At 41.6% G+C, this 1,153,433-nt stretch overlaps 5 protein-coding genes, 4 long non-coding RNA genes, 1 other non-coding gene and 1 pseudogene across 19 annotated transcripts; 5 read left to right on the forward strand and 6 right to left on the reverse strand.

Moving 5' to 3' along the window:
• The first annotated feature begins 2,676 nt into the window (after positions 1 to 2,676).
• GGH (gamma-glutamyl hydrolase) lies at positions 2,677 to 32,536 on the forward strand. 3 transcript variants are annotated; one of them, XM_027832917.3, is made up of 10 exons: positions 2,677 to 2,795; positions 7,906 to 8,975; positions 11,138 to 11,252; positions 14,940 to 14,990; positions 19,768 to 19,852; positions 25,144 to 25,282; positions 26,508 to 26,614; positions 26,696 to 26,786; positions 28,245 to 28,382; positions 29,711 to 32,536. In XM_027832917.3, the coding sequence occupies exons 2-10, from the start codon at positions 8,660 to 8,662 to the stop codon at positions 29,830 to 29,832; spliced, it is 1,164 nt and encodes a 387-aa protein (XP_027688718.2). In that variant the 5' UTR covers positions 2,677 to 2,795; positions 7,906 to 8,659; the 3' UTR covers positions 29,833 to 32,536. The 3 variants fall into 3 exon arrangements, with proteins under 3 accessions (XP_027688718.2, XP_043395512.1, XP_037748467.1); XM_037892539.2 differs by lacking the exons at positions 2,677 to 2,795; positions 14,940 to 14,990 and having other exon boundaries at positions 8,779 to 8,975; XM_043539577.1 differs by lacking the exons at positions 2,677 to 2,795; positions 14,940 to 14,990 and having other exon boundaries at positions 8,776 to 8,975; positions 26,508 to 26,786.
• Positions 32,537 to 49,610: 17,074 nt separating this feature from the next.
• NKAIN3 (sodium/potassium transporting ATPase interacting 3) lies at positions 49,611 to 563,624 on the reverse strand. 5 transcript variants are annotated; one of them, XM_043539579.1, is made up of 8 exons: positions 562,962 to 563,598; positions 329,310 to 329,447; positions 318,527 to 318,607; positions 195,711 to 195,908; positions 98,180 to 98,240; positions 69,463 to 69,537; positions 67,380 to 67,385; positions 49,611 to 58,435 (listed from the first exon to the last, which is right to left on the reverse strand). In XM_043539579.1, the coding sequence occupies exons 1-8, from the start codon at positions 563,013 to 563,015 to the stop codon at positions 58,422 to 58,424; spliced, it is 627 nt and encodes a 208-aa protein (XP_043395514.1). In that variant the 5' UTR covers positions 563,016 to 563,598; the 3' UTR covers positions 49,611 to 58,421. The 5 variants fall into 5 exon arrangements, with proteins under 5 accessions (XP_043395514.1, XP_037748469.1, XP_037748470.1 ...); XM_037892541.2 differs by lacking the exon at positions 67,380 to 67,385 and having other exon boundaries at positions 69,467 to 69,537; XM_037892542.2 differs by lacking the exons at positions 67,380 to 67,385; positions 69,463 to 69,537 and having other exon boundaries at positions 562,962 to 563,624.
• LOC122464461 lies at positions 70,293 to 74,099 on the forward strand. The gene is made up of 2 exons (XR_006288509.1): positions 70,293 to 70,436; positions 72,605 to 74,099. It is a non-coding gene; the product is annotated as an uncharacterized LOC122464461 (long non-coding RNA).
• Positions 204,209 to 204,291, reverse strand: TRNAS-AGA. The gene has a single exon. It is a non-coding gene; the product is annotated as a tRNA-Ser (tRNA).
• A 40,796-nt stretch (positions 563,625 to 604,420) lies between the features above and the next one.
• Positions 604,421 to 614,868, reverse strand: LOC122464462. Of its 2 annotated transcripts, none has more exons than XR_006288511.1 (3): positions 614,758 to 614,868; positions 608,410 to 609,985; positions 604,421 to 605,952 (listed from the first exon to the last, which is right to left on the reverse strand). It is a non-coding gene; the product is annotated as an uncharacterized LOC122464462 (long non-coding RNA). The 2 variants fall into 2 exon arrangements; XR_006288510.1 differs by having other exon boundaries at positions 608,410 to 609,982; positions 614,758 to 614,867.
• A 72,100-nt stretch (positions 614,869 to 686,968) lies between these two features.
• On the forward strand, positions 686,969 to 760,199 carry LOC122461315 (aspartyl/asparaginyl beta-hydroxylase-like). 3 transcript variants are annotated; one of them, XM_043539581.1, is made up of 6 exons: positions 686,969 to 687,095; positions 728,111 to 728,260; positions 730,356 to 730,424; positions 745,550 to 745,723; positions 755,705 to 755,749; positions 758,874 to 760,199. In XM_043539581.1, exons 1-6 carry the CDS (start codon positions 687,065 to 687,067, stop codon positions 759,248 to 759,250), a joined length of 846 nt encoding a protein of 281 aa, XP_043395516.1. In that variant the 5' UTR covers positions 686,969 to 687,064; the 3' UTR covers positions 759,251 to 760,199. The 3 variants fall into 3 exon arrangements, with proteins under 3 accessions (XP_043395516.1, XP_037748488.1, XP_043395517.1); XM_037892560.2 differs by lacking the exons at positions 686,969 to 687,095; positions 755,705 to 755,749; positions 758,874 to 760,199 and adding exons at positions 687,102 to 687,298; positions 728,777 to 728,821 and having other exon boundaries at positions 745,550 to 752,531; XM_043539582.1 differs by lacking the exons at positions 686,969 to 687,095; positions 755,705 to 755,749; positions 758,874 to 760,199 and adding an exon at positions 687,102 to 687,298 and having other exon boundaries at positions 745,550 to 752,531.
• On the reverse strand, positions 714,176 to 728,241 carry LOC122464463. The gene is made up of 3 exons (XR_006288512.1): positions 728,109 to 728,241; positions 715,339 to 715,343; positions 714,176 to 714,217 (listed from the first exon to the last, which is right to left on the reverse strand). It is a non-coding gene; the product is annotated as an uncharacterized LOC122464463 (long non-coding RNA).
• On the forward strand, positions 754,290 to 880,116 carry LOC102937266 (aspartyl/asparaginyl beta-hydroxylase). The gene is made up of 28 exons (XM_043539580.1): positions 754,290 to 754,316; positions 757,114 to 757,120; positions 764,568 to 764,657; positions 769,936 to 770,010; positions 770,500 to 770,736; positions 771,422 to 771,487; positions 772,981 to 773,037; positions 775,165 to 775,209; positions 777,613 to 777,651; positions 781,468 to 781,509; positions 782,101 to 782,145; positions 782,613 to 782,645; positions 784,233 to 784,277; positions 784,394 to 784,435; positions 785,393 to 785,443; positions 786,215 to 786,259; positions 803,117 to 803,155; positions 820,381 to 820,463; positions 826,112 to 826,198; positions 830,853 to 831,003; positions 838,659 to 838,795; positions 845,403 to 845,501; positions 847,197 to 847,286; positions 851,696 to 851,833; positions 867,049 to 867,184; positions 868,027 to 868,118; positions 871,643 to 871,776; positions 876,056 to 880,116. The coding sequence occupies exons 1-28, from the start codon at positions 754,305 to 754,307 to the stop codon at positions 876,204 to 876,206; spliced, it is 2,268 nt and encodes a 755-aa protein (XP_043395515.1). The 5' UTR covers positions 754,290 to 754,304; the 3' UTR covers positions 876,207 to 880,116.
• A 6-nt stretch (positions 880,117 to 880,122) lies between these two features.
• Positions 880,123 to 1,015,442, reverse strand: CLVS1 (clavesin 1). Its single transcript, XM_007059459.3, has 6 exons — positions 1,015,117 to 1,015,442; positions 1,001,270 to 1,001,894; positions 969,919 to 970,093; positions 908,630 to 908,740; positions 906,783 to 907,018; positions 880,123 to 881,434 (listed from the first exon to the last, which is right to left on the reverse strand). The coding sequence occupies exons 2-6, from the start codon at positions 1,001,656 to 1,001,658 to the stop codon at positions 881,347 to 881,349; spliced, it is 999 nt and encodes a 332-aa protein (XP_007059521.2). The 5' UTR covers positions 1,001,659 to 1,001,894; positions 1,015,117 to 1,015,442; the 3' UTR covers positions 880,123 to 881,346.
• Positions 1,015,443 to 1,060,460: 45,018 nt separating this feature from the next.
• On the forward strand, positions 1,060,461 to 1,067,347 carry LOC122464233. The gene is made up of 4 exons (XR_006288175.1): positions 1,060,461 to 1,060,531; positions 1,063,103 to 1,063,157; positions 1,064,300 to 1,064,359; positions 1,065,970 to 1,067,347. It is a non-coding gene; the product is annotated as an uncharacterized LOC122464233 (long non-coding RNA).
• A 23,932-nt stretch (positions 1,067,348 to 1,091,279) lies between these two features.
• Positions 1,091,280 to 1,091,901, reverse strand: LOC102939785 (annotated as a pseudogene).
• Between the last annotated feature and the right edge of the window lie 61,532 nt (positions 1,091,902 to 1,153,433).

Genomic DNA, 1,153,433 nt, shown 5'->3' on the forward strand with positions numbered 1-1,153,433 from the left:
AAAAAAAAAGTTTTCTCAGTTCGCCATTTTATTTTTCATTTAATACACTAAAAATATCCAACCAGTTTATAACCAAAAAATAGCTTCCAAGAAAGATGTAATAAATGACATCTGAGACTTGGAGAAAGTACATAGATAAAATGTCAAATAGATGAAATATTAGCATTAAAACTCTTTCAGACAACTGTTTGAAGTTTTGAATTTATTTTGAGTTTACAAAAAAAATATTAACTTTGGTTTTGTCAAATAAAATTATTGTAGGGGGGCTAGGTTATATACATGCATATATTAAGATATTCCTATCTTATACATGTATACATAAACATATTCAAAACTTTCAAGCCTTTTGTGGCTTATTTATAAGGATACAATTTAGTTACAGAGGTCACGGAAGTCACAGATTCCGTGACTTTACCCGAACTCTGTGACTTCAGCTTCAGCTGTCAGTGGCAGGGGCAGAGCTGGAGCTGTGCCCCCCCGGTCCATGGCTTCGGCCAGAGCCCGGGCTGTGCATCCCCCTCACAGCTGCAGCCGGAGCCGGGGCTGTGCACTGCCCCCATGGCTGCGGCTGGAGCTGCGGCTGTGCACCCCTGACCTGCTGCTTCAGCTGGGGCTGGAGCCTGGGAATCCCCCCCCAGCTTGCCTCCTTAACCCTCCCAACCCCCCGTCCCCTAACCCCCAGATTGCCCCCACCCAGCTCCCCTCCCATAATCCCCCAAACCTGCCGCCCAACTCCCCTCCTCAACCCCCCTTCCCTAATCTGCCTGCCATGCACAGAGAGACTCCCAACTTCCCCCACCCCCCAACTCACTGATCCTGGGTGCTTGCACCTTCTCTTTCCCATGTGGTTTATTCATCCCATCCCTGCACTTCTACCAGGGACACACTGCACGCCACAGTGGGGCTCAGCTGCTGGCCCCCTGCTGTGGGGGGGAGGGTTGGCCCTGCGCTGGGGACTGGGCATGGCTCCAGCCCCAGCTTGGCTTCAGCCCTTTTCACCTTTGCGTTGGAAAGTGTGGATATGGGGGTGCTAAGGTAAATTTTGGGGTGGATATAGCACCCATAAGCCCCTCAGCACCACCCTGCCACCTTGTTTCTCTAATATCTGGGACCAACACAGCTACAACAATACTGCATACAATATAGTTTTCTATGTCAAGTATGAAGGAATTATGATGATGCTTAAATAGGCAATGATATAATCGTCTCCTGTTTATTTAAATAGAAGCTGAAGTTTATACCTGTGTAGCAATAGGGGAGGGTATGTCAAGCTGTGGTTTTAATTTAAAATTACACTTTGCAGCCAAGAATAATGTATTATTCTCCCACTGCTTGAGGGTTTGTCAAGGTTTGAAACTTCAGCACTCCCCTCCTTCACAGATGTCAACCCCCATTTTCATTTCACTATCTTCAACCCCCACCAACCTGTAAAGAAGTCGAACTATCAGATTTCTGTAGCGTGACCTCTCAACTGTGTTTTTCTGTTTGGACGTTGCCACCACGGCTGTCCATAAAAGCATGGCAGGAGCAAGGACAAGTCTTTCATGCACTTCATTAGAACTGAATATTCAGCCGAGAGGCTTCTTTGTTGACAAGTCTGGAGCATACATTCTGAAGTCACAAATATCAGCCTACTTAGTCGTGCTGTGCCTGGCACTAGGCTGAGCCTTGCTGGGATTACTCATCATCAGGTTGAAGAGTGCCTGCTCAGTTCCTTCCGGCCTGGGGCTTACACTGAGAAATAGCTATTTGGGAGAAACTACTTTAAAATGGGAGTTGACGGCTTTGTTCAGCACAGAGGAACTCAGCAATATGGACAGGTGCCCAGTGGGCAGTAACTGAAGGGGTAATTCTGCATTTTTCAATTAAGCTTACATGGACTGCATTGCACACTTCAAATCACTAGCAAACATTACTAGCTACACCTTTACTGTTGTATGACAGCTTATACGCTTAGCTTGCCATGAATTCAAGGCATATTTTTTACGCATGGCTGTAATATAAGGTACATTGAGGATTATGATCCAGACAGATGGATGATTAATTATATGAAAAGAAATTAAAAATAAATACCATCTCATAGTTTAACTACCACCAGTGTTTTTGATAGTTTCTTCATTGTGTACTTATGGGTGAACTTTTTGATAAACTATCATCTAGATACAGAGGCTTCGAAAGTAGACAAGAAAAAAACAAAAGTGCTTCATTTAGGCAATTTTAAAATAAATGTAGGCAATTAAAATTTGGGATGTCTCTTCTGCCTGATTAACCACCCAACAAGATGTATGTGTGACACTCCTCTCCAACCTTCATTTATTTGTTTAATATTTAAAAACTCCTCAGATGTATATAAGCCATCTGCTGTTCTCACAGACTCACTGAGCCCTGCTGTATTATGTATGTGCGAAGCATTTTACTTGATGCTATCCAGAATGGAAATATGCTCATTAAAAATATTGGCAATAAAATCTGGGTCTGTTTTAGAAATTTCTGATTAAGGGACAAATCTTTTTATTTTTATTTTTAGCCAATGTCATTATAATGTCACCACTGTATCTAAGCCTTAGGCCATGATTCAGCTTTTGAGTCATAGACAGCATAGGCACAGTCACAATAACAGTCTCCAGGCCAGCTTCTCTCCAATTTGTCGTGCTTCTTTGCACTGAGCTTACTACTGCACTCGGGCAGTCCCTAGCTAATGATGGGGCCCTTGGTCAGCGGGCTGACTTCAGAGGAGCCTGGGAACTGAAGAAATGTGTGATGTCTGCAGCTGAGCTCACATTGCCAAGATCAAGGTGGGTATGGCAGGAGAGAGAATGTGCTGAATTTAACTGGGGAGGCAGCATCATTGATTGGACTTGGAGTCAGGAGACCCGAGGTTTATTTCTGGCTGTTCCACTGACCTGCTTCATGACTTTGGGCACCATTACTTCCCCTTTCTGTAGCTCCCTTGCTTCTCCCACCTTTTGTCTATCTTATCTATTTAGATGGTAAGCTCTGTTGTGTGTTTTGAATTTAATAACAATAACAACAATGCAAGATGTCAGATAATTGGCTCAACTGGAATTATTTAATCAGAGGTTATTAGTCAAAGATTAACACAGCACAGTACAGAAAGGAAATGTATACATACCAAACCAGTCTGGGGAGAGGTTTCACTGCACTGCACTGTTCTAACTAGCTCACAGAATTACATCTTACATACTGATGTAGGACATGGAAAATCCTTTAAAATCGTTCTCTCTCATGCTTTGATCTTATTTTGAAAAATCTAAATTTACCTAATCAAATAAGCCAATGACATCTGTAGCTATTTTATTACTACTGGGACCATCTGTAATCACAATAAACTCTTAATTCTTAGACATTAATCAATACATGATTTGCTGTTATATCGATTATAGACACATCTGCTATACCAAATGTTTCCTGTCCATTTTGTTAATTACTAATATTTTATCAGTTACAGTGAATTTATGACAGCAAGCATCTGTGACAGTCATTTCTGATAAACTAAAAGCATCTCTCGATAGATTATTATCTTATTAATCACAGAAAACACCTGCATTCATTAATTACAAACGGTTCCTTTCTGGCCACCTGGACACATTTTCCTAAGGGTTGAGAGTCAGAGTAGAAGAACACACAATCCATTATTTTATAACAACTAAGGTCCAGCTAAAATTCAGCTTATTGATAACTCACTAGGGTCAGCTAAAGTTCAGAGTAAAAACATCATTAATAATTGAGCACCAGCCTATTATGATTACAAACATTCATTAGTCCAAAAGAAAACACTCTTTAATATTGGGGTTTAACAATATTTTTGGCTAACACAAAAAAAGATTCTGGGATTTTTTTTGGCCAAGAAATCATGAGAGGTCAATATAGAAAAGAATCATAATGATTAATATTTACTAATAGCTCTCAGTATATTAGTACAGTAAGAAGTATGTTAGGTCAACTGCTGTAATACAAAGAGCATATAGTAATAACAAGAAATACATAACTGCCATAAGAGAAGCTAATACCTCTCGAGAGAATGCAAGTTTAAATGTGAGTGTCCAACCACAAAATGATTTCCCCCCCTTAGTTACTTAATGCAGTGAGTGACTTTAGGCATTTGGCTAATTTCCTGGCTCTTATTTTGGTTGATTTGACCAAACACACAGTAGTTTCAGTCATTTGACCATATACTACGTGCAATGTCTAAAAGGTAGAGAAAGAATGAATTTTAAGTCCCAATTACTGATTTCTTTAAACCTTTATGAATCAGGACATGAATAAAATTCCAATGTTAAATAGGAACATAGCATTTGTCAATGATAAAGTATTGGATGGAACCAAGAGGCCCTCATGTCCGGCAACCCACTTCCACCGGTGACCTATAAACGAAGCTGCTGAAAAAAGTAAAACACAAAACAAAATACACTTTACTGTAATGCTGCCCCATGGTAATCGTGCATTACCGACCCTGGGAAATTCGTTCTCATCGTCTGGGGAGATCAGCTGACACTCTGAAGCATGCGGCTTGGTTACCTCTGTTTTACTGTAGCAAATATTATAATTTCCTATTCATTTATTTATTTGGGGAAGATTGTGGCTCTCCATATGCACCTGAGTAAGGATGCATAAGACACAACTACATGCCTATGTAGGTTACTTGCATCATGAGCCACTGCTACTCCCCCTTCCATGCAGGTTGGGAGAAAGACTATACCTCGTCCCCAATCTCTCAGCCAGCGCTGCTGAGCTGGCATGAAGGGGGACATAATACATGTCAGGTAAAGTGCTTCCACAGATTACATCTCTCCCTGGAGCAAAGTGGGAATCAAGGATTGAATCATGACTCCCTGAGACTCAGTTCAGTCTCTGATTTGCTCCTGGGGCACCTTAGGTAAGTGCTGTTTTTTACTTAAAGCTTGGAGTGACTCCACAATCAATCCCTTACATTACAGTAGCACCCAAAATGTGCTGTACAGACACAGAGGGGAGGCAATCCCTGTCCCCAAAATCTTACAACCTAAAGAGATTTAAAATGACAGATGAAAGGTGGGGAAAGGAGATACAACATACTGAGCAGCTGGGGTGACGATGGCCATGCTTTTTTGGCTCCATAGGTACTTGAGTGTATTTATATTTATTTCTCTCTTCTCCCTTTTTCCATCTGTCTCTGGTACAACCCTTCCTTCTGCTTCTTCCTTCCATATCATGGACCTTGGGCTGGTGTAATAGCATTAACAAGCGACAAATGCTGTTATAAGGCACACAATTATCTACTCCCTTCGGAATTCCAGCTACAGTATTTGACTTTGTGAACTGATTACGTATGGCTGCAGGCCAAATCCTGATCCCATTAAAGTCAATGAGAATTGTGCCATAGGCTTCAATAGGATAAAGATTTGGACTAGTGTGAAGAATTATTTCATTTTATTTTAACTACTTGCCATTAGTGAACCCTTAATCTCCTAGCAGCAGAGTAAAACAGGAAAAAGACGAGTTTAATTCACGGTGGTCCTCTGGATATTATACGCAGGGGTACTGGAAAGTGACATATAGAATTTTTGGCTGAGATGTGGAGAGAGGAACATTTGAGAGTTTCATGAACTATGTTTCTGGTCTTGACACAGGCCCAATTCAGCAAAGCATTTTAACATATTCATAAGTCCCATTTAAAGTCAATAGGCGTAGACTGCTGAATAGAGGCCATTATACCTGTAGTAGGAAGAGGGCCTGAAACATAAGCCCATGTATCAGGGGCCTTGTATCAGGCCTGAGGCCTGGGCTGATATAAAGCAAAGTTATATAAAGCAAGAGGCAGGCTCTGCTCACAGAATCTGGCAAGAACAGGGCTAATACTGCAGAAACACACATTCCTAAGTACAGTAGCTCCTCACTTACCGTTGTAGTTATGTTCCTGAAAAATACAACTTCATGCGAAACGATGTTAATTTCAATGTTAATTAAACAAATTTCCCCATAAGAATTTATGTAAATAGGAGGAGTTAGGTGCCAGGGAAATTTTTTTTTCCAGATAAAAGTCATTATATACACATACAGTATAAGTTTTAAACAATTTTAAACAAACAGTTTAATATTGTAGACAGCAATGAATGATTGTGAATCTTGGTTGAGATGGTGGAGTAAAAGGGTGAAATATTTCCCAGGGAATGCCTTGCTGCTAAATGATGAACTAGCACTCGGCCGAGCCCTCAAGGATTAATACGCTGTTGTTAATGTAGCCTCATACTCTACAAGGCAGCATGGACTGAGGCAGGAGGGAGCAAACACAATAGATGCAGGGCAGTAGCTGCAAACACTTCCCTGCAAAAACTGAACATGATGATGAGCCCACCCTATCCAGCTGGCGCACACCACTCGCTCCTCCTGACAGCACATGCACGGCTGCACAGGGGCTGACTTTCCAAAGTGCTGGGGTGTGCGTGCATGAGTGAGAGACAGAGACGTGCATTGCCTATTCAAGTACATCACCCTTTTAAGCAGATCAACCAGTTCAGACAGGAAGCAACAGCTTCCAGCAAGCTCCTTCCTTTCTGTCCCTGAGCCCTGTCCCCCTCCTCCACTTTGTGGAGAGGGGATATGGAGTGGGAGGGAGCAGGAGCAGGGGGACATCCTGATATCAGCATCCCTCTCCCCCACAGCAAGCAGGAAACTCCTGGGGGCAGCTCCAAGGCAGAGGGCAGGGCAGAAGCAGCACAGCCGTAGGGGAAGGGCCACCTGAACTGCTGCTGGGCAGCTGCTGAGCCACATACCTTACAGGGAATTTGGGGAGCTGATGGGAGGGGGGGCTGCCAGCCCCCCTGGTTCTAATCACCCCAAAGAGGGGCTGCTCTTCCAGAGAATCCTGCAAGCAGCGGACAAAGCAGGCAGCTGACAAACGACGTTATAAGGGAGCATTGCACAACTTTAAACGAGCTTGTTCCCTAATAGATGAAACAAAGTTAACCAGGACAATGTTAAGTGAGGCATTACTGTGGTGCTAGGCATATGAATATATATGCAACCACATTACAGAAAGGTGGTACTAGAACACCTTGATACCAGCACTTTCCCCACAAATAACAGGAACATGCTGACCCACCCTAAAGATAAGATCAGGATGACAGCATGATGGATAGAGATGTTTTGATAGAACCAACATGTACAAGGTAATGGGTGGCACCCAAATACATCAGAGGGTGGCACCTAGATATGTCAGGAGTAATACGTAACTTCTTTGTACCTGTGCATAAAGAGGTATCTCAGAGGGAGTGTCTTTGGCCAGCCCAGGGGGAAATGGAAACTCCCGCCATTCACTGAGCTACTTCCATTGTCACAGGCACACATGTGCTAATGTAACTGTAGACATTGATCCGGGGAGCTAGGACTGTGCTTTGTTGACAATAAACTGGATCAAGCACCTTCGCACCTTAACAGATTTTGTGGTCATTGAGCAGTTTGCTTGAGGTCTGCCATGCCAGCTGTCTACTCAGAGCTGGGACAGCACACAGGGAAAACACACACACACTCAGCTGAACATCTCACAACAGTACCTATTGAATTCACATGGGCATTGCTGACTTTGCTGGGCATTGTATCAGCCCTTCAGTGTGGTTTCATTACTGATCCCTATTACCACAGGCGATTTTTGACATTTACTTCAAAGGGCACAGGATCAGTCCAATTGCCTTAGACTGTGCGTTTATTTATTTTTTCTCTTTCTCTGTGTGAGCGTGTTGTTTTAGATCTGTATTGGCAAAATCTTTTTTTAAAAACACAAAAGGAAGGGAAAAAAAAAAGTAAACAAATGTAGCCCAGAGCTTTACTGGAGGCACTGGCACTGCATGCAGCAGTAGCAGCTAGTATATTATGTATTATCACTCAGTGTGGTGCACTTTTAATCAGTTTTTCAGAGAGGACCTGGCAAGGTGAAAGTGGAGGCCAGCGAACATCATGTCAGCTTTCACAACTGTGTTCTTAGGCTGCATTCAGGGTCGGTTGACAACAAAGACAACAACCGCACGTTCAGCTACGACCGAAGAGCAATATGTTCGCGTTTGGGCCAGTTTTCAGCCACTTCATGGAGTTTATCTGAATGCACCCGCTTTGAGGGGAGGAAAGAGACACAGAGAAACCACAATCCTTTAAATAAGAGCCTGCTATTTTTAGTTCTTGAACTGGAGCTAAGTTTAAAGAGCTCACCAGTTGAGAAAGCACAGAGACGCCTGAGTGCTGTATTCCCGGACAGAATTCCTGATAGTGCAAACCACTTCCACACAGATCTACAACTCTACACGAAGAAAGGGGCCAGAGAAACAATACAGGACAAATGTGGTCCAAAGAGTTGTGTATGCAGAAAGTGAGGGAGCCTTTGACAAAATGAGTATTGCCCGCGTTTCCTCCCAGAGTAGCAGAGCGAGCCGGCGATGCCCCTGCGCCAGGACAGTCCGTCGGTCGCAGCACACCTGGGAGGAGCGAGCCAGCCAGCAGGAACGGGGGTGGGGTAGTTTAGGCATTGGTACAGCTCAGGCTCTCTGCTCTCGTGTTTACACCTGCTCCTCCCCTGCCTCCAGCTCATCCCACCATCCGCTGGGGCTGCGCCGCTTGCCCCGGGGCTCTGACTGCCTGGCCCCGTGATTTCGGGCACGTGGGGGAGGCCATGTGGCCCCTTCCCGCTGAGCCCCTTTCTCTGGCGGAGCCCCGCAGCGGAACTACGTTTCCCAGGGTGCAGCCCGCAGCCCGGGGAAGGCGGTGCCCGCCCCGCAGGAAGGGCGGCGCGCCCGGGGCACTGCTGCGCCGCAGAGCCAGTGCGGAGCCGGGCGGCGGCGCGGGAGCAATGCTGCGCTATCCCGGGCCACGCTGCCCGCCGGGCGCCCGTCTCCTCCTGCTGCTCCTTCTCCTCCTCTGCGCCAGTGCTCTGGCCTCCGTGGTGTCGGGGAGCCGCCGGGGGGGCAGCAACGAGAGACCCATCATTGGTAAGAAGCGCAGGGGCAGGGGGCCAGGGCGCGGCGGGCACCGTGACAGCCCCTGCGTGCGAGAGGTGTGCCCCGTGTTCGCAGGGGGGGAGAGCCCCACACCCCCTTGGAGAGAGGAGGGAGCAGAGGGTGGTTAGGGCAGATGTTAACACGAGAGGGTCAATTGGGGGAAAGCATTAAAATAAGGCAAAAATACCTTCTCCTTCCTCCAAAACTCCCCTCCTTCCCCCCCCCCCCCCAGGTCTGACACCTCTGGGGAGGGCGGTGTTGACATCCTGAGTACAAAGTTTCATTGTGTCAACAAGGAGCCATCTTCTCATTGCCTACCCGTCTCACCTGTTAGGATGGTGTCAGCCTCAGCAATAACAACGTAGCCTGCACTGACTCATCAGGCGAAAGACTATTTGACTGTATCTATCCAGTGCGCCCATATACTCCCACTGCGGTAGGATCTGAGCGCGTCCTAATCTTTTAGAGCAGTGTTTCTCAACCTTTTTGATACCAGGGCCTGGCTTGCTGCCTTCCTAAACTATCAGGGAGATCTCAGGGACCAGTGCCGGACCTGCCATTGAGAAACTGTTTTAGGGTAGGTCTGCACTATCGCTTAAGTCAGTATAACTTACGTCACTCAGGGATGTGACAAAGCCACGCCCCTGAGCGATGTAAGTTACAGCGACCTCAGCGCTGTCCACACAAGCGGTATGTCAGCAGGAGAGGCTCGCCTGACCACCTTCTGCCTCACATGGAGGTGGAGTAATTATGCTGAGGAGAGAGAGCTCTCCCGTCGGCACAGAGCATCTTCATCAGATGTGCAGCTGCACTGATGTAGCGCTTCTAGTGTAGACTAGCCCTGTTAGAGTATTCATCTTCAGAACACCTGAGAGCTAAGGAAGTACAGTTATCTCCATCTTACAGATGGGGGACCGAGGCACACAGACACTCAGGAGTCCCCTCCCCGCACGCACCCTCTCAACTTTTTCAGAAAAGCCCCTCTGCTCCCTTTTGAAGTCAGAACAAGTGTTGATTTTGTTAAAAAAAAAAAAAAAAAGTTTCCTTTTCCAGAGCTGGTTTGTTTGTTACCAGGTCTTTGCTTTCCATATGTAAAGTAAAAATAGTAAGCAATTAGTCAGCAAACTAGTTTTTTTTCATTTTCTCTGTTTCCAGAAGCTGTGATACAGTGAGTCATGTGGCACAGTTGCACAACAGTCTAGAAAACGTTCTAATGTAGTGTTCTGGTCTGGCTATGTGCTGCATAATGGACATTTAGAAAATGTCCAAGTATCTTTGTGTAAATCCTCATAAAAAGGTATTGTCTAAGGCCCCAATCCTGCAGACCTACACGTGCTTAACTTGAAGCACATACATTGTGATTTTAATGGGACTACTCACATGCTTAAAGTTAAGTGCAAGAGTAAGTGTTTGAAGGATTAGGGCCTAAAATGGTATTAGTTTTAGAATTACAAATGGACCTTATTGTAGGTTTTTGTATGGCTAATGTTTAAGATATGGTTTTTAGTATTTCCGATGTTTTTGAAAATATAAATCCATAAAAAGGTGAAAATGGAAAATTCTAAAACACTGCCTGCCACCACAAAAAAAGCCTGCAACATTAGACGTAAAGTAAATAATCTGTGTTGCCTGTCATCTCAACTCTGATACATATAACTATGGTCCCAATATTGCAGTCCAATCTGTGTTGATGAGACTGAACTCTTATGGAATCCTCTCGATTCACTGTGTGGGGCCAGTGGTCCAACTATAGAGATTAGGCTGCAGGGTCAGGGATTTGATTTTAAACTCTTTGGAGCTGGGACCTTGTCTTTAAAGTGCTTTGATAAATAAAGATATTTTAGTTATGCTCTAAACAAATTAAATATAGAAAATATGTTTATAAGAAGTTGTGGAACTAATCAAATAAGGCAGGGAATTTAAAGTCAAACTGTTAAAATGGTTTCATTTGATACCCCATTACTAAGCAAGCTTATTATTCCAATTTTCTCATACTTCATGGTAAATCATTAAGTATAATACTACTCAATGTAGTATATGAATCAAATCAGTTAGTGAAAGGAATGAGAGTTTTGATTTAATTTGCCTTCTTCTGGACTATAACTACTGTCATTTGTATAGCAGCAATCCTCTCTGTTTTCTGGACACTGTAGGGATATTGGCACAGGAGTGTGACTTTACAAGTTTCAGTAGATTTGGAAGTTCCTACATTGCTGCTTCATATGTGAAGTTCCTAGAATCTGCTGGTGCACGAGTTGTGCCAATAAGGTAGGCTCTCATATAGTTACAGGTGGTAATTCTGGGCCTTTTGTACTGCAGAAATGCCTAATCTTGAAAGGTGCTTAATGCGTAAGTGCTGACTCACTTTATAATTTTAATTCCTCACAGACTAAAGAAAGTGCACAGCACTTTGCAAGATCTCTAGGAATGGAGGCTAGACTCACGGCAAGCTGGTGCCTGCCAATGCAGTGTATTAAAAGTGTTTCTTCATCTTCAGACTTAATATATGTACCAGCTGCTAGCTGTGATCTGTGAAGTTTCCAAATACATGCTATTGCCTTCAGGGCCATACATTGCCACGTGTACGTAAATAAAGCTAGGACTCAGGGTATGGAGGGAGACTGCCACTAGTGCTTGAAGTGTTCAGATCTGATTCCTCTCATACTCTGGCTCACTAACTACTACCACAAAGAGCTCTATGTTTTGCAAATATTCCAGGTTCTGGATCAGAGTAACATTCTGGCTTATGCAGGCAATAGGCTGCCAGAAAGAGCACTTTGTGGCCAACAGTAAAATGTAAAACTATAACCGCAAATACGATATTAGTAGGAATTAAAGTAGTAGTTGGATACTGCTACAAAACAAGAACACAACCAAGTGTCAAAACTGCATGAAATCATTCTTCATAGCCAATGTTTTGATGATCCCATTGGTCTTCCCCAGCTTTCTGAATCTCCCCGGGACTTTGATCTGAGAACCTGTGGCAAAACACGCTCCTTGTTCACAGAGACTGGCTCTTAGCTAAAAAGGTGGATGGGGCAAATTGAGAAAGCTAGGACTGAGTGTGGCAGGTGATAGAGTGTGTGTTTAACAAGTGGGGCAATTCTGACCTTGCTGACACAGGTATAAATCAGGAGTAACTACTCTGAAGTCAGTGAACCATAAAATCAGTGTGAGAATGGAATAAGATCTCATGTTTATAAATCACTGTTAATCATATACTCACAATGCTGCCCTATACCTCTGCAGCAGCTCTGACACCATGCTCCAAAGGAGACACACCAGCAGGGGTTGTTCCCAAAGCCCCACAGATTGATGTGAGGGGCCATGCAGACTGTATTGTCTTTTCTAAATTCTTTGAGGCTGACAGGTGTGGAGATAGGATAAAGAAGTTGGTGGAGTCCCCACTTCTATGTGAAAGGGGTGAGATCTGCATGCAGTCTGTCACATCCATGCATGGCTCTAGGGCAGGGGTGGGGAACCTTTTTTCTATCAGGTTTCAGAGTAACAGCCGTGTTAGTCTGTATTCGTAAAAAGAAAAGGAGTACTTGTGGCACCTTAGAGACTAACCAGTTTATTTGAGCATGAGCTTTCGTGAGCTACAGCTCACTTCATCGGATGCATAGCATATCGTGGAAACTGCAGAAGACATTATATACACACAGAAACCATGAAACAAAACTTCCTCCCACCTCACTCCCCCGCTGGCAACAGCTTATCTAAAGTGATCCTCAAGTAGAGCCATTTCCAGCACAAATCCAGGTTTTCTCACCCTTCCCCCCCCCCCCCCCACACACATACAAATTCACTCTCCTGCTGGCAACAGCCCATCCCCCTTTCAAAGGGGTTTCAAAGGGGGATGGGCTGTTGCCAGCAGGAGAGTGAATTTGTATGTGTGTGGGGGGGGGGGGGGGGGAACGGGTGAGAAAACCTGGATTTGTGCTGGAAATGGCTCTACTTGAGGATCACTTTAGATAAGCTGTTGCCAGCGGGGGAGTGAGGTGGGAGGAAGTTTTGTTTCATGGTCTCTGTGTGTATATAATGTCTTCTGCAGTTTCCACGATATGCTATGCATCCGATGAAGTGAGCTGTAGCTCACGAAAGCTCATGCTCAAATAAACTGGTTAGTCTCTAAGGTGCCACAAGTACTCCTTTTCTTTTTTCTATCAGGGGCCACTGACCCACAGAAAAAAAACAGTCAGGGGCCATACAGCCTTGCGGGGGAGGGAGGGTGGAGGCTCCAGGGTGGGGCCAGAAATGAGGGCTTCAGAGTGTGGGAGCAGGCTCTGGGCTGGAGCAGGGGTGCAGGCTCTGGGGTGGGGCTGGGGATGAGGGGTTTGAGGTGCAGGAGAGGGCTCTGGGCCAGGGCCAAGGGGTTTGGAGTGTGGCAGTGGGCTCAGGGCTGGGGCAAGGGGTTGGGGTGGGAGGGAAAGCTCTGGGAGGGAGTTAGGGTGCAGGAGGGGGTTCCGACCTGGGGCAGAGGGTTTGGGTTGCGGACTCCGCTGGGCAGCGCTTACCTTAGGCGGCTCCTGGTTGGCCGTGCAGTGGGACTAAGGTAGGCTCCGTGCTGCTCTCAGAAGCAGCCACCATGTCCGGCCCCTAGGCGGAGGGGCCAGGGGGCTGTGCGCGCTGCCTGCGTCTGCAGGCCCCACCCTCATAGCTCCCATTAGCCTCGGTTCCCAGCCAATGGGACCTGCAGAACTGGTGCTGGGAGCAGGGGCAGCGCGCAAAGTTTCCCCAATCGCCCATGCTCCTAGGGGCCACAGGGACATGTCAGTTGCTTCTGGGAGCTGCACGGAGGCGACCAGACATTTAATGGTCTGTCAGCCCTCCCCCCGCAAGGGGGCAAGCTGGCACTTACGGCTCCAGCCCTGCGGGGGGCTGCCGAGGCTCAGGCTTCTGGCCCGTGGCATGGGGACTTGCTGTGGGCCAGATAAAGGCTGGACATTCCCCACCCCTGCTCTAGGAGGCCTGAGCTCACCCAGTCTGACTCCCTGAAGAGTAAGTTTCCATTTATGAAATTTAAGGCTGGAAGAGTCCTCAAGAGGTCATATAGTCCCCCCCCCAACCCCACGGAGGCACGACTAGGTAAACCTAGACCGTCCCTGACAGGTGTGTATTCAACCTGTTCTTAAAAACCTGCAATTATGGGGATTTCACAACCTCCGTTGGAAGCCTATTTCAGCACTTAACTATCCTTATAGTTAGAAAGTTTTCCCTAATATCTAACCTAAATCTTGCTTGCTGTAGATTAAGGCCAGTCCTTTCTTGTTCTACCTGCAGTGGCCATGGAGAACAATTGATCATCGTCCTCTATAACAGCCGTTAGCATATTTGAAAACTGTTATTAGGTCCCCACACTCAGTCTTCTTTTCTCAGTAGTAGACATACACAGTTTTTCTAACCTCATAGGTCAGGTTTTCTAAACCTTCTATCATTTTTGTTGCTCTCCTTTGGACTCTTACCAATTTGTTCATATGTCTCCTAAAGTGTGGCACACAGAACTGGACCCAGTACTCCAGCTGAGGTCTCACCAGCATTGAGTAGGCAGGACAATTACCTCCTGTGACTTACAGATGACACTCCTATTAATACACGTCAGAATATTAGTTTTTTGTAGCTGCATCACATTGTTGACTCATATTCAATTTCTGGTCCACTGTAACCCTCAGCTCCTTTTTACACTGCTGCCACCTAGCCAGTTATTCCACGTTTTGTAGTTGTACGCTCTTCATAGACTACTGGAAGAGTAAGGTACCATTTATAACAGTGGGGGGGGGGGCAGATTTTGGCCTTTAGTGACCTAGAATTACTCCCTTCCTTAGTTTTCATACATGTTTTTATAAACTTTCCATGCCCATTGCAGATGGCTTGTATTAAGTATCTCTGGTATTTTAATAGTAAAATGTGATAAAGTTTTAGACATACCTATAACTATCTTTGTTGGGATTTCAGACTAAATCGTTCAGAAGAAGAGTATGATAAGATTTTCCAGTCTATTAATGGGTAAGCTTTGAGCATCAGTTTCCTGTTGAAATGTCCATTAACACAAAGTCTCTCTAAAACAGATATTATCAAAGCCACTGTTGTTTTACTGTTAAGTGCTTGGTTTTGTCTTTAGTGATTCCAGACTCAGATGCATTCCCTACTTAGAAAAATGAAGTAAGTGTAATCTTCTTTCTTGCAGGTGTGTGCATTAATTGTGATCAAAAAAATTAATTGTGATTAATCACAGTTTTAATTGCACTGTTAAACAACAGAATACCAATTGAAATTTGTTATTTATTTTGGATGTTTTTCTCCATTTTCAGATATATTGATTTCAATGACAACACAGAATACAAAATGTACAGTGCTCACTTTATATTTTTATTACAAATATTTGCACTGTAAAAATGATAAAAGAAATAGTATTTTTCAGTTAATCTCGGACAAGTGCTGTAGTGCAATCTCTTTATCATGAGAGTGCCACTTACAAATGTAGATTTTCTTTGTTCCATAACTGCACTCAAAACAATGTAAAACTTTAGAGCCTACAAGTCCACTCAATCCTACTTCTTCTTCAGCCAATCGCTAAGAGAAACACGTTTGTTTACATTTACAGGAGATAATGCTGCCCACTTCTTAATTACAATGTCACCTGAAAGAACATGCATTCGCATGGCACTGTTGTAGGCGGTGTCGCAAGATGTTTATGTGCCAGATGCGCTAAAGATTCGTATGCCCCTTCATGCTTCGGCAACCAATCTAGAGGACATGCTTCCATGCTGATGACGCTTGTTAAAAAAATAAGGTGTTAATTAAATTTGTGACTGGACTCCTTGGGGGAGAATTGGATGTCTCCTGCTCTGTATTTTACTCACATTCTGCCATATATTTCATGTTATAGCAGCCTCGGATGAAGTTGTTTGTTTTAAGAACACTTTCGCTGCAAATTTGACAAAATGCAAAGAAGGTACCAATGTGAACTTTCTAAAGATAGCTACAGCACTCAACCCAAGGTTCAAGAATCTCAAGTGCCTTACAAAACCTGAGAGGGATGAGGTGTGGAGCATGCTTTCAGAAGTCTTAACAGAGTAACACTGATGAGGGAAGCTACAGAACCCAAACCACCAAAAAGGAAAATCAACCTTCTGCTGGTGGCATCTGACTGAAATGATGAAAATGAACATGCATTAGTCCGCATTGCTTTGGATCGTTATCAAGCAGAACCTGTCATCAGCATGGACATATGTCCTCTAGAATGGCGGTTAAAGATGAAGGGACATATTACTCCTGGGAAAACCTGCAGCACTGCGCATGCACAGAATTCATGTTCACCGCAGATTTCTTTGCTTCCCTATCAGAAAGTCATTTTTCTGGGGTAAGCAAAGGGAATCTGCAAGAGTAGTCACGTACCAGTCCCTAGCTGCGCAGGTTCATTGTTTCAGGCAGCCGTCAGAGAGGTAAATCACCGCAGGGCTGGGGACACCCAAGCCAGTGGCTCCTATCCTGAGCCAGAATCAGCTGTTAATCCTGGCTGGGCTGGAGGCAGGAGAGGACAGGACTTCCCTTTCCCCTGCAAGGAGTGGCTGGGGCTGTGTCCGACCCTCCCCCAGTTGCAGTATCCTCCCATGCTCATCATCCTCTTCTGTTTCCTGCCCCCATCACGCCACAGCTGCGAAGGGAGAGGTCACTGTATGGGAGCTGCTCCCCCATCCAACCAACCCCCGTGCATCTGGACCTCCCAAACCCAGACACCCACACTAAGCCTCACCCCATACACCCAGAAGCCCCTAGCACACCATACCTGAACCCCACCCCACTGAACCTCAGCCCCTGCATCTGGAGCCTCCCTGAACCCAGACCACGCCCCCACTGAGCTCCCTGCACTTAAACCCCCACCCTGATGAGCCCCACCCCCCTGCACTCCCTGGAGCCCCCACATCCAGATCCCCATGCCACTGACTCCCAACTAGCTGCACCCAGACCCCCACCTCACCAACCCTCACTTCCCCAGCACCCAGACAGCCCTGCTGAGACCCCCCACCGAGACGTCTCTGCTGAGCCCCAGCCACTGTCACTTTGAAGCTCCTGTAGGGTCCCATTGCCCACGCTCCTAGAATACCCACTGAGCTGCCTGCACCTAGATAGTCTCGCACAGAATCCTCTCACCCCACACCTGGGTCCCCCCACACTGAGCCCCTCCACAATTAGATCCTGCCTGGTTGAGCCTGCCTGCTCAAAATCTGGTGCAGGGCCCAAGAGTGTTTCTGGGGCAGGCCCAGGCCTTATGCTGTGTCAGGGTTGGATGCAGCCTCACCACTGAGTCCATGTCCCGAGGATGAGGGGTGAGGAAGCTGAAGGGTGGTCCCCACCTTCACACAGCCAGTAGTCTGTGCTCCCCACTGCCATGCTGGAGCCTCTGCATTTATTTATTGACAAATAAAACTTGAAGAATTTTAAATTTTTTGGCACAGAATGCCCACAGGAGTAACATATGAAGCTTTAAAAACAACAAGGAGTCTGGTGACACCTTAAAGACTAACAGATTTATTTGGGCATAAGCTTTCGGGGATAAAAACCACTTCTTCAGATGCAATTGAAGAAGTGGCTTTTTACCCACGAAAGCTTATGCCCAAATCTGTTAGTCTTTAAGGTGCCACCGGACTCCTTGTTGTTTTTGTGGATACAAAGTAACACTGCTACCCCCTGATATATGAAGCTTTAGCACATCTGGCATGTAAATATCTTGCAACGCTGGCTACAACAGTGCCATGCGATTGCCTGTTCACTCTTTCAGGTGACATTGTAAACAAGAAGCGGGCAGCATTATCATCTGCAAATTTAAACAAACTTGTTTGTCTGAGTGATTGGCTGAACAAGAAGTAGGACTGATTGGACTTGTAGGCTCTAAAGTTTTACATTGATTTATTTTTGAATGCAGTTTCTTTGTACATAATTTTACATTTGTAAGTTCAACTGTCATGATAAAGAGATTACACTACAGTACTTGTATGAGGTGAATTGAAAAATATATTTTTTTACAGTGCAAATATTTGTAATAAATATAAAGTGAGCACTGTACACTTTGTATTCTGTTATAATTGAAATCTATATATTTGAAAATATAGAAAACATCCAAAAATATTTAAATAAATGGTATTCTATTATTGTTTAGCAGTGTGAGCAATCACGTGATTGATCTGATTTTTTTAGTCGCTTGACAGCCCTACTTATTTTGGCACCCCTTTCTGCCTGTGAGCAGGCTGATAGGAGCAGCATTTGAATGGAAGCCAGCAGCCCACTTTCACTTTTCTCATGTTGTCTATATCTCCTTTCAGTGATGGCCTTCATTTTGCCAAAGCTATTTCACAGCCCTTGCTGCTTGCCTACTCGCTGTTTCCCTCCTTACTCCTTCTCTGTCTCCTCTTCCAATCCTCTCCATGGTTCCTCTACCCTTCTTCCTGTCTTCCCCTCTTTCTCCTGCACTTCCTCCTTGAAACTTTTTCTCCCAGGTTCCTTGCTCCACTCAACTCACCCCTTATGGTATTGTGTCAGCTGAGGGCCTGATTCTGCCACCCTTACTTAGGTTGAATGATATTTTACTCCATGAATAGTTTCCATGGGATTTCTTGTGGAGTAAGATGTGACTCAATGTGAGTAAAGGTGGCAGTGCTAGGTCCTTAGATTGCAGACTCTTTGTGACAAGGACAATGTCTTTATGTTCTGTAGAAGGCCAAACACACTTGCATTTTGGGCTAGATGGTGCAGTAGAACCTTAGAGTTACAATGCCTCGGATTGGAGATTGTTCGTGACTCTGAAATGTTAGTAACTCTGAACAAAATGCTATGGTTGTTCTTTCAAAAGTTTACAACTGAACATTGACTTAATACAGCTTTGAAGCTTCAATATGTAGAAGAAAAATGCTGCTTGTAACCATCTTAATTTAAATGAAACAAACACAAACAGTTTCTTTACGTTGTTAAACCTCTTTTTTAAACTTTCCCTTTATATTTTTAGTAGTTTACATTTAACACAGTACTGTACTTTATTTGCTTTTTTGTTGTTGTTGTTGTCTCTGCTGCTAACTGATTATGTACTTATGGTTCCAAATGAGGTGTGTGACTGACCGATCAGTTCGTAACTGGTGTTTGTAACTCTGAGGTTCTACTGTAACTTCATCTTCTGCCCTGAGCAAATGGGCATATCTGGCTGGCTATTGGAGAGGGCAGAGTCAAGTCTTTTCCCACTCTTTATCCTCTTGCCACCCAAATACTTGCAAACGGGAGTAGTGGTCAAGTAGCTGCTGTTTACCTTTCATCCCAACTCATCTGTGATCAGAGTCACAATCTGAGGAGGGCTGCACAAGTGAGTAAGGGTGGGCCATACCCTGTCTCGCTGATCTGTTCTGTAAAGTAAGGACTGTGAGAAGCTGACTTTATATAAATAATAAATAAAATCAGTAAAAGAAAATAACGGCATCCATTGAATTGTAATATGGAAGCTTTGGATCAGAATGCTAATTATGGCCTTTTATCTTGTAAGGCTTGTATGTTTTAGCTTCAGGTTCTTCTCACTCTGAAAATATTATCTTTAGTTATTCTCAGCAGCTAGCCCACCCCCTTTTTTTTTAAGTGTTGGAATTTACTGTAGCACATAGACATTGTGATCATATGGTTTGGTGTTTGCCTCCAGTGAGTTTAGGTCTCAGGGTTCTTATCAGCCCTGTCCATGTTTACATATTATATTATGCCTAGACCTATAGTTATTTAGATGTAATAATATTTTGTTGTTTTTCAGGGTGCTTTTCCCAGGAGGTGGTGTTGATCTTAAGACTTCAGAATATTCCAGGATTGCTAGGATATTTTACAACAAGGCACTAAAGGTAACTACTTAAAGGAAAAACTGTTCTGGTTATTGTCAGTGTTCAGGGACCAAAATCATGGGAGGCTTATATTTGGACATCTGCAACTGGAGTGCAGTATATTCCTGTTAATAAGCAACTGACTACTGGTATGTGTGTTTAACAAATCATCTAATAGCGTTAGATGCAGGTCTCAGATGAACACCTCCAGAAAATTAGAATCTGAACTTTAAGGTTTGAGGCCCATCGTTAAATAATTTAAGTGAAGTCAACCGTTAATTTCTTTATTTGTACAACATTACGTGTAAAATTTAGCTTAATCACCCTTATTGCCAACACTTACACTAGATGCTAAGAAAGATTGTGTATTTTTTATGAAGCAGAAGTGGTGCTCATATGTTGTGCTCAGTACTAACTGAGGCCAAGATTTTTAGGGGTTTGGGTGAGTGCTCAGCACTTTCTGAAAACCAGGCCCCTTTAAAGCGTTTCAACTTGAGCACCCATCTTTGTTCATGGGCATTGTCATCTGGGTATCATAGCCCCTGATATTGCAAAGACGTGCCTACCTTTATGCAGTATAAGTAGTCCCATTTATCTCAATGAAACTACGCACAATGCGTTAAGTTAAGCATGTAAGTAAGTGTGGAGGATTGGGGCCACAATGTCTGGTGGGGGCACCATTACAGTAAACAGTATGATGAAATTGCACGAACATTTCACAGCAACTCAGTAAATTGCTTGTCATCACTTCATATACAGAGCTTGAGGAAAAATCTTATTTGACTTGCTGTATGTAATCAAGATAATTGAAAATTTAGAAAGTAATTTCCAGTTCTTTATAGATGTCCTTTCCTGGCATGCTTTTCTCTGTTTTACTCCTGAAATTGTGTGCTCTGAACTGCATCCTTTGAGACTTAATTAGCACGATAAAATACTGATACATTTTATAAGTGCAATGTGAGTTATAGAAGTCAAGGTGATGTTTGCATGTATGAAGATGATTGGAATTTCTACTGTTCTTTTAAATTCACATCAGTGTCTCTTCCCACTTTCCCTCATCAAATTCAAAATAAAGAGGTTACTTGATGTGACTGTTTTTAAATTACATGTACACACAAGGGGTGAAATCCTAGACCCATTGAAGTCAATGGGAGTTTTGCCATTGACTTAAATGAGGCAAGGATTTCATCGAAGATTTTTTCCTCAGCTTATAAATTATAAATTACAGACTTTAATGCTGTTAAATAAGTGGTTAATCTCTAGGCTGCATTTTTAGGCACAGCAAAAGTAAGGGGAGTATATGTTAACGGCTTGATTATAATTTCACTTAAACTGATGTAACTCCTTTGACATTAGTTGCTCCTCATTTGCATCAGAGTAAGTGAGAGGAGTAGCAAGCCTAACATATCTAGCACTTACATGGCAAATAGCTAGAAAGATACTGTAATGCTTTTGGAGCTTCTTTGTAAAGATATTTTGTATATCAGTAGTTTACTATAGGAGTAAATATCTATGTGAGTTTTTACAGTCACAGTATCAGGGATATAGTAAAGGTGGAGATGGCACTTTCTTTCTAAGCCCCGAGTTTCAGTTGCTTAGATCTTTCCAGAAAAATAGCTTTTGAGTAATAGCTTCTCAAGTTGGGTCACAACTCAGAAATTTGTTTTAGAAAGAAATTAAGAAAATGCACTGAGCCATCACAAAAAAATAATGTTCTGGGGCAACAGAGCTTTTAAACCATGCGTATGGTGTAGAATTGCCACCTGCTTGCTGTCCGGATCTTCTCTCTTTAGAGCTTTATGTGCTTCTTTAAGTTGAAGGTTTCATTCTGCTTTTGCTTAGCTCTTCTTTCCTTCTCCTAGTTTTGCCCTTAGCTCAAGTTTCACATTGGTTTCACTGTTTTTAAGGTAACACTGACACTTTCTGTTTTATGTTGTTTAACATTAAAAAGGTTGCAGAGCAGTTTTTAAACTAAGAAATGGGGGAAAGCTGATTGCTGCAGAGGCGCACGTGGATCGGACAGAGACTTCTCTTAGAGGAGAATATATTGATAGAGATTCTCTAGGTTTTAGTCAGGAGGAGAGGATGGAAGAGGATAAAGTATGGGCTAGTTCAGATGAGAAGTATTCACATAAAGAATCTGACACATCAGAAAAGGGCAGACAAATAAACAGTGACAGGTTTTTAAAGTGCTTGTACACAGATGCTAGAAGTCTAAATAAGAAGATGGGTGAACTAGAGTGCCTCGTGTTAAAGGAGGATATTGATATAACAGGCATCACAGAAATCTGATGGAATGAGGACAATCAGTGGGACACAATCGTTCCAGGGTACAAAATATATCGGAAGGACAGAACAGGTCGTGCCGGGGAGGGGCGGGGGGCACTATATGTGAAAGAAAATGTAGAATCAAATGAAATAAAAATCCACATGTTCCATAGAATCTCTCTGGATAGTAATTCCGTGCTCTAATAAGCATAGAACAGTAGGGATCTATTATTGACCACCTGACCAGGACAGTGATAGTGACGATGAAATGCTAAGGGAGATGAGAGAGGCTATCAAAATAAAAAACTCAATAATAGTGGGGGATTTCAATATGTCACCTCAGGATGAAATGCAGAGACAAAATTTCTCGATACTTTAAATGGCTGCTTCTTGGAGCAGCTGGTATGGGAACCCACAAGGGGAGAGGCAACCCTCGATCTAGTCCTCAGTGGAGCGCAGGATCTGGTCCAAGAGGTAACTGTAACAGGACCACTTGGAAATAGTGACCATAATATAATAACATTTAACATTCCTGTGGTGGGAAGAACACCTCGACAGCCCAACACTCTGGCATTTGATTTCAGAAAGGGGAACTATGCAAAAATGAGGTTAGTTAAACAGAAATTAAAAGGTACAGTGACTGGAGTGAAATCCTTGCAAGCTGCATGGACTCTTTTCAAAGACACCATAATAGAAACTCAACTTAAATGTATACCCCAAATTAAAAAACACAGTAAAAGAACTAAAAAAGAGCCACCGTGGCTTAACAACCATGTAAAAGAAGCAGTGAGAGATAAAAAAGCATCTTTTAAAAAGTAGAAGTCAAATCCAAGTGAGGTAAATAGAAAGGAGCATAAGCACTGCCAAATTAAATGTAAAAATGTGATAAGAAAAGCCAAAAAGGAGTTTGAAGAACAGCTAGCCAAAAACTCAAAAGGTAATAACAAAATGTTTTTTAAGTACATCAGAAGCAGGAAGCCTGCTAAACAATCAGTGGGGCCCCTGGACGATCGAGATACAAAAGGAGCACTTAAAAACGATAGTCATCGTAGAGAAACTAAATGAATTCTTTGCTTCAGTCTTCACGGCTGAGGATGTGAGGGAGATTCCCAAACCTGAGCCATCTTTTGTAGGTGACAAATCTGAGGAATTGTCACAGATTGAAGTGCAACTAGAGGAGATTTTGGAATTAATTGAGAAACTTAACAGTAACAAGTCACCGGGACCAGATGGCATTCACCCAAGAGTTCTGAAAGAACTCAAATGTGAAATTGTGGAACTATTAACTATGATTTATAACCTGTCCTTTAAATCAGCTACTGTACCCAATGACTGGAAGATAGCTAATGTAACACCAATATTTAAGAAGGGCTCTAGAGGTGATCCTGGCAATTACAGACTGGTAAGTCTAACGTCAGTACTGGGCAAATTAGTTGAAACAATAGTACAGAATAAAATTGTCAGACGCATAGAAGAATATAAATTGTTGCTCAAAAGTCAACATGGTTTCTGTAAAGGGAAATCATGTCTTACTAATCTATTAGAGTTCTTTGAGGGGGTCAACAAACGTGGACATAGTGTACTTAGATTTCCACAAAGCCTTTGACAAGGTCCCTCACCAAAGGCTCTTAAGTAAATTAAGTTGTCATGGGATAAGAGGGAATATCCTTTCATGGATTGAGAACTGGTTAAAAGACAGGGAACAAAGGGTAGGAATAAATGGTAAATTTTGAGAATAGAGAGGGGTAACTAGTGGTGTTCCCCAGGGGTCAGTCCAAGGACCAATCCTATTCAACTTATTCATAAATGATCTAGAGAAAGGGATAAACAGTGAGGTGGCAAAGTTTGCAGATGATACTAAACTTCTCAAGATAGTCAAGACCAAAGCAGACTGTGAAGAACTTCAAAAAGATCTCACAAAACTAAGTGATTGGGCAACAAAATGGCAAATGAAATTTAAAGTGGATAAATGTAAAGTAATGCACATTGGAAAAAATAACCCCAACTATACATACAATATGATGGGGGCTAGTTTAGCTACAACTAATCAGGAGAAAGATCTTGGAGTCATTGTGGATAGTTCTCTGAAGAAGTCCACGCAGTGTGCAGCGGCAGTCAAAAAAAGCAAACGGGATGTTAGGAATGATTAAAAAAGGGATAGACAATAAGACGGAGAATATCTTATTGCCCTTATATAAATCCATGGTACACCTACATCTTGAATACTGCATATAGATGTGGTCTTCTCATCTCAAAAAAGATATACTGGCATTAAAAAGGTTCAGAAAAGGGCAACTAAAATGATTAGGGGTTTGGAATGGGTCCCGTATGAGGAGGTATTAAAGAGGCTAGGACTTTTCAGCTTGGAAAAGAGGAGACTAAGGGGGGGATATGGTAGAGGTATATAAAATCACGAGTGTTGTGGAGAAAGTGAATAAGGAGAAGTTATTTACTTGTTCCCATAATATAGGAACTAGGGGCCACCAAATGAAATTAATGGGCAGCAGGCTTAAAACAAATAAAAGGAAGTTCTTCACTCAGCGCACAGTCAACCTGTGGAACTCCTTGCCTGGGGAGGTTGTGAAGGCTAAGACTATAACAGGGTTTAAAAGAAAACTGGATAAATTCATGGAGGTTAAGTCCATTAATGGCTATTAGCCAGGATGCGTAAGGAATGGTGTCCCTAGCCTCTGTTTGTCAGAGGGTGGAGATGGATGACAGGAGAGAGATCACTAGATCATTACTTGTTAGGTTCACTCCCTCTGGGGCACCTGGCATTGGCCACTGTCGGTGGACAGGATACTGGGCTGGATGGACCTTGATCTGACCCAGTATGGCCTTTCTTATGTTCTTATGTCCAAATTTCTCCTCCAGGAACCCAGGGCATAAAATTGCTGGCTATGCAAACGTCAAGCACATAAAAGGGCTAGATGTTGCAGAAAAAGTCCTATAGAAGTAAAAGGGATTTACAGTTTGTTAACTTGTACGTAAATTACTGTATGTGTTGACCCATTTCTTCATTTTTTTTGTTTCTTATTTTAAAGGCTAATGATAAAGGAGACTATTTTCCTGTATGGGGAACATGTCTGGGATATGAAGAGCTTACATACCTCACCAGCGGGGAGATTTTACTGACTTGGACTAATACTGAGGATTTTGCTCTCCCACTGAACTTTACTACAGGTGAACAATCCTGTTACACTGCTAATGTCATTTGGATTCACAGGATTTTTTTTTCATGTAATAAACCAATATTTATGGTTGAAGGTTTGAAATAAGTGACTAATGTTTTTATAATATTAATATTGTTACTTCTGTAAGAAAGCCAATAAAATTCTGTGACTGAAAAATTAAAGGTTTGAGGGCAAACTGTTTGCAGCTCATGGGTAATTAGAGAAAGGCCTGACCAAAATTATGGATCTGAAAAGCTATGAACTTTGGGAAAGTTTGGTCCTAGATCCATAATTTTGATCCAGCCCCCTAACTCTGTAATGAGCTCTGGATCCTTATATACTATAATATATAGCAGGGATTGGCAACCTTTGGCCCGCGGCCCACCAGGGTAAGCCCGGTGGGCCAGGCTTGTTTGATTACTTGCCACGTCTGCAGGTTCAGCCATTCGCGGCTCTCACTGGCCACGGTTCGCCGCTCCAGGCCAGCGGGGGCTGCGGGAAGTGGTGCGGGCCAAGGGATGCGCTGGTCACCCTTCCTGCAGCCCCCATTGGCCTGGGATGGCAAACGGCAGCCAGTGGGAGCCGCGATCAGCTGAACCTGGAGACGTGGCAGGTAAACAAACCGGCCCGGCCTGCCAGGGGGCTTACCCTGGTGGGCCGCATGCCAAAGATTGCCGATCCCTGATATATAGTATTGAAACCAGTGGGACTACTTGCAAAATGAGATGCAACTCAGTATAAGAGTGGCAGAAGCTGGCTCTGAATGATGCTTTTTTGTTTTTTTTTTTCTCTCTAGGAGCAATGAGCAGGATTTCTTCCATTGATTGCAGTAATTAATCAATGGACTAAGTCCTGTTGCCTTGCCTTATTTTGAAAAATTCTGCCATTCCTAACTACACAGAGTAGTACCTCACCACACCATTGACATTAATGGTAGAACGTCGTTCTAATGAGTGGGAGCAAAGGAGGCAGAATGGGGCCCTTAGTGGGTCAGGGCTGCAGCATATGGCCTAGTGAGAATTGTTAGACTGCACTCTGCCATAGCTGTATTATAGATTTATTACTGGAGTATGTTTGTATTGTATTATTGATTAATAAAATTCAGTGAAAGAACAGAATCAAAAGAAATTAAAATGAATTCAGCCAGTACTTCATCACATTTATCTCCATCCTAATAATGGATGTTCCTATGGCTGCCTGGTAGTGAGAATATTCCTTTGTCTTTTTTGGACAAGCTGCACAAGACAGCAGGATGTTCAAGAATTTTCCAGACTTCTTGTTGAAAAAACTTGCCACTGAGTCTTTGACAGCACACTTTCATCACTGGAGCCTCTCCATGCAGGTATTTGATTTAGTGAACCAAAATGAGGTTACTCTGTTAAATCTAGAAATAAAACATTTTTTCTGTCACTTTTTAATGCAGAATTTCACACAGAATGAGAAGCTACGCAATTTCTATAAGGTTCTAACAACTAACACCCATGCAGATGTGGAGTTTATATCGACAATGGAAGGTAGTTATCAGTGTAACATGTAAACTGTGATAGGGTTTTGTGGGGCTGTTTTTGGGAGGGAGAGGGGGGAGGGTTTGTTTGTTTTTTGTGTGGAAGATCTCAGTGAGTGTGGCGGTGGTGTTACTAATTTTAATGTTAGGATAAGGAGTTAAGTGTCTGCACTGCCTGCCTTCTGGTTGATTAGAATATGTTTTGTCGAAGATAATTTATACCTCTGCACTTTACTTTAGATGTGCATGTTTCAGAGTATGATTGTTCTCTCTTTCACTCCTCTGCTCCACACCTAGATATGTTAGCACACTTTATCAAATGAAATATTTTCAGATCTATGGGACAAGACATGGAAACACCACTCCAGTTTCTGTAGCTTAAACTCCTCCTCAATGAAACATGTATAGCCTTCACTTCCACTGCTGGCTGTCTACAGATACTGCCTCTCCATGTTGCTCTCTTTATCCGTGCCTGTAGTACAGGGAGAGCCATTTATGTTAGTGACGTGCCAACAGTGTCCCCCATTCCTTTGACTACAGTTCTGGTAATTGCTGTCTTCCAAAAGACTCCTGCATAACCTGTGCCTTTACCTGGCATATTTAACTCCAGAAACATCGGTTTTGATTCATTAGAGCAGCAGTGGGCAACCTGCAGCCTGCGGGCTGCATGCGGCCCATCAGGGTAATCCCCTGGCGGGCCGTGAGACAGTTTGTTTACATTGACCGTCCGCAGACACGGCTGCCTGCAGCTCCCAGTGGCCACGGTTCACTGTTTCTGGCCAGTGGGAACCGCAGGAAGCGGCAGCCCAGGAATGGCGAACCATGGCCACTGGGGGCTGCGGCAGCCATGCCCACGGACGGTCAATGTAAAAAAACTGTCTCGTGGGCCGCCAGCAGGTTACCCTGACGGGCCGCCCGTGGGCCGCAGGTTGCCCACCACTGCAGTAGAGTATGCTATAGAGAGGATTTTGTCATTTTTCTGCTAGAAGCTATACAGTAAGTGTATGGTACTGAAGTTAGATCGTAACTGCAATTAATAACACTTTTAGTACTCTTATTTTTTATAATGAAACCATTTATTTTTCCCTTTTTTTTAAATATTGCAGCTAAAGCAATCAGATTACAATGGTGGAACAGCGACCTGCAGAAATTTGTTTGCATAGAATTAAGCCCTTTTTCATTTAGCATCTCACTATAACTTTTAATTTCTTATAATGTAAAATTGACCAAACTATTTTTTTAAACGTCACCATTATTGTTCTTGGGCTGAAATCTTGTATGTGAAGTTTAGGTGGGAATACATTTTACAAGCTGCTTAAGGCTTTTTGGTCCCATTATAGATGTTATAAATTATATGTGAGATATAGTGAGATCTCTAATAATGTGTTCATTGTAATAAAATTGTGCATGCCACAATTTAAGTGAAGACCTAAATGTTACATGCATTGATGAAAATTTGTTTACACAGCACATAAATACCCAATTTATGGTGTCCAATGGCATCCAGAGAAAAATCCTTTTGAATGGAAGAACTCATCAGGCATACCACATTCTGCATCAGCTATGAAAGTTGCATATTACGTAGCTGACTTCTTAGTGAATGAAGGTAAATAGTTCTTTTTTCATTTATATTCATAAAATTTAGTTTCAGAGAGATAAAACAGTAGAATATTCTTTGAGAGGGGAAAAAGGCCCCTTTCAAAGTGTCAAAATACTATACCTATGATCACATACTATGCAAGCTTTAAAGGCTTATTGAAAGGAGGGACATTGTAAATAGAATGGTTAAGCAAAAGTAACAAAAGCCAAGCATTCTGATGGAAGCATACAAACTCCTTTTAGCAGAGAGTAATTTGCCAGGAGGAGAGTGTCGATTTTTAATTTGATATAAACATTTGAGCAGACACCAAAAACTGATGAAACTTTAGAACTGTTAAGGCTGCACTCTAGGTGAACTCAAAGCTCTTATTCACATCCCAGTCTCACTCTGCCTTGGGCAAAGTAGGTAGAATGAGATAATGAATGGAAGATTTTATTTCCAGAAGCTTTCTGAGTTTTGTTTTAATTGGGGTAATTACAGTAGAGGGATTGACAAAAGTAAGTAGGAAACTGTCTCCAGGCTCAGACAAAGACCAATACACTTTCCTCTTGCAGTGTCTAGCTGTGTCACTCTGTCTCTTGTGCTATACCACAAACTCTTCTGTGTTAGTCCCTTAAGGTACAGTAGTTAATCCTCTCAGTATATCTCTACAGCCATTACTCCAGCTGGCTAAAAAAATTTCTGCAGCCCAGGAAGGGTCCTCAGACGAGATTGACAACAATGGTGTGTAGGCCAACACTGCCTCCTGAACATTTTTTACACATATCAGACTCCGTCGTGCCAATTTTCTCCTAACCATAAAAATAAAATGTGGGGAAAGAAATGCAAAATATTTGCTGACCAGTGGAGACTTATACTCAGCCTCTATGAGTATTTAACAACCAGTCCAGTCTGCTGAAACAGAATTTACTTTTCATCAATGATATTCCTTATTACTTCATGTTAATTTTAACGTATGCCTAGTTCCAGATGGAAAAAGCTGAATTAGTAGGATTTTTGTTTTCCTTGCAAATACAATTTTTCTCAACATTTTAATATCTAATAGTCTAGTATTGCAATGTATTAGTTCTGGTGTTGCATGGGTCTCCAGTGCTGCAAGAATCAAGTTTTCGGAAGCAGCGATTGCTCTTAAAAACTAACATATTCTTCCATGATAATATAGTATCCCTATTACCAGTATCTTTGGAAAAGCTAGCTCCATAATATTCCCCACAAATGTAAATTATTACAGTACTGCTTACTATAATCCTATATAGAATAAGTGATTTCACCAAGAAAGATACTATCATGCATGATGACAGTGAAGTAATCTGTTCTTTTAAAATGTTTTACAGCCCGGAAGAGCCTGCACCATTTTCCTAATAAGGCTGAAGAGACCAAAACATTGATTTACAATTATACCCCTGTTTTTACTGGTACATTTTCTTCATTTGAGCAAGTCTATTTTTTTGATTGAACATCTATCCCATGGTACAGGATAGCTATCTGTAAATAAAGTTATTTGTTGCAAGTTTCATAATTAAACTCATGTTGTGCATTGCAAGTGGCAGAAAGCCAAAATGCTTAGCTTACTTTACAGTGATTTATCCTATGTTACCTCTGTAGAATTGGCCCATTAATCTGACAGATTTCAATTCAATTACATTATAATGGTCCTGGATGTCATTTTAATACCTGCTACAGAGAAATACATTTTACTTCCAGAGACCACAACTTGATTGCACTTATAAATTTGAAACAAATCTGGTTTATTTAAAAAAACTGAGCAATACTTTTGGCCATATATTTGAAAGAAATGAGTTTACTTCTACAAAACGTTGTGGGCTCTGTGATAACAGCTGGGTAGATAAAAGATTTGATTTATCATAATTTTCTTCTCTTGGTCAGAGTACAATACAATTAAAAGATGAAATAATCTTTTGATCTTGAGCTTGACAGATGTGTGCTTGTGTAACCAAACTCTTGGCAGAGAAAATTGTTTGTCCTTTAGAAACACGACAAAATAACAGGGAAACATTATTGCAAACGGACATAAAGAAGTGTATGCAGTACCATCTGTACCTTGTGGGATTTACATAGTGAAGGTGCAGTATTATTTAGGCATTGCATCCGTTAAAGTAAGTCTGTTTGGAGGCCACAGTTAAAACATTGATTCACCTCCTGCTCCCTTGTTCAGTTTCACTTATTCCTTAAGAATCTGTTCCAAAGCACACTGAAGTCAGTGGAAAGATTTTGGATAGGCCCTGAATTAGTTTGCTTTTTGAAAGAATATGACTGCCTAGAGTTTTTAATGATACTATAATGTATAATTTGACTTTTGGTGAAATCTGTGAAATCCTGACCCTGTTGAAATTAAGGGGTGTTTTGTCATTGACTTTAGTTGGGACAGGATTTCATCCCTTTTTAAAAAACATTTTGATGTAATGCTAATGTGACTAACAGGGATACAGTCAGCGAAGACTTTTACTGCTGATACAATGTAATGATTGTAATTATTAGGCAGCTGCATTTACTGTGTTTTTTCCTTTTGCTTTGCCTTGCAACACATTTACTTGAAGTAGCTCTTCTCAGTTACTGGAAAGTTTGTTCAGTAATTTTGTGATGTCAAAATAGGACGAAGATGAGGCAATCAGTTTCATTTCCCTTTTCTTCCACAGGCCCAAACCTCCCACTGAAATCAGTGGGAATAGTGTTTTAACCTCAGGTCTCCAGAATTGAAAGTTAGTAACACACAGCAGTTCCAGCACTACATCTGCATTACAGGTGCAGAATTTATCAGGGCAATCGAGAGGGTGGAAGACTTCTTACTCGCTATTCATGACCAGATAAGGGCTAACCTGTAGCAGGCCTAACAGAAAGAACTGGAAATGCATTCATTAATGTTCTATAAAGCAAAAATTTTTATCTGTAACTACTGTCAAGAATCCAGCCCAGTGCACTCATAAGCATGGTGTATTTTGGTTATAAAATTCAGCATTTGTATTTCATTATTTCTAGGTACTATTACAGTCAAACTGTGCAAAGCTTAATTAGTCTAGGACATTTTAGATCACTTCTGTAAGTGCTTGACTACCCCAATTCAGCACAATACAATTTTGTGTTGTATTATGTATCTACTAGTAGCTGAAAGCTCATGCTGTCACACAGGTGTAATTTATAAAGACGTGGCTGAGAACTTAAAAATTGGATGGTAATGGAGTACTAATCCCAGTGATGATTCAACCTGTTGATATTCTAAACAAAAAGTGCTTTCAGCCCTGCTTGTAGCTGTTTCCATCACTTCACATTGACTCAGACATTCTAGGCTTCAGAGTGGCATACAGACTGTGTGACAATCCTGGACTCTTATATAGAATACTATGAGCCTGATTCTTCTCTTATCCCAGTTTTGCACTAGTATAGTCTTGATTTCAATAGCGTGTCTCCTGTGTCCTGGCTTACCAGTGTGAGAAATGACATTAGCATAGCTGTGTTTTTAACAAAGTTACTCCTGATTCTTGACTTACACCAGTCTGAGAAGACAGTCAGGCTCTGTATCTACATACAGGCATAGCTGCTAAACTGCTTACACACTAGTGACCAAATCCTGCAATTCTTACTTAAGCATCCCCAGGAGTTTTGCCGAGTAGGGCTTTTCTACACCTAAAACTTACATTGACATAGCTTCATTGCTCAAGGCTGTGAAAAATTTCATGTGCCATGTGATCTATTTAAGTTGACCTTACCCGCACTGTAGAATTCTTCCATGGACCTAGCTACCACCTCTTGAGGGGGTTGATTTACTACAGTGACAGAAAAGCCCCTTCTGTTGCTGTAGTAAGTGTCTAGCCTACAGCGCTGTCGCTGTGCCACTGTAGCGTTTGTAGTGTAGACATACCCTAAGAGTTTGTCTATGTAAGAAATGCATGATTTAGCCCTAATATAGTGGAGACCAATCCTGCAAGTGGAATTTCTGTTAACTTTACTGGTTGTGACCAGGGCCAAAGTGTGCAAATGCAAAGGGTAGGGGTGTGTGTAATCTGAGTGAGATCAGTGTATTTATTCATGAGTTTGGAAGTTTATTTCCTTGCTGTTTTGTTCTGCTTTATAAAGGAGCACTTTATTGAACTGATTGTATTAAATGATTTCTTTTAATACTTGAAATAAAGTTTACACAAGCAGTTTTGTATCTTCCTTGAGAGGTGTACACAGACTATTAAAAAAAATTATAAAAGAGTCTTGGCTGCTTCACTCCCTGCCCAATCTTGATGCAATCACTAAACAGAGCAGTCCAGAGGCCGGTCTAACCTGCACCAGTTGGCTGTGGTCTCCAGGGACCATCTGACAGCTGAGGATTGCCAGAATGCATCGCTTTCTAGCCACTCCCTTTTGCTTACCCATGACAGAGGCAAAAGAGGGTGGTACAGACTATTCTGGCTGCCCTTCTGATGGGGACTGTCCCACACCTGTGGTAATTCGAGTTATGGTCTTCCATCAGTTTCTGCTCTCTTTTCAGCTCTCTGGCAGAGCAGGGCAGAGAATTTGTTTCTAATAATTAATCACAGCGCTGAAAAATTAATACAGTTATGGTGGACTTTGTGTGGTTCCCAGAGAGTGTGTCTTTATGGGCAGTCACAAACCTCGTTGAAGCTGGTGAGCATGATAGCTGCCTGTCATTCAGGCTAAATGAAAGAGGAATTAAATGCCCCTTTGTTTAATGATAGTTGAAACAATAATGACTACCCAAATCACAGATCAGTATGGCAAGGATGGAGTAGGAGCTGATTCTTGAGGTCTGAGGGCTTTTGACTGGGGATTGCGGGCTTAGGGGCTGTGTATATTTTGGTGGAGCTGTGGGTGTCTGTGAGGCAGAATCAGCCAGAGGTAGCAGAAAACCAGGAGACAAGAAGAGAAGCATTGGTAAGAGAGCCCTGAGAGAAAGCCAAGAGAGTGCTAACTGGAAAGAGGCTAGAACTGTGAGTAAAGAAACTGTCTCCTGTTGTTTGATTCCTTGTGTTCACAGAAATAAGACTTTATGCACATTCTTTGTAAATAAACAGGATTTCATCTAAGAAATCCCAGATTCTATCATCAATTTCTCTTCCTAATGGAAACAATCTGCAAGACCTTGAAATGACTAACTGCTCAGGAAAAGAGGTAATTTTTTAAAATATAAATCTTCCAATCTATAGGGTTGCTTCTTAATTACTTAGTTAATGTATATAATAGCTGAGTTTTAAATACCTTATTATTTGCATTATTGAAGTACAGTTATAGTGTGTTTCAGAATTGATGCAGGGGCATGGGCAGATTGATACTGCTCTGGAGAGAACAAAAGAAGCACTGGTAATGTGGCTGAGAGAGAATGCCAGAGAGTGCTTTTTTGGACAGAGAGCTAGCTGGAAAGAGGCTAGGAACTGTTAGCAAAGAAATTGCCTCCTCATATTTGATGCCTATTGTTTTCAGGGAAAGACCACTTTGTGCACATTTGTAAATAAACAGGTTTCCATCAATTTCTCCTCCTAACGGAAACAACCCACAAGACTTCAAAAGTAGCTAGCACGCCTCCTCCCCACACACAAATATGTTTTTTAGTATAAAACTTCTAATCTGTAATGTAGGTTCTTAATTATTTAGTGCATGTTTTAATAGATCAATTTTAAAGACCTCACTATTTGCATTATTGAAATATAGTTAAAACATTTCAAAATATCTGTGGGGGGTGGAGAGAGGGCAGAGACATAGGGCCTGATACAGCTGTCTGGAGGAGATGACTAATGGAGAACAGAATCTGGCCCACTATTTTGAAAATTGATCTTACCATCATCACTGCAATTCTGTCTATTACACATTATATTTCAATGCCTTTGAAAGCAAGATTTTATAAATGGTTTTAACATGTGTAGTGTGTTTGTATTGGACCATTTTGAAATTTGAGAACTTTCTGGTTCACACCAAAGATTAGTGTTTGAATAGGATAGTTATAGTACTATGGTATGTTATTTAAATACAAGAGGGACTGAATAAGATTGTGGATTCAGTGTATATTAGGCATTTGGCATGTCCAGTTGAGAATTTAACACATTACTTAACATATAGGGTGACATGTTCCCATCTTCACACAGAGCAACAGGAAGGCGATTGGGAAGGAAAAGGGCACACAGATATATACCGGGAAGGAGCTGTGTTTCCAGCACATTCTCCCACCCTGGCCTCAGGGACTATAGCAGCTATACTGCGAGAGACCCACATGGTCACGACTGCATGGGACAGAAAGTAATAGGGCAGGTGGGTTGACTGTTCTCCATAGTGACATTTTCCCTCATGCAGGAATGCTGAGGCAGCAGGTTGCACAAAGCTGTTGTGCTTCCTCCTACGTGTGAGTGGAGGCCATTCCTGAGAGCTAGTAAGGTTCAGCATGACACATGTTCTTCTGCTCTGAGAGGATGTCTCCAATCCTATGTCTGTCTTCTCTCTCAAATGTGCAGAGGGGAAAAAAGAGGTGCAGCAAGGGTAGACAGTGGGGATGGCTCAGTAGCCGTAGTCTTAAATACAGTCCTCATCCTGCTTCTACAGGCTTCTATGTTTTTTGGTCTCAGATCTTAAGGATTGTTTGTTTTCTATTCCAGCAGTTGTTGGTTTGCTTGTTCAGTGGTGGATGGTAGCTTGCACAGGGGACCTTAATAGAGGGTGGATTTTGCTCTGGCTTTCCACCTTCCCTCACCCAATTCAGTTCTGTTCCACAACACAAAATACATTTCTGGAACCAGTTTTCCTTGTGTATCCTTATGCAGCTAAAACTGTAAAACCCTTTAATCCAAAAAGTTTCAAACTGCATGAAAATATCCATCAACATTTGAAAGTGGTGCATAAAGCAGGAGTTTGTGCCAAACTTAATTTTAAAAAGTCAATTTCCTTTTCCTTTGTAGTTGTTGGAAGAACAATAAAACCATTTTTTATTCACACCCAAAGCGTTCTCTATGTGAAAAAAGAAAGCAAATACAAAAGGATGTAACACAGTAATTTCTAAGCAAGAGTAATCATAGCATGAGATCATTAAATGCAATTGGATGAGTAAAATTAGCATGAGAATATGCACTTCTGGGGAACAATAGAAGCTTCCCATTTTTAAGGTTCTATGGAGTATATGACATTTCACTGTGTTTTATGTAGCAGAAACTGGATTTCATATATTATACAATTTTATACCATATTTGTAAAGCAAAAATAAATTGTAAAAAGTCTGTGTGTGAAGCAAAAAGTTAGAAAAAACACACAAATTGAGCTAGAAAGAGAAAGGACGGGGTTAGAGGTAAGGCACTGGTCTGGAACTCAGATCTCCTGAGTGTAACTCCCAGCTCTGCCACAAAATTCTTGTGTGCCCTAGGGAAAGTCACTTAATCTCTGTCTGTTTCTCAGCTGTATTAAGAAAGCGTTATCCCCATTCTCCCCCTCTGTCTCTCTTATGAGTTTAGACTGCAAGATATTTGGGATAGCAGCTTTCTCTTACTACAGGCTTGTCTCTACTACTGGGGTAAGTTGACCAAAGTTATGCTCCTGAATAACGTAGTTGGAGTTGACGTAGCTTAGGTTGACTTACTGCGGTGTCTTCATTGCACTGCGTCGACAGGAGACGCACTCCAGTCGACTTACCTTACTCTTCTCGGGGAGCTGGAGTGCCGGAGTTGACTGGAGAGTGCTCTGCCGTCGATTTAGTGGGTCTTCACTAGACCTGCTGAATCAATACACGCTGCATCAATTTTAGCAGCATCGATCTCCCTGGTAGTGAAGACAAGCTCTATGTGTAGGACATACTATAATACTCCTCCACCTCAGCTGGGATCTCTAAGTGCCATACCTTCCCTTCTGCATTCAGTGCCATGCCTCAGTTTCCCTTTTTCAGGGACCAACTCCATGAAGCTGAAAACACAATGCTGAATTTCTCAATGTTTCCTTTCCACTGTTATGGAACAAAAGTATACTCAACCCCTCATTCTTGTAACCAGTTTCCTCAAGTCCTTTTTAGCCTTGCTCCTGTTCACTAGCTTTTTCCAGTCCTTTCCCAGAGGTTCACAGTCATTCTTGCATCAGGCTTTCCACCGTCTCACTAGCCAGGTCGCTCACTAGTCTTACTCCTGCACTCTTGTCCCAGCCCATTAAGCTCAGCCCAGGCCCTTGGCCACGGCTCTATTCCGAGACAGCTGTCCTCCTGCCAGTCTCCATGGAAACCAAAATGCCAAGGTCTTTCTAGACCCTAATCTCTCTCAGGGTAGCCTAGAGCGTGGCTTTATACAGTCCTCACAGGCAGTCACATGTTCTGCAGTCACATGCTCCCTCCTGAGTGTCTGCACTGATTGCACCCATCTGTGGCCCTTCCTAGGCCAAAAGGATGAACTCTTTCTGCTAGCCTAGGGATGGGGTCTACCTCCCCATCACAGGGCCCCACTACAAATAATAGTTTAAAGGCAAACTCACAGGACTGAATATGGCCTAGTTTTCCATAAAAAGAGCTGCCTTACCAAAGGTTTAATCGTTTAAAATAGTCAAGCTAAGCAAAACATAATTTGGGACGGAGAATTATTTCTGTTGATTTGGGCCTATTTTTCACTTCTCCCAGTGGGAGAATATCGTATCAGCTCTCCTCATAAAACTATCCACATTACACTAGACCCCTTGGAGCAGCCTCTATGGATTTGGGCTCTGTGCATAGGGCTGAGGAGAGTCTTTGGGAATGGGGAGGGGCACTCATCAGATCCTAGCAAAAACTACACTGTAAAGGTGATACAGCCTAGACCAGGGGGTCTTAATCTTTTTTTTTCTGAGCACCCCCCTCCCACAACATGCTATAAACAGTCCATGGTCCACGTGTGCCACACCAGCTGTTTTTCTGCATATCCAGTAGATTAAAAGCCAGGACCGGCGTTAGAGGGTAGCCAGAAGGGCAATTGCCCAGGGCCCCACACCACAGGGGGCCCTGCGAAGCTAAGTTGCTTGGGGGCTTTCAGCTGTGGGCCCCAGTGAGTCTAGTCCTGCTCTCTGGTTTATTTTGGTAGATCCCCTGAAACTGGAATTGCGCTTTCCAGGATGCCCCAGACCTCTGGTTGAGAACTGCTGACTGAGACTGCATTACGTTTCTGCCAGCCCACTCTACACCCCCCAACCTCAGCACACTACGTGTCCTTTACAGAGGTCCACTAATCCAATAAATCTCAGCAACACAGCTGTAGTGGAGCCATGCTGTCCAGGAATCAGGTAGAGTAGCAAGGAAGCCATGAGCTGGCATGATGACCTGGCCATCAGTGAATCTCCACAGATCTACAGGGTTGAGATCTGGCTGCTGGTCTTCTCCCTGGGGGAGCAAATCCTGACTGTTGCTGGACTAATCTGGAGTCTGGACTGCTTGAGCCTTCAGAAAGGTGCTGTGTCAATTGCTCCTCCTTAAGTGCCTGCTGCCAACAGAAGTTTATGCACAGAGGAGCCATATCTCTAAACCACCAGATACCACATCCCCTGAGGTACCGAAGCACAAGTGGAGAACTAGCGAGCACTGGGTGCTCATTTTGGGCAGAGAACAGTGCGGGGCAGGAGAGGCTGCCTGTGTCCTCTTCATCTCCAGTGCACCTGCCTGAGGTAAGATTTTGCCCTGCACCTGGGGACAAAACTCTAGTATAAACTTGATTTAGTGCTCTTCTTTGTGTCTCATATTCTTTAACTATCAACAATTGTATCTTTTTGAGGGCCGGGGGGGGATCCCCTAAGGAATAAGTGAGAGGCTGAGATTTTTGAATAGGCCATCTCCCTCCTCTGCATGATCAGCTCAATTTGATTTTTACACCAAGAGAGCTGAGTCAAGTAAGCAGTGAAGCTGGACTCATTTTGAACAGTGGCTTGGTTGAAAGAGAAGTGAGATTGTTACACTACAGCTGTAGCATGAGAACTATTGTTTTTAAACCCACTTTAAGGGGAAAACATTCTAGTGTATTTGAAAAATATAGTATATTTTAATTGCAATTTCACTTAAAATGGATTAAATCTTATATAAATTCAGGTAACACCAGTCCAGACAATAACTACTCCTGACTGAGCCTCTAGCTTTACACAGTTCTCACTTGAACAGTTTGAGAAGGGGCTGGAGACCAGTTCATAGAATCATAGAATATCAGGGGTGGAAGGGACCTCAGGAGATCATCTAGTCCAACCCCCTGCTCAAAGCAGGACCAACCCCCAACTAAATTAATGTTAATGAGCCTTCATGGCTTTGGCCAGTCTAATCAGTCCCCTCCACCTTTCCATTCTTTCCTTCAGTGCTTTGTTGGTGTTTCTAAACCACCACAACCGTCTGCTCCCTTAACCTGCTCTGGTCACCAGGAACTGAAAGGAGACAATAACAACAATAAACAGAATTACACACATACAAAGTTTTATTGATTCTGCAAAACCAAGGACCTATGCTGTGCATTCTTGAGCACCATCTACTGGCAGCATATTTATCAACTATTTACATACGCAGGGCACTCTCATAACAATATAGACAAATGCTCTGTCTAGTTTTAAATTACTTGAGCAATGTGGCTTCCATCACGTCCTTCGTGAGACTGTTTCACAATTTATAATCCACACGCTTAGGAAATGTTGCCAGCTGTTCAGCCTTAATTATTCTTTACTTGACTTCCTCCTTTGTGGTTGAACAAACGGGCAGATGTAAGAGAAAAACCAAGTTCTCTCAGTTGGCCATTTCAGAATTGCTTGGATTTTACTGTCTGAAGTCTCTTCTCCCCTCTGTACACAGACAGAGCAGTGTGAAACTGACCAGAGTCTTGTCAGGAAAGGAAATCCTGGTGGAACAAGAAATCCTTTGCTTTTTTTTTCTTTTACAGGTGGTTTCCTTTTGAAATTGCTGAATTGAAGTGGAATGGCTCAGCTTTCAGGAGGAGGGAGAAGGGATGTTACAGCAGTGGGTTATACCAGTAACTAAATTATTTCTTCAAAGAATGGAAGAGAGCCCCAGAAAAGGCAAAATCATTGCAGTAAATAGGGCTTCTTTCACCTTTGATGTGGATGCTTAACTCTCACTAAGGCTAAAGAAGACATTGCACACATAGAGTGAAGAATAGCACTCATAATTATTTAAGAACTTCTTTCAGGTCCTCTGTGTGGACCTTTTCTACGTTTCATAGTTCTGTGTTTCATTAAAGTATTCATTGCCCATAGTACTACAAATGTTGGAATGGCACACATTCATGGGTTCTAGAATTCCACCACAGTTTATGAGAAACTCCTTTTGATACTGATGGCATTTACTTATATCCTGAGGCAGGAGAATGGCATCTCATTTCTCTCTCTGTTTATATTTTTCTTGTAACAGGATTTTTTTATTTAAATACTTAAACTGAGTGGCTGGTGACTTAATTAGTTAAAAGTGATCTCAGCAGAGGAGGAGGAAGAGTCTGCATGGATTCCAGTCAGAGATTTCTACAAGCAAATGGAGGGAAGATTTGTTGCAGTGCTTTTGACTCAGCAGACTATACAGATTTTAGTGATCAAAGACTGTAACTGAGACTCAGGTGAACTCATTTCTCATTTCTGCAGTGAACTGAGAAAATTTCTTCAATCAACCGAGAATTAATAATTACTGTTGCACCATAGTAGAGACACTTGAAGGGGTTTTTCCATCGAGGAAAGTAATACATCTTTCCAAGGAGCGGCAGCTAGGTCAATGGAAGAATCCTTCCCTCACCTACACCAGCCGTTTAGTTGACTTGCCTATGGTACTCAGGGTGCAAAATTTTTCACAGCCTTGAGCAACGTAGCTAGGTCTACCTAAGTGTTAGGTGCCAACCAGGCTTAAGCAACGTAACTAGCTCCCATAGCTCTGCAAACAATGGACCTGATTCCCATTTACAACAATAATAATAATTAATAACTTACTTTCTGCAGCATAATTTGGCTACTTTATAATCCACATTATCTTCAGTTGTACATAAATATAAACAAAGAAAACAAATTAAATCTAAACAGTTCAGTCCTCTCAGAAAAACACAGTGAGAAGTAACTCGGAGACCCCAAAAGCTTACACTAAGTGACTCATTCCCCATCATCACATTTAAATAAGAGAAAAGTTAGTGAATCATACTAGGTGAGACTCTTTAACTAAGACAGCTTGGCTGACATCAAACATGCAAAGTATGCAATTAAAATAAGCTAAATTAATTTTCCCTCCCAATTTCCCTTTTCTATAATTAACATGGCCGGGACTTCCCTGTTGAAGGGTTAACAATATCATTAATCTGCTGCAAAATGCTTCAGAGTTAAGGGAAAAACAGCCAGCTTTCTGCTCCGGGGGGCTCAACTTCTCCCAACCCACACAGTGCACGTGGCCTTTTGTAAAGCAACTGCCTGATTACCTGTCTTCATGAAGTCTGAGTCCAGCTACTGGGAACCTACTGAGCATACCCAAAACTACCATACCCAATTCCAGAAACTTCTGAACTGTATGCTAATTGTGCATCTGCCTAGCAACAATGAACCAAACATAGCTCATTCTTCCCCCTGCCCTCATTGCCAGAGTGAAGTGTACATCTGGCTGTGGTTTTAATTAGAAATTAGACTTTGCAGCCAAGAATAATATTGTTTTCTTCCTCTCCCACTACTAGATGTTTGTCAGCATTGCTGATCTTCAGCACCTCCCTCCTTCATAGCTTTTAACCCCCTTTTCGCTATCTTCAGTCTCAGCCAAACTGTAAAGAAGCTGAACTGTCAGGTTTCTATAATGTGACCCCTGAACTGTCCTTTTCTATTTGGACATCCAACCCAGTTATGGACTGCTTCTGTCCATAAAAGCATGGCAGTAAGTCTTCCATGCATTTCATTAGAATTGACTATTCACCCAAGAAGCTTCTTTGCTGACCAATCTGGAGTGTACATTCTGAAGTCACAAATATCAGCTTACTTAGTGCTGTTCATGGCACTAGGCTGAGCCTTGCTCGGATTAATCATCAGGCTGACGAATTAGAGAATGCCTGCTCAATGCCTTCAGGCTTGGGGTTTACACTGAGAAAAGCTATTTGGGGAAAAACTACCTTAAAAGTTGCAGTTGGTGGCTTTGTTCAGCACATAGGAACTGAAAGGGTGACCCTGCATTTTTCATGTACACTTATATTAGTTGTACTGTAATCTTCAGATTACTAGCAGACATCATTAGTTTCACCTTTATCACAGCTTATTCTCTGAATGAGCTTGCCATGTAGTCAAGGAATATTTTTTACTCATGGCTGTAATATAAGGCATATTGAAGAATATGACTCAGACAGATGGACGATTAATTATTTGAAAAGTAATTAAAAATAAACACCATCCCATAGCGTAACTGCTACCAGTGTTTTTGATAGTTGCCTCATTCTGTAGGCACTGTAGAATTTATTGCTAAATTATCATCTAGCTACTGAGGCTTCTAAAGTAGACAAGAAAAACTAAAGTGAATCATTTAGGCAATTTAAAATTAGATAGGAGTGCTAAAAAAACCTGAGGCAATTAAAATTTGGGATGGCTCTTCTGCCTGATTAACCATCTAACAAGATGCATGAGAGACACTCCTCTCCAATCTTCATTTATTTGTTTAATATTAAAAACCTCCTCAGATGTATACAAGCCATCTGCTGTTCTCACAGACTTACTGAGCCCCGCTGTATTATGCATCTGTAAAGCATTTTTACTTGATGCCATCAAATATGGAAATTTGCTCATGAAAATACCGGTAGGAAAATCTGGGTCCTTTCTAGAAATTTCTGATTAAGGACCAATATTCTTTTTTCTTTCAGTTTTAGCCAATGTCTTTATAGTGTCATCACTGGAGCTAAGGCTCAGTTTTTGAGTCATACACAGCATACTCCAGGCCTGCTTCTCTCCAGTTTGTTCTCACCTCCTTGCACTGAGCTTACTACTGCAGTTGGGCAGTCCCTAGCTAGTGATGTGGCCCCTGGTCAGCTGGCAGACTTTAGAGCAGCCTTGGGACTGAAGAAATGCCTGTGACAGCTATGACAGTCTGTAATATCCTGGTCAAACCGTATTGAATGAAGTTTATGTAATTTAGGCATTCAGTGTATTAAAAATGCAAATATTTATGTACTATTGAGGGATTGTATGTATTTCCATATGGGAGGGGAACCACAGCCCTCCAGGAACTAAGAACTAAGAACAGTGGCGGCTGGTTGGGTAAATTTACTCAGGCTGTAATACCTTCAGAGAGCTACCACCACCAGGAGAGAGGCTCACATATACTGGTTCAAACTGGATTCTCCAGGGACCAGCAGACAAAGTTAGATTTAAAACGTTCTTTCTGAGCCAACAAATGCACAGGACTTGTGGTCCAAGAGGGGGCTCAATAATTAGGGAAGGTCTTGAAGATGTTTGGCCCACTGAGGCCCCATAACATGGGGGGGCTTTTTTGAGCTGAAGCTGTGTTGAACTTTGCCTCATAGCCTTTAAGGTCAGAAGGAACCATCATGATCATCTAGTCTGACCTCCTGCACACTGCAGGCCACAGAACCTCACCCATCCACTCCCGTAGCAGGCGCATATCCTTTGGCTGAGTTACTGAAGTCCTCAAATCATACTTTAAAGATGTCAGGTTCCAGAGAATCCACCATTTACTTTGGTACAAACCAAAAGTGACCTGAGCCCCGTGCTTCAGAGGACGGTAAAAACTCCCTACAGTGTCTGCCAATCTGACCTGGGGAAAAATTCCTTCCTGACCCCAATATGGTGATCAAGTAGATCCTGAGAATGTGGGCCAGACCCACCATACAAACATCTGGGAAAGAATTCTCTGTAGCAACTCAGAGTCCTCCCCATCTGGTGTCCCATCTCTGGCTGTTGGAGATATTTACTAATAGCAGTCGTGGATGGGTCACATGCCATTATTTGCAATCTCATCATACCATTCCCTCCATAAACTTATCAGCCTGAGTCCTGGAACAAGTTACAATTTTTGCTCCCACTACTCCACTTGGAAGGCTGCTCCAGACCAGCACTCCTCTGATGGCTAGCAACTTTAATCTAATTGAACCCTAAACTTGTAGATGGCCAGTTTATATCCATTTATTTTTTTTTGCCAGCATTGGCCCTTAACAATTCTTCTTCCTACCTGGTGTTTAGCCTCTTATGTTTTTAAAGAGAGCAATCATATCCCCACCCCCTCCATCTTCATTTTGTTAGACTAAATCAGTCAAGCTCTTTAAGTTTCCTCGCATAAGGCAGGTTCTCCATTCCTCTGATCATCCTAGCAGCTCTTCACTTCACCATTTCCAGTTTGAATTCACCTTTTTTTCAACATGGGATTCAAGACTTGCACACAGTATTCCAAATTAGAACGCCCCAGTGCCTTGTATGATAGGGATAACAGTTCCCTAGCTCCACTGGAAATACCTCGCCTAATACTTTCTAGGATTACATTAGTCTTTTTCATGACCACGGCACATCTGTGGCTATTAGTCACCCTGTGATTGAACAATAGACTCAGGACTTTCTCCACCTCTGTCTCGTCCAGCTTATAAAGTGCCAGCTTCTAGCAAAAACTCTTAGGCCCTAAATGCATGACCTTGCACTTCGCACTATTAAATTTCATCCCATTTCTATTACTCTACTTCTCAAGGTCATCCAAATCTTTTTGTATGATATTGTAGTCCATCTCTGTATTGGCAATGCCTCCCAACTTTGTGGCATCTAAAAATTGTATTAGCCCACTCCCACTTTGTGTGCCACAAAATCTTGTGTGGGCTTTGAAGGACTGATCACCAACCAGAGCCCTGGCTGGCGTGAGGGGGTGCGTGTTCGTAAGCTTATTGACTAGTGTATAGGTTCTTTTATTGTTTTTCGCTGCAGTGCTTTAAAGTTAAGAATAAATGTGCTTGCTCAGAAAGAGCTGTGTGGTAACTTATTTGTGACAACGACATGGCGTACACTCTCAAAGGGGAGAAATGAAGCAGCCTTGCTTAGGCTGTCTGTTTTTTTTTTATATCAATAAAATATCACAATATCACAGGGTAGGCAGGAAGCTGTGCAGCCTGGCAATACCATGGTCAGGAGGGAGAGAGATGAGGGCACTCACTCTAGGCTGGACCATAGGTAGGAAACGGAGGTACAGATGTCCTTAACTGTGACAATGTCATCAGCTGAGCTCATATTGCCAAGATCAAGAGGGGTATGAGAGGAGACTGTGTGTATTGAATTTAACTGGGGAGGCAGCATCACTGACTGCACTGGGAGTCAGAAGACCTGGGGTTTATTTCTGGCTGCTTTAGTGACTCCCTTCATGATTTGGGGCAATTCCATGATTTTCGGTTTGTTTCCCCTCCTACCCTTTGTCTGTCTGATAGTAAGCTCTCAGTATGTTTATACAGTAAGTAGCAGGTTGGGTCGGGCTGGGTTAGCTGATGTAATACAAATAACATAGTAATAAGAAGAAATACGGAAATGCCATACAAGAAGTTAACATCTCTGTACAGAACACAAGTTTTAATGTGCACAGCCAACTACAAAACCATTTTTTCCTTTAGTTGCTTAATGCAGTGAGTGACTTTAGGCATGTGGCTAACTGGCTGGCTCTTATTTTTGTTCATTTGACCAAACCAATAGTGGTTTCAGTCATTTGACCCTACACTATGTGTGGTGCCTAAAAGGTAGAGAATGAATGAATGTTAAGACCTAATTACTGATTTCCTTTTAGCTTTATGAATGAGGACAGGAATTAAATTCCAATATTAAATAGGAACATAGCATTGGTCAACGATAAAGTATCAGATTGGACCAAGAGTCCCCCATCTCTGGTAAGCCGTCTCCTCCAGTGACCTATAGATGGCGCTTCAGAAGAAAGTAAAACACAAAGCAAAATACCCTTTATTGCAATGCTGCCCTATGACAATCATGCAATGCTGGTCCTGGCACATTCCTTGTCATCCTCTGCAGAGGTCAAATGACACTCTGAAGCATGGGGTTTGGTTAATTTTATATTACTGTTGCAAGTGTTATCATCATTTCTTATTTATTTATTTAGGGAAAGTTCATGGCTTTCCAGATACACCTGGGCAGGGGAGGGAGGGACATAAGATAAAGGGCTGACAGCTATTACATCTCTCCTTGGAGCAAAGTGAGAATCAGGGATGGAATCATTACTCTCTGAGACTCAGTTCAGTCTCTACTTTGCTCTTGGGGCACTTCAGGTATGTGCTACTTAGGTATTTTAGTTTACTTGTATTTATCTCGCTCTTCTCTCTTTCACCATCTGCCTTTGTTCCTCTTCCTATCATAGACCTTGGGCTGAGTGTAATAGCGTTAACAAGCGACAAATGCTGTTATAGGGCACACACTTATCAACGCCCTTCGGAATTCCAGCTACAGTATTTGACTTTGTGAACTGATGCAGACCAAATCCTGATCCCATTAAAGTCAATGAGAATTGTGCCATAGGCTTCAATAGGATAAAGATTTGGACCAGTGTGAAGAATTATTTCATTTTATTTTAAGTACTTGCCATTAGTGATCCCTTAATCTCCAAGCAGCAGAGTAAAACAGGAAAAAGACAAGTGTTTAATTCACTGTGGTCCTCTGAATATTACACCAAGGGGCACTGGAAAGCTACTAGAATTTTCGGCTGGCATGAAGAGAGAGGAACCGTTAAGCGTTCCATGAACTATATTTCTGGCCTTGACACAGGCCCAGTTCAGCAAAGCATTTAATGCATAAATCCCATTTAAAGCCAATAGGCATGGACTGCTGAACTGAGGCCACTGCACCCATTGAACTCACATGGGCATTGCTGACTTCACTGGGCATTGTATCAACCCTTCAGTGTGGTATTATTACTGATCCCTATTACCATGGGTGGTTTTGTCATTTACTTCAAAGGGCACAGGATCAGTCCAATTGCCTTAGTACTGTGTGTTTATTTATTGTTTCTCTTTCTCTGTGTGAGTGTGTTGTTTTAGATCTGTATCAGCAAAATCTTTAATCCCCTCCTGTTTTAATCACAAAAGGAAGGAAAGAAAATATAATAAACAAATGTAGCCCAGAGCTTTTGCTGGAGGCACTGGCAGTGCATGCAGCATTAGTGACTAGTATATCATCCATTGTTGCTCAGTGTGGTGCACTTTTAATCAGTTTTTCAGAGATGATTTGGCGAAGTGACAGTGGAGGCCAGAGAACATCATGTCAGATTTCATAGCTGTGTTCTTAGGCTGCATTCAGGGTTTGTTGACGACAAAGGCAACAACTGCACTTTCAACTACAAGTGAAGAGCAATATGTTGGCATCTGTGCCAGTTCCCAGCCACTTCATGGAGTTTATCTGAGTGCAGTCACTTTGAGGGGAGGAAAGAGACAGCGAAACCACAATCCTTTAAATAAGAGCCTGCTATTTTTAGTTCTTGAACTGAAGCTATGTATAAGTAGCTCATCCAGTTGAGAAAGCACAGAGAAGACCCCCAGCGACAGAATTCCTGGTAGTGCAAGTCCTTTATTTGTCTTTCAAGTAAACCCATCCAATACAGATCTAAACCAATACACTAAGAAAAAGAAAGCGAAACAATACAGTACAAATATAGTCCAAAGAGTTGTGTGTGAAGGAAGTGACAGAGTCTTTGAGAACACTGTGTTTAATAAATATTTTCTCCTTTGTGCTCTCAGAATAAAAGACAAATCAGAGCAAATGATATACCTTCCCCAGGACAGTCCCTCACAGCACACCTGGAAGGAGCAAGACAATAGGAAGGTGGGAGGTGATACAGTTTTTTGTACAGATCGAGCTTCCTGTTCTCATTTTTCAACCTGCCTGGCTCTTCCCCTGCCTTCAGCAGCTCATTTTATCATCTGGTGGTGCTCCCCAGCTTGCCCTGGTGCTCTTCCTGCTTTGCCCTATTCCTTGTCTTGTGCCTTTGCCCCATTGGTTGCAGTACATGGAAGGACATTCCCCTTCCTGTGTTCCACATGTCCTCACTTGCAGCCTTCAAATCTCTTTTCAAACCCCACTTCTTTCACCTTCTTTTCCACATCTGGTGGCTGGTTCCAGGCCATCTCCCCTCTTGCCCTATCTCAGTCTCTGCTTAAAAGAATCAGAACTTATATGACTCTCCTATTATATAACAATGTGAGTCATATTATCTCTCTCCCTTTCCTAAGAACGTAAGTGGCCCTACCTGGTTAGACCAATGGTTCATCTAGCTCAGTATCCTGTCTTCTGACAGTGGCTGGTGCCAGACACTTCAGAGGGAATGAACAGACCAGGACAATTATTGAGTGATCCATCCCATCATCCAGACCCAGGTTCTCATAGTTGGTGGTTTAGAGACACCCAAAGCATGGGGTTGCATTCCTGACTATTTTGACTAATAGCCATGGATAGACCTATCCTCCATCAACTTATCTAATTATTTTTGAACACAGTTGAATTTTTTGGCATTCACATCACCACCTGGTAATGAGTTCCACAGGTTGTCAGTGCATTGTGTGAAAAGGCACTTCCTTATGTGGGTTTTAAACTTACTCCCTATTAATTTCATTGGGTGACTACTGGTTCTTGTGTTATGTGAAGGGGTAAATAACACGTCCTTATTCATTTTCTCCATGCTGGCCATGATTTTATATACTTCTATCATATCCCATCTTAATAGTCTCTTTTCTAAGAAGAACAGTCCCATCTTTTTAATCTCTCCTCATGTGGAAACTGTTCCATACCCCTCATAATTTTTGTTGCCCTTCTCTGTACTTTTTCCAATTCTAATCTATATTTTTGAGGTGACCAGAACTGCACAAAGTATTCCAGGTGTGGGCATATCATGGATCTATATAGTGGCATTATGATATTTTCTGTCTTATTATCTGTCCCTTTCCTAATGGTTTCTAATGTTCTGTTAGCTTTTTTGACTGCCACTGCACATTGAGTAGATGTTTTCAGAAAACTATGCATGATGACTCTAAGATCTCTTTCTTGAATGGTAATAGCTACTTTAGACTCCCATAATTTTGCATGTTTAGCTGGGATTATGTTTTCTAATGTGCATTACTGTGCATTTATCAACACTGTATTTCATCTGCCATTTTGTTGCCCAGTCACCCTTTGTAACTCATCCTTGTCAACTTTGAATGTAACTATCTTAAGTAATTTTGTGTCATCTGCAAACTTTTCCACCTCACAGTTTACCCCCTTCTCCAGATCACTTATGAATATGTTAACAGCAAAGGTCCCAGTATAGCTGCTTAGGGGACCCTGCTATTTACCTCTCCCCATTGTGAAAACTGACCATGTATACCTGTCCTTTGTTTTCCTATCTTTTAACCAGTCACTGATCCATGAAAGGCCCTTCCTTCTTATCCCATGACTGCTTACTCTGCTTAGCAGCCTTTGGTGAGGGACCTTGTCAAAGCCTTTCTGAAAGTCTGAGTATACTATAGTCTGTATTTTCCATGAATGCATCCGATGAAGTGAGCTGTAGCTCACGAAAGCTTATGCTCAAATACATTTGTTAGTCTCTAAGGTGCCACAAGTCCTCCTTTTCTTTTTGTGAATACAGACAAACATGGCTGCTACTCTGAAATATAGTCACTAAGGCACCATTGTCCACATGCTTGTTGACCCCCTAAAATAATTCCGATAGATATTACTCCCTTTCATTGTAAATGTTCCTGTTCCCTGCAACATCCCAGGCAGCACAGCTGAGCTGGGCTGGCGTAGAGGGGGAAGTGAAGTACAGTAGTAGCACAGATTACCTCCGTCCTGGAGCAAGGGAGAGCAGGGACTGAATAGTAAGTCTCGGGGGCGCAATTTGGTCTGGCTTTTCCAATGGCAGTGCAGCTATATGCTGCTTCAGATCTCATGGAATTTCACAATCAGGTCTTTGGACTGTAAACTCTTTGGGCTACAGACCTGTCATAAATATAAAGGGAAGGGTAAACACCTTTAAAATCCCTCCTGGCCAGAGGAAAAACCCTTTCACCTGTAAAGGGTTAAGAAGCTAGGATAACCTCGCTGGCACTTGACCAAAATGACCAACGAGGAGACAAGATATTTTCAAAGCTGGAGGGGGGGAGAAACAAAAGCTCTCTGTGTCTGTGTGATGCTTTTGTCTGGGAACAGAAAAGGAATGGAGTCTTAGAACTTGGTAAGTAATCTAGCTAGATATGCGTTAGATTCTGTTTTGTTTAAATGGCTGATAAAATAGCTGTGCTGAATGGAATGTATATTTCTGTTTTGTGTCTTTTTGTAACTTAAGGTTTTGCCTAGAGGGATTCTCTATGTTTTGAATCTGATTACCCTGTAATGTATTTACCATCCTGATTTTACAGAGGTGATTCTTTTACTTTTTTTCTTCAATTAAAATTCTTCTTTTAAGAATCTGATTGCTTTTTCATTGTTCTTAAGATCCAAGGGTTTGGGTCTGTGTTCACCTATGCAAATTGGTAAGGATTTTTATCAAGCCTTCCCCAGGAGAGGAGGTGTAGGGTTTGGGGAGGATTTTGGGGGGAAAAATATTTCCAAGCGGGCTCTTTCCCTGTTATATATCTGTAGATGCTTGGTGGTGGCAGCAAAAAAGTCCAAGGGCAAAAGGTAAAATAGTTTGTACCTTGGGGAAGTTTTAACCTAAGCTGGTAAAAATAAGCTTAGGGGGTTTTCATGCAGGTCCCCACATCTGTACCCTAGAGTTCAGAGTGGGGAAGGAACCTTGACAAGACCATTTTAAAAAATCCTGGAAAGTAACATGCAAAATACGGTGCTATACAAATATATAATAGTAATGAATAGTCTACATTTAATAGGCTAATAAGTATGCTGCATTATATATGTAGAGTGTGGATAAGGTGCTTATTATGAGAACCCAGCTTTGCGAGGCAAGTGTTGTGTAGATTGTATTATCCTCATTTTCCAGGGGAGGAATGACGTACAGAAAGGTTAAACAACTTAAGATCATATAGTGAGTCAGTCTCAGAACCATGATTAGATTCTAGGTCCCTAGATTGTGCTCTAACCATTAGACAATGCTGCTGCTTCATAAATACAACACACTGTTTTTGTCCTTAATATTTCTGCAACTAATACAATGCCTAATACAACTAATACAACAAATACAGTACCGAATGCTATCTCTAAACCCAAGAAGGCTGAATTTTCTACTCTATTCCTAATGACACTTTGTAAAGTTAAGTAATTGCTCTATTTAAGTACTGTAAGAAGTCCCCATTCACCAAGTCCAGTCTCCTTTTATTTATTCATCTCCAGAATGACAAAGATAGATCTAGGCACCATTAACTGCTAATGTTTTGACTCACTCAGGTCTTCATCAGAGCCTTTTTAAACATCATTATAACTGACACAAGCTTCTTCAGAGAATAGAATTTGACAGCCCTATACCAGCTGACTCCAAGAAATCAGCTCCATTTAATTTGGAAGCAGAAATTGTATTTATTATGGAGACTCCATTTCCAATATCCTGAGTAATGTTATGCATAATTATGTGTCACACAGAGCAGAATGAGAGGCATATAATGGATCTGCTGTATGAATAGAATGAATCTCAAAAGGTATGAAAACTGGTCTTGCAGTACATTATTCAACGACATTTCTATCTCGGCAAATGTAATGTCTGCTCTGAAACTGGAAATGGGAAAAGAATACATGGGTATATCTTTTTGTCCCTCCTTCACCCCTTCTCCCCCCGAAGATTCTGACTCAAAAAGTTTTATTATCCTTGCTCCCCACATGAGCTGGTTATTAAACAAATCTAAAGAAGCAGCATTCGTAGTGATTGCACATTATATGTTTAAAAATGGCACATTTGCCTTCAGCCCAATGAATATATTGTGTTTCACTCAAATAAATAATCAATTCTTAACATGAAAGAAGAAGAAATTTCTGTCTCTCTTTGCACTTAATGTAGTTGGCTGGTAAATCATCCTTTGGGAATTTGATGTTTCTGACAACTCAGAGAAATGAGGAAGAGATGCCCCAAACACATCAATGGCTTTGTATTGCACATTACTACTCAGAGATAAAGGGGAAAGAGTTCTGATCTACTTTTGAAGTACTAAAACAAATAGATACAATAAGATTGTTTTAGAAAAATAACCCCAGCCCTCTCTAAAGGGACGGTATCAAATAATTTAAACCCCACATTTGACCTAATCTAAATTGGTGTAAACAAGTGGGGACTGTTTCTCATTTAAAAAATGTCACTAATGAGCCCCACACTAAAACACAAAATGAAAAAAACTCACACTAGCCACATAATGAGGATGGAACATAAAGGATCCTGCCCAGCTAGGAGGACCTTAAACCTTTGTGCTATAAGCAGCTTGAATCTGAACGTACATTACCGTAAGACAGTAAAGGAAAAACCACTGACTTTGAAGGTGTTTGTGAGTGCGTTTCTCACCTCCCAGGGTCAAAGCACTGTTCTTAACAAACATTTTTGCCACAGGGTTTTTCATTTAGCTCTGAGAAACTAAGTATTAGTAAACATACTGTACCACACACAGCTCATCAGTTCAGCTGGTAACCACTTTCTAGTTCAATGTACAATTTATTCATAATGGAAAAGAATAATCCAGCTACTGCTTGTGTACTGTGACCTGTACCTAGACTCAACGGTTACTTAGAGAAGTAAAAATATGTTCTAAGTATTTCTAGCCATAAAACTTTCAGGTCACATTAAAATGTGAGTATAACATATGTGTATATATTATATACATACATGGCTGGAATCTAGTCAAAGTTACCCCACTGTAAATCCAGAGTATTTCTCATTACTGAAATGGAAGAAGCAGTGCCAGGTAGTGCTTGGAATTAATAAGATTATATGCTTCCAATTAACGGAGACCTAGCAGCTCCGCATTTCCTATAAAGCAAGATAACACATAGTGAACGTACTCCACAGTGAATATTTTTATGGGACAGTATAAATTCTGACTGGAAGAAAACATCACATTGACAATATATTTACTATAAAACTCAACAAGTTCCATTGTCAAAATGAGCAATACACATTTTGTTGTATTTCTGCTTTAAGCAGGCAGTGCAAGAACAAAAGCTTTCACCATGTGTGGTGAGCTGACAGCACCCTGTCTGCATTATATCAGCAGGTGCCACTAGAAAGATGTGTTACTTTTATTTTCCCCACTTTCAGCAGAACACATACACAGTGCACTAGGTACTTCTGGCATTAGCCAGGAGATGGCACAGTTAGTACAATGTAACAGCAAGCAAACTGTCATTCTGTCGCTCATATACCTTTCCATATTATAATTTATAGTCATTACTTCGCCATTGAAATTCTTGGAACAAAGCCATGTTAAAAAACACACACACCATAACCAACAACAATTTTAAAGATTCAATTTTGTGTGTGTATTTCATTAACTGCAGCAAACAATCTTATGCAGCAGGCTCCTACCTGGTGAGATTAAAAATGGGATTGAAGTGGGGTTTAACCAGAACAGCGACAACTTTAGCTGGAACACCAAAGTTATATTTTACCATCATCAGTGTGTCAGAAACTCATTTCCTGAGAGCAGCTTATGCCTTTGGCTAGCTGGAATAAACAAGGCCAGGGTCTCAGAGACTCCAAACATAAAATTCAGCATTCAAGGACATCCTGTGAGTATAGGTTACTCACTGGTGATGGCACCTAGCTCTAGAAACTAGTGACTAGATTACACTAAGCCATGCATGTCATTTTTTTTTACTGGTGATCAGTAAAGGGCCTCATCCCTTTTTAAGTCCCCTTTGGACTGCTGGAGCATACCATACTAGAGTGGTGCAAGGGGAAATTAAAGCTCCCTCAAAGCATCAGCTGAAGATTCCCTGAGTGCAGAAGAATCCTGAACCAGCCCCACCTCCCCGCCCCCCAGCCCCACTGACATAGGGTCTAAATTCTTAGGGCAACTGAGTCTGCTCTGATTTATGCTGGGGGCTGTGGCAGACCTGAGGATCAGGGGAGTGTACAGATGGTAGAAAATCACCTCGGTTTTTAGTATGTTACTAATATCATAGTGTGGTTGCTTAAATGAGTTGTTGGCTGAATTTGCCACAGGACTGAATTCTTCACTGCCATGCATTGGTTTTGGCTACAGATACTGCAGCACGGGTGATTTCATGTAATCACTCTGTAGCGGTAAACAAAATATATCCTTTATTCTACTTAACACTATGAGCCAACATTTGCACTGATTTATACCCCATATGAACCGATTGGCTTACATATAACATGCCTTTTACTTCAAGCATGTCACATGCCAGGAAATGCTGTCACCCCTCCATCAACATGATACCACATGAATTGATCGGGTACACTATTTTCCTGTAACAACTGGGAATAGGTTAATGGTAGTGTCTTTGAGCCAAATTAATCTCAGGTGTAACTCTAACAACTTCAGTGGGTTTAGCCTGGGACACACGTGTCCAAAAGCATTTTGAAAACATGCCTTTGTACGATTGGAATTAAGTAACTAGGGAACTGTGGGAAAACAGCTCATGCATTGTGATGTCAGTTACACTGTTCAATAATTCTTTGTGGTGCTAGCAATAGAATGAGAACATCAGTGGCTTCTCAGCAGTGTTTGGGACATAGCTGTTATTTAGTGGTACTCGCTCCCAATTATGGTGCTAGTCTTGAATGGCAACAGACATGCAATGGCAATTATTCCCTGAAGACCTACAACAAGGAAGCACTTCGCATGCTCTCCTGTCATGCTAAGCGGAACTGATGAGCAGATGCAAGTGAAAGTTGGGGAGTAGGGATTAGATCCAGATGTTTCATTTGTTTAAAAATAAAGACCCCTGTAAACATAAACATTACACATAATGGACATGCAAGAAACAGAAATTACAGTGAAAAGTACAATCATTTGTAAACAGTCAGCCAAACAGTGAGGCAAAGAGCACACCTTAGAAAAGGCTGTCAAATAACAATCAATACAAATATCTATGCAGTTAGAAGGCAGACAAGATGCCCGTGGCCAAATTCATCCCTTTATAACCCTTGTGACTTCACTGGAGTTACACCTGAAATTTGATCATTTATTACTGTTTTTTCCAGCCCAGATCCTTTGCTTTATGTTACTCCTCTATCTGTCTCACTCTGAAATGTGGGAAGAAAACAGGAGGCAGGCTGTCCAGTTTGTCTGCTCTGTACACTGCCTTTGGTTTCATTGCAAATAGTCAGCCTTACTAATGAGCACTATGCAATGGAATCATTTTACATGGCTATATTTCTCAGCATCATAACAGTGTTATTGGCACCCTCGTCCAGATAAATGTCACAATACAGATATAGATTATATAGTAATTTAGATATATCAGAGAAGTACTGAGTATTGAAGGACGAAAGAACTGAAAAAGCAAATTGATGGAAATATATTTAAATGCTATTTCATCTGGATAGGTGTCTTTGTCACAGATAAATGCACTTGAAACATACCCTGAACTTTCCCATCTGTAAAATGAGGCTACTACTACGTACATACCTGTCTCACAAGGCTGTTGAGGAGACTAATTTGTTAAACAATTTGAACATGTGAAGCACTACAATGATTAATATACTATGGGGGGATACATCAGAAGATCAGAATTTTGGAAAAATAAAATTCTGATTTCGGGAGATATTTCTGAATTTTAGATATTTCAAAATGTTTAAGTTATTGATAATTGGAGTTTATCTGCAAATAAGTACTAATTATTATTATTAAGGTAGATAAAAAGGTTAGCCAACAGGTGGTAAATTATAGCAAAGACATGCACAAGGAAGACATGAATGGCTGACTGCCATTAACTTCCATTGACTTCAATGAGATTTGAGAGTGCTGAGAACTTCGCAGTGTTTAACCCCAAATACGTAAATGATGAATGAGGGTCTGGAGACAACGTGGGTGAGGTAGTATCTTCCACTGGACCAACTTCTGTTGGTGAAAGAGACAAGCTTTTGAGCTACACAGAGCTCTTCTTCACCAACAGAAGTTGGTCCAATAAAAGATATTACCTTGCCCTCCTTGCCTTTCTAATATTTTGGGACTATCACAATTATAACAACACTGTAAATGATCTGGAGTGAAGACTTTTAAACAAGCGGTTTCTGGCTGAAGATTTTATATGCTGGATAAGAGCTGAAGTGGTTTCTCACAGAAGGTATGTAGAAATGGGGTATGTAAATATTGAGTCTTTTGCTGTGTTGGAAGAAAACTTATTCACTGCAAAAAACAGCTCCCAGCTTGTAATTTATTATAATTAAACTAAATGAGACTAATTCTAGAAGGAGGCAAGCCAATTAGTTTGGGATGTCAATTTTGTTTGCCACTGTCAAACACTGTTATAGGACCTTGATAGATTGCTGGGTTGTTTTTTTTTAATCAGATAAACCTAAAGTGAAAGGAAATTAAACAGCCTGGCTCAGAGAGGCATACAGTGCTTGCCATTAAAAATTCAGAGTTTGTTACTGGTGGTATTTGAGATGACCAGCTTTCCCCTTCACTTAGGGTAGGAGATAAATATTGCGACTGGAGGGTATGTCTACACTGCAGTCAAAGGCGTGGCCTTGACTGCGCTGCTGGGGGCATGTAGGGTATGTGTAGCTAAACACCGCAGCAAAAGCAGCTCCCGCCGCTCCCTGGGATGGGCAAAGGCTCTGGCCGCAGGGAGGAACTGTAGGAATATATGCTGAACACCCCTGTGTGTGCAGAGCAGGGGAAAAGTGGAGTATTCAGGCACATAAACAAGTTTTAACAAAACTTTTTCAAAAAAATCCTCGACTCTGAAGTGCACTGACATAGGTAAGAGAAAGCTGTAGGCATCTGTTAGCTGTATCATATGCTTATAGGTTGTTATGTAAGGCTGTATGTGTAAGAAACTAAATCACGCGCACCGGTACACCACTCAAACAATAAACTCTACCGAGGGCCATTTTGTCAAATATAAGTGATTTACAAATATTAACTGTTCTGCAGTTTGGTCTTCTGAGGTCCAGCTGTGGTGTCTCAAAAATGACAGTGTTCTCATATTAGTTTTGTGAGAAACTACCCATTTTTGACATTCTCAGAAGACTAGGACTTCAAGACAGGGCAGACCAAATATCTGGCATCAGGGTGCAGCAGGGAACAACAGAGGAACACAGAGACTCAGAGAAATGTGGTATCTTTTGCACAAAGTATCCTCTTTTTTGGCACTATTTGACTTCTAGCGCTGCATACTGTCCTGTACTGCCTAGTCACAGAAAATACTGACACGTGATTTTATTGCATTGTCATTCTTGCTTGTTCTTGGCTTGGCAGTTGTTTCGTACATAGTTTCAGGAAAAAGTAGCCTACGTGAAATTACGGCAAGATCTATTTCTTCACAAAAGACAGTGTGATCTTTGGTTGAGCTGAATGTGAAAAAAGGGCAAGCACCACAAGACCTTCTGGGCTCAACAATCTAAAAATGATGGACAGCATTGTATTTGCTGACATTTTGATTAGGTTCTTGTTGGTAAATAGCACAAATATAGTTTCCAATGTAAAGAACCAAGGCAAGCTTTAGTCTAGTTGTAATCTGTCAATAACAGAAAATGCAAGTGAAGTAAGCTTCACATAAGACAATTAGTTGAGGGGCTGTATGCCTCAGCCCATTGATGATGGACAAGAAATCATTAGTATCTGAAGACTCTTTGTGGCTTATATGGAAGAACCTGGTGGCCTCGGTCCAGTTCCTAATGGACAGGTGCAGGTGTGCACATCACAAATACCATCCCTCCTGACAGTTTCATCAAAGAAGTAACAAACTGAGTAAGCACAAAGATGGAAGTGCTCTAACAGCCCTACAGGTTTTTCTTCCAAAACTTGAGGCTGATTGGCAGACCTTTCTGAGGAAGCTTGTGATGCTGCCTCCGAGGGAGTACTGGTTCCATGGAGAGGCAGAGGACTTCACTCTCTCAGGCTTGTATCATATGCAATATTCTAAATAGTAATTAATAAAAAAGAAATTATGAAAAAAGTCTTGCTAAAAAGACTGCCAACTCCCCACAGAAAATAGCTTTTGCGTATGACTTTTCTTTTTATACTGGTGGTGACTGAATATAAAACAAAATGCCGCACAGTTACATACATGTCCTTTTTCGATAAGTATTTACAGAAAATTTTACAAACTTTTATACACATTTTCATATCCAGATCTTCTTGTTTACTTTTAAATGAAGAACAAAATTCACCCCAGAGACTCTAAGGCTGTAGATGGTGCCTATATTGTACATTCATGCTTGGCTTCTTCCTGGGAAGAGGGGAAAAGAGTAAAAAAAATGTGCAAATTACAGACATCTAAAAGAGCCCTGCTTTTAAGGGTTCTTGGAGACTGACATCAATAGAGAACATCCATTTCACTTCTCTTCAACTCACAGACAACTACTGTTTGTGGGTGCAGGGGAGGAGACGAAAAGAGGGAGAAGAAACCATATATGAATTGGAATATTTAGACAAGCATATTGGTAATTAGGACATCTGGAAAAGAAGAATTATTTATCAGTTTCTACTACTTACAGTAGCTCAACCAACATTAGGTGCAGACTTTGTGAATGTCTGATACATTATTGAAGACAGTCCATATAGGTGTCTAACCCCTGACGTATTCTGGAGTCATATTATCATTTACCAACACTATCTTTGTCAGGCACAGTATGATTGTATCAGTCCAGAAATACTGAGTTTCTTGAGAAACACACATTCTTCTCTCAGAATTTTCACAGGTTGATTTGTTTTCATGCCTTAACACTAGGTATTGTAAAAAAACAAAATTAAAAAAAGAAAACAATTTACAATTTACAAGTGTCCATATAAGTAAATAATTTAAAAAATCCAAGATCATCTACAAGTATCCATCTAATGGCAATGCTGATAATGATACTGAAGCTGCGACTGAAGGATTCAGTCACACGTGGGAAGAGCAATCCACACACTCTGTGAGAAATATAGGACATGTCTCTTCTGTGACAACGGTTCACAAAGTTGGTCTTTTCTTCTGAAGTCTGTTTCTTCAGCAACAGCAGCAGTGCTGAGTCAATGTTCATTACTTAGTTCGACCTGTAAAGAGATATGAATTACTAATCTATCAACAAGATGATAACAGACCTCTGGGTGTTCATTTCCTATGTTGGTGGTGACCAAGTATAAGGTCACAATTGAATAGGCTCCTAGGAACAGAGAAAATACTGACTGCATGGCCGCACACCTAGGAAGCATTTGTGGCAGTTTTGAAGGAGACTTCCCCCCCCACCATTCTCTCCTTTGGTTAAAGGGTGTGTGTGTGTGCCATGATGGTGACAGAAGCTGGAGAAGGCACTGCACCTGGTAAGGTGTCAGAAGCTGTCAGAATGATGGATTTCCCTCGGCTTCATTATATTAAATGAATCATATTTTTGTATGCTGGCTCATGACACTCTCATCTGACCTGGTTATGGCAAATACATTTGAATTGGATCCACATACGACTTTGGTTCACAACCATATGTCAGCTGAGTTTGTGAATCCGCACATACCATCCCTCTGACCATGTTTTCAATCACTGTATTCTGGGACTATTCGTGTGGTTATTTTATATTGATCCACAGTGCCTGGAGGATGTGCACAGTGTAGTGTCAGAAGTGATAGTCCTGATGCACAGAGAGTTGTGAAGGAGGAAGGCCAGCTAACCTGGTTACATGAGCATAGTCAGGGGTCTTATCCACACAGCAAAATAGAGAGTTATGATTATGGCGGCAGGTAAAGCTTTGGTTTTTTTTATTTTAAATATACTACCTTCCCATGCCCCTTACCAAAACTTTCTGTCTCCTCACCCAACTAACTTAACCTAGAGCTTAATGCTGCCCTAGAACTGTGTGAAAATGTAATGTCCCTTCAGCCTGATGATCCCCTTTATAAGCTGTTTACTTTTGCTTCCAAAGAGAACACATTCATATTTTTCTCTCCCTCCTTTGTCCATTTTTTTCCTTATTTCATCTCTGTGTTGTCTCCTCCTTTACTTCTGCACATCTTCACCTAGACTGTAACTACCTCAGGGCAAAGAATGTGTCTGTACTGTAGAGTGCCAGGCAAACAAACAATAAACTGACAAGCTATGCTCATTTATTTGTGCACAAAGAAATGCTTCCTAGGAGAAGGCATTTAACTTTAGCATCTCTTCAGGGGTGAAAAGGACAACTATTCTTAGACTTGCTAATCATTAATAATTATGGTAGCCCTAGACAGATACTATAATATGGCCTATGCATATATAAGAAAATGAATTATCCACAGCTGACTAAAGATCTTTCTTTCACAGTTTTGATAAGGCCATAGAACTTTGCATGTTTGAAGTGCTATGCTTTGTTAATCTCTCAGAATCCATGGAAGTCTTATAATGGGACTCCCAGGTACTGAGCAGGACAATTCACAAATAGAGAAGAGGTTGTGATTTGCTGTTCAGTAGGAGTTGATCAAACTGATTCAAAAAAGTTTAGGAACCCACCTATTCCCTGGTATTTTACTACCCACCACAGAAGGAAGAGCGGGCAATTCTACAATACTTTCTTAACCAAATGCCTACAAAATAAACCCCACTGCTATGACAAGTGGGGAGAGAACTGAATGCCCAACCTGGCTATAATCTATAAAAAGAGTCAAATTTTTACTTTTCCTCAGGAGTAAAATGATGAAGACAGTAAAAGACACATAAATGGATTAAGAGCCTTAATAAAAGTTAACAAATATCTTTCTTGTTCATCTCCAACTTCCAAGTGAAAAGAAATGGAGTTTTTCACAGTTTGGATACTGAAAGGCCCATTCCTCAAGAGGACTGTGGTATTCCTGGACCATCTACAATTGATATAGATAGCAATTTACTAAAAGACAACAAGCAGGCAGGTTGATGCACTGCAGACAGATAAGCATTTGCAAACCAATGGATAGCACAGTTCAGTGACTATCCAAACTGTCTCCTGCAGCTTGGCTTTTAATTCAGATTTACTTTGATCATTGACAAGATCCTATTTGTACTTTGCCATTACTTAAAACCACAATATCACTGAGTACGTTTATTATTGTTTTATACTCCACAGCTGCAGGGCTGCTAGCCGTGATCTTGTTAGGTCTCACAAGTTAACCCAAGCAGGACCTAGAAAGAATGGGGGGTCTCCCATTTAGCAGATGCAATTTATGTCCACAAAATTTGCCTACCAACAAAATGAATTCTGAGTGCAAATCTTCATTCAAGTGTCTCTACCTGATCTGAGCTTGGAAACAGATAATTTGATCTGAACATTCTCAAATTTTTGCCCCTAATTCATGGAATCCTAGAATATCAGGGTTGGAAGGGACCTCAGGAGATCATCTAGGCCAACCCCCTGCTCAAAGCAGGACCAATCCCCAACTAAATCATCCCAGCCAGGGCTTTGTCAAGCTTGACCTTAAAAACCTCTAAGGAAGGAGATTCCACCACTTCCCTAGGTAACCCATTCCAGTGCTTCATAGAATCATAGAATATTAGAGTTGGAAGGGACCTCTGGAGGTCATCTAGTCCAACCCCCTGCCCAGAGCAGGACCAATCCCCAACTAAATCATCCCAGCCAGGGCTTTGTCAAGCCTGACCTTAAAAACTTCTAAGGAAGGGGATTCCACCACCTCCCTAGGTAACACATTCCAGTGTTTCACCACCCTCCTAGTGAAAAAGTTTTTCCTACTATCCAACCTAAACCTCCCCCACTGCTTTTCCTAATATCCCACCTAAACCATTACTCCTTGTTCTCTCATCTGGTACCACGGAGAACAGTCTAGATCCATCCTCTTTAGAACCCCCTTTCAGGTAGCTGAAAGCAGCTACCAAATTCCCCCTCATTCTTTTCTTCTGCAGACTAAACATCCCCAGTTCCCTCAGCCTCTCCTCATAAGTCATGTGTTCCAGTCCCCTAATCATTTGTGTTGTCCTCCGCTGGACTCTTTCCAATTCTTCCACATCCTTCTTGTAGTGAGGGGCCCAAAACTGGACACAGTACTCCAGATGGGGCCTCACCAATGCCAAATAGAGGGTAATGATTGCATCCCTCGATCTGCTGGCAATGCTCCTACTTATGCAGCCCAAAATGCTGTTAGCCTTCTTGGCAACAAGCGCACACTGTTGACTCATATCCAGCTTCTCATCCACTGTAGCCCCAAGGTCCTTTTCTGCAGAACTGCTGCCTAGCCACTCGGTCCCTAGTCTGTAGCACTGCATGAGATTCTTCTGTCCTAAGTGCAGGACTCTGCACTTGTCCTTGTTGAACCTCATCAGATTTCTTTCGGCCCAATCCTCTAATTTTTCTAGGTCCCTCTGTATCCTATCCCTACCCTCCAGTGTATCTACCTCTCCTCCCAGTTTAGTGTCATCTGCAAACTTGCTGAGGGTGCAATCCACGCCATCCTCCAGATTTTTAATGAAGATATTGAACAAAACCGGCCCCAGGACCAACCCTTGGGGCACTCCGCTTGATACCGGCTGCCAACTAGACATGGAGCCATTGATCACTACCCATTGAGCCCGATGATCTAGCCAGCTTTCTATCCACCTTATAGTCCATTCATCCAGCCCATACTTCGTTAACTTGCTGGCAAGAACACTGTGGGAGACCATATCAAAAGCTTTGCTAACGTCAAGGAATAACAACAATTCAATTGTAGATGCAAATTTTGCAGACAATCAAAAAGGAAACCTCCTTTTCTGAAAAATTTACCCCTTCATTTCCTCTTTTTTCAGTAATAGTGCACTGGTTAATAAAATATTGGACATCACAATTTTTCCTCTAACCTTTCAGGAAAATTAGTGGTGGTCTTTAAAATCAACATTGATGCAACTCCATAGACTAAAAAGGCAAAGAGCATTTAAAACAGAAATGTAAATATAGCAGCTATGACCTTCTTCCCACTGGATACCCAGGCTATGTTCTTGGTCTCTAATATCTCAATGAGGTATGTCTATACTATGGAGAATATACCAACAAAGCTATGTGCCAACATAACTGTAGTGCAGAGATAGCCTACAATGATGGAAGGGATTTTTTCATTGGTGTAGGAACCACTTCCGCGAATGACAGTAGCTACGTCAACAGAAGCCTTCTCTTGACATAACTGCATATACATTTGAGGTTAGGTCGTCATAGCTATGTTGGTCTTCACACCTCAGAGCTACCTAGGTCTGCTGACCTAACTTTTAAGTGCAAACCAAGCCTCAGGGCATGGCTACACTTGCGAGTTAGAGCGCATTAAAGCAGCCCCGTGCGCCCTAACTCACGACGCATCCACACTGGCAAGGCACGTAGAGTGCCCTGACTCCGCGGCTGGAGCACTCCTGGTAATCCACCTCCACAAGAGGCATAACACTTGATGTGCCCTGGCTCAAGCACCATGGCGCCAGTGTAGATGCCCTGGCTTGTTAATGCGCTCTGATCGGCCTCCAGAAGTGTCCCACAATGCCTGTTCTAGCCACTCTGGTCATCACTTTGAACTCTGCCGTGCCCTCAGGTGATCAACCATTAGACCCGCCTTTTAAATTCTCTGGGAATTTTGAAAATCCCCTTCCTGTTTGCTCAGCCAGGCATGGAGTTCTCTCAGCGAATCTTTCCAGGTGACCATGCCTCCATGCGCCAGGCAATCCCCAGTATGGAGCAATGACGAGGTGCTGGACCTCATCAGTGTTTGGGGGGAGGAAGCTGTCCAGTCCCAGCAGCGCTCCAGCCATAGGAATTATGATAGCTTCAGGCAGATATCAAGGGACATGATGGAAAGGGGCCATGACCGGGACGCACTGCAGTGCAGGGTTAAAGTGAAGGAGCTGTGGAATGCCTATCGCAAAGCCTGTGAGGCAAACCACCACTCCGGTGCTGCCCCCATGACCTGCTGTTTCTACAAAGAGCTGGACGCAATACTGGGGGGCGACCCCACCTTCACTCAGAGTACCACCATGGACACTTCAGAGCCGAGTTCATCAAGGCAGGAGGAGGAGGAGGAAAGCGGGAGCGAGGGTGCTGAGGTGGAGGAAGACACCCTGGCATCCCTAGATGCATGCAGCCAGGAGCTGTTCTCAAGCCGGAAAGGTAGCCAGTCGCAGCGGCTGGTGCTTGGGGAAGGACAAACACCAGAGGACATTCCCGGTAAGCGGCTTTTATTTTGGGAAGTAAGTTATTCGGTGTGGACTCTTGGGGCGAGGAGGGTTAGGGCTGCATGCATACCTAGATGCGGAATAGGGCGTTGATGTGTCTCTCACATCGCGGTAATCAGCCTCAGTAATCTCTTCAAAGGTCTCATTCAGAAGCTGTGCAATGCGCTTGCACAGGTTCCTTGGGAGCGCTACTGTACTCCTTGTCCCAGTCAGGCTAACACGTCTGCGCCACTGTGCCATGAGGGGCGGGGGGACCATTGCTGCACACATGCAAGCTGCATATGGGCCAGGGCAGAAGCCGCATTGTAGTAGAAGACCCTCCCTTGCTTCCCAGGTCACCCTTGGCAGTGAGACTTCTTTGAGGACGAACACCTATGGAAAATGTAGGGAGAGTGTTCAGTATAGGGGCCCCCTGCAGCTGTTGGCTCTCCCCAAGACACAGATCCCCAGAGGACAGTTCGGCCATGAAAAAATCAGTCCCCCTTGACCCTGTGCTTACTCATCATTTTGGGGCTCCTGTGGGTTATGTGCACTCGCTTTGGAATGGACAAATTCTGCTATCGTTAGACTGTGCTCGTCTTTAAGAAAGGGCGAATCATTGCTTTGTCTGGTGTGAACAATGCTGGTGTGAACAATCTGTTAAGTGTTGCATTTTGCCTTTACAGATGCAACCTTGAGATCTCAGTGTTAGAGAGCTTATTCCTTCACTCTCCCACTTCCCTGGTCCTTCTCGCATGAACAGAGAGCAACAATACCCGAAGTCCGAAGGTGCAAACAATTCAATGTTTATTGGGGTGAACTTCCAGCAAGCTTAAATACAAGTTCCTTTTTCCTTATTTTCGAATCCCAACTTACTTCCTGTTTGCCCCTAATTTATAAAGTAATATTCTTAGCTATACCTTAACCAATCATTCTACTGAAATTTAACTAACCAATCCTAACATATTGTAACATGATTAGCTAACCAATTATATCCCACCACAATAATTAGATTACACCCAGCAAAATTAATTATACAGCAGACAGAAGCAATCACAGAACCAGACAGAGATTATACAGACGAACAATAGCAAAGTGGGAACTATAATGACAAAACAATACAGAAGTGAGGATTTCACATCCCAGCTATTGATAAGTGAGTTCTTGCCAGACAGGATGCTATCAAACTAAGTTTCCTTTTACATTTTCTAGGCACTTCCCTTTCTCTGGAGGTGATAGGAATTATCAGGACAGGATTGTATTCAGGACAGGATTGTATTCCTAACAGCCCAATAGCACCTTCTTTCAATGTGACTAGTTTGGAATGTGAGGATGTGACTGTTCGCTTCCTGGCTTATGGCTGCCTCTGCTGCTTAGCCAAAGGCCTTAGCCTAAGCACAGGGCCTCAAACTGTCACAGTAAGAAAAGGCCCTTACACCAGCAGACAGTGATTTTGATTCTTTCTTTTATACCTCTAACTAGCCAAGTAATAAGAATACCCCTAAATTCTTAAAGTACAGGCCTTTACAGACAGGCCTGAATATCTATATCCTAACACTCAGCCGTCCGTGTTATCACCAGCCGAAAGACTCCGAAGAATTAGGAAGAGGCCACATAAAAGCAAAAAAGACATGCTGCATGAAGTCATGCAGCAGTCCCTTAACAAAAATCAAAAAGGGCAGGAGTGGTGGGAGAGTGAAAGGAGGATCCGACAGCAGAATGCGGAGTGCCGGCACCAAAGTGCAGAGTGCCGGCAACAAAACACAGAGACGCTGATAAGCATCATGGAACACCAAGCGGACTCGATCCAGGCGCTCATAGCCAGGCAGGCGGAGCACTATCGTGCCCGCCCCTCCCTGCAGCCCTTGTCCCAAAACTCTTTCCCTTGTGCCCCCATGTCACCTCCAACCCACTTTCCCCAACATCCAGGTTCTTATCACCACCAGCTGCCTCCAACACCTGTAGCTTCACCACCCAGCCCTGCAACCTATGACCCTTACCCACTGCACTCAACCCCATCACCATGCATTTTAGCCAGTCACTTATTGCACAGCACCCCAGATACGAAGGCTGAGTATGAGAACAGGACATATGCAAATCTGTGATTGAACCATTCCCCATCCCACCCCATTGCCCTTTCTGTTTCCCAAGCAGTTTTAAATAAATGGCTTTTTTGGCTTTGAAAACATTCTTTATTATTGCATTAAGTAAAAGATACGTTAGCCCAGGAAAGCATCAGGCACAGCAAGTCAGTGTAGCAAGCACAGATTCCTACTAACATTGGAACCACTGCACTTCACTCCCACTCAACATTACTGGTGGCTTTCAGCCTCAATTGGTCCCTCAAGGCATCCCCGATCCTTGAAGCCCCGCACTGGGCCCCTCTAATAGCCCTGCTCTCTGGCTGTTCAAATTCAGCCTCCAGGTGTTGAATCTTTGAGTTCCATTCCTGAGTGACTCTTTCATCCTTCTCTTCACAAATGTTATGGAGGGTACAGCACGCGGATATAATCGTGGGGATATTGTCATCGGCCAGGTCCAGCTTTCCATACAGAGAGCGCCAGTGACCCTTTAAACGGCCAAAAGCACACTCCGCAGTCATTCTGCACCGACTCAGCCTGTTGTTGAACCACTCCTTGCTGCTGTCAAGGCTCCCTGTGTAGGGTTTCATGAGCCATGGCATTAAAAGGTAAGTGGGGTCTCCAAGGATCACAATGGGCATTTTGACTACCCCTACGGTGATCTTCTGGTCTGGGAAAAAAGTCCCGGCTTGCAGCTTCCTGAACAGGCCAGTGCTCTGAAAGATCCGTGCGTCATATACCTTTCCGGGCCAGCCTGCGTTAATGTCAATGAAATGCCCATGGTGATCCACACACGCCTGGAGAACCATAGAGAAATACCCCTTCCAATTAACGTACTCGGAGGCTAAGTGGGCTGGTGCTAGAATTGGAATATGTGTCCCATCTATCGCCCCTTCGCAGTTAGGGAAACCCATTTGTGCAAAGGCAGGCACAATGTCATGCATGTTACTCAGAGCCTTCTGAGCAGGATGCGATTAATGGCCCTGCAAACTTGCATCAACACGATTCCAACGGTCGACTTTCCTACTCCAAACTGGTTAGCAACCGATCGGTAGCTGTCTGGTGTTGCCAGCTTCCAGACTGCAATAGCCACCCGCTTCTCCACCATCAGGGCAGCTCTCAGTCTCATGTCCTTGTGCCGCAGAATGGGGCGAGCTTCTCACACAGTCCCATGAAAGTGGCTTTTCTCATCCGAAAGTTCTGCAGCCACTTCTCATCATCCCAGACTTGCAGGACAATGTGATCCCACCACTCAGTGCTTGTTTCCCGAGCCCAAAAGCAGTGTTGCACGGTGGTGAGAATGTCCGTGAATGCCACAAGCAATCTTGTGTCATATGTGTTACTCGAGTCGATATCATCGTCGGACTCCTCACTGTCAGTTTGTAGCTTAAGAAGTAACTCGACTGCCAAACATGAAGTGCTGGTGAGACTCATCAGCATATTCCTCAGCACTTTGGGATCCATTCCCGCAGACCGAAAGGAAAGAGAGAGTGCGCAATACAAAAACGTTGAAAGATGGCGCCAAATGTGGATGGAAGCACAGGGATTGCTGGGATGAAAACCAATGCATCATGGGGCATTGGGACAGGACCCAGAATGCCCCACACCTCCCCGCCCCTTCCCACAAGCCACAGTGCCAGAATGGGAAGAGGTGCTCTGTGGGATAGCTGCCCATAATGCACTGCTCCCAATGCCACTGCAAGTACTGCAAATGTGGCCACGCCAGCACGATTGCAGCTATCAGTGTGGACACACTGCAGCACTTTCCATACTGCGCTCTCCGAGGGCTGGTTTAACTCACAGCGCTCTACATCTGCAAGTGTAGCCATGCCCGCAGAGTACTTAATAAACCCATGTCCCTGCCATTCCTCCCATGTCACAGTGCAACAAAAGCATCACTTTATGGCTTATCTGCACTTGAAAGTTATTTCAAGGTAGAGTGTGAATTGAAAGCACAAAAGCTATTCCTGACTAAATTCAAGCATGGACACTCTTATTCAGGAGTAAGAATACCTTGTTTGAGTTTAGATTAATCCAAAATGGATTAAGCTATACTGGAAAAAGGCACTCTTATACCAGAAAAGAGAGTCCACCCTTGGATTTTGTAAGGAATAGTTATTCCAGAGTAGCTAATCCTGAATAGTTATTCCAGAATGACTCCATGTGTAGACAACTTTTTGGTGGAATACTTTTGTAAATGCAGATCCTAGCAATATGATCATAAATGGATCGGTACTTTGCCTTATTAGTTGTCTTAATTTGATACTTCTTCCACTCCCACACTATTAAATTGCAATTGTTTCTTATTCTTTCAGGGCTTTCATAATTCCATACTATATAGTCTCTCTGTAATGGTAAAAAAGATTGAAACATTCTTCCTCATGTACATTTCTACAACCAAATGCTGGTGCACGTAAGTGAACATTTATATTTGACAACATTCTAAGAGTAATGAAAACTCAATTCAGATTTCAGGGAGCAAATGTCCAACCCAAACATTGTGTTAGTAACAGTTCTCTTTAAATTAACAGTCTCCCCCTAGATCTCTTTCCAATCCCCCAACACATACCCCAGGAAAACAAAAACAATCTGAAAAAGACAGAGGACAGAGAATGATATTTAGATATTTGGTTACCTTTTATTCAGTACTCAGACAAAGTACATTCACCTGCAGAAAAGACAGCACGCCTATCCATTTTTTTGAATATTAATATTTGATAGACATATCTGGTCTGTTAAATATGTGTATATAGTGATTTTACTCAATTTAATAAAATCACTAGAAATGACATAAGTGTTGTAATGATGCTCACCCTATAACATGGTGATACCCTGTTAACTAGAAAAGTCTGATAACTATCTACCTGTATAATGCATCTTTAAACAAAAACTAACAGTTATAATGATTGTTTTGTTTCAGTTATTTATATGGCAAGAATTTGTAAACCTGTGAAAACGTTCTAAATAAATAGTTTTTAAAATGTAACCTTTAATTCTCTTACCAGCTAGCTAAAACACAGTAAATTGTGTCACATTAAGTTCAGTTAGTCAGCTGCACTTTAGCTTCATCTTACTATGCATGAAAGATTCTGATGTGAATTTCATGACACACAGGATCAGGACAGCAATTTATAAACACCTGACAAGAATTTTCAAGTGATCTATTTTGCAAATGTACTTTGAAGTGTCCCTCATCTGAAGGTATCTGAGCTTCTGCCAAACTGATGCATTGCTAACATCTGCTAGTGAATAGATTTACCCCAAACACACACACACAAAAAAGGAACATTTTGGAAGTGTGTCTTTTATGTACTAGAGAATATTTTATTTGAATAAACTATGGAAACAATGGCATTTTAATTGTGGAAGCAAATCACTTGTGGTGAAAAGATAATTGAGTTTTAGCGATGCTCCATGGATTTATCTTGGTGAACTTGCATTGGCTCAGCAAGTCATTTTCTACAGATTAGTCTATGAAACACATTTGGTAGACAGCCAAATCTGGACAAAAATAAGAGTTTCTGCCTCTCCTTTAAGGTTCATTGCATTAAGGCCTAGCCACTGCGGCAAGTGCAGTAATATACTTACACTATTCCTGTTTCCCAGCTGGCAGAGAAGAATTTCTTCCCTTCAGTGTTTCTGAACCCACTGATGCCAACCCCAACACTACATAGTGTAAAAACAAATAAGTCATAATAAAATGAGAAATATCCACTCATCGCTGCTTTGGCGGATTTGAGCCGTAAAGCGTAGCGTGTTTTAGCATGTTTAGTGGTAAATTATAACGAAATCATTAGTAATCTCATGTCAAAACTATTTGAGCAGCAGAGTAGCTTTCAGTCCAGTTAGAAGGATTAATATTGTCCGTATGACTGAAACCTTACTTACAGGCTTTAACTCAACATGTTCCAGAGGGTGTTGCCGATAGCAGTATGTGTCAAGTCCGCCTATGAAATCAACTGAAAATACAACAGTTCCAGAAATGAATAAATGGAAACGAAAACACACAAACAGAATTAAAAATGGAAAAACGATCTGAATAATAAATAATAATAGTAATAAAGAGCATACACACAGAGAAAAAACATCCATGTAAATGAAAAATACTGTGAGACTCGTCTCCAGAGGGCCCTCAACCCAACCTCCTTATATGCCTGTTTAATTCTGTGCAGGGAGATATTAGTCTATCACTGACCCAAAGGCTGTGCACTCTAGTGTCTGCATGCTGCCAGAAGGGGATGGTAGTGTTTGCGGTGCGCATGTGGAAGCCACATTGTGGTAATGTGGCCTTTTATTGCCACGGGATCTGATCAAGCAGTTCTTGCTCAGATCAAAACCCTATGGAAGAGTGGGTGGGGGAGTGGGTGGGGGTGGGGAAAGAAGTGAAGGTTTTGGACCCTGTGAGCCAAATTCTGCTTGCAGTTAAACATATACAAATCAATGGAAGTTACATATGTGAGACAGGCAGCAGAGTTTGTCCCTTTATTTGCGGCACTAAAGCGATGAGTGAAGATCAAAAGGCGGCAGAGGCGTCTCTGAACAGCCCTCTTCGGGCAGGTGATCTTGTGAGAAAGCATCTCGCCTTTTCTGTCAAGATTTCTACATCAGAAATAATGGAAGAATATCTGCACTTGAGAGGCCACTAATTCCACTTCTTGTGGTCGTTTATAAATGAGTTCTCGTTCAAGTAATTATGTTTGTGTCTTCTAGCTCTTCGTTCTGGCCCCCGGTTTTTTGGTTCCAACACCCACACCAAGCCACATTTTTTCATATTTCTCATTGCTGAGCTCAGAGGGTGGAGATTCAGCTATATCAAGACCACATCTCGGCATCCAGTAGCAGGAAAACAGCAAGAAAGGTGCAGCTTAACTGCTTCAGGGAAAACATTTCTTTGCTCTGAATTTGTGTGTGATAGTAAGAGTGTGTTCTTGTCTGGAATTGCCTTTTCAGTCCCCAGTGCTGATGTGCTCAATTCACAGCACATGAGGATTCTTCAATCAATCACTAGCAAATACTATTATTTGTATTGCTGTAGCATCTATAGGTCCTAATAAAATCAGAATCCTGTCTGCTAAGCACTGTACAGACACAGAGTAAGGCAGGGCTCCAGCTGTCAGCCCCACATGGGACTGACAACCAACATGCAATGTGAGTAACACAGTGTTTACACAGACACTGTGAAACCATAACCACATCAATCTAAATGCTATGCCTGTCTGGAGATGGAGTTGTTAAGTCAATGTAGGGGTGAGTTACATCGATGGGAGCTACATTTTAGTGTAGACACTTACAGAGTTAGGTCCACGTAAGCTGCCTTGCGTTGACATAACTCTGTTGTGTACACCAGGGATAAGACAGACAGAGAAGGCACTGTTATCCCTGTTTTATAGATGAGGAACTGAGATTAAGGGCCTGATCTAAAGCCCACTGAAATCTATGGGAAGACTCCCTTTGCCTTCAGTGGGCTTTCCCACTGAATTTAGGAAGCTAGGCCCAGATTTTTAAAGGTATTTGGGCATTGAGGCACTCAGCATTGCAATGCCTAACTGATTTAGACACCTGCATCTCATTTTCAAAAGGGTTTTAGGCACTTAGAAGCCTAAATCCCACTGACAGTCAATGGGATTTAGACACCTAAGTTCCTACAGTCCTTTTTAAAATGAGATTTAGGGTTCTAAATCAGTGAGAAGTTTCAATGCTGAGTGCACTACACCTAAATACTTTAAAAATCTGAGCCTTATTAGCTTATCTGTAGAGCCCTACCAAATTCACAGTCATGAAAAATGTATCACGGATCGTGAAATCTGGTCTCCTCTGTGCAATCTGATCTTTTGTGTGCTTTTACCCTATATTATACGCATTTCACAGTGGAGACCAGCGTTTCTCAAATTGGGGATCCTGACCCAAAAGGGAGTTGCAGCGGGGGTCGCAAGGTTATTTTAGGGGGGGCATGGTATGGTATTGCCACCCTTATTTCTGTGCTGCCTTCAGAGCTGGGTGGCTGGAGAGCAGAGGCTTTTGGCTGGGTGCCCAGCTCTCAAGACAGTGCCCAGCCAGCAGCAGTTTTCAACCTTTATTCAGACTCTTATAACAAAATACAGTACAAACATCCACAGTGAAAGACAGCAGCAATGGGATGTATCTTTTAAAAGCCTTTTGTTTGTCGACATTTTCAGCTATTTCTTGTGTAGGAGTCAAACATAGTACACAACTATCAACTGACCTCTCAAGAAGAAATTATGTTCAAAGTAACAATCTCCTTGTGGTCTTCCAGCCTGGCCTTCTCAACCCCCTGAGAAGGATTATTACTCATTGAGGTCATGTGATGGGTGAGGTGCCATAGCTCTATAAGCATATCTTGCTAAACAAAATATTTTTCATATTCAAACACTACAGCTAAGAAGAAGGAAACTTGAACTTAGGAAATACATTTCTTTTGGATAATTCACCTCTTCAGAATCACACACAATTCCTCTCTCGCCAATCACAAACAATCTGCATCCGTAAGCAAAAGGAGAACGTAAACCAGCTAATCTTTCCCTAATATACTTTTGTGTAGAAAATGAGGCTAATGAATATTACTGATTGCCAACACTGATTACCAGTCTTTGCCTGACATATGAAATAATTTATCACATGTCATGCAAATTTGGAGATATCAGATATTAACTAGGAGTTGATATGAGATGAATATCTAGCTGAATGTTTCTCTTTGCTATTCATAGCCATACATACATGATCTTACAAAAGCCCTCTCCTATAAATATGAATGGACTTGACTTTGAATCATATTAAGATAGCTCTCAAAACAAGAAACAGGTCTATCACATGAGACAACAAAGGAAAATGTCATTTTTCCCTTATAAGCTGTGTTTTACATAGATCTGGCTGACAGTTTTTCAGATTAGAATTCCTCTTTATGTAGTTTCTCTATAAAAGATTCATTTTCAGTTATTTTAATTATAAATTATTTTTCAGATAATTTTTTAGAAATTTGATCTCATTTGACCTGCTTTTTTCACTTAGGTCTCAGCTCATTCCCAGGATGGAAACAGCAAAGAAAAGGTAGCCATTAACTATGAAGATATCTGAGCTTCTATTCTCAGCCTGAGAAAAGAAATATTTCTGTGTACCAGCCAGCTACAAGAGACAACTCAGGTTTGGCTATAGGAGTCAAATGTCTACCAAACAAAACTCTTTGCTTCTGCTTCAGTGAGCTTTTATGTAGAACCCCCCAAGAAAAACAAACAAACATACGGATGGCAATGAATAACTGATTTATTTATCTCTTGCCTGGTTAATGAATTATAGGCAATACCTGCTACTGAGCCATAAGACTATTATAATACGCTTTAATCCAGAGAGCTACTTACACCGTGAATATGGAAGTTCTATGGAAATCTCATTTGATTTTCTATGTAGTCATATACGATATGCATTAAAAAAACCCAACAGTTTAGCAGTAGTGATATTCAGTCATTAGAAAAGAACACTGCATGGAGTCCAGTCATTAACTACTTTCTTGCAGAGATACACTTAGAAAACTAGGGAGAGAATTTTCAACACCCTGCAGATAATTGCTGGTTATAGAGGAAACTAGTTATTTGATCTGCAGCTGGCTGCAAAACATGATCCATATTTCCAGGGAATTGCTCTCTCCTTGTGTTGCCTCAGTTTTGTGGTTGTGCCGGATGCTTAATGGCCAGTTTGAAACGTTCTTTAAGATTTCACTTCGTGCTGAGCTTGAAAGCTGCAAAACTGCTTTGACTGCTACTATGGGCAGTCTATTAAAATGATGTTCACTCGCTCGTGGGCTGTACTGGGGGGGAATGGCTGTCAATCTCCCTCAGTGAGAAGAGTGTAAAACACTGCGGGCCCAAGGAGGTGCTCCTGCTGTCATTAATAATGTTAGGATCTATTCTTTGCTGGATAGCAGACATCCATATATGTTTTATTGCTATTAATTCACTGCTTTCTCCCACGTGCTGAAACTAAAATTTCTTTTCAGGTTTGGGAGGAAATCATAGAAGGATAAGAAAAGGGGTCTGAAAAGATTATTATCCTACAAAACATAGTTTCTTTGGCCATAGCCCATAACAGTAACCTGCTGTTTTCAGGATCTCTGCAGGATGAGTGCAGGGGACTGTACTGAAAAATCTTTTGAGGTCCCTTCCAGTCCTACAACTCTATGATTCTATATAGCTGCCATAGCTTGTCAGGCCATTGTTATATTACCAATATTTCCTTTCAAAGTTACCAAGTTTTAGGTGTGGCTGAACATGGAGGTGTAAGGAGAACATCCATATGCAAAATACACACTGTGCTCTTGCAGGATCTTCACATTAACACCATGTTTAGTTCCGCCTGAAATGACTTTGGAGAAGGTAAGATCAAGAAGATCCTTTATACTTGTGTAAGCCCCACAGATCGATGGCTTAAAGTAATGTTACTCTCTGCTTGCCCCTTTAGAGAAGCTACTGGCAGGTGTCATTTACATAAAGTATAATTTTGCATATCCATAGTTCTGTGTAGTGTGTTGCATTGTTTGGAATTTGTTTGAATTATGATTTTATGAATGTGTGTGTTAATGCAACAGTGTTCATTCATGAAAGGGCATATGAATTGTGCAAGATATACTTAGTAGAAAGTTGGTCACCTTGAGTGGACAGGTAGTGGACTCTGGCTAGGAAAAGAACCCAAATTCAATAAGGGACCCCAAGAGGCTCTGTTAGGAAGAAGAAGCCAATACAGTTACATGAGCATAAAATTGGTGTGATAGATTCATATATAAGTGTCAAATTTACCTTCATCCTCAGGTATGAATTATTTGTAATTCAGACACCAACTAAGTATAAACCTCAACCTAAGCTTTCTTTGCAAGTAGGATTTCACTTGAGCAACTCCTCCCTCCCCCGCAGTTCCCTCTGCCCTCAAGAGACACTCCACTCTTCTATCCTGGGTTGAGCTAACCAGATCCACTTACCAGCATGGGCCAACAGTAATTATTTTGCATCTTTATACTTGGCTCTAGCACCTGAGTTGAGGGGGTTTCACAGAAAAACCCTGCACGTCTCTGAAGGAGCCTAGAAACTGCCTCCCTATCACAAGCGGAAACAGTTCAGTAGGGAGGTGTAAAGAAGGAAGACCAGAGGCAACATCAATAGGAATATATGATTGTTTCGCTGTCCCCAAAAAGTACCAGGTGAGACAAAAGGGGAAAGGAAAGAACAGGGGACAGAAAATTATTAGAAACAACTTTTTAAAATGGTTTTCATTACTTGGGACTGGAGGGAGAGATTTCAGGGTTTAAAGGGCTTTCCAGAGTCATATTCCTTGCTCTGATATTGGACTGCCTCTGTAGCCTTGGGCAGGACAGATAGAGCCCATATTTTAAACTTTGTTCCCTAATTTTGGGTGTTCATATTTTGACACTTGAATACTATTCAGATGGTGTTTCTTTGCATTACTACACTTAAGAAATGTTCTGTCTTGAGTACACTTGGAGGACACTAAGACTAGAGTCATTTTAACTATGACCTTCACTACTGAATGGCCTTTCCACTTCTTCAGTGTTTTGACAATCAAGACATTAACACATTAACATCAGATATTATGAGCTTCATATTCTCTGCCAGGGACAGGGTACAAGAATAAGATATAAGGAACATCAAAGAAATTACCACTTTAGTGAGGCTCAAACTTTCCTTTACTGGACCACTTTGGCCCTCCTTAATCTCATAAAAGTGTGCTTTGCAAAATGTTCTCTAGCCATATTTTAAAAAGGTACTTAACGCTTCACTCCATTATTGAAATTAAACCACATGCTGTGCAATTTCACAAAGTATTTTTAAAAGTCTTTTCTTAAATTAAGCTTTTATGTTGATTGCTTTCTAGTCTTTAAGGATCTCTCTTCAACTGAGATGACATATAAAAATCTCTTGAAAGAGTATTACTCTTTCTATATTATCTCTCTCTTGATGTGTCCATTATGTACAAAGTCTGTAACCAAAGCACCTGTAAATTTTAAGAGCCTCTTATATTTAATGAGAGTTCAGAAAGGTATGGTCTTTTGAGGGGGCTGTGTCTGTTGTCCTTCCTAGCCTCTAACTTGACATGCATGTGAAACTTTTTCTTTAGATTTAAGTAAATAGCTACATTTTATTATTTGTAATGATGAATACAAAGTAATTGTTTAATTACTTTTATTTACCAATCCTATCAGACTATACTCTGCCATCTATGAATTCCACTCTGAGATCTTGGGTTTACCAAGGTTATTCTGCCCTCTCTAGTTTCCATTTTCGTTTTCATTACTACAGTTCTCTCTCCCTATAATTAGAATTTTGATTCATACTCATTTTACCAGGGCAACTCAACACGGGCGTTGGAGTCAGATGCTTTTCTGCATATTTGACTATAACTTATGCCACATAGCAGCACTTCTTTGCACAAGTGCTTTCCGAACAAAATATTACAAGTTATATATTTTTCTTGATTATATTTGGAATTCCTTCTTTTTCTTTTTTTAAAGTTTATCATAAAAATCATTTTAAATAGGGCATGAGGCAGGCTAACTGTACAGTGGTGCCTGTGACTGAAGTGTGAGTTATATCTGCCAGCTATTTTAACTTCTACTCCCTAATTTTAACTGGTAAGATACTTGGAAAGAAGAATACTTGATGGAACTTGTTTTGGCTAACTACTGAATTTGTCTCTTTTGCTTCCTTCCAGATCTAACTGCTTTGCTTATAATGCTCTGGGATTTCTGCATTTCCTCGTAATGAGATTGCTGCAGTGCAAATGTGCATGTTAAATTGAGAAAAAAGTCCAGGCATGGATGTGGATACAAAAACATAGACCCTCACAGTCATCCACCAACCACATTCATATGGTACTGAGAACAGAAATGATGCCCTGCAGCTCTAACAATACAGGTGTTTCACTGGTCTGCTAAAAGGACAGCTCCACTAGTTCAAACAGTAAAGGAGACTGTTATATATAAAGGTTGTTGCATTACAGCTTCATTCACACCTCAGAACACAGGATCCTAATGATAAATTCCAGGCTGGCTTCAGGGGAGACAAAGCTAGGAGTCTGCATTTTGAAGATGTGCTTTGATCTTTTGTTGCAGGCTGATTCAGGGATATGTGTTCTCTATCAGTGCACCTTTATCTCTCCGCACAAAGCCTGGTGCCCTTTTAAAATGTTTAGTACAGATGGTAAGATTGACTGGAACAGATCTATCCCATTTATAGGTCAATGCCAATTTGTAAGTTAGGTATTTTGCTCCCCTACGCTTGTTTTTTATGCTGCGAGGGACCCAGAAGGCTGTTTCTCGCCTTTCATTTTAGTACTTGTATAATCTTCTTGCTTCAGTTATTTGTCAGTATGATCTGAATTTTCATCATTGTACTGACTATACTTCTCTACCTTCCTTGTTACTATATAGCCAAGATTGTCTCAAGTGCTATTGTTTTGTTTTACCACAGTCCGAATTGCTATGTCAGGTAATTTTCTCAAGTTAAATCTTCTCTTATGATCAAGTTCCAATACACATTAAGTGACAGTACAGCTGAATTTCCCAGAGCAATATATTTTCAACATTAAATACATGAATGATGAAGTAATGCTTTACCGAATATTTTGGATGTGTAGAATAGTGGACATAGCTCACCCCTTTAAGTTCAGCTGCAGAAGAAAACCCAGATCACAAATGGAAAAGTCATTCAGTGGAAGAAAGTTCTTTTACTAGAACCTTCTAACAGAAACCACTCATAAACAAGCATTTACTATAACAGGAATATCTTTCAGGGCAGGTTGTGTGTTAACTTGTATCTAAGAAATTTGCTCAAACCTCACTTATTTTAAATATATTGTATTTGTCTTCTCCTTTCTCTTGTCCTATCATTGTAGCCATCCTAAAAATACTTTGTGATGTCCCTGTTTTCTATAAATATTTCTTTTGTTTTCATTTGATTGTTTTAATTTAATATTAACTAAATGTTAATATTAGTATAAAAAACCTAGGTCTTCCTTTTCCAGAGCAACTTGCCAGTTTTCTCAGAGATATGTATTTGTTTCTTTTCTCATTTGTGGCATTTAGCATTGAGATTTTCAAAGCTGCCTATGAGATTCAGATATCCAAGTCCAGTTGAAGATTTTGCCAGTTTTGTCACCAGCACCCTTATTGCCCCACCAAAGAAACCAGCACCCTTATTGCCCCCCAGCACCTGACCCTGACTCACCTGATCTCCCTTCCCCTCAGTCCCTTGCTTAGTCCAATACACCATGCTACCTCTCATGCTGTTGAGCCACTGCTCCTTGGGACCAGTGGCCATACAAGCTGCTCTGCAGAGAAGTTGGCTGAGAGGCAGCTTGATATAGCTTGGTGCACTAGGACCTATAACTGATCTTGATCCCAAGTCTTTCCATGAAACTAGAGACTCATGGGTATGTTTTTTTCTGTACTCTTAAGCACAGTCCTGGGGGGCTGCAAAGGAATTGTGAATAATCTGTGATCTTTAGGAAAATTGAATGACTGTGCTCTCAGCCCAAGGACTTGTATGGATTGATTCACACTTTCAAAGTTATCTTAGTAAGGAAAAAGATGAGAAACTTCCTTTTTATTAAAACTAAGCTAGATTGTCCTCTACATTTCTTGGTCTCCTTAACAGGGCAGGGGGCCTACAGCTGCAGGCTCAGAATTCTAAATTGCTAATTCATGCATGAGTTTTTTAAATGAATCAAACATGCAGAGCTATTCATAAAAGGAAGCAATGGGAAAATTCATCTAAACTGAAGCCATTCAAATTACTGAATCCCAAGATCCTTTACCAGTATGTAATCGGGATAATTTAGGTGTAAGACCTGATTAATTGACTCTATAATCTATTCAGCTCTCCACAAGGCCTCACAACATGCAATTACCTTTCAATCCAGACCCACACATCAAATATTAAAAGCAGTACTGAAAGCTATTATTAAATTAGAGTTCTTAAGCCCGATGCCAGATAGCAAAAACTGTCACTTGTAGAACAGTAACACTGAAATAGATGTGATTTAAACCGAGAACTGGAAATTGGAAGAACCTGCCTTCATAAAAGGAAGAAAAATTATGATTTCAGGGAGACAGGATTTGCACTTATGGGTGGGATTCTGATAAGTTGCTGTACAAGTTCCACAAAGGAAAACAGACTCCAGGTAGCTGCCACTTAGAAGTGAAAAAAGTACAAAGATCAGGAGTGGATGAGGAAATACAGATTTAAAAAGAGATTCAACTTTAACGGAAAGGCAAGGGGAAGCTCAGGACATGAACAGGCACCACTTAGGCCCAGATGTGATGTCAAGTAAAAAGCTCAGGAGATGGAAGCTGGAGTAAGATTGATTTAACAATAGATACAATTTAAACAGAAAAGCTAAGGTGCTGGGAGCTGAGGTTTGGGATAACATCCATTTAAACATAGATTTAAACAGAAAGGCCAAGGACGTGGTAGGTGGAGACTAGAACAAGATCAATATTAAATTAGCTAAGTGGAAGCTGGAATCAAATCAGTATGTTAAGCTTGCTGAATAGAGTATTTGGGGATGGGGAAGGAATGCGTGGACATGGGAAACAAGGAGGCATATTTAATAAACTATACATGAACACTAACTATAGGTATTGTTTAACCTGAATAGGAATATTATGTATTATATTAGTGTCCCCCTGGACACTTAAAGGAAGGCACAATCCCCGGCCAAGGAAATTACATTCATATTTGAAGGGAAGGGGGATATATATATATATTGATCAATAGCAAAAACAATGAACAGGAATTAAATTTGCATAGTATGAGGAAGCAATTAACTGAAAGGACTCACATTTTTATTTTTATGTCAGTAAACTAATTTAATCCTAAGGGAAGTGTGTGCGTGGGCGTGGGAGTGTGTGTGTGTGTGTGTATTTTCAGCATCCGGAATGGTGACTAGAGGCTAGGGTCTGTATTTTTGTATCACTAGATATTCTGATGGTTGAAACTGTAATTCATTGTGACACTTAACTCTTAGAGGAGCAAGAAAACATTAAAAAATGCTAAATTCTGCATCACAACATATTTTGCTAACTGTCGTAATGTTTCACAAGAAAGAATGAGAATTACTCCGAATACAAAGGGTATCTCTGCAGAGGTAGCTTGCGTGATTGGCACCCACAACAGAACACCTAGGTTAGCCTAGCCTGGGTGTGAGCAGCCACAGCACAAAGCCCTACCCATATTAAATCTGTGTCCTCTCTGGTGTGTACTCACCCGTGTGTGTTGCTAGGGATTCTGGGAGCATGACTGATGATTCTTTGTGCTGCAGTAAGTTGAGCTGCTTTATGATTATTTCCCAGTGAATTGTGGGAGAGCATGTGTGTCCTTCTGGGCATGCAGGGGGAATTGTGGGAAGGCACTGGACAACTATAAGCACTCCAGTGATTCAGTGTGCTTCCTCACTGAGTGGGTGGGTTACTAGCCCTACTGAAAGTGGCACCTGAGCTCTAACCCATCCCACATCTGGGTCAACTAGCCTGGTTTAAAGAATCACTTTAAACCAATATGGATGGGAGGGGTCTTAGGGCCAACACCTTAGTAAAGGTCTGCCGTGAAGACATACATAAATAATTTACCACAAGCAAGAATGGTATTGGCAAAAATAAGCCAGGCTTTTGATTCCCAAGTCTTTTGATTCACTTTTTCCTGTAGCTTGTGCTCTCTTGATGAGCTTCTAGAACATGTGTGTTTGTGTATGGGTCTTTTAGATGTTGCCATTCTCCCTGTCATTGACCACAATTTACCTATGTACGCATAATGATCTGGAATGGGCTACCAACTTGTGTGCTTCTTCTAACTGAATGACTCCTTTTTGCCATGGAACACATCCCAGAGTCAAGGCTCCCCTCTGAAATATGGCACCGTGCTATATCCTATATCTGCACCCTGCACTGCTCCTTATTGTGCATGTGATTATTAAAGACACACTATAGCCTCATTGTAGCAGGCAATACCTTTCTAGCACCCCCTTGGAGAACGGGTGGGCACTGTTCCTGTTTTAGAGCCTGGAGCACAGCCCTCTAGATGTTCACAGTGTCTCCCCCTTGTGGGAAGAAGTTAAAGTAGTCCAAACAAAAACTCACTATGCTGCCACAGGCCACAAAAAGCAGAGTGCTAGGTCTTCAAGGAGCCAAGGAGAGGAAAAAAAGAGAAAAATGTCAGTCCATCTACTCTCTGAGAGGGCCAGGGAGACCTAGGTTTTCAAGCCATTTCCCTGGTCAGAAATCCTTGCTTCCAGGGACCAAGAAGCTCTGAGTTGCAGCTCTGCTCCTTCAGAGTGCTGCTGTGCATTGAGTAGAGATTCTCCATTCTAAGGACCTGCCCATCTTGAGGCTTGACAAGCCTCACAGCTGCTCTGATTCCGCACAGAGGAGCTCTTTAACTCCTTCCTGGCTGGGGTGAGGATCTTCCACACCACACTTTTATACAGGGATCACTTTTATAGCATGTCTGGGTACCATCTCCTCGTCACTCCTGGGACAGGACCCAACAATTGTTTAACAGTGCACAGCAATACTGCATGACAGTTTAGAACCGGAGATGAAGACTACTCTATTCAATCTGCCTGTTGACCTGCAGGGCAGAGGCTAAAATAGATTTCTTTTCTCAGTTTTTGACTTGTCATGATATTTTTGAAGGGGTGAGTCACAGTGCAGGTCCATTATTCTGAAGTAGAATAAGAGAGTCAAATACAGTCTCCATTGAAATCAATGCGAGTTTTACCATTGACTTCAGCAGGGCCAGGATTTCACCCACTTTTAGACAGCACTAAAAGCACTGTCTTTAGTGCTGATAGTATTAAACAGGTTTTTATTTTGTGTAGCTCCCATAGATTTTGCTACTGGATGCTGGGAATTTATCAATCCACGTGTTTCCACAACACCTACCAAACTGGATTCTGATGCTGGTTGAGACTACTGCATACTTCTTCAGTGTAAATAATAAAGTAACATGTAGGGATAATTTAAGGAGCAGAATGGCCCTTGCTGTGTTTGTCTTCATTATTTACTTCAGAATGCATTGTGTTAGCTTAGTCTAGGAGCAATTTTAGATTTCAAGTTAATCCTGTGATGCAAAAGCACCATGTACTAGGGTTTACTGATGCGCAGGAGGGCATCAAAGGAATCATAGAAGATTCATCCTTTGTATTAGCAAGATGGGGCTGGTAGAGGAGGGCAAAAGTGGCACAGGAAATATGTGGGGTATGAATCTAAACTATCAGCTTCCAGCTGAACACACAATGCCTCATCAGTGGTGCCAGGTTACTAGGAAAAATAATCTACCAGATCTATGGCTTGAAAACTAGCTCCAGAAAAGTTGTCATTGATTAGCTCCAGAAAAGTTGTCTCAAAAATTTTCACGTGGTGACCCATGGCTCAAAAGACAGTGTGTCTCATGGACACCTCTGCATTCATGATCTCATGTTTCATCTCCCCTGCCACTCACAATCATATAACATTTGCAACTACAGCAATGTCTTAAATAGAAAAGTGATATTACCAAAATATTCATATATTTTCAACTGTCTTTAATGTGATTTAATGCTTGGAAACAAGGGGGAGCAGCCAGCAGATTCTTCACAGAGCACCAGCAGATGGTCCGTGGGCCCCTGGAGCTCCTGAGACCACATTTGAGAACTGCCAGATTAGACACTTCATCTCCAGACAGACAATAACTGTAGAACCCATGGAGCAAAAAAAGCATTTCATTCATTGTCAGAGAAGTCCACCCACGCTTGGTCACAGCTCAAGGCACGCCTGGGGGACACACCGGGGCTGTGACTTCATCCTGCCTCCATTTTCAACAGCACATCATGCTCTTGGCTGACCCAATTGTTAATCTTTGGAGGTTTCTGGCGCAGACAGCTCAGAAAGATACAAGTATCCATATAAGTCTCCTAAAATACAGCTAGTCACTGCTGTCTTATAAAAACACTCCAAACCCAGGGGAATGCTTTAAATCGGGCAGCAACAAAGTTGTTTCAGTGCCAGCTAGTAAAGCCTATTATCATTCTATTGTGATGGTCAGTCAAGCATATTGAAGTACTAGCCATTAGCAACACATTGTGTTTCTCCTCATTGCCTGTCATTATAATACTAACAGCATCTCACAGATTCCTAATGATAGTTTAAGTTAGGAACTGCTGGCCACTGTTCTGAAAGTTTCAGAAGCCTCCTGCTTTCAATACGTTTAATTAGGATGTTTATTGTCTTGCGATACTTATGGTTCTTGTCATACATAATGCAGCTGAAAGGCAGTCAGCCATTTTCTTGGTCATCTCTGTACAGTGCCAATAAGGTAACTATTTTGATTTATGGTGAAAATCCTCTTCTAATAAAACATAAGTCTAGAGGACTGCATTTCAAAAGGATTCAACCATATGAAGTCTTCCAGTTGGTGTGATGATATAATAGCAGATTCCAAATAACTGCACAGTTCATGACAGATAGATTGGTGCAGGGTCCAGTGCTACTCAGATGTTTATTACAGTGAGAAAAGATGAAAAGTCAATGAGACGTGGATCCACCGTATGGTGCCAGTGGTGCTCGTGGCTTCAGGTTAAGTCAGGCATTAAGTATATATAGTGCCCATTTCATAGGGACATTGGAACCAACCATGGCGAGTTGCATCTTAAAAGAATTTGTCACCCATCTTCAGATGCTGGTAAGAACAGGTGTATGTGTGTGTGGGGGGACGGGGGCGTTCTAGAAAGTCAGAGATAACTTATGTTGTTGCAAGAGGTACCTGGTTATGTCATTGTGAGGTACAGCAAAGTGCATTGCTGGCATGTGGGTTCACGTTGGATGATGAAATCAAAATGGCACAGTACTGCTGAGGCAATGGGGATAAGGTCAAGCCAAGGTTGCAAAGGCTGGAGAGGCAAATATTGTGTAACTTTGTGGGCCGGACACTTCCAATATGGGACTCAAACATGTTGTTATGATTGGCAATGTTCTACTTAGTCCCAGGCAGGTCACCTGAATAGAGGACAAGATAATTTATCCAGTTCCCAACATCAGATCCACAATGTATCAGCTGATGTCCCGCTATTAGTGCATCCCTAAACACTGTGGTATAGTTAAACCGAGTCACACCATCATTGTATTTAAATGTGAAAGCCTTAATGAGTAGGCGCACAGAACATTTGTTGACTTGCAAACAGGACAGCTGAAGTATTCAAAGCAATATAGACACACTGGGGAAATGCTCTGCGGTGGGCGTTAGCGTACAATATCGGGGAACATCTGTGGATATGCATGATATCAACAGGCTTTGTAATTGTGCAAGGCATATTAATATTTCTGTAAATTGTTTTGATTTGGCAGGTTTGGATCTTGATTAAGCAATTGAGGAGAAGCAGAGATGTATATGAAATACAGGCCTGGATGAAGCCTGAGAAAGGATTCTATAGCTTCATAGTGGGGAGTGTTAGGAGTGAAAACATGCTCAGGCCTGATGGAGCCTGCTTAGGTTTACTTAGCATAAGTTGAATTGCACAGGTGTAAGAAATGGCCAAGTAATCAAGTTTGCAAGGCATGCTGAAGAGAAAAGTAACCACGCAACCAGAAAAGACTGATTTGAGCAAGAACAAAACCTGTACTGACAGAGGAGGCGAGTTAATAGGCAAATTAGAGGTTAATACATATGTATAAGGAAAGATAACAGAAAGTTATATACAGTGAGTATAACAAAGGATCGGGATCCCAAAGTGCTTTCCACTTGTAATTGATCACTACTTCTGGGTGATAAAGATTTGATTTGATAAAGATTGTCCTGTCAGCTGAGTGAATTTCTGTTCAACAATGCCCGCAGCCATAAATACGTTACACATGGTTCGCACTTTTGGCAGGGGTGCTCAATGCTCAGGCTGCTAGGAGCAGGACAAGGCCAGGCTGGACCCCTGGGATAGCCCTTGTGCAGGAGATGGCACCATGGCAGCAATAAGCAGAAGCAGCACTGGCCACCTCACTGCCCACTAAGGTTTGGACCCGTGGCACTCCATCAGGGTGGGGCCAAAATTGAGTGAGTGGCAGTGCAACCTGGTACATGCAAGTTGCAATGCCACTCAGGTTTGGCCCTGCAGCACCTCCTGAGCAGTGCTGTGACCCCTTGGCACAAGGGTGCAACCCTACTCACTAAATTTTGGTCTTGCCACCCAACCCTCGTCATGATGGAGAGGCTGTGGGGCCAAACCTGAGTGGGCAGTGGGGTGACCTATGCTGCTCCTCCTCTCCCCTGCCATAGGGCTGGCTCCTACACCAGGTCTCCATCCTGGGGACCTACCCAGCTTTGTCCCTCTTCCAGATGCACATGTCCCTTCTGCTCTGCTTGCAGGACTTGCTCAGCAACAGCCTCAAGACCTGGGAGCTGCAGTGTGTGCCCACATGGGGAAACCAACCAGGGGAAGGGTGGCAGGGAGCCCTGGGCGGGGTGGCGGCTGGACATGAGGGGGTTCAATTGTGTGTACCATGTGAAAAATTCAGGGGGTGGCCCCTGTACGACAGCACAATGTTAACAGAATTATGTCTACTGCTAAATGTTGCCAAGTCCTTGGGAATTCATTGCCACTCCTTTATTGCCTCCCACAAAAGAGAGTGGATTCATAGGGAGTTTATCACCCACTGTATAACTATGTAAATATTAAACAATGTCAGGAAATAAACCTCTTGCTTATTTGACTGTTCACAACAGATGTTCAATGGTGGGCATCAATGAAATGTTATATTTCATAGAGCACAATGTTATAGTTTTTTTAGTGTGGGTAATAATATATTATGTGTTAATTAATAGACTTGTCTAGCAATGCCACCTGGCTGTTTCTTTACTAGAGATTACAGTATAATGAAACGTTTTCATTAAAAAAGAGCCTCCTGGGAGAAAAAATAAGCAGATTCAGCTCTCAAAATATGTTAGCTCTGACAACAGCCTTGATATAGAGGGGACAGGCATAAAACATTGGACTACTCAGTTATTAACTTTGGTTTTGTGGTGTTGCTGTCTGGATAATGCCTTCACCTCTTGGACAATGGAAGCTTCCTGTAGTTCTGCTCAGACACAGGAGAGATTTCAACTTCCTTTGGTTAACCATCTGGGTCTCGGTGTTGCCTGTGTAACAAATGCTGAATCACAACTGATGGTTTTGTGGCAACTCGTTCCTCCTACTTCACATCCTTTTCCTGACTCATTTCGTTCACATGCAACTGAACTCCCACTGCCATCTCACGAGATGCACACACAGTTCAGAGCTACCCCTTTTAGACATATGCAGATGTTATATTTATAACCTAGCATTTAGTGGTAATAAAATGTTATCGGTTGTTCCACTAAGAAAGTCTACAAAATATTTATAAAGGTTAATCATGTTTTAAAAATAATTATTTTGCTTTGCCTCCAGACTCCACTTTTTAAAAAACGTTCAGTAACTCTGACAAGCTGGTAACAAGCTTCTCAGTCCATTTTTTAAGAGAAAATGATTTACAAACAGGATAGTGACAGGTTTTTATGATTACAGATTTCACATCTTTTAGTATCTCCAAAAGGCTCATGTAGATTGATAGATCTACAAAGGAAGAAATGAAAAAAATGAAAGGAAGAGATATAAATAGACTTTTTCATTAGGATGAATGATGGAAGGTATTAACCCCACTACAGCAAGATGCCTTTTACATGTCTTCCTTTTCATTCTCTTTGACCTGCAATCATCTTCCTTCTGTGTAAAAGTTAACTACAGTCTGAAACACAAGTAAGAAGAGCAATAGCTGGAAATAAATGTTTCCTCAAGCATTTATTACCCTTCAGAAAGTGTCCATCAGCTGAAGTGCTAGCCCCCAAATGCATTTAAGCAATGCTTAGCAACCAAGTAGGAATCAGTTATTAATGTTTAAGCCTGCCTGACAGGTTTCAGTCCAAGAACTAGGCTTAACTTTGTGCACAGAATAATTCTGAGAATATTTAATTAGGGAGAGTCTGTCTCAAATAGTTCAGGATTTATTTTCTGCCCAAATGCTGCAATATTGTACATTAACAAATGCTTCCAAAGAGAGGAGAGATGCTACACACATGTATTAAAATGTTTAAAATCACCTATTTCACTGCAATTTTTCCAACATTTATTCCATTCAATCTATATCAATATATTTATATTTTAATCAGAATGGTGTAAGGAACCATTAACAGAGTTTCTTAAAGACATTTTCTTTTATCATGCAACAGATTGAGATTGCAGGGACTCTTCTTCATCTTAAAGCCCATTCTTTTGGGGTAATTGGTCTATCCAAATCTTTTTCCCACCGTATCAAATATGGGCATTTCTTTGTTAGGAAAGTTGTCTGCTAAAGCTGATATAACTTAGTTATAGTTTGTTGTTGTTGTTGTTTGTTTCCTCATTGACCAGAAGCCATTGATTCTATAAAAGTTAGATTTCTGTATACAATACAAATTTTCTAGAAAGTTGAGAAACAAAATGCCTATCTTGTAGATACTGCTACCATGGGAGGGTGGGTTGGTTTTGATTTTTAAGTAAGTTAGAAAAACTTCTTTCGCAAAGAGCTGGCCAACCATATGTATTCCATGGCTCGCCCAATCTTTAAAACTCTCTCATTTGTGATTTGTGTGAAAATCTGGTTTATCTGAAATGGACGTAATTGGTGAAGGAAAAGAGATTCCTATCTCTAGTTCCATCCCAAACTGTGATGGGATATAAAAACCCCACACTGGAGAACAAGGGGCTAAGGGGTTAAGGAGCAGCTCTGGGCTCAGGCACCCCTGCCCTGCCACACCAGCAAAGCCGGCACAAGCTGGAGGCAGAGCTGCTCAGAGGGAGTTCTTTCTTGTTGCCTGAGACCTGACAACACAGACTTAACAAAGCCTGCAAAAGAGAGACTGGTGACTGTTTATGAAGGTCAGGAACTTTGTTTTTCATTCTTTAATTTACTCTATGGGGGAAAAGGGGACTTTAGGTAGGAAGAGATCCAGGGAGGCTGCTGCTTAGCATCCCAAGGTGCAAAACTTAGCTGCCCACTTTTGGGCTGTGGATTGGAGCCTAGTGCAGAGGATGGGCCCTTAGCTCCCCTTACAACTCCAAAAGACGGGACAACAATAGAAGCCATTCTTTTGGCAGGGAATCCAGCTGGGGAAGACCCTGAATGCTCAAGAGTCCAGACCGCAAGTCCCTGAACTAAGGAGAAAGCCCTGACACCTTTGCAGGCACTGAAAGACTTCCCTGGCATTGGACTTTCTTTGTGTACTGCAGAAGAGGTGGATAGGAATGTGTGACCTGGCTGGAGGGCTGAGTCACAAAAGAAGGGATAAAGAAAAGGAGTACTTGTGACACCTTAGAGACTAACAAATTTATTTGAGCATAAGCTTTCGTGAGCTACAGCTCACTTCATCGGATGCATTCAGTAGAAAATACAGTGGGGAGATTTATATACATAGAGAACATGAAACAATGGGTGTTACCATACACACTGTAATGAGAGTGATCACTTAAGGTGAGATATTAAGCAGGAGAGCGGGGGGCGAGGGGGGGGGAACCTTTTGTAGTGATAATCAAGATGGGCCATTTCCAGCAGTTGACAAGAATGTCTGAGGAACAGTGTGGGGTGGAATAAACATGGGGAAATAGTTTTACTTTGTGTAATGACCCATCCACTCCCAGTCTCTATTCAAGAAGGGATAGACTCACAAGACAGAACTGTAATGGAAAAGGGGGAATGCCAGGGAGGGAGACAACCTGCCACAGACCTGCCTGTCTACTAGGCAGCACTGGTGATGAGTGTTCCCTTTCACACAAACCCATAGAACAGCCTTTGCCAGAAGCTGTGTGTACACTTCTGGAGGGCATGATTCTTTATTAATCCATGGTAACCTAGCAATATTTACACTGGATCAGTTTTCTTATTCGACAAAGACCCAGTGTTTGGATAGATTAGAGCATGCCCAATTCGCTATTGCTCTGAGCTGGCTGGCTTGATACTATTGTATGATATTTGGAACAGCTAGGGTGGACTACACAAAGTAGCTGCACTTATCTTGGTCCTTTTTATGCCATATAAAATTTTAAAAATATTCTCCAGTCAGATGGGTCTTGTTAGCCAGGGCAGGCCATCCACCTAGGAGAAGGAACTCTGATCTCAAGAACGTCAGGCATGGCCAGCCAGCTTATAAATGTTGTGCCAATCACACATGCTCTATGGGGCTTCATCCTCAAGGAGTATATCATTACAGTGCTAGGGTACTCCTTAGAAGCAAAGTGCAACTGCTTCACCTGGTGTTTGTGGAAAGTGTACAAAGGTTAAAGAAATGAGTCCAAGAACTATGTCTGGCTTCCCTGAATGCAGGAACATGACTGGGAAATCAAGAGAAGTAGCTGAGCGACTGAATAGAAGGAGAGTGCACTTTGCCTGAATACAAGAGGCAAAGTGGAAAGGGTTGAGATCCATGAACATCAGGGAGGGTTAATAAGTCACCCAATGAAATGGCTGGAAAGAATTACTGAGAAAATACGCTGTGAGGAAATGGAGCAGCAAGTAAGTAACAACCAATCTGGGTTTATGCCAGGAAGGTCATCAGTGGATGCCGTGTTTGCAGCCTGAATGTTGCAGGAGAAGTATAGGGAGAAATGAAAGCAATTGTATGTAGTGTTTGTGGACCTAGAGCAGGCTTATGACAGAGTTCCTCGTGAATTGACATGGTGATGCCTGCAGTCACTCAGTTTGCCATAGACATATATTCAGATTATTGTGGATATGTATGAGAGTAACACAACAGTAGTGAGAAGCAGCTGTGGCTACAGTGAATCGTTCACTGTGATTGTACTCGTGCATCAAAAATCAGCCTTAAGCCCATTCCTATTTATGATTGTAAATGGACACCTTGCCACAGGGGATCAGGGGAGAGGCTCCATGCAGCATGCTTTTCGTTAATTACATTATGTTGTGCCATGATGATAAATACAACCTGGAAAGGAACTGTTATAGGGTGTCCATACTCCATGCTAGCTCAGCAACCTCATAGCAGCTGAGAGGATAAAGGGGCTGGCAAGCAGAAGGGCAGGGTGGCTACCAAAGGAGTGAGCAGGCTGGAAAAAGAAGCTCCTGCCAGCAAACTACTAAAGAGCTGCCCACAGAAAACAGCCCAGAAGGGGGTGAACTGATCCACAGGCTGGAGAGCCTGCAGAGATCCAGGGGAAGGTAGGAAGGATCTTAGATCACTTAAGAATCCTGCTTATCTATCTCGAGGGCCCTGAGATGGAACCCACTGGAGAGGGTGGGCCTTGTTTTCCCTCCTGATCTCCTGATGGACTTGGGAGTAAACAAAGCGTTTTCAGCCTCCTGGGCACTGGGAATAGACTGACTGCTCTGCTAGGCTATGTGAGTTCAGGGGCTACAGCATGGTTGGACAGAGGGGGTGCTGTTGTGCTGATGCACCACCTCAAAGGGACCTAGAATGATGGAGGGCTCCATTAGAAGAAAATAGTGGATGAATCAGTTGACAAAAGATGAAACACATGCTCTGCTTCATTGAGAGGGACAAGGAGAAGCTAGTAAAGCTAGATGAGATTGAGTTAAAGTCTGTGTAACAATTCAAATACTTCAGGTCAGAGTTGAGCCATGATAGGAATGTCGATGAGCATGTTAGGAGTCGTGAGAAGAACTCTTGATGCAAACAGAGGGAGTTGACGGAAATTCTCTGTGCTAAAAGAACATGCCAAGTAAACTACAGAACAAAGAGTATAAGACTATATGACAAGTTAGATGTCTTCAAATCACCACGGCCTGATGAAATGCATCCTAGAATACTCAAGGAGCTGACTGAGGGATATCTGAGCCATTAGCAATTATCTTTGAAAAGTCATGGAATTCGGGAGACATTCCAGAAGACTGGAAAAGGGCAAATATCGTGCCCATCTATAAAAAGGGAAATAAGGACAACCAGGGGAATTACAGACCAGTCAGTTTAACTTCTGTACCCGGAAAGATAATGAAGCAAATAAACAATCAATTTGAAAATACCTAGAAGATAATAAGGTGATAAATAACAGTCAGCATGGATTTGTCAAGGACAAATCATGTCAAACCAACCTGATAGCTTTCTTTGACAGGTTAACAGGCCTTTTGGATAGGGGTGAGTGGGGTGGGAAGCGGTAGATGCGGTATATCTTAACTTTAGTAAGGCTTTTGATACTGTCTTGCATGACCTTCTCATAAACAAACTAGGGAAATACAACTTAGATGGAGCAACCATAAGGTGGGTGCATAACTGGTTGGAAAATCGTTCCCAGAGAGTAGTTATCAGTGGTTCACAGTCATGCTGGAAGGGCATAATGAGTGGGGTCCTGCAGGGATCGGTTCTGTTCAATATCTTCATCAATGATTTAGATAATGGCATAGAGAGTACACTTATAAAGTTTGCGGATGATACCAAGCTGGGAAGGGTTGCAAGTGCTTTGGAGGATAGGATTAAAATTCAAAATGATCTGGACAAACTGGAGGAATGGTCTGAAGTAAATAGGATGAAATTCAATAAGGACAAATGCAAAGTACTCCATTTAGGAAGGAACAATCAGTTGCACACATACAAAATGGGAAATGACTGCCTAGGAAGGAGTACTGCGGAAAGAGATCTGGGGGTCATAGTGGATCACAAGCTAAATATGAGTCAACAGAGCAATGCTGTTGCAAAAAAAGCAAACATCATTCTGGGATGTATTAGCATGAGTGTTGTAAGCAAGACACAAGAAGTAATCCACGCTGGTTAGGCTTGGCTGGAGTATTGTGTCCAGTTCTGGGTGCCACATAGGGTGACCAGACAGCAAGAATGAAAAATTGGGACGGGGGGGGGGAGTAATAGGAGACTGTATAAGAAAAAGACCCAAAAATCGGGACTGTCCCTATAAAATCGGGACATCTGGTCATCCTAGTGCCACATTTCAGGAAAGATGTGGACAAATTGGAGACAATCCAGAGAAGAGCAACAAAAATGATTAAAGGTCTAGAAAACATGACTTATGAGGGAAGATTGAAAAAACGGGGTTTGTTTAGTCTGGAGAAGAGAAGACTGAGAGGGGACATGATAACAGTTTTCAAGTACATAAAAGGTTGTTACAAGGAGGAGGGAGAAAAATTGTTCTTCTTAACCTCTGAGGATACGACAAAAAGCAATGGGCTTAAATTACAGCAAGGGCGGTTTAGGTTGGACATTAGGAAAAACCTTCTAACTGTCAGAGTAGTTAAGCACTGGAATAAATTGCGCAGGGTGGTTGTGGAATCTCCATCATTGGGGATTTTTAAGAGCAGGTTGGGCAAGCACCTGTCAGGGATGGTCTAGATAATACTTAGTCCTGCCTTGAGTGCAGAGGACTGGACTAGATGACCTCTTGAGGTCCCCTCCAGTTCTATGATTCTATCATTCTATGATTAGACTAGCTATGATGTGTGGGTTGTAATGCTGGCCAATGAGGAAGAGAGAAGAACTACTTCATGCTGTCAAAATGAGAATGCTCAGGTGGATACTGGGCAAGATGAGAGCTGATAGGCTACATAATGAAATGGTGTGAGTCATGATACAGGTAGCTACCCATCATGGAAAAGCCCAGGGAATATTGACTGAAATGGCTGGGTCATGTAAAATGATATGTGGGGTAGAGAGTACAAGAGATACACATTATGAGACAAAGACCATGAGGAAGACCCCCAAAATGGTGGTTTGATACACTGAAGGAGAATATGAAGAAGGCTGGTATCAGCTTGGAAGATGCACTTGATAAGAACACTTGCAGATGAAGAACAAGTGCCATAGACTCCGAGTGACAGGATAAGGCAAAGGTGAAGAAGAAATTCTAAAATTCTCTATATTCCTGCTAGAGTTTAATCAGGAATGATTATGGGAAGATTTTGAAATTTGAAAGACATCTTTGGCAAAACAGTGACACTTCTTAAAGTAAAACTGTTTCCACAAACCAATGAGAGCTGCTGAAAGAAGACCTTATATTCTAAGTACCAATGAAGGCTCAGTCTCTGGGGCTACTTCTACAGAAAACAAATGCTGACAGGAAGTAAAGAGAGTATCAATGTCCTAAACAGTAGAACTACTAGTGATGGGGGAACTGATTCCACAAAAATAGGAACCAATCCAAACCTTTACTCTAAATTAAAAAGCCATAAAGCACATTTAATTCACTTTGTTTAAAATTCTTTTTCAGTTCAGAGTAGTAGCTTGGTTCCAGCCAAGAGCAAAAGCAATAAAGTGTCATGAAAAGGCTGTTGTGTCAAATTCAAGTCTATGATGCAACAGTGCCTGTTCTCCGAGATTTGTAGCTCAATTTTGCAGATCTGAATGATTTTTGAAAAAGTGTGGATATGTATCCAAATGTTGGGGAGCTTATCTCAACTGGACGTCAAGCTTTTTTGATATCCATCAGCAGTATTTAGCCTTCTGCTAAATTCTGAGATTTTTAAATACTAATAGAAAAATATCACCCTCATAATTGCAAGATCCTTGATTGTTTGAACTGAAAAATGATTTTTAAATCTTGTTTCTTGAGACTATCATCTTAAAAATATATTATAAAAAACAGTGGAAAAGACCTCATTCTCATCTACAACAGGACCGGCTCATCTTACCAATCATTTGAACGAGAAGCATTAAAATGCAAATTAATAAGTAAAAGTAAATGTTTTAATTTTGTTTCTGTTATTCTTAAATGTCTGAAAGACTTTTTTCACAGACTTGGCAAAAAAATAAAATAATAATCATAAATTCAGCCATACTGACCCATTGTCCAAACTTTTGAGTGACTAAAATATTTTGTCTATTGAATTCCCTTCTTAAGATGTATCTATCTTAGACTTACATATAGTGCCTCTCAGTGTTTGTTTGGTTTTTTTTGCTTTGTTTTTTGCTAGCATGTAATGCCATAACAAAGATCTTTGTAAGCATGAAAGTGCCTTAACCCCATTTCAAATAAATAGGACCAAATTCTTGGTGGGAATTTAGCCCTTAGTATTGAAAAGTACATCAGAGAAAGAAAACCTGTGATGCAGTTATGGTGACTGAGAAAATTTAGTAAAATTTTAGCCTATGTCCAAGAGAATTTGGAAAATGTATAACTGAACAAGTGAAAAGGCCAAAGCATACCAATCCCAATGAAAGATGGAGAGCTAAATTAAAATAAACTTTCACTGCATATGTAAAATTGCAATTTGCATCCAACAACAAAACATTGTTTGTCATTGGTATATAGTGGAGACAAGTAAAAACTGATTTCAGGTACGTGACCTCTCTAAAGTTCTAAAAAACATGCACAAGGCTATTCTGTATCACTTGCTGTATTTTGCCCCCTAATTAAATGTGTTAGGATCTGAGCCTGTGAAGTATTGAGTGGCCTCTATGATAGATACGGCAGTGTCTTGCCATATCCTTGGGAGACCATATTAAATTAAATATCTTTGGGGTCTATTACATTAAATGAATGGTTTACGTATCATTGTGGGCTGGGACTGTATGTAACCTCTTTTGGGTGTGTGGGTGTGGTGGTTGTGGTGAATATGACAGATGGGAGACCTGGGAGTTCAAAGGACTATACTGAAAATGTGCCAGACAAGACTAGAATTTTTGGGCATAGTAAGTGGTAAGAGGATTTCCTGAGGGATACCTAGGGAGAGGTTAATGCAAATTTCCTACCTCTGATTATGAAACAATCCAGCCTTTTGAACTTATACCCTGAGAAGAGGGTGATTGTCTACTGATTAACTGTTCCTGGAAACTGCTGATCAGAGGTCCAAGCTGTATAAAAAATGACTGAACTGCCCAACTTGTGTTCTGGTTCTGAATCTGAGACAGTTGTGAACCTATAGCCATGGGAAAAACCCAGTTGTGGGTTTTGAAGGACGGACACCTACCAGATCCTGAGGTTAGAGTTGGGGTGACCTCTGGTAAGATTTTTAGCACACATCAAGTTCTTTTAGTGTTTTGATGTTTTCTCTGGAATGCTTTCATCTTAAGAATAAATATCCTTGCTTAGAAAGAGCAGTGTGGTGACTTGCAATTATTGGCAACTACACTGTTCGTAGCCTTCAGAGAGAAAGCAAAGCACAGATGCTGGCCTTTTTAGGCAGTCTGGCTGGCTATCACAGTGTAGGCTGGGAACTGTGCAGCCTTAAAAAACCCTGGTTAGGAGGGAGAGAGAGATGTGGGTCTCCACCCAAGAGAGGTGATAGCTGGGAGCTGGAAACTTTTAAGCATGTGCCCTTGAGGGACCACAAAGAGGGAATACAGGCACAGTTACCCTGAAACTGACACACCCTCAATTCTCCATTATGTCAAAGGGAATTGATGTAACACACCATGGAATACTCAGCAGCTTGCAAGAGCAGCCCAGAGTTAAATCCTTATTTTGCTGATGTCAATGAGTTTTGTGAAGTAGGATCAAGGCTAATGCACTTGACTATAAACCTGTTGTCAGGTGCTGAATACAAATGGTATAGCATTTTTAGCAGGTGATTACGTTTTCCAATAGTATGTTCTATTTTCTGGTGAGAGAGAACTGTGTATTTCTTTATGTACATCACTAAAACATTTGTCTCATGAAGCACACTATTATTTAGGATTGAGCAACATTGAGAACAGAAAACGACTTACTTAAAAAGTAAAGAGCCAGTCTTCAAAGATGCAAATGTGTGAAGCATCTTAGTCATAAAACAGCTGATGGCACTTCCTTTCTAATCAGTGCATCCACTAGCCCTAATCATTTGATGTTTCTAGTCTATGAAATTTGTTGCTATGTTTCTGGTAATAAAATACCCAGATCTGAAAGTAATGTTCCAGGTGTAGTCCTACCAGAGCCATATATATAAGGACAATTATTATCTCCCCACTCCCCTCCCACAATGATCCATTAAGCAAGAACTCTGTTTATGCACCTCAAAACACAATGGCTTTTTTTCTGTCACACTGCACTGCACACTCATTACTAATTTGCTGGCCATTACTATCTCTTTCAGAATTACTGCTATCTAGGTTCTCCTTAACATTCAAAACATGTGTTTCAGGTTATTGACCCCAACTTTCATATTTCTAACTCACTATGTTAGTCTCTGTCCATATTTCTAATTTTTCTTGGGCCTCTCTGTATAATATCTGTCTCTCTGATATTTGCATCTCTTCCCAACTTAGCATTGCTATTCCCTCTCCGTTCCAGACCTAAAAGAAGATGTTAAGTAGACTTGGCCCTATACTCATGCATGTTGTACCCCACTAGAGAGTTCCCTTCAGTGAAATATAGTACTGTTTATACTATGTAATAACAATTAATTTATGGTCCTTCACACAGATTTCAAGCAAAATATGGCAGTTTCCATCAGTCAATTTGAATTACAATTTTCAATACGATTTTGTGAGACATTATCACATGCTTTCCTAAAATCCAAATTAATTTCATGTAGTTCTTTCAAGAAAGCAACCAAGTTTGTCAAGATTTAGTCTTTCTAACATGTTTGTTGCTTATTACTTACCCTCTAGCTGTCTAGTGATTTTTCTTTTGACATTTACTACATTATTTTCCTAAAGGGTGAAGTTAGACTACGTAAGTATTTGTGTATGAGAAAGTAAGTGCCGGGACCACTCTTCCTTCCTTTTTTTAAAGGCTGGTACCACGTTTGCTTTTATTCACTCTTCCAGTATCATTGTGGTTCTCTAGGGCTTTTAAAAATAATGAAGACAGTTATGTGGTGTACAGAAAGTTTGTTACCTAATTCCTATAATATCCTTAGAAATGCTGTGACTCAGAGACTCCTTGGCAAAGGGTCCCCTGTTCTTTGCAAACAGCTCTCACCTCAGACTTGAAAAACTCACTACACAAACATGTCTTACAGGATATTTACCCATAAAGAGCAACATGTAAGATAGCAACAGAAAGCTTGTAACTTGTCAAGACTCATAATGATTGTGAGATGTATGTTTGGGTAACATTTAAGGAATAATATATTTATATTGAAAGTATGCTTTATGGACTTGAAGTAGAAATTAGTCACCAGGCGGTAATGTGTTTTGATGATGACCCATCCAAGCAAGAGGAAGTTGTCACCTCTCCCTAGTCAGCTGGTGAGGTAAATGCAAGATTGTATTGTCCACCCTTGCCACATCCCAGAAAAGTGAATGCAAAACCATAAATCAATGACAGACAATTAAAGCCACTTAATGGTAAAAAGGAACTCTGGAACAAAGCAGGGATTCACCCTGCCTGCAACTAGAAACAAAAGACTGTTTTCAGTATAGAAGAGCGCTATGAAAGGCACTCTCAATCCATTCACTGAGGAAAACTCCCGGCAGAGGGGGGTGCTTTCATGAACGTTTGGATTATTTGGTTTGGTTTTTGAGAAACCAGACAACTGTGTCTTAGACTAAACATTGGGACAAAATCTACTATGTTAGATAAGAAAGGCAACTATTGATCATTATAAACCTAGGTTCACATTTTATATTTTATTTTGTATCATGTCCATTGTTTCCACCACTCTCTTGTTTCTAGTTAAATCTTTATTCTTTCTTAAATAAACCTATGTTTGCTTTATCCTAAGTGCTCACAAGTCCTGTGTGGTTTACAAGAGCGTTGGTTTAAGGGGAAACTGGGGTACCCTACACACCTTTGGGTGTAGAGGATCTGGAATTTCTGTGAGTATCCAGCATCAGGGGTTAAATATCACAGGGGAACAATTCAAAGGGACTCAGGGATTGGGGTGCACCGATTGTTAACCTGCAATGGAAGGGCTGGCATAAGCCCAGAGGAGAGTGCTTGAGTGGCTGAAATGCTGGTGGTGCTAGGGAGCTGACACCCAGCTTCCACTAGAGGCAGGGGGTAGGAAGCTGACTCACAGTCCTGGGAACTCTGAGAGCCACACACATCAGCTGGACTCACTGTTTTGTTCATATTCAGGTTTTTGAAGAGTTCCCTTACTGGCTTTTGATCAATACTTATTTTATAGGGTCTTCCTTCCTTCCTAACTTTGCAAACTACTTAGTTTTATTTTTCTCGTTAAAGGCAAACTTAAAATGTGAGAGCTGCATTTCAAGTGTCTAATGGGCTGTAACAGCACTCGGCGTGTGTCCACTGCAGTGTAGTGATAGCCGTATTGTACATTGCCAGTGTGACTTGTCGAGTAGCCTACCATTAACTTCACTGTTGTAACGGTGTGTACACCCAAGGTTAAATGTCTTCAGGACAAATTTTCAAAGGGGCCTCAATCAATTTACATACACCAAACCTTGGGTGTACACAGCCTTGCTCACATATTTTTGAGCAATATGGCTTTAATGTGGCTGTGGTAGTTCACAAAATCCATCTAAGAGGGTTTTGCACACAATAATTCTATCATCATGCGAGTGTTTGCAGAAACAAAATTGTCCACGTGCAAATGAAGGCTACATTTTGCAAATGTGGTTCTTTGTCTCTATAGTTGGCTATTGCAAGACTAAGTCTCACCCCAGACACTGTAGCTCCAGAGATGAGTAGATGTGTATCAGTACTTACAGCTGTCCTCTTCTTCCATGAAAACACTGATCACGTAACAGGCATACACAAAACCAATCAACTGCATAAAAATAAGAGGAAAATAATTTGTTAGTTAGAAAATGTGTTAAAAATACTCAGTAAATACAGCTGCCAAGATTGTATTTCAAAACGTTTTTCTTTCATTTTCTTAATTTAAAAGCAGATTTCAGCACATGGTCATACAAAGACACATTGTACATACCTTTGCTCATGCAGAGCCTTATTCTAACTTCATTTAACTAAAGCAACCCCACTGATTATCTATATGGTTGCACAAGTACCACTGATTGCAAGAATCTGAATAATTATTTTTAACTGGTAACTGCAAATTGAGGAGCGTTCTCTGTCTCTTTTGCACACATGATTCCATTCACATGAACACTAACTACCAAGGCAGACTGGAGTTGAAAGGGCCCTTGCCCATTTGATTCACATTTGAAAAGGACACTGTACTTACTGCATGTTAAGTAAATACATAATTAAGTAACTACAGCTTCAGTTAGTATTGCATAAAGTGTCCTATTGCATTTGTGAAACCACTTGACACAAATTTAACTAGGCATTTGAAAGTTTGCAATGCAATTTAATTGCAAAGGCCATATTACAATTCACCAACTTCAGGAAAGACTTTATCAGGGAGGCCTGTCAGTTAGACTCATTGTAAAATAAAAGAAATAGTCTCATTACCCAAAACGGCAAACCATAAATGTATTGCCAATATATTAATAGGGGCTCCCACAAAAGTATCACCCTCAGCCAGTGTTCCAGCGTGACTTGTGCTGTAGAGAGGAAGGATGAGGGACTAGGGCCTCTGGTCATTTGCTTCCCCATGTAGCCAAAATATTTTCTTATATTTATAATAAAGGAATGAGACAATTCCACTGCTCAAATATACCCATTAAACTGTACTGCCCTAGAAATCTATATTCTCTATTCTTGAGAAAATATGCTGAGTATATAGAAAACATAGCCAAGGTTCAACCTGTTTAATATGAAAGCCTTGTAGAAATGTTGGGGGTTACCCTCCTCTGGGATTTTTTTTTAAAGATACCTGCAATCTGGTCCATTTCTAACATAAAATTGCTCTTCACACACATTTATGAGGCCCAAGAATAAGCTGTTTCAAACAGAGATAATTTAACAGTATCCAGACAGGGGTAAGCTAAATTTGAGGCAAGAAATCATGCCACCCTGCCTTTTACTTTGGTTGTGCCAGCATCTTTACAAGCAATACCAAGGAGCCTGCTCAAAGACAAAGAGGACTAGAATTTCACTTTTGTTTACGACAGGTTTCAGAGTAGCAGCCCCTACTGTTCCTCGCATATTCTTGTCAACTGCTGGAAATGGCCTACCTTGATTATTACTACAAAAGGTTTTTTTCTCTCCTGCTGGTAATAGCTCACCTTAACTGATCACTGTGTGTATGATAACACCCACTGTTTCGTGTTCTCTGTGTGTATATATATATATATCTCTCTCTTCCTACTGTATTTTCCACTGCATGCATCTGATGAAGTGGGTTTTAGCCCATGAAAGCTTATGCACAAATACATTTGTTAGTCTCTAAGGTGCCACAAGTACTCCTGTACTTTTGTTTATGATTGTTCCCAGTCAAATGTGTTCTCTATAAACTATCATCTATATGTGGCACTTGAAGCTAAGTGATAGACATTGGGTGAGGAACTCCCCCTGCTTCTATAGAAGAGAGAACATCAGTCATTTCTACATCACCATCCTTCTCCTCCTTGAAGCCTCCAGAGGGCTCATGTAGGGGACTGGACTTTCGAGGTCCCTTCCAGTCCTATGATTCTATGATTGCAGGGCTCATGATACATAAGAGAGGCATGGGGTCTACTTTTATCTCTTCACCAACCCTGTAGGAAACTCCTTGAGCTGTTACTGAAGCCTGTTGTAAGCTTTCACGTGGGTCATTAAATCTGACCCTTAGCATTTCATTTATAGTATTAATACCGTAGGCACTACTTGTGGATGTTTTTTCATTAAAGCAATTTCAGTACAATCTTCAAACAATATTTAATCCAGCTTGTTTTTCTGTCATCATCTCTCATATCTAGCTCTCCAGTTGGCCCAATGGTAGAACACACATTGTACGCTACATGACTGGTAAAATCAGGGTAAGATATTTGTGACCTAATTTGCTATATTAATTTTTTTTGTGATATTAAGGATAGGTATTTATGCCTAAAATATGCTATTATCTATAGGAAAGCTCTCAGGTATGATGTTATGTTCAAGCGACAGTAAGCATGGCTGGTTCTCAATTATATAAGAGTTCATGATAGAAAACCATTACTGGCACTTTCAAACTGCCGTATAAAAGGGTACAGAGTGTATTATACTGACACCTGCTTAGCAAAAGCACCAATATAAGAAGTCAAGTTTTGTACACAGCCACAGCACTGCTAATAATCTGTCTCCTAAGTTTGCACCATGTAAAAGACACAGGCATGCCCTGAGGTTCTCTCTCCTCTCTCTATTCTCCCCCCCCCACCTCACACCCCTCCAAGAAAACATACAGTGATACACATTTTGAGCTCAGATCCAAACCTGGTAGTTGTCTTCAACTTCAGAAAACAGAGGGTCAATGCACAAAAGCATTAAGCACTTAGTGTACTAAGTCACTTTGCTGCCGTCATAGATGAGGGTCATCAAAGTTATGTATTTTGTGCTACTGGATAATTACTTTAGCCTTAAAAGCCTCCCCAAAACCCTTTATTTAATTGTTTGTTTGTTTTTTCCCCTTGCACACAGGGCAAGCAGTGTTCTATAGCAGTCTCAGAAAAACTTTAGATTGCCATAAGCACCTTAAGAGCAGTATATTGATGATATTGCTAGCCCTGCATGACTAGAAGTGGTCTCAGGGAAGTGCAGTCTGTCCTTGCAGCATACCCATTGGTTCCAAGATTTTCCACTCACCATGCCCACAATCACTGCTCCCACCACGCTCCCACTGCTCCTCCCATATTTCTTAAACTCCATATCAGACCATGTCTAAGTCAAACTCCACATCTCAAACACTGCATTCCAGTGAGTCAGTAATGAACCAAGGTTTCTGTATGGTGTGTAAGGGTACTGTACTGTTGGAGCGTCTAGCAATTTTGTTTTGTCTTTTATAATAAGTTATTCTACAAGAAGAAGAAACACCTACACATTTAAAGTTCTTCAGGAAATTAACTAGCAATGGGAATTCAGAAGGTGCAGATGATGATAATGGGTGTGGAAGGGCACTGTGCTTCTGGAGAGTACAGCTATTTTGTTTTGTTATCTATAAGTTATTATACAAAAAAAAAGAAACAACTACACATTTAAAAGTCTCAGAAAATTAACTAGAGATGATGAATTCAGAAGGTGCAGGTGATGATAATGGGTGTGCAGCGGAGCCCACACTACAATTTCCTCCATGTCTGGAAACCTCTGGTTGTGCTGTACAAATTTCAGCATATGGTGTGCTCATCAACTTCCCTTTGATTGTTGGCTATTCATTATTTGTATTGTGTGATGTGGTCACCTAAGTCATTTGGTTTTATTTCTGCACCCAAAAATTGTTTGAATAAGAGAATAATGACTAAAGGATGCCCAACAGCATGCATTTCCTGTACACACGTCCAGAGGAATGATCATTTGTGGGAAAAATTGTGAACCTTGTATGATTTGAAGACATTTACATAAATAAGCTGTGATGTCCAGTTGTCAAGAACAGTGAATAATATGACACTACAAATAACAGAGCATTTTTTTGTATTATACAATCAGTTCTAATTGTTAGGGGGCTTATTCCTTCTCCCACTTACTTCCCTGGTCCTTCTCGCATGAACAGAGAGCAACAATACCCAAAGTCCAAAGGTGCAAACAATTCGATGTTTATTGGGGTAAACTTCCAGCAAGCATGATTCCAGTTTCCTTCCTTAGTGTCCCCCTTCCCAGTTCTGACACCACAGAGCCTTGCCTGTGTCCCTGTTCCCATTCCCCCCCTTAGCAAAACATGATTCCAATTCCCCACCCCCATTCCCATTCCCCCCCACCCACACACTTCCTGATTGACTGCAGACTATATAGTAAAACTTGAGTTCTGCTTAGCTATACCTTAACCAATCATTTTACTGAAATTTAACTAACCAATCCTAACATATTGTAACATGATTAGTTAACCAGTTATATCCCACCACCCTAATTAGTTTACACTAAGCAAAATTAATTATACAGCAGACAGAAACAATCACAGAACCAGACAGAGACCATGCAAATAAACAATAGCAAAGTGGGAACTATAATGACAAAACAATACAGAAGTGAAGATTTCACAACTACATCTATAAAGACATAAGAGTTTCCCAGCTGTGTCTATTGATAAGTGAGTTCTTGCCAGACAGGATGCTATCAAACTAAGTTTCCTTTTACATCTTCTAGGCACTTCCCTTTCTCTGGAGGTGGTAGGCATTATCAGGACAGGATTGTATTCCTAACAGCCCAATAGCACCTTATTTCAATGTGACTAGTTTGGAATGTGAGGATGTGACTGGTCGCTTCCCAGCTTATGGCTGCCTCTGCTGCTTAGCCAGAGATCTTAGCCTAAGAACAGGGCCTCAGACTGTCACAGTAAGAGAAGGTCCTTACACTGGCATACAATTATTTTGATTCTTTCTTTTATACCTCTATAACTAGCCAAGTGATAAGAATACACCTAAATTCTTAGAGTATAGGCCTTTATAGACAGGCCTGAATATCTATATCCTAACACTAATGAAAACTCTTCTACTCGTTATCCATGCCACTGTCATCTGCTGATCGGAGTACTGCAGTGCTATGTATGTGCGGGTGAGCCTTGAAGACCACAGGCCCTGACTGACTAGTGTTCATTGGCAAAGTCAGAAGAACTGTCATTGGCTATAAGCATCAGAACAGTAACATCATGCCACTTGGAAATTTCAGTTGCTGCAGGAGGTCGTTTGTTACTTGCTTAGAAGAACTTCTCATAGGAAGCATGTTACTCTGCTGCCAATATTTTTCAGGTGCATTTCAGGGTATAGGCTTTGACCTAAACATTTTTGGGACCAAGTTATAAGAGAGAATAATATGTTATGTATCCACCCATTGTCATGAAATGATCCCTATCCTTCCAACAAACCTCTGAGATTCCACAAAGTTCTATCTTACACCTCTCCAATTCTTTGGTCACAATGGCAAGCTTCCCTTCATACATGCTCCTCATATTTTATGTTCCTACTCTGATGATTCATTTATGAAGGCTCAGGTCATTCTTGTTCTTGGTGCTATCATCAGGCACTATACTTCCCCCAGGAAAGACAGTGGGATTACATTTATTTTATCCAAGGAGACATCAGAATGTGTGTCTGGATATAATCCAATCAGTGACAGAATCATTAAAATTGGCCTTCGGGAGAAGCCAGTTGATATGTCAATCATACAGGTATATGCCCCTAAAACAGCAGTTTACAATGAAATGATTAATGACTTCTTTGAATGATTTGAAGAAACTCTCATTGAAACACCAAATAAAGATATCACCCTTGTAATTTGGGGATTTGAATGCAAAAGTTGGAGCTGCAAGCTCTCACAAAGAACTAATGGGAAATAATGGTCTGGGCTAACAAAATGCGAGAGGAAGGTGGTTAGTTGAATTCTTCTTCCATAATCACCAAGTCATTGTAGGTATAGGTCTTGCTGGGCATGAGTAAACTGAAGATAGCTTGATTTGAGTGCAAGGCTAAACTGTAAACCAGTTCATGACAGGCGGTGTGCTGCAGATGGCATTTTCAGGCTAGTTGAGGTAAGTGGGAATACCCTGAACTGTTAAGCTTGAAACATACATAAGGTGAGGACATAAGCGATTGATCCTTATATGTTCTGCAAAATGATTGGTTCTTACATAATCATCCAATGTTCAAACCAATAAGATTCAAGAAACATAGATGTTAGTAGCTAGGAAAAATGTATACAAATTGTGTAGTGTGCGATATGATTTGGAATGGTGGCATCACCCATACCAAAACCTTCTACATCTGGGCCTGGCCAGTGAGGGCATAGGCTGTTACATGCCTAATGTAATGCTGGCACTTAAAATGAAAAAGGTTGTAGAGCAGTTTTTAAACTAAGGGCTGGGGGAAAGCTGACAGTTGTGGAGGAGCACGTGGTTTGGACAGAGACATTTCTTAGGGGAGGATCTTTTAATGGAGATTCTCTATGCCCTAGTAAGGAGGAGAGGATGGAAGATGATAAAATATGGGTAGTATCTGATGAGAAACAGTCAATGAAAAAGAGTCCCATTCAATTACATCATGTAGTGGCAGACAGCTAAAAAGTGACAAGTTTTTAAAGTGCTTATATATAAATGCTAGAAGTCTAAATGATAAGGTGTGTGAACTAGAGTCCCCCGTATAAATTGAGGATATTGATATAATAGGCATCACAGAAACTTGGTGGAATGAGGATAATCAATGGAATACAGCAATACCAGGGTACAAAATATATCGGAGGGACAGAATAGGTCGTGCTGGTGGGGGAGTGGCTCTACATATGAAAGAAAATGTAGAATCAAATGAAGTAAAAATCTTAAATGAACTAAACTGTACCATACAATCTCTATGGATAGTAATTCCATGCTCTAATAATAAGAATATAGCAGGGGATATATTACCAACCACCTGACCAGGATGAAACGCTCAGAGAGATTAGAGAGGCTATTAAAATTAAAAAATCAATAATAATGGGGGATTTCAAATATCTCCATACTGACTGGGTACATGTCACCTTAGGACGGGATGGAGAGATAAAGTTTCTTGACACCTTAAATGACTGCTTCTTGGAGCAGCTAGTTCTGGAACACACAAGAGGAGAGGCAATTCTTGATTTAGTCCTCAGTGAAGCACAAGATCTGGTCCAAAGGTTGAATATAGCTGGACCGCTTGGTAATAGTGATCATAATACAATTAAGTTTAACATCGCTGTGGCAGGGAAAACACCACATCAGCCCCAAAATGTTGCATTTAATTTCAGAAAGGGGGACGACACAAAAATGAGGAAGTTAGTGAAACAGAAATTAAAAGGTACAGTGCCAAAAGTGAAATCCCTGCAAGCTGCATGGAAACTTTTTAAAGACACCATAATAGAGTCTCAACTTAAATGTATACCCTAAATTAAAAAACATAGTAAGAGAACCAAAAAAGTGCCACCGTGGCTAAACAACAACATAAAATAAGCAATGAGACACAAAAAGGCATCCTTTAAAAAGTGAAAGTTAAATCCTAGTGAGGAAAATAGAAAGGAGCATAAACTTCAGCAAATGAAGTATAAAAATATAATGCGGAAGGCCAAAAAAGAATTTGAAGAACAAGTAGCCAAAGACTCAAAAAGTACAAGCAACATTTTTTAAAAGTACATCAGAAGCAGGTAGCCTGTTAAACAACCAGTGGGGCCAATGGATGATTGAGATGCTAAAGGAGTACTCAAGCACGAGAGGGCCATTATGGAAAAATTAAATGAATTTTTTGCATCATTCCTCATTGCTGAGGATATGAGGGAGATTTCCAAACTTGAGCCATTCTTTTTAGGTGACAAATCTGAGGAACTGTCCCAGACTGAGGTGTCATTAGAGGAGGTTTTGGAACAAATTGATAAACTAAACAGTAATAAGTCACGAGGACCAGATGGTGTTCACCCAAGAGTTCTGAAGGAACTCAAATGTGAAATTTCAGAACTACTAACTGTGGTATTAACCTATCATTTAAATTAGCTTCTGTACCAAATGACTGCAGGACAGCTAATGTGATGCCAATTTTTAAAAAGGGCTCCAGAGGTGATCTCGACAATTACAGGCTGGTAAGAAACTATAGTAAAGAATAAAATTGTCAGACACATAGATGAACATAATTTGTTGGGGAAAAGCCAACATGTTTTTTGTAAAGGGAAATCATGCCGCACCAATCTACTAGAATTCTTCAAGGGGGTCTACAAACATGCAGACAAGGGGGATCCAATGGATATAGTGTAATTAGATTTTCAGAAAGCCTTTGACAAGATCCCTCACCAAAGGCTCTTAAGCGAAGTAAGCAGTCATGGGATAAGATGGAATGCCCTTTCATGGATTGGTAACTGGTCCAAAGACAGGAAACAAAGTGTAGGAATAAATGGTCAGTTTTCAAAATGGACAGAGGTAAATAGTGGTGTCCCCAAGGGTCTGTACTGGGCCCAGTCTTATTCAATATATTCATAAATGATCTGGAAAAAGGGGTAAAGAGTGAGGTGGCAAAATTTGCAAATGATACAGAACTACTCAAGATAGTTAAGTCCCAAGCAGACTGCGAAGAGCTACAAAAGGGTCTCTCAGAACGGAGTCACTGGCAACAAAATGGCAGATGAAATTCAGTGTTGATAAATGCAAAGTAATGCACACTGGAAAACATAATCCCCACTATACATATAAAATGATGGGGTCTAAATTAGCTGTTACCACTCAAGAAAGAGATCTTGGAGTCATTGTGGATAGTTCTCTGAAAACATCCACTCAGTGTGCAGTGGCAGTCAAAAAGGCCAACAGAATGTTGGGAATCATCAAGAAAGGAATAGATAATAAGACAGAAAATATCATATTGCCTCTATATAAATCCATGGTACGCCCACATCTTGAATACTGCATGCAGATGTGGCTGCCACATCTCAAAAAAGATATACTGGAATTGGAAAGGGTTCAGAAAAGGGCAACAAAAATGATTAGGGGTATGGAACAGCTGCCATATGAGGGGAGATTAATAAGACTGGGACTTTTTAGCTTGGAAAAGAGATGACTAAGGGTGGATATGACAGAGCTCTATAAAATCATGACTGGTGCTGGGAAAGTAAATAAGGAAGTGTTATTTACTCCTTCTCATAACACAGGAACTAGGGGTCACCAAATGAAATTAATAGGCAACAGGTTTAAAACAAACAAAAGGAAGTGTTTTTTCACAGAACACACAGTTAACCTGTGGAACTCCTTGCCAGAGGATATTGTGAAGGCCAAGACTATAAAAGGGTTCAAAAAAGAACCAGATAAATTCATGGAGGATAGGTCCATCAATGGCTATTAACCAGGATGGGCAGGGATAGTGTCCCTAGCCTCTCTTTGCCAGAAGGTGGGAATGGGCGACTGGAGATGGATCACTTGATGATTACCTGTTCATGCTGTTCATTCCCTCTGGGGCCCATTGCATTGGCCACTGTTGGAAGACAGGATACTGGGATAGATGGACCTTTGGTCTGACCCAGTATGGCCGTTCTTATGACTAGAGATTTTGGGTCTGGTCGTTTTGGCTACATTGGGTAATTTCAAGGTTGTTAGTTGTCTTGGTCAAAATAAAAAGAAAAGGAGTACTTGTGGCACCTTAGAGACTAACCAGTTTATTTGAGCATGAGCTTTCGTGAGCTACAGCTCACTTCATCGGATGCATAGCATATCGCTTCTGCAGTTTCCACGATATGCTATGCATCCGATGAAGTGAGCTGTAGCTCACGAAAGCTCATGCTCAAATAAACTGGTTAGTCTCTAAGGTGCCACAAGTACTCCTTTTCTTTTTACGAATACAGACTAACACGGCTGTTACTCTGAAAATTGGTCAAAATAGAAGCAACAGTTTAATTTTCCAGCTAAACTAGAGTAGACTTCGTAGCAAATTTTAGAGCCTTTGGTCTGACCCAGTATGGCCGTTTTTATGTTCTTAATAAAGTAATCTCACCGACATTTTGGAGTCAAACTGAATTTTTAGATCCCAGAGAACTGGATGAAATGTTCTCCAAGAACTGGATGAGGTATTCTGGATAAATCAAGTGGAAAAGGTCTTGGCGGGAATCCCAAGTCATTACAAACACCATCTTCACCCAACATCCTAGACATTTATAAATGTGGAGGTCACCTGACAATATGACAAAGAACCAAACTGACTATGTAATGCAATGCTAGAGATCAAGTTCCCAATGGTAAAGACTTTCCCGAGTGCAGACTCAGCTCAGCTGTAGGCCTAAAACATAAAACTAAAAATTAAGAATAAATGTGCTTATTTAGAAGGAGCTGTGTGGTAACTTATAACTGGGGGGGGGTGGGGGTGGGGGGCGGAACCACTGGTCATAGCCCTTGGAGAGGAAGCAAAGTGCAGACAGTGGCCTTTTTAGACCACCTGACTTCCTGAAGATATCACAGTGAAAGACAGTATAATTTTAAAATCCCCAGTCAGCAGGGAGAAATGAAGGTCTTCACTCGGGAGAGGGAACAGATGGGAGCCAGAAGCCTAAAGTATGTGCCCTTGGTTGACACAGAGGGGGAATACAGGTGTAGTTGCCCTGAACTGTGACAACCTATGTTTTTGTATAAATCTATGATCTAGCTTTTAAACCTCCCTCATCCTGATAGAAATCCCAATTTCATGTTATGTGTTGTTTAGGGACTACGTTTGAAATAACTTCTTCACAGTGCACTAAATGTCTGATTCTTTATCATGAGTGGGAGTAGGCAATCTCTTTATTTATATCTTACCAAAGTACGTCGTACAAGGATTCTTTGGGGGGACAGGGAAGATCTGGTGGCATACATCATAACCCCCTACCCTTTAATGAACATCTTCCTACTGATTTAATGAAAGAATGCACATTGTTTAAAAAGAAAGCCATATACAACTAAACAACTTCTTAACATTCTACTATAAGGTTCAGTTGGTCACCAGTGGACACTAAAGTTCAGTTGATAAATGATATGCCAGTAATTACAATCAGGTAACTGAAATTTACAGTATAATTAACAGGAAGTGATAAGGTGGAAACACACCATTATGCAGCCATGAGACCCAGATCCTTAAACAGTTTATACCAGACACAATCTGAATATTATTACAAATGAATTAATGAAAACATATCTTTTCTCTTTATTGATGGGCACACTAATAAAATATTTATTCCAACAAATTACTTTTGCTATCTTGATTAACCGAACTGCTGTTTAATTAATAATGTTATGGTCATGCAAGCCCATCTAGCTGTCATGTTAATCACTAATTTGCATTGGGCTGATTGGTTTGCACTACTTGGTTTCTCAATATCTTAACTGAAATAGTCCCTTTTGGCTATTTGCCTGGCACCAAATGATAGAGTGTTCCCTGATAACAAAAGAAAAGCCAGTGCAAATTACCTAAAGGATAATTATTCTTATGTTGAATTTCAATAAAGTTTTATGGTGATAGTTGAAGTAGTGAGATTGGAGGGGCCAAATTTTTAAAGGTATTTCTATCCGTGTTGCTGATGGCTCAGGATCAGACTTGTAGAGCCTAATTCATCATCCTATGTAGTTAATGCAATTCTTTCCATTGACACCAATGGGCACTGGACCAGGTCTTTAGACTTAACTCTCTGGAGCAGAACCATGTCTGTCTAAGTGTTTCAGTACCACCTAGCACAATAGGGCCATGATCTTGATTGGATTCTAAAGTAAGATAAATACTTATAGTTCTACAAAGTATTGTTGGTTTACAGCACACGCTTATATGAACAGTTAGTTCTAGGTCCTTTGTTAATCACTTAATCAAAATATTGCTTTGTTTCACACTGGCTAAAAATTGATGATTATTTTAAAAATTAAAACATTGGATTTTTTAATTTAAATTGGATTTTTAAAATTTAAATTAAATTATATATATTTTTCTTTTAAAAATCTATTTAAAATTTGACTGTCAGAATGTCAAATTTATGTTAAGGCCTGAACCTACTATAATCTATTACAATAATTTAAATTAAATAAAAAATAATAAAATTCAAGCAATACATGTTTACTGTCAAAGTTTTAATGAGAGTCAAACCACCGAACTGATGGAAGTCACTGTTTAAGTACCTGGAACCAGAGGCTGATAAAGTGCGATACCAGATTTTGCGAGCAGGCGGAGAGAGAATATTTTCTTCATTTCAATTTATTCAAGTAGTTCAGAGGTCAATGACTAGTTCATTCAAAGTTGAGAAACCAATTGGGATCTGAAAAAGCAGGAAAGCTTGTTTTCCTCTTTTAATCTATGAATAACAACTAGAAGTGAGGATGAGATCTACTGGTTCTAAAATCTTGAAGTATATGGTGGCCAGAAACAATCAGTTCAATTCAATCAATATAGATAATATTTCATTGGTTTAATAATCAGTTAGTTTTAAATGCAAAATAAGTTTTGATAAACATACCTTTTGTTTCTCATACACCCAGCACATTTAAGGTAGTTATATTTACCTAATACAAGCCATTTTAAATGCTGAGTTTATGTATTTTAATTGAATTCCAATTACCATTCAAATGCAACTTGACAACTCATGAGTAAAAAAATGAACCATCTACTAAATAAGAAATGCATCATTCATTTTCTAACATAATAAAAATGTAAAAATTAAGAATCTAAAAAATATATGTTACGCTATCTAATTGCTTAAATAAATATGTATAGATATACTATATCCTCCTGATTAGCCAAAAAAAGTACAATATTTAATGTAATGGCTATATTTAGTTGCAAATCAACATGTTTTAATGGCTGCCAACCAATGAGAACCAGCCTTTACTTAGGAAAATAACTAAAGTACAAATACAAAACAAAATTATAACTGATTGTCTAAATCCATGTTTCCTGCTTTCTGATTTAAATCTTGATTAATATGTCCACATCTCACCTTTATTGTGGAGGGGTTAGGGGGGGCAGGATTTGTCTGGCTGGCCAAATGAAAGAAACAGTGCTTTATTGCTGGGGGTGGGAAGAAGAGAAAAAAACTGCTGAAAAGGAGACAAGGGTCCAGCCTGGCAACACTGACTCATCCCCTGGGAACCAGTTGGGATGAAGGATTTAAAAGGGGACAGACCTGTCCGTGAAGCTCCCTTTTACATGGAGAGGCAGCAAAGCTAATTGTGGGTTCCTCCTTGTGGCGGATGTCCAGTGCAGGTACTCCATAGGGTAGTGACCAGAAAAATGGATTAGAAATGGATTTACAAAGGTATTCGTTAAAGGAATAGAATGGGGGTGGTGACTGGGAATTCCTATGATTGGTACAGCAGGGAGCCAGCCCCCCTTTCTTATAGCCTACCTTAACCCTCCCACGAGGGGGTGTGTGTGGATGGTAATGTCCCAGCAATGGATTGGCAGGGGGGACCTGGATGTAAAAAGATGGGGAGCTGGCGGAAGCCCCCGAGTTAATTATGGAATAAACATGGGGTTAGCTACACTGTACACTTTTATCTACCGGGTAGTCCCAGACATCTAATAATAAAGTTGAGGCATGATTAAATTCATATCAAATGACTCCTGTCTTTCTTTCAGTATAGCCGGACAACCAGTGATTTAAATCACTTCAATTTAAATCAATCCCAACTTGCTTTGTCACCAGCAATTTGGAAATTTCTAGTCCATACATGTAGCATGTGATTATTTATCTACATATTTTGCATACTGCAATTCCATTGGATCAAAGGAAATGTGTCACTATATACCGGATATTTAAGATAGCAGGTAAATTACTGGATTAATCTCAAGAATTAATATGTTTATCCCAGTTTAGCCACTACATGCAGGTTTCCAAAAATCTAATACCAAGTAACTGGGCTTAGCCAAATTTAATTAAGCCACCAGCAGAGTCATAATAATCGAGTCAGACTTTCAAGATCCCTCAAATAAGAACTGTATGAAAATGAAAGTGCCAAATTTGTGCTTTATTGTCTTTTGGGCAAACGTTTTTTGCACATTTCTCATAATCCCAGTTTTTAATCTCATTGGAGATGGGTTTTCTTTACTGCTCCGTATGAAATGAATGGACCTCAGTTGGCATCATCCATCTACCTCCTATGGTACCTCTGATCTTTTGGAGTGTGTACTTGGCAAACAGAATCTTCACTTACTGGGAGCTGTTTCTCTTTTTCCCTGTTTAATGCTAAACTCCATTCCCTACAATGATCTCTCTTCCCATATCTCAGTTCTACTGCCATGTCTGCTGATTGTGCTGCTCTCTATAATCTGTCCCGTTTTTCCTTCCAGGTGAATAAATATTCACTCTATCCTCTTAAACTTAAAGAGAGTTTTCTGGAGTTTACAGGGCAAGGTTCAGTCCTTTGGAGAATGGCTTGCTTCAGCTCTAAAAACCATTAGTCAAGAATCACCTGACTTGGATTGTCTGTCTGTATTTGATGAGTTTAATGAAGAAGCATAAGTCTTCCAAGGACACCAGCAGCCATTGTAGGCCCAGATTTGACCTTCATTACACTATTAAAAATAATCTAGTTATGTCTAATTATTCAAATTCAAACTCTGTTGCTCAGCAATAGTGTTGTGACACTGCACCCCATAAATTCTTCATAGTGATATTATTATGATGTGATTATGACATAGTTCTGATGCATTTTATGCAAGATAGATCATGTGAAATATTATTGAAAAGGTTATGATTTGCTGAATATGATTATCCTATTTATGTGCACATATCATTTTTGTATCTGAAGTTAGGAATACTGACAATGTATCTGTATTTCAAATGTGTTTACACCAGGGAATGCTGACCAGACAAGATGCTCTCAGACTAGGTAGTGGTTGGGGAAGGGCCATTAGAGAGAACAAGGGCCTTAGAAGAAGTTTATTTCCCACCCCGTGAGCCTTCCTGAGGACACTACAGACAGCCTCCAAGTTATGGCTGCTGTGACACCACAGGGACATGTGACCAGGTCACCTGGTGCTGGACTCTATCTTGGGATGTTAGTATTTTTCCACTGACTGGTGTGGAAACCAAGCTTTGAAACAAAGGGTTCCCGCCATGTGCAAAAGCTATAGAGGCAGGGGAGTGACTTCACTGACTCTCTCACACCCAAGGAGACTCCTGGAAACACCTGAGGAACAAAGACTGAATTGGGGGAAATGGTGGACCCAGGCTAAAGGAATTTTTAAATTGTAAATGGAACACCTGGGGATTCCAAGCTGTAAGCAAGTGCAGCCTGCTTATATCATCATTTAGGGTGAGAAATTGCTGTTCATATCCAATCTATGTAGTATATTAAGCTTAGATTGCATTTGTTTATTTGCTAGATAATCTACTTTGATCTGTTTGCTATCCCTTGTAATCACTTAAAATTTATCTTTTGTAGTTAATAAACTTGTTTTTGCATTATCTAAAACCCAGCATGTGGGACTCATAACTCGGAGCAGAAAGCTGTTGTATATTCCTCTCCATGTTGAGGGATGGGGAAAATTTCATGAACTTATGCTGTACAGTTTTTTGTGCAGTGGAAAATGGTATAATTTTGGGTTTATACTCCAGAGGGGGTGCGTGCCTTAGGAAATGGGAGGTGACCTAGCTGGAGCCTTCCCATGCAGTAGGTGGTCAGAGCGTCTGCATGTAACTGCAGCTGGGTGTGTCCTACCTGTATGTGTGCTGGTGAAAGTGCAGACTGGAGCCTGGAGAAAGCTTGTCAGCTTGTCACAAGAGTACAGTGTAAAAGGGAGCCCAGGCTGATGGGTCGGGGAGCTCAACAGTGCCCCAGTTCAAGGTGGCACCCCATCACATGTCTCCATTTTGGTATGATAATAAACATAACATGAAAGTATTCTTGCTAGTAAGTTAAAAAAGTATGGGCTGGAAGAATGGAGTATAAGGTGGACAGAAAGCTGGCTAGTGTGTCGGGCTCAATGGGTAGTGATCAATGGCTCCACGTCTAGTTGGCAGCCGGTATCAAGTGGAGTGCCCCAAGGGTCGGTCCTCGGGCCGGTTTTGTTCAATATCTTCATTAATGATCTGGAGGATGGTGTGGATTGCACCCTCAGCAAGTTTGCAGATGACACTAAACTGGGAGGAGAGGTAGACACGCTGGAGGGTAGAGATAGGATACAGAGGGCCCTAGACAAATTAGAGGATTGGGCCAAAAGGAATCTGATGAGGTTCAACAAGGACAAGTGCAGAGTCCTGCACTTAGGACGGAAGAATCCCATGCACCGCTACAGAATGGCTAGGCAGCAGTTCTGCAGAGAAGGACCTAGGGGTGACAGTGGACGAGAAGCTGGATATGAGTCAACAGTGTGACTTGTTGCCAAGAAGGCTAACAGCATTTTGGGGTGTATAAGTAGGGGCATTGCCAGCAGATCGAGGGACGTGATCGTTCCCCTCTATTCGACATTGGTGAGGCCTTATCTGGAGTACTGTGTCCAGTTTTGGGCCCCACACTACAAGAAGGATGTGGAAAAATTGGAAAGAGTCCAGAGGAGGGCAACAAAAATGATTAGGGGTCTGGAACACATGACTTATGAGGAGAGGCTGAGGGAACGGGGATTGTTTAGTCTGCGGAAGAGAAGAATGAGGGGGGATTTGATAGCTGCTTTCAACTACCTGAAAGGGGGTTCCAGAGAGGATGGATCTAGACTGTTCTCAGTGGTAGCAGATGACAGAACGAGGAGTAATGGTCTCAAGTTGCAGTGGGGGAGGTTTAGGTTGGATATTAGGAAAAACTTTTTCACTAGGAGGATGGTGAAACACTGGTGCGTTACCTAGGGAGGTGGTAGAATCTCCTTCCTTAGAAGTTTTTAAGGTCAGGCTTGACAAAGCCCTGGCTGGGATGATTTAGTTGGGGATTGGTCCTGCTTTGAGCAGGGGGTTGGACTAGATGACCTCCTGAGGTTCCTTCCAACCCTGATATTCTATGATTCTATGATCCTGCTTTTGTTTGTCATCATCACTTAACAGCAAAAAGCCAGAGTATAGTTTTAAACCACTGTGTGTGTGCTGTGCACACATGTAAGATGTGGGGAAGTAGCAAAGATGCAGGCTTAATTCCTTCAGAAGCATTGGATGGTATTCTCAGAGCAGTGGTGTCTGCTGTGCTTTTAACTAGGTGCAATGTGTGCTCTCTTCCCTGCTTCCTGGCAAGTGCAGAAGGCAGATGGAGCTATGGACCTAGTCTTGCTCCTCTGCTCCCCAATAGGTTTTCTAGGACCCCACTGGCATTAAACCAGTTCTTCTATGCTGCAAGCACAAGGACTGAGGCAGTGTCTGGCCCCTGGTTAAGTGTAAAAGTTTGGGGAATTTTGTTCATCTGTTCCCAAGGTTAGACACAACTTAGCTCAAAGTGAGCACACTTCTGTTTAAATCAGCCCTGATACAAATACACAGAATGGGACTTTCCTAGTCATGACTATTTATTATACCTATTACAGTAGTGCTTAGAGACCCCAGTCTGAAATAGAACCTCATTGTTCTGGGTACTGTACAAATCTACAATCTGTAAAAAAGCCTTGTTCCTAGGAGCTCACAATCTCAGGAAACAAAAGCAAGGGGGATAGATTTTTTAAGTTACACTTGTTTTTATATTTTGTGACAAACATTTTTTTTTTAACAAAAGGTGTCACAGCTTGATGGTCTCTCTGTACAGACAGCTTTCAAAATGGAAATAGTGAAGTGATAAACCTTGAAGAGAAACATATTGCAGTAAGCAGTCAAAACTGTATTATATTACATTAGTCTGGATTTTATCTTGATTAATATTGGCAGAAATAAGATATTTTCTGAATCTTTACTACCAGGATCCAACAAACTCTGCATAAAGAACAGAGAAATGGCCAGTTTTCATGTGTCATCCTTCCAATCAACTTATTTTACCATTCATGCTTTGTAATGAGCTCCAAGGAGAGCAGTAAAGCCTTTTTATTTATTTAAGATCTTGAAAATCCCCCTAAAATGCTCTGTGAAATAGATTTAGACTCATATGGACTCCAGACTCTGTGGATTTATGACAAGTGCTGTCACACTGTGTGCTGCTCTGCCTTTATTGACTTGAAAACCAAAGGTGAAATATTTTTTTTATTACCAAATGGATTTTTTTCCTATTAAAAGTATATGTAGACATGTAGAAGGAAGGGAATGTACTCAGGGGGTGTGTGTGTGTGTGTGAGTGAGAGAGAGAGAACATGAGTGCGCATGTGCACGTGTGTGTCCATTGATGAATCAGTTAAATACAAGGACAGATAGGACTGGGGACTAAACCATTGAGAGTGGCAGGGGTTATAATTTCACCTACTGCCAAATGGCCAGAACAGGTGACCAGGAAAGTTAACTGAAGAAAAGGGGCCAGGATTAAGCCACTCCAAAATTTTTATTAAAATCATTTTAAATAAAGAAGGAAAAAAGATTAATTCTCAAAGGCATGTGATTGTATGCTAGAACTGAGTGATGAAGTGCATCAAAAACACATTTACACAACATAACAGCAAACTTTATATTAAATCTAAAGAAATTTGGGGCTGGAGCCTTGATTTCATGCTACTATTACTCTATGACTATTGTTAATTATCCAATGAGAGATTCAAGATCTCTCAAAACTTGTAATTCATGACAATCTTGCCATAGTCATGATGAAATTTTGTGTATATTTAAAATATCTTGAGCTATGAATAGATGTATTTATGCCCTTAAAATTCATTTACATAGCACTGCTTATATGTATGGTACCATGCAGATTACTGGGCCTTACTCAGAAGCCCTTACAAGTCTAAAGGCATAAAAGAAAACAAACAGAACAAACACAGGACGGAAAACAGTGGCGTATGGAAATAGAATCTTGTGAATTATATCCCTAAAGAACATTACCCTGTCTAAATCTTTACTTCTGCTATTTCCTTTCTTACATGTACTGAATCTGACATGAGTTAAATTCAGGCTTTAGGGGCACTGTCTCCCTGTTTTAGTAGTGTGACCCAACCCCCCCCATCCCCAATCAGCTTGGTCTAGCTTTGCCATGTACAGTTGTGATAAAGAGCTCCCTGTAGACTACAATGAAGCTGTGTTCAGATGGGCTTTGCACAGGTCTAAGAAGTAGGGTGACAGGACATTAAGGTGGGTAGATGTTTTTATTTTTATATATAAATGGGGCGGTGGGGTAGTTTGAATGTCTGGCATCCTGTCAGCAAGTGGTTAATTCCACTTGCATATTCTCTCAGTAGTCCTGGGAGTTGAGGACTGCTTGCAGAAAATACTGTGCATATAAATTGCTGTGAATTTTTAAGTGCTGGTCCTGTGCATGTTGCTATTAACTCCCCTACTCCTTTTGTTTCCCCAGTAAACGAAGAATTGTATTGATGATCCAATTTCTCCACACCCAGATCATAACTATGGCCACCAGCACTTGAGCTAAGAATTTAATTTCTTTAACTGCATGAGCATATAACTGCCATCTGCGGTTGGTTTATTGCCCCAATTAACCAAATGGCCTTTTCCCCCATGGCAGCTGCTATTTCCTACTGGTGAAAAGGGCAGGATGCAGAAGTGGGGCTTGGGCGGATTAGATTTTTATTAGTAAATGTCAGTAAACGTCGATTTCACTGTGCACACACAAATTGATGAAAAAATATTTCCATCGATAATAACTGAAATTTGCAGATAGGCAAAGTAAGAAAAATGCTGCTTGAGAACTTAGTAGAGTTTGATTTGAGGACATTTACTTTGTATATTTTGACATGTGATGTTGACAATTTGTGTTTTAACAGTTATAAAGCTTTAATTTTTGAATCTCCACATCTCCTGTCATTAGATGTTTGCCCCATCATGTCCCTCAACAGTGAAAATTTAAATTGATAAACATTGAAAAAAAGTTTAAAACCAAACATATCAATAACATCTGTCAAAATTATATTTAAATTTTTTTGACATGCCTGTCTATGAGAATGCTGCCAAGATTTGTTGCAGCTTGGTTAGGATTGAGGATTCTCTCAAAGGAATAGCTGTGAGAAAGATTTGGTCTCTTGCTGAAGTATAATTATTACTTACTACTTATTTCTTCCTACTTTGCTATTCCACAGGGCTATTTTTTTAAAAAAAGAAAATCCTGCTTTTCCTTGGATAAGAGTCGGATAAGAGATTTTAAGGCCAGATGGGATCACTACATCCGCTAATCGGAACTCCTACATAACACAGGCCAGAGAACTTCATCCAGTTACTCCTGTATTGAGCTCATGATGCTGTAAAACTGGTCCCCACAAACCCAGCATCATATTGCAGACCCCACCTTGAGTAATTTTGATTATCATTCCTTTTTTGTTGGAAGTAACATATTCCACAGCTCACAGTGGAATTATCTAGAGCACTGCTATCTGATGATATGATACCAACAGTTTAACATGTAGATATTTATTCTGCAATATAAAAACTTCTCCATCCATGGTACATCAAAAAGGAATGAATGCTTTAATGGTATCATTTCTATTTATTTATGGAGATAGGCAGATATACTAAGTTGCATTTCTAAAGATTCACTTCAGTCAATAATAATTTCTTTTTACTGATACTTTTATCAAGCTTAATGCACCATGTAAACACTACCCAGCTAAACTTACTACATCTCTGTGAAGCAGCTACTAATACTCACTTTACAGAAAGGGAGTCTATTTTTACCTCTGCCATCAACTCATGCTGACTTAACTTCTACATACCTCAGTTTACCTGACTCCTAGTTCCCCTTCCTTAACCACTAGCCTATACCCCCTGATAGCACTTTTTAAATACATCAGCTATTAATAGCTGAGAGAGCTGTGATTCATCTGGGGAAACCCATGGCTGTGAGTTACCTTGTTACCACTTGCTTCTAGTGTAAGGGAGTCTTGCCTGTACTAGTTGAGAGTTAGCTCCCTAACACAACCTGTCTGTCAGCCACTCAAACACTCTCTTCTGGGCTAACTTGAAGGTTGACAACAGATTCACCCCATCCCCCGTATCCCTTCAGAGTTTCCCCCTGTGATATCCAGTCCCTGATCACTGGATAGACACAGAAATGCCAGATCCTCTATTCCAAAAGGTTTCAGAGTAACAGCCGTGTTAGTCTGTATTCGCAAAAAGAAAAGGAGGACTTGTGGCACCTTAGAGACTAACCAATTTATTTGAGCATAAGCTTTCGTGAGCTACAGCTCACTTCATCGGATGCATACTGTGGAAAGTGTAGAAGATCTTTTTATACACACAAAGCATGAAAAAATACCTCCCCCCACCCCACTCTCCTGCTGGTAATAGCTTATCTAAAGTGATCACTCTCCTTACAATGTGTATGATAATCAAGTTGGGCCATTTCCAGCACAAATTCAGGTTTTCTTCCCCCCCGCCCCCCCCACACAAACCCACTCTCCTGTTGGTAATAGCTTATCTAAAGTGATCACTCTCCTTACAATGTGTATGATAATCAAGTTGGGCCATTTCCAGGATAAATCCAGGGTTTAACAAGAACGTCTGGGGGGGGGGGTAGGAAAAAACAAGGGGAAATAGGTTACCTTGCATAATGACTTAGCCACTCCCAGTGTGGCTAAGTCATTATGCAAGGTAACCTATTTCCCCTTGTTTTTTCCTACCCCCCCCTCCTGAAAACCTGAATTTGTGCTGGAAATGGCCCAACTTGATTATCATACACATTGTAAGGAGAGTGATCACTTTAGATAAGCTATTACCAGCAGGAGAGTGGGGTGGGGGGAGGTATTTTTTCATGCTTTGTGTGTATAAAAAGATCTTCTACACTTTCCACAGTATGCATCCGATGAAGTGAGCTGTAGCTCACGAAAGCTTATGCTCAAATAAATTGGTTAGTCTCTAAGGTGCCACAAGCACTCCTTTTCTTATTCCAAAAGGAACAGTGTACCACAATTTACCAGTTTCACCTTTGACCACCGTTCCTCTATTATGCACAGCACTGAGTTCAATTATAAAATAAAAGGAAATTGAAGAAAGAATGGAGATTCAAATAAAAACAAGTGTGAGTGATGGGAACAAACTGTTACCTGGAAAACAACATCATAAAATGTATTCTAAAGCCTAAACATAACTAACAAGTTTATCCTCCTGTCTAAAGAAGTCTGTCTCACCCATAGTTCTCTCCAGCATTTTCATCCATGCCTGGTTGAGATCCCCTTTTCTGTGAAGCAAACTCACTGTCTTTTTACTTCCTAGGTGAAGGATGCCAGAGTGTCTCTTTGCACTCTTAAATATTCCAGAACAGCCCTTTGATGTTCACCTCAAGATAGGCTTCCCCTCTCCACTATTAACCTCTTCCTGTTAGTTTCTTTCTCAAGTTTCTGCCAGCTCTTTATTAGCATTTGACTTAAAATGCTAACAGACTCCTATTGTATGACACACAATACACAATGGTACCCCCGCACCCCACCCCAGCCCCACCTCGAGGAATTTGTCTCAAGACACACTACCTTTGAGTGTCTGTTTTTAACTACAAACCCAGAGAACATAATTTTTAGTATATATACACAACTCTTCACCTATTCTCCATACATATATCTTGCAATGGTTATGAGGACGAATGTGACACAGGCTTTCATTAGAGACCTTATGTGTCATTCTTTTGGTGAACCCAGAAGATCCCTGTACCTCTGTATGCCCGAGGGTCTTCTGCTAGTTGACATCTGGAGGTTCTTGGGTCACAAGAGTAGAGGGCAATTCTAGGTGATATTATTAGAAGCATGGCCTGAAAATTGTGGCAAGCAAATGCAAAGCTAACACTAAGTATGCTAACCTCAGAGTACTTCTCAGAGAAAAAAAGAAAAGAGAGTGCAAGGCAGCATATTAACTTATGTTGGAAAATGTTCTATGATCTAATGAACTATGAAGTAAGATTTATCTCTGCATTTACCCAGGCAGCTCTTATTAGCCCCCTAGTGAAACACTCAAATAGGATTTTCAGGAAATGTAGGCATAGAAATGTACTTCAAAAGGAAGTTCCGTTACCTGAAAGACATGCACCAGCTTAGTTCTAGTAGTAATTAAATCACACACAAAAATATGTTCCAATAATACTAAATAGCTGATTTAAGTTCACAAGAGTATAGAAATTCACGTATGGCAGCATGAGTGATCACAAATTGTTTGAAAACCTGCCACATTTACTCAACACTGAGAGGAAGCTTCAGTCTAACTCTAAGGTTCCTTGTTTTTGTGGGTCTTTAACAACTACACATTATTTTTAAAAGATTTGTGTAGTTCAATTTCCTATTTTTAATAATAATATTAAACCTCGACAACAAATAAAACTTGCAAATTATGGTTAAGACACACTCCTTTTGGGGACATGTTATGGTAATTTTAGCCAACTTTTTTTCACATGTGTACTTTCTTATAGGATCATAATATATGCTAAAAGGCTTTCCGTTACAAGAATGACACTCTTAACAATGACAACCCCTTCTACTACTAAACTCTTATTAACCCCCCCAAAAAACAGTAATAAAAAAAAAACAAACCAACCAAACAAAAAACAACAACCCAAAAACTCTACTCCAAGAGAATTTTGACCTCAGAGAGGGAGACGTGTCAGAGACTCTATGAAGTCCACTAGGAACTTTTCTATTGCTATTGATTTTATATGAAAGGTGCTCAGATATTACAGTGGTATGCTGCTATATTAAAACCTCAGATAGACAGAGAGAGGAAACTCTAGCTAGATTATTTCACCCCATCCCCAAACCTCCTTACACCTGTCAGAATATTAATCTGATAACCTGCTACAATTTATCGCATAAATATATACAATCATATATATTTATATAAATAAAAATAAATCTGGCATACTAAAAAATGAGGACTCAATCTTATCCTATGATAGAAACAAATATCATCACCCAAAATGTGGAGTTATTTGTATGTTTGATGGGTGGCTTGGCAGCCTCTGCGTGCAACTGTAACACCCTAAAATGTGTGCATAATAAAATATATCCTATATACGTATTGTATGTTAATTTTGAAAAGTTCTCATGTAATAGTTTGCATTATTATACATTTCTAATGTCCACTGTATTTTATCTCATGTTGGATAATATGGCATAATTCTTTTCAACATCCCTCACACAGCATTTGCCCACACAGACGGAAAAATATACGCGTGCTTTGTGAAGTGGCCTGACATGAGATGTGAAAAACAAGGCTTCTTTAAAAATAGCAATGTTATCTGTTTGCCCAGGTATTTCCCGTTAAACTGTGTGCTGAAAGGCTTTGTGTTTGATTCCCACTGGGAAGAAAAGCTATCGAGAGTTGCAATGAAGCAGTGCTTTCTGTCAAGCTGCACTGCCTAATGAGTTTCAGAGGCTGCCTCTAGGTCCTATGTAACTCAGCGTGATCTCTTACACCACTTTTCAACAGCAGAATTTATAGACTTACAGAACATCATTGCCTTATGGTAAGTTCATAGCAACTCACAAGTGGCTTCATGTCCAGTTTCCTTCTGACTGTCAGTAATGCCTCATACCTGGAGCTGGACCTCACTGTAGTGCACCCTTGGTTCCATAATTCCCATGAATTTACCTCACAGTCCAACCACAATGTTGAATCAGCCCTTTAAGGGAAGTAAGTATTGCAGAGAATCAAGAGAATCAATAGGGTCTTCTGCTATGTGCACACTTTCTGCTGCTCAGAAGTAGGGTTGGCAGATTGTTTTTTATAATTTCAATGGATAATATCGATGTTTTTTTTCAGCATTTGTTCTATTTAAATTTTCACAGTTGGGCAACATTATGGGTTTAAAGCATTTTTTCTATTTTCATCAATTTAAATTTTCTCAGTTGTGGGAAATGTAGGAGTGGATCAGACAAGGGAACGAGGGGTCAGAAAATAATTATTTAATGACCGTAGACACTGAGATTTAAAAAAGTAAAGCTGTATAGCCATTAAAACATGAATTGTGAACATTAGATGTCAAAACATACAAAGGAAATATCCTTAAATCAAACTCCAAGAAGTTCTCAAGCAGCATTTTCTTACTTTGGCTATCCATCAATTTTGATAATTATTGATGGAAATATTTTTGTTGGTTTGTGTGTGTATGGTTAAATCAACATTTACCATTAAAAATCTAATCCTTCCAAGCCTACTCATGAGTTATACAGTCACTCTCAACTCACGGAATGTAAAGGAACTCTCACTACCTGCATGTAGACGATTCCTTTTCTCTCTCTTTCCATATGCCTTATGATGTAAAAAAGTTAGGCTTCTGAAAAGAATAAGAAGAGGCTTCCTTTAATTGTGCGTTTTCTGGACTCCCTCTTCTTACTTTGGTCCATTTCACTACCTATTCAAAAGGGTAGACAGTCCAGAGGAATGAAAGCAAAATCCATTTCCCCCCAATTTCATTGTATCACAATGGCTCTCAGAAATACTTTCAAAGCCTATACACATGGTATTCAAGTCCCTATGAGTTTCCCACTGGAGTTCAAAGCAGAGTTGCCAGGGAAAGAGCCAGAGAGTACATATAATACATGATGCCCATTTGAGCATGAATGCTGCTTAAGGGCCATCTACACCCCTTAGAAACAGTGCTACTGTGCAGGTGGCAAACTAGTGGCATCGTGGCTTCTGACTGGTCAAAGGAGTACCAGGAAAAGTGCAAATGTACCAAGAACTGTGGGGTCAGACATGTTTCCATGTGAAGCCATATTATCAGGGCAATTCAGAGATGACATTCCTTGCTCAGTCCCTAAACCACACAAATTCCCCACTGTCCCTCAACAGAATGACCACTGTGTATGGTGAACCACTCTGAGCTTGCCTAGCAACTTTCCCCTTTCTTGCTAGTTTCTCTCCAGAAGATCAACAGCTCTATGTCTGCAGAATTAACACATGCCAATGTATTACTATTTTTAGGGGGTTTTTACAGTAGTAAGATAAAAGGCTTAGAGGGATAGAACTCTCTACTTCCCCCTATGGGAGAAAAAGGGAAAAACTAGCTCTAGGAGGCTTGATTTACATATTACAATATCTCTTCAGTGCAGTTCTGCCCAGTGTTTTATTTATCTCAGATTAAGCGACCAATGCAGCTTTTCTGAGTATGAGGCAGGGTCATCATGATTACTTTCAGCAAATCATAATCCAGGATTTCCTGATAACTGTCATTGTAATGAACTTCGGAATGCATTGATCATGTATTGAGCCTAATAGAATAAAATGTCAAATTCTTAATCTGAAAATCAGTCATTTTGAGATTTTCTTTTTAGCACCATGCACAATTTGTGTGCAGTGCACCTCCACTAGAGAAAATTTGAAAATACTTATGCCCCAGTGTTTAATTTTTCAAACTTACAGTATATTTATTCAGGGTGAGAAACACTCACATATCACAGCTGTTTCTAGATTATACATTACTTAATGAAATTCTAAAATAAGTGGACTATATTTCTTCCAGTTGGAGATATTTGTGGCTGACTATTTTTTACAGGTTGAAAATGGGACATTACAAACAGTATAAATAATCAGACATAATATTATAATATCCAACTCTTGTCTACCAATTTGTGGTTGGTTTTAAGGTAATAGGCCATCACCACTTTGAATACAAGAAGAATGCTATACAATTTTGGTATCTGGTTTGTGAAATATTTTATTTAATTCAAATCAATTTGAGATACTCAAACAAAATTTTACCAGTGGTCATATTTTTTTTTATGAGCCCTTAACAGTCTCAGCTACAACTTGGCATTTATTTTAAAGACAATAATCCCTTTATTGATCTACCTGGTTGCTTTAAAAACTTGCCATTTTCAGCTTTAATAAAGAGATAAATATTTGTGGTATTTCTTACACATAGGTAACAGCTGTATAAATATTGAAGACAGATGATCATCAATCTAAGACAACTGGCAAGTTTATAAGGGTGAGAACTGACCATGGAGGTTACTCAAGTTCAAGCAAAAATCCAATACAGAGTTTCTTATTAAAAGACAAGAAAGTATCCTCTTGGATTTCCTTAATATTTGCATAGTTTTACTTAAACATGAAATTCTGAGGAACTTTGAGCAATCTAAATTTGAAGGTGATCTACCGTGAAATTCTCAGGAACTGGAGGCAGAGTGTTTTCAATAGATGGTCCCAATTTATATGTAGTGCCTTACTGCAAGACATCAGAATGAGCCCAGGTTTCACTGTGCCCAGCCTCTAGGCTTCTCTAACTGACACTAGAACTGGGCTGGCTCAAGATCAGTGACCCAGAATTAGTTCCCTAGAGATCCCCTCTCTTCCCTGCATCAGTTGGAGCATGGATGCAGAGGATTATTGAAGCCAGTGTTTATTTATGCTACAGAACAAACTCTGACATTGTTTAAACCCCTTGCACCATTAGTATCCCTGTATCCTTTTTTATTTTTTTATTCTTTGTCACACCATGTGTCCATATTGGGCATCAGCAGGTTAATGGTCCATTGTAACATAAGAGTGGCGGAAAGTGAACCTCAAGACTTCACGGTATGTATTGTGTTAGGGAAAGTCAATACAAATTTTGATTTTTATTAATAAAGTTAATTGAGTGTTTGTGTCAGGTGCTCAGATGAGAAACCTGGAGACTGACATGCTTTATCTACCAAAGCATAGACCAAAGCTGTCTGAAGTTCCCCACAATGACCCACCAAAACCTCATCCCTAATCTGCAGGGACAACTCTAGGAGTTCATATTCATGTTCTTACGTTGGCCTTTCCATATTCATACTCATTCCTTGGCTTCTCCACTGAGAATGCCTAAAATTGTAGTGTATTTTGGATGTAGAGACAAGTCCATTAGAAAACCTAGTGTGACCACAATCACTTTTCATGTAAGCTGCTAATGGGAAATTCATCTATTCACATAGTAGTACAAACAATGTGTTCACATCATTCACATTAAGTGTAAATGAAAAATGCTCTTTCAGACTGTTGCCATCTAAACTAATTATAAAACATTTCCATCAAAAGAAATGTAAGTTGCTGTAAAATGATATAGATCTTAACAGAGCTTTTCAGATTCAATTACAACACGAAATGACTACTAATGTCAAAAGACTCGAGTTTGCTCATTACTATTTTAGAGCAGTGTGACAGATTATTTTGTATCTGTCAATAATAATTCATACTTCTTGTGGAGTCCCTGTTGTAAAAGGGAATTAAGAGAAATAAAACTATCTTCTTAACAGGTAAATAAGGTTGTTATGAAGGCAGATGGAGCTTAATTTTGTCTCAAGCCTCTAGCCAGGAGTGAGTGATATGCAAACCAGGATTCCATCACCTTGGTTCTTTAAGCTGCCTAAGGTGCAGGCAAGATCTAAGTGGTCTTTGAACTGTTAGATTTTGAGCATGGAAGTTGGGAAATCCTTCCAAAGCTAAATCGAGAGTAGCAGGAATATTAGGAGAAATAAATTACCAAAACCATGATGTGATGAATGTGGGAATTTTGGTAATAGCTTTATCATTCGTATGCACTCCTCAGTTATGAGGTGTTTGACTCACACAGTTGCCTGCGTGGAGACCAGAGTCGTTAATAAATTGATTAAAGTCTATACATGTGAATGGAGACAATAGACACCCCAAAGCCTGGGACATTCACACCTATGACCAGCAGGGAAGCAGAGAAAAGGCCTGGAGAACGAAGGGGAAAGGTGTCAAGTGGCCATGTTAAGAGCTGAGCTCACAGGGTACATGTACACTGAAATAAATGACAATCGTCACAACTGCAGGTCAGCTGACTTAGGCTCACAGGGCTTGGGCTGTGGGGCTGTAGATTTTCAGGATCAGGCTGGAGCCCAAGTTGTGGACCCAAGGTCCCAGAGCTAGGGCTCCAGCCTGAGCCCAAATGTCTAAATAGCAATTTTACAGCACCACAGCCCAAGCCCTGAGTCAGCGAACTCAGGCCAGCCACGGGGTCTGACCCTGGACTAAGACAAAGGCAAAAATGCCAAGATGTATTCTATTGCAGCATGGCTGAAGGGAGTCCTGGCATTGGCCAGTCTGAACTGTCTTAAACTTTGCTTCTCTATGCTAACTTAAGGACTTTCAGATGCTGTAGGCCAGGTGACTAATAAATTATTACCTTGTTTAGAAAAGGCTGCCTGGTGTTGCTGCAAATACTTGCTGAGAGTATTGTGACCTGTAGGGGTAGGAATAAAGCTCCCACAGGAGTCTGGCTTGGCTCAATTCACTGCAAGGAGCTGTGGAGAGAGACAGGGGTTGCTGGTGCCTAAAGGCCCAGTTTCAGAGTCATGGAAGCTGAGGGCCTGCCTCTGTAGACCTCTGTGGATCCTTGGGGTCCAGCCCACTACAGGGGTCACTCCCAGGTACTGGTTACAGGCTGGGGAATAGACCAGACCCTATGAATTCATGACACCCTTGTACAAATCAGAGCGCATTCCATTTCCCCCAGATCAAATATGATGTTGCTGAAATGCCAATGTAACCTTCAGCGTGAGATGGTAACCTCACCTTCAAGGTCTAAGAAATCACAAATCACAGCTGGACCAGGACTTGCAACTTGAAAGACAGGGCCACCACTAAGGTTGCCACGCATCTGGTTTTCACCCAGACAATCCAGGTTTCTGCATGTGTGCCTGGGTGCCATCTGAGAAGCCCCGATGTCCAGTTTTTTGATCTGTGGCAACCCTAAGCACAAGGAAGGAGGCAGCACAGCAGCAGCACCTGCCACCGCTGCCTCTGGGGCTAGGCTGCTCATGCGGCTCACAGCTGCCTGTGGCATGCAGGGACGGAGCCTTGAGAGAAGAGGTGTGGCAGGGCAGGGCTTCAAGAGAAGAGGTGTGGCCTCAAGGGAGGAGGTGGGGCAGAGGCAGAGTCCAGTTACCAGCCATTAAAAAAGTGGCAACCCTAGCCACCACTCATAGGGGGAGGGTCTCTAAGATGCCATGTGGCTTGACTGAGGATGGTTGTGTGAGTAGCTAACATGACTGAGAGAGGAGAAAGCTGCTTCTAGAAGCAAAGTATTTTTTTGTCATTGTAATTGAACCACAGTTGTACCTCATCTAGATTAATTTATCTGGGGTTCAATAATAGGTGCCAAGCATTCATTGTGTTTTAATTTTATATTCTCTATTTAATAAATCTTGCTTCTAAAGAGTCAGTTTGAATCATACACTGTTGTCTGGGGAATTTCACAGTGACTGTTGCAGAAAGAAAAAAATACCTTCAAAAGTGAAGGAAGAGTGTCAGGAACCTATCCCAAATTGGAAGCCTTATTCTAAAGGGCACGGATAATGTTCTCTCCCATAAGCTGTGTTGTTGTCAGGGTTGCGGTCAGATAGATGCACAAGAAACACCTAAGGATCATGGAAGAAAACTGAGTAGGAGGGAGTGAAGGTGATAAGATGATGTAATAAAAATCACCCACAGTCTATAGTGGATGGAACTCTAAAGCCTGGAAAAAAGACATTTTACTGCAAAGCGGGCAGGAGAAGCTCTTCCTATTCTGACACCATGCAGATGGTTGCTGTTGAAATGACAGGGATGAGGCAGAAATAGTGAATACCTGAAGTTTCACTACGCTGTGGAGACGGCGCAAGAATGGCTGCACGCACAGAGAGGTGTAACGAGTGAGAGAGGGATAATTTAGGCCTCCCATCCTATGAATCAGAGGAAGATAGCTGCACTTTACACTTGAAGACTGGAGATTTTGATAGGAGGTGTTAGGATATAGATATTCAGGCCTGTCTGCAAAGGCCTGTACTTTAAGAATTTAGGTGTATTCTTATCACTTGGCTAGTTAGAGGTATAAAAGAAAGAATCAAAATCACTGTCTGCCAGTGTCAGGTCCTTCTCTTACTGTGACAGTCTGAGGCCCTGTTCTTAGGCTAAGGCCTTTGGCTAAGCGACAGAGGCAGCCATAAGCTGGGAAGCGACTGGTCACATCCTCACATTCCAAAGTAGTCACATTGAAAGAAGGTGCTATTGGGCTGTTAGGAATACAATCCTGTCCTGATAGTGCCTATCACCTCCAGAGAAAGGGAAGTGCCTAGAAGATGTAAAAGGAAATTGAGGTTGATAGTTTTCTGTCTGGTAAGAACTCCCTTATCAATAAAAAGGAGTACTTGTGGCACCTTAGAGACTAACCAATTTATTTGAGCATAAGCTTTCGTGAGCTACAGCTCACTTCATCGGATCCACAGTATGCATCCGATGAAGTGAGCTGTAGCTCACGAAAGCTTATGCTCAAATAAATTGGTTAGTCTCTAAGGTGCCACAAGTACTCCTTTTCTTTTTGCAAATACAGACTAACACGGCTGTAACTCTGAAACCTGACACTTATCAATAGACTCAGCTGGGAAACTCTTATGTCTTTATAGATGTAGTTGTGAAATCCTCACTTCTGTATTGTTTTGTCATTATAGTTCCCACTTTGCTATTGTTTATTGGCATGGTCTCTGTCTGGTTCTGTGATTGTTTCTGTCTGCTGTATAATTAATTTTGCTGGGTGTAAACTAATTAAGGTGGTGGGATATAATTGGTTAGCTAATCATGTTACAATATGTTAGGATTGGTTAGTTAAATTTCAGTAGAATGATTGGTTAAGGTATGGCTAAGAATATTACTATATAAATTAGGGGCAAACAGGAAGTAAGTTGGGATTCGAAAATAAGGAAAAAGGAACTTGTATTTAAGCTTGCTGGAAGTTCACCCCAATAAACATCGAATTGTTTGCACCTTCGGACTTCGGGTATTGTTGCTTTCTGTTCATGCGAGAAGGACCAGGGAAGTGGGAGAGTGAAGGAATAAGCTCTCTAACAGGAGGCAGGATAGATGTCCTATTTTTTTTATGCCCCATTGCAGGGAGTGTGGGAAAGAGACAGAATGGCTCTCAAGGAAGTTTCTTCCTTGAAGCTGGCCTAGAAAGCTGTGGAATAAGACTCATTTTTAAATCTCTTATTTTAATTCTCTGACACATGCTTTATTTCTCAGTCACCCAGGAAGAGGGGAACATGAGGCAGAGCAGCTGGACCCAGCCTTTCAGCACAAGGAGGTATATAAGACCAAGGGAATCAGTAGTGCCTGACAAATTTGCACCTGACATAGCCTTTAAGCTATTTTGCTTCTTAGGAAGTAGAAATGTGTCATTCTCAATGCTGATTGGTTATGGGATAGTAGAAGAGGAGACACACAATAAGAAAGAGGCCAGTTTGAGACACAGAGAGAGGATCTTAGGACGGTGTTATTTTAATACCTTTAATTCAACCAAATCTTGACTCTGTGTCCTATACTGAAGTCATAAGCATTTCTGGCAGTGATTTTGTGAGATCTTGCAAGCTAAGGAGGCTTGGTCAGTACTTGGACAGGAGAAGCCCCAAGGAAACCCCTGGTGCAACAGGAAGTAGTGTTGATCATTTACAATACCTACTTAGTGACAAGCACCAAGAGTAAACCAATATCTTAGTATATTGGGAACACTGTGCTGTCTTTCAGAAGGAAGGTCCTGAACACTAAGGGTCGTTAAAGAGTAAAGGGTTGAAGCCCAGTTTCTTGACCTAATTCCAGCTGGTTACTTCAATCCTATCTGTGGTTTCAACAATTTTCAGTTGCAGAAAATCACATCCTGTACTAAACAGTTCTGTCCTCCATGCATGACAGGCTAATTACTACTGGTGGGTGGAATGGTCTCCATAATAGAAACTTATAGTTGTGAAGATGTAAAGCAGTTTGACATGTTTGGATGAAAAGCACTATATGAAAGTGGCTCATTGGTATAATAAAATAATTAGCAGCAAGATACAGAGTAGGAAATGTTTAATAGATTGAATAAAAAATGGCTACTGAAAGACACATCACATCCAAGATTGTTAAAATAGGTGAAGAGGGCACATTTGCAGAAAAATCCTCTACAATCTATTGTTGGTATTGTCACAGAAGATGCAGAAATTGTTGCCATCAAGAGCAATGGTGGCTGCCATTTCTTTTCTGCTGAACTCTGTTCACTTTGTTACACCCCCACTCTCTCTTTCTTTTGTCCATTTGTCACAGGCTGTCGTGTAGATTTTGAGCTCTCTGGGGCAGAGACTATCTACTTTGCTGTTTGTCTGGACAGTGCCCAGCACAATTAGACCTCTTGACTGGGGTTTCTAGGCACTACCATAATACAAATAATAAATAATAATATTGTCAACATGTAGTCTTTAAAAAGGTCCACACTGTGTAGGAAAGTGATTGGCTAGAGTTATCCAGAGAACAGAGAAAATACTTCTCACTGTAGTACAAGGCTTGCCTATGGAAGATAATTTGTTCAGAGGAAGGCTTCTTGTATATTAATAACAAGATTTTAGAAGGAAACAACTTACACACTGAATGAAGAAGAATATGTCATGAAAAGATGCTATTGATTGCTTCAGTATGTTTTCCTAAGCAGAAATATAAACAAATCCACTACCATGTACCCTCCATGTTTTCAAAATCAGTACCAAGAAGGCTCTAAGAGAATAAGACTTGCATGTAGAATGCGTTTTTGTCCAGATAAAGGGCTTTGTATTTAACAAAAATTAGTCTCTATGACTGTAGTCCAATTCCATTTGTTTAAGTAAAACAAACCCTTTCTGAAGTGACGGAGCAGTGAAGAGTAAAGGACTTCAGCAGACACTAAAGTCTTGGAGATTTTCCCTATGTAAACTTTGCTTCATTTTTTTTGTTTGTTTTATTTTTCTGCTACGTTAAAAAAGTTCTGACAATGAAGTTAATTTAATAGGCATAGTATTAAACTGTATGGCAAGGATTAGCAATTAGCATTATAATTAAGGAGAGAGCAGTGTGAGTACTTTATCATGCTTTTTAATTTGTATTATTTACTTATCAAGTGCAAGAAGACAGGGACTAGAGCTGAGGGGAAAGAACAAGGGGCCTTAATACTATAGTCGTTTTTTTAGTTTGGGCAAACAGAGGCTTGATCGAACTAGGAAAAGTCTTGATATATAGGGGTTATGTTTAATCACTGTTTGATTGCAGTTTAGCTAACTGGCTTAATGAAAGGTGTGAAGAGTGGCTGTATATGATCTAAACCAGTATTTAAACAGTAGGAACATAGCATAAGAGGCTACTTATGTCCTTTTTTATACCTTTCACAAATTAATTTATCCACTTAATCCTTTGCAGAAGGAGGCACTATTAGGAAAGTGTTTATCTGTGTTATGTGTAAATTACATATTTTCTGGATTTTACAATTATCTATATCCAGCTGTAGGATTGAGGAGACCCCACATGGTGATGGCTTAATAGAGCTTTTCTGTCTTTAGTTTCCATGACTCTGACATGTATTTAGAACAGAACTTTTCATTTCTTTGTTTTTAAAGAAGGGCTGTGCTAGGTCCAGTGAGTCAAGGACAGGAAAAGAATAGCCAACCCAGATATTAGGGTTTATAGATCGAAAGGAACTTGCCTTCCTATAGCTAGAGCTCAACAAAATTGAATCAAAAAATGCTTCCGGAAAGGAATTTCTCTAGAGAAAAACAAAAAGTGCTTCTTACAGCCAAGCAGACTCTAGCCTCTACCTGCCTATCTGTCTATCTGCCTGACAAACCTTGGGAGAGAGCTTCCTGAGATCACTTAGAGTCCTCTGGGATAGGGTAATTCATGCCATCTGAGCCCAGTCACATTTCCTTAATTTGTTGGCCTCCCTAGCAAAAGGAGGGCAGCAGTGGAAGCTGTTGTTGATCTGGGGTAGGATAAACCCTTCCTCTCCAATGTTTAGCAAGGAGTCTATGGACTATCTCCTGTGAACCAATAACTTGCCTGCACTTTTTTTGGATTTCAAAGAGGCAGAAGAGGCAGAAAAGTACAGGACATTATATTTGTAGCCAGACACACCCCCTTCCTCCCCATACCCCACAATTTGCTCTTTCAAGTGCAGTTTGCACACTTTTCCTGTTATGCTGTTACAAAGCCACAAACAGTGGAAGTCCCCAGTGATGTTAGATGCTTGCTTAAAGCTACATTGCTCTATATTACCAATTGTATTCATACTTATGAATATGCAATCAATTAATGTAAGGAATGAGTGAGAGAGTGTGAGTGACAGCCAATGGCAAAGTAAAGAAACAAATATCGCCTTTTATGCAACCATGGTATTATCGTGGAGAAGATATAAATCTTGAGATGGGTGGCCAGGACAGGTTACCAACAAGGAAATGTAACAGCACACTAAATTTGGGACCGGACCACAAGCAGTAGAGCCCTCCCGCAGATCCGAAGGGACTCCGGGGATTCTCGTGCCCCGTGTTCGATCTCTGGGCAGCTGTGGCCTGGACAGCCTCAGTCATCCAAACCAACATCCGCGCCTGCACCCTGGCAGCATGAATGAGTTGTGTGTGTGAGTATAACTGTGCTAATACAGGAAGCAATAAGGAAAGCAATAAATGAAGCCTCAGCGCTGTTCAGGTTCACCCTTTGTCTTTGGTTATTTTCTGGCTGGTTCCAGGAATGGGTAGCAATATTGTATGTACCTAAACAAGCTAAATAAATAAACAGTTAAAAGAAAACCACCACCTATTACATTGTGCAGCTGTTTAGGGAGAACTCATTTCTTCACTGAAAAAAGGCTGATTGTGAGACTGGTATTTTCAGGATCACAAACATGGCAGCATTCAAACATGGGTTTATTGAAATATTATTTTAATTCACTTCAAGATCAACTGATTCCAGATGGTTCATCTGGAATTCCCACAGCTAGGCTTGTCAGATACACTGAAAATCTAATTAGATGTTTCACACACTGATGGGCTTTGAATAAGTTGGATTCTCTGAAGAAAAAATTCCTAGGAATGATCATGAAGAGGATTGATATTTAGTCAGGGGTATATAGTACAAGTCATGGACAGGTCACGGGGACATGAATTTTTGTTTATTGCCTGTGATCTGTCCATATTTTACTAAAAATACTCATGATTAAATCTTAGCCTTAACAATGGGTAGAAAACAGTGGAGAACATATTAAAACAACATCATCGCATCAAACAACGGTGCATCCTTACTTAGGCACTGTGTTTGGTTTTGTCACCTCACTGAAAAAACATAGCTAAGAATACCAAGTTCCAGAGAATGGCAACAAAAAGTAGTTAGACATATGGTGAGACAGAAATTCATAATCAAACTATAGTGGACACTTTCTCATCTATTGTAATCCGCTTTTCTCTCTACACATTGTGTTTGTACCAAATCTTTCCCACTCCAATATCCTCATTACCGACATATTGTAATACTTTCCCATCCCATCCCTGGGCCCTGTGGAGACTACTAGACCTAGAATAGAAGGAAGGATGGTTGTTCTCCCTTGATAAATGCTCTCAAGGGAGGGATAATAACTACTTACTGAAAACTGGGCAATATTGCTAATTAATGCTGACATCCCCCTCATAAGGGGGATTATCAGTATTATCAGTATCCCCATTTTAGAGCTGGGGAAAAACTGAGACTAATGTGGTTTTTCCAGTGTCACACAGTAAATGAGCCTCTGACCAAGGATGAGAACCAAGGCCTCTTGGCTTCCAGGCTTACCTTGGCATTTCACTCAGCCTTTGTCTGTTTCAGTTTCATTATCCGTCCAAAGAGTCGAATGATACCAATAATAATACTTTGCTTAGTTCTTTGCTTTTACATAACATTGTCAACCGTAGATGTCAAAGTGCTCATCAACACTAAGCATGCATCTGTGGGCACATTTTACAGATGGTGCAACTGAGGCACAGAGAGATGTGTAGGTGAAAGGCCCAAGATCACACAGCAAATAGGTGTTAGATCAGTGGTTCTCAAATGTTTGTACTGGTGACTCCTTTCACATAGAAAGCCTCCTTATAAATTAAAAACACTTTTTATATATTTAACACCATTATAAATGCTGGAGGCAAAGTGGGGTTTGGGGTGAAGGCTGACAGCTCACAACCCCCCTGTCATAAATATAAAGGGAAGAGTAAACCCCTTTAAAATCCCTCCTGGCCAGAGGAAAAATCCTCTCACCTGTAAAGGGGTAAGAAGCTAAAGGTAACCTCGCTGGCACCTGACCAAAATGACCAATGAGGAGACAAGATACTTTCAAAAGCTGGGAGGAGGGAGAGAAACAAAGGGTCTGTGTCTGTTGGTATGCTGCTTTTGCCGGGGATAGAACAGGAATGGAGTCTTAGAACTTTTAGTAAGTAATCTAGCTAGGTATGCGTTAGATTATGATTTCTTTAAATGGCTGAGAAAAGAATTGTGCTGAATAGAATGACTATTTCTGTCTGTGTGTCTTTTTTGTAACTTAAGGTTTTGCCTAGAGGGATTCTCTATGTTTTGAATCTAATTACCCTGTAAGGTATCTACCATCCCTGATTTTACAGGGGTGATTCCTTTACTTCTATCTACTTCTATTTCTATTAAAAGTCTTCTTGTAAGAAAACTGAATGCTTTTTCATTGTTCTCAGATCCAAGGGTTTGGGTCTGTGGTCACCTATGCAAATTGGTGAGGATTTTTACCAAACCTTTCCCAGGAAGTGGGGTGCAAGGGTTGGGAGGATTTTGGGGGGAAAGACGTGTCCAAACTGTGTTTCCCAGTAAACCCAGTTAGAGTTTGGTGGTGGCAGTGGATATTCCAAGGACAAAGATAAAATTAATTTGTACCTTGGGGAAGTTTTAACCTAAGCTGGTAAAAGTAAGCTTAGGAGGTTTTCATGCAGGTCCCCACATCTGTACCCTAGAGTTCAGAGTGGGGGAGGAACCTTGACACCCCCATGTAAGAACCTTGTGACCCCTCGAGGGGTCTTGACCCCCAGTTTGAGAACCCCTGTGTTAGATCCAGAAGTTTAAGCCAGATCTTTCAGTTCAGAGGTCCAGGCCAACCCACTACAGTATCTCATATTGCTTCCTGGGCAAATCACTTAGGCCGAGATCCTCACGGTGCCTAACTTCCATTTAAATCAGTCCCATTACTTTCAGTGGGAAATAGGTGTCTACATATCTTTGAGGATCTGAACCTCAAACCCTGACCCTGCTATCACTGAGATCAATGAAAAAACTGTCACTGACCTTCAGTGTGCAGTATCAGACTTTTAACCCACCCATCTCTCCATTTTCTTAACTGTAAAATGGCCTGATACCAATATTTTGTACTTACGCAGACCTTTTCCATGTGCAGATCTCATTCTGATTTGGGGTTCATAGAATCATAGAATATCAGGGTTGGAAGGGACCCCAGAAGGTCATCTAGTCCAACCCCCTGCTCGAAGCAGGACCAATTCCCAGTTAAATCATCCCAGCCAGGGCTTTGTCAAGCCTGACCTTAAAAACCTCTAAGGAAGGAGATTCTACCACCTCCCTAGGTAACGCATTCCAGTGTTTCACCACCCTCTTAGTGAAAAAGTTTTTCCTAATATCCAATCTAAACCTCCCCCATTGCAACTTGAGACCATTACTCCTCGTTCTGTCATCTGCTACCATTGAGAACAGTCTAGAGCCATCCTCTTTGGAACCCCCTTTCAGGTAGTTGAAAGCAGCTATCAAATCCCCCCTCATTCTTCTCTTCTGCAGACTAAACAATCCCAGCTCCCTCAGCCTCTCCTCATAAGTCATGTGCTCTAGACCCCTAATCATTTTTGTTGCCCTTCGCTGGACTCTCTCCAATTTATCCACGTCCTTCTTGTAGTGTGGGGCCCAAAACTGGACACAGTACTCCAGATGAGGCCTCACCAGTGTCGAATAGAGGGGAACGATCACGTCCCTCGATCTGCTCGCTATGCCCCTACTTATACATCCCAAAATGCCATTGGCCTTCTTGGCAACAAGGGCACACTGCTGACTCATATCCAGCTTCTCGTCCACTGTCACCCCTAGGTCCTTTACAGCAGAACTGCTGCCTAGCCATTCGGTCCCTAGTCTGTAGCGGTGCATTGGATTCTTCCATCCTAAGTGCAGGACCCTGCACTTATCCTTATTGAACCTCATCAGATTTCTTTTGGCCCAATCCTCCAATTTGTCTAGGTCCTTCTGTATCCTATCCCTCCCCTCCAGCGTATCTACCACTCCTCCCAGTTTAGTATCATCCGCAAATTTGCTGAGAGTGCAATCCACACCATCCTCCAGATCATTTATGAAGATATTGAACAAAACCGGCCCCAGGACCGACCCCTGGGGCACTCCACTTGACACCGGCTGCCAACTAGACATGGAGCCATTGATCACTACCTGTTGAGCCCGACAATCTAGCCAGCTTTCTACCCACCTTATAGTTCATTCATCCAGCCCATACTTCCTTAACTTGCTGACAAGAATACTGTGGGAGACCGTGTCAAAAGCTTTGCTAAAGTCAAGAAACAATACATCCACTGCTTTCCCTTCATCCACAGAACCAGTAATCTCATCATAAAAGGCGATTAGATTAGTCAGGCATGACCTTCCCTTGGTGAATCCATGCTGACTGTTCCTGATCACTTTCCTCTCATGTAAGTGCTTCAGGATTGATTCTTTGAGGACCTGCTCCATGATTTTTCCAGGGACTGAGGTGAGGCTGACTGGCCTGTAGTTCCCAGGATCCTCCTCCTTTCCTTTTTTAAAGATTGGCACTACATTAGCCTTTTTCCAGTCATCCGGGACTTCCCCCGTTCGCCACGAGTTTTCAAAGATAATGGCCAAGGGCTCTGCAATCACAGCCGCCAATTCCTTCAGCACTCTCGGATGCAACTCGTCCGGCCCCATGGACTTGTGCACGTCCAGCTTTTCTAAATAGTCCCTAACCACCTCTATCTCCACAGAGGGCTGGCCATCTCTTCCCCATTTTGTGATGCCCAGCGCAGCAGTCTGGGAGCTGACCTTGTTAGTGAAAACAGAGGCAAAAAAAGCATTGAGTACATTAGCTTTTTCCACATCCTCTGTCACTAGGTTGCCTCCCTCATTCAGTAAGGGGCCCACACTTTCCTTGGCTTTCTTCTTGTTGCCAACATACCTGAAGAAACCCTTCTTGTTACTCTTGACATCTCTTGCTTGTTGTTGTTTTACACCCACTCGGCTTTCCCTTGCACAAGTGTATATGCCTACATAAGGTGCAAGGCAGAGGAGAATCAGACCCCAATTTTGATCTGAAGCAGTATTTCTGAGAGGCATTGTGTTTCAGTGAATTAGAAATGGGAGCAGATGCAAGGCCATTCCACTCTGTCTTCCTACTCCTGCCTTCTTCTTAGCCAAAGATCTCAGCAAAGGGAAATCCATGGGGTATGTGGTAGGAGCAGGGATGGTGCCATGGAGGGTAAGTGGAGTCAGGGTAAGGGGTGAGTTGCACAGAAGAGACCCTCCAAACCAGTAATACTGGCCACATGATCTGGCTAATTGTTTCTATGTCCCTACTAACAATACCACAAATGAAAGTAACACTATTGCCTCAAACTAACTGTTTTTCCTGCAGGTCTCCTCTGCATTACTGGTTGATTAATAACAAATTATCTCATTAGTACAGTTTGCATTTCCCATGGTCTATTTCTCCCAAAGGTAAAACTCATCCCATTAATTCAGACCAAAATGAAGGATCCCGTTTTGTGACAATTATTATCTCAATTAGTGACATCATTAACATGATGCAGCAAAAGTAACTACACTTTACTGCATTTTAACAGGTGGAAATATTAAATTCTTAATTAACTTTACTGGAGAGAAACTTATTAGAGTACATTTTAAAAGGTCAACCTAAAGGTTAAGAGAACAGCAGCACTATACTGTAATTACTTCAATGTCCAGGGAAGCCATTTTAAGTGTTAAAACCTTCTGTACGGAGCCAGGGTGGCTCCCCTCCGAACCAGAGGGTAAAGAGCCACCCTCTCAGCCTGAGTGGGCGGGGCCAGACCAAGCTTCCGCCAATCCCCGGAAGGGGAAGGGTGGGACAGGAAGTACAAAGGGCAGGGCCCTCTGCCCAGTGAAGAGAGCACCAGGGAGGGAGACAGACACAGGTTGCTCCCTTGTGATCCTGCTGCTGACCCAGGCGAAGCCCTGGACAAGGAGGAGCCTGACCGGGAGGAAGGCCTGTGGCAATCAGGACTGCCAGCCGCTGAATATCCAGAGGACCTGGAGGGGCCTGATGGCAGCCCGGGCCAGCGTGAGTCCGATACCGAGGGGGAGCGGGAGTGGCCCGCAGCGGAATACTCGGACGAGATGGAGGGACTGGAGCTGCCCGCAACGGAATACCCGGACGAGATGGAGGGACCGGAGCTGCCCGCAGCGGAATACCCGGACGAGATGGAGGGATCGGAGCTGCCCGCAACGGAAAAACCGGACGAGATGGAGGGACCGGAGCTGCCCGCAACGGAATACCTGGACGAGATGGAGGGACCGGAGCTGCCCGCAACGGAATACCCAGAGGAGATGGAGGGACCGGAGCGACCCGCCGGAGAGACCGGGTAGGAAGTAGCCCAGGGGCCGAACTGTACTGTGGGGTGGGTGTGTTTGGTCAGCGGGCGCAGACGGCTCCGCTGACCCAGCGGTGGGACTTTCGCCTCCCGCCACTGTCAGGGCCCTGGGCTGGAACGCAGTGGAGTTGGGTGGGCCTGCGTTCCCCTACCCTGGCCAACCTGCCGGAGGGGCGCGCTACTGACTCGTGCCGGCGCTGCCCTGCCGGAGGGGCGCGCTACTGACTCGTGCCGGCGCTGCCCTGCCGGAGGGGCGCGCTATTGACTCCGGCCAGCACACCTTCCACATTAATTGCCCAACGCCCGGAAGGTGTGGCTGAGGCCTGCCAGTGAGACCATAGCTCTTCATCACCCCTAGGGGCTCGGAAGATCGACCGAAACCTGTCACACCTTCTCTTAGGGTTTGGAAAGCAAAGAGCAAAAGCTCTGTTCACACAGTAACAATTTACTAATGAGTAAAAAAAGAAATTGATACTCCATTTGTAAACCTAATCTAAGATGAAGAGCTAAATTACTGCACGAAGGCCAGAGTATACAGACAGGTTGTTGATTGCCTCTGGCTATGTATCAATTCCTTATCCATATTTAACATATAATATCAAATTTTCACAGAAAGATACTCCTATCAAGACACTGCAGTGACTGATTCTCTATAAAATAGATCGGATGGTGTTTAGTTTTAAAAAGTTTACTTAAAATAGTAGCTTCAAGTCTTTGTTCCTGGCACAGTGGTACATTGTGCTTTTATGTGTCTTTATTTTATTCTCTAGGCAAAAAGGCACATTTCCAAACAGAAAACGTAATAAAAAAGATTTAAGGTTGAAAGTGTGTGTAACCCTTCTACCCGTCAGAGTTGGCAGCAACAAGGGCCGGGTTCAATATCTAGGGGATCCATTCCAATAACACAATGCAAACCGGCTCGAGCCCCCACCCAGTGACCTGGGACAAATATATACCACCACCGCTGGGCGCCTCCAAGAGGCAATACTTCCCCTCTCACAAGCACATAGTCTGAGTGTAGCAAAAAGCCTTTTAATAACAGAGAGAAACAATGTGACCTTATGTTGGGGAAACACCACCAACAGGATTCATAACACAACCCATGAGCAAAAAACCCACCCCAAGCAAATTGGGGCATGCCCTTTCCCTTTTGTTCTTGAGTCCAGCAACCCCAAATCACCAAGTCCCAAAAGTCCAATGACCCAAAAGTCTCTGTCCCTGGTCAGGGCAGCCCCAGAGTTCAAAAGTTTATCTACAGAGCTTTACCTCCCAACCTGGGTGGAGATGGGGGCGGAGGTAAGAGGCACCTTACATGATCTGAAGCTGACTGCCCCACAGCTCCATAGGCCTTTGCTCCGCTCCGCCAGCCGCCCCACAAACTGCTTCGCTCAGCTCCGCTCTGCGGCCCACACGCAGCTCCTGCCGTCCCACGAACTGCTCCGCATCCCACCAGTAGCTCCCGCCGTCCTATGAATTGCTCCACCAGCCTGTCCACAAGGCACTCCAGCCGTCCCGCAAACTGCTCCACAATATATCTTCAGGCTCCCCCACTACTCAGTGATTTCAGCTCTTAGTCAGTTCAGCTGTTTGGTGAATTCAGCTTGTAGTAGGGGAGCCTCAGTGCTGGTGCACTATTAGCCCAAAGTGAGCTCAGCAGCCTGTAACTAGACTTCTAATGAAATCAAAATTAGCTCTGATATTCCACAGTGGAGAGAGGAGGAAGTGCAATTAGCATGTAATGCCCTCACCAAGGGGCCCATGCCACCAAGTATTAATACTTGTCCCCAGCCTCTCTCAATTCACAGAGTTTTGGAACCCATGACCCTTGCCTAGCGAGTGCTACTTAGTTGATGGTGAGTCCCTCCATCATAACAAAAGGCCAAGTACAGTTCCAAGCACAGTTCCCATAATCAGGGTAATAACAATTTATTCTTCCTGCCCCAATAACAGAGACACTGGGGATCCCACAGCAGCCAAAGTGACCATTTGGGCAGCTATGGCCTCATTCTAGGCGGGGTGGGTGTGCCTATGCAAATGAGATCGGCCCCTGAAGTTCTTTTCCACAACTTGCCACACCTCACCACCAGATGTCAGGGTGGAGCTCATCCTGACACTGCTTACATCTGTTTCACTGGATCCCTGCTAACAGGTAAGAGCTCCCCCAAAATAACTGTATTTTCTTTCCAAAAATTCTAAACCTCTCGCAGTAGGTTTGCACCAGTGATTCAAAGGTGTGTGAGAGAGGAGAGTTAGATGCTTATCTATGAAATTAGGAACCTAACTTTAGGCATTCGTTATTGAAAATGAGGCTACATCTACATTTGAGCTGGAAGGTGTGATTCCCAGCTCACAAAGATGTATCCACACTAGCTCTGCTCAAGCTAGGGCACTAAAAAAAGCAGTATAGTTGGGATAGCACAGGCGGTGGCTCAGGCTAGCTGCCCATGTACACACGGCTGGATTTAGGGGCAGGCGACCACCTGGGGTGCCAGACTTGTGGGACGCCGGGCTCTGGGTGCTGTTTTTGTTGTTAACATCAAAAGGGAAAATAGAATGCTTGAAGTAAAATGTTTCAGCTGTACTAGATGTAGATTCATTTTTCACTAACCTTCTAGAATGTTCTGCACCTTTGTAGAATCTCATAAAACCTTCCAGATTTCAAAGAGCTAAATTTTCCTCGAATTTCCTAGAATGTTGTCAGTCATGCCTTCACAGGTATATAAGGGGTGGAGTGTCACCAGAGAGTCCGTGAGATATAAGAATGAAGTGAAATGAAGTGAGAGCCCAGCTGCGATATTGTGAACCTTGTTTTATTGTGTAATTGTGAAAGTGTACTTGTGTTTTAAGACTTGAAGAGTGTAAGTAGTGACTAATAAAGGACATATTTAATGAGACAACAAAGGTATCTATCTAATCCCTATCTACGCAGCAATATAAAAGAATTACTGTTACTTCTTTTGCCAGGATTAACACAAAATGTGGCTGAGCTTTGTGACTTTGTCCTCACACACAACCATTTCAGATTTGGGGACAACTTATACCTTCAAGTCAGCGGCACTGATATGGGTACCCACATGACCCCACAGTATGCCAACATTTTTATGGCTGACTTAGAACAACGCTTCCTCAGCTCTCATCCCCTAGCGCCCCTCCTCTACTTGCACTACCTTGATGGCATCTTCATCATATGGACCCATGGGAAGGAGGCCCTTGAAGAATTCCACCTGGATTTCAACAATTTCCACCCCACCATCAACCTCTGGACCAGTCTACACAAGAGATCCACTTCCTGGACACTACAGTGCAAATAGGTGATGGTCACATAAACACCGCCCTATACCAGAAACCTGACTGCTATACTTACCTACATGCCTCCAGCTTCCATCCAGGACACATAACATGATCCATTGTCTACAGCCAAGCCCTAAGATACAACCGAATTTGCTCCAATCCCTCAGACAGAGACAAACACCTACAAAATCTTTATCAAGCATTCTTAAAACTACAATACCCACCTGGGGAAGTGAGGAAACAGATTGACAGAGCTTGACAGGTACCCAGAAGTCACCTACTATAGGACATGCCCAACAAGGAAGATAACAGATCACCACTGGCCATCATGTACGGCCCCCAATGTATCCTGGAAAACAATCCCTCACTCTCACAGATCTTGGGAGGCAGGCCAGTCCTCGCTTACAGACAGCCCCACAACCTGCAGCAAATACTCACCAGCAACACCACACCACACCACAGAAACACTAACCCAGGAACCAATCCCTGTAACGAACCTCGTTGACTACTCTGACCCCATATCTACTCAAGCAACACCAGAGAACCCAAGCATATGAGCCACACCATCAGGGATTCATTTACCTGCACATCTACCAATGTGATATATGCCATCATGTGCCAGCAATGCCCCTCTGCCATATATTGGCCAAACTGGACAGTCTCTACGTAAAAGAATCAATGGACACAAATCAGACATCAGGAATGGTAACATACAAAAGCCAGTAGGAGAACACCTCAATCTCCTTGGACATTCTATAACAGATTTAAAAGTAGCCATACTTCAACAAAAAAACTTCAAAAACACAATTCAAAGAGAAACTGCAGAACTAAAATTCATTTGCAAATTTAACACCATTAATTTGGGCTTGAATAGGGACTGGAAGTGGCTAGTTCACTACAAAAGCAACTTTCCCTCTCTTGGTATTGATATCTCCTCATCAATTATTGGGAGTGGACTACATCCAGCCTGATTGAATTGGCCCTGTCAACACTGGTTCTCCACTTGTAAGGTAACTCCCTTCTCTTCATGTATAATAATGCCTGCATCTGTAATTTTCACTACATGCATCCGAAGAAGTGGGTTTTTTACCCATGAAAGCTTATGCCCAAATAAATCTGTTAGTCTTTAAGGTGCCACTGTACTCCTCATTGTTGTTGTGGATACAGACTAACATGGCTGCCCTCTGATATGAAATGGTTGATAACTTTCTAAGACTGTGGAACAGACTTTTGCTGTCCTTAACACTGTCTGTTTTCCCCTGTAGAAAATAAAAGATGCTCATGAAGAAGTCTTCAGGAGCTCAGTATAGGAAGCAAAAAGCTCAATTGCAATCTAGTTTGCAGCAAGGGGCAAATTTGGTGGGAAAATATCTGAAACAGAACAACATAGCCTGGGCTTTAGGCAGTAGTAATTGTCCCAGTGCTGAAGAAATTGAGGAGTGCAACGTAAATGATGGAAGCCCTATTACTAAGGAATTAGCAGATTTACCTAAAGATAAGGAATGGAAATGTGAGGAAAGTGATGGAGAATTGTCCAGTTTTCCTGGTGGCATAAAGGAGAGTGATGATAAAAAAGAATATAGTTCACACGAAAAGGAGAGTAATGACAAAGGAAAATCTGGTTTTCATGAAAAGGAGAGATACGATAAAGAGGAATCAGCCTTGCATGATGACAGAAACAACAGTGAGAAAAATTGCACACCACAAATTGATACCTCAGATCCTCCTTTATGGCCGGTGATCCTAAACTCTGCTGATATTCAGTGTACAATTTTGAACAGGCTTGGCAAAATCGAGGCTATGAAGTTTCCAGTAAATGAGCAGAAGTGACACTTTTTAAAGTCACACTATGAAAGAGTGCCTGAGCATGGTGAGAAACTGAACTGGCATTGGCTACTTTACTTGAAATCAACTGACAAAGTGTTCTGTAATTGTTGCAAAATATTTGAGAAGACTGACAAACCATTGCTTGCGCTTTCTGGGTACAATTAATGGCATAAGTTAGCTGATACGCTTAAGCAACATGAAAAATCACCTGGCCATTCAGCTAAAGCTGACTAAACACATAAATGCAGAAAACCAGTGCGTTATCAGTGTCGAAACCCAGCCCTTGAGGAACGTGCTCGAGTGTCTGATCTCAATTGCCCTCTTCCTTACAAAGAATAATTTGGCTTTCTGGGGGTCACCGGTTAAGTTATTCACTGAACATAATGGTAATTTCCTCGATTTCAGAGAGCTCCTTGGGAAATATGACAACATCATGTGTGAGCACCTACACTGAGTAGTTCGTAAAGAAGCTATGGACCATTACTCCAGCAAAACAATTCAAAATGAATTTATTGACCTTATGGCAAGGTAGGTGCTTGATAACATATTAATGAGACTTGGCAAAGTGAAGTACTATGCCGCAGTAATGGACTGCACTCCCGACATTAGTCACAGTGAAAAGATGTCATTTACAGTCAGATTTGTTGACAACGAGGATGGCTGTCTCCAAGTAAGGAACACTATCTGTTTCTGGTCTGTGGACAGCTCTCCTGGAAAAGGCCCAACAGAACTTTTTTATAAACGTTTTGAATGAGAATAAAATAAAGCTTCAGGACTGCCACGGCCACGCCTATGGCTACAGCTACAGCATGAACATGAAGGGAAGAAACAGTGGCATTCAGGCAAGGATCTTTGCGCTGAATACAAGAGCTTTCTTCATGCCTTGAGGCTGCCATTGCCTCAACCTAGTTGTGTCAGATGCGGCGTCATCTTTTTTTGATTCATCATCTCTCTTTGGAGTACTTCCAAGGATATACATCCTGTTTTCAACATCAACTGTCAGGGGGAAGATCCTCACGGACAATGTTACAAATCTGACCATGAAGCCGTTAAGTGACATTTGCTGGGAGAGCCGCTTTGACAGCATAAGGCCAGCGAGGTATCAAGTGACTGAAGTTTACGACGCCCTGATGGAATTGGTGCAGTATAGTAAAGCCAAGGTCAGAATCTGAAATGAGGCACAACACCTGGTAAACCAGATCACTGACTTCAAATTTCTGGTCTCAATTACAGTTTGGCAGGATATCCTGTTCCAAGTAAGCAAAGCATTAAAAACTCAGTCAATGGACATCGTGACTGCTACTACTTTGATGAGAAGTTGCCTTGATTTCATTGTGGCCTACAGAGACAATGGATTTGAAAATGCCATCACTGCTGCCAAAGAAATGGTGGAAAACTTATTCATCGAAAGAAGAGACAGTTTTGTTACGGGGGCAGAGATGACATGATGAGAAGCTTGGAACTAAAATTCAAGATGAAGTTGTTTTGCTCACTTGTTGACACTGCTTGAGTGTTCATCGAATAAAGGTTTGGAAAAATGAAGCACCACAAAAAGATCTGGCTTTTTTTGCATGATCTTTGTAAGCTGCCGGTGGACAAGAAAACACTTTCGAACAATTGTACGGATCTTCACTAGATGCTGAAAACATGGGGAATGTTCAGACATAAATGATAAAGACCTCTATGTTGAATTGGACAACCTCCATCATATTTTGCCACATGGGAAGCACTCTCCACTCCAACTTCTCCAATTCATTCATGATGCAGAGCTGAAGGACAGTTTTCCTAATGTGTGGACAGCTTTGTGTATTCTGCTCACACTCCCAGTCACAGTTGCAAGTGCTGAGCACAGCTTTTTGAAGTTCAGGCTCATTAAAACATATCTTTGATCGACAATGACCAATGAGACACTGACATCACTTGCTATTTTACCTCTTGAAAATGCCATTGGCCAGTCTTTGGATCTCTCTGATGCTGTGCTTCACTTTGCGAGGGCAAAGGTGAGAAAAGTGACCTTTTGAACTAAAGGACTTGGGTTAAAATTCTAAGGCTGTCACCTACTGTAACACTATTTAACACTGGTCCATCCAATGTTGGTGCACAGTTCAATTTCTTGATGTTAGTAAATTTCAGTTATTCTTAAAATTAAAAAAAGTTTCTATAAGCTTAGAGGAAATGAATTTTTTTATTTGCTTATATATGGCATGAATAAATACAGATTTACAGGTCCTAGTGGCATATTTATCGTCTTATAAAATAGGGATAAATAACACATGTCAATCGTGCATCAAAGTTGTGAAATGGGCTACAAATGCAATAAAAAATAAGGTATTCAAAAGTTTAACAAATGGGGAGGGCGCTGAAGATGCTCCTCACTGGGGCACCATTTGGTCTAGGGCTAGCCCTGTGTGTACATACCCAGTGTGTCCTGGCAGTTACAACGTACTCAAGTGGCTAGCCCAATCCGGCATCCCAGCTCCACTCCTGTTTATAGCGACCTAGATTGAGTAGAGTTAGCATGGGTACATTTATGTGTGCTGGGACTCACACATCCCAACTCATATGCAGACACAGCCTGAGAATCAAATCAGTCCCATTGAGGCAAATATAGAATTATGTTCTGAATATCCTGATATGGTCAAGGAGCCCCATAAAGCTATTTCAACAGAGTGCAGCATCAATTATATTTCAGATCTTCTATAACTTTTTCTGGTCACTATACAGTGCTCCCTCACCATGTCAATGAAAAGACTTTTAGTCAGTTGCTTATATGGATGGAAAGAGATTAGTTGACTGTGGGAATGATGAATAAAGAGCCCAGTGTTCTTAAGGCTTAGAGTTCTTCAAAAGCTAAAAATTAAGAGCTTCTAAATGGGGCTGAATCAAAATGCATTAAAATGTAAAATACCACCCTCACTTTAGGGTGACCGGATAGCAAGTGTGAAAAATCAGGATCCAAAAAATCATTGGAGATTTTTAAGAGCAGGTTAGACAAACACCTGTCAAGAATGCTCTAGATAATTAGTCCTGTCACGAGTGCAGGGGACCGGACGAGATGACCTCTCAAGGTCCCTTCCAGTTCTATGATTCTATGACATGTCGGGGATAGTGCAGGTGAAAAACGTAAGACACATATTTCCTTTTTGTTGTTGTTTTGTTTTATCATATCTCCAAATTGGTTTGGTCTAGAAATTCAGTTTTGTTATAGTGTTGATACGGACGAGAGTGGGTGCCTTTACCTAGTTTAGGAGTGAGAAAGGGATGAGTAAGGATTTATTTAGATATGTTAAGTGATTTCCATGTGCTTGATGTAATCTAAAGGCCCTTATGCACATAAACACTGCATGGTCCACTGTGGAGCTTTTATCTTCTGTATGGATCCAAAGCTTCATTTAAAAGTTCTCATGGCCGCTGTGAAGCTGGCCACAGTAAAAGTGGCAACCAAAGAACCACATGGGGAAGTGGGGAAGGAGCAGCTATACGGTATGGGGGTGACCTGTGGGAATGGGACAGAGAAACACATGGGAGACAGAGAAGACTAATTTGGGAGCTAGCAGAAACAGAAAATATTCTTTGTCTGTGATAACCATTGCAGATGGTGCAGGAAAGAAACGTTTAGAGCAGAGTCCTACTTATTATTATTATCTTTGTAAGTAAATGTATCTGCAGTTTTGGGTGTGCAGGCTGTTGTGACCTGTCATTTTCTTCACTTGCCATTGTTATCTAATCCAATCCTAGGTATTTCTAAGGTCTTAGCTGCTGGGTATCTTGGCATTTTTGTTTTTAAGTATTCTGGGGAAAGCGTTTTTATGTATAAGGTGAAATATATATAAGGTAAAATACTGCCCCGATCGAAGTCAGTGGGGAGTTTTGCCATTGACTTCAGTGGGGCCAGAATTTCATCTATAATCTTTATCTTGCCAGATACCTGCTCACTGCCTTGCTGACAATTTGCTCTTGGCCTGACCAACAATAATGTCTAAAAATAATTTTCCTGCTTTGTCAACTAACTTTCTCCATTTCCTTATTACTGTTCTATCTTTTACTGACAGAGAAAAACAGCTATTTAAGATTTTGGTTAGTTTGCTACTAATTTATGTTTGAGAGAAACAAAACCATTGACAGTATAATTTTTTTCCATGGGATCCAACCCTCAAATTAAAGGGAATTGAGGACCTGGCAAGATGAGACTCATAAACAATAAGGACCCAATTTCCCTCTCAATGATAATTTTAAACTGTGATTTACTTCAGCAGTGCAGGTTTAAGCTGTAGCAGAGCAGTCATTCTGGATTCCTCACTTTTATGCTCATTGTACATTTCCCTTTTTTATGACCCTATATTGCAGTTCTTGTAAAGGCAACATTTCCATTAAAGTCTAGGTTGTTTTGCCAAGTAAGGGCTGCAGACATGTCTTGTGTTTGTTTCTATTTTTTTGTCTTTTCCTGAACATATTTATACAATCATTTTCTATTCTCCTTTCTTCACATGTTCATTATTACTTTGCTTTGATGTTTTTTTGGCTTGGGGCCCAAAGAGAAGGAGGAGTATGTTTGGCTCCCAGTTACCATGGGATATAGAAACCTAGATAGATTTACTTCAATATCAGCATCTCACAGAAGAGACACAGAACTTCACAAGACTGACTTATGAAAAAGCCAACCATTTTACAAGACTAACTCTTTATCTTAACAGGATTTTCTTTATGCAATTATGATGTGTTAAGATCCCAAATTTTCTTCCACCTTCAGATTTTCCCCTTTTTTAATTACTATCTGATTCATGATTACATTATTCTGTGTTTCTTTGTCCATGGTTTGGAATAACCCTGAAAATACATGAAAATGCTTCCATAAGTGATACCTCCATGGACCTGATTGAAAGCTCACAGAATTCAATGGAAAGACTCTTACCTATTTCAGTGTCTTCAGGCACCATCTGCTCTCCATCTTTCTCAACTCACTAATTACGTGATCTATAACATAGTCACATCATCGTACCCACTATGATTGGATTTAGTGCAGTAGTTTTATGTTTGTTCTCCTTCTTTACTAACTCCAGCTGAGTACACATAGACTGAATAGTGCATCTCTGCAGGACACAGTATGGGATTATTATTTGGTTTTATCTGTAGGATAAAAATAGGTCAGGAATGTGTTTGGTATCACTAAAAAAATGCAATGGAACAGATGCTTAATTTTATCGTGGTTGTCTCCACTAACAGTCACATTTGTTCTTATTCAGATAAATTGTTTTTTCTTCCAATCAGTGTCCATGGTCAAATGGAACTGTGAAGTTAACATAATGAAGTAAATAAGGCATTATGAAAGGTGAAATTTGGTTGGTAAGAGCTTGGGTTTAGAATATAAGGACAACAAATGAAGCATTAAAATTGCCATATGGTGACTAACAGGCTCAATTTGTTTCACAAGTGCTGCCTTACACTAGATAAAAGAGCTTTTATGTCAGTTTCTTTATATCACATCTCTACAAACCATCCCACTCTACTCCTTTATAAGTTTACATTTTTTCACTTTCTTGTTAATACCAAATGTAAGAAAGCTCAAAATTGCCTAAAGTCTATACAAAGGGAGACTTGTTCTTCACAAGATCATAAACATATCAAAATAGTCCAAAAATAGCAGATGTGCCTAATACGCCTCAATCCAAATTAGACATGATCAAATATACAGTATATGTGGAAAAAGACTATCTAAAACTAGACAATGCAGTAAAAAAATATTTAGCATGATTGCACTAATGAGATAGACCAGATAGGAGAATAAGTGATTTGCATCTTCCATTTCTATGATTAAGATAATCCTTTTTGGTTTTAAAATGTTGATTTTTTTTTCATTTTTTGAAGAAACAAGGAATATCATGAGAAAATGAGAAAGAACATTAAATAATATTTGGTTACACAGAAAAAGAATTACATTGGAGTGCATAAGAGTACAATTGGGCTTGTTAATTGATCACAGCAAATGTTTCCGATGTAGATAATTTGGTTCCATAATTTTCATGTCTTTAAAAGTGTTAAAAAAAGATAGAGAACCTGATTCTGATCTTGCTCAAACCAGTGTAAATCTGGGACTGCTCCACTGAAGCCAATGGAATGACAATTAGTGTAAATAGTTGTGAGTTCAATATCAGACTCAGAATCTTACCTTCTGGTATGTGTTTTCTCTTCCAAGCTATAGCACTATAATGTGTTCTTTCAAGGCCAGAGACAGGGTATCTTGCCAGGGTTATGTAATGTATTTCCTGGCACATACACTAAAAGTACTCATATTAATTTAGAATGACATTTTAGAGTAGAGATTCGTTTACTATCTACTCCCAAAAGACCAAGTAAAGGATAATTGTTATATTTTTATTAACCATCCCACTTATAGAGTTAGTTACATGCCCTCTGAAAGCCAGCAAGCTGGGACAATTCCAAAAAATGTGGATAGTTGTATCTTTGGCAGCCTGACAACCTCAGCAAATACCATAAAAGCCATGTTTTACAGGCTTTCTACTTCATATTTACTTTTGTTTTCATGGTTTATTCCTTTAAAAACATGAATTTAGTGTTCAGGAAATATCCCCAATGGAGAAACCTGGAGAGAATGTTCTTTATGAACAAATATAGCATGGGCAGCGAGAATATTTACTTATGGCATGTGGACAAATAGTAAGTGGGTGCATAAGGATTCATAAACCTATGTATTTTTCATGAGAGATAGCCTGGACACTAGAATTTAATATGAAATGCAGGTGTTTGTAATGGGAAGGTTATATTTTCTCAAACACTGTTTCCTGGCAAAAGGAGGTAGTGATGGGGACTATATTTATCAAAACAAGAACAGAATAATATATCCTTTTTTCTAATTGCAACAAAGAAATGCCATTCCTAGTCATTAGAGAGACACGGTGGGTGAGGTAATATCTTTTATTGAACCAACTTCTGTTGGTGAGAGAGACAAGCTTTTGAGTTACACAGAGCTCTTCTTCCGCTCTAGGTAAGCTTGAAAGCTTGTCCCTCTCACCAACAGAAGTTGGTCCATAAAAGTTATTACCTCATCCACCTTGTCTTACGAATATCCTGGAAACGATATGGCTACAACAACAATCCCTAGTCATTAAAAGTTGAAGCACTCACTTATGCTTTTCCATATCTTCATATATGCTATTTAAAAATATCAAAATTCAGTAATTAGTATAAGAATTATTTGGTCTGAATATTATCAAATAAGACAGTCATTTCTATCTTATTATTTAAAAAATGAAAACTGTGCACAATACCTCTTGCTGATCCACTCCACACTGAATTAGTGTTTCTGAGTTACTTCTTGTTAGTAATTAAATTGTGACAACTTGTTTTGAGATGCAAATGTTAACAGGATTACAAGTGGTTTACTATTTATTGTCCTTGTTCTTTGGGATAATGTCCTAATGGGGCATACAGGAGCATCACATCAAGTAGAGTGGTCTCATATTAACTTTGCTACACATTGCTGAGTTATTATGAGTCATGATGACCTCAGCCTGTAATCTTCAGATGAAAATTGAAACCAATTGCTCTGTGACAGTCTCACACATATATAAACAATTGAGGCTACGGTGCTCTTACTCTTGGTCTACATTTAAAATGTAGGTCAACTTACCTACATTGCTCAGGGATATGAACAATTTCACACCCCGTGTGATGCAGTTAGGTCGACCCAACTCCCACAGTAAATGCAGCTTGGTTGATAAAAGGATTCTCACGTCCACCTAGCTTCTGCCTCTTGAGAGGATAGATTTACTTCAGAGACGGACAAACCCCTTCCATTACTGTAGTAAGTGTCTACACTACAGCAGCACAGCTGCAGTACCATAACTGTGCTGCTGTAGTGGCTATAGTGCACATTCACCCTTAACTAGGGGCCTGATGCAAAGCCCCGCTGAAATCAATGGGAGGCATAGCAACTTACTTTTAGTATAATACATACTGTAAACTGAAATCAAATTTTAATTTATAGCAACTGAGTATTGTCCAGCATTAAATTCAAACTCAAAATTCCATCTATATTCTTTTCCTTTTATCAAATGATTTATTGTGGAATTAATGTGCGATATGAAGGGAGGAATACTGAGCAGAAACAATTAATATCAGGCAGCAGTTTTTTTCTCTGCTGGCACTGTACATTATTATCCCTCACTCTCCCATTGTGCCACTGAATTCTTGTTTAAATGACTCCTGCCTTCTCATTCCTTCAACCTTGACTACTGAGCTATTTCTCACTGTCATAGTCCTTAGAGAGAAAAAGGATTTTCAGTATTCAAACGTCTGTTCCAGATTTGTTTTCTTTCAAATTTCTTCTATGAATGTACAACCTTTAGTACTGTGATATAGTTTGGAATAAATATTGTAATGATAGAGAACATTTACAGAACCACAGTTTGTAAGGATTTTTCTTTAGTCAGTTAGGTTGCCCGCCGAATCCATACCTTTTAAGTCTGTGGTTGTCTTTTTCTTTGCTCTTTGTCTTTTCTTTTGCTATAAGATATTTTACAATGATTGACCAGCATTAACGTTAAAAAACTAACCAACCAACCAACCTTCCCCCACCCCTAAAGCTTATTTTGAAAAGAAAATCAACTCTGCCTCTAATTCTGCAGGGGCAATTTTGTAAAATGCACTCTTGATAAACTACGGGCACAAAACTGCATTGACAGTAAGAGTCCATGTTTTCAAAATCATGTCAAAAATATATTTTTAATTGTAAGGGCCAGACTATGTACAGCAACTGTGTGAGTGTGCAGTAATGAAGGATAAGGAAGCAATTTAATAACATCTGATGGAAGCAACCAAATCGTCTCATTAGGCAAAAGTTTTGTTTATCTCCACATCCCCACTCCATATTTTTGATGTTTTAACTACTTTTGCACTTATTCCATATCTAACTCTGGAATCTCCACCTTATAGTTTATGGAGGAGTCTAACAATACAATTTTTATCAAGGACTTTCATAAAATCCTAATAACTTGTGTCACTGGATATGCATTGCCATTATCATTGAGTCTGGCTAAGTACAATATTCCCCTTAGAAATCTACATGGGCAATTTCCAGTGAAATTATTACAGCTCTACTTGTTCTGTAGTTTGCCATTCGGTATGCCTTTCAATAATCCCAGATAAATCTGTCATTATACCTGTAGTTAATGATAGATTTTCTATTTAATAGCCCAATGGAGAAATGTAAGCAGGTAATACAACTAAGACCCCAAGGCACTGCCAATCAATTTCAGGAACATCTGTTAAGTCAAATCTCTCTAGAAATATCAATTGGTTCAGACATCTAGCTACAGGCTGAAGCTTTGTGTTCATAAACAACATTTCGTTTCTAGACCTATGAGCACTTCACTTGTAACCAGGGGCCTGAACCTTCCAGACAATGAGACTACTAGGGTGAGGAACAATTATTCACATGAGTAAAGCTTTCTGGAGTTCTGTCCCCCTATACCTCCAAATCGATCTCACACCTTCTGTGTTCAGCTGGTCTTTTCAAGGGCACCACTAAGCATATTCAAAGAAAGCTTATGTGTACCAGTGCAGGTCCCCCAGCTACTGAGCTAGAGTATGCTTTTCACCATTTCTTTCTCTAATTTGTACCATGTATTATTTAACTCTATTAGGAGCTTTGTGATACAATTCTCCATGTTCTGGCTCATGCCTTTAACATCACCTATTCCCCACTTCTTTTTGAGATACTCTCTTGCCTTGCACGGCTCTCTCTTTTTCTGGTTTTTCACCTATCTCCTTGACCACTCCTTCAGTGTATTATCTTTGGTGAGTCTTTTATCTCCTCTTTCCTCCTCTCTGTGTTCCCAAGAGCCTGGGTTTTTTTCTCCCATATTTTTCCATTTCAGCACTCATACATGGGATCTTATTTGCTCCCATTGTCTCTCTTATCACCTCCATGCTGATGAGCTCCAAACATACCTCTCCACTTGTGATTTAATTCCAAGCTCACATCTCTTCCAGTATCTTCTCAGGAACATCCTGATGCTTTCTAAAGCTAAATATGGCAGAGACTTCCACATCTCTCCTTCTCAATCACTGATGATAATCCCCCTATCTTCTCTGTTACTTAGATTTGCAACAATGAGGTTATCTTTGACTATTCTCTCTCCTTTTCTCTTCCTTTCTAGGTTTTCAACAAATTGTGTAACTTCTCCCTCTATGACAGTTCGAAATTCCAGCCTTCCTCTCTGGCACTCCACTGCCAAAGGCTTGGATCATGTCATGGTTATCTCTTTTCTGTCTTACTGGACTATTCATTGCTCCTCTTCTTCAGCCTTCCTTCTTCCAGACTTTCTTACTCCTAAAACTTTGCCCACAGTTATTTGCATCTGCAAAAATGGAAACCAGTGCCTGAAAATCTGGACTATTATCTGTGCAAAGCACACTTAGAGAAAAGCTCAAATGAACAAGCTGTCACAGGGCTTGCATGAGAATGAAACAAGAGTATGGTCATTAAAAATGCATGTTAATTCATTACAAGCAAGGTTGCTTACAAGGAGCTAATACTTAATAAGCCTTATACTATTAGCCAGCATTTCTTTAGAAATCAAATATCAACCAAGTCTTGCTGCAATGGAAAAAAGAAGGTCCCTTGGCTATTTGTGGGGGGAAATGCCTTTCACTGTCAGAAAATTACACCTTTTATTCTCTTCTCTCCAGAGGGAACATACATCAGTGCCTCAATTAAACAAATGGAATGTGCCCTTCTTCTCTTTATTTCTTCTGTTGACAGTGTCCATGCAGATTTTATCATTGTAAGCAAGACTGTCATGTTATCATTATCTGGTTTAAGATTAATTGACCAAAGTTAAAAATGAAATTAAAATTCATTATTATTTGAACAGCATTTTTTAAGTGCCTGGAATATTTTCTTACAGTTCTTTCTAGATTGTATATTTTCTAAAATGAAACCTTCTATTCTAATCTTTCCTATCTGAGAACATGTATACTGTACACTATATAAAAATATGGATTTATTTACTCATTCATTCATTCACATTTAAAAATATCACTACAGGCACCCATCCAGCTCTCTGGGTGCTATCCCATAAATTAAAAATCATAGAATAAACAAAAGACTCTTCATAAATATATTCAGTTTGGCTCAAACCCTCCTGCACAGCTTTAGAGAAGGAGGAAAAAAGATGGTTTTTGGAAGGTGCTCAGAAGGTTAACTAATCTGGTGGGAAGTTATGACCTTATTGAAGTCAGTAAGAAAACTCCCATTGATTTCAATGGAACTGGAATTTCAACTTTGTTCTCTGCTGATCTGATTGCTAGGAGCAAGTTCCATAGCATAGGACCCCTCACAGAGAATACCCTGCCAGCAGACACCTCTAATTGAATTCAACAAGGTTGTTAACATTTTACCAGAGACTTGGGTTGGGCCAGTTTAAACAACTTTATTAATGATGTGGAAAAACAGATAAATGCAAAAACATATGTGGATCATGCTAAATTAGGGAGTGCTGTGAACAGAGGATTGATACCAGAACTAAGACAGTAGAAGGATGGATAGGAAATAGCAAAATGAGATTCAATTTGGAAAAATGTAGGCGAACAAGCTGGGGAATAATAATCCGAAATGTAGATAGTCTCATGGAAATATTTGGAAAGTAATAATGCTGGAAAGGACCTAGGGGAGATATTGGGTAGCAAATTAGATATGAAGTTGTACTGGAAACAAAAAAGCCAGTGTGATTTTGAGCTAAATATGCATAAGCAATATATCACAGAATAGAATGGTAGTTCCTTTCTACACAGAACTGATAAGCTCAGGCCTAGACTCTTGCATCTAAATTTCAGAAAGATCTCAGCAAACTGAAAGAAATGTTGAGAAAAGAAATAAATATCCCTATGGGATGAATGGGATTCACATACATGGGAAAATGAAAAATAAATAAATACATAGGCAAACATTTAAAAAATGGCAGCCTAAATTAGTGGCCTAATTTTCAAAAGTGCTGAGCACTTAACAACTCTCAATCGTGGCAATGGGAATTCCTGCTCAGGGCTTTTGAAAATCAGGCCCCTTATTTAGGAAGCCAAATATAAATTTAGGAGACTAACTAAGATATATTGGGCTTGGAAAGATTCAGAAAAGGGCAACAATAATGATTAAGGGTATGGAATGACTGCCATATGAGAAGAGATTAATAAGACTGGGACTTTTCAGCTTGGAAAAGAAACTACTAAGGGGGGATATGACAAAGGTCTATAAAATCATGACTGGTGTGGAGAAAGTAAATAAGGAAGTGTTATTTACTCCTTCTCATAACACTAAGAACTAGGAGTCACCAAATGAAATTAATAGGCAGCAGGCTTAAAACAAACAAAAGGAAGTATTTTTTTCACACAACGCACAGTCAACCTGTGGAACTCCTTCCCATAGGATGTTGTGAAGGCCAAGGCTATAACAGGATTCAAAAAAGAACCGGATAAATTCATGGAGGATAGGTCCATCAATGGCTATTAACCAGGATGGGCAGGGATGGTGTCTCTAGCCTCTGTTTGCCAGAAACTGGGAATGGGCAACAGGGGATGGATCACTTGATGATTACCTGTTCTGTTCATTCGCTCTGGGGCACGTAGCATTGGCCACTGTCGGAAAATGGGATATTGGGATAGATGGACCTTTGGTCTGACCCAGTATGGCTGTTCTTATGACTAGAGAGTTTGGGTCTGGGCGTTTTGGCTACAGTAAGGTAATTTCAAGGTTGTTAGTTATCTTGGTCAACCTAGAAGAAACAATTTAATTTTCCAGCTACACCAGAGTAGACTGTGTAGCAAATTTTAGAGCCTTACAAATTTAGCAATACCAGTAGTTGCTGATATAAGGCACAATTGATTTGAAGAGGGCAATAAAGCTTAAGTTGTTAATAGAGCTGGGTGACATTTTTCAAATGACATTTCTTTTGAGTGAAACGACCTTCTTTACATCAAACATTGTCATAAAAATTGTTTTCTACAAACTATGAAATGTATCAATTTTTAATCATTTATCATTTTTGCTTTTCAAAAAAGACATTTTCAAAAAATAATGTTTTATAAATATGAATTTAAAAATCCCACCCATGTGACTAAACTCACAAAACATCCATTTAAAGGTATATCTTATTTCAAAAGCAGAAAATGATAAAAATTGCCTTTAAAATGATTAAAAATTGCAAAAAATATCTTTCAAAAATTTTTTTTTTCATTTTGCAACCAACTCTCTCAATGCACAAGCTATGGGGTCATAATCAGACCAGTCAAAAGCAGTTAATTTACCCAGAAAGGTAAACCATCGTTTAATGTGTCAATAAAAGCAGACTATACTTTGTAGTAAAACGAATTAAAAAGTGATTACTCGCTGCTGTTGCAAAACACAGTTAGAGATGATTTTAGGAAGGTGATGGTCCCTCTCTCTAATACTTTATTACAGCCTTGCAATTGCTGGAAAATAATACATTTTATTTCCCATAAACACGTTCTGATTTGTGTTTGTAAAAGCTCATCCTTGTTTTCTGTTCCATTCAAAAGAAGCCAGTGCAGCAGACAGCAGGGAATAATGGAATAACAGTTTAGTTACTGAAAGCGTGCATATATTACTGGAAAATGCTTCCAGTGATTTGACAGAGGGTCAAACATTGGTCCCATTGAGGTCAATGTGAGTTTTGCCATTGACTTTAATGGGAGCAGAAGTTGGCTGGTGGTGCACATTCAGATTAAACATGGGACAAAAAATGACAGCAAGTGTTGTATAGTACAACCAGCAACTTTCCTGCAGGAGCCTGCTTCTCTAATGAACTTTTACTTTTGTGAAAATGAAACTCCAATGTAATGAATTCCTTCATATTTCAGCCTCATTTATTTATATTATTTTCCTCATTACTGATGATAAACACCAGCTTGCATGTTCCTATTATATTCACATGCAGACTATACAACCCTGATGTGTATTCTGACCATAATGAAACTAAAACGACACAGGTCATTTTAAAGCTGAGCAAGCATTTTAAAGCTAGATAATAAGGCACAGAATATACATATGTGAGATAAGAGCCTCTGCTATGCATGTGAACAGAGCTATAAGATTACAGTGCTATAATTAGGTTAGTTCAAACTGGGAACATTTCCCATTCTCTTTCCACTGTGAAGGTCTTCCTTGGATGCTAGTCCCCATGGATTCATTTGAGGAATATAGGTGTTCAATTAGACATTGTTTATGATGCCTATTAAATGGCACAAGTAGTCTACGCTTAAGCCTTCAAGGTATTCATTAGTACAGTGTTATAATGGTGAGTAAGCTTGATTGCCAAAGCAGAGCAGCTCTTCAGTGTTTTCTGAATGGAACTGATTTTAATTGCCTCGCACCTTGCTCATCGCCTGGTTGTAATCTCTTGTTACAGCAGATAGTATCAAAGGCTCAGATCCACGAAGGTACTTAGATGTTTAAAGGTGGTTAGGCACTTAGTGGGATTTTCAGAAGCATCTACCTGCCTAAAAGCCATTGAAAACAATGGGAATTAAATGCCTAGGTGCTTTGGAAAATCCTGCTTTGTGTCTAAATACCTTTTAAAAATCTAGGCCATTTATGCCTAACACCAAGATTTAGGTGCCTAAATCCTAGTTTTAGGCACCATGGTGATCCACAAAACTCCCACTCAACTGCCACCTATGTTACTGCCTTTGGGCATCTGTACTGCTGCTTCATTCTATGCATTTGGGAGCCTATTTCTTGCCTAAGACCCAGAGTGATCCACAAATTGGGAGAAGATAGGCGCTCCTCTACCTAGCTCATGTGCTGGAGCCTTAATCTGATAAGTATATTCAGAGGTCATCCAGATTTACACAAAATAGCAAGAAGGCACTCCCTTCTAAGCTTTAAACCAATGGTTAGATCACATACCTGGGACCACTGGTTCAAGTCCCCCCTCCACTCGATGAGAAGGGATTTGAACAGGGATCTGCCCTCTCTCAGTTGAGTCCCTTAAACCAATAGGCTATAGAGTCATTCTCACCCTTTTCCTAGCTCACTTAATACTGAATTGAAGTGGAACAACTTCAATAGGAGAGACTGAGGAAGATCCACCTCAGACTATTTGATAGTCATAAGAACAACCCTACTGGGTCAGACCAAAGGTCCATCTAGCCCAGTATCCTGTCTTCTGACAGTGGCCAATGCCAGGTGCCCCAGAGGGAATGAACAGAACAGGTAATCATCAACTGATCCATCCCCTGTCACCCACTCCTAGTTTCCAGGATTCTCCTTAGTCCAGTAATCAGAGCACTCATCTGAGATGTGGCAGAACCCTGTTCAAATCCAAAGTCTAGAGCTAAGATCAGCATAGAAGCAGCACTCCTGACTGACCAGTAATCCTTGTACATCTTCATACTATATTTAGGTTGGATAACAGAAATATTTATTATTATTATTTTTATTATTGTAGCACCTACAGCCCCACTCATGGATCAAGACCCCATTGCTGGTGCTGTACAAACACAGAACAAAAAAGACAGTCCCTGTTGGTTAGCCCAGGTTTAATTTCTTAACTTGCCATTAACTAGACAACATAGACAAGAAGTTGCTTTAGAGAGACAAGGTTGGTGAGGTAATATATTTTATTGGACCAACTTTTGCTGGTGAGAGAGACAAGCTTTTGAGCTTACACAGAGCTCTTCTTCAGGTCTTGGAAACTAACTCAGAATGTCATTGCTAAATACAACAGAAGTTGGTCCAATAAAAGATATTACCTCACCCACCTTGTCTCTCTATTATCCTGGCTACAACAACACAGCATACACAAAGTTGCTTTATCAGACTGCAAGCTTGTGAGAAGTCTTAATGTTCTGAACTGCTTTATTGGTACATGTTTCTTTTAAGCACTGATGTGCAAATGCAGAGGCGGATTACGAGTTTGTGGGGCCCTAGGCCAGAGCAAGTGGGGACCCCTCCCCACCCCTTCCACGGCTGTCCCTCTCTCCCCCCCCACCCAGCACTCCTGCTAGGGAGCTGGGTCAGAGCGGGGGCTTCCCCTGCCTGCCTGGTGCCTGCCAGGGAGTGGGATTGAGGTGCAGGGGCTTCTCCTGCCCTGCCCACCCAGCGCTCCTGCTGAGGAGTGCGGGAAGCCCCCATGCCCTGACCCAGCTCCCCAGCAGGAGCACTGGGCAGACGGAGTGGGTCAGGGCATGGTGACACCCATTTTTCCGGGGGGCCCCCAATTGGCTGGGGCCCCTGGGCAAGGACCCCATTGGCCCAGTGGCTAATCCACCACTGTGCAAATGGAACATCAGCCTTTCAAGTGATGTTCTGATAGATAGTATGTGAGGAACCCCATGAGATGCACTCATGTATTAGGTATGTTCATTGATCCAATGGTCATTTTTGTTCTTTTATTTTTCTCCCTATTTCTACCTAAATTAATTAATCGTAGAACAAGAGGAGAGACTGGTCTCTGGATTTTGGTAGGCGCTATATTGGTAAGGCGTAGCCTGACCTGTTCTCTGACAAACATAATCCAACATGTAATAGAATGAAATATCAGGAAATCATAGAAATCATTACCTACCAGTAGGATTAAAGGCTACTCAGTCTAGCCCATAGAACAAATTAGGGCAATAACTTTTTAATATCTTGCAAAAAGTAGAGAATCACCTTAAAGTGTGACTCTGGTCCAGACTGAGCACCCTTATGCGGTCAGATGTTTTGTTCATGTGTGTGTTCTTTCTGCATGCTCTACTGACTCTGGCCAGATAGCCCGTACAGCAGGCTCCAATCAAACTGCCCAATAAATCCACAGACTTGGTTCATAGTGAAGGCAGTTGGTCAGGTTTATTGTCAATGAAGCACAGTCCTAATGTCCTGGCTTAATGGTTACAGGTACACGAACACGTGTGCCCGTTGCAATGGACTAGTTCAGTTAATGGCAGGACTTTCCATTATCCCCTAGGCCAGCCAAAAACAATCCCTCTGAGGTACCTCTTTATACACAGATACAAACAAGTTACGTATTGCCCCTCTGACATATCCAGGTGCCACACTCTGATGTATTTGGGTGCCACCCATTACCTTGTACATGTTGGTTTGATCAAAACATCTCTATCCATCATGCTGCCATCCAGACCTTATCTTTTGGATGGGTCAGAGTGTTCCCTTTATCTTTGGGGAATGTGCTGGTATCAAGGTGTTCTAGTACCACCTATCTGGAATGTGTTTGCGTATATATTCTTATGTCTAGCACTACTTAGGAATGTGTGTTTCTGCAATATTAGCCCTGTTCTTGACAGATTCTGTGAGCAGGGCCTGCCTTTTGCTCACAACTTAACTTTGCTTTATATAGCAAGTTCTTACCACTACTTTAGTTTAGGCCTCAGGCCTCTAATACAAGGGCTTATGTTTCAGGCCCTCTTCCTACTACAGCTTACATTTAGCAACACCTTGGCTGTAGTGTAACTCCATTTATTTTAATGGGCTTAATGGTGGAGTAAGGTGCTATACTGTAAGAGTAAAGGTGACATAATCTGTCCCTCCATGAAATATTAGTGTTTTGCATTTTGAAGGTGGTGCCATGCAAACTGCAATCAGCATTCAATAGAAACTTTCCTGCTTCTACTAATAAACAAGACTTCAGGCTAGATTAGACTTTTAGTAAAATAAATGGTGCACAAATATTTACTAGAAATAAATAGTGTAATAAAGTGAGATGTCTGCTAATGGCTTTGCATTATTATTATTTGCATGGTTATCTCTTTAAGATGATCGGCTTCTTTTGCATACTTCATTAGCTGCAAAACAATTCTGCCACATGCAAATAGATAAAGTACATAAAAATGGCCTTTTCTAAGGGTATAGCCTTAAAATTAACCTCTTTGTGGCTGGTGTGGGTCCCTTTAACATAAATGACAAAACTAGAATTCTTGCTGGTACATCAAGTTTAAAAAATGCCTGCATATCATATTTATGTAAAGGTTCATTCACCACATTCTGAGATGCTAACAATTGTGAGGATAAGCCAGCTGTTATGGAGATACCCTACCACGTCATACCTATATAGATTTGCTCTGTAGTCCTTCACTAAAGACCTCCAAGACTGCTCCTTTGCCCACAGCCCTCAAGAAGGGTTGACCTTTCTTACTTGGATGAGAGAAATGAAAGCCATCATCTCCCATCATGCGTTTTCCTCCTCTTCTTTTGGCACCTCTCTATCCTCCAAGGGATTCTGCCTGAAAACATCTTGGGCCTGCACTAGCTCCATCTTTTCTCTCATAAGAAAAAACATTATTACTTGCATCATCAACAGATGAGCATTTCTCCTCAGATATACACACCTCATCTGCATCCTCCTGTGATTGGACAACAACAGTCTGTGACAAATTCTATACTCACAAGGGTCCCACAGTAGATTGACTGCTTTTCTCAGCCCGTGTAGAAGTGATGGATATTTCTGGATATTCTGCTTAATGTACATAAGGAAGGGACAGACCTATTGGAATGTTGCCCTGGCCCTAGGACAGAGCCCTCAAGTAGATTATTACATGGATTTGACCAAACTAGGATTGCACATGTATACTTCTACTCCAATTACTAATTTATTTGTAACAATGTCTGTGGTAAATGGTAATAGATTACTGTAAAATTAGAGAGCAGTAAAGTCAAAGCATGAACTTGCTACTGCTTAACAAACTGGGACAACGTGCTTAATACCAGCAAAGACCTGCAAAAAATTTATTGACGGAACCCAGGGCCAGAGCCCTGGCACAAAAATAATTAAACTAAATGAGATACAGAAATATTCCAGTAGTCTACTTTTTCTAGCAATGATGCCTCAGTCTGGCCTCAAGTGGCCTAGGAAGAGAAACCTTTAAATCTTCCTAAGTTTTCCCTACTCTAGGCAGCTGAACACTTCTTCACCCCATAAAAAACCTGCTCCCATTCTCTCCCTGAGAGAATCAATGGACCTACACTTTGATGACACCATCTCCTTCTTTAATGCAGTCACGCCCATGCAGTTAGGAAACAGAACCTAAAGCACGTAACTCAGGTGATCATCAAGTGAGGATCAAGTTGCTTGTAATTAATACACTCAGCAAACACAATTCACAAGCAATGAATAGACTAAAATGTGTTTGATTGAATAATTTTGAGTAACAAACAAATTTACAAAACTCACCATCTATTTTGAAACAAATCATGAAAAAATGAAGGAAGAAATTGATTAAATAGTTTGCTATGAACAGTTTGCCCAGCTCTAGATTCCACCCAGATTTACCATCTCAGGTCGGAGAATCAAAACTGTTAAAGACAGAAAAGATCCATAAGGTTTTCTTCTCTGTCCCACTGACATTATTGTATTGTTTCCTACAGTGAACTCTCAAGTGACTGGAGAATGAGCTATGATCTCAGAAAACCCACACACAGTTCCACACCCAGCTTCAGGGAGAACAGAACCATATGCTCAATAAGTTCTTAAGAGTATTGTTACCCTCTGTCCCCATGATGTACTTGCTAATAAGAGGCTGTGTGTGTGTGTGTGTGTGTGCGCATGCGTGTGTGCACGCGCACGCTAAAGTAACGGTCCCTTGGCACAGCGTTCTATACTTATACATTCAAAATCTGCATACTTAATTCGTTGAGTGCTGCTCAATCTAAAACTATTTTTATGAGGTACTAAAGAAGTTGCTTTTTACTGCCTGCTCAGATTGATGCCTTCTGTGAAGGCTTTTGCTCATTTAAACCTTTGCCCGGGAGCTGAAAAGTAGTACATGCCTAAATGCTGTTTTCAGCTGTGTGACAGGTGTGCAATGTTTTGTCTGCCTCGCCCCATGTATCTTCCAGTGGTTGTCTATAAGTCATATATTGCAGACAAGTCACAATTAACGTTGCAGTGAAGGGATATTTGTTGAGACTCTCAGAACGCCATTAGAAAATGACAATTTCATGCAAACGACATCTGGGTACAGTTATAGATCGTTTTGTATCCCAGCTGATTCAGTTTCTCCATGAAATTGGGGTTTCAAGAAGCTATTATACCATTACAGATTCATCTTAAAACAGCACTGAAAATTCTTTGAATGAGACTGAGGCAACCTTCTTGCACCTTCATGACAGTAGCCTCGGGTCAGACGAGCATACTGTATGTATGAGATGTCTCAGATCTCTTAAACAATCTACTTGGTCTCAGATGCATGTCCCTAGATAAAATCTGAATGCATATTTCTAGCAAGTTACATGCCACAAAGAAATATGAGAGAGAGTGTGTTTAGAATGGCAACCTGGCAGCACCTCACAGATTGTCTCATTAGAAGACCAATTTCCTGGTGCAAGTGCTAGACGAGCCAACTGGGGGGGAGCTTTTCTTGACCTGCTGCTCACAAACAGGGAAGAATTAGTGGGGGAAGCAAAAGTGGACGGGAATCTGGGAGGCAGTGACCATGAGTTGGTTGAGTTCAGGATCCTGACGCAGGGAAGAAAGGTAAGCAGCAGGATACGGACCCTGGACTTCAGGAAAGCAGACTTCGACTCCCTCAGGGAGCAGATGGGTAGGATCCCCTGGGGGACTAACATGAAGGGGAAAGGAGTCCAGGAGAGCTGGCTGTATTTGAAGGAATCCCTGTTGAGGTTACAGGGACAAACCATCCCGATGAGTCGAAAGAATAGTAAATATGGCAGGCGACCAGCTTGGCTTAACGGTGAAATCCTAGTGGATCTTAAACATAAAAAAGAAGCTTACAAGAAGTGGAAGGTTGGACATATGACCAGGGAAGAGTATAAAAATATTGCTCGGGCATGTAGGAATGAAATCAGAAGGGCCAAATCGCACCTGGAGCTGCAGCTAGCAAGAGATGTCAAGAGTAACAAGAAGGGTTTCTTCAGGTATGTTGGCAACAAGAAGAAAGCCAAGGAAAGTGTGGGCCCCTTACTGAATGAGGGAGGCAACCTAGTGACAGAGGATGTGGAAAAAGCTAATGTGCTCAATGCTTTTTTTGCCTCTGTCTTCACTAACAAGGACAGCTCCCAGACTGCTGCGCTGGGCATCGCAACATGGGGAGTAGATGGCCAGCCCTCTGTGGAGAAAGAGGTGGTTAGGGACTATTTAGAAAAGCTGGACGTGCACAAGTCCATGGGGCCGGACGAGTTGCATCCGAGAGTGCTAAAGGAATTGGCGAATGTGATTGCAGAGCCATTGGCCATTATCTTTGAAAACTCGTGGCGAACGGGGGAAGTCCCGGAAGACTGGAAAAAGGCTAATGTAGTGCCAATCTTTAAAAAAGGGAAGAAGGAGGATCCTGGGAACTACAGGCCAGTCAGCCTCACCTCAGTCCCCGGAAAAATCATGGAGCAGGTCTTCAAGGAATCAATCCTGAAGCACTTACACGAGAGAAAAGTGATCAGGAACAGTCAGCATGGATTCACCAAGGGTAGGTCATGCCTGACTAATCTAATCGCCTTCTATGATGAGATTACTGATTTTGTGGATGAAGGGAAAGCAGTGGATGTATTGTTTCTTGACTTTAGCAAAGCTTTTGATACGGTCTCCCACAGTATTCTTGTCAGCAAGTTAAAGAAGTATGGGCTGGATGAATGCACTATAAGGTGGGTAGAAAGTTGGCTAGATTGTCGGGCTCAACGGGTAGTGATCAATGGCTCCATGTCTAGCTGGCAGCCGGTGTCAAGTGGAGTGCCCCAGGGGTCGGTCCTGGGGCCGGTTTTGTTCAATATCTTCATAAATGATCTGGAGGATGGTGTGGATTGCATTCTCAGCAAATTTGCGGATGCTACTAAACTGGGAGGAGTGGTAGATACGCTGGAGGGCAGGGATAGGATACAGAGGGACCTAGACAAATTGGAGGATTGGGCCAAAAGAAACCTGATGAGGTTCAATAAGGATAAGTGCAGGGTCCTGCACTTAGGACGGAAGAACCCAATGCACAGCTACAGGCTAGGGACCGAATGGCTAGGCAGCAGTTCTGCGGAAAAGGACCTAGGGGTTACAGTGGACGAGAAGCTGGATATGAGTCAGCAGTGTGCCCTTGTTGCCAAGAAGGCCAATGGCATTTTGGGATGTATAAGTAGGGGCATAGCGAGCAGATCGAGGGACGTGATCGTTCCCCTCTATTCGACATTGGTGAGGCCTCATCTGGAGTACTGTGTCCAGTTTTGGGCCCCACACTACAAGAAGGACGTGGATAAATTGGAGAGAGTCCAGCGAAGGGCAACAAAAATGATTAGGGGACTGGAACACATGACTTATGAGGAGAGGCTGAGGGAACTGGGATTGTTTAGTCTGCAGAAGAGAAGAATGAGGGGGGATTTGACAGCTGCTTTCAACAACCTGAGAGGTGGTTCCAGAGAGGATGGTTCTAGACTATTCTCAGTGGTAGAAGAGGACAGGACAAGGAGTAGTGGTCTCAAGTTGCAGTGGGGGAGGTTTAGGTTGGATATTAGGAAAAACTTTTTCACTAGGAGGGTGGTGAAACACTGGAATGCGTTACCTAGGGAGGTGGTGGAATCTCCTTCCTTGGAAGTTTTTAAGGTCAGGCTTGACAAAGCCCTGGCTGGGATGATTTGATTGGGGATTGGTCCTGCTTTGAGCAGGGGGTTGGACTAGATGACCTCCTGAGGTCCCTTCCATCCCTGATATTCTATGATTCTATGATTCTATGATACTGCAATGCAGAACGCTCTACTTTCTGGCCGGGAAAGTCTTTACCTGTTTTCAGATTGTTGTGTTCTATTTGATAAGCCCTGAGAATGTGCTCAGCCCTGCACAGAACACAAATACAAAACCAGTCATTGCTCTAAGAGGTGTAAACCAAGGGCCTGATGCTGTGACATGCTGAGGACCACCAGTACCTCTCAGAATCAGGCCTTCAGACACAGCGGAGCTATTGAACATAGAAAAAATAGGAAAGGAAAAAAAGAACAATCAAGACAGAAGTGAAATTCAAGTCGCCTCTGTAGCACACATCAACCCAGTAGCAGCTAACTAGAAGCTAACTAGAAGCTTTTCACCCTTTCTTCCCCAAAAAGGAGACAAAAAATTTGTTTGAATGTGGATGGATGTGAAAGGCCCCACTGCCAACTACAGTCTACACAAACCCATAGAATAATTAAGTTAAGAGAAGACCGGTCTCTGGTAGTTGGTGCTTAAGTAGCAATACTCTTTCACTTGTGTTAAAACACACTGGGAATTGTAGATCGGGGTAGGCAACCTATGGCACGCATGCCAAAGGCGGCACGCGAGCTGATTTTCAGTGGCACTCACACTGCCCGGATCCTGGCCACCGGTCCAGGGGGCTCCACTGCTGGCCTGGGATACCAGCTGCTGGCCCCCTGACAGCTGGGGTTCCGTCCACCGGCCCCGCTCAGGCCACTGCTGGCCTGGGGTCCTGGCTGCCGGCCAGGGCTCTGCAACCACCCCCAGCTGTGGCCCACTGGCCCCAGCCTGGGGCAGTGAGGGGTGCAGACAGAGATAAGAAGGGGCACAGTTCAGTACCCCCACCTTAAAAATTGTTCCAGCACCACTGTACTGGGATATTTTTAAGTCCTGATTTGCTGCTTACATCACTATCACACCACGTGAAACAGCGCACTGCGTTTGACGCTCCGATTAGAATGTACGTGCAAGAACTGGAATCAGAATTTTCTGACAGATTTCAAGATTTCCAGCGATTTGGCCCAATGCTTTCTTTTCTAATTAAACCTGAAAAGTTCAATGAAAGAGATTTGGATTTGTCTGTATTTAAGTGGATGGGTGTTGAAAATTTTGAAATGCAGCTCATTCAGTTAAAAAGCTCAGAATTGTGGGCATCAGAATTTGGAGATCTGCAGAGTGCACTTGAAGTTACCGAGTGAGATCATGGGACCTCTAGTCTGACCTGCTGGATGTCCCTGCCAGTGAAATGTAATTGTTTGAAGAAAATTGCCTTTGCAGTGCTTTCAGCATTTGCATCCACATACCTGTGTGAACAGGTATTTTCACACATGAAATCTGTCCTCTCTCCCTCTCAGAGCTGGTTAACAACTGATCACTCAGAAGCCTGTGTGCAGCTTAAAGTATCCAAATATGTGCCAGACAATGGAAAACTCAGCAAGGAAAAGCAAAGGCAAGGATCACACTAAACTGATAAGATCAGCATTTTAATTTAATTTTAAATGAAGCTTCTTAAATATTTTAAAAACCTTATTTACTTTACATACAACAATGGTTTAGTTATATATTATAGACTTATAGAAAGAGACCTTCTAAAAACATTAAAATGTATTACTGGCATGTGAAACCTTAAATTAGAGTGAATAAATGAAGACTCGGCACACCACTTCTGAAAGACTCGGCACACACCCTGTTCTAGATATTATGTAACCCAGAAATCTCAGGCTTCATTAGACATGTATAGTACTGTAGGTACTGATACTGCGAAGGTGTGTAGTAGTGACTGTTATAGCTGAAGAGAGAGGTGCACTGGAAATGAAACTTCAGCAAGCAGTCCCTCCAAACTTGCTTGTCGCAGCTTCTGTATTTACTGCTGTCTGTGTCAGGCTTAGATTAGTCCAAGATTTTCAAAAGAAGAGTGCCTATAGTTAAAGAGCAGGATTTTCAAAAATACCTAAGTAACTTATGAGCACAAATCCTGCTGAAAATCAATGGAAATTGGGTGGCTAGCTCCTTTGGGCCACTTTGAAAATCCCGGCCACTGAGATTTGTGTCGCAAAGTCACTTGGATGCTTTTGAAAATTCCACCCAAGGTTCCTGTGTGCACATCCAGGGACCTTGATAAGGGAGCTGATTTTTAGAAGTGTGGAGAACCCAACACCTCCCACAGATAGTGATGGAAGTCACTGAGTGCTTGGAATTTTTTAAACTAGAGTATCACATGCTTTGTTGCAACTGTAGGCTGAGTTCATTGCACACACTATTCCTCCATTCTCCTGCACAAGCTCCCATACCCCTCTATTTCAGGAACTCTCTGTAACCCCCAGCTCCTTCCCTCATGCCAGGGTCTCTGAGAGACCCTTACTCCACACTTGTCAGGGTCTCTGTGTGCCCCTATTCCCCTCTTCCTCCATACAAGGGTCCTGCATTGTTCCCCCATGCTAGAGGCCGTGTGTCCCACATCCCCCTGCATACCAGCGACTCTGTATATCCCCCGTTCTCCCCTCTGCCACGTACCAGGAGCTGTGTGCACCCCGTTCACCCGTTCCTTCATGCTAGGGGTTCTGTGTAGCCCCATTCCCCACACCATTTGTATTTCTCTTCTTTCTGTCTGGGAGATAAATCTTTCCGGGTGTCATCATTTTAAACTCTACAGGGAAGATGGGCAGAGATGAGAAGTGGGTGTTATGGTGGAAGATGTTAATCGTTACCATCAACAGCTTCTCTCATCTATGGACAGCTACAGAACTACAAACAGAAAAGCTGTGGAGTTGAGTGCAAGGCCCCTAAGCTCAGCCAACTAGCAAGCCACTTATTTAGATGCCTGAATATCAATTTAGGAGCCTAACTCCTGACACCCACTTTTGAAATTCTTAGCCTTAAAACACAGAGCCAGCCAGAAACATGGCGTGCCCAGAGGGATACTGTTAATAAATTCTGCTTGCTGTAGTTGGAGCAGGGGGGCTGTTCAGAGCTGCTGTGCGTTTGCTCTACATGCACATGGCAAGCTGCCGCTGACTGGTGGTATGGGTGGCGGTAAAACACACCTGGAACCCGTCACATAATAAGGTGAGACCTTGAGAACAGCAGAATGTTACCCAAAGGACTGAGGCCCCCAGGGTTCCTTTTTCAAAATACTTCTTTGACATCTACATGACTTTCACTTTTCAGACATTTCACTGATGGTTGAATCATTTCAATACATGTATAATGGCAGCTGAGTCAGCCCCTACTGGTTAGGGGAGATGTATGAGGTGATGGCTTTTGTCCTTCTCTTTCGTCCTGTGACAAGCACAGCCCAACTCAACCCCGTAATTAGGCCTATGATCTATACAGTGTATTGTTGCCCCTTTGCAGAACAGTAGCAAATTTCAGGGCTTTGCTGGACAGAGTCCTGTTTGGAGCAGAATCAGGGATTTTCATAGTGTAATTTGGTTATTTACAGAATGCACACAATTCCTCTTTCCCTGAAAAAAGCTGGTAACAGACGGCACACAAAAACTCATTTGCAGAAACCTCATTTAAGGCAATGATGCCTTGTCCCCAGACACAGATGTCTTTGAGCCTCTGTCTCTCTCCTGAGTCTCACACAAGTCCTGCTGCTTAAGAAATGGTCTCTTTTCCTCCCTCAGTACACATACCTTTTACCTGGGAAACCGTTAGTGCAAGGCTGCTCCCCAAGACTGCATGGACTGGTGGACTTGGGCATCAACCCTCCTTTTTGTGCAGCTGTTCTTATACACAAACCCTTATGTGGAAACCATTATCATAAAGGAGCCTTACAGGGAAGCCATAACAATATGCATTTTCCTTTTGAGCGTAAATCTTGATAAGTCAGACACAAGGACAACTGGCCTTAGCATGGATTTTCACAGACAACCTAGAAGAGCTTGTTTTTAAGAGCTGAAATCCCTGGCAAAGAGCTTGCTTCAGTTCTAAGCAACCACAATGTGTCTGAATGAATTTAATATGGTAAAGTTTGTCAGCATTTAAAAACTTATGTTCGTTATATAAATTGTTCCTGCACCTAGCGGCAGGAAGAGGCATTTTTATATACAATGAAAGAAAGAAATAGATCAGAATATTATCTGTTTAGCAGCTTTGGTGTAGATGATAATTATATACATTAATTCATCCCCAAGACTAAATCAAAAGAGCGGTAAGGTTGTGAAGTCAAGCACTCAGAAGTTAGGAAATGCCAGAATGAAGGTTGCCTGTGCAACTTTAATTTGGCCCCCTTGTGCATATGCATTATGATAGTCTTTAATTACATGATGACATACAAATTTTTTTCCCCCACTGGCCTCCTGTCTCATTCAGGGTTTTATTCCATGCTCTGTAGGGATATAATGGTTATAAATGTTCTAGAAGTTACAAACATTTCTGCTCCTGGCAGAAGGTCTCCCCATCCCCTTCTGTTCCCATCCATAGCTCCTGACTCTGACCCTGTCCCTCCCCTCTGCTGCTATCTCCGCCACTTCTTGCCCATACTACCCACTGCTCCTCTCTGTCATACTTCCACACCCTACCTCCTGTCCAGTCCCCTCTCCTCAGCTCCTATTCTTCTCCCATCCCTGGTTCTTGCCCTTCTGCACCTCTTCCCACCTCCTGTCTCCATCCACCGCCCTAGCCTCCCAAGATGCTATTCTCCCTCTCCTGAGTGCCTACCCCTTTCTCCCCTGCATCTCTATCCCATCCCCACACATTCTTTATTCCTAGTCAAGCTGTTTATTCCTTTCCCTCCAAGATTCCTGGTCACCATTAGGTGAGCACTGAAACTGTAGAAGAGAGAGCCAAGAGGAGTGGAGAGGAGCAATTGTAGGGAAAGTTCTCCTCAGTCCCCGCAGCTCTGGGGGAAACAGTCAATCTGTATGTGGGCATGGTGCATGCACAGTCTGGTCACACAAGGGAACTGTGAGAGGATAACACATGCTGAGTGTAGACAGAATCTAAGAGAAGTTAGCTGCCAAACACTAACAAGTCTCTAGTGGATAGGTGCAAACGTGGATTTTTTTTTCTGGAGGCTTATAACATGCCAGATTTAGGCAGATTTTCACAGGGATGGCAGAAGGCACATCCTTGACACTACAGCAATGCCCTTGACAAATTTCAAGCCCTCGATCCAAAGCATGAAGGTGCTAGAACTTCTCAATAATATGAATGTAAGATTTTTTTTTAACAGGGGCAAAACAATATATTTTCCCTAACTCCATTATTGGAAACGTCTGAACCAGTTAAACTGAAATTCCCCAGCCCCCAAAAAAATTCAGCTTGAGGCAGACATCAAGCATGGAAAATTTCAGACAGTTTAAATTTGGCAAAGTCATAAGCAACTAAAAACAGGGTCTTATAATGGGAAGTGTCAGGCAACCTGAACAACTACCTGTGCTGCCTACAATACTGCAAAATGAAAAGGAGCTCACAGTCTAAGAGTCCTATCCTACCAAATGCTGGATATCTCCTGGGATGCTGAGTGCCCTCAGCTGCTGAAATCAGTTGGAGTTGAGAGTAAGTAGCCTCCCACTCCCATGAAGGGGCTCAGTATCTCACAGTATTGGGTCCTAGATTAAACAGGTAACTTGATAGCTAAAGAGAGCTCTGGTTTGTGGGGGCCAGAGGGAAGGATATGAAAGGGGAGAATAGACAACAGTAAGCCATGTGAAGGGAGTACAGCTTTTGGAAGATAGCTGTTTTACAAAAAAAGCAGAATGCTATTTTTTCATTCATTTCATGTCTGCTCTTATAGTATGATGAATCAGAGCAGCGGCAGATTGGGTGAGAATGGGAATTAGTGGTGAAAGGTTAGCCAAGCGATGCCAGTAAGATAAACATTAAACATATATAGTGTTTAGATTTATGTCTGAATTAGGTCATGGGGCAGAGGTGTTACTAATTAGGTTACTACAGAATTTAACACTCACTCATTAGGTGGCAGCAGCATCCTTAAAGCCACTGTTCTTGTACAAGTCACTCTGATGATCTCTTATGTAATTCTTTGGTCCGTTTGGGTTCTTCAGCTCCTTTCTCTTCCACCGGTGATTGCTGTGCATTCTGAGCCATTCACTTAAAATCTATTAATCTGTGAATTCCAAATCATCCTGCCACAGGTCAAAGTGCAGAGCAGCTTGTTTTATATCTCAACCTTCCCCAGACATATGCCGCCAATAGCTGCTTTGGGAATTAGGTGATCACAGGTTGGTTTCTCATGAATTGGCCTAAAGAAAATTGTCTATAACAAACTGTCTAGAGAATATGCGTATATGGGTCAGAGCCATGCAGTTAAATTTATTAAGTAGTAACCAAAAGATTGTTTTATTTTATACTGTCATGGTGCGTATTGTAAAACCTCCATGTGCTGGAAGACAGAGAAAAGCCTATGCCAGGCTCTGTAGTTCACTCATAAATATTTATAGGATTACTCAGCCCATTGTATATTGAAAAATCAAATGCATTTGGATGTAAAACAGCCCAGCTACCATATTTATGTAACCTATTTGACAGAACGCAATTACAAGTCAGGTTTTCTTTTTAAACTTTCGGCTATTGCTTTTTGGAGCACCTATGACTTTGACTTTGACTCCGGAATATTGTGCTACAATTATCCAGAGACCTGGCAACTTACAGGTTAGAAATATCTGCATTCTGTAATGCAAAACTTTTTTTATTGTATAGCTGTAGTTACATACATTTATTATACAAGGACAAAATTGATATATGTCTAGTTTTATTCACATATGTTGATATAATTTTTTCCCCAGTAAAAAATGCCACCACAAAGTAAAACCACTGCACAAAGACGATTTTACTAGGGATTCAAAAAAAGTCTGCACTTGCTTTTTGGAGACTTTCATTATATTAAGAGCAAAGGAAAATAGAGGGGCCAGATACAGGACAGGTGAGATTTTTGGAGCTTGATTTAACAGAGCTATGATTGGAACAATTGGCAAGGTCCATTATTTCTGAGGGTGTAAACATTCTGGCTGTGCTTTAAATGTATCCCATCTCAATGTATTTTAGTCAGTTTTCCCCCCCACCGTGCAATTGCTATAGGAAGACTCCCCTTTTATCAGAAAAATCATCATCTCAGCAACAGATCGAAATGCTGATTTCAGCTACCAATGGGAAGCTGAAAAATATGAGATGAAAGGGAGGAAGAAAGGCAGCCTATGCAGATGTACTTTCATTCTCAAGAGTCTCTGCTTCCTCATATGAAAGGAATTCCCACTAAAAAGATTTAATTTGGCATGGAAATATGCACAAATTAGCAAGGGAGATTCTTTGCATACGCTAACGACGCAGACGGTGTTCCATTTAAAGCACTACTTTTATTTCCTTTTTTTAAAAAAAAAAATGTTTGATCATAGGAATGGAGACGCCGCAACTGCTGCTTCAAAGCAGCAGAGCAAATTGAAGTGGAATTCTCCATCCACTTGCTTGGTTTGGATTTTTAATTTTATTAGACTAAAATCAGAATCAAAGCTCACAATTTATTCTTTGAAAACCCCAACAGCTGTACAGGTCCAGCATGTATCCACCAGCCCAACCTCCTCACTCATTTTCTAGCGCTTGCAGATGCTTTTTCGCTTCTTGCACTGGTTATGCTTAGGTGCTTCAGTACCTCACTGGAGAAAAATCATCAATCTACAGAAATTCTTTCTCTGTTGATCAGTAGTTCTAATCTGTGAGGCAGACCCCTGCACTGGGTCATGAGGCCTCACCAGCGAGTGCAATTGTTTTGAATGCATTTGCCAGTGCCACTTAGCCTGCAGCATAGGGGTGGTAAAAAAAAAGCAAGGGGAGACTCTTAAACAGGCCTTTTCCCTGCTCTTGCCTCTAAATGTCCCCATGAAATTGAAGGATGGAAGTGGGTGTGACAACTGAGTAGACCAGCAGAAATGGAAGAAAAGAGTGGTAGCAATAGTGAAATTTCTGCTTCCGCTGCAAAAATGCCCTTTTTGCGGGGTGAAGCCAAGGAGCAGAGAATGGCTGGTGTCTCCTTTTATGCAGTATATATGTCTTCGTTTTCTGTTCTCTGTGAGCAGCTCTCTACCCACAGGGTTCCCACAGGAGTTCAAAGGAAGCACAGAGGCACCAATGGACACAGACATGAGAAGCCCTCGTGCAGAGCTATCTCAAGGGAAACCTACAACCCCAAAAGGTTGAGAACTCTTGCTCTTAAGAGTGAACCAGGTGATATGTGAATGTGTATAAATCAAGTGCATCTCCATGTCACTCACAGCCAAAATATATCAAATGCAAAAGCAAATAAACAGAGCATTAAAATGATGGTCTCTTTATAGATCTCATCATTCTCACACAATGGCTGTTAATTGGAGAAGTTATACTCGAGTGGTACACTCCTGTGGTTCCATCCTTTCTGTGTCAGAGGTTCACAGTGCTGCCCAGTATTCAGTAGCAGGGCAGGGCAGCAATCTGTGATCATGCTCTTTCCCACAAAAGGGCAGCTTTCCTACTCAACAACAAGCTTCCAGAGGGATGAGAAATGTGCCACTTGTTATTATTACAATCTCTCATTTAATAAACATTACTGGCTAGGAATTAATTAAAGTCCTAGGAGCTAGAGTATCTGTGCTACCCTCTCTATTATTCCTCACTCTCTATACATATTCTACATCTTTACTACTGAGCAGCCAGGGCCTGATTCGCCACTCACACCACTTACTTCAATTGAGTTAATCCTGATTTACATTGGTGTGAGTGCGGAATGTCTTTGCAAAAGTGAATGGATGAAACTCCACCAATAAAGAAAGCTCACTAATTTAACATTTGCAGGCGGCACCTATGAACTGAGGGGCAAGCAAACACCAGCAGCAAGGGCTAATGCAGGTGAGGTTATAAATGTGAGACTCTGTCAACACAATATAATGAAAAAACACCAGAGCACATGGGAAATCTCTGTATTATTTGTATTTTCTGTTTACAAAAGCTTGAGGAAGGTAAATCTTGAGTCCTTAAGAACCCCTGCCCCAATATCTGGTAAACAACTCCACCAGTCAGAAAAGCAGAAAGGAATTTTGAAAGGCTCATAAATAAATGCAAACGCATGATTATTCAACCAGGTATTACAACAGAATAAACAGCTGTCATCCCCCTCTGTCTCAAACAGAAGCAGAAATGTCCACTGATGCCTCTGTGCTCCTTGTGTAACTTTTGTGGGAGCCCTCTGGGTAGAGAGCTGCTCAAAGAGAACAGCAGAATAAAGACAATTGATTTCAGAAAAGCAGATTTTTAACAGACTCAGAGAAGTGGCAGGTAAGGTCCCGTCGGAAAAAAACTAACAGAAAAAGGAGTTCAGGAGAACTGGCAGTTTCTCAAACAGTCAATATTAAAGACACAACAGCAAAATATACTTCTGGGAAGGGCAGATAGGAAGAATACTAAAGAAGCCAATATGGCACCATCAGGAGCTCTTTAATCACCTGAGAATCAAAAAGGAATCCTACAAAAAGTGGAAAATGGACAAATTGCTAAGGAGGAGTACAAAAGAACAGCACAAACATGTAGGGACAAAATCAGAAAGGCTAAGAGCAAAATGAGTTACACCTAGCAAGAGACATAAATGGCAATAGAAGAGCTTCTGTAAATACATTAGGAACAAGACTTTCAGAAAACCTTTGACAAGGCCCCACACCAAAGGCCATAAAACAAAAGTAAGCAGCCACGGGATAAGAGGGAAGGTCCTCTCATGGATCAGTAACCAGTTAAAAGATATGAAACAAAGGGTAGGAATAAATGGTCAGTTTACACTGTGGAGAGAGGCAAATAGTAGGGTTCCCCAAGGATCTATATTTAGGCCAGTGCTGTCAGTATATTCATAAATGATCTGGAAATGGCGGTGAACAGTGAGGTGGCAAAGTTTACAGATGATACAGAATTACTTAAGATAGTTAAGTGCAAAGCTGACAACGACGACGAGTTACAAAGAGATAGCACAAAACTGGGTGACTAGGCAACAAAATGGCAGATAAAATTAATATGCAGATAAAAATGTTGATAAATGCGAAGTAATGCACATTGGAAAACACAATCCCAACTATCTATACAAATTAGCTGTTACCACTCAAGAAAGAGAGCTTGGAGTCATCACGAATAGTTCTTTGAAAACATCTGCTCAATGTGCAGTGGCAGTCAATGTTAGAAGCCATTAGGAAAGCGATAGATAAGATGGAAAATACTATAATGCCAATATACAAATTCATGGTACACCCACACCTTGAATACTGCATGTAGTTCTGTAGCCTCATCTCAAAAAAGATATATTAGAATTGGGAAAGGTACAGAGAAAGGCAACAAAATGATTAGGGGAATGGAACAGCTTCCATACAAAGAGAGATTAAAAATACTGGGACTGTTCATCTTAGAAATGAGATGACTAAGGGGTGATATGATAGAGGGCTATAAAATCACAAATGTTGTGGAGAAAGTGAATAAGGACATGTTATTTACCCCTTCACATAACACACCAACTAGGGGTCACCCAATGAAATTAATAGGCATCAGGTTTAAAACAAACATAAGGAAGTACTTCTTCACACAACACACAGTCAACCTGTGGAACTTGTTGTCAGGTGATGTTGTGAAGACCAAAATTACAGCTGTGTTAAAAAAAAGAATTAGATAAGTTCATGGAGGATAGGACCAGCAATAGCTATTAGCACATGCTCCAGGCCCTTTGACTGCCAGAAGCTGGGACTGGACAACAGGGGATGGATCACTCGATAAATTGTCCTGTTCTGTTCATTCCCTCTGAAGCATCTAGACTGGAGACTGCTGGAAGACAGAATACTGGGCTAAATGGATCATTGGTCTGACCCAATACAGCCATTCTTATGTTCTTAAGAGAAAGACATAGGAAATTGTAGGTCCACTACTTAATGGGGAAGAGGAGCTAATATGAACAAAAACAAGAAGGCTGAGGTGTTTGATGCCTGTTTTGCTTCAGTCTTCAATTAAAAGGTTAATTGTGACCAGATACTTTACACAATTAATGTTATCAACAAAGGGGAAGAAACACTAGCCAGAATAGTGAAAGAACGGGTTAAAGAATATTTAGATAAGTTAGATATAGTCAAGTTGGCAAGGCCTGACGAAATTCACCATAGGGTACTCAAGGGTTTATCTATACTTGAAACACTATGGGGCACAGCTACAGTGCTGCACTTGTGCTGCTGTGGCACTTCAGTGTAAATGCTACGTACACCAATGGGAGGGATTCTCCTATTGGCATAGTTAATCCACCTCTTCAAGAGGTGGTAGCTAGGTCAACAGAAGAACTCTCCCATCGACCTAGCACTGTCTATAGCAGGGGTTAGGTCGGCTTAACTACATCGCTCAGGCATATGATTTTTTACATCCCTGAGTGATGTAGCTGGGTCAGTCTAACTTTCTATTGTAGACCAGGCCTAAGGAACAGCTGACGCAATCTCAGAACCTTTAGTAAAAATCTTCAAGAACTCATGGAGGATGGGTGAGGTCACAGAGGACTGGAGAAGGGCAAATACAAGTTTTAAAAGGAGAACAAAGAGGATCCAGGGAATTATAGACCAATCAGCCTAACTTTGATACCTGGAAAGATAATGGGAAAACTATTAAACAATCAATTTGTAACCACCTAAAGGATAATGGGGTTATCAGGAATAACCAATATGATTTGTCAAGAACAAATAATGCCAAACCAACCTATTTTCCTTCTTTGATAGTGTTCCTGGCCTACTAGATGGGGAGAAGCAGTAGATGTAATATATCTTGATTTTAGTAAAGTTTCTGACATAGTCCCTCATGACATTCTCATAAGCAAACTAGGGAAATGCGGTCTAGATGCAATTACTATAAGGTAGGTGCAAAACTGATTGAAAAACCATACTCAAAGAGTAGTTATCAATGGTTCACTGTCAAACAGGGAGGCTATATCTACTACAGTCGGACAAGGTTCTGTCCTGGTCTGGTATTATTTAACATTTTCATTAATGACTTGGACAACGGAGTGGAGAGTATGCTTATAAAATCTGAAGATGACAGAAAACAGAGAGGCTGCAAGCACTTTGGAGGACAGGATTAGAATTCAAAACAACCTTGACAAACTGGAGAATTGGTCTGAAAACAGCAAGATGAAAGTTAATAAAGACAAGTGCAAAGTACTACACTTAGGAACAAAAACTCAGATGCACAAATACAAAATGGGGAATAACTGGCTAGGAAGTAGTATTTCAGCCAAGGATCTGGGGGTTATAGTGGATCACAAACTGAATATGGGCAAACAATATGATGCAGTTGCAAACAATACTAATATCATTCTTGGGTGTATCAGTGTATCAGGATTGTCATATGCAAGACCTAGGAGGTAACTGTCCTGCTCTACTTGGCACTGGTGAGGCCTCATCTGGAGTATTTTGTCCAATTCTGTATACCCCACTTTAGGAAAGAGATGGAAAAATTGGAGAGAGGGCAGAGGACAGCAACAAAAATAATAAAAATTTCAGAAAACCTCACCTATGAGGAAAGGTTGAAAAAAACTGGGTATGTGTAGATGTGAAAAAAGAAGATGGAGGTGGGGTTGATCACAGTTGTCAAATATCATAAGGGATGATATAAAGATCATGGTGATCAACTGTTCTCCATGTCTGCTGAAGATAGGACAAGAAATAATTTGCTTAATCTGCAGCAAAGGAGAGTTAGGTTAGATATTATTAAAAACTTTACTAACTGTAAGGATAGTTAAGTACTGGGATAAGTTACCAGGGGAGGTTGGGGAATCCCAGTCACTGGAGGCTTTTTAAGAAAAGGCTGGACAAACACCTTGTGAATAATGGTCTAGGTAAACTTGGTCTGCTAAGGCATGGGGGCTAGACTAAATGAATTCTCAAGATTCCTTCCAGCTCCACATTTGTATGATTCTATATTTCTATGGCCCAGTTTGGTGTTGGAAAGTCAACTGTCAGTGATGTGGTGGTAGAGATTTGTGAGATGATTAATATTGGTGGTGGGCATAAAAATGTACATGCAGTAGTAGTTGGCTTCCAGAGAACGGAGGTCCCAGACTGCTCTGGGGCCATCTATGGAAGATGATAGGAAAAAGAGCAAGTGAATATGTCAACCACAAAGGTACTAATCCATTGTTCTCCAATTCTTGGTTGATCACAGAATCAGATTCATGAACACCAGTGAGGTGTATGGGAAAGGAACTTGATGCCAGGGTGCTGAAGAGATCTGGTGTTTTACTGTCTGGAAAAGCAGGGATCTTATTCCCTTAAAATGACCTGGTTATCAACAGGGTCTGAGTGGCATTTTTATTTTGGGGACTACTACATCCCCTCTCCAGCCATGGCTAATGAAGTCATACCCCCATCTCAGAGGACCTGGCAGAAGAAGATTTAATTGCATGCTTAGCAGTTGCAGGATGGTGGTGGAGTGCACGTTTGGCAGGCTGAAAGGGGCAAGATGCTGACATAATTTTTTGGATGCCAGTGTGCCATCATGTTATTCTGGCATGCTGTGACCTACACAACATCTGAGAGGCTAACAAAGGATATTTCTGCATGGAGTGCTCTCGAGACACCAGTGGTTTGCAGACCTGGTACAGACAATCAGAAAGTGCATTTATCACCGGCTCTGGGACCGGGTAGCCCAGGGAAATAAGGGATGTCTTGTGTGCCCACTTCCCGGCAATGCAGTTTGGTGCGGTTGAGATGTGCTGCTGTGATGGTGGTCTGTGATGAGGGGTTGTAATGCAGTAAGGTTTTGTACTGTTGTACATATCAGCAATACAGCCTGATTGTTGGTTTGGTATAGATTTTATGTGACTATGAGATTTTGATATTTTATTAAAAGCTTCAGACATAACTTCCTGACTCTTCCTCCTTTCGCAAGCTCCCACACACCAACATATTGTAAAACCAAACCAAGTTATTAACAAAAACCAATTTCTGATGCTCCTATGGAAGTGGTATGGAGCTGCTAAACTGGGGGCTATAACTCCCATCAGCCTCTTCCCCTCTGCACTTCTTTCCCCCAGATCAAGTAAGGGGAAAGGTCCTGAACCCGGAAGTTGGAAAGCAGCAGCCACATGGCCTGGCAGGAACGGCAGAGAAGTTGAATGCAGAGAGGAACCCCCAGGAACTGCGTGGAGAGTGGCGTGTGGAACAAGCTGTGACTGCTGGTCATTACAACTGGGTGCAAGTCTTTGTGGGATTGTGGGGGAGCAGCAGCTGCTGGGTGGGGAGCAGCAGCTGCTGGGCAGGGAGCAGCAGCTGCTGGGCAGGGAGCAGCAGCTGCTGGGCAGGGAGCAGCAGCTGCTGGGCAGGGAGCTAGTGCAGAGGGACCCAAACGAAAGACACTAACTGAACCTGCCCTGGCAAACTGCAAGCTCCTATTTGCTTGAATAGAAACTGGACTGGAGAGGGCACTCCAGGCACTAGGTCCCAGAGTTCCAAACATTTACAGCTATTGCTCACTTTGAACTGTAACTGTTTAAGCCTCTGTATCTAGGGTATTTGCAACCTTTCTCTTAACCATGTGTCTGTGCGGTTATTGGAACCCACCAGGGCTGGTGCCTACAAGGCCTAGCTGCTGAAGGACCTACAGTGCTTGCGTACAAGTCGTGATACACCTGACATGCTATTGGTATGTTAGGGGATTGGTGTGCTCCTGGTGTGCTCGTCATCTAGCCAGCTGGGTGATAGGCATTTTCTAGGCTGTTTGGCAGAGCTGGACTGAGCTGTGCAAAAACTGGAACTGGCCCTATGGAAATAAAAGATTAAATAATGAGCAAAGATTTTTAAACTGGCAGGGAGCTTCTGGTAGTAAGTGAGTAGATAAAAATGCTGGAAGATACTGACATGGGGAATTGTAGGAATGGCATTGGAGGACTAACTAAATAAGAGCCCAGGCACACACAATTTTGTTGTCTTCACACGGGATTGTGGGCAGGTGTGGGGGTCACACCTCAGCATGCACGCTGCCCCATTCCCTCGGTCAAGCACACTAGCTTGGGTCCAACACACCCTTAAAAGGGGTTAAGGGCTTTGAGTGTGCACATTAGGTGGGGTTGGGCATGTGATACAGCTTGGAGCCAGCCTGCAGGGTAGTTCATTGTTGAAGTCCAAACCTGTTCCCCTGAAGACAAATACGTACAAAGGGGACAGAAAAGAACAATAAAGATGGAAAATGCAGCTTCTGTTTCTGGTGCTGACTCTTACTTGCAACCTCACTGCTGGAGAAATACAGGCAGAGCACATAGTCTGATCAGCCTCGGAGCAGCTGTGGCAAACTGGTACCAGCATCGGGCTCTTCAGGGCATTGCTTTTTGCTGCCTAACCGGACACAAACTCACAGCAAAGTTGCAAAAGATGCAATCTTGGCCAGCTAAGCCAGACTCTTATTACACAGAAGGCAAAGGAGAAAGGTAGGAAAGAAGAAATAAGCGAGGTAAGGAAATGGACACATGAGGGAGGTGGAACAGCAGGAACCCAAGTTTCACATTCCAGGTGCTCTTCATGGTTTAGCCAAAGCCAGTGGATGTGCTGGTGTCATCAGTTCCCTCTCTCTGGTGCAGTCTCGTCAGAACGTCTTTCAGAATCAGGACGATGAAGGCTCAATGGTGTCATGGTGAATCCTGGCCCCAGGAGATGGTAAGGGTAGCCGCCATGATGGTAAACCTGGCTCCTTCCAGTCCAGATGTCCCACTCACTCCCACTTATGGTACCTCTACACTGGAATAAAAGATCTGCAGCCCAGCCGCAGCTGGCCCAGATTGCCTGAGTCGGGCATGCAAGGCTCAGGCTGCGGGGCTAAAAATTGTTGGGTAGATGTTTGGGTTCAGGCTGGAGTATGGGCTCTGGGACCTTCCCCCTCGCAGGTGTTTAAATGCGGGGCAAACATATCCTTCGTGATCCTCAGATAAACAATGTCCAAGAAGAGATGGCAGCCTCATCCCATTAGTACTAATCAGTCAAAACACATTTTGATGATTTCATCTATAAACATTTCCTACGATTTCTTTAATTTTTCATCTCCTATCAAATTTTACTAGGAGTCTCGTTGATACCTTCTAGGGTGACCAGATAGCAAGTGTGAAAAATTGGGACAGGGGCAATAGGTGTCTATATAAGAAAAAGCCCCAAATAACGGGACTGTCCCTAAAAAAATCGGGACAGCTGGTCACCCTAACCTTATCTCAATTCTTTTAACGTAATCCCATTTTACCAGCTGATTTGTCTCCAACTTCTGCTGACTTTTATAAACAATCTTACATAACACGCTGCACTGGACTTTTGTTACCTTGGATAACTTAGAGGATAGGCCTTTGCAGAGTATATAAGGCAATTTGTCAGATAATATAGATTCAAATTAGGGCAATTTAAACTCCCTGTAGATTTTTTTTTCAGCTGTACAAGTTCTAATTTTCATCTAGGTTTTTTTTTTTTTTTAGATTTTCCTATACTATTTTTTTTAATTAGAGCATGCATTTGTTTATTGAGCCCATTAGGCATCTGTAAGGATGGCATACTGAAAACATAATTAAACCTAAGGATAGTAATCATTCTAATGATTGTATTCAGTCCCACACAGTAAATTGCATCTTGTTCCAATTTATTTTGTCATTGAACAGCAATCGTACAAGGGTGCAATCTAATATCTTTCATGATGTTTAAGCTCTATTAAGAAGAAACCTTAGATATTTCATACCACTAGTTATCCATTTAAACTGCCACTGAGAAAGTATTATACAAAAGCAGAACTGTGACAATGGCAATACCTCATTGTTAGTCCTGTTAATTTTGAAGTAGAGATACAAATAAATAACATCTATCAATGATACTTCTATGGCCCCATTACCATCGTGTCCGAGTGCTTCACAGTCTTTAAATACATTTAACCTCACAATATTCTTGGAAAGGGTAGGGAAGTACTATTAGCCCATTTTACGGATGGGGAACTCAGGCATAAAAAGACTAAGGCTATATTTACACTACGAGCTAGGGGTGTGATTCCCCTGCTCATGTACACATAATCCCAAGGTCCAGACTAATACTCTAACCACTGGACCATCCTTCTCCTACATACCTTGTCACATAAATGTTCCACATTGAATTAATGTAACATTGATGAGGCAAACTTTCTGCTACATATGTATTCATCACCAACTTCTCTGTGTAAACTAAAATCTGTGGGAGAATTATTTGATCCAAAGACGACTGAGGTCAATGGAAGTCTTTACCTTGACCTCACTGGGCTTTGGATGAGGCCCCATTTTCAGAAGTCCTCAGTCTGGCAAAAATTCAACAATTAATGTGTTTTGCTTGAGTAAATACTCAGGAGACACTGGGTAAGGTCTTCAGGATATGTCTTCTTTTTGTATATTTATCTCTATTTGTAAAATGTCTTTGATTGTGTGTTTTTGTATGTTTGGGGTGTGTGTGTTACAGTATGTGTGAATGTGTTACATGCATTATAAGCTAATTCAAAGAATGATAAAAACAAATGACACTAAACACAGATAAAAATGGAAAATGGTATGTTCCTTTAAATGGATGATTAATTATCAGTCTTTCTGCTGTCATTCACAATGATTATCACTGAATTTACATAGTGGCATCTGGGAGTTTATGAGAAGCACAAATACAAATAACATCAATAGCTAGCTCCCTAAGGTGTTCCACATCAGTTTGAATAATTTCTCTAAAATTCTTATGTTGTGTAGACTTGGGCAGAGTTCTAGCTGCTGGGACTGTTTTTCAGAACAGTTGACTTATTAGGTTCTCTCTATGGTTCAGACTCATGTCAGATTGCTTGAACAGTATTCAGGAGCAATACGATTCTCTGTAACTTTCTTCCTTTTCAAGTCAGGATTTGCTCCAGCTATAGTCTTTTGCACTCCCCTCAGATGTTAGAGGATACAAATTTGTTTTTCAGGCCTGTGTAGCAATGGGATTTGGACTTCTTTTTGGTGCACTCTTAGTTAAAATTGGTATTGACACATGACTAAGGCTAAGTTTTTGTCAGGGACATTTTTGGTAAAAATCATGGACAGGTCATGGGAAATAAACAAAAATTCATGGAAGCCCAGGACCTGTCCCTGACTTTTACTAAAAATATCCCTGACAAAAGGAGTAGGTGGGTTCAGCACCCACTGCTGCTCAGGCTCCCTGGTCCCCCACCGATGCAATATGTGGGAGCTCCGGGGTCCCTCTGCCCCTGGGGCTGGGCTGCTGCGGGGTCCCCTCACCTGGGGCAGCTGGTAGCTGGAGGGTCCTCCAGCTGCTTGCCACGGGTGCAGCTGGGCAGCTGTGGGGAGTCCCCACTGCCTGCTGCGGCTGGGCAGCTGCAAGGTCCCCCCACCAGGCTGGGGGCTGGGAGCTGCAAGGTTGGGGCTGGCTTGGAGCTCCAGCCCCAGGGCAGAAAATGTCACAAAGGTCAATGGAAGTTAAGGATTCATGTGACCTCCATGACATAACCGTAGTCTTACACATGACAAATCTGCAAAGTGAAAGTAATTCACCTGACAGTCTCTGCCAAAAAATCTTTGGTGTGCATAATAATCTTCCTTTTTCCAACCCTGGTCAAACCATGTCAAAGAAATGACACAGGCATAAATCACTCAATCTCAAGCCATTCTGAACACACATACACGTTGGCACACACTTCCTCATGGCCACATTCTCAGCCACTGCCCTCCAGGTTTGTGCTTACCCAGACCGTGGAAATTTCTTTTCTACAATATGTGGTTTATTTTATATATTTATTGATTTCTTTAGATTTGTAAAAGCAAGTTAGAGAAGGTGCCTCTCCCAGATTCTAAGCACACTTGCCAACTACTGAGGGGAAAAAACAGATCAAAACAAAGACAGATTCAACAGGAACCTGCAAACATACGAACGCAAAATATCATCATTTGGGCAATGGTTTATCTGTGACTGACATGAACTAACATACACACAGTTCTTTTTTAGTCTCCCATAAGTACTTACACTGTCAGCCAGCCTCTGAGGGCCTTTCATCACATGCATGTGTTCTGTGAGGGGGAAATTCTTTCTGCACCATGGAACCCAAGTATCTATTTTGTGAGCAAGGGGAGGTGAGGAAGAGAAAGAAAAGGGGACTTTTGGGATGCAGGGGAAAGCTATCTCCTCTCCTATGCCATGGCGTATCAGGAGAGCAATGCTGTGGCCACTACTGCAGCTCTGAGTTCTCTACAATATCTCCCTTGTTTCCTCGACACAGGCTTCATGGGCCCAGACCTGCAAAGGGCTAAGTATTCTGGCCCCCAACTCAGAAAAGCACTGAAGCGTGTGTTTAACTTTAAATGTGCGATCAATCTAATTGAATTTAATGGGTGAAAACTGGCTCCATGGAAGTCAATGGAAGTTTTGCCAGTGATTTCAACAGTACCGAGGTTTCACCCAACAGGACTACTCATTTGCTTAAAGCCAAGCACGAATGTAAGTGCAGGATCAGGGCAAGAGTGCTCAGCACCTTACAGCATCAACCCCCGTATGAGGCAATGATCAGTAAATATATGTAGCAGTGAATCCAGTAGGTCCACCTGTAGCCCATCCCTGCCCTGACTCCAAACGGATTCTGTGTGCCAATGCATTAGGTATCCCCACTGAATTGTTCCCGGTGACATACAGAACTTCTGCTTTGTTGGTGGAACTGCATATCTCAAATTAGCCCCTCCTTGCAAGTTCACTCTTACATCAGGTATGTGAGACACCTTCTACAGTTGGCAGAGAACAAGTTGTTTTTTTTTTTTTTTTTTTAATTTAGACTTTCTGGGGCATATGGCAGTGGAAAAACTGCAGCCAAGACAGGCCGATATATTTCATACGGATTAGGTTTGGGAAGGAGTTAAGCCATTAAAACCTCTGAAGCTATTTCTGGCAGCTAAAGAATATGACCTTTTTTATGGATTGTAAATTTCACAAATCAAGGCTCCTAGACAATCTTGCATATGACTTTTATTGAGCTGCCCTGAAAAGGGGTCACATGGACATGCACCTTCTTTCTCAGCCAAAACCAAAGTACTACAACAAAGTTTGAAAAGTCTGAGATGCAGCAAATGTGCACACAGTGCAACCCCAACTTGATAGTCTCCTGTTTGAATAGGATAACATATAGAATGTTGCAAATCACCTGGGACCATAGTCCAGGAAAAAATCCTTTCTGCACTCAGGTCACATTCAGTCTACAAATTGTAATGGAAGAGTTAGGCTGTCAGTGCAGTGCATGATTAAAAGAAAAATGTCCTGTCTGTGCAGGCTCCCACAGAGACAGTGGATATTTCCCCCTGTATATGAAAGTCTGGTTACATGGTTGACAACTATAATATACAGAGGAGATAATTTTGATGAGTACTAGGGCAGCACAAATCCATTGCTAAAAACAAAACAAAACAAAGTATGGTATTAGGTTAGCCTCCAGCTTTGTCCGTAGAGCTCACTCACATTTAAGTGTGGAGACTCGGGTTCAGGAATAATTTCAAGTCTCTCACTCCAGCTCAATGAAAAACCGTTGCATTGTTGAAAGGTTTGTTTACATGAGGTAATTGTTCAGAAGAGCTTTTCTGGAATACCTCTTCCACTATAGCTATCCCAGAATAACTCTCCGTGTGAACACTTGTTCCTGAATAGGAGTAATTTTTTTCAGTGCAGTTTAATCCATTTTGTAAATAGATTAAACTAAACCAGAAAAAGGCACTCCTGTTCTGGGTTAAGAATATCCACAGCGGGAGCTGTTCCCCCACTTGGTAAGGCAACTCCCATCTTTTCATGTGCTATAATATATATTCTGCTTACTGTATTTTTCACTCCATGCATCTGATGAAGTGGGTTTTAGCCCATGAAAGCTTATGCCCAAATACATTTGTTAGTCTCTAAGGTGACACAAGGACTCCTCGCTGTTTTTGCTGATACAGACTAGCATGACTACCCCCCTGAAACCTATTCTGGAATAGTTATAGTGCTTTCAATTCTCACTCTAGCTTGTTCTGGAATAACTTTCCCATGTAGACAAGCCCTAAGTGATACATTTTGAGCTATCAGTGGTGATCTCCTGCCAGCTGAATTACTGCTGACCCCTCTTTAGTGCCAGAACTTACTCCTGCTCTCTGGCTTTGTCTTCACTGCCAATATAGGGTGTGTTTTTACAAGTAACATGCATTAGCCATCTTGCTGTAAAATCCAAGTGGAGACAGGCACTGTAATTTTTACTGTGATGCAGCTAGGCAAGCTCAGTCATGAATACAGGTATAGGGTTAACCTCACGTGGTAACATCCCATATTGCATTCACTGGGATTTTACAGCAAGACAGCTAATGCATATTAGTTATCTCACTATAGAAACACACAGTTTTTGTCAGTGAAGACATAGCCTCTTTCTTTCTCTCTCTACCTCTGCCCCACCTCCTCCAACATTCACATTATTCCAATCTATGGCCAGTCTGGTCAGATCCTACCAGTGCCACATAACTATGCTATGTTACTCTACTGCCAAGACTTCAGCTGCTCTCACTTCTTTTCCCTCACAGCTACAATCCATTTTACTAGTTTGATTCAGATGAGATGAGTGGATTTTTGTCTCTGTGATGGGGTACATGTACCCCCCACCAAAACCCCTCGGTCTTCAGATAGCAAAACCAGCCCTGCTCTGGCTCAGCTGTGAGAAATGTCAGTTGTGGAGAGACATGCTCCCAGCAGCTGTAGCTAATGAGGGCAAGCCCAAGTATAAAGAGGGAGAAACAGGATGAGAAGGGACAGAAAAGCTTGGGACTTCAAGGGAGCAAAAAATCTCTACCAACAGGAGCTAGCCCCAGGTTGCCTCTTAGAACTCCCTGGAGGTACAAGGGAGGTGGACAGAGAAGGAAACAAACTCTGAGGGCCAAAGGGCTTTTTTATGTTATGTTTATGGACTCTTCCTTTTTTAAAAGTTGATTGTATATAAGCCACTATTACTGGGTCAAGGACCATTCCGGGCTGCTCAAACTAGTGTTCTGCACAAGACGCTGTGCACCACCACTCTGTCAGGGTCTGTGAAAGACTGGTGCCAGCGATGGGGACATCGGTGGTCTGGCCTGCTGGTCAGCACGGTGTTCGAGGCCAATGGGCAGGTACAAAGTCAGGAGACAAGTTTTAGAGCTGCAAGTCAGAGCCTGGTTCAGATAGGGAACAGGAGCTGAAGCCAAGGGTGAGCACTGAGTCAGAAGCCAAAAAGCCATAGCCTAGGGTCAGAAGTCTTATGGGGCCTTGGTAGGCCAAAGTCCTTTCAACCTTTCACAGGAAGGATTGGGGCCCCATTGGACAGGAGGTCCTGTCCATTAGCTGGATCAGAAAGAAGGCCCCAAGTGAGGCTATTTATCCAAAAGTCCTTTCTTTGTCTGCTGGTCATTGGAGAATCTATATATATGTGAGACTCTGCAGGAGGTGTGAGCCTCTCTGGGGGATTACAACTTGGCTGATTTGCCTTAATCATCTCACACTGTTTTTTAGTACCTCTATGAGCTCGGGTCACCCTCCCACATGGAATTACATACAATCCCTGGCCCACAATGATACATAAACTTACTACAGTAAGATCCCCAAAGATATTTCAGGAAATTGATGTATCTGTCACAGCTTTCACAAAGTCTTCTGTCTGCAGTCATAGTTCCTTAGTGCAGCCCTATAGTTCTACTGCAAAATTGCTCTGGCTGAAAAAAAGTTATCAGCTGTTGAACACTCTAAAGCTGTTAATGAATCTTTGAGAAGCCCATAGGCCAACTGAAACTGCTATTCACATGGCTATTAGTCATGTCTTTTTCACTATTATTATTACACATATGCTTTTCTCTGATACTCTCTTTTGGTATAATGTTGAAGGTAGGCTCTGCTTTCAGCATTGTTAACTTGCTTTTCTATGCCCTGGTACAATTGTTCATGATGGAAACGTGACACAGTAAATGTTTCCAACCTAGACAATAAAGATGACAAAAGTAATGAGCTGAAATTCACAAAGTGATGTAATATCAAAAGGGAAGTACATTTTATTCATGTACATTTCCCATAGGTCTTCGCGTCCAGTTAGCTCATGTTTTACTCTCACATACTGATGTTGATTGGCTTTCATAATCAGTCATGAGTCATTCTGGGAAATGGAAAGAGACCCTAGCTCCAGGTTGAACAATGGCGCCATTCTCTAAAGGGATTTTCTTTTGTGAACAGTGTAGATGATGTGCTTCCTAGCATCTTTTTCTATCCCAATTATAAAAATAACAGAGCTATAACTAATGGGAAAAAGAGGGACTGCTGCAGTTCCTCAGAGGAATCACGTTATATACTGATATCATTAGCCCTTTTGTTATATCTAATGATAACTGGGCTGCAATAATCATTCCAGCAGCTCTAGCTTGTCTAAAGAGAAGGAGAAAAGATTTCTTTATAACCCTGTTGAAAAAAAGGTCTGGAGCTTTTAAAATGGAGTACAGAAGAGAATTCTTGATGCATGGCACTCATGAAAAGCTACTCAAATTAACCTAAAATGTATTTGAATCTATGGCTCAGGATGATGACCTTGTCAACAATCTGAACTTCATTAAGCTACTGTTTTCCAGTATCATTTATTGTCTTGCTTTTAATCTCTCTCTCAAAATGGTCTCTGTGTATATAATGTCTTCTGCAGTTTCCACAGTATGCATCCGATGAAGTGAGCTGTAGCTCACGAAAGCTTATGCTCAAATAAATTGGTTAGTCTCTAAGGTGCCACAAGTACTCCTTTTCTTTTTGCGAATACAGACTAACACGGCCGTTACTCTGAAATCTCTCAAATTTGACAATCATGTTTGTTTTGATTAATTATTTACACGATTCTCAGATCCTCCATTTTAATGGCTGTTGTGAAGAATACGGTTTCTAATTTAAATTCCATTTCTCTTTGATGAAATAGTATTGAAATCCACCAAATGTCATAATTCATTGTAATATTAAATAATCAATGTTTGACAGATTCTCTGAAAGCAGGGATGCAGAAATAATTCATAAAGTAAGGCAACTGCATTGGGTTACCATGATGTACTGCTGAGGGAGCGAAGCAACAGATTTCCAGAACTAATGTAATCAGACCATGTTGTTTACCATTTTCATATGGAAGTGATGTTTTATACATTCAGAAGAAAAATGGCCATGAGAGCAGATAGTTGTGTGATAAAACAAGAGGAAATGATTATCTTTTTGAGAGAGATGATTGCATGTTCATGGATGAACCAACAAAACATTGAAATATTCAGTTAAGTAGTTAATGAAAATTGTTAGACTCTGCAGGTGCTTGGATGACATGTCTATGAATGTTAAAGGTAGGATTTTCCAAAGCATTCTGCACTGGCCTAACTCTGCTCCCATTGAAGACAGTGGTATAAGACTCATTGACTTTAGGGGAGCAGAATTGTTTAATTCAGGGGGTGTCCACGCTGCAGTCGGGAGCTGTGAGTGCGGCATGTGCAGATATATCCAAGCTAGCGTGGATCTAGCCAGGTCCACGCTAACTTGAGGAACCGTAGCAGCGAAGCTGCAGCCCGGGTGGCTACGTGGGCTAGCCTCATCCACCCAGGACCTTGAGTTCGTACTCCCCATGCTGCTGAGGCTTCACTGCTAGTGTTACTCAACCTAGCTTCGATCTAGTGTGGGTATGTCTACCTGTGCTGCAACCTCACCTCCCCCCAGTGCAGTGTAGACATACCTGGAGGGTTACACAGCAGCTGGGAGGTGTGATTCTCAGGGCAAGTAGACACAGACACAAACACAGCGCTCAAATTATGGGGAAAAAGTCGGGGGGGATCTAAATATCAAGTAGCTTACTTTAATTTAAACAGTACTGAGAAGTAAGGGGGCCATACGACAGATAGGAGGTAGCCTCTAAAAGTGTAGTAAAGGGGCTCAGTCCCGCCAGCCCCACCCTCACCTGGTAATTCAAGCACTGGACACTTGCTGCCTCTAATCAAGCTAACACTTAAAAATAGCAGAGTGGTTGTGGCGGGGGCCACACAGACAGCTGCTGGGGTTAGCCACCTGAGTACGTACCCGGGGGGTCAGATGGGACTGTACTCGGGTGACTGGTCAGAGCTGCTCCCTGTGCTCCTGCAGGTACGTCCACCTGTGCTGCGAATCACACCACCAGCTGCTGCGTAGACAGATTCTAAGAATGCTTTTGAAGAACCCCGCATTTGGATTTAAGAGTGCCAAGAATTAACATGTTTCTATTTTAAGGAGTTAATTCTGTTTTAAGATTGTCTGTCTTTGTTTACATGTGTAAATCTGACTAAAAAATTAAGTGACTTTAGAAATCACGAGGGCAGGAAGAAGTTATTGCAATGTATTTTCATACAAAAATAATATATGGGCTGGAAATATCCTTGAGTATAGCTTCAGCATGATTCACACGGGCTGCAATATTCATATTAATGGGAGCTATGGCCTAGATTCATAAAGATACCTAGGCATTGTCACACTGGGCATCACAACTCTACTCCCCTACGATAAAGGTAAAGCTTGTCTTTTTGGTGACCAGAGATCTTGGAGCATTGGTTAGAGACTGTGGAATGATCTTCCCCAGGTTCTAAGGTCATTCACAAACCTCATCAACTTCCACTCCGAACGCAAGGCACATGTCTTCGCCCTTGCCTTCTCTATTAAGACTAAGCAGTGTGTACATTAAAAAAACAAAACAAAAACAAAAAGACAACAAGAACCCCTAGCAAAAGGAAAACATTCCACTGCATACACAATACCCTCCCACTCAGGGAGGGGAGAATGAGAGAACAAACCACGCACCAGGTATTAGTCACATCACTTAATACATTGCTGGAAGAAGCTCAGATACTACAGTGATGAGCATGATATAAGAACCTGTGTAGAATACTTGTGAATTAATATCCACTGTCATCTCAAATTTCATTTTTTACTGGAAGTAGCTCTCTTCTAAAAGTGATATTAACAAGAATAACAATCCATGAGGTCAGTCCAACATTGATTACCTGACATTGTGTGGTCAGAAAATTTCACTGGTACCACTGGGTGTCATGTAAAAATATTCCCTTCTCCTCCATGTCAAGAAGAGAGGAGATTAGAACCATTAGGAAACATTTTTAAATATTAGATTGGTGTGTGTATATATATCACAGAATTATTGAAACATAAAACTGGAAGGGACCTCGAGAGGTCATCTAGTCCAGTCCCCTGCACTCAAGGCAGGACTAAGTATTATCTAGACCAACCCTGACAGGTGTTCGTCCAACCTGCTTTTAAAAATCCCCAACGATGGAGATTCCAGAACCTCCCTAGGCAATTTATTCTAGTGCTTAACCACCCTGACAGTTAGGAAGTTTTTCCTAATGTCCAACCTAAAACTAAAGTTTTTCCTAATGTCCATATAAAATGGCTCATTCTGAGTCTAATCCAGAGCGCACTGAAGTCAATGAGAGATTCTCTATGGACTTCAGAGATTGTCTTATGAAAGCCAGTTCCCACTCCCCATTTAGCATTTCCAGTTTTGTGTAAGAACATCTATCTCCAAATAGCCTCCCCAGAAGGGTTTATGGGCCACAGACGTGCTCAAAGCTGCTGCCACTTATGCAACCAGCATTTGTTCCCTGCAAAATTTGGCACTCAGCATAGAGGACGTGCCTCACTTTTTAAAAATTAAAGGCACTGTGTATAAGGATGTGTTCATCAATAGGAAATTTTCCATGCACTGTACATAGAATAATGTATTGTTGTGTAATGCTACCAAGGTTCCCTTTTAAAAGTCAGCCTTGACAGCAGTTACCACACTACTCTAAAATATGACTGGATTTCCCTATAGTTAGAATAGGGAAAAGAGTCTAATCCTGAGAGATGCTGAGTACTTGCAATTCCCATTGATATCAATGAATGTTCAGGATCAGGTTCAGACCTTAAATTACTCTGGCCTACTAACTGTTTGCAGAGGATGACTACTCTAATGCATATACAGCAAGCATCACAGGTGATTGGACTGCACTAGAGGAAAAGGAGTGATGTAAGCAGGGTCTAATATGGTCATAGATGCACCATCTTGTGCATATAAAACTGTTGCTTTTTATATACAAGTTAAAGTATTTAAGTAAAAGGAACCTTTGAAAAGATCTAACTGTTTGCAGAGGATGACTACTCTAATGCATATACAGCAAGCATCACAGGTGATTGGACTGCACTAGAGGAAAAGGAGTGATGTAAGCAGGGTCTAATATGGTCATAGATGCACCATCTTGTGCATATAAAACTGTTGCTTTTTATATACAAGTTAAAGTATTTAAGTAAAAGGAACCTTTGAAAAGATCTATTGAAAAGCAGAAAGATCTACCTGGACTGGTGTGCAGTATTTACCCCTTGAGGGATTTCATGGTACAGATAATCTAACTCCCTATCAAATAAAAGCATTTACCTTCCTGTTCATTTGGACCAGAGTTAGCATGATAAAACGATTTGTTATGCCAATAAAATTTTTGTTACGTTATAAAAAGGTTTATTGCACTACTATTGCTACATAAAAATGTTATGAAATTTAACCATATTGCAAGCTCCAGAAAGGCACAGTCCACTTTTAGAACTAGCTGCCAGAAAAAAAAAAGTTTTAATTCTTTCTTTCTTTCTAAAATATGGCATTTTAATTCTACTTTGCCATAAACAATTTCACAGGATTCTCTCTCTTTTTTGCTCAGTAACCTCTTGCTATCCACTCCAATACTCTCCTACACTCGTATATCAAGATCTTGTACAAAACTATGATTATTATATTTTGCAAGCAATTTTCAGCTAAATAAACAAAATCTAGTCTACTGCTCCTGAGAAATTAGGTCCCGTTCTCCCTCTTCCCCCATGGCCACTTTAGTTTCAGTAGTGCAAATCTTCACAGTCCAGTAGCAGAACAATCTGCAGTATCTGATAGATAATAGGCTTCTCCTCATGGCACAATAATATTATTATATTAAATGGTGTGCAGTTTCAGGCTGCTAAGGTAATTACACAGTAACTGCCGTAAGTGGCCCACTCAGGTAAAATGTTTGGATACCCCAGACTCCCAAAGAAGGATACAGAATGTCAGAAAAAAAGGGTATAGTGGTACTCTAATTACTACAATTTCCCTGACCTTTTTCACTTGTTCTTTGTTTGCATTAGGAAACTATTTACTAGCTAAAATAGATTTATATTTCGAGCTGGATGAAGTGTTCCCTTTCTGCACATGTTCTAATGAATAGCATTAATTGCTAATGGATGAAATCCACTTCCATACAAAGGGCCAGCATTAGGGCTATGAACCCAGTGTAGGGCTGTTATGAAATATCAGCATAGGAGAGCAGTGTACATTTCAAATGGCAAGTTTTATACTCAAATATGCAACGTAAAATCTGTACTGTTATTGGTCAGTTACTGAAACCATCCACGCAGTAAACAGAAACAATAGCATGTGACCTGCATACTAAAGAAGAGTAGGAGTGGTACAATCTGATAACTGAAAATAGCATTTGTGAAAATAGAAACTTACAGACAGTAATATTTGGATGGCGCTGTGAATGACCTCGAGATACTGGAAGTCAATGATGCAGCCCGTCACAGAGACATAGGAGTAATCGTCTAGGATCCCAGGGGCTGAAGGGCGCACCACTCTCCGTATGCAGCCTGGCCCATGCTCTCGCCACCAGGAACGGTGCATTGAAATGTTAAAGGTCATGAGATCAGTTTCCTAGGAGACAGAGAGAGAAAAAGGGATGAAATCCCCTTCTGTCACAGCAATAAAGGTGAAAACAGGAATTAATGTAATTTCACTTATAAAAGAAACACTCAGCTAAATAAATAGATAAATTAATACAAATTTCTAAGATGAAGCCAGACCATAGAAAAGGAAAGAGAAAAATCTTACTGGGGCCCTGATCGGTTAGATACTCTATGAAACAGAGCAAATAATAGTCCCTGTCCAAAAGAAACTTGGAGTCTAAAAATACAACCTAATTATTACTTTACTAGAAAGTTTCTCCAGAATGTATTTATTCTTATGGTAGGTAAAGGTGACAGTCACTTAAAACAGTGGTTCTTAACCTTTTTGGGCTCATGACCTCCTTATAAATTTTTATGGCCTGTCGTGACCCAGTAAATAGTCTGAGGGTGGAGGCCCTGGGGTGGTTTTGGTTGGATCCTGCCCGACACTCACCCTACAGTGGCAGTTCCTGTGCTGTGGGACTGGCTGGCCTTGGCTCTCTGCTCTGGGGGTTGCAACCTCCAGGGTTGCCGTGCCACTCAGATTGGCCCTGCCCCCACGACTGGACTAAATTTGTGTGAGTGGAGTTGTGACCTGGCTCAGGGGATTGCAGTGCCACTCACTCAGATTTGGCCTACCCAGGCTCCAGTCATCACGACGGCTCAGCCAAACCTGGGTGGTGCTGGGACCCCTAAGGTTGCTGTGCCTGGAGCAGGGAGGCGAACCCAGTCAATCCTGTGGGACAGAAGCCAGAGGAGCTGCCATGTGACCCTTTGAAACATTCTTGTGACCCAATTTTGGGTCCCAACCCATGGGCCGAGAAACCCTAGCATATACCCAATGTTATTTTTACAGGATAAGATCTAAAATAAACCGCTACAGAATGCATTTGAGGCCACAGGTCTAGTGGAAATATCTGTTATTTTGTGTAAACCTACCAGTATAACATAAATAGTGTAGTATAACATGCATATTTTCACCCACTCACTTCCACCTTCATGGCTCAGCAGAGCAGTAAAAGTGGCAAAATTCTAACAAATTTTTGAAGACCACTCCGGTTGTGCCTGCAAAAATGCTTGTCTTCTGGCTGTACTGAAAAAGCATCACATTTTCTAGGCATATACATGCTTAGTTGTGGGTACAAATGTGGGCTGCTGCAGGTATACTTTTACAGGCTCACATACTGAACCTTATTAATCTGCCCTACAAGTCTAGCTTTCTGTGGAAGAAGAGGTCCATACCAAACAAAGGTAGCAGGATTTTTGCCATTGTATAACATATTATATAGTTGCTAAGTCATTATTTAGACTTGGTGAGACATCTGTCTTTTGACTTTGAACATCATTCTTTGATTCCATTTTAGAAAATTTTGCACTCACAATATACCACAGGTGGGCAAACTATGGCCCGCGGGCCACATCTGGCCCACAGGACTCTCCTGCCCGGCCCCTGAGCTCCTGACCCAGGAGGCTAGCCCCTGGCTCCTCCTCTGCTGTTCCCTCTCCCCTGCAGCCTCAGCTCACTGTGCTGCCGGCGCAATGCTCTGGGCTGCGGGGCTGCGAGCTCTTGCCAGGCAGCGCAGCTGCAGAGCCGCAGCCTGACCCAGTGCTCTGTGCTGCACGGTGGCGTGGCTGGCTTCAGCAGAGCGGCGCGGCTGCCTGGTCTGGTGCTCTGGGTGTCATGGCTGTAGCACTGCCAGCCACCGGTGTTCCAGGCAGTGCGGTAAGGGTGCAGGGAGCGGGGGGTTGGATAGAGAGCAGGGGAGTTCAGGATGGTGGTCAGGGGACGGGGGTGTGGATAGGGGTGGGGCGGTCAGAGGGCAGGGAACAGGGGGGTTGAATGGGGGCAGGGGTCCTGGGGGGGTCATCAGGAAGGAGAGGAGAGGTTGGATGGGGCAGCGGGGAGCCATCGGGGTGGGGAGCCTGGGGGTGGTCAGGGGACGGGGGGTGGACGGGGCAGAGGTCCTGGGGGGGATGTCAGGGGACAGAGAGGGGTCTGATAGGGTGCGGGGGGCCAGGCCACACCTGGCTGTTTGGGGAGGCACAGCCTCCCCTAACCAACCCTCCATACAATTTTGAAAACCTGATGTGGCCCCCAGGCCAAAATGTTTGCCCGTCCCTGTGGTAGGGTGATATCTTACTGAAGTGAAATAAAACTTGACAGACAACTCTGCTTAGGTAAAATTATAAATATAAATAAAAGCAAGCGCCAATAATGGGCAGTTTCTTATGTTTGGCTCAGTGCAACAATCCCTGTTATTTTATTACACATTACCGATGGACTTCTCTTTATGCTACTAAGCCATGGAAAAGTCTCCCCTTCCATATTTGGTAGTGGGAACTTTATTAAGGATTTTTCTGCTTTGAGTCCCTGAAGGCTTAAATGGAACTTAAGTGGTGCCTGGGCCTTCTACTAGGCCTCCACGCAAGGGGTGAATTTCACCCTGTTTCATAACAGTTGTTTGCCTATTTTTTTGCATGGTACCGGAAGAACAACATTAAGTAGGGATTACCCTGTAAACTAACTCTGAAGCTATGTATCGTTGCAAGCCAGAAATATGATCTGCAAAAGAACTGTACCATTACAGAAGCAATTGTTTTGTTTTCTTCAAGAGTGAGCCAATATATTTATGTACAGTACTTCATTAAAAATAAACCTTATAAAGGAAACACACAAACATCCTAAATCTCATCTAGAGATGGACAAACATTTGGAAAAGTTCTCCCAGTTATGTTTTGCAAATTTTGACAACATTTTTAAATTTAAAATTTGTCATCCAGCTGTTATTCCTATTCAGCAAAGCACCTACAGATGTGCTTAATTTTTAGCATGTGCTTAAGAAGCCCCATTGACATCACTGGCCATTATCATCCTTTATTCAGTAATGGAAGAGGAGACATTTGTGAAATCTGACTTTCAAGCCACTGATGGTACAATGAGAGAAGGAAGCACCCATATCACCAGCAAATTCTCTGCTCTGATGTGCAAAGGATGTGATCGTGGCACTTTTTGTATCATTACTTTTGTTCAGCAGCTCTGGGTAACCTCCTTCGAGCAGGGGGTTGGACTAGATGACCTCCTGAGGTCCCTTCCAACCCTGATATTCTATGATTCTATGAATGCCAGAGTGCCACACCCTGGTTCTCCAAAGCAGATGTGAAAGATAAATAATTATCCAGCAGAGACCAGAGTCTTATAAGTGTAAGCTAACCAAAAAAATTACTTGGTGCTTTAGTTTGACCTCTAATATGTTACTCCAAAAAGTGGTAATGTTACATCTGATAAACGTTAAGCTACTGATCAATAAATGAAAGCCTGAAAAAAAAAATTTGCAGTTGCCAAAGTGTATCTTCTCTCTAGGAAGCACCTAAGCTATATAATGAGTCATTTATGCCATCCTTAAAAAAAAAAATCAACTAGTAGTTTTACTATTTATACTGAAATAAAGAAACTCAAAAATAATGGTGAAATGAGATAAAGAACATTGATCCACTCTGTGTCTTTTACTTTTCCACACAAAATGTTGTTTATGGCTAATAAATTATAAAAAAAAATGAATAATTCTTTGTTTTATAGCAGAGCCTACCCACCCCACGGGGCTAGACACTATACAAACACTTATAATTAGGGTTAGAAGGATTAGATTTTTATTGGTAAATGTCACTAAACATCAGTTTCACCACCGACACACACACACACATTTCCACCAATAATAATCTAAATTTAAAGAAAGTCAAAGAAAGAAAAATGCTGCTTGAGAACTTAGAGTCGGATTTAAGGAACTTCGTTTCTTTTGACATACGATGTTGACAGATTGTGTTTTAACAATTATAGTGCTTTAACAGTTTGAATCTTAACATCTACTATCATTAAAATATTGTCTGAGCTTCCCAATAATTTTCCAGAACTGTGAAAATGTAAATAGATAAAAATAGAAAAAAATGCTTAAAAATAAACTTTGGTATTATTCCTCAAAAGTATATAAACATTGATTCTGCCAAGCCTATTTATAATATGATAATCCCTGTTTGAAAAAGCTTCCAGACTATACAATCTTAACAATAAGCAAAATGTGTTCATGTACAGAGTCGTAATGACCTCTGCATTTTAGGTACAATTAAAGTGTTGTGGTTTTCGAGGAGGCAATATGAATATAATTTTGAACAAATAATTCACATGTATATGCCATAACATATACAATACTGAAACACCACCACTCATTTCAGATGCCACATATCAAGCTTGTGGAAAATTTGTTAAACAACAAACAAAGAACAAATGGACACAAATCAGACGTCAAGAACTATAACATTTAAAAACCAGTCGGAGAACACCTCAACCTCCCTGGACACTCAATTACAGACCTAAAAGTGGCAATTCTTCAACAAAAAAACTTCAAAAACAGACTCCAACAAGAAACTGCAGAACTGGAATTAATTTGCAAACTGGACGCCATCAAATTAGGCTTGAATAAAGACTGGGAATGGATGGGTCATTACACAAACTAAAACCTATTTCCCCATGCTAATTTTTCTCCCTGCTGTTACTCACACGTTCTTGTCAACTGTTTGAAATGGGCCATCCTGATTATCACTACAAAAGTTTTTTTCTCCTGCTGATAATAGCCCAATTTAATTAATTTGTCTTGTTAGAGTTGGTATGGCAACCCCCATCTTTTCATGTTCTCTGTAGATATATATCTTCCTACTGTATTTTCCGCTCCATGCATCTGATGAAATGGGTTTTAGCCCATGAAAGCTTATGCCCAAATAAATGTTTTAATCTCTAAGGTGCCACAAGTACTCCTCGTTCTTTAAACCATAACACATCTAAATATCAGTTCAGATGTCTCAGCACTTGCATTGCATTAGATAAGTGCACTCCACAATGTTACATTTTAATCCAGATCTATAAAGTGTATGCACATGGGATAAATCCCTGTTTCAGCAAAGATGTGTTTAAATTTAAGCACATCAATAATCCCATCCCTAGTGAGCTAAGCGTTCAACAGGTATCTAAATCCCACTGAAGTCAGTGGGATTTAAGCACACACTTAAGTGCTTTGCTGAATAGGGATGGGATTACTCATGTTTAAAATAAAGAATGTGCTCAAAGTGCTTTGCTTAAATTTGGAACCAGAAAATCCAAAGCTTGTTTCTCCCAATGTACAGTTTATAAATACCACTGTAATTTAATCTGGCTGTTTCTGCAGAACTTCTCACAAAACTACCACTTTGGAAGGTGCTTAGACTGTAGCACTGATTGCTTACTCCTTTCAGTATTATATGAAAGTTAAATGTTTGTTAGGAAAGTCCAAGAGGATGCTTGCAATTTTTCAATATGCAACACATACTGTTCTCTCATGTTAAAAACAACCATTAAACAACTGCTTCAAGACACTCAATCTTCCAGAAGGTAATGTAATGTAAATTGCTGTTTTCTTACAAAAGTATGCAGTTTTTCAAGCTTACCACTGACTGTGTACCAGACTCTATGCATCTATATAACAGCATGCCTTGAATCCAAAGAGAGTGTGCAAAGGCACAATGCTTTAGGATTGTGGACCTTCTGCACTTAAAGCTCACACCACATGTCCTTGCATTTATTTGTTGCATCAGGCTATAAAACATACCTCCTCCCTCTGCAGTCTTGTTAGATCTCACACACTTATGTTTGAACAGTACATGGATGATAATGTTCCAGGAAAATTGTAGGTGCGTAAAGGAGAAGTGATGCTAGTTATTCCATATATCATGTTCTTCCCTCTCAGGCACACTGCTTGAAATTCAGTCCTGTGCAGAAGACCTTATGCACCACTTAAGTCCCATTTAACTTGCTATGGTTTTAAAACTCTAGTGGCTAAGTGGTACATAGGCTTTGTGCTGCCTGTCTGCACAGAAATGAATTCCAGTCATTGTCAGAGGTCACTGGGCCATTGGAGATTCTCGCTTTTAGATAAGATGAGCCAACATCATTAAAGGTTTTATAGATTTATGGGGACTGATGCCCTGGCCTAATTTCATTCTACCTAAAATCTTGAGGTTTCAGTTGGACAGTTCCCATATAGATTGTTGTGTAGTGACTCTAGATGTATCATAATGTTCTCGGTAGTGGAGCAGATAGTTATGTTTGAAACTTTATTTCCAAAAAATCCTGCCTACATTCACTTTTCACATATATATGTGTATGTACTTAATGACTAGTATGATTACATACAAAAATATTGTGGTTGCATGATTAAAGTCACCAAAGATCAGAAATACACATGTTAAAGGTCCAACAGAAAAATTAACATGGACGCATTGCATGTTGTATAGAATATACTTTGTTACAAATGTAAGAATATATTAAGCTACACACTGAACTAGAAAATCAGGGATAGAAAATTACACGTGCAATGTAGCTAAGTTAATGCTACTGTTGGAACCTTAACTTTCAAGTTCAACTTTCACCTCAACTTTGGGTGACTTTGTGCAACCTTAATGGGGGAAGAATACCCAGAGGAGAGCAACAAGAATTGTGGGTCAAACACACTGCTTTTTGTCTGATCCATTCACATTTATTCATTGTGTCTGCTTAGAAGGTGATTTCTTCTGGAATATAGGAATTGCCATACTGGATCAGATGCAGAGTACATCCAGTATCTTGTCTCAGAAAGTGGCCAGTACTGGAAGCTTCCCAGGAAGGTGCAAGAACCTATAGTTGGCAGATTTGGCATAAACAGCAGGGATCTTATCTTCATTCTTATTTGTGCAGCCTATACCAGATAGCTGATGCTTTACTAGCAAACAACAACACCAGTGCAATAAATAGTCCCATATCACTTTCTGAAAAGAACAAGAATGCTCTAGTTCTAATCAGTTTCCCCAGCTAAGTCTTCCATTTTCACAAGTGGAGAGGAAAGACATTAATTCAAAGAACTTCTTGGCAAATAATTATAATGTACATAATTCCAGGAAAAAAGGGACTGTAACAAAGAATATTTTGTCCTAATTCCCTGCATTCAATTAAGTTTTCAGTTTTGATGTGATGTGGCTTGAACAAAAAGCCTGCAAATTCCATAATATTTAATTTTAAAGAGTCATTAATCCCCATTAGATGCAAATGATGTGTTCCAGTGCTAATGAAGCCTGCTTTAACTGTATAGCTACCCTGGAGAGGGAGCATCAGCTGCAAGCCAAGGTCTACAATTTGCAGAATAACTTTAGTTTTCCACTCCATTACATTCCCAGTCCACAGGTTATGATCCCAGTTAATGCTGCATCTGACCACTCACTGTCTCCTCATTATAGCTGAACAGACTGATTTTGAAGCACTGGGCAGACTGCACTAAGAAAGTGGCATTGTGAATAACAGGCACTTCTGTCGCTAGCTCTCATATGCATTAGCAATGATGATGGTTCAGGCTTCTGATATTTTGAATATTAATTATTCCTTTTTTGCCTTAAATCTAAATATTTGACTTCCGCTCTACTCAGGTAAAAGCCATCTGTAAAACTGAAGATGGGACTTATCTTGCTGGCACTTTGAATAATCAAAATGTGCCCATGACTGCGATCTCAGAACTGCTGGCCCAAATGGAACACCCTGTTTAAATTTGTAGCATCCCCCCAGCCTCCACAGAACAGGTTTGAACAGGTTTTGATATTTTTGAGAAAGGCTTAACCCCTAAGAGTGATTTTGGGGGAGGGGATGTGATCTGCATATTCTTTTAGAATTATGGATGCTTTTGTAAATCGTGTCATATTGCTGTCTCATATTTCTTGAAAAAGTCAAAGTATCATCTCTCCGTATGTGTACAATTATAAATTGTTTCATTCAATTTTAAATATGTTCTCTGCTTGTTGTTTTGTCTATATGTGTCATTTATGATCCACTTACCCAGTGTGATTTCTGGAAAAAAGCGTATTTCCTGTATTACAGCTATAAAACATGCACAAAAGAGGTTTTCATTTCGGCTAGTCTATGGTAGTCTGTCACTATCAGACTCCCTCGATTCTGGAAGGCAGCTTTTGCACAGTGCTCAGGTTCAAACACAGGAAACAGCATCGCAAAGACAAAGACTTGAAACTTCTGCAATGTGCAAGACATATAATCATAGAATATCAGGGTTGGAAGGGGCCTCAGGAGGTCATCTAGTCCAACCCCTTGCTCAAAGCAGGACCAATCCCCAATTTTTGCCCCAGATCCCTAAATGGCCCCCTCAAGGCTTGAACTCACAACCCTGGGTTTAGCAGGCCAATGCTCAAACCACTGAGCTATCCCTCCCCCCAAAAATATTGCCAGCTTGTAGTTGGCAGGATTCAAACCTGCACAGGGAGACCCCAATGGATTTCTAGTCCATCACCTTAACCACTCGGCCACAACATACTGAAGTACAATTCTCATGGTAGACACCTTACATCTAATCTTGTGGGAAAAGTAGAAAGTAATCAGTATATTGATGTGGAGGCCTGCTGACAAGCCATCAACCTTGATCTGCAATGGATAATTCTGAGATACTGCCCAAACAAGCTATTTGATGTTGAGTTTGAAAAAGGGGAATTCTCAGCAAGTACCAGGATGGACAGCTTTTTAATGTGACGATGTCATCACCATACCAACAGTAACATCTGTTGGATACTGTCCAGTGCTGCCAGCATCACCTACTGAATGGATTAGGGTTTTCACTGTAGAGAAGAATGTCAGCAAGATATCTTGGATACTTGGGCAAGATTATGTGTTGACATTTAATGAGGCTGTATATTGTAATTCCAAAGAGATCCAGTGGACCTACCCAGAGGAATTTCAGAAAACAGTCTTGAGAATGGGTGGTTTCCGCAGAGCACAGACATTTCTAGCTGTAATTGGGAAAAACGTATGAAGAGAGTGGTCTTGCAGACATCCTCATAGCAACACAGCAAGCAATAAATCATACAACCATGGAGTGAGGGCCCACAAGATTGTAATGGAGGCTCTGTCCTGACTGCAGAAGCATTCTTTAAATGGGTACAGTGTTGCCCCAGATTTGAGGGGTATGTGTACCCCAGATGTTGATCAAGCTAACTGCAACCATAGTGTGCGCATTCAGCTACCATGAATTAATCAAATAGAACACCACAGCGTTAAGGGTTAATTTGAATACGCAGGGCTTCTGCAGGCCAGGTCATATGCTAGCTGCACACTTGCAGTTTTTGCTAATTAGAATGGGAGGAGGGAAGAAAAGAGTCAAACTGACAGTGAAAGAGAACTCAGAATTTGGGTACCTTTTGATAAGAAGTGTTTTATGACTAAGGTTGTTAGGAATGTTTGTTGATAAGTAGTTTATTGAAGTGTGCAGGTAGAGGGTTTTACTAGGTGTTTTTTTGTGACCAGGTGGGCGGATGTGTCTGTGGGTGTAGAAAAAAGTCTAGTGATGTGTGTGTGTGTGTTGGAGGGAAACAAGAAACTGAAGGAGCCTCTGAGACGTCAAGAAAGTCAAGCAGCAGCCTGTAAGCATGGTGTGACCCTGGGAGAAGCCAAGAGAAAGCATCTAGGTTGGGGGTGCTGGCTAAAGAGACTTGGGTTGTAAGCAAAGAAGCTTTCTCCTGGTTTTCATTCCTTCTGCATTCAGAGAAGCTAGACTTTGTACATTCCTTGTAAACAAACAAGATGGAGTCTAGCATTTTCTTTTCAGTCATCACTTTCAACTCCCAAATGGAACAACCTGCAAGATCCCAAATTTTTGCTAGCTGCTTGGGTCAAAAAGGGGAAACACTGTCATTCAGAGGGGCTCTGTGGCATGCATATTGCCAGCATCTGGTCCCCTACTTAAATGCAGAGGAAATCTATCATATCCACTATGTCTAGTTGTGAAGGATGTGGGGCTGATCTGCAATAATTTATGAATTCTATATGTGACCTGGTTATTGGGATAGCTACAGAATGGTATACTTGGGTATTGGAATAGTTATTGTACATATAATGGTTTAGTTTAGTAGCAAGGATGTTAGCAAAGAAGTAAGAGGGAAACATAATGGCTCGAAATGAGCAGCCTCCCAGTAAACACATGAGGGAGCTTCACATTAAGCTGTGAAGATGTTACTTCTAGTTGCCAGCCAAGTTACAGGACTTGTTTTGCCAGTGTTGGGAGCATCCAGATTAAGAGCACTTAAATAATTAGAAAGAGGGATTCTGGAGGGAAGGAATACAATTGTCAATGAGCTGTTCCCTGGGGAACAGACTAACACAGACACCTACTTGGAGATCTAGGCTTTTGAGGGGGATGGTTGTTTTAAAAACTTCCTCTCCTATGCTTTGCTTTGTTCCCACTGATGAATTTAAACAATACTTTGTTTTAAGAAGGCAGTTTGGTGTCACTGTATTTACTGTTGGCCACACACTCCCCCAGGGAAGAACCACAGTTACCGAGTCCAGTTGGACCGGCTGGGTAAGCACAGTTGATCTACATGGTGCTGTAGCCCAGGACCCAGTCTAACACAGAAGAATTGTGAGATTCCACCCCAGGAGAGGTGAAGGCACAAGGCCTGACATCTGAGTGGGTGCACTCAGTGAGACCCAATGAGGGGACAGTTGTATAGCTAGATTTGTAATCATGACACAAGTCAACTCCACAACTATGGAAGTGGGGTCAGGACTCCCCAGGAAGCATAACTGGTGGTCTGAATGTACCTCATTTATAGAGCTTCTGTCTATTAATCTATAGTTCATACATAGCTATATAGACAGGAATAAAGACATATATATTTAGAAAATGTCTTTTGTTTTGAAAGATTTGATATGCTTAGCAGGTATGCCCTGTATTTTAAATGGGGGATATTGATGAATCTCTCTGAAAAGAGCAGACGCTTTTAAAGTAAAATTCTAAATAGCTTTTCACCAGTCAGCCCAATTATTCCTAGGTTCATAAACTGAACAGGTGTTTTCACCCAGTCACAGAACTGGTAGAAAGTACTGGTAGTTTACTGCAGTAGGCAATAAAACTGGCTATTTTAAAATTTAATGTTGATTAAAAAGTTAAGCTATGCAGCCAAACTGATGAAAAGCTCAGGAAAGTGGAGAGATAAGGTAAGTACTGTATTCTGCTTATTTTGTTTATTGGGCAACATAGTAGGTCTGATTTTTTTAAAAGTGAGCATATGAAATGTGTGAGTCTATTTGAAAAACAGGCAAATTTGCTGCCTAAATGGAAAAACAGCTGCTTTGCTTTGTTTAATTTGCCACCTGCTCAGGAATCTGTTTCCTGTTTTGCAAAATAGGCAAGCTTCTTTCAGATTTAAGGACTTAAAAAGTATAGTGTCTTTAGAAAGCCACCAAGCAGGAAGGGCAGTCTGAGGTCTCTTCTTTCTGCACACTTAGACCTGCTCTACACTTAAAATTTAGGCCAACCTAGCTAAGTCACTCAAAGGTGCGAAAAAATTCAGACTCTTGAGTGCCATAGTTAAGCTGACCTAAACCCTGTTTTAAAAGCTCTAACCAATTGTGTTCTGCATATTACCAAGGAATGTCTTTATTAATAAATTTCAATATAAAAAGATAAAATGGCCTATTAAGAAACATTAAAGTCTAGATCATTTTTTTAATGTTCCTACTAATATGAGTTATATACTGCTGGTCACTTTAACAGACGAATAGACCTCTGAAGCCTAATGATCCATGCAGTTTCTAACTTTGTGTACCTGTCGTTAATCCATCATCATCCAAGTAGTAATCTATCCCACTCTAATAAATAGAAATGGACCTGAAATACTTCAGAGGAATAAAAACATACGAATGTTTTAAATTATGGTATCATTTTGCTGCCAATTTGAAATAATACTGACAGTGTCTAGAAAAAAGGGAAGAACAGTAGTTCAGCATCATCTGGTTTTTATAAGCACAGGCATGGAACAATTTTAAAAAAAAGGACAGGTGGGATTAAAATTACTTTTGTTCCTATTTATTAAAAACAGAAAACAAAACCCACTATATAAACCTCCCGCTGAAACATAATAGATATAAAAAGAACATTAAGATAGTGTCTGAGAAGAAAGAAATTCACAATGTAGGGTCTGATCCTGCAGGGTGCTGAGTACCTTTAATTCCCATTGTCCCTTAGAGGATATTAATCAGGCTATACATTACAGATTATTATTATTATTATTTCATACTCACGTAACAGAAAACATGCTGGAGGCTTTAAAATACAGAAATACAGACCGTCTCCTTGAGCAGGAGAATTTACAGCATAAACACCCTAAACTTGCAAAATGTTATCCATATACTTACTTACACATTGTGTATAGTCCTATTGAAGTAAAGCATGTGAATTAAGAGTTTGTTCATTGAGGCCTACATTAAAGTGATGAGAAGAAATAGGAAGCAATGACAACTTGAGAAGGGTATAAGAGGAGAAGGATGAGGAAGAGGGCAATATAATGTATCCTTGAAGGTAAGAAAGAATTTATTTTCAGTATGTCCTGTACACAACACATTAGCACAATGACATATAGCAAAGAAGGTGTCCGGGTGTTAGAGCAAAATGTCATGTACCTGCTAAGAGCCCAATGAAGTCTATGGCAATATTCCAATTGACTATAGTGGGTGTTGGATCTTGCCCTAAACTGGGATTACTATTGTTGTCTGTTATTGTTTTCAAAATCTGTCAATTTTGCTGTTGTTGGTGAATATCCCTACCATTTTCTGGGGGGAGCAGAGAGTAGAGATGGATTCTTATTAGTTCACTGAACACAATACTATTTTGTTCTGTTTATAAAGGTTTGCAGTATGAAATACATCAGAGTAGACTGAACACTCAGCTCAAACACCAAAATAAAACAAATTACATTCTAATGTTGGCACTTAAATTTAAGCCTAGAATTTCAACATACATTAAATAAACAATAGGGGTTAAGGGATGCCCCTAAGGATGGGGCATCCTATGCAAAGAATGCTTTTTGTCAAGGCTCCCCACTACCCCTAGAACAGACTACAATTAATTAAAAAAAAACATTTACTAGCTGCACCATGTTTTTTTTTTATTTCTCTGTTTTCTTTTTCATTCCTTTATTCCATTCTCTCCCCTGTTTCCCACTTCATTTTTACCCTACTTGTTCTCTCCTTTCTACCTTTTTGTTTGTTTGTTCTCACCTCACACAGCTGGTAATTAGGGATTCATGGACCTAAGCCCCATCAATAATATCATGCCTGTGTAGTGTAAGCTGATTGTATTCCAGGGTGCAGTACTGACTGCTGCCTTGGCTGGAACTGCTCCAGCACTGGGAGGCAGCAGTACTGAAGTATTTCTGGGCATGTGTAGGCCATTGGTAGCAGAGAGAGGTGGCAAAGAGTAGGAAATACTGGATTCTATAGGGCTAGCCTCACAGAGATAGAGTATTGGGCTGTCTGTACCAACTTCCCCCATATCTTCTGCTCATCTAGCCAGGCTCTCCTTTTTCTTTTGATCACCCTATTTAACTTTTCCTCCTTCTAAGGGCTTGTCTTCACTACAGCTGCACCACTGTAGTGTTTTAGTGAAGACGCTACTCTGCCAACAGGAGAGCATCTCCCATCAGCATAGTTAATCCACCTCCCCAAGCGGCGGTAGCTATGTCAATGGGAGTGGCCCTCCCATCAACATGACACTGTCTACACAAGGGTTAGGTTGATATAACTACGTCGCTTGAGGTGTGGATTTTTCACACCCTGAGCAACATAATTATATCAAGATAGGTCTCTAGCATAGACCTGGCCTAAGACTCTTTTTATTCCAGTGCCCCTATTCCAGATCTCCTCAGACTTTTCCTTCTCTCCCGAGCTCTTATTGTCCAGAACATCTCTGATGCTGGCTCTGGTAAGATTCAGGACTGTTGTTTCTGCAGTGTCTGGCACATCTCAGCAGCAGACAGAAAATGACAATTGAGTTCCCGAGTGAACTGCTAAGAGTTGGCTGGCGGACAGTCTATGGGTCAGTGGCTACTGCTTGCCAATTAGCCACAGGATGCACAGCTATGGTCAAAGCAGTGTTCCTTTGGAGACAACAGTCATGGGGAAAGAAGGGGAAGTATGACAAACCTGCTTGAGAATTTGTTTGGCCCTTCTGCAGTGTGGTACCTTAGATGGTCTCCTAAAAGATCTATGCATTAAGGAATTACCTCAGAGTTATGAACGCTCAAGTTACTAACTGATTTGTCAACCACACACCTCATTTGGAACTGGAAGTATGCAATCAGGCAGCAATACACACAAAAAAAGCAGCAAATACAGTACACTACTGTGTTAAACGTTAACTACTAAAACATAAAAGGAAAGCAGCATTTTTCTTCTGTATAGAACATAAGAATGGCCATACTGGGTCAGACCAAAAGTCCATCTAGCCGAGTATCCTGTCTTCTGACAGTGCCCAATGCCAGGTGCCCCAGAGGAAATGAACAGAACAGGTAAGCATCAAGTGATCCATCCCATCGCCCATTCCCAGCTTCTGGCAAAAGGATGCTAGGGACACCATCCCTGTCCATCCTGGCTAATAGCCATTGATGGACCTATCCTCCATGAACTTATCTAGTTCTTTTTTGAACTAGAATAGCAAAATTTCAAATCTGTAGTAAGTCAATGTTCAGTTGCAAACTTTTGAAAGAACCACCATAATGTTATATTCAGAGTTACGAACATTTCAGAGTTATGAACAACCTCCATTCCCAAGGTGTTTGTAACTCTGAGGTTCTACTGTAGGCGTGAAACATCTCAGAGGTGCAGCTGCGCCCAGCATGTACTTCAGTTGCACTTCTGGAAACAACACTGTTTTTACATGTGCAACATTGCACGCCTAAATCTTCCATACCTTAAAATCTGCAAATTCACTGAATAGGTTTTAGAGCTAAATTGTACCATATGAGTGGTAGCCAAAGTCCACTGAAGTCAGTGGGAAAACTCCTACTGACTTCAGTGAATTTTAGATTAAGTCCTACTAAAACTAAACACTAGACAGAAAAACGGACTCAACGTGAATCTGAATCACAGTGTTTTGAATTGAGATACCACAGCGGTAGGCATACTGAAAATATAATAGGATATATATATATATATATGGATACTTATATAGATATATTAATCTACATACTTAAAAAGATAACTACACCTTCGGGATTGTCCACTGAATGTTGCTCTCTTATTTTGGCATACAATAGGTTTGCTACTCCTTTAAAATATGATTACTCAAACAACAAATAGGACAGTCAGATAGATATGAATAATTGAATGTCCTATTTGTTGCAAGAGTAATTAGAGAGAGAGAGAGACTGTGTGTGTGTGTGTGTGTGTGTGTGTGTGTGAGAGTGTGTGTGTGTGAGTGTGTAAGTAAAAGCCTGGTGTACCTTTCACATAGCATGCAGAATATCATGTGGCTACAGCACTTAAATCTGCAAGTTAGAAAACATTCTAAACCATTGGAGTGATCAGAATATGCCATCCCCATGCAGCACATGAATTTTTAAAGAAAAAGAAAACCCTTCTCTTGAATTTTTCTCTTTCAGACAGGAAAAATGAATAGTCCACATTAAAGACTCATGACCTGAAAATTTTCATTTAAAATGAATTAATTTTTAAAGTATATTAATGGCAAAAAGATCTCAATATTAATATTCTGCTTTATTTTTTCACCATTGTAACTTAGAAAAGTCATATTTTTTTAAATGCACAGGGAAAGGAGGAGATTTTCAACTGAAAATATACTCAAGTTTAAAAAGCACTAAAAAAAAAAATAGTAGTAATAAAAGATTCATTGAGGTTGTCTCAGGGTTCATCTCCAAACAAAAATATATAGTCATGTTGTAAACCCCTAAAAATAATGGATTTCTAATGGAAAATCCAATACAATCTCATAATTTTTAACCATCACACAACCACTAGTATGTTTCTTAAGGGAAAAAATAGAACTATGGCAACTTCTTTATCTGGTTTGCAGGATCATAAACCCACATAAATCCACATTCCAAACACAAAATTAAATGTCCAAGACAGCAACCTTCAAAAAATGGAACACCATATGAATTTACTGAACCCTCTAACCTACAGAAAATTGGTGTTTGTTATAGTCCTTTAAAAAATCATATCAATAAAAGCTACCTGGTGTTCAGTAGATTCCCAACTCTTTACAATCAATCTCTCATCTCTCCATTAATCCCACTGAAATCCTTTGCAGCAAAGTAAAGATCAGCTTTGACATGATTCACAGAGGCATGGGTGGGACCTTGTAATACCACAGCCACACTTGAGCCACATTGTGCTCTACTAAATAAAATCCATGGAAGGAGGACAGATCTAAGAAACATCATGAGCTTCTCCTCCTGCACTTGCCAATGAATGCTCCCTTAGAGGAGAGGTTGTGTGTCTGAGTGAGGAGACAGAAGCTGCCAAACCTAGGAGATGTGTGGAAAAGGAACCTTAACTCTAAACTGTTCTGACCCCTGGGCCATCGTGCCCAGCTTTCCTCTTCCCACTGTGACACAGTAGGCCAGCTCCTCAACTGGGGTAAACTGTCATGCCTGTATTTGTGGAAGAAGGAAGCGGGGGTGTAGGTGGGGGGCGGGGAATTCACAAGAACTATGCCTCATTTAATTTCCATTTAAGGCTTATTTTAAGGATTTTGGTAGGATTTCAGTGGTACATATAGGGCATGCTCTGGCTCTCTGCACAGGGTTAAATTTCGCCCAGTGTTACCACCTTGATGAAGATTCCAATGGAAGAGGAAGAGACAGTAGCAGACTCTGCTGGTTTCATGTATTGGTCAAAAGTCAGCCCAGAATGTGAAGCTGGCATTTTAAATTTTGAATTTGTTTGACCTCAGTATACCTGGAATGTGCCAATTGGTGTATTTCCATTGGGTTATGATCAAGACCAAGAGAATCGGCTTACTACAATTTAACAGACTAGTACAAACAACAGTCAAACCAAGAAGCACCTGAGTCTGACTGGCAAGTTGTTTATCATGGTTTCAGAACTCCCAAACCATGAAAGGCTTTATGGTGTCCTTCCCTGGGAAGTGTGAAGGGAAGCAAATAAAAATAAACAAAAGTGAAAGAGCCCCTTCATCTCTCTGCACTGCCACATAGGACTTGTCCAGATTGTAAGTCTGGGTACAAGGGAAGAGAGGAGGATCCACAAGGCAAGCAAGTGGGCAGGATAGAGATAAAGAGGGCATGGAGAGGAAAAGGCTGGCACAGGGGTAATATCGTATAACACCCTGTGAAGGGCTGCAGAAACTTTCTTCCTCCCTGGAGCAAGGAGGAACCAGGGAAGGAAATGTAAATCAAAATTCCTTCCAAAGGCTCCTCCTGGGGTGGCACTGGTACTTGCTTTTCAGTGAGGGCTTGGAACACAGCCTCAGTCGAGTTATAAACATCACATTCCCAGAAAAGATTGAAACATAGTGGCTATTGGAATGAATGATTTGTTTATTTTAAAAATGCAAATGTAGAAAATGATGGAGGGCTACAATTGTATTCAGCTTCAAAGAACACCTAGTGAGAGGAGACAGAAATAGGAAATGCTGTCTAGATGTTATAATTAGGTTATGTTGTTCACATGGATTTTTCCCTGATATATTTTAAATAATTTTAAGTAATGACTACATGTATTGCTTGCAGAGAGGAGGCAATTAAACTGAATAGTGCTGTCATGGAACAATACCCCCCTTCCAGCCCATAATGAGCTCTCCTGGAATATATCACCAAATTGAAACACATTCTGATGCTACTATGCAATGAAAGGCATGAAATATTGGTGCAAATGGAGGCAATAATTAATTCTGACATTATGATTAATGGCAGTATAACTCTTTGCTTTTATTCTTGTGTTAGTGCATGGCTTCATTAAGTGCATGGCTTCATTCACTTTTTTGTATGTTTTGTGGAATATGCGTGCGCACGTGTGTGTGTGTGTGTGTGTCAGAAATTTTGATAAGCCTGAGCTGTGGGTCTGAATCAATGATACCATGGTGAAAGAATAAGGAAATCACCACAAAGTTGACCTGGTTCTATAAATGAAGTCATCAGCACAGTCTGTGTCACTGGATACTTTAGCAGCTACATCTAGAGATGGCCATGGTACTTTGCAGAAATGCATGTGTACCCTTAAGGGATCATAGTAAAACCACCTTATTTTAATGTCATCAATGGTTATGGGCCTGATTCTCCTCTCACTGATACAGTATAAATCCAGGAGTAATTCCACTGGAGTCAATGTAGTTACAGGGGTCAGAGAGGGGAAAATCAGGCCCTTATGCGTTCATTAGCACTACAAAGTCAGGGTTTTATTTTTTGTCATGATCAACAGAAAATGATGATGAAGACTCAGACCATTAGCTAGTGCAAACCAGTGTGACTCAACTGACTTCAGCTTTACATCATCTGAAGTTCTGGAATTTAAAATCTGCAAAAAAAGTCAGCACATCAAAAATAGTAATCAGTCCTCATACACACATCTCCCACAAAGGCTTTAATTCAACATTATGAATATCAGAAAAGGCCTGGAAAGAAAGTAAGAGAAGAAAAAAAATAGCCTCCAATAAAATCTCTCATTTTAGAAAAATAATCACCCCTCACACCTGAGTCACATTTACAGCATGACTTCTTATGGCTCATATTACTATATAAAGAGTAAGACAGTTCAAAACAATAAAGCAGACTTAGGACTTGTCTACATGGTGGTGCATTGTGGACTACTGGGATGTGATTTCCAGTGTATTAAAATGCTTAGCATTAATTGGTCCAAGTAGACCCTGCTCTTGCAGACTAAAGGTTCCCTGGTGCACTTTAACATTGTACACTATAGTGTAATGATCAACATAATGAGAATAATTTGCATGTGTGAGGTTCTGGTGAATTAAAGAAAATCAGTATGGGACAGATTGCCATGTTCACTAAGGCCTTGTCTACATGCAATCTGTACCACTGTAACTACACCAATATCATTAAAGCAGTATGAACCCCAGGGCGCTTATAGCAGTATAGCTTATTCCAGTACACGTATAACTGTGCCCACATTAAGGACAATACTGCTTTAACTATTTCCATTAAAAAAAAAAATCAAACCCCTAATTGAAATAGTTCTATCAGAACAAAACCAGTGTGTAGACCAGGCCTTAGGTCCCTTCACCCAACTTTGGCAGTTTTGGGTCAAATAGCCTTCAAGGATATGCCTACAAGCAGGGCCAGCCCAAAACATTTTGGCACCTGAGGCGGGGAGTTCAAATGACGCTACCATGCCTCCTCGCTTGGGCCAAAACTATGAAAGGTCTCAATTCTGCGTTCTTCCTGTTCTACTCCTCTTATGGTACTGCTCTGCTACCTACCCCAATAAAGGAGAACTAACAACTTAAAATGCCTTGTTCAAAAATTTTAAGTAACACTTAACTTTCAAACACCTGAACAGCAAATGTAACTTTTCTTGTCTGCATAGTAAACACTGGCCTTTTTATGTGTTTGAATAATCAAAGTGGTGCTTTCCGTGCCTTCTGGGTTGCAAAGATTTGAACTGCTTCCTGAAGGTCCACAGTTTGGGCCAGCTCATGCTCTATTGAGATGGTTGCAAGGCCGACCAGCCTCTCCTGTGTCATTGTGGAGCGTAGATGTATTTTTATTAACTTCAGCTTGGAGAAGCTGTGTTCTCCACTGGCAACTGTTACAGGAAGTGTTAGAAGTATGCGCAGAGCAACAAAAGCATTTGGAAAGAGGGTGGTCATCTTATTTGTGCACATATATTCCAGAACAGCCTTTGGAGTTGATCCTGCTGAAATGTATCTTGAAAGGGCTTTCAGTTCATCACCTAAATTACTCGCATCAATATCGCAGCATGTCATCATGTGTCAACACTGTCTCTAGTGCCCTGCATTGCTGGTGTAGGTCTTCTTCAGGTATAGTGAGGAGTTTTGGAATATCATACAACATCCCAAATATACTGCTGTGTTCCTTGAGCTGCATGGAATGTTCTTCAGCTGACTGGATTCCACAATCTGACACCTGGTTAAAGAATTCAACTTTGAATTGTTGTTTGGGGTCTCTTATGGGATTATCCCGTGCCTCGTAATCAAAATGTCTTCTTCTTCAGTGACTCTTGTATTCTTGAATGGGTGGGAAAATAGCTTCAGTGTGAAGTTCCTCTGCCAACTTCTTGGCGCTCTTCAGAATGTTTTGAAATCCCTCATCTGACCAGTAAGACTGTAGGTATGACTTGGCTTTGCCATCGACGAGTTGATGCAGAGAAAAATACATAGATGCTTTGAATTACATTAAAAAATTCAGCAGCCTCACTAGAAGCTGATGCTGTATCACTGACCACCAAGTCCAATGAATGAGAACTGCATGGGACAAAAAAAAGCTCGAGGGTTTAACTCTCAGATCCGTGTCTGCACTCTTCTGTTCTTTTCTCTCATGTTAGCACCATTATCGTAGCCCTGACCTCTCATGTCAGCTACTGCAATTTCCGTATCTTCCAGCTTTTTAAGAAGCACATTTGTCATACCAGTTCCTGTAGTATCATCCATGTCAATAAATTATAGAAAACGCTCTCTGACAGTCACCATTGCAGGGACATTTTCACTAGGTTCTGTTGTTGTTGTTACAAAACGCATCACTAAAGTCATTTGTTCTGTATGGCTGATGTCAGTTATGCAGTCCAGAACAACAGAGTAATGTCTTGCTGATTTCAGATCTGCCACAATCTTCTGTTTGACTTTTGTTGCCAGTAACTGTATGATATCATTTTGAATTGTTTTGTGGTGTGTACACATTTCTTGGGTGGTGACTCTTCTTAGATGCTCCTGGAGTACAGGCCTATAATTACCTGAGTCATTCCCTTTACCCTTTTTAAATATTGGCACAACATTAGCTTTGTTCGAGTCTTCTGGAACTTCTCCAGTGGTCCAAGGCTTATTGAAAATCAACATTAATGGTCCAGCGAGCTTCTCAACCGGCTCTTGTAAAACTCCTGGATGCAAGTTATCTGGACCTGCTGATCTGAAAATGCCTGACTGTTTAATATCCTCAAGAGACACTAGTGGAATGGAAAGAGTATCATCACCACTATATGATGAGATTATATCATCTATTTTTTCCCTCAAATACAGAACAGATATTTATTGAACTCTTCTGGCTTTTTCTGCATTACCACCAAAAATTCTACCATTTCCGTCCAATAATGGGCCAAAAACATTGCCAGGATTCTTTTTGTTCCTTATATATTTTTAAAAATCTCCTTATTGCTTTTAACACTGCTGGCCGTAGATTTCTTCTTATGTCTTTTGGCTTGCCTTACCAATTTTCTACAATTCCTAACTTCTGATTTATATTCATTATTCTCAACTTCCCCTCTCTTTCATTTGTTATATAGTATTATTTTTAATTTTTTATAGCTGCCTTAACTTCCCTGCTAAACCAGGTTGGATTTTTTAACCAGCTTAGCCTTCGTCCTTAATTGTGGGATTGCAGCTTTTTGGGCATCTACTAAGGTGTTCTTAAATGATTTCCAATTATCATTCATATTTTTCTGATTAAATTCTCCTTACAAGCTGATTTAGCTCATAATTGTTTTCAGCTTTGTGAAATTGGACCTATTAAAGCAGGGGTGGCCAACGTGCGGCTCCGGAGCCACATGCAGCTCTTCAGAGGTTAATATGTGGCTCCTTGTATAGGCACCAACTCCGGGACTGGAGCTACAGGTGCCAACATTCCAATGTGCTGGGGGGTGCTCACTGCTCAACCTCTGGCTCTGCCATGGGCCCTGCCCCACTCCACCCCTTCCCATGCCCTCCCCTGAGCTTGCCATGCCCTTGCTCCTCCCTCCCCCCCAGCCTCCTGCACGCCACCAAACAGCTGATTGGGAGATGCAGCGAGTGAGGGGGGGAGGGGCTGCCGGTGGGCGGGAGGTGCTGGGACCGGGGCGGGGGGGAAGGCAGAGCTGATGGGGGGCTGCTGACATATTACTGTGGCTCTTTGGCAATGTACATTGGTAAATTATGGCTCCTTCTCAGGCTCAGGTTGGCCACCCCTGTATTAAAGTAGATATAGATATCTATCTATCACTAGTCCGGACTTTATTCTGTTTGCACATTATAAATGTGATCAAGACGTGATCACTTGTAAATAAGCTGCCATTAATTTTTAGTTCTGTGATCATTTGCTCTTGATTTGTTAGGACAAGGTCTAGTAAAGAATTCCCCTGTGTTGGCTGCAACACCTTTTAAGGTATGATATGCTATGCATCCGATGAAGTGAGCTGTAGCTCACGAAAGCTCATGCTCAAATAAACTGGTTAGTCTCTAAGGTGCCACAAGTACTCCTTTTCTTTTAAGGTAGGAAATTGTCATCTATTATGTTTAGAAATTCCAAGGATGTTTTAGTACTGGCTGCATGAGACCTCCAACATATGTCACTCAAATTGAAGTCCCACATGAACCCGCAGTTTTTTCCTACACATTACAGATAGGTGCGTAAGAAGGCATCATCCTGTTCCTCAGTGTGATTTTGTGGTCTGTTTTGTGCTTTATCTGTTAGGAAAATGTGCTAACCAAAGTTCTGTACCAGCCTGCTCCATGAAAAATGTATTCCGCATTTGAAATTACAATTGATGACAAACTGCCTAATGCAGTAGAAAAATTGTATTATCTTGGCAGCCCTTTAATAATGCCATGATCGAGAAAGAAATCATGCAGCACTTTCCTTAAGCCTGTTGTGCCTATGGTCAATTTTGACACCGCCTGTGGAAAGTGAGAGGCATTTGACTTCACACCAACTTTACGGTCTATCCTGCAATTGTGTCACTCTTTTCTACAGCTGTGAAACATGGACACTCTATAGCAGCACTTGAAGCGATTAGAGCATTTTCACATGCACTCTCTGTATCTCATCTGTAACATCAAGTGGTCAGACAGGATACCAAACATTGAAAGTCCTGGACTAGTGCTGCATGACTAGTATTGAATCCCTAATCATACAGGCGCAACTTCGCTGGGCTGGTCACCTCATACATATAGATGACACATGACTCCCAATGTCTTATTTCATGGACAGTTGAAAATGGGAGCATATACGCTTGGAGGCCAACAAAAGCAATAAAAGGATACTCTCAAAGCTCACCTAAAACCTGGCCAAGTTAACCTAAACACATGGGAAGCTGCTGCTGCCAACAGATCAGGATGGCAGGAGACCTCTTGGCCTGCAGCTAAAGCCGCCGAGAATAGCAGAACAGAAAAAGCCAAAGAGAAGCGTGATCAAAGAAAGCAGGCTGTGGCAAAAACATGTAGCCACATCTGCCTGACGTGCAGACACAGCTGTGGCTCTTTTATCCATTTACATTTACAATGGGAGATTCCAACAACAACAAGCCATAAGCATTTAAGATCATTTTCTTCTGAGGTATCGGTGACTTGTAAACAGGTAATGCCATTTTTGACAGAGTGTCATGCCCTTATTTTACCCACTCAATCCTTCCTAAATAGGTTATATCCATTGATTTTAATATTCCAATCGTGCAAATCATTCCACCTGTATGGGGGGCAAGGGGGATAACAGCAAACCAGTAAAGTGTCTGAAACCACTACGGCTTATTGCTAAAAGCAGCCAAGTCAGCAGGCCGTAAAGTGGCTGTGTAGCAAACTCAGCTTGACCAAGGCGACGGCGGGGGGGGGTTGGGTACCACAGAAAGGGCAGCTTGACCCCGCATCCTTCCTGATAAGAATTGTGTTGAAGTTGCTGATAAATGCATTTTAGAAGAGCAGGATGTGCCCCAGGAATGTCTGTTAGGGTCTCAAGGCTGCAAACTCTGGAAAAACTCACACCTGGTTAATCAATAATCAGAAGGAGCCTCTTGCTTGCCCATTGGAACTGCTTACTTAACAAGTTTTCTTTAAGGGCCATGTTATTCTATTACTAATGTATAAATAAGGGGGGGGGGAGTTTGAGGTAAGGGGGACTCTTCAGGACTGGACTCTCCCTCTGGATGCATCTTGTGTTCCCCCACCGCTGTGCCACTCGAGAGCCACACTCCGCTTTGATAATTATCAAGGGTTGGGGGTGTTTTACTAACCTGTTGCAGATGTGTGTATAAGTGCTTGAGACTAAGTAAAATTTAGCTTTAAGTGAAAGCACTCTTGTGTTGTCCTGTTTGTGCCAGCCATCTGTTGGTCGGATGGCCATGTCTCCCCTAATTTATTTCCTGACACCACCTCGCACAGAGTAAAAGTTACCAAGAGCTTTGGGTTGAAAGAACCCTGGGTAACACACCAGATTTCAGTAATACCAACTAGATTGAATTTTATGCTCATAAATGAGCAATTCCAGTTCTTGTTTGTCACCCAGGTTCTTAGCATTGATATATAGGCAATTCAGGAATCTCTTCTCTTTGTGTCCTTTAGTTTCTTGATTAATTTTGTTCTCAGAATCTTGATTTTGTGCTGAATGCTCATGTCTTCCTACCTTTTACCTTCCCTTTTGTAATTAGTTTGGGGCTGTCCATAAATTACATAACACATTTTTGGTCATTGCCATCACCACACACTCGTCGTAACACTGAAACAAACATGCAAAATTAAGGACCCATCCACAGCTCCTTTTACCCCTTCTGGACTACTCTACCCGCCAGGCTAAGGGGCTGATCCAAAGCCCACTGAAGACAATTTTTGTGTAGCTGTTATATACATTCTTGTGGAAACAGAAAATACCTATAAGGTCATATAGTTTATTCTGCTGCCAGTGCCTGCTTAGTCCTTATTGCACATTTACAAGTGTTTTGACAACACTGTTTCTGAATATTCCCAGCAATGAGGCTTCAACAGCTTGTCTTAATAAACTACCATCATCATTATGAATTATTTTGAGTACTTCAAAATATGGTAGGCATGTTTACAAAAACAAGTAAAAACACGGTCCCAAACCCAAAGAGTGTATAACCTGAACCTGACATGACAAAATGAGAGGTTAATAAAGAGACACAAATGTGGAGACTGAGGAGAGGCAGGACAAGAGTCACTTTGATAAGATCTTACAGATCTCCTCTTCTCTTTCTCTGCCCCCTTGTTTGAAATACAATGGAACTGAGTAAAGTAAAGGAAATATCCTGGCACACTTGGAGATGGCATTTGATGAATCAGTGGTAGTGTAACCCACACACCTTCTGAGTATGGTGTTATGTCCTATCTAGTGGCACCGAAGCGCAAGAGAGGGAGAGAGCGAGCGCTTTTAGCTCATGCGGTAGAGGCTCATGCACTAAGTTCCAGAAATCCCCGGTTCAATCCTGCTTGCCAACTACCGGGGTCTGTCGGCATTACAAGTGGGGACTTGTCCGGGATTTCAACTGGTAAGTCTCTGAAGCTTTGGACATGCTTCCTCAGCTAGATGAAGTATGTAACCCACACACCTTCTGGGTATGTTGTTCTGTCCCATCTAGTGGCACAGAGACCACTTAGAGAGAGGGAGAGATTAATGAGTTTGCTCTACAGCCAGTTGGCTTTTAGCTCAAGTGGTAGAGGCTCATGCACTACGCTCCAGAAATCGCCGGTTCAATCCCGCCTGCCAATGACCGAGGTCTGTCAGCATTACAGTATCATGTAAGAAGGCAAGGATTTTTTAGATGAAGTAAGGAAGAAGAAACAGGATTCGGTCACAGCCTGGGTGTTGGAGGAGGAGAAGGATGGGGCTGAATCTCAGATCATTTTCCCCAGGCTAAAGGCCTTAATGACAAGGAAGGAGGTGTTGTTATCCAGAACAGATAAGTGAGCCACAAGAGTTGGCCTGGAAATAAAAAAAATAAGCTTGAGTCTGGCCATGTTGATCTTGAGATGACAGCAAGCAAGACAATGAGAGATGCAAGACTGCACTACCGAGGTAGGTCCCAGTCTTGCTGTCATGAACATTTTGTGGTACAGTATTCAGCTTCAGTTTTCCCTCTTTTAATTTCTAACCATTACTCCTGCTTAAAGCCACATGTACCATCCAAAATATATCCTTCAGGCTTTGTAGACTACTAAATATTTGTAGACCTATGTCTCATCAGAGTTGGTGCTCAGACAAATTTAAATAATTTACTCTTTTTTCATAAGTCAGTCCTCGTAGACCATTCCAGTCCATAACGAAGCTGCTAAAATGATCTTAGTCACCTACAGAGTGAAGACATGGGAATTTTTCCATTGCTTTCAGTGGAGCCAGACTTTCACCCCTAGTAATCTAAGTATATCACTTACTTCTTTGAGTTCCTCTACTGGCTTCCCTTTTCCCACTGTAGAAGACAAACAAACTTACAAGGCTCTGTGCACCTCCACCTCAGCCTTCAAAACAAGGTTGCAGCATTGTGTGTCAGTGGCATGTTTCATACATGCTGGTGAAATAAGCGGAATGTCACACCCATACTTTTTGGCTGTGACACTTAAGTTGTACTATGCCATGAACAAGCAGGTGTTAGGGAACAGTCAAGGTGACTTATAACATTGGACAAGCAATATTTTCTTTAAAAAAGTGTATTCAGACGCAAGACAGCTGCCAGTGCCATAATGGTGGTAGAAAATAAAGTGCCCGCTTTATAGAATGTTTCCTCCCAATCAAGAGTCATATTCCCTGATGGTGTAAACGGGCAGTTTCCTTTCAAGTCAACACAGCTGAGCCCATTTACACTACCAGAAAATGTGGCCCTAAGATGGTAGTACTGTACATCATTTCAGGGGGAAAAACTCCGGACAATCAAAAGCTAGCAGTGGGAGAAGCACATTTTAAAAATGAACAATGGACCCTGCTAGTTTTTCTGAATACCTAAGGCAGTACTTATCTAATTAGACTTTCTGCAACAACACTCTAAATGCGTATTCGACCGCATTAGTATCACTGTCATTTATAACTGTAGTGTAATAATTAAACGTTTTAAAACCTGCTGAGACTGAGGTTTATTGTTGCTCATTAGGATCATAATGAAATAAACAGTATTGTGTTTTGCAGCACCATTCACTGCACTGAGCTGCTTGAGAAAATATGGAGTGGAGCAAGAAATACCTTATGAACAATTCTTACCTCCCATTTAGAGTAGTGAATCTTGTCTGTTGAACAGAGCCTACTTTATCTTGCTTTAAATTTTGAAGCAAATTTTACAAAAGCATTTCCTAAATATCTGCATTTAAAATTGGTTGAGATTTTTAACATTTCAAATAAATCAGAAAACACGTTTTGCTGCTTGAAGAATCGTCTTCACAAACAGCTCAAAATGCCACAACTGGCACGGTGTTCCCTTCAGCACATTTGGTTATTTAAGCTGTTATTATATTAAGTTTGTTTACTGTAAGCCCCTTTGGCTAGAGCCTTACTTGCATTGGGCCTTTTAGTGGGAAGACAAAAATGGCCTTATCCCTCTGCTAATCCTTGGCTTCATGCTAATTTAGAGCAGACTAAGGACCGCTCTAAATTGCATCAGCTAGAATGGTCCCCAAAAGACGACTCCATCAGCAGAGACTCAGTCACAGGGCTAAGTGCTCCAGCATTGTTACTCTTCGCACTCTCACTGAAGTGGGGGAGCTGGTGATGTAACTACAGGATACAGGGTTCTCTTACACTGAGCAAATCCTCAACTGCCTAATTAAGGTAGTTTTAAATGCACTTTGTGCAGCTGGAGTGGCACAAAGGGCTCTTAGTGAGGGCTGAGGAACTGGCTCCTCCTATTCATCTGAAGTAACTGAAGACATGATTTTAAATAAAGAACATTTTCTTCTTAATATTTCAGAATCAGCTAATTACTTTAAAGGGAAGGCTGCATGTTGGAACTATGGCTTGCCAGTTGTTCCAGGCACAGAACAGATGCTATTCGTATTAACAAGAATCTTTTCTAGGATGTTGTGAATGCTGGAGGCTACGTCATCATGAACATCTTCTCCTTCTCAGTTTAGTCATGCTTTTCCCTTGGGGCATCAGTGGAAGAAAAATTGGTGAGACAGTTACAGACAAGCAGAGTGACACCACTGCAACCATCAGCCATAAAATCTATTCTTGCTTCTGCATCAGTTTTGAGGTCGAAAGGGCAACGTTTGGACCTTTATCTGCCTCCCAGAGTGTGGCTGTTCACACAAACTCAAGCTGCTGCTGTATCAGCAGAAGAATTTCACTAGAATAAAATTGCTTATAGCTGTTAAGGAAGACCACTAGTGTATTGCAAACCAGTGTTTGGCTGTGTTTTTGGTCTGACTTCCCCACCATCCAGTGTACACATCTTTAGTGTTGCTGGTGGCAGTTTGAGAGGAAAGAAAGTGTACATAGAATGGTTAATGCTGAGAACCTCATGTTTTTTAATGATTGCTCTGGAAAACTTCCCAGATTACACATCTGCCCTAGTATAGTAGCCGACACTTCAGAAAACAAGGGAGACAGTGAAAACAGCTGCAGTGGGTGGAGGACTTTCCCTCTCATTCTCTGAGATAGAACTGTATGTTACTCTTCATTTGGAAAATCTGGCTGGTTAGTGCTAGCAAACATATATTTGGATTATTTCTTTGTAAACCAGTCAGTTTCACATGGGTATTTCTACAGCTTCCATGTATATGCAGCCATTTCACTTCTGGATGACCTCTATCTTTACTATGATATACGGATGTTACAAAGTATTTTAAAAATATTTATTGAAAGTAAAAAATGGTAGCTAAATAAATTATCTTGTCACACAGCTTCATGAGATGTTATGTAACCATTGTGTTTATTCTCAGGACATATGACGTTCCACCAATCAAAAAGGGGCACCACATCATGTTTGGAAGAGGTTGATGAAACTAGAAAACAGGGATTCATCTACTATGTTGTCCCAGCAGTTCAACAAACTTGTAATGTCTATTCTATGGAATGAGTAACTATAATTTGGCCACATTCTAAAAGTAAATTGCATAGGGATGAAATGGAAAGTATTGCTAGATCAGATACCTTCCAGGTGCCCCCCTTCCATCCACCAGTCTGTTCTTTTCCAAACACAACTCTTCACTTCTGTTTCCCCTCATCTCATCCCTTATGGACATAAAAAAATAAAACCAGTTCGTGGGGGAGGGGGGAGAGTGGAATAGTTGCTCAAGAGAAACTTGTATTTGCTATTAAAATAAAAAATAAGTTTAAAGAGTTAAGTGATGAGTCTATTTCATTAGAAAAGTCTATGATTTGAAGATGGGCATGTGGAATATCACGTGATGCATAAACTAGCTTACATTAATTGGGCAAGAAAATTATAGCAAAAATGGGTGTGGAGATTTTGGAACTCTGAATAAAAATGTCCAGGCACCATGATTAACACCAAACTGTGCGTAATCTTAATCTAAAAGACACAAATTTTGTTGTCTCTCAACTTTTAATATGACCTGTAAAGTACCATGGGAATATATTCTATTATATCTAGTCAAAAATTAATCACAGTGCTTGACTATTTTGATAAATGCATTTGAGTACGACACTTATTTACACTCTTGCCAAAAATAATACAAAGATCTAAGGCATTTCTATGTTTCCATCCCTGTAACGTCTAGGAACCAGTAGGACTGTTGTCCTCTGTGGGCTCAGCAGTGGAGGGCAATAAAAATACACCCAAGTCATTCTGTTACATACTCTATTCTGTTAGAGCTCATTCCAAGTGCTTGCAGTTCAGTAATTTTACTATGTGCGTCACCAATTATTACAACCTCACATTCTGCACTTATATAAATGATGTCATAATCTGAAGGGAGAAGCTCCAGGATCGTTGGTTCAGAACCACAAGCCACTAAAGATGCTTTTAAATTAAAATGTGAGGGCCTTTCTCCCATCTCCTGACCATTAGTCCTACTCATACTAATGGGAATCATGTTCCTGCATTGAAGGAAGACCTGATGTACAGTAGTGTATATGTAGGGCACCTTTTATATCGTTATTGAAGCACTTTGGTATCAAATTGACAACTCTAGGCCATCTTTAGGAATCTGGATGCTCTCAGCAAGGTTATGAAGGAGTGTCTCTATACACTCAGTCTTCTTTTGTACCAAAGATAAAATTCAACTAATGGAGCCCCAAACAATGTGCTGCTGTGTTCACATTCCCTCATTAAGTTTGGGACCCTCTTCCACAGTGGGTTTTGTAGGCCCCAGAAGTCAGCTCAGCTCTGCTATTTTGCATAAATTCCACTATCATTTTAATTAAAACCCACAGAAGGTATTTGAACATCATTGTGACCATAAATACAAATAAAATCTATTTCAGCTAGGGAGAAAAAAAGCTTCCATTAATTCAAAGGCTATGAAAAAAAATGTACCTTAACTCACTTGTGTTAAAAGGAAAATGTAAGACCTGGTGATCTATGTTGGGAAAGAATCACTGTTATTTATTAACTGCCAAAAGAAATCGGCTTATAGTGGTGGGTCTGCAGAAAAGAATTACAGCTTATTAAAGCTGTTTCACTTAGTTGTGAGGATTGGAAAGATAATGATACTGAATAAAACAGAAGGTGCTATTCAAGTCAGTGACCTGGGAATAAGGACTGTGCTATTTCTAATGCCGCCTGTCACAAAAATAATCAGCTGGTATAATAAGTTAGCCTACTCTAACTGGAAGGTCCCTCCAGAGTATCACACTTACTGACAGCAGGGAAGTGATTTCTGGTTTTACTTTTTAACAATCCAATAGAAACTCTGATTCTCCAATTATCATATGTCAAACAAATAGCCACTTTTCACTGAGCCTAATTAATATTTAAGTGGGAAAAGGTGAACAGATAGAGTTTTTCAATATGGTCTTTTGAAAGTAACATATAATTGTTTTCAGAGTAAGTAACATGAAAGGGGGCTTACCCAGATTATGATCATTTCTCTCTGAGCCAATTAGTTGAGAGACACAAAGTGAGAATCTCTGGTATCAGTAATAAAATGGAGAGTTATCACAGTTTATCAGTTAATTATTTAAGACTTATGTGTCATTTTACTGATTCATACATCTCATTAAATGAATCTAATGTATAGAACCATGTGGTCAATTATTTAATATGTAAGTGAAGTATTTTAGTGGCATACAACAGTGATTCTCTTGTGGAGTTTAAGATATTAATACTCTGAAGTGATAATGACGACTAATACGCTAATAGCCAGCAAGTACTAAAGAAAACTAGGTTCATTGTTGCTGTGGGACTGAGGTTGGAAAGTCTCTGGGCAACAGAGGAAAGATCAGCAACCCATGAATTATGAATGTAAACACTCTTTTCAAGACAACATGGGCAAAGTTAATGCAACTACTTAGCAGAAATAAGGCACCTCTTATTTGAGGGTCTCAAAGTGTTCGGGAAACTTAGCATGCTTCACAAACAAGAGCCCTGTGCGGTTACATTTTTTAATGAATTGCATTATTTTCTTTATCTGTGAAATGGTAATAATAATACTGATGATCTAAGTCAGGGGTTCTCAAGGTTTTTCCTTCTGAGCCCTTCCTCCCCGGCCCTCCCAACATGCTATAAAAATTCCATGGCCCACTTCTGCCACAACTGTTTTTTTCAGTAAATTAATAGCCAGGGCCAGTATTAGAGGGTAGCAAGCAGAGCAATTGCCCAGGGCATCACGCTACAAGGGGGCCGTGAAGCATAGTTACTTAGATTTCAGCTTCAGCCCAGAGCAGCGGGACTTGGGATTCAGCTTTCTGCTCTGGGCCCCAGTGAGTCTCACGCTAGCCCTGCTCTCTGGTTTATTTTAGTGGACCCCTGAAACCTGCTCACAGTCTCCCAGGGGTCCCCGGAGACTGGTTGAGAACTCCTGATCTAAATTATAGGGATTATGTGAGGACAAATTCACTCATGATTATAAGGTTGAAATCTTTGGATGGAAGATGATAAATAAATATAAAATATTATAAATATCACATGAATAGATTAAAATATGGTAATCTAATAGAAAACAGACTTTTTTTAACCTAAGTATGGCAAATTAAGTAAGCAATATTCTTATTATCACCGCCCAGTGAATTATTATTTTGTCAAAAAATGCTGGTTCTTCAAACCTAAAATGTCTCACAAAAGTGAGGCAGGTTTTGACAAACTTTCATTGAATAAGAGGCATGGGAGTCCATCGGAAACCTGCCTCATTTCCTGACAGTTCCCTTGGGGACCCCAGAGCTTCCAAGGTCCACGGCTCTGGAGCAGCCTCATGCAATTCAGATTGCCCAGAACCCTTGATTTCCAGGGTCTACATCTCCCAGGGCAGCGCTAACATGTGGCTCCCTGCCATGCAAGCAGGAGTTTGGAAGCCCTGCAGGCTTCTCAGAAACTGGGAACCTGGAAGCTGTGAGAACCCCAACTTGAACCAGGGCTCACCGATCTTCTAGGTTCCCTGCCATGAAATTGCAAGCCAGGAGGTCCTGGGACAGATTTTCAGGGTTTGTGGCTCTGGGACAACACCATGATGTAGAGTACCTCGAGCTGGGGATTGAGAGCTTCTACACTCCCAGGCTAGCTGTCTCCCTGACTGCTGCAGCCAGCCGGATGAGCCAGCTGCCCTGAAAGTTGGGCGGCCCAAGGAGACAGCGGCCAGAGATGCTTGAAGCCCTATGGTCCTCACCCAAAGGCAGTCCATATGGTAGGGCTGTTCTGGAGCCTTAGATCCTGGAACGCCTGGTGGCTGCAACAGTAAAACTGATGAAAATGTCAATTTCAGTCAGCAGCTGCCAGTCATGAGGAGCATATTTTGTTTTGGAAACACCATGTGTCAGTATTTCTGAACTGAGTTTAAGAGATTTCCAGTTTGCAAGAAATTTTGAACATTTAGTTTTGGTATGATTGGGAATGAAATCAAAATTTGAAATCTTGAAATTTCTCATGAAACAAACATCCTGAGTTTCAGCCAGCTCTAGTCATCAGTGCTTATTAAGTGTAAGATTCTACACACAGTACTACCCATTTTGTCTGAACAAAATTCTCAATTTTAGGACTCTACCCTTTATTTTTCACCGTGAGAATCAATCTAGTTTCCAGTTACAATACAATTCTGGGCACCTCAGTAACTGAATGTTGTTGACAAATAGGAGGTAACACAGAAGAGAGACAAAAATCATTAAGGAACTGGAAAGGCTGATTTATGAGGCAAGGTTAACAGAATTAATTATTTTTACATCAGCCAGATGATGACTAAAGGGAATATATTATAGCCATCTATAAGTGTATTGAAAGATGTTAACATCAGTGAGAAAACAAACTGTCTGGAGAATAACTAGGAGTAGTAGATTAAACTGAGGAAAGGAAAAAGGTGAGAGAAAGAAACAACTTCTGAACAATGAGGCCCATTAAAATTGTGCAATAATTTCTCAAGGAAATAGTACAAACCCCTTTGCTTAAGTGAATTAGAAATAGACTGGAAAAAGTGCTGGAAACATACTACAATTTTCTCCCCTTAATGGGGTTACTAGGGTGTTGTGGTATATCAAACTTTCTCAGTGTTAGATACTGCAAATCAAAGGTAAATGCTGAAGACACTTCAACTGATAAGTCCTATAGCCTCTAGAGTCTCTTGAGTTTCCAGGAAGCTCTCACATCATGTTTCCAACTGAAGGATTATTTACTAGGACCAGGCAGCAAATAAAGGCTGCAGATACTCTAGAGACAATAACCTGAACAGTTACAATACAGATAACCATGTTCTTAATTCAGCTCCAGTAGAGGAGAGTACTGGAGTTGTGAGGCACTCTTTTTAGTCCACCCTTCTCAAAAAGGGCAATTAAGTACTTGTCTGTAGTACTGTGCAGAGCTCAGTCCTATAGAACGTGGCATTGTTGCATAGTTCTCCTGCTGTAGAGATGCAGATGAGCGTCAACTCCTGCTTGCTCCCACCTTATCTTGCTGCTGCTGGCCCTCTGCCAGCCACATCCTTCATCCCAAAGGCTGCTTTTGCTCCCAAAACAACGCCTCACACTGCTCCTCCACACTCAGACACAGGTGGTTCTCTCTCTTCGCTTGTTCCTTTTCTTGGAAAACACTAACAGGCATTGTAGAACCCTCTACGTGGCTATGTGGGGGAACTCATTGCAGCATTTCCAACTAATTCCAATATAGGTGTGACTCTTGATTAGATGAAAACTCACAATGAAAAGTCTTATCTTCACTAGGAAATTGATTAATTGCTAAGAAATGAACCTCAGCAGGGGTCATCCTAGTACCAAAACTAGTTTAAGTGATGACGAGTCTTGGCTACGTTAGGAAAAATAGGACCTGTAATTCCCACCAGGGCAGCAGTGGTGGAAGATGTAGTGTAGATTTGACCATAAATTTGAATGAAAATATATGATCTGTTTTGTGATGTACTTAGTTGGATCCTTTAGATGTCAAAAACGTTGTACAAACTTGCTGGATGAAGAACATTTTTCAGAGTGAAGGTTTCATAAACTGGTATACATGTAAGCTTAGAAACACTGATCACTACATGTGTGTTGTCCTAAGTTATCAATAGCTACTTGATAATTGGTTAATAAGCCCATCCTGTAGCTCAAAACAGTAAAATTGTTGAATTCAAAATAATTTGCACACACAAACCTGTCAAGAGCTTAAGGAGATAGTTTGGGGATGACTTAGCATCTTGTAACTATTAACTAACACTCCATTTATCAGACTGAAAAGATCCTTTGGGGTCTATAACTCTTGCTGCTGCTTGAATTATAATAAAATAGGTCTAACTCTGTCCTTCACTTCCATGTAAAATTATTCAGACCTGTTCCATGTAGGGTCAAGCCATAGCTGCAAACATATCGCTTTCAGGTTTTCTACTGAAAAGCTACTTTCCAACTTTTAAAAGTTATTTCCCACACTTCCTTCTTGTTATGTTTCCATTCACAAAAAGCAAACCATTAATTTTCAATTTGTTTTTAGACTAAGAAAAGCAACAGCAATAAACAAAGCTAAAGTCTCCATCACAGAATACAGTGTGTGTGTCTCCTTTGTTATAGCTTCAGGTTCTCTGAGAATGACTGCTGAACTGTGCACACAGAGACAGCTCTGAGAAACATGTGAAAAGGTGCAATGCACAGAAAACAAAGGGCATCCTACAGTAAACTTTGTATCTCAGATGTAATCATCATAGGTGACAGATTAGATAAAAGACCAATGAAAAAATGCCATATGCTAGATATGTCCTCATGAATTAGAGGCCCATAAACTGAACAAACAAAAAATTGACACTTCAGAATAGAGCTGGGTGACCAGTACAAAATATTATTCACAAATATTCACTCCAACTCAAAAGTGAAATTCAATACGACAATATTCACTGCAACAGCTGGGCAACTAATGAAAACATATTTCTTGAATATTCCATTTTTAAAATATGACATAATTGAATCAATGAGTCAATTAATTTGCTCACTAATGATTCACTCCTGTTCTATTTTGATATTTCCAAGCTCAAACCCCTTTCAAAGTTGTCAGCAATTGTAATCCACACACCTCCTGCATGTGGTGCTCTGTCCCCCTCTAGTGGCACTGAGACCATTTAGAGCAGGGGTGGGCAAACTACGGCCCGGGGGCCACATCCAGCCCATCAGACCATTTAATCCAGGCCTCAGCTCCTGCCTGGGAGCGGAGTCGGGGGGTTGCCCCGCTCCAGCCCGGGAGCTGGGTTGGGGGCTTGTCCCGCTCTGCGCGGCTCCCAGTAAGCAGCCTGCATGATTCCCCCTCCGGCTTGACCCCCCTTCAGGTCCTACATAGTACGCGGAGGCATGGCCAAGTGGCTCTGCGCGCTGTCCCATCCACAGGCGCTGCTCCTGCAGCTCCCATTGGTTGCAGTTCCCAGTCAATGGGAGCTGCAGGGGTGGTGCCTGAGGATGGGGCAGCGCGCAGAGCCGCCTGGCATGCTTCGGAGCCAGAGGGGGAACATGCTTGCAGGAGCTGCTTGCAATAAGGACCGCCTACAGCCTGTACCCCTGATCCACCGGCACCCCAATCCCCTGCCACAACCCTGATCCCCCTCCAGCCCTCCGAACCCATAGATCCGAGCCCAGAGTCCACTCTTGTACCCCAAACCCCTCATCCCTGGCCCCACCCCAGATCCCACACCCCCAGCTGGAGCCCTGCCACCCTCCCCTGTACCCCAACACCCTGCCCCAGCCCTGATCTCCCTCCTACCCTATGAACCCCTTGGTCCCAGCCTGGAGCCCCCTCCTGCACCCCAAATGCCTCATCCCCAACCCCACCCCAGAGCCCTCACCCCCCCCCCCACCCCGGAGTCCCATCCCGCACCCTGAACTCCTCATTTCTGGCCTCACCCCAGAGCCCTCACCCTCTCCCACACCCCAACCCCCAATTTTGTGAGCATTTGTGGCCCACCATACAATTTCCATACCTCAATGTGGCCCTCAGGCCAAAACATTTGCCCACCCCTGACTTAGAGATTAATGAGTCTGCTCTACAGCCTTAGCTAAGGGCCACGTGGCTTTTAGCTCATGCATTTAGCCCTAGAGGTCCCAGGTTCGATCCCACTTGCCGACAACCGGGGTCCGTCAGTGTTACACAATGGGTATGCTTCCTAGTGGGCTTAATTAGGGACAAACCATTGTGACCATATATCCCCGTCTATGATAAAAAACTGAACTGTTGCTGACAACTGCTCAGGAATGGGTCCTCCAAACTGATATGGAAGGGCAGACTGGACAAAACCTGTTCCTGAAGGGTGCATTTTGGGATTTCCGTTGGAAAAAAGTCCCAGTCTACATAACGCTTTACTCCTTAAAACTTCCCACTATTACTCCAGCAGTTTGTCATCACTGACTGAAGCAAATGAGGGAGTGCTAGTGCTCACTGGCTGCTTGGTGTTTGAATCATGGCACCATCTAACCCTCAGAATCTGTCTATATGGCATTGTGGTTAAAACATCAGCAGGCCTGGACATCTTCTCTTCCTTAGTGACGCAGCCATTGTTACCATTAGTATAGCACCCCCTGGTAACAGTTATGGGAACATTTGGGGGGAAAGCCTCATAATCATAGAATATCAGGGTTGGAAGGGACCTCAGGAGGTCATCTAGTCCAACCCCCTGCTCAAAGCAGGACCAATCCCCAACTAAATCATCCCAGCCAGGGCTTTGTCAAGCCTAACCTTGAATGACAAGGTCAGTCTACTCTCTGAATCAGCATTGAAAAAATGTTTTTGTCTAGTCTACTTTTCTAATGCTTAAAACCTGGGACAATTCGGACCCATAATTCCCCACCAGTGATGGCAAAAGTGGAAGATGCAGCGTGATGATTAGACATTTCCACCACTATCGTCTAACTCTTCTTGGAGTGGGGGTTAGACAATACTCTAGCAGAAATGCCTTCAGCAGACTGGAAGCCAATGCACGCTGATTTTACAGAGACGGGGACGTTAAAGTGACATGCTCTGCCACATCACAGCATTTTTAAGATGCTCTTAAAAACAGGCTTTAAATTACACGTTTCAATGTGTTCATGCCCGACAGACTCCAGAAAGTGACTAAAAATTACATGAAAAAAACAGATTTTTTTTTAAAAAAAAATCTGAGCGCAAGCATACAACTGCCTAGATCCCTTGCCCCCAAATGATATTTCACAAGCTAAGCATGAAGGTAGACAGGCAACAGAAACAGCTTTCCATTGAAGGATTTCAAAGTTGTACATACAGGGATATCAAACAGTTTAGGGATAGATCCTCAGCCAGTGTAAATCCATGAAGCTCCATTGAAGATAAGGGAGCTATGCCAATATATACCAGCTAAGCATCAAATCTAGAGAGACAAGGTGGGTGAAGTAATATCTTCTATTGGACCAACTTCTGTTGGGGAAAGAGACAAGCTTTTGATCTTACTCAACTGTTCAGCCTCTAGGAGCTTCATTTAAAAGTTCAAACATCAATCACACTGGGCAAGTCTGACCTGGCATGGGTTTTCCCTTCTAACCTTATTCTCTCCTGGGGGAAGAAAAGAATTGCAGATAGGCAAGGAAGATCCCAATGCCTAGGGGAAAAAGAGATGGTAGTAGAGGGAGCGCCTCTCAAAGAGTGAGGAGGGGAAGGTGGAGAAGAAGAGGAGCTTCTTAGAGCCACAGCAGAGAGCTTTCTTCTATTTCAAATTGAGTCCAAAGCTGATTACTGAGTTATGGTGTGTACCAGCAAAAACTGTTTCAGGTCCCTCGAGAGAGGAGACGTTCCACTCAAACTAAATTTGCACCCTACCAAATTCACGGCCATGAAAAACACGGCACAGACCCTGAAATCTGGTTTCGTGTGTGCTTTTACCCTATAGTATACAGATTTCACCGGGCAGACCAGCATTTCTCAAATTGGGGGTCCTGACCCAAAAGGGAGTTGCAGGGGGGTCACGAGGTTATTTTAGGGGGGTTGCAATATTGCCACCCTCACTTCTGCACTGCCTTCAGAGCTGGGTGGCCGGAGAGCGGCAGCTGTTGACTGGGTGCCCAGCTTTGAAGGCAGTGTCCCCACCAAAAGCAGACGCAGAAGTAAGGGTAGCAATGCTATACCAGGCCATCCTTACTTCTGCACTGCTGCTGGCAGTGGCGCTGCCTTCAGAGCTGGGCTCCTGGCCAGCAGCCGCTGCTCTCCAGCTGCCCAGCTCTGAAGGCAGTGCTGTTACAAGCAGCAGCACAGAAGTAAGCGTAGCAGTACCATATTCCCCCCTACAATAACCTTGCAACCCTCCACAATTCCTTTTTGGGTCAGGACCCTTACACTTACAATGTGAAATTGCAGATTCAAATAGCTGAAATCATGAAATTTACAATTTAAAAAAATCCTATGACCGAGAAATTGACTCAAATGAACGGTGAATTTGCTAGGGCCCTACTCATAAATACTGTGGAAATCCTGCTCTTCCAGCTCTACCACCTCTCCCACATACACACAATTGCAGGGAAAAAGTTAAAACAGCAACACAACAGATATGAACTTATAAAAGTTAATTTACTGGGGGTGGGGGCAAATAATGCATTTGATTTCAACACTGAATGTGAGAGTTTCAGTCCTGCCTCAGGACACACATGGAATTGAGTTTAGTGGACTCCTCCTAACATTCATTTATACACATCAAAACATCACCCAGTTTAGAATAGATGTTTTTCACACACAAAAAAAGAGCCCCTGAACTACAGTCGCAGAAATGTAACAGGTCAGGGTGATGGCACATTGACAGATCTTTGAGGAGGAATGCATGGTGTTCTCCTCAAATTAGGCTTGGGAAGAGATCCAGCTAATTAGTCCTTCATATCACTAAATTCTCACACATTTTTAAATAAAGAAAACAGAATGAAATCCTTTGTGTTTTAAGTGTATTTATACATTGTCTCTTTCTTGACTGGCAGCAGTCTATAAAAAAACAAAACAGGAAATCTTTGATCTACTTGAGGGAGAACCTGATAGAGCTTTTAACAAGATTTGGTATGATCAGAAGTGGTCATTGGAACATTTGCTAGGGGCCAGTAGAGAGTTGGCTAGTCACACAGTGTTGGCTTCTCTTCCTTTTATTCCAGAAGCTAAACTGCATTAAGAAACCCTCTTACATTAATAAGTCCCTAATATTTTTCCATATCCACAATTATGTAGTTATTTCAGGGATGTTATTCAATTCTGAATGGGAAGGGAGTCAGTCTGCATGTTTGTAACTGGGAAGGGAGGTGGTCCTTGAGGCAGCCTTTGTATGTGGTCCACTCCATCAAAAAGTTCTGGAGACTGTTCACAAATATCTGACATTTCCCATCTGACATTTCCCATCATTTCATTCTTTTTGAATAATTCAGAATGAACAAGAACTCTTTACCTCATTGATGAAACAGAGAGAGGATTGTTAATCAGAAATGAGGAACATCTCTTGTAACAAGTGCTTTTTGTACATCTGCCCCAGCAGCAGAAATTTCCATGTAGGGGAAAAAATGTCTGACATCAAATCTCTACTGTCATTTCCTCGGCCCATCTAGGAGTAATGGTCTGTAGTCTTTTGAATTTTACAGCCTTGCAAGTCTGCAAGATAATGTGTAATATTTTGGCAGCACATCTGACGTTTCTAGATCCATAAATGTGACATGACAGGGGATGCCACGTTCAAGCATGAAGACAGTTTTATCTGCTGGTTAACAGTTATGTGTGTGGTATAGCCAAGAGAAAATGTCACTGGCGTCACACGAGTTTTTTAAATGTGCAGTTAGAGAAAGTAACAGGCTGCATTCTCAGACGGATTATGGCAAATAATTTATATACTTGCAGGCACCTTCTGACCTTTTTTATCTTTCTGGGAATGCATAGCCATAAAACTAAGTCTTTAGTAATTATAAGACAAAATACCATACACATACATGGTCATTAACTGTTCCACTTGTTAATTACGCTTGAAGGTTACCCAGTTTTTCAATGATTAATTACCATGTAACCTACAGTTTTTAGATCTCATCACAATGCTGCCTTTAGAAGACAGGGGGAAATAATTATCCACTACTAGGGTACTGTGACATCAGTTTTTACAATATAATTACTAAGATGTTACATTATTGCACTGAAGAAATCAGACTTGACATACAGTTAGTCTCTATGCAATTAGAGCACTCCTCAGGTAGTGAAGTATGATACAAGACCAAAGAGTGAATCATCTCATCACCCAGGAAAAGCATTAATCCCCTAGGATTGCACTCCTGAAGCATTTTATTGCTATTATGAAATGGAGTTTATAAATAACAATAAGGAAAGGAGATATGGGTATTATTAGCAGGGCTATAATATTGACAGTGAACAGAAAACCCTATCTGGAGTTTCAGTTATTCCATAATTTCCAGTAAAAGAAATCTCCTTACTCAGTGATTTTTCTTCTCATTCTTTGTATTCCACATGTTCTTCCCTTCCTATTTGCAAACTAAGTTGAGATGCTGCTTGGTTCAAATATTGGAACATTAACATGATTTTAAATGAAATGAAACAGACATCACTTTAAGTCACTCAAACGGCCTCCTCCCTCCCTCAGTTTATTCCACTTTAAAGAAGTAACCATAACCTGATACTCCAAGGAAATGTCCCAACCAACTGCTTGTATAACAATCAGAACACCAATTCGCAGAAAAACCCTTCTTTGTTTAAGTTAAAGGTTACTTAAGATACCAACACAGTCACAGAAGGCTAGTATATCTGCTCCATGTTAGTCCTTATTTCAAGGGTAGCTAAACGAAGACCACAAAGCTCTACACTGCAGTCCGTTCTCCCCCTCCATTCAGGTTATTGTGAGCCCATTACCGTGTTATCAGAGCATCTTCCTATAGTGCAATAAATGACATGACTAGCATCTGTAAAGTGCGCTTCCTTCCTTCCACTTCTGGGGTAGGGATGGGGGCAGGAAATTGCAGGTGTACTATAAAATGATGTGCTGTGGGTTTATATTAGTGAAGGCAAAGTCCAAAAAGTGCACTCTGCCATGCCTCTCATCTTAAATACAAAGGTGCAGATGATGGAGCAGAGGCTATGAATCCCAGCATGCAAATGCTCCATCTTGACCTGAGAGGACAGAAGACTGTACGTCCCTATAAGGTTGCCAGCAAAAATTAATTTTATTTTGTATATCATGCTATTATGGTGTGCCAGTTGGGAGCCTGGCAAGCTGCCAGTGTGTACTTCAGTTGGCCAAAATGTGGGCATTCTTGCTTCACCTCATGTATCTATCTGTATACCTACCCAATGGCATAGTCACGTATTTGTCCCAGCCATCCCTATGTCACTAACCCATGTTAAAAGGTCACTCTCAGTAAGCCTGTAGGAAGTAAGGAAGGTTTCCCTAGAACTTCCACCTCCCAGCCACTCACCATTGCTGTAGGGTTGCTGATCAAGAAGCCAAAACTTGGAATCGTTCCTTTTCTAAATATGGGCAACTATTCATGGACCCCATCACAAAGAGCTCCATTTCTTCCACAGCAAGAGGCTGGTGATAGCATGAACATATCCCAATTCCATTTTCATACCAAACTATTCTGATGATTTTGGGGTTACTCAAAAGAACCCTCTCTCTGACCTTCCTGAATATCCTCAGGTCAACCCTGTGCATAGCAACGTGGCCATAGTAGACAGGTGTCACTTATATTTTGGGGGCAAATGGGAGCAAACATTTTCACAGGGCCAACCGAGAAGACTAGGCTGTTCTAACAGTGCACCTAAATGGATGATAATGTGGAGAAGACGAGATGGAGAAAGCTGGGAGTAGGCGACCAGTGATGTCTACCTCCCCTCTTTTGCCTGCACATTTTCTGGCTCTGTGCAGACAACCCAGCGGGGGAGGAAGCAACAAGGAGAAAAGCATATAGTACAGGAAGACAGGACTGGAGAATCGTCACAAGTGAGGGAGAAAAGGACTGAAAGAGAACAATTAGAGTGAGGAGAGAAAAAGAGCCAATATATTGTGAGCAAGAGGAGAAAAGAGGAGATAAAGAAACAACAGTGGGAGGTGGGAGTTAGATTAGGACAGAAAGAGGTGAAAAGAGGACAGAGAACACTGAAGATAAAAATAGATACAGGGAAAGAGGCCAAATCACAAAAAGTTCGCTCACTTCCCATGCTCGTTTCTGTGAAAAATGTCACACATGAAGCTATGAAGACCTTGGCAGCTATACATCTTGCCACAGAAGCTCTCTCTATATTCTTTGTAGCACGGTCACCTTTTTAAAAAATTACATTTCTTAATTCAGGGATGAGTAGAAAGGTACTAAAAATTCATTGTCCAGCACATTACTTTTTATCACCTCTGTTCTTTAAAGCGAGAGCCTGAATATCAGTCTCCTTTTCCCTCAAGTTACTGCACTGCAGACTATTTTATGAAATGGTATAGGATGTATGTGTTACTGTCAGACATATACAACCTTTGGCTTTCAAAATTAGCTTATTTGTTTTAGCCTTGTGTATGATTTAATGATTAATTCTATGTATTTTTTTCTTTATTTTTCTCTATTTTCTGAAGTTCTAAACTAGAATCTAAAGCATGCAGTAAGGTCCAGAAAACACACAAAATCATCTCTCCTGGCATACATGTCTGATGTACTCTACCTGTCTATTATTATACTACATTCATAAATTAGGTGGGAAAGGGAGTTAGCAATACATTTCATAGACTATGCTAAATTCAAAGGATTGCAAATACCTGTGAAGGAACTAGACAAAGTATAAAGGGAGTTGCACTCTGATTCAAGAAAGTGTCCCTTTTCAGGACAGAATTTAAGCACCTGTTTCACTGAAAGTCAATGGAAATTAAGCACATGGTTAAAACTGAGTATGTGTTTAAGTGCTTTCTCAAATCAGCGCCCTGAAGACAGGAGCATGAAATAACAAAATGAGCAAGGATGGAGTGGCAAGCTCAGGCAAAGCATTTTGAGCAGCCCTCAATAATCTGCATGAATGAATTACCTGAAAGATACAGTGTGCGTGAGCACATATATAGGCGTGCATTATAGGCAGAGATGGTGGCGCTGCCTGTTAAGTTTGCCCCACAGTTCCCATTATATAATCCTGTTTTCTGTTGCTTATTATTTTGCAAAACTTTAACCAATTGGGCCGAAATTTTCCATTTCAGTAGTCTGCCTCAGGCTGACTTGTTGTGGAAAATTTTCAGCCAACAAAATGTAGCTGAATGATGTTTGGAAAAAAAAGGTAGCAACTTTTACTTTGAAGAGCTCTAATGTCCCAGTGCTTTGAAGCAGAGACTTGAAATTTGGCGGGGCTGGGGAGGGCGGCCTTTGTCTCACAGATGTGCCATTTGCCATTCCCGTGAAAATCTCCCCAAATTTAACCAAGTTATAAGCCTTTGAAAAATTGCAGTTTGCACATGCTTAATACAGATTTCTTAGAATGTAACAGCTAAAATCTCAGAAGATTCTGTCTATACTAGACATGTTCCAGCCTAGAGCTGAGCAGGTCTTCCCTTGCAATTGTGGATCTCAACTGCTGCAGGCCAGCCTGGGCCTGGATTCAGGCATCCGAATTGAGACACTGTCTCTCCTGTGCTTGCAGTGCCACCCTCCCCTCCCAGACCTGCTGGACCCACCAGGCAGCAAGGAGGAGGAAGCCATCCAATATGAATGCAGAGGGGACAGGAGACAGAGCTATGGGGCTGGGGACATTGGGACTATCTGGGTAAAGAGAAGGAGTGGGAAGGGAACTGGGGTGGGGAGAGAGGGAAGAAAGACAGACCTGATGAGCCAAGGTGTGGAGAGAGAACTGGGACAGGTGGAAACAGCCAAGTCATTGGTGGTCTGACCTATTGTTTCGAGCAAGAGTCTGGCTTACCAGTTAAAGCTCAATTCAGAAGAGGCAAGCCTGAGTCAGAAGCCAAAGCCAATGGGTTAACTGAAGTCACAGTCAGGAGGTCTGGCTGAGGATCAGAGCCAGGAGACCAAAATCAGGACACAGTTGGGGCAGATACAGATACAGGTACGGGCAGGAGCAGGGGAAGCAGGGACAGTACAAAGTGCAGCGGCAAGCAAGGAGCACACTGAGCAGCTGTTGCTCTGAAGTGCTTATAAACCAGGCTGCTGGCCCTGCAGTCAATCAGGTGCTGTAATTAAATAGGCAGTTCCAGGGCAGTGCAGCAGCTGGACCAATTAGTTGCCTAGCAGCAAAGTTAGCATGTAAGCAGACAAGTAGCTGGTCCCAACTGGCCTGACCCCTAGCAATACCTACCCCCCTTTTCAGGGGCACCTTCCAGGAGCTCTAGGGCTGGGTTTCTTGGGGTACATGCAGAGAAAGGCACACAAGAGGTCCAGTGCATGGACAGTTAAAAGGATTCCCTTGATCATTTGTCTAAGCTGTATCCTTCCCAATCTATTAAATGTTGTAGCTTTCCCCAGACTCTGCAGGAGTCCAGAATTTGCCAGACCATGTATTTCTCTTGCTTCCAAATGGTTATTGGCGGGGAATGTGGGGGGAGGAGGGGTTGGGTCGGGGGGAGGAATGGTGCAATGTGGTAAAGTATTCTCAACATCCAGTTTTTAAAAGAAGATATGAAACATGGGGTGAACCTTAAGAGATTCTGGTAACTGCAACCTGTATGCAGGGTTAATCTGTTCTGTCATCTGGAAGGGCCCCAAATACTGGAGGCCCAGTTTCACAGATAGACGACTTGATTTAAAGTTTTGGGCAGACAAGCAGACTTTATCCCCTACTGTGAAGCTGGGGCCCAGCTGATGATGCCGGTCAGCATACCATTTGGAGCTGCCTTAATTTCCTCTAACTTCCTTTCTGAGCTTGTGATGCATCTGGTGGTTCTGAGTGGTGAGGTCAGCAATGGTAGGTACTGGTGATTTGGTGGAGGTCTCAGGGTGAAAGTGACGGCAGAGCCCGTAGTTGAAAAAAAAAAAGGTCTGTTTGGTGGAGGCATAGATGGTGGTTGTCAAGGGTCCTTCCCCAGTCTGAACTCTAGGGTACAGATGTGGGGACCCGCATGAAAGACCCCCAAAGCTTATTCTTACCAGCTTAGGTTAAAAACTTCCCCAAGGTACAAACTTTGCCTTGTCTTTGAACTGTATGCTGCCACCACCAAGCATTTTAAACAAAGAACAGGGAAAGAGCCCACTTGGAGACGTCTTCCCCCAAAATATCCCCCCCAAGCCCTACACACCACCTTTCCTGGGGAAGGCTTGATAAGAATCCTCACCAGTTTGTACAGGTGAACACAGACCCAAACCCTTGGATCTTAAGAACAATGAAAAACAATCAGGTTCTTAAAAGAAGAATTTTAATGAAAGAAAAGATAAAAGAATCACCTCTGTAAAATCAGGATGGTAAATACCTTACCGGGTAATCAGATTCAAGACATAGAGAATCCCTCTAGGCAAAACCTTAAGTTGCAAAAAGACACAAAAACAGGAATATACATTCCATCCAGCACAGCTTATTTTACCAGCCATTAAACAAAAGGAAATCTAATGCATTTCTAGCTAGATTACTTACTAATTTAACAGGAGTTGTAAGTCTGCATTCCTGATCTGTTCCCGGCAAAAGCATCACACAGACAGACTAACCCTTTGTCCCCCCCCCCCCCCCAGATTTGAAAGTATTTTGTCCTCTCATTGGTCATTTTGGGTAAGGTGCCAAATAGGTTACCTTAGCTTCTTAACCCTTTACAGGTAACAGGATGTTGCCTCTGGCCAGGAGGGATTTTATAGCACAGTATATAGAAAGGTGGTTACCCTTCCCTTTATATTTATGACAGTGGTGTTGTAAGCAAACTCAGGATAGGGGTTCAGGGACAGCCAATTGTCTTGGTGATAGTTGAGGAAGCAGCAGAGATACTGTTCAAGGACCTCTGCACCTATACGGTTCAACCATTCTGCTTTACCATTGGTGTTTGGATGATACGCAGTTGGGACCAAATCATCGATACCCAGGAGACATAGAAGCCAGACACAAAATGGGACCCACAGTCATTGGTATCCCATGGAGGCAGAATAGGATGTTATCAACAAAAAGGCAGGCTGTTTCTCATGCAGTGGGGGAGCGTGACATGGGATAAAATGTGCCATCTTTATTAGAAGATCAATCATGACAAGAATCATAGTGTGCACCTGGGAGGGTGGCAGTTCCATGATAAAGTCCACAGAGATGGTGGACAAAGGCAAAGGTGGAGTAGGCAAGGGCTGGAGGAGGCTGAGCTGTCTCATATAGGCATGGGTTTTGGTCCAAGCACAGAGATCACAGGACTTTACATAAATCACTATGGAAGCATGTAGGGCCAGCCACCAAAAGCTCTTAGGATACCAGGTCTTGCGTGGTCAAAATGCCCTGCAAGAGGAGCGTCATGACAGAGTTTTAGGACTTGAAGCCTCAGTGGGCCTTCAGGCATGCAGATGTACTCTTTGCAGAACGGAATCCTGTCTTGGAACATGAATGTTGAGGTAGTTGGGTTGTTGGCACTGGCGAAGGTTTGAATGGCAAAGAGATCATTGAGCAGCAAGGAATGGATGGAAGGGATCAGGTTAGGTACTGCAGTGCCAAAAATAAAGTTTGAGGGTTTGAGGATTGTAGCTTGAGCCTCATTGCCAGGTTCACAGTACTCATCCTTTCTAGAAAAGGCATCAGCCTTCCTGTTCATTGTCCCTGGGTGGCAGGTGATCACAAAATCAAATTGTGTAAAAAGGAGGGACCAATGTGCTTGTTGCTGGTTCAGGTTCCTGGATTTCTTTATGTTCTGCAGGTTCTTATGGCCAGTGAGAACTTGGATTGGGGACTAGCCTCCTCGAAGAGACTGCTATTCTTCAAAGGTCACTTTGATGGGTAACAGCTCTTTATCCAAGATGTCATAATTCTGCTCCAGTAGGGTCAGTTGGCATGAATAGAAAGCATGATGGTGAAGCTTACTATCAGAGTCAGATGGCTGGGAGAGACTGCTCCCAATGCAAAATTTGAGGCATCTGCCTCTACTGTAAATGGTCTGGATGGATCAAGATGGGGGGCCACGACAAATCTGTTTTAAATGACTGAAGGCAGCCTGCATTTCCAGGGACCAGACAGAAGGGGCTCACTTCCTCAGCAGGGCAGTGAGAGGAGTGACCAAACTGGAGAATCCCTCAATAAACCACCTGTAGAAATTGGTGAAGCCCAAGAAGCTGTCTACCCTGCAGACAGCCTTCTGTGTCACTCAGTCTGTGATGGCCAGTCCCTTAGGGGAGATGATAGAACCAAGAACTTCCATTGTGTCTTGGTCAAATTCACATTTCTTCAGCTTGGCATACAGGTGGTTCTGGTGAAGTCTTTCAAGGACACTGCATACTTGCTGGCTGTGAAGTGCTTGTTCCTCTGAAAAAATAAGAATGTAATCCAGGGAACCATTAATGAATTGGTATAGCATGTCCTGGAAGATGTCATTAATAAGGTACCAGAAAGTTGCTGTGACATTGCATAGACCAAATGGCAAGACCAGATAATCAAAGTGACCATAAGGGGTGTAGAAAGCAGTCTCTCTCTCATCTGCCTCTCATACACATAACATATTCTAAGTCTAGTTTCATGAAAATATGAGCAAAGTGAAGCCAATCAAAGAATTCATGGATGAGAGGGAGCAGAGAGTGGTTCTGAATAGTCATCTTGTGGAGTGCCCAACAATCAACACAGGGCCTCAAGGAGCCATCCTTCTTCTTAACAAAGGATATGACTAGGAGAATGGGTTTGGGACATACAACCAGGCATGGGGAAGAGACAGGACTCTGACAGATACAGGTTGGAGGGGAGGGGACAGGACACAAAGGATCAAATTTGGAGGGAACAGGTGGAAGGGTCTGTACCCACCAGAGCACACTCCCCTCCTGATCCTTGAATGAAAATCAAGATTCCTGAGTCTCACCATTCCTCTGAGGTCACCAAATATCTGTAAAACCCACAGGCAAAGTGTCTCATTCCCTTTCTAGTGCTAATCCACATAATGGATGACAACCTACTACTGTTGACAGTTATTCTATTAGCTAGAAGAACAGAGGTCCGTGTGGTGGATCTAAAGGTTCCAATCCTGCTAGTAAATCACGTGAGTGTCAGTATAATGCCATAGGAGAGAATTTGGTTTTTTCAGTTTGCTTTTCTAAAAACTAGGAAATTATATATACACACACACACACACAACTATGTTAAGGAACACAAAGATTGCAAAGTAAAGCACTCAACAGTAGAGGTGGGCAGGAAACAAAACAATTTCTGCCTGCACGAAATTCCAACATTTTGAAAATTTTTCATCCTGAATCAGAACAAAAAGTTGAAATTCTGAAATTTACAGAAAAACTAAATTTCAGAAATATGAAACTTCAGAAACATCAAAACACCATTTAAATGTTTATTTTGATTATAAGTTGAGAGTTTCTTTCCGACATTATTGTTCTGACTTTTATGTTTGTTACATTATATAACCTAAAAGTTGAAACAATAAAATTGAAGTGAAATATTTTGATAATTTCCCAATGAAAACTTTAAAGAAATAGATACATTTCCACAAAACATCTTGATTTTGTCAAATCAACATTTTCTGATGGAAAATGGTTGTCAGAAAATTTTCAAACAGCTCTGCTTAAAAGTTAGGAAATGGAGGTGTGATCTTAATTCAGCTCCCTTCTTCACATACATTATGATATACACTTTAATTGATGTGATTACATACAATTTTTCCACAGGATATCTGTCTCATTCAGTGTACAGGATAGACCTGCTCTGCAAATGAATCAGAGTTGTGTAGGGAAGGAGACTATTGTCTGTAGGACCCCTGCCACATTTGTTGCAGAAGCTGGAAGGTGTGTAGTGTATGAGGAAGGCAGTTTCAGGAAGAGAAAAGATGTTCTCTCAATTAATGCAGTTGAAAGCTGTCCTGGAGAAATGGATTAAATCCCTGTCTCTGCCACAGAGTTTGTGTGTGATCCTGGGCAAGTCACTTAAACTAAACTTTTCAGACCTGGTGTTCCTCATTTTCTTGGTACCCAACTTGAGATCCTGGGGTCTGAGTTGCAGAAGTGCTGAGCACTCTTGAGTGGCAACTAAAATCAACAGGAACTGTTTTTTAAACATATAAAATGCTAGGTACCTGTACTCTGAATAATCACGCACTAGGTATCTCAAATTAGTCAGCAAAAAATGAGTGGATATTTGCATCAGTTCCCCATCTGCAAAATGGGAATAATAATACTCCATCTCACAGAGGTGTTGTGAAAATAAATTCATTAATGTTTATGAAGCACAAAGATACTATAGTGATGAGCACCATAGAAAAGCCTATATGGAATTTAATAATTTTGTCTGCAGAGCAGGCTTTGTATAGTGTGCAGTAAATAAGGTCTGAGGCCATGCACTGAACAATGAAAAGAAAACAAAATATTGAGTAGTTGCTCATTCAGTGTACATTGAATGAGGCAGTGGAAAAAAGCAGTATGTAATCATGTAATTAAAGCTTGTAAGATAATGCATGTCCACAAGAGGGCAAATTAAGGGTGTATCTGTAACCTGCATTTCCGAACTTTTGAATGCTTGTTTTACACACACTCACTCAGATTTATGGCCACATTTCACTACGTCAAGTCCCTTGCTGGGAGTATCTATGGAATAAGGATGTCCCCAGGTGGCATAGCGCTGACAGAAATGGATCACGTGCCTCCCTCCCTTCAGCACCTGGCAGGAGGAGAGGGAGTGAATAGAAGTGGGAAAGGTGAGCAGCTGGAGCACATCAGCGCGTACAGTCTTCAAGGGACCAGAGCCAGCCAGCACAGTTTAGAATAGCCCCCAGGCTGTTCTGACTTGTGCCCAGAGTTGAGGCAAGGAGAGAACCAGATACCCAGCTACACTTCCTGGACAGCACTGCCTCCTAATATATGCTGGATGCGGCAGAGTGTCTTTCAAATACAGGGCTGCTTTGGCATTCATGAGTAGTGCCAAGAACCCAAACTCAAGTTGATAAAACTATTATATCACATCACACCATCATGTAATATAATTAATAAATAGCAATAATAATAGACTTACTACCAGATCATCTATCTTTTTCACCATCCCAACCCCACACAGACATCTATTCACAACTTAAAAAATAAATGTACTTTGTTTTTAATCCTTCACACTGGCTTCACACAGAGCTAGGCATCATTTAGCAGCGGGTGTGGGGGGGGTGGGCGTGTACACCCCCCCATCTGTTCAGCCTGACAGGGTACACCTGTTGCTCTTCCTCCCTGTCGACTGAGGCCTCTGCACCCCTAAGTCTCCCATTTCCCATTGATTCCATGCTTCAGACAGCAGCCCCTCCACCTAGTGATATGAAGAGTCCATATCACCAAGCAGGAATGCAAGCACCTTTCTCCCCCCATTGCCATCATGGTCTCACTGTACTCTGATGGAAGTCCAATGGTAGGACCTTTCCTTCAGGCTCTGCATGTGTGAGCAGGAATGGAGAACATACTCTGGCATCTCTCCAGCTGTGCAAGACCTTGTGCAAGGGGAGAGAAGAGTTTTGGTGCAAACATCCCTGAAGGCATTGATGGAAAGAAATTAAAGGGAAAGAAAGTGAGAGTCGGGAGGGAAATAATGAGAAGGAGAACACATGCAGAAAATATGAGGAAAGGAGTAGGAGACTAAGCCCAGGGAAACAAACAGGAATGGGAAAGAGGTGGGCAAAGGCTTAACATCAGAGGGAGACATTTGACAAAGATGAGAGAAAAGAAATACAGAGCTAAACACAGTGCCAAATAGGAAAGAGAAAATCTTCAAGGGGAATATCTAAGAAGTTGAGAGAGGCAAGATGAGAAAAAAAAATTGCTCCTTGAAGAGAAAGGAGACAAAAGAAGATACTGGATTTTTAAACATGGAAAAAAATAACATTGCAGTAAGAAAAACCCTGGAAAACAACGAGGAAAAGATAAGCCATGATATAATGGGAGTAAAGATGGGGGTATGGAATGAAACAAGAGAATCTTGAAAGAGAAGGAAGAACAAAGAAGAGACAGACATAATAAGGTTTATTATTTTATATAAACTTTGAAGCAAAAACCTGGTCTTGCCAAGCTACGTGTCCCTCCTCTTCCATTCACCAGCCTGAACCACTGTGTACAGCTTGGTTAAATACTAAATAAGAGGTATATAGTAATCATTTATAAATAGCTGAAGATCTTAAACACTTCAGATTTAGAAAAAGTATTTTGGGTGAGTCAGAGGAGTTTAAATAGATGGAATGGAATGGAATCAAGGAAAATCAGGTTGAATACCTAGTAAAAAGTCTCATTAGTGAGATATAAGACTTCAGAACAGTTTCTCAAGAGACATGTTGGAAACCCTACCTCTTATAATAGTTAATACAAAGTTGTACAAAGCACTGGCAAATATATTATAGAGAACAATACTGCAATGGGAAGGGAATCAAACTAGCTCTGCTAATAAATTCCTCCCCTCCATCTATAATTTCCATGATTCCATGCTCCTGCTGTTTTGGGTGCACAATCTGTGTACAGAAAAAGCAGCACTTTCAGGTGGCAATTGCATGTTAACATTTGGAAGGAAGAAATGTAACTACTTGATTTGCATGCACATATCTGCCTGCAAACATGAGCTTGTGTGTGTGTAAATAATGGTCATGAATATCTGTGGGCCCTAATAGAGAGGCTGAGTCTCCTTTGCAAATGAGGATCTGACTTTTTGAAATCTCTGTTTGCTGTGAAATTGCAGTAGTTTCTACTTTTCATAATTCCATGGACAATGTGGAAGTAGATAAAGGGAATCTGGATGCAGGCCTCTGAAATGAGCAGGAGTCTAGCTTTAATAACGCGAGATTTGTAGGAGCGGGGATAGTGCACAGCGAGTGGAAAACAACTGTGAAAGTGGATGTTGTGACCTTGTATTAGATAAGAATAGAATGCAGACTACAAGAGAAATGGTAAGAAAAATAAGATATCATGAAGGAATATGTATAAACAATATGCAGTTGTTGCTTATTATTGTCTGTAATAAAGGTATACATACTTGCTCAAATTGTTTATCTGAGAGAGACCTGCCTAGGTGGACTCTCTCCCTCTGTGCAATTGCTTGAGATAATAAACTGTATCTGACTTTCTGCACCCAACCTGAGAGTGAGAACGGTGTTCTTCTCCGACAACAGGAATCCCTTTTTACTTCCATACTGAACAGAAACACCAGAAGGGCACATCAGTCATGGACAAAGGAGCAAAGAGTTTAAATCAGATGACTAAAGGCTGAGGGAATAGCGGGGATTGATTGGTTAGCAACAGATTGCTGCTTTAAATTCCACAGAAATCAAAACGGAAAGAAAACAGAACTCTACTGGTAGCTTTACAATTTCTCCTCAGTTTCTTCTGGGAATGATGTGCCTCCAATTAAACTCCATTAAAATAATAATACTAATAATTCTGCTGTAAATCATATTGGAAAGCATTGTGGCTCTGTTCTTAGGGCTCAGTTCTGACTAAATGAGAGAATCAGTAAAAAGAACAGAAGGCTACAGCTGGAGCTGTGTTCTGCATGGACTTAGCAGCACCACAGTGTAATTTGCTGCTGTCACGCTCGTAATTGTTTCAGAGTCCCAACTTTTGCTTCCCACACTGTGTTGATAAATTGTGTAGTCAATTGCTCAATCACACTTTGGTTCGCTATTTCGTTATGAAATACACTTGAGACCAAATAACCAGTGTCAGCCAGGCTTAATAATATGGTGCAGGACAAAGGTTGTATACGATACCAGTCTGTGCAGTGATGTTACATTCACCGTACGCAGAAGGTGTGCTCCCCAAGTTAGGTGGTATTATTTATATGATTTTAGAAGTTACGTATTTCTTTATAGGTCACTAAAATACAACCCATCAGTCTGTTCCAGTTCCCTAACTTGTTATTCTGTTCCTTCCTTATCTTTGTTTTGAACACTAGCGTTCCAGCTACTCATCCGTGAAGGTACTTCCCTAGCTTGTACTAATATATAAAACAAATATATCTTGATTTTGACAAGTTTCCTATCTGCTTCTAACAAATGCTTACTGCAGATGCAAGGTGTTATGAAATACTTAGCATAGGTGAACAGGATAGGCCAGTTTAGTTGTTATAATATTTATACTTAATATTACTGGTGCTTAATACATATATCGAGAGAGTGTATATAGGGCAGTTTAGCCAGCATATATTAGTCAACAACTGTGTACAGGGATGGATTGATTTCAAGGGAAATAAGATCCCCTTTTAAAGCTAAGTTTCAGAGTACAAGCAAGTACAACTTCAAACAAAATATTATCTACAATGCATTAATTATATGTAATGCACTGCTTAATTTGTATCACTCTTGATTTTGATGGATATACATAATACATCATTTAATAGGGAGGTAATTAATAGCTTAAGCATTTATGGTCATGTTTTTAAATAGGCACATTTTAAAATAAAATATTCATGTGCACTTGTGTAACCCACACACCTCCTCGGTGTGGTGTTCTGTCCCATCTAGTGGCACAGAAAGAGAGAGAGAGAGAGAGAGAGAGAGAGAGAGAGAGAGAGAGAGAGAGAGAGAGAGAGAGAGAGAAAAGAGTCTGCTCTACAGCCTTAGTTAAGAGCCAGTTGGCTTTTAGCTCATGCAGTAGAGGCTCATGCACAAAGCTCCAGAGATGCCCGGTTCAATCCTGCCCGCCGATAACCGGGGTCTGTCAGCGTTACACTTGCATGTAGGTATTTTACACATGCAAATTGCATATTTGCATACACACATTGATACTTGTGTGAGCAAATGTTACTTGTGTATGCAAAACATACAGGTATGAACTTATATGGGCAAATGTTGTAGCTAAAACTTAGACAACTCTGAAATTTTGGCCATTAAAAACTATACTTCACATCTGGAATGACATATACTGAGGCTTGGAAGGATTGATTTTTATCGGTAAATGTCAGTAAATGTCAATGTATATACACAAACTGACAAAAAATATTTCCATCAATAATAATCAAAACTTACAGCTAGGGAAAGAAAGAAAAATGCCATTTGAGAACTTTTGAGAGTTTGATTTAAGGATATTTATTTTGTATATTTTGACATGTGATGTTAACAATTTGTGTTTCAACAATTATAAAGCCTTAGCTTTTTGAATCTGTGTTTACTGTGATTAAATAATTGTTTGATTCCCCCATAATTTCCCATAAATGTGAAAATTTTAATTGATTAAAATTGGAAAAAATATTAAGACATAATTTTGCTTGTGTGAAAATGTAAATAGATAAAAATCTTTTAAAATGCTTAAAAATAAACATTGATATTATCTGTCAAAATTATTTTAAAAAAATCAGATTCTGCCAAGCCCAACTATACCCATCCTTCAAGATTTATTCAGAGGAGAGGTAGGGCTTCATAAAGTCATCTTTACCCTGGGAATCCAGGAAACTGGTTTCCAGCCAGATTCCATTTAGCAAAATCCTATCAGTCTTTGTTGAGTAAAGTACATGCTGATTAGATACAAGATAGTTGGCAATGTTTTCAGTGATTATGGTGATTGAGTCATGTGGTAGTTATAATCCAAACAAGATGACATTGAGTTTAACATAAATCGTCTCAGCTACAAATAAGAGTTTTCTTCTTTGGGCAAAGCTTAAAGAAAGAATCCCTGAAGATTTAACTTGTTTTTGGAGTTTCTTGAGTTTTCTGCTAATCCTTCTTGCAATGGTGTTTCCATTGTCCAGGCAGTGTAGTTTAAGACAATCTCGTGGGGCAGTGGTACAGGTATATTTCAATGGAGTGTGATAGCATCAATGAACGAGCAGAACAGTGTGCTGGTAGTGCTGGAGAATCCTTAGTCTCAATTCTTTCTGCCAGCAATAGCCCTCAGCGAAATCCACCTAGGCCAGTTTTACAGCATACAGCATTCAAAATGCATGCCAGGAAGTGACATCATCTCCTTTATCTGGCCCTCTCCTCTTCACTGCAATGGACCCCACAGAAGAAAGACAGGTCAAGATAGAGTTTCCCTAGCCTAATTAGGGTCTAATTCAAAGCCCACTCAAGTCAATGGGACTCCTTCCATTCATTTCAATGGGTTCTAAATAAAGCCTTTATTACTGTTCAGTGTTTATCTTGTTGGTACAAACTGACTCCAGACAGAGGCTGAGAGGATGTAACATTCTGTGGAAACCAAAGTTACAATAAAAGATGAGGTCACAAGATCGTTTTCTTGAGCACTTGACATTGTATATCTGTAGGGGCCACATGGTTCCATTGCACTCCAGTGATTTCAAAGGAATTTGAAAAACAAATATGGTGCACATCAAATACACATTAGTCTTGTGGTTAAGACATAGGTCTGGGAATCTGTTCTATTCCCAGTTGTGATACAAACTACTGCATGACCTTGCACAAGTAACTTACACCAAAACCGGGGGCATGAAAGTTAGGCAGTGTTAGCCAATACATGTATGTTAGGCAGAGTATTGTTATAAGTGTTGGGAAGTGATGCTAACTGAATGTATTATACTCACCCCACAATTCTGTTCACCCATGTGAAGTATCCCTTAACACTTTGCATTAGCTGTAGTAAGCTGACATAAGTAGATAGGAAAACTGCCAGGAGAAGGATATATGGGTGTTTTACCATAGCAACAAGCAGGAAGTTAGTCTCAAAGACCAGTACTGGGATGTCCCAAAGGAAAAGGACAAGATATAGGATTGTTGTACACTGGTACAAACCTAAGAGGTGCCTTCACATCCTTTGGTACCTAGAATGTGTGCGTTCAGAACAAAGAGAAGGGGTACACCATGTATCAGAAAATCAAGGTAGAAAGCAGTTGACTATACAATTGATCAACAACATAAAGTCCACTGAAATCAGTGTGAACAGTGGGTTCTCAGCACCTCTGAAAATCAGACTACTTATTTAGGCACCTAAATATTGATTTAGGTGTCTCACTTTGGACACCCAAGTTTAAGGTGTTGATCTTAATCTCTCTGTATACATTTTCCCCATCAATAAAATAGAGATAATAATCTTGCCACCCTCACTGGGGACTTGTGAAGCTAAACGTGTTCCTGTCTGCAAAGATTATCAGAAGGAAGGTGCTAAGGAAATGCAAGGTATTGTTATTATTTTCTATTGTCCACTAATTAGTTAAAATGTACCTACTAATCCACAATTTCAGTCATAAAAGTTCAGAATCCGCCCAGAAGCAAGTAGGCAACTGATGTGAACCTCTCCAAGGAAACTGATTCCTAAAAATTCATCCACAGAAAATCCCACTGTTCCTCTAATTATGAAAGAAAAATCTCAAGGCATTTCAAATGAAGATAAAAATGTTTCATTCAACAGCTATAGAGAATATGCAAGTGAAGTCTGCACGGAATACAGAAACAAGAAAAGATAAGAAAGGAGTTCTGTAAAGGTAAAACACTAGTATTTTAATTTGAATTGTCAAGGTGAAATGATTTAGGGAAAAGAATTAATAGAACCTGTAAAATAAAAAAAATATATTATTCATTTGTACTTTTATGACATTATTTTTCCATTCTGTTAAAGTATGGATAATCTTCAGGCTATGTTTCAAGATTCTATCCTTTAAATCTGTGTTACTCTCTAGGACACAGCTTTGATCTGTGTCTAAGTTAGAAGGGCTCTGTACATTCGTAATGGAAATCTCTGGGAACAGGATCTTTGAGAAATCTTGGGTCTGTTGCCATTTAGCCTCTACAACAGCAAATAATAGACCATCACATACTTTATAAGTTTGTACAGACTTTTCTGCTATGCTGCCTAAGCTTAAAAATGTCAGAGGAAAGGAGAGGTGAGAACAACCATTGCATCCTGTAGTGCACCTGTTTGTAAATGTAATGCATTGGTGCAATATCTAAATACTCAGTAGGATTCAAGACAGTTCCATCCGTCACAGTACAGCTCACTCCATGCTACTGTACCAGATGGATGGATACAAAATGACAGTTGTTCTAACTAGGCAAATGGAAGGAGACTGTGAGAACATAATGTAAAATCTCCAGACTTTCTTACATTTTTCTTTCTGCTTCTCCTCAAACAATTCTTTATTCTTATTTTTAAGCTTTATTTTTCTCTTAAGCAGAGATATTAAAGCAGAAGTCTCTGGGCAAATTATGTTTTTCTGTCATGCAAACTGAAATTAAAATAAGATTGATAGGGTAAAAACAGGAGTGATAGCAAACAAGATGAATACAAAGGGGCTAGATGTGGTCCTTGAAGTGGTCTCCAGTCCAACAGCATTGTGCTGTAGAAATGGCACGTTGGGGTTGAGAGAGGCGGGCTGGGGTGTGCTGGAAACAGAGCAGAGTGCACAATGTTTTACCTGATCCCCTTAGGAACCATTGGAGCTGACATAATTTAGATTGCTGTAAGATATACCAGGGGAAAATGGCCACCACCCGGCTCTAGATTTAGATCAAGAGAGAGTAAAGATGGTTAGAGCCACTTTTCCCTCACCCCTATCCTCAGCTGAAGCGAGGTTCATTGTGGGATTGAGCCCAAGAGATTCTTATGGGTCTGTTCATTTCCTACACCCTAAAGTTAAACTTTGCTAAAAAAAGAAAAGCAGGAACTTATACTTTAAGCCAAGGTGGAAATAGGTGATTTGTAAACCTGAATGAAATATGAACTCCTGTTTATTTAAAGGTTTCTTTGGAGGAGAAAGGGATGGAATGGGAATTATTAGAGGAACCGATGAATTGCTCTGACCCTTTGAAATGTTGTTAAAGAAGGAAAAGTTCATAACAGAAGCAGACTATGAAAAATTCAATATGACCAAGTTTTAGCTCATTTATCCGAGATAACTTTTATGGAGTGAACAATTTTGGTGCTGAAAAATGCAGAGATGAGACACGATAGCTTAACATTCCATAGAAAATTTATCCCAGAAAACAAATAATTTTGAGCAGCAATGATTAAGTGATAGGAAGGATTTCTCTAGGAAGGACAAGGAAATTGACCAGAACAGCTATTGTGGAGTAAGCTATTGTGTTTTGAATTCACATCCTATCTTATTCCAGAACAACTTCCCTGTGTAGAGAAGCCCTAAAGCGGAGTCTCTGACCATTTGTGATCTCATAGACCTTTGCATAAAATTAGAAGTGTTATTCTGGCCAAATTCCAATAATTTCCTTTAGCAATCAGTTACAGTCAAGTGCTTGGTCAAACTCAGTAGAGCAGGCCAAAAGGAATCTCTTGTGGGTTAAAATCTCCCACAGAAAATCACAACAGAAAGATTTGACAGCTGTTGCCTCCTTGTAGCTACTGACCTATGGTGCCACAGCTTGGTGCTCTATGCTGGGTGTAACATATTATACATAAAAAACTATGTTAAAAGAAGATTAAGGTTGCAAGGTCCATGAATGAGGCAGGGAATTGCAGGAATAGAAAGTATATCTTGGGTTCCATTGCAGGCTTTGGAGGTGAATGCTCTCCAGTGAGCACAGACCCTTTGGCACTTGCTTCCCTTAATCCTGACCCTTCTGCCCACATCCCCTCTAGCGTGTCCCTGTGCCAATAATGTCTCTTTCCCTTGAGCTCTCAGTTCAATCTTCCCGCACCTCTTTTGCTCTTCATCCCATTCCCCGTCTCCTTTCCTAGCCAGTTCCAGTCTCCCCCTCTAGGCTTCGTCTGTACATCCCAACCTTCCCCTCGAGTAGCTCCCAGTCCCAGTCTTGCCACCAGACTCCTTTCCCAGCCAATCCCAGTCTCTTCCACTCCCCTTGGGTCTCCTTGCCCAGCCAATCTCATTCAACCTTTTCCCAGGTTCCTTTTCCAATCTATTTTCACACACACCCCAACACTGGATACCATCCGAGTTTCCTCCTCTGGCTTCCCCCAAGTTAGTGTCCTTGCTCAACCATTCCCAGTATTCCCCTTGGACTCCACCTCAGTTCCAGTCTTCCCTCATGGCCCCTTGATCCAATGTAATCTTTCCACTCCTCATAATTCCATCCCCTAACCCCAGCTCCTCACCCCTCTGTATTTCAGTCAGATAGCCTCCTCCTCCATGCTGCCTGAGCACCAGCAAGGGAGGCATTGAAAGCACAGGAGAGACAGTCTCCCGTCTCTCAGTTCCTTTGTCCGGTACCACAAGAGAGAAGCAACAGTAGATAAAATCTTGCTCAGTCCATGCAGCCCTGGGATGGAGCATGTCCAATACAGACCAAATGTTTGGCAAAATTAGCTACCAAACTAACAAGTGTCTGCTGAGCATGTGCACATTACAATTTTTCAAAGGCTTATAACTTGGACAAATTTTGGACAAATTTTCACAGAGACAGCAAAAGACACAAAGGCAAATTCCAAGCACTTGTTTCAAAACATGGTGATGCTAGAACTTCTCAACTAACTAGCTGTAAGGTTGTTGTTTTTTAACATAGACAAAAAATGTATTTTTCCTAACCTCATTCTCGGAAACATCGGAACCATTTTAACTGAAACTTTCTACAAAAGAAAGAAACAAAGACAGAAAGATAAATTCAACCTCAGGCAGACTCCTGGCATTGAAAATTTCAACCCAAACAGTTAAACTTTGTCAAAGTTTGAAGCTGTTGAAAACAAGGTCTTATAACGGGAAGAATATGGCATCCTTAATTATAAGTGGCACTACCATCTCTGCCTATAATAAATGCATATCTCTTGTTTGGTCTATCCCTCCCTGACGTGTCTCTGCAAGACAAAATTGCCAGGATGTCTGCCCTAGTATTTGGATGAGTAATTCTGAATGGACCAAACCACTTCCAGGTGTGTATGTGTTGTATGATTTCCCAGCACTTTAGTATTTCAGCACCAAGATGTGGTTCCTACAAGCCAATCTGTGAAAACATATTCGTACCTTGAACTTTCATGAAAACAATCTTCAGAATGATACTGAATTAATGGAACCTTTTGCAGCCTTACTATGAAGCATGTAACTCTCCACCAGGAGCTCAAGTCTTCCCCAGGCATCCACAGATCTCATTCTATATATACATCCACCACAATGTTCACCCCCTTTTTGTATATAATAGATTAAGGACACAAGCCTGCTGGATTCCGTCTAGCAGGACAAGCATGTGCTTAGCTTTAAGCACATGAGTAAAGTGCTTTGGTCAGAATGCTCAGTATCTTGCTGGATCAAGCTATAAATCTGTGAACGGACCGAGGCTGTCATACAACTGCTATTTTCAATCTTTAAAGAAACCTCCATGCTAGCTTCTGTTTTAAGCCCTCGCTTCTGAAATGGACATCTCCCAGATCACATTGCATGCACAGGTAAGGAGGACTTTTTGCGCTCACTTTTGTCACTCTATGAACGTGCAAAAAACTCTTGCTCAAATCAACCTAAGCATAAAAAACTTCACTTCAACAGCTTATTCAACCAGACAGAATTCTACCTGCTACATGACAAAATGTATTGCTAAATCTTGATCAGAAAATACTAACCACTGAGTAAATAATGTATAGTGACATTCAAAGGGCACTGTTTGTCATTCTGTCCAATGGACCATGCTCAAACATGGCTTTCATATCATGAAGCCTTATATAACTGATACTAAAGAAATCTGTGCTGCAAAGTATTTAGTCAAATTAACCCAATCAGCCACCTATTAAGTGAACAAAATGAGGGAAAACTTGGCTCTCAGCAAGTCCCTGTGACTAACATCAGAAGGGGATGGTTACACAGTGCTGGCAATTTCTTAATATCATCAAACATTCATTTCCTTTTGCTCCCTGCAGTGTATTGAGCCTCTGAAGCTTCAACATATTTAATAAGGATGGTTGAAAATTTTCTGTTTCTCAGCAGAAAATTGGGTTTTCAACTGAACAATTTGTGTGTGTGTGCGCGAAAAAATGTCTGTTTTTGTGGACTTTTTGATTTTTTGTTGAACACCCAATCACCCCAAAAAGTTATGAGAATTGTAGCTTGGTTGCCTTGTGTCCCCATTCTCCTCTATGGGTGGGGCTCCCTAGCCAGACTACCTCTGAAGCACCACCACCAGTGGTTCCTGTGATGCACTGACTTCTGTCATGACCAGCTGTATTATTTAGGCCCTGGAGCATGGGTTTTCAACCTACAAGTCACAATTCTAATGGATGTCAGGGGTTGAGACCAACCTGCTGTTCCCATATGTCAAACATAGCAACATAGGAATTGCCATACTGGATCAGACATGAGGCCCATCTAGTCCAATATCCTGTCTGACAGTGACCTACACCAGATGCTTCAAAGGAAGGTGCAAGAAACCCCACAGCAGGCAGATGTGGGATAATCTGCCCCCAGGAGGATCTCATCCTAATTCCTAATAGTTAGACCTGAATAATGAGCGTTTATCTCCTTTCTGACAGGTTTCAGAGTAACAGCCGTGTTAGTCTGTATTCGTAAAAAGAAAAGGAGTACTTGTGGCACCTTAGAGACTAACCAGTTTATTTGAGCATGAGCTTTCGTGAGCTACAGCTCACTTCATCGGATGCATAGCATATCGTGGAAACTGCAGAAGACATTATATACACACAGAGACCATGAAACAAAACTTCCTCCCACCTCACTCCCCCGCTGGCAACTTTAGATAAGCTGTTGCCAGCGGGGGAGTGAGGTGGGAGGAAGTTTTGTTTCATGGTCTCTGTGTGTATATAATGTCTTCTGCAGTTTCCACGATATGCTATGCATCCGATGAAGTGAGCTGTAGCTCACGAAAGCTCATGCTCAAATAAACTGGTTAGTCTCTAAGGTGCCACAAGTACTCCTTTTCTTTTTATCTCCTTTCTAAACTTCTTGTTAGCCAGCTAACTCTGGCTATTCCTGTTATTCATATAGATGTCCAATCCCTCTTTGAATCTGGCTACATTGTAGGCTTCAGAAACGTCTGATAGCAATGAATTACACAGTCTAATTATGCATTATGGGAAAAAGTATTTCCTATTAAATGGGAAGGAGGCCGTGGCTAGATTTCAGCTAGATGGAAGGAAGGTCCTGGTGGGGGATCCAGCTATGGATAAGGTTAAGAACTCCTTTCCTACAGTTAGTTAGAACTAAATGGTCTATATATCGAGGCTGTAAGGCTCATCTGAACCTAATCAAGTATTTTATCCTTTTAAAGTTCTCCATTGTTGTTTAAGGTGTCGTTGAGAGTACTTCTAAGCTTCAGACAGACACCAGGAAAACAAAACAGTTACAGAGGATATAGCTTTCAGTGTTCCTGGCAGTGAAACAGTGCATATTTTAAAATGGCAAAAACCAAAAAAAGGTATTTTTGATTGAACTTATAGTCCTACTGAAGGAGGAGAAAAACAATAAGCAGAACAATAATCTGGAAGTAGGTACATATCAGGGATGCATTTTAGTCCTAAACAATCGCAACACACTAATTGTTTCTAATCAGAAGATTTGTTCCTGTACTTCTCTTATCCAATTTGTGGACAGCTTTGGTTCTATGTTTAAATGTACCTGAATAAATAAAGATTAAAAACAAACAAACAAATCTTTAACAATAACAAAAAAGATATTGGTAGATTCAAGATGGAAAATGTTGTGTTGGGGTTTCTATCCCATATCAGGTTTTTTTCCTCACTCTGATCAAACTTTCCATCATTTAATAGTCCTCTTCAGCAGCCTCTGAATTTGAAACAAACACTTACACACACACACACACTATAAATATGCAGAATATCCTGACACTTTAAAATATATACCTAATGATGACGACAAGTTAGAGGAATTATAATAAGCCACCAGCCAGAAGGAACAGAATGCTTCACTGCTCAAATCGAAAAAACAAACAGGAAAACAGGAATCTAAAATGCAGACAGGATAAAAATCATTAAGAAAAAAAGTAGTACACAGTTATTAAATATATTCTATGAAAAATAACAAATACAAAAACCCAGTTCTACCAGAGGTAAATCATGCCACAGAGAAGAAAATGTAGGTGGTAAGTAAGTATTTATCTAAATTTAAAAACACATTACATATATTTTCAAAGTATGGGGTTTAAGTGAGAGAATGAGCTCTCTGTATAATGAATGTGCAATCTATTGTGTGGCAAAATCTATTTTTATAATCTTACAAAAGTGATTGATTTTCATGCTATTTAAATATGAAACTTATTGAAAAGAGAGGGCAAGATCCTCAGGCCAAACTAAGTCCCTTTAGCACCAGTTTCAGTGTCAGAAAAGGAGGGATTGAAGATCCCCCAGTGACACAAAGACAGCAGCTGGGATGTCCTGATGGCCATCAAGAACAAACAAGCAAAGGACATGACTAGACGCACAACACTCCTTCTAAAAATTCAGCCCACTCACAAAAATAGTAGCATTTGATGGCAATCAGGACCACCACTTGTGACTCTGACACCTGGCCTTCTTGAATGGTGATAAAGAGGAAAGAAAACCTGGGACACCATTAACAAAGACTGACAACACCTGTTGATGCTAGAGATGTCATATACTACCACACAGTGTTCATTCTCCCTTTCCTAAGCAAGCTAATCAAGACATGGACAAGTAGCCTACATCGCCACCTGTTACATTCTAGTATCCTTGATCCCTCTCAGTCATGTTTCAGGCCAAACCCTGCTCTGTTGGATGGTGTCCTCCAGTTCATGGCCAAGGGAACTACAGTCATATTCATTCCTCAGGGAATTCCTCTATGACACTTGATAGTGATGATCACCAAATATGACTGTCCTGCCTTGAAGAAGCTGTGGGGCAAATGGAAACACATTGGAATGTTCAGGTCCTTTTTCTCAGACCAAAGCCATAATGGACAACTGTTTCTTCACCTCAAAAGCCCTCAACTGCATAGACCCACAAGGCTCATTCTCTCCCTCACATTATTCAACACCTGTATCAAGTCATTGGGATTTGAAGACTTGCCTCCTCTATAACATCCCTCACTACAGTGGGGAATAAATCCACAGTTGGTGTGCTGCACTAGGGTCCTTTTGGTTTCCTCAGTGCTTTTGCATATCCAAATAGCCATGATGGCTAATAAAACAAAACAAAACAAAAAAAACCCCACTTCCATCTGAAACTGGAGAAGAGATTTCACCCCATGCTATCAGACACAGAGCCGACTACCAAGATCCTTCCATTTGTTTTTTATTATTTCACCTCATCATATCTAGAACAGAAGCCACATGAACTGCAAAAGCTCCTTTTGATATAAAATACAGCCGCTTGTCCCCTGAGTAACTCAGGTGATCATGAGCCCACTGCTCCAGTGCTTTGCTCTCTGACATGTCTCCCACTCCCCAAATCAAAGTCTCTGTTCTGATATTTAAAGCCCTCCATGGGATTTGGCTCTAGCTACCAGAGCTCTCTGAGATTGTTACTTCTCATGACAACTCTGTGTTAATTTGGAATAATGAAATTTTTCACAGGGCAAGACTTACCTACACAGGAGACAGAACTTTAACAGGAGGTGGACCAAGACTGTGAAATTCAGTCTCACAGGTGGTAAACATGATGAAGGAACTAACCACTTTCACAACTTTCCCTGAATAATTTCTTCACACAAACCTACTCACCCAAAGCTACTAACCAGAAGCAAATAAAATACCTATGAACTAATCAAGCTATTTGTCCTGGGAAGGGGGAAAAAATAGAAATAACAATTTCTCTTTTACAAGTAGTTGTGAGGCACTAAGGTACCATAATGACTTATATACTATAAGTACCAAGACCGATACACAGGATACAAATTATACTATCATCCTCAAATTTATCTTTCATGCTAGTAATTATATTCAATACAAATGTTACAATAATAAATAAAAATAGTGTTCATTAAAAAAACACTGGAAAGGAAATAAGCCCCTTAATAAAATAATGTAGATATGAGATGTCCCTCACTATTGGAGACTATTTCCTTTCAGAGCTTTTTTCTTCAGAGTTTCACAATCATCTCAGCCGCAGGATGGAGAGTGTGAAAGTAGTTTTCAAATAGGATGCTTCACAGTCTAAATGCTTGCTTGGGTTTGGAGAAAAATCATTGAGGATACCTTTACCTTTGAAGGTCAAAAATTCCATCACTGAGGTGATTCCATTAAAAAAAATACAGAATCAAATTAGAATATTGCCATGAAAGTAGCAAGGCAATATTCCCTGTGCACCTTACCCAAGGAAGTCAGTAGGTTGCCACCATCAGCTAAAGGATGGTGAATGTTAGAGGATTACGTAAATTGCTCAGAAGAGAGCGTTTTAAAAAATTTATTCCTGTTTTGCTCTTTGGGCTTCTTATGAACAATTTAGACTTTCAAGAAGGGCCCTTTTTAAAAAGGTGTTGCATCTTTTATCATGCAAATATGAACGCAAAACTCTGAATAAAAATTAAACCACAGGTTACACAAAGAAGAAAGGAAAAACATATCAAAGTTGCTCCTGAAAGCCTGCTTCTCCCCAGGGAAATTAAACTTGCAAATATATTCTCTCTTTTCATATAGGGTTTTTTTTTTTTTTTGCAGGTGCTGTTGGGAACTCAAAAGGTATTCAAATGTAGATTCATTTTTAAAATATACATCTTATCGGAGACTATATTTTTGTGAGCTTTTAATGCAGTTCAAAGGCTCAATTAAGACCGCAAGAGAAGACAAAGGAGCAGCTCTCTTAGTAGAAACCTTTTCCTCCCACAGAGGATGAAGAATGTTAATTTAAAAGGAAGGTCTAATACAGTCTATTCCATCCCTGTAACAGAGCCACAAAAGTCTTCATTTTCAAACACGCTTACATTAATGAGGTGGACACCAAAAAGAATTGCTAACCAGGTTTTAGTCATACACCTGCCACCAAATATTTCTTAAATGGACCACAAACCCATTCGTTCACTGCCACTGGACAAATGAAATCAATGCAATTACGGAACAAAGCAACGACGGGCATTAGTGACTATCGGAACAAATCAGTCTGTCGGATATTAGGTTGTTTTTCTCCATACACAATGAGAAACAGATGCTTTCATTCAGAATGTTTGTTGCTCAGATACCAAGGTGGTGCGCATGGTATAAAAACAATTTTATAGCAAGAGAACACCAGAATATGAAAGAATAAAAATAAAGTCTCTGCTAGAGGAGACAAAGTAAGCATGATTCTCCTTTCACATTAGTTTTACTTTGGTGTCAGCCCACTGCTCTTGATTCTGATCTCATTTACTCTTGTATAAATAAAGAATAAAAACTGAAACAATTAAGGCTTCTAAATGAGATGAGAATTGGGGCCATTGGCTTCAGTGAAATTGCTCCTTATTTACATAGATGTAACTTCCCTGACTTAAACATAATCATTGCTGAGTTACACTGGAGTAAATGAAAGGAAAATCAGGCTCAATATCCCCCCCTTCTCCTGTAGCAGGCTGCATTTGACATACAAAAAGGCTGCTGGTCTCTCCAGGGAAGAGCGTCCCTAGAGAATTAAAAGGGCAATATACAGAAAACAAAGGCACGACCGATTTCTAGCTCAATACACCATATAGACCCTTAATTTGAACTGTTAGCCAAAGAGTATTTGCTCATTACCCTATGTGTTGTAACATACAGCCACCAGCAAAATCTTAAATCTGATTTCTCACCCAGAAATATAAAGCCTTATGAAAATACCAATTATATTTTATATGTGCTACTGAAACTATTGGTTTAAATAGCCAGGATAGAATCAGTATAAATGCTAAGGTAAATTACAAAGAGGAATGGTATTCATTACCTGCTGCTACATGCAAAGGACAAGAATTAATGTCATTAGTACGAGACTGGGGTGCAACTGGTTGGTTTTGGTTTTTGCTGCAGGTACACTGAATTCAAGCAGTTCAGAGATAGCTCATGGGTGATGAAATTCAGAAATCTATGCCTCTGTCTCTGCAAACAGTTGTTTAATAGCTACTCTGCAAGCATCCTATGTGATTGTGTTTTAAAACCTTTACAGAAAGTGAATGTTAACAAAATATATCAGTTGTTGGTTAAGGAGAGTAAGACCAGAACCACAGGTGATGACACTGAGGGCTCCATTATGTTTGTAGGCTTTCCTTGTTTTTTCTTTTATTGCACTGCACATAGGGACCTGATCTTTCAGTATGACCAAAAGGCCAGAGTTCAAGAGAGTGGTGTCAACATGACCTAATGTTTACTGTTTACTCCTCTGAGCCTCCTGCTATGCTATCTAGCGCTGGGCTCCCTGGATCTTATTAGAACAGCCATTAAGTTACTCTAATACAAACCCACTGCAATGGCCACATGGGGTCAAAAATGCAATTTAGGATCAGTGTGGCACAGGGACTTCCTGACCACACCTCTTATTCAACAGCTATGCACATTTTTCCCTCCTACACAAGCAGAAGGAAGAGTGAGTGGCATAAAAGCCCTACACTAGATATAATTTTCTGAAAGATCACTACACTGGTGTGATCCTGTTTGCCAGAAGCTGGGAATGGGTGACGGGGTGGATCACCTTAACCTGTTCTGTTCATTCCCTCTGAAGCATCTGGCACTGGCCACTGTTTGAAGACAGGATATTGAGCGAGATGGACCTTTGGTCTGACCCAGTATGGCCGTCCTTATGATCCATGCTGAGTCAGTTATTCTTGCTTTATAGCTCGATTATGCCAGATTAGTACGCAGAAGGATCTGGTCCACAGTATTTAAACAAGTGCAGGTTTAAAAGCTCAGGTCTCGTTCTCATTTACACTAAAGTCACTTCATATCACTCTGGTAGCATAAACAGGCCTTAAGATAAATGTCTCTCAATTTACACACTTTAAAGTCCTTTTAAACTGCTAAAGAAATATAGAGGGCCCAGAGGGTATGTCTACACTGCAGCTGAGAGCGAATCTCCCAGCCCAGCGAGACAGGTGCACACCAGGGGGGCTCAAGCTAGTGCTAAAAATAGCAGCATGAATGTTGTGGTTCTGGCAGAGACCTGTGCTAGCCAGCTGAGCTCAAGCCCACCCCATTCCCTCAGCTTAAGCTCAGGAGTTTAGTCCGAGTCTCCAATGGAGTCACAACGTCCACACTGCTATTTTTAGCAGGCTAGCTCAAGCCCGTCTGCCTGGGCTGGGAGGCTTGCTCCCAGATGCAATACAGACATACCTCCAGTGTAAATGAGAATTGGGCCCAATAGGTGCTGTACGCTTTTTCTTTAACACTGAATATATAACTAGGGAGCATGTTACAGGATGCTTAAAGTGATTTATTCTGGGGAATGAATTATAAGAATGATGTATTTATATTTTTACTTGTGTTTCATTTATGTACATTACATTGTTGTGTTCTGCCTATTGCTGTACTTAAACCATTTGTTTTTATGACTGTTTTTTCCTACCACAGATTGTTTTTATATTAGTGTCACTGTTTGTTTATGCCATCCTAAGATCTGCTTGATGTGCTGTTTGTGTGGGCACTACAACAGATTAATTGGGAAACACGGATTTCTTTCCACTCAGCCACATTTGTTATTCTGTCTCCAGTTTTATTGTTTATTAAATAAAAGCTGATTATTATTTTTAACTGATTTAGATTTTCTGATCTTGAATTTGTTGTGGCTGATTTGGAGTAGGAAGAATTGAAGGGACACAATCGCAATACTATCCTTCTCTCTACAATACAGCCCCTGACCTGATTATTTCTGAGAGCAGTAGAAATAGTCTGTGAAGGCTGTGTATACTGAGCAGTACCTAATGTGAATGACTCGCATATACCCACAAATATGTAGATCATGCCTCTTAAATGCTACTCTCAACCCTAGAATGCCCCTCTGGAGCTCCCATCTAACTGAGTATGTCTATAGTACCCATCACGGTAGTATCTAATCTTCTGTTAAGGATAGCCTTCAGGATTGGCCTATCCATTGGTTTTAAAGGTAGATGGAACTGGAGCAGACATTTTCCTCCTCTTGTTTTCATTCTGCTCATACATTTTATGGCACATGCTAATGCACACAGAACAATCAGAATGTGGTCCTATCATGTATATTACCCAAATGCTATGATGATGGCATAAGTAAGCTGCAAAGCAGAGCAAGTGTGTTGCAAATAAGCACGAGTACTTGTGAGAAACAGACACACAGTGACTGCCTTGCTTGGAACTTGTTGGGAAATGGGATTAGCATGAATACTGGAGTGAGATTGGATACATACTTTTTTCCCTTGCTACCTTTGAGGGTTTTATAAGTCTACGGTTACCTACCTTGTTATATGATTCATGGATTTCAAATCATTAACTTGGGTACCTGCAACTGATCAACTATTATTTTTACTATTTGTTCCTTTTAGCACCCACACTGTGCTAGGTGCTTCTCAAACACAAAAAACGCACATATCTTACACTTACCCTCTTGAGCCCTAACCCCGCAGTATATCTTATTGTGGGCTAATTACTGAACATATCTAGAACGTGTGTAGAACATCCATCATTGTAGTATTTAGGTCCACATTTAAAACACGTATGGCATATCATTGCCCTGTATTTTTTTAATATGTAAATTAAATAGACTCGAATTGTTTGGACTCTGAATGATAAGATACATCTCTACATAGCTACCCTGGGGGAAAGGCTATCAGGCAATCTGTTTTTAATGTGTTTCACCAGCACCCTACACTGGTTTTTAAACCAGGGAGGAAGAATTGTATTGGTCTTAATTGCTCAAGTCTAGCTTTAATGTAAACTGGCTGGGCTCAGCTGTATCCTTCATGACTCTGAGGCCTCTTAAAATGGTGGAACAATGGGAGGTAATAATTAACATTTCTATTAGAACAGAGGGAGAGAAACAATCTCAGTGACCTTGACACCACGTGGACTGCACTCTCATATATAAGCCTGAGTACGCTCGAACGAAAGAGTGTTTTTATTACTAAGCCCTAAAGCCTTGTGCAGAATACAAAAATTGCCTACAGCTGACAACAGGTGTCAGCAGCAGATATAGGTGGCCTGATGATGAACACAATTTACCTACAAGCATGAACTGGGTTCAGCATCTTTTCAGAACCTAGTAACTTCACACTGTTTGCCCTTGTTTACACTTTCAGTAAAATCATATTCAGCATTGGCTTAGTTGCAGCTGTAATTTTTGTAGGGTAGATAAGTCTTTAGAATATAAATTCCTTGGGTCAAGTACCTTATCTTATTATTATTTGTTTGTAAAATGTTTAGCACCCTTTGGTGCTGAGGCTGCAGTTCAGCAAGGTACTTAAGAAATTGCCTGACTTAGAGGGGACAACTAAAAGTCAAGTACATACTTAAGTGCCTTGCCGAATCAGGATCTATACAAATAATCATATTTTCACTCACATCTATTTTCTGACCTATTTACATTCAACATACAATGTACACTACATGTTGTGACGAAGTAGTTTTAAAAAATGAAAAATAAAAAAAAATGAGTTCTTCATGAATACTGTGCGGGTCTCAGTTTCCTGTATGATGTGTGGGTAACAAGGTGTTGGGAGAGGGTTTGTTGTTACAGAGGACCAGGTGTGACCTTGCCTAGCAGCCGGGACCCTGGACAACTGCCTAGTGACCTGGTTACCAGAAGGCCCACCCCAGCCTGGCAGTCAGCCAGTTCTGGCCAGTGAGGACAAAGGGCTGAGGAGAGAGGACGCCGGGGACCTGACCAGCCAGTTCCAGCCAGTGGAAACAAAAGGACAGAAGAGAGGGGGACCAGGAGACCTGTTTACCTGGGACCGAAGACAAAGGACAGGGAAGGAGCAGTTCAGGGAGATGATCTAGGATGATCGGCTGGAAGGAGGGGGCTTCTGGACTGGAGAGAGAGAGAGAGAGCAGCCAGAGCCCCCCAGATGCAGGAAAGACCTAGATGTATTGTGCTGAGGGTTGTTAGGCCTGAAGGCTGGAGAGTTTCCTGCACTGGGTTCAGATGCTCAATAAACCCTGCTGTTTTATGCTGGCTGAGAGTTGCTCTAGTCTAGAGAGCAGGGTGGCATTATTCCTTCTGGGAGTGGAGGCCCAGGGGGTCCAGAGAGAGTGGAGTCCCTGAAGGGGCCCACAGTGAGAGACAGGCATACTGAAGGTTCAAGAGAGGTGCAGTTCCAGGAGCGGAGGGGCCTACGTCTTAATCCCCCAAGAGAGAGTGGACCCTGAGAAGGGCTGTTGCACTGAAGGGGGTTCCTCCTAGCGACCGTATGGAGCCGAGAGAGCACATGGGTCCTGTGACTCCGGGACACATGTACCATTAACACTGCGGTGATAGTTCAATATTTTAAACCAATAGTAATAAAGGTTTAGTTTCAGCTCACGTTAGACAAGAAATTAATGATCTGATTTTTAAAACAGAGGCTCTCTTGTGCACCTGTTTTTGCATAATTACCACATGATTGCAGACAAGGCTTCCCTCACAAACATGGCCAAACTTTGTCCTTCACCCACCACAATGCAGCCTACATGGCATGTAATATCACCAAGAGTCCAGCTGTTACAGCTCTTCTTTGTGGGACTCTTACTGATTTCTATGGGCGTCCGATATTTGGAATGCAAACACAATAGGACTTTACCTAGATAAATAAATAAGCTATATGACCCGAGCCAAAGGGGATGCATTTCTCTTTTGATGCTCCTGGTGTTTTACATAATTTGTGAATAAATGGCTTAGAAATTTACTTTGAAAAATGAAAAAGTAAAAATTAAAATAAAATTTGCATGAATAAATTAATGCCAATACCTAAAAATAGGTGCTTAGATTGGAAAGGACGATAAATCCTCAATTCCAAGCAGGTGCTACAGCAATGGTGATACTACAGTAGTGTAATCCACTGGTGAGTGCTTGGTGTGTGTTGTATAAGCTCCTACCCTTATTCACAAATCAACCGGTTACAAAAAATAAATAAGTAAATAAATAAAACCTCAGTTTTAGCTTCAAGTGCTTTGGCTCTATGCCCACTCTGGGCATCCGTTGCTCTTAGTAGGTGTTCAGCATTAATGATTCCACATAGCACCACTTCACCCAAGGTTATAGGAACTCACACAAACAGAGCATTTTCTGCATCTTCACACCTACTACAGCTGCAGTCTGTCATACTGATATGACATTTCATTTCTGCCCAAACCTCAAAAGGGAGCTTAAAAGAGAACTAGATAATTAACAAAACAAGTTAGACAGCGGAATTCAAAGAAAGCCCATTTATTAGTTCACACCATCACCAAAGGAAACAAACATGGATGTTTTACCCTTCTACTGCAACACTTTAGTCCCTTGAAGGCTAGTAGGAACAAAGGATTTGACATAGTAGATCAGAGTATTGGTTGATCAGTTCCAGTATCTTGCCTTCAATAGTGGTCAATATTTGCTGCCTTAGAGGGGGGGAAAAATCCCAAAATGCACCTATAATATTGTGCAGTATTGTACAAGAGGAGTATGGGTGGGAAATTCCCTCCTGTCCCCTACAGCTTAGGCCCTGAAGCATGATTTTTGTTATCTTAGTTAGCACAGGCTATCGTTCATCTTAGTAGTGAATATAGAGATAAATGGTCTCTGAACTATTTCTTCAACAGCCTTTTCAACTTGGTTCACAACTAGTCTGTTAAACAAAAGAAGGAAAAGATAAATGTTTCCTGAAACAAGAGCACCAAAAGCATTAACAATGTCTCACATCACAGGCATCTTATTTGATTCCAGAGGATGGAGGTGCAAATACCACAGAGAATGTAGAAAGGAAAAGCATAACAGTGGAATACATATCCCCAAGTGAACGCCAAAGAGCAGGGTGACTGAACGCAAACTGTGCAGACACTGATACTGCATTTATTCAACTAGATGCCTCCCAAAAAATTCACCTACCCAGGATCAGACAAAGTGATATATTATACACCTAAAGCCTTGCTAAAAAGCAAAATGGTCAGAGAAAATGTGAGGAACATGGTGCCATTAATATAACGATTAGCCCAAACTTATAAATGACTTGAAATCTGTTTTAGGACTATAAACAGCCAGAGTTGCTGCCAGTCTGTGTGCTTGTTTTATTTCAAATGCTGAATGAGACAAAGCAGGCAATGAGTCCTTTTCCTGTTAATTTGTTTAATAAAGGATTTTTAATCAAAATACAGCAAGAGGTATTTCTCATTTTTAAGAGCTCTCATGAATAACAGGTAAAGCATCAGTACCCTCGGACAAGAAGCATTATAAAAATAACTATGTCCTTAAATTTCCATGGCCTTGGGTGTGTAAGTTGCTGTTCTTCTAGAGGACTACAGAGCACAAACTAGAGATAAGGGAGAAGCAAGTTTATAGTAAACAACACTATCCTCATTCCCATTGGGGTTTGCCTTAGAATACTGGTAGAGGGCTAAAAAGGACACAAGTCACACACACACACACCCGAGAAGCTGTGATCATATTACACCAGCATTGCTTTATTGACCCTTACTGCCTACAAAATGACGAACTGACTAAAAGATTGTTCTGTTGTTCATTTTAAAGTCCTTAATGGTAACATGACTGTATTTGAGACCTTAACATTACACTTCCTTTGGCAACCACCCAGATTTTAGGAGTGTGGACAGAAGTGCTCTGAAATAGCTCAGGTCCTTTGTCTCAGACAAAACCAAGGGTTGGTTACAGGCAACACCCTCAACGCCTTCACCTCCACATGTTATTCAACATCGACATAAACCATTGGGAGAACTGGTGAGACAACACAGGATGAAGTGCCAGCAGTTATATACAATGCCCAGCTCTGCATCTCTTTTGCATAGAACATGAACAGCATCATCTTCCAGCTTCCACAATACTTATCGGAGCTCTGCATTTGTATAATGAGCACCTGGCTAAAGCTAAACCCAGGTAGCACTAAGGTGATGTTGGTAGGAAAAGGGAAGCACTATGATAAGATTGCCTCCTCTATAATCCTTTCCACTTTTACGGGCATCTGTTCAAAGACTGTTCAGTTGTTCTGCAGGCAAGGCCCCCTGTGCTCTTGTTAGTTATCAAATAACGAGGCTAGCAAAAATGTCTGCTGCTTCCTGTTCGGAAGATTACATCCCATCCTTTCAAACACAGACCTGGCCTCAGTTCCACTGGTGTCGTCAACACTCATGATGTTATTGCAAGGCTTATGATATATGGATTTATCTTAAAGCTTCAGTTCCCACAGTTGTGTTATTATGGCAGATGCTTTCCTTTTAAAAAATGTTTCTAGCTGCCCAGAATAACTTGAAAACAAGACCACAGAAGGCTAAAAAAAATCAAACGGCAAATAAAAACAACACAACATTTATTACTTTATTGTTTAAAACTCTCATAATTTTAAGATATTTGTTGGTTTTTGTAGCCTAGCTCATGCTTCTTGATTGCTTGGGGTGGCCAGTAGTGATGAAGCTGTCAGCCAACAGCAGGAAGCTATTGACAGCAGGAGAAAGAACTTTCTCAGGAGCTGATAAGAGACTATAAAACTTGTGAGTGCAAGAGGGAAAAGTGATCACGGATCCCACGGCTTTTCAGAACGCAGTGCAAAACTCATTTCTTTGACTTATATCATTTCTTAACACAGAGATACACAACATCCCACTCTCAGATACACACACACAAATAAAAACTGATAAAGTAACCAAGCTATTACGCCTAAAGGCTGGGAAGAGTGAGTGTGTGACAGACGGTCAAAAACTAATAGGAAAAAATAATAGAGAAGAAAGTTTTAAGAGGGCAGTTATTACAATTTCAATCCACTTAAAGGTGAATTAGCAAGATTTGGAAGTGAGAACTAGACATTTCTAATGTGAAAACAAGTAGGAAAATGCTTTTTGGGAGGAACTCCATCCCCCAAAATCTTTGAGGCCCTCTTCAAACCTCACAAAGGACCAAGAAAGGGGGTCATTTCCTCCTGCTATTAATTCATCTTTGAAGAGTTCACTATGTTCCCTTTGACTGTATTGATACCCAAGATCTAAAAGTCAAAAACTAGACTTTTATTTAATTGCTAGCAGATAAAACTCAAACCACCCCAGAATTCTTTACCAGGAGTCTCAAGATTTAACACTCTCAAGGATTAAAAAAATGAGTCTTCTAAAATCCAGTATTCGAATGTACATATTGCACAAGTTAATGATCCTTTCCCTCTCATTACCACAAACTACAAACTTTGTAACGATTGCTTTGCCAATCTGATGACATTTCTCATCTGTTAACATGGGAAGACCGTTTAATTTGCAATAGCCAGGCAGCCTGTTCGCGTAATAGATTTTGGCACTGACAAAGGCGGCTCTTTGCAGCTGGATGATTTCATGCAGAATTCATGGATAACATGAATGTTTGCATATTGTTAAATGTAGTAATGTGCTACAAATCACCAAAGCCTTTGTAATTTTCTTTGAGCTTTCTGTGGAGCCAAATACATGTGATATTTGATCTGTAACATTTCCCTGGCAATCTGTCTCTGTCAAGAGTCTGATGTAGACAGATCTTCACTGACAAGTCAAAAAAATGAAAAATTGTCTCAACCACCCTGGGGCTGAACATGGTCAGGATATAATTAGCCTCAGCTTCTTTTTCCCCCTCCTTCCTCTGAAGCGTCAGAGATGGCCACAGCCGAAGATGGGACATTGGACAGGGTAGGCCAGTGCTCTGTGCAGCAATGAGCATTCTCTCTCTTACATGCTTAGATGGCTGGTTCTTGCTCACATGCTCTGGGTCTAACTGACTGCAATATGTAGGGTCAGGAGCAAATTTCTCCCCAGGTCAAACTGACAGAGACCTTGGGTTTTTTTGACTTCCTGTGCAGTGTGGGTTGTGGGTAACTTGCCAGGATCATCTGGGTATATCTCACTGAATCAATTTCCCGCCATTGCAGGGTCCTGGGGTACTGGTGCACCTCAGTCCCTCCTATTCGTTGCCTGTGGCACTAATAGTTTAGTCTTCTGAAATGTGTAATACCTTGGTCTAATTTCAGTTGTTGGCTTTGGGGTGCAGATGTTGGGTGTTATTGGTAGCCTGTCAGACTAGATGACCTGGTGGTCCCTTCTGGCCTTAAATTCTTTAAACTCTATGACCTGTATCTGTTTTTTTGTCCCAGCTTCTGTTGTTTTCCCTAGGTTGTAACTCAATGTTACCACCTCATGTTATTTTATTGTGAGTTTCATGATGTTTGAGGTTTTTACTCAGGGCCCCAGCTCCTGCAGCAAATGGTTATATGAGACCCTCAACTTTCATTGATAAAAACTGAGGTTTCTAGCCCTCGTTGTGGAGAAAATCTTGAAAATATGACTCAAGTGCACCTTAAAGGCTCAGAAACTGAAAGGTAAATAATGAGAAATGATTTTTTTAAATGATTTTTTGGGCCTAACTCATGATTTTTGAATGTGCTGGGTTGGCAATACTGGAACTTAGTGGTTATTTGGGGGGAATGGAGGGCTCTGTTCCATTCAGAACAATGAGAAAATAAAGTAAAAATAAATTAATTTTCCCACAGTTCCATGTGCCCTACACACTCCCATGGAGTGACATTTCCATCATCCAAATGAAAGACCCACATCGGGGCATTGTTCCAGAGTGTGTAGAATACCCTCCATCTCCAACCAGCTTCCCAGGGACTGCACCCACATTCCAGTAAACAACCCAGCAACCACAGCAAAAGACTGAAAGTGTCTTCTATTGATCAGTGCATGTGCAGCTAAGGAAGGACATGGTGCCACAACAAAAACTTTGACCGAGATCCACCACTGGATAGGATGCTCTGAATTAGAGTGCAGCTAGCAATCACTGTCATATATTTATTATCCAAGTTTGCTCTATTGTCCATTGTTTCTTAAAATCAAGATGTGAGATTGAAGCAGGACTAAAAAGTCTCCATTGTCTACGGCTACTGTGGCTATGACCCAACTTTCCAGATTACACAATGACAAGATCTGTGACAAGACTGACCTACTTGGCAGCTGTTCTTCTCACAGACTCCACTGGCTGCTAGCAATGGGAACTGCCATAAAGGAGCAGCACCCGACCACATCTAATCACTGTGCACAAAGCCACCAACCCCCTCTGGTGACTGCTTCCTTGAAGCATGAACACATTATTTCAGATCCATTTACACAAGGTTAGTCTCTCAGTGCCAAGGAAAAAAGAAACATTTTAAGTGTAATAATCGGTGCCACTAATAAAGACAGACTTACTCTGGCTCTTGGCCAGAGGAACAGGGCTATGAGAGAGGGCACAAAGAGACTTGCCCAACCTGCACCCTTTGTGTAAAGGCCAGGCTTTGGCAGAACCCAAAGAGTCTTCCCTCTGTGCACAATCAGTAGTGTAAATTTCCCCAAAGGAATTGTGGAAGTGTGGACCATCGCCTCAACTACTCCCCATCGTCCATATTGACCCGAGCAGCTGGTTGGCTATAGAGGAGGGAGAACATTACCTTAATCCCCCCACAAATTCCCCAGAAAAATTGCAGATCCATACAATCTGTCCCTAAACACAGCTTAGCTTGCAGTGCTTTGTTAAACTGTGCAATTAACTCTCCGGAACAATCTTAGACCTGGTCTACACTGGCAAGCTTCTGTGCAGTAAAGCAACTTTCTGCGCTGTAACTCCCGAGGCGTACACACGGCCTAGCCGCTTAGGGCGCAGAAACAGCGCAGTTGCAGTGCTATAAAACAAACAAACAAACAAACAAACAAACAAACAAACAAACAAAAAAAACCCCAGCCAACGAGAGGCGTACAGCTTTCTGCGCCAGTGCTACAGCACCATGGTGCCAGTGTAGACACCCTGGTTGATTACAGCACTGCGATTGGCCTCCGGGAGGTGTCCCACAATGCCTGTTCTCACCTCTCCGGTCATCAGTCTGAACTCTACTGCCTGGCCCTCAGGTGACCAACTGTGAGCCCCACCCCTTAAATTCCTTGGGAATTTTCAAAGTCCCCTTCCTGTTTGCTTGGTGACGCCTGAAGTGGTCTTAGCGCATCTTTCCAGGTGGCCACGCCTGCTCCATGCACGAGGCGATTCCCCGCTTGGAGTAATGCCGAACTGCTGGACATCAGCAGCATTTGGGGAGAGGAGGCTGTGCAGTCCCAGCTGCGCTCCAGCTGTAGGAATTATGATACCTACAGACAGATTTCACGATGCATGACAGATACATGACCGGGACACATTGCAGTGCAGGGTCAAAGTGAAGGAGCTGTGGAATGCCTACCACAGCTGCTGGTTCTACAAAGAGCTGGATGGGACCACCTCCACCTCGAAGGCCACTGCAGATACTTCGGTAGCTGACATGCCAGTTGAGAATGGACCGAGCCAAGAGGAGGAAATCGTGGACAAGGATGTGGAGGGGGACCCAGAGGCAGAGGACGACTCAGAGGTCAGAGATGTATGCAGCCAGGAGATCTACACCAGAAGAGGCTAGCCAGTCACAGCTGTCTGAGCTTGGCGAAGTGCAAACAAGAAAGGAGGCCCCTGGTAAGTGGCTTTGATTTTTGGAATCACTGAAGCAAGTTGTTGGGGGCAGGAGGGTTGCAGAAAGCAGGCTTGTCTGTATGATGTGCGTACCACCACATGTCTAGTATGAGTGGTGGAACAGGGTGTTGATTGACTCCCTCACTTCATGGGAATCTGCCTCAGATCTCCACGAAGCTCTCATGAAGATACTGGGCAATCTGCTGCTGCAGGTTCTTTGGCAGAGCGGCTTTGTTTCTTGCCCAATTAAGGGTAACTTTCCCGTGCCACTCTGCCTTCACTGGGCCGGGGGGGAAGAGGACTGTTAAGAGGGGGCGCTACTACCCCTGAAATGGATTTTTACTGGCCTTCAGTGGAGCAGATTACTGTTAGACCAGTGAAAAAGGTTTACAGTAATTATTTTTACTACACAGCAGTTTATTGAGAAGGAATTACACAAGCAGTAAAGGCTTATATTAAGCATATAACTTTTATGTTAGACATTAAGAGCTATACATTTTTTAAACAAGTTTTTTTTTTAATAACCATACACGAACAGGCCCTGTGCTAGCCTCACGTAGTTTCTGCTTGGCAAACAGGGAAGGCGGTTACCAATTTTATAGACTGCTTTTTTTCCCCCTTGTCTGTTTTTTTTAGCCCTTCGGTCTGTCTTGGATTTCCCTGAAGCAAGGCCTTGGTTCACAGTTCTGGTTCACAGTTCTACTCAAGCCCATGGAGCAGAGTTTTGGCTACTTTGTCTAGCAGCGTTGCTTTTTTAAGCGTTAATTAAGGAATTTTAACAGTAATTTAATTTGCTTGATTTTTATACTTTTTTTTCCTCAGAGGAGTTACATGTTTTAAAAGCATGCCCAGTGGGCATGTGGTTGCTAAATTTTTACCTGGTTAGTAATTTACAAAGGGCTGGGGGGATGGTGGTACCGAACGAAGATCACCCCACTTTTACTTACTTATTAATTATTTACTCTGGCTCTTTGCAGGACATTCCTGCTGTACGGTCACTACAACCAGGTTCACCTGTGCTCCATGCTGGAACTTTATACATGTGATATATGGGCCCATGCAAAAGTAAATTTGCCAACCAATGGGTTTAATATTGATCGTACAGGCAGACTTTGCCAGTTCTTTATTAAATTTGCTTCTGCTTAAAGGGAAACTGCTTTCAGGATTCTCTGCAGCCATTTAGCCATATTTAAGTCATGTCAAGTTATGCTTTTACCATTTATTTAGTATTGCCACACCAATTTGGCACCATCTCAACAGGGACAATTGCTGCACACAGGTGAGTTGCATAAGGGCCAGGGCAGAAGCCGCAGTCTTGAAAAAGACCCTCCCTTGATTCCCTGGTCACCCTCAGCAGTGAGATATCTTCCATAATGAAGACAGCCTGTGGAAAATGTGGGGACAGGAATGATTATAAGGCCCTCTCTACAGTGCTGGCTCTCCCCAAGAGCCATGTGCTCAGTGTACAGTTTGGTCCTGGAACACTGATTTCCCCTGCCCCTGCGGTTACTCACTCACATTCTGGGGTCTTGTGACTCACGTGTGCTTGCCTGGGGTCAGCCCGTTAGTGACAGGTGTGTGAGTACTGGCTGTGTTTTGAATAACTGAATCAGTGGTTTGTGTATTGCAGACAGTATTCTGTAAAATGCTGCATTTTGGCTTCACAGATACGATTTTGGGAGCCCAGCCTCCCTCTTTGTTATCGCCGGCTGAATGACTGCGCACAATCAGGAAGTGGCCACGAAGAACTAAAGAGGACTTTCTCTGCGATGTAATGATGCACTCCATGGCCGAAAAACAAGAACTGAAGGAGTAGTGTGACAGCGAGAAGAGGGACCGAAAGGAGAATGCGGTGCGCCAGAACGAAGCCATGGAGCGTCTCTTAAACATTATGGAGCACCAAGCAGACATGCTCCAGGCGCTACCAGCACTGCAAACCGAGCAGCTCCACACCCTCCCTCCCCTGCAGCCGCTGTCACAAAACTTTCCCATGAGCCCCCCACACACCACCAACACACTCTTATTAACCTCCTGGCTCCAGCCTATACCCTTGGCTTTCCACTCTACCCCCCTCACAGTCCAGCACTGCGGATTCCTAGTACCCACTGAACTCAACATCCATCCCTCTGCAGTTTAGCCCTGCTGAAGTACAGTACCGTCTGCACTGTACTCCAAAGGACAAGGTTGCATATGATTCCTGGACATACACAATTCTTTAACCATCCTAGGACCCCACCTCCTCCTGGGACCCTCCCTTCCTCCATCCCCCACAGTGCTGATCTGTTAGGGGTTTTTTGGCTCTCTCCTCCAGTTGTTGTTTAATAAAAGAATTGTGTTGGTTTGAAAGCAATCTTTATTCCATTAATTGAGAACAGAGCACTGCAAAGCAATAGGGAATTTTCTTAAACCTTCATAGTGCATCGTCTGCACCAATCACAATCACCTCCTAGCATTACAAGCACTGCACTCCCGAGCATAGCAACAAATATTAGTGGCTTTCAGCTTCCAATTGCTGCCTCAAGGCATCTCTGCCCTTTATGGCCCTGCGCTGTCTAATAGTCCTGATCTCTGGCTGTTCAAATTCAGCTTCCAGGAGCTGAGCCTCAGTGGTCCAGCCCTGAGTGAAGCCATCGCCTTTCCCTTCACAAATATTATGGAGCGTACAACATGCAGCTATAAACATAGGAATATTGTCATCAGCCAAGTCCAGCCTCCCATATAGGCAGCACCAGCAGGCCTCTAAATGGCCAAAAGCACACTCAACAGTCATTCTGCACTTGCTCAGCCTGTTGAACTGGTCCTTGCTGAGGGGTAGGCAGGGTCTCCCAGAATCACAATGGGCATTTCGACTTCCCCTACGGTGATCTTCTGGTCCGGGAAGAAAGTCCCTGCTTGCACCTTTCCAGACAAGCCTGTGTTCATGTCCATGAAATGCCCATGATGATCCAAAAGTGCCTGGAGAACCATAGAGAAATACCCCTTGTGATTAATGTACTCGGTGGCTAGGTGGTCTGTTCCCAGAATTGGAATATGCGTGCCATCTATTGCCCCTCCACAGTTAGGGAAGCCAATTTGTGCAACGCCATCCACAATGTCATGCACAGAGTCACGTTGCCCAGAGTCGCGGTCTTTCAGAACAGGATGCGATTAATGGCCTTGCACACTGTCAACACAAGTCCAACGGTCGACTTTCCCACTCTGAAATGGTTAGCAACCGATCGGTAGCAGTCTGGAATAGCCACCTTCCACAGTACAATCACCATGCGCTTCTCCAGCAGCAGGGCAGCTCTCATTCTTGTGTCCTTGTGCTGCAGGGCTGGGGCAAGCTCACGCAGTCCCATGAATGTGGCTTTCCTCATGTGAAACTTCTGCAGCCACTGCTCGTCATCTCAGACGTGCATCACAATGTGATCCCACCACTCAGTGCTTGTTTCCCGAGCCCAAAAGCAGTGTTCCACTGTGGTCAGCACCTCCGTGAATGCCACAAGCAATCTCATGTCATAGCTACTGTGCATGGTGAGATCAATGTCGAACTCCTCTTGTCTTTGTAGTTTAAGGAATAACTCCACTGCCACTCGTGACTTTTAAGTCAGAGCGAGCAGCATATTGGTCAACAGTGTGGAATCCATTACTGCCTCTTCGGTCTGCAGAGCGTGCAATACACAAACCATTGAAAGATGGCGCCAAATGCGGATGGAAGCACAGGGATTGCTGGGATGTGAAGCAATACATCATGGGGTATTGGGACAGGACCCAGGATGCCTCATGACCCCCTTTGCTTTCCCACAAGTCTTAGCGGCGGAAGAAAAAGAGGTGCTCTGTGGGATAGCTGCCCAGAGTGCACCGCTCCAGCTACCGCTGCAAGTGCCGCAAGTGTGAACACACTATTGCGCAGGCAGCTGACAGTGTGAACACACAACAGCAGTTTCCCTTCAGTGCTCTCTGAGTGGCGCGGTAACTGCCAGCGATGTAACTCTGCCAGTGTGGACACACCCTTAGTTGCACAATGAATCACTCCCCTGCCCTGATCCCCTCAAAAGAACACACAGAAAAATAATAATATTTTGCGGCCATTTTAATGCCACTAAATACCAATGTACCATATTTTTGCTCTCCTGCTTTAAAAAGCATTTCCAAATTAATTCAAGCACCAAAAATTATGACTAGATAGCAAACACAGTGCCACCAATGTGGCATGGCTGGTGCTATACCTACTGACATTGCTGTTGATTGGTATGATAATAATTAATTTCAACAAAGTTATGCAAATGACAGCACCTAACAACTTGTCTTTATTCTAATGCTTCTCAAGAGCCTAAATAGAAGTAAACTCATCACAGACACTTTAAACTAAAATCCTATAAGCTTTGTAAAGCTTGGGAAAATGTCCCAAACAAACAATTGCTGTATGAATTTTCCTGTTCCTAATGGAAGTATCTACCTACGCATCTCCTGCATATAGGATCGCTTCATTGCTTTACCAATTCCATAATAAGATCAGGATCCTAGAGAAATGACTTGGTTTCAGGATTCTAACCAAAGCTGTGCAGTGTGGATGCAGTTTTGTGATGCAACAGTGAGCATGGTTATGACTTCTGTTTTTCTCTTCAGTACCAGAAATAGATTGAAGATGGTGCCTGTGGCTGGGAAAGCTGAGTTTCCAATTCCATTAATAATTAACTTTATCACCAGCAGCCATTTCCCACTCTGTGACAAGGCAGTCTGTAAAATGTCATTCTTTATCATCGCCACATGACAAATGTTCCCTGCATCCAAGAAAAAACGATGCAAGGTTCCCATTTTTCAAAATTTCAGCAGGCTACAGAAACAGGCCAGCTTGCAAAGAGAAACGCACATGCACGCACATGCAAACACAGTTGCAATAAGATTCGTACAGCAAATTACAGCACTGTCCTCCCCTTCTGCAACACCTCTGCTGTTGTTTATTCACAACCTTTCAAGATGGAGATGAGAGCATTTCCCCCTCCTTTCCCCCTTAGAAGACTAAATTTACTGTGGCAAATAGCGTATAAAAATAAATCAGTGTGCAATGTTGCAATTGATCATTCATAGCCCGATACCATACCAAGAAAACAGGTCACTTCCTGGACGCTAAATCTTCCTGCTTGAAGATTAATCATGTATTTGTGTATATGCAAATCATATCTACATGACAGAATTTCAGTAGATTCTCTTTAATAACTGTTTTGGCAGTGACTGATGCTTCCAGTCCAAGTCAAGCCCTTAGCTAGTGTACCAAATGTAACTTTTAAAACATGGTCATGTTCTACTACTCTGTTTAGAAATTTTCCATGCTATTTTTCAGATAAGGAAAAATTGTATAATCTACATGGGATCTTATTACTGAGTATAGACATTCCAATTAAACTTAAATGTTCCAATTAATCTTAATATTAATTGGAACATTTACATCATAATTAATCTTAACGTGCGTATGTATTATGATAGTCCTTAATTACATGATCACATACTATTTTTTCAATAGGACCCCTGCCTCATTCATGAATGGGTAGTTAATTATTTGATATTTCTTTTTGTCTTCCTCATTCAACATGTGGCCTCAGACCTTATTTAACGCATACCTTACAAACGGCACTGTACATAGAATTATGTATTTCTTCATGGGTGTTTCTGCTGAGTGCTTCACAAACACTAATGAATTAATTTTCACAACACTCCTCTGAGATTAAGTGGTATTATCATCCTAATTTTACAGACAGGGAATTGAGGCAGAAAGATTAAGGCCAAAATTAGTAAAAAAGTGTCCATTAATCTAGTGCCAAATTTGTGACTCTTAAGACCTGATTTTTCAGCGCATTTGGCATTATTATAATATTTTATATGTTCAAAGCACAGCTCCCGTTGTCTTCAGATGTAGTTATAAGCATTGAACACGTCTGCAAATCTAGCTCCAGATTTCTCACAGTACCCCGAAAACCAGGAACCCACAATTTGTGGCCAACCGTGAACATTTTGTTTAAGTGACTTTGTTGGAGAATCAGAATATTGAGTCAGGGTCACATTTTTTTGGAGAATCATAACCTGGCCAAAACAGGTCAAATTTTCCACAGGAATTTCAAAAAGATATATCTGTAACAGCAGGGTGACTCCTACCCTCTACCAAATTTCAAGATGATAGAGATTCTTAATGAAATGGTTATACAATTTTTTGATATGGTACAATTCTGTATTTTTCCCTCATCTCATTCTGAGAAATAGCCATTCTTGGTGAAAATTTTAAAATAAATAAATATATACATACTGTCTGAGGCAGACACCTGGCAGACACCCAACATGTAAAATTTCAGCCCTAATGCTTAAAGTTTTGCAAAGTTATAAGCACCTGAAAACAGGATCTTATAATGAAGTGTCAGGTAATCTTAATAAGTGGTGCTACTATGACATTTTACTCAACTTCTATGTGCCATAGTTTTCATCTTGCAAGATTATGAGCAGCTGGAGATGTTTAACACCTACCAGTAAGTTCTCAACACTTAGCAAAATTGGGCCCAACGTTTGAATCGAAACTGAAAATGTCAATAATGGAGGGTCAGCACTAGAAATGTAGATTTCTTTATTACATTTTTTCCCCCTTTGTCTATGATTCAGAGGCTTTCAATGTTGCACAGCAGCAAAGATATTGCTGGTGCTCATTAAATCACAGAGCTGGTCAAAATGTGTTCTGGGTTGAATTTTTGATGAAATTTTTAATTGAAAATTTGATTTTTTTTTTTTAAGGTCAAATTTTTTCAAGTATGAAAAAGTGAGCCAAAATTTTGAAATCATCATTTTTTTAAAATAAAAATAGGGGTTTTTTTAAATTGCAAATTGACTAGCTCTAATTAATAAAAATATACACCAGTACACCCAGACAGGTGATTACAGTGCCAAACTATGGAGAAAGTCACAGCAGACTAGAAAGTCAAGAAGAGTTCACATAAATGAATTTTCCTCTCATGAGGCAGATTCTCCAGTCCACTGTGGCCACTAACATCTTTTGGATTTACACCATTGTTTGAACACTCCAGACTGAATCTAGTAGAGCCAACGCTTGAGTCCTCACAAGGTCTAGTATTACAGTTGGGCAGCAGGGAACTGAAGAGGAGGAGGAAGAGGAGGAATTCTCTGAGCACTTTCAAGTCTGCCAGCCCCCCTTCCTCCAAAGTCATTCACAACCCCTTAATTGTCAACCAATGTTGGAAGAGCCACTGAGAGAAATGGTACCTCTAACACTCAAGCTGGAGGTGTCGTTTCCAGCTTGGAGTAGATATATGCATGCTAGCTTTGATGGAGCTAGTGCACTAAAAGGAGAAGTGTAGTCATGGTGATGCAAGTGCTGGAACGGATTAGCCCCTCTGAGTATTATCCTGCCAGGGAAAATATGTACTTACTTGAGTCGGCTAGACCGTCCTGCCACCACACCCCCATGGCCACACTGCCATTTTTAGTGCACTAGCTCAGTCAAAGCCAGGCATATATATTCACCTTGGCTGGAAACCACACCTTCAGCTCTAATGTAGGCACATCCAGAGACTTCAGAAGCAGGAATTCAGCAGCATCTTTTTCTCTAAAGACCTTAATGGTTATTATTGTTCAAGCTTGATTGCTACAGTGCAAAGCTAAAGTCTAAGAAAGGATTGAGAAAGAGGATTCTTTAATGACAACTGATTTGTAAACCCAGCATTGGAGAATACAGACTGCACTATCCTCTTTAGTATATCTTTGCAGGTAAGAGATTAGGTGTAAACCGCCTAATCACAACAACAAAAAGCCATCAGAAATCCACTAGTGCCTAGTAACACATGTGCTTCTTTGTTGGATTGTAGTAAGTGGTTCATTGGGTAATTGATATTCAAGAAAACTGCACTGAGGCTTCATGTTATTTAATAGTTCAGTCAGGAGACTGAGTCCTTAAACACAGAGAAACGTTTCTTGAGAGCTAATGCAACTGTTTAGCAAAAGTTTAGAGGAATTCACTGAGAAGTTTAGGCCAGGTCTACATTTGTGCCAGTATAGCGACCAGTATACATTAGTTAAGGTGTATGAGTCTTACATTTTTAAACTGGCAAAACCCTTAGTGTAGACATCGCTATGCTGGGGGGGAAAGTGCCTTCACCAGTGTATCTGATTCCTTTGGGGGAACTGGCATAAACTATGCCAGCAAAATAACTCCCTTGCTAGTATAAGCTGCATCCACATCAGGAGGGTTTGCTGGCATAGCTATCTCTGTATAGCTTGGCAATTGTTTTCCACTGTGGACTAGGCCTTAGATGCTAGCCCGGAGGTCGGTTGTCTGAGTGATTACATTACACAGCCATGCCCAGTGATCAGTTGGCTGAACAATGCAAGTTTATTGCATTGTTTATTATTGCAATAATGCAATAATAAATGCAGGGTTTATTATTATTATGAAAATATTTAAGCACATGCAGTTAAAAATCTTGCTATGCTTCTCTTTTCAAACCTCGTCTGAGAACATATCTATTCTCCCTTGCCTAAGCCTCTTCTTAATTCTTTTCTCCCTCTGATAGTGTTCATGATTAACTCCATAAGTGTATTGTTTAACACTGCAAACCATTTGGGGATAAAGTTTGTATGAAAGATGCTGTAGAAAACAAAGCTGTACTGTGCTGACAGCATCTTAATTTAGAAGGGATTACCGTGGCATCGCAACATTTCATCTAGCCCTGTGATGGGGGTTGTGTTTTCCAAGTGCCCTGTTCCCCCTTCATAAGTCCTCAAATCAAGACAGATGGTAGTCTAGGTAGGAATTATGGGACTCATTGCTCTCCATCAGGGTTGCCCCTTTCTCCCTGTAGAATATATCTTTTGTTTCTTCCAACATCCCAGACACTGTTACTTAGTTGCCAAATAATAGCTTGGAAGCTGCTGAGTCTTGATGCACAGCCAGCGATGGCAGACACCATATTCAGCAGCTACAAGTGGTTCCTGTAGATAGGGGGTGGTAGCAAGATGCCAAACCTTCATTAACATTACAAGCACTTATACAATATCCCATCTTCCTCTACCTTGAGGTAGAGGGCACCCAGGGTCATTCTCAAGTCAAGGAGACAGACCCTCAGCTGGTGCAAACTGCCACACCTCCAGCCACAGAGCTATGACAATTCACACCTGCTGAGGATCTGCTCCAAACTATGCTATATGGTAGTATGTAGCACTAACAAGTGAGTCCCTATTACAGGGCTGCAAAGTGCTTATATGTATGGTCATTTGTGTATATTATATATACACACACATACAAAAGATCCTAGTTTAATTAGAAAACAGAAGAGAGAATTCGAGTAAGTCTTTCAATCTTGGAACCTTACAGAGATAACTTAAAATAAACCCACTAACCCCACCCCCAGATTTTTAATAGGAGAACACCTAGAATTAATTTTCCCTAAGGTGGAGAAGTGTTGAGCACAGTTCCTTTAACCCAGTCCACCCTTTTCAGGCCAAAGTGGAGATTAAACATTTTCCCCAAGGTTGTTGAAACTTCAGGAGATATCTGTTTAACTAAACTCTAGTGAAATCTCCATCCAGCATTAGCTTTTCTTTAACCCACAAACTGGGCATTTCGGCCCTCTTTACTAGAATGAAAATTTAGCTCCTGACTACTAACTGTGTAAACCAAATGACCTGTGAGGTAACACCCAGCCATTAAAGATGATGTGTTTAAGTTCATGGCCTTCTTGGCTTGCCTTTCCCCTCCTTTCTAAAACATTCTGAGCTATTAGTTTGATTATTTGGTAGAACTCTGATTTACTGGAAGGGAAAGCTGCTAATCACAGGAGCTGTCAAGGATAAAAGGTTCTTTTGTGACTGGATCTTTCTAGTCAACAGTGCATCTTCTACAGACAAAGCTGCACTGTACCAAGTTCAGCAATCTTCCTTCTGTCTGCTGACACACTGATTGCTTTCTGCTTTTATTATTCATTCATCCCATTATCTGGAAATAAGGATAAAGCAGAGAATCATTCTGTCTCTTTCTTTGATTTGCTCCCCTTAGAAATGAGGCAGTAAATGTAATGAATATGTTTTGCTGCTATAAAAGATTGCAATACAACAGGTAAATATGGAAGCAGTTGCTGGACTAAGCTCGGGAGGGAGGCACGTGGGGCATCTGCCCAGGAGCAGGACACAGCGTTTTCCCCAGGAATTGAAATTACGGGAGCGGGGGTATTTGAATATACAGGGCATGTGAGGGCCAATAAGGATTGAGACCGTAAGGGCAAAGGTGGGCTGTATGGCACCATAGTAAGAACTGAAAAATGTTTCATGACTATCTTATTAGATTTAACTCATATTTTAAAATCACAGAAATTAAAGAGGGCTACTCAAGCCTACTATGAAGCACTACATCTACATCCTTCTTGTTTTCTTGTTGTAATTTTGCACAACTCTGGTGTCTTCTTGTGTGTCTGTTACTTCCAGTCCTTCATGATATGCTCCTGATCAGGCAGAAGGCAACTTCTTGAATAGAATTTTGTGTTCTAAAGGGAGGAAAAAGAATGCTCAACTGCAGCTGTTGGGACTGGAAATAGGAAGAGATGAATTACTACTTCTTTCATCCCTGGAAACATAGCACAAAGATTGAGTCAAACCACTAGTGATGATAAAGAAGTTGAAGTTAAATCTTTATTCGTTTGTCGTATGATATTCCACTCTGTTCAAAATTCTCTACTCTGTCCCGCTCACATAGCAGCCCCATTGCTGGTAGCACCTCACTCCACTCAACTGTAGGTGTTTTATAAGACTGTAAAAGCTACGTAGAGGTTGAGTAGAATCCAGAAATCGCTACTGTAGATTTGTATGAGGGGGGGAGGGTTGTGAAAATTCACAGGAGGGGGGTGTAGGGAAATCCTTGAGTGACAATGCTGTCATTCTTTTCCTCCTCACCTGCCACCACAATAGCACTTTCTCTACAGCAAGGGTGAAAGATGTAATCTCGTATCCTACAATCTCCTCATTCCCCCAATTTTCCTATCAGTGGGAGGAGTTGAAATATCGTGTGTTAGTCATCCACACTCCCTCAGAGAGAGAGCCTACTGTCTGAGTAATGCACATTAAATCCTCCTCAACTTATGGTACAAGCATGCCACAACATAATTGTGACAGTATATACCTGGCCCACTCTGGATAGGAAGAGGTTAACCTCATATTGTGGGGCATGCTCCAAATGGAACCACAATATAAGAGGGAGCAACTCATCTGAGTCAGGACTAACCATGGAAGAGGAAGGACATGCATTGCAGGCTCCTGCTGGAAGCTGTCAGGGCACCAGACCAGAGGCCGGGCACCCAGAGACACAGCTGAATACCTGGTTGCCCGTGGAACCCTGTGAGTGGAAGGAGTCATCGGACGCTCTGCCTGTTGATTATGGGGGGAAAACCAGAGAACCTGCAGACTATGGAGCAGGAAGACTGGGTAGGAAGTAGTCCAGGGGACCCAGACATTGATCTGGTTGTGGAACCAGGAACTGAGTCAGCGTGTTTCAGAGGGATTCCCACTGACCCAGTGGCAAATACATTCACCACTGATAGGGCCCTGGGCTTGGATTCAGGGGAGATGGGAGGGCCCAGGTCCCCTTACCCTAGCTACCAACCTATCCCTGAGTGATGGCCCATGGCCTTTTTGGCCACTAGGCCACACTGCCCTGCACAGAATGGCATCCTCATTGATTCAGCCACTGGGCCATGCGGTCCTGCACCTAAGGGCAGCCCTATTGACTTTAGGCACTGAGACATGCTGCTGTACACAGAAGGGAAGCCCTCTTGATGCCAGTCAATAGGCCACACCACTCTGGACTGAAGGGTGGTGCTATTGATTCTGACCATTAGGCAATACGGTCCTGAATCTAAGGACAGCTCCCACCCTCCACCCCAGACTCTGGACAGTGGGCCACACTGCCCTGACCTACAGAGCTACCTCACTGACATGGGCCACAAGGTTGTGCTGCCCTGAATCTAAGGAAAGTCCTACCGTCTGACCATTGGGCTTCCCAACCCTGAGAAGAAGACTTTTATTTGGACTTTGCCACAGTGCCGTAGCATTCAAAGGGGTGACTGTTTACCTACCATGTGACAGTAATACACAATTGCCATATCACTAAAATGGCCATTCTTGTAATAACTGGGCCTACAAATGTACCTTAATTGTTATCTCGGCTGTAAGTAGTGAGTGAACATTCATAAAATGTAACAAAAACCTGTAACAATAAATGTTGATGGGAAAAGTTGCAAAAGGGAGACAGAGTGAATTAGTCCAAATACAAAGCCCACTGATATAATTCAATGACAGTGTTAAGATCATGCTTGGTAAACAAGAGATGTGAGGGACCAGAAATCAGTGAACCAAAATTGGTGTGTCAGAAATTAGGCCTAACTGGCGGACAAAATCATGGGGGAAATGGGCTATTCAGTGCATCACTCACTTTTGGGGTTCTCAAAAACAGATCCTGGGGGAAAAGGTGACTATTTGAACACTGGCTGACTGAAAGAGGAGAAGAAAGAGTGGACTTCACCATCATGGCTGCCACACCCAGTGTCTCCTGGGACTGAGGACCATCTTTACCAGATGACATTGCCACCGTTACCAGCTCCAGCTAAATCTCAACCATCTAGGCTGTGAGACCTTGTCACACACACACAACCTCAGTGTGTCTGATGTCTCAGGGTGCAATCCAGTTCTGCAACCCCATCAGGTGTCTGATAATGCTTCTCTGCTGTAATTCCCATGTGGGCTGCTCACTAACAGACTTCCAGCATGCAGGTAACACCCTGCATGCCTGTATATAGCTGCAGCCCATCAGCACACTCCAGTCACAGTCTGGCTTCTACCAGCCTTGCCTACCACTTGCAGGGTTAGTCCAACGCACTCCCAGCCCTGGATTTCCCCCAAAAAACATGTGTTCTGCACTATCCAACCCTCTCCTGGACAGCCCAGCTACATTAGGTCCATTGCCTCTCTAAGGGGTTTAATATACGAGAGTTTGCTACCCCAAATGGAGTTCACACAGTTCATACCTGTGGATTAGTTTTGATTAAAGAATAAAACAAGTTTATTTAATTACAAAGACACAGGTTTTAAGTGAGTACAAGCATAAGGCATTAAAGTCAGAAATGGTTACAAGAGAAATAAAGATAAATGCTTTCTAAACTTAAGTTCATGAAATAGACTGGATTCAAAGTGAAGTCCCTTACCACATATTTTCAGTATATTGCTGACCAAAAATATCAGGCCAGGATTTACTTCCAAAGTCCAATGGCTGTTTCTTTTGTCTTCTTAGGTGAAAAGAGAGCAGTGAATATTGAGAGATCAGCTGGGGTGTTTTTGCCTCTCGCTTTTATAGTTTAGTCACTGTTTGAAATGCATTTTCCTGAACCTTGTTAAGGTTCATTCAAACAATAAAAAAAGGTGACATGGTGACTGGCGGTAAAAAGAGGTTGCATGCAGTTTTTTCTGAAATGCAGTTTTTCCTAGTCTGCTGTCTTCCCCACTCACTGTCTCAATTTATATGTAAACTGAAGCAAACACACATTTCTTTAACACCTGCTCAAACAGTCCTGCCTAATTGGGGCTACATGGATTTGATCATGTGGTACCAACATCATTTATAAGGAATTCATAACTTTACTTATAAAGTTGCTATATACGTATCAAGATATTGACCAGCGAGTTATTAATTTTCAAAATTATACAAATTTTCAAATTGTACAAAGATTACAATAGTATGTAGGGTGTGAATACAGGGGTGCATTCAACCACAGTATGCTTTTCCTTCCCCACCTTATTTCTTCCTATCCCTCTCCTTTTGCCTGTCTAATAAGAATCTGTCTTAGCCAGACAAGACAGTAAATTTTGCAATGCTGTTGTAAGCCCATGACCAGAAAGGGGCAACTAAAAGCAATGCTTTAAACAGCCTGACACTGGTACAATTGTGTCAGGTCTCAGAGTCCTGATAAAACTGCTTGCTGTGTGCTGGTGCTTTCCAACAGTGAGACAGAGTCAACACCAGAGTCAGAAGATGCATTTTGTATCTTTGCTATTCTTTCCTCTCCTCTTGCGTGTTCATCTTGTTTTGTCTTCTAGAAAAGAGGAAGAGACTTCAACAGCAATAAATGCTCCAGCTTCTTTCAACTAACTTCCTCCTGCTCCACCCCCCCAAAAAAACAGTTATCTGTAATAGAATCTAAAAGATTGTCAGATGGGAGAAGAGAAGATGTACATTCTAAAAACTCTACACCTAAAAGTAGGATGAACAAGGGATGTTGCTAAAATGAAAGCCGTGAGTAATACTTGACATTTCAAATGTTTTACTCCCTGTTCTTTTCTGTATATTTAATAAAAGCTTAACAAGATTTTTAATAATATATTTGCCATGCTACTAAGCAGACTTGGGTCTCTGTATACCAAATCCCAAACGTTGTTTCAGACCGTTTAATGTTGGACAATGGCAGGTCATGTTAACACCTTTGACTGTTTGGGCCCATTTATTCCTTCTAAATACAACACCACACAATTGTCCAAACCGACTGACATTTAATATATCCACTTCAAAGTACACTAAAGCATATAATTTAGTGAGGCATGGATTCTTTGTTCAGAGATGCTGTATACGTATTTCTGCTTGCTTCTGGGAAGATGGGATCTTAATTTTAAGGTTATTAAATAATATTTGCATACATCAAAGTGTTAAAGTTTTCTTTTTGTGAGTGGGTGTAAATTCTTAATAAACCAATGTAACAACAATCGTTTGGATTTCTATGCTGCTTTGTACATTTGTGATCTCAAAGAACTTTATGACTATTAATTAATTGAAATACCCCTGCAAAGTAGTTCAAATACCTATAGCAGGGGTTCCCAAACTGAGTTATAAGTACCACCGGTGGCACATGAGCTTGCTGGAACCAGTCTGCTGTAAACAGGGTGATCTGTCCCTTTTAAGGGCCTACTGGGACCTGAGGCCAGTCTACCAGTTTCAGGAAATGGACCCTTTAAGGAAACATGGGAACAGCAGATTTGCTGGGAATTGGGGCCAGTTGTTAATCATCTATCTCCTTACCATGATAAAACCCAAGCATTAGGGGACTCCCGGGAGGGAAGATAGCCTGAAGAGGAGAATTATAGGCAAGATTCAAGACCTGAGAAACCTTTCCCAATACATTTCAAGAAAACTGGTAGGTTCCTTCAAAAATTCAATTTTGGCAAATTGGCATTTGCCAACAGAATGCTTCTTTGAAAAATTCCCCAACAGCTCTAAAGCTCATGTCCTCTAACCCTCCCACCCAGACTGCTCAAGCTAAATTCCCTTCTCTTCTAATTTTCCCCATGCAGATCCCTACCAGCCAGATTCAAAATATATTTTACTAGGAGTCCATAAAATTCTTAAGTTAAGCCTAGTAAAGCCTACAATATATGGGCACAAAAGGAGAAATGTGCATGAGGTACAACACGCCAATTTTAAAGAAGGTGGTACATGAACCAATCAAATTAGGGAACCACAGATTTATAGATATTTCATTAACCTGTGGGGTGCAATACAGCAGCTCTATGCAATTCTAAGAGAGCAAATTAAGAATATCCAACTGAAACTATGGGGACGGGGTAGAGGATTTGGGAATTTAGCTAGTGCACTGTGGGCATCACTTCTACTTAAACAAAAGATGCCAGGATATTTTTAATGAATATAAATAGTCAGAAGTCTGAATTTAGGTCCTATCTGAAAGATGGCTACTCTAGCAACACCGTGCCTCCTGACATCATGGTGAAGTATTGCTTCAATCCTGACTTCCAGGCAAAACGGCAGGTTGGGGCTTATCTACATGATAGGATAATGTGCACTATGGGGGTGTGATTTCTAAAGCACACTAACTGTGCTGCACTCTAACTGGTCCAGATAGATACTGCTGGCACAAACTAAAAGTTCCCTAGTGCATATTAAGGTAGTGATGTTTGAAACAGCACTAAATTAAAAGTGCACTAGGGAACTCTTAGTGTGCACCACAGGGTGTACACAGACCAATTAATCTGCAACACGTTAGTGTGCTTTAGAAAGTATACTCTCACAGTGTGCACTATCCCACTGTGTAGACACGCCCTTATTGATTACCTCACTTGGGTGTCTGCTAGTGGCCTCCATCCCAAATACTGATCAACCTCAAGCCTGTTTAGTTTGACTTAAGTGACTGGATCACAACCAGAGATGGTATGATTACAAATTATACTGGCAACACTTGCTTAATTTAAAAACAAGTGAACACAAACAACTTTGATTCTAATAGCTGTTCTTGTGCTTCAGTTTTGTATATAGCACCTATCTACTAGAAAAAAAAATCACAAAAATTTAGAGCTATGTTTGTGTCCAAACATTGGGAAGTTGTTTGTAGTAGATTTAGCGCTGATTACGAGATACCATTAGGTTTCCATTAATAACAGCTGTCTAATTGCAACATCCATTAAATGTCTATAAACAGCTAAAATATGGAAATACTGATGAGTTTTATTAGCATTTTCTTGAAAATGAGAAGCTATGTATTTAAATGGGGTCTTGATTGACAATCTTCCATTAAGAGAAAATTAAAAATACAAAAAATTCTTTTCATTTCATGCAGCAAAATTAATCTTCAGAAGAGCTCCAACTAAAGGATGAGACAGGATAACACCCTACTGAGAAGTCCTGCGTAATGGGCTAAACTTAGATTGTAAGCCCTTCGACACAGGGACCGTCTTTTTGTTCTGTGTTTGTACAGCAGCTAGCACCATGGGACCTGTTCCATGACCAGGACTCCTAGATGCTGCCATTATACAAATAATTAATAAATAATAAAACAAAATGTTGTGGCTTTAAATCATTCCCCAGATTGGAGGATGTTCCCAGAGGTACTGGGCACAGAAGCATTGGGGCTCAATTGTGTTCCCTCCTGATATATGGTGTAAACAACCAAAGAGATTTAGTTAGGCTTGGCAGAATTCAATTTTTTTATATATAAATAAATTGATAAGAATTGAAAAAAGGCTTTATACACGCACACACACACACGTTAGGGATGTTGATTAATCATGGTTAACTGACACGATTAACTCAAAAATTAATAGCGCTTAATAGCAGTTTAACAATAGAATACCGATTGAAATTAAATATTTTGGATGTTTTCCTACATTTTCAAATATATTGATTTCCATTACAACACAAAATACAAAGTGTACAGTGCTCACTGTATATTATTTTTATTACAAATATTTGCACTGTAAAATGATGAAATAGTATTTTTCAATTCGCCTCATAGAAGTACCACAGTGCAATCTCTTTATCATGAAAGTGCAACTTACAAATGTAGATTTGTTACATAACTACATTAAAAACCAAACAATGTAAAACTGTAGAGCCTAAAAGTCTACTCACTCAGTCCTACTTCTTGTGCAGCCAATTCCAAAGAGAAAACAAGTTTGTTTACAATTACAAAAAGAAAAGGAGGACTTGTGGCACCTTACAAGTCCTTCTTTTCTTTTTGCGGATACAGGCTAACAGGGCTGCTACTCTGAAACCTTTACAATTACAGGAGATAATGCTGCCTGCTTCTTATCTACAATGTCACCTGAAAGTGAGAACAGATGTTTGCATAGCACTTTTTGTAGCCGATATTGCAAGGTATTTATGTGCCAGATATTCTAAACATTTGTAAGACCCTTCATGCTTTGGCCACCATTTCAGAGGGCATGTGACTGAATTCCTTGGGGGAGAATTGTAGGCCTCCTGCTCTGTTTTACCTCCATTCTGCCATATATTTCAGGTTATAATAGTCTCTGGTGGTGACCCAGCACATGTTCGTTTTAAGAACACTTTCACTGCAGATTTGACAAAAACACAAAGAAGGTACCAAGGTGAGATTTCTAAAGATAGCAACAGCACTCGACCCAAGGTTTAAGAATCTGAAGTGCCTTCCAAAATTTGAGAGAGACTAGGTGTAGAGCATGCTTTCAGAAGTCTTAAAACAGCAACACTGATGCAGAAACTAAAGAATCCAAACCACCAAAAAAAGAAAAATCAACCTTCTGCTGGTGACATCTGACTCAGATGAAAATAAACATGTATTGGTCTGCACTGCTTTGGATAGTTATCAAGCAGAACCTGTCATCAGCATGGACGCATATCCTCTGGGATGGCGGCTGAAGCATGAAGGGACATATTTACGTGCCAGATGCACTAAGATTCATATCTTGCAACACCAGCTAAAACAGTGCCATGCAAATGCCTTTTCTCACTTTCAGGCAACATTGTAAACAAGAAATGGGCAGCATTATCTCCTGTAAATGTAAACAAACTTGTTTGTCTGAGTGATTGGGTCAAAAAGAAGTAGGACTGAGTAGACTTGTAGGCTCTGAAGTTTTACATTGTTTTATTTTTGAGTGGAGTTATTTTTTTGTATATAATTTTACATTTGTAAGTTCATCTTTCATGATAAAGAGATTGCACTACAGTACTTGTATTAGGTGAATAGAAAAATACTATTATACTTATTATAAATACTTGCAAAGTGAGCACTGTACATTTTGTATTCTATGTTGTAATTGAAAATATATTTGAAAATGTGGAAAACATCCAAAAATATGTATATAAATGGTATTCTATTATTGTTTAACAGCGTGATAAATCACAATTAATTTTTTAAATCACTTGACAGCCCTAATATATTTTAATTCTTATCAGTTTTCACAGTTGTGGGAAATTATGGACAGATTACTTAGTTACTGTAGATACTGAGATTTAAAAAAAGTTAAAGTTACCTCAATGGCACCCCTGCACCAGCATTACACCATATTTGATACACATTAAGATGGTGAATCCAATAAATTCTCAAGGAGCATTTTTCTTACTTTGCCTACCTGTACATTTTGATTATTGCTGGAAATATTTTTGTTGGTTTATGTGTACAGTGAAATTTAAGTTTACCGACATTTTCTGATAAAAATCTTATCCTGCCAAGTCAAGGTATAATTATGAAACTACCACAATAGCCACTAAATAGGAGCCTGACTAATCCTTGACACGTTCAGTTAGAATGTAGCATGGGCTCCTCTCTGTGCCAGGCCCAGCTCAACTAGCTAGTGTAAAGGTGGATGCAATGCCTATCTCACACCACTTAGCACACTTCAAACCTTGCACGATGGGAACAGAAGGACAGAAAAAGCTTTTTCCTGGTGGTGGGAAGGAGTCTTTGTACTCCTCACTGCATTTTGCATCTACACAGGATAAGTACTAATTAACCCTTAACCCTCCTTCTACTCCACATAATAGTAATAAAAAAGCAAAATGCTTCTACTTCTGTCGTATTGGGCACTCTCTCTCTCCCCGTGTGAGTGTGTGAGTTTAAAGAAATCTTTCTTCTGTCAGCACCGGGAATAGAGCCAGCGACTGCATCATAAGAAGGAAATTTTAAAATGCAATTCTTCTTGGCCCCAGGTGGAAATGACTTCTTAATGGCTGGGCTATGTTCCAGTACTGATGATGCTCTGTACCTAGTTTTACCTCAATAGGCTGGCTAATAAGGAAAAGGGTGCTGTCTGATATAGCTTAGGCAGACTGTTAACTGTTTCAACTGTTTATGTAACAGTATAAACATATCAAGTTTGGGCAGCCTAGACCCAGCTGTTGGACTTGTCAAAAATTTTCCATTTCAGCCTTTTTTTGGTGGAAAATTAGCTTTCAGTTATGGGATATTATGTAAGTGTCTGCTTTCTATGGAAAATATGGAATTTGTCAAAAAATCCAAATACCTGAAATGCCACTTTTCACCAAACAATCTTGATTTGGAAATGGCACCACAGTGCCTCATGGGACTTGTATTTCAGCCTCCTCCTAAGCTCCATGGACCAGATTTTTCAGATAGACTAAATCTCCCATGGGCTCCCATGATGCTACTAGAACTTTGTGAATAATCAACTTCTTGGTTATCTAGCTGAAATGAAAAACTGAAAAAAGAAACGGTTTCAAATTTACTCAAAATGAACAAAAATGTTTCAAGTCAAATTAAATGTTCCATTTGAGCAGAAACAAAACCTTTCATTTTGGGGCATTTTAAACCACTTTTTAATTAAAAGCAAAGAAAATTTGAAAACTACATTCACAAAAGTAGTAGCAGTTGCAGCTCCCTTTTGCCCCAAATCCCAGGGGTCAGAGCACTCATTCAGCGTGTGAAACCCAGGTAAGTCACCTATGTGTATGATTCAGCTGAGGAGCTTGAGTCTCCCACTTCTTAAGTGAGTGCTCTAACCACTGGGATATTCTGATGCAGGGCGCCCTCAGCCTGGCCTGTTGAAGCTGTTCCATTTTGTATAAATATGTAAATAGAGAGACAGAGAAAATGACTCTCGCCTGGTGATTAGGACACTCACCTTGGTGGAAAGACACCTGCATAACAGACTGGCTCCAATGAATATCTAATTATTTATATGAAGTGGAAAAGCTTCAGCAGGACAGATTAAGAACTACCCACTCAAGAATACCCTACAGTGCAGTGGTTAGGGCACTCTCCTGGGAAGTGTGTAACTCAAGTTAAAGTCCCTGATCCAAATCAGGCAGAATGAGGACATGAACCTGGGTCTCCAAAATCCTTAATGAGTGCTCATCACTGGGCTATTGGGTAAACAGCCTCTTTGATCATTTTGTGAATGGCACCTAAATCCCCTTGTGAATCTAGCTAGTGGGGAGAGCAGCACTGAAACTATTCTGCAAATGTGTTCTTCACGGTGGCTCAGTAAGAATAGAGATAGTGGTTCACCAGGGGAGACGTAGGGAGAATGAGGACATGATGTGTCTGAATTACAATTTCCATGAAGCACCATGGCAGCAATTCCAAGTTGAAAGTTTCAGGTTTTGGTTGAAAGTATTCAGTTAAGTAAACAAAGCTGAAATTATCCATGAACAAACACCCCATTTTATGACCATCTCTATCCAGCAGCTTTGTTTGGGTCCCAGGTGCATGCTCACTTGTTATGCGGCCCAGCTGCTCAGCCTGTCCCCAGCACAATGAATGAGTTATTTTGGAAATACTACATCAGCCGACCTTACTGAGAAGCATGCTATTCTAGAAATGCCGACTCGATACAAAAGGGGATGGACAAACCTATGATAACTGGCAGGAGGGCAACATAACAGATCACAAAAGGAGTGGAAACAGGGGCAGAGTAGAAATTTTTAACAAAATATACTTACCTTCCTTTGTCTAGTTCTACATAAAGCTCTTCTCACTGCACTAGATGAACACCAATGTCCACTGGAGCTTTGTATCTTTAGATATAAAGATATTTCCATTGAACTGTATAAACACTGATAGAAAACTCACCAAAAGCGCAACTAAAAGCTGTTTAACTTGCCACTTGCACTATTTTTTCATTTATAACCCTAAAGTGATTGGCCACAGACTTCTATTTTAATGTAAAAAAAAAGTAAAATGAAAAAATAAAGGGATGGGGGGGAAAGCATGTTAGGTGTGATTCAAGAAAAGGTAGATTTATAAAAGGATTAGCTCCATCTTGACATCTGAAGTGTTAAAATATCCACTTCTCATTTTCTTTAGCTACCCTTGGTTATATTTCTAAGAGTTTTCCCTTATACTATAAGTATTTTGTCTAATACTTGAAACTAAATTATATGCTTGAATATAATAGTGATGTATGAGTCTGGTATCTTGGATATTCAACAAAACAACAAAAACAAACCACAATCAGAAATTAAATGTATTCAAATCTAGCTACGCCCCCCTATGTAAATGAATTTAGGACTATTAAACACATGCACACAAGCCCTCTACTCATCCACTGTTTGACTGACAAACTGGTGTGATTTTAGGGGATTCATTCTTCTTCATGCACTTGAGTGCTTCCGCTGATATGCACGGGCTGAAATTGTGGAAAAGCAGCATCACTTGCCCCATAACCTCAGCCACGCAGAACACAATGCCATCCACAGCCTCAGAAACAACTCTGACATCATAATCAAAATGGCGGACAAAGGAGGTGCTGCATCATGACTAGGTTGGAATATGAACAAGAGGCTACTAGGCAGTTCTCCAACACCACTTTCTACAAGCCATTACCCTCTGATCCCGCTGAGAGTTACCAAAAGAAACTACACCATCTGCTCAAGAAACTCCCTGAAAAAGCACAAGAACAAATCCGCACAGACACACCCCTAGAACTCCAAGCGGGGGTATTCTATCTGCTACCCAAGATCCATAAACCTGGAAATTCTGGATGCCCCATCATCTCAGGCATTGGCACCCTGACAGCAGGATTTTCTGGCTATGTAGACTCCCTCCTCAGACCCTACGCTACCAGCACTCCCAGCTATCTTCGAGACACCACTGACTTCCTGAGGAAACTACAATCCATCGGTGATCTTCCAGAAAACACCATCCTAGCCACTATGATATAGAAGCCCTCTACACCAACATTCCACACAAAGATGGACTTCAAGCAGTCAGGAACAGTATTCCCAATAATGTCATGGAAAACCTGGTGGCTGAACTTTGTGACTTTGTCCTCACCCATAACTATTTCACATTTGGGGACAATGTATACCTTCAAATCAGTGGCACTGCTATGCGTACCCGCATGGCCCCACAGTATGCCAACATTTTTATGGCTGACTTAGAACAACACTTCCTCAGCTCTCGTCCCCTAATGCCCTTATTCTACTTGCACTACATTGATGACATCTTCATCATCTGGACCCATGGAAAAGAAGCCGTTGAGGAATTCCACCATGATTTCAACAATTTCCATCCCACCATCAACCTCAGCCTGGACCAGTCCACAAGAGATCCACTTCCTGGACACTCCAGTGCTAATAAGCGATGGTCACATAAACGCCACCCTATACCGGAAACCTACTGACCACTATACTTCGCTACATGCCTCCAGCTTTCAACCAGACCACACCACATGTTCCATTGTCTACAGCCAAGCTCTATGATAAAACAGCATTTGCTCCAACCCCTCAGATAGAGGCAAACACCTACAAAATCTCTATCAAGCATTCATACAACTACAATACTCACCTGCTGAAGTGAAGAAACAGATTGACAGAACCAGAAGAGTACCCAGAAGTTACCTACTACAGGACAGGCCCAATAAAGAAAACAGAATGCTATTAGCAGTCACCTTCAGCCCCCAACTAAAACTCTCCAGCGCATCATCAAGGATCTACACTCTATCCTGAAGGACGACCCATCACTCTCACAGATCTTAGGAGACAGGCCAGCCCTTGCTTACAGACAGCCCCCCCAACCTGAAGCAAATATTCACCAGCAACCACACACCACACAACAAAAATACTAAACCAGGAACCTATCCTTGCAACAAAGCCCGTTGCCAACTGTGCCCACATATCTATTCAGGGGACACCATCATAGGGCCTAATCATATCAACCACACTATCAGAGGCTCGTTCACCTGCACATCTACCAATGTGATATATGCCATCATGTGCCAGCAATGCCCCTCTGCCATGTACATTGGCCAAACTGGACAGTCTCTATGTAAAAGAATCAATGGACACAAATGAGACGTCAAGAATTATAACATTCAAAAACCAGTCGAAGAACACTTCAATCTCTTTGGTCACTCGATTACACACCTAAAAGTGGCAATTCTTCAACAAAAGAACTTCAAAAACAGACTCCAACAAGAGACTACTGAATTGGAATTAATTTGCAAACTGGACACCATTAACTTAAGCTTGAATAAAGACTGGGAGTGGATGTGTCATTACACAAAGTAAGACTATTTTCCCATGTTTATTTCCCCTCCCCCCCACACTGTTCCTCAGACGTTCTTGTCAACTGCTGGAAATGGCCCACCTTGATTATCACTACAAAAGGTTTTTTTCCCCCCTCTCCTGCTGGTAATAGCTGACCTTACCTGATCACTCTTGTTACAGTGTATATGGTAACACACATTGTTTCATGTTCTCTGTGTATATAAAAATCTCCCCACTGTATTTTCCACTGCATGCATCCGATGAAGTGAGCTGTAGCTCACAAAAGCTTATACTCAAATAAATTTGTTAGTCTCTAAGGTGCCACAAGTATTCCTTTTCTTTTTGCGGATACAGACTAACACGGCTGCTACTCTGAAACTCTTCATGTTATCTTTGTTTGGTTCCCTGAAAAATGTGTTCTCAACCTGGGTAAGGGATGGCCATAATGACTTTGGCCCTTTCCATAATGCTAAATGGGCAAAATGGTAGTGGTGGTACTGTGTGTGTCCTGGCTAGATGTGAGGGAGTTTTTTTTGGGGGTGGGGGGAGCGAAGGCGGGGAAGGAGGATCACACTGTGAAAATCAAGGTTGTGGGATGGAAAACACTGGGAGCCACTGTACTGAAAACACACGAAGACGTAGATGAAGGGTTCTCTTAAGATATAAATTAACAAAAACATTTAGGGTCAAGTTTCATTACCCAATGAAACTTGCCTCCACAGTCTTAGAATACCAAAATCTACCCACATTTTGCCATGTAAATCCAAAAAATGAAGTTACCCTGAATGGAATGTAGCCTTAGAAACTAGTTGCTCCTGGATCTCTTTTGTTTTGTGAGTTTTATTTCAACTGACTGTCTCGTGTGGGAGTGGACATAGTTGATTGACCTGTTTTGTTTATGCAATAGCTCTATCAATATACAGTGAATTTGAAAAAAAATTGGTAAAACATGGGGGAAAACAGCAAATCAAGCAAAGTAACTGACAGCTGTCAAGGTTTATTAAAAATGCCAAGAGAAATGCTAGAGATGAAACTTTCAATTAACAAAGCTGTTATGGGAGCCAAGTACAAGAAGGTAAGATTCTTCTAGTTCTATTTGATTCCAAGCGATACAAAAGTTGTAAAGCACATAAATGGTCATCACTATATTCAAAGATGATGTTCAATTTCTATTATAACACATTTTTCCATTACCCATACCTCCCAGAAATTTCTTTGGGGATGAAATTTTCCCTATTTGGTCTGTGCCATGAGGCAATTTTGGGGAAGGTTCCAGCAAAATCAGTTTGAGTTGTGTGTGTTAAAATTAAAAAAAAAACAACAACATTTTTCCTAAATATTCTAATCAGAATTTACATTCACATACAACAATGGCTGAAATGGTTTTATTTTAGCTTGGCTTGATATTGGAAGAACAATTTGAGCGTAAACGGTTTGGTAGTTCTGAATTTATGGGTATAGAAAGATTTTTCACATATAAACAGTAAGATTTTCTATTAGGTGTCTTTGTTCTGTCTGGTTTAGGCAGGTGGAGATATACAGGTAGAGTAAACTGATGTTAGAATCCATTACCATTTACCCCCTGCAGTTATTACATTACATGGTAAATGTTCATTTTAAAGGTGCTTTGTGTATAAGTACATAATCTGATCTACACTTATATTACCACACCACTGCCTCATCTCCTCAGAATACCTCCCTACAGTAAAGATGTTGATAAAGTAAAAAATTGCTAAGTTGGGCAATCAAATGATAAAAAGTTTGCAAGGTTACATAGTGAGCTTGTGAAAATGCAGTGTGGACAATAATGCAGATTTTGGTGCATCATGTTTAATTAACAGAATGAGGCAATCACAAGCAATTAGAAAACTAAACAAAAGTAAAAAGAATAAAAGGTGAAAACATAATTTAGACCAAATTTACATATCATATTGATAGTGTTCTTAATCAGTATCAATAATAAGTTAAAAGTAATTTTCTATGCAACACATTTCCCTGAGTCCCTCTTGATTTTTGTGGTTTTCCACATTTTCTTGTTTTGTAAAAAATAAATAAATAATCTCTACCGCCGCTGTGGAAAGACCCACAATCAAAAGAGGAATCCTAGAATATCAGGGTTGGAAGGGACCTCAGGAGGTCATCTAGTCCAACCCCCTGCTCAAAGCAGGACCAATCCCCAACTAAATCATCCCGCCAGGGCTTTGTCAAGCCTGACCTTAAAAACCTCTAAGGAAGGAGATTCCACCACTTCCCTAGGTAACCCATTCCAGCGCTTCACCACCCTCCTAGTGAAAAAGTTTTTCCTAATATCCAACCTAAACCTCCCCCACTGCAATCTGAGACCATTACTCCTTATTCTGTCATCTGGTACCACTGAGAACGTTCTAGATCCATCCTCTTTGGAACCCTCTTTCAGGTAGTTGAAAGCAGCTATCAAATCCCCTCTCATTCTTCTCTTCTGCAGACTAAACAATCCCAGTTCCCTCAGCCTCTCCTCATAAATCATGTGCTCCAGCCCCCTAATCAGTTTTGTGACTATACACAGGAAAGCTGAACCTCACTACACACAAAATGCTGTCTAATGTTCATATGAAAGGAAACATTCCTCCCTAATTTCCTTCAGTTATAGTTAGTGCCCTACCAAATTCAAGGTCCATTTTGGTCAATTTCACAGTCAGATGATTTTAAAAATAGTAAGTGTCATGATTTCAGCTATTTAAATCTGAAATTTGACAGTGTTGTAATTGTAGGGGTCCTGACCCAAAAAGGAGTTGGGGTCACAAGGTTATTGCAGGGGGGGTTGCAGTACTGCGACCCTTACTTCTGCGCTGCTGCTGTCAGCAGTTCTGCCTTCAGAGGTGGGTGGCCAGAGATCAGCGGCTGCTGACCAGGAGCCCAGCTCTGAAGGCAGAGCCATCGCCAGCAGCAGTGCAGAAGGAAGGATGGCAAGGTATGGTTTTGTCACCCTTACTTCTGTGCTGCTGCCTGCAGAGCTGGGCGCTCAGTCAGCAGCCGCTACTCTCCAGCCACCCAGCTCTGAAGGCAGCAATGCAGAAGTACAGGTGGCATGGTATAGTATTGCCCCCATTACTTCTGCACTGCTGTTGGTGGGGTGCTACCTTCAGAGCTGGGCACCCGGCCACCAGCTGCTGCTCTCTGGCCACCCACCTCTGAAGGCAGTGCAGAAATAAGGGTGGCAATACCACGATCCCCCTAAAATAACTTTGTGACCCTCTGCAACTCCCTTTTGGGTCAGGATCCCCAATTTGTGAAACTCTGGTGTCCCCCGTGGAATTGGTAGAGTATAGGGTAAAAGCACACAAAAGATCAGAATTCACCGGGGGGTGGGGGGGACGACCAGATTTCACAGTCCATGATATTTTTCGTGGCCACGAATTTGGTAGGGCCCTAGTTATAGTATCTTAAGTGTAATTTGTAAGACTTGCAGTAAAAAAAATCCAGACAGAATTGTGATTTTAAATTGATGTTTTTCCCTTAAGTCAAACGATAAACGGTTCCTGAGCTGAGAACATGTTTATTTCTAATGTAAGTGCAACAATTTAAATGCTAATTGACTTTGCAAAGGAAAAACAGATAGTCTTAACTGTACTTGTGATAACAGTACTGGAGGAAAAAAAAAGATCTGATATCAAACCTTACCACTGAATATAGTTTAATTGACAGGCTAGCTCTGCTACCACAAGCCTTCAAATCAGCACTATTAATTAAGCATACGAAGGAAGAGTAAATGGCCTTCAAAGAGGCTTATCTGCTTTCTGGCCCACAAATGAGTACTTGCAATCTCTTCTTAATCAATACCAGGAAACTAATTGGAATTAATGCCAAACCTCACAGTACACTGTGCCAGTCCTACATTCTCCTTTAATTTACCTCACCTTTCAGGTTTTGATGTATTTTGTGGTTCTGGAACGACTAACTGGCACCCTTCATTACTTTCATCATTGACCAAAAATGTCTAAAAATGTCAGCATTTCCAAGACCATTGTTTGATACATTACAAGACTATTTACATCCTTCCTTATTACCCAATGGTGTCAGTAGTTTGAAGCCTGGGAAATTAACAAGCTTCACAAGTTCTCAGATACAAATGGAGACAATTAAAATGATATTTTTCAATCTCTTCCTGCTTTAGTGGTAATATGGCTGATGCCCAATATGTTTCTAGGGAGGACTTGAGGTGTTCTGTAGACCATTGTATGGTTTAAGGCCAGGTGTAACAGGTCTGAAGAATGCAGTCAGCAATAAAGCCATAGATTAAATGCAGATGTATGGATAATGAAAGTAATATTTAAAGCTTTATTATTTAAAAAATAGAATCACCAATTTGAATCAGAAATTAGAATGTTAAAATATTTCCTCACCAACAGGGGTGATTTTAAGTACTCTGAGAATTCTATGCATTTCATTATATGAAAAAAATTTCCAGACATCTTTGAATGACACAAAAATGAAAGGTTTGTAAGAAAACCTCTGCAAATCACAGCACCAGTTTAAGCCCAGTCCTGCAATGAGCTGCGTGCAGGCACAGAGGTCCTCCATACAGAAATCATTGTAGGATCAGCGTCTAAAAAGCAAGAGACCAATGCAACAGTTACTATATATTAATATAACATTAAAGTTTAGCTTTGGATTTGGATAAAATAAGAACTGACTCAAATATTCTCCCAAAACTGGAACTAAAACTAAACCAAAAATGTTTTTAGGCTTGAAAACCTCTATTTCAAACCTTTGTGCTTTCAGTGTTTTCCTTTCGTGCTTCGCTGCACTTCTAGTATTAGAAGAAATAAGAATCAAAATAACTGAAGTACTAAAAGAAAGGTTGGTTTTTTTAGAAGTTCCAACCAAATTTCTAGACCAAAATGGTTCCGATACTTTGGGGTTAACCTTCAAATAAGTAAAACTGTTGGATGCTTACTTCAACCTACTTATATCCATATAGTCTATTTTCATATGCCAAATCCCAGGAAATTCTCATGGTCACTCTGTGCTGTTGTGACAGTCATTATGGGCTCTTTGCAAGCTCCACTGAAATTATGGAAAGATTCCCATTGATTTCAATGTACTTTTGATCAAACTTTAAAACAAGATTTTAGATATGACCACATAACACTGAGCACATTCTATTTGGTAAATAGTTTACAGATGTGGGTTATGGGTAAATTTTCAAACCTGGGTGTTTAAAGTTAAGCACTGAAATAAAAGAGGTCTAATTTTCTGAGGTTTGGAGCACCATCAATTCCTACCAATGTCTACAGGGACTGTGAACAACCTGCAAAATCAAGCCACTATATATTTTTTTTAAGTTTCTTAAATATGGGATTAGATGTCTAAATTTCAGCACCCAAATTTGAATATTTTGACATATTTTACTATTTTATGAGTATTAAATTCCTTAATACAAAACTTCCACAGTATTTTCTAGTAATCTCCCCGAACACTGAATTAGCTTTCTTGCACAATGCAATGATTGATTTCTTGCACAGTGTGATATTATTTTCGCTGTGGAGGGAAAATAAAGTGCAGGAATGGCGGTGGTAACCAATGGTAAAAAGCCATGCTATGAGGTGGAAAGGGGCTCCAGAGAGCAGTGCAAAGAGGCAGCCTCCTTACAGGGTTGGCTGTTTTGCTGGGATTCATGGGGTGCAGTGATCATTGGTCCTAGCTCTTCTATGACTCCACAGGCCATCCCTCACTGAGAGAAGCATTCATCAGGAACTCTGCTACTATGTCTTTTGACTTTTCCTGGGCCTTCTCTCCCCTCCAGAATTACACTATGACCCTTGATATTGACTTGGGCATGTCACCTACGGTAATTGTTTTGGTTTTGTTTCTTTCTTGGAAAACTTTAACATTAATTGTATGAATTTATTGTTGAATACATAAATTTATCTAGTAAACAAATATTTTAATATGATGTATTTGTAATGGTACTGTATTACAATACTTACCTCTTTCTGTGGACTCCCTTGTATCATATAGTGTACAAAGGACGTTGAAGGCACAGGAAGGTTTTGATCAAGGTGATTAACACAGTAAGTCAAAAATCACAGCATCACATCCAATCCTCAAGTGTACACAATCAATCATTGCATCCTCCCCAATCCTCAAGTGCACACAACCACCACATCCTACCCAATCTTCAAGTGCACACAACCCTTACCTGCTATCCAATCCTCGAGCGCATACAATCTCCACCTTCTATCCTATACTTATAGTAAAAATCCACAGGTCCTCCTACCACTCTCATCTTCATCTCAACATGAAACCACCAGCCCAGTGCTGTCCAGCCCATGACAATTTATGATGCTACTTCAGCAATTTTCCATAAAAGATTGGAAATTCCAAACCTGTGATATTAGGAATATGCCTTTATTGTTCATCAAAAACTTGTTTTCATTTTGAACCAATCCCAATGACCTATGCCTGCCAAAAGCTCATAATCAGTAGATGTCAAAAGTGACTTAAGATTTTCAAATCAGTTAATTGGTGATTGTGTGCTTTCCACAATACACCTAAACACAAATCCATACATTGCAGAAAGGTGTTTACAAAGCAGGGTTTTCTGTTGAATCCCTTGTCCCATTACCTCTTTTCATGGGAACAGACAGAATTTTATTCTCCTCACATTTACTAGGAGCCAAAAATATATCGACCAAGGAAACAGAAAAGTATGACAAAAATACACCAATGAGCTGTAGCTGAATACTTAAAATATGACAAATATGCCTTGACACACACAACATCCACAAGTGACACTTGATTTATTGATTACACTCCACCATATTATGGCCCTCTGCAAGTTATTACAAATTATTATTGGATTCTCATTTCCAGGTTTATTGTTATATTTGAATTAAAAATTGGATGAAATATTTGAATAGCAAAATAAGCTTGTGTTTCAGGAAACTTTTTATTTTTAAACGAATTAACTTGTGGAGGTGAGAGGGTTGAGTTTTTTGAGGCAGATGATAAATGTATATAGAAGGTGATAATTTCTCCCCAAGAGCTAATACAGTACAAAATATACATTTATAACCTGAATGAGTTTAAATGAATCAGTTGCATCACTGAGGCATGTTTTGTCGTGATGCTTCCATCAAAGTCTACATTAAGTTTTAAACAATATATTTACATCTAAAGCGTAGGGAGTGGGCAGTGTGAGTGTGTGTGTGTGGGGGGTGAGCGTGGGCATCAGCAGGGCTTACATGGTTTCTTTGTTTTTGTTGCAGTGGCTTTGGGAGCTCAGTGTCCCTTTCAAGGCCTTTTGTTTTTAAGATGTCAGGCAACCAAGATGGGAACTCTGAGGTATTCACCTTGTGTTTGTGCAATTGGCTGTCAGCAAACAGCCCAGAAATTACTGCAGTTGGAAGAATTGTTAAAATAGGATATGTCTGCATATGTTGGGAGGATAAAGACTTTAATGCTAAATCTGAATCTTTAATTTGGAGGTATAAATTGTCTTTTACAGGTTCAAACTTCAAAATAGAGCTGTTATGTTATTACTGCTACTACTACCTTGCATATACATAATGCCTTTCATCCAAGGATTTCTGACACTTTGGAAACATTAGTACATGAAACCTCCCATATGCGAGGCTTGGAAAAATGCCTTCACTTTGATTATGGCCATCAAAAATCCTTGATTCTGGAATGCAATATAGATAATGAAACATGGCATTACTCAGAGTATTTTCATAGATCAAGGATGTTGTACATATGATAGCAAAGAAAGAATTATATATATGACAAATTCTGTGCTGATTTACACTCTGTGCAATGCCATTGAAGTCCATTTGATTTGGCACAAGAAGTTTATAACAGAGTTCATCAAAAGAGCTTGGGGCTTGTATTTAGGAGCCTTTTCTCAGAGATGAGAGGAAACCTTTTAAAGAAGGGATTGAGAGAGAGAGAGAGAGAGAGAGAGAGAGAGAGAAGGCATTGTATTGCCTCCTCAAATTTCATAGCAGTGCTCTTGTTATCAGGTCAGTAGCATATGGGCTTGTCAATAATGTACAGCCCAATCTCTTTCATGCTGTAGGTCTGCCTGGTAAAATAATTATTGCTGACCCAATTTAGAGCTGACTTTGACACTTCTGAAAAATCAAAAGCAGAGAAAAGATTTCACAGACCATTTGGAACTAGCTTGTGTATTATTGATTTTCTTATTTATGAAATAACCTAGGTAATACCAGACTAATGGATTAATATTAATCTCTATTCACTGACTTCTTCAGTTTGACTTCTGTGATGAAGTTATAGTATTTTCAGTTTGAGTCCCTGAAACTTAAGAGGGGAGATAAAAATAGTAATTTATGAAAGAGCCACCATTCCTCTCCCTTTTGAGAAAAAATAGGGGTCGAAGGAGATAAAAACAAACTATCAAAAATGAAAGCAGAGACTGGCCTGAAACAGACTGATTTAAAACATAAAATCAATCCTGGAGCAGCTTTGGGTTAGAGTTTACCCTTGCTTTGCTTATGTCAGTGCTTAACCACAAAACAACATATATGTAGACATATTGCAGCCATGTTGGGATTCTTGGAAGATTGAATAACTCAAATTAGCACACAGCTGGGTGGCGCCATTTAGTTTCATTCCACCCACGAGATCTCATGACCGGAATTTTGTGCATTGTAATTAAAATGATGGCTTGTGACACATCAAGTTGTTGTGTGATCTTGTGGAGGCTGTTTCACCAAGGTACAGTAGTTAGAGAATACTGGTTTGACAATAAATCCATGTGTAAAGAAACTTAAGTGACAGCATTTAGTAAAGCATGACAAATGGTAGCCTTCTGTGTGTAGCTGTCTGAAAGATCTTTGTGATAGATATTTGGATCTGATATCTTGATGACTGCAATTCATTCACAAACCAAAGATCCACATTAAAGTAAAGAATGTGAGCAAAAAACCCCAAAGCACCACTGAGCCCAATGCCCCAGGAGAGAAAGGAAAATGATAGATAGATAGATAGATAGATAGATAGATAGATAGATAGATAGATAGATAGATAGATACACACACACACACACACACTATTCCCTTTGAAGCATACTGGCCTAGATGGACCATTGGTTTGACCTATTGGTATGACCGTTCATATGTTTTAAGCATCAGCTACAAGGACTGGATGAAATGATGAAGCTGATGCATATTGAGACAGCCATCTGAAGCATTTATAATCAGAATTTCTGACATCTCTCAGAAGAATGACATCTCTCAGAAATATATTACTATGTTTATGAGATGTAAAATATCACCACAATACCTCTGCAACACATGAATGTCGACAAAGATCATGTAAAATTTCCCTTGAAAATGCTAATTTGAATGCATACATACTTTAGTTCCAGTAAGAGGTCTACATGCTGTGCTCTCCCAGCGCAGAAATATAGCTCTAACTCAGTTAAAAGGAGTCCTTCACTAAATTTTATAACCTCATTCCAAACTCTAGTTGTCAGGTAACAGCTTTTTAGAATAACAGTTTAAATCAAGAAAATGTTACGTGTTTAGTAACAGGTCTAATCTTTCCTGTAGATTGCTGCCTGTGGTTTTCAAAGACACAGTAAATTGCTGGCAATTGCCAATGTGCCTCACTGCAAGGATAACTTGAATTTTGCACATTTAACTAAACAGTCTTAAATTATTCATGCATATTGCTCAATGTTTAGGCAATTTTGCAAGTCATTGGTTTCAGGGTAGTCTGTAGTCTGCCTTTTATATTAGACTAAAATTTCTTCTCAAATGTAGGATTGATACTATATCCAGTAAGCAAAGATCTATAACACACTGAAGGATTCACTCATCATTCTTAAGATGCCAATTTTACTACAGAACCAGCAATTACAAGCAACAGCATAGGTTGGCTTTTGTTTAAAAGAAAAGTATTTTGACATTTAAGGAAACTTTAAGTACCAGGTATAATACCTCAGGGCCCTATCCAACAGCGTGGATACTTGGTCTTCGAGGGCACTCTAGCACCAATGACCTAATTTAAAACACTGAAATTGATGGAAAAAACTTTGACTTCAATAAGGATCAGGATCTAAGAGGCCAAAAATTGTAGCAGATAGACAAATACAGACAAAGTAAGCTAAACAGCGCAGGCACAAAGAGAAGGACAGGCCCTGGTTCAGCTGAAGGGCATTGATTTGTGCATAAAAGATAAAATATCCAGACATTGAGGACAACAAGGTGGAGCATCTCCCATCCTGTTCATTGATGGGGATTGTATGGTGGGGTCCGTCCTTCACTAGTGGTTGGAGATTCTACCCATTTCATTGTTCTGTATGTGGAAGGATAGAGTTGGAGAGGTCTCCTGAATGATGAGAGGATTCTCTCTTCCCCCTCCATCTACCACTTCCTTTGGGAGTGGGGGGGGAGGGACAAGGAGTGGGGTGAGACTCTACAGAAAAATTGCCTCTTCCTTTGGTTCCTATCCTATTCTGAGCTCCCCTTCAGAGCCATAAATGGGAGAGTTCCATTTCAGCCTATAAGGGCCCTTTAAGACAATTCTGGATGACAATTCTGTACAGTTCCCTGTGCAGCACAAGACAGTATAATTTTGGAGGTGTGCAGTTGAATAACCGGGCAGTTCCTTAGCTGAGCCTTCCTATGTAAAACTGATCTTGGCATCTGTGTGACGCTGCAGCTGGGTGTGTCCCTACCTGTATGTGAGCCTGTCACAGCAGTACAGTGTAAAGGCAGCCCAACCTGGTGGGTCAGGCAGGCTCAGTAGTACTCCAGTTCCAGGCGGCACCCCGAAGGGGGAGAAATCTGTCACAGGGTTTGAACCCCACACAGGCCCTGAAGGGGTTAATGTGGGCCTGAGAGGCCAATTAATGTATCTAGCAGTGAGTGAACCAGAGAGAGAGAGAGAGGCTTAATTGACGATGATGCAGCCCAGCTGAAGATGGGCAGGGTGGTGATCATAAAGCCAGGAAGTTTGTAGCAGAAAGAGGCTCGAAGGAAAAAAAAAAATCTTCTGTTATTCTCTAGGGGAATAGAAGGAGTAGGAAGCAGTCCAGGGAGGCAGCAAGGAGTCTGAAGGAGTAGATCTTGGCTGCTAGCTACAGGGATGCTGTGCTGGAACCCAGAGTAGAGGATGGACCTGGATTCCCCTACCAGAAACTAAGGAAAGTGGGGTGAAACCCCCTGAGGTAAGGGGTGTAAGGACCATAGAGCCCAAAGAAAGACAGAAGACCTGTTGTAATGTCATTGGACTATAGTTTGATTGGATTCTGTTCCCCCAGAAGGGATGGAGACTACCACAGCAATTAAGTGACCATCAGCAGGGAGCATGGTATGGGAAGAAAGCCTCTACACCATTCCTGGCCATGAAAAGGTGCTGCTGCATGAATCCACCTCTTTTACAACATGTCTAACTTTAAACATGTTAATGGCCCCATAACCACACGAGTAGTTCTAGTTAGATTAATGGGACTACTCACATTTAAAGTTAGCCATGTATCTTGCTGATGTGCAGCTATAGAGAAATGTAGGAGAAGTCTGTACTAGGACACAGTTAGGTAAAACCGATAATGTTAAAAATATTTTCCTTTAGTTTCAATCCAAAAACATTACACTGAAAATTATAAAAGGGCTCAAAAAGTTCTCAAAAGGCTTTCTTTCTTTTTAAGAGGGGAGCAGGTTTATTGTTTTTCCTGTTAACTTAAAACATCTCATCACTATGGCATTGATTGTTTAACATATTTAACAAAAGTTTATAACAATGTTTTCATATTGCACTCTTGTTATGGCATATTCTGTTAATGTGTGTCTACTATATATATATTGATTGTGACCCTAGTGGCTAAACCCTTCTCAAGAGTTGTTAGAATTATAGAGTCCCTTTGGTACATGTAACTAACTCCCAATGTTTTTCTACAGTAGTCATTACGAAAATGGTGGTGCAAATTAAGAACAAAGGAAATGCCCTGTTGGATCAGATCAGTGATCCATTGAGTATAATATCCTGCCCTTGACTATAGCCAGTGTCAGTAATAATGGAATAACCTTCTCACAGAGAAAGACTCTTCCTAATCTCGCCAGTTGGAGGTTGGTTTATGCCCTGAAGAATGTGAGTTTGTATCTCTCACAAAACTCTTGGGATGAAATCTTCAGTGGTGTATTCAGTGGGGTCAGGATTTCACTCGAGTGTGTGTGTGTTTGTATCCTTAGGAATATAAATCTGTTACAGACCAGTCAATCAAACTAGAAAACAGGAAAAGTTACTCTTTAAGCACCTGTCTGTAATGCGTGGAACAAAAAACTGTGATGTTATGAGGGACTTAGTTTGGGAGACATATGTTGGAGGGCTTCTGCAACCAGTAGTAAAATATCATTAGAAAATCATCGTCTGTAATTTTTAGAAACTCTAACACAAAAAGAGGTAATTCTATTTGGACCTCATTGTGATAGATAAAGATGAATTATTCACTGGACTGGAAGTTAGTGGTTAGCTACAAACCAATGATCATGACCTGATTACTTTCAATATGAGAGAGAGAGTACAGTCCTAACCAATAATGTATATAGTTGGTTCTTCAAAATTTTAGAAAATTAGCTATTTTGGGGAATTATATGAAAAATTGACTTGGGGGGGAAATTTAGAAAGAAAAATATAAATGAAAACTAGAAGTTCTTTATGAAGAGGTCATCATATAACCAAAAAGCCATGATTCAACAATAAAGAGAGAATGATTTTGGCTAAAACCCTTCCTGGTTCAGTGGTAAAGCAAAGGCATTTTTAAAGGAAATTTGTCACAAAATATATTTTAGCTACGGTATAGGCCAATTACTAGATGGAGATGATTAAATTGTTGGTGATGATGCAGAAAAGGCAGAAGTGTTCAATAAATATTTCTGTTCTGTATCTGGAAAGAAACAGGATGATGTACTTGTACTTTTCAGTCCCTTAGTAACTAAGGAGAATGTTAAACAACATTTGCTAGGGATTAACATTTTTAAATCCTCAGACCTGAGTAACTTGCACCCAAGAGTCCTAAAAGAGTTGGCTGAGGAGATCCCTGACCTGTTAATTTTTAATAATTTTGGACTAGTAGGAAAATTCCAGTGGATTGGAAGAGTGCTAGTGTGGTGCAACTATTCATAAAGGGTAAGTGGGCCAGTCTGACATCAAGCCAACACAAAATAATGGGAAAGCTGATACAGGATTCAGCCAATAAAGAAGTAAAGGAGGAGAATATAATTAATGACGGTCAACATGGTTTTATGGAAAATAGGTCTTGTTAAAAAAACTGATTTCATTTTTGATGGGATCATAAAATTTGATTAAGGGTAACTGGGTATATGCAATAGACCTTTGTAAGTCTTATTCCCACACAGAATTCTGATTAAAAATTAGCACTATACAATATCGATAAACCATACACTAAATAGATTGTGAACTGACAGATCTCAAAAATTAATAATCAATCAAGAGTCGTCATCATCAAATGAGTGTTTCTAGTGTGGTTCTGCAAGGATCAGTACCAGACCCGAAGCTGGCCAACATTTTCATCAAGGACCTGGAAGTATGTGTAGAGTCACTGCTGATAAACTTTGTGGATGACTCAAAGATTGGCAAAGAGGTAAATAATAGTGAGGACAAGGGAGTCATACAGAGCAATCTGGATTACTTGGTAAATTGATGCCAATTAAACAAAATGTGTTTTTAATGCAACCAAATGCAGTGTTCTACATATGGGATCAAGGAATGCAGGCTATACCTAAAAAGGGGACGGGGGAACTGTATCCTTGAAAGCTGACTCTGAAAAGTATTTAGGTATCATAGCAGACAAGCAACTCAGCAGGAGATCCTAATAAAATACTATGGCAAAAAGGGTTAGTGCAATCCTTAGAGTTACAAACAAGGGAGTAGTGAGGTGATTTCATCTGTACATACAGCATTTGTGAGACTGATACTGGGTGCAGTTGTAGTGACCGCATTTTTAAAGGATATTGAAAAACTTGATTAGGGTACAGAAAACATCCATAAAAATGATTTGCGGTCTAGAGAAAATGCCTTACAGTGAGACACTTAAAAAGCTCAGTCTGTTTAATTTATCAAATAGAAGATTGAGGAGACTTGATTACAGTTTAAGTACCTCCACAGGGAGAAAATACCAGATACTAAAGGGCTCTTTAATCTAGCAGAAAAAGTCATAACAAGAACCAATGGCGAGAAGCTAAAGCCTGACAAATTCAAATTAGAAATAAGGCACAAATTTGAACAGTGAGGGCCACTGGAACAAATTACAAAGGGAAGTGGTGAATTCTCCATCTCTTGATTTCTTCAAATTAAGACTGGATGGCTTTCTGCAGATATGGTTTAGCCAAACAAGCTATTGGGCTAAGTACAGGGGTAAATGGGTGAAATTTAATGGCTGTGATACACAGGTGGTCAGACCTGATGATCTAATGGTCCTGTAATAGCCCTAAATTCTATGAATCTATAACTCTGGATGTTCTCCTTATCCATATAAATGTCCACTTTTCGAATCCTGCCAAGCTCTTAATCTCAGTGATACCATGTGACAGTGAGTTCTGATGGTGGTTTCAGTAAGAGTCTGTAGAATCCAACAAGATGAGACTTTCCTACCTCCTTCCTTTGCTACACAATTTGGGATTTTTTTTTAGGACCATTTAAATTATTCAAATACTATACAATTCTTGAACACTTCTGCCAAAAGCCGAAGGTAATGGTCATGTACACCAACAAATATCAGAACAGCTTAAAACTTTACATTAGCAAATCTATCCATGTAACCAGCTTTTTAAACTGTACTTGTCACAGTGGTATCTGAGAATCTGGCTAGCCAAATGAAGATGGGTCATATGGGATGTCAGTTTTAAAATTAAAAATCAAGGTGTTATAAAAGAAAATGAATTCTGTTTAAAGCAATATTGCAAAACTTAATGGCTTTAACTGTATGTAATCCTATGAGCCACTGTAAATGTCAGCTGAAAAAATATTAAATTCTGTTTTTTGCACCATCTGGAATTTATTCCCAATTAAGATCCTCAGCACTATGATTGTATCCGCTAAACACACCAATTAACATCAAAACGACATCTTCTGCAGTCTGAGTGGCATTTACTGGTGTTCTGTTTGTTCCACGTGATGTTTTTCCAGAATGACCTTATGTTCAACTTGTACCACCAAAGGTTCAGCTAGTTGCAGGATTAACTCTCTTTCCAAGATTGAACAAATATTTCATAACTTAAATGGCACTGTAGTTTTACTGAAGTTCTGCAAAGTGGATCATCACAGATCAGACAGTAGGTATATTTGAGTAGTTGTCTGATTATGCTACTTAACATCTAAAACACCAAAATAAAACCAAAAGACAGCTGCTTCTTCTGGAATAAAAGTGTATGGGCCTTGTGCTACTTGAATTTTACAATGATGTAACTCCAAAGACATCAATGCAGTTACACTGGTGTAAAGCTAGAGCATATTCCTAGAAGATTAGAATTCTTCTATTCTATAATTACCTGTAATTTTTTAAGAGTGCATGAGTTAAGTATTTCCTGCACAGGTAACAATGATTTCAGTGCATTTTAAAGTTAGTAGTATGAATTGTATTTATTCTTTTTTTGTGTTGAATAATGTAAACTACATATTAAAAAGACAATATACTTTTGCACAGCTACACAATTACAAACACACGATCCTTTGAACATGCGTCTAATTTTTTGCAGTAACAGTTACTGTACAGTAATCATAAAGCAATGCATGCAGCTTCTGTTGATGCATATACTACTGATGTTAACCGAACATTAGAAATTACTGTTTAACTACCACTGCAGGGCATACCATCATTGCACAGAATTTTTGATTAACGGTCCTTACTACCACCCAAGGCCAGACTCATTATTTTGAAGCTCTGAAATGTTTCTGCATGACATTCCTAACATAACTTAGCCGTAAATTGGATTCCAGGTTTATTGCCAAAGTAGTTAAAAAAATTCAAAAGGTTGGTGTTTGAACAGAACATTAGGGAAAAATACTACATACAATTCACTTAGCATATTATTTCCCTTTATTGCGTAGCAGCAGCAGCAGGGGAAGAAGGGGACAATCTTCATAAAGAAGGGCATGCCAGAACTTTATTTTCTGGGAAAAATACAGTGTTAGACCTCTGCTGTAGGAAACGGTACAGCTATTATTAAGTATGTGGAATAAAAATAGACAACTGCCTTTAAATTTCTTTCACTTTTTTCCTTACTAAAGATGACTGAAATGAGAGAAAGAACTGCATCAGACAATGGAGGAAAGTAAGACTGGGCTTGACTCTAATCTCATTTATGATAGTATAGCTTCATTGAGTTCAGTGGTGTTACTCCTGGTGTACAAGTAAAGGAAGGCCCATTACTTGTAATAAAACAAACAATTCAGAAGCACATTTATCACTTTTGGAGTAATAAAGAGTGTAAGGTGGAAAAGTTCCCAAGAACAAGAAAGTGAAAAGTACTCCTTTTATCCCATCCAATCCATGCAAGTTGTGGTTTCATAGGGGTAGATTAGGAAGAGCCAATATTTACCTAATGCTGCAAACATACATTACTTTATGACTCACAGAAACCCCCAAAACAGGCTAGTGCCTGTAACCAAACCAATCAGCTTAGACCTGTGAGATCTGTGTTGCGTATAACACAGGAGATATTGGCAACTGATGGCATCAACTGAAGCAGATAGATAGTGGAAACGTAGAAGATGAGTAAACAGCGGGTATGCAGTTCCAATCCCAGGAGAGAACCTAACCAAAAGCAACTGATGTGAATCAGAGGTATATGGGAAGAAATGCTCAGCAGACTTGGCCATGAATGTATGTACCATGTCTAATAGCAAACACTGTTATCACTATCAGCTCTGAAATGATGTTCTCACTGGTAGACACGTTGTAAATTGGAATGATTATATTCAGTTAAAAATACATCAGAATAAAAAGAACAAATCATATCCATACCCAATGTATTACCCATTCAGGACTGAATTGTAACAGCAACAGTGCCCCACACCTAAGTGCGTATATCTGAACACCAAATGGAATCCATCTTCATGCATACCTGATCCACGGTTGGTTGCCTGTGTTATATCAATACGAAATCCATATTACAAACGAGCCTTATATTGCATTAATCAAGTGTATTCCACTGGTGTCCACCATGCAGCCCATATTGGCACCAGTGTCCGCTATGGCCCCATGTGCATAGCAAAGGTGTAAGCTAAAGCTGCTGTGAGCTCCTTGGGTGAAATCTTGGCCCCACAGAAGTTAAAGGGAGTTTTGCTATTGACTTCAAAAGGGCCAGGATTCCACCTCTTTAACCGCTGCCATTTTAGGGGAGGGGGTAGGTTTTATTTTAATTCACTATTCTTGGATGTCATCTCGGGATTTCACTCTGACCACAGATTAATTTTTTTATCAAAGACAGAAGACATTAGCATTACAATAGGCCTTTATAATAATTTCTCATTGTAAAATAGCACCTTTTTGTAAAACGTGCTCCCTTTTGGAGATTATTAGATATAATTTGCACCATTATAAAAAGTGTGTCATGCACCAGATGGAATAACTGGGCTCCAGATGTAGTTTGGTTTTCATCAGGAGTGATCAGTCCATATTCCAATTCACACTGTTTTGTTTAGGAAATAACTTTAAAGCCCCATCCTTGTAGCTTTTGAAGTAAGTATTACATTAGTTCTCCTTTGGGAATTTAATTTCTATAGAGTCTTTAGCTCTTGTGGCACAGAGTACTATTTATTATAAAGGCCAGATCCTCAGCTGGTATAAACAATATAGTTCTATTGAAATCAATGTAGCTATGTCTTTATACACCAGCTGAGGATCTAGCCCATGAATGCATCTATAACTTTGTCTCTAACCTTCCACATAGCCACAGAACTGTCTGCAAATTTGGAAAGGTTTGATTGTTTTATCATTCTTTTTAGCATATGTGCAATGTGCCTCAGGTGGCATGTGACCAGGATTCATCACCGAATTTGGTCTGCTGGTTGAATCAGTAGCTTCCCCGGCCCAGGGCAGGTACTGACAGGGAGTGTGCCATGAATGCTGAGCTCACTGGAGAATATGAATTCCCTCACTATATTAATTTACTGTATTGCAAAGTTGGAGCCAGATATTGCTCTCATTGAAGTCCACTGTGAAACCCCAACTGACTGTAATAGGGAAAATATGTTCCACATCTCTTTGTTCTAAAACAACTTCTGAAATTCTAATAGTTCTAGACCATGATGTAAGAATTCTAACAGACATAGAAAGTTAGCCTAAGTAGCAAGAATTTAAAATAATATTTTTTTAAATCCTTTGAGTAGTAAAATTGTGATATTATTCCACTACACTGTGATTTATCATACACTGTTAGTAAGACCACCCAAAATTGGAGTACAATGATGAAACTGAATGGCTAATGTTTTTAATTCACATATGCTGTTTTTAACACAACCATCACTAAGGACCTGATCAAAAGGTCACTGAAGTCAATGGAAAGACTACTATTGATTTTGAGGAGCTAAGGATCAGACTTTAGAGTATTAAAATTCTTCGTAATACACTTTTGTTTTCTAGGCAATTGGTAAAAAGTAGCAGCGAAGGTCATCACACAACTGATATAAAAATAAACTTTTCTTAACTTGTGGTCACTTTAATGCTAAAGTCTAAGTAGTAAAGAAAAATTATATTGGTGATTTATTACCAGTCTGTCATTCTTGTGGGATATTATGTGTGATGTCTATATTCATTTCATAGATTCATGGATTTTAAAGGATCAGTATCAACATCTAGTCTGACCTTTTGCATAGCATCAGCCCAGTAATTCCTGCATCAACCCCGAAACTCCTGGTTGAGCTGCAGCATCTCTTTTAGAAAGAAAGCGTATTTGCAGATGGGAGAAGAATAGCTACAGCTTCTAATTTAAAAGTTTAATCAACAAACAAAGAGAAGCCCATCGCTGGATATACTGAAGCAAATTTTCAATGGATATCTTACTGCGTGATTAAATTACGTTTTCTTTGTTATAAAATGGACTTCACCAGATCTTTTGTTTGACAAATACTATGATGGCTTTTCCTGACTAATAATAAAGGATCTAAACCACAAATGATCTCATGTTAGCCAGTTGAAGTTTATACTTTTATAAGATAATAGTATGAATTCACAGCCATGTACTTAATATTGCCAAGTCTGAGAATGTTAGTAGCCACACTAATTCTAAGAATGTTTTTCCTTTGTGTTAATGGGTTACAGCATGAAAAAGTGTTCTAGATCATGTTCATATGAATATGGCAAATAAATTGATTTTGTTGAGTTTGTTATGCTAGGATGAAAATCAGAGGATGTTGTACAGAAGTCACTGTGGATACAATGTGGTTAACTATAAACCATATCAACATAAGTGCTACATGGTATGAAAGTAATATGTACATTGATGGTTCCAGCAAACACTTCTGCTCTAATTAGGACTTTGAAAAAGGACTCATCAAACTAAAATACTGAGTACACAGTAAAGGGAAGCTTGACTCATGCAAAAATGTCATCTTTTCTTGTGCAATTTTGTTTTACTGAATTAGAATTTTTACACTGAGACCAATTTGCTCAACAAGTTGTCGCATTAACCTTGTTAATCAATGTCTTTATCTGCTTCCAAACCAGCCCCAGAACATTCAGGACCATATTTCATGTACTCATTCAAAGCATCTGCTAAAGAGATATTGTATGTTTTTTTAACAAAATAACCGTCAACCTGATAAAGTGGATTCAGCAGCAAGCTTTACTTTAGAGAGACACAGATGTTCCGTTTACTTACATTTACTTATTTCCAACCTATGATTATTTACTACTACAGACAAGTTGATATACTGGAGTTCTAGCTAGAAAAAAAACAACCTTTGAAGCTCTGATTACATGTAAAAAGAGCACACTAATTTTTCTCCTGGATCTAGTAATTTAGAACACTCTAGCATTGTTGCTATCAAAGTACAATCATTTGCTCCCCCACAACCCTCAAGAATTATAAGGGACCTACCTTAGAAAGCCCGCCTACTTCCAAATAGAAGCAGATAATGAAAACATTCCAGGTGACCCAGAGGGCAGTCCACACCGTGTACTAGACAAAAAGCCAGATGACAGCAAAAAAGAAAGAAAAATAAAATGTGAAGATGGAAAGGCTTTATACTGAGCAGCTCAATACTTTTTTTAGAAAATATATCAATAAATATAGTTATTCTAAGAACCAACAAACAGGGAGAGTCCAGAAACAGAGTTCTCCTGGCTCAAGTCCCCTAAGAACCATAACAAATTATAAATCCAATATTCTCTCCTGCTCTAAATACATACCAATAAAAATCAGATTTATGTTTATGATGTTAGACTAGCCTACTGATACCAGTTAATTCCAGAATGCTGACTTGATCACTGTTTTTTATGCATTTTTGACTCATGTGTATATCATTATTCAGCTCTGTTGCTGGAAATCCCAGAACTGTACAAAAAGAACAGGAGTACTTGTGGCACCTTAGCGACTAACAAATTTATTTGAGCATTAGCTTTCGTGGGCTAAAACCTATTTCATCAGATGCATGCAGTGGAAAATACAGTAGGAAGATATATATATATATATATACACACACACACACATAGAGAACATGAAAAAATGGGTGTTATACACACTATAACAAGAGGGATCAGTTAAGGTGAGCTATTACCAGCCGGAGAGAAAAAAACCTTTTGTAGGGATAATCAAGCTGGGTCATTTCCAGCAGTTTCCAAGAACGTGTGAGGAACAGTAGGTGGGAAAAACAAACATGGGGAAATAGTTTTACTTTGTGTAATGACACATCCACTCCCAGTCTTTATTCAAGCCTAATTTAATGGTGTCCAGTTTGCAAATTAATTCCAATTCAGCAGTCTCTCGTTGGAGTCTGTTTCTGAAGTGCTATACCCTGCTAAATGTTAAGAGGAAAGAAGTAGGAAAAAACCCACAAACAAACAAGAAGCCCCATTCGTCTGATGCGTGGATTTGCAGTGTTTTTGAAGCCATGTTGGTCCCAGGATATTAGAGAGACAAGGTAGGTGAGTTAGTATTTTTTATTGGAGCAACTTATATTGGAGAAAGGGACAAGCTTACCAGTCCCCAGACCTGAAGAAAAGCTCTGTGAAGCTCACAAGCTTGTCCCTTCCACCAACAGAAATTGCTCCAATGAACGATATGACCTTATCTATTGAGTTTCTCTGATATTTGGTTGTCATTTGAAATCATCAGGCAGGTGAAATTAAAGCTGAGCTTAGTCTCCATGAACTTTCTTTCAGTAAAAGGTATCTTAACAAGATGCTATGGTATATTTTCAACTGACCATGACAGGCCGCTTTGTTTTTTGTTTTTTTCCTCATATTTGCTAAGAAGTAGACAGCACAACAAATTCAGCACTGGCATGAACGGGTATAATTCCACTGAAATCAGCGGCACTGCACCAACTTACACCACAGTTCAATTTGGCCTTGTGAATTTAAAGGTAGCAAGAAACTTAGGCGATGACCCTACAATGAGCTCTAGGGAGATGGACTTCTGAGGCTACATGGATCTCCTCTGGGGTCCCTGGCACTCCATGCTGGTGCAGGGATCTGCTCACACAGAGCACACTGCATGACTGGGCAATCAATTTGTTCATCCTAAGTATTTTTATTACTATCCAGATGCTGTTTACAATGGGAATGCACAATTTCCCTATGTGGTATTGTGAAACTTTGCACAATTAGCTATCCAAATGTTAGAACCATTTATGTATGAAGAGTTAATTGCACAAGAAGCAATGCTGGAGCTACACCCAACTAAACTGTGTAATGAGACGCTGCAATGGCACTGCCACTTTACATTTAAAACTTTACAATGGAGAATTGCACTTAGTAGCTTTGAGAGTCTAATTTGCTGTGACCTGCTCAGGATAACATGCTTGTTTTGCCTCAATATACTCTCTAAAACCCAATACCCTAATCTCGAATATGCCAGATCCTTTTTCTATTCCAATGGTACAGTTAGTTTGACTTTGTTGTACAATTTTCATTATGTTTCCTTCTTCCTCTTCCTCCCTGAGGTCTATAATGAAAAGATTCATATGAACGGGGTTGATCTTTTTCATAGACCCCTGTACTTCCGTGGCTTCTATACACAAAACAGGTTAGTTCGTTAAATTTAATTTGTTATAATGTACAGTACACGTGTCTTTAGGATATCTATTACATAAATGGAAGAGAATTACTGTACAAAGTAAGAGTAACAGACCTGGCCAATCTCCTGTATGTGACAGAGAAGATCAGTGTACTACCTGAGGCCTGCTTTTAACCTTTTATTTAAACAGCAATAAAACTGTTAAAATTACTGTAGTCTATCTGCAGTAAAGGTTTTGGCTTTTTATCATCATTATTTACTTAAATGGGATATTGTCATTATCATCACTATAGACTCTATATCAAAGGCAATAACTGATGTATATGTATGCAGTAACCAAGTTGTGATGTGATGTGTACTTCGGTGCACAGAGCAGCTAATACCAATGTGCCAGCATCTTACTCAGGTTTAGCCATAATGGTTCACAAAAGCAGATTTCAAAATAGGCAGGGGAAATCCATTTTTTAAAACCATATTAGAGAACTGCACATGTCTACATTAACATGTCACCTGATATTTAGTAGTAATGGGACAGCTGCTTCATACTTCCTACCAGGACAAATCCTGCAAGATCTGAGCCTGTTCCCCCAACTTCATTTCCAGAAATGTGTTGCTTGAAATTTCCCAAATAAATTCAGCCTGAGGTGGACACCCATCACAGACAATTTCAGCCCAAATAGTTAACATTTGGCAAAGTTATAAGCAACTGCAAATAGGATCGTATAATGGGAAACATCGGGCAACCTTACTAATAGGCCACTAGCTCTGTGTGAAATATTTCATGAGGGAGACTTGCTTGTTTAAATTTGTTTCTTTTTCTCTTTTGAAATTCTGCTATTATATACATATCAATTCTGTCTCAGACCCATATCTATAAATATGTGCAAATGAATATAATAATAAGGGAACATTTATATAGCTTCTTTCATTCTGAGGGTTCTCAAAGCATTTTGCATATTTAAACTGATACAGAAATTACATTTAATCCCCCAGTGAATTGCAGCCATTTTTGGAGTAAAACACAGCAACCGTTTAACAATGTACAGTGCCACGAAGGAGTTTAGGACAAAAAGCGTGCAACCGAAAGGTAGGACATTCCAGCGTTCGTATTTGGCTAGGATACTGAGATTAATACTTTAGTTTTTATGAAAAATGGCCATAGGTAGCCATTCAATTTTATATCTCATCTGAAATGCAGTACCTCCGGTAACACAGTGTCCCTGACTCTAGAACAGCATATTGGCTCAGTGCTAATTCAAGGGAAGAGAGGCAACTACAGAGTCGTACATCTAGGTGTGCCCTGGAGGTATCACAAGTATTGATAGAGCCCAACTCAATTTATGAGAGATGAGCGGGAATCATAGAACAAGGCAATATGATAGAACATGAATACTGTCAGTGCAGGATTTACCAAAGTATTATATTCACACAGCAGCTTTGAATACCTAAATATTTTGAAGCTGTAAGGTTCTGTGTGGAATTACTTTTCCTTGATCAATGTATATGGAATTTTATATGTCCTTTAACAAGTATTCCGTTAGCATTATTAATTGATTCTAACAGCTTAGAAATATTGCTAGCTATGGGGAGTTCTGTGAAGAAAGGAAAAGAATGTACAGAGAAATGGACCATGGTGTAACGTCACAGCTGTGTGATTAGTATATTACATTGTGGGTTAGAATTCAAATTTAGTTCTTCTTTGTTCTTTGCAAATTAATATTTGTAAAAATTTTCAAATGAGCTAATATAAGAAAATTATGAACCAGTTTTTCATTTTGATGCCCACCGGGAACTTTGGCCAGATTAATCTCATCCACAAAGTTTTCAAGTGTCATAAATGTTATATCTGCTAAATGACACGGTGGATTGTTTTCTGAGATGTATTTAAATTAGAAGTTAATACCAAAAAAGAGTTAAAATAATGGAACTTTTTGACTTAAGGTGAGCAAAATATTCAGAGTTAAGGCTGTCATTCCATTCCATCTTTCTCTCATCATCGGTTGGCTAGGTTGCACTAAGGGTCTCAGACCTTTGCAGAACATTACACAGAAGTGATGGCTGGGCATGACTTCTTCCATCCTGGAAACCCATGGGATTGTGCCTTTTCTTGCAGGTGCAGCGCTGGCCACGTGATCCTTGCTTTCATCATGTTAAGGCAATGTTTCCCAAGCCTTCTTATGGTGTGATCCCCTTTGCACTCACCTCTGTTAATGCGACCCCCGATACTTAGTATTCAGGTTGCCTTTGCACAAATGAACACCCCATTTTAATAGTCTACTTTGAAAACTATGGATGGGTAGCCAGGCCCAGATTAACTAATGTGCATTCAGTGCACTTGCACTGGGCCCCCATTTGAGAGGCTCCCCTGACCACCAAACCAAAGAAAAAGAAAGGAACGGTGAACTAGTGGCCTGGGGACCACATCCAGCCCACTAGATCATTTTATTTGGCCTGCCACCTCACGTGCCTGCCACCCCACTTTCTGATCTCACCACATTGGCTCCTGCATCCTCCACATGGAGCCAGTGACCAGAGAAGGCATGTTGCCACAGATGCTGTGAGAGTGCTCTGTTGTTTCAGTTGCAGTTAATGCTGCTTCACTGTCCCTAACACTGTTTGCTTAGAAGCTTTCTCACATTTTCTTTCCCCCCTCATCTTGTGACCCTCCTAATGCCCTTTTGCAAAAACTGCTGCCTTAAAGGCAATAGTGCATCTACCGCAACATGTGTTAGCTGGGCCAATTGTGAAGGGCACCCAGAAGCAGCATGTAGCAACCTCTTTGCCAAATGGGGAAAAGAAACAAGAACATGCCACAATTATTAATAAACTTAACACTACATTGGGGGCCAGTTGAATTCAAGGTCCATTTCAGGATATTGGTCCTCATGATCAAAGACCTGAAAGACCTGTGGCCTGGATACTGTTGTAATAACTGGGCCTACAAATTTACCCTAATTGTGAGCTCAGCTGTGAAAAGTGAGTGTAAGTTTATAAGACGACACAATAACCTATAACAACAAATGTTAATGGGAAAAGATGCAAAAGTGAAACAAAAAGACTGAATTAATCAAAACAAAAAGACCTGCTGAAATAACTCAAAGGTTATGTTAAGATCGTGCTTGGTAAACAAGAAAAGTGTGAACCTGAAAAATCTATAAACCAAAACTGGTGTTTCAGAAAATGGATAAATTTGGTGGACAAATAATGAGGGGATGGGCTATTTTGCCAACCACTCCCATTTTTCAGTCTTTAAAGAAAGAAACTTTGCAGAGAAAAAATGGCTACTGGAGTGAATTTCACCATCATGGCTGCCACCTTACCATCTCCTGGGACCCCAGGCCTTTGTCATCTTGATATTGAGAGATGTCCTGATCAAAATGGGCCAGTCCGAGGACCCAGATGACATCACCACCTCTAGTAGCTCCATCTAAATCCTGAATACCAACTGGGATGTTGATACTTTGTCTCTCCCCTCCACATCCATATGTCCTTTCCGCGCCCCCCCCCCTTATTTCTTCTCTTTCTATCCCTCTCCTTATGCCTTCTGTCTAATAAAAGTCTGGCTTAGATGGTGAAGACTGTATATTTTGCGGCATTACTGTAAGCTTGTGACCAGAAAGATCCAACTAAAAGCAAAGCCCTGAACATCCTGATGCTGGTACAAGTTTGCCAGATCTCAGAGTGGTTGATGAGACCGTGTATTGTGCCTGTGTTTTTCCAGCTGGCAGGTTGCAAGTGAAAGTCAGCAGCATGGACCAGAGCTGCATTTTCTATCTTTGCTGTTCTTCTCTCCCCATTTTTGCGCGTCTTCATCTTTTAGGAAACACTAACAGCAGCAGCAACAAGGACAGCACATCTCAACTGACTTACTCTCTTTTTCTCAAAAAGGACAGTTATTATCATCTTTGACCATCTAAAAGATTGTCCAGCAAGGGGTTTTCTCCTAAAAACTCTCGCCAGCTAACAGGAAAGGGAACAAAGAGGGCAGTGAAAATGAAAGCCTGATTTAATAGTTTACATTTCAAACGCTTTAGCTGTTTTCCCCTCTTTTCTGTGTCTTTAATAAGAATTTTAATGTTGTGTTTGCCATCATACTAAGCAGGCTGAGGCCTCTGTATACCAAACCCCGAACCTTGTTTGAAACTGTTTAAGTTTGAACCATGACTGGGTTATGTTAACACCTCTGACATTTTGGGCCCATTTATTCCATCTAAATTAAATACCACAGCACCTTAGATAATAGCTCTTTCCCTGACCTGGTAGAACAATTGCAATCAGCAGAGATGTTTCAAGTGTCAGTCAGCAGGGTGGAGATCTGAGAGACAGGGCCAGGGTTTTCTCAGAGGAAGGGTCTCAGCAGGAATTAGCTCTTGCTGGAGATCAGTCTCAGCCCAAGTTTTACAACCTTCAGAGTATGAGGCAAGCCACATTTTCCTGTTTGGTCCTTTCCTTGACTAAGTTAAGTACTAATCTGGCACTCTCTGAAGCTAAACTTATTTAGGAGGCATTTCTGAGATAGAAGAAGAGAAGAATTACTCATGTAATAACAACAATTTATGCGCAGTCATACTCAGACTTGAGAGTTTTAAAAGATGCAGTGTCAGCCTTCACTCTGATTTACCTTGCTTTTGTTAAGTCAAACATTTAACACACGTATTCATTTCTTTCATAATTCTGCAATACGGTAAATGTAAAATTTGCGTGTGAAGAGCATTACAGAGGGAGCAGGGTGGGAACTTCACTGTAAATGATCTAGGCACAGAAAAAGCACTAGTCACAGCCTCCCTTACACACAAAGGCTTGATCTATTAAAGGTCTCATGCTGAGGACAAAGCAGGTCCTTCAAAGCCTCTGGAAAACATATTATACAATAATATTACAAATAAAATCTACACACATACATACATATACATATACATATACATATATATATATATATATATATATATATACACACACACATACTATGGATCGGTGTCTATTAGGAATTGATATGAAATGCTAAATACTTTACATTCTTTCCTTAGATAGGATCAGGTAGACATAGAGGGCAAATTAATTGCAGTGAAAATCATCAGGGAACACAATATACACTACTACATTTTTTTCCTGAAATATTTGGTTGCTTTTCCAGTTAGACTGGATCTGATTAAGTCAGCTCCTGGATTTGAGTCAATCAGAGAAGATGACTCCGAAAGCCTGATTCAATATATTTCCTCTGCTAAGTCAGTTGAGTTGAGTCCTTGTTCTAATATGTAATATCTGTCCCTAAGGGACTTAGGGACAGATTTTCAAAAGCATTAAAGTGCCTAAAGATGCCGTTAAATTCCTAGTGGGATTTTCAGAAGTCCCTAAGTGAGTTAGGTGGTTAAATCCCTTTAGAAAATCCCACTAGGTCTTTAGCTACATCTTTAAGCACCTAGCTATCTTTGAAAATCAGGCCCTTATTATATATTTGCAATAACCAGATTTTGAGTTGCCAATAACCAGTCTGCTTGTCAGCAAACTCCATTTTTACCCCTATGGCCCTGAACTGTGATATAATCAGATCTTAGAATCTGACAGGCAAACCTCATCATCCCTTGGGCTGGACTCCTTCACTGTCTCTTGCTTAGCTCACAGTGGAACATATCACAAGTTAATATAACCCAGAGCTGTATCAATAAGCATGCTTCCATACTGTGGATCCCTTTGAGGAATCTGGGGACAGGTGCAAACGGCAAAGCCCCAGGAAGCACAGCTTCTGAAGGAGCATGGACTTTTGTGGGGGAGGCTATGTAGGATTTAAGGATCTGAGCCTGTCACTTCACTGGTAGTTTTGTCTGAGTAAAGACTGAGTAAATAAAGTAAGTAATACCACAGTGCACACAGACAATGACAGTCCAAGCAAACTGCTTTATGGGTAGAGCTGGGCAGGAATTTTTTGTCAAAACAGCTTTTTGTCAAAAATGCTGATTCATCAAAACAGAAAATATTCACTGAAATGTATCCATTTTGACTACACTTTTGTTGGGTATATTTCTCAAGTTTAGAATGGAATTTCCAGTCAAAACCAAAGAGACAGAGAACAACTCATCCCAGCACAGCCAATCACTCATCTAGCATATGGGAGACACTAGTCCAAGACCTTGCTGTGTACCAGGGACTTGAACCTGTACCAGTCACATCCCAGGTAAATATCATACCATCAGGCTATAGAATCAGTTTCTTGCTAGCCTACTGAATATTTAAGTATTGCACCAAGTGGACCAGCTCCAGCAGAGGAGAGTAAGAGAGCCCCACTAGCCAATAGCCCAGTGCTCTCCTGGATTGTTGCGGGAGGGATAGCTCAGTGGTTTGCGCATTGGCCTGCTAAACCCAAGGTTGTGAGTTTAATCCTTGAGGGGGCCGTTTGGGATCTGGGGCAAAAATTGGGGATTGGTCCTGCTTTGAGCAGGGGGTTGGACTAGAGATGACCTCCTGAGGTCCCTTCCAACCCTGATATTCTAGGATTCTATGAAACCCAGGTTCAAGACCTTGATATGAATCAGACAGAGCAAGGATGCAAACCTTTTTATTTATGGAGTTTTGCATCTCTAGTGATAAAACAACTTTTTATAAATGTTGCCTTTAAAATGTACTTTTACACTAAAAATAATATAAAGAAACAGTTGGTTAATGTGCTGCGTTTCATCTTTTATGCTGAACAAAAAGAAAGAGTTTTAACAGGGGAAGATGCATGGTTAGTGCTGGGACTGGGGGCTCAGGAGATTATTTCTGCCTCTGCCCCCAGACCTGTTGTGTAACTTTGAGCAAGACACTACGGGTATGTCTACACTTAGGGCTGCGGGTGTGATTCCCAGCTCGAGGGGACATACTCACTCTAGCTCAAGCCAGCAAGCTAAAAATAGTAGTGTAGTCTGAGAAGCACTGGCAGTGGTGAGTGGCAAGAGGGGCTAGCTCAGCTGCCTTGAGTACAGACCTGTCTGGAGCCCGTGGGCATGTATTTGCGTGGCTAGCCGGAGCCACTGCCCATGCTGCTGTGGCTATACTACTACTCGTAGCTCTCTAGCTCTCACTGAGCCAGTGTAAGTATCTCCTCGAGCTGGGAATCACACACACACACCCCCGCCCCAGCTCCATGTGTAGATATACCCTTAATCTTTCTGTGCCTCAGTTTTCTCACATCTAAATGGGCAAAATAATGGGAGAATAATACATTCATGTCTGTAAAGCACCATTCTCCAATGGAAGTGTTAGATAAAAGTGCAAATTAATACTTTTATCACTCCCTTCTAAATTCTTTATAAATGTTCATGAAGTTTAACAAAAGTGAGTATAAAAAACCTCAATGTTACATTCAGACCACTTTTTTCTCAGGGGAGCCCCCCCCCCCCCTTTTTTTTTTTTTTTTTAGAAATAACAAAAAGTTACAGGAATCAACACTGGAATTTTTGATTCCTGGCTGGATTGAGATTGTATGTTTCTCAGAGGTAATATATCTTACTTCAAGTTACATCCATCAGGGGCAGGTCCTTGGTGACAATTTATACCAGTTTAGGATCAGACCCATAATATACAACAGCTATTGGCAAAGTTAGAGACAACTGGAAGAAAGTCATCTCAGGAGTCAGTGTTCTCTGTGATCATAGGAATGCAGGAACTGCATAGTGCATCATGCTAGAGGTGCATCTAGTCTAATATCTTGGATCCAAGAGTCGCCAGTACCAGTTGTTTAACAGAAAGGTGAAACTATATATTGGATAGTTGTGAAATAACTAGCCCATAAATAATTTTTTCCCCAATTCCTGTCAGCTACAGGCTATCTTATGGCTAAAAATATGACAATTGATAGCCCTCAGGTTTTTTTTTTTCAGTCTAGTCTAACTCTGGATATTCTCATTATCCATATAAATGTTTAATCCCTTTTTTGAATCCTATGAAGATGTTGGCCTTAATTGTGTTTAGGCATGGAAGGATTAGATTTTTTATTAGTGAATGTCAGTAACCGTTGATTTCACCACACACGCGCAGAGTGATGAAAAAATACGTCCAACAATAATAATCAAAATTTACAGGTAGGCAAAGAAAGAAAAGTGCTGTCTGAGACCTTATTAGAGTTTGATTTAAGAATATTTCCTTTGTATAGTTTGACATGTGATGTTGACAATTTGTCACAAGTTTTAATGGCTATAATGCTTTACCTTTTTTAATCTCAACGTCTACTGTCATTAAATAATTGTTGTCTCATTCCCCCATAGTCTGCCCATGCATAATTTCCTGTAACTGCAAAAAATTAAATAAATGCTTAAACCCCATAATTTTGAATAACTGTGAACATTTTAATCAATAAAAAACCAAAATGCTTAAAAATAAACATAGATATTATCCTTTGAAATTATAAAAAGGTAAGAATTGAATTCTGCCAAGCCTAATTATATTTGTGGCAGTGAGTTCTACAGGTTAACTACCCTGGATAGTTTTCTATACCTCAAAACCAGATCTCATTTACTGGGCCATAAGTTTCAAAATGATGGATAACTGGAGACCTCAAAAGATAATGCAGAAAGGATCATTCATATGTTTTCAAGCATAAAATATATGTTTTGTAATTTAAGAGGTTTTAAAGCCTACTATGAACACAAAGTCAATAAGAGAGACTTACCACAACTATGTATCGAGGCCTAAACTGGATGGTTCCAAACAAACCCAATATGACAATTATTATATGTAGAAAATTGCCAAGAATAGGAGCCCACTGGAAGCCAAGAAAGTCAAAGATCTGCCTCTCTAATGCAGCCAGCTGTAAGGAAACACATAACAAGACATTAACAGTTTAATTTGGGGTTATTCAAAATATTTGTTATTTTTATGTCATTGCCTGAGACTCTACCAGATTGACTTGGATTGGAGTTCTGTGGAGGCTGGAATTCTGAGAGCTGGACTGATAACTGAACATGTTTGCTTAACTCGCATACCGATTATTTTAACGATAGAGCACTTAAAAATATTTCTAGTTACATTGTTCCCTGGCTGATTTCAGTATTTTCTCACAGCTTAGCAGATAACCAAAGACTGGTAAATTCTCATCCAGAATTAACTTGTCCTGGTCTGCTGGGAGCAATGTTTGCTGATATTTATTTATTTAAATACAAAAATTGTTTCAAACAGCTATTAATATAGATAATGCCATCACGTTTCCTTCACTGTTATCGTCATCCTTCCTCCCCTATTCCCTTCATTTTGTTGCATCTAGTCTTAATTATATTGTAAGATGTTTGGTCTCTCGCTATGGGTGAGATTCTCACCCACTCTTTGGCCTATTTACACTGGGTAAAAAGGTCAGAGCAGCGCAGAGTGGCTCTAAAAGCCCCAGATCCAGCTAGGGGAGAATTTCCCTGGTATAGGAACTGAGGAAGCTGGCTGTTCTCCAAAGACCTCGTCTCAAGCCCTGGCATAGGGACAGGGACAGGAAGCTGTGGTAACGGCAGGGCCACAGCATGTAGTGCTGCGGAGACTGTGGGCAGCACTGTTGCCCAGAGGCGGCTGGGAACAAATTGATGGAACACTGTTAGCCGCTCAGGGCCGTGTAAGTTATGCCAGGGGCCACTTCAGCATACTACCTTATTCCCCCTTCTCCCAGGCTGAAAGTTCTGTGCTGTGCCTCTTACGGGAGCAGTATAGAATCTCACCCTATATTTTTGTAGACCCCAGTGGCATCCATATCAAGACTGGGCCATCCAGGTGCTACTATAAATTTAAAACCATGATCATTTCTAGCAAAAAGTCTGGACTAGAAACCTCTCCCCTGCTCACCTCCTTTGCAAATACAGGTTTTTAAACATCTTTGCATCAACGTTACTATTTTGATTCTCCAGCACTCACTCTTGACGGTCCAAAAGATACTAAAATCAGCTTTTCTGGCAATGCATTTGTTGAGTGTTAAATCTGGTTCAATATTTTTCCAGATGTAGCAAAACATTTTTGAGCTGCTAAACAAAATCCCATGACTGAATTTCTATGCATGCCAGAGTTTGTTACACTTGATTTTACTTATATTGTTACGTACCCTAAAAATTACCAAAATATGCACTTAAAATATTGATACTTAGGCAGACGGAGAGTGTACAGCCCAATGAATACCAACCAAATCAATATCATATGTAGGTATATCATTTAGTTCAAACATTTTATTTTACACATAATGGACCATACTTATTTATAGGCTTGGAACATGTTTAGCTGAGAGTGAATCTGACCCATTCTCTTTAAAACTCAGCCAGTGGGGAAGAGCTCATTTTTCTGGCCTGGATCCACAAAGGAACTTAGGTGCTGCCACACTGAGCATAACTTTTAGGTGTCTAGAAAATCACAGGAACAACACTGCAATCCATAAAGCTGCAGTTAGTTGTCTAGGTTCTCTATGCAATGAATGGGGTAGAGAGGGGCCTAAGAATGCAATCCACAAAAGCTAGCACACTAGTTTGGGAACTGCCTAAACTAGCCACTGGGACATCATGGAGTTAGGCACCTAAGTCCGGGCTGAAGAGAGGCACCTATCTCTGCTAGAGATCCCCAACCAGGAATCCTTCTCCTGGAGTCAGGCAGCTTAGGTGCATAAGCCATTTCTTGTGAGAAAGTTAGGTGCCTGCCTCACTCTGCACAAAATGACTGGAAGAGGAGGTGATCACTTTAACTTTTAGCCCTCCGGTCAGAGCACTCACCCAGGATATGAGACACCCAAGTTCAATTTTCCCCCCACACCCCAGCTCAGAGAGAGAAAAATCTGAACAGGCATCTCCCACAGTTCTCAGGAGAACACTCTAACCACTGAGCTATGGGACAATCTGATGTGGAGGCTTCCGCATTCTTACCTGTAGAAGTTGTTTAATTTTGGATAAATAATGGAGAAATAATGACTCTATAGCCTGATGATTAGGTGGAAGACCCAGAGTCCAATCGCTCTGCTCCAATGACTAAGTATTTCTCCAAAGTGGAACAGTTTCAGTAAGAGATTGAGGGAGGCCCCACATCAAAACATTTCATAGCTTGTTAGTTAGAGCACGCTCTTTACAGGTATAGGAGATCCCTGTTCAAATCCTCTCTCGCCAAGAAGCAGAAGGGGGAATTGAAAGCTGGTCTCCTACATCCCACACGAGTGCTCCAACCCATGGGCTATTCATTATAAGATGGACACCACCACCACTCCTTCTCTGACCAGATTTTGAATGGGACCTGAGCCAGCAGACAGCCTCTGAAAGCACCTACTGGATTGAGCCCTGTGGATGACATAGGTGCTCCTCCCCCTATCTTTCCCTGGTTCATGGAAGCATTGGGAGTTAAGCAGGAGATAGGCATCCAGAGGCCTAGAGTGAGGCAGCAGTGCACTTGCTCATAGGTAGAAAAGTTAGGTGCCTAGGAAACTTTTTCAGTGAAAATTTAGGTGCCAAGTGACTTTAGGCACCTATAGGTTAGGCAGCAGCTGAGCAGAGGTTTGTGGATTGCAATGGTGCCTAGAACTTGGACTTAGACACCTAAGCACCTTTGTGGATCTGGGCCTCTATATACAGCTTGGTTAATATGATTAAATAATTAAATGATTAAAGGTTCGATCCTTAGCTGGTGTAATTGTTGTGCTCCTTTAAAGTCAATAGAGCCACATGGGACTTACATCCACCCAGCACCTGGCTCAATATGAAGAGGTGACAATTATCACACACAATAGACTACTAATAACAGCTGGACTTGAATGGTGGCCCCTTCCCAACAGGAATAACTTCTTTCTCCCTGAACACATAGGCATGGGCTAAAGTAAGAGGGAGCAGGAAGGGCATGTAGAATCCCCTTTTCTAGAAAGGCAGATGGAGAACTGCCATTCATCTCCTTAGCTTGGCATGTGGGGAGCAACTGACTCCCATAACTCCCCGTCCTGCATGGCTGGTGTGGTGTGAGCTCCTCCTGCTTCTATCTGCTTTAAATTCTGTAATCTATTCTCCTCACTTAGTTGCTTCGTATTAGCCATAGAAGTGTTAAGGCCAAATTACTGAACATAGCAGATCACCTGACCCTCATTTGTTGGGCTGTTTTCTCCTATTCATTAAATTATTTGTTACTATCCCCCAAACCCACAGAATGCATTACTGGTGAAGATCTACAGAAATCTTGAGAGGAAAGGGATGGGTAGTACTATTGTGCTGTTTCAAAAATCTACCCTCTTCTAGGTTATAAAACCTTATTTGTGCATTTGGAAAGTACATAGCACACTGTAGGCATTACCTAAAACAAATAACTAATAACAATAACAACACTAATGGTAACAGAAGGACAGCATTTCTAGTTCAAGTGCACCAAATGCACTAAAAAAATACAACAGCTATTATTATTATTTCTATTGTGGTAGCACCTAAAAGTAACTCTCAGACAGAGATTAAGGCCACCCACCTTTAAACACCTGTGATAGGGTCGGGCCAGATGGCTACAGGAGAGTAAGAGAAGGCAGATATATTAGCCCCAGCTTAAGTAGGTCCCTTTTCCCTGGTAACAGGGAAGGTTTTTTTTTTTTTTTTTTTTGAAACAGAAAAGAAATTTATTTGTAACAATTACAGGAATTACAAAAAGATAAAGAAAAACTTAGCAACAAAACAACGCAATCAGAAGGTATAACACAACAGCTTTCAGGAGGGAGAGGTGTTCAGGTTAGCCCAGGCCCAGAGCGGGGGGGCTTCCTCGACACTCGTGGTCTTCCACCCTCCTGAGTTACCTGGTGGCCTAGAGCGGGGGGGCTTCCTCGACACTCGTGGTCTTCCACCCCCTCGAGTTACCTAGTGCCGCGCCCAGGGTCACCGACCCTCCCTCTCCTGAGAGTGCCCGACAAGATGGGCACGGCTGTGGGGTGGGTGGTTGGGAGGGAGGGGGGTACACCCATGTATTATAAGACCCCTCCTAGATGACAATAATGATGGTATTCACAGCAGCTAACGGCTGTGGCTGGCGTCCCTCGCTCCATCCCTCAATCAGAGGGTCAGGCGGAGGGAACCGGACGGGGTCACCGAGCAGAGAACCCCGGACAGCGCCCACCGCTCCTCGAAGGTGTCAAGGGAGTCGGTGGACGCCGCCCAGAGGAACTCCGCCCGGATGCGTGAATGTACTGAGGATCGGAAAACGGCCCTACAATCGCAGGACGCCTCATGAGCCAACCTCCGCTCTCTGGTCTTATAAATGGCTGTTTTAGCCAAAGCTAGGAGGAGGTTAACCAGGAGATCCCGCGACTTGGTGGGGCCACGGATGGGGAGTGTGTAGATGAAGAGGTGGGGAGAAAAATGAAGCCAGAAGCGCAATAGAAGATTTGTGAGGAGCCGAAAAAGGGGCTGCAATCTGGCACACTCTAAATAGACATGCGCCAGGGTTTCCCTCACATTACAAAAAGGACAAGTATCCGGGATGGAAGTAAACCGTGTCAAAAACACGCCCGTGCTCACAGCCCCGTGAAGGAGCCGCCAACTGATGTCCCCGACGGGCCTCGGGACCAAGGTGGAGTACAGGCTGGCCCACCGAGGTTGCTCACCCTCCAAAGGTGGTAGGAGATCTCGCCACTTTGTATCGGGGCGGGACACCAGGGTGCGGGCGTGAAGGGTATGAAGCGTGAGTGTATATAAATATTGCCGTGGTGCAACTTGAAAACCGACCGGTTGCAGTTCATGCAGCCGGCTTGCAGTGAAAGGATGAGGGGTGTGTTGGGATCGGCAGGGTAGGGGCCCGATGGAAAGGTCCGGCGGGCCTGGGGTAGAGGATGGGCGGGGTGCGCCCTCGCGCAAGGCTCGGCTAACATAAGCCCGAGCGGCGGGGGTCAAAGCGGCCTCCACCTCCTGAAGCACGCGCCGGGGGGTGCGAAGGCTGGAGAGCCCCATGCGTCGAGCGAGCGTCGGGGGATCCAGCCAGTCTCCCCGGTCGTAGTCCAGGAGGTCCCCGACCCTCGTAACTCCCGCCAGGACCAACCTCTGGCGCACCGTGCGGGACTCCGCCGCCTGCACACGAAGTTGGGGGTTGTGTAGCAGGGGCTCCGTGAGGAGATCTGCCCCCACGATGGCCGCCACGGACCTGGTCGTTGAAAACAGTTTCCAGGTCCGGAGGAGGTCCTGGTAGAAATCCGGCAGCCCGGAGAGGTCTCGCGGAAAACCTCTCGGACAAAGATAAAAGAGCTGCCGGTCATATCGGAGCCCATGGAAGCGGCGTAGGAAGGCATGCGCCAATATGCTCCACGTCGAACTACCTGCACTATAAAGGAGCCTCTGCAGGGCCTGGAGGCGGAAAACACGGACCTGAGTGTACAGACACTTCAGGCCCTGCCCTCCTTCCTTCAGGGGCAAATGAAGAACTCCAACAGGGGCCCAGTGCAATCCTGACCAAAAGAACTCCAGAATCAATCTCCGGAGGTGGGACAGGAAACCCGGGGCCGGGGCTAGGGTGTTGAGCCGGTACCAGAGCGTGGACAGGACTAGTTGGTTAAGCACCAGTGCTCTCCCTCGAAGGGAGAGACATCGGAGTAGCCTCGTCCATTTCCTGATCCGCTCAATCACGCCGCCTTCCAAATTTTGCCAGTTCTCCGGCGGAGAAGGGTGCGTGGCAGAAAGGTAAACGCCGAGATAGAGCAGAGGGCCGGCACTCCACCGGATGGTCTGAAGCGCGGGTGGGAGGGAGCTTACCTGCCGCCAGCCCCCCACCGCCAAGCCAGAGCTCTTGACCCAGTTGACTCGGGCGGAGGAGGCTGCTGAATAGATGGCTTGGCATGCCTCCACTCGCGCCAAGTCGCCCGGGTCCTGGACCACGAGGAGGACGTCATCGGCGTACGCCGACAGGACCAGCCGCAGCTCCGGCTCCCGCAGCACCAACCCCGTCAACCTCCTGCGGAGGAGACAGAGGAAAGGCTCGATCGCCAGAGCGTACAGCTGGCCTGAGAGGGGGCACCCCTGCCGCACCCCTCGCCCGAAGCTGACCGGTTCGGTCAGGGTCCAGTTGAGCCTAACCAAACACTCCGCGGAGGCGTACAGCACCCGGAGAAAACTCACAAACTGAGGTCCGAATCCAAACGCCCGCAGGGTGCTCAGGAGGTATCCATGATCTACTCTATCGAAAGCCTTCTCCTGATCGAGAGACAGGAGGGCGAACGACAGACCGTCTCTCCGCCCGAGTTCCAAAAGGTCTCGGACTAGAAAGAGGTTGTCAAAAATGCTGCGACCCGGGACAGTATAGGTCTGGTCTGGGTGAATCACGTCCGCCATCACGGACCCTAGCCGCAGCGAGATTGCTTTCGCTACGATTTTGTAATCCGCGCTAAGGAGTGAGAGGGGACGCCAGTTTCGTAAGTCGCGGAGGTCCCCCTTCTTCGGCAGCAAGGCGAGCACCGCTCGTCTGCACGAGAGAGGGAGGACCCCGCTCTGCAGGGACTCAGCCCAGACAGTGACTAGGTCTGGGCCAAGGATGTCCCAGAACGCACGGTAAAACTCCACGGTCAGCCCGTCCATGCCCGGAGATTTATTGGTGGGCATGCGGCGGAGGGCTTCCGAGAACTCGGCCAGGGTGAGAGGCAGCTCTAGCCGGTCTCGGTCGCCCACGCTGACCGTGGGGAGTTCCTCCCAGAGCACCCCGCAAGCGCCAGGATCGGTCGGATCCGGGGAGAAAAGGTTTGCGTAGAAGTCACGGGCCCTCCCACACATCTCCTCCGGATCCGTGAGGGGGGTGCTGTCTTCCGCTAGAAGGCAGGTGACGTGTTTTTTGGCCCCCCTCGTTTTCTCCAGGGCGTAGAAGAAGCGGGAGCCGCGATCCATCTCCCGAAGGAGGCGGATGCGGGACCGGACAAAGGCACCCCGGGCCCGGTGGTCCTCGAGGGCTCGAAGTTCCTCCCGCTTCTCCCGGCACGCTCCGCAGAGGGACGGGTCCCCGGGGCTGGCGGCCAGGCGCCTCTCCAGCTCTAAGACCTCCCGTTCCAACTGCTCTATCGCCGCATTTCTCCGTCGGCTGGTGCCCCGAGTGTAGTTGCGGCAGAAGAGCTTGGTGCGGACCTTCCCTAAATCCCACCAGCGCCGCACCGAGGGAAAGGCACGCCACTGCTCCCGCCAGGCCAGCCAAAACTCCCGGAAGGACATCACAAAGCTCTCGTCCTCCAACAGGCTGTTGTTAAAATGCCAGTAAGCCGGCCCCGGTCCCTCTGCACGGAGGGAGACCGTGACGGTAACCAAATGATGGTCGGAAAAAGGGGCCGGCCGAATGGTGGAGGAGTGGGCCTGTGAAAGATGGAGACGGGATAGGTAAATACGGTCTAACCGAGAGCGGTGTGACCGATGGGCCTCCACCCGAACAAAGGTAAACGTGGAAGTATCATCTGGGTGATGGTCACGCCAGACGTCCACTAGGGAGTGATAGTCGACTATGTCTCGGAGAATGGTCGCGGCGGCCGGGCTCGGCTCGGCCCCCGAGCGGTCCCGTTCCTCGAGGGTGGTGTTAAAGTCCCCTCCCAGGATCAGGCACTCGTGTGAATCTAGGGTGTCGAGAAATTCGGACACCTGCTGGTAGAATTGTGGCCGCTGTGAACTCACTTGCGGGGCATAGATATTAACAAGATTGACCACGAGCCCCTCCAGACGAACTCGGAGGTGCAACAAGTGGCCCGGCACGGCCTCAGTGACCCCTAGCACCTCGGGCCGCAGGGTGGGGGAGAACAGGGTCGCCACTCCAGCTTGCCAAGTCGTGCAGTGGCTGAAGTATACCCCGTCCCCCCACTCCAGCCGCCACCTATCCTCGGCGGTTGGGTCCGTGTGGGTCTCCTGCAGGAAAACCACAGAGTACCCCCCCTCCCGAAGGTAGGAGAGCACCTGGGACCTGCGGAGAGCCATCCTACAGCCCCTGGTGTTCAGGGTTACAATAAGGAGAGGTGTCATGCGGAGGGCTGGGGGGGTGGGGAGTTCTCATTGGTGGGGGTGCTCAAAGCCCCCGGCGGGTCGCGTAGCAACCCGTGTCCCATCCCGTGAGTAAGTAAATCTCTCCGGAAGCTGCGGGCCCGCTCGTAGGCCGCGGCACCGCTCTTCCCTTGCCCTCTGCCCTCCCTCATAAGGGCTCTCGCGGCCCGAAGGAGTCGATCAAAGTCCCCCCATTGCTGGAGAGCCAGCTGTGCCCTACCGCGGGCACCACGGCATCGTTCTAAGAACTCCCGTAGTGCATGCTGCAGCTCATGGGGGGGTGGGGTTACAATTCCCAGAGCAGTCCCTGGTGGGGCTCTTGATACAGCCTCGTGGTCCGCTAAGGCGGGTAGGCAGGGTGCGGACCGCCGACGGGGTGTCTGACAGGCTGGGGTTATCAACTCCATCTCATGCCTTGGGGTGGACGGGGATGGCAGGGGGAAAGGTGCAACTCCGGAGGAGTCGCAACTAGAAAACGTAAAGACTGCTCCCTGGGGGGAATCTGCAAAAGGCGGAAAAGAAATAATCCCAGGGGCGGCGGTAGCCTTGCAGGAGGAGGGAAACTGAACCGGAATAGGGGTGGGGGCAGGGGCAGAGGTAAGGCCCTGGGCTTCAGGAGGCGAGCAGCGGAAAGAAGGTGCCTCCCGAGCAGGGTCGGGGGTTAAGGGGCAAGGGAGGGGGCTCCGAGGAATGCTAAGTACTGGCTCCGGGGTGGTCGTGGCAGCCATGGCATCAGGTGGTAAACCACTTTCTGTGGGGTGCTCACCCGGAAAGGCAGTCAGGGGGAAGGAACATGGGGAAAGGGGGCCTGGGGTAAGATTGCCCAAATCGAGGCCGGCCGGCAGTAAATCATCCCCTCCCTGGGTGACCGGGGTCAAATCTAGGGCCTCAATCTCTGCGTACACAGAGGAGAGGCCGACTCCCACTACCCCGGGGGCCTCTCCGCTAGGGCCCGCCTCAACGGTCACGTCGGGGTTCATAGGGAGTTCAGGTGGTATCCGGTTAGAAGGGGCTTCCTCCGGGGCTTCGGAGGGGAGGGTCCCCCGCGGAGGGGGGATTCCACCCTCCAATGCTGGTCTATCTTCACCTCCCGACACCAGCGAATGGATCTCACTCGTGGCCGAGGCGGGAGGCTCAAGGTCGGTACCTCCCTTCCTGGTCTTCCGGGGGGCTTCCGCGTCAGATGAATGCAGCGGAGCTCGAGCCCTCCGCTTGCCTCGCTTCCCCTGGACTACAGTCCAGCCCTCCATGGCGTCGTCCGGGGGTTGAGTAGCAGGGGACGGAGCGGGGCGCGGAGGCAGAGGTTCAGGGGTTCGGGGGGGTAGCGGTGAGGCAGCATTAGGGGCGGGGGGTTCTCCCTGGGGCGAGCCCTCTCCTGCACCCGGCAAAAGCTTTGCCACACCCCCCTCCATAGGCTCTGCCGAGGTGGTTACAGCAAGAGTGGGACTCCCGTGGTCGCCCGGGCGTTGTTGGAGAGGTGCCTCTTGGGCCCGGACGGGGGCAGCGGTGGATCGGGTGGGAGGAGGGGTGGTTTCAGGTGCCGGGTGGCCAGGGGTGTCGGCAACAACGGGGCCGATATCCCGCCGGGTCTCGGGGGTCTCAGGTGCCCCTCCCCCCCGGGCCAAAGGGCAGTCCCTGCGGACATGCCCCGCCGAGCGGCAGAGGTAGCACCGGGCCTCTCCGGTGGAATAAAAGACCCTATAGCGGGCTCCCTGGTAGGGAACTAGGAAGGACCCCTCGAGCGCCTCTCCGTCACGCACCCCCGCCGGCAGTGAAATCTGCACTTGCCGGCGGAACGAAAGGACGTGACGGAGGGCGGGGTCCTTGCAGCCTAACGGGAGAGGGCTGATAGCAGAAACAAGCTTCCCCAGGGCAGAGAGAGCAGGTAACAGGGCAACGTTAGGTAAAAAGGGAGGAACGGAGGTGAGGACGAAGCGAACGCCCAGATCTTCTAGCGGTTCTAGGGGGAGAAACACCCCCCCCACCACTAGGCCCTTCTCCACCGCCTCCTGGGCGGCAGTCTCCGAAGCCAGAAAGAAAACGACCTTCCCATACATCTTGGAGGCCGCCACAATGGCCATGGGTCCTACCACTTTCGCCAACGCCTGCACGTATGCCTCCACGTGGGGCGAGGCGGGCACTAGGAGGCAACGGACACCGTGCTTCCTGGTCAGGGCGGGAAGAGGGCCCCGGTTGCTAGTGATGGCAGCGGAGGTAGTGGGTGGGCGAGATGAGGAGGCGGCAGGTGAGGGGGGGCCTGTCGCCACCCGGGCATACGTCCTGGGGGCCGGGGGAGGGACGGTCGCAGAGCTGGTGGAGGGAACAGCTGGGAGGGGTGCCGCGATCGATGACGAGGCCACAGTAGCGGGGGCGGCCTCTGCCACGGAAGGTCCAGCGGCATTAGCGGGGCCCTTCCCTTTTGGCCCGCTTCGATTTTTCCGTCTAACTGGGGGGGGGTTCCTAGAATCTAATGGGGCAAGAACCAAAGCAGCAGTAGTAATTGCCCCGGTGCCTCCCACTGCCGATGCCCCAGCGGGGGCGGTGGCAGGGGTTCTAACAATGGAGGCGGTGGGGAGATCCTGAGGGGTGGGCAGGGGGGTAGATGGGGAAGGGACAACCAATTTCGTTGGAGGGGCCTTGCGTCCCTCCTTCTCTGCCATTGTAAGCAGGGAGAGGCAGGGAGACACTGGGAGGAGGGGGGGGGGGCAAAAATCGGGGTCCGGTAATAGGGGTAGGCTATGGGATAAACAATCCGGGGGGGGGGGGGTGGAGGGAGGACGACCCACCACAAGTGTCCAAAGAGTCTCGCTTGGTTGGTTGTTATGCCCGGTCCGAAAGGCAAAGTCCAAAGCAAACAGCTGGGTCCGAAGGTAGATGGCAGATTGCCAGCAGGGACGAAGCAGCGGGGGCCGTGATAGTCGTAGCAGTGGTGGGGGGGTTGGGGGCACCGATGGATCTGGGGGTAGCTCCCTGCTACACCCCTGTGCCGCCACAGACGCAGCTGAAATGCAGTCAACTCCCCCCCCTCCGAGGGTATAATTCAAAAGAAATCCCTCAGTCTTACGGCCTCTCTCCACGATGATTCATAGCAGCTCGGGCGAGTTCTCCGGCCTCTGGCGTCTGCTGCAGCTGTTGGCTCTGTCCCAAGGCTCTCGGCAGCTAGGAATGTTGTAATGATAAGGAAAAAGTCCAGGCAAAAAACAAAACGGCTGGGTCTGGGGGCGTCCACTCCCCTCTCCGGACAGCGGGTCGGCAGTCCTCCCCCCCTCCTCCGGGGGTTTCAATGAAGCAAAGAGCAAAGTCCAGAAGCAGGCAGTGGGGGGGGTGCTGGCGACCGGCCAGCACACTGACGCAACTTAGAAAAACGGGAAAAAACGAAACCAAAAAAACAAAGCGTCCGGCCCAAACGCGGGGGGGGGAAACTAAGCGAAAGGAAAAGTGTGAAAAATCCGGGCCGGGGGGCTTTAGGAAAGAGAGGAAAGCAGATAGCTCAGGAGCGAGCGAGAAACGATTCCGTCTCCCGTAACAGGGAAGGTTCCATAACAATCAGGAACCTTCTGGAGACAATTAAGACAGGCTGATTAGAACACCTGCAGCCAATCAAGAAGCTGCTAGAATCAATTAAGGCAGGTTAATCAGGGCACCTGGGTTTTAAAAAGGAACTCACTCCAGTTTGTGGTGTGCGTTTGAGGAGCTGGGAGCAAGAGGCACTAGGAGCTGAGAGTGAGAACGCGGACTGTTGGAGGACTGAGGTGTACAAGCATTATCAGACACCAGGAGGAAGGTCCTATGGTGAGGATAAAGAAGGTGTTGGTTGGGAGGAGGCCATGGGGAAGTAGCCCAGGGAGTTGTAGCTGTCGCACAGCTGTTCCAGGAGGCACTCTAGACAGCTGTATTCCACAGGGCCCTGGGCTGGAACCCAGAGTAGAGGGCGGGCCCAGGTTTCTTCCAAATCCTCCCAACCCCTGGTCAGACACAGGAGCAGTCAACCTGGACTGTGGGTTCAGAAAAACAGCCAAGCTGAGGGCTGCCGCGAAGCTCCAAGGCAAGCAAATCCGCCAATAAGCGCAAGACCCACCAAGGTAGAGCAGGAACTTTGTCACACACCTTACAAGTAACTAACCCAGACAATCCCGGCTCCAGAAAGCTCACGGCTTGAATTTAAACAATAAGTTACAATAAGCAGATAAATAAGAAGATAAATGGGAGGGGGGGAAGCAAGTGCATGGATATGGTAACAGTAGGTACAAGTGGGTTTGCATAAGTAGTAGTTTCAGTAGTCACAGGTGACTATCAACCTAATCCATGCCGGGTAGTAAGGACTGATAGGTAAAGAAAAGTTATAAGGAGGAATTTGGAGCCATATGCTTATAAGCTGGTTGACAAGTCACCAAAATATTTTTGCTGATAAATGCCCTTTTGCTAAAAAGAAATATTCAAAAGAAAATTTCTGCTTTCATCTGCAATTACAAAACCCTGATTTTTTTCAGTTTTTGGCAATCAAAAACAAAAACTTTGTGGTTTTCAGTTTTTGAAAACCAAAATTTTTCAGTTCTCAGGTAATGAAAACCTGAAAAAAGTTTGTGAAAAATGTTGATGAAAACTTAAAATAAACTTTCTTCAGAAATTTACAGAAGATAAACTACATTTCCCACCAGCTCTCTTTGTGGCTGACTATGCAAATCTTGGTGTTCGTTAGCTACCAGAGTTCCATTACAGTAGTTCTAAGGATGGAAGATCCACTCCTATGATGAAAAGGGCACTACTCCAGTGAGTGGAGATATCAGAGTCTAGCAGCAGGACACTATAGTGGGATTATACAAAATCTCTTAATAAGAATGAGTCAGATTTTTGACTGGATTTTCTTCTATGTTTCATTAAGTCAGTCTTACCTTTTCCTCTGTCCTTCTTCCTACAAAGTGCACTGAAAGGGTACTGCAATGATATTGCTGTGCTGCAATGATATTGCTCAATAGTGCTCAGTCATTTTCCTCTGGCCTCTGCCAAACCCTTTCAATTTTCTGTGTTGAAAACCAGAAAGAGATTGGGTTCATCTTAATTCATAGTCCTGCTTGGTTTGATGAGATGAACCACCTCAGATTAACCTTACTTCACTTGCAATGTGAGTGGGGAGGAATTTTCGGTACCAGATATCCTGCTTATGATGATGCAGACACAGAATAAGGGGTCAGACAGCAGGAAGGAAGCCTGTATGAGAACTACAAAAAGTAATCAGACCACATGCCTGACTGTAAGCACGAACAGCTAGCCCCCTATGGAGCACAGTCCTCCAATAATTGTTCAGTCCTATTATGCTTTCCAAGTACAAATCAGAGCTTGTCTGGGTGGTGAGCCACCACAGCAGACTTAGGAAGTCAACTTTTCAAACATGAGTGTGAAAATTCAATTTCCTTTTCTGTCATCAACCTCAGGGATAACACTCAATTTTACATTATAAAGAGAAGACCCATATTATAAAGGGCACACTAGTTTGAGACCAGTTATTACAAATTCTACACCCTTCAGAGTGGAAAGTGCCAAATTGAAAGATTTTGCATTGAAAGAAGGATGCTTCATAAAGCCTTACAATAAAATGTTTATTTTCATAAAACCAAACTAAAATGGCACTATTTAAAAACATCTGTGGCCCTGATGTATTGTACATTGTTGGGTTTATAATACTGGAAATGTATTATCTTTTCTGTATTTGAAATTACAAAACCACTTAGATGTTATGTAGAAACAATGCATAATAATATTTAATGATGTATACATTTTATTTCTAAGATGCTTGCTTTCAGCATCAATCTATGCACCCTACTCAAAATCTACCAAGAAAGAGTGAAGTTAATTAATTACAACTACATCAAAGTGTGGTGTCAAAAGCTTTTTTGAAATAAAAATAGTAAAACTCTATTAAAATATTCCAAATCTATGGCTTTTCTCAACTATGTTTAATGGTTCCCCAGTCTTAAAAAAAAACATAACAAAACAAAATAAAAAAGCATGATAAAAACAAATGAACAGCCTTCCCCAGTGAAACTACAGCTAGAGAGTTTAAATTCCAGGTACAATTCTGGAACTTGTCTAAAACAATAGAATGGAGAGAATTTGGGGGGGAGGGATAGCTCAATGGTTTGAGCATTGGCCTGCTAAACCCAGGGTTGCGAGTTCAATCCTTGAGGGGGCCATTTAGGGATCTGGGGCAAAAATTAGGGATTGGTCCTGCTTTGAGCAGGGGGTTGGACTAGGTGATCTCCTGAGGTCCCTTCCAACCCTGAAATTCTATGATTCTATTAATGAGAATCAGTATTGGATGAGGATGATTAATAATTATTAGTAACATGGGTTTTTCTAAGGCACTACTCATTGTAATACTTGAATGCCAGTGGTTGTAAAAAAATAGGTTTCTTCAGAAACAGCAACAAAACTATCTGCTTCCCGTTCTCCCTCTAGATTTACTCTGTCATTCAAGAACTACCAGATCCTTCCACAAGGGCTGATGCTGACAACTTGTTATCACACATGGCTCACTAGAAAAAGGGAGTCTTACAAGATTCATGCTCATCCCGATTTTTGGCAGTACTGTATTCCACAGCCATCAGAGCTAAAATAAAATCCCATGCAGTTCACCTGGCCCCCTTGTAATTCAAACCTGAGTTCCACCATGGCAGACCAATCTGGTAATAAGGCCATTGACAAAGGGGAAACGTATGATATGTACTCCATGTTATTCATTTCCTGTGATTGCTGGGTTGCAGACACTGATGGAAGATCCCATCTACTTTCTATGTTAGCCTTTTGCCTCTCAGAACCACAGAGCATTCACAACAGTGTTTGCTCTGCTGCTTTCCCCTCTGTGCTAGTGCATTAGTGACGCTAGGTGCCAGAGCCACCTTTTTATTGTTTAAACCCGCTGTAACAGAGTAAAAAATGGGTTTCAGAGTAGCAGCCGTGTTAGTCTGTATTCGCAAAAAGAACAGGAATACTTGTGGCACCTAAGCTTTCGTGAGCTACAGCTCACTTCATTTTTCCACTGAATGCATTTGTCCCTTAAATAACATCTCTTCCTCCCTGGTGTTTATCCCTCTGATGTATTGTTTCAGTGGGAGTGGATGTGTCATTACACAAAGTAAAACTATTTCCCCATGTTTATTCCCCCCCACACACACTGTTCCTCACACGTTCTTGTCAACTGCTGGAAATGGCCCACCTTGATTATCACTACAAAAGGCTTTTTTTCTCTCCTGCTGGTAATAGCTCAGCTTACCTGATCACTCTCCTTACAGTGTGTATGGTAACACCCATTGTTTCATGTTCTCTGTGTATATAAAATCTCCCCACTGTATTTTCCACTGCATGCATCCGACAAAGTGAGCTGTAGCTCACGAAAGCTTATGCTCAAATAAATCTGTTAATCTCTAAGGTGCCACAAGTACTCCTTTTCTTTTTAGAGTAAAAAATATTTGGCCTATCCGATATTTAAAATTCAGAATCCTTAAGATGCTGTGCAAACAACCAAAGCCAGAGATACAACAAAATTTAGTTGAGTCAGAGACTGAGCAATGTCAAAGGAAGTGCAAAACACGTTTTGAGTACATATTCTATTCTCCTACTTCACCTTTAGAATGTTACTAGTGTGCTTGACTTTGATGAGACTCACAGCAACAGGGCAATGTGGAGTATAGATGGAGCAAAGAACATTTGGATCCAAAGTATGAGAAACTCCAATAGGATATTCAATGGTAGTTGAGTGGTCTGACTGCTGAACTAGCTTGTCCAAGTGAAGTATTAGCTTCTGGGTGATTTTGAAAAGGTCTGTCCCTTATAATAACCAACTAAACAAAATAATTAAATAATGTGGCATGAAGGTTATTGAGATTCAGAGAGCATTATGTGGTTCTAACTAAATCACTAGTGTTTGCAGTAAGTTCAGCTGCACTGGACAAAAGAGAAATCACTAGTCTTCGGACAAGTTATTGTCAAAGAAAAGGAAACTGGTGGTATCATATCAAAAGTGACTTTGAACTGCCAGTCAAATGCGTAATTGGCTGTCACTTGAGTGGGTGTAAGGGACTATGGGTAACATATAATACAAAAGAAATACATGACATTCTTGCTGAAAGAACTTGGTACAAAGAGCAATGACAAAGGTTAGTGGAGGACTAACAGTGAACACAGAAACAGTGAAAGAGAAAGGCAGATATAATGTATTAGTTTTTTAAAAAGAGATTCTGTGACTCTAATGTGATACCTTTTGCTCATAGCTCAACTAGCAAAGCTCTCTTAGGGGAAATCTCAGGAACTGGGCAACGGTCCATCGTCCAACCTCTTCTCTGAAATAATTGTTGAAGGACATAGGTACAGCCTTAATGTTACAGTATATACTATACGTGTGCTAAAGATGTCACAAATATTGTATTTATGGTGAAATTAATATGGACCTCATTAGGAAGACATGGAAAATTAGCTTACCGCAGCTCATCATTACCTCACAAACAATGTTTGTTATTTAGGTTATTTTGTTCACAAACAATTATTTGAGAACATAGTAACCTAAGTAATATGCACTGAGAGCTTAAATATTCTGTTATTTAAAAAAACCCACAACACTGTATCAAGCCTTGTCTACAGAAAATTACATTCATGCCAACATCTAACCAGGCACTTATTTACAGTATTGCCCAGGTTCTTTTAATAAACAGATCTTTTATTATTATTTATAAGGAGAGATATTTTTATTTTTATTATTTTTTATTTTATTATTATTATTATTTATAAGGAGAGATATTTCTGCATATACTATAACAGAGCAAGTTTCAGCAAATAAACTACGTTTTCTTTCTCTGTGGCTACCAGGATGCTTTGTGAATCATTTATCTTATGATACTAGGCATTTCATGCTTTTGTGTACTGATAACACTCTTAATTCATAACCTGCTGCAAATACAAACTAATGAAAAATCCTTAAGAGACATAATTTCAAAGACCTCAACACCCACAATTGGGGCCAGATGTTGAAAAGAGCTCAGCTCTTTTCAAAACCTGGCATAAATGTCATAATGGGAGCTTCTGGGTGTCAATCTGGCCTTATTGGGCTGTCTAAACAGGAGTTGAGCTCTTTTGAAAGTTTGGCTTTGCAAGAACAATTATATGAGACTGAAAGGAACCTAATTCTTAGCATGTATTTTTCATTATATTTTGATAAATACTAATTTGTTTTTATAGCACTGCTTTACATACTATTAAGCAAACACACAATAAAGTGCCATATATTCTAAAATATTGATCTTTCTAAAAGGCTGTTCTTAGAGGCATGACATTTTCTGAATTACGTGAACTTCACAAAGTTTGCAGCTACCTTGGTGATGTCAGTATAGCCCTGTAATGATGACTTTTATAAAGGAAAAATTCTGTACATTCAACATATTGGGCCTGATCTTTCAATCTTAGCTCAGACAAAACTCCCATTGAAATCCCTGAGAACTTTGATTGAGTCAGGACTTTAGGCCTAGGCCCAGAAAGTTGATAGTAAATTATTTAAGAATCACACCCAGCAGAGCAGAAGAGAGAATCTGTTACTATTTGTTTCCTAATGCCCCTTGATCTCAATGACATGAGAGCTGCATCAAATGATCTTGCATCCTAGAACACTGCATGTGCCAGTATAATATACCACAGCCTGACAACTACAGCTGTACCAAATAGACACTATAAAAATGCAGTTACAGTCTATGAGTAGCCCGGACAAGGAACAAGCCAACTATTGTAATAAAAACCCAAACTGCCAATTCGTCACAGAACAGTGATTTAAGATTGAATTTCAACCCTCCAATGAAGCCGAAACTGATCCCAAAACACTAAGATTAAGCCTCTTGGCTGGTTGACCTATACAGTCCCACAAATAGCTGGAATGAATGTGCCTGTAATGGAATTTAAGACTCCCTTGGTTGTTTTATTTAAATGCCAACACATGCACAGCAAAGGAAGACAAAAGAGATAGGTTTTGGGTTAAAGGATCTAAAAGTTCCCTATCTTTTTATGTACAATAGCGTTCATGTGAAAAGATGATGATAAAGGAGAAAACCTATTAAAGTATGTTTTATGTGTAATAATAATTTACATGTTACATGACCTTAATCCAAAACCCAGTGTACATCTGTTCATTACATTGTATCCACTCATTTAGTTATATTCTAAAGTCTCCTAGGTAGTAGATGTTTTGTTTTTTTAATTAGCATATTTTGCACATTATAAGGAACCCAATACAGTCATTGAGCTTTATAAACACGAAGAAATTGTGCTTTAGAGTATACGCATAACTTGCCACCAAAATGAATACCCATACTGAGTGCAGGGAGGGCAGCTAGCCAGTGCACTGTTCTTTGCATAATAGGGGCCTAATCCAAGTCCCACTGAAGTCAATGGGAATCTTTCTATTGATTTCACCATGCTCTGAATCAGACCATAGTATAGGGGGTAGAAAACATGGCCAAACCTCTAGCCTTATGAACTATGCCAAGGAATCTCTGATGTCTATTCAAAAGATTGTTTTTAATGTATCCTCTGAAAGGCTCAGGGTAAACGGCATAGTGCCTGAAGAGGATGCAGGGTGGAGACCAAACCAGCTGGGAAGTAAGCTTGTGGATCCAGCGGGTCGAGGTTTGCTAAACCTGAATCTTAGATCAATAAGCTCTCTCCTAGGTATCAAATGAAACGTTGAACATTTTATAATAAAAATGATGCACGTTGTGTCACCTTCCATATTAGCACCCACAACTTTGGGGAGCTGCCTCTGCAGCATGATTCCCTCTTCTTTTACATTCCACAGAAACCTCTCTACCTGCCCTCTGTAGAGATCCTGCTTTATGGAACAGGAGAAAGTATGGAGGGGAGTCACTTGGTTTCCCCAAACCCATGAGGGAAAGCAGAGCAGGGACCCAGTGGGAGAGCGATATTTCTGGAAACAAATGTGATGGGAAAGGCCCTGAAAGCATGTGAGCACCCCCTCACCTTCCCCATGCCTGTAACAGAGCAAGCTTCCTCTCTTCTTGTGTAGGGCAGAATGGGATCCCACTAACTGCACTGCAGTTCACCCGCATTTGCTGCTGCCATCAGAACTCAGACATATCCCAACAATTAACCTGACCACCTCAGCTTCTCATTCCATCTGGCTGAAAGGAAAAACTTGTCTGACATTTAATCACTAGATATTTCTCCATAAAACCAACAACTTCCAAGTGCTTCCTGTTTACAGTAAAGTAACACCATCCCTCGGCTTTCAGTCTCATGGTTTATTTAGCCTAGGATATGAGGGGCAGAAAGGTCAGCGGATGCCCTCTGGGCCTCCTTCCCCTGTGTAAATGAAAGCATTGCTACAACATTCTGGCAGCGCTGCTGCAGCCCTTTGATTTGAGGCCAAGCCAGCTGTGGAGTAGTAAATTTCTAACTTCAACCTTCCTCATCTCCCATTCTCCCTCTCTGCCTCCCTGCAGCTCTTCCCCCCTCTCCACAGACAGCCAGGCTTGTCCCTTCTGAGGCAGTTCAGGAGGGCAGGGGAGAAACAGTTGGCACTCCCACCTCCCAGCAGGAAGAAAGAGAGAATACCCCTCTAGAGCAATCTGCTGCAGCAAGTCAAGTGAGGTTGTCTATTATGTTATAATTGAACTCTTCAATTTCCATTGTTAAGAACGTAAGCTGAACCTACGCAACCTAAGGCAACCTAAGGCAGCATAATTTAGTGCATCATCATTGGGAAAAACAATTCAAAACTTCCTTTGTTCATCAGCATAATAAAGAATACCGAATGTTTCCAACCGGTTAGCCTGCTGACTGCTGTTACCCCGTAAATTCTCATAAGCATAACTGAGGATCTGGATCCACTGCCACCAGCAGGTATCCCCTAATTTTTATGGACATAGGTAAGCTCTTTGGAGGCTGCAAACGATTATCTGTGGCATGGTCTTTGCACTATATCTTTTTCATCTGTTGTTTACAAGTACCAAAATTTTGTATCAAATATCTAATCCTGCAGCTTTGACACACACATAGCATCCCATGAGCTGTCCTGCAAGCCACTATCAACCAAAAGTAGGGCAACTGGTCTTTTTTAACCCCCCCCCCCTTTTTTTTTTTTGCTGAGTACAAAAGGATGAGATTGAACAACAGCTCAACAAATTATTTTGACCCAGTGTTATCAGAAGTAATTCACCAACAGTGTCTATCTTACGAATAAGTTACTGTTGAAAACCACACTCTATAACGCTTGCTGCAGAAGACTTTCAGAAAGACTTCTCAGAAATGGGGAGGGTGGGAATGAGAACTAAATTCCAAGAAATATGAGTTATAGGCTTATTACATAACTGGCAAGAGAAAGGTACCATGTTAATACACAGATTAGTGTCAATGTGCTGACATTTTAATCCTGTTACTTTGGAACTTTAGATATACGGGTTGTAAAGAGCATTCTTATACTGACTGTAATAAGAAGGATTTTACAAAATCTGGCTATAAAGGTGCTATTCTGTATTCTAGCACAGTATACTCATAGGGCAAAGAAGTAAACTTAATCACCTATGAACAGTTCCTCATTCTCCCAAATAGGGAATGTGCGGGAGGGAGGGCAGGAGGGAGGTAAGGAGGGAGAGAGAAGCTAAAAGGGCATTTATATCTCATTTGAATGTATAAGAACATCCTGGTAACCTGTTAAAAATAATGGGAATTCTTAGGCAGAGGGTATCCTTGGACAAATACAGAAGCACACAGCTAGAGAAAGAGGTTCAACAAGGTGAAAAAACAATGCCCCAGCTTAAGTCCTTCTCTTTTGCATGTGCCAGATCAGACCTTAATAATACTTGTTGAAACCAATGACAAAACTCTCGTTGACTTCCAAAGTGCATGATAAAGTCTTTATTGAGCTGTATATGGAAGATTCAGCTCTGCAAGTACTGAGTGCTTCCTAGAAAGTTGTCAATAGAAGCAAATGCCATTCCATGCTCAGCACCTTTCAGAACTGAGCTAATGAGACGTACATTAGCATTCTTTAACAAAATTGATACTCTGCTTTGAGAGGAAGATGAACAGTGAAGTCAATCCCTTTGCTGTTTCACTATTGACCTAATCTAGAAAATGGTCTGATATTGCTTGAGATATGAAATAGTGTCTATCAAGCCTCAGGGTATTTTTACTAGCAGTCTAAATCTGATCAGAGATGATGAATTAGTGCATAATCAGCACCATAAAACCAAGTATTTAGGAATAAGGAAATGACATTTTGTAAAGACACTTTGATAAATCAAGAAGTACGTGCAATCATCCTACACTACATATTTGCCACTTTTATACATTTTAATCACAAATGTATATAAATGGTTAACATTATCCCACATATTTTAATTTCTACATAATTTATGTTATGATGAATTATTTCCATTAGTTTTGCTACTTCTCCCCTCGCACAACCCTTCACCATCTGGCTTCTCTCCCTACAGTGACCTCTGTGGCAACCTCTATCGATTTAGCTGCGTGCCTGTGGTGTTACTACAGACTTTATCTATCCCTCTCCTTACCATCCTTGGATCTAGTTATTATCTGCCTTTATCTTCACATTTCCAGCCACCCTCCAATGAGCTGTGTTGCTGCCTTTTAGCATGCAGTATATAGAGAAGATAGGCTGTGTTATGCAGTAGAACTCTCCATTTATTCAGCAGTGTTCTCCCCATTCATCTCAGATCTTCTCTGGAAGCTCTTTTGTTCATTTCTAAGTTCAGCTGCCAACCCAAAGTACACATACAGTAGAACATCAGAGTTACGTATACCTCGGGAATGGAGGTTGCCCGTAACTCTGAAACATTCGTAATGCTGAACAAAGCGCAGTTTGGGCTCCAGATCCAGCAGCTGACACTCCAGGCTAGGCTTCACCAGCAGCTGAGCTGCCTATTAAGTGCAGGCATGAGTTTGCAAGCTTGCCCCACTCCTGGCATGTGTGTGCATGTAAATAGCATGTCCCCCCCAGCAGCGGGTGGGGGCAGGGGTGAAAGAGGCACAAATGCCAGCACGGCTCCTGCTCTGCTGGCTTCAGCTGTCTTGGGCTGGCAGCCCCTGCATCTTGCTGTAAGTGGCTGCCCCGTGTGTGGGAGTGGAGGTGGGGGTGGGGTGGGGTGGGGTGGGGACAGGTATCCCAGACGTGCCTACTTTTAAGATACAATATAGGCACAGTACAGTATTTGCTGCTTTTTTTTTGTCTCTGCTGCTGCCTAATTGGTTACTTCCAGTTGGTGTCCGGTTGACTGGTCAGTCCATAACTCTGGTGTTCATATCTTTGAAGTTCTACTGTACTTGACAATTGTCTCTAACAAAGATTTGGATATCATAAGAAACTGAGGGAAGCAAAGGGCCTTGCATCATTCCATAAGATACAATATGGGTTTGAATTGATATGGTACCGCTCAGAAGGATTTGGATAAAGTTTCTGGACTTGACTTTCAAAGGTACTCAGCACTTCCAATTCTTAGCCAAGTCAATGGAAGCTGCAGCTGAGAAAACAATCAGCCCTTGAATTCTCAAATAAATTTGTGATTGCTTAAATTAACATCCCCCCACACACACACACAACATACAGTTTGCTGAGCCTAAATATACTCTCATGCTTAGGCCTGACCCAAAATCAGTGTGTTAGGAGGCACAATGAAGTTTGGAAGTCATGTAATACAACAGATATCCAGGGCACAGGAATTACCAAAATCCCCTCAGTATTTACTTGTGTGTCACTGGAGGTATGTGTGTGTGCCCATACTAATTTTTGAGCTCATCTGTAAGTAGGCTTGGAAGGAATAGATTTTTGTTGGTAAATGTCAATTTCACCATACACACACAAACCAATGAAAAAATATTTCCATTGCTAATAATTGAAATTTACAAATAGGAAACGTTAGAAAAATGCTGCTTGAGAACTGATTAGAGTCAAAATCCAGTGACGTAGACTTTTGAAATAGGCTTGTTGCAAATGGACTAGCAAAATTATCTTTGAAAATTTGTGGCGATCGGGGGAGGTCCTGGATGGTTGGAAAAAGGCAAATATAGTGCCCATATTTTAAAAAGGGAAGAAAGAGAACCTGGGGAACTGCAGACTGATCAGCCTCACTTCAGTCCCCGGTAAAATCATGGAGCAGGTCCTCAAGGAATCCATTTTGAAGCACTTGGAGGAGAGGAAGGTGATCAGAAACAGTCAACATGGATTCACCAAGGGCAAGTCATGCCTGACCAACCTGATCGCCTTCTTTGATGAGATAACTGGCTCTGTGAATATGGGGAAAGCGGTGGATGTGACATATCTTGACTTCAGCAAAGCTTTTGATACAGTCTCCCACAGTATTCTTACCAGCAAGTTAAAGAAGTATGGATTGGATGAATGGACTGTAAGGTGGATAGAAAGCTGGCTAGATTGTTGGGCTCAAGGGGTTGTGATCAATGGCTCGATGTCTAGTTGGTGGCCGGTATCAAGTGGAGTGCCCCTGGGGTCGGTCCTGGGGCCAGTTTTGTTCAACATCTTTATTAATGATCTGGATGATGGGATGAATTGCACCCTCAGCAAGTTCTCAGATGGTACTAAGCTGGGGGGAGAGATAGATATGCTAGAGCATAGGGATAGGGTCCAGAGTGACCTAGACAAATTGGAGGATTGGGCCAAAAGAAATCTGATGAGGCTCAACAAGGTAAAGTGCAGAGTCCTGCACTTAGGAAGGATGAATCCCATGCACCACTACAGTCTGGGGACCGACTGGCTAAGCAGCAGTTCTTCAGATTTTGAAGATTACAGTGGACGAGAATCTGGATATGAGTCAACAGTGTGCCCTTGTTGCCAAGAAGGCCAATGACATATTGGGCTGTATTAGTAGGAGCATTGCCAGCAGATTGACGGAAGTGATTATTCTCCTCTATTCAGCACTGGTGAGGCCACATCTGGAATATTGTGTCCAGTTATGGTCCCCCCACTACAGAAGGGATGTGGACAAATTGGAGAGAGTCCAGCGGAGGGCAATGAAAATGATTAGGGGGCTGGGGCACATGACTTACGAGGAGAGGCTGAGGGAACTGAGGTTATTTAGAAGAGAAGAGTGAGGGGGGATTTGATAGCAGCCTTCAACTACCTGAAGGGGGGGTTCCAAAGAGGATGGAGTTTGGCTGTTCTCAGTGGTGGCAGATGACAGAACAAGAAGCAATGGTCTCAAGTTGCTGTGGGGGCGGTCTAGGTTGGATATTAGGAAACACTATTTCACTAGGAGGGTGGTGAAGCACTGGAATGGGTTACTTAGTGGGGTGGATGGAATCTCCATCCTTAGAGGTTTTTAAGGCCAGGCTTGACAAAGCCCTGGCTGGGATGATTTATTTGGTGTTGGTCCTGCTTTGAGCAGGGGATTGGTCTAGATGACCTCCTGACATCTCTTCCAATCCTAATATTCTATGATTCTATGAAATGCATAGTGAAAACAGGTATGATTTGATTTAAGGATATTTACTTTGCATACTTTGATGTGTGATTGTGACAAGGTAGACTGGGTCCGGAGGCCCTCTGCTGGCCCTGTCTGACCCCACTCCAGAAAAGAGTAGAGGAGAAGTCCTCCAGGCGGCCTAGAGTGGCTGCAGGGGAAGCAGCCAATCAGAGGGGCTGCTGGAGTGGCAAATCAGGGGCCAGGAGGGCCATATAAAAAGAAGCAGCAGAGCCAGAGTAGTCAGTTGCTGCCTGAAGCTGGAAGAGAGAGGGTCAGGTTTCTTGCTGGGAGGAAGAGAAGCAGGACCATGGACAGCTCCGTGCAGGCAGGGCTGAGCCCAGGGTGGGCTGCTGAAGACTGGGGGAGGAGGGAGAACAAAGAAGGAGCTCTTAGCTGACTGTAGGGATCAAGCAAGCACTGAGCCCAGAACCTAGCCAGACCAAGGGGGAGTACTGCGATAGGCCCTGTTGATCAGGTTAAAGACTGAGCCTGTGGGGTGAGGTTGCCAAAAAGGATACACCAATGGAGAGTACTGAGATGGGCCCTGTTGGACTGTTATAGAGGACAGTGTCTCCAAGAAGGAAGCCTTGGCACAAGGTAAAGACTATATACCTCATAAGCGGTTTGTTCATTCTGTTCCACCTAAAGACAGTGTGTGTGACTCGACAGGAGGGCTGAGTCACTGAAGACCTGCTGAAGAAACCATTGGCTGGGGTAGGAGAGCATTCATGAGAGGCGGATACCACCCTGTTCCAAAAACTAAGAATCAGCAGGCTCGCACTCAACTGGGGGGGTTCGCAAGAGGCAGGTGCTGACCCTGTTAGTGATGTTGACGGTTTGTGTTTTAATGGCTTATAAAGCTTTACCTTTTTATACCTCAGTGTTTACTTTCATTAAATAATTGTCTGAGACCTCCTTCCCCCATTACTTTCCACAACTGTGGAAAAATTAAATTGATAAAAATTGAAAAAAAAAACATCAACATTATCAGTCAAAATTATAAAATAAAAATCAAGTTCTGCCAAGTGGATGAGAGCATAAGAATGGCACTACTGGGTCAGACCTATGGTCGATCTAGCCCAGTATCCCGTTTTCCAACTTTGGCCAATTCCAGGTGCTTTAGGGGGAATGAACAGAATGGTAATTATTGAGTGATCCATCCCCTGTTCTCCAGTTTCAGCATCTCAGAGTCAGAGACTCAGGGATATCTAGAGCATGGAGTTGCCTACCTAAAAGTGAGATAGGATTGCAAAGTACACAGCTATATATTCAAATAGCTACAAAATAACTGAGTTCTGTGCAGCATCTTCTTTAGGTCAGAGTGAGATACTATATGGTACAGCCCATTTGCAGATATCACACTGTACTAGAACTAACACAGTGTAAAAAAAGTTCCACACAGTCAGTTTGCAGCTTGTGACAGGTGCCACACAGATACCACTCAGATATCATCCAAGATTGTAAAAGCTGCCACACAGAGTCAACTCTCAGAGATTAGACAGGCTTACAAAAAACTAAGATCAAAACACAGTTATCACTGGAGAACTGGCCTACAATTTCAAATAGGCATGTGAAAAAATGCACAAGCAAGTCTTCTGATGTGTGTGGGCAAGTTGATTTTCTCACACATACACGATTTTTTGCATCCATGCAGAACTGATTTGGTAGCTTGAAAGATTTGATCATTTAGGGCTCCATCCTGTTAGGTGCTGAACATGGGTTGTGGCAGTAGCCATGGCAGAGGGATAGCTGCCCAGCTACTTTGTACCAATGCACCAGGCCAAGAGGTATTTTTCTTTCACCTCAACTTATTATTATTTATTGTGTTGTGCTGTCAAGGTTTTGGTGGATGGGGAGACATTTATGTTCCATGATCCTCTGGAATTCCCAAAGGGTTGCAGCATCACGGTGAATGGATGGAACATGAAAGTCTTCCCACTCACCAGGACCTTAACAACATCCCCCACCACCGCTTGAAGTCACTTAAGCCCTTTTGGACCCAGGCATTTAGCCTTCAACAATGCAACTACAACCCTGATGAAGCTTGGAAAGCTGAATGAACTTCACAAGAAGCCACAAATAGACACCTCATGAAAGACCCGCCACGGAAGATCCCTGGCTTTCATCTCCCATGAAGCTCATGGGCAACCCAAACCACGTCCACTCAAACCATGGCAGATGCAGATACTTGCAGCACAAATGGAAAATAAAAGACTCTCCAGTGCAACTGTGGTCAGCCAGAACAGACCATGGAACACACAACTCAATGCCCGATTCACAAATACAGATGAGGCATCACAGTGATACACTCTGCTACTCCAGACACAATTATCTAGGCTTAACCATCTAAAAGTAAACTTATAGTTGTTGCTCTACATTTACATCAGCCTTATGAAGAAGATTTGTGTTGATAGGCCCAAATCAGGATCACAGCCCCATTGTGCTACAACTTAGAGCTGGTCAAAAAAGCTCTTTTATCCCCATGAGAAATATTCACTTACAAATTTTTTGTTAGAATTTTTAAGTTTTCACCAGAAAATTTCAAAACAAAGTATCATGAAAATTTTATTTCATTCTGATTTGAATTGAATTTTTTACTTTGATTTGGTTCTGAAAAGTTACAGAATGGAAAAGGAGAAGAGAGTGAGTGTGTGTGTGTGTGTGTGTCGGGGGGAAATCTTTACAATGATTATTTTATTGCTCTCAGTGGAAAAAAGGGAAAAGGGGTGGAATTAAATTTATGATCTCAAAAATTCAAAATTTTGAAATGTCATTTTTCAAGAAACAAAATGAAAATTTCAGTTCAACACATTTTCCAGCCTATGTTCAATATAAATCTGTTTTTCTATGGGTTAGAATTTGATAATTTGCTCTTAAATGCACTTTCCATCCAAGGATCTCAGAGCACTTAACAAGCATTAATGAATTTATTCTCATATCTCTAGGAGGTAGGCAAAGATCATTCACCAGAGTAAGCATCTTATCTTAACTAGAAGTCTGTGGCAGAGCCAGGAATAGAATATAATTCTCCTGACACTTAGTTGTCTAGTTTAGCCACAAGACCATTCCTTAACCATAAAATTATGGCTTTGCTACTTTGGGCTGTACAGTAATGAGCCTATTTAAAATAGGTCCACTCAGTTACACCCATAAAATTGCACATGCTCGATTTAAGTACTTAGATAACCAGATATGAACGTAAATCAGGTATGTGCCCAAATAAAGAGTTCCCGAATGCATCCACTTTTGAGTCCATGTGTCTTTTTACCACAACTGCATTTGACACCTCCCAGAACTATTTTTGTGACTGCATTTAAGGCTTGATTTTCAAAAATGCTGAGCACCCACAACTCCAAGTTAAAACCAGATGAGCTGCTGGGGTTTAGTACTAAAGATTATATATAGTCTGGGGGCACAATATAGTAAAAGCACATTCTGTGGGCAAGTTAGTGCCAGAAAAGTAAGGGAGGTGTCATTTGAGTTGTAAAAATCTACAGAATCATAATTTCAATGGTGTCACCCTCTGCAGGATGGCAGGGGGGACTTGATGGCCCCCACCATCGCAACTCCAAGCTCCAGGACCTCCAATTGGTGGAAATTTTGATAGTACAGAGTTGTTGGAAATTGGTCGAGTGGGGTATCATCTGAAAGCCCTTTCTCCCATGAACACAATGGTACCAAATGTGACACACCTAAAACAATCATGTTGATATATATTTGAGAAAATGTATAAAAATCAACATTTTTTAAAATTATATGTTAACCCAGGGATGCATTGCTCACATAAAATACATTGATCTTTGGTAATGCTAGAAAAGGTATCCTTGACATGCAGGACTGAAAACATTTATTCATCAAAGTCATCATCAGTGTCAACTCCAACTAGGGTTCTACTGCTAGACACATTGTCACACTGGTCCTTATCTGCTCTGCACTTGCATATTTCCAAACAAGGCAGGCTGCTGGCCAAACATTTGTAGGGTGGTAAGCTTCTGGTATTTGCACATGAGCATTTGATTATCTGAAGGATTGATTCAGGAGTGCATGGTATTTCACACAACTGGTGTGATCAGTCCTTCCTCCCAGATCCATTGATTCTTGGTAGAAGAGGGTAGTTTTGGATGCACTCACAGAGCCATCCCACTGCTTGATGATTTGCCCTCTTGGTAGCAGGTATAAATGCACCCCTTATTGGTATTAATTGTTCCGAGTGAACTGAGTTATCAGCGGGGCTAGCAGGTATGACTGGCAGTATGCATACATGGGTCATTCAGTCTGGTACTTCATGTAGTACCAAGTTAAAGGCTGACCATGTTGGAATGTACATTTACCCTGAAATCATGTGGTGTGGTATGGTATGTCCTGGGGGGGTCCAGATCACTTAAGGATATGTCTTCTCGTTCTTCATCTGAAGCCATACTCATGGAGTTTTGCCTTTGGAATGCATCCCACCATAACCAAGTGAGGTCAAGATTAGTGAATGTAGAAAGCTCTACTATAGTCGATTTAACTGGTGCTTCGTTGAAAACTGGACTTTTTGGCTTCAGAATTTCTGGCCGTTGGTAGGAAAGTAGGAGTCAGGAAGCTCCTTCAAGGAATGGTTCTTGCTCGTCCAGATCACACTTGAGACTGGGACTGCTCCTCATTAATATGCTTCTGATAGCAGACAATAACAGTAGCATGCTGTGTCTTCAAGGAAATCTAAGTTATTGGGAGCACAAAATATAAACCTACCTTTGATTAGGTCTGGGGGAAGATAAAACTCTTCTTTCAGTTTGATGCAGTGAAGAACCTCATAGCAACTGCAGTTTCCAAGTGGAGTACTTTGTTGTAGTCAATGGAGGAGTGGCTGACATGCATAAGCTACATGAGGAATTTGCTATGGGTTTTGGAATGAATTGTTAAACCAACATCCACTGGTAGTGATAGATCACACGTATGTCACACAATTGTTGTGTAGGTGTTGGAAACCTGCCTTTCACTCAAGCCCTTATACACCGAGGCTTTGCAATAAAATGGCAGCCTGGTGCTCCACTTGCTTACTGTCAGATTTGCTGCTGCTGAAGTCACTGAGCACAGATACACCTCTTAAAGAAGTAGAACAGATCACATGGAGTTATTTTTTTCAGGTTTGGCATTAGCTATGGATGCCTGAAACTCCCATGTGTTCTGGGAGTTTCTGGGAAAATCCTTTTCCATAAAAATTTAGCAGCTGCATACAGTGTCTACAATTTATTGTTGATATCAGCACTTTCTTCTGGTTTTTATAGCGCCATGTCTTTTGCAGCTTTTAAGGATATGTGCTGAGATTCATTTCTGTGGATAGGACTGATACAAATTATGTCCCTATCCCACAGTTAATCTTCAATAAATGTTGTAAGAGCCTTTCTGCTAAGCATTTGTTCCTCTTCAATCCCTTTCAAAGCACATATTTTTCTGTACTTATCCCCTGCATCAGCCATCACCACCACTTTCCCAATCATTAGAGCCTCTGCGAGGCAATTTATGAACTCCAGATGAGTTGCACAGTTTGCAGTAGTAAAATCAGTAATTGTTTCTGTTGCTTTTACCTTTTGATGCATTGCATTCTTGGAGTGGGGCTTGATGTGGTATGCAATGGCCTATACCTGGGTGTCTTTTGGGTCAATGTACCCATTTTACTTTCTTGCAATTTTTTAATAGTGACTGAGATCATGTATTGAAACTGTGCTTAATGGATATCTTCAGGCTTCCAGCTTACCACAGAAGAAGCAGGTGTTCTTCTCAAAATGCATGCCCTGGGACCCAGTATAGGTCAAGTCTCCACAGCTGGCACTTTTCCTGGCCCATTCACCTTCTTCCTAATGCTCAATGTACTTCATTTCCAACCTTGCCAAATTCAGTTTATGGGTGTACTTCTTATAGCACAGGGATCGGCAAGCTTTGGCATGCGGCCTGCAAGGGTAAGCCCCCTGGCGGGCCGGGCCGGTTTCTTTATCTGCCAAGTCCACAGGTTTGGCCAATCGCAGCTCCCACTGGCCGCAGTTCACCACTCCAGGCCAATGGTGGCTGTGGGAAGCGGCGGCCAGCACATCCCTTGGCCCATGCCACTTCCCGCAGCTTCCATTGGCCTGGAGTGGCGAACTGCAGCCAGTGGGAGCTGCGATCGGCCAAACCTGCGGACGCGGCAGGTAAACAAACCAGCCTGGCCCGCCAGGGGCTTACCCTGGCGGGCTGCATGCCAAAGGTTGCCGATCCCTGTTATAGCATGTAAGATGACACAGAGGATTGCGTTTAACCAAGTCCTCCAGAGTATTTTCCAAAGATTCATCTACTAGTTGGTACTATTCATCTACTAGTTGGTACTCCCCATTGATGCCGAAAAATGATCAAGACCAAAGTCAAAACAAGGCTTTTGTAATAAATTACTTTGAGATTGTAATTAATTTTATGTAACTATATGCATACCATTTGTGGATGGATTCCAGCAATTTCTGGCTGGATGCTGGCATCGTAACCAGTGCCTCATAATTCTTTTGGCATAGTAAACAAATCTGATGATCAATACCATTGAACTGCTTTTTTCTTTTGCTGATAATGGCAAACAACTTGATTTATAGGAGTCTGTAACGTTAAAAAAATTAATCAGGTATCTTGTTCTGAGCATTAACTGACCACACAGTACTATCACAATTTAACTTTGTGAGGGTTACACGTTTGACATGCCTGTCTTAAAGTATAATTTGAACATTTTCTCAAATACATATCTGTATAATTGTTCTAGGTTAGTTACGTTTTGGTACCATTGTGTTCATGGGAGAAAGGGCTTTTGAATGATACTCGACGCAACCCATTATCAAAATTCCCAATGACTCGAGGATTCGGAGTTGGGGGTGGAAGGCAGTGAGCCCCTCCTGCCACAATACAGAGGATAGCATCATTGAAATTATGATTCCGTAGATAACTACTAATCAAATGACACTTCCCTTACCTTTCTATCACTAACTTGCTCATAGAATTACATGCTGTCCCAGACAATTTGGAATCAAAACTATTAACTTCCCTATCCTAGTGTATTTTTTCTAAGTGAATCCCACTTTGTCAGTTGCCAATATTCATAATATTTCTAGTTCCCACTGTGTTAATTTTTTATCTTAATTGTTTACAGTTCCTCCCAATTTAACTAATTATCTGTCAGTTTCATTAGTATGCTGGGTCTCTTTTTTCCCTAGACCATTAGTGAAAATATTAACTAAGAGGAGACATAGGAGTCTGAGGCATAACTAGGCAGCTTCTTGGAACTCAAAACTCCACTGTTTAACATTACCTTTTGTTAGTAGGTCTTCAGCTAATTTTCAGTCAATCTGACAGTGTTCAAATACAAGATTATTGGAACGGTTTGAATATTTTCTGTGCAAGCAGGTATTAACTGAAGCAGTATAAATCATAAGAGGCCAATTATTGAACAATGGAAATCCTAGTAATGTTATTTCTGTAATGGTACCAATACAATGGAATCCTAATAATGAAAGCATTATCATGAAAGCAGTGTAAGTTAAAAAGTGAAAAATCCGAAAGCCCTTACTCAGGGGACACTGCTGGCTACAAGGAAGTTTTGCATGAGTGATGTCTGATGTGTTACGTGCAGTAGCACCACAAGCAATATTCCAAACCACTTAACTCTTAAACCATGGCTGACCTACTCCACATCCACAGCACAGAACTGAGTCACCAGCTATGAAAGCCTTATTCCTGTGGAGAGTGATCCTCTGCCCATTGGAATCAATAGCAAAGCTTCCATTGACTTCAGTGGGCCCAGCTTCATGCTCATGGCTTTCATCTCTCATGCTGCAGCGTTTAGTATTCTCTCCCCGCACCCAGTCCAAAGACTTTTTCTCAAACAACCCCCTTTCTGGTGTTTCAGAGGAAACTTCCTTCTCTTTAGCTGTTGATTCAACCTAATAACTGCCGTTAGCAAGAAAAGTAAATAAACTCACTGGTAACATGAAAATCATTGGTCACAACTGCAGCCTTTATATATGCCCCTTTGAAATGTATGTCATCAAGGATCTCAAGCCAGAGATTTGTATTGTTGCACTGGTTTCTTATTGTTCAGGTAACATGCAGACAGCATCAATTTCTCATTCAACATTATCCTGGGAAGAGCTATATAAATCTTGAAGGTAACAAAAAAAGTTATACAACCACCACACAACACTCTGATCATTTTAAAGTTAAGGAGAACTTGTGGCACCTTAGAGACTAACCAATTTATTTGAGCATAAGCTTTCGTGAGCTACAGCTCACTTCATCGGATGCATACTGTGGAAAGAAGTGGAAAGAAGATCTTTTTATATACACACAAAACATGACAAAATACCTCCTCCCACCCCACTCTCCTGCTGGTAATAGCTTATCTAAAGTGATCACTCTCCTTACAATGTGTATGATAATCAAGTTGGGCCATTTCCAGCACAAATCCAGGTTTTCTCATCCCCCCGCCCAAAACACACACAAACCCACTCTCCTGCTGGTAATAGCTTATCTAAAGTGACCACTACACCAACATTCCACACAAAGATGGACTACAAGCCGTCAAGAACACTATCCCCGATAATGTCACGGCTAACCTCGTGGCTGAACTTTGTGACTTTGTCCTTACCCATAACTATTTTACATTTGGGGACAATGTATACCTTCAGATCAGCGGCACTGCTATGGGTACCCGCATGGCCCCACAGTATGCCAACATTTTTATGGCTGACTTTGAACAACACTTCCTCAGCTCTCGTCCCCTAACACCCCTACTCTACTTGCGCTATATTGATGACATCTGCATCATCTGGACCCATGGAAAAGAAGCCCTAGAGGAATTCCACCATGATTTCAACAATTTCCATCCCACCATCAACCTCAGCCTGGTCCAGTCCACACAAGAGATCCACTTCCTGGACACTACAGTGCTAATAAACGATGGTCACATAAACACCACCCTATACTGGAAACCTACTGACCACTATTCCTACCTACATGCCTCCAGCTTTCACCCTGACCACACCACACGATCCATTGTCTACAGCCAAGCTCTGCGATACAACCGCATTTGCTCCAACCCCTCAGACCGAGACAAACACCTACAAGATCTCTATCAAGCATTCTTACAACTACAATACCCACCTGCGGAAGTGAAGAAACAGATTGATAGAGCCAGAAGAGTTCCCAGAAGTCACCTACTACAGGACAGGCCTAACAAAGAAAATAACAGAATGCCACTAGCCGTCACCTTCAGCCCCCAACTAAAACCCCTCCAACGCATTATTAAGGATCTACAACCTATCCTGAAGGATGACCCAACACTCTCACAGATCTTGGGAGACAGGCCAGTCCTTGCCTACAGACAGCCCCCCAACCTGAAGCAAATACTCACCAGCAACCACATACCACACAACAGAACCACTAACCCAGGAACCTATCCTTGCAACAAAGCCCGTTGCCAACTGTGCCCACATATCTATTCAGGGGACACCATCACAGGGCCTAATAACATCAGCCACACCATCAGAGGCTCGTTCACCTGCACATCCACCAATGTGATATATGCCATCATGTGCCAGCAATGCCCCTCTGCCATGTACATTGGTCAAACTGCACAGTCTCTACGTAAAAGAATAAATGGACACAAATCAGATGTCAAGAATTATAACATTCATAAACCAGTCAGAGAACACTTCAATCTCTCTGGTCACGCGATTACAGACATGAAAGTTGCTATATTACAACAAAGAAACTTCAAATCCAGACTCCAGCGAGAAACTGTTGAATTGGAATTCATTTGCAAATTGGATACAATTAACTTACGCTTGAATAGAGACTGGGAGTGGCTAAGTCATTATGCAAGGTAACCTATTTCCCCTTGTTTTTTCCTACCCTGCCCCCCCCCCCCCAGACGTTCTTGTTAAATCCTGGATTTGTGCTGGAAATGGCCCACCTTGATTATCATACACATTGTAAGGAGAGTGGTCACTTTAGATAAGCTATTACCAGCAGGAGAGTGGGTTTGTGTGTGTGTGGGGGGGGTGAGAAAACCTGGATTTGTGCTGGAAATGGCCCAACTTGATTACCATACACATTGTAAGGAGAGTGATCACTTTAGATAAGCTATTACCAGCAGGAGAGTGGGGTGGGAGGAGGTATTTTGTCATGCTTTGTGTGTATATAAAAAGATCTTCTACACTTTCCACAGTATGCATCCGATGAAGTGAGCTGTAGCTCACGAAAGCTTATGCTCAAATAAATTGGTTAGTTTCTAAAGTGCCACAAGTACTCCTTTTCTTTTTGCGAATACAGACTAACACGGCTGTTACTCTGAAACCTGTCATTTTAAATTTGAATTCTCACATAATTGTATTCTGACCAGAAAACACTATTGAGTTTATTCTCACTGTAAAATCAATAATTGCTTCACTGTTAAATGCATAAAATTATGCCATTTGTTTTCCCCTTTTCTGAAAAAAATGTATTTCTGCTTATCTTCTCCCAGTGAATAGACTGTTTTGCTAAAATTTTACACACTTGATTAGGACTATAATAATATTAATAACAATGATCATATTATAAAGTATTTGTGAAATTAGTTACACTTCTGTGAATCTTGGAATCCCTTTGGATTTAGATCAATATAATTGGAATAAAAATGGAGCCTAAAATATTTAATATGAACCTTGGGCTGAGACCACTATTTGTTGTATCATATGGGACAGATTCACATTCATTTTGGCCTAAATAAGCCTTGCAATTCTAGCCCTGGTCTATCTTGAAAACAACAGAATAATCTGGCAAAAATAAACCTTGTAAAAGTTCACATAGAAACTAGGTATTGGAGATCACCATGTTCATTGATACCTGTGATCTAGGAGCAATGTCAATCTCAGTGTCCATAAAGAAGTGGACAGAACAGCCATCTGCTCTGTCAGCTTTCACTCTGTGCCTTTAATTTCTTCAATTATGCATTACCATCTGTATTACTATTGCAAGCTCTTTGGGCCAGGGATTGTGTTTTTTATTACATTTGTTTTAAGTGCATAGCATATGGGGGGGCTTGACTCCTGATGATCCTCTAAGTCTCACTCATAGGCTCACATACTTTAGGGCCAGAAATGACCATCATGATCATCTAGTCTGACCTCCTGCACATTGCAGGCCACAGAATCTCTTCCATCCACACCTACAATAGGACAATAAACTCTGGCTCAGTTACTGAAGTCTTCAGATCTTGATTTAAAGACTTCCAGTTACAGAGAATCCACCATTTACTCCAATTCAAGTGCCCCAAGCTGCAGAGGAAGGCAAAAAAAACCCAGGATCTCTGCCAGTCTGACCTGGGGGAAAATTCCTTCCTGACACCAAATATGGCAGTCAATTAGACCCTGAGCATGTGGGTGAGACCCACCAGCCAGATACCTGGGAAATAATTCTCTGTACTAACTCAGAGTCCTCCCCTTCCAGTGTACCACATCCAACCATTGGAGATATTTGCTTATAGCAGACACAGATGGGCAATATGCCATTGTAGGCAATCTCATCATATCCTCCCTCCATAAACTTATCAGGCTCAGTTTTACAACAAGTAACAACTTTTGCCCTCACTACGCCGCTTGGAAGGTTGATTCAAACTACACTCCTCTGATGGTTAGAAACCTTCATCTAATTTCAAGCCTAAACTTATTGATGGGCAGTTTATATGCATTTGTCCCTTAAATAACATCTCTTCCTCCCTGGTGTTTATCCCTCTGATGTATTGTTTCAGTGGGAATGGATGTGTCATTACACAAAGTAAAACTATTTCCCCATATTTATTCCCCCCCCCCCCGCCCACTGTTCCTCACATGTTCTTGTCAACTGCTGGAAATGGCCCACCTTGACTATCACTACAAAAGGTCCCCCCCCCCCGCTCTCCTGCTGGTAATAGCTCACCTTACCTGATCACGCTTGTTACAGTGTGTATGGTAACACCCATTTTTCACATTCTCTGTGTATATAAAATCTCCCTACTATATATTCCACTGCATGCATCCAATGAAGTGAGCTGTAGCTCAGGAAAGCTTATGCTCAAATAAATTTGTTAGTCTCTAAGGTGCCACAAGTACTCCTTTTCCCTCTGATGTAGTTATAGAAATCAATCATATCTTCCCTCATCCTTTGTTCTGTTGGGCTGAACAAGCCAAGCTCCTTAAGTCTTCTCTCGCAAGGTTGGTTCTTCATTCCTTTGATCATCCTAATAGCCCTTCTCTGCACCTGTTCCAGGTTGAATTGATTTTTCTTAAACTTGGGAGACAAGAACTGCACACAATATTCAAGATGAGGTCTCACCAATGCCTTGTACTATGGTAATATTTTCCTATCTCTTCTGGAAATACCTCAACTGATGCATCCTAGGATTGCATTAGTTTTTTTCATGGTATTGCAGCTTATAGTCATCCTGAGATTGACCAATGCACCCATGTCTTTCTCCTCTTCTGTCACTTCCAACTGATATGTCGCCAGCTCATAGGAAAAACTCTTCTGGTTAGTCCTTAAGTGCATGACCTTGTACTTTGCATTATTTAATTCCATTTCTATTACTCCAGTTGTCAAGGATGTCAGAATTTTGTTGTATGATATTCTGGTCCTCCTCTGTATTGGCAATACCTCCCAACATTGTGTCCGCAGCAAATTTTATTAACACACTCCCACTTTTTGTACCAAGGTAATTCATGAAAATGTTAAATAAGATTGGTCCTAAGACTGATCCTTGAGGAACTCCACTAGTAACCACCCTCCAGCCTGACAGTTCACCTTTTAGCATGACCTGTTGTAGTCTCCCCTTTAACCAGTTCCATACCCAACTTTCAATTCTTGCATTAATCCCCATATTCTCTAATTTAACTAATAATTTCCCATGTGGAACTGTATCAAATGCTTTACTGAAATCCAGGTAGATTAGATTAGATTAGATCTCCTCTAATGAAAATATTAATACAAACTTTCCCCCCCTTTTTCCATTGAAAATTAACTACACATGAAATGTTGGGACTTAACACATTAGAAGTCCTCTGTTTACCAATAGAACTGGGAGCAGCACAATCAGCTGCAGTGCAAGCTCCCACATACTGTCAGGAAGTAGGAAGACACTTATTAGCTGAAATAATTCATTAACTTGACTTTGTCCCAGAATTGTCAACAAAGGTACTAATTATTATGATGGATTTTGTGATAGGGCTGTCTAGCCACAGGGGAATGAATTAAAATTGCTGTCTCATTTCATAAATATCACCATACAGATGTCATATTGCCAACATTTTAATTCATTAAACACTTGACCTAGATTTGAATTTAGGGATTAACATTTCTGTACCCTAGCACCAATTCCCAGTTACCAAACAGCAAAAAACTTTCTGAGAAGTCAGGTACAAGAAATTGTCTATGGAATGGAAAATCCACCCTTAAATGTCCACCATCCCTGTAGATCAAGGTTGCATCACTGAAGCCACAGCAAGTCTATTTATCTTATAGTTCTGGGGATGTAAAATTGCTAGCTATAAATTAGAATAGTCAAGAATTAATGGGTGTACATTAATGCCTAGAAATCATCTTTTTTTTAAACACAATTCCCTAGGTACCTGCTAACTTTCTAGCCTCAGTATTTATTATTTAACTTCCATATGCAAATTTTTTATTACCAGATTGTACGATGGTTTACCACCACAGAAGGAGCAGTGAATCCAGAACCTGGAATTAGCAATATACGTAATTTAAGAATTTTGTAGAAGTCTATAATGATAATGTGTATCCCTCTTGAGAAGGAGAAGGTTGTGTTTTGTGTAATTAATGTAGGATTCAGCACTACCTGTTCTGGGTACAATAGAGAAGCCAGGTAATATTATAGAAGACTCTATGAGATGTGGTCCATTTATTTACTTTGTTAAGGAAATATTGACCTAGCTGTGAAGTTCTTCGGACTTTTCAGACCCTACAATATTCTGAGAACAAAGGGCAATTGCTATAAGCTGCCCTGTAACTTGTCCCCAAAGATGTTTTATTTGAATGACTAAACCACTAAAATTAACCTCATGTTACAAAGTAAAGTTCATCTTGGCCAAAAGGATGCCAGACATAATAAGTCAAAGTCCTTTTGTCTCCACACACAATTTACCCTTTCAAAATTTACTGCAATAAAGTTTCTTGTTTTCTTACTAGATGTGTCAAAGTCCTGTCTCACATTCAAATTACAAAAATATCTGATGTAATAACTATAGAATTACAAATAACTATTTAAGATTTTATTTTTTTTAAAAGAAGCATTGAATCTCAATGATCCCGTGTCTTCAAATTAATTTTAATCATGTCACTCAGTGGTGACACAGTCTAGCACTGCCAATTACCATTTTCTCTGGACCCGGAAGGCAAATCATTCTCTTTGACAGCACATCACAGTGTTCTAGTGAAAATAAACTGATCAGAAGCTTTGCTTTTGTGATGCCTTGTTACTGTTTCCCTCTGAATCATCTCATCAGTGGGTTCAGTGTAAAAGATAAAAGGTCTCTTGATGCCAATTTCTTGCACACAGTGCTGTGATTTTTAAGAAAGTCAAAGGTACTTTGTCATAGAATGCTACTAGCAAGATACCCCAGGATTAATAAGAGAATAAGAATGAGGATAATATAATGCATTATGGATGGTTTTTCACCATAACTGAGACAGAATTGTAGTCTTTGTTCTATCTATAATGGGAAGGGGAATACGGTCTGTGGGCCGTATGGTGAGTAGGGATTTGTCACTAGAGCTGAGTGGCGAACTTTTTCCAGAAAATAGTTTATTGGTTGAAAAATGCAGTTTTGTGTAAACCAAAACTATTCATGATTCAGAAACACATTTGACAAATATTTTTGGCCAAGTATTTTTAGATCATAGACTCATAGAAGATTAGGTGGAAGAGACCTCAGGTCTCAGGTCTCAACCTTACATGATTTAGGTGCTATTCATGAATTAGCCAGAAGAGGTAGAGAAGGTGATGATGGTGAATGACTATGAAGTACTAATATGAATGACCGTTAATATTCATTGCGCCAGAAAGAGAACAAGAACAAAAAGGACCATATAGCCTGGTAGATAGGGCACTCACTTAAGATGCAAAAGACTTACATTCAGGTCCCTGCTTAAATGATGACAATTTATAGTAAGTGGAACAACTTCAACAGGAGAAAGTGACAAAGCCCCACACAAAAGTGTCCCATAGCTAGCACACTCTCCTACAATATTGGTAACCCCTGCTCAAATCCCTTCTCCACATCAGGCAGAGGACAGAACTGAACCTGGGACTCCCACCTCTGATCCCTAACCATCGGACTAAGTATTATAAGGAGGGAACTATCCTCGTCTCCAGCTAGTTTGTGAATCTAGCCCCTTTAAAAATGGCCCAAAACTCCATTTTGAGTTGAAGAAAACCTGTTTCATTTGGCCCAAAATTGATCTTTTTTCCAGTTCATGCAAATGTTTGTAATTTTTCAATTCAGTTTGACCTGAACTGAATTTTTTAATTTTATTTTTTGGAAATATCAGCAAACTGAAAAAAATCCATTATTCACCCAGCTCTATTTGTAATCCATACTTAAAATATATATATATACAATGAATGCTGGGTGAGGAAAACAGAGCTTCTGGCCTATAATGTTAAGGCTGACATCTGGGATAAACTTTTAAGTGGTTTCTGGAATGGATAATATATTTTACTTACATCTGTTTAAAGAAGCCAATAGAAGCTGTAAGAATATTTGAAGGTTAATCTATCTTTTTTCAATTACATAATTCTAAATGTGCTTAAAAAATTCTAGCATTACTTGTTAAATATTTATGTTCAATTTTTGATAATTTAAAAACAACCATATTGGGGTTTTCTCTGTTGTTTTTTCTGTTGTCCCCTTGTCGCTAAGCAGATCACACCTGCTTTCAAGAGCTGACATGTTTGAATATAGGACATACACTGGGATGTAGTCTAAATCAGTGGTTCTCAAAGCCCGCACCGCTTCCCACAGCCCCCATTGGCCTGGAGCGGCGAACCGCGGCCAGTGGGAGCCGTGATCGGCCAAACCTGCGGACGCGGCAGGTAAACAAACCGGTTCGGCGCACCAGGGGCTTTCCCTGAACAAGCGGCAGACCGGCTTTGAGAACCATTGGTCTAAATCACAGTAAGTGTTATAATGATGTCATGTGGGTCTCTCTTTATAAGACTCCCTTTCATCATACTACCATGGAAACAAACTTAATATAGCAACTTAAAAAAAAATTATTCCTAGGCACTTGGTCTTGTCCAGTGTATTTACTCTTTGAGCTTAGCTCTTCAACATCTTTACAGAAATAACAAATACTCCCAGAGATTTTTTTTTTTTTTTTTTTGCTTTCTGAAAGTGTCATACCATAAAATTTTACAAACTTGACCCAGGAGCAATAAAGCACAGCATTTACAAAGTTACCATGCTCTGATCTTTTTTCACTATTAGCCAATTAGATCACTTGAGCTAAGCAAGAAAGGAAAAAATGGAGTGTGAAAAGGTTCTCACGACAGATGACTATTGTTTCCATTTTCCTTCCTAGCTGCTTGTTTTATTTCCATATTAGCTGAACTTGTGGATGAATCTGCCCAACAATCTGGTCCTCTATTTCTAATAATCCACGTGACACAGTCCAAGAGAAACAACTACTTCCTCACAACCACTCTTGTTGTATATGGTAGAATTCATAGATGGGTGAATGGCATGAATAATAAATAACTGCTATTAAAATAAATATATTTAACAGTACGAGATATACAACTGTGTGGACTTTAGAGTCATATTTTTGAATTATACTACTACTGCTACCACTTTTTCTCTGTTATTTCCACTGAAATGCAGTAAAATGTCAAAAAGCATTTAGTAAGGAAGTATCTGAATCCAAAGACTCAAAATCTATGTGAAAGAAAGTGTAGAATCAAATGAAGTAAAAATCGTAAATGAATCAAACTGTACCGTAGAATCTCTAGGGATAGAAATTCCATGCTCTAATAATAAGAATATATTGGTAGGGATACATTACCAACCACCTGACCAGGATGGTGATAGTGACTGTGAAATGCTCAGGGAGATTAGAGAGGCTATTAAAATAAAAAGCTCAATAATAATAATGGGGGATTTCAATTATCCCCATATTGACTGGGTACATGTCACCTTAGGATGGGATGCAGAGATAAAGTTTCTTGACACCTTAAATGACTACTTCTTGGAGCAGCTGGTCCTGGAACCTGTTAGGATATAGATATTCAGGCCTGTCTAAGAGTTTAGGTGTATTCTCATCACTTAGCTAGTTATAGAGGTATAAAAGAAATCACTGTCAAAATCACTGTCTGCCGGTGTAAGAGCCTTCTCTTACTGTGGCAGTCTGAGGCCCTATTCTTAGGCTAAGGCCTTTGGCTAAGCAGCAGAAGCAGCCATAAACTGGGAAGCGAAAGGTCACATCCTCACATTCCAACCTAGTCACATTGAAATAAGGTGCTATTGGGCTGTTAGGCATTATCAGGACAGGATTGTATTCCTATCACCTCCAGAGAAAGGGAAGTGCCTAGAAGATGTAAAAGGAAACTTAGTTTGATAGCATCCTGTCTGGCAAGAACTCACTTATCAATAGCTGGGATGTGAAATCCTCATTTCTTGTTGTTCTATCACTGTAGTCCCCATTTCCTTATTGTTTGTCTGTATAATCTCTGTCTGGTTCTGTGATTGTTTCTGTCTGCTGTATAATTAATTTTGCTGGGTGTAAACCAATTAAGGTGGTGGGATACAATTGGTTAAATAATCATGTTAAAATATGTTAGGATTGGTTAGTTAAATTTCAGTAAAATGATTGGTTAAGGTATGGCTAAGCAGAACTCAAGTTTTACTATATAGTCTGCAGTCAATCAGGAAGTAGTGGGGAATGGGGTTGGGGAAATTGGAATCATGTTTTGCTAAGGGGGCGGGGAATGGGAACAGGGACACAGGCAAGGCTCTGTGGTGTCAGAGCTGGGAAGGGGGACACTAAGGAAGGAAACTGGAATCACTGCTTGCTGGGAGTTCACCCCAATAAACATCGAATTGTTTGAACCTTTGGACTTCAGGTATTGTTGCTCTCTGTTCATGCGAGAAGGACCAGGGAAGTGAGCGGGTGAAGGAATAAGCCCCTAACAGAACCCACCAGAGGAGAGGCAATTCTTGATTTAGTCCTAAGTGGAGCACAGGATCTGGTCCAAGAGGTGAATATATCTCAGAGGTAGGCAAAGTACATCTGGCCTGCGGGACCCTCCTGCCTGGCCCCTGAGCTCCTGGCCCAGGAGGTTAGCCCCCGGCCTCTCCCCTGCTATCCCCACTCCCCTGCAGCCTCAGCACACCGTGCCGCTGACGCAATGCTCTGGGTGGCCAGGAAGCGCAGTTGCAGAGCCGCAGCCTGACCCGGAGCTCTGGGTGGTATGGCTGTAGCGCCGCCAGCCACTGGTGCTCCAGGCAGCACAGTAAGGGGGCAGGGAGGGTTGGATAGAGGGCAGGGGAGTTGGGGGTGGTGGTCAGGGGGCAGGGGGGTGGATAGGGGTTGGGGTGGTCAGAGGGTGGGGAACTGGGCGGTTGGATGGGGCAGAGGTCAGGTGGGGCAGTCAGGTTGGATGGGGCGGCAGGGGGCAAGTCAGGGGCAGGGGTTCCAGGGGCCGTCAGGGGACAGGGAGAAGGGATGGTTGGACAGGGCAGGGGTTCCGGGGGGCAAGTCAAGAATGAAAGGGAGTGTTGGATGGGGTGGCAGGGAGCAGTCAGGGGTGGGGGGGTCCGGGGATGGACAGGGACAGGGAGCAGGGAGTGGGGGATGGGGTAGGAGTCCCGGGGGGGGGCATCAAGGGATGGGGGGGGGGGGTGTTGGATAGGGTAAGAGTTCCGGGGGAGCCGTTAGGGGGCAAGAAGCGTGGGGGGTCGGATAGGAGGCAGGGGCTAGGCCACGCCTGGCTGTTTGGGGAGACACAGCCTCCCCTAACCTACCCTCCATACAATTTTGGAAACCCGACGTGGCCCTCAGGCCAAAAAGTTTGTCCACCCCTGATATAGCTGGACCACTTGGTAATAGTGACCATACTATAATAAAATTTAATATCCCTGTGGCAGGAAAAACACCACAGAAGCCCAGCATTGTGGCATTTAATTTCAGAAAGGAGAACTACACAAAAATGAAGAGAAATTAAATAAACAGAAGTTAAAGTGTACAGTGCCAAAAGAGAAATTTCTACAAGCTGCGTGGAAACTTTTTAAAGACACCATAATAGAGATTCAACTTAAATGTATACCTTAAATTAAAAAACATGGTAAGAGAACCAAAAAAGAGCCACTGCGGCTAAACAACAAAGTAAAAGAAGCAGTGAGAGGCAAAAAGGCATCCTTTAAAAAGTGAAAGTTAAAATCCTAGTGAGGAAAATAGAAAGGAGCATAAACACTGGCAAACGAAGTGTAAAAATACAATTAGGAAGGCCAAAAAATAATTTGAAGAACATTTAGCCAAAGACTCAAAAAGTAATAGCAATTTTTTTTAAGTACATCAGAAGCAGGAAGCCTGCTATACAACCAGTGGGGCCGCTGGATGATTGAGGTGCTAAAGGAGCACGCAAGGATGATAAGGCCATTGTGGAGAAACTAAATGAATTCTTTGCATCGGTCTTCACAGCTGAGGATGTGAGGGAGATTCCCAAACCTGAGCCATTCTTTTTAGATGACAGATCTGAGGAACTCTCCCAGATTGAGGTATCATTAGAGGAGGTTTTGGAACAAATTGATAAATTCAACAGCAATAAGTCACCAGGACCAGATGGTATTCACCCCAGAGTTCTGAAGGAACTCAAATGTGAAATTGCAGAACTACTAACTGTAGTCTGTAACCTATCATTTAAATCAGCTTCTGTACCAGATGACTGGAGGATAGCTAATGTGATGCCAATTTTTAAAAAGGGCTCCAGAGGTGATGCCAGCAATTACAGGCCTGTAAGCCTGACTTCAGGTACTGGGCAAACTGGTTGAAACTATAGTAAAGAACAACATTGTCAGACATAGAGATGAACATAATTTGATGAGGAAGAATCAACATGGTTTCAGTAAAGAGAAATCATGCCTCGCCAATCTACTAGAATTCTTTGAGGGGGTCAACAAGCATGTGGACCAGGGGGATCCAGTGGGTATAGAGTACTTAGATTTTCAGAAAGCCTTTGACAAGGTCTTCTACCAAAGGCTCTTACACAAAGTAACCTGCCACAGGATAAGAGGGAAGGTGCTCTGATGGATTGGTAACTGGTTAAAAGATACAAAACAAAGGGTAGGTATAAATGGTCAGTTTTCAGAATGGAGAGAGGTAAATAGTGGTGTCCCCCAGGGATCTATTCTGGGACTGGTCCTATTCAACATATTCATAAATGATCTGGAAAAAGGGGTAAATAGTGAGGTGGCAAAATTTGCAGATGATACAAAATTACTTAGGGTACTTAAGACCCAGGCAGACTGTGAAGAGCTACAATAGGATCTCTTAAAACTGGGTGACTGGGCAACAAAATGGCAGATGAAATTTAATGTTGATAAATGCAAAGTAATGCACATTGGAAAACATAATCCCAACTATACATATAAAATGATGGGGTCTAAATTAGCTGTTACCACTCAAGAAAGAGATCTTGCAGTCACTGTGGATAGTTCTCTGAAAACATCCATTCCATGTGCAGTGGCAGTCAAAAAAGCGAACAGAATGCTGGGAATAATTAAGAAAGGAATAGATAATAGGACAGAAAATATCATATTGCCTCTATATAAATCCATGGTACGCCCACATCTTGAATACTGTGTGCAGATGTGGTCGCCCCATCTCAAAAAAGATATATTGGAATTGGAAAAGGTTCAGCAAAGGGCAACAAAAATGATTAGGGGTATGGAACAGCTGCCGTATGAGGAGCGATTAATAAGACTGGGACTTTTTAAGTTAGAAAAGAGACGTCTAAGGGGGGAATATGATAGAGGTCTATAAAATCATGACTGGAGTGGGGAAAGTAAATAAGGAAGTGTTATTTACTCCTTCTCATAACACACAAATTAGGGATCACCAAATGAAATTAATAGGCAGTGGGTTTAAAACAAATAAAAGGAAGTATTTCTTCACATAATGCACAGTCAACCTGTGGAACTCCTTGCCAGAGGATGTTGTGAAGGCCAAGACTATAACAGGGTTCAAAAAAGAACTAGATAAATTCATGGAGGATAGGTCCATCAATGGCTATTAGCCCAGAATGGGCAGGGATGGTGTCCCTAGCCTCTGTTTGCCAGAAGCTGGGAATGAGCAACAGGGGATGGATCACTTGATGATTACCTGTTCTGTTCATTCCCTCTGGGGCACCTGGCATTGGCCACTGCCGGAAGACAGGATACTGGTCTAGATGGACCTTTGGTCTGACCCAGTAGGACCATTCTTAAGTTAATTATCAGAGGGGTAGCCGTGTTAGTCTGTATCCATAAAAACGACAAGATGTCCAGTAGCACCTTAGAGACTAACAGATTTATTTGGGCATAAGCTTTCGTAAGTAAAAAACTCAATTCTTCAAATGCAATCAGATGCATCTGAAGAAGTGGGGTTTTTTACCCACGAAAGCTTATGCCCAAATAAAGCTGTTAATCTAGGAACAGGACAGCATATGTACTGAAAGGATTCTATTTCAGACCAACCCCTTCAGACTGCCATATAAAGAGTCTTTTAAACCACAAATCAAAGAATAAGGTGAGTAACCCTGTGGCAAATTCATCCCTATACAACAAGAAGGGATACCTCATTTGGAAGTAATATGTCTGTGGGCTTAACGAGTAAAAGGAAAAGGTACAGTCTATTTACAGACTGCCATGTGTATCAGACAAATTGAAGTAGGTTTTGATTGGCCACTAGTAAAGGTAATGGGCCCAATCAGGATTTTTTTTTAATTAAAGTTCTTTTTCATATGCTTAGCTAATCAGAGAGCTGGGAAGAGTTGTCCAATTTGATTGAAACTTAGAGCTAAACCATTCTGTTTCAGAGATACTGGGTCAAATGAACTAGGCCCACTCTCCCTTCCACTGTACAAACCAATGGAGTTATTGATGTCAGTGAGAGCAGAATCTGGCCTTGTGTTATTTGGTAGTATTTCTGGTATTGAGAAATGAGCTTCTGCAGACCTAAACACCAGGAAAATTGCAGTCACTGCCAATAATTTCTTGGCAGATTTAAATGCACGTTTTGTGACTATCCTCACTATCCATTGTTCATTTTTCCTCAATATTTGTTCCTTTCAGAATTTTAACTTTGCAATGGCTATAATTCACACTTAAGTATGCCATCCCCAGCAAGCCATTTTTAATGTAATCAACATTCATTAGGAGGCTTTGTGGCAGAATTCTCAGTACACAGCTCTCCATTAAAGCTAAGTGTGACTCCTTGACAGCTCACAGGTGGAATTATGAAGCCGGTGCTGACTGAAGAAATTTATACGGGCTCATTCACCTTTTCCTTGCACTAGTTCTCCGTGAAGGCAGAGGTGCAAAGTAATGGATTGCTATTGTGTGGGCTTTGTTTTCAGCAAACCTTCAGTCAGTGTTAATCCTGATGTGTAATTAATACATTTTTAATATAATTGTATACATCACTAACTCAAGCAGCTGTTAAACCTGAGTACATCGCATGTCCTCTAGGGACCTGTGTTCATTTTCAAAATGTCAGGATGTGCTTGGTAGCAAGCATGGAGCAGGCTAAGCTTCAGACAGAATGGAGGAAATGCTCTTTAGAATAAAAGAGTTTAAATAGCACAGTTGTTATGTTGAAAGCCTTTAAAAAGGAAAGCAAAACAACCTGAAAGTCCTTGAGGCCTCTTTTGGCATGCTGCAGAAATGCCATAAGTTTGAGTGGTTTTACACTGTTGCAATTGCCTAACACTAGAGGGGTTAATTAATGTCTTTGGAAATAAAACCCACAGAGCTGCTCAACCTGAAGGTAAATAATTTGTTCACTTTGGCCTCATTTCCTAAGTGACCTGCATTGGGCCACATATTGGGAAGCAATCAGTAATCAGAGTTACTGTACTCCTTTCAAGGAATGTTCATTTTTCAATTCACCAACATTTGGCTGAGTTATTCCTTAAATCAATCAATAATAATTCAAAATTGAACCAAATGGGGCCATATAGCTCCATAGAGGAACTGCCTGTCAAGTGACACTGGAAATTTTGGAAAAAATCACAGAGCTAATGTATTTGTTTTTTATTTAAAATCAAGTGATTTCTTGATCTGGCTGAAATAATTCAGTGATAAAATAGACTGGGGTCTAATTTTAGGGCTCACGGTCAACACAAGCCATTATCTAGGATGGGTTTAGCTTTACAAGGTTCTCTCTTCCCAAATCAGTACATAACAAATAATGGAGCTCAGTCCCTTTCATATATGTGCCTTTCACATAGAAAAGTTACTACATTTTCATTGTACCTATGTGGCCTGATTCTCACTTACATTAAGACTCCTTTACTCTATTCTGGCGGCATAATGTAAAGTGGATGTAAACATTTTTATATATATTATATATATATATATATCACTTGGCAGCAGTAGAACTCAAGTCCTTTAGAAAGGTGGGTGAACTTTAAAATTCAATATTCCCATGGAATATTTTTGTTTTAACGAATTGGCCTCCTCTCACAGAAAAATGATCCACTAGAAATTTCTGACCAGCTCTGGTTAGAGTCAAAATACTGGTAAGTCAATAACAGGAGGTGAACTGGAAGATAGTCTGTGGTTTGGTCTGTGAGCTATATGTGTTTTCAGTCTTGTTTCTGTGTGTAGCCTGTATTTGAAATGTGTACAATATAAAATGGTGTCTGGCAAAAGAGGCTTTTCTGGTGTATAGACTGTTAGATGAGGATTGAAATAGGATAGGGGCAAAAATAAGGCTGATTTTGTAAAGTGCAATGTGAAATTTTACTCTTGTACAGTTCATTTAAGAGAGATGGACAGTGAGAATATTTGATTTATCTACCTATAAGATAGGATAGGATACCTATAGGTATCCTCCTGTAATAGAAAGTTACTCATCTTGTGCAGTAACGTAAGTTCTTTGAGATGTGTGTCCCTGTTTGTACAATTTCTAGAACCCATCTGTAGGATGTGATGGTATTCCAGATTGGATAAAACAGAACTAGGTGATCTCTGAATGGTCAGGAGAGAGTAGATATCTTCACACAGAAAGACATGGGGTTCTCAGACCTTTGACCGAGGCTTCAAATTTGTTGCCTGGATGTTGATGGTGTGACGCAGCTGCTGGAGGAATAGGCCGTCATCTCCTCGATGGTCTCTGTTTCCAATCCTGTGACTCATGCTGCCATTGTCGTTGTGAGTATGGAATGTGGCGGTAGCGTTGAGGGGCATAGTAACTCCTCTATCTTTTCTTGGATCTAGGTGTATAAATCCCCAGAGAGCGGAGTGTCGCTCGTGAATTTTGACCATATGGAGAGAGACATCTGTCTTTGCGGCAAAGAGTTTGGGCTCCTCGAATGGTAAGTCTTTGACCATGGATTGCACTTCCCTAGGGAAGCCGGAGAGATGGAGCCAGGAGGCCTGTCTCATCACCCCACTGTGGTCGCCACTGATCTTGCAGCTGAGTCAATAGAGTCCAGTGCAGCTTGGAGGGCTGTTCTAAATATGAGTTGTCCCTCGGATACAAGTGTTGTAAATTGTTCTTTTTTATCTTCAGAAATAAAGTCAATGAATTCAGAAAACTTTGTGTAATTGTAAATCATACTTTGCCTGCAAGGCCTCATAATTGGCTATCCGGAGATGTAGTATAGCCAAAGAGAAAGCCTTGTGGTGAAAAGGTTGAGCCTTTTCCAGTCCTTAAGGTGTATTCTTGGGCTGCTGTTGTCTGCCACGTTCATGGACTGCACCGACAACCAGTGAATTGGGTGCCGAATGGGAGAAGAGGAGTTCTGTGCCCTTCACTGGCATATAATATTTATTTTGTCAGAAGTCTTACAGGTTGGAGGAGCAGTTGCAGGGGTCTGCCAAATCGTTTTTGACAGGTTTAATTATTGCATCGTTCATAGGTAAAGTGATTTTGGAAGAAGAGGATGTATTCAAAAGGTCTGCTAGTTTGTGCTGTGTCACCTGGACCTCTTCCCAGAGAGATATCCAGAGAACTCACCACCCTTTTAAATAGGACCTGGAATTATTTGAAATCATCCCGCATATTAGGGGGAGGAGCCATGACGATGTCATCTGGGGAGGAGGATGAAAGGTGGTGCCCCTTTCTGGTATGAGGGTTCTTCCCCCTCTTCATCATCTTCCCCAGTAGGTTTCAAAGGTCAAGGTACCGAGGTGTAGGTGATTGCTGTGTGTTTAGTCTGGATGTGGTAGACAGTCCCTTTTCTGTTGTGTGGGGTATGTCACCCATGGATTCCAGTATGCCCATTGGGGTGGATAGAGCATGGCTAGGCCCCAAGGTTGGCGATGCCACTGTGGATATCTGGGATTAGTATAATATGTCCCCTGAGGGGGTGCCGGTTTGGGTGGCTCATGATGGTCAGGAGATTGTGGAGAATCTATTTGCCCTTCCTCGTCCTCCTCCTCATCGCTCAAAAAGGGTAGAGCAGCGTGCGATGGAGTCACAGGAGACTTGGTGCCAAACGAATGGGAGCGTCAGGCGTAGATCGAACTAAGAGATCTTTGTGCTGTAGGAACCGCTGCAGTGTCTGTATGATCTGCACCGGAGGCTGCCTGGTTGTCAGTGCCAGGAGCCACGGCGTGTATGTCGGCACCTTAGACTGCGCCGGTGTGTGCACTGAGCATGCAGTGGAGGTCGAAGAATGAGCCACAGTCTGCAGGGATGCCATGCCGCTGTGCAGTGATCGCGGCTTTGGCTGCATCTGTGCTGAGGCATGGGGTTCAATTTCCCCTTAGTTCCTGTGTCCGAGCTGGCTCTTTTAGAGTCCTTAGCTCTCGCGGTACCGGCAGTGCCAGATGGTCCTGCTGTCTCAGCGCAAGGAACAGCCAGTGCGGTTGGTGCAGAGGTTGTTTGCCCATTCACGGAACGGCATTTCTTGGCAGATTCCTGCACTGGGGACACAGTTACCCACTTTTTGGACACTTATTTTAGCAGGGTGGTCAGAAGCCTGGGTCATGGAGGAGGAACCCTTGTTAGAAGCCATGGGTGGTGAGATTTGTCCAGGTGGGGTCCAGGCTTCAGGCTTAGATACCTGTCTGAGAGACTTCTCCATGAGAAGGAGTTTTAGTTGTAAGTCTCTACCCTTTCTTGTTCGGGCAGTTAACTTGTGGCAATGAGGACACTTCTGTGTTATATGTGTTCCACCCAGAAAGCAAACACACTGAGTGTGTAGGTCCGAAACTGGTACGGAGATCCTGGAGGTGAGGCAACATTTAAAGCCCAAGGAACTGGGCATTCCCGTCAGGAAAAGCTTTTGCCCCCAGAGAGGCTGACTATTCTAAAGGGTGAACTGAAACCTAGCTTCTAATGAGGAAAATAATATTTTTTTTTTTAAACAAGGTGACGAGGACAAAGAAAAACTAACCAACTATTCTAACTAAATAATGGTAGTAAATAGGCTAGAAAGAACTAAGTAGTGAGGTGCGGCTAAGTGCTCTGACTTAAAGCCAAAGGCGGTAGAGAAGGAACTGAGGGGGGAGGGATTGGTCGCACAGTGTCAGTTAACCAACGGAAGTAGTGTGAGACGGGGACCATGCATGTGCAACCCAACTGGGCACTCCTAGCACAAATCTCCGATTATGAGTGCTGGGGCACACGAACACCTAAAGTGGAGAACCCACAGAGACAGCACTCAAAGAAGAACTGGTCAAATTCATATTTTTAAGTGCTTAGATTTTTCTAACTATGACATTTTTTCCTCCTGCCTGAGAAATAACACAATCTTTGTACCTCAAAGTCTGAAAGGTATAATGTTAAGACCTTAAGCAAACATGATAAAATGTGAATGAGCTTGAATTAAATCAGACAAGAGTTTGTGTATAAATTATTTAAGAATTTGTACTGTGAGTTACTTAAGTTTATAACCTAGCAGGAGATACAGCCTTAGAAATAAAGATTGAAAAGCAAAAATCTGAGTCACAGAAAAACAACCTCAACTAAACCAGAGCAGGTAGTTTGGGATTTGCATAGGATGAGCCTTAAGGACATTCAAAATGAACTGAATGGGGCCCAGAAGTATAGGTATGCTGCTGTTGGCTCATTTGTGTCTCACTAAAATGTCACTCACTTCTTACCTTAAGCAGAGTCTATATTTTTAACCTTGTGGAAGCAGAATTCTAAGTCTCGGACTTCCTGTCCTTATAGGACAATGATGTTAAGAATAAATTTGGTTCCAACATGGCAAGGAGAAGATGACCTGATTTTGCTCTGACATACCAGGGGGAAATCAAGAATAATGCCTTTGAGTCCAAAAGGAGTTATGAATGTGTAAAACAAGTGTAAATGAGAGAAGAACTAGGTCCTGTGGGATAGGTCTTCAGCTGGCGTAAATTGTTAGCACTCCATTGAAGTTCACACAGCTAAGGATCGCCCCCACGCGTTCATACTGGCTTTTCTCTCAAATTAAAGTATATCTTACACAATTCATTTTCTTATGGCAAACTCCTTCTAAAACCTCTCCCACCATGGGACATTATAGTGCAGTTTTATTTAGGGCCCTAGAGGCTCCAAAGGAAAACCTATAAGTGTCTGTGATCAGAAATCTTATTTTCTTAAATGTCCTTTTTCCTATTCCCCACTGCTCAGTCTCTACTCTTTATCTGTTCAGAGTCCATGAGTATTTTAAAAATTACTTTTCCTCTGCAAGGAGACAATCTGAGGAGTAACCTCATTGCCTCAATCTTTGGAAACATAAACCATCATTATTAATGCTACTCCCAAAAGTTTAATTTAACAAGTCAAATTAGATTGCCTACCATAGGCACTATGGCAGTCAGAATATTATCCTTTCCCTCCTATAATGTTGGCAATGAAAGTTGAATAAACCACGGCTGTGTCTTTTCTTTTTGCGAATACAGACTAACACGGCTGCTACTCTGAAATTTGTCCCTTTTGTTTATTTTATTATCAGCATGTCTGATTTGTTTTAACTTCAATTGCCATTACCTGGAAATTGGTTTGACAGTACCTCTCCTCATCATGGTTTCTGCTACGAGAACATCCATTTCAGCTGAGTTAATTAAGATTCAAACTGAACTCAATCTCATTTCAGTTTCTCAACATTGTTATCTTGTAAACCTTCCTGAATGCTAAACCCCAGGGTCAAAGAGATTCTGTCTGGATTGGGTCCTAAGAAGGGTAAACTGTAAATACTATGTAATTTTTCCAAGACATGGGAAGTTTGAATGTGTTTGTCTCAACTTAAGAACAAACATTATCTATCAGCAAAACATGCCATTAATATACTATTACGCCACTGATTGAGTTATCTTTGTATTGTTGCTCTAACTGGCTGTTGAGAAATGCTTTGTACATCTGCAGATGCACCATAAAGGACAATGGATAATAATGGACAATGGATTCCTTTGTTGAAGGAATCTAAAGGTCATTGCTACTCTGTGACCTTAAAACATTTTACATTCATTTGCCTCCCTCTGAATCTTCAACCTTGCCTTGATAGTTAAGGTGAAATATCTTTGTAAACCCTGCTGTCTACACTATAGAGCAGAGTCAAAGTACAAACTCAGGTAAGGTCCCTAGATACCACTGGACAGGCAGACAAAAACTGATGAAGACTGTCAAGGTTTGGATTTGATTTCTCACATATATGATATTAAGAGAAAGTTATGTTGTTTAAGGAAATAATTTTAAGGCCCTTACAACTTTGACTATACACTTTCCTGTTAAATTTAATAAAGCTTCCTACGAAATGTATGCATGATAGAGCATAATCATAATGATGCCCACTAAACTCTGGCATTTTATAATACTTTAGTACAATGCTCCTGCAACATAACCAATTCTGCTAACAAACTATGAGACAGCATATAAGAAATGCTTCCATTCAAAACAGAAAACTAATAGACTTTTTTCCATCAGTAAAGTCTGAAGGAAATAGACTTCTCTACTCTAGCTCAATTTTTCCTTATATTCAGCTTTTTAATAGCAAGTGAAAAAAGAGACTGAATCATTAACATCACAAGACAAAATATCAAAGCGTATTGTAAAATCCATAATTCCAACTGATGGTAGCAGCGTGCTTGCTTGTTTTCTCCAGTCCTTCCATTTTTCTGACATTGACACATATCCTTTTATGGCATTATTAGAAAGAAATGTTAGCCTGATGACAAAATTGTTACCATATATTGTATGTGTCCTGTGAAATAAGCATTTTTCACAACCATGATAGTGCAGTCTAAAAAAAAAAAATTATTATACTTTTCCAAGTTACATGCTGAAAAAATTGCAGATGTCAAAATTGCCAGTATAATCAGATGGGACCAAATATTAAGTAGGCAAACATCCCAGACACTTGTCTAAAAGTCTGCATTACAGATGCCCATTACTATTTCAACTGAGTTTGAAATCAATCCCAATACAGATCTGTGCAATGGTCTAAGTATTGCTTAAGTTCTGTTTTAATATCTTAAGTGAAACTTAGTGGTATAGATCCTCTCTGTTTGAATTATTTTCATCCTGAATAAGTAATACCCCTCAAAAATAAACAAATGGCAGTAGAAATCCAGCAGATAGGTTTACAGTTATGAGTTTGATTATAAAGAGATTTTTGAAACTGGCTTTAACACTTGAATAAGGTACTCTACTGTAAAAAAAGAAAAAAAGAAAAAAAAAAGAAGCCTTATTGCTATTCTAACTGCACAAACATACCTAATATACAAACAAACATGATTAGTAATCATTCTAATGGGTCAGATCTGCATTTCCGTCCTTGCTACCCACATGACTTGTCTCATGCATGGATTATATATTTTAATCTGTATCTCAGAAGTGTATATTAAAGTATATATTGGAAAAAATATAAAGATACAACAATATATATGTAAGTGTATTGATGTCCTGGTCAATGAAGGATCATTTTCAATAAGTTAAGATCATGTTAAAGGCACTTTATTAATGAAAATTAATTGTGATTCTTGAATAAAAGGCATAATAAGTGCAAAGTATAATTAGTAATAGCTAGCACTTATATAGTAGTTTGCATTTGTAATTCACATACTTAAAGATTATACTGCAGCATTTGATATTTAAGTCCAAAGAAAGGGAGAGAAGCAGTGGACATGGATTTTTGTTTGCACACTGTGTCTCTGCAACTGTGCAGGGAGCAAGGGCAAGGCAAGAAGGGCCCAAAATATCTGACTGATGTGGTTACTAGGCATGCTCAGTAGTTGTAGCTGAAGCTATATATAAACACTCTAATTAAGGGCAAGCAATCTTGCCGACCACACAAAAATTATAATCTTAGAACTGAGCCAGTGCTGGGTAAGGAAATAAGCACAAGCATTAAAAGACAGTCCTGTGATTGACTGAAGCAGGACCAAGAGATGTGTCTGCTATCAGGGTTGGGTCCCTGTGCCTGTACCATTTTGGATATAGGTTAGTGTTATTCCACCTATATTTACTAGGGAAGCTCTCCATTAGCATCATGTGTGGTCCATTGTTGTATGTTTTAAAGAGGGAGAGCTGTGAGCATTTGTCACTCCTACAAGCTACAAAACATATGGAAATTCCATTGAGCTGTTAGCTAGCTGCTTTCAATTGGGACTGTCACAGTTAGAGAAAGAACTGGGGCATATCTCAGTGAGGTGATGGTTTGTGGAACCTTAGCAGACTTAGCTGGACTTATGGGGAAAAGCTAATGGGGACACAGCACTCTATAGAGTGAGAGCCTCATAGAACTACAACAGTTGGGTAGTTTATATGCTCACTCCAACACCTTCACCAGGCTATCGATTTCCCATCTCACATGAGATACAGAAGGACGCCAAATGAAAACAACTGTTCTCAAAGTTTTTCCTTGCATATCATTTGTTGGAAATACAATATCCTTGTGTTCCTTTATAGTTGTTTTGAGGCATATATTTATTTACTTTCAAAGTCCTAAGTGGAATCACTGTCTTCAAGGGATATAGAAGTCTTGACAAGAATAGACTGCTTATTTTTCATCTAAATTGACTTGAAACAGAAATGGAAATAATGTTAACACATCTGTCAGAGCGAGTTTCATTTGGCATTTAATATTTTATAAGATGAGCAGCAAAGATTGTGATAAAAACTCAACAAAATATATTTTTAACACATCCTGCTGCCAAAATATTTCAGAAACTTTTTAAATACCGGACGTATCTAGGTGATAATACATTGTCTGTTTGAAAGAAAAAAAAAAACAGTAGAATAAGGGTTCGCCTACCAAGAGAACTATTGTAGGAAGTCTGAAATCAGGTTTACTTGACTATAAGCCTGTGGCCAAGTACACATACAATACAGTCATCAAGGTCCCAATCAACTGATGCATGTGGGATCAATAAAGAAAAAACACAGACAATATCAGCTCTAAAAACACAGGCTTCTAGTTTGTGAAATAGAGGATGAGTGGTCTGGTTACTCAGACACTGGATTGTGACTCAAAAGATCTTGTTTCAACTTCTGTCTCTGCCACAGACTTCCTGTGTGAGCTTGGGAAAGTCACTTAGGCTACACTACAAGCTGATTCCCCTGCTCAGGTGCACATACATGTGCTAGTTCTCGTCAAGCTAGCTTGAGTATCAATAACAGTGTAGCTGTGGTAGCACAGGTAGCAGCAGTGAAAGCATGCCGAGTACAATCTCACCTGAAACTGGTGGATATGTACTTGACACAGCCCAGACTTGGCACAGCCCAGCCATGCCTCGAGTACAGCTACCCATGCTAACATGGCTCCACTGTGGTTTATACTCCTAGCTTGTACTGTTGACCTAGCTTTAATCTCTCTGTGTCTCAGTTCCCTACCTGTAAAAGAGAGATAAATAGCACTTTCTTTCTCCCACCCCTTGTCTGTCTATATTGTTTTTAAACAGGGGTTTAAAAAGCCAGCTCCTAAGCAACCAGAGGAGCAGGAAACAAGAGAGTTTTGCAAGGGAATTTAGAGAGGAAGAGGCAGATACACCTAACAAACATACTTTAAACCTAGGCCAATAATCACCTTCCCCACCCCACCCCACAAAACCCTGCAAGGGTAAAAATAATGCAGGCAGAAGTTCAGCAGCAGAGGGTGGGCTATCCAGTTTATTGCACTGAATGCAGAATGTACCATTACATGCATTGTGGGTAGGCAGCATACATGTGCATATGCTGCAAAACAACTCGTGGTCCTCAGAGAGACAATATGGGCTCTTGAAGCCAGAGGGGCTGAACAAGAGGAGCTAAGGAAAACAGCTAGGTACACACAGAAGACTTGCAGGGGGACAGTACAGCAGCATCCCCCCAGTGGGACCCTCCTCCCTTTCATATTCAGGATGCCTCTCTTGGGGAGAGAACCCCAGTTATTACGAAAAGCCAGATAATAGTAATGGGGGAGTTGACTATCAGAAATATAGACAGTTGGGTTTTTGAATACCAGGAGAACCACATGGTAAATTGCCTGCCGGGGTGCAAGGGTTGCAGATCTCATGAAACATCTAGACAGACTTCTGTGCAGTGCTGGGGAGGATTCAGTGGTCATGGTACATGCAGACACCAATGACATAGGGAAAGGTAGGAGAGAGGTCCTGGAGGTCACATTTAGGCTGCTACATAAAAGATTAAAGTTCAGGACAACCATGGTAGCATTTTCTCAAATTCTTCCAGTTCCATGAGCAGGACCAGAAAGATGCACAGAATTGCAGTGTTTCAATGTGTAGATGAGACAATGGGGTAGGGAGGAGGGTTTTAGGTTTACTAGGTGCTGGGGAGCCTTTTGGAAAATGAAGAGCCTATACAGGAAGGATAGGGCCACCTAAACCAAAACGGAACCAGGCTTCTGGCATGTAAATTTCAAAAGGTTGTAGAGGGGTTGTTTTTTTTTTTAAACTAAGGGTTGGGGGGAAACAAGCAGGTGCAGAGGAGCACACAGTTTGGGTGGAGACATCCCTTAGGGATGAGTTTATTAAAGGGGGAAATCTATATCCTAGTAAAGAGGATAGGAAAGAAGTTGGTAAAGTACAGGCAGGAGCTTGTGAGGAACAGTCAAACATAAGAGTCCCATTTAAATATAACACATAAAGGCAAGCAACTGAATATTGACAAAATGTACAAGTGCTTATCTACAAATGCTAGAAGTCTAAATACTAAGAGGAGTGAATGAGAGTGCCAGGCAGTAAATGAGGATATTGATATAATAGGCATCACAAAAACTTGGTGGAATGAGGATAATTAATGAGCTGCAGTAATACAAGGGTGTGATGGGTTGTCCACCCCACACAGCATTGGAAGGGTTTAAGATGGCCCTGCAGGCCAATTACTCCACAGGCTGCACCTGGAGGAGCCAGGGAGCAGGGAACTAATTGGAAGCAGGCTTGGTCTGTGTGTATATCTGTCAACAGATAGGGCCTGCTAGGAAAGGCTGCAGGAAGGCAGGCAGCAGTCACTTCCTGGGAAGAGGGAGGAAGGTTGTGGAGCTGGTACACCCAGAGAGAGAGAGAGAGAGAGAGGGGGGGGGGGGGAGATCCAGGTGTGGTAGGAAGCCATCCAAAGAAGGAGCAGTGAGGGCTGAGAGAGGAAAGCCCAGAACTGCTGAGCTGAGGGTCCCTGGTCTGGAACCCAGAGTAGAGGGCGGGCCCAGATTCCCCTATCAGCCACTGAGGGAGCAGCACCATGGGGCAGTGAGAGGGAACACTGCCTGGGACTGCTAGGGAGAAGGTACTTTGCTACCCTGGAAAGGGGGAAAACAGAGTGACGTGGCCAGAAGGCTGAGTCATGAAGAGGACGCTACGGTTCCTGGAGCGAGAGAGAAGCTGCAGACCAGAGGGAAATACAGAGCAATGGCGTGCAAACCATGGAAGGGGGCATCGACTTCAAGAGCTAATCCCCAAAGCGACCAGGAGGAGGTGCCCCACCAGCAGTGAGCGGTGAACCCCATGACCCAGGGTACAAAATATATAGGAATAACAGAATAGGTTGTGCTGATGGGGGAGTGGCACTATATATGAAAGGAAGCATAGAGTCAATAAGTAAAGATCTTAAATGAATCAAACTGTAACACAGAATCTCTATGGATCGAAATTCCATGCTTGAACAGTAAAAATAGAGTAGTACCAATCACTGGTCTATGATGGTGATGGTGACTGTGAAATGATCAGGGAGATTAGAGAGTCAAAGGCATAAAACACAATAATAATGGAGGATATCAACTATCCTCATGTTAACTGGGTATATGTCACATCAAGAAGGGATGCAGAGATACAATTTCGAGACATCATAAATGACTGCTTGCTGGAGAGCTTGTCTTGCAACCCACAAGACGAGAGGCAATTCCTGATTTAATCCTAAATGGAGCACAGGATCTGGTCCAAGAGATGAATATATCTGAACCACTCAGTAATAGCGACCATAATGTAATTAAATTTAGTATCCTTGTAAGGGGGGAAATGACAAAGAAACCCACCTCTTCAAAAAGGGGAGCTACACAAAAATGAGGAAGCTAGTTAAATGGAAATTAAAAGGAACAGTCTTGATTGTTTGTGGGCATGTCACACTCTAATAGAGGCTCATACTAAACATCCCAAATAAAAAAATCAAAAACAAAAACATGAAAAGAACCAAACAAATGCCACCATGGCTTATCAGAGGCAGTTAGAGGCAAAAAAGGCATCCTTTCAAAATTGGAAGCCAAATCCTAATGAGGAAAATGGAAAGGAGCATAAACTCTGGCAAGTCAACTATAAAAGTACATTAAGGCAGGCCAATAAAGAATTTGAAGAGCAACTAGCTAAGGACACAAAAACTAAAGTATTTTTTTAAAATACATCACAAGCAGGAAACCTGCCAAGCAGTCAGTGGGGCCACTGGATGATTGAGGTGCTAAACGAGCACTCAAGGAAGACAAGGCCATTGTAGAGAAGGTAAATGAATTCTTTGAGTCAGTCTTCACTGCAGGGGATCTGGAAGAGATCCTCATGCCCAAGCCATTCTTTTTAGATGACAAATCTAAGGAATTGTCCCAGATTGAAGTGTCAAGAGTAGGTGTTTTGGAACAAAAAGATAAACTGAATAGAAATAAGTAACCAGGACCAGATGGTATTCACCCAAGAATTCTGAAGGAACTCAAATTTGAAATTGCGAAACTATAAACTGTGAGATGTAACCTATTGCTTAAATCAGACAGATAAACACAATATGCTGGGGAAGAGTTAACGCAGCTTTTGTCAAGGGAAATCATGCCTCACCAATCTATTACAATTCTCTGAGGGTGTCAACAACCATGTTGATAAGGGTGATCCAGTGGATATAGTGTAGTTAGACTTTCAGAAAGCCTTTGACAAGGTCCCTCACCAAACGCTCTTAAGCAAAGTAGGCAGTCATGGGATAAAAGGGAAGATTCTCTCATGCATCAGTAATTGGTTAAAAGATAGGAAACAAAGGGTAGGAATAAATTACCAGTTTTTACAATGAAGAGACGTAAATAGCAGGATCCCCTAAGGATTTTCAGTGAGACCTGTGTTGTTCAACATACTCATAAATGATCTGGAAAAGGGGGTAAACAGTGAAGTGGCAATATCTGCAGATGGTACAAAATTATGCTGCCAGCTTTGGACTTAACTGTTACAAAGGGATATCACAAAACTGGGTGACTGGGTAAGGCAGCTGAAATTCAATGTTGATAACTACACTGCACATTGGAAAACATAATCCCAACTGTACATACAAAGTGATGGGATCTAAATTAACTGATACCACAAAAGAAAGGGATCTGGGAGTCACAATGGATAGTTCTCTAAAAAACATCTACTCTGTGCAGCAGCCGTCAAAAAAGCAAACAGAACGTTAGGAACCATTAGGAAAGGGAGATAATAAAACAGAAAATATCATAATGTCACTGTATAAATCCATCGTATGCCCACACCTTGAACACTGCATGCAGTTCTGGTCACCTTATCTCAAAAAAGATATATTAGAATTGGAAAAAGATCAGAGAAGGGCAACAAAAATGATTAGGGGGTTGGAACAGAATAAATTTAAAAGACTGGGACTGTTCAGCTTAGGAAAAAAGAGACAACTAAGTGAGGATATGACAGAGGTCTATAAAGTCATGAATAGTATGGAAAAGTGGATAAGGAAGTGTTATTTACCCCTTCATGGAATGCAGAACTACCCTGTTCTGTTCTTTCCCTCTGAAGCACCTGGCACTGGCCACTGTCAGAGACAGGATACTGGACTAGATGGACCATTGGTCTGGTATGTAAAGCACCTAACACAAGCAATCCCCAATTGTTGTTGATGCCTCAAGGGTGCTACTTGATACAAATAATAAGTAAGGTAGCTCAAGTGGGAGCAAGGAACAGGAGCAAGTTAGATGTTGTATTTAGAGGTAAATTATCTACCAAACAGACACTCCACTTCAGGGTTTATCGTTCTAAGGTTGGAATGGAAGTGGGAAAAAGAAAACAAAAAAACCCTAGACGCACTGTTAAGAGGAAGTATCTTAAAAAGAGTAATCTCCCTCACAGAGCGAGCCATTGATTTCTTTGGATGGATGTATCAATCCAATTAACAAATCGATGGAGCTCACAGCTGAAGCTCTAACCACTATCCCTGAGTACTGAGATGTGTCTGCCAAAATGGTTAGCAGTGAAATATTTAACAATGCTGATAGGGTCCCATATCCATGTTTGAAAATGTGCATGCCAGCAGCTGTTGCAATTGTGTATGCAAAATGGGCAATTGCAAGCACAATGCTTAACTAGGGATCTAATTACCCATTTGTGTGTACAGCTGCCATATGTGCTTGTACAATCACAGTAGGTGCACAGCCAAATACAGGTGCACACTGAACAGTATTTTTTGCACACAAAATGAAATTGTTAATTGCACACATTTTGAAAATGTGAATGTTAAAATGGTACCATTTGCTTGACCCTTTCCTTCTGTGTCCCCTACTTCTATCCATCTCTTGTTACCTCCCACCCCTGGCATCTCTTCCATAACCCCACCCTTGCAGCATCATGTTGAGCATTGGAGTAGTCTTTCAAAGCAATGGGGCGGGGGGGGGGGGGCAGAGAGACAGGTTCTCAACTGCATGTCCCTGCTCCCTATCAAAACAGTTCCAGGTTTGAGGAGAGGGAAGGAACCAAATAACCAAATAACAGTTTCTTACTCCACGATAACTGTGGTTCTTCAAGATGTGGTAGTCAGTGTGGATCCCTCTGTAGGGATGCATGTGCCTCATATGAATGAGACTGGATTTTTTAAAAAAATAGCCATGTTTGTCAGAGCTGTGCATATGCCCTGTGTCTCCTTGCATTCCTGTGAAAGGGCAGAGCAGATGTGACCCTCCCTCACAATTTGAATTCCATGGTAGCTGAGGCCTCTGAAGAGTGGGGATAAAAAGTGGGCTGTAAGGTCTCAAAGAACCACAGATACCGTGAAATAAGTAATTGTTCTCTCTTCTTTGAATGTGTGTCAGTGTGGATTCCACTGTGGGAAACTAGCAAGAAGGGATGGTGAGAATGGGGAATATCAGCTACTGCATTCAAACAGTGATCATAGTTTTGCTCTCCCAACTGGGAATCTGACTTAAGCCTTCACATTCAGCTAGCGGGTAACACAGTGAAATACATTCTTACCATTTTGATATTCCTTGAATTGAAGTAGCCTGATCTTTAGAACTCTGGCTATGGCTTAGAACAGCCGTTCTCAAACTGTGGGTCAGGACCCCAAAATGGGTCACAACCCCATTTTAATGGGGTCGCCAGGGTTGGCTTAGACTTGCTGGGGCCTGGGGTCAAAGCCAAAGCCTTGGGCTTCAGTTTTGGCACCCCGGCCTGGGGAGGTGAGGTTATGGCTCAGCCCTCCCAGGGTAGCGGGGCTTGGGTGGGCTCAGGCTTCGGTCCCCCTGCTGGGGTTGTGTAGTAATTTTTGTTGTCAGAAGGGGGTCCCGGTGCAATGAAGTTTGAGAACCCCTGGCTTAGAACGTACTGGGAAACAGCCTGAATGGCTTGGTCTTGTCAATGTAATAAAGCAAAGTCCTGGGTGCATTTATTGTGGGCAACTTTTGTCCTGGTGCCGACTGTGGCTTCAGGAAGAAGACAGGCAAGTTGATGGGTTTAGCTGAAATTCTGAGCCACCTTAGGAATGAACTTTACAGTATCACTTTTTTCCTTATGGAATGTTGTATAGGGGAATCAGTGCCTCAAAGCTCACTCACTCTTCTAGCCAACCTGATAGCCTCTGAAGACCGTCCTCACAGTGAGGTGGTGTAAAGTAAATGTCTAGTAGCCCTTTGGGAAATCTTGGCATCCCTGCTCCATGCTAGGGAGAAGGCATAACCTTGTGATAGTGAAGAAGAGAAATACTCTTCAAATGATGGTGCTGTGGATAATACCTTGGTCCTGGTACTGGGCATGGCTCCAGTAATGATGATCTCAGTGGTTCTGTGAGGACACCTCTAAGGTTCATAATCTGTACAGTTGCCAGTGCCAATGCTGATATACTGTGTTGTTCCTAGATTAATGGAGCACTTTGATGCCTTGTCCTGGGAGGAATGATGCTTCTTTAAAGGAAGATTTCTCTCAGTGTTTGGAGCTATGCTTGGGCTCTGCTCAACTGTCAGCTTCAGCCTTGTGTTGGTTCTGATGATGACACTGTTGGTGTCAGGAGCACCAGTGCCAAGACTGATGTCAACTTTATTGGTGCCACTATCATGTCTGTGAGTGCTAGTGTTGGTGTAGAGTTGACTGGTGCTGAAGGCTCTGGAGATGAAGCAGTTGGCATCAAAATAACTAGTGCTAATTTTGATGGAGCCTTTTTTTCTTGCATTTCTTTTGTGGCTGAATCCTGGGATGAGGTGCGAGCTCAGGGGAATGCAAGCTGATGATGAACTTTTGGGTCATTCCTTGGAGGTGTTCACCTCCTCAGGGTCTGAACTGATGCTCCCTGACTGCTTGAGCCGATGAAGCATCAGCCATGCATCCCTAGATTTAAAAGTCTTTGAGAAGAGAAGAATTTGCACACACAACACCTACCTGGGATATGGCTTTCCCCCAGACAGAATAGGCATTGACTATGCTCATTGAGCATGGGGCTGAGTCCTTCACCAGCTGGGCAGGGTTTAAACACAGAGGATTTGGAGCTCATCATGTTGGTCAGTTCAAGATACCTTGCCCACTACACAGAGGTCTCTGTCTTTCCCCTTTCTTCTTCATTCATTTATTTTGAGAACGACCAATTTGAGAACAGGAGTATGGGAAAGAGATTCTTTATTGAACAGGTAAGTTTGAAGCTAGAAAACCAATAGCAGGGTGGACACTTCCCAGGTTCTGTATCACCACCATGGGCTGTAAGAGGGAATGGTGGGAGGACCCTGGTCGCTCTGCCCTCGTATGGGAACATGAGGTAGCAGAGAACACATGCATGGTCCCAAAGTTCACTGAGATTCAAAAAACTTTGATTTCATGTGCATGAGACAAGCCCACCAACAATGGGATTGACACTGACGTACTCGAAGAAGATCCTCAGTTCCATCCCTACTCAGCTCCTCAGCCGATCAGGCCTAGAGCAGGTTGTCTGGGAGCAGGTGGCAGCTGTATAGTTGCTCCCTGCCTCAAGGTTCCAACTAGCAGGTGATAGGACAAAGTGCTTGTGGAGACAGAGCTTATATATCCTGCTCAGCGGAGCCCAGCAGAAGAGCTGGACCTTCCTGACTGGCAGGAGTGAAGACATGAGGAAACAGGTTTAATTAAAGACAAGTAGAAGACTCCAACACGATTCAGTATCAGAGTGAGAAGCGCCACTTGGGAAAAGGAAGAAGATGTGCAATTTGCCTAACGTAGGAACATCTTTAGTAAAATTCTCAACAGCAGCAGGGACAGAAAGATAAGACCAGAGAAGGCCTTTATTCTGCAACTGAATGGCAGAGGAGAACAATCATGGAGAGAGGGAAAATATCGCTTCGCAGTGAGATGCTACGTCAGAGTATCACTTGAAGTTTCCTAAAGTTTTCATACAAGCAGTTTTATCATCAGTCAAAAACTATCTTTAAACAACCATCCAGGGAGGAAAGAGAATGAGGAATTGCTTTCTTGCCATGACAATTCATCACATTACTTTTAGTAAGACCAATTCTGGAACATTGTGACTGATAAGCCTGTCATCTCCGAGCATTTGTTTTACACATTAAACACCAATCTTTTCAGCAATATTTATGCCACGGATTTAAAATATTGGCAATTTCAGTCACCAACTTTTGAACAGCCAGAATCTCTCCAAAGGTCATTTGATACTGTCTCATCATCCATCTCCTTTTTATGTGTCTTTTCTACAAGCATGTTGCTCCCTCGTTGGCGTTTGCAATGGGTTGTCTGGAGGAAGGTGTCATTTCTCTCACAAACCTCACCAAGGAAAAGCTTTTAATCTGCTGACAAATGTGCACAATGTATGGGAAAAGCAGCAGTACTTTAGCATCAGAAAGGACAAAGAAGTCACAGTGCTGTCTCCTTGATCTGTTTTGCAAGCTCCAACTCTCAGAACTAGAGAATAAAAACAATTTCAGCTTTGTGGGTCCCAGCTGGGTAAAGTGTAACTTTTACTTACTATTATCAGAGAACATAGTGAGACATCTATGTAAGAGAGGCAAGGTGGGTGAGATACTCTCTTTTATTGGACCAACTTTTGTTGATGAAGGAGACAAGCTTTTGAGCTACACAGAGCTCTATTTCCGCTCTCTGTAACACCAACCTTGTCTCTTCCACCAACAGAAGTTGGTCCAATACCTCATCTCTCTAATATCCTGGGACCAACATGGCTACAATAACACTGCAAACATCCATGTAAGACAGTCCATTCAGACACTGCACAAATACAAGGACTGATTCCGTGGATTCAGTGTAGCAAAACAAAGACCTTCAACAGCCAGCATCAACTTCAGCAAAGAATAAAAACAGGAACTAGGACATTACATACCGTAATTCGCTATTAATAGAAGACCACTTTGAGCAACTCTATGTCTAATTGGTCTCAGATAGTGAGGTCAAAGTAACAGTCATCAACATAGCCAGACAGGCCTATCCTTGTCCACAGGTTGACTGAGTCAATATATGTATTGTGGTGATAAAGCTTAAAAACCAGGAAGTTCCAATTAACTTCAATGTGTCCAGGATTTTGCTGTAGGATATTATATTATCTCATTTGAAGATATTCCTTTGCATAACTGCAATACCAATTAAAAACGGAACTGACTGAGAGATACCACACATTATAGAGGTGCAGCAGCACCACAATACTTAAGATTGCATGACTTCCATTTAGAGGTTAACCTTTCTAAATCCTCTAAAATAGACATGCTTTGTCAGATTCCTTTGATATTTGATGTGCTTCAGAAGACTGCAGGGTAGGGTGAGTGGCCCAAACTTGGGGTCATTTGAGTTAGGAATTGTGGCGATATAAGCTCCGAAAAAATAGCCATTTTTCAAAAAGCTTCTAGGTGGGCTTTTTTTCCCCCCACAAAGCTAGAGAAAAAATTATTGAAGTGATGAGGATCAAAAATGGTCTCAATCTGTCGAGTTTTGCCCAAGATAGTGCATGGCACCCACTAAATCTTTGGGAAACCCAAACTGAGAATACTATTTAAGAACATGTTCATTTCTTCACTTGTGTAGGTGTGTAGTCTGGAAGGATTATAGTGCACATGCACCACCAGAGAAACAACCATGAGAGGGTTTCTCTGCAGCCACTTGTGCTTGCCTGAAGAGTTTGAGGTAATATGCTGACACCATTGTCCACCACTAATGTTTCTAGTGTGAAGCTTTGTACGCCTGTGCAATAAAGATTTAATATTCCAAAGACCCAAGCAACGCAGACAACCATGACCTAGGAAGAATGAAGTAAGGGAAGGAGGTCACTGCATTTGTTATCACCCACCAAAAGGTATCTAAGGAATGGAGGGCTGTCAGGATGCTTGATTGAAGGGAAGGGAAGTAATGGGGGAGGAAGAGTTCATAGATTTTGCAGTGTACAACTTCATTCTTTGTTTACAATTTTTTGCAAGCTTGGGTTAAGGTTGGGGAACTCAAAGCTTGATCACAGGACAAAATCTAATTGGGGGTTGAGTCAAATATTTTTGCTGTATTAATATTCCTGCCTAACTCTACAGCAAACAATGAATGTCATTGAAAACAATGAAATAATTTGCACACTGTGTAAATTGAGCCCTCCATAAACACTGAACAAAAAGATGGTCCCTGCCCCCCCGAACTTACTTGTCGTTTTGGGTTTAATGAAGGAATAGCACACTAGGTTTCATTGTAGTATCTATTTGGAAGAATAAGGAGAAAGAAGAGAGTGTGTCTAAGAAAATCATCGAAAAATCAAGCTTTGATGATCAAGTAGGACATAATCAGCAATGTCAAAACACTGTATTTCTTCTGTATGGCCAACAAGTAACCAGATGATGAACGTGTCATGTTTTATTCCTGTTGCAAAGATCTAACTGCCAAAGGCCAGGGGAATAAGGGCGTCCTGAAGTATGGCCCAGAATACATATTTATAGCTGCCAAGGAATTAGAAGTCTTTTTATTTTATACGTGCATTTGTGGGGAGAGGGAGCTTTGAAGATCGTCTGTTAAAGGGGGAAAGGCAGTCAAGCTTAGGGCCTGGTCTTGTAAAATGCTGAGTGCCTCCTGGGAGCTGATGAGCACCTTCAGCTTCAACTTCCTCTCCTTACAGTGGGAATTGAGAGAGCTTGGCACACCAGCGCCTCTCAGGATGTAGTCCATAGTACGCACAGTTATCTATCTTAACTATTGTGTTGTGCAATAACAACAAACAGCAAAAAGGTGTTAAATTAAATTTGGCAGGTTTCAGAGTAACAGCCGTGTTAGTCTGTATTCGTAAAAAGAAAAGGAGTACTTGTGGCACCTTAGAGACTAACCAGTTTATTTGAGCATGAGCTTTCGTGAGCTACAGCTCACTTCATCGGATGCACACGATATGCTATGCATCCGATGAAGTGAGCTGTAGCTCACGAAAGCTCATGCTCAAATAAACTGGTTAGTCTCTAAGGTGCCACAAATTAAATTTGGTATCCCATTAAAGTAAACTGGATTAGAAATATTACTGCTGCTTGGACCAGGACCACTCAATGGCAGTCCATAATGAACCACCTTATCAATAATACCTTAAGAAGACATCATGCCTTCCCTTAGCAGTGTGATCACTGAACATGAGTGTAATATAGGGACCTGCTAAGCAGCTTTGCTGTTATATAAAGTTCTAACAGAAAGTAACTTTCTGTGGTAGAGTTATAGAGAGATAATAAATCACTAAACTAGTTTAATAGCACATTAATAGCACATCTGTTTAACCAGTATGCAATGCCACATGACATACTGTAGATCGAGCAGTTCAGCTGGAGAGCTTTTTACATCTGTTACAGGACTTTTGCATATGTTCAAGCATATTCAGATTACATATCCAGCCCTTTCTGAATCTGATAGTTTGAAATGTACATATGGAAAAAGATCACAAGTTTGTAAAGTTCTTTGAGACCTACTGACGAAAAGTGCTAAATAAGGCCTGGGTATTATTATTTTAAAATCCTGGTTCAGTTCCCAGCTACACCACAGACTTCCCATGTGACCTTGGGCAAGTCACTTAGTCTCTCTATAAGTCTGTTCTGCATCAATGAAATGGATATAACTGCATTTCTGTACCTCACCAGGGTGTTGTAAGGATAAATACATTAAAATCTATGAGGTTCTCAGACACTGTGAGAATGGGGCCCATCTGAGAACCTACATAGATAGACCTGTGGGCAGAGAACTGGGACCCTGGGCTAGGATTGCCCAAGGAATCAAGAAAGGTACATACCTAAATAGCATTACTGATTAATTCAGACCTGAAAGAAATATGAATCTGAGACTCAATGTTTATTTGGTCTTACCAATTTTATTCCCTCTAGATTTTTTTTTTTGGCATTCTATGTTAATTAGCCACATAAAAACAATGTTTCTTCATTTAGAGAATTTTTTTCCCCTCTTGTTCGACAGGACAGTGCTTGAGAACTTGAAATCTTCTGAGGGTCTCTTGTGCCTAATTCAAACAATTATTCTCGTTAGAGTCTAGCACAGCAACCCCCAACTTTTCATGTGTAATGAGCAATGAATTTAACACACTCAGATTCTTGCTAGATACACAATTTAATTCATAACAACCATGGAAAAAAGCAGAAGAGAGCTAAATGGAAGGACTGTTTTGTTGCCTTACCCACATCCCTCATTTTGCACAACAGTAAAACAAGTCCAGAGCAGACAGATATGACATACCTAATCCTTCAAATGTTGCTAACATGAAAAAAGAATTGGATGGGAGTGGAGCAAACCACCAGGTCTGGCCCAGGCTTACTAATGAGTTTGAGGGAAATTGGCCAAAGAACCTTCCAGATGGTTAGTCTTTGTCTTACTATTCACACGGCAAAGTGGTTCAGTGTTGTCAGTGATGCCCCACGTTATTAAATGCTGGTCTTTCTCATCAAAACAAATCAGCAATTATCTATCTTCCTGACATTATCAGTCCTTTGAAGATGCCTCAACCGTGACAAGAAATAATGAGAAATTAATTAAAATGGTAACCTCTTTAAAGATCTCACGTTGTACAGGACAGCGAAACAGAAGGGAAGGCTGTCCTTTACAGGGACTGTTCTCAATAAACCATATCTGATTGCCAGGGTAACCAAAATTAAACCCATCAGTTTCTACAGTGCAGTTTGTAGCAGTAAGGCCTTCCGAGATTACAGATCCCAGCGTGTTGCACATCCACAGGAAAGGGAAGAGAAAGATGGTTACAATTTTATACAAGCTGCGAGCCGCCCTTAGACTCCTGGCAGTTTGCCAGAGTGGTTCACAGTTGGCAAGAGTTTGTCTGCATGTAAAGCCACAATATGTAGCAGGCAGGAATGTAGATTAGTGCCAGGAATGGTAGCTAACTGGTCATACTGATTGGTCTAAAGATGAGAGACATGCATGCAGCATCATTTGCGACCAGAAAGGGGTCACAGCATTTCTGTTCCTTTATAAAAAGGAATGAACAAAGTTTATTCACTCTCATATGCATTTCCAACTCAGTCACCAAAATAAAAAGGTCATTTTCACTAACAAAAAAAACAGATGGTAAAATATTGAACTGCATGTACCCTGAAATTTTAAGTTTCATGCAAGATTTATTTTAGTGCTCTAAAATCAGTGTTTGAAACTTTTAGGTCCCAATCCTTAAAAAAGTCACATTTGTTTAACTTTATTCACATAAACAGCTCCACTGAGTTCAATGGACTTACTCACAGCCCGAGTTCAGCAAAGCTCTTTGCTGTCAATGGGACTTATGCTTAAATGCTTTGCGGAATCAGCACCATAGAGCTGAACTCTGAGCAATGTTGAGCACTCATAGGCATCATTAAGGCCAGGTCATTAAGTAAAACAGAAGAAAACTATTAAAAGGTGGGCTCTTTGCCATGTTGTTAACAAAAGCACAGTGCTATTGGTTCTTTGAATCATTAATTGTCCTTCCTGATTTTCATATATTTTAAAACAAAACCAAACATTTACATTATTTGCTTTGCATCTTTTGGGCAATAACTCACAATTTTAAAGAGATGGCTATGTTTGTGAAATTATATATTTTAAGCAATGTCACTATTTGAAAGTGGTGCACATTGCAGGCAGGTTATGAAACTAGATAATGCTAGTTTATCCTAAACCACTGCACACTCCAGCAAGAAAACTTAAAAAAACATACAAACAGAAAAAAAAAACAACAAACACCTCTGTCTCCAGGGCAGAAAATATCATTTGGGAAAACATCTTGGTTGTTTACTCTTTGAAAAAGACCTTGAATTAATGCCTTCTTAATTGTGAAATACGTTAAGTCTTTTCAGAAATGACACTCTTTATTACCCCTGTCCATTAACGGAGCCTATCTATTGTACTTATTAAGATGGTAAAGCATTATTACACTGGTGAGGATGAGGGAAAGAACTGAAACATTCCCCTAAGAAACTAATGGCACTAAAGTGATGGAATGCTAGTGAAACTCGTTGCCAAAAAGGAAATAGTTCTGCTAATTTTAAACACATTTCATCACATCAGAGTCTTCAACTACGGTTATCTGGGGGGAGATCATACAGGCACCTCTGCTATTTCAGTGCATAACACACTCAGTACTTTCCACCACTATCTTCACAGGGCCTGTATTATTGTCACAGCATCTTCCTTCTGCCCAAAGATGACTAGGCAAAGCAGTCTTTGAGCTCATCACTGTTGCGGTAAGAATGGCTGAATGTATTAGAGGACTGGGTAATCCAAGAGATATTTGAGCAAATTTTTTTTAAGTACATCAGAAGCAGGAAGTCTGCTAAACAACCAGTGGGGCCACTGGATGATTGAGGTGCTAAAGGAGCACTCAAGGATGATCAGGCCATTGTGGAGAAACTAAATGAATTCTTTGCATCGGTCTTCACGGCTGAGGATATGAGGGAGCTCCACAGGTGATCCCGGCAATGACAGGCCTGTAAGATTGACTTCAGTCCCCGGCAAACTGGTTGAAACTATAATAAGGAACAATATGGTCAGACATAGAGATGAACATAATATGTTGAGGAAGAGTCAACATGGTTTTAGTAAAGGGAAATCATGCCTCGCCAATCTGCTAGAATTCTTTGAGGGGGTCAACAAGCATGTGGACCAAGGGGATCCAGTGGATATAGTGTACTTAGATTTTCAGAAAGTCTTTGACAAGGTCCCTCACCAAAGGCTCTTACTCAAAGTAAGCTGCCATAGGATAAGAGGGAAGGTGCTCTGATGCATTGGTACCTGGTTAAAAGATAGGAAATAAAGGGTTAGTATAAATGGTCAGTTTTCAGAATGGAGAGAGGTAAATAGTGGTGTCCTCCAGGGGTCTGTACTGCGACCAGTCCTATTCAACATATTCATAAATGATCTGGAAAAAGTGGTAAATTGTGAGGTGGCAAAATTTGCAGATGATACAAAATTACTAAATATAGTTAAGATCCAGGCAGACTGCAAAGAGCTACAATAGGATCTCTCAAAACTGAGTAGCTGGGCAACAAAATGGCAGATGAAATTTAATGTTGATAAATGCAAAGTAATGCACATTGAAAAGCATAATCCCAACTATACATATAAAATGACGGGGTCTAAATTAGCTGTTACTACTCAAGAAAGATCTTGGAGTCACTGTGGACAGTTCTCTGAAAACATCCACTCAATGTGCTGCAGCCATCAAAAAAGCGAACAGAATGCTGGGAATAATTAAGAAAGGGATAGATAATAGGATATAAAATATCATGTTGCCTCTATATAAATCCATGGTATGCCCACATCTTGAATACTGTGTGCAGATGTGGTCGCCCCATCTCAAAAAAGATATATTGGAATTGGAAAAGGTTCAGAAAAGGGCCACAAAAATGATTAGGGGTATGGAACGGCTTCTGAATGAGCAGAGATTAATAAGACTGGGACTTTTCAGCTTCGAAAAGAGACGGCTAAGGGGAGATATGATTGAGGTGTAGAGAAAGTAAAGTAGATAAGGAAGTAGACATGCATCCGACGAAGTGAGTATTCACCCATGAAAGCTTATGCTCCAATATGTCTGTTAGTCTATAAGGTGCCACAGGACTCTTTGCTGCTTTTAGATAAGCATCCGTTGTTTACTACTTCTCATAACACAAGAACTAGGGGTCACCAAACGAAATTAACAGGCAGCAGTCTTAAAACAAATAAAAGGAAGTATTTGTTCACACAATGCAGTCAACCTGTGGAACTTCTTGCCAGAGGATGTTGTGAAGGCCAAGACCATAACAGGGTTCAAAAAAGAACTAGATAAATTCATGGAGGATAGGTCCATCAATGGCTATTAGCCAGGATGAGCAGGGATGGTGTCCCTAGCCTCTGTTTGCCAGAAGCTGGGAATGAGCGACAGCGGATGGATCACTTGGTGATTACCTGTTCTGTTCACAAAAAGAAAAGGAGTACTAGTGGCACCTTAGAGACTAACCAATTTATTTGAGCATAAGCTTTCGTGAGCTACAGCTCAGTTCATCGGATGCATAAAGTGGAAAATAGTGAGGATGTTTTTATACACACAGACCATGAAAAAAGTGAGGATGTTTTTATACACACAGACCATGAAAAAATGGGTGTTTATCACTACTAAAGGTTTTCTCTCCCCCCACCCCACTCTCCTGCTGGTACTAGCTTATCTAAAGTGATCACTCTCCTTACAATGTGTATGATAATCAAGGTGGGCCATTTCCAGCACAAATCCAGGGTTTAACAAGAACGTCTGAGGAACATTGCGGGGGGGAAGGAATAAACAAGGGGAAATAGGTTACTTTTTATAATGACTCAACCATGCCCAGTCTCTATTCAAGCCTAAGTTAATTGTATCCAATTTGAAAAGTTTCGATTCAGTCTCTGAAACATATAGGATCCATAAGACAATGATCCCACAAGGAGAGCCACACAGATGCGGTGACATCAACAGGGCTCCACATGGGCGCAACAGGCCAACGTTTGGATCAGCCTCCAACCTTTCTGAAATGTCAGCAGGTCATTCCAATTTTAAATATTGGTTTGGGCCCATTTCTAATATTGACCTATCAGCCTGTGAGGCCTGAGATGAGGACACAGTGATGCAGGAAGTCAGGGGTAGGGCAGTGCATGGTCATCTCTTATATATGATGATGACTGATAGAATCAGTCGTAGCTGTTGGACTTGAGGTAGAAGAGGACGCTGGGTAGACAGCAGTAGGAGAATACAGAATAGTGTGCGTGGGAGCAGATGATGTGTTCAAGGAAGGAGAGTCAAGCAGGTGGTAGATGGGAAAAGCAGCAGTAAGTGGAAGAGAGCTATCAGGGGAATCATTAGGAGCAGTTGGCTGGCCAGCTCACACTTAATAGCTGCAGCTGTGCCAGCCACCCTAGGGGAGGTATTGTTGCTATGTGCCAGCTGTACACGGCAGAGGAGTGGTGCGTGCCTGCTGGAAGGGATGGATAGAAATAAAGAGGTGGGCTTTAGGAAGGAAGGAGTCAAGGAACAGGGGAACAGCTGCCATGGTACCACAGAAGACAGGCAGTTGTGAACATAAAGGTCTGCAGCACAGTGGGATTGCTACAGTCCTTTGAACTCCGAGTTGCTCCCACTTCAGTAATATGCTAACAGTAACGGGTTAAAGATTTGATGGGAGAAAATGTTTTACAGGCGGTAGGTTCTTATCTGGTTGTCACAGCCCTCTGTGTATGCTTTCTGCTATCAAGACAAGTTTCTGCTTATTTTCTGCTTGGACTGGTGCTTAATTTTATCAGTGTACAGTAGCTGTGGGTTATTTCTTTAACTGTACATTGGTTTAAAACTTCAGTGAAGAAGATCAGATTTTGCTCTCACCAAATACCCTAAAAAGTTCCATTTGCTCTCTCATTCTCTTCTCCTGTGTAATTCATAAATTCACTTGGAATAGACACATTTGTTTGGCTTCTGAACCCAAACTGAGATAAACAACACAGAACAACTCACAGAAAGGTTCAAGAGAATGCTTGTAGCTTGGTGCTGCAATTATCCACTTTTTGCTTCCTTTCCTGCTGCTATATAATGCGCTCACGGTACATTTTCGCTTCTCAGATTCCCTAGCCCACTGTTGGACCATAAAAACTCTGACGTAAGATAGTGATTGCTCTCTGGCCATGCATGAAGGTCCAAATTTCTGCTGAAATACTCTGACTCAGTATAGATCATCTGCTACCACCTTTTTCTAGATGGATTGATCCAATCCCCATCTTCTGCAGTTTATGAAATAAGGGTGAAATCATAGCACCATTCAAGTCAATGGCAAAACTCCCACTGACTTTTTGCTACTGTTAGATCTGTAGAATTTCTTTTTGCCTCCTCTTCCATGGAATTTTCTACAAATGTGTCACTTTTTATTGCAACTTTTGTACAGTACACAAATCTGTTTGTTAAGGCTCTGATGATAAAAGCTTGGTTCACTGTTTTCTAGAGTTGTGTTTACATTTCAGGAAAGCCTGTTTGTCTCAGACAGTGTCTTTCAGCCTGTTTAGAAGTCAGAATATAAATACCAATTTTTTAGTTCTCCCAGGATAGCCAAGCTAACTGCCATGGTACAAAAAGAAAGATGGAACGTATATTGTGCAGTAGAAAATTCAATCAGAAATTGTAAAATGAGTAAAATGAGCAAACAATTTAAAGTGATTAGTTTTAGACAAAGTAAACTTTTTTTTAGAACTACATATAAACACAAGCAAATCATGATTTCCTCTAACATATGAGAGTCAATGAATTTGTGGGGGTTTTTTAAAATGTAGATTGAAACAGTTCTCCATCATTACTTGATATTTACTATTTGTTATGCAAGTTGGGTTGGGCTGGTCAGACAGGTCACATGATATCATTTCTATGATCTGACTGGATAAGCACATGAGCATTTCTGGTGGGAATACTTGTATGTTCAAAAGTAAAATCTATTTGCTGTTATATGGGCATTTATGACTTTAACATTTGTTTTCTGTGATTTTTATGCTAGTGAAACTTGATCGGTTGAATCTCCATAAAAGGCAAATACAAAACGGTCATAAACATAGCAAAAGCATTTCCATCTAAACATTTTGACAATTCTTGGCTACACACTTTTTTCCTGCTTTAAAATTTAGTAGTATTGTTAAAATCATTGCAATTTTTAAAAACAAAACATTGCATGCAGTATAGTTGTAGCTACGTTGTTCCCAGGATATTAGAGAGACAAGGTGGGTGAGGTAATAGCTTTTATTGGACCAACTTCTGTTGGTGAGGGAGACAAACTTCCGAGCCAATAAAGCTCTTCATAACAGAGGTCTGTGTAGCTCGAAAGCTTGTCTCTCTCACCAACAGAAGTTGGCCCAGTAAAAGATATTACTTCACCTACCATGTCTCTCTAAAAAAAAAAAAACGTTGTAAGTCAATATTTTGACACTCCCCATACCAATTTATAGTTAAGTTTAATCTAGGAACACTACGACTTTTTGGACACATTTTTAAAGTTGTTTTCAGTTTAAAAATATACTTCTTACATTTGTAAAATAAAAATATTTTTTATCATCAAAATATTGTCTAACAATAAAATGTGGGAGGAGGGGGCATTGTCCGGCTTGCTGCAGGAAGGTGTGTACCATTTTAAGGGGTAGAGAGAGACTGAATGATCTTGCAGCATCTGCAGAGCAGGTCAATGCGGTTATGCTGACCGATCGCCCCAGGTGTCCGGAAGAGAGACAAGGTTATATAAGTACATGCTGGGCAGGAGAAGCCTCTTTTACCTGGACCAAGCGGAGCAGGTCTTCAACCTTTTTGGGAGGTTGGGGGTTGAGGAACAATTTTACTGTCAATACTCTGTTCAGCATTTGAGAAATTTAGTACAATGCTACACTGGGCAGTGATGCACGAAGAACATAAGAATGGCCCTCTGGGCTAGACCAAGGGTCCATCTAGCCCAGTATCCAGTTTTCTGACAGTGGCCAATGCCAGGTGCCCCAGAGGGAATGAACAGAACAGATAATCATCAAGTGATCCATGCCCTGTCACCCACTCCCAGCTTCTGGCAAACAGAGGCTAGGAACACCATCCCTGCCCATCCTGGCTAATAGCCATTGATGGACCTATCTTCCATGAACTTATCTGGTTCTTTTTTGAACCCTGTTATGGTCTTGGCCTTCACAACATCCTCTGGCAAGGAGTTCCACAGACTGACTGTGTGTTGTGTGAAGAAATACTTCCTTTTATTTGTTTTAAACCTGCTGCCTATTAATTTTGTTTGGTGACCCCTAGTTCTTGTGTTATGAGAAGGAGTAAACAACACTTCCTTATCTACTTTCTCTACACCAGTCATGATTTTATAGACCTCAATCATATCTCCCCTTAGCCGTCTCTTTTCCAGGCTGAAAAGTCCCCGTTTTATTAATCTCACCTCATACGGACACCATTCCATTCCCTAATCATCTTTGTTGCCCTTTTCTGAACCTTTTCCAATTCCAATATATCTTTTTTGAGATGGGGGGACCACATCTGCACACAGTATTCAAGATGTGGGTGTACCATGGATTTATATAGAGGCAATGATATTTTCTGTCCTATTATCTATCCCTTTCTTAATTATTCCCAGCATTCTGTTCGCTTTTTTGACTGCCACTGCATATTGAGTGGATGTTTTCAGAGAACTACCCACAGTGACTGCAAGATCTCTTTCTTGAGTGGTAACAGCTAATTTAGACCCCATCATTTTATATGTATAGTTGGGATTATGCTTTTCAATGTGCATTACTTTGCATTTATCAACATTAAAGTTTATCTGCCATTTTGTTGCCCAGCCATACAGTTTTGAGAGATCCTATTGTAGCTCTTCGCAGTCTGCCTGGGTTTTAACTATCTTTAGTAATTTTGTATCATCTGCAAATTTTGCCACCTCACTATTTGCCCCTTTTTCCAGATCATTTATGGACATGTTGAATAGGACTCGTCCCAGAACAGACCCCTGGAGGACACCACTATTTATCTCTCTCCATTCTGAAAACTGACCATTTATACCTACCCTTTATTTCCTATCTTTTAACCAGTTACCAATCCATGAGAGCACCTTCCCTCTTATCCCATGGCAGCTTACTTTGAGTAAGAGCCTTTGGTGAGGAACCTTGTCAAAGGCTTTCTGAAAATCTAAGCACACTATATCCACTGGATCCCCTTGGTCCACATGCTTGTTGACCCCCTCAAAGAATTCTAGTAGATTGGCGAGGCATGATTTCCCTTTACTAAAACCATGTTGACTCTTCCTCAACAAATTATGTTCATCTCTATGTCTGATCATATTGTTCTTTATTATAGTTTCAACCAGTTTGCCTGCTACTGAAGGAAGGAAGGTAGGTAAGGAAGCTGGTTTACAGCACATAGTGCATTACTGGATGATTTTTTGTTCACTGCTAGGACAAATGCAGATGAGCACCTTAAGCTGTTAGACACCTTTCAGGCTCTTGCTAAAAAATTGGTGGTACCCCTAGTCGAGGAAAAACAGAGGGACCTTCCACTACACTGACCTACCTGGGGATTGAGCTAGGCAGACAGGCTGGTATATTGCAACTCCATCAGGATAAGCTTTGGGAGCTATTGGGCTTGGTTAGGTGAGGCAGAGGAGCCAAGAAAGTTACACTCAATGAGCTGCAGGTCTATTACTGGACACGTTAACTGTGCCTTCTGGGTGGTAGCTCTGAGGTGGTGCAGCAAGAATTCACTATTTTATAAGAGTTACTCAAGAGATGGAGGATTTCTGAGCTAGTTTAATGGAGCATCATTATGGAGAGAGGAATGGATACCGGAAGTTGATTTAAAAATCTAGTTGGATACTTTGGGAGTTGTGGGTTTGGGGCATTTTACCAAGACAGATGGTGCACCCAGAAATGGCCCTCCACCTGGATGCAAAAAGGGATCGTGCATGATATAACACTTCTGGAATTTTTTCCCATTTTGGTTGCAGTGGTCATTTGGGGAAAGGGAATTTCCTAATAAAAGGGTGTGTTTCTGGTGCAACTACATGGCAGAGGTACATGTTAATCAGTTGCCTCACCTCCAGATCACACAGGGTTATATAAGGTTGGTAAGGGAATTTGTACTACAATGTTTACATTTTGACATCTGTTTCTCTGCCAGGCATGTGCCCAGGGTTGATAATGGCACAGAAGATGCATTCTCTTGTTTTCAGATGGACAGATTTCAGGAGTTGACACCGGCAGTCTGCAAGGAACCTGAACAGATGCACTGTGGAACCTTGGCATATAACGGTTGTCAGCACAGCACAGAGGTTGGAGGCTCCACAAGCATGGCAGAGCTATGAGAGACGTTTTAATGATTTTGTGCAATTTCAGGATATGGTACACCAGTCACTGATATGGGTCTATTCCACAGGAACATGTGCTGCAGTACGTGGTGCTGTTAGCAAGCCGACGGCTGGCACAGGCGTCAACTTTCCTTGGCGTCGGTGGGTGCTCATGCCCCCTGGCCCCGCCCCCTCCCTGCCCCTATTGGACCCCTCCCCAAATCCCCGCCCCAGCCCCGCCTCTTCTCCAAGTGCACTGCGTTCCTCCTCCTGCCCTCTCCCTCCCAGTGTTTGCCACGTGAAACAGCTGTTTCACAGCACAAGCGCTGGGAGGGAGCGGGGAGAAGCAGGATGTGGCAGGGCGCTCAGAGGAGGAGGTGGAGGTGAGCTGGGGCAGGGCGGGGAGCTGCCGGTGGGTGCAGAGCACCCACCAATTTTTTGCCATGGGTACTCCAGCTCCGGAGCACCCATGGAGTCGGCGCCTATGATGGCTGGCATCCTCAGCTATCTCCAATTGCCTATCAAGCCTTTATATTTTTCAGTAGGTTGAATGGTTACCCAGATCCTTGCGGCAGTTTTTCAGTTCAAAGGTTCCTAGCAGGGTGGTCGCAAAGCACTGTCCCCAGGGAGAATACACATTATCCCATCACCATTAATAAACTTCAAGCTCTGGTGAGGATCCTGGAGCCCACATGTCACTGTAAACAGGAGGTGGCCTTGGTCAGGGTTAGAACATAAGAACGTCCATACTGGGTCAGGCCAAAGGTCCATCCAGTCCAGTATCCTGTGTGCCGACAGTGGCCAATGCCAGGTGCCCCAGAGGGACTGAACCTAACAGGTAATGATCTCTCTCCTGCCATCCATCTCCACCCTCTGACAAACAGAGGCTAGGGACACTATTCCTTACCCATCCTGGCTAATAGCCATTAATGGACTTAACCTCCATGAATTTATCCAGTTCTCTTCTAAACCTTGTTATAGTCTTAGCCTTCACAACCTCCTCAGGCAAGGAGTTCCACAGGTTGATTGTGTGCTGAGTGAAGAACAACTTCCTTTTATTTGTTTTAAACCTACTGTCCATTAATTTCATTTGGTGGCCCCTAGTTCTTATATTATGGGAACAGGTAAATAAGTTTTCCCTATTCACTTTCCCTATTCACTCATGATTTTATATACCTCTATCATACCCCCACTTAGTCTCCTCTTTTCCAAGCTGAAAAGTCCTAGCCTCTTTAATCGCTCCTCATATGGGACCCATTCCAAACCCCTAATCATTTTAGTTGCCCTTCTCTGAACCTTTTCTAATGCCAGTATATCTTTGTTTAGATGAGAAGACCACATCTGTATGCAGAATTCAAGATGTGGGCGAACCATGGATTTATATAAGGGCAATAAGATATTCTCCGTCTTATTCTCTATCCTTTTTTTAATGATTCCTAACATCCCGTTTGCTTTTTTGACTGCCGCTGCACACTGCGTGGGCTTCTTCACAGAACTATCCACGATGACTCCAAGATCTCTTTCCTGATTAGTTGTAGCTCAGTTAGCCCCCATCATATTGTATGTATAGTTGGGGTTATTTTTTCCAATGTGCATTACTTTATATTTATCCACATTAAATTTCATTTGCCATTTTGTTGCCCAATCACTTAGTTTTGTGAGATCTTTTTGAAGTTCTTCACAGTCTGCTTTGGTCTTGACTATCTTGAGAAGTTTAGTATGGTCTGCAAACTTTGCCACCTCAGTGTTTACCCCTTTCTCCAGATCATTTATGAGAAAGTTGAATAGGATTGGTCCTAGGACTGACCCTTGGGGAACACCACTAGTTACCCCTCTCCACTCTGAAAATTTACCATTTATTCCTACCCTTTGTTCCCTGTCTTTTAACTAGTTCTCAATCCCTGAAAGGATCTACCCTCTTATCCCATGACAACTTAATTTACGTAAGAGCCTTTGGTGAGGGACCCTGTCAAAGGCTTTGTGGAAATCTAAGTACACTATGTCCACTGGATCCACATGTTTATTGACCACCACAAAGAACTCTAACAGGTTAGAGTTGCATTTCTGATCTCTTTTTTTTTTTATCTCTTAGGATCAGCGAGCTATTACCTGGGTCACATAGAGATTCTTCTGGAAGGGCCTTGGAATTGAGGGATATACCCTGGGAGGGGTGAACAGATATATTAAACTTGAGGAAGTCAAAGATGGATCAAGAGGGTCAGAATGAATCCATTATTCTATGGGAGGATCTGTCCTGTGGAGGCTGTGAGGGGACACATGGTGATAAAACCAGGGAGAGATGGGCCTTTCTTTATTTGTGGTGACAGGGGTCCTCTCACAACACTCCACTCTGTTCCAGTGCTGAGAAGGGAACTGACAATATTGGGGCTCCCAGCATATGAAATTGGTTCACACTCATTCAGGATTAGGATGGCAACAGCAGCAGCCCAGCAGGGTATGGGGTGAGGGCAATTCAGGCAATTGGGAATTGTCATTCTGAAGCATACACTACGTACATGAGACCCTATGTGGGGAATCAATGTTAACTTTCCATTATGTTTTCATTCCAGCTGGGGATAAATGGGCCAGGCAGATGGTCGTGTGGCTCTGCAGGCACAATATTGTTTACTGGGTGCTTAGGCAGATGTCCAGGTTGTCTCAAGAGTTTTGCAACTAGGCCTCAGTAGGGAAGCAGTCCTGGGCTGGCATGGGAGGAGGGGCATGTTATGGGACCAGCTGATGCCCCTTCTGTACACTGTGGGGGCCTGTGAGTGGACACCAGATATAACTGTGGTTCACCTTGGGAACAATGATTTGGGAAGGTGTAAAGGGGCAGAGTTAATGTTCAGAGCTAAGAGGAACTTTTCCCAGGAGTAAAAATTGTATGGTCAGACATGCTGCAATGCAGGGAGCGTATAGCAGGGAGATGTGAAGGCCCCCCAGGTCGACAAGGCTAGGAGGTATGTGAATAGGGAGATGTCCAAGTTCATGGGGAGGGGATCACAGGGGAGTCAGTAATTTCACATTCGGACATAGCATATGAGGCACCGGACCTATTCAGGGAGGATGGGGTCTACCTGCAGACTTGGGGACTGACAGATTTTTGGCCGATATTAAAAGGGGCATTAGGAGATTGGCTAGATATGGGGGTGGGGCGAAGGCAGGCAGCCACGCTAATTGCTGGCACCTCCTTGTGGTGGATATCCAGTGCAGGTACTCCGTAGGGAAGGGATACAGTGATCAGATAAAATAGATTGGTAAAGGATATAAAGGATGTGTGTGTTAAAGGAGCGGAAATGGCAGGGGCGAAGTTTTGGTTTAGGGGTCCTATGAGTGGCATAGCAGGAAGCCAGCTCCCCCCCCTTTATAGCCCACATTAACCATCATTCGAGGCGGGGATGGTAAGATTCCAGCAGCTGGTAAACTGGGGACCAGGATGGGAAAGGCTGACAGAAGTCCCCCGGATATGTATATATATAGAAATGATCATGAAATTACCTGCACTGTGCATTTTTATCTTCCGGATACTCCCAGACAGATAATAAAAACACTGAGGTCTAATTAAACCACATCCAGCGTCTCTGGTCCTTCTTCCGGCATAGCCGGACAACAAATCATTCTGTGAATCTGTCTACTTCCTTGTAATCCAATAAACCACAACAGTGAAGTTCTCACATTTCTGACATCATTGGAACCTCGACTGATTTACTATTTTATTGTTTTCTTTCCTGTCCATTACCCCAGATGTAATCTGGAATTGGTAAACAAGCACTATCCAGTGCTTAGAGGCACCTGTTGGGCATAGCTGTTAGGATGAATGTAAAAACAATGGACTGGGTCACAAGATTGAGTAAAAATGGTCCAAGAGTGATAGCAATAGTAATTTCATAATTATATATAAATTCCTTCTCATAAACTCACACAAAGGGGCAATATTTAAAATAGTAGAAACCTACTTTATAAGCAATTATTACAAATGCATATGTCTAGATCAGCATCTAAATGGCTATTTCCACCTGCAGTGGTGATAATATTCATGTACCCTGTTCCTATGCACGTAACTGGGCATCTGGGCCTCTACTTTTGAAAAATGTGTGTATCATATCTATTGTATAACTACACTGTGAGGGCGGGGCAAGGGTGTTCAATGCTGAAAGGTGCTTGAAGATTCTGGCCCTAATCTAGCAAATCTAGCACTTAACCACATACTTAACTCTAAAAATATGAGGCGTCCAAGTGAACTCAATAGGACTCTTCATGCATTTATATGCTTTGCTAGATTGAGGTCAGAGTGTTCAGCCCTTCGCAATGCCCCTCTGCCATGTACCTAAAAGTGGCAATACTTCAACAAAAAAAACTTCAAAAACAGACTCTAACGAGAGACTGCTGAATTGGAATTACTTTGCAAACTGGACACCATGAACTTAGGCTTGAATAAAGACTGGGAGTGGATGTGTCATTACACAAAGTAAAACTATTTCCCCATGTTTATTCCCCCTCCCCACACACACACACACTGTTCCTCACACGTTCTTGTCAACTGCTGGAAATGGCTCCCCTTGATTATCACTACAAAAGGCTTTTTTTTTTCTCTCCTGCTGGTAATAGCTCACCTTACCTGATCACTCTCATTACAGTGTGTATGGTAACACCCATTGTTTCATGTTCTCTGTGTATATAAAATCTCGCCACTGTATTTTCCACTGCATGCATCCGATGAAATGAGCTGTAGCTCAGGAAAGCTTATGCTCAAATAAATTTGTTAGTCTCTAAGGTGCCACAAGTACTCCTTTTCTTTTTGCGGATACAGACTAACACGGCTGCTATTCTGAAACCTATCTGAGTAGTAATTGCACACTCAAAGACAATATATCACAGTCATAGTTCAAGAAATAAAGCAAGGAAACTTCAGGTGCACATTTTTAAAAAATGCAGTTCAAATCCCTCAAGGAACATTATTCACCCCCATTTATGTCCCAATCAATTCATTTAATTTATAAAAGATTTTTTGTTTTAAACATTAGCTCAACTCCTGTGAATACTACTCAAGGGGAAAGGAAAGGCAGGATGAGTTACTCTTTGAACCACACAGATGAGAAAGAAATCTATTTGTCCAAAAACAGTAAACTCTCACTAGTGGAAAATCTGAGGTAATTTCAAATAATCCTGTGACAGGTAAAGAGGATTTTAAGACTATTCCTCTGTTAATTGTCAAGATTGGTAGACCCATGCTTTAGGGAACTTTGCAACCAGTGTGTCTAACTCTCCCATTCCCACTCTAACTGGCAACTTATTAAAATGTACAAATTAATAGATATCTTCTATTACAAAGTTACAAGAAAATTAGGAAATTTTTACTCACTATTTTAGCCCACCATGCCACATTCATTCTCCTAGTAATGATGAAGCTTTTTTATACTCTCTTTGGTTCCAGCAATTCAGAACAGCTAGAACCTGCTCTGCAAGCCTAGGTCAGGCAATGATTAATATTACTCCAGTGCGCTGTTCCTAATAATGGACAAATCTCATCTGCTTGCTTCTTTGTGATACAAATAGAAATAGCTTATCTGAAGAATCTGGAATAAGGACAGAAAGCAGTGATACCACTGCTTATCGAGTCCCATATGTGCATTAACAATCACTATCAGACTTCCGGTTTCCATTTGATACTTTTTTTATGCTGTCCCCTACAAATAAACAATACCTTTGGTGGAGTTAATCTTGTGACATATTTGGATTTGATGTACTAGAACTCATCTTTTCTTCTTGATCTGGTAGGGTTCTCCCACAAAGAGATTTGGGTAGAGGGGTCTGCAACATTCAAACAAAAGTGGCTGCTCTAACTTAAACAAAATATACTTAGACTTTTTTACTCATCAGACTAAAATACATATTTTAGTCCCATTCATCTGGTATATTTTGCTTACTAATAATCTTTGTGGAAGAAATGGAAGTTAAACCGTGTGAAATCTAGAGAATATGAACCTGGCATAAATATTGTATCTTCTGCTGTCAAATATATCCATGCAACCCTGTCATCTCCACTGAGGTTACACGAGATGAAGATGGGTAATTCTGGCTAGTCCACACCCAATGTGACTTCAGTGAAATAACAAGTGTTATATGAACGTAAGGGCTTCATCCTGCAAGATGCTGAGCATTCTAACCTGGATCCAGCCAAACATTTAAACACATGCTTAACTTTGAGCCCATAATAGGATGTTTAAGTGCTTTGCTAGAAAGAGGTCAGAGGGCCCTTGTAGGATCAAGCTATAAACAGCTAAACTTGAGTTTAAAGCTCATATATAGGAGACAGAGACAAGGCTAGAATTTTCCCACTGTGCAAACTCTGTTAGTGAACTTGTTTGAATGCACATTTAATGGATGAAATCTAAGCTCTGTTTTTGAAGATTTGGTCCATGACAACAACTGATCAAATTCTGCCTTTGACTTCAATGGGATTTATAGGTGTAATGAGGACAGAGTTTGCTCTGGTGTGCTTAGAATAGGAAAGTGATCAGCACAAGATTTCCATGGAAGCATTAACAGTGGCAATAACCTTTACCCTTCCTGAATGATGAGAGAGTAGAGACCCCTCCTTACAAAGACTGTCAGCACCTCCTTCAGTGAGGGAACTCTACTAGCCATCTCAAAACATGGAGTAGTGTAAACAGTCTCTCAATGCTAGGAGACTATATATACTATCATTCAGTCAGCATCTAACTTCCTTTTCCTAATAAGCTAATTAAGAAGCTAGCAAACCACACTTCCCAATGGTATCTGTTAGTTGCCAAGATCATGAATCCCTCTCTGTCAAGGCTTCAGGCCAGGGCACAGTACTAAGACAGGACTTGTGATGGATGCCCTCCTTCTGTCCATAGGTAAGAGAAGTAAATCCACACCCATCCCCCACTGCACTTCCCTGTAGCATTGATGCTACTGATTACCAAATACTCCTTTCTCATCTCCAAACAGCAGCGTGGAGGTGAATGCAAATGTTATAAACCTGAAAGAATGACTTTTCAATACAGTACAAATGTAATTTGTTCCTTTCTTGATATGGCTCAGCTCCTTCCTCTCAGACTAAACCCAGAGTAGTAGTTTTTTTTTTTATGGGTAACTGTTCTTCCACCTCCCAAGTCCTGCCTGTAAATTCCCTTGGGGCTCACTTATCTCCTCCATGTTATTTAACATCTGTTTGAAGCTATTGTGGGAGCTGGTGAGACAAAACAGGCTGAAGTGCCAGCAGTATTCAGACAACTCCAAGTTCTCCATCTTCTTTACATAAAACTTAAACAGCACTATCTCCCAGCTACTGAAATCAGCACCAGGATGAAAGAACAGCTCTCAGAAAAAAGAAAGCACTTGAAAAATTTGCCTCATCCCCCATTATCACAAGCTTCTACTCTCATATTGTCAGTTTGAAGCTTTGGGATCGATTTGTACTCCTTCTCACTGCTAAATAGCCACTGTAGCAAAAAGTGTCCACTTCTATCGGTGGCTGGACAGAAGATTGCACTCCATTCTTTCAGACTCAGAACTGGTCACAGTGATCCATACATTCATGACCTACAGTCCTACTGCATTCACCTCTATACATACCTATTACAAACTCCTACACACTCTGAAGTGCTCCAACTGGTAAAAATTGCAAAGCCCTTCTGCTTAACCATACAGATTGCTGTGAACACATCACTTTGGTGCTCTGCTCCCTGCACTGGCTCCCAATGAATACAGGGTCCACCTCAAGGACTGTGTTTTGACACTTAAAGTTCCCCAATTGTATTGGCTTGGTGGATATTATGTTGCTGGAAGGCATATAAGTAGCTAGATATGTAAACTGGGAACTGTTTGGACTGGCATTGCTTTGTGGAACTTTGCTTTTGAAGCAGCTTAAAGAATGGTTTTGGAATATCTAACATGGCTTGATTACAGGAAATGTTACAGGAAGTGGGGAATTAAGATGGTTTCCATTTTCCTCCTTATTCTCACCCTGTGCCTGGAAGCTGTCCTGCCAGTATTCCTTTGAATAACCCTGCAAAGTAATCTATCCCATATGTTTATTCCCTCCTGCATATTTAAAGCAATTTATAGTTCCTAATATCCAAGTTATTTGATTATACCCTTTGATTTCCATGGCCCCTTGCCAAATATAACAGTTTGTTTAGGATTAGTGGAAACAGATGCAGAAGCTTCATTGAGCCGGATTTCTTATCCCTCTTTATTTCTATTGCAAATACTCTTTCTGAACATGGTGGAGCCTTAGACATTCTGTAATATAATGCAATTTCTTCCTTCACATACTTCCAAAAATCCTTAACTGCTGTCTCTTGCAGTGTTCATACTCATTTAGGAAATTGTTCACAAATTATTCTAGAGTCTAGAGCTAGAACAGTTTATACCAGCTGAGTTTCTGCTCCTAAAGGGCCAACCCAACTCCCATACAAGTCAATCGGAGGCTTCCCGCTGACTTTAAATAGAATTGGATGAAGCCCTATGTCACTAACATACACAGGCCTAGCCTTAGGGAGACATCCAAGAATCAGCCACATGGCACACCAAAGCAGAAGGGTCATTCATGGTACGAGCATGACATGGGCTCATTTCGATATGACAGCAAATTCACTATTTACTTGTGTCCACTTCAACTGCCTTGCTTTTAGCCTCTGGCTTCCCATCCTTGCATGTCAGTTATGTTAATAACGTCTCTGCCTATTAATGGAACAATAATGTGCATCTGTTGACTGATTTCTTTCAAGTAACATCTTAAAATTTTCATATTGCATGTGAAAATTCCTACCAAAGTCTCTCCCACCTCAAATCCCATAAGGGTTGCTACAATTTAGTCTCTGATGAGTCCTGAATATATCCCCCATGATTAGCATTCTAACCTTTTACAAGCTGCTTCCTCTATCTGCATAAATGTTTCCTGGTCTGCCTTTTCATTCTGCCCTTGGAGAACTATAATAATTTCCTGTGATTGCTCTTGTGCCTTTCCTATATTTCACTTCAATCCAAGCTGTCTCTGCAGTGATAGCCAAACTGTGTGTCATTTCATCCTTTAGTCATAGTGTACTCCCTAGTCTCTCATATCCTCCTGTACTGGTGTGGTAATCCATTTTAAAATGCCTTTGACCTCTTTATAATGCAACAGGGAAGAGGCACATTATTGCAAAGTAAGAAAAAGAAATGAATAGGAAAACTAGAAATGAAGAGATAAAGTAAGTAGAGAAGTGTGGAGGGGAAGAGATGGTTGTGGGAGGGGAGGGAATTCTGCAGCCCCGTGACATTTTTACTCAGGCAGAGTTCCTGCTGTGGCTTGAATAAAATCTTTGCCTATGCAAGGATGATAGGATTTTGAGAATCATTCACTTACTGCTCGGCATAGAGTTTCAAAAACACCTTACCGACAGAAGCAATGCTGGGTTTAGCTGTGCTGGGAGACAGAATCCAACCTATAAATATCTGCAGGTCATTGTTCTTAAACCAGGTCTGCAAAAAAGATTCCCTCGCACTCTTCCACATCCTCTCTCTTTGCAGACTCTGTCTGAATTCAAAAACACCTTACCGACAGAAGCAATGCCGGGTTTAGCTGTGCTGGGAGACAGAATCCAACCTATAAATATCTGCAGGTTATTGTTTTTAAACCAGGTCTGTAAAAAAGATTCCCTCGCACTCTTCCACATCCTCTCTCTTTTTCTACAAAGAAAAGAGGTTTGATATTCTACAGAAGACACGACAGTTTCACTTGAACATGACATTCTGCACTCCCTGTCCAAAACTATTGCCCAGAGCTGTTTGCTACACAATATTAAACTAGTTTGTATTTTAGATTGATTTGGGTGAAAGATGCTATGTGATTTAAGTGCCCATCCTAAACTCTGGGCACTTCACAACAATTTTATACAAAAATTATGTTAAGCACTTTGGGATAATTATCAGATCATTATCATATCAATTACTTAAGTCATTACACCAGTACTTGAAAGAGGCACAGTTTTGTGTTTTAAAGCACATAGGACTTGATCCTGACTCTAGTCAAGTCAATGGAAAAACTCCTGTTGCCTTGAATTATGTAGGATCAAGCCCATGATTCAGAATAAGAAAGTCTTAAATTCTATTTCTGCCTCTGACACCAGCTTCCTTGGTAATCTTGGACTGTTCACTAATCCCTCTGCTACAGTTTTCCCTTGTGTAATGAAGATAATACATAGTCCTTAAAGGATCTTACAGGTTGGTTATGAAAATTCATTTAGAGAAGGCAACTCGGAGCACTCTCCTTTAAATCTCCCGTGATCATCCATTTCTGCAATGACACCCATAAGAAATCAAACAACTAAAGAGATATTGAGGGGCAAATGGGGGTTGTTGGCACTTACACTTTGTTTTATATATAATTCTATAGAGATAAAGTATCTGAGTAAATAAAAGTTTTATATATTTGATTGTATCCTTCTCCCCCACTTGTCTCTCTCTCACTTGTCTTCTAATGGTTTGATCCCGCAATGAGCTTAGTGTGGGCAGACCACATATAGATCTCATTGCAGGATCCTGGCCTTAGATTGTAAACTTTTCAGGGACCATTTCTTCATGTGTGTTTGTACAACTAGCAAAATGGAGCCTCTATCTTCACTGGAGTCTCTGGATACAATTACAATACAAATTTTAAAACAAAGTTTGTAAGGTGCCTTGAATATAAAAAAGCACTTCATAGTAATTGTGAATTATTTTCCTCATCTTTGTGTACGGTACCTTTGTTCTAAACACAGAGTTCATAAGACCACAGGATGGGAATCAGTGAAAACTCACAATGCTGCTGCCAGGAAGGTTAATCAACTGGAGAATTCAAACAATAAAACACTCTAAAAAGTTGTTTGAAATGGCTATTTGTGAAAATTCTCTCTCCATACCACACTGCTTTTCTTGATCAAATTATGAGTATTAATGACCCCTGGCAGCTTACTTTTCTCAAAGCAAATCAGAATTAAGGTGGAGGAGGACAAGGAAGGAAAGTGAGCCAGAAACAATTCTGAGCCAAGGTGACCAAAATTACAAGCGTGCTATAGATTTTGAGGTTTTATTTTCAGATTGATTTTAATTTCAACAAAAGTCTACAATGTCTTCTATAAATAATAAAAAATAAATGGTTTATACCATCAGTGTTATTGGAAAATCTATTGTGAGGTCAAGCTAATTATCTGACACCACTGTTGCAGTACGTTAAATTCTGCATTAACAAGGCACTTGGCATCCTCACTCAGATACATGACTCTTTAGGAGATTAAGCTTTTGGTAAACAAAACACTGAACAACAGGATTTCTGAAGTTATTAACCCAACAATTTCTCTGACTCCATCAATGCATGCAGGTATCTCCTATTCATGCTCATGGGATTTAGGTGCATATTGTATATGGCCTGCTTTCCCTGTTGATATAATGTGCAACGGGGGTAACCATTGTTCTAAAAATGAAGTGTTCTGAGAGTTCCCTTTAAATGAAAAATCACCAAACTGAGCACAGTGATATCCTGGATCATTTTTTTCCTAATCCGGCAGAAACAAGTAAGAAAATCCTGTACCCCTTTCTCAGATTAAAAAATACCATTGATTTAACATCACTCTATGAGCAGGATTTGGTTCCACCTTCACCAGAGGAAGCCACAGCCACCAAAAATGCAACACTTAAAATATTAACATACGTCCTACCATTTCCTCCCCTGCAGGAGAGACTAAACAACTCATTGAAACTCCATGGCTTACAATCCTTGGGTCTAGATAAATTGCACTCAAGGCAGGAGTCAGGGAGGGAAGGTGACTGCCTGCTACCTCTGTCCTCGCTCAAGGCTGCCAGATGCCAGTTCAGCCCCTGGTGAAAGTAAAAGCAGCTTCAGGGCATCTCTAATTTATGACCACTTGCAACAGCTCCCAAAAGGGTGTTGAGGCTACTATACATCATTGAAGCACAGTACTTTCCACCTTATGGTGTAGGTATACTTGGTCCTGCCTGAGCACAGGGGACTGGATTAGGACTCTTGAGATTCCTGCCGGCCATTCCTTCACAAACCTACCCCTTCTACCAGGGACTGGGAGGGATGGTGATGTAGAACCAGCTACAGGTGAATCCTCTGCTGGCCATTTAGGCCATCTTTAAGGCTACTTTGTGCTGCAAAAGACACAAAAAGCAGCCTGAAAGGGACCCACAACCCAGCCCTATGAGTTTAAGCTTGCAAGTTTCCACTGTATGCACTCTGGTCTGTGGTTTAAATCTCTCCATTCTAACACAATATAACATTAGTAATAAGAATCAATTTTATGCCAAAAGTCTTACAGGAGGAACTCTTCACAAATTTTATTTGGCAGTTTCTATAAAATCGCATTTTTCTTTTTACAGTTTTCCTAGTGTTTTATGACCTTGCTAAACTCCGGTAAAGGTAGCAATAGCGAGCCTATATTTTGTCCGTAAAACAAATGAGCCTTTCTATTTTCTGCTGATGAAATAAAAAACTTACACCTAAATTAGATAGAAATATACATCTATTCTTCCACATTTGTGTAGCTTTATTTATTTCAAGTGCCTCTTCGTATTTCAGTGAACAATTACAAATCATTTTTCCAATCTCTCCAGACACATCAGGCATGCCAAGAGCTAATTAACTAGTGTGACAATCGCAAGAAGTGGCAACATAATTCACAGTTTCTGAATGACTAGAAGGTATTTAATTTGAATAAAAGAAGAATTAAGTAGCAGTCGTAACAAATTGTATTGGCAGGTAGAGTGCATATATCTGAAAGGCTTTTATAAAAGTGCATGTCAGTACTTTCAAAACTCCAGTTTGGAGTTTTAAAATTAGGATTAATTGGCTGGAGCTGTTTTAAAGGCTGTTTTACACATTCTAATAGCTTACAATCTACTGCAGCTATCAGCCAAGTATAAAGAAAAAGTTCTGAATTTACTCCCAGATTAAGTAAAATGTAAGGAATTTTATACATAAAACATTAAAAGATTTAGCAGAAGGAGCATCTTGTGCAGTAGAATATTGTATGGAAAAATCTTTCACATGTCTGAGGTGCAGTTACAATGATTTGTGTCATTCTTGGTACATACCAGATATGATAGCTGAAAAAATCAATACTGTTGTTCTTCGGAGTAAGTTTGGAAGATATGCTAAATGATCTGTCCTGGACTTTTTTTTTTTTGGCAACCATCAACATGATATCAGTTTGCCATAAAGACCCAGACCTCTCTCCCATTGAAGTCAATAACAGCTTTGCCATTGACTTTAATGGAAACAAGAATAGATTTAAAATGTTAACAGAGATTTTTTTTCTATTGAAAGGATATTTAAAATAAGCAGATTTGTGTGGAAGACAAATTCCATTTTGCAAAGTATTTAAAGATTTCAAAATTTGACACTTCCCAATCATAATGAAACCCAAAATTTTTGAAATTCTCTGAGAAGAAAAATTATGATTTTTGTTTGTTTGGTTTGGAGCAATCAAAACATTTCATTTTGACAAAATCAAAATGTTTAATTTCAATTTTGACTTTTTAAAATACTATTATATAACTAAAAATGAAACAGTCATTTTTCTCTCCAAAACAAAATTTCTGCAAAATTGACACGCTTTTGGGAAGCATTTCAGTTTCAATAGACTGGGTAAATCATTTTCCCTTGGAATAATGCCAATGTTTTTCTGATCAACTTTAAAAATAAGGAAAATCACAGTCAAAAATTAAAAGTTCCAGTATCTAGGAACCACATAGTGCAGAAGAGTAAAATTACTGCTCTGCTGAAGCTGGGTACTGAGGTAATACCTTTCAACTAGGAGTGTTTTACATATACATGCCCAATGGTAATTTTGTATAGATTTCTGTGGGAGAATCTCCTTGTTCAGTTTAAGTTTTCACTGATTATCATGCATTATTGTAGCTAGTTTTATTACATTAAATTACCACATAGAAGTTAAATATTTGTAATCATATAGTTTCAACATGTTTGCCATAGTTATGTTATGCTGTTGTGACCTTCCATATATTATATTGTGACAAAATTATTACATGGAATGATGTAAATATCATGTGAATGAAAAATGTAAAAGAGCATGTGGAGAAAATTGCTGAGTTTACAAAGTTAACCAATTAGACCAGGTGTTTCAAAATATTTTTCTTTAAAAATACCAAAATACCAATGCACCCATGGAAAATAATATTCATCTACCTTTTTATTACAATAATAATTAATAATAAGGATGAACCAACTTGGGGGATTTTGCAATAAAAAAAATACAGTCCTCATCTGAGAACCATAATCGCTCTTTTTCAGACAGAAGCAAGTTTGTACATCTGAATTATAACTCTCTATACAGAAGCATCCATAATGAAATACTGACACAACCTGAACAAGAGTGGCACCACCGCTCTTATAAATCTTACACTCCTGCTGAATCATCAGTCTAAAGTAAAGGTAATCAAACATCACGCTTCAGGACATAAGCTGTTTACTGCAGAGGGCAGGAAGGATTCCTCCACACCTCCCCCCCACACATGTGTAATGCTCCTCTACTGGCTAAGTGCATTGTTGTATGTGCTTGTGTGAGTGCATGCATGCATATGCGTGGGATGGGGTGAACTTGTGTTCCCTTGAATTACCATGTATTAGCTACTGCTGGAAGCAGAATACTTGACTTGACTGGTCGATGGTATGACCTAGTTGGGCAAAACCTTTTCACTCCGGTTCCTATATATTCAAACATTCTATAAACATTGTTTAAATTCTACATTTAGGGACTGAACAGCACCTGTTACAGTAGCTGCTGTTCCAACAGAATCTTATCTTTGATTATCAAACAGGATCTGTGATGAGTAAATGGAGTGAAATTAATTTTACAGCTCTTTTGCTATATTCTCAATCAGGACGCTGCATAGCATGAACACTGTGAGAAGCAATTCCTCATCTTTGTTGAGAGACACCTGTGAAGTCTGTGATTTCCTAATCAGTGTCCTGTGTAGTTGCAGGGTATAGGAAAACCTGCTTTTTGGATGCTGACAGTCTGAAGGTTCTAGGCTTTCATGCTTCAAATGAAAAATTTACCTCTTCAGGAATGACAGTTACAAAAAGCTAGAATTGAGTTCTTGTGGAAAAAGTGGTATGTGATCACGTAATTAAAGACTGTATCATAATACTGCACACAGAAAAATGGAGTGATTTAAGATTGCACACACCAATCCTAGCATCCTTGCCGCACCAATCCTAGTCTACTCGGCTGGGCTCACTGTCTGAGTTGCAATCTCAACCCTTCTCCGCCCCCCGCCCGCACCCACCCACAAACATTCCCAGTCTCTCCTCCCATACATCTGTCTCCTTTCCCAGCCAGTCCCAATTCCCCTCCCACCTGAACTCCTTGTCCCTATTTTTCTTGTCCAGCCAGTTCCAGTCCTCCCTTCCTGGCTGCTTGCACAATCTGTCTTTCCTCTCCCCATCAACTCGCTCCCAGTCCTAGTCTTCTTCCCCAGGCTCCTTCTCCATTCCCACCCCAGTTCTTTCCCAAGGCTTCCCACTACTTGGTTCCTTGTCCCAGTTATATCCCCATAGTAAAGCTCCTTCTCAGATCTGTCTCCCCTCTCGCCCGGTACATTCCCCCCACTTAGTCCCAGTCTCCTTGTCCAGACAGTCCCTGTCTCCTCCAGTTCCTCATTCAATCTAATGTTTCTCTTGTACCACCAAACAGTGGGCTACAAATCCATCCAATTCCAAATCCCAGCCAGTCCCAACCTTCCCTCCCCAAATCTTCCAGTCTAAGCTTCCCCTTCCCCACTAGTTCCCAGTCCCACTTTCCTTGACCAGCCAGCCCCAGTCCCACTTTCTTCCCCTCCTCTAGTCATAGTCTGACCAGACTCAATGTCCCAAACTCCTTCCCCTCCTCACCCCCCAAGGTTACAGTGCACACCCCCTCCCCCACCCCCACCACAGCCTGGAGTATCTGGAAGCAGCTATTACAGGGAAAGTCCAGCTTTTCCCCTGTAGCCCTAGGTTGGAGGACCATGCTCAAACACTCTGTGGGGATGGTGTGTGCAGTCTGGTCTGTACTAAGAGCTGTGAGAGGACTGAGCAGGCTCAGTCAGGATGGAATCTTTGGAGAGTCTATCTGCTAAAAATCAAAGAAGCCTCTGAGAACTGCCATTTTTAAAAGGCTTAGAACTTGGTCAAATTTGGATGGATTTTCATGAAGATTGCAATAGGCACATCCCTGACACAAAGGCCATGAACCTACCAAATTTCAGGTGCCTGCTCCAAAGCATGGAGGGCAAGAACTGTTCAAAGACTAGGTAGCCAGAATTTTTAACATGGGCAAAACAACATATTTTCCCTTGCCTCATTGTTAAAAACAGCTGAAACCCCATTTTGGCTGAAATTTTCCAAAAATATTCAAGGCAGACACCCAACATGTAAAATTTCAATCCAAACAGTTAAAGTTTGGCAAAGTTATAAGCAACTGAATAAATGGGAATTTGTGGGCAAACTTAATAGTAAACAACAACAATAATAATTGCAACGTATGAAGCACCCTTCTTCTCCAGCCCATATCCTTCAGCCCTGGCCTTAGCACCTGAGAAAAATATTAGCTTTATGTTATAGTGAAGTGGGAAAATGTTTCCTCTTTTGCTGCATGACCACAGCAAAAGATTTCAAAGGTTCTTTACATCACAACCAGTCCAATTTTAGCATGAGACTTCTGCAACCCAAGCTCTATCCATCACTCCTAACTTGTGCTGTGTTTGTCAATGGGAACTAGTGAATCTCTGTAGAACAAAATTCAATGTCAGAGGTGGAACAAGGATTGAAAAATATAGTGGGAAGAAAAGATTACAATAAGTAAAGAGCTGGTTTTGTTAATTTTCACATGGAGATTTTTCTCTAACAGAAAACAAATTGCACTCCACAGGGATCTTTCAGCTTCTGTTTTCAAATCTTGTGTGCAATCTGCCGCTTTGCATCCCTAGTTAAAAATATGTGCCTGAAAAGAATACACAAAAGGGAACATAGGAATTAATTAGACCTTTCCCTCCTCTTTGTTAATATTAAAAGTTTTATTCACTTTTCTCTAGAAACCTATGATATGGATTATATGCAGATCTAACATTGCCTGCTTTTTCCTTAAATTTGTTTCCTCATTCTTTCTCTTTTAGTTTACAACATCATCCTTCTTGGTTCTTCACTTTTCATTAACATATCTCCACAAGGGAAACACTAACTAATCTTTGGGAAGTTCCCTTAGAATTAAGACATATGGCTATATTCATCACTGGTGTCAGCCCATTGAAATTCCATTTATGCCATCGGGGTGAGTTTAGCCCATATTGGAAAGAACAGATTGAAAAGCAGGAAAATTCTCAGGCTCATGAAGATTTCGTCCCCTTGCCTGCGCTTTTCACTCAGCCTGGAGTGGGATGAGGTTACTGATGTGCAAAGATTTGAAGTATTGAAAGTGTACATTCAGGAAATTTGAAGAATATCATCTTACAAGATTCTTTTTTCCCTAGGAGATCCACATTATTGGCTCAGTGGCAACCAACCTTGCAAGAAACACTCTCTGAACTAGCAAAAAAAAAATTTTTTTAAATCACATTAATATTAAAGTGCTATGTGGCAAAAATGCATTTGTAGAGATAAGGAATATATCAAGAGTTTTTCCTATTCCATTGTCTTGCTTAGATCTCACAAAGCACAGTGCAATGGCATGAAAAGCCACATGTAACTTCTCTAACAATATGGTGTGCACTGCATGGAATAGACAGTTGTTGACCTACTAATAATTGTTTGGTTTTAAATTATATGGGTTGAAAAACATTAAGTCCTTGTGGTACAATATGTAAATTCCATTGGCCAAATTCATCCCTGGTATAACTTCATAGTAGCCAAGGGGTTTCAATGGAATTACACCAAAGATGAATTTGTCTCCCTATGTCATTCATACAGTTAATTATTCAGCAAGAAGATATCAAGATATCAATTGGCTATTCTGAAAAGGATCAACAAAGCATATAGCAAAAGATAAAGAAACCTCAAACTACATTTTATAATCTGGAAAAAGCTTCATCAATTTTTTTCCAATGTATGATATAACTTCTAAGAAGAAGTAGAACTTCCAATAAAGATATTTAAAACCACATTTTCATATGAGTAGTCTCCTTTCTGTGGGCCCAATTTGTGGTCACGTTTCTGTGCCTACATTTGAACTGAAGGTACACATAAATAATGGGAGGTGCCAATACTCAGATTTGTCTGCAATAATGACTTAGGTTCTGCATGAAGGGACAACCTCAATTCTGATGAAAAATATACCCCTTCATCTCTCACTTCCATTCAAATCTGAGTTAAAAATAAAAGTTAATTCATATGAGATATATGTAGCGATATCTGAAAACACAAAAGCAAAGAACAAAGAAAAAACACTATTATGTTCTAATTATTACTATTTATTTAGCTTGCAAGCTCTTTGTGACAGGGACTGTCTCTTTGTTCTATTTTTTGTACAGTGAACAGAGGCCTCTAGGTGCTACCACAATTATAAATCATAATAATAATAAATGGCACTTCTATAGTTCATGCACTGGTCCACTCTGCAATGTTTGATTTTTTTCGGTTTCACTCCTCATGACATTCCAATCTGAATACCCACACCGGCTTCCTTTCATATCATGTTTAAACTTCTTGTTCTCACCTTTAAGGTACTGTACAACGGCGTCCCTGCTGATGTCTCTGCTCTCATTTCCTCCTACTCCCTCTCCGCAATCTACACTTCTCCCAGGCATCCCTCCTCAATGTCCCATTTGTATTCTTCTCTCCTTCTTGTTTTCACACCTTCTTCCCTTGTGCTTGTCCTTGTCCCTGTCCTTGTGCACTAATAAAGCTCCAGACCATACACCAAATTCTAATCCCTCCTTAAACCACTTTTTTCTTGTGCCTTCAATAAAAGTCTGAGTTGTTTTGTTTGCGTTTGAATTTGGTTCCATGTTTGTGCAGGGCGAAGATACATGAGTGCTAAACACACAGGGCCATATTATGATACCCTTACTTACTCTGAGTGGCATCTGACTCCACAAACAACCCCAGTGAAATGAAGGAGCCATGCACTTTCAGGGCCATGCACTACTTGATGTAATCAAAAGTGGCAAAATCTGCAGTGGTGCTGGAACAATTTGCATAGTGGAGGTGCTGAGAGCCATTGAACCAAATGGTAAACCCTATATATGATAGCAACCACTTTAAGCCAAGGAATACAGCAGTACCCCCAGTACCTTTAGTTCCAGCAGCTATGAAAATCTGACCTATATTAAATAATAGTAAATGGTACAGACCCACTGTATTTCTAGATTTTTTCTTCCTATGAGAATACTTGGATTTATTTTTTTAAGTATAAATGTTAAAAAAAAAAATTATGGTCGAGAAAGGTGTGTGATTGAAATTGAAGGCTACAAATCTTTATCAGCAGAACAGGTCCAAAGTACAGGCAGCAGCTGTTAAGTTTCCCCTCTACTGCCCCATCACCATTCTAGTATAGTTAATTTCCAGTGTCCATCCAGGCCTCGACTGCCCTGCTAATTAGTGACAATTGTGATGCGGACACCTCTACTAGGAACAGCATTCAGACTGCCAAGTCATTTTTCATAGGCCACTCCCCATTCAGATGATGGAAACAACTTTCAGTTTTCTAGCAACATATGGATTCAATCTGGCAACAAATCCCCTTAAAGCATCCAGTCCCTTCAATTTTTTGAGGACCCATTTCTGACATTCTTCCTTACATCAGGTAGAGTACCTTCTACCACAAATAGTTAATAGGGCTATTTACAGAATAGAAGTAGTGTCTAACATGAGGAAGAGTAGCAAACTTCGTGAACAAAGCTTGAAGCAAAAACATTCTTAAAAAACAAAGTAAACACAAAATCTAAAATTAGTATGTCTCATGTAATCCCTCAGGTGTCCCAATTTGGAAGACCTAGGAACATTTTTAGATGGCCTAACATTCAGGCAGAAAATAAATAAATAGCTATTTTTAATCACTCTAGATCACTTCTGCTACAATAAATCATGATTAAAGTGGAAAACTCCAAAAACACTTGTTTCAACCCATGCAAAAAAGGTTCAACTGATGTCTGTTAACTACATTTTGAATACTTTCAAGCCTTGTTCAGAAATTTCTGTTAACTGATAAAAATGCAACAATTCACTAACATGTTCAGGCTATTACTTTGCAAGTCAATAAAAGTCACGATACAAAAGACACCTGATGAGATAACATTCTTACAATGAATGTTGCATTCATTCTGTCAATAGTCATACATGCAAATTATGATTTTAGTCCACTCAGTAATTAGGACATAGATAATTTTCTGAGAGCCCCACTGTTTGCTTGGTGTTGGACTATCCACAGAATAATGTTTGAGTCTATAATCACAGCTATGATGAAAGGTTAGATAAGGCAACGAAAGAACATGAAAAATGCATTACCCATTCACGTCTTAGGTATACTGAATTATTTTCAGTGGTTACTTCTTTTAAAAGGCATAAGCATCCTTTATAGGAAGCTTGTCTAAATGACAATACATCATTATTTAAGAAATATGTAATTATTATATTGGTATTTCTTTACTTCAGAGACATGCACACAAACCCCTACCTACATCAGCTGTTTCCACAAATCAAGATTATTTGCCCAACCCTGCAAGGTGATAGCTGATGATGTCTCATCACAGAACTCTTCAACAACTATTGTCTTACAGGAAAACGGAAGACACAGAGCTCTTGCTATACAGTAGCAGTCCTCGGTCACATCTTCACACACAATCACATTTAATAAATGGTGATATTGATCAATTCTTTATTTACTTAAATGCCCTATTTATCTATTTTTTCATAAGTTTCAAATCTTTTATATTTATTTCTGGACCACAGGTATAGTGAGTGAAATACATAGAACCAGCACCAAAGTATGGACCCAAGCAAAAAGAGCTGAAATATGAGATTCCACTGCTGGGGAGATGGGGGGGAACCCCACCTCCAAGAAAAAAGGGTAGAGATTAATCACAAAGTCAGACATACAGATAGACAGGCAGCCAATTATCTGACCCTTGTTACCTATTGTACTGTCAATATTTTTGTTTCGTCTAAACCTGGAGCCCTTGGCAGTTGGATGGAAGTGGATTAATATGGTTGCTGTTCATCTCTGAATCTCCTCTATAGATACAGCCCAAACAAAGGAGACAGAAAATCACTGCATGATCAATAGTGAAACTATTATAGTTGTTCAGGTCATTTTGGACACAAGCCTCATATACAACAACAACAGACATTAGTATATGCAACCTACATAAGAATTAATTAAGCAAAGAGCAATTATAGTGAGGAAGAGCAGTGTAAGATAGGCTGCTGTATTTTTAAATATATCTATATCTGTCTAAGTTAATATATCACAATTCCTTGGTTTAAATAAAAATCAGTGATAATTTTTTTCATTCAATTACTTCATTAATTACACTCTGCGAGGAAAACAGTGAATCACTTAAGATACAGGGAAAGAGATTCATATGCAACAATAAAGTATCTTCTCTAAGTATATTGCTAACAGAGCTAGGCAAGTTTTTTTGGATGAATAGTTTATTCACAGAAAAATGCAGGTTCAGTTGCCATGAAATGATTCATGAATTTGACATCATTCTCCAATTATTTTAAGACAGAAAAAAAGTGGCTGGAAGAGGAGGTGGTGCACCCCGTTGTAACTTTTAGCCCAGTGGTTAGGGTCCTCCCCTGGGATGTGGGAGACCCAGGTTTCATAGAATTATCAAATCGTAGGACTGGAAAGGACCTTGAGAGGTCATCTAGTCCAGTTCCCTGCACTCATGGCAGGATTAAGTATATCTAGACCATCCCTGACAGGTGTTAGTCTAATCTGCTCTGAAAAATCTCCACTGATGGAGATTCCACAGCTTCCCTAGGCAATTTATTCCAGTGCTTAGCCACCTTGACAGTTAGGAAGTTTTTCCTAATGTCCAACCTACACCTCCCTTGCTGCAATTTAAGCCCATTGCTTCTTATCATATCCTCAGAGGGTAAGAAAAATAATTTTTCTCCCTCCTCCTTTAACAACCATTTATGTACTTGAAAACTGCTTTCTGTCTTCTCTTTTCCAGACTAAACAAATGCAATTTTTTTCATTTTCACTCACAGGTCACTTTTTCTAGACCTTTAATCATTCTTTATGCTCTTCTCTGGACTTTCTCCAACTTTTCCACATCTTTCCTGAAATATGGCACCCAGAACTGGACACAATACTCCAGTTGAGGCCTAATCAAAGTGGAGTAGAGCAGCAAAATTACTTCTCATGTCTTACTTACAACATTCGTGCTAATACATCCCAGAATGATGTTTGCTTTTTTTGCAAGTGTTATATTGTTGACTCATATTTAGCTTGCGATCCATTATGACCCCCGGGTCCCTTTCTGCAGTACTCCTTCCTAGGTAGTCATTTCCCATTTTGTATGTGTGCCACTGATTGTTCCTTCCTAAGTGGAGTACTTTGCATTTGTCCTTATTGAATTTTATCCTATTTACTTCAGACCATTTCTCCAGTTTGTCCAGGTCATTTTGACTTTTAATCCGATCCTCCAAAGCACTTGCAACCCCTCCCAGACTAGAGTCATCCACAAATTTTATAAATCATTGATGATGGTATTGAACAGAACCAGATCCAGAACTGATCTCTGTGAGACCCCACTCGTTATGCCCTTCCAGCTCAACTGTGAACAACTGATAATTACTCTCTGAGAATGGTTTTGCAACCAGTTCTGCACCCACCTTATAGTAGCTCAATCTAGGTTGTATTTCCCTAGTTTGTTTATGAGAAGGTCATGAAAGACAGTATCAAAAGCCTTACTAAACACATCTACCAATTCCCCCCTATCATGTCAAAGATAGCTATTAGGTTGGTTTGACATGATTTGTTCTTGTTGACTGTTTTATATATATAAACCACCTTATTATATTCTAGGTGTTCACAAATTGATTGCTTAATTATTTGCTCCATTATGTTTTGGGGTGCTGAAGATAAGCTGACTGGTCTGTAATTCCCCATGTAGTCCTTATTTCTTCTTTTACAGATTGGCACTATATTTGCCCTTTTCCAGTCCTCTGGATTCTCTCCTGTTTTCCATGACTTTTCGAAGATAATTGCTAATAGCTCAGATATCTCTTCAGTCAGCTCCTTGAGTATTCTAGGTTGTATTTCATCAGGCTCTGGTGACTTGAAGACTTCTAACTTGTCTAAGTAATTTTTAACTTGTTCTTTCCCTATTTTGGCCTCTGATCCTACCTCATTAGCATTCACTATGTTAGATGTCCAATCGCTACTAACCTTTTTGGTGAAAACCGAAACAAAAACGTCATTTAGCACTTCTGTCATTTCCACATTTTCTGTTATTGTTCCCATTGAGTAATGGGCTTACCTTGTCCTTGGTCTTCCGCTAGCTTCTAATGAATTTGTAGAAATTTTTTTTGTTACCCTTTGTGTCTCTAGCTAGTTTAATCTTTTGTGCCTTGGACTTTCTAATTTTGTCCCTACATACTTGTGTTATTTGTTTATATGCATCCTTTGTAATTTGACCTAGTTTCTACTTTTTTGTAGGACTCTTTTTTGAGTTTCAGATCACTGAAGATCTCCTGGTTAGGTCAGGGTGATCTCTTGCCATACTTCCTATCTTTCCAATACAGTGAGATAGTTTGCTTTCGTGCCCTTAATAATGTCTCTCTGAAACACTGCCAACTCTCTTGAACTGTTTTTCCCCTTAGACTTGCTTCCCATGGGATCTTACCTACCAACTCCCTATGTTTGCTAAAGTCTACCTTCTTGAAATCCATTATCTTTATTATGCTGTTTTCCCTCCTACCATTCCTTAGAATCATGAACTCTATCATTTCACAATCACTTTCACTTAAACTGCCTTCTACCTTCAAATTCTCAGCCAGTTCCTCCCTAATTGTCAAAATCAAATCTAGAACAGCCTGTTCGCTAGTAGTTGTCTCCACCTTCTAAAATAAAAAAAATAAAAAATAGTCTCCAATACATTCCAATAACTTGTTGGATAATCTGTGCCTTACTGTATTATTTTCCCAACAGATGTCTGGGTAGTTAAAGTCCACAATCACCACCCAGTCCTGTGCTTTGGTGGATTTTGTTAGTTTAAAAAAAGCCTCATCCACCTCTTCTTCCTGATTAGGTGTGGTGTAGTAGACCCCTACCATGACATCACCCTTGTTTATGACCCCTTTTATCCTTACCCAGAGAATTTCAACAAGCCTGTCTCCTATTTCCATCTCAACCTGAGTCTAAGTGTATACATTTTTAATATATAAGGCAATGCCTCTTCCCCCCCTTTTTTCCCCTGCCTGTCCTTCTGGAGCAAGTTGCACCCTTCTATACCAATATTTCAGTCATGCTTATTATCCCACCAAGCCTTTGTGGTGCCAACTAAGTCATAGTTGTGTTTATTAACTAGCATTTCAAGTTCTTCCTGCTTATTCCCCGTATTTCTCGCATTAGTATACAGTCATCTAAGATACTGATTTGATTTTCCCCCATGTTCTCTCTTGTCTCTCCCTTGTTCCTTCTATAACAGCCAATGTTCCCCCCCAGATTCTGACACTTATCTGAGGTCTCCACATTTTTGATTTACCTGTGGGCTTTTATCACCTGCCCCATTTGAATCCATGCTCTGAAACACAGACTGTTACCTAAATCTCCCACTTCTCAGTGCCTGAACTATTGGAACTGCCACCAAACTGAAAAAAATCAATTATTCACCCAATTCTAATTGCAAAGCCATAGATGAAAAAAGTTTTGTTCTCCATATTTGGAAATGATTGTTAATTCCAAACCAGATAGATGCAATATGAATATAGTAGTATCCCATAAATAAATTCAGGTAAATTGTGTAACCTGGATTACAAAAAATGCTACAGGATCCAAACACTTCCTAAGATTAGCACATTTGCCTTTTTTCATGTTTCAAGGGGACAAATTGCAAGCCATAATGTGGTGAGTAACATGTCTACCAGACAAAGGGTCTGGCATATTGATATGTGTGATCTCATCCCAAAAATTGAAAAAGTGATTTACTCTACAATTAGTTTGGATATTATCATACCACCCTTTCTCACAATTAATAGTTCCTCATGTAATGAATAAGGCTGCTGATAGATACTACTCAAGTTGAACAAGGGTTGCAGAATATGGTCACGGATAAGTACCATGGAAGGAACTCTTGAGTGTATCCTCAATAAGCAAGTAAGAGTAAACTCTGGATCGAAATAGGATAGGCAAAGAGCTGGGTATATATGTACTCGATATTCTGAGAAATCTAAATATAATGACAATTATATTATAAAACCACAGAGTCATTCTTTTTTAAGACTAAAAATCTGGCCAAGAATCGTCATGTTCATTCCTTTACTTCACCATATGAAAGGTGCTCAACAGAAAACCCCTTTGTGAGTGGGAGACACAATTACTCAGAAAAGAAAAATAAAATCAGAATCCTTTATTAGAAGAGATTTTAGACAACCCTGCTTTGCTGTGTAATATATATTCAGAGGTGTGTGGATTGTAAGATGTTTCTGTGAGAGATTTCAACATACAGTTCTCACATGGAAGGCACCCACAGTGCATTACTGCCTAAGGAGCAGATTACTCACAGAACACTGCTGTTTTGACAGTATATTTTTTTACTGGGTTATTTTCTCTATTACTGTTTTAAATGCCATATGGACGCATTAGAGAGACAAGGTGGGTGAGGTAATACCTTTTATTGGACCAATTTCTGTTGTCAAAGGCAAGTTTTTGAGCCTACACAGGCCTGAGGAACAGCTCTGTGTAAGCTCACAAGCTTGTCTCTCTCCCCAACAGAAGTTGGTCCAATATAAGATATTCCCTCCCCTACCTTGTTTCTTTAATATCCTGAGATCCACATAGCTACACCTCCACTTCATACTACATGGACACATTGTGAGGGTAATGCTTCACAAGGTAAAATGCAGATTAGCACAGAAATAGAGCTTCCATCCAGACAGATGCAAAACTAGATGTCAATACCAGTTTTCAGGTGAACACATTCTGCGTCGACATGCACCCTGTGCAACCATGATGAAGTCAGTGGGATCATACAAGGTGAGAGTCAGTGTAGAATTTTACTTAGGTTACATAAGACAAATACACAATATCAGCTGAACAAAATAGAGCGATCCTCTTCTGGTTCAAGATTAGATGGTGGTTTTGCTGGAAACCCTGTGTATGGGACAGTGTGTCCGGCAGAAAAGGAATGTTGTTATTCTTTTCCTTTCTCTCATGTATTCTTCTCATTTCATTCTCCCTACACAATCCCAGCTGCCCTCCATTATCTCCCTTACTTCTCCTAAATTCACTCCTTCCCTCCCTATGGGGTGCCAGGAACTGATAAGAATCTTCATATATGGTTAGCGGCTATTATAAAGAGGATGGTGATCAATTGTTCTCCATGTCCACTGAAGGTAGGACAGGATATAATTAACTTAATCTACAGCAAGGGAGATTTAGGTTAGATGTTAGGAAAAACTTTCCAAATATAAGGCTAGGTAAGTACTGGAATAGGCATCCAAGGGAGGTTGTGGAATTCCCATCATTGAAGGTTTTTTGCCTTCTTTCACTGGAGCTTTTTAAGTTAGACAAACAAACTCCTCCCAATCAGCAATCTAGGAATAATTTGTCCTGTTTCAGTGTAGGAGGGTAGATTACATGATCTCTTGACGTCCCTTCCAGCCCTACACTTCTATGATTCTATGGGCCCAGATTTTGCAATCTGGTGGTGACTACAGTTGTGCTAAGAACCTTTCTTGACCAATTTCTGCTTAGAAACAAGTTGTAGCCTCACAGGAAATTCTATCCAGTCAAATATTTATCTTTTGACCTCGATACCAAGGAGGATAATTGAAAAAACAAAAAAACTAAGTGTATATGTCCTTGCAGCCACTTCAATATATTACTTGGTTAGAAATGTAGAACATTACCTAGAAATACCATTGCCAGCTGACACCATGTTTATTAACAAAAAAATCCCAATGGCTGTGAAGAGCTTTCTTTATTAACAAACCTTTCCATTACAAGGAGCCTTCCTTCAAGCAGAGTGATATTAGTAATGTCACACGACACCTAAGTTGATTCATTTATTACCTTGCTCTTCTGATTTATTAAGGAGGAATTTCCTGGATTTAGTGGGGGTTTTGGAAATCCTGTTTAACCCATCTTCATTTTTCATCATTAGGTGGCTGTACACTTTTAGTCACTACTTTCTGTTGTCTGAACTGCAAGCAACTGGAGAAAAAGGTAAAAGTGTACTTTAACTGCAAAAAAAAAAAACCACCTTAAATGCAGGGTATTGTAATTTGATTCAAATGTTCTTTGCTTCTCCCTTGGGGATAATGATGCTTTTTTATTTTGCAAGTCATATACATCCCCTCCCACACATTATTTCCAGGCAAAGCTGTTAGGCTCACTGGATGACAGGTGGCGACCCTAGCATGAAAGGACCACATGCAGTGGACATTATTGAGTTTCCTTCAGGCCCAGATGGAAGCTGGGTAATCTTAACATGACTTATTGCCTTCTAAATTTGAAAAAAAAAATCTGTTCATACTAGCAACTCAGCAAGATGTTGAGTTGATGGAAGCAGCAAGATCCAAATGAAAAAGTTTTTCCAAAGGTTACTTCTGATTCCAAAACTGTTAAATCATTCATTAGAACAATGTAAAATCCACACACCCCACCCTTTCTCCGAGTCTGATGCGCACTAGCTGAAGGAAAATGAACCAAAAAAGTGGCTTGGAAATTTAAAAATATATTCCAAACTTTATTGTTTGTTTTATGATGTAGTTCAGTGAAGTATAAGAAAACAGCAATTCTAGCTAGAGCTAACAAACTGCAAAGCTGCTCTAAAAGGCTCAGTATAATGCCACACATGTGGAATAGATCATTTTGACAGTTTGCAGTGCCTCATAGGCTTTAAATATTTTATACCTTCACCATTTGTTAATGCTTCCCGTCAAACATGGAAAGAACTTGGAATACTGCAAGCTGACTGGAACAGTGGCTCATGTTGCCAGGCATGTCCTTAGCAGACTGCAAATTTTAGTGTGGATAAAGTAAGAAGAACTTCTAGACTCTTGGTTGCTTCCATTCACTTGGGCTTCCCAGAGGTGTAAAGCACATGCATCCATGTGTTAGTGAGGGGAAAATGAAACATCATGTCTGCTCATCATGACCTTTTTAAAAAAAAAAAAAAAACACACCTGCCAAAAGCAGACAACCTTGCGTCATAAGGAAGGTGTCCAGCATTAAATGATCTGTAGCAGGTACAGATTATACAATACAGATTGAGTGCAGTTATACATGCAGTGTCATACATTTATGGGACAATATAAGGCCCTTGAATAGATGCTCATATTTCCGGGTGATGAGTGTGGTGCAAAAGGAACCTAGAAAGATATTTAGATGGAAAAAAAGAGAATAAATGTCTGGAGGGAACACCTCTACAGTACAGAAGAGTCTCAGTATACTCAGAACAGAAGAAGACAGTTTAGTCTCCATGCTTTAACTGCCATATAAGATCCCAATTCTGATGGTGGTTTTAGATATCAGGACCCCTGCCTACTATGAACTGGCAGCCCTTAGATCGGGGTTCTCAAACTGGGAGTCGGGATCCCGCAGGGGATTACGAGGTTAATACATGGGGGGGTCGCGAGCAGCCAGCCTCCACCCTAAACCCTGCTTTGCTCCAGCATTTATAACGGTGTTAAATATACCAAAAAGTGTTTTTAATTTTTAAGGGGGGGAGGGCCACACTCAGAGGCTTGCTATGTGAAAGGGGTCACTAGTACAAAAGTTTGAGGGTAATTGACATCCTGGTTACAGATCCTGGGTAAGGAGTGGGGCTGTGGGTGCTGATTAACTCTTTGGACATGTCTTCACATACAGTGATACAGCGGCAGTTTACAGCCTTAGATGATAGTGACTAATAATCTGGGCTTAAAGCAGCAGCTTTGAGGTGAAAGGCTGCTTCCTACTTCCAACTCCTGATTCAGAACATATTTTTCTTGCCTTTAAAATAAACCTTGTTCCCAAAATGTGCTTTAATGTCTCCTCTTTCCTTTGAGTTGTGACAAAAGGAGAAATTTGTAAAAATGGGTAGCTCTGTTGACGGACAGCTTGTACAAGTTATTCCTTTATGTCTTTGTCATTTCAATTTCAATGTTTTAAATTTCTCAGTTTGCACATAATCCTCATCCCAGTTAAGTTTTCCATTAATATGCTCCATCTGAATTTGTCAGAGCAATGATACATTCCTGCTTGGAGAATTTCTGCAGTGCCCATTTCACTCACAATGGCTAATTAGTACTGCAGGCTCTTAAACACATTTCCTTATCTGGGTAATACTAGTGCGAAGCAAGTGCTAAGCACTGTTTCATGGGGTTGTGAAAGATTATACATTATTTTTTCTGTTGACATTTGGAGCCAAAATTTCAAAGAAGGATGCCATGAATGAACCCACAAAAATGCAATAAGCTCCCTCTTACAAATTACACACATTGGGATCTCCTTTAATTTTGGCATCTTCTGAGGAGAGGCTGACCAGTAGCCTACATACCATCCTATGCTCCCACCTGAGATCCACTTGTCTCTTCTCCTCCAGAGGTTTACAACGGTAACCAACTGACCACTACCACATCAGCTATGTGCATTAGCCTAGTTGGCTCAACTAATCATGAGGCTCACAACATCTGTGGCCTCTGTTACTCCAAACTGAATATAGGTCATCTGGGAGGTCTAGAGTCTCCCCACCCCTACTCCACTTTGCAACAGTGGAGACCCGAAGTCCTGCTCTCAAGTAGGTATCATTTCTCTGACTACAGCCAGAGATGCCCTAAGATGTTGCAGAGCTGAGGCATATCATGGGAAGGTCAATGGGCACCAACCCCCATAGCACACCTTTGTTGAACTTAGAGGAGGTGAATGTGGGTAATGGGGAGACTGATCACTTCTCACTCCCTTATGATTTATGAACAAGGTGAATGGACTGCCTCAGTGTGGGTGGAGACAGGCCACAGGATTGCTTCTCTCATAAGCAACATATGCACACATTGTACTCAGAATTCCCATTTATTCTCCCAGACTGCAAAGGGAGGGGGACAGAAAAGGGGCAGGTCTTGGCACATCAGACTCAGATGCCCTAAAGAGGCAGAACTGAGACTCTTCACCCCATTGCGAACTGGCCAGTAGTCTGGTGTGGAAGTCAGAGAGAGCATTTGATTGCCACTACTGTGTGTGTGTGCGCATGCGTGAGAGCAAAAGAGTGTTCCCTTATTACCTCTAGAGACACTGCGTGCATGTGTTCTCTCCAGGCAGAATGCCTCCAGTCAATGTAGGCATGACTCCTACCCCCGAATGCAGCATTGGCTCAAGCAGCTGTGGTCTAGTCTTGAATGTTCATTTGCTTAGCCCAAGATGTGTTCTCTAGGAGGCAAAAATTAATTTGTATTGATTTTTAATAAGTAGGTTGTACCTTTCTGCTCAGGCTGCACTTCTTTATACAAATATGTTTCTAAAAAAAGAAGGTCTGGGCATTTTTCCAATTGTCTGACTGTTAGGAACAACCCTTGTGTATAAGAGGTTTGTTATGGTCATGCTAGCTTTTTGCCTCCCCTGAAATTTTTATTGATATGTGAAATTAGATCATAATTTGACAAAATAAAACTTCATTTCATAGGGCAGTTATTTGGACTCTGTTTTATGTGTGACTTCATATTATGGTGCAAATTATATTAAAAATTACTTCTCCTTTATCATGTATAAAGAAAAATCAAAACATCAAACGGCACCAAGTTTCCATGTATCATTTATAATGACAGAACTGAAATAAACCACATTGTGCCAGATATGACAATTTCCTGCAATATCCTTGAAAAACCCTACTGAATTAAGTTTCAGAATCTTTGGAATTCATTGTCTTAAATGCAAAGGTTATGTATTATTGTGGTCAGCGACTGTATGTAACCTTTCTAGGGAGAAGCTGGGACTATACTGAATGTGCCAGACAGGAATGAACTTTTGGGACAAACAGTGTCAAATGGTTTACCTGGGAATTGTCTAGTGGGAGGAGAATGCAGAGCTGGGAGCCTGCAGTGGGTATCATAATCATAGAATATCAGGGTTGGAAGGGACCTCAGGAGGTCATCTAGTCCAACCCCCTGCTCAAAGCAGGACCAATCCCCAATTTTTGCCCCAGATCCCAAATGTCCCCCTCAAGGATTGAACTCACAACCCTGGGTTTAGCAGGCCAATGCTCAAACCACTGAGCTATCCCTCCCCACCTTGGTGGCCCATGATGGGGGAATATAGGTGCAGTTGCCCTTACCTGTGACACACAGAACAAATGAGCTTGGCTTCACAGTCATGATTATGAGTAGTGTGTGTTAGCTCTTGCTGAATGAGTTACAGCATAAGTCTGGTGCAAACGGTAAATGCATTCTCCCAGTTCTATAAAAGGTGCTTGCTACCATCTGATATTACCATCATTTAAATTAATGTTCTATAGAAAACGGTTACCAAAAAATGGCAGAAACAAAGGGGGTCAAAAAAAGTCACCCCAGCATACAAAAGCCTGCTGCAGAATTTTGTACACAGCAAGTAAAACAATCCAACTCTTTATTGCACCATGTCCACCGCTCATGTAAACCAGTGTAGCTCCACTGAATTATGCCAACTGATGCCAGCTGAAAATCTGACCCTACTGTCCTAACAAATTCTAGATTATGTAGTGTTATGAATTCACAATAGTGGTCAGTAACATAACGAAGCACACTTTTCTAGGCAACAGTTTGCATCCCAGTTTCTTAACAGTGTTTTCTTCCACCTCCTATTTTCACATATCATACACATGCACTACAACTAGCATGGGACAATATGACAACATGTCACCACTTTCACTGGACATTCCACTGGACCACGTATATAGATAGATATGACTTTGTGCACAACTGTTCATTTTATTATTAAAGTGATTTCTGGAAAACCACTTAGGAATCTATATTTGAGATCAAATTCTCTGGGGATTCCCAAACAATACATTTTGAAAGAGAAGCTGAAAGGCCCTTCACAGAGCACTACAATTAGAACTGGGCCCAGTTCCCTGGCTTAACTACATTTCCTGTAAAGCAGCGCAGTTTTCCCTGTGGTTGAACAGATGTGATGTATCATGGGAGTCATGTGATTGCAATGCACCTTCGTAATGCAGTCCTGCTGGGGAGCCAAGCCCATAGAGAAAAATGAGGTCATGAGGCACTTGAAGAAAACCGACCAAAAGGCACTCCAGCAGTTCAGAGGAAACAGATCAACATCAAACCAAGCTGAAATGAGATGTTTTGATATTATTCACTGAACCAAATCAAATGTTTCAATTTGAGAATCTTGAAGTGTTTCACTGACATTTCTGAACTGAAAATTTTCAGAACTTTTTGTTTCATGAAAAATTTAGATAGTGATTTTTAGTGTCAACTTGGGAGGAAAATGAAGTGTTATATTGAAATTTCCCATAGGAGAGAAATTCTGATGTTGTCAGCTATATTTACAAGTGACTAATTCATGAAATACTGATAGATGGACATAACACCATTGCAAATTTAGCTTTTCTTAAAAAGAAGAATGGAACACATAAGAAATTAGTAAGTTTTTCTACTCAGAGGTTTAAGGTCAGTATTGTTATGGTGTGGATGGTGTATACAGTCTTACAAGTTATTTTTCTTAGTGTCTGAGCATTGTATAGTACTTGAAGAAACACTATATTATAAGTTTTTTGAGGTAGGTTCTTTTGTGGAAGCTGTAGCAAATAGCAAGAGAGTTTGCTCTCTGCCCTAATCTAATTAGAGTAAGTTATTGGGGTAGAGTTGCTTCCTTCCAACAGGGCACTGGTGTTGAGGCTGCAGTATCTGCATGCCTTTTGTGACTGCCTTTGTTCAGGGTTTGGTTTATTAAAAAAAAAATTACACTAAGAAAATACCCAGACACTGTATCACTGATTTCTCCTTTGAAGCAACCTGAAAGGCTCTGACAGCAGCTACTTCTTAGCAGAGGGATATACATTATCATATGGCAGTCAAAAATGGAATAGACAAGCAAATAAGAATACTGAGAGTTACAGACTGGCAGGGTAGGAAGCAAAATAGAAGGAAGAACCTGGGAACAGTAATACTAATAGAGAGTCAGGGATTATAGTGAACAGCAAACTAGTCTGAGTTTGAAATATGTTATAGCAGCAAAATAGAACAATGCAATTTGGGGCACCATAGACACTGTATGTCACTGGAATATAGCTGCCTTTCAGTCCTCGGAATCCCATAACCAGAAATATATTGTCAGATTGGAGGGAATTGTGATAAAACTGTTTTCAGGTGTGATAAAACTGACAGAGGGTCATAAGTGAGAGAGGAAAGGAGAAAGATCAGCTAAGCTGAGCTGGGGGTATAGAAATATTAGGTGGGCAGGGGGGAAGGGAGAGAATGATCCATCAGGAAACAGTAGGAGAAGAGAAAGAAGTGGAGAGGAGAAATATCTAGAGGACACTGGACTGGGAGTTGGGAGCCTTAGTTTCTGTTCCTGGCCCTGTCACCGGCCTGCTGTGTAAGCTTGAGCAACTCACATCACCTCTGTGCCTTTGTCTCCCCTCTCATCCTTTGTCTGGTCTAGCCAGAATGTCAGTCTCTGCCTTAAACATCTGTCTCTTACAAATACACAGTAAGGTGCCTAGCACAACATGGCCCCCATCTCATTTGGGCATTTAGGTGCTGCTGCTGCTGCTACTACAACAAACAAACACACACAAGATGAAAGATCAGGAATGAGGGGACAGGGAAGAAAAAGCAGTTTCAGGAAGGAAGGAAGGAGGAGCAGAAGAATAACTTGAAGTTCAGCTAGCCATGTTCCTCATTCCAAAATGAACCTGTGGAAGGAGGAGGGCATGGCTGGAAACTCAGTACAACAACCCACAATCACAAAAGCAGCCATGTAACAAGGACTCTCTCCTACCAGTACCACAGTGGGGGCTAGAGAAACTAACTATTTTATTATAATTTTTTATTTGTATTGCAGTAGCAGCTAAAGACCCCAGTCAGGGACTAGGCCCCATTGTGCTAGGCACTGTACAAACATTGTGAAAAGGCAGTTACTGCCCAAAAGGGACAATAGGTATATACAACATACATACAGGTAGGGACCACAAGGTAAAAGTGAGATGATTACAATTAGAATAATAAGCAGTAGACATATCCCATCAGCTGCCAAACCACTGTCAAGCGCTTAGTAGGCATCACAGCGGAGGCGGATTTTAAAGAAAGATTTGAAGGAGGAAACTAAGGATAACCATTTCAGAAACCCTACGAAAATGGTAGAAATAGCATATGTTGTGGCTGAAGGGTGATATCCAAGCCAGTGGCTAGCCGTGCAGGAGTGTAACTCTCCCCCCATTTGCCTGGGGAGACATCCATCCCCTTCGCTGTGTCTGTTTTGCAGGTATATTGCGTTCTGCAATTGGCACCCGCTGCCACATGCTTCTCTCTCTCTCACACACACACACAGTTTTTTTTCTTTCCAGATATTAAAGTATACTTTCTAGCTGTAAGAAATTGCATATTTTGAGGTTAATTGTTAAACATATTCATGGCAGGATGATGACATGGCCTTTGGCTCCCCAAGGAGGCACTCGCTAACGCCATTAACCTAAGGTGTATCTGCAGGCCAACTTCTAGACATGCTGAGGAACCTCAACTCCCATCCACAACAACAAGAGCGGAGTTCGCTCATTACTTCTGTAAATCAGGGTCATTATTTTTTGTTCAGAGGCTGTCAGTATAAAACTCAGTTTTTGAAAATGATGAACTGATTATTTGTTATCCACATAGTGCAAATCATAACTAAAAAAAGAAACTCTATCATTCTTCTGGTATATTTCCTGATCCCTTTTGGTGTTCAGTAAGAAGGTAAATAAAAGTACTCCAATAGATCAATAAAAAGATAATTATGTTTTCCCAGTTTAAGAAGAACCTGACCTTGGAAGTGCTTACAGATGTAATGCACCTTTCAGGAAAGGGCATCAGGCCTCCTCAGAGACCTAATTCAAGCTATAATGAGCTGCACACAATATAAAAGATCAAAATAAAAAGCTTCCAGCTGAGAACTGGATAAAGCTAGCAAAAAAATCCTTGTATTTACATGGATATAGGAACACAAAGGGCTGTAAAATGAAAACCCTTTCTTACCACAATAAAGACAATAGCAAATGGAGCCTAAGATGTGTAGGAAAATATATTTTAGCCTTGCAGTTGAAACAGGAAGAATAATAATTAAAAAGGTCTATTCATATATTACTCATGAATTTCAACGGCCGTGATTTTTAAAGCAAACATATTGAGAAAATTAGGAAAGGAAAGTGTCTTTTTGAAGATCTGTCCAAATTTGTTCTGAATGCGGATCCATTTGGCTGAAGTGTAATGTTAATACTATATTTTGCCTTCATTACTTGATACTGAATAAAACTTATTAGAACAAATCAAACTAATAGCAGCTAACAATTTATTCAATGAATTTAGCTCTTTTATTTGGTTTGCAAATTGTCCATATGGTTTTTACAAATCAGTTCTTTAGGTGAAATTGTTCAATGAATGCTTTATGTGAATGTATTTCCACCTTTTTACTAGCTTGTGAATTGTTCACTGATTTTTTGCACTGTTTGTTATTCATGCTTTCTGATTGGTCATAAAAGTATCATGATATCGTTTGGTTACCTGATTGGATGGCTAACTTTTACAGTTTCCAGCATGAAGACCCAACCATATATGCAAACTAATATTCACATGTGAACAAGTTCATCTGCATTTATAACAGGTACCTCATAACTTGTGAGTTAACAAAACCGCAAACATTCACAAACATCAAAGAAGAAGGGGTTATAAATTCCACTGAATTCATTTAATCAGTTGTATCTTCAGGAGTTTTTTGTGTGGGGGGGTTATTTTGGCAGCATGCACCATTGACAGTTCTCACCAGAAAAAGGTATGATGTGAAGCGAACCAATATTTTTATTATTTTACAATACAATAGTATCTTCAGGCCACACCCAACTTACAGCTCCATTCTAGAAAGCACTGTGCAAATGTACACCAAAAGACCATCCCTGCATTAAAGAACTTACAATGCTAGCTAAAGACAAGAGGCAACAGGTAGGTGAAATGAAGAAATGGGAAACCAGGAGGGAGGATGTAGTCACCACAATATAAGCATGACTTTCTTGTAGGCTAGCCATGTGCACGATTCGCAGGTATAACGTGGAGGTGTCTCATTGTTTTGACATAGTGCAACGTATCAGCCTGGACAAGTTTAGGAACTTGAGGAAGAAAAAGTATAATTGAATAGGTTTCTCCCTCATCCCTTCATGAATTGCACCTCACTACTACCTTTGCTCCTTTCTACCACTCCCATCCTCTTGTCTCTTCCATACCGTCTCATATGCCTGGCATGCCCTCCACCCATCCCTGAGGCGCACCATGTAACCATCCTTTACAATCCTAACACAATACAATTCTAATATTCCCTGATGACTTATGTCTTCTTCTAGGCCCACAAATGCTAGCCCATGTCAGTGAGGAATGGGGGTTGAAAGGAAGACAGATAACACCCCTTCTCTATCAGAGCCTCTTGGTCTCTCAGGGTATGTCTACACTATGAAATTAGGTCGAATTTATAGAAGTCGGTTTTGTAGAAAGCGGTTTTAAATAGTTGATTGTGTGTGTCCCCACACAAGTGCTCTAAGTGCATGTAGTCAGCAGAGTGTGTCCACAGTACCAAGGCAACCGTCGACTTCCGGAGCGTTGCACTGTGGGTGGCTATCCCACAGTTCCTGCAGTCTCCGCCGATCTGAATTCTGGGTAGAAATCCCAGTGCCTGCTGGGGCTAAAACATTGTCGCGGGTGGTTCTGGGTACATATCGTCAGGCCCCCATTCCCTCCCTCCCTCTGTGAAAGCAAGGGCAGACAATCGTTTTGCGCCTTTTTTCTTGAGTTACCTGTGCAGACGCCATACCACGGCAAGCATGGAGCCCGCTCAGCAAACCGTCACCGTATGTCTCCTGGGTGCTGGCAGACGCGGTACTGCATTGCTACACAGCAGCAGTTAATTGCCTTTTGGCAGCAGACAGTGCAGTATGACTGGTAGCCGTCATCGACGTAGTCCTGGGTGCTCTTTTAATCGGGTGCCTGGGCAAACATGGGAGTGACTCAGCCAGGTCATTTCCCTTTTAAGTTTCATCTCGTGGCGATTCAGTCCTACCGGCAGTGCCCTGTCTTTTAACCTCCAGCCAGCAGAAGATGATGGCTAGTCGTCATCCTGCACCGTCTTCTGCCGAGCACCCAGGAGATGATGACGGCTAGCGGTCGTACTGCACAGTCTGCTGCCAGCAAGATGTATAAAAATAGATGAAGTGGCTCAAAACAAGAAATAGACCAGATTTGTTTTGTATTCATTTTCTCCTCCTTCCCTCTGTGAAATCAATGGCCTGCCAAACCCAGTTTTGAGTTCTATCCTTGAGGGGGCCATTCAGTTTCTCACAAAGCCACCCCCATTGTTGATTTTAATTCCCTGTAAGCCAACCCTGTAAGCCATGTCGTCAGTTGACCCTCCCTCCGTCAGGGCAATGGCAGACAATCGTTCCGCGCCTTTTTTCTCTGCAGACGCCATACCACGGCAAGCATGGAGCCCGCTCAGATCAGTTTCGCAATTAGGAGCACATTAAACACCATGTGCATTATCCAGCAGTATATGCAGCACCGGAACCTGGCAAAGTGATACCGGGCGAGTAGGCGATGTCAGCGCGGTAACATGAGTGATGAGGCCATGGACACAGACTTCTCTCAAAGCAGGGGCCCTGGCAACGTGGGCATCATGGTGCTAATGGGCCAGGTTCATGCGGTGGAACGCCGATTCTGGGCTCGGGAAACAAGCACAGACTGATGGGACCGCATAGTGTTGCAGGTCTGGGACGATTCCCAGTGGCTGCAAAACTTTCACATGCGTAAGGGCACTTTCATGGAACTTTGTGACTTGCTTTTCCCTGCCCTGAGGTGCAAGAATACCAAGATGAGAGCAGCCCTCACAGTTGAGAAGCAAGTGGCAATAGCCCTGTGGAAGCCTGCAACGCCAGACAGCTACCTGTCAGTCGGGAATCAATTTGGAGTGGGCAAATCTACTGTGGGGGCTGCTGTGATGCAAGTAGCCAACACCATCAAAGATCTGCTGATATCAAGGGTAGTGACCCTGGGAAATGTGCAGGTCATAGTGGATGGCTTTGCTGCAATGGGATTCCCTAACTGTGGTGGGGCCATAGACGGAATCCATATCCCTATCTTGGCACCGGAGCACCAAGCCGGCGAGTACATAAACCGCAAGGGGTACTTTTCAATAGTGCTGCAAGCACTGGTGAATCACAAGGGACGTTTCACCAACATCAACGTGGAATGGCCGGGAAAGGTACATGACGCTCGCATCTTCAGGAACTCTGGTCTGTTTCAAAAGCTGCAAGAAGGGATTTTATTCCTAGACCAGAAAATAATCGTTGGGGACTTGAAATGCCTATACGTATCCTTGGGGACCCAGCCTACCCCTTAATGCCATGGCTCATGAAGCCATACACAGGCAGCCTGGACAGTAGTCAGGAGCTGTTCAACTACAGGCTGAGCAAGTGCAGAATGGTGGTAGAATGTGCATTTGGACGTTTTTACTGACTCAGTTAGACCTCAGCGAAACCAATATTCCCACTGTTATTACTGCTTGCTGTGCGCTCCATAATATCTGTGAGAGTAAGGGGGAGACGTTTATGGCGAGGTGGGAGGTTGAGGCAAATCGCCTGGCTGCTGGTTTCGCACAGCCAGACACCAGGGCGGTTAGAAAAGCACAAGAGGGCGCGGTGTGCATCACAGTAGCTTTGAAAACCAGTTTCATGACTGGACAGGCTACGGTGTGAAAGTTCTGTTTGTTTCTCCATGATGAAACCCACCGCCCCTTGGTTCACTCTACTTCCCTGTAAGCTAACCACCCTCCCCTCCTCCCTTCGATCACCGCTGTCAGAGGCAATAAAGTCATTGTTGCTTCACATTCATGCATTCTTTATTCATTCATCACACAAATAGGGGGATAACTACCAAGGTAGCCCAGGAGGGGTGGTGGAGGAGAGAAGCACCAGGAGGGGTGGTGGAGGAGGGAAGGACAAGGCCACACAGCACTTTAAAAGTTTAAAACTTTAAAACTTATTGAATGCCATACTTCTGTTGCTTGGGCAATCCTCTGGGGTGGAGTGGCCGGAGGCCCCCCCACCACGTTCTTGGGCGTCTGGGTGAGGAGGCTATGGAACTTGGGGAGGAGGGCGGTTAGTTACACAGGGGCTGTAGCGGCAGTCTATGCTCCTGCTGCTTTTCCTGCAGCTCAACCATACACTGGAGCATATTGTTTTGTCCTCCAGCAGCCTCAGCATTGAATCCTGCCTCCTCTCATCACGCTGCCGCCACATTTGAGCTTCAGCCCTCTCTTCAGCCCGCCACCTTTCCTCCCGGTCATACTGTGTTTTCCTGCACTCTGACATTGTCTGCCTCCACGCAATCGTCTGTGCTATGTCAGTGTGGGAGGACACCATGAGCTCAGAGAACATTTCATCACAAATGCTTTTTTTTCGCCTTCTAATCTTCACTAGCCTCTGGGAAGGAGAAGATCCTGTGATCATTGAAACACATGCAGCTGGTGGAGAAAAAAAAAAAAGGAGGCAGTGGTATTTAAAAAGACACATTTTCTAGAACAATGGCTACACTCTTTCACGGTAAACCTTGCTGTTAACATTACACACAGCACATGTGCTTTCGTTCCAAGGTCGCATTTTGCCTCCCCCCATCACGTGGCTAGCCCCTCACCACCACCCCGCCCCCGGCTAACAGCGAGGAACATTTCTGTTCAGCCACAGGCAAACAGCCCAGCAGGAATGGGCACCTCTGAATGTCCCCTTAAGAAAAGCACCCTATTTCAACCAGGTGACCATGAATGATATCACTCTCCTGAGGATAACACAGAGAGGTAAAGAACGGATGTTGTTTGAATGCCAGCAAAGGCTGCTCTCCCCAGAAATCTTTTGCAAAGGCTTTCGGAGTACATCCGGGAGAGCTGCAAATGCCAGGGCAAATTAATCATTAAACATGCTTGCTTTTAAACCATGTATAGTATTTTAAAAGGTACACTCACCAGAGGTCCCTTCTCCGTCTGGCGGGTCCGGGAGCCAGCCTTGGGTGGGTCCGGGGGGGACTGCCTCCAGGTCCAGGGTGAGAAATAGTTCCTCGCTGTCGGGAAAACCGGTTTCTCCACTTGCTTGCTGTGAGCTAACTACAACTTCATCATCATCATCTTCCTCGTCCCCAAAACCTGCTTCTGTGTTGCCTCCATCTCCATTGAAGGAGTCAAACAACACAGCTAGGGTAGTGGTGGCTGAACCTCCTAAAATGGCATGCAGCTATCATAGAAGCGGCATGTTTGGGACTCTGACCCGGAGCGGCCGTTTGCCTCTCTGGTTTTCTGGTAGGCTTGCCGCAGCTCCTTAAGTTTAACGCGGCATTGCTTCGGGTCCCTGTTATGGCCTCTGTCATTCATGCCCTGGGAGATTTTGACAAATGTTTTGGCATTTCGAAAACTGGAACGTAGTTCTGATAGCACGGATTCCTCTCCCCATACAACGATCAGATCCCGTACCTCCTGTTCGGTTCATGCTGGAGCTCTTTTGCGATTCTGGGACTCCATCATGGTCACCTCTGCTGATGAGCTCGGGCCAGCGTGGCAAGCTGCAGGTGACCATGCAAACAGGAAATTGAAATTCAAAAGTTCGCAGGCCTTTTCCTGTCTACCTGGCCAGTGCATCTAAGTTGAGAGTGCTGTCCAGAGCGGTCACAATAGAGCACTCTGGGATAGCTCCCAGAGGCCAATACCGTCTAACTGCGTCCACAGTACCCCAAATTCGACCCGGCAAGGCCGATTTAAGCGCTAATCCACGTGTCAGAGGTGGATTAAGGAAATCGATTTTAAGAGCCCTTTAAGTCGAAAAAAAGGGCTTCATCGTGTGGACGGGTGCAGGTTTACATCGATTTAACGCTGCTAAATTCGACCTAAACTCCTAGTGTAGACCAGGGCTCAGTGCATCTTGCACTGTTTCCCATTTAAAGCCTTATCCAACTTCCATTAGGGTGAAGAGGAGCCTTTGCACTTACTTATATGGAAGCTGCATCAGGCCGATAAGACTTGAGGCAGGGACAATGTCTCCCTTTATAAACTGATTGGGTATTGATAATAATTCATAATAAAATGGAATTAAAGAACTTAAAGAAAACTACTCTCTGGAATTATGAATATTGGAACATAACCAGAGGAGCACTTTCAGGAACCTATAGAGGCTAATTAATACTGATTTAATTAGGATGTTTAGACATGGCTGGTTATTGAGATACCTGAGTCACCCAATTTCCCACAGGTGCCACTGTGTTACTTGACCTTAGGCTGGTTGTACCTAGACAGACGGGACCATCATGCACAGCTGTCTGAAAGCAGATGGTTTGTCTTGCAGGGGTTTGGAATGGAACACAAAAAACAGGCATATTTGGTTTTCACTGAGCACACTTCACACATTCCTAGTGTCACTCTTCTGTCTTTCATCTCCAGAGTACCAGCTTTATTTCTGGAGGTGACATGAACAGGAACAGCATCAGCTGACCAAGATACAGTATTCCAGTTTCAGCATTTTAACAAGAGAAAATGAAGACTGTGTATAAATGAAACATCTTATTATTCCAGTATCTGCTACATATTTTCTTGGCCTGGGGAAATACAATCCCAAACCCAAAATTAGTTTGTTTTTCCTTAACTATTCAGGTTAAAGCTCTCTTAAAAAAAAAATCAGGAAACAACACAGGAGAATCTATATTGTGTTTCATAATGTTTCCCTGAGGACAATGATAAGCTCCAGTCTTATCTGTTTTTCTGTTGTTCTTAGAATGATTGCTCTGTTCATTATGTGGTTTGATGTTGTCATCCTAGCTTTCCTGTAGTCCCAGCTCGATCTGTTCACTTACTTCTCTAAATTATTAGTTGCTCAGTTCCGAAAGGAAGCTGCTCTTCTCATTCAGAAACCAATGCCAGATTTCTGTATTAAGAATTTACAGTTCACAATGGTTATGGATTATGGAAACTTCAGTAAGGATAAATTATTAAAATGTCTCTCACCTGAATAAAAAAGGAAACAAGTGAAGATGAAATATTGAGCAATGTGTGATCTCCACTGCATCGGAGTGATAATGCAGACAAGGCCAAGGAGCAGAGAGCCAGATTCTCCCCTCTAGAAACAAAACCTTCAAATCTTTGATGGATGGACATTAGAACGGGGAGTGCTAGTTCTGCATCATTCTTCCCTATGCCTGCTTCCATGGGTACACTATATATTGGGGAAGGGTTAGCACTGGAGGAAGAGCAACTTTCCACAGACTCATCCCACTCTCTGCACAGGTTCCCAGTATAAGTTAACACTAGGAATGTTGACTGTACCTTGCAGTGATTCCAAGTCATGGTGACATGCTCTCCTCCGTCTTGTGGGACCATGTTGACAGTGGGTTAGGGATGCAGTGTGGAGACTCAGTTTGAACTGAAATATCTGTCCTTTTGTTCGAATGCACATGATTCCAAATTTGGGGGGTTTCTTGTGCCCCCTTCCTGAAGATTATTCTACGTGTCATGCCAAATAATTTTCTGCATGTTCTTTTTTCTTGCACAATTATATGGATCAGGCAGCAATGGAAATCAGAAAAGCTCTAACGGGTACACAAGCATGTTGAGAAATAATCAAAAGAATTTGGAATCCTTGGCTAGACACAATGGGTTATAAAACAAGTTGCTCCTTTACTACCTTTAGCACAGTGTGTGTCCATAAGGTACACCCCATTGTTAGAGGCATTGCACTGTCCCAGAGGAAGCTCCAGGAAGGTTTGTGCAATCCATCCTATGCATCTGCAGTGCACAGGGAGTGCCCAGCAGTTGCAGTATCCTTTTAGATGGTTTTAGAGTAGCAGCCATGTTAGTCTATATCCACAAAAAGAAAAGGAGGACTTGTGGCACCTTAGAGACTAAGAAATTTATTTGAGCAAAAGCTTTCGTGAGCTACAGCTCACTTCATCGGATGCATTCAGTGGAAAATACAGTGGTGAGATTTATATACACAGAGAACATGAAACAATGGGTGTTACCATACACGCGGTAATGAGAGTGATCAGGTAAGGTGAGCTATTACCAGCAGGAGAGCCGGCGGGGTGTGGGGAGAAACCTTTTGTAGTGATAATCAAGGAGGGCCATTTCCAGCAGTTGACAAGAAGTCTGAGGAACAGCGGGCAGGGAGGGGGGAAGATAAACATGGGGAAATAGTTTTTCTTTGGGTAATGACCCATCCACTCCCAGTCTCTATTCAAGCCTAAGTTAATTGTATCCAATTTGCAAATTAATTCCAATTCAGCAGTCTCTCGTTGGAGTCTGTTTTTGAAGTTTTTTTGTTGAAGAATTGCCACTTTTAGGTCTGTAATCCAGTGACCAAAGAGACTGAAGTGTTCTCCAACTGGTTTTTGAACGTTATAATTCTTGACGTCTGATTTGTGTCCATTTATTCTTTTACGTAGAGACTGTGCAGTTTGACCAATGTACATGGCAGAGGGGCATTGCTGGCACATGATGGCATATATCACATTGGTGGATGTGCAGGTGAACGAGCCTCTGATAGTGTGGCTGCTGTGATTAGGCCTATGATGCTGTCCCCTGAATAGATACGTGGACACAGTTGGCAACGGGCTTCGTTGCAAGGATAGGTTCCTGGGTTAGTGGTTCTGTTGTGTGGTGTGTGGTTGCTGGTGAGTATTTGCTTCAGGTTGGGGGGCTGTCTGTAAGCAAGGACTGGCCTGTCTCCCAAGATCTGTGAGAGTGATGGGTCGTCCTTCAGGATAGGGTGTAGATGCTTGATAATGCATTGGAGGGGTTTTAGTTGGGGGCTGAAGGTGACGGCTAGTGGCGTTCTGTTATTTTCTTTGTTAGGCCTGTCCTGTAGTAGGTGACTTCTGGGTACTCTTCTGGCTCTGTCAATCTGTTTCTTCGCTTCAGCAGGTGGGTATTGTAGTTGTAAGAATGCTTGATAGAGATCTTGTAGGTGTTTGTCTCTGTCTGAGGGGTTGGAGCAAATGCGGTTGTACCGTAGAGCTTGGCTGTAGAGAATGGATCATGTGATGTGGTGTGGTCTGGATGAAAGCTGGAGGCATGTAGGTAGGTATAACAGTCAGTAGGTTTCCGGTATAGGGTGGTGTTTATGTGACCATCGCTTATTAGCACCGTAGTGTCCAGGAAGTGGATCTCTTGTGTGGACTGGTCCCGGCTGAGGTTGATGGTGGGATGGAAATTGTTGAAATCATGGTGGAATTCCTCAAGGGCTTCTTTTCCATGGGTCCAGATGATGAAGATGTCATCAATGTAGCACAAGTAGAGTAGGGTCATTAGGGAATGAGAGCTGAGGAAGCGTTGTTCTAAGTCAGCCATAAAAATGTTGGCTTAGGCTTGAATAAAGACTGGGAGCGGATGGGTCATTACACAAAGTAAAACTATTTCCCCATGTTTATCTGCCCCCCTCCCTGCCCGCTGTTCCTCAGACTTCTTGTCAACTGCTGGAAATGGCCCTCCTTGATTATCACTACAAAAGGTTTTTTCCCACCCCGCTCTCCTGCTGGTAATAGCTTATCTTACCTGATCACTCTCGTTATAGTGTCTATGGTAATACCCATTGTTTCATGTTCTCTGTGTATCTAAATCTCCCCCCTGTATTTTCCACTGAATGCATCCGATGAAGTGAGCTGTAACTCACGAAAGCGTATGCTCAAATAAATTTCTTAGTCTCTAAGGTGCCTCAAGTCCTCCTTTTCTTTTAGATGGCATAACCTGGCCTTTCTCTATATCCAGCTGGCTCAACAGGCCAGCATAAAGAGTGGGGTGTTCATGGCATTGCTTCCTTTGCCCCCTTTTGGGGGATTTGGTCCCCAAGGGGTGCACGGAAGGAACAGTCCATGTCCTCTGCCAAGCATAGGGACTCTGACTGTCCTATGTTTTTGTGCAGGATGCACAAAGGTGAAGAATCCTTGTGGCATGGGAGCACATGGTGAGCGTGGAAGAGCGTACAATCTGGCCCCTGTAAAATTGAAACCCTGGTAACAATCTATGTGATAATTCTCCTTATAATTTTTTTACGGAAAGAAGTATAAAAGTTTGTTTATGACATGCCCTAGGCTCTCAGTTCCAATCCATACTGGAGCTTCATACACAAAGTAGACACTCTGACCTCACAAATCATGTTCCATTCCTACACATAGATTACAGTTCACATCAGAATGACTATGTAACATTGATAATAAATACAGCAGTGCTGTTTCTAGTATATTGTACAATCACCCTTTTCTGCACACAAACATGCAGTTAAGATGCCATTGTGTTTTTTACTGCACGCTCCCTTGAGCCATTGTATCTTTTGTGCAGATACTCAAGCCATCATTAGAACTCAGGGTATGTCTTCACAGACCACAGTTCATACTATGGGATGTAAATTGCAGTGTGCACTAGTGGGCTGTGCTGTAACCGCCTTGTGTAAACCCTGAACTTTTAGTTCATGTCCACAGGGTCTACATGGGGCAACTACAGGGCAGAATGTTAGTGCTGCAATTCACACCCCCATAGTCTGAACTGCGGGGCCGTCTAGGCAAGCTTCAGTCATGCTCTTACTGCAGCAATGGAAAGTGTGCACTTTTACAGAAATAAAGGCACAGAATAGTATTTTGTCTGTTTGTAGTATGCATGCTGCACACTTGCATTTTCTTCCAGGGTGGCCATTCCCAGCACTGAACTCTGCCCTCCAGGAAGGATTAAAGACAGCAAGAAAAAAAAATGTGTAAACCTAATATGACAGGGCATTAAATATCATGCTAATATGCAGTGTCTGTCACAGATTAATTTTAATGCATATGCCCTTGGGTCACATCAACATCAGAGAGAGTTTTCTGGGTCACTAAAATAAAAGGCATGGCAGCGTTCTCTTTTGACACAGAAGTAGTTCATTAAAATTATTTTTACAGCTATTGGAAAGTAATCTTGGTCAGAACAGATGCTTTGACTATTTCCTGTTCAAGTTCTGCTGACTTAGGTGGAGACTCATACTGAGACCAACTCTGCTAGTAAGAAGAATCATCAAGCTGGGAAATTAAACTAAAGGAAAATTCTCAATTGAACTTGATTCTGGGGGTGCGAGCACAAGTTGTTGATGATACCATCTGCTGATAATGGTGCTTCAATTCTTCTGTGGGTTTCTGAAGGATATAAAGCTACCACAGCAGAGATTTATCATCTGAACAATATCTGTGGCCTATTTTGGATGATTAAGCCTTCCTTCTGAACAGTACTGTATTCCAGGTGACAATTTTGATGAATGGCCTGTCATATGGGGGTTTTTCATGCAGGTGCCCACATCTGTACCCTAGAGTTCAGAGTGGGAAAGGAACCTTGACATATGGTGACGCAGTTAAAGAGCTGCTATAAACCTATCATCATGTGTTGTTTGTTGTGTTTCAATCCACCTGTACTTCTGTGATATTAAATACATCTGTTTCCTGTCTCTCCAGCCGAAACAATCTCACAAAATGTTCAAATTTCCAAGCATATATTTTGGTTATGGTTTAATTGAAAGGGATATTTTGCAGGACATGTAAATTATATTATTTTTATTAGTAATTGTTTCAGTTCGTAAGGATCTCAAAAAAAGATAATTAAACCTTTAATGCACTGTTACTGTCATTTTCACGGATTACCCACACAACTTAGCAGAAAATAAATAATTTTTTTCAGGTTACCTGAATACATTAAAAAATTGTTGTTGTTGGAGAGTACAAGAAAAATCGATTGTCACAGTGTAAACAAATGTATTTGGAGACAAACCCATGGTGAGGACAAACAGAGGATGTCATGTTTCTTTTATAGCTCTAGAAAATATCTGACAGAAGACTATGTCCTTGAAATTAGACTGCTGGATTCACAGCCCTTCCCTCTCTAACCAAAACTCATGATCATGAATGCAATACTGATTTATCACTGGTCAGATCTCTCAGTCAATTGTACAGAAATCTCTCTGCATGAATGCCAGACCTTAATAGGATGCAATGGGCAGAGAAGAAATGATGTTATTAAAATATATATTTGACTATCATGCTAAACAGGGAGCTTGATTCAGCTGCTATTGAAGCCAATGGGAATTCCGCCATTCTTTTCTGTGGTTGGCACCTGGCATGACTAGACCTTTAAATGAAAAACTGAAAAGCTAAGTATACAAGGCAGTAGAGGCATAGACGGGATCTTGGCACAGGCTACATTAAGTTTTTTTCCTAGGTATCTCAAAAATGCTGTTGAAGCTCAAGGAGATTGAGTCTGTTCAAAATAAGGAAAATAAACTGTCCTAACAGATCAGCATTTCATTTGAGTCAAGGGTCTTCACTGGGTTTGACGAAAAGACAGTCATTTCACAGATGGCCACTTGTAAATAAACTTGTCTGGCAGGTTATATGAGGTGTATCACAAGTCCCTTCAAACTCATAGATACACATTATGTTTTTTTTTTTTAAAAAAGACTTTCACACTGTAAAACATTTTTACCACCCATTTTCTGTAATGTTGTCTTTGCCATCTCTCTTCCTAACCAGAGACCTGATCCTGCAAACACTTACTCATATGAACAATTTTATATATGTAAGAAAGCCTACTGAGTACAAAGGGGCTATCACAGATCACACATCAGGGTCTCCGTCCTTTTTCCATTTGCCAAATATTGTTTTATTCTTGTTTTTAAAAAGCACAGGCTATCATCATTCTGTTTCATTTGCTTCCTTGTTTGGGCACCACTATCACCAGTGGTGTCTGCACAGCTCTGAAGATTAGGGCTCATTCATTAATCTTAGCCTTCTCTGCCAGCTGGCTGTAAAGCAGCAAAGCAACTGCAGTATATTGTAGGATCTCACCTAAACACTGACTTTTAAAAAAAAAAAAATTTGCCACGTAGTGGAGTTGAACAAAAATGGATATTTAAGTCCAAATTTGAGACCTTGACTAGACCTCTATTTCTGCAGGTACGCAATCACAAGTGCAAACATGTGAGCATAATTTTATGCTGGCAGTTAATTGTGCCAGCTAATTAGGGCACTGTACACCTCTAAGCCCTAATTAGACCCTCAAATCAGAGGCTGGGTTGTCTAAGTGACTTAGACTGCAGGCATAAATAATTGCAGGTGTAAATAGTGTACTCACAGTGATTTCTGCTTGCAAAATTAGGTCACTGTCTGAAAATATGGCCTTTATAAACCAGATATTTCCCACCAGATTTTAACAATTTAAAGGTAACACAGGTTGTGAAAGATGAACTACTTGGCAGTGCCATTTATTATAATATACTAATAGTGATAGTATCACGGTAGTGCAATAGGAGTGTAATATGCCAAAGTGCAGATATCTTCCTTTCTGTCCCCAGTCATATGACACAGGTCCAGGTTACAAACAGAAGTGCCTTGTCACATGGCAAAGGTCAGTATCCATGGGCTTGAAGCTACATTGCAAGTAGGGAATATTGTTCTATACTAATGTATGTTGTACATTTCCACTGCATGCATCCGATGAAGTGAGCTGTACTCATGAAAGCTTATGCTCAAATAAATTTGTTAGTCTCTAAGGTGCCACAAGTACTCCTTTTCTTTTTGCCGATACAGACTAACACGGCTGCTATTCTGAAACCTGCCATTACTAATGAAGTATCCTACAGTAGTGGTGTCCAACCAGTGGCCTTTGAAGGTGACTGCACTGAGAAGAAAGTTTGTATCTTGCTATTAATTGAAATAATTACACCTTGCAGCTGCTAAATGGAAGCGTTTGAATCAGTAAAGGGAGGAAACTTAGAAGGTCCCACTTCCCACCTCTTCACTTTGCATAGCTCAGGAATGCTCCATATACCTGCTAGCACTTCTCTACTGCAACTCTTACTTCACAGGCCACTTAGTGCATCATGGGGGAGGGAAGAAAGTAAATCGTTCTGACTGCTTCATTGTCTACGTGCTATGGTATCCTCAGGAAGATTAGGACAGGAGCTTGACTAGCCCTGAGTGAGATTAGGCAAGTGCCTAGTGAAAGACTGTTCCTGTCCTCAACATATCCACCTTTGCGCAACCCAAGAGAGGAAAAAAAGAGAAGAGAAGCTGAGAACCACTAACGGGGGAGGGGGAGGGCAGAGGGGCAGCTTTAATTTGCACCACCTAACTGTGGTCCCCTATTATTATTACAATTATTGCAGTAGCACCTAGGAGGCTTCACTCATAGACTAAGTGCTGTACATACATAAGAAAGATGGGCCCTCACCCAAAGAGCTTACAATTTAAGTAGTCCCCATAGTGACCAGCATGTTCCAGCCACTCCCTCACCCTACTCTCTGAATGAGGGGCTGCAGGGAAGGATGACTGAAGCCACTGAGGGATCCCCAACGCTAACTGGTGCTAAGGAAGCGGAATAGGACAGAGAATCTGCCATAAGGAATTATCTGTGGCTCCTTGATTTTTTTGAAATAGTATGTTTGGGCCTAAAGTAGAAAGCATGGGACACCACTGTCCTACAACCTACTGTCTATAAACAGATATACACCCAGACCGTTCACTTCACACTTAATCTCTGGGACAGTTTCCTCAGCAGATGGAGAGAGAGGCCTATCCCAGGTTCTAGAGCAAATATTTTCAAACCTGATGTTTAAAATGCCTAAATATGGATTTAAGTGTTTAATTTTAGGTTGCCAAGTTTGAAAATTTGACAAAGGTTTCTTTCAAGGTATTACAGCCTACATATTTTCCTAGAGAATTCCCTCCCCAAATTAAAAATCATTTCAAGCCTCTATACTGAGGCCCTTAACTGCTCTCGACTAGGGTGTTTAGCAGGCCACTGCCAGCTGCTGAGGCACAAATTTAAAAGAAAAAAGAAAAGAAAGTAAATAGGAGCACTTCTGTTCCACAACCCCTGATTTCCGAAGGTAAATGGACATTCAAAAGTGCTGGACTGTCACAGAGACATTTCTTTTTTAAAAGCAACAATAAGTATTGTTCTCACTTGCAAATGACTGGTCTGTCAGCCATTCAGTCACCATGGAGACTAGCACTGCTGCTGCTCATTTCCCATAACTGGTCAGCATGCTCTTATTGCATCGCCCCACATCAATTCCTGCCACCAGCAGGGAAGTTTATATTTAGCCCAAATTCATATCAGCAAATAAAACCACCCCATTTTACCCTTTTATTGATTTTTGTGTTGTCATTTTATTTTGTGTCACAGACCTGGAGTCCATCTTTACAAATTCCCATGACTTGATTTCTTATTATTATTCTTCCTCCTCTCACAAAAGTGAAGGCTGGTATAAAAGATAATTTAGTCACTATTGCTCTCACTGTAGGTGGTTTCACCTGCTCTTGTCTTTATCCCTTGCATGTTAATTAGGAAAGGGAGAATGGCAGTGAATTAAAACAATCAAATGAGAAGTTTAATGTCAAAGATCTGAATCTCTTCCCAAAATATCCTTAGTGCTGACTAAAACATATTTAATTTAATCTCGTCTTATCTGCACCCAATTCCTTCCTCTTACATTCCTCTGACTCATTTTACTTTATTGTAAGAGACTTTCAAATAAATATAGGGCATGATCCTCTCTCAAGCAAAGCTCCCATTGAAGTCAATGGGAATTTTGTCAGTGTATGGAGTGCAACATCAGGAAAACAGTCATAACCCCCCCCCCCCCCCAGAAGTATAATATTTGTTAATCATTTAGCTAAATTCTAAACTTGCTTCTTATTGTTTCATATAATGAAGGTACTTGACGGGCCTCTGATACCATCATCATGATAGTTTCTGGAATTCTGGCACAGCAGAGTTCAAAATAGGAAGACAAAGGGAAGTATAGCTTGGGAAGCTTGCATTGTTCAGGTGATACACAATGTTTAGATGCCACATACCAAGAAGTCTAATAGTCACATCATGTGCAGAAAAGACATGTAACTCAAACATCATCTCAGTTCATTTTAGGATGGTTTTCTACATAAAAGAAAAAAATACAAACTTCTTGAAGATCAAAACATGAGCTAAATGGATTTCAAAACAGTGACATACTATCATAGCAAGCAAAGTTTTAAAATTAAGCAAGCCAAGGGAAATAATCATGGACAGAATTTAAAAACTAGCATGGCAATTTTGACCAAATTCAGCAAAGAAAATGGCTAATCTTTCACCAGTAGAAACAATGCAGGGGGTGGAGGGGGAGGAAACAGTTTAATTAGATTATTCATGGTGCAAGCTAAATATATCTTCTGTTTAGCCAAGCCTTTCAATAAGCAGCTGCCCTTTTTATTTTATCTTTTAAGTGTGCCTTAATCTTGCCTTACGTGTAATTTAAAAATATTGTAATTAAAGCAAATAAAAATACCAACTGCCCTCAAACTCTTACTCACACTAACAGCCCAACTGAAGTCTTAACTGAATTCCACTCATGTGATTAAGGATTTGTAGGCCCTAATTTGTAGGCCCTAATTTTCAGTTTAGCCATTCTATCTGTTTTCTGATGTCTTCATTGTTAAATAGCCTCTAGGCAGGTAAGCTTTCAAAGGTCCCTCCCACAAGAGAAGCAGCAGACCCCCTTCCCACAACCTTTGGAAGGGCAGAATGATGGGAAGTTTAAAACAAGGACTGCTGTGGAAATCACTGTCTGGTTATTGCTCTTCAACTTTCTTCACAGCATGACGTAAGAACTCAGTTCTCAAACCAAGGAAGAGGGGAGCAGATCTCATCTTTAACAGGGACTAACCCTGGTCATGACCTACAAAGTCCTAAATGGCTTGTACTCGATCTCAGAGTTTGCCTCACCTCTCTAAGGCCCACCATAGCAAATATGCTTCTAAGGAACATGGGCCCCTAATGAGAGATTGACAATAACAAGTCTAGTGGAACATAAGACACAAGCTATGAGATAAACCTTATTCAAATAAAAGTCCATTTGATATCAAATGACACTGTCTTTGAATTACGAAGCCAGATTCTCAGTGGCCAGAGAAGGCACTACCTCAATACCAACAATGAGGATAATAAAGAACAGTACAGCTGATCAAAGTTTAAGGCCTTTCAGTTTTCACGCTCTCTCTTTAAACCATTGTCTTGGTCACACATTTCAGCTATTTTCTTCCTCATGTAAAATATAAATTTTGATTTTTTAAAATATTCCCATAATTTCACTTATTTATTTTTGCTTCTGTTTTCTTCGTCATTGCAGAGAATCCTGCTATGGGAAATAAACAGGTGGAATTACTGATTTCTACTTGGCAAGGAGAAATGACCAACACACACTGTCAGATTCTGCACTCAGTTATACATATCCACACTGGAGTCAAGTTTGTGGAATTAAAATTTGACAAAAAAGATGGTAGGTGACTTAATTCAGCCCACTATTTGTAAGGACACTTATTAACAACTATTTCATCAACTCCCATAATGTTCTAATATATGGAAGTTGCTGAGAAAAAAGACCTTGGGTCTGAAGTACTAGATTAGGGACATGATACTGATGATCATTTTTGTACTTAAACCAGTGGTGTTTAGAGCTTCTGTACCTGCTAAACTTCTGTCTATGACATTAAGTCACGCCAATGAAAGATGGTTCTGTGAGGAGGATTCTGCCTCAAACTCAAACTAGAGAGGTCATTTTACTCAAAAGGATTTCTAACAATAGGGTTGCCAGGCATCCAGTTTTCGACCGGAACGCCCAGTCAAAAAGGAAACCTGGTGGCTCTGGTCTGCACTGCGGACCAGACCATTAAAAATCCAGTCAGTGGTGCAGCAGGGCTAAGGCAGACTTCCTGCCTGTCGTGACTCCATGCGGCTCCTGGAAGCAGCAGCATGTCCCCCCTCCGGCTCCTAGGCACAGAGGCAACCAGGGTGCTCCGCGTGCTGCCCCTGCCCCAAGTGCTGGCTCCGCCGCTTCCGTGGGCCAGGAACCGTAGCCAATGGGAGTGGCGGGGGCAGCACCTGTGGATGGGGCTTGGGATAAGAGCGCATTATAAAAAAAAATGTAAAAAAACGTTGGGGTGCGGGGTCTGGCCAGGAGTTAGGGTGTGGGAGGGGGCTCAGGGCTGGGGGTGCAGGGTCTGGGAGGGAGTTAGGGTGCAGGAGCAGGCTGGGGTACAGGGTTTGGCCAGGAGTTAGGGAGGGGGCTCAGGGTTGGGGCAGGAGGTTGGGATGTGGAACGCTTATCTGGGGCAGCTCCCATTTGGGGTAAGAGGTGCAGGTGGGGATGTGGGGGTGCAAGAGTCAGGGAGGGAAGGGAATTGGGGAGGTTGTGAGGGGGGTGCAGGAGTCAGGGCTGGGAGTACAGGGTTTGAGAGGGAGTTAGGGTGCAGGAGGGGGCTCAGGGCTGAGGCAGGAGGTTGGGGTGGGGAGTGCTTACCTAGGGCAACTCCTGTTTGGTGCGAGGGGTGCAGGTTGGAATGTGGGGCGGGGGGGTGCAGGAGCTTCCATTTAGTGCTTAGGGTGGGGGTGGGGATGTGGGGGGGTGCAGGAGTCAGGGGAGGGGGCTGGGGTCATGGGGGTGCTCCCAGCCCCCCAGCCCCACCCCGCCCTGAGTGGCTCACGGCAGGGGGGGATGGGTAGGGGGAGGGCCTTGCCTTTGCTCCGCCCCACCCTGATTCCACCCCCTGCCCCTTCTCCGCCTCCTCCCCCAAGCGCACTGAGACCCCGCTCCTCCTGCTTCCTCCCGGAGCACCGGTAAACAGCTGTTTTGCGGCGGGGGAAGCACGGGGAGGGAGGAGGAGGAGCGGGAACACAGCACGCTGGGGAAGGAGGCAGAAAAGAGGCAGGAGAGAGGGGAGCTTGGCTGCCGGTGGGTGTAGGACAGAGGCAGGGGGCAGAGAAGAGCTGGTGGGGCCTTGGACTTGGTCTCAGGGTATGAGAGACACAAGGTGGGTGAGACATAGAATCATAGAATATCAGGGTTGGAAGGGACCTCAGGAGATCATCTAGTCCAACCCCCTGCTCAAAGCAGGACCAATCCCCAATTTTTGCCCCAGATCCCTAAATGGCCCCCTCAAGGATCGAACTCACAACCCTGGGTTTAGCAGGCCAATGCTCAAACCACTAAGCTATCCCTCCCCCCACTACCTTTTATGGGACCGACTTCTGTTGGTGAGAAATACAAGCTTTTGAGCTACAAAGAGCTCTTCTTTAAGTCTGGAAAGCTTACAGAGAACTCTTTCGAGACTTGAAGAGCTGTGTAAACTCAAAAGCTTGTCTCTCTCACCAACAGAAGTTGGTCATAAGAATGACCATACTGGGTGAGAACAAAGGTCTATCTAGTGCAGTATCTTTTCTTCCAACAGTGGCCAATGCCAGGTGCTCCAGAGGGAATGAACAGGTAATCATCAAGTGATCCATTCCCTGTTGCTCATTCCCAGCTTCTGGCAAACAGAGGCTAGGGACATCATTCCTGCCCATCCTGGCTAATCGCCATTGATGGATCTATCCTCCATGAATTTATCTAGTTCTTTTTTGAACCCTGTTATGGTCTTGGCCTTCACAACATCCTCTGGCAAGGAGTTCCACAGGTTAACTATGCATTGTGTGAAGAAATACTTCCTTTTGTTTGGTTTAAACCTGCTGCCTGTTTTCTTTTGGTGACCCTTAGGTCTTGTGTTATGATAAGGAGGAAGTAACATTTCCTTATTTGCTTTCTCCACACCAGTGGGACATCACTATTTACCTCTCTTCATTCTGAAAATGGACAATATATCCCTACCCTTTGTTTCCTATCTTTTAACCAGTTACCAATCTATGAGAGGACCTTTCATCTTATCCAACAACAGCTTACTTTGCTTAAGAGCCTTTGACCAGGTTCCTCAACAAAGCTCTTCTGAAAATCTAAGTACGTTATATCCACTGGATCCCCCTTATGCACATGGTTGTTGACCCCCCTCAAAAAATTTTTAGCAGATTGATGAGGCATGATTTCCCTTTAGAAAAACCATGCTGACTCTTCCCCAACAAATTATATTCATCTATGTGTCTGACAATTTTGTTCTTTACTATAGTTTCAACCAGTTTGCCCAGTACTCAAGTCAGGTTTACTGGTCTGTAATTGCCAGGATCACCTCTGGAGCCCTTTTTAAAAATTGGTGTCACATTAGCTATCCTCCAGTCATCTGGTACAGAAGCTGATTTAAATGATAGGTTACAGACTACAGTTAGTAGTTCTGCAATTTCACATTTGAGTTCCTTCAGAACTCTGGGGTGAATACCATCTGGTCCTGGTGACTTATTGCTGTTTGGTTTATCAATTTGTTCCCAAACCTCCTCTAATGACACCTCAATCTGGGACAGTTCTTCAGATTTGTCATCTAAAAAGAATGGCTCAGGTTTGGGAATCTCCCTCACATCCTCAGCCATGAAGACCAATGCAAATAATTCATTTAGTTTCTCCACAATGGCCTTATCATCCTTGAGTGCTTCTTTAGCATCTTGATCATCCAGCGGCCCCACTGGTTGTTTAGCAGACTTCCTGCTTCTGGTGTACTTCACAAAAATTTTGCTATTACTTTTTGAGTCTTTGGTCCCATAAATATTACCTCACCCTTCTTGTCTCACGGATTGTTTAAGATATTTTAAGAGAATGAAACTGTAAGAGTTTGAGCTTTAATTTAATTTGACATTTATTTGCTGAGTTAAACTACAGTTTCAAAATTGATAGTCTGTTCTGCTACTTGTTATTTCCATTATATGGAAACCCTCAAACATTCCTTATTTTTCTATTTCAAGGTGACATCTTAAAATAGTGAATCATTGTAAATCTCTTAGGTATATAGAAAAAATATAATTGGTACGTTTCATTATCTTAAAGCAATTTATGTTTGTTATGAGTTGTATCTTCCAACTTTGATCTCTCCCAAAGGTTCAATACCTTCTTTAATGAACACGGAGGCATTTGGCTGAAACCTTTGGTCTGATCAAAGAGTGCTGGGGTAACATTATTTAGATTTATCATTGTTTTTAAGGAAAAGATCATCCAAGAGTTCTCAAATCCTTTTGTTTTCAACCCCAAGATTTATCCTTGATTGAAAGATACCACCTTTGGCAAGGACTTAAACTTTGAAGTCAAATTGCATGGGATATAAATCAATACAGAATTTTGCCCAAGTGTAGCAACTTCCTATGTATCTGCAGCTTTAAATCACAGGCTTCTAAGAGCAATAATCCAGTGTATGTGAATGACCCATGAAGCCAGTCTCCCACCCTGTACTATAGAGTCATATTCAGGAGCGGGAAAAAAAAATCTCATGATCATTCTGTAGAGGCTCCTGACACTTCTGTTGCTCTGTTATGAGAGAGCCAAGCCCTGATCATAATTTCCAGACCCTACATTATCAGTATTCCTTCTTCAAAGAAGCCTGTCTTTGAAGTTACATTCAGTTGGTTCATGTATCAGAGTGAAGTTATCAATAATTACCTGTTTAAGTTTTCCACTGCAATGATAGAACATTTAACTTAAAAATATATATCTTTCCTGGAAGCGGAGATCTTTAACCCTATTTAAATAAAGCTAGTAGAACAATGTAAAGGGAAAGAGAACATAATTTGCATATCATGATTACCCACAGGCAAGCTTTCAGTCTAGAGTAATTAGTCTTATACATAGACTCCTAGCCAAATCAATTAACAGTTTCAATTCTCTCAAATACTGATTTTTCTGGATTAAGGACAAACAATGTCAGCATACATTTACAAACAAAAATCTTTGTGTACGTGCCAGTTCACCGCTATGCAACTGAGTTTAAGATATGCAACTGAGTTCTTAGCACACCTGTCACTATCAATCAATAACCATGTAAATAAATCCGGCTATAAGAGAGGACCCTATTGAGAACATCCACATATAGAATCATAGAAATATAGCACTGGAAGGGACCTTGATAGGTCATCAAGCTCAATCTCCAGCAAATAACCGAGTCATGTATAGTTCAGGATCACTGAGGCAGTAGGCTAACACTTGAGACCTTTTCAATTGTTTCCTTTAAAAACAACTGTACTCAACATTTCATAAAAATAATTCTGTGGATCACAGCTGAGCACATTTCCAGCTCCCACATATCTAATCAAAGCCCTTCTGTTTTGTTCTTGAACAAAGCTGGTAGAGTTACAACTAATTCATTCTCTGAACCCAGCTCAGCATCCCAAAGCAAGTCAATTCATAATTAAATAATCCACACTGTCTAGATAACAATCATACTTACGACTTCTTCCCCATGTTAATATCATTTTAAAATTATTCTGTTTTAGTAACTCACAGTCTAATTTACTTTTCACCACAAACTATTTGTTCACTTTTTGCACTTCAGGAGCTGGAGCAGGTCAATTTCACTTTCTAGTTATGGAATAAGAGCATAATGCTGTTTGCCAGTATTTGGGTCTGTACATGGCTAAAGCAAAGTGGTTTAAAAATCAGAACAAATATTCACATTGAGGGGTGGGTTTTTTTCGTCTTTTGTTTGCCGTATTCACTTGTTTCTCCTGGGGAAAAAATTCCCATCTTTTTCTGGTTAGGAAAGACGGTATAATCATCATGCTCATGGCAAGTTACTACAGAGCATTGAAATTGTGGCTGTCCTCACAGATTGAATTCTTTTACTTTAGTGTCACAAACATCACACACAGCCAACGCAAGAACTCGATTGCACCCCTGATGTGCACAAAACTAATCAGCAATATTGAGGGAGACAAGAACACAATTGGTTGCATTCTTTAAGGACCTTTTTGAAGCCATCAAGAAAAGCCATTGGGGAAAAAAAACATATTTGCAGTCCAGAGTTCAGAAACAAAAAATAGGTCTCCTTATTGAATCTGCAATCCACCTTTCTACAGCTGCATGTACGCTACAAAACGTATCGGCTTCTAACTCAAAGTCAGTGTGTGTGTGAGCAGAAGGTAGTGTCAGAGGATTAGGATGTCTGAAGCCAAGGGAAATCTTTCCACTGACTTCAATTGTCTTTGGACTGGGACCTTGGGGACAGATTTACAAAAAAAGTTATGAATTAGCTGGATTAAGCAGATTAGGCCCCTATTAGATACCTATCTGATTGCTTAGGTGCCTAAATACCTTTATAAATCTGGCACTTAGTGTATATCTGTTAAAAATAAATAACCTGATAGCCTTCTTTGACAGGGTAACAAGACTTGTGGATGGGGGGAAGTGGTAGATGTGGTATATCTTGACTTTAGTAAAGCTTTAGAAGGTCTTACATGACCTTCTCATAAACAAACTAGGGAAATGCAACCTAGATGGTGCTACTATAAGGTGGGTGCAAAACTGGTTGGAAAACCATTCCCAGAGAGTAGTTATCAGTGGTTCACAGTCATGCTGGAAGTGCATAATGAGTGGGGACCCACAGGGATCAGTTCTGGGTCCAGTTCTGTTCAATATCTTCATCAATGATTTAGATAATGGCATAGAGAGTAAACTTATAAAGTTTGCGGATGATAGCAACTAGGAGGGGTTGCAAGTGCTTTGGATGATAGGATTAAAATTCAGAATGATCTGGAAAAATGGTCTGAAGTAAATAGGATGAAATTCAATAAAGACAAATGCAAAGTACTCAATTTGGGAAGGAACAATCAGTTGCACACATACAAAATGGGAAATGACTGCCTAGGAAGGAGTACTGCGGAAAGGGATCTGGGTCATAGTGCACCATAAGCTAAATACGAGTCAACAGTGTAACACTGTTGCAAAAAAAGTGAACATCCCTCTGGGATGTATTAGCATGAATGTTGTAAGCAAGCTATGAGAAGTAATTCTTCCGCTCTACTCTGCGCTGATTAGGCCTCAGATGGAGTATTGTGCCCAGTTCTGGGCACCACATTTCAGGAAGAATGTGGACAATTTGGAGAGAGTCCAGAGAAGAAGGACAAAAATGATTAAAGGTCTAGAAAACATGACCTATGCGGGAAGATTGAAAAAACTGGGTTTGTTTAGTCTGGAAAAGAGAAGACTGAGAGGGGACATGATAACAGTTTTCAAGTACATAAAAGGTTGTTACAAGGAGGAGAAAGAAAGAAAAAAATATCCTTAACCTCTGAGGATAAGACAAGAAGCAGTGGGCTTAAATTGCAGCAAGGGAGGTTTAGGTTGGACATTAGGAAAAAAATCCTAACTGTCAGGGTGGTTAAGCACTGGAATAAATTGCCTAGGGAGGTTGTAGAATCTCCATCATTGGAAATTTTTAAGAACAGGTTAGACAAACACCTGTCAGGAATGGTCTAGATAATACTTAGTCCTGACACGAGTGCAGGGGACTGGACTAGATGAGCTCTCCAGGTCCCTTCCAGTTCTACAATTCTAAACATGGAAAAAGTTTCTTCAGTGAAGAAAATAATGGGATAATTAGATCCTTTGATATTTCCAGCATATTTTTTTTAAAGTTAAAGGTCTTTCATCAGTCTTGAATAATTCAAGTTCACTCTCCTTGCATTTTAATCCAGAAAAAATAGAAATATTTACATTTCACAGATAAACTGTATAATCAGTCCCATGATTTCATTCAGATCTTACCTGCAGGAAAGGAGTGGTTTTAACTCACTGCCATTCACCTTCAGAGCAGGAAATCCCTTCTAGGGCAAATAGAATGTTATGTCAGAAAGGCCAGATTCACTAAAATTGTTGCTGGGAATGTAAATTACAATCTCCTTTGGCCAGCAAAGTTCCTTGCAACTTAGAAGCATTGAACCTAAAGAAAGAAGGTAGCAGGATGCCCAAAATACCAATATTCTGCAATCATGAAAGAAGGCTTCTTTGGTTAAAAAACATCCGGGTTGAAGGGGGAAGTTAAAGGAGCAATAGTAGAGAACTTTCCTACCAGGGAACCAGCTTAACTCCAACAGGGGCTCCCTTTGACGTCTGTAAGCAAGAACCAGTGGCTGAGGGCTGAGTATTTCCCGATTACCCTGGGCCCCCTCATTTCCAGCCAACACTGGCCACTTTGGGTATGTCCCTACCATCCCATCTGGCCCAAGGCACGTTGTGGACACTTTCCACCAACAACCTCCTCCCTGCATCAGGATGCATGGTGGAATTAGCCAGTATGAACTCTGCGATGAATCTAGCCCCAGGCTGTACGTGCACATACAGTATACAATTCAATTATGATGAAATACTGTAAAGATAGGACCCATGTCATACCCAGTACCCATGAAATAATTTTTCTCTTTTGTGGAAGCTTTGTTGTTTCCCATGGAGCTACAGGGTTTGACAAAGTTCCTAAAAGCACACAGTTATCCTTTTGGCAGAGCAGGACTGAATGGAATTTTCTTCAGAGCCATCAGCTCCACTCGTAAACTGGCCAGAGTACTCATTACTGAGTAATGGAAAACTGATCCTCTTCCAGAAGAATAAGTGCAATGCACCCACTGTAACTCCAGCCCTGCCAATTCATGGAGTGAGCCCCAAACTTCCTACATGGCAGGGGAGAGCACTCACTAAGGACCAGATCTAAAGTCAATGGAAAGACTTCCATTAATTTTATTGGGTTTTGGATGAGGTCTTAACATCACAACACCAGCGATACAATACATGGGAAAATATTTATTATATTTAATGTCTTACAAAAGAAGGTGACTGCAATCTGTTCCTTTTTAATATTGCTTTGATGTCTCCTAGCATCTTCCCATTGCAGCCTCACTTGGGCAGTGTTAGGAAGTACCTAAATTCTAGTTCTGGTCACTCTCAAATCCCCAATATTCAAATTCATCCCTTTCATGGAAAAAGAAGGTTAATTAAAAAGAACTCAATGACCATGTGAGACACTCAGATACAGATTCTTAACATCCTCTCCAAAATAGAAAAAACAAAGAATGAAAAGTGTGCCCAACTACAGTCTTTGCAGAGGCTAATCGGTATAGGTTTGTTTCACCTTCCTGGCGTCTGATGTATATGGCATGTCATTCACATGAAGGAAACTCAGGAAAAACCTAATAACTTACCCACTCTTACTGAAAGAGAGGAGAGTATGCCATGTCTTTTATTCACATGTCTGCAGCATCTCACTTTTTATTTGTTAGATTACCAAGCATGGAAAATCTTTGTGACACTCGCTCTCTTTTCTTTTTGCATATCATTCACCATTTGACCAAGGTGCCCTGTGAACAGATTCTAAAATGGGCCAAATTTATCTCAGGGCCAAATTCATCCTTAGTCTTCAAGACAGGGTAGATCTAAAAATGAAATTGATCCCCTCTTTATTAATTTCAATATACTTGATATAAACAGCACTGAAGTTTGGTAAAAATAAATGCAAATACTACTTTATGATTAAAGCACAATAGGTTCATTCAATTTTATACTTTAACTATGTGAAAGAAAAAAGCAATAGGATTATATTTAGTTTGCATAATTTAAATTAACTTGGCTAATGTAATATTTATCATTGACCCTTATTAGAATTATATCAAGATACCTGTTTTGTTTCAAATGTCTTCAATATTTTCACTCTGAGTTTAGATCCAGATTACTCCTTTACACAAGAAAGCTAAATTGACATCTGTTAATGATGCCAGTCCTTACAAATTCAGCTGTACTGAAGTTTCCTCATTGCAGACAGAATTTAGTACTTCTTGTCTCCTATACAAATGCCATTCCCAAAAGTTAAAAGTCTTACAAAAATCATTAATGCACTTGTTTGTATGTGAATAATTTATTTACATCATGGTCCACCTACCAATTTTACTGACATTTAAATGTAGCCTAGTCTCTGGCACACTGACATTAATATTAAAGAAAAGTAAAACTAGGACAGAAGTCTGTGTTGCATTAATGATATCCTTATCAAGCTGAAGTATGTTTCCATTGTCAAAATTAGCAATGCAGAAATGCTAATAGGGTTCTCTAAGGATTATAGTAGCATATTCTATTTTGCGAGATATTTTTGGTGTTACTATGACTACTATAAACCTTGCTCACAAAATACTGACCTAGCAGATTTGTAATCTTTGAAGTAAGCAGCATACTTATCTCTACGTAGATGTGGCATTATATTAAATTAAAATCAGATAGAAAAATATATTAAAATTCCCTCATATTTTTAACATAAGATGACATAAAATGATAGCACACATTGGAAGCCAAATCCTCTTTGAATTAGTCCCAATGCCGTCAGAGGGGCTACTCACTTGAGCAATGTGAATGGGATGTAGCCCCTGAAAAAAAAAATCTTTCCCTTTTGCTCCCACCAATGTATTTCATACTAAAGTAATCTGAGGTTCTTTTCATAATCCTAATATCTACAGCTGCTGTTTCTAAGGTCAATGGTTCACTTTCCAACAAAGCGTGTTAGACTAACAGCAGCAGCATCACTGACCAGTGAGCTTCTGGGTTTTGAATGCAGGATGCTATACACTGTGTCATGGATTAGCACAATCAATTATATGTGATTATTGCAAGGCTTTCTTGAGAGAAAGCCTGTAGCCACTGGCATTCTGTCAGTTGGCTTTTAGAGAACATACAGCAGGAAGAAAGGTAGATAAATGAGTAGTAGCTTTGTACATGGGAGTGAAGAGAAACAGAAAAAGACGAGAAACAATAAAGAAAGGAGAAAATCCTTAGCCTTGGCAAGTGTTTCCTATAAGGGACTCTTATCTATCAGCTTAATGGGACTGAAAGGAGGGTCAGATTGGTCAATGGCTACCAGGGAGTGCTTTGGCAGCTAAAACTTTCAAAGCTCCAATATATGAATATGGAGGAGAGAGAGAGAATTTTTAAAGGATCTAAGAATCCATTTATATACCTCCTTCAGTGCTTATCAACCTCTTTAATCTCCCTTATTTATAAAAATAATTCACCTTTACACGGTGTAGTAAGGGTTCCTAGATTTATAATCGGGGGTATTCTCAAACAATTCTTGGCTGGGCGATAGAAATATAAAGAAAAACTGAGTGGTTCTGTCTTAGATGAACTGTGAAAAAAAGACATCCACCAATAAAAAGAGAGGTATCCTCAGGGCCCAGTATAAATATATTATAAAAGTGCTGAAATATAAGGCAACAAATATAAAGCAACAAATTAAAAATGTAACATAGTATTAAAAACACTTTTTCTCTCTGAGTAGGTTGAAAACAGTGGAGTAATCTAAGAACAGTGTTTCACAGTGGGAGGCATCCTTTAAGCAAACTTTAGGGACTTGAATCATTCAGTCAATCCAGCCCTGAGATCTAAAGTAACAAAACTAAGCACCTGTATTACAGATGAACAAGTGTGGCCTTGGATGAATACATCATGCAAACAGAACACTCACCACATACTTTGCAAACACACACAAGCTGTTCACTTGGTTCACCTGACTTGCTGGCAGTGCATTTGGCTACAGAGTGGGAAGATCCCAAAAGATGCTTCATCCCTCTCTTTTCCTACTTCACCTTTTCTGGTTTCTCTCCGCTTTTCATAGCTGTTCTTCATTGTGATATCAGACCCACTTTGGAGACTTATATTGCCTCCCTTTTTGAACATTAATGTACATGAAAGCTTTATTTTTATTTCTTGTGACCCCCAAAGACTGCTCATAAGTCCACCTTAGAAACGGAGAAAATACTAACAAAGATGCCCAACTACAACTCCTGGAGTGAAAATCAGGCAGATCAAATACCCCCTACTTCCCACATATCACAATTGCCACCTGGTTTTGCTAGCCAGACACATCTCCCTAATCATATTGGTAAGGGCATCTGTACCCCTCAGGATCTGATACTCCATGGCAGACTGGACTTCTACATAGAGTGCTTCTACACAGAGTGCTTCCGCCGACGTGCACGGGCTGAAATGGTGGAAAAGCAGCATCACTTGCCCCACAACCTCAGCCGTGCAGAACACAATGCCATCCACAGCCTCAGAAACAACTCTGACATCATAATCAAAAAGGCTGACAAAGGAGGTGCTGTTGTCATCATGAATAGGTCGGAATATGAACAAGAGGCTGCTTGGCAGCTCTCCAACACCACTTTCTACAAGCCATTACCCTCTGATCCCACTGAGAGTTACCAAAAGAAACTACAGCATTTGCTCAAGAAACTCCCTGAAAAAGTACAAGATCAAATCCGCACAGACACACCCCTGGAACCTCGACCTGGGATATTCTATCTACTACCCAAGATCCATAAACCTGGAAATCCTGGGTGCCCCATCATCTCAGGCATTAGCACTCTGAGAGCAGGATTGCCTGGCTATGTAGACTCCCTCCTCAGGCCCTACACTACCAGCACTCCCAGATACCTTCGAGACACCACTGATTTCCTGAGGAAACTACAATCCATTGGTGATCTTCCTGATAACACCATCCTGGCCACTATGGATGTAGAAGCCCTCTACACCAACGTTCCATACAAAGGTGGACTACAAGCCATCAAGAACACTATCCTCGATAATGTCACGGCTAACCTGGTGGCTGAACTTTGTGACTTTGTCCTCACCCATAACTATTTTACATTTGGGGACAATGTATACCTTCAAATCAGCAGCACTGCTATGGGTACCCGCATGGCCCCACAGTATGAAAACATTTTTATGGCTGACTTAGAACAACACTTCCTCAGCTCTCGTCCCCTAACGCCCCTACTCTACTTGCGCTATATTGATGACATCTTCATCATCTGGACCCATGGAAAAGAAGCCCTTGAGGAATTCCACCATGATTTCAACAATTTCCATCCCACCATCAACCTCAGCCTGGTCCAGTCCACACAAGAGATCCACTTCCTGGACACTACAGTGCTAATAAACGATGGTCACATAAACACCACCCTATACCGGAAACCTACTGACCGCTATTCCTACCTACATGCCTCCAGCTTTCACCCTGACCACACCACACGATCCATTGTCTACAGCCAAGCTCTGCGATACAACCGCATTTGCTCCAACCCCTCAGACAGAGACAAACACCTACAAGATCTCTATCAAGCATTCTTACAACTACAATACCCACCTGCGGAAGTGAAGAAACAGACTGATAGAGCCAGAAGAGTTCCCAGAAGTCACCTACTACAGGACAGGCCTAACAAAGAAAATAACAGAACGCCACTAGCTGTCACCTTCAGCCCCCAACTAAAACCCCTCCAGCGCATTATTAAGGATCTACAACCTATCCTGAAGGATGACCCATCACTCTCACAAATCTTGGGAGACAGGCCAGTCCTTGCCTACAGGGACTTGCTCCCCAACCTGAAGCGAAAACTCACCAGCAACCACATACCACACAACAGAACCACTAACTCAGGAACCTATCCTTGCAACAAAGCCCATTGCCAACTGTGCCCACATATCTATTCAGGGGATACCATCACAGGGCCTAATCACATCAGCCACACTATTAGAGGCTCGTTCACCTGCACATCTACCAATGTGATATATGCCATCATGTGCCAGCAATGCCCCTCTGCCATGTACATTGGTCAAACTGGACAGTCTCTACGTAAAAGAATCAATGGACACAAATCAAATGTCAAGAATTATAACTTTCATAAACCAGTCGGAGAACACTTCAATCTCTCTGGTCACGCGATTACAGACATGAAAGTTGCGATATTACAACAGAAAAACTTCAAAACCAGACCCCAGCGAGAGATTGTTGAATTGGAATTCATTTGCAAATTGGATACAATTAACTTAGGCTTGAATAGAGACTGGGAGTGGCTAAGTCATTATGCAAGGTAACCTATTTCCCTTTGTTTTTTCCTACCCGCCCCCCCTTCCTCTGATGTTCTTGTTAAACCCTGGATTTGTGCTGGAAATGGCCCATCTTGATTATCATACACATTGTAAGGAGAGTGATCACTTTAGATAAGCTATTACCAGCGGGAGAATGGGGTAGGGGGAGAGAAAACCTTTTGTAGTGGTAAACACCCATTTTTTCATGGTTTGTATGTATATAAACATCTTCTGTATTTTCCACAGTATGCATCCTATGAAGTGAGCTGTAGCTCACGAAAGCTTATGCTCAAATAAATTGGTTAGTCTCTAAGGTGCCTCAAGTACTCCTTTTCTTCCATGGCATAGGGCAGAGAGGGAAGTAAGCTGCAATAAAGAAAGAAAGCTGCAATCAAGAATAAAAGGGGTCCACAGGACAATGCCTTCCCCCAGAAAAAGGGCTGGCACAGCTTATGTCACCATGAGGGAAAGAGGGATCAAATGTGAGTCAGAGCTGCCTTGCTCCTGGGGCAGCCCAGGTACCTGCTGCCCATAGCCCTGGATAGACTGTAGGATTACAATCTAACTCTCACCCAAGGAAAGCAGAGCCATACTACTCCAGGCTTGGCTACGTATGATGCATTTCAAATGCAAATAATGAACAGTTATCTAGTTTCCATGTCTCTTCTCTAATTGCAAGCAGGGTCCAGTGACAGTACAAGACAGGACAGAGAATGGCAATTATAAAGAAAATTAGAAGATGGGGAGATGATTACATATTGCTGCTTTTAAGCTTATTTTTAGCTTTCAATTACTAATCAATACAAATTTTAGTGCATCATTACTATGCTGATGCAACATAGCAATGACAACTTTATTAAGAAGGATTCCAGCTGTATTCTTCACATTTGATTAGATATTGACAACCTGCATAATTCATGAGAGCCTTCCTTTCCTTTGCAATTCCATTACTTGGAAAGTCTGCACCTGTCATTGTTGTCATGGAGACACCCCCAAGAGAACTTAGGCCCTCCCAAGACACTTGGCACCTTCCCATAATTCTATATAATTCAAATAGAAGAGAACTATATCTAAGAACTATATCAGATTTGTTTAATTTATTATTTTATTTAATGAATAGATACTGGAGGATCCACATGATTTGGTGGATTAAGCACAGGGTTCAGAGCTGGGAGATCTGAATTCTAATTCCAGCTTTACTTCTGGCTCACTGTGACACTTCAGACCAGTCACCCTGGTGTTGACTTCAAATGGCATTGTGGGTTCCCTGCATCTCTCAAATTCAGGTCTTTAACCTCTTTGTCCCTCCATTCACACTCTGTAAAATAGGCAATGAAAACGTTTTCCAATCCAGACCAGAAAAACACGATCCAGAACTGTTTTTTAGTCTTAATATAGACCAGCTTATTCATGAGTGAAATCCATGTATTTATTATTGTGTATGAGAAATATAACGTCCTCTATGATGCATTATTGCATCTCAAAAGCCAGTTTTTCCCTTAGCTCCTTTGAACATGAGAGCATGAAAGGTATGAAACTTCCCTTGTTAGTCAGAAAGTTTCTCTTACACATCTTCCCCCTGCTTCATTAAGCCTATTTAGGTGAGCTATGTACAGGAAAGGCTCAGCTCTGTGCCCCATATATTGAACTTCTGATGTTAGCTGTATTAAAATGGTAATGCAGTGGAATCAGACCAAACAAGACCAATTGACACAATTTCCCTGATTGCCTTTGTGGCTGGGTTCGCAAAGATCTCTACATTGTATGTTTGTGGGTTAGAATGACCATCTTTCACACATCTGAACTTAATTTTTAAAATATTAAACTGCTTTTTGTCAACATTCAGCCCATAGCTTACGTCTACATTAAGGGCCAAATCCTTACACAATACAGCCCATCCCAAATGTTTGGACTAGGTGCTGAGCAGATGTCTAGGGCAACAAATCATCTGCCCCATCTGGAAAACATTTGTTGAGCCAGGGCTTTGCCAGGACTACTTCATCTAAAATAGGTCCACAGTCCCATACAGCCCCTCCTCCTGTGCACAAATGAGCACTAGATGATCAACAGTGTGCTGGACCCTCTGAGCTTATCCTCCCTGCCTCTGCATGTTGTTGTACATGGAGCCTCCATTGACTGGTGCACTGTGCCATTCAGTGTCGATGGCACCATGCAACCCAGCCACTTCGGCTGTCAGGCAGTCCTTCAAGGCCAAAGAGGAGTGTACAGGATTATTTCCCTAAGCAACTGGTCACCTATCTCCTACCTGCAGTTCAGTGGGCAGTCAGGTATGTCAAAAATGAACACATGTGTCCTGAATGAAAAGCAACGACATGCAAGGAATGTTTGTTGTATATGAAGATCATGTCCAATATTGTGGAGTGGCAGAAACTACTCCATAGTTAAAGATGATGATAGTTTTCTATTACAAAGGGCAGTGAACAGTGCCAGGGAAAGACAAAGGGACATGGGAGGGAGGGTAGGGGATGACAGGAAGTGCAGGGTACTGGTGCACAGAGTGCAGGCATGGAAAGGAACAGGGACCATGGAAGGGACAGAGTTGGAGGAATAAGGTTACGGCACTGGGGATGGCATGAATCAGGCGAGATGATATTGAGTGACAAAGAGTGACAGCGGGGAAGTGGCTGAGTCCTTTAACCATTTCAAGACTTTTTAAACTTTGGGTTTTTTAAAGCTTTTTTTTTTTGGTAGAGATGTATTTATTTGTTAGGATATTAGCTGAACTCTATTGAAAAACATTTTCAAACTCAACTGCTTTTTAATCATGTTTGTGAATTATATGGCCACTGACTAACTCTTTTCAGTTTGCAGGATATTTTGAAGCAAGAATTTATTTTATTACTGCCATTAGTGAAACACACTGAGATATGGACTTCATTATGTGCTATGAACTCAGAAGAAACTGGTCACTAAAGACTGGATCAACTTCCCATTGAAATGAACTGAAAAATCTCCATTGATTTCAGGAGGCTTTGGACCAGGCTCTTATAATTTAATTGTTCCAGCTATACCTTCATTTAATTATGTGTAGAGGGTAAATCTTTGAAGCCACAGAGAAGACGTTTGAATTTTCTTTTTAGCATGCACGCCTGCTTCTTTGTACAGCATGTAATTGCATGTATATACACACACATTATTTTATGTGGATGTATTTCTATGCCTGGCATTTTTTTAGTGAGGAGTTTAATCCCAGAGCAGAATATATAGCTGGAGGAAGTTACATATTTATATGATCTGGATCTGATGACTTTCATTAATAAAGACCAACTTGTGAGCTATTTCCTACCACTGATCGTTCCTTAACATCAGTGAGATAATTAGGGCAAATCAATAATCAATGAATCAGCACTAACACTAATGTGTTGTGGTTTGCTATGGAAGACAATTTGCATAATTTAAATGGAAGCAAATGTCTGCACTAAAAGAAGGAAATTTTGTAGTGGTTCACGGTAATTCAAAGTATAATTTATGGACCAGTTTCAAAGAACCTACATCCCTGTGAGATGCACTTCAAGCTCTGATAAGTGGGCACTACTTCATTTGTGGTGACTGCATTTGTGCAATACTGCTCCTGATGGAGGATTAAAGCAGTTCTATCACCTTAAACTAGTGGAAGCACATTACAGGAGCATGGATTCAACGCGAGCTGTCAAGACTGTAGAAAGTGCACATCATGTTTCAATAGGATCAGATATACAATATAATGTCTAATTTAGGGAGGGCGTTGAATAGAATTAATCTTCAAATTAAGGGCTAATATTCTGCCTTTAGGTTTGCTGGTGTAAAACCAGATTAACTCATCTGATGTTATTTCAGATTTACACCTGCGTAACTGACATCAGCATCTAAACCCAGGTCTGTATTATTCATTCAATGCTGGAACTGCAACAGTGACGGAAATTTTTTAAAATGTTTCATTTTACGATTTCTAGAGGATTAAAAGTAAATCCAACCTTTATTGTTTAATGCTTACTCCAGAGTTCTGGTTTGCTGGACTAGGACCCAGTCTAAAAACATTCAATATTTATCTAGCATTCTTCAGTTTGAATTCACATTTTAAATCTAAACATCCTTCACCATACAAGGCACAGAAAATATTCCCCTGTGTGACCCAATACACTTGAAACATCCTGCAGTTGCTTTCAGATGCATAGTATTATACAACACACATGCAACCACAGTGAAGGCATTAATGGCAATGGAAAGCTGCCTGCAGTAATAAATGGGAAAGGGAAGTGTCCTGCACTTCAGAATTACTAACTAAATAGTCTTAATCCTTTCACTGCAGGCTCTCCATTGTACCTGCTGTGTTGCAGATGTTGCATTTATGTTCCACTGAAGTCAATGGATCACTAGGATTCCCAAGCACAGTAAGGTGCATTCTGCCAGGCATACTAGCATGTCCAGCAGCAGTCAAGGAGTCAAAACAACATCCTATTCATAGACTCCCACTACTCTTTCCAGCCAAAGAAATAACCTGTTCAGCTGCATCCTGCTGCCCGTTACATTATTCGTAATTGCTATGGCACCGATTCTATTTAAATAGTACTAGAAACTTGGATCAACAGACTATTTCCATTTTGCTCATTTCTACTGCGTCTAACATGCTTTCAGCTATCTGTTTCATATATTGCACATTTCATTTTGTTCTACCTTGTGGAGATATTTCATAGTTTCATGTCAGCAAACCTACAAAAGATATCTGCACAAGTTTTTAAAGCAGTTATGTATGTAACTGATCTTACCTACTGCACTGTAGTTCAAGAGACCAGTAGCACTGAATATGAAATCAATTTCCACAAGCTTAGATCCTATCATTTTTTCTAGTTTTGTTGCAGGATGGGTATATCATTTCCATTTAATTCTAATCTGCAACTTTTAAAGGTGACAAGCACGTGAATTATAATGCTAAAATAGAAAGACTATTATACAAAATTTGGACTACACCATTCATCTTGACAAGCAGATGCAACGTTTTGACAGCTAATCACCTTGGGTTTTTTCTTCTACATCCACCCAAGTTCCAGGCTGATCTATTAATTTTAATGGCTTGCTGGATTCCCATTTAATGGTTCAATGAATAGAATACGTTGGTGCTTTTCTTTGCATAATCAAGTGGTTCAGTAAGTAAAATAACTTTTTAAACTTAATATACTAAAAGGCTTCTGAACATGTTACGAGCATTTCAACTTTTTCTTTATTACTATTAAAGCCTTATCTAAATTCCTCTTTAAAGCAGTTATATGCTTTCCAACAGACCCATGAATACATTTCCTTTTCCCTATTATGTCTTATCGGAAGTCACATTCACTATTAAAGATGCATATTCTTAATAAGTGTAAGGGGCCTAATGCTGTGAGATGCCGAGCATTTCCTGAGAGATGGTGAGAGTGGTCTGTACTCCTACGGACACCCTTACCTCACACTGCCTCTTTTCCAGAGTGCTTAGCCTCTTGCGGGATCAAGTTATGTGTGTTGTGAATGTCTGATAATTTTAGGACCATTGTTAATGCTGCAGCACTTTGCGGGTTCAACCCTACATCCCCTCTGCCCTGAAAATTTCCACGGAAGAGAAAACAAGTCATTTGCCCCAGCCAATCAATTTTGTTGCCTTGTCATTTATAATGGATCTCTTTTTTAAAATGAAATTACATTTTATGGACTACTCTGTTTTCAGGTAGATTATATTCATTTTCTCCTAAAAAAAAAAAAAAGATTACTATTATTCCTCATCTGCATCGTCCCTCATATGGAAGCAATAAAAAAGTTCAAAAAGTTAAAAGTACAGTTGTAATTTTTGTTTTCACTTTAACATATAGGAAGGGGTAAAATGAAGAAAAATAAAATATAACATCAAAACCCTGCCAGAAAGGCCACCAATGGCCTTAGATGATTGACTGAGAAGAATAGCTGCTGAGCAAATAGCCACAACTAAGAGGAGCCTGGTGTGGCTGGAAAGAGAAAGAACAATGGGACAAGACTGGACGGTCCTTAAACCACTTTTGTACCTCCCTCATTCTGGACTGTGCCAAGGGTACCCCCATCCCAGACCCTGAAACAGTTTACAGCAACCCCAGTTTCCCCATATATAAAGAGGGGATAATATCTCTTTCACAAGGATGTTTTGAGCATTGGATTTGTTAATGTTCTTTCATTGCTTTGAACAAGCATGACTCAGTTCTTGATCTGTAAAATGGGGTGCACCACCTTGTGGCCAGGTGTGATGTAGCAGCTGTCTCCCCAAATGGCACCTCCCGCCAACAGTTACTCTGTCACTATGGTGGTCTCTCTTCCCACAACTTGGCCCTCCAGCCAGGTTACACCTTAGTCCATCCCTTACAGAGTAACAGTGACCAACCCAGTTATAGTCCAATGACCTTACAAACGGGTCTTCCATCCATCTCTGGGCTCCACAGTCCTTACACCATTTACCTAAGGGGGGTTTCAGCTCACCTTCCTTGGCACTGGTAGGGGAACCCAGGCCCACCCTCTACTCTGGGTTCCAATGCAGGGACCGTGTAGCTGCTCCCTCCGACTCCTTGCTACCTGCCTGGACTGCTTCCTACCTCTTCTATCCCCCAAACAGTGATTGTGGATTCTTTCCTTGTAGCTTCTTTCTTCTAAAACTTCCTAACTTTATGATCATCACCCAGCCCCTCCCCAGATGGGCTTCATCATCAATTAAGCCTGGCTTTCATGCATCCTCTCTCTCTCTAGTGCTGAGAGATATGTTAATCAGTCCCACATTAATTCCTTCAGGGCCTGTGTGGGGTACACATCCCATCATAAAATGCTAGATATTATTGGCTTCAGTTGGAGTTTGACTAGAAAAGGACTGGCCCATTTTTATTTAATCTGTGTGTGTTCCTCACAGAGGCTGTGAAGCTTCAGAAACATCAAGCAAACCAGTGTGACTAGGAAACTATTCAGTGTTTCCTGGGGAATGGCAAAGTACCAATAGTAAATGCCAAACTCATAAAAAAGATTGATACTACTGCACTGTTACTAAATGCCATTTAGTGCTTGTGTATTAAGATTGATTTGAAGCAACTCATGGTCCACTCTTTAAATGCAAAAGGTCTTTGGCATCAGCCAGTCCAGACGCATGGATTATCCTTCCTGAGTGGGACTTCGAGGCCACTGCCCTCCCCCACTGATGTCAACTAGTAATTAGCCAACTAATAATAGCAAGACTGACCACAGTCTACATATCTAATGACATTTATTTTATTAAGATATGAACAGCCATTGCTTTGACTACTTTATTTGTATATAGAGCTGGGTGACATTTTTCAGATTAGTAGTTTATTCTCCGCAAAATGCAGTTCCAGGTTGACCAAAACTATTCACAAATTCATATTGAGTTCACCAGATACTTTTGACCAAACTGAAAAAGTCAAAATGTTTTTGGATGTGGGGGACCCAAGTTTGACCTTGCTCCAATGATTATTTAAATTATTGATTAAAAAAGGATCAGCTCCATGCCAGACTACCCCATAGCCCAGGGCACGCTTCTGAACAGGGGGAGACCCAAGATCAAATTCTTTCTCCACAGCAGGAAGAGGGGAAATTGACCTTAGAGCTTCCTTATCCCAGGTGAGTATCCTAACCACTGGGCTGAAGCTTATAAGGGAGGAACGTGTGACAGAAGAATTATCTCCATCCTTTTGCTTGCTTTTGCCAAAATGCCTTAAAGTCAAAATTAGAGAGGCAAGGTGGGTGAGGTAATATTTTTTATTGGACTAGCTTCTGTTGGTGAGAGAGAGTTTGACATTACCAGTAAATTTCAAGGCAATTGTTTTTGTTCCAGTAACGTTTTGATTGGCTTCTATTGGAAATTTTGATTCACTGAAAAGTTTTGGAAAATGTCATTTTCTGTTTGACCCAAAATGATTTTTAATGTTTCAAAATTGCCAGCAAATTGAAAAATCCCATTATTTGCCCAGCGCCAACTGCCTGTTGTACACCTTTCCACTACCTTGTGCCTTCTTTGCACCTCAGTCTAGCCCTGAGCTCCATATGAGCAGACTGACTTCTGTGGGGCTCTGTGCAGGTATAGGGATCCACATGCACAGAGTTCACTCCAGGATTGGAGCCCTAGATTGCAAACTCTTTGGAGCTGCTCCTTCATTGCCTAGCACAGCTCAATGCTGCAGAAAACCAAATAATAAATGATAATAAAATTTAAGCAAGTGTCTAGAAATGCTGAAAGCTGTTTTAAAATGACAAATATATCTTCCCCTCAAATTTTCCAGCCGCTGAAGAAAAGGCAGGTACCAATCATGAATGTGGTGAGAAAAACAAACAAACTTGATATCACTCTTATTATGACAGATCTACTGCTTTAACTCTCTGAAAGAAATAAACCACCTTCTCCACCTAGCAGGAAAGAAAACCCTGGTCAGAATGGTGCTAATAGGTCAGCAATCGCAAAGCTATTCATTGGGAGGTATTCTTTTGTTGAATAGATCCTCAGTGACATTACACATAGAAACAATAGCAACAAAGGTGGTACTATCAGCCATGTTAACATGAGTTTAGTTGAAGTTATATAGTCCTCTGAATGTATGGTATGTGGGGGCCTGGGAGGTGCATAAGGCCAAAATATGTCTTGTGGTGTCTTCTTTTAGATTACACTTGAGTCTCAAAGAACTTGAATATTTTACTGGTCTCAGTCACATAATAAAATAAAAACTAGTGAAAGAAGTGTGGAAATTCATATCTAAAACCTAGAAGCATTACCAAAGCAAATGCCTAGAATGGGAATATACATATATAAGGGAGTGAAGGGGGATTTTTTTTCATATTTTAAAATTAAAAATGGCTTAAATGTTAAATTGATTTCAGCCACTAGGTCAACCCAATGCAAATTCTAACAGTGAGTTATGATTCTTTCCAAACAGGGTATATTACATATATACCAAGACCAGTAAGTAAAGCAACATCTCACACCCCAGGCATAGCTATAATTTATTTCATTATATTTTATACAGTAAATTTTACCTCTCTCCTTTTCAGTGCTTAATTTGTAATGAAAGAGGCACTTGGGCTCAAGCAATTTTTTTACTTTCATAACTTTTACTTTCATACTTTCAACCTACTGACCGCTATTCCTACCTACATGCCTCCAGCTTTCACCCTGTCCACACCACACGATCCATTGTCTACAGCCAAGCTCTGCGATACAACCGCATTTGCTCCAACCCCTCAGACAGAGACAAACACCTACAAGACCTCTATCAAGCATTCTTACAACTACAATACCTACCTGCGAAAGTGAAGAAACAGATTGATAGAGCCAGAAGAGTTCCCAGAAGTCACCTACTACAGGACAGACCTAACAAAAGAAAATAACAGAACGCCACTAGCCGTCACCTTCAGCCCCCAACTAAAACCTCTCCAATGCATCATCAAGGATCTACAACCTATCCTGAAGGATGACCCAACACTCTCACAAATCTTGGGAGACAGGCCAGTCCTTGCCTACAGGGACTTGCCCCCCAACCTGAAGCGAAAACTCACCAGCAACCACATACCACACAACAGAACCACTAACTCAGGAACCTATCCTTGCAACAAAGCCCGTTGCCAACTGTGCCCACATATCTATTCAGGGGACACCATCACAGGGCCTAATAACATCAGCCACACTATCAAAGGCTCGTTCACCTGCACATCCACCAATGTGATATATGCCATCATGTGCCAGCAATGCCCCTCTGCCATGTACATTGGTCAAACTGGACAGTCTCTACGTAAAAGAATAAATGGACAGAAATCAGATGTCAAGAATTATAACATTCAAAAACCAGTCGGAGAACACTTCAATCTGTCTGGTCACTCGATTTCTGATCTCAAAGTGACTATCCTTCAACAAAAAAACTTCGAAAACAGACTCCAATGAGAGACTGCTGAATTGGAATTAATTTGCAAATTGGATACAATTAACTTAGGCTTGAATAGAGACTGGGAATGGTTGAGTTATTATAAAAAGTAACCTATTTCCCCTTGTTTATTCCTTCCCCACCCCCCGTTCCTCAGACGTTCTTGTTAAACCCTGGATTTGTGCTGGAAATGGCCCACCTTGATTATTATACACATTGTAAGGAGAGTGATCACTTTAGATAAGCTATTACCAGTAGGAGAGTAGGGTGAGGGGAGAGAAAACCTTTTGTAGTGATAAACAGCCATTTTTCATGGTTTGTGTGTATAAAAACATCTTCTGTATTTTCCACAGTATGCACCCGATGAAGTGAGCTGTAGCTCACGAAAGCTTATGCTCAAATAAATTGGTTAGTCTCTAAGGTGCCACAAGTACTCCTTTTCTTTTTGCGAATACAGACTAACACGGCTGTTACTCTGATAACTAACACTGCAAGTCTAGAGGTGCCAGGGCTCAGCGCTGGCACAAATTAAGCATTGCTCCTTTCAGGTCAAGTCTTCACTTCTTTTTCATTAAAATGGTCTCAAAACCTGACCACCTCGGAAATCGAATAGCACCAGGGTCAGGTAAACAGTCATTTATATCATATCACAGATAACAACTGTAACAATTTTAACAGGAGGTGATCACCTGGAATCGTAGACTGGGAATGCGGAGGTGGGGGGTGGGCGTGGTTCAAACAGCCCTGGATAGCCCAGGAACATAGCTGGGTCATGAAGGTGGCTTAAAACTTAGGAGGAGGTGAGAGACTGTTGCACGTTACTCTGAAGCAACTCTTCTGGCCTGCTCAGGAGCAATGGGGACAAGCCATAGAATGAACCATGCCCAGTCCTCCTCAATAGGGAGTACCGATGTGCAGCTTTTATACGTGGCAGCAATAGAGGCCAGAAATGGTAAAGAAGAAAATCAGCAGGACTATAAGGGAATTCAGGCAACCAAGAGTAAAATATATACAGCAGTCAACATAGAGGTATAAAAGCAAGCTGCATCATTACAAAAATAGAACTACATATAGTGTGAAAGTCAAAAGGGCACCCAACTCCTTGAAGAATAAAATCATTCAAGACTGAGTTCCATACCTTTTTATAGTACAGAAAACATTAGAACTGAAATGGGGGGACAGGCCTCTTGTTAAGTAATCTTTTTAAAAACAAGAAATATGGCTCCAGTTCCAAGCAATACTGGCTGATAATGTTTTTAAAATGATAATATGCTCTCAAAACCCTAGCACAATGAGCACTCTCAATCTGCAGTTTAAGAAGTAAATTATATGCTTTAGTTTCTGCTGGAACACTGCTCGACACACAAAAATATCATTTCACACTTTGCACTTTATTGCTGTAGTGTTTCTTTAGTATTAAGTTCAACAGAGTTCCTATTTTACATGGCGAGTTGTGACCGAAAATGTGTGTTGATTTTCTTTAAGTTCTTGCATTTTTTATAATGACTGGAAGTTGTTAGAATTGAAATTATATTTGTTTTCTCTTTTTTCCCCATTGTCATAAATATAAAGGGAAGGGTAAACCCCTTTAAAATCCCTCCTGGCCAGAGGAAAAATCCTCTCACCTGTAAAGGGGTAAGAAGCTAAAGGTAACCCCGCTGGCACCTGACCAAAATGACCAATGAGGAGACAAGATACTTTCAAAAGCTAGGAGGAGGGAGAGAAACAAAGGATCTGTGTCTGTCTGTATGCTGCTTTTGCCGGGGATAGACCAGGAATGGAGTCTTAGAACTTTAGTAAGTAATCTAGCTAGGTATGTGTTAGATTATGATTTCTTTAAATGGCTGAGAAAAGAACTGTGCTGAATAGAATGACTATTCCTGTCTGTGTGTCTTTTTTGTAACTTAAGGTTTTGCCTAGAGGGATTCTCTAAGTTTTGAATCTAATTACCATGTAAGGTATCTACCATCCTGATTTTACAGAGGGGATTTCTTTACTTCTATTAAAAGTCTTCTTGTAAGAAAACGGAATGCTTTTCCATTGTTCTCAGATCCAAGGGTTTGGGTCTGTGGTCACCTATGCAAATTGGTGAGGATTTTTATCAAACCTTTCCCAGGAAGTGGGGTGCAAGGGTTGGGAGGATTTTGGGGGGAAAGATGTGTCCAAACTATGTTTCCCAGTAAACCCAGTTAGAGTTTGGTGGTGGCAGTGGAGATCCAGGGTCAAAGGATAAAATTAATTTGTACCTTGGGGAAGTTTTAACCTAAGCTGGTGAAAGTAAGCTTAGGAGGTTTTCATGCAGGTCCCCACATCTGTATCCTAGAGTTCAGAGTGGGGGAGGAGCCTTGACACCCACCTTTTTCTAAGACAGCACTCTTTTCTTTTGTACTCTTCTTTTTTTATAACTGCAATTTTATTCTTTGTACAACTGAGTTTTAGAAACTGTAAGATACTTACTGGAGCTGGAATTATAAAATAGATCCTGGCAGCAATCTAAAAATGTAAGATGTTATTACACCCAAAGCCTGCAAAGTGGGAAATCTGGGAAAATGCAAAAGGCCAGAGACATTGACCACACGGAAGGCCTACTGGCATTTTTGCCAAAAGTTTCCATTGTGCACAATTCAATCTTATAAGTATTTTAAGGACTTGGACTAATTTCTTGGCTAGTAAAATAATAATTAAAAAAACCAAACAACACTGAAATACTCTAATGATAAAAAAAATGTATAAGAAGTAAAACTGCTCTATTATGTGTTCCACATCTTTTTAAGCATCAGTTACTATAAAGTGAATTATGCTCTGATGTGCTGAGTAGTTGAGGCCAATATTTTATAAGAGAGCCCCTAAACTTAAGTTGCTAAATCCATATTAGGCACACAAATAAGTGACCTTGTTTTCAAAGGTGCAGAGCACCCCACAGCTCCCACTATGGCAACAGATGCTATTCAGGAATCAGCATTTTTGAAAAATTAGGCTATTTATTTAAGTGCCTAAATATGTGTTTAAGAGCCTAACTTTAGGCACCCCTTTATGAAAATACTGGATCTAGGGATAATTCTCTGCAGAAGGAAGTGGTGAATGGCACTCATTGTATCTGTATTAACTAACAGTCTATGGTAAAATTGCAAGTAGCCTGAATCCATGCCCGAACTCCAACTGAACTGACTATCCTTTGAGTTTTTAAAGGTATGGTAAACTGGTGTTGAGTGGGAATTTTTTTTAAAACAAATCCATCTCTGAACTGCCTGAATTTGTATGGCAACAGAAGATGAAATACCATTAGAAAAATCTCTCTTGGAGGTACTTCTAACAAGGCGGGAGCACTGAAAGTCTTATAGAAAAGCCTACAAGCTTGCAAGATTCCCAAATACATTTCCAGCTTAATAGTCAAGATAAGCTTCAGAAAGGGATCTGACCTTTGGGATGTTAATCTGAACCAAAGTGCTGAATCTTTTCAGCTTTGTTCATAACTATTCTGCAGTGCAATAAGGAAAGACTAGGGTTGCTTCTCTATCTTGGTCACTTGCTTTCTGGGCAAGTGTAGGAGCACTGCCAAAGTAGCGCTGTTCATCTCCAGAGCAAGGAGTACCTCACAGAGATCAAGAGTAACCCTCCTGACAAACGATGCAGCAAGGCTGAGAATCGTTTAATGGAGTCCTGTCCCATATTCCTGATCCAAAAGATTGGTAGTCATGTAGGGAACTTCACCTTTAAGAAGCTTTGGCAAGAGCCATTTGGAACTAGTTGTTATGTGAGGCAGAGGCTCATACTATGCAGTGTGGATCAGTTGGAACTCGGACACTGAATGAAGCAGACCTCTGTCAGGCTCCTTGGGTCTGAGCGATCACTAACCACCACAGCTTGAAGAACAAGGTAGGGATTATTATAAAGCAGAGAAGAGTGAAAGAATTCTCAGGACGCAATTAGGGACTCACACGTTTGAAGGAAACAGAGTGTATGAACTAAAGAGAAAGGCAGAAAGAGAAAGACTGTCTAATATTCTAGTGGACGAAGGAAATGTCATAAGATACCAAGCAAAGGATGCGCCAAAGGATAACAAGGATTGTTACAAAGAAACAAAGAAACCAGGAAACAGAAAAAATGGAACACGGAACCTTTTGAAGCAGAGAAAGTATATTTGTATTCGAAAGAGGGGCCATTGGGACAGAGGACCTGATAGAGAGAGAATGAACAATAATGGAACCTTTAAAGTTCTCAGAAAGAGAGATACATGACTTTGGGATCAGCATTTTCTTATGTTAGAGGATGAAAAATAATGTAATTTGTAAAATGTGATATTATCCCATTCAGAGTAATTTTCCAATACATTAATTTTCTCATTATAACTTAAGTTTTGTTTTGCTAAACAAAAGGAAGCACATCAACCCCTGTGGTGCAAAGAATAGTGGAGGAGATGAGCTGTGCCCCAAAATTACCCACAAATTATTGAGTGCAAGTTACACATAACCATACCACCCAAAAGCGCTCAAGGAGACAGGGGCAGATTGTCTAAGCAGGCAGCCAGCACAGATTACTGCCATTGTTAATATCCCTTATTTATTTATATCTAAACAGTCAATTTATTTGGAAGCAGTAATTTGGGCAGATAGTGTACATAACAACTGTGTGTTCCTGGCACTGTTTCCCTCCTTCTCCTCCTCCCCTATCCCCCAGCTCCCCTTTTCTTGGTCACCCTCACTTGTTGTATGGTGTCTTAGGGCTTGTTTATACAATAAGTTGCAGTGTTTTCACTGAAGGTACAATTTAAAATGTTTAGTTAAATCAGCGTAGAAAGCCAGGCGTTAACACACTTACATGGGTAAAAATCAGACTTACTACAATTTAGCTTAGGAACAGATTTACACTAAAATGAAGGTGTCTACACTGCTTTTACACACATTTAAATAATTTAAAAAAAACAATTTAAATTTAACTGGTAAAGCTGCTGCATGTAGACAGGGGTTTAATTCACATTGTAAGCTCTTCAGGGCAGTTATTCTCTCTTGCTATGTGCTTGTACAGCACCTAGTACATTGGGCTGTGATCTCATTCAGACATCTAAACTATCACTGAAGTCAATGGAAGTCACAAGTGCACAGTTCCTATAACAGTGACCCACTGACTCCAAAGAGTTTTGCCTGAATAGAGAGAGAGTAAAATCTTATTTAGAATGCCAGGTTTTGAGTCTTGAGGCATAGCTTAGTGCGCCAAGATAGACTTCCCTTCCCATGGTGCCATGTGTTCTATGTGGGAGTCATTCAGTGCACTGGATTCAGACCTGACCATGCTCACTTTTCACCAGACCTATCCCTCTTTTCCTTTGAAGTTCCCTCCCTGACTGAGCCCAGTGCTGACATTCTGCCTTGCACAAATCAGGGTAAATGACAGCCTGTGCTCAGGGGAAATGACAGCTTGATATGTCCTGTATATCTACAACCTTTTCGCTGTTCATGGTTTATCCTATACTGACCACCTTCACACCATGCCAAGCAAAGGACAGGATGACTGGTCCTGAAACCTTTATTAAAATAGGTCTAGAGTGCTTGAGGGCTGAGATTCTTTAAGAGCCCTTTTATCCTTAATTATAAACATGCATCTGATGATATCTGGAGGGTTCTAATCTAAATGATAAAGAGGGCACTAGATCCATATACTTAACTCCCAGCAAATGCTCACCTTAGAACTGGACAGCTTCTTCCCTAATCAGATCACTACATCACCCAAGAATTTTTCAGTTAACTTTTCCTCCTGTCTTTTCCTGTTTCCTATCTGTACCCATTCAAGAAGTACAGAGGACGGTTCTTTAAAATGAAGACAGAGGTTTTGATAACAGAAGCTGCTCTAAAACTGGAACTTTGTCTTCTTCAGTTCCCCAGGACTTGCACAGATGGATAAGACCACTGATACCACATATGCTGTGAAAGTTTGTGTGTCTATCCTTTGCTTCTTTGGAGTGTGTGTGTGTGCGCGCACGCGCACTTGTACTGGCAGTGAGGGGGGTGTAGCCAGAGGTCTTTAAATATTCATGATAATTAATTCTTCAGACTGCTTTAGGCCTCAGCTATTCTCCATCTGCTACTCCCTAGCACTTTGAGGGACCATTTGCACCTAGCTTGAGCTATTGTCTATGTCCCATTTTCCCTTCAAAGCACTTTTCTTTCTCTGGGCTCACTTAATTCTGTGTGAAGAGAAAGAGCCTTTGAAATTGACATGGTCCTGTTGCACACAGTCTGCCACAGTAACTAGCACCGGTGAATGTTGTAGTATGTTGTTTGGACGTCCGTAGTAGTTAACACATGACACCATTCTGTCATATCAGGCATACGCAGCCTTATCAAAAGAAGAGCTATGCAAAGTCCTCAAGAGCCTCTTTTAATCAAATTTTCCTTACATTGAAACATCAACCTGTTTATGAAATTACAGAGGAACATCTATTATAGCCTCTGTGCATCTTTTGCATTGGGTTTTAAAACTTATCTAACTGCTCAGTGAAGTAATTTTCAAAGTACTGGCTGAGAAAAGTTCACTTTTAGCCATTTCTCACATCCTTCCTCACACACATGCTTTAAGAAGCTTAAGGGAAGTTCCCCGACAGTCTAAAGAGATCCTCTCCTAAACCATATGAAAAACATTTTCAGTGTAACTTCATGCAGTGCATTTTGACACTGTTCTCTTACTCTGGATTTGAAACACTTTGTCTTCTGCTTCATTTCTCACATAGAGGGTACTTTTTTAGCCTGGCTCAGTAAGAATTTTCTACTACAATTTGCTGTTAGCAGGAGTTCCAAGTCTCAACCCTGACACACTGTGGGTGAAAGGTCCCCCATGCCTACACTGAAATTCCTCAGTAGACGGTATACTGCAGTGAAGTTGACAGAGGGTAGAACGGAGCAGCTTATTTCAGCTGATAAGCAAGGCACTTTCTTCAGAAGCCAGTGACTAGGGTATTGGTCTCAACAGTGTCCTATTCTCCACAACTTTTCTTATTAGCTGCATATGTGTAGCAATAAAATAAAACTGTGACAGAACATATAGGTCTGCATCTCTACAACTTAACAGTAACCCTCATTTCATAGGCCAAACTGAAATCAGGGGCCCTCAGAAAGCAACCTCTCTCCCCAATGTTTCTTTTGCCTGCTAAGCCATAATTATTTGCTTCTGAGACACCTCCTGGGGTGTAGAATATGCATCATCACCACGGAGGATGGGCATCCCTTTCACTTCATCAGTCATTTCAGTGGGGTGGAAGCAGTGCAATGGTAGCTGGAGCTAATTAATTTTGTTCTTTCTGGAACAATAACACTGCATATCTGAACATGTATTATGGGTGATTTTCATAGGTAATACTTAACTAAAAGGATTCTCCATCTAATGACAGCACTTTTAAAATATGTGCATTGTTAAATTAAGGGTACATTTTCAAAATGGTATGCAGGGACCCGGCTGTGCAATTCCTATTGGCAATGCATGCCAGAAAATTGCATTGAAAATGTACTAAGTGGGTGAACTCCTGGCCTCACTGAAGTCAATGCCAAAACTTACATTGACTTCATTCAAGCAGCATTTCGCCCTTTGCGTTATGGATGCATCTGTATATTTTGCAAGACTGAGGTCACTGCCATTTAGAAAGTGTTGTTACCACTTCATAATAAAAGTCATCATATCATTGCCTAATAAAGGCAGATGTTTTGTCTCCTGTTATATCACACATGGAGCTGACTGAATTTTTTGTTAGGAATAATTTATTTGACAAATGTAGCATTTTCTTTTCTCCCTCTGGATTATCTGTGAGCAGGTTGTGATTATTAAGAGATCTATCCATTACACTCAGTTGTTTGATGAGCAGCCCATGTGAAGAAATTCTATCTTATTGTTTGCGCACAAAGCGGCTGCTTTAACGATTCATTGTTTCTGCCATATCATTGATCATCTAAGTTCTCTGGTACTGGGGGACAGGAGTGGGAAGGAAAGGTGCTGCATCCAGCGCGAGCATAGAGGAGAAACCCAACATCACCATGATTTCCTTTGGTGATATCAAAAGGGTGGAAAGGAAGAGACCACTGTAAGAGAGAACAGCTGCAGAGGAAGCATCAGAATGATGGGGGAGCATGGAGATGAAGGAATTGTGAGATGAAAAGATGGCTGAGACCAAATGGCTGGGCTGGATTGTCAGGAGGGAGGGAGTAGGGGGAGTGTACTCCAGCCCAAGCAAGATTTTTAAAAAAATTATTAGTCCCAGCATCAGGGGGAAAGGGACAAAAAAAAAATGCACACACCAAAAAGACAACCTCAAATGACGGGCTCTGATCAGAGCTGTCCCAGACAGCTCCCTTTCTCCTGAGATTTCTGTTTTGCTAACCTATCACAACCAGGACTTAGCTAATCTTGCTCCTCCAGCCATTAGTATCCCAGCAAATCACTAATATTAGCTTTTATTTATTTTCCTTGTTTTCGATGAAAGACAGAAAGAACAAACTGCTGTGATTAACAAAAAGGAAAAAAAAAGAAGAAGAATTTGCATCCTTTCTTCATGCTTTGCTCCAAGCACATTCGCTCGTATCACACAACCAAGAAAACATAGAACAGGAATGCTAACTGAATACAGAGGGGAAAACAACCAAACAAAACCCCAGCCTGTTTCTTAAAGAGGCAGACCTCCCCTGTCACTAGAGGTCATAGTGGTGATATTTGAGACGGACTAGAGATTATAGTTTGAGAGGAGGAGTCCAGAGAGGCAGGGGGTGATGTAGGGAAAGGGTGGGGGTGGATATTGGAGGGAGGGACAGGTTTGTAAGAGATCTTATTGATCTAGTGAGATAAATCTTCCTTCCAAAGCCTATAGTAAATAATGGAATGACCAATAATAAAACGTTTTCATTCACACTATTTCAGTGGGTATCTGACTGTCCTTAGAAGCACGGTCTATTTATCCAGACAGAAAATGGAGAAAGGTACAGTATGAAAGAGAGGGGAAACAGTAAAGGTTTATACAAGGATCAACTGTTATAGGACAGCAATATATTCAGTCTTGGAAGGTGAGAGCTGCCATGGAAGACCAATGGCATAGGTTTCAGAGTAGCAGCCGTGTTAGTCTGTATCCGCAAAAAGAACAGGAGTACTTGTGGCACCTTAGAGACTAACAAATTTAGCATGCTCTAATAAATTTGTTAGTCTCTAAGGTGCCACAAGTACTCCTGTTCCAATAGCATAGGAAGTCACATTTCTCTCTGATCTCCTCCAGATGCTTAACTGACTGCAGAAATTGGAGGTAGGGTACCAGCTGGGCCTTCTTCCCTTCCTTAAACTGCATTATAAAGTGATTTTGCATTAGCCATTCCACAAAGGAGTTTTAATAAAGAATTCCATTGTCCCTTCCTCTCTATAGGAGGCTGTAATGGGGTCAACAAACCCCATGCTGGGCAAAGACAGAAAGAGGAAGGAAGCCTCTCCAGGCAAGCAGCCTGACCACACCCCTATGCAGCTGCCAATCCTTCATGTTTCTGGAGGCAGGCACCCTCAGCTGCAACCAATAGGGGAAACAAGGCTTGCTATAAAAAAAGAGAGCGAGCTCAGAGAAGGATGGAAGGATGAAGGACTTTCTGCTTCCCTTCCTTCTCTGAGCTCTCTTTTTTTTATAGCAAGCCTTGTTTCCCCGATTGGTTGCAGCTGAGGGTGCCTGCCTCCAGAAACAGCCTAAAGGGACTGAAAGAGACTGCTAGGCCTAATGAGAGGCCTGGAGCCAAGAACTATCCTGACCAGAGGCGAGCCAAAGAGAGCTAGTCAGGAGGCAGTACAGATCCCCCCTGAACAACCGCATCAAGGACAGGTGAAAGAGGCATATTTATGACTCCTTCTCTCCCCGCTCCCCACGTCTGCTCTTCTGACAACCACACCAAGGTGTGAATTTCTTCGCACATCCTTTTTCTCCATTAAAAACTGCAACCCCATAGTTTTTAAAAATGTAATTCAGCATACTTGGGGAAAGGGCAGGCATAGATGGCTTTATAGATGGCATCATCAGGAATGCTCTAACCTGTGTCTGCAGCTCCCAATGAAAGAGACACTAGCCAGGATCTCAGGAACACAACACTCTGCTGACATGCTCAGAGAATTCCCTTATGACAGGACACTCCTTGGATGCTACCTTAAAGCAGCTTGAAGTGCCCTTTGCAACACCATAGCAGCGCAAAGGGGATTTATCTGGGGCCTGTGAGATTAGCTTGAGATGCAGTTCATGCATTTTATTAATTATAATTGAAAAGCAAACAGAAAAAATTGGATGACTTGGTAACAGGACACAAAGCATTTCTCCTCTAGGTCAGTGGCTTAAAACTGGTCCAGATGGTAATAGCCAAAAGGTGTTACCATCTGGCAGCTGTTTGATGGCCTGACATCATTTGGTGATCTTAGCTTTATTCTTCCTAATGAAAAAAACACTGTCACAATTGACATGCCACTCTTAGAAATCTCAGCAGAGAGTACAAGAAGTAAATGGATGCTGAAGATGAAACTCACTCCCCCTTGTAAAGATGATCCCTCTGCAGTCACTGCTGAGAAGGTTTGTGCACAGTGGGAGAAAGCTTGGGCTCCCACTGCCCATACAGGATATGTTTTGAAATTATAGAAGAGGACAATCAGGCTTCATTACTGTACATCTAGCATCTTCCATGAGCATTAAATACAGAAAAAATGTTAACACAGAAAACTTGGTGATCATTTTTCTGACACACAGCAGGCCAGGAGCTCAATTAGTGTAAACTGGCTTTAGGTCCACTGAAATAAATAGAGCTTTGCCAGTTTAGACCATCTAAAGATTTGGCCAAGCATGTTTTCTACATAGCAGCAGCATCATCATATTGTTAAAAGTTTGTTTACACAGCCCCCATCGTAAGATGCATTCCATTTTATACCATCTGTTCTATCTACTTATTATGCCAGAAAATATTTACTCATTGAAGAAATTCAGAAATAATGCAGGAGGAGAGGCCAATTCACTGGGCCAAGACCTGCTCATATTACTCATGTGATTAGGTCCCAATGATGTCAATGGGATTACGCACCTGAGTAAGGCAAGTAGGATTGGGAGCGCAGTGAAAAGAGAGGGCAAAAAACAGAGTGGGAAGTTTAGTACAACATGTATATCTCATCCTACCAGGCTCCCACATTAGATCCCCATGTTAAGAAATCATGGCCAAACACTGAAGCCCCAAATCAGGGCAAACTTTGATTGAAATCACAGAATGAGAATTTGGTCTGAGTAATGACTAAGATTTTATCTATAGGGAGAACTCTACCTCATGTCTAATGAGATTTTAGACCCAAGGACTAAAATGATTAATACTGTTAAAAAATGTGCTGCTAGTAAACCATCCAGAGATTTTAAGAAACTCTGGATTCAAATCACCTAGAGTACATGTAACGCAGGATGAGCTGTGAATAGCTCGAACAGAACAGTAACAGGAGTAACATGCAGAAAAGCCCGCCAGAGGTGGAGGCAAAGGCAGCTCCCTGTCCATGTCCCAGGCCCCCGCCTAGGGCAGGTGGAGGGACCTAGGCTCCCCAGAGCTGCCTGGCTCCAGCCTAGGGGGGAGGGGCTCTCAGAGCTGCAGCCCAGCCATGATAAGAGCTGTGTGGGCAGCTGTGGGAGCCACGGTGGACCCTCTGCCTGCCAGCGGTGCAGGAGGCTTGAGCAGCCCCTGGCCCATGTCCCCGCCCCCTGGGGGGCGGGTGGATGGTCCAGAGCCAGGTTGGGGAGAGCCACGTGGGCAGCTGTGGGGAGCCGGCATGGAGTTGTGGACCTTCCTCCTGCCCCCCGAGGGGTGGGAACATGGGAGGGGGTTGCTCTCAGCCCACCCCCTGCACTTCAGGCAAGTGGAGGATCCTCCGCGGCTCCCCACAGCTTCCTGGGCTTCCCGGCTGGACTCCATGCTGGCCTGGTTGGGGGGAGGTGCCTCGAGGGAAGAGAAGGTGCACTCCAGCGAAAAGTGGATAGACCAGGCTCATCTACGTTCAAAAAATGGGAGGGCATGGCCCCCTGGCCCCCCTGATTATGGCGCCACTCGCCCAGGGCCCCAGCAGCAGAGCGCGGTGGGAAGCAGGAAGGGGCCAGAGGGTGGAGTGTGGGCAGAGAGGACCACACAGGCAGTTTGGGTAGGCTGAGCCTTCCCCTGCCTTTGATACCCGCCGCCCATGGGCTGCAGCCCAGATGCATTTTTCAGGATGCAGGTGAGAGAGATGGGAAAGAGAGCAACAGAGAGTGGTTGGAGCCCTGGCTTCAGCTCCTTATACACTGACCAGGTTAGCTGGCCAGATGCACAGAAACGAGCTGCACCTTTCTCTGCCCACCTCTGGACCAAGAGTATGGCACCTCTGGGGGCTCCTCCTGGGGAGTGAACTTTGCAAACTGCCTATTACTGAGAGTTATGCCTATAGACAAATTCAAGCCCTAAGATTCTGGCTAAACAGTGGGTATCTCATCCAAAAAATCTGAAGGAGAGAATAGGTGTGTGGACTTTCTGGATTTTTAGTGCAGTGGTTTGCATTCCATTCCATGGCGACATGTCAATAAATGTCACAATGTATAAGAATCAGTTTTGTTATGTGATGCAGTACAACCTGATGTCGTGTGATCTTTGGGATTTAACCTGACATAATATAGCAAACCACTTTCTTTTAACTAGATGTTTGTGGTCAAATCAGATACTAAATTCATTGTGGTGGAAAGAAGCAGAACCACAAAACAGGGGTCTGTAGGTTATCCTGCAGAACTTAATGCAGCCCCTTTAATTTAGTATTTTGTAACGTTTGTAAGATAGTACATCAACCTATCTGAACCACTCCAGAATTCACTGACCTGTTTTCTTAAGATTCTGATCATATACATTCTGTGTGGATTATTCTGGGCTGAGGGCTTCATGCATGAAGAACTGTCAGATAAATCCACTTCTTCCTCTATCTCTTTTTCTTTCCATTTTCTCATATTGTCTCTTCCTTACAGCTCAGGCCTGGCCGTTGGTGATTGGATTTTGTATCTCAGCCTCTGTAGTTTAGCTGAAGTCAAGGTGGAAGGAAATTTAAGCCACAGCATTTACTGAATGGGATTCAATCTGATTTATCAGTCAGGACTGTTGAAATGACTCGTGGAACACAGCAGCAGCTCCTTGGCTCACTCCTCATGTGTTTTACAGGAATATCAGTAAAACAAATTGACTTACTGAGTTTCCTGATATGACAATTCATTCAATCAAACCTTTCAAACAAAGACGTCTGGGAAAAGAAGTGATACCACAAAGTACAATATATTATGTTGTGCACTCCACATATACTCTGCAGTGATTATTTCCATAAATACATTTACAAGCACACAACGCTGGAGCCTGATGCAGCCACAATGGGGCAGATGTTAAAAATTCAGTATTAAATAAATGTACACATACCTATGCCCTTGTAGGGAGTATCCTTTTACTAGTAAGGTAGATTATGCTAATTTCCAGCACAGGTTGAAACAGCACAGCAGCCATACATTGAAGCTCAAGGCTCTTACGACCAGGAAGCACTTTGGTTGGCAATTCAGATAATACATTTTTAATTTGCAGGCATTATTTGCTAAGTGAAGGCAACCTGCCAGCCATTAAAAAAAAAAGTTCTTGTCAATGTAAAAAAAAAAAAAAAAAAAAAATCTACCCTAGCGTTATAGCATATTCTCTGGACAAAGTCATTCCTTAAAACACATTTCTTGAAAAAAGACATTAAACCTGGCTCCTTCTCTGAAATTAAGTGTTGACAAAAATCCATATTAGAACGTCTTTGTTTGTTTTCAAATCTAACTAACAAGATATGCTAAACTTTGTTGCTCAATCACTTTGTTTTTGATTGCATCCTCTTTCATCTTGTGTTTGCCTGTTAAAGTCTCTGCCTCAAAGAGTTTACAACCTAGTCTCCTTATAAATTTGTACAGCTCCGAGCACATTTTGGGAGTGATGTTAATAATGATTAATAATGCTTGAGACACAGAATAGTTAGGAAAGCCAGAAGTTGGCTTGTTTCTCTGTTCTTCCATTACCCAATAAATACTTGGTAAAATTATTATTTATTGCAGTTAAAGAAGTTACTGTAATTGGACAAAATGTCCCCATTATAATGTATTGGAATTCAAAACAAAAAGATCATTGTTAAGGAACAATCTTCACAGAAGTTTAAAGCTCTTCATTAGAAGGACAAGAATACTGAAGTAAGGATCTATTTGGGGATTGGTCCTGCTTTGAGCAGGGGGTTGGACTAGATGACCTCCTGAGGTTCCTTCCAACCCTGATATTCTATGATACATCCATCCCCAGGGTACCTGAGCATCTTTGCCGAGACACCTCAACTGTTCTTCTAAAATATGCGCTTTATTTCATTCCAGCTACAACTATTGGATTTGAAGCAAGAATTTTAGGGAAGTCCTATGACTTTTGTTATGCAGGTGGTCAGACTAGAGGATCACTGTGCTCCTTTCTGGATTTATAATCTATGAATCTTTTGGGCGAGGGGTGAATCAAGTCTGTCGAAAACATACGGCAAAATGTCATTTTAGTAAAGATCAAATTCTACTGAGCTTACATTACTTTCAGGATTCAGAAAGCAGTGCAGATAAGTGCCTCCGCATTCCTAACCAAATGTTCAGTGATCACCCTTCTTTAAGCAACATTTGCACCTGATTCAGACCTGTAGCTGTAGGACAGTTGTGATAAGACTGATACAGGTGCATAAGGGCTCCCTCGCCACTCCTCTGCATGCTGCCTTCTGAACTAGTCTTCTGGTAAATTCTATCTATCATATCTCATGTAAGAGTGCCTCAGATTGCCAGCTGTGGGAGCCTACTGGGCATTCCTTATTTTAGCTGGGAGCCTACCCTGTGCCTAAATCCAGCTTTAAAAATGCATTCAGACAATTGTCCATATAATAAGCACTGATCTCTGTAGGGCCAGGCAAAGCTATGCCCTTGTGAAAATCCCACCCTACCTCTTCCAAAAGCAACAACCTTCTCCTCACGCACACTTCAGGAAGCATACAGTTAGAATATAAAAGTGAAAGCTATGAAGATCATAATTTAGAAAACATTAAATAAATTCTGATATTCCTGAAAATGGAACTAGATCATATGATTGTATTTTGTTATGATTTCATTGAAATCAAATATTTTGCAGCTAGCCATCCTTTAAAAGTATGCTGTTTACCAAATTATGATTTGTGTTCACTATGAAATTTTAAAGATAAGGATAGCAGTATTGCTCTCATGGCTATGAGTATAATACTGGAAATTTTAGCCCATTAGCACTCCAGTGGTAGCAAACTTTGCACTTCTGTCTCAGCTGAGTGGTAGCTCAAAGCACTGCAGGGGATTTTCACAGCTCCCAAAAAAGGGGTTGCAGTTTATAACACTCTGCATTATGAGCCCTTGCTATTCACTTTCAAAACTGAGTTGTTGCTGATCTCAGAACAAGATGGAGGAGGTGGTGGTCACCTCCCATATTTGGGGGCAGGATCTGAGTTTAGGGTTGACAGAATGGCAAGCACCAAGAAATTGCATTCCTTGTACTCTTGTGTAATTATATGTCATCAGCTCTAACAGGGATGACTCAAAGCCCCCAAATTACAACCCAACAGGAAAGTGAAGAAGGAAATTATCTTTAAATATTCTGTATTAAAATATATTTGTCATTTTTACACTTGCAAATATATTCTGCTAAGGATTTTGGATCTTGAGAGATTTTTTTCTTTTTTCATTTTTTAATGGAAAGCTTTTGCACTTCACCTTTAAGGCATTACTGCAAATTTTATCTTGTTAATTGACTTCTCATATGCTAATTGTTTTACACCACATTAAGTAATGCTCTAATTTGTTCTAATGCTCTCACTTAATGGGAATAAAATGCAGCACATATAGGAATGTGTTTGCTCATTTACATATGCAATAAATACACACACTTGCATTCTGACGGATTTGGTGGGGGGGGAGAGAGAGACACACACACACGGAGGAAGGGACAGAGAGAGACAGAGATGGGGAAAAAGAAGAAGAGAAGTAACATACAAATAAACGGTCACACTGAAAAGAATAAAGGAGAGTTGATACCCATGCAATAGACATCAATTCTGCATTGTTATACACATCAGTGTATACATTTTGGTTCTTCAGTCTTGCTGAAAAAAGCAAGATAGAGAGAACCTGATTAAATACCTGACTGAGTATACTGGGCATGAAAGATGAGCAATGAATCGGTTTCTTTCTGTTTAGGCAGGGGAATCATCATTAGCTTATGTGTACTACTAGCTGGGGATGTGATGGAGTGACATACTAGGAACGGTCATAATTATTTCCACAGCTAGCACGGTATCTGTCTCTGAAGCTAGGCTATTTCAGAGATACACACCTAACAGTAGGCCAAGGAGACGGCATTTGCTCCCTGGTTACATCTCTCCAGTGTCCTCACAGAACTGACTCAATGGCTTGGTATCCACTGTAGTGCCTCACAAATTAAAAATAAGAAAACAGTAAAGGAAATGTATTACGAATATTCAAGCCTTTCGTGAAACTTCAGACATTTCACCAAGTAGCCATCTAAATATATTTTCCAAAATGTCAGGTCAGTCACTTGCCTTTAATATTCCTCATATAAACACTGGTAATAAGAATATTTGTCAATATGTATCCTACTTTTGTACACTGAAGCATATAATCTGTTTGAAAGTGAACAAACTAAATTCAAAGCAGTTTATACTCTTGTTAGTAGCATGTGATATTCCCGAAGCTACTGTCTGGGGACTATTATTTTCTTGTCCTTTTCTCCCATCCTCCAGAAGATCTAATGCAGTGCACTGGTCAACATAGAGAGAATAGCTAACATCTTAAAAGTGGGCTTTAGATGATCAAATCAGGACTTTACAGTTGTACCTACCTTAATTACATTGCTAATGATACTAAATTTGTCACGCAATGTGTGCACAAACAATAATACAGAAGGACTGACAGGTTATGGGGGTAGGAAATAAGATTCATGTTTTGTGGTGGGGGTCGGTTTGTTTTGGGGGGTTTTTTACATTCCCATTTGTACACCTGTGGAAAAATAATTAGAAATACGGACATTCAGTGAGGAGAAACCTAGAAAGCAATAATGACAAACCCCTATAAAATATTCCTGCAGTGGGTGAAATCTCTAATTTCTATAAATTCTATGAGGAAAATATGAAAAATCACAAAAATCTAGATCGCCAGAGAAATCTTTTATAAGTGCAGACAAGATTTCTGGAGAGATTCTCCTAGAAGGAATAAGAAAAGGAAGAAACCCAAGGACTGTGAAATTATTATAAGAAGAAACTACTACTAGCACGGATGTATGACTTGTATAATAAATATTTTTAAATGCCTTTAAATTAATATACCATTAGGGTTATAGTTTTAGGCCTTAATCCTGTGATGAGCTTCCAGGGTCTTGTGCAGAGCTCATTACAGAATTGGGGCCTTAAAAACACAAAAGTCAGAAAACTCAAATACTTACAGCTACTCACAACAGGTCTGGATTTGGTCCAGTTCAGTCAGGACCATTGCATATGAAGATTATATTCCAGCATAGCTAGTAATCTCAGATATGCCACATAAATACAGGCCAATAAAGGGTGATATAAAAATCCTAACTTTTGCATTTTTGACTTTCTGATACTCAAAATTTACCAGAGTCAATCTGCTCTACAAGAAAAGAGCAAGACTGTATAAAAAAAGAAATCAGGGCTCAATTCAAACAATCAATGGAGCTCCACAAACTTCTGTTTTGCCCCGAGGGCACATTTAGGGGTTTCTTGCAATCATCTAACTTGGCAAACCCCCTGAGCGTTAAAAAACAGGAGCAGAATGCTAATTTATTTCTTTCATTCCAAAAAAACACAACCAAAACAACACCCTCCCCCCAAAAACCAAACAAACAGAAAAAAAAACAGAACAACCCATCAATCCCCCGTGTGTTCTCAGGAATCTTGTTGAGGTTTTTTAATTAAGTTGTTTCTGAAAGGTGCAAATTTGTTAGTCTCTAAGGTGCCACAAGTACTCCTGTTCTTTTTGCGGCTAACTCAGCTGCTACTCTGAAACGGAGCACTGAAAACTAAAACCCTCATATGGATTTTCCACATTAAAATCTCCAGATCTCTGAGCAGACCAAACAACTATCTTCCCATTGCACGCCTCTTCTTTCTTATCCTCAATTTCATACATTCCTAACCATGCTGCATTTGTACAAAGGAATTCCTGCCATCTTACGAAGGGCTGAGGGGTATGCAGTGTAAATTCTAGCCGTTTTGGCAGTTATTTGCACTCATTTGTTCCTCTCCAAGAAAGAAGGAAGCATATGGCTCCTTGTGCCAAGTTTATGCTAATCATGTAGAGGTGAAAATCTTCCTATTCCATTCTCATTTTTCTGAGACATAAAGTCTCCTTACAAGCAGAATTACAGATAAGATGTAACTTTAAAGAACAACTGCAATACACATCGGTAGGAAGATAAACCACCAAAGAATGCTGGAGAACAGCCTGGACATTTGCCCCCAAAATGTACTAATATACTGCATGCAAACCTTCTTAGTGAAGAAACATGCTACCATTCCACAGTGCTCTTTATTAAAGAGATGGAGGCTACTTAATCAAGACCAAAATCTTGTAATCTCTTTCCTCTCCTTTCTATCAGCATCCTGTCTGAACTTCTCCTTATTGTGCACATTGTGAAGGGCCCTTCAACAACTCTGTTTGGGTCAAAAAGCAGCCTTGTACTTGGCCAGTTTCCTGGATGTGTGGGAGTTCCTGCGCAGCACTTAAAGCTCAAAGTGTATCCAAAAGGAGAACTTTTCACATTGGAAGCAATTCTTCTTTGCTCACTCTGTCATGATATCCTTAGGGCTGGAGATCTCTCTCTTCATCAAGCTGCTGTTTCCAGCGTACTTCGGGATCAGTGTCCATTCCTACTTCTAAAACAGCAATGAAACAGTGGAATGGAACACATTTTTTCCTTTTCCTCCTTCCTCAAAAATACATTTTTACCCCTGTGAAACTGATAAGCAACTGTGCAGAAAGACACAGAAATTCAAAGGAAAATTTACTAAATAGAAAACATTAGCCCATATTTTCAAAAGTGACTAGTTATTCTGGGTCCTTCTGTAACTCACACACCTTCTGGGTGTGGTGTTCTGTCCCATCTAGTGGCACTGAGACCACTTAGAGAGAGAGAATTAAATGAGTTAGCTTTCAGCTCATGCAGCAGAGGTTCATACACTAAGTTCCAGGGATCACCGGTTCGATCCCACCCACCGATGGAGCTTTATTTTCAGAAAGTGGGTGCTCAGCATTTTCTGAAGATCAGGCCCTTCTCTCTAAAGTTGGGCATCCAAAGAAAGAGGCACCCAGAATCACTAGTCACTTGAAAATTTGAGACAAATACACCCAATGTCTATGTTTTTCTGAAAAACAAAAATAAAGTTGTTTGTTTTGTTGCAGAATATTCCTAGGCTAGAAAATAAATTATGTTTGACATTGGACTTCAATCAAAGCTGCAAATAACTTATCCTTCAGTTGTGTTTGAATACTGTTTGACCGCCGATATAGGCCAAACTGTGTTCAGGATCTAATGCAGACTGTATGATCAGAGCCTGTTAGAATAAAAGCTTATCATGTTTTTTGCATTAAAACGTGGCACAGTTTAACTACTAAATTTACTTCCAACAAATTCTCCTTAGCTATAGCTGGAGCGAATCAAGGAAAGCCATATTTGTCAAAAATGGCCAGTTTCCTTCTGTTGGCAGAGGCTATATTACATCAATAAAGGACCAGGGATAGCCTGGGTATGTTGGAGCCCTAACCACACTGTCTTACCCAGCCATTTCCCCATAACAGGTGCTCGGATGTAGTGATATAACAGCCAGCATGGTGGCTCTTGGCAACTTTGAAATGAAGACCTGCTAGGAGCTGTATCTGTTGGGTTAAAGGCTACTTTGTGGAGTGACACAATGTGGCCTGAGCATAGCCCTCAGCAGAATCTACAGCGATCATTAACTTAATGGGATAATTCAAATCAGTACTATTCAAGGAGAATAAGGCTTGCAGAATTAGGCCCAGAGGCTGCAACTTTAACATAAGCTCTGTAGATGAATAAGGCATTAAAATCACCTTTCCTGTTGACTTTACTATATAAGTGCGATACTATATGTCAATTTACCCTTGAAAAGCCTAGGATACCTAAACATTAAGTCACTGGCATCACCAACAGGCATATCTCACACAATTACATATTCTAGAATCACGTGAGAACAAGTTTCAGTTTTCTGAGCACAAAGTAGAAAAATGCAAATGTGAGTCTATTTATGCCTATACATTTAATGTATAATGGAATAAAGCATCCACTTTGTGACTTACATAGCACTTTGGACCTTATCAAGTACCATTAAAATGCATTAAATTGCTCTAATAATGATGCACAACTGACCTGCACTGTGCTTCCTCATTCCTAATCATCTCCATTTTCTGTCTAAATATGAAAAACAGTAATTTTCAAACTACTAACTTCAGGTCTTTGGGCACTAAAAAATAGAAACACATTACTGCAGAATATGTTAGGGCTTGTCTACACTTGAAAGTTACTTTGGATTACATTTTCCACTCCAGTTTATCAGGAATATCTATTCCTAAAGCAGTCTGTTCTGTTATGCTGGATTTCCTTTTGAATACACTTCCCTTTTGAATCATTGCATCCACACAGTGTTGTGCTTTTTGGAAGTAAGCATACAGAAGTCTGGGCAGACATCCCAGGATGCAATGTTCTACCACTCGGTTCTGCGCATTCTGGGATTTTTTTCATGACACATTGTAGGATATCTACTAGAAGACACTGGAATTCTGGGACTTGGAGTCAAACTAACAAATCCGAAGGATTCCTCTCCTGCCATCCCATCATGCTTTTACAAGACAGCACTATTTTGCAACTACTATCAGGCAGCATGGAGGAAACATGGCTGGGCACTGCAATCCTGATGGTCATTAATACATCTATCACCACTGCTCCCCTGTGGTCCCTCCGCTCACCAAGTCCCTCCTTTCCACCACCACTCCTCCCCCGTGCCCCCCCCCCCCCCCCCCGCTCACCTAGTCCCTCCACACACACCACTCAGCAAGCAGTGAGGGTTTGGGGGGGGGGGGGAGAAAGGGATCCGGTGAGCAGTGAGTGGGGGGCCTTGGGGGAGAGGGTCTAGCATGAGTGGAGCCTGGGGAAGAGCAGGAATAGAGCATGGGCGGGGCCTTAGGAGCAGCAGGGGGTGGGGCCACAATCTGGGCGCCAGGTGGGGAAACCGACACTTGGGCCAGCCTCCCCAAATGCTGGAACCATGTGCTACCCATGATTTGCTCCTCTCCCCACAGGCCAAGCAAATCCAGGATGGACCTCAGCATGGGACCACATGGAAATATGGGGCATGTCTGCTGTATAAACAGTATGTGAGTCTAGGTGTGTGAACTTGCCACTATCTGGAATCACAAAGAGGTGCACATGGTTGCACACCGGTATTTAAATAGGAAGGTGACATCCCATCAAGATAAGCCCAGAGTAGAGGGCACACAGGAAATCAGACAGCTGACACTGTTGTGCAGTGTGGAACAGCAATTGAAGGAGAAGCAGAATAGTTAATTCAAAATGGAGGTGCATACACATGATACAAAATATCACCTTGAATGTGACAAATAAGTAATCCTGCTTTTGCTTTTTAGCCACTACAGTTTCCAGTGACATTCATCTTATAGAAATTAAAGTTGGAAAAAAATTAGAGACTACCATCCAATTCCTTACTTCTGCCAACAAAGAATGAACAGCAACAATTTCAGGTACAAAGCGAAACATCTTGTGGGGGTAGGGGGGGAGGGGATTTTCAAGCCGACTATTACCCTGTCACTTATATGCTATAACAGTTCAGTGAACGATTTACTAGGCTGAGAGAGCAATTTAATGTTCTTACTTGATAAATCTTCTGATAGTGGACATCTTCAAATGTTGGATTACATTGTAATTCCAGTAAACTGACTCTGTCATTCTAGTGAGAAGAGTTCCAATCATAGACATCTAGAAATCTGAGCTAGGGCTTTGTTATTCACCTAAAAGTTATGGCCATCCCAGATGATTCTATCTAAATCTATTGATAATGTTCAAGTACGTGCTACTTGAAAGGCTCTGGAAGAGATGCTTGTTATTACATTCTCAATTGATGTGATGTGAACTAACGACAAGTAGGGAATGAGTCTGAAAAGCCCAAAACAAAACTTATCATATATCTATAGCTCTTGCAATTTTCTTGATCTCCATTAGTGTAAAGTAGCTTGACATTTTCTAAAAGAATTAGAATTTCTAAAAGCATATTGGAATTTGGAAAAGGAAACATATTACTAATACCTCCTAGGCTGTCAATAATTCTACTCCATGGTGAGTCTATGGAAAGAATGGCTTTCTGTATATCTGTAAAACATATATTGTAAGGCCTCTCTTTTGAATGGACATTTCTAAACATTGTAAGATTAAATTCATAAAAATCTGCTCACAGAAGAAATATTAAGGATTTCTTGAATTTATTATGAAATTCAGCACTGACTTTAATTATTCATTATAATGTAGATGTTATGAAAGAAAACAATTAGACATAAGTAACAATGTAGAACAGTAAAAACAATTTTTGGAAAGCCAACATACCGAACTCCAGCCTTCCAGAGATAATCTTTCTATGGAGTGAATTTACTCATTCCTTTAAAGAGCCCTGATTAAAGCTCATTGTTAACTGAATCTTAATGGAAAGTCTCTCTTAATCTCTCTATATTTCTTGGTGCTCCTCCTGACACAGTATGTAGAATATTCTTCATGAATACAATCCAGAAAAAAGTGATTCTGTCTCAAGACTTTGTTCTCTCAGAACAAACTGTTGTATGACTGATTGACAACCTAAGACAACAGTTGACTCCTGTAATATATTCTTTTCAGGAAATATCACAAAGGAAATGGGCAGGCGACGCCACGTTGGCTATGGCTGTTGTGATAACCCTTCTTTCATTCAGCTCATCAATAAAAGAAGAGCCTAGTAACTCTGTGCCACTAGATCATGAAAAATCAAAAGATCTGGGAGCTCTTTTGTCCTGAAGTCTCTCCATTCTACCATTGGTGAGACAACAGTTTGCCTAGCCATATGTGACAGAGAGAGATTCAACCAGCTGTAATGAATGCAGAGAGCAAGAGAATAAACAGCTTTGCTACAATGGAAGAGTTTTATGGGAGTTGTCTGGATGCCTCATTCAAGAGAGGGTTTGTCACTTCTCCACTGGACTTCCCTGAGAGAAGCACTGGTACTACTGGACTGAGAAACACACTGACTCACTAACTTTGACCAATCACCACCTGGAGCAAGCGCATGCTATACGTACAGGAAAATACCTACAGAATCTCCTAGAAACACTTTGATTTGTTTCCTTACTAATATTACCTAGAATAACAAGGGCATGAAAGTAAGAGTCCGTCTCTGATACCTGTAACTAAAATACAAACACTACTATGGTTCAGCATTTGTAATGCACCCATCACCACAGTATCTAGGGACCACGTATTCAGTTAAGAAAAGAAGCATGTCACAGAACGGGATCATGCTTCCCACCTTCCAGGGATTAGCTGCTTACTTAGCAGGGCTGCTCTTTCTTGTCTGTTTGCTGGAGAAAGCACTGCTGGCCATTCTGCATCTGTATGTTTGTGGAATGACTTGTGCATTGCATCCTTAAGGTGTCAAGAGGGAAGTTCATGTGGCAAGGAGTTTTTGGAAGTGAACACCAACCCAACCCCATAAAAAGGGTGGCAGGGGGGGTTGGGGGGAGAATTAATTAAAAACTACCATTTACCCCAAGCAGAAAAAGAAGATTCAGTGGATGGAAATTTGTTTCAACCTAAACTGTTCTCCAGGTGCTAGGAGATCCTAAGTGGAGATGGGCCTGAGCTTACACAGCACTTGGCACCTTATCAACTACCATTAAAATGCATTAAATTATTCTAATAATGATGAACAATTGACCTTCACAGTGTTTCCTCATTCCTAATCATCTCCATTTTCAGTCTAAATATGAACAGTCTAATTATCAAACTACTAACTTCAAGTCTTTGGGTATTAAAAAAAAAAATAGGAACACATTAATTAGTTTCAACTATATGCTTTATGAACTTTGGGAATCAGAGTGAAACTAGGACTGTAATATATGGTAAGGCTCATCTACACTTGAAAATTACTTTGGATTACATTTCTCTACTCTACTTAATCAGGAATAACTATTCCTAAAGTAGAGTGTCCACACTGTTCTGTTATACTGGATTCTCTTTTGAAGCCACTTCCCTTTTGAATCATTGCATCCACACAGTAAGTACATCTCTAATCAGTATCTCTCATTCTAAACAAACAAAAGGAAGTGTTTCTTCACACAATGCACAGTCAACCTGTGGAACTCTTTGCCAGAGGATGTTGTGAAGGCCAAACGTTCAAAGGTTCAAAAAAGAACTAGATAAATTTGTGGAGGATAGGTCCATCAATGGCTATTAGCCAGGATGGGCAGGGATGGTGTCCCTAGCCTCTGTTTGCCAGAAGCTGGGAATGAGAGACAGGGAAAGGATCACCTGATGATTCCTGTTCTGTTGCCCTCAGGGGCACCTGGCATTGGCCACTGTCAGAAGACAGGATTCTGGGCTAGATGGACCTTTGGTCTGACCCAGTATGGCCGTTCTTATGTTAATTAAATTATTCTTCACTGTTCACCAGCAAAGCTGCTATGAGGCTTTCCAGAATGATTATCTTTTTCCTCCCCTAAGGACATGAAACTTTCACTCCACATACAGTAACTCTAAACCAGGACTGGGAGGGACATGACACACTATGCTTCTACCTGCAGCATATATAGCCTGATTAATTTAAGAGAATGGCTACATACTCTACTTAAATCCTATTTGTTTCATCAGAATTTGACAACAAAATAAGAACTCTACTCTAATCCTTACTGGATTAAAATAAAAGGGCCTGCCCAGTATAGGAATTGACCTTCCTTTTGTTGTACTTTATATGTAGAAGACTTAGATTAATGGATAACAAGAAATGTAAACTGCCTGTATACACTGGGAGTCTGAACATAAGAAACAAACTGTGCTGTGCCTGACAAGAATGTGAAGATTATCCTGCTGGCTCTGGTACAGACACCGGCAATTTGAATAAATATAAATGCAAAGCACCCTGATTCTCCTTTCACAGGTCACTCCGCTCTTTTCAACAGCGTTATGCCTAATATACATGGGTATAAATCAGAGCAGATTGGGGCCTAATAATTTTAACATACATAATTAAAAGTAAAATGTCATGGGAGGTGGAAAATTTTGCAACAGCACAGCAAAGATAGCCAGTTATTGTGTCTGCCCTATATGGTATTGCTGTGCTGTGTGGAAGGATAAAATCACTTTCCCCCAATATATCCCTTTTGTTACAGTATACCCTACACTGGAAGAAAAATGCACAGGCATTTGTCACATGGTACATAGGGAAGACAAACTTGCAAAGTACTCGTAGTTGTTCTTTTACGTATCACCAGAAATGAATTCCAATTTTACTGGAATATGAAATAGTCCAAATATAGGCTTTAAAGAAAGGACATGAGTGATATTTGGCAGTTTTAAGAATATCCTCCACATTAATTTAGAAGTAGAATGCTTTGTCTCTGAAGAGTTTTGTGTTTTTAACCAGGACCAAAGTTTCACAGCTTGATTGATGTCATAATATAGAGTATCCTACCAGTGCTTAGGCACAGAAATGGCTATGGAACTGCAAATTTGCTTTTTGATGAACACCTCTCTCCCATCAAACTTAATAAAGGAATGTTGGGGCTGTTATATCACAGTGCTGCCAGTGCTCAGTTTTTACTGTGAGTCTTGTGATATTAGGTGTTTTCTTTCAAGCCCTAGCTCCTGGAATCCTATGATTAGGAAAATCTCAGCTTCTATTAAAAAAAAAAGTTTCTAGCCTTCATTCTTGTGGAAAAAAAAACTTGAAAATGTCACCTGAGTGCACCCTGAAGACTCAGAAACCAAAGGGTCAAAAAAAAAAAAAATCCAGAACTTACGATTAAAAACAACCAATATGCTTTTTAATTCATTCTCATGATTTTGGGGCCTGATTCATGATTTTTGAATGCTTGGAGTTGGCAATACTGTTAAATCACAGGGGAAAGACTGATGCTTGAAGACAATTTTTTAAAATATGAGCTGGAATTTTGCATACCTAGTTCTATGTGCACTGTAACTTGTCTACTCAAATGCTAGAATTTGTTTCTTTCTACCATTGTGAGTGCAAAAGGGTATGCACAAAAATTAATGGTCACCTTGAGGCCTGTTTGAAAACATAGCCCTTGAAGTTTAAAATGCTAACAATAACAATAACATGTTGTTAAAAAGCTCTCCTACCACCAAAATGTACAGAGATGCACTTTTACATGAAAATGGTATCCAAGAACTGGATTTTCTATACATTAATCCATTTTAAAATTATCTGAAAGAATTTGGATATGAATGTTTCTGAACATGAATGCATTACCTATACTTCCTAGATTGTCAATGGGACTCATCAATACATCAATGGATAGAAACACAAATGCCTACATATAAAATATCAATTTTATTTTGTGAAACTGTATTAACAGATATTTAAGGGTTTTTATACATCCGTGGGAAGCAACTGGAAGAATTAGCAAGCATAGAGCATTCTGAGCTAAACTATCATTTTTTAAAATGTAGCTTCGTGCTGTTTTATGACTCATGACACACAGCAGATGGCCCATTTACCTATACACTCACACTATATGTGCAAGTGCACTGAAAGATTATATAAATTCCATGGTCAGTTAGGATTTAATGTCTGCTGAATTATGAAAATGCAGTGCTCTTGGAAACAGACAGGCAAAAGGCATATTCTGTGGGTATCACACTTGGGGCATATGATTAGCAACATGGAATTTATTAACATTTGCTTGGAATTCCCTTTTGCCTGACCTAAAAATTGGCCCTGAAGTGCTAAAGAACTCCTAGTTCCCTCATTAATATATGCCAAAGGGATAAATAAAGCAGAACCTGCTATTTTTACAACAGTTCAAAGAGCCCACGTACACACAGTCGATCAAGTCCTGCCACGAGTACAGGGGACGGGACTAGATGACCTTCTGAGGTCCCTTCCAGTCCTACGATTCTATGATTTTATAAAGTATTTACCTAACACATTAGCCTCCAGTCGGTATGGCCATAATGGATTTTCCTCTCCTTTCAACCTCACTTCCTGCATCTATCCCCTCTGGAACGGATACTTCCAGGAATGTTATCACCTCATCAGGCAGGAATGAATGGATTATGATATGCAGTCAATCCCAGAGGTACTTAAGCCACTCTGCAGACCACATTGTAACAAATAAAGCACAAAGATAGCAATGCATGCCAACTACTAGGGCCCCTGGACAGGAAGCCTGCTTGACAAGTTATCCTCAGCGAGGCAGGCTACCTCCATTTTCCCCCTGCTTTAGTATACAGTCAAAGAAAAAAAAGATGACATTTCTAGGAATTCAGAAGTCATAAAAAAATCCAGGAGTAATTTTCCCCTTAACCTCTCCCATCATCCCCTTAACAGAGTAATAAATGTAAATAATAAACATCAGTTTAACTTTCGTTAATCGTATTTTATATCCTTTGAAGATAAAATAAATAAAATGTTAACGCTGTGAACTGCAGTCATGAAGCCAAAGGTTTATTAAATCCCTTGTACTGTATTGTGTACCACACAATTATATAGGTCAAACACAGATCCTTTTAACTGTCCACCTTACTATGGCCTGACAACCTACACTATAGCTGGAAATAGGTTAATATTTCATTGACTAGCTGGCTTTCTCTCATTTCTGAGAAATTTATGATTTCACATGTTCCTTCTAAAATTCTCTGTTACATCTATGAGAGTATAAAGTAGCCCTAAATCAGCTTTGGTACATGAAAATGTACATTTATATAATTAAGAGAGCTGTTGTTTATATTCACGTCTGTACACCCTAAAGTAGGGTGTTTCTCCCAAACTTCATTTCTGATTCCTTAATGCTGTAAACATTCTCAGGTCCAGCTCCTCAGGTGCAGCCAATCTATACGCAGCAGAGAACCCAAGTATCTTTGTGCTGCCCTGATCCACGGGGTTGCCAGCGGATAATCTGGCATCAGATCATTTAGCTTATGAAAGCCTGCAGCAGACCTAACATACCCTCTACGCACAGGGCTACATTGGCCCTATGTCAGGTGAGGATTCCTCTATGCAAGGGAAATCTCTAGCTCCCAGTTTAGGAGACGTTTATGATTCCTTTTTGCTGCTCTGTGGTACAAAGGAGACATACTGAGGGCCGGGGATCTGGCCTTCAACAAACAAAAACACACTAAAACCCTCACAATCCCACTCAAGCACACATGCGGAGCATTTGGGAGGCTTGTGGTTCCAAACCTCCATGTGAGGAAGCCCGTGTTTCCCAACACCCTATCAGGATTCCATTCCCTTACACCACAGCACATGTCAGCATGAATGGCTGAAGTGCGTTAAAGTCAAAAACGATTAAAAACAGGAGATTATATAGGCAAACTCTATAGGGAGGTTGCTACCACTTTCCCTATAAGAAGAAACTATCACCAATCTTAACTATGGAGCAGATACCACTATGCCATAGCGTAGTTCTTATGTTCTTTGACATTTTGCCTGTGACGTTTGAAAGACAAATTGTAAGAATAACGACCCTAGCTCAGCTCCTCAACTAGTGTAAGTCAGCAGAGCTCCACTGATTTACACCAGTTGTCGGTCTGGCCTGCTAAGTTTAAAATCAACTAGAACATGCTATTTGATGTTTTTATTGCATGGATACTATCGGTTTCTTGAGCTTCTCATACAATGAAGGATTCATATGAGACTCTTCGGTGGATTATTACTGCATATGAACAGGCTAGCTGCCTCCCAAGCACCCCCTCATGGCCTGAGTTGACCTTGGAGCAGCTCACTTTTCTCATTTTCCAAGCTCTCTCAAACTACCAAACAAGCCCTTCACTGGTACAGGTACATATCACCTCAAGGCTGGCATTATTAATGCAACAAAATCAAGTTCTCAAACCTCTATCAAGTCTGTACTCCAAATCTTTCCTGCTGAGAGATTCCCAGGCCTTCCTTGTCTTGAAGCTTTTCCCTGAAGACCAAGAGTTCCTCACTGAAGCCTGCTCACTCCTAGCAGCCGTTCCCTACCTTAGCAAGCCTCTGCTGAAATCTCTCGCTCCAGCTTCCCTCTGGTTATCTGACACTCTCCCTCAGTCACTTCTTGATGCTCTTTAGAGGGGAATTAGTTCCTTTGTATTCACCTGGTTCTACTAATTAACCCCCATGACCCATCCCAGTTGTGGCAAGCAGGCCTAATTGGCCTCTGGCCCATAAGGGGGAAGTACCACTCTGTTACATTGGACTTGTGGGTGGTTAGCCTTTTTGAAAATATCAGGCTCCAAGTGAATATTTCAGGAGTAGTAAAACATTTGAGCCGGATACTCAGCTGGTGTAAACCAGCTTAATTCCATTGAAGTCAATGGAGCCACACTGATTTGCATCAACTGAGGATCTAGCTTCTCATCTTGCTTTAATTTTTCTGGAATTATTTTATCAACTAATTTCATTCAGAGTTTGAAATGTTGCAACTGTACTGTTGCCTCAGACCTCTGAAAGAAAAAGACAACTAGTGAAAGACGAATGCCCCCTCCCAAATTCTAGTTTTGGTTTGTTTACAATTATTTTAAAACATTTAAGCTCAGTTAGAAATAAAGGGAAACAATGTCTGAAACTGTGGGTCCATTAAGCAAACAAATAAGAACTGTACACAATTCAGAAGATATTAAACTATCCTACCTGTCACTGGGTTTGAGAATACCGTAGAAGATAATGCTGAGCTTAGTGAGATGTAATTCAAAAACTCCATTAGTATAATAATAGGTTTGTCTGCTGGCACTGTTTCCCAGCTACAGTGCATTAAATGTCATTTAACTGTTCCAATAAATTCAGACTCATGGGTGCAATTGATAAGCTCTCTCTGCACAAGAATGGAATGAACTGGCATAATAGATGGATCAATACACAGTGCAAGGATATCATGAGCAGTTTGTGTGATGAAGATGGAACCAATATGAAAAATCATTATTAACTTAATTGTTTTGAAATTATAACATTTAGAAAATGATTCTTTGAATTAATAGTTAATTTATTGTGTGCTGCTACATATGTCCCCTGTTAAATTTCAACAGAATAAACTACTGGAATTTACTTCGCAAATGGAAAAAATATTGCAAATGGAAAAAAAAATTGCAAACACAAATGAAAGTGTGCCTGTGACAGATATAAACTTGTAACAAGATTGTTACTGCTGTATTTTAAAGATAAATTCATTGTTCTCCTTGTCTTCTCCAGCTCATGTGAAAGACCTGAGCACATTAATCATTTTGCGTATCATAATTTTTGTTTATGGTAAGAAGGTTTTTCAAGAGATTGATGTTTTCACAACTCAGTTACATCAACTACATACTTCCAAGTGAATTGATTTTCATGAAACAAAGCCACAGTCAAATTCGCTTTAAAAATAACTAAAGCAGTTGAAAGAAAAGTTTCCTTCAGTTTTCTTGTTCCTAGATAAGTTATACGCACAAATGCAGACCGAATAGGACCAAGAGTACAACCAACACAGTTTGCTTGCCACTCTGCATGGTCAGCAAGATAATGGTGCTGCACTATATTCTTACCAGTGGTGTACTGCCACTTATCACACTGATAATCTTCAAAACTCCTGCTGCTGATCAGCAAACAGTACTTCAGGTGGGTTTTAAATCTGCTTTGCTACACTGGTGTCTAGTCTGGGATTTAGTACTTACTTACAGCCTTCCCCGGCAGCAAGAGCACTGCCTATGATCTCTTGCATATTGGCTATGTTCTCAATTAAACCTTAGAAAGAAAGGTTGATAGAAATACTGGTAAACTATTCAGCTGGCCCCTTCAGAACAAGAAAAATGATTATTCACTAGAGTGGCTTTACTTTTAAAAATGTGTTCTTCATACAAAAAAAACATCGTATAAAGGTGCACAGCAGATGAGAAATACATATGGACATGCAGAGAACACAGTCCATTATTGAAGCCTTACTTTTCAGAGGCAGGACAGTAGTACCACAGAAAGTGAGATCAGACCCATAAGAGGACAAGAATTAATTACACTGTATAAGCACTATATAAACAGCTTAAATGTGGCTTTTCCACAAGATCTGTGTATGGAGTAATGAGTTTCCCCATTCTATTAATGACTGGGCTGTATTAAATCTGTTGACTGTCACTGAGTATCCTGTTATAGCTTCCTAGAAGTGTCAACCCTGCACTGTAGCACTGTACACTACACTTTTGTTTTCAACAAAAGAATGCACATAAGCAATGGCAAATAATGAAGACAAATCAACCTAGTCTTTGTGGGTTGGATAGATTAGCTATAGAACAATTGGAATTCATTACAACCAGAACACGAGAGTGAAAATCCTTAGAAAATTGTATAATTAGCATATCCTGCCTCTGCAGTTCTTTCTTCTGTGTGGAACATTTCACAAGCTATCAGAAAAAATGAAAAGGGAGTACAATAGAATTAAACAAGTTAAGCAAGAGTATAATTTAGCATGGAAAGGAAACGCCTCTTTTTTTGCCTGTAAAAATTATTGGACATATAGACAAACATCACACCTTTGTGCAGGGTCTTCTTCTATCACACACTAATTTGCTTTATTTTGTTCATTTCTCCTAGAATAGAAACAAAATAGAACTTGCACTGACGGGAACAAATTGCAGCTGCTTTCACATTTAATACAGAGAGGCAGCCCATGAAACCGCAGATTCCAACCCCACCCTCACCTTCATATTGTAAAGCTAATTGAGCACAATAGGGAAGGGCTGGGTTTTTATCAGTACCATACAACTAAAAGTTTTTGTGCTTTTTCACACTGTAGGTCAAATTCATCCTTGGTGTAACCCCACTGAACCCAACTTTTCCTATACTTGGAATACGTAATAGGGGAAAACTTGCATTTTAGATACCATTGTATAGTAACAGTCGGCACTTGTTGATTTTTATAGGCAAATATGTAAATAAAAATGCATACAGCTTTTTTTTTAATGAATACAGCTTATTTTGACTATAATTCCCATTAGTAATTTCTACTATTTTACTCTTCAGCTGCTTATAATTATTAGTTCTTATGAAATTGCTGACTCCAGGACCTTGGGCGCACACTTTTCTAAGTAGAAACTCTTCTATCTTCCATTACAAAAGGGCTTAAGTACCACTTGAGTTTCAACACCTGCAGAGCTGAACTACAATTTTTTTCCCCAACAGAAGGCATGTAAAACTCAATAGTAAATAAAACTTTGTAGTGATTTTGTGTTTCAAAACCTACTATTTGACTTCAACAAAGTGATGTAAAGAAACTGATTTACTGTATTGTTCACCCAAACTTCAGCTCTGAGTTCTGAAAGAGAAATCACCAAACCTACAATTCACTAAATGACTTATTCTAATAAGAACAAACCACGTTTGCACCCAGTACAGATGTGGATGGATCCTGCTGATATCTCTTTATCCTTATATTCAAGGTCTAGCAGATCATAGATTTCATAGTAAACTAATCCAGTTGGTATTTACCCCTCGTTGCAATATTTGGTGTCACAACACCAGTTAGGATTATACATTTTTGCTGGATCAATAATGCTAGACAATGTAAAGAAACCAAATCAGAAAACCTCTTGCAATAGATAAAGTCACATAAATACCTCCTAAAGGTGAATCTGAGGCCTAGTGGACAAAGAGGAAGATGGGGAGGGCGGCGGGGGGGCAGAAATACCTTATTCTCTGTGAAAGCGTGATTGCCATCTGAAAATGGCAGGACGTTCTCATACACTTTAAGGTGAGAAGGGACCATCATGATCATCTAGTCTGACCTCCTGCACATGGCAGGCCACAGAACCTCATCCACCCACTCCTGTAATAGACCCATAACCTCTGGCTGAAGTCCTCACATCATAATTTAAAGACTTCAAGTTACAGAGAATCCACCATTTAATCTAATTTAAACCTGCAAGTGACCCATGGTCCATGCTGCAGTGGAAGGAGAAAAACCCCTATGGTCTCTGTCTATCTGACCTAGGGGGAAATTCCTTCTTGACCCCAAATACAATAATCAGTTGGACTCTGAGCATATCAGCAAGACCCAATCACCTGGAAAATAATTCTCTGTAGTAACTCAGAGCCCTCCCCACCTAGTGTCCCAGCTCCAGCCACTGGGGATATTTTATGTTTTTTTCTTGTGTAAAAGAACTGGGGGGCAGAGTGGCCTAGTGCACAGAGCACTGGGACTCAGGAGACCTGGGTGCAGTTCCTTTATCTGCCACTGACCTGCTGGGAGACCTTGGGCAAGACACTACACCTTTTTGTGCCTCACTTCTCCCATCTATAAAAATGGAGATAGTGACACTGGACTCCATTATAAAGCACTTTGAAAAACGCTGACTTAGGAGCTAGTTATTAATTATGTGTAATTAACATGATAACAGGGATTCATCAACATAGATTTCTCATCACTCATCAAGACATCAGTCAGGTGGAGAAGGACATACTAATGTGCTGGAGTCTTCATTACTGGAGTCTGATATGAAAGAGTGTTATAGGGGCACAAAGAAACACAGCACATTGGTTCATTGAAAACTTAGCTGTAACTTGTTTAGAGCAGATAACTCAAGATGACAATGACCTAGATAATTTTTCAGAGGTAATAGATTTATCAGCATAAACGTCTTTAAAGAAACACTATTCAAGATGGACAGCCACAAAATTTCCCACCTTTAAACATGTTATTTCAAAATCAGCCTGAATGATAAAACTACTGTTTCTCCTAACCGAGGCTGCAACCTGGTAAAATCTCAGTTCCTACACTATGCAATCAAACCTACTATACACTGAAAAATGATGTTGATGGATAAAGAAGAAGCACAATATACAGTACACATTAAGGGCTAAATTAACATGCTATATGCACGGATGCACTGATAGATCTCCCAAGAAACTGTGGACTTTTGTTCATGAGCAGGGTAGTTGACATGAAAATGTACCTAAATCTTGCAGATCTACCTACGGGGAAGTTTCCAGATCCGCACACTTCAACTATGGAAAATGCTTATCCAATAGCCCTCCCATTTCTAGAACTAGATTCCAGTGATGTGCATGGTCTACAAATCCACCATATTCTGGCTGCCAGGATCGAGCAGACTCCATAAATCTTGTTTTACACAAATTTGAGATATTTGTTTTTGGTGGAAGATCAGAGTGACAACATATGATCTCAAAGGTTGTTCTACAATGAATTATAATAGAAAATGTTTCTCACAAGCATCCTGACAATGGTCATGTAAATTCTTTGGAGAATTATTCTTCAAGTTATGTTTGGTCTCACCAAAAGGATGCACTTTTTTTTCCCCAAAGGAAATGAACTAGACACAGTGGTATTTTGCAGCATGTGGCCAAAAAGCAGATATGTATTATATCTTTTGCTTCACTCAATTTAAAGGGAAACTATTTATTCAGACTTGTCAAAGATGAAAAACACCACTTAGTAGGATAAAGTAGCAATTTTGACCAACATACAGCAGACCCTCAGAGTTACAAACACCAGAGTTATGAACTGACCCCATTTGGAACCGGAAGTATACAATCAGGCAGCAGCAGAGCTAAAAAACAACAACAAAACAAATACAGTACAGTACTATGTTAAACATAAACTACTAAAAAAGGGGGAAAGCAGCATTTTTCTTCTGCATAGTAAAGTTTCAAAGCTGTATTAAGTCAATGTTCAGTTGTAAACTTTTGAAAGTACAACCATAGCATTTTGTTCAGAGTTATGAACATTTCAGACTTACAAACAACCTCCACTCCCAAGATGTTCATAGATCTGACGTTCTACTGTAATTTCTTCTTTTATTCTCCTCCTACATCCCTACACACAACTTCAAGAGGCCAAGAATGCTTCAACCAAACTAATGTATTTCTCCAAAAAGTGAGAAGACATCACTATCATTCTCTGTCATCTCCAGTCCATCTTTGAAATCAATGTAAATAATGTGTTCCTTATTTTCAGAATTATGTTCCTACCTCATAAAACCTCCCACTGACTTTTTCCACCCTACCTCCGTAATCTTATATTCACCTACTCCCCTGTCCTCTGCTCATTCCACTCCTCCAGTCTTAGCAGTCTTGCAATCCTCCCAAACTGGGAAGGTCACTCTTTCACTTTTGTTGCCTCATTTATCTTGAATTCAATCCTCTCCTCCCTTTTGAGGCACTGAGTCAATTTTTCTCCTTAAATCTCATCTGAAAAGTTTGTTTTCCTCCATTGCTTATAATTTACTTGCACTGTAAATCATTGTGTGATACTTGGTATGAAAGATCCTATATTAAATACATTATATTCTGTTCTATTTGAAGGAGCTGAAAAGCAAATTACAGTCCCAAATTATTAAGCAGATGTGTATCATTAAACCACTTTGCTTACTGACCAAAAATTCATTTAATCAAAATCATCTCCCACAAAACTGATGTATTGGATTTTATAATACAAATGTGTAACTGAGGCAGAATGTAAACTTCAGGTACTTCAATTAATACAGAAGCATAAACGACTAGCTCCAGGTAAGAGTGTAGCCTTGTCCCATTTCATTTGTTATCTAATGTTGTATATTTTTTAATGTTTCTTTCCACGGTGCTTGATGTCTCTCAACTGTGAACTGTAAATTCTTCTCCAAAGTGACTTTAAAGATGTGCTGGTATTTTCCTGCTTCATACATATATGAAGGCAGAGAAATCTAATCTATCCTCAAATTTGATATAAATAATACTCAGAGTATTAAACTGTTTAACATTAATTTAAAATAGGTACAAAATAAATGATAAGGGCCAATATTTCATGATGCATTATATGTCAGTACAGCGGACTCAATTGCCATGTTAACTGTAGCATACATGCTATATTAAGGAGGTCAGGGTATTCCTCAAATTTTGCTGTATTCACTTTAGTTTTCAAACAGTACAAGTAGTTCTTTGTTGAATTTGCAATTTGTCTTTGTAAAGTAATGCAGATATTATTCCTGGGATCTACACTACCCCAAGCATACAATAATCTCCTCTCCTGTTGTGGATTATGACATAACTCCTGCAGATAAGCTTTTGTTTGCAAAAGGGAAGGCTTCCTCAATTATTCAGAACATTGCCTGAATAAGCGTTGTTAAAATAGATCAGCATTTTATTTATTAAAAAAGTGAAAAAAATTATTTTAATAAAGTATCTTTAAAAAAATAATATTGGCACTATTCTCTAATAAGCAAGGGTTTCACTGGACTGACCAAGGCAAATATTTGGCATGATGTGGGATATTGAACTCTTAGACCTCAAATTTGCAGCGAGCACAGTGCAGGTGAATCCCTGGGCTCGTGCCCAGCCCCACTGAAATCAGTGAGACTCCACCTGTTCAGGGCTCATTGCAGGATCAGGGCCCCAGATTTTAGTTAGCGTGTAAATCCTAAAACTATTTCCAGTACTAACCCTACATCATTATAAAGCAAAGCTAACAAGAAAAATTTCTTGATAAATTCCCTTAATTCACAGTAGGATCTGGGCAATACAGGAGGCTTTGCCCGGCCCAATAATAATAATTATTATTTGTTATTATCATATTGTATTACTGTAGCACCTAGTCGTGCACCAGGACCCCATGGTGCTAGGCGCTGTACAAGCACAGAACAAAAAGACTGTCCCAGTCCCAAGGAGCTTATGATATAAGCGTAAGACAAGAGACAGCAGATGGATACAGACAGATGGGTAAGTACAAGGAAATAATGTGACAGCATTGGTGACAGGACACGGTCAGACACTCACACAACTGCATTAACTTAGTTGATTTTGCAGGGGACAGTTTGGCCCTAAACAATTTATTTCCTTCACCTGATATGATTGTTTTCATCTGGTCAGCCCCACAGTTTTGAAATATCACTTTGAAACATCAATATGAAGTCTTGTTGCTTTTACCAATATTGCAATTACCAATATTGAACCACCGCTATCGCACTAGTGGCCAAAGCCCCAGGCCCTTTAAATCGCCGCCGAAGCACTGGGGTAGCAGCAGCAGGGGCCGGGAGCTATTTGTGAGGTGACGTGGAAGATTGTCCTGGGGAAGAGAACTTTGACCTCCCACAGATCCCTTTTTTTTTTCCTATTGTTTGCTATGCACACCATGCCTCTGACATGTACTTTAAATTAAAAAAAATACTACCACCTTAGCAGTGAAAGGCAATTTCATACGCAAACTAACAATGATATTTCTCTGAATCTTTTTTGTCTTTAGGTATTATATGACAATTCAGACTGACAGAAGCAGCTGGACTTTCCTAACGACAAGGGATAAATGTATTTTCCTCCACATTGCGACCATCAAATATATTCAAAGCAGCACAATAGAGAAGTTTCCTGTTAGGAACTTCATATGCTCTTGAATGGGAGCAAAAATGCTTTTCTCTACCTTTCTGCAGTAGAATAGATAGATGCCTGTGGCCAGAGCCCTGGGCCCTTTAAATCAGTGCTGAAGGCCCAGGCGTTGAAGGGCTGACTAGCAGATTTTGGGCCCAGCCCCGCCCTTCTGCCTGAGGCCCCGCCTCTTCTGTCTGAGGCCTCGCCCCTTCTGGGGCCCAGACTCCCCCCCCCCCCCCCCCCCCATACACACCTTGACCAGGATCCGGGCCGCCCTGCATACCGAAGTAATTTAAGTTACTTTCACCCCTGAGTAGAACCATTGTCTTTGTTTGGATTACGCAGGTTGAATAAACAATATCCAACATGAGTAAGAGTGGCAGAATCATGCCCTAGACAAGTAGAACTTCCTAGATTGAAATCTTTACAAATCACCGACCATGTGATCACCCACCACCATCAGTACCATGATCCTCTCTTTCTTAATTTTAAAGTGTGTGTGTGAGAGAGCATCTGCATCATGCATTCAGCTTCTATCAATGCTCAGTATTTTCAGGGTTCAAGACCCAGCTTTGACATGTGCCTGGTTTTTCCTCCAAAGTCATGGGACTTGAAAATCTCAGCAGGTGACCGAGGGGACTGCTGGAAGATATAAGCAACAGCCTGTTCTCAGTAGGAGAAGGAGAAGCAGGAGTATGATGGATGTGCTTCTGTAATTGATCTGAGGAAGATTGTGGGGTTGCTCCCTCTCTCTTCTCTTCCCTCTCCCTGCTGAAGGGAAGCAGGGACTCTCCAGATTGAAACTGAGGGAAAGGATCAAAACTAACTTGGTGAGAAAGAGCCTTGAGATAGAGGCTCAAGATGGGAGAGTGTCCTCTATAACAACTGGTCTATAATTCCAGAATCAATAAGCGAGACCACAGGAGCAAGATTTTGTGCCGAGCTGTAAAATGTGTTGTAAGATGATAGAAGCTGCAGCCGCTCCACAACCAGACATCATGGAACCTATTCTGTTGCTTGTACCTTACCTGATATAAGAGTTTAGCTACAGCTAGGCCAGAAATGGTTTACCCATCCCTGGAAAATTTGAGAGATTAAAAAAAAACTTGCTGTCCTGAATCAGGACAAAAACTTGAAAGCTTAAAAATGTTCATAAATCAATAATCTGAAAAAAATGGTTTGGCGACATTTTGTTTAAATTTTTACTTTTTTTTAAAACTAGGAATCAACTTAAACTTCTCAATAAAATAATTTCAAACAAAAAACCACCTTTCATTTAAAAAAATGCAAAAATGAGATATTTTAAACAATTACAAAATTTTTCAACATTTTTTCAAAGCAGAAAATTCTTCAAAACGGCTCTTTCCCATGAAAAATTTCTATTTTGACAAATCAGCATTTTTCGATGTAAAAATGTTTTATCAAAATATTTCTGACCAGCTCTAATCTTAGCACCAAATAATAAAGTGCCCACTTTATTATTAATTAGGGACAGGATTTGTATGCACTTGTCTCAGTGGGGATAGGGGTAGTATACAACCACACTGCTCAATGAGGTGCTCAGAGAGGAACTGTGTCTCAGAATGGCACCTTCCCTCCACAGTTGCCTAGTTCATAGGTGGAACGTGCAGGCTGCCCCACATTAACATTGGTGTGTGTAACATTCCTGTGCTAGGCTCCAGCCAATCCACAAGCCATGAACTGGTAATGTGACTCCCAGACCATATATATAAATAAGCCTCACAGAAGGACCAAGAGCTCAGCCTGCTCAACATCACTCCAGGGCTTGGAACCACTCCTGCCTGACAGTGGCAACAAACTCCCCAGACCTTAGCCTGCTCCAGCCCTGCTCCTAATCCTGCTCCAGCCCTGCTCTTGCCACTGCCCTGCTCCCAGTCCTCTCTCCAACCCTGCCCTCAACTCCTGATTCCAGCTCATGATTCTGACCTCTAGGCCTGACTGCTCCAGCTCTGACCACTAGGCCTGACCATCTCCATCCCAGTTTCTGACAGTCCAGAAGAGTGTCAGGGTTATTGCCATGCCTCCTGCCATTCAGGGTAGCCCTTGTGTGCAGTGCACAAACGAGGGAGGCCCAAAGTACTCAGCACCCAGTGCTCCTGTATAAGGGTCAGTCACAATCTGGCCTTGAACTAGACAGTATTACATCTCAGACATGAACAGGACACATTAGAAAGTGCCCACTTTATTACTAATTAGGGACAGGATTTTCAAAAGCACTCCACCTTGGCCTAACTCTGCTCCCATTGACTTCAGAGGTAGGCCAATAAAGATGGAAGCACTCCCCTACCTATAACATCCATTACAAATACCAAGACAGAGTGGCAGTTCTGGGCTTCAAAAGCTACCTCATGGAGAAGAAATGCATGAGCTCATTAAACGAAATCTGTAAGGGACCAGTAACAGGTTTCTACAGGTTTCCCTGTTTATCCTTTCTTCATAGTATAAACTGATATAGCAATGATAAATGTTATTTGTTCCTCTGCCATCCTTAAGTAACATGAAGTTATTGTGAGAAAAACTATGTCTGGCTGGCATAATATTAAGTGAAACAACGATTTCCCCTTAATACCGCATAGCTTAAGATACCATGTAACATTTCATCTCCTGTTGATCATGAAGATAGCTTGGGATAATTCACTCAGATTTAAAATATGATGCCTTTGGGTAGGAGATGCAGGAATGAGTGATAAATCTGTTTAGTTGTGGAAGAGAAGTCTGAAAACAAAGCAGGAAACTCAATTATGGCTAAATTTATAGCTCTTGGGATTCGTTTGATTATTTAAAAAGGGGGGAGGGTGTTTTGGTTGTCAAATACATTTGGGGCAATAAAACCCCTAGTCCATCTGCAGGTTTTCTACTGATCCTAAGGGCATGCCCTGGGCTGTCAGTCCTGCATTACTCTCCAGTTTTAAATTTAAAGGGGGAGCACAAAGCTGATGGATGGATGTAAAGAATACAAGACCTCTGTGGACTGTTTTTAATAGGTATTTATTATTGTTTAAACCAAAAACCAGAAACCTTAACAACATAAAGGGATAATGATAAAAGGGAAATGCCTAGATCAAAAACACATAGCCCTGCTGATTAATGACAAAGTAAACAGCAGCATGAAAAATAGTAACCCATAATTACAGGCTCAAATGCACCACTGGGCATACAGTATTATCTGTGTTATGTGGCCAGCCACTCATGGCTAATTTTGGACAAACAGTATTATCTGTTTGTCCAAAATTAGCCATGAGTGGCTGGCCACATGTTTCTCCTGTCTCAGAGGACTAATTAAAACCAGTCAGACCAGTTCCTGAACACCTGAGTACCAAGTATAACTCCTTGGGCACATATTGCTTTCAGCCTTTGTCCATTTATTCTCTCTCTGGAGCCCTCTCCTTGCTAGAATAATATCTCACCATTAAATTCTTCTTTTTAATCCCGATGAAAGGTGATAAATTGCCATCCCCTGGCCTGTTTGACTGACGTAATTCCTTAATTTATACAATGCAAAATGCAGTAAAGGTCTAACTTAAAAGATAATGAGCCAAGTCACTGGGAGTTGGGCATGTTCAGCAGGAGATCAGCACCTCTCAGGATTTGGGCTAATATTCCAATTTATCTGGAGATAGTTGATAAGGAGAAGGAGTGGGGTAGGGGACTCATGGTATTTTGTATGTATGTAATTGTTATCGTGTATGGATTACAAATGCTTAGAGTGCATTGCCCCTTCCACAAGAGTCCCTGAAATATCCCTAGCTGTCCCTTAAAGTATGTAGGTCTTCTTTGAGAGAAACAGGTAGAAGAAGTGGTCTACTGCTAACCTCTATGGGGAGCATCCTGGTAATCAAGACAAAGTTTGAAAAATAGTGTAAGCAACAGCAAGTGAGAGCAAGCGAGAGCAAGCATGCAACATTGGTGGTAAAAAGTGATAAAGTATATTATAGAATCATAGAAATGCAGGGACCTTGAGAGGTCAACAAGTCTAGACCACTGCACTGAGTCAGGATGAGTATACCTAGGCCATCCTTGACAGGTGTTTATCCAACCTGCTCTTTAAAATCTTCAAGGATGGGGATTTCGTAACCTCCCTTGGAAGCCTATTCCAGAGCTTAACTATTCTAACTATTTAGGTTAGATATTTTCCTAATATGTAACCTAAATCTCCCTTGCTGCAGCTTAAGCCAAGTACTTTTAGTTCTATTTGAAGACAAATCAGATCCCCCCTCCAACCGTTTTTTCTCAAGACTAAACATGCCCTTTTTCTAACCTTTCCTTATAGGTCAGGTTTTCTAAATGTTTTATCACTTTTGTTACGCTCCTTTGAAATCTCTTCAATTTGTCCATATCTTTTTTAAACTGGACACAGCACTCCAGTTGAGGCCTGACAGGTGCTAAGCAGAGAGGGACAGTTACCTCCCATGTCTTACCATATGACACATCTACCCCAGAATGATATTAGTCTTTTTCACAACTGAATCACATTGCTGTTCCACATTCAATCTGTGATCCACTATAACCCCCAGAACCTTTTCAGCAGTACTACCACCTAACAAGTTATTCCCCATTTTGTAATTGTGCATTTGATTTTTCCTTGCTAAGTGTAGTACTTTGCACTTGTCCTTATTGAATTTCAACTTGCTCATTTCAAACCAATTTAGGATAGGATAGGATACAGAGGGACCTAGACAAATTGGAGGATTGGGCCAAAAGAAATCTGATGAGGTTCAACAAGGACAAGTGCAGAGTCCTGCACTTAGGACGGAAGAATCCCATGCACCGCTACAGACTAGGGACCACATGGCTCGGCAGCAGTTCTGCAGAAAAGGACGTAGGGGTTACAGTGGATGAGAAGCTGGATATGAGTCAACAGTGTGCCCTTGTTGCCAAGAAGGCCAATGGCATTTTGGGCTGTATAAGTAGGGGCATTGCCAGCAGATCGAGAGACGTGATCATTCCCCTCTATTCGACACTGGTGAGGCCTCATCTGGAGTACTGTGTCCAGTTTTGGGCCCCACACTACAAGAAAGATGTGGAAAAATTGGAGAGAGTCCAGCGGAGGGCAACAAAAATGATTAGGGGACTGGAACACATGACTTATGAGGAGAGGCTGAGGGAACTGGGATTGTTTAGTCTAGGGAAGAGAAGAATGAGGGGGGATTTGATAGCTGCTTTCAACTACCTGAAAGGGGGTTCCAAAGAGGATGGCTCTAGACCGTTCTCAGTGGTAGCAGATGACAGAACAAGGAGTAATGGTCTCAAGTTGCAGTGGGGGGAGATTTAGGTTGGATATTAGGAAAAACTTTTTCACTAGGAGGGTGGTGAAACACTGGAATGTGTTACCTAGGGAGGTGGTAGAATCTCCTTCGTTAGAAGTTTTTAAGGTCAGGCTTGACAAAGCCCTGACTGGGATGATTTAAATTGGGGATTGGTCCTGCTTTGAGCAGGGGGTTGGACTAGATGACTTCCTGAGGTCCCTTCCAACCATGATATTCTATGATTCTGCGATAATTTTCCAATTTGTCAAGGCCATTTTGAATTCTAACTTTGTCCTCCAAAGGGCTTGCAACCCTTCCCAGCTTGGTGTCATCCACAGATTTTATAAGCATACTCTCCACTCCATTATCCAAGTCATTAATGAAAATATTGAACAATACAGGACCTAGGACAGGCCTCTGTAGGCCCTATTAGATAAGTCCTGGCAGTTTGACAACAAACCATTGACAACTACACTTTAAGTATGGCCTTTCAATCAGTCTTCCACCTCCTTATAGTAACTTTATCTAGACCACATTTTCCTAGTAATCTTGAATTAAAAAACAGGGGGGAAAAAACAGATTGTTAGAAGTATCTAATGGTGTGGCTACAGCTAATTAAGAACCTAGTAAGGTCTATGAATAGTTTAAATTGTTCTTTTCAATGTGCATTACCTTGCATTTGTTGATACCAAATTTCTTTTGTCTTCATACTACCAAGTCACCTACCTTTCTCAGGTACCTCTGAAGTTCCCAGAAGTCTTCTCTAGTCTTGACAACCTAAATAATTTGATGTCTGCAAACATCTTTGGTGGCAAAGTGAGTGCCACCTCACTTGTCACCTCTTTTTCCAGACCATTATCCAATATGTTTGGCAACACCAGCCCTAATACAGAACCTAATAACACCCAACTGTTTCATTTTTGACATTTTAAATGACTTCACATGCTACACAGCAAATCTTCACCACCCAAATCTAGCAGCTTGAGTTGCATGTAAATAGTGATTACTATTTCTTCATAGCTGATTTTGAACAATATTCCACAAGATTAGAATACTTTATAGAATAAGTATAGATATACATACACACACTTCTATAATATATGTATACTATATATAATAAGTTTTTAACATCCCCAACTAAAGACAACAAAATAAAAAAATGTAGTTGATATAAATACATATAAAATCTTGTAAATATATTATAAATCCATAAACATAAAACATGTCAAATATCAAACAAAAAGACATCTCTTTCTTCCGCATATACTTCATGTCTAATGCAAACGTGTAACTAAAGCAAACATTCCCAAAATCCTAGAATCTTGTCTGGAAAAGAGTTAGTGTTCCAGGAACATGGGATTTGAAAAAGGATTTTGCTCTAACATGGGATTATGGAAGGCAAGGCTTTTAAAGCAGTGTTGGGGAAGGCACTGTTGAGCTGGAATCCAATATTTAGCCAGATGAGTAGGGTCCTCCTTCCAAGAAAGTAGAGTCTATTTTAACCACATCAAGGATAGGTAAGGTGAAGGGGACCAAGAGTTTAGGAGTTGGGAGATTTTCCTGCCTGCTCTTTTGGGGTTTGGAGGGGGAGGGCTGAATGGCAGGCCACAGACTCATTAAAGCCTCATGGTTGTAGCTGCCTCGGTCTTGCTTGGACCAGACTTCAGTGACACAGTCCAGGCCCTAAGGAGAGGCCATTCTGTGGATGAGATGACCTGTGAGAGGGGAACACAAAATAAGTTAGACCTGTCCAGGTACACAGAAGTCAAGGCCTTTATACCATGCCACAACATTTTCCCAAAATGAAAGGGAACAGTTTGGGGCACCTGTGTTAATCGGTAACACTGCTCCTATTTGGAGAGAGTCTCCTAAATTCCAGTTGCAGGATCCTATGGAAAGGTGGATCTAGGTGACAGATAACCGACAGCAATCTTGATTTCAGAAGTCTATTGGAGTTCTACCATATTCATCCCAACATCTGAGAAATGGTTGGGCGTGATCTATTTAGGAGATATCTTTTTCTGCATGGCAGAGGAGACTGCTTTAAAGAAGTGGGGGAAGCCAGCAAAAGACGCATCTCCAAAGGCTGTGTTAAGGGGAAAAGGGACTCTGATATGAGCTGATTCAGTGTGATTATCACATGAGGGAGAAAATCAGAGAAGGGTGAAGGAAAAGTTTATGGTGATCTGATATCAAGCTCTCAAGTCATTAACATTTGCTCACCCTCACTTAATGTCAGGGTCATATGAACATGCCCTTGCCCCCCATACATCAGAAAGATAATTTGGCTTTGTTGCTGGATTACTAGATGCTATCACTTGCATACTACAGAACCATTTGTACATAATGAAATAAAATTAAAGCCAAAATTACATGCAAAAACATAAGCCTTACAATTAAACCACTTCAACACACAGCACTGGCTTCCTGTAAAACATTGTCAGGCTATTGTTCTTCTGAGTATCATTACAATAAAAGAGGCCACAGTTAATGTACCACAAGTTAGCCATATCAAACAGTTCTTTTGAATAAAAATACAGACACACAGGAAGACAGACAGCGAAATGACAGCAAAGGTTTGCCTCTTTGCTTTTCCAGCAGTAAGCAAGTTCACCTAAATACTAATCTTTGTATGTAAGGGGAGAAGAAAGTCTTGAGGCCAACTCATATTTATCTGTAAGCAGTGACGATAAAATAAAGTTCATTTGTGATGACATGTACTGTAGAAGAAAATATTCTCCAAGGAATTAGGCTTTCAATTCTGAATTCAAGCCTTAAAGAGCATTGGATGTGGATGATATTACACTCAGTCTCATTAAGACCCAGAACTGTTTGACTAGTGGTGAAGCACCTCTATTCATGTCATCTGGTCTGTCTTACTCCAGTACAGAACAATGAACTAATCCATCATGAATCCATTTACTGTAAAAGAAAATGTTTGACAGCTCCTCAGCTTGAGCACCACATCACACTAAAAACCTCTCCCTGACAGAAATATTGAGGCAATTAAAGTGATGGCTTGGTGAGAAAGGAAATGTTTTTCTCTAACAAAGAGTACTCTTGTTTATTCTAAATGAAGAATTTTAAAGTGCTTCAGAGAAGGTGAAAATATAGGCAACTTGCACAGGACTTCCCAACAACAGTTTACCCATAGCTATTTCAAATGCTTTTGTTTGCAAAACAAAAACATTCACAGTTACATTGCTTGAAAAGTAAGTCCTAACTCTAATAAAGTATGTGTATAATTATGCTTAGGGATTAAATAGCTTTCACTATACACTGTACAAAAGCAATATATGGCTATATCTAGTGGTTTAAATAGGAAAACATGTAGGCCTTGACTCTCCAGCACAAACTGGTATGGATCCTTCCTCTTGCTTATGATTTATTATTTGTATTCCATACAGCTTATGAGCCCTAGTCATGAACCAGGACCCCATTGTGGTAAGTGCTCTAAAACAGAAAAAAAAAAAAAAGATGGTCTCCATCCCGAAGAGTTCACAATCTAAGTATACTACAAGAGACAACAGACAGTGAGAAGCCAGGGGACAAGTTGCAGGTAACAAAGCAGGTTTTGAAACCTACCTAGCAGACAGGATTCCATCACAACCCTGCTTGGGTTCCATCAGAACTTTGGAGAAATCTAACCATATGAAATGGCTCACTTTTTGCCAAATCAGCAAATTCCAAAGAAAAAATGTTTCGTTAGAATTTTGCTGACCAGCTTTGACAATCACACTTCCAGAAGATCATCTGCAATTATATTTAAAATGTACAATGGAGTGCAGCCACATTACAATGTTCTATACTACTTTAATTAAAACCTGTCTGTGAGATAAAAAGATAACAGGAATGTATTACTTTTGGTGTTTTTTCTTCTCTTTTCCTTTACTGAATATTATGAAATGCAAAGGACAGCCTCATAACCCTGAAACAAGCATTCTATGTATTGTATAAATCTTGGGCATTCAGTTGTGTCATCTTTGCCTCCATAAAAACTCATGCTCTCTTGACTGGAGTGGTGATGCATAGACGAAGAAGTAATGCTTAAACAAATACCTCTCTGCATATCTTTTACCTTTAAATTCTGATTTACACCACTAGTATTTGCAACAGTGAACAAAAATATAGCTTCTTTGTACTTTCGGTAATTGCAGTGGTCTCTTTCCCAGAGATCACACAGACATTTTATTCACAGAAAACATTCTTTCAGAATGAAGTGCTAATTCTCTTCTGATAGTTTGAAACCTGACATGAACCATTTAATATAAATTTAAGACAAAGCTTCTATTAAAAGATAATGTTCATTAAATGTTGTTAAACTTTCTTTAAAAACACAAACCAAAAAAAGAGAGCTCATTGATATTTGCAAAGAAGCAGAGAGACAAGAAAGTAGGAAAAGTTAAATCCTTGTTCTTCGCAGACTTGTCACATGTTGTGTTCCAAACAATCAATCCATGTTTGTAACAGGAAGAAGTAAACTACTGGTAAACTATGAAAATCAATCTGACTTTTGCTAAAATAATTGCTATATCCCAGGAGAGTGGGAATAAGCGCATTTTGCAACAAGGTTTGTTCCTGCTGGGGTATTCAGATTTAGATTCAGATTGCATGCATTTCAATTCCTGAGATCAAAAGACAGTCAGTACTAAAAAATAAAGCTCTTTATCTATCCCCAAAAAGACACATTGGTTAATGCCCTCTTCCTTTGTGCTTTCTCAGTAATTTCAATAGAAGACTCTCTATTGTAGGCTTTGATAAGGGATCTTAACCTCTGTTAATATTATCAATGGAGAATTTTAAATAATAGACAAATTATAAAGGCACCTGTGAGAATTGGTTTAGTTAATATCACAATTTCTATTTAAAACTATGTTTACAAGTCATTATAACACAGCAACACATATTCTCTCCAAGACAGCATGGGACATACAAGAAAAAGGAGAATCTGTTATTATTTAGCATGATTTTGATTTTTTTATAGTATACAATTGTACAAAAGTTAGAAGCAAATTCTCTGTATTTTGTGGCTCTCCGAAGTTTACAAATAGTTTCCTTCTTTACTTGAACTTTTATAAACTAAAGCTTTTAGTGTGAACTTGGATTTTCATTGGGGGAAAGTAAAAGTGTGATAAGACAAGCAAGGTCAGGTCTGCAGATGGCATGTCTGTAGAGCTATACAGATTTACATCAGCTGGAGGTCTAGTCCATTGGTGTTGAACTGTTTTTTTTTAAGTGTCTATGCATCTTTGTATTGTATATCAGCAACTTCTGCATCAAACTAAAGGACACTCATAGCTTTGATCTTGTGGTGGCAGGAGTCCACTTGGCCAAAAAAAAAAAAAAAAATGATGGTCAACCAGCAACAGAGAGTTCTACAGATTCCCAGACTGCTCTCATATTCCTAAGTATGTCCTAGGGGGTTGGTGTGGAGATGACGTGTCCCCACAAACTTTGTCACCTCCCCATACGCAGATCCTGTATTCCACCAGGAGCCTTCCATGGGGTCTTAGGAAAGGGACCAATGCAACTGAAGTAGCTAATTCTCCCATTTACAAAAGCAAAAGGAGATTGCTTTCAGTCCTATCCATGTACAAATCTGGGTGGAAGGATTAGGCTTTTGATACTATTTACATCCAGAACACAGAAATGAGTGCTCATCAGTGTAATGGAAAGGAGCTTTGGCATCAAAATTCTTGACTAAGCGTAACCTGTCAATACTTGGCATGTGTAAAAAAAACATTAGGGATGATAATGCATGAAAATTAAAGAGTGTAAAAAGACTGTGATTATAATTATTTTAGAATATCTGTCTAGCTGTACAATCATCTAAAATCTTCCAGATCTATTATTGAAACATGGAAAAACGTGCCATGTCTAAAGACTGAGAGCAATGTCACCCGGCACTGACAGCCATGAAAATGAATAAAACTGCTTGCTTTGCGTTTCTTTTCTAAAATAGGCACCACTAGCAATCATGGATCTTTGAGGTAGATTTACAGTGCGGAATCTCAGAACTGGAGGTTCAAAGGTGTGCACCTCCAAACTCAAGAAGTTCACAATCCACCTGATAATGGAAATACTTATTGTGGCACTTACTACTGTCAGTAGTCCCATTAGCAGTACCACTCATGGCAGTACGCACGATGCTTGGTTATAAAATGCAGGATTTGACATGATGAACTTGATCAAACTACAAATATTAGTGGCATTCCAAGCCATATAAATTCATCAGAAGCCTGTAGATCCAAGGTATGCCAACTTTTGGCAGAGGACACATCAACTTTCATAGACTGCTATGAAATCTACCTTACTCTGACCATAGGTATTCTCCCATAAATTGCAGATGTCCTTAAGGAGAAGAGCACATGTAGACTGTAGCCAAATATTTAACAGGCAATCAAGAAGCTGTAAGAAGGGTTACTTTTAAGCACAGAAAGGCAGCCAATTCATTGTGGTGGTAATGGCTCATTGTTTTGTGCAGGTAAGTAGCTCATAAATATAAGAATTCATCTAATTTCAGTTGTCTAAAGTGCCTGGATACTCAGGTGATGGGTACTAAAGAAACTCCTATATAAATGCTTGCAAGCCAACAGCAAAGGCTATTTTCATCATGTGTGTCCTGATTTTGTAAAATAAGATATCTAATCTAAGTGCACCTTGAGACCAGGACTACAAAACCACAGAAAGGCCTGAACAAGAGGTTGAGATCTATCCTTTACCCAGGGTGAATTTTGTCCCTGTGCAGAGGGCAAGTACAAGGCTTAGATACCTCTTAAATCCCATTTAAGGTGTATTTTGATACATTTCATTTAAACTAAGTAGTACATTTGCCTTGTGCTGGCTCTCTGCATGGGATGGATTTCACCCCGAGGGCTAGGTCCTCAGTTGGCACACATTGAGGTAGGTCCATTGACTTCAAAAGGAGCTATGTCAATTTACACCAGTGAAAGATATGGTCCTTAAAGTGTACATTCCACTCCCATTAACACTATTATAAACACGCTAAGACACCTTGGATGAAATCCTGACCCACTAAAGTAGGTGGGAGTTTAGTAAGTGCACTGAGGGTGAAATTCACTCCCTAGTAGAGCACCTATGCAAAGCCTTCTGTGCCATGGAAACCTCAGAGAAAAGTTTTGTAGGAACACAAACAAAGTAGCCATACAATGGAGCATCTGTATCACTTGAGAGCACTGGAAAATAAGCTCCATGTTAACCCCAAATAGACAGAAGAAAAATTTGGAGGTGGACCAGGAAGAAGCCTCTGGATCCACATTTACTTGGATAAAATAGTACAAACTCCAAACACAATGGGCATTGAAGAACAATAGCCACTACTTCAACAAATAGTTTGGAATGGAGGCTTTTAAAGAGCTGCACTGTCCATGCCCAAATCCTGTCTTTCACAAAGCCCATACAGGCTTTGTGAAAAACAGGATGCATGTCCTGCATGCAGGAGGCAATGCATGTACATTTCACCTGGAAGAAGACAATAATCCTTACTTATGAAAGGAAAGCACCATCCTTCCAAAGGCCTTCCAAAACTTGACTACATCCATCAGTGTCCATTTATAGATCCTTTATGGACAGGTCTTTTAGTTCTGAAAGCTAGATAAGATATTTGATGAGAAGTTCGAACCCTGGGAACACAGTGATGATGTGAACAGAATAGTGAATGTAGTCATCCTTTTAGAAGAAAATGATAAGGGATTCTGTAGTGCCAATAAAATTGAACAGTGATGTTATTGAAAGGGAAACAAGTTACTTATTTCTTTTTCTGGCAGAAGAAAAGAATGTGGGGAAAATTGGAATAAAGTAAATAAAGTAAATGCCCATCAATTTAAAAAGCAAAAATACAACTAATATTGTTTTCTTCATTTGAGTAAAATTTGAGTACCTTTGGTAAGAAATATGCATAAAATTGTAATTAGTCTGGAGAAGACTGCATTACTGAATTACTGCATTTCTGGATTCTTCTGACATCACTACAGTGAAGTTGCTTAGCCAACTACAATGTAATACTTGCTTTTTACTGTGTTACTGCAAAAATAGTTCTTGTCTATCCTAACTACAGAAGAAAGAACTGGAATATCCAAAATTCCTGTCTATTCATGGATGGTCTGCCCTACCTGTGAAAACATAGTGACTAGGAATGCCTTTGTGTTTGTATCTCTGCCATAAATGTCAACTGCAAAAGTCTCAAATGCTACTTTTTGGTGTCCTTCCCACAAATCAGGGAAATCAGTCTTGACGTGTCTATGCAGCTAATGGGTTTCCTTTGTGGCATTATTATAGACTAGAGCACCTACATGGAAGTTTGTGGAATCTGAAGTGGAAATTCATATTCTGCAACTTAACCTTATACTTGACTGGGCTGAGTACTATTCACTGAAATTCTCTCCCACTAAAAAGCAGCTGTTGTAACTGTATTCCCCAACCTACTGATTTTACAGGCCTTATGTCCTGAAATGACAATTCAAGTTGGAAGTATATTGTGTCAGGAGCGCACTGGATAGATAAAGAAGTCCAGCCTACCCATGGTCCTCTGAGTATTTCCAGTTCCATAATTATACTCAGCTCGTCTCTGTCCTTTGTTATTACTTTTCTCTCTGTCCTTGGACAGTAGCCTCATAAAAAAAAATCACATTTCTCAGCCACTGCCTACACTGGAAGCTACATCTTTGGAGCTAGGTACAGCTATATTTAGACAGTTGCTGCTAGCAGGGTTCTAGCATTGTTTCCCTGACCAGCATGAATATGCTGTCCATGTTAGAGCCATGTCATGGTCATTATACCTAGTGAATGGGACAATAGGCTACAAAACGGTTTGGTCACCATGGTTTTCAAGGGGGAGAAAGTCACTGACCCTAAGATCAGGGGAATCGTGCTAGATTTCAGATAGTTACAATGGTATATGAAACAAAGTTGTTGCTAACATGGCTATGCTTCCAGAGGGGGCAAAGCCTCAGATTAATCTACTACCTCTTTCTCTACAAGAAGCCTAAATAGAGCCAACCCATTCCTGAACACATTTCATTCACCTCTGATCTGTTTAAAACTTTCTTTCAAAATGTCCATTCTGCTGGAGCTGGCACAAACTTTGTATTTAAAGTCTGTAGAAAGAACAGACAAGTCAAAGGTTTACAGAAAGAAAAAAGCTATTTGTTTTGGCATTTAGCTGTCATGAGCTATTTTATGGAATATCAGAAACAGAGTAAACTACATTCACATCAGATAGAAACTATATGCAACAATAAATGAAACTGGTCCACTTAGATTGCTATAACCTGAGACTTTGACCTTTTGCATTACTTCTAACTGAAACTACAGAGAGTATATTATATATAAGAACTGCAAAGGATAGAGAAAAATCTAGGAAACTTCTTTAAAATACATATTTGGAACTTCTATAGGGAATTCTGAGAAATAATAGTGTATGAAATATTGTTTAGTGGGCTCAAACAGACAAAAATGGTCATCTTTTTCATATATTTATAAACTAATAGGACTGTACAAAGAGAAGGAAGACTAGTTACACAACACAACATTTTCTAACAATTAGTTCTTTTTTGTATTTCCGTCTATAAATCTGAAAATGTAATAGCCTGCTTTCTTTTTTGGTGCCTACTGTAACTTTTCTCCAGACACTGGAGCCTCCAGACAATTTATGATCAGACCGGTACATTAACTATGAAGTGGTTTCACTATTTATTCCTTATATTACATCGGCAATTGGCTTATCACTCCGTTTGCCAGAAAAGATTATTATGCTAAGAACAAACTAGATAGAACTGTTAAGGCACAATTCACTCACAATTTAAGGCCCAATCTTGGAAATACTTATGCATGCATTTAACTTTAAGCATATGAGTAATCCCATTGATTTCAATGAGTTTATTCAGTTTGATGTTTGTGACACTAATAGAAAGAAAACTATCTGGACTGTAAACTCCTCAGGACAGGAATCTTTTCCTTATACTTGTTGCTCAAGTGCCTAGCACATTTTGGCATTAATAAGCCTATGCAACAGCAATTGATGTTCAAATTGGAATTTTGTATCTATTGAAGTCGACAGGACTAATCTTAGCTTAAAGTTAAGTATGTACATAAGGATTTCATGGATTGGGACCTGTGTAGAGTAATTTACATTAATCTTTGCATATGGTTATCAGAGCTGGTTGAAAATTTTCCAGTGGAACACTTTTCTATTGGAAAATATTGATTTGATGGAATTGAAACACTCTCTGGGAATGTATCTATTCCTTCAAAACCAGCCTGCCTGCCTGGTTTCCTGCCATCCTAGGTCCCCCAGCTCCATGGAGAGCTGTCTTCCTTAGCTGACAACTTGCTGGGGAGTAAGGCAACATAGAGAGGAAGCTGCCAGGGCAATCAGGCATCTAGAAGCAAAACAAAAATTACCACTTGGTTCTCCCAAAATGAAATTTTCATAATTTTCCCTCCTACATTTTTTCTTCCTTTTTTGGTCCTTATTTGGGATTTTCCAAACTGTTGAAATTTTCTGCAGAAGAGAAATTCCACTTTCCTAACAGTTCTAATGGCTATATTCCTATACTATGTATACAACACTTACACGTTTATAGGGCTGGTCAAAAGTTTTCCATCAAAATTATTTCTTGGTGGAAAATTGGGTTTTTGACTCACTGTTTTTTTCCACAAAAAATGTCTGCTTTCAGCAGAAATTTTTGGCTGAAAAAATAAAATTCTAGTAAAAGAAACACAACAACAACAAAAAGATTTGCAAAATGCTGCTAAGGTGCCTCATGGGAATTTTAGCTCAGCTGCCTCCTGCCCCCTTTCTCTCCTATAATTTGGAAGAGCTCCCCATCTGGACTACATCTCCCATGGTGTACTACTGGTTTCACTGTAACTCAATCAAATATGTTAATGGAGACACTGTCCAAGTCAGCAGGCCCCAAATTGGATCATTACACTGTACGTTTGCTAACAATGAAATTATTATTTAGAGGCTCCAGCCCCATTATGCTATGTACTGTACAAATACATAACAGAAAGATGGACCCTGCCCAAAGAGATTAAAATCCAAGTAATAAAATTGTCAGTCCTCCAGAACAGGGGCTTTTGCTCTCAGAATTCCAGTGACTGAGCTGAGTACCCAAATAATTATTTTGTTGGGATCATCAACAGCAACCTGCATATTACTCTGTCCCTCCAGTCCTCTCCCTTGTTGGTTCTGTTCTTGTAAGCCAGTGCAGTGCTAGGATCATTTAAGCACCTCTGATCCCAGAATCCTGAGTTTGTTTAATTTGGTGTTTTTAGACTGGATTGTAAACTCCTGGGGACACGGAAACTAGATGACATCCTGGCCATGTTGACGTCTTTGTCAAGACTCCCATTTACTGCTACTGGGCCAGGATTTCACCCCTAGTCTTTATACCTGTTTGTAAAGTGCCCAGAACATTCTGGAAACAAAATAATAATGATGGCAAGTAATAATAAGCTGTTGCCACTTGTGCTGAAGCTAAAATTGGCATATAGAATCTAAACTAAGCTTTTTAAAGCTTCACAATGACCGGGATAATGTGAGGGAATCCAAAACAGCGTGCACAACATACAAAAGATGGACCCTAAAAATTCCCTGAAGACTACTATGCCACAGCTTTGTCATGATTAATTGATGGGTGATCCCTCGATTCAAGGATGATCCGTACCATGGATTTACATATGAGTCCCAAGATGACCAATCCAGATGGTATTTTTATCCGATTCTGGAACCACAAATCCACCCATAGTAAGTACAGACATTGCTTCAATGCTGATGACACTGGCTTCAGCGAGGATGCTGGTGTTAGTGCGGCCATCTTGCCACTTGATGTGAAGGATCTTCCAGAGGCATAGTTGGTTATACCTCTCCAAACTCGAGGTGCTGTTGATAGGTCACCCAGGTTTCACATTCATAGAGAAGTGTTGGAACCTCAATAGTCTTGTATACCTGAATCTCAGTGTCCTGGTGTAGGTCACTGTCCGTGTTGGAGCAATTTCCCAAAGGAAGCACTTGTGCATTGGATCCTGTGCTGGATCTCACTGTCGATTTTTGAGGTTCCATCTCAAGGCCATTACAGAGAACCGTGGCAGTCATCTGATCATGGAGAAGCCCTAGGATCTTAATAAATTTTGGGGGGCAGCCATATCTGGCCAGCACCTTCCACAGGGTTTTGCGATTGACAGAGTCAAAGGCCTTTGTCAAATCGATAAAAGCCATGTACAGGTCCTAAGTTTGCTCCCTGATTTCCTGGATTTGTTGGGCAGTGAAGATCATGTTGGTTGTCCCGCAGGATAGTCTAAAACCACACTGAGATTCTGGCAATATTTCCTCAGCAAGGGGAAGTAATTAGTTTAAGAGGATATGGGCAAGAATTTTCCCTGCTATAGATAGCAAGGCAATGCCTCAATAATTTCTACACTCTGACTTATCTTCTTTCTTAAAGATTGTAACAATGTCAGCATTTCTCAAGTCTTCTGGAATCTTCTCATTTTACCAGATATGAAGAAAAAGTTTGTGGAGCTTCCCTACCAGTTCTTCGCCTCCAAACTTGTAGACTTCAGCTTGTATGCCATCTGGCCCTGCTGCCTTGTTGTTCTTACTTTGCAAAATGGCTCGTGTTACTTCTTCAAGGGTGGAGGGGTCAACAAGAGATTCTCTTTCATGTCGTTGAGCTATAGACTCGATAGTGGCATCAGAGACAGCTAACTCACGGTTCAAGAGTAGCTCAAAATGTTCCTTCCATCTGGCTTTGATGGTTTCACTGTCCTTAAAATATGTTGACCTGTCTTGGGCTCAGAGTGGTGTGGGTCCATGGAAGCATGGGCGGTAAATGGCCCTTATTGCCTGAAAGAAACTTTTCATGTCATGTTTATCAGCATAAAGCTCAATCTCCTTGGCCTTTTCTCGCCACCACTTATTTTTGATGTCACAGATTTTCCTTTGGGCTTCAGCCTTGAGTTGCTTGTATGACTCTTTCTTCTGCTGATGCGATATGTTGTTTGCCACATGCAATGAGGTTTTCTTTTCTGGTCAAGCAGGCCGGAGCTTTCAAATGAATGTACAGTAATGGCCAAATTCTCAGAAATGAGAAAGGAGGAAAGAAAGTGTGTGTGTGTGGGGGGGGGGGGGGGGGGGGGGGGGGAATCAATGTAAAAAGGCTTATTGACTTCAATGAGGCCAAGATTTCACCCTACATGCCCAGAATAGGTGTAGGCCAGTTTTATCAAATGTTCCCCTTACTAAGAAGTTGTATCACAGCTACTGATTCTGGCTAAGTGCCATTCAAGGGGAAACTATCATCTCAAAATTATTTTAGAAAATAGCTCTTTGAGGGTTTCCTTAACAGACTTTCCAATTACCACCAATATAAAAACATTAATTATTAATCCTGTGGTTTCAAAAATGTTTAGTTAACCAGCCTATTATTGAACACAAAGGAAAGAAATGAATGACACTGGAGATATTCAAGTCTAAATTCTGATTTTAATAATTTTCCTCACACACATACTGATTCTTCCGCTGGCAATGTGTGTATTAACCCCTTTCCTGCTGAGTGGAAATACCCTTTACCCTCCTCATGTGCTAGATTTTCCGTGGAATGTGGGTGGGTGTGGCACAGCTGTTCAGAACTGCCCCCTTAAATACTAAAACATTAAATATTTAAAAACATTCTTAAATATTTATTTGTAATAAACCGCCCTTCACCATAACCAAAAATGTGGGTGAAAATGCCACATTTTTGTCTTTTTTGAAAAAGCAGGCAAAAATATTGGCTCAAAACCCTGCTATCCTTACTTATGAAAATAGTTTTTACTTATGTGAATTATCCAGTGACATCTTGGTGGCAGTACTCACATGAGGAAGTGTTTAAAGGCTCAGGACCATGAAATTCTGCTATTTCCTCCATTAGTCTGAATTGTTTCACCTACCCCTGGGATGGGATAAATTCTGTTGTCTTTAATAGCTCCACATGTGCCACTTGCACATGGGATCACTCATTAGAGTGCTTATCTACAATCCCTGGGCTGGACTCTGGAATCCTTCTGTGAAATCAGTACAGGTACTGCATATAGTTTTTCATGTAGAGGTATCGCAAGATCTGTTAGCTTGCAGCAGCTGCCCATATAGCAATAAAAGTGTACATTACTAGTTTCTTGGTGCATGTCTCCAGTGGGTGACAATTTCTCCTGCTGCAGTAGTACTTCAAACAGAAACTGCTGCTTTCCCCTGCTAAGGATTGATGAGGAGGAACACAGCAGAGTGTGGGAGAGAGGTAGAAGATGATGGGGCTGAAGTAATGGGCTCAAGTCATTGTCAGACATACAGCAAAAATAAGCTTTTTACCATGCTGGAGAGAAAACATTGGTTATTTTAGTTAGGATAAATTCAAAGTTTTAAAGGATCTGATCCTGCTACCATTATTCACAGTAACTATTACCCTGTGTTGCAAGGAGTCAAATTTAGTAAGACTAGCAGAATCTGGCACAAAATATTAAAGTAAGAGAGCCTTTCATGTCTAAACACATCGTCTTATCTCTCCTCTTATCTTTCTATATTCTGCCCTTTCTGCTTTCTTTCCTTCTTTTAGTGTGTTAATTTTCTGTTATCATTCAAGCATTTCGTAATTACTTCCCAAAGCAATGTAATACAGGTCCATAATAAACATATCTTTATAATATATAATTAATTTTAGATCTATTCAATAGTTAATATTTTCACGGTTTGCACTTACTTCCTGCCTGCATTTAGTCTTCAAAACAGAATACAATTTCATTTAAAATAAAATAGGGTTTGCTGTATAACTGGTGGACAACAGTAGAAAAGCATGCCCATCATGATTAAAAGGGAATGTTACAGACTCCTTTTAAAGGGTAGCTCTTGCTCATTCATATGCTGGGAGAAGTAGCAATGAATATGGAACAGAGCCTATCTAGGAATCTAAGGTATTTAATATCTGAGCATCTCACAATTGTTAATGTATCTATCCCCCCAACACCGCTATGAGGTAAGGAAGTATTTTATTATTAATATTTTAACAGATGGGGCACAGTGTGAGGGTGACTTGTCCAAGGTCACATGTGAGTCTATGGTAGATCAGAAAGTTTAATCCAGGTATTTTAAGTCCCAGAGTAGTGCTCTAATCACTGGACAACACTTTCTCTCCCACTAACAGGGCCATTTATTTCTGGTCTGTTTTTCATGATGTACCAGTATAAAAAACTCTTTGGTGATGTACTTGAAGCCAAATTCTGCCATCAGCAATTTTGTGTAAGCAACTCTTAGAGTCCATGGAATTTGCCCATAAGTGTCTAAAGGAAGAATCTGATCCTTAATATCTTTGGGGAAATTCACAACTGGATTCCCAGATGGATGATTTATTTTCCTCCATGTTCCATCAGACCGATTTACACATTGATCAATATCTGATGGAGGATGGGAAATAATATAGAGCCATCTACAAATACCAGTAAGTGAATGATCCAATAATCAAGTCCACCTTTCACAGGGTAAAGAACAGGAAGAGACACCGACAAAGAAACCACACAGTCTGAGATTAGTTTTTCAAGCTATGCACATCTTGGGTCTGAAAAATTTTAGTAGGCGTATATATAGTAGTATATATACATATGCTGCTGATCAAAGCACTTCTGTAAAGAACCTCTCATGCTATTCAAGCAGAGAATTATTTTTGTGAAAGCAACAAAGACAGTGGACAAAATTCTTCTCCCAATTTGGCCCATGTAGTTTATAACTTGCATGGAGAAAAAGACTCAAGAAAGCATGAATTCCTGAACAAGGCTACACAAGTCTGGCATCTCTGTAATGCATACTATCCACACTGATGGCTTAATCCTGCTTCCACTGAAGTTGATCGGAGTTTTCCCATTGACTTCACTGAGACCCAAAGTAAAAATGCATTTTTCCTCATTTATATAAAAAGATGTGTCATTTGCATTTGAAAACACCAATAAAATGAGTGAGTTTTATTTATTTGCTGATACTCCCACAGTTAACAAGAATGTGGGAGGCAGGGAACTAAGGTGCCTCTTTGCGATTTCTTCTGTTGTTTTATCCTATCGCTGTAGGAGGTATTGGTTCCAGCTCTGAACTGCAGATTTGGCTTGCAGTGCTCTTGTTTCCTGCTGAAAGGTTAAGAATGCATATATAATATTTCTCCTGACACTTCTGGAAAGGTCTTCAGATAATGATTCCGTATACCTGCAGGTTTCTAGCCTTCTGCATAAGAGTGTTAAATGCAAAGAATTATGTTAATACAGAGTTATAGTTGAGACTTTAAACAGGCCAGCATTAGGGAATGCAAAATGTGTCTCTTGCAGCAACTTAAACACAGTTCATTTATACATTAAAAAAACCAAAACCCTACATTAAGATCTAACGCCCACTGAAGTTAATGGGAGTCTTTCTACTTCAATGTGTTTTGGATGGGACCCTGAAAGAACAGTGGTAATGTTTCAAAGTGAAGCACTGAAACATTTGGTAATGCTAGAATTTGCCCACATTGTGCATAGTATTATGCTGCAATCTTTAATCACATGATCATATATTATTTTTGCTAAGTATCCTGTCACATTGAGTGCACAGGGTGGCCGTGCTCTGGGAATGAATAAAGACTGTGTAACGAATGAGGCTGTTGTCTTTAGGACCCCTGCTCTATTCACTGTGGAAGTTGGAAGATGTGAAGAGAAAGGATGGGTCCTGTAGTTAAAGCACTGGACTGAAACCCAGGAAATGCATCCGGCATGTTTTAAATGGTAACTGAAACATTGCACATAATTCCTCTTTTATTTCAAGAATAAAATCTGTGTAAAAACTAAAAATTAGAAAATGAATGATCACACAATCCAATAAATACACTTTGCACACCAGGTTAAATTGTGGACCTCTGTGTAACATTGAGTAAATCAGCCTCGCACTGAACATCTCCACAAGAGATGTGGGAAGGGAATGCTCACTTGATCTGCTGCTGATATGATTGCCTGTGGGCTGAAACAATGGCCATGGCTATCGCTCAAAACATACACACACACACACAGATTTGGTGAATGTATCTGTGATTCCACTGACAATGCCTCCCATTCCTTTACCGTCATCCCTCTGTGCAGTATAGAGAACTGCCATGGAGAACTACTCTACAGGATGCAGGCATTGCTTGGCTACTCTACGTGGCCTTTATGCAGAAAGTCATGACTACAGAAACAGAACCATGGCAATTCTGTTGCATCTTGGGCCTCTGCACTCCGAGGAGTGCAAACATGAGAGGAGGTAGAAAGGGAGGAGAGATTAGTCCCTACAGGAATGTGTTTGAATGAGAAATCATTGAAATCAGTGCAACTCTATTTGTTTCAATCCACAGTGGTCCCACTATACTCCTGCCACATCATCTAGTATTTGATTAAAAATTCAGTGGCAAGCTTACAAGATGTGATTTTTGGACACCTACATTCATTTCTAAACCAAGTTTCTTCAAAAAATATGAATGACGCTGATCACTGAGGGCCAGATCCAAATCTGAAGTTTTTAAAATAACAAGCCAGATCCTCGGCTGGTGTAAATCAGCTCCACTGAAGTCAAACTATTTGCATCAGCTGGGGAGCGAGCCCAAAATGAGGTCTGAGTTAACCAGGCACAGACAAAGCATTTGATAAAGCTCTTAACTGTCCAGTTATTGCATGCTCAGTCAGCTCAAACCACCAAGTGTAACATTACCAAATCTTTCACAAGAAAATCCATCTTTTTCATGTTTTTTCCTAGCACAACGGCTAATTCTTCTGAAAACTTGAAAGCACTAAACAAGAAAGGCTCATAAAAGAGGAGTGATGGTCTTGTGGTTTAGACGTGAGACTCAGAGTCACAAGAGTGAGGGTCTATTCTTGGCTCGGGCACAGACTTCCTTTGTGACTTTTGGCAAGGCCCCTTCAGCATCCTCATCTGCAAAACTGGAATTAAAATACCTCATTACCTCATACGGGCAGTAATTCCTTAACATTTGCTGTCGATGTAAGTCTCTGTATAAGTGCAAAACATGCTGGCTCAACCATCATCCTAGTATTTCTAATGCAACCCTATAATAATGTTCAGAGACATGCACTGAAATATAGTTTAAAAAAAGAAAGTATTTTACAGACATTGTGTTCAAACGTCTGAGGTATTTCTAAGAAAATCAATATGTATCTTTCTCTGTATGTTCTGAAGGGAGTGTGTGTAATTTTTGAGATTTGAAACGCCTTTGTTCCAAAGAGATAAAGTGACAACAGAATAGGGCTTGCAAGTGTCTTTTATCATGGAAGGGTTAATAAGAATATGGATAATATGAAGACACTTTTAGTCTAGCAAAAATGCCAGCATGTTAATAATAGATGACCAGCTCTACTCAGCATGATGTGGGAATCTGTGAAACGTTACAAAGCGTAAGTCTCATATTAGTGAACTGCTAGGTAGTAGCATTGATGGAGTCAGTATGTGTAAAAGAAATCTTCCCTTGAGGATGGCTCTATGTGCATATTCTCAACCACAACACTTTTTTAGATCAGAAAAAGAGTACTAATTTTTTGCAGGCTTTCTAATGGTTCAATGACTTCATCTAATGGTCCCCTCTAATAGTGCTAGCACTTACAAAGCCCATTCAAAGGCACGGCTACAGCAGTTACAGCGTGATCTAACAAGGTATTGAGGGCCTCCTGGAAGGTAATATGTACCCTTAATTCCCACTGTTCTCAATGGGAGCTGAGGCTACTCAGTGCTTTTAAGGAGGTGCTTAGCATCTTGCAGAATAAGGCATTTAGGCCACTGATATTTCATACACTCTAAGGCAAAGAGAGACTATCCCCTTAGACAATGAAAATAATGTATGGCTTTGTCTCTGAGAGGGAAAACTATTGCTTATGAATGGTCTGCCTTGGATATTACTCGGATTCACTGTCAGATGTGCTTTTTTCACTTGTAAAAAGAGCACGTGCAAAAATCAAAGGCCCATCTTCCAAGCGGGTAGAATTTCTTTCTGTTATTGCAATAAGAGTTCTGTAACATCTTAATTCCCGTTATCAAAAACTAAAGTAATCAGATACAATGGAGGTAATATACCAAACTGTACCGTGAAGATCCAAGTTCTTTTTATACAGTCAAAGAATTTTTGTCAAATAGTCAAATAGCATTTTTGCAGTGAAAACTTTTCATCCACCCACACATCATGACCCACAAAAAATAACCGAGTCCTGTCTTTTGTGAGGACTCTGCCCCATGAACACATCTGGCATGAAGATTCTTTGTGGCATGGGCATCCTCAGACAAAATCATTCTTTAGCAAGGGGGTGAGGAGCATGTTTTGGTCAGCACCAGCCTCCTGCTGCAGGAGAAGTGGAGCACCGTAGTTTGCGCTGGGGTCTACTCAGATCTGTCAACATGTGGAAAAGTTTATGAGGGCAATTTTCCAAATACATTGGGTGTGTGGAGGCCATTAAAATTCACCTCATGCCAGGGCTTTGTTACACATTGCAGTGAAATATTAACAGACGTGTGTGTGTGTGGGGGGGGGGGGGTGTCTATATATAGAGAGACACACACACACGTATATATAAACACCTTACAAACATTAAGTAATTAAAAACCCATGCATATTTTTGCATATGTACATTTGCACTCCCAAGTACCATAAGTACACACACAAAAATCAACTGTTTGCCCACGGATGGGCACCTATACTCACATGTGGGTCAGACCCCCAATTTATGGTAGTTGAACACACAAACATAAGCACACAGAGAAGAAAAATGGCCCTGAGGCTAACTGCTTGCACTAGAGAGACTTGAGTTCAGCTCCCAGATTTTGCATGTGAACTCAGGCAAGTTACTTAATGTCTCTGTGCTTCCTCTGACCCACCTTGAGTGTTCAAGCTCTTTGGGGCAGAGTCTGTCTCTTATTATGAGTATGTACAGAGCCTAGCACAAAAGGTTAGTTGTACTATAATGCAAATGATTTTTTTAAAAGTAACAACACTTTCTTGTGATCAGAAGTTACGCCGGCTGCGCAGCAGATGAATCAGCTTGGAGGAAACCTGTGGTGGCCCTCACAATGCATGTGTGGCACGTCCCTCGGTTTTTTCAACTAGGTCTTTAATTCTCTCAAAAAACTGAGGTACTGGTGGCCCTGGGTTTCACAGCTCATACAGGAACTTTATGAAACCTAGAGGAACTGTGAATCCATAGATAAGATCAGTGACATGCTTTCAACTGTACGGATCAATTTTCATTTGCACGGTTATCTACACAGAAAAAATGCCTAGAAACTTTGGTTTTAAATTAAATCTGAGATTAACCTTGACAGTTCTAGAGTCCCCAAAGCCTATAGAAAACAGATCTTCAATTTTTAATGTAAGTGAACATCATATACAGCCTGTGCATAAAAATACTATATCCTGTTCGTAGAAACTTTCAGCGATACAAAAAGGAGATGAAATTATTTCAGCTCAGCTTTCCCCTGATTCTTCCATTTGATCTTTAATTCACTTAAGCAACCAAGAGAGGTTACGGTCACTAGAACTCTCATACCATTGTGCAGCGCTTGTCCATGATCCAGGTCGTCTTTGCAAGCTCGGTAGGCTGGGGAAGCACAGAATCAGACTTTGATCCACAGATGTGCAGAGCTATGTTATGAAATAGCAGGAGATGCTGGATGCCTTGATGTCTAAGGGTTTGATCATATTAATCCAATTTAAAGTGAGTTTGGCACTTTGTGGTGACTTCTAACACAACAGAATCAGCTCCAGCTTTCATCAAATCACTATGATTAAATTATACATTAATAATACAACTTAAAGCCATTCAAGACATCCATGACTAAATTTAAAATACTTCAATACACTTCAAGTCATTTGTGATGATGAAGTTTAAATTTAGAATACTTTCATTTTTATTTACAAAGTCTCATCACAAATGCAGTTTTTGACAGAGAAACTCTTTCAATTCCATTTCACTACTCTATTGAAAGAGCTACTGTGAGAATGGCATTACAGAGCGTAACATTATTAGTTCATTCATCCAGCATCAGTCATTATCTATCACATTTATGTTCTAGTTTTTCTGAAACAAAATCCTATCAATCACTCTCCCTTTTTAGTGTGCTGGTGCCTACAATATATGAGGAGTCAAATTAAGCCTTAAATTAGACTACACACAATACAACTAATTTCCGTGGGATTACAGCAGACGTAAACCACAGCAAATTGCAACCCAGTGCTACACACACTTTTTTTTTCCCCCAGAGACCAAGAAAAAATATTTTATGTGTATTGCAGCATTATTAAAGGTGTTTCCGATGCACCTGTGTGTTACTTTATAGAAGAGAAGTTAGGGAAATTCACAAGTGGAATCCTAGGCCTGACATTCTGAAAACCTATCCTGGTTCTCAAACAGGATGTAGTGCTCAATTCTCAGTTTTTGGATTGTTGGTTTTTGTTTTTGTTTTTTTAAAGCCACAGGAATTTTAATCTTCATTTGTGTAATTAAAACATATGTTAAAACTATACACAGTATTTATTGTTCTACTGCATGTACCTACCAATTCCTTTATAATTATCATCAAGCCCTACATTATGCTACATAATTTTCAAGTAGGAGACACTTGCAGAAGGAAACAGTGTGGTGATAGGACAGCTGCTCAGTTGGAATAAGGGAACTGTGAGCAGGAATAGCTGGGGGAATGGGGAGAGCCTCCGATCGGCTGGGTGATTAGCCGCTGTGAGTAGCAACCAATAATCTTGTCTTGAGTGCTGTGGAAAGGGTCTGAAGCCAAAAGAAGGGAAAGAGAGCAGGGCCTGGAGCTTGACAAGGGGTAGGTAGGAGGAGCTTTCACAGCCAAGCACTTGACTTAGGGAAAAGAGAAGCAGAAGGGTTCTAAGCTAGAATAGCATAGAATCCAGTATCTCATGATAGTTAATATCTGGAGCCAGGAATTTGCTATGGGAGGAAAGGAAGACTGAGCTAGGGCAGCAGTCAGGGAGGTTTGCCAACAAGATAGTCCACTGGGAGATAGCAGGAAGTTTAAGCAGCAGGGTAGACTGTGAGATTTGGGCCATTTATGGGGAATGGGAAAGAATCAAAGCACTTGTTATTGTATGTGCATACTATAGTGATGGGCACCCTAAAAATGAATAGATGGTCACAGAGAAATCAATTAGTCTTCAGTAGCTCAGTGGACTTTAATGAGGACTCTACTCTCTACTTCTGAGAGTAAAGTGGGTTAATCTGGGTTAGAACACTTTGGAGATTTCCATGATGTAAATAATTCAGATAGTCTGTGGGAGTAGCAAGGCTTCTGACACAGTTAAAATCCTCTAAACACTCCTACCTTGACAGTGTCTACCTAATTCAGTAAAAAGAATAAATATTAAATAATAAAACTTTTCAGTTCACTGTGCAGGAATAAGGAAGCTTTTAGCAGCAAGAATAAATAGCCCTCCCCCCAAAAGGCTATTTAGGTTGCATTGAGAGGGTGTGTAGGATAAAACTAGGCTTTGAGGGATTACATTATCATCCGTAAATATCACTAAATGTCAATTTCACAGCATACACACAAACCCATGAAAAAATATTTCCATTGATGATAGCTGAAATTTGGAGATAGGCAAAGTAAGAAAAATTATGCCTGAGAACTTAATAGACCCAAAATCCAGCGATTTAGACTTTTGTAGTAAGCTTGTTACAAATTGACTAACAAATGCATTTACTGACTGAAGGCTATTTACTTTGTATATTTTGACATGCGATGTTGACAATTTGTGCTTTAACAGTTATAAAACTAATTTTTCGAATCTCAGTGTCCATTGCTATTAAATAATTGTCTGAAACCCCTCCCCACAGAGTTTCCCACTACTATAAACATTTAAATACATAAAAATATCTGTGTTTAAAAATAAATGTTGATATTATCCATTCAAATTATTTTTTAAAAATAAAAATTGAATTCTACCAAGCCTTGATAAAACCTGTACATTTCTGTGATATTATCTCCGTAGTATAATTTATGTTATTGTCCAGCTTTGGGGGTTTTCTTGGAGCAGCAGAAATTGCATTTTTTAACTGACTATTTTCTATGCATGCCTTCTTGGGAAGGTGCAAAAGTCTGATATTTACACTAAATGTTACCAGAATCCCATTTTTAGAAAATGAGGCATAATATAAAAGCCGATATATTCCACAGCTTCGTTCTGAATAAAAATCCATTTAAAAATAAGGGCCTGGTTCTGGATGGCATCTGTAGTGGTGACTTCGCCTGTGTGTGTCAAAACTCTTCACTGAATAATTCCACAAGGTCCAGTTCTCAGGTATATGCTCTTTTCTATCTAGTCTTTCTTCCTGATTACTATCAGCTACCTTCTCAATGATGACACTTAATTGTACATATATTTCCATGCCTGTAAGAACTTCTCTATGTTCACAATTTCTGGTACTCTTGACCAAATAAAGTTGTGCCTTTGTCTCAACTTCCTTCATGTGATTCCTCTAGTATGATCTTTTAAAAAGAGTAACATCCTTAAGCACAACTAATTGGTTTCCTTTCCTCATTCTTTGCATTTCACAAATTTTCACATTTTACTTCTTTTTATTGGAGTTTTCTGTCGGGGACATTTGTTTGGTAGGCACTGTTTGTTTCAAATCCAAGCAGAAAACCAACTTTTCTGAATATTATGTTTCTGTGCCTTTACTGTTTAGAAAGGTTTTATTGTTCTTTTTACTTGAGCCTAAAGGGCTAGACCCATAAGAATGACTTTCAGTGGGAGTTTAGAGCATTCAGCAACTCATAAAATCAGGTCCAAAAATCACCAGAGACGCCATTAAAAATACCAGTCTACCAGCCCATTGAGCCAAGGAAAGGTAATGTACAAGGTATGGATCCACGTGCAGGAAGAAGACAATAGGGGAATATAATAAAAAAAAATGAAAAGTCAAAATAAAATCTTTTACTACCTTTTTGTTACCATGGTCTTAAGCACTCTACGTTCCAAAGATCAAAGATTTATCCCAGCTCACTACTGCCTACAAACCTGCCAAAGGACACAGATTTATAGTGAAATCACAGAGATTTCACTGATCACAAAAAGGAAAAAAAGACCACTAAAAATTGTGATAGTGCCACTGGTACTGATTTGTCAGGGAACTGTAGTCCACACTGAAAGTAGCATCACATAAACATAAACCTGCTGGCACCCCCTTTGGAAAGGTATGTGTTAGTCTCTCTTGATAGATGAAGGGAGACAGTTTTATGTGATGTGATTCAGAAAAACTTTCAAGATTCTAAAGTAAGTATTTCCCAAGTGCTGAATATTTCCTGTTGCCTGAATTCTGTTTCCAAGTCAAAGTCTTTCAAATAAAATGATGGGGACAAGGGGAGGGAATGGAAGGGTCTCTTCCTTAACAAAACTGAAATCTAGCTAATAATCCATGTCGTTTCTTTTGTGCGTGTGTGTGGTTTGTTTGTTTGCTTGCTTGTTTGTTTGTTTATTTTGGGGTGGGTGTTAAACTTAATGTATTGCTTATGAAAGGTGCCAGATTGAGAACCCTGGAAAATAAAGTTCTGTTTTACAAACCAGGTACAACACAGGCAAAGTAATGCAAACTTCATCATAGCACCCTGCTGATATTCCTGAACAATGGCCTGTGGGAACCACTAGAAAAAAAAGATTGCTTTGGTCTTCACGACACCATGGCCTTTTGTTGAGACTAGAACTACCACATCAGACAGGGTGCCAATTAGTGCTAATATGGAACTGTTTTTTTGATATGGACATTGTATTGAAACACTCATTGCACAGAGGCCATAATGACTTTCAGCAGCAACTAACCTGCACTGAATTTCAATTAGTGACCTAAAGATGAAAGACTCTTCATCCTATTACTGGTCTCCTGAACCATGAAGTCCCTTATTATTATTACTATATATTACTTATCTAGAGCCATAGATGTGCCTCACGTTTTGCAATACAGATAAAGACAGATTCCCTGCCCCAAAATGGTTGCAATCTAGTTTAGTAAATCATTGTAAAATTGAGTGAATTAACTTTAGCTGATTTTAATACAAATGTACCTAAACAAGATTTGACACAGTGTTTGTGGAATAAAAACAAGAAGACAAAATTACCCCAGATAATTGCTATTCTTCTGTAAATTTAGCAGTGAAATTTGACAGAGAGAGAGAGATCTCTGAAGGCTGAAAATTACCATTCCCATTTCAGATTCATTTCCATAGCATCAAACTAGCAGTTTTTAAAAGATTCTAAGGACTTCTTCCACCCTCAATGTAATCTAAATTACTGAATTCTTTAAATATCCTCCTGTGGGAGGCGGGGCTGCCCAATATCACCCTCTTTCGGGCCACACATGGTACTTCAGGCCCTCCCCACCTTAGTTTGTATGATCTGGATATCTGCTTGGGGCAGGGCAGTCTGTGCCATAAGCTTGGCGTCAGTTTCTAAACCAGTGGTCCCCAAACTGTGGGGAGGAATATTCGGGTGGGGAGACTGCAGTAGGGCCCAGGCCAGCCCCCACAGGGGGCAGGGAAGAAACGCCACCCAGTCCCGCTCTGCCCCCAGCTCTACTCTGGCTCCAGCCCGAGCCCTCCAGCTGAGGCCCCAGCTTTGGCTCCCAGCCACGGCCTCGATCCCCAAACGTGGCCTGGCTTCCAGCCCTGCTCCCAGCCATGACTCCACTCCTGGCCCCGGCCCCAGTCCTTGCTCTGCTCCTGGCTCCCAGCCCCACTCCTGGGGGGGCACAGACAGATTATGTTACAGGTAAGGGGAGTGTTTGGAGACCACTGCTCTAAAAAATCATGTAATAAAACAGCAATTCAGTATTCAGCTATCTGTGTTTTAAATCAGGGGTCTTCAAACTGGGGTTGTGACCTCTCAGGGGGTCACAAGATTATTATGTGGGGGTCGCAAACTGTCAGCCTCCACCCCGAAACCCCGCTTCACCTCTAGTATTTATAATAGTGTTAAATATAAAAAAATATGTTTTAGTTTATAAGGGGGGGCACACTCAGAAGCTTGCTATGTGAAAGGAGTCACCAATACAAAAGTTTGAGAGCCACTACTTTAAACAAAGAGGAAAACCCCTTCAAATGCAAGTGCTTAGCCCTGAGAAACACCTCCCCTGTCCCAGTCTCACCTGGCCCTGCCACTAAGCAAAAGCAGGCAAGCCTTCCTAACTGGCCTGCTGGTTCAGTATTTCCTCCTGACCCTGGTAGACCTCTGGCGGACTGTCTTGATGCTCACCCAGCCTGAGTGGATTTTCCTTAGGCAGGGAGTGTCAGTGTGCTGATGCCTCCTCAGCAAGAAGAGAAGATCTGGCAGACCCCATCATACCTCTTAATGAAGAATCCATGGCTATTTATATTGCACCTGAGCAAGATGCCTACCAATATCTGCACCAAAGGCTTGATCCTGCTCCTACTGAAGTCAGTTGCAAAACTGCTATGGTCTTCTATAGTGCGAGATCAGGATATAAGAACTTTGTGACCTGTTCCATTCCTTATTTACATATGTAATCAAGTAAAGTTTAACTTATTTATGTAAGGAAGTAATATGTAGATTAGAGATGAGCCAAAACCCAAAGCACAGATTAAAAATGTAAAGGTAGTAGACTTCTGATTTCAAATCTTATATCTGAACCTGCCACTACAGTTTGGTACCAGGTCAGACCCAAAAGTAAAAAGGAACCTATGAGCTGGTTCTGGTACAGATGTGGCTGAAATCTCTTTGCAAGATGATATTTAAAGATTTCTAATCTCCTAATCTAATCACCTAATCTCAAAAGTTGTTTTTTGTTTTTTCTATTTTATACCATTACCTCACAAAATCAGCAATTGGACATTATCTAGACAATCCCTGTCCTGATCAGAGTGGAGAATACAAAGCCTGTCCTGATCCCAAAACATATTCACGTCCAAGTTCTGCATCCTGAGCCAGACTCTAATTTAGATGTAACAACATAATTCCTATTTTGAATTTCAATTATTTTTATGAGGGGAACCTCTGTAAACCATAGTATCTCAATCCCAAGAATCTGTTGTTTGGGACAGCAGCAGATGTGCAGCAGGTACTGGTATCCTATTGTTTTACTCCCAGAAAATGATAGATCATATGGCCATTAGAGATACCTACATAACTCACTTTCAATTAATTAACTTCTGCTTCCACCCACAATCAAGACTAGATTTTTAAATCTTCTCCTTCATCTCATAGATGTAAAAATAATCATGCTTCTACACAGCAGCCTCTGTGCATCATGAACCTATAATGAAAAGGGAAGGAGTAGCATGCTATGGTGGCCTGAACCTGAGACTGGGAGCTTGGCCTTCCCTGCTTCGCCGCTATGTACCCTGACTTGCTGTGTGACTTTTGGAAAGTCACATAGAGGCAATTTTGTAAGAGAGCTCTCTAATTCTCAGTTTGAGAAGGCATCCCCCCAAACATGAGCATATTGGAAAATTTATTCCCCTACCCACTCTAAGGGTATGTGTATACTGAATTTGTATCTGGGGTCCATGTACTTACATATGAGCTTGCTCTTTTCAAGCTCAACTGTAAGCATCCACACAACTTTGGTGTGCACACCTCATTTCCATCCCATATAGAGGCAGGTGCATCCATCCTCGCTGTGTGTTGATACACGTCTGGTGCTGTGGTTTCTGGGGCCATATCCCACCGTTCTTACCACCTTGTTAGCTGTAGCTACTTTAAGGCTCAGTTCCTGGTATACTGTCTCATTTTATGGAACAAATACTTTCACCCAAAATCAGCCTGACACTAAAACCATCCTGCTCCAGAGGATGTTACAGCTCTTTTGGCTCATGTTACCCCAAACAACTATATCATATTATACTAAACATAAATCTCCTGAAAATCAACCACCAACCACTGGTATCTGAAATAAATTAGATTTAAATAAAAGTACTTTTCATTCTGGGGGGTTAATTTATTATTATTAGTTTCTGAGCACACTGCAAAATAACATAGTAGGCCATTTGGAAATATGTACATTAATATCTCACAGGGATGTTGTGATTATTGAATGTATGTACAATACACTCAAAATGCAAATGTTAAGCCTAATTTTTAGGAGGGATGAATATTTATGTCCCTGATGACTGACAAGTTACAGAAGCATGATTCTAACAGATGATTTGGGCCCCCATCTGTAAAGATTTATGTTTACGCATAACTTTGAGCACATGAGTACCTCACTGAACTAAACAGGATTGCTCACATGTTTGAAGTTAAGCAGAAGGTCTAGTCAGAAATTTGACAGAATATTTTTCCATTGAAAGATTTTAATTTGTTGAAAGCTAAATGTTTTGAAGAAACGTGTTGATTGAGAACATTTCATTTAAAGGAAGAATTGGGGGCAAAAAGCACTTTGCTAATTTTAATTACTTTTAATTTTAATTTGTTTTAATGTTACATAATACACAATTTTAATAAGTCATACTCAGAGAAAAACATTTTGATTTTATCTAAATAAAACATTTCAATCAACCCAAAACAATATTTTTTTCAGAATTTCATTTCACAGGAAATTTCAAAAAATGTTGGTTTTATTCTGTTTTGGAATTTAAAAATAAATTGAAATCACAGCTTTTCCTGCTAAACAAAAAACCCAGTTCCCACCCAGCTCTTTTAAGCATGCATGTAAATCTTTACAGGATAAGGGCCTTAAAACAGAGAATCAATCTGTCAGCCAAAAGAGTATCTTTTTTGTAGATACTCATATGAGATGCCAGAGCAAATTTGCCAATGTTACCTTACACCTTCTTCCCTTACTAAAAACAACAGGCCTTCTGATTCTTAGAGTCATTACATTTGTCAGTGCTAGGAACCATGCCCTTCCCTGCCCCACTAATATAAAACATACATTCTCAACCTTCTGCTTTACCCATGGACAGATGCTTCATCTCCAGATCAATGGACTGGTGGTTCTTTTACCAGCATCAAATGGTGCAGCAATTTATCGGTTCAAAGGGTTAGTTTCTTTCATTTATCACATCACTCAAGTCCTTATGCTGTTATATAATTGTTATATGTCTGTTCTAACATAAGAGTGCACCGAGCCAAAATCAGAAGGTTACATAAAGTGCATTTTAGTAGCAGTTATGATTTCCTGCTTTGTAAAGTATACTCAAATGAGATGAAAAAATGTAAATTATTACATCACATGTTATGCATCATTTGCCAGCACCGCTATCGAAATGGTATTATGCATACTAATCAATGGTGAAGTATTATCTTTTAGTCTAATGGATACATTCTCTTCTCAAAGTGCAAGGATTTACACACGTTACTCCAATTAGCATTAATGGGATTTACAAGCATAAATCTCCTGCATATCAAGAGAAGAATTAGTTTAAGATGACCGAATGAACTCACCAAATAATCACTTAGTTGGCAAATATTAATATGTAGTCACATTTCCATTACAATTATCTAAACTTGTGCTAAACTAACACTGAAATTGATTTGAGAGTATGGTGAGTAGAAAATAAACTATTTTATACCAGCTGCACCATATAATGTTGTACTTCTAAAGCAAGGGCTTTAAATGAACACAGAGCACCAACACCTATAGATTAAATCATAGGCTGAGATTTTCGAAACTGAGATGGGGTGTTAGCCATACACCTTCCATTAATCTTTTCTGCACTGCTTTGAAAATCTGAGCCATGACTCATTATTAGCACTTTTGTTGTGTTTACATATCTATATAATTCTTACCTACCAACATCCCTGCTCCACCGACACACACAATGAATGTAAACTTTAAAACAAAATTAAATGTAAATGTGAATTCCTCAGAGGTACATTTTCAAGGCCTCAGAAGGGCTTTAGCTGGGACACATTAACTTCAATTGGTTTCACACAGCTAACTCTCTGTATAATTCTTTGCCAATTTGCCCCTTCCAGAATTTTTTAGTATTTTTTTATTTGCTTTATTTTCTGACCATTTTCATTTTGCAGTGTTTCATGACCTGGTGGCTACACTAGCATTTACAACATTGCTAGCAGTTTCTGTAAAAAGGCTACTGACTTACCTTGTATAGAAAAGGTGATATGTGATTCCTGATTATGCTAATGAGAGGTACAGCATATACTCAAAGATTAATATATCATTGTGATATATTATCTTGATATATGTACGTAACTCCTGCTATGCACATATTAGGAGGATATATACACCTTAGAGCTCCCAGTATGACATCTTCTGAAATGACATATTACAATTCTAGAGTTAATAAGATCAAAGTGTAAAGTCAAGTCCTCGAAATTGCTCTCCTTACTCTGGGTTCTTCAAAGGGAGTTTTGCCTGAGCAAATACGGGGGCAGCCTCCAACACTGTAAGATGACCCAATTCAGGAAAGCTTGTGCTTAAGTAGCTTCCTGAATCAGGGCCTAATAATGCCCTATTCAATTTGAGGCTCTTTCCAGAACACTTGTGTGACAGGGCACACTGGCCCCACACTGGTCATGCCCCCTCTGCCCTGATGGGCATGCTCCAGCTGGGATATAAAAGGGTACAGCTTGGCTCATTCAGGGCTGACCGCTGAAGAGGGAAGACACATGCTGCAAGCTCCAGCCTGGGAGCTGCTGAAGCAACAGATGGTGGAAGACAGAGATGCTGAGACCCAGGATAATGCCCCAGCTCCCGCAGATGCCCAAGTCACACAGGCTGAGGAGACTATGGACTTCTGGGACACCAGGACCACTACACAAGGGACAGGGTAGGAAGTAGCTCAGGGGGACTAGGCATTGTACCGAGCGGTGTCAGTGTGTTTCGGGAGGATTCCCTGCTGACCCAGTGGCGAGCATACTTGCCACTGTCATGGCCCTGAGCTGGGACCCGGTGGAGCAGGGAGGGCCCAGGTCCCCCTACCCAGTCGCCACACCTCCACCCCCATCCAAGGTGGCGGCCCACTCCCCTGACTGGCCGCTAGACCAAACAACCCTACCGAAGAGGACCATTATGCTGACTCTGGCCATTGGGCCACTCGGCCCTGCTGAACAGGGCAGCCCTGTTGACTTACTGGTAGGCCACAAAGCACTGAGAGAGGGCAGCCATATTGACTTTTACCGCCAGGCCAAGCTATCCCAAGACAAGGGATGGTTGTATAGACTCAGCCGTGGGGTCATCTTTACCCGCACTTTGTCCCAAGAAGGGACGGGGTGCACTTGCCCTCTGACACCTTGCATTATACATATTTATGCAGATTTACATTTTAAGAAATGTACATTTATATAAAACCATACAAGATTAACCGGGGAATGCCTTTGGGGTGTTCACTAGTGTGCATTGTATTGAGTCTATTGCACTTAAGACTGAACTATAGTCAGTACCAAATCTGAAAGGTTATGTGGGCAGTTTGGTGTATGCATTTTTGTAGATCAAAATGTAGAAATGAAAATAATGACATTTTAAAAATATTTTTTTACTGAAATCTCACATGCACACACAACACTCCGTGTTTACAAACAATTCTTCTTGAAGATAGTAAGCCATAGTATTTTACCATTAGAGAAAGGATGGTGTAGAGACCCCACACAAACACCATGGTCATTCAATGACTGTGGTTCTCTTCCCAATAGCATTTTTCTATATACAAGCATAATGGGCAAAAGTAAGAGGGGAAAATAGATATGATGGGGAAAGGTTGTGAGGGAACCAGCAAAACTGTGCTGAGAAGCCAGCACACATCACAAATGTGGCAAGAATTTTTAGAGGCAGTTAGAACGGAATCCTAAAAGAGATTATGGGCCTGATTCTCCACTATCTTACAACAGTTTTACACTGGCATGACTCCATTTACTTTAATGAAATGCCCCTGGTATCAAATTGGTGTAACACAGTGGAAAGGCAGCTCTGGTCCAAAGGTCTAATTTTGAGCAACTAACTAAAATCAAATATGAGATGCTCCAAAGCCAAGGATTGTGTCAGTGTGACAGACACTCCACTTAGGGATAATACTATCATTTGTATAGAAGGACTTCTGAAGGGTTCATGCAGGGTTCATGCACTAGGAAACATTCAGGGCACACCCTGAGTGTTGTGTAGGAGCAGTGCACACACTGCTCCTTCCAAGGACATGGACCATGGGAAGTCGCCCAGAGGACATGAACCGTGGGAAGCTTCCTTGGACTGGGCTCAAGGCCTGAGAGCAAGGAATGTAGTAGATAGAAGTTAAGAATATTAATCAAAGTCATATTATTCCTTTTGTTGTTTCCTTTTGCGGTTGGAGTATGTAATGCGCATGAGTGGAGAAAGAATAAAAGAGAGGGTGGAAAGCCGACACGGCAGACCTTCCCGCTTGCTTGCTAAAAGCTTTGTTTGTCTTGCATTTGAACCACAACAGACTTCCAATTCCAAACATCAGTACATCTACACAATAATAGAAGTGTCCTGTTTGCAAGGATTCTCAACTTTTTTTTTTCTGAGACCCCCCAACATGCAATAAAAACTTCATGGCCCACAACTACTGTTTTTCTGCATATAAGAGCCAGGGCCAGCATTAGGGGGTAGAAAGCAGGAGTTGCCCTAGGCCCCACTCCACAGTGGGCCCTGTGAAGCTAAATTGCTCAGACTTTGGCTTCAGCCCCGGGTGGTGGGGCTTGGGTCATCAGGCTTCAGCCCCACGTGGTAGGGCTTTGGCTTTCTGCCTTTGACCCAAACAAGTCTAATGCCAACCCTGCTTGGCGGACCTCCTGAAACCTGCTTGTGGGCCCCCAGGGGTCCCCAGGCCCCTGGTTGAGAACCACTGCTGTGTTGGATATCAAATATATCTGAAATATGTGTTTTATCGGCAGTCACCAGGGAGATGTGAGCAGCACAATCCACTTCACAAACAAAGAGAATTGCAAGTTAAGTATTTTCATGAAGATTTTTGGCTGTCTGACTTTTCAGCTGGTGTCTATACAGTTCTTAATCAAAAAAGTCTTGAATTGTTCACATAATCCCTTTCTATTGACCTATTTTGGTTTTCTTTGGTGTGGTCTAACAGACTTATTGAGAGCGTGAACTGTTTCTTGTGTGAAAATTCACTACTTATTTTTTAAAGCATTGCCATCTTTCTATTTTTCTAAAGTTTTCTCAACCCATAGAAATCATTTGTATTTTTCCATTGCTACAAATTAGCAAAACAAGTACTTTGGCTTCTGTAGCACTTAATCTAAACATAGTCCACAGTCAGTAATATGTCTTTCACCTCTCCATAAATGGATGCAAGGTAAAATAAATCTCTCTTAATGATAGTAATGTCTGGGGATGCAGTTTTGTTGGGTATGCTTTATACTCATGACTTCTGTGATGAAACAGATCTAAAATCCCCTGTGGTGACAATTCCTACAAACATAAATTCAACACCACCGCCACTGAGATCATTGTGAGTACGTTGGCTCGAGTTCATGTCTACTAGATTAAATCTTAGGTTTAACACATATTTATACTGCAGTTTTTATTTTTATGTTTTTAATGAAAATAAATTACACTAGAAGCATTTGGCTAGACATGGATTGATCAGTCACTAAAACCTATGGATGTTATAGTAGACTGTACCTAAGGTATGTATTTTTATAAAACAGGAAAGTACAGTAGAAAAATCTATATATTAAAAGTCTACAGTTTGAAAGTTCTTAGATCATTTGATGGGTCTCTTATAAAACATGATACCTTTTTTGAAAGATTTTATCTGCAGTACTCTACATATTATGATGGCTATTCATACTTTACTTCTTCAGTTTTTATAGCCTCCAAGTAATCTTACAGAATAGTAAATACTGTTACTATAACCTTCATAGCTGTGTTAGTGTTATATTTTTAAAGATGAAGTATCTGATTCTCCTCACACACATCAGTGTAAATCAGAAATAACTCCATAGTAGTCAATAGGTTACAGGAGTGTAAAACAAGTCCAGGGGATCAAGGCCACAGCTTTATAAACAAAGATTGGTTAATATTAAAAGTACAAATTTTGAATACATGAAATCCCTTTCCCTTTTGTTAGTTTATTTTATTCAGGTTTTAACACTGCACCCTCCCCATGGTATTTAAGACTATCTGAATAGGAGATAATACTAATGAACCAATTTACACCAGCTGAGGATTTGACTAATACTTTGAAAATGAATGATGTTCTTAAAGTGAAGTATTGAATATGTTGTGTTTAACAGTCCATTAATAATTCTCATGAAACAGAAGCCTTTTCTAGAGGTTTAGCAGGAAGCTAGGATGACTGCCAAATGATCATATTCTGTAATCAACGGATAATTTTACTTTACACATACACTTGCACACCCACAGGCTGAAGAACCCACACTTATCCAAAGAAATATCATGTGGCAAAAAAGATGGCTCTGAATCAGTAGAAAAGAAAAAAATCTTTTTAAATTCTCATGGGATTAGAGACTGACTGTTAAAGGAAGAGCATTATTTTATCACTCAGCTAATGAGCCATACAAGGACTTGTTATTGCTCAGTATAGTTCTGTTCTGACAACACTACTTTGAAACAAATATGCCAACTTTAATACACAAAGAAAACAAGACACATTTTCAATTGTGTCAATTACATATCAGGGTGTATGTAATTGAAATAAAACACTTGGGAGGAAATACTCAGAAGGATGTGCAGATTTTGCCTTTTTAAGCACAAAGAGATTTTTGTACATTCCACAATGGATCTGACACAAAAGAAGATTGGTGGCTCCTGACCTCAATGAAGTGACTAGAAAATAAACAGCAGAGTCCAATGACAGGTCCCAACAAACATGTCCTAAAAGTGTCATTCTTGTGCTAGGCTATCATATAGAACTTAGTCTCTCAGTCGCTTTCATTTCATATTACACACACACACCGGCATCCGCGGACCCCAATGCTGCCTGAACACCTTGATCTTATACTGATCATGAAGCGATTTTAACACAAGGCTGTCAACCTGAGACAATGTGAATGGGTGTGATTTCCAAAAAAATCTGAGTGAGATTTTTAAAATCTAGTTCAAACAGATTGGTTGGGGGGGGGGAGGAAGGAGGGGGTTGAGGAAGAGAGAGACTCGAAATGAATTCAGAAATCCTTCAAGCACATGAGACTTGGCCGGCATAGAAAAGCTGGAGACCCGAAAGAGAACCCCCTAGAGACCCGAAAGAGAAACTGGGCAACGTTAAACAGAGCCTGGCCCTGGGATGGGAGCAGATCCCCCCCAACACGAACAGATTTCAAACCAAACACATTTGTTTTAACATAAAAATTCAAAACTTAACCACAGGGCGCACGAGTTAGCTGTGCTCCCCGGGTGAGAGCGGGGGATCAGGTGGGGATGGGTCACGCACTCAGAGGTGCCTGGTTAGTGAGCACTCACCAGAGGCACCGAGGAGAGCGCAATGAACCCCTGCACCGCAACAGCCCTAAAGCAGCTGGCAGTGCCCGATACACGAGATCTGCACGCAGGGAGCCCGAGAGACAAACGGCTTGGGCATCCCGCCAGCTGCAGCGTGCACGGGACCATCACCCCCAGCGGAGGGGCTGGCAGTGCCCTGGGAGTGCTGGGAGAGGCATCCCGCCAGCTACAGCGAGCACGGGACCATCACCCCCAGCGGAGGGGCTGGCAGTGCCCCGGGAGTGCTGGGAGAGGGGCGGGGAGAGGCATCCCGCCAGCTGCAGCGAGCACGGGACCAGCAGCCCCACGCTGGCGGTGCCCGGGTGCGGAGCGCGGGTCAGGCACTCACCAGCTGCAGCGCGCAGAGGAAGATGAGCGTGCAGCGCCCGGTGCAGCAGCCCATGGTGGTGGCTGCCGGTGCCCGATCCCTGCTTCTCTCTCTCTCTCTCTCTCCTTCCTTCCGCTAAGGCTGCCCCGGAGGCGACGCGGCGCTCACCGCATCCGGACCGACCCGCTGCCCGGCTTCTTCCCCGCGGGAGGCGCGTCGCTTCCTCGGGATTCTTCCCTCCTTTGTGGCGGGCAGGAGCCGGGCGAGTGGTGTCCGGCGGAGCTCAGCGCCAGCCGGGCGAGCGGAGCATCCGGCGGCGGGCTCTGGCCAGCCACGAGCTGCTGCGGCTGTCGGTGGTCGCGGGTCGGGGGCGGCGCGTGCGGAGGGGAGCAGAGCGGTGGGGCTGGGGGCGGGCAGAGGGAGTTTGCGGTGGGGGAGGGGTGTTTGGGGGCTGGGATAATGGGGGGAGCGTCTGGGCGGGCGGCTCGGAGGGGGGGGGCTGTAGTGAGATGCCGGGACGCCGTGGGCTGTGTGACTGGCTGGGGAGGGGGCGTGGGGGGGGGGGAGTGAATGGTTGAGGGAGCGTGGGCGGGAGGCTGCTGCTGAGCAGGCTCCGGGGTGCCGCTTTCCGCTCGCTAGTGCTTGGTGCGAGAGTCTTCCCGGGAAAGTTCAAGGGACTTGGGTGGCTGGGCGCGGGGAGCTGGCTGGAGAGAAGTGCGGGGGAGGCGATGACGCTTTGCTGCTGGGTGGGGCTTGCACTCGACCCCACCCACTGCCCTTCCCCGTGTTCACAGCTGGGGCCGGGGAGCGAAAGGGGCGGGGGAGCCTGGCTCCATTGTTCACAGGTCTGTACTGGCACTGGGAGACCCCGCCGGGGGCAGTGGGGAAGGGCGCCAAGGCTTTCGGAAAGCAAGGGGGGGGGGCATTGGTGTGTCTGTGGAGGGCGAAGGGAGACGCGTGGGCAGCAGAAGGGGCCAGCAGGACTTGATCGGGCTGCCACTGAGGCACTGATCGCACGGTTCGGCTGGTGCCTCTGGCTGCTTTGGATGTTAAAGAGCGCAATCATCTCGCAGCAGTTTCTATCCCTCGGAAAAGAAGGAGCGTGCAAGCATCTCAGCCGCCCGGGTTAGTAAAACCCTGCTCTGAAATGCATCCCAGCGCCACTCTCACTAAGGAAGGGAAATTTAACTTGAGCCTCATACCTCGTCGGATGGGGGCGGGGGGAGCTGCACAGGTGTAACTGAGCTCGGATATTGGTCTAACTAACCTCATGTTCCAAGGAACACCCTGGATTGCTACCTAGGTGCAACTGAGGGCAGAATTTGGTCCAGACTCTTGTTCCTGCAGGACTCCCTCAAAGGTTGGGTGAACCGGGTTAGTTGAAGGTAGTCATATTCCTGTGGAGTTATGCTGGGGATTGCAGGGACGTCAGCGATTCCAACCCTCCTCACGTCCCCCCACAGCGCTAGAGTGCAGACAGGGAGAGTGGAGATGGTTGTTGGAGGGTAAGGCACCTGGGTGCCTTGACGGGAGCTCAAATTCTTTAATCTGCTCCTCGGCCAATTAATCCACGGGATATTTGGGGAATCACGGTTCCTTCTATGGCAACCTCTGTGTGCCGCCCCAGCCAGGCGGATTATACAGTCACAGGTTCCCTTGCAGGAGCTGGGAAAGACCCCCAGGAGAAAGGCTTGGCCACATGAATAGTTTCACTTGGTAAAGGGAATCAGAGTGCTGCAAAGAAGGAGAGTGCCTCCATGAAAGGACAAGGATGAATAACCATTCCTCTGGGAAAGTCTTGCTGTGGGGATGTGAGGGTTGCAGGATGAATGGGTTCCCTACAGGTATAAAGGTCCATATTCCTGCACCACATTGAAAGATCTAGGCCTAAGACAAGTGAGGTATGTAGGAGAAAGTGGGAACAATAAAAAAATAAATGTGTACATTCCCTTTGGAAAAATTTGTCCAAATGGATAAAGTGTTAGTTATCCCCTCCTTTCCTTCAGCACAGCATAATTAATTGTCTGGCATTGTGGCAGAAGTGGCATGTTCCAGTCACTAATCACCAACATCCTTTGGTCTACTGTTGTCATTGTTGTCTACTAAGTACTACCAATGATTGTTGAGCCTTGCTTTGGGAGAAACCTACATTTCTGTGAGGTTGGAAAAATACCTGATTGATATTCCCTGTGGAAATATACAGTACTTTCATATACCCAAGAATTAAAATATATTTTATAGACAGGCTTTTAATTCCTCAAAGAGACAACAGTGACTTATTTAAGATTTGTTACCATCTGAATTATTACTTAATTGATGGATTAAATGTTAATAATAATCACAAAATAATTAAGATTATTAGAAATTTAATTATGGGACTGTGACATGTTTACCTTGGTTTGAAATGCTGCTTTAAATTTATTAAAATTTTAGGTGTTTTTTTTTTTAAAAAAAAATAAAGTGCTAAGGATAGTTTTATATTCATGAAGAAACAAAATAAAGAAAGAATTGAGAGTCATGTAATGATCACATTACTCATTTGAGTAATCAATTGGTCATGTGATTAAGGAAAGCAAAATTTAACCCCATTGTGAAACATCCTCAAGGCACATACTGAATAAAAGTGTCAGAGGTTTATATCAACTACACAAATGGCTTAGACACAAAGTAAAACCAGGCTCGAAACTTTCCCAAAGTTTAGGAGTATGGAGAATAAAGGTTCCATCTTGATCCCAGTATTTAGGAAAAGTACTCAAATACCATAGTGATAGGTGGAGTATAAGCATCCGATTCTCCTTTCAATGTAGGGATGACACCAAGTCTTTATATTTACTTCTTTTCCAATCCTTTGGAGTTGAGCAACTAACTCAATGTCTAACAGAGACTGGGGTATGGATAAAAAGGCTAGTTGGCTGAGATAAGATAACCCAGATAAGAGTGAGGTGATACACATAGGTTAGTAGAAGCCGTTGTAAGGAATAAGAGATATCAGTATTTCCTTCTCTGAGGAGATATGCCTGAGATCAAGGTCTTGCTGGATTCCCAACTGTTGCTAGATGCTCAGGTAGCAGCAGTTACCAAGAGCATTCTTATCTGCAACATAAGAAGAAAGTTGCAGTCCTTTTTTCAGATGCAGATTCTGTCACAGTCATTCATACCTTCATCACATCCAGACTGAATCACCGTAACCTTAAAACCATTCAGAAATTTCAGCGAGTACAGAATGTGGTGCTCACATTTTACACAGTGTGTCATATTGTGAGCACATTACACCTGTCTTCCATGATCTGGACTAGCCTACACAGTGACTTGATTTCCAGATGAAGTTTAAGGTATTGCTTGGTAGGTCAACCATAAAGCTTTGAATGACTTTGGTACTTCAGATACCACCTGTTTCCTAGTGTGATTCCATTACAGTAAAAGATCAACTGAGGCATTCCAGCTAGTAACCTTCTATTTAAGACAAGAGCAAGCAGCTAGCAGGGTATTCTCAGTGAAGGGTCAACAGTTCTGGATTTTACTTTTACACTCAATCCAGCAGAGTCCTCAGGGTATACTGCAAGGCCCATCTACTGTCCTGGGCTTTTCTTGGAGAGAGTGGGTCTATGACACTGATAGTACCTGTGATGGGTTGGGCCACAGAAACCCCTTTAGGACTGTCACCTGATGGGCTGAGACTACCTCTGAGCCCATTTTCTCTGCCAGTTTGGGCCTCCAGAACCCTGCCTTGTCGAGCCAGACACGCCAGTCTGCTCCAGCACAGACCCAGGGTCTGAACCACGTGCCCCAAAACTGCAGACTTAACTGAAAATGGCTTAGCAAGTGTGCCTGTCTTTAGCACCCAGACAGCCAGCTCCCAATGGGATTCAAACCCCAAATAAATCCATTTTACTCTGTATAAAGCTATATAGGGTAAACTCATAAATTGTACGCCCTCTATAACACTGATAGAGAGATATACACAGCTGTTTGCTCCCCCAGGTATTAATTACTTACTCTGGGTCAATTAATAAGAAAAAGTGATTCTATTAAGTATAAAAAGTAGGATTTAAGTGGTTCCAAGTAGTAACAGACAGAACAAAGTAAGTTACCAAGCAAAATAAAACAAAACACGCCAGTCTAAGCCTAATCCATTAAGAAACTAATTACAGATAAAATCTCACCCTCAGAGATGTTCCAATAAGCTTCTTTCACAGACTGGGCCCAATCCTTTCCCCTGGTATGATTCTTGTTAGCTCCAGCTCAGGTGGTAACGAGGGGATTTCTCATGACTGGAATCTCCTTTGTTCTGTTCCACCCTCTTACATAGCTTCGGCACAAGGCGGGAATCTTTTGTCTCTCTGGGTTCCCACCCCTCCTTCTAAATGGAAAAGCACCAGGTTTAAGATGGATTCCAGTACCAGGTGACATGGTCACATGTCCTGTGAGACCCCAAGCCTTCATTCTTCCTGGTCTGACTCACAGGAAGGCTTGCAATTAAACAGAAGCATTTACAACCAATTGTCCTTCAAGATTCCAAGCCTCCATTAATGGCCCACGCTTTGCATAATTACAGTAGGACCTCAGAGTTATATTTCATATTTCTAGTTTCAGATACAAGAATGATACATTTATACAAATAGGATGACCACACTCAGTAGATTATAAGCTTTGTAATGATACCTTACAAGAGACCTTTTGCATGAAGCATATTCCAATTACATTATATTCACACTCCTTAGCATATTTTCATAAAATCATATGGAGTGCAACATCACAGTACCAAGGAAAGACTCTGACAACTATGTCATTTTGTAAATGCTTGTAGTTTAACTTTTGTTTTCAGGGGGACTTATGACAATCTGGTGCCCAAGGCCCACCATGACACAGGTCTCCCGTTGCCCCTGGAGTTCCACCCTTGTGGCCTCACCCTTGCACCATGACCCTACCTGCACTTCAAGAGGCAGGGTCTGTAGCCTTAGGCTCCCTTAACATGTCCCCCACCCATACTAGTAGTACTCATCTTGGGAGCAGTAAGAGCTATCTCTTCCCCTCCCCACCACCAGAGAGGCAAGGATGGCAGCAAGGTTCCATCCAGTCCTTATCCCAGCTTCTGGGGTACCTGGCAAAACTGGGTAGATGGGCTGGGCCCACTTCACTGTTCTCAACATGCTATGCACATAGTCTTCTGCTGGGGTGGCACTGGCTGGACTCTCCCAGATCAGTGAGTCTTGGAATAAATACTCAGTTGAGTTACCTGGGGCAACCATATCTCTCATAGCTATTGTTTCAAGCTGGTTGCAGACTGAGGCAGATAGTGCTGCTTTGCTTACAGTCCGTTCACATTTTCAAGCTTTTCTTTGGAAATACGCAGAGCATGTCCTATACTTTAATCCAGCTCTGAAGTGTTTTTCAAACTAAACTTGAAAATGTGTGTAGAGAATATTGGTCAGCACAATTATTAAACAATAATGTATTTAATGTAATATATATATGTTAAATCAATTATAGAATTAGGTACAAGCTATGAAGTTTTGATCTGTCTGCATCAAACTTTCCCAAAGTTTGAGTGATTCAGATTTGCAGTTCCTATTTGGGTCAATATGTACTTATGGCATCAGGCAGGAGAGACTGTTTATATCCTATATGTACAGGGATTAATAGGTTACATCCTTGGTGATCACAGATATGCAAATACTATACTTTGGACTCTATGAATCGCTTCAACCAGGTTATAAGGCTCAAGTCAACAAACAAAAAGTAAGTAGAATTCATGATATTCAACTGATCTTGCCCCCCAAATTTCCTTGTAACTTTCTTAATTGATCATATTACTCACAGGAGCTAGTAACATGTTTATTTAATTCTCTGCCTGTGCCTCAACCTCAATTAAAGATGGTTGATCAGGAAGTTAAGGAAAGTAGTTTTGTTAAATATGTTCAGCATAGCCCAATTACCAAATTATCAAAACAGGGAATGGACTCTTCTCTTGTGGTCTTGACATTTGGAATAATACCTGACTTGAAAGGAATCCATTGATTTCAATGAGACTCCTCAGAGTAAGGTACCCTTCACTCATTCTGACTCGTCTCAGAATCGGGCTCTTACAGTTTAGGCCCTGATTCTGAAAAGACTTACGCCCCTGCCTACCTTTATTAACTCTGAGTAGTCCTAAATATAGTATGAAAAATTAAGCCTACTCATCTAAGAGTTTCAGGATTGGACCTCAAAGTAGTTTCCCATGGTCCGCAGGTTGTTGGTTCTTCTGCATATGGTGGAGAAATAATGGAAGACAGTCAGAGTCTGTGTTATTTTTTTTAAAATATTTTTGTTCTCTGGTTACCGAATTCATACTGCTTCTCCTTATATTTAACAATAGGCTGAGTTTTAGTCAGATACAGAATTGTAATTGCTTAGGAAAACGTATTTTCTACATTTTCCATAAGCACCTTAAAGTACTGCAGTGCAAACAACCTAGAAACTATACAGAATTTAATATACTTTTAAAGACAAATGGGTATTTCAAGATATTATCTGTGTTAGTAAAACCCAGTTTCAATTTATCCTTCAGAAGGCAGAACTGCAGTATAATGAACTAATTTTTCATTCCAATTTTAACACCTCCTGCTAGGAAATTGTATTCCTCATTAAAATGTAAAGACTTTATGGAATGGAAAAGTTTACTAAGTCCTATGTGATCGGTGAAAGACGTTTTTATTTAAAAGGTATTGTTTTAAATAATATTGTGGGTGAGTCAATGGCACATATCTGAGCAAGGAATAGCATGAGCAGCTGTTGTACTACTTTCCTCTTGCAGATCTGCCCATATACCTTAACTTTGATTTGTAATACCCTTGCTTTCCAGTCCTTGGCTCCCTTGTTCAGAGGTTGACTATGGATGTTGACAGAGTAGAATGACACCACAAGCTAATTTGTATTTATAACCCAAGATGACATATGAAACCAAGTTTGCAAACCTCAGCCTGTCTTTGGTGAATAAATATAACATTTCTTGGCATGTTGACAAAATATTTTGTCCAGCTAAGCTATATTTCCTTTGTTTTCTATATTTTCCCTTACCGCTCCTGTTTATACGTAGTGCTTGCTACAATGGCACAATCACCCCCAGTCAGACTAGGACACCACTAGAGATCTTCACTTTGTAACTCTCTTGTTTATGTTAACCACAGAAACACTTAAGATGACAAGTACGCAGACACTTTTATTTTTGTTTGCTAGGCAATAAATGTTTCACTTAAAAACATTCACTGTGAACAAATACAGTGCTGCAGTCCTTATTTATTTATCTTTCTTTCAAGGATAAACAACTGAATACGAGTGCAGTACCAAAGCCTGACTGCAAACAAACAAAAATTAATGGAAACACTACCACGTACACAAAGCAAAAATCATTGACACAATACACTAGGTGTTTTTGTTCCACCCTATTGTAGTCACTAAAACAATAGTAATGAACAGACTCCTGATTTTAGCAGACTTGTGAAAATGGGTAACATTGTCAAATGTGCCTAAGTGACTCAGGAGCCTAAGGCCCCGTCTACACTGGCAAGTTTGTACGCAGTAAAGCAGCTTTCTGCGCTGTAACTCCTGAGGTGTACACACTGCCAAACCACTTAATGCGCAGAAACTGCACAGATGCAGTGCTCTAAAAAAAAACACCCCAATGAGGGGTGTACAGCTTTCTGCACCGGGGCTACAGCGCTGTACCAACGCTGTAGGGGCTACAGCCAGTGCAATTGGCCTCCAGGAGGTGTCCCACAATGCCTGTTCTCACCTCTCTGGTCATCGGTTTGAACTCTACTGCCCTGCCCTTTGGTGACCAAGTGTCATCCCCACCCCGTACATTCCTTTGCAAATTTGAAAGTCCCCTTCCTGTTTGCTCAGTGATGCGTGCAGTGGTCTTAGTGCATCTTTCCAGGTGGCCATGCCTGCTCCACGCACCAGGCTATCCCCCGCTTGCAGCAATGCTGAGCTGCTGGACATCATCAGCATTTGGGGAGAGGAGGCTCTGCAGTCCCAGCTGTGCTCCAGCCATAGGAATTATGATACCTACGGACAGATTTCACGATGCATGACAGAAAGGGGCCATTACACGTTGCAGTGTAGGGTAAAAGTGAAGGAGCTGTGGAACGCCTACCACAAGATGCGGAAGGCAAACCACTGCTCCGGTGATGCGCCCATGAGCTGCCAGTTCTACAAAGAGCTGGACGTGATACTCGGTGGCAACCCCACCTCCACTGTGAAGTACCCTGTGGATACTTCATTGGCTCATGTGCCAGTTGAGAGTGGACCGAGCCAGGAGGAGGCAATCTTGGAAAAAGAGGGGGAGAGGGAACCAGAGGCAGATGATAACTTGGAGGTCAGAGATGCATGCATTCAGGAGCTCTTTTCTACCCTGGAGGAGCCTAGCCAGTCACAGCAGTCGGATCTTGGCGAGCGCAAACAGGAAAGGAGGCCCCTGGTAAGTGGATCTGATTTTGAGAATTGCTGAAATGAGTTGTTGTGGGCAGGAGGGTTGCAGAAAGCAGGCTTGTATCCCACTGTACGCCTAGTCTGAGTGGCAGAGTAGGCTGTTGATACACTCCCTCACTTCATGGGAATCTCCCTCAGAGATCTCCAAGAAACTCTCATGGAGATACTGGACAATCCGCTGCCACAGGTTCCTCAGCAGAGCTGCTTTGTTTCTTGCCCAATTAATGGGAACTTTCCCATGCCACTTTGCCGTGACGGGTGGGGGACCACTGCTGCCCACAGGCTAGCCGCATAGGCGCCAGGGCAGAAGCCGCAGGCTTGGAGAAGACCCTCCCTTGATTCCCTGCCCACCCTCAGCAACGAGATATCTTCCATAATGATCACCTCCTGTGGAAAGTGTGGGGACAGGAATGATTATCAGGTGCACTCTACAGTGCTGGCTCTCCCCAAGTGCCCAGGAGCCACGTGCCCAGTGTACAGCAGGGTCTGGGAACAATGATTTATCCTGACCCTGCAGCTACTCACCATTTTGGGGGTCTTGTGGTTCATGTGTGCTTGCCTGGGGTCAGCCAGTTAGTGACAGGTGTGTGAGTACTGGCCATAGGCGCTGACTTCCTTTCTGCCCGGTGGGTGCTCAACTCCCCCTGCCTCTTCCCTCCCCACCTCTTCCCGCTCCTGCACTGCCCTCCCCACTCCCACCCTTTCCCCAAAGTCCTCGCCCCCTTCCCACCCCCATTCCACCTCCTTCTCCCAAGTCCCCGCCCCTTATCCACCTCCTCCCCTGAGCACACTGTTTCCCTGCTTCTCCCCTCCCTCCCAGAAAGTCCTAAGTGTCGCCAAACAGCTGTTAGGCGGCGGGGGCGGGGTGGGAAGCGCTGGGAGGGAGGGGGAGGAGCAAGGATGCGGTGCACTTGCGTGGGGGGGAGGAGGAGGTGAGGAGGGGTGGCTGCCGGTGGGTGCGGAGCACCCGCTAAGTTTTCCCCTTAGTTGATCCACTCCCAGAGTACCCACAGGGTCAGCACCTATGGTACTGGCTGTGCTTGAAAGCACTGAAACAGTGCTGTCTGTGTTGCCAACAATACAGCTTCTGTAAAATGTTGCACAGCCTCCCTCTTTGTTATCAGTGGCAGAACGGCTGCACAGAATTAGAAAGCGTCCAAGAAGAACTAAGGAGGACTTTCTCCATGAGGTTATGATGCACTCCACCACCAAGAAAAAGGAATTGAAGGAGTGGCGGGACAGCAAGGAGAGGGACAGAAAGGAGAATGCGGCACACCAGAAAGAAGTCACGGAGCGGCTCTTGGAAGTTATGGAGTGCCAAATGGACATGTTCCAGGCAATACTAGCTCTTCAAACCGAGCAGCTCTGCACCCACCCTCCCCTGCAGCCGCTGCCGCAAAACTCTTTCCTGTGCCCCACACACACCACCAATACACTGTTATCAACCTCCTGGCTCCACTCTCTACCTGCAGCATTCCAATCCTCCCTCCTCATGTTAAATCAATTAAAGAATTAGGTACAAGCTCCCTCCTTACAGTCCATCAGTGTGGACTCCCACTACCCACTGCACTCAACACCCATCCCTCTGCAGTTTGGCCCTGCTGAAGTACAGCACCCGCTGCATACTCCAAAGGAGAAGGTTGGATACGATTCCTGGACATACACAAATCTGTAGACACCCCAGCACCCCTCCTCCTCTTGAGATCTTCCCTTCTCCCGTCCTCCATCCCCCTCCCTGCTGATGATTTTTTTTATTTGACCCTCTCCTCTGGTTGTTGTCTTTCAATAAAGGATTTGTGTTTGTTTGAAAGCAATCTTTATTCTACTAAGTGAAAGCAAAAAGAGCACAGCAAAGCAACATACAATTATGTTAAGGCCCCTTCTTGCATCATGTGCACCAATCACCTCCTAGCATTACAAGCACTGCAATCCTGAGCATAGAAACAAATATTTCTTTCAGCTTCAAATTGCTGCCTCAAGGCAACCCTGATCGTTATGGCCCCATGCTGTGCCCCTATATTAGCCCTGGTCTCTGGCTGTTCAAACTCAGCCTCCAGGCACTAAGCCTCTGCAGGCCAGCCCTGAGTGAAGATTTCACCCATCCCTTCACAAATATTATGGAGCGTACAGCACGTGCTATAAGCATAGGAATATTGTCATCAGCCATGTCCAGCTTCCCATACAGGCATCACCAGCGGGCTTTTAAAGGGCGAAATGCACACTCCACAGTCATTCTGCACTTGCTCAGCCTGTTGTTGAACCACTCCTTGCTGCAGTCAAGTTGCCCCATGTATGGCTTCATGAGCCATGGCATTAAGGGGTAGGTGGGGTCTCCCAGGATCACAATGGGCATTTTGACTTCCCCTATGGTGATCTTCTGGAAGAAAGTCCCTACTTGCAGCTTCTTGAACAGGCCAGTGTTCTGAAAGATGCATGCGTCATGCACCTTTCTGGACCAGCCTGCATTAATGTCTGTGAAATGCCCATGGTGATCCACAAGTGCCTGGAGAACCATTGAGAAATACCCCTTGTGATTAATGTACTCGGTGGCTAGCTAGTCTGGTGCCAGAATTGGAATGTACGTGCCATCGAGCACCCCTCCGCTGTTAGGGAAGCCCATTTATGCAAAGCTATCCACGATGTCACGCACATTGCACAGAGTCATGGTCTTTTGGAGCAGGATGATATTAATGGCTCTGCACACTTCTGTCAACACGGCTCCAACAGTTGACTTTTCCACTCCAAACTGGTAGCACCGATTGGTAGCAGTCTGGAGTAGTCAGTTTCCACAGTGCAACTGTCAGGTGCTTCTCCAGCAACAGGGCAGCTCTCATTCTCATGTCCTGGCGCCGCAGGGCTGGGGCAAGCTCATCACACAGACCCACGAATGTGGCTTTCCTTGTGCGAAAGTTCTGCAGCCACTGCTCGTCATCCCAGACGTGCATCACGATGTGATCCTACCACTCAGTGCTTGTTTCCCGAGCCCAAAAGCGGCGTTCCACCGTGAACCTCCGTGAATGCCACAAGCAATCTCGTGACGTAGCTACTACGCGTGGTGAGATCAATGTTGCACCCCTCTTGTCTTTGTAGTTTAAGGAATAACTCCACTGCCACTCGTGATGTGTTGGTCAGAGCAAGCAGCATACTGGTCAGCAGCTCGGGATCCATTCCTGCAGCCCGAAAGAGGCAGGGCAGGGCACGTAGTACACAAACCGTTGAAAGATGGCGCCAAATGCGGACAGAAACACAGGGATTGCTGGGATGCGAAGCAATGCATCACAGGGCATTGGGACAGGACCCAGGATGCCCCAGTACTTCTTCCACCTTCCCACAAGTCTTAGCAGCAAAAGAGAAAGAGGTGGTCTGTGGGATAGCTGCCCAGAGTGCACCACTCCAAATAGTGCCGCAAGTGTGAACACGCTATTGCATAGGCAGCTGTCAGCATGAACACACAACAGCGGTTTTCGTTCAGCGCTCTCTGAGAGACGCCATAACTGTCAGCGCTGTAACTTTGGAAGTGTAGACGTGCCCTCTGTGTAGGTGTTTTTGAAAGTGTTACCCATTATCATTAGGAAATTGCATGAACATTTTTAGAAATCAGGATACCAGTACCTTTGTATTTCCTGGATTAGGAGACACAGAAATATTTTGGTTTAAAAAAAAAGCATGCATTTTAAAAATGCATGTTTTCCAGTAGTGAATAAATAACAAATTTAAAATATCTTCTAGTTGCAGAAGGGTGATAACAAATAGTCTGTTGCTACTCATTCTTTAAAAGCATTTGCAATGGAACACTGGAAACTTCTGACAATATTTTGGAGGGAAATCCCTGCATACATAAAGGTAAATTTAGATTATCCAAAATATAGGAAATGTCTGAGGTGTTCTTTATAATTTCTCTTCTGCTTGGTTCTATTCTAATTAATTTTAATAACAAATACCAATACAGGACACAGCAGGTGTCAATACCATTCTTTAAATGGCCATGGGGCTTACTGTTAATCAAGAAGACTTAGTGTTTTTTCAGCATGATTCACGCTTCCTTTCCTGCAATTGTGTACCAGTATGTAATGACAAGAAAGGCAAAGATGACTTGTCTACTTAATGCCAAACAACAAAATTCATCTAAATTATAGTTGTTATATTTGTTTTTGAAAAAAATAACTGTAGTATTAAACATTTTAACTAAGGTGTCTGTTTTCTGCAACATACAAGGCTAGATTGTGCTATCTAGGCACAGCCCGTAGTATGAGGTTGTGAGGAGCTACACCAACCCAAGGGGAAGCATTCTGGCTCACAAAGCAGAATGCAACCCCTGCAATCTCAAGGTGCGAGGGTGTTTTGACTGGGTTTGTGGAAAAAAGGGTAGTGATTCCTTTAATTATCCCCCAGCCTTAGGGGACTGAGAAGGGAGCTGAGAGGGACGGAGGTGGCAGCTAAGCTGGTAAACCGTCAGCCCTGTGTACCTGGGGAGGGCATATAAACCCTGTCCCTCCAGCCTGAACCCCCGTTCTTGCAAGTCACTCGGAATAAGAAGTGTGTAGAATCTGAGAATTGGTGCAGGGGGCCAGCGAGGAGCCCATTCAGGCGCAGCTAAACCTCTGCAACTTTGGTTCTTGACAAATTTTGTCTTTGTGCAAAACACTTAATGCCTGAATGTTCAAAGTATTTATGAGGGATGTGGAGGAATTTACTCAACTCCACTTGAGGACAGTGTAAACTGTCTCAGAATTTGACATTACAACCTGTGTGTTAAGGTTATTGGATGGGTGATGTCTATCAGGGCTAATAAGGGGCTAGTCAAGAATGGATTTAGATCAGACTTTGGAATTTAGGAACCAGCAAGGGGCAGGGGAGGAGATTGCCATGCTGATGCTCAAAGTGCCAAAAAAACCAAAAAGACCCATGACACTGACACACTAACTCAGGCCAGAGCCATAGGCCAATTTACTTGACGGTGACTATCACAGAAATGTTAAGTATATTAGTATTCAAACTAATTCACTCGTATGCTAATAGAGATACAAAGAGATGCTAATGTTATTGTAGTCACTTACCTATAACTAGTTATCTACTATTACATTACACATATGCCTGTAATGACGTTTACATTATGTGTAACTGTGACGCGGTGGAGTAGGAGCAGGGGGCTCTGGAGCCCCCTGCTGGAGGCCTTATGGCCCTGCCACACCCCGCCCCAGAAAAGGGCAGTGGAGAGAATCCTCCAAGTGGCCCAAAGTGGCATCATGGGACACAGCCAATCAGAGAGGGGCTGCAGGGAGCAGCCAATCTGAGCCCAGCAGGTCCATATAAAAGGAGCTGCCATGGAAAGCAGACGTCAGTTCCTTGCTTGATGGTGTGCCTGTCTGGCTGAGGGAGCTACAGGACCTCAGACAGAGCAGTGCTGGCAAAGACTGGGGGAACATGAAGGAGTTCTAGGATGGCTTCTGGGACTCAACCAGGACAAGGCCCTGAGGTAAGGGCGAAGAATGAGCTGGGGTTATGAGGAAGTGGCCCAGGGATTTGCAGCAGTGATGTGGTTTAAAGGGACATAGTGGAGGCTGCTATTTTGAATGTACTCCAGAAGGGGAACTTAACTCTTTTAATGGCCCAGCAGGAGACCTGGGGCCAGAAAGACCCAGAGGGGGTGAAAACATGGCCTCCAGGGAGGGAGTCCTGGGGCACTGCTCCATATCAGAGCAGGGACAATTTGAGAAACCCCAGAAGGGCTGAGACACAGTTGGTACCAGGGTACTGTGATAGGCCCTGTTGGACTGATTGAGGATCGAGACCAGGGATAGGGCCAGATAAAGAGATGTTACAGAGGGCACTGGTATAGGCCCCCTTTTTGGACCTGTACCCGGGAAAGGGTTTGATTTTTATCTCTCATACAGACTGTGTGTGACTTGGCTCAGCGGAGGGCTGAGTCACTGAAGACTCCACCGCAAGCCAGAAAGAAAGTTCAGGCACATACACTCGTACCGGAAGCGCTGCTGAGAAGTGAGTGCCACCCCATTACAATACCCCTGTAATTAGATAACCCTGAATTAAAGTGTGTGTTAGTATGAGAATGTATTCAGGTGTTCAACTCATGAAAACTAATGAAATCCCTGATTGTTTGCTATTACAATCATCTGCATTTATGTATAGCCCTGTAACTAGTTTATTCAAAGAAATCTTGTGAAATGCTAATTTCAAAGCAAGAGACCATTCTGTGAGTAGAAACACTTACTGTTGTCTGAAGAAGCTATAAGTACTATTCAAAGGAAGATCCTTTATCTCTGGACTGTTTGGATTCTAACAGGGAAGAATAACTGAACAAAAAGACAGATCCCAAGAATTACTCTGGGTAGCCCAGAAGAGACTCTTGGGGAAACTGGCAGATTACTACATCTCTATCATTTTGGACTTACAAACTTTGACTCATCTGTTATTACATTTTACCTGCTTTAACTTCTCAATTTTTTTTCTTAACTAATAAACCTATACTTAGTTTACTATAGAATTGGCTGCCAGCATTGTCTTTGTGTGAGATCCAGAGTACCAACTGATCTGGGGGTAAGTGACTGATCCTTTGGGACTGGGAGAAACCTGAGGTGTTGTGACTTTTGGTTTATATAACCTTTTATATAAAAGTTAGCCTCTCCGGTCTAAGGGGACTATCTATGACTCGATGGTAAGACTGGTATAGTGATCCAGGAGTTCACATTTGTTACTGGCTTGGTGAAATCTAATTATAGAACATACTACCAGTTAGGGATATCTGCCCTTGTTTTCTGGTAATCTGCCCTGAGGTAGGCACTCACAGTTGTGAGCCACTCTGGAGAGTGTGACAACACCCTCCCACCCTACAGTTAACGGATGGCAAGGTTAGCCATACTATTACAAGACTGTGGGGAGCATGGGTGCCAGGTATCATATGCAGGGGAAGGCTGCGCCTCCCCAAGCAGCCTGGGGTGGACCGCCCATGCTCCAACCCCAGACCCCCTCCTGTCTGCTCTTCCCTTCTGTGGCCCAGAGGCTGGGGCAGGCAGGCTGCGGGCCGCACTGTGCACAAGACCCCAGGCTGGGGGTGTTCAGGGAGGGGTGACCGTGGGGGGGGGGGGTATGTGCTCTGTACTCAGGAGGAGAGGGGCAGCAGGGTGGGGCCTCAGGCAGAGTGGGAGGGGCCAGGGGCTAGCCTCCCCCAAGGGCTCACTCATCCGCCGCCATGGTATGGAGGCTTGGATTTCCCCAGTCAGAGCAGTACAGACTTGCCTAGTGTTGAGGCTGCTGAGGCCAGGCCACATTCTCTTCACAGGGAAGGGAGTTGAACTGAGAGTCTTTTTGCAAGGTTATGGCAATATCAAAGATTATGTATCTTTGATGCTACCCTGACTCATAGGATCTGTCTACAATACAGCTGGAAGTGTGATCAAGCTGGCATGCTAAACATAGAAGCGCAGCTACAGCAGCATGAACAGCAAGATGGGCTAGCCTCCCTGAATCCATGCCTAGGGTCCCCTGCAGCATCATATCTGGGGAAGCCAGCCTGTCCTGCCACTCCCACTGCTGTGGCTACACTTCTATATTTAGCATGCTAGTTTGACCAGAGCTAGCGTAGGTATGTCTACTCAATCTGGATATTACACCTCCTGCTGCAGCACAGACATACCTGTAGACAGGATTAGACTGGACCATTGTGATAATCCTGGCCTCCACAATAACACAGGCCACTGGACTTCTCTGAATTAATTATTGTTTAAGCTAGAGCAGTTGTTTTTCTAAATATCCAATCAATTTTAAAATCACCAGTGACAGAGAATCCTTCACAACCCTGGGTAAATTGTTCCTAGGGTTAATTACCCTCACTGTTAAAACTTTGCTTCTTATGTCTGGTCTGAATTTGTTTAGCTTCAACTTCCAACTATTCCACCAGAAGATTCTGGTGAAGTGGGATCCCATTTGCACACTACTGGATCACATCCATAGCACAGCTTGGTATGGGAGTCCAGTGGGTTATGCCTGTCAATGATGGCATCCACATACATACAAAGGTATGGAGGCCCCTACTGGGGAGTATAATTCATTCTTTATCCTTTCCTTCAGCATCTAGTAAATAGGTCACAGGGATTGGTGACTGAATGTGCAGACACATTATTGTGTGTTTGGCCCTGAAAGTTAACCATTGGGCCTCAGTCGTGAGGCAGCTCTGATTTGGAATGGACAGAGGAGCACACTGTGGAGTCAGTGGATGCCCCTCTTCCATTCATTGGCCAGGGAGTGGGTATGTGAGTGGATCAGTGTGAAGCTTGAGGGGAAACAATTTGGGGGATTTAGTTTAAAAAACAAAACAAAACCAAAGCAACTGAGGTGGAGTCAAGAGTCCAGAGAAGCAACAAGGGCTTTGTAAGTGGACAAGGCCTTTAGATAGATAGATAGATCAGTTGGTGGCTAAACTGCGTGAGTGGGAAAGGCTTGTGATTGCCCATCACGAACTTTCATAAGGCTCATAGGACACAGGTGATTAGTCTTTGGCATTCAAATATTCACAGGATGTATGTGAGGTCCCAAGGTGAGAATCAGTCTAATGCTGTTTATCCAGTTTTCAGGAACTAGGGAAAGGGCTATCAGAGCTGGTGTTTGTATCCATGTACACACACTGTTGCATATTGCACCCACAGGCAGGAACCCCTGCGGGCTCACAGCTGGGCCTAGGTAAGAGGGGCATGCACTGGGACTAGCTGATGTTCCTCTTATACTCGTTGGCAGCCAGAAACTAGACCCCAGAAATTATTATTGGGGTTGGGAAAGTGACTTAGGATTTCATAAGGGGTTTGAAGAGAGATTTAGGGCAGATCTAGGACTTTTTCCTGGAGTGACTGTAAACTGGCCTAAAATTCGGCAGCAGGTCTCCATGGGTTGACAAGGCCCAAAGATGCGTGCATTGGTAATGGGAGGATGGGTAATTGCCCATCAAATATCATATGAGCTATGGGGTACCCCTCTTTGACTAGGGAACACATAGGGCTGGATTGTGGGTTGGTTTTTGGAGTTTTTTTGACTGTTAAGGAAGGAATTGTTAACTCTCGTAGAGCCAGTTTAGGACAGCAGAGTGGTAGGAGGGATAAGCAGCTAAGCTAATTGCTGGCACCTCCTTGTGACTGATGTCCCATGCAGGTACTCATTCCACAAGGATTGCAGTTCCCAGATATTCCAGAATTGGAAGTGGACTTAGAGGAAGATATCTCCTAGAAAAGCTTAGGAATGGGGTTGGGATCCTCCTAATGTTTGGTACAGCAAGGAGGCAACCCCCTTTCCCCAGCCCTTTCCCCCCCATAGAAGGGGAGGACAGTAGAGTCCCAGCAATGGGCTGGGGAGCTGATGGCAGGCCTCTGCCATCTGGAAATGATTAAGGAAGGATGACCTGCACTATACAACTTATTGCTGGATAGTTCTCAGCTGAATCAAGTTAATAAAGTTGCAGCCTTATTAAACCATTTTTTGCATGTTGTCTGTCTTCCCTCATGTCCAGGACACTGCTTCCCAGATGCAGAGAGAATGTGCTTACTACTTCATTTCTTTGTGGAGTATGACTTCCTCCACATAACGCCAGCTAGCTCCCCTGAGAGCAAAGGCTATGGGCCAGATCCTCAGCTACCGTAAAGTGACATAGCTCCATTAGCTTCAACTGAGCTATGACAATTTACACAAGTTGAGGATCTGACCCTGCAAAACTGCCTGGCACTTAACCAACCATGCAGGAGCAGGAAGCTTCTTCCATTAGCACCTGCCAGGCCAGGTAGATTAGGTGGGCAGTATCTGTTTTCCATTTGTGTATTGTAGAAGGGTCGCTATTTGCCAGGTGCCCCTGGGGGCCAAAAGTGTTACCATAGAGCCTTCCCTCCACCTACTTTCTTCAGTGGCTGCTGGGAGCTACATATAGCTCTAAGACAGATAATGACTGAAATTGTTAGTTGCCCAAAGTAATTCAAAATAGTCCTCAGTGTCCCAAACACAAGATCCAGTTATAGTAACCCCCTAGTTCGCTCCTGTCATCCACAAAGCTCTTATGCTGCACAGCAGAAACCTAGTCTTCTATCTCAGGCTTCCTTGCTCTGTTTAGCTGCCCCCTATATCTTCATGCTACCTTTTACATTGGAATTACTTGATTCCCCTCAGGTAGGGCTATCTTGTAATCATGGCTGGCTTATTCCCAGGCTATGAAGCCCACAGGCAAGCCACCCTGTTACATGTATCTTTACACACACAATTTTTTTGCTCCATATCATTTTTTCTTTCTGCTCAATGAGCTCATAATACAAACATTAAGTTGCTGGAAAAAGTTAGATTTTCCTAAAACAAAGCCAATTTCTGCTAGTTAAACCAACCAGATTTACAAATTATCATTTGGATAGTATACAGAGTGGCATTTATGTATGAGTGTTTGAATACACACCCCTCCCCTTCATGCACACAATAATTCCACAATTATATTAGCTGTTTAAGGGTTTACCTAATTTTATACTCTATACATAATCCTTGAAAATGAGATTTGCATGAAGTAATTTAAAATAGACAGGGCAAACGAGAAGCACATAATTATGTGTCACTCTGAAATAAATACATTTTTCAGTTTTCAATTTCCATAACTGAGTTCACTGAAACCTAATTTAGCCTGTATCTCCGAATTACTAAAAAAGCAGTACTCTACTTTCTCTACTATACACAATTATATCTGACTTTTATAGAGAGGCACTTTTGTTAGACTTTCCTACATGGAGGGCAAACCTTGATAGTATCAAAAAGGATTGCTCTCTGGAAGCTGAGGGCTGGTCCATACTACACATGAGGCAGCTTACTTCAACCTAATTATGTCAGGCCTGGTCTACACTACAAAGTTAGGTCGACATATGCTGCGTTAGGTCGAGTTAATAATGTATGTGTCTACAGTACCCAGTCCATTCTGTTGACCCAAAGGGCTTGTAAAGTCAATTTCTGAACTCTACCACCGTGAGAGGCATCGCACTTGAGTCGATATCCACACGTCGACATGGGGATAGTGTAGACACTGCATTGTGTAATTCGAATGAATTGGCTTCCAGGAAGTGTCATAGAATCATAGAATATCAGGGTTGGAAAGGACCTCAGGAAGTCATCTAGTCCAACCCCCTGCTCAAAGCAGGACCAATCCCCAACTAAATCATCCCAGCCAGGGCTTTGTCAAGCCTGACCTTAAAAACTTCTAAGGAAGGAGATTCCACCACCTCCCTAGGTAACGCATTCCAGTGTTTCACCACCCTCCTAGTGAAAAAGTTTTTCCTAATATCCAACCTAAACCTCCCACACTGCAACTTGAGACCATTACTCCTCGTTCTGTCATCTGCTTTCACTGAGAACAGTCTAGATCCATCCTCTTTGGAACCCCCTTTCAGGTAGTTGAAAGCAGCTATCAAATCCCCCCTCATTCTTCTTTTCCACAGACTAAATAATCCCAGTTCCCACAGCCTCTCCTCATAAGTCATGTGTTCCAGACCCTAATCATTTTGTTGCCCTCCACTGGACTCTTTCCAATTTTTCCACATCCTTCTTGTAGTTTGGGGCCCAAAACTGGACACAGTACTCCAGATGAGGCTTCACCAATGTCGAATAGAGGGGAACGATCACGCCCCTCGACCTGCTGGCAATGCCCCTACTTATACATCCCAAAATGCCATTGGTCTTCTTGGCAACAAGGGCACACTGTTGACTCATATCCAGCTTCTCGTCCACTGTCACCCCTAGGTCCTTTTCTACAGAATTGCTGCCGAGCCATTCGGTCCCTAGTCTGTAGCGGTGCATGGGATTCTTCCGTCCTAAGTGCAGGACTCTGCACTTGTCCTTGTTGAACCTCATCAGATTTCTTTTGGCCCAATCCTCTAATTTGTCTAGGGCCCTCTGTATCCTATCCCTACCTTCCAGCGTATCTACCTCTCCTCCCAGTTTAGTGTCATCTGCAAACTTGCTGAGGGTGCAATCCACACCATCCTCCAGATCATTAATGAAGATATTGAACAAAACCGGCCCGAGGACCAACCCTTGGGGCACTCCACTTGATACCGGCTGCCAACTAGACATGGAGCCATTGATCACTACCTGTTGAGCCCGACAATCTAGCCAACTTTCTATCCACCTTATAGTCCATTCATCCAGCCCATATTTCTTTAACTTGCTGACAAGAATACTGTGGGAGACCGTGTCAAAAGCTTTTCTAAAGTCAAGGAACAACACGTCCACTGCTTTCCCCTCATCCACAGAGCCAGTTGTCTCGTCATAGAAGGCAATTAGATTAGTCAGGCATGACTTGTCCTTGGTGAATCCCACAGTGCTCTGCTGTGACCTCTCTGGAGAGCACTTTCAACTCCACTGCACTTCAGCCAGGTATACAGGAAACAACCACCTCCCTCTTAAAGCCCTGGGAACTTCTGAATTTTCATTTCCTGTTTGATCGGCATAGAGGGCTCGTCAGCACAGCTGACCATGGATGCTCAAAGCCGCAAACGCGCTCCAGCATGGCGCACACAGGAGATGGTGGATATTATTGCTGTGGGGGGAGAAGAGTGTGTGCAGGTAGAGCTCCAATCCTGCAGTAGAAATGCTAACGTCTATGCCAGAATCACACAGGGCATGGGGGAGAAGGGCTACATGGGGAACATACAGCAGTGTCGTGTGAAAATAAAGGAGCTCAGGCAAGCATACCAGACGAAGAGCCGGCTCTAGGATTTTTGCTGCCCCAAGCAAAAAAATTTTTGGCCGCCCTGTTTTTTTTTGTGCCCTCCCCCCGCCCCAACTCCGCCCCTTCCCAACCCCTTCCCCAAATCCCTGGCCCCGCCTCCTCCCCCGGGCATGCTGCATTCCCCCACCCCATTGCTTCCTGCGGCTCCCCTCCCCACAACCCGCCCTCTAGCTCACCTCCACTCCGCCTACTCCCCTGAACATGCACCCGCTCCATTTCTCCCCCCTCCCTGTCAGGCAAGGGAGAGGCAGCGCATTCAGGGGAGCAGGCACAGCGGAGGTGAGCAAGGGTGGGGGGGAGCGCAGGAAGCAATGGGGTGGGGGAAGCAATGGGGGGGTAGAGGAACTGCTCCCCGCCCCAACTCACCTCCGCTCCACCACCACTGCCTCCCCCGAGCGCACCGCCGCTCGGCTTCTCCTCTCTCCTCCCAGGCTTGCCCCACCTGTTTCGTGTGCAGCAAGCCCGGAAGGGAGGGGGGAGAAGCGGAGTGGCGCGCTCAGGGGAGCAGGCGGAGGCGGAGCGGAGGCGAGCTGGGGTGGCGGGGGCACATTTCTAGGGGTGGCATGACTGGCACCGGAATGCCACCCCTAGAAATGTGCCACCCCAAGCACCTGCTTGTTTTGCTGGTGCCTAGAGCCAGCCCTGATCAGAAGACAAAGGAGGCAAACAGTTGCTCTGGTTCTGAGCCATAGACGTGCCGCTTCTATGAGGAGCTGCATGCGATTCTTTGCGGCGACCCCACCACTACCCCAAAATGCTCCGTGGATACCTCCCAGGAGCCCCAGGCAACCTTGGGCAACATCGAGGACATCGTTGACGAGGAAGAGGAGGAGGAGGAGGATAATGCGAGGCAGGCAAGCAGAACATCCATTCTCCCCAACAGCCAAGAACTTTTTTAACTCTGGAGCAGTGTTTTCCCCAGGAATTGAAATTGGGGGGGGGGGGGTAATTCAAATTTACGGGGGAGGAGGTCAGGGCCGATGAGGGGTGAGACCATGAGGGTGACTTTTGGCTGTGTGGCACAAAAAGTAAAAACTGAATGTTTCATGTCCATTTTATTAGACTTTAAAATCATCACACAAATTAAAAAGTTGGCTACTCAAGCCTTCTGTGAAGCACTACATCTACATCCTTCTTGGTTTCTTGTTATAATTTTGCACAACTCTGTTAATGGACTTCTTGAATGCAATGTGTTCATCTTTGGTGGCTTCTCGTGTGCTCGGTACTTCCATTTCTTCAACTGATACGCTCATTAGTTCATTCACATGATCAGGCAGAAGGCAACTTCTTTCAAAACACAAAATTCTATTAAATGATGAAAAAGAATGCTCAACTGTAGCTGTTGTGACTGGGAGTAGCAAGAGATGAATTCCTACTTCTTTCAGCCCAGGAAACATAGCATAAAGATTGGGTCGAGCCACTAGTGATGATAAAAAAGAAGTTCACGTCAAATTTTCATTCATTCGTAGTATGATATTCCACTCTGTGTTCAAATTCTCTATTCTGTCCAGAGCACATGGCAGCCCCATTGCTGGTAGTGCCTCACTCCACTCAACTGTCGGTGTTTTATAAGACAGGGATCTGTAAAAGCTACGTAGAGGTTGAGTAGAATCTAGAAGTCGCTGTTGTACATTTTTAAGAATCAAGTCTGTGTACTTTTTCAGTTGCCTTAACAAACACTTCTTGTCTTCTTAAGGATTCAGTATAAATGCCTTCATTAGTCAACTTCTGGACTGAAGTCTTTGCTTCTTCCAGTACTTTTTCAATGGATAGCTCTCTGATTGATCCAAATGTAGCTTCTATTGCTGGACAAATATCTACTACTGTTGTAGCAGATGCCTGGATGGCATTGTTTAATGACCCAAGTGGTTTCAACAGTAGACTTACAAGAGAGAGAATGGCAACAGTCTTCTCTGAACGTAGTAGCAAAAGTAATCCACCAGCCTCACTACTTAGATCCATCCCATCTTGGTAGATACTTTCCAAAGCCAGTAATAATGGCTGGAGTAATTTTAAGATAACAGCCAAGGATCGCTCATGAGAAAACCAGAGGGTTTTCCCAGGTTGGACTAATTTGAACTTCAGTCCCAGTGTATTTTCTATATTTTCCAAGATATTCAGTCTTTTTGGACTCTTGATGAAAAAAGAATATAATGAAGATATTAAATTTATAGTTTTTTTAATGTCTTTTGAAGAGTCTGCAGCTCGTACTAGAGCTAGTTGGAGTAGATGGCCTCTGCAGTGTGTATAGGAGAGATTAGGGTTACACTGTTCTCTGAGCAAAGCTTGTGCTCCACCATGTCTTCCAAAGAAGTTTGCAGCTCCATCAAATGCACAAGCAGCCATCTGTTTTGGGTCCCATTGACAAGCATTTAACTCTTCTAAGATGTGGGTTCTCACAGATGCAGCCAGCCAATCTGTCTTCTATAACTTGAACATCTAGAAATGCATCTACTGGCCTACCACTGACATCAAGATAACATACACAATGACTTAATACTTGATGACCATTTGCGTAGGTGCATTCATCAACCATGTATGCAATTTTTTTGAATGTGGTGAGAGAGTTCTTCACTTTTTCAACTGTTGAGTCTTTCACTGTTGCACCACATGTGTCTAGCCAGTAGGTTGAGTTTCTTACAGAAAGATAGTGAGAGCATTTGCTGGTCTTGTTCGGAACCAGTTTTCAACTTCAGGATGAACAAGTGACAATGCACTTAACATTGGCCTCCAGTTTGTAGTGTGTGGTATCTCTTGCTTAAATAGAAAGTATGATGCCACGGCCATGTTTGTTCGCATGAGCTGTGTTGTGTCTCCAGCATTCTTAACAGCCTCATTAACACTCACTGGTGTTGTCCTTGGTCAGTGGAGACTCAGAGTTCAGAGGTGCTTTCACATGAGTTCACCTTCCAGGTGGGGGGCAAGAAGGCACCTTGCTCATTCCTCCAGCTGCTCACTGTTGGCTCTGGCCACCGTTGTTTGTTGTGCCACTGTTCACTCCATCGCTCTGTTGCCAATGGCCCTGCGCCGTCGCCTTCTGCTGCCACCTGCCACTGTGACCTCTGCGAGTTGGTCTCTTGAGGTTCCACCCAGCTCTCAGTGATTTCAGCTGAGCTCTCAGTGGGGGAACCTAGGTGCTAGTGCAGACTGGGCCGTCTTGTCCACAGAAAAACCGTCCCACAACCGGTTTAAGCACTTAGACCTGATCATCAGTAATTTCAGCTGTAGTGATCACTTAACAGAACAAAAGCTCTGTCTTTAAACAGTGGAGAGGGGCAGGTCTAATAGTACTTGCGACTCAGGCAGACCATCAAGCAAAACACCTGTCCCCACCCTCTCTCTTGATGCCCTCAATCAGCACAGGCTAAGTACAGTTCTACTGCCCTTTACTCATATAATAAGAACAACATTTCTTTACCCCCCACATTCAAGTGATTTGTAACCCAACCCTAGCCAACATCTATCACTTGGGCAACACAGCCCTGTTTGCTTGATACCTAGATAGATTAGGTGTGAATGTAAATACAATCTGGTCCTGAAGCCTTTCCCCCCCAGCCCCCAGCTCATCACTAGCTGTCAGGGAGAGCTCATTTAGACTTTGCTTACAAATCATAATTTGAAATTATTAGGTTGGCCAACATCACCGAAATGAATGCACTGACATGGTCATAAAAACAACAGCTGTATAAGGAAGCTAGTCTGTGTTCATACTTTTCAAATCTATTATACTTTTTCAGATACACGTATTTTATCATACACTTTATATGCTTTTAAAGTGTGTATTAATGTTTCAATTTCAATTCAAATTTCCAAACAATCACTAAATTGGCAACACTGCATGTAACTAGTTCACAAAACTGTGGGGGGTGTTGGGGAAATTGGGGGAGGTAAACACCCCCATGGGGGGGTGTAGAAAAATCCCTGTTGGAGCCCAACCCCTCCCAGGACCAATTGTCAGCAGAACGTGATGCCAGGGAAGGCACCTCTGATGAGTAAGCATTTTCAATGCAACTGGAGGGGTTACATGCTATTATTTTTAATGTTGAATCTGAATTTAAAAATTGAGATAGTGGTTATTGGTGACCACTCCAGCTACGCAGAGAGTGCTCCCCGAAAAAGACTGTTTATGTGCACGGGGATGACCCTGGAATCCTCCATGGAGATCTCTAGGAAACTTTCATGGAGGTACTCTGCAATCCTGTGCAGAAGGTTTCTGGGAAGGGCTGCCTTATTTTGTCCACCATGGTAGGACACTTTCCCGCGCCACTCCAGTATTAACTCTGCTGGCATCATTGCGGCACACAGCATGGCAGCATAAGGACCAGGTCTGCACCCAGGCGCTTGCACTGTCTTTTCCCTTTCTGCCTCTGTTACCCTCAGGAGAGTGATATTGCATAGGATCACCTAGGGGAAACAGGGGAAGTTTTCAATGCTAGCCCTTAAACCGCAAGTAATTTGACATGTAATCCTCCGCTGCTTGTTGAATTCTGGGTCACAAAACCACGCTTTCCCAAGTGCCCTGGTTGTGGTTGGAAGGGATCTCCGTGTATTGCAACCAGCATTTAAAAAAGGCAGGGGGACGACGCTTCCTGTTTGTCTCTGTTCCATCCCAACCCGGTGTCGCTTTTGTAACAATCAAACTCTTTCCAGGGCTTTGCGCTGGTGCCCATCCTCAAGCACCATCCAGGTTGCAAAGGGAAAGGGGGCTTTTCTCGAGTTCCAAGAAGTGATTCCAAGACGTCTTAATAAAAGCTGCAGCACAGGACAGCTCGCCCATCTCGTGGCCTTACTCACCATGGCTGGAGCAGCAAATCGACTCTTTCAATAGCCAGCAGTTTTGATTACGTTGTGGCTTGCGGGGAAGTGCATTGAAGGGAGTTTATTTTATAAAAAGATTTCATAGAATCATAGAATATCTGGGTTGGAAGGGACCTCAGGAGGTCATCTAGTCCAACCCCCTGCTCAAAGCAGGACCAATCCCCAATTAAATCATCCCAGCCAGGGCTTTGTCAAGCCTGACCTTAAAAACTTCTAAGGAAGGAGATTCCACCACCTCCCTAGGTAACGCATTCCAGTCTTTCACCACCCTCCTAATGAAAAAGTTTTTCCTAATATCCAACCTAAACCTCCCCCACTGCAACTTGAGACCATTACTCCTTGTCCTGTCATCTTCTACCACTGAGAACAGGCTAGAACCATCCTCTTTGGAACCACCTCTCAGGCAGTTGAAAGCAGCTATCAAATTCCCCCTCGTTCTTCTCTTCTGCAGATTAAACAATCCCAGTTCCCTCAGCCTCTCCTCATAACTCATGTGTTCCAGACCCCTAATCATTTTTGTTGCCCTTCGCTGGACTCTCTCCAATTTTTCCACATCCTTCTTGTAGTTTGGGGCCCAAAACTGGACACAGTACTCCAGATGAGGCCTCACCAATGTCGAATAGAGGGGAACGATCACGTCCCTCGATCTGCTGGCTATGCCCCTACTTATACATCCCAAAATGCCATTGGCCTTCTTGGCAACAAGGGCACACCGTTGACTCATATCCAGCTTCTCGTCCACTGCCACCCCTAGGTCCTTTTCTGCAGAACTGCTGCCTAGCCATTCGGTCCCTAGTCTGGAGCGGTGCATTGGATTCTTACCTGCACTTATCCTTGTTGAACCCCATCAGATTTCTTTTGGCCCAATCCTCCAATTTGTCTAGGTCCCTCTGTATCCTATCCCTACCTGCCACCGTATCTACCACTCCTCCTAGTTTAGTATCATCCGCAGATTTGCTGGGAGTGCAATCCACACCATCCTCCAGATCATTTATGAAGATATTGAACAAAACCGGCCCCAGGACCGACCCTTGGGGGACTCCGCTTGATACCGGCTGCCATCTAGACGTGGAGCCATTGATCACTACCCATTGAGCCCGACAATCTAGCCAACTTTCTACCCACCTTATAGTGCATTCATCCAGCCCATACTTCTTTAACTTGCTGACAAGAATACTGTGGGAGACCGTGTCAAAAGCTTTGCTAAAGTCAAGAAACAATACATCCACTGCTTTCCCTTCATCCACAGAACCAGTAATCTCATCATAGAAGGCAATTAGATTAGTCAGGCATGACCCTCCCTTGGTGAATCCATGCTGACTGTTCCTGATCACTTTCCTCTAGTGTAAGTGCTTCAGGACTGATTCCTTGAGGACCTGCTCCATGATTTTTCCAGGGACTGAGGTGAGGCGGACTGACCTGTAGTTCCCAGGATCCTCCTCCTTCCCTTTTTTAAAGATGGGCACTACATTAGGCTTTTTCCAGTCGTCCGGGACCTCCCCCGATCGCCATGAGTTTTCAAAGATAATGGCCAATGGCTCTGCAATCACATCCGCCAACTCCTTTAGCACTCTTGGATGCAACACATCCGGCCCCATGGACTTGTGCACGTCCAGCTTTTCTAAATAGTCCCGAACCACTTCTTTCTCCACAGAGGGCTGGCCTCCTACTCCCCATGCTGTGTTCCCAGCGCAGCAGTCTGGGAGCTGACCTTGTTTGTGAAGACAGAGGAAAAAAAAGCATTGAGTACATTAGCTTTTTCAACATCCTCTGTCACTAGGTTGCCTCCCTCATTCAGTAAGGGGCCCACACTTTCCTTGGCTTTCTTCTTGTTGCCAACATACCTGAAGAAACCCTTCTTGTTACTCTTACCATCTCTTGCTAGCTGCAGCTCCAGGTGCGATTTGGCCCTCCTGATTTCATTCCTACATGCCCGAGCAACATTTTTATACTCTTCCCTGGTCATTTGTCCAATCTTCCACTTCTTGTAAGCTTCTTTTTTATGTTTAAGATCCGCAAGGATTTCACTGTTAAGCCAAGCTGTTTGCCTGCCATATTTACTATTCTTTCGACACATCGGGATGGTTTCATCTTGCACCAGAAACAATGTATGCACTTCAATGCTACCCTTGTGCTTTGTATGCTTTGCAGTGGAAACCTTGTCCATCGGCACATCCTCCACACAGGGACAGAAACTTTCCCAGATTGGAATGTGGAAAAAGAAGACACCGGAGGACACATTCAATGAGTTAATGCGTGCCTCTGAGAGTGACAAGATGGAGCTCAGCTCATGGAGCATTGCAGTGTCTGACAGCCTGCACAAGGAGGACAGGAGAGCATGTAGGGAACACGAGCGTGACATGTAGGATGAGATGATGCAGATTATGGGGGAGCAAACAGACATGTTGAGGCATCTGGTTGAAGTTCAATAAAGACAGCTAGAGGCTAGAGTTCCACTGCAGCCTGTGCTGAACCTGCTGCCATTGTTGCCAAGTTCCACATCCTCCTCTCCCAGACGTCCTAGGATGTGGGCGGGGCAGAAGAGAGGGTCCGGTATCCCTTGCACTCAACTCCAGGGAAGGGTACAAGGACAGAAGGTGCCCATTCCCACACCTTTGATTGTTATTGTGGTGCAATTGTAAGCATGCTGTCCTGGTTTCTCCTCCCTCCCGCTCCCTCCAGTGTTATCAGCCCCAGGTTATCTTACTTTTCTTTGCTGTCTCTCAGTGTTTGTGAGCATAATAAAACTTAATGGATTGAGGAGAAAAGGCTCCTTATTCATTCAGCACACCGTGGTTAGCAGGGGTGTAGTTTACAGGGGAGTACATGCAACGAAGGGGACAGCTTGGTAAGGAACAACACACAAGTCTCACATTCTGTGGGTCATTGATGAAACTAGTTTTCAAAGCCTCATGGAGACGCAGTGCCCTTCAATATGCTCTTTTTATTGCCCTGGTGTCTGGCTGCTCAAAATTGGCTGCCAGGAGATCTTCCTCCACCCCCCGCCCCCACCCCCACCCTGCTGGAAACTTTTCTCCCTTTGTTTCACAGATATTATGGAGCATGCAGCAACAACAATGGGGATATTGCTTTCACTTAGGTCTAACCTAGTAACAAACTATGCCAGTGGGCTTTTAAACATCTAAAGGCACATTCCAACACCATTCTGTACTTGCCCAGCCTGTGGTTGAATCACTCCTTACTGCTGTCCAGGCTGCCTGTGTACCGTTTCATGAGCCATGGGAGCAAGGGGTAGGCTGGGTCTCCTAGGATCACTATTGGCATTTCAACATCACCAATGGCTATTTTGCTGCCTGGAAAGAAAGTTCCTGCTTGCAGCTTTCTGAACAGACCAGAGTTCCTAAAGAGGTGCGCATCATGCACCTTTCCTGACCATCCCATGTCGATATCGGTGAAACAGCCCCTGTGATCCACCAGCACTTGCAACACCATTGAGAAGTATCCCTTTTGGTTTATGTACTCTTTGGCAAGGTGGTCTGGTGCCAAGATAGGGATATGTGTTCCGTCTATCGCCCCACCGCAGTTAGGGAACTCTATAGCAGCAAAGCCATCCACTATGTCCTGCACGTTTCCCAGAGTCAACACCCTTCTTAGCAGAAGTCTATTGATTGCCCTGGCAAGTTGGATCACAACAGACCCCACTGTAGATTTACCCACTCTGAATTGATTCCCCACTGACCAGTAGCAGTCTGGCATTGCAAGCTTCCAAAGAGCTATTGCCACTTGTTTCTCAACTGTCAGAGCAACTCTCATTTTAGTATTGCTGCGCTTCAGGGCTGGGGAAAGCTCTTGACACAGGTCCATGAAAATGGCCTTACGCATTCGAAAGTTCTGCGGCCACTGCTCATCATCCTATAGCTGGATAACTATATGATCCCACCAGTCAGCGTGTGTTTCCTGGGTCCAGAAGCGGCACTCCACCATGTCAAGGTGATGCACGACTGTCACCAGCATCTGCGAATTGCTCCGCGCGATGGCTTCAAGCAGGGCTGCTTGCGTGGCATCACATTGTTCCCTGCAGCGACTTCTGCTTTGGCTGAGCAAATACTGCAAGATAAGGCGTGAGGTGTTTGTAATGCTCACAACAACAGTGTACAGCTGAGTGGGGTCCACGCTTGCCGTGCTATAGTTTAGGAAACCCAGGGTAACCCAGGCTTAGGAAAAAAGGTGTGAAAAAGGCTTGGTTTGTTTGCCGTTGATTTCAGGGAGGGAAGGAGTGAAGTAAGTGTATCATGGGAGACCAATGCCATGTTCCCATAACAATCCGTGCAAATGTTTTGGTCCCATGAGGCATAGCAAGCCCAACCTAACATTCCACTCGGCTCTATGCACTGTGGGATAGCTACCCACAGTGCAGAGCTCCATGAGTCGATGCAAGCTCTGCTAGTTACGATGTGTTCCGCCAACACAATTAGCATAGTGGGGACCCACAAAATCAACTTGTTTAAATCGGAGTTTCAATATCAAACTTAAATAAAATTCACCTAATTTTGTAGTGTAGACATACCCACAGTGTCTACACTACAGCTTTCCTCCAATTGATGCAAGTGCCCTACTACACCGACATAATAACTCCAGCTCAGGCATAAGGCTTACATTGGTGTAGTTACGGCAATGTAGTGTCTGTGTAGATACTGTGTTCCTTACATCGTCTTTTGGCTGTCCTCCCGCCCCTGCTCCCCTGGAGAACTGGGTGGCCTGGACCCCACTGCTGGCTGGATCTGGGGTGAGAAGCCCCAAGCAGTTTCCTCCCACTCCCGGCAGGGAACAGGGAGTGGGGCGGGGGTACAGCCACCAGGAGTCCAGGAACCTGTGGGGCAGCTGGGCACCCTGCAGGGACCTTCGAGAGGAGCTGAGACTGGGCTCTCAGCTCCCCACACTGCCCTTCTTAGGTCAGTGGAAGTGTTCCTGGTAAGGATGCATACCACCAACCCAAGGAGGGTAGTGTAGACATGCACCACTGCAGTAATTACTGGGGTGGCTGTACGTCAACTTAATATAGGTTGACTTAGGTTTGCAGTGTAGACATACCCTTAGATTTAGATACGTTGGGAGAGATTCTCATCCCAAGTCTGGCCCGTGGACATTAGATAAAGGGTCTGGAATAGTGTAAGTGGACTTTAAAACTGAGAACTCTTCTGGCATAGGAATGGAGGAAGACAACTCCAGGCTGTCCTCTGAGGACACCCTCAAAAGACTTAGTAGAAAGTGGGTATGTGGCAAAGTTACTAGCCCAACATGCCCCCTCCTGTCTGGATTCAGTGTTGTAGCAACTTTGACTCAGGTTCCCTCACTGTCCTTTGGCCTACTCCAATTTACAGTCCAGCCTCTTCTAGGGCTACAGAGACCTTTACCAAAATCCTATAGTAGCAATACAAAAACCAAACCTTTTGCCTGGCGGGGCTCACCTGGCTGCCATTTTATCACCAACATGCCTCCACTGCTTTACACTGTCCTGTGCTTCAACCTACCCCACAATCCAGGGGCTCTTCTCAGAGCATGACAGCAGAGTTTCTCTCTATCTGCAGCCCATTTCTTTTTTCATAGCAAAGCAGACTTGACTGAATAATCTATGGCTACCACTAACTATAATTCCTCAATACTTAACAGTTTAGATTCTCTCGCTCTGCCCTGTCTTTTTCAGGTAATATAACAATGCCTTTTTAATAATACCCCAGTTCCCCAATGTTTTTAATTTGTTACCTCAAGTCATTTGAATTCCTCAGAAAGCTTTTCCCTTTTATCAAAATCCTTACATACCTGTACGAGATGATCAATTGTTTCTTCCACCTTACATAGCATGCATAGTCCATCTTTGTGTCTATTTATTAAAAAAATAGGTTTTTGTTTAAGCCATGTTACAATGGCCAGTTAGTACTCTCAACAAAAGCACTTCCTTAGTCCTATCAAGGCGTTGAAGTATGTTGCTATCCTCAACTCTAATAATTCATAAAAAAATAATCTTCCACTTTTTTCCCATTAATCCAATTTGTTTGCCATTCCTCTTTTACATTTTTCTGTACTAGGCTTTTGAATTCCTGTTTACTCAAGGCTACTTATGTGTCAATCCTTCTGGTTTTTTAGAGTGTTTTTAGCTGCTTTGTCTGTCATTTTATTCCTTGTTATCCCAATATGCACTGGGATCCAAGCTAATGCTACATGTATTCTTATCTGTTATTAGAAATATAATTTCATTGATTAAATCACTTCTGCATACTGACACCCTTTTTATTCACCATAAGGCCTGAAACTGAATCCAAAAAAATGACCAGCACTGCTGGGCATACCTCCCAGATCCAATTTAATGCTAGCATTATTGGTACTAGTTCAGCTGTCATGACAGCTATATAATTGGATATTCTTTTAGATGTACTAATTCCCAGTTTTGGTATACAATACGCTGTCTCCACTCTGTTTTTCTTTTGTGGATCCATCTGTATATATCTGACAAAACTAATTCCACTTTTCATCTACACAATGGTACACTTCATTTTTAATACCTACTTATCTCTTTTTTTCCCCTTACATTTATAAAAGGATTATAAATCCATGTTTAAACATGCAGCTTTCCACCCATAAGTGATCTTCCCAGGAATAAAAATTCTGACTTTGTTCAGCTTTTCCTTGTCTTTCATCTTCTGCTTCTACACTTGAACTCAGATGGTATGTGGAGTTCTAACATTATGTGCTATAGTTTGCCTAAAGAAAGCCAAACAATCCTCATATTTGTTTGCTATTTTCATCACTGCAGTTCCCATTAACTTTGGCCCGGAAAGTTATGTTCAGTAGTTTTCAGGTGTAGAGTAACTGGCATTTCACTAGAATCTGTGTAGCACACATATAGGTGTTGTAATAAAATGCACCACACGCAATATGCAGTGCCTGGGCTTGTATTAAATCTAATTTTTTAAGTTCTAATTTTGCTTATGGCTGCCCAGCACTTTGGTCAGCCATAGTCAGTAACTAAGGCTACATTTTAGTCACGGGTATTTTTAGTAAAAGTTATGGACAGCTCATGGGCAGTAAACAAAAATTCACATCCCATGACCTCTTCACAACTTGTACTATATACCCCTGGCTATAACTTGGGGGGGCAGGGGGCGGCCCAGGGGCAAGCTCCTGGGTGGACGCTTGACCCGGCAGCTCTGCGTGCTGCCTCCACCCCGAGCACCGGCTCTGCAGCTCCCATTGGCCAGGAACCATGGGCAATGGGAGCTGCGGGGACAGTGCCTGCAGGCAGAGGCAGCACGCAGAGGTGCCTGGCCACACCTCTGCCTAAGAGCTGAAGGAGGGGGATGTCACCCCTTCTGGGGAGCCCCCCAAGGTAAGTGCTGCCCAGAGCCCTTACCCCCTCCTGCACCCTAACCTCCAGCCCTGAGCCCCCCACCCAAACTCCTGCTGCTGCTGCTGGGGGAGAGGGGGGTGGCCCGAGACTGCCCCAGCAGCGGCCTGTGTGGCTGGCCTTGGAGCCACCCCAACTGCTCAGGAGGCCTTGGGGTCAGCCACACTGGCCGCTGCAGAAGTCACAGAGGACCCAGAAGGTCACAGAATCCGTGACCACTGTGACAAACTCGTAGCCTTATCAATAGCTGGTCTGATTAAGGCTTTGTATACTATCAACAGTGTTTTTTAACTGTTCCCCCCAATTAGTCCCAGGAAGACTTTTAAGCAGGTTAATCCTTCCTGTACATTTATCTTTAACATAGTTTATATTATCTTTCCAAGGTAATTTAGTAATCAAATATTATCCCTAAGAATTTAAACCCTTTAATTATTTCTTTTGTTCTCTCTACAGTTAGAGCTTACATTCCTTTGTAGATTTCCTTTTTGTAAAGAAAAGTCCTTTGGCCTTAGCAATGGAGAACTTGAAACCCCATGCATTTCCCCAGTCAGAGGTCTCACATAGCACTTTGTTGATCCTCTTTTCTGCCACCTGAATATTCCTGCTCCTAACGCACAGAGTACAATCATCTGCGAATAAAGTGACACCTATCCCGCACTTATTATCTTGAGAGTTCATTTATCATAATATTAAATAAGATTGGGTGGTAACATTTCCTGGCCGTGTACCATTTTTAATATACACATTCAACATTAAACTTTCCCCAACTCTGCATGGTGCTTTTACTCAATTCTGTAATCCACCCATATATTCTTCCCCTTATCCATAGTGCACCTATTTTATACAACAAGACTTCCCTTCACAGCATGTTATATGTCTTTTCAATATCTAACAAGACAGCTATCATGAAACCTTTGTGCCTCATACTTTTTTGTATTTCAGTTTCTAATTTAATAATGTGATCAATGGTGCATTTTCTTCTCCTAAAACCATTCTGCACTTACCTATAACGCCACTGTTTTCCAAATAGGCAACCAATCTTGCATTCACCGTTCTCTCCATAATTTTATCCAGAAAGGATGTAAGGACAGTTGGGCTACAGGCATCCACTCCTGTGGCGAGTTTGCCTGGTTTTCATATTGGAATTAATACTACGTGTTTCCACCCTAGCGGTCCTTTTCCCCCATATACTGTTATGTGATTCCAAGAGAACCCTCAAACTGCTTTCAGAGATATAATTAAACATTATGTTGCATATATTATTTTTATCTGGGATTTATTCTTGCTGATATCAATAACTTTCTCAAATTTCCAGATGCAAAAGCATTTAGTCAGTGTAGTATCTTCATGTTTACCCCAACTACACAATAGATCAGGATGCACTCTTCAATGAATTGTCTTAATCTAATGGAAAACTTCACTTTGATTTTCATCATTACTTAGCCCTGGGAAAGTTTCTCATTATCAGAACTTCTAGCTATGTTGTCAGTCGCAATCAGGCCTGGGATATGACTCAGTCTGAATTCCATTAATTTTTCTAATTTGCCTGTATATTTCTGATGTCTTGGTATCTTTATTTATCCACCAACCGTGCTTCCTCCAACTTTCTTTCTTTGATGTTTATTTAATAATTCTTTGTCCTATTGCCTTGCTTCTTTTATACTTCATTAGATCTTTGCTATTCATTGTACTTTTCACTTTTTGTAGGCTTGTTCCTTTCTTTAATTGCCATTTTACACTCCTCATTCACCACGGAAGTGAGTTTTTAGTTTTGAGTACTTCAGTATTTTAGGTATGACTACAGTAGCTGCTGCTATTAATCCCTTTATTACATTATCATTGCAGCTTCCTGTGTCATCACTCACACAAAGATTATTCCCAAATACATTCCCTCAGTACATTTACATGTAAATATTTCCTAATTAGCTTTCTTAAAATTCTAGGTGGATAATTTTCCATTACCTTCAAACTCATCTTGCCCTTGAAAAGTAATAAGTATATGGAAATGATCACACCCCATTCTTTCTTCTTTATAAATTTCCCAGTTGCATTTACTTACCATATCTGCTGTTATATTTACCAGGTCTAAACAGAAAACATTACCAATTGCTGCATTAAATCTAGTGGTGGGGCCATCATTTAAAACTACTGAATTGGTTTCATCAATGAACTTTTCAAAACATGCACCATTTTTATGAGTTGTTTTACTTCCCCCACAATTTGTTATGACTATTTAGGTCACCACATATAATATATGATTTAGCATTCTTCACTATTTCTTGTAGCTCCGAGTTTTCTAATTTCCCCTCACAGGCCCTGAGTTCCTGTGTTACCGGGGGGTGCTCGACCCCGGCTCCGCCCCAGACCCTGCCCCTACTCCACCCCCACCCTGCCCCTTCCCACTCTTGCTCTGCCCCTTCCCACCCTGCCCTCACCCCACCTCTTACCTCCCCGTCCCCCCACAGTGCCTCCTGCATGCTGCTGAACAGCTGATCGGTGGTGAGCGGGAGGGAGAGAGAGGCGCTGATCAGCGGGGCTGCCGGTGGGCAGGAGGCACTGGGGGGCGGAGGGGAGGAGCTGATTAGTGAAGCTGCCAGTGGGTGCTGAGCACCCACTATTTTTTTTCCTGTGGGTGCTCCAGTCCTAGTTTTTGGTTTTGCCTAAAGTCAATATACCCTGGAATTTTAAAAGCAAGCTTTTTAGCCTGCCATGTTTCCTGTATACATATATCTGGTTTAGTTTTCATTTCCAGTACTTTTTTAGTTCTTGACCATATGCTATCAAACTGCACATTCCAACAGAAGACTGTGATCCCCAATGGTCATATTTCTCCATTAATCTCATTCAAAATTGCATGAATATGTTCCACTGACAAATTGCTAATATACATGTATTTTTCTGTTGCTCTTGCTATAACTTTCATTTTTTCTGATTTTTTCTCTGTTTGTGATGTACAATTTATCACTTCTATCATAAAAGCAATAAACCCTTATTTTGTCACTGCTAGTATATTATTGCCTATTCCTTTCACAGTGTTTATCATATTCTTTACAGAATAAGGCTATGTCTACTGGTCCCCTTTTCATTTGCTGATTTTCTCTTCCATCTCTACTTGATGCTCTGAGAGGCTCCTTACAGCTTGTGCAAAAGATACGTTATTAACATTTTTTTGTCTTTTGTGTCTCTTTAGCTTGTCTTGCTCCAATACACCCTCTATATGCTGGACTGTGATTACCACTGCAATTACTACATTCAACTCTGCCCCTTCTATATATTTTTCATACGAATGCTCTCCCTCACATTTCCCTTTACAAACAGTTGCTATGTGCCCATACCATTGGCACTTATAACACCTTAAGGGAGAGGGGCTATATGACTTGGTTCTGAATAGCTGAACCCTTAGGGCAGGTCTACCCTACAGAATTACTTTGGTATAACTACATCTCTCAGGGGTGTGAAAAATCCACACACCCCCCAAGCAACATAGTTACACTGACCTAAACTTCTGTGTAGGCAGTGGTGTCAGCGGGAGAGCTTCTCCTGCTGACATAGCTACTACCTGTAACAGAGGTGGATTAACTATGCCGATGGGAGAGCTCTCTCTCATCAGCATAGAGCATCTTCATCCTCAGCTGTGCTTCCCCCCCCCCGCCATTGTCCCTCTCCAACAGGCTCTTTTTTCAGTTTCCAGAGTGACTTCATATGGGGTCAGAAAATTCCCCACCTCCCTTTAGCCCAGCCCCTTTCTGTTCTGAATGTCCTGTTTATAGTAGCCACCCAGTTCCTTTGCCAGCTCGGACTAGTGGTCACTTAAGTGTGGCCCATCTCAAGATGCAGCCAGATAGCATAACTGGCCGTGCAGGCCCACATTAACCTATTCAGGGCCTGTGTGGGGTACACATCTGGCTAGAGTGAGAGGGACCTGTCAGAGATAGGAACAGGTGGAGCCATGGTGCACAGAGCTACAAAAAGTCTAGGCAGCACTACCAACCATCAGTAATCGATGACAGGCTGCCATAATGTAGACAGCCCTCCAGGGCTTTGGGAGTCATCCATTCAGGGAGCAGAAAAAATACTACCTGACTTATTTGACTGATTACCCAGCACAAAAAATAGCCAGAGTGAACAGTTCAAAAGTAGTCCATTGGCTCAAAGACAGTTGCCTAAACAACTAATTGAATTACTTGTATTTTATTGGTTTATTATTCAATCTGTTTGCAGATAATTCTCAAAACAAAAAGGCTACAAATAAATTGTCTGCTGCAAATAGTTTTCCCAGCTCTAATGCTCAGAACTTTCTCCGAGAGTGGACAGAATGAAGCTGTGATTATGATGATTTTTTATCTTAAAAGTTACAAAGGTATTCAAAATCTGAATTATGTCCATTGCAAAATGAAAAGGATATTTGGACAGCCCTTCAAAATTGCACAATATATGGGAGATGTAAATAGGAACTAATCCAAAGTCCATTCTATTGACTTCAATTTGGCCCCTTAACAGCTCCTTAATAATCATTATTCCAACTTTACAGTTTGCACATCTGTGTATAGTTAAGAAAAAAGCAGCCCTGCCAACATTAAATGAATCAAACAACCATGACACTTATTGGGCTAGATTCTCTATTGGTTTTACACTGGTGCAGTTCCATTGGTTGCAGTCCCACTATATCTTTGATATTAGAGTAAGCAAAGCTGTGCATATATGCTCCAATAGTGGATGATACTGCACAGCTTTGTTTTCTGTGGCACCTATCTAGGTCCTATACTTCCTAATTTTAATATTGGGCTGATTTTGTACTTTCCATAATCCGCAATAAGAACCATGTTAGCTCTTGCATTTCTGATATAAAAGGAGTAAACTCTTCCTCTTCAAGGTGTTTTCTAATTAGTCTTGATATATTTATCAAAAAACTTTAAAGCAGAGACCATCTTTTATGTTGCATTTGCTACCTTACCCCAAAAGGACCCCAATCTGGACTGAAGTCTTTGGATGCTACCATGATAAATAAAATAACATTGCAATTTGCCTTAAACTCCTCAAGATCAACTTTTCATCCATTTGCCACTGCAATGGAGAAGTATTGAGAGTCCAGAACAAATAATGTGTATAATGTTTCCTCAAAAGTTAATGAAACCAGAAAAGCCTTGCCTGTCATTTGTTTGCTAAAATATCAAATATTTCAGAAAAAATGTAATATGCTAGTTTTGTATTTTTAAATGTCAGTGTTCAATAGCAAATGTCATCTTTTCAGTAAGGAACAAGAGCTTTGCCATATCAATGAAACTACAGAGAACTTCTGGATATGAATTTGAACCACCTGGTTCATTCTTCATACAGATAGAGATTTTTGTTAGGAAAAGTAAAGGTAGTTTGAGCCAGGGCTTTTGTCAGCCACCTCATGAACTTTAACCTCCACCCTAATACACAAAGACAGATTTTGAAATGAAAGAGCCCCTTTTATGGCACAAAGGCATCTCATCTCAAGCACCTGTAGGCGTTGAACCTGTTGTCTCCTTATCTCCCATGCTTCTGCAACAACCAGCATTGCACTGCACACAGTGGACTTTTAAGACTCAGTGACACTGGCTTAATTTACACAACCCCTGAGATGTTATTCCACACTCGTCCAGCATTCCCCAGTTTTGACTGTATTTCATCTTCAAGCTTGCAGTCTTCCATAACCCACCTGCCAATGTACCTGAACTGGTAAGGCTGGTTTAGTTTCACTTAATTAATCTCTATGTCCAGTTTCCCTGTGGCACCTCTACTGACCCACGTGACCTCAATCATGCTCATTTTCATCCCATGCCAGTTTAGCTGGTCATATCACTGGTTTACTATCGCTAGGTGTCCTTTTGAGGATGCCCTTATTGCTATGTCAGCTGCAGATAACAGCTTCTCACAGTTTCCCAGTGGGATCCTCCTGCTGACACAGTCCATCAATATGATAAACAGGAGCAGACTTAGGGCTGTCCCCGGGTGCGGTCCAGCTTTCGCTTCAAAGAGACTTCTTGTTCCAAAAACCACATTCAGATAGATCACTGTTGTAGGTGATCTAAATAGGGCATTCCAATAGTTATTAAATCTTTCATACTTCCTCAGCATTAGTGTGAGTGTCCTTTGGTCCACTTTATTGTATGCCTTTTCCAGGTCTCTAAAAGCCTCCAACCTATCCTGCTGGTGTTCTAGCTGCTTCTCTATCCCTTGCCATATTATAAACATGGCATCTGTGGTTCCTCATCTTTTCCTAAAGCTGAACTGGTCTTGTTTGAGGAGGGGTGCCACCATTCTCCTTATCCTAGCTTCCAGGATACTTCCAGTATCATCATCCTATGCAACAATAGCTTTATCCCTTCATAGTTTCCACATTCATGGATACTTCCCTTCTTAAGAATTGGAACCAATTCCTGAAGGACAGGTGCAAGTCTATCTATCCATATGGCTTTAACCACTCTGATCATCCATTTTATGCCTCTCTTGCCCAAGACTTTCACCAGGTCCCCTGTCACTTCATCAGGTCCCATTCTTCATTTCCTGGAGCATTTATTTCTCTAACCAAAAAGTAATACATTCAATTCTGTGATTGTTAGTATTGTATTTTTGGATTGTGTTTGGTAGTGATTTGTAAAGTTCCTTGCTCATGCTTTATAAATAAATGCAATTAAAAAAAAAGATACCAGCTACACAATGGCCTCTGATTTGTTGTAATTACTTATATTTACTAAGTTCCAAGTGTTAAGAGAAGACTCCTTCTTATACCTGGAAGCATACAAGCTCTCTAATTTGTAGATCATAAGGATGGAATGTATCAATGGTCCAGACACCTGAGAAGAATATTCTTAGTTTTGTTAATAGCCGTTATATTTTCTAATGTTCTTGTCAATTTGTTCATTTTAAAAAGTAATTGATAAGGAAGGGATGTGCGACACATTAATTAATCCTACTGATGGTAAACCATGAAAAGTAAAGGAGGTTTGTGTCTATGTCACTGCAAGCAGCATTGCTGCAGGGTTGCAAGGGTCTGGAAAATTGCTTTTCATCTATTGTACCAGCCTTAAAACCAAATTCTACTCTCAGGAAGAAAAATGTGCCCAAGACAAATTTAGTCAGATCTCAGTGAATCACAGAGGTTTGGAATGTTTTCAAAGGCCTTACCTCTTAATTTCCCCAGATCTCTATTTACAGGTGAGACTACTGGAAGCCTACGGATCTGCACTTCTGCCAAAAACATTCAGTGTTTAACCCATACTGATGGCTGTGTACAGGTTTCTCTGTACATATTTTTGTTCCTTCAGCATTCCTGTTCTTGCTTTCAAAAACAAAGAACTAGACTGTTGGATGTTCCATTACCTGAAATAACTGACCATATTACCCTCTGGAAACAATATTTTCTAAAGCGCATAGTTACGGATGTTTTGAAACCCCAGGAACCCAACCTCTTATCCACTCTACTAGGAGTCAGCACATTTAGGACTGAATCTTCAGCTGTGATGGAGCAGAGCCCAGCATAACTAAGACAAAAGCAAAGTGACTCTAAACCACTTTCCTGACTCACTTACTCCCCAAATCTGGGGAGAGGTTAGGGCCAAACCTTTCCACACCACAAGTTAAAGCAGCCTAGAGCTGCTGTAAATTACATTGGGTTGTAATGGCTCAAGTGGCACAAAGAGACTTTGGCAAGGATCTGGCCTCTAATTTCTGGTGCCACTCTTACGCGGACTTCCTGTGTGATGTGTGACAAGTCACTAAGCCTCACTTTACAGGAGGCACTAAATACCTGCATGCCTCTATTATGCCTACTTAGAATCATACTTCTCCTCTACTTCAGCCTCATCTCCTTTACATATGAGCTCTCTCATTCAAACCAACCTCCTTTTTCCCCCTTAAATGGTTATGCTTCACCCTCCAACTGTGAAGTCTTGTGCGCTCTAGTGAACACACACACACTTACTGTTTTATGTCCCAACAGAAAGAAATCAAAGTCTCCCAGCTTCACTAGAGAAAATTCTTAAAGGTACAGCAAGTGCGGTGCCAGAGCCCTCAACAGAAACCAGTTTAGAGCATGTTCATTTTGGTACCAAAAAAGCAGCTGTATTTATTTGTAGAAAAAGAAAAGACAGTTAACAATGCAAAAACCCAAATGCTTTGATCAAAGGCACAGACACTTCCTGCTTTTCTAGGCCAGAGATTTGTTTATAGCTGATCTCTCCTACCCACTGTACTCTCTGACTTCTCAAGAAAGCAAACCTTGTATTTAAAACCCTGCTCCTTTCAGGTCACTTTCTGCCAGGGACTTGTCAGTCTGTCAATCATCCCAGGTCCTGCCACCCCCGTACATATTTATATAGAAAAAGCAGTCCCAGCCCGTATCCATTCCTGGTATAGATTAGGAGTTTACTCTCCCCACTTTTAAGATCACATGAGGACTTATCCCCCAGTGAACTGGTGATAGGCACACAAGTGGTAGCCTTTCTTCTCACAAGAAGCGAATCACAGCACTGTATAGTAAACTCAATAAGTTCAGAGAGGAATACCTGAAGTAGTTAATAGACAGTATGCCACAGATCTAGGGTGACCATATTTCCCAAAGAGAAAATGGGACACCCGCAGCCAGTTGCCCGATTCCCCCTTTGCCCTCCCCACCGCAAGACTGTTGCCCGTGGCTAGAATGCTGCAAGGGAGGAGGGGGGCCTCCGGAGACTGTCTGCTGGTCGCTGGAACCCTGCGGCCCCCCCACCCCCATGCTGGAACACTGCCTCCCCTCCCCAGCTCTGCCTCCGAACTGCGGGGCGGGAAGGGCTGGTATCTCTGCTCACCCCCCCAACATTCCTCCACACTGCACCCCACTTTTTTGACAAAAGTGGGCATTTGTCCCATTTGTTCTTGCCAACTGATCAAGTCAGCAAGAGCAAACAGAACAAATGCCTCCTTTTGGCTGGGGGGGAGTCAGGACAGGTGGGACAGAGCTTAAAAAAAGGGACTGTCCCAGTCAAAACAGGATGTATGGTCACCCTACACAGATCTGTGGATTTCATAGAGGGTAATATTCAGCGAGGATGTGGGGATGGAGAAGAACCACAAGGGTGGGTCATGGTAAAATGAATGCTAGTGAAAATGGTGGATGGTGGGATTAAAATGAATTAAGGTCTCTTTATGTAATACAGGTTTCTGTACAGATTGTCAGTTTAAAATGGACAGACACCTTAACTGGACTGTCCAGACAATCCTTGTACTGTTTAAGACAGGTCAGTGTGTCAGTTTATTATTAATTACTGTTGTCTTTGTTTGTATTTAAGTAGTGCCTCCAGCCAGGTTCGGGACATATTGTACTAGGTGCTGCACAGATATATAGCAAAAGATAATCCCTACCTCAAAGAGCACACAACCTTAAAGACAAAAACACAAAACAAATGGGTGGAGGGTTGAATGGGTAATAGGACAGGGTAATAGTAAATCATGTATGTTTTGCATAGACCAACTGGGTGCACAATACATCGGTATAATAAGATGATCAATATCAGTAATCTCTGCTCATCACCTGCTTAGCTGTTATCACATGGCTGTGTTCTGTAGGCACCATGGGAGAAGTGACCCTTTAAGTGGATCTGAAAGGGATAAAAAAAAAACAGTTACTTACTTTCTCGTAACTGTTGTTCTTTGAGATGTATTGTTCACGTCCATTCCACATTAATGTGGAATAGACGTGAACAAGCACTCGAAGTAGGAGTGGTATTTACAGATTTTAAACAGCATTCCCCCCACCCCTCACACACAAAAGGCAATGTGATTGCAACTAAAATAAAAAGGCTTAATTTGTCAGTACTCTTTGAAATTCAGCATGCAAATGTCATCGACTTCCTGCTGGGGAAGCTACAAAAAAATATCCTCCCTCCTTTTCCTAAAAATTTTGGGGAAATAAAATTACGAGATTCAAATCCCACTTGTACGCGCTCTGAGAAAACATGAAAATTAAGGGCCAGATTCTGCCAGGCTTATACGTGAACCCCAGTTAGGCTCTTTGAGGGTCTACTTGCCATGCCAAACAGGGTTGGCATAAAAGTGCCCCTCTGCATCTAGAAATGGGGAGAAATAAAAAGGATCTTGGGGCGTGGTCATAGTTACTAAAAGATTCAGCAACAGATCCAGCAGAAGAGAAATGTACAACATATTGGCCCATAAATTGATAAGTGCCAGTTTGGAGAAAAATACTTTTTTTAAATAAAAATAAAGATCAACATGATTAAATTTATTAAAATTATTTCTTTGTTTTCAGATCATTACATTACAAATGTATCTTCTGTACATTTTAGTAATGTAGCCACAAAAAGAAAGTCAGAAATGCATAGAGTAGCGGTGTTTTACATTAATACAAAAAAGACAAGTGATCCTGGTTCTCCCCTGCCTGGCACCATGTGTAGTCATGCAAAATGAGGGCAGGGTGCAGAATAGTAGCATTTTGATATTATCTAGGACACCCATCACCACAGGCCTTGAGACAACTAATAGAATAGAACTGAAACATAACACACCCCAAAAAACCAAACAGTGTAGTTCAATACATGAGAATGATTCAAAGAAACACCAGCTAAGAAGAACACGAAACAGTATTGACCATCTATTAGAAGGATTCCACAATTGTACGCAGGTGTATATTGATGGAAACAGCATTCCACGTTCACTAGGGCTTTGTCCATGTTGTAGTAGGAGGACAGAACCTCTCTGTGAGCCATTTCTAAAAGGTATATACATATATATAATACCAAATGACTTCAATTCAAATACTGTTATGTTTTCCTAAATATAGAGACTTCAAGAAAAAAAACACCACATCTTTGACATGGGAGGAATGTTCAAACTGAATAAATGAACTTTTCCTATTTTGAATAAAAGTTAATGTCATTTACTTGGCTCATGATATACCGACTGAGAAGTGAGAGACACAGGAAAGAATGTGATTAAATAGTTTCATTTGGCACACTGTTTAAGTATTCAGCCTTGATGATAATGCTTTCAAAGACAATCAATCACTGATTTTAATTTGCTTTATTGTGTTCCAGCCAGAAAAAGAAAAAAGTGAATTAAATGTAGAAGTTGTTTAGCCATTCCCTTGCATTCTAAAATAACCCAGATGGAACATACCACATAAGCTAGTGTTACTAAAATGTGAAATTAAGCAATAAGACTTATGCAGTGTATTTTTAGGGCTTATTAATATAATGATAGATGAAAGGGAAAAAGGAGTCATCTCATCTCATTCACCTGTTTATTGTACATCTCAAGTGCAGTAGGTGGTCAATAATGACATTCATTTATATAGTGGTATAAGTGTGTGAGGAGCTACATAAAACAAGAGTGACACCTTTCTGCCATGAAACTTACAGTCAAAGGGGAGACATAAAACAGATTGTGTGTGGGTGGGAGAAGAGAGATCACAATTGAGGAGAACAAGGGAAGAAAGATTCCCGGAAGAGTTAGGTTTGAAGGAGGAAAATGCAGACAAGAAATGGGAGACTAATTTAAAAGCAGTGAGCTGCACTATAGACTGTATGAAGCTCAGACTGGAAGAAGACAACAAGGATCTGGGAAAGGGTTCAGAACAGGGTGTTGTAGTGACTAGACTGGGTTAACTCACTGGAATATTGTGGTTTGCCAGATTATGACAAGCTGTAGGCTTGATAAGTAAATTCATCTACTGCCTTTACAGTTTGTCTATTCAACACAATGTCCACTTGCTTTCTGTTTTTGTTAGTCATGTCAATGTACAAGCATTTTGTCTGTGTTGCATTCAGGAAAAGTCCATATTCCTCTCTAACTGTTCTTAGAGACTCCAACATTTGTTGCATTGCACTGGTAACTGTAGGAAAGAGTAGTGTGTCATCAGTCTACTGGAGGTCAGTTAAGAAGTGTCTACAAATGGAAATCCCAGCTCCTTCCACTTTGTCAGAACCTTTCAAGGCTTGTCCCATAATAAATTCTGTGTATATATTTATTTAAAAACCTTGGGACAAAATACACCCTTGTTTCACACCCTGCCCAGTGGGAAACCATTCACTGTTACTTACTTACTGCAGTTGATACTGTGGTCTGTTGGTGATGGTAGAGACTTGTGACGAGTTCAATGAGATGCTCTGGAATCCCCATGTCAGCCAGTATCCTCCAAAGATGATTGTGCTGGACTGGATCAAAAGCTTTTTAATAGTTAATGAAGCACATGATCAGTGTGTGACTGCACTCTGCATTTTTCAATGATGTGACGGATATTCATGATTTGGTCATGTGTGCCTCAGTCCCCTCTGAAACCGGCTTGTTGTGGTGCTAGTTCTGCTTCTGTCTTTAGTTTCATGCAATCCTAAATATGTTGATCAGAGCTTTGCTCCTGAGTGATATCAGGGAGATGGTTTGATAGTTAATAGACTGTGTTATGTCTCCCTTTTTTGGCAAGGACAGAAAAATTCCCTTTGGCCAGTCATCTGGCCAATTTCTAGTCATCCATATATCATTACAAATTTTCCACGTAATATCAGGACCACATTTGCCAGTTGCTTTTAACTGATCTGTTGGCAAGTTATCTATTCTTGGTGCTTTCCCAGGCCTCATTGTCATGACAGCAAGAGCCACGTGCTTTTGCATGACTGATGGCTTTGGCTCCAGATTCTCTTTTCCATTTTCTTGTATTATGAGTGGCTCTGGTGAGGCTGGCAGACTGGCACAGTAATCTCTCCCCTTGTGTTTAATATCATGACCCTCAGTGAGGACTCTGCCCTCATGCTCATGTTTGATTATAGGGAAAACCTTTTGTTGAGAAGTCTCACAACTGTGAACATACCTTTTGTATTATTACTCTTTATAGTTCTCAAGTTCCATGCATTTTGCCCTTATATATTTGCTCATCTTCTCTCATCTGCCTTTGAATCTGTCTGCTCAGTTCCATATATTCTCTCCTACATTCTTTTGTCTCCAAGTCATTCTCCGTCACTCTACCTCGTTTTTCTGTCAGCTCAGACACTTGCTCAGTAAACCATGATGCAATCGGATACTGACTTTTTGGAATGTGTGCTTTGGCAGCCTCAAGCATTATAGTTTTCATTTTACTCTAAAGTTTGTTGGGGTTATTCTCTTCTTTCACCTGTGCCAATGCTCAACGCCATTCTGGACAAAAGTTATAATTTTTGTTGATTCTGGACAAGTCCAAATGCAGTGGACCTGTTGAATGTCATATCTTTTTTACATTTTAATTTGATGTTTGAGGTGAACAGCTGTTTGCAGATTATGGATCAGACACCCAGGAAAGTCTTTGTCCATTGGATACTTGATCTCCAATGTTGCTGTATCATTACAGAGTCAATATGGTTCTTTGTTATACCATCAGGCAGATGAATTTAATTATCTGGGCTCACATAAGTCCAATCAAGGAGACTGTTCCAAATGAAATGGGAAGATGAGTAGGGATTGCTTGCTCAGCTGTGACCTCCCTTAAAGTGTAGAAGAACATCTGAAAATGTACAGAGGTGTGACTGATGAAAGCCTAACTTTCTCCTTAACAATTTATAGATATGAAGTGGGGAAAGTTAATGCTGCTGACAAGAAGAAAATTGAAGCTTTTGAAATGTGGTGCTGGTGTAGACTCTTGTGTATCTGCTGGACAAGAAAATAAAAGACGAATGCCTGTATTAGAAATATTATTAGAAAAAAAGCAGACCTTGGTGTTGGAAATCAACAGATGCAATCTTATGTGTTTTGCTCACATTCTGCATAGATATGGAAATAACAGGGAGAAAGTTACTGTGACCGGGGTGCCTTGATGGGCCACACTGAGAATGCCACACTCAGGGAAGATGGCAAGAAATAGGGCAGACAATCCCCCCCAAACTGATGATTTATTCTCTAATTAAATTCACCTAGCCAGTAACAAAACAGCTTCTGTAAAACCACACTGGTTAACAAGAAGCCAAATACAGTCCTCTTAAAGCGTTCCAGCCCTTTGCTTCCATTAGAGAGCCAAGTCTAATATAGTGAGGGGTTACTGAAAACCTGATTCACCATATGCGAGGTTCACCAATTCCAGAGGACCAATCACTTATCCCTAGATCATTATGAGTCTCAGATCTCACCCAATAATCACGCTAATGTCAATCCTTTAGTAACTAAAACTAAAGGTTTCATAATAAAAGGAAAAAGAAAGAAGAGAGTTGTAGTTAAAGATCAACATCAAATGGTTAAAGATCAACATACATATGAGTGACTTCCCATGTTCACAGTTCAGGATCGCAGCAGTGATGGAATAAACTGCTAGCTTTTAAAAGTCTCTCTGGAATCATCACAACAGGTCAGAATACAAAGTCAGTTTAGATATAAAGTATATTATAGTCTTTCGTGCATTTTCCAGGTTATTCCAAATAATAATTTGAAAGATCATAGACTCACAGAATATCAGGGTTGGAAGGGACCTCAGGAGGTCATCTAGTCCAAACCCCTGCTCAAAGCAGGACAGATCCCCAACTAAATCATCCCAGCCAGGGCTTTGTCAAGCCTGACCTTAAAAACTTCTAAGGAAGGAGATTCCACCACCTCCCTAGGTAACGCATTCCAGTGTTTCACCACCCTCCTAGTGAAAAAATTTTTCCTAACATCCAACCTAAACCTCCCCCACTGCAACTTGAGACCATTACTCCTTGTTCTGTCATCTGCTATCACTGAGAACAGTCTAGATCCATCCTCTTTGGAACCCCCTTTCAGGTAGTTGAAAACAGCTATCAAATCCCCCCTCATTCTTCTCTTCCACAGACTAAACATCCCCAGTTCCCTCAGCCTCTCCTCATAACTCATGTGTTCCAGTCCCCTAATCATTTTTGTTGCCCTCCGCTGGACTCTTTCCAATTTTTCCACATCCTTCTTGTAGTATGGGGCCCAAAACTGGACACAGTACTCCAGATGAGGCCTCACCAATGTCGAATAGAGGGGAACGATCACGTCCCTCGACCTGCTGGCAATGCCCCTACTTATACAGCCCAAAATGCCATTGGCCTTCTTGGCAACAAGGGCACACTGTTGACTCATATCCAGCTTCTTGTCCAGTGTAACCCCTAGGTCCTTTTCTGCAGAACGGCTGCTGAGCCATTCGGTCCCTTGTCTGTAGCGGTGTATGGGATTCTTCCGTCCTAAGCGCAGGACTCTGCACTTGTCCTTGTTGAACCTCATCAGATTTCTTTTGGCCCAATCCTCTAATTTATCTAAGGCCTTCTGTATCCTGTCCCTACCCTCCAGCGTATACCTCTCCTCCCTGTTTAGCGTCATCTGAAAACTTCCTGAGGGTGCAATCCACACCATCCTCCAGATCGTTAAAGAAGATATTGAACAAAACCGGCCCCAGGACCGACCCTTGGGGCACTCCACTTGATATCGGCTGCCAACTAGACATGGAGCCATTGATCACTACCCACTGAGCCCGACAATCTAGCCAGCTTTCTATCCACCTTATAGTCCATTCATCCAGCCCATACTTCTTTAACTTGCTGGCAAGAATACTGTGGGAGACTGTGTCAAAAGCTTTGCTAAAGTCAAGGAACAACACTCCCACTGCTTTCCCCTCATCCACAGAGCCAGTTATCTCGTCATAGAAGGCAATTAGATTAGTCAGGCATGACTTGCCCTTGGTGAATCCATGCTGACTGTTCATGATCACTTTCCTCTGCTCTAAGTGCTTCAGAACTGATTCCTTGAGGACCTGCTCCATGATTTTTCCAGGGACTGAGGTGAGGCGGACTGGCCTGTAGTTCCCAGGATCCTCCTCCTTCCCTTTTTTAAAGATGGGCACTACATTAGGCTTTTTCCAGTCGTCTGGGACCTCCCACGATCGCCATGAGTTTTCAAAGATAATGGCCAATGGCTCTGCAATCACATCCGCCAACTCCTTTAGCACTCTCCATCTTATGACTTATATTCAGGGGTGCATTAGGGTTTTGTGGGGCATCTGGGCCTAAGCAAGTGGGGGCCCCTCCCCACTCCTTCCGCCTGCCAGGGGCCCCCCATGCTGGGCTGGCGGAGCGGGGCAAGCCCCCCGCCCCTGCTCCCTGGCTAGAGCGCAGGCAGAGCGGGTCAGGGTATGGGGGTGCCCACTCTTCCAGAGGGCCCCAATTGGCCAGGGCCCCTGGGCACGGGCCCCGTTGGCCCAGGGGCTAATCCACCATTGCTTATACTTTCCCTGTTCAAAGTTTAAGCAGGCTAGAGATTGCAAGATCAGGCCTGATTTTTCACTTTTATAGCTCTTTAGCAGGCTGACAAGCCTGCACACAGCAGTCATCACAGCAGGGACTTCCCTGGAAAAAGAATAGGTAATTTGGACCTTTGCTTTTAAATTAATCTTCTATTTCCTATGCATACACAGATAAACTAGTTCAGGGGTGGCCAACCTAAGCCTGAGAAGGAGCCAGAATTTACCAGTGTACATTGCTAAAGAGCCACAGTAATATGTCAGGAGAGCGCCACCCCCCACCATCAGCTCCCCTGCCCTGCTCCCAGCGCCTCCCGCCCTCTGGCAGCCCCACCGATCAGCACCTCCCTCTCCTTCCCCACACCTCCCAATCAGCTGTTTTGTGGCATGCAGGAGGCTCTGGGGGAGAGGGGGAGGAGCGAGGGCACGGCAGGCTCAGGGGTGGGGGCGGGAAGGGGTAGAGTGGGGGGCAGGACCTGCGGCAGAGCCAGGGTTGAGCAGTGAGCACCCCCTTGGCACATTGGAAAGTTGGTGCCTGTAGCTCCAGCCCTGGAGTCGGTGCTTATACAAGAGGAGCTGCGTATTAACTTCTGAAGAGCCGCATGTGGCTCCAGAGCCACAGGTTGGCCACCCCTGAACTAGTTACACTCATTCACATAAAATGATTAACCATACGTACCAGCTTCCTCCGGGACCAGCAGGTGCTCAATCCCCTGCTCTGCCCCAGGCCCCACCCCCACCCTTTCCCCTAAATCCCCACCCACCCTACCTCTTCCGGCCCCACCCCACCTCTTCCCACCCAGTTCTGCCCCCTCCCCTGAGCATGCCCAGTCCCTGCTCCTCCCACAGCCTCCTGCACCTCACGAAACAGCTGATTGCAGTGGGCAGTAGGCACTGGGAGGGAGGGGGAAGGAGATGATCAGCAGGGCTGCTGGTGAATGGGAGGCACTTGGGGGGAGGGTGGAGCTAGCTGCCAGTGAATGCTAAGTGGAGCACTCATGAGTCGGCGCCTATGCAATTAATAATTAATTACAACAGAGATAGTTAAGCTGAAGACAATGTAGATATTATTAGTTTCCTGAAGTATCTTACATCTTTGATCTTAAGGTTAACTGGACATAGTCACATACACAATTAAGGCAATTAAGACATGAAAGGGAATTAGCATCTACAAACTAATCTGGTTACACTGTTAAACTTCTAGTAAGATACAGGTAAACACAAATAAACACACTTTGCATCTACCCTTGATTTCTATTACTATGAATGAATGAGTTTGATTGCTAGTCTAGTACATCTCTCTGAAATTCACAAACAAGTGTATTGCCTTGATAGCAATTGTAATGCCTCCCATTAAGTTGTTATGGGCATACACACGTTGGCTGGTCTGTCAGTGTCAGAGTTACTATGGAAGAAATGGTGGAGGGTCATTGTAGTAGGCATGACCAGTGAGGAGATGGATGGATGGTGTGCAGCAGATCACTGGAAGTCTAGCTGATGAGTGCTCAAAGTCAGCAATGGATCATGAAGGCTTCAGAAAGTTCTGGTATGACACTTATATTCAGACATAAATAATAATGGATTTACTTTAGGCTTGAACAATGACTGATGCAAAACATACAGTTGCTAGTTGATCAGTGAAACAGATTTTACCATATATTTTGTCATTATTAAAAACCTAAACCTTTTAAATGATTGTAACAGGTGGTGTTTGCTGGTAGCATCACCTAGTAGTTAGGTGTTTAGGCCTCTGCTTTCCATGACTCTAATCTTTCCCCTTAGGCCACTGTCATGCCCCTGGCAGTCTGTTTTTTATGGGGGTTGACGCAACCCTCTGGTCAGGTCAGCAATCAGTCATCTCTCTCACCAGTGTGACAGGATTCCAAGGAAAATATGGGGTCCATCTATTGACCCCCTTGGATGTGCAGTCCCACCTGGGGATTTCCAAAGGTCTTTATCTTTTCCTTCCTGCCCTAGGGAGAGTCTAGAAATTAGGATTTTTGTGTCCTCCTTAACAAGCAGCATTGGTAGGGAAGCCCAGGCCCTCCCACTCTGCTGCAGGGCCCCGTAAAAGGTACTAGTGTCTAGCACCCAGGAGTGCCTTACGGCTGCCTTCCTGGACCACTTTCTACCACCCCTCTCTTGCCAAAGTCTTACAGTTTGCCTCTCAAAGTAGTAAAAGAAAAGATTATAATTCAACCTTCAGCCCCTCTGGGCTCAGCAGGCAGGCTCTTTCTCTGTTGAAGGTAGTTTCTGTAGTGCCCTTCTCCAGGGGCTCTCAGGGTAGGTCTCTCCTCCTGCCTTGTCAGACATTTTCTGAACTGTCTGGCTCCCTTTTAAGTTCTACCTCTAGCTGGCGCATGCTCAGCGGTTGTGGCTGGGTGGAGTTCCCCGGGCCCAGAGTTGCTCCTTAACTCTTTCAGTTCCAGTGTATACTGAAGAATTGAAAAACCATCATATTTCATGTGCCTCAAAAGAAGTTCTCAGGAGACTAATATTATATGAAAAACTGGGGGTTTCCAGTCAAACCAGGATGTCTGGGTTTTTTACAGATCTCCATAAATTAAAACAGCTCTGAAGCTTCCCATCCACTCTTTTCTCCTCTGCCCACATACCTTGATACTGGAAGCAAATTCTTAACCATAACTATCACATCGCTTGCATCACACTATACTAAATGGTAAGGCAGAACTTCCAAGACACAGAAGGAAACAATGGATTTCATGCACCCAACCTAGTTCTGCTGAATGCCTATATTGAGATGATAACCTCAGTGTTCACTTTCTAGCTTAAAGAATACAAGTGTCCAATTATTCCACTACTCTCTCTCCCCTTTCCTTTGACTTTCAGAGCTGCAAAGGAAAAGAGTTTCAGAGCTAGGTATATTTTTATCTTGCATTTGAACTCCCTTGCTTACTTTTTTTTAAAAATGATTTTCAGCAAATTCACAAAAATCTACTGTTTCCCACCCCCTGAATCATTTTACCTTAAAATATGTGCTTTCAAATCTTTAAAGGTTTTGTAAATTTGGTCCCCTTAGATTTGGTGTGTTTTTTTATTATACTTCAATAACACATTGCTAATGTGCTGAAATTTAATATTTATAAATCATGAAAATGAAGTATTGGATTTGGAAACAAGGGTTTTTAAATTGAATCATAGAAATATAGGACTGGAAGGGACCTCAATAGGTCATCTAGTCCAGGCCCCTGCGCTGAGGCAGGGCTAGACATCCCTGACACGTTTGTCCAACAGTAATGCCTTTGGTTTGTACTCCAGACAATCTCTTTTTGACATGCTTTAATTAATTTGCTTCTATTAGCAAATATTAACGTTCATTAGCATCCCATGGCAATCCTAGGACTGCCACTGTCTACAGAGCTTTCCTCTCACAAACCTCCCTATGAAAGCATTGGTTATAATTGTTTGTTCCCAGACCACTAATCTGGAGACCAAGCAGCCTGCTTATTTGTTTGAAGCTAGAGTCCTATGATTAGCAACAGAGGTTGTGTCTCAGAGCCGGGGCTCCAGCCCGAGACTGAATGTCTAACCTATTTTTAGCTCCGTAGTGTAAAGAAGTAGTCATCAACTTTTTCAGCATGAGTGGTATAACTAAGAATACCAAAATGAAATGGGAAAACTTGTCTATATTTATCAAATTACAGCAATGATCTAAGTCAAATAAGTCTAATGTATTCAAGGCACTTTTGTATGAGCTTTGAAAATCATTTTTATATGAATCATTTTATAGTCTAATTATTGTAATCTTTGAATAATTACGTTCTTATGGCCCTTATTTTAGAAAGTAACCAATCATTTTTTTCTCAAACAAAAATTATTTTAGTACATTGCCCACCCCCTTTATTTTTCCAACATCTTCCTTAAACACATGCTATTTATTTGTTCTATTCCTATTTGTGTTGCTCTTGAATAATGCCTGGATATTTTCTCTTGAGCAGGGAGCAAACGCTTGAAGATTATGGGAGCAATGATAATCATAACAAACTAGAGTAGGTATCTGATAGTTACTGTTCCATGCTTAATGGCCTAATCCTAGTATGTGATGACTTTGAAAATGTAAGAGGGAGAAAAATTCTTCCCATTTAGAAAAATGGGTCAGGTATAGAGGGGCTAGTACTTAAATAATGGCACCTGCCATTGACAAGAACTTTTTTCTCACATCAGAGAAGAGGATTGTCTGCTACTGTACCCTGCTGCCTGACAAATTTTTTTTTTTAAAAAGTGCAAATATAGAAAGAAAAGGATTTATGTTGGAATGCACTTATATTACATGAATGTCAGTGACTGCAATAAAGCCAGCTTCTGTGTTTGTTGTTGGTATCATGCAATTGGGGAACTAGGATTTTAATAATGTTACCACCCTCATTTTGGAGGGCTAGGAGAATTTTCAGTACATTATTGGGTTACCTTTCAAGATGCACGGCAAGAGTAAAGCACAGATGATCTGGAAGGGAGGGGGCATGGCCAGTGGCACTGTGATCATATTGTTTTGGCAGTTGTCACCTGGCAGCACTGTGACAGTCTTCCAAGTTCTTTTTCTCTGCATCTGAGCAAATGTTCAGTCATGGAAAGATATGATCACAGAATCATGAAAATGAAAGGCTGGAAGTAACCTCAAGAAATCAAATCCAGTCCTCTGTGCTGAGGCAGGACCAAGTAAATCTAGACCATCACTGACAAGTGTTTGTCCAGTCTATTCTTAAAAACTTCCAGGGATGCGGATTCCACAACCTCCCTTGAAAGTCTATTCTAGTGCTTAACTAGCCATGTAGTTAGTTTTTTCTAATATTTAACTTAAATATCCCTTGCTGCAGACTAAGCTGATTACTTCTTGTCCTTCCTTCAATGGACATGGAGAACAATTGCTTACCATCCTCTTTTATAACAGCCCTTAACATATTTGAAGATTGTTATCAGGTCTTCCACCATTGGGCTTATTTTTTCAAGAATAAACATGCCCAATTTTTTAAAAACTGGTTAGTTTTAGTTATGCAAGATTCTGGGTGGAGGAAGCCATGAAAACATCAGGGAGTTTGCTCTCTGCCTTGGTTTTTTATTGGAATCAATTTCTTTATTATTTGTATTGAAATAGTGCCTAGAGATCCTAGTCACAGACCAGGATGCTCTTGTGTTAAATACATAATAAATACAATTCCAAATTTCTGAGGCAGAGCCGTGCCCTGGGGACCAAGTATAAGGGCTAAGCTGAGATTCCTGGAAGAAGGGATGGTCTTACATGCTGATTGACCACCTCTGTTCCAGGACTGTGCAACATGTATGAATAAGATAAGATATATCCAGAATCTGCACCACTGATTCCTCCTCCACTGGGAAGCCAAACTGCAAGGCCCTGGACATCTGCTACTGCTTGGCAGATGGGCAATAATGTTAATCTACTGGCACAAAGTTACTGCCTCAGATACTGCAGGGAAAACACTGAGGCTAGATTATCTGTTTTGGAGGTGGGGTGGGTGTTTTTTCCTCTTTCCCTTAAATCCTGTCGAGATTCTGAATGTCAAGCATGTTTTACAGAGGATTAGGTATTAGCCAAATGGTCCCTAACTTGCAAAATTACTCTCAGATTCCAATGGTAAAACTCATATGAGTAAGGTTTATGCATAAGGAGCAGGACAGCGGTTTATAAAATTTGTAGACTGTAAGGGTGTTGAAATAATAAGTTAATAATTATAAATCCAGATTATTTCATCTTTGACAAGGCTCCATATTGATCAAGAATGATCCTGCCTAAAGGTGAGTGCCAAACAGCTGTACTTAAAACTGTGACTAGTACATTGTAGCAGGGGAAAAAGACAAAATGGAGCCTCCATTTAGCAGCTTCATCTAGAACCACTGCCAAATAAGCTAGTATCTTTGTTATTTGTCTCAGCCTCCATTAGATTGGGAGAAGAACAAATGTCAAAGACAGTGTCCACAGTTTTATTTAATATTCTAATACAGACATGCCAAAGATATTATGGGGTACAAGTACTGGTACTATAGAGGCCCCAGTTTAGGAAGACACTGAAGCAGGTGCCAAATTTTAACAACATGAGTAGCCCTATTGAAATGAAAAAGACTACTCATGATTAAAATTAGGCACCTGCTTAAGGGCCTTGCTGCATCAGACAAGAATGAGTCAACATTCTACAGCACTACAAGGCAACATGCCTACTAAATGTTCAGAAGCATAAATTATAGTTGTAAAAATACAAAAACTCAATCTGTTTGGGTAGAGATGGACCTTAGCTAAAACCCTGAATCAAAATGGTCCTGAAATCCTGGACATTCAATGATCTGAATATAAAGAAAAGGAGTACTTGTGGCACCTTAGAGACTAACCAATTTATTTGAGCATAAACTGTCGTGAGCTACAGCTCACTTCTTTGGATGCATAAAGTGGAAAATACAGTGAGGAGATTTATATACACACAGACCATGAAAAAATGGGTGTTTATCATACACATTGTAAGGAGAGTGATCACTTAAGATGAGCTATTACCAACAGGAGAGTGGAGTGGGGGGGGGAGAGAAAACCTTTTGAAGTGATAATCAAGGTGGGCCATTTCCAGGAGTTAACAAGAACGTCTGAGGAACAGTAGCGGGGGGGAGGAATAAACAAGGGGAAATAGTTTTACGTTGTATAATGACTCAACCACTCCCAGTCTCTATTCAAGCCTAAGTTAATTGTATCCAATTTGCAAATTAATTCCAATTCAGCAGTCTCTCGTTGGAGTCTGCATTCTTACAACTACAATACCCACCTGCTGAAGTGAAGAAACAGATTGACAGAGCCAGAAGAGTACCCAGAAGTCACCTACTACAGGACAGGCCCAACAAAGAAAATAACAGAACGCCACCAGCCGTCACCTTCAGCCCCCAACTAAAACCTCTCCAACGCATTATCAAGGATCTACAACCTATCCTGAAGGACGATCCATCACTCTCACAAATCTTGGGAGACAGGCCAGTCCTTGCCTACAGACAGCCCCCCAACCTGAAGCAAATACTCACCAGCAACCACACACCACACTACCGAACCACTAACCCAGGAACCTATCCTTGCAACAAAGCCCGTTGCCAACTGTACCCACATATCTATTCAGGGGACACCATCATAGGGCCTAATCACAGTAGCCACACTATCAGAGGTTCGTTCACCTGCACATCTACCAATGTGATATATGCCATCATGTGCCAGCAATGCCCCTCTGCCATGTACATTGGTCAAACTGGACAATCTCTACATAAAAGAATAAATGGACACAAATCAGATGTCAAGAATTATAACATTCATTAACCAGTCGGAGAACACTTCAATCTCTCTGGTCACTCGATTTCTGATCTCAAAGTGACTGTCCTTCAACAAAAAAACTTTGAAAACAGACTCCAATGAGAGACTGCTGAATTGGAATTAATTTGCAAATTGGATACAATTAACTTAGGCTTGAATAGAGACTGGGAGTGGTTGAGTCATTATACAAAGTAAAACTATTTCCCCTATGTATTCCTCTCCCCCTCGCCCCCACTGTTCCTCAGACGTTCTTGTTAACTCCTGGAAATGGCCCACCTTGATTATCACTTCAAAAGGTTTTCTCTCCCCCCACCCCACTCTCCTGCTGGTAATAGCTCATCTTAAGTGATCATTCTCCTTACAATGTGTATGATAAACACCCATTTTTTCATGGTTTGTGTGTATATAAGTCTCCTCGCTGTATTTTCCACTTTGTGCATCCGATGAAGTGAGCTGTAGCTCACGAAAGCTTATGCTCAAATAAATTGGTAAGTCTCTAAGGCGCCACAAGTACTCCTTTTCTTTTTGTGAATACAGACTAACATGGCTGCTACTCTGAGATCTGAATATAATTTACTACAGATTCATAAGCCGATATATTCTTCAAAAGAAACAACACAGATTTGCAGTTTGTCCAAGCCATATTTAAATATTCTGAACTCTATACTCATTCATGCATGTAGAAATACAGTACATGAATCTGCTTGTTAAAATCCTCATTAAGATTGGTTTATTAAGATTATACTGTTGCTTAATTTTCAAATCACATCCTATGGAGTTTTGCATCCATGTAAATATTGTCAGCCTTGAAAGCCAGAATCAACACGATTAACTGAAGCTAAAATCTCTGGAGAATAGGAACACAGTTAATGAAGGATGCGCTTGAATCACAGTCAGTCTCTAATAGCATTCGAAAGAGTGCCACAGGTTAGATGCCTAGTGACAGGAAATGCTTTCATTCAAGGCTTAAACCATTAAAAAAAGTTATATCATCCCATTTGAAAAACCTGGTAGAGAGACTGTATATTACATGTATGTTATATATGTGCGTGTGCACACACACACACACACACACACAACCTCTCACTAGTGACCACCTAAAGGAACAGCCCAGAGTACTTGCCTAGAAAAGGTCAAGCACAATTGAACTGGAAACCTTGGGAAAACTTTAGTAATGGAAGACAAAGGGGTGAATACTAGGTGTGGTCACTATTGTTGGTTTTATTGTGATCTGTTAATAGACTATGTAGAGATGCAGCCTATCAAGTCAAGAAATGGCCCCTACAGCCATGGAACATTTCAGGCATTGGTAAACATACACTGCTGTTCATGCTGTATCTCTTCTCTGGATAAATACAGGACTTCAGACTCCAAGGCTGTATATGTCAAGAACTAAATTCCCCAAAAGAATATACATTATATATAATGAAAATCAGTATGAGCTGAAGATTCTTTTAAAACTGTATGCCAGTGCTGTGACACCCTGACACCACAATATTCATCACTGTCATGTAATGAGGATATGTTTTGTACAAAGTATGTCTTGTGCGGTATCATTCTAAAAGTCTTGATCTGCTAGACAGTAATTTCTCGTTGGATGGTATGTGCTATCGTTGTATGGGAAGTTATGAAGTTTGGTATGTGTGTGTTACTTGAAACATGTTGTGAGGTTGAAACACCCACAAGCAGCCTTTCAGGTACAACAGTAAAAAGGCCAAACAATGTTAATGGCTTATTGAGGAGATGCACACAAGCACAAGGATTACCCAAGAACTGTGTACAATAGAAAACTCTTAGAAACAGCACTACGCAATGGGAACTGTTTGACCCAGGTCACAGCAAGAGCTTTTCAGCAAGTGGGAAGAAGATATAAAAGGGGAACAATGACATCATAGGGGGACCTCATTCTCCCTGCAACAACACACCTAGAAACACCTGAGGGGCAAGAACTGAACTGTGAGAAGTGATGGTCCCAGGCTAGAAGGATCTTTAGCCTGTGTATGAAAACCTGGGAAAGCCAAGCCCACTTGTTCCTTAAGAGTCGGCCAGCCTGTTTATCACTCAGGGTGAGAATTTGTTAATTTATGTCCTACCTATCGAGTGTGTAAAACTCAGTTTGCATTTTTTGTTTATTTAAACTACCTTTTGTACTTAATAAACTTGTTTTGTTTTAAACCCAGTTTGTGTAATTCATAACTGGGGGGAGGGGTGGGACCTGTGCATCTCTCTCTCCACAGTGAGGGAGAGGGCGAATTTCAATTCGCTTACGCTGTACAGTTCTTGGTGCAGCACAAGACAATACAATTTTGGGTTTACTCTCCAGAGGGGGAGTGCACTTGAGTGCTGGGCAATTCCTTAGCTGAAAGCCTTCCCATGCAGTACTCATTTCAGTGTCTGTGTCTTTCTGCAGCTGGGTGTGTCCCTACCTGTGTGTGTGTTGGAGGAGGCTTGAGGGCCTGGCTTAGCAGGACAGAGTGAGGGAGCCCAGGCTGGTGGAACAGGTGGGCTCAGTGGTACCCCAGTACAATCATGATTCTATGAGGTGGCACCCCGGAAGGGGGGGCAACCCATCATAAGTGCAAAGGTGCAAAACTAGTTTCAATACGTTGCTATTTTTAGTAAGCAAAAATGTATGGAAAATGCTCACTCTGCTACAAAAGAAGAAGCCAGAAAACAGTAATCAAGTGTGTCAGTTGGTCTTTGAACATGCAAGTGTACTCAGTACTCACAATCAACATAATACAAAGGATTTAAACCACAGAGGGCCAGGCTAGCAATGGGGAAAAAAATCTACAGAAAATAATGTATTCAGTCATTTTTCCATTCAGTTTTTATTATTTGAGGGGGCTGGTTTGAATCACAGCCTTCTCCCTCTGTCTTTCTCTTATAACCTGCCATGAAGTCATAATTCCATGTTTGCAATATCACAATTGATTGAAACAGGATGATGAAATCTTGGTCCTATTAAGTCAATGGCAAAACTCTTGTTCTCTTTATTGGGGCCAGAATTTCACCCTAAAAGTTTATGATATCACAAACTCAGCCTTATGATTTCACTTCAGGGTCAAATAACAGGAGAAGATAGGCTAAGAAAGAATACTTGTCTGCTTAAAGACCTGATTCTTTACTGCCTTGCACATTGTGTAGTCATTTATACCTGTGCAACATGGGTGTGAAATTCTATCATATCAGAATGGTAGCATTTCATGGATGTAAAGGTCTATGCAAGGTACAAGGCAGTGGAGAATCAAACACAAAATATCTTCAATAGGTAGCAAGTGTGGCAAGAATATAAGGAAACAAGAGATGAAACTGAACCAACACCCTGGCTCTGACAATCCTTTAAACTTTGGGGAAGCTTGAATCTATTTCTGAACTTTGTGGCTCAATGGCCTATCTCCAGAAGGTAATAAAACTGAAATATGTCTGTTACATGCATTTCCACAGTGTGAAGCTCCCTTTTAAGGTGCAATAGTGATCTTACAAGTGTGGGTTTTGACAGAAGAGCTCTGGATTGATGCAATTTTCACTACCCCTCACCTCAAACGTTTAGCAATAGCTTAGAAAGGGACTGGAACCTCACCTAATCCGGAATAATATTTTTTCTTTTAAATCCCTGTGTCGCTGAAACTGTGCAATGGAATCAGGTCCCATAAATTTTGTGTTAGTAGAATTGAACTGGAAACAGTTTTGAGACATTCATAGTTTTCTATTTATCACACAGCAGCGTAAGTGAACATCCAAAATGCCAAGCTTCAAGGTCAAAGATATGGAACAGCTACAGATTGTATACATCACCAGTGAAGAAACAGAACTGCATTATGCCAACCAATAAATAAAAGGCACCCAACGCTGATATGACACAGATAGTAAACAGAGTCTAATGAGGCTCCTGTTGAAGAATTACAGTAGTCAAAGAAAACTTACCCTGCAAAAACATAAATAAAATACAGCTGTTGCCTGTGGGGTAAGTAAGAATTAAATCAAGCCAAGGCAGTGCCAAGATCAGTCGGGGGGGGGGGGGGGGAAAGAGGTGGCAGCTTGCTATTCAGAAGTCAGGGTACATATGCTTTGTGATTTGGAGTTTAAATTTTATGGGCACTTAGCCTTTTAATTTAAAAAGGATTGTGGAGAAGACCAAACTGGGAACATTCTTATTAGGAATGTCTAGGAGAGGAGAAATAAAAAAAGACTGCAAGTGATTTCTGTAGGCCATAAACATGGGACTCTAAAGTGGGATGCAATAGACCACCTTGTTCCCACACTCCTGATTCAGCAATGACAACCCTGACAATTCACAGAAGAAAGCTGATGGCAAAATAGATCTCTGTAGCCTCCAACTGGTATGGTGGCTTCTTTAAAAACTGATAGATTTACACATATAAATCCAATCTCCAGATCAAGAGAGAATATTAATACACGTCATAAGAATGGCCATACTGGTTCAGATCAAAGATCCATCTCGCCTAGTATCCCATCTCCTGACAGTGGCCAATGCCACGTGCTTCAGAGGGAATGAACAGAACAAGAAATCATCAAGTGATCCATCCCCGTCACCCATTCCCAGTTTCTGGCAAACAGAGGCTAGGGACACTTCAGTTTATGGTTTTGCATCCCTGCCCATCCTGGCTAATAGCCATTGATTGGACTATCCTACATGAACTTCTCTAGTTCTTTTTTGAACCCTGTTATAGCCTTGGCCTTCACAACATTCTCTGGCAAAGAGTTCCACAGGTTGACTGTGTGTTGTGTGAAGAAATACTTCCTTTTATTTGTTTTAAACCTGCTGCCTATTTATTTCATTTGGCGATCTATAGTTATTGTGTTATGAGAAGGAGTAAATAAGAAAGTTTTATTTACTTTCTCCACACCCATCATGATTTTATACACCTCTATCATAACCCCCGTAGCTGTCTCTTTTCCAAGCTGAAAAGTCCCAGTCTTATAAATCTCTCTTCATATGGAAGTTGTTCCATATCCCTAATCATTTTTGTTGCCCTTTTCCAATTCCAATACATCTTTTTTTGAGATGGGGCAACCTGATCTGCACGCAGTATTCAAAATGTGGGTGCACCCTGGATTTGTTTAGAGGCAACATGATATTTTCTGTCTTCTTATCTATCCCTTTCTTAATGATTCCCAACATTGTGTTAGCTTTTTTGACTGCTGCTGCACATTGAGTGGATGATTTCAGAGAACTATCTACAGTGACTCCAAGATCTCTTTCTTGAGTGGTAACTAAGCTAATTTGAGCTTACTTGAGCTAACTAACTAACCTAACTTGAGCTAATTTAGACCCCGCCATTTTATGGTTCGGATTATGTTTTCCAATATCCATTACTTTGCATTTATCAACACTGAATTTCATGTCACAGGCGAAGTTAAAGATTTAGGGTAACCGCATTTCCAAGATACTGTCTAGAAACTACTAAGGATCAAGTAAGGACCCACAAATAGATTTACCAAACCATATTGAAGCACGGGCTACATAGCGCTTAACAGCTAGATGTGGGGCAAAAAGGGGAATCTCTGCAGATCATAGAGCAGAACCTTCTGAGGACATGGTACCATGTGGGGAAATCATGGTGGGCATGAGAGGCAGAAGTACTGGTCTTGTTCCTGAGTGCAAAGATTAAGGGGATGCATTCAAATGAAGCTGGTTCTCTTGGAGGACTTCTCTGGCACTCTGGGGAGAGAGAGAGAGAGAGAAGAGCCATGGCTGGGAAAAGGAACCATGGGAACAGAAGACAAAATTGTTGCAAGGGAAGGCTTTGAAATAGTCTGGGAAATTGGGAGGAGCCAGGAGACAGAATTAGGTGCAGTCTAAAAAAAAATTAATATTAGGCAATTTCTTCTGCTTTTTTCCCCTTGCACTCTAATCAGAAAACAACCCCAAATTCACTAACAAACATACTCATATATCAGTTGAGTGGCTGGGAACCTGATGGCTATTGAACCCTTACTTATATGAAAAACTGTTTCTGATAAATTTTTCACATTGGCAACTATGATCTGCACTAACGTGAATTTTATACAAGAGGCACCGGAACTAAGATTGAGCTGAGTATTTAATACGTGTTGTAAATCTTCCTGCTTTCTCACCCTGCCTCATTTTTTCTAATAAATAGTGAGCCTAAATTACTATCTGGTATCCCACTTCCTTATAGATCCTTCCATCACATTTGTCATCATAGTATCCGTGTAACTATGCAAACCACCACAAGTTCTATAAGGCTTGACAAAAGACCTAGAGAACTTGAAAAAGATTGAATTCTCCCCTGGGAGAATAACATGAGGGGGAAAGGAGTCCAGGACAGCTGGCTGTATTTTAAAGAATCCTTATTGAGGTTGCAGGATCAACCATCCTGACGTGTAGAAAGAATAGTAAATATGGCAGGCGACCAGCTTGGCTTAACAGTGAAATCCTTGCTGATCTTAAACACAAAAAAAGAAGCTTACGAGAAGTGGAAGATTGGACAAATGACCAGGGAGGAATATAAAAATATTGCTCAGGCATGCAGGAGTGAAATCAGGAAGGCCAAATCACACTTGGAGTTGTAGCTAGCAAGAGATGTTAACAGTCACAAAAAGGGTTTCTTCAGATATGTTAGCAACAAGAAGAAAGCCAAGGAAAGTGTGGGCCCCTCACTGAATGACGGAGGCAACCTAGTGACAGAGGATGTAGAAAAAGCTAATGTACTCTATGCTTTTTTTTCCTCTGTCTTCACGAACCAGGTCAGCTCCCAGACTGCTGCACTGGGCAGCTCAGCATAGGAAGGAGGTGACCAGCCCTCTGTGGAGAAAGAAGTGGTTTGGGACTATTTAGAAAAGCTGGATGAGCACAAGTCCATGGGGCCGGATGCACTGCATCTGAGGGTGCTAAAGTATTTGGCGGCTGTGATTGCAGAGCCATTGGCCATTATCTTTGAAAACTCATGGTGATTGGGGGAGGTCTTGGAAGACTGGAAAAAGGCTAATGTAGTGCCCATCTTTAAAAAAGGGAAGAAGGAGGATCCAGGGCACTACAGGCCAGTCAGCCTCACCTTAGTCCCTAGAAAAATCATGGAGCAGGTCCTCCAGGAATCAATTCTGAAGCACTTAGAGGAGAGGAAAGTGATCAGGAACAGTCAGCATGGATTCACCAAGGTCAAGTCATGCTTAACTAACCTAATTGCCTTCTATGACGAGATAACTGGTTCTGTGGATGAGGGGAAAGCAGTGGACGTGTTGTTCCTTGACTTTAGCAAAGCTTTTGACACAGTCTCCCACAGTATTCTTGCCAGCAAGTTAAAGAAGTATGGGCTGGATGAATGGACTATAAGGTGGGTAGAAAGCTGGCTAGATCGTCGGGCTCAATGGGTAGTGATCAATGGCTCCATGTCTAGTTGGCAGCCGGTATCAAGTGGAGTGCCCCAAGGGTCGGTCCTCGGGCCGGTTTTGTTCAATATCTTCATAAATGATCTGGAGGATGGCATGGACTGCACTGTCAGCAAGTTTTCAGATGACGCTAAACAGGGAGGAGTGGTAGATACGCTGGAGGGTAGGAATAGGATACAGAGGGCCCTAGACAAATTAGAGGATTGGGCCAAAAGAAATCTGATGAGGTTCAACAAGGACAAGTGCAGACTCCTGCACTTAGGACAGAAGAATCCCCATGCACCGCTACAGACTAGGGACCGAATGGCTAGGCAGCCATTCTGCAGAAAAGGACCTAGGGGTTACAATGGACAACAAGATGGATATGAGTCACTAGTGTGCCCTTGTTGCCAAGAAGGCTAACGGCATTTTGGGCTGTATAAGTAGGGGCATTGCCAGCAGGTCGAGGGATGTGATCGTTCCCCTCTATTCGACATTGGTGAGGCCTCATCTGGAGTACTGTGTCCAGTTTTGGGCCCCACACTACAAGAAGGATGTGGAAAAATTGGAAAGAGTCCAGCGGAGGGCAACAAAAATGATTAGGGGGCTGGAGCACATGACTTATGAGGAGAGGCTGAGGGAACTGCAATTGTTTAGTCTGCAGAAGAGAAGAATGAGGGGGGATTTGATAGCTGCTTTCAACTACCTGAAGAGGGGTTCCAAAGAGGATGGGTCTAGACTGTTCTCAGTAGTACCAGATGACAGAACAAGGCGTAATGGTCTCAAGTTGCAGTGGGGGAGGTTTAGGTTCGATGTCAGGAAAAACTTTTTCACTAGGAGGGTGGTGAAGCACTGGAATGGGTTACCTAGGGAGGTGGTGGAATCTCCTTCCTTAGAGGTTTTTAAGGTCAGGCTTGACAAAGCCCTGGCTGGGGTGATTTAGTTGGGGATTGGTCCTGCTTTGAGCAGGGGGTTGGACTAGATGACCTCCTGAGGTCCCTTCCAACCCTGACATTCTATGACCCTATGAATAATGCTGATCTGTTAACATTTGCCAGAAAGTCCTGCAATTGGCAATGCAACACAGTTTGAATGGAAGGGTCAGAAATCATGTAAGGTAAGATTTATAGACTTGTCCTGTTCACCCACCCAAGGAAACAAACATAAAAGAACTGAACTTACTATCAGATTACATCCTTTCCTTAAAACATAAGGAAATAACCTCGAAACCCGATGGAAGATAAGTCGTCTGGTAGACAGAATTCTATTACACAAAATGTCGTGAACTGTCTGCATTCCTCTTAAGGAGTCCATGGAGATGGTCTCATTCGTGTGTCTTAATGGCTTTACAATGATATTTAAAGTTCTGAAAAGTGCGAAGAGGAGCTAGCAATAAACTTCTGCAGCAGCAGCCACCAGCAAAATAATTGGTGCTGGACTTGTGCGAGTAGATTAAAAAATAAACAGATAAACCCAGCTCTGGGTCAGAATGAGACCCCACAGCAAGCTTGCTGTGTTTAGCTTTTTATCAGCCTCTGCACTATTGATCTAAGCTATTGGTAAACACAGTTCTCAGAACTGTTCTTGGGCAGTACTCTTCAGATTGCACTTTATTTTGTAACCTCCACCCGAGGCGTAAGGAAAATGTAACACTTCAGAAAGCAGTTTAGCAGCAGTAGAGGTAGATCAGGCATGTAGAGGCTGACTGCATTTACCAGTCCTGCTTGTGGCTCTCACTCCTAAATACTAACTAGTTATGGTAATTATGCACTGATGTGACAGCTCACTTATGTGATATGAGTCATTAGTAAAAGCAGGATAAAGAAAGAACTACAGATAATTCTCTACTATTGAAGAGGTAAGGAACTAGAGTGAAACAAAGATGGATCCAAGCCAAACTTTTTGGATCCAAATTGTTCCAAGGTTTGGTTCAGACTCAGTGCTTTAAGAAGCATTTGCCTCCGGACAACCGCTTAGAAGGAAGCAGTCTGCTCTGTGTCTTGTAAAGCTGCCCACTCAGCTACACATTCCCTTTCATGTGTGCAAGCACAGCCTGGACAAGGAAAAAAGACCCTGAATACACACAAAGCACAACAGCTCTTCCTTCATTAAAGGGAAACTGCAGTGTTACAAATAATAGAGAAGATTCTCCACTCCATTACACCAGCTGTGCATGGGTGTGAGTCCACTGGAGTCAACAGGCCTAGAGACTGGGTGGGAGTCTCCTCTGATGTACAGGAAGGGAAATAAAGAGTAACTCCGATGAAGACAGTGGAATCACACCTGCGTGCAGGTGATATAATGGAGTGGAGAATCAGATCGACCACAGATTTAAAATGTGTCATTTTCTGTATCACTATAAATGAACTACTGTAAAGACTGAGTATTTAAATGGAGCAATTTTAAAAATCTAATTTCATGTATTCGTTGTCCTTTCTTCTTCTGTCTCATTCACAATGGGTAATGAACATAGAGTAGTAAGTTTACAGGGCTTCCAAGAGTCACCTTTGATGTGACACTCCTGCAGTTGACAGCACTATCATACCTTCCTGCAGCCCAGCTGAGATCCCACACATCCAAGTGGGCTACAGGAATGGCCTGCAATTGCTGCTCCTGGTTACCCGGGCCCAGATCCTCAAAGGTATTTAGGCATCTAACTCTCCATTGAAACCTTTGAGGATCTGCACCCAGTGCCTCTGGGTAATCTGCTGCCAGGTGACTTCTCTGCCTCTCATCTTGCTGCTGTTAGATCTGAGGTTGGAAAGGAAGAGCCAGGAAGAGCAGGTGGTGACACCAGCAGCAGCAAGTGGAGAAGTGTGGGCCTCAGTTCTGGCTTCGCTCTCTCTCTCAACACCGGCCCCACACCCTCCAGCAGTCCCCCCCTCCCTTCCATTCACAACTGCCAAGTTTTGTGCAGCTCCATGCCCTACTCCCTCCATTTCTTGAGGCAGGGTGCGTTAACCATCAAATGTAGTTCATGGATCTATGTACATTTACAAATTCCCTTATTACATACTTTTCATTAAAAGCAGCACAAAACTTGGACCTATGGGTTTTGCTGTTTGTTTTTTGGTTTTGTTTTGGTTCTCATGCTCTAGAACCATGCTGCAATGGAGGAGGTGCAAGCACTGTAAAACAATGTTTATATCTAAGTAAAACTTTTTACAGACATTTTGTTTTGAATAGCATGAACACCTTTGAATTAACATTTTGTAACTGTTTTTGTAGGTTGCGTCTGTGTAAAGTTTGGCCTAAACTGCCTGGCAGCATACCATAATCTTAGAACACTCCAAGGGGCTGGGTGGCCTATCTCTGCTTTGTTTGCTACTACCTTCGCGCTTTCTCACTCTCTGTGCCAGCATCAACATGATTCATAGGCCATATTTATGCCCATATACACTAGGGCTGAAGAGACTTCAAGGAATTTAGGGTGGGACTTTCAGAAGCAGTCATTGGCCTAACTCTTCTTCCATTGACGTAAATGGGAGAAGAGTTAGGCCAACCCTATTGTCCAATTATACCAGGGATTAATTTGGTCCTTTATATCTCAAGCTTGTAAATCTAAATTGTGAGCTCAGTTTAAACAAAGTCCCTGTTTTCAAACAGGGCCAACTGGCTTGTATGCAGGCTGGAGAATAGTTTTAGAAAGCTGTTCAAAAACATTTTGGCTCCATCGGCATAAAGTTCCCTCACACACAAACTTGAACATGTGGTTAAGCTCCTTTCACCAACAACTTTTTCATTTCTTACACAAAGCAACAACTACAAATGGCTCCCAGAGGCCATCCACCCTGCTGTTCATGTCTCCTTTTAAGCTTGTTAACAATGGAGAGTTTGTGAGAGATAATTATAGAGATTCCCTCCCTATCAAAGATGTCTGAAACTGAACAAATCACTATCAAAGCTCTGCAGCTTCAGGGGAGTCATGGAGTCTGCCAGGGTTCAGGGGAGTCATGGAGTCTGTATTCACACCTCCCAAGAGCAGGGGTAGATGACATGATGGTAAAAATGCCTTTGCCTGATCTAACCTACTCCCTCTGCTGGTACCACCACTGAGCTTCACTGGTGCTAAACCAGCAGTGGGAAAAGAGCTAGTGTAGACACACACCCATTTGTCTTCATCATGATATATAAAGATTGGAAAATCTAGGAAGAAGTGTGTGAGTGCTCAGGACAAAGCATTTTCCATTGCCTGGCAGCTTGTGTTGTCACTGACGTGCCCAGTGAGCACAAAACATTCTGACTTGGCAGTGATTTACACGTGTCAATGACTACACAAGCTGCAAGGCAGTGGAGAATCAGGTCCCAGGTTTGTAAGCTCCCTCTTCTTCTGTGCCATTTAAAACTCAACAATTTTTCATTCTGAGCTCTCATAAACAAGTTTTATAGTGCTTTCTTGAGTCTATCGTGTGTTGCTGGAGAATTACAAGTAGTTCGGATTTAAATCTTTTTCTCAGCATAGCAGGCTGAAGGAGCAAATGCTGTAGGCTTTATCTTTAAAAAATCTTCCAGAACTCTTTTGAGTAAAGTTCCTATTTTCATCACTATGGTTTGGTATGTGTCATATGAAAGACTAAATTACTCATTCAAATAATTAATGGTTAAAATTAGATTTTAAAAAGTCTAATGTAGTATCCACTCCTCCCTCTGTCTGTAGATTCCTTCCTGTCTTCAGACAGGAAGGAAATAGAAACATGCTTAGTGTGACATCTAGTGTAGGCTACAAATACTTGAAATCATGTCAAACACAATAGCAGCTATTTAATAGTTATACACAGTATGTGGTAAAGCTAGTTAATAGCCAGACTGTAGGGCAACAAAGCATACTAGATATCAAATTAAATTAAAAATACAGAAATGGGGAAAACTTTTCAGGCATTTACTTGTCACCCTCTTCTACCCCACCATACCCAGGCCTCACTGTTTGTCTCATCCACCTATTACACCTTATCCTTTAGGCTGTAAGCTGCTAGGGGCAAGGACTAATTTATTTATGTCTAGCAGAACCACTCAGCTAGGCCACTGGTATGCTGAGAATGCAGCCTATTATACTGACCGATATTATCACTGTTTCTTTGTATTCCCCCATGTGCCAGTATCCATCTGTTGTCTTATGCATAGACTGTAAGCTCTTTGGACCAGAGATCATCTTTTTGTTCTGTGTTTGTACAGCGCCTAGCACAATGAGGTCCTGGTCCACAACTAGGGCTCTTAGGTTCTACTAAAATATAAATAAATAAATAATAACAATATAATAAATAAAAGGGTCCCAAATTGGTTGAGGCTGCAATATTAATGTTAAATGAATACCTTCATAAATAACACATTGTGGCTTCAAAAATTGACCTGTACAGTTGAAATAATTCATGTAATAAGTGTTACTTCTGATTATTATGTATCCAGAACTCGTTCTCCACTGTCTTTAAGTTTACACCTCCTTCATGTAACTTACACAAATAAGGATATCAATATAGATAGTAAAAGAAGAGAAGAGAATACATCAGAATGAGGTGTTCTCAGATTCTGTGCACAACTAACATTAGTATCCCAAGGGGGAAAAAAATACCCCTGAACCATTTTTTCTGGTCAGCCATTTTAAAAAGCAATTAATTCTAAACAGTAATTTCAGTTGATGCCTAATGAAAGTTTGGTAATTGTGGTGTCACATTTTCTGTATATATGATTTGATACTGTCATTAGGCTGACAGCTCACAGCTTTACCTCACTCACTCACTCTGCTTAGGCTTTCAGTTCTCCCACCTCACTGACATTCATACTTGGAGATCAAAAACTATCTTAAAGCAATCTTCATTATTGTTAGTGTTTGTAGTCTTGCAATGCCCTTGATGTGCCAGGGCAGTCCAAACACAGAGGAAGACATAGCTCTGCCCCCTAAGAGTTTCAATGTAAGGGCGATATACAGCTTTACGTATATCAGCTGTCCAGCTATGTAACGGTATGGAAAGTTTCTCTACACCAGCAGTTCTCGAACTGTTGGTCAGGACCCCAAAGTGGGTCGCAACCCTGTTTTAATGGGGTTGCCAGGGCTGGCGTTAGACTTGGTGGGGTCTGGGGACAAAGCCTGAGCCCGAGCTCCACGACCCGGGGCACAAGCCCAAGCCCCACCACCTGGGGCTGAAACCAAAGCCTAAGCCCCACAGTCTGGGGCTGAAACCGAAGCCTAAGCCCCACAGCCCAGGAAACCCACCAAAAGGATAAGACAGCCTATGAATGCACCACTTTTTCATTATTCCTCAATGTGCGGTTGAACTTTCCCTTCCCTTCCCTTCCAGCAGCAGAGGCAGCTCTGACAGCATGGCTCTGACCATCATGTTTCCAAGGTGTGGAGAGCCTTAGGACGCTCTGAAACTGGTACACAAATAATTGTGGCCTCTGGTGGATTCCCCAAGATTCCTAGCTGTCAGAGGACCCTGGAGGCTTGAGTGCTGGAACCTTTGTTCCTCCTATGAAACTTCACCCCCTCAATAATAAAATACACAGAAACCTCTGTAAAGGATAATTACATCGAGTTTTCTTTCATGTGGGCACTGTAGCAACTGTCCTAGCAGTCAGGCAGTGGTTCCACTGTTCTTTCTGGCCTGATCATTCCAGAGGGGGTCCCATCCAGGTCCTATGCGGCAGACTTCAGTCCCTCCTGAGTGTTTCTTCTACTCCCCTTAGGGTTCTGTCACAGCAGAGGCATGGCGAAGCAAGGTAGGGGGACTTAGGCCCACCCACTCCAGCAGTTTCAACCCAGGGCCCTAGAAGGACATTAAAGAGTCCGGGCCACTCACAGATCCACCCCAAGTTATCCTCCCCACAAGTCACTTTCTAGTGTATGGCTCCTCTGTCTTGGGTGTGGTCACAGACTCATGCATAGCCACTTATCTGTCAGTGGGACAATGTCCCATTCTTCACCGCCTCGTGTCAGTTTCCAGCTCCCAAAGGGGGGTGGGAAATCTGTATCACTGTTTCCAGAATAGCCTTAAGAATGCTGCAGCCACTGCCTCATTTCCTGGTGTAGCCTGTAATTCCATCCGTTGGCCTACCTGCGTCCTTTTAAAGCAGGGGTTCTCAAACTGGGGGTCGGGACCCCTCGGGGGTCACAAGGTTATTACATGGAGGGTCGCGAGCTGTCAGCCTCCACCTCAAACCCCACTCTGCCTCCAGCATTTATAATGGTGTTAAATATATTAAAAAGTGTTTTTAATTGATAAAAGGGGTCGCATGCAGAGGATTGCTGTGAAAAGGGTCAGCAGTACAAAAGTTTGAGAGCCACTGTTTTAAACTATCCCTCCACCTGGCGCATGCCCTGTAGCTGCCCATGGGCAGGGTCTCCCTACCCCAGTACTGCTCTATGCCTTGCCCTAGTTTAGCGTGGGGTCTGTCAATCTCTAATAGATCTTACTTCAGGAGAACAGGATCTCGCCCAAAACGTTTTATTTGGATCTCAAAAAACGACCTTGCTCAGATGAATGGGTGAGTAGAATTTGCAAGCTTGTTTTAAATGGAAGGTACTCTAACTAAGATATGGGCTTAATCAGACCTCCATATCTAAATACTTCAAACACTGGGAAAGCTAAGTACAAAACCATTTCTGCTGAATACAGAAAGCACTTTTACAAAGTTTAAGCTATGTTCATCTGAGAGCTTCTCAGGAGAAATTAATTACCTCAATTTATTAGGGAACTGTAAGTAATCAATAAGATGTCTCCTTCCTGTATGTAACACATTTGATGTTCATTGCCTGGGCAGTGTGGAACTTATTCGCTCTTTAATTATGGTTGAGACAGATTTATTCTGCTGCATCATTAAGCAATCAGTCAGCTGTTGCCTTCTTGAATTTCAAAGAGTTTTATTGCTAGTAATGAAATCATACAGCAGAAAAACAAGACTGTAAAAGGGTTGGTATATTTTTTCCGTAACTTTGTTGTGAAGATTATGAAAGGTAAATTAATTCTGACTTGCAAGTTTTCCATCTATCTTACCTGTCTAGTGATTTGTTTGAAAGAGTGCCTATACTTGTTTTAACTGAAAGCCCAGCCACTAGCACATGTGGCTACAAAGACTCACAACTACGGAATACTCTACCTCAAAATCCAGTTCTCCATAGTGACGTTGACATCAGTATTTCTATGGCAAACAATATTTCTTTTAAGGGCACTTCTTATTGCAAAGTGACTGGCCCTGCAAAAATGCATTCATTCACATCCACAGAGACATCAAAGTGACAGCATGCCATGTGAAATAGTTTAGAAAGCACCATCTACATTCATTGATAATATATGTGGTAGGATCAGTACGTATACCAGTTAATACATATGGTGGTGCACATTAAATACTTTGAGAAATCAAGGTTTTACTCACATGCTTAAGTCTATCCCTATTTTTGACAGCCTATATGGCTTGATCTTCATAGAATCATAGAAGTTCAGGGCTGGAAGGGGCATTTTGCCCTTCCCTCCCAACCCACCAAGTGAAGCAGGACAAAATCCTGACACTAACTGATGTCATGGCAAAGCTCCAATGATTTTAGTGGTGCAGGATCAGAGTTTTAAAGTAAATATGAAGTTTAAGCATGTAGTAGAGGCCCATTGCCTTCAACAGGACTACAGTTCATGTTTAAATATTGTTCTGACTTGGAGCCTGAGTAAATTTGTCAGAAGATGGGTGTAAGTGCCAAAACAATCTTCGTTACATAAATTGGATTTAACCGTTGTTCAAAAGGATTCTGCTTAGCCATGCAATCAAGTCCCTCTACTCTAAAAAGAGTTTGGATTTTGTAGCATATCCTGGTTGATTCCATAACCAAAAAGGGAACTACATTTGTAATGGATATTATTTATTGTGGTGTGTTGTTAAAATTACAAGCTATCACTTTAAATATAGTGATTTAAATATTTCCTAGTCCTGCTTTCAGCATGCGATCTGGGACTTGTGTAGTTAGTCTGCAAAGAACCAGCCTAGAGTAAGGTGGGGTGAATTGCACCTCTCTGCCTTTGGGAGAACCCTGCTTTCTCTCTCTGTGTTTTAGGTTCTCATGTCTTAGGGTTCTGAATTCTACGAAATAAAGTTGTGTTACACAGCAATCTTCAAGAAAAAAGTATTTAATATTTTTATCTAATTTCCCTGTGTGCATGATGTGAACACAATAGCTGTAATTGACAGTTTAACCAAATCTGGGCTCTGGCAGACCAACTAGCAAGGTGAGTTCCAAAACTGAAGACATCTTACTAAGAATGCTCTACCATCAACTCCTCCCACTTATAAGAAAATGGGGACTGCTCATTCAAGTGTGCCAGCTAAATTCCTCAGCTGTGATAGCACACAAGGAGAGAGGAAAGGTCTAAGATAGCCAAAGCCAAGCCATCCTTTAGGACTTTAAAGGTCAGAATTAACACCTTAAAACTCTCACAGAAAATCAATCAATAACCAACACAGATCCCAGATCAAAGGTACAACGTGCTCTTTACTCAGATTAGTGGTTGCCACATTCTTTGCTAGTTGAAGTTTGCAAATAATTTTTATATATTCATGGTGGTACATTTCTGTAAAACATACTGGTAAGATATAGGAGTATGGATATATAATGAGAATATATTATTGATTGGTTATATTAAATCTTATTAATGGTAATGGGTCATATCATCCCATCCAGGAATGAAGGATCCAGCAGAACTCGTCTCCATGCAGAAGGCAATTTTGCCATTGTAAAATGACTTTCCTTTCCCCTCCCTTCCCAGAGCCAGTCAAAGTTTCTCCAAAGAGACTCTGAAGAACTGAACGGCTAAGGAGAGGGTCAGCCATACATTGGAGGGGGAAGGAGGAAGAATTTACCAAGGCTTCATATCCTCTTAATGACACCAGGCTATGTTAACTATCCCTTCTAACCGTACTTGACTGCACAAGGACTGCTCACAATCTGGCCCTTCTATTTTTACTGAGTATTCAGAATCTTCACCTTATTCTTGTGGATATTGATTTCCCCTGCTGTTGTATAACTTGCCTCTCAAATGGATCTGAATATACAGAATGTGTGTGTTAATGCGGGGGAAGGGAGGGAGACATCCCCTGCGACTTGTGGCAGGGGTAGGCTCGCTGAAACAGTCACTCATGAAAGAAAAATGAAACGGATGCTGCCCATGAGCTCGCCTAAGCTAATGGTGCGATTGGACATTAGTGTGACTGATGGTAATGGGACCTTTTGATGAATTATTTGGTGAAGGGACTCCAGCTGCTTCAGCGCTACACAAGTCAGTCAGATGTAGGAGATTCACTTTCCTAATGTTTTTGTAGTTAATTGTTGTTGCATTACAAAATAAATGAATGGATATGGACATGGACAGGGACACATCTCAAGAATTGTAAATATGCTGACACTATGGGGAAGTGATCAGTATTGTGTCCCTAGCAGGACACTGATAGATATACATCATTTTCACACCAGCTATCAGTTTGATGGGTGGTATTCATTTCAGATTTCTTATGCCTTGTACTAGATTTATAGTATTTCATCCTTAATAAGGGACTCAATTCTGCAATCCTTAATCACAAAAGAGTTCCACTGACTTTAGTTTTCAGAGTAGCAGCCGTGTTAGTCTGTATTCGCAAACAGAAAAGGAGGACTTGTGGCACCTTAGAGACTAACCAATTTATTTGAGCATAAGCTTTCATGAGCTACAGCTCACTTCATCGGATCATAAAGTGGAAAGTACAGTGAGGAGATTTTATATACACACAGACTATGAAAAAATATACATTGTAAGGAGAGTGATCACTTAAGATGAGCTATTACCAGCAGGAGAGTGGGGTGGGGGGAGAGAAACCTTTTGAAGTGATAATCAAGGTGGGCCATTTCCAGCAGTTAACAAGAACGTCTGAGGAACAGGGGGGGGGGGGGGGGGGGAGAAGAATAAACAAGGGGAAATAGTTTCACTTAGTATGACTCAACCACTCCCAGGCTCTATTCAAGCCTAAGTTAATTGTATCCAATTTGCAAATTAATTCCAATTCAGCAGTCTCTCATTAGAGTCTGTTTTCAAAGTTTTTTTGTTGAAGGACAGTCACTCTGAGATCAGAAATTGAGTGACCAGAGAGATTGAAGTGCTCTCCGATTGGTTTTTGAATGTTATAATTCTTGACGTCTAATTTGTGTCCATTTATTTTTTTACGTAGAGACTGATCAGTTTGACCAATGTACATGGCAGAGGGGCATTGCTGGCACATGATGGCATATATCACATTGGTAGATGTGCAGGTGAACGAGCCTCTGATAGTGTGGCTGATGTGATTAGGCCCTATGATGGTGTCCCCTGAATAGATATGTGGGCACAGTTGGCAACGGGCTTTGTTGCAAGGATAGGTTCCTGGGTTAGTGGTTCTGTTGTGTGGTGTGTGGTTGCTGGTGAGTATTTGCTTCAGGTTGGGGGGCTGTCTGTAGGCAAGGACTGGCCTGTCTCCCAAGATTTGTGAGAGTGATGGGTCGTCCTTCAGGATAGGTTGTAGATCCTTGATAATGCGTTGGAGAGGTTTTAGTTGGGGGCTGAAGGTGACGGCTAGTGGCGTTCTGTTATTTTCTTTGTTGGGCCTGTCCTGTAGTAGGTGACTTCTGGGTACTCTTCTGGCTCTGTCAATCTGTTTCTTCACTTCAGCAGGTGGGTATTGTAGTTGTAAGAATGCTTGACAGAGAACTTGTAGGTGTTTGTCTCTGTCTGAGGCGTTGGAGCAAATGTGGTTGTATCGTAGAGCTTGGCTGTAGACAATGGATCGTGTGGTGTGGTCTGAGTGAAAGCTGGAGCCAGGTAGGTAGGAATAGCAGTCAGTAGGTTTCACTGACTTTAGTGAAATTCGTCCCATGAATAAGTGCTACTCAATATGAGTGAGTCTGTAATAGGGGGAACTCACTACCAGAGCACCCCCAGCCACAAATGTTGCAGGGGTTCTTTAATACCCACTGTTGTCTGACATTCTTGTTCTGCAGTGGGGCAGCTTCCATAGCTGACCTCTCTGGCCCGGTCACTTTTCAAGTTCAGGCCCCTTCTGTGTTAACAAAAGTCCAACTAAAAGTCAAACAAATGGTTCTTCTGCCCCTCTTGGGCTACTCTTCAATCTCAGCCCTTGGGGTACTCAGTTCTCAGATCCCTTCTTAGCTACCTTTAAGTTTTTCCCTGCTTTGTTATAGAATGGGGATTCCCAGGCTGCTTTCCATGGAGTCTCTCTCTCTCTCTCTTCTATTCACTGTATATCCTAGCCCTCTTCACCCCTTCCTCCCACTCCCCGTAGAGCTTCACCTTGCTCTTTTAACTCAGAACAGCCTCCCAGGGCTTTCTTTCTGGAGATTCTTCTTTTCTATCAGGTTCCTGCTGCCTCACCTCCCAGGGGACTCTAGCAGCTTCTCCTGGGACCTTCACACAGATCCTACCTCAGACCTTCCTACAGGAGTCTAATCTACTTTCTATAGTTCCTTTTCATACCTGAGTTCTCTTAGCCCTTTTTATGAGGCCCAGGTGTTCATCGGGCTATCACCTGGCCCCACTGAGCTCATTCCCTCAGGATAAGAGGCAGCAAATTATGGCACAGGTAGAGCTGGTGCCATTTCCCTATAAAGGGGCCAGTCACCCTGTGGGTCAATGACTCTCTCCATATAAGTAAGTACTGCCCATTGTAAGGATTGCAGAGTCAGTACTGGAATCCTGTTGTCTAATTCTGCATCTGAATCTTGCCTCTTGGTTGATTTCTGACTTCTGATATTAGAGATGAGCCCAAATCAAAACTCCAGATCAGAGTTCAGAGCTCTAAACCAATTTCTATAATGGGTAGAATCTAAACACCCTGAAATTTGGAAAATAATAACTACTAGAAACAACAATAATCAGTACTTGAAACTGAACAGTACTTGAAATAACTACTAGAAACAACAAACAATAATAAGCCTGGGATCTGCCTAAGAGGAGGTACACTAAGGGCTGCATTAAGGAGGCTGTGTTAATGAGTATCTGAGTGTTTGTTTGTTGTGAGTATCTGAGTGTTTGTATCTGAGTGTTTGTTGTGAGGACAGTTTGACCGTGTGCTTGATTGGTTGTTTGAAAAGGGCGGGAATTGGGAGTGCTTTGTTCCAGGTGAGCCTTAAGTGGGCTTGACTGTATAAAAAGCCAGTCAGCTACGAACCAGCTAAGCAGCGAACAGAAGGAGTTTGCCTGGGAGTTCACCTGGGGAGAGCCCACTGAGGCTTACATCTTGCTGCATTCTCTGAGTAATTACTACAACTCCTGAGGAAGCTCGTAGAAGGAAGGTAATATGGATGGGGGGTGTTCAGTTGTTGTGACCTGCACTGGATGTGCTATGTTTGTCTTTCTTCCACAGGACAGAAGCGACTTTGTGTGTACAAAGTGCAAGCTAGTCTCCATATTGGAAGAGAAGGTTCAAGGTCTGGAGCAACAGGTATCGACCCTGCGTTGCATAAGAGAAACTGAAGATTTCCTGGACAGATGTCAGGATATGCTTCTACGGGCACAAGGTTCTGAAGATTCAGAGCAGACTGCACATCAGGGACAGGAGGACGGTGAAGAAATTTGGCATCTTCCTCCAGCTGAAAAAAGGGGAACGTCCATGTACCAGCAATGCAGATACAGGTAAGTAACCGTTTTCATGTTCTCTCCACAGGTACTAATGCGGAGAGTGGACCACATGATACATCTGAGGGAAGGGAGCAGAAGGAGACTCCGCCAATTGGAAGGCATGAGATGCACTGTCCTAGGGTTGGGGGTTCCACAACCACCACTCCCAAGAGAAGGAGGCGGGTGGTGGTGGTCGGGGACTCTCTCCTCAGGGGGACTGAGTCATCTATCTGCTGCCCCGACCGGGAAAACCAAGAAGTCTGCTGCTTGCCAGGAGCTAAGATTCGCGATGTGACGGAGAGACTGCCGAGACTCATCAAGCCCTCGGATCGCTACCCCTTCCTGCTTCTCCATGTGGGCACCAATGATACTGCCAAGAATGACCTTGAGTGGATCACTGCAGACTACGTGGCTCTGGGAAGAAGGATAAAGGAGTTTGAGGCGCAAGTGGTGTTCTCGTCCATCCGCCCCGTGGAAGGAAAAGGCCTGGGTAGAGACCGTCGAATAGTGGAAGTCAACGAATGGCTACGCAGGTGGTGTCGGAGAGAAGGCTTTAGATTCTTTGACCATGGGATGGTGTTCCAAGAAGGAGGAGTACTAGGCAGAGACGGGCTCCACCTAACAAAGAGAGGGAAGAGCATCTTCGCAAGCAGGCTGGCTAACCTTGTGAGGAGGGCTTTAAACTAGGTTCACTGGGGGAAGGAGACCAAAGCCCTGAGGTAAGTGGGGAAGTGGGATACCGGGAAGAAGCACGAGCAGGAGCGCGTGAGAGGAGAGGGCTCCTGCCTCATACTGAGAAAGAGGGGCGATCAGCGGGTTATCTCAAGTGCCTATACACAAATGCAAGAAGCCTGGGAAACAAGCAGGCAGAACTGGAAGTCCTGGCAAAGTCAAGGAATTATGATGTGATTGGAATAACAGAGACTTGGTGGGATAACTCACATGACTGGAGTACTGTCATGGATGCATATAAGCTGTTCACGAAGGACAGGCAGGGCAGAAAAGGTGGGGGAGTTGCACTGTATGTAAGAGATCAGTATGACTGCTCAGAGCTCCAGTATGAAACTGCAGAAAAACCTGAGAGTCTCTGGATTAAGTTTAGAAGTGTGAGCAACAAGGGTGATGTTGTGGTGGGAGTCTACTATAGACCACCAGACCAGGGAGATGAGGTGGACGAGGCTTTCTTCTGGCAACTCGCAGAAGTTACTAGATCGCAGGCCCTGGTTCTCATGGGAGACTTCAATCACCCTGATATCTGCTGGGAGAGCAATACAGCGGTGCACAGACAATCCAGGAAGTTTTTGGAAAATGTAGGGGACAATTTCCTGGTGCAAGTGCTGGAAGAACCAACTAGGGGCAGAGCTCTTCTTGACCTGCTGCTCACAAACCGGGAAGAATTAGTAGGGGAAGCTAAAGTGGATGGGAACCTGGGAGGCAGTGACCATGAGATGGTCGAGTTCAGGATCCTGACACAAGGAAGAAAGGAAAGCAGCAGAATACGGACCCTGAACTTCAGAAAAGCAGACTTTGACTCCCTCAGGGAACTGATGGGCAAGATCCCCTGGGAGAATAACATGAGGGGGAAAGGAGTCCAGGACAGCTGGCTGTATTTTAAAGAATCCTTATTGAGGTTACAGGGACAAACCATCCCGATGTGTAGAAAGAATAGTAAATATGGCAGGCGACCAGCTTGGCTTAACAGTGAAATCCTTGCTGATCTTAAATACAAAAAAGAAGCTTACAAGAAGTGGAAGATTGGACAAATGACCAGGGAGGAGTATAAAAATATTGCTCGGGCATGCAGGAGTGAAATCAGGAAGGCCAATCACACCTGGAGTTGCAGCTAGCAAGAGATGTTAAGAGTCACAAGAAGGGTTTCTTCAGATATGTTAGCAACAAGAAGAAAGCCAAGGAAAGTGTGGGCCCTCACTGAATGAGGGAGGCAACCTAGTGACAGAAGATGTGGAAAAAGCTAATGTACTCAATGCTTTTTTTTCCTCTGTCTTCACGAACCAGGTCAGCTCCCAGACTGCTGCACTGGGCAGCACAGCATGGGGAGGAGGTGACCAGCCCTCTGTGGAGAAAGAGGTGGGTCGGGACTATTTAGAAAAGCTGGATGAGCACAGGTCCATGGGGCCGGATGCGTTGCATCTGAGAGTGCTAAAGGAGTTGGCGGATGTGATTGCAGAGCCATTGCCCATTATCTTTGAAAACTCATGGCGATCCGGGGAAGTCCCGGACGACTGGAAAAAGGCTAATGTAGTGCCCATCTTTCAAAAAGGGAAGAAGGAGGATCCTGGGAACTACAGGCCAGTCAGCCTCACCTCAGTCCCTGGAAAAATCATGGAGCAGGTTCTCCAGGAATCAATTCTGAAGCACTTAGAGGAGAGGAAAGTGATCAGGAACAGTCAGCATGGATTCACCAAGGGCAAGTCATGCCTGACTAATCTAATTGCCTTCTATGAGGAGATAACTGGTTCTGTGGATAAAGGGAAAGCAGTGGACATGTTGTTCCTTGACTTTAGCAAAGCTTTTGACACGGTCTCCCACAGTATTCTTGTCAGCAAGTTAAAGAAGTATGGGCTGGATGAATGGACTATAAGGTGGATAGAAAGTTGGCTAGATTGTCGGGCTCAACGGGTAGTGATCAATGGCTCCATGTCTAGTTGGCAGCCGGTATCTAGTGGAGTGCCCCAAGGGTCGGTCCTCGGGCCGGTTTTGTTCAATATCTTCATTAATGGTCTGGAGGATCATGTGGATTGCACCCTCAGCACGTTTTCAGATGACACTAAACTGGGAGGAAAGGTAGATGCGCTGGAGGGTAGGGATAGGATACAGAGGGCCCTAGACAAATTGGAGGATTGGGCCAAAAGAAATCTGATGAGGTTCAACAAGGACAAGTGCAGAGTCCTGCACTTAGGACGGAAGAATCCCATGCACCGCTACAGACTAGGGACCGAATGGCTCAGCAGCAGTTCTGCAGAAAAGGACCTAGGGGTTACAATGGACAAGAAGCTGGATATGAGTCAACAGTGTGCCCTTGATGCCAAGAAGGCCAATGGCATTTTGGGATGTATAAGTAGGGGCATTGCCAGCAGATCGAGGGACGTGATCGTTCCCTTCTATTCGACACTGGTGAGGCCTCATCTGGAGTACTGTGTCCAGTTTTGGGCCCCACACTATAAGAAGGACGTGGAAAAATTGGAAAGAGTCCAGCGGAGGGCAACAAAAATGATTAGGGGACTGGAACACATGACTTATGAGGAGAGGCTGAGGGAACTGGGATTGTTTAGTCTAGGGAAGAGAAGAATGAGGGGGGATTTGATAGCTGCTTTCAACTACCTGAAAGGGGGTTCCAAAGAGGATGGCTCTAGACTGTTCTCAGTGGTAGCAGATGACAGAACAAGGAGTAATGGTCTCAAGTTGCAGTGGGGGAGATTTAGGTTGGATATTAGGAAAAACTTTTTCACTAGGAGGGTGGTGAAACACTGGAATGCGTTACCTAGGGAGGTGGTGGAATCTCCTTCCTTAGAGGTTTTTAAGGTCAGGCTTGACAAAGCCCTGGCTGGGGTGATTTAGTTGGGGATCGGTCCTGCTTTGAGCAGGGGGTTGGACTAGATGACCTCCTGAGGTCCCTTCCAACCCTGATATTCTATACTTCACAATTCAATAACATCTCCCATCCATGGATCCCAAGGCACCGAACAAACATGAAAGTATTCAGGCCCCCAACACTCCTGAGAGGACTTGGCCCTGCCTTTTCAAAAAATTCTTATGCAAGAACTTCAAGAAGTAAAAGAAACCAAGCTAGAGTGCAGCGGTTTTTCATTCATGCTGTGTATGAAATGGTGGTACTAAAAGGGGATTTAGCCGTTTTACAAACAAGGATGTACCTAAGTAGACTTTCTGGGCTCCTTCAATTTCTGTTGTGCATTGGGATTCATTCTCCACTGGCTTGCAGCTTGCATAGTCATCCATGAAAAGTGAACCCAGTGTTGGTGTAAAACATGAATAAATCAGAATTCTCAATTCACTGACATGTTTTAAACCCACTTTGCAGATGTGTAAATAACTACATGAGGCACAAGGCAGGGGAGAATTAAGCCCATTACACTCCTACTCCCTAATACCATCACTCAGGAGCATTTCTTAAGAGAACAACAGCACATGAACACTGAGCTTGTCACAGACCAGAAGTGAAATCCAGAGTGATTTCTGGTGTGACCTAAAGTATGCAGTGAAGGTCCCCTGTCACCCTGGCATCTTTTCACCACAGTTTTGCTGAATGAGGAAATAAGAGGAAGAAAGTCCAAATGACACAATGTTATGTTGACGAGTGAAAATTCTTACAGAAAAATGCTCTCACAAACCTCCAGGCAAGACAGCTTTATAGAAAAAGATACAGTTCCCTTTTATTTACAGAGTAAGAGAACAAGAAGGACTGTTTTAAGCAGTGTAAGACTAATAGTATAGTGCCCCTAAAGCAGCAGTTCCCAAACTGCGGATCGTGACCCTAAATGGGGTCTCTCCATCAGCAGATGGGGTTGTAGCAATCTCAAGTGTGCAGAGGACGCCATTTTGCAAAATGGCACCCCCCGCACAATGTGACCTGCCACACACCATATGTGCAAGGTCACACAACATAGAGAATGCTGTTTTGGCTCTACAAAATGGCACTCTCCATGCAGCTTGACCTCACATGCACCATTGGTGTGAGGTCACGCTGCGCAGAGGACGCCATTTTGTAAAAAAAACAAAACCTTCACTGCATGCAAGGTCATGCTGCATGGAAAATGTCATTTTTAAATGACATTATCCATGCTGTCTGGGGTCATGGGAAGCAATACATGTGAAAATGGGGCCTTGCAAGGGAAAATGTTTGGTAACCACTGTCTTAAAGCAATGTAATGAATTTGCTTAAGATCAAGAAATTAGTGATTCTGGGCTTTAGATCCACAATGTTCCCTCAGAACCTGTGGGAAAATGAGGATGTGTGTGGAATGTGTTCATGTCTCAGCACGGGTTTTTACTGCCCAAGGTATCCGGATTAGAAATACGCTCAAACACAAAGTTTAGATCCTGCTTTGAGCTTTCCAAAACTTGGGGTTGTTCCAGTTGTTTTCATCTGGGCACAACTCAAGTCAGTACGCTCAGCCTCGGAAAGGAGAGGCTGCATCATTGCTGTTGTTAGGAATGACCTCTCCGGTCACTTAAAATGTGTTATACTCTGAAAAACCACTACGAATGGGACTGTGGGGTTCCACATTTATTGTCTCTCAATGATTTCCAAATTAAGGCCCAGAGCCTCTGAACTGGCGGAGCTGCAATTAGTGCTAATAGTAGTTTGGAGGGTAAAATGGCATTAGGCCTGGGTGGCATCTTCATGATCCTGGGGCCAATCGGTGCCTATGTGGTGCCCTGCACAACACTGAGCAGTCTAAAGGCAGCTCTGTTTATTCCATGTGTCACCAGACCACCCTAGCTATTCTGACAGGCATGGATGAGCAGAGTGTGGAGGCACCCTGGCCATACCACCTTTTTCCTGACCACACTCCTATAGTAGCCCTAGACAATGGGCATTTTCCAATGGCCAATTAAGATCAATTTAAGTCTGCTGCGCACCAGTATAGTGATGCAAAGCAAACTTAATGGACCCTCTGTACACATTTTCAAAATAGCAGCTGCTCCAGCTGGGCAATCGGTCTCCATCTCATGCTAAGGCCCCAACTATTGACCACTTTTAAGACCACACCATGGAGGATACATGCCTATCTATTTATTTTCCTGCCTCCTTACCCCACACTTGTCCTGCCTGGTTAATCTCTCCTGCCTCAAACCTGGTTCAACAACTCAAAATGGCAGCTGGCATCATGGGGCAACTAGAACCTGCACGCCACCCTCCCTCAGCAAATTTGAATAATGAAAACATTCATTTTTGCAAAATTCAACAGTTTATGGAGAGAGTGGTTACAGGAAAAGAAGTTTCGTCAATATTCTCCGTTTACATGAGGTAGACATGGACATTGCATGCCCCTAAAGGTACAAATATTACAGCTCCCTTCAGAGGTATAAATGCCTTGTAACACACTTACTTACAGGAAAAGAGCTTTATTTTAGGGACAGCAAAGCTCTTAATGGCTTCTCACAGCCTCACAAAGAGAAACTCTGGGAACACAATGCTTCAGACAATCGTTGCAGAACTCTGTTTTTCTCTGCACTTTCACCATGTCTGCAGGGGTGATAAAGCAGAATCTAACACTAAGAAATTTCTCTAGTTTGATTCAGACATTATGGAGGATAGCTGCATGTCTTCCCTGCCCCTCCCCCCCATCCATATAGCTCGCAACTCCCTTCCACTCCTGCAGCACTTCTGGGGGTACCATCTTGGTGAATAACTTCACAACATATCTCATTGGTCTACCCTTGGCCTTTTTGAAAAAAGGTTGTTCTCTGCCTCCTAATCACTTAATTTGGTGTAATGTCATCAAAAGTCAGGAGAACCTAATGGGGATGTAGAGGGGATTACTATGCAGGTCATTCCCAGAAGTCCCCCCATTATCCCCTCTGACACTTTATAAGCAAAAACGCAAACCCGAACAGGGAACATAGTTCCCAACCCCCCTGCCCTCAGCTTCCAGTTGGCAATGGTGACCCACTTCTCCACAGGTATGAGATACCACATATTAGTATGCTACCACTGTAGCTCGGAGGTTAGTTCAACACATATAGCAAAAAAGATTGCTTATGCCATCCTGAAATTTTCTTGTTACTGCTACTCATCCCAGAACAATCCTTTCCCACCGATCCATGCTGATTTTCCAAGCCCAGAAATGGCCCAGCATGATGTGAAGCTGCTCCAGAAATGGTTCCTGTAGTAAGAGTTGTTCAGTGCCCTTCTCTTCTTCCTGGTCTTCATTCCACTTCCGCTGCTGCCGCTGAATCAGCTGGAAGAACTGCTGCTGCTACCACATCATCCCACTGTATATGTCTAAATCTAAATATGCCTACTGTTGGTATAGCTATGTTGATTGGGTGTGATTTTTTCACACCCTTGACTGTTGTGGCTATAGAACATTTAGTGTAGATCAAGCCGAGCTCATATTATCGCTGTCCCAACGTTCCAATCCATTCTGTACACACAATCCCATTGATCTTGGAATGCTTGCAGAACAGATCCTCAACACTAACCTCACTATGTATTTTTTCTTTCGCACTCTATTTGCAACACTCCAGTATGCAGATCATGCTCCAAGCACTTCTTTTAGCTTAGGATCTGCCATACACCATCTTTAAAGTTAAAAACTTTTGGAGCAATATTTAGTAACTGCAGTTTAGTATCACCAGAAAGGTTGCTAGTTCTTTAATTCTTTCAACTAGACAAACATTTTAATCCTTCAAGACTAGGTATTTTGATGATAAAGGATAAAAGGGCCTTATTTATCTCTTGATTGGGGCATTTATTAGCAATTACTTTTCTAGATAAGCCGTTTTATTTATTTGTTGCATCAATGCAACTGCACACAGCAAATCAAAACTGCCCATGCTTAGTATTGGTGCACTGCTGGAGACAGTGGGACTGATTCTGGTGTAAATCAGGAATAACTCCTCTGAATTCAATGGACTTATGTGGGTATAATGTTTATGTGAGAGGACCCTCTGGCCCATCGCAGAATATGGATGTGGAATTTGTCAAAGTGCTGACTGCAAAGGCATAACATACAGGAATTCTTGGGCATGCTTAGTCTTTTATTTTTTTGGGAAGGGAAAAGTTGTAGTTTTTGAAATGTTAATTAAGGAAGGAGAGAAAGAGATTACTCATTGGCACTAAACCCTAGTCTACACTTAAAAGTTTTGCCAGCATAGCTGTGTTAGTTAGGAGTGTGCAATAAAAATCATATTCCTAACCAAAGAAAGTCCCAGTGTAGATGCAGTCATGCTGATATAGGTGTGGCATTTTTGGGGGGTAGAGGGAAAGGGTGGGCTGGGGCAAGGACCTGGTATAAACTATACTGGAAAAAGACAGCTAACTCGAGTTAAGAACACATCTTTTTTCACAGTGAAGACACAGCCTTACTAGAAGCAGCTTTATAGCACTTCCCCCTGCCTATATATAATCTATACCTGTTCATTTGGTGTGTGATCGAAAGCCAACTGAATTAATTATTGCGACTCTTTTAACTGACTTCAATGGACTTTGAATCAGGCCCTTAATATGTGTCAGAATTCAAAGTGTCCATATCTAAGACCCATTCCACCTTCCAATGAAGTCAGCAGAAAAACACTCATTAATTTTAATGGGAGTTGGATCGGGCCCTAGCACATCTGAGGGAATGGGATGAAACAGGTATGGGGCAGATTTTTGGATTGTTATGGGCTGCACAGTTTCTTTGTTTCACTCTAAATTAAAACAGTCTTTTTAACCTGAAGTTGAGTTCTGAGCCTCCTCAAGACAGATGATTGTGCTAAATTAATGTGTCATTGAATTATTGTTTCAGAAACGAGAGAGAGTCCTTAAATCCATTCAATTAAAACCGCAGTAACAGCACAAAGGTAAGGAGGACTGCTAAACTGTGCAAGCACTGGAAATACATTTCCTGTTCAGAGACCAACCTTTTGCAATACATTATGGTTTACAACACAGTCTATGTTCTGAGAAGCTACATTTCAAATCAGATTCAGAAAGTGCCAGAATGTGTTAAATGTTTCTATTGATTTTACATTAAAACCTAAAAAAATCTATATATGTTGGTCAATAACCCAGTTTTGCATGATATCTAATTTACTTGATTTAGTACTTCCATAATTCTATCCTTAAAGAAAAGTAAATAATACGGAAAGCATAGTGGGATAGTCACCCTGCTCCAGCCCTGAAGGGGTTAAAACAGCCCTAGGGAGCCAATAGTAAAAGCAGCCCTGGAGAGGGCTGTGGCTGGGAAAAGGAGTGAAAGCACCTGAGTAGCTGACCACAGGTGTGGCCAGCTCAATTAGGGCTCAGCTGGCCCTGATAAGAGGGCTAGGGGTCAGGAGCTAGAGGAGTTTCATTCTAGCCCTTGAGTAGGAAGGGCTAGCTGCCTGGGAGCAAGGTACCTGAACTAGAGCTGAGGAATAGGGCTGGGGAGCTCCAGCTTGGTAAAACCCTAGGCTGCAGGCCTTGGTGAAGGCCTCCAGAGGAACTAGGGCTGCAGAGATACAGCCTGGGAATAGAAAGAGGCAGCTGGTCTGACCCCCTTGCCAATGATGAGTGGCCTTTTACAGACTGCAGTTTGCCCCAGTAAGAGGGGGCTAGATGATGATTGGCAGTAGCCACTGTGGCAAGGTGGGTTTTGAGGGTTGGGGGTTCCCCTGGGAGGGGAGACCCAGATTATGGAGTACTGCTGGGGGCAGAAACCCAAGGGTAAAGGGCACCAAGGCCTGGGAGGGACACGGGGCCAGCAGCAGGCAAGACACTAGTCTGCAGAGGGTGCTCCATATGCTCGAAAAGAGCTAATTCCCAGATGACCAGCAGGAGATGCCACACTGATGAGTCTTGACCTCGCTACAGAGTCAAGGAAAACTGAAAGTGATTCTTCTCTATGGCCTTAGATAATTATAGACAAAATAATTTAATTAGGTTAGGTAAGAACATTAAAAAGTAGTACTTTTAAATGTATGTTAAACTGTTTCAAAATCTGCACTGACATGAATGTTCATCCTTTGGGCTCCTATACACTACCGTCCTGATCTAAGGTCTATTAAAGACAATGGAGTCCCATTGACTCCAGTGAGCCTTGGATTAGGGCCATTATATTTCCAAAAGGAAATAGTTTGATGACATATATTAAGACAGGATGATCAGAGGTGCAGCCTGAGCTACTGATGACAGCAAGAGATTTCTATGTCTCTTCCCCCTACTTTGTACATTTGAGTAGCCACATAAAACAAAAAACAGAAAACGTATAAAACTGAAAAGAGAAATATGCTACTCTCCAACCCTCTTGCTATAGAGCTGATCTTCCTTAATAGGTAGATGTCGTCAGGCTGACAACATGGCTTCCTGCTTAATCATTTTCTATTCATGGGCATATTAAGATTATTAACAAATATTGTATTTATAATTTAATTGTTGTGGGCTTTGTTGTAATTTTTTTTACAGCACCTACAGCTTAAGAATGAGTGGTCTTAAATACAAATAAATGTATCGTTATATCTATAGTAGTAAATGATTACTGGTGAGAGAACCACATTTTATCAGATCAAACTATTAGAAACTATTTTATATTCCACTGCATTTTTCCTTTAAAGTTTTGTTAAAAAGAAGGTTATTTAAATTCCACTTCTGGAAATCACAATTTTCCAGACTTTTTCCAATTGCAACACTGATGTACGGAACTATGAGTTCTTAAAAGAAAATTCAGTTTTTCTCTGCCATGCTTCTCTACTGACCTCTGCTGAACAATAAGTATATTGACTGAATAAACTCCTTTGCCTCGTTGCCCATTTATAGCAGAGAGAGAAATGGGCTGATACTGCAAAGTCTTCCTCCTTGAGTTATCCTCCTGACTGTCCGTGGGAATGCTTGCATGAGTAAGAGCTGTAGAATCATATCCTTAGATTGCTTTTGATCAAGAGCTCTGGGTTCTATAACCTTCTGAAGGAGTTGGTTTTCATTAGAATGTGTGGCATGACTATCAGAGTGATAAGGAATGCAGTTGTGAAACTGTGTTAAAATTCTAAACATTAGTATCTGATGGCCCAGTTGTGCAAACACTGGGCATGGGGCACTGCCATTAGAGTCAATGAGAGTTCTGCATGCAGCGTGCTTTTACCACTGGGATCTTAGACCTCCCATCACTAAAATTAAAGACGTGTACGTCTCTCTTAGGAGTAGGGCCCTCGTTTGTATTGTAAAAATAGAACTTTATTAAAATAGTACAGCAGAGATTTCTTGGTATGTGTATAACTGGTTAGACATTTAACTAATGAGGAGCATGAGGCATATCATATTCTGCGGCAAGAGCATGTCTTCCATTAACACATATTTAATAAATTGTCTGCGACTGAGCACTTGAAATCATTTTGTAGCTTTTTAATGTTCTGGTTTACATTTAATCTGAATGTGGATTGTGTTAATATTTTATCCCTCTAATCCTGATTCTACTTAAGCACTTCAGACCCAGAATTAGATAAGATTTTTTTTAAATATATGGTAATCCTTGTGAATAGTTCCAGACTGACCAACCTAGATATTAATGATGGAAGACTTTTGTCAATCTAATTAGATTTCTATATTTATCCACAAAAACAGTATAGCATGGGCAACAACAGTGCTACCATCATCATGCCTCTTCAGGGTGAGAAAAGGTAGAGCATTCTCCATGCCCATTTGATCCTTGGACTCTCTACTAGGACACTATGAGCCATGGTGGGGGCATCTGTACAGAATTCAAGCTCATTTCACATAGGGCTTTTACTAGTCAGAAGAACTCCACTGACTACATTCAGAGTTGGGCTGGATTCAATCAGTTCTTTAAAGCAAAAGACTTGTTATTCCATTATCCATCATTGAGCTCTGTAGAATATACCTTAAAATTATTAGTGTTTTATGATACACAGTATCTACTAATTAAATATTTCCAGACTGCTATCTTCATGCATGATTATTATGGTGTGCATACCACAAAGTAAAAAGCCTTATTAGTTTCAGCACCAGTCAAAAATGCAAGGAACAAAACAAATATTTGCCAAATGGAAAAGGGACAAAACCACTAGGGAGAGAAATCTATTCTCTAGGGCCTCAAAGGATATTAAAAATGGAAGGTGTTAAATCAACAAGAGTAAATGACCATGTCTATTCAAGCCTCAGTTTTATTTTCTTCAGAGAAAATAATGGGTAATGATGCAAGGCAAAGGGCTGCTACCTGTCTGGAAGGACTGAGAGTGGAAGCACTGCCTCTGCCACAATTCTTCTCTTGTGGCTTGTCTACATAGGGAAATTGACCAGAACAGCTTCCCCTGTGGACAAACTTATTCTGGAATAAAGGGCCTTTTTCTGATTTACCTAAATCCATTTTGGAACTGGAGTAAGCTAAACCAGAAAAAGATACCTCTGCTCTGGAATAATAGTGTCAACATGGTTAACTATTCCAGAATAGCTATTACACTTTCAATTCAAACTTTATCTTACTCTGGAATAACTTTCCTATATAGATAAACCTAAAGGGATTTGGAGGCCTCCCCATGGACTGAGGGAGGAGAGGCACCCGTGGAGGAGGAGGCAACTTGCCCCACAACACTCTGTCAACAAGAAACAGCAGCCTACCTATCATGGCTGGGTGGGATATAACAAAAGGAGAAAGCTGAGGCCATAGGGCACAGGGGAAAGGTGTCCTATCTTCCCCTGTCTGGTAGAGGCAGGGAGATTCCTTCTGGGAATTCAGCTAGCACTGGTCATTGGAGTTGCTTTAATTTGTATTACTTTTGTCTTCTGTATTAAAACACTAAATTCTGTTCTGAGGCAAAATACAATTTGGGATTAGTGTTTGCTTCCCTTCCTGAGCTGGTGACACAGCCCACCAGTTTACAAACATTCTCTCAGAAGTTTGGCATTAACTTGAACACATTTCTGCAATCTAAAACCCTCCTTTTGAGACTCCTGAACCTACAGACAGCTTCTGTTATGGCTCCAAGCAGCAGATTCCTCTTCCTCCTCTACCCCAACAGAATATTACATAGAAATGTCTGCAAGGAGAACTTCATGAAGTTTCCTGTCCTCCTTGTGGAGAAAAGCTTGGGAAGAGAATGATATGGTTCTATAAAACTGTATGATTTAAATATTTGGGGGGGTTGCATTACTTTTTTTTTTCCTCTGTAAAGACAAGGGGCACATTTATTGGAGGTTTTTTGGTATAATTGGTTTAAAACATACCATCCATCCAAGACCAAGTAATTGGCTCAGATTGTAGAGAAACTAACCAGAAGTTTTAGATATGTGCTGAACCAATAATGTAAGCTACTAACTAGAATGATAAAGGGACATTGTCAGATTTAAAATATTTTTTAAATTAACAGTCTTTATCTATACTATAACACCTTGGAATATGAATGGTGACATTATTTATTTATCTGTTTAGACCAGGGGTTCTCAAAGTGGGGGTAGGGACCCCTCAGGGGGTTGAGAGGCTATTTCAGGGGGTGTTCCAAGCTGTCAGCCTCCACCCCAAACCCTGCTTTGCATCCAGCACGCATAATGGTGTTAAATATATAAAAGTGTTTTTAATTGATAAGGGGGGGGGGGTCACACTTAGAGGCTTGCTATTTGAAAGGGGTCACCAGTACAAAAGCTTGAGCACCACTGGTTTAGACAATGGAAACAGCTTACTCGGTTTCACTTTTGTTTCTAGAAACTTTCTGTTCAGCGATGTTTTTGGATATTAGCACAAAATGGCATGTTTATCAGCAGTAAAGGTGAATGTTTATGTTAACTTAAATTCCAATGGAATCATTTAATAGGGGAAGCCCTTCTATGATTCTTTGTTTTTTATAAATGTGTGGTTTATTTATTTATTTTTTTAAAGGACATGGTCCATTAAGGGTAAGTCCCAATCTTTAACAGTTTCTGAAATGTAACCATACATAAAGTAAAATAAGATCAATTATACTGATCCAATGCCCATTAAAGTTAACAGACTAACTTCAATGGGCATTGGATAAGACCCGGGGCTGGATTTAGGGGCAGGCAGCCTAGGCAACTACCTGGGGTGCTAGGCTTGGTGGGGGGCGCCAGATTTACAGAGCCTAGCATGCAAATGTATCATCTTGTATGACAGGGATAAATCATGCACCAAAGTCATAAAATGGACTACAAATGCAATAAATAAGGTATTCAAAAATTTAACAATTGGGGGGCGCTGAAGACACACCTGGGGTGCTATTTGTCAAGGGCCAGCCCTGATAAGAAGCAGCTGAGATGCTAGAGGCCAAGTGAGCTGCTAGAAATCTTGGATCTTGTTGAAACTAATGTTCTAGTCTGCACCTACGTTTAATTATTCTGACTCCAGAGCTGTGTAGTGACCACCCTGAGAAATGCTAATGTAGTATGCTGTCTTCTATACTGGTTACTCTGCTATATTGCTCGCTAATTCTTGGGCTTTTTTTTTCTGTGTTAAATCAAAGTTAACCATTTTGTTAATGAAATCCATGTGATGCTTTGTGACTCTTCAAAACACAACAGGGAGCGTATTTTTCAAAAATGCAAGTGCAACCCACGTGTTAGTGTATGATTTACATGTCCCCCACTATGCCTGTTCCACAGTGAGTCTGTTGCAGCTTAGTTATAGAGGCTAGATCTTTAGGTTTCAGAGTAGCAGCCGTGTTAGTCTGTATTCGCAAAAAGAAAAGGAGTACTAATTGGTTAGTCTCTAAGGTGCCACTAGTACTCCTTTTTTTAGATCTTTAGCTCAAACTGTAGAAACTCATACTTTTAGCTTTGGAAGTTCTTGGTTTAGTGTCTGGTGACAACCAAGATTGCAGCCATCACGTAAGCAGGGGCTTATCTGGGATTCAAACTGCTATGAACCTCAGATGCTTGAGACGAGCTCCCTCTCTGGAGGGGAAGCATGTCAGCCATGGAAGAGTATGTTTTATGTCCCCCCCTATGTTCAATAGATATATAACAACTCTCAGGTGGAGAGCCTCGCTCTTTGACTTAAACTGTCATGTATTATATCTAATACAAAGGCACAGCATAAATAGGATAATTTATTCACCCCATTATTTTACTTTCTCCCCCAAATAGTGGGTGGTAGTACAGCTAAGGATAATTTTGACAGATAAATTACATAAACATTGATTTTAAGAATTTGATTATCCTCATTAAATTCTACTTCTAATTATATGCCTTCCTGAAAAACAGGTTGGGATGCAAATGCACATTAGTCACGTAGCCCTCCAAAGCAGTGAAGCGGAGCATGTGTAAAATAACATCTTGCTGAAATGCCAGACTCATAAATCTGATACAATAGGAAGCTTTAAAAACAAAAGTCTAACTTTCAGTATTGTTTCAGGATCCAAAAACTCTTCAGTAAAAAACTGCTTAAGAACAAAGCAATATCCATTACTAAACCCTAATAGAAGGTAAGTCACAAACCTGAAGACCACTGTAATTGTCTCCCAGTGACATTTAAGAGTTCTAAAGAAAAAGAACAATGGCATCTAATTTAGGGCCTGATCCAAAGCCCATTAAAGTCAGTGGAGAGATTCCCATAGACTTCAGTGGGGCTTCAAGCAGGCTCTTAGGACTATATGCTATTTGGAGCCACATACATACACTGAGAGCAGAATTTGACCTCTTATTCTCTCTCTCACACCTCACATTTAAAATGTTTCTACAAATATTAAAGTTTACTAGTTTGAGATATAATTCTTACAAATGCAATGGGGAATATACCTAGCGGTGGTAACATCTCGCACAAACGAACAAACATTTTGTGTGACCACTCTATGCATTTATCTATAACTTTGAGTGAAGTATATTTTCATTGTGTTCTGCCTGCTTTCATAGTTCTCCTAGGTAGACTTCTGAGCAGCCCAGAATTCCTGTAGTGTCATTTGCTACACCAACTCACTTCCTGGCCCCAGCTCTGCACTTGTAAGGGGGCAGTAGCCCTAAACAGTGCCTAAAATGGGTAAATTCTCCCGATTTGTTGCAGGGCTTTTGACTCCTGTACACTGGTGCACCATTGTCTATCGTATGCTGATGTGCTCTGCATTTGCATGAGGAAGAAATAGAAGAGTAACCATATATAGCTCAATGCAGATGTCTGGCCAGCACAAATTCCTAGGTTTTTTTTTTTCTTTTTTAAAGACAATTATAATAATCTAATCTCTACATAACACTGGCCATAGAACTTCCCACAGCAATTACTTCATCAAGCCCAGTAACACAGCAGCAGTTATAGACGCAAACGGGATACATGGGTGTGTTAAAAGAGACAAATAAAGAGCATAACCCTTCTGTCAGATGCCAATGGCAGCAATAATGGCTCAGTGCAATCTGTGTGAGATCCTTTTCTAACATAAATAGAATGATGGCTTGAGCCCCCACCCAGAGCTGTATTCCAGCCTTAGCTCTGAGAAATTTTAAATATAACCTTTCTGCTCATCTCGCCAGGTGGTTCTTCCCTAAACACAAGCACTCAGGATTCCCAGGGAACATGGAACCAAAAAAAAGGGGGAGAGGGGGAGTGGGGGGGGCAGAGAGGAGAAACAATAACTCTCTCTCTTGATATCTATCTAGAGATAGATAGATATAGATATATACTCACTCTGACTCGGGTTTGTCCTTTGTGTTTATCAGGAGCATGGCCACAGCGCAGTTCTAAGTATTTATTCTCTGGCTTATTGAGGTCCAGAATGTAGTTACCAAATACCATCCACCTGAATGCCTACTCACAGGTCAAATTAGACTCATTGATCATCTGAGGGTGTGAGGGATTTGCTCTCCTCAGACTGCTTTAGTCCAGAGAGGTTCACACTACAGAACATTAACTCTGCCACAGGTGGTCTTTTGGGACCTATGAAGTTCAGCTCTGAGCTGCTGCCACTCGTCAGGATACTGTTAAGTCACTGCACACTAATTCAGCCTAGTTCCATCCCCTGCCATAGAATTCCTCCACTCAGGATTCAGAATCTCCAGATAGAGAGCCTAGAACAAAACAGGACCCTTGGAAGTTCTTGCTTTTTCAGGCAGAGCTCCTAGTTTCTAGGATAAAATTCATTCCCCTTTCTTTTTGAACTTGAATCTGATTCCCAAATTAGAGTCCTCTGTCTGTACACTCAGGGTGATCTACTTACTTCAGTAAGGAATAGTGCATATTGAGCACTATTCCTTTTGCTTTTTCATTAGTTCAGTCCCAGGAACAATCTGTTATCATGTACTCACTCAGAACACAGACAAATTCCAACTGATTCAACAAAAGACAGTATGTGGAACTATGGTAAGCAACGTTATGGATACGAATAAGGCTTGCCAGAGCTAGTTTTTCCTCTGCAGAAGAAGCAGTTTCATCCCTCTAAGACTTATAACTTTTGGGGAAGGAAGCAATCAAATCACAATGGTATGAGCTCAGTTAAAATAGTTTTTTATTTTGGTTGCCTCACCTTAAAATAAAAGCAGATATTGGAAAGGAACAAAGACGGGAAACAAAGATGACTTGAAGTATAGCAAGACTTCCCTAGAATAAGAGATTAAATACACTATAGTTGTTTAGTTGGGAAATGAGAAACTAGATGTTCCCAAGTTTAGTTTTGTAGATGTCAGCCCCAGAATATTAGAGAGACAAGGTGGATGAGGTAATGTCTTTTTATTAGACCAACAAAATATTACCAATAAAAGATATTATCCTTTTGTTGGTCTAATAAAATACATTACCTCACCCACTTTGTTCCTAAATTTAAGTATTCAAAATTATGAAGTTTATAATAAAAACTGATTGGTAACTCTCTTATACAGTTTCCTTATGCAAACACAAGGGGCCACCTTTGAAATTAAAAGCTTAGTAAATTTAGTACAAATTAAGAGAATATTGCTTTTTACAGTATAGAAGTAAAATTACATTCACTATAAGGAAGTCATTAAATAGATATGATTTCTGAATTTTTTAAAGGATTGGATGATTTTATGAGCATTAAAGACCATTTGTACCTAAGCAAGTTTAAGATAATAAGAGCTATCAAATTTCATGCTTCAAGGTATGAATTGATCACCCGCAGAGATCAGGAAGGAATTTTGTTCAAACATGTATCTTAGCAGATTTGGCTAGGTGCATTGTGGGTCTGGGGTTTTGTTTTGTTTTGTTTAATCCTTCCTCTGAAGTACAGGGTGTTAGTCCAGCATCCTGCTTCAGGCAAGTGCTAAGTAGTTTAATTATCTGATTCTGTATACCAAATCCTATGTTTCCACATTTTGACTGCTATGCACTTCCTTGTAATCATGCAAACTGAACCTGCTACTATTCATGCTTTCCTTCTCTATTTACTTACACACACACACACACACACACACACACACACACACACACACACACTCTCTCTCTCTCTCTCTCTCTCTCTCTCTCTCTCTCCAAAGTCTTTACATTTTTTCCTGCAATTTATTTTCATGGTCCAACACACACCCTGTAAATTAATACATTACACAAATGAGATGTATAACATTATACTCATGCAAGAAATCTAAAACCCTCTTAGCACCATGAAGTTATCCTAATAAAAGGAGGGTGAACCATTTCAATTATAATTTGTATACACATTTGTTTATGTAATTTAATTGGATTTGACAGAGCCACTGTCCAATGCTCTGGGAGGCATAGACAATCTTTGACAAGATAAACAAACCTGTCAATCCCCCCAGATCAGATCAAAGAGCCAAGGACAGGATAAATTAAACAGAAATCAATCAAATCCACCCAAGTCCCACACCACCACTACTCAGCCTTACCCAACTCTCATCCCCTCACGAGCATGGGAGAAAATATGAGCCTTGCAGGGCACATGGAAGGCTGAAAAAACTCAGGTTTGTGTGTGTGAGGGAGGGGTGTGTGTTTTGTGTGGGGTTTTTTTACACAGACTTGGCAAGGAAGCAAGTTCCAAAGGTTCTAGTGGAGAACGCCCTGCCAGCCACCCACTCTTATTCCACTGAGGCATCAGCTCAAACTCCTCAGTTAGCTGCACCTCTGGCAGTTTGTCACAGGGACAGAAGCGGTTTCTTATATAGGCCTCAGGCCATTTAAGGCTCAGTAAGTCAAAACTAATATCTTAAAACCAATCTGGAAATCAATAGACAGCAAGTACAGGTTTAATATGCTCCACAAAAGGAACACCAGTTAAAAAGCAGGCTGTCAATTTCTGCACCAGTTGCAGTTTCTCCATAGAGTCAAGCAGTAGTCCCCTATTTCTAATCTTAAAGTAGCAAAGACATGCATGACAAGATCCACATCTGAAATAAATGGATCTAATCTCACAGCTGTCCATACCTGGGAAAAGGCCAACCTGGTCAGATGATTCTCTATGCTGAAGAATTGTTAACGATCATCACAACTTATTAGATGTAGTAGAGAACTACTGTGTGCTGTGACCTTTTATTCCTCATTCAGATTAAACTCAATAAAGAGTTCTAGTAGGATATTATTGAGGCAAACACAGAGTAAGATATAAAATAGAGCTAGACACAAACATGAAAATAAATACTTTTTACTATTACATTAGTTAGGATAACAGAAATAGGCTCTATTAATCTTCACGCTTCAGGATATAAACTCAAATTAGGAAGAAATTTACCCTGGCTATTGACCAGTTATTCAAGTGCACTCATCAAGTCTATGGCTTTTGTTTTGTTGTTTTCCCCTAAAGCATCTGGTATAGATCACTGTGAGAGGCAGAATACCAGACTAGATGTATTATTATTCTCATCTATCATGACAGTTTCTACATTTATGGAACTAATATTCTTTAGGATATTTGACATACTTGTGTTATATCAAGTATATGAAGTTTAATTTAACAATGAATGTAAGTTCATAATTATTACTTTTTAAAAGCACCTCTTCTCGTGACTTAGAAAGAATATAGCTTAGATAAAACAAATGTTAACTCAGAAATGATGCTGAAGTCTTTAATTATATTAACAGTCATTTCTCTAAGTGTTCATGTAAAAACGAACATGCCCTTCCACACAGTTCTCTTGACTGCATGCAAAATCACAATCATGGCTTATCCAAATGAGAAGTTGTATGTGTAACTGGACATTTGCATATGCAATTACTGAAAAGCCACATATAGTTGCATCACAATAAAGAGCAGCAAGTCACAGACCAAGTTACAAAAATCACTACTTTCTTTTTTAATATTGCAATTTGTTGAATCTTCTTCTCATGTAGATAGGAATAATGTTCTTGGCATCAGAGATTGCCGAGTCCTCTTGTAACAAAATATTAATCACCTGCAAAAGCAGTTTATTGCCACATACACCCTATCCTCCTCCATCCACCAGACTGAGAACAACAACTGGCCAAGCCCAGTTCAGTTTGTTGCCTTTACCTTAGGGCCCTGTTTATTGTACAATGCAGGGGGTGGGGGTGGGGAAAGGAAACATGGAACAATAATATCACATAACAGTCTTGTTCCCAGCCTATATCATGGGGCCCTCTGGCCTCTGACAGCTTAATGGTCAGGGCCTTTCCCAGCCCAGGGAGGCTGCAAGGCCTTCTAGCCCTCTTGTAATCTGCTACTGCTGCTGCTGCTGCAGTTACAGGAATATCTTTCTAGCCCTCTGTGATGCAGTATGGTAGAACTATGACCATTTATATCATTAATATTGCCACTGTTAGACAATTGCAACAAATATTGTACAAAATATGTCATGTAAGGTATCAATGGAAAAGTTACACTCTAACAGATATTATCCTGTTTGTATGTATGTATCTCTGACAGGTTCCCTTGGGGTGCCCCCTGAAACTGGGGTACCACTGAGCCCTCTGACCCACCAGCCTAGGCTCCCTCTCACACTGTGCTGCTGTGACAAGCTGCAAAGCCCTACACACTTGCACTTTCACCGGAATTCACACAGGTAGGGATAGCCAGCTGCAGTTACATGCAGGCTCTCTAACCGCCAGCCTCCCAGCCTAGGACCCCAGAGCAGTATTGTTCTGTCCTGGTCAAATCTGGCCAGTATATGGGTTAAATACCTAGTCTGTCTCTCTCTCAATGTGACGAGGACCATGTACACTTGTGGTAACCAAGATGAGATTTTCCCCAGACACCTTTAGTCAAATGCACACTGCTTTGGATTAAAACATAAAATAAGTTTATTAATTATGAAATGATAGATTTTAAGTGATTATAAGCGATATCAAACAGATCAAAGGAGACTACCTAGCAAATAAACTCAGTTTGCAGTTTTAACATCCTAGATAGGTAGGATATGAATTAGCAAATTTTCACCCTGAGTGATAAACAGCCTGGCAGATTCTTAAGGTACAAGCTGCCTTTGCTTTACAGCTTGGGTTTCCCAAGTTTTCACACACAGGCTAAAAATCCCTTTAGCCTGGGACCCTCACTTCTCCCAGTTCAATCTTTGTACCTCAGGTGTTTCCATTTATGTGGCTTTATTGCAGAGTTAAACAACACAGTAGTAAAATTGCCTGCACCCTTTCTGCCAGGTGTGTTGTTGCAGGGAGAGTGAGGTACCATCATGATGTCATTATTCCTCTTTTATATCTTCTTCCCAGTTGGTGGAAAGCACTTTTGCTGTGACCTGGGTCAAACAGTTCCCATTGGGTAGTGCTATCCCTGAGAGGTTTCTATTGTACACAGTTCCTGGGGTAATCCTTATGCTTGTGTGCATCTCCTCAATAAGCCATTAACATTGTTTGGCCTTTTTACTATTGTACCTAAAAGGCTGTTTGTGCGTGTTTTCAACCTTCACAAGATGTTTCAGTAACACATATATAGCCAAACCTCATAAGTTCACATACGATAACACATACAATCCAATGAGATATTGTCTAGCAGATTAAGACTTTTAGAATGATACCTCACAAGGCATACTTTGTACAAAACATATCCTAATTATATGACAGTGGTGAATAAGGGGGTGTCAGGGTGTCACGGTATCATCTTTGTATCTAAAGTTATGAATATTGACTATGTACCAGTATTTCAAATGTGTGTGCTTCTGGGGCAACACCCACAAGGTAGTTTACATCCAGTCGAGCCAGCACATTGTGAATGGACCATTTAAGCTGATGGCCCATTAAAGAACACAGCGGGCCAAACTTCTCCCTGTCCAGTGAGCTTTCCCGTGGATTCTTTAGCCATAATATGGGTACTGGCTGCTCCTATGAGTCATCAAAGCATGCAAGGGCATGTGACTTTCTCTTGTGACCTGGACTCCATCTTGCGCCTATAATTTCCCACAAACTAGTCTGAGAGCAGTCTCTCTACATGGGAGAAGGTACAAAGAACCCTAGAAGCATCTCCATTTTGCTTCTTTCCTGCTCTGAACTATGCACTTACATTAAAAGGAGCATTTCAATCAATGGACTGAGGACCTTCCAATTTTTTTGGAAGTTACCAGAGACTTGACAGGCCAGCAGTTTATAACATCACAGCTACAAACCTGATCCAAGAACTTTGCGATGATTGTATGTATTTGATTCTTTTGACCATTTTAACTCTCTCCTCTTTTCTCATATAAACCTTTAGATATTAGATACTAAAGGATTGGCAACCGTGTGATTATTGGGTAAGATCTGAGTTATATATTGACCTTGCTGTGTGGCTGATCTCTTTGGTTAGAAGGGCCCTTTTTTTGATGAAACTGGTTTTCAATAACCACTCATCAAAAAGTGGAGTGTCTGGGTGGTGAAATGAGTGCTGGAATGCTTAAGGAGACTGCATTCTTAACTTCTTGTTAACCAGTGTGGTGAGACACAAGTTTATTTTGTTGCTGGCTTGGTATACCTAATTGTAGAATAACCACCAGTCTGGGGTGTGTCTTCCATATTTCTCAGCAGTTTGTTCTGAATTTGGCATCCTCTGCTGTGACCCAATGAGGCACAGTGACACCCTCTCATGGGCCTGGGGTCCTTATTTATATCCCCTACCTGGGAATCATCAGACCCTATCACTGAATGCTGTCCAGGTGGGTTGGATGATTCCCAACACCTGCCTCTCCTGAACAGAGATGGCTGCTCCCTGGGCCCCTGAAGTATTAAAAGAGCAGACTGCCCTGTTACAATGGGTTTGTAGTGTCACAAGATATCAGCATAGTCTACTTTACCATGAAGTGGTGCAAACACCATTTGCGCTTCCTAGTGGTAAATACCCACAAGGCTTAGCTACCTTCAGTAATACAGGGTGAAACCATGCACCCTGCTCTCACAGAGTCAACTGAGGGAAGCAGCATCCCAGTAAGTGGTTTTTGGTGTTTTTTTTTCCAAACCACCACAGGATCAGCTTCAGAGTTTCATGAAGCTCTCAAAGTACATGAGATTGGTAGTATTCTCACACCAAATTTTCATGTGTTATATGATTGTAAGGGGATGCATAACTTGGAAGTGAGTATCTTAACACCACATTGGAAGCTCATAGCTGAAACCTATATCCAATAAAAATTTTCACCTTTTTTTCCATGCACGATGGTTTGTCGTAAGCTTGCTCCTGAGTGCTAGACAAACTAACATAGTGTTTGATGTGAAAAATAAAACCACGTTAAAAGAGCTCAACATATTCTGCAACTAGAAGGAACCATAGTAGAATCCTCCCATAAAATACAGGGGCAAATTACAGCTGCATGCTACCGTTTTATGTCAGGGTCTCCAATGTGTTGAGGATTGAACTGTTTGGGTGGCACATCTCTGTTGCCTCACCTAACTGGCAGTGATTTCAGAGTCTGATTGATATTGCTTACGTTGCAGCAGTGGAATTCCTGCAGCGCTACCAATGACAACTGTAGCATTTATGTGGCTCTATTGCAGAGTTAAACAACACAGTAGTAAAATTGCCTGCACCCTTTCTGCCATGCAGCTTTATGATTGGTAGCATGGGGGAACCTGCACTAGTGCAGAAAAAGTTTTCCCATGTAGATATACTCTGCAGTGGAGGGCTGATGGTGGTGGTAAAGTTCACACAAGACCCCAGAATTTAGTAATTTGGGAATTTTCTGGCTAGCCAAAAACCAAACATTTTCACCTCACAGAAAAGTCTTCATTCTGCTCATTACATTTCAAAGGAGCCTCTGTCTCTGAGACAATTGGCACTAAACCTAAAGCCCAGTGAAGCCCAGGGAAAGATTCCCATTGGCTTCAAGTGATCTGGGTCAGGCACTTCATGCTGAAGCACCCTCTTCAGTGGTTACGAATAACTGATCACTTGACCAGTCACCTAATTAACGAACACACTGAGAGGCCCACTGTGGCACTCAGAGATGGGGACACTTCAAATACAGTCTACTTCAACGAATGTATTGTTTTCACATATTGCTGTAAGCATTAGACAGGTAGAGGACCCCTTCAGTCTCTTAATTCACTTGGAATAATTCATTAGCTAACACTGTTCGGCTGTGACAATCAGCAGAGCAGGCTCTTGTAATATATGTAAGTATAAATGCAGTGGGCCGTGTGAGGAATAGTATACGGTTATAATCTTAAAGCTCTAATAGCACCGGAAATAATGCTAACTCAACCCAGACCTGTATTAGTGTCATGCTATTTCTGGTCTTGTTCTATTTTTAGCTAGAGATGGAATTATCAGAATTTAAATGGCAACTCACTGTGAAGGAAAAGAGCAGCAATGACAGTGACACTAATGCTATTCAGTACTTAGATACTACACTGATGGGAGCTATATACATAGAGGTCTTCAAAGATGGCTGAGCCACTCTCCATTGAGTCGCCCACCACCTGCAGGCTGCTTTAACTTGTGACAATTGTCATCAACCCCCAGGATCAGTTATGGACACAGGGGCACCCCAGTCAAGAAATCATTGCCCCAGCAACGCTGTTTACAGTGATCACTGAGAGGAATGGAAGCTACTTGTTTAGTGGGACATTATCTACTTGTTAATACTGTTTGAACTTAAGTAGAGAAATTGCTATCAAACCAGTTGGCCCCTGCACCTTTTCTCAGCCTCTTCACCTCAGCCCCACTCCACACCTGCCCTTCGTTGCCTCCTCCTTCCTTTACTGTCCCCTCCCTTCAATATCTCCAATCCCTGCTCTTGTATTTCCATTCAGCATATCCTCTCCCAACTAACCTTCTCCCCAAAAATTGCGGAACTAGTGCTGTATTTGCCACCATCACATTGTTCACTCTGCTAGAGTGTAACAGCTCTTTCTATTACCCTTTGTCCATGCCATCTGTTTAGATTTGTAAACTTTTTGGAGCATGGACTCTGTATTTATACAGTGCCTAGCACAATAGGATCATGTTCTTGTTGGCCCCTACATACTACTCAAACAAACATGATTAATATTACTACTAATGAAATTAGTTTAGCTTGCTTTGTTTTTGTTCATTTTTTAGTGGGGGCATATTCACCCAAGTAAGTACATAAAATAAAAAAAAAAAAATTTACCTAATGTTTGTAAATTCTGCCCTTGCTTTTACTCTCCCCGCTCCTTGTTACACCACAAATACTATTTTATTAACAAAATTTCACATTTTGCCATCTTGTATTCATGGTTCACAGGGTGTGTGTGTTTTTTTTAATCATTCATGTCATGTTTTTATCTAATCAGGAATAAAGCGAATACATTCTTGAAATAAGACTTTTTTAAACATCATACTTAACACATGACCAATTTCGTTAATGCATGCTGACAAGTGTTGTAGTTTTAGATTACCATCATCTTATACATCTGTATTTAACTATCTCGCTTATAGTGTAATATAACTGGAGCTTGGAACATCACTTTCCATTTATCAATAAACCACTATGATGGATTCAGCAGAAGGTCATAGCGCATGAATGCAACAAGTGTAAGGCCTGACTATGCAATCTGAAGTCAATGGAAGTTTTGCCATTTACTTCAATGAACCAGGAATGGGCCCCTATTTTTAACAGTATTATAATAATTTTTTATCAGCAGGGGCAGAAAAATAAACTTTAAAAAAAATTGCATTTCGATTTTAAAACTTAGTAGGAATATTTCATTTTTCAATGGGAGATTTCCTGCCCCAGCACACAACAGGACACATTTTTGTTTAGCAGCTCAATTTATTGTGTCCTTATAAATTAAATAAACACACAAACTATATAACGTCTGTGACTAAAATACAGAAAACAATTGCCTCAAGTGCAGCTTTAAAATAGAAGTAATAGCTCTCTTGGACTCAACAAAAGAGTGCACTCCAGATTGGTGAGGGTCAGCTAAAACCCTGGGACTAGATCCTTAATTCATGTAAAATCAGCAATGTTCTGTGGAAATCAACAACACTACACTGATTTACACCAACTGAGGATCTAGCCCCTAAGGTTTGGAGCCCAAGTCTGAGTCACTAGAAGACTGACATTGCTAAATGTTATAAAGAGAAAAACTAATTAATCAAATTAAAGATTCAGCCACCCTTACTCATGTTGAGTTGGACCCTACTCCACTTAAAAAAAGAAGTTACTCATTACTCAACATGAGTAAGATTGGCAGACTTTGACCCACAGTGTTCTAAAAACAACCACTTCAAATCTATCAGTCTTACTGGGTCCAGGCTTAAGATTGACACGTCTGACTTATACTAGATGACCCTTGCGGTCCCTTCTAACCCTATGATTCCATTACGATGAAAGAAAGAGAAGCAGTACGGACAATCACATGCATGGTTAATAATGAGTAAGGAACCTTCAGTATAACACATCTTCTATGACCACCTTCACCACAGAGACAATGGAGACCTTTATACTGGCAATGATGGTGTCACCATGAATTGAGTCAGGAAGTATGGTGTCTAAAGTAATTTCCTTTTGATGGCAATAAACAAGCAAAACCTTATAATCTGCATGAAAAATAAAATCAGGAAGAGAAACAACACCCTGGTATTTCATGGACTTTGATCTTTTGATTATCAAATAATTGCCGTTTCTGAGGAGGCAATGTAATGATGCACAATACATACTGCAGTGAAAGAGTAATGCAATCACATGTTGAAGAGAGTCACTTTTGGCTCCTTTTGGACAAGAGTGTACTAGCTTGCCTGCCTACTTCATATATAATTGCTGTCTTCATGATGAAAATATTACGGTTGGTCAGAAATCAAGTTGAACTTGTTGACTAATTTGATGTAAATTAATGCAGCTGGGATCTTGTGGTGGTGTCTTTTTTTTCTTTAGTTTAGTTTCATTATTTTTTTTCATAGAAATTTCTGGGGAAATAACACGGAAAAGGGTAAAACAAAAATAAAAAAAGAGTTTAAGGGTCATTTAATCAAGCAATAAAATCAAGCAGTCTTAGAAATAATTCTGCTCTAATCAGACGGGAGGACATACTGTTACCAGTCAGTGACTGAAGAATAGCTAATTAAAATATACAGCTTGTGGAAAGTGCACTTTTCAGAACCTTTTTAACCCTCTGAGTTAAATGAAGGGAATGCAAATTTTGTATTATTTGGTACAACGTGGTGCACATTTTAAAGCAGGAGCCAGATTGAAAATGGCACAAAGCTATATAAAATTATCACTGTCCACAGTCTGGTCTGAGAGGAGGCAACCAACCTCCAGTGCATCTCAGAAACGTAGATAAATGACAGGTTTCAGAGTTACAGCCGTGTTAGTCTGTATCCGCAAAAAGAAAAGGAGTACTTGTGGCACCTTAGAGACTGAATAAATTTGTTAGTCTCTAAGGTGCCACAAGTACACCTTTTCTTTTTGTAGATAAATGACTCTACCAACTCTTGGGGGACAAGCTTCAAAGTTTATAGCTCATTAATTTTAACTTTAAAAAGGACTGGGACTTATAGTGCCTTTATCTGAATGATGCAGTGCTACTGTAGCTGTGTCAGTCCCAGGATATTAGAGAGACAAGGTGGGTGAGGTAATACCTGTTATTGGATCAACTTCTCTTACTGAGAGAGAGACAAGCTTTTGAGCTACACCAAGCTCTTCTTCAGGTCTGGGAAATGTAACACCAGTTAACACCTTCCCAGTCATAAGGGCGAAAGGGGAAAAAAAACCTAGCCACTTCACCTGAAATGCTCCCTTGAAATATGTGTTAACTCTTATGCTAAATAATCTCTTTCATCTTGTATTTAGCTGTGACACTGAGTATTTCCCAGACCTGAAGAAGAGTGCTGTGTAAGCTTGAAAACTTGTCTCTTTCACCAACAGAAGTTGGTCCAATAACAGATATTACCTCACCCACATTGTTTCTCTAATATATTTAAAATATTTATTATGAAAATCGGTACAATGTGGAACCAGCCATATTTTGACACCAACATCTGATTTGCAATTAAACACACCAGGAGGAGAAAATCCTTCATGAATTTTAAAAAGATACTGTAGTATACATGTACTGAAATACTTTTAAAGTCCAGATGTGCAGTTTACAGTTGCTTTGCAAATAAGTATGAATCATGCCATGAAATAAACTCTTTCCTCCCTACTATATTTGTTCTCTGTTTGCCCTTGATAAAATTAAAATGTAAACCTCTTCAGAATTGTTTGTTCACCAGAAGGCCAATGTTTACCAATCTCTCTATCCTGCGGGATGATGAGAGCACCCTCAACTTCCAATGAAGTCAGTGAGAGCTGAGGGTGCTCTGCACTTTTCAGGACCAAGACTCAGGATACTAACAAAATATCACAATCACTGAACTTTCACACACACTACAGTACCAGAACTAGAGAAAGCCATTCAGTTTGTGTGTTTATCTAGTGTATTCTATTGTTTGATGTAAATGGTGATTCATAAATTTTTAAGGCCAAAAAGACCATTAAGGTTTAGACTGACCTGCTGCAGAACACAGGTTATAGTATTTCACCTAGAATTCCTGCATTAAGACCATAAATTCTGATTGAGCTAGAGAAATGGAATAATGGTGTAGAAGTAAACCCAAAGGCTTTTTGTCGTACCCTACAGGAGTACTCAGTATCCCACTGTGACATTACCCAGGTTACAGTCTGGACTAATGAACAGCTGTGTCCTCAGTTCTCCAACCTGAGGTGTCTTTTATACTGCTTTGCTGTGAGAGCTACCATTCCTGATCTGCTCTCACACAGTCTCCAGCATGTAAGTTACTCCCAGTTATAGAATATGAGTACTATAGCCAGCCACTCTTGAATTACATTGCAGAGTAACACCAGCAAATTCTCAGTCCCAGTCTTTCCCCAGAAATGTACGTCTTGTACTGCCCAGTTATTTCCTGGACAATACAAGGTCATATAAAGTCTGTCATTTTATTAGTAAGAAATGATATGCAGAAATCCTGTAATCCCAAATGGAGTTTCCCAAACACTTTAATCCAAACACATTGGATTAAATAAAACAAGCTTCAGTGACTACAAGTAATGAGTCATAAAAGTCAGAACTGGTTAAAGAAAACAAAAATAAAACACAACTAATGCCCAACTTAATAAGCTAAGTGAATTCAAAGCAAATGTCTTTCTCACCACATGTTTCAGCCATTTTACTGGCTGAATTTCTTTCAGTCAGGATTCCTCCCTCAATCCAATGCTGCTTCCTTTGTTCTTCAAGTGTTGTTGATGCCATGGGTAGAGAGAAGGAGAGAGATAATTTGGGACACATGCTTTCCCATCTTATAGTTTTCTCTCCTCTTTGAGAATCATCTCCAGTTGAGGTTCAGGAAAGTCTGTGTGGATGGGAACCCCACGCTGTTTCTTTGTCAAGATGTAGATTTTCCACCCAGACCCTGTTTCCTGCCAAAAAATGGCCATAGGTGATGGTCCATTTGATTTTGTTGACACCTGGCTGAGGCGTTGGCTAGCCTTTTGTCTCCGAGGCAATGATTTGTGAATGCTCCCCAGACTTGGAACATTTCTTACTAATATCGTACAGCAGAATCTTATAATTTTACATACAATATTTTACACATATTTTACCAGGACAATAATTGTTAGCAAATTGTGAGTTTTCAAATGATACCTCACAAGACATAAATTTCATATAAAGTATCATAGTCCTGTAAAAGGGGTGAACGTAGGGTACAGACTGCCATACCCACATTAACAGATTTTCCAACTGGGGTCTTTAGCTGGACAAGCAAAACATACAGCGTTCTTTTACTCTTTCCTCAGAGCTACTCCCTCAAACTACTTCATGCTTTGTGCTGTTCTTCCCTGAATTCTCTCTGTAGTAGGTTATATTTCTCTGGCACCCCTTTGGGGAAATGTCTGGAACCATTTCTGTCTCAGCAGTCCTTCGCATAGCATTGCTATGGGGTTATCCCAGAGTCCAGAGCACAACCTTCAGGTTGTGTTGCTTAGGCATCTGCCCCCTTACAGTGGGGTGGGTAAAGTAGTCCAAATGAAAGAGTCAGGATGCTTCTGCAGTCCACAAAAGGCAGATTCTAGAGCCTTTGGAAAGCAAAGGAAAAAAAGAGAAAAGAGCTGGTACCTCTCCTTTCTGACAGGGCCTCTCAAGTGGTTATGCCAGTCACCAAACCCCTGCTTCCTAGGGCTAAGGAGCTCCAAGTTATAGCCCTGATCCCGCAGAGTGCCACCCCAAACTGAGCAGGGACCTGCCTTTCTCCAGGTTTGACAAGAACATAAGAACAGCCATACTGGGTCAGACCAAAGGTCCATCTAGCTCAGTGTCCTGTTTTCCGACAGTGGCCAATGCCAGGTGACCCAGAGGGAATTAAAAGAACAGGTAATGATCAAGTGATCCGTCCCCTGTCACCCATTCCCAGCCTCTGCAAACAGAGGCTAGGGACACAATCCCTGACCATCCTAGCTAATAGCCATTGATGGACCTATCCTACATGAATTTATCTAGTTCTTTTTTTAACCCTGTTACAGTCATGGCTTTCACAACATCCTCTGACAAGGCGTTCCACAGTTTGGCTGTGTGTTTTGTGAAGAAATACTTTCTCATAGGTTCACCAGCTTGGGACTGACTGTGCCCAGAGGAGCTCTTTAAGCCCTTCGTGGCTCAGTTGGGGATCTGCCACACCACACCCTGCATCTTGTTGGAATCTTTCTGGTTCTGAGATGACCAGAAATGAACATAGCATAAGTAGTGTATTGAGGACTGTGTTTGGAACTGTAAGTTCTTTTCTTCAAGGCCCTGTTTACACCAGATTTAATACCCTTTACGGACAATGGGAGTTTGCAATACGGACAATGATGAACCAGCGATGAGCACAGGTGAGCTACTAATGTAGATGAGGACAAACTGGGTTCAGCGCCATTTCAGCTAAGGCCACACTCTGGCCAGGAGGGGAATGAGGTTCTGGCAGCAATACCCAGCCCTCACTTGACACCAGTTCTGAGTCATCCAGCAATGAAATCTGTAAGAAGATTAAGAGGGAGAGGATACTGTATTGACCCATACCCTAAGATGAAGTTTTAAATTGTTCAGAATGGGTGAAAAATGGCAGAGTCGCACTTTTAATCTATAAATATGTTACGTCAAATTGTTGTAAGAAAGCATAGGAAAGAGTTAAATAAAGTATTTAAAATGCGTTTCTCTAAAGTAAAAGAATGGTTGATCAGGGGTTTTAGTCTCCCAAGTGAGGTTAAAAATGTTTTAATAATAGATCAAGATTAGAGTAAGTGTTCAAATAATGACCAGTGGAAATTTATATAGATTGGTCGAGTCTCATAGGTCAATGGCGCCATGCTCCTCAAATATTTCTGTTCTAGGAAGGACTTAGTGGCTTATTCAAAATGTGACAGAGAGATCAAGGCATCATTATCATTATCACATCAGTCAACAACATTTCTACCACCACCACCACAACAGTCTGGGATTACGGGCTTTCCCATCACACTGTTGATCTTTTTCTTCCTGATACTGAAATATGTTCCAAACAAACCAGATACGGGGAGAGAATCAGACAATTCTCCATCTCTGTAGCTGTGTCAGTTTCAGAGGTCCTCCCTTGTGTGTCAGTCTTTACCCCTTCTTTATTCCTCCTACCTCCCTTCCAACTGTTTTTGTCTTCTATCTAGTAAGAATCCAGTTGAGGCAACTAGGACAAACCAAACCTTGTTATGCTCATACAAAGCACAAGAGATCTTTTATAGGGGAGAAGGCAACACACCACATTTATTGAGAATACAGCAGTTAGCATGTGCTTTTCAATCACACACACACACACACACACACAGACGGTCCCGCCAGTAGATGTTTATAGTTACCAGTCCAGAGTCTGGATCAATCTAGTGGCCAGACATATTGGTAGCAGAGGGGAGTTGGGCTCTGTTGGTCGCGATCCGATGCTCCTGGAGTTGTGGCAAGACGAACCCAAAGTCCCATGGCAAAGCACCCTGTTCTTATAGTCTTTCTTCTCCGTTGAATCCTACGGATTTTGCTGTGTCAGTTTGTGACCGGTTACTCCTTAATCGGTGTTATCTTCTGATGTTAATATTCCAAAGCACCTCCCAGAGGGCCATCCTGTTCTTTTGATTTAATCAATTGTCTTGTCTTTAGGGGTGCCAGCCTCCACCTCAGGGCAATCAATCTGCCTTCCCTAAGTCATGGATACACATTGATGGTTCTCTGGCATCCATAAGTCTGTTAAATTTCTTCACTCCTCCACCCTTGGCCATCTGGCTCTGACAATGGCCTTCACACCTTATCTTTTCCTGATGCATGCACTCCTCATTCAGACAGTCATTTACAGAGACCTTCAAAGGTATACAAACAGCAGTGTTTTATATTGAGCAAGAAAGGCATTAGAAATTAAACCTCACTAAATCTTGTAATCAAAACAGTTCACACTGTGGCTCGGGCCTTCAGCATTCCTCTAATCTAATTAACAGACACAATACATGACCCTGACTTTTACTTGCTAAGCCTTAAAACAAAGAAATGACTAGAGGGAAGTTTATAATGTATATAGGAAACAAGATCCCATCTTTTAATAATACAACTTATCCTAAAACAAAGGGTGACCATAATCAGTCATAAGAACTGTTCTTGTCTGTCCCTGCCTTAACATCAGTACAGACACTGGCAGTCTGTCAGATGCATTTCTACCAATGCCCCAGAGGGTCATTCCTTTCTGCTATTCAAAAAGGGTGGCTGGCAGGATAAACTATAGTCTTTAATACAAATATAAAATCCTACCCCTACAACCTGGCAACAGTTTGTTGCGATCAGATTGGAAGCGATAGACGATGCTCCAGCAGCCCACTTTCTGTAAAAGTATGCAGAGATTCAAAATGATTAAGGGTGCATTCATGAACTGTGCCACCTATGATCTCCCAGCAACTAAACTTCAATAATCAAGGTGTGCAAGATCAATTTATATCCTGTTATGTTTCACAACAGAGAAATTAGAATAAAAACATGAAATACTCTTGCTGGAAGGCTGCACTATAACACTACTTTGTTTCTTAGAATTTAGAACACACAAGAGCCTCAAAATCGAGAGAAACGAAGTAGCCTTCTCCCTAAAACAAAGAGGCATCACTCACCGCACCTTACTCTAGCCTGGCTGTATGCAAGCTGACTCTAATAGCATGCTTTCCTGGTCTGCAAGCAGGACCAGGAAGCCCCTTCCCCTTAAAGTAATAACTTTATGGTTAGACTCTGGCTGACCCGCCATGGGTGTGCAGAGCTGGGGAGGAGTATAACTGCAGAAGGAGCCTTCCCCCTGTTACTTTTTTGTCCCCGGTGCTGTACAAAAGCTGCCACAAATCCCTGTGCTCTCCCGAGGACAGAGGTGTCTTCTTTATTGTGCCCTATGGGGCACAAGCTGCAGCAAAGGAGGCTGGGATGAGGTGGAGTCATGGCACCACTCCAAATCCTCCATAATAGCAAACAGAACTGACTGATTTGTGGAAGGGAATTCACATAGGGTATGTTGACATGGCAGCTGGGAGGTGTAATTCCCAGCATGGGTAGATATACACACACTAGCTCTGCTCAAGCTAGCACCTAAAAATCGCAGTGTGGCCAGGGTATGGGCGGAAGCTCAGCCTAGCTGCCCAAGTACAATTCTACCTGACCCCTGGGGTACACACTCGCATGGCTAGCCCAAGCTACCACACGGCCACTGTGGCCACACTGCTATGTTTAGGTGCACTGAGAATTCTACACAGCCCCTTGGAGGTATATGTACCCCAATGGGAGGCACAGTACATGTGCACCTCTGTTCTCCAAGAAGCTCTGGAAAGTACTGGTACACTGCTTCCACCCAGGTGACGCAATTCTGCATGACTGTGCCTATAAGGCATAATCAAACCCTTCGTGTGTGCTTACCTTCCATGGGTTAATTGTAATGACAACATACCCATCTCATTACAAAGTATGGAGAGAAAAATGAGACAGGTATGGAAAGATATCTTTTACCCAGGATTAGGGCAGCTATAAGGGGGCCTGATATTGCCCTAGTTCATTTAATCTTCGAATTTTAAGCTAAATCCAGTCAATCAAAAAACAATATGATTTCCTCACCAGCTGCAAAATCTTGTCTCAAGAAGTGTATAATGCAAGAAGTGACCCTTACTATTATTGTCATATTGCCAGCTGTAATTGCATTCACAGGGATCTAGCTGAATCACGTCCAGAAAAAAAAATCAGTACAAAGTATCCAGAAGCCAAGAAATGCTGCATAAACTTCCAAAGTATTTAGCCATCCTACTAATCCAAAAGTCAAATTCTGGTTGCCTTACTCATCTGGCTTGGCTACACTTGTGAATTAGAGCGCATTAAAGGAGCCCTGGGTGCCCTAGCTCACTCCCCATCCACACTGCCAAGGCACATAGAGCACTCTGACTCCACGGCTAGAGCGCTCCTGGTACTCCACCTCAGCGAGAAGATTAACACTTGTTGCGTCGTGGCTGACATGCCCGGGTGTCAGTGTGAATGAGGTGCTGCATTACTGCACTCTGATCAGCCTCTGGAAACATCCCATAATCCCCTTAAGTCAAGATGCCACTCTTCTCATTGTTTTGAACTTGCCTAGGAATGCGGATATGCCCTTTGAAAGCTCCATTTCTGATAGCCGGCTCTGAGACAAAGCAAGCCGTTACTGTGGAATGCTGTGTGTGAGAGAGAGAGAGAGAGAGAGGGAGGCGGGGGAGGTCTGCTGCTGTCTGAACTTACAAGACAGACAGCACACTGACATGCTTTCAGCCCCCCAAAAACCCACTCTCTCCCCCCCACATACACACAGCACACTCCCTGTCACGCTCCACCCCACCCCCATTTCAAAAGCACATTGCAGTCAATTGCATGCTGGGATAGCTGCCCATAAGGCACCGCTCCCAACGCTGCTGCAAGTGCCACAAATGTGGCCAAGCCTGTGCGCTTGCAGCTGTCAGCGTGGACAAACTGCAGCGCTTTCCTACTGCGCTCTACAAAGGCTGGTTTAACTCAAAGCCCTCTACATCTGCAAGTGTGGCCATACACTAACTTCTCAGGGTAAGTGAGCAGTTCTCAAACAGTGGGTCACCACCCTGTTTTAATGGGGTCGCCAAAGCTGGTGTTAGACTTGCTGGGACCTGGAGCTGGGGCTGAAGCTGAAGCCCGAACACCACCCTCTGGGGCTGAAGCCCAAGCCCAAGCCCTACTGTCAGGGGCTGGAGCTGAAGCCCAAGGACTTCAATCTTGGCTGGCAGGGCTCAGGTTACAGGCCCCCTGCCAGGGGCTGAAGCCGTTTGGATTAGGCTTTGCCCCTGCCCCCCCTTCCCGGGATGGTGGGGCTTGGGCTTCGGTCCCCCAGCCCGGGTGGCAGGGCTCGGGTGGGCTCAGGCTTTGGTCGTGTAGTAATTTTTGTTGTCAGAAGGGTGTCGCAATGCAATGAAGTTTGAGAACTGCTGGTGTAAGTCAATGAAGCAAGAGGAGCAGGATTTTTCCTTTGCTTTGTTTAAAAGGAGCCTGTTTTTTTAACTGCCAATTTTAAGTCTAACTTGGCTTCAGTTGGAGCTTTGCTGAGCTAAGACTGCTGTATTTGGCTTTAAGTGCTTAATTTCCTTTAAACTCCAGATAGTCATAGCCTTCTTAAATCTTGTCTCAACAAGTAGCCAACCTTTCATATATTAACAATAATTATATTTTATATAATATGACAAATTACACACTAGGAACAGGTGTTTCTGACTTGGAGAGTTCACAATGTAACTACTTCCTAGACAGCAGACACAGTTTCAGGCTTAACTACACCTTTGATCCCTCTTCCTTGAGGGCACCCACTTAAGGTTTCAGGCTTTCCAGACATCATAACTCTTGGGGTGGAGACTCACGTCTCTCTCCCTGCAGACTGGGTGTGATACATGGCCAGAAAGAGTTAAGCTTCCTGTAGGATAATTGACCCAAATTCAACCCTTAGAGACATTTTGGTAGATATTTGTGTTTTTGTGTGTTTACATCTATATTGTTAGAGGTTAACAATGTAATCACAGTCCCTGTCTATGCTGTATTCTGTTAATTCAAAGATCAAAAGGAAATATTAACATTTAAATGAACTGTAAACATAGTAAAAAAGAAAAGGAGGACTTGTGGCACCTTAGAGACTAACAAATTTATTCAAGCATAAGCTTTCGTGAGCTACAGCTCACTCCATCGGATGCATGTAGTGGAAAATACAGTGGACAGATTTTATATACACAGAGAACATGAAATAATGGGAATAACCATACAGACTGTAACAAGAGTGATCACGTAAGGTGAGCTGCTACCAGCAAGAGTGGGGGGGGAGGGGCGCCCTCACATCACCCACGCTATCAGAGGCTCGTTCACCTGCACATCTACCAATGTGATATATGCCATCATGTGCCAGCAATGCCCCTCTGCCATGTACATTGGCCAAACTGGACAGTCTCTACCTAAAAGAATCAATGGACACAAATCAGACGTCAAGAATTATAACATTCAAAAACCCAGTCGGAGAAGACTTCAATCTCTCTGGTCACTCCATTACACACCTAAAAGTGGCAATTCTTCAACAAAAAAACTTCAAAAACCTTAGGCCACAAGTACTCCTTTTCTTTTTGCAGATACAGACTAACACGGCTACTATTCTGACACCAGCAGAAAGACACTGTTACCACATGAGCTGCCCACCTGACCATGGGGATAGGTGGGAGTAGACTTATTTGCCTTCAAGGAAAAAGCAAAACTTGATTACAGTGTATTAGTACTCAATTTTTTGGGAGGTCAATACCCTGCCTGATACAAGAAGCAAGTCAGTGATTGGCCAAGAACCTGGTGGCCCTGGAGACAGGCACTCCTGTGAGGATCCAGACATTAGAGAGATGCCAGAAGGAGTGGAATAAAGGAGCCATGGGAGTTGCAGGGGCACCCCTGGGTCATATAAAGTGATTATTATGCAAGAGGGACAAGTGATCTGAAAGAACAGGAGATGATTATGACCCAGCAGACACAACACCGGGAAAGAGCTAGACCTTCAGACTAGAAGATCATGATGGTCCCTTCTGACCTTAAAAATCTATGAGTTTGAGAGCCTACAGAGATCATTACAGACAGAGAAACAGAGAACCATCTGGAGGCCACAGGGAGAGGGAGACTTCACAGTCAGCAGAGATAGGTCACTCCCTGTGTGGTCACCTCTTGAAGAGACCAAACTATCTCAAAGATTATGTAACCAGCTGAGCCTGAGGCAAAGACAAGACTTCAACTTGCCTATGTCATAGTGTGATGGGGTCTATCAGTCATTCCCTGCCCCCAGTTAAGAAGGTTTGGCTACATTTTCCTCACTGGAGGGTGAGACTGGGATGGAAGAGGAGCTCCTCTGGGCTAGCTCAGAACCCTAGGTCCAGGCCAGGAATTGCCTTCAAGCACTGAAGATGTGTTTGCCTTGGAGTTTTGTTTATTTAAAGGCTCAGACTGTGAGGTTCTGAGGGGACTAAAACCCAGGGCTGTGGGAGGGCCACTTCCTCCACACTGCTACCCTGCAGCTGCGATAGGGCTGTGTGTATCATCGTATAAACCCCGTGGAAGGTCAGACTGACTTATTCCCTCATTGTTCCTGATTGGTCCAGGCACCCTATTTAAGCTGAGGAGGAGTTCCAGGAAGTGTCCATGCAGCAAGGTTGTAAAGTCCCTGCCAGTTATAGTGATGGATCTGCCTTTTGGCTTGCTCTTGGACTCCTGACCTTGGCTCTAACTCCTGGTTCCAGCTCTGACCTTTGGAGCAGTTCCTCACCTTCTGATCGCCATTAGGCACGACCATGCAAGCCCTAGTCATGACACAGAGTGCCGAAGTTTGAGTTTGTTATCATTCTTGTTATTGAGCTGGTAATAGACCAATGCTGGTCTTATGGTCACAACCAGTGGATGAAGGCAGGGAGTGCCTGCAATACCAGGCTTGGCCAGACAGTGTGGGGTTACAGAGCAACTCTACCTGTCACAACTTGCAATCTTAGGCTGAAGGGACAAAGGTGGGGCTCCGGGCATTAATTATTTGTTTTTAATGTTTATATTAGAATGTTTGTAAAAAAGGGAAGATGGATAATGATCAGTGGGACTGGAATCAGAGGGCCCATGTTCCCTGGAGGAACGGCTAATGATGGGACAATATTAAAACAGGGAATGTGGGTTAGGCTGGAGGCAGCTCAGTCACATGGACAGAGAAGTTCACTGGGTTTAATAAAGTTCCACTTGTTCAACTTATTCTGCATTCAAGCATCACCCTTTGCAAATGAAAGAATCATGGGATATTGTTATTATTTATAAACAAATTTCAGTATTGCTGTGACAAGAGAATCCAGCTGGTGGCCAGGACTGTCCTTTCATAGGACAGAACCAGAACCAGGCTTGACCAAATAAGACCGTTGGAAGGCATGTGTAAATGCAAACAGAGGCTAAGAGCATCAAACAGTTTGTGTGCAAGCCTAGTGCTCACCCAAGTTCAAAAGTAAATTATTAACGTTAAACATTACCTTTTGAATGTCACTCTTCACCCAGTAACTTATCAACTCTTATCTCTCTTAAAGGAGATCTCTCTTTTCTCTCCTCCCCTTACTTCTCACATAGTAACTTCAGCAAACTACACTCGCCCCCCCCCCAAAACATTTTCTCATGTTGTAGCAACTTTTCATATGGAAATTAGCTATAGAGGCGCTTCAAAAACCATCTGCAAAAATTTGCAACTAGAGCTAAGGGCTATGAAACATATTTCACCATTCACAAATGTCTTTAACAAGACAGGAAAATAAGCACTTTGCAAAACATTCATTACATGTTTAGCATTTTTACCAGTTCAAGTGCAAAACAATGCTGCCTTTCCGACTGTATGTTTCAAAGTCTGGACCTCATTACAGAGTTGCTTCTTAGTGCTCATCAGTAAGCAATTCTTTCTGACTAAGCCTTAGTCTGTTATTTAGGTCAGTAGCAAGTAGTGTGGTAATGTTGAAAAGAGTTTCCTCCATTCTAGATTTCTTTTTCAATAGTTCATAATTTTTATAAATATTTCTTTTGAATTGAAACTTCACATTCATGGTGTGATGCTGTATGGAATATGGGAGACACTTTGTGATATTGTTGATACCAATATTAATAAATTGCAACAGATATGGTGAGGTATCTGCAAAATTGGCCAAGTTATAATTGGCCAAGTATGATTTTGTTCATATGTTTGTATCACCTTTGTATTATGAGTTATAGATATATAGGGTATATCTGTATTTCCAAACTTGTGCTGTGTTTCTGGCTGACACCCCCAGACAGATTGGAATCAGCGCTAGGCCTGCTTGAGGGCCCATCAAGGGACATCAACTGTACAATGAAGTTGAAAGGGCCAGGGATTACATCTTATGACTAAGGCTGCGAGTTTGTAGCGAGGCAGGTTCTGGACAGTGCTTACCTAGTCCCTGGAAGCGGCAACATCCCCCTCACTCAGTTGGTAGGCAGAGGCATGGCCAGGAAACTCTGCGCACTGCCTCCACCCAGAGTGCTTGCTTCACAGCTCCATTGGCTGGGAACCACAGCCAATGGGAGCTGCAGGGGCAGTGCCTGTTCCTGCAGGCGGAGGCAACATGCACTGCAGAGCTGCCTAGCCACGCCTCCACCTAGCAGCTGAGCAAGGGGGATGTCGCCACTTCCAGGGAACCCCACAGGTCCAGAGCCTGCCTCACCCCGCCCCATGCCCCTACCCAATCCCACACCCAAACTCTGCTGCTGGTGGGGGTGGAACCAGGTAGGGAGCCTGCCAGCCCCACCAACCCCCCCCTCCCAGCACCAGCGGGGTTCCCAGGCCATGCACCAATGCCCCCCCACATCCCAGAAGCAGCCGGGCCACCCTCCCCCTGCATCCGTGGGGCCCCTATGGACAGGTCACTGGCAATGAATATTTGTTTACTGGCCGTGACTTTTACTGAAAATACCTGTGACTAAAACATAGCCTTACTTACGACTCAGCAAGGCATGTAGGGGCATGCCTATGGAGAGAACTCTAAGGCCTTTCAGCACCTGTGCTAGGAGTTTGTGTTTGAAAGAAAGGAAATACCAGACACATAGCACAAGGACTAAAGGGCAGCTGCATCATCTCCATTTTGTCTTCAGTCCCGCTTGTCTTCATTCGTGCTTCTTACCTCTAGAGTAACCGTTCTACAAATGAAGCTTTGAACAAAGGACTGAATGACCCATCCACCCTGTGGATGCATTTCAGAGGGACTTTCTTCAAGCCAGCAAACTCCCCAATACTGCTAAGAACCCGATACATGGACTATGATGTATGTGATTGCTTTACCATTTAACAACTCTCTTATTGTTCTCTTTTTTCTTTATGTAAGCAGAGTCAGGATGAGCTCCACCCTGACATCTGGTGGTGAGGTGTGGCAAGTTGTGGAAAAGAACTTCAGGGGCCGATCTCATTTGCATAGGCACACCCACCCCACCTAGAATGAGGCCATAGCTGCCCAAATGGTCACTTTGGCTGCTGTGGGATCCCCACTGTCTCTGTTATTTGGGCAGGAAGAATAAATTGTTATTACCCTGATTATGGGAACTGTGCTTGGAACTGTACTTGGCCTTTTGTTATGATGGAGGGACTCACCATCAACTAAGGAGCACTCGCTAGGCAAGGGTCATGGGTTCCAAAACTCTGTGTATTGAGAGAGAGTGGGGACAAGCATTAATACTTTGTGGCACAGGCCCCTTGGTGAGGGCCTTACATACTAATTGCACTTCCTCCTCTCTCCACTGTGGAATATCAGAGCTAATTTTGATTCCATTAGGAGTCTAGTTACAGGCTGCTGAGCTCGCTTTGGGCTAATGGTGCACCAGCACTGAGGCTCCCCTACTACAAGCTGAATTCACCAAAGAGCTGAACTGCCTAAGAGCTGAAATCACCGAGCATTGTGTTAAGTAGTGAGGGAGCCTGAAGATATATTGTGGAGCAGTTTGCAGGACGGCAGGAGCTGCTTGTGGGACCCGGAGCGGAGCAGTTCGTGGACCAGCTGGTGGAGCAGTTTGTGGGATGATGGGAGCTGCTTGTGGGACGTGGACTGGTGGAGCGGAGCCCTATGGAGCTGCGGGGCAGTCAGCTTCAGATCCTGTAAGGTGCCCCTTACCTCTCTTCCCCCCGCCGATCTCCACCAAGGTTGGGAGGTAAAGCTCTGCAGATAAACTTTCAGACTCTGGGGCTGCCCTGACCGGGGACAGAGACTTTTGGGTCATTGGACTTTTGGTGATTTCGGGTTGCTGGATTCAAGAACCAAAGGGAAAGGACACGACCCAATTTGCTTGGGGTGGGTTTTTGCTCATGGGTTGTGTTATGAATCCTGTTGGTGGTGTCTCCCCAACATAATGCCACATTGTTTCTCTCTGTTATTAAAAGGCTTTTTGCCACACTCAGACTCTGTGCTTGCGAGAGGGGAAGTATTGCCTCTTGGAGGCACCCAGCGAGGATGGTATATATTTGTCCCAGGTCACTGGGTGGGGGCTCGAACGGGTTTTGCATTGTGTTGTTGGAATGGATCCCCTAGATATTGAACCCGGCCCTTGTTGCTGCCAACTCTGACGGGCAGAAGGGTTACATTTATAATAAACCTTAGTTTTACTCTCTAAAGGATTGGCTGGCAGCCTAGTATTTTGGGTAAGATCCAAACCTATACTGACCTGGTAATGTGGCTGACCCTTTGGGGTCAGAAGAACATTTTGTATATGTAAGCAGAGTTTTTTAAATAACTTCTCACTTTACTGGACTTATGTGCTGACTGGGCGCCAGAGAACTCTACTGCAATCAAGGGGGCTGTGTGATTTCTTTTTTTGCTTCTTGATAACCAGTGTGAGGAATCAGAAGCACAGTTTGTGAATGGTTGGGGAGTTTAACTACAGTGTTACCCAGCAGTCTTGGGAGTATCTGCTCTTCCTTGGCATTTCCAGTGAGGGCTGCCCTAGGCACACCGGGTCACACATGGTCCTAGCCCAAATGTGTGTGTGTGGGGGCGGGGGGCGGAGTTGGTTTGTTTTTATGTCAGTCTGTTCATAGACACTGACTTCCTCTTTACCTGGAAGGTGCTCAACCCCCCTCCTCTGCCCAGGCCCCACCCCCACTCCACCCGTTCCCCCAAGCCACTGCCCTGCCTCTCCCTGGCTCTGCCCTGCCTCTTTCCACCCCCTTCCCCGAGCGCGCTGCGTCCCCACTCTTCCCGCTCCCTCCCAGAGCGGACCTACACACCACGAAACAACTCTGGAGCACCCACGGAGTTGGCGCCTATAAGTCTGTTATCCAAATATGTTTTTCTCCAGATCAATAACTGACCAAAAAGAAAATCTCACATTAAGATAAGGAATTTCCATTAAAAAAAAATACAGATTTTATTATTGGCTACTTGAGGGATTTTTTTCCTCTGTTTGAATTACTTTTACAAACTATTTCAGAGTTAATTTAGTGATAGGTCAATACTTTAAAATGCTCCTTTACATTGACCCCAAGGGTGTTATTTGATAGACTGCTTGTGGACTATTTGTCTCCCATAGTTTGGGGGCTCCAATATCCACAGCTAAGAGTAAATTAATAGCAAGCTGGACAAACCAGTTTAAGAAACAAAACGCTTCAAAAAAAATCTTAAGCACTTGAAGAATGTATGTTTATAGCCTGCATTTAGTTGTCTTTTTTTGCATAAAGGGTTTATTTTTGTTCTCACTGAAGTCTATGATAAAACTTTCATTGACTTGGTGGATTTAGGTTCATATCCATAGCAATGCGGCCTAAGGAAAAGAGTAGTGAACTGAAAGTCGGAAGTTCTATTCCCAGCTCGGCTACTGGCTTACTGGGTGACCTTGGGCAAATCATAGCGCCCACGGTGCCTCAGTTTCCTATCTGTAAAATAGGGGTATTGATACTAATCTCCTTTATAAAGTGCTTGAAGAAAACGTCTGTATAATTATTATTATATACTTATATTGGACATTTATCTTGCTGCACAATCTTGCTTAATTTCTAATTTAAAAAGAAAAAAGCATTATTTTCTATACATATAATGTTGGATAACCATGCAACATGTTCTATTAGTATTTATTTCATGGAATCCAAAAAATGTGCTTGGAGCCTCATAGTACAGATAAACAACATAAATCCGTGCACTGAAGAGCTGAAAATTGATGATTTGATGTATAATTCTGTGGGCTGGAGGACAACTATTGGGTTAGCGTCTCTGAATGTAGCTCACTGACTGAAAAAGTGGCAGATCAAAGGAAAGCTAATTACTTCTAGAGTACCTCTGTGAAAAAGGAGCCTCTTTCCCCACTATACTCTAGGCCCCCACTGTGAAGAAAGAACTAATATTGTTACACATCTATAGCCATTACCTGGATCTTTACTATGCTGCATATCCTAGCCAGTGGCACAAGGAATGGCATTTTAGTCTCCTGCTCCAGTAGCACAAACTCCTACCATTTGCACATCCTCAGCGGAAAGGGTGCTCTGAGCCACACCTGAGAAGTTTGTAGTGTAGATATGGCCTTAAGTCAACTTATGTCAGTATACAGCTGCAACAGAAGTTACATTGCTTATGCAGATCAACACTTTCCTTCTTGTGTCAGCTGTGTGTATCCTCACAAGGAGCACCTGTGTCAATTGCACTATCAGCATGGGGCAGCTTGCTAAAGTCAGTAACAGTAAATAGGCATTTTAGCACCCAGGGTAAGCAAGCATATTTGCACCCCGTACCATTTTTTTCCATCATTTTCCCACCCCACTTTTCCACCCCCAAGCTTTGTGCACTGAGTAACTGCCCCACTTGCCCAACCCTGGTTACAACCGTGGACTTAAGCAACACAATGTCTACATCAGTGGTTTTCAATTTTTTTTTTTCTGGTTTCAGAGTAACAGCCGTGTTAGTCTGTATTCGTAAAAAGAAAAGGAGTACTTGTGGCACCTTAGAGACTAACCAGTTTATTTGAGCATGAGCTTTCGTGAGCTACAGCTCACTTCATCGGATGCATAGCTGTAGCTCACGAAAGCTCATGCTCAAATAAACTGGTTAGTCTCTAAGGTGCCACAAGTACTCCTTTTCTTTTTTTTTCTGGTGACCCAGTTGAAAAAAAATTGTTGATGCCCATGACCCAATGAAGCTGGGGGATGAGGGGTTTGGGGTATGGGAGAGGCTCAGGGCTGGGGCAAAGGGTTGGGGTGAGGGCTGTGGGGTGGGGCCAGAAATGAGGGGTTTAGGGTGTGGGAGGGGGCTCTGGGCTGGAGCAGGGGGTTGGGGTGCAGGAGGGGGTCAGGGCTTTGGACTGGGGGGGCAGGCTCTGGGCTGGGGATGAGGGGTTTCGGGTGCAGGAAAGGGTTCCGGGTTTGGGGGCGGGCTCAGGGCTGGGGCAGGGGATTGGGGCACAGGCTTACCTCGGGTAGTTCCCAGTCAGCAGAGTAGCGGTGGTGCAGAGGAAGGCTTCCTGCTTGTCCAGGCACCGTGCACGGCACTGCACGCCGGAAGTAGCCAGCAGCAGGCCCGGCTCCTAGGCGGAGGTATGCAAATGGCTCCACAGGGCTCTCACTCACAGGCACCGCCCTCCCCACTCCCATTGGCCGGAAACCAGCCAATCGGAGTGCTGAGGCAGTTCTCGGGGGGGGGGGGCACAGCACGTTGAGCCCCATAGCTTCCCTGCCTAGGGGCCAGTTGCTGGCCGCTTCCGGGGAGCGGCACAGTGTCAGAACAGGTAGGAACTAGCCTGCCTTAACCAAGCAGCACTGCCGACGGGACTTCTAATGGCCTGGTCGGCGGTGCTGACCAGAGTTCCGTGACTCAATGCCTTACATTCCGCGACCCAGTACTGGGTCACAACCCGCAATTTGAAAACCATTGATCTACACTGACACTGCGTCAACCTAACTACATTGACCTTGACTCCATGCAACTCGTGGCAGTAGAGTTATTAAGTCAGGGTAATGGGGCAATTACATCAACAAGAGCAAAATTTAAGTGTAGACACTTCCATAGTTGGTTCAATGTAAGCTACCTTGTACGGACCTAACTCTGTAGTGTAGACCAGTGGTTCTCAAACTTTTTTTTCCGCAGACCAATTGAAAATTGCTGAGGATCTTGGTGGACCACTTAATGATCTTTCCAAATGTTGTTTATACCATTACCTAAACTATTGTAAAGCGCTTTGGATAAAAGTGCGATATAAAAAAAACCTTAACAATAATTTTTTTGTTCTACAAATAAAAGCACACACCTCATTTTAACATCAGTAGTCTTACCTTTCTAATGTGATGGATGTGCCCTCTCTCCCCCAACTCCACAGTCTCCAAACTTGAGCTGGGAAGGAGAGGGGGCTCTCCCCCACCACAGCAGCCCCAGAGATGAGGCTGGGAAGGAGGGCTGTCTCACCACAGCAGCTACAGCCCTAGAGCTGGGGAAAGTCCTCTCTTTCTTTGGCCGCTGCAGCTCTGCACATCCCAAAATCCTCCCACCCCCTCTTCTTACCCCACTGCTCCCTCCCACCTACCCCCTCCCATTCTCCTCAAGGTCACCACCCCACCTTACATGTGCATCTTCTCCAGGGTTCAGGCACCTAATTAGGGAAGCCATACCTGTGCAGCTCCACTAATTAGGTGGGTGACACTGCATTCCCTCATGTGCGGCTGCCAAGGCATGCACCTTAGAGGGAACTATCCGCAGACCACCTGAATGAAGCTCAGAACCTCTGGCACAAACCACAGCTGGGTGAACAGTAGCAGACAGCATTAGCCAGTTCCAATACTCCTCACATCATGATTGCACGCTGCTTTTTTGCACAGGTAACTGAGCACTGTCCCTTTCCTAGAAATAGGGAAACTGAGGCACGGAGGATCACTTAGCAGCACAAGTAGGTGAGCATGCAGCTGAGACCAGGGTCACGCCCCAAGCCCTGGCTAAACAACTCTACGGAGCACGCAGCCACACCAGGCCTGCAGGCCCCCCACCCCCCTAAGCAGCCCCGCCCACGTCCCCCTCGCGGACAGCGCGCGCACTTCTCCCAGTGGGTCAGAAGCTGAATCCTCGCGAGAGCGCTCGCTCCATGTTGCCACGTTCCAAGCGGCCGGTTCGGAAAGGGAAGGGGAGAAAAGGGCAACGTGTCCCGCCCAGTCCTCGTGTCTACACCAATAAGACGCAAGTGATGCCGACGAGAGCGCTAGGATTGGGCGGAGGTAGCTGTCTGTCGGTAGCCGGGGCGGGTCCTTTGACTGCAGTGGCTACACACGCAGGGTCAGGCGGCTGCCGCGGCTGTGTCCTCGCTCAGTGCCTGGGAGCCCGCTCCTGCCCTTCCGCTCCCTGACAGGCGGTGACATGGCTCCGCGCAGGAACCCCTCCAAAGGCGCCGGCAGCAGCCCCAGCCAGGGGGCCAGGAAAGGTCAGCGCTGCCCCCCTCGCCGGCTGCCCCCTCTCCCGCGCGGGGGCTGGGGCCGCGCAACAGGCTGGGGCAGAGCCGGCGGGGCGGCTCCTGGGGGCGCCGGGCAAGGGGGCGCCGCTCCCCGTTGTGCCCGGCGGCGCCCGCCCTTCGAGCCAGTCCCGCACCGGGCGCCCGTAGCGGGGGGGCGGGGGCGCGCTGCAGCAGCAGCAGTCTCGGCCCCTGGTGCCCCGGGGGTGGGGCCGGCGCGACGCGAGTCCCGGGGCGGCTGGTGTCCCGCGGGAGGGGGGCTGCGGCGGCGGCGGCTGCTGCTGCAGCATTTTCGAAGTTGCCGCTCTCTTGAGTCCGTGGCTCCTGTGGCTGGGCCCGGGGAGCGCCTCGCTGCACTCCGGGCTCCTGCGGGTCGGGAGGTGAAGGCGGGGCAGCGGGTGCCGGGAAGCGCCCGGCAGCGGGTGTGTGTATTTGCCTCCCTCTCGCTGCCTGGTCACCTTCAGCCTCCTCCGTGTGTTTACGTGTCAGCTCAGCTCTTGGAGGGCGGGGAGGTAGGAACAGATGGTTTAAATCTGTTACTCAAATTTCATTTATTCCCCTTTTTTGCTGGAGTTGAAGTGGAGGGAAAGCTTAGAGTCTGGCTCAGCAAGCAGGGAGATTCCAAATGACAGAGGATTAATAATGAGAAGAGCTGGACATATCCCTAGGTGTGCTTAGGCCAGTAATTACCAACTTGAGTGTCTAAGAGAGGCGTCCATGTGTGTCTTAAATTCCCCTGTAAAAAGCAGTCTGATTTTTAAAAAAGGTGCTGAGCATTGCAGTCAGTGGAAAATATGGCTGTTTAGCACCTTTTTAAAATCCAGCTGCTTTTAGTTAGCTGTCCAAATTTGGATTTGAGATCTTCACTTGAGGCAACCACGTTTGAAAACTGTCATTCTTAATCTGTAGGCTTCTTACTTAAATGTAACTGCAGTATGAAAAATGCGGCTATAAAGCAAGACTTATTTTTAGAGTGTAAGAGAGATGAACAACTTGAAACTGGGTCAACAAACCTAATCATAGAAGTAAATTAATAAATGTTTACAGTAAACTCCTGTAACACAATAAAGCTAACCTTAATGGAAGGAAAGTACTTGTCAGGTGAAAGTATATGAATGCCTTTCTGGCAATTGTATAACTGTACAGATTGTAAGGATCTGATCTTTTTAGCTTTACAGTGAACAAGCTTTCTGTCTGTACTTGGTTAGCTCTTTTGGACTTATAATTTCTCAGTTTCATTTGACACCACTGGCACAGATGTGACATTGGCCTTGCATTTCACGTATGTAATATCACACATGTGCATAGTCCTAGTAGAGCTCGCAGTGCTGGATGAGAAGTTCATACCTGTGACATTTTACCCATATTGATCCCCTTGATAATTGAGTGCAATGGTTTCATATGGTGCTATAAAGAGACAAGGTGGCTGAGGTAATATCTTTTACTGGACCAACATCTGTTGGTGAAAGAGCCAAGCTTTCCAGTTACACCAAGCTTAATTAGGTTAGTTGCTGGTGTATCCCTTAAATTTCTCTAGCCCAGTTGATTCAGGAATTATGAAGACAATATGATATTATAATAAGTGTCCATACAGCAACAACAGAAGGAGCTTATTTCAGTGTAAAATTCTGTAAAATGCATGTTTTGAAAAACAATACATTGAAAGTGTTCATCCTGTATAGAATCTTGAATGCTACAGAGAACTCCAACATAGATAATACTTAATAGTTCAAATTAAACAAAACAAAACCTCTTGATCAGAGTTTGAAAAATTCATTTACTTGTCGTGAGTAAGAACCTTTCCCAGGAACGTACAGTGCTGATGAAAAGCAAAATCGGAAAGTAACTAAAATATTTCTCTGATGGATTATATCTACAAAGGGACAACCCATCCTAAGTGCTCAATTACTGAGGGGCGATATACACTCATTCCTATATTTTCTTTCTACAACCAATTCTCTGTATACCTTTTCATGAATGATGTACTCGAGTATTCGGGTTCCAATATCTAGACTGTATAATCAAATTTACCTAAATTTGGGTTATTGCCGATTATGTACTATATGTATTTTAAGAGTTTTTCAACAAACTTTGTATTTGTGGATAATCTAAGCACTATACCCAGATATACAGACGCTCTGTTCTCAACTTGTGTATCATATAATTTTAACATTAGCTTTAACAACATTTTTTACCTCTGCAAAATCTGTCCTTTTATTTTAAAAAGGTCGGGCCTGTAAGCTTGCATAGGGCACCTTCCGGTTGTGAACAGTGTAAACAGAAGCAGGGGGGTCTGTCTAAATCTGCAGCACAGTCCCAAGATGCAGCAGAGTAAATGGTAACCAAAGTATTGTCACTTTTGACTACTTCTAATCAGAACTCTGTGGGTAGCTGCATGTAAATGACAAGTCTTGGGTCAGTTTCTTGCTGCTGCCTGAGAAAACCAAGAAGCAGCAGAGACAGGCACTGGACAATGGCTGCTCAACAGGAATGAAAGTGGTGGAGACTCCTTACATTGCATTAGCAACTAGGTGTCTTTGGAGACAGAGGTAGAGAAAGCTCCTCTCCTCACTCCAGCTCCCAGAAAAGAGAGGTGTGACGTGGTGGGGAAATAAAGTTGACATTTGCAACATGAGGGTGTGAAAGATAGAGCCCTCTGACTGGGGAAGCACCTTGGAAAGATTTCAGCTATCCTTCCTTTTCTCAGCAACTAATGGAGGAAGACTTGGCTTCCCACCTAGCATTGCCCATGGACGGTGGAGCCAGTGAAGTCAGTAGGAACTGCAGTACTGTTGAACATCAGGACATTTATTTAGGCACCTATGTTTAGGCACCAAAGTCTGACCATTTTGGTATTAGTCTCACAAGTAGATGAAATCTGAAACAGTCTGAGTTCCTGAAATTGTTATACAGAAGTTGAAATTGGTATAGACTTTGAAGTTTAAACCAAAAATTAGAATTGACTTTAAATAGCATGTGCTTTTAAGACCACAAATAAAACTCTATCCATGTTGTTCATTTTACCATTCTGAAAATTCAGATGTCAAAGTATCTTTTAACATATTTGTAATGTTTGTAAATAGTTTTTTCTTTCATAAATATTTGAGTTGCCTACAGTTGGTGGTGGTGATCTTGCTGAAAAGCGACACTTAGGTTAGCATGGGTGCAAGTTTCTATGTAATTCAGTGCATTGGGGTGGAAGTCAGGGCAGACCTTACCTCTAGCAGTTTTGGGGCTTAATCTCTCCTGGAACAGAATGGAGCAGCTTTGTTACTTTCTTAAAACAAACAAAACAATGTCTTATTTCCCACTACTAACTAGTCATCATTGCCAGGGGTCCCATCGAGAAATACATGCCCTTTGAAGAGGGACGAGGTGTATTTCCAAATTTTAAATACAGTAACTCCTCGCTTAACGTTGTAGTTATGTTCTTGAAAAATGTGACTTTAAGCGAAACGACATTAGGCTGATCCAATTTCCCCATAAGAATTAATGTAAATAGGGGGAGTTAGGTTCCAGGGAAATTTTTTTCACCAGACAAAAGACTATATATATATATATATACATACACACACACACACACACACACACACACACACACACACAGTATAAGTTTAAAACAAACAATTTAATACTGGTACACAGTGATGATGATTGTGAAGCTTGGTTGATGTGGTGAAGTCAAAGGTTGGGATATTTCCTAGGGGATGCCTTACTGCTAAATGATGAACTAGCAATTGGCTGAGCCCTCAAGGGTTAACTCGTTGTTGTTAATGTAGCTTCATACTCTACAAGGCACCCTGACATTAGCCCCCCTCACACTCTACAAGGCACCCTGACATTAGCCCCCCTCTTCCTTCTCTCCCCGCACAGCAAGCAGGAGGCTCCGGAGAGCAGCTCCAAGGCAGAGGGCAGGAGTAGCACATGGCAGTGGGGGGAGGAACAGCTGAACTGCTGGCAGTTAGTAGCCTGCTGGGCGGCTCCTGCACAGGGCACTTAAGGGAGCGGGGAGCTGAAATGGGGGCTGCCGGTCCACCCTGGTTCCAAGCCCCCACCAGCTAGCTGCAACGGGCAGCTCTTGCAAGCAGTGGAAAAGCAGGCGGCTGCCAAACAGCGTTATAAGGGAGCATTGCACAACTTTAAATGAGTATGTTCCCTAATTGATCTACAATGTAACCAGGAGGACTTTAAGTGAGGAGTTACTGTATAGGGTATTGGTTCATGGTTTAAATCTAACTATTTAACATTTGTATAAAGCATCATTGAGCATGAAGTTTGAGAAGCAATATATCAGGGGTGTCCAAATTTACTGACCCTCCGAGCCGCATACAACAATCTTCAGAAGTTGGAGAGCAGGAGTGCACCCGCAGAGGTGTCTGGCTTCAGCCCCGCTCCTGCTGAAGCCCCAAGTCCTGGCTGGAGCCTCGAGACCCCCTTCTTCGCTGGGCAGAAGCCTCTACTCCACCACACTGCTGCAAGGCAGAGGTCCCAAGGTGCCGCCCCGCCCCCAGTCCAGTAGGTGGTGATTGGGGAGGGGCATGGAAGGCTCTGCACACCACTCTTCAATGGTAAAAGAGCCACATGTGGCTTGTGGGCCACAGTTTGGCCACCCCTGCAATATAGTTACATGGTATGGGGCAGAAAACAAGTAGGAGAAGAAGAGGTTTATATAAATTAATCTGAGGTTGATTTGTTTTACAAGGTATTCATCAAGTGAGTTTCTTTGTCGGTGTAGATTTTGGAATTGCCGGTGGAGTGTGTGACTGCTTCAGATCTTACTATGAAGTAATTGAATGCTATGGTTCTTACATTGAGAAATTACAGTGGCTTTTCCAACAATTTTTTTTCCTACAACTATTCTTGTGTTTCTCAGAGTTGATACAAACATATGCTGGTAGTATTCCATACCCAACTTTTACTAGTGCAAGACTTAATTTTGCTCTTAATAACTGAGAGACTTTGTAATCTGTTATATATTTAAATACAGTCAGTAACTTAGTGTATAAAACAAAATGTTGTCTTTGGATATGTAACTGATAACTTCAAATTGTTTTGGGGTCGCTAACTTCTACATTGTGAAACTGAATAGAAATCTTACTCAACATTAATAGTAGTATGACACTATCCCTATAGATATTATCAAGTCACATTGGATATGTAAGTGAATTAGAAAGCTTTGACCTTGAAATTGAAATGAAGACATAGTTATAACTTCATTATTAAGGATGATTTTTGTGGCGTTTTCTTTTGGATATGGTTTGTTATAAAAACTTCTGTATTAGCGATGCACTTTAGTAGTAAAATGCATTAGATATAGAAGATTTGCTGTAAAGGTTAGCATTTTCAGTTTGTCAGAATGTGCGTATTGAGGGTTTGGGGTACATATAATAAGCCTGCTGTGTATCAGAGCAGAAAAATTCAAGTGCATATTTGTTGTTTGTTTTGTTTTTGTTAAAAAAAAGGCTACCTACAATCTAATTCCTTATCAAACATTTGCAGCTTTCCCTTGAATTATAGCTGTTTTCCTACTTATCAGAACAATATTCCATTTAGTCCAGTATCCTGTGTGTGACAGTGGCTTTAGGAAAAAGGTTCAAGAACCTCCCTAATGGCCTGTTACGTATAACTTGGGAAGTATCTTTCTAACCCATCATGGCAGTTGGTGGCTGGCTTAAACCCTTCATGTTTCAGGGCATATATCCCCTATAAAACTTTTAATATTTGTATACAGTAGAACCTACACTCACCAATGAGAGACTGGTGCTCCATTGTGCTATGCACGGCACACGCACACAACAAAAGACAGTGTCTGCATCAAGTTACTTACAATTTAAGTATATTAGATAAGATCAAGGATATCAAGTTGGAAAAATTCTGGGGGTTGCTGTTTGTGGAGAGGTTAATGGGTGGTTCCATCCTGGAGGAGGGTCAGGAGGTAGCATGTCAGTCCTATCCTGGAGAATATGTAGGTGGGGGTGGGAAGCAGTAGTGGGCAGGAGAGTGTCTCTCACTGATGGCTGGCCCAGGGCAGGGATTTGGGCCCAGCTCACTCTGTACTCTGCTCTTTTCTAGGCTGTTGCTGCTTCCTGTCCAACTGGGAGTAGAGGGTCTGGAGGAGGCACTTGAGCATCAGCTTGCAAGGAACTATGAAAAGTTTGTGGGGGACCAACTCTGGGGGTGGGGGGAGCTACTCCCCTTTCTCATAGCAAATGATGCGCTTGGACAAGAGAGACCTATTTATTTGTGTGTGAATGTTCAATCATCTGCCTTTCAATAGTCTTCTGAAGATCAGAGGAGGATTCTCCAGTTACTTTGGAGTAGTGGAGTGATTAGTTCTGTCCTTTCTCCAGAATCCTGCAAACTTCTTTAAAGGCAAAATTTGGGTCCAGCAGGAGACCTTTATCTTCTCTTTAATTTTATCTCTTATTGCAGAACTGTAACCTGTAGTATGTAAACTGTTGCTGAAGCAAGGCTCTGTACCAAATGACTGGAAGGTAGCTAATGTAATGATGATCTTTAGAAAGGGCTCCGGAGGTGATCGTGGCTATTAGAGGTTGGTGAGCCTAACTTCAGTACCAGGCAAACTGGTATTATAAACTGTAGTAAAGAACAGAATTATCAGACACACAGAGAAACACAATATGTTGTGGAAGGGTCAACATGGCCTTTGTAAAGGAAAGTCATGCCTCCCCAATCCATTAGAATTCTTTGAGGATGTCAACAAATGCAGACAAGGGTGATCCAGTTGATATAGTGTACTTGGACTTTTAGAAAGCTTTCTACAAGATTCCTCACCAAACACTCTTAAAGAAACTAAGTAGTCCAAGGGATAACAGGGGTCCTGTCATGGATCAATAACTACTTAAAAGGTCTGAAACAAAGGGTAGGAATAAAAGTTCAATTTTCACGATGGATAGAGGTAAACAGCGGGGGTCTCACAAGCATCTGTTCTGGGACCTGTAGGTTCAACATACTCATTAATGATCTGGAAAAGGGAGTGAACAGTGAAGTGGCAAAGTTTGCAGATGATACAAAATTATTTAAGGTACAGTTACAGAGGGATCTCACAAAAGTGAGTGACTGAATTTCACCTGTCATTTAGTTGCCCAGTGTTGATACGTGCAAAGTAATGCACATTGGGAAAATAATCCCAGCTACACATACATAATGATAGGGTATGAATTAGCTGTTGCTACTCAAGAAAGAGATCTTGGAGCCACTGTGTATAATCTCTTGAAAACTTCATCTCAATGCACAGCAGTGGTCAAAAATGCTAGAAGAAACTTAGGAGCTATTAATAAAGGGATAGAAAATGAGATTGAAAATATCATAATGCCACTATGCAAATCTATGGCATGCCCACACTTTGAATACTGTGTACAGGTCTGGTTGCCTCATCTCAAAAAGGACAAGTTCAGAGAAAGGAAACAAAGATGACCAGTGCTATGGAATGGCTCCCATATGAGGAGAGACTTAAAAAGATTAGGCCTGCTCGTCTTAGAAAAGAGGTGACTAAGGGATGATAGAGGCCTATAAAATCATGAAGGGTGCCAAAAAAGTGAATAGACAAGTGTTGTTTTCCCTTTCCCACAATACAAATACCAGGGGTCACCAAGTGAAATGAATAGACAGAAGGTTGTGGAACTTGTTGCCATGGAATGTTGTGATGGCTACAAGTATAACTGGGTTTAAAAAAAACAAACCAGATAAATTCATGAATAATAGGTCCATCAATGGCTATTACTCAAGATGGTCAGAAACCCTCCTAAACCTCTGACTTCTGAAAGCTAGGATAGGAAGAGGAGTGGATAACTCTAACTGCCCTGTTCTGTGCACTTCCCTGAAGCTCATACAGGCCACTATCAAAGACTGGATATTGGGTTTAGTTGGACCATTTGTCTTACCCAGTATGGTAGTTCTTACATTCTCATTGTCCTCCTGCATTTTTCTGAGATCTCCATGCTTCTCTCTAGCTCAAATACTGTGATTTATCAACTCAAAATTATTACTCTCATCTCCTAATTTGCCATAATCCCTCTTCATTCATTTTCCTCCTTATTGATTGCTCTCCTCTTCTCTTTCCTATCTGCATTCAAGCTTATCTTGAGGAAATCCTGATCTATACAGTTTTTTGGGCTGTTTTAACTGTTTTGGCTAGGGTATGATTGCAGATCTTTTAACTAAAAAATATTAAATCGGTACAACTTCTTGTGTGGATGCAGTTGTACCAGTAAAAAGGTGCCTTGTATTGGTACAGCTTTTCCTGCTAAATTTATGGGACTAAGCTATACTAATAGCAGCACCTTCATACTATACTCCTGGGGGAATTCTGTGCCACTGTGTGCATGCATAATTAATGAGCTGCACAATTTTAATTTTTTGCACAGAAAAAAACTCTGCCTGGAAGTTGCTGCAGTTCTGCTTTTTGCCCACCAGAGGGCATTGTGCTGCTAGAACAGAGCAGCCTCCCAGGCAGCCCCAGCTGAAAATAAGGTTGGCTGGAAAGTTGCTGCAGTTCCACCTTTTATCCACCAGAGGGCACTGTGACGATAGAACAGAGTAGCAGCTCCTGGCCAGGTAGGGAAGAGAAAGAGCCTGTGTTGTTCACAGCGCCTGTCCGGCGAGGTCAGGAGACAGGGGCTATGGGGAGACAGACAGCGTGGGGCTGCTGGGGAGTCAGATAGGGGCTTATAAGGGCTACCTGGGGGAGAACAAACTGGTAGGGGCTGAATGGGAGTGGAGGTGTAGGGCCACAGGAAGGAGGAAGGTGCAGGGCCACATAGGGACAGAGGGGTGGCTGAGTGGGGGCACAGAGACACATGGGGACAGAGGGACGGGGTGCAGGGTCACATTGGGTTGCGTGGAGTGGGTGTCTGAATGGGGGTGGAGGGACACATAGGGATCGGGGGTGCAGGGATGCATGGGGACAGGGGCAGATGTGCCTGACTAATGGGAGAGGCTAGGGGTCAGCTAGGGTCTGCAGGGGGAAGCTTCGTAACAATGTCTCCCCCAAAATCTGTTCCATACTTTTCCCACCCATATTCAACAACCCTCCAAGTTCACACCCAATCTCCTTCCCTCTTCCTCAGCTCTTCCATTACCCCGTCTCCCCAAGCCTTCTGAGGGGTAGGGAAATACGGTTCTGTATTGTAGCTTAAATGAATTATTACTCGGAGTTCTGTATTAATATACCTAGTAAGGAATCTGTTTGTCAAAAAACATTTCCTGAATTTTTGTTGTTGTCTGTATTGTTACAGGCAGAATGCTGACAGGTATTTTGAAATAAATTACCAAAAATAATTGAAACTGGTGTGATTATATTGTGTTGTTTTGATGAATAAAACATGCAGAATTTTGCAGAATTTTGCAGAATTTGAAGATATTGTGTGCAGAATTTTTAATTTTTTGACACAGAATTCCCCCAGGAGTAATATTAGTTTAACTGCATCCATATTAGTATGATGTACTACCTTAATTATATCTATTTGAAACTCTCAAGAGAGTGGTACAAAACTGTACAAACAAGTCCTGTTTCTCTCTGTTGCCTCATCTCCCTTCCCTGTTATCTCCAAGGTCTTCGAAGAAGCTGAATTTTTCCAGTGCCTTTGACTTGCTCTTCTGTCAAACTCCTCCAGTACTTTCTCATCTAAATGCTCTTTCACTCTGCTCCCTGCTTGTGGAATGGCATCCTCTTTTTCTCTAAGCATCCTCACTCATTCCTCCTTGAGATCCCGCCTGATGCCTTGTCAAGGTTCCTTCCCCACTCTGAACTCTAGGGTACAGATGTGGGGACCTGCATGAAAAACCCCCTAAGCTTATTTTTACCAGCTTAGGTTAAAACTTCCCCGAGGTACAAACTATTTTACCTTTTTGTCCCTGGACTTTATTGCTGCCACCACCAAGCATCTAACAAATATAACAGGGAAAGAACCCAAGCCCTATGCCCCCTTTCCTGGGGAAGGCTTGATAAAAATCTTCACCAATTTGCATAGGTGAACACAGACCCAAACCCTTGGATCTTAAGAACAAGGAAAAAGCCATCAGATTCTTAAAAGAAGAATTTTAATTGAAGAAAAAGTAAAAGAATCACCTCTGTAAAATCAGGATGGTAAATACCTTACAGGGTAACCAGATTCAAAACATAGAGAATCTCTCTAGGCTAAACCTTAAGTTACAAAAAGACACAAAAACAGGAATATACATCCCATTCAGCACAACTTATTTTATCAGCCATTTAAACAAAAGAGAATCTAACACATATCTAACTAGATTGCTTATTGACTTTTTACAGGAGTTCTGACCTGCATTCCTGCTCTGGTCCCGGCAAAAGACAGACAGAGAGAACCCTTTGTTCCCCCCGCCCCCAGCTTTGAAAGTATCTTGTCTCCTCATTGGTCTTTTTGGTCAGGTGCCAGCAAGGTTGCCTTAGCTTCTTAACCCTTTACAGGTGAAAGGGTTTTTCCTCTGGCTAGGAGAGATTTAAAGGTGTTTACCCTTCCCTTTATATTTATGACACACCTGCTTTGATGGCTTGCTTTATTTCATTGACTTAAACTCCTATACTGCATCTGCTCTTTTTGCCCTATTTTGATCTCTCTATACTTTCCTTTGTCTACTTTAAATGGTAAATTCTTGCAGGAATGGATTTTTTTTTAATAACTCTGTAAAGTTAGTGCTATGTAAGTGTTTGCTAATAAGTGTTTGGACTAGTCTGAAGTCCCAGTGCGCCTCACCCCATTTCTGAAGGTTAATGTGCCAGAATTAATTGTTCCATTCAATTAAATAATCAGTTCAGTTCTTTAATTTCACTTTTAGGTCAAGATGAAATCTTTTCTTCACAATTTCCTGTAGCAGTTATTCAAAAATATGCAGATCTTATTTTGGTTTCTTAGCACTTTTTAGATGGATATTACATGACCATGACAGAATACCTACTATTTGTACTTCACTAGTTGAACTACTCCGGCCTTTCTATGATTCCAAACTGCATTATGGGAGTTTTGAAACATCAATTTAAAATTCTGCAAATACTTGATAGTGAAGAGATGGATACTGCATTAACAAGCTACTGGCTGGGTCTCTGATCAAATTGCCACTTAATGTGGGCCTCTAGCTATATTTTTAACACTACTAATTGGTCAGAATACTTGGGTTTGGAGCAGGTAACCTTAAACTACCAAATATGCTTTCTGATTTTCAACATTGCCTTTCTAAACCAATTCATCCAAAAAGATAGATTGTAACTCGTCTGGCTGATGCTGACATGTTTTGCCTGGTTCTGAATGCATCCTATGAAGTGAGCTGTAGCTCACGAAAGCTTATGCTCAAATAAATGTGTTAGTCTCTAAGGTGCCACAGGTCCTCCTTTTCTTTTTGCGGATACAGACTAACACGGCTGCTACTCTGAAACTTAGCTTTACCAGTGGCTAGTAATGTCTATGTGATTTGTGGAGCAGCTTGTTGCAGTGATAAAGATCTGTCAGTCCTAAAATACTGATTGTTTCTGCTATCTATACTTCAGTGTATGTTTTTTAGCGTTTCTAAGGATTTCTGTCCAAAAACTTTAAAGCAGAAAGCAAAATAATAAAACTCCTCACATAACATGCCTCTCTATCGACACACCATGGATGGCTACTACTTGTCGTTCTTTGGGGTTAATTTTTAATCAAACTTACAGAGGACACCAAAAGTGGAAGGTGAGCAAACTATACTGTAAAATAGCCAGAACAGTTTAGAGCAGAAACTGCTCCTCATCATCCTGCAGGATAGTGACTGCAATGTCACCATACATCCATGACCTGTAGGCTTTATTACTGTAACACATTCTACTTCAGAATAACCTTGATGTGGGTTTTTTTTGTTTTTAAAGCAGCCTGTCAGATTTGCATCACAGGATCCAGAGTACATCACCACCACAATGTTTTCGTCTCTTCTTTGGCTTCTTGTATATCAGATTCCATATTTCAGAACTCATCTTTGAATCCATGAGATTGTTCCAGGTTATTGAAGAGCCAGTCAGAGGCTATCTCTCAGAAACTGCTGCCTGGGTCACCTGTGACCAACTGGAAAAAAAATGAGCTGGTCAACCTAAAGCGTGGAATTTGTGTGTGTAAGACATGGAGCTTTCTCAGCAACTGGCCCATGACTGGAACTCTTACCTGAAAGATACTGAAATAGCCATGAACGTCAGTTCCTTCAGAGCAAAGTGTAAAACTCCCTTCAGTCTAACCTTCCCTCAGTAACTGCACCAAAACCAGATATTAAAAAACAAAACTCCCGATGAAATGGAGACGAGAGCTCATCTTGTTCTTACTTAATAGATAGTGCAGAGATGGGTGTGGTATAAGAATTTAGAGCTAATAAATGTAGAGGATCCACATCTATGGAAGGGAAACAAACAGCTCTGAAATTGGGAAGTAACCAAGCACCTGCACCCATTGCATTAAAGTTTTTCTACTTAATACTGTCCTTCCTGTACTCCTTTTCTACTCTTGCAGTTAATGGACTAATTAGCTCCTCCAGCCCAAGCTGATCTAGTAATTAGTCATTTCTTCCCTCGATTAGGCCCTCTCTGAGGGAACTAATTGGATTTACAGTGATCAGAGTGCGGGTTCAGTTGCTTGTTCTCAGCACTCTGTCACAGTCAGACTGGATTTGCCCAGTCTGTATATTCCATAGACCGATCCTCTCAACTGAGAATGCTTTGTCCCCAGCTCTCATACTTCATCTTGATCTTCGTCTGAATTGTTCCAGAGGAGCACAACTATATTGACAGATAGAAATTCTGTCTTTCATATAGCTTGTTGTTGATCCATTATCATTATTTTATTATTTAAGTACTTAAACAGTTCAGGCAGGAACTCTGCCAGCCACCTACAAAATAGTTCCTTTCATCCCTTAATCATTCCAGTAAACATATTCCTAAACCCTTTCCAAAAACAACATAGAGTAATTGCTTCGTAGATTAGGACCCCAGGCCTCAAACTACAATTTGAAACTGACTGCTTACAAACTGAGACATTAAAAGATGCAAGTGTCACAGCACACTATTGCTAAAAAATTGCTTACTTTCTCACTTATACCATATAATTGATAAAATAAATCAATTGGAATATAAATATTGTACTTACATTTCAGTGTATAGTGTATAGATTTTTTTTTTTTGATTCACTGGCAACTCTGAACATTTTTAAAGAAGTCGTTTTGTGAATCTAAGTTTTAAAAAAAAGTGTTTCAAGCACTTTTTAACACTTTTTTTTTTTAATTGAAGGAAATTTCTAAGTGAACCATTTTGATTCAGAATAGACACTTTTAAAATGAAGGATTTGAAAATTAAATATTTATGTTTCTTTGCATTTTTAGTGCTCCAAGCCCCTCTCCTCCCCCCCCCCATGAAACTGACAAAAATTTGCTCTGCCTTCTGTGATGTCTCGGAAAGTTCTTCAAAGCATTTTCATTTGCCAATAAGCATTACTTTGGTCTTTCCAGGGGTTCAGTTTGACCCAGGTACTCTTCAGTCAGGGGTACTTTTTTTAGGCATTCTGACAGGTTGTTAGTGGTGATGAATAACTTTCATAAATCTCCTGTTATGTCTCTTACCCAGAATAGACTTTAGGGAGCATCCGGAAATGGAGCGCATTTCTTCAACTGGCACTTAAATTGATGAGCAGGGAGTTGGTCTGAAGATTCTGCTGAAGGTGCTGCTGTCACAGACGAGCCAGTCTCCTGCTGGGAAGCTCTTCTGCTCTGTTACTAGTAAAGCAATTCAAGTCACTTTCAGTCATGAAGTAGAGGGTTTGGTGGTGGTAGTTTAATTATTTCAAAGTGCATAAGTTATACTGCCATACTAATATCTCTCTGAAAGACTAGTTTTCGATACTAGAATGATGTGGGGGCAGGAGGGGAGGAAATACAGAAAATATAAAGGGAAAAACATAAGGGGGAAAAGGGATAACTAAGCGTATGACTTTCCATTATATTTTTTCTTAAAATCCATTTGTTCCTATCTTAAGTAATATCATGCACGAAACTACTAATACCCAACTTTGTGGCACTGTACCAAATTCAATTTGAGGCCAGATTTAATAAACTCTCTAGCTTGTGCACTTTAAAAATGAGCCAGTTTTTTATTACTTGGCTTACTGTAGTGAAAATGAAGGAAATTGTCCTGATTTTTTTAGAGCAGTGGTTCTCAAACTATGGGTCGGGACCCTAAAGTGCATCACAACCCCATTTTAACGGGGTTGCCAGGGCTGTCTTAAACTTGTTGGGGCCTGGGGCCAAGCCTGAACCCACCAAGCTTGAAGTCTTCAGCCCTGAGTAGCAGGGCTCAAGTTACAGGCCCCTTTCCTCGGGTCGAAGCCCTTGGCATTTGGCTTTGGCCTCCCAGCCCAGAGTAGTGGAGTTTGGGGTCCCCTCCTCCCCCAGTGGCAGGACTGGGGGCAGGATCAGGCTTCAGTCCCCCCTCCTGGGGTTGTGTAGTAATTTTTGTTGTCAGAAGGGGGTCGTGGTGCAATGAAGTTTGAGAACCCCTGTTCTAGAGCAACATTTCTTATACTTCAAATGCTGCTGTTTCAAGTCCAAGTCCTTTTTACAAGGATGAGTTTTAATGGTGTGTTTGGAGAAGAATTAAGGTAGTCGAATACTTTTAGATGAATGGTTTAAAAATTCTTAGGTTTGCTGAATGTAAGAGCTTGTCTACATGGTGAAGTAGCTATTGCACAAAAACTTCTTCGCATTAGCTCCATGTGCGGACACTTATTCAATACTGCGTGTCCACATGGGATGCTAGTGCAGAATAGCTATTGCACTTTAAATTCAGACCCGAGTTTATTTTGCAGTTGCTCTCCTGTGAGGACAAGCTCTGAGAAATCCAGTCACACAGAAGTTTGGGACTTCCACATATATAATTATAGGTTTAACTGGCATTTTTTTAAATGTGAAGAACGAAGGGGACTCTTCCTGTAGCTTGGACTATCTTTGAAGGTGAAGCCGTTCTTCAAATACAGACTTAGTGGTTTGGGATACTGTATTTCTTCCAACATCTGATTTAAAACCTGTAATCCAAACTTCTGAAGGAACAACTTGCTAAATGTGAACAGGCCTCTTTCTTTCTTTCTTTATTTTTTTCTCCAATGAGAAAAAAATTCTGCAGTTACATGTGCAGTCTTTGAAAAGCTGCTGTTGTGCAAATGTAGCCATGACTTGGCACAAATCTGATGTTTTTATTCTCTTGTATCCTATTTTATCTTTTTCTTGTTTCTGTTTGCTCATGTTTTTCTTCCCTGGGTGTCCAAATGTATAACAGAAAGCTACGTACCCCTGTGGATAGGGTGGGTATTCTATTGTTGGCTTTGTGGTTTTAGGCTGCTTTGAATTCTTATGGCTCAGCTAACTGTTGAGAAGCAGAAAACATTTGGACTAGTGGGGTATTGCCAGATCACGTATCCATGAGCTCTTTCTACAACCCTTCTCTATCAAGGTTCACGGCCTGAGCAAAGTGTGGCCCAAGATACTTGCATTTGAATGTAAGAAGGTAGACCCAGGCGCACATGCTTGGTGTAGTACAGATCACTGTTAACACCTCATCCAGTTCTTAGCTCTTTTCATTGACTACCCATTGAAGAGAATCCAGTTCAAAGTGTGTCCTGATGTTTAAGGCCTTCTGTAGAATTCACCATAGTTATGGGATAAATTGTCTCTACCATGACAATCATGTTCCACTGGAACCAGAACTGTCCATGAAAGGATAGAGGCTCATGAGTGCAACATAGAGCTTTCACAGGAGCTAGGCCTAGACCTATGGAACTTACATTTGGAAGAGATAAAAATGGCAACAGACCTTGCCATTTTTTTTTAGAACACAATGCAATCTTTTTTAAACCTGGCTTTGTTTCAGTAATTTTTTTCCACGTTCAGCCCCCTCCTTCTCTAAATAAACTCATCAAGCTATCTCTCCTACATATTGGAATTTTGGGTAGTGTATTCTTTAATTCTACTTCATAGTGGGCATTGGCATTTAAATCATAGTAGATAATACCAAAATATACAGTTACAAAAACATCTTTCACATTTCATTTTATGGAACATATGGTGCTTAACATAAGAATGGCCATACTGGGTCAGACCAAAGGTCCATCCAGCCCAGTATCCTGTCTACCGGTGCCCGGTATGCCCGGTGCCCCAGAGGGAGTGAACCTAACAGGTAATGATCAAGGGATCTCTCTCCTGCCATCCATCTCCACTCTCTGACAAGCAGAGTTAGGGACACCATTCCTTACCCATCCTGGCTAATAGCCATTAATGGACTTAACCTCCATGAATTTATCCAGTTCTCTTTTAAATCCTGTTATAGTCCTAGCCATCACAACCTCCTCAGGCAAGGAGTTCCACAGGTTGACTGTGTGCTGAGTGAATTAGAACTTCCTTTTATTTGTTTTAAGCCTGCTGCCCATTAATTTCATTTGGTGGCCCCTAGTTCTTATATTATGGGAACAAGTAAATAACTTTTCCTTATTCACTTTCTCCACACCACTCATGATTTTATATACCTCTACCATATCCCCCCTTAGTGTCCTCTTTTCCAAGCTGAAAAGTCCTAGCTTCTTTAATCTCTCCTCATATGGGACCCATTCCAAACCCCTAATCATTTTAGTTGCCCTTTTCTGAACCTTTTCTAATGCCAGTGTATCTTTTTTGAGAGGAGGGGACCACATCTGTACGCAGTATTCAGGATGCGGGCGAACCATGGATTTATATAAGGGCAATAAGATATTCTCCGTCTTATTCTCTATCCCTTTTTTAATGATTCCTAACATCCCGTTTGCTTTTTTGACTGCCGCTGCACACTGCTTGGATGTCTTCAGAGAACTATCCACGATGACTCCAAGATCTTTCTCCTGATTAGTTGTAGCTAAATTAGCCTCCATCTTATTGTATGTGTAGTTGGGGTTATTTTTTCCAGTGTGCATTACTTTACATTTATCCACATTAAATTTCATTTGCCATTTTGTTGCCCAATCACTTAGTTTTGTGAGATCTTTTTGAAGTTCTTCACAGTCTGCTTTGGTCTTGACTATCTTGAGAAGTTGAGTATCATCTGCAAACGTTGCCACCTCACTGTTTTCCCCTTTCTCCCGATCATTTATGAATAAGTTGAATAGGATTGGTCCTAGAACTGACCCTTGGGGAACACCACTAGTTACCCCTCTCCACTCTGAAAATTTACCATTTATTCCTACTCTTTGTTCCCTGTCTTTTAACCAGTTCTCAGTCCATGAAAGGATCTTCCTTCTTATCCCATGACAGCTTAATTTACGTAAGAGCTTTTGGTGAGGGACCTTGTCAAAGGCTTTATGGAAATCTAAGTACACTGTGTCCACTGGATCCCCCTTGTCCACATGTTTGACCTCCTCAAAGAACTGTAATAGATTAGTAAGACATGATCTCCCTTTACAGAAACCATGTTTGAGTTTTGCGCAACAATTTATGTTCTTCTATGTGTCTGACAATTTTAGACTTACCGGTATGTAATTGCCAGGATCACATCTAGAGTCCTTCTTAAATATTGGCTTTACATTAACTATCTTCCAGTCATTGGGTACAGTAGCTGATTTAAAGGACAGGTTACAAACCGTAGTTAATAGTTCTTATGGAATAGCTTATTCTTCTTAGACTGTGTAGTAAGCTGAATTGTGTTTGGTATGGAATCAAGTACTAGAATTAGCTTTAAGTCTTTTGAAATTCAAAAAAATTCCCAAAAATTCTTTCCCCTGACTAACTCTATCAAGCACTGTTTGTGTAAATACCAAAATCCACGTTGAATTCATATGCAAAAACTGTTGTTGGACGCTGTACAGTGATATTGTATTTCATAGTTCACATTTTGGGATGCGTAGCATATTGCCACTGAACAGAAAGAGTGGATGATCCAAAAGCTTATTTTTGTGGTGGTGTCTGTTTCCTATTGCATTACTGTAATCATGCGTCAGTGGGCCACAACTGAGAATGCCAAACTCGGGACAAACAGCTGAGAAACAGGGCAAACACAACCCAAAACTGGTAGTTATTCTTCCATAAAATATACCAAACCAGCAACAAAAGTAAACTTCTGCTTCACCATACTGGCTAACAAGAAGTCATAAAAACAGTTTGCTTAGGCATTCCAGTTCTTTTATTCTTACCACCAAAACCACTGGATTTAAAGGGGAATGGTTCTGTACAACCAGTCTCGTCACATAAAAGGTTCTCCTGATCCTAAAGGACCTGTCATACACGCAGGTCAATATATAACTCAGATCTTGCCCAAAAATCACATTGATGCCAATCCTTTAGTATCTAGAATCTAAAGGTTTATTCATAAGAAGAAAAGGTGAGAGTTAAACTTGGTTAAAAGAATCAAATACATACAATAAATGCAAAGTTCTTGGTTAAGGCTTGTAGCAGTGATGGAATAAACTGCTGGCTTAAGTCAAGTCTCTGGCTGCTTCCAAATCATTGGAAGGTCCTCAATTCCTTAGTTAGAATGCTCCCATTAATATAAGTTCATAGTCCAGAGGCAGGATAGAGGAAAAATGGAGGTGTTTCCAGGCCCTTTATATCTTCTGCAATGTGGAGGGAAACCCATTGTTTTAAACAAAGCCCTCCGCACAGCTAGTGGAAAATTACAGGTGATAAGATAGTGTTTGGAGTCACATGGGCAAGTCACATGTCCATGCATGAAGATTTGAACGCAGTAGAAGCCATTACCTATACCTCAAATAGCATGTTTGCAGGACAGTCCATTCAGTGTAGATGGGCATCTCCCATGGTCCATTGTCAGTTAAGTGTTTCTTAATGAGCCACTTAATTTGAATAGTCCCTCCAAGATGTGCTGGCTAACCTCCTGAGGTAATGCCCACAAGATGCAAACATTTGAAATCCAGGTATAGAGCCAATATTCATAACTTCAATTACAAAAAATGATATATGCATACAGATAGCAAATTATAACCTTTTCATAGAATCATAGAATATCAGGGTTGGAAGGGACCTCAGGAGGTCATCTAGTCCAACCCCCTGCTCAAAGCAGGACCAATCCCCAATCAAATCATCCCAGCCAGGGCTTTGTCAAGCCTGACCTTAAAAACTTCCAAGGAAGGAGATTCTACCACCTCCCTAGGTAACACATTCCAGTCTTTCACCACCCTCCTAGTGAAAAAGTTTTTCCTAATATCCAACCTAAACCTCCCCCACTGCAACTTGAGACCATTACTCCTTGTCCTGTCCTCTTCTACCACTGAGAATAGTCTAGAACCATCCTCTCTGGAACCACCTCTCAGGTAGTTGAAAGCAGCTATCAAATCCCCCCTCATTCTTCTCTTCTGTAGACTAAACAATCCCAGTTCCCTCAGCCTCTCCTCATAAGTCATGTGTTCCAGACCCCTAATTATTTTTGTTGCCCTTCGCTGGACTCTCTCCAATTTATCCGCATCCTTCTTGTAGTGTGGGGCCCAAAACTGGACACAGTACTCCAGATGAGGCCTCACCAATGTCGAATAGAGGGGAACGATCACGTCCCTCGATCTGCTCGCTATGCCCCTACTTATACATCCCAAAATGCCATTGGCCTTCTTGGCAACAAGGGCACACTGCTGACTCATATCCAGCTTCTCGTCCACTGTAACCCCTAGGTCCTTTTCTGCAGAACTGCTGCCTAGCCATTCGGTCCCTAGTCTGTAGCTGTGCATTGGGTTCTTCCATCGTAAGTGCAGGACCCTGCACTTATCCTTATTGAACCTCATCAGGTTTCTTTTGGCCCAATCCTCCAATTTGTCTAGGTCCCTATGTATCCTATCCCTGCCCTCCAGCGTATCTACCACTCCTCCCAGTTTAGTTTCATAGACCTCTTACATGCCACATTTTGTACAAGATTTGTTGCAAATACATAAGGGTGGTTGCAACAATGATCTATGTAGTCATATTTTAATCAGATAATGTCACAATTGCATAAACACCTTAAGTGTGAATATCATGTGTATTTACTCATACTTGAAATAGTTATTTGCAGTGGTGGTGTTGCTGTTTTTGATCCCAGGATATGAGAGGGACAAGGTAGGTGAGGTAATATATTATATTGGACCAAATTCTATTGGTGATGGTACAAGCTTTTGAGCTACACGGAGCTTTTCTTCTGAAGTAGATATGGGATGTCACATTCTTCAAAAGAGCAGCTTTGCATTGCTCTAAAGTTTGTACTGTCCATCAACAGAAGTTGGTCCAATAAAACATATTCCCTCACCTATCTAGTTTCTCAAGCAATAATTAGTCAAAGAACAATGTGGTTAATGGAAGTGCAGGGTGGATGTAGCTTTTACTACTTGTCTTTTATCCTTACTGCCACACCATCTGGAACTGCTCCTTAAGGAAGATCCATTTTGCTATTTCAAGGACCCTTGATGTGGGATGTCACATTTGCTGGTAATCTCCATAACGAAGACAGAATCTTTGTTATAGAGAATCTCAGGCAATAACTTTTTCCACGAGTCAGTCTAATTAATCTTAGATAAAAGGAAAGCAGCATTTATCAGCACTCTGCATAACTTTTGAAAAGTTAGTTTGTTTCTAGAAGTATCTAGAATATCAGTTTGTTTTTCCTGTAAGGCAGAAGAAGTTCTTCAGGTCCTCAGTGGAGAAGCATATTTGGTGATCAGGGAAATTATGGTTCTTTGATGCAGCTTTTCTTTTACATGTTTGTCATGTGTTTGAGTCATAGGTACTAGAGTGTCAAATACTCTGAGAGCATGTATGTTAGGGGAGAGGGGGATTATTACATCACCTCTTAGGCCTTATCTACACGATGACTTTCCACTTCATGCTGCTGCTAGGTGCAAAGCCACCCATGCCATTAACGAGTTAGTGGTAATGTAGAATATCTAGCATCCTGCAGTGCCACTAAGAACAAAATGAAGGAAAAATGGTAAATTTGATCCCTGAGGCAGGGGATTATGGGTTTAAGTAAAAGAAATCCATAATGGAGAAGTATCCATGTTTCCTGGGTATCCTACTGCTGAGTGACTCCAGGATAACTACCTAAGTGTGCCAGAAGGAACTTCTGAAAATAAGGTCAGGTAGGATGCTAGGTTTATACATAAAGTTATACTGGACAAAGACAGAAAAGCTGCTGTATGTTGATCTGTATAATTGATTAAGCTTACTGTGTCATAACTATCTACTAAATTATAGGTCCAGCTATAAAGTGTACAGAGCAATAATCAGGTTTCACGTGTTTGGTATCGGTTAGTTCTCCAGGTGTACACATCCGCGATTAAAAAAACGTAGGCAGCATCTGAATTTCTAAACTAAATTTCTAAAGTTAAAGCAGCTTCCTTATCAAAACAAATAAGGGCACAGTCCATTTTTTTTTTTTATTTCACCCTTTTTAGGGGTCATCTTTGCTCTTTCCACATTCTCCAAAAATGAAACAAACAAAAAAAAAAAAAAAACCCAAAACACCTTGATTTTTACAATGGAATTAAAAGCTATGAAAAGTAGGTCCTGGAGTACGACTGGAGGTCAAGTTGTATAGGGTTAACTGCATACATTGAATCTAATGTGAGTCACCTTATTATACGGGCATAACTTTGAAAATCTGAGCACGTGAAGTACAGAATCTTTGAATATTCAATTGCTACAATAAAACTTTGAAGTAACATACAGCAGTAGTGCTACAAGACAAACTTGTGTAAGCTTATATTATGAAGTGACTGTTTAAGTCTTTTGCCCTTACTGTTTCTGTAAACTGTACGCAGACTACCACTAAACAAATAGTTCAATCTTTTAAAAAAGCTTCAGTTTTTAAAAATCTGCATGGAAATACGGTACCTCTGCTTAGTGCCCTTGTTAAAACTGTTTCGAAGCTAATTCTTTTATTGGATTCTTCATTGTAGAGAACTTATGCAGTGAAGTTCTGATTCTATCCAGGTGGTTCTTTCCTGATGAAGATCAGAAACTGGTAATTTGTGTGGAGAGCATGCAGTGATTGACTTTCTCTCCCTCTTCCCCTTCCCCCCCCCGCCCCACTGCATCATATGGACTGACTTCCTGCATGGAGAGGGTTTTTTTTGAGTGACTTAATTTGAAATGAAAAATAAATCTTACCTGTATGAACTGTCTTGCAAACATTGCAATATTAAGTGATCAGATACACATATGCTGAACTTTGACAGACTGTAATATTTGTACTGTTAAAACTTTTTTTTGTTTTTAATGTTCACAATTAAAGATCCTAACCTGTGCTTTTGTACATATTATAACTAACTTACTACTGCATAGTGCTATTGGAGCATGATACCTAGTTATGACAAATGTTTCATATCAAACGCTAAGAGTGTGAAGTCTTGTTATGAACTGCAGTTTTATAAACTAACCAATTTATTTGAGCATAAGCTTTCGTGAGCTACAGCTCACTTCAACTAGGTGCTCTTTTAAATATAGGATGGTAATTTGCTTTGAGGGGAGAAGAAAGGAATTTGAGTTGACCAGAATTCGAGTTATTCAAAATTAGCATGATTACTGGTCCACACCTAGCTAGAAATCTACCATACCATCTTCCGTGCTTAGTACTGTGAAAAGATGTGGACAGTAGTTGGAAAATCTGCTCATGGAAATTGTTTTCTGTTAAATGAACTTTTAAGGATTAATGCAGAGAAGTGATACTTTCTATTATGGATAAGAGGAATGCTTAAGGGTGTTTGTTTTAAAAGTTTGGAGCCTAAATAGAGTATATGAAGCCAGATTTAGACTTCTGATTTGTCTAACTAGCTTCTACAACTCCCGTTTGAACTCGGTAATCGCTTCAGGTTCTTAATGTTTTTGAGAATCAGATTGCTTTAATGAAATACCAAACTTGAAGCTCCCAACTTCAGAAATGTTGTCAAAAGCTTTTAGAATGCCTTTTGAATGTCTCCATGATCTTTGTAATTTTTTTATGCTCACAACATAGTACAGGGATAATTGAAGTGTAGCCATTAGAATTTCTTTTCATTACAGGTAACTCTTTCAAACCATGAAAGAAATTCAATCCAGCAAAAGAACATCTCCGCTGGCTGCTCTTCCATAGTTTTAATTGGAACATGTAGCTAAACATGATGATAGGAAGTACACTACAAAGTGTATAGAACAAGGAGGGAAATATTTTCCCTCGAAGAATCATGGTGTTAATTAATCAGAAGTTGAAAACTTTTAATCCTTGGTAACTAGAAATTGCCATTTAAGGTGCCCAGCACACCCTCTACATTCACATGAGGAACACCTTACAGTATCTCTTTTTATATTTAGTCTGTGCTTATATTCACACCCATTCCCACGGTATCTTAATCATTTCCCCAGCGTGGGACTGAAGCCACATCACTAAAGCTAGTAGAAAAATGTCTACAGGAATGTGTCAGTTTTGTCACCTCATCTGATAAAAACCAGGCAGGTTTTCTGGCAGCCCTCTCTGGAGGGCTGCCACAGATCTGAAAGCCTGGAGACCTGTTGGAGCCATAGCAGTCAGGGCTTCTTTGTTCCACTCTCCAAGTCGCAGGGCTTCAGTGTCTTCAGCCAGCTCAGTGATCCTCTTCAACCTCATTTTGATGTATGTATTTTTTTTTTTAAAAATCTTAATTCCCATTCCATTGGAAGATTTGAGATTTTGTTCTGATGCAGAAAGAAATTTTTTTTTTCTTCCAGAATTTTCTGCTGAAGGGGAATTCCAGGTTCAACCAGCCCTACATACAGCTAGATACACATCATGACTACTACTTTGAGTAGATACAGCTGTGTATTCCACTTAGGAATGTGCATGCCCAGTACACTGGAGCTGGAGAAATTTGCCTGTAAGTAGAGGGGTGTCACTTGCATCTCATGGCCACGTTCCCCCCCGGCTCAATCAGGCAGCACCACCCCAACACACCCTCAGTTCCTTTTTACTGCTCGTGGCTAGAGTTGGAGTTCTGTGGTCTAAACCTCACAACTAGTTCCTTTCCTCCCCCCGCCCCATTGTGTATAGTTAGCACTACCCTCCGTGTTAGTGTAGTGTTAATTGTAGTAATTTTCCTTGGTGATGCCTTCACTGGGGTTTAAACATTGTCCTTCGTTTGGGGGAGCAAACCCCACGTGCAGTGCTTGCTCTGTTTTGGCGAGGGCCATGTGAAGGAGCTTTGCGTGATCTGCATATCACTTAAGAAATAGACTTGTGGCCTCGGGACCTTTATCTGAAGCAGCAACTGTTTGGATAGGCCATGCGGCCTTCTTCAGTACCAAAGCCCTCGCTGGATTGGAGATTACCCTGGGACTCTGAGGGTGCTGCTGCTTCACATTCTAGAGCAGGTGCCTCTCTGAAGAAACAGGAGCTGTTTTCCATCAACTGTGCTGAGGAAAAGGTCCCAGAAGACCCAATTAAGACTCCTCTTGGTCTTGGAGTGATTTTTCTGCCTCCCCAGAAAAGCGTGGACTGGCATGGAGTTGATGCTGGCATGCAGGATGTTGTGGGTACCTTTAACCCTTCCTTGGTACCAAGTAGGGAGGTTAGAAACCCTGAACCACTGACTCTTGTTCCAGCTTCTGGACTCAACGGATGCCTGGTACTGATGAGGGAGAAGCCAGGTTCATGTCCACCCCCAAGGATAGGAACTCTGAATGGTTGGACCTCATGGGTAGGAAGATTTACAGCTCTTCCTTACAGATGTGAATTGCTAACCAGGAAGCCTTGCTGTCCAAGTAAGACTTCAACTGGATAGCTGGGGCAAATTTTGCAGAGCAGCTGCCCAAAGCTTTACAAGAGGGATTTTGGGTATTTGTCACTGAGAGTTGCTTGGTAGCTAAGACATCCTTGCAGTCCACACTAGACATCATGGCCTCTGCAGTTTCCATGACTGGGGCTTCCTGTCTGGAATTCAGGCATTGCCCCCACTGTCCAGCAAGCCATTGAGGATTTGCCCTTTGACAGCCAAAAACAGCTCTCAAATTAAACTTATGAGACTCTGCTCTCCTTCAAGGGCTATCATGTGGTCCTTGGGAGTGTGTGCTCTGGTACCACTATGATGTTCAACGGCGGTGGCAGCAGTATCATCATCAGTGCATGCTTGGACTGCCTTTCCCTCGCCGAGGCAATGCGACTACCCCAGAAAGAGTGATAGATCCCACAGAAGAAAGCAGCTGGGCTTGAGGTTCAGACAGTCCAAGCATCCATTTTGACTCTTTGGTCCAGAGCACTGTTGTAGTTTGTTGCTCCTCTCACCTCATCTATGCCCTTTGGGGAAAGGCTAGCCTGCTTTCACAATCCTTTGGGCTCTGTCACCACCAATAGCTGGATCCAAAGCACTGTTTTATCAGTTATGCTATCAGTTTCCTCTTCACACCTGCTCCCCATCTTTCCTCCCCGTCTCTCTTTAGGGACCCCTCTCATGAGATATTGCTCCTCAAGCAGGTCTGTTTTCTTCTGGCTTTGGGAGCGGTGGGGAAGGTACTTCCAGTATCCAAATCCAAGGGAGGCATAAGAGCCGTCCTCAACCTTTGCAGCCTCAACAAATCTATCAGGCACAGGAGGTTCTGAATGGTCACTCCATTGACTGTCCTCCATCATTTTGAGACAATGCAGGGATTTGCTGCTCTGGACCCCTACTTTCATATGGCGATTTTGCCTAGCCAGAGAAAGTTCCTTGAGTTTCTTGTGGTGGAACACCCCAAGAGTTTTTACTAAATGCATGGTGATTGTTACAGTGTATCTCACAAAGAGGAGATTTCACATCTTCCCAGATCTGGATGTTTGGTTACTGAGGGGCAGATGCAGAGGGGAAGTTCTTGCTCATGATGGCACCACACTGAACTTCTTCGACCCATCTGTGTCTCATCCTAAACAGTGGAAAGTCAATGTTGGCTCCCACTCAAAATATTGAATTCGCTGGGGCACTGTGTTAAATTTTTAGGGATGTAAAATGTTAACCAGTAAGCATTAGTCTTACCAGTTAACCTGCTGTCAGGGTTCCCTCCCCACTCTGAACTCTAGAGTACAGACGTGGGGACCCGCATGGAAGACCCCCTAAACTTATTTCTACCCCCTTAGGTTAAAAACTTCCCCAAGGCACAAATCTCTACTTGTCCTTGGACTGAGGTATGCTGTCACCACCAAGTGATTTAACAAAGAACCAGGGAAAAGGACCACTTGGAGTTCCTCTTCCCCCAGCAGTCCCCCCAAGCCCTTACACCCCATTTCCTGGGGAGGCTAAAGAATAATATACTAACCAATTGGTTACAAAACGTTCAAAGACCCAAATCCCTGGGTCTTGGAACAATGGAAAAATCAGTCAGGTTCCTAAAAGAAAGATTTTATTTAAAAAAAGAAGAAGAAAGGTAAAAATCATCTCTGTAAAATCAGGATGGAAATACTTTACAGGGTATTCAGAGTCAAAACACAGAGGATTCCCCTCTGGGCAAAACCTTAAAGTTACAGAAAACAGGAATAAACCTCCCTCTTAGCACAGGGAAAATTCACAAGCAAAACAAAAAATAAACTGATCTGCCTTGTTTGGCTTACCTATACTGGTTGTAATATTGGAGACTTGGATTAGGATGGGTTGGAGAAGATGGATTTCTGTCTGGCCCCTCTCAGTCCCAAGAGAGAACGGCCACAGAAACGAAGAACCCAAAGCAAACCCTCTTTTCTCTTCCCCCTCCCCACCCCCTGAATTGAAAGTATCTTTTTGTCCCCATTGGTTCCTTTGGTCAGGTGCCAACCAGATTATTTGAGCTCTTAACCCTTTACAGGTAAGGAGCAATTTTATGCTACCCTTATGGTTATGACACCTGCCTTAACGATTAACCCCCACACTGTCCAGAGCAGTCCCGCATCAGCCCTTTACCGGCCAGCTGGCCCTTTAATTGGTTAACTGTTTCAATGAAATATTTTTTTAATAGTTTAAACGGTTAACTTTTTAAATGGTATTTACATCCCTATTAGATTCCATGACATCAAGAGCATTTCTGCTGACTGACCATTTTCAAACCATTCACCATCTTTGTCTCTGTTTGCAGCCTTCAGCCTTCCACAACAGTTCAGACATGTCTGAGGTTCTTGGACCACATGTCTGTTTGCACACAGGTGGTCCAGTTTACAAGGTTGTGCCTTCGCCCTCTTCAAATATGGCTTAGGACAGTCTACTGTCCATCCTCTAGACAGGCTGGTTCGTCTCTATCCGCTCGTCCTGGACTCCTTGCAGTGGTGGATGCATCCAGAGAATGTTTACCAAGGTTTCGATTATCTGGCTCTTGTCAGCCAAGCTGATTGTTAATGACTCTCCCTGATGGATGGAGGGGGTGGGGTGGGAGGGAGGGGCACCTGGGGTCACTGAAAGTACAGGGACAGGGGTTGGAGCAGGAGGCCTCACTACATATCAACTTCCTGGAACTTTGGGCCATATACAGTGCGTGTCACACTTTTTTCGGCACTGTGTCAGAGACTCGGTGGTTCACATACTCACTGAGAATACCACTGTGATGTATTATGTGACCAGGGGAGTGTGCTCCAGGTTGCTCTGCCTAGAGGAGAACATTACTCCGATAGCCATTCACTTACCTGGGATTCAGAATAATCTCGTGGACCATCTCACCAGGTATTTTTCCCTAAGTCACGGATGGCCCTTGAAGACAAGTGTCCTCTGGGACAACAAGAAATGTCATCTGTTCTGTTCTTGAGAGGGCCTCAGTCCAGGCTCCCTGTCCAAGGTTTTCTATCTCAGTTGGTTCTTCTGAAATCCTTTCCCCCAATCCAGGTCATACTCAAGCTCAAGGCTGGCTCATTCTTATTGACCCAGCCTAGCTGAGATGGTGGTTCTCCGATCTTCTCTTGCTGTCTATTCAGCCTCCCATACTGCTGCCTCTCCATCCTGACCTACTAATTCAGAATCACAGCTGCATCTGTGGGACTTGGGGGCAACACCGCCTCATGTAGCCAGGGGAGGGAGTACAGGTAGGAGGCACGTGTGCCACCCCTTTACAGGTACTGTTAAGCAATATTTCTGGCTCTGGTGCGCTGGGTGTGCACACACCTGAGTGCAATACATAGCGTCATCGCATCTTGAAGAACCAGTTATATTAAGTAGCTGTTTCTTCTATTAGAAAAATACTAACCATGAGTGTCAAACTACCTCTTTTAGAAACATGATAGGCAGCTTATAACCTTAATGTTCTACCATGGAGAGCTTGTGTGTGTGTGTGTGTATACACACACACTTACATTTTTGTTATCCTATTCAAAGTAGTTTAAATAGTATCTTAGATCTGCTTCTGTTATGAAGCTGACTTCTACTTTGGGGTAAGAGACAATTAATATAGCTCAAATAAACTTAATTCTGCATTGTCATACTTATTTTTTGTAGATCTGTCAACTTGACTTTGAATTTCCTGTCTTGCTGATACTAAAGATCTACACATTTAATATTTTTCTCCCTTAATGTATTTACAACTTTAAGTGATGCTTTAAGATTTAACTGCTTTGGTCTGTGAATATCTCCCCACTTGAAAAGCAATTTAAGTGTGCCTACTGTGTGTATGAGTGTGCATACTTTTTGAAAATTTGATAAAACACTGTTAAGGTCCACCATTAATAATGAAGCAAATAGGGTGGATAAAAGTAAACTTAAAAAAAAATCAGATTTTTTAAAAAATTTAAATTAAATGCATATTTAAAAAAAAAACTATTTAAATTAAGAAAAGGAGTACTTGTGGCACCTTAGAGACTAACCAGTTTATATGAGCATAAGCTTTCGTGAGCTACAGCTCACTTCATCAAAACCAACCTTCCACACAAACTTCCTCGTGGCTGGACTTTACAAAAACTGGACAAGCCATTTACAACACACACTTTGCTTCTCTACAAAAGAAAAAGAACACTAAACTATCTAAACTACTACATGCCACAAGGGGCCACAACAGTGGCTCCCTAAACCCACCCAGCAATATTGTTAATCTATCCAATTATACTCTTAGGACAGATTCTTCTGCTGGGCTATCTCAGGGCCTCTCCTTCTGCCCCTCCACCCCCACAAACATGATACAGTTCTGTGGTGACCTAGAATCCTATTTTCGACGTCTCCAACTCAAGGAATATTTCCAACACACCTCTGAACAACATACTAACCCACAGAGACCTTCCTACCAAGACTACAAAAAGGAGGATTCTGGGTGGCCTCCTCCTGAAGGTCAAAACAACAGACTGGATTTCTACATAGAGTGCTTTCGTCGACATGCACGGGCTGAAATTGTGGAAAAGCAGCATCACTTGCCCCATAACCTCAGCCGTGCAGAACACAATGCCATCCACAGCCTCAGAAACAACTCTGACATCATAATCGAAAACGCTGACAAAGGAGGTGCTGTCATCATGAATAGGTTGGAATATGAACAAGAGGTTGCTAGGCAGCTCTCCAACACCACTTTTTACAAGCCATTACCCTCTGATCCCACTGAGGGTTACCAAAAGACTACACCATTTGCTCAAGAAACTCCCTGAAAAAGCACAAGAACATATCTGCACAGACACACCCCTGGAACCCCGACCTGGGGTATTCTATCTGCTACCCAAGATCCATAAACCTGGAAATCCTGGATGCCCCATCATCTCAGGCATTGACACCCTGACAGCAGGATTGTCTGGCTATGTAGACTCCCTCCTCAGACCCTAAGCTACCAGCACTCCCAGCTGTCTTTGAGACACCACTGACTTCCTGAGGAAACTACAGTCCATCGGTGATCTTCCTGAAAACACCATCCTGGCCACTATGGATGTAGAAGCCCTCTACACCAACATTCCACACAAAGATGGACTATAAGCCATCAAGAACAGTATTCCCGATAATGTCACGGCAAACCTGGTGGCTGAACTTTGACTTTGTCCTTACCCATAACTATTTCACATTTGGGGACAATGTATACAATGTGTATACAATGTGTACAATGTATGACAATGTATACAATGTGTGGGCATCACAACATGGGGAGTAGATGGCCAGCCCTCTGTGGAGAAAGAGGTGGTTAGGGACTATTTAGAAAAGCTGGACATGCACAAGACCATGGGGCCGGACGAGTTGCATCCGAGAGTGCTAAAGGAATTGGCGAATGTGATTGTAGAGCCATTGGCCATTATCTTTGAAAACTCGTGGCGAACGGGGGAAGTCCCAGATGACTGGAAAAAGGCTAATGTAGTGCCAATCTTTAAAAAAGGGAAGAAGGAGGATCCTGGGAACTACAGGCCAGTCAGCCTCACCTCAGTCCCTGGAAAAATCATGGAGCAGGTCCTCAAGGAATCAATCCTGAAGCACTTACACGAGAGGAAAGTGATCAGGAACAGTCAGCATGGATTCACCAAGGGTAGGTCATGCCTGACTAATCTAATCTCCTTCTATGATGAGATTACTGATTCTGTGGATGAAGGGAAAGCAGTGGATGTATTGTTTCTTGACTTTAGCAAAGCTTTTGACACAGCCTCCCACAGTATTCTTGTCAGCAAGTTAAAGAAGTATGGGCTGGATGAATGCACTATAAGGTGGGTAGAAAGTTGGCTAGATTGTCGGGCTCAGCGGGTAGTGATCAATGGCTCCATGTCTAGTTGGCAGCCGGTGTCAAGTGGAGTGCCCCAGGGGTCGGTCCTGGGGCCGGTTTTGTTCAATATCTTCTTAAATGATCTGGAGGATGGTGTGGATTGCACTCTCAGCAAATTTGCAGATGATACTAAACTGGGAGGAGTGGTAGATACGCTGGAGGGCAGGGATAGGATACAGAGGGACCTAGACAAATTGGAGGATTGGGCCAAAAGAAACCTGATGCGGTTCAATAAGGATAAGTGCAGGGTCCTGCACTTAGGACGGAAGAACCCAATGCACAGCTACAAACTAGGGACCGAATGGCTAGGCAGCAGTTCTGCGGAAAAGGACCTAGGGGTTACAGTGGACGAGAAGCTGGATATGAGTCAGCAGTGTGCCCTTGTTGCCAAGAAGGCCAATGGCATTTTGGGATGTATAAGTAGGGGCATAGCGAGCAGATCGAGGGACGTGATCGTTCCCCTCTATTCGACATTGGTGAGGCCTCATCTGGAGTACTGTGTCCAGTTTTGGGCCCCACACTACAAGAAGGATGTGGATAAATTGGAGAGAGTCCAGTGAAGGGCAACAAAAATGATTAGGGGTCTGGAACACATGACCTGTGAGGAGAGGCTGAGGGAACTAGGATTGTTTAGTCTGCAGAAGAGAAGAATGAGGGGGGATTTGATAGCTGCTTTCAGCTACCTGAGAGGTGGTTCCAGAGAGGATGGTTCTAGACTATTCTCAGTGGTAGAAGAGGACAGGACAAGGAGTAATGGTCTCAAGTTGCAGTGGGGGAGGTTTAGGTTGGATATTAGGAAAAACTTTTTCATTAGGAGGGTGGTGAAAGACTGGAATACGTTACCTAGGGAGGTGGTAGAATCTCCTTCCTTGGAAGTTTTTAAGGTCAGGCTTGACAAAGCCCTGGCTGGGGTGATTTGATTGGGGATTGGTCCTGCTTTGAGCAGGGGGTTGGACTAGATGACCTCCTGAGGTCCCTTCCAACCGTGATATTCTATGATTCTATGATTCTATACCTTCAAATCAGCGGCACTGCTATGGGTACATGCATGGCCCCACAGCATGCCAACATTTTTATGGCTGACTTAAAACAACGCTTCCTCACCTCTCGTCCCCTAATGCCCGTACTCTACTTGCGCTACGTTTGATGACGTCTTCATCATCTGGACCCATGGAAAAGAAGCTCTTGAGGGATTCCACCATGATTTCAACAATTTCCATCCCACCATCAACCTCCGCCTGGACCAGTCCACAGAAGAGATCCACTTCCTGGACAGTACGGTGCTAATAAGCGATGGTCACATAAACACCACCCTATACTGGAAACCTACTGACCGCTATTCCTACCTACATGCCTCCAGCTTTCATCCAGACCACACCACACGATCCATTGTCTACAGCCAAGCTCTACGATACAACCGTATTTGCTCCAATCCCTCAAACAGAGACAAACACCTACAAGATCTCTCTCAAGCATTCTTACAACTACAATACCCACCTGCTGAAGTGAAGAAACAGATTGACAGAGCCAGAAGAGTACCCAGAAGTCACCTACTACAGGACAGGCCCAACAAAGAAAATAACAGAACGCCACTAGCCGTCACCTTCAGCCCCCAACTAAAACCTCTCTAATGCATCATCAAGAATCTACAACCTATCCTGAAGGACGACCCATCACTCTCACAGATCTTGGGAGACAGCCCAGTCCTTGCTTACAGACAGCCCCCAACCTGAAGCAAATACTCACCAGCAACCACACACCCAGGAACCTATCCTTGCAACAAAGCCCGTTGCCAACTGTGTCCACATCTATTCAGGGGACACCATCATAGGGCCTAATCACAGTAGCCACACTATCAGAGGCTCGTTCACCTGCACATCTACCAATGAGATATATGCCATCATGTGCCAGCAATGCCCCTCTGCCATGTACATTGGTCAAACGCTACAGTCTCTATGTAAAAGAATAAATGGACACAAATGAGACGTCAAGAATTATAACATTCAAAAACCAGTCGGAGAACACTTCAGTCTCTTTGGTCACTGGATTACAGACCTAAAAGTGGCAATTCTTCAACAAAAAAAACTTCAGAAACAGACTCCAACGAGAGACTGCTGAATTGGAATTAATTTGCAAACTGGATACAATTAACTTAGGCTTGAATAGAGACTGGGAGTGGATGGGTCATTACCCAAAGAAAAACTATTTTCCCATATTTATTCTCTTCCCCCCCCCCCCCCCCCCCCCCCCGTTCCTCAGATGTTCTTGTCAACTGCTGGAATTGGCCCACCTTGATTATCACTACAAAAGATCCCCCCCCCCCCCCCCCCCCCGCTCTCCTGCTGGTAATAGCTCACCTTACCTGATCACTCTTGTTACAGTGTGTATGGTAACACCCATTGTTTCATGTTTTTTATGTATATAAATCTCCCCACTGTATTTTCCACTGAATGCATCCGATGAAGTGAGCTGTAGCTCACGAAAGCTTATGCTCAAATAAATTTGTTAGTCTCTAAGGTGCCACAAGTACTCCTTTTCTTTTTTCAGAGACTATCAGTTCAGGGAAGAAAACCTAAGAGAAAAAAGGAGCTGAGCGCTGGCATCTTCTGAGATAATATTAAAGGCACAATATCAAACTGTCTGAATTTGAAGAATAGTAAGGGGCCAATATGGCCTCATCAGGAGCTCAGTAGGAACCTGAAAATCGTATGGAATCCTACAAAAAGTGGAAATATGGACTGATTGCTGAGGAGGAGTACAAAGAAATAGCACAAGCATGGAAGGAGAAAAATCAGAAAGGCTAAGGCACAAAATGAGTTGCACCTAGAAAGGGACAGTAAGAAGTTCTTTACATAAATTAGAAGCAAGGGAAAAACACAAATTGTAGGTCCACTACTGAGCAAGGAAGGAGAGCTAATAATTAATAATATCAAGAAGGCTGAGATGTTTAATGCCTATTTTACTTCAGTCTTCACTAAAAAGATTAATGCTGATCATGTGTTCAACACAATATTCACAACAAGGTGGAACGAACACAAGTCAGAATAAGGAAGGAACAGGTTTAAGAATATTTAGATGTATTCATTTGAAATTTAAAATCTGCAACACAAGTTCTACTTTGGGGGCGGGGGGGAAACTGCAGTAGGCATGTTAATGTTTTGATGGAAATAAAACCTTCAGTAGTAAGTATAGGAGTAAGATAGGTTTTTTTAAAATAACCTGCCCAGTTATAATTAATAGATATTGATAGTGATAGAACACTCCCAAGATTATCACAGCTTTACACTGGCAAGGAAGTATTCTAGCTAAGAATGGCTAACGTATGACTAAGGGACATCATTTTCTTGTGTATATACAGAAAATAGCTGTAAAATTAATATATTGTTGCAAAACAATAATCCAGCAGAGCAGGATGGAAGATTCAGACATGTGACAGAAAAAGTTGGTGGAAAGAATAGGATGCAGAGATATTTATATATTTTATTGGGGGCAAGAGTCCACAAATAAGCTGTTGGTCTACCAAAGTGTTCAATTATGAAGGGTAGGTAGATGAAGTCTGTGTAAAAGTTGTCAGTTGCTTTGGTAACTTACTGAATATTGGAGACCATAAATCTCTGAAATTTCTCTCCCATCTGATCACTATCATTTTTCATAGGAAAGACTTTAATGGAAAATCTACTTTAAAGTCAAATCAGAGAGGAGTGAGTTTTCTTTAGTTACCCTTTCTTGCATACCACTGTTATCTAATCTAACTAGGTTCTATATGTCCACCTTCTCTGAACCCTGATTAACCTTGTATGATAGCAGACTGAAAGCGTTGTACAAAACCACATAGTGCAGGAGTTCTCGCAACAAAAAATTTAGTGGCTTCAGAGTGCGACCCCCAACTCTTGCTGGTGGCCACTCTGACAGTTTTTCCTAAAATACTTCATTAACTTTAGGAAAAACAAATAAATATGCACATATACAGGTCCAAATCAGTGTAATTTATTTATGTAGGGTTTTTTGCAGACTCAATAATAAAAATAACATACAGGTGTCTGTATTGTTTACTGGACCTAAACAGAATGGAAACACAAATGCAGTGCATTGCATGTTCTTATCTTTTGCGGGTTTTTTTCTTTCTCTTTTTGCTTGCTTTTTTTAGTGACTTGCTAGCTAGTAAGTCTGTTTCTATTAAGTGATATTTGTATGTTAATATCACTTTTCACAGCAGCAGTCTTGCTAGCTAGGAGGCAGCGAAAAGCTATATTAACAAACATGTGAAAAGTGATATTAACATAACAGACTTATTCAGCTCTGGGAAGCTGGAGGACAAATTAAGCCTTGGATGGGGAGATGGTAGGGAAGCAGCGGGGGCCAGAGGCAATGGGGTGGTGAGGCTGGACGGGGCCAGAGCCCGAAGCCCCGCAGTCGTAGGATAGAGCCTGCTGCCACATGGCCGTAGAACAGAGCCCGCCACTCCAGAGATGAAGCCAGAAGCCTGAACCCCACCACTCCTGGGAAGGTGGGGAACTCACACTGGCTGCCTGCTCCTTTGGCGTTTTTGGCTCCGCTGCTTCCCCCCGGCACCCCTCAATCACCGTCCAAGAGGCTGTGGCGTCAAGAAAAGCCCCTGGTGGATGCATTTGAGAAACACTGAGTCATGGTGTATCTTTATAGTTGTCAAAACAGCATTTTCAGGTATCCATGTGTGATAGACTATAAATAGTAATTACCTTAACTGGCCCCCATTATATGGCCACTGTCTTCACCACCTATTCTGTGCCTTTTCCCTATTATTTAAATTCACTTCCTATTGTACTTGAATCACAAGTTGTATTCACTGAGCACTGCCAAGTCATAGTAGATGCCAAGTTTTTAAAATTTTTGTTTGGTTATGCCTTCTTAAAAAAAGGGCTTTGAAGAAATTTTTAGTTGGTGGATGGTTTGATTTTTAAAATTAGTTGGTTATGGTTTCTCTACACATGTTTTAAAAGCCTTTTTGTGAATTACTATGATCATTTAATAAGCAGTATCTTCCATTAACACCTTATTTTCCTCTCCAGTGTTGTGAATTATTTGAAGTTGTATTGTGGAGTTTATGGTTTCTAATCAACAAAAGCAGTGCAAGTTTGCTTATATTCTGCAAGGTAGTAATACTGTATTTTCTGTTGCCATATCTGATAATTTTAAAAAATAAATGGTCATATCCCTGCCTATAGTATAGGCTCCACTATATCGCCACTGTTGCTGGTAAATTACTTGTCTTGTTTTCTCAGCATAGGGAAAACATTGTGACCTAAAGAGAGCTTTTGACGATGAAGGGCATTGAGGATTAAATATGTGGAATGTAGCATTGTCACAGTTATCTAATTTTTCTACCAGAGAACCACTGTGGGTGTTGGTCACCACTGAATTGGTTTAGTTTTAAATTTCAGAACTGAAAAGGAGGTGAAGGATGCCCCTATATTTGTTTGTGCCACATTATTTTAGAAATTTTATGATTATAGAGAGATTATGTGGTTACTATTGGAAAAATCAGCATGGGCTTCGTAGGAAAATGCTCATTTAATAAGGAAAAAACCTCTTTGTGTGTATTTATGCTGCAGAGTTTAAGAAGTCATTTTGGGACTGAAGTCCGTCTTCTTTCCTTTTTGCTAATGCAAAATGGCTGGTAGCTCTGACCCAAATTAAGAATGCTATAGGCGAACTTGAGGTGCAGTTGAAAGGAGCGACTATCTGGGTTACTCAGTTCATATTTATTCTCTAATTCCTGGACGTTCTTAGTAGTCATGTTTTTTTCATTTGTAGTTATTTAGCTCTGTTTTATCCTTAATGTGGACAGCAACAAGTTTCAAAAAAACAATTTACTCAGGATGTTAGGAAAAAGTGTATGTGCCAACACAAAGCAAGTTTCTTGGGTGCAGGCTAGCTTGAAAATTGCTACACAGACAAACTCTGGGTCTAGACTTTGTTTTAGTTTATACTGCTGGATTTAATGCCCTTACAACTCGGGCATTGAGGCATGACTTATTACAAAAAATACAGCAGCACAGTTTGTTCTGTTTCATTTGCCTGGTATGTTTGGTGTTCAGGGATTAAGGGAGGAGAAAGGACCAACTATCCAGAATGCTTTGTTAAGAGGAGGGAGTAAATTTGATTGTCGTCAGCTCTGGATTTCCATATGAGAGCTTAAAAGCCTGTAGCTTGTGAAGATTGCTCTAAAAATAGCTTCGGTGAAGAGTTGGCAGTCAGGTCCAGTTTCAGGTTCTAGCTGAGTTAGCTTTATTAAACTTTTTTTTGCCACTGTTGCAAGACTAGATTGAGGGTAACTCGTTCCTTGTTCCACCTTGGATGTTGATTTTGGATTCCAATATACTTATTTTATCCATGGATAAGGAACACTAGTGCCATGGCTGAAGATTCAGGTATAATTCTAACCTTCGGCAGAAATGAAAAAAAATGCATAATTGTACTTTGGCTGTGTCTGTCTTTTGTGCTCAACTGAATAAGGAGCATGTTGTAGTGTGTGGGTGTTTTGGATTCAGTTTACTATTTTGCTCTGCATCACAAACTGCTTTTATTTTTGCTATTTAAATTAATTCTGAAGTAGAGATGTTTTTTTCCCTAGATTTTTATGGTAGGTGGTCAGTCATACTCAACATAGGTTTTTAGCATAGTATTCCTGTTAAAATAGAAGGCTTTTTTTTTACTTGTGAAGGTTTCACTTGAACATGCTTGCTTGCTTTATTTTATTTATTTATTATTTATTTATTTAAAGTAGAGCACATTTCCGAACATATTAAGAACCATAAGTAAATGAACAAATTTGTTCCCACATAACCTCTTTATTCATAGAAACCATTTATAACCAGTAGCTTAACATTTGTTATTGAGGAGTATTATGTAGTTCAAGACACTTATGGTATCTGTATAAAGACATATGGCAGGGTAAGCAAAGGCTTACCAGATATGGAAACTGACCTATTTTCTACATAGCTGATATGTGCGGAGAAAGGGCTTCAAAGTTGAATTAACTCCCTGGAATGAGTTCAAAACCAGAGTTAGTATTCCTTAATGGTTAGCTAGCTTTTAGCTCTGACTCTATGTATGTATGTTTGCTTCTGTAAATGATGGATGAATCTTATAGTGAAGAATTTAACATTTTCATTTTCTTTTTTTTTTTTTTTAAAGGTTGCAAGTTAGAGCAGATCTGTTTTGTTTGATTTCTGCATAGTAAAATTGTTCAAAGCACTTAAAGGTCGGGAGTCAAAGCTTGCAAATGGAAGCTACACTTGTAACAGATGATGTTTGTGTTGTAGGGTCTGATTCTGCGAGACTCGGATAAAACTGTTCTTTAGAAGTGGAAGTCTGCAGCAGTAATATTAGGTTACTTATTTAATTTAAAAAGCTATTATTTAGATGTCCTGTCTTGTTGCTCTGTGGTACACAGTCCTTTTTCCAGAGAGACAGTGGTAAAGAAAATGCCACGAGAGAAAAGAGTATAGAAAAGAAATGGAAGTATAAAATAGAATCATGCTATATTTGCTCATGCAAATACAAATAGTTTTCTTTACTATATCATATGATCTTTGTCACAGACTTCTTTAAAACACCCATTTAATATAAACTGTTCTTACAAGTACATAATCACAATTATGTTTCATAAGAGTTGGATGTGTGGTGGTTTAGCTTATAAAATAGCATATTTATCTATGCTCTCCCTAAACATTCAGTAACTTCTTAGCCAGGGATTTTTTTTTCATATGATTTGTAATATTTGCTAAATATATTACACCTTGTTTATTGTTGCCTGCAACCTTCCCTTGTGAATTTAACCACTAATCACTAGTGTATTGAACTATACTCGTGTCCGAGCATGAGGTTAAACTGTCCTAGTCTCTTTCTAAAGATTAGTGGAAACACCATACTAGGGGAAAGTTATGGTTAGAATGTCAAAGAAACAGAATTCTATACTTTAAAAACAAAAATCTGTGCTTCTAGGACCAATATTAAATAGATTTTTTTTCTCCACTATAAATATTGCATCAGTAACAACTGAGCTGATGCGGCTGTTTTTGTGACCGTCTTTACTCTGCATATAAAGCAATAAATATGGTGAAGGGTTAGCTTAGTATGTCTGATCCTGACATCAAGCAGGGACTGGAAGCCCTTCTGCACTGACTTTCCCTCCCCTCCCACCCCTGCCATGTAAGTCAGCTAAAGAGGCCACCACTATCCCTACTTCCTCTACCCTTATGAGGGCTACTACCTTTTAGTGTGGCTTTTGTGTGTGTTTTTTTGTTTTGTTTTGTTTTAAACTTGTGATCATTTAGCATTTAGGTCTCATTTTGCCTAATTAATCCTATTAAAGATGGCAAACAAATATTTGACCTGGACTTTATATGATAATACTGATATTAAACACAAATCTTAATCACAGTACATTAGTGATGCTTAAATATTCTTTGCATTTGAAAAATGTATAACGTATCTTTTTAATTCAGTAAAGATTTGGCCTAAACTATTTGGGTTAACTCTGTCTGGCAACCTTTGAAAAGTTGAGTCATTACAATAACTTTGCTGCTGTATTGTCTGATGATAATACCCTTTTGTAAAGTTTTTACTTTTACCTAGTGGGTTTGAAGTGCATGCACATTGCACATCTAAATAATCACTAGTTCCTTTTCCTTCTAATTAATTGTACTGGCAGACTCCCTTCACCTGTGAGAAAATCCAGGAAAAAACTGTATTCTGTTTTTATTCATTTTATTTGTGTTTATAACGTGGTGTGTGTTCTTTTAAAAAATGTAGTTAATCTTTTTTGGTATTTTTACTTTTATTTTTTAAAAAAAAATGAGTTTTCTTATTTCTAGCTGGATTTTTTTCATTGTAACTTTAAATGTAAATTTAATATCTCCAAGAAACATCGTGAAGGTTTGCAAGATTTACATTGGAAAGCAGGGACTACCTGTCTGATACTTCTGTGAGCAAGTGGGTGGGGAGTAGGAATAGCACTGGATCTGCCATTGCTTGCCAGCAAGAATTGTTGGCTAGGTACACAGCAGGGAGTAAACTGCTGTATGAAAATGTTTTGAAGTAACCTTTTCCCTAGAGCAAGGGGGAAACAGAGGAGAAATTTTGATGCTCTAAGTCACATTTCTTTCTCTGCCCTTAGTAAAGGGAAGCTCATACCAGATTGTAATTTTATAGTTTAGCCCTGTGAGTTGGGTACATAATATACTAACTCTGTTTTTAACATGAAGGCTTTAGAAACTTTTGGCAAATGGATACAATTAATCTCGCTGCTATTCATTTGCCTCGTCCTTTTTGAGCAGTAGAGAAGGGAACAACAAGGTGGCTGCGTTGCAGATCAAAACCTGTAATGTGTTCTAGCATTTGAACTCTGTCTACACAAGTGACGATGTGTGGTTTTTTAAATGAGTTAGCTCAGTCAATTTATCTTAACTAGATAGAAAATCCTGTTTAAACCAGTGTAGATCTGATTTAACACCTCTTAGATCCTTTGATCTGATCATATTGTCACCTTCGTGGGGGCCTAGGAAACAATACAACCAATTTAAACCATCTAAAAGGAGTTAAACTGTGTATATGCAGGCATTAAGGAGGTGGATGTTCAATCAAGTTAGCTTCACTCATTTAAAAAACACCCTTTTTGCCTGCATATGCAAACCCTCTCTATTACAATTACTACTAATAATAAAGGAGATAATAGTAGTAAAAGTAACTTAAACCTGGTCTAAAATTTATGTCAACCTGTCTCACTTGGAGTTAAGACGATTTAAGTCCTGGTACTGAGCCCAGAGAACGGATAGTTTGACAGATGAATTTTTCCGTTGACTTAGCTACTGCCTTTCCAGGAGGTGGATTTACTACATTGATTGGGAAAAACCCTTTCTGTTGCTGTAGCAAATGTCTACACTATGCTATGTAGTGTTATGGTGGCACTAGGTAATGCTATGGTGGCATAGCTGCAGCTATGCCACTGTAGTGCTTGTAGTGTAAACAGCCTTACAAAAGTTATTGAGCACTTGGTACTACAGAAACATTATTCTGTCATGATAGAATACGTTACTTGCGCAGTTTGTAAAAACATGCATACTTTTATAATAAAATATTATGCCTTCTAATAGTAACCCAGTTTCCATGTTTACACATATTTAACAGAGACAAAGCATGGAGGAAACAAGAATGGGAAGAAAGAAGGCCTCTCTGGAAGCTCGTTTTTCACCTGGTTTATGGTAATAGCACTACTGGGAGTTTGGACATCAGTAGCAGTTGTTTGGTTTGAACTTGTAGATTATGAAGAAGTTCTAGGTAAGAACTTTCATGTTTTAATATGTATAATTTAGTGCGTCAGCAAATGTGCTTCTTGTATCTTCATTCATTGAATTGAAGCATTTTCCGATTTCAGGAAGAAAGACTGAAGATTTAATCTTGCCTTCAGATAGATGGGAGCACATCACCAATTTGTAAATTAACTACTGCACATATATTTGCAAGTGTATTATTTTTACTAGATAAATATGTCAATGGACACCTGGTATGATAGGATGCGTACTGTGCTTTTTGTATCATGTTTAAAATTCACAGTTCTGATAGTATTTGTTTGGTTTTTTTAAAAAAAAAACTTCATGTTTGTTAGGCACTAAGAAATCCGTCCAGTCTTCACCTGGCTGATGCTTTGTTAGTTTGTACTTGATCTTTGATGCAGGTGAATCTAGGAGGATATTATACTTGAACTGTATGTAAGGTTCAAACATCTGATTAGAAACCTGATAGGGTCTGATGATGATGCAAATAATGATTTTTGTATTTTTACCATGCATGCAGCCAAAGCAAAGGACTTCCGTTATAACTTGTCAGAGGTACTTCAAGGTAGGCTATTGGGAAACAAACTTCCTTCACTCTCCCTGGAGTTAAAATTTTATGCTAATCATATTCTGTTTTACTCTTTATTTTAACTTTTAAAAAAATTTCTTTCCTTCAGTCATTATTCAAATAAAAGACTCCGGCATTCTATTGTTTCTAATTTTTTTCTTCCTATTCTTGGAGAAATTCAGTTCTTCTTACTAGCTGAATGTTACAGAATTTCTAACTATGTACTTCAATCTGAAAATCAACAGCAGTAATTTAGATTTCATTGTTGCAACAGAGTAGTGATGGCTTATTTATAGTCTATTCTGGACCTGTTCCTGGAATTCAGCTTCCACCAAACTGTCCTATTTTATAAACTATATTTTAGTTTATTAAAATTTTCTGTAGGATTATTTTTTTGTGAAGAACAGGAAAATAGTGGTTAACATTTATTTTTATTTTTGTATAAATTTTTGCCACTGTGTTAGTGGTTGGTAACCGTTCTTTCCTTAAGGGAAAAGCAATGGCATGCTCAGAATAAACTGATAGGCTGTAAGAACCTCTAAATTTTACAACTCCTCCCCATGATCTTACAGCTTTGTGATTCAGGCTTGAGTTTTGCCATGATAATTGAGATATATCAAAAACTAATTAAGTATTAAATGACCTACTAATTCATTTGTTGATCCCAGGAAACATCTTCTTTTAGATGACATAGTTTTAGGTAATACTTTATTTTCTAAAAGAGACTACGTTCCCCTGAGTGTTAACTCTATATGGCTGCTAAAGCTACTGTGGCTGAAATAAAAGAAAAGCAAGATCTCTCATGTTTTGATCATGTATTAAAAATCCTTACTAGATTTTACTGATTAAGGCAGCTACCATTTATGACATGTTGCTTTTGCTTCTCCGTGTATACCATGGGTCATGACTAGTGATGATGATATGCCCTGGATGATGATTAGTTTCTTAGCTACAGTAAACCTATGTAGCCATTGGTGAAATGTCTGTGAATTCTTTCCCGCTTTTTGTGGGATATGGGCTGCTTCTGTTCCACTAACCCAATACTGAAACCAGTCTACCATAATTTTAACTGTCCGATAACATATATATGGGAAGTGTCTAGAATAGCAGTCAGTATGAAGAGAGAAAAAAAGAAATGGTGATTAGATTGCATAAATTTGTTTGATTACACCCTTTCAGATTGCTCGTTGTCATACAGCTAGCTTTGAATTCAATACATTCAGATAAAGTGCACAATTTCTAATTGAATTATATACTTGCTGTTGTGTGTGACAGACTAAAGAAATTATGCATTGAAATAGATATCGACCTATACTCCATTAAGAATCCTATTTAGAGAATGTGTTGTACTCAGTATGGTTTTGCTGTTTTCCACGTGACCTAAAATTGAATTAGGCAGACAGAGGCTAAATCATTAAAATATATATAATATTTACAACCCACTGTATATAATGAACACATGTTGAACATATTACTTTGGAAGAATTTTACTGAAATCTTTCATCCTTATCCCTTCTTTTTTGCTTTTTAGGCAAGCTTGGGGTATATGATGCTGATGGAGATGGAGATTTTGATGTGGAAGATGCCAAAGTTTTGCTAGGCAAGTACACACACAACTTTTTGGATTACAATCTGAAGTCTATGTAACATACCCTTCATATTTCATATTGCTTGATTTTGTCTCACTTTGACATTAAGTGATTAAATTGGGAAATAGAGAAATACCCTAAAAATATAATTCTTTGCATGAAAATTGTAGGAACTCTTTTTCCTCTACAAAGTAGGTAGAATTATTTATTACCTCACATTACTTGACTTTAAGATCCTCAGACCTCAAAGTATTCACTTATTATACCAAGAATTTTTAAAAATTGATTATTTTATGTAAGATGGACCAGTACTTAAAACGCTCACAGTATTACAGCATTGTTCAAACATATGTCAGGTCCATTGTAAATCAGGTTGTAGTAGAAATAACTAAATATTTTATAAATGCTTTCTATACATTAAAAGTATGAGCATTTTGCCTTTATTGTCTGTTGTCCCTCAGAGGGGTCCTGAAAGCTCCAAAGATCACTGTTTACTTCCTTTGCCCTTCAAAGGTCTTGCATAACATTGACTATCCCTTTGACATAGAAAAAGCCTAGTCTATGCTTCCTCTGGAGCACACCAACATTACTCCATTTGTGGCTAGACAATACCTTTTCTTGTATTCACCTGGAATTTTAGTGGAGATATTTCTAGAACATAAACTTGAGATACTATTCATGTCAATGTACTACATCAGATTCATTAAGACCTTTGGACCACCATGTCTCAAACTTGGATCAAGACTTGCACGGTTATTTCATATGTAGCTGAAAATAAGTTCCATGTTGGGTTTTGACTTCAGTTTTTTCTTCTTTTCTTTTTCTCTTGTTCAAATTAACCTATTCAGAGTTCTGGGCACATATATAAATGTTACCAGTAAAAACAATACATATACTGGTCGGACTGACATCCAAACTAAATCTTTCTGAATCTCTCCCACAATTCCCTTCCACTCTATTATAACAACATTGATCATTACAGTCTTTTAAAAAAAGGTAAACAGGAAGTTTGAATAGAGGGAAATAAGGAGCAATATATTGATCTCAAAACTCACCTCACTGTTGAAACTAAAGAGAAAATAATTTGTGTACTTGTTGAATAGAAAACTTTGAGAAATTGTTACTCAGTGTACAAAGCTGGTGAAATACTTTGTCATCAAATGGAATTGGAAAGAGTAACTGAAAAATTTCAATTCAGTGTCCTGAAATTACCTGTACTGTTTGCATCTTGATGGTGAATCATTGCAAAATATTACATAAGAACAGCCATACTGGGTCAGTGGCTAATGCCAGGTGCTTCTGAGGGAATGAACAGAATAGGCAGTCATCAAGTTGATCCATCCCACGTTGCCCATTCCCAGCTTCTGGCAAACAGCAGCTAGGGACACCATTCCTACCTATCCTGGCTAATAGCCATTGATGGGCCTATCCTCCATGAATTTATCTAGTTCTTTTTTTGAACCCAGTTATAGTCTTGGCCTTCACAACATCCTCTGGCAAAGAGTTCCACAGTTTGACTGTGCGTTGTGTGAAGAAATACTTCCTTTAGGTTTTTTTTTGTTTTGTTTTTTTTTTAAACCTGCTGCCTATTAATTTCATTTGGTGACCTGTAGTTCTTGTGTTATGTGTTGATGCCACACTTCAGTGCAAACTTCTAGAATAGAATCAGGACGTTGTGCATACTCTCTGAACGGCCATTTAGTGCTACCCTCCCCGATTCCTGTCTGAAGAGAGAGGCAAGAATCTTTGTTCTCCAGTCCATTTGTTTAGTTCTTCTGTTTAGGGAGAGAACTCCTGAGATCAGAGCTACATTCAGTCTGCTGAAGACAGGTAGAGCAAGAAGAATTCTAATCAAACCTATGACTATGGGGCTGTGTGTGTCTGTAGAGCTACAGATTGGGAGCTGGCACTGAACATTACACATGCTTGTATTTATCTTTGTTTTTTGTCAACTTATGATAAACTCTAACAGATTTTTTTTCCTGTAATCATTCTGCAAATCTGAATTTTCTCATGGTGTATATAAATAGGACAATACTCTGAATATTGCTTTCATGGCCATCTCATTCTGGCTGCATAGCTGGTAGCAAGATACATGTGTTGCTCTTTGATACATCTCCACTTTTACAGAACTTGATATGATTGGGGATTCTGCCAGTTCTGTGACACTGTTTCTATAATAAACTCACCTTCCAATGTGCATAAAACATAAATACGGTCTCCTTTAAATATGTTATAAAAGGTCACAGATCAGTTACTATTTTTCCCCTCTAAATACCAGTTTTGAAATATAATTTTACTGTTACAACAATATGTTCTGGAGGATGGGAAAAATAATGGGTGGTTTTAAGTAGTTCTGTTGCAGATTAATACACAAACTTTAGGAATTAAAAAAATAAAACTGGTCAAGCCATTCCATAGTATGATTTAATTGCAGTTCACATTTTAGGAAAGAAATAGATAGTAGCCAAGGGACTTGGTTCTGTTAATAATCTTGTATAAATAGATAATCTGTATAGTACCATATATATTCATAGGGCTCTAAAGACAAGTAAAAGACATGACCCTGCCCTGAGAAACGTGCCATCTAAAATTAAGTTTGTGAAGCTAATGAAGAAACACGTATATTAATACGGCTACTTCATCTGCTTGTGTGTAACTATCCAAGTACTTGCATGGTGTGACTATTTTACTATGTATCTTGTGTGACTTTGATTAGATTTTTTTTTTCTTTTTGTCAAAGGATATCTTTTGTGGTGCATATATCTGTGGGAGTACAAAATTAAGAGATTGTTTCCATGCTAATTTAATACAGTATTAATAATGAGAAGATCTTTACTGCATAATATTTAATGCTAATAAACCATAATTTTTTCTGCTCTTTAACTGGCCTTTAAAGTAGGAGAGAAACCACTGTGCTTTAAAATCTTTGACATTCAGACCTCCTACTGGCAGCACCAAAGGTGACATCCACTTTCAATAATACTGTAGCTGCCAGCAGGAGGTTTAAGATTTGTTTTAGTTAACTTAATTATAAATATAATTTACATTTTCTAAATAGCGAAAAGTGATTCTCACCAATGTGCTTTCAAGAGGAGCAAAAGGAATGTAGGTTTTTATTGCAGGAGTGTGATAAGTAGATGATTTTAATATATCATGTGCTACAATATTTATGTACACTGGAACAGGAGGAGTATCCATCTTAAATTTTTGTATTGATTTTGGACCCTATTCCTCTTCCTGTTGAAGTTATTGACTTCACAGGGAGTAAGGTTGGGTGTTTGGCTAGTACCCTTCACGCATTTGAAGCAGTAGTTTGTGGGTGGGCAGACAACCTTTATCTTTCTGCCCAAACAAAATAGTTTTTCGCAGTTCAGTTGTAGGCCCTTATTTTCAGGCTGAATTGATTTAAGTTTTTGGGGATCTTTGAAAGATGCATGGTATGTTTTATAAAAAAGACATTGGAGATGGCCTATAACTACTGCATGAAGCATTGGTGTAAATGAGGGCAGAATTTTGGTCCTCAAAACTTATTTTTGAAACTTTAAGCAAATATAAGGTTCCTGCATTATTTTGGGCTGGAGTAAATAAATGCGTGGCTAATTTAAATCTATATTGGATTTCTCTATATTTGTTATAATCTTTTTAAAAAAAAAAATAGTGCAAAGCAGCATTATGTTTTAAGTTGCCAAATCATGCATAAACAAAGTAATCAAGAATAGAGAATATTAGCTCTTTTAATCCTGCTATTCTTTCTTTGCTATGTTATGCACCCTTTTAAAAAGAAGTTAGCTTTCAAGTTTGCTAAATTAGTTTCTTGTATGTCCACTGGTGTAGCCATTTGATTAACCTTCTCATTCCAAATGATAGAGACAACTACCAAGAGTTCTTGTACCCTTTTTTCCTTACTTGCTAGTTCCTCCTGTTGACTGAACTGACACCTCAATCTTGTCTACTGCCTTTGCTTAGAAAAAGGGAGCTTCCTCGTCTGCTTCTCTGAGAGCATATGTTTTGGATTCTTTTTTTAACCTCTTCCCTCACTTTCATCCTAACTGAAAGGAAATTGACCTCCTAAGTAGAAGTGAGGGCGTTTTGGGGAATTCCCTTACCAGTAGAGATCTGCCCAAGTGGTTCTTCCTGCTGCAGTTATTAGTGGCTTCAGTGGGACTACAAAGAGGCATATCTTGTGCTCAGCAATGCCTAGTGCAGAAGAGACCTTGAGGCCACTTCTGTTTTCCAGGCTTATTGGGAACTATTTAGGAAAAATTCTACAAGATCCAGTTTTTAATAGACCAGCTCCTAAACCCACAGCAATGTGTCCGCAGCCTAATTTCTGTAACTGATTGATAAAGTGGTCTTGTATGTGGATAAGACTCCTTGGAAAATGTTACATTTCCAACCTTTTTCCAGAATTTTTTCATTAGAAGCTGGAATTTCCAGGCTCTGGAAGTGTTTTACGCACTTCCTCAGTAACACATTCCCTTTATGGATAGAAATCCAAATGCAACATTCTCATCATCTGTCTGAATCATGAACACCATTTGGAGTGTGGAATCAAGATAGACTTATTTCTGGGTCATTGCAAGTAGACGTTCCTGGAAGGTTGCAGCATGATCAATTTTCTGGAATTTTGGTGTAGGAAACTCCGTCAATATACTGCTCCTCTGGATTCCTCAACATTGTCTTTTCACATAAAAAGAGGAAACAACTATGGTCCCATAATCGCCAGAATGGGGTGAACAGCATACTCCCTAAATCTGTAAGCCAGCAAACTTCTTCTCAATCACAACCATTTATGTTCAGTGCAAAATACCTGCAAGCAGCAGGAAAAAGGGAGCACCATCGGAAAAATCTCTGGTCAGGTAACATCCACATGGTACTATGCAGAAGCAGAATTATTTGCAGCGTTCAGCTTGGTAGGGCAGTCCTAAGATTCGCTCTTAATATTTCATCTTCAAAGATGGAAGACTGGCATGCTCTTATTCTGTGGGAGAAGTATTTGTGGGAGCAGAGATGCATTTCCTTATTTCTCTTGATAATAAATGTACCCCCCTCAAAAAAATCAGTCATGACATGGAAGCAGTTGTACTATACTTATCACATTCTACAGTATGTGAAAACCCTGGTTCCCTAGATTGCTATTGATTTTAAATAGCGCTATCTGGTTTCTTCTGGGCTTAAGGACCTATTTAATTAAGGACCATTGACTGAGCCTGGTCTACCTAAGAACAAATCTACAATAGCCATTTCTGATATTTAGTTTTACTTCTAGATAAAATCTAGAAGAACTTGTATCACTTGTGCCTATGCAAGTATCTGGACAGCTTGGCTTTTTGCAAAGGCATCTATTCCCTTTTTTGGTCTAAGACAGACACATTAGGATTTCTCTTGGGTGGTTTTAATATATGCAATATATATAAGCTTGGGTTTTGGATTTTTTTTGTAAAGACTAAAAAAACTAGGTCATAGTTTTCTGAGAAGTTATTTTTGGCAGTCTTTTTCAAGTTCACCACTAATTGCCTGTTAATTGTCTGGTTATCTGTTGTATTCTTCCTATATTGTTGGAACATATTGATTGCTGGCTACTTTCTAGATGTATAGAGCCAGAGCCGTGGTTTCTATATACAAAAAATGTAAAATCATTGTTTGTATTATAGCTCCCAGAGACCCCACTTAGATCAAGCTCCTGTTGTGCATGGTACTGTGCAAACATAGTACCGGTAAGTCTTCACCTCAAGAGTTTACAATCTGTACATTTGTAATTTTGATTTCTTTTAGTAGCTCTCCACTGCTCTGGTTAGTCCCAGCTCATACTGCTTTTGTTTTAAAATGAAGGAATATACTTTTTTGACATAATACAGCTACAGAGTGAAAAAGCATCTACGCTTATTTCTGGTGCCTGCGGATCGGATCATGTCTTGTGTTGTATATATCCTCAGCATGCCAGCAAGGGGAATTGACAAGCAAGTGTTTAAAAAAAAAAAACAAAAAAACCCACTATGGTTATGATGCTATAGAAAACTCTGAGGTAGAAAGGATAGAAAACAAGAACAAGCACAACTCTTGATACCTACCTCCATATATAAGCTGGAATGGGCAGAATAACTCCAGAGACACTTGATCAGGCCAGTGGACACTGACTATGAGCATATTTTGCCCTTTAATTGTGACAAACTTTTCTTTAAAATACACAGTTGTTAAACCAAACATTGTTCTCGGATGTTGTCATAGAGATTTAATAATTGTGAGCTCTAAAGTTTGATAGCCTTAAATTGGATTTGATGATTCTAAGCAGGAATGCTTAGTTTCTTCTTTGACTACTAATTCATGTCGATTCCATGTTAGGTGTGTGCATGCCCACGTGCACACTGCCGGAGATTTTTCCCCAGCACTATCCATAGTGCCCCCTGGGATCCCACACTCATGCATCATTATAAGGGACAGTACCAGCCCCATGCCCCCTCAGTTCCTTCTTACTGCCTGTGACAGTTGTTTGAATGTCTTTCTCTCTTGCACTTCCAAGTGTTCCTAGTGGTTTTTGGTCTCCATTTCTTGCGTATAGTTACCTATTAGTTCTTAGTTGTTAGATTAGTTAGTATAGGTAGTGGTCCCATCATGTCCCAGGGCGCTCCCCCGTACTGAAGAAGGATAAGAAAGCAGTGGCGGATGAGCCAGGACCCGTGCCACGCCACTTGCCATCTTCTGAGTTGCATGCAGGAGCATCTCCAGGGCTCCGAGCCCAGTGAGGAACCGCCGCCAAAACCTGGGAGCAGTTGGGACTTGCACTTGAGAGCCACTTTGACACCAGAGGCATTTCAGGCTTCAAGGGACCTGATGGCCCTCCCCGTGCCGCCCACATTGCAAGACTAACCTTTGACCTCGGAGTCAGTGAAGGCGGCTTCCTCCAGAGGGAAACCCCCCATGGGCCTGCCACCGTGGTCTGTCGCTGGCTCCTCGATCCCAGACTCCTCAGCATTCTCTGTCTCAGTATTGATTCTGGTCTTCACGGTATCAGTCTCCGGAGTCACGATGCCAGTCTCCTTCCCTCCAGCGTCAATCCCCATCATAGCTGGCAGGGGGAAGCACTGACATCCATGCCCGTGGTCTCTAAGGGAGAATTCCTTCTCAGAGTTGGAAGGGGAATCCATCCCCTGGCCACCGAAACACCATTTGGCCTGTACACTGGGTTTCGGGACTGTTCCTGCAGTGGGTGCCTGGCCATCAGGGGAGTAGCCAACACACTGGCCATATTGGAACCCCTGGGGGTTCTGCCTGATGCTAGGAATCCCACTCCTATCAGTCATCCACATCTGAGAAGCAAGCCCCAGCGCCGCCTGTGCAGTTGCAGTTGCCTGTCTCGAACTCCAATGCCGGTACCGAGGCTCCAGCAACGGCTCCAGAGCCATCTACCCCAGTTACAGAGGAGGTTCCAGCCCCTCCCACAGCATTAGCATTGTCCTCATCATCATCCCCAGATGAGGTGGTGGCTGGTCCTGCCCAACTATTACCATTGGATAACTTTCGGGTTCACCACGAGCTCCTTAAATGGGTCATCTCGAATTTGGAGCTAGAAGTGGAGCTGAAGGAGCCCACAGACAGTCTCTTGGATATTCTGGGCTGCAGCAGCCCCCTCTAAGTTTGCGTTGCCAGTCCATGAAGGGGTGCTGAAACTAGTCAAAGGACTCTGGCAGACCCCATCATCTCTGCTCCCAATATTGAAAAGGGCAGAGAGAAAGTATTATGTCCTGACCCAGGGTTATGAATATATGTACCCACCGCCTGGATCCCCACTGGCATCCGCTGTAAATAAGTGGGAGACACAGGGTCAGGCGAGCACTACACCTAAAAATATGGACACAAGAATGCTGGACATGTTTGGAATAAAAATGTATTCCACTGCCAGACTCCAACTCAGGATCTCCAACCACCAGGCATTGCTGGGGAGGTATAGATATAATACCTGGGACTCCGTGATGACATTTAAAGAGTCCTTGCCTCAGCATTCAAGGCAAGAATTCCTGGCCATCATGGTTGCCTTGGATGAGGCTGACTCGGCAGCCAGGTCAATGGCCTTGGCAGTGTCCATGCGGCATAGCTCATGGCTGCAGTGTTCTGTCTTTTCTCCAGAAGTGCAGCAGTCGGTCTAAGACCTCCCCATTGAGGGTAATGTCCATTTCTCTGAGCTGACGGATGCCAATCTGTATGGGCTGAAAGACTCAAGGGTCATGCTGCGATCTTTGGGCCTATACATGTCCCTGGCCTCCAGAAAAGGCTTCCGGCCGCAACTACTTCACAAGTTCTCAGGACCTCTAGGCACGAGCCCTTCAAGAAGAAAGGAAAGGGCTATAAACGCAGACAGCCTGCACCTTCCACCTCGGCCTACCCAGCTAGCCCTAGACAGGCCTTTTTTGAGGGTGCGCCTGAGGGCAGCGTACCAGACTTAGCACAGGATCCACCCCTCCCCCCCCCCCGCCCTTTTGTTTTTGACCATCTATTTCCATTCCATACTTCATGGTCCCAAATAACTTCAGACCACTTGGTGTTCTCCACTTTGACACACTGATACATTCTGCAGTTTTCATCCATCCCGCCCTCTCATCCCCAAGTCCTGTCCCTCTTCAGGCACCCTTCTCACAAGCATCTCCTCGTCCAGGAGATAGACTCTCCTGTGTGTGTGTGGGGGGGGGGGGGCGCGGGGGGGGGGGGGGTTACTCCCAATATTTCCTGATCCCGAAGCCCAGAGGAGACCTCAGGCCCATCCTAGAGTGACCACCTTCTCCTCAACGAACATCTCAAGAAGTTGAAGTTCTCCATAGTCTCCCTGTCCTCCATCGTTTCCTCCCTGGATCTGGGAGATTGATATGCCACCCTGACTGTAAAAGACGTCTATTTCCATATCGCCATCTTCTGTGGACACAGGAGGTTCCTTCAATTCATGGTGGGCCAGCGCCACTACCAATTTACTGCACTCACCTTCGGACTTTCATCAGCCCCAAGGATTTTTACAAAGTGTATGGCGGTAGTTGCGGTTCACTTGAGACATCGAGGCATACAGATCTATCCATACCTTGACGACTGGTTAATCAAGGGCCAGTCGCGAGTTCAGGTTCAACACAGCTTCAGTATAGTAAGGATCACTTGGCTACGGCTGGGTCTGCTGATAAACAAGCAGATATTCACTCTGATCCCAGCATAGAGGATAGATTTTATAGGAGCAATGCTCAACTTCAGTCAGGCCAGAGCCTACCTGCCAGAAGTCCAGTTCCCCCATGTCAGATTCCACCCACTCATGACCGCTCAGTTATGTTTTGAGATTGCTGGGTCACATGGCAGCATGCACGGTATGCACGGCTGCACCTCAGACTTCTACTCCTCCAGCAAACGCCACCTGGAATTATTCCTCACAATCCCATCTGCCGTTCTCTCATCGTTGACTTGGTGGGCAGATCCGCGATCAGTAATGACCGTTTGCCACTCTATGCCCGTCAGTGACATTGATCTCAGACGCGTCAGACCTGGGTTGGGGAGCCCACCTTGGCAGTTGCAGTACCCAAGATCTCCGGTCACAGGAGGAACTCTCCCTCATCATGCATGTCAGGAAACTGAGGGAGATTTGCTTGGCTTGCCAGGTGTTTCTTCCTTACCTCTTGGGCAAGGTGGCGCTGATCCTGATGGACAGTATGGCCTTGATCTATAATAAAAAAGGAGGGGCTCCTTCCTCAGCCCTGTGCCAGGAGGCGTTACGGTTGTGGGACTTCTTCATCCAACATGTTCACCTCAAGACAGTGCACCTTCCAGGGGACTGGAATACGCTGGCAGATTGCCTTAGCGGGTCCTTTTTCCTCTTGCCACGAGTGGTCCCTCCACCCTGAGGTAGTCAGTGCCATCTTCCAGAAGTGGGGCACTTCCCAAATGGACCTGTTCGCCACCAGGAAAAACACGAAAGGCTAGCAGCTCTGCTCAATATGAGGGCTCAGTAAGCGCTCCCTGTCCAATGCCTTTCTGCTCTCATAGTCTGTGGGGGTCTGCTGTACGCCTTTCCATTGATAGAGTTGATTCACAAGGGCCTCTTAAAGATCAAGAGACAAGGCAAGGATAATCCTAATCACCCGCAGCATTAGTTTGGCATACTTCTGGAACTGTTGGTAGTAGCTGGAATAGAGCTCACGTTGCACCCAGACTCGATCTCCCAAAACCAAGGCTGCTTATTCCATCTGAACCTCGTATCCCTGCACCTGGCATCCTGACTGCTGTGTGGCTGAACTCGGAGGAACAAGCCTGATTGGAGCAGTTCCAGCAAGTTTTATTAGGTAGCGGAAAACCCTCCACCAGAGCGACCTTCTGGGCCAAGTGGAAGCACTTGTAGATTCATACTAAGGTCAGAAGGGACCATTATGATCATCTAGTCTGACCTCCTGCACCTCTGACAGGTCACAGAATCTCACCCACCCACTCCTGAAAAACCTCACCTATGTCTGAGCTATTGAAGTCCTCAAATCGTGGTTTAAAGACTTCAAGGAGCAGAGAATCCTCCAGCAAGTGACCCATGCCCCATGCTAGAGAGGAAGGCGAAAAACCTCTAGGGCCTCTTCCAATCTGCCCTGGAGGAAAATTCCTTCCCGACCCCAAATATGGCGATCAGCTAAACCCTGAGCATACAGGCAAGATTCACCAGCCAGATACCCAGGAAAGAATTTTCTGTAGTAACTCAGATCCCACCCCATCTAACAGCCCATCACAGGCCATTAGGCCTATTTACCATGAATATTTAAAGATCAATTAATTACCAAAACCATGTTATCCCATCATACCATCTCCTCCATAAACTTATCAAGTTTAATCTTAAAGCCAGATAGATCTTTTGCCTCCACTGCTTCCCTTGGAAAGATACTCCAAAACTTCACTCCTCTGATGGTTAGAAACCTTTGTCTAATTTCAAGTCTAAACTTTCTGGTGGCCAATTTATATCCATTTGTTCTTGTGTCCACATTGGTACTGAGCTTAAATAGTTCCTCTCCCTCTCCGGTATTTATCCCTCTGATATATTTTTAGAGAGCAATCATATCTCCCCTCAACCTTCTTTTAGTTAGGCTAAACAAGCCAAGCTCTTTGAGTCTCTTTTCATAAGACAAGCTTTCCATTCCTCGGATCATCCTAGTAGCCCTTCTCTGTACCTGTTCCAGTTTGAATCCATCCTTCTTAAACATGGGAGACCAGAACTGCACACAGTATTCCAGGTGAGGTCTCACCAGTGCCTTGTATAACGGTACTAAAACCTCTTTATCCCTACTGGAAATACCTCTCCTGATGCATCCCAAGACCGCATTAGCTTTTTTCACAGCCATATCACATTGGCGGCTCATAGTCATCCTATGATCAACCAATACTCCAAGGTCCTTCTCCTCCTCCATTACTTCTAATTGATGCGTCCCCAGCTTATAACTAAAATTCTTGTTATTAATCCCTAAATGCATAACCTTACACTTCTCACTATTAAATTTCATCCTATTACTATTACTCCAGTTTACAAGGTCATCCAAATCCTCCTGTAGGATATCCCGGTCCTTCTCTAAATTGGCAATACCTCCCAGCTTTGTATCATCCGCAAACTTTATTAGAACACTCCCACTTTTTGTGCCGAGGTCAGAAATAAAAAGATTGGTCCCAAAACTGATCCTTGAGGAACTCCACTGGTAACCTCCCCCCAGCCTGACAGTTCACCTTTCAGTGTTGTTTTCACCAGTTTCACCATTGTAGTCTCCCCTTTAACCAATTCCTTATCCACCTTTCAGTGTTCATATTGATCCCCATCTTTTCCAATTAACTAATAATTCCCCATGTGGCACGGTATCAAACGCCTTACTGAAATCTAGGTAAATTAGATCCACTGCGTTTCCTTTGTCTAAAAAATTTGTTACTTTCTCAAAGAAGGAGATCAGGTTGGTTTGGCACGATCTACCTTTTGTAAAACCATGTTTTATTTTGTCCCATTTACCATTAACCTCAATGTCCTTAACTACTTTCTCCTTCAAAAATTTTTTCCAAGACCTTGCATACTACAGATGTCAAATTAACAGGCCTGTAGTTACCCGGATTACCTTTTTTCCCTTTCTTAAAAATAGGAACTATGTTAGCAATTCTCCAATCATACAGTACAACTCCTGAGTTTACAGATTCATTAAAAATTCTTGCTAATGGGCTTGCAATTTCGGGTGCCAATTCCTTTAATATTCTTGGATGAAGATTTTCTGGGCCCCCCGATTTAGTCCCATTAAGCTGTTTGAGTTTCACTTCTACCTCAGGTATGGTAATATCTACCTCCATATCCTCATTCCCATTTGTCATGCTACCATTATCCCTAAGATCCTCTTTAGCCTTATTAAAGACTGAGGCAAAGTATTTGTTTAGATATTGGGCCATGCCTAGGTTATCCTTAACCTCCACTCCATCCTCAGGGTTTAGCAGTCCCACTTCTTCTTTCTTTGTTTTCTTCTTATTTATATGGCTATAGAACCTTTTACTATTGGTTTTAATTCCCTTTGCAAGGTCCAACTATACTTGACTTTTAGCCTGTCTCACTTTATCCCTACGTGTTCTGACCTCAATAAGGTAGCTTTCCTTGCTGATCCCTCCCATCTTCCACTCCCTGTATGCTTTCTGCTTTTTCTTAATCCCCTCTCTGAGATGCTTGTTCATCCAGCTTGGTCTCCTGCCTGTGAATTTTTTCCCCTTTCTTGGGATGCAGGCTTCCGAAAGCTTCTGCAGCTTTGATTTAAAGTAATCCCAGGCCTCCTCTACCTTTAGATCCATAAGTTCTTCAGTCCAATCCACTTCCCTAACTAATTTCCTTAATTTTTTAAAGTCAGCCCTTTTCAAATCAAAAACCCTAGCTGCAGATTTATTTTTGTTAGTCCTTCCGTTCAGTTTGAACTGAATAAGCTCATGATCACTTGAGCCAAGATTATCCTCTACAACCATTTCTTCTATGAGGTCCTCACTACTCACCATAACCAAATCTAAAATGGCATCCCCTCTAGTCAGTTCAGCAACTACTTGATGAAGGAATCCATCAGCTATCGCATCTAGGAAAATCTGAGCCCTATTATTATTACTAGCACTTGTCCTCCAGTCTATATCTGGGAAGTTAGTCTCCCATGATCACACAGTTTCCATTAGTATTTACTTTATTAAAAACATTAAAAAGGGCTCTATCCATATCCAAATTAGATCCCGACGGTCTATAGCACACTCCAAGCACTATCCCAGGGAGGCTCTAATAGTTTTCTTCCCCAATGTAGTTTTTGCCCAGACGGACTCTCTTATCCATTCCCTCGCTTCTTATTTCCTTACATTGTACCTCATCATTGATATACAGTGCTACTCCACCACCTTTACCTTTATGTCGGTCTTTCCTAAACAGCACATACCCTTCAATACCTGTAGTCCAGTCATGACTACTATTCCACCATGTTTCTGTTATCCCTATAATACCTGGTTTCACTTCATCTGTTGGGCTGCTGATCAGAGTCTTGCCCTGATATAGACCTCTCTGTAGACCATCTTGGACTACCTGCTCCTCCTGAATCACCATGGTCTGGCTCTATCCTTGGTCAGGGTCTACTTTGGTGGCCATTTCAACCTTCCATCCTCCAGTCCAGGGCAGGTCAGTATTCTCTTATGAGATGACAGTCTGGTTCCTCAAGGGCTTAGAGAAACTATATCTGCAGGTCCACGTCCCAGTCCCCCCATGGGACCTAAATCTGGTTCTGTCCAGTCTCACACGGCTCCACTTTGAGCCATTGGCTTCTTGTTCGCTGCTGCTCTCCTGGAATGTTGCCTTTCTAGTGGCAATTATGTCAGCTAGAAGGGTCTCTGAAATCGGAGCCCTGACTTCAGAACCCCCTTACACAATGTTCTTCAAATACAAGGTCCAGCTGCACCCCCATTTGGCCTTCTTGCCAAAGGTGGTGTCACCGTTCCACTACAGCCAGGACATTTTCTGCCTGTCTTATTCCCGAAGCTCCACAGTTTGGATGAGGAACATGGTCTGCATTTGTTAGGCGTGCCCTGGCCTTCTACATTGAAAGGACTAGACCCTTTCGCAAGTCAGCACAGCTATTTATGACAGAGGTGGACAGGATAAAAAGTCTGCCCATGACATCCCAGAGAATCTGGTCTTGGATAACTGCCTGCATCAGGTTTTGCTATGAGTAGGCAAAGCTTCCGCTGCCGACCATCTTGATGGCCTATTCAGTCAGAGTTCAGGATTTGTCAGCGGTCTTCCTCGCACAAGTTCTGATCCTAGACATCTCCAGAGCTGTGACAAGGTCATCTATTCATACCTTTGCTTCCCACTATGTTATCACCCAGCAGGCCTGGGACGACGCACACTTTGGGAAAGCAGTGTTACAATCAGCATGCCTGTGAACTCCAAGCCCACCTTCAGGGATACTGCTTGTGAGTCGCCTAACATGGAATCAACATGAGCAAGCACTCAAAGAAGAAAAAAATGGTTACATACCGTTTGTATGTGTTGTTTTTTGAGATGTGTTGCTCATGTCCGTTCCATGACAACCCCCCACCCCACCCCTCTGTCAGAGTTGCCGCAAGAAGGAACTGAGAGGCGCCTTATACCGGCGCATGAGCGTGGAGCTCCAGGGGGCACTACGGCCAGCCCTATGGATACCATTAGGGGAAAAATCTCCGGCAGCTGCGCACATGAGTGTGCACATACCTAACATGGAATGGAAATGAGCAACACATCTTGAAGCACGAAAGTTAGGTAACTGTTTGTTTTCCTGAGACTGCTCCTGCCTTTTAATATTAAGTGCCACAAGAGACAAGATGAATATGAACATTATTCAGTTTGTTTACAGGGAGGAAGGTGTGAAAGAGGAACCAGATTTGCCTTGTTGCCTGAAGCATTGACATGGTGCATGTATTGTCCAAATTTGAATCTCTACTTCTTTGCAGAGTGACGCTTTTTGTAACCTCTCTTCTATTTCTAATTAGCATTCCTGTAAAGACTGCTATCTGTGACATGAGATGTCTTTCATAGATCCTTCTTCTTCAGTTTCCTTTTTCCACCTAACTGCTCTCCTTTTTTTCTCTCTCTCTTTCCTCTATTCTTGTGTAGGCTTGACCAAAGATGGCAGTAATGAAAATATTGATTCCCTTGAGGAAGTCCTTAATATTTTAGCAGAGGAAAGTTCTGATTGGTTTTATGGCTTCCTCTCATTTCTCTATGATGTAATGACTCCTTTTGAAATACTAGAAGAAGAAGAGAGCGAAGCTGCAGATGATGTTGATGGTACGTCACAGAATGAAGGGGTTCAGGGAAAAAAGACTTGCGTTATTGTGGATTTACAGAACCAGTGACTCATTCAGGGGCTAATTTTATTGGCTTGTGAAAATGTCCATGCAATCATCAATCTTAATATGACAGGGCTTTATGGCAGTGGGTGGATTTAAAAAACAAACCAAACTCTGAATGAACATTCTAAATATGAGCTAAAATCAGCCAGCCATGTGATATAGTTTCACTACTTGAAAAGCCTTTCAGTGACTTTCTCCATTTTGTGACCGGGAGATTAACATTTACACAAATGTGTAATTATGCCTAGGATAAAATAACTAAATAAAAAGTATCTGCAGTTATGTAGTTGGCTTCTGTATGGTTTTGCTTCAGTTTGTGCATTTTGTGCACTAAAGTTGGCAAACTAACTATAATAAGCTGTACCGTTACCCCTTATAAACATTTGTCTTTCTAACGAGCATTAATTGACGCATTTTGTAATGGGCTTGATTACAAGATATTCTGGCATGATTAATATGTTATGTAAATATATATTTATATGTTAATCCTTACTAATATAGCTATTATACAAATGAGTGCTCTTATGAAATACCATATGATAAATTATTCATACCTTAAATTTAAAATTAATTTTGTGATTCACTGATTTCTCAGATACATGCTTTTTACCCATTTAATTAGAAGCACTGTATAGTGCTTGTAAAATGTGTAAAAATTATTTTGTTCTAGGTTAGTTAACATATCGTATTCAGGAAAGAGCATGTCAATATGTTTATCTAATTTGAAAGAAAGCTTTCAGTCAAATTTTTTGTATAATAATCACACCCTAAGGGCTGCTCTGATCTGTTTTCAAGGGTTTTTTTAGTGAGCATTTTATGAAAGTGGGAAATTGTGAATATGTATTTCTTATGTAATGATGAAATATATTAAAGATTACTCCACACAAAGTAGAATTTAATGTCTTCTATTTCTTGTGAAATTCAACAAACCTGATTCCATTTTTGCAAGGGTTAATCTGTTAAATTGTTTAATGCATGTTTCCAAAGTCTATTTTGGCATATATGGATTTGTTGATAGTGAAGGTAACTGAACACCACTGAAAACCTGCCTCTCTACAGCAATCGGCTTCAGTTCTTATCTAGTTCAGAAACCTTGAACTGAGATCTCACTTTAAATTTACAAATATGGTATATTCATATAATTAATTCTTTGATATTTTAATGTTGAAAATACCATAAGCATTTTATTAATGATGCCTATTAACTTTGCTATGCTTACGTTTTGTAAAAAAAGTTCTGTTATGAAACTCGTATCTCAGGGTTTTAATTTGTCATATCCAGGATGAAACTTAATGTGCTTTATTTTAAATGGATTTTGAATTGACACGGCCATTTTAAAGATATATAAATAGTGTTGTAGCTCGGACAGCACTGATACATAATTCAAAATGAAACTAATGAAATTAAGTGTAGGTGGCATCTTGAACTGCAAGTAAATTGCAGAATGAGATACGGAATTTGTCTTGAAATATTAGGGAACTGCAAACACCCAGAAAGGGCAATAATTACTTAGAGTAGGGTATAACTCAAAGAAACAAGATAAAATGAAGGGAGGGAAACGTTTGTTTGAGTGTCATGAACATTTCTCAGCAATAAGACATATTAAGAGCATAAGGGCGTTTTCCAAGCAAAATGGTGGTAGCTGAGGACGCTTAAAACAAAATTAGAGCAGTAGAAAATACTTTAGAAAACAGACAGGGGGGTAGACTAGATGACCTACTAGAACTTTTCAGTCTCTAGAATGGGATTTTTAAAAGTGCTCATTTATTGGCTTAAACTCTTCCTGTTGAAGTTAACACTGTGTCTATACGGTGAATTAAGGTGTGACTGTAGCGTGGGCAGGCATATCTGCATTAACTGTAATTTAGCCTGCGTGAGTAGTGAAGATGATGTGGTGGTGCAGACTTCTGTGTGGGTTAGCAACCAGAGAACATATCCAGAGTCCCCAATTGGCTTCTTATGGGACATAGCCAACACTGAAGCCACCACATCTCCACTACTGTCATGCACGAGCCTGATAACAGCAAGTGTGGGTATTCCTAACTGCACTACAATTACACAGGTGTAGATGTACCCTAAAATCCCATTGACATCAGTGGGAGCAGCGTTAAGTCAATGCTGAGCAGTTGTGAAATCCCACTCTTAAAGTCTATGGTAAAACTTGTTTCGTTGCACTGAAATATGTTAATGGTTATCTAACGATGTGAGGGACTTCGGTCTTGGAGGTCCTAATACAAGTTTAGTGAGTTTTACTTTTACTTCAGTGTTTTTTAAAAATTAAAATGTTTGTTTATTGTTGGGATTCCCTCAGAGACCTTTTCCATGCAGCTTATCCAGAACATCTTCTCCCAAAACTAGAGAATACTTCATCTGGTTCTTCAGGATCCAGAAACTCAGTTCGACTCCACATTTCATCACTCAGGTTCCTTTATTTGGTGTACAGCAAAGCTACGCTGAGTAGATCAGACTCAGGCGTAGGGGCTGGGGATAGGGCGTACCACATATCCAAAGTTACACAGAAAACCTCTTCCTTTATATACATTTACATATATGTTTGACATTGCATCACATGTTTTTGAATTGGCTTGATTACTTTTCAGGAATCTCTCCCTTTACAGCCTGCTCTTTCCATGTGCTAGTGATATAGAACCTGATTTTTACATTCTGTGTTTATCTTGTCCATTGTCCCCAGCATTGGGGTGTTCTGGCTTATCTTAGCTAGCGTAGACATCATGACTTCAACGTACTGCTTGTTAAGCCCCTATTTACAGTCTAACCTTCCATTCACCTTCCTAGTCATGCCCATTAAGAAATAATGCAAGTTACTTATGTCAAGTCAGGCCTACAGTTATATTCAGGTAAGCAAGCGAATAGTTAGAACTGAAACTCAATTCCATCATGTCTAAGTACAAACAATATGCTTGAGCCTTACATAGTTTGTTCTGAAATGCCCATGTTACAAAATGGTGGGTTAAAGTGGGTTAAAGCCTAAACTTAAGGTTAGCATATTTCAGGTTCCCAAAAAGAGGACACTGCAGAAGGAGGGACCTGGGGGGGAGGAGAGGGCAGAAGGGGGAGCTGAGAAGGGAGGACAGTTGGGAATGCTGGAGGGGGTACCTGCAGCAGGGGTACTCACTGGAGGGGATGGGGGGCAGGGAGCAGTGTTGTTGTCTGTCACTGTGGCAGAGTGGCTGCCCAAGCTCAGGATGCAGTGACAGCAATCAGTCAGTGCCTCCCTGTGGGCCCTCTTGCCCAGGGCTGAGATCCAGGACCTGGATGGGTGGAATCTAGCAGCTGTGGCTTGCAGGAAAATAGACCAGTTAGCTGCAGGGTAGGGATCAATTGGGAAGCAGAACAGTTGGGTGTCTTTCTGAGCTGCAGCTTGTGTGCTCTGCAAAAATCTAGGACACTTCCTGTTTATAAAATCCCCCTTGGACAGAGAAAAGAGACTCAAAAAGAGGCTTTGTCCAGGAAAAGCCAAACATATGATTATCCTTTGTGACTTAATTCACTTTTTAAATGCATTTGGTATATTAAAATATTCCACAAAAGCCAAAGAAATGTGTAAAATGTGCAAAATTTCATTTACTTCCACATACATTGATACAATCTAAAATATGTTCAGAGAAGAGAGCCGGGTTACATTTAACAGTTGAAGTTAAGTGATAATACATATTTGAATGGCACGTATATACTGCATAAATAATAAATTCTCAGTTTATTTTGTAGTCCTAAATGAAAGAATACTGTTCTGTGAGATCTTGTTAATGTGACATGAACTGAACTCACATCCTATACCATATTATTAATTTTACTGTGAGGATTTATGACTAAATATTTTCCCTTGGGATACATTTATGATGGTCTTCATCTTTCTCAAAAGGTTATTTTTAATAAGGTGCATGGAGTTGCATCAAATAAGTGTCCTGTTTCTTTAAAAAAGCTGCAGTTAATGATTCTCTCCACCTCTCCAGAATTTTTATGAACAATATTTCTGGATGCCCTTCTCTGTTCTGCTCCCTTATGCTTTCCGTAGATGGAAAATTTCATAACATTCAAAATTGCAAACAGTTATCAGAATTCAAGTCCGCAACCTACAAACAAGATATTATATGACAAATTGCATTTGTAAAAATTGTTAGGTTTTCCAGAGAGCTCAGAAAAGCGTTGGGGCTAAATAACTTCAAAAACTAGGCTTGCTGACCCTCAGTTGAATGGGTTGGATCTGAAAATGACTGGTTATGAGGTTTCAAAAAGAAATCTTAATTGTAAATATGAAATACGATTCTTCTAACTTGTGCAATCTTCTATAATTTTATTCTAGAAGAGAAAATCAGGTTAATTCTGTGATTTATCATTTTTGTTTTCTACCCAATGGTTAGGGGGAGCACTGTTTAAAAAAAACTTAACTTTTGATCAGCTTATTAAAAATACTATTTAGTGAGCTGAGATGGTGGATGCTGGGAAGTCCTTAATCTTTCTGCATAAGCTTTTGCTTGCTTTTCTGTGATACTAATAAAAATAAGTTACATAAAAGTTATAGTTTTGTTCCACCCACAAAAATTGTAATGGCTGATAATATATTTAAAGGCTGAACCCCTGATTTCTGTGACACCTTCAACAGTATTTAATGTGAAAGTGTAAGCAATTTTTTTTTTTTTTAAAGAGACCATGTTTAGAATGTCTGGAATCAGTTATATTAAAGTTGAATAAAATGAACCAAGAAATGTTTATATATCTTTTGAGATTACTGTTGCATATATTTTGGAGCTTTTTAAAAAAAGTACCTTTAAAATTTTCACTCTTACACTTTTTCAAGGGCAGTTGGTTATAGGACCGCTCATTCTTAAGTAACATTTCATAATTTTGTATCATTAGTAAGTCTCCAGTGACTTACCTTAGAAGAAATTAAAATTTTGTGAATTATTCATTTAGGTTACATGTGGGGGGTGGAAAGGAAGGGAAAGGCGTTGAATGGTTAGGGAACATTTTAATTGCAGCTTCGGTTAGTAAAAATGGTAGGATAGAACAAATCCATTTTAAAAACATTTTTTGCTTAATACTTTGAGGTCAAAAAGTCTGTCAGTGTGGTTCAGTCAGTCTGCACTGATGTGTTTCCCAACTCCATAGCCATCCAGCAAGGTAGTTTTCTGTAGAAATTAATGCATTTCATGCTGCTGCACCACTACCAAGGGGTTTTTCAATCAGTTTTCACAGTTGTGTTGCACTTATGAATGGTTCCACTCTGAGGCTAACAGAGAGAAAAGACTTACTTCTTGGACTTTGTTTCTACTTGGCAAACAAGATGCAATACTCATACATCTGTGATTTATCTTCACAAAGAAAAGCCAATTTTTAAAGCCCAATTCTTTCTATTCAGAGAGAAGATAGATAATCTGAGCTATGAATGTTCTCTAATAACATACATTACGTCCCAGATATTCTTGGGATCCGTACAATTGCGGGAAGTGTTTTAATAGATTTTTAGGTCAACATCCTTCAGCTCAGAAACCCTGATCAGATGTATCATGGCTACAACTCAGTTCTTCCTTTCATAGTTAGGTGAGCAGGCAAGCAAGAGAGTCTTGAGAGAAGCTTACTCCGAATGACTTGACAGCAGTTCCTGCAATCCTCTGTTATGCTAGCTGTGTAAACTACAAAGCTGTCTTTCATTTGAGAGTGTGGGAAGAACATCTTTCCAAGCTCTGATTTGCCTGTTTACCTGAAGGACCTGTGAAACTTGGTAGCAAATAGAATCCAACTTAAGGTAAGTGGTAGCATTTTATAAGCAAACTATTTTGGTTGAGCAGAAGGCCATTAAATTCCAATATAGTAAATTGCAGAAGTAAAATAAATGATATGGACAAGATAAAGAAAACCATACATTAGTTTTCTCTTGTGGTTCTTGTGTGGAGTATAGATAGATGTGTAAAATTCAGAGATCAAGATCGGTAGATTTATAATATAAAGATTAACTTCTTGCTTGGAAACTTACTTTTTGCGTTCTTAGTTCCACAATTTAAATGTCTTCCTTTGTTAATCTTCTGTTAGAGATAAACTTTTTGTATGCGAGCTAAAGATGACTAGTTTGGGAAACTACTTGGTGGTGGACTGACATGAAACTCTTTTTTCTTTCTGCTACCCTGATGTGTCTGATGGAACTTTCTGGGGTATGGCAACAAATATGCTCAGACTGAATGTGAACTACAAAAGTTATTTATAAGTATTAAAATGTAGCCTTTGATGTTTACTTACAGTTCTAGTAAATGTGCTTTACCTTTGTAGAACAAGGAGAGTAATAAATAATGTCAATGTCAGTAATGGATTTGAGATAATTTAACTCTTAAAAAGAAAAGGAGTACTTGTGGCACCTTAGAGACTAACCAATTTATTTGAGCATGAGCTTTCGTGAGCTCATGCTCAAATAAATTGGTTAGTCTCTAAGGTGCCACAAGTACTCCTTTTCTTTTTGCGAATACAGACTAACACGGCTGTTACTCTGTTAACTCTTAAAATTTCATTAAACTGTACTAAAGCTTTAATATCGCTAATTATTAAGTTCAGCATTGTTACTCCTGGGAAAACAGGACCTTCTTTTGTTAGAAACTCGCTCAGAAATATTTACATTTTACCTTCTTAAAAAAAAAAAATCCACCTAAGAGTTGTAAACTGATGGGGGAATGTCCTCTGGATTCTAAATGTATAGGACCAAATCATGCTGTCAGTATTCAAACAGAAATCCCCATCAACTGGGAGTTCTGCTTAAAAATCGGTGACATTTTATGAGCATTTTTATGTGCATTTTTAAAAAAAAAAGAGAGAAAATTACCATCCTTAATTATTTATTTATTTTTTGAATAACCACTGGTTTAGTAGACCCTACCAAAAAAAAAAATCCTTGAAATACAAAACAACAAACACTGCATCGGCAGTTCTCTTTAGATCTATACTGACCTCAATTTAATGAAACTGACTCTCAAAGGCACTTCATAAGTGTATTCGGTCATGTTAATTTAAATGTTTAGAAAAAAATGAACATTTTGTCAAATAAAACATGAGAAGTAAATTGTTTTTTAATTATTTATTTTTAAAGAGTGAAACTTGGAAGTTTCCAAGAAGGTATTGTACATCAGAATATAAAGTGCGAACATCTTTAAAATGATATCCTTTAGAAGTTTCATTTTGTTTTAAATACTCTAACTATTCTTTGTCTTTAAATGTTGTTGTTTCTGAATTAATAGTACTTGTGTATTGGTTCTCTAGTGATGAAATGCTTGAGGTGCTTTATTCATGTGTTCATTCTACATTTTCTTTTGTATTAAAAAAAAATGTGTGATACAAGCGTAAGAATTTAAGAATCCCTTGTGTGTAATGTTTTAAAAGTTAGTGTCAGTTAAGTAGAGTTGTGTAGTACCAAGTTGACTAACATTAGGCATTATGAAAAGACGCTATATTTATAGTAATATTTGTTTTTACATAATTTAGTAAGCAGCTTGTGAAAAGATTTGCCGAAGTCTCCAAATCTGTCATAAAACTTGAAAATAGTATGTGTGGCAAGGCACCTCTTTTGTCTCGCTGGACTTAGTGCTCCCTCCTCTGGCAGGGACAGGGCCTGGGGTAAATCAGCCCCGCTCTGGAGCATGTCTGTCTTCCCTCTCTGGGGTTTGCTTCTCAGAGCCTTCCCAGTAAGCCTCAGGGCAGGCCTGAGGAGTGGTCCTCGGCCAAACACAAAAGAAAACAAGTCTATAACGCACCGATTCTAAAGCGGAATAACTTTCCCTGGCCCCCTCACTGGGGCAGGTGTTGTCCTGTCGCTGGCCCTGGGGTGTCAGTCCTGCCCCTAAACAGGCACTGGGTTTGGGTGTCTCCCCTCTGGGGAGGAGCGCACTCTCTCAACTGGAGAAACCTATCTCTATGCTGCCACCAGCCTTGCAGCAGTTTGTCCTCCCCTCACCAGAATAGATATTTTTTTTAAACAGGTTTCAGGCAGCCCTTAATTGGACTCAGGTGTCCCTAATTGACCTGAAGTAACCCTTTCCCAGTTTGTAGGAAAAAGGGCCTTTAGCATTCTAGGGCTAACATATCTGTTTTCCCAGACCCTCCTGCAGCCATCCAGCCTGACTTTGTCACATATGTTTATCACATATGATTGAAATGGTAATAATACTGACATTTACAATATATGCCTTCAAATTTATGAAAACTATATTTTAGTATCTTCTAAAAAATGTGGTATGTACAGCCAAAACAAAACAAACTTTTCAGGAAAAGTTACTGATTTGGTTGAAATCTTTCTTGTGGCTAGCTGTTTGTTTATGTATGTATGAATGTATGTAGCAGTGTGGTATAGGATTGAGTTCAGCTATTACATCGTTCTCCTAGAAAGGTATAACTATAATATATTAATTTTAACCACGTGAGGCATTAACTGCTTGATATGCGGTAAGGGTTTTGTTTTGTTGAAATCATATTTGTTTACCATAATAATTCTCTCTAACAAAACAAAACTAATATTGATGCCAAAAGTTGTAAAGCAGTCAAATCAGATCGAAATAGAGTAGTAATTTTAAAGTATGTTTGTTCTTGTTTTAAGTGTTTAGAGGTATTTTACTGTAGAATTCTGTGACCAAGAATGATAGACATGACTTTGATTTGGAAATACTATTGGTTGGCTTGCTAAATAGAGGGGAACGTAAAATTTGCACACCTGAGGGCTGCATTAAGAACTTGCTCAGAACTTGAGGACTGTTCTTTGTCTACATAAAAAGAGTTGGACTGCAGCAAATTATGGGTATTTATAAACAAGTGAAACATCCATAAAATACAAACAGGGTATTTGCTGAGCTCTCTCCCTATGTAGTATGCACATTTCAATTAGAAATACAATTTTAAATTACTGATCTTTTGGGGGAAATGTACAATTAAGTTCTGTACATTTTTTTCCTAATTAAATCACACTCTTATTTATGCAAAAAGATTTTGAAATAACCAGTTTTTTTTACCATTTTAAATTATTAAACAGCTTAAAATGTGTTTTCATATTTACTTGCTTCATAAGTTTGCTGAATACATTTTATTACTTCTGCTATCTCCACCAGCTCAATAGTACTCCTCCTTTTGCTTCAACTGAGTGATTTATTTGGTTCTTGTAAGTTTATTCGCTGGAGGCAGTAAAGTTACACAAGTATAATTTTGCCAGCCAAGTTAGGCCTTAACTATTTTATCACTGATAAATCATGAGGCGAGAACACAGTTTGGCTTTCAGATTTCAGGTCAAGTTTGCAGGGCTAGCAGTTCAAAAAGTCTTTTTCATTATAATAAAGACATTTTTTGTCAGTTTTCAGCACAAAGTACACAGTTTAACTGTAGAGGCCAAAAGTATTAATATAATCGATTGGTGGATACGTTTAGTAGTTTGAAAGTTTTTTCAATTAAAGTACCTATAGCCCTAGACACATACTGTACTTGGTCTTCATCTCACTGGCTGGCTATGCCGTAGCAGATTACACAATGTCTATTGAAGTAAGCTTGCTCATCGGTAGGGAAGGCTGCAATCACCATGGTGGTAATGGTCTAATTCTCCTTTTGTTGCTGGCTGTGTGATGGGTGCAGGGGTCTGCTTATGCTTGGTATTTGTGGGACTCATTTAACTGTTCCATGAACATCTGACCCGAATTTGAGCCCAGTCCATGCTGTCTCCAACAAATGGAAGTACAATAAAGAGTTCTTATTTTAACAAATATATTACTTAAAATATATTTAGAAATGGTTGGCATTTGGAAGAAATCTGGAACTCTACCGTAAAGAGCCAATGAAATGTTGTTGCTCTAGATTGGTAAATTATGTATGTTGTTTGCTTAATGTATTGAATATCACAAAATATGTTTATAACCTGTTTCCATCTTACAAACATCAGGAGAGGAACCAGGAGGGGTAGACAAGAGAAAAGCTAAGGCCAAAGGTACTTAATGCTTTTTGTCAGTGAGTTTGGTGCAAATAATTTCTAATGCCTGAAATGCATGAGATTTGCAAACCAGGTAATTGAACTCTGGCTACTAATGCTAGATGTGATGGTTGTCTTTTCAGTTGGAGACGCAGCAAACAAATACCCTCCAAATTATCTCAGTCAGAATTTCAAATTCCATTTATCCATCTGCAGCTAATTTGAGTGCTTTCCTAATGCAGGATATAATTAACTGTAAATCTATTCAAAAACACTTCGTGCAAGTTTTTTGCATGATTTCGCTGAGTATGGCTTACAACTCTGTTATTTCATATTGTGTATGTAGAAAGATACATTTTGAATATATGCCCCGATTTTGCTTTGTCCTTAATCCTCTTCAGTGACATCTTTACTGTTTTCAGATATTTAAGGGATTTATTGATCTTCGGGCAGAAGAGGGACCATTAGGATCATATAATCAGGTTATTTACCGAACATAAACCATAGAATTTCATCCAGTAATTCTTCAGTGTGGTTTAGAAATTAAAGTAGAGTTTAGTGGTTGTTCCTGTTATAATTGGATGCTGTTTCTAGGGTTGTTTGCAATTCTAGTCTTATTTGAAGAAAGATTATTCCCGGCGAATGTATTGCATCTACTACTCTGTACTGGGCAGCCTGTTTGTTGAATGTAACAAACTTTACACCATCATTAGTTATCATTTTTTCCTCTAAGGCTAGAGTACCAAATTATTTTTTTGTTAATTTACAGTGGAAAGATTGTTAGAAAAAATGTCTACTGGGGAAAGCTCTCATGCACATATGAATACTATTTTTTCTTATCCTTGCATGCCAGCTGAAATGTATAGCTTTTGTTTTGCATTGTGTTTGGAATAACTTGTTTTGAAAATATTAATAAATGAGCCATTTAATTACTTGTTGTGTTTGGGTTCTTCCTGAAGAATTGTATGGTATTGTAGTGAAGGAATGTTATGAAATGCCTTTAGTCTTTGTACATCCCGTAGAGAACCTGTTGAGAGGATATATAGTGGCTGAATTATAAGTTTTATGAATTGAAAAAGTATATTCTTTTCAATACAGAAAATGTAATGAGAAGGTACAGGTAATCGGTTAGTAATACACTACATTTACAGCTTTCGCTATTATTTACTCTGGCAAAACCTCCGGTAGGCTTTAAGGGGAGACTTTCCTGAGTAAGAATTGAATATCTGCTTCTGTTAAATTACATAGGTAAAAAATTACTATTGCTTTTCATAGGAAGAGGACCCAGACTAATTTCTTTTATTTGTAGGTGTGAACAGGGCTGAAAGTTAATTACTTTTTTCTATGCTAAACTCATCATAGTAAGCAAAATATTTTTCTAGTTTCTAGGTTTATGTATGAAGTGGAAAGTTATTTTGACAGATATTTTTTTTTTTTTTTTTTGCACAAAGTATGAAAATAGCATCAGACTAACTTTATTTTGCTGAATCACCTTTTCTGCATATTGTTAAGGAAATTAAATATTAAATCCTAATGACAATTGAGGACAAACATTAGTGTAAACCAGGGGTGACCAGCCTGAGAAGGAGCCAGAATTTACCAATGTACATTGCCAAAGAGCCACAGTAATACGTCAGCAGCCCCCCATCAGCTCCCCCATCCCGTTCCCAGTGCCTCCCATCCACCTGCAGCCCCATGGATCAACACCTCTCCCTCCCTCCCCACACCTCCGAATCAGCTGTTTGGTGGCATACAGAAGGCTCGGATGGGGGTGGAAGGAGAAGGAGCAATGGCATGGCAGGCTCAGAGAAGGGGGCGGGAAGGGGTGGAGTGGGGGCAGGGCCTGTGGCAGAGCCAGGGGTTGAGCAATGAGTACCCCCTGGCACATTGGAAAGTTGGCACCTGTAGCTCCAGCCTCGGAGTTGGTGCCTATATAAGGAGCCACATATTACCTCTAAGAGCCGCATGTGGCTCTGCAGCCACAGGTTGGCCACCCCTAAACGTTCCCTCCCCTTTTGAAAATTTCTACCAGTTTCAAATACCTTACAGTAGTATTCCCCTTTTAAAATATAACTGATAATCTTTTTTTGTGTGTGTACTTTCAGTAGTTGAGAAGGCTGTGTTGATCTGCTTTGTTAGCATGTTATCTGAATGTTGCATCATAGTCCTAAGCTACTGTAATTTAAATAAATAAGACAAATTAAGTATGAAAGGGACAATGTCAAGATAAAAATCAGAATAAAAATGTATGTATATTAATGCTATTGATTAAAATGCCAAGATTTTAAAATCAGATTTACCTCTCATGCTGTTCATTTGCGTTTCATTGTACAATGAAACTAGATGGATCAGTTTGGGTTTTTTGGGGTTTTTTACAATCAGTTTCTAGTACTCCCTATTCTGGTTTTAATTCACTAACAGTGTTGTTGTGGTCTCAAACTTTTTCCTATTCAAATTAATTTTTTTTGTAATCTTTGGCGTAACTAAGGTGACAGTGTCCCTAAAGTGTTATGCTATTGATATTAGTTACTGTAAATTTCCTTGCTGATCTATGAGGTTGAAAAATTCATTAGTAGATCTTGTTTTAAAGAAGGTAGTCTTACAAATACAATGCTTTATCATGTAAGATTCAAAGTACCAGGATCAAAGAGGTGTTAGACAAAGTAATTGAAAAGCATGAGTGTTCTGTAAAAGTAAATTAACGGTATCAGGTATAGAAAAGTAGTTTTATTAGTGGATGAAATTGAAAATACAGCAGTTTAATATAAGATGCTTATTTTCTGCATCTGCTCCATGATTTCAGACTTCAGTATTAAACTCAGATCTAATTTGTTTAGTTTTATAAATGTATTAATAGCTTTAAATTGCAATCCTAATTAACAAGTCTTTAGGCATCAAGATATCTTTCTGCATAAATATTTCATTAATTTTGTTATGGGTTAATTAGAATAAAAAGTAGTCTGCTAGCTATGCCAGCATTAGATGGGGGAAAAATAATATGGGTGGTCATCTTAGATTATTCAGGTTTGGAGCTGCAGTTGTCATTGAATTATGCAGATAAGTTGCACAAAATTGTGTTCAATGATCTAAACATTGTGCTCTTAATTAACGTTTTCCATTTTTTAAATGAAAATCTGAAAAGTAAAAGAAGCAATTAAAGAACCACTCAAGAAAATAAGAGAGAGAGAAGCATCCAGGAAGAAGGAAAACAAAGTTGTAGAAAAGAAAAAGAAGGCCATGGAAGGAAAAGTTGCTGACCGAAAGGTTAAGAAAGTTGTTGAGGTGGCTAAATTGAAGAAAGATTCTGACAAGGTTAAAAAAGACAAAGGCAAGGAAAATGAAAAATCAGGAATAGACAAAAATGTGAAACCCAAGGAGACTATGAAGAAATCGGCCACTGAAAAGAAGGTTACCCCTTCTCAAGCAGGGAAAGACACAGTAACTAAAAAGATAGCTAAAATCCCTTCCGGAGTTTCTGAAAATTCAGCAAAGGAAGATGAGAAGAAAAAACAGAAATAGGAGTTTGATGGTGAGAAAAATTCAGTGTATTGGTAACATAATTTAGTGTATTAGTAACAATTTTTCTGAAAAACATTAGTGTGAGTGACGGTTATGCAGACTGCTTATGTGTGTACTTGCATTTGTAAACACACAACAAATATATCTGCTGTGGAGCTCAAATGTGTACATAATGTATTTGATCACAAGTCCTGTACATTAAAAATTGTTGGTATAGCTTTGAAATCTGACTTTTTTCTTTTTTACATAAAATATCAAACCAATCTAACCCTTTAAATATATCTCTTGCTTTGTATTAAAGTTACATTTTTCTTGTAGATATGTGAAGAGTGTAAAAACATTGTGGATCATATGTAGAAGTTTATTAATGTATTATTTAGAGGTCAACCTGGACATTACTCAAGTGTTGAAAATTCCTGTTGTAAGAAACTAATTCTCATTTCATTAGAAGACATGCAAACTAGAAATAGTGTCAAGAAACACATTTGTCAGAGTCTGATGCTTTTATTGAGTGCTGTAATGTTTTTCAATGGTCCTGTGACCGTTTGCTTTGTATTGCTATTACTATGCTAAATTACTGTTGTGTTGGCTTCATCTTTTGTCTGAAACCTTTGTTAGGTCACTATGGGTGAGATTTTCAAAAGTATTCAGCAGTCAAAATTGGGGGCAGATTTTCAAAAGTGCTCAGAAGCCAGCAGCTCCCTTCTCAATGGAAGCTTCTGGGCGCTTACTGCTTTTGAAAATCTGGCCACTTACTGAGATGTCTAAATGGGAGTTGTTGCTTGCTGATCAAATTTCAGGAAGCTAACATTGTACCATTATTTGTATTTTGGCTGGACTGGATTAGAGAACAGACTTGTGTATTGTAGCCACTCATAGAATAGCTTATTCCTACAATAATTCTAAATGTTCTACTTCTATACATTAGCTCACTTTTTGGATTGGTATTTTATTGTTTTATTTTCAGCAATGAAGAGTGAGAAGTATCCAAGAGTCTTATTAATTGGGGTAAATAGGATGTTACAAACTTTCTTCAGAAATAGTGTATTTCAGTATGTTACAAAATCTGTACTTAATTTCTAGTTGGTATATGATAAGAGATACTTATTGTACAAATTCTGATTTTATTGGACAAACAAATAGAATTGATTATATGCTGAATCATTGCACAATAAAATTACAAGAGACTAGAACAAAATCTGAAAATGATACTTGAGGGTCACTGACTATAGTGGCTGGTGGTCCCTAGCAAGGTTTTGGAATTTGACACCGCAGTTCTGGTTCTACCATAAACTGTTCTGTAACCTTGTATAAATTACTTCACTTCTGTCTCTCAGTTGATCCAGTACATATATGCATGCTTAGTTGTATTGAGGCTTAATATTTGTATGTTGCTTTAATACCTTTATATAGTGCTGTGAAGGAAACAATATTTTTGAAAACAAAAACAATGGCAAATACTACAGTACAATGTGACACAATTAGGAGGAATGACATACTGAATTACTTTCTAAATACTGGGAAAATATAAATATAAAGTGTATATATACACACCCGTGTACAGATCAGGGTACATTTTAGATTAACAAAAATGTGGGAGTGAACATAGAAATCTCTCAGAACAGCTCTAAAAAAAATTTTCTAAATCTTCTTTGGAAATGGGACTGGACATCTATTCTTGCATAACAAGCCCAGACTTCTCCTAAATTTAAGTTTCAGTAACAATATTAATACTCTTGTCTCTTACTCCACTGTAATCTGTTGGAAATGAAGATAAATATTTGATAGAGAAACACTTTTCTTGTAATTAGGTACTGGAAGTACTTCTATTGGCAGATTACATCTAGGGTCCCTCCAGTGTCTGGATTGAGGGTGTGTACATCAACATTTTTCTTATATCTGGTAACAGAGAAAAGTACGTCTGGGTGGAGGGAGGTGGAGATTTGATTGTCATATCGTTCTCTAATGCCTCTATCTCTTCCAAGCTCTGAACTGCCATATTACAGTTAACAGTATCAATTACTTTAGATTGCTTTTTTTCTCCTACTGGGAAACTGGAACAGATGTCTCAGTATACATAAAAAATAACTTTTTTTCACTTGCCATAAAAAAAAGTCTTCAAAGTGAACAGAGCAGTTATATTTAAGAATATGTACAAGTATGTATTTTTAAGTTGCACGCATTGAGTGGCATTGAGGAAAAAAGGCAGAATTAACTGTCCCTCATACGCTCCCGCGCCCCCCCCCCCCAAAAAGCCACAAAAACCCCAAACAATCCTCTTATGTCCCAATCTTACAAAGATTATACACACGTGAAGTTCCATTGATTTCATTGGGACTATTCCCATGCATAAAGTTAAGCACGTGTGTAAGACTTTGCAGCCTTGGAACCTTACTTAAGATGCTGTTCTTTGAAAGCAGCTTCATGAGAACTTCTAATGTAGTTCAGACTATCATGTTTCTTTGTAATGGTTAATTCACGTTTTTCTGTGAATTCCAATATGTATATAGTTTTAAATGGAATAAACATACACATACATGGTGTGTGAAAGATCAGTCACTCTGTAATCTAATACATGGGATTGTGTCTCAAAACACATTTCATTAAAATCAAACATCTAAATCCAATGCAGTTGTTACTGTATAAAGGCATGTTTAAGAGCCTGAAACTAAAATGTGTGTACTGTTTCAATCAAGGAAATGATACTTACAAGGAACATCTCAACAGAAGATTGTTCATCATAGTGTACCTTCTTTCTGAAAGATGTTGGTCCTCTGAGCATATTCTGAGGACATTTGGCCTGGTCTACACTGGGGTGGGGTGGGGATCGATGTAAGTTACGCAACTTCAGCTACGTAAGTAGCTGAAGTCGACGTACTTAGATCTACTTACCACGGTGTCTTCACTGCAGTAAGTCGACAGCGATGCTCCGCCGTTGACTCCACCTACGCTTCTCGCTCCAGTGGAGTACCGGAGTCGACGGGAAAGCTCTCGGCGGTCAATTTATAGTGTCTTCACTAGACGCGATAAATTGACCCCTGCTGGATTGATTGCTGCCTGTCGATCCAGCGAGTAATGTAGACAAACCCAAAGGCATGTCTTGCATAAATATGTTGCACTAGAGTGACCCAATCAATCTTATATTTTTTTTATAGAGAAAAAGTCAAATATGCAATATTAATCTTTTAACTCTGGAATTGCTGGTCTGCTACAATCTGTTCATGCTGTTCCATGTAATTTAAAAACACCTGAGCTTTATTAGTATAAAAGGTATGAGTTAAACAATCCTTGTACCACAGTAATTTAAAATATCCCATTAAGTAATATAAAAGTACTTGTTTACATACTTAAAAATGGTTCAGAATAGCCCAGAAATGGTTGTGAAATTAAGGTATATAATGCAGATTTAGTTTTCAGAAAAATTGCTCTAAACAGAATAATAGTAAAAAGGCTGATGGAACTGAAGTGGTGGCTTAAAGTCAATTTTAAAGGGGTATGGTGTAGTTCACTTTGGAGCAACTTGTTTGCGTCCTGACTTCCTATCACATACTTACAGCATATCTGTTGCTCTGTCAGTTTATACTTAAAGAGAAATGGAGAACTTGAAACAACGAAACCAAGACACGGGCACATACTTTAACGTATATTTTATACTCTGTTGATCTACCAAGTTTGTAAACACAGTTGATATTGTGAGAGATCTGAAACTGAGAGTTTGTTTTGGCGTGTGCAACAAGACGACTGAATTGCCGTGGTGTTGGTTTTTTATAAGTGAAGAGGAGTTAGTATGCAGAGTGGTGAACTGCAGCTTTGTTTATTTTTTTTTTTAAAATCAGGCTTCAAATATTTTAAGTACTGACATGTTTCATCTGTGCTTGTAACTATTAGAAAGAAGATCCTACAGAGCTGTTGAAATACTTATAGTTGGTCATTTCTCTATCTTTTGATTGGTGATCATTTAGGCTAAGTTTTTTGTTGAGAATGAATTCAAAAAACCTATACAACATAATCCTGTCTAAAAACACCTAGAATAGAGTTGAGGGAACTAAAGTTCTCACTGCCGCCTCCATTGTTGAGGCCTCAAAAATTAGACTTGTTTGAGCCCTAATGAACGCTGTTCAGGGACTAATGCTGGATTTCATTAATCCTAAAACAAATCTGATGTATAATCAATTTGAAATTTTATGAGTTTGCCATTTTAGGAATGAATGTTTCTATTAATGAGAGAGAGACAATACAATCTGATATGTTTCAATGAGAACAATACAGGAAGCATGTAGACCTTATAGTGTGGTTATTGAATAAGAACTCTGGCTTGTATCTGCTCTCTTATAGAAGAGGAAAATTTATCCTGATTATCAGGATATCCTTGAGAATGTTTTACATCCTAAGATCTCAATCTCTCAATGTGAGTGACTCAGACCTTTCACTTATGCAGTCTAGTTTTAGAAAGTAAGTGGTAAATGTGTATTAGGTACCAATTCTGCACTGGACACCCGAAAGATGGGACTAGGTGATCTTCCCACCTGGAAATTCTGTGACCCTCTTACCCTGGCACTGATCACTGTATGTGTGCATCTCCCTTGTTTTCCATTATGGTGAGATCCAAAGGCACTTACTTAGTTGTACGGCAAGTCTTACTACATTGGGGAAACCTGTGTACCAGAACTCTGTGAATCATAATTTTGCTACAGAATTCATAGACCTGATTTATGGACTGAAGAGAACTAAAGGGTAGATTGCTGAATCTGAAGGCACAGTTAGGCTTGTAGCCTTCTTTACAATTTATTGAGCTATATTTGTGAGCCTAGTCAATTGTTTTATTGCGAGCTATGTGTTATGAAAACTTTTTAGAAGAACTCAAGATAAGACCGCTTAAAAAAATCACGTATCATTTTTTAAATTTGGAAATAGGTGAAGTGAAAAGAAATGTCTGTTTTTATCAGCATACATTACTTTTTCATACTAAACAAAACCCATGAACAGTATTGTGATGTGTTTAAATCAGTGTGGATTTTGTTCAATAAACTTATACCAATGAAAGAAGTTTGGGCATCTTTACCCATTTTTCTAAATTTATGTTTATGTATTCTTCAAATAACCCTCTCAACATGCTTTAGTCTTTGCAGAGAATGTACTGTTAAGGACAACATAGAACAGTACATTGTTTGAGTAAATCCAGGTGCTTATACTGTCCATTTGTTTTAATGATAATATAATTGATTCTCATGCTGATTATCAAGATTATCTCATGCTGCTATATAATTAAATTAAGAGAAAAAAAGCCTAAAGTTAACTTTATAACTGAAAAATGCAGGACTTAAAGAAAGATCTGTCCCAGCACAGCCAACACCAGCTGAATCTGAAGAGTCCATTCAACCTGCAGAGCAGTCATTCGTTAAATCAGGTAAGGTCTCTCACAAACTGTACATGACAACAAAAGTTAAGAAACATTTCAGTTGAATTATGGTCCTTTTGTCTGCGTGGATGTGAAATTACATGACCTCTCATTACAGGTAAAAAAAAATCCCTTCTTTCTGTTGCCAACATTTGCCATTTTACTTCTTAATAGTTGTCAGTTTACTGTAGTAATTCATTCACAGAATATTCAGGAATCACTTTAAGTAACTGTTCTAAAATCAATAAACATTAAAATTCTTAACTGCCTAATTCATACAACAGAAAGCATCTGTAAACATTCTTGACTACAATTTGTATAGTATTGTTCCAGTATATTTTTCTCTAAGAATACAAATGCTGATATGCATATAGATGTAGTAGAGTATGTAATCAAAAATGGGAGCAGATTTGCTGGTTTGAATAGTCTTCAAAGTTTAATTTAACACTTGCTCCACCAAGTGTTACATGAAGGTAGTACAATACATAAAAATGTACATAAACGCTGTCTCTTATGATTTCATTGCTCTCCTGGTTAGAGGACAAAATATCCAAATATAGAATTTAAGTTTGTGACTTGGAAAAAGGCATAAAACTTGTTTTTTAAATTAGAACAACATTTTTAAAAATTGTTTTTATAACATATATAATAGTTTATACTGGGAGTTCATATTTGGCTCAACTGCTAGAACAAAAGTGTGGAAACAATTGTAAACTCATCATTAATGCCCCTTTATATAAATATTAATAATGTTGCTGCTGCTATTATTATTTGTATTGCAGTAATACCAAGAGGCCACCAAACTAGGCTCAGGACCACACAGTGGTTTGCACTGCACACACACACACCCACCCACCCCAAAAAGAGGTATTTTCTTTTTGTAATTTAAATGCTTTTTGTGTGTTTGCAATATTTTAAGCTCAATAACTGGGCAAAGTTTGATCAGTGTTACATATTTTAAGCATTCAGTACTTATGTACTACTCAAGTACTTGTACTTATGTTCAGAATCTACCTTCAGGAACAGATTTCCTGCTTAAAACATCACAAAGATTAAAACCCAGTCCTACGCAGAATTCAAGGAAATAAAGACCTAATTTTACAAGTGCTTGCTAGCAAGTATTACTTACTACCAGCAACAGTGCATGGATTGGACTCTAAAAACCGATTTTCTGCATCTTTTTTCTGTCCCTTGAGAAAGCACATCCTATTGAATATGTGCATAGGACTATACAGAATGAGTTACGAATGTAGGGCATATTGTTAATAAACTGGAAATTAAGAGTCTGTGCTAAAAAAGCCGAATTATTTTTCTTGTACCACAATTGATAAAATTCAGAGTTTTTAAATAGTAATTTCCATGTTTTCTGCAGATACCAGCTATATGCACTTCATCCAAACATTCAAACGTTGCTGGTTTTCCTACAGCATTTAATTTTGCTATACAATTCATTTAAAAGCTGAGTTAATAATTTTCAATTTCCCACACTGATTTTAAGTGATCTGAATGCATGAACTGCATAAGTGTCCAAAGTATTATTACGCAAATTAACTATTTTGAGTGGTCCTTTCTGCAAACATGTATAGTACCTACTTGGTGTAATAATAAATATAAATATTAATATTATAAATTGATTTATATTTAATATTAATAGAACAACTTAATCCTACAATTTTGTATTAAATAATTTCTATCCTATGTCTATAATCTTATCAGAAGAAGCACCCTATGGAAACAAACATCTGGTGTGTTTTCTAAATTCCTGTGTCGGAAACGTTAACATTTGTCTTCAGTGTTTATAATTTATTTAATCTAAAAAGCATATTAAAATCATTTATCTAAATTGAATTGAGTACAGTTTGGTATATTCCTTTAAGCAGTTATTCTCCCAGTGTCTGTAAATCCATTGTTGTCACTTACTCTTTTTGAAATTCTAAATTCAAGTATCTAATTATATAATCTTAAATTTATCTGACACTTCCCTCTATATAGTGTAACTTTTTTGCTGCTGAATAAGGGATTAGAAAAAGAATAGTCACTATTTGGACCGCATATATAATAGTCTTACTATTTTAAATTAATATTGATAATGGAAGAGAGTTTTATGGAAACTTTGAAAATGAGTTCTGTGGTTTGTTTTTAAAATCTTTGTAATAGACATCAGTATTTAAAAAAAGAAATCTATTGGTAATACTTTATTTATAAATAGTACTTTACCTACTTTAAGCATTAAAGATTACACCCATTCCATTTTTCTTGGCTCAGACAAATTCTTCAGTTTGAGCCACTGTGAACTAGGCTCTGGACAAGGACTAAAAGACTTCCTTTCTGAAAAATTAGTCCATTTTACGAGTAATATTTTAATTTGTTGAGAAGCTCAGGTAGCTCAAGCTGACATAAATTTATGTAGTATATGTTCAGTGTGTGTAAAACTGAAGAGCCAGAAGGCATTTAAGGGTCACTGTTTTTTACAAAGACTTATTAGTTGCCATTTTGTTTACCTTTATCTTTGAATTTCAGATCCAGAAAAAGATTCATATAAGGATTAATAAACTGGTATTTTCTTCCATATCTCATTGTGTGTGTGTGTGTGTGTACACTTCATAATAGGAAATTAAATCTTTCTTCAATTGATAGAAATATACTGTTCCAAAATTTCATATTTAAAACCCAGGACCTATTTTTCTGGAACTTACAATGATTACCTCTTAGGGCATTCTGCACCAAAATTTTTAAAATTATGCTCCAAAAAATTAAAAATTCTACATACAGTAGTTTAAAATTCTGAAAATTTTATCTGTCAAATAAATGAAGGCTCCAGCATGACATTGTGGATCACAGGACACTGGCTGCATGGAGGTGGGAGATACTGTGCAGCTCCCCCCACCCTGGGACACAGACTCAGCGATGAAGCTGCACCCAATCCTGACGTAGTGCAAGGACAGGGCCCTGCCCCGGAAACACCACAGAGCCCTGCCTCTCCATTTCAAGTATGGAGGGACTTCGTATGGGGGGGATCCAGGTGCAGCTGGTTGGTGCTTGGTAGAGTGAGGATCCAGGTGCGGGGAGGGGGTTCTGGGTGAGGTTCAGTGGAAGAGTCTGGGTATGAGGGGGGTTTGGATGGGGGAACAGCTCCCTGTAGTGATCCCTCCTCTTGCAGCTGAGGCGCGATGGGCGCAGGAAGCGCGGGGGGAGTGGGGGAAGGAGGGTTTGCAGAGTTTCCTACAGCCAGAGGAGAAATCTGGGGTGAGTCTGACATAGCCCCGGATACTGAAGGGCAAGATTAAGTCCTGTCCTTCCCAGCCCAGTTGGGACTAGGAGCTGAGCCCGGTGCAGGGTAGGAGCCACCAGCTGGTTCTTCCCCAGTCCCGTCCCATACCCCATGGTGATTTACCTCTTTGGCAGCTGCCCTGGACACCTGAAGCATACTGCTGGGGAGGGTCTTATAACTGCTCTTGTGGCTTCCCTGTCAGAAAGCCATTTTTCGGCGGGGAAGCAAAGAAATCTGCAGGGGACATAAATTCTGCACATGCGCAGTGGTGCAGAATTCCCCCAGGAGTAAATCTGGTGACTGTCAAACACTCAACCTTCCTTCCAGCATTTGTATATTGTAAGAAGAAATGGTATCTTTAGTAACAGTGTAGGCCAAATTTTCAGTGCAGGAAGATGTTATTGTGTATAAACCATTGCAGACTCAACATAGGTTTTCAGAGCTTGATATTGGGAGGGGGGAGAGATAGCTCAGTGGTTTGAGCCTTGGCCTGCTAAACCCAGGGTTGTGAGTTCAATCCTTGAGGGGGCCATTTGGGATCTGGGGCAAAAATTGGGGATTGGTCCTGCTTTGAGCAGAGGGTTGGACTAGATGACCTCCTGAGGTCCCTTCCAACCCTGATATTCTGTGATTCTATGTCTTCGTTAAAATTGGGTATTTTTGTATTTACCTAGTAGTTGCGCACCTACCTGGCCACATGCTTCTGTGAATTTCTGGTTTAGCCTGTGCACATTAAGTATTTGTAACTGAGTTACATGTACACAAATGAGCAGTTGCACATATCTAACTGTAGTAATCAGTTTCTGTCTCTATCACATGAAAGAGATGATAAAGGAAGCAATAAATAATATGGACATGGCATATTTTTTCTCATCAAGACACCTTTGAAAGCTCAGTTTGATAATACAGTATGTATTGCTGTTTATCACCTCTTCTTTTTTTTGTGTGTGGGTAGTGTCTTAAATTAGAGCCCCGTAAATCTGAGAGGTGAAATAAAGTTAAGACTTACAAAACAATGTCCTTGAAGGCGCATGTGTGCATGCACGCATACATACACTTTCTTTTAGCAGGCTTGTCTTTTAACTCCTGTAGTACTGCTTTGGAAAATATTCTGTATTCACATCTTATTTATGGAGCTATATAATTGCTGGAAGGAGAACCAATTATCTGAAGCAATTTTTAAAACCAGGTGTGTGGGGGAGCGTGAGACAAAGGTTTAATCATAAATAAATGGGTCAGAAATGGGACCGTTGTGTGTAATGTGGCATGAACTGCTTGAGAAGTCTTAACAGTGGAAAAATTGACACCACTTACCTGTTGTTTTTACAAAACAAAAACCCCACTGACTTGGATAGTATTTTGCTATCCCTACAGCATGACACACACATGACATTGCCCATAAGGTAAGAGTGTTTTATTTAAGAGATTAAAATAATGTGGTGGGTTTTAGAACCATAAAACGTAATAGTGGGTCAGGTAAATTACAGAGTTTTACTGCTACTTGAAGTAGTTCAGTTTTTTTCAGTGCCTGCCATTTTTATTTTTAAAAGTTGTGGGGGGTGATTTTTTTTTCTTTTTTCTTGTGTATGTTTATGTTTATATAGGTTAACACCAGAGAGTTCTTGGTGATTACTATATGGCAGCTGGAATGCAACTATCTGAAATCACTCGAGATACTGTCACTTAAAGTTGTACAGAAAAGTTGATGTTCATGACATACTAAAAAGCATAAAGCAAATGCTTTCAATTCATCTTCAGTGAAATTGCTAGAAGTCTGGCAAAGGTGTTCATTTTTACTGTTTAAAAAAATGCAACCTATTTTATCTCATCCCCTACCTCCAATCCAAGTAATTACAGAGGTGATAGGAAAACTCTACAATGATCTAATGAGGTCAAGGAATTGCTTTACTGAACATGTCCATCTTTTTACTACAAACTAACTAATTGCAACAGTTTCAAAGTGCAAACTTTGTTATCCTTTGCACCTATCTTTGACATATTTTATAACCCATTTAGAGCACAAGAATGTTGAAGCAGAACTGGAAGAGGAAATTCAGGCCATTCTTCATGAAGCACTCCATTCACAAGCTGGTATGAATTCAGACTTCGCAGTCACTGGAGAATTTATAAATAGCACAACAGACTAGACAAATTTGAGAGAGATTCTTGATGATAATGTACTGTATTTCCTTTCTACTGTATGTGAGAGGATAGCCAACAAGTTGTTAACGCCCAGGTGGTCTAGGGAACAAAGCCCGATAACTGGCCTGATTTTTCAGAGGTTCTGAGTACCTGTCGCTCCCATTGACCAGTATACAAATAATGTTTCAAAATGTTACATCTTGACATAGCAAGAGAGGATACGGATGGTGTCATCTGTCACTGGTTCTCTCTCCTAGCTGTTTCTCCAGTGGATCAATGTACAGGCATTTTAGAAGTTCATTCTGATAATGGTTAAGACCCTACTTATTTGGGGGAATGTCTAAGAACTCCTCGAGATAAATTTGAATGTGGATTATTGGAAATTTAATTCAGCAGGTGCTGGGTATGGTGTTTACATCCTCTGTACTTATTAATCAGGAGAGAGGCATGAGGAAGGTGCAGAGGAAGGATTAAATGACGAGCATGAGGAAGGTGCAGAGGAAGGATTAAATGACGAGCATGAGGAAGGTGCAGAGGAAGGATTCAATGATGAACGGCAAGAGAAGGATGAAGTATACCAAGAAGCTTTTGAAATTCCTACAACCGATGACCTTTATGGAGCTTTAGAAGATGAAATACCTGAAGTATCTGAAATACTAAAACAAATTCAGGAAGGTATCTGAACCAATTAAAATATTTCTAGCTGATTCTTATAGAAATAGTAAGAGCTAATACAATGGAACTTATCTAAGTGTAACAAGACAGAAATTCTCATTGAAGTTTTTAGGGCCTTTGTTTTGTGACAGGCCGGTTACTATGTTTGTGTGTACAAACCATTAACTGAGAACATAACTGGCAAATATTCACAAACAAATACGCCTTTGTTCACCTACGGGAGTGTACATTGCAATTTATGAAGTGCATGTAGTGCATGCCTTTTAAGAGTGTGATTCCATCTAAATTTCAGTTTGGTGTAGATATGTGACATGTTAAATCTCAGCAAAAGCTATTCCCAAATATAAATATTTCGTAAATCAAAACAAGATTAACGCATTTTAATTCATAGCATATTAATTAATCCTATTGTTTTGTTTGTTTTTAACAAGATTATTTTTTGATTGCTTTAGATTTTCTTTCTTCTACCTACACATTTTTATTATATTCTCCAAATGGTCTTACTGTGGAAACTTAGGGGCTGTGCTGAAGCCTATTTGAAATTTGACTCTGTCATTACTTAGTTTTATGTGTGTGTGTGTGTGTGTGTGTGTGTGTGTGTGTAAAATCTCACTCACATTCTCTCACTCACTCACGCGCACACACACACACAATTGAAAACACTTCTTTCATTTTTGTCTCTCAGAAACTGACAATCTTGATCAGGTAGAAGAGCATGGAGTAGGTGAGCCTGAAGCGGTTGAAATTCCTGGTATGGCTCTTTTTTTCTTAACTCCATAATACTGGTGTTTTTTGCTATACTGCTAAAAATAAAAACAGAAAAGCTAAATAGAAATCACTGAACTAATCTAGAGTTGTGATTTTAAAAACACTTTGTACTGCTCCAAAATCTTTATATTGTTGTCTAAGGTATTTGAATCCTTTGAATGGACTAAGAGGTTTGCAATTTAAAATTAATAGTGTAAGGGAAGAATTTTTGTAATCACAAAAAAGTATCTGTCTTCAGTAGTGCAAAAGCTGCAGAAAGACTTGGTGCATTCAGCGTATGCCCCTGGCTGTCTAGAATATGTATTTGACAGTAAAATTCCACAAAGAATATGTCTTTTTCACATATGGACAGACTAAAAAGACTAGGAAAAGATCTCTGGTTGGATATTCTAAAAGTAAATGCATTGCTTTTCGAGTAAGGTTTTATGTATTAAGAGTTTTAGTATCTTATTTAGTTTATTTTAAATCAGTAAACAAAGGGGTAATAATAAAGCAAAAGAGAATTTTAAAAAAATTATTATCCATAGAAGTAGACTTTCATTATGTTATTTCCATTAATGCTGTCAACAGCAAGCTTTGCTCTCAAGACTCCTGCCTCCATGACTGTTTGGTGAAAACCTGACTTGCCATGCAAGTGACAGTTTTGTATGGAGACTATTATCCCAGAACCCTTTAACCAGGTAGCTGATTCACTAAGCAATATTGACCTTGACCTCAAAAAATATTTGAAAAATATAGCCAAAAATGGTGGTGTCCTGTCATTTAACTGACTGTTCTTAATGGTATAATGAAAACTTTTTTCCCCTCTTTCTGTGGTACATCATAGATTAATGTACAATTTCCCATAATCTTGTCTCCCTATTCTTGAACAAAGATGTATTAGTCACCAGACCAATGCTGACTTGATTTTTTTCTATTGTTTAGTTGTAATGGTTCTCTATGTATGTTGATAGACAAGAGTGGTGGCAGAATTTGTAAGTGAGCTGTAAATGGGAGGATTTTATTGTGATATGGGCATCCTTATATAACGATAAAAAGTTTGGAATCCACATTTTTTTGAAAAGTTTACTTCTGTGGATAATTTTTTTTAATTCTCTTTTGCTTTATTGTCCCTTTTTGTTTACTGATTTAAATCAACTAAATAAGGTACTAAAACTCATAATACATAAGACCTTAGTCAAAGAGCAGTGCATTCACTTTTAGTATATCCAACCATAGGTTCCTTCCTTCCTCTTCTTAGTCTATCAGTGTGTGGAAAAAAACATATGTTCTATCTGGAATTTTACTATCAAACATACATGAGTCCAACCACACAGGTTCAGTTGCAGGGCCTTAGTTTGTTCATTCTCAGCCAGTTGCCCCTATGTACATGGAGAAGTTGGGGGTTATTTGCAGTGGTTGAGAGCCAGAATATTGTCACCCATTAAAATATCAGAACATTAAATATGAAAAAACAGCAAATGTCTTCCTTTACAGATCCATATGAATATTACATGGATTTAGAAGAGCCAGCATATGAGTCAGAAGTTCCAGGTTTGTAAACTATTAAAAAACCTCTCATTAAAAATTATTTGTATATGTTACATATGGTATTCAGGTTTGTAGTCTCAAGTAGTTTGGCATAATAAACAGTTTTTGGTGTATGTTGGAAATGTTAGTCTGTAATGAGGAATGGGCAAATCTGGGTGTGGCTTTGGTTTTGCAAAACAGCAGTTCTGTTTAATTTTGGTAAGTGAAAAAAATTTAGGTCACCACTGGTGAAATCTATGCCTCATTGAAGTCAATGATAAAACTTCCTGGCTTCACTGAAGTTAATGGATTTCACTCCATGTGTTCTGAATTTTTTTAACCTGTAAGGAGTTTCCTGTGCTCACTTGTGACTCTTAAACTGGAGTAACTATAGATCTTTAGATTTTAAGGTCAGAAGGTACCATTATGATTATCTAGTTTGATCTCATGCATAACACAAGCCATACAATTTCACCCATAATTCCTGCACCAAGCCAAATAACTTCTGATTAAACTAGAGCAGCCTTTTAAACGGACATCAAATCTTGATTTAAAGTCTATAAGAAAATCCACCACATCCCTTGGTAAATTGTTTCAGTAGTTAATTACCATCACTGATAAAAATTTAAACCTTATTTTCCCATTTGAATTTGTTTAGCTTCAGCTTTCAGCCATTGTTAAATTTAAGATCCCCCTGCTATAAGAAATCTTCTTCCCCTGGAGGTAGCTACAGATTGTGATTGTTTCTCCTTAACCATCACTTTGATAAATTAAATAGACTGAGCTTCTTTAGTCTCCCACTTTAAGGCAGGTTTTCCAGACTCCAAATCATTCTTGTAGCTCTTTCCTGAACCATTTCCAATTTGTCAGCATCCTTTTCAAAACATGGAAACCAAGACATTTCATTACAATAATGGAACACAGGAACATAGTATTCCAACGGATGCTTTATATGCAGGTAATACCACCTCTCTACTCCTAACCTATATTGCCCTCTTTATACAGCCAAGGATTGTGCTAGCCCTCTTAGTCACAGCTTTGCACTGGGAGTTTGTGTTCAATTGGTTATACACCATGACCCCTAAATTCCTTTAGAGTTTCTGTTTTCCAGGATATACTCCCTCATTTTGTAAGTCTGACCCACGATTCATTGTTCCTCGTATTATCTTTTGCATCTGACTATATTAAATGTTCAAGTGAGTCCAGTTTACTACACAGTCCCAATCCCTTTATTATTAATGACCTGTCCTTATTTACCACTTCACCAATCTATGTTTAACCTGCAAACTTTATTTGTAAAGATTCTATGTTTTCTTCCAGGTCACTGATAGATAGCACTAGGACTAGAGCAGATCCATGCCAGACTACACTAATAGTACCCCCAGTTGATGAGTCCTAATTAGTTATTTTTCAAATGTCAGCCAGTTTTTAATCCATTTAGTATGTGCTAAGTTGTATTTGTTTAGTGCTATTTTTTTAATCAGAATGCCATTTGACTTAGACTTCTGCAAGTCATGGGGTACTAAGTATATTGTGTCAACACAGTTATCTTTATCAACCAAACATGTTCTCATCTAAAAAAATATATAGTTTGCAAAACAATATCAAGTTCATAATTCTATCTTCCCTTTCACCTTGAAATAATTCTTACCCTGTTTCTGAGACCACAAGGAAAATGAAAAATAATAGCATACATTTTTTAAGATCATGTATAGTATATGTAGAAACATTATTTTGATTAAATGCAAAAATCTGTTGCCCTAATTCTTGGAATACTATTTGCTTTATAGTTGTAAATACAGCTCCCTAGGCCCCAGTCCTGCAAATACACACGTGCTTCATTTGACTTATGGAAATAGTCCCACCAAAGACAACGAGACTACCCACATGCTTAAAGTTAAGCACGTGTATAAATGTTTCCAAGACTGGGGATTCCTATTGTAGATTGTGGATGTGTGGTTTTATAAAACAGTATTCAGTCGTTAAACATAATGTTGCATGATTACAAATACTATTAGTATTAGTATCTGGAATATAATTGGAGTGGAGCTAAATGTTTACTCTTGGGGTATTTTGGTTACTGCTGTGTTCCTTGGCTATTTTATGCCCGATTAATCTAAACAAAGCAAGTAAATATATCTTTCTTTTTAGATAACACTGAATTAGCACAGGAAGATGCTCTTGAACATCATGGAGGTACTGTAAAAGAAAACTTTTTCCTTTTCATACCATGTGGTTAAAAAGCTACATTTCAGTTGGGGGGGGGTGCCTTTCTTCCTACAATTTAAGGACTTCATCAACTTTTTGATGATGCCTTACATTTATATTATAGTTTCCATCCTGCAGGATTCCAAAGCACTTTATAAACCTAACTTGTATGTGATGTAAAAGTAATGCAGCTGCCCCTGTAATGGGGCCACATGAGTGGAACACTATCTTGCTCAGAACATGCATGTGGGAAAGACAGAAACTAGAATGGCTCTTAAGTAGCAGGCAACAACTTTATTAACTTAATACTGGGTAGGGGCAATATCTACCCATTGGTAGGGCCCTACCAAATTCACACAGCCTCCAGCATGTAACTTGATCCCAGCTACACAGTAGTGAGTGCCACTAGCTACCCATTCATGAATTACCCTGCAGAAGAACACCAGCAGATTCTCTAGTCCCAGACTTTTGCTCAAAAATGTGCATCTCTTATTGCCCAGCACTCTACTGGACAGTGCAAGCTCATAGAAAGTGTCATTTCATCAAAGGAAAATGACATGCACCAGTTTTGTTATCCTATGTGTGAATCACTGGGATTCACAAAGCCTGAATTTGGTGCCTAGGCTTCCTATATAATGAATGTGGAGAGACTGGCCCTTCAGAATGGGATTCACAAAAGTCAGTACTCTAGTCAGCTTCTCACCTAACGTAGCCAAAGGAAGGTGCCAAGCTGAGATGTGTGTGCTAAGCTCTTCCCTCTAGGTGCGTAAATCTGGGCTACAGGGAGGCACCTCTGTCCGCTTGGGAAACCCTCTCTTGGTGTTAGGTGGTTATGCTGTTTTAGTGAGAAGCTGGGGTGGGGTTTAGGTTGGGTGACAGTGTCCACACTGGGCTAGAGATGAAAAAGAGAGCATGAGAATGACACTGTAGCATGATGTTTGGAGCACTCACCTGGGAGGTGGAAGGCCCAGGATCCAGTCCCTCTGCTCCAATGATTTTTTTTTTTTTTTTTTAATTATTTCTCCACGGGGTGGATAAACGGCTTCAACAGGAAAAACTGGGGAAGCCCCCACATCAGAATATCCCATAGTCGAGAGGCTATGGCACTTACTTGAGAGGTGGCAGATCCCAGTTCAAATCTCTTCTCCCCGCAGGTGAAGAAGGGACTTGAACCAGGGTCTCCCACATCCCAGGTGAGTACTGTAACCACTGAGCTAAAAGTTATGAGGAAGAGCTTCCTCCCCTCCCCTTCCCACAGCATTTTGTGTAAGCTTCTCTATGTGGGCCCAATCCAGTAGGTGAGTTTTCAGCACGCATACCAGATTGGGCACTGCAGGTAAGTTAGTCAGAGGAATGCGTATATTTTCTTGGTTCAGGCATTGCTGTGGAGTTTAGGTGCCTGGACTCATGACATGGGTTGCAATGTGCATGCTCACAGGCAGAAACATAGGCACTTAAGGAAATTTTACTGCAAACACTTAAATGCTAAGTGAGTTTAGGTTCCTGCAGGGTCCCAGGGATAGCTGAGCACGGATTTGTGAATCCTGTTGTTGCCTGATTCTGGGATTTAGGCACCTGAGGTGGCAGTTAGGCACATAAGTCCTTTTGTGAATCTTGTTCTAAATTGTTAGGGGTATTCTATTTTTAGAATAACATGTTAATTTGTTTGCATTTAAATTGAGCTTTTCTTTTAGTACTTACTGATATTGCTTAAATTTGAAATAAATACTCAGTGCCCATCTAACGTACTGGGTACCTTTCCAAAATTTTAAAATTCACATCATCAGCAACACATTAAACCTCGGTATAATAAATAGCCAATTCTTAAAGTTCTAATTGCCGTTGCCCAACAGCAAAATAATAATAAAGCCTTTTAGTCAATTAGCCTCTTTCCTCTCCAAAGACTTCAAAGAAGAAATAGCCCTTGAATTATGTACAAAGGTAGCAAATTTGGCTTGACCAAATAATTGTATAAAACTATCCTGCATATCAACGATAATTGTCGTGAGTATTTATCTCTGTTTGGGTCAATGTGCTGAAATCTAACTTTGATCTCATCTGGTTGAATGGAAAAATACTTTTTGAACTTTCACTTTGTCAAAATTCTCTTGATTAGAATTTTTTAATGAGACATTTATGGGTCCGGTTATATAGTTGTTCCATGTGTGGAATTCCCATTGACTTCAATAAAGGCTCTGTGTGTATGTGGAGCTGCTGCCCAGTCAGGCCCCAAAACTTTACTGGGCAAAGCACTTGAATGCGCTGCATTGACTAGATGAGCTCATTTCCAACTCTAACACCTACACTTAGCAAATGTGCTACATTTCTATGATGCTTTGCTAAATCAGACCCCAGAACTTTTGATTAATATTAATTCTTCTGTTTTTTTAGAACCAAGTTATGGAGAAGGGACTGAGACCCAGGATACAGGTAGAGATCTAATACTGTTATATTGGACATGTGGGAAGATATTTCGGCTCTTAAACAAATGTCATTAAGGTGGAGTTAAAGCTGAAAATAAATACCAATTAAATCAAATACTATAGTATCTTAGTTTAAATGTAATTGAGCATTAGATAATTGTTAGTTAATGCTCCCCAAACAACCTTAATTTCAGCCTACAATCCAGCTATATTACAGTGTGGAATCTGGGTCATGTCAGAAAGTTACAAATACCTTCTGTGGCCTATTCAGTCAGAATATACTTTGGGTTGTGGAAAAGATGGATTATGCTCTTCAGCTAATGGTGGTTATAATGGGACATTAGTTTTGAATAATATTTTGAGGATTATCACCTCCACATGTGTTTTTTTAGATAGTATCCTCAAAGGATTTTCACTCTTGAGGTCTGACCCAGTGAGAGACAGGTTGGGAACTTCTCTAGCTCAAAGCTTCTTGGGGGGCTCCCTCGGATAGCTGTGATGTGATAGTTTAGCATTGCTCCCCTTGACCTACTGGTTGTGTGCTGCCCATTGCCACTACCATAGCCCTAGAACCTTCCGGGCCTTTGCTTATTGACTGCAGTTAGGCAAGGAGCCTACAGGACCTGCAATCAAAATCATCTGGAGCTGTCACTAGTGGCTCTGCTTTGACCCATTGATCCTGCTTTCAGTGCTGGATGTCCTTTGTTGGTGTCTCTACCTTCTTGGCAACACCAATAAGTTAAGTTTGTTTATTTTGTTTGGATGCAGTGTGTTATATTCAGGAATATGAAGCTTCTTTGAGGCCGTTGCACATGAACAGAGGTGATTGAAAAGACTCTGATTCTTTAGCTTTCGAAGGAGACAAATAAGAATAGCCACAATAAAAGTATATAAAATAGTGAATGTTATAGAGAAGGTAGATCAAGAGCTTCTGTTTTCTCCCTGTTCTTATTTTCTGTCTCAGAACATAAGAAAAAGGAGACCGTCAATTAGATTAAAAGGTGGCAAACTCCTAAAAGGAATTTTTTCCCCCACACCATATATAATCAAGTTGTGGAACTCATTGCCACAGGATGTCCTCAAAGCCAAAAATTTAGCAAGTTTCAAAGAGACTGGTGTTTATATGGATAACAAGAATACAGACAGTTAAAGCAGTTAATCAAAACAAATTTTGGAAGAGTTACTAAGCCTCATGCCTCAAGCTTTAAGCCATGTTAAGTTACGTCAGTGTACAGCAGGGGTGGGCAAACTACAGCCCGTGGGCCATATCCGGCTGCCAGCTGTTTTAATCCAGCCCTCGAGCTCCCACTGGAGAGCAGGGTCTTGGGCTTGCCCTACTCTGGTGCTCCAGCCAGGGAGCAGGGTAGGGGGCCGCTCCACACGGCTCAAAAGCAGCAGCATGTCCCTCCTCTGGCCGCTATGCATAGGGGCAGCCAGGGGGCTCCGCTTTGCACGCCGCCCCAAGCACCCTCCCCGCAGCTCCCATTGGCCGGGAACCGCAGCTCCCATTGGCTGGGAACCGCAGCCAATGGGAGCTGCAGGGGTAGCCCCTGCAGACAGGGCAGCATGCAGTAGAGCTGCCTGGCCATGCCTCCATGTAGGAGCCGGAGTAGGAACATGCTGCTTCCAGGAGCTGCTTGAGGAAAGCACCGCCCGGAGCCTGCACCCCCAAGCCACCTCTTCCTGCTCTCCGAACCCCTCATCCTCAGCCCAGCCCCAGAGCCTGCACCCTCAGCCGGAGCACCCCTTGCCCTGGCCCAGCCCGGAGCCCTTTCCCACACCTTGAACTCCTCATTTCTAGACCCACTCCAGAACCCTCACCCCCTCCCACACCCTAACTTTGTGAGCATTCATAGCCTGCCATACAATTTCTATACCCAGATGTGGCCCCTGGGCCAAAAAGTTTGCCCACCCCTGGTGTACAGGCACCGCTGTAATTAAAACACAGTTGCATGTCCACATTATGCTCCTCATGTCGGTGGAGCTCATCCACCATAGCAGCTCTTGCATCGACACACAGAACAGTGCACCCTGGGTAGCTATCCCACTGTGGAACTGGCCGCAGCATGTTTTGGGAAGGATTTGCAATGCCTCATGTGGGCGGGTTCAGCGTCACATGATGCAGGTTTCCCAATCCCATCGTTCCATGGGCAGGTTGCCAACTGCTTTTCAACTGCCCTGGTAACCTGCAGCCCAGCCAACTCTGTCAGAAAGCATGGATCCTGCGCTGCTGTTTAGTATTGTGGTGTGCATTCTGAACCCAAGGAGGAGCTCGATGGGGGAGGAGTGCTGTGTGGCTGAAGGAGGCCTTGAAGGAGCATTTTAACACTGAGCCACAGTAATAGGTGCTGCTGTAGTGTGTTGAGCCTGGCATTGTTTGTCGCGCTGTGCCATGAACCTTGTAATGATTGCTGTGTGTGCCCAAAAAGTAACGCATTTTAAATCACTTTGGAAAGTAGCACTTGGTAATGTGACCAAACTGACATTGCTGAACGATAACACAAGAAGTCCACAGAAGTGGGGGGGGTAGAGCAGGGAGAGGAGTGTGTGAGAGGAACTGTGTGTGTGTGTGTGTGTGTGTGTGTGTGTGTGAGAGAGAGAGAGAGAGAGACACACACACACACACACACACACACACAAAATGTGTGTTGGGGGAGAGGGGTGAAAGAGTCTGTGTGTCAGCATGGTGTGTCTCTTAAGACAGGGGACTCAGCCATGCAGTCTGCCTGCCGCTGCAGCCCTAGTGTTGCAGAGAGCAGGATTCCCCCAGCACTATGTTTGGCTGTCATTGTGTTTAATCTCCCATGGGTGGAGTGCTTTGGGTACTGCTGCAACCGTGGAAGATACATGGATCGGGGGACTGTAGGGAGAGTCTTATGGTTCTCTCCCCTTGCCTCCCTACAGTGATTTCTCCCCACAGACCCAGCCTCAGACCCACAGCCTCAGTAGAAGCAGCACCTCCCCTGTAGTACAGACAGGAGCGCATTTGCGATGTGCAGCCAGCCTGCTCACCGGGGCAGATGCTATGTGAACTCTCCAGCTGAGCAAACAGGAAGAGCAATTTCAAAACTTCCTGGGGCTTTAAAAAGGGAGGGGTGCATAGCTGTGTAGCTGGCTGCAGGAGAGCAGAGTTCAAAACAGTGACCAGAGTGGTAACGGTGGGCATTGTGGTATACCTACTTGAGGCCAGTTATGGCAATGTAAGGAATTCAGTGTTTACACTGATGCTGCATCGCTCTAACTATGTCGCAATGCCTCTCATCAGGATGGTTTTATTATGTTTACGTATCAGGCGAGTTAAATCAGCAGGAGGAGCATTGTAGTGTGTAGACCTCTACTGTTTTGTCGACAAAAGCTGCCTTTTGTCAGAAAAACTGCGTTGTGTAGACAAGGCCTAACTATAAAGGGATTCAGAGGCAACGTTATGTTAGAGACAGATGATCCCACAGCTGCCTAATACAAGATACCTTGCACCTTCTGAAGCTTCTGGTGCTGGCCACAGGAGACCGAATATGGGATTAGAATATGGACCACTGGTCTGATCCAGTAGGGCAATTCTTACCTACCTATAAAAGTAATAGGAAAAAACAGTAGACAGAATTAAGGGGGAAAAGAATTGGTTCACGGGTAGAGCAAGACAGCTCCAGAGAAGAGAAAAAGAGTAAGTAGTGGAAAAAAGTAAAGAGCAAAGTTAACAACATTTAGGTTAGTAACCCTAATACGTTTATGCTGGATTTTATTTTACAGAAAAATCTATTAGTCCATGTTTTTTGTATGACTGCACTTATGTAAATAACTGTAAGATAAAATTATATCCCCTTAGTGTATGCAGAATTGGAGACTGGAAAAACAGAAGAAATTGCAGGTAAACTACTTTGGGATAGTAACCTTTAAATATAAGTAAATCTCCCCAACATCAAAATAAAGAGAAAAAACTCCAGCTGCCACCCTATTTCTACGAGAGCCAAAAGGAGATTGATTTTTTTTTTAACTGCTGCACAGGTAACTTAAAATTCACTATCTGAAAAATTTATTATTTTTCAAGTAACATCTAAAGTTGCTATAGGTGAAAGATTAGAGAGAGCAGTTAATTTTTCTGTTTGTATCAAAAAATTGTTTTTTGGTGCATTTACAAGAACCTGTATATAGGTAGCTTCACTGTTCTACCTGCCTAATCAATTGTTTACCCCTATTCGTGTAGAGTGGGAGAAAAAGAACCATTTTAAAAAGTAGGAAAATGTGATTTTTGAATCTATGAAATTTGGCAGGGAGATTCCAGGACGTGTAATATCTGAAACTACTTTTAACACATTGAAATTGACAGGATTTCAAGCTAGCATCCCTTTGTAAATTAGATTGTAAATAACACCTTGCTTATGAATTCTGCATTTGTTTAGTAAAGGTAATTTTAAAGAATGTTGTTCTCTGGTATCATTTGAATGTATCCCCATTTCAGGTAAAGAGTCTGTAAATGAAGACTACTACGAAGAAAGCATACAAGGTGAAAATAAATACATTTGTTAGTTGTTTACATTACATTAATTATGCAACAATGTTTGTGTATTATTTTTAGTGTTTCATACACAGAAGGTTCCTAAATGTTACAAAAATTGGGGCCCATATCATATTGGCATGGTCACTTTCTCAGTCCTTGTCAGGAATTTTAGCCTCCTTAAAATGAAGCATGATTTAAATTAAGCCCCACTGTGGTAGACTAAGTCTACTGTTCTGGGTAATGCAGGCCTGTTCTAGATGATGATTTGTTTGTGGTTATCTTTCAACAAAATCATGTACTTGTTTCCATTTTTATAGAGTAATTAGAAATTTCTTAATATTGTAGAACATTATTCCTTCCTTAAAAGAACCTTTTTTTAGGCATTTCACATTTTATAAATGTTCTCTTGACGCTTAGCAATGATGTTGGCCCAAAAGAATAAGTTTGAAGCTAAGAAATGTTGTTCCCAACAGAACCAGCTGCTGATGCTGAAAAGGAAGATGAAAGTGAGTATAAGCTGTTCTCATCTCTCTGAAAGAAGGGCTTAAAGTTTATTTTTCTAAAGTTACTCTATCTTAATACAACTTTAAGACACTTGTTAAAACATGTACTTGACTAAGATTTTTCCTGTTGCATACAGTAGTTTTAAACAGCTAATTTCCTTTAGAGTGTAAAATTTAAAAAAATATAAAAGCAGGTTTTCTTTCCCCCTGGTTATAACTAAATGTTTATTAATATTTTTACTGCTTACTGCCTCTTGTGAATCTCAGATATTGGATGTGGTATCTGAACTCCACGGTTGTCCAAACCTATTTGTGGTCTCGTTGTTCCTTAACCTTTTTATACTTCAGTTTCTTCAGTATCTTTGGACTTGACTAAATTAGGTTCTGCTTCTGCATGTTGTTTCTTTAACTCCTGTGTAAGCAATGGAAACTGAAAGTACTCAGAGCCTTGCAGGAACAGACCAGTTCACTCCAATAGGACTTACTCGCATGCCTAAAGTTGCTCATCGGAGTATCTGTTTGCAGAATTGGGGCCTTAGGCTTTGTCTGTCATGAGGGTTTCCCCTGAATTCAGCTATTGATGGGCAGTGACTAGAATAGCTGAAACAATCAAGCCTCCAGGGGTAGAAAAGATAAAATGATGTACAGTAAGTCACAGTTTTCACTGGTACCGCATACCTGGTTCAAGTAAGACTAAGCTCGACTGGTGCAAGTAGTCTCTGTGTGTCAAAGGGTGACCACCACCTGCCCCGGCCTCAGGGTGGCCCTGCAATCCCCCAGCCTCGATTTCCCTCTTCCATGCACTGGCTGTTCCCCCTCTTCTGAAAGGCCCATCACCCTCCCACATTCTCCACCATATTTGATAAGATGGCACCTGCCTGGGGTACTCTCCAGTTGCAGGTCACAGTATGACAGACCTGCCTGCCTCAATTTCCCCTTTCTCCCAGAGTCCCTAATAACTCCATACATATTGTCCACATGTAAATAGCCTTTTGCAGGGTTAATTTATTACAAAAGTTCCACAACAAAAGACCAATATTCCCCACCACAGTATGTGAAATATTTCAAGTCCCACTAATCCATGAACCCTGGCAACTTTCATCATGCTCCTGCTCTCTGGCACTGGCTGGTAAAGTATAAATTGAGCCTTAGTTTGTCTGAGTAAACATGTCCACTAACTTTAGTGCAGCTAAAATTGAAAAATCAAACACATAAGTCAGGAAATCAAAAAGTGTTGGCTCCTATAGCAATGTTAACTCTGCCATGTAGTACAGTTTTTATACAACACAGTTGTTACCAATGGTTTTGGGAAACTTCTAACATTTTGACATTTTCTTATTTGAAATTGACTTAAATTTTTGCATCTGGAACGCACTCCTAAAGAGGATGGATGGTCCATTGGTTGAGGTGCTTACTTGGGAATCAGACACAAACTTCATAGAATTTTCCTTATCTCAGCTCTCTTCCTGTGAGGTTTTCCATGGGAGGGGTAATATGAGCCTTAGAAATTAACCTTCGCTTTGTTTTGTTGAAGGTTTAACAAGTGTAGAACTTACTTTAGGTATTGCTACAAATATTCTGTCTTCTTAGCTGCAGGGGCGCTTCCAGAACCAGTAAATGAAGATACAGAGCCAGGTATATGTTTTCTAAGTATAGTCTTAAACGTCTGATATATGCATTTTTTTGAAGTATTTGACCCTAAAACAGCTAATTTTTTTTGTTTTTTTATTTTTGTAAACCTTGAACTCTAGGTGAAATTCCTGAGGATGTGGAAATTAATAAAAAGCAATCAGGTATGAATATTTGTTTTGTAAAAGTATTTATTTTCATATTCAAATTGCCATATCTGTCAGTTAAATGTAAAACAAAGGGATATAATTAATTAATGTTTCCTACACTGGATTACAAGAAATATTTGAGGTTTTAGATCTCCCAATAGAAAATGTTAATTTTGCCCACTGACACACCAACTGTTAAATGTTTTAATTATTTGCAGAAATGTATTTGCATTTGATTTAAAAAATTGAATGTATGGACTTTTAATTCTGAATGCAGTGTTGTTGTCGCCATGTTGGTCCCAGAATATTAGACACACAAGTTGGGTGAGGTAATATCTATTATTGGGCCAACTTCTGTTGGTGAGAGACAGAGAAGCTTTAAGTTGGTCCAGTAAAAGGTACCCCAATCTTCTCTCTTTATTTTGATGACTATTTGAAAAGATTTAAGTTTTGAAAACCTTTAAATTTGTGGCTTTGGTGTTGCTAGCTACTTTCTTGTTGGGCCGAACTTAATACAAAAGCAACTTAATGTGTCAGCTCACTGTGAGAAAAATCTTACAAGCCTTACTCTGTCTTTGCTCAGTCAGTGCTTCCAGTGAACTAGATGGGACTTTTTCCTGAGTAATGCCTATAGGATTTGACCTTATATTAATGTAGTTTTTTTTCTTATGAAAATGTTTTAGTTTAATGAACTTAAAAAACCTTGCTGTGATACAACTAACTGAAAGTGTATATTACTGTTGGTATTTCATATTACAATTATTTCAACTTTTAATACATAGCAGTTTTACTGAAAATGAGATACTTATTGTAGTGAAGAGGCATTAAAAACTATTGCACATAACAGATTTTAATAAGTAATATCTAGTGTCACATCCGTACCCATCTCTTGAGTCTGCAGTTAGTCTGATAAGCAAACTCATGCACACAATACTGTAAGTGTATCATACACCTTAATTTTCTTTGTAACAGAGGAAAAAGAACACACAGAAGACACTGTGGCTGTTGAACCTCAGGAAACAGGTTTGTGTAGTAACTCTTCTCAATACATCTCTAATTTTTTTTAGAAAATATTTCTATTATGAAACTCAAGAACTGTGACTGCTGTGAAATGGAATCCTGTTCTATAATTAGGAAGATATGAACTAAATTCTTTTTTCTGTTTCCAGATTTGTTCTGCAAAGGTTAACAGTGTTACAGTGCATGCTATTTTTGAAGCTTTTAGTGTGGTCATTTTTGTAATAACACCTTTGCTATAATAAATGTTATCAAACAGTGAGGCTGAGTGATGAGGTATATATTTTTGGCTTTAAATACAAAAGGACATAAGAATAGTCATACTTGGTCAGACCACTGATCCATCTAGCCCAGTATCCTGTCTTCGTACAGTGGCCTATGCCAGATGCTTCAGAGGGAATGAACAGGACAGGGCAATTATTGAGTGATCCATTCCCTATGGTCCAGGCCCAGCTTCTAGCAATAAAATACAGTAATACAATTTTAAATTTAAATGTGTGTAAATAAAGTGAAAAGCATACATGCTGAAAAAGTGTATGGCCAATGTACACACACATTTCAAAAAGTGTGTGTAATGGGCCCAGTGTCCCCATTACAGACCCCTAGCAAAAGCCCTCTTCTCCCCACACGCTCTAAAAATAATCTGTTCAGAAAGGTATTTTGAAAGAGTAGCATGTGTTAATGAAATAGTTACTTGTAAAATGACCCATACAGGATTATTTAACAGTTTTGAAAACAGACACATTATCTGTAATTGCTGCAAAATTTGATTTACAGAAGTTCCTGTTGAAGCAGAGAATTACTCAAACGATGATCTAGTGGGTAAGTTAATTTTTAGAGTGTTATCTTTTTTTAATAAGATTAAATCCTTCACAGTAGTGAAATTTAAGAAGAAATTTGTGTGTGTGAGAGAGAGAAAAGTATAGGTGCTCAAATATTATTACTTGAATTTGCTTTCGCTTTCTGAAGTAATAGTCTTATCTTGGTGTGAGTACACCCTAGGGCCATTTATTATTGAGTTAACAGGAAGTAACTTCAGAATACTATTCCAATTATTTTTAATTCAAATTTTAAATGAATAAGAAAAAAAAATTGCCAAAATAAAAACACTGTCCAACAGATGAAGAGGTAAAAATAAAAATGTGTGTATTTGAAGAAAGCAATGCATTCTTTAGTGTAATTTTAGGTGCTGGTCTGAGAGGAAGACTTTTTATGACAGGAGTGAGCAAACTTTTTGGTCCAAGGGCCACATCTTGGTATAGAAATTGTATGGTGGGCCATGAATGCTCACGAAGTTGTGGGGTGGGTGAGGGCTCTGGCTGGAGGTGCAGGCTCTGGGGTAGGACCAGAAATGAGGAGTTCAGGGTGTGGAAGAGGGGCTCCAGGCTGGGGCAGGGTGGTGAGGTGCAGGGGGGAGGGGTGAAGGCTCTGGGGTGGGGCTAGGGATGAAGGGTTTGGAGTGTAGGAGCGTGCTCCGGGCTGGGATTGAGGGGTTCAGATGGCAGGAGGGGGATATGGGCTGGGGCAGGGGGGTTGAGGGCTCCAGTTGAGGGTACAGGCTTGGACTGAGAGATTTGGAGGGCGGGAGGCGGATCTGGGGTGCCGGAGGGCGTTCCAGGGGTTTGGGGTGCCAGAGGGTGCTCCAGGCTTGGACTGAGGGGTTTGGAGAGCGGGAGGGGGATCAGGGATGGGGTAGCAGATTGGGGCGTGGGTGGGGGTGGCTCGGGGGTGCAGGTTCTGGGCAGCGCTTACCTCAAGCATCTCCTGGAAGCAGTGACATGTTCACCCTCCAGCTCCTACATGGAGGTACGGCCAGGAGGCTCTGCTGTGTGCTGCCCTGTCCGCAGGTGCCACCCTGCAGCTCCCATTGGCCGTAGTTCCTGGCCAGTGGGAGCTGTGGGGGTGGCGTGCGGGGTGGAACCTCCGTCTGCCCCTATGCACAGGAGCTGGAGGCAGGACATGCTGCTGCTTCCAGGAGCCGTGCAGAGCGGCCCCTGACCCTGCTCCCCGTCTGGAGCACCAGAGTGGGGCAAGCCCCAGACCGCACTCCCCAGCGGGAGCTCGAGGGCCAGATGCGGCAGGCCAGATGCGGCCCATGGGCTGTAGTTTGCCCACCCCTGTTTTATGACATGCTACTTTGAGTATTTTTGTCTTAGTCATCAGTTTACCAGACCGCCGCAGTACTTCCAGTTTCTCCATTCATTATCTAAATGAACAGAGTGATGCATAATGTTTGTCAGACTCCAAATGTTCAGAACTTAGTTCCTTTTGAGATTTAATTCTACAGATAGGTACATGGTTTTGTTCCTTTGTCACTATCCAATAAATTGAGCCCCAGGCACATGCTTTCCTTGGGTCCTGCTTTCAGAGTTCAACATCAAACATTGCCAGTTTTTCTTTTAAAACAAAGCAGACAAGCTGTAAGAAGTACAGTGCAGAATTTCACACGAGCCGATGGATAGACCTTGCAGTCCAGAGGGAGATCAAATGTGCCCATCCGACTGGGCTGCTCTGGGGGTCCCCAGCATAATTTTAGTCAGCCCTTTGGTTAGAGGGCTGTCTAATGTATGGCACCGTCCCTGGGCTTCCCAGAATCTCTGAAGTACTGTGTTGTGGCTCCATCCCTAGCCATGCCCTGGAATACCCCCTTCACTAGAGCTTGCCAGGCATCCTTGAAAGGCAACCTTATGGATGTCCTCCACTGTACCTGTGCTATAGGAATCTGTCTCTGGCATGGTTCAGGACTTTTAAGGTCTATTTAGACCACTCCAGCTCTTTCATCTGGCATAAAGGGGCTGCAGCAGAGGTGAACATCTGATTCACTGTCTTTATTTATTTTTTTGTCATGTTTCCTGTCTCTTCTGGGTGCAAGTCTGTTTCTTTAGTCTTTGATCAATCTAATAGAGTTTTAGACACATACTCTTCAATTTGTATCATTTAGAATTTGTCAACTTTTTTTTTGTCTTCAAGTGCAAAATATTGTCTGGGTTTATTTCCTGGTACAAGACAGAGATACACTCATCCTTGTTCAGTTTTCAAAAAGTGCTATGGAGAGATTTTGGATGAGTTAGTCTATTGTTTAGTCTTGTTCCCATTCCTCTTTCAGTTAATTCTTCATCCTCAAACTTTTGTGTATCTTACATACTACCTGGTATCTCAGATATTTCATGTGCAGGCTATATTTGTGGTTAAAGTTTTCACTATACCACTTTTGATTGAATCATCTGTATTTTTAAATGCAGTGAAATCCTATTCAGTTATCATCCAGTAAACAAGTGGTTCAGTGGTAAAATTGTCACCTACTATACAAAATACCTGCATTTGTTTCACTTTTGGTCAATGCAGGAGTGGCTGTGGTAGTGAAAGATCGAAGAACCCCACGCTGTGGCTTTCTACAAATCTCAGTTGTGAAGTGGTTAGTGTGCTAAATTACATAATGAACCTTGACTGAGGGAATCTAAAATGTTTGTAGTAGTACATAATTCCATATTAGCTATGAGGTTTATCCAACAAATGTATTGTTAATCCTGGCATGGTACATTCCACTGCTTATGACACGATATGAGCATGGATATGAGATTTATCTAAAAATGCAGTTTAGTTAATTGTTTAACAATAGCTGTTTTAGAAAAAGTTTATAAACTAAATAAGGTATGGCTGATAGATATCTTTGACAGTAGTAAATTCAGTAAAGATAGTATCCAGATTTGGTATGTTTTTGTTCTGAGGCTACAACCTTAGTCCAAGGAAAGATACTTGTTGTCAAGGCTTATTTGTTCCATGGAAATGTTACTGCTTCCGACTTCAGTACAAATGCAATACTGTATGGTAGTACACATAATGAAGAAGCTAACATTTTATGGCTCTGGTGCAACTAGTCTATAATTTTCAAATTAGAGAATTATCCTACTTGCATAATATTCTTCAGACTGGTACAAAATGTAGTAACATCACCCTATTGTGTGATTTGCATACTGTTTTGATGCTTAATTCAAATTCCAATCATCAATTCAAAATGTTTTGGTTTTGGTAGATGCCATTGCTGTAATTTAGGATTTCTTCTGATGTGATTTCTGCCTCATAATCATGTGTCAGTGAATGTTTCCAATAGTTGCTCAGAGTAATTTGGCATATGTTAAATACGAGCGGCTGATTCTCCTATCTTTTCACATTTGTAACTATGTAATCCCTACTACTGTTAATGGAAGCATGAATGGATCATGTGGCAGAACTGGGCCCTAATTGTTTACTGTGTGTTCCCTATGTTCTGGTGTAAAGAGAGCCTTCAAGGCTGTTGCAGATTTTCATAAACCACGTAGAGACTGGCTCAGAGGTAGTCTATGACATGAGTTTCTACCAGCATGGTAGTGTGTGTGTATGTGTGTGTGTGTGGGAGGGGTCTGGTGAATCCCTGTCTGGAGAAATTGTGCTTTGCTACTGTAACCCACACACCTACTGGGTGTGGTGTTCTGAGAGAGAGAGAGAGCGCGCTCTACAGCCTTAGCTAACAGCCAGTTAGCTTTTGGCTCATGCACTAAGTTCCAGAGGTCCCAAACTCAATCTCACCCGCCGCCGACCAGGGTCTATCAGTGTTACAAGTGGGGGCTTGTCTGGGATTTCAGCTGGGAAGTGTCTGAAGCTCGGGGTGTGCTTCCTCAGCTAGGGGATGTATGTAACACCCACACCTACTGGGTGTGATGCTCTGTCCTATCTAGTGGCACTGAGACCACAGAGAGAGATTTAATGAGTCTGCTCTACAGCCTTAGCTAACAGCCAGTTGGCTTTTAGTTCATGCGGTAGAGGCTCATGCACTAAGTTCCAGGGGTCCCGGTTCGATTCTGACTGCTGATGACTGGGGTCTGTCGGTGTTACACTACCAATACAGAAAATGCCAGTAGCTAACACAGTTTGACTGTGTGTTTGGTCACAGTAAGTACCCCTTTTTTTAAGGTAACTTTCTCTCAGTCTGTCCCTTAAAATATGAAGATATGTAACTTTCTTTTGCCAGTATTAACAAATAATTTAGTTTAGCATAGCAAACGTGTTTTAGTACCTAAGGGAGACAGAACTTCATCTCTATATTGTTTGCCTCCTTTATATTCATTACAGTAACTGAAGTATGAAGGGTAGTTTAGATGAGAGAGTAAAAGACATTTACCAGCCTCTAATCAAGCGTAAATTGATTTGCATGTGGAGTTTTAGAAATCTCATATGGTACAAGTAAAAAGGTCCCATTGTTTAATTACTGCAGATTTCTCATAGTTCCCTTGCTGGTGATTTTAGGGTTATCCTTCCATTGTATGTTGTTTTTACATTTAATACAGCCCTTCTCAAACTGTGAGATTGGCCTTCTGGTGGATGTTGCTCCTCTTCTGGGAAACTCTGGGAAATGTAGGGGGAAGAGAATATATTTTTCTCTTTCTCCTTAGGACTTGGAATAAACTAGAGCTTGTTAAATTAACAAATTCAGTGCTGATTACTAAATATACTATCTGACTATTCAAAATAAAATGACCCACTCAACAAAAAGAAACTGGCTACCCTGTCTATACATACAGTGTGTAAGAAAAGCACTAAGTTTTTTACCTTGCTCAGATGAGAAACTCTGGTAAGTGTGGAAAATCTTGATCTAATTGCACAATTCTTTTTAAGAAAAGACATATTGTAAATATTGTGAGTCCTGCACTTAGGATGGAAGAATCCAATGCACCGCTACAGACTAGGGACCGAATGGTTCGGCAACAGTTCTGCAGAAAGGACCTAGGGGTTACAGTGGATGAGAAGCTGGATATGAGTCAACAGTGTGCCCTTGTTGCCAAGAAGGCCAATGGCATTTTGGGATGTATAAGTAGGGGCATTGCCAGCAGATCGAGGGACGTGATCGTTCCCCTCTCTTCGACACTGGTGAGGCCTCATCTGGAGTACTGTGTCCAGTTTTGAGCCGCACGCTACAAGAAGGATGTGGAAAAATTGGAGAGAGTCCAGCGGAGGGCAACAAAAATTATTAGGGGACTGGAACACATGACTTATGAGGAGAGGCTGAGGGAATTGGGATTGTTTAGTCTGCGGAAGAGAAGAATGAGGGGGGATTTGGTAGCTGCTTTCAACTACCTGAAAGGGGGTTCCAAAGAGGATGGCTCTAGACTGTTCTTAGTGGTAGCAGGTGACAGAACAAGGAGTAATGGTCTCAAGTTGCAGTGTGGGAGATTTAGGTTGGATATTAGGAAAAACTTTTTCACTAGGAGGGTGGTGAAACACTGGAATGCGTTACCTAGGGAGGTGGTGGAATCTCCTTCCTTAGAAGTTTTTAAGGTCAGGCTTGACAAAGCCCTGGCTGGGATGATTTAATTGGGGATTGGTCCTGCTTTGAGCAGGGGGTTGGACTAGATGACTTCCTGAGGTCCCTTCCAACCCTGATATTCTATGATTTTAAAACTTAGTTTTATGTCAGTGTGTAGGCTACAAGTCTACAATTAATTTTAAAAAAGTAAAGGTGAAGATGTAAGGGGGAGAAGTAAGTGTAAAATGTGTGTCTTGCCTAAATGTCTGCCTACATGGGCAGAAATGGATTTTGCTATCGATGCAGGGGAAGTGCATATGGTGGGCGGATGAAAAATGACACCACATGAAAGAGAGGAAGCTACGCAATACCCATTCTGCCATTTCAGAATTAGTGAAGTAGGACTGTTAAATGGAACATTAGGTTACTGCTGGCACTTGGTAGTGTAACTTGTGATATGCATGATGGGGAAGGAAAAAGAGTTCCCCTAGCTCCTGATTTGGGGTTATTCTCTTTCACCTCTCCTCCTAACACAGCTGGTTTTCCACAGCTGTTACATACACCTCATTATCACCAAACCAAGCGGTGGCTGGCTTGCATCCAGCTGTGTCTGCCATCTAGTCCCCACCATTAGGTAGTGGCTTTTTCCTTGTGTTTCAAGCACCCTAGCCTTCCATTTCCCCCATCCCTTGTTTTTGATGGAGTTCTGTGAGCATTTTCTCTACTCAGTTGTCATTTTGGGGAGAGGAGGATAATCTTTTTATAAATTGCTAACTGGGTATGTAACGTTTGTTCAAATATAGATGGTTCTGATACTTTTAGGTCACAAACTTTACTGGCTGCTTTCACACAGGAGACATTCTTGTTATATCCCCCCTATCCTCCAGAATATAAAATTCACACTTATCAAACAGTCCTGACTGAAAAGACATTTTGGGTGATTGAGTGTTCCTTCTCTTCCAGATGGGTAAAAATCATTTTTTTAAAAAATGACGATACATTTAAATTAAATATTTGAATTTAAAATATTTTTTTAAATATATGTACATTTGAAATTATGACATCCAGTGTTAAGGCCTAAACTTACTATAATCTATTAAAACAATGAGGAATTAACTGTTAGTCTTTAAGGTGCCACCGGACACCTTGTTGTTTTTGTGGATACAGACTAACACAGCTACCTCCTGATACTTGTAATCTATTAAAATTACTTAAATAAATAATATTAACCAGTACATGTTTGCTGCTGCAGTTTCAGTCAGACCACTGAATTGGTGGAAGTCACTGGAACCAGAGTTTGTTGAAGTGCTAAGCCACTTTTTGACAGCAGTAGCCTCTTCTGCAGGTGCACAGAGATTATTATTTTCATTTCATTTTATTCAGCTGTTCAGTACAGTTCCGTGCCTAGTTCATTGAAAGTTAAGAAACTAATTGGGAGTTGAAAAAGCAGGAAAGCTTGTTTTCCTCTTCCAATTGATGAATAAAATCTAGGTGTAAAAGGATAAGATCTACTCGTTCTAAAATTGGGAAGGACTTGGTGACCAGAAATAACCAGTTCACTTCACTAAATACAGATACTTCCTTTGTTTAATAAATTAAGTAGTTTAAAATTCAAAATATGTTTTGATACAAGCATTTACTTTTGTATCCGGCATATTTAAGGTACTGGTAGTTTTGTTTAACTAATAAAAAACTGTTTTAAATGCCAATTTCCATTCAAATAGAATTTGACACAAATAATGAGTAAACAGTCATCTAGGAAATAAAAAATTCACCATTTCTAACATCAAAAATGTAAATTAAGACTCTGAACAGATGTATAGGAGGACTTGTGGCACATTAGAGACTAACCAATTTATTTGAGCATAAGCTTTCGTGAGCTACAGCTCACTTCATCAGATGCATACTGTGGAAAGTATAGAAGATCTTTTTATACACACAAAGCATGAAAAAATGGGTGTCTACCACTACAAAAGGTTTTTTCTCCCCCCACCCCACTCTCCTGCTGGTAATAGCTTATCTAAAGTGATCACTCTCCTTACAATGTGTATGGTAATCAAGTTGGGCCATTTCCAGTACAAATCCAAGGTTTAACAAGAACGTCGGGGGGGAGGAAAAAACAAGGGGAAATAGGTTACCTTGCATAATGACTTAGCCACAGATGTATGTTAAGCTATATAATTAGATAGATATAGTGTAACCTTCTGAATAGCAAAAAGTACCAAATTTAGTGCAAAGGCTATATTGAGTTGTGAATGAGCATGTTTTAATAGGTTGATTCTCACTGGTTGGAAACTTCCTTTAGGAAAATAAAAAGTACAAATGCAAAACAAGATTAAAATCCGTGATTTTTCATAGACTACATAGAAGGGTGCGATTATCTAGTCCAGTGGTGCCCAAGCTTTTCCTCCCGTGCCCCACCCCTTACTAGTAAGGGAATGTGTCATTGTCTCCCCCCTCACCCCCCCCAGTGCTGGGAGAAGAGCGGTACATCCTCCCTATTCCCCAATGGGGGCTGGCCCGGGTCCCGTTGCACCCCCTAGGTAGACGCCCAACAGTTTGGGGGCCACTGATCTAGTCTGACTTCCTGTAAAGTAAAAGCCATAGAACTTCCCAAAATAGTTTAAATCAAGGATTTCTATTTTCTGATTTAAATTAATTCACCATACCCTCTTTGGTGTTATAGTATATCTTTTCTTTAATTTCACCGGAGTTCAGTTTATCAGAGTTATTCAATGTGAGTTTCTTCTGTTTATTTAAAACTCTGTTAAGTCGGTGCAACAGAAGTAGCCATTCAATTCAATATGCTCTATTGACTTGGTGCCTTTAAGTGTCTTTGGGAAGCTTGGTTGCTTAATATTTAATATATTTGATCTGCTTTTGGGGAAACTGAGAGATCCAGGAGGTTTCACAGGCATATTATAATGTCAGTAGGGGTGGCTTGCAGATGTAGGGCCAGATTCTCACCATGTGAACTTCAGTTGAGCTGCACATATTTAAACTTGACCGACTTGCACCAGCTGACGATCTGGCCCATTATGTGTGGGATCTCTGGAACAGAGGTGTGTGTGTAGGAGTTTAGGTGTGGGAAGCCTCTGAACACTGGGAAAGGAGAGAAGGGGCTTAATACAGGGTTTGGGTGTATTGGAGTTCTGAGACAGGTATTTCTTATGGATTTTGGAGAATGGAAGCCCAGTGGAAAATCTAGCAAGGCACTACAGCACAATAATACTTCACAGATAGACTTGAATACATTGTGCCAGTCAAAGCCAATGATACATCAGGGTAAACAGAATCATTTCTGATTTTTTTTTTTTAAATGCATGAAACTTCAAGACCCAGTATTGGTAAATTGTGGGGTAGATTATAAACACATTTCATTTAGTTAAAGGCAATAAAATTAATGAAGTTCTGCTTTTAAAAAAAAAACTTTTTAAAAGCATGGAAATTGTGAGTTAAGGAAATCTAAACAACCACAGCTTTGTTGCTGTAATTCCATCTATCCTGCGCGCACATGCAGGATTCAGCAGATTTAGAATCTGCAAAAACTCAGTTTTTAATATTGATAATAAAATATATACCTGCATTAGATTGTACCTAATTTGACATTCTGATGTAAGTAATATTGACCGGAGATATGTGCAACCTAAGTTACTATAGACTGTCCTTCAAGAAATCCTCCATAATCAAGAATTTAAGACCAAAGGTCCTATCAATTCACCTTCCCCAAAATGGCTTGAAAAATTTCAGATTTTGGAATTTTTATAAACCGTTTAAAACCGCTATGGTCAGGCCTTTGCAAGGATGGGCACTCTTGTTGCTCAATTTCTCAAATTTAGGGGATAAGCTATACTAATGTAAGCTCCTGTATACTGGTATAATTGTGCCCATATTAGGGAATTGTATCACTTTATCTATATCTGTTTCTAGACCGATATGATTACAGCAGTGCAAAACTTGTTTGTAAACCAGCCCAAGATGTAACCCAGTTCTCAGGGTCTCCAAACAGTCATAGTATGCAGTGTGTCAGGAGTCAATAGTTATTGTAGTGTGATACTTGCCAGAAACACATCCGTCTTACATGAAGGGTTCAATGTGGCAAGGATAGAGGGAAGGGTTCAATGTGACAGAGTTAAGGTTTTTCTGTATTTACAAATTTGCCAAATTTCTCCCAGCTTTCTGATTCTTAAAACTGCAGATATTCTTGCAATTTTTTTCCTCTTATCTTGTTGTTGTGTGCTTTACATCTTTAAATTCAGCTTAACATGTGGTTGAAATCCCTTTGTCCCCTGTCCCTTCTTTCCTTCCACCTGTCACTGACTTTTAAAAATATAACATTTTTATATTTGGACATGGCCCTAATTTCCTTTGCAAGTTAAATTCAAAGATCTATTCTATTTTCAAAGATCTATTCTTCAGATTAGTATTTAAATTTAGTACTCCCCATCTTCTATAGCAAAGTAGTATAGCTCCTGGGAATTATAGCTTTCTCCAAATAAACTACAATGCCACAAAGTTGCATTTTTTTAGCATGTAGATTTTTTTTTTAATTGTGTTTTGGTTGGTCCTTTAATTTAGATTTCCCCTTATTTTTTCAGATACTTAAAGCTTCAAAAAGACTGTTCCTACAGCAGGAGGACCAGCCCTAACCATACGCTACACAAGGGGAGCAGATGGTTGTACTAGATCTCATGATGTAATTACTGAACAGTTCAGGATCTTGGGAAATGAACACTAAAATATTATAAATGGGTTTTAGCCAACTGTCATTTTATTACACTTTTTTTTAACGTTTAGATGTTTAAATTTACATTCCTGTCTAACGTTTTTGTCAAGTTTAGTGCATTCATTGGTTTTATTTCTCTTTCTTCCCTGTTTGTGACAGCTGTGTGTTTGACATTCATTTTAGCTGTGGTATTCAAGAAATTTGTTAATATTCTATTTATGATGGAGCATCAATTGATTTTTCAGATTTTAATATATATATTTTTGTTGTAGGTACATACAGAAAAACATTGGGAACAGATTGGGCAAACAATGTACAAATGTGATCATAAATTTAAAAAATGTTACTACTAATGTAACATGAGCTTAACTGCATTTTTATTGGAAACACTAATGAGACATGGAGCTGTGAAGTTATGATTTGTATCTGTCTGCACTGATATTATGTCAACAGTTACACTACATGAGCTTCAAATCATTTATAATAATTCTACAGTTTATAAAACATACATGTCTAATTCTAAGCAGTATATAGTCAAATTATTAAATTACTTTTTCCATAATCCTTTATGTTGAAATTTGAACGCATTACTTTATGCTTATTTGAGTTTAAAACTAAGGAACCCGAAGACTTTAAAACAGCCTGGCAGGAAGTCGGGGTGTATATCGACACATAGGTATGTAATTGGAATCAGTTTGGGCTTAGTAAGGCATACTTTATATTGGCCAGAGCACTGACTATCACAGCTGTAATTTATGTATTGTGATACTCAATAAACTATTCAGAGAGGGAAAAACAAAACAGATTTGCATAAATACCCAGCTTTTAAATTTAAAAGCTGACCTTGTCAGATAATATTTACCTAAAAATGTTTAAAAATTTAAGAATACTGTAAATATAAAAACAGTTTTAATGACTCAACTCCATTTAATTTAGATTTTGAATGACTGAGAATTTTAATAAAGCTGATGTGTTGTCTACCTGTTGCATGCTGCTGTTCCACAACTGTAGAGACGACATCTTTTCATTCTTGGGCTTTTTGTTGTTCCTTTTCGGCTCAGGAATAGTTGCTGTGATTAAAATATTTTAAAGTCTGATATGGGAACTAGAAAAAATAAAATACACCTTATTTTAAAATAGAGTATCAGTAAAATAACGTAAGTTGTTGACAGGGAGATTTTTTTTTGTTTGTTTCTTTAACACTGTTTTGAGATTTTTCTGATACACCCATAGGAAAGGACATATATGCTTGTTTAATGTGTAGGACTCCAATTCACTTTGAGTTCCATGAGCAGAGCAAGTGTAAAATATGCCCCAAAGTGATTTCTTTAAACTTGTCAGGTTAGCAATAATCTTCTTAAACTGTGATGTGGGTTGAGGCGGAGTATGGCATTCTTCTTGGTGTAAAATTCTCAGTGTTTGTGAATTGCAAAGCAATACATTTTACAAAGCCATATTTTGTAGGGAGCTTGGAAGTAAAATTTAAGACTTGTGAAAGAAAAGAACATAAACTTTACTGCATTTTTGTGTAATATGACAGTCTGTTTACAGAATTATGGGACTATGAGGATGTGTTATGCTGTGATCAAATTTTAAACACTTTGTAATTAAGTATGTGATTTTTTTTTTTTTTTAGTGAGCTTCTTGTTTACAAAAGTGTGCCAAGCTGGGAATGGTCAAGGGGATCTTTTAAAAAAAAAAGAAAAAGAAAAGAAAAAAGTGTATTTCTTCTGTTTTAATGTTATCTGCAATAAAACACAGAAGAATATCTTTGCTTTGGTGGTGTCTTTATTTTGTACTCTTAAGTGCAGAAATCTGGTATCTGTGTTAATAAAGGTGTTTCATTACCTACTTATCTCATCTGCTAATTAATAGCACGAATCTATCCTCATAGTTCTTTGTCAACATTTAATATACAACGAGGACAAAATTTGAGCAGGACATAATCTTTATTTTGGTTGTGGGGGAGGGGAGATGAGGCAATGGCAGTGGGTTGAGGACATTATCTACGAGAATGTTGCTGCATGTTTACTCCGCTTTTGAAGCTTGTCAGTCCAGTTCTAAAGCCAATTACATGGTTGGCCAAAATTTGGTCCGGGGTATATATATATATTTTTTTCCCTTTGTGACTTGGAAGGAATGACATTTTACTCACTGAAATACACCAGTGTCTGGCAAAAAGGTCACACATTCAGTGTAAATTTTCTGGAGGAAAATTGTGCCAGTGGTCCATATTTTGAGTTAGAAGTGTAAAGTGGATGCTGTGCCTACACCGTTTAAAGCAGACATTAAAAGGTCTGGTACACCTTGATTCTCTGACAATCCTGTGTCCTAATATAGACAGGAACATAGCTGGGCAAAGGGTTCCAAGCAAGGCCCATCCCCACCCTTCCCTGTACTTTTCCATGCCTGCCCTGCTGTGCCCTCAAGAGACCACGGATTCTTATACTCTGCTGTCTTTTTCAGTGGTGTTGGAAAACACACCAGTTCGGAAAAATAATACATAAATATCATGAAATGAGCACTGTTTAACAACTAAAATATATTAAAGTTGAAAATACATTACCACTTCAGTTGCCTCTGCACATTAGGGAAATACAATGTAGATGGAACTACTATAAGGTGGGTGTTTAACTGGTTGGAAAACTGTTTCCAGAGAGTCAGTAATTAGCAGTGCTTCACAGTCAAGCTGGAAGAGCATATAGAGTGGGGTCCTGCAGGAATCAGTTCCGGCTCCGGTTCTGTTCAATATCTTCATTGATGATTTAGATAATGGCATAGAGAGCATACTTAAAAAGTTTGCCAAGCTGTGAAAGGTTGCAAGTGCTTTGGAAGATTAAAATTCAAAATTATCTGGACAAACTGGAGAAATGGTCTGAAGTAAATAGGATGAAATTCAATAAGGACAAATGCAAAGTACTCCACTTAGGAAGGAACAATCAGTTGCACACTTACAAAATGGGAAATGACTGCCTAGGAGGGAGTACTGTGGAAAGGGATCTGGGGGTCATAATGGATCACAAGCTAAATATGAGTCAACAGAGTAACACTGTTGCAAAAAAAGCAAACATCATTCTGAGATGTATTAGTAGGAGTGTTGTAAGCAAGACATGAGAAGTAATTCTTCTGCTCTACTCCATGCTGATAAGGCTTCAGCTAGAATATTGGGTCCAGTTCTGGGCACCACATTTCAGGAGAGATGTGGACAAACTGGAGAAAGTCCAGAAAAGAGAAACAAAAATGATTAAAGGTCTAGAAAACATGACCAATGAGGGGTGATTGAAAAAATTGGATTTGTTTAATCTGGAAAAGAGAAGACCGAGAGGGGACATAACAGGTTTCAAGTACATAAAAGGTTGTTACAAGGAGGAGGGAGAAAAGTTGTTCTTCTTAACCTCTGAGGATAGGACAAGAAGAAATGGAATTAAATTGCAGCAAGAGCTGTTTAGGTTGGACATTAGGAAAAACTTCCTAATTGTCAGGGTGGTTAAGCACTGGAATAAATTCCCGAGGGAAGTTGTAGAATCTCTATCATTGGTGATTTTTAAGAGCAGGTTGGACAAACACCTGTCGGGTATGGTGTAGATAATACTTAGTCCTGCCATGAGTGCAGGGGACTGGACTAGATGACCTCTCGAGGTCCCTTCCAGTCCTGTGATTCTATGATTCCCACTAATCAGAGATGAGCTAGTGGTTATGATATAACTCTTATAAATAAGAAATTCTGGGATATACTGCAGATATAAATCATATATTTACAGCAACATATGTTTTGTAAAATTTGATATAAAACTGATGTAATTTAGGTATTTGTAAAACAGTATAAATATAAAATAAAACTAAGTAACCACAAACACATAAATTGTATATTAGAGTTGATGTGTGTATGGGTATAGTATGTATTAATTATATATGGTTGTATGTTTAATGTGTATCTGCAAGATGCTGCATATTATCTAACCATGAAACAAATCATTTTTCTAATATGTAAAATATATTTTCAATTTTGAAAATACTGTTTTTAATGCTACATGAAAAGTAAATGTGTTTCTTCAGGGTAACACGTGTTTTTTGGTTGGTTGTTTTTTTTTTCATGGGGGAGCACTTTGCTTTACATTTGCACAGCTACTTGCTGGCTGCTGAGAGCTGCTCTAGTTATCACAATCAGCTTAATGCTAGTTTACCCAGATGTTTCGCATTAGAATCACAGCAGTGTAATTTTTCAATAACTGCACCCTCCTATGGCTCCAGAAACGTTCACTTTTGCACGTTGGTCAGAGTGAATGATGACACTCAGGTTATAAGACAGAATGACAGAGGATGGAGGTGCTTTGTATGAGGGTGAAAAACAGGGGAAAGGGTTGGTGGGCTTGAAAGGAGCTTGGTCTGGGTCCTGCTAAGTTTAAGACGCTGGCAAGACACTTGCACGGAGACGTCTAATCTCTACTGGAGGAAGACAGTTGTTTACAGTGTTGTAGGTATTTTGGACCCAGGATATGAGAGACAAGATGTGTGAGATATTTTATTGGACCAACTCCTGTCGATGAAAAAGACGCTTTCTAGCACCACAGATCTCTTCTTCAGGAGGGAGAAAGGTCAGATTTGTAAGTCTTTACCATGAAGATGTTAGTTAAAACCATCTGTGCAGATAAGATCACCTAGACATAAGTAGTGAGGGCAGCAGTACTCACTGACCAAGATGCAGAGGGGATCGCTCAGCCAAGTAGGCAGAGAACCAGGTAAGATGGGGAACCAAAAGCTAAGGGAATACAAAATTAAAGGAGGGTACGATCAGTGTCAAAAGTAGCTCAAAAGATCAGGGAGAATGAGGATGGAAGAGACACCCTAAGGACTGCTCAAGAAAAGGAAATTAGAGTCTTTGAGAGCAAATGCAGCTGAGAGGGCAGAAGCCAGATCAGAGAAAATTCAGGATGAAGCTAGAGAAGGGGAACTTGAGGCAGTAGTTATAGATGGCACATTTAGTGAACTTAGAGATGAAGTGAAGAGGGAAAATTGGGTGAGACTATACCGTACTTTTTACTGAGAGAGGAAAGAACCTGTAGAAATAAGTTGTGAATGGTAAGGGAAGGCAGGAGAGGGGAAGAGCTTACAAAGGTGAGTGGAGGGTGTTGGTGATGGGGGAAAGGATAGAGAGGAGTGGGAAGTTAAAATAGTTCACTACTTCATGATTTACTACACAGTCCTGCCGTATGCTCTGTGGATGGGGTTGAGTGACAGTGAATTCCACACGATCATAGAAATCAAAAACTCAGATGTATCACTTTGTCTCTGTCAGCTAGAGACTGGGTTGTAGGTCTCTCTAAAATATCATTCCATGAAAACACTGAAACGGACTTAGAAAAAAAGTTTTTATTACAATTACACATGCAAATAGCGTAATTATGCAAACAGGTGACAACTACATTTGTTCATGTACAATCATAAATCAGAGTAAATGTATTCCCTATCCAAGCGGGCCTGTAGCTTTTGAATATATCAACCTATGAATCCTTTCCCATTTCTAATTAATATAACTTGTAGTTTAAAGATTTTTATATTTAATTATGGAGGCAAATAATTCTGACACTCCACCATGTTTATTTAATTCACTATTTTGTAACTTTGTTAATACATTACAGGGCATAAGTCAATATTAAGGGAAATCCAGAGAATTTAACAATCTAGGCATATTGAAGTAGCAGTAGTCACTCCATAGTTAACTATAAAGCTTTTACATGCTGCCGATCATTCCAGGATAGAATTTCTAGGAAGTCTGGTAAAAATCAGGCAATTTTAAAGATTTAGTGTGTTGAAAATGTAGCTGTAGTTTACTTTTTTTTTCTTTTTCTTTTTCATCAGATCTCCAAAATGTCTAGGCTTAGGAATTTCTAATTTGTTTTGTTTTTGTAGCCCTTGCTGAGGAGAATTGTCTTTTAGTATTTTAATTAGTGTGTAGGTTAATGAGAGAAATTCTATGAAAACTATAAACATAGAGATATTAGGTAGATTGCATTGATACATACTTTCAGGCTGGGCTGTTTTCTCAGGAAATGTTTTGTTTGTCATTATAAAGCTATCTGAAGTACTAAATAGGTAAATTAATATATATCACAAGTAAAATATTCACAAACATCTAAATGACTCAGAAGCCTAAGTTCCATTTTTCAAAACTGACTTTGGCACCAAGGATCCTAAATCTGACTGAAAGTTAGAGATTTAAACACATTTGAAATTTTACTCCTATTGTCAAGCATAAGTGAATAGGTAAAATTAAGAAAAGTAAACAGAACCCATAGGTACAAAGTTAATCAAACATTTAGTGGCTGAAGAACCTAGAAGAATTATGTATAATATTGGGGGGGGGGGGATATCATTCACATACGTGTGGGGCGGGGGACGGACTTTTATCTTCTTTGGAAAAGATTGCTATTAGTTCTAAAACATTTCATGCAGCATTATCCCCATCCTGTGTTAGATAATAAGCTATAATTGAACTATAAAATACCCAAGCATTTTTGATGAAAATGACTTAAGTGAAAATATGCTGCCATGAAGTCCTACAAAAAGTTTTTACGTTAACTGTCTCTTTTCCATAGGTATTGATTTACTGGTAGTGTGTTTTTGTACTGTTCTTCACTAAAATGCTTATGCTATTTTATTTTTAATCTTCCAGGAAAAAGTAAAGAAACTGAACAGGAACAAAAAGAAAAAGGTAAATGTCTATTCTCTTAAGGATGAGAAAGTTGTATTACATTGAAGACCAAAGTTATACCTTGTAGAAAGTGCGATTTTCATTAAATAGATAATTTGAAGTTAAATAAACATAAAGTGTATTTGCTTTTGCGAGTTAATGTAAGTGTAATCTGAGAGCTGAGAGCTGTGTTCTGTGTCATGAAGTCTCACCAATTTGTTCCCATGCACATGATACAGAAGATGGAATTAGCTAATCATTAAAATAGTCCCCCTTGACAAAGCTTGAAGCACACTAGCAGAGTAGCATGGGGGGACCTTCTGCTTCAGCCCATTCCATGTTTGTTCCATGGATAAGCAAACTATCAGGCACAATTAAAACTGCCGTGTTCTTATAACATCGTTGAGCAAGCCCCTTTGTCCTCCTGGGAGTACATTATGTATTCTGTATATGGCATGTATTTTCCAGAAGTAGTATTTTTGAAGTGTTTCAGGGAGCTTTGAAAATAAGGATTGGGACAGGAACAGTCTTTGTTCTGTGTTTGTACAGTGCCTAGCACAACAGGGTCCTGGTCCATGATTGGGGTTCCTGGGTGCTACCATAATATGTATATATTATTGTTATTTTGACTACAGATTTTTGAGGACAAATTAAAAAACCAAACCAAATTCAACACATTACCTAAAATAGCATTTCCATATCTAAATATGTACGGAAGTATTAAGCAAATTCTTTGTGCCATAGAAAGCAAGGAATTTCCTCCTTCCATTTCCAAACTCCCATTTCTAACCCTTCAAGGTCATAACATTGTCCCTTCAATCCCAGACCAGATACAAATTTAAGATCTCTCATCCTGAGCCTCAGACCAGTGAAACTGGGGGGAGCAAAAGTTCCCCATTTTAAGTTGTAAAGAAGGAAATATTTTGGTGATAGACTGATTTAAAGTTATTTGAAGCTGTGTACAAATTTGTAATATTATAATTGGTCCTAAGGAGATGAATTACTAGACAGAGTGGAAGTGAGGCTGGCAAAGGTATATGCTAATAAAAGCTTTTATCATATGGGTCACCACCACACATACAGTATATACCTATCCATGAATCTAAAATCCTTGTACAGTAACTCTAGATATTTGTGCAGCAACATAGAACACCGTTAAAGCATGGCTGCCTTGGTTAGTACAATAAAAATCTAGTATGAACTAAATAATATACTAAGTTCATAAACTTCATACTTAACATCCTGTACTTGCATTCAATTCAGAAAAGTGGATAAATTGTTTGGAAAAATTGGTGTGTGCATTAAATGGACACCAGATGGCACTAAAAACAGCTCTCATTCTACTTTAGTGTTTGCCTGAAAACAGTACATACATGAGTCACATTATGATAAGGTATCTGCTACTTTAGCACCAGGGTTCCTCCATATGTGGCTGCATCCCCTGTGGTCAGACAGTGCACACTGAGTAGTGCTGACTACTCTGGGGAGGCCCTTCACTAGGAGGCATCAGGGGCTTCAGGGTTTCCTTTCTTCCCTGGTGGAACCATAATTTTTATGTTTCCTGGCTTCTGAGTCCCTAGCCACGCAACTAAAAATGTTCTTTTAGCATAATGGGTTTTTGATGGAATTTCTAGGACTTTGCCCTCCTAACTTTTTTTTTAAAAAGTATTTAGTTATGTATGTACTGCATGTATGTATGTAGTTAGTAACGTAGTATTATTGTATGCATGTAGTTATGTATGTATTTAGTGTATGTATTTAGTCATGTATGTATGCATGAAATATTTATTTTTTAATAAATCACTTGGTTTACTTGAGAATTAAACTAGGAGATTGGAAAAATAAGTGCTAGAATGTAAACAGTTGCGGGGGGATAGGAATTTCAGCAGGAAATATGGTACTCTAATAAGCTTAAATACTTGACAGTTATTAAAAATGTTGTAGGTAAATTTAATTAAACCATTTCAACTGTAGAATGAAATAATAAGAAATAGAATCAGGTGCCCACTTATATAGAGATCACATTTCAATCAGGACAAAAGCAAGGATAAAGAAAAACTCACCACCATCCTCATTCACAAATGGAAGTATATATAAAATTATAACTTCTTCAAGATTACTCTTAAATATTCCCACTTATGGGTAATGCATTGATTGGTGCAGCTTAATGGTAGAACCTTCTCCAGGCAGTGCATGCAGGGCACATGAGCACCCTCTACCTCTCCCCTAAGGATCTCCAGATGATCTGAGGGTGAAGCTATCTGTATATGGGGATGCTGCACCCTCTACTTTTTCAGTTCCTTCCAAATAATTGCGCCAGATGGAACTGAACTGTTCTGGTCCATCAGATCAGCGGGTTTTCTCTTATATTAGCAACTTTAGAGAGTTGTAGTGGTCAGTTTTTAGTGTTAGTTTAGTTACAGAGTTTGTAGTTAGCTGAGTTTGGTTTCGGGTTCAGGTTCAGTTCCGTGTGATGGTGGACCTAAAGAAAAAAGCCCGGTTTTAAGAGAGGCACTTCAACACATTCTTGGCATTGCTCCTACATGTTAGGTGTCTTAATTGCCTCAAAGAAGGTCACTGTCACTCTGTCAGACTTTCACACGCAGAGCATGTAAGGAGAGGCAGAATAGACTTCAGGTGCTCCTGCTTAAGAAAGTTCGTGTTGCTAAGCTGTTGGGTTCTACGAGAGTGTCAGATCTGAAGACTAAGAGGCTTGTTTTGGGTTCCAACTGCTTTGTCTGGTAAGGCTAAGGTGCTTAAAGGATCCTGGGGATGTGTTGGGCTTTTGTTCCTGTTTCGTCAGATCCTCCTATTAAGGTTGCTGAGGTGTCCGAAGGCACTGTCAGTTCAGTTGGTGGCAAAGAATCTTAAGGTTAAACTCTTGGTTTCAGCTGTGTTGGTTCAGAAGAAGGCGGTGAGAGAGAAAATGGCCATGAAATATGTATTTAATTAAAATTCTTAAAATCCTGGACTACTCCATATTTGCCTATTCTTGTAGGCTCTAACTTCTTCATAATTAGTCCATCCACGCAAAGCTAAAACTTTTAGCAGGGCCCATTCTCCCCAAAACAGCCTGTCCGTGGGATATCACTCTTTCTGTCTCCACAGTCCTTCATTCAGACTTCACAATAACCCAGGCCCCAGTAGTTTGTGGCATAGTGTCTTTAACAGCCCCTCTCTCGCTGGTTCTTCTGGTGCTCAGTGCAATCTTGGTTCATACAGGGGCAAAGCCATCCTGCGTGCCCCACTTCTTCAGTCAAAACATACCATTGGTTGAGGCCTGTGGTGCCTTCTTTTTCAGTGTCAACAATAACTGACTCTTTCGCGTCATGATGCCTCTTCAACAGGCCTCTCCTGCATATTGGACATTCCCAAAAATTGGAGCTGGCATTCCCAAAGCTCTGGCTGCCCCTCCATATGCTCTTCAGCATATTCATAAATGATGTGGAAAATGGGGTGAACAGTGAAGTGGCAAAATTTGCAGACCATATGAGATTACTCTAGACAGTTAAGTACAAAGCTTGGCCTCAAAGTTACAAAGAGATCTCACAAAACTGTGTGACTGGGAGACAAAATGGCAGGTGACAATCAGTGTTAATAAGTGCAAAGTAATGCACACAGGAAAACATAATCTCAACTATCCAGACTAAATGATGGGGTTTAAATTAGCTGTTACCACTCAAGAAAGGCATATCTGAGTCACTGTGGATATTTCCCTGAAAACATCTTCAGTGTGCAGCAGCAGTCAAAAAAGCTAAGAGAATGTGAGAAGCCATTAGGAAAGGGATAGATAATAAGATAGAAAAATATCACAAGGCCACTTTCAATCCACTGTACATCTACAACTTGAATACTGCATACAGTTCTGGTTGCCTCATCTCAAAAAAGATACATTAGAATTGGAAAAGGTGCAGAGAAGGGCAACACAAATGATTAGGTTATGGAAGAGCTTCCATATGAGGAGAGACTAAAAACACAGGGACTGTTCAGCTTAGAAAATAGGAGACTAAGGGGGGATGTGATAGAAGTCTATAAGATCATGACTGGTGTGGCGAAAGTGAATAGCGAAGTGTATTTACCCCTTCACATAACACAAGAATCAGAGGTCACCAATAAAATTAATAGGCAGCAGATTTAAACCAAACAAAAGGAAGTATTTCTTCATAAAACACACAGTCAATGTGTGAAACTCATTGCTGGGAGATGTTGTGAAGGCCAAAAGTATAACTGGGTTTAAAAAAGAATTAGATAAATTCATGGAGGATAACTCCATCGATGGCTGATAGCCTAGATGGTTAGGGATGTAGCCCCGTGCTCCGGGTGTCCTTAAACTCCAACTGCCAGAACGTGGGAGTGAACAACAGGAGATGGATCACTTGAAATTGCCCTGTTCTGTTCATTCCCTCTGAAATATCTGACACCAGCCACTATCAGAGAGGGTACTGGGCTAGCTGGGCCATTAGTCTGACTCAGTAGGGCCGTTCTTATGTTCTGAGGGTTAACATCTTCCAGCTGAGAAAGGTCTCTGCACTGCATTGCTTGGTCATCCCTTCTTAATGGGAGGGTGTCTCAGAATCCCCCTTCTCGTGCCAGTTGTCTCAGCGTGTGCCTGCCCTGTAGCGCCACATCCTGGCCTAGTGTGGCATTGCAGGCACTCTCTTCCTAAGTTTCCATTCTTTCAGGGCTTCTTAACAACTCCATACCCCAAAAGGGTGGAAGACAAAATTTCCCTACTAAGGTTCTACTTTATTAAATCCAAATAAGCTTGAAATAAAGTCTTTCCCCTGGGGCTCGGGGGTTGCTCAGCCCTCCTCTTTTGGGCCTGTGGTTCTCAGTCCTGGCCTCTCTGGCCTGCAATCTCCACCGTTTGGCTCAGGGTATGTACAGCTCTACTCCCTGGGGCCTGTTTTTCTCTGGGAGTGCCTTTCCCTTAAAAGAGCGTCTCTCTCTGAGCACCTCCCTGCAACTGAGCCCTGATGGCCTTTTATAAGGCTCAGGTGCTCCTTATTCAATTAACCATTAATTAGCTTATCGTTAGTAGCCTGGGCCCATACTCCTCTTAAAGGGGCCAGCAACCCTGTGACATGGTTTAATGGTTCTAATTTTTGTCCTCCACCTTTGTATTTTATCAGCATTTAAAGCATCTCCCTCCCTCTTGCACTGGTCTTAGTGACCATGCTCTGGGATGTTTTGGCTTCACTTCAGGTGTCATTCTAAATCCAGCTTAGTTTGTTTTTAAAGATGCAAAATCCATATAATTCTAATTTGATTTTAACATTATTTTTATTCTATCAGTTACAAATAATGAACATATTAATATATTGCCCCTTGTAAAAATACTCCAGTATCTTCCTTCAAGACACCCAACACTGCAGTAACACTATGCTAAGCCTTTGTGTTTATGACCATTACTAGAATACTAGAGTGTATTATTATGGAAGTCAATATGGAAATCTATTTCTGGACTTAACGAGGGATGTATAATTTCCTGTGAGTGAAGTCAAAACTCATTAAGAGGCCTGTGATGATGAGCAAAGAGGGGATATACTGAAAAATACCATTATTGGTCAGTAATTGTTCCCTATGATGAGCGTTGGCATATAAATGTACAATAACCAGTTTCAGCAGAAAGCCTGAAGAACACTTTATGCTGCAGAGAAAATCACACATGGAATCACCACTACTAAAGATTTATTATAGTCATTAAATTCAACAGCTTTATTAGTTTCTAAAATACCTAAGCATTTATTGTCTGATTATATCTCTAGATAAGTTAATTATAGGACATTTCTGACTGTTACACTAGGATAATTTAGAAACATCTTTAATTATTGCAGTTCAAGTGCTTTTAAATAGTCCTACCATAGTTGCTGTTAAATGCACATTTGTTTTGCTATCTTCTAAGTTTTCCTTTATAGAAATCTATAGAATTAGCTGATCATTTAGGCCACCTGTAACTCACCAAGTGAATATTTAGCCCACCAAACCACAGGGCTATGACAGGAGTTTTCCATCATCATCAAATACCCATTCTTCTGCTGCCCTTTGGGAGACAGAGCAATTTCAACAGCTAATTTGTATAATGATGCGCACATAAGTTGAAGAAGAAGAAAAACAATATTTTGAATTTCAAATAGAGAGTAGTTAGCCAGCTTATATACAATACACCGTGGTTACTCTTGCTATTCTTTCAGTTTAGCCTTTGTATCTTTGAAAATAGGACTGTAGTGTTCACAGTATTAGAACAATAGTAAAATTAGGCTTAGTACAATATTCAGTTACAAAACCAAATGGGAAGCTTTTAAGGATGACTGCTGTAAATATCTCTTTATCATTTATTTCTCTCTCGAGAAAGTAAAAAGTGCCCATCCACAGATCAATGGCAGGAGGTCATTCCAGAGACCCAGATCCTTACAGAAAATGTCCTGCCAGCCACAAGCTGGATCTAGCATCGCTGCTTCCACTAATCACAACTGTGGCGGTGTATCACAGGAAGAGACTTATAAAACCACAAGAAGCAGCCTATATCTCATTGTAGGCAGACCTGACAATTGATTAAAAACACAATGAATACTTTCAAACAACAATAGAAAATCCAGCACTAGCAGCCCCACAAAATCTAACAAATAACTAAAGGAACTGTCCAAAGGTAAATAAATTCAGTGTCATGTGAACACCCTTCCTATACAATACCATTCCATCAGCATTTTCCTCCTCAATGACTCTCTTAAAATAATAAGTCATTCAGTGCACCCTGAAGGTAAATAGATCAGGGCTAGATCAGGTGAAACACCGCAAAGGCAAGAGTCCCTCATGGAGAATGCTTTTGTACACGAGAGGGCTGCTTTCTCTCTTATTCTCTGGCTCTGCCAGCTGTAACAACACAACTTTCACTTTCTCAGAATGGGATAGTCATACCAAATGTTTCTTGTGCCTCTCTTCATGTGCCATGGAGGTCCCTCCAACTTATTGCCCTCCTCTCTCCTGTGTGTTTAATTTATTGCACTCATCTGGTATCCTCATTCATGTTTCTCATTTAGTGCAGGAAAAGCACCTTCCATGCGTTCCACTAAAAGTCCTTCAAGACACACAGACTAAAAGTTTTATTTGTTACTCAGTGATCTTAAAAGATCAAGAAGATCACTAGGTTACTTGTGGTGGAGTTTCTGTTCAACAGACAGATACACCTGTCCCCATGTAGGATCTGAGAATATTTTGCTTGAGCAATATCAACAACTTGGGTGGAGTGGTCTGAATACGTGTTTAAACAGCCGTTAAGTCAAAGCACAGTAGCAGGGTCCAAGTGGACGATTAGTGCATGGCATGCTGTAAATCAGTGGAGATTTACATTCCAGCTTGCTGTGCACTAACTGTTTATCTAGACATGCCTAGGAGTAGGGAATATTATATCTATACAGCATTAGTCAGACTATTATTGTGTCTAGTTCTAGTATCCACTCTTCAAAAAGGATGTGGACAAATTGAACAGAGTTCAGAAAAGAGCTTCAGTAACGACTCAATGTCTGCAAAACTTGGCATTCAGTGAGAGACGAAAGAAGTTCAACTTAGTTAGTTTATCCAAGAGAAAGCTAAGAGGTGGCTTGGTCACATGTGACAGGTAATTACAAAGGAAGAACTTACCGATGTCTCTTCAATCTAGCAAAAAAAAAGGTATAGTGAGGTCCAATGGCTGGAAGCTGAAGCTAAATAAATTCAGATTAAAAATAAGGTGCACATTTTTAATGACTAGATAATCATAATGCCCTATTCAGTCCTTCAGATATGTGAATCGATGAAAGCTTAACTTGTTTGGAACTGGCGAGGTATCTTTCAGTAGAACTGTGCTTCAGTATTCTGTTTAGATGCATGGTTGCCATTTGTTCATAATGGAATAATGTTTTTATTCAAGAATGAGGAAGAGGAAAGACCAGTAATTTGATTTCCCATCATCTTTCTCTTCCTCTTGCTTCTTCCTTTCCTTTTTTCCCTCCCCTATGTTAGAGGTATGGTATTGGCTTGGGTAGGTTAGTATGCTATGGTGCCTTTAGCTGATGATCATTACTTAAGAGGTTGAGGTTTGTAAATATGATGGTCAGGTACTTTCTTTGATTTCTGTGCTTTTCTGAAATTTGACCTGAAAGCTAGCAAGGATCACTGACCTATTCTTATAAAACTTATTCATTTGATCATGAACTTTGTTTATATTTGACTGTAATATTTTTATCATGGTATTTTCAGGCAGTCATTGGAATGATCTAAGGAATAAGGTATGGCAGGATATGCTTTGTTTGCCATTAATTGCATTCCACAGGTCTGAGGAATGAAGCCAAAGGCAGATTGTCTTTTACCCCTGAGAAATCTGACAACAGCACAGCAATGCTCACCTCACAGTGCCTAATTGTGATTATAAAATGAGACTGAGCTATTAGGGAAAATAAAACATTTAAAATGATTATCTAGTCTGTATTCTTGCTAGACTTATGATATAATTTCACAGGCCATTCATCAGAAATCTCCCCACTACTAACTTACATTAGTCTGTCAAAATGTTCACATTTATAATAATAATAATAAAGCACAGTGTTGTGAGCTGCATCTTCCAAGTTGATGTCATTGTGTAGGTAGTTAACGATTTCAATTTAACTTGAAAACATTAATTAAACCAGCTACCAGGAATGATGATTGTGGTGGTGTTTTCTGTGTTCTGTACAACCATTCATTTTCGAGTTTGCTGTTTTTGTTTTGTCCCTCCCCCCCCCCCCCTTTTTCTTCTGTGAATACACCCAAGCAAATCAGAAACAACAATTATAAATTTTTACACGTAAAATAGTGATTCTCTGTACAAAACCACATAATAGGGACAGTAAAAGCCTCTTGAAAGGACAGCAGCTAAAGGTCTCCTCCATTTTGGGCACAAGAGATGGGAAGGTAGACTGGACCAGATAAACAGTCCTTGGCTCTTGGCTGGGTGTGTGAGCACAGGCCCCGCTCTCACTGGTGCAATGAGGCTATCAGGGTGGGTAGATCCCTCCTTGCCTTGGTGGCCCATTGGGAGATCTGAAGTGTGTGGTATAAACTGATGAGCTCTCCCTGTCTTTCAGAGCTCCTCCTGGGCTCAATGTTTACTTGGTGTCCAGAAGCTCCCGCTCCCTCCTTTATCTGGTTTGTGTGATGCATGTTATCAGTGGGTTTCCAGTTATGATGTGAGCAGAGCCAGTCATCTCTTGGCTCAAGGAAAGGTTTTTTTCCCCCTCACTGGAGAACCGGCGAAGTGCAGTATGGATTTTGTTTGCCTTCCTCACAGCAGTTGGGAGGCCTGATGTGGGGGTTAGGTCTTATTGCTTTCATGTTACTCACAACTTTGGCTGTACCTGTTTTTTTTCCCATGGCTAGTGGGGTCAGTTCATGCCATGTGGGACAGAGATGAGAGGGAGTTAATGGAGTAGGGAAGGGGAGGCCTCAGGGTAGCTGTTGTTGGGGGTTGCCCTGGCTGGACAGATCTGGAACCTGCACTTGACTGCTAGTGCTAATTTGAGGCTAGTTCTTTTATTTTGGATTTGGTTTATAAAGCCACAGCCTCCACTTCTATCCATGTGTGTTGCTGTGGATGTGGAAGCAATGAGACACAGACACCATAATATGGCTAAATAAAGAGGCCACAACGTTCTCCAAAACTGTTCCCTAACTGGGATAACTACCCCAGACTGTCCAGTAGCCTTCTTCCAGTGTGGTTCTCAATGGACACAAATGGCCTGAGTGGTTTATAAACCAGAGAATGGGTCTGAAGGCCATGTCCCCTCTCTACCCTGAGGCCTGCCAACATATCATGACTGGAAGTCAGACCCCCAACCAGCTCCTCTCCGCCACACCAGGTATAGGGGAGATGAGGGGAGGGGACCTACAAGCTTTGAGATATAGAGGCATAGCCCTTCACCATGCCTTGTTGTGCTCAGGACCAATGTCCAAACAGAGAACTCCTTAGACCATTACAGAGAACTCATTAGACCATTTCTAATCCACCAACTACTTTGGGAACCCGCCAAAGTTGCAACAATGGAAATTTAACACCCTCCCCCCCCACCCCCCAAAACCAAACTTCCAGAATGTCAGATGGAAGGTGAAAAAACCCACACAGTTGTTTTCCAATTTCCAATATGGGAAAAAATCCTTTCCAGACCCCAAACCTGGAGCTCCGCCTACTCCCCAGCTTCACCAGGGATCCAGCAACTAGTTTAAGGGTGGGGCAGAAACAAGGAGTCCACAAACTCTACCAACCTCCCTAACACTCTACCACTAACAAATGAGCTCCCAACACCACTCCAACCACCTAATGGCAGCAGCAGTAGGCAGGACAGGCTCCAGATTCAAGGCTCTAGATGCAGCATGTGACACCTCCTGCCCCTCCCCTTCCAATCACCACATTATGAACAGAAGGAAGGAAGGGGGAAGAAACATCCCCCCTACATTGTATGCAAAAGGGTGGGGGGTAGAGGTAGGAGAAGGGAGAGGGGGCACATGCTCCCAATTGAGATCTCTTCCTTATGGCCCTAAAAGGTATATGCACTACTCCTGGTCCATCAAAGCCACACCCTAGCCAGCCAAGTGAGCATTTGTGCACATCTGTGTCAGAGTAAAACTACAGTATTGCAAAATTTCTGTGCCCAAAATTTAAAGAGTACAATTTAAAGAGTACAAGAGTGGGAAAATATTTCTATAACACACATGAATGTATGCAAAATAAAATACTTTAAAATCAGTTAAAATTAACTATAACTATTCTAGGATTGTTGATAATGATGTTCTTCTGATGTCCTCTCTTGGGAGCAAAAGTTTATACAGGAACTTTTAAGTCAAGGGATAAAATAATGTGTCCCATAAGGTCAAAATGTACTTCTCCTGATCCTGCTATATTGTGATACTAGTATCTTGCCCTTTAATTTAATTTTCAATAGAAGTGATCAGTAAAAAGTGCCTATATTATAAATAGTTGATGAATCTTGTGCATAAGAGGCCCATTAAAAGTAACTTGCAATCTATTAAAACCCAAACGATACAATGTTTCTTCACATAAAAAGGTAGGAGTAACACAACCCTCCCTACAATAACCTTGCAACCTCTACCCATGACTTCCTTTTGGGTTGTGACCCCCACTGTTACAACACTGTGAAATTTCAAATGTAAACATCTGAAACCATAAAACTGACTATTTTTAAAATCTTCTGACCATGAAATTGGTAGGGCCCTACCCATTGTTTAACAATGGAAATGGAATTGTGAGAGACAATGGAGATTGTTTTATGTCACCAACTCTTAGTAGTTCTGTGCCATTGAGTAACAAACCTGTTCCTATATCCAGGATTGTAATTAAACACACCTCATACCATTCTTGCAAGACCAAAGCGTGATATATAAATACATAATTATTATTTTAGTATCTGAGCAGAGATGAAATGTAAATCTCCTAAGTGGTCATATCACTCTGCATTTATTTAGGGACGTTCTCCCGCCCCTGAAACCAGATTTGTTAGCTTCTTTGTAATGTCTGATTTAACAGATGTGACCTCATCTGTTAAAGGATTATTACACTAGAAGGAAGTTATGTATAATTTATTAAAATACCCCTGCAGGAAGACTACAGGCTACATTTAATATACTGGAATACTTGATGGTTGCATTGAAAGCTCCCAGATGAACCCTACAGCATCTCAGTAAAACGGGCAGATGAAAATGATTGCCCTTTATGTAATGTTTACTGTGTCGTATTAGTTAGTGCCTCACAGCTGAATAATATTTATATTAACAGTTCATTTTCAGCTTTGCATATTGGCCTCCTGCTGGTATAGAGTTGATGTGTCATTTTAAGGGGGATCAAAATGATATTATTTTGATTGAAACAGAGGAAAGGTTCTTCCAACCTGAGAAAAGAACAGGAGTACTTGTGGTGCCTTAGAGACTAACAAATTTATTTGGGCATAAGCTTTCGTGAACTACAGCTCACTTCATTGGATGCATGCAGTGGAAAAAAAAACTGAGAAAGAGACTCAGTATATCATATCTATCCAATTTACAGTGCTGGGGTTTTTTCTCACTATCACTTCTGTGCCGTTGTTTGCTATATGCCTGATATCTCCCTCCCTTCTCATATCTATGTGAACAGCACTGTCCTCAACTCAATGGGATATACTCCCTGTGTGGGGCAGTCTGCCCTTTTCCCCCAAGGAAACTAACCATTCCCATCCTCAACAGAAGTGAGAAGGACGAGACCCAAAATACAAAATAGCTCCTGTATATGTTAACAGATACCCTAGCCACGAGACCATGTAACTTTCCTTCGTATCTTATGGCAGTCAGCTTCTCTGCAGTTAGCTAGTCTTTCACTTAGATCCTGATTCATGCGTTAAGAACTGAGAATTAAATTCTCAGAAGTCACAAATGTGTAAAGTTTTTCTATGTACAGAGTTCCAGTGTGAAGAACTTTGTTAAATTTGGCTGAATACCAAAAATAACTCCATAAAAAAGTACAGTAGTATTTAAAATCAAGTCATATATTTGGAATCAATAATAATAATAATTAATAATAAAGTCTAACGGGTTTTCTCACCAAAAGAACTCTGTCATGAAAGTACTGAGCTCAAGGCACATCTTTTGGTTGTTCATTTGCCATAAACCTTTCTGGTTAGCAGGTTTAATCCTGAAGATAAAGAGAGGCAGCATGATCCATTTGGAATCAGGAGACCTGATTTCTGTTGGTGGTTCACCCACTGGCTTGCTGAATTGGGCAATTCACTTGATCTTTGTGGCTCTTCTTCCTTTACAATCCATTGAGAGTTTAGATTGTAAGCTCTTTGTGGCAGGGGCTGTCTCTTTCCAGGTGTATTACAGTATTTAACACCATGGTTTTAATCTCAGTTGGGGTCTTGAGATGCTACCATAAGGCTAGAAGTGGAAAAAGCCTTTGAAAATTCTGTCCTGTAAAACACACACTAATTCTGTGCATTCAGGCATTCTCAACTGTTTTGAGAGCAATCATGACTATATGGCTCATGAGACAATCCAAAGATACATTAGATGGGTAGGAAGGAGGAGAAGGATATAAACTTTCTTGCTTCAGGGCCTCTATTAATCACTGGCTGATGGGCAGATGTCTTATGACCCCGTTTTTCATAATTGTTCTTTACTAGGTTTCTGCCACCATCTCTATAGCATATGGTGCTGGTCACTGCTGGAGGCAGGATACTGGACTGGATGGTCCACCAATCTGATAGGGAATAACAATTGTACTGGTTCTGTTGGGTTCAAAATATATGAATGTTTCAATCAAGACTTTATCATAGCTAAAACACTACTTTACATATGAAAATACACCAAACCTGTTCCTCTCCTGTCATAGATCAATACAAAAGAGAGACATAGCAAAACAGAATATCAGCTTAGGCCACAAAGTAAAATGAAGATCTATTAAATCTTCCATGGGGAAATGAAATGTAATTCATACTGTGTTAGCTGTGTTAAAAAGCATTGCATTTTTCACTCAAAATATCCCCCTATTCACTAGCATAGTTCATATTGCACTGTGCATTTGGATAGTGCAATTTGAGAGTGGCTGTTTCCATATTATGTAAAACACTCACAGGATCAATTTGATTCTATCATCATTGCCTTCTTGAAGTACTTTCTTCTGTACTCATCTACAAATGCTGACTTTCAAAGGATGAGATACAAAGAGACAATAAAATGGCTAGGAAAGCAAAAACAATCTGTTAATGAGGTGAGATTCTTTTGAATTTTATTCTCCATCCTATTTGTTAGTAAATACTAAGTAGGAGCAAAATCTTTTTAGATTTTGTATAGCTTTTCCCCATCTTACAAAGCAGTTTTTGAAATCCAGTTAGTCACTGTGTTGTATCAGGGATCAATAGGGCTAAAATAATGATGATGATAAATTTCTGCTTCTATAGTATTTTTCATCTAAGCATCCCAAAGCGCTTCCTATACTGAAAGTTTCATAGCAGCCCTGTAAGAAGGATAAGAGATACTTTACACAATGTTTAAATATCACCATCTCTGAAATGAAATTTGGCATTTAACAGTTCACAGCAATGCTACACAATAGTTTATAAAGAAACTATAAAAGAATACTCTCTCCATTTGAAACTTCAGGAGGAACTGAGATCTGGAAGCTATAATTACTAGAATTAAAATTTGGCCAGGACACAAGAGTGTTATGCCAAAAGTGCCAAAGAATCTTTAATGACCAAAAGTGGTCAGGACTAGAAGTGGACAAAACATTTTTGGTTAATGGCATATTCACCAAAAAAATGCAGATTTGGTCGACCCAAACTATTCACAAATTTATTTTAAGTTCACTAAATGATTACAACTGAACTAAAAATATCAACATGTTTCAGAAATGTCTAAATAGAATGTTTTGTTTCAACCCAACTTGAAAATGTTCATTTTGATTTTGGTTATTTTGACAAAAGCAAAACAGCTGGGAGGAGGCAGCTGCCTCCTTAGCCCAATCATTGGGAACCTTGCTGGGGATGTGGGAGGATTGGGATCAGGTTCCCCCTCTGCCTAATGCGGAGAAGGGATTGGAACATGGGTGTCTCACTTTGCAGGAAAGTGCCTTAACCACTGGACTATGGGATATTCTGATGTGGATCTTTCTCAATCTGTCCTCTTGAAGCTGATCCACCTTTTATAAATAATAAAACTGTCATTGGAGCATAGATTTGATGTTGGTAGAGAGCGAGAGAGAGCAGACTCTGGGCTTTCATTGCAAGTGCTGCCTGGGAATAGGGAGACAGGCCAGAAGCTGGGAGGCCTGCATAGCAGGAGGAGACTCAGGAACAAAAGGGAGGCCCAGGGGAGTGCCCTGTCGTCACATACAAGGGGCAGGGAGCTGGGAAAGACCCAGGAGTGTCTTGAGAATTTTGTTAAGCCCTGGGTGGATGGACATTGTTTGTTGTATTGTTTCATTTGAGCTTCTGAACTCTAGTAAGGGACTCTGGCCCCCCAGTCTGAGGGACAGTTGAGACAAACAAAGATCCTGGAGTCATGAAAGCGTGCCATTTACATGTAGTATTAATCAAAAAGACTGTTGCTGTTCTGAACTCCGACACAGAAATGTAATATTTCTGTTTCCTCTCATTTTATTAATGGCTTTTTGTCCCGAGAGAAACAAAGAAATAATTCAATCTAATTTAAATAAAAAAACATGCAGGTAATTATAATTTAAATAAAAGCATGGACAACTAGTAGGTTTTTGTGTCAGGGAAGATATTTGTGTTAAATGAAATGTAAGAGCAAAGATTGTTTATACGTAATCCATAATAAACTTGGAGAAAAGCAGTTATCTGCTGCTTTATCCTGTACACATCAGTAATTTTGTGTGTGCGCTCACGTTTAATACAACCAAATAGAAGATTTTTTTAGGAATAAAGAAAATAAGATAGATGACTGTCCTGGAAAGCTGTGACTCTGGAAAAGATTCAGGGTCGTGGTGGATAACTATCTGAACATGAGCTCACAGTGTGATGCTGTGATTAAGAGGACTAATGCTATTCCATATAAAGAGGTCATCATTAGGAGCAGGGACGCAGTATTACCTCTGAATACAGAATTAGTGAGACCATTAATGGGATAAATACCACATCCAGTCCTGATGTGCACACTTCAAAAAGGATATTTCAAAAGGTTCAGAAAAGAGCTACAGTAATGGTTCAAATGATGGAAAACATGTTAACTGTGAGAGAGTAAAGAAACTCAATTTTTTTAATAACATAAGAACATGAAGTTGCATTCCTGACCATCATGGCTAATAATCATTGATGGCTCTATCCTCCATGGACTTATCTAATTCTTTTTTGAACTCAGTTATACTTTTTGGCCTTCACAGCATCATTTGACAATGAGTTCCACAGGTTGACTGTGTATTGTGTGAAGAAGTACTTCCGTATGTGAGTTTTAAACCTGCTGCCTATTAATTTCATTGGGTGTTATATGAAGGGATTAAAAAAAAATCCCTATTCGTTTTCCCAACACCATTCATGATTTTACAGACCTCTATCATATCCCCTTAATCATCTCTTTTCTAAGCTAAACAGTCGGAATCTTTTTAGTTTCTCCTCATATGGAAGCTGTTCCATACCCCAATCATTTTGTTATCCTTCTTTGCACTTTTTCCAATTCTTATGTACATTTTCTGAATGGGACAACCAGAACAGCATGTAGTGTTAAAGGTGTGGGCATATCATGCCACTCTCTTATTATCTATACCTTTCCTAAGGTTTCCTAACACAGTTAGCTTTTTTGACTGCCACTGCACATTGAGCAGATGTTTTCAGAGAACTATCCATGATGACTCCAAGATATCTTTCTTGAGTGGTAACAGCTAATTTAGATATCGTCTGTTTTGTATGCATAGTTGGGATTATTTTTCCAGTGTGTATTACTTTGCTCTTATCAACACTGAATTTCATCCGCCATTTTGTCTCCCAGTCACCCAATTTTGTGAGATCCCTTTGTAACTCTTTGCAATCAGCTTTGGACTCAACTATTTTGAGTAATTTTGTATTGTCTGCAAACTTTGCCACCTCACTATTCACTCCCTATTTCAGATCATTTTATGAATATTTAGTTTAATAATGAGTAGGTTAAGAGGTAACTTGGTCATAGAGAGAAAATTTCTGCTAGTAGAGAAGTCTTTAACCTAACAGACGAATGCATAATAAGATCCCATAGATAGAAGTTGAAGCTAGATAAATTCAAACTCTAAATACAGTGCAAGTCTCTAACGGTGAGGGTGATTCACTGGCTTGAGATGGATTCTGCAGCACAAGAAATCTTTAAATCACGATTGGATTCAAATCCCGGTGAAATATAATTTTGGTATGGGAAAATTAAGTTTTTGTAGAGTATATGTTATTTCCAGTGTGTATTTCTTGTTGCACTAATTATTTAGACTGTATCCAGTCAGAAAAGACGTTTGTATATTCAAAATGGATAATTCTATTCCCAAAAGTCCATTTAAGTGAACAGTTATTCAATTTAAGTGCATAAATGCTGGCTTTCATATGTAAATATAGGTTTTTGCAGGCATAATGAATGCTTGCCTATTTTTTTTCTGGTGTATTCTGAAACTACCTTATCATGCTGTGGTTAAAGGAAACGTCCAAACATATATTTGTGAATGTTCAGGGAAAGTCATAGTAGTTTTTGGTTTTTTTTTTAAACTCTTCTAGCTAAGAAGAAACCAAAACTCTTAAACAAGTTTGATAAGACCATTAAAGCTGAACTGAATGCTGCAGAAAAGCTACGTAAAAAGGTAGGTTTGAATTCTGTTTCTCCTGGTGCGGTGAACTATGGCTCCAAACAAACAGGCATCAAGATAATAGGGATAATGAATTTTATATTTGTTTCCGTTTTTCTCTAACCAGGCATTCAGCACACATTTGTGATTGTACTTCAATGTTCATTTTAGCTTGGTCATCACCTTTCATCCTTTCGGGTCATAATGTGTGTTCTTTCATGTCTGTCATAGGCACTCACAGTGTTTTATAAAATTTACATCTTAACCACTTACTGAATTTTGTATTTTTTTTAAATGTTCGCATCTTTGTCTCTAAGTGCATATACAAAATATTTATTTTAAAAAATTATCAGGCCCTGGTCAATGGATATATGGACATCCTATATCCACCTGTAAAAATAAATATACTCCTCTATCTCTTCAGGCAGAAACCTGAGTGAACAGACTAGTTTTTACAAATTGTCCTGAACATCAATAAATTCTGGCTCTGTCTTACTAATGGGTACACAAAGCTCCAACCTCTCTACTCACGTGTTCAAATTGAATCACTGCAACAAAAGCTTTAAAGTGATTAAGGAGATAGCAAATTCTTCAAATAAATAGGATCATATAAGGACTGATAATACTACAGCTTGTTAATATAAATGCCCAACAAAACAAAAGAGATATAAATATATGCACAAGATGGAAATACCGTATGAATAACAAAATTCAGTGTTCATTATTTGTAAAACCTGGGGAAAAAAACAAACCAAAACCAAACAACCAACACCCCCCCCCCCCCCCCCCCACACACACATAAAACAAACACCCATAACCTATATTGGTCATGCAGGTCATCAAATGTTAAAATGACTAAGTAGATATATAAGTGAGAACATAAGCTATGAGTATTGGGGACTAATATATCCTAAACTGCAAAAGTATGCAATAGTTTGATGTGTAACCAGATAGCCTTATTTTTTCCCCCAAATATTGCTATTAGACCATGTCATTTTTTTCCATTAATGCAATAGTAAAGAGCTCACTAAGCCAATCTGTGTAGGAGGGAGGAATTGCAGATTTCTATTTTCTGAGATAACTCTTTTGGACACTGCTGCAATCCATTTCTTAATGTTAACTGGTAATACCAATCCAGCACCCCTCCAATACACAAGCTTAGAGAATGAAAAATAGCAACACTTAAAAATTTGAGAGAGCACTGAATATGGGGTTGCAGAACACATGCACTTTTGACAGGTAAAGAGGATGTGTTAAAGGTTGGCATGGGGCTGTTTGCATCTCCAACAATCTAGCCTTAAACATTCTGGAGTCCTATAATACCTGTTTAATATCTTGGTCTAGAAGAATCACAAGTATAAAAAACTTGAAGTATCCTTCATTTTAAGCCAGATATCCTCCCAGGTTTCTGTTGTGACAATAAGGCTAAGTTTTTTCCCCTGTTTTTCTCTGAGACTGAGATTGAGAGGTAATAGCCACCTATAAGTAATTCCTACAAAGTGGCTTTTGTTTCCAAATTTCTTAACATGTTCCTAGAGGTGAGAGTTGAAAGAGACCTACTGTCCTCCATCCTTGCATGAATCCTTGAGCATAACTGCTGAAAGAAGGAACTGTGAGACTGCGGTAGCCGATATTGCATATATAATTGAAGAAGGCCAGTCTATTGTCTTGTATTATATCTTTCATTATTGTTAATCTTTTTTCTCTTCAAATTGTTTTAAGCATAGAGCTGGCTTTGATCCTGAGGCCTGGGCTATTCTATAGTGGTACAAGAGGAGAATTAGTAAGATGAGACACTGTAATCAACATGGTGCAGGAGGCTCCATGGAGATGCAAAGATTGGATTTTTCCTTAAGTGTGTGGGTAGTCTCTTAAGGATATAAAATAAGAAAGGGAACCAAATGGCATAGCTACGCTTTTTTCAATCTCAAACCAGGTCAGTGTGTATACAGAGCTACTAGAGGGGATCCACCTTCCAAAAGGATGCATTTGGAATGGTAGATAATATAGATACAAATCCATCCAGTTGCATAGGATTTTTTAAGAGAGTGGCAAGCAAAGTTATCTTATATAAATTGCATGAAAAGCCTATTTTTTCAAGCAAAGGAGAGACCTTGAAAGGCAATAAGCGAATGATATAAGTCGGTCTTGTGCAGATATTCATTTTGGCTATTTCTATTCCTCTGCAGTAAGGACAGAGGGAGGAGACACCACATCTCTACATTCTTGGAAATTTCTTTTAATACATAGGCTATATTTATAGAAACAACTTTGGGGCGATTAGGATAAATCTTAACACCTAAATAAGTTATTTCCTTGCATTTTTCAAATGGAAAATGCTGAAACTGAGAAGGATCTGTTCTCTTGGATAGATCCATTGCTTGCGATTTATTCCAGTTAATGCAAAAACCAGAGATCTTTCCAAAAATATCAACTGCATTCAATAAAGAGGGGATTGATGAGGATGTCTGATTTAAAGCTTGTTAGAATTGCTTAATATGATTATTTATATCTATCGGTTCAAAGATGGCATTCCTGTCCTCTTGTAATAAGGAAGAAATATTGTTGGCTAGATCCAATCTAAGTCTTCTGGCAAATAGTTGACCTGCTTTATTTCCCTATTCATAATATCTTTATTTGACCCTGTTGAGTGAAAATTCAATGAATGCTGGATAAGCATTCATTATATTTATATTTGTCATTGATTAGAGAACATGGAAGGTTTTCATTATTTGGGTCAATCTTATACTTTCTCAGCAACTCATCTATTTCCTTGTCCAGAAAGTCTAGTAAATTGAGTGTTTCTCTCTCCTTTCAGAGGCATACTTTATGCATTCACCCCTTATAGTAGCGTTCAGAGCTTCCCAGAAGATGGTATCTGAGAGGGCTTCTTTCTTGTATGACTTCAGAAATGACTGTATCAACTGTAGAACAAAACTTTGCATCTTTTAGTAGCAGAGTCCACCTAGGAGATTTTAATGATGCGCAACCAGTGTCTGTGATAAATATAATTGGAGCATGATTACTAAAAACACACTTGTTGTATGATGATTCTCCATTTACAATTACATTAGAAACCTATCAGTTAGCCAAGTTTTAATCCATTTAATGTGTGCCATGTTAATTTTATATCTTTCTAGTTTTTTAATCAAAATGTCATGCGGTACCAACTCAAATACCTTACAGGAGTCTAACTATATTATATCAACACATTTACTTTTATCAACCAAACTTGTAATCTCATAAAAATTTTGATTGGCATTAATTATATTAACCTCCTTTAATTCTTTATTAATAGAGTTCCATATCATCCAGTATATTGCCCAGGATGGATGTCAGATAGGATAACCCGGTAATTATAGGCCTGTTTACCCTTTTTGAATATTGGCACAACATTAGCTTTCCTCCAGTCTTCTGGAACTTCCCTGGCATTCCAAGACTTGTTGAAAATCACCATTATTGATCTAATGAGCTCCTCAGCCAGCTCTTTAAAACTCTTGGATGCAAGTTATCTGGACCTGCTGATTTAAAAATTGCTAACTTTAATAGCTGCTGTTTAACAACCTCCTGTGATACTAGTGGAACAGAAAGTGTTATCATATGATATTGCTACATTACTACAGATCACATAACTTCTGTTTTTCCCCCAATTACAGAACAGAAATATTTTTCTTTCTCTTCTGCATTATTATTGTTGTACTATTTCCATCTAGTAATGGGCCAATACCATTGTTAAGATTATTTTTGTTACTAATATACTTAAAAAACTTCTCCTTATTGTTCTTAACTCTGTTGGCCATAGATTTTTCCTTGAGTCCCTTTGCTTCCCTTATCACTTTTCTACAGTTCCTGGCTTCTGATTTATGTTCATTACTTTCAATTTCCCCTTTCTTCCATTGGTGATATAGATATAGATATAGATATAAATATAAATCATTTTTTTATAGATGCTTTCACTCTCCCCCCTAAACCAGGCCATTTTTTTTAACCAATATGACCTTTTTCCTGAAATGTGGGATTGTGGCTTTTGAGGCATCTAGTAAATGTTCTTAAACAATCACCAATTATTCAATTTTTTCTGATTAAATTCTTCCTCACAGCTGATTTGGCTCATAATTGTTTTCAGCTTTATGAAATTGACCCTTTTAAAGCACCAGTATATATAACTGGTCTGGACTTTATTCTGTTTGCACATTATAAACGTGGTCAATCACTTGTACCCAAGTTACCATTAATTTTTAGTTCTGTGATCGGTTCCTCTTTATTAGACAGGGTCTAATATAGAATTTCCCTGTATTCTGCTGCAACACTTTTTGAGTTAGGAAATTATAATATTTAGAAATTCCAGGTATATTTTAGTACTGTCAGCATGAGACTTCCAGCATATGTCACCCAAATTGAAGTGCCCCATGATCACTCAGCTTCTCTTCCCCTCCGCTTACCCATCAAGAAGGAGAGAAATTGGAATACTCAAGTACAATCCTATCCATCTGTGCCAGGGCCAAAGCTGAGTCAATCACATCAAAGGCTGCTGATATAAAAGAATCGGCCTGAACATCTGATTGCTGTCCATTTTTGGGAAGAAGTTTCCAGCCAGCAAAACTTCTGTGGACTCCGTCCCATACCCAGATTCAGTGTAGAGGAAGCAATTGAATCTGAAGACTCCAAATGATCCCAAAGTTCCGTTGTCATTGTCTTCTCAATGAACTTATGTAAAGATGCAGGTTAGAGACAGGGCGACAGTTAGCAAGATCCTCAACATCAGGAGATGGATTCATGAGTACCAGCCTAATGACTGCTCTTTTGGGTGAAGCTGCCACCTTGTCTTCTGTGAAGGGTTAAGGGTTAGTATATCAATCTAAATAATCAACAGACTTGTTTACTGGATGTATGGTATATACATTTCTTATTTATGCCTGAAACCACTTTGGGTTGGATCCATCTCTCTGGGTATACCAATGAAATATGTTCATTCCCTAACAGGAGCAGAAGTGAGACATCACTTCAAATGAGAGACGGTGATGTTCAGCTCATAATACAGCAGTAATTCTTAATCCTGTAATCATAATCCTTAAAACTAGATCACGTGGGACTGGATCATAGTTGTCATGTCAATCATTATATATAGTCAACCCAGAGGGGCTATTGTCTATGTGGTCATTGAAGTTGCCCATTGCAAAAAAGCCTAGATTACTTGGGCAAGGCAAAACCTTGGTCAACTCAGCTCTGCTGAAGTGAAAATTCTAGCTACAGTCAGCTATTTCTTGTACTGCGTTTTAAATTCCTTGATTAACTGCTTCTGACCAAATTTACTTTTTAAGGTGTAATGTGATTTGCCTTAGTGTCTAGTGTTTTACAGTACAATTTTAATCCATCTAAGTTTTCTTTCAGCCATTGTAAGACCAAGCAAAACAATTGGTTTTAACCAAAAGCAGCTAATTATGTTGAGCTATATGTATTCATAAAAATGCATTTCTCTGGAATAAGCAGGCAATCTGGTCAGATAGTGTGTAAGAGAAAAACCTCTTAATTAACCATATGAAATATTTTTCTGCTTTGTTTTATGGAATCGGTGGTACTAGTCATATTACACCATTTATCCCTCAGGGTTCTGTTTTGCTACAAGATACAGAAAATATTTAGTATAAATATCTTCCTTTCAGGGAAAAGTTGAAGAAGCTGTGAAGGCCTTTGAAATACTAGTGAGCAAATATCCACAGAGTCCACGAGCAAGATATGGGAAAGCACAGGTACCAGTGAAACTGTTGTAAATGGAAAAATAATATTCAGATGTTACCTAATAATATAGTCCTGTGTACAAAACAGACTTTCTGTATTCTATACAGTGATCCCAGTTTTTAAGTTAAACCCCCCGCTTATCTATTTCAAGCATCCTCCCCCTGAAAATAAAGACACTGAAAAACAAGCTCTGACTTCATAATAATTTAGTTCCTTGATACAGTAACTCCAAAACAGAAATAATCATTTTATTTTCATAAAGCATGAAGGAATCACAGGAACAGGTGTAATAAAAATCTGTTTGAACTCATATTAATCAAGATAAGCCAAGTGAAACCATCATAGTAGAAGGAAGTTGCTCTATGCTACAATTAATGAGGCATTTGAACTGGAGTCACTATCCATTTTCACTCGGTAAATAACAGTTATGCTAAAACCAAAGTCCCAACTACTAAAAAAAAATCTAGTGCATAGACACTACTACACTGTGGACCAAATTCTCTGGTCATGTAAACAGATGAAATTCCTTTGATGTCAAAGGATCTACACCCTTTTACACCAGCAGAACATTTGGCCCCATTTGTGCGATGGTGCTTCAGTTAAGGACAGATTTCTTTATTAAACAGTGCTTTTCATATTTCCCTTCTTTATGAATTAACCCCTTCACAGAGCTGTAATTTAATGCTTGCAAACGTTTTAAACAGTAACTCCTCATAGTATAATAGAATGCCGTAAATGTGTGTAGCACTATTCTCACAGAGCTTAACAGTCAGAACAGAACAAGACTCCATAACACTAAATAAAGTATTAACAAAATGCCACACTCAAATGGTAGTTCTCTTGCTGCTGAAGCAGTCCGCTGGCCAACAGGAGGAGGGTTCAACTGGTATCAAATGTCTGTGGAAGCGTTACAGAAGAATTAAAATTGAAACCAACAGCAGCCTGCATTTCAGTGGGGGCTTTGGATGAAGCTGGTACAAGTGTGAGAGGAAGGTGATTTTAATACTTATCCCCATTGCGCTTAGATTAAAGCTGCAGTTATAAAAAGAGACAGTTTTTTTTTAAAAGAGCAGTTTTGGCACAACTTCAATCAAAATGATTTTTTTGTGTGTGTGTGAGAGAGAGAGAGAAGTACTGGGCCAAATTTTGCCCTCAGCTAAAGCCATTTTGTTACCCCACTGAGTTGTCCAGGTGTACATGGGGACAGAAGTCTAACGGCTCAGGAAGCAGAGAGTAGTGTTCGTGTTAAATCCCATTTCTGCTATTTACTATTCTGGGGCTAGCCAGAGGCTGCTCTAATGTACTCTAACAGGAACAACTCCCTGTAAGCTGTTCCACTGGCAGAGGATTGTCCAGAGTGCTGCCGCTGGCATGTGCCTCTCCTCACCCCCAAAGCACCCCTTAAACTGGGAGCAGGGGGTATGAAACCAGCTATGCTGACTTTTTGACATCCAAGGTTTCCTTCAAAATGTTGGGAACTTCAGCTGCCCTTTTAAGACCATTTTAATATCACTTTGGACCACTTCAGTGTAGCAGTATGATTCTGAAAGGGGCTGAGGATCAGGCCCTAATATCATAATTAGCACTCTTTTCTCAGACATGCATAAGTAACTTCTTATAGTAACATCTCTGGTTTTGGCAGCCTTGTATTCTACCTATAGAATTTGTAATCAGGGGCTGGGTGGCATTAACTTTCTACTTCTGTATGCTTTAAGTAATTGATGGAACTCCTATTGATTTCAGTGGAGGATAGGGGCCTTTGAAAGCAGTTGGACAATCATAGTGTGCACTGAAGTACTACGGATCATTCCCAGGACTGCCATAACATAATTTTATTTATAAGACACTGTTACTTTTAACAGGTTATTTGAACTAGTAAAACCCTACTCATATTCACTGTCTCTTATCACTAACTAAGGGCTCGGTCTGCAACGAAGAGCAGAGATGAAATCCTGGACCCAGTGAAGTCAATGGGAGCTTTGCCAGCAACTTCAAGGAGTCCAGGATTTCACCCTAAGAGTGTCCTCACTCCTGCATTATGAAGGCACCACTGACTTCATACAATACATACGAACTGGCCAGATTCTAATAGATAGATGGGGCTTGTTTTTTTTTTTTTGGTTCTGAAAATTGAAAAGGTATGGATGTTCCTCTCCCCAAATTTCTGCAACAGCAGTTGTTGTTATGGTATTATCCCAAAAGTACCAGCAATTTCTATGTTGATTTCTTGGCCTGGCTGAGACCATATCAGAATTGCTATATTGTAGTGGTAATATCTTACATAGATGTAGTGCCTTTCATCCTCAGAGATCTCAGAGCTCTTTCCAAATGATATGTGATGTGATATGTATCGCTGAGATTTGATATATGTTAGTATCTTACCTCAGATTATACGATGGCAGCTGTTCATTCCTACTATATTGTTTCCATAAACATCCTTCCCCATGCTGCATCCTAGAAAATAAGCCAGTTTCTTAGAGGGTATTCCATCAAGAAAAAATAAATTATTCCTAACTATTGATTTCTGAGTTTGCTTCTGGGACGAACCGCTCAAATGTTTGGCTGATGCGACCATGTTGCTTGGTATTTTCCCGTTTCAGTTTCAGAATAGTGAGCCTGAGCCAATCAGTCATGATGTGCTGAATTGATTGTATAAACAAAAGTTCACTGAACATTGCAAACTTTAAAAAAAACCCTGTAGGTAAAGAGTTGCTAGGTATTAACTACTGACAGCAACAATATGCAGCTAATGTGATTGAAACATTTTAATTAATGCCAGTGTAGCCGATAAAACATTGAATCCAGATTGATTGACCTACATATGTTTCCATTACTGAAGTGCTTGTGATACACAAAAGCACCTATCTCGTCGTGCTAATTAGCGAAACATGAATGAAACACAGGGCAATAAAAATAGGAGACGTTAGGAAGGAGTCATAGAACACTACTAATTTGACTCAGCATAGAAAGCATATAAATTAATATCCACACTTTTAAAATTAAGTATGTGAGATCAGTCTAGCTCTGTTTCACTACTGAATACTCAAGAGCAAAATATATGCAAACAATGGAGGGAGGTTCCATGCTAGGGGTGAAATCTTCGTTCTCTTGAAGTCCATGGGAGTTTTGCCATGGTCTGCGATGGAGTGAGGATTTCATCCTTCATGTCAATATGCATCTAAGTCTGCTTTCAAACTTGAAAAACAAAATGAGGTTCATGGAACATTCCTGGTAGAATTTATCAGCTACTGTAGGTTGAAGTGGGGGACAGGAAAGAATTTTTGGGGAGTAAGAGAAAAAACTAGGTAAAGGGAAGAGTGAGAGTGCACGAGCACAAGGTATAAATGGAAGAGGTAAGGATGAAAAGCACGATGAACAGGGAGAAGCAGGTTGGGGTCCAGAAGGGTTCCAATGATGGAAGAAGAACTGAATGGAGGCTGGGAGGGCAGCAGCCAGCGGCAACCCAGCAAACAAAGGGGAAAATACCCAGAGTTCTCATACTGTCAGAAGGCTGAGAAGGTTGCTTTCCTGGCTGCTTCCCTCTCATTGGGAGAGGAGAGAGAACTCACCCAGCAGAGGGACAGGAAGGGGATCTAGAAGGCCTTACCTTGCAACCTTGGCTATGGCTGGTGCTGGCTGCTTTGAGGGAGGAGTCCTGAGAGTCTGGGAATTGTCACAGTCTGCCACTCCGCCCCCCCACAGGCTCCTCGTGGCTGCAGCTGCTGTTCCCCATGTGGGGTTGGAGTGGAGGGGAGAAAGTGATGGGGTCCAATGCTCTGAGCGTTTTTCCAAGCCTTATAGAACCAATCTTCTCATTCACATGCTGATAAGGTGTAGCAATTTGTTTTTAAATAACACAAGATTTATTGTTATTGTTATTGTTATATGCCACAAGCTACCAGAAAATTATTGAGCACCTGGTAAATGATGGTATCACTTTAACAATAGCTCAGGTATCTTTCAGCTCCCAGGACGGCGGCTGCTTCTCTGACTTTCTCATGAGGCAACGTCTGGAGAATTTAGAAAATTAGGCGTTCTCCACTGACAGCTCTGATTTGTATAAAACGTATTCCTTCCATATTGTCTTTTTAAAGCAGAAATTCTGATTTCAACTATTATCTCCCACAAAGTTTTTAGAATTTGATATGATGCATTGCATTAGCATGTTACCTTTGAAAAATACAACATGACAAATTTTCAGTTGGAATAACTCAGTGACTTCAGTGAAGTTACATGAACCGAAAATTTGGCTCCAAATCTATATATATTAGCAAATGGTCTATGATGATACACCTTCTGATATAAGAATGCTGTTTCATCTCATTTACACGAATGCCTGTCAAGAAGAGAATGCAGAAGTAAGAATCTGCTGTAGGTGAATAAAGTGCCTTGTGCTTATATGCACGTATATTTTCTCATACATATGATGACAAATATTTCCCAGGGATATATGAATGCTGGATATAAATCCACCTTGCCAGAGTGCACAAGCAACTAGAGTTCTGCTCCAAGCTCACACCAAAATTGCCTGCACTTGAAGACGCTTGTTAAATTTGACACATTAATGAGGAATGATACAGTTTTGCTTTTACTCAAAAGAATTTTTTTTAAACTCCAAACTATATGATGATTTGTTATTTATAACAATTTTGTGATTCCACCTAGTGTGAGGATGACTTAGCTGAGAAGATGAGAAGCAATGAAATACTGCAAAAAGCCATCAATACGTTTGAGGAGGTGGCTAGTCTGCCAGACGTCCCTGCTGATCTGGTAAAATTGAGCCTGAAACGACAAGCAGACAGGCAGCAATTTCTTGGTAAGATTTAAATATGGCTTATGTGTATGACTTAAATGTGCAGAATTTATGGGGAAGATTTTCAAATGTGCTTAAGAGAAGGAGGAACACCGACCAGTTCCATTGATTTTCAATGGGATTTGTATACCCAAGTCCCTTACATACTTTTGAAAAATCTCCCCCTAAAATGCTGTTAGTTATCAGTTATTTGGATTACAGTAATGCCTAGAGTGCCAAGAATTGGGCCACATTGTGCTAGGTGATGTGCCTATAGTGAATGACAGTCCTTGACTCATAAAGTTTACAATCTATACAGACAGAGGTAGGAGAAGGAAGTTTTGCTAGGCTTATTTTCAGAGGGTGTAACTGAGGCAAGGAGAGATTAAGTGCTTACACATGATCATTCAGGGGACCTGCAACAGAACAACCTTGGGTATGTCACTTCACCTCTTTGTCTCAGTTTTACTATCTGTAAAATTGGAATAATGATGCTTATCTTCACTTCGTAAAGTGCTTTGAGATCTACTGATGAAAAGCACTATACAATAGTTAGGTGTTGTTGCTATTGTTGTTCTCCGGAGTCCCAGTCTGGTGCCTTTAGCGACTGTCCTTCCTCCCTGGATGTTTGGGAAAGTGCTGTTTCTCAAAATCAGACCGTCATTTTTAATGCATATTTTGAGGTTTTAAAAACCTATTTTGAAGCTTTTAATGTACTGTTAAGGAACTGTAATTAGTGAGTATAATTCTGTAGACAAGAAATCTCATATTTATTATTGCTCACAAGCTTTCTGTCAGTTTTGTTTGTTTAGTTTTATTTATTTAAACTGTTCTATTAACATAATTTACACTTGTTGCTATTGAAACTCTTTCTAAGAAGCAGAAAGTTAAGTAAAGTATTATGCCACCAGTGAGGTATTCTGTATCTCAGCTGTGTGGTTTGCTAGATCTCATGGGTTAAAGCACGACATGAAAACGGTCTTAAACAACCAATCAGTTGGCTGACAAAAAATCACTTGTCTTTAGTGGTGTTGCAGCCATGTTGGCCCCAGGATTTTAGAGAGACAAGGTGGGTAAGTTAATATATTTTATTGGACCAACTTCTGTTGGTCAAAGAGGCCAGCTTTGGGACTCTTATACCTGAAGAAGAACGCTGTGTAAGCACCAAAGCTGTCTTTCACCAACAGAAGTTGATACAATAAAAGATAGTACCTCACCTACCTTGTCACTCAAAAATCACTTGTTTATTTAATGGATAGGGTCTTGCACTGGGGTGGAGTACAACTGTATTCAGTACATTCATGGATAATTTAGGGCTACCTCTAGATTGTCTAATACAGATGGTATCTTGTACAGTTTTCCTTGTATATTTGTGTGTCTAGGTTTTTATGAAGTAGCCCATCACCGTGGTATCTGAATTCTTACATGCTTTTTTGTAAGTTGGTCATACTTTTCAGCTAATAACTTTAACTTAGAATTCTATCTTCATTGCAGAACAATGGAAACTTAATCATTACAGTCATGAAAAGCATCTGCCCCAAACTCTGAACTGCATAAAATAAACTTTAAAATTAGGGCTGTCGATTAATCATAGTTAACTCATGTGATTAACTAAAAAAAATTAATTGAGATTAATTGCAGTTTTAATTGCACTGTTAAACGATAGACTACGAATTGAAATTTACTAAATATTTTGGATGTTTTTCTACATTTTCAAATATATTGATTTCAATTGCAACACAGAATTCAAAGTATACAGTGCTCACTTTATATTATGATTTTTTATTACAAATATTTGAACTGTAAAAATGGTGAAAGAAATAGTATTTTGCAAGTCACCTCATAGAAGTACTGTGGTGCAATCTCTTTATTGTGAAAGCTGAACTTAAAATATATAATTATGGACAAAAAATAACTGCACTCAAATACAAAATAATGTAAAACTTTAGAGCTTACAAGTCCGTTCAGTCCTATTTCTTGTTCAGCCAATCGCTCAGACAAACAAGTTTGTTTACATTTATGGGAGATAATGCTGCCCTCTTCTTATTTACAGTGTCACCTGAAAGTGAGAAAGGCATTCCCTTGGCACTTTTGTAGCCGGCATTGCAAGACATTTATGTTCCAAATATGCTGAACATTCATATGCCCCTTCATGCTTCAGTCACCATTCCAGAGGACATACTTCCATGCTGATAGAAAAGGAGTACTTGTGGCACCTTAGAGACTAACAAATTAGTTTGAGCATAAGCTTTCGTGAGCTACAGCTCACTTCATCGGATGCATTCAGTGGAAGATACAGTGGTGAGATTTATATACACAGAGAAAATGAAACAATGGGTGTTACCATACACACTGTAAGGAGAGTGATCAGGTAAGGTGAGCTATTACCAGCAGGAGAGAAAAAAAACCTTTTGTAATGATAATCAAGGTGGGCCAAGGAACAGTGGGGGAGGGGGGGAAATAAACATGGGGAAATAGTTTTACTTTGTGTAATGTCACATCCACTTCCTTCTTTATTCAAGCCTAATTTAATGCTGTCCAGTTTGCAAATTAATTCCAATTCAGCAGTCTCTCGTTGGAGTCTGTTTTTGAAGTTTTTTTTTGTTGAAGAATTCCCACTTTTAGGTCTGTAATCGAGTGACCAGAGAGATTGAAGTATTCTCTGACTGGTTTTTGAATGTTATAATTCTTGACATCTGATTTTTGTCCATTTATTTTTTTTATGTAAAGACTGTCTGCTTTGGCCAATGTACATGGCAGAGGGGCATTGCTGGCACATGATGGCATATATCACATTGGTAGATGCGCAGGTGAACAAGCATCTGATAGTGTGGCTGATGTGATTAGGCCCTATGATGGTGTCCCCGAATAGATATGTAGACACAGTTGGCAACAGGCTTTGTTGCAAGGATAGGTTCCTGGGTTAGTGTTTTTGGTGTGTGGTTGCTGGTGAGTATTTGCTTCATGTTGAGGGGCTGTCTGTAAGCAAGGACTGGCCTGTCTCCCAAGATCTGTGAGAGTGATGGGTCGTCCTTCAGGCCATCCATAGCTTCAGAAACAACTAGGACATCATAATCAAAAAGGCTGACAAAGGAGGTGCTGTTGTCGTCATGAATAGGTCAGAATATGAACAAGAGGCTGCTAGGCAGCTCTCTAACACCACATTCTACAATTCTACATTACCCTCTGATCCCACTGAGGGTTACCAAAAGAAACAACACCATCTGCTCAAGAAACTCCCTGAAAAAGCACAAGAACAAATCGGCACAGACACACCCCTAGAATAAAGACTGGGAGTTTGTGTCATTACACAAAGTAAAACTATTTCCCCATGTTTATTTCCCCCCCCCCACACACACACACACACTGTTCCTCACACGTTCTTGTCTACAGCTGGAAATGGCCCACCTTGATTATCACTAGAAAAGATTTTTTTTCTCTCCTGCTGGTAATAGCTCACCTTACCTGATCACTCTCCTTACAATGTGTATGGTAACCCCCATTGTTTCATGTTTTCTGTGTATATAAAATCTGCCCACTGTATTTTCCACTGAATGCATCCGATGAAGTGAGCTGTAGCTCACGAAAGCTTATGCTCAAATTAATTTGTTAGTCTCTAAGGTGCCACAAGTACTCCTTTTCTTTTTGCAGGTACAGACTAACACGGATGCTACTCTGAAACCTTCCATGCTGATGACACTCATTAAAAAATAATGTGTTAATTAAATTTGTGACTGAATTCCTTGGGGAGATTTGACAAAACGCAAAGAAGTTACCAATGTGAGATTTCTAAAGATAGGGACGGCACTCGACCCAAGGTTTAAGAATCTGAAGTGCCTTCCAAAATCTGAGAAGGACGAGGTGTGGAGCATGTTTTCAGAAGTCTTAAAAGAGCAACACTCCAATGCAGAAACTACAGAACCTGAACCACCAAAAAGGAAAATCAACCTTCTCCTGGTGGCATCTGACTCAGATGATGAAAATGAACATGCATTGGTCTGCACTGCTTTGGATCGTTATTGAGCAGAACCTGTCATCAGCATGGACACATGTCTTCTGGAATGGTGGTTGAAGCACAAAGGGACAGGGCCATCCTTAGGCATACTCAGCTGCATAGGGCACCGTAAAATTTGGGGCACACCTAGATATTAGTGTCCACCCTCCCACCTCTTCCTATCCCTGTTCTGACCCTTCCTGCAGGCTCCCACAGTTTGCTGCTGCAGCCTGGTGAGTCTTGCTCCAGAAGGGATCTAGTAACTTAAAAGTGGAAAAGCCTTCCAGCCTGCCAGACCTATTAGCACAACATTGAAACTGTTAAAGAGCCATTCAAGTGGTAATGAAGCCATTTAACAGGCATTTGCCAACCCTCAGGTATATACTGCCAGTTTCTGAATTGACTGACAAAAACCAGGTTTCAGAGTAACAGCCGTGTTAGTCTGTATTCGCAAAAAGAAAAGGAGGACTTGTGGCACCTTAGAGACTAACCAATTTATTTGAGCATAAGCTTTCGTGAGCTACAGCTCACTTCATCGGATGATGTAGCTCACGAAAGCTTATGCTCAAATAAATTGGTTAGTCTCTAAGGTGCCACAAGTACTCCTTTTCTTTTTGACAAAAAACAGTTGGCAAAAAACAAAAAAAATACTACTGTAATATTTAATCAGAACATGTTAGTCTACAGGACCTTAGTTTAAAATTTGCTTTAAAAATATTTCATTAGTGTGTTGCTGAAGATGATAAAATCACATCTCTAAAAAATCCTTGCATAGACTTTTAGATGCACAATCTGAGTATTCATCGTAGCCTTAAATGCTTAGATCTTCAGACATATAGTTTTTTAAAATAAATCCTTCAAAATACACATTTTAATTTGAATTACGAAAGTACAAAAAACTTGCTTCCAAAGTCTTCCTGACCTTTCTGTCCATCCCTTTCACTGGACAAACGAGTTTCCCTTGCTTTACTTCTGACTATTTGATGAACTAGTTTTAAGAGAGCCTTCTAGCAAAATCAGTATCTTAGTAAGATATAAAATCGTTTGTTATGCCTAAAATCTTTGGAAACATATTTTTTAAAGTTGGTGAAATTTCATAAACATGTCTATTGTTATGGAGATCACACAAAGTAAATTAGTGTTCCCTTTTTCTAAAAGCAATGAACAGTGTTACGAACACACTAAACCTCTGTGACTGATTAATTTAAAATAATGTCTTTGTTTCAGTGAGTTAAATATGTAATAATCTGGAATGATTACTTTATGAAGGCTTAAGAGTACATTAAAAATATAAAATCAGCTTAGAAATACTGATTAAGACAAATGTAAAGCAGAGAAGAGCTGTATCATGTATTCCCTAATATTTAATGTTGTATTCAGCAGGACAGCTGACTTGCCCTTACTACACAGTTTTTGCAAATAAATCTCTGACAAACTTCAGTGTATATCAAAAAACCTGTGACTGACATTTTTTATTTCCAGGTTTAGTGTTTTTAATTAGGTCCCTTCTGCGTGTCCAGTCTTCACCTTCTGGCATGCAGTGGAAAACATGCTCCATTTTCTTTAGAAAGAAATTGCAGAAGAGTGTTTTTTTTCAAATGTCATTTGCTTCTTTTGGGTTCAGGGATTTGGCTGGAAGGGGTTGAGCAGGGTGGGGGAGGGAAGGAGGAGGGAGACAGTGGGGAGATGGCGGGGCCTGGGCAAAGTAGGGGCAGGGCCTAAGGCAGAGCAGGGGTGGAGTATGGACAGGGGCCACAGGCAGAAGAGGTGGGCTGGGGAGCTAGCCTCCCCAGGCGACAGCTTCACCCACTGCCCATGACAGCAGGTAAGAGCAGGTCAGCTCCCGCACACCCAATGCGCACTGCAGTCTCCTTAGGCAGGGGCCATATTCACAGAGCTGAATGCGTCGGCGCCATGCATTCTGCGTGAGGGAGAGGGTACGGGGGTCTCTGTGGGGAACTGTGACTCTCCACTGCTGTGAGGCAGGCCGGGCATCTCAGTATCCTTTGCTGCGTCGTCCCTCCCCCACCAGGTTGCGAGCTCGGGCTGCCATCGAGAGGCACCGGTTTAAGAATACTGTGTAGGACTCCATAAATCCTAAGGATGGCCCTGTGAAGGGACGTATGAATCTTTAGCGCATCTGGCCTGTAAATATCTTGCAACACCAGCTACAACAGTGCCTTGTGAACGCCTGTTCTCACTTTCAGGTGACATTGTAAACAAGAAACAGTCAGCATTATCTCCTGCACATGTAACCAAACTTGTTTGTCTGAGCAATTGGCTGAACAAGAAATAGGACTGAGGGGACTTGTAGGCGCTAAAGTTTGACGTTGTTTTATTTTTGAATGCAGGTTCTTTTGTGCATAATTCTACACTTTTAAGTTCAACTTTTATGATAAAGAGATTGCACTGCAGTCCTTGTATTAGGTGAATTGAAAAATACTATTTTATTTTTACAGTGCAAATATTTATTCTAAAAATAAATATAAAGTGAGCACTGTACACTTTGTATTCTGTGTTGAATTTGAAATCAATATATTTGAAAATGTGCAAAAGATCCAAAAATATTTAAATAAATGGTATTCTATTATTAGTTAACAGCGCAATAAATATTTTTAACCATTTGACAGCCCTATTTAAAATCCCTTCCCTAAAAAAAATCTGGGGGAGTTTTGGAATTTTGTCTTTAAAAAAAAAAAAGAGAAATTCTGAGCTCAGGCTCCCATAGGATTGTGGGATTCAACCTATTTATGCCCCCTCGCCCCACAAGTATTATACTGGAGAGAAGATGTGGTCTAGTGGAATGAGTGAAGATCTGGGAGTCAGGAGACCGAGGCTTAGTCACACTGGCACTGACACAACATGATTTGAAAGGAATCCCTTATGCACACATTTTGAAAATAAATGTTGAGTGCCTCAGTTTTTAAGTTGCTTAACTTTAGACTGAAAATGGCCTGACATTCAGAGATGGCAGCACCAGTATCTCCCACTGATTTCAAGCTGGACTTGTGGGTTCTGATAATCACACTGTAGGAAACGAAAAACTGAAGCTGCCAAACTAGAGAGCACTTTTGAAAATTTAGGTCCCAGTCCTGTGATGATCCAAACTGACCCCTAAACGTATACAAAGCCAGACTGACTTAATAGGCATAAGAGTCCATCCAGATGGATCAGTTTTCAGGATTGACTTGCTCTTAACTTTTCTGTTCTTCAGGAATATCCCAGTGCAGGAAAATAGTGAAGCACATACTTAATTTTAAGCATGTGAAACAATTAATTTCAATGGAACTAGTCACATGCTTAGTTAAGAACATGCTTAAATGATTTGAATGATCAGGGCCAAAATTTGAGTTAAAGTGCTTTCCTGACTTCGTGGAGCACTTTGAGATCTGCAGAAGAATAATAGCTACAAAAGTGTAAAGTATTTTTACTATTACTGCCATACATAGAATTGTCCACTAGAGGTTCCCATAACCCTGGAAGATACGTACAGTACCATCTGAGATTTCTTAGGTATTGCTTGTAAGGTGAGAATGGGCTAATTAAATGTATTCATATGTAATAAAGTCCACTTTTATGTTCTGCATCATCTGTGATCATTAATGAAAGGTGGGGACACAATTCTTTGATAAGCATTTATTTCTTGTTATAATTGTTATAATTCACTTTTGTTCAATCAAATTAGGTCACATGAGAGGTTCTCTGGTTACTCTTCAGAAACTAGTTCATCTGTTTCCCAATGATATCTCATTGAAGAATGATCTTGGAGTGGGTTACCTCTTAATAGGAGATAACAGTAATGCCAAGAAAGTTTATGAGGAGGTGAGCTTCCATTTCATATCAATTGAGAAAAAAATACATTGTTAATATATTTATTCAAAAGTTTGCTTACTAACTCCCTTAATGCTTTGTAAAGCAAATCATGTATATGTATGGCTCTTACGGGTTAACATAAATAACACTATTCTCATGAATAGTTTATTTTAAATTGGTTAATCAAATATTCCTGTTATCAAGATATTAAACACTCTTCTTTATAGACTAGTAAAGTTCAGGTGAAACTTTTTCACATGATTAACATAAATTGGCTGCTTATATCTTAGGGTAACCAGCTGTGTGTGTATTTATATACTAATGTACATAGGAATCTAACACTCATGATGAGAGGTGAAGACTTTTAATTATCTATAGGACAGAACATAGCACAGACCCCTTACTTTGCTCTGCCAATGTGCCTCAGCCCTGTTCTGGAGAGATGGATGTGTAGGCCCTACCAAATTCACGAGCGTGAAAAACACTTCACAGACAGTGAAATCAGACTTCCCCCGTGAAATCTAGCTATTGGAGGGAAGGAGGATGGGCACGGCTGGGGGTGCTGCAGTTGGGGCATCTACTGTTCATCGGGCTCCAGCTGCTAATCAGCTGGGTTCTGGAGGGATGAGACTTCCTCTTTTCTTGCACAGCTACTCTCGGGAGGAAGTCAGACCCACCTTTATCTCTGGGTACCTCCTCCGGCTGCAGGAAGCCCCTAGAGGTGGGTCTGATCCCTCCCCGGGCCGTGTAGGGGAAAAGGAAGTCCTGTCTCTCCTCAGCCTGGCTGCGTCTAGGAACCCCCGGCTGAGGCACTCCCAGTAGCACGGGGGAGATTAGACCGACCTCTGGGAACCTCCCCCGGCTGCAGGAAGCTCCGCAGGTATTGTCTTCAGAGCCCAGCTATGAAGGCAGTGCAGAAGTGAGGGTGGCAATCCTGCAACGCCCCTACAACAGCTTTGCCCCCCCCCCGCCCCACCTCCTTTTGGGTTGGGACCCCTGCAGTTACAACATCATGAAATTTCAAATGTTAACAGCTGAAAATGTGAAATTGACCACATTTGGCCATGAAATCGATCAAAATGGACCATGAATTTGGTAGGGCATTAGGGATGTGATAGGATGGTTCAATCTCTGACCTTTCAAACCTTGTCGTCTTTGCTCAGACTGCCAACACAAGTGCGGATTTAATCATGTATTTTATGTGGTGTCTTGTTCACTAGGATTGATGCTGCTTACCTGTTTCACACTTTAGTTGAATATCCTGGTGGAAGCTCCACCCATCTGGGAGGGTTTCCCTAGCCACATGGCAGAGAAAGCAGGAAACCCCTCCCACCATGTGTGGAGTTTCATCTGGTCTGGCAGGTCAGAAGCTTCCAGAGCTCAGGCTGCGTGAGGGGCTGTTCCCTGCTGAGTGAGGGGAGGCCCTGTCCTTCCCCTGAAGATGCTGGTGCTCTTGTTGGACCACTCGAGCTACAGGATTAACTAGATTGGCCAGTGCAGGAGAAGGCTGTTATCCAAAGTGAGGAATAGGCTAAGCTGTTGGTGCATTGTGCTGGGTCCCCAGGGTAGTCAGTTGCTACTGTAGCAAATAAAATTGTTGCTCTACCTTGCACAGCTCTGTCTCCCCCACTCTCCTGGGAGGTAGAGGGAGCTCCTTCCCCATGTGGTGCCCCCAGAGGATCGATGAGCTGCTGGAGCTGGATGTCATGTTTAGGGAAGGGTGTGGTCGGAGCAAGGAGACCAGTTCCAGTCCCCACCTTCCAGGTGTTCTCAGCACAGTGTTTGCTGTGGCTGCTGCTTTGGCATCTTATATAAACCCTGCCTTAGAAGGTTAATGTTCCGTTATTATTTTGGCATGCTGCCAACGTTTTCCTACAGAACGTAAGTGAGATGAAAAAAATGGCAATTTTTAATAGTTGGTATCTCAGCCAAATCTGCACAGAATGTCATGGAACAATGAAAAGACATGACGGACCTTGGACTAGAGACTTCCTTCTGAATTTCAATGGCATGTTGCAAACAGTGTAGGTGTTAGAGCTTGTTAAAAAAGGTCACAAGATTTCACTTGGAGTCACAAAGAGGCACTCATCACTACAGAGGATCAAGTCCTAAAATCCTAAATCAGTAATGGAATATACTGGTGTAATTCTAAATAGCTACATTTTAAAAGAATATTGCTGAAAATCATTTCTTACTTCAAGCAGTGACCTCATTTTAGGGCTGTAGGTGTTTTCTTGCAACAATGAATGACATCCCCTAAGAAAATGAATGCTGCTCTTTGCAAATATTAGGTGGTAGTCATGTCATTAGCTGTTGCAAAGAAAATAAAGTAATCTGAATTTGAGTCTTGGCAGATTTCCATTTTCCTCTTCTCTGCTTATTTGCCATTGAAGTTGAATCATCTTTGTAACAGCGGAGTTGGATTCAGAAAATGAGATATAAGCAGAACTGTTTTAAAATCAGTTTTTCAAAGTTTTCCATAAGAAATGGCATGTACGGTCAGGTTTTGATTTCAGAGGTGATCGGCTTATGTGCAACATGTCCTTTCTTTTCACTTCAAAGATGATGAACCTAAACATCATACCTTGAATTAAAAGACTTTTATGTCTATAACTAGAGTTTAACCTGATGGGAAATATGCCCTATTTTATCAGGCTGTCCCCGTACCACTGCTGGAAGGGAATGTTAAGAAATAGGATTTCAGTTTTTCCCCCCTTCCTTTGAATGTTATATTTAGGAATTCAGGAAGAGTGCATTAAAAGCAATCTTTGGAGGAGTCACAGATTTGTTTGTTTTCAAAGGTCTACAGATCATGATTTAATGCTCTTCAAGGAATTCCTCACTTACAGAGCAAGTGATCTGAAGGCAAATTCTGTCTGCCCCTTTGTGCCACTGATTGGTTATTATTCTGAATAGCCCCTGAGGAGCAATTTAGCATAACTTCTTTCTAAGCATAATTAATATTGTATGCAACAATAGCAACAGGTTAATATAATTTACAATAAATACTTCAAGTGTACTTTCTGCTGATTTTTATTGAATCACTCTCCTGGAGTGGTCGTGAATGTAGATTTTTGTCTTAATGCAGATAGATATTGTTTAAAATTAACTATCATTCCAAGTGGCTTGTAAAACTAAGTCAGATGTTGTATGTTTGGAATTTCTATCTTAGTTAATCAGATGTAACAAAATTATATGGCACATAAATACTATTGAAACTCAATTTGTTTGGTCCTCTAGGTGCAGCTTCTTAAAACAGAATTATTATCTATAGAACCTTGTAGCCAAAAGATGTAAAATCAGTGGCAATACCATGTTTTTCTGAATGGATGATCAAACAGATTTTAACTGTGGATTGCCAACTCCATATTTTTACTAGTTTCTTTTCTTTTCTTTTCTTTTCTTTTCTTTTCTTTTCTTTTCTAGACTCCCCAACAGATTATCTATTGGGTTGAACCTTTGTAGTAATTTATTCCTGAGAAAAGTGGATGTAAAATGCTACCATTTTTAGGTAGCAGCATTTTACACACTTTGTACTCAGTTTGCACAGATAACAAATAATTATATGAGGTGTAAAACAGCACAGAATCTAGTCCAAAGGAAAGAAGAGAAGGTACTTGCCCAAAGATCTTTTTAAGAGGCAGGATTGTGTGTTGTGAGACAATTACTGGAAAAGACACAGGAATATATGGGTGAAACATGTATGTGCATTGCTAAGGACTGACATAACTAGTAGTTTCAGGAATGTTTTTGTACTGTAGTTCTTTAACTGCATTTTTAAAATATGGAAGGCTTCGCTATTGCCTTAGCCCTGGTCTACACTTAAAATTTAGATCAACCTAGCCACATTGCTCAGGGTATGAAAAATTTACTTCCCTGAGCACAGGCACTGACTTTCATTTTTCCGGGTGGGTGCTCCACCCCGAGGCCCTGCCCCCACTCCGCCCCCTCCCCTGAGCACACCCTGCCCACTGCAGAACAGCTGACTGGCAGGTGGGTGCTAAGTACCCACTATTTTTTTTTCTGTGGGTGCTCCAGCCCCAGAGCTCCCACGAAGTCATCGCCTATGTCCCTGAGTGCCATAGTTAAGCCAGCCCAACTCCCAGTGTTGACATGGCTAGGTTGATTGAAGAATTCTTCCATCCACATAGCTACTGCCACGTGAGAAGGTGGATTACCTACATCAGTGGAAAACCCCCTTCCCTCGATGCAGGGAACGCCTAGGCTACGGTGCTAGAGCAGCAACTGTGCTTCTGTAGCCCCCGGTGTGTATACAGGCCCCCAGATTTGGTCACTCTGCTAGATCCTCAGCTGGTGTAAATTGGCATAGCTCCATTGATATCCACGGAGCTCTGCTGATTAAGCTGAGGATCTGTCCTGGTGTCCATGCCCATTCCTCTCACTCTTTAAAATAATGGAAGTTGTAGAAGTTGTAACAAAAGACAGACTTAAGAACGTAATTGATATCATATATTACCACACATGACACTAAAGTAAACACATAATTAGTCTCAAAAAAATAGAGAAGGGTGAAAGTGGTGAGTGTAGTTTGAGGGTATTGGAGCTTAGACCCACCTTCTTCATACTTCACCCTTTGCTTAAAACACTCCCATTCTACAGGGATGAGAAGATGCATACAATACTGTGATGCTCCCCAGGGGCACTTCGCTACCACCTGCCCTTAGCCAGAGGAAGCCTTGTCTGTGGGTCAGCTCCCAAACACCACCAGCCTCTGGCAACATTTACAGTACTCTCCAGACTTCCACAGGCCCTGCTCTCTCGTTACAGGTTAATGATAGGCACTTTCCAACTCCTGAGTCTTCCAAGCAGTCTCCAGCATCTCCCTGGAGTGTCCAGCCCTGATCCACTGGGCACTCACAGAATTCCCAGAGGGCCTGTTCTCAAAGGAACAGTACCCACGGTTTGCCAGTTACACCATAGAACTCAGCTCTGCCTAACATATAGCACTTAAATTTGTTTATAGAGAAAGCAAGTATAAGTTTATTGAACAAAGACCATAGAGTCAAATGATAGCAAGCAGAAGTACTGGAAACAAAGGGCTACATTTGAAATCAAATCATAACATGCATACTAGAGCCTACACTTAACTAATAAAATATTGCCATGTCAAGAGCAAAAGCTCTTCCAGCATACTGCAGTAAGGCTTGGCTGTGATCCTCCGTTCATGAAACAACCACGCTGTACTCTTGCCTCCTCAGTGGAAAGATTTATACTTTCTTTGTCTCTACAGTTATAGTTCAAAAATCCATTGTCCGCACTTGTGACAGGATAATCCCTACCGCTTGTGTTTTCCTGTCTAGGGCCTCCCCTGGAGACTTTACGATCACTTGATTAACATTTTGCTCAGACGGTAATGTGTGTCCATTGGGAGCCATACAATACTCAGTTTGCATATAGACGGACAGATAAAGGTCTCTTGCCTGAAAGAAACTTGTTTCTCAACTTTTTTGCCCCAAGCCACAGACCTGAAGAACATAAATTTCAGTATATAAACATAACTCCTTACATATTCTCTGTACACACATTTTACAATGATTGAGGACCAGTATGACAGACTTTTATTACATACCTTATGTGACACGCTTCGATGAACTACTATATAGATACCAGACCCAAAGATCCCTGTAACCTCTGTGCACCCCAGTGCCCTCTGTCAGCGGACACCAAGGGGTCCCTAGGTCACAAATATCCTCTCTAAGCCTGTTCTCCAAGCCACTTCAATCTATCCCAAGTAACATCTCACTTCTCTATTGTCTGTGGGCTTGTCTTCACTGCAGACTTGAGCATTGCCCCCAACTCAAGTTCATCCACACACAAAAACCCTTTAACTTGAATGTGGTGGTTCTTTCAACTCAAGCGGGCTAGCCTGTCACGCGTTATAGGCTATAGCTTGAGTTTGCACAGCTTGTCAGTCACATGGTAACACAGCCATGCTGCAGTGAGGACACAGGCTAGCTCCACTTGAGTAATGTAATTCCGTCTGTGTGCCAAGGAAAGGACAAATAAGTTATCCCACAACTCACTGGGAAAAAATTCATAGAGCAGCTCAGTTTGCTGCAGTGCAGAGAACCATGGGATATGCCCCTAGAAGTCTTCACACCACACACGAGTGAGTGCAGTGTGGTCATAGTAGCTGAAAAGTTATTTTACAATGTGGCCACTCGCACTTGAACAAGGCTAACTCAAGAGAATTAACTTGAGTATAGATTACTTGAGTTAATTCTGCAGTGAAGACATGCTCTCTGAGACATGAGGGGGAGGAAAAGAAAATAAAGAAATGTAGCTGAACTGCTAAGATTGGTGCAGATAATGTTAATTTGTGCAGCTTGTGATTTCTAACTATAAAGATGTGCTTGACATTGTTTTACTGTACACATAAATTATTGTAGCGAGATACCAAAGTGTCATGAAGGAGCCTGGAAAAACCTGACCAAGTCAAGTGATTCTTAGAGAGTTGTTAGCAGATGATAATGTTTGTTTAAACCACAAAATCCTAACACGATTGTTGGTCTGCCACATAATGAGCAATCTAAATTAATTTTGAAAAGAAATGCATAAATGAATATGTAATCATTATTTATTTGCTTTAAAACAGGTCCTGAAACTGGCTCCAAATGATGGCTTTGCTAAAGTACATTATGGCTTCATCCTCAAGGCAGAAAACAAGATAGTAGAGAGCATTCCATATTTGAAGGTGGAATTCCCGTATTAGTCATTTTCTTTCTTTCTTTCTTTTTCTTTCTTTCATGAAAAATACATTTTACTGGTAGAACAGGGGGAGGGGGAATTGTGATAACACAGGTTTAGCTATAAGCACAATAGTTATAAATAACTATTTATACTACCCCAGAATATATTCATAACTGCACAGATCTGTAAATTGAGACACCCTTATATATCCAAGATTCAAGCATAAAGTATTAATATTTCCTTGGTCACTAATGAATGATCTTATGTGATGGACAGGTTTGAGTTTCTGATTGTTTTGAGATTGGCAGTATGGGGCCAACCTTAAGGTGCTTGAGTAATCCAAATTATTCATCTGCATACTTTTGAATGTTTGGGAGGAAAGTTTGTAAAGTGAAACCCTGTCTTGGAATTTCCAGGCTTCCTAAAAAAAACAAAAAACCTTCTTTTTGTGGGGGAGGGCTGTGAAGGAAGATGCAGTTGAAAAAACTACAGTGTTTCTAAGATTTTTTTGACTGAAGTAAGTGTTATTCATTCAACCTCAATGGGTAGTGATCAATGGCTCAATGTCTAGTTGGCAGCCGGTATCAAGCGGTTTTGTTCAACATCTTCATTTAATGATCTGGATGATGGGATGGATTACACCCTCAGCAAGTTCACAGATGACACTAAGCTGCGGGGAGAGGTAGATACACTGGAGGGTAGGGATAGGGTCCAGAGTGACCTAGACAAATTGGAGGATTGGGCCAAAAGAAATCTGATGAGGTTCAACCAGGACAAGTGCAGAGTCCTGCACTTAGGACAGAAGAATCCCATGCACCGCTACAGGCTGGGGACTGACTGGCTAAGTGGCAGTTCTGCAGAAAAGACCCTGGGGATTACAATGAACAAGAAGCTGGATATGAGTCAACAGTGTGCCCTTGTTGCCAAGAAGGCTAACGGCATATTGGACTGCATTAGTAGGAACATTGCCAGCAGATCGAGGGAAGTGATTATTCCCCTCTATTTGGCACTGGTGAGGCCATATCTGGAGTATTGCATCCAGTTTTGGGCCCCCCATTACAGAAAAGATGTGGACAAATTGGAGAGAGTCCAGCGGAGGGCAACAAAAATGATCAGGGGGCTGGAGCACATGGCTTACGAGAAGAGTCTGAGGGAACTGAGCTTATTTAGTTTGCAGAAGAGAACAGTGATGGGGGATTTGATAGCAGCTTTCAACTACCTGAAGGGGGTTTCCAAAGAGGATGGAGCTAAGCTGTTCTCAGTAGTGGCAGATGACAGAGGAAGCAGTGGTCTCAAGTTGCAGTTGGGGAGGTCTAGTTTGGATATTAGGAAAAACTATTTCACTAGGAAGGTGGGGAAGCACTGGAATGGATTACCTAGGGGAGTGGTGGAATCTCCATCCTTAGAGGTTTTTAAAGCCCAGCTTGACAAAGCCCTGGCTGGGATGCTTTAGTTGGGGTTGGTCCTGCTTTGAGCAGGGGATTGGGCTAGATGACCTCCTGAGGTCTCTTCCAACCCTAATCTTCCATGATTCTTCTATGATTCTATGAACCTAAATTCCAGGATAACAAATAATTTTACTTGTATATATTTATTTAGTGATATTTTACATGCCTATTTCTTGGATTGAATGGACAGCTTGCTGTAACAGCTAAATTAACTCAGTTTTACTGGTGTTTCTTTTTATTTCTTTCTCTAGGAAGGCCTAGAGTCTGGTGACCCTGGCACTGATGATGGACGCTTTTATTTTCATTTAGGTGATGCCCTGCAGAGAGTTGGAAGCAAAGAGGTACGAGTCTTACATATCCCTTATTCTAAAAAATGCAGTCCTGCAAGGTGCTGAGCGCTCTCTTTCCAATCCAGAAAAGCACCTAAGCATGGTCGTAACATTGGGAACGTGAGTAGTCCCATTGGTTTAACAGCCTAGAGTGTGGTGGTGCTCAGACTGTAAGACATCAGCAGCAGAAAGTCTGCCTGGAGTGTGGGTGCACAGCAACCCATTGTTAAATCCTGATCCACCGGAGCGGGAGGGAAGGGCACAGAAAGATAACCAGTGCAAACCAAGGAGTAGACAGGGCAGCCAGAGGAATTCACAGATTCAATGAGTGAAATTTTTGACTAAAAAGTCTGTGTTTGACTAAAAGATATGCTGCTACCACTGAAGGTGGAACCAACTCTGGACTACAGGAACTTTTCCCCCAGGGACAAAAATAGATGAATACAGTATGTGTGCATGTTTGCTCACAGGTTCAAAGTAACAAACTCCCTTCGACCTCAACAATGGGAGTAGGACTCTCACTGCAACGGACATATAAGTAGTGCAGGACTTGGAACCAGTGCATTGGTTTCCTGTAATCATTCATGTGTTAAATTAGCAGGCAGATCAGAAAAATAGGATCCTTGCTTAAATATTGAGGATTTTTCTTCAGGACATAATGCGCACAAAATATGATGGAAACCAAGAGAGCTTCTGATTTATTGAATTTAGTATATTCAAAGTTACACATGTGGATTAGCCCTACTTCTTTTGAGCGGAAATCAGAAGACATGGGTGTTTTTTAAACTATGAATCCTAATATTGACAGGAAAATAAAAAAGTTTCTTTGATAAGGAATATGGACAGCTGAAAACAAGAAGTTTTCTATTTGTGTGTTGTTTATCAGTGACACAAAAAATATTTCAGAGGCATTGACATTCAAGCCATTTTAGAAATGCAGTCCTCTTGTGTATCTTATATCCAATCATTGGAACAAATGAATCTGCTCATGGCATTTCTGTAGTCAACATAAACCAGTGGCTATAATCAGATTTTGGCTGTGATCTTAACTGGAACCAGATAACCAAATATGACTGACCTTCAATTATTCTATGAAAATCTTATAGAACTGTGATTATAACTCCTCATGGAACAATTAGACTGAAGCTAAATCTCCAGATCCAGGTGACAATATTTTAGCACCTCAATTTTTAAAGTTGGGCTATCTCTTGTGGAAGTTTAATAAAATATCCCTCTGCTGAATTCTTGTGGATTTAAAAATTAATTTGCAAATAAGAATTAGTTGGCCTCCCCTTTATATATATATTTACTAATTTGTATTTGTACTAATATATATATATAAATAAATAAAACAAAATTGAAATGCTTTTATGCTCAAAGTGGAGAAGATTAAGGAGAAGAAGAAGAATCCTGCTTGTAAGGACTATACTAGAGGACTAAATTATTGATTGTGTGTGGCTAACGATACCACACAGACACAATTAATTTGTACCATCCTAATTCCCAAGTAGGGATTTGTACTAATATGCATGGAGCTGAAGGCCAAAGTTCTGTAGAAAAAGATCTAATCAATGATGAATGAACTTCTTGGGGTAGAGCAGACTGTTAAATTTATCACAATGGGAAAGTCCACTGTTAATCTAACTTTTTCTCACTGGCCTTGCTAGACTTGCTGAACTTCAAGATTTAATCAAGGAAAGAGATCAGTACATAAGGAACATATGGAATTGTCATCACAGAAAGTAGACATTCATCTATTAGGGCTAAATTAGCAATTCATCTTTGGTAAATTGCAGGGGGTAGAGTAGAAGAGGCTCTTTCCAACTCAAATAATCCTATAAGATGGCACACTGAATTAAAAAAATATAAAATAAATGGAAAGTGCTATGTAAAGAATAAGTGGAGAAAATGATTTTTCATGGGGATTATATGGACTAAGTAATTATCAGACTATTAATCAATTGGAAAACATTGTTTATTGTTGCAGCTATCTTAAATTATAGAGTGGGCTCCGCCTAATCTTTCCTGACATTAACAGATGTATTTGAAATAAAAATGTTTTTAATATGGGCTAACAATAAAATACGTCCCTACACATAAATAGCACTAGTGATCTCTCTCCACAGTCAGTAGTTCAAACAGGTAATACAAACTCTTGTCACCTGGGCTAGCTTTAGGTATATTGCAAATGAGCATGTAAAGTCTACTAGTAGCCATAGTTGTTACAACTACAGGCTGAGGAACATATGTTAAAAATCATCCTGTTTCCATTTCAGAGGCTTAACCCAGATAAACTTAAACTATAAAGATATACTGGAGATTACCCAAGGTAATACATAACATTTTTATGATCCATACCTGAAGACACAATTTTAAAAATGTCCTCTCAGAAACTTGTAATATTTTATAGCAGTCAAAAGGAAAAGCTCCAAGGCTGTCCACTGTTATTCTATTTGTCAACACGGCTTTTCAGTGCTTTATACATCTACTGTAAGAGCACATTTTGCAGCAATTCTCTCCTTCATAGATCAGAGTTTTATACACCAGAGTATCATCCAACGTTTTAAGAGTGATGAAAACTTAAACATAGACCTCCAAAGAAATAATTCTCTCTGGTTTCATAGCCCTTGATGGTTGCTTAATAACTTGTCTTTGAAATCCAACTCAGCCACTAAAGTGTAAAGTACTTTTTTTATTTGAACAAAAGTGTATTAAGTAATTGGTTAAAATGACACATCAGATTTTTTGGGAAGGAATTCCATTATGTGAAGAAATCCAATAGCTTCTTTAATCGGTGACGGCTAAGATTAAGTCAAAGCATGCAGTACTGTAGTATCTGATTCCTATACAAGAAACACTTCTATTTTTGTTTCTACTTCTCTAGGCTTTTTGGGGCAGTTTAATATGCTGGCATTACTGTCCTATACTGGATGGAATGTCAAATGTGCTTAGTTGGATTGTATTCATTTTTGTCTATAGGCTTACCTACAGAGAGAACCAAAAGTGATTGTCCTTTCGCTTAAATGTTAAACATCTGTATTTCTACTGCAGACAATCTTGGGTGTTCATCCTTTGTGCCATATGTGTGCAGTTTACTAGATGACTGTAGTTACTGTGTACAGCCAGGGATTCACTGTAACAGAAGGGATAAGGGGACTGTTTTCTATTCTATGTTTGTACAGTCTAGCACAGAGTGCCTAACCGGGGCCTTTACGTGTTACTGGAATACAAATAATAATAATAATTAATACAACATCATAAACACACGCAGTGTTCCACCTTCTGGTGAGTTCTCTTTGGAGTAGATCATCTTTTCTTCTCCTTGGATCTGTACTTTAGTGGCAGAAAAAGGCAAAATTAACCTTGCCTGCTGATAGAGGGTGAGAGCCTACGATTCCTTGCTTATGTGAGTAGTCCCACTGAGGTCAAGCTTGCAGGATCAGACCAAAGCAAGAGCATAAGAGTTAAACAGGATTTATTGTGGAGCAGTGGTTAGCAAACTGTGGCACACTGGCTGCAATCAAATGGGTCTTTATAATTGATTCAATAAATCAAAATGTGCACAGTCATATGGAGCTGGGTGGGGAGAAGGCAGCTGCCAGTCAGCCCCTGCCTCTAGGGGTTATTGTTCCCATGCTGGGCAGTCAGGATGCTGGAGCTGGGTCTCCTCTCTGGCACCAGCTGATCTTCCTCCCCTGCCTCAACCTCTGCTCCCCAGCTGGCTTGGAGTGGCTGAGGCATGGTAGAAGAGGGGTGGGCAAGCAGGGTGGGTCCTCTGTTTCAGGAGGTCTGGGAGAGGGGCTCTTGGCAGCACTGCCTTGAGCAGGGAAGCCTTGGAGAGGGAACTGGAGAGCAGGGAGAATTTCGGGGTCACCTCCTGGTCTGGTGAGTGTGATGTGTTGGCTAGTATGGAATCAGGATTCCTCTCTCACAAAGCCCCTGGTTCCATGGTGTCTGAGTGCCTCACAGTCTTTATGGTATTCTTCTGCACAGCATCCCTGTGTGCTAGGGAAGTGCTGTCATCCCTGTTCTATGGATGGGGAACTGGGGATTGGCGGGGGGAGAGTGATTTGCTCATCTGGAGCAAGGGATTGAACCCCCAAGTCTCCCATGTCCGAGGTTAGCCCCTGAACTATTGGAACAGCTGTCCTCTTAGTGAATTACCATGGGTTGATTTTCACCTGTCTTGGTGAATACAGACTGGAATGTCTCACAACTGTGGTTGACTCGAGCTATCTATTTTTTTCTTAAGTGCTTATTACCAGGCTATCTTAAAGGACAAAATGGTGCTTCTCTAGGAAGCCTGTTGCTTTGCCAAGAGGGAGTGTCATTCAGAGGTGTTGAAATGCCTTTTTAAGATTATTCTTTTCTGCTGAAGTTGGGCTGATGTAAATTGTTTGTTAACAATTGCAATCTGCTAGGCATACAGGTGGTATGAGCTTGGGCACCAGAGAGGACACTTTGCATCAGTTTGGCAGCGCTCTCTCTACAATGTTAATGGACTAAAAGCTCAGCCTTGGTGGACAGCAAAGGAAACTGGTTATACTGAATTGGTGAAGGTAAGTAAAGAGTTTCTCCCTCTCTTTTTACCTAATAGACTATAAAGTTAACTCCAGATGCTTTACACTGGGTGGCTGAAATAGATTTAATTAGTAAATACAACATTTACATGATAGGCCATTGAAGTTTATCAGGTGCAAAATGACATCAGAAACTCAGTGATTTGCACCAATGATGGGCACCCTCTATGAACTGTTGAGTTTTTGTAATTAGTAAGGGCTGAATCCTTCATCCCTTGTACTACAAAAGTCAGTGGCTTCATTCAGAGTTTTAATTGCATCAGAAATATGAGCCGAGGCCCCAAGTGACAGATACAATAAAGGATACCAGGATAATACTGTTTAGTTCTTTTAATGTTCTTTGCTCATTTAATTTGACAGTGTAGTTCAGTTTTAATATTTATAGTAATACTTCATCTTGTGCAAAAATGTATTCTAGTATATCTTGTGAAGAATACAGCCTTAAACAGAGACCTTGCTACAACAGACTGCTGTGAAATCCTTGATGAGAAATGGGAAGAAGTAACATTTTTGTGCATACTTGTGTGTTGCAAAGTGTGAATCAGCAACATTCTACTATGCGGGCATTTTAAAAACACGACTACTCATTTCCATGAAAAAACAGACTGATTCCTCCAAGGCAGCCATTTTTATATTTATATATAAAACAACATATGTTATGGTTCTGGTGCAGCTCTAAAGCAAAAAAATTGACTGTCCATTGTAATTTCCCAGTTACTGAGAAAAACACATTTTCCTGAATAACTTTTGATTGAATATAAAATCTGCGTGTATCTACTGTGGCAGAGCTCCGATCTTGTCCCTGTGGGTCCCGCGCGTCCAGGCGGTTTATGCTAGCCTCAGAGGCTCACTGCAACCCTCCACGTAGCCCTTCTCTCTCCGGGGCCAGGGATACAGTCTACTGAGCCCTTTTCATCATAAGCCAGCAAGGAGGTTGGTGAGAGAACTCCCACAGTCACTGTTGCTCCTACGGCCTCATACCAAAACAGTTTAGCCTCCTGTCCTGACAGGGGCCTGTTTTCCCCTCCCAGGAGGTGTTTCTATAGTGGTGGATTGGGGGGAACCCGGGCCCGCCCTCTACTCTGGGTTCTGGCCCAGGGACCCCAATGGTAGCAGCTGTTGGCACCCAACCTTTCACTGCCAGAGTTGCTACCTTTCCCTGGGCCACTTCCCCACAGCTCGCCTGCTTCTCCCTTACCAATGACTTGAGGGTGTCTTCATTAACCAGCCCTTCAGCCATACTTCCTCTCCTCTGGCTCCTCCCTGCCTGACTGGAGTGAGCCCTTTTATATTATCAGAGGGCCCTTAATTAGAGTCAGGTGGTCACCTTAGCTTAATGGCCTCACCTGACTCTTTGAAGGTTAATTGGAGTCAGGTGTTCTCATTAGCCTGGAGCAGCCCCTGCTCTGGTCATTCAGTGGCCAGAAGCACTGCCTTCTGCTCCTCTGCTGAACCCAACTGGCCTGGAGGGAGGAGGGAGACTGCTGCTCTTGCTGCTGGGCCTCTGAAGCTAGCTCCTTGGTTCCCTGTCCTACCTCCAGCCTGGTTCTCCCCCCTCCCCACGTGGTACCCCTGCCCTGATTGGCCCCTTATTCAGTGTGCCCATGCCCCACCCCCCATGCGCTTGTACCTTTCGCCTGTTTGGGTTTGCCCCTATCTCACTGCACCCCCTAACGTTGTTATGACCCCCCTCCCCTAGTGCAGCTAGAGGAGCCGGATTCCCATTCTGAGTCAGTGACTGCACCCCACGAGCCCTTGATAGCCCCCCTGTCCAGCCCACCCCTTTTGGTGCCCTCCTCCCCTGCCTGCAGCCTAGCGGGGAGGAGTGGTCGACCTGCTTCCCATTTCCCCTCCTGGTGTTTTCCCCTCCCTCTCTGCTCATTATGGCGGGGGACATGGTGGGTGGGGCCCCTCCAGCAGCCCCAGCTGCCCCTCTCCCGCCTGCCCTTCCATCACCCCCCACCCCCCGAGCTTCTACCCTAACCGCCGCTACCAAACCACCGACCACTGCCCCCGCCGGGGCGCCGGCAGCGGCAGGCACCGGGGTGACCTCCACTGCTGCCACCTTCCTCGCCCCCTCAGATTCTGGGGGAGCCCCCCCAACCGGTGTGAAGGGCCAGGGTAGGAAGAAGGGGAAGGGCCCTGCCAAAAAGACCAGGCCCTCCATGGCAGGGACTGCCCTCACTGCCACGGCCCCTCCACCGGCCGCAGCCTCCCACCCCGCTGTTCCCTCCGCCAGCTCTGCGGGTGTCCGTCCACCGGCCCCCAGGGCATACGCCCAGGTGGCGGCAGCCCCCCCTCCTGCTGCTGAGTCATCTCTCCCGCCCACCGCCTCCACTACCAGCTATAGCAGCCGGGGCCCCTTCCCGACCTTGACCAGGAAGCACGGCGTCCGTTTCCTCCTGGTGCCCGCCTCGCCCCACGTGGAGACATACGTGCGGGCGTTGGCGAGGGTGGTGGGGCCCACGGCCATTTTGTGGCGGCCTCCAAAATGTATGGCAAGGTCGTCTTCTTCTTAGCATCGGAGGCCGCCGCCCACGAGGCGGTGGAGAAGGGCCTGGCGGTGGGGGGCATGTTCGCCCCCCTGGAGCCGCTAGAGGACCTGGGCATCCGCCTGGTCCTGACCTCTGTCCCTCCCTTCCTTCCCAATGCCACCCTATTACCCACCCTTTCGACCCTGGGGAAGCCCATTTCTGTCGTGGGACCCCCCCCGGGCTGCAACGACCCCGCCTTCCGTCACATCCTCTCGTTCCGCCGGCCAGTGCAGCTCCAACTGCCACCGGCGGCATGTGGCGGAGAGGCGCTTGAGGGGTCGTTCTTGGTCCCCTACCAGGGGGCCCATTACCGGGTGCATTATTCCATGCGGGAGGCCCGGTGCTACCTCTGCCGGGCGATGGGGCACATCCGGAGGGACTGCCCCTTGGCCCGGCAAGGAGGGGCATCTGGGACCCCCGAGCCCCGGCAGGGCACCGGCCCCGTCATTGCCGGCGCCCCTGGCTGCCCGGCACCCGAAGCCGCCCCTCCTCCTACTCAGTCCACCAGTGCTCCCCCTCGGTCCCGAGGGGTGCTTCCCCCAGCGCGCCCAGATGAGCGGGAGAGCCCCACCTCTGCTGCCTGCAATCTGGCAGGGCTCCTAGAGGAGGGTGTGGCAGGGATACCGCCGGGCCTGGGCGAGGACCGGCCGCAGGGGGAATCTTCCCTCCCTCGTGCTGCCCCACCACTGCCTCCCACAGTCCTTGAGCCATCGCCCCTGCCCCCCAACCCGACCCCTGTTAGCTGGCCCCCCGATGATGCCATGGAGGGCTGGGCCCTAGTCCAGGGGAAACGGGGGAAGTGGAAGGCTCGAGCTCTGCTCCTTTCCGCCGATGCGGGAGCCCCCCGGAAGACCAGAAAGGGGGGCACCGATGCCGAGCCTTCTGCCTTGCCAGCGGGTGCGTTCGATCCCCCGGTACCGGCTGGGGAAGACGTGGCAGCACGGGAGGGCAGTTCCTTCCCTCCATTGGAGTCCCTTCCCTCCAAGGCCCCCGATGGAGCCCCTGTGAGCCCTGAGGCAAGCGTCGCTTCGGGCACTGGCGGGGAGAACTCTGGGGTGGTGGAAGGAGAGCTCCCTTCCATCTAGGAGGAGATCGAGGCCCTGGGTCTGTACCCGGTCACCCAGCGGGAGGATGACCCTCTGCCAGCGGGCCTCGATCTGAGCAACCTCACCCCGGCCCCGCCTTCTCCATGCTCCCTCCCCCTAACCACTGTTTCTGCTCCCTCCTCCAAGGGTTCCCTGGGCTCCTCCATCTGCCCGGCTGTGGGTGGCACCCTGCTGTTGGCCGCCGAGCCCACCGAGGCGACTGCCAGTGCCGTGCGGCTGGGACCCGAGCCCCACGGGCTGCCCCTCGTGGGCATGTGGCGACCGACCTCCTTCCCGGGCGGGGACCCCACTGAAGATGTCGTGGCAACTACGTCGGCTGTTGTGCCGGAGCCCAGCATCACAGAGGGCCCCCTTCCCTGCTCCCAGCTCCCAGAGCTTGATCGAGAGGGGCTATTTCCCAGCGGCCTGGCTACTGCGGCCCAGGATCCAGCTTTTGCCCCTCTCCAAGACTCTGCACCCGACCCCTGCCTTGCTCCCACTCTGGATCCCTGCCTTGCCCCTGATGTCAACCCCGTCCCTCTCCCCTCCACCTCCCGTGATATTGCTGCCCCTGGGGCCGTCATCTCCTCGCTCCTAGACGATAGCCCACAGGGAGCGGCCTCTGTATTTCCCAGTGCTGACTCACTAGGGGCTGCTATCTTCCCTCCGCCGCCCCCAATGAAGCCGGGATTTGAGGGGGGCTGCGTGGCACCAGCCCAACGGGCGCCACGTCGGGGGTCTGCTCCTTGCCTGCCCGTTTCGGTGGGCCACGGGGCTGTGTCAGTGGTCCCTCCGGAGGAAAGCCGGGGCTAGTGACCCCGGCCCATCATACACTGCGAGAGGAGCTGCGGGACTTCCTTGAGGATGTCCGGGGCTCCTGTAACAAGGTGCAGCTCGCTCTTCAGCGATGGGGGGACTTCCATCAAATCCTCCAGGCCGCGAGGGCCCTCATGGGGGAGGGTAAAAGGACCGGGAAGCAGGCTGCCGCGGCCTACCAGCGGGTCCGCCTCTTCTGTGACTCCCTACTCACCTACGGGGTAGGTCACAGATTGTTGCGTGGCCCATTGGGAACCGCGAGCGTCCCTGCTGGCGAGGATCCCCCCCAGCCCTCCTCATGGCACTTCTCACCATCACAACGTTAAAGACCCGGGGCTGTAGGATGGATCTCCGCAGGTACCAGGTGCTCTCCTTCCTTCGGGAGGGGGTACTCTGTGGTTTTCCTGCAGGAGACCCATACGGATCTGGCTGCCGAAGATAGCTGGCGGCTGGAATGGGGGGACAGGGTCTACTTTAGCCATCTCACAGTTCGTACAGCTGGAGTGGCGACCCTGTTCTCCCCCGACCTATGGCCCGAGGTGCTGGGGGTCGCCAAGGCTGTGGCGGGCCGCCTGCTGCACCTCCAGGTCTGTATGGAGGGGCTCGTCGTCAGTCTTGTCAACGTCTATGCCCCGACATCGGGCCCGGAGTGGCTGCGTTTCTTTCAGCAGGCGTCCGCCTTCGTCGACACCTTGGATCCTCGTGAGTGCCTGGTCCTGGGCGGGGACTTTAATACTACCCTCGAGGAGCGGGACCGCTCGGGGGCCGAGCAGTGCCCGGCTGCCGCGGACATCCTCTGGGAGATAGTCGACCATCACTCCCTGGTGGACGTCTGGCGTGACCACCACCCGGACGACGTCTCGATGTTCACTTTTGTCCGGGTGGAGGCCCATCGGTCGCGACACTCCCGGTTGGACCGCATCTATTTATCACGTTTCCACCTTTCACGGGCCCACTTCTCCAGCATCCGGCCGGCCCCATTCTCCGATCATCACTTAGCCACTGTGACGGTCTCTCTCTGTGTAGAGAGGCCAGGGCTGGCCTATTGGCATTTTAACAACAGCTTGTTGGAGGATGTGGGCTTTGTGGCGTCCTTCCGGGAGTTCTGGCTGGCCTGGTGAGGGCAGCGGTGTGCCTTTCCCTCGGTGCGGTGGTGGTGGGACCTGGGGAAGGTGCGCGCCCGGCTCTTCTGTCGTGACTACACCCGGGGCGCCAGCCGACGGAGGGATGCAGCGATAGGGCAGTTGGAACGGGAGGTCTTAGAGCTGGAGAGGTGTCAGGCCGCCAGCCCCGAGGATCCATCCCTCTGCGGGACAAGCTGGGAGGAGCTCCGGGCCCTCGAGGACCATTGGGCCCGGGGTGCCTTTGTTGGATCCCACATCCGCCTCCTTTGGGAGATGGATTGCGGCTCCTGCTTCTTCTACACCCTGGAGAAAAGGAGGGGGGCCAAGAAGCACATCACCTGCCTCCTAGCAGAGGACGGCACCCCCTCACGGATCCGGCGGAGATGTGCGGGAGGGCCAGGGCCTTCTATGCAGGGCTTTTCTCCCCGGATACGACCGATTCTAATGCTTGCAGAGTGCTTTGGGATGAACTCCCGATGGTCAGCACAGGCGACCAAGACCGGCTAGAGCTGCCTCTCACTCTGGCTGAGTTTTTGGAAGCCCTCCGCTGCATGCCCACCAATAAATCTCCGGGCATGGACGGTCTGACCGTGGAGTTCTACCGTTTGTTCTGGGATGTCCTCGGCCGAGACCTAGTCACCGTCTGGGCCGAGTCTCTGCAGAGCAGGGTCCTCCCTCTTTCGTGCAGGCGAGCCGTGCTCGCCTTATTGCTGAAGAAGGGGGACCTCCGCGATTTACGAAATTGGCATCCCGTCTTGCGCCTCAGCACGGACTACAAGGTCGTAGCGAAAGCCATCTCGCTGCGGCTAGAGTCCATGCTGGTGGACGTGATCCACCCAGACCAGACCTACACCGTCCCGGGCCGCACCATCTTCGACAACCTGTATCTGGTCCGGACCTCTTGGAACTCGGGTGTAGGGACGGTCTGTCGTTTGCCCTCCTATCCCTGGATCAGGAGAAGGCGTTCGACAGGGTGGACCATGGGTATCTCCTGAGCACTCTGCAAGCGTTTGGCTTCAGACCCCAGTTTGTGGGTTTTCTCCGGGTGCTGTACGCCTCCGCAGAGTGTCTGGTCAGGCTCACCTGGACCCTGACCCAACCGGTCAGCATCGGGCGAGGAGTACGGCAGGGGTGCCCACTCTCGAACAAGCTGTACGCTCTGGCGATCGAGCCCTTCCTCTGTCTCCTCCGCAGGAGGTTGACGGGGTTGATGCTGTGGGAGCCGGAGCTGCGGCTGGTCCTGTCGGCATACGTCGACGATGTGCTCCTCGTGGTCCAGGACCTGGGTGACTTGGCGTGGGTGGAGGCTTGCCAGGCCATCTACTGGGCAACCTCCTTTGCCCGGGTCAACTGGGTCAAGAGCTCTGGCTTGGTGGTAGGGGACTGGTAGCAGGCAAGCTCCCTCCCACCCGCACTTCAGGCCATCTGGTGGAGCGCAGGTCCGCTGCTCCATCTCGGCATTTACCTTTCTGCCACGCATCCGTCTCCACCGGAGAACTGGCACAGTTTAGAGGGCAGGGTGGTAGAGCAGCTCCGGAGATGGACAGGACTACTCCAGTGCCTCTCCCTTAGAGGGAGGGCACTGGTGCTTAATCAACGAGTCCTGTCCATGCTCTGGTACCGGCTCAACACCCTGGCCCCGGCCCCGGGTTTCCTGGCCAACCTCCGGACATCGATTCTGGAGTTCTTCTGTTCAGGACTGCACTGGGTCTCTGAAGGGGTTCTCCATCTACCCCTGGAGGAGGAAGGGCAGGGCCTGAAGTGTCTCCACCCTCAGGTCCATATCTTCCGCTCCAGGCCCTGCAGAGGCTCCTTTATGGTCCAGGTAGTCCTGCGTGGAGCATACTGGCTCACGCCTTCCTGCACCACTTCCGAGGGCTCCGATATGACCGGCAGCTCCTTTATCTCCATCCGAGAGGTCTTCCGTGAGACCTCTCCAGGCTGCCGGTCTTCTACCAGGACCTCCTCCAGACCTGGAAACTGTTCACAGCGACCAGGTCCATGGCAGACTCCGTGGCGGCAGATCTCCTCGCAGAGCTCCTGCTACACAACCCCCAACTCTATGTGCAGGTGGTGGAGTCCCTCTCGGTGCGCCAGAGGTTGGTCCTGGCAGAAGTCACCAGAGTCGGAGACCTCCTGGACTACGACGGGGGAGACTGGCTGGATCCCCTGACACTCGCTCAGCACATGGGGCTCTCCAGACCTCGTACTCCCCTGCGCGTACTTCAGGAGGTGAGGGCCGCTTTGTCGTCCGCTGCTTGGGTTTACCTCGACCGGGTCATAAGAGAGGGCGCACCCCTCCACCCCAGACTCCCCAGACCTTTTCATTGGGCCCCTATCCCGTGGACCCAACCGACCCCCCCGGTCCCTTCACCATGAGCCGGCTACACGATTTGCAGCTGGTCCGTTTCCAGACCGCGCCAAGGAAACATCTATACACGCTCGTGCTCCACACCCTTCATGTCCTCATCCTCGTCACCTCTAGAGGATATCAGTTGGCGGCTCCTTCACGGGGCCATGAGCACGGGCATGTACTTGGCACGGTTCACCGCTATCCCAGACACCTGTCCCTTTTGTGGCGTGAGGCAGAGTTCCTCTGGGAGCCGTCCAGTGAATCCCTTGATGCCTTTGAGGAGCCGTGGGCGCTGTCCGGCGTTCTCTGCTTGGTGTCCCTGTCTGGTTCCCTTCGTTTGACCCTTTGACCGCACTCCTGTCCCTGTTATTTCATTAGTTGTCCCCAAATAACAGCGAAACCTGGTCCTTTAGCATTTGTTAACCACTGTAAGCAAAATAATGAGCAAAATAATAAGCAAAATAATGATTAAAAGAAAAAGCTAAATCAGGTTGGATGCACAGTACTATGGGGTGATGACTACTAAAGTACTCAGAGGTAATGCAATATTTAGACAGATTATGTCATTGCACTTGGACTGTATTACTGGTCTTGATTTATGTGCACATTTTACTTTAACTGGGGAGAGAGATATTTCACATTCTTTAAGTTTAAGGTAACCTTCACAATTGCTAGTGTGAGTCCAAAATATAAGTTGAAGGCATCTCCAAAAAAGATTTGTAGTATTGTATCCTCTCCCACCCATTACCATTCCCACCCCCGAATAACTCAATACAATTGTTTGAATATTTAAAAAAAGGTCAAATTAATTTTAAAAATGTACTGTGCTGCGAGCAAAATGTGCAGTAGCATTCCCGAGACAGTGGTAACAAGCTTAATAAAAACGGCTGTTGTATTAACTTCAAAGACATTCTGACTTCCGTTTAAATTTTTGTTAAAAGGATGAAAATCTGTGCAAGTTGTTTCCCCATCCCACATGATGAAAACCAATCTGTAATCATTCTTCCCTGCTTTGCATCTTATATGGTCATTTAACATCTGTGTGAGATGGATGTAAATTGCAACCAAACAGGAATGAAAGAGTTTGACACTTTCTTTGCACAGGGGTACATGGCTGCACAAGGTGCCAGGCAGTGGATAATCAGGCCTCTTCTCCCTCAGAGCTGTTCTAGGTATTGTTGAATGCAAGTTAGCAGTCAGTGTAGACCAGAACAAACCATATTCAGCACTATGGCAGCTTTACAGTGATTAAATTCTACACACTGAGGGTTTATTCATTATTAGTGATACAATGCTGAACACAGTTTGTCCTGATCTACACTGTCTGCTATAATGTGTTCATTGTATTACTTAACACAGCAGTGCATAGCAATGTTCAAAACAGTACCATTTTGTCGCTTAGACTACCATAAACGTATTTAATGTTCTGTTATGGTTTCTTTGGGATGGGGATGAGAATTGAACTATGTCTTGTCTTGCCCAGTGTACAAAGAACTTAGGGGAAAATGCCTTTTTCTAGTATTCCTAGTTTGAGAATAGTCACTTTCCTTTCCTTTACTTTACAATAACACAGCTAATTCCAGGATCCAGGGAATATTCAAAAATGAGTATAAGCATATTTTAAAATATTACCATTTCAAGGGATGCTTATGCCTGGTAAGCAAGGGGTTAATGCCCCTGCAACTGCTGCATACAGTTTAATAATTAAGCTTTGGAGGGTCCTCGGGAAAAAAATAGGGACAAGCCTAATTGGTGACAAGCCTCCAATTCCCTAGAGGGCAGAGAATCTAAGCAAGCTGCATGGAAAGAGCCTGTTGAGTGACTGGTAAGTAGGTGTGCTGGTAATATTGCTCTTTCCATGTCTGTCTCGGTCATCATCATAGTATTTGAGGGATTTGGATTCTGAGGGCTTGTCTACACTGGCAACATTAAAGCCCTGGCGCGGCAGCGCTTTATAGTGGCTTGAGTAGTTGTGGCACAGCGCTGGGAGAGAGCTCTCCCAGTGCTCTAAAAAAAACCCACCTCCATGAGGTTTTTTTTCACACCCCTGAGCAAGAAAGTTGCAGTGCTGTAAAGTGCCAGTGTAGACAAACCCTAATAAGATGCAGGAAACTCCTCCTTTCTTCTTCAGTCTCCACGAAAGGAATAAATACGTCTCTGAATGAAAAGCAAACTAAGTTGCTTCTGCAGCTGACACCTTTCCTTGGTGCAATTAGTTGCCCCTCTGCTAGCATGTAGCAGGATATTTTTGATTCATTGCACCGTTGTGTGGTATTTTTATTTAAATCCAATATATGTTTACTTTCTGGTGAGTTAGTTCTCATTCAAAATGTACAAGAGGTAAGCCATTTTTTGTATCCTGAAATAATCTTCACTAGTCCTAAATACGTACCAACACAAATAATGTTGTCCTTTCCTTATATTGTAGCTTTGACATTTGGAAAGGATCCCAGTAATACTTTGCCAGCAATGTACTACACTGAGTGGAAATGATTGATTAAACTAGATCATGTACTCTCTGTTTTCTCTGACAATGTGGATTTTACTAATTAAGAAATTCAAGCCATTCTCAGCTGGAAGAAAATGAAAGCGGTAGCTACCCTACCACATATCCCCTATCCATAATTGGCCTTGAAAGGAGTGCTGGGTGGTTAAATAGAACCTTTTGCAGGTCGTGCTGACACCTAGGTTTGAAATGGTTTAGAAAACAAAGGATAAAGGTTAAAACTGAATGGTGAAATTAAGTTGTAAATTAAGAGGAGTAACTGTTTAATATAAAAAAGTGGGTAGAGACTTTAAGGAAAGCCCTGTCTTGCAAAGAGCAAAGGCATTAAACATTTATTTTGTGACACTGGTGATGTTTATAGATTAAATAGGCTTTGGAAACTCAGAGTGAGGATTTCTTGTTGTGCTCAGTACTCTTTTTTTTTTTTTTTCTAAAAATCAAGATTAAGTGAAGAAAACCCATACTCGGGTGTAGTACAGTATTTGCAATTAAAATCTACAGTGTAATCAGATGCAAAGCAATAATAAGATGCAATTACTGTTTAAGAAAAAGACATTGAGGAAAAAAACATGTAAGGGTTTATAGAAATCAGCTCTTATTGAACAAATGCTTGTACTCAAGATACTATTCACATTTGGATTCTTGATTCGAACCAAGATTGGATCACAACTCAAAAGAGTTGGCTCGTCTTAACCTGTTGTTTGAAATTATGCAAATAATACGGTATGGTAATTTTAAATATTTTCCTGGGAAATGCCAGTACTTGGAATATCAGCAAGACAGTTGGTCCCAGTCCTGCAAACACTCATGTGCTTGACTTCAACAGGACTACTCATAGTTAAGGCTACGTTTTAGTCACAGGTATTTTTAGTAAAAGTCATGGACAGGTCATGGGCAGTAAACAAAAATTCACGGCCTGTGAGCTCTCCACGACTTGTACTATATACCCCCGACTAAATCTTGGGGAGGGGGGCAACACAAGGGGTGCTGTGGGTGTTCGGGGGAAGGGGCGTCCTGGGACCGGTGCTGGGGCAGGGAGGGCGGGGGGGGGGCTGGCGGGGCTGGCAAGCTCCCTACCCAGCTCCATGCCTCCCCGGAAAAGGTGATGTCACACAGCTCTGCGTGCTGTCTCCTCCCCGAGTGCTGGCTCTGCAGTTCCCATTGGCTGGGAACTACAGCCAATGGGAGCTGCGGGGGTGTTGCCTTCAGGTGGAGGCAGTGCACAGAGCCCCTTGGCCTAGGAGCCAAGGGAAGTGCCACTTCTGGGGAGCTTACCCCCACCCCCAAAGTAAATGCCACCCAGAGCCCTCACCCACTCCCGCACCCCAGCTCCCAACCTTGAGCTCCCCACCCAAACTCCTGCTGTTGCTGGGGTGGTGGTGGTGGCCTGAGACTGCCCCAGCAGTGGCCGGTGCAGCTGGCCACTACAGAAGTCGCGGAAAGTCACAGAATCTGTGACCTCCCTGAGAAACTCGCAGCCTTACTCATAGTTAAAGTTCAGCATGTGTGTAAGTGTTTTCAAAACCAGGGTCTTGGAGATAAACACTGAGCTGTGTTTGAACTTTTCCACGTAGTGCTCAGGTTCCTGAATCCACTTTCCATCTGATAAGAGACAGATGTGAATATTACTTGTAGTGAAGAATTATCAAGTTGCTTTGCAGACATATTCAGTTCTATTCAAATCAGTTTGTCCGCAGGTCTGTGGAGACAGAGTCTTAAAAGGAAAGTAAAAGGACCTTCCAGTTGAATTTTGGCCTGTTTTGCTTGCAAACCTCTAGAAGTGGTAGGGAAGATGCTACATACAAGCTGTGATATAGACCCATGCTCTTCATATTAGCAAGAGGTGGGTGCTGGACCAGTTATTGTCAGGGATTAACAATATCTCCTTTTGGGAGGGAAAGATACAGACCTTTTGCATTAGATCCTTGCTCAACTGGAAGAAATGCTTGATACTGCTATTCTAGCTAATCACTGCCCAGTCTCAACCTCTCCTTTTTGGGCCAGAGGATTGAGGCATTTGTCACAAAGCACCTCTGGCACCATTTAGAGTTTTCTGATTTTCTTGACCTGTATTATTTTAAATTATGGCCTGTATAAAGTCAAGCTGCATTGGTGTCCTTCCTCTGTTCCTGCCAATAGGTGGTCAGTTATTCATGATAGTACTTTCATCTGGAACAACAGCGTTTTATAGCTTTAAACATGAAGTGGTATTAACTCACCTGCCGATTCTGGCTTGGGTTAACAACACTGTCTTCAGTGCTCCATTCTAGCCTTTCCAAAAAATCTCAGAGGCTGATGATATGAAACTGCATATCCAAAAAGTACCCTGCTTTGGGGTTTGCAGGGCTCTTTGATATGCATGTGAGGCAACTAGGAAGCCTGTGAGCTATTTAGGACTACATTACTACCGGTATTCTAAATTCAGCTCTGTCTTTTCCATCAGACCTAAGCAGTGCAGTCTTTCTCATCTGTTTGGACACTATGTAGGTCATACTAGTGGGGAAGAGTGGAATCTCTAAAGGACTTCATAAGGCTTGCATCTGATCCCTCTATTTACCCATCTGTTGCCCATGATTTGTCAAGGATGTTTTCTACCCTCATATACTCCTGGATTCCCAAGCAGCGAAGGCGTAAAGTATTTTTACCAATGTATGGCTGGCAATGAGTCTGTAAACTTTTTTGATCCTTGGACTTTTGCTTCCCTCCCCCCTGCCCCAATAAGAAAAGTAAAGCTTCTGTAGTTTTTGTTGGAAAATGATTGTTTTTTCTTGTTGGAGTTAAGTATACAGGAAGATTGTAGTGAAACCCACCTGAAAAGAGGCTACAGTGAGCACAGTAGGAAGCACGGTAGTTGCGAACACCGTCTCTTATATTGGAGAGGGAGAGAGAGAGAGAGAGAATCCTAGCCACTGGAAAGAAAAAAGGAGATCTACAATAGACAGGAAGTACAATCCTAATTTTCCCCCTAGATCTTGGCACACACACTCAGAAAAGAGCTGGTAAGAGTCAATCATTTTATTGTGGAAAACCCAGAGAAATCTAGGAATTGTATTTCTAAAACTCTTTAGATACATCTGTGCTGCAAAGTGAAGGTCTGATTGTCACATGGGTAGGCATAACCAGATTAGTTTTAATCTAGTTAGCCAGAAAATAATATCTGTGTAGATGTGGTGGCATGGACTTCAGCATGGCATAGCAATCAGAGTCCAGTCCCTCCCGGGTATGTCTATGTTGCAGCAGGGAGTGTGCCTCCCAATCTAAATAGACAGACTGGTGCTAGCTTGGCTTGAGCTAACCTTTTCAACCCCCATGTACAAGCTTGGGTGATTGGCCGAGCAGCTGCCTATGCTGCAACATCCACGCTGCTATTTTTAGCATACTATCTCGAGCAAAGCTGGCACCAATCTGGCATGCTCTCGGAGCCAGTTGGGGTATGTACTCAGGTTGCTAGATGGTGCCACTACGTCTATACTACTATTGTTACCTGTACTAGCTAAATTAAAGCTAACACAAACATACCTACCCATGCTATAATCACATCTTTGCTTTGCAGTTGTGTCAAGGTATCCATTTTCTGGGCTCCGCTTGTTGCCTGTCATTTAACTGAAGAAAGTCAAGTGGCAAGGCAGCCATTGGACTGAAATGGAAATGTCATGGATTCACACATTTTAAGGCTAGAAACGACCATTATGGTCATCTACTCTGACCTCCTGCGTTAACACAGATCTTAGAATTTCGCACAGCAATCCTTGCATCTAGCCCATCACATTCAAACAGATGATATGGAGATGAACCAGTAAGAGCCCATGTTGCATGTTGAAATGAATTAAAATATTCCTACACAAATGCTTTTGTTTTCAAAAATTGGAGGAGGAAATGCAAAATTGTTCATGCAAAATGTGGTTCAGTGAACAAAGTAAATGGTTGGGAAATAGAAATCATTTTTGTATCATTAGGTCCAATTGTTACTGTGTTCACTTATACGACTGTAAGATTAAAATTACTGGCTACAATTAGAATATTAATTCTGTAATTTATAAGATTCTATGCAAATATAATGTCCTAAGGAAGCAGAGAAGAGTAGAGCTTTAAATTTCTCGTACTAACTTTTGAAGAATGATTCAGTTTTGAATGCATACTGGCTAAAAAGAGGATAGATGTTTATGATTTAAACTTCTCCACCATTTTCAGGGACTGTGTATATAATCCTTCTGCTGGAATTTCAAGTCAAATATTTTTGACTTTTCAATGGTATCAGAGTGCGCAAATGAAGCTTAGTAGACCTCACTGAAGTTTTAACTTATAATTGCAGAGTTAAGTAGAGTGCTTATATTGTTCCACTTTGAACCGTAAAACTCAGTTGGTCGCTTTGAGTTTCAGATTATGGTAGTGGGCTTGTTGTCTCGAGAGTATGCCAAGTACTAGTGTGCTGAGAGTGAACAGATCATCAGCACTCTTGTTAGCTTGCAATATAAAATGATCTGTTACACAGCCCTTAGGCTAATTAAAAAGCAAATTAAAGTGGGGGCCAGTCTGTGAGCTGGCTGGGGATTATTGAAATTATTGTGATACAAAAGTAATTGAATCTGAAGAATGACATGATGGTTGTTTTTACAACCTTAAAATGCCTTCACAGAAATTGAAAGTAAGGAAACTTGACAATGATGAACGCTGTTACTGCTGTTAAATTAAAAAAAGAGAGAGAGGCAGAAAAACTAAAGAGGTGCTAAAACTGGACACAAATTCTCAGAATAATAATGGTGGTTCTCACTACAGTCCCTAGAAAAAACCTGGAAGCTTATTCGTGATGAAGGGCTTTCTGTGATGGATAAAGGAAAAGGCCTCTTCTTACCTGAAGATGAGAACCTGCGAGAAAAGGGAGATTGGAGCCAGTTCACATTGTGGCAGCAAGGTAAGTAACCTGTTTATTAGTGTTCCTTCTCATTGGCCCCTCCCCTTCGTTCACTCCATGTTCTGTAATAAGAAATAGTAATGTAGCTTTACGAAACCAATGCTATTTTGTTAAGTTTCTGGAACCGTCATCTGAGCCTGTGGAATTTGCACCCTGAGCATAGTGAGCAAGAATTCTTTATGATAAATCACATTGCCCAGGAGCACCTGCAGAATCCAACACCACAATACCCATCTCTTGGCAAAGTTGCCAAGATTTTGTTCTAGCAAAGTCAGTAGTGCACAAGTACAAATCAGCCCGGAGGATGGAGAGAAGGTGGGAAGGAAAAAATGTATCTCCAGTCTTTTGTCACCAACCAGATGAAATTCTGTCATTCAGAAACAATATGAGCTACAATATATGTTTTAATAAACCAGCTGCTCTTTCTCTGAGCTGTGATGTGGGAGGCCTGAATGTTGGAATGACCTTAAGTAGTGTAGGGATTTACACATTAGAAAGAACTTTAAAATATATCATTTCAACACTGAGGTATAGTTTGTCTTGATGGGAGTCACTTTCATCTCTTTTTCCCCATAGAGCCTCATTCATTGTCTTATGACTCATACCCTAAATGAATGTTTTAAAAGCAGGGTGCTATAACTTAAACTGATAATATTGCAAGCCATCTCTCTTTGCTTTAGTTTCAGTGTCTATCCTCTCTTTGCTTCTGTGAAATGGGGACAGTGACACTTACCTGGCTTTTGTAGAAAGCTCTTTGAAATCTTTGGATGAAACATGCTTATGTGAGTGGGAAGCGTAGAGATTATTTATTTAGTGTTTCACTTGCCGATTTGTTTTGTTAGGAAGAAAAAATGAAAATGCCTGTAAAGGCGTCCCTAAAACATGTGCTTTCTTGGAAAGATTCCCTGAGGCTACAGGGTGCCGAAGAGGACAGGTACTTATTGACATGCTTCATTACTGCAATCCAAGAGGGTGGGGCAAGGTGATGCCGATGAGTACTGTACCCACAGGGGACACTGACTAGAGCAGAGTTCGTTCAGTGGGCCAGATCCACTGCAGCTGGTTCAGGGAGTTATAAACTATACCCACTTGCACCAATCTGGCTCATGGGTCAGCATGAAGATTCACCTCAAGGCAGGCAGGTGGTAGTGCCACTTCCATTTGCCCTTCCTCAGGTTTCTACCTCTGGAAGGCAACTTTAAGACTCACCACAGGATGCTGGCAAAGTGTGTATCTCCCTGCCAAGTGCCTGGTCCACATAGAGAGTAACAGCCTATTCCTGCTACCAATTACTCAGTTAGTTGAGGATCTAAATGTCCAGACCCAGCTGATGGCCCGAGCTGGGTCAGTATGATTCTACAGGATGAAATGTCATTTTTTCAATGTTTTAATTAGGAAATTGCTTCCAAAAACTGCATTAAAAGGGTGCTAGGGGTGCAAAGTCAAGCATTCCAAATTTAAAGAAGTATAGAAATGTAGGTCTGGAAAGGACCTCAGAAATGGACCCTGCTGAGGCAGGACCAAGTATATCTAGACCATCCCTGGTAAGTGTTTGTTTAACCTGTTTTTAAAAACCTCCAATGACAGGGATTCCACAACCTGTCTTGGAAGCCTATTCTAGTGCTTAACTACCTTATAGTTAGACAATTTTCCCTAATCTCTAGTCTAAATCTCCCTTGCTGCAGATTAAGACCATTACTTCTCGTCCTACCTTCAGTGGACATGGAGAATAATTGATCACTTCTTGATAACAGCCCTTAAGCTATTTGAAGACTGTTATCAGGTCCCCCTTCAGTCTTCTTTTCTCAAGACGAACAGACCCCTTTTTTTTAGCCTTTCCTCATAGGTCAGGTTTTTTAAACCTTTTATCAGTTTTGTTGCTCTCCTCTGACCTCTCTCCAGTTTGTCGATATCTTTCTGAAAGAGTGGCATGCAAAACTGAACACAATAACCTGGAGAGGCCTCACTAGCACCAAGTAGAGCGGGACTATTGCCTCCTGTGTCTCACATACCACACTCCTGTTAATACACCCCAGAATGATATTAGTCTCTTTCACAGCTGCATCATGTTGTTGGCTCATATTCAATTAGTTATCCACAATAACCCCTCAATCCTTTTCAGGAGTACTGCTGCCTAGTCAGTTATTCCCCATTTGTATTTTCATTCCACAGTGTAGTACTTTGCACTTGTCTTTATTTAATTCCATTTTGTTGATTTCTGACCAATTCTCAATTTGTCAAGGTTGTTTTGAATTCTAATCCTATCTTCCTATGTTCTTGCAACCTCTCCCAGCTTGGTGTCATTTGCAAATTTTATAAGCATGCTTTCCAGTCCATTATCCAAGTAATTAATAAAAGCATTGAACAGTACCAGATCCCAGACAGACACCTGCAGGATCCCACTAGATACTTCCTCCCAGTTTGACAGTGAACCACTGTTAACTACTCTTTGAGTACAGTCTTTCAACCAGTTATGCACACACCTTATAGTAATTTAGTCTAGACCACATTTTCCTAGTTTGCTTATGAGAATGTTGTGTGGGACTGTGTCAAAAACCTTATTAAAAGCAAGATATATTTCATCTACTGCTTCCTCCCATTTAGTACCCTGTTAAAGAATTCTCTCTGTTCCTCAGTTCCCTTTCCATAAAATAAAGTTATACACTCACAGGGTGTTGTAAAGATAAATTCATTCATGTTTTTGAAGCACTCAGATATTATGAGGAGAGCATTGTAGAAACACCTGTAAGGAAATTCATAATTTTGTATTCAGCACAGGGATTGGATGGTGTGCATTAAATAAAGTATGGGGACACACATTGAATGAGGGGGAAAAAATGAATAATTAACTACCCATTTTCTGAACAAGACAGAGATCCTGTGGAAAAAATAGTATGTAATACCATATAAAGATTTTATCCTATTGCATATCATAACGGAGTCGAATAAAGTAGCATGGGCAAATTTAATTCTGGCATTTCCTAAGTTTTGAATGCTTGACTCTACAACCGTAACATTATTAATGTAGTTTTATGGAGGTTATATATTAATAATGTATGTGTGGTACAGTACTTATTAATTATATGTATGGCATAAGTTGTTTGATGATACCCCATATGCGTTCTAGGGTGGGACCATAGGTGTGCAGTTGGTCGGGGTTTTATCTCTGTGTTGAAGAAGGTTCTCTTGGGATATTTGGGTGGCCTGTTCCATGAGACCCCAAGGGGACCTACTTCAATACAGAAATAAAAACCCCTCTGATTGCACACCCTAGTTGTTACATACCACCCCCTTTGGAACCCACACAGGTATCATCAAACAACTATAACCCATACTCAGTGGTGACCCATCCTGAAAGAAATCTTTCCTGAACCTTGATAACCCCCCAACCTCTCCAAGCTCATTATCAGAAGCAAGCTTCCCACAGACCGAAACATACCAACTCAAAGCAGCACCAGACCCTGCTAAAACAATAGGTGTAAAACCTGCAGACTGATCTCCACGGCTACAATGATCAACACCCCACACAACACAGCTTTCAAAATCCATGGGTCCTACACATACCTGTCACAACATGTGGTGTACCTCATCCAGTGCACTAAATGCCTCAATAACCATAGGTGCCAACTCCATGGGTGCTCCAGGGTTGGAGCACCCATGGGGAAAAATTGGTGGGTGCTCTTCACCCACTGGCAGCCAAGCTCCCTGCCCCATCCCCCCTGCTCCAGCTCACCTCCGCCTCCTCCCCTGAGCATGCCGCATCCTCACTTCTCCTCCCAGCGCTTGCTGCCACAAAACAGCTGTTTCGCGGCATAACAAGCTGTGGGAGGGATGGGGGAGGAACGGGAAAGTGGCATGCTCAGGGGAAGAGGTGAGGCCGGGGTGGGGATTTGGGAAAGGAGTCCAATAGGTGCAGGGAGGGGGCGGAGTTGGGGTGGGGACTTTGTGGAAAGGGTTAGAATGGGGACAGGGCAAGGGCGGGAGGGGGCGGGGCAGGGGTGGAGTCGGGATGGGTGGGGGTCGAGCACCCACCAGTGCAAAGAGAAGTTGACGCCTATGCCAATAACAGCTATGTGGGTGAAACCAGACAATCGCTATGCTCTCAGATGAACTCACACAAGAAAGTGGGCTGGTTTATTCACACCCCTGAGCAACATAAGTTATACTGACATAAGTGGCAGTGTAGACATAGCCTTAATACCTTTCCCAGATCTGAAGCAGAGCTCTGTGTAGTTCAAAAACTTGTCTCTTTCACCAACAGAAGTTGGTCCCATAAAAGATATTTGCTCACCCACCTGGTCTGTCTAATATCCGGGGTCAGACACAGCTCCAGCAACACTGGATACTGCAATGTTGGGCTCTCATGACTCATCTTGAATCAGCTGTAGTAAAGTTCTGTTCTTCTAGTAGAAGGTTAGTGAAAATGACCTGATTAAAGAATTGTATCTCTGTTTGCAGATCAAGTATTCCGTCATGCACCCAGGGACTCATGTCTGGCCTCACACAGGGCCTACTAACTGTAGGCTGAGGATGCATTTGGGCTTGGTTATACCAAAAGAAGGCTGCAGAATTCGATGTGCCAACGAGAACAGGTATGTTTGTTTCCTTCTCATCCCTAAGGCTTAAAGAATTGGAGTGCACCTGTTTTCAGATGTGACCCACAACACAAAAAAGACAATTCTGATGTGTTTGGGTTGCTGGCAAAGGGGTCTTCAATTAAAATATATAACAAGCAGTTTGGTCCCTAAAACTTGTTACAAATAAATGAATTTCAGTTGTCATGCAGTGACCCAACACTCTTTTGAGATTAAACCTGCTCTTTCATGCCACAGCCATTTTTCTCTTAGTAACTGTGTCCATAGCCCAAAGGCTTTGAATCACAGGCCGTTAATCCAATGACATTTACCAGCTGAATGCAAGAGTTATGCCATTTTTCCCTTTCCCCTGCTTGGAGATCAGTCATCTTGATCAGCAAAATCTAGATTCTTCACCGCAGCTCTGTTTACTTCTTTACTACTGTGGATAAAGAGCACTCTAGTCTGCCCATATAGACCAGGTCCTCAGCTGGTACGTATTGGCATAGCTCCATTGACTTCAATTCAATTGAAGTTGAAGATAGTGAAGCTATGCTGATTTTACAGTAGCGGAGGATTTAGCCCAATATGTGGATTTGATAAAAAGTTTTCTTAAGTTTAAAATGCATTAAGAAGGAAAACTGCTTTCTATTAGGAAAAGTTACGTTGCATTGCAGACCTGTTCAATATCCATTTGCTCACCTTAAAAAACAATAACTAGATATTTGAGTTCAGGGAACATAATCCCCAGAGAAACAATATGAAAGGCCAAGCTGTAGCATCTGATGCCTGCATATGGCATTATAAATAAAATCACAAAAATCTAAAACTAACAAAATGGAAAGTTAAGCAATTTAATTACCTTAACTTGGAAAAATTTGCCTTTCACTTATAGATTTTTATTTTTTGAGTCAGAAGCCGCCCCTCCCCAACCCCGCCCCTTGGAGTTCTGTTGTTTACACTGGGAATTTTCAGAGAGCTAGTATATTTCTTACAGCATCTGAGTGCATGCTGCTACTGTGGAGATGCATTTGGTGATGGAAAAACACATCAAGCATCATGACAACATGTAGCTGAGTGAAGTCTTCTGTAAACCAACCAGAGCGGATGATCTGTAGAATTCTGAGAGTAGGAGTTTTCAACTATTAATAATCTAGCTGTTTGCAGAAGTGATAGGACTCCTGCCAGCATGTACCTCATTTAAATATTCCGTCACAGTGTCAGCATTGCAGCTAATGTAGTATGTTTTGTCTAATCACTGATGAATACGTTTGTTCTCAGCTTTCCGGCTCAGTATTTGAAATAGGTTGAAGGTCCTGTACACATTTGGGCAGGAGGGAGTGGTGGTTAGATGGCTTAGAGGCTTGTTAATGAGCGTGGAGCCTTCCACCTTTTGGTCACTGTTGTGAATTCAGGGCAGTAGTCACTGAGAGTCATCAAATGGCTGCTCGTTGACCTGTGTGAAACAAAGTGGTGGGTCTCCTTCCAGATCCGAGTGTACCGGTGTCCACAACTCTCAATCCATGATCACAACTGACATCCTTATTTGTCATAATCTGAGCGGACAGCTTAGTGGCATGGAGACTGAACTACCCTCTCCCCTGTTGCACTGGTCCCTCCACATCTGGGACTTGTCAGGGAAGCATAGCGAAGCTGGTGGTGTTACTACTCTGTACAGAGAGGGTTTCAGTCCCTAGTGCTCTGAATCTGGCACATTCTGTACACACTAAATTCCTTATAAAAATGTAAAACTAATGTATAAGGGCCAGGTTCTGCTACACTGACATGTACAGCTCCAGTTTACTTCAGCGGAAGCTGAATATTCATTACCAAAGACACAATTCCTCCCCCCGCCCCAAATGACAATATTTAAGGGAACTGTGTTGTTTGGACTTCTGAGTAACCAGTGCGGTAATAAAGAAGCTGTTTTATGCTGGCTTGGTGAATCTAGGTATTGAAACCATCTTTATGGGGATTGTCTGCCCCATTATTTGCATAACTGAATGACCACAGCTTGCTCCCCACTAGGGCCCCGGTCACAGAGGTAAAGAGATTAAAACATGGACAGGAAATAAAATGAGGTTCAGCTTGAAAAAATGCAGCCTAATACATCGGGGTAAAAATACAAACTGAGGCATAGCGAAACAATGGGAAGGAGAAGGCTGGACAGCAGTACTGCTGAAGGAGACTTCCGCTGAGAGTACATAGCAAATCTCCTATTCAGGGCGTACCAGCATAACTGGGACCTCAGACTTGAGACTCAAACTTCTCCTGATGAAGTCTAAGCGGATCTGAGATGACAGAAACAGGACCCAAGGATCTTTTTTACAATTTCATGTCTTCTGACAAGTTGGAATTCCTCAGGGAACAGAAGGTAGTTATAGGATGACTTTGAAGGAGGTCCATCACCAGTACTTAGCTGTACAAATTAACGTAAGGCCATTTGCTTGTTCCTCCACTATTCACAGTACATTTCAAAGAGAGATGAATACTGAGATATCCTGTGTTTACAGTTCATTTACATGCTAATATGTTCTTTTGACCTCTAAATTATCAGAATACAGCATAGACAGGGACTGTTGATTACATTGTCCACCCTACTCATAAGTATGTGAATGTACAAAAACACAAACATTATCTCCCCATATGTCTTCTGTGGGTTATTTATTTTGCAGGATGTTTAACCCTTTCTAGCCATGTGTCACAACTTCCCTTTGTATTATTTCTCTGTCCTCACTTGCAATACTTAATTCAGCACCTCAGAATTAAGGCTCTTGTCTTGCAAAGTGATACACACTCAAGGACGATTATACTCACTCAAGTGTCCCATTGACTTTGCAATATTGAGATCTTAATTAACATGCCATTAAACTCCTTCTCAAGGTCATTAATGAAGATGTTAAAACTGAACCTAACTCTGATCCTTCCAACCGATTAGGTACCTTTGCTTCTGATATGTTGCTTCTCACCATTGTCCTTTTAAGTTTTGTTCTTCAGCTTGTTGTTAAAGAATGTGACTTCTCATACACAAGCCAGTTTGAATGAATTGTACGTATTATGGTTTGTGAGAGAGTATCAATTTTCTGCACTAAAATAAAAAACATGTAATATTTACTGTGTTCCCTGCCTAAGGCCATCTCTGCATGGGAAAATTGCACTGGAATAACTTTACTTTCCCTGTCTAGCCGTGCTTTGCACCTTGGAATACCCACTCAGAGTGCTATGTGTTTGTTCCATATGGTGTCACACTCCATGGAAGCAGCGCTTAGCAAGCAAACTACAGTAGAACCACGGTTTTATGAACACCAGTCTTTAAAATGACCAGACATATGAACCATTGTTCCCGATTGGGGGGAAAAAATCGCATAATGAAAGTGATGTCTGTGAAGAACAAGCTGTCATCCCTTCACATTCCAATGCTTTCAGGGCATTGGAAATCACTTTGCAGTGGGTGGAAGGACAAGCAGAAAGTGCTGCAGTGCTGCAATGTATGCACCAACCCTACTATCATTTTGAAATGTTCCGTTTTATGATTTTTTGATGTTATAAATGCCTCAATCCCCAATTCCTAAAACAGAGGTTCTGCTGTAGCTTAAAAGGGCATGGACAGAGCAGCTTGGACTCGCACTTTTGATTTAGTTATATCAGCATAATTATACCAAAATAAACTATGCTAGTGCAGCTTTCCCCTGTAGACACGCACTTAGGCTCCGATCCTGCAAAGATTTATGCAGCGAGTCTACTCACATTCTTGACGTTAAGTATGAACCAGGATTTAATTTTGTAATTCTGTTTTTTTTTAATCCAGTTTGTTTGACATGATGTGTTTATTTTAAAACCACGTTGCTGGCTATTGCTCATCTCTCCATTATCCTCTAATAGTACATGTCTAAAAAAGGCGGGGGCGAAGACTTGATTTAAAGTATCCAGGTAATTGAGAAGGGTGGATGCTCAATGCCTCCTAGACTCAGATCCCTAAAAGATATATACAAATAATATATATATATATATATATAGTGTATATTCCTGTATGCATACAAAGAGAGACAGAGAACATAAAAGTATAACTCAGTGAATGGAGCTACATCAAACTGAATTTTCTATAGTTTATTTCATTCAGAGCTCTGATACAGACATCTCATTTCTCTTTAAGTAGTAGTAGATTCCTTATGCAAAACATGCTGATTATACCTTCTCCATGTACAGAATAGCATCTCCAGCACAAATACCTGCCCAGATAAGTACCCACTAATGGGTGCCCAAAACACAATAAAAAGGACGTTCTTTTCTATTACAGAACCTGGGAAGAAGGGAAGGTTCTTATCTTCGACGACTCTTTTGAGCATGAAGTGTGGCAGGATGCTGACAGTTATCGGCTGATATTCATTGTGGATGTGTGGCACCCGGAGTTAACACCCCAACAGAGACGCACCCTTCCTGCCATTTAAGAGGTCATTTCTGATGCAAGAAACAGAGGAGGTTTAATCCATTGGAGTCTGGAAATATAAATACACAACATTAATTTGGCTGGCCATGTGGAAAATGTCACCCTTCTAGGGGCTAGAAGATATGAAGAAATTGTTCCACAATTACTGTGGACTTACCTACAAATGTTCCATTCTGTTTCATACTGAAATGGCACTGATCTGATAGATTTGCTTGTAGGCTGCAAGTAGAATAATACTCTTGTCAGCCAAAGAGCTATCAGGCCAAATTTTCAAAATGAGGAATGTGCAAATGTTTGTGACATGTCTATATTATGTGTACCAGTACCACAGACGTACATGTGCACAGAGCCTTATTGGCCATGTTAATGCACAAATATCTGATTTGTACATGCACTGCTACCTGGTAAATGACATGTATACATTAGATGTGCATAAACATTTGCACACAACTAGCTTTGAAATTCTCTCATGCAATTTCTAATCATAAATGTTTTAGGTATGAAACAATATGCATATAGTATCAACTGTAGATAATGTGAATGAATGGTTTTATTTTGTATTTTTCTACATGGGTAATTGTATTTTTCTATCATAGCTATACATTTATCATTTCCTTTTGTGAACCACTAATTTTTTAAAAATATGTTTAATAAGTGTACGTCCAGCTTTTAGCAGAGGAAGGAACTCTACGTGCTAAGTGTGGCCTTTTCTTGCCGTCTGGAAATGCAGATAGTAACTTGTATTATTTAACTGCCAGTTGATAGAGTTTAAAAACTGATATCCAATCAGTTTTGTTTTCCTAGAATGAAAGAATCCTTTAAGTCTCCTTCAGCTATAAGGATCTCTTCAATTTTAGGACCTCATCCTGGGAAGTACTGGGACGTCCATTGTCTTAAGTGGGAGTTGCAGGTGCTCAATAACTTTAGGACTATGTAGTTAACTGCTATGTCCCCTCTCATTTCAAAGCCCCTTGTGTCATGCCATCTTCTGTCCAAGAAGAGTTGGACACAGCTCCTTCCAGGGGCTGCTTCTAGATTGACCTGAGTGGTCATTCCTCAGAATAAGAACCTAAATAGAAGAGAAACAGAATTCTCTGAGCTGGGAGCAGAGGACCAAATTCTGATTTGGAATTCTGATCCCTGCCTGGAAGCACAGACTTCCTGCTAGAATGCAGAGCCTGATAAGAACAGCTTTGAATATAGTTTTCAATGTATTAACTTCCATGTCAGAAATTAGAGCTCTTACATTTTGTTAGTTATATCTCCAGGGAAGGGAGACAGGCCTCTTCCCATTTTAGGCTTGCGAAACATTCATGTTGCAGTAAACTGTCAAATGTATTGTGTTACTAAGGTGCCTTATATCATGGTATCTAAGCCCCATGCATACATACTCTATATGCTCATAATCAGACTGTCTGAGATTGTTTACTTCATTACAGTGGCAATGTTGATAAAATAGCCTTAACTTTGTATTCCCATAAACTAAGAGTCACTTAGATTTTGGATTTATTAAATAGTTAGATCATATAGTGCCATATAACACACTGCATGATGGTTTGTGCCATGAGATGCTGTAACTATTTTTTGGAGTTGTGCATGTTTATTTCCTTTTGGATTAGCAAAATTTGATGATCATGCACTGATCAAGACTTCAGTTTCAGCCAGTCATGATCCAGAAAAGCTCGGGTGTGCTTTCTAAACCAGACACAACTATATACCCACCTCAACAAGAAATTCACAACTCTCAGGTTAATTATCAGGAGATCCTAAAATAATTATATTCATTTCACAATTTGAAACATGTAAAAATGCTTATTGGGAGGATTTGATAGAACGATGTATGAGAACTATTTATAAATGAGGTGCTCAGTATAACTGGGCTCAGTGGGAGGCAGCCTCTCCAGCCAATTGTTTAGTTGCATGGCATATTTTATAATACTGTAAAATGGTTAAGAAAGATAAATGATAAAATAATTTTTAAAGAATGAATAGAAGTGTTTGGCTTTGACCCAAAATTGTTTCCTTTTAGAGTATATCTAATTCACCTTAAACTACATTGCAATTTCCATTGCTTGGATTTAATGCCCATTCTCTAGAGGTGTAACAGATGTTGTTTAGGTTTTAATTTGTGAAAACTTGCCATGCTTTTCTTGTAGCTCCATTTGTTCCCTTATTGTTTAGTAGTGTTTATTTTCGCTTCCTCTGAAGGTAGATGCTTTATCATTTGGGATTATGATTGGCAAATACATTAAAGCACTCAACACTAAACATGAACCTATAAACATATTAATGCTCATTAAATAGTGAGGGGTGCATTATTGTAGCATTTTATTGTGCATTAAAAGCAGAAGTGCCTTGATGTGGCAATGTGGATGATGTGGCTTCATTATTAGTAGCTTCTCCACCACTGAAATTACTTCTGTTGTGCTTTGGGGGCAAGGAGTCAAGAACGTTATTTTTTGTTGGATGTAGTTATTGGAATAGCTGTGCACCCAGTAAGCATATGGAGGAACCTATAAAATTGTACAGTGTATACATGACACATCATTTTAAGCTTTTTAGATTGCAAACTGATGTTTCCCCCTAAGAAAGAACCTTTCTACATTGGAAATACTAATGGAAGAAACAAATGAAAATGATTTTTAAAGTGAAAAATATCTTCAGTAAAATCTTTTTGTCCTTCATATTCATTCAACAAAGGGAGGCAATTTGACAGAGAAGGACTGTACAATCTAATGTTTGTCTCATACCAATAAGGTCAGTGAAAATTGCATTTCTTTTTCCTGTTCATAGTTATCATGTACCTATGCACAGAGTTAAATGAGAACCACCATCTTACAGTCATGCCCTGATATTTTGGGATATGTATTACAGGCCAACACAGATGTTTATTCATGTCACCATTGTATGTTTTAGTCATAACAGCTTAAAGGGCTTTCTTACCTTTTATAGACACTGATGCTCATGGACTATGAATTCAGTAACTTTCAAAACACTTCAGCTGCACAACTCTGACTTAAATAAACTCAGGCTACTAAAATGTATTGCAGAATTCCCCAGCTAAGATTTTCTTAGTCTTCTTTCTCTCTACCTCATGACTTACAAAATGTTACATCACTGTTCTTGTGAGAGTATCATTTCAGTGGCAACACAGGTAAATGTGTTAACTAGGAAGGCTGTAAAACAAGGCATCTCTCTTTAGTGACACTACAGTACTGTCTCCATTGAAGCCAGTGGAGCTATGCTGTGTTACACTACTTGACGATGTGCCTAGTGTATTCTACCATGAATTTTAATGGGGGGGAATCACTAAGATATATGTCTTCAATCTGGCAACATGCTGAGTGCTCATTTGTGGTTCTGGGCATTCCTGCAAAGTGCTTAGGGCCCTCAATACTTGATGACATCAGCATGACCTTGCAGAGCTCTTAGCACCTTGCAGATCAAGCCCTATATCTACCCCATCCTGCTGAGAAATACAAACCACACAAATTATACTCTTTCTGCAATTATTCTGCATGTAACATTAGCAGCTGTAATAATCCCTAGTTGAGTATAATAGTATCGGACAGACCCCTTTTGGCCAGGTATAAATGTGATATTCTATGTCAGTTAGAGGTAACACATTTTATTTTCATTCATATGTGATGACTATTCCCAGTTGAACTATGTCATCGCTTCAGTGTACCACTCACAAGTTATGTGGCCCTCCCGGAGGCATATTTAAAAGAGTATTATGCTGTCCACTGTCAACTCATATTGTGTATCTGACTTACAATTACCTTATTTGACATATGGGCAGCGACCACTTGTTCTAATAAATGCCATGTAGCACAACTGAATGAAAGGTAGAAAGTGCATGCAAAAAAATTGTACAATGGTTTAAAGAAATAAAGTCACAGCAGATGCAATTTCTTAACAGTGGATTGTTTTTATTGTTATTTTTATCTATTTCCATTTCAGTGTAGGGATGGGATTCATTTTGCAAGTAGAGCAAAGAGAGAGATAACAAACTGATCTTTGGCATTTCAGTTCTACATTTCTGTTCTTCCACATTTCCTTCCAGTCAAAGTACTATGTTATATAATTCATTCTAAATTTTCCCTTTCCGATTCAACCACAGCCATCATCTGCAATCAGCAGATCCTTCTGGCTATACCTTTAGCTGATTGCAGGAGGGAAGAGGGTTAAATGGCTCTGCAGAGCTTTCATTTGCTGTAGTGACCTAAATGAAACAATCTGGATTGAACCATTAATCACCAGTGAATTTTTTCCAAAGAGTTCTCCCCGCCACACACATTTACAGACACACACAGGGCTCACAGGCTGTAGAGCTGCCTGTGGGAAAACACATTGGTAAAATTAAGTAATTGCATTTCAAATTGTGTGTGTCTGCTGCCCACATAGCTCATTACATTTAGCTGACAGTTTTATAAAGGCTTCATAAATAAAGAATAATCTTTTCAGGGTACAGAAATAAATGAACCCTTCAAGCAGCCAGGATGATATCACATACTGTGATGCTGAATGACATTATGCTGGTGATGTTTTGGGTTTGGTTTTGTTTTGTTTTTTCAAAAAAAACCTTGGTAGGGATTGAAGGGTATTGGAGATGCTGTTATCTCAGGTCTGCGAGCTACATTAAACCTAATAATTCGACTGCACAGGTTAACTTCAAGATACTGTACTTTAAAATGCACTTAATCTAAACTTTGTTTTAGGAAAATTAAAGCGCATCCCTGCATAATGACTCAGAAAAACATCCATCTGTGCATTCTTTGTATGTGTACAAAGGAGTTCGTCCTTCGCTTTTCAGTCATTTTAATGTTGCAAATCTAAAAAGGAAAACAAATTTTTTTAATTTATTTATTTATTTTTCACAACTAGACTCCTTACTTTATCTTAGTTAGCAACCTGCACCAAAAGAAATCTCTGTCTTTGTTTAGCTTTGGCTGCACAGACAGGTGGCTGGTGACAATCGTTAGTTGGTCTGGAAAAATGAAGGACCTGTTTTCAAGCACACAGAGAGAGAGAGAGAGTGTGAGAGTGTGTGTGTTTGTTTAAAGCGTGTTGTGTGCTTGGCAGGTTTCTGGTGCTGCTGAAGTTTGGAAATGCGTTTGTGCGTGTTGGTGATGCAGAACTCAGTCTAGAGCCAGTAGAAGTTGGGTGTTCTCGCTCTCACCCAGTTCCTCATGTTTCAGCGTGCCAGGTTCCACCACAGACTGAGACCTGAAAGCAAAACACACACATGCTAAGAAAGAGTAAGGCAGAAATACTAACATCTTCAGCGTGCCTTAGCTTCTTTAGGATATCGTGACCTTTGCTTTTTCTATGGTGCTCAATTGAAATGCATAAAAGTATTGATTTTACTATATATATTCCATATAAAATCACTGGAAAACATATGCTTAACAGGAATGCCACTTGCTTATTACATGTCCAATTTAACTATCTAACGCTTACACATCATCATTCATGTTCTTTACTGTAAAGGAAAGGCCTGACCCTGAGAGGTTTAAAACAAACAAAAGGAAGTGTTTCTTCATACAATGCAGTCAACATGTGGAGCTCCTTGCCAGAGGATGTTGTGAAGGCCAAGACTGTAACAGGGTTCAAAAAAGAACTAGATAAATTCATGGAGGACAGGTCCATCAATGGCTATTAGCCAGGTGTCCCTAGCCTCTTTTTGCCAGAAGCTGGGAATTGGCCACAGGGAATGGATCACTTGATGATTACCTGTTCTGTTCATTCCCTCTGGGGCACCTGGCACTGGCCACTGTCGGAAGACAGGATACTGGGCTAGATGGACCTTTAGTCTGACCCAGTATGGCTGTTCTTATGAGGTGCTGAAATGAAGACAATGGGATTTGTAGGGTCTCGCTTTCTGGATAAGGCCACAAGGCCCTGATCCTGCAAATACTTCAGTGGGACTTCAGATATGTAAGATTACTCATGTGTGCCCTGTGCTTGCAGGACTGATGCCTAATTTATTCTTGCTACACACCTTGAGGTTGGCAAGAAAGAATTAACCCTGATTTACAAATATGGGAAATTAAGGTACAGGGCTTCTATGACTAGCCCAAGGCCCCAGATGGGGTCAGACCCAGGATGAGAAGAGATGAGTCCCTGACTCTCAGTCCTGTGCTCAGATCTCTAGATCACAACCCTGTCTACCTGAAACAACTTGGCTTGCATAAACTCACTTTAAACAGCAGACCATTTTAAAGCCAACTCTCCATCCTCAAGCTGATGAGAATAGTTTGTCATTCAGTGCTAAGCTTTGTGGTGTGCCTATGAGCAGTTAGAGAGGAGTGAATGAGTGAGTATTAAGGGGAGTTTAATTTGATAGTGGCAAGATAACATGCAAAAACTAAAACTGAATGCATTAAACTAACAGGAAAAAATAAAACACATTCATTTTACTGGAGCTATTTGCCTCTACCTTTGCCCATGCTCACAATTTAAGAAGGGAAGGGCCAGTGTATTTTGTAGGATAGATATGCTGCATAGCTCCAATGATGTTTCTCGTTATAGTGGGGGATAAAGGATTTGTCTACACACTTCAATCATCTGTGTTTTGGGGCAGGAATTTACTCGTGTTGTTAGTTGGGGCAAAATCACTTGGTTTTAACATTTAAGAATAAACCAACGGGGAAATCATTTTGAGTTTTAAAATTAAAAAAAGATAGAAATAAAATCATAAACCACATGATAATCAGTATGGTTTTAAAGAACAGTCTTTCCTTGATACAGTTATCCAGGATTACTGCCAGTTCATTATCTATAGTACATGTCTCTAATTCCTAGTCCTTAATATGATGATAACCTCTATTTGACCACTAGCTGGCTCACTGCTCACTGGTTAGATACTGCTGGACAATTAATAAGAATCATTACTTAAATGCATCCTGCAGTACTGAGAACAGAGAACAAATCCTGGTGAGGATTGATTGGTAAATTAGTAGAGTCTTCAGGTTTCTAAATCTAAATAGCTGTTTTTTACTAGCTATTTTTTCAAATTAAAAAATCTCCAAGCAGCTTCATTCTAGGTTTTCTAGATCACAAGAACTAGATACTTAATATGAAGTCTTTGTATCAAATGTTTCAAGAAAATACTTTTCCCCAAATATATCCATTGCATGGAGAATGCATGCATTTTAATACACAAAGATTACTGAATCCATCGTGTTTGAGTTCACACAAAAATAGAGATTGGACCCAGCTCTATACATAAAAACAAATTACACAGCTGTGAAAATGATGCAACCTGAGTTCAAATAAGAACATAGTCTCTTTCTCTTTCTTTCTCTCTGTGTGTTTATGCATATACATGCATGCACAGTACTGTAATATATCAAAGAAACTGAAACCAAGAGGAAAAACAGCATTCATAGTCTATCAGTCCTTTCCTCTGCAAAGCTTGGTTTATGCCCCTACTGGTTGCAATTAAAAAAAAAATCAACATTTGCAAACATACCACAGATAGCTCCTCTTCTACGTATAATGGAAAAAAATATCATGATTGCCAAATGCTGCCTTTCAGTGGCTGCCTCTGGACATCTTTGCTCAAGCTTTATCGTCACTCCTCACTTGGGTGCTGTGACAAAGTTCCTCCTCTGCCTTGGTGGGTCGTGCGCTTATTGGCGGAGTTGCTGGCCTCAGAGATTCACGGCAGCCCTCAGTTTGGCCACTTTTGCTAGTGGCTCAAACCTGCCGTCCACTCAGCTAACCTCATCGCTGGCCAGCATGGGAAAAAGCAAGAAGAACAATCCCCGCAGTCTCTGCTGACTCACCATGTGGGTTGGGGAACAGCCCAGAGACCTTCCCCTCTGGTGGAACCCACAGTCCAGGTCAACTCCTCCTGTGTCTGATCAGGAGTTGGGAGGTTTGGGGGGGACCTGGGCCCGCCCTCTACACCGGGTTCCAGCCCAGGGCCCTGTGGATTGCAGCTGTCTAGAGTGCCTCCTGGAACAGCTATGCGACAGCTACAACTCCCTGGGCTACTTCCCCATGGCCTCCTCCCAACACCTTCTTTATCCTCACCACCTGGTGTCTGATAATGCTTGTACTCCTCAGTCCTCCAGCAGTACGCCTTCTCACTCAGCTCCTAGTGCCTCTTGCTCCCAGCTCCTCACACGCACGCCACAAACTGAAGTGAGCTCCTTTTTAAATTCAGGTGCCCTGATTAGCCAGCCTGTCCTAACTGATTCTAGCAGCTTCTTAATTGGCTCTAGATGTCCTAATTAGCCTGCCGGCCTGAATTTGTTCCAGCAAGTTCCTTCTTGTTCTGGAACTGCTGTTGTTATCTTATGCAGGGAAAACTGACCTGCTTAATCTGGGACTAATATATCTGCCTTCTAACACAATCCTGTAGCCTCCGTCCGTTCGCGTATCTGGGCAGAGTTCCTCTGGGCAGCGTCCACTGACTCCCTTGATGCCTTCGAGGAGCAGTGGGTGCTGTCTGGGGTTCTCTGCTCAGTGTCCCTGTCTGGTTCAATTTGTTTGACCCTTTGACTGCACTCCTGTCCCTGTTATTTCATTAGTTGTCCCCCGGAATTACTTGGTTTCCACGTCCTGTGGATCCCCGTCTTAGGCTGCGGGGAGGGATCCTTTAGCAGTGGGCGGGCTTCCGCCCACCCACTTCCTGGATCCCAATAGGACCACTCTCCTGTAGCCATCTGACCTGACCCTGTCACAGTATCTTTGCTCTGAAAGGCTGCAGGTCTCACCGCTTCTGTTGTATCCTTCCCAGGCTCCTCATCTCATCTTTTTCCATGTGGGCCCATACACCTGAAACTCCCTTCTGGACCGGGTATGCTGTGCTTCATCTCCCTTCTTCCAATCTCCCTCCGTTAAACATGCTTCTCCCCTGAAGCCTGTCAACTCGTTTAATTCACCCTTCAAGCACCTGAGCATCCAGGGCACCTGGCTTTTGCTTCTCTGCTTAGATTGCAGGGTCCATATCTTCAGTTTCTTCCATGTGTCACCCACCACTGTTCATATTCCACACATAATTAACCTAATGTGGCCCAGTGATGTGGAGAGGAAGAGACACAAAAGCAAGGTCCTATGCATCGTAACAAACCATTCAAATCATACTCCCTCACCCCTTTCTGTGCTGTGCAGCTAATCCTAATGCTCTCTGAATGGCAGGTAATTGTTTCTTTGTTTTAATGAGAGCAGCCCCTTCCTTATGAACATAGCGTAAGTGAGAAGCCCCCTCCTGGGATTAACTTGATGTCGCAGAGAATGTGCGCTCTCCCCCACAGAAGCAAAGGCTCTTGGAATGTCCAGCCTTAGAGGGTGACATTCACAGACACACAAAGCCTAGGTAAATGATCTGCGGGCAGGAGAGCTACAATGGGGTGGGCGGGAGCGAATCCCCCAATCCACTGACAGGGCACAGAGCAGCCCTCCCACCGCTACTACTAGTACAGCTCAGGAGCTGGAATAGGAGTCACAACTCACACATGTGCACATGTAATCCTGCACTCACTGGCTAGTCCTTCACTCCTTCCCCAACCCACCTTCAGTCTGAGTTAAAATAGCCTGAATACCTGTTGAAAGATCCCTCATTATAATGCATCACAGTGCACTTGTTCACCACATTCCAGGCTACTGCATAAACCAGGTCCAATGACCAGCACATTAAAATAATACAAACAGAGACCCAACCTCAACCTTATCTGTGGCCCAGCTCTCTGACAGCAATAATCTGTTTCCCCCCTTTGTCTTCATTCAAAGCAGCTTAGCCCCCCCTCCACTAAAATAAATAGTTCAGCCCTTTCTTTCTAATACTTAAATCCAGCTTAACCCGAGGGGCAGAGTACTGATTTAAACAATCAGCACAGCTTGCCTGATCTCGACTGCATCTCTAAGTAATCACAACAAAGTCCTGTTCGGATTTTCACTTTCTAAACACGGATATTTTTATTTGCTGGAAAATGAAAGTTTAGGTGTGTTTGGTGGATTTTGTTGTTGTTGGGTTTTGCTTTTGTTTGTTTTGGTTGCTTGCTTTATGGAAGGAGTTAGGAAGAAACCAATGAAACAGCTGTTGATTGTTAATTCTCACTGGGATGGAAAAGGAATTTTTCATGTACATGGGCTCCAGTAGTTACTAAAATGTAGCTCCTCAGAAAGGAATGTTGTCCATTTACACCAGTGAGGATCTGTCTTATAATGTCCTAGATTTCACAGTGGGCCGCAATAGGGTGACCATATTTCCCAAAGGGAAAACGGAACACCATGTGGGGCTAGCCCAAACGCTCCCCCCACTCGCCTACTGCAAGGCTGGCCCTAGCCGCTTGCCCAAATCCCCACATACACAAATGGGTCTGGCCCAAGCCATTTGCCCAAGCCCTGCCTGCACCCCACCCTCCCTGCCTTCGGCGAGGCTGTTTACCTGAGCCCTGCCTGCCCCCCCCCCCCGCCCCCGCAAGGGGGCTGGCATCGCCGCTCACTCCTCAGCACCCAATCAAGAGCCAAGGGGAAAAATGCCCACTTTTGCCAAAAATTCGGGATAGCCGGGACAGGGCTTAAAAAAGGGACTGTCCCGGCCAAAACAGGACGTATGGTCACCGTAGGCAGGGTGCTCCTATTGATGTGATGATGTGAATTGGTAGAAGGTTTGCAATATGAATGTATATTAGTGTTTTAAAATACATCTTGAAATATTATATTCTGTAATTACTTTACCTAATTTTAGAAAGAGACTGTGGTCTATTACAGACTGCCTGTTTACAAGGCACTTCTGCCTGCCATAGATTATAATATTGTCTAGCTACAAAAACCAGTTAAATAAATGAAATACCTGTTTTATAACAGTGAAACTCACTCTCTTGGCTCCTGTTTCTGGGCCTACTTCATTTCTCTAACAAGTGCCTTCAATCCATAGAAAGCAGTAATGTTCTAGATGTGCACAAACAGATTCAACTCCGCATTTAAGGGTAAATGCTCAATCTAATATTAAAACTAGGATTCACAGTAGGGTGGGTTTTTTTGTTTTTTTTTCAAAAATACTGAAATAGAGGAAGGTATATTTACACTTTCTTCACAGCAATTCTGTCAGTCGCTCATCAAAATCTATCAATGAAATCTGATCATGTTGGCTGCATGATCGTGTATATAACTTGTAGCCCTAGCATTTAAATACCAGTTTAAGCCATTTTGATTTTAACTGTTAAGTGGGCAGTACAAAATTTTGCACTTATGGTAGACGAGTTTACCTTGACTTATACCATCATCCCTGATAAAACTCAGAGACTGTTTTCCTACCAGTGTCATGCATAAACATGATGTAACACTTAGTTAAATGAAAGACACAAATAAGTGGAAGTTCATAATTCCAACATTTCTTTATTTTGTTGCCTTTAAGTGATTACCTAGTGCCAAATTCCAAAGTGATGGATAAGGTGGTATAAGTTAATTTAGATTCCTGCTCTGCGTCCATGTCTAACTTACATGCCAAGAAGCCAGAAGATGTAAGTTAAAGTAGAATGGAGAATACTTTAGCTTGCACCTTCTAGACTCTCAGTGAGTAAGGCAAACCTGTGTAGACTCCCTTAAGCATGAGTAAAGTGGGTATAATTAAATGTACATTTCTGAAGGTATCTCCTATGTCCCAGTTCACCCATGATGTAACTCCAATGCATCTGCATTTACTTGGCTCTGAAGGCCATTTTCACCATGCATGAATGGGATATTCTATTCCAACAATGGTGTATCCTAATAGGAAGCTAGACTTAGGGCCAGATCCTCAGTTGGATTGAATTCAATGGAGCTGCACCCACTTACACCACCTGAGGATCTGCCCCTTAGTGTTATAAACAGCTGCATTTTCACTTTATTGATTTCCATGGTGTAATAGCATGGTCTACTCTAGGCTGATTATTACACAGGGATCATATCACAGATATTATAAAAGAACTTGGATATTTTATAAGGTACAGTATCCACTGACTTCTGAGTGCGAAAATACACAGTGGAGATAAGTGATATACAGTAAAAGCTGTTTTATCTGGCATGTTGGGGGAATGGGGGTTCTGATAAGTGAAAAATGCCGGTTAACTAAGAGGGAGGGAGGAAGTGCAGGCTGCAGGCTCTGGGAGGGAGTTTGGGTGCAGAAGGGGGCTCGGGGCAGCAGATTGGGGCATGGGAGGGCTGTGGGGTGCTAGATCTGGGGGGCGCTCACCTTGGGCAGCTGCCCACAAGCAGTGACCTGTTCCGGTTGCTCCTAGGTGGAGATGTGGCAGGCGGCTTTGCTCCCTGCCCCGCCCCAAGCACTAGCTCTGCAGCTGTCATTGGCTGGGCACTGTGGCCAATGGGAGCTGCGGGGGTGGCGCCTGTGGGTGGAGGCAGCTCACAGAGCTGCCTGCCGCACCTCTGCCTAGGTGCACCCGGGACAGGTCACCGCTTGCAGGAAGCCACCCGAGATTAACAGTCCCCGGTCCAGCACCCCGAGCCCCCTCCCATGCCCTGAACCCCCTCCCGCACCCAAACTACCTCCCAGAGCCTGCGCACCAACTCCCTGCCGGCCCTGCGCCAACTGGACTATAAACCTGAATTTCAATGAAGATCAGAAATGTCATTTTATAGAGCTTTCCGGTTGGTGAAGTGCCGGATAAAACAGCTTTTATTGTATATAAATTCAGACGTCATGGGGTTATGTTGAAATTGAGGTGATGGCTGCAGTTGAGGAATGAGTAGCTCACAGGACCAGGGAATAAGCCACAACCACCGAGAAGCAGATTTAGCCTATGTAGTCATGCTTCCTTGCCCTTCTGTATTTGTTTTCTATATTCAAGAAGAGAATTCAGTCAGTTCCACATTGTTGTGTGTGTTTCCTAGTGAGTTAGAGAATGGAGCATTTTGATCAATTTAATTAATTTAAAACTGCATATTGCCGTGTATTCACTTTTCAAAAAAGAATGCTCTTCAGTGAATTTAGCTCTTGTGAATGTGGCTGGATGGACAGTCCTGGGTCATAAAGACCTTTGTTTATCCATGGAACAGTGGCCGTGGAAATGCAGATGCCCCAAGACCCCTCCACTCAGTGTATCTTAACTCTGACACGGAGGATAGTTCATCCTCCCTGCCAATTAATTCCTAGGCCTTGCCAGTAAGATTATCAAGGGTGCTATCTGTGAGGTGGGTTTGGTGGTGTGGATCTCTGCTCACTGGGGGCAAAGGTAAGCACCCTAATTCACACTGAACAGCCGCTTTCAAGTCACTATGTCCTGGGCCATATGTGAGCCAATCATCTAAATAAGAAAGATGAATTATCCCTTTATCAGTCTTCTGTTCCATCCAGTCCTCGTCCCCACCTCACTATATTTTAGTGATTTGCTTGCTGGTTTTCTTCTAAAGCATTTGCTGCCACAATTTACAATATCTATCCCTCCAGCCTTGCAAAGCACATCTTTTGTCTCAGTGGTTTTCATACTGCAAACCACAATTGACTGACTAAACTGAAAAAAATCTGCTGAAAAACTCAAATGAAGGTTGTGGATGCAATACCTACCTCTAGTGTCACAGGAGAGGAGGAGGATGAAAACATTGGGCCCTACCCGTGTTCCCAGTGATGCTAATGAAAGTTTTGCTGCCTTAACTGGATGAAGGCTTCAGTCCTTCCTGTGCATTTCAGGGAAACGTAAGTCACGATGGAGGAAAGGAATCCTGAATGGTTGTTAGCCTGAGCACTTTAGTCATGTATTCATTCCCTGCTTCCTTTGATAACCTCACTGGGATTCATGCTGCTTCCATGGTAGTTGAACATTTTGTTCTAAACCCACAGGTGGTAGTGCCAAGTGATCCTTCACACACATTTTACTTTGTGCTGGTGACTCATTCCAGTTTAATACCATCCAAACATTAGCTGGCTTTAGAAAGTATGAATCATCTTCCTGATAATATTATCTGAAGTTATTGCTAGACGTGTCAAGCTAAAATGCTAGGACTAGTCAGAGCACTAACGTGTGACTGTTTTCTCCTTAAAACCCACTGATCTAAAATGGATGCTGGTTTACTTTGTATTTAGAAGTGAGGTCTGCTTGGGGGCAGGAGCTGGACATGCAAACTCTGGCTTTGTCCTCCAAGGATCACAGCTGCTTCCACTGAAGGAAAGTAGAAGACATCCTCCACCCCTGGAAGTTTTTCTTGTCTTGAGGTAAGCCTGTGATGTTCACTGATTATTCACACAACAATTAAAGCCCCAATGCCCTTTGCTCCTGCTTCTTGGGTAAAACCTCACCTTCTGCAGTCTGATACAAAAGAAATTCCCATGGAACTTCTTTACATGATGTGATAGGATATAGTAATGCTGCTAATGCCTCATTGTCTAGGATTTTGGAGCTGTCAATGCTAAATCTCATTTAAGTATCCTTTTTTAAAATAGCATTAAAAGTATTTATTCTTGTGGCACAGACTCACAGCATTTAGTATTCAATAAATAATATTCTACTTAAGATGTCTTGAAGCTTTTTCTTCAGGGATTCTATTTTCCTCACCCTAAACCAATGAAAGATCAAAGACACTAGTGAGACTGCTTTGCAGGAGTCTAACCTGTAATCTTGTGCATGGTCTTTCAGGACCGGTCTGTGATCAGCAGATTGGTAGAGAATACACCATTTATATGATGAAAGAAGCAGGGTGGGAGGGTTTACAGGCCAGGATTCATGTGTGGTGGGTTTACAGGCCAGGATCCATGAGCCAGGTGGTTCTGTCTCTATCTACTGTAGAACCTCAGAGTTACAAACACCACAGGAATGGAGATTGTTCATAACTCTGAGATGTTCGTGACTCTGAACAAAATGCTGTGGTTGTTCTTTCAAAGGTTTACAACTAAACATTGACTTAATGCAGCTTTGAAGCTTTGCTATGAAGATGAAAAATGCTGCTTTTAACCATCTTAATTTAAATGAAACAGGCACAGAAACAGTTTCCTCACCTTGTCAAATCTTTTTTAAACGTTCCCTTTCTTTTTTTCAGTAGTTTACATGTAACACAGCATGGTACTGCATTTGCTTTTTCTTCTTTCTGTCTCTGCTGCTGCCTTATTATATACTTCCAGTTCCAAATGAGGTGTGTGATTGACTGGTCAGTTCATAACTCTGAGGTTCTACTCTGCATCCATTTTTAAAAGGGGTGGATTTACTTAGTTACACCCAGAATTTGCTGTCCCTCTGACAGTGTGTGGCGGTGACAGCTGTGGTCTCCCTGAGACAAGAATTAGGTGATTACGCTGTGGTTTCTCTGCCTTGGAGTAGCTTTTGTGGAAGGCTTTGGAATAAAAATGGCTTTGAAACCCAAGCCGGGTGATTATCACAATGATGGGAGCAGCTTGTTGGTGCTGGAGAGGGAGACACTAACAATTTCAGATTGATGTCTAGGTCCAGCGAGTGTGCCCAGAACTCCTCTAGTAAGGGAGGGTTCTATCATGCAGAAGAGTGGGAAGCACCCACTTTCAGTTATTTGGGGGTTGCCTGTTCAAAGACAGGAGTCTTGCATGGTACTCAACAGTGGCAAGACATGTGCTCATTCTGCTTGCTCTAAGGAGTCCCCCAGACCTGGGGCTCTCCATCGCAATTGGCAACACAAATGTTTGCACTCACAGACCGGTTAGTTACACATTTAAATTCTATTATTTGCTCCCACACGGGATGGCAGGCCCATTTTAAAGGTAATTTAAAAATAAAACAAAACGGGTCCTAAATCTTTCCTCATAAATCAGTGTCTCATATATGTTGGAGGTAGAGGGGGATTTGTATTGTATCAGTTGCAAGTACAATTATTCACGCCAATCCTCTTTCAGGATATAGCATAACATAGCAACTCAGTTTTGGATCTGGCATTTAGTAGAAATCAGGTGACTCCTCTCTTCAGCAGTCTGCAAAGTCCTTCAGTCACTATGACACCTGCACAGAACATGGCCCTGATTCAGCAGAGCACTTAAGTCTCGATGGAGTAAAAAGAGCCTTGTTGAATGGGGACTTTAAATTGAGAGGCAATATTTTTCACCTGTTGCAGTTACGCCCCTTCTAAAGCTAGCTCCCTCTATGCTACTCAACCACATAGAGTTAGGGGTGGGCACAACTGAATCCCAGATTCTGTGGTTTTTGTTCAATAAAACTGTTCAGTAAATCTGAAAGTGAAAGTGCTCAGGTTTATGAGGGTCTGGAAGTGTGTGTGTGTTGGGGATGGGGGCAGGTGAGCTGGAGTTTAACCCCTTAGTAGAGGGTAGCATTCACTACATGTAAAAGGTTCCTGTGTAAGGCCCTGAGCTTGAAAACAAGTATTCATGTGTTCACTTTTATGCGTGCGAGTAGTTCAATTGATTTCGCTGAATCTGTTCTCCTGTGTTCAGTTAAGCATGAGTGTCTTCGCAGGGTTGGAACTCAGGAGTATGTCTCATTCAGAGCTATATCTGATGTACTGAAAAGCCATTCAATGCTCTTAAACTTCTCTACCAAACCAACCTTGCTTAGGAGAGCAAATCCAAAGTGGAAAGAAGAGTGAATCCTCATGCTCACTTCTGAAGCTTTGAGTAATGCTCAAATATGTTCTTACTATTGAAAGAGTAAATGAAAACAAATGGGGCGATTCACTCCCCAGTGGGGATATTCTGAAGTTGGGAAAGCCAAGAAAACCCTGCTGTTTCTCCAGCAGATTAGCCTTCATTTTCAAATGACAGCATTATGTAGGGGTATGTATATAAATATGCGAGAGAGCGCAGCTGACTTTACATGTGTGTGTAATTATTTTAATGTGATTACATTACATTCAGTCACAAACTCTACAACAAGGCCCAGATTACTACTCTCTTAATCCAGGTTTATACTGCTCTAACTCCATTGGTTTCAGAGACAAGGTAGGGTACGAGTGAAGTAAACCTGTGGTGATTCAGCTGCCAGGAATTTAAGATGGCTGGATCACACTTCTGAAAGGCGCTGTAAACTAACAAAACCCCACTTCTGTACCAATAACATGCTCATGACATGCTCACCTTGAAAGCCACCTTTTTCAGTCCTATGCCTCCCTTATTTAATCTTTCCTTCCTGCTACTAACAAGCCGATGCGCTGTGGCAAACAAGACGGTCGTGCCAAGGTTGTTGTTTTTTTCCCCTCAGGAGCGAGAGGCTTCCAGCCTTTCAGACAGACACCAATTAGAGACACCAAGGACCTAGTTTTTCAGAGTACTTAGAATTATATAGCACTGCATATGTCCAAAGCCCAGCTCCCACTCACTTCAGTTTGCAGCACTGTGAGTGCTCTTCTGAAAATCAGGCCCCAGGGTCTCAAGTCTGGCACCCAGAAAACGAGGACCACACAATTACTGACCACCTGTGAAAAGTTTGAGTTAAGTGGGTTGCTTCACGTCACATAGAAACTCTGGCAGAGGCAGGGATAGAATTCAGTTCCCCATGGCACCATTCAAGAGCCTTAACCATAAAAAGAAAAGGAGTACTTGTGGCACCTTAGAGACTAACCAATTTATTTGAGCATAAGCTTTCGTGAGCTACAGCTCACTTCATCGGATGCATACTGTCTTCTGCAGTTTCCACAGTATGCATCCGATGAAGTGACCTGTAGCTCACGAAAGCTTATGCTCAAATAAATTGGTTAGTCTCTAAGGTGCCACTAGTACTCCTTTTCTTTTTGCGAATAGAGACTAACACGGCTGTTACTCTTTAACCATAAGACTGTCTTTCTCTCCCTGCAATCCCGTCTCATTCATCACACACCTTCCAATTTCTGCAACAAACGAGGCAGGCGTCTTAGACACAACAGTTTCCTTCACTACATCACCCCAATTCAGCCCCAAAGCAGTTTCCTCCTGTGCCCAGAAGAAGGGCAGGGTCCTGTGGAAAAAAAGAGTAACTGATGAAGTAATTAAAGCCTGTATCATAATGCACAAAGAGGCTGAATTAAAGTTACACTGGCAACCTTATTTCTGAGATTTTCTAACTTTTGAGTGGTTGACTTCACAACCTTAATAATGTTATTTTAACATAGTTTTTGTGTGTATATAGTTTCCTAGGGTTTTTAAAAAAGCAAACTGAAAAAAACCACCCCAAAATTCCATCATGTGGCATTATTTTGATACTCATTGTTCACCAGCAGGATTGGAACCTTTAGATCCTCCACACAGGCCTCTGCCACATGAGCAGAGGAGTAACTGGAACACCTGATAGCAATAGTAGGTTGTCAGACTCTGTGTGGACTGGCAATACAGGAGGAGAAGACACAATTCACCAGTGGGTTTTGTGGATATTTGGTGAGACTTAGGAGTCTTGGGTTCCCTGCCAGGCTCCAGAAGGGGTGTGTGCTTGACTGAGCACAGACTCTTCTGCCCCATTCCCTCCAAAAAGTCCCTGTCCCAGTCCTGTCTCTTCCCCATCCATGGCTCCTTGTTTCAATTGCGTTCTCCTTGCATACCTAGTCCAAGGCTCCACTCCTCACTCTCCCTCTCTCTACACTCACGCCCAGCCTCCTTTTGCAACTGGTTCCAGATCCCCACTGCTGGATCTCATCTGATCTGTCTTTCCCATCCCCTCCCCTCCCCTCCCCCCCACTGGCTTCCAGGCTCCTCATACAATCTCAGTCTCCCCATTCTCACTCCCTCACCCCCTCTCTGGCTTATTGTCCCAATCTCTTTGTCCGGCCAGTGCCAGTTCTCTTCCCCATCCCAAGACAGCGCCCAGCTCCTTCTAAGATCTGTCTCTCCTCCCCTCTGCCCCCATTCCCTCCCACAGTGGTTCCCAGGCCCAATCTTCTTGTGCAGCCAGTCTGTCTCTCCCTCCCACCCCCAGCTTCTCATATGACATGTGTTATCTTCCCATTTCCCCTATCTGCTCCCAGTCCCCTTGCCCAACCAGTCCCAGCCTTCCAACTCCCACAGTTTCTTTCTCCCCAACTCCCAGCTTGGCCAGACTCCTTGTCCCAGTCTGCTGCTTTCCCTCCCCTCCCCTCTGGGCTGGCTTTTGGTCCTTCGATATTAAAATCAGATGGCTTCCTTCTCCCTGCTGCCTGGGTGCAAGCAAGGGGGTTATTGAGAGCACAGGAGAGACAGGCTCCTTGATCTCAGTTTCAGTGCTCAGCCTGGCCCAGAGCTGTTGGAAACTGCATCTACAGGAAAAGTTCAGCTTTGTTCCTGTAGCCCTGGACTGAAGCATGTTTGGTTGTTCTTTGGGGATGGTCCAGCACTAGGAGCTGACTGAGTGGGCTCAGTGAAAATGGAATATTTGGAGCTTTTAGCTGCTAAAATCAAAGACATCTTTACTGAGTGTGTGCGAACTGTGATTTTTCAAAGGTTTATAATTTAGCCAAATTTGGGTGGATTTTCACAGAGATGGCAAAAGGCACATCACTGACACAAAGACTGTTTCCCCCCCCACCCCAATTTCAAGTCCCTGCTCCAAAGCATGGGGGCATTAGAGCTGTTCAAAGAAAAGTTCTTAAGAATATTTTAACATTGGCAAAACAATTTTTCCCCCCTAGCTTCATTCTTGGAAACAGCTGTACAATTTTGGCTAAAATTTCTCTCCCAATAAAAGTCAGCCTGGCCTGGAGTATTTCAGCCCTGCTGGATAAAGTTTGGCAGAGTTATATACAACTGAAAATAGGGTGTTATAATGGGAAGCGTTGGGCCACCTTACTAATAGGCAGTGCTACCAGTCCTGGCTATAATACGTCAGCTGTATTTGTCTGCACTCCTACGGTTCACGAATCACTGTAGTACTTGAGTGCTGTGTATGGATTAAAACCACAGCCAGAGCTGCCTAGTAGAGCAGCCAGGTCTCTGCCCCACTCCGGTATGCTCAGGATACCTAGTGTTGTAGATGTAGTCATAGCCTGTTACTTCTGACCATGCCTTCAGATTCCTTGCCCTCTGCTTCTTTGGAGAACGCTCAAGCATTTCATATGCTGCCTGCCAAAGATCAGTTAACAGGGCAAATGCACCACAGCCTTTTCCATTAGTTTCTGAAACTTTAGCAAAATCCAGTCACCAGTTGTAACATTTTTCAATAGCTAATAATCAGCACAGGCTACTGTACATTTACCAATGTGATATATGACATTATGTGCCTGCAATGCCCCTCTGCCATTTACACTGGCCAAACCGGACAGCCTCTACGCAAAAGAATGGACACAAATCTGACATCAGGAATTATAACATTCAAAAACCAATAGGAGAACACTTCAATCTCCCTGGTCACTCAATAACAGACCTAAAAGTGGCAATTCTTCAGCAAACAAACTTCAAAAACAGACTCCCAACGTGAAACTGCAGAACTGGAATTAATTTGCAAACTGGACACCATCAAATTAGGCCTGAATAAAGACTGGGAGTGGTTGGGTCATTACAAAACTTAATTTCCCCCATACTAATTTTCCCCCTACTGTTACTCACACCTTCCTGTCAACTGTTTGAAATGGGCCACTCTCATTACCACGACAAAAGTGATTTTTCCTCCCTTGGTATCCTACTGTTAATTGAATTATCTCGTTAGACTGACCTCCCACTTGGTAAGGCAACCCCATCTTTTCATGTGCTGTGTATTTATACCTGCTACTGTATTTTCCACTCCATGCATCTGATGAAGTGGGTTCTAGGCCATGAAAGCTTATGCCCAAATAAATTTGTTAGTCTCTAAGGTGCCACAAGGACTCCTCGTTGTTTGTACATTTACAATATGCCCTCAGGTGCCTCCTTGGGTATTATGGCCTGTTTCACTCATCATGAACCACTGACAGGGATGAGGTGCCACAAAGAAGTAAGTAGTTTCCTCATTTTTGAATCCAAAATATGAATAGTAAAAACTAAGTGCCACCTCCACCAGTATTTTATATATTGTTTATAACGCAAGGAATAGAACTATTTTGACTCAATTCTCATATGAAATATCTGTTCCCCTCCTTGCATCCCTCCAGTTGGCGAGGGGAACAAGGCAGTTGCTGTTCATGGGCAATCAGAAGCTTTCACATATTTTCCTACTGATTTTTATTAGGGCTGTCAAGCAATTAAAAACATTAATCTTGATTAATCGCACTGTTAATCGCATTGTTAAACAATAATAGAATACCATTTATTTAAATATTTTTGGATGTTTTCTACATTTTCAAATATATTGATTTCAATTACAACACAGAATACAAAGTGTACAGTGCTCACTTTATATTTATTTTTGATTACAAGTATTTGCACTGTAAAAAACGCCAAAGAAATATTATGAAAGTTGAACTTACAAATGTAGACTTAAGTAAAATAACCCCATCTGCATTCAAAAATAAAACACTGTATAATTTTAGAGCCTGCAAGTCCACTCAGTCCTATTTCTTGTTTAGCCAATCACTCAGACAAACAAGTCTGATTACAATTTTCAGGAGATACTGCTGCCTGCTTCTTGTTTACAATGTCACCTGAAAATGAGACCAGGTGTTCTCATGGCACTGTTGTAGCCACTGTTGCAAGATATTTACGTGCCAGATGAGCTAAAGATTCATATGTCCCTTCATGCGTCCATGCTGATGACAGGTTCTGCTCGATAACAATCCAAAGCAGTGTGGACCGATGCATGTTTATTTTCACTATGAGTCAGAAGCCACCAGCAGAAAGTTGATTTTCTTTGGAGGTGATGGGTTCTGTAGTTTCCACATCGGAGTATTGCTCTTTTAAGACTTCTGAAAGCATGCTCCACATCTCATCCCTCTCAGGTTTTGGAAGGCACTTCAGATTCTTAAATCTTGGGTCAAGTACTGTAGCTATCTTTAGAAATCTCATATTGGTACCTTCTTTGCGTTTTGTGAAATCTGCAGTGAAAGTGTTCTTAAAATGAATAATGTGCTGGGTCATCATCCCAGACTGCTATAACATGAAATATATGGCAGAATGAGGGTAAAACAGAGCAGGGGACATATAATTCTCCCCCAAGGAGTTCAGTCACAAATTTAATTAACACATTATTTTTTAACGAGCGTCATCAGCATGAAAGCGTGTCCTCTGGAATGGTGGCTGAAGCACAAAGGGGTATACGAATGTTTAGCATATCTGGCACGTAAATACCTTGCAATGCCGGCTACAAAAGTGCTGTGCAAATACTAGTTCTCACTTTCTGGTGACACTGTAAATAAGAAGAGGGCAGCATTATCTCCTGTAAATGTGAACAAACTTGTTTGTCTTAGCGATTGATTGAACAAGAAGTAGGACTAATGGACTTGTAGGCGCTGAAGTTTTACATTGTTTTGGGTTTTTTTACTGCAGTTATGTAATAAAAAAATCTACATTTTTAAATTGCACTTTCACAACAGAGATTGCACTACAGTACTTGCATGAGGTGAATTAAAAAATACTCTTTCTTTTGTTTATCATTTTCACAGTGCAAATATTTGTAACAAAAAATAATATACACTTTGATTTCAATTACAACACAGAATACAATATATATGAAAATGTAGAAAAACATCAAAAATATTTAATAAATTTCAATTGGTATTCTATTGTTTGACAGTGCAATTAAAACTGTGATGAATCGCGATTAATTTTTTTGAGATAATTGTGTGAGTTAACTGTGATTAATGTAGACTCCCTCCTCAGACCCTATGCTACCAGCACTCCCAGCTATCTTCGAGACACCACTGACTTCCTGAGGAAACTACAATCCATCGGTGATCTTCCTGAAAACACCATCCTGGCCACTATGGATGTAGAAACCCTCTACACCAACATTCCACACACAGATGGACTACAAGCCGTCAGGAACAGTACCCCCGATAATGTCACAACAAACCTGGTGGCTGAACTTTGTGACTTTGTCCTCACCCATAACTATTTCACATTTGGGGACCTTCAAATCAGCGGCACTGCTAGGGGTACCCGCATGGCCCCACAACATGCCAACATTTTTATGGCTGACTTAGAACAACGCTTCCTCAGCTGTCGTCCCCTAATGCCCCTGCTCTACTTGCACTACATTGATGACGTCTTCATCATCTAGACCCATGGAAAAGAAGCCCTTGAGGAATTCCACCATGATTTCAAAATTTCCATCCCACCATCAATCTCAGCCTGGACCAGTCCACACAAAAGATCCACTTCCTGGACACTATGGTGCTAATAAGTGATGGTCACACAAACACCACCCTATACCAGAAACCTACTGACCGCAATTCCTATCTACATGCCTCCAGCTTTCACCCAGACCACACCACACGATCCATTGTCTACAGCCAAGCTCTATGATACAACCGCATTTGCTCCAACCCCTCAGACAGAGACAAACACCTACAAGATCTCTATCAAGCATTCTTACAGCTACAAATACCCACCTGCTGAAGTGAAGAAACAGATTGACAGAGCCAGAAGAGTACCCAGAAGTTACCTACTACAGGACAGGCCCAACAAAGAAAACAATAGAACGCCACTAGCCATCACCTTCAGTCCTCAACTAAAACCTCTCCAACGCATCATCAAGGATCTACAACCTATCCTGAAAGACGACCCATCACTCTCACAGATCTTGGGAGACAGGCCAGTCCTTGCTTACAGAGAGCCCCCCAACCTGAAGCAAATACTCACCAGCAACCACACACCACACAACAGAACCACTAACCCAGGAACCTATCCTTGCAACAAAGCCCGTTGCCAACTGTGTCCACATATCTTTCAGGGGACACCATCATAGGGCCTAATCACATCAGCCACGCTATCAGAGGCTCGTTCACCTGCACATCTACCAATGTGATATATGCCATCATGTGCCAGCAATGCCCCTCTGCCACGTACATTGGTCAAACTGGACAGTCTCTACGTAAAAGAATCAATGGACACAAATTAGACGTCAAGAATTATAACATTCAAAAACCAGTCGGAGAACACTTCAGTCTCTCTGGTCACTCGATTACAGACCGAAAAGTGGCAATTCTTCAAGAAAAAACCTTCAAAAACAGACTCCAGCGAGAGACTGCTGAATTGGAATTAATTTGCAAACTGGATACAATTAATTTAGGCTTGAATAGAGACTGGGAGTGGATGGGTCATTACACAAAGTAAAACTATTTCCCCATGTTTATTCCCCCCCCCCCCCCCCGTTCCTCAGACGTTCTTGTTAACTGCTGGAAATGGCCCACCTTGATTATCACTACAACAGGTCCCCCCCCCGGCCCCACTCTCCTGCTGGTAATAGCTCATCGTAAGTGATCACTCTCGTTACAGTGTGTATGGTAACACCCATTGTTTCATGTTCTCTATGTATATAAATCTCCCCACTGTATTTTCCACTGAATGCATCCGATGAAGTGAGCTGTAGGTCATGAAAGCTTATGCTCAAATAAATTTGTTAGTCTCTAAGGTGCCACAAGTCCTCCTTTTCTTTTTGTGATTAATCGACAGCCCTAATTTTTATGTTATGGTATTTTAACGCTTCTGCAGTAACTAGGTGCTGACTGTGAGCCAGCATCAAACATGCCCCATAAAAACAGAAGGGGGACAGTAAGGTCATACTGGAGTTAATAACGAATAAAACAGTGAAAGAGCTGACTTCCACAACCTAGCCATCAGGAGACAGTCTGAATAAATAGGAACCCTGCACGTCTCTGCCCAGAATGAGCCCCTAGTTCAGGCTCAAAAATATTCCGAAAGATATTTTTGTTTATTATGCTGTCTTAAGTACTGTTTTTTTTCTATTAAAGCAGGTATTCGTTGTCTTCGTTAGATATGGGAAATAAAACCTAGCCTCCCTAAACGTACAGCTCCTTCTCTTTGAGCACTGCAGGAATTTTCTGAGACAGCAGAAGTAAATTTGTTAATTAGATTCAGTTATTTGTCTTGAAAATGATCCTTTAAGAAACTGAATCATGAGCAGAAAATATGAAAAACATCTAATATGTATCTAAAAATCAGTTTGATCTAATCTGGGGTCACAAACCCTAAAAATGCCTTAATCATAATCTTTCAGGGCCAGATGATCAAAAGAATTTAGGCACCTAAAGGGGCCTACTGGAATTTTCAAAGCACTTAACTAGGTTAGGCACCTAACTCCTATTGATGTCAATGGCTAACCTATTGAAGTGCTTTAAAAAATCCCAATAGGCATCTAACTACACTTTTAGGCACATAAATCCTTTGAAAATCTGGTCCTTGGTCACTACAGGGCAGAGTTAAGGATGTTTTGGTGCCTACACCATGGACTTCCACATGTTAGCATGTCTGGATTTCTTTTAAGTGTAACTGTAATTCTGAATTTTCTGGGTTTATAATGTTTGATTTTTGGGATAATTGCAACATCCTTGCAGTGGCACTGGAACAGTTTTAAGAGTGGGGGTGCTGAAAGCCAGGCCCCTTATCCCTGTCCACCCCACCCCCCAGAACTGTGGCCGCGAGCAGGGCTGTGTCTCTGGGAGAGGGGGACTTGGACAAGGGTAAGGGGGCCAAGGCTGGAGCCACAGCTGGGAGCGGGCGTGGAGCCGGCATCCGGGACCCCGCATAAAATGGAGCACCACTAGTTCCTGCGACTATGGTATTTTGCCCTTAAATCACTCATACATGTTCTCAACCTAACCTCTGTCATAACACAGTGTTTTGGCTGGGTAGTTTTGTTAAATTTCATTTCTCAACAGTTTATTTGTAAGTGGTATTGGCTTTTCAGACCTGTCTTGATTAAGGCAAGTTCCAAGGGGTTGTGCTTGTGCTGCCATGGGCAACAGAGAGAGTGGAGGAGGAGCAGTCAGCTGACAAATTGTGTCCCAGTCTACCACAAGTCAGGGATTCCCCTTCCATCTCCTTTGCCAAGGATCTAGCTCAGAGGAAGAAGTGACCCAAGACCCAGCTGTTGATAGGCGATGGCAGTATAATAGAGAGGCAGGTATTGGAAATGAAAGAGAGTCACATGATAGTAAGGGCAGAATACATAGTGCTGCTGAATCAAAGCAAGACTAAGGTGGCACTCTTGGGAAAAGGGAAGATCTTCAAAGAATTACCTTCCTCTGTAATGACAGGTTTCAGAGTAACAGCCGTGTTAGTCTGTATTCGCAAAAAGAAAAGGAGTACTTGTGGCACCTTAGAGACTAACCAATTTATTTGAGCATGAGCTTTCGTGAGCTACAGCTCGCTTCATCGGATGCATACTGTGGAAACTGCAGAAGACATTATATACACAGAGACCATGAAACAATACCTCCTCCCACCCCACTCTCCTGCACGTTGTAAGGAGAGTGATCACTTTGGATGGGCTATTACCAGGAGGAGAGTGAGTTTGTGTGTGTATGGGGGTGGCGGGTTGAGAAAACCTGGATTTGGGCTGGAAATGGCCCACCTTGATTATCATGCACATTGTAGGGAGAGTGGTCACTTTGGATAAACTATTACCAGCAGGAGAGTGAGTTTGCGTGTGTGTGGGTTTTTTTTGAAAAAAAAAAAGGAGGGGGGGTGAGAAAACCTGTATTTGTGCTGGAAATGGCCCACCTTGATTTTCATGCACGTTGTAAGGAGAGTGGTCACTTTGGATAGGCTATTACCAACAGGAGAGTGAGTTTGTGTGTGTGGTTTTTGGAGGGGGGTGAGGGGGTGAGAGAACCTGGATTTGTGCAGGAAATGGCCCACCTTGATTATCATACACATTGTGAAGAGAGTGGTCACTTTGGATGGGCTATTACCAGCAGGAGAGTGAGTTTGTGTGTGGGGGGGCGGAGGGTGAGAAAACCTGGATTTGTGCTGGAAATGGCCCAACTTGATGACCACTTTAGATAAGCTATTACCAGCAGGAGAGTGGGATGGGAGGAGGTATTGTTTCATGGTCTCTGTGTATATAATGTCTTCTGCAGTTTCCACAGTATGCATCCGATGAAGTGAGCTGTAGCTCACGAAAGCTCATGCTCAAATAAATTGGTTAGTCTCTGAGGTGCCACAAGTACTCCTTTTCTTCTTCCTCTGTAACATCCACCCTGATTGCTAACTCAGTCTTCAGCTTGGAGATCCTTTTGCACTCACTGCTAACGGAAGTCCAAATAGCTATGGGCAGTCATTTCCATCTGTAACTGGCATGTTGGGCATTCCTGACCCCCTAGGCTTAATTAGTTAACCCATTATATCTAACTGTGAAGCTACATGGCCAGAAAAAAACTCCAACTGGTACAAAATGCAGGAGCTCATTGATTAAACAACAAAGATCTCCATGAGGACTTCAGTCTGGTGCTCTGGTCTTGTACTGACTGCCTATTGAATAGAGAGTCCAACTCAGGGCCCATATCTTGATATTCAAAACTCTGTGTGGCATTGGCCCTCATTAGGTGAGAGAGAACTTCTCCCTCCATAATCATCATCTCCCACAAGAGCTACATTCTCAACCAAACAGGCTTGCCATCACTGAAGGCAGAACTTTCACAGGAGCTGGACCTAGACCGGAACGCTCTCCCAAAGAGAGATGACTCACTCCTGTTCTCACCCTATAAACAATCTAAAACCAACTTAACCACACTTTAAGAATGAGTTGATCTTGCCATTACTGTATTAATGGTAGTTTTCATGTTTTATTACCTTGTCTATTTCAAAACTTCATTGAGCTGAATCTTAGTAAACAGATCAAATCTGAATGGATTTTGTTGTTGCTGCTGCTGTTCTGGCTATTACACTCATTATCTGGAGTCATCAGCAGTTTTGCTGTGTTTTCCATCTGTTATTCAGTATTAGGGATCTGGTATTTTTCCATGGTATGAGATAATTTCAGAGGCTGGGGCTATCATTTCCATTTGTTATGATGTTTTTCTCAGTGTGAGTGGTTGATTTCCGCTCAGGTCCTTGGTTGGACCAAAAGGAAACAGCAGATGGTTTGAGTAAGACCCTGTTCACACTATAATATTTGCCAGGTCGTGAAACTGCTTTCAAAATCATTTTAATTCCTAGGCTCAAGAACTATTTTCTGTGCTGTTTTTTTAGAATGTTTTCCTCATTTACACAGACTGGCATTTGCTAAAATAAACATGAAATTGTTTACAAGAACGGATCTTGTCCAGCAGTTTCATGGTACTGGAAAAAACCTGCTGAGGATGGGGGAGGGAGGTACTGTTGTGGTCTCATTGCTAATTAGTATTCCAAAACTCGGCTCAGTTTTGCATCTCTGAGGCAGGGCATGTACCTGTTCCTTCTTCATTGTACCTCTACCATTTGCCATCATCCTAGACTTCCTGGGGTATTTTCTTATCTCTGGTGTTATGTAGTTTGATATGTGCAGGTGAGAATTTGACTAAAAGTGTCAGATATATGTATATTTTTAAGCCACTCTCTAAGCACACACCAGGTGTTGGTCATCTGATAAATTCTAAACAAAATTATGCCTTGAGTTAAAAGAGACAAGATTTTATGATGCCTGTGGAGAAGCCAAGCTTCTCTGAGAGGAGAAAAAAAGAGTGATTAAATGATAAGGGGAAAAACTCATTTGTATTCTATGAAAAAAGGGAGATTTAAGATCAAGAAAGCACTTACTCCTAAAAATACACTAATGACTAGTGCCAGGCTTTGGTGGATAAGCAGCCAGTTATCTGCATGCTAAGGCCCTGGTTCCACAAAGGCTTACAGATGCGGTTAACTTTGTATGCTGTGAGACGTTTCACTGAAGCCAGTCAAAGCATGTGTATGTGTATAAATCGTTACAGCAGTGGTGGGCAATTTGCGGCCCATCAGGGTAATCTGATTGTAGGCCGTGAGACATTTTGCTGACATTGACCATCCACAGGCACGGCCCGCCGCAACTTCCAGTGACCGCGGTTCACCATTCCCGGCCAATAGGAGTTGCAGGAAGCAACGGGCCACAGGTTGCCCACTACTGCTTTACAGGATCAGGGCCTAAATTTGCAGAATAAGAATGTGGAATCTCTCTTATGTGGGAAGCTTTAAAAAAATGCTTTTTCCCCCTCCAGAGCTGTAATTAATTGCATGTCATTATGGCTTGTCAGTCCTGTCAGGCTGGATTCCACTGTTACAAAAAGAGGTCCTATCCCTGTCACACAGAATGATTCAGGGTCTGTGAGTCGTAAACGCCTCAAGTGTCACCAGTGAGGTAAGCATAGATGCAATCTTCATTGAAAACAAAGTAGTGGGTTGCAGTTTAGTGGAGTACAGAGCAGAGAGATTGTGCTGCTGCACAGCTGGTGAGACCAGTGGAGATGATGTCACATTCCCCAGGGGCCAACATATCCCTCCATCCTTGAGTTTTTCTTAGGGCAAGTCTACACTTAAAACTTTAATGAAGATGCTCTAAGCTGACAGGAGAGAGCTCTCCCGTCAGCATAGTTAATCCAACTCTGCAAGAGGCGGTAGCTATGTCAGCAGGAGAAGCTCTCTCGCCGAGATAGCACTGTCTACCCGGGGGGTTGGATCAATTTAACTACTTTGCTCAGGGGTGTGGATTGTTCACACCCTGAGTGATGTACAGTAGAATCTCAGAGTTATGAACTGACGGGTCAACGACACTCGTTACTTGGAACTGGATGTACACAATCAGGCAGCACAACAGCAGAAACCAAAAAAAAAAAAAAAAAAAAGCAAATACAGTACTGTACTGTGTTAAACTACTGAAAAAATAAAGGGAAAGTTTTAAAAAAGAGATTTGACAAGGTAAAGAAACTCTTTTGTGTTTGTTTCATTTAAATTAAGATGGTTAAAAGCAGCATTTTTTTCTTCTGCATAGAAACATTTCAAAGCTGTATTAATTCAATGTTCAGCTGTAAACTTTTGAAATAACCATAACATTTTGTTCAGAGTTAGGAACATTTCAGAGTTACGAACAAGCTCCATTCCTGAGGTGTTCGTAACTCTGAGGTTCTACTGTAGCTACAGCAGTATAGGTCTGTATAATGTAGAGCAGACCTCAAGAGTGTGGTGTCATCCAGCAATGACACTCAGAAATCCACAAACTTCACTATTCTGTACTGGGTCCCCCACCAGTCAATTAGTACAAATTAGTGAGCTTCGTGGATTTAAAAACTACCATTTTAAGCTTTGGAAGCACTATGCACAATCATCAGATCCAAAAGTAAAGGTCTTCCTGTAGGCTTAAGAGACCAGCTTTACTAGCTGAACTGATAATGGGTAGTGACTGCATAGGCACTTGAAGGAGACTACTCAGTTTTTAGAGGGCTACGGTGCTTGTTATACACCAACTACCAGTAGTACATTACAGGGAGCTAAAATCTATCATTGACAAGTGTGCTCAGCATGTACCAAATCAACATGTGAATGTAAAACAGAACAGAAATAATCCTGTATATTATGCCATGGAAACGGCATTCCATTGTGATATTTTTTCATTGAATACAATGATTTCATTGAATTTCATTAATTTCAACTTGTTTTTGTTCACAATCATTTGTAATCAGAGAAGTAATTATGGTACTGCCAAGACACTGGCCTTTCACTGCTATGTAGTAATCACTCTTCAGGCTAAAGTGCCCCTTACTTTCAGCTTCAGCAAAATGAGCTCCTGCCTCTTACTAAATTGGGTTAGTCCAACCGTTAGACTGGTGATGACTAAATACAAAACCTATAATGTGAAACAACAGGACAGAATTTGCACTCATCGCCAGTTCTCACCTTGTCATGTGTTTCGGTGAGCACCCCCTCTCTAGGTTGGAGGATGAATGCTTCACGTGCATCGCGTTGTAGGAAGTGTGAGTGTATTCATTTTCATCACTGTAGTCAGGACCAAGTAATGTCCGAGCCCAGGTTCCCATGTCATAAGGAGGAAGCATACCTCCAAATTCAGAGGGCAGGCATTCAGGGTGTATTAGCTGGTGAAGACTGTTCAGATTGTTGCCATGGAGAAAGATCTGAAACAAAATAAAATGAAGGCACAGTCAGTTCCTTATTTCATAAAGCATTATAATTTAGAGCAGTGAATTTGCTCTGCAATTTATGGGTGGGGCTTTTCAAAAGCACTCAGCGTTAGCTTAACTCTGCTGTCATTGAAGTCAATGCTGAAAATATGGTACTAGAGATGTTCCCTGCCATTCCCATAAGATATCATATAAAACCAGGGAAAGTGGGTTGTGGAATTATTTTTGAGGGAAGGGAGGAAAGATTCCTGGAAGTGGGTTCTAAAGCAGGCTCTGAAGAAGAGGGATATGGTTCTATTATTGGGTGCCACAAGAGAGAGAGCATGAAGAAGAGAGAAGGGGAGATAATAAAGGGATGGGAAAGGTGAGAGGTCTGTAAGGGAGCATAGGGAGCAAGAGGAGACAAGATCAGAGATATAAACTAGAACAAGATCATGAAGACCTTGAACATAAAGGCAATGAGCTGAAACTGGTACAGTAGCAATTAAACCTGGAGCCCAGCTCAGTGACAGAATCACTGTCTTTTTCAGATAGGCACCAAAATCTAGACCTATGTATTTTCAGAGCTGTTCAAAACTCAGTAGTTTTGGTGTGCAAAGGGTCATGCGTGAACATTTTCCTGCATTTGCATCCACATTCTCTCCAGTCAAGTGAGTTGTTTTGGGTTCAAACAAAACATGGCGTTTTGACTGATTTTTCATCAAAATTGCACAAATTGCTAATTCTGTGCTGTTTCAACACATTTATAAACTGACCCAAGTCCATGTACCTGAACAATTTTCTTTGAATTTATCCTCAGTTTCTGAATTTGTAACAAAACACTGAACCACACAAAGCTTCTAGTAATTTATGGTTTTATTTGAACACTGCCCAGCTCCAGTTATCCTTCCACTCTTTAATCCAGACATGTTTTCACACGGAAGGACTCCTCAGCCTGTTCAATACTCTTCAGATGGAGCCCAGGCCAGATTTTGGTGCCTTTCTGAGATCCATTCTCGTGACTATGGACTTCAGGATAAAAGTGGACAAGGACAGTGAGGTCCACTAATCCAGGTACATCTCTTCAGCAAAGACCTGCTTCTCTTCCTGCTGTGTGAGCTGATGTAGAGAAGTGGAAGTTTTTGTGGACACCAGTGGGAGTTAAGAAAGGCAACCTGCTGAAGAAGCAAAACTGGCAAGTTCCTTGGAGTTGATGGTATCTCACTGGGCAGAGGTCTAGCTCTATGGGAGCTTTTTCATATGGGTGGCTTCAATGGGAGACTGTGCCTGTCTCTCCACTATCACAGCTCAGTAAATACTTCCTCCGTCCATAGGCATGCCTTGTCCACTGTATAATAGGATAGCGCCTGTTCTTTGTAAGTAATCAAAGGTTCTCTGGGCCCTGACTTGAATTCTGAAAATAACCTACTTCTGCTGAATTATTGATTAAATCTAGGCTAATTCCAAACTCCAGCTGAGGCTTCAGTCATAGCTGCAGCTCTCAGAAACCCATTCCAAAAAAAAAGAAAAAAAAACCAGAGAAAAAAGAATAAAGCAAAGAAAGTAGAGAGTTATTCAAGCCACTCTGGGTCTGAAGCTTCATAGGTTTTCTCCCCCTCTAATTACCCTTTTCCTTGTCTTGTCTTTGAGGAATGGTTTGATTAGCGTGTACAGGGCATGAATGTACCAGGGCTGGTTGACAAAATGGACTCCCCCAAAACGAGCAGGAAAGCTGTCCTGTAGAGAAGAAAGAAAGGGAAGGCAATTAACAGGTGCACCAAATTAGTCAGGCAGCCAGCAGGACTAAAGTCAGAGGAACAAGTTTGCATCTTACTATCTGATACACCATTTAATCAGCAGTCGGCTTGTGGTGGGGGGATGGGTAGTGCAGGAGGACTAAGAAACACATGCCCTGTTTTAAGGAGCCACTATCCCATTTCCCTCAGTGCAGTTACACCTTGGTATCTAGTGCTTAAAGAAAGCAGATATCAAGATCTCTGCCCAAATTTCTTCTGACTCCACTCCAGCACACTGCAGTGTGCCAAGAAGGGAAATGCAGCAGGGGTGATGAACACAGCTTGTTTCCTGAAAATCCCTTGAGGGGACTAATTTTAACTCCTTATTGTGTTACGTAACTGAACTGCAAATTCCCACTTACATTCCAACACACAGCTCATTTTTTCACCCTTTCTGCCATCCTTGCCCCCTGCCCCATCCCATTCCCCCTTAAATCATCATTACAATAGCTGAACTTTCTGGGTGAGTGAGCAGCACATTATGGGGAGCAGGGCGGGTGGGAAATGCTGATATGTGAAGGTGTTGACAGAGAGAGAGAGACAGAGCATGTGACAGCACCATGGAAACTGACACCACCAAGTGCTTGCTGCTGAGGCTTAGTACAAATATCCAAGCATTAACATTCAGGTAGAGTAGTCTAACAGAGGTGTTTGCTTAGGTGCAAGAGGATGCTACTGCAATGTGGTACACATAATAAATAGGCTACTGAAGTTTCTTTAAAGGTACATTGTAAATGATATTTTGTATCTCCATTCACATCATGCAAATGTCAGGGTCTATCAGGGAACAGGCGAGGCTCCTTTCACTTTTGGAAACAGTGCAACGGCTGCTGCATATATGTGCTGATGACACCCACACAGAGAGGCAAGTTGGCTGCTTTCTGACAGGAACTCGGGCCTCTTTGTAAATAACTAAGAAGATACGTTTGCTATTGATACATTTTGCTCGTCACCAGCTCTAAAGGGAGGCAATTATTATTTCCATTATGGCTATAGCATTCAGTAAGAATTTTAGGACCAGCTCCTCAGCAACTATCAGTTAGTGTGGTTGCATTGACCTCAGTAGAGCTATGATGATTAACACCAGCGAGGATATGGCCCTTAAAGTAGATGCACCTGGAAAAAAAATGGAAATATATGAACTTTCAGCAAAGCCAAAAGTGGATTTCTGCTCTGTACAAGGATGATGTAAAAAGAGCACCTGAAGCTGATTGGAAAATGGCATTTCCATCCCATGGGAAATTCCCATATATTGATATTTGCTTTTGTCCCAATTTGGGATGAAAAATCAAAATATAGAAACATTTCACAGAATGACAATTTCTGAAAAATTTCCATTGAGAATGACATTATTCTCTGTGTCTGCCTGAGCCACCACAGTGCCTCATGGGAGCTGTAGTTCTGGGTCACTCTTGGTCTCTGTACCAGAGCTGCAGACTGTCTCTCCCAGTAGCTCAGCCACAGGGAAAGACTGGAGTGCAAAATAAGAGATGTAGTATGGTCAGGAAGCAAGGGAGCATAGAGGAATTAGGGACCTGGAACTACAACTCCCATAAATCACCATGGTAGCTCGTGGTAGCAGACACTGAGATTAATGTTGACCCAGAACAAAATGTTTTGGTTCAAATGACCTGCTATTGCTCTTTTCCCATGGCAAATTTCAATTTCAACTGAACTCCATTTGCCAGTGAGAAAACATTTCACTTCAGAATATTGTGACCAGCCCTAATGGCACCTTCTCCCAAAGTAAATCTACTTTCTATGTGCATTCAGAATTATATAGGCCAGGTGGTCAGTGGTGTATATTGGCATACCTCCACTTGGCCCATATACATATAATTTAGTGGGGAAAGTAAGTTTTACTACATCAGTGCAACACAGCCCTGGAGGTCAGTGATTCTGGCTTGTGTACAATGGGATATACTAAGTACAATAGTGAAGCCACCCATGCAACCACATTGTTTAAATACATTCACATTTAAACAATGTATGCCTTAATTACCGGTGGAAACCCCAAAAGGCAATAGGATTCCCCAAAGGGTACAGAGGGAAGCTTGCTGCAGCATCCTGCAGAGTTTTTATTACTGGGCTTTATGAACAGGAAAAAGCCCAGCTTGACTTTCAGATCCCAACCTGGGTTTGTAGGGCTATCAGTTAGAAAGACACATCATTTTTCTTTTCAACTCTGTACATTCAATATGGATATTGCTGAGAGACAGCTCTGGAACGCCAGTGTACTATTTTTACAAAGACACCTATCATAGCAGAAATATATTTGAAAGAAAGGCTGACATCTCAAGAAGTGTTTTGTATTGTTTTTAGCTAGTTGCACTAAGATGTGTGAGATCTCTCCCTGATTGCGCCTGGGCTCTCTGCTGATTTCTCTGAGGCAAGATGAAAGTAACTAAAGTTGATTTTCTGTTGGAGAGCTTGTGCTTTTAGGAATTCTCTGTCTTTCTTGTGCCATTGTGATTCCTTGGGAACGTGCATTTTATAATGAGAAGATTTTTTTTTTTGGGTCTGTCTTGAGTACATTTTATTTGAATCCATGCTGGGAAGAGATCCTTAGTCTTTTCTCTAGCTGAGTCTTTCTTACAAAAGTTGGGCCTAAACCTTCCCATTGATATCAATGATAATTTTGTCATTGAGTTTTCTGGGAGCAGGGACTGCATCTTGCAAATAAATCTGGAATTACATTAATGACCGGATCCAAAGCCATTTGAAATCAGTAGGAGTCTTTCAGTTTCTGCACTGGTGATGAAACTGTGACATCTGCGGATTTCTCAGACTAGCTATCTATGTACTTATCTCACTCCATGGGGCTCGAATATGACAGCATCATACACAGATTGTAGGAAACTTTTTGTTTCTAGTATTGACTTAACTGGTGCTGTAGAAAAGACTTTCGGTTGCAGAATTCCTCTTTTTTGTTTGACTGTGTTTCTTTCTCTCTCTCTTTCTAGTGCTTTTTTTCTCCAAAGAAGCTAGTAACAGAAATAAACACTGAAGTGCCAGAGTGGAACTTTCAAGAAAACTGTGAAGTCCACATCCACCTCAATATACCTTTTCCTTTCAGATTGTAAAGACAAGACTCTCCTAGTTCAGAGATCAGAAGGGAGGAGGTGCCACAAGTCCTCCTTTTCTCTTTGCGAATACAGACTAACACGGCTGCTACTCTGAAATCAGTTCTTTCCCTCTCTCAAGTTTTATGTGCCACCTGTGCACTGCAAGGCACAGCAGTCTGGGACTGAAAACTGTCAAGCACATAACGGTATGTTAAATAACTTGGGAAGAATATCTATGAGTTGAGCGAGAGATACTTTTTCACCACTTCCTCTCACTCCCTCCATCACCGTGTTCTTTTATTTATTTATTTATTTTGCCATGTGAACATGCAGCAGAAACCTTCTACTGTTCTTTCTTCATTCTTTTGTGCTGAAGGCTAAAAATCAAGATGATCTTCTAACACTAAATAAAAACTTCTGACACCAAAGGATATTAGAGAGGGAAGTTAATCTTCTGAATATAAAAGTTAGAAATGGGTCTGAGGTGGAACACTGGATCCAAACCTTCCGAACTCAACCACCAATGATCTGAACCAACACACAAAATCCAAACAAACTTCCAAATTTGGGAAAGTTCAGATTGAAATCACATTCCAGTTCTGAATTTTGTGACTCAAACACATCACTAATGACAATGCATGTGTACAACCATTTGCAATCAAAAAGCAAAATCATATCTCCTTCAAAAGTCCAGTTCAATCTGTGTAAAAATCCCCTCATCAATGCAAATAAATGCACAGCCTCTTCTATTTGAACACAGTTTTGCCTACATTTGGGGAGGATTTTATTCGCAAACAAAAGTGTTTAAATTAGGTAATTTTTTTCTACATTGAGCACAAAAACTAAAGCTTCTTGCTTCTCAGTACATTTGACCATTCCCTATAATGGTTTAGAGCTTCCACAGATGGTATTAATAGTTCAGTAACAGTTTCTCCACAGAGAAGTACTGTGACTGGTGCCATAGTGGTGTAAGGAGACTTTCAGCTCTAGGTCCCAGGTCCAAAACTAGCCTAGTTTGGTGGTGATAGGAACTGAAACTTATTGCTGTCTGAAGCCTCTGCAGTGGCCTATGGCTATATGTAGGCTAGGCTAAAAGGTGTATTCTAAAACACGTTGGCTAACATGCTTTAACACATTTTGAAGCCCTCATGTAAACAGGGCAGATTGTGTTAGCCAGCTGAGGTGAATGTTTATGCTTGTCTACCCATTGAATGAGCAACTGTTTTCCTACCCCCACCAGCACAGTTCCTCAGACTCAGGGTGCTGGAGAGGCTTGTACTGGTACTGCCCAGGCTTTTGCTGTTTGGTGGATAGTTAGAAGGTTTCCTGTTCAATCTCACAGCTTCTCCCTGCACTAAATTCAATTTTAAAAAGACACTGTAAGAACTCATTAATTTTCCCGTGGCTAATCAACGAGCTTAATGTTTCTCACCAAAAGTCCTCTCTTCTAAGAAGGATTTAATAACAAAGGGCTGTAGCTAAATCTTAGTCAAATAAGATTTTGCCTTTTTTTTGGTAGCGTACCTAAGTACATACACTAGTATATGCTGAAATATTATCATATTGAAAACTGAAGTATAAAGTGAATATTGGGATGCACTATCCCAGGGGTTTTTTTGTGTTTGTTTGTTCTCCTGCCATACTGACTAATTCACAAAATTCAGTAATTTACAATAGGTCTCCCAGTCATTAGTGCAAATTAATGAGGGCCCACAAAGCATCTGTTTGTGAATCTTGGCAGATGGTACCAATGAATTAGGATAAAGAACACAGATTTGTTTAGTAAACTTTAATTTGTGATAGAATCACACTGTCATATCACATGGTCTAACCAAATAGCTTTTAAGGTAACTTTGGGGCTGCAGGGGGAATTCTTTCACTTTTTCCTCCTCCTCTTTCTCTGCTGAAGCAGCTCAGAACCATTTAAGAATTTTAAAAATATCCAAAACTCCAAAAAGCATGCTAAAAATTGTTATTCTGGGTTCCCCCACCGCAGACTAACTTTCAGCCCAAATCAGCCTCTGGTATGATTTCTAGCTTGAGTAACTGTCATTTCTTCACTTTGGAATCCTGGCAGAGGTGTTACATGCATACATGTCCTCTCTCCAAAATAACATGCAGTCCAATTAAATACAAAAAACCCCTCAACAGTGTGGTTGTGATTTTATAAAACAGAAGTGAGGAACTCAAAAGTTACCGGGACGCATTGCTCATCTGCATTTTCTACTACAATACCGGCCGTTCTGTATCCTCTTTATTATACGTCATATAGGTGTGTGCTCACTGTGACTAAGTTATGGTGGGTGTCAAACTATAACTTTGAATTTCTTAGCATCTGTGGGTGTAAAATCTGACCCATTAACTTATATTAACATGTTTTTGTTGTTTTTTTTTTAAAATGTAGCTTCCCTGTTCTTTTAAAGGGGGTAGGGGGGATAAAGTTGCCAGTGAAGAAGTCTGCAAGATTATTTGATTATACCTCTGAACCCTGCGGAATATACAAATTTTGAAATTACATGTTGGGGTAGTGGGGAGGTGTCATAAATATAAAGGGAAGGGTAAACACCTTTAAATCCCTCCTGGCCAGAGGAAAAACCCTTTCACCTGTAAAGGGTTAAGAAGCTAGGATAACCTCGCTGGCACTTGACCAAAATGAGCAATGAGGAGACAAGATACTTTCAAAGCTGGAGGGGGGCGGGGAGAAACAAAGGTTCTCCTGACTGTGTGAGGCTTTTGCCGGGAACAGAAAAGGAGTGGAGTCTTAGAATTTAGTAAGTAATCTAGTTAGATATGCATTAGATTCTGTTTTGTTTAAATGGCTGATAAAATAGCTGTGCTGAATGGGATGTATATTCCTGTTTTTGTGTCTTTTTGTAACTTAAGGTTTTGCCTAGAGGGATTCTCTATGTTTTGAATCTGATTACCCTGTAAGGTATTTACCATCCTGATTTTACAGAGGTGATTCTTTTACTTTTTATCTTCAATTAAAATTCTTCTTTTAAGAACCTGATTGCTTTTTCATTGTTCTTAAGATCCAAGGGTTTGGGTCTGTGTTCACCTGTGCAAATTGGTGAGGATTTTTATCAAGCCTTCCCCAGGAAAGGGGGAGTAGGTTTTGGGAGGATTTTGGGGGGAAAGACGTTTCCAATCGGGCTCTTTCCCTGTTATATATCGGTTAGATGCTTGGTGGTGGCAGCAATAAAGTCCAATGGCAAAAGGTGAAATAGTTTGTACCTTGGGGAAGTTTTAACCTAAGCTGGTAAAAATAAGCTTAAGGGGTTTTCATGCAGGTCCCCACATCTGTACCCTAGAGTTCAGAGTGGGGAAGGAAACTTGACAGGAGGCGACCAAAAGACCATCAGATCTGGAAGTACTTTAAGGTTTAACTTGAAGCCATAAAACTCCTGGGGTGCTATATGGAATCCTGTTCTAGAGGTCTGCTGAATGAATGCATATGCTACTGCTATACTGAGTAATCAGAAATAGGCTAGAGAACTCAGCAAAACTCTCTGAGCTACCAAACCTACTGTGAACTATTAGCTACAGTTATTCATCTGAAGTCCTCAAAACAGCAGAGGAACTATATAGATGCCAGGTTTCTAAGAGGAACCATGTTTCCAAGCCTCTCCATGACAGCAGGTTTAGCAATAAGCTTAGGAGAGTAGTCAAGGCCTCGAAGCTAATTCTGTTTGTCTTTGTGTTACCCTCTGGTGGTTCGTTGTAGGTGGAACTTCAGGCTTGGACTGAACTGGGATGAGCCAGTGATAAGAGAGACGACATTGACTTGACCCTGACAATGTTTATGATTAAAAGCTGTAATAGTTTTGTCTATTGGTTAAATGATTTTTTACCTGAAGATGTCCACATGGTTTTATGTTGTTGCTGTTATAGCTATGCCTGGAGCCAGAGTTCCAGGTCAATAATATTTCTTTGACTATTGTCACCACACTAGCTCCTGCAACAGCTCCCAATTTCCTCTCCCTTCTTTCATGAACCCTGTCTTCCTTGCTGACTGGATTAGGATCCTCTCCCTCTGCAGTCTGTTGTAAGTCGCTTCTGGGAGGCATGAGGTAAGGCTGGCATTGACAGTAGTGCAGCACCTTTCTCGTATTGCAACGAAGCAACATATAGCATGTTGGCCTGTGTCCTGGTACAGAACCTTTCAAAGTAAAATGTTAGCACAGTATCCATCATTAAAAGTCAACATGTGGTCACAGTGAAAAGACCCCTGTCATTTCCTTATATTTGGAAAAATAACTGTAGGGTATTTCAGACAAAAAAAGGGAGCCAACTGTGGCTAAATGTTGACCTTTTAATGGTGACCACTAATTGAAAAACCTGATTTTTTTTAATTAAAATTTTCAGGGAGAGAGGAAGGTGGCAAAAAATTGAGTTTTGGATGGAAAGTTGACTCAAAAATTCTAAATTCAGAGAATTTTGCCTAGCTCGAGTAAGCACAGTATTCTAAAGGAACAAATGGTGGCCACATATACATACCACAGCCACCAGAGGGGACTGACCCAGTATAAGCCTCTCGCACTTGAGCTAAGGGAGTAACTGCTTTAATTGTGAATAAATAGGAGGCTCTTCTTCCTCTCTGGGAACAGATTTGATGGTTTGCACTTAGCCATTATAATATCCTGGTTTACTGGTGATTAATGCAAGAAGCTGATTTGGACTGATGTTTCTTTATTTAGATGGTATTTAAAATGTGGCTATCACTGGACTATAGGCACATTTGAAAAAATGTAATGCAAAATACATACAATATCAATTGGACCAATACACAACATTTACAACTTACCCCAAACTATCCAGACTAAAAGTCTCCCTTCCTAGCTATTTCCTATCCTATAGAAAGCCTGTGAAAACAGAAGAGCTTTGCAGCCTGACCTGAAGGTAATAGATCAGTTATGATATCAAATCAATAGGTCAAAGAATGGGGGCACTGTGTTTCTGGGGGGCAGAGAAGAAAACACTGAGTCACTTTGACCAGATTTAAAAGGGCAGTGAAGGGAGACACATGAGTGCATGCAAACAGCCAGGGGTAAAGTGGATAAAGTACACCAGTTAATTTCTCATAAATCAGGAACTGTAAAAGCAAAAGCTGCTTTAAAAGGGAAACACCTCTGTAGAGTCAGTCTCCTTAAACATGCATTGTTCCCCTGAGCCATATTGTTGAAGAAATCTACCCCACTAGTATAGCACTTTTATTCTGTATTTCCTTCACATTGGCCTTGCAGTATCTGCTCATCTATTCTCGGCTGAAAGAATTTCAGACATGACGAAAGTAGACACTGAATGACTTCTATTAAAATGTCACAGAGAGGACAAATGCCCATAGCATTGGTTAAAGTGGATAAAGACAACCAAACAAAAAGCTATTAGGGAAGGTCTGCTGGCACTTGCCTTTCACCTCCGGAGATCTATTAACTTTAAACCAAAACTCCCCATCATGGCTTATGTGGCCATGTATAAAACGGGAAATCATTGCTGGACTAAGATTTGTTCTATGATCCATCACTTTTATGTAACAAATATGACAATGGAGAAAAGAGGATTTCATTATTTATAACAATGGGCAAACTAGTTCAGACAAAATAGGAATGTCACTGAAACTTTGCGCAAGACCCAAATGGCTGGGGGGGGGAGGGGCGCTCTGGGTTTCGGCAGGGGAAGGGGGGCTAGAGGGGCAGGGCCTTAGGCAGAAGGGGTGGGCCGTGCCGGGGGCTAGCCTTCCCGAGCCCGTGGTTCACCCACTACCCATGAATAGGCAGCTGAGAGTCTTCCAGGTCCAGGAGGGCAATGAGACAACAGTGGCAGCAGCAGCAGTGCAGCCCTGCCGGTGGGGGTAGTGGGTAGTGTTCAGTGAATTTGGATTTGCCAGGGCAAGGATCACCCTGGTGTCCCTAGGCAAAGACTCTCCCCTTCAAAATCCTCTCTTCCTGGAGCCCCATGATCTGCCTGGACAGAGACCACTTCTTCAAACCCTCCAGCTCTTTCACAGCCTTGCAAACCCTAGAAGATGATAAGGGGATAAGTAACAGTCAGCATGGATTTGTCAAGAACAAATCATGTGAAACCAACCTGATAGCTTTCTTTGACAGGGTAACAACTGTTGATAGGGGGAGGCAGTAGATGTGGTATATCTTGACTTTAGTAAGGCTTTTGATACTGTCTCGCATGACTTTCACATAAACAAACTAGGGAAATACAACCTAGATGAAGCTACTGTAAGGTTGGCGCATAACTGATTAGAAAATGGTTCCCAGAGAGTAATCATCAGTGGTTCACAATCAAGCTGGAATGGCATATCGAGTGGGGTCCCTCAGGGATCAGTTCTGGGTCCAGTTCTGTCCAATATCTTCATCAATGATTTAGATAATGACATAGAGAGTACACTTATAAAGTTTATAGATGATACCAAGCTGGGAGGGGTTACAAGTTTTTTGGAAGATTAAAATTAAAAATGATCTGGACACACTCGAGAAATGGTCTGAAGTAAATAGGATGAAATTCAATAAGGACAAATGCAAATTACTCCACTTACAAAGGAACAATCAGTTGCACACTTACAAAATGGAAAATGACTGCCTAGGAAGGAGTACTGTGGAAATGGATCTGGGGGTCATAGTGGATCATAAGCTAAATATGAGTCAACAGTGTAACATATTGCAAGAAAAGCACATCCAGTCATCTTCATTGTCTCTTCCATTCTTTGGGTCGCTACCACTGCTGCCTCTGTAGCTGTCATAGCCTTCACTCCTAAGCTCCTAAGAAGGAACCACCTCCTGCCACACACACACAAACCCTCCAAACCTAGAAAAACACCACACACACACACACCTTCCCTCAAACTCCCCTAACAAATTCCCCCCCAATGCTTCCCCTCAAATTCCCCCCAAATTCTCCTAACAAACTGTCCCCCAAACTCTCCTAACAACTCCCCCCCCAAATTCCCCTAACAAACTCTCCCCCAAACTCCTCCGTTTTCAGCTCTGTTTGCTGTCTCCTGTGCCCCTGCTCCTGTTAACCAGCTCCAATTTCAACTCTTGTAAAAATGTAATATGACAATACTTTCTGTTCCCATCACATGCTTTAGATCCAAGTGGCACACAGCAAAGACAAGACCAGTCTTTGAATGTTGAGAAGACTTTAGAGCTAGTTGGAACAGTTCTGACAAAACACTCCAGGCTAGTATGGTCCCTCTCATTAAGGTTTGCATGTCCTTGATAAATACATGAGAGAGGCATAGCCATGATCTTGCTGAATGGTCTTTTGTGATTATTTTTCCTTTTGAGGAAGAGTTCTGTGGGGTTTAACTTCTGTAACTCCCATTGGCTTTAATGGGAGTGTGACAGAGTGCTAGGAAAGAGCAACTGAACCAGCACCCTGATCACTGTTTAACCATTTATGCTCCCAGAAATGGCCTGACTAAGGAGAGGAATTTCTGTTTACCAGATCAGATTGGGGCAGGGAAGCTAATGAGCTAATTAGCCCATTAACAGGGAAACTGGAAAACAACGCACAGGAAGGAAGTGCAGAGCAGAAGAAAGAGAGACATAAGGCTAGCTGGACTATAAGGGAGCTCTTTGTGTGGAGAGACCTTTCCCACCTTTCCCCACCCCTTGGTAGAAGGGATAGCTAAGCTGAATGTCTCTGTAAATAGTATGGTTGCATGAGAATGGGAAAGGTGGTGAGGTGAAGCACTGTAAATAAACTACGGGGTGATATCTCCAGAAGGAAGGTCTGTGAGCAATCTGTATGAGAGCAAAGAAAACAGGAGCAGCAGGTGCCCCATCACAGGGAGTCTCAAATCTAAATCCTGGTTCACTGCTGAAAATGTTCCCCTAGGGAGATTTAATACAAGGCAGCTCTTAATGTAGTGATAAACACATTCCTACATCACTGCCTTTGATTCTGCATCACACACACATTCTTAGTTTTCAGAACAATGGAAATGTATGGAATCTATCTGATCATTTGGGATTACTTGTGTCATTCAGTCTCCACCTAATTTCTAATATGCCATTAGGTTTACTTTTTTGCCACATCCCTCCATGCAGAAGTGAAACTTGTTTCATGTATTTGTGTTTTGCAAAGACCAAAATAGCCCCAGGGCTAAATTGACAGGAGTGGAACAAAGTGCTTGCTCTTCAATAAAATATAATCTCTTTGTGTAGCACTCTGCCCCTATAAAATCCCTTTTTTTCTTCTAATAATGCAGCAGTACCCAGATAATAAGAAACTTAATTGTAATTAACTGTCCTTGAAATATATTTTGAGGCCAAACACAATATGATTAATACCAGAGATTCATGGCTTCACACTGAGCAAAACGTATTATTCAAAAAAGTTGTCTTTACAGTGACAGATAGCTTTTTGAGTTTTATTCATGATATTTTCTATGCAATGCATTTAAAAATCAGCTATGAAGGACACTTTGGACTAAAAAGTCTACTGCTATACAGTACAGAGAGCAGAATGATTTTCTTCATCATGATTGATTATTTTATCTTTTTTAATATTATAGGCTTTGTTGATAGCACCACCTATAATTAGGGTTACCCAACACTTTCCATTATGAGACCCTGTGTCAGTTGCTTATAAATTTACCAGACTGTAACTGTTTGGGCTGAAATGTTCCAGGGCAGGTCTCTGCCTCAGGCTGATTTTTGTTTTCTAACAGTTTCAGCTAAAACAATTCACCCATTCCTGAGAATGAGGTTAGGGGGAAATACATTGTTTTGCCCGTGTTAATAAAATTCTTATGACCACTTTGTTGAAAAGCTTTATTGCCCAAATGCTTTGGAGTAAGAACTTAAAATTTGGTTGGGGGGAAGGGTCACGTTGGTATTAGGGATGTGCATTTTGATGTTTCTGTGAAAAGTTGCCCAAATTTGGCCAAGCTATGAGCCTCCAAAAATGGAAAAATCTCAGTTCTCACATGCTGTAATGCACCTGTATTGTGCAGGAGATCAGACTGGATGATCACAATGGTCCAATTTCAGTTCGCACATCCTATAATTAATTCAGGGGAGTCCTGTGGCTTGTATTGTGCAGGAAATCAGACTAGATGGATCACAATGGAGCCTTCTGGCCTTGGAATCTATGGATCTACACTCAATAGAGACTTAGAGTTTGGCAGCTAAATTTTCTGATGATTCCTTCTGCACCAAGCATGCTATAGCTTAGGGCAGATGGGACTGAGCAGGAGTTTTCCTGCAATTGCTGCTCCCAGCTGTATCATAATGCATACTCACAAGGATCTGTATTAAGGTTGACTGGACAACTTTAATTCTGGTATCTCTTAACTTTTTAGTGCTTGAGTTTGCAACCTTGACCTTTTTTTACATATATAATATGATCACACATGTGCCATACTAAACTCTGTTAACTTACAGTGAAGGTTGCTCAAGGGAATTTCCTATAATTTCAATCTCTAAAAATCATGGGAATTGCCAGTTAGGGCAGCATTAACACCCACATCAACCTCAGAGCACATGCCTTACCATACACCAACCATGCTCACAGACTTCTACAACAAACACTTTTCCTTCCAGCGTACAACCAGCTTCAGCGCACACATCCAATTCCTCATTCTTTCACTCCAATGCACAGTCATAACTCTGATCTCAAAAAGAGCATTATAGTTTACCAATAAAAAAATGTTGCTGAAAGAGCCCTCAATTTCCACAATCCAAGCAATTCCAAGGGAAGCGGTGGTTGTAGCTCACCAGCCATTTCGTTGCCTACAGCCAAGCATGAAAATCATGAGTAGAGGAAACTTTGACTAACTCCAGGGAAATTTTGCAGCTTGAGCAGGAAAGTTCATGCCTGTCTTGTGCAGGAGCTCAGACTTGAGGATCACAGTGGTCCCTTCTGGCTTTTGAATCTATGAATCTATGTTCAGTAGAAACCTGTTAGAGTTTGGCAGCTATATTTTCTGAAGAGTCTGCCTGTAGTTCCACCTTCCTCCACCACAATACCAATGCAGGACAAGCCTGCAGAATACAAGTAGATCTATCACTTTCCCCTTCCGAATCTCAGTAGCCACTTCCTCACCCCGATCCCAGGGAGTCCAGGTCAATTCCACGGTGCAGGCTAGATGGTTCTGTCGTATTTTTAAAATTAGTTCTGATTATTTTTATGAACTATTTTTCTTGGAGCATGAGTAGGAAACTGTGGCTATTCAGATTCGCTGAAATTTTGGGGCTAGCAGCAGACCTTGACTTCAGGTTTTGGCATCACCCACTTCAGCTTCAAGAACACACAAAATTTCCCCTCTTCAAACTGCTTCTTGGGTCTAGCGTAAAGTCCCATGTCAAGGGTTTATTAACACTTAAAGTATCAGATAAAATAGATCTTCTTTATCTGTTTGACTGCCTGTTGTACTTATAGTTCAGGTTCCCAAGGTTGCAACTGCTGCCTGGCCTGAGAGATTGGGGAAACGGGGAGTTCTCTGTGAGGGGCCCCCAGCTAGGAAATGCTCTTACTTGGATGTATCCAAAGCTCAAGACCTTTTGCTGTTGTTTCTGCTTCGTTTTGGGGGTTTGCATGTATTTTGTGTGTGCACATGTGTGAAATTGTTTGTTGAGGTTTGTCAGACCTGTTGGGGAATTTACCTAGTCACGTTGCATACTTATGGAGTGACCATTAATCACGTCTTAGGTATGATTGCAGCTGAGTTTCTGTTTAAAGCTGAATTTTGCATCCCTTCTAAAATCCATCATAAAAATCCTGGTAAATTAATGGAATGGAGGGCTAGGTTTATTTTTAAGATACGGACCGCAATAAAGTAAAGTTCATGCTTGTGAACATGACTGACAACAGTAAGCAAAAAAAAAAACCCCACCCCCAATTCAGACACAGCTAAATCTTTATCACAAACTAACTGCATTGCAGCCACGCTCCATAAATGCAGGATTTCTTTTATATCAGTAATGTGCTGGAGTCTAACATGAGTCATCAGAAAAGCTGCATTACCTACTGATTGCTAAAGTATTTCACACATACCCCTGTGCATATCCATCTTGCGTATGTCCATCAGCTTAACTGACCAACGACCCATTACTGAAACTGATAGCTGGCACAGTAATTTATCTAATCTTTTAAAATAGCTTCATTTATGTTGTTCCTTGGCCGGCTTTCCAGTTGGTCAAGGTTATTTCCAGTAGGAGCATTTCCAGCAGTTTGGTAAGAGTTTAGATATAACATTTCAGAACCAAAGCTGGTACTTGTCCACAAAACATTAGTGTAGTGTGAGTACTATTGAAAAAAAACTAGGTTTAACACTGGGGGGGGATACCTGACCAGGAATCAGAGTAGCAGCCATGTTAGTCTGTATTCGCAAAAAGAAAAAGAGGACTTGTGGCACCTTAGAGACTAACAAATTTATTTGAGCATAAGCTTTTGTGAGCTACAGCTCACTTCATCGGATGACCAGGAATGTTTTTTTATGACATTGCACGTTTGCCATGTATGTGTAGTAGTTTCTCAGTGTAGTGAGTCTTTGAACAGAAATTCAAGAGAGGGGCCACTGACACACTTATGATCCAGAAGAAGGAATGAGTCATTCTGTATAATTACATCAGCACCATTCTTCTCTATCTCTACAGTCATTTGGTGGGGAAATGTAGGTGTCCACATTTGTTGGCACCTCCCCCAAAAATGGTTTCAAGACCAATCAGAAAGCACCAGTTTCATAATTACCTGATTTATTCCCCTGATTGCCTTAATCCAGCCCTGAAAACCATCTGAAGCACAGTGACACAGGGTATTCCATGGCTCTGACTGTATGGCCACACACCTACCAGAGAAACAGTGATGGTAGCATCTCCCTCCCTGCTTAGAGAAGGCAGGCCGGTGGGTAGCAGCAGAGGCGGAGAATAGAGAGATGAAGGCTGGAACAGTGAGCAAGATTGGACTGGGACACATGGCTAGTTTCAGTTGAACTGGCCATGAGAGCAAGACATCTGCTCTTCATGTGCATGACACTTAACAATGGCTTTTTCATACAGTCACACCCCAGTTCTCTATAATTTGTGTTACTTCCATGGTGAATTGTTTTTATAGCTCCAATTCTTTCCCCTTTCCCAATTCTTAAAACAAGACACAATGTAGTCTCCAGTATTGTTAAAACCATCCATTCCAGAGTACTTTCCTAAATAGATAGTATACACCATAGCAATAATCAAGACTCCCACAAAAATATAAAGCAGCTAGCACCAGCGATTGTAATATAAATAAAATACAACCGCTGTTAGAATGTTCAGGAGTTCAGGTACTGCTTCCACAAGGCCATTTCTGAAAGATTTTAAAATGTGTTCTTCTTACAGAATATCCCCTTTCTTTTTTCTTTTTTTTTTTGCTATGAACAGTTAAACCAACTTCAACATGAATCAGACCAAGGATAATTCATAATCTTGCACACTGTTCATGTTATGCTCCCAAGCTCTGTTTTTGTAACTTTCTGTCTCAGGCAACGTTGTTGATCAGGATCAGGTTGCATTGTCTGACCAACTGTTAACTTCTCTTAAATTTCTCTGTTACTCATATTGATTAATGTTGCTCCCCCACACCTTTCCAAATTCCTACAGTGAAGCTGCTCCTTTAGCTTGCTGAATAGAAGTCTGTGGATGAAATCCTGGCCACATTGAAGTCATTGAGAGTTTTGCCATTCAATTCAATGTAGCAGGATTTTTTCAGCCAGTATTTTCTGGGCAAGAGTACAAGAGCTATATTCTTCATTGCTGCATAAACAGTATATGGCTCACTAACGAGCACATGTCTGTATCTTGCTAGAGATAGTTACAAGATTAATGTATATTTGTCAGGAAATGTAAACAAGATGTTAAACACTCTCTTTGAGTCACAAATATATACAAAACTTTAGTTATGAAATTCTGAAGGTCACCTGATTTGGGAGATTCGTGCCAAACTGAGTGGCTCATGAATTTGTATTACCTTACATTTTCTGCACAAAGCCAAGTGAAACTCAATCATTCTGAATGAGTTCTATTTCAAGCTTTGGGTTCAGGTTCGTGTATATTCATGAACAATGGAACTGAAGAAAAAATTGAAACCAAAAACTTACAAATTTTGCACACAGAGCAAGTTATGGGCAATATCTTCTCTACCACCAAGAGAACCTGTATAAAACACTTCTCTGGGACTGAAGAATGAGAGCTGCAGTCAAATTTGCAGAATTCCCCTAGCTATAGAGCAATCCTGCTGTGAATATAAACTGGAGCCTCAGCTGTGGACCCAACTCCACATGAGGTTAGGGTTAGGAAAATTTCTGTATAAATGACAATTTGGTTCTGCACATGCCTGCCTCTATAGGGGTTCACCTCCCATTACAGTGAATTGGGAGCTTTTCCATCAACTTCACTGAGCTTTCGATCAATTCGTATAAATTAAATTCCTTCCTGGTGTGTTTCCAGTGAGGTTATTGGAATTACACCAGGGATGAATTTAGCCCTATACATGTGTCATGTCATAAATCTGTCATGTTAAACTCACTAATGTATCTTAGTTCTGACTCCAGACTCACTGTTGTTGATGATGCGTAAAGTAGAAAATGTTTGTATCTGTAGTGTTTGCAGTTAGGCCGCTATTGCTTTATCTTTTAAACTGAACAAAATTTGGTGTGATAGTCATATGTGGAGCATAAATACAGAACATCAAGATGCCATTTTTTCCAGTCACTTTTCAGAGCATAATCACATTTCAGAGCCATCTATTGAAAGCCTTTCCTCCTTATAAAGAGGGAATCCTATAGTTTGGTAGGTATAGTGTAGCAATGTCAGGCTGTTCTAAAGAACCCATCACCATGGCATCTACATAATAGCTCAAGGCGTAAAGAACAGCACATACTGCTGAAGAATTTCAAGTTCTTTGTTCCCTTTTTTACCTCAGGCTCTGGAGAAACAACTGCCATATCAAGCAAGTATATTTTAAATGCTGCCTACGCTTTGTCTCAGGCTTGGGAAGATGAAATGATCTTGCATTTAAATGGAAATAATATGGAACGCTGATCTGATGTCAGTTTGAAAGATTAAAATTATCAGTGGAAGTCTATAAGAGAGTTTGCAGTGATGTCTGACTACCATGGGGAATATTCAGCAGCCAATATTAAAGAGCACCATACAGTTGAATCATAGGATGGCTTGGATACTTGGAAGAGACTAGGCTCACCTCTTTTGTTCTCGGACATAGAATTCTTCTGCTTTGCACCGAATAACACTGTACACATCCTTCTGCATTACCACCCACCTTATTCATCCCTGTGCACACACCCCGCATAGTTGGACTTCTCCCACCTATCTTTCTCTCTGTGACTGCCCATCCCCAGCTTCTCTTTCATTCTCTTTCTTGGAGCTCCCCAAATTCCTCTTTCTCCCATAGTGACTTCTGATTCCCTCCTTCCCATCAATGATCCCACACTTTAAAATCCATCTAACCCTTGAGACTCATATATTGGGTGTCAGGGATGTCTTATCTCCAGCAGCTTTGATGGGTGGGCCTCTGTTTTTGTTCTTAGACCCTGGTGCCTTCAAATGTGGTGCCTAATGCACTCTGGGGTGTGCTCATTACAACGGAAGCCCAAAAACGGGATAGACTAGAAAATAATCCAAGTCCCCAAGGGCCAGACCTAAACACCACCTTCCCTATATTCCAAGTCTTTGGCCCTGGTTGCTCCTGCCACTGTTATTTCTGGGGCTCCATTTTTTGACTCACCATAAACTTCTTTGGCTTTTTGAAAAACCATACAGTTTGATTCAAGCTCTTAGTGAAAGTAATTCACCACAGAACCCAGGATTCCCAGAGAGATGCAATTCTTGCATGAGTCCCCCAGAAGAACAAAAACTGTTATTAGCAACAAAGAGGTATAGTCTCATCTGGTTGTGCAGGGAATTGGGAGCTACCCACAGTAGTCCCTAAGCATGAGGATGTGAATATCCTTAACATACTTCAAATACTTGTCTGCCACTGGATTGTTGCCTACTATAATTCTTCTCTTGACAGTATACTGTACTCATCCTCTTACTTCCCATGGGCCTTAAAACTGTATCTTTTCTTTCAGGGCCCTGGATGAACAAGGGAAACCATAGAAAACCTCGTCTAACAATATGACAGTTGCTGGGTACTATTTCAATCATTTGAGTCAAGTAAGAAAGAAAATGACCTACAGGACATGGCAAAGAGAAAAACATGTTTTCAGTAAAGGTCTTTGTACATGAGAAATTACTAAAGTTATAGCATGCTTCTAAACAAGGATCAATTGTAAAAAAAGCTATCCATTTAGAATAAACAAACATGCTGAACCATTCTGTTTCCATCCAATAGCCAGCATAAGGGAAGCACAATCCTGTTCTCCATGCATTATTGCATAATCATTTCAAAAATGAAAAAAATGGATTTTTAAATGTAAATCAGATTTTTTTAACTTAAATGTTTTTTAAAAATAAACCTATTTAAAATTAATTTGAAATTATGATAACCTATGTTAAAGGCCTAAACTTACTACAATCTATTGAAATCATTTAAATTACATTTTAAAAAATAATATTAATCAGCTCATGATTGCTGCTGAAATTTCAGTCAGACCACTGAATTGGTGGAAGTCACTGGCCAAGCACCTGGAACCAGAGTTTGCAGAAGTGCCAGACCAGCTTTTGACTGCCTTTTGTAGGTGCAGAGAGAATATTTTCTTCATTTCAGTTTATTCAGCTAGTTCAGTTCAATTACTATTTTAAGAAACCAATTGGGAGTTGAAAAAGCAGAAAGGCTTGTTTTCCTCTTCCACTCTAAGATCTACTAGTTCTAAAGTCTTGAAGGATGTGGTAACTAGAAACAGTCCAGTTCACTAACCATGGGTAATACTTGCTTTGTTTAATAAATCAGTTGATTTTAAATGCAAAACACATTTTTATAAGCTTAGGCCTTGATGACATGAACATTTAGTTAATAGCAAGCTGGGGTGTGAATCTACCTCTCACTAGCCTGCTACGGACTAACTGTCTGGGTGGACGCTACTGATGTGAGTGAACTATTAAATGAGTTCATGTCACCAGGATCCATGCAGGCTGTGTCTACACTACCACTGATGTCGGGATAATTTATGTCACTCGGGTGTGAATAAAACACAACCGTGAGCGACATAAGTCACACTGACATAAGCACTGATGTGGACAGTGCTATGTTGGCTGGAAAGCTGCTCCCGCTGGTGTAGCTACCATCACCCGTTGGGGGTGGATTAGTTATGTCAATGGGAAAGCTTTCTCCTGTCAGCATAGAGTTGCTACACAAGAGATCTTACAGTGCCACAGCTACATCGGTACAACTGTGCTGCCGTAAGTTCTTTAGTGTAGACATAGCCTCAGACAGCTAATCCACAGTAGGCTATTGTGGGTTGCTTCATACCGCAGTTTGCCATGCACTAATTGTTCATGTAGACAGGCCCTTATTTTTATTTGGTCTTGTGTATCTAGCACATTTCAGGTGGGTTTATTTCACTAATAAAATAAATTTTAAAGGGCTTTTTGTGCATTTTGAATTCCAATTTCCACCCAAATATTATTATTGTATTCTGTAGCTCCTAGGATCCCTAGTCACTGGCCAGGACCTCGAGACAAATCATGAGTAAACAAATGAATAAAAACATCTACTAAATAATTAATACATCATTCACTATTTCCTAACATTAAAAAAAAAGAAGTAAAAACTGGGCTGAGCCTCTGAACAAAATACGTTAAGCTATATCATGGCTTAAATAAATGTGTATAGATTCACTATATCGGTTAGCATACAGAAGTATCAAATTTAGTGTAAAGGTTATATTTACTTGACAATCAACATGTTTTAATGGTTGTCAACGAATGAGAATCAACCTTTCTTTAGGAAAATAATTAAAAATTGCATATGCAAACCAATCCTAAACAAAAGTCATAATTCAATAAAATCTTCTTCTGCTACCTAGAATCACAAGTATTTATTTATAGAAAAATAACATCAAAATAATCTTAAATAGGTGGTTTGTTTGGGCTATGTGTGTCAATGGCATGTTTATAAAATTGTGCTGATTGCATTTGATTAAGGTAGGCAGGCAGGTCTGCAAGGAGTGAGTGCGTGGGTGACATTATCAAATGTAAGATTTTGCTGCATTTTGTAGATGTCTCTCCTATTAAAATGTCAAATGAATGCTTTTATATAGCCCGTGATACTGCACCCATCTTATTACCACCTCTAGGGTAAATTTTAATTAGACTCCACTATAGAGTAGTATGTTAATAATTGAAGTGGTTTGCATATTCTTTTTTTAAAAATGAAGTGCTATGCATAGCATCATAATTATGATATTTCCTGAAGTTATTTTATGTGATAATACAAAGGAACATGCCAGATGAGACCTGCGGTCCACCTAACCTAGTATCTTGTGACAAGTACCGGAGGTTTCAGAGGAAAGACGCAAGAAATGCCAAAGAAACTCTGGCCAACAAGAACTCTCCCTGTCTAGGTAACTTGTAAAGTCTTGTTGCTGAAAAGCTCTCTCTAAACTCTGTCTTTTAGGTTCTATCTAGGGAGACTGCTACAAAATCCAGGAAGAGATTAGGAATACAGCCGTCATACTAGAGCTGGGGAACTTTTGTGAACAAAACTATTTTTTGCTGAAAAAATGCAGTTTTAGGTTGACTGAAACATTTAGCAAATCCATGTAGAATTTTGAAGGATGATGTCAATTGAATCCCCCCCTTCCGCTCCCAAAAAATCCCCCCAAAATCAAAATATTTTGTGTCAACATTTTTTAAACCAAATATATGGATGCTAACTCAGCATCCTGTTGATTCCCTCTTGAATTCTAACCCAATCACAAAGGCTGATAGCTGCAAACTTTTCTTAAAGCAGGTACTCCAGATAGGTAGTCACACTGTGTAAAGGGCATATTTTCCAGGGCCACCTCAGTAGCTGACCAGCCAACTCCAGAGATGTGCTGTTCAGTCACTAGACGTTTGAATACGTATGTTGCATAAACTGCAGGTTGCCTACCCGCAGCTTGGAATAACATCTCCCTTTGCCAATCAGGCACCACAAGAACTATGTCCTCCAAAATGTGGAAGGCCTGAAATAATAGAAAAACTTTTGCAGCATGGCCACTGATGGGCCCCACCGCCACTACACAAATCCAAGTAGTTTTGCAGTTTTCTAAAATAAAAAAAGCAGCTTTGTATTTTTAATTTACCATGCCTGCAATTCTTTTACTGCAATTAACCAGGCTGTGTCCAGGGAGCTTCTGTGGTCTGAAGCATCCCTTTCACAGTATACTGAAGTTCAGTATGTAAAAGCATCATTTTGAGTCCTTGAAATTCCATGAGGCCTTTTTTCCTCTGTTCCTGCACTGAGTTATTTGAGACAATAACTCTGTGTGTCCTGTTCTGTTCTGGGCCCATTGACCTCTACAGTCTGCTGTACCCTCAACAGTGAGCACACACTGCAGCAGAAGGCTGGGCTGGGCCAGGCCAATGAACCTTCATGGGCTGTTCCAAGAGGAAGCATTTCTGCGATGAATTTATGGCTGAAGTTCTAGAGAAGGCCCACAGCAGCCAGGTTCAGTACCAAAGACAGAATGACCTGTGACTAGAGGAAAGGCATGGCGAGATGCAAGAGGAAAGGCCAAGGGTGCCAACTGGGGGGAGAGGGGGCAGGGGAGGGTGGCATCCTCCCCTCCCCGACTTTCATACAGGAGGTGTGCAAGCTCCCAGGTGGAACTTTTAACTACAGCACCGCATTAGTGTGAAATGTAAGTTCTGGGGAGGAGAAGTGCCCCTGGGGCAAGGAGTCATTTTTTTGTTTACAAACAGAGGCAGGGTGATTAAGATAAGAGAGGGCTGGTGTTTAAATTAAGGATATGGAAGTTTAGCCTGTAAAAGAGGAATCCCTCTGTGGCGGGGGGGGGGGGGCGGGGGGGGCACTGAGCCTAGGTTGCATTCAAAAAACGGGGAGATTTGGGTGGTAGGTGAAAAGAAGAGGTCAAACCCAGGGAAGGGCTAGCAGTGTATAGAGAAGTTCCAACTCTATCTGTGGTACTTATGTGGCCCCATCACCATAGTATGCTGCGCCCCGCAATGTCTAACCTATTTCTCCTCCCAGGCCCTTGGTGAGGTAGAGCAGTGCTGTTATCCCCATTGTACAGATGGGGTACTGTGGCACACACAGACTAAAGGCCAGATTTTCAACGGTATTTAGGCACCTAGTGAGATTTTTTCAAACACACTTAGAAGTTTAGGTGCTTTGTAAACCCCATTAGATGCCTAGCTTCATATTTGGGTGCTTAAAAACCTTCCAAATTCTGTCCTTAAAGCACAGGCCTGGGGTCAGAGAGGAAGTCCATGCGGGGAGTAGAACCCAGGTCTTTCAGAGCCAGCTCCCTGTCCAGCAGACCAGTCTTTCTCTCTGTTGTATGCGGCAAAAAAAAAGAGGACTCTGATAGATGGGAGCAAAACCAAGGCGGACAGTTCTCTGAGACTCCAGCAAATGGTCCGAGGATGGATGCCATGGTAGACAGCATGAAAAGCAGCACAGAGGTTAGGAAGGATGGAAAATGAGAGTCCGATGAGAGGAGATCACTTAAGTCCCAAAGGCAGGCAGATTCTGCCCCAGGCTGGGCTGTACAGCAATGGCTGCTGTGAAATTTTACATTTTAACTGGAAACCATTTTGTTCAGTCAGTTTTTGTTCTGAGTTTGAGAAAAGGAAGGAATGAGAAAGTGTTGTATGAGTACCAGATATGTTTATGCCTCAAATTCTTAGGGTTTCAGCTGGATTCAGGCCAATTCCAGAACAAAGAACAGAAACGGCATCCACAGAGTCCATAAAGTCAACGATTATTGTCATGATTTGCATTATTTACTGGGCACCATCTGTATGCTCAGCACTGTTCAGAAATTGCCAGAAAATCCAGTCCCTGAGCCAATGCATATAAGATGTAACTCTGGATAAGATGGCTCAGATACTTAAATGTGAAGAGTATAGTTATTGACCACACATGTTATCACATGTTCACTGTGATGCTTATATCTATGAGTGGAGGCACTGACGGCAATAGAAGTTTCAGTAGATTAAGGACCAGAAGATTTGACCCGCCAACTTCTTTCTAAAGGAAGAACTGCTCAAAGTTCCTCTGCCTGTTTATTTTCCTTTCCTGCCTGTAGTGGCCCTGACATACCTCTGAAGTCTCAGGTTTCCCCCCCCAACTTTAAAATACAGAATTTTCTTGGTGTTTGGTTTTAAATATTCTCCTGAGAGAACTGCAACTCAATCACTGTAGTGTTGTGTTTAAGAGCCTTCTGGAAAGTAACGAGCCTTTAAACAGAAGTAAAAGCAGTGTTGCCAACTCATGATTTTGTCATAAGTCTCAGGATAATTGTTTTCCTTAAAGTCCCAGCTCCTGGAGTGAAGTGGATATGCATTAATTTCAGCCTTCATTCTTAAAGAAAAATGAAGTTTGTAGTCCTTGTGGCTGTGGAGAAAGCTTCAAAATGCGACCCCAGTGCACCCTAAAGGCTCAAAAAGCAGAAGGCAAATAAAAAGAACCCCAAATCTGTTGTGTTTACATAATCTCATGATTTTAAAGCCAAATGATCTATTCCAAGCTTGATGAACTGCAAAAAAGTGATAGAAAGTAATCCAGATTTTTCTACAATTGTATTCAAGAGTTAGTAACAAAGAATATACATTTAAATTTTAAACCTAACCAGTGTTCCTTAAGTGACTTCTCGCAAAATGTGAGAACATTTTAGTACTGGAGCTGTGTGGGTCTAATATTTATTAAATCCTCTTGTTTTATATAGGAATTAGATACAGTGCTTCGATCAGCTAATTTCTAAGTTATTATCTGCAAAAATCCCCTAGGCTCAGGCTGGCTGCACAGCTTGAGGAGAAGGTTTCAGCACAGGAGCAGGCACTTGTTACACAGTTCCTGGAACAGGAGCGGTGACTAATGCAGGAGGACAGAGCTCAGCAGAAAGAATTGTTTGAGTGGCTCGTGTCACGAATGACCGCCAGAGCAGCAGCTCCTGCTGCATCACCCACACCACAGCCCGAGTCCCCTTCGTGCTACTCTGTGCTGCAGTCCAGATGCAGCTTGGAAGATTTCATAGCTGGGTGGCCCATGCAATCAGCCCCCATGAGTGGCTGGGCTGGGCAACCTAGCCCCATGCAGCCATCCCACCCAGCTCCTGAAGTCCTGGTCTGCGGAGGGGGCATCAGCAGCTATACCAAGTGTCATGAGCAGCATCAGCCAATTTGAATCTGCCATGTCTGGGTATTCGTCCTCCTTTGCCTCCTCCTGCTCCATCATAAGCTCTGTCAGTTGCCTTTGGTGGGTCAGAAAATACTGCCAAAATGTCCGCCAGCACCTCACAGAAGCTCTGCCCTTTTCATAACCCTAGAAGTTATTTAAAAGGCACCTCTTCCATGTTGCTGGCTCCAGTAGCTGGGAGTGCGCCGACCAAAAAGACTGCTTAGCAGTGTTAGCAAGCTGTTCAAACTTCCTGTAACATGCAGGGTGGGCAGTCAAGTTTTCCAGCTATGCACCACAATCAAAGAGCTAGAGCAGCCACATTTTGGGATGGCACTGGGGAGTCTGGGATATGGTTGGTTTGGCTCAAGTCTGCATGCTGCAGTATGGATGCTAGTGCCCCATGTTCGAGCCTGGGTTAGAAAATTCTTAATGTAAGGTTAACTATCAGTGTAGACACTCAAGCCCTGGGTTCTCTAAGTCAAGATCAGCTGATTCAAGTCCAACCAACCCTGGGATCACATTTTAGTGTAGACATACCCTAAGAGGTTGGCCTATACCCTGAAGCATTAGCATATGCTATCTTCTTTTTAAAGATTTCTCATCTTGTGAAAGGGGAGGCAGTATGATCCAGTGGTTAGAGAACTGATTCACTGGGCACTAAGGTGCAATTTCCCGCTCTGATTTACTGTATGACCTTGGACAAGTTACTTGCGTTGCCCTGTATTTCAGATTCTTCTATTAGTGATAAGAGGGGTAAAGGGACTAACCTTCTTTGTAAAGTAGTTTGAGATCCATGGACGAGAAGCAATAATGTAAATGTCAAGTGTTGTCGTTGTCATTTTTATTATAACTGTTTAAATTATGCTTTTGCTTTGTACTTTCTGAACTGGTAAACACGACTGATTTCATATCAATGTACTTGCTTCATGCTAGCACAGTGAGGTTATTCATTGTACTAAATCAGACCTCTCTATCCAACGCAGTGATCAGCTGTGCTGAAGATCTGATTGCTGGTTCAGCAGTTGATTGAGGAAAACCTTGGTTAATGGTCTGATGTGGAATGGAGGGACTCCTAATTTTGTCCTGCTGAAGTGGGACAGAAGGATGCTTATGGAAGCAGCCTGTAGTTCCTTGGTGACAGAGCAAATGACCAACTATCCACTGGAAATAATCACCTGCATTTGGATGCTGAAAGTAGCACAAGTTTGAGCTGAGCAGGATATTTTTTTCATCCATTGACAGGAGGGGGTAGTGTCCCCCAGTTTCCCACATTCACAAACACCAGTACGGGGAAGAATGGGGAGACACACACCCTGTCAAGCCCCCTGTTGGAGAAGGAGAAGAATGGATAATTAATGTGTTTGCTGGATGGGGTAGTGGGCCTGTCAGTCATCTCTGAAGATGGCACATATAGGATATGTCTGCACTGCAATCTGAGGTGTGACTACAGCTGGAATAGACGTGCCCATGCTAATTTTACCTGTGTTAGCACCGCTAAAAAAGGTGGAATAGATGACGTGGCATGGGCTTCAGATCAGGCTGTACAAATATGCAAGGGACCCTCGGTACTCACTTGTTTCTAGCTTACACTGAAGTCCCTCCTGCCATGTCTATGCTGCTAGTTTTAGCAATGCTAGCATGGGTAAAACTAGCATGGGCATGTCTATCCCAGCTGCAATAACCCTTTGGATTACAGTGTAGACTTACCCTGAGATAGCAGGTCACTTTGTCTGTCCCTTTTCCACTTCACAAGCATCTTCCTCTGTACTGAGAAGACATTGAGAGGTAAGGGGATGACATGCTTTTTCCAGTTTTTGATGCTATTTTATAATATATGTAATCTAAATGCTGTCCTTCATAGCTGATCTGGTTTGGAGTTTAAAAAAAAATTTTTTTTTTTGGCAAATTGTTTTTTGAAGCTTTTTAGCCACCTAACTGGGTGGTCAAATTTTTGACAAAAAAAGTTGTGAAATTTTATGTATTTTCAATCAGCTTTAGTTGATAGCCCTAGAAAAAGTGTAAGAATTATTTTTAAATTATTTGCAGCACAAAACAAGGCAACAAATTTCGCAAAAGAAAAGCTAAAACCATCCCTCACTTGTCCCATGTCCAGTAATTACAGCGATTCAGAGAAGACCAAAGAGTTTTAAACACAGGAGATGAAATCCTGGCCCAACTGAAGTCAATGGGAGTTTTGCCATTGACTTCAATGGTGCTGGATTTCCTCCAGGATGTATAACCAATATGTTGACTTTTCACGCCTTCGTGTTGGCAAAAATCAATCGGACATAGAATCTTAAATAAAACGGAGGTGAAACCCAATATAAAATGAGCCTCGTACTTTATATTTTTAAACTTGAACTGCAGCTTTTTCAAATTCTGCCTCCCGTATCACAGTACGTTACTGTGTCATGATGGGTGGAACTCGAATCAGAGGCCCAATGTTCCTTGGAGGGGCTGTTTCTGAGGGGACACCAGTGGAAAGGGAATCGTGGAGTGTTAGGCTGGGAGCAAGTCAGCCACCTGGACGGAGCAGTGCACGGAGCTTAATAGAACTTAACCTGTGTTCAGCTTCATGTTTTGTGAATGAAACACGATGGCAGTAACTGAGCCATGAATTATCTGCAGTGCAGCAGCTGGCAGAGGGACCCAGACATAGGTGTGCGCAGCACATTTCATTAGAGTGTGCACACAGGGAATTTTGATTTTATTTTATTTTTTTAAAGGCGAACATTTATTGAATACTCAATCATAAAGAACGGTATTTTTCTTCATCAAACAAACTAAAGAAACTAAAATTTAACTAAACTTAATTTTTTTAAATTAACAACTAAATTTTACTTAAAAAATACAAACTTAAAAAATGAGACACAAAATACCAAATTCTTGCTGTAGTGATAACCAGGCGTATACAAAGATACAGTCAATTTTCATGATCTTTATCTTTAACCAGATAATGAGCTAACCTAAATTGACCAAAACAGATTAAGGTTTCTTCATCTTCTTGTCCTAGAGAATGAGATGTCGCTCACCAGGTGTTACGGACTTAAATTCCTCAATCACATCATTGTAATTAACTGACGAAGCCAATTCTTGTTCAATGTACAAAATCATGAGTGAGTCGAGGCACTGTTGGGACATTGTACTTCTTAGTTTGTTTTTTACATGTGCTAGTTTCAAAAAGGTTCTTTCACATGAACAGCTTGTAACAGGTAAGACTGCAAAGCATTGAATAGATTTGTAAAAGGCCTGGAACATGGAAGACTGATCTGATTCCTTTAGCCAATCAACCCACTCTCTGGTGGTGTTCGTAATGCTACCTTTAGGAACAGATCCGTTATAACCCTGAAGCAATCCGACTTCAGCTTCCAACTCATCCAAGGACACTTTGAATTTGTTGGCAATGAGTCTCATATCATCCCTGCCAATGTCTAAGCTCAGCAGTTTTCCCATTGCAGTCACAATTTACAAGTCTCCTGTTCAAATCGCTGGTCAATGCCGGTAATCACTGAGTCTAGGAGTGGGTAAAATGAAGTTATTCTCTCCTGCTCCTCTTTTGGATCACTGTAGACACTGCGCTGGGCAGGCCTGACGCAGCCGCTTATCCCTTATCAATAAATGCTGGATCAGTGTGAACTTTGTTTGCTGCATCATTAGAGGAGAAGAAATGGCAGTAAAAGCAAAATGCTGCATCCTTTGATGGGCTATATTCTAACCACCTATACTTTTCATACCAATCGGACTGAAAACTTCTTTGTTTATTCCCTCTTTTACTTCTAAGAAACATGCTCAATCTAGGCTGATAAGGACCTCTAGATAATCGAGACCGGCGTTCTAATCTATTTTTTGGAATATCACAGATGGGTCATCAGTTGGAATGTTTGATGGCTTTGGAATAGGAACTACACTGACCTGAACTAAGAGACAAAGTCTGTTTCTGTTGGTCATTACTCAGTTTATTGCATGCACTGGAACTGGTGGTAGCATTATCTTCATGTAAGTTCTTAACCGAGGAGTCCGAGGTATTTGCACTACTATCAGCACATTCATTATAATTCAGTTTGTCTGCTCCTTTTCTTATCATAACAATGAACCAAGCCATATTTTAAAATTAAAAGGGGTATCATACGATTGAATTAAAACATAAAGCCACGGGCTTGTTATGCTGTTTCAGTAGAGTACACACTGAAGATTACAAACACTGTAGACAAAGATTACAAACACTGTAGACACTGCGCTGGAAAGGCCTGACACGGCCCCTTATATAGGTCAAATAATTTTCTAGAATAGTAGTCGGAGGGGAGGACCAATGGTAATGCGGTGCCGCAGTAGTGGGGACGTATGCTGCGAGCGAATGCGGGCTTTCTATACATTTCTACAACATCTATATTACACAATTCGGCCCTTATCGCATAATACAACAATCCATACTTCAAACTAAAAGAGCATATCATGCGATTAAATTAAAACACAAAGCTACTTTTTTTTTTGAGACATTAGGGTGTGCTGGGCACACCCAGCACACCCCGTATGCATGCCCGTGCAGCCAGGGAACTCAGTCTGAAGCCCGCAGAGCCCTGGAGTTTGCAGACACAAACCTCGGACCCAGTGGAAGCAGGAGTTTGAGCTGGACACAGTCCAGGCCATGTGGGAGGATGACAACAGCATGGAAATAAAACTATTACTTTACTTATCAGCGTATCAGGCAGAGAGATCTGCACCTCTCTGAAGCTCACCACTGCCTCAAGCCTCAGAGCAGTCCTAGAAGCCCTGGGGACCTACTGCTCCCCAGAGCAGAATGAAACTGTGGCGTGACACAGGTCTTTCACTAGAGACCATGCCAAAGGGAAGGGGATAGATCTCTAGGTTACTGCCTTACACACACTGGCTGCTACATGCAATCTGGGGGATTTGACAGACCACCACCCCCCCCCGCCCCGATTTGGGACAGCACAGTATGCAGCACACGGGGGATCACCATATGCAGGAGCAACCCCTCCAGGAAGGCAAGCTCACATTAGATAGATGCTTAGCCATGGGGCATGTGGTGGAAGCCTCAACAGAGAGGATGAAACTTCTAAGAGGCATCGCACCTCCCAGGAACATGCTGTGAGACAACAGAAAAAGGGAGCAAGTAGCCATGATTCTGTACGCCCACAGTGGGATGTACTTACTGTAGGAGACAGCATGAGCAGGTAAAAGAGAAGTGCCTTGCACTAGGACAGCATTGCAAGGAGTGTGCCACGGTGAACCCTTTTAGCAGTGTGGGCAAGAGCAGAGGAAGGTCCCAGAAAGATTCAGTCAGACTTGTACAAGTGTACAAGCATCAATTACATGTCCTCATTGTTTATATTAAAATGTTAATAAAATAGGGGAGTGTCACGTGATCAGTTGAACTGGAATCAAAGGGCCCATGTCCCCTGTGGAACAGGAAATGTGGGGAGTTAGGTGCGAAGCAACTCAGGCACATGAACTGGGTTTAATAAAGTGCACTGGGTTTAACAAAGTTCCACTTGTTCAACTTGAACTGCATTCAGCTACACACGCTGTGAATGAAACAATTACTCCTTCCCTCCAGAATAATTCATCCTTATTTGAAAAGAGAAAGGAAAATCACTTTTTACTTTAAGTGTTATGAAGTACACATAAAATGCAATCAAAACAGTGGGGAAATAGAATAAATTGCACATGGCCTGAAGAAAGATGTGTGTGTAATCCTTAGTTTTAACAACCATAAAACTGTAAAGTGGTTCTGATTCAATGAAAAGAATGATGTGACAGCTGGAAATTGATTAGAGGCAGCTTTGGGAAGTTCTTTGAAAGCCTGCCAGAAAAATCCCATTATGATTTAGTCTCAATGGGGCAAATGCTGCAGTCTGGACTTAGGCAGGACCTCCATCAATGGATGTTTTCATGTCTGCAGGATTTGGCCCAACATTAAGGCCCCATCCAACTAAAAAGGAGCCTATGTGATAAATGACCAATAGAAACTCTACTGACCCATAGAGCTACATAGCCACTAAGGGTATGTCTACACTACGAAATTAGGCCGATTTTATAGAAGTTGCTTTTTGGGAACAGATTGTATAAAGTCGAATGTGTGCCTCCCCACTAAGCACATTAAGTCGGCGGAGTGCATCCACAGTACCGTGGCTAGCGTTGACATTCCGAGCGGTGCACTGTGGGTAGCTATCCCACAGTTCCTGCAGTCCCCGCTGCCCATTGGAATTCTGGGTTGAGCTCCCAATGCCTGATGGGGCCAAAAATTTGTTGCGAGTGGTTTTGGGTAAACATCGTCAGTCAACCCTCGCTCCCTCCCTCCCTCCCTCTGTGAAAGCAATGGCAGCCAATCGTTTCACGGCTTTTTTCCTGAGTTAACCGTGCAGAAGCCATAGCACTGCAATTGGGAGCCCGCTCAGCTCTCCGTCACCACTGCTGTTGCAGGCAAGTCTAAACGGTAGTGACTCTGGGACATTGCAGGCCTGTTTAAATTTTAGCTGCATCATATTCATCTCCTTTGTTGCTGGAGAAGAAGTCTTGCGGCCATCCTCATCAGTAGGACTTGTAGCCGTCTGGAACAGCAATAGTGTTTTGCTCGCTTCCCCGCTTCCGCTGCAACTCTGCCATCCAGAGCTCCTGCAATCCAGCAGCAGATCATGCAGAAGGACTGAAAGCTGTCGTCATATGTATGACTTTTAGCCGTCCTCGGAGTGGCAATGCAATGTTGCTTTGCTCATTCGGCTGCTTCCACTGCAACTCTGCCATCCTGATCTCCAGCGACCTGGCTGCTCTCATAGCTGGCAGCATCGCGTGGTTGCACCTACCCCAGCCTATCCCTTGCTCCCATAGCTCATAACCCCTGGATAGTAGTAAGGAGCAATGGTGGTGCAATGCACCTTTGGACGTTAACAAGCTCGCTGCCGCTGTTCATCAAACCTCAGTGCAACTAGCATTTGCATTGTTTATTGCTGCTTGCTGTGTGCTACATGATGCCTGTGTAAGGGGGAGACGTTTATGGTGGGGTGGGCAAGGCGCGCTGTGCGTTACAGAGACTTTGAAAACCAGTTTCTCATTGCTGCAAACCCGCCCCCTGTAAGCTACTTCGAAATAAAGCAACTATTGTTTTGAAACCATGCACTCTTTCTTTATTACTTAAAAATAAACGAGATAACAGAAAAGGCAGCCGCGGGTGGTTTGGGCTACATGTCGTCAGTCACCCCTCTTTCCCCCCTCCCCCGCCATGAAAGCAACGACAGACAATCCTGTCACGCCCTTTTTCCTGGATTGCCCGCCCATGTGCCATAGCTCTCAAAGCGGGAGTCTGCTCAGATCACAGCTGGAGTTGTGAGCATTGTAAATAAACACCTCGCATTTGTCTTTGTCATCAGTCCCCCTTCCATCCCTCCCTCCGTGGAAGCAATGACAGACAATCATTTTGCACCCTTTTCCGTGGATTGCCCGCACAGACGCCATAGCACTGCAAGCATGGAGCCCGCTCAGATCACTGCGGCAGTTATGAGCATTGTAAACACCTCGCGCATTATCCTGCAGTACGTGCAGAACCAGAACCTGCAAAAGCAGGCGAGAAGGCGACAGCAGCACGGTGATGAGGACATGGACACAGACTTCTCTCAAAGCACGGGCCCCGGCAAATTGGCCATCCTGGTGGCAATGGGGCAGGCTCATGCCGTGGAACACCGATTCTGGGCCCAGGAAACAAGCACAGACTGGTGGGACCACACAGTGTTGCAGTTCTGGGATGATTCCCAGTGGCTGTGAAACTTTTGCATGCATAAGGGCACTTTCGTGGAACTTTGTGACTTGCTTTCCGCAGCCCTGAAGCGCAAAAATACCAAGATGAGAGCAGCCCTCACAGTTCACAAGCGAGTGGTGATAGCCCTCTGGAAGCTTGCAATGCCAGACAGCTACTGGTCAGTCGGGAATCAATTTGGAGTGGGCAAATCCACTGTGGGGGCTGCTGTGATCCAAGTAGCCAACGCAATCACTGAGCTGCTGCTATCAAGGGTAGTGACTCTGGGAAATGTGCAGGTCATAGTGGATGGCTTTGCTGCAATGGGATTCCCTAACTGTGGTGGGGTGATAGACGGAACGCATATCCCTATCTTGGGACCAAACCACCAAGGCAGCCAGTACATAAACCGCAAGGGGTACTTTTCAGTGGTGTTGCAAGCGCTGGTGGATCACAAGGGACCAGCATCACCAGCATCAACGTGGGACGACTGGGAAAGGTACATGACGCCTGCATCTTCAGCAACTCTGGTCTGTATGAACAGCTGCAGCAAGGGACTTACTTTCCAGACCAGAAAATAACCGTTGGGGATGTTGAAATGCCTATAGTTATCCTTGGTGACCCAGCCTACCCCTTAATGCCATGGATCATGAAGCCGTACACAGGCAGCCTGGACAGTAGTCAGGAGCTGTTCAACTATAGACTGAGCAAGTGCAGAATGGTGGTAGAATGTGCATTTGGACGTTTAAAAGCACGCCGGTGCAGTTTACTGATTCAGTTAGACCTCAGCAAAACCAATACTCCTATTGTTATTACTGCTTGCTGTGTGCTCCACAATATCGGTGAGAGTAAGGGGGAGACATTCATGGAAGGGTGGGAAGTTGCGGCAAATCGCCTGGCCACTGATTACGTGCAGCCAGACACCAGGGCGGTTAGAAGAGCACAGCAGGGCGCGCTGCACATCAGAGAAGCTTTGAAAACCAGTTTCATGGCTGACCAAGCTATGGTGTGACAATTGTGTTTGTTTCTCCTTGATGAAAACCCGCCCCCTTGGTTGACTCTACTCCCCTGTAAGCCAACCACCCTCCCCTCCCACCTTCGATCACTGCTTGCAGAGGCAATAAAGTCATTGTTGTTTCAAATTCACACATTCTTTATTAATTCATCACACAAATGGGGGATAACTGCCAAGTTAGCCCGGGAGGGGTGGTGGAGGAGGGAAGGACAAGGCCACACTGCTCTTCAAAACTTATTGAATGCCAGCCTTCTGTTGCTTGGACAATCCTTTGGGGTGGAGTGGTTGGGTGCCTGGAGGGCTCCTCTTTGCCGCGTTCCTGGGCATCTGTGTGAGGAGGCTATGGAGGAGGGCGATTGGTTACACAGGGGCTGCAGTGGCGGTCTGTGCCTTTCCTGCACCTCAACCATACGCTAGAGCATATTAGTTTGATCCTCCAGTAGCCTCAGCATTGCATCCTGCCTCCTTTCATCATGCTGCTGCACCTCTACTGTTGCTCCAGCCATCTATCCTCTCATGTGTCCCTCCTGTCCTCGTGTTCATTTTGTGCTTTCCTAGACTCTGCCATTGTCTGCCTCTACGCATTCTGCTGGGTTCTTTCAGTCTGGGGGGACAGCATGAGCTCAGAGAACATTTCATCGCGAGTGTGGGTTTTTTTGCCTTCTTATCTGAGCTAGCCTCTGGGATGGAGATGCTATTCACAGCATTGAAACATTTGCAGCTGCGGGAGGAAAAAAAGGGATATTAAAATTGAAAAAGACACAGTGGCAATTTAAAAGGAGGGGCTGATGTTTTGGGGTTAATGTGCAGCACAAACCCAACTAACCCTCACCACACCCAATTTTCTGGGCTTATCACTTCACCCCTCCCATGTGGCTAACAGCGGGGATGATTTCTTTTCAACCACAGGCACACAACCCAGCAGGAATGGCCACCTTTGATGTCCCCTTAATAAAATTCCCCTATTTCAACCAGGTGATCATGAATGATATCACTCTCCTGAGGATAACACAGAGAGATAAAGAATGGATGTTGCTTGAATGCCAGCAAACACCGGGACCACATGCTGCCATGCTTTCTTATGCAATGATTCCAGACTACATGCTACTGGCCTGCCGTGGTAAAGTGTTCTACCATGGTGGACGGAATAAGGCTGCCCTCCCCAGAAACCTTCTGCAAAGGCTTTGGGAATACCTCCGGGACAGCTTCATTGAGATGTCCCTGGAGGATTTCCGCTCCATCCCCAGAGATGTTAACAGACTTTTCCAGTAGCTGTACTGGCTGTGAATGCATCCCAAGTCTTCAGGGCAAATTAATCATTAAAAATGCTTGCTTTTAAACCATGTATTGTATTTACAAAGGTACACTCACCAGAGGTGCCTTCTCCACCTTCAAGGTCCGGGAGCCCGGTTTGGGAGGGTATTGGCTCCAAGGTGATAAACAGTTCCTGGCTGTCAGGGAGAGCAGTTTCTCTGCTTGCCTAGTGTGCGCTATTATCTTCCTCGTCCCCAAAATCCGCATCCCTGTTGCGTGACAGTCCCTTGCAGGAGTCCAGGTACAGGTGTGGGGTAGTTGTAGGGGCACCCCCTAGAATTGCATACAACTCATCAGAGAAGCAGCATGTCTGGGGCTCTGACCCTGACCAGGCGTTTGCCTCTTGGGTTTTTTGGTAGGCTTGCTTGAGCTCCTTAAGTTTCATGTGGCACTGCTGCGGGTCCCTGTGATAGCCTCTGTCCTTCATGCCCTTGGAGATTTTTTCAAATATTTTGGCATTTCATCTTTTGGAATGGAGTTCTGATAGCATGGATTTATCTCCCCATACAGTGATCAGATCCAGTACCTCCCGTTCAGTCCATATTGGAGCTCTTTTGCAATTCTGGGACTCCATGGTCATCTCTGCTGATGAGCTCTGTGTGGTCACGCCACGGTGGCCAAACAGGAAATGAAATTCAAAAGTTTGCGGGGCTTTTCCTGTGTACCTGGCCAGTGCATCCGAGTTGAGAGTGCTATCCAGAGTGGTCACAATGGAGCACTGTGGGATTGCTCCTGGAGGCCAATACTGTCGAATTGCGTCCACACTAACCCAAATTTGACCCGGTGGTGTCGATTTCAGTGCTAATCCCCTCGTCGGGGAGGAGCACAGAAATCGACTTTAAGAGCCCATTAACTTGACAAAAATGGCTTTGTTGTGTGGATGGGTGCAGGGTTAAATCGATCTAACGCTGCTAAATTTGACCTAAACTTGTAGTGTAGACCAGGGCTAGGACTTCTCCTGATTCATTCTGCTCCTCATTACTGACACTGCATTATGCATCAGAAAACCAGCCATGACCATCCTCTTGGTACAGACTCTGACCAGAACAGGCTCTGGGAATGACACCTACTGATGCTACGCCACTTATATAACTGTTATTATTTCTCTTTGGATATAATATTAAGTACTTTATAAAGCTGAAATGTTTTTAACTCTAAAGACACAACGTCAGGTTAAAATTCTACTTAAACCCAGTTTCCCAGTCTATGACTAATATTAATGTATCCCTTGCATAACCCTTTACATTAGTATAACTGAAATAGTAGTTTAATTACAATTGCAGGAACATTTAACATCCAGTTTCCTTTGTACCCTGCTGTTAGTTAGCGATGACTCAGATGTGAGCCATTCCTGGTCTGGGTTTTGAAAAACTCCCCCTCTCATTTTGCTCTGTTTGGAAAAAAGATGAATCCCACATGGAAGCGTTTATCTACTTTCCACCTAATTCCCAAGCTTGGAGGGGGGTAAGCAAAATGGGACCCAAATCCAAACCATTGGGTTGGAGATTACTGTAATTATTCACAATTAGAGATTGAGCAGTCTTGACTGAGTACCCGGAAGCTGTTAGTACCCTAGTGACAGACCACTGCTTTAGCTCAAATCACTGTTTCTGCTGAAGGCATCTTTAAGTTTGCCTTGGCTAAAGTAAAAGATAAACTACAAAGAGAAATCACCAGGTCCTAGGAGTGAGAAGCTGTTTAGTGCTGCATTAGTACAAAAAACTTTCCTATACTTCCCAGGAAGGCTGATTGCATTATTACCTTCTTGGCGTCACATATCAGCTCTTTCTTTACGTCTAAACTGCAAGGGCAAGATAAGGGTTGGAGGCCTTATTCTCACTCATACTTTTGCCCATCCCAGTCTCTCACTGGACTCAAAGTGCAGGCCAGGCACACAATTATCTCATTAAACACGATATTAACCATTTTGTCTTATTTGAAACAGACATTGTGTTCTCCTATATTTATAGTACACTAGTTCTTACTGGGAACTCTAAAAAAGACAGACCTAGGTCAACAAGCTCTTCATGATGTAGTTCTTCCACTTGAAAAATCAAAAATTAATTTGGGTTCAAATGAAAAGTTTTGTAAGTTTTAATAAAGAACATAATTTAGTAAAGAACAAAAGTAAATACCTGGGCGAGAAGGCCCAAGATTGACCTGACTAATAAAATTCTGTAGGTGCTGATCATCTCTTTCTAAGACTGCATCCTTGTCAAAGATTGATTGGTTCGGTGCATAAAAATGTTTCCCTTTAGATTTTAGATGCTGCCTTGTCTCACAGGAATACAAAGAGACAAGCAACATTAAAGTGTGTTTCTTCACTGAAAAGTGACTGTGCAAAAAGAGCAGAATCAGTTTTCCTGTTTTTCATAGATTCCTAGATTTGAAGGCCAGGAGCAACCATTATAATTATCTAGTCTGACCTCCTGCCTAAACAGGCCATCAGATTTCCCCCACTGAGTCCTGTGTCAAGTCCTGTAAGGCCTGACTGAGCTAAAGCATATCTATTATATAGAGGTGGTTAGGGACTATTTAGAAAAGCTGGACGTGCACAAGTCCATGGGGCCGGACGAGTTGCCGGACGAGTTGCATCCAAGAGTGCTGAAGGAATTGGTGGCTGTGATTGCAGAGCCATTGGCCATTATCTTTGAAAACTCGTGGCGAACGGGGGAAGTCCCAGATGACTGGAAAAAGGCTAATGTAGTGCCAATCTTTAAAAAAGGGAAGAAGGAGGATCCTGGGAACTACAGGCCAGTCAGCCTCACCTCAGTCCCTGGAAAAATCATGGAGCAGGTCCTCAAAGAATCAATCCTGAAGCACTTGCATGAGAGGAAAGTGATCAGGAACAGCCAGCATGGATTCACCGAGGGAAGGTCATGCCTGACTAATCTAATCGCCTTTTATGATGAGATTACTGGTTCTGTGGATGAAGGGAAAGCAGTGGATGTATTGTTTCTTGACTTTAGCAAAGCTTTTGACACGGTCTCCCACAGTATTCTTGTCAGCAAGTTAAGGAAGTATGGGCTGGATGAATGCACTATAAGGTGGGTAGAAAGTTGGCTAGATTGTCGGGCTCCACTGGTAGTGATCAATGGCTCCATGTCTAGTTGGCAGCCGGTGTCAAGTGGAGTGCCCCAGGGGTCGGTCCTGGGGCCGGTTTTGTTCAATATCTTCATAAATGATCTGGAGGATGGTGTGGATTGCACTCTCAGCAAATTTGCGGATGATACTAAACTGGGAGGAGTGATAGATACGCTGGAGGGGAGGGATAGGATACAGAAGGACCTAGACAAATTGGAGGATTGGGCCAAAAGAAATCTGATGAGGTTCAATAAGGATAAGTGCAGGGTCCTGCACTTAGGACGGAAGAATCCAATGCACCGCTACAGACTAGGGACCGAATGGCTAGGCAGCAGTTCTGCGGAAAAGGACCTAGGGGTGACAGGGGACAACAAGCTGGATATGAGTCAGCAGTGTGCCCTTGTTGCCAAAAAGGCCAACGGCATTTTGGGATGTATAAGTAGGGGCATAGCGAGCAGATCGAGGGACGTGATCGTTCCCCTCTATTCGACATTGGTGAGGCCTCATCTGGAGTACTGTGTCCAGTTTTGGGCCCCACACTACAAGAAGGATGTGGATAAATTGGAGAGAGTCCAGCGAAGGGCAACAAAAATGATTAGGGGTCTAGAACACATGACTTATGAGGAGAGGCTGAGGGAGCTGGGATTGTTTAGTCTACAGAAGAGAAGAATGAGGGGGGATTTGATAGCTGCTTTCAACTACCTGAAAGGGGGTTCCAAAGAGGATGGCTCTAGACTGTTCTCAATGGTAGCAGATGACAGAACGAGGAGTAATGGTCTCAAGTTGCAGTGGGGGAGGTTTAGATTGGATATTAGGAAAAACTTTTTCACTAAGAGGGTGGTGAAACACTGGAATGCGTTACCTAGGGAGGTGGTAGAATCTCCTTCCTTAGAGGTTTTTAAGGTCAGGCCTGACAAAGCCCTGGCTGGGATGATTTAACTGGGACTTGGTCCTGCTTCGAGCAGGGGGTTGGACTAGATGACCTTCTGAGGTCCCTTCCAACCCTGATATTCTATGATTCTATGATTCTATTAGGAAACCCTCCAATCCTGATTTAATGATTTCAAGTGATGAAGGAGTCACCAAACCTCTAAGTAAATTATTCCAAAGGTTCATTACCCTCACCGTTAAAAATGTGCACTGTATTTCTAATCTGAATTTGTCTAGCTTCAGCATCCAGCCATTGGCTCTTGTAATGCCTTTGTTTGCTCGAACGAAAAGACCTCTTCTATCACTATAACAAATGAGTGCTTGTTGTCTATCTCACAATGATTTCCAAATCAAATATATTCATTTTGCAAGTAAAAAAAGATGTGTTCTTCCTAACAAACAAACCACATAAACTCAACCTAGGATTTGAAAGTACTGTTGGGTTCTTTTCTTCTTGTTCATTCTCACCAATAGTAAAGGGTTTGTAGGTCAAATTTTGACTTTAACACTTGTAGAGCCCAGTGAGTTTGCACAGGTATAAATGATTAGTGAAGAATTCAGTGGATGCACAAGCATTTCCAGCATACTGTCTCTTTGCTGGTTTTTCTCTGCAGAGCTAATAGAAACAAAAAGCAGTATAAATGCATTCTTTCATCACTGGAGTGCCTCCTAATTTAAAGGAAAACACATTTTTTAAGACACTGCCCCTCCCCTGTGATGGCAAATATCTGAACTGCAGTCAGTAATGTAATGAGGTACTTTTGTGTCAAAACTGGCCCATCCACCAGCACCCACCTAGCAGATGACTACTGACAATGTTCAGAGTAAGGGGGTAATTGAGCCCTATGTTTCCACTAATGGCACCACTTCAGATAAAGATGAATAAATAGATCTGAAAGCAGCACTGCAAAGGAACACAATTAGCACTTCCACAGGACTAGTAAAGGCCAGGTTGTGAGGAGCCCTTGCCTAAGCTCCCAGGGGCTATGGGTTAGGCAAGCAGCCTTGCACCCCTATTGAAATCCTACCTGCATCTGAAGGCCCCTCCCCCAGCCTAAGGGGAGGAGCCACTGAACCCAGAATTCAAGTAGAGTTGGGGGGCAACAAACGATAAAGCAGTGATGGGATGCAGCTGCACAGTCACAGTGTTGCCATCTCTCATGCTTTTATCATAAGTCTTGTGATTCTTGGCACGTTCCTTTCCAGCAGCTGGAATCATGATCTTGCATGAGGATCTCAGCTTTCATTTAAAAAAATTAGCTCGAGCCCTCATGGTGGCAGAGAATAGCTTGAAAACATGAATCAAGTGCACCTTAAAGGCTCAAAAACCTAGAAGGCAAATACAATTAGCCATGTTTTTTTTTAAAAAAAAAAACCACATGATTTTAAGCCAATGCTTTTGTGGGGCTTTATTCATGATGATTGAATGTTTTGGGTTGACAACACCGTACAAGGGCCTCCCACAGTATCAGTCTTTGCCCTCCCTGAGCTCTGGGAATTGCAAGGACAACTCACACCTGGCTCCACTGGCGAGCAAGATGCCAAAGAAAAGGCGGATATGGGCAGGGAGTAGGCGGGGTCACGGTCCAACTCCTTCCCTCTACTGGCCCAATGGTTGTTGCAAAGTGCCTGTAGAGAAGCACTGGGAAAGATGGTGCCTGTGTGAGTAACAATCTCTCCAGTGCTCATCCTGAAGTAGTACAACCCCTCCACCTCCACCCCATCCCCTTTGCAAAATAAGGGGGGTAAATAACACAATTTAGCGCTCTGTGGAGATCCAACCGAAATGTTGGAATTATTTAAGGAAACTATGCTTTTAGTGCACTGAACTCTGACATGTACATGGCTAGATGTGCAAAGTGAGAAACGCAAGCAGCTTTCCACTGAACGCTAGCATTTAATACACTTTTCAACATTTTGGTTTCTTGCATGATTATTTTTATCCTTCAGGCAAATGTTTCCGCAGCCTGTGAACCTTTTTATGTAAATCAGCTGAAACATTTGGCAAGTCGTATCAAAACTGCAGCTCCATATATCATTGAAGCTGAAAATAAATGGAAATAATACGTATGCATTAAAGTACAGATTTGTTTTAAAAATGAGGCCTGTAACTCAACGAGGCTGGACTACATACATTTAGCGATTCCCTGTTCATTGACACTGCATATGATGTACTGATATATTTAAACAATATAATTCTGATGTTAATACTAATTTGTTCGCATTTACAACAGTGTAAACCAGAAAGAGCTGTTGAAGTCGTAAAAGGAGAATCAGATCTACAGTGTTGCTGTGTAGAGTTGGGCAAAAATGGATTTTTCAGTTTGTTGGGAATTTCAAAAAGTTGGAAAAAGTTTGTTTCGGGTCAGACTGAAACGAACATTTTCAAAATTTTCAGCAAATTGAAAAATCAAAAATTAATTTGGGGTCAAATGAAAAGTTTTGTAAGTTTTAGTAAAGAACAAAATTGTCAGACATGTAGATGAACATAACTTTTTGGGGAAGAGTCAACATGGTTTTTGTAAAGGGAAATTATTCCTCACCAATCTACTAGAATTGTTTGAGGGAGTCAACAAGCATGTGGACAAGGGGGAATCCAGTAGATATAGTGTACTTAGATTTTCAGAAAGCCTTTGACAAGGTCCCTCACCAAAGGCTCTTAAGCAAAGTAAGCTGTCATGGGGTAACAGGGAAGGTCCTCTTATGGATTGGTAACTGGTTAAAAGATAGGAAACAAAGGGTAGGAATAAATGGTCAGTTTTCAGAATGGAGAGATGTAAATAGTGGTGTCCCCCAGCGGTCTGTACTGGGTCCAGTCCTATTCAACATATTCATAAATAATGAGGGTAAACGGCTAAACAGTGGGGTAGCAAAATTTGCAGATGATACAAGACTACTCAAGATAATTAAGTCCCAGGCAGACTGTAAAAAGCTACAAAGGCTCTCTCAGAACTGGGTGACTGGGCAACAAAATGGCAGATGAAAGTTAATGTTGATAAATGCAAGGTAATGCACACTGGAAAACATAATCCCAACTATACATATAAAATGATGGGGTCTAAATTAGCTGTTACCACTCAAGAAAGAGATCTTGGAATAATTGTGGATAGTTCTCTGAAAACATCCACTCAATGTGCAGTGGCAGTCAAAAAGGCCAACAGTATGTTGGGAATCATTAAGAAAGGAATAGATAATAAGACAGAATATATTATATTGCCTCTATATAAATCCATGGTACGCCCACATCTTGACTATTGTGTGCAGATGTGGTCGCCCTATCTCAAAAAAGATATATTGGAATTGGAAACAGTTCAGAAAAGGGAAACAAAAATGATTAAGGGTATAGAACGGCTGCCGTATGAGGAGAGATTAATAAGACTTTTCATCTTGGAAAAGAGACGACTAAGGTAGGAATATGATAGAGGTCTATAAAATCGTGACTAGTGTGGAGAAAGTAAATAAGGAAGTGTTATTTACTCCTTCTCATAACACACAAATTAGGGATCACCAAATGAAATTAATAGGCAGCAGGTTTAAAACAAACAAAAGGAAGTATTTCTTCACACAATGCACAGTCAACCAGTGGAACTCTTTGCCAGAGGATGTTGTGAAGGGCAAGACTATAACAGGGTTCAAAAAAGGACTAGATAAATTCATGGAGGGTAGGTCCATCATTGGCTATTAGCCAGGATGGATAGGGGTGGTGTCCCTAGCCTCTTTTTGCTAGAAGCTGGGAATGGGCGACAAGGAATGGATCACTTGACGATTACCTGTTCTGTTCATTCCCTCTGGGACACTTGGCATTGGCCACTGTCGGAAGACAGGATACTGGGCTAGATGGACCTTTGGTTTGACCCAGTATGGCCATTCTTATGTTTGTTTTGACAAAATCAAAATGACTACTCAAAAACATTTTTGAATTTTTAAAAATAAAATTAAAGGAACTTTTAAAATGAAAGTCATTAGCACAATATGTTTTGATTTTTTTTTTATTTTGGTGCGGGGGGTTTCAAATGTTGGCAAAACATTTTCATGTCACTGACTCAGTGGTTTTCTCTGGAAAAAAGTTGCAGATGAAGAATGTTGCATTGTGTTGCTAAACAGTTGCCACACTCCACCCCATAGATGGCTACGTTTCAGCAATAGATTAATCCTTAGAAATAAAAAGATTTATACAATTATGATAATGATAGGAGTGGTTTATTTATTTATTTAATTTTGTGATGGGAGTGTATAAGGAGAGAGGCAGGTTGTCTAAAGAGAGACACCAACAGGTCTTTCTCACATGCTGATTGCAACTTCTTTCATTTTACAGGGCGCATCAGAGAGTTCTCTCTTTGATCAAAACAGTGTTAATCTACAAGTTTTATATTAATCAGAGGTAGATAAGCAAGAATTAATGAAAAAAAATCATCTTTAGCAAATCTAGTTTAACAGGGTTGTTGTTTTTGCTTTTTATACACTTTGAACGTAATGGGTCCGATCCTCAGCTGGTATAAATTGGTGTAGCAATACTGATTTTAATGGAACCATCTGGTTTACACTCCTGAAGTTCTGGACCAGTGTCTTTAATGATGGGACAAATTCCAGCCCAAACTACTAATTCTTGATAGTACTTTAAGCATAGTACTTGCACGCTGATACTGATCCCACTGAGGGAGACAATGTGCTTCATACAGTTATGACTTAGATGGACAGGAAGAGAGTGAGATCCCTATGAGTGGGTGTGCTGAACAGCTGGTGCCTGAATAAAGGGGGAAAGGCTTGGACATGCTGAACAGCTGGTCCTTGGACACTACTGATGCCTAGAGGCTGTTGTAACTCCCAGAGCTCATGTGCCCCACTCAGCCTGGGGAAAATGGCTGGTGGAGCCCAGCAATAGGGTAACCTAGCCAGTCCTCCCTCTGCCCCCTCCCCGCCCTCCGACTCTCGTGTGTGACCGTGCAGCGAACCCTTTATAGGGAGGTGAAATATCATAACACTTGTCCTGTCTCAGAACACAGAACCAGTCCTTCTGTGTCTGGGACCTCTAAGGATTGGGGCAGGATTTCCTCATAAATCTATATGTATACTGCCCCCTGCTTGATGGAGCGTCTGACCTGCAGTCCTCTCTCCTCTAGTGCGTGCCACCAGAAGAGGATAGAAACCCTTATATTCGGTGGCTACTCTAGCTGTTGGTAAACTAGCCAGCTGCCTATAGCAGCATATTCTGCTTAGGGCATCAGGGTGGCTAGGCCAAACCTGAATGGGACTGCAAACCCGGACACTGGATCACGTCAGTCACTCAAATTTGGCCCATCTGACCCCATCATGAGGGAGGGGTGGCTGGGCCAAATCTGAGTCAGTGGTGCTGAGACCTGCTGCTTGCCCCCTGCTCTGACTTCTGCTATAAATACCAAACCATTTAAAGGCTTTCTGCCCCCTTCCCCATGAAAGTCCAATGAACCTGGTTGAGAAGCTCTGTTCTCGGGCTAGGCCGGGGGCAGCACGCTGAATTTTGCCTAAGGTGGCAGAGAGTCTTGAGCAGCTTCTGCTTATATTGCTACATAAGTAGGCATATTTTACAGGCATATCTACCTCTAATTTTACTTAATTTCTTTTGCCACAGGATGAAAACTAATGTATTTAATCTATGTTGCATTCATAGGGATTTTCAAGGCCCTGCCAAAAATAGGTTTATAATTTGAAAAATGTGCTGTTTCTCCCCAAATATATTACAAGTTTTTAAAAGCCTTCATCCCCAAAAGACTTTGAACCTTTCGAGATCCTCCCAGCCACCTGAAGTACATCTCTTTGAAGGGGAGACAATATCTCAGAAATCAGGTTTTAGAGGTAAAAATTATCGGAGGAAGGACGTAACATGGGAATGTGATGGTTATGGCAATAAAATATGTGAAACAGCATGTTCTCTGGTATATTTAGCAAAGAAAACTACTGTAAATTTCCTTCCATTACTGTCTCCTTGTAGAAAGCTTATTAATATTTGATGCATTGTCACAAAGCACATTTGCATAATTCTGACACTGAACACAAATAAATGGCACTGACGGCTCTGCTTCATATAGTTTCCTTCATGGCAATATTTCACTACTTATTGCATGTGGATGCATGCAATAGCAAGCAGGAAGCTAAGCGAGGTCATGATTGAAGATGCAGAAATTGAGATAAAAAGGAATTGATAAAACATTCATAAGTTGCTGCTATGTTGCATTTTGCATGTACAGACACTATTTAGAGATCTTTAAAGAACCGCGGTACATACTTTACATGACAAAACAGTTAAGCTGCAATGAAATTTGAGTTAAGTCAAGGAGTTCAAAGTGTCCAACTGTGTCACTTTTTTCAAGGCTGTCTTTACAGAAGCGGACAGGTTTAGAAAAGAAATGCTGCCTACATACACGTCAACAGATGTTTCATCTCCAGTGAAATCATTTACAAAATGTTTTTCCACTCTTTCAGTGTGCCAGGTTGCCTGATTTCAGAGAGCTCTGACTTGAAAGTGTGGCCTACAGGCCCCATGCAGAAGTGATGTGTGGTGGTTCTTTGGGTTTGGAATTTGCACACCCAACCTGTGAATGAGCACATACAGAGAAAGTCACAGATTTTTGCCTTTTGGTTGCCACAACATCAGGAATAATAGCAACTTGTAACATTATATACTTGTGAAATTGTGCCCCCAACACAACATAAACTGTCTATGACCCAATGTCTGAGACAGTGATATTGCGGGGAAATAGAAAGTGCAATCAACCAAAACTATTGTACCAGCAGTGCCTTTAAAAATAGATTGTTACAGTTTCCAGCAAAATGTTCATGTCCTTGCAAATCATTCTATTATTAGGCGAAGCCTTCTAAGACTCATTATTCTGAACCCATGAAGTGGTTATTCAGTCAGTATTTGTACTGTATAATACAACCAAACAAAAAAATGTTGTTAAAAGAGGATTAACTGACAAAGTCGCTTTTAGGCAAAGATGATCACTTTCCAAATTCTTCCTGGCTATTAAGCTTGTGAACTTACAGACCTAGTTTCCTCCCTGGGATAGGGACATAAAATAACTCTGTATGCTGTAGTATGACTGGCTTCTCTCCCTCTCCTATCCATGCACACAGCTAGAGCTGGGCGAAATATATTGTGACTAAGTTTATCCTCTGCCTTGGTGGGTCCTGCACTTATTGGCGGGTTTGCGCGCCTCAGAGATTCACGTCAGCCCTTGGTTTGGCCACTTTTGCTAGTGGCTCAAACCTGCCATTTATTCAGCTAACCTCATCACTGGCCAGCATGGGGAAAGGGAGGAGAACAATCCCTGCAGTCTTTGCTGACCCACCTGGTGGGTTGGGGGATAGGCCAGGGACCTTCCCCTCTGGTGGAACCCACAGTCCAGGTCACCTCCTCTTGTCTCAGATAGGGAGTTGAGGGGGATATGGGGGATGTGGGGGAACCCGGGCCCACCCTCTACTCCAGGTTCTGGCCCAGGGCCATGTGGATTGCAGCTGTCTAAAGTGTCTCCTGGAACAGCTGCATGACAGCTACAATCCCTGGGCTACTTCCCTATGGCCTCCTCCCAACACCTTCTTTATCCTCACCACAGGACCTTCCTCCTGATGTCTGGTAACGCTTGTACTTCGCAGTCCTCCAGCAGTACGCCTTCTCACTCTCAGCTCCTAGTGCCTCTTGCTCCCAGTTCCTCACACACACCTCACTAACTGAAGTGAGGTCCTTTTTAAAACCAGAGATGTATCTAAATTATTTTGCTTTGCCTAATAAGATAATACAAGTGGGATTTATTTGCCTTGCCGGCTCAGCAAACTTGTTGATAAGCCTATCTCTTTAAGAGCAGTTGCTCTACTTTTAGAGTAGAACGTCTGTAAAACAGGGTACTTCATTAAAAATACCATAGCTGGCACTTTCCCGAGGCACAGAAAAAGAATATTCACTGGGTAAGTAACACATTATAAATTATAATTGAGATTCAACTCTCCAAGGGAGAAGGGAAGGTAACTTGTCAGTTGAAGCATTTTGCATTTCTGAAAATGGAGTTGGAGTTTAGACAGTATAATGATATCATTAAGAAATGCCCTTGCAAAGAAAGCAAAATTATACTATGCTGTTTCTTGCAAACCACAGGAGCTCTTTATTGTTCTGTCAGTGGCAGTTCAAAGAGCTCAGTGACCCCATTAACATTCACTCAGGCATTTATAGTAAATTGGAAGGGTGCAATTTATTGAATAGTTAATTATATTTGTGTGTTTGAATAACAATCACAGTTATTGATGTGGACTGCACTCAAGATTATCCAACTCGCACACATTCTTCGCCCACAGTTTTATTTTTTTTAAAACACTACTCCAGGTAGAAGTTGATATGTAAGAGTGGAGAAAAGCAAGAGCATGGGACAGTCTCTGGAGGCAGGAAAAGGGAAAGAGATGTGTGAGAACATTCGGATAGATATAGTATAAAACTAGAGCTGGGCAAAAAATTCCAGCAAACTGTTTTTTTGGCAAAAAAAAATTGGGTTTTCAACTGAAGAATAAGAACAAAAAATCTGCTTTCCATGGAAAATGTTGACTTTTCATCAACAAGCTGAGCACCCAGAACATTTTGTTTTGGAAATGGTGCGGCAGTGCCTCATAAGAGTTGTAGTTTGGCTGTCTCCTGCCTCCTTACTCCTCTATCCACCAGGTTCACAAATTGGACAATATCTCTCTTGATGCAAACTGTCCAGGGACTCCCATGATGCATCACGGTTGCTCAGTCAGAGGACGGACTGTGGTGCATCATGGAACATGTAGTCCAATCAAGTAGCCTGTGTCATGGAAGAGAATGGGAACTTGACAAACACCATGAGGCATTTATGGACTGGCATTTATGAATCAAAGTTTTTGGTTTTCTGCTGAAAGTTTTCAGTAACAAATTTTTAAAATTGGGTTTAGATTTTTTGCTGAAAAATTAAATGTTTCCTTGGGGAAAAGGACTATTTTCTGGCTAACTCTATATAAAACATACACATTGGATAAGTAACTCTAACTAACCAATTATCCTTATCAATTCATTTTATTTTAGGTAAAGTGCAGACTCGAGAGCCCTTATAATTTTAGAACCAGATTCTAATAGCCTTACTCACATTGAATAGCACTTCTTGAGTGGTCTCACTGAATTCAGTGGGACTGCTTGCAGAATAAGGTCTTATTCCTCTCAAGTAGCGTATCAGAACATGGCCTTTATACATTGTATTAAGCAACATAGAATGTACAATACAATAAGAAATTACAGAGTAAAATAAAGATGGTTATGTTATAGTTCCAACAAAGTTTAAAAAGTTTAGATCAATGGAACTGCACCAATTTATACCAGCTGAGGATTTGTCCCTAAATGAATTGACTTAAACCTAGGATGTTAAAGCTTAATCAGGAAGTAACTGATAAATCAGAGACTTATCACAAGGAGATAAATTTGCTCCATGTTCTTTTAAGGTTGTGATTTTGGTATCAATATGGCTCCTTAATTCACGTTCTTATTGATTCATCAGTCAAGCTTTATACTTTCAATATTGTTATAGGATCGCCAGTGAGACTGTTAATGACAATTCAGTTAAAATTACAACGGGAGACAATTATTTAACTACTCACATGTCAGTTCAAACTTGCCTCCCAAATAACTACAACTGAGTCAAGCCTTCTTCCCACATATCACACACTAACCCTGAATATGGATTTATTGATTCAAAGCTACTTCTAATTTTGCATAGAATTTACCAGTAGTTTTAACTATAGGTAATTTGCAATTCTAATCTTAGTTTATAAAAGGTTGTGGTGTTATCCTAAGCAAATGTTTAAACAGCAGTAAACTCTTTGGCTCGTCACTAATCATTGTAAGCTTCTGTCTTTTGACTGACAACCTATCAATTTTGTGACATCCAAAATCATGTGTTAGTTAAAATATATCTAGCTGTAATTGCTCTAGGCAGCTATGCCTTCGTTCAGCTATATTTTCACTGCATGTAAACTAGAGCTGGTCAGAAAATTTAACTGAAATGGAAATGATTTTTTATTAAACTTTTTCCATATTTTCACCAGGTCTAATATAAATAGTTGGAAATAGTGGAAGATGCTTGGGTTGAAACGCAGTTTGCAAATGCAGATGATCAAATGGGTGCCTAACTTGTCTAACCAAGAGGATGCATAACGTATATGTAAAGTGTTTAATGAGGTATTTACAACACATGAGGTTATAGCGGGTCAGGAATATTCTGACAAAATGTTTTTTGTCAGAAAATGCTGACTTGTCAAAACCAATACTTGTGTAGGAAAGGGTTGGTTTCTAGAAATTTCTTGAATTGGAAGAAAGTCCTGCTTCTCTGAACACAGTGGGAACCAAACAATAGGAGGCAATTTCTTTGTTTTCGCTTCAAAACCTTTTTTCAGCCAGCCCTGTGCCCAAAAAAACTTTCCCGCTTGGCTTTCTTTCAGGGGCGTGTTACCAGTGCTTCTCTTGCTTGGTGTTTCTCCCCAGAGACACACAGACCTCCACCAAACTAATACCCAAATCCCCTGTGTTTACATTCAGCCTCAGTAAAACCCCTCCACTCACATAGCTCAGTTTCTGACTGGACTTGCATATGGTGTGTGTTTCAGGTAGTGACTCCTATTGTTTCAGCTATTTTACTCCAAAAAGGAGCTTAACTGTTTCTTACATTTGTCCTAAATGAAGGGCAGCTATCACCCCACCAACTTCAGTGCGGTTTCACCCACCCTCCATTGTGACAATGTAATACATCACACTGACATGGATCCCAGTGTGCCACCAAAAATCTATGCACCAGGACCATGCAAATTCTCAATAACAATGAGAAATGAAGTAAAAGCTTTTCTTGAGCAGATCAGAAAGTTAAATGTTACTGAGCAACCTGAGATATCAAATGATTGTGTTAAGGCTATGACAATCCAGGCATAATTTGCCATGATTATGTGCTCTACTAAGAATGTTGTTTTTTGGCAATGCAGAATGGCACTGGGATGACTAGGAAGAGAAAAGCTTTTGGGAATTAAAGAGAAGTTGTTGCAAAAGCACCAGTGTTGAAATATTTTGAATTAACAAAGATGCTAAGATCTCAGTTGATGCAACACAGGCACATTCACAATCCATGGCAGGCAGGAAGTTTTAGGATTTTACTTGACTCTATATGTCCTTGGCAGTGGGAGGTATCAGTTCACTACTGACATAAACTCTTGCTATTGTTTTAAGAGCTACTTGTAAGAAATGTTTGCTTCCTGGTTTTAAGAAATTATCAGTGTTAACATTGCTAAGAAGCCATAAAAGTTAACATAATATTCTCTTACTGTCTAATTTGTATAACCAAACTCCATGAAACCTATACTAAAATACAATAACTGCGACAGTAAAAAAAATGGTGCTAAGCTTGACATCTCCAATTTCTCTGTCTTAAGGAACACTAATGTTCATATAGCACTCTACTCTTGCCAAGAGTCAAATACTGTGAAAAGCCTCTGCCTGGCAAATATATTGTTGTGCTGATAGATTCTATTAAACAGTTAAATCTAATTTCCAAGTAATAAATGTGAGTTTATAGCCTGCTGTGCTTTTCTTTCTATCTGTTCCATTCAGTCTCTGGAGATGTTACGCAAACAACCAGCATGGAGCTTCTCTTACTGAGAGAAAAGTCTGTTTATCTGCATTTATTTTATATATATTGAGTCAATCCCTATTTTCCTTCCCTAAAATTTCAGAGATGTCCCTGATAGAGTTCAGAAAACACTTTACTCTTCATCATATTGCAACAGCTGCATCAGGCAGCTAGCACAAGCATGTTTTGGAATATTTCAAGTTGATCTGTTCCAATGGGTATTAAATGTTCATCATTGCAGTTTTAACTAGTTGTGACTGCACATTAAGCTATTCAACAAAGGAGGCTAATGTTATAAAACATTCCATGGTGGAGGTGGGGAGTTCAGCTCAATGAGCAAATGTATCAAAACCCTTTAGGGACAATTTTTCAAAATTTGGTGTGTAAATTAAGTCTACAAAATATATTTGTACGTGTATCCATTGCCAGTGGGTACTTGTTTATCCAAATATATTTGTGCATACAATTGCATGTTTTGTATGCATACTTTCAGATAAATGTATTCACATTTTAAAATTCAAAGTTCTGAAATCTTTTGTCAGAGCTGTATGGGAGGCAAAGAAAGGTATCTTCACCTCCATTACAGCATCCAATAAATTGTAATCTGTAGACATGTGAAGGGTGGCAAATAGCCTTGGGGAACCTGGGGTTGTCTTTGTTCAGAAACAGTTGAATGTTTCTTGTTGTAAGGAGCAGTCTATTTTCTTTATTGAAAAGAGTAATCGGAATCTGACCAGATTTATAATCTCTGTGGAGGAAAAGTCATGTCTGGTACAGACAAATGTGAATCTTGCCTGTTTGACCATAAGCCACTGTTATTCATGGAGAAGCTAGAGGTGCCTGGGGAGCTCTGAGCTATGACTTGCAGACTTGACCCATATCCTGCCAGGCTGGTAAGATCAAGTAGGGAAGTACTGAGTCTGTTTTTTGAGGAGATTGTCAATCCCTTTCTTTGGTTGGCTTTTGCTGAAGAAACCTTGATTCTCAGAATTCAGCCCATTATCTTCTGTCTCTAATCTCCCTTTTCTTGGGAATGTAATTGGAAAGGTTATGTGGAAAGGACAACTCTGACAAATCCAGAGTCCAAAGATTTTCTTAGTCACTGTCAATCTGTTTTTAGGCTTGGATGTGACACACAGACTACATTGTTGTCAATGTTTGATGTCCTTCCAAGAATGACTTAAAATAATGGGCCAAATACTCAGATGGTGTAAATCAGTGTAGCTCCACTGAAGTCAATAGAGCTACACCAGTTCACACCATCTGAGGATCTGGCCTCAGATGCCCATTCTAATTCTTTTATATATGTTACCAGCTTTAGACACCATTTGCTGACAGGTTAAGGACCGGAGCAGGGACATAAGGAGTGCTTCTTGAATAGCTCCATTCTAGCCTGTCAAAGAGACAGCTTTGGGGCAAATGTTCATCTTTACTGAGGGAATTCTCATGCTGGGTATGAGGTGGTTCTATTCTCTCACCCCTCTAATTCAATGTATATATCACCATTAGTGAGGTGTTTGGGTGTTCAGCCTTCAGTATGCAGCTGATACACAGTTCTGCATCTCTGTTTTTTGTGACTTATACAGTACACGAGGTGAGCCTTCTCAGTCACTAACAGAGATGCATACTTAGATGTGAATGAGCTATCTTATTCTTAATTTGAATAAGAAATAATAGTGGTAGGCTGGGAAAATCAGCCAGGAGAAGTGGAGAGATTTACAGCAGTTCTTTTACCTGAAGGACTATGCCTACCTTTTGTTGCTCATGTTTAAAACCTGGGGATCTTGATCTGGATATTTAGATAGCAGCAGTGGTCAAGAATAATGTTAATCTCTGTTTAGGAAGAAGGTTGTTAACCTTTTTGCCAGTTACATATCTTGCCATGGTCCATGCCTGATGAGAGTCTTACGATGCACTGTGGTGGCTCAGCCACTGGGAGAGACTGTGGTGCACCATAGTAGATATAGTGTAGCTGGGGAGTAAGGCACGTAAAGGAGAAAGGCAGCATGAGGGAACTGGAATTATAATTTCCCTGAGGCGCGATGGCTGCTCAGTTGGACACAAAGATTAATGTTGACTGAAAATGAAATATTTCATTTTGACCACACAAAACAAAATTAAATGTTTCTATTCAATGAAAAGAGGCCCATGCAAAATATTGGGATGTTTCTGAATAGAGTTTTTTTTTAATTTATTTTTCTGTGAAGAATTTCGCCTGGAGCTGGTGAAAGCTCAGAATTTCCAGAAATTCTGACAGTTTGAATTTTGTTTTCTTTTATACATAAATAAATAAATACAATCAAAATATAGGAAACAAATTCTTTATGAAATAAAAATTGAAATTCATTCTGATAATGTCAAAATGGAATAATCAAAATGCTTAGTTTCATTTTTTTTTCAAAATGAAGTTTTGTGGAGATCAGAAACAACGAAGAGTCTGGTGGCACCTTAAAGACTAACAGATTTATTTGGGGATCTTTAAGGTTAGTCTTTAAGATGCCACCGGACTCCTCATTGTTTTTGTGGATACAGACTAACACAGCTACCCCTCTGATACTTGTGGAGATCAGCACATTCCTGCAAAATATGTCAGTTTTGACAAAAAAGCATTTTCTGACAGAAAAAAATGTTCCATCAGAAATATTTCAACCAGCTCTAGTTTTGATATTTATACTCTTCATCCTATTTGGAACAAAACCAAATGCAGAAATATCAGAATTTCCCCTGGGACAGAAGTTCCATTTTTCAGTCAGCTCCACTCTCAAATCTGTACTTCTAGGGAATATTTTTAAATTAATTTTTTTGCACATTTTTATATCAAATTGTTTGCATGTGATCCTAAAGCATGATACAGGTGCATCTGATTTTATACAAGAAATAAAATATGTTGGCATCAGGGACAAATTCTCCGCTAGTGTTAAGTCAGAGTCATACATTCTAAGGGACCATTATGATCGTCTAGTCTGATCTCCTGTATAGCACAGGCTAAAGAACTTCCCCAAAATAATTCCTAGAGCATATATTTTAGAAAAACATCCCAGTCTTGATTTAAAAATTGTCAGTGATGGAGACCCTACTATGAGCCTTGTTAAGTTGTTCCAATGGTTAATTACTATAACTGTTAAAAATTTACACCTTATTTCCAGTCTGAATTGTCTAGCTTCAACTTCCAGCCATTGGTTCATATTATACCTTTCTCTGCCCGCTCTGAAGAGCACTACTGTTAACTTGTTAACTTCAATTGGATTACACTAGCAGGGAAATAGCTCCCAAGTTTTTATAATTGTTTTACCAGCATATAGATAGAGTTGAGCAAAATCAATAATGCAAGTTTCAACTTGGTGAATTTTGCCTGATTTGGGGTTTCATTCCAAACTAGGGCCAGGTCCAAAAACTTTCAAATAAACATGTTAGCTTGAGCACATCTCCTGATATCAGCTGCTGCCCTATTTTGTGTAAATATGTCTGTACAACATTAGAGAAATTTATAATCAAAATCCTATTAGCATGTGGCTTTATTTATCCTTATTTTAAGCATTCCCTCAGAACAAATTCTGCCAATAAAATATATTGTGAACTTATTCTCTGACTAGAGCTCAAGGATATTTTTTTCAAGGATACTAGTGTCCTGTTTCTCACTTCTCTGGATGATACACACCGGACAACTTCCCAAGGAAAGTTTCTGAGTCAGCCGTAACCTGCTAAAGGAAGTTGTTAGTAATAACTTCCTCCACATTCTTAGTGACACAAGCCTGGGCACAGATGCTCAGTTGTGGTGCGGCTGCTTTGCATTGCTCTGACAGTGAAATCTGGCTACTGAGCTGGGTTAACGGATACAGACCCTGAATTCTCCAGGGGCACAGAGTGAGCATAGAGCTTTTATGCTACCTGCTCCTCCTGCACCTAACCCTTGTTCCTGGCATGGCGGGAAAAAAGAGACATGGTCAGGACACCTCCTGATTCTGTCTGTGGTTTTAGCCCCATGGGACTTTTGGCACGGGTGGTGTAAATTAAAGCAGCCTGAGAGCAGACAAGCGTTATATATGGCAGCACCCAGTTCAATGGAGTGCCAAAATGATCTTTACGCCACCTTTGCATGCCCATCCCTCAACTGCTGACTTGTTCTGCATGCTGCTTGGTTGGACTTCCAGATCCTTTGATCTTCTGGATTTCTTTACTAAACTAATCAAATTGGGATCAGTTTTTGTGAGACACTTTTCCTGATTTTTCTCAAGTGTTCTGTAGTGCTTCTGTGTGGTGTTAAAGAAGCTGTCACATGTCAACTCATAGGTGGCTGCTCTTCAGTGCTGGCTGAGTGATCTATCTTTGTGCGTTCGTATGTGTGTATACACACACTAGAACAGAGCACCAGTTGCTGGAGACATTATATTTGTGTAAGCAGGGTCTGAATGAGTTCTCCCCTAACATCTAGTGGTGAGCTGTGGAAAAAGACTTCAGAAACTGATCTTGTTTGCTTGACACACCCACCCTGCCTAGGTGCTCAGCATGATGGGATTGCCTGCCCAAATGATCAGTTGTGGCTGGTGTTAGATTCCCAGTCCTCTTGTTATTGGGGCAGGAATAATAAACGGTTGTTATCCTTGTTGTGTGAACCGAGGGCAGCAGAACTGTACTGGCATGCCCCAATAGAGGGACTCACCCTCAACTGAATGGCACTCGCTAGGGAGGGGACATGAGTTCCAAAGCCCAATGAGTTGAGAGAGGGTGTAGACCTTGTTTAATGGTCCTAGATACCATTTGACACTTCCTCTCTCCATAGTATAATAAAAGAGCTAATTTAGACTCAATTGAGAGTCTTGTTACATGCTGTGGAGCTGAAATCACTGATACCTAGGTCTAAGTATTATACCTACTTTGGGACAGAGTCTCTATTGCAAGAGACTGCCCAGTGTGCACCAGCAGTGAGGCTCCCCCACTAACAGCTGAAATCACTGAGAGCTGTGTTAAGTGTGTGTGTGTGTGTGGGGCCCCTGAAGACATCTTGGTGAGCGGCCAGCCGGGCAGCTGGTGGAGAGGTGTGGCAAGTGGCCAGCAGGGAGGCTGGTGGAGAGGTGTGGCCAGCAGAGAAGCTGGTGGAGAAGGTCAGAGCAGAGCCCCGCAGAGGCATGGCAATTGGCCGTTGGGGCGATGAAGGAGTGCCTGAAGAGTGCAGCATGTAAAGTGCCTCCTTACTACCCCCTGCCTTTCACACAGGATGGGAGGTGAACTCTGCGAATGGACCTCTGAACTCTGGAGGTGCACCGGCCAAAGACAGCAACTGTGAGTGGAGTACAGAGAAGGGACAGGCACGTTAAGGGGACTTTTGGGTTGTAAGACCCTGAGGGGAAAAAGATGCTGCTCAACTTACTTGGGGGTGGGTATTTTGCTCATGGTTTGTGTTTATGAACCCTAGTTGTGGTGTTTTCCCAAATTAATGCTGAGTTAATTCCCTCCTTTTATTAAAAGTTTTTGCTACACTCAGACTCTGTACTTGTGAGAGGGGAAGTATTGCCTCTTAGAGGCACCCAGGGGTGGTGTGTAATTATCCCAGATCACTGGGTGGGGGCTCGAGCTGGTTTTGTGTTGTATTGTTGAAAAGGAACCCCTAGATACTGAACCCAGCCCTTGTTGCTGCTTGCTCCACCTGGCAGGAGGATTGTATTTGCATATAGCAGAAGAAAGCTCAGTGTCTCCAGGATGACTATACTCAGAGCCGTCCCTTGGGTAAGGTGAATCAGGGCAACCACCTCGGGCCCCACACTTTGGGGAGCCCTGCACTTCAATAAAATCAGTACTGTCGCAATATTTAGCCCTTTGTCCCGCATCCCAGCTGATGTACAATCAGGATGCCATTTGTCCCGATATTCAGGTGAGGCGATGGGTGGGGAGATGGGTGAGTGGGGCGAGGAGGCAAATGGGGAGGCAAGCAGCAGGTGGGCAGGTGGGTGGGGGTGAGGAGGCAGGAGGGCAGGTGGACAGCGAGGAGGAGAGCGGTGGGCAGGCAGACACAGGGGCGGGGGTGCTGGACGGACAGTGAGGATACTAGTGGGGAGGCAAGCAGCGGGCAGGTGGGTAAGGAGGCAGGTGGGAAGGCAGGAGAAGGGTGAGGAAGCAGGCAGTTGGGCGGACGGCGAGGAGGAGAGCGGTGCAGGGGGGGTGCCGGACAGACTGCGAAGAGACTAGTGGGGAGGCAAGTGGCGGGCGGGTGGCGGTGGGGTGAGGAGGCGAGCAGGGGCTGGGTGGACGGGCACGCCGGTTGGACAGTGAGGAGACTAGCAAGGAAGCTTATTTGTCCCGGGCCCCACACCCACCTAGGGACAGCCCTGACCATATCACTGGCAACCCTTCATGCACCTTCAGAAAAAAAGTAGCCACAAAGACATATTTATTTTCGCATTTGCCTGTGCACAGGGAATGGGCCATAGCTCCAGTCCATCCACCCATACCCCTTCTGGGATGGTCAATGTGTCTAGGAATGCTCTTTCCCCTTCAGAAAGCTTTGGCTGCAGTACAATAGCTGCAGCCTATGCAGAAATACTGGGCAGGGAAAAGGAAATCTCTGTAGTTCTCCTTGCACCCAGTACAGCTTCACTGCAGCAGCTATACCTCTGCCCTAATTTTCTTAAGCATCCATGGTCTTTTCAGTGGAACACTCCAAAACGTGTCACCCTACAAAAAGGATTGTGGTGACTATTTTCCACAGTTCACTATATTTCTTGGAATTGTTTTAGTTATCCACGAACATATTGTTTAAAGAAATGTTGTTATAATTGAACTAATCTCCGATTAATTGAAACTACAGTCAATATTTCCCACAACCTTAGGGATAATTAACAGACCAACATCACAGACATAGAAATATGACTTCACAGCAGGAGCAATCAGAAAGAGAAAGGCTGTGAAGGGGGAAAGCTGTTCACATAGAAATGCTAACAACAAATAGAAATCAAAATCCAGCAAGTTATTGGCATAGTAAATTGTTTTTGTATAAATATCATCTTTTCCCCCTTTGCCTCTGTATGACCATTTTTCTGTAAGATCTACCCTTCCCCCAGACATCAGTGAAAGAAACAGAAATAGAAAATAGAAAAACTATAGAAAGAAATAGAGCATCTACTAAGACATACAGCAACTATTTCCTCACTATGAAAGAGTGGACTTCATTAATCAGAGCCTTGCTTAGAACACATTTGTCCTTGCACATTTGAGGTATAATTAAAAGCGCCACACTGTACACACAGCTATTTAGCATTAGAACGACCCTTGTTTAACATGGTGATACTAGCACTATTTTAGGTAATTAAATAGGGTAATTGAGAAAGAGGAGAGCTGCCCTGTAGAGCTATAATGAACTCACCGGTGTGATCTTACATACAGAGAAATCCAATAAACAATGGGAAAATGAGCAAAATGTGATTTCAGGCCAACTTGAGTTTTAACTGGAATTTGTACATCTGCAAATCTTCATAAATAAGAAATCTGCATAACATCTATATATGAATAATTTCATTACTATCAAGCATATTAGGTATAACTAGAGGAGGTTCTACAGAATGGGATTAATTAACATGTGCACTGAATAACATCCATTCTCATTACTTAGTGTTGTTGCATTGCAGGAGCAGATTGAGAAAAACTAAAAGGGCTGAGTTGCAAAGACAAGCAGCTCTCTTTCACCAGGATGGAGAACACGATACATCTTAAAGGTGACAAGAAACATTATTACATAGATTAATATTATTCAATCAATTAATGTTTATTTTTCAATAATCCTAGATTTCAAACAAAGATGGGCCCAAAGCTCTGAGTTTGTATCCAGATCAGTTTCCCTAAGACGAGAGAGAGAGGGTTCAGATTTGGAGTTTAGGTTCAGCTAATTAGGAAGAGAATCTGCAAAATTCATATCTGAAGCTCCGTAGAGATCAGGAGTTGGGTTCAATCCCATATGTAATAATAAAATAATGAACTGATTTCATCCCTGCTATAACTCCATCCCCTTCACTGGCCTGATGCAGGGATAAGTTTGGTCCAATATTGTTCCTTAAAAAAGGGAATGGGTATATGCCATTAATCTGCCTGGTTGAATATCTGCATGTGGAAATTAGTGGCTGCAGATATTTACAAAGCACTAAAACCACTTAGATATTTTGTGGACATGATAAACCTTGAGACTAGTACCTCCTAAGTACTTCCATTCAGATTGGGGAAAAAGGCATACATTTTTAAAGGTGAGAGTAATTAACAATTGGAACAATTTACCAAGGTTCATGGTGGATTCTTCATCACTAACAATTTTAAAATCAAGATTGGATGTTTTTCTAAAAGATCTGCTCTAGGAATTATTTTGGGGAAGTTCTATGGCCTGTATTATACAGGTCAGACTAGATGATCACAATGGCCCTTATGGCCTGGGAATCTATGAATCCAGGCACCCTCTGAAGTAGAAGCAACACACTCATACAGTGGTTCTCTCCCTTTCCCCCTCTAATATAGGTCTTGCTTATATTTAAAAAACCATCTGAAGCAACTAAAACATTTATTAGGATAGTGACAGGTATGTTAAAATGAAAAAGTTACTGAAACTCTTTAAACAGGGAAATCAGTCACTTGAAAAGTCTGTATTTTATATAAGAGCATTTGACTTACAATCTCCACAATGATTTTGCAATTCATATGTCTGAATGCTCTAAAGAAGTTCCTGATTCCTTTATTCTGATGTCAGATGAATGGCCCAGTACTGGTTCGTGTCAGATTGGTAGATTATGTTCAACAAAAAAGAGAACAATTTTCCTTTTTGGTTGGATGAGATGAACAGAATGGTTGTTTGGAAGTCATGAGGTGTAGTAACCTTCAAGAAGCATCAAGGCATTGTTTTCCAGCATTTGCAATCCAAATTGCAGCGTTTACAATTACCATTGCAAATGGAATCCTCCAGTGGTCTGCACAGTCCATGACACATTCCCCTTGTTTTAATTTGTTCTAGAAACAGTTATTTTTATTTCCACATATATTTATTGCAATCATCTGTGTGTTCTTTTTAAATAAAAAAATTAAGAAATCATCTGCCACTAAGACTGGCAGCCTGTAGATAAACAAATGAAATCCTTGCACATTACACAGGGATTTATCAGAAAATAATGCAGCCTCAGAACCTGTAATAAAAAGCTTTGGATTAAGGCACTAGATTAGGACTCAGGCAATCTGGGTTCAATCCTGTGTAATTTTGGGCAAATCACTTAATCTCTCTTTGCTTTAGTTTGCTATCTGTAAAATTGTGGATAATACTAATTCCCCATAGCACAGAAGGTATTGTGAGGATAGCTACATAAATACTTGGGAGGGAGATGCTAAAGTGGGAGCCATGTAAGTACCTAAACTGTTCACAGAAACACCTAATTTCTTGCTAATATTGTAAAATATTTGCAGAAATCTAATTTTAAATGCCTTTTCTGTGAACATTCTCACCAGAAACCTAATTCTGAGAGTTATGTTCATTCTTTACAGGAACAGAAACAAACAAGGTGACCTAGGGGTCTGTAATGGGGCATGCTGACCCTTTAAGACAGGGTCTGGATCCAGCACTGGCCTGTTCCTAGCTTCTACCCAGTAAAAAGGCATTCAGGAGGGAAGAGAAGAGGTTGCAATTTCCAAGGCACATGAAAATTGTAGGCCTCTCAGAAAAGCATGCTGGGAAAGTGGACAAGGACAGCTCTCTTTTCTGAATTTAAGGGGGACTGGTGGAGAGTTAGACCTGTACTGGGTCTCCCTGATGAGGCAGGCTGGGAAAGAGTAGGGTGTGGCTCACTTTTTTGAGAGAGAGATTGGTAAAGGGGTTTGAACTTTGGGTCTCTCCAATCAAAGGTCCTGGGAGGGGCTTTAGGAAGAAGCCTGTGAAAGGTCCTGAGAGGATACCTAAGAGACCGGCAGACTGAATATAATATATCCCCAGTGGGGGGAGTTCATATGGACTTTATTACAGAGCCATCAAGTAGACAGAACCCTGGAGTGGGAACAAAAGGTTTCTTGAAGTATCCAAGTAAGGGTGTTAGGCCAATGAGCCAGACAGAGGACTTCATGAAGTCATCAAGTCCAGCACCTTGCACTGAGGCAGGACCTAGACCATCCCTGACAGATGTTTATCCAACCTCTTCTTAAAATCCTCCAATGGCAGGGATTCCACAATCTCCCTATTCCACAGCTGAACTACCATTACAGTTTAAAAAAAATCCTAATATTTAACCTTGCTGCAGATTGCTGATTACTTCTTGCCCTACCTTCAGTGAGCTTGGAGAACAGTTGATCACAATCCTCTTTATAACAGCTCTTTTAAAGAATGCTGTGGACCCATTGTATACAGATCTGGTTTTCATGTAGTTTTACCTTGTTCCTGTTTGTTTACAGGTGTCAAATGCACGTACCTCCTCTGAACTGGACCGTAACATAATTTAATGTCTGGTGTATTATCATGCTTGGAGGGCTTCTGCGGGAAATTAGGGAAGTCTGAATGGCAGTACATTGATTCCCACAGGGGGTCTTCCCTCCCTCTTCCCCATTATCCCCCAAACCCATATATATTTGAGGGTATGATTTGGCAGTATATTTCCATCTCCTGATAATAACAACTACTCCCCCTTCCTTTCCCTTCACTACCCTGCACATACAAATGCACCCCGCACATGTATGGCATGCTTCATAAGGCAGAAGTTGTGGGATTTTAATCCCCAGGAACTCTTAAATGGATTAAATCTCAAATCTCTAAACATTATTCTAATTGCTACAGTAAGTAATACAGGCTTGAGGCAATGATGATTTAGTGTTTAAATGAAAGCAATAGATAATCAAAAATAAACATCTGAAACTTGGGCTAGGCTATAACTGGATGATACTCAAATGATTTTCAATTGAAATTTTGTATTGATTTTTCTCCCCTTTGCTTTCTGAGAAATATTATCCTGACTACAATGACAAAACCTAGTTAACTGAGTGCATGCTTGCATCCCACATTCAACATACCTGTAACCCTTCAATGGCCAGTTTGAGGATGGACGGTGTTAGCTTGGAGGCTTGCTTGAAGGAGAAATTGCTCCAGTCTATAATTAAAATGAAGCCGTTTATCTGAAGCTCTTGATCTTCAATGAGAACTTCCAAGGACAACAGAATAGCCCGTAGAATATCTGTGAAGGAGTTCCTAAGGCCAAAGCAGACGTAAAGGATTGTAATTATCTTCAGACCACAGGAAATGCAGATATGCCTGGGATTTTTCATGTACAAGGAAACAGATATTTATTCTGGTGAAGTTCTTTAGAGAAGACAGATATTTAAAAAGCATCACCAAGGTATTCCCTGATTTGATAACATCTGTTCACTGATGGATAAAATAGATCCTGAGTTAAATCTCTTTGCATTTTGTGGCATCCCTTATAATAGATTTTAGCTCAGCTACACTGGAAAAATATTTGTCTACAGTTAATGAAACAGCTTTAGGCTATCAGTTTAAAACACTCTGCATTAACTATGACAACTAGCAAGCCCACAGAACGAATGAGACAGACATGCATCAGCCAGATTTTCCTGTGTTTCACAAAATTCAAATGTTCTCTTTCATTAATTTTTTGCTGTTCTGTTCCTTTTTTACAATAATGCATCTGGTAACAACTAGAAACTAAATGTGATTAAACTCACACTCACAGACCCTAATAAATCAAAGACCTATGGTCAGATCTTCACCTGATGCAAATCAGCATTCTTGCTGGAAGAAAATATTCTATGAGCTATAGTCGTTCTCTTCAGAAACAGAAACATAGCCTATAATGTAGGGAGTACCAGGTGTACACTAGCTGAGGATTTGGCCCCTAGTATATATCCTTTCCTAGCCAGCACTGCCTGGCCATATATTGGCATGCTCCAAGGTATAGAAACAGCACAGTAACTCAAAAGTACAGATATCAGTGCTAAGATCTTTGAGTAAGGAAAGCCCTTTAGAATTTGAACAACAGTTCTGGAGTAAGAAGCAATAAACTCGTGTTAAACCACAGATGTTTTAAAAAACCAACAACATATGATGAAGTGGGTTATAGCCCACAAAAGTTTATGCCCAATAAATTTGTTAGTCTCTAAGGTGCCATAAGGACTCCTCGTTGTTTTTGCTGATACAAACACGGCTACCCCTGTGAAACCTGAAACCACAGATTATATTTATTTAAAAAAGAGCTAGAGAACCCTGTTATAAACCTGAGACAATAGGATTCAGGTGGGTGAAATAAGTAATGAATAGAACAAGGTTTAGCTTTATTAAGAAAATTTGTTTGCGCTAGCCCTCCTATTGAATTCCTGCACCTTGGATACATTCCAGCAACAATTTGTTTGCAATATAAGGAGGAAAACCAGAAACAGACAGGCAAGTCTGTACAAGACATGCATAAATTACATAGCGATAAATAAGAGAGGCTATTTGAAAAGGAGGGAAGGGTTCATTTTTTGCATAATTAATTTTAGCCATTGCCCAGCTTATATGGTTCAAGCATAAAATGAAAAATAATGACAACAGATCAAAATAGGAACTTTGTATTAATTAGCAGTAGGCTGACTGCAGGGGCTCTGTCAACTCAGAGAGAATAATTACTAACATACTAACATCTGTAGTTATGAAGAAGGGAGAGATAAATAAAGACAGAGAATGAAACACGGTACATTTTTCTTAACATGTAATTCTGGATTGGGAAAGTTTCTTTGGTAAACAATGAGCATGAGTCTCTCCAAAAAAAATACAGCTTAGTCCTTATGGAAATGATTATGTAATGCATAGGCACTGGCTTCCTCCGGGCCCGGCGGATGCTTAACGCCCCCCCCCCCCCCGCCCGTTCCACCCCAGACACCATCCCATCCTTTCTCCCAAGTCCCCACCTCTTCCTGCCCCACCTCTTCCCACCCAATTCCACCCCCTCCCCTGAGTGTGACCCATCCCCGCTCCTCTGCCTTCCTTCCAGAGCCTCCTACATGCCGTGAAACAGCTGACTGGGAGGGAGGGGCAGTAGTTGATCGGCCAGGCTGCTAGGGGTGGAATGCACTGGGAGGGATGTGGGGGAGCTGGCTGCTAGAGGGTGCTAAGCACCCGCTAATTTTTTTCCGTGGGTGCTCCAGCCCTGGAGCACCCACAGAGTTGGCTCCTGTGATGTAATGTACTTGTACAGTAGCCTTTGTTATCTTTGCACTGTCTTTTTTAATTTCTAAGAGCTCTGACCATGTGGAAAGATGGCTGCCATTTTGTTTTCAAAGTTAATATTGCCTGTGACAGGGGAGGGACACGTGCTCTCTCATGGAAAATCTAGTTCTGTTTTATTTTGCTGTTTTTTTTAATCTTTAATGAGTCATTTTATATTGAAGGTATATTGTTTCTATTTGTATTAAACAAAACGAAAACTGGAAAGCATAGTTTTAAAGCAGGTTTTGCCTTTACTACATAAAACCAAAGGCAACTCCACTGATCTGTCAGGACTGAATTCAACCCTTAGTTTTGCTCGCCCCTTTTGGCAAATTTTGATCTAAGAGTTTACAATTTCTGCTTTGAAGAAACTGTATCCTGAAGATTGTTGTGTTGTGTGTTGTTGTAGCCCTGACCTGAAGAAGAGTTCTGTGTAAGGTTGTCTTTCTCACCAACAGAATTTGGTAAATAAATATATTACCTCACCCACCTTGTCTCTCTAATATCTTGAAGAATCAGTTTATTTTCTGTGCTTCTTTGTTCCCGCTTCATAACATAGTAAAAATACCTTTCAAAGTATAATCACCAGAGCAAAATATGATAATCTCAGAAGACTGCAGATGTTTGGGATGAAAGTGTGTTTAGCTTTCTTGGCATTGGGCATTATCAGCACCCTAGCAACAACAAGGGGGCTACTGGGAACCTAACCAAACAGTACCCCAAAAATCTGAGTTGGGAAGTCAAACTAAAGACAGTGCTTTCCTCAGTAGTGGAAGGCTGCAGCACAACAGTAAATTAATCTGTGTCTCATCTGAATATTTATTCTATTAATTTTAAGGATCCTATTGTCCAAAGAAGTGCCAAATGTACATTTAGCATTTCCTCTCTTACCATTCTTTGGAACAAAATAGGCGGCCAGGTCCACTCGTCAGCCTCTGTTGTGATCATTCAGATTTACCCTAATTGTGAGCTCAACAGTAAAAAGTGAGTGACAGTTTATAAAAGGTGACCATAACCTATAATAACAAATGTTGATGGGAAAAGATATTGGAGGGAAACAGACTGAATTAGTCCAAATAAAAAACGTCTATTGATATAACTCAAGGACCGTGTTAAGATCATGCTGGTAATCAAGAAAAGTGTGGAACCAGAAATTAGTAAACAAAAATTGGAGTGTCGGCAACTAGGCCTAATTGGTGCACAAAGTAATGAGAGGACAGGCTATTCCATTCATCACTCCCTTTGGAGGTCCTTAAAGAAAGAGATTTTGGAAACAAACCTGACTACTGGAGTGAGCTCCATCATCATGGCTGTCACCATCACTTCCTCATCCTAATCCTGAAAAATGTCCTGACCAGATTGGGCCAGATGATGCCACCCCCTCTATTGGCATTGGCTGAATCCCGAACACCACGTAGAATGGGGACTCCATTTCCTCCCCTGCCGCCCATGTATCCTTTTCCTTCCTTGCCTCATTTATCCTCTATCCTAGTCCTCTCCTTTTTCCTTCTGTCTGATAAGAGTCTGGCCTAGTTGGCCAAGACTGCATATTTTGCAACACTACTGCAGGCTTGTGACCAAAAAGAGGCAGCTAAAACCAATGCCCTAAATAGCCCAATGCTGGTACAAGTTTGCCAGATTGAGTGGCTGATAAGACCACCGTTGTGCCTCTGTTTTTCCAGCAGCGAGATTCCCAGTGAGAGTCAGCACCAGACATAGAAGCTGCATTTTTTGTCTTTGATGTTATTTTCTCTCCCCTCTGTGAGTGTGTTTGCCTTGTTTTGTCTTCTTGGGAATGGGATTGGACTTTAACAACAGCAACAATGAGAGCTCCAGCGCATCTCAGCTAATTTTTTCTCTTTTCCCCACAAAGGACAGTTATTACCATCTTTAATACCATCTAAGAGACTGTCAAACAAGAAGGTTTTTCCTTCTAAAAACTCTCTCCAGCTAAAGAGAAAGGAAACATTAAAATGAAAGCCATACTTAATACGTTACATTTCAAATGAACCTCATTTGAAACTGTTAAATGGTCAGACCAATGACTCAGTTATGTGAATACCATTGGCCCATATATTCCGTCTAAATTAATACAACACCTCTTAGCAGGATTTAACCAATAAACACTTCAGACAACCATGAACTTCCAATAAAGGAAAAATAATTTCTCCTTCAGACTCTGTGCCCTCAATTCACACCCCACTGGCATTCTTGTCACATCATGGGAGGGTTGCTTTAGCTTGTGGTCAGACCTCCATGAATACCAGTAGCAACTTTCTAATAGGGGGCACTGAATTGGAAAATGTGATCATGATATACTGGCCATGCCTCCTCACACTGTGCTCTCTCTTTTTGGGGCTGTCCTGGATTGTTGTAGTTATCAAAACAGAAAGGGGATTGCAGGCACCTTGCACAATTATGCCAGGTGGATTCTCTGCCAATGGCAGCTCTGTACCCTGGATTATGTTGTGGGGGGGAGAGAATGGAATAATCCCAGTCTGAATTTAATCCCACATATGCCTTTTTAAAAACAGATTTAATGTTCATCACTGTAGGAAGCAACAAATAGGATTACACAGGGTGCAGAAATGGATTGGTCTCCTACTTCTGGCCAGGAAAGCTTCCTTTACAGAACGTTCACGGTGATGTTCCTTGTGCTGCCACCTTTGATACCTTAAAAGGAGACAGGGTGGAGTAATTTTAGGGATGGATGAGAACTGCTTGCACAAAGTATGAATATGTTTTATTTAAATTCTAAATCATACTGAAATGTTTGTTATGATTGGGCCCAAATCTTCTTCATGGATGCCTACACTTAGGTACCGAAATCTGTATTTAGGCACCTAACTAAATGACCAGATTAACAGAGCTACTGATCACCTGCATTTCCCATTGACTTTAATACAGGTTACTTGTGGGAGAGTTGGACACTTGATTTTGTGAGTGTGGGAGGATTAACTAATCTAGCATTTTCCTGCATACTGTCACACCCTGTCTACAAATTTGCATATTCTAGGACATGGCACATATAAAACTGAATGCTAATGCTGTTTCTTTTATTGGGTGAGGTACAACTAGGCATGAAGGCAGCACACTGATCCTCCAGGTGGATTCTTTGCAAGCATGCCAGTCAATGTTTGCAGAATCTCTATGGAAATCATGCTGACTGCCATCTGACGTTGAAGCCCTCAGCTTCCTAATCTTGTGGCTTTCATATGAAGCACTCAGCTGTTTCACTGATTTGCATCCAAATCATTTTCCATACATTAACCCATAATAATTTTCTGGGATTCAACTACTTTTGTTACTTGGTTCAATTTTCCATTTCCCGCCCCAGCTTGACACACTTACAAAAAAGTGATATAAATTGCTGTTTCAAGAAAGGGAACTACAATACCGCTGTGTGGCCTCAGCATGGAGCCTACTTCAGCCTGTCATTAATGAATTACCAAAGATATGCACATGCCACTCAACATCAAAAGCCAGGAAGGAAGGAAACAAGCAAACAGTTTGATTGAATAGCAAGGTACCATAAAAGAAGTCCTCAAGCCAAACAAGTATCCCTAAGAAAATGGGGAGTTAGTCAAATGGAAGATAGTAGTAAGGAACCAATAGCATGATAGAAAAATGAGAAGGGTTTAGCTAAGGGATTTTGAAGGCAGAGTAGTCAAACTTAGTCAAATTTATAAAAAGTAATTAAGAAATTACTTAATTATAGCAGGAGTAAGCCACCTGTGAGAGAATTAATTGACTGAGTGGAGTATTGGGTACAAAGGGATCAATTAAAAAGGATAAAGACATCGCAGAGAAGCTAAATGATTTATCTGCTTCAGTCATCACCACCACAGATGTTGAGCAGATACCTACAATTTTCAACTGATAAAGATGAGGTGCTGTTGAAGATTAAGGTGCTGAAAGAAACATATATTTCTGAGAAATGGTATCACCCAGGCGTTTTGAGATCACTGGACTCAATCTTCAAAGTACTTAAGCATACTTAGATTTAACCATGTGAATACTCCTGGTGACTTCAATGGGACATAACCTGATTTCAGTGGGACTACTCACATGTGTAAAGTTGAGCATGTGCTTAAGTGTTTTGCTGCATCACTGCCATTAAGGATGAAGTGATACAACTACTAACAGAAATATGCAAATTCTCATTCAAATCTGCTGCTGTACCACAGGGGGAGGGATAGCTCAGTGGTTTGAGCATTGGCCTGTTAAACCCAGGGTTGTGAGTTCAATCCTTGAGGGGGCCATTTGAGGGGTCTGGGGCAAAAATTGGGGATTGGTCCTGCTTTGAGCAGGGAGTTGGACTAGATGACCTCCTGCGGTCCCTTCCAACCCTGATATTCTATGATTCTATGACTGAAGGACAGCAAATGCTGTATCTATCATAGATCACTGAGCTTTAGTTCAGCACCATATAGACTTATTTAAACAATAATTAGAGCGTTATAAAACTGCTACGTAAACATGATATAATGGGGACAACAGCTTCTGTAAAGGAAAAGTTTATTTCCCCAAGGTACTAGAATACGTAACCCATCTCAACAAATAGTGGTTAAACTAGAATCAGATTAAATGTATTTGAACTTCTGATAAAGTTTTTACAGAGTTTCTCACAATAAGTTATTAAAGAGTCGAAGTATCATGGAATAAGAAATAAAGTTTTCTCATGGATTAGAAACTAGCTAAGAGACAAAACAACAACTAAAACCCCACCAACAATGAGTATAAATAGTTAATTTTCAGTCTGGGAAAGGTTGACAGTACAATACCAAAAGGATTCCTACTAGGACTGTGGATGTGTAATATATTTTCTTTAAAAAGTGAAAAAGGAGGTGAAGAGCAATGTGGAAAATTTTGCCAATTCCCCAAAATGATTTAGGTTAATCAAATCTAAAGAAACTATGAAGGGAACTCCAGAGGGACCCAAGAAAGTGATGTGTATGAGCCACACAATGGGAGGTGAAACTTAATACTGATTCATGCAAGCTAATGCAGGCAGCACTATTTTGATCAACTCAGCCACAGGAAAGAGTCTTAGTGATCATTGTGCACCTCGTTTATAAAGCTCTTGTGATCAACTGATGAAAAGTGCAGTATAAGAGCCAGGCATTGTTCTTTATTATTGTTTTATTATGTAGTTCCCTTTGCTCTTCATGGAGTATCAATGAGAGGGGCCCAATTTCCTTGAATTTATTTATTATTAGAAAGGGCTTGGTCATTAGTGCAAATTGTTTAACTTCATGTGACTTTATCAGTGATCTCTGCTGAACAGGTGACTAGCAGGGATTACTATTCTCATCACTATATAGTTTGTTCAGATCTTTGACTCAAAACCTGCAAATTGTGGACTGACGCACTCATGCAATGCCTCATTGACATAAATTGAACTCTGCATGGGCACAGCAGTCAGTTCACACATGGTAACCGCAGGATCAGAGCCTTCAAATTTAAGTTCTTTGGGGCAAAGACCGTCTGTTCCTATGTCGGTTCTGTCTGTTCCTACCACACTCAGCCCAAACTGATTGGAGCCACTGGGAACTACGGAAATATAAATAATAATTAATGATAATGATTGTGAACAGGTCTATAGAAATATGTTTCAGTATTTGATCTTCAAAATGTGATGGTTTGAGCTTCAAAATGTGATTCACTAACAGAGAAAAAGGGCTAAATTCACAACTAAGATTATTCACATCAAATATATTAACCAGCCCTAGTTATTTTCTTCATGGAACCCAACAAGTTAACTTAGTCATTGTCTCTTATCTCCTGAAAAATATGAGCAATTCAGTAGCACACTCAAAACAGAGAATTATCTTACTGCAATACAAGATTTTGATGAGGCTCAGACTCATTTTGCTCATCACAGTAAATCAGAATTTGCTCATATCTCTATAGAACCAGAATTAAATTAGTTGGTGTTAACTCCAATTTACTCTTCTCTAACATCAATTTAGTTAAAGACCATTATTGTACGTCATTTCCAGGCAGGCATCTCTAACTGTTTTGTTATTGGAACTCATTTAATTTTTCTGTACAGCATTGTTACCCATCAGCTCTGTGTTCTTGGGGAACCAGGGAGCAGTACCCAGCCTGTCTGACTCACGAAAGACCACTCCCCCTCCGCCTCTGGTTGAACCAAAACCGATCAGAAGAAAGACTTACAAAAAGCAATGAAAAGGCAGTGGGAGACACAGCTAAACCCATGGGACCAGGGTGACAGGATTAAGGAAACTCCCCTAGCTTCATTTGCATCGAAGATGGGACGGGGGCATCTCCATTAGCATACAGAATGGAGAACAGAGATTCCAAGGCAAGAACAGCATGGAACGCTGGGACCAGAAAAGCAGGGAAGCACTGCATCATGGGGGTCTCTGCTCTTGATGTTAATGAACCCATGCTGCACACACCCAGCTCAGTAGTTATCAGACCAATACTAGTAATAAATCCTTTATCGGTATCCAACATAGTGATGCTCCCTAATTGCATTGTGAGCTCCTTCCAAGGAACACCACCCATAGCCAGAAATGATCAGTTCCTATTGTCTAGCCTGAACAAAACAACTTTGGTATATTCCCTTGAGCCATCAGTTTACCCATAAACAAATCTAGTGCTCTCCCTTGAACCACTGTTCTTTCCCTACAAAAACTCCTGTCCATGCTCAAGTAAGTGTTCTGATGCCTGGATTCAAAATCTTGCATCATTTCCACTGGGACTTCATCTTCTCCTGGCTGATTGTGCTGGGGGCTCTGCCTGCCTCCAGCACTCAGGACCCTCAGCTACCACCACCACCTGGGACCCCCGATCGATTCAAGCTTCACGGAGTGGTGAGAACCCAGCTCTCTCTCTCTCGGTATAGCCTTCTGACCCTGACTTGTGTGATCAGGTATAGTTTTCTAAACCTGACTTTTATAATCAAATTTAGGTTAGATTTAATATAATAACTGTTTTGTTTGTTTGGCTCCCCTATGGTTATTACCTGGTAATAAACAACTGTCATGGTTAAGCTGGTTGCTTCTCTCTCTCTCCCGCACTCCCCGTCCCCCCTCGGCATTCGCTCTGCAGCAACACTCCTTATACCTAAGCTAAAGATCCCTGCAGCGCCAAAAAATCCTGTGGGGTTTGCTCATCAAGTGGGTTATTACCAGAACAACTGTAATGTGAAAGTGGGGACAAGGACGTGCTGAAGCTGGGACATGAAAGTGGCAGCTTGGAAGTTCTGCTTGACCCAATGGGCTGGCATATAAGGGTGGCATATAAGGGTGGTAGATTGAAAGTGTTGCTCGACCCAGCCTGCTCAGGTGTACGCTATTCTGGTGTGGTGCCCAGGGCATATGAGGGTGACAGCTCGGAGGTGCTGCTCGAGCCAGCCTGCTGAGTCCAGGGACATATAAGAGGTCAAATTGGGAGTGTGGATTAACCTGGTCCTCTTAGACTGTGTGTGTGTGTGTGTGTGTGTGTGTGTTTGTCTGATTCTGGGGCTGGAAGAACCCAGGCCTGGGGAACCTAGGTCTTGCAGGAGAGCTCCATTGGGAGGGAACTTGCAGCAGGGAGAAGTAGAGCTCCGTATGAAAACACAAGTGACACAAGCAATAAATTGATAGAATTGCAGAACTCCCCACCCCGGCCCCGAAGAGTAACCCTAATAAATGAGCGTACCCCAAAGTAACAGGCAAATCTGGTAACAGCATGTGTGTGGGAATATAAATATTGTTTCCAGGTAACCATAGATCCAGGATAAAGGGATGACATAGGTCAGCGCAGTAGCTTTGTGGAATCCTTGGTTCAAATCTGTATGGGGTAACAGTAAGAAGAGTCCGGTGGGCTAAGGTTAGGCTCTAAAAGATATTTGTCCATGTCAAAAAAATACCATGTAGTTTAACATGATTAAAAGGGGGACAGATTCCCCCCACATTTCCTGACTGGCTTTGAATTCCTCTGGATATATTTCTTTCCTCAAAGCAAGTGGGAATCTTTGAGGTTTCCCACTGGAGTGAAAATATTCCAACTCCCTGAAGAATTGCATAGCCATTTTTTCTTATCTTTTCTCAGAATTTGCATCTGTCAGCGAGTGCTTCTTAGATGTACAAAAATATTCACCATATTAGGTTTCTGTTTGAAGTCCTTTTATATACCTGTATTATCCCTTTATGAGGCTTTTTGATACCACTTACTGCTTCAATAGGGCTCTATAGCAACCAGTAAAAAGCAAAGGGGGAAAAAAGCATCACACGATCTACGTTCAACCCTATGTTACAAATCTCTTCCTACATATGCTCATTCATATGTGGACACACATATCAAATGACCGGTTATTCCTTGATCATAGTATGAGTATGCAAGGGGCGGGGGCGGGGGAGGAACTCCTGATGCACAAGGGCCAAAGACATTTACAGTCCATGCACTTGAGGGGTGGGGGAAGCATAGGAACTGTGCCTGCAGTGAAACTCTGGAAGTGGGAATTGCCTCAAAAGAATATGGGGAGGGACAGGCAGGAGGTGGGGAGATGGCAAAGCGGTTTCCCCCTGCACCAGTCCATGGAGAGAAGAACGAGCTGTTCCATCCCATGGTGCTTTGTTCCAAGGCACAGTGAAAAGTGGGTACTCCCCCAATGCTCTCTTGAGCTCCAAAAATCCTTCCTTGAGCTCTCCTGGGGCTTGATCTGAAAAGCATTCTGTCTCGATCCAGCAAAGCACCAAAGCACATGCGTAACTTTAAGTATATGAGCAATCCCCTTGATTTCAACAGGACAACTCAAATGCTTAAAGTTGTGTGTGTGTCTAAGTACTTTGCTGGAGAGGTATGGGGGTGGGGGCAGTGTCCTCAGCACCTTGCAAAATCAAGACCCTGGCAGATGACAAAGAGGTACGTGGCTGCACACTGCTCCTTACTGCTCAGGGTAAATGCTACAATCTAGCTCCAATATGTAATATGTGCTCTGATTTCTTTCGTTTGTTTGTTAAACAGGAAAATGCCTCTAAAATATTCTCTGGCTATTTTCTTGGCTATGTAGTTTCCAAACCTATGCTGGATATACACACAATTCTTACATTCAAAAGCAGTGGGGAACAGGATGTCTATCTTTCACTGTGACTGTCAGTCCTGGGCAGTATGTTGTTTTTACTTATGTAAATGCACCCTGAGGCTGTGGCAGTCCTTACAAATTCTACAGTAACAGCCACAAATACAATCTGGTTACAACAGAGCTACTGCAGTGTTCCAATTGATTACTATAGACTCCCATAGCTTTTTTGGACAAGGGACTGGACAAAGAATACCTGTCTATACAAAAACAAAAAAGTTGACATAAATATCATGTATGGTTATTTTGGAAAGGTATTTATGATTTATTTAACTTCTTCTTTAGGAATCTAGGAAATGATGTGCTGAAACAGACAAATGGTCCGTTCAATCCTATATTCTTTCTCCATCAGTGGTCAGTGTTGGGTACTTCGATAGGCAGGCTTAAATCTCCCATCACCCACCTTGCAATGTTGTAAGTACACCATAGCCGCTGGGCACTATCGTACTACTACTACTACTAATGATAATAAGGACATTTTCTCTAATGCCACTTGGTGAACAGTTTATGCTTGGAAGCATGAGAATTGATAGCTTTTGTAGTTTTTTCCTAGCCTGTGTAATTGCATAATCTTTTCTTATTCAAACACTGTGTGTTATAATCTGTTCTTGCATCATATTAAGCTATTTGCTTCAATTTCTTGCATCAGTGAGTTCCACAAGTTGTTTTTTTCTGTAATGAAAAAATTAATTTCCTTCTGTACATTTTAAATTTAGTGTCTAATTACAACATGGTTCAGCCTTTGTTCTATTATTATGTAAAGGCATGAGCAGGAGCAATCAGCCTTCTCTGTACCATACATTGTTCTAGATAACCTCTTTTAAATCTCCTGTCTTTTTCCATTCCAATTTACATAGTTCTGGGCTTTTTAATCTCTTCGGATGTGGACACCTCCTTCACTCCTACCTTCCACAAATTATATCCGTTGCCCTTCTTTGAACATTTATATTTATGCTATGCCCATGTTTTTTCGACGACATGATGAAAAATGAATTCAGTATTCAAGGTGAGGGTAGAATGTCAACATACATAATGGCATTTTCCATTTATTCTCTAGTTAATATAACTTAACCTTATGTTTTCTGACCACCATTGTGCTTTGAGAATGCTTTTTAATTGTCCTTTCAGGAATGACTAGATGTTTTCCAGAGAGGGTAAAAGTAATTCCGAATCCAACAGTGTGTACAAATATAAAGGACAAAGGACCTGAGTACCAGATATGTCCATATGATAAAACTTGGCGTTTACTTACAATGAACATCCTCTACTAGCTCATTGTATGATTAGCTAAATCTAGAATTCTTTTCACTCCTTCCTAATCTTCACTAACCCACAACATTTTGTTAAGTGCCCATTTTGCCATTTCACTATTCACCTCACCTTCATGAACAACAAAGATCTTACTACTGGGGCAATTTACTATTAACCTCTACTGATAATTGGCCATTTTTGACTCCCACTCTTTGCCTCAAGTCTTTTAAGGAGTTTTAAAGCTTTTAGTTCTCACCATATCATTGCAAAGGGCTTGTCTACACCGGCACTTTACAGAGCTGCAACTTTCTTGCTCAGGGTTGTGAAAAAACACCCCCCTGAGCGCAGCAAGTTTCAGTGCTGTAAAGCGCCAGTGTAGACAGTGCATTAGCGCTGGGAGCCGTGCTCCCAATGCTGGGAGCTATGCCCCTCGTGGAGGTGGATTTTTCAGAGTACAGGGAGAGCTCTCTCCCAGCGCTGCGCCGCGACCAAACAAGCCACGTTAAATGATGCCCTCTGGTTGACTTGTACCCATCGTTTTGTTAATGCTGACAAAGATCTCTAACAACTGCCTAATAAACCTATTTGTGCACAGATTGATTATTCTTACAGTAGATATATACCTAACGGTAGAATTGGTCAAGTAGTAAAACTAAGCAAGCAAACAAACAAAAACCCCTTTAAATTCACAAATATTCGCAAATAAGTGCTGACTTCAGTTCACTGTGGTTCTTCCTACAGTGGCTCTGGCAGCTCCCAGACATTGCCAGTACAAATATGCTAGCGCTGCAGCTGCTGTGGTGGTGGTGTGGGCCTACCCTTAGAATGTTAATATGTTCAGTTATTATTTTGACAGACCTCCAAAAGTTTCCTGAGGATTGCAAAAGAGAGAAGGGAAATAATGTTTTTTAACAGTTTATAACTCAGCTAAACTGGAATGATATTTCTTGGGAAATGCACTTCAAGGGCATTCCCTCTGCTGAATTTCAAAGGCCTGCAGCAAGCAACGCAGCTGTTTGAATATCTCAAATAATACTAATTACAAAAGTATTAGACAACCTAAAACGTAAGGCAGCCTAAATATAGGGGTCACTACCAGTTCCCTTATAATATAGTGCACTCATATTTACAGATGTTTGATCCCAGTCATGGGCCAGGTGCTTGTGTTATGTTATACATACTTTTATCTCATCTAAGAAACTTCCTGTTGAGGATTTGGGGTGGTTTATGAACTTTTATTTGTGGCTGTATTGTTTATTTTCGTGAAACCAATGTAAAGAACACTAAATGGTTTTTTTCACAGTAGCAATAAGACACTCCCACATAGTGCATTTACAGAGAAATATTAGCGAGGTTAGGTAACTGAAGTCATCGTTGTGCCCACTTGTTTAATTATAAATAGCTTCTTATGTGCTAATGCATATAGCAAATAGATGTGATAAAGAGCTCATACCAAAAGCTTTAATGGTCAAAAAAGCCAGAATTTAGTCCTGCTTTTGATCTGACTGGTTTGATGCCAGTAAATGATTGTCTTTATCTTGGACTTGATGTCACCATGTTCATACCTTGATTTATTGAGGCTGTTGTTTTGTAAAAGTACCTGTGGGGAAAGACGCGGATGTACAGGACATGGAAGGAGAAACCTGAATTATAAAAAATGGAGTCAACCCTTTGGAAGATTTAATTTACGAAGACTGTAATTTGATAGGATGGGAGTCCTTGATGAAATTTCAGGGTCTGGTAATATCAATTGGCTGGCCCTTTTTCTCTATTGCTCTCACAGCAACATTACATCAAAAATGGAAAATCAGGACTTGGAGGTTTTACTCCTATTGATTTAAACACATTCTTATAACATGTTTGGGCTGCTTGAAAATCTGAGGAGTATCTTTTAAAGCAACTGTGGTGTATACTTTTCTTTATTCTAGCTAGTACTGTGACTTGTCAAAAATAACCTATTAAAGGGCCTTTACTGCAATACCAAACTTTGACAAAATACAGCAAGCCAAGCTTTTGCAGGATAAAAGTCCCAATATATTGTTTGTTAGTTTCCTTCTGTAGTAATGCAAAGAATGAAAACTTTCCCAGCCTCCCTGCTTTTGAATTTATGTTTATATTTAAACTGAATAAATCAGAGGTCTCACAGAATTCTCTGCCATTTCATTAACTTGCATTCAGCAGTAGCTAACGTTTTGTAATTTTAGTACTGTATAAACGAAATAGGGTTCTATATTTAAGGAAGTGTGCTGGTTTCATTTCCATTTAAGACATACATGTCAGTGACTTAGGTTCCACTTCAGCAAGGTACTTAAGCACATACCTAACTTCAAGCATATGAGCAGTTCCATTGCTATACTTTGTCTCTGTAGTTAATGTCCACGGGACTATTCATAGGCTTAAAATTAGGCATGTGGTTAATTATCTTGCTGAATGGAGGCAGGAGGGAAAATCTCCAGTTTTCATTACTGTGCTATGGAAAATTATTGTTGGATTAATGTTTATGCTTTTGAGATAGTGAGCTAGACATATTGGCTCACTTTAGCCAGTCCTGAGAGTGAACAGCCATTGTACAAACTCCAAACTTCCTCCCCATAGCTCTGCCAATGCACTTTGTTTTTGAGCTGTATAGTTCCTTCTTCTCCATTCTAGTGCCTCTCCTGAGCAGAGACAGCCAGCCGTGCTATATAATGATAAATCATATACAAACACAAACATGGTTTAGGTTGAGAATTCTCACATTCATTCAATCTCTTGTGACTTCAGTAAGATGTATTTTAGCCCAGACCTCCAAAGCAGAAAGGCTAATGGAGTGGCTCTCAACGTTTCCAGACTACTTTACCCCTTTCAGGAATCTGATTTGTCTTGTGTACCCCCAAGTTTCACCTCACTTAAAAACTACTTGCTTACAAAATCAGACATAAAAATACAAAATTGTCATAGTCACACTATTACTGAAAAATTGCTTACTTTCTCATGTAACTGTAAAATAAGTCAATTGGAACGTAAATATTTTACTTACATTTCAGTGTATAGTATATGGAGCAGTACAAACAAGTCATTGTCTGTATGAAATTTTAGTTTGTACTGGCTTCGCTAGTGCTTTTGATGCAGCCTGTTGTAAAACTAGGCAAATACCTAAATGAGTTGATGTACCCCCTGGAAGACCTCTGTGTACCCCCATGGGTCTATGTACTCCTGGTTGAGAGCCACTGGGCTAATTAATAGATATGCTTTGGATTCTGTCACCTTGTCTCACGTTGGACAGTATCTTAAGTGGTCCCATAGATTTTAATGGTCTTACACTAGGAGCATGGTACCACTCACCATTAATAAGGATGGCACAATCTAGCACTTTGTTACTTGTGGACCGGATCCTTTATCCCACAGATGTCAATGGGGCTACTGATGTAAGAGCTACTGTATCAGCCCTGGGATAACACAATCCAATGTTAGTGGGAAAGGGGCTTATTCAGGCACCAAAATCTAAATGATTTACTTTAAAATACAACAAGCCATGTATATTTTATTGATTTTAAAGTGTAACTATTTCCATAGGTCTCATCCCTTCTGTTTTCCATTACTATACCTTTTCTCACCCTGATTGAAATTCCCCCCATGCAAAAGTGCCTGAGCAAGTGCCTGTGCATGATTTAAATTCCATTCAAGCCGCTGTAGCTCTTAAGATTAGGCATGACACATATGAGGAACAGACCTCCTGTGATCCTTCTGTACAGGGGTGAATTCAATCTCCACTGAATAGAGACCACCAAGAAGCAATTTAGGGCTGCTTCTCAGCCTATGATCCATGCTGGATTCAAGTCTTAAACCAAGCTGCTCTGGGCTGGATGTGGGAAGGCTGAAAGCACCAAAATTGAACATCTCATCTGAAGGATACACCTACATCATTTCTGCAACCTTCTCCAGAATGGGGTGTGAGCCCACTCAGAGTCATTTATGCAACTGGAACTCACTGACCCCATAGGGACATAATATGGCACTTTTTAAAAGAAGACATTTAGTGTAATAAGTACAAAAACGACACTGTGCTTGCTCCTTCATTGTGCCTGCACAAGAAATGTCCATTTGCATACATAAATGCCACAGCTTGCAGCCAGGCCCATTGCACTTAGCTTTTAAGGTTTGGCCATAAACCCATCCAGACTGAAGTCAGTTGTAAGACTTTCACTGACTGCAATAGGGACAGGATTGAGCATTTAGCCCTAACTGTATTTCTAACTTTAGCCAATTTATCTCTAATTATTAGGCATTAAGATGAGACCTCCATGGGTGGGGAGGTGCTGATTAGCTCATATTTGCCTATGGCAGGTTTCTTGCCCATTTCTCTGAAGCATTTGGTATTGGCCAATGTTACAGACAGGCTATAGCACCAGGTGGACTATGGGTGTGATTCAATATGGCAATTTCTATCTTTCCCATATTTGGGAACTTTCACTGTTTCCTATGAGCCATAAATTCAAAATCAAAATTATGAGTCATTTAGGGCTTGCAAAACCAAAACTAGAATTAATGTGATTTTGACAAAATCAATACCACAAGACTGCTTCAGCCCATTTCAAATTTCCACCAACCACAAGTAGAAACTTCAATAATATTTTATATTAAACATAACTAACAAGGATACTAAATGACTGATGATTTTTTTAAACTTAATGTTTTATAATCATTGCATAGATAAATCCCTCACTGTGGATGTAAAACTGTAGTTAATCAGTTCTCTCTCTCTCTCTCTCTCTCTCCCTCTGTGTGTGTGTGTGTGTGTGTGTACAGAGAGAGAGAGAGAGAGAGAGAGTTTAGCCAAAGGAAAGGCCAGTGTTACTGACTAAGAACACACTGGCTGGAATACGTGTGTTCCATTCGTGCTAAACTATGCAGTAAATTTGTGATGTGCCCAACATTCACTAGGAGTAGGTTGACCTCAACAAACTAATGTTAACTTGTGATCTACAGTACGTAGGCTTTGATCCATGGTCTCCAGAAATGAAGAATTTGTGAGGTATCCCATAGCACCACTTGCCCACCATAAATTTTTCTTGGCCATTAGCCTAGGAACTAATTTAATCTCTCTAGGTATTTCATGATAATAAAATAGCCATTTATTATAACAGACATATTTATATTAGTAGTTTATGATGAGCAAAATCCTAGGCCAGGTTTATGAGATGGCAAAAGGAACCATTTCAGATTGTCTCTTCAGGAAATGTTATTATTTCATGAAAGGAGGTCGCTGGAGTAAGGAATTCATACTGCCCACCAGCTTCATAAGGATCTGAGCAGCTGGATCATATTCAGAGATCCAAAGAAGGAGAAAGACAGAGAGATGCTAGGATGATGTCCTGTCGGCTATCCATAAATTCCATAACATATTAGGGGGTAGGTGGGTCCTTAACTTGGCATTTCAGTTTTACACAGATTTACAATTGTTTCAGGGTTACAAAATGTTACAAGTGAGGCGAGGGGGATGGGAGTGTGATGTTACACTCCTTATTCTTCATAGAAATATTGTTATGCTATGAATATGGCATAACTAAGATATGTTTTATGCAAGATGGGTCATGTGAGATATCATTGGAAAGGTTACGATTTACTGAATGTGATTTTCCAATTTGTATACACGTATCATTCTGTATCTAAAATTAGTAATATTGACTATATAACAATTACAACTGTGTGTGTATTTGGGAAACACCCACCAGACAGCAGGCCATCAGCCTTGATGGGCCATTAGGAAGAAACAATAAGACTTTGAAGATACTAATCTTGCTCCTTCTTGAGAAGCTTGGACGTTGCTTTGACACTACAAGATTAGGTGGTCATGTCACCTGGTACTAAACACCATCTTGGACGTCTAGGGATTTTCCACTAAAAGCAGTGAGAGATCAAGACTGGGAAACAAAATGTTGCCACCTTAGGTAAATTCCAGTTAAGGCTGGGGAGTAAGTTGATCTAGGTTCACTCTTCACTGAATCCCCACCCAGGATGACAGCTAGAAAGATCTAAGAAACAAAGACACAAGGTGGGTGAGGGATGGGGAGAGTTGAGCCCGGGTTGGAAAAGGGATCTGGTCTGTGAATATGGTGTCTAAAGATTTAAGATGCAAGCAGGGTAGCTATCCTTCAAGAATTTCTGTATCCTGCCCCAAAGCAACATTTATGGTGAGAAATTACTTCTTGAAACTATTTAAGATCTTAAGCTTAGTATGCATGTTTTGTTTTATTTGCTTAGTAATCTGTTTTGTTCATCTGATCTTCCTTATAATCATTTAAAATCTGCCTTTTGTAGTTAATAAACTTGTTTTTGTTTATTATAAAACCCAGTTTGTGCAATTTATAACTGGGTGGGGGGCAAGAAGTTGTGCATATCTTCCTCCACATTGAGGGAGGGGGTGAATTTATGAGCTTCTGTTGTACAGCTTTCTCTAGGGTGCAAGACAATATTATTTTGGGTGTACTTTCCAGAGGGGAGCTGCACTTGAGTGCTGGGCAATTTCCTAGCTGAGTCTTCCCATAGAGAGCTGTTTGCAGATTCCTGTGTGATTCTACAGCTGGTGCATCTCTACCTCTGTGTGTGCTGCCAGAGGCTGGAGGGCCTGATTCAGCAAAACAGGGAGAGGGAGCCAAGACTACTGGAGCAGGCAGGCTCAGTGAAACCCCAGTACATCAGGTGGCACCCTAGAAAGGGGGTCCAACCCATCACAGTGGGGTCTTGAAAATCACCAACAAATGTGTTACAGAGTTTATGGACAGTCCTCCATGGGACATTCCCTAAGTCAGATGACTGCAAGGAGGTGACTAGCATGTTTCCTCATTGGCTATTGGGTGGGGGCTTTGACCTCCAGGAACTCATTTGGTCACTGGCTAACTGCTCTATATCAAAGGCTTCATCCAGTGTTGCTGTCTGTGGGCAACACAGCTCATTCAGTCCCTCTAGCTATGAAGAACATTCCTCCTACTCTGCTCCCTTTAGTGTAACCCCACACCCCAAATCCATACATGACAGCAAGGGATAGGGGGAATTAAAACTTAGAATACTTTCAGTTGGAACAGGGTGATTCAAAAAATGTACAGAAACGATTCTGAGACCGAAAGGCAACATTGCACACAAATGAGAAGACTCATGTATATTTGTTTTAGAGATGGGAAGAGAGGGAATGTTGCTCAGAAACTCCACAGCTGGAGAAGAAATATTTCATGTGGTTAAAATGCTGGACTGAAATTCAAGAGACTTGAGTTCATTTTCTGATTCTGCCACAGATTCACTCTGTGACCTGGAACAAGTCACTTCATCTCTTTGTGCCACAGCTCCCCATCTGTAAAACGGAGTTGATAGTATTTCCTTTCTCCCACCCTCCATCTAGCTTCTCTATTTAGAGTGTAAGGTCTCTTAGGCAGGGATAGTCTCTTACTGTGGGTTTCACAGTGCCTAGCACAATGGGACTGTGATCTCGATTGGATCATCTAAATGCTACTGTGATATAATTAAATAAAGTTAATAATAAATGTTTGAAACTGGCTTGTTCGTCAGTGACCACAGCATTGCCAGCATTATTCTACTGCTGCTTTATAAGTATAACACAATAGGCAACCACCTATTTGTGTATTGCTGTCACTATAAGAGTGTTGGTATAACTATATTTATATTCCATATTTAGCTCAGTTTATATTTTATATTACTCTTGGCTGTTGTCTATATATCATCTCCCTGCTTACACATTCTGCACTTTACCAAAGCATGGTAAATAAAAGCTTCAGTATTTACAGCCTTACTTGATTCTTGTATCATTGAATGGGAAGGCGCAGTAAACAATTTATATACCTACCCCAGTGGCATTGTGATACAGTCAATATTTCCAGATTAACAGCCCTGAGAGTATTCCAAGAAGTATATTTAAAAATCTTGGGGCTAGATCCTCAGCTGCACCAAAACAGTGCTCCAGTGTAGCTGGTGGGAATTAAGGGGGAAAGTGGGTTTATACCAGCAAACTAATCCTGGATGTAATGGCCGCAAAGAGACCAGAAACAGTCAGGGATAGCCACAGCACAGTGGTGCTTTGGCCATGCTTCCTGTCCCCAGTCACACTCCAGCATGCCCCCTATGCTGTGTCTGGGAGGTTTGGAGCAAGTGGCACAGGGCTGGTCACACCATCCCTGGGATTCCCCTACATGAAGATGTAGCCAGATTTCAGACAATGGACAGGATCTGGATTTTAAAGTCCACAGATAGTGAGATCACTTCCCCCACCATGGAAATACAAATACCTCTGAAGATAAAAAGTGCACACACAATTTCCCTTCTCCCTCACCTCTCCTGCATGTCATTCCTCTCAACATACTTGTGCACGAATGCTTTAATTCCTGGAATTTCCCCCTTTTGGGAAATGCCAGCAAATCAGTGTTGATTACCTTGGAGGACTATTTCTTGAAACCTTGTCTGAATATAAATTCTGTACTGCAAAATGACTAAGCACATAGTAGGATGCACAGACACACACTGCATCCCATCGTCCTCTCACAACAATTTGAACATCTCCATTATTAGATAGCTGCATACAGGTCTGTAACGGTGTGTCACCCACCACTTGTGAGCGCCCCTTCTGCTCAGGCATGTCTGAAGTCTTTAAACCAGTCCTGGCCCTGGTATCAGGCCGTACCCCCAGGGCTTTCTCCCTGGAGGCAATGGTTTTGCCCCTTACTTTGTTCTGGCCCCAGCTCTCCAGCTGGACCTGGACCATACATTCGCATTCTCTGGGTATGTTGCTGTCCAATTTTAGGCCCTTCATCAGTGGCCCGGGGGGAAGGGAGAGGACATGGGCCCACCCACCCAGAGACCCTAAGAATTGCAGCCACATGCCACCCTGTCCCTTTAGCAAAACTGCCTTCAGTTCCCAGGGCTACTTCCCCACAGCCCCAGCCTTCATCGATACCTTACCCTGAACTTAGGGGCCCTGAGTACAGAAGGATATCATGGGGACCCAGACAGAATCCCAGGAGCAGTGGGATACAGTTGGGACCCAGACAGATTTTCAAGGTCAGCCAGTTATAGTGGGAACCCGGGCTGTACCTCACAGTGAACAGGTTAGCGTAGGTCACCCCAAGGGAAAAAGGTAGATCAGGCCAGTTCTATCAGTTCCCTCCTAAGTGTTGATGAGCTAACTGAATAGCTGGAGCCAATGGAGAGTGAAGTGGAGGGTCTCAGGTGACAGAGAGAACAGCTGGCCATGGATTTCCAGTTTGCTAAGGAGGAGAAATAATGCCTGCTCCACCTGGTATATTACCTCAAGACAGAAGTGGAGGCTTGGCATTCAGGGATGGATGAACTGTGGCGTGTAGAGACCCTGAAGTCCCAGAGGCAAAGGTGAACTGAAAGGACTCTTAAATGCTCTCTAGGTAAGAGAGACCTAGGAGAGTAGACCCTGACTAAAGGGGGCAAAAGGACAGTGAAAAACACTCTCCAGACAGAAGTCTGGGAAGGAGAAAACCCTTGCTAAAGCAGGGCAGAAGACAGCAGTAGAACCCTACACCAATCCTGTCTGAGGGGAGAGGTGTGTGATAGGGTGGACTAGGCCCAGAAGCCCCCTGCTGGAGGCCTTAGCATCCTCCTACACCCTGTCCCAGGAAATAGCAGAAGAGAAGTCCTCCAAGCAGCCTAGAGTCGTTGTGGAGAAACAGCCAATTAGAGAGGCTGCAGGGAGCAGGCAATCAGGGCACAATCAGGCCATATAAAAGAAGCTGCAGAACAGAACAGAGTCAATTGCTGCCTGGAGCTACAAAAGAGAGGACTGTGTTCCTGGATGGCTGAAAAAGCATCCGGACTACAGATAGCTTGGCGCCGGCAGGGACTGGGGGTTGCGGGGGGTGGGAACAAAGGAGCTACTGGCTGGCTGCTGGGACTAAGTGACCCTGGGGAGGGCTTCAGGAAGGTAGTGTCTCCAGGGAGGGAGCCCTGCGGGTATAGCTCCATACCAGGGCCAGGACTACTTAAAGACTGAGCCCATGGAGGGCTAGTGAGACACCAACCAAGGGGTACTGAGATAGACCCCTGGTGGACTGTATGTCCCGGAAGGGGTCTGTTCTGATTCACATACAGGTAGTGTGTGTGTGACTCAGCCGGAAGGCTGAGTCACTGAAAAAACACATGAGAAACCATTGACAGGGGTCACGAGAACTGAAAGACAGCAAGCACACCTAACCAGAAGGGGCACATGTGAGAGGTGGGTGCTTCCCTGTTATAAGGCCCAAACCAGCGTCATGCACTTACTAGATACCAAGACCAACAGGGATCTTGTAGTCATCATCTTTGGAGGTGTGCAGCAGGCTGTGAACACTAAAGTTCAGATCTTCAAAGGTATTTAGGCACCATAGAGGATATGGCCTAAGTGTGGGAAATGATGACTATAGCAAATAACTTAACATCCAAGCTATCCTCAGTGGTTGAATTTTTAAGTATGAGAGATACATAAAGCACATAGAAAATATTAAAGAATTGGGAACTAGATATTGGAAGAGAATTTGGTTTCATAAAGCATCTTTAAATACAAGGTATCCTACAGCACTTTTAGATACACAGTCTGCTAACATAATCCTCATGTTCTTTACTCAAAGTACTTTATTGGTTTATCCTTTTCAAATGCTTTTGTCTGAACTAAAATAATCCAACCCAAATGCTTTTATCTAAAAACTAGGGGGCAAGGCCCCCTCTTCAGCCTAAAGCATCTGCTAGAAATAAACCTACAATGACAGGCACATCATGTACTGTGTGTCTATCTAATAAAGGACATACTGGGTTTACATCTTTTTTGACTGTTTTTAGAGTAAATCACCACATAGTTTGAATTTTGATGCACCAATGAATTATGTTTTAAATGAACTGTATAAAGCGTTCACTGAAGGAAAATAAGTGTGTGTGTGTGTGTGTGTATCAGTAGAGAATAATAGGAAGATGCGGGCATTCATTTCTTGTTATTTCCCTCATTCATCCTATCTAGGGCATCCTCAAATTGCCACCCAGTATTTCCTGCCCAGAATTGCAGGCACTGTTCCATCCAAAGAAATGAAGGGCTTTAACAAAGTGAAACTGAATTTAAATTGCAGTGGGTGGCTAGAAATAGCTTGGATTAGAATGAGCAATTTTCTATAGTTTTTCTGTTGGATCAGAGCTTACTCCTTTTTATTACAGTTTTGAAATGAATTTTGAGAAAGATTTTGGAGAAAGATTTTAGATTTCTTTATGAGCTTAAACTGTTTTGCTCCTGTTTGCACTTACACAACAGAGAATTAAGATTTGGCCTAGGAAACCATATTCACAAATCTTTCATATTCACAAATCTTAAGAAGCTGTTTCCTAGGAGGATAGGTCAAGATTAGAGGTGGAGGAAAAAGGGGTAGGAATGGAGGAAGAAGGAAAGTCCAAGTTGAAAAACAGGTACCTGGAGGGAACAGTCGGAAAGAAACTTCAGAAGAGGGGATAATAGAGTTGGAGAGCAAGGGGCAGAAGAAAGGAAGAGCCAGAGGAAGAAAATGGGAAGATACCATAACACATCATTAAGATTAAAGAGAGAAAGGCAAGAAAGAAGATAAAATAAACAAAATGGAGAAAACAAGACAGGTTGGAGGGGAAAAGAAAAGGAAAGAATTAAAGGTAGAATTAAAGCTGGATGAAAATTTTCAGCCAAAATTTTTTTTTGTCAAAAATGCAGATTCAGGTTGACTGAAACATTTCACAGATTTGTGGGGAATTTATTGAATTGTTGCAGCTGGGAAAAAAAATCCTGAAAAAGTTGAAACATTTCATTTCGACACTTTTTAAATGAAACATTTTGACTTTTCAGTGGAAATGAACTTTGTTTTAAATTTCAGTTCAATTTTGTTTTTAAAGAAAGTTTTAAAGACCTTGAAAATGATATAAAACATTTTGTTTTGGATTCAATGAACTATTTTGTTGGACTTGAAATGAAATTTTTCCAAGTTCTTGGTTTGACCAGCACACTGAAAAATCAGTTACTCACACATTTCTAGTTGAAAGTAGATGGAGAAGAGGAATTAAGTGAAGACAGCAACATCTTCTAGGTTAGTGGATTTTATTCTTTTACATGTAGTATTTCCCTGACAGTCACCCAAGAACAAGGGTTTAATTTCGTCTTCTGCCTGCTTCTTTTTTGAACTCAGGTATTGAACTGTGTAATGCATTTGCACTACTCCGATACAGTATTTGCTGAATTATGCTCTTTGGTAAGATATTGGGATGCACATCAGAAGTGGTATTGGGGATGTAACTAATTTTCATGGAACAACCTGCATAGTAATCAGCTCCATTAGGTAAGTGTAACAAACATCTGCATTGCACTAAGATGATAGTTCAAAGCTATCAGTGTTGTTCTGAACTCAGACAAGGCACCTAAGTTGTGCAACAAAGGGCCTGATTCTCCTCTCACATCACTGTAAACTTAAATCAGCAGAAGCTCAATGGAGTTACAGGAATTGGACCTTGTGGTGGGGGAAGGGACCTGGACATGGACATAGAAGGAGCAGGCACCATTTGTATCTCTTCACTGAAAGAATTTGGAACTCAATAAATGAAACAGTATTGGGTAAAAGAAGAAGCAAGGGCATGAGGTTCCAATTTATTTTATAGGCTATGTACTTAGTAACATAATGAGGAGGGCTTTAAATTAGGTTCACCAGGGGAAGGAGACCAAAGCCCTGAGGTAAGTGGGGAAGTGGGATACCGGGAGGAAGCATGAGCAGGACAGCGCAAGAGGGGAGGGCCCCTGCCTCATACTGAGAAAGAGAGATGATCAGCGAGTTATCTCAAGTGCCTATACACAAATGCAAGAAGCCTGGGAAACAAGCAGGGAGAACTGGAAGTCCTGGCACAGTCAAGGAATTATGATGTGATTGGAATAACAGGGACTTGGTGGGATAACTCACATGACTGGAGTACTGTCATGGATGGATATAAACTGTTCAGGAAGGACAGGCAGGGCAGAAAAGGTGGGGGAGTTGCATTGTATGTAAGAGAGCAGTATGACTGCTCAGAGCTCCAGTATGAAACTGCAGAAAAACCTGAGAGTTTCTGGATTAAGTTTAGAAGTGTGAGCAACAAGGGTGATGTCATGGCGGGAGTCTGCTATAGACCACCGGACCAGGGGGATGAGGTGGACAAGGCTTTCTTCTGGCAACTAACGGAAGTTACTAGATCGCAGGCCCTGGCTCTCATGGGAGACTTCAATTACCCTCATATCTTCTGGGAGAGCAATACAGCAGTGCACAGACAATCCAGGAAGTTTTTGGAAAGTTTAGGGGACAATTTCCTGGTGCAAGTGCTGGAGGAACCAACTAGGGGCAGAGCTCTTCTTGACCTGCTGCTCACAAACCGGGAAGAATTAGTAGGGGAAGCAAAAGTGGATGGGAACCTGGGAGGCAGTGACCATGAGATGGTCAAGTTCAGGATTCTGACACAAGGAAGAAAGGAGAGCAGCAAAATACAGACCCTGGACTTCAGAAAAGCAGACTTTGACTCCCTCAGGGAACTGATGGGCAGGATCCCCTGGGAAAATAACATGAGGGGGAAAGGGGTCCTGGAGAGCTGGCTGTATTTTAAAGAATCCTTATTAAGATTACAGGGACAAACCATCCTGATGTATAGAGAGAATAGTAGATATGGCAGGCGACCAGCTTGGCTTAACAGTGAAATCCTTGCGATCTTAAATACAAAAAAGAAGCTTACAAGAAGTGGAAGATTGGACAAATGACCAGGGAGGAGTATAAAAATATTGCTCAGGCATGCAGGAGTGAAATCAGGAAGGCCAATCACACCTGGAGTTGCAGCTAGCAAGAAATGTTAAGAGTCACAAGAAGGGTTTCTTCAGATATGTTAGCAACAAGAAGAAAGCCAAGGAAAGTGTGGGCCCCTTACTGAATGAGGGAGGCAACCTAGTGACGGAGGATGCGGAAAAAGCTAATGTACTCAATGCTTTTTTTGCCTCTGTCTTCATGAACACGGTCAGCTCCCAGACTACTGCACTGGGCAGCACAGCATGGGGAGGAGGTGACCAGCCCTCTGTGAAGAAAGAAGTGGTTCGGGACTATTTAGAAAAGCTGGATGAGCACAAGTCCATGGGGCTGGATGTGCTGCATCTGAGAGTGCTAAAGGAGTTGGCGGCTGTGATTGCAGAGCCATTGCCCATTATCTTTGAAAACTCATGGCAATCGGGGGAGGTCCCGGACGACTGGAAAAAGGCTAATGTAGTGCCCATCTTTTAAAAAGGGAAGAAGGAGTATCCGGGGAACTACAGGCCAGTCAGCCTCACCTCAGTCCCTGAAAAAATCATGGAGCATGTCCTCAAGGAATCAATTCTGAAGCACTTAGAGGAGAGGAAAGTGATCAAGTCAGCATGGATTCACCAAGGGCAAGTCATGCCTGACTAACCTAATTGCCTTCTATGACGAGATAACTGGCTCTGTGGATGAGGGGAAAGCAGTGGACGTATTATTCCTTGACTTTAGCAAAGCTTTTGACACGGTCTCCCACAGTATTCTTGCCAGCAAGTTAAAGAAGTATGGGCTAGATGAATGGACTATAAGGTGGATACAAAGCTGGCTAGATTGTCAGGCTCAATGGGTAGTGATCAATGGCTCCATGTCTAGTTGGCAGCCGGTATCAAGCAGAGTGCCCCAGGGGTCGGTCCTGGGGCCGGTTTTGTTCAATATCTTCAATAATGATCTGGAGGATGGCATGGATTGCATCCTCAGCAACTTTTCAGATGACACTAAACTGGGAGGAGAGGTAGATACACTGGAGGGTAGGAATAGGATACAGAGGGACCTAGACAAATTAGAGGATTGGGCCAAAAGAAATCTGATGAGGTTCAACAAGGACAAGTGCAGAGTCCTGCACTTAGGATGGAAGAATCCCATGCACCGCTACAGACTAGGGACCGAATGGCTAGGCAGCCGTTCTGCAGAAAAGGACCTAGGGGTTACAGTGGACAAGAAGCTGGATATGAGTCAACAGTGTGCCCTTGTTGCCAAGAAGGCCAATGGAATTTTGGGATGTTAAGTAGGGGCATTGCCTGCAGGTCGAGGTACATGATCATTCCTCTCTATTCAACATTGGTGAGGCCTCATCTGGAGTACTGTGTCCAGTTTTGGGCCCCACACTACAAGAAGGATGTGAAAAAATTGTAAAGCATCCAGCGGAGGGCAACAAAAATGATTAGGATACTGGAACATATGACTTATGAGGAGAGGCTGAGGGAACTTGGATTTTTTAGACTGTGGAAAAGAAGAATGAGGGGGGATTTGATAGCTGCTTTCAACTACCTGAAAGGGGGTTCCAAAGAGGATGAATCTAGACTGTTCTCAATGGTAGCAGATGACAGAACCAGGGGTAATGGTCTCAAGTTGCAGTGTGGGAGGTTTAGGTTGGATATTAGGAAAAACTTCTTCACTAGGAGGGTGGTGAAGCACTGGAATGTGTTACCTAGGGAGGTGGTGGTGGAATCTTCTTCCTTTGAAGTTTTTAAGATCAGGCTTGACAAAGCCCCGGCTGGGATGATTTAGTTGGGGATTGGTCCTGCTTTGAGCAGGGGGTTGGACTAGATGACCTCCTGAGGCCCCTTCCAACCCTGATATTCTATGATTCTATGATACTTGGTAACTTGCAAGTTATTATTTTGGGAGGTGGGCATGGGTGAAGTGGGAAAGATATTGATTTGCTCTAAAGAGCAGTTATGATTTCTCATGTACACTAAATCCATATTTGACACTTTTTAAAAGTATGCCACTGTAATGACTTTGACATCAGTGGAGCTATTTCTGATTGACACCAGTGTAAATGAGTAGACAAACAGATCCTGAATTTGGACCTAGTATATCATTATGGCTATAAAGATCTATTGTGGGCTGTTATGTAAATGCTTGGGTTTTTTAAACAATTTGTTATTGATGTTACATACAATGGCTCCTTTGGATATGTGATTTATATGGCTGTATGAATGATAGTCAGAGCTATGTGTAAACACATATACATACATACTCCAGTCAGATCTCAGCTTCAATGGAATAATGGTATTGTCTTTTGAGAAGGAGAAAACACTGAGAAAGATACTTATACTTTGCTCTACCTGTTCCTTTGAAAATCAACCTCTACTGAGGCAACTTTACTCAGCATGATCAGAAAATAGATAGTTAAATGGTCTATTCCTGTAGGTAGGTATCTGGCTGTGTTGCATTAAGACCCCTGCTACAAATGGGCCCAATATGATTTTTCCGTAGCTAAAATTCATCTTGGGATGATAGAAAACTCTTATTGTCACTATGCTCTCTGCATTTATTAAAAATATCGACCTTGTGAGCACAGATAGAATTTAGTTGTAGACAGTTTCCAGTCCTCAACTTGCATTTTCTATTTTCTATGCTTTAGTGCTTTGGAAACTCTTGTTCTGATACATTTAATTACTGCTCACCCTCCTTTTTACAGTGCCCACCCATAAACACAGGTATGTTAATCCCTATATATGTATTAATTAAGAAAATAAACCTACTTGAAAGAGACTGAGCATGGCAGCACATATTTGACCAATAGCTGTTTCAGAGGGTGGGGAGAAGGGCGTCTGTTTTCTGGCAAAAACTCAACTTTACAAATATTGGGCAAAAATGTACACATTCCATGTACACATTTAAGTCAATGGGAATTTTGACATTGACTTCACTTGGGCCAAGATGTCACCCAAAGTGAACAAACTACTTTTGCACATGCAGAATAAGATAGCTGAATGTATTTATCCTGAATTTGCACGTGCAAAGGTTAATGACACAGACATCGAGTTTTTCATACATGATAACATATGGGTAAAAAAGATGTTCAAAAAAAGTCAAAAAATGCAAAATACAGGCACAGCTCTAGACTTGTCTACTAATTCCTGAGTTTGAAAGACATACTTTTACTCTTGAGAGAATTCTGCACCCAAAAAACAAAAATTCTGCACACAATATTTTAAAATTCTGCAAATGTTATGGTCAGTAAATAAATGTGGAGGCTCCAGCCTGACAGTGGGAAGCATAGGCCACTGGCTGAATGGAGGTAGGAAATCACCCTGCACACACCCCCTCGGGGACATGTACTTGGCTGCACCCAACACTGACACAGCGAAAGGGCCAGGCTTTCCCCAGAGTGGCTCCCTGAAGTGATTTCACTCTCTACCAACTGCTCCGGGCACCCATGCTGCTGGGGAGAGGCACAGGACCGTTCTTGTGACTTGCCTTTGCTACCCCATCAGAAAGTCATTTTTCTGCAGGGAAGCAAGGAAATCTGTGCGTGACATGAATTCTGCATGGCCAGTCGCACAGAATTCCCCCAGGAGTAACAAACCCCCCATCTGACCAGCACTGAGTTTTCGGGTAAAAATCTTAATCCTGATATAGATTACACTGCTTTTGGACCTTATCTTTATAATGAGCCATCCCAAATCCCTGGAACAGAACAGTGCAAACTTTGGGAAGTTCAAAATTTGAATTTGGCCTTTTGCAGCTTGAGCTACCCTGCATTAAAATCCTGTATTTTATTAAGTTTCTCAACCTCATCTTGCAGGCAGAAGAACTGCAGGGGAGTGACTTGAGAAGAGAAAGATACTGTGAGAAGAACATTCCAGATCTGCCCCTTTCATATATGTCTATACCACCTCAAAGGCGTAGAGAGAGCTGAATAAATAGTCACATTAAATTTTAATATCATTTTATTTTAGGGGTTGGAAGAGATCTTTGGTTGTAACACATTATAGCAGAAATATGAAAATACCCTTTGCCTGATTGTATCTCCCAAATATCTGACTTACCCACAGGCACCAAAGTGTGTAGAAATTAAGATGCCGCTCTTGTGAATATTTCATTCAGAGGCTGTACTTTCTGGAATGATTAAAACCAAGACTGTATCCCCTAGAGGTGTGGAGCCAGAACAGGTAAGGTAAATGCCCTGTTGTAATGGGGAGTACTCTACACACTGGTCTTGAGAGGGTTGAATTAGGCCAGGCAAGATTAGAGGGTTGGCCTGATTTCCCATACCAACCACTACAGAGTGGTACTACTAGGGGTAGTGAACTAGAAGACTGCCTGAGTCACTGCAGGAGTGACAGGGTCAGGGGTGGCAGGCGTGAGGACTGCCTAATGCCACCTGAACAGAAAGACTTTGAAGTACTCCACGTTGGAAGGGAAAACCACTTAGTGACCTGGCCAGAGGGCTGAGTCATGAAGAGGAAGCTACAGCTCCTGGACTGAGATAGGGGCCCCAGAGTGAGAGAGAGACAGAGTCATGGAGTGCAACTGCAGGAAGGGGCATCGGCCTGGAAGAGCTAATCCCCAGAATAGCCAGGAGGGGGTGGGGTTGAGTGCTGAATAGAGTGCCCCATCACACCTATGTATCACAGTTCATATGAGAATTGTCATGTGGTGACAAATTGTCAGGTTTTTGCTCTCAACCTGTTCGGCTCATGTCTGACATTACTAAAGTTATTGTGTAATAGGTATTAAAGTACTTATTGCAAGAGGCAATTGTCTGGCTTAAACCTGCAAACATTCTGGAAAAATATGAGCTACCTGTTTGAAGTGATGTATGGTAAATCCTCAGTGGCATAGGTATGAGAAATGATAGACAATCACATTAGATGAAGCCTTTAGTGAAATGGACTCATGTTTAGAATACATGTTTATCAAAATGATCTCACTGCCTAAAATATGGTCATTAATCAACAGTGAACAGGTTTTGTGTGTGTATAAATATATAAGTACACTATCTACATTTACCTACTCTGATCCCAGTTAGCTGCAAAAAGCAGAAGAATCTTCCTGCCATAGTGATCACGTTTTTCCAGCACTCCAGGGAATCCATCAATCAGAGCCCGTTTGATCCCAGGATCATCAGCCTTGAAGTTTTTGAACATATCCAGATTTAACTGGCGGTACTGGAAGTACTGGGCCAGCAGTCTGAAGGCATCTGTTTGGTGAAACTTTCTGGCTCGGAGAAATCTCAAGATGAAGGCATCATCTGTACGTAAAAACCCAATGTCAGGCCTGGTGATGATCATGTCCCTGACTTGTTGGATATCCTGATGCAAAACATCTGGGTTTTCATTCAGTTCTAGACGGGCTTTCTCTATAGTCTCTGGACTAAGTCCAGTTTGTAAATGGGTCATCTCTGCAAAAATCTCTTTTCCAGATCCTTAACTTCAGATTATTTAGCAGGAGAAATGCTGATCCCATTCAACTAATGGTCTGCTGTAAGCGTGATCCATTCAAAAGCTTTTTGCTCCCCAGCTGTTTGAAAAGGATTGTTCGAGGGCCTTTTTCATCTCCTTGCAAGGAGGTATAATTTTCAGTTTGTATGTAGTGTAATCCATCCAAAAGCAAGTGTAGCTTATTCCATCACTCACTAAAAAACAAATATATATAAAAAACATGGATTATATATGTACTGAAGGCTTAAATGAATGCACTTCTGAGCTCGTATACAATAATCACTGCACTGCTTCTATATTTAAAGTATTCGGAGGATAACAACCAAATAGTCTTTGAGTGGTCAGTTAGCCTAATGCTATCACTGACATCCTGAATACATAATATATAAGTATCCCAGAAAGACAGTCTGATGAACTTAGCATTATATTGAGCATATAGCAATGGCAATGTTATACTGGTTTAGTACTAGATTATTCTTTCTCAATTATCTTAGAAATAATAACATAGAAAGGCCAGCACTTCATAACCAAGCTCTATTACTATTATGCTTTTCCTGTGATACAAGTCTCTTCCAGGGCCAGCCTGGAGTGACAGCTGTAAAAATAATGGCAGCTCATAGTTTACTGGTCTGTTTTTTCACCCATGATATGACAAAGTGTTCTCTTCTGATGAGCCAGGCTAAAACAAAAAAGCAACATTTTTAGCCTTTTAAATAAGCAAATTTCCACTTTTCATGATGAATCTAGTATTTTTTTAAAGGTTGGTTTATCGTGAATAGTATCATTTCATAAGTTTCCCTTTATCCATTTATTCCCTGTGTTTATAACTTTTCCCTAGACTTGTGCAGAGAACCATGATAAAATTGTGAACACCATGGCAGCTGGGGTCATTTGATACATGGAGACCACTCTCAGAAAAATTTTCCATTGAGGGTTTTCATTTTTTAAAAAGTTCTTCCTTGTTTTTTCCAGTGGTAACACTTGTCTGAGCCAATGATCTAGAGGCTTTGTCTTCACTGCCATAAAAGGTGTGTTTTCACCATGTGACAACTAAGGTGTGTTACCTCTTGCTGTAAAATCCTACTGGAGACAAGGCACTGTAGTTTTACAGGGGTAAACTAGGTGAGGTCAACCGCAGGTGGGGAGAATATAGTGCTGATCTCACCTAGCTTCCTCACAGTAAAAATTACAGGTGCCTTGTCTCCACTAGGATTTTATGACTGGGTAGCTCAGGTGTGTAAACTATGCCTCTAAAAGAATCCACCTTTTCTGGCAGTGAAGACATAGTCAGCATCTCTTTAATTGCCAGGTGCAGAATAACATCACTAGCAAAGTTTAATGCTCAATACAGACTCCCAACCCACTGATATTCCTCCAGCAATGTTCTTCCTGGTGAGCATATCTCTCTCTCTCTCTCTCTCTCTCTCTCTCTCTCTCTCTCTCTCTCTCTCTCTCTCACACACACACACACACACACACACACACACACACACACACACACACAGTCTCTTCTCACCTCCCAGTCCCTTGTCACCTTCTCTCTTTCCTTTTAATGGTCTTTTAAGTAATAGTGCTTATCTTCTTAAAAGAAAAGAGTATCTAATTTGCTTAGCCCAATGGTCTAGAAGTTCAAAACACAAAGTCTCACAATGAATATACTGTGAAATGTGTTTGATAATTCTAGCATTGCGAGCTTGATGTTTTAATAGTTAAGATGATAATTTTATTGTAAGCTCTTACTTTCAGTATCTTGTAATTTTTCTGGAAAAACTTTACAATTTGTGTTTAAGTTTTTCATACTTGTTCTTAGCTATGCTTATAAAAAAAAGTCCTGGACTGCTATAAGCATAACAAAAAATGCCACAGAATCTTCTTAGGCGTTTCACCGGTGTAAATCAGGAGATACCTCCACTGAAGTCAATGTGTGAAGTAAGATCAGAATCAAGCCCAGTTTTTCAGCCTTTACAGAAAAAAAAAGTTCAGATTTCTCTTTTGAGATTGAATACCTGAAAAGGAGATTGGTTTTAAAATGTAGACACTACGTACCTCTCAGTGAGGCGGGTACTTTATTAGGTTTGAAAAAGGTTGTTTGAAAAATAATGGAGTTTTAGGGAATGTCTACACTGCAATTAAAACCCATACCTGGCCTATGCTTGCTGACTCCAGCGCGTGGGGCTCAGGCTAAGGGACTGTTTAATTGTGTGTGGATGCTTGGGCTGGAGCCCAGGCTCTAGGACCCTGAATGGTGTGAGAATCCCAGAACTCAGGCTGCAGCCTGAGCCTGAACGTCTACACCACAGTTAAACAGCCCCTTAGCCCAAGCCTCATGAGCCTGAGTTGGCTGGCACGGGCCAGCCATGGGTGTTTAACTGCAGTGTAGACATACCCATAGACAGTGACATTGGGTGCAATTTGAGGTAACTCCACTGATGTCAATTGAGTTACACTGGTTCAAAACTGATGCAGGCTGCACAAGAACAAGGCCTTTGTTTTTTAATTAAAATTTCAAACTTAATGTGGCATTAGTTTTCTTGCATTTAATAAGTTTTTAATTATAATTGGTGGCATTTAACTTATTTAAAACTGACACCCCCTAGCATGGGAGTGTTGTCTAAGAAGTGGTATATCAGTTTCCAGTCTGTTTTAGCAGTGGCTCAAAATCCAAAGAAACACATGGGACCAGAATTTTTGCTGCTGTAAGGTCTGCTAAGCAGAGGAGGGGTGCAGTCAGGGAGCCAATTAAAGCTCCCTAATTCTCAATCTGCAGCAGCTCTGACCCTACCCCTGGAGTAAATTAAAGCAGCCTAGGAGCTACTCTGATTTATGTTAATTGGATATGGTTCTAAGGGATCATACGCCAGCTGAGAATTTGCGGAATAGAACTTCACGCTGCCCCGCTCCTTTCCTGCCCCTTGCCTCCTTCACCATGTCTCCATTGTTAGAGTCTGGGCACATTCTTGGTTGAGTTGAGACAGCCAGATTCTGCCCCTCACCGGTGAACAGGGGCAAGAAATGGGGGAAAGAATCTGTCTCATTATATTTATTTAGTTTTTTAGCGCTACTGTTCTTTCAGATTCTTAAAGTATGGGTGGAGGCTTTACGACTTACAGTCTGTTTTACATGATTTCTGTACAACAATCATCACAAATGATGCCACTTCTTAATATGAGTATTATTTTTATTACCTTATTTAGGTTATGGAAGCGCCCATAATGTGTTAAACACATCCAGAGGGAGACACAGTCCCCACTTCATGAAGATGGTGGTTGCCAGCAAGCGATTTAGAAATACCCAATGCAATTAAGACCATTTATTTTCAAATACATTTTACAGTTTGTTCCTATAGATACAAGCTTCTTACCCTACTGAACACTCTGATCAATGGGCTAAACAGAGTTTTCTCTGAACTACAGTATTGGTACAGCACATATAAACAAAGCAGTAACGGTCAGAATTCCATTAGAAATCATAAAAAGAAAAGGAGTACTTGTGGCACCTTAGAGACTAACCAGTTTATTTGAGCATGAGCTTTCGTGAGCTACAGCTCACTTCATCGGATGCATAGCATATCGTGGAAACTGCAGAAGACATTATATACACACAGAGACCATGAAACAAAACTTCCTCCCACCTCACTCCCCCGCTGGCAACAGCTTATCTAAAGTGATCCTCAAGTAGAGCCATTTCCAGCACAAATCCAGGTTTTCTCACCCTTCCCTCTTGTTGCCAGCAGGAGAGTGAGTTTGTATGTGTGTGTGTGGGGGGGGGGGAAGGGTGAGAAAACCTGGATTTGTGCTGGAAATGGCTCTACTTGAGGATCACTTTAGATAAGCTGTTGCCAGCTGGGGAGTGAGGTGGGAGGAAGTTTTGTTTCATGGTCTCTGTGTGTATATAATGTCTTCTGCAGTTTCCACGATATGCTATGCATCCGATGAAGTGAGCTGTAGCTCACGAAAGCTCATGCTCAAATAAACTGGTTAGTCTCTAAGGTGCCACAAGTACTCCTTTTCTTTTTACGAATACAGACTAACACGGCTGTTACTCTGAAACCTGTCATTAGAAATCATGGGACTCATTCCACAGCTGTTGTAATTTGCTGTAGCTCTGCTGATTTACACCAGCTGATGATTTGGCCCCCAAGGTATTTACATTAGTAACATGCATTAATGCCAGAGAGCTACCCAATTTAATTGTCACTCTGATTTCTCACATGGTACTGAGCTCTTGAATTCCTAAATATGTAACAGATGCACATTCCCCATCATCATACCCACACGTTGCCATTTTCCCTTTCTCCTCTTGGGTTGTCTACATCTCTTGCTTGTGTAAAATGCTCCAGATTTTTCCCCCCCTCTGGAATGGTGTTTCTGTGCAATGGCAAAACAGAGCCTTTGTTCGGCAAGAGCATTGCTCAGAACATATTATGACTTCTTCCTCTGCTGGGGCCCTTTCACAGCTTCTTAAAACAAATCGGCCCTCCAAAGGAACAAAGCCCAGACATATACCAGGAAAAATAATGATCATTATTCAAAACAAGAAACATTGAACGAGAAGTAATTATTCATCACATACGCCATTTTTTATTTTCAGTGTGTTCAGTTCCCAACAAAATTCAGAGAAGGGGCAGGATGCTTGTGATACTGAAAATATACTGGTTTCTCCAGTCAATGGCCTGTGGTTTTGCCTGCTATGAGGGACCTGTGTTTATTTTATAGTAGTAATAATAATAATACTGTTGGTTCACAGCATCTTATTCTGTAATATTCTGTGTGACCTTTCTGGATTTCCCCAAAGACAGGCTACCCCCCAGCCAATACCCAGGAGACCTACCTCTATGCTGTTGTCCCAGCATGAAGTATCTAGCAGAAAGAACTGTATCTAGGAGAAGGAAAACTCTGATTTCAAATGGGGACAGACAGGGATTACTTAGCTTCTTCAGGCAAGTCTATCTAGGAGAAGGAAACTCTGATTTCAAATCTGAGCAGCCCAAGCTCATTAGCTGTGGAAGGTAAGAGGACAAGGGTGGAACCACTGATACCTGTTCCCAGCGGGATATGACATGGTGTTCCCATGAGTGGGATAGAGTGGGTTGGCCTAATAAGCCACTGTTACTTATTATAGAAACAGTACAGCAAGCCAGACTGACTTATGTGGATTTTGACCAAGGCTCATCACGCCTAGCAAATGGAAATATTAATGGATTTTTGGATAACAGCTGGAATGTTAGAACTCTACTTTCCCCTAGCCTAACTGAGCTAGAAGCAGAGGAGTTACAGAAGTTACACGTTTCCGTTGCTGCCTTACAGGAGACACATTGGCTGGGTACGGGAGAGTTGACAGTTAAGAATTATACTTTCCTTTAGTCCGAACATTTAAGTGCACAAGTGAAGCATAGGCATGGGGTTGCTATAACAGTGGACAAGAGAACAGTTACTTCAGTGAACAGCTGGAAACTGATATCTGAGCAGATTGTCACTACTGCCTACAATAAACTATGCATCACTGTGATCTGTTGTTATGCACCATCAGAAGCATCAAAACAGGAAGAGAAGCATGGATTTTATCAACAGTTGGATGCCACTGTAGATGAGATTCCTGATTGTTATAAGATCCTGATAATGGGAGATATGAATGCAAAGGTTGGTAACGGATAAGGTTAGCAAATGAACAGTGTTGGACCACATGGCATTGGGATGACAAACCATATGAGGAAAGGTTAATGCTGTGAGATGCACAATCTAGTTATTGGTGGTACTTGGTTTCAAATGACATGCCCAAAGTTACATGGAATTCATCGGATGGTCAAACCAAAAACCAGACTGACCACATTATTATCAGTAAAAGGGATAGATGGTCACGGTAGGATGTTAGTCTATAGAAGCACCAACTGTAGCTGTGATTAACTTAATCCTTCCAATTAGTAGTTCAAGTCCAAGAAAAAGATGGGTGCAACTGGAGCCAAATTTGACCTTGATAAATGAAAGGGTAGCAGGGTGACACTTGGAACGTCTTTCCAGTCATTAATTTGCTATGATGAAGAAATCTCACTATGGAATGGATAGAAAAGAATCAAGGGAGTGATAGAAAACACTGCAAAGAAAGTTATTGGAAGGCATAAGCAAACAAAGAAGAGCTGGACAAGCAACAAAACAAGAATATTAGAAGAAAAGTGTAAATAAGCCAAGACTGCTGGGAAAGTGGAAGAAGTAAAAGTGTTGGGGAAAGTAATGAAGAAATCACAAAGACTGGGCAAGCAAAAGTTCTGGAAAAAAGGCTCAACAACTATAGGAGGCATCAAGAAAACAAGACATGAAAATGATATACACAAAGGTTAATTTGTATGGAAACACAATCAGGTCAATGATATGAGCAGTAAGAAAGGCAACCGGTGAACTGACAATAAATGCCAAAGAAGGGCTGGAAGTATGGAAGGAGCATTTTGACAAAATGCTCAACCCTGTAGTCCATTCAGATGCAAGCATTCTAGACAAACTAGATGAACATGGCAGCTTGCAAGGCACAATGGATATCAGCACTAAACAACCATTGAAAGAAAGAGCAGAGAAGCAGTTAGAAAATAGGAAGGCTGCAGGAATCGACAATATAACAGCTGAGCTGCTAAAAGTTGGCAGGACAAAGTACTATCAAAACATTAGGAAAAATATACATGAACGTACGGGAGCAAGAGGAGATGCCGGATGACTGGAAATACAATAGTTGTACCAATCCTGAAGAAAGGAGACTTGCCAATCCAAATAATGATCAGTCCTGGGAAAAATGAAAGCAGTTGTTAACAGATTAAGGCCAGTTTTTGAGGAGGAGTAGGTGAGGAAGAATGAACCTTCACACCTTGGCAAAGTTGCATTTGATATTCACGCTCCAACAGTTAATGGTGTAGGAGTGGGGAAGTGAGAATGGGGATTATAGATGTTTTCGGTTTTCATGTACTTCTCTCCAAACCAAATCAAATGCTTTTGTGAAGCATTACAGAAAGTAGTAAAACCATATGGAATCCCAAATAGGATAAATGCAATTATAAAGGTTATATATGAGGACTCCTGTAGTGCCATAAGTATTGGTGGAAAATTAAGCAACTGGTTCAAGTTGAAGTTTGGCATAAGACAAGAGGGCATGGTCACTTTTCATCTTGTACTTAAATTGGATGTTAAGAATAGTAAATGAGTTTGGTGGCTGTGATCTAAAGTTAAGCTCTTTAGTTTATGCGGATGACATCATATAGCTGGCAGACATCTGAATTAATGATGAAACTCTGCACACCTTGGAAAATTGGTGTAGTTGACTATATAATAAATGTCAAAAAGACCCAGTGGGTGCATCTTGGAAAATGGACAATAGACAAACTGTTAAATGCAGCAGCAGTGAAGTCATAAAATCGTGTGTATCTAGGAAGCTTGATCAGTGCTGATGGTTCCATCAAGGATGAGGTTAAATGATGTGCCTTAGCTACAAGTGCAGCATAGAAGTTGATGAAATGAGAGACTGATAAAAACATTGGTACCAAAGTGAAAACTTATCAAACCAGTATTCTAACACTATAACTCTGGTCTGGCAGCAGCTGCAGAAACAGCTGCATGAAACAGACACCAGAAAGCTGGAGGCAGTGGAGATAAGTTGTCTAGAAGATGACAGGTGTAAAATGAAATGGTTTTAAGGCAAATGAAGACATTAGGAGAGAAGGATGTGAAATCTGGGTGCAGGATTGGCTGAAGTAAAAACGATGATGTTGGTGAAGATGCTGCTGAAGATAAACCGCTGACAGGATGTCAAAGAAAATATTACAAATACAACCAAGGTCAGTCCAGCCTAGAGGCCAATCACCTTTTAGATGGTGGGACATCGTATGCAGGGACATGACCAGGATACACTTAGCGGAGGAACAAGCCATGGACAGCAATGCATGATACTGTACTGCTCTCTGTAAAGATGAGATGCTTTGAGATGAGAAGAAGCAGCAGCCCTTATATAGGTCTTTCCATCAGAAGATCTCAAAGTGCTTTACAAAGATGGGTAAGCACTGTTAATGTCATCTGATATGTGGAGAAACTGAAGCACAAAGTTTAAGTGACTTTCCCAAGATCACACAGCAAGTCAATGGCAGAGCCAGAAGTTAGCACTTAGGTATCCTGGGCCATCTGCATTATTTTCTTTGGCATCCTACCAGTTGTTTGTCTCTACCATTGAAATCTTTTCTGCAGCCAATCCTATACCCAGATTTGTTTGTTTGCCTTAAAATCGTTCCATTTCCATCTTTCCATCTTCCAGACAATTCTTATCTCTATTGCCCTTCACACTACTACATCTGGTATTATAGCTTGTGAATCATCATTGACAAATTAATGCTATACATCACCAACAATCTGATGACTCCAGCTTTCCAATGATGTATAACATTTCTCTGGTCCTGTGGGTTCCCATCAAATTAGATATTAACATCACTTCATATGTATCTTTGAGCACTGCTCTGATTATTCTGATTACCATCTTGCCTTTTACCATTAACTTCAGTTCCAGTCGGATTTGTTACCCCATCTCCAAACCTTTGAGAGCTAGACAAGTCTGTAAATCATCTGAAAGCTTGCTGTCATGGCTTTTAGATGATCTAAAGTATTAGGGCAAGCTCCTCAGCTGGTGTTAATAGGCATAGCTCCATTAGGATCTGATCCTTAATTTCTAACTCCTGGCATCCGTGAGGATATTGGCTGCTCAAAGCATTCTGGAAGGGAAGTGAGTGGGCAGAAATGGAAGTAAGATGATAGTCCAGAGTGACTCAACTTTCACCATGTGGGTGTCATCTCATTAAATTGCTTTTTAAAATATGTTGATATTAACTCTGTGAAACAACTTGGGGTTAGATTCTACTCCCTACTGGCACAGATGCTGGAATAGGAGTGCGGGGTGCTGCGGCACTCCCTGGCTTGAACTGGTTTCCATTATATACAAGGTTTGCAGTCTGGTTCAATGGCTGTCAACATACCACACTATAAAAATTGTTCCAGCACCCCTGTCTAACAGGAAAGGAGAGATGGAGTTATAACTGAATCTATGTATAGTGCATATATGGCCTCTGTTACACTAAATACCATGAGATACTATGATATTTATCCTCATATCAGCCCTATCGTGCAGCAAAGTACTATTATCCCCATTTTACAGAGGGGAAACTGAGGCACAGTGGGACAAAGTGGTCTGCCCAAAGTCATACAGGAAGTGTTTGATGGAGCAGGAAGCGGAACACTGGTTTCCTGAGTTAGTACCCTCACCATGCAATTCTCATTCCACCCCTTACATACTGACCAGGGTTATGCTGTACCTCATTGGCTGAAATGAAGCTATGTGCATGTTCTTCCTATGCACTAGAGAGCTCCATGAGACAGTGTGTCCAGTGCTCCTTCCACGGCTCTGCAGCTCCACATTGTCCCCAGTGTAAGGCTGAATCTAAATGGCACAATCTAGACCTCAGCAGTTTAATGTTTCTTTATGTTTCATTAATATTTGCACTTCTTCTTTGATTCGCTCTCCCATCAAAATCTGAGAGGTTGTTAGAGTCCCATCTTACTAGTGCCATCACAATCATTTCCTACTTCTCTATATGAAGAGTTAGAATGGCTCAGTGAGGTTAAATGGGGGGAAATATCTTATTTCATTATCTTTCTAAATCTGGTATTTACTTCACTGGGGCATTGTAGCTTCTCTAGAATGTGGGAATAGGAAACGGTTGTGATTATAACATGAACCTCAGACTCAACAACTCAAAACTCCAGAATTTCCTGGAACTAGGAATCCTAGCTACGGTACAAATATAAACACTTTCTTAAGTTTAGTGACACTAACACATGACAGATCCCTAATGCTCTCAAGTTAGTCTCCCCCCACGCTACCCCCCCCCCACACACACACACAACTTTTGGCCAGGTCTTAATTGTGGAGTAGTGCACATTATGGGAGTATGATTTCCAAAGCACAGTAAGGTGTCATGCAGTCTGTGCAGACCCTGCTCGTTCCCTACTGTGTGATAGTTGTTAAAAAATAATAGGGAACTTTTGAGTGTGAACCAAAGGGGTCTACATGGACCAATTACTGTGCAACATGGTAGTGGTTTAGAAATCATACCCCTGTAGTTTGTATTGCTGCACCATGTAGACAAGCCCTAAGTCAGTTACAGGTTACCTGAGCACAACACTTATCTATCCAGCACTGGTAGTTCAGCCATAGTGCAGGACAAAACACTGCAGCCACTAGACTGATATTTGTGGCACCTTTCCACAACAAGTAGAGCAGCATAGACTGCACCACCTGCTTCCATTTGCTCCTGTTGTTTCTATGGGTTGATAAACATTAAGAGATTCAAGCAATAAGGTGGCAGGGTGTAAAAGCGATTGAGAATTTGGCCAATTATCTTTAAGTCTGGAATTTGCATCATATATTTTCGTAAGTTGTGTAGAAACAGTGTCATGGTGGCACTCAAATATCTTTTAAATAAATATTTTGTACAAAATATCTTATAAGCTAATAAAATGATAGCAGTCTTTCCTCAAATAATTTGATATCAATAGGGAACCAAGCCTTGATAAAATACATATCATATGCAATGTCATCAATGAACTTGGGCATCCAAAGTATGGAAAATTCAGAAGGAATAAAACAGGCAGTAGGACACATGTTATTCATGAAATGTGTGTCAAATAGTCCAAATGTCAGTATGCAGTCCTTCACAAAGCATCATATTCATAGGCTTTTGTCATACTCAATCCAATGGACTACACTGTGCATGCAGTTTAATATTCTTCTTTTAGAATACATTGTCAGTAATGGATAATGCCATGAATTCTCGCATACAAATAGGATATCTGTGAAACATGCTGAAATCTGAGTGGTGAGTTACTGAAATGCTGAGGGACGGGAGTTACTATATGGGTAGAGATGATTGTGTTACAATATCTGCACAAGCATATGTATAAGTTGTACCTGACACATAATCAATGGATTTATTCCTATGCCTTTAAAAAAACACAACTTACCTAATTTTCCTGTTCTTTTGATCCACATTATAAATGTTGGATCTTTTAAAAACAACAGTTCACTGCATGCTAATGTTAATTGTACATGACTGGCACAATCTTGCCGCTTTTAGTTCTAATTGGGGGCATAATTCCCAATGAAGACAGTGAACATTTTTCCTGAGTAGGGCCTGCAGGATCAGTCCCTTTACTAACCCTGTACTGCATTTATTTTGAAAGAAAGAGAATGGACTTCCACACCACTGAAATGAGGAAATGCTGGAATTTTCCTGTAGTTTTATCTCTGACCCCTTGCACACACCTTCAGTTCCAAATTTACATAAAAGGAGAAGTTTAATTTCTTTTTAGAATGGATAAAGGTTTGTAGTCTGTTAAGGAAAGTGCTAGACATTAGGATTTTGATTTCCACAAATCCTATATGGAAGAATACTGTTTGGGGAGTTCTCAGATTAAATCTCTTGAGATTATATTGAATTCAAAAGGGATGAGGCTCTGTTTATTCACCAAACAAAATCAGCATTGGCCACTACTCATTGAACTTCACAACCCTTCCCCTCCTCAGTAAAATAAGCCTGATATTGGTTCTGTTTCTTTACTACATGCCATGTGAATGTCATAGTGGTGTCCAGATGCTACAGAGATGGTAACACTAGAAATAGCTATAGTGAGAGAATAAAATGCTCTTGCCAAACAGTGATGTAAATGTTTCATCGATTGCACATGTAACTGGAAAGCTGCAGGGACTTACAGATCCAAGGTTTAAGGAATGTATCTGAAGTATACTATAGAACTAGCCAAGACATTTGCATTTTATCCGATATTGTCCTCTTTTGGAACATCAGCAGCCCATCCTGGTGTTTGAATAAGGTATGCTCTATGTACAAAGCAAACAGACTTTAATGAATTATATATGTGAACCAATGCTGTCAAATTAATTCCTGCAACCCTTACATTGCAGAATCTCACTGGAGTAAGAGCTATGCAATATAAGTAAGAGTTGCAGAATCAGGTGTGCACAAGATTAAAAAGTCAGGAGTGATTAAATAATGAACCAGGAACTCAAAAGGTTCTTAAAATGGATTATTACAGTTTCCATTATTTTGTATTACTTTGCAAAAAGCTGACTCCTACAAAATACTCAATGATTTTCAAAGATGAGATTAATCAATAAAATCCTTAAAATCATCAGCAATATTTTCTATATGTTAGAACTGATTATGCTGACAAAAACAAATGGACCCTGTTAATGTCAAGCTGGATACTTAACTACAAATCAGTAAAAGATATATAAGGTTATCCAACTTACTATTAGCTGAAAAATAAAATCCTTACCTTTGCTATGCCATGCATGGCATAATGTTGTTGCATAGTATGTCATTTACATGCTGGCGCCATGTTAACTTTTCATATACTAGAAAATCAATTTTATCATCTGATTCCATGAAATCTGTCTTTCTATAATTTGATCATTCCTTCCAAAATATGGTCCAGTTCAGCCGTTGACTAGTGAAAGAAAGACCAGCCATCTGTTCCTTAACTTCATTTTTATTTAGGCTTATTTGGAGCAAATATTTAGGAATCAGCATTTTGAGAAGGGGGAAAAGACCCACAGAAACAACATCCTCCCCCAAGCTTTGAACAGCTGACAATCAATTACAGTCGGTCCGATAAAATACATGGTATTTCTTGCCTTTATTTGCCTTTAGGGTGTTTTTTAATCGATTAAGATAAATCCTTTTTTTTTTTTAATCTTACATTACATGAGAGCAACTTACTCCTTGAGTTTCTGCAGTGGAGGAGCTGAGGGGAGCCGGGTGGAAGTGACTCACCCCACAACCCTCCCCCGCGCGCGCACCACCATTAATGATGATTTCCCTTCGGGGAACCAGAACATCGGCTTGACCCCTGATTGTTCTCCCCAGCCTGCCCTCGCGCTTCGGGTTTAACGTGCCGGATGAAAACAGACAGCAATTTACTGAGGAGGAGCCGCTCCCTGCTGGTCTTGGGCACGCGCCCCATCTGCCAGCGCCTGGCTAGGGGGTCCTTCCAGCCTCCCCTCACTTTCCTTCCCCCCAGCCTTTGTTTTTAGATTGCATCATTCAGCTGAACTTCCCCCCCCCCCTTCCCAACTTGCGCCCCTGCCCCTGCCCTGCCGGGGGCTGGGGTTTTGGCTGGAGAATGTCTATACTACTGCTCCCGGAGAAGTGCAAGATGAGGAGCGGAGGAGCAGCGGCCAGGGAGGAATGCGGGGCAGGATTGCGGCTGAGAGCTGTCCAGGCAGGGTAGTGCTGAAACGCCGCAGCCGTGGAGGGGTTGGGGGAGGGAGGAAGGGGCGGCCGGAGCCTCTGAAAAGCCAGAAGAAAACAAACCCAAATACCTGCACAGGGCCACGCAGCCTTGCCTGGGGGGTATTTTTCCCGGGAGGGGCCTTTGCTGCTGAGATGGGTGCGGGAGAAGGCTCCCTCTCTGCCGGCGCCAGGCTCGGATCTCTCGCGGAACCGGTGAAGGGGAGCGCCCCAGCGCCACCGGGCTGTGGATTTTTGGTAGGAGGCGTGGGCACCAAAGCCTCGCACGGTGGCTGGCATTCCCCTGGGTCCTAAAGGCCTCCCGGGTCAGCTACTCCTCCGGCAGGGGGGTCACACTCGGAGCCCCCATGATGTGAGAGCGGCTCCGCGACCAGCGGCGCCCAGACCGGTTGTGAGGTTCACCCTGGAAGCAGGATAGGAACACATGACAGGAGGACGCACTCCCCCAGGGAGCTCCTCGGTGCTCCTAAATTCACCGCGTGGTGAGTGGAGGTCCCGTGAGAGGTCCCGTGAGATTGATGATTTTGCAGACGTTTCTTACAGCTCTAGCAGCCTGAGCTGCACTGGGCAGATGCGGGAGGGGAAAAAAAAATATCCACCCCAGGCTGTTCTCCAGATTCCCCAGTTAAATCTCAGCGCTAATGGAACCCCCTCCTCCCTGACTGTCTAGGACTATGGCTGTGAGCCCAGCCAGGAAATCTGGGGCTGTCACAGAGAAAGCAATCTTTAATGATAGCCTTAATCTGTGGGCCTTTGGGGGCTGGGGGGGGGGGGGGGTTGCTAATATTGCTGACAAAACCAAGCCTCCCCCTTCAATAGTCCCTGAATACGTTTACTTCTCTTCTTTTCCTCTGTGTTCCCATCTCTTCATAAGTCCTTGTGGACACTAGACCGTTGTTCCAGTACCAGTTCTGTTTGGCATTGTGACACCAACAAAACCATTTTGGCAGCATGTGTTCATACTTGGCTGCTTGCGCCAGTGTATCGTGTCCACACAGTTGTATCAGCCAAAAAAAACCAAGTTGCTCTGTGATTGAGGATCCTTGTGTCCTCTACCTCACCGCCAGGAGCACTACCTTGTGGGAAATTGCCACTGTGCATTGTGGGACAGCTGATGTGTATTGTGGGATAAAAGACTCTCAGAAAATTGTGTGGGATTGGAGTCAGATGCCTACAATTCCTGCTGTTCTATCCTGTTATCAACAGCTCTCCCATGCCAGCCAGTCACTCATGAACTCACCACTGGAAACTGCAGAAGAGAAGAGTGAGGGGGGATTTGATAGCAGCCTTCAACTACCTGAAACGCAGTTCCAAAGAGGATGGAGGTTGGCTGTTCTCAGTAGTGGCAGATGACAGAACAAGAACCAAGGTTACAGTGGGGAGGTCTAGGTTGGATATTAGGAAACACTATTTCATGAGGAGGGTGGTGAAGCAGTGGAATGGGAGGTGGTTGAATCTACCATACTTAGAGATTTTAAGGCCTGGCTTGACAAAGCCTTGGCTGGGATGATTTAGTTGGTGTTGGTCCTGCTTCGAGCAGGGGATTGGACTATATGACCTCCTGCGGTCTCTTCCAACCCTAATATTCTATGGTTCTATAACTCATGAATTCCTTCCTGAAAACACTGATGCAGCACAGAGGAATACATCTCTCTTCTCCATTGTAAGGACAGGACATATGATACTGTTCTATTTGCAAGGACATAGCACTCAGACAAACTAAACAAGATGGTTGGACAGTGACTACAGAATGACTGCAACTGGTAGAGTGGCTGTTTGGGCCCCATCGGATGAGCACCAAGTGGTGGGGCCAAACTGAGAAGCAAACCTGAGATGACAAGCAGTGGCTCCAGAACTTTCAAATGCAGAAAAGCAAATTTCCAGAGTTGTGTGCTCAGCTCAACCCCATCTTGCAGAGAATGAACACCAAGATGAGCGCTGTCCTTACACTGGAGAAATGAATGGTGATCACCATGTGGAAGCTTGCAACCCTAGATTACTTCCAACTGATGAGTCATCAATTTAGCATTGGAAAAATCAATGGTGGAGGTACTTGTCATCAAGATATGCAAGCTGCTAAAGTGTGCCTTGATGTAGACAGTAGTGAGGCTGGATAATGTGCAGGAAATAATACTTGGGTTCACTGAGCTGGACATCCTAAACTATAGTGGGCAGTAGATGGGACACAGATCACCATTGTCTCTCTGGCCCTCCCGATGTAGTATCTTCTTCTTCCCTTTTCCAAGCTAGCTGGGGTTGGGACACTGGATTAGTCTTTTTTCAGGCTTGCTGGTCCAATGTTCAGTCCTGTTGTATGTTTGAATTTATTAACAATTTGAAATTGTCAAACAGGCTCAAATGGAATTATTTAATCAAAGATGATCAGTCTGAGATTCGTACAGCACTATTCAGAATACAGAAAGAATAGATACATTATTACCCGTAGTGTAAGGTAAAGAGCTGGCTTTTGCATCTCTCTCTCTCCTCTGTAACTGGTGGGATGCCAGCAGTTTGCACTCCCTACCTGATTTTCAAAACCTCTGTCCTTCTATAGGGGAGGAGACAAACCCCTTTTTGGAGGGAAAAATACTTTCCCATGATTAATTTCACTGTGTCATGTTTTAACATTTTTTACTTCATTACTTATGTAATATCCTTTATGGTAGTTTTATCTTATCAATCATGTAACCTCAAGGGCATTCTAATCCAGTCATTATTACTGACAGCTGGAACAACCAGCAGTTGTCACTGAGTTAACATCCTTTAATGGATCCCCATTTCATCATTACAGAAAACATCTGCAATAACAATTGTTCCTTATCAATCTCCCAGTCCTGATTATATTTCTGCAGACACTTTTACTAGTCTGAGGGGGGTCTCTTTCCTGAACAACTGTTTTCCCAGAGTTGGAGGCACCAGCCATAATGAAATATGGTCCAATACTCAATCTTAAGAAATTCTTTAATATAGGTCACCCACAGGTTATAAACCAGCACTCTGGCCTTACTATTCAAACACACTCTTTGCTAATACCGTAAAGATTTTGGGATAATAGTTCATATGTAAATACATTTAATATACAAGAAAAAGAAAACTAAAAGGGTTAATATTTACTAACAGGTGCTAACACTTTACGTCCACTCTGTCCTCCCATACCTGGTGTATCCATTGTTTTCTTGGCCATGCTCTTTTTCTCCTCCCATGAATCCTAGTCTCAAATGCCTCCCCAAAAGAGATCCCTTTATCCATGCATGGCCATACCATCTCAGCCTCCTCTCTTACAGCTTCTCTTTGATATTGTAGATCTTGGTTTCACTCCTGATGACATCATTCAGCATTTTGTCCAGCAATATCACCCCACTCACTCCCCTCAGACATTTCATTTCAATGGCTCCAAGTCCTCTCAAGTGCCTCTCTTTGGTTACCCATGTCTCTGATCCATACAGAAGAGCTGGTCTGCCCATGATTTTGTATAACTGACCCTGAAGTAATCTGGACATCTGTTTATCATGAATAAATCCACTTATCTTTCCCCACACTGAACAGGCTTGTTGCAATTCTCTGTCAATTTCTACATTTCCTTCTAACCGGCCCCCAAGGTACTTAAAAGCAAAAACCTGATTTAGGCGCTGGCCCTTGATGTTGATATTCATCTCTCGTATGTGAGTCACCCATATGTCTTCATTCTTTTCTTTACTCATTTTGAGGCCATAGTTTGTTAGTTTCCTGTTCCAGGCATCAATCATCTGGACCAAAGCTTCCTCACTATGGGCCATTAATGCAGTATCATCTTGTATTTGGATTTGCTTTCTTATGAAGGCCACCAGAATTATGAATAGTAATGGACTAAGGGCTGATCCTTTATGGAGCTCAACCTTCACCTCAAAAGCTTCCATTACACTGAAGGGCATTCTCACCTTTTTCATGGAATTGTCATACAAACGTTGTCTCACCTCATCATAGCAGTAGTTGCCAAAGTACTTTGTTAAATGCTTTCTCCAAATCAAAAAAAGTGCTCAACATTTCCCTCCAGCTTCTTTTCTACCAACTGTCTAGCAATGAACATACTATCTGTTGTCCACTTTCCTTTTCTAAAAACAAACTGCTTCTTTCCTAAAATGGGCTCCGCTATTTGATGAATGCAACTATCTGATTCTCTGTAATAGTTTCATGAAGTGGGACAGCAGCTTAATTCCTCAGTACTTTAAACAGTTGTGTACTGTTTGTTTAATGGTATCAATATACATTCTCCAATCTTTTGGGATTTTTCTTTTATTTTGAAATAGCATGCAGGATTTACATGAGCCAGTGTATACCAACCAGTCTCAAGGCTTTGATCATTTCCAACATGACTTTGTATGGATCTGCTGCTTTTCCAGGTGCCATCTTCAGCAGGGCAGCCTTAACCGTCATCAACATCTGTGATTGTCAGTTCCAATGATGGTAGTATGGCATATAAAGGGTTCTCCTCATTAAGTAGACCAATGTAATGTTTTCACCATTGGTTACATACATGTAACAAGCAGTCTGCCACTTGCATCCCTTATGAATGGCATTGTTGCTTCATGTTCCCTCCTTTTGTTTCTTGTCCGTTTGATCACATATACTTCTTGTTGTCAAGTTAAGGACAGTTGTTCAACTCATTATACAGCTCTTCTTAAATTAGGTTTCTTGCCTTTCTGACTACTTGATTTGCTGTTTGCTTGGAGGCTCTGCAGGCAGCAACTACTTCTTCTGAAAGGTTATTTTCCATCACCTTTCTGGCTTCTCTTATTTCTTACTTCTTTCTGCATCTCCTCAGTCCACCAGTTTTACATGAGATTGTGATCTACCCATCTTAGCACATCAACGTAGCATATCAGCTTCTTGGATCAATATGTTCCTGAAGATGCACCACTCCTCTTCTGCTGTTCCAATGTATATATCTCTTGTCTCAAACCTTTTAATTGTCTCCCTAAACTTGACTGCAGTCGTGCCACATACTCCCCACTTTTGATACATGTCTCACTGGAGCAAAGCTCAGGCTGTGTCTATTTGCCAGTCACAACCGTTGCCACCAATGGGTTGTGTTGGAATGAGACTGTTTTTGCTCAAGATAACCTTGCAATCTTTAACCATCTTACTCTGGTTCATTTGGGTAAGAAGAAATCTATTTCTGTGCATAGTGCACTGCTTTGGTATGTGTAAAGATGATAGTCTCTTTTCTTAAACCAAGTGTTGGCAATCACCCACTGATTGCCTAAATACACGTCATGCACTTCCTCTGTGTTCTGTAATCCCAGTACATTCTGTTCCAATATCTGATCGTGGTCTGATTGATTTGAGTCTCTATAGGCATTGAAAGCTCTGAAAATGAGCAGTAATTCTTCTGGTCTAGCATATTCACTAGGTTCTGCAGGCACCAAACTTATCAGCTGAGTATATAAAGTGCAAGGAGTACTATTCCATGAATATGAAGGCCTTGGTGAATCACTCTGGGTACATTAGTGACAGAAACATTGGCTGGTCTGGAAAAATCCATGACACCTGGATTTTTAGAAACACTGAACTTTTTGACAAAATGAAAGTAGGGATTTTTTTCTCACGGTCCATTGAATTTAATGGAGCTTTTGTGCCAAATATATGTGGTTATTCAGACTTTTATTTCCTTGGTTTATGGAAGATATATAACAGCAACCTGGACAGTAGCAAGAAAAGGTTTAACTATTGCCCGAGTAGTTGTAGAATGAATATGGTGTGTAGTAGGTTGTCATCCACTATGTAGACCAATCACTAAAGGAATACTAAACACATGCTTTGCCACAGATAATTGCTGACAGCATCAGAATGGTGAGACTCAGGAATCTTTGATTCCATGACAGGTTCTTGAGGGGACTGCTTTAGTGGTAACAGACACTTCTGCCCCTGCCCTTGCCCCTCTATTCTGTCCCTGTCCACCTTCTCCCAGTTGCTTATCCTAATCTGCCCCCTTTGGCTCCTTGACCCACTCCCAAGGCTCTCCCTTTGCACAGTTAGACCCAATCTCACCCTCCAAGCTCACTGTCCAAGACCCGGTCTTCCCCCATGGCTACCTCCCCCTTCTCTAGTTTCCATCTTCCACCCAAACACCTTGTCCCAGCCAATCCCAGTCTCCCCTGATTCTTTATCCAAGTCCACCTCCCACCCAGGTTCCTTGTCTGATTGCAGTCTTTCCCCCTTACTCCCAATCCCACTCAGATAGTTGTCCCAGTATCTGTGCCCAGCCAGTCAGTCTTCCCCACTTCATCTCCTCACCTGATCTCAGTCTCTTGCTGCTCACTGGATCCCATTTCCCCCCACTCACATTCCCCACTCTCACTAGCTTGCAATCCCAGTCTCCTGGCTTAGCAAGTCCCAGTCTCCAACCCAGCTCCCAGGGTCACCTCCATAGCTCCCAATCTCCCCCTACTTTTTCCCAATCTACTCCCTCCACCCCTACTCCATCCATCTTTTGTCCCCACTGCATCTGAGTCAGGCAGTTTCCTCCTTCTGTTCCACACTGCCTCGTTGCCAGGAAAGTTGGGGGTGGGCAGGTATTGAAAGCACAGGGTATTCAGGAGGAACAATTGCAGGTAAAATCATGCAGGCCCAGGCTGGAGCATGCTCAGTCTGTCTGTGGAAATGGTAGATGTGCAGTTTGGTTGGCAGGTAGGAGCTCTGAGGGTTCATTCTCAGTACCAACAGACTCTTCAGAGAATTTAGCTGCCAATCTCTAATAAGACTCTATTGAGCATGTATGAACTGTGTTTTTCCCCCAAGGCTAATAACTTGCCCAAATTGTGGCAGTTTTTCATGAGCATGAGAAAAAGCACATCCTTGATACCAGGGCAACCTCCCTGACAAGCTTCAACCTCCTGCTCCAAAGTAGGGAGCTTTTCAGTGAAACAGCTACAGGAATTTTTCCTAATCTTGTTCTAAGGGATGGCTGAATCATTTGTGCTGAAATAGGGTTGTTGTTTTTAAAAACAGACACTCAGCAAGGAAAATTTCAGGCTGAATGATATAAATAAGCAATTAAAAACAGGGTCTTGCAATGGGACATGTCAGGTAACTTTAACTATGGGCATCGCTATCAGCACTGCCTACAATTCAGAGGTTACATTCAATTCAAATAAAAGGGGGAGCTTTCACTGCCCCAGCCAAGGGGAAAGGGAGATCTGTGAGGCAGATCCTCTGCTTTTAGCAGAGAATGGTGAGCTGTGTCCATTTATTCACCCCCTTCCTCCAACCCTGTATATTTAAAACCAGGACACCAAGCCGCTTGTAGTCTCTGGCCCAACCACAGGAGCTGGGAGAGGTAAAGCAGCAGTTTCCAGTGGTAGAGGCAAGGAGCTCAGAGTTCAGAAAGAGTCATGTGGCACCCCTGGAAGGCATCTTCATAGCTCTCTGGACACCAGGGGTGTCATCAGACATTTATGTCCTGTACTGAGAGAATTTTTGAATAATAATATACATTCTATTTTTAGAATCCTCCTGCAAGTATCCAGTTACTGTACATATAGTAAAAATAATCTACTATACAGTACTTCAATGGGGATTGCTAACACTATTACATACAATGAACATAATTCTATAGACCACCTTGAGTAGGCAGTCCACTTTCTGAAGTGACCACTTCAAAGGTTTAGTAAGAAGGTGCAGGTTTTACACAGTCACTTTTAAGAGTGATCCAAAATGATCTTTTGATATGATGCTCACTATAATTTGGCTACTGCTATTTCCATAGGCATGTATGCTTCATTTCAGAAGAAAGCCAGTGAGATAACACAAACATTTGAAAGTAAAATATATTTGCATCAATAACAGAAATCCTACCACTGGACACATATGTGTGGCCTGCATTGACAGAAAGTCACAGGCGGGCAGAATTCAGCTCTGCATGTCACAGGTAAGATTATAAATGGATCCAGCTGGTTACCATCTGGGCTAAAGCAAAAATGTTTATCTTCATACAATATCAGTGGCTGTTAGTAAGCTGTATAACTGGAATTTGTGTAGTAGGCAATAACCATTATATTAAGTGTCAATTTAAATTTTATATGAAGCGTTCAATTACAGTCTGCTTTCACTGACATTAGGTCCAAAACTCTCAGGCCCAGCTCCACAAAATGATTCAGGCATTGCAAAGCTGATTCCCACCAAAGCTGATTCTGATTGGGAGCTGCGATTGGCCGAACCTGCGGATGCTGCAGGTAAACAAACCGTCCTGGCCCGCCAGCAGATTTCCCTGACAGGCTGCGTGCCAAAGGTTGCTGAGGTTAAGGTTAAAGGTTAAGGCATTCACCTAAGAGGTAGGAAAACCTCTGTCCAAATACCTTCTCCTCATCAGGCAGAGGCAGAAATTGGACCAGGAGCTCCCACATCCCATGTGAGCCCAGCCACTGGGCTAAAGGTTATAAGGGAGGCCTTTCACTCCTGGCTGTTTTGTGTGAAGTTGGGCATGCTCTTACCACACTTACCAGGTCAGGCTCTCCAGGTAAGACAGGTGGGTCAACATCTATCTTCACCTGACTGAGGATCATGTTGGGACTTCGGTGTGACATAGGTGCCCAGACACCTGCCTGAGGCTTCAGTGTGCATGTCCAGAGGCAGAAAAATAGGGGCCTAGGGAACTTTTACTGCAAAAATGTCCGCATTGAGTGAGTTTAGACACCTACAGGGTTATGCAGCAGCTGCACAGGGGTTTTGTGAATTGCAATAGCATTTAAATCTGGAATTTAGGTACCTAAGTCTCTTGTGGCTCTGGGCCTCCCTGACCTCAAGCAGGATTGGGCCCTTTAAGTGTTAACCAAAACTTGTGCACCAGTCTCTGGTTTTTATGCTGTTCATGTGAACGTTATCCCTGTGCAGAGGACCAGCATAAGACCTATGCACCACTTAACCTGTCAAACTAGGGCTCAGTTGGGTCTTAGGTGGTGCAATGACCTCATGCTTTGCTCTTGGAACAAGTATGAATTTCACCCTTCAGGATTAGAAGTGTTTAAAATAATTAGCAAAGAATCCAAGAGGGGAAGGAGTTTCGGAACACAAATAGCACTAAACTATGTCACTCACTTCTCTGCTGACGCATACACATAGCTACAGCAAATGGCAACTGAAGGCATTTAGCATTTTAAAGGGTCAGAAGCAATGTTAGTGGAAGTTGCACGTATATTAAGAGGACAGTAGATCTTAAAAAAAAATCCCTCTAGTTTCATTTTGTTTTTTTCAGTGTTAAGTCGCTGGTCTTCAATTTGTAGCAATCAACTGGTGGATAGGAAATTTTTAAAAATAACAATAAAGAAAAATTTGGCATACTCTTGTGTCTTGTCTTGTCTTTCATGAACAAGTTGCTGTACCTAAAACTAATAGTCCAATTTTAATAATAATTGGGAACTCATTCTTTCCCCCTCATCTACAATTATCTGTGTTTATTTCCTTGCAAAGTTAATGTACTGACAGCTCCAGTAGATTAAAAAAGATGCTTAAACTGTTTGAGCCCCATAACTTACAATTCTTAAAGGAACAGTAATGCCTATATCAAATTTCAGAGGATTTCATATATATGTTAGAAGACTTTGAATATTTTTCAAACTCTAAAAATATTTTAAAATATGTACACAATGTGCTATTTTCACTGAATGAAAAAATGTTCACTAGTGAATTGTTGATGTGATGAATTTAATCACAGATAGCCTGATTCTGTCATGCTTACTCATGATGGGTAAAAGTCACCCCTCTCTCACATTTCCTGTGCACCACATAAGTCCCATGTAATGCCATCCAAATAGGTCATAGGTGGGGCTTAAATAGAGATGAGGCCTTGGGGTGAGCCATCTTCACAGGACGAATTTCAAATGTTAAGCAGTACCACACTCCAAGCAATCTCAATGGGCCAGACCCTCGGCTGATGTGAGTTAGCATAGTGCCATTAAGTTCAGTAGGGATACCCTATTTTAAACGAGCTAAGAATCGGGCCCTAACTGAATTCAATGGAATTATTTATAGGGTAAGATTTTACTCAGCGTGAATGAGGGTGGCAGTATCATGCCAAAGATCAGGAAATGAAAAGTTTTTTCACTAGAATGTTATCGCCTTGAACATATGCAATATTTTGGATGGCTAGTTAAGATGCTGTCTTCATTTTTAATATAGGAATTTGTGCAACGTGGATCAGCTGACATTACAGTAAGAAATTAACTCTTGACCTGCCAAATGATTTTGTATGTATTTGGTAACTTTGCTGTGCCCAAGTGCTGTCAACCAAGAGGACAATAAGAAAACAGATTTACTTTTAGAGTGAAGAATGTCTGGTTATATTTTGGCTGGCCCCATACACAGGTTTCCATAGCCGAGGGGGTGTAAAGAACAGACCCACCACCTTGTGTAGGTCAGGTAAAGCCCCTGTGCTCTAGAGCCCTCTGGGACTGCATACTCCTTACTCTTCCAGGGTGCCCTATGGTCTAAATATAGCTATTGCTGCCTCTCCTTCACACACTGGCATATCACTGGGGGGCATAGGCATCGACTTCATGGGTGCTCCGGGGCTGGAGCACCCATGGGGAAAAATTAGTGGGTGCTCTGCACCCACTGGCAGCCAAGCTCCTCTCCCACCCCACCCCACCTCCTCCTCCCCCCTGAGCGCGCCACGTCCCTGCTCCTCTGCCTATCTCCCAGCATTTCCTGCCCGGCCGCCACCAAACAGCTGTTTGGCAGTGTTAGCATGCTCCGGGAGTGGGAATGTGCCGTGCTCAGGGGAGGAGGGGAAGAGGCAGGGCCGGAGCGGGGATTTGGGGAAGGAGTTGGAATATTGACAGGGAGGGGGTGGAGTTGGGGTGGGGACTTTGGGGAAGGGGTTGGAATGGGGGCAGGGAAGGGATGGGAAGAGGAGGGGCAGGGGCGGGGCCTCATGGAAGGAGTGGAGTGGGGGTGGGGCCAGGGGTAGAGTGGGGGATCGAGCACCCACGTGAAAGCACCCATGTGCGGCGCCTATGGTGGAGGGAAGTAAATTATGTTGCACAAAGGAGTGTAGTAGCAGGCATGCTGCCTCTATGTACCCATTTTGTATCCCTGAAGAAGGAATTCCCCTGGTGCTACTCTTGAGGTGTTATTCAGCAATGCTCCTTACTGTAGGCTGTGTCTAAGTACCATAATCTAGCCCTTAATGAATTACAATGCCATCTTATAAAGTCTACCATTAGTATTCTGAGATCAGAGCTAATGTTTTTCTCCCTGATCCTGAGATAAAGATCCTTAGTGGAAACCAAGTCTGCAGAGAAGACTTAGGGTGAGGAAAATTATCCAGGTGGTAGACAAGCCTAAAGAGAAGGTTTAGGATGGGGTTTCATGTAGAATTATTTTAGAAATATCTTTTTGTTTAAAAACCTGCACTCCAGGAAGAAGGACAGTTTCTTGGTCCTATGAGTGTGTAGTTTTTGTTGGAGCAGTGTGGTTATATACACCACACAATTATGTATTCTGCATACACTACATTTTACAGAAAATATTCTGGAAATGTTTCAGAGAGGCTTTTAAACTTTTTTATTGGCACTATATTTTTGTATTCTTCCATCTGCCAATCTCAACTTCCTTAGTGCAATGGGTCCAGTGTCCTGGCCAGGCCTTTAGAATTCACATCCCCTTTTCCCCCACTTCTGTCCCAAATAATCTCAGTTGTTGACCTCAAAGCACAGTTATCTGCCTTCTGATTGGAGAGAACTGAAAGGTGAGTTTGATTGAGATTGCTGGAGATGGGGCCAATATCAGTGCACTGTCAGTTGGTTGTTTAATTTGTTGTATAACTGGGGGATGGTTTAGACTGAATTTGTTATTTTAAAATATTTTGTATGTTATTTTAAAATGAATGAAGCACATAAATGTTTGACGCTTTGGCTAGCAACTCTCTAAGCCTACAATAATATTGATACTAAGGTCTTACATGTGTGCAAGCAAGCATGCATGCGGTATAACCTCAATTATCTGAAAGTCACTGGGGATATTGAATAATGTCACATATTTCTGGTTTTGGATAACCGGGAGAGTTTTCAATGAAAAAAACAGATGGGGGACATGACCCCATTTTGGATAGCTGAAGTTTGTGTAATTGGGGTTGAAGTGCATGTATGTGCATACACAGAGAACAAGCGAGATTATGACCCCAATCCTCAGCTGGTGAAAATCAACAGAGCTCCACTGAAGTCAACGGAGCTGTGCTGATTTACACTAGCCATGGCCACTTTGTGTGTGTGTGTGTATGTATTTATATGTACATAACTGAACAGGAGTTATTTCACTCACCTCTGGGGAGAAACACAGTCAGCAGTTTAACAGCTTACGTTAACACTACGTATCAGGAAATGAAAGTCACAGTAACCCACTGAAACTGCTTCCTAGTGCAAATTCATCTCCTAGGGATCCAGCATTAGAGTTGGGGCCTAAACATTGACAATATTGTCTTGCTACTGGTGGGTGCATTTAAATATCTTTGGCGAGCTCCTGTACAATCCACAAAGAATGTATAGCAGATCTAGGGTCCTGCAGCAGCCTGACAGGTTGGAAGCTTTTGTGTTTTCTGCTTGTCAAACCTGGCAGGTCCCTCGGGAGGAGAGGCTGCTGCTGTCCCCATTCCAAATAGGTGCTGATTTAATCATTAAAAAGTGTGTTCATCGTACTTTCCCAAGGCCTGACAGTGCACGACAGGTTTAACTACGTTGCCAATAAAAAACCGCCTGAAATCATCTGTTGCCCTGACTGGCAGCACCAGAAGCAGATGCAGCAGCAGATCCTAGGACAAACGGGGGCTGTTTAGCAGCAGCTTTGCATTTTTGTATCAGCCAGGTATTTTCATCATTAATAAACAAACAAGAAGGAGGTGGGAGAAGCAGGAGAGAAAAGGAAATGCAAGAGCAATGGCACCTTCTCACTGCCTTATTTGTGTCATTAGCCACTCTTTTGTCAGCTGTTCAGCAGGAGTGGAGAAGGAGCCGCTACCCCAGGCACCCTAGATTTTATGTTCAGAAAGGAATTAATAGGCTTGTTTTCAGAGACCATGGACCTGGAGGAGGGCTGACTGGAGAAATGCCAATGAGCTGTCACTTCATAGATCAAAGAGCAGTGGTTCTAGTCCTTTCCTTCCCCTTTTGGCTGGGACTTTAATTGCTCTGAGGGACATGTCTCTCTTGTTCTGTCAGTGTGTGTGTGGACAGATAGTGAGAGACAAAGAATACTGGGTATGTGAATATTCTGTGTGTGTTCCACTATCTATACATGCTCCGATTATATATAGCGAGTTAAAGAAACCCTTAGAATGGAGAATTAATTCCAGCAGAAGTAGTCCCTTTTGCCAGGTGCTACTGAAGTCTGTTCCATGGCTGCCAAGACATCTCTGGAAAGCCAACATAATCCAGAGATTGTTTAACCCTGTGTTTAAACTAAATTGTCATCTATAAATTGGGTCTGGCCATTCAACCCTTAAAACAAGAGCACGGGTTAGCTTTGGGCCATTTCTGTGGTGATAACTTGGTAGAAAGCTAAATCACCCGTGGCAGACGCTCCCCAGTATAACAGCTACACTTATTACCATTAAGAATAAGCAAAATTATGCTGCATGTAGGATGTTGAGAGAATGTGAGTCGGTGAGGCGGACACTCAAGCTTTGATGTGATGGGAATTTTATAATGTGTACGTGTTGGGGGGGACAAAACAAATGTTTTGTTTTATTGATTATCAAATTAGCTCTTTCTATCTTTTGGGTAAAGGAAAAATTATTTCAAAGCTGTACAACATAATGTATTGCAAATTATTGTCAAATTTCCAAGTAACCATTTGGCCTGCCTCTTTTTTTTGATTGTTTGTTTTTTGGTAGTGCACGTATATCTTTTGTAAGGCACATGCTCACTAAATACACCGGGCGCAATCTTCAGCTGGTGTAAATCAGCGTAGTTCCAGTGATTTCAATGCTGCGCTGCTGATTTACACCAGCTGAAGATCTGGCCCAATTTTTGTCTTTATATATACTGAATTCCTACAGAATATTTTTCATAAGGGTTTCGATGGGTTGTCTGATTAAAAATACCACATTCCCAACTGAAATAATAGATTTAGGCCAAGCAGACTAGGTTTTGGTGTTGCAAAACAAAATTAGGGGTAGCTGGGATCCAGACTTTATTTCAACTTAAGCACTCAAGCTCAGCAAGTTCAGATAAGGGGTTCCTTTGGTTCCTTTCTACTGACTGTGGCACACTCAGGATTGAAAACCCTCTCAGTCTAAGACCCTCGTCACTGTAGTATCTGAGTGCCTCACAATCTTTAGTGCATTTATCCTCACAACACCTTTGTGAGGTAAGGAGGTGCCGCCATTCCTATTTTATAGATGGGGACTGAGCTGCAATGGAACTAAGTGCCTTGCCCAGGGCCATACAAGAAGTCTCCTGAATCCCAGGACAGCACCCTAAGCACTGGGACCATCCTTCTTCTAGTAGATGACGACTTGGTGGCCTGCAGAAGCACTTCAGAGGGGACAATTTATTCCATTCTGCACCATGGCTTGAAATGTGCTAGTCATACCCACGATCAAAGAGACTGTCAGTTCTTCTACAACTCTACATGGTAAGTGTTTCCCTTCACTGTTGCTTCTAGGGCAGTTTCCTCATTAAATATTTTAATGGCCCTGAGATAGCCCCGTAGGCACAGCTACAAGAAATCCAGGTATGTTAGGCTGTATCTGTGTTTGAAAATGGTTTCAAGCACATGAACAAGACACCAGGGATGCACAGTATTTCCGAACCCCTTCGTTGTTCATTGTGTGGTTTCTAGTTTCAGAGGTGATGCAAGATAAGTGTTGCTGGGAAAGCAGGAATAGGATTACACGAGGGATTGTGACTAAAATGTGCATTGAATATATGATATCTGAGGATCCTTATGCCATCGTCCAGGACCAGTATTGTACCTCTGCTGTGCTTTGTGTTTAGATTCCTATTCCATGTTCAGCACTATGGTATCTGAGGAGCTGTTACGTGCAGTGACTATGAAATAAATGTTGTGGAAATGCAAGGGGGATGCATTGGTGAGCTAGCTTTGAAAAGGTGGTTTACACTTAGACCAGTTAACATAAATTAAATCCCTGCTTTTTGGAAGAAAGGCTCTTATAACAAATGTGTAATTTAAGAAGCATTCTCCAATGGAGAAGTTACAATACTGAGGATCAGGAGATCTGGATTTTATTCCTGTGTCTCTTGCAGATACGCTGCATGACAGCAGACAAGGACAAGTCTCTTACCCTATTGCACCTCAGTTTCCCTTGCTGTAAATTGGGGTAAGTAATACTTGCCTACTTGACAGGGGCATTGTAGGAACTAATTTAGTAGGATTTGTAAAGCCCTTTAGACATTACAGAGGGGAAGCACTAAAGAAATGCAGAGTATTCGTAATACAAACAGGATCAAAATCTTAGGGAATTCAGTTGTATTTAATGTTATTGGTAAGTAAGTTTATTGGCTAACAGGCCATTTCTGTGGACCAAATGCCATTGTGACTTGAAACAGCCACAGCCCAATAGACTGCAAGAGAACCAAGATCATCTGTACTATGCAGGCGCCCCTATTTCTGATTACTGAATCAAAATTCTCTTAGCACATTAATCCATTCAAAGCACATTGACTTCTATTGTTTAGTGGATTCTGCCTGGTGTGCATGGGTTTATTGTTTTGGACTTTAAGGCTGAATCACGCTTGGACTCCAGGTTTTGATAACCCTCCCCTTATATGGAGCAAGACATATCTCCCAGTTTGGCAGCACATGGAAGGTGTCCCACATTAATGCCATTATGGTGACTTAACAGTTATGTATGCTCACATAGGGCTGTTGAGATCAATGGAAGTTTTTTCCATTCACTTCAATGGACATTGGGTCAGGCTCATCTCTAGGAGGCTATTTTGGGATTAACCTGAAGAAACTAGAGGACCCACTTTCATTTAGGCTAACAGCCTTGCATAAACACAATGAGGTTGAACTAACAAAGCTCTTTCATGGAGTCTGATTATGCATATATTAGGAAGTGGGGCTTCTTTCCTTGAAGAACTGGGGTTTCGTCCTGGCAGACCATGGCATAATTCTAACCTGATGAGGAAGGCTCTTATAGAATGATACTACCCCAGCAAGAGAACAAATTTAACAGTAAACTTATACACCTGACTTTTGCCTGTCTGCACACTAATGAGTGGTAGTCAGCTAAGTTTGCTATGCATGTCCTGCACCGCATACTGTTCCTTGGGTGTGCAATTAACAAATTGAGCACAACCACTGCTGAGCTTGCTCAGTGAGTGATTTTCAAACCCTCTTAATGCAGACAAATCAAAATCAATTTCTTTTGGAACTAGATTTTATACTGCTTTCATGCCACATTTCTGCTTTCAACCCTCAGCTGCTGGAAAACCCAGAAAAGTCATAAGAATGCTGTTGCAGTGGGGAATAAATTGGTCAGGAGTGGCCCCAGCTGTTTTGCCAGCCAGGGTGGAAAACAGTTTGTGTTCCCCTCCCCCAACACACACACACCCCCACCAGAGTGGCTGGTGGGGGAGGGGAAAACCTGAGGGGCTTAGTGATTCAGTGTCTCCTGGAAGTAGGCTGTTGCCTTGGATGCCAGCTTGCCCACCCCTAGAATCGACCCTGTACGTGGCCAAACCATTTTTGCTTAAATTAAAAGAAAAAAAATTCTGGATCACTGTAGCTGTCGCCAGTGGAGCTAATTTACTTCAGATTATAGTATAATTATCCGTGGTCACAAATATGCAAGCCCAGGAGTTACCAGCCAACTGAATGCATGCAGCACGAGGAAGAGAATTTAGGAGGCTTAACTCTAAACAGTTAAAGGAGCAATTGGGATAGGACATATGTGCAACTCTTCCTTCAGATCTGATCTACTTCATCCAGTAGCGGACAGTCATGAGTCACTGCCTCAGAGCTTCCCCCCTACTTCAGATAAAGATGGTCTTCAACTTCAGTATAGAGAATCTGGGAGTTATAGCATTCCATTCCAAGACCTGGATACGGATATATAATTATCTGTCGCTGATGCATAAGGACAAAGTCATTAGGTAAACATAACTGTGTGTCTTCAAATTCCAGCTAAAGACCTTTAACTGCAAAAACACGAGCCTCTCTCTGAGAAACTAAGGCAGCTGTTCCTGTAGCTTGGCTTATAGAAGTTGCTGTTGTACGCGAGTAGGTCTTTCATATTCTATTCCACATACCCATAGTATTCAAAAGAAGAATCTTCAAGCTCCAGGACTTGCAAAATAAAAAAAACAACCACACAGAGTATGCATATTCCATTACATTATTTGGCTAGACACCACACTGCTTCTATCTTTGCTCAAGGCTACTAGGACTCAGCTCTCCAAAAAGGAGACAGAGAAGGATGATCTCCTTGACCACCTCCTAGTATTCCTGAAATATATGTCCAGGTAGTTCAGAGCACTTTAGGATACTAAAAATACAAAAGACATTTTATTAGGTGAACAGTTAAGCATTTAGCAAAAGAAATTTGCAGTTCATGTTCAGTATGGGCCATACTGTGATTCCTTTTCTTGGGTTGAATAGTACCTTACACTATAGTGTAAGCCATGGGGCCTGAAACCATAGACAGTAGGGAGTCCACTATTGGTGAACAGCAACAGAGCTGCTTGAGAACTCCAGATGAACAAGCTACGCCATTAGGGTGACCAGATAGCAAGTGTGAAAAATTGGGACCGAGGGTGGTGGGGGGAAAATGGAAGCCTATATAAGAAAAAGCCCCAAATATAGGGTCAATCCCTATAAAATTGGGACATCTGGTCACCCTATGCACCATAGGGGAGAGAGATCTCTACTGGCATCTATTGTGAGCAAGGGGAAATGACTAAATGAGCCAGGCCTCATTTGCATGTCTGTTATATGACAGTTTGGGATATTTTGGTCAAAAATTCAGTTAAGTTTTGTGTTAACAATATTGTTATCCCTGCTGGGTAATAGAAGGGCAAGAGAACTGCACCAAATGTGTTTAGGGCGAGTGGTGGCCCTAACCATAACCACAGATGGGTTGTGGTGCCTGGACAAAGCCAGAAAAATAGAGGGTGCTTCTGTAGTGGGAGCAGAACCATGGGGGTAAGGACTCTACTTAGGGTTTTATATGCCACTGAGTCATCATTCTGGGTCATTACAAAACCTAAACTTAATTTTCCTAATACTATTTTCTCCTTACTGTTACTCAGACCTTCTTGTCAACTGTCTGTAATGGGCCACTCTCTTACCACTTCAAAAGTGATTTTTCCTCCCTTTGTATCCTGCTGTTAATTGATTTAACTTGTTAGACTGACCTCACACTTGGTAAAGCAACCCCCCATCCTTTCATGTATTTATACCTGCTCCTGTATTTTCACTCCATGCATCCGACGAAGTGGGTTCTAGCCCACGAAAGCTTATGCCCATATAAATTTGTTAGTCTCTAAGGTGCCACAAGGACTCCTCGTTGTTTTTGCTGGTACAGACTAACACAGCTACAACTCTGAAACCTGATTCCTCACTGAAAACTTTGTGAAGGTGGCTTTTGTTAATGCCACAGAGGGTAATCAAGGTAGTCTAAGTTGCATCTTCAAACGGTCTCAGTGCTTATGTTCTGAGGGTTGAGTGGTAAAAAGATCCCTTACAGTGGAAAAGCTGGAGTAACAGGCCTTCTGAACTTTGGGAGTGTTTGAAATTCAAAAACTGACTTGGATCAGAACTTTCCTAGAAATCCTTGTGTGCATAATGGGCTGAAGCAAATCCCTAGATCCAGATGCTTCAAAACTTTGAAATGTTCAGAAGCACTAAGAGCTAAGTAGTTATGCTTTCCTGTTATTCTTTATTTTTGGACCTAGTTTAGTATTGTCTGTCTTGAGCCTTTAACTCAGGGGTGGGCAAACTTTTTGGCCCAAGGACCACAGCTGGGTATAGAAATTGCATGGTGGGCCATGAATGCTCACGAAGTAGGGGTGCGGAAGGGGCTGAGGGCTCTGTCTGGGGGTGTGGGCTCCAGGGTGGGGCCAGAAATAAGTTCAGGGTGTGGGAGGGGGCTCCAGGCTGGGGCAGGGTGTGGGTGCAGACTCTGGCTGGGGGTGCAGGAGGGTGCTGCAGACTGGGACCGAGGGACTTGGAGGTCGGGGGGGGGGGAGAATCAGGGCTGGTGCAGGGGATTAGGGCTGGGGGGGTAGCTCAGGGGTGCAGGCTCCAGACAGCGCTTACCTCAAGCAGCTCCCGGAAGCAGCGCCATATCCTCCCCGCCCCCCCCCCCCCGGTTCCTACATTGAGGCATGGCCAGGTGGCTCTGCTGCACGCTGCCCCGTCTGCTGGCACTGCCTCTGCAACTCTCATTGACCGTGGTTCCTGGCCAATGGGAGATGCGGGGGCTGTGCTTGGGGCGGGGGCAGAGAGAGGAGCCCCCTGGCTCTCCCTATGAATAGGAGCTGGAGAGAGGACATGCCGCTGCTTCTGGGAGCCATGTAGTGGCCCCCGGCCCTGATCCCCAGCTGGAGCACCAGTGTGGGGCAAGTCCCAGACCCCGCTCCTCAGCGAGAGCTTGAGGGCTGGATTAAAATGACTGGCGGTCTGCATGTGGCCTGTAGTTTGCTTTAACTGGTTAAAAATAGTTTTTAGTAAACAATTTAATCAATAACATGGTGAATATATTATGTTGTGGGAATACAAAGTAATACTAAAATACCTGTGCTACAGAGTTCACTTTTATGTCGTCCTATTTCACTACCTCTATGAGACACCTTTCTAGATGGACTGCACCCCACCACGACCCTGCCCGGTCTATTCAAGAAAAGCTGGTGTTTAAGATTGATGGATTGGAAAAAAAGACAAAAATCCTTTAAACAATAATATACTGCACAATAAGATGAAAATAAGAAAAGTTAGTGAAAAAAATGTAGTATAATATTACAGAAAAAATATTCCATACAGTAGAAGACTCCACACGTAGCAAAAATATGTTGACACTTGCTCATATGCACGTATAAGTCTAATGTACATGTATCTATCAAACAACCCAGTTGTTTACATGTTGATGTGGAGTGGAATCATCCCTCAGGGTTATTTTATCAGCCCACCTGCCTGGCCAGCAGCTGGTATCAAATGTCTGAGTGGAGCTGATTCACACCCACACATGTTCATTTGTCATCCCTAATGTATGCTGGGATTCACAGATTTGTTATTGGTAGGGAAGCAGAATACACAGTTAGGAGGGGAAAAAAACAGAACTGGCCTTATTTTTAACATTTTCTAGTTTTACTGGATATCGAAAAGCAAGAGAACCTTTCCACACAAGTTTATAGGGGCAGTGATTTAATGTTAACACATTTAGAATTGACTGAGAAGGGTCGTCCTAAACATGTGCTGAAAAATTCTAATAAGTTATAAATCTTCAAACAATGCTGCCCATTTGTGAAAATAACTTTGAAAACGCAGGCCAGAAAACAGATGCAGAGTTCAAGGATTTGTAAGATGAGATCACCAAGATTTTCAAAAAGGTGTAGGGATTTTTAGTTCCTCAGTTTATTTTGAGTGCATCTGGTTTAATCCAATGTAGGGTTGTTCACTCAAAGGGAGCCTCATTTCATTGGGATCACCAATTTGATGTGGCAATGCACACAAAACCTTCCTTCAATTACATCATTTTAAAAGTTTTATCGATGGTCTATGAGTATTCACCTTGACAGTCCCAGAACTGCATTCTGTTTATCATAATTCTCTGTGTCCATGGATATTGTTGAGAGACAGTCCCATAATTCTTACAATAGCTGTCATAAGGAACATGATATTACCCTAAAATGCCAGCATACTGGCATGCTCTGATATTTTGAACATGTTAAGCCATGTTAATTTTAAGGGCTAACCATGGTCCTGACAGTGTTATGCGGGGCTCCCCTTGAACCCAAAGCTCTGGTAACCCTTGTTACCCGGAGTTCCAATGAACTCACAGCTCATGGTAATTTACTCTGTGAGTCGGTATCAGGACAGACCAAGGGAGATGCAGCACCTCTGTCTGCTATATGGTGGGCACAAACAAATCAAAACCATGTGCTTTCACTTAATGCCAGTACTTCATTAATTCCCTGCACTCCCAATGGAACGCCTTTACTTTGTCACTGCTTTATCTAGTTTCAAGCATGCATAATCATAGGTTATAGAACGCCCCAAACTGCAAAATAACCCTCAGGAGTTTGGAGTGGTCTTCGGGTGATTTCAGCTGCACATTTCCAGTGGCCAACTTTCCGTCTGTGGCTGGAGATTGTCTCAATGCGTCCACAAAGTGATCCGCCTGACTAAGACCCACAATTCCCCTTTCATACCCCAAAGTTACAAAAACATGTCAATCAGAGGTGAAACATAGCTGATCAGATGGAATCGCTAGTTACAAAGCAAGTCAAAACAGGATGTGGTTTTGTGGTATCCAGCGGTTAGTTTGGCAGGTGTAAATATTTCCATACTGCCTATTTTTGCACAGATGCTCACCCCCATACTCCAAGAAAAAGGGAACAAAGGGTCAGGTTCACCCCTCCTCCCTTTCAACTCTGCCTTAACTAAGCTAAGTTACTGCAAAGATCTACTAAATAACTATCCCGAGCAATAAGCAAAACAATTGATAGTCCATCCTAACCGTTGGCAGTGGCTTAAGTACCAGGTTGTTTGTTAAAATACCCCTCTACGACAGTAACAGGAGGATGGGGAAAGTGGTGGATTTAGAATACACAGATCCAAAGAATTAATTAATGCTTAAACAAAAAAAAGAGCCCAGTTGTGTGCAGTGATGATGAGCACCCTCGTCTCCCTTTGACTTCAGTAGGGGAGATAAGGATGCTTAGCACCTTGCAGGATTAGACTCAAGGTTCTGGATGAGAACATTTTATATTAAATGTTAATGCTTTTGAGAAGAGTTGGCTCTTTAAAGTAGCAAACCAGCTATTCACTGTACTTATTAATCTGCTAATCTTAAAGAAGGATCAGTTTTCCTTTCATAATTATGACAAAACTTGCTACTGGGCCTTGGTTTCCTGAGAACGTTAAATCAGTTTAATTGCAGAGCGCAAGCTGTTTGGAGTAATTTGCGAAGCAGATGGAAGAAGTGTACTGAACACTTAAGGCCTGATTCATCATGCCATTATTCCAGTTTTATGCCCTGATTGATTTCAAGGGAGTTACACAAGCTTAAGATTGGAGTAATGCCGGGATGAATGAGACCCTTAGATTTTCTTTTAACGTTTGTTTCCATCACCTACATATTGAAAGGCAGAGAAAAGGAATATTTTCATAGGCAGGCCTATTCATTTATTTTGCCAACAGTAATATTTGTGTGTTCTAACATAAATTAATCAGCAATTAATTCTTATGGAAGATCCATTTTTTCCCTGGAGTTTATTGGAAATACACTAGTTAAGGCATGTTTCATACCATCTACCTGGAATACTGTGAATGAGTAGTTACACACATTAACATTAAGCAATAACGAAGGACATGCAGAGACACAAGGTGGGTGAAGGAATATCTTTTATTGGACCAACTTCTGTTGGTGAGAGAGACAAGCTTTCAAGCTACATGGAGCTCTTGTTCAGGTCTGGGAAAGGTATGGAGACTGTCAGAGCTAAATACAAGATCGAACAGATAATTTAGCATAAGTAGTTAGCACATATTCTAAGGGACAATTGGGTAAAATTTACCAAAGGTTACAGTGGCTTCTCCATCACTGATCATTTTTAAATCAAGATTGGATGTTTTTCTACAAGATGTGCTAGGAATTATTTTGGAAGTTCTATGGCCTGTGCTATACAGGAGGTCAGACTAGATGGTCACAATGATCCCTTCTGGCCTCAGAATCTATGAAGGTGAGGTTAAAGACCATTAACCCAGCCAGTCATTAATCCCCAGGAAATGCCCTGTGCTGAGATTGCTACTGCCATTATCAAACTTACAACATACAAAAGCATCTGTAAAATTTTCAAGGTCAGTTTTTCCTATATATTTCATATGCTGAAGAATAGGTACATGATGTCATCCATGTGTGCATTACCTTATGCATTAGGTCACTGAATGCTATATATGTTCAAGTACAGCACAAAGATTGTCAGTCTCTTTCTTGCCTCCAGCCTTGATTTGATAGTGCTGGATAGATCAGGGTGCTATAAGATTGAGACACCTTACGTTCAAAGCTTTTCAAAATTTTGGAAAGCCCAAAGACGCTTGTGTGATGGCATGAGATATTTGAGTAGGAACCAAAGGCCAGTTTTCACACATGCAGAATGTGTGGGGTGCCCTATGGATCAGTTCTAGAAATGGAAAATGGGCAATGTCTTTATTAAAAATCAGGGGGGGGCGGGTGGGTGATGAATGTGGAGAGAGAAGTTTGATGAAAACACAAAATTATTTACATTGGTCAAGACCAAAAAAGATTGTATAAATCCCAGGAAAGCCAAATAAAACTCAGTCCTGGTCAGTCCTAATTTTTCCCACCCAGGTGCAGAATGAATTTGGTTATGTGCACCAATATGGAGGTGATGTGTGACACATAACCTTCATATCAGTCCACATAACAAAATTCGTGTGGTGGGGCCAAGGGGTTCAGAGTGTGGTAGGAGATGGGAGCAGAGGGTTGGAGTATGAGGGCTCTGGAAGGGGGTGTGGACTCTGGGGTTGGCCAAGGATGAGGGCTTAGGGATGGGGTAGGGGGGAGGGCTCCAGCTGGGGAGTGAGGGCTCTGGGGTGGGGCCAGGGATGAGGGGTTTGTGGTGCAGGAGGGTGTTCTGGGGCTACAGCAAGGACTCCCCCCAGCTCTCTCCCCCCGCAGCAGTACCTGGGCTTGGGAGGTGGGGGGGAGAAGAGGCGCCTCTCCCTGCCACAGCAGCTCTGGGGCTCGGGCAACAGGATAGGCGCCCGTTGCCTGGCCCCCACAGGTCTAGGCTGGGGCTGGGTTGAGAAAGGGGTGTTCCAGCCACGACAAGTCCGGGCCGGGGCTGGGTTCCAGGAGGAGCGTGGCAGCTGGGCTTGAGCTGGGCTGCCCTGGCTGGGTTCAGGCAGGGTAGGGATGCTCTGGCCTCGGCAGGTCTGGGGCATGGCACAGTTGGGGCTGGGCGGCCGCACCAGCCATGGCAGGTTGGGGGCCGGGCTAGGTTGGGGCCTGGGGAGGGGCACCCCTCCCCTGGCTGCAGCAGGTCCCTGGGTGGGTTCCCTGAGCACTTGCACAGCCACACAGCTTACAGGGAACTTAGGTCCTGGTCTACACTAGAAAATTTGGTGGCATAACTACGTCACTCGGGGTGTGAAAAAATCCACAACCCTGAGCAGCATAGGAAAGCTGACCTAAGTCCCTATGTAGACAGCACTAGGAATTCTTCCATTGACATAGCTGCTGCCTCTCAGGGAGGTGGATTACCTGCGCTGACGGGAGGGATTCTCCTGTGGATGTAAGTAGCGTCTACACTGAAACACTACAGCGGTGCAGCTAGCTGCACAGCAGTGCTGCTGTAGCATTTTACAGGTGCACAAGCCCTGAATAACTGCACACTGTAATGGCAGATACCATTTAGTTTAGATAAATAAAAGGCTTTCATATATGTACTTTGGGCCTGATCCAAAGCCTGATGACATAAATAGGAGTCTTGAGAACAGAATCATATAAATTTATTCTTGTGCTGATCATCATGATCATTTTTGGTCATTTGAGCTCAGAATGAACGTAGCAGATACTGAAAAGGCCCATCAAAGGGCATTGAAAAAAGGATTAGAAGCATGAAGACAATAAGACTCTTAGTTTAGGCAAGACTCGGAAGACTAGAGGTATTTAAAATGGAAAGGTGATGACTATATTCAAAGTATATAAACTAATTAATGGTATAATGAAGACCAGACATTTGGGCCCATTATCCCTTTATTATACTACAAAAACAAGTCATCACTCATCAAATCTGAAAGGTAACAAAGTGATAGAAGGACATACTGTGTTTTGTACCACATATAATTAACCTGTGGAGATCATTGCCACAGGATATTATTGAAGGAAATATGCAGAAAGGAATATCATCTGTTGTTAAACTAGATATGACAAACATTTAAAGGTATATCAACCTTCATGCTTCAGGCTATAAACTGATTGCCAGCTGGGTTCAGGAAACATTTTTCCCTTCTATGGCCTAATATTATATGAGGTTCCACATTCATCCAGTATAGACCACTGCTGAAGGCAGGACCATTACTTTGTATTAGTATTGCAATCACTGTCTCTCTGCATATTTCCCCTTCACATAATACAAGAACCAGGGGTCACCAAATGAAATTAATAGGCAGAAGGTTTAAAACAAAAGAAAGTACTTTTTCCCACAACATGTGGAACCCGTTGCCAGGGGATGATATGAAGGCCGAAACTATAATTGGCTTAGAAAACAATTAGATAGATTCATTGAGGATAGGTCCATCAATGGTTATTAGCCCAGATGGCCGAGGATGCAACCCCATGCTCTGGGTGTCCCTAAGACTCTGACTGCCAGATGCTAGAATTGGACTAAAGGGGATGAAAGAATTGCCCTATTCTGTTCATTCCCTTTGAAGCATTTGGCATTGGCTACTGTGGTGGAAAACAGAATACTGAACTAGATGGACCATTGTTCTGATCCAATATGGCCCTTCTTATGTTATTTTTACATAATTGGAGGGGATAACCTAATTTTAATCAAGAAAACCATTTTATTAAGAACACATAAAATGTCCTTATTCATGTTTACTCCTTGTAAGATTCATTCTCTTAGCAAAATTCAAGAAAGATGTGATTTGTTTTTAAATTTGGTTTGAATATTAGAATGGTTGCAAAACTGACATCAAAAGCAGAGAATGTAGTCATCAGAAAATGAACTGAATTTGTATCTTGTAATCCAAATGGCAAAAATATTTAAAATGAATATCCTGTATCCAGTAAGGAAGTATGGCTATTAGTTAGAGCACAGTATTAAGAATTAGAAGCTTTGGGTTCTGTTCCCAGCTCTGACCCAGAATGTGTGTGTGACCTTGGACAAGTCACTAAACACTTATGTCACTCAGTTTCCTCATCTGTAAAATACAACTAATAATACTTCCATACGTAGAACAATATCTATGAACTTATATTGTCTGACTCAGTGATCATGACCCTTTTTCTCTTAAAGATATTCAGTTTCCATTGGTGTTATCTCTGTTGAAACCTCTGATGGAGGAGATAACAAGTATTAAGAACTCTCTCTCTTTGTATTTAAAATCCTGTTGGATGGATTATGGTAGGATTGGTCTAACTGGCAAGCTAGATGATCCCTTTCCCCTGCCCCCCCAGTTAAGTCTGGTCTGGAGAAGGAAAAACCTAAAGTTATAGGGAATTTTGACTCAGACTCAAGATAGAAATATAAATTTTATTAATGTCACTAAGGCTAAATCAATTGAAATTAACTCCTCTTCTTGGTTTGTCATACACAGGATTTCTGAGGTTTCAAAGGACTATTTCAAGGAATAATTCTTCCTTTCTTAGAAATCTTTCAAATATCTTAGACACTTGGAAAATTCCAAAAGTTTGGCCCTCTGATAATTGACAAAGTGTCTCCTGCATTGATTTTTAGTGGATTATATCATATAGGCAAGCCCCTTTCAGCTATCAGTTTAGATCAATTACTGGCTAATAAGGTTCATTTTTAGCTACCATCTAATTCTGTTAAATTTATACAGCACTGTAACAGGGTGGGACTCACCACCATGGTGCCTCCTGCTGGTTGTTCTGGGAATTAGCTTAGTCTTTTCACAGGGTGCCGTTCTCCGGTGGTGTCTCGCCTGCCATCACTTCTGCTACAGACCCGCATCGCCTCAAGGATTGCGGTGTCCTCTTCAGGACACAGCCCTTCAGCCATGCCCCATTCGGTTCTTCCCCCTTCCGAGGGAACAGCAGTCCTCTGTCTAGCCACTCACCTCCATGGCTGGCTGCAGCCCAAGGTTCTAGCCACTTGCCTCAGTGGCAAACTGTAGCCCTTCACTGGCCACTCCCCTCAGTAGCAAGTGGGAGGGGAGACCTGAGCCCACCCACTACTCTGGGTCCCAACCCAGGGACTCTCTAGGTGGCAGTCATATGCTGCATCTCCATCAACCCCCACCATCCATTTCCCTGGGCCACTTCCCCGTAGCCCTAGCACCTTCTTTGCCCCTGTATCCAGGCTTCAGTCTTTCAGCCACTCAGGCTGGAGCTCCCTTTCACTCCCCTGATCCAGCTCAGCACTGCTCTGTCCAGGGTTCTAGCAGTTCCTTCAGCACTGAAGGGACCCAGTCTTTTCTCCCTGGACTCCCAAAAGAGAACTGTCTCCTCTGCCCTGCAGCTCTCTTTATACAGGGGCCTGCTCTGCCCTGATTGGTTGCTCATTGCAGCCTCTCTCTGATTAGCTGTCTGCTGCACAGCCTCTCCAGGGCTGCTTTTAACCCTTTCTCCACCAGTGTGGGGCAGACGTCCCATCACAGCACTTTTATTCTTGCAATATGCATGAGAGGTGGGAGGTAGAATTCTTAATGGCAAGTAGTTTACAGAATTCGGAAAATGAGGAAACAGCTATGGCTCCAAGGTGTCTTCATCTCTAGAGTAGAAACACTCTTGTGAGCTCCTTACTTTTGAGGGAATTCCCAAATAATATAAGGTATAATGTTTTGGCTCTACACGAAGAAGCTGGTTCTTACTTTCTTGAGAATATATCTCAGGATTTTACATCAACTCTTCCTCGGGTACGTTATAGAACTTTTTGTACTATTGATTTAACTGGGTCATCTAAGTCTGACCATCTGGTCTCTTCCTCTGAACCCACTAGTTTTACCATTCCCCCTCCATGAAATGGGGCTTCATCTTTTTTTTAAGGTCTTGAGATAGAATTCCAAAAGGATCCCCCCTTATGTTTACAATCTCGTATGTGGATTGCTTGTCAGAATAATGTGATATCTGAAGATGATAATTTTTACAATCGGGCTGTTGACTAGATTCTCTGATTTCATTTCCTCCACCTCAGGAGAGACTTTGCCAGAATAATTTATATATCTTATCCTGCAATTCATCTGGATATAAAAATAAGGTGAAAAATATGGAATGTTTTTTAATTTTTGGAAACTTTGGATTTGTTTCTTTACAGGAAACATGTTTATCAGAGTCTGAAATCATAGTCTTTCCTGGGTTTGAATCCTTTCTCCAAGATGTCTAAAAGGGGCCATATATCAAGAAGACTTGCCACCTGGTTTCCTTATGCCTGAAAGCCCATATTTTCTCTTTTAAATCAAAGTGTCAGGGCATTCTGGCTGTATTTTTTTTAAATGTTCCTGATTTCCAAATTTTAGTATTCAATATTTATTTTTCCCCATGTCTTCCTTTTATTCTGAGTAATTGTAGGAGTGACTGATGAGCAAGCTGATATAGTAGGTCTTCAATTCCCAGAGTCTCATCCAATTATTTTGGGAGCTTGTAATGCTTCAGTATTACTCCAATTACCCTAATCTCCCTCGAATCTCTAGAGATCAGGTCTCTAGACAAATATTAAAGGCATTATTAGATAAGTTTAATCTGATACCTGTAAATGGAAGAAGTGTAGGGGACAGAAAAGAATATTTTACTTATATTTCAATGATTGGTGTAATATTATTGATTATATTATCACCCCTATAATTAATTTGTCCTTTCATAGGGAATTTTCTACGCTTTCTCGCCCAGATAGTGACCACTAACCTCTGGCTATAATTATGACTGATGTACCTTTTCTAGAGAGAGTTTTATTTCTGATGGGTTAGAATACCTTAATTACCCCTTGGAACAATGTGGTTTTAAAAGACTAACATGAACCTCAGCCACTCATGACAAATTATCTAGGCAACTGGAGGACTCTGATGTTAAGATTTCTCAGAGACATAATTATATTAAGTCTGAGAATTCCTCTCAAATATGTGAATTATATGAGTTGCTGGTAAAGTCCTTACAACCATTTGTTTCTAAACAAATTGATTCTGGTTTACCTATTCCAAAAGTGCGTTCAAAGATAAGTGCATTTGGTTTGATGCATAAAGGAAAAGTCAGCTCTAGGTCATGTAGCGAATAGGGGGAGACACAATCCCTCTCCTAATTTATTTCAGAATTTAGTAGCTTCCAGAAGAGGATACAAAGGTTTATTATATCATAAAAAACAAGAATACCTTAGATAGTTGTGGAAGGACTTAGAAGCAGCAGCTAAAGCTAAACATTCTTCCATGTTTTGGAAGATGGTGGCCTCAGGCTCTGGTAGATATACTCTAGTTGAGGAATGCCATATTAATTATGAAGCCTGGAAAGTACATTTGGGCCAGGTCTTTAATAATTTCTCTACCAGTTTTTTTTTATCTAATTCTACCTTAATTGCTGCAATGAGGAATCCTCTCTTCGATTTACCACTGTGACCTTCAGTAAGGGACAGTAAAGTACAGTCATTTATTTAACCCAACAATGGAAAAATGCTCCAGAAGAAGATTTTCTCCATGTTGAAAATTTTCAGGAGAATCTTAATTGGTGGTCCTCAGTCTTGGCAAAAGTATTTACTATTATTAATCATACTGGATGTATTCTGTCTGTATCATATGATACTGAAGCCCAGTATCATACTTCCTATTTTTTAAAAAGGGGTTAGAAAGTATCCTGCTTCATATAGTCTGTTAGATGTGGCAGGTGGTCTTTAGAGGCTAATATTACTATATGAAGAGCAGTCTGGCTTTAGGGCTAGTAAATCCACAATTGATCATTGTTTTATTTTATCCTATATGATTTATAAATATACTGCGGTTAATGGTACTAGATTGTCTGCTGCTTTCATAGCTTTAAAGATGGCATTTGATTCTATTAACCACGACAAACTTTGATGAAATTAAGAAGGATGTTAGCCATCTAAGAATTTTGCATATGTTGGAGGCTTTACACCAGGGCACTATGGCTAGGGTAAGAACTAAAGCCAATGGAGAATGTACCAATATTTTCCCTGTTTCTAAGGGAGTACTCCAGGGATGCCTTCTAGCACCTCTTCTTTTAAATTGTATGTTAATGATGTGGTGGCTCTTTTAAAGGAAAATAATGTTTTCCATCACAAATTCAGAGTGCGTCTACTTTGGTGGTGTTATATGCTGATGATATGATCGTTTTATTACAAACTCCAAGAGGCTTCCATTGGTTATTAACTTGTTTTTCCTCTTATGGTAACTGTCAAGACTTGGTTCTCTATTATTAGATGACCGAGGTCATGATTTTGTAGAAGAACCCTCTGCAAATTGAGAAGATAGATGGCCATCCTGTAGAACAAACCTCTGCTTTTACTTATTTATGGATAGAGTTTCATCACTCGGGCCACTGTTCTGCTTATTATAAAGACTTAAAACAAAAGCCCTTAGCACTGCTCAAGGGATGCTCTGTTTTACCCACTCATATGGTGGGAACAGAGTTGACCCAGAGCTAAGAATTTTTAATCCTAAAATAACAACACAGATGCTCTGTGGGACCGAAGTTTGGTTTAGGGGCCAAATTATGGCCTTAGAGAGTGTTCAAAACAATTTTTGATGAGATGTTTAATTCTCCCAAATTCTACCTCTGCCTCATTTTTACATGCCAAGGTGAGTAAGCGTTCTGTAAGTAGTAGAAGTTGTATTGCTTTTCTTAGATTTTGGTCTGTATTCTTCTAGATTATTGATTGCTCCATCTTTGCCTTCTGGAGATCTGGAAATCGAGGAACAACCTTATTTCCCAATTTAGTATAGCTAGGTTGGGTTTTTTAATCAACATAATCAAACAGAATGTGACATATAGTACCCAACAGGAACTGGCTATAATTCTAAATTTGCCTTTTGGTTTTCTACTTAGAAGATGGCTCATTTTTAACAGTATTTAAATGCGTTATTAAATCCTCATTTATATGAGGCATATACTCAGTTAAGATTCCAAACCAAGGAAACTCTGTCCTTAATGGAAGATATGGAAAAGTTCCTTCACGTCTTTGTTTTTGCCATGTTAATCTGGAGCACTGGAAGATCTACCTCATTATCTTTCAGATTGTAGAATTTTTCAACTTCTGAAAGTACGATGCATTTTACTTCTCTTGTATAAAAAAGAATTTTTATCACCATCCCAAAAGATAATGTTTTACATTTTTTCTCAATCCACAGTAGTAATCAAATAGGAGGCAGTTTTGCCCTTTCAGCATTGTGCTGAAGAAAAGAATTTTTGTTAGGTTCTGACTGACATTTTAATGTATTACAAGGGTGCTGTTTTAGACTGTGTATGTTTTTCTTTTTGCATTTGCAAGAGACATATATCAAATGTGATTTAATAAAATTTAATTGAAATTGAATACTTCCCTACTTAACAAGAATGTTGGGACATGCAATTCATTAATGTTTGTACTGTGCTTTGAGATCCTAGGATGGAACATGCTATAGAAGTGCAATGTGGTTTTGTTTTTGTTGTTGTGTATTTAAAGTTGTTCTGATATTCTTACAGAGTAAGGCCTGGGCTACACTGGGAGGGGGGCTACTACTATTCACGTAGTTGAAGTTGAAGTATCTTAGTTTGAGTTACCTGGCTGTCCTCATGGCGGCAAGTTGACCGCGATGGCTCCCCCGTCAACCCTGCTTACTCCTCCTGCCAAGGTGGAGTACAGGTGTTGATTCGGCGATCGATTTATCGTGTTTAGCCGAGACACGATAAATCGATCCCCGATAGATCGATCACTACCCGCTGAGCCAGTGGGTAGTGAAGACGTACCCTAAGAATCATATTTCACAGTTATCAACTCTTAGCTAGAACATAGTTCTCTTATTATACCACAGCTGTGAAATAGGACACAGTATGATAACTGGCTATAAGGTTATTATTATACCCATTAAAGAAAAATGGATAAAACTCATACCTCAAGGCTCCTATCTGAACTTCTGTGAGAACAGACAGAAGAGCACTCTTGGTGGAATCCATCTAATTGCAGTGAGACAAGATCTATGTGCTGCTTATGCTCTACGTAAGACCTATTTTAAGGGTTGAGTGAGCCTTGACCTTGTCCTGGTCCTCTGCAGTTGAATGGATTTCATTCTCTTGATGGAATGGAACTTACTAAAGAGTATTTTAGGTTTCACAGGGATATTTGGAGTACCTTTACATGGGCCAAAAGTTATACAGTGCAGTTGGTTGACGTCAGTGGGAGTTGTAGGAGCTCAGCAGCTCTAAAAATCAGATGATTTAAATCTCCCAGTATGATTTAGGTAGCTAGCTGTGGGCACCATGTTTGAAAACTTGAGCCTTATAACAAGTGCTGGTTTGACAGCCATAGTGTTCCAAGTCCTCTCTCTAGCCATCAGAACATATATAAGAGGGCAGTACAAGCTTCCTTATTTAATGTGTCTCAACCCTAACCTGGATGGAGCACTTCTAGCAGTGCTAGTAGTGCTAGTAGTTCAGGCTCCCATTAATCGTTTGCCTTCCTGCTGAGGAAAGCACCAAAAATATTGTTGGTTTCATGATGTGGACTAGGAACTGCATTCAAGTTAATTCAGATAGATCACTTTGCTGTCAAACAGCAATGCATTTCATTCTCTACCGCAGTGGACTGGATTCAGAGGGACCACATAGTAGAGAAAGCCACTGTATCCTATTATCAGTTCCATAAGCCATCCAGTCTTAGTTCTGTAAATGTCCAGTGCCTTTATTTGATCTAGCAACAAAAAACTACACAACAGTAATTTTAACACCAATTTTGACATCATCATAATTCAAGGACAAGAATCTTGAGGATTCTTATGTACGGGGCAGGTGCCCTATTTTTTTTATTTCAGGTCTCGGTCATCTTAAAATGAGTGTCAGTGATCACATTGTTGGGTATAACAAAACCAGTTCTTTGCCTCCTACTTAATCCCAGCAAGCATTACTGTCCTCTACCTTAGTCCACATGCATTATCATTTGTGTCTATTATCCATGTCCCCAGAGACCTAATACTCTTTTCTTTGGTGCAGCTTGATGTGGAGCAGCAGTAAGAATCGCTGCAGGCAGTGTCTGACAAACACCTGCCATTTGGTCAGTGTCAATTCCTTTGGGGAGGGGCGGGCATTTGTTTCATTATTGAAGGGGGAAATCCTATATTCATCAAGACCCAAAGAAAATACGTAACATTTGGAACAAAAGGTCCAAGTTCCAGTCCAGCTGGCAATACTAATAGCTACAGAGCCAGTCTCCTGATGAGCACATTCATTAAGGCCATATTAATACCACGTAAAAATAGTAGAATGTGCAGGAAATGTCTCTTTCCTCTGTCAGTTTGAATTTCACCTTCCTCTACCTCTTATTGATCCTGGCATTCGAAGAGTCTGTGTGAAACAGCACCTTGTGTAAAACCGGAGACTGTTCAATTAAAGTGCTTGGGAGAAGGCAGTAACAACAGTGAGTGAGCCCAAAGCTTTAAAAAAATAGATCTGAAGCTTATTCTGCCATTTATCATCATGCTTTTATATGGATGCAGGCTGAATGTGAATTTCCATAATTGATTTCCCTCCCCATTTAGTGAGGTTAAAATGGATATGGATAAAAACTTTGTCGGGTTACTATGGGGCACCTTAGTACCACACACAGATATCCAATGCAAGTGCCCTTAGTCTGTAGTGAAGTGCTTTTCCACAGTTGTCCAACATGACTGTTCAATACCCATGTTTCCTCCTTTGCTTCACTTCTGCGTCCTCCATGTAAGAAATGGGATCTGAACACGATGGTTACCCCTTGTTACAGTCAGCAATGAGGCCTAAAAATGGGCAACAGTGTACAGACACAGGGTGAAATCCTGGCCCTAGTGAAGTCAATGGAAGCTTTTCCATTGACTTCAATAGGATGGTGATTTCAACCACGGTGTGCCAGTGATCATCTGAGTCAGATTGTGGCTGGGACTTACATGGGAATCCAAGGTGGGAGAACACAAGGAGGCTCCCCCACTTTGAGGATTCCCATACAAAGGTCAGCCACAATTGAAGTGCAGTCAAAGCAGTGTGCTTCAAAAGGGAACAAAATGTACATTTATCCTGGGTACAGCTGGCTAAATGCTGTGGAATTTTTAGTTTATTTTATTCTACTGTGTTGTTCTTGGGAACTCTCTACCATATGATTTGATTCTATTGTGGGAAGGCAATAGGTTTTGTTTGTGGGACTGTTTTAATATGAATAGTAGTCATTTTGGCTCTTAAAAACAATAAACATTTATTAATATGTCATTTAAAATTTGCATCTGATATAGTTGGGTTCAAGTGGTATTGCTGACCCATTATGCAGAGAGTTCTGTACCCTACAGTAAAAAATGTGAGACAATACTTCTACAATAACAAATATCTAAAAAGGCTCTGAATGACAGACATTTGGAACCTAGTGTATTAAATATTCTGTCCAATGCAGACTAGCTTTATTTTTGAAAACAATAATTTGGTTTTGTATTGTACAACTATAATTTATTATCTTTCAGTGTTGTCTCTTTAGGTTTAGTAGCATGCTAGGAAATGAATCTATTTCTTTACCATTAGATAGACGTGCTTACAAATTACATATTTGTAACAGTCCTGTAAGAGTCCCCCCCAAAAAAGAAAATCAAGATGTGTGAATTAATGGATGAAAAGGGGGGGCATTTGGACAAGATGGTACATTGGGGACACTGTCAGAGTCCTGGTCTCAAATCCCCATTGAATCACCAATAAAGGTGGGTTTTATAGTTTCAGTCTAGTTCCTACACCATGTTTCTATACCACAGAATTGGTTTTGATTACCAATTTTTGCTCTGCAGCCAAGTTTGGATAAGCCAGTTTTAAATACATTGGCACAACAATGTGCGAAAGGTGTTCCAATATCTGTCACTGTAGGCCATCTTGGGCACATGGTTAGTAAAAGTTATCTTGCCTTTTTGTTGTATATTATAGGGTCCTACACTTCCTTCATCGTTCTCTTGCTTCTAATGTATTTATAAAACCTTTTCTTGCCCCTTGATAGGTGTAACTCATTTTGCACCTTCACCTTTCTATGTTCTGACATGCTTGTGCTCTTCTTTTGTTCTCATCTTTAGCAATTTGTCCATGTTTCCACTTTTTGTAGGATTCGTACAGATCATTAAAGAGCTCCTTATGCAGCCATATTGGCCTTTTACTATTCCTCCTATCTTTCCTTCAGATTGGAACAGTTTGCTGTTGTGCCTGTCTCTTTAAGAAATTCTCCTGAACTCCTACTTCCTTTAGATTTGCTCTCCACGGTACCTTGTACTTAGTTCTCTGAGGCCTGTTCTACACTGGGGGGGGGGTCGATCTAAGATACGCAACTTCAGCTATGAGAATAGCGTAGCTGAAGTTGACATATCTTAGATCGACTTAGAATCACTTACTTCGCGTCCTCGCAGCGTGGGATCGATGGCCGCTGCTCCCCCGTCGACTCTGCTTCTGCCTCTCGCCCTGGTGGAGTTCCGGAGTCGACGGCAGAGCGATCGGGGATCGATTTATCACGTCTACACTAGATGCGATAAATCGATCCCCAATAGATCGATCACTACCCGCCGATCTGGCAGATAGTGTAGACATGGCCTGAGTTTGTTAATCTCCCCTTTTTAAAATCCATTGTCCTTATTCTGCTGCTCTCACTCCTTTCCCCTTAGCTTCATGATTCTATCATTTCATGATCACTTGCACCCAAGTTGCCTTCCACCTTCAGATTTACAATCAGTTCCTCCCTGTTAGTCAAGATCAAGTCTAAAATGGCTGAACCCCACCCCAACACACTTACTTCCTCAAACAAGAAGTTGTCCCCAGTGCATTCCAAGAAGTTACTGGATATTTTGTTCTTTTGCTGTATTACTCATCTTATCTTGCTGCGCCAAAATGACATCAAATGTCTTTAAAATATCAGCTAGCAAAACATGAGCAACACAAAGACTTCTTGTTAGTCAGCCTGTCACAGGGTAATACTGACCCTGTAAGAGCTCAGTTGACCTCCAGTGAGGTTTAAGAGAGGGCACGTGGGTCCTACGGGGGAGAAGATTGGGTGAGTCAGAGATCTGGTGAGTCAGAACTTGAGAGAATCAGAAAGGTGCAGGTGAGAACCATCTGAGCGCTCAAAACTGAGTCCAGAGAGGGGGCAAACTCAGAGAGGATGCCCCTGAAGGAAGGAGTGGTGAGAGTTCTGTAGTGAGGTGCCCAAGGCAGGGCTCACCTTATCACGTGGCCATCTTAATTTAAATACTTTATAAACATTCTCACCCACAGGGGCACTATAACATAGCATAATCATGGCTGAAGTTTGCCACGTGATTGTTTATCACAATACTGACTATAAACAAATGTACCGTCACTGAATGGAGAGCATTAACAATAGTTCTAAAAAACCCCCAAAAAACAGAGCCACTCAAAAATGTTCTAACATAATGTTTTGTCATTGGAAAAGGCCATTTCATTTATATTGAAACTGTCTGTGGGAAAGTTTTTTGACACAATTTTGTTTAGAAAAACAATCACAATGTGGCATTTTGATAAGACTGATCTTATTAGAATGGAATGTTTTGATTTTTTGGGTTTTGAAATTTATATTATACTAGAATATAATGTCATAACATTAAAAAAACAAAATGAAACTTTTACTTATCTAATTGCACTTTTTCAAAATATTTTGTGTTGTGGAAAATTTCAAAATTTGATGTTTTGTTTTGCTTTGGAATGAAAACAAATGTCAGGACCATGGACATGGGAAATTCCAGTTCCTTCTCAGCTCTAAAAATATATATACATATAGCATATTTTATAATCAGACTTTATCAGAATTTCACTGAAGACAAAGATGAAAACACTAGCTAAACAATCCCATCCCTCCAAAACCAGCTTAAAGCTTCCTTCCTACACATCTTTTTTTCTTCAGAGAGAACCAACTGCATGATGCAGGCAGCAATATATGGCAAAGAAACAAACACAAATCAGTATGTTTACAATTTTGACATCCATGTTCCATCCCTGGAGCAGGCATCTGCTTCAAGAAACCCTGTGGCGAAAGCAGCAAAAATGTGCTGTGTAATGCCATTATTCGATTAGCAAAAGAACTTGACCTTTATAAAAATGTAATAAACCCATATGAATACTCGAGGCAGATGATGACCTTATGGAAAAATATTCTATTCTCTGTAAGGCATTACATATTTATTATGTGTTATATTCTATCAGCTTTGCCTGTATATATTAAAATATAATGTGCTACATATCATATGGGTAACCTTCAAGTGCACTATGGCAAGATTCTGATGTCACAGCATTTTTATACTGAGGAAAATCCACTGACTGGAATGGAGTTATTCCTAGTGTAAATAGGGGAAGTGAGGGAAAATAGAGCCCACCATTCACTCACAAAGAGGAGCGGAATTATTGTATTTTGTATTTATTTTTAAATTTGGCTAGAGTTGAAACACCAAATATGAGGCACTAGTTGTATAGCCGTGAAGAGCTCAGTATCCTTCCATACCTATCACTAATTGCTCTGTACTGAATCCTCTTCATTTTGCATTCTTCCCCCAAATTAAGAGGAATTTAAATTAAATGAGGGGACCTATGTGAATAAAAGATAAAAAAAATAGTTGTACAAAGAGAGAACTTGTAATGGATGGATATTAGAGATATGTGAGATCTTTCTGCTGAATCACATTTAATGGTCACCAACGCATATTAAATTAGAAGTCCACACTCCAGTATAAACTAGTCTATTTCCCAGATGGACTCTTTGCAGATGTTGTGTTGATCATATCCAAGATTAGCTCAATTGATCCTTCACTCCAGTTCAATGAGATTTGGTTATGGGCCCCCAGATGATCAGAGAGTTAGGAGAGAGCTTGTTTAAAAGGGCTACTTGGATAGTTCAGGTTCCTTCCACCACTGACAATTTTTTTAAGCAGCAAAGAATATATAACATGCCTAAAAAGGACTCATTAGGGCTCAATAATACAGATCTTTGAAGCAAATGAGAAAAAGTTCTGGTTGGCATGCTGGTCCCCCCACTGCCCATTTTGAAGCTTGATTTGTATTCCAACCCACCCATCTAGCAGAAATCTCCTCACTACCTGCCTGTCCACCCATCTTCTGTCCCCCATCTGCCTGCTCAACATTCCACCTCACCAAACATAAAGCCAACCACCAGCTAGATATGCCAAAATTACAAACCCCCCGGGAAGCTGTTGCTGCAATGCTACAAACACTAAAGCAGAATTAAAACAGTACACAGCTGCTGCCTTCAAAAGACCCTGCCTGAACTCCAGTCTGAAAACTTGCGTTAGCCATAGGCTGCAGAGTAAAGCATTAACAACAAAAGTGAATCACTTGAGGGAAAGCAAAAGTTTGAGCATGCGGTAAATGAAGAATGACAAGAGATTCACTGAATCAAACAAATTATTTGCCACCACAAGAAGGGTCATTAAAAAAAGACAAAAGTTTACAGTACTGTGGGTGAGGGAAGCAGAGATGAATGGAAGGAAAATAATCTCCCTGAAAAACTGCCTCTAAATTCTTGAGTAACAACTGAGTAACAAAACTGAGTAACAACAAATAATTAAAATGAAGCCTAACAGGCTTGTGTACCTACCCCCATGCCAACCCACACAATCACAAGGTTAAACATTGGCCTCATCACATGTCAGGAATGAATCACAGATAATTTGGGGGTCCCTGTTTAAATCATGTAAATTACAAAGTAACCAAAGATACTTCATCAATGATTTAGTACACTTATAAAGGTTGCAGATGTTACCAAGCTGGGAGGGGTTGCAAGTGCTTTGGGGGATGGGAATAAAATTCAAAATGATCTGGATAAACTGGAGAAATGGTGTGAAGTAAACAGGATGAAATTCAATAAGGACAAATGCAAAGTACTCCACTTAGGAAGGAGCAATCAGTTGCACACATACAAAATGGGAAAGGGAGTGGGGGTGATAGTGGATCACAAGCTAAATATGAGTCAACAGTGTAACGCTGTTGCAAAAAAAGCAAACAGCATTCTGGGATGTATTAGCAGGAGTGTTGTAAGCAAGACACGAGAAGTAATTCTTCTGCTCTCCACCATGCTGATTAGGCCCTCAACTGGAGTATTGTGTCCCATTCTGGGTACCATATTTCAGGAATGATGTGGACAAATTAAGAGAGTCCAGAGAAGAGCAACAAAAATGATTAAAGTTCTAGAAAACATGACCTATGAGGGAAGATTGAAAAAATTGGGATTGTTTAGTCTGGAGAAGAGAAGACTGAGAGGGGACATGATAACAGTTTTCAAGTACATAAAAGGTTTTACAAGCAGAAGGGAGAAAAATTATTCTCCTTAACCTCTGAGGATAGGACAAAAAGCAATTGGCTTAAATTGCAGCAAGGGCAGTTAAATTTGGACATTAGGAAAAACTTCTTAAGTGTCAGGGTAGTTAAGTGATGGAATAAATTGCCTATGGGAGGTTGTGGAATCTCCATAATTGGAGACTTTTAAGAGCAGGTTAAACAAACATCTGTCAGGAATGGTCTAGATAATACTTAGTCCTGCCATGAATGCAGGGGACTGGACTAGATGACCTCTCAAGGTCCTTTCTAGTCCCATGAGTCTATGAAAGAGAAACAATTTCTCTTAATCAGATCCCATAAGCACAGCCATGTGTTTGTAATCAGTTCATGACACTTTGTTCTGATTCAGACTCAACAAACTTGGCTGAGTTCTCAAAGAAGCTTTTTTCCCAACACAATACAACTCCTGTGTCAGCGGTGTTTGTGCATGATACTTACCACTTTCTTGAACAGGGTTTTAATCTGTGCATTCTGGGAAAATCTGGGCAGCTATCCCATAATACTGTGGCACAGGATATAGTGCAGGAAAAAAATAACCCTGAGCAGCATCAGCAGCATGCATGGGAATGCACTTTGGAATGTCCTATTGCTGAGAGAGCTAGGGAAGAAGGCGAGCTATCTTAGATGCACAGGTAGCAGTGTTGCTAACCTGAATCATTCAAAAACCATAGATCGGGACTAAAATTATCATGAGATTGGCTTAGCAATCATGAGATTTAAAATATGTCCACATTTTGAGTTATTTTTCTTTGTCTTCTAGCTTTTGAGCCTTTGGGATGCTCTTAGCCACATTTGCCAACTTTTCTCTAAACCTTGTGAGTTTGAAACTTACTATTTCCAAATGAAAGCTGAGATTCACACATAATCACAGGTGTTCAGGCGCTGAGGCTTTAAAAAAAAGTCAAATATTGTGAGACTTGAGATCAAATTGCTAGATTTGGCAACACATGCCACTCTTCTCTAGACCGTTCTGATACTAAAGACCAACAACTATTTTAACAGATTTGCTGCTCGCAGTGTTTACTCTTTCATCTGTTTCTACATTAGGGAATTGTATCATTGTCACTGGTGCTCGTACAAGTTATGATCTGCATTGTATCCATTAATGATATTGACACAAAGCACACTTTCTGCAGCCATTGCAGATTGTTGCACTTATCCCAAAATTCCAGCCACAGATCACTGCAGTTTTCCTGGAGCAGATAGGAATTTAGAAATTGCCATCTTGGTCCATCTAGGTCATTATACTGTGCCTAACGGGGCCAGCAGCAGATGCTTTGTTGGAAGGTGAAAGAAACCCAGTTGGCAGATGGGGAGTAGTTTGTCCCCCATCCACATCTTCTAATTCCCAATAGTTAGAGATTGGTTTAAACCCTGATAGTGGAGGTTTAATATCCCTTCAAAAATTTTATCATGAAATATTATACAGCTGAATATTCTTGTCCATCTAAATGTCCCGTCTGTTTTTGAAGCTTGCTAAATTATTGTCCCCAATAACTTCCTGTCGCAACGAATTCCACAGATAAATTATATGTGGTGTGAAAAAACGTTTCCTTCTATCAGTTTTGAATTTGCCACCTTCAGTTTCATTGAATGTCACCTTCTTCTTTTGTTGTGACACAGGGAGAACAGAAGCACCCAACCTACTTTCTACCTGCTGTTCTTCATAGGCTTTCACATTGTTTGGCCAACACATCTCTGTTGTCTAACGTGATTGCTTTAGAATGCCACATCAGATCAGTTCCAAAATTTCAGGGAATCATCTAGGCATCAAAGGGTAGAACCCCATTGATTTGAGGGAACATTGAAAAAACAGACGGAGGAATGGCAGATACATGGAGACTCACGCATCTGGTTAGCAGGCTCAGAGCTTCAGCCACCTCTGTAATTGCCTATACATCAACAAAAATGTGATGGCAGCCATTAACATTTTCAGCATAAGAACACACCCCCATCTCAGCTAAGCCCATCCTCCTAATACAGTTTAGAAATGTTGACACTCTAAATGAATTATATCCCAGACAGAAAGAAAAGCCATAAGAATGGTGGGGGATGGGGAGAAGGAGGTGGCACGCAGAGCCCCTGGCATTGGGCTTGGAGGTAGGTGTTGCAGGGACTTGTTTATATAGAGGGAGATGGAAGGGTGGCACACAGAGAGCCTGTGGGATGCAAGAAGCCCCTGGCATGTACAATGAATTTAGTCAACTGAAATAATAAAGTTTGTGCCCCCCTAGTTTTATATACTTTTATCATGTCCTCTCTTATTTATTGCCTTTCTAAGATAAGCAATCCCAGTCTTCAATCTTCAATAAATCTGTTAGTCTTCAAGATGCCACTGGACTCCTTGTTGTTTTTGTGGATACAGACTAACACGGCTACCCCCGAGACTAGTCTTCAATCTGTCATCATATGAGAGGCTTTCCTAATCATTCCCATCAGCCTTTTCAGATTCTTCTTGAATTCTTCATAAGGGTGCATACAGTCTATGATATGTAATGTCTATCTTCACCTGTTTAGGTTTCTGTTTGTTTCCAGTGGCCTGCTTTGGTTCTGTTCTACATGAGGATTTGTGTCCGTGGCATAAGGGACAGAGGATGAATGTCCTACCACACTCTACATTCCCAGAGTAGTTGCCTTAATCAAGGCCACCCTGAATCATTGCCAGGCTTGGTGGTCCAGAGTTACTGCACTGAGTACTGCCCACTTCATGTGGAAGTGCTTGAGGAGGGAATCGGCATTTTTTAGCATTTAAAATGGGGATTTTGTTGCATTATTGTTCTTTTCTTGTTTTCTTTTGTGGTTTGTTTTGCAGCTGAACTTATGATTTTATTCTCTCATGTTTCTCTCTAGGATCCAGAGACTGCAGTGGTGTGTGCCTGAGTCTGTAGAGAGGACACCCCACACCTCCATATGGCCCAAGGAGTTCTCCTCATCCCTCGATCCGGTCTAATGTGGTGGGACCCCTGGGAAATATCCCACCTCGAGGAGGTAGGAGGTACTAAATCTGGCCCTGCAGGGCTTCTTTCTCCAATTCCCCTCTGCAGATGCCATTCTTACAGCCTAGAAGATTCTCCTCAAGATGAATGCTATGGAATGACATCATTCCCTGCCTTGGCCCAGCCCCACCACAGCCAAGGGCCCTCTGGCAGAGACAGACACATCAGACAAAGGCATCTCCACACACTGAAACATATCACTGCCATTTCAAAAGCATACTGAGGAAAGGCAGCCTACACTCTCCCAGCTCCAGGAAATGTGTTGTCCCCATCCTGATAATTAGTGTCGGTTGCTATCATTAACCAAATGCTTCTGGTATCAGAAGTTATCGGTAACCTAAAGCAAATGCTCATGTCCTGAAATTTTCAACTTTTATCCTACCACATGGGTGCAAATACTTCTGTCAAACAGTCATGCTTTCAATCACTGTTATATCTGTGTTTGAAACTCTTCAGGACAGGGACTCACTCTTTTTTGTACATCTGTACAGTACTTCACTGGGGCCCATTGGTGCTTCCACAACACAAATAATAAATATATAACCTTATCCTAAGTTTAAAATTTACTGCATACATTCAGATGCAGAGACCCATTTAAGTACAGCGTTTGGATATAGTGTTTTTGTTATTTTTTCTGCTAAAGAGATATGTCAACATACTTCTTATTTTTATTATATAAATCAATTGACTTGGCTTAAGCACAGTGTGTCTTCTTTAATCTATTGATTTCTCTTAAAATGTGACCCAATGGTCTATTTAACAACAAGATTCAATATTTATTGACCTGGCTGAAGCTTCTCTTACATTCTGTCACATATCCTGAGTAATCGTTGCACAAATATTTCCATGAGGAATATTATCATGGTTTCTAAAGCTAAGGACTTGTCTGTGTGGACACTTAGTACACGGCAAGCTGGGCAAATCTGTAGCACTCTAGCCTGCTGCACACTAAATGGCCATGTGGACCCTGCTACCTTGCACTAAAAGTATCCCATTGCATTCACAAAAGGCAAGCTATGTGCTCTGAACAAGTGGTGTTCACTTGTCATTGTGATATGCCCCAGAATTACTGAAAAAAAGGGACTCTAAAGCCTTCTCCATAACCAGTAGCTTTCATCAGTTAAAAGTAAACAAAATAGAGAATGAGACCTTGCACTGTCATTAGAATAAAAAATTAAATACCTCTGTAGGTAAGGAAATGCCAGTGAAGGCATAAAAATGAAGTCAGCTCAAAATAGTCTGAATTTATGGCAGGGGAAAAAAGAATATGGTCTGATGTTTCATTCCCCCAGGGTTTTGTCAAGAAAGACAAATGTGAGAAAGACTCTAGAGGGTTGAAACATAGGCCACTCTGTATTCACTCTTCAATAAATTAACCATGTGCAAGTTTGACTTGCTTTTACTGACAGTATTTGCTGTACTCAGAGAAGTGTTGAATTTTTGATAAATATCTGAGCCTGATAAAAGTTTGAGCGCCTCCCCATATGCGGGACTGGTCGGCTCTGGAGATTAGCATATTGATCTTTTTCTTCTATGTCACTCGTTTAAATCTAACTCATGTAGACAGTAGCCATGATTTGAGGTGAGCAGCACAAGTGGTGATCTGATGTGGGTTAGGTTTAAAGTTGAATCAGCACTAGAATTAGGGTTCAGATTTGGCAGCACCAAAATATCATGCCTTTGGGCCAAAATCTCACAAGAACCACCTCTCTTGTAAGATTTCAAGTGAATAAGAGCTGGAAAACTGGTGCATTCTGGCTTTGGATTTGAGCCTAAACTGAAGGTGAAGAGTCAGAGCTGAGGATTCTATTCAGCCTCTACCTTCCTCCCCTCCTGAAATTCGCAGGATTGCAGATTAGAGCCTTTAGTTTTAGATTACCTCTACGTGAAAGTCATTTTTCTTTTCAGATGTCTGTATCTTTAATAATATTCAGTCAGGTAGCCAGATCACTAAAACCTGGTCATGTCTTAGTCTCTTGTTAGCAGTCTCAGCAGAAAGGTCAAACTTGAATGAGCACATGACTAGAAACTCCAGTACATTCTTAGCATCCTTCAAGTGGCTCCCATCTTTGTTTCTATTGGTCTCTGTTAGTTTCTAATGCATGATTGTAGCGGGGCAGTTACTCCGCTCCTGAAAGAAAAGGCTAGGCTGATTGGGGAAGCAGCCACAGCTGGGGGCCACACCCCAATCAGGCCACAGCTGGCCCTATAAAAGGGCTGTGAGCCAGGCACCAAGTCAGTCTCTGTCTCCTTCTCCCCCCTCCCCCTGTGGTGGAGAGAGAAGGACCCAGCTGCCTGGGAGCAGGGTACCAGAAGTAGAGACATGCTGGGGAAAGGCAAGAGGAGCTGGAGAGCTCCAGCCTGGCAACTCCCCAGGCTGCAGGCCTTGTGCAAGGCCTAAAGAGAGGTGCTGGGCTGCAGGGAAAGGCAGCAAGTCCAACCCCCCCTTGCCAGTGATGAGTGGTTTACAGACTGCAGTCTGTCCCAGAGAGCGGGGGCTAGATGATGACTGGCAGTAGCCACTGAGGCAAGGTGGGGATAAAGGGTTGAGGGTTTCCCTGGGAGGGGAGACCCAGCTTGTGGGTTACAGCTGGGGGCAGCACCCCAAGGTAAAGGGCACTGGGGTCTGGGAGGGACACGGGGCCAGCAGCAGGTGAGACACTGGCCAGGAGGAGGTGCTCTGTATGCTGGAGAGCTAATTCCCAAGATAACCAGCGGGAGGTGCTGCACCAGTGAGTCAATGCATCACTACAATGATTCTAATAGCTACAGGAAACTGTAACACAAGGAACCAGTAGATCCATAGACCTGTTGCTCTGTTCTAAAACATAGTTACTAACTGGAACCAGCTGACATTTTTCAACTGGAATTTTCATTAGGACATAGAGATGAAATAACTAGACAATGATGACCCATATGGGGAAAACTGTTAAGGTTCTGGAGAATCTGATTAACTTCAAATATTATGTTTATTTTTTGTGCTTTTCTGCACTTCCTGATTTTGGACAGAAGCAAAATAGAGTGAGAGAGACTGTTCTTATCAGATTACCAGTATTTCCTGTCTAAGAAGCTTGAATAGTTAAGGTAAGGCTGGGATAAGTATCCAGATCTTTGGGTGCTCATAAAGGGCCATGGAAGAATGGGGGATATAATTTATTTTTATTTATGTGGATTATAGTTTTATTTGCAACCTAGAAACATGTTTAAAACAATGTTAAATGGTGTATCTTGTTCAAGGTACTGATGAACGTAAGAATGGCCATAATGTGTCAGAGCAATGGTCCACCAAACCCAGTATCCCATCTTCTGACAGTGGCCAGTGCCAGCTGCTTCGAGGGAATGAACAGACTAGGGCAATTTCACATGATCCATTCCTAGTCGCTCAGTCCCAGCTTCTGGCAGCCAGAGGTATAGGGACACCTGGAGCATGGGGATGTATCCCGACCATCTTGGCTAATAGCCATTGATGGATTTATCCTCCATGAACTTACTTAGTTCTTTCAAGTAAAATTGATGGGGTGGAGGGAAGGACAATAGTTCCAAACTGGACCATTGGAGGCAGCTGTCCATTATGACTCTCTTCTGACAGAGCAGCAGCACCACTTTGGGAAGCAATAGAGTTGAGCAGGACAGGAAAGCTGACTCAGTAAGGCAAAAGAGGAGACTCGGGGGCTAGTGTGGGTTTTGGCCCTTCAGAATGAGTGGGGGACTTTTCACCTTTACTGGGTAAACTTTTGGACAGCCTAAGAAGCCCAGTCTAGGGGTTGTCAAAGTTTGGGAGAGCTCTGTGCAGATAGGAGACCCCTGCCCAGGGAAGTTAAGGAGTCACCAGAAGTAACGGAAAGTGACTGTTCTTCTAGTCATATTGAAATACAGTTCTCTACAGCTTTCTGTGCCTGCATAGTCCTCCAACCCCTCCATGTTGTTCAGAGTGCTACATGTAGCTAAATAGAACTGAACTGGTGAGCCTTTGGAGGTTCACCCATCAATCACTACTATCGATGGATAGCCTATTACCCTTATTGATGATGAGCTCTGCAGATGAAAATTGAATTGGCGCTCCTTTGCTTTGTCTTTTTTGGAGAGAGAGAGGACTTGAAACACTTAGGATGTCATCCAAAAGCACTAAATTCACTTACGTTTATGTTTGAACTACCTCCGTTTACTTTAAATTCTCACATTCTGTGGTGCCAAGAACACATTATCAACTTCCCAATGATCTCAGGGGCCTATCTCAGAATGTGTTGTAAAATCGGCAGCTGTGTGTACATGTACCCAAGCATAGCAGCTGATTTTACAGGATAAGCTGTGATACGCACTTCATATCTGAAATCAGATAACGCCCCAAATCCATCAAACGTTTGGTTCAAAAAAAATCTGGCTACTGTGAAGTTTACAGCAAACATGTCTCTTTATTAACTGCCTCACAGCATGGTTCCTAGCACAGAATTCAGCTGTTTCTGGGTTGCAACTCCCTGTTAAGGAAACATTGGCTCGTTTTGTATTATGTCTGCTGTCTGCAGGCGACCTTGTGACTTTCTGTTGTCTCTTTAAAAAAACCAAAAAGACAACATTTCTGCCTGTCCATTCAGACACTGGGAAACATGGGGCTAGAGGAATGTCATCTTAGGTCACTCCACCCAGTACCCATGGAGTCCTGTATCAGGGCTGTGATTTTTTTTCCATGATAGTCTCTGTGAAAATATTACAGCCTTGGTCATATGTTAAAAACACAGTAAAATGCTGGAGTCTGTATTCAGGCAAAGGTCCCATTAAAGTCCTACAGGATTATTACTGTTGATGATTTGTATGTTGGTAGTGTATACAGGCCCCAACCAAGGATCAGGGACCTGTTGTGCTAGGTACTGTTCATACACATAATGAAAAGATATTTAATGCCCAAAGAATTTACAATCTATCTATAAGACAACAGGCAACTGGTGGATACAACACAGTTGTGGTTAGTGAAAAGTAAAAGTGAGGTGATTATAACTGGAGTAGTAAACAATGGTTACAGGTCCCCAACTGTCAGACCACTGTCGAGTGTTTATTTTCACATCTTTATTGCTGAATCCAAGCTCCTTCTGCAAGGTGTTGAATGTTCAGCTAGAGTGACCAGATGTTCCAATTTTATAGGGAGAGTTCTAATTTTGGGGCCTTTTTCTTATATAGGCTCCTATTACCCAACCACCCCATCCCGATTTTTCACGTTTGCTGTCTGGTCACCCTATGTTCAGCCTCTTGCAGAAAATGCTCTGTACCTCACAGTATAAGGCCCTGAATAAAGACTGCAGGATTCAGCCCCAAATATTTTATGCCTCCCAGTTGGCTCTACCAGATCAATAACCATGCTTCTCAGAGCTTCCACCAGTTCTGATAGGCATGATTCCCAAACACAGATGTTTTGTCAAGATGAGATATTATGTAGGCCAGTGTTGGTGTTTTTATCTGTTAAAAACTCCAGCTAAATTTCAAACAATTTGAAAAGAGAAAATCCGTGTTTGTAAATGGAAAAAGCCAAAAGCACCAGGGAGAAAAATGATTCCCAAGCCTGTAAGTGAATATTGCTAACAATGAAAAGCAAAACTAAAATATAAAGTGCAAAAGAATTACTAGACAGAGCTTTCACAATTGCTCCTTTGGGTTTCTCCTTAGCCTTCCTCTCTCAGGGACTTAAACAGATTTCTGAAAAAGGAAAAGTATCTAAAAAGTGAGTACTTACAGTTTAATAGTCCTGTTTAGGTGATTAGCTTTCCAATCCTCTTGACTTCCCCTAATTAGCACATTTGTTGGAAATTTTATTTCCTGTCTACACCACAGGTGTTTTCAACAAGGCTTAGTGTTGACTTAACTCGGTTCCTATGGAAGTCAGTCCAACACAATACTTCTGAAAAACAATTTTTTTTGCAACCAGCTTGTGACTCTCACCTGATCTGGTTACAACAAACAAGACTGCATTGTATCCACATCAATTCTGTGTACACAACACAATCATAATCAATGCTAACAAATTTTGGAAGGGTTATTAAACTTCATACTTCAGGGTTTAGACCAATCTCTATTAGAGACTATGATGAGACCTAATGGGGGTGGGGTAAGCAGATTATCTCATATCTGCCCGCTGCAGGGTTCATACATCTTTTTCTGGGGCATTTGGCCACTACTGGAGGCAGGATACTGGACTAGATGGACCTCAGGTCTGGTGCAGTAGGGCAGTGCCTATGTTCCTACCATGTATCAACCATGTTGCTGCTCACAAATAGGGAAGAATTGGTAGGGGAGTTAGAAGTTGGTCAAGTTCAGGATCCTGACAAAAGGAAGAAAGGAGAGCAGCCGAATACGGACTCTGGACTTCAGAAAAGCAGACTTTGACTCCCTCAGGGAACTGATGGGCAGGATCCCCTGGGAGGCTAATATGAGGGGGAAAGGAATCCAGGAGAGCTGGCTGTATTATAAAAAAAAAAGCCTTATTGACGGCTCTGGAACAAATCATCCCAATGTGCAGAAAGAATAGCAACTATGGCAGGCGACCAGCTTGGCTTAACAGAGAACTTCTGAGAGCTTAAACACTAAAAGGAAGCTTACAAGAAGTGGAAACTTGGACAGATGACTAGGGAGGAGTATAAAAATACTGCTCGAGTATGCAGGGGTGTGATCAGGAAGGCCAAAGGACAATTGGAGTTGCAGTTAGCAAGGGACGTGAAGGATAACAAGAAGGGTTTCTACAGGTATGTTAGCAACAAGAAGGTGGTCAGGGAAAGTGTGGGACACTTACTGAATGGGGGAGGCAACCTAGTGACAGATGATATGGAAAAAGCTGAAGTAATCAATGCTTTTTTTTTGTCCCCTCAGTCTTCACAGACAAGGTCAGCTCCCAGACTGCTGCACTGTGCAACACAGTATGGGGAGGAGGTAAGCAGCCCTCTATAGTGAAAGAATAGGTTAAGGCATATTTAGAAAAGCTGAACATGTACAAGTCCGTGGTGCCAGATGCAATGCATCCAAGGGTGCTGAGGGAGTTGGCTGGTATGATTGCAGAACCATTGGCCATTATCTTTGAAAACTCGTGGTGCTAGGGGGAGGTCCCGGAGGATTGGAAAAAGGCAAATATAGTGTCCAGCTTTTAAAAAGCGAAGGAGGAGAATCTGGAAAACTACAGACTGGTCAGCATCAATTCAGTCCCTGGAAAAATCATGAAGCAGGTTCTAAAGGAATCCATTTTGGAGCATTTGGAGGAGAGGAAGGTGATCAAGAACAGTCAACATAGATTCACTAAGGGCAAGTCATGCCTGACCAGCCTGATAGCCACAGAGCAAGTTATCTCATCATAGAAGGCAATGGGGAAAGCAGCGGACATGATATATCTTGACTTTAGCAAAGCTTTTGATACCGTCTCCCACAATATTCTTGCCAGCAAGTTAAACAAGTATGGATTGGATGAATGGACTCTAAGGAAGTATAGATGGAAAGCTGGCTAGCTCATCAGGCTCAACGGGTCGTGATCAACAGCTTAATGTCTAGTTGGCAGCCAGTATCAAGCAAAATGTGAAATCAAGTCAGTCCTGGAGCTGGTTTTGTTCAATATCTTCATTAATGATATGAATGATGGGATGGATTGCACCTTCAGCAAGTTTACGGATGACACTAAATTGGGGGAAGAGGTAGATACGCTGGAGGGTAGGGATATGGTCCAGAGTGACCTAGACAAATTGGAGGATTGGGCCAAAAGAAATCTGAGGTTCAACAAGGACAGGTGCAGAGTCCTGCACTTAGGACAGAAGAATCCCATGCACTGCCACAGGTTGGGGACCGACTGGCTAAGTGGCACTTCTACAGAAAAGGACCTGGGGAGTACAGTGGACAAGAAGCTGGATATAAGTCAACAGTGTGCCCTTGTTGCCAAGAAGGCTAATGGCATATTGGGCTGCATTAGTAGGAGCATTGCCAGCAGATCGAGGGAAGTGATTATTCCCCTCTATTCGGCACATGGTGAGGCCACATCTAGAGTATTGCATCCAGTTTTGGGGCCCCCCACTATAGGAAGGATGTGGAAAAATTGGAGAGAGTCCAGTGGAGGGCAATGAAAATGATTATGAGGAGAGGCTGAGGGAACTTATTCCATCTGCAGAAGAGAAGAGTGAGAGGGGATTTGATAGCAGCCTTCAACTACCTGAAGGGGAGTTCCAAAGAGCATGGACCTAGGCTGTTCTCAGTGGTGGCGGATGACAGAACAATGTTCTCAAGTTGCAGTGGGGGAGGTCTAGGCTGGATATTAGGAAAAACTATTTCACTAGGAGGGTGGTGAAGCACTGGAATGGGTTACATAGGGAGGTGGTGGAATCTCCATCCTTAGAGGTTTTAAAGGCCAGGCTGGGATGATTTAGTTGGGGTTGGTCCTGCTTTGAGCAGGGGGTTGGACTAGGTGACCTCCTGAGGTCTCTTCCAACCCTAATCTTCTATTAGTCTATGTTTGTATATGTATGTCCACTAAGCGCCCTTATGTTTCTATCAATGCATTACAGGACAGTCTGCTTAGATATCCCAAGTGTTTCAGCATAAGACAGAAAGCCCAGAGGATATGCACATAGTGTGGCAGCAGCAGTATATGGCAATGCACTCTGGAACGGGTTACAGAGGCACCGTTAGGGGGTCTCATTGACACTGAAAAGAAACCTGTTACCACCTGTTTAGAGGAAGAGAACCATGCACCAGCCTAGGCTGCTGGCAAGGATGACACGCTGTTAGCCACTATGATTATTAAGTACTGCATGAACCATGTTGTGTGTGACCTAGCATATATTTAGAGACAGCCTGTCACAAATAGTGCAGTCAGCGTTGTAGTAGTGAATGGCCAGTGAAATGTCAGGGACACTGTTCTGTTATTTCACTGAGTGAGGGTGGTTCTCTCCAGGAAAGGGCTGAGGGTGGGTCAGATAGTGAGAACAATTTGTTGGCATTTCATATCCCATTTTGATTACTTACTACTTCCTTCCTGCATTCGCTTTCCTGTAAGCAATTTTTGTTTGCGTGACGTTTTGGGCGGGTGCTTGTATTCAGGAGAATGCAATTAGCCATTGCATGCCGTTCTGTGTGTTTGTGCAAACCTGTGCAAACTCCAGCCCACAGACCCTAAGAGACATTTGAAATATTGTGGTTGTCATATAGAACATGGTGCTTAACAATATAACATGGAAGGGACTGTTCCCAAAGCTCCAGGCTACAGGCACTAACAAGGGTGTGTGACTGCACCCTTCATAGTTAGATCTGTGTAATAGCCCTAACCAGACCTTAGGCAGAGAGGAAATGAAGTGGAAAAGAAGAATCTGGCTGTCCCCTTCACAATTAAGGGAGAGCTTGTCATATACACACGTAATTAACTGGTGTGTATGTTACAAGAGAACATTAAATCTAAAGTCTTCTGAAAACATCCAATAAATCTTGCTTTGAGTTGTGTGTGTGTCTTTTATGCTCTCTCAATCTGGATTAAACCCCACTATTTTAAACACTTGGGTCCAGTTCAAGAGCCAGAATATAATACACTGTTTTATGTGAAAGGTCCTTGTTAATTTTCCTAAACCTGTTTATCTCCTGGCCCCCTCTCTTCTTCAAGGTTCTTGTACATGCCCTGTGAGAAGCAGCATCTCAGTGCATGCTTGTTTGTTATTTATAAAGGGTTAGTCATCCAATTAACTGGATGGGGTGGAGCCTATTTTAAAAAAACCCACACAGCTTAGTTTTAAGGAGGTTGATTTTTCTGCTTCCAAATGAGACATATGACAGTGGCAGTAACAAGGAGATGAAGCGAACTGACAAGATTTCCATTCTTTTTTTAAAAAAAAAAGTCAATCTTTTTATATTTTATACATCTGTTACTTGATTATCATTGTTTGGATACCCAGCATAGCATTATCACAGATTCTCTTCAACGCTGCTGAAGAGTGTTTACCCCATTTCTTTGTACCTGCTGAAGCAAAATCAAGTTAACAAAAAAAAATCTAGTTGTTCAATATTAGCAGTGTAGTCACTCCAACCATGCCCCCTCCCTCTTCTCTTTTCCTTGCTTACGGTGACTCACTGGTGCTAACTGAGAACGAGCAGAGCAGATGCCCTTGGATACACTGCTATCAGCAGGAATAATAATAAAATTGTATTTCAAAAGCACTCCCTGCACAAGGCTTGAACACACCAGTTGGACAGACTTTGCAAAATGCATTTTTAAGGGTACATTTAAGAACTTACCCATCTTTTGTGACCAGTTTCATTCCATAGTGCTTGTTTTGTTGCACTCTTTGACATAGTCTGCATAGTTTGCTTTTGCTCACGTAGTTGATTCATTCTTATATTTCCATACTGGGAGATTTTAATATAGTTGTGACACACTGAACTGACTTTCCTCCTCCGAGCAACAGAGAAAAATGGTTTGTTGGTTTTATTTACACACTATAAAGGCAGAAAATTGACCGGATTTATAGTAGGTCAATAACCAAGAAAGTAATTTCATGAAAATTTCAATATTTTCTCTTTAACTTCAAATTTCAAAATTTGAAATTTAATCAACATTTGAAAAAAGCAGACCATCTCCACTCCAGACAAAGATCTGCACAAAATTATGCTTTTCACAGCAGTAGACTGTGATATTTACTCACACTGAGTCGTCCCTTTGTCACTGTGAGCTGCCTTGAAGTCTACAGGACTATTTGAGAATTAAGGCACTACCAAATGTCAGTAAGAGTGGCTGTCAGCATGCTGTGGCCCCACGCCACTCCTGGAAGTGGCCAGCTGGAAGGGGCCAGCTGCTGTCAAGTCTCGGCAGCCCCTGGCGGGGGAGGGGGAGCAGGAGAGGCAGCTCCACACACTGCCCCTGCCCCCAGCTCTATTCCTGCAGCTCCCATTGGCCGGTTCTTGGCCAATGGGAGCTGCGGGGCGCAGTGCTTGTGGGTGGGGGGGCAGTGCTTGTGGGCGCGGGCAGCACACAGAAACACACTGTCCCCCTCTCCGGAGGGGCGTGCAGAGTTGTGCCAGAAGCCGGCCGCTTCTGGGAATGGCCTGTGGCCATGGCATGCAGGCAGCCTGCCTGAGCCCTGCTGCGCCACCAGCCGGGAGCCGCCTGTGGTAAGCGCCTCCCAGCCAGAGCCTGAACCTCGCACCCCCTCCTGCACCCCAACCCCCTGTCCCAGGTCAGAATCCCCTCCTGCACCCAAACTCCCTCCCAGACCCCGCACCTCTCACCCTCTCCTGCACCCCAACACTCTGCCCCATCCTTTAGCCCCCTCCTGCACCCAAACTCCCTCCCAGAAAGCAACTAATATAACAGCTGTAAGAAGTAGGCTATTTTGAATTAACTTAACTATATTCTGCATGTTTTAAGACTGAAATGTAACCAGAGAACGGCTTTATGTTAATTAAAAGGCAAGTTTAGTATAGCGTTAATAGCCTCGATGCCATAATTGTGATCATTTTGTTTTAAATTAGGAAAAAGGCTTGTCTACAGGGGCCCCACAAAATCTAACAGCCCTGGGCCCACAGGAGAGTTAATCCGGTCCTGCCTGGCTGGCCATCAGGGGCAGCTTTCTGCAAAGTCCCAACTAAGATTTCATGAGGAGACTAATCAATTTCCAAAACACTTGTGTGATGCATAAGCCCTGCCTACCACCCCCCGTGTCCCACTGGTATTTACAAAAATAACCATTTTAACAATTACAATGATTTAGCAAAGTCCATTCCATCTTTTTAGTGCTCAGAATGGACTTCATAATCAATACCAAGTCCCTAAAGAGAGGACATGCAAAAGTATAGTAATTTTTTTTAAAGTAACACATCAAGCAGTTTAGTGTAAGCCCTAAGCAATGTACAGCACTACAAAAGACATTACAAAAAATTTACTTATGAACTTCAAATTCTTTGGATGATCTAAAGCAACAACATGGATAGGAAGATCTCTTCATATTAGAGCAGGCAAAAAATGCAAATGGAGTAATTCATATTTTTTTATTTTGAAATTTGTTGAGATTCTGAAAATGTAAAACAAACAGATTGCTCAGCAAATTGATCAGACAAAAAAGAAGAAAATAATTTCATTAACATTTCATCAACATTTCCCCTTTTCTCAAATTTCAAAATTTTGACCATTTCCAGTCCAGATATTATCCAAAACACTAAGGGTGAAACCCTGGCTGCATTAAGTCAAAGGCAAAAAGCGCCCATTGACTTCAGTGGAGCAAAGATTTCACTCCAGATCCCTGCAATGTAACTTAGGAAATATAGTTCCAGTTCCCATGGGCTGGCCAATACATAGTAGGGAATTAAAATAGTATTGAACTAACTTAAAAGATTAGGGCACTGATCAGAATAGGACATTTCCTCGCCATATGTAGACAGTAAGGGTCAACCATTGTTGCATTTTTTGCTCCAGAGGCAGAAAAGTATAGTTCATAATTCCTATAGGCTCTTTGTGAATATACCATTTTATAAGGTGACTGCAGAAGCCTAAAGATGAACAAATATGGCTACTCCCTGCCATATGGAGTTGGTTGCTTTACTTACCAAGTCATAGTTCAGTTACATTTACCAATTTGTAATCCATTCCAATGATTAATTGCTCTCACTGTTAAAATATGCATCTTATCTTTTATGGGTTTCCTGTACCAAGCAGAGAGAACATGAGCATCCCCTATTGGTCCTGAAAAAATTGCAGAAAAAAGGCTTGTACTGATAGACCAGGGGTGTCAAACGTTCAGCCTCTGGGCTAGATCCGACCCATGGAACAACTTAATCTGGTCTGCAGACTCCTCATGAATCTTCAGACTTGGCTACACAACCCTGAAGTCCATACTATGAGTGTGTGATTTGTAGAGCACACCCGTGTATTGTGCTGAAACTACATCAATGTGCACTAAGGAACATTTGATGCATGCCAGCAGGATCTACACACAGGACAGTTAGAGAGCAACCCACTAGTGCACTCTACAAATCACACCCCTGTAGTCCAGACTCTGGTGCAACAATCCAGGAAAACCTCACATGCAGGTGTCAAACCAGCTGTCGCATTTAAGAGGTGCTGGAGAAGCCTAAGTCTGGCAGGAGCTGATACATGTCCAGGCAAGGGGAAATGGCACTGAAGAGAGCTTACCCACTTGCTGGAGAGTAGATAACCCAACTTTGCAAGTCAAAGAAAAGGAAACTTCAAGTAAGTCAAAAGGTTAATACCTATTGTAGCTGGTAGACTGGCAGGCTCACCTTTAAAAAAAGAGAGAAAATAAAAGGGCTTACCCTTCCTTCATTTCTTTATTCAGCTTGTGACAAGTGGCCATCATGTCTTTATCCAAGATGAGAAAGGTAAATCAAAAGTATTGTGCTTTTCAAGAGGAATGGAGAATTTCATATTTCTTTGTGGACATGAATGGAAAGCCCACCTGCTTGATTTGTAAGCAGCAGGTAGCTGTGGTAAAAGAATACAACATTCAAAGACACTATGAATGAAACCATGATGAGAAATGATAATTACACAGGAAAGTTACACAAAGATAAATACTCTGAATTAGCTCTGTAGTTGAAAAAGCAGCAATTAGTGTTCACTAATGCTCATCATGTAAGCGATTCTGCTGTTAAGGCGAGCTATGTGATTGCCCATGAAATAGAGTTGTCAATGAAACCATTTTCTGAGGGAGAAATTTTTCAGAGCTGCATACTAAAAGCTACAGAAATAGTGTGTCCAGATAAGTGGCAAGTTTTTGCAAATATCAGCCTCTCAAGGAACGCAATTGCTGAGAGAATCAATGATTTAGCGGAGAATTTGAACAGTCGGCTTTGGGACAAAGCAAAGTTCTTTGCTGCTTTTTCAACTGTAATCGATGAAAGCATAGAAGTGGTGTCTTTGCCAGCAGCATTCATTTGTGGAGTTGATGAGAACATGTGCATAGCAGGGGAGCCTATAGAATTGGTGCCAATGAGAGACACAACAGCCGCAGATGACCTCTTCAGCAGCTTAGTAGAAACTCTGAACAAATTAGATGTGGACTCATCAAGAGCTGTGAGTTTGGCCACAGATGGCTGGGGCACCTTCAGTGGTGGGCAAGAAAGCTAGAGATGTGACAAAATTGTAGGCCAAATTGCAAACTATCAACCTTACCAGTTGTTTAGCAGTTTTCACTGCACTTTACATCAAGAAGCTCTCTGTAGTAAAAGTTTGAATATGAATCATGTGAAGGACGTGGTAGTTAAAACTGTATATTTTATTTGAACTTGAGGGCTCAACCACTGGCAGTTCAGCTGGCTGTTGAAAGGATGTGACATTCGTCATGGACTGCTGTATCACACTGAAGTTTAGTGGCTAAGTTGGTGAGCTGTGTTGGAGCACTTTTTTGAATTGCATGGTGAGATTCAACCCTTCATGGATCAGACAGGGAAAGATGTCACTGAATTACAGGACAATGAATGGCTTCAAGACTGCTTTCCTGGAAGTATGGGAACAAAACCATGCTCTGAAGTGTCCCTAGCCTCTGTTTGCCAGAAGCTGGGAATGGGCAAAACAGGATGGATCACTTGGTGATTACCTGGTGTGTTCATTCCCTGCCAGAAGACAGAATACTGGGCTAGATGGACCATTGATCCGACCCAGTATGACTGTTCTTATGTATTATGGAGCACCTGAACTTGCTGAACACAAGAATGCAAGGGGCACAATCAAGTAGTGACAGAATGCTATGACAACGTTCACACCTCTGAAATTAAGCTTCAGCTGTGGGAGAAGCAACTTTCCCAGAGTAACTTGGCACATTTTCCCGCCTTGAAATTACTACATGATACTGGTGGGTCTCAGTGTGATGATGCCACAGAAAAGTATGTGGACAAAACTGCTGAACTGAAAAAGGAATTTCAAGAATGATTCTCTGACTTCAGGAACCAAGAAGGAGAGCTTGCAATTTTTAGCACTCTATTTTCTGTCAGTACGCATAATGTTCCAGAGGAGCTCCAGATGGAACTGCAGTGCAACACTGAGGAAAGACAAGTTTTCTAATATTGGTATTCTCAAGTTTTATCACTATCTGGGATCAAATTATTCCAAACTGAAGTCCTTTGCATCAATAATTCTTTAAATCTTTGGGAGCACGTGTGTGACTAGGTATGCTCCATCAATATCAACAAACCTAAACTATGTTCTCAGCTAAGTGCCACACACCTGAACTTGATACTCAGCATAGCTTTAGCCCAGTCATTTTCTCCAAATGTTGATGTGCTGGTTGAAGCTAAGAGACCCCAGGTATTGGGGAGCAGCAGTATCAGTCACTAAAATCTAAAATAAAGGTAAGTAATCACCAACAAGATTTATCCTTATCTACTTCTATTTTAATAACTTTTGCTTAATGTGGCCCATGCCAAGGGGCAGGGTATCAGATCAGGCCAGCCACATGAAATGAATTTTACATCCTTGGATTAGACTGAAGGCAGCATCACAGAAAGAGCAATAGGTGAGATTCCCACAAATACTGATTTGCAAATGAATGAATGAAACATTTTAAAGTGCTCCCACTGTACTCCATAATTGTACCTTCATCTAGCTTGAGCCAACTCCCGTTAACTTCAGTACAAGCAACACGGGACCTTTAAGTATACTGTTTCTATTTCTGGAGCTGCAGTGTTCTGTGAGTAATTTTTTCTATAGCATTTTATGAAATAAAATATTTTCCCCACTAACCCTTGAAACTCACCAAAGATTTTAGACCCCCCGCCCCCTTTTTCATTTTGAAACTTAATATCTGTTAAAGCCAGATTCTACCTCATAGATATTTGGGAGCTGCTCCCAGTGATTTCAGAGGGAGATACTCTGTCTTTGATATCAGAATTTGCCCTTGAGTATTTCTTTGTAAGAATCTCTCTCTTCTATACATTTGATTAACCTGACTGACCTCAATGTCTCTCAGGTTTTCCTCCCGATACCGTGACCTGAAACCTTATTGACATCTCCCTTTTTTTCTTTCTTTTTCAGTTCTTAGTTGCTAGCAATCTCAAATGTTTGTTCTTGACCCTTACATCCATTTTCCGTCACCGAGGGCGGGTAAAATAGACTTTTCTTTAGCGTCTCATTTCTTCTTCCTCCTTGGATTTTGTATTTTAGGAATTGGTATTTCAAAAGCTGTTCAGGAGCTAAGTACTAATTCCGGCAATTGTGTGTCTCCTGGACTATAAAATGATCTTCTCCTGCAGTGAATAATGCTGACTCTCTCTTTAAAATAAAATATCAGCAGTCTAGGCTTGTTTCACAAACTCTCTCCTTATGCCTTCTAAGCCCTTATTAACAAGCCATATGTGTGAATTGTTAATGTTCTGGGTTTCTTTTCTCTCCTTTCTCATATTTCTGTATTGACAGAAATATCAGCTAAAACCTTGAATCCTACTTTCCTCTGCCCAGCCAGTGCTCTCTTGGTGGAATGTCCCTAATGATGGGTGAGATGAGTACAGCTCTTCTTATCACAACATGCATTCCAACCTTCTAGGAAACCCAGATTCCCTGGATCAAGAGATTAATTAAATAATTGATATATCAGTAACTATACGGTGCCCACAGATAACAAGCACTTTGCACACCTATTCCATAAACCAAACTTTACTCCAAGCCTTTCTGTGGTGTTGGACTGTATGTTCTCCCTCATGTTTCTCACACTTTTCCTCCTTTGAAACATTTTGGCCCCAACACACTTTACAAATCAGGAAATCACTTTTTATATCTTTCTTTCTCCCCCATCCAAAATGGTAAGAGAACATCTATGGCCACAAGTGAGCTGAGCTAAACTCATATAGAGGCTTCCAGGAAAATAAAGGAATAACTCACCTGCCTCACTTCTCAATTCACAAAACCAAATGTTCAGGAGCTAAAAAACAAAGGTGGCCATGTTATGACTTTCTCCCAAGGTAGTCTCTTGGTTTTACCTTATTGTGGAGATAGTGCTGTCCACTTTTTCTCCTCACCTGTTGGCTACATCCACACTATACGCTATTGACAGTGGCATGCAGTGTACATGTAGCTACATGCCACAGTAAAAAGCAGACTGCATCCACCCTGCAGAGTGTAGCTACACGTTTTAGTGAAAAGCTTTGACATGGCAAAGGCAGTGGGGAAAGGCTTCAGCAGCTCTCCGCTTCCAGAGCCTTTCACTGAGCCTTTCCCCATTGCCTTCCCACAGCCAGAGACTTTCCCTGCTGCCAGAGGCTTTCAATGCAATGGGGATATGCTCCTGTCGCAGGGAATCAGCACTAAACCTTACAGTGTGGATGGGGAGGCACTGCTTGGGCAAGTAGAGAGCTATGTAGGGTATGTATTTACTCTACTCACTTAAGCCATGCCTCACAGTGTATACAGCTATTCATACTCATGCGAAGGACACTAAGCATGTATGTACATTACATGCCATAGAAAGAAAGAGTCAGTGTAGACGTACCCTTTAAAAGAAAACTGTACAGCTTCACCAAAGGCCTCAGCTCTGTTTCAAGTGATCCTAAAGGGCTGGTGTAAAGGGTTTTGACTTCAAGCCAACTGGTGTCTCAACAACAGTGACTTTTATTGCTGAGCGTGAAGGTCCTTGAGGCTTCCTGGACCTACTGACAACTGCTCTTTGCTGGTAGGAAGAAGGCAGCAGAAGCACCTTTCACACTTTATAAGGAATTATGCCCCAATATTTATTATTTGTTGGTAGGAAACAAGCAGTTTCAAGGGCTTCCTTCCCTCCCAATGAATTATATCCCAATGCCTCAATATCCCCACTTCAGCGGGTTCTCAAATCTTTAGAATAAACATCAGAAATAAAGGTAACATGTGAAAACCAAACTACAAATCATTAAGCCACTAAATTCACTAATATATTCACGCCTCCTCTGCTAAACTGCACAAACTGTGGAGAACTGGAGGATACCATCCAGAAAGGAAAATACTGTGTAGAAAATTTTCCTCCATGCTACACAGCAACCAACAACCTCTCTGGGCCCACCTCCAGGCCATAGTTATACACGAAAGGGGTGAGGGTGGTCGAAGAAGTGAAGTTAGGACATAATGAAGTGAGCTGTAGCTCATGAAAGCTTATGCTCAAATAAATTGGTTAGTCTCTAAGGTGCCACAAGTCCTCCTGTTCTTTTTGCGGATACAGACTAACACAGCTGCTGCTCTGACACCTGTATGTGGCAAGTTCCTTTTGGGAAAAGGCATAAGCCAAAATAACTGTCCCTACTGCTCTAAGGTGCAGTAGCTATTATTACATATTCTGTGATGCTTTCCCCCTGTGTACCTCTCTCAGAGAGAACACTTACCTTGTCTATGTGCTGTTATGAGTGCTTGTGGAAGTATTCAGTTGTCAGCATGGAGTTAAAGGCAACCTACACAGATCTTAAGACTTTGAGATTTGCACTGTTATTTCTCAGAGACCCCCACCAGCCAACGTGTGTAATGTGGAGATGCATCCACACCTGTTCCAGTGGTCCAGAAAGGGATCATGTGGCATAATGGGAGATTCCCCAAGCATCTTTGGTGGTAAGTTTCTTTTTGTAGACTTTTACCTGGGAGGAGACACACAGGTGTCATAGCCTTACCTTTCAAATGCCCCTCATTGCACTCACTTTGGTCCCAAATTACCTCTGCTCTAACACAAATTAGGTGTCTCCTCCTTCTATTGCTGAAATTATTTGCATCAGAAATAAAAAATCATAAAACTAAGATCATGCAAAGTTGTTTGTATAAAGGAATTAATCTGACATCATTTAAGGCTTCTGGCTGAATAATATTTTGAGATCCCTTATTTTTGTTCTTTGTGTCCCTTAGGCATTGTGTCCCCCAGAAGAAAAAACTCTCATTATTTTAATGCTTGTATCGGATAATAATATTTATAGCTTTTCATAAATAATGAGACTATTTTTCTCATTTTAGATTAGTTTTATGTAACCATTATCAGATTGAATAACATGAAGTTTCCTGATGTTAAGTGATATCTGACAACAGGTATACCCAGGAGTGACTCTTACCTGACTCTGTCATCAATTTCTCCTCCTGAAAGAAACAATTTGAAAGAACCAAAACTATACTAATCACTCAGGCCAAAAAGGGTTACGAAAACAATCATCATCTAGTTTTTCAATCCTCAAAAATGGTTTGATGTGGTTTGGGTTCCATTCCAGTTCTAGATGAAGATTTTGGACCAATTTTATTTTATACAAGACAACTAGCTCATCCCTAGGCTGTGTGTCTTGGTGTAAAATGATGCAGGAGATTTACCTTTCCTAGTTACAAACAAAATCTTGAAGCAACATTCTTTGGGGTAAAGTGTGGCTGAATTTCCCTAAAGTAAAATGACTGATTATACCTGGTATACACTCTGCACCATGATGCATGTGGCCAAGTTTCTTTAATGATATGTGATGCCTGAAGCAATATTTGCCTGGTATAAAGAACATAAGAAGCTACTCCTGGCCTTTCCCTATCTATCGTGATGCATGAGATACGGTTTCTCTGATATCCAGTGATGCATGGCATTGTGTTTCCCTTATGTAAATTGATATAAGATGTAGTGTTTTTCTGATGCCCATTGATGTGTAATTCAATTTTTCCCATGTGAAAAGAGAAACACGAGGAAAGAATTCCTTGATGTAAAGTGATATTTGATGCCAGGGTTCACTGACATAAATTGATGCACGAGATGCTGAGGTAGCATTTCCATGATGTACACTGTTGTGTGAAGCTGGGTTTTTCTGATGTTCATTGTCACTGGTGGCTGCATTTCCCCTATGTAAACATATACAAGACACAATATTTTTCGGATGTCCTTCAGTATCAGAGGCCCATAATGGATGCATTCATCCATGTCTCTCTGATTGGGGGAGGGGGATAGTTCAGTGGTTTGAGCTTTGGCCTGCTAAACCCAGGGTTGTGAGTTCAATCCTTGAGGGGGCCATTTAGGGATATGGGGCAAAAATTGGGGATTGGTCCTGCTTTGAGCAGGGGGTTGGACTAGATGACCTCCTGAGGTCCCTTCCAACCCTGATATTCTATGATTCTATGATTTAAAAAGTGAGACAACCTTCCTAATTTATACTGTATCTACCATTCAATAAGACATGATACCAGTCTGTCTTAATGTAAATTGAAGTACCTAATACTCCTGCTCCTGTGCATGCTCCTGTGCACCCCAACTGGGCTATACATTCCAAGTTTGCATTCCAATATTTCTGCAGATGCTAGGAGGTGAACGTAACCTCCTTCAAATCACCTAACATCATAGCATCTAACAAAGTTATGACTCTCCAGGAGCCATCATCAAAACTAAAATACAGTGATAGCACCTAAAAAGTTCATTCCATTTTCTGCAGCGGTGTTTCCCATTTTAAAAGTATAGCAGTCTGATAGCCAAATGCAAGATTTTGGCAGTGTCTTACAATGCATTTTCTTTTTAATTCTGAATTTCAAGACCCTAAATTCAAAGTAACTGCTTGATGACACCTTGTCACTATTGAGCATTTTGAAATATAAGCAGTTATTTCCACCCCGTCCTGATTCACAAGCCAGGTGACGGTGAAACCACTTTCACTGAATCTCCATTATTTTCAATATAAATTTCACACTAATATTTTATATGGAACTAATTAGCTAGGAAATGCATATGTTATGTCCGTATCAGTGTCTGTATTAGCCGTATACCTTGCTATTATGTCCTCTCTTTCTCCCCAAACAATGACATAAGGCATATTCTTCTTGTGTTCTCAGAGCATGCTCACTTAACAAATTCTTACCTATTCACTCAAAAGAATTCATTTTCAAGTGTCGGACAGCTATAGAAATTCATAGATTATAAACCAAACACACAGCATCCCTTTGACCCAAGTAAGCACCCAGAGACAATAGTAACCATTGTCAGTGGTAGAGTGGCACCACTATCAGTCAAGGTAGAGGACACACTTCCAACTGGAATTCACCAAATGCAAAAATTTATATGTATCTGGCTTTTATGGCCTAATATCAAGGATAGTAGAAACACTGGCAGTGACCAAAAAAAAAAAAGCACATACAAGCTGGTCCAACAAAAGGTATTTGACACTAACGTTATCTATTCAAGAGTGATAGGCCTCCCTTTAAGTTCATAAGAGGCTGATATCAAGAATATTTTACCACAAGATTTGGCTCCTGTACCAACATCAATGTTCACTGACTCTGGTGACATATGGATAGCCAAAGCTAAGTCTAACCTAAAGAAGCAGCAGCAGACAGAGGTGCCAACTAGACGTACTTCACAAGAAGTCAGCTGCACAGTCATTGACAATTCTGCAGTTCTTAGGGTAGTTCTATAGGCCAGCCAGTGGTATCAAGGGCTTTGTGACCAATTTCAGAGTCTACACTGAACACAAGTTGGCAGCAGATGATGTACACCTTGTCTTTGACAGGTACAAAGACTTCAGCACAAAGCAGGTCACAAGTTCTCGCAGAGCTATAGAAGCAAGCAGAATGAATCTGTTGAGTACAAATACACAGTTACTTCCACAGAAAGTTGTCTTGACTGTTACTGAAAATAGAAACAGTTGAATGGAAATCATCATTTGTGCAGAACACATTCAAGACAAGAAGTTTCACCTTTGACACTCACTAAAGCATAAGGTAGTTATCATGGGTGGAGACAACACCCCACGTGAAATAAACCAGGGAGGCGTGGTGATCAACAGAAAAGATATGACAACCTCACATGAGGAAGCTAACAACATCCTTGTACAGACTGATGTATTTGTCTTACTCTTGCACTACTACCTTATACAGGGCCCAACGTCTTTAGTGATTATGGAAGCCTTAGTCCAAGACACACCTGTAATGGACCTCCATGCTACTGCAGAGCAACACCAGAAAGTTGTACAAGGACTGCCAGTTGCCAATGGTCTCTCAGGCTGATACAATAGCTTCCTACTTTGGCCTTGGCAAAGGCACTGTATTGATACTCCCTCTCCCTCCTGGGTGACATCAGTGCAGTAATACCCCACATTGATGTCAGTGAAATACCTTCAATCCCAGAGAGAAGTACCCCTTTATATTGATGTACTCCACCACACGATGGTCAGGGGCCAAAATTGGAATATGCATGCCATCTATCACCCCGCCGCAGTTAGGGAATCCCATTGCAGCAAAGCCATCCACAATTTCATGCACATTGCCAAGAGTGGTAGCAGGATCTGATTAATGGCCCTGCACACTTGCATTACCACAGCCCCAACGGTCAACTTCCCAACTCCAAACTGATTCATGACTGACTGGTAGCAGGCTGGAGTCACCAGCTTCCACACAGCAATTGCCATGGACTTCTCCACCAAGAGGGCAGCTCTCATTTTGGTGTCCTTGCACTTCCAGGCTTGGGTACGCGCCACACACGGTTCCAGGAATGTGGCTCTCCTCATCCAAAAGTTCTGCAGCCATTGCTCCTCATCCCAGACCTGCATAACGATGTGATCCCACCACTCAGTGCTTGTTTCCAGAGCCAAAAGTGACAATCCATCATGTTCAACTGTTCCATGAATGTCAAAAGTAATCTGCTGTTGTTTCTTTCCATGGCATACAGCAGGTCAGTAAACTCTGATTCCTGTTCGTATTGGGTGCTTATGCACGACCATCTACAATGTGTTCATAACAGTGATCTCAACAGCAGAAAGCAGTGCAGGATCCATCCTTTTAAACAGAGATGGCAGGTGCAGAGTAAACAAGCGCCATTGAAAAATGCCGCAAAATGCAGTCAGAAGCCCATGGAATGCTGGGACAGAAAGAACTGCGTCCAGTCCAACTTCCCACAACTCCTAGCTGCAGAAGGTGGTGAGTAGCACAGTGGAATAGCTACCCACAGTGCACTGCTCTCTCTGTCTATGCTAGTGTACCAAATGTGAGGTGCTCTGCCAACAGAAGGAGCATTGTGAGAACATGTACAAGCAATGTAATTATACCAGTTTTTGAAATTTGGCTTACCTTGCATCAAGAAAACTCTGTAATGTGACAAGCCCTGGGTTGTAAAACCCAACTCATTCAGACAATGTGAGGAGCTCTTGCACTGACTGTAATGTTTAGCACTTCTGCAGGAATCTCATTTGAAATATTTGTTTCAATAAAGTTATTGAATACATTTTTTAAAAATTTTACTGTGGAATTTAAGAAGCCAGGTTTTCCTGGTCCAAAATGATGCATTATTCCAGAATTCACTAACTTAAAGTGGTGTGAAGCTGGTTTACACTAATTATAGAGTGAAGATGCACAAGGCTGGTTTCTATGATGTAAAGTGATGCAGAAGGCTGCTTTCTTATGTGAAAAGTAAAGCATAAGGATGGAATTTATGGATGCAATATGATATGTGACGGTGTTTATTTCCTCAAGGACACTGTTATGGGGCCATGTTTTTCTGATGTCAGTTCATATGTGTGAAGATGATGTTTTCAGTTAGAAAATTAAGCACACTGATTACTCTGGTGCAAAGTGATGAATGATAATTTTGCTGATGTCAACGGATGCGTTAGGTTTGGCTTCTCTTATTGAAAATGCAAAGTGAAGAAGGGATTAATTTTATGACCATTTGGGAGCCAGGATTTCCCTTCTTCAATATACAATTATACAACATCATAGTGTTCCTGCTTGGGTAGACGTATGCATGCTAGCTTTGATGGCACTACCGTGCACAGATAGCAATGTGAGTGGCAGGATGGGCTAGCTACTTGAGGACGTAGCTAGCGTCTTGGATGGGCTCACGTTTGAAGTGCCTAACCCATGCTATCGCTTGTGCTGCAATGGCTACTCTACTATTTTTAGCACATTGCTGACTGAAGCTGGGTTACTTTGGTATAAGACAGTGGCATGAGGCCAAGTTTCTGAAATGGAACCATAAATATTGATGGAAGTGAAAAGCATGAGGTAGGATACTGAGCTCCAACAATATCAATGATGTAAGAACCTAGATTTGATTATATTGTTACGGCACGCTGTGGCCCTAAGAGCCCCTTTATGCCAGCTGACAAAGAAAACACTCACTCTGTTGTCAGAATATTTAGCCAAACAATGGCTTGTATGGTATCACATAAGAGCTGGTGACACGCTGGTTAGGAATATTATTGTGTGATGTATGCAGGATTCTGTATAAAGACAATGAAAGTACATTTACATATTAAGTAAACAAAGCAGTCAAACTAATAAGCATTAGAGGAAACAGCTTGGAGAGCACACCAGGGGAGACATGGGAGTTTTCCTGGCTCTTGAGACAAAGACAATGGACTTTGGGAAATATAAGGCCAGCAAAAAGACATTCTAGTTTATCCATCACCTAGGGGACAAAGGGAACAGCAAACCCTGATTCTGTGAAAGCTGGATCCTCTTGCCTGGAGGGCTGGAGATGCTGATAGCTTGATGAAAGTGAGAAACTGTGTGAGACAAAGACACAGATTGCTAGAATTAAGTCTTAGGCACTAGAAAGCATGTTTTATTTTGCTTTGTTCATAACCCTTTTCTACCTCTTTTATTCTTGCTTGGTATCATTTATATCTGTGTTCTTTATTAATAAACTTTTTTCTTGTTGTATTACAAAACCACCTCCATGCTGTTATATTAAAGTATGGGATGTCAGCTAAACTCACAGACTCGTGTGTGCACTATCCCTTTGGAGGCAATGAACTTAATAATTTCTGTGAATGCCCAGTGAGAGGCTGGAGGCTACAGAGCAATGTCACTGGGGAAATCAAATACTGGGTTTTAATGATTGTTTCCTGCAAGGCAAGGTTAACACTGGCAGAATCTCCAGGAGTTGGCTGGTGAAGGGGAAAGACTGTTGTGGCAGGGAGCTGTCTCACAGTGTAAGCTCTGGCAAAGCTCTTGTTTGCTAAGGCAGAGAGGTACCACAGTGGCTTACAGTTCTGGGTTCCCAGAGGAAAGCATCACACAGGCATCAGTCATGGTGACGTTACACTTGGTCTTTCAAGTGTTTTTCTTAGCATCTGAGCAAATGTTCGGTCTACAGATGAAATACAGTCTTGTCAGTTTTTGAGCTATGCAAGGTTCTGTGCAGCGGCAGTAGTTGCTGGAGAGGGAGCTGTGTCAGCAGTCGGAGAATTTGCTCTCTGCCTTGTTCTTGGATTTGAGTCAATTCTTGAGGCAGAGTTGCGCTCCCTGGAAACCAGGCATTGGTGTTAGGCTGGGATTCCTGGAAGAAGGGCTTTCCCTGCATACTGTTTGACCATCTCTGTTCTAGGACTGGTATACATGTGTATCTAGAATATGTTACACTTAGAGTATACCCAGATATTGCATCACTGATTGCGTCTCCACTGGGAAGCTGCCCTGAAAGGCCTAGATGTCTGCTACTGTTCAGCAGATGGGTGTCATAGATGTCAGATTTTTCTGATGTCCACTAAATCATAAAAGCATAGTTTCCTTCATGACTTTGATTTTCTCAAATGGCCAGTGATGCAATCACTGCCATAAAGCTGAGGTCCGCTGACATACTCTTACGTATGCTCTTATGTTTCCATCATGTCTAGTTGGCAGCCGGCATCAAGCGGAGTGTCCCAAGGGTCAGTCCTGGGGCTGGTTTTGTTCAATATCTTCATTAATGATCTGGAGGATGGTGTGGACTGCACCCTCAGCAAGTTTGCAGATGACACTAAACTGGGAGGAGTGGTAGGTAGGTTGGAGAGTAGGGATAGGATGCAGAGGGACTTAGACAAATTAGAGGATTGGGCCAAAAGAAATCTGATGAGGTTCAACAAGGACAAGTGCAGAGTCCTCCACTTAGGCTGGAAGAATCCCATGCACCGCTCCAGACTAGGGACCGAATGGCTAGGCCGCAGTTCTGAAATAGAGGACTTAGGGGTTACAGTAGACAAGAAGCTGGATATGAGTCAACAGTGTGCCCTTGTTGCCAAGAAGGCTAACGGCATTTTGGACTGTATAAGTAGGGGCATTGCCAGCAGATCGAGGGACGTGATCATTCCCCTCTATTCGACATTGGTGAGGCCTCATCTGGAGTACTGTGTCCAGTTTTGGGCCCCACACTACAAGAAGGATGTGGAAAAATTGGAACGCGTCCAGCGGAGGGCAACAAAAATGATTAGGGGACTAGAACACGTGACTTATGAGGAGAGGCTGAGGTAACTGGGATTATTTAGTCTGCAGAAGAGAAGAATGAGGGGGGATTTGATAGCTGCTTTCAACTAGCTGAAAGTGGGTTCCAAAGAGGATGGATCTAGACTGTTCTCAGTGGTAGCAGATGACAGAACAAGGAGTAATGGTCTCAAGTTGCAGTGGGGGAGGTTTAGGTTGGATATTAGGAAAAACTTTTTCACTAGGAGGGTGGTGAAGCACTGGAATGCGTTACCTAGGGAGGTGGTGGGATCTCCTTCCTTTGAGGTTTTTAAGGTCAGGCTTGACAAAGCTCTGGCTGGGATGATTTAGTTGGGGACTGGTCCTACGTTGAGCAGGGGATTGGACTAAATGACCTCCTGAGGTCCCTTCCAACCCTGATATTCTATGATTCTGTGATCATCCGTAATACTGAATATGCCTGATGATAATGATATGTGAGGCTGGGTTTCTCTGATGTAAACTGATTGACAAGCTTGTTTTGTTCCCTACTGTCGAACACCTTCTGTGTTTGGATTTTCTTCATGCTAAGAGATGTACTATTTTTGCAGAGGTCAATTATGATAATTCATCAGACTGTGTTTCACTCTAACAGAAGGTAATGTGTGGCTAGGTTTTTCTGATATGAATTGATGTTTGAGCCTGGATTTCCGTGAAACTAATGGATATAGCTACATTTCCCTGATGCCCAATGATGAATGAGTCTGGCTTTCTTTGATATTCTCTGATGCATGGTGCTAAATTTCACTGGTATAAACCAATGCATGGTACTGAGTATCCTTGGCTTAATATGATACATGAGGCTGGGTTTCCCTTTTCTGGACGTAAAGAGGTGTACAAGGATAAATTTCTCTGACATTCAGTGATCTATGATGCTACATTTCTCTGATGTTCAGAGAAACTCCTTCCCATGCATTAAGCAGTTGCAGTCTTTTCACACTTCAGCAAAGACGCAGCCCTATGCATTACTGGTTATCAGCAAACCTGAGCTTCTTCCATCATTTACATCAGTGACAACAGATCTCAGGCACCATTTTTATCAGACAGCGCCAGTCTCATGGATGCCTAGACAGAAGAGATGGCTACATGATGAATCACTTTACATGAAATAAATGTACTTTATCAGGGTTGGGTTTGTTTGGTTTTTGGTTTTGGATACATCTTTTTACATCTGGAAATCTCAGCCTCACTCAGGATTTTATATTCTGAAAAACCCCGTCTCACACATCACATAGAAACCAAGTGTTGTGCAATACTGTACTTCAGGAACAAACAAACAAACAAAAAGAGTCCGATCTATCTCTTTATGTCTGAGAGAGTAACCCAGCCTCATACATTTACTTCTTGGAAACATCATCTCTTCATTCACTTTCCAACAGGGAATCTAGGCCTCAACTGTCACGGTGCGTCAGAGAAATCAATTTTCATGAATTTCTTTGTACATCAAGGGAAACACATCCTGAAGTATTAATTATTATCAGGAAATTGCAGCTCATTTATCAGCTCTTGTGACCTTCAGTCCAGAGGTCTGTCACATTTATCTTGAATAAAGAAACCTTTATCAGAAGACAGAGAGAAAATCAAAGTGAATCAAAGTTAAGCCATATTAAAACCATTTATAATCTAAGGTCTGGGTAACAGTTTAGCTAGATAGTCTAACTTTTTGTATTTATGGATTTAATCTAGAGTAAAAGTCTTAGGACCAATTATTGTGTCGGTGCACAACTCCGGTTGACTTCTCTCTCTTTCTCAGTATCTCAGTTTGTGTCATAGAATCTTAGAAATGCAGGCCTAAATTAACCTCAAGAGGTCATCTAGTCCAGCACCCGCTGCTGAGGCAGGACCAAATTTACCTCGACTACCCCTGACAGGAGTTTGTCTAACCTATTCTTAAAAAGCTCCAGTGATGGGATTCCACAACGTCCCTTAGAAGCCAATTCTAGTGCTTAACTATACTTATAGTTAGAAAGTTGTTCCTAATGTCTAACCTAAATCTCCCTTGTTGCAGATTAAGCCCATTATTTCTTATCCTGACTTCAGTGGATGTGGAGAACAATTGATCACTGTCCTCTTTATAACAGCTCTTTACATATTTGAAGACTAACAGGTCCACCTTCAGTCTTCTTTTCTCAAGACAAAGCATATCCATGTTTTTAAGCCCTTCCTGATAGTTCAGGTTTTCTAAACCTTTTATCATTTTTGTTGCTCTCCTCTGGACTCTCTCCAATTTGTACATCTCTTTCCTAAAGTGTGGTACCAAAAACTGGACACAATACTCCAGCTTATGCCTCACCCACACCAAAGGGAGTGAGACAATTACCTCCTGGGTCTTATCTATGAAATTTCTGTTAATACACCTGTGGCAAATTGCCAGCACTACTTTGATGGTTCCGCACTTTCTCTTCTTGGGGAGGGTTCAGGGCACCGTTTCTTGCCCCGGAACCGGGGTATTAACTGCCCCACTGGTGTCCTCGAGGAGGGGAGTGGAGAGGGAGGGACCCAGGCCAGCCCTCTACTCCAGGTCCCAGCCCAGGGGCCCTAGGGATAGCGGTAAACCGCTTGAACTAGCGGTTCCTTCCCCTGGGCTACTTCCCTCTCCTGCCCTTCAGCTTGTGGGGCTTCCTGCCCTCCCTCTGCACAAACCAGGTGTCCCTTTACCTAGGGTCTTGCTCTTCTTAGCCCACCGCAGCACTTCTCCAAACTCTCCTCTGCTTCCCTCCAAACTGCTCTCTGCTCCAACATCAATCCACTCTGCTTCAACTCCTTCCCTTGTCTGATTGAAGCGGGGGGGGGGGGGGGTTATCAGGTGACTGGCTTCAGGTGCTTTAATAGGCTTCATGTGCTTTAATTAATTTATAGCAAACTTTCTTCCCTCTACAAAGAGAGTTGCAACGTTTTCTGACAGGGAAGCTCTTGCCGGCCTATTTATATTATGTCTCAAGTCTTTTATTACTGAGCTGTCGATCCCTCTCTATCATTTGACTTCCACACAAACCTCTTTGTAAAGTGAACACTGGGATTAGACTTCATCCATATAACTACATTTCTGCCACTATACAGTTCTCCACTGTGTTTTTCAGTTTGCCCAATATTTAAAGAACCAAATTAAACAGACACTTATATTCTTTTTCCTTTTGTATTACTTCAAAGGAATCCTTTGAATTCAGGTCTGTGTGTAGGGTAGTTACTCACGTCCTACTTGCATGCAGCTCAACTTCACACCTGTTGTAGTTTGTCCTTTTTAGACCAAAGTCTAGCTGCGTGTTGATACCCCTTCCTCCTCATAGGGTCACTTGCTGCCTTTGGAGGATTCTTTTAGTCATAGTGTAAAGTTACTATATTTCTTTAATTTGTGTAATTTATATCAAATATGATCTCACCTGGATGGTCCTCCGTCTGTTACACCTGTTCATCAGCAAATCCCAGCCTCAGGCCATTTATATTATGGAAAAACAGGTACAGATTTCACATTACATTGGAGAAGCACAGCATCATGGATCATGGAGCATCAAAAATCCCCAGTTTACATCATGTATATCTGACCTCAAGGAAACCCAGCCTCATATTACTCTTTGTTTCTGGAAAAGGAATTTGAGGCCTACATATCCTGATTAATCAAGATACTAACCCCGAGACAACACTTTATATCAGTGAAATCCCTGCTCACTCATCACTGAACACCAGGGAATCCCAACGTTATTCATCATCTTGAATTGTGAATAACTAGGGTCAGCCATGCCTTTACAGTAGAAAAACCTCAACCTCATTCATCACTTCACCACACAAGGGCTCTTTCTCCTATATCACTCTACACCAGAAACAGAGCAAACTAGCCATGTGTGTTATTTTACATCACTGGCTTACCTATGAGTTTACATAGGATGTTTCAGCATCAATCATTTTATATAAAGGAGCTACCTTTGCCCATCACTGCATACCAAAGAAACCCAACTTTCGGCATCACTTTGAGAGAAAACCAGCATCATACATCACTTTACATCAGGGCAAAAAACAGCCTCCTGTAGCACTTTAAATCAGAGGATTCCAGATCCAAAATGATTCATGAAACAGGGTTTCACTGGTACAAATAGATTAATGAGGAAAGATTTTACTGATTAAATCTGATAAATGATATTGTGCTTCCTATATCTAATATGATGTGCAAGGCCAGGTAGCAAGAATGGGAAAAGATACATAAGACTAGGCTTCCTTCAGAGTGTGATAAATGAGATTTAGTTTCTCTTTTATTATACAATTCACGGGGGTCAGTTTTCCTGCGGCAAAGGAATACAACAGTCTGTGTCTTTCTCATAGAAAGTGGTGCTTTATGTTGAATTTTCTGTATTTAAAGACAATATATTAGGCTGGAAGTATGAGTCTGAACAGATACCAAATATACTTTGGACAGGCAGATCTCTTAATTCAAGATAATGCATGGTTTTATAATTTATTAGTATATTTACCTGTCTCTTATGACTTAGCAATATTTATTCAAATTAAACAACAACCCCACACCCTTAGAGCTAATAGTGGGTTGTAGATATCTGTGCAAAGGAGCTGTCCAATTCATTTTACTGGATATACTGACCTCTGGTGGTTCATAACTGAGTATGACATTTCTTAATTCTTAAAATTTCTTAATTCTGAGCCACAATAACACCAAAACATTTTTTCTTTACAATAACTAATCCATCTAATTATTCAGGTATTTGAATATTTATATGTATTTAATTAGAAAAGGTAAATGTCAATTTCCAAAAGTGTCTTTGGTGCACACTTTGCTCAATGCGAACATTTGAAGGGCCACATTCTGCCTTTTTTGTTTTCCCTAAGTTTTTCTTTTATTATTTGTGAGAATTATGATTAGTTTATAAAGGTTAGTTTTAATATGGCAACTGATATTGTTCATATCTGTGCACTATTATCTGAGTACATTGACTCTACTAGTTATTTTAGTTTAACTCTGTTGATAATATGAGAACATCTCTGCATGGCTGAACTCTCTGTCTGTCTAACTTGGCCTTTTCATATACAAAATATTTTGAATCATCAAATGAATATGAATCATCCCTTGCCAATTGTTCTTTCCTAGCAGAAAGTTTCCCAAGTTCAGAACAGATAGTCAATGTGTCTTTTTCTAATGTTAATTTTCAGTGTGTGCATTATTTCCATAGCTTTTCCTATAATATAAAATGAACTACTTTTCTGTGTTTAGGACAAGACTTGAAGCCCCAGTGGATATTTTGTCAATTTAAGGATTGTGTAAGGACTTCAAAAGACTGACCTCATATTAATAATACTGCCCTTTGATTTTACTTTTGGACGCTTCCGTTTTATTTTTGGCTAGTCTCTTTATGCCTTGTCTTCACTAGGATTTAATAGTTATTTTTAACATGTGTTAGTTTTTCCCAGTGAAGGCAAGGCCTAAAAGTGTTTCATTCAAGTCCATTTTAACAATGCAACTCAAAATGTACAGTAACAGCCAAAACACTGATAACAAGCTAACTCTCCACTGAATTAATGATTTGTTCCTAAATTGTACCGATAATTATCTTTTCCCTTTACCGCCTATCTTTGATTTTAATTTCCTAGAGATGTAGAATATATTTGAAAACTGAAACATTCATGAAAGTATATTTTCTCAGTAGCTTACTGGCATTAGTGTTCCAGCCTTTTCAGTGATTCACTTTTAATTACACATCAAAGACTAAGGCGATTATTAAGACAGATTATTAAAGGTATTTAGGTGATGTAGTGGTAACCGATTTAAGAGCCTCAGTGGTTGTCTATACAAACACTTTGTTTGTGAAAGCTGGAGTGCAAATCTACCCCACACTAGCCTGCTGTTTACTAAGGGGTCCACATAAACCCTGCTGCCATATATTAAAAGTTCCAAAATGCTCTTTAATCTGCTCCCATTTCAAAGCAGCATAGCTCAAAGAGCACTAGGGGGCATTTAGAGCATGGCAGGCTACTGCAGGGTATGTTTACACCCCAGTTTGCCACAAATTAAGTGTTCATTTAGGTAGGACCTAAATCTCACTTTCAAAAGGATTTAGGCACTTAGGAGCTAAAATTCCATTGACAGTCAATGTGACAAATGAACTGCTCCGTAGTCTTTGGTATGTTATCATTCAAAATTGTTGCGCATCTTGTAAGTCTAATCCTCTTACTTCTTCTGAGGTAATCAACAGCGCTGTGCTCTCGCTGGGTAAATCTGTGCAACGCTGTCTCTGTCTCTTCGGTCACAGCCTTTCAGGATCCACTCACAAGCACAGTTTTCAGAAACAATGTTGTTTTTCATCCAAACTAACTCCCCATTGGGATTTCTAATTATTATGGCCTCTTCTTTCCTATGGCCATCAATAAAGAGCTTATAAGAACTCATGTCTGAGCCTCTTGAACCCACAACATGTTGTGTGTAATGCTATCTGTTCTCCCCGAAAGGTTCTCCTTCACCTCTACAACAGCTCCATTTTCTTTAGGGCCTTGCTTTGCCGTTTCCAAGTCTCAGGTCTCAGAGAGGAGCATTAACCCCTCCTCTTGTACTTCAGCTGCTTCTTGGGCATGCCCTTTTTTCCTCACCAGCTTGGAGGCTTTCCCTGGCAGGCACAGCCTCACCCGGTCTGTCTTGGGCCTGACATTCCCTGGGGTTCAGTTCCTTGTTGGGGGCTACCTTTTCACCCTCCAATGATTCAGTCTTCTTATCCTGTGCCTTGATAACCTGGGACTCTTGAATGGCTTTTTCACAAAGCTCCCTCAGCTCCTTCTGTCATTCATTGTCCTCCTTTTTTATGCTCATGCAGACTAACTCTTGCTCTTGTTTTATGGCTACAGCTAGGATCCAGTCCCATGAAGAGCGTATTTCCTCTAGCTCCTGCAAGGCTACTGCCTTTTGGCCCTCTGGGGTGCTGAGTTGTGCCATGACTTCCCCTTTGACTCTATTGGCACAGCAACCTTATTTTCTACCTTTCTCCATTCCAATGGGGATTGTTTGTTGGGTAGCTGGAGATCTTACTGCAGCTTCTATAGTTGACACAGGCTATGGACGAACATGCTAAGTCCTTCACTGGGTGGTGAATCCATCCCCTTACAACTTCGTGCAGGGTGCTTGAATAATTACCCCATTCTCCTCTGGGGATGTAAGCTTCCGTATCAACTGTCACCAGGCTTTCTATTTCAAAGTTCATGCTTGTGCACTTATTGCACCTCTGTGCCTCCTCCTGGACTGTCACCTTCAGTTCTCTCGGTTCCTCAGTTTGCTCCAGGGGGTGGTTGTTGGCTTAGAAGGATTCTTGTATCTGAGTTTAGAAGTTGTCCCATTGCCTTATGAGCATCTCTTTCTCACTCTGTTGCTGCTGCAGCTCCAGGCTAAGCATTATGCTCTGGTCTCTCAGACACATCTCCTGAATCTTCAGCATCTGGATCTGGATCTGGTCCTGGCAGGCTTGTCGAGCCACCTCACGTGCCTTCTGCTGGCTGTGTAGTTGGTCCTTGGAGACACTCCGCGTAGATGTCTGAAGACCCTGTTACATTTTATGGTGTGAAGTTGCAGCAATTTCAGCTCCTTGTCCTTCCTGCCCTGGATCTCCTCGATTTGTGGTCTTGCTATGACTAAAAGGAGTTTCCTTCTCTACCAGTATCTGCAGGAAACTCTCTTCGATTTTTAATGCGCTTACCCAGCTCATCCTGAAGCCTGGAGATCTGTTTTTTTCACAATCTATACACTCTGCAATTGTTCCTTCCTTCAGCAGCCTCTGCTCTTCTTTCTCCATCAGCAGCTGCTGGGTCTGGGAGGGGCTGCTGTCTGGTGTCTGCCGGCTCTGCCTCTTGCGTTGGGGGTTCTGGGCCCACCCCTGTCCTCAGCCTGATGGAGTACTTCCTTTTGTATTGCTCCTGCAGGGGTGCCACATTTTTCTGGAGTGCTGTGTTCTCAGCCTGTAGCTTCAGTTGCTCCCCATCTATAGGGCCCGGGGTCTGTGAAGCACTGGGACTCTGTATCACATCCTCTTGTCCTCTTCCAGCCATTCAGTCTGAGAACACTTCTCAGAGGACTTCTGCATGAGCATGCTGTTCTGGAGGTGAAAGTCATCCTCCGGGCTATGTAGCTTGTTCTGGGGCATCTCATTGTCATGGAGCAGCACCTCAACTTCCCAAGTCTTTTCACTTTTACTCACAGCCTTCTGAGCTGTGTCAGATTCCTTGTCCACAAATACTACATGCTGGTCAGCTCTGCACTGTTCTTCTGCGGCTCATCTGACAGCTGATGGTTGTGAGTCTGGAGTTCTAGCAGCTGCCCCGCATGCACTGGAGTTCCTCTTGGTCGTCTTCTCATCTCAAGACGTGGCTGTTACTCCAAATCCTTTCAACTTGGTGCTGGCCAATGTCTGTCCACCCTTTCTGCAGCATCTCTATTGGGGCCAAAAGGCTTGTTGAGGCCCTTTCCATTTTGTCTTCTGGGAACTTGTCCTGTTAACAGTCCCTTCTTCCCCTGGGTTGCCTCGTGGCCATATGAAACTGGTGCTTCCTGGACTCTGAGCCCTATTGCTGTTGTTGCCAGGTTACCCTTCCAAAGCAATGAGGGAAGATGTGTACTTGGACACCATCATATCTCCTATCATCCTTATAGTCTATATAAGTCTATACTTGCTTTCCTAAACTGATTGTCCCTCGTTATACTTTTGCTATGGCACTCCTCAGTTTGAACTATACAGTACTCTCAGCCCTGCTTCCCTTCTAAAGTTAAGGTTCCCTGGCCTCGCGTATAGGCCACCACTACAACTGGTCCCTCCCAGCCACGTGCCATCTGGCCTTTGATATCTTGTTCATGTGTACAGTCCTCCAGTGTGGGGACTACTTTAGACATCGCCTAATGGAGCAGCACCCTCAACTGCTGAGCTTCTTGGATGTTAACCCAGGCTTTCTCTTGTAGAAGGCCACATTCCCTATGCAATGCCTTAATCAGCCCCTGTATCTTAGATTCAACTAGGTAACTTACCTCCTACTAACTGAATCTATGTCTTTGGTAGTCTCTGGGTTTGCTTCCCTTTTTGGAATAATTTTACTAGGAAAGCCCACATTTGCATCTGCAAACTGAATAAATGCTCCACCATCTCATTAGTAATTTTGCTCCACCTGTTCCCTGAGACACTGAGGACTTTGGGACCTAGGCTGACCTTCCCCACCTTCTAAGTGATTTTTTTCTGGCTCCTGTATTATGCCCTTCAAACATCTCAAACTCTTATGCCCTGAGGCTGAAGGAGGCATCACCATATCCACAATAAATGGGGCGAAGCGTGAACCCCATTGTTGAGCACTTACCCTGGTCTCTATATCCAGGGTCTGCCCAGACATACAGCCTCTGACACACTGTAGTGATGTCCCATCTGTGGTTTAGAGCTCTTTCTAGACAATGTCTCTTTATGTGCCCCAGCTCCGCACACTAGAAACATATTATCCCTGGGACTTCACTCTTCTCAGTACCGAACTATGATTCATCAGACGTTTTGTTTGGCTTTATTATCCATAGGGGTCTCTGGCATCTGAGATGCAGTGTTCTGCATAACCTGGACCTCCCCAAGTGTGTCAGTGCTCTGCATCATCCAGCAACCCCTTTGTCTCTGCCATTCTAGGGACAAGCCCAACTTTCTGGATGCTGTGGTGGATACTGGGCTCCCTGCCATTCCCAGGACAGGTGCTCTTGGAGTCATTGCTGCTGCCCCATCTGTAGATATGGGATATCCAATATTTAGTGCTCAAGAGGGATGTAAGCATTGCTCTGTATCATCATCCCTCCTTTATGGGAGGGGCTCTCTCATCCCACTTTTCGTACCATGTGTAATATGGGTCCTTTATCTGTTGGTGCTCCCTTGTTGGTGCTACACCACCTGACTCCATCCCCCTTTCTGTCACCACACACAATTCTGTGTTCATCAAGTTCTCGTTATGGCCCAGTCCTTTGGCCAATAGTCTCTGTCCCCTTCAGGATAATGGGGAGTCAGAAGTTCCATGGCTCCAGTGGGGCCAGACAGCATTAGGTCTCTTGGGTTTAGAGCCTTCTCCAAAGTCTTTGGATGGAGTAGGCAGGGGAACTCATGCCTTTCCACTCTAGTCAGCTCCTGCTCAGTGCCCATGTTTGGAATAGCCAGAACCAATCCTTCTCAGTCCCTTCCTGCTCCCTAAGCTACCTCTCCTCTTCTGTGAGCTTCTCCAGCCACCTCCTGTGCCACTTCTCCTTCCTTGGAGTGTCAGCTTCTCACCAGTTTGCTGGAGGGATCCTCTCTCTGTTCTCTCACTAAAGTCAATGGCAAATTCCCATTGATTTCAACAGGGCCAGGGTTTCACCCTTTAATTTTTATATTGATCATATTTGCCATTTACAGTAAATTTTTAGGGCCGGCCACTTGCCCACCAATAGCAGCACTTCACCTGGAGTCTCCTTCTCTGCCCCTATTGCCCCTCAGTCTCCTGCTCTCCCCTACTTTGTGCCCTAACTTTCCTTTGTCCTATTTAGCTTTTAAACATTTAAAATTAAAATTTTTAAATCTAAAAGTGTTGATTAAAAAACACATTTAAAGCCTGATCAGGGCAGGGGACAGAATGGAAGCAAGAAAAACTCATCCAGTAGTTTGGACACCCACATGGGATTTCAGAGACCTCAGTTCACTTCCCTGCTCCACCACAGACTTCCTGTGTGACCCTTGAACACTTAATCTCTCTCTGCCTCAATTTTGTAAAATGGGGATAATATCACTTCCCTAACACACAGGGGTGCAGTGATGACCCTGTTTTCCTCCTTTCCCCATACCACATAGCTTGCAATGTCGATATAAAAACTTTTGATTAACTGATGTCTGATTGTCATGGGTATCAATGTCAGCAATGAACACATCAGTGCCTCAAGTGCTGTGAGGCTTTGTCACCAATGTGTTTGTCATTGAGCTCTGTAGTCATCGAAGAGTCCCATACAATGGCATCACATGAAGGCAGACAACTAAATATTGACAAATTTGATAAGTGCTTGTATATAGATGTCTAAATGTAAGCAGGGTCTGAATGAATTCTTCTCTGACAGCTAGCTAGAGACTTTAGGTGTGTTCATGTAAATACAATTTGCTCCTGCTCTGCTTAGATATCCAGCAGATAGAGCGGTGTTTTGCTCAAAGTAATCAACTTTGGCTGGTGTTGGGTTACCAATCACTTTAGTACTGAAGGCAGGGATAGTGAAATGCTGTTACCAATGCTGTAATTATTGTATGAATAAATGGGAGCAGAACTGTACTTAACCTGTCCCAATGCGGGGGCCACCCTCAGCTGAAAGGGCCTCGTTAAGCCAGGGGCTTGAATGCCAGAGCCCTGTGAAAGTAAGAGGGGTGGGGACAGGTGTCCCAGCCAGGAGGTGTGGACCTTTCCGCAAGGGTCCTCTCTGGATTGTTTTAACCTGTTTCCCTCCCCCTCCCCCCAACACACACACACACACACACACACACACACACTTCAAAGAAAGAGCTAAATAGGCTTCATTAGGTGCCTCTTTGTTATTTTAAATGCTTAATCAGAGCTGAAATCAGCTGTGGTAGGACTGTGTTTCTGCCCTGCCTAAGAGCTAAAAATTACTAAGAGACTGATGTGCAGAGGTCACAGCAGAGAGGCAGGTGGCAGCAGAAAGTGACTGACAGTCGGCCGGTGGTGAGCAGCCAACTGGAGGAGAGGGGCAGCAAGGGTGGTGCATAGACAGCCAGCAGGAGTGGCCGGCGATCAGCCAGCAGGGCAGCTGGCAGAGAGGCGTGGTGAGTGGATAGCAGGGCAGCTGGCGGAGAGGGCCAAAGCACAGCCCCACATAGAGGCGTGGTGACTGGCCGACAGGGCAGCTAGCAAGTGCGTGGGCAGTGGAGCGAGTAAGGTGCCTCTTTACCCCCCATCCACCCAGAGTTCATCTGAACTCTGCAGATGAATCTCTGAACTCTAAGTCTGCACTGATCAATGACAGCAACTGTGAGTGGGGTGCAGAGAAGGGTCAAGCATGTGAAAGGGACTTTTGAGTTGCTGGATTTAAGAACCTGAGGGGAAAAGGACTCTGTCCAACTTACTTGGGGTGGGTCTTTTGCTCAAAGTTTGTTTATGAACCCTGATTGTGGTGTTTTCCCAAATTAATGCTGAGTTATTCCCCTCCTTTTATTAAAAGTTTCCTTTCTACACTCAGACTCTGTGCTTGCGTGTGGGGAAGTATTGCCACTCAGAGGCACTTAGGGGCAGTGTGTAATTTTCCCAGGTTACTGGGTGGGGGCTCAAGTATGTTCTGTGTTGTATCAATGGAAAGGAACCCCTAGATATTGAACCTGGCCCTGGTTGCTGCTGGCTGCACCTGCAGAAAGGTTACACTAAGATGAGTGAACTTGAGTGTCTGGTATTATGAGGATATTGATATAACAGGCATCACAGAAACTTGGTGGAATGATGATAAGCAATGGGAAATGCAGGGTACAAAATATATAGGAATGATAGAGTAAGTTATGCTGGTGGGTACGGCACTATATGTGAAAGAAAGCATAAAGTCAAATATAGTACAAAACTTAAATGAATCAGTCTATACCATAGAATCTCAATAGATAGAAATGTCATGCTTGAATAAGAAGATTATAGCAGTAGAAATGTGCTACGAGTCACCTGACTGGGATAGTGACGGTGGTTGTGAAATGCTCAGGGAGATTAGACAGGCTGCAAAACCAGAAAACCAAGCAACAATGGGGGATTTTCAGCTATCCCCATACTGATTGGGAACATGGCAGGATGCAGAGATATAATTTTTAGGTACCATGAATGACTGCTTCTTGGAGCAGCTAGTCCTGGAACCCACAAGGGGAGAAGCAATTCTTGATTTAGCCCTAAGGGAAGCACAGGATCTGGTCCAAGAGGTGAACTGCTCAGAACTAGCAAACATAATGTAATTTTAATTTAACATCCTTGTAGGGGGGAAATACCAAAGAAACCCACCATAATAGCATTTAACTTCTAAAAGAGGAACTACACAAAAATGAGGAAGCTAATTAAACAGAAATTAAAAGGGAATGTCACAAGAGTGAAATGCTTGTGAGCTGCATGAAACACCCTAATAGAGGGTCAAATTAAGTGTGTACGTCAAATAAAAAAAACAGTAAGAGGACAAAAAAAAAAAAGACACCAGCTAAACAACAGAGTAAAAGATGATTACAAGCAAAAAGGTATCCTTTAAAAATTAGAAATCAAATCCTACTGAGGAAAATATAGTAGTGTGTAAAAATATAATTAGGCAAGCCACAAAAAAAATTGAAAGGCAAGTAGCAGACACAAAAACTAACAGTAACAAAATTTTTAGTACATCAGAAACAGGAAGTCTGAAAAACAATCAATGTGGCCATTGGATGATTGAGTGCTAAAGGAGCACTCAAGGAAGACAAGGCTGTTGGAGAGAAGCTAAATGAATTTTTTGCATCAGTTTTTACAGCAGAGGAAGTGAGGGAGAGTCCTGCAGCAGAGCCATTCTTTTTAGGTGACAAATCTGAGAAACTGTCCCAGATAGAGGTGTCAATACAGGAGGTTTTGGAACAAACTGATAAGTTAAAAATAAGTCACCAAGACCAGATGGTATTCACGCAAGAGTTCTGAAGGAATTCAAATATGAAATTGCAGAACTACTAACTGTGGCATGTAAACTATTGCTTAAATCAACTATACCAGATAACTGGGGGATAGCTAATATAACACCGATTTCTATAAAAGGCCCCAAAGGCAATCTTGGCTATTACAGGCCAGTAAGCATAACTTCAGTACCAGGCAAATTGGTTGAAATTATAGTAAAGAACAGAATAATCAGACACGTAGATGAACACAATATGTTGGGGAAGAGTCAACATGTTTTTTGTAAACGGAAATCATGCATCACCAATCTATTTGAATTATTTGAGGGCATCAACAAACACATAGACAAGGGTGATCCAGTTGATATAGTGTACTTGGATTTTCAGAAAGTCTTTGACAAGATCCCACCCCAAAGGCTTATAAGCAAAGTAAGCAATCATGGGATAAGAGTCATGGTCCTCTCATGGATCAGTAACTGGTTAAAAGTAGTAAACAAAGGGTAGGAATAAGTGGTCAGTTTTCACAATGGGAGGGAGATAAACAACAGGACTCTCCAAGGATCTGTACTGAGACCTGTGTTGTTCAACATATTCATAAATGATCTGGAAAAAGGGTAAACAGTGAGGTGGCAAAATTTGTCGACAATAGAAAAGTATTCAAAATAGTTAAGACCAACACTGATTGCAAAGAGTTCTCACAAAACTAGGTGACTAGGCAGCAAAAAGGCAGATGAAATTCAATGTTGATAAGTGCAAAGTAATGCGCGTTGGAAAACATAATCCGAACTATACATATACAATAATGGGGTGTAAATTAAGTGTTACCACTCAAGAAAGATATTGGAGTCATTGTGGATAGTTCTCTGAAAACATCCTCTCAATGTGCAGGAGCAGTAAAAAAAAGAAAAGCATCAGAATTTTAGGAATCATTAGAAAAGGGATAGATAAGACAGAAAATATCATAATGCCACTATATAAATCCATGGTACTCCCACACCATGAATACTGTCTGCCCCATCTCAAAAAAGATATATTAGAATTGGAAAAGGTACACAGAAAGACTACAAAAATTATTAGGAGTATGGAACAGCTTCCATCTGAGGAGAGATTACATGTTCATCTTAGAATGGAGAAGACCAATGAAGGTACGATAAAGGTCTATAAAATCATGAGTGGTGGTGAGAAAGTGAATAACAGTTTTTTATGCAATCATGTAACACAAGAACCGGGGGTCAGCCAATTAAATTAAAGGGGAGCACGTTTAAAACTAACATAAGAAAGTACTTCTTCATACAATGCACAGGCAACCTGTCGAACCGGTTGCCAGGGGATGTTGTGAAGGACAAAAAAGTATAACTGGGTTCAAAAAAGAATTAGATAAGTTCACGGAGGATAGGTCCATCAATTGCTATTTGCCAAGGTGGTCAGGGATGCCACCTTATGCTCTGGGAGTTCCTAAGCCTCTTACTGCCAGAAGCTGGGACTGGATGGCAGGGGATGCATCCTTTGATAATTGCCCTGTTCTGTTCATTCCCTTTGAAGCATCTGGCATTGGCCAATGTTGGAAGACAGGATACTGAGCTAGATGGACTACTGGTCTGACCCACAATGGCCATTCTTTTGTTTTTATGTTGTGTTCTAAGGGTAGGATTTTCAAACGTGTTCAAGACTGTACTCACGTACTCAAATCTGCTCCCATTGAAGTCAGACTTCTGAAAGTCCGTCTACCAATTCAGAGTTCAGCAACCATCTGGAAGTAATGAACTGGCAGTGGAACGCAAAGTGCTGATGTACCAAATTAACACAGCACCCAGGTGCTGATGTGTTATTTCCAGCTGTTGATCAGTCTCCATCATTCAAGTGCATAGACTTCAACGACAAGCACATTAGGATCTTGATGTTGTGGTGCTTTTGTGCCAGTGTGTTTATCGTTGCATTATATTATTGCTAGAGCTGGTCAAGTAATGTGGAAAGTTGAAATACTTTTTCAAAACAAAGGGCAAGTATTTTCCAAAAAATATCCCCTTTTTCTTTTGCCAACTCTAAAAATCAGGTTCAATAAAACTTTAAAAATTGTGTTGTTATTTTCCTTGATTCTCTTTTTTCCTTTGCTTCTGTATTTTTTCTTGCATTTATTTGATTGCTATATATGTCTCTCGGTCTCCCCCACTCATTTGTTTCCTATTACAGATTTTTTTTCTCCTCTGATTCTCTATTTCTTCACCTGAACTTATTCCTTTTCCATCCCAATATATTCTCCTTCAGCGTACATCTCTGTGCCCTATATTTTATTCTATTTTCATACCTTCATCATGTTTCTTCTCTTGCTTCATCTCTGTCTCCACCTCTCACTTTTCATCACCACATCTAGATTACCCTGTCTAGGCCACCCTCTACAGTTCCTCCCCACATTACTCTTTGTCAAACTTTACATTCCCTACTTCCACCCTATTTTCTTTGCTAGTTCACACCTTCTGTCCTTTCCCCAGGCTCCCCTTTCCACCCCATACCTTCTCCAGCCTCTCCCAATCCCCATGGTTTGCCAGTTCCAATCTCCATCCCCTCCTCCAGGGGTTTCACTCAACAGTTCACACTTTCCATCCCTTGTTAGAGGTAGATAAAGGGTGGCCCCTTCTTGGCCCCATTGTAGTATTAATATCCATGTAGGTGTTACAAGTGAGTATGGCCTGTGGTCCCCAGAAAGATACTGGCCACCTCCTATGCCAGGTCACAACCAGGAGAAGCTACTTGCATAGTCTTGTCTTTTCCCACCCAGAAGGGTCAGCTAGGAAAGAATCCTATTGGCTTAAGAACATAAGCTTTTGTGTGGAGATATAAGTAAGAGTAGTTTATTAAGAAAGGGGAAAAAAGTTTTTGTTGCAAATGTTCCCTTATGTTGAAATTTGTTTGAAGATGAAATAAGATTAATGCTCAATTGTTGGATTAACAAAGTATGCAAAGTGAATAATAACTATTTAAAAAGGAAAAAAATCTGTTGTCAGGCACACAGGTTTGATTCCCATTGACTTTATTGGGAGTTACACCCCTGTAACTAACAGAAGACTTTGACCTCAAATATAGGATTGGATGACCTCTTTGACCTCAAATATAGGATTGGATGCTGTGCATGTGTTGTTTATTGTATCACGATCACTGTTAGCAAAAAGATTTTGTGGGTGAGAGGAGAGGGAGGGAATAGAAAAGGAAGCTATCAAATGAGGGGGGTATTCTTGGCTCATAAATCCCAACACATTGAAACAGATAATAAACCCCTAACATTTGCATTCTTTTAAGCCAGCCCTTGCCTAAATTTCACTCCCGTCCTGAAATTTGCTGAACTGTTCAGCATATCTACCCTGAAGTAATGAATTGGCAAGCCTATTTCTTATGATGATTAATGAAGCCTTTCAGATGCAACCCATTATTTGATCCAAAGTTAAAACAGTGGTTCACCATTAATCACTATAAGGAATAGCCTCTCAGATTCATAATTCTAAGCAACCCCATTTCATTAAGGATCCCAATCTTTCTTTTGTTAACCCAGAAGCTCCACATATTTCACAGCCCTTTGCTAATCACCTTCCTGACATTCTATTTCCCGATTAGTTTAAATAAAAAGTCACATTCCCTGGCAATATTTTTCTGAGCCCCCAAAGCCTTTGAAAATTGAAACCTCTTCTTTTATATTTAAAAAACTCTGCTCTCATAGAAAGATGCCTCCGTATATTACAGATGAGCCAACATTGGCACCCAGTGGCTGAACAAATTAATCACAGACTTAGATTCTCTTGAGGCTACTTTTACTGTTCTTCAAAGACCACTTTTCCATAAAGGTATATGTGCTATTTAAGATCTATGTGCTATTCTCAAATAGCGTACCAGCCCAGTCCCACCTATCCATAATTTTGAACCAGTGACTTTAAAGAAAGGTGGAAAGAAAACACAGATGTTTTGAACCTGATTCTCCTCTCCCACTGGGGTAAATCAGGAATAACTGCATAAAAGTCAAAGGCATACCAGTGGTGTAAGTATGAGGAGTGTCAGACCTTTCATCTCTACGTTACCTTGTCAAATTTGTTGCAGGCCAGAATTGACTGAAAGTTGTTATCAGAGGGCAGTTATTTGGTGGCCTGAGTAAATGCAATAGCAGTCACAGGCCATTACCAGCACAGTCGGCACCATCAGGCACCCTTTATGCCAGTCTCCACAGAGAGGTCAAGAATTAAACAGATAAAAGGCCAGACTGGCTTTAAGCCCCTATCTGCATTATAGGCAGGTGAGGAAGGGCCACAGATCAGCCAGAGTCCCTCAAATTATTTTCTTAAGCTCCTTTGGACGAGTTCATGCTGGTCGACTTTTAATGTATTCCTCCCATGAGGCCAGATCTCCTGACTGGCACAAAGGGAAAGGTGCAGACTTTCTTCTTGGCCACTTCTTCCTGTGAAGTCCTTTTGTGGTGTCTGCTCTGACACTAGCACTGTAACATGGTGCCTGTGTTCCCCGCCCTTACTGGCCGTGCTGCACCTGTCATGTGGACAAAGAGGCTTCAGTTATCTGGACTATCCATCTGGCTCCTTTCACAATCACTAAATTCACTGTGAAATTTTAAAGGAAATCTAAAGAGCTAAGTGGAGGAAGAGGATTATAATACTCAAGTTGGACTGTAAATAATAATAATTAATCAATAAATTAATAACACTTAGTATTTATGAAGCAGTGCGGATTTTGAAAGCACTTTATAAACATTCAGGCCCAGACATAAGATGAGATAGTCCCTGCAAGCCTGCCTAGGGTTGAAGGAAAGCCTGGAGACTTGTATTGGACTCAGCCACAATCAAACCCCCAATGAGCTTGGATGAGCAAAGCTTGGATTAGCATTCAGGAGTTCTGGACACTCAATCTAACACTCATTCGTCTACACTATGATCTGTGGGAAAGTCTGAAGTTCTAAATTTGTTATTGTTCCAAACTGAAACAAAAATCCAAAATTTACTGCAGAATGGAAATTCCAAAAAAACCCTCAATTTGGAAACATGAAACATTTCCCTTAAATAATGTTGAATCATTTTGTTTTGATAATGATGAAATGTTTCATTTTGATGGGGTAAAAACAGTTAGTTTCAAGAATAATGGAAACATTATCATATAATGTAAAGTGTTAAATATATCATACCATATTAAATATATTGTACATAAATATAATGCAATGTTTAAATTACAATTGTAATATAATATAAAGTCCAAACAGAATTAAATGAAATGGTAAAGCTGAAACACAATGTTTTCACCTTGTCACAACAAAATCTTTCAACATTATCAAGATGGAATGAGAAAGTCAAAATGATTTGGTTAGATTTTTCTCTCATTAGAAATCTTGTTTAAATTACACATTCCCACAAAACATTTCAATTTTGATGAAACTCCATTTTCTGATGGAAAACTCTTCTGTTTAAAATATCATGACCAGCTCTAATCACTAAGCCCATTTTCAGATGTGTAAATGTAGGAGAAAAGAAGTGACTGTCTCAAGGCTGCACAAGTAGTTAGTGGCAGAGTCAGGGATAAATTGCAGGGCTCCTAAGTCCCAGTCCATCGGTCTCTCCACTGTGCAATGCTTTCCCCACTAGGTTATTGGGACTATGTCCATATAACTATTGTTTCAATTAGCAGTGAGTAAAACTCAGGCTTTAGTTTGGCCCAGCCCAGTCCCCAAATAGTAGCTGAAGGGACAGATAAATTTGCTAATCCATTTTTTTGTTTGGCTGTTTTTTCTATGGTGCCCCATTTATCTCTTGCCCATAATACAATTCTAAATATTTATAAGTGTGAATCTATACCTAGCACTTGAAATACAGATGCAGCATGGAATTGGACTGGATACCTAAATGCAGGTGTTCGTTTATTTATAGACTGAAACAGATCAAGACATGAAAAGTTAAAAATATCTTTAATTTGTAACATTCAAAGCAAGATTATCCAAAAAGAACACAGCACTTAAAGGAAATGAAGATAAAATAAATACTAAATCAAAATGAAAGTCTTATATGGAGAAAGCTGATAAGAGTTAACTTTCTTACCACTTCAATGTACGTGTCTCATCATGCATATTTAATAGTGCAGCCAAGACTATGAAGATGTACAGTAGCATGTACAGTGAACCACATTCAAGGAGCATGTTTCATGGACATACCAGGTAAAGCTACTGAGCTCATGAATTGAGTTTTTAAATACGCAAAAACTAAAATAAGAGAAAAATAAATCCATTCTGGATGCCGATCACCTTGCATCTTTATTGGAGCCTTGTCCTGGTAATAGTCTCACAGCGGAGTGGAACATTTGTTCTCATGCCCTGTCAAATAAAAAAATGCTTTCCCTCATGAATTTTGAATACAAGCTCTGCATTGGTTAGGTATACTCAGCAGAGATATGCTTTCTGTAAATATTTTCCTTTTCTGTCCATCAGGCGTATCACACTATGGCAGAAATGGTAGCAGCGAAAGTTTGAGTGCATGTGCATGAGAAGATCATTAGTAGTTGGACAGGTGACAGACTGCAAAGGTAGTACCTCTACAGTAGATGCCATATTTGCCTAAGTCTGCATGTAAGTATATGCATGAGAAGTTTTTAGTGCTGCTGAAAAGTGCCCTGGAAAATGAACTTTTCTATTTACCAACAGAAAAAGTGCCACAACTGTCGTGTGAGCACAAGCTTTCTCACACTGCCTCACCAAGGCACCTCAACCTTGACCCAGATGGGCTGTCTTTCAGAGTAAGAGCCTAGTTCAGTCTCCAGGCCTATTCAGAGTCCTTGCCCTCTTGGCTGATTCTCTCAGTAAACATGCCAATTACTGACATTTGCAGTGTTAGCTTTGCAATATTGACATCTGTCCACTGAGCATTCAGCTGACACTACCAAATGCTTAATGTTCTCAGAATTGCCCTTTTTATTGTTTGTGATTTGGCAAAGGATCTATTTGGACACCGCTTGACTACACTCATTATCCACAGCTAGAGAACATACAATTGCTCATCTCAACATTGCATATCTGTGTCTCCAAAAGGGTTTTTTTTAAAAAATTTATGATCTGACCCAAAATCAGTACAAACTCTCTCTTTGATTTCCACAGGCTTTGGATCAGCCCCAAAGCCTCTTGGCTTGGGCATAGCTAGTTTTGATAAACAAAATGTATGGTGCTAATTTGAGTTTTCCTGCTTTTTGAGTGAGAGAGGCAGAGGGATCATAGAAAAGGCTACAAATAGTAATTAAAAATAAATTTTAAAATGGACACCGAGCTGGACAGAGGGAAGGAATATTTTGCAAATTCATTTTGTGAAAATTCCTCTTCTTTCCTTAAGGTGGCAGCATGTATTTACAGCTCTTAAATCACAGGCAGCGGTTTCACTCCTGCAGGGGAGCGTACATTGTGTGTGTTCAAATATTGCTGGTTTAATTTTCCAGAAAATCTGGCACAAGCAATTAAAATGTTAATATTGTGAGGGAAATGCCTCTGTGGAAGTCAAGAGTCAGTTGTGCTTGGTGGAAGGAGGAACAGTCTATTGATTTTGAACAAGGTCATATCAGACTTGCCACCTGGATTATTTTTGTTTGCCTTGATCAGCTACTGAGTCCTTGATTTCACAGTTAGTTTGAAACCACCTTAATGGAGAAAAAAAATTCCCACCAAGAGTTTTTTCATTACAGAAATATACTCCTTCACCTGTTTGTCTCTGACCACCTGTGTACCTCTGTGCTTCTTAATGGTAGCTCATTAAAGAGACAGTGCTTTAAATTGGCAAGACCAAATTCTGACACCATTATTCACACTAAGAAGTACTTTCTGAATAGTGCCACTGAAAGCAGCAAGACTACTGGTGAGATCCTTTCTTTTGGACATATGTGTCATATAACACTACCCACCTGGGATTGTGCAAAGACCCCACAAATCAACCCCTTTATTTATTATGACTTTAAAAGCCACAAATGTAGAATTTACATTACATTTTATTCTGCAATGTAGCAAGAATATGTTAAAAGTACGGTTCTGCTTTCTTTATGACCATTTACACTGATCAGCATGTAGACTGCATAGCACTGAAGATGGCCTAAGGACACTAACAATATATATGCACAATCAATGGTCAGTACATGTTTCATTATGTCATTAAGAGTGAGAGAGAGATAAGGGGTAGATGCTGCCATCTCAGTTTTAGTCTTTTTGGGGACACCTCCTCCTAACCCAAGCATATATTCCCTCATTCACAAGCCAGAGAGCTCTTATTGCTCCCCGTTCATGACCATGGCTACACAAGAGATGCGAAGACAGGTAAATATAGATTTTTTTGCTTAAAGTAAAATGGATTACATTATTTCTGGCGATATTTCTGGCCATGATTCTCTAAACCATCTGCATGAATAAATGCATTAGTGTGCCTATACAGTGTTGCTGTAGCCATGTCAGTCCCAGGATATTACAGAGACAAGGTGGGGGAGGTGATATCCTTGATTGGATCAACTTCTGTTGGTGCGAGAGACAAGTGTTTGAGCTTACACAAAGCTCAGACCTGAAGACGAGCTCTCTTTTAGTTTGCCGATTTCATGTGTCTAATTGCCACAATTGCACATGCTCACTGGTTCATTTTGTGTGCAAATGTCATGTTAGGTACATAACTGACCGTAGCATGTGCAATGTGTCTGAGTTGTGTTAGCACACATGGCAATTTTGTGAACAGCTGCTTTACACACTAAGGTTCAGATCCTGTCATAAGAACCACACGAATAGAAATCTTGTGCCTGTGTGGCATTCAATTTAAACAAATGGGCAGAGATTTCTTCTCTTGTGGATCTGATGGCAGGCTAAGGTCCTTAGTTTGGAAAATCAGGTTGAAGGTATCTGTTGTGTTTTATGATTACCTTGCCAATTGAGTTTGGGTATTATAAAGCAGGATATATTCAATATTTATTTGAAAACTAATAATCATGAAAGTGCAACTTTATAGCCTGATTGCCTTGGGTTGAGTTAATACAGACTTTCCCTGTCAGATGGGAGACAAAGCCCAGCCTGTCTCTTCCTATATTCCCACAGAAAGCACAACTGTGAATAACCTAAATAGCTCAGTGTTAGCAATAAAGGATACTAGCACTGCTTTGGACCAGAGCAGCTGGACAGCCTTGCTGCAGTAGCAGGAATATAAGAAAACCCAAACTTTATGGACAAAAGTTTGTACTTTCCCCCTTTCACGAAAGATACATGATTTTAAAATAAAAATACCCAAGAAAGGACCAAAACATGTATGAATTCAAGGCACAGAGAGACTGAGTTGTGATTTGTTTAATCCTTCACTTTTTCCTTCTCCAGCAAGTCTCTAAAGTCTCTTGCTTTGAATTTATGACATGCAGTACAAAAGGGACTGTCTATAGATTTAACATTGACATTTCCTTCATACATTAATCCTTTGAATCCCATTTACTGTACATTTCTGCTGAATGACAGAAAAATGATGATTTTTTATTAGTGAGCAAATTATAATGAGGAGCGTTTTCACCACTGCTCAAGAAAATACTGAATGGGAGTCAGAGCCCTTTGAGCACCGGAATGTGCCTTTATAGTACTATGAAAATATAGAATCTTTCATGAAATAATGTTATTTATTTGACAATGCCTGCAAACATTTTATACCACAATCAGCAGGACTACTCAAAGTAGTAAGCACTATGCCCAGGATTACATAGTTCCTGTATAGGGCCTTTAGTAATGATTGTTTGGGAACGGGATATATGGACGCTGAGGGTAGGTGTTAAAATCCCTTTTTAAAAAAATCCAAATGTGCAAACAATATAAGAGTAATACTATTGCATACAAACTGAAGTCAATACTTGTTTTGATTATGGTTTGTGCTCTGAACATATCTGTCATGTGCCTGCTGATGTTCTCTGTGCCCACTGCCAAATCATTCTTTCCTGTGTGTGGGCTTTTTTACAGGAGCTCAGCTGCTAGGGTGTTGAGTAGAACTGATCACAAATTTTCAAATATTTGAAATTTTGAGGGGAAAAAATTGCTAAATATTTTCAACATTCTTTGACCAACCCAGTGCTAAAGGATGACTAGCTAGAGAGAAAGAGAGAGATTTGTCCATAAAATACCATATCCTCTCTGGAGCTGTAGAAATATTGACAATATGATTCCATAGTTTATGTAGGTTCTTTTTTACTCCAAGATAATATGCTTTTAATTTTAAAAAGCAAAACAGAGAGAAGTTGATACCAGGTAATGAATGTACTATGATCAGGATAAAATAACCACCAGAAAGAAAACTCAAGGGATAACTGTTCCCATACTGCTTTAGCACACCCAGCAGAGTAAGACGTGGAAATACTTTCCAGGCCATGAACTTTCACAAAGAGCTGGAGTACTGCATTTTTCTTATTAATTCTGACTAACTTTGAGCCATCAAAGAATGGAGAAATGACTTCTTCAGACCTACTCAGAGAGATTTCTGGTCAATCAGACCTGTAGGTCATTCCTGGAAAAGTGATCACAATGTGAAAGATTTCTGCGTACTCCCCTGAAGTCTACAGCGTCTCTTTTCCACTATGCCACTCCATGCCAAACCTGTCTAAAGACTTTGTTGATGGCAAGAGGTTACGAGTCTTCCAAATGCAGATGATGGCTTATTTTCTGCAAGGATTTAGACTAAGATTTTTAAGAACCCATATTAATGAATGATGGTTAAGGTCATATCATAATCATTACTTATTTTCAAGGCTCAACTTGACCTACAAAGTCTTGCATGAGAATCCATTTTTTAAAAACACATTTTTTAAAAAATAAAATCAATTATTTTTATCCACTTATACTTTGCACAGGGCTAGATCCTGCCATGTAATGTTCAGGTAGATTAGAAACCTCTTCCCATCTAATGCACTGATGGAACAGTTGTGAAGGATTCCATCCTAGCTAAGTGGCGGCTCAGCTAACATACCAACCTGTACCCAAGGGCAGTAGAGTCTATCCATTTGAAGGCATGACCTGTTTTCTTGTCCCCCTGAAATAAGCAGTCGACACTAGGAGTGAGAAGGACACACAGTGCTTTTTTTACGCGCAATGGAAAGGTGCACTACACAATACACTGCCTTCAAGACACAGCAATATCTGGCAAAGGCAGGATTGAGTCCTAAAGGTCCAGAAGGCATCTCCCAATGACAGGTATCAATTGTAATGTAAATCATTTCATTTTTCAATCCAGGGGACATTCTTTTCATTAAAAAGAAAATTCTCTCTTTCTTTTTCCCCAGAGAGAAAAAATTCCCTTGTGACAATGGAATGTTCCAAGAGGAGGAAAACTCCTTTCCAATCAGTCAGATTTTCACAGTATTCTAAGGGCTGCACTTAGCCAACACTCTCAGAAAAACAAGTGTGCTTCAGAACCTAGGCTGCTGTTTGGAGGTAATTATACATGATGAAATATACAAGGGGAGACAATACAGGGCCTGATCTTGAGAAGGGCTGAGCACTTATGAGGCACTGAACTCCATCAGCTCTCAGTGACAGTCGTTAAGGGCATGCAGCACTTTGCAAGAGTGGCTAAGCACCTTAAAGACTCAAACCATAGCTCAGATTTCAGAATATTGCACTGACAAAAAGTAGATTATTTTTAAGTTTGTTTTTATTTCTGGCCCGATTCTCATTTACCTGAAGGCCCCTTTACACCAAATTAAGAAACATTAATATTACCCGCTCTTAAACTGATTGAAGAGTTACCCCCTCTCATATCAGTTTAAGACTATCCTCACAAAGGAGTTGCAGCTGATTTAGCTACATTAGTGCAATTTCTATATAGATCAGCTCTTACCTTAAATGAGAATCAAAACCACTGTGGCCCAATTGATTCTATTACACAGAGAAACATCTTTTTTTCATTACAACAAAAGCCTAAATTTAATGCAGGTTTAGATATGAATGTCAAAATGTGATGGGGTATTTTATCTATATCTAGAGTGACCAGACAGCAAGTGTGAAAAATCGGGATGGGGGAGAGGGCGTAATAGGAGCCTATACAAGAAAAAGACCCAAAAATCAGGACTGTGCCTATAAAATCGGGACATCTGGTCACCCTATCTACATCAAGTCTGTTTCCAGGCATCCCTGGGGACTACATCTCCAGTTAGGCCATGTCTACACTACCACATATGTTGGTATAGCTTCTGTAACTCAGGGGTCTGAATAAACCACCCCCCGAGCGACATAAGTTAGAAGCTCCAGTATGCACAGCGCTATGTTGGTGGGAGAACTTCTCCCGCCAACGTAGCTACCACCACTCATTGAGGGTGGGTTAATTGCATCGACGGGAGAGCTCTCTTCCATCGGCATAGAGCGGCTACACGAGAGATCTTACAGTGGCACAGGGGTTTGTGCTTATGCAGGGAGCAATAAATGATCCCTCTCTGTGCTAGCTTGAGTGTAACATAATGATATGATGTAGAAGATTAGTAAAAGACTGGTCTTTATTGCCTGGACTCGGTCATGTGACAGCTCAGGGCTCCGAGTTTGTAACCTTGGGTCAAGGTTACAAATGGTAGCATCTCTGTCTCATGGCAGAGTCAGTACCATTGACTCCATTGGGTACTGTTGCACAGTGATTCTAGCACTGTGAGACAAGCCCACAAAAGCCAGGAATGCCAAAGCTGACTCTGTGCCTTTAATTCACCTCCTTCTGCCTAGGTTCTGCGGGGGCCATTGGTTTAGAAATGGAATGTTCCAATATACCCAGGATGATCTATGGGTTCTGATGGCTTAATGTTTATTGTTGTTCTTCCCTCAGAGCATCAGTGGTCATTGCTAACATTACCCTGCTTAACTATCTACAGCCCCTCAAGCAGTCTAATACAGTGTTACAAAGATATACATTATAGGACTCTAGGCACTTCAAGCTGTAAATATGACACTGCCCATTAGATACCGACAAATGCATCATATAATTTAAACCATACTCTTCATCAAGAAGTCCTGAAATAAACAAGGTAGACAGCAACAAATATTAACATCATGCAGTCCCCTGAAGATCTTCCCAGAATATTTGGTCTGGATGGACAGGCCCTGAGTCGGATTCCATTTACAGTGGTATAAATCAGGAGTAACTGCACTTCCGTCAATGAAGGCCCAGTAGTGTAAACGCAGTGTAAGTAAAGTAAAAAACAGGTTCACAAGGCTAGTGGAGGTTCAGCACAGGAAAGTCTCCTGGTTTGGGTGCTGTAAGTAAAAGACACCTCTTTAATGTAGGAATTGTGTATTAACCAGTCTTTCACTGACAGTTGTAATCTATTTGTCATGGCAACAGAGCTTTATTCTCTGTTTTTGTCTTCTCAGACCTGCAAAACTCCCTTTCTTTGCCATTTACCTTCAGCTGTCGAGGCACTGCTCTTCAGGTGGCCTTAGCCTGCCTCTTAGCTTTGACCTTAATTACTCAGTTTCCCACCTGTAAAATGAGACTAATAATATCTCCTCAGCTCAGGGGGGGTGTTGTGAAAATAAATTAATTGATGTTTGGGAAGCAATCCGATGCCATAGTGATTATAGTACTATATTGTCTACCTTATGCATGCCTTCTCTAATCCATGGACTATAACCATTTACTTTTCCCCCCTATAGATCCCAGTTCAGCAGCCATCCCTTTGACTTACGCACATGCCTAAGGTAAATTCCATGCATAAGTCAGGTGACCAGACAGCAAGTGTGAAAAATCGGGGCGGGGGTGGGGGGTAATAGGCGCCTATACAAGACAAAGCCCTGAATATCGGGACTGAGCCTATAAAATTGGGACGTCTGGTCACCCTATGCGTAAGTCCCATGGACTTGAACTTAAGCACATACCTAAAGTAAAGAATGTGCTTAAGTGCTTTGCTGAACAGGGATGGACTTAAGTATGTGCTTAAACGCTTTGCTGAATGGGGCCCTAGTTCACGTAAATTGTTTTGGGTATACAGTTTTTTTTATATACATATATAAGCAGTCGATATATATATCAGTTGTAGACAGAGATTTTTGAGTATATCTCTGTAGTATGTCAGAATAAATAAACAGACCTGCCTGTTTCTTCCTAGCTCTTCCTCAGACGGATCCAGCTGTTAACATGTTCACAATTCACTTGATGAGAGGATGAAGCACTAGAAGCTTTACTGTTTGTGTTTACTTTGAAACATGAAGGAATGAATTTGGTGTTTGTGAAAGGCAGCAGCTTCACAGCCCCAGAGCATAAAGTCCTGTCTTTTCCACCAACAGCACAGGCCCTGGGAACAGTCTTCTCCTTGCCACCCTGCCAGTGTACCTCAACGCTGTATTAGAGGGATCACATTAAGGGCTGAAAGGATAATTCATTCTCCATGCCCATTCAGCCTTTGGTTTCTCTGCTGGATCTGCCAGTTTGTGCCAGTTGTGTTGGTGGAACTGGACTGATATCACCAAACTCAATTAACATAGGTGGCCAAAAAGCCTTCAGTTAGATGGTAGCAGAGGGGGATTGGTGAGACTGATGATGCCTGAGGCTTCACAAACCTCAAACTAGTTTTGGCTTCACAAGACCAGCTGGAATGTAGAGAAAGGTTTTTCTTGACATTGAAATCCAGGGATATCTTTTTCACCACCGGGGTGATGCACTTTTTAAAAACAAATTCCACTCCTCCTGTCCTGTATATTGGGAAAAGAACACCGAGTTGTGGCACACCTAGTTTGTGTGTATACAGATAACATGGAAGGAGAATGCACAGTAGACAGCTTCAGACAACTAGATACCATATTTGTGTTCCATTAGGATTTACCTCTTTGTCCCTCCCCCCTTCCCAGTCTTTCCTCAGCTATATGCAAACTCAACAATCAAGTTCAAACGATTATAAAATTAGGCAAAATGAATTCATCTATCAATCGTAATAATTTTCCAACACTATTGACCTAATTGAGGTTCTCATGTGGCCCCATTACAATAATATCTGAGCACCTCACAATTGTTTTAACATATTTATTCCACAACATCCTGGGGAGGTAGGGAAGTACTGTTATCTCCATTTGGAAGACCTAGAGAAACTCAGGGTATGTCTACACTGCAATTAAAAACCGGAGGCTGGCCCATGCCAGCTGACTGGGGCTCTCAGAGGTTATTCAATTGCAGTGTGTATGTTTGGGCTCAGGCTGTAACCTGAACTCAGGGCCCCTCCCACCTCGCAGGGTCCTAGAGCCTAAGCTTCAGCCAGAGCCTGGAAAACTACACTGCAATTAAACAGTTCTGCAGCCTGAGCCCCGTGAGCCCAAGTCAACTGGCACAGGCCAGCTGCAGATATCTAATTGCAGTGTAGATGTACTGCAAGTGACTTGCCCAGGGTCATACGGGAAGACTGGCAGAGCAGGGAACTTAAACCAGATCTCCAGCTAGCACCCTAACTACTGGACAAGTCTTTCTCTGAACTTGTACTGAATTCAGCCTAGTGACTTTAGAGGTAAATAGCTCCATATCCCAATTCCAGTCTGCTAAGCTGGGCACTCGCTCTATTTCTAGTTCGGTTGTGAATAAAACAAAACTATTGTTTTCAATCTCTTGCTTGTAACATCTTTTCTTTAAGCCTCAGAAGCAACTCAAACCCTTATTTTTCAGATTGCTTTTACATACTCTAAGAACGTATTTTAAAATTCCCCACTTCACTCTTGCCAGTGACCAGGTCAGAAGTGTTGTAATAAGGAATGCAATAAATGTCAGTTTGTCTTAGAAGACACTCAGCAGTGGTTTAGGTTCACCATCCCCAAACAGTATTATCTTCAGTGCTATCATAAACCTGGAGGAGGAATGGGTTACCCCAGACCTTTGGCATTTCATGTGAAGTAAAGTTATACAATTAAACGTGTTAGGATATATCCATAACTTATCAAAAGAGGAGCGCAGTTAAGAGCATTTCCAGCTGTCAGCACCTGAGGAACTAAATTGACTGGCCAGAGTATTGAGATATGAAAAATAAAGAGAAAAATTGCATTTGCCTACTTACTTTACTGCTACAGTGTCGTAGGTCATATGTCCTGCTAACCCATAAGAAATAATAGGAACTCAAAGATAAAATATAGCTCCAAGTGTGAAACAGGGCATGGCACAGGAGAAGTTAAGCAAGGACAAACAGATTACTTGAACTCAGAAGTGTAAAAATAAATGTCTCAGAGACCTCCCATTTTACTACTGCAGCTTTATTAGCTAAACCAACTGATACAAGTAACACCATCTGCAGGTTTTTTAAAAAGAGACGGTTGTCCCAGTGCCTCTCTCTTATTTATTTTCTCTGGTCATAGGAATAAATAGGAATTAAAGTTCCTGTATGCTTTTCTAATATATAAATGTTCTTCCCCACACATTTTTACTTTAAAGAAATGCAATTTTTGCCAAACTTAATTACATCAATTTTAAGAGCCATCTTGTAATCTCAAATGCATGGTGCCCATGACAGTGATTCTAGAAAACTCTGCTTATGCACTTGTGCATGCAATATTGTTTTAGGGGGATACACAGTAATAACTAATACTAATAACAAATAGTTTGATAGGATTTTCTAACCCATCAAAATTTGAGGAAACATCCTGACTAGGAGATGTCTTGCCCCAAATCACTGGGAGTGAAGAGGAGCAGTAGCTCTTGGTGTCTTCCACCACCTAGGGATGATGGTGAAGAAGGTGAGGCACCCCCAGCAGGAGAAAGGATGAAGAAGAGTAGGAATCTCCTACCCCTGGGATGGTGAAAAGGGACTACCTGCACCTCCCCTCATGGTAAAGTGGGTGCAGAATCCTTTATCTGGATGCATGGTATGTGCATGGGAGACAGGGTGCATCTTAACATGTATCAATAATAAAGAAGTAAAGGAGGGTAATGTAATTAAATGATGTCAACATGGGTTTAAGGAAAGTAGATCCTGTCAAACTAACTGGATACCTTTTTTTTTTTTTTTTTTGCTTCGATTACAAGTTTGATTGAGAAAGTTAATAGTGTTGACAAAATATACTTAGACTTTTATAAGGCATTTGACTTGGTACTGTATTGTATGACATTTTGATAAAAAATAGCAGACCAATATAAAATTAAGATGGCACCCATTAATGGCTTAAAAGCTGGCTAACTGTTAGGTCTCAAAATGTAACTAAATGGGAAACCATCATCAAATGGGTGTGTCTCTGGTGGGGTCCCGCGTGGTTAAGCTTGGCCTTAAGCTACTTAATATTTTTATCAATGAATTGGAAGAAAACGTAAAATCATCACCGATTAAATTTGCAAATGACACAGAAATTGGGGGAGTGGTAAATAATGAAGAGGACAGGTCACTGATTCAGAGCGATCTGGATTATGAGATAAACTGGGTGCACAGAAACAATACACAATTCAGTACGGCTAAATGTATACATCTAGGAACCAAGAATGTAGGCCATACTTACGGGATGGGGCACCCTGTCAAGGGCAACAGATTTGGTGGACCTGGTGGATAATCAGCTGAACATGAGCTCCCAGTGCGATGCTGTGGCCATAAGAGCTAATGGGGAATAAATATTGAGGGTAGTGGGCTGTTTAATCTAGCAGAAAAAAGTATAACATGCTCCAATGGCTGGTAGTTGAAGTTAGGCAAATTCAGACTGGAAATAAGGCATACATTTTTAGCAGGAGAGTAATTAACCATTGTAACAATTTACCACGAATTATAGTGGATTCTCCATCACTGACAATTTTTAAATCCAGTTTGGCTCTTTTTCTAAAAGCTCTGCTCTAGGAATTATTTTGGAAAAGTCCTGTGGCCTGCGTTATACAGGAGGTCAGACTAGATGATCATACTGGTCCCTTCTGGCCTTGGAATCTATAAATCATAGGTATATTTTGCAAAGGATTGGTGTGGGGCAAGGGTTGGCAGGATAGAGGGAATTTGGGGCCATGCAATAGGATGGAAGTTGGACAGCAGGGGCAGCAGAACCTTCCCAAAAGGGGAAGGACAGGGGCCCTGTCCCCTCCATGGCCCCACTCCTGCCCCTCCTCTTCCCCCCAAGGCTCCACCACCAGCCACGCCAGAAGCCAAAGTGTGCTGGGAGCTGGGATGGGAGGGCCGAGAGCAGCCCCCAGCCCGTATCCCCACCCTGCAGGCCCCCCGCCCAAAGTAGGAGGGTCTGGAGCTCCTGACAGCTGCCCGCGCAGCTCTTAACCTGACCCGGCTCTGGCGGGGGGATGGGGCCTTGGAGCTGCAGCCAGGCCATGGTATGAGCCACACAGGAGCCACGGACCCTCCATCTGCCCTGGGTGGGGGGCCCACGGGGCAGGGACACAGGCTGGGGTCTGCTCTTGGCCCCCCCATCCATGCCATGGCATGGCACCTCACAGCTGCCCAGGCTGCCCAGCCAGGCTCCAGTTGCCAGCCTGTTGGGGGAGGCGGGGCTCAGGGGGAAGAGGAAGGGTGGGGGCTGGAGTTGGGCCATGGCAAAAAGTGGGCGGGCCAGGCCTATCCACTTTCAAGAAGTGGGAGGGCCATGACCCCCTGACCTCCCAGCTAGTGCCTTGGGGATTTTGAAAGGCAGGAAGTACAGGGTGACTGAGTGATGTGGTATGAATTAAGAGAATGAGTAAGAATTAAGAGAGTGAATAAGAACAGGAAACTTTCACACTTTTCAAAAAGCTTTCTGAGCAGTGATAATGAAAGAGCAGCCCAAAGGCACTTACTCCTATTTGCTTCTTTAATGCATCAACCTGAACCACTGCTATCATCACACGCTGTTCCCACAGAGCAAATGGAAGGGGGTGGGGAGGCTGGCGAAATGCAGGGCACAGTGACATCCTTACCTTGGGGTACGTGAACAGCACGTACCAGAGCATGTAATAAGACTCAATCCAACCCATTCCTGCCTGGTTCCTTGCAAGACAGAGCACAGCTTGTGGTACTAAAACAGAGCAGAAGGTGTGTGGGGACGAGGGGGGGGCAGAGGAAGAGCCAATATGCTCAGTGCATGACAAAGAGCTACACACCTCAGTAAATGACAGGTTTCAGAGTAGCAGCCGTGTTAGTCTGTATTCGCAAAAAGAAAAGGAGGACTTGTGGCACCTGAGAGACTAACAAATTTATTTGAGCATAAGCTTTCGTGAGCTACAGCTCACTTCATTGGATGCAGTGAGCTGTAGCTCACGAAAGCTTATGCTCAAATAAATTTGTTAGTCTCTAAGGTGCCACAAGTCCTCCTTTTTACACCTCAGTAACATCACTTCACTGTTTGGGTCAGAACATGGCTTCAGCCAGGCAGTGAGGCAGCAGGAACACCTCCAGGGAAACTGACTGACTCACACTGAAATGAAGGTTGTGAAAATGCAGTAATAGAAGAGCACATTTGTTTTTGTGCGTTGATCAATCACTTACTGCCGTCATGGAAATACAGACGATAAGCGCAAATACAGAATCTATCCACAATATTGAGAGTGAATGGATACAATTTAGAAATTCTGACATCTGAAATATGGCATGTACAAAACTCTTCTGTTTTGTATTAAATTACAAGTGCAAGTCAGTAAACAAACCTAACGGGCTCTAGAACTCTGTGTGATGCTAAGTATTGCTTCATCAGAGCTACATAATGGTACTGTCTGTAGAGGGGAGGGGAGGAAAGGGAGGGTAGCACAGGAAATACACTGTAACCATAAAATGAAGGGGGCAGGAGTAGAAGCTTGGACCAAAGTCCTTATGTTGGGTTTCTGGCCTCCTTCCAGTGAAAGATATTAGAAACTAATATCAAGGGTGGAGCAGCAGTAACTCCTACAGTGACTCATTCCCCCATGACGGTAGCTACCCAGCTGTCTGGCATGAGGCTTTGCTGTGTAGATGGTCTTTGTGATCGCATCACGTAAGCACTTGGCACATTTTTCTCCTTTAGAACATAAAGAAATAACTAAAATGCAGATAGTGTAACATGGATACATGAGCTTTATCATACAGATAAGACAATTATTTTATAATAGAATTGGAATCGGAATGGTCTTTGCATGGCTTCTAATCCTGCCTGCACTGCATAAAAGCATACAGCATTATGTTAGATAACCAGGAAATGAAAGTCCAGATGGAAAGAGATTAGGGACTGTTAAAAATCAGGACTAACCTTTGTGTTCCATGTTCGAGCATAAAACACGTGACAGCCATGACAGTGCAACATTCAGGCTTTATTCCTTCCTCCACACGTGCTGTTCTTTCTCATCAATCACCACCTAAAAGTGGCGTTCTCTAAGTTCTTAGTCATAATTGTACCTTTAGCACCCACTATTGGGAACTATTCATCATAACATTCCTTTTGTTGTATTTATTTGAGATAGCAAAATGATATATGACTACCATTACCTGCATACATAACATTCTGTTATACCCACATAAAGTCTATATCATCATATATTTAACTTAACACCAACTCTTTTTGTTTCAATTAACAAACTTTTAACTTGCTTAGTTACCAAGGTATTTTCCTCTGAGTTTGGGAGGGAGGTTCTTTCATTCCTTAGTGTTGTGTAAAGTCTTGTGTGTACCTTGCAGGTGGTTTGATGTTGGAGTGCAAGTCTTTTTTGTGATGACAGGAGACTGCCTTGCACTTGGGTCCTTCTGATAATGTGATGTTTTGAGAGCCTGTTCTGACATCCATCATTGCTCATGGCCTGTGTTCCTTCTGCATCCTGCTGATCAAGTCTCAGAGGAGCACAGATTTCCATCCTTCATATCTGTGCTTTTGTCTTGGATTCACAGTGAGCAAATGTATTGCGGTTTAAGTGAAATACATGCTTACTCACTACTACATTATATCATTGAGGATTTATTCGTTCAATACATATAGCTTGCTTCCAACTGCATGATTTGTCCTGAAGAAATAGTTTGATCCTGACAAGGTTCCCTTGTTGTAGTTCTGGGAGGTCTTTAGCTTGCCGATGTAGTAGTCTTTGGCCTTTGAATGCCTCTCTTTCTTTAGTCAGTTACTCTGTACATCACCGATGGCTGTAGTAATTCTGGGGCCATAAGCACCAGGCCATACATGTGACTTGTCATCAAGTGTTGAATCAGATTGCTATCAAGGCCTTCAGAGGAAGAGTTTCTCCATTCAAGGGTGGCTTGCCATATATTTTCTTTACTTTCTGCAACTTTCTTTAACAGCATCTTAGCAATTGTAACTGCTGATTCAGCTTTGCCACTTGACTGGCTATGGTATAATGATGATGTGATATAAATGAATTCCCATTCCATGGTAAATTGCATAAATTCACTGCAAGCAAAGTGGGGTTTGTCATCTGAAACTACACAGTTTGGGATGCCATCTTTGCTGAAATGCTCCATTGCTTTGTCTGTGGTGGTCATTGAGGTAGCATCTGACAGTTCATCCAGTTCCCAGAAGTCTGAATAGTAGTCTACAATAATGAGATTTTTTGTGTTGTTTGTGGTGAAGAGGTCCATTCGTATTTTGCTCCAAGTATGCTGGGGATGCTGTGTGTTTTCATTGTCTCTTTTTGCTGCTTTTTCTACATTTCTCCACATGCATCACACCTGCTCACCAGCTCCCTGATTTCTTGGTCATACTTGGCCAGTATATGGCATATCTGGCTTTCCAAAGTCATGCTTCTATTTCAGAATGGTTCTGATGTATTATTGAGAGAATTTCTGTTCTCAGTGACCTGGGTATTATGATTTGACTGCCTTTATATATTATGCCAACTTGGACAATCAGCTTGTCTTGGTAGTTCCAATATTCTTGTGAGGCAGGTGGGGCTTCTCCTCTGGTGTCTGGCCATTCTACCAGAATGATGGAGGTAAGCACTGGTAAATCTTTGGCTTGTATAGTCTGTTCTCAGATTCTTTCTAGCCCCTGCCTAGAAACTGACACATAGCTGGCTTGGTTGATAATTTTATATGTATTTCTGTGTTTTCTGTATTTCTGAGACTCTCATATTCTTGTTCAATAGGCATATTTTTGTGCTGAAAGGTTGCTCCAGATAAAACGTCAGCTATATACACCTTAGTCCCTTTCTTGTAGTGTACATCTGAGTTATAGCATTGCTGCTTCAGTGGCATACACTAAAGGTATTTGGGGGCTGCCAACACGAGCTTTTTTTAAATGCTCTCTCGTGCTTTAAGGTTATGTTCTACACAAAAGGTTTCCCATCCTTGAACTTTTCATGTGGAAACACTGTTCCAAGACACCCCCTTTCAGTCTGGGTGTCTCTTATTTTCCCATTTGTGACAATGACCTTGATGTGACAACTACCAGCTGTCCCTTTTGTAGAAGGGATGCCCCAAGCCCCATCTTACTCATATCACATTATTGGTTGCCTCTTTCATTCACATCACAGTATTTCAGGATGGGATAGTTGGTCACCAGCTCTTTGACATGTGTATGGCTGCATCCTGTTGAGGTAAGCATGTCCACGCTGCATCTTTCTCCCATAGTCACCTCAGGGCTTTACATATGGCTTGGAAGAAATTTTGTCACCTAGTTTGCAAATCCTAATAGTCTCTGACATAATTTAATATATTTAGGTGTGGGCATCTGCTGTATTGCTTTTACTGTTTCAGGATCAGGTTGTAGCCCTTGGGAAGTCAGAAAGCATCCCATGTGCAGAACTGCAGCAATCACAATTTTGTCTTGTTTTTCTTTAATTTTATATTTACTTCCCTCACTCTTTCTAGGAGACAGGTGAGGATGTAGTTGAAATCTGCCACAGCTTCCATGGCCATACACCAAAACGTCATTAGCGATGACACTGATCCCTGTGAGTCCTGTTAGTATATCTTTTGGGTGATGTTGATATTCTTCCACTGCAGGTTTGATCCCAAATGGCATTCTCAACCATCTGTATCTACCTGATAGTGTTCAAAATGTGGTGAGGTAGTTGCTTTCCTTATACGATAGCACTTGCCAATACCTATGTTCGGTATCAAATATTGAGAATATTTTTGCTTTTGTCAAGTTAGGTAGGATTTCTTCAATTGTAGGTAATTGGTAGTGATAACTTTTTAGCACTTTGTTTAAGTTGCTTGGGTCTATGCAAATGCACAGCCTGCCTGGCTTCTCGGTGGTTATATCATACTGGAGCTCTGAGCAATCATACCGCTCTCTTACATACAGTGCAACTCCTCCACTTTCTATAACTGGCTCTGTGGATATGGGGAAAGCAATGGACGAGATATATCTGGACTTTAGCAAAGCTTTTGATATCGATTGGATTAATGGACTATAAGGTGGATAGAAAGCTGGCTAGATCACCGGGCTCAACAGGTAGTGATCAACGGCTCGATGTCTAGTTGGTGGCTGGCATCAAGCAGAGTGCCGCAGGGATCGGTCCTGGAGCCGGTTTTGTTCAACATCTTTATTAATTATATGGATGATGGGATGGATTGCACCCTCTACAAGTTCACAAATGACACTAAGCTGGGGGAAGAGGTACATACACTGGAGGGTAGGGATAGGTCCACAGTGACCTAGACAAACTGGAGGATTGGGCCAAAAGAAATCTGATGAGGTTCAACAAGGACAAGTGCAGAGTCCTGCACTTAGGACAGAAGAATCCCATGCCCTACTACAGGCTGGGGACCAACTGGCTAAGCAGCAGTTCTGCAGAAAAGGACCTGGGGATTACAGTGGATGAGAAGCTGGATATGAGTCAGCAGTGTGCCCTTGTTGCCAAGAAGGCTAATGGCATATTGGGCTGCATTAGTAGAAGCATTGCCAGCAAATCGAGGGAAGTGATTATTCCCCTCCATTCGGCACTGGTGAAGCCACATCTCGAGTATTGCATCCAGTTTTGGGGCCCCCACTACAGAAAGGATGTGGCCAAATTGGAGAGTCCAGCGGAGGACAACGAAAATGATCAGGGGGCTGGGCACATGACTTATGAGGAGAGGCTGAGGGAACTGAGCTTGTTTAGTTTGCAGAAGAGAAGAGTAAGGGGGGATTTGATAGCAGCCTTCAACTACCTGAAGGGGGGTTCGAAAGAGGAGGGAGCTAGGCTGTTCTCAATGGTGACAGATGACAGAACAAGGAGCAATGGTCTGAAGTTGTAGTGGGGGAGGTCTAGGTTGGATATTAGGAAACACTATTTCACTAGGCGGGTGGTGAAACACTGGAATGGGTAACCTAGGGAGGCGGTGGAATCTCCATCCTTAGAGGTTTTTAAGGTCCGGCTTGACAAAGCCCTGGCTGGGATGATTTACTTGGTATTGGTCCTGCTTTGAGCAGAGGGTTGGACTAGATGACCACCTGAGGTCTCTTCCAACCCTAATCTTCTATGGTTCTATGCTGCTTATCCAGCTTGTGGGTTCTGTGATGTTAGCAATGATGCCTTCTTTTTCCATTCACTTTTTTGGTCCCATTTTTTTTTCCCTCTTCATGCACTGGGTAATGTATCTATTTCCAGGTGTCACTTGCCTGGAAGACATCCCAGCCTTTCAAATTCATCATGGTAATCTTTTAGCAGCTTTGATGCAGGGATGCCACAGCGTATTGTCTGCTCTGGATATGTTTTTTTTTTTGCTTGTGTGTTTAGTGTATGAATTGTTTGTCTCAGGTTTAATGTCACTAAGTTAATTAATTCACTTGTTTTAGTTAAAAACAGTGGTTTGTGTTGTCTGTATTACCTGAAATGTCAGCCTGTATTCTTTCCCTTGGTGTTCTGCTTGTAAAGTGCACTATCCTAGTGGTATTATGAACATGACACCATACAATTTTAGCTTGGCTTTGCTAGGTGGCATCTTTCTTTCTTTCTTTTACATAATCTGAGGAATTCTTTGTAGCCTAGCACATTCACTGATTCCCTACTGTCCGTTTGGCATTCAATTTTCTATTTGTTTGTGCACTGTCACACTGTCTTTATATCTGAAGCTAATCAGAGTTTAACAAACCATTTATTGTTGCTGTTTTGTACTGCACTAATGTGTTAAATCTCACGCTCTGAGTCACTGTTTGCTTCCTTGATGCAGTGCATTTTTTTGTTTGTTTTTCTTGTCTGCAAGCTTTGGCATAGTTATTTCTCTTGTCACAAGTATTGAATGTGACACCATATGCTGTGCTGTCTCAACAAGCAATTCTGGAAAGTAGAGTTCTCTGCATTCTTATACATAATCATACAGTAGTGTCCCCTGTTGGGAAGCTATGTATTGTTACACTTAGGACTCTGGTGAAGGCTGGTGAGATGGTCCTATTCCTCCTGCAGATTCAAACGTAACTAATTTTTTAAAAATAAAATGATAGGATGGTTGGTTGGGGCCACCAGCAGTGCTGAGGTTCATGCACAGGGGCCAACATTGGGGAAATCTACCAGGAGTCAATGTCTGCTAAACCTGGCACCTGATCCGACAACCACTGAAATCAATGTGAGGCAGTGCAACTTAGAAGATAGGATACCTGGACTGGGACTCAGGAGATGTGGATTCTATTTTCAGCTCTGCTGCTGGGCGACCTTGGTCAAGTCGATTTCCCACTCTGTGTCTCAGTTTTCCCATTTGTAAATGAGGTTAAGGATGCTGACCGCCTTTGTTAAACTGCTTTGAGAGGGGCTATATACATTAGGGAAGGAGGAGTAATGGAACTGGAATGCATGTTGGATCAGGTCCTTGAGGCTTAATGAGCTGAATTGCAGTTGCCCCTCTAGCAAGTGTTTTGTGTGCATAGTCAGGGGCTGGAGGCTGAAAGAAGCAGAGGAGCCATCCCCTCCCCACAAATAATACATATGAAGGATTCAAATCACTTCCATTGTGTGATTATAATGTACTATTAAATGTCAGGGGAAGAGGGCTAGTTCCTGTACCACAAGTCTCTCCTTCTCCCCTTTCCTAATAAGCTACTAAGAATCCATTTGGTTCCTTTTCCCACAGACTGGTTGTTATTTAAAACTTGTTTGTGTCATGTGATGGCTGTCCCCTTGACTGACACACTGGAGAATGAACTGGAGACTTCCAGAGCTAACAGCACAAAACTGCTGCAACTGAGCTGAAGAGCAAAGGCTCTATAGCGGAGGTCTTCAACAACTCATATCTTCTATGTAGCAGCACAGCTGAGAACTTATAAAACACACTCACCAAACATTTACACAATATTTTAACAGCTGCTTGCAGCAAAGTGCTTTGAGATCTGCAGCTGATGTGTGTCCTGACTTACATTGAAAAATGGGATCTGGTGAATTTTCTTTTACATAGTTTAACATAAACTAGAGTTGTCACCACTAAATTATCCCTTATTTTTGTTGTATACATCTTGTAGTTAAGATTTCCCTAAACTTGGAATTTCATCTGAGATTTTTTTCAAGGCCATCATATTAGGTCAGTGGGTTTAGATCACCCTCTACCTCCTCATCTCCAGGGTTCAAGTTGTCAACTGTCTCTTAAGCACGCTTTGCTAAATCAGGATGCTTTGCTGACATGTCGATTAAACACTGTATCCATGAAATAAAGAAACAAAAACCCAACAATATTTACAAATCTGACAAAATTTTGCTGCAAGGGCTGAATCCTTCACTTTCCTGAAGCGCAGGGAAGTGGCTCTAAGCCACCCTTTTCTCTCCCAATTCTAGAGCTGGTCTAAGAGCTGATCTAAATTTTGGCATCTGCAATGGTTCCTGTCGACTCCACTCCACCAACTGTGGATTGATCGGCATGCTGTGCAGTCTAACTGTGCTCCCAACGCACCTCAATATTCCTCTCCCTAACCCTGGCATCCCCCCAGGCAGAGGTGGCTTCATGGGTACTATGCCAACTTTGCGCCACACAGATGATTCTCTTATGCTTGGTGGTTTCCGTAGGGATGTTTTAAGTCACTTTGTGCTGCTTGAGCAGTGCTATTTACACTGATAAATATGTACAGATGAACCAAGCTTTCAAGAGAACTTATCATAATACAGCATTATCGCGAGGTTGGGACTTGCTGCTGTGGCGCCTCCTGCTGGTTGTCCAGGGAATTAGCTCTTTTCAGCCAGGAGTGCCCTCTGCCGGTCGGTGTCTATCCTGCCGCTGGCCCCATGCCCCTCCCAGACCCTGGTGCCCTTCTAGCTTAGGGTTCTGCCCCCTGGCAGTACCCCTCAGACTGGGTCTCCCGTCCCCAGGGGAACCCCCCAACCCCCTATCCCTCCCTTGCCTCAGTGGCTACTGTCAGTCATCGTCTAGCCCCCGCTCCCTGGGGCAGACTGCAGTCTGTACCACTCATCATCGGCAAGGGAGGTGGGAACCTCTGTCTAGGTCTGGGCTGCCCCTCTGCATCCTTAGTACCCTTTTGTGGGCCTTTACCTTGGCCTGCAGCCTGGGGCTCTGCTAGGCTGGAGCTCCCCAGCTCCCTCTGCCCTTCCCCAGCACTGCTCTGCCCTAGGTACCCTCCTCAGCTTCCCAGGCAGCCAGGTCCTCCTCTCTCCATGTAGCTAGAGAGAGTGTCCCCCTCCTTCTGGCCCACGGCCCTCTTGTGAGAGCCAGCTGGGCCCTAATTACACAGGCTATAGCTGTGGCTGTTTTCCCAAACAGCCCAGCTTTTTCCCTCTCAGCCCTCTCCCAGGGCTGTTTTAAGCCCTTCAAGGCATGGGAGGAGGACCACCCCGCCACACGCATATTAAGAATATTTAAATAGTCTTATTAATAGGAAAAAGCCACTAATTTCTAATACTAAAGTCAAGAGAAATTTATACCACAGCCTCTTTCTTTAGGAGCATGTATTTAGCTGTATTCTACCAGCACAAGCCATGCAACCTTAGGCCCCAATTCTGCAAGCACTTACGTATGTGCGTAGTGATGTGGAGCTCATTGGGACCACTCTTCTTCAGGAAATTACACAAGTGCTTAAGTTTTTCAGTTTTGCAGCATCAGGGCCTTAGGCCTGATCCACTCCTGAAACTTAGGTTGATCTAGGTACATTCCCCAGGGCTATGAAAAATTTCATGTCCTGTGAAACATATTTATCATAGAATCATAGAAGATTAGGATTGGAAGAGACCTCAGGAGTCCAACCCCCTGCTCAAAGCAGGACCAATACCAACTAAATCATCACAGCCAGGGCTTTGTCAAGCCAGGCCTTAAAAACCTCTAAGGATGGAGATTCCACCACCTCCCCAGGTAACACATTCCAGTGCTTCACCACCTTCCTAGTGAAATACTGTTTCCTAATATCCAAGCTAGACCTCCTCCACTGCAACTTGAGACCATTGCTCCTTGTTCTGTCATCTGCAACTACTGAGAACAGCCTAGCTCCATCCTCTTTGGAACCCCCCTTCAGGTAGTTGAAGGCTGCTATCAAATCCCCCCTCCTCTTTTCTGCAGACTAAATAAGCCCTGTTCCCTTAGCCTCTCCCCATAAATCATATATCCCCATCCCTAAATCTCCCCTGTAGATGCAGATAGGTCAAAGGTAGAATTCTTCCATTGACCTATCTACCACATCTCTAGGGGCTGGATTTACTACAGTGACAGAAAAGCTCCTTCCATCACTGTAGTGTCTGCACCACAACAACGTAGTTGCAGAACATAGTGTTTGTAGTGTAGACATACCCCTCAGTCTCTTATGTCCCTGGGTTACTTAGGACAACTGGGTTTCCAGCTTTAAGATTTATCATCCCTTAACCTGTGAGACTGTAGAGTAGCCACCCACTTCTTCTCCAAGCAGTGTCTAAAACCAGACTCCCTGTCTCCCATCTCCACTGGACAGCAGCACTTGAGAGCTTGTATCACTTAACAAATATAATTTTTACAGTGAATAGGGTTAATTTCATGTACTGTATCAGCTGAAGAAGTCTTTGGTGTCCCAACTCGATGAAATGTGGGCTGGTTTGATACAAACAACAACAATATTCAAGCACTCCTTGTGGCCCATCGAGCCATGCACCAGGTTAAACTGAACAACCCCGCCTCCCTCACGGCTGCAGAAGCCTTCCAGAAATCAAAATCTGAAGTGTAGAAAAAGCTGCAGGAGATGGAGGACACTTGGTGGAGAAATAAAGTAACAGAACTAAAAGTTCTTGCTGATACTAACAACACCTGAGGTTTTTTTCAGGAGTTAAAGTCATTTACAGACCATGAAGAGCCAATAACTGTCCAATCCTGCCCTCTGATGGGACCACCCTCCTATCTGAGCACAGTATGATAGTAGAAAGATGGAAAGAACATTTTGCAACTCTCCTCAATCATAAGTCAAGCACAAATGATCAAACTGTAGACTCAATCAAGCAAAGACCAGCCCGATTTGAACTTGAAGATCCACCAACTTTGAAGGAGACAAAGATCACACTTATGGAAATGGCAAATGAAAAGGTAGCTGTAGCCAATCAAATCCCAGCTGAAGTGCTGAAACACAGTGGTCCTACATTTCACAAAGCTTTACTAGACTTATTTACTTTCTTCTGGAAAAATGAGGTTTTACCCCAAAGATGCCAAAATAGTCACAATCTACAAGCGTAAAGGGGACATGATTGTGGCAATCATCATAGCATTTCATTCCTCTCCATTGCTGGTAAGCTGTTGCTGAAAAGGTTTCAGGTTATTGCAGATGTACTCTCTAAATCCCAGTGTGGTTTTCATTCATCACGCAGACCTATTGACATGATATTTACCTTATGCCAGTTACAGGAGAAAGCTGCTAAACAGCAAATGCCCCTATATATTTGCCTTAGTAAGGCGTTCAACTCCTTGGACGATCTGCTCTCTGGTGCCTTCTTGCAAAGTTTGGCTGCCCAGACAAACTCCTAATCAATCTTATAACTGCTTCCTGTAGCCTATGGGGTTAAACAGGGCTGTGTGCTTGCCCCTACATTATTTACTTTGTTCTTGGCAGGAGTGCTAGAAGTTGCCGCACATAATACCACTACAGGTGTCACTTTAACAATACAATTCGATGGCAGACTTGTAACCCTCTGCTGATTCAAGGCCAAAAGCAAATCCCAGCAAAGTAAAGTAAAGGATCTGCTGTATGCCAACGACTCCACCTTTGTTGCCCTTTCTGAGAATGACCTGGAACATTTGTTGAATTCCTTTGCCCATGCTATACCCATTTTTGGCCTTTGTATTAATGTAAAGAAAACAGAAATCCTGTACCAACCATCTCCTGGCAGAAACCCATCACTTTCATCACCACCAGAAATAAAATTGAATGGCTGCCAATTAAACAATGTCAAGTCCTTCTGCTACTTAGGTAGCACAGTTACCAACGACACCAGCATTGATAATGAACGTTCAGCACGCTCATCTGTCTCAGCTTTCAGTCGTCTACAAAAATAGACTTTGGACAAGATGTGTGGGGGGTCAAAGTGTCCACAAATGCCAGGTTTAGAGAGCTGTACTCCCTTATCTTCTATCCTCCTTAGAGACCTGCCCCCTTTATCGTTGCCATATCCAAAAACTTAACTGCCTGCAACAATGCCATGTGCACAATATAAAGGGAATCAAATGATCTGACAAAATCACCAGCAACGAAGTACTACAGCTGGCAGCCATGCTAAGTGTGGAAACCATGCTAGCAAATGACTTGGGTCGGCCACATCATACGTATGGATAGCAATCAACTGCCCAAGAGAGTTCTGTATACTGAATTTGAAAAAGACCACAGGAAGGGGTGAGGGATAGCTCAGTGGTTTGAGCATTGGCCTGCTAAACCCACGGTTGTGAGTTCAATCCTTGAGGGGGCCATTTAGGGATCTGGGGCAAAAATTGGGGATCGGTCCTGGTTTGAGCAGGGGGTTGGACTAGATGACCTCCTGAGGTCCCTTCCAATCCTGATATTCTATGATTCTAAGGCTGGCCATCCCAAACCCTGCTACAAGTATTGCATCACACGACACATACAGTCTGCCAGGCTGGGGCTTAATGATCTGGGAAGCTACAGCCCATGACGGGTGAACTTGGCACTCCGCTATGAAGGAAGCAGAATATCAGAACAACAAAATATCACCACACCACCTTGGCCGACAGTAGGCGGGAACGCTGACACCAACTTGCCTAGGCACGTTTCATGAACCCTACATGTGAAAACTGATTTCCAATCATAGTCATACTTGAATACAAGTGACAGTCATTATCCTGTGCTCTGATAGAAGGAACACAGCATGCATAAGGAAAGAATGATGTGTGCGCGTATGTGTAGGAAGACGAGGCATTACTATAGTGTTGTCGGTTGGAATCTTTGCCTTCACCTTTGTCCACTTCAGATTTCATTTATAATCCCTTTAATATACTTTCCCAAGTCCTGAGTAGTTTAAATTATTAAATGTTTTCTTTGCCAGCATAGTTTTTATTCAGTGTATGTGTGTGCATTATTACATTACATATCCACATATATGTAATATCGAATAATTTAAAAGTATAATCCACCCAAAAGATATTTATAACAATTTAAACTTCCCTGAACAAGGAGTTTAGAGGATTAGAAATGAGATTTAAGCAGTTGCCAAGGGGATAAATGTACACTTACTTTATATTCCAGCACTCATTGACTTTAAGGCCAAAGGGATGGAGATATTCGCAGACAGAAGATGCGACAGACATGAAGATGCGAATTAAAAGTTGTCAGGGTTAAAACCAAGAGTCTGTTCATTATTATGGCCTTTTATCTTGCAAGTTTGGAGGGCAGAACACAATTGGGCAAGTTCTGCTGTCCAATCTCTATCCCTATCCCTTTTCCCCTTCCAGACAGCCTCTTCCTCTCAATCCAGCACTGGTTGCCAGGACCCTGCCTGGGCTTACAGGGAGAGAGCAGGCTGAAATGTACTCTTGCTAATATCAGTGGAAAATCTCCAGATGCACTGTGACATAGGGCATGTACTGTATCTGAGGACACATGTGGACATTAAACTATACTAACTCCAAGTTTGTCAGGGAAGAAGAGAAGAGCAAGCATCCTAGCGATAACAACATACATACCTCAAAGAAGCAAAGTGATGTTACTTGACTTTTCTGGTGTCTTGGCAATACAAGTTAGACACAAGTATTGCTTCAGTTTTAATACATACCTGTCATATGTTTATATGGATACATTTATGCTTTTTTTCCATTCACAGACTATTTATATTAGATAATCATTGTTAGTCTGACAGTTTCCTTTGAAGTAAAAATCACCCAACCTAGTTATCTCTTTCACAACCCCAGCAGCCCTTTCCTGTATTTCTGCCTTGCTGATGAAGCAGAAGGTGAATTCTGTAACCATCTCTTCTGACATATTAGCACTGAAGGTATTTCCCATTTCTTGGTGCCTAGATGTTAAAATCCAAGAGGCTTAACACAAAAAAGTAAATGCCTCGTATGTGCAATGTTTCTACATGCTGGGCCAAATTCATCTCCAGTGAAACTCAACAAGAATGATATCTGAGGCAAGTTTATTCCAGTATTCTCAGAAAGAATTTTTTTTAAAAAAACATCTTCTTTCTGAGTAACTGCTTATCTATATAATCTTCCGCTCACACCTAAGGTACTAGTTTACAATTGCTCAGCCTAGGAGTGAGCAACCATAAAGGGTGCAGAGTTAGATTGGGGGCATCCAGCTAGAGCAGACTGTCCAAGCCACAATTCTTATGGGTTTGACACAAAAGGAGTAATAATGTGGAACCCAGACCCCTTAAATACAGGTATTTCCTGCAAGACCCTTCCAAGCTTCTTCACAGGGAAAACCATGCTCCAGTTCACATGGGGAAATATGGCTTTGCTAGAGTTGTCAGGGTGTGTAGTGAATGTAGGAGAGCTGTTTATTAATAAACGTTCATTTATTTCCCTAGGTTTCAAAGCCTTTTCTACAGTAGCAATTTTCGTAGTTTACTTGGAAGGGAAGAGAAATAGTGGCATTTGGGTACTAAGTGCAAGGTAGAACTGCAGTGTATCGTCACCTCCTCTAGGTGCACCCTAGATGATGGGGTGCTTGGGGTTTTCATGATTTACCAATGCTAAGAAAAAACCTACACATTTGTTACCATTTTTCTTCTGATTATTGCTACTCTTCTGAATAAAGACGCCTGTTAAGGTAGCTGAACCCCAAACCTGATTCTATTTTGCAAAGCCTGTAAAAGCCTGTATTTATGTGGGGGGAGAGGGTGTTTAAAAAGAGAGATTTCAAACCATCTTTCAGTGCCCAATGCACTGCCTTCTCACAGCAAATCACAGTATGCAGACAGTACAGGGGGAAACCATGTTTTAGATAAGGAAACAGCTTTCATATGAAAGTCCTCAAGAGGTTATTGCATATAATGGGGGGAGGGGAAAGAAATTACCAAAATGCTCATCTATAAATTCCACCTGCTGACACGGTTTAGTGGGCAGACATGAGCCCCACCTGAAGGAGGAAAAGGGAAGCCAGCAGCAGGACAGGAAGAGGTTAGGCAAGATATGAGTGTACAGGAAGCAATAAAGGTTGTGGAGGTTTAGCAGGAATCTGGTGTGTGTTTGACTGAATCCTTGGTTAGGGAGCAAACTTGACAACATTATCTGGTTTTGCATAGGAACAACTGCTCACTTGTCTAAATCTTGCCCTCAGTGCTGATCTCTATCAGCCTTCAATTTACTTTTGCTTCCATTTGAGTCACAGTATGAATCAAGCACATCCCTCCCTCCCCCCAGCTCCTATGCAGATGGTGTGCAGCAAAGACAATGCACAGTTTGTTTTAAGTGTGTGGCTTTCTTTTCAATTGAATTAGACCTAATTTGTTCTTCCATTTCCTGCCTAAAGCTAGTTTTGCACTGTGCAGACAGGTGGTGTTTTCAAGGGTTGGGCGGGTAATTTGGATGAAAACTCCAAGGTGTCTGAACATGCAGCATTCACGCCTGCCAAACTGAACCCAAATTTTGCAAGTTCAAGTTTGGCAGGCAGCAGTGGCATGAAGGCAAGCCACAGCGAAACAAAGAGAACACTCTTGGAGCCCAGCCCCCGGAAAAGGCAAAAAAATGAGGCCAGCCACTTCTGAGCAGCTAGGCAAACAGAGTTCATGTCTGAGAGCCAGTTCCCTGAGTACAGCCTGAAAGAATGTATGAAATGCCACACTAGATCAAATCAGTGACCCCATCCAGTCAGGAATCCTGTCTCCTAGTCTGGCCAGTAACAAATGCTTCCAAAGCAGGAGTAGCACTGCTCCCCCACAGACAATGATCATTCAATAACATGCCCATGAGTGAACTTTCATTGTAAACTAAGCCAGGAGTTAGTGATTGTCTCATGCCCTGAAGCATGAGGTTTGATTTTTCTATGCATTTTTTTTAATCCCCGGTAGTTTAACTGTGGATATACTTAATATCCATAATCATGTCTAATATTTATTAATCCAGCTAAACTCTTTTTCTCAGTAATATCTTGTGGCAGTGATGTGTTAAGTATTTAGTGTTTCAGATTTAAACTTGTTGCTTTCACGTCATTGGGTGCCCCTTTGTTCTTTTATTAGGAGAGAGGGTAAACAGCAGCATTCAAATGATCTCTCTGTACTTTCCACTATTTTATGTACCTCTCTTACTTGCCATTTTTCTAAACTCAATCAACCTCATCTTCATCTCAAAGTCTTTCCACACCTCTGATCATACCTTTTGCTGCTCTTCTCTACACTTAAAAATAATCTCTGCCATGTAACTTTTTTGAGGTGAAACTGACTGTCAAGGTTCCTCCCCCACTCTGAACTCTAGGGTACAGATGTGGGGACCTGCATGAAAACCTCCTAAGCTTACTTTTACCAGCTTAGGTTAAAACTTCCCCAAGGTACAAATTAATTTTATCCTTTGTCCTTGGAATAACCACTGCCACCACCAAACTCTAACTGGGTTTACTGGGAAACGTAGTTTGGACACGTCTTTCCCCCCAAAATCCTCCCAACCCTTGCACCCCACTTCCTGGGAAAGGTTTGGTAAAAATCCTCACCAATTTGCATAGGTGACCACAGACCCAGACCCTTGGATCTGAGAACAATGAAAAAGCATTCAGTTTTCTTACAAGAAGACTTTTAATAGAAATAGAAGTAAATAGAAGTAAAGGAATCACCCCTGTAAAATCAGGATGGTAGATACCTTACAGGGTAATTAGATTCAAAACATAGAGAATCCCTCTAGGCAAAACCTTAAGTTACAAAAAAGACACACAGACAGAAATAGTCATTCTATTCAGCACAGTTCCTTTCTCAGCCATTTAAAGAAATCATAATCTAACACATACCTAGCTAGATTACTTACTAAAAGTTCTAAGACTCCATTCCTGTTCTATCCCCAGCAAAAGCAGCGTACTGACAGACACAGACCCTTTGTTTCTCTCCCTTCTCCCAGCTTTTGAAAGTATCTTGTCTCCTCATTGGTCATTTTGGGCAGGTGCCAGCGAGGTTACCTTTAGCTTCTTAACCCTTTACAGGTGAGAGGATTTTTCCTCTGGCCAGGAGGGATTTTAAAGGGGTTTACCCTTCCCTTTATATTTATGACACTGACTATACCTGAATGGAGTATTCCCGGTGAGGACATACCATTGATCCATTCACAGAATGACATTATAAAGCTTTCAGTGTTATCCTTTATCCCTTTCTTTATACAGATTAATGAGGAGGCCAGGAACCTATCATCAGAATGTTCCTTAAATGGAAGGAGGAGTTCAGGTTCTCTGAATTCTGAGCCTTTGCAGAACTTTGTGTTGAACAGCAGAAACCAAATCTTATCCTGTTATCAGGAGTCAGTTTTATCTTATGCATAGAAAACTCAATGGGCATTTAAGGGGGTAATGCCATTTACATTCTGATCCATCAGAATTTTCAATGTAGTTTCATTTGGATAAATTATCCTTTGCCTGCCATTTTTAAATAAACTGCTGAGCCGCATGTTGGCAGAAGCTGACTACTAGCTTCCACTCCCCAGAGGTGGCTGCATTTCAGTGGCAAGTGAAGGTGATACCACTGTGTGTGTGTGAAAGTATTTTGGTATCCCTCTCTGTGTGTATGGACAACATTATTATATATAGACATCCCCAACTCCTGCCACCTTGCACACATTCTTGGTGTATAGGGACAGCCCTATTCTAGGAATTTTATAGGATGGGGAGGCCACCTCAATCAATTTCCTCTGTGGCTCTTCAGTATTGTCATAGAAACAGACTAGGTGTTTACTGCTTTATCCCAGAATGCTGTCCCCTTTTGATACCCTGCCCTTCGGTATTGAAAATGCAGTGGTTTTACGCTGAGTGACTCACAATGGGATGCCAGAACTAAATATGAAAAAAGCAGATTTAGGAAGGAGGGGCTTTAAGGATTTAGAGATAATTGAATCTAATAGACTCAGTTGAGCAGATCCTGTTGGAGTTGGGATTTTTCACTCCCTCTGAAATGCATACATACTTGGTCAGAGTAACAGTGATATATAATATCCCTGCTTTGTTATTTTCTTCTGTTTGTACCTGAATCCTAAAACTTAGAAAATGTGTATCCAAGTGTGTCTCGCTTTGTGGTAGGCACTTGAACTTTAAAAAGTATGGGGAAAAAAGGAGAAGAGAAAGGAAATAGGAAGAGGAATTTCAGAAGATCTGAAAAGCATGTTAGAAGGAATCTGACATGTAAAGACTAACAGGAACATCAGGAAGCAAGTTGTTTGTTCTGTCTATGTCATTACTCAGCTATTACAGCAAGATATTATTGCTTTGTCTTGATTATTGTGATTGACTTTGGTTCTTCTGCAAAATACAAGAAACAAATATTGAAAATATAAAAAGAGAGAATGGTGAAAGGAAAGAAGAAAGAAGAAAAGAGAGGTAGGTATATTTAAGAGGCATAAAAGAAAACCTGACGTAGAAATTTGTAATGGATTTCCAATAGCTGTGGTTGAAGTAGGGCATATATTAGAAAAATATCCAATCTTGATTTCAAAATTTCCAGTGATGGAGAATTCACCACAACACTAGATAAGTAGTTCCAGTGGTTAATTACACTTACTGTTAAAAATTTGCGATTTATTTCTAGTCTGAATTTATCTAGCTTCAAATTCCAGCTATTAGTTCTTGTTATGGCTTTGAAGAGCCCTCTGTTATCAAAGTTCTGTTCCCTGGGTAGGTATTTCTAGACTGTGTTCAAATCACCTCTTAAACCTTTACTCTGTTAAGCTAAACAGATTGAGCTCTCTAATGGCTCTTCTCTGAACCTGTCCAATTTTTCAACATCCTTCTTCATGTGTGGACACCAGAACTGGACACAGTATTCTAACAGTGGTTGCACCAGTGTCAAATACAGAGCTAATATAACCTCTCTACTCCTATCTGATATTCCTTTCGTATACATGCAAGGATTTATTGCATTAATCTTTTTGGCCATAGCACTGGGAACTCATGTTCAGCTGATTATCCACCTTTTTCAGAGTCACTACTTCACCACGTCTCAACATCACCAGTATGGGTAGAGGATTATGTTCTCAACAGTGTAGAAACATTCACATACTTGGGCAGCACCACCAGCCAGAATGGTGGAACAAGCCAGGACATCTGGAACAAAATCAATAAAGTCAGGAACACCTTCAGGAGCTTAAATAGAGTCTGGAAATAATCAAAATACAACACCAAAACCAAACTCAAGATCTATCAGAGCTGCATACTTTCAACATTACTTTATAGTGCAGAATGCTGGGGAATGAGAACGTATGACATGTCCAAACTGTATTCATTCCATACAACCTGCCTCAGAAAAATCTTCCATATTTTTTGGCCCAGAACAATCTCAAACCAAGATCTATTGACACAGTGCAGCCAGGAGGATATGAGCACCATCATTACCAGGTGGCGTGGGAGATGGATTGACCATGTGCTTTGGATGGAAACTGATTCCATCACCAGAGTAGCGCTAAGATGGACACCTGAAGGCAGGTGAAAACAAGGCCACACAAAAACAACATGGCGAAGAGCTGTGGAAGCTGAGCTGAAAAACCTGGGGCACAGCTAGGGAAACACTGAAAGACTTGCCAGAAACAGACAGGAGTGGAGGAGTTTCGTCATTGCCCTTAATGCCAGAGGTGTAATGGGAACATGATGATGACTTCACCATGATAGAGTCCCCTATCATGTCAGTATAGCCTGCAGTCTTTATTCCATGAAGTATGACCTTACATTTGACCGTATTGAAATACATAGCATTTGCTTGCACACAGCTTATCAAGTGATCCAGATTGCTCTGTATTAGTGTCCTGTCCACTTCGTTATTTACCACTCCCGCAATCTTTGTGTCATCTGCAAATTTTATCAGTAATGACTTTATGTTTTCTTCCAGATCATTGATAAAATTATTTATTAGTGTATGGTCAAGACCCAATAGCTGGGTGCCCCAACTAGAAACATATGTATTTGGTGATGATTCCCCATTGACAATTATATTTTGTGACTAACCATTTTTTAATCCATTTAATATGTGCCATGCTGATTTAGTATCATTCTAGTTTCTTAATCAAAATACCATGTGGTACTAAGTCAAATGCCTTTCAGAAGTTGAAGTACATTACATCAACACTAGTACCTTTATCAACCAAACTTATAATATCATAAAAAAATTATATGAAGTTAGTTTGATGAGATCTATTTTCCATAAACCCATGCTGATTGGCATTGATTATATAACCCTCTTTTAATTCTTTATTAATCAAATCCCATATTGGCCTTTCCATTATTTTGTTGAGGATCCATGTCAGCTTGACAAGCTTATATTTACTTTGGTCATGCCATTTACCCTTCCTAAATATTGCACTAGCTTTCTTCCAGTCCTCGGGATCTTTCCCAGTGTTACTAGATTTATTAAAAACCTGTGTTAACAATCCAGAGTGCCTCTTTATCCAGCTCTTTTAAAAGTCTTTGATGCAAGTTATACAGACCTACCAATTTAAAAAATGTCTGACTTTAGTAACTGCTATTTAACATCCTCCTTAGTTACTATGGAATGGAAAGTATTTCATCATCATATGATATGAATACATTGGCTTTTTTCCAAAATGCAGAATAGAAATATTTTTGGATACTTCTGCCTTTTTTGCATTATTATTGATGTCTACCATTTCCATCTAGTAATGGACAAATGCCATTGTTAGTATTCTTTTTGTTCCTAATATTCTTTTAAAATACCATATTATTTTCCTTAACTTTGTTGGCTATAGATTTCTCCTTATGTTATTTTGCTTCCCATATCAATTTTCTACAATTTCTAGCCTCTAATTTATATTCATTGCTAACAACTTCCCCTTTTGTCCATTTGTTACAGTTTTTTTAAAAAAAATATTGCTTCTTTCACATCCCCTCTAAGCCAGACTGTTCTTTTAAACAATGTAGCCTTCTTTCTTGATTGTGGAAGGGGGTTTTGGGGCATCATGTAAAATGTTCTTATACAGTTCCCAATTATCATTCACATTTTTCTGTTTAAATTCTTTCTCCCAGCTGACCTGGCTCAGAATTGTTTTCAGCTTTGTGAAATTGGCCATTTTAAAGTGGGGGTGGGTGGGTGTGTGTGTGAGAGAGAGAGAGAGAGAAAAATTATACAACTTTAAAATCTAGCCTCTAGTGCCTGGTTCTTGTTCAAAGATCATTGGGGCACAGACAGCCTGTTGGTGCTTGGTACAGTGGGGTCTCCATCATCCCTGACTAGGGCCCTAATTACTATCACCACACAAATAAAAACATACACCTAGAACTTCACAGTTGAGTTGTGATGTAAATTATGGCCCCATGGAACTTCAAGTTGGCAATAGGACAAATAAGAATCAGATCCTCCTACTACGAACTGCAGGTTCCTACTATTATTTGAGCTAGAGGATCTCTATTAGCTATTATTGCAATAGGCTCTGTGGCACACAGATGAGCAGTTTGGATCTCATGCAACAGAGAGCACTGCTGCTCAAGTAAGCAGGATCTGAATGAATATTCCCCTGACAACTAGCAGAGGGGTGGGAGAGACTTCAGGAGCAAACTGTATTTACATGAACACACCTCTGCTAAGATATCCAGCAGTGTTGCTCAAAGTAATCAACTTTGGCTGATGCTGGGTTATAAATCACTTTAGAACTGAATGCAGGGGTAGTGAAATACTGTTACCAATATTGTTCTCGTTATTGTATGAATAAAGGGGAGAGAAACTGTGCTTAACCTGCCCCAAATGAGGGGTCACCTTCAGCTGAAAGGACCTCGTTAAGCCAGGGGCTCGAATGTCAGAGCCCTGTGAAAGTAAGAGGGGTGGGGACAGGTGTCCCAGCCAGGATTCTCCCCCAGGGACCCAGGTCTGGTTTAACCTATTCCTCCCTATTGTTCGAAGAAAGAGCTAAATAGGCTTCATTAGGAGCCTCTTTGTTATTTTAAATGCTCAATCAGAGCTGAAATCTGTTGTGGTAGGACTGCGTTTCTGCCCAGCCTGAAAAGAGCTGAAAATTACTTAGAGACTGATGTGCAGAGGTCACAGCAGAGAGCAGGTGGCAGCAGAAAGTGACTGACAGTCGGCTGGCAAACGAGTGACTGGTGAGGCAAGGAGTGGCTTGCGAGGCAGCGAGGAGCCACAGCTGGTGGCACAGCCAATGGAGAGGAACGGCAGCTGGTGGGACGGCCAGCGGAGAGGAACCGCGGCTGGTGGGACGGCCAGCGGAGAGGAACCGCGGCTGGTGGGACGGCCAGCGGAGAGGAACCGCGGCTGGTGGGGAGGCTAGCCAAAGCATGTGCTCAGATGGTGGAACAAGTAGATGCCTTATTCCCTGGGTGGGAGGTGAACTCACACAGATACACCTCTGAATCTTGGGACTTCACCGACCAAAGACAACCACTGTGAGTGGGATATGGTGGGGGAGAAGAGAGGGGCACAGACAAGGAACTTTTTGTTGTGGTAACATGAGGTAGAAGGCGCTGCCCCATGCACTCTAGGGTAGATGTCCTGCTCACAGTTTTATGATTATGAATCCTGTTTGTGGCATTTTCCTAATTAATGTTGGGTGACTTTCCTCCTTTCATTAGAAGTTTCTTTCTTACACTTACACTCTGTGTTTGTGAGTGGGGAAGCATTGCCTCTCAGAGGCCTCCAGGGGTGGTGTGTAATTTTCCCAGATTACTGGGTGGGGCTCAAGCAGGTTCTGTGTTGTATTGTTGAAAAGGAACCCCTACATATTGAACCTGGCCCTGGTTGCTGCTGGCTCCACCTAGCAGAAAGGTTACACTCACATATACTAACCAGAGCTTTAAAATGCTTTACAAGAAGGCATTGAAAAGGGTAAGATACAGTGACATTTTCTGATATCTTAATCCTGTATTTGAGACAGAGGGATAATTGAAAAAGGGTGTACGATTGGGAGAAAAAAGATCACAGGGAAAGAGGAAATTCTTCAGAGGGATTCAACAGATCTTATATTGATCTTTGTGGAAACCTCTACTCCCATTCCTAGGTTTAACTTTAATCTCTGTTTAAATGTACATAGTAAGGACCAGATCAGCTGGTATCAACTGGCATAGCTCCACTAAAGTCAAGCTTGCTACACTAATTTACATCAACTGGGGATGTGGCTCTACCTCTTTTCAAGATGGGAGATTGATTCTCTGCATAACCTTTTCTGTAAATGAGTGTGATTGCAACATACTTCCAAAAAAAGAAACTCACACTTTCTCCTTCTAGCGATACTGTGGATGGAGGGTGTCATCCCTTTCTCAGCGTTATTAGTACAATGCCAAAGCTTAAATGGAGTAGATGGGAACACATCCCATTAGCCATGAGAGTGAGATTTTAAAAATTAATAGACTAGAAAACTGCAAAATGATCAAGTGAAAAAGTAATATTAAAGTGAGAAAAGCCAGGAAATTTAGAATAAGGGCATAAACACCACCCTTACCCTTCCCAATCATGTCTAGATATTGCAGGGCTTTCCAAACAGTGGATGATTTTCATATGTGTTGCAAAGTCTATTCACGAGCTGATTGTGTCGATGAAAATGATTTCTGTTTAAATAGTAGCAACAAACAAATGTAAGTCAGGCAACGGCCCTTTATAAGTCACTAAAATAATAATAATAATTTGCACTTCTAACACGCATTTCATCTGACAGTCTCAAAGCATATTGCAAATATTAACTAAGCTTCAGGACCTCCTTTAAGATCAATAAGTATTATGGGTGAAATTCTGACCTCAGTGAAATCAATGGATATTTTGCCTTTATAAGCTATGTTCCAATTCAGAAAGAGAAAAACAACAGACATTTTAGGCCAAAGTTTATTTTAAATGAAGGCAAACAAAACAAGAAAGAACAAAAGTCTCCAGAAGAGTGCACTGTCAATCTGTCTCCTCTGTAAGAGGGAGTCTCCAGAAATTCTGTACAAATTCTGATCAAAACGGCTGCTGGTTCTACCTACAGGTACACCCAGCACCACGTGGTTTTTTTGGTGGAAACTGCTGGATGCTAAGCTTTTTGAAAAATCTAGTCCTAAATGTGAAGTACACAGAAAACAAAGTAAACTCTTTTTAGGGTAACCATACGTCCTGTTTTGGATGGGACCATCCCTTTTTTAGGTCCTGTCCCAGCCATCCCAACTTCTTTGGCAAAACTGGGCATTTGTCTCATTTGCTCTTACCAACTGATCAGTTGGCAAGTACAAACAGGACAAATGCCCAGTTTTGCCAAAAAAGTGGGGTGGGATCCCTAGCAGGGCACAGAGGAATGTGCCGGGGGGAGGCAAGCAGCAACGCCAGCCCCACACTGGAAGGAGGGCTAGGAAGAGCAGCTTGGGTCAGCTGGCCAGCCCTACATTCAGGCAGGCTGTATGGGGGTGTTGCACAGGGGAGAGAGAGGAGAGGCCTCGGGCTGGGCCATGGGGTGTCCTGTTTTCCCTTTGGGAAAATATGGTCACCCTAGCTCTTTTAGGCCCAGATCCTGAAATCTGATACACATGGGTATTTATGGAATAGCACTGGCTTCAGTGGGACTCTGTAGAGGCCTAAGACCCTGCCCAATCATAGGAGCCTTAGATGGTAAACTCTTCAGGTCAGGAACAGTGCCTTTGTTAATGTTTGTATACTGGGGCACCTCGTGGACACTACTGCAAACTAAAGAATAATAAATTGAAGTGTCTATTAAAAATAAATACTAATAATTGCAATTTCATAGCTACACACACCACAATGCCTGTTAAAAAATGGAAAAACTAAGGAAAGGGTAAGTGACTAGGTCACAGAGACAAGGTAGGTGAGGTAAATATCTTGTGTGGCTCAAAAGCTTGGTCTCTCTCACCAACAGATGTTGGTCCAATGGAAGATATAACCTCACCCACCTTGTCTCTCTAACATCCTGGGACCGACACAGTTACAACTACACTGCATAAAATCACAGAGTCCGTCAAAAGCAGAGCTAGGATTAGAACCTTGAATTTTTGACTCACAGTCCTATAGTCTAACCCAGGGATTGGCAACCTTTGGCACGTGGCCCATCAGGGAAATTCGCCGGTGGACCAGGACAGTTTGTTTACCCGCACCGTCCACAGGTTCAGCCGATCGCAGCTCCCACTGGCCGCAGTTCTCCGTTCCAGGCCAATGGAGGCTGTGGGAAGCAGTGGCCAGCTTTGGCCAGTGGCCCGCACCGCTTCCCGCAGCCCCCACTGGCCTGGAACGGTGAACCGTGGCCGATGGGAGCTGCGATCGGCTGAACCTGCAGACGCTGCAGGTAAACAAACCATCCCGGCCTGCCAGTGGATTTCCCTGATGGGCCACGTGCCATTTACAAATGGATGATGAAACTGGACTTATTTTACTCCTGATATAATTGTTACAACACAGAGCACCAAACTCATTAACAATAGTATATCACTCACAGAGTAAATATTATACAGAGTATTCACACCAGTGTTTTGTGCAAAAGATACCGTGGTTAATAGTGCAGTGTCTAATATTACACAACACAGCTCAACAGTAACATATTAATATTACAAATCATAGCTGAAACCCTTTTCAGAAATTATAGTGGCAAGGCTGGATTTTTTTTTTAAACTACTAGGTTGCTCAATGAGTAGAATCATGAAAAAGAAAATCTATTTAAAATTCTCATGGATGCCTAAAGTAGGAGATGGAATGCTCGTAAAGCCTCCAGGAGAATCCAATGCTAATACATGCAAATTGGATGGATAATAAAGAGACAAGGTTCCCAAAGAGAAAAGGATATAGCCGTAAAGCAGAATTGAAAAAAATAAATAAAAGAATAGGAACAACAGCAAGAATAAACCCTCATCCTATAGCACTCAAATAATAAGAAATCAAAGACGGGTAGGTGAAACTGAATACATACCTCACTCAGCCACCAAACTTTTTGGAAGCCATGAATCAGACCTCTGTCCTCTCCTCATAAGATGCCATTCCAGGTATCTTCTGCAGGCACCCCACTCTGACAATATAAGGAACTATCCAAACACAAAGCAAAAGAACTGTCCTTCCCAACAAAGTAGGACTTACTTATGTCCTTATTTCAAAATCGACAAAATGCAGATTCAGAAAGTCTCACATTGTTTTCATATTTTATCATCTCACCAATTCCTCTTCAATCTTGGAACATGCTCATACCCCAGGAATCAGAATGGTGAAAGTGAACAAGAGTTATCCAAATACTATTCAATGGGGAAATTCAACAGTTTCTCTCTTAAGGGCTGATTAGTGGTTGATCATCTTTGTTTTAATGCTCCAAAGGTCTTCCCTGTATAACACAGGCCACAAAGCTATAGTAAATTACTAAACAGGAAACACACATAATTCTAATGGTCTTCCCTCAGTATTATGTTTATTCCCTGTTGCAAGATGATAACATTGATTTCCAATTATCTTATTATGGCAATTTATAAAAGTGCCCACAGGCAGGATGTTCATGAAGAGAGAAACTGGCTCACATCTAGGTTAGCACGTGTGAATGGCCTCTGAATTTAAATTCTTCTTAGAACAGAGAGGTATAATATAAATATATCCAGCTATAAAAGGGACCAAAGATCTTTGGGGCAAGGATGCTATATACATATGTGTTTGTACAGCTCCTGCAATAATGGGGCCCTGATCCAGACTAGAGCCTCTGCACACTCCTGTGACACAAATAATAATAACCCAAGGTTTTAAATAAATAAATCTTCATGTCCTGAGCACTGAGACAAAAGGTCTAATCTTGTAGTCATTCAGTACCCAACAGTTCTTTGGGCAAAACTCTGCACTTACTCAAAACTCCCACTGAAGTCTATGAGATTGCATGAGTATGACTGAGAACAGAATTTGGCCCCTTGACTTCAATGGGCCTTATGCACTTCTGGGTGAAATTTAGTCCTGTGCAGAGGTCCAATACAAGGCCTATGCAAATCGTAAACCCTAGGAGGAGTTAAGTGGTCCATAAGCCTTGTGCTGTCTTATGCACAAATCCCTTATGCAATGGGATTCGAAGAATCAGCCTCCGAAGGTGGAATTGTTGATAACAGAAAAGTCTTTGTGCTCAAATATTCAGTTCCCTTTAAAAGACTCCATCTATTTAGAGGCATTGTTGGGAGTTCATGGGCATGTGATGACCATTTTACACAGAGGACCATTTTACACACTGGCATAAGTAACTATCAGTCCTCCGCACCCCATACTCCCAATACAGGAGGCCACTTCAGGAGGCACAGACCCAACCTAACTGGCTTCCTGCCCACCTCCATTCTAGAAGCGTCCCTAGCACAGGTGAACTCTCTTGCAGCTGAGTGCAAGTTAGGGCATCTTTCAGAGCTGCCTTACTCTGCACCGATGATCAAACCAGCCCCTGGTGACCCAAGATAGGGGAAGAACAAGCTGCCCGCATTCAATCTCTGCACCAGAGTCACTGCCACAGGGATGAATTTCTCCCATAGACAGCAGGGATTTTTCTGAGCTGAAGGAAGCATTTACTGGAAAATGAAATCCTTCAACCTTCAAACTAACAGATACAGGAGAATTACTCCTTAGCCAAGTGAATCCAAGATGGCTACTATGATTGTGTGTGTGTGTGCGCGCACGCGCACGCACGCTTGCATAAGATGGCCTAACAGATATATATTGGACATACAGTAAACTAGTTTGAAAGGGACACATGCTGAACTCTCTTTTTTTCCATTCTTCATGAAATTCTCTTGGTGTTTGTCACTCCTCTGTAGCCATGTTTGTTCAGGGATTACACGAACGCCTCTGCATTTTCATTCATATATTCTGGGAACATGTGCATGGGAAATTACAGGGAAGTATTTAGTGGTGAGGGAAAGAGCGCGACAGAGGCAGTTCAGGAGTACAGTGAAAGCCTCCTTCTTTGAACAGGCTGAAAACAAATACAGCACTTTGAAGAGTAAGGGATTCATGAAAAAGATAAACAGAGAATCTTCTCTTTTCAGCTGTTATCAAATAAATAGCATTGCTAATGACTGTTTACATCAAACTCCTATACATATGGAGATGAAACACAATTCAGTACTTCTGAAAGGCCAATTTTCTACCAAAGAATTCAAACTCACCGCTGGAACTATTTAATACATTGCAGAAGGACATACTCAGCTGTTGTAAATAAACATATCGCCACTGATGTCGAAGGGGATATGCCAGTTTACACTGAGAAACAGGCACTCTAGGAGTATTATGTAGTTGGTGAAATTCAAAGAATTTGGGCTAAATTCTTCTGCTCTGGTGTAAATCTGGAGAAACTGCAGTGAAGTCAGCTGAGTTACTCCAGATTTACACAGCACTTGGCAATCTGCCTTTTATTCCTTTCATGAGTCCACCACATAAAACTATCAAGTGAAGTCAAATCTTGTTTTCCATGTGCTGTTGCTGCTGCGGCACTTAAGCTTCTTCTTCCCTGTTGGCACTTCCCAATGCACACATTCTCTCTCTCTCTCTCTCTCTCTCCTCTTCCCCCGGCCGATCAAGATATCTCATCACAGTTAGACCAGGCTCTTACCCAGGTTTTAGCACCCACCACCACTGTTCACACATAAAAACCTTTCACCCAGGTTTATATGTGCTTTGAACCAAGACTCTTTACCTAGCTGGGGGTACAGGTCAAAGCCAGGTCTTCACTTTAATGTGGGCTCTAACCTGCCTACCTTTCGGTGTGCAAGCAGGTTGAAACCCAGGTTAAAGAACTTGGGTTCTGATAGGTCTCCAATGTCTTCCCACAATTCCATGAGGAATGTATTTTCCTGTCCTTCTATCTACTCACTTTCTCTGCACCCGAAGCCATCCACCAGTTTTTATAGAGATGTATCTGATCAGCATTTGAAACCTCTCATCCAGCAGGGCCTGCTCCATTTTTGCACAGCGCTTGAACAGAGCAGCCATCCAGGACGTCCTCATCCTAATGTGCTGCTAGCTGGCCGAGGACCCACACCACGGGTCTGGTGTGAGGTTCTGGTGTAAGGTTCACAATCTGGGGCGATGTACCCAAAATCAGCACCTCTATGACAACATCTCCAAGAGGTTGGCAGAGAAGAAGATTAAGCCAATGGCAATTCAGTGCAGAGAGGGAAGAAGAAGGCATCCCACAAGGCAAAAAGATACCAACGGCAAGTCTGGAAACTAACTGTCAACTTGCCCCTACTCTGAGGAGTTTGACTGGGCACTTGGCACTGCCCTGAGCAGTCTAGTGTCTTGCTGACAGGCTTTTGAGACCAAAAGGGCTTATTTTTGGCTCAGCAGAGCCAGAGGAGACCTCCGCAGCAGAGGGCCTAGAGGAGCACAAGCAGATCCTGGAACTGGAGCAGAGGACTGGAGATGTCCTCAGCCCAGAGTCTGTGGACCTGTTCAGGGAAAGGGAAAGTGGTTGCGGAATAGAGCAGAGAGAAAGCAGCAGGAACCAGAGCCAAAGTCAGGTAATAGGCTGATGCTATCTGTGTTATTGTTAGGGAGGAAATTACAGAATAAGGGGTGGGGTGTGTTACTGGTTTAAGACCAATTCGGTTATTGTTATGGAGGATATTACATACTGTGGGCAGCTTTTGTTTCAGCAGAGGGCCATTTCTCTGCCTCCTTTTCCCCCCTGAATGTGCAATGCAAAAACATGTGGGGAAAAATGTAAACATGCAACTAGTGATTTATTCTAGCTGGGATTTAACTGATTTATTCAGAGCTGGAATAACAAACTGAGCAATGCCTCCAGACAAGGGACACGTATGGCACAAGCACACATGCATATCTGTTTGATACTGCACTGTGTTTTCTCACACTGGCACTAACATTAAAGCACTGTCCAAGAACCTGGATTATAAATCCACTGTATGACCTAGGGCTATATTAAGCAGAAAAGTCTCTTGTTATTGCTGGTCTACTGGGTTTGCTAATCAGTCACTAAGTGACAAAATATCTCCTTCACATAAATGGTCTTCTACCAGAGGCCTGGGGAAGTTGTTCCCTTTTCCAACCTGGAATCTCCAACAAATTAACATCTTCCAGTCCCACCACTCCCTGAAATAGTGTTCAAACCATCACTGCTAAAAAGTCCCTGGTCTATGGAACCAAAGCCCCTCACCCAAGTTACTGAACCAAAAACAGTTACTGAATTGTTTTAATAAAATATTTCCCATTGGCTGGGGGGGCGGGGCTGATGATTTGAGATGAGCTGCTTCTGAACAGGCAAAAATGGAGAGGGTCACAGATATCAACTTGTGGCCTTGCTGTTTCACAGAATGTTAAAGAGGGAAAACTTTTTTATTTCTTTCCTTGAACAAAAGTATTGCCATTGCAGCACTTTCCACCTTTGCTGGGCCCAGGCAGCCACCCAGGCCTCTGGGGCAAGGACCCTGAATCAGCAGGGGAAAAGGAAAAGGATCAAGGACAACCTACTGCAGGACATACAGAAGGACTTTACTTTGGCTGCAGGTTGGACTAGCAACTAGAATTCTAGAGCCAGCTGCTGGAACAGGAATGGGAGACGGGGATGAACAGGGAGGTGAAGGACAGAGAGAGGGAGGACAGACTGGTGATGGAATACTGTGACTATGACAGGGCAATGAGGGAGCAGGACCAACAGCAGCAGATGGAACTGTTCGAGCAGCTGCTTAGCCTGGTAGCTAGCAGTCAGCAGACCCTAGAACCCACACCATCACCAATGGACTCTCCTCCACACTACCCCATCCTGCAGCCAATGCAGCCACTGGACAGTTGTGGTGTAGGGTGGTCAATGAGTCAGTCAATGAACTCCAAGAATGGAAGTGTGCATGGGCAGATGTAACCTGTTCACTGTACCTGCACGCAACCATGGGGGAAGAAGAACAGATAAAGTGATGATGTGCAATTACACAGACATTGCACTGATTAGCATTAACAATTATTTTCATTGTACACTGCACTTTTTGCTTTTCTTATCATTTGCACTTTCTATATAGTGGCAGCTGCGCTGCCTGTATTTGTTTTCAATAAGGCAGTGGTGGGCAACCTGCAGCCCATCAGGGTAATTCGCTGGCAGAACCCAAGACCGTTTGTTTACATTTGCTCAGCCGCCCACAGCTCCCATTGGCCAGGAACGGCAAACCGCAGCCACTGGGAGCTGTGGGAGACCATGCAAATGTAAACAAATAGTCTGGTGGCCTGCCAGCAGATTACCCTGGTGGGCCAAGTGCAACCTGAGGGCCACAGGTTGCCCACCACTGCAACAAGATATTCAGATATACAATCCATCAGCCTGTGAGTGCTTGGGAAACAAAAAAGAAGCAGGAAGTTTAAACCAAAGCTTTTAACAATAGCAAATAAACAAACTGATATGCATTGATCACAACACCCTATAGCATCACATTTCCCCATGCAAAGCAAGAATGTGGGCTCACTGGGCATCCCTTACTTCCCTTGCTTTCCTGGACTCAGCCCCAGTGATCAGAGGTGCATTTTCTTGTTATCTATAGCAGGCCAGTAGACCAGCATGGTCTTGTACCCACTCCTGGTGAAAGCTCTCCCGCTATTCCTGACCAAAAGTGTGCAGTACACAGTGCATCCCAACACCACAAATGGCATTGTGCACAGTGGAATCCACATGGGTCTATAGGAAGCTCCGTCTTGCCTTCCTTCAGTGAAATGCACATTCTTCCACAATCCTATAGCTACTCAGTGTGTGATTAAACCTCCTTCCACAAGGAGCTTGGGTGGCTTCATAAGCCAGAAGAGTAGAGGATAGGCAGGGCCTCCTAAAATAACAGTGGGCACAGACCACCATTAAAATCCATATTATGTGGAGAGAATAAAAGTTCCTTCTTGTCCAAACAGGTAAATGTCAGCTTTCCTGAGGACCTTGGCATCATGCACCCGCCTGGTGCATCCCACATTGGTGGTCATGAATCTCCTTCCATGGCCAACCAAGGCCTGCATAATGAACAAGTAGCGTCCTTTCCATTTGACATTCATGTGCACCATATGAGGTGTGGTGGAGTACGGTGGAGGGGATTGAGGATGAGATTCAAGCTCCAGGCAAATTAGGTTCCTGTACCAGGAGGGTAGATGTAAACCAAACACATGAGGCCTCTCTTCATGCCCTGCTGATCTATCTATCAGCTAGAAGTAGCTAGCTAGCAGGGTGAAGGTAAACCTGATAATACTGAGATGAGAGAATGATAATCTGTAATTGCTGCCAGATTTAACAGAATCCAGAGCAAATCCCAGGTTTGTTACAGGAAACAATGTCCTGGACATAAAGAACTGGAGACACCATACATTCTACATTGCAGCACAAGTGTTTCACAAGCATCTGGCTTCCATAATTCCTCTTCTAAACATTTGGGAGCCACACTATCCATCCGAGCTTGGACTCAGGTGGCTAGTCCAACCTGCCATCTGTGCAGCAACATCCTGTACATCCTTCCCATGCCAATGTCAGTGCACAGGACGGAAACCAGTCTCTTCTATTCCTCTCTGTCATTTGCTGCTGCTTCCATTTCCTCTGTGGTGTTGAGATTTTCATTCTGCCCTCCCTGCTAAGGATTGCCCTTAAGGGTTCTCCTTGCTTTTGGGAGCCCTAGTCTCCTCACACCAGTTGGTTTCCACTGAACAGCTTCATGTGAGTGTCTCTTGGCATCCAGAATACATGCACCAAATATGTCCAGAGCTTCCTTCTGATTCTGGTGCAAAAAGTAGCTGCAGGTTGATGACTTCCTGGATCTCTTTGCTGGTGATGAAGTCTTTCTAACAAATATCCAGAATCTTTCACAGGCACTTATTTTGGAAGCCAGCTAGTTTTCTGTGTAATGTTTTAGTAAATCTCTAGCTCTCACAGCTGTGTGCTAGCACCAAGATTACGTCTGAATTGAAAATTCTCAGTTTTGTTCAGGTGCTGTATATTTTTGATTTCCATATGTTGTTGAGTTTAGTAAATGCTGTGGTTGCATTTCCTATTGTTGATGCCATGTCATTCTTGAGGTCTCCATTGGCTAATATGGTTCTATACAGGTAGATGAACTGTTTTACTTTCTTGATATTTTTGCCTTCAAATATGATGCTATTGCTTGACGTCTGGGTTTTAAGAATGTTTGTTTTAGCATAACTAATTTTGAGCCCTGCTTGGCCTGCTATTTTTGCCAAGTTATCTGTCTTTGTCTGTAACTTTTCAGAGGGGTTACAATATTGCAATAGTGCAATATCAGCAGCAAAATATAGGTCTTCTGGGCGGTTTGCATCTGCCCAAGCTATAATTGTGTTTGTGTTGCTAAATGCTTCTTCACTATCCAGTCTATGGCAATGCCAAACAACGACGTGAAATGCTGCCATGTTTCATACCAGTGTCCACACTGAACCAATCTCTTGTCTGGTTGTTCACTCTTATAAAGCACTTTGCATCTCTAGATATGGCCATGATGATGTTGGCAACTAGCTTGGATTCCATAGGACCGAAAAATATTCTGTAATGTATGTCTGTGCAGGCTGTCAAATGCCTTTTGAAAATCAATTAAATTGATGAAGAGGGGGGATTGTCATCCTATACATTCTTCTATGATGGTCCTTAGTGCAACCATGTGATGGACACAGGATCTCTTGGGTCTGAATACAGCCTGATTTCTTCTAAGCTTTACACCCATTGCCTCTTTTGTCCTGTGTAGTATTACACTGCAGAAGGCTTCCCTAAAACAGAGAGTAATAAAACTCCTCTCCAGTTGTTACACTCAGTAAATTCACCCTTTTGGGGTGCTCTGATAATATTCCATGTTTGCACTGGTCAGGCGGGGTCTCTTTTTCCCAAACTTCACTGAACAGCTCTGTCAATTTCGTTAGGACAGAGGCATCAGGTACTTTTAGCATTTCTTTTCTAATGTGATAATCTCCCAATGCTTTGTTATTTTTCAGCTTTTTGATTGCAGCTTGTACTTCTGACATCTTTGCTGGGCCATGTTAATGTCAAGTTGATCAGGTTCATAGGTTTCATTAAAATCTGGTGGGCTGGGTCTGTTGAGGACTTGTTTGAAATGCTCTGCCCATATTCTACCTCAGTTGTAAGCATTGCTTTTTATTGGCCCCTGTCCCGTTTTGAAATTTGGAGTCACTTAGTAAACGGCTCTGTGGTTTCCTGTCATAGCAGCAGCAATGTCCACATTGCAATTTTCAGTACACCAGCCCAAGCAGAGCTAATGCAAATCTGTCCCCCTGCACTGGGAATCACACCTCCTAACTGCAATGCAGACATACCCTATGTTTGGAAAAACAATAGAGAACATGCATGATGCGGCATGACATCACTAGAAATAAGGAGCTAATCAGTTATTCTCAGTATAGGTATGCAAGGACTTGTAAATGCCCTGTCATTAATAATTAATTAGATATTTATTGTAATTACTCTGCTTGTAATGATTTCATTTGGTATTAATTTAGATGTCATATGGACAATATTTCTATAAGAATCGCTGTATGATTCATCATTAATTCATCTATCTTTAAAGCAAAATATTAACAATCAGTTCACATTATTAGGGTACTTAAATTGTTGGCAGCACTTTTATTATGATTATTATTATTTACAGACTGGAGGAAGTAGACTATTACCATATATGCAATTATCTATGCTTTCCATACGTACAGCACAGTCCAAGACATCCATATATCCCCAGGGTCTTGCCAAACTGATTTGTCTAATCAATACACCAATGTCCTTATCTCTAAAGATGTCATCTTGTATTTACGGTCATTGGCAAGTCACTATACACAAAGATATCTCAACTCGTTCTTTTTTTTATTGACAAAACCTACCGTATATTAGTTTTACACCAAATTTGCCTCCACGACTTTCCACTCTTCTTTCTTCATTGCAGAGACAGAGGAAATGAAAAGCAGGTGGCCAAGGTTTAAAAAACAATCCTCAAGGAATTTGCATCAAAGAAGGGGGATTTATGCAAATAATAAAATGACACTTGATTTAGAAAAGGCTTTATTGGTAAAAAGAAGTCTTACTTTAATCAGATCTTGATTTAGTTGTACTACAATTTAGTTCTCAGTACTGTAATAAGAATGCAGTCATTTATTACAGTAAGATATTCAAAGGCATCAAATAAGAACAGGCGTTATTGCTGTTTAACTGCACCCTATCCTTCACCTTATGAAAACTCCAAGGCAATAAAAACGGAGCCACTTTTAGAACAGGTAAGAACTATCAACTCTATTTAAATTAAATGTAAATAAGAGAAACCAAAGATAAGCTTCAGTAAAGCTGAATTTACTGTGGGGTCAGGGAACAATGAGAGATAGCCCTTCATGTTATTCTTACAGTGATTTTGGATACATGATTACCCTTTGTAGCTCTCTTGATACTTGATTTCCAAATCCTGGGAACAGACGTCTGATGCCTGCTGAGATCTTTTTATTCAAAGTTTCCCCACTGCACCCCACTGACGCAACGTAACACTTTGTACTGGGCCAGTGAATAGCTTATTGTAAAATACAGAATTAATATTAATGCACATTCTTAGTGGCTTTTATCAGGAATACAGTGTGAGCCTCCTTGAAAGATTTTTTTTGTCCTCTTCTTGGGGTATGACAGTATGATGTATATGATCTATCATGCTCATTTCCTTCACACATTCTTACTGCTACTAGAGCAGCCTCAGAGTGATGGTAATCTTACAAAAACTCAAAATGATTTGTTTATTACTGAAGGTTTATTTAAGGCTGTCACCATGACCTATATCCATTAGTAACCTCAAGAATTCTTAAAGGGACATTGGTCCCATTACCTGCTATTTTCAGCAGTACTCCCTGATAGCAGAGAGCTAGGGCTGTTGCTTCTAAGAGCCTTTTTATAAATTATATCTCTATCTCACTGTCCCCATCAACCTTCCTTGTTCTATGGTGATTAGGGTTGCCAACCCTCCAGGATCGGCCTGGAGTCCCCAGGAATTAAAGATTAATCTTTAATTAAAGAATATGTCATGTGATGAAATCTCCAGGAATACATCCAACCAAAACTGGCAATCCAGACAATGATCATGCCTGAAAAAAAGTTTAAACCCTCACGTATCATCACACATGTAAGGTGGATCGAAAGAAGGGAAAGCACACAGCTAACATTGTGCTTTTCAAAGTATTTGGTCTCAGTGATTTCATGTAGCCAGCAAATCATTTTGAATACAAAGCAACATACAGTTTTAAGATTATGAATACAAAATACATTAGTTAGTTGCATATGCTTCTCCTGTGTCATGGCTAAATCACCCTCATTTCCTCATTAGCCTCTGTCCTCCAACCACCCCTTCTCCCAGCCAAAATATTTTAATCTTTTGGGGCTTGATCCTCTGGTCTGGCTGATCTGAGCTCTGCACAGGACTCAATGAGGAATGAAAGAGGTAGCATGACACCACCTTTAAGAGCCCAATCTGGAGGGCTGCAGCCATGCCCCTCTCTTTGCCCCTTACCCCAACAGGAAATCTTCAGATGGCTGTTTAAGGGGCTAAATCAAAGGCCAGAACCTGGCCCATTGTCCGTGATCTCAAAACCAGGCTGGATTTAACTAAATCACCACAGAAATGAGAGATGGGTGGAGGGACAAGACTTATTGGATCATATAACACTAATTCCTGCAGCTTCTTTTCCCACCGCATATATTCAGTTATTTTATCCTATCCAGCTTTAAATGGCTCAAGCATTGTGGGTCTCATCACTTCTATTCTACAGCCTAACAAGTCTACTAGGAATTCTTCCCGATATTCATCCTACCATCTCCATTTATTTCAGTTTCTCCTACTAACATGACCCAGGAGAATATTCAATAGTTCTCTCTCCTGCCTTTTGTTTGCACCATTCCAGTGCTTGTAGACAGCCCTCAGCCATGCCCTCTAGTCTTGTGTCCATCCCACTGAACGATCCTTGTTTAGCCAAGCTTCTACATGCATTTGAGGAATGAAAACTAAAATAAAAACTTAATCTGGAGATGCTGGGCCTGATCCTGCAGTCCTTACACAGTCAATACTCACACTGAAGGAGCAAAGGTCTTTTGGTTAAGACACAGACCTGAGACTTTGTTCCCGTGTAGCCCTGTCACCACTCTGTGCCTCAGTGCCTCCATCTGTAGAACGGAGATAATGATGCATACCACATACAGGGTTGAGGGGCTAAATGTATTGATGATTATAAAGTACTTTGAACTTGGAAGTTGCTAAGAAATCGTGTTATTAATTATCTTTATTATAGTGGTATTAAGGACTGAATGATTAAGCTTCCTTAGGACCAATTTCTCTCTTCGGGCATGCACACACAATTTCCACTGAGACACCTAGGCAGATATTGGCCTAAATCATTTCAGATTACAATACAGCCTCAGCATGGACACATTTGTGCTACCATGTTCCTTGTCTTTCCTCGAATGAAATGAAGCAAAACTCTGTTTAATATCAAAAAATGGCTTAACATGCAATGATAAAAATATTCCTGAACAGAAAGTCCCAAACCTGCCTATCCATCTCTCGAAAGCATTTCTACAGTGCCCATCACCAGCATACCAAAGCACTATCAAAACCAAAGCAAGGCTGAGTTCAACTTAAACATTTGTTTATATTGTATTTATAAAAACAAGCACCTTTTACTGGGCCTCTGGACATGGATGCTTTAATAAAGACATAATTTGTATCAAAATTAAATACATGTAAACCAATGTAATCTTCAAATAAATTTCTAATTGCCACAATAAAGAGCACCAGCTCTCCAACAACATCCCCACCACTTGCCCAATGGTTCAGCAAAGCACCCATCATGTCCTACCCACACTCGCACTAAGGCCCAATCGAACTGATGGGCTATGCATACTGTGCACTGAATGTCAACAAGAGATGGTTCCAGCAAATTGACCAAGGAAGTGAGTTCTAGAGACAGGGACAATCCAT

Source organism: Chelonia mydas, chromosome 2 (assembly GCF_015237465.2).
Source record: "Chelonia mydas isolate rCheMyd1 chromosome 2, rCheMyd1.pri.v2, whole genome shotgun sequence".
NCBI lineage: Eukaryota > Metazoa > Chordata > Testudines > Cheloniidae > Chelonia > Chelonia mydas.

Bases quoted from the DNA above. Each gene is read 5' to 3' on its own strand.
- GGH (XM_027832917.3), top strand. From the start codon at position 8,660: ATGTGGCCCCTTCCCGCTGAGCCCCTTTCTCTGGCGGAGCCCCGCAGC. The intron at 8,976-11,137 runs GTAAGAAGCGCA...TGGACACTGTAG, and splicing joins CAACGAGAGACCCATCATTG to GGATATTGGCACAGGAGTGT. The intron at 19,853-25,143 runs GTAACTACTTAA...CTTATTTTAAAG, and splicing joins TTTACAACAAGGCACTAAAG to GCTAATGATAAAGGAGACTA.
- NKAIN3 (XM_037892540.2), bottom strand. From the start codon at position 563,015: ATGGGCTGCTGCACCGGGCGCTGCACGCTCATCTTCCTCTGCGCGCTG. The intron at 195,909-318,526 runs GTAGGTCCCTTA...TCTGTCTCCTAG, and splicing joins AAGTAGGCGGGCTTTCTAAG to GAAACTGATCTCATGACCTT. The intron at 69,538-98,179 runs GTAAGTACTGAT...TTGTATTTTCAG, and splicing joins CATGGAAGAAGAGGACAGCT to TTGATTTCATAGGCGGACTT.
- LOC122461315 (XM_043539581.1), top strand. From the start codon at position 687,065: ATGCCGACGAGAGCGCTAGGATTGGGCGGAG. The intron at 728,261-730,355 runs GTAAGAACTTTC...TTTGCTTTTTAG, and splicing joins AGATTATGAAGAAGTTCTAG to GCAAGCTTGGGGTATATGAT. The intron at 730,425-745,549 runs GCAAGTACACAC...ATTCTTGTGTAG, and splicing joins AGATGCCAAAGTTTTGCTAG to GCTTGACCAAAGATGGCAGT.
- LOC102937266 (XM_043539580.1), top strand. The intron at 773,038-775,164 runs GTTTGTAAACTA...CTTTCTTTTTAG, and splicing joins ATATGAGTCAGAAGTTCCAG to ATAACACTGAATTAGCACAG. The intron at 782,146-782,612 runs GTGAAAATAAAT...TGTTCCCAACAG, and splicing joins CTACGAAGAAAGCATACAAG to AACCAGCTGCTGATGCTGAA.
- CLVS1 (XM_007059459.3), bottom strand. From the start codon at position 1,001,658: ATGACCCATTTACAAACTGGACTTAGTCCAGAGACTATAGAGAAAGCC. The intron at 970,094-1,001,269 runs GTAAATGTAGAT...CTTTGGCCTTAG, and splicing joins GCTAACTGGGATCAGAGTAG to GAACTCCTTCACAGATATTC. The intron at 907,019-908,629 runs GTAATTAGAGGG...ATTTTGTTTCAG, and splicing joins AAGACAAGACAAGGAAAAGG to ATCTTTCTCCATGGCAACAA.